Source organism: Triturus cristatus, chromosome 3_2, assembly GCF_964204655.1.
Source record: "Triturus cristatus chromosome 3_2, aTriCri1.1, whole genome shotgun sequence".
In the NCBI taxonomy this organism is placed as follows: Eukaryota; Metazoa; Chordata; class Amphibia; order Caudata; family Salamandridae; genus Triturus; species Triturus cristatus.
The window spans coordinates 534,453,205-535,597,619 of record NC_140584.1 but is presented as its reverse complement, the minus strand read 5'-3'; the positions used below and the strand labels follow the sequence as shown (position 1 = coordinate 535,597,619).

Genomic DNA, 1,144,415 nt, shown 5'->3' with positions numbered 1-1,144,415 from the left:
AGACGTCGTCAGCGCTTCCGAGGCCGACGACTCCGACGTGGAGGACATCACACCGGCGCAGAGGGTCGTGAGTACTCTACCCCCTCCCACCCCCGCGCCCAAAACCAAAGAGACTCAGGTTACACCCTTGCCTGCAGGCCTGGGTAAAACCAAGCACACAGCTTCTATCACCCCACCTTCGGGCCCGGTGTCGAAGCCTCAAGTCTCACGGCAGCTCGGGCTCGAGCCAGCCGACGCCTGGTGCCGATAAACATCGGCCGGCACCGAAGAAAGTGACGCCCAGCTCGACTGCGAAGCCACCGGTGCCGAAGCCTGGACTCTCGGTGCCGACAAAACACAAACACAAATCCCTCGGCACCGACGCTCCGGCGCCGAAAACTACTTCGACGCCGAAAAAACCGGAGGTTCCAAAAAAGCATGGCACAGACAAACCATCAAAATCCTCGGCTCCGAAAACATCGGCGCCAGCGGACGATTCGGTGCCACTGGACCTCTTTACACCAGATCCTTTACAAAAGACCTTATTTAAGGATCCAAAGACTGGGCTATTGACTTTAGTTGTCAAGAAAAGGCGTCTTGACACACCGGCTCCTCCTCCACCGCCCAAGCGGAAGGACTCTGCTACTTCTCCTCTCAGAGTGCCCTCCCCACTACCTCCTCCTCCTCCACCTCTTCCACCCCCTCCCCCTCCCAGGTCTCCGCCACCTTTGCCTCAGCATTCCCCGACCCCGTCCCCAGATCCAGATTACGGGGATCCAGATTATGACCCGGCGGACGCCCCCATGGACCCCACTCCACCGGGGACCCCAGACCCATGGGAAGACTACCAAAACCCTGACATACCGGATGTGCCTCAGGACGACCTATACCCATCCAGGCCGTCTCCCCCAGAGGACTCATTAGGGTTTCACCACTTAGTGCAGAGAGCAGCACACTACCATGGGGTGGAAATGCATAGTGAACCAGTGGAAGACGACTTCTTACTGGATACATTCGATATTCAGGACAAGTCCACAGCTATCTTGCCCATGCTTAAGGGTGTCACCAAGCATGCTGCAGAGGTGTTCAAAGACCCTGTCAGGGCCAGGGTCTTAAACCCTAGAATAGAAAAAAAGTATAAAGCGGCACCCACAGACCCTACATACATTAAGGGCCCTGCTCCCTTAGATTCCCTAGTTGTGTCCACAGCTAGAAAGCGGTCTAACTCCCAGTCCTCAGGAGAGGCCCCACCGCCAGATAAGGAATCTAAACTTCTAGACTCGTCTGGCAAACGCACCGCCTCACAAGCCGCGAACATTTGGCGCATTGCAAATACACAAGCGCAGCTTGCGCGCTACGACAGAGCACACTACGATGAGCTTGAGGCTCTTATACAGCACCTCCCAGAAAAACACAAACGCAAAGCACATGACCTGATACAGGAGGGTAAGCTAATTACTAACACCTCCATTAAGTGTGCCCTCGATGCAGCCGACACTGCTTCTAGAGCCATAAATACCAGTGTCCTGCTTCGTCGTCATGCCTGGCTCAGGATCTCAGGGTTCAAGCCTGAAGTCCAGGCGTCCATACTAAATCACCCCTTTGACCAACAAAATCTCTTCGGGCCAAAGGTGGACGAAGCGTTAGAAAAAATGAAAAAGGACACAGACACAGCAAAGTCTATGGGGGCATTGCAATCACAAACCCCTAAACGCTCCTTTCGACGCTCATCCTTTCGTGGCACAGGCAGAGGCTACTCCACCGATAGCGCCTCTACCTCCTACAAATCCCCTCCTCAAAATACCTTTTCAAAGGGCTACCAAAGGGGTGGTTACAGAGGCAACAACAATAAGGGCAGGGGCAAAACTAACACCACCCGTTCTGCCACCCCACCAGCACAATGACTTCCCTCCGCTCCCCCCAGACCATCCCACTCCGGTCGGGGGCAGACTACAAAACTTTATCCACGCATGGGAGTTCATAACATCGGACAAATGGGTGACCCAAATTATTCGGTCAGGGTACTGTCTCGAGCTAACATCTACCCCACCCAATATCCCACCAAGGCACCATCCAATGTCTCAAGAACATTCCACACTGCTCAAACAGGAGGTGCTCTCCCTCCTCCAAAAACACGCTATAGAGCAGGTCCCCGTCAATCAGCAAAATCTAGGGGTCTACTCTCTATATTTCCTAATACCGAAGAAAGACGGGACCCTGAGGCCCATTCTGGACCTCCGGCCTCTAAATGCATACATACATTCAGACCATTTCCACATGGTCACCCTACAACAAGTCCTCCCGCTCCTTTGTCAGGGAGACTTTCTTACTACCTTGGATCTGAAAGAAGCATACTTTCACATTCCAATACACCCTTCTCACAGAAAGTACCTCAGGTTTGTGGTGGACGGTCAACATTACCAGTTCACAGTTCTCCCCTTCGGGGTCACCACCGCACCACGGGTGTTTACCAAATGCCTAGCAGTTGTAGCAGCTCACCTCAGACGTCAACATATTCACGTCTTCCCTTACTTAGACGACTGGCTCATAAAAGCCGCGTCCTACAACCAATGTGTGCAACATACCAACAGCACCATTCAACTGCTCCACCGGCTAGGCTTCACGGTGAACTACCAAAAGTCCCACCTCCTACCATCTCACACAAAGCAATATCTCGGGGCCACTATAGACACCTCCAAAGGTATTGCCTATCCAAACTCAGCCAGAATCGAAAGCATACAAGCCTTGCGCAAAACATTCCTTCCTCAACACTCTCTTCCAGCAAGAGTGTTTATGAAGCTCATAGGAATGATGGCATCTTGCATTTTCATAGTGCCCCATGCAAGACTCCACATGCGTCCACTCCAAGAGTGCCTAGCACGACAGTGGAACCAGGCCCAGGGTCAGCTGACGGATCTGGTGTTGGTGGACGGCCGCACCCATCACTCTCTGCAGTGGTGGAACACCACAAACCTTTCCAAAGGGCGGCCGTTCCTGGACCCGGTTCCTCAGGTGATTCTAACAGCGGACGCATCGCTCTCCGGCTGGGGAGCGCACCTCTTACACCTCACAATGCAAGGTCTATGAACGCCACAGCAAAAGTCGCTCCACATCAACCATCTGGAGCTCTTGGCGATCTTTCTAGCCCTAAAATCTTTTCAAAAACAGATTTCGGCCAAAGCAGTCCTCATTCGCACAGACAATATGACTGCAATGTATTATATCCAAAAACAGGGGGGGACACACTCTCCCCAGCTCTCCCGCTTAGCCCAGAGCATATGGAGATGGGCAATTCCTCAAAACATCTTTCTCCTGGCACAGCATGTTCCAGGCGTACAAAACACCATGGCAGATCTGCTCAGCAGACAAACGCAACAACTACACGAATGGGAACTGCATCCACAGGTTCTTCGCCCATTCTTCCAAAAGTGGGGGCATCCTCAAATAGACCTCTTCGCCACCCACGAAAACAAAAAATGCCCAAGCTTCGCCGCCAGATACCCACACCCATTGTCCAAAGGCAATGCGATATGGATGAACTGGTCAGGCAAATTTGCATACGCCTTTCCACCTCTCCCGCTAATTCCATTAGTGGTAAGGAAGCTACAACAGCACTCCCTCACACTCATTCTGGTAGCTCCAACATGGGCCAGGCAGCCGTGGTACACCACACTACTACAGCTCTCAGTGGTACCACATCAAAAACTGCACCTGTCCCCATGCCTCCTAACTCAGAACCATGGAGAAATCAGGCACCCGTACCCAGCTCAGCTCAACCTTGCGATCTGGCTCCTGAAATCTTAGAATTTGGGTACCTTAACCTTCCCCCTGATTGCATGAACATTATCAAGGAAGCCAGACGTCCTACCACTCGAGCATGCTATGCCGCAAAGTGGAAGAGATTTGTGGTTTACTGCCGTAACAATACAATCAACCCTTTAGATGCATCCATACAGTACATCATATGCTATCTGCTCCATCTTCACAGGTGTAACCTGGCATATTCTTCCATACGCCTACACCTAGCAGCGATTGCTGCTTATCTACAAAACAGACAGCATTTATCACTGTTCAGAGTGCCCGCTATTAAAGCCTTTATGGAAGGTCTTAAACGAGTAATTCCTCCCAGGGCACCACCTTCCCCTGTATGGAATCTAAATGTAGTTCTTACAAGGCTAATGGGTCCGCCCTTCGAACCAATGCATAAATGTGAGCTACAGTTCCTCACCTGGAAAACAGCTTTCCTCGTAGCTATCACTTCCCTTAGAAGGGTTGGTGAAATACAAGCGTTCACTATACAGGAACCTTTCTTACAAGTACATCACAGCAAAGTTATACTTCGTACAAATCCAAAGTTTCTGCCCAAGGTCATTTCCCCCTTCCATCTCAATCAATCGGTGGAATTACCTGTCTTTTTCTCGCAATCTGTTGCGGAAAGGGCCCTACACACACTCGATGTTAAGAGGGCTTTACTGTACTACATACAGAGGACACAACCTTTCAGGAAAACTAAACAATTGTTTGTTTCCTTCTCTCCACCACATAAAGGCAACCCCATCTCTAAATCAGGGATAGCTAGGTGGATTGTAAAGTGCATACAAATTTGCCATCAAAAGGCAAAAAGAACATTATCTGTTCCACCTAAAGCCCACTCTACTAGAAAGTTAGGGGCTTCTATGGCTTTTCTAGGGAACATACCCTTAGATGACATCTGCAAAGCAGCCACATGGTCAACACCGCACACCTTCACAAAACATTACTGTGTAGACGTGCATTCCAAGCAGCAAGCTAGTGTGGGCCAGGCTGTACTAAAGACACTTTTTCAAACCGCTGCAACGGATACCGGTGGTCGCCGCTAAGGTTGGATACTGCTATATAATCTATGCTAAGTGTACAATCTGCAGCTCATATGCCTCGAACGGAATATGCTACTTACCAGTATGCATCTGTTCTTGGCATGTAGAGCTGCAGAGTTGTACACGCCCACCCGCCTCCCCGGCTACCTGTATCCGTTCCAGTCCATTTTATTTAGATACAACACAAATGGGTTTCTCACTGTTATTACTACGCTCCATCATTTCCCTGTTGGCGAAAAACAATCTGAGGATGGAGCCGAAGCCCATGCACAGTACGGACCGAAGGAGGAGTCACCGAACTCGTGACTTCCAAAGACTATCCAAAGAACAAAAACAAACTGCAAACATCCGGGCCCAACACCAGATGGCGATCTATGCTAAGTGTACAACTCTGCAGCTCTACATGCCAAGAACAGATGCATACTGGTAAGTAGCATATTCCTTTTCTCTTCCTAGTGAGTTTAGCTGGGCACTTGAAGGCTGCAGCCGACATGGTTGAGAGCTTCAGAATATCCACGATAAACATGGAAAACTCTGCCCCGATTTAGCCCATGCACATTTAAGACTTTCTTTCTTCTAACGACTAGCCAAACAATGCATTGCAGACAATAGGTCTGGCAAGTGAGAAACTTATTTTGATTTTATCTCTGAAAACATATGTATTATTCAGAAATATATACATAAAGGTGTGACCCACCGGCCTAGGTATGCCAGCAGTGGCGCTGTAGTGCACTTCTGTTTAGCCGGCTGTGTGCATATGATCAGATGAACGTCTGCAGTCACAGTGCAAGAGAGCCAGTGGATGATGTGGGCTGGCTCTTTGCCCTGTGCTGTATATTGTGTAAGCTGGAAGCAGAATGTGAGTGACGTTTGAATAGATCAGTGAATGAAGAGGAATAAACAAAATCCCCCATTTGTATTTATAGATGTATGTATTTTATTTTATTATGAATTTGTAGAAAAAATTTGTGCTTGCGAGCAAAAACCTGTCACTAGGCTAAATCTAAAAAAAAAAAAAGAGAAACTCTATGGACTGGATATGGTCCCTATTGATTCATTTTCTTTTGATTTACAGTTGTGTTTCAGGCTGTTTTATGAGGTCGTTTAGCCTAGTGCGGTAGTAACTCCCTTGAAATCCGAAACTATTGTATGAATTTATACCAAAAAAAAAGTGATTGAATGTACCCTATACACTAGCAGGAACTTTCGCTATTAGATGGATTAAGGTGACTTTGTGGTAAAATAAATGTTTAAAGTTTAAATAGCTTTATTTCAATGTTAAAAAAAAATTGTAAATCATCAATACAAACAATATGATATACAATGAAAAAATTCAAAAGTCAATATGAAATTATACCTTCAAGTTTAGTCTCAAAACTGGGAATTAAAACAGTACCCAGGAAAAATTGCTTTTGTAAGATTTTTTGAAAAAAGGAGAGAGGAAAGAGAGAGAAAAAAAAAAAGGGGAAGATGGAGACAATAATGTAAAGACAAAATGCTAAAACAATATCAGTAACAACTGTAAGAATTAATAATAAACAAATGATAAAGAAAGAAAAGGGTACTTTAAATGGTAACAAAGATAATCAAGGAACATGCTTAGAAAGATATGCTGTAAGTGGTGACCATATCAAATCTTTTTTAATTAACAAAGGCACAGAAGTAGCAAAAGCAAGATCAAGTCGGTGGTGATGACATCACAAGTTCCACCAAGCCTGATATGAGATCTTTGATGTATCTTTCCAATTGGTTGGTTGTGATGATTTGGAGTGAAATGGCTATAAATAGGTCTATGAATCTGTGAGCATTGCGATGAGCAGCCCATAATGGTGAGGAGCCTCCTAAAAAAATGTGGAACATCAAAAGTAAAATTTGTGGATAAAATATCATTTAATTTGGACCAAATTCGAAACCATAAGGATTTAACCAGCGGACAATGGAAAAACATATGAAGATCACTATCCTCACATGAACATGACCAGCATTTTTTGGACTCAAGTAATTTAAATTAGTATAAATCGGACGGGGTAAAAAAAGACGATTATAGAAGAAAAAAAGAGTTTGTTTAGTACTAGCTGAACGGGAGGAAGTAGGTATCTTGGACCAAACAGATTCCCAGAGCTGAAAAGAAAACTCCTGGGAAAGATCCTTCTCCCATAATAGTTCTATTGGCGACTTTGATCTATCTAGCACCGGACTGGTGAGCAATTTATAGATGGTAGCAGCTCTAAGAGGGATAGAAAAGGAGGATGACGCCTGACCAGGAGTCATAGAAGAGGGTAATTGAGTAAGAAGTTGAGTGATAGAGGCTGTCAGAAGAGGATAATGAAGAGAGTGAGTATTAGATGTATCAAACAATTTTTGAATATCTTAGAAATCCCTCAATAAGTTGTCCTTCATTAAATGATCACAAATGATGATGCCTTTATCAATCCACTCCTTCTAAAAGAGTGCTCTATTGTTGATCATCAAAAATGTATTGTACCATTTTGGGGTTTGGGAAATAAAGTCCTTAGGAGAAAGATAAGATCGAAACAGAGAAAGAATGAGGGCTTTGGAGTGGTTAAAAATGGGAGTGGAAAAATGTTTCGCAGATTGAAATAAACGAGTAGCAGTGAGGAATGTAAAAGGTTGGAATCGAGCGAGTTCAAGCGAACTCCAATCTGTTGCGGGAGGGCAAGAAGAATCAGATAAAAAAGGCCAAATTTGCTTAAGTGTGAAGGCAGAATGGTATCGGTTGATGTTCGGAAATTTCGTGAGAGAACGATTAATGGTGCTGAAGAAGTAGAGTGGGAGGGAAACAGGAAGCATAGATAGATAAAAGTTAATAATTGGAAGAAGCATCATTTTAATAGTGGCTAGTCTACCCCACCAAGATAGAAAAAGAGGGGACCATCTATCGATAAGAGCAGAGAGCTTTTTTAAGTATATCCGAATGATTAATCTTGATGGTTTCCCTAATAGTGCTAGCGTAAAGGACGCCTAAACATTTAATGTATTTGGGACTCCACTCGAAACCAGAACCGAGAAACGTGAGATAGACAAAATTTATTAAGGGGTAAAACTTCAGATTTGTCAATGTTCAGTTTCTAGCCAGAGAGTATTCCTGTAATAGAGAAAAAAGAGCAGGTAAAGAAGTGGAAGGGTTGGAGATATAAAGCAAAATATCATCTGCGTAAGCAGTGAACTTAATGTTAATATTCTGAAAACAGAACCCTGCATATAAGGATGAAAGCCTAATTTTTTCGAGAAAGGGCTCTAAAGCAAGAATAAAAAGAAGTGGGGAAAGGGGACACCCCTGTCTTGTTCCTCGATGAAGCGAAATGTATTTAGATTGACAACCGTAAACCCATATAGAAGTAGAAGGGTCAGAATAAAGCAATTGAATAAATCTAATGAATGGGGGGCTAAAAGCATGCCATCTTAGTGCTCCAAACATAAAATCCCAGCTCACTCTGTCAAATGCTTTTTCAGCATCAAGCGTGATGGCAGCAGCAGGTGAGTCCATTTTAGAGGCTAGGTGAATAATATTAAGAGGGGTTCTTCAATTGTCTGTTATAGATCTACCTTTAACAATAGATATTGATAAGATCAGGAATCACAGTATTGATACGGATGGCCAAACTTTTTGCGAATATTTTACAATTAGTGTTGATTAAAGAGATGGGTCTAAAATTCTAGCAAAAGGAGGGGTCTTTATCCTTTTTAGAGATTAAACAAAGCATTGCTTGAGCGAAGGTTCCCTTTGATTCTCCTTCATCAAGAAAGTAATTTATTAGAGAGAATAAATGAGGTATTAGTAATGTTTTAAAATGAAGATAAAACCGAACTGTGAAGCCATCTGGACCAGGGGTTTGTCCTTGGGTAGAAGACTAAGAGCATTAATAATTTCCTTTTCTAAAATAGGAGCATCCAATGACTTAAGATCAGCAGAGGCAACAGGAGTGTGAGGGAGAGCATGAAAGAACGAATCAATTTGAGTAGAAGGAGGAGTGGACTCTGTAGTGTGTAAGGGGAAGTATAGTACTGAACAAAACAATCAAGTATACTGTCATCAATAGTGTGGCGAACACCAGAGTTATCAGTAATAATAGTAATTTTAGATTTCTGTTTTTTAATTTTAAGTTAGTTATCCAGAGATTTACCTGCTTTATTCCGTCCACCATACATTTTAGCATTAAATTTAAGGAGGTTATTACAGGCAGAATCCTATGTGTGTTTATTGAACTGTATTTTCGCTTTGATAAGAGAGGAAAGAGTATCGTTAGAATTAGTGGTGAAATATTGATGTTCAAGGGCTTTGATTTGTTTAAGAATAAGAGAGGATTCTGAAAGGGCTTTCTTCTTCTTTTGAGATACAAAATCAATAATAAAGCCTCTGGCAGTGGCTTTAAAAGCATCCCAAATTGAGTGAAATTGAGGAGTAGAAGAAAGATTATTGAGAAAGAAATCTTTAATAAAAAGTGTGAATTGTTCATCAAACTGGGTATCCAAAAGAAGAGAATTATTGAAGCTCCATCGGCGGGAAGTAGGGGTAGGTATAGGAAAATCCATATCCAGAATGATAGGGGCATGATCTGAGATTAGGATAGAGCCAATTTCTGAGTTGGTCATACACTGTAGGGCATGTTGGGTTAGAATGATGTAATCAATATGAGAATAAGACTTATGAACGGGAGAAAAAAAAGAGAATTCCAATGTGTCAGGGTGAGAAACTCTTCATGAATCAACAAGGCCTCTGGATGTAATTGCTGTATAAAAAGTTTTTTGCATTTTATTGGGGACATATTTGGTTTGTGAGTTGCGATCCAGAAAAGGATCCATCAGTTGATTACAGTCACCACCCAAGATCAAATCATCCACAGCATGTGAAGAGAGAAAAGAGGAAAAAACATTCCAGAATTGAAGATAAATACCATTCGGACCATAAATATTACAGAAGGAAAGTGGAGCATTATTAACATTAACATTTAGAAACAACCATCTACCATTATCTTGAAACTCGTTTTGTACTTGAACATTTAGAGATTTATGAAACAAGATAACCACACCATTTTTGTTATTCACTGCAGGAGAACAAAAAACATCTCCCACCCATTGTTTACGTAATGAAGACAAATCTTGTAACTTAAGGTGTGTCTCTTGTAACAAAGCAACATGACATTTTAGTCTTGCTAAGTGAGATAAGACACGTTGCTTCTTAACAGGGTTACGAATACCTTTAACATTCCAGGATACTACCCGAAAACCTTTCATCTATAACGTACAACTATGGGTAGGCTCAAAAGTAAAAAACAAGCCAGAGAAAGATAGAATAGAAGTGATAAAGGAGCTGAGGATAGTTTGGAAAAAGGTAAGTAGCGAAGAGGAAGGAGAAACTTGCGTAAATTGGCCAAAAAGGAAAGGAAAACAGTGAAGTACCATATGATGAGGATAAAAAGAAGAAATTAGAGAAATAGAAAGGATAAAAGGCAGAAGCAAGAGAAAGAGAAAATATAGAGAAAAGAAAAAATAAGGAAAGCAGTAAATGTAGGGAGCAAAATCTCCCGAAAGAAATAGGAAAGAAAGCATGACAGAAAGCCTAAAGGCTTTAGTCATGGTGGCAAGAAAGGGAGAGAACAAAAAACATTATTGAGGCAGGGGGGACGGCAAAAGAGAAACCAAAACAGCCACACCATTGAGGGGAGCATCGAGAACAAAAGTCAACAATTCGACAACAGAAGAAAAGGAAGGAATGAAATACTCCAAAAAGAAAATAATAAACAAATGAGACAGAGAAAGGGGGCTTACCAGACAAAAGGGAACAAATCAACTGGAAACGTCAGAGAAAATAGACGAACGGATGATGATGGAAACTGGAGTCTTCACAACAGCACGGGAGAAAACCTAAAAACAGATGAAAGAACAATTGACGTGACATAAGACATATGCATGACCTAAAGAAAAATAGATCAGAAGACATTAACAAAACAATCAGTGTTTGCCAAGATCCATATGTTCTTCTCGGTGTGTATGAATAAACTTCCGGAGGTCAGCTGGGTCGTCGAATGAAAATGTTCTGTCCTTATAAGTCACTTTGAAAAAACAGGGGTGTATAAGACCATAGCGAGCGTTCATAGATTTTAAGGCTGGTCTGAGATTTAGGAACCCTTTTCGTGTACTGGCAGTTGGTTTGGAAACATCCTGACTAAAAAAAACCTTATGACCTGACCAAAACATCTGCTTGTGTTGTTTGGCAGCAGTGAGGATTGCCATTAGGTTGGAGTATAGCAGAAAATAGGCAATGATGCCTCTTGGTTTGGTAGCAGAAGATGCATTATGAGGCCCTAATCTGTGCGCTCTTTGAATAGTGAAGTCAACTGATTTTGGAAGGCCAACAATCTGCAAAACCTGAGACTTCAAGAAGGAGATCATGTCAGAAACTTCGGAACCCTCTGGAATACCATAAATGCGTAGGTTATTACGCCGGTTACGATTTTCCAAATCCTCAGTAGACTTTTTAAGTAGGTTAACTTCCTTAGAGAGAGTCTCAACTTTGGCGATAACATCCTGTGCATCGCTTACCTTCTGTTCGCCATCAGAAAGTCTCATGTCAAGGCTGGACAAAGTGCCCACAAAACCAGGACAATCTATTTCCTAATATTTAACAAGATTGAGTGAGGAATCCCAGGCTCATCATTTGCTGGGCATAAACATTAAGGATTTCTTCAGAGAAACGTGCATATGGTACATGTGCAGCAACACCAATATAACTTTATAGTTAAGAAATACATATGGTATAAACGACTAAGCAGTATAGTTAAGAATAAATGTTTTGATTTAAATCTAGTGAGAAATCAAGGCAGTGTTAAAAAACTGTTAATCAAGACAGCAGTGTCTTGCTTTCTACCTGCTTCTTGTCCAGCTCTTCCCAAATGCTGCACAAAGCCAGCCTACTAATGCCACCAGAGGAGGGCAGGTTAATCCATACTGTAAATGTCTCTGCTGTGGCTAGGAAGTCCCTTTTATACAAAGAAAGAAAATATGATGACCTAGAGATGTGGGTTGGGTGTATTGAAGGGCCTACCTGTAGTCCACTGTACACTAAGCCTTTAGCGATGAGGCCACATGCTCAGTTTCAGAGTTCAAATGAGATGTAGTAGGGCAGGTAGAGGCAACCCATAGGGGAATCTGCCCAGCAAAGAGTAATAGGCGTTTTGCTAACACTAAACAAAGTTGAAGCATGCATGCAGTATGACAGCTGATAAAGCATATTAGAAGTACAGATAATCAAAGTCCAGTCTTTCAATTGATTTGTCATACTTATCTGCAAATTTTATGTTGATAGTGCTCTCAGAACAAAGTTTTGAAAAGAGGTTAAGCCAGTTTCATGTACCCTGAAATACATGCTGGGGGAATGTGACCGACCAGATTCTAAGATGGCCATGGAATTGGGATGCCCCTGAACAAGCCTCTGGTTGCATTCCTGTTTATGATCATGTGTGTACTACTGGGATGCTGAGTTCAGTGTATGGCAAAGGGATAAAAACATTGCCCTCATGGGTATATAAAAAAGTTTGACATTGGTGGTTTCCTAATCTAGGGTCGTCTGACATCTCAGTGTGTTCTGCATGTCATCCTTGGAGGCGGGAGATGACTGTTCTGGTGGTAGCAAATCCATTTGTGTTGTGTTCTGGTCTATAGATACGAAGGCGGGGGCCACCTGGGAAGTACCAGAAAGTATGGTGAACTGAGTGTAATGTGTAAGAAGCGATAACCTAAAGAGGAGCTGTGGTGAGCATGTGCAAGCTCAGAGGTATGCGGACAGAAGCCATGCCAGAAAACAAAGTAATTACTACTCCCAAGTGGTTGACTGTGGCCCCCATGAGAGGGTCTGCTTGAACCATTGTTTTATAGATCCCATTTGAAGTGGGCTGCTGTTCATTCTCATATCTTTTCTTGCGGAGTTTACCCTGGATGACACTGCGATGTGTGCTAGAGAAAAAGAACTTCTTCAGACTGTGTCGAGTACTTCAGGGAGAACCTTTGGGGAATCCAATGAGAGATGGGGAATGGACCCTGCCCTCTACTCTTATCAGAATGTGTAGGCAAGCATCATAGAGGCTGTAATGAGGAAGATAAGAAGATGCCAGAGGAGGAATATCTGCCTCCAGCTTGAATTTCAGATTTGAACTTTCTTCACATGTGAACACGTTTTGTGCACGTTTACAGCGAACTTACTAAAGTGTCAGATATGTCAATCTGAGTACAAAACCTGAGATATTTTAATTTATTTTTCACCGAGGCATATACAGCCTGTTGCACCAAACATTTGGCTTTGAAGCCCTGGTGTAGAATTCTATTCAGTGCAAGTTGACAAAATATATCCTTCAAGCTTGCTGTCGAATTTGCGTTGTGAACTAAAAAATTATGCACACTTACAACTGGCTTTGCAAAGTGTATAATATGAAAAATGTTTTTCTATTTTAGCATGCAGCTGGAGGCTGATTAGCAAGTCCAAGCTGCACAATGGTTAGAATATTAGATGTTCATATGCCAAAGCTTTAAAAAAAGGTGGTTTCCCAGCAAAGATTCTGTATCAAAACTGCATAATCGTGAGTGTTGAAAGCTACAGACAGACCATTTATCACAAATCGGATGCTCCCCCTTGCCTGCCTTGGACAAAGTTTTTTATTCACATATTACAGGGCTATTTTGGTTCATCTAGAAGTATGGAAAAGCAACAGGTAATTGCTTGCTCAAAATGGCTTCTTTCCCACCAAAATTGTGAATTGTGCCACAACTCTCTAATTTATGGTCAAGATACAAATAGAGATACCTTGCAAGCGCAAGGTCTAAGATGTTAAGATCTAAATATGCATATTATATCATTCTTATTGTGGTGATCTTTATTTTAGGGAGTGGAAGTTAAGTAGAAGGAGAGCTGCCTATCCTGTGTGTTCAGAATGCATGCACTGCCTTAGCTGCATGTATTTGTGATGCTTGGTAAAATGTTTTCACTTAAAAATCTAAAATGATTGGCTTCCTTGATGCAGTTTTTAGATCTCACCTAGGCAGCACATGTGTGATGTCTCTTCGAGACATGCTGTATTTACAATATGTGCTTTAGGCACCACCCTGTCTTTTTAATTGATTGTGCTAACTGTCCTCCGTAAATTCTGTTTTTTTAATTGGCGAAATAGCTTACAAGTCCCTCCTTTTGGACTTTTATAACCTCCCATATGGACTGCCCCTGTTGCATGTGCTCTTTCTCTTCATTTTATAAACGATACTTTCGGAGCTCTTTTTTTTTTTTTTTTTTTTGTTGAGCCTCTGCTCGTGTTCAGTGTTGCGTTTTGTTCACTTAGTGCATTTGCAACCGCTTCATTTGCCTAGCTTGTTTATGTTCTTTCCCAGCCTCCCCTACCACTCAATCAGGCTTCAGCAGAGCTGCTACTTTCCTGCACATAGCCTGTTTGTTATCAACAGTATCCCTCCCAGGCTCTTCCTCCTCCTTCCCGAACTAGTCAGATCCTGCTACGTCCTTCCTGGGCTTGGGCTCTGCAGAAGGATCGAGGCTCTCCGATGGCTCCTTCTTCACTGCCATTTTGGACTCTGCTATGTTATGGGTTGCTTCCTCTCTCTCGTCCCCTAGACTCTCCACTACACCCAGAATCTTCTCGTATTTTGACCAATATCCATCTTTCTGGGCCAAGATGGAATCAATAGGCCATATGCGCTACTCCCGGCGAGAGACTGTAAAGGACCCTATACCAACCTCGGCTGCAGGGGTATTAAACTTCTTCCGAGCAATGCTGTTATTTGCTTTGGGTCCAACTTACAATATGAGCAAAATCGACAAAATACTGTCTTCTTTTATTATTCGTTTTGTTTATTCTATAGAGTTGAAACACCCTAACTATAAAGTTCTCACTGTTCTAAAGAAACACACCTGCGCTTTTGGATAATTAGTTTAGTCCAAGATGGCTTCACACCGAGGGCTCATGTCATCATACACATCGAAATAGGGTTATAAACCGAAAAGACATCACATCACACATAGGTGTTTTTGCCCAGAGTTCTAGTAAGAACTATTAAACGCTACATATCGCGACATGAAGTGCCAGTGCTGGGCTTTAATATTCCTTACGTATGTTCTGTGGGTAACACAAAGGTCTTTCCGAGCTTGCGCCAGCAGTGAGTGCCAGACCTGCATCCTAAAATCGGTTGCATTAAAGTGCTCTAATGCACATTTCTGAATACAACAAGGCGCCAGTGAAACCATGGTCAAGTCAGGCCACAATAATGCCCTCACCATGACTCGCTACAATGCTGTGCCCTACCACTGCAGTACTCACTAACTCCCTCGCAGCAGCACACTCCCCCTCAAGTACTCACTACAGCCCTCACTGCAACACCCTCCCATTCCAGCACTCACTATAACCCTAATTGAAACACACTCCCATTCCAGCACTCACTAAAACCATCACTGCAACACCATGCCACTTGAGCACTCACTAAACCCTCACTGCAGCACACTCACCCTCTTCCACTCAATAAACCTCACTGCAACACACCTCCAAAATTCACTAAATCCTTCACTGCAACCGCTAAACAAATCTCTGCACTAGCACACCTCTGCTCTAACCGCACCCGCTTCAGTCCTTTCTGTCCGTCTCCGACCCTTATTGCACCCTCCTAGCCCTCACTCTGCCTGCTTCCATTGTCATACTGCACACTCCTTCCTTGACCCTAAATCATCAGCCCGTCACTGCCCGTGTCCGACCCTCGTTCTACCCACATGCCCCCAGCCATCATTGTCCCTCTCCGAACCACAGTGCATCAATCCAACCCTCAGTAAATCCTCCCCCACTACGCCTGATTCATTGCACCTCCCTGTCCCTCTTACACCCCAACTCCCGCTAGTAGCTGTCTCTCTCACATGGCCATTTGTTGGAGAGGAACATGTTCACAGGTGAGGGCTGCCAACTCCATCTTACCCAGTAAGTCACCCACTGCCCCTTTACATTGTAAAATTGGTGGTCTGTGTACATCTGCCTGTGGCTGGGGTACGTGTTTTATGATATCACTTGGGGGTATCTTACCAGCCGGTAGGACCAGCGGGTGGTACTGGATTTCTCTGCAGCACCCCATGCTCCCCTCATCTATATCAATTTACTTGCGGTGCACAGTGGGATTGTGGTGCACCCATGCGAAGGATGTGTTGCGTCTTAATGGGCCACGCGGCTTCTAGCGTAATTGTGGGCACTGGTTTACATGCATTTTCCTCTCATTTCCCCTTTCCTGGATATTCATTTCTCTCCCTTTTGCACTTCCTCTGTCTCCCTTTCTCCTCTTCTTTCTCTCCTCTGTTTATCCTTTTCCACTCTTCCTTTCACCATTTCCCCTCTCTTTGCTACTTTTTTTGCTCTCTGTATGTAGTCTTCTGCCTTCTCTCTTTCTCTGTCTAACCATCACCCAGGTTCTCATCCTCCATTTCCTTTAATCTCTACTGTGGTAACTCTCATTCTAGCACACACCATCTGTTCCCCCTCTCAGTTTCACTCATCCTCTCTCTTGCTTCCTCTATATCACTCATGCACAAATTTCTTGCCAAATAGCTCTGATTAAACACTTAAAAGGTCCTAAAGGCGAGACCTATTGGCTATGCCAGTGCTTGTTTATTGAGCAATTACTAGTACTGATTTGCCTTTTCACAGCTCTGTAAATTGCATGTGCTAGTATTATTCAGTATGTAATTGTGTTCAATATAAAGTTTTCACAAGGCTGGAAGGGGTATTTATCATTTTGATTAGGAAAAGCTATGTACAGTGAAATGGTCAGACTGGAATGATGCTTAGGCAAATGCCTTAGAAAGTGTCTTTCCTAATATGAATATTCTGGAGAACTAGGAGCTTAGACACAGAGGACATAACTGCTCTAGAAATTGGGGTTATAGTCTACCCATACATTAAGGTCCGGTTTGAATCAACAGTATTACCAACACAATAGTCACTTCTAGCAAATAATTCCAGTGTTTTCTTTTGCATGTGAGAGTTTTATTATCATACCTTTCACAGTAATTAATTACAAGAATGACAACATGTTTGGTGATTCAATTGCTACCTAGGGGCAGTAATAACAACATAGTACTCAAATAAACTTGAATTAACATATTATGTTCTTGAGTTCACTAATTCCTAATTGGTCAATACATAGTTACAGTGCTTCTATTCATAGGGCTATACAATGTTATGACAATCCTAGTGAGTTACTCAGAAGAATGTGTATTGTGATATTAAGGAAGTGTGGCACTCAAATTCACAGGTTCTTGTATGTCACGCTTTTAGTACCTAATATTTCAACATCATTGCCTATATGAGAGATATTGGCTTTGTCAATGTCATTTACCCATAATATACAGCAGTGTGGCTGCTGTTCTGCTTGGCTATGGGTTAGTTGTGTAGCGTAGAGATGCATAGATGAGTGTGGTGTACAGGAGAGCAGAGTGGTGTATAGTAGAGTGACGTAGAGTGGAATGTCATGGGGTCTTTAGAGTGCCATTGTGTAGAGTTGCGTAGAGTAGATATAGTGTGGTAGCATAGAGTGGAGTGATGTGGTGTAAAGTGAAGTGGCATTGGGTGGAATGGAGTCCAGTAGAAAAGAGTAGATTGGGTTGGAGTAGAGTGGCATACTGTGGAGTAGAGTAGCATTGTGTGGCATGAAGGAGTGGTGTGGAGTGGAGTGGAGTGGCGTAGAGTGGCATTGTGGGGAGTGGTGTTGAGTAAAGCATCATTGTGTGGAGTAGAGTAGAGTGGCATTGAGTAGGACAGTTGTGAGTGTAAGCATCAATAAAGACAGCATATAAGGTGAAAGCAATATAAATCGGAAGCTGTACATATGTATTAAAAGTAGGATAGCACATTGCACGCCTAGGCATAATACTGAAACTCTTCAAATAAAAAACAAAAAATGTGTTCATTGCAAAAAGACTAAGAAGAACAATATGTACTTGGCACCTTCATCATAAGACTTCACAATCCTGGAAAACATGGTCCCACCCTGAGCTGGCTGGCCTCTTTCCTCTCCAACCGGTCCCAGCGAGTCAGGCTCGCAACCTACCAATCCAAACTCAAGAACCTCCTCTGCGGAGTCCCTCAAGCATCATCACTGAGTTCCACCCCCTTCAATGTCTACATGGCACCACTCCCCCACGTTATAAGATCCCATTGAATCAACATTCTGTCCTACGCAGATGACACCCAGCTCATTCTCTCCCTCACAGACACCACCACCAAGACCATCTTCAACATCTGCATGTCCAATGTAGCTAGCTGGATGAAACAGAATTGCCTAAAACTCAACACAGATAAAACTGAAGTTCTGATTTTCAGCAACAAAAGCTCGCCTTAGTGTTCCCTCCTGGTGGCCAACAGACCTGGGACCCACGTCTACCCCAACCGATCATGCCAGAAACCTAAGTATCATCATTGACAACAGATTCATAATGGCGAAACAAGTCAATGCCGTTGTCGCCTCCTCCTGCTTGTTCATCCTATGAATGCTCCGCAAGATATTCCGCTGGCTACTCACCGATACCAGACGCACAGTCAACCTGGCCCTCATCACCAGCGGACTGAACTACAGCAATGCACTCTTCAACGGCATCACAAAACAACTCACAAAGACTCCGGACCACGCAGTGAGCCACTGCCAGACTCTTCCTCAAAATTCCCCGCAACTATTACATCACACCCCACATCAAAAAGTTACGCTGGCTACAAGTCCAGAAGAAATGCCAGTTCAAACAGCTCACACACACATACAAAGCTCTCCACTACATCGGACCTGCTTACCACAACCACCACCTTAATGTCCACAAACCCACCAGGCATCCGTGCTCAGTGAGGACTCCTTGTGAAAATAGCCTGCATCCAAAGGAACTCCTTTTCCTACATTGTCACCAAATCCTGGAACGACCTTCCACACCACATCAGAACCTCCCGATCCCCTCTCTAATTCTGAAAGAAATTGTAGACCTTGCTATTCTAATAGGAGGCTGACCAGCCTACTCACCTACTCCAGTGCTGGATACTCCACGGATGATAAACGCATTTTACAAATCCTACATAACATGCTCAAAGAAGGAGCTAACATAAGAATGGACACCTAAGGAATTTAAACAATCAAAATATTGCAAATGAGAGTGACAACGAAAACAACTCATGGTAGGCTATAGGTGGGTGGTAAGCCCACTGAATTGTAAACGATAAGTGTATCAGCACATGCGATGTGTAGGAGAACCCTTGAAATGCAGGATTCACTGCATCATGTATTGAGAAGATTGCTCCCTCCTTTATCTTCTTAACCTCTCATAGGCATCCAACACAGTTGCCTACCACATACTGGTATTGAATCTGGAACATCATATGAGACTCAGAGTCCAGGCACTGTGACAGCTTACTTATTTCTGTAGCATAATCGTGCAATAGAAAAATATAAAACCTTTGAAAGAAATATGATGTCTTGTACTGTGTGCTCTCTCAGCTAAATTTGCATTATACAGGAATAAATATATGCACACTTTATGCTGTACTATATTTGTGGCAGGCTGTCTTCCGATGAAATATAGTACACCATGACAAGAAGATCAAGTTGAAGCATCAAAGTGCTTAGTGGCTAATATTAAACCAAATGATTTGGACTGATCAGATTGTATGAGAACTACTGGGCTAAAGTGCTGCGTATTTGCGATGAGTCTGGGAGTAGGTGGGTAATGTCATTGTGGATAGTGGTTTGTTCTTTCCTTTTCTTGGACCAGTTTCTATTTAGTAAAATGTGGAGTAATAACTAGCATGTTGATAACTCTGTGCATGACTTTTAGTCCAAGACCACACCCCCATAGGCGCTATGTTTCAAAATGTAATTCTTACACGAAGGCAAGATGGCGCCCGCACTGTTGGTCGCTTAAGCTGCTGCTACCGGACCCCTCTCCCGCATTCGAATCTCCAAAACCCCTTAGATAAAATGCACTAAACAAACTTACCGCCCTCATGGTTTGGCATGCTTTGGAGCGCCCGGTGATATCGCAGATCTCGGTGCTGCGTGGCGTGGCGCTCCTTCGGGTCTCTGCGTCTCTGTTGTGCTGTGTCAACAGCATGGAGCCGCTCATGGATTGGGGTCGGGGCTGACCTGGTGGTGCCCCGTCGGCAATGCCTCAGAAATCCGTGCTAGGGAAACCTTGCATTCTGATGGAAGCCGCAAGGAGTGGCTTAATACAGCATTGCGGCGGAAAGAATGGCAGCGCAGGAGAAACTGCAGGAGAGAGACGAGAGAATGCACCAGGAGAGAGCATGGGTAAGTGTACTATACACTCTCTATTTCTCTCAGGGAACGAAAACAAAACCACATAGTTCCCAACACACCTGTCCTGATAACGATTGTAATGGACTGGCAGACAAGGCTGGCACACCTCTGAATTCCTCTGCAGATCATGGAAATGTGGGGGGGATATGGTTTACCAGGCTATGGACTTGCCTGGTAAACTCAACTCCCTGTGTAAAGTAGGGAGTGAAGGTGTCTCTAAAACTGGTATGGGGAGGTGAAGGTTACAGCAGTGCCACCCCTGATATGGTGGACCCCCCTAAAAATCACATAGTACTCAGTGACATTGGTAAAGAAGCTCTGGATAAGACTACCGTAGGGGAGGGGAGGGTGATGACTCCTCAAACGTGGATAACACAGGGACAAAAGATGACAGCAGTATTCAGAGAATGGCTAAGGAAATCGATTCAGGGGACAATTTCTTCTCCCTCTCTGATCTCTCTGATTCATCAGAAGATGAGATGGAGTCAATCTTATGGTCTTACTCTAGGGGAGGATCCCCGGATAGGGGTCCCAGTGAGACAAGCAGCACCCACCCCGAGGACCCGGGTACCAATACAGAAACCAGGCCGCTGACAGTTTGGAAGAGGCATGAACCTGGAGAGAGTGCTATGCTAGCTGGAGGCACTATTCCTTTTCAGCTGAACTTAGGGCGGGGGGGTGGGTTGTCCGCATCTAATCATTCAAGGAGAACATGGTGGAGAAATCGGAGGAGATTTCACTGGCTGTCATCTACCAGAGTATAATGGCCATAGAGCACAGACCTACACGGAGGGTCAACGGACCTAAGGAGCCTGTTGCAAACTCCAGAACTTTGTTCGACAGAGTGCTAAATCTTGTTCTGAATCCGCAGAAGGATTCAATGAGGCAGAAGCCTGGATTCCTAGTCTGGAAGATGAACTGGCAGCTCAGAAGGTGGTAACAGAGTCAAGAGGTCATGGTGGAAGCTGACAGACCTTGAAAATCGTCTTCGGCGAAATAATGTGAGAGTCTTGGCGATCCCAGAGGGTGTGGAAGGACAGGATGCTCGTAAATTCATCGTCTATCTGTTCTCTGAGGCTCTTCTGGACCTTTCGCAATGGAACTGGAATCAGGAGATTCAAAGAGTGCATTGATTTTCGTTTATACAGTGTACGAGACCAGGACAAAACACTCCTAGACCCAAAGCAATCCTAATATCAATTAATAACTTCCCGGCTTGCCAAGCAGTATATGAACTTGTACGCCTAGACCGAAAGAAAACTGGAAAAGGGTTAGAATTCTTTGTTAGACCTGATTTCTGCCACCAGATGGTGGAGAAAAGATGGCAGCTGCGTCAGCTTATCTCCTCATTCAAAGGCAAGGGGGCTCAAGCATTCTTGCTTAACCCAGCCAAATTGAAGGTTATACACAATGAACATACTCAGTTCTTCACTTCAGAACTGCAGGCCAAAGAATGTTTGCAATCTTTATAGATGGGGTCATATGTTGCAGGCATTCTGACTGTTTAGGATCTCTATGTTCTCCCACAGGTGCTCTTCCTTTTCTTCTTTTTTCTGTGTTGGTGTTTAAGGTCCTAGATTATATTTCTGAAAATATACACTGGAATAATCCAGGTAGCAAGAGCTTTTCATCCTAGGGACCATTGGTCTTAAAGCCTCATTGTAGTGTGGGGGGGTAGGGAGCGGGGCTTCGTCGGAATGGGTAAGAAGGTGTGGGCAAGGGGCACTAGGGAATGTGGGGGAGCAAGGGGGTGGGGGCGAGTTGAGGGGGAAAAATCAAAAACAATCCATGACATGTTGAAGGTAGTCGTTTGAAGCTATATAATAGGGTCATTGAAAGGAGAGAGGCAGCCACACTTGATGGGGGATAGGATGCCTAACTCAGTATTGCGTATAAGCTCTTTCAATGTGTGTGGGCTAAATAATGGTGGGAAGAGACAACGGGTGGCTTCTGAGTTATGGGTGATACAACCAGATTCGGTTTGTCAACAGGAAACTCACATACCGTGGGGAAAACAGAAGATCTTAGCTGAACTAGGCTACTCGGTATTGACATGTACACAGCAAACTATGACAAACCGAGGGGTAGCGGTGCTAGCTAAACACTGGATCTAGGGATCGGGAAGAGCATTGGAGGACAAACAAGGTCGTTGGGTCATTATTGAATGTATAATAGGGGCTAAGTGTACCTTATTTTCAGTGTATGGGTCTAATTTTGATGCAGTATCAGCACTGTAGGGGCTTAATTTAGAACTGGCATCATGGCCTACTTCTTTGATCTTATGTGGCGATTTTAATATACATGTGGGCTGTCTGGATTTGCAGCTAGGCATAAAGAACTATAAGGGTATGAAACCCAAAGTGTTTAAAGCTCTACAGCACCTTCTGGCTGATCATGGCTTGACCGATGCATGGGCTGCTTTACGGGACCATGACCCTGGATTTACATTTTACTCCTACCCACACAACAAGCTAGTGAGGCTAGATATTTTTTTTTATCTCAACAGCACTACTTGTAGGAACTAAAATCCAGGTTTTTCCTAGAATCACGGCAGATCACGGCCTCTTGGTGATCGATATTCATGCAATCGGCACATCTACTACCTTGAGATCTTTTTCGCTTGATAAGAAACTTGTTGGATGAAGTATTTGTTGCATATATGAATAACTGGATTAGGCAGTTCTTGGTAATCAACTGTAATTCAACCACATGTAGCTATGTATGGAATGCCCTAATGGCTGGGCTTAGGGGGGAGGCTCTTTGCTTTGGACTACATGAATAGAGACAATTGAAAATGGTGATACAAGAACAATATGCAAAACTCAAAATAGCTGAAGAGACTCTTATGGGGGGAATACAAGCAAGTGCTGATACCTTCTTGCTGCAAACTGAGGTTGCCTGATGTAAGGCTAAAATTAACCTACATTGGAGTAGGGAAATCGCCCTTAAATATAACCTTAATAAGTAAGAGCGCTAGGAGTATGATGAGGCTACTGGGCGATGCCTGGTGCAAAGGCTTCACTCAAAGGAAGTGGCACAAATACTTAAGGTCATAACAGATACACAGGGTAATCGAGTAGACACTCCTGTTGAGACCTTGAATGTTTTTCATACTTTCTTTGAGGAATTATATACTGGAAACAACCCTGCTGGGCAGGCAAGCAAGACCTTGCTGCAAAGTCTAAGCAGCGAAAGGCTGGGCCAGGAGGAGATAGCTATCCTGGACACACCTATCACCATGGAGGAACTTGAGGAAGCCATAAATAAGTTAGCTAATGGTAAAGCCGCTGGGCTTGACAAACTGCCTCTGGAGGTATATAAAACCCTTTTTCAGGAATTAAAGTAAGACATCTTGGCCACTTTCCAACAGGCACAGCTGGGGGCCACACCGTTAATATAGGATGAGGCGAACATTATTGTCTTTAAAAAAAAAAAAAAGGATAAGCCGTCAGATATCCCGGGATCTTATCGACCCATATCCCTGTTGAATTGTGACAGGAAAATCTACGCAAAGATCTTGGCGTCCAGGTTGGCCAGAGTCATCTCTTCATTAGTGTCAATATGGCAACATGGGTTTATATCCGCTATGGGCACAGTCAACCCCATCAATAGGGTTGTAACCGTTTTGGAAGCAGCCAGTGCTCAAGGCAACAAGTTTGTCCTGGTATTATTAGATGTCGAAAAGGCATCCATCTGTGTTTCGGGGGACTTTTTATGAGCAGCTCTACAATGGATGGGGTTTGGCCTCGGCTTTATCAAGGCTGTTCAGGCGTTGAATCGGACCCCTACCGCTAGAATCTGTATCTGTTATATATGTAGAAAACAATGGTCCTGAGCAGACACTAAATTTTACATAAAATTAAATATAGACCACAATGGGTTACTATACACATCTGATGTCCAGCCGGACAGGGGATTTTTATTTTTCAGATACTAAAGGATATGGTCAAGGATAATGAAAACACTACATTTATCGTGGGGCACAATCCTGCACCCTACAGCATGGGGAACGTGCGGGGGGAAAAAAGGGAATAACAATGCAGACAGTTTAGGACAAACAACAGTTACAGGCAAAGACTGAGAGCCGTTGGAACTTGCAGGCATAAATGAAGTTGTAGCAAGTTTGACAAAATAGAGACCACAACGAGTAAGCACAATGGATATTTGTGGCACTATTTTTAAAAAGTCGACGTTTCGATCCAAGCTCATTGATTAACGGGATCATCTTCAGGGCTAAATTTATAACATTTGCCTGGTTTTTAACGCCTGTCAGAGTAAAGAAAACAAAGAAAATAGCTTGTGTGAACAAGGGAAAACTTAGAACATATTAAGATTACTCGAAAGTTATAGCATGTCAGAAGGTCAAGGTTATCAATTGTGCACATGGAGTTGTGGTTAAAACGATCGTGCTCGGGCCTATTCCGGTCAAGTGAGTGGGGATTTGTTTGTGAGTGTGCTATGGCAAGCAGGATTTAATAAGTGACATTCAATGGGGGAATGGTGAATGACTGGAGGTGTTTGGAAGTTTAAGGCATCGGCGGGCTACCTAGTTTCTACGTAAAAATGGTTTAAAAACTAGAACCACGTGAGTTATTAAAGGTGTGTGAATGTGCATTCCGATCGTGAGCGGCATGGGGGACAGTCGTATTTATTAAAAAATAAGAACCGGTATTGGGAGGACGTGAAGTTATGAGAAACACGTAACCGGGGGTGTTAACCATTACGGAATGGCGCGTGACTCAGTGAGAAAAGTAAGTGTAACATGTATGTTTACCCCAATTGAGGACATAGGGGTATCACATATGGCAGGTCAGAGTGGAAACTGACAATGAAGAACAGCGTTGTTGCTTTTGGTTTGGTCGCTGGGAAAAAAGTTACATTGTGGTTGGATTTGGTGTGTCATAATCGATGTGGGGTTGGGATGTAAATGAGTCTAGGGCACATACCTTGCAGTTAAGGTTTCTATAAAACTTAGTGGGCGCTGGAGCGTGCTGCTCCTTGCCTGGATCGGCTGTTGGGTAGTTAGACCGTGGTGCAGATGGGCCACATTTCAATGCGCCAAGTTATTGCTTCAATATACTAATATCTTACAGTCCAAGCTTGAAGGAATTGAAAATAAGGGGAGGTTTTAGTCAAAGGCTGCCTAAGTGAGGAAAAATCCTTAAAACAGTCAATTACATCGGGGTGAGGGGTTGTCTTACCTGTGGAGCGATACAGCAATGGAGATCTCTGTCCTCAGCAACAATGTGCTGTGTAGTAACCGGCTCAATGGCAGGCACTGGTGCTTAGTGCTCTCATTTAAATAGAGCGGGAAACCACTGAAGGACCTCAGAGGGGTGCCAAAAGGGAGGAAGGACTATGGATGGGTGATAGCTGTGTGTAACAGCGGTGGCCATCTTGGGTGAATGAAAAACCAAGTGCGGTTAGTGTGAAGTGCAATGCAAGGGCGTGCGTAAGTGTCAATGTGTGACAAAAAAGGAGTAATTTACGCATTAACTTATTACAGTTATTTACAGAACATGCTTGGGATAATGGCCTGCACAATTGGAAGTAAAATTTGAGCATGTACTGACGAATGTGGTATATACAGTTGAAAGTCACAGTTTGTGGCAGATACAGGGACAAGTCAAGGTTAAGAATTTTCTCAAGAGATCAGCCAGAACAACCAATTAAAATCCAAGGTGTTGCAGTATGGTATTAGTCAATTCATAAGAGGGTAGTCCAGTCCTCATTCCTATTCAGGCCATTTTTGATTGTATCAAAAAGGATTATTGCTTTTAGTTCTTCACGGTTTAACAAATGGGTCATGTTGCCTCCTCTCTGTGGCAATTTGAGTACCTTCAGAATCGTCCAGCGGATGTCACCTTCGTTGTGTTTGGCATCCGTGAAATGTTCCACCAGTGGTGCGTTGGGTGTGTTACACCTGATACGACTTCTGTGCTGTCCAATTCTTGTCTTTACTTTTTGTGTAGTCTGGCCAATGTACAGTTTCATGCAAGGACAATGTATTAAATAGATAACATTGCAGGTATTGCAATTAGAGAAGGCATTCGAATTAACTGTAATGTTATTGGCAGTGAAACTTTTGCCTTCAATCGTAAAATCACAAACATTACAACCACCACATTTGAAATGTCCTAGGATAGGAGAAAGACCCCAAAAAGAATCAAGTGTTACATGGGGGACAGTGGTGGGAAGAGCTGCTCTTACCAAGTGATCTTTCAAATTTCTGCTTTTACGGAAAGCGAATAGCGGTCTTTCAATGCTAAGACTACCTGCATTAATGACTGGCCAGTGCTGAATTATAGACTTTCTTATTTGGTTGGATACTGGTGAAAAGGTAGTGACGCAGGCTATTCTTTCCAGTCCACGTTTGGGTTTGGGAGTCAGAAGTACATCACGAGGGCAGTACCATTCCCTTTTGGATGCATTTTTTACTATCCTCTTGGGGTAACCACGATCTTTCAGTTTAGATGAGAGAGTGGCTGCCTCTCTGAAGTAGTCTGCTTTGGAAGAGCAGTTGCGCCTGATTCTCAGAAATTGAGGATTTTGAAGTGAATCCCTCAGGGCCCTGTGGTGGTTACTTCCGTAACTGAGCAGCGTGTTCCGCTCAGTGGGTTTTCTGTACAGGCGTGTGAGCAATTCGCCTTCAGAGTGGAAGATTGTCAGGTCAAGAAAGGCAATGGCAGATTTATCAGTGGAGATCGTAAACGATAGGCCTGAGTAGTTGTTATTTAACCAATGAAGGAATTGTTGTAGTGCACTAATATCATGTCTCCAAATGATAAAAATGTCGTCAATATATCTTCGCCATAGGCAAATGCCTGGGAGGAATGGATTTGTGTCAGTGAGAATGGAACCTATCTCCAATTGGTCCATGAACAGAATCGCTAAGTTGGGGGCAAAAATTGCGCCCATAGAAGTCCCTTTGATTTGTTGGTAATACAGGTTATCAAAAGTGAAAAAATTTCTTGTCAAACAGATTTCTAACAGTTGTAAAATGAATAGTGTTGGAACAGTATGGGGGCGGGGGCGGGAGTCAAGTGTTTTTTGTATTACCAATAGAGCCGCTGTCTGGGTAATGTTGGTATACAGGGACTCTACGTCCATGGTGCATAGTGTATCTGATGTGGGGTCGAATGGATGGTGTTCGATAAGGTTTATCATAGCCATGCTATCTCTCACATAGCAGGCAGTGACAGGTACAAATTCTTTGATGAAGAAATCTACGTAAGAACCAAGAGGCTCAAGAATTGAGCCGCAGGCTGACACAATTGGTCGTCCAGGAGGGTTGGTAGAATTTTTGTGGACTTTGGGAAGGGTATAGATGACCGGTGTGCGTGGTGATTTCACATTTAAGAAAATGAATTCTTTTTTGCTTAAAAAGCCCTGACTGACAGCTTCAGTTGTAAGTTTCAAGATAAGGGCCTGAATTTCCTTGGTAGGGTTGCCTGGAAGTCTCTGGTAGTGTTCAGTATTGCCCAATTGGCGTAGGATTTCTGTTGTGTAAGTGTCTCTCTCCTGGAGCACTATGCCGCCACCTTTGTCGGCACTCTTTATCACCAGGGTTTCATTGGTTTTGAGCGTATTAATCGCTTGTTTCTCTTGGAGAGTAATGTTATAAGGTATAAATCTTTTTTTGCTCTCCAGATTGGCCAGATCTTTAAGTACTAACTTCTCAAAAGTCAGAATCTCCACTGGTAACATACTAGCAGTGGGTGAAAATGTAGATGGGGGACGGAAAGGGGTATTAGCAGTGTTGGTAGGGGATGGGTGGAGTTGAAAAAAGGCTTTAAGGCGGATCCGTCTAAAAAATCTGAGGAGTTCCGTTTGTAGCTCCATAAAGTTGGGACGGATAGTAGGTACAAACGAGAGCCCTTTCTTAAGCAAGGAAAGTTCAGACTCTGTTAATATTTGTTTGGACAAGTTGAAAATAGGAATGACATCCGTCATTGCTGTGGTATCGATGGGGGACTCTACCATTTGTAATAGTTGTTGCGTGTTTTGCGTTCCCCTGGTGGGTTGTACCACCGTTGTGTTTTCTTCGCTTTCCCTCGTTGTGGTGTGTCTACTTGGCCTCTTCCTAAAAAATTGTCAGAATGAGCTCCTCCTCGTCTTGTTGAGCTAGATCCTTCTGCTTGATCTGAGCTATCTGAAGAGTCGGCAGAGGTATCTGAAAAGCCTACCAGGTTTTGGCGCCCGTTGAATCGACCCCACGGTCTACTATGTTGAAGGTTAGAGTAGAATCTATTGTTGTAAAAATCTTTTTGGAGATAGGGGTAGGTGTTTTCTATATTGTATAGTTTAATATCTTTTTTGATTTTATTAGACTTTTTGTTCTGCTGTAGTCTATGGAAGTCAGCGATTGTTTTTTCGACCTGTTCTAATAATTTCTTGGTTTCTTCTGTACTTCCTGAGTCCTGAAGCTGCTTTTCAATGTCCAAAATCTCAGCATCTAATGTTTTAAGGGTTTCAGTTGCAATATCTATTCCTAACACTAGCCAGTGTCGGGAACAGGTAGTGCCAATGTAACTAAAGTTGGAGATATACTTGGGATTGTCTGTGAAGATACCGGGGATGTTCCTGACTTGTAAGCCTACGGGGATTACTTCTGCTTTCAAATATTCCGTAAGCATTAACACCATTAATTGTAACCGGATTTGTTTTTTCTTAAGTTTTTCAAGTTGCTCGGGGAGAGAAGAGTTAGTGAGGGTTGGGGCATCCGGAGTGTCTGAGAGAAGGGAGGGACCTGAGCATATTTTCTTAATGTAATCGTCTGAATAAAGAGGTGCAAGTGCTGACATTCTGAGCTAAAGAGTAATAACTTAGGCAGCCTTTGACTAAAACCTCCCCTTATTTTCAATTCCTTCAAGCTTGGACTGTAACATATTAGTATATTGAAGCAATAACTTGGCGCATTGAAATGTGGCCCATCTGCACCACAGTCTAACTACCCAACAGCCGATCCAGGCAAGGAGCAGCACGCTCCAGCGCCCACTAAGTTTTATAGAAACCCTAACTGCAAGGTATGTGCCCTAGACTCATTTACATCCCAACCCCACATCGATTATGACACACCAAATCCAACCACAATGTAACTTTTTTCACAGCGACCAAACCAAAAGCAACAACGCTGTTATTCATTGTCAGTTTCCACTCTGACCTGCCATATGTGATACCCCTATGTCCTCAATTGGGGTAAGCAAACATGTTACACTTACTTTTCTCACTGAGTCACGCGCCATTCCGTAATCGTTAACACCCCCGGTTACGTGTTTCTCATAACTTCACGTCCTCCCAATACCGGTTCTTATTTTTTAATAAATACGACTGTCCCCCATGCCGCTCACGATCGGAATGCACATTCACACACCTTTAATAACTCACGTGGTTCTAGTTTTTAAACCATTTTTACGTAGAAACTAGGTAGCCCGCCGATGCCTTAAACTTCCAAACACCTCCAGTCATTCACCATTCCCCCATTGAATGTCACTTATTAAATCCTGCGTGCCATAGCACAGTCACAAACAAATCCCCACTCACTTGACCGGAATAGGCCCGAGCACGATCGTTTTAACCACAACTCCATGTGCACAATTGATAACCTTGACCTTCTGACATGCTATAACTTTCGAGTAATCTTAATATGTTCTAAGTTTTCCCTTGTTCACACAAGCTATTTTCTTTGTTTTCTTTACTCTGACAGGCGTTAAAAACCAGGCAAATGTTATAAATTTAGTCCTGAAGATGATCCCGTTAATCAATGAGCTTGGGATCGAAACGTCGACTTTTTAAAAATAGTGCCACAAATATCCATTGTGCTTACTCGTTGTGGTCTCTATTTTGTCAAACTTGCTACAACTTCATTTATGCCTGCAAGTTGCAACGGCTCTCAGTCTTTGCCTGTAACTGTTGTTTGTCCTAAACTGTCTGCATTGTTATTCCCTTTTTTCCCCCCGCACGTTCCCCATGCTGTAGGGTGCAGGATTGTGCCCCACGATAAATGTAGTGTTTTCATTATCCTTGACCATATCCTTTAGTATCTGAAAAATAAAAATCCCCTGTCCGGCTGGATGTGTATAGTAACCCATTGTGGTCTACATTTAATTTTATGTAAAATTTAGTGTCTGCTCAGGACCATTGTTTTCTACATATATAATTGATACCCGTGGTCCTTAGCCATTTTTCGGGTTCCCTTGTTTGTATAAAATAGAATCTGTATCTGGGCCTTGAGTCTGAACCAGAACTCATCTCTAGAGGTACGAAGCAGGGATGCCCATGCTCCCCATTGTTATTTGCACTATATATTAATCCTGTTTTAACTGTGTTGGAACAGAGCTCAAGGATTAAGCCTGCCATAAGAAGACAAGAACAATTTTGTGTATTTGCCTATGCAGATGACATAGCAGTTGTAACATCTGAATCTGCTACAGCGCTGCCCGAGATAGAGCAACTTGCCCACAGGTTTGGCTCAGTATCAGGCTAAAAACGTAATGTACCTAATACTCAGATCATCTGTATAAATCAAGCCTGTAGTGACAATCTCAGGGTGACTAAGGAGGCGACATATCTGGTTATTAGAATTAGGACTTGCTTGACGGAACTGGTGGAGGTTAACTGGGGCTTTATTCTCACCAGTGTTAAACAACAACTAGAGAGATTTGAGTGACTGCACTTGTCGCTGGTGGGAAGGTGTAATGTTCTTAAAATGAATATTTTACCCAAAGTATTATACTATTTTAGATCAGTTCCACTAGAGCTTACCCGGGGCCAGCTACAACAGCTTCAATCAATATGTGCCAGATTTGTTTGGGCCCAAGGGAAACCCCGTAGAGAAATGCGCTTCATTACGCTACCTCAGGAGAAAGGTGGCTGGACAGTACCCGATTTGACACTGTACTATTATGTCTGTATCCTGCAAAATATGCAGATTTTGTTAACCGGAGAGGAGGCCTATAATATTGCAGAAACCCCATCCATCTATCAGATGCTGTTGGGTGCCGAAGCCAAGAACTGTTTATTTAAAATACTGGAATTTCGTTATTATGAAAATATTTGGTTTAAGGTTTTAGCTACGACTTTTAAGGTTTGGAAGGTCATACGGAGGTGTTTCCAGATTAAAGGGTTTTCACATTACACACCCACACCTGCATCAACTTTATTACCAGCCGTCTTTTGGGATAGGACTGTAGATAGATGGAGGCATAAAGGGAACTCACAAATAGGTGATTTCCATAATGATGGGGGCCTTTTATCCTAAACAATATTGGCTAATAAACATCATCTACCTAAAACTGAATTTTTTACGTTTTTACAAATCCACAATTTCTTATGTAAAAGGCAGAGGGTGATAGAGCAGAAGCCGCTTATTGAAGCTATCAGACTTAAAGCTCGAATTGGTGCTTTATATAATATTCTGCTTGATACATTACGGCGTCCATAATGCTGTTAGGAATTGGGGATGGTGTGAGGAAGGGGCGTTTGGCTTATATGTTGCGTTATTTGATCATTTTAGCTACAGCCGTGGCTCGGCTATGTATAGCCTCTGTGTGGCTACAGAAGGAAGCTCCTACTTTTGAGACGTGGAGAGCTAGTTTGTATGCCATGTTTAACCTTGAATACAGCTTCTGCTCTCTTAAAGGGCCACGTAGGCAGAAATTGGGCATACAGATTTGGGGACCTATAATTGAACAAATGAACGACTGAATATACACCTCCTGTTGTAAGGTTTTATACACTCATCTTGTGCTATATATTTATTCTGCTTTTACCCTGTGGATGAATTGCTTCTTTTAATATCTTATGTGTTTTGATACGCCTCTCTAATGAATTTTGTATTGCATGTTTTTTCATGTCATGGATTGAAATAAAAAAATTGAAACTAGAAAATGTAATTGTTTCTAATTACAACTGCCGTAGTGTGTGTTTGGAGGTTTGCTTTGTTAGTTGGTAGTTAAACATCTTCATTAAACTATATACTCATAAGCTTTAAATAACTTATTAATGCTCAATACACAGAAAAGGTAGTTCCTGCTTGGTATGTCTGGACACAAAATTGAGTATCAGCTCTCACTTATTGACAAACTCTGCCAATCTCTCCATCAGTAAAACCTCTGGTATAGCTCTCGACTATGCCCTCCAGGGTGGCTCAAATGGCAGTTTGACAGCCAAAGCTGATATCACCTCCACCAGCCAAAGACAAATCTTGCTCTCTGCCACCCACCTGAGAAGTAGAGCCCACGCCCTTGCCATCCCACCCTTGGCAGCGTGACATTTGTAGGATTACAATAATTATTTTCACTTGCTCCACTGGAACTGGCTTTCCATTTTTAAGCAATTTGTATCTATAAATAAATAGGACTATTTGTCATCATTGACCAATAGTGGTTGCTCGCTGAAGCTTTAATTCAATTCAGATTTTTTTGCCTGGTGTAGAAAGCTATTATTTTAAAAATAACCACTCTTCTAATCTTCTTGAGTGGATTTTTTAAAATGGAATGAGGGCTAAACATACAGTAGAAACAACAAATCCGTCTGGACACCGCGAATAACATCAGCGAGAACTCAAAACAACAAGGCTGCAGGAAAGCAACTGTGCCATTGCACAGCAGAAAGAATTTCGCACAAGAGGGAAATCTATCGGAGTTGTGCCCTTACCTAGGACACACTTAGATAGCGTGACTTACCCACCCCTGACCTGAAGACATGACCACAAAGGTTTCATCCAACACTCGGATGGATAACCTGAGCAAGAGCCCAAAAACATCTTAATGGGACTCTGCAGTTTAGACCAACATATTGCCAGATGTCACTCACACTACTCAGTTCCTCTCCAATAACCATACTCTCTCCAACACTACCCACACAAGTCCCAACCTGCAAACGGTATACTCAGTACCCTCACTTGCCACTGCCAGAAGACCTAGAATGATTTTTCCTACCAGATTTTCCATTCCTGGCACCACTATCTCACCCTTCTCATCCAACATCCAGCATTTCTCACTACCTTCACCAAATAGCAAGACCTCAACATTTAAAGAGTGCAGTACACGTAGAAAGAGGAAAAACAAGGAGAAATAAAGATATTTCTCCTCGTTACACCTCCCTTGGTGAGGCATGGCATTTTGATGCCTTCACTAATGGTAAATCTGGGAATGCGTCAAAATACATGGGTGGATGTGTGGAACCGCCCACGCACCACCCAGGTATCACCTCCCTAGGGCAGAGCAACGCAACGCAGCGACTTGCATTACTGCACATTTACCAAGCCACGCAGTAACACACAAGGTGGCCTTTCGTTGCCTGTTAAATATCATTTTAGAATTTGTGTCACCCTTGCAGCGCTTTGTGTGGCGCATGGACGGCACAAACCTATGATAAACATGGTCCCAAGTGCCTACTGAGGTATAATGAACTGAGAGTGAAGAACATATAAAATAACCCCTTCAGAAACATCTTCATACTCTGGGACTGAAATAAAGTTGATCTGGTAGACAAAGGTTGACAGAGCCAAAACACAACCTTTAACTCAGCCTAGTGCAAAACCTTGCTCTACTAACAAAAGCACAAAGCACAACACATCTAACAGGCGCTCCTTTAGAGGGCCAGTGCTGTCCGGCTCTCATCAGGAAACAAAATGATTGCAACGTAAATTGAATTATTAGAGGGAAGACCCACTGACAATGGTAGATGGAAGGTACTTAGATGGCCCTGCCCAATCTCCAGGCATGAAGTTAGAGAGACTAAAGGTTGGGAAGCAGTACCTGCCCCTCTGACTGCGAGACAAGTTCTGTCATGAGTGGGTGTAGAAGAGGGTGACACAGAGACATGCATAACAGGGCACATATCAATCCGTCCCTTGACCAATCTGGGGCAATCGAAATTACTTCTGCCTGGTCCTCGCATAGCTGCTTCAGATTCTGAGGAATCTAAGGGAACGCATACTTCAGGAGAAAATCTCAGGTCAGGCGGAACCCATCCTCCAAGGCTCTTTGCAGCTGAAACTGGAGGGTACAGAATAGTAGGCAATGTGTGTTTTTATGAGTGGAGAAGAGGTCCATTTTGTAGTCGACCAAGAGGACAAAAATGGACTCTACCAACTCGTGGTCAGTGAGATGATACCAACTCAGCTTGTTGGCCCTTGCAATCAAAGAGCCTGGCTAATGGTTGGCAACTTGATAGATCGCCTGAGCCCAAGCCCACAGACTCTGCAGTTCCTGGCATAAAAGCCAGGAGGACACATGTAGGAAGCTGGCTCTGTATACACTATATCAAAGTAAGGTATAGTTTGCACAGAGTCCAGTGGCTTACAGAGGTAAAAGTAGATAATACCTCACTCTCTGTGGTAGTGTGGGCGAGCTGTTAGGCTTTATCAGAGGGTAGTGTTAAGCATTTATTGTGCACACTTGGGCAAGAAATAATGTCACACATTCAAAGACTGAACTCCGACCAATTGTAGTAAAAATATTTCTTTTAGTTGTATTTTATTTTTAGAACCAAGCAGGACTTGAAACAGGTAAATAGAATTGTACAAATTGATCAACAGGTTTGTGAAGTATCCAAATACAGTTTGAATTACTTTTGTATTACTTTTGCTTATTTTTCAGAGTACGTTTTAGATTACTTTTTCTACTCAGTGTGACATGCCGAGATATCACACTGAGACATTTCCTAAATAAAAGGTAAGTAAAACAGTTTTCATAAAAACAACAGTTTCTTATGTTTCTATACAAACATCCTCAACACTTTTCGGAGGAAAACAGTCGATGCAATTCTGCGGAGAACAATTAGGTTATCTGTTTGCAGTTAAGTAAACAGTCTTTAGGGTTGAGTTTCAGGGGTTAGAACAAGGGTTCCCCCAGGGTCAAGAATGCACTTGAAAAGCACCCTCAGCAGCACTAGGGCAGCCGGGTGCAGGGTGCTGAGGCCCAATGTTAGCCTATGCGGCTAGGAGGGCTGACAGCTGGTGGCTGCTCTCTGGCAGGCCAAAAGGTTGAGGGATCAAAGCTCCTAGGGTTAAGCTCAGGGCAAAGGGCGATCCAAGTTAGCATACAAAGTGCACCCACAGCAGCAGAGAGGCAGCCAGGTGCAGTGTGCTGGATCGGTGTTGGGTGCCCTGTTGTTTTTAATGGGAGCTCTCCGGTCGGAACAAATACTGCAGGTTCGGGCAAGAAGGCTTCCTGGAGGCGACCACCGGATGGAGACGTAAATTGGGTTGCTGGAGGTTGTCTAGACAGTGTTGGTTAGGCCACCCAAGGCAGTGGGGCATCGGATGCAGGGGTGTCCTGAGGTGTCGGGTTTTCCTTACCAGCTCTGGTCGTGGTCGGGGGGCCCTCCAGATATAGAGTTCAGGCGTCATCAGCAGGCTTGAGGTAGGTTAGGGGTCACCAGAGCTCCCAAGTCAGGATCGCTGGGGAGACCTCCTTGTGGGGTTGGGCCACTCAAACTCTGATCGTGTGCAGAGTGGTGCAGACTCACGGATTCAGACAGTCTGGTTCAGTGCAAGTCCGGTGCTCACGGGAGACAGTCTTTGGAGGGAAGGCAGGGCAGGGCCTCCGGGTTCTTGGGGAGTGCTGGCTGCAGCGCACGCCTGGATTCCGTTGGAGCAGGTTGAGGTCGCGTCAGACCTGTATGGCAGTGGTCAAGGAAGTTGGTGTCCTCCTCGTCTCCTTTTAACACAGTTCTTCAGTTTTTAGGTCGAGCCTAGCAAAACGCGCCTGCGCTGCTCGGCTCTACCTTATGTAACGGCTTTCAGAAATCCACCACACGCTTGCACACGCTCGCGCGTGTGCTTGTAGTTTTTCCCCAGGCTATTGGCCTTTCCGCGCGTCTTTTTAACAAAGACAGCACGCAATTGGCCAAAGCCTCTTTTTGTCCCAACCATGTGCACACCCACGGCCTAATACTTGCGGTTACGCGCAGCAGCAGCATATGTTTTCAATTATCGTGGCCAAACGCGGGTGCGATAATTGGAAACATATGCTGCTGCTCGCAACCGCGCCCGCACACCAGCAGCTCCCGCATCTCAGGGGCGACATGTGTTTTAAATTATCGAGCCCTGGTGCACGCACTCGCGCGCACCATTCGCGTTTTTTTTTTTTTTTACAGTGCTGGTTTACTTTAATTCAGAGCGCGGCGCCCGATTTATGCTCCCTTTGTGGGGACTTCGGGCGCTGTTGGTTACCTGAAATCTCCTTCGGGCTTGGGTATTTTCCTTTTTGAACTGTTGGGTATGGCAGTGGGTGGTGCCCGTGGTCAGGACTTATGCACCTGCCATTGTCAGGGTGCTCAGGTTACTGCCTATTATGAAATGTTTATTTTTGGTCTGTGGCCATGCACTGCACACATGGGAAAAATCTGCATGTCTCTGACTTTTAGTGGTTTTTCAGTTGTGTTTGTCTTGGAGAGAGTGACGTTGAGTTTTTTTTTTTATTGCAGGAAGACTGCTTCAGAGGACAGCGTATTCTTTTAACAGCCCTCCCACAATTGTGTGTGTTTCAGTAACTTGGCACTGGTTGAATATTGGCCTGTGATCTTGGCCATGTCCTTCCAGCACATCATGGGTTATTTAACAAACCAAGCCAGCCCATGTGTACAAGTGCTCTTGAAATAAACGAAGAAATAAATAGACCCCACCACTCCTCAATTACTTAAACTCTGCCATAATCACAAGGGACAAAGTCCAGCATTCGCTGCAGATGACGTAGGGGTTTTTCAAAGCGCTTAGGCACCAAAGTGAGGTATGAAGCACTAAATAGAAACATTTTATTACTTTTGACACATTTATTATTTAACCTCTTGTACATTCAGGGCTACATGTGCGCAAAGAAAAACTTGCATACCTGAGATTCTAGCGCAGGGGCCCGGGAAACTTTAGAGTGCCTTCTCTTAATAAAGGACGTTTCACTGCTCGCCACGTACCGATTGGAGCGGCACCATTTATAACTTTAGGTGAGCATTGCCAGACCTCGTGACGTAAAATTCAGATTGGATTGGATTTTGTATCACTCGACACGTGTCTTCACACTGCATCCACTTATGCATGATCACTCCTGTTTAGCGCAATTGCTACGTGTATTGGACATGCATATGAGGAGTCTTTGGCTCCAGACTACGAATTGTATATATATTACAAAGTGTATTTTTAATGTTCTGTGTTGGCCTGTTTTGCTTCCTCTCTCCTTCTCTTTTAGGCCATTCCAATGCGGAAGTGTTTAGTTTTCCAGACACTTCCCTAGGGTAGTTTTATCCAGGCACTACCACAATAATTTAATATCCTGTTTTACACCCTCACAATTTGTAGATAGTTCACCTTTCACTGGTCCTGATGAATTGCCGCTGGATCCCCCTGACCATGAGGCAAGAAACATGTTGACCATCTGAGTAGAGCAGAGTTAGTCCTTGACCCATTGTGTCCAGACTACCGCCACTCATCTTGTTTTTAATAGGGTGGTTTACTGACCGAATAAAATTCATTATTCAGACTAACCAACCCTGTTTTAGAATACACTCACCAACGTCTACACTTACCTGGCCCTCACTTGCACTCACCTTCGGCAAGGAACAAAAGATCTCCGCTAAAGAGCCCCATCTTTGGGAGCCCGTTGGGAATTGCAGCGCCGACCCGACGAGGAGCAAAACCCAGATGATGAAGCATGACACCTAGCTCGCTGGGTGTGTGAGGGTTTTAGTTCCACCAGTGTGGGTTCCCCCACTCATCACATGCTATTAGCTCCCAGGCTGTCCAGACATTATCCCCCACTTTGTCTCAATCTTAGGGGTAAGTGTACTCTTCACACTAACTCCCCAGACTAGGAGGAACGGTATACCCTTCTCGCATAACTACCTCAGGGCTTGTATACTGGACCTCGTTAAACATAGCCCACCCGGTTTTATTTTCCTTCGTTTGATTGTGATTTCTAGCGCGGCTGACAACCGCAGGAACGCATTGAGGTTACCTACAGTATCAATTGACGCTGGTAGGCCCACTCCGAAACACACTAATCACTAACGTTGGTTAGTGGCCATTGTTCCCTATACTCCACATAATGGATGGAGAATTAGGGATTAGTTATGGCGAAGATGCAGTCACTGATATCCTCAGAACACCGTCACTCCTAGGAGCAGACGGTAATACAGCAAGCGTGTCCTACTCGGATGACTGGTCTAACTTAGTCTCCCTCAAGAAAGAATGGCTCAGAATAACGATGCATGGAGCAGTAATGACTGAGTATTTGAGGGCTAACATCGCCCCGAATGGCCTGATCGTCAATATCTTCCCCAGATTATTTCTGGAGGATCCCCCATTTAAGAAGGATTGGTCCTCAGTCTCTTGGAAATGTACCCGGGATCTCCTAGTCCTTATAATCAATACTGCCAAAAGACTTGCTGATGCCCTGCTAATACGTATACAAGCCGCTGAGTCTACCATGAAATCTACAGTACCTAACAGTACCTTTAAAACCAAGTTGGCAGAGATCAACTCAGAAATAGCAGAGAATAGAGAGTACCTTCTAAAACAAAAGATTGCCAAACTGCAGAAGGATATCTCGAGGTTCGATAAAGAAAAAATCTTCCCCTACCTGAAACCGGATTTCGCACCTAGTAGGAGCAATTACTCCAGTGATGAGGAATCGAGTAACAACAGCAGGAGGGACTCCAACAATAGCAACTCGAGCTCTGGCAGTTGGGACACCCCTAACCAGAGAAGAAAGAACAACCGAACTTTCTATAATCGAGGGGAATCAATGTTCCCCGGCCCACCACAGCCTCAACTTTGGCATTATCCACTATTTCCACCGTGCCCTCCCCAATTCTACCCAGGGGCTAACCCCCAACCTTTTTTAGGCAGAGGCTGGGGCAGAGGAAGAGGGCGAAGGCGAGGAACACAGCATGTCCAGTGGCAGGACCAAGCCCAGCCCCCGATGGAGACCCGGAGCCAACGCAGGGGCAGAAGGACTTAGTTATCAATCTGTCTGACAGACCACTCAATAACGTTGAGCTACGAGTGATTCGAAAAGGACTGGGTTTTGTACCCACCCCAAGGGTAGACAAATTCAGGGAAGCATGCGAACTTCACAGTTTCTTTAGAAAGATTCGCCTAAAAGCCTTTTTTCATAACGAATCTTCTATAGATGCAGATAATACAGACACTGGGCTACATAAACCATCAACCTTCACCCCCAGTGCGGGCATGGTTCCCCCAGAGGTCCTGACCTTTGAAAAGGCCATTCTCAAAGATCTAGCCGCGGCACAAGTTAGGTCTAATACCTTTTACAACCTCTCTAAAGAGGAAATGAAGGCAGCCAGGGCTCTGGCTGACGACCACTCGATCACAATTAAACAAGCAGACAAGGGTGGTGCTACAGTCATCCAGTCCACCCTCGACTATGAGAGAGAATGTCGACGGCAACTATGTGATCGGAAATACTACACACCTATCACATTAGATCCCACACCAAGATTGAAGAACACCATTAATAGCCTTACCCTTGAGGCAGAGACTAATGGGTGGATCACGAAGAAAGAAGCAGATTATCTTAACGTGCGTGATCCTGTAACACCATACTTCTACACGTTACCCAAAGTCCATAAAGGTACTTCACCGACCCCAGGCAGGCCCATCGTGTCCGGGATTGGCTCTGTTCTAGAGCCGTTGTCCAGATTTGTAGATCACTTTTTACAACCCTTGGTCCAAAGAATACCGTCCTACATCAAAGACACCAGTGACATCCTAAGAACTGTTGAAGGGTTTGAACCGAATGGGGAGATCAGCCGTCTGGTCACCTTAGATGTGGAGGCGTTATACACCAATATCCCACAACAAGCAACCCTGACAGTGATCGAAGAGGCCCTTCGCAATGAAGACTGGACATCACCTACACCTGTGTCTTTCATTATGGACCTAGCGTCCCTGGCATTAACGGAGAATTTCTTTGAATTCCGGAACGAACTGTTCCACCAATGCCAAGGGACTTCTATGGGCAGTACATTTGCCCCTAGTCTGGCCTGCCTCTATATGGCAGCTTTCGAGGAAGAGATCATCCAGAGCCCCACCAATCCTTTTGGCGATAATCTGATCATGTGGAGACGCTTTATAGACGATGTCCTCATCCTTTGGAAAGGATCTTGGAGTAGATGTGAAGAGTTCTGCCAATGGATTAATGTACAGAACCCTTATTTAAAATTTACCAATCACATCTCTCCGTCTCACATTGCTTTCTTGGACCTAGACATTAGATTAGCGTCCGGGGCTTTAACAACTAGCCTCTACAAAAAACCAACAGACAGGAACAGCCTTCTGCTGTATAGTAGTCACCACCCCAAGGCATTGAGGGATAACTTACCTTTCGGTCAGTTTCTCCGTGTGAGGAGAAATTGTAGCTCAGTGTCGGACTACAAAAAAGAGGCAGATATCCTAGCAAACAATCTAAAAGAGAGAGGGTATCCGACCAACACTATCACAAAAGCCATGAAACGTGCTAGGAATAACCCCAGAGAGGTGTTGCTCGAGACCAGGACCAGGGAACAAACTGACATCCTGACCTGTGTTACCTCGTTCACCCCCTCCTCAAATACAATGAAAAAAGTGATTAAAAAACATTGGGGTATCCTAGCTGCCGGCAACCTATATTTTCCTCAACCCAGATTAGCCTTTAAAAGGACTCAAAATCTGAAAGATATCTTGATCCATACCAGACCTGCCAAAAAAGAAACACAGAACCCCCAGGGCACTCTATGGGGGCTTCCACCTGTCATTGGACATTTCCCCTGTGGTAATTGCACGTCCTGTAAACAGACGATGACTACCAAGGAAGTGATTCTGTCTGACACCCTAACCTGGACACTGACACGCCATACCAATTGCAATTCCACCAACTGTATTTATCTATTACAGTGCCCTTGTACATTGAACTACATAGGGATGACGACACGGCCCATCAAAACACGCATCACGGAGCATAAAAGCAACATAAGATGCTTGAAAGAGACCACAAAATTGTACTGCCATTTTAAGAGTCTTCACCATACACCAGACTCCCTGAGATGGGTCGTATTAGAGTCACATCCAAGAATTACAACACAAGCCCTGTTTAGATTAGAACAAAGATGGGTGCACAGATTGACATCTGACACGAGAGGTTTGAATGACGATATACCGTGGGGTACTTTAACACACTGATATCCTGATACCCGCCCGATTATTGTCAACAAACCTTACCACACGTGGGAGACAAGGGATGGACTTAGTCACTTACAGATATGACAGCGATCCTCCAATATCTTATAGCATCTTCTGGGCATCACTGATACATGACTGACATAACAGTAATCCCGTGAATAGCCTGGTTCAATCCGCATTACCTGATCGCATTACCTGATCTTGGGCATTATGCACACAACTAGTCTTATATTCTCCCTTGTAGACATTGATCAACCCTATACTCAAGACCAGGGCATAATGGAGTTCATTAGCCTTCCCGGGGACCCTCTCCTGGCCTCTGAGACATACCAATCACGACCTGATGCTGCTTCAGCACCCCATTCCAAGATGGCGCCCGTAGTCACTCTACGTAGGCGGGGTTTTCCGAAACTAGTCGTCAGACTGTAGACGCCCAATTAGAATTCGCTTACACTCGACCGGACTGGCTCTTAACTGAGCATTGGAAAGTGAACCACACTTCCCGGTTTCGGCGGAGCGGGGTAGGTTTGCAGACCACCCTTGGGCAACAGAACTGTAAGTAATTACCACCCGACTAACATCACTTAGATCGAACGGTCTGGGATTCCCTAGACGCCGGTGGACGGCTGACCGCTGCTGTTGTAGCGGACCGACCCCTTCGCTGCCTTGTGCCGGTGCTCCCTTGGGCGGCGCTCCGGGCTTGGGGTCGGCTCGCTCCTCGGGCGGTGGTTTCCGGTGACCGGGGTACCGGGGGACCTTGCTTACCAGTTCCTCTGATAACACCTAGCACCAGCAGGTGTTTTATTCGTATACACCTACCTGTTTGAGTCTCTTGCTTTATACTACTTTCCACAGTAGGCTATCACGCCATCCCAAGAGGCTCGCCACGTACCGATTGGAGCGGCACCATTTATAACTTTAGGTGAGCATTGCCAGACCTCGTGACGTAAAATTCAGATTGGATTGGATTTTGTATCACTCGACACGTGTCTTCACACTGCATCCACTTATGCATGATCACTCCTGTTTAGCGCAATTGCTACGTGTATTGGACATGCATATGAGGAGTCTTTGGCTCCAGACTACGAATTGTATATATATTACAAAGTGTATTTTTAATGTTCTGTGTTGGCCTGTTTTGCTTCCTCTCTCCTTCTCTTTTAGGCCATTCCAATGCGGAAGTGTTTAGTTTTCCAGACACTTCCCTAGGGTAGTTTTATCCAGGCACTACCACAATAATTTAATATCCTGTTTTACACCCTCACAATTTGTAGATAGTTCACCTTTCACTGGTCCTGATGAATTGCCGCTGGATCCCCCTGACCATGAGGCAAGAAACATGTTGACCATCTGAGTAGAGCAGAGTTAGTCCTTGACCCATTGTGTCCAGACTACCGCCACTCATCTTGTTTTTAATAGGGTGGTTTACTGACCGAATAAAATTCATTATTCAGACTAACCAACCCTGTTTTAGAATACACTCACCAACGTCTACACTTACCTGGCCCTCACTTGCACTCACCTTCGGCAAGGAACAAAAGATCTCCGCTAAAGAGCCCCATCTTTGGGAGCCCGTTGGGAATTGCAGCGCCGACCCGACGAGGAGCAAAACCCAGATGATGAAGCATGACACCTAGCTCGCTGGGTGTGTGAGGGTTTTAGTTCCACCAGTGTGGGTTCCCCCACTCATCACATGCTATTAGCTCCCAGGCTGTCCAGACATTATCCCCCACTTTGTCTCAATCTTAGGGGTAAGTGTACTCTTCACACTAACTCCCCAGACTAGGAGGAATGGTATACCCTTCTCGCATAACTGCAGCAGAATATTATCACCAATTATTCATTTAGACCATCCCCCATTACTACAACCCAAATACCGAGCTTCGGTTGTAACACTATTTGATGTTATGATAGCCACGTGGAACCCTTCAGCAATATGTCGGCTTTTCATCAACAGCCCATTCCATGCTGGGAGTTTTCAACCCATATTTACATCATCAACTACAGGTCCCAGAATGCACCCGCCCTTAGCTAAACAAGCATTGACATAGTCAGTAGGTCTCGCCTTTGGGACCTTATAAGTGTTTAGCCATGCAACAGTTGATGTTTTTGCACCAAGAATATTGTGCTGGATAACTAAACACTTATAACATACCAAAGGCAAGACCTATTGGCTATGCCAATGCTTGTTCTTCTTGCTTGTCTGAAGAGGCAAGGTTCGGGGTTGGCCCTACATACTAAATTTTGGGGCGTTTCAGGTAGGTACAGGTCGGGACCAATGGGTCCCTTCCTTGGGATGGGTACACCCTCTATGCTGCCACCCTCCAGTGGGAGGGGGGCATAAGCCTTACTCTGGTTGGCTGGGTCCCCCCCCATCTTCAAGATGGCGGGGACTGACAGTTGTGTTTTGCCTCACCTCCCCACCTGAGAGGTGGGGTTGTCAAAGGTTGGCACACCTTTCTTCCTATCTTGGTTTTTCTGCCGATTCTCCCTCCCAAAGTGGGGGTTAGAACCGGTTGGGGCCTATTGCTGGGAGCAGCAAATGGCTGGATCAGCTCACAAAGGCGGCAATCCTTAGAAGCTTCCCCTTCATGGACCCTGCCCATCCTAGGGGAGGAGGCTTGGCACCTCTACCCAGGATGTGCTTTGTTTCAGGACACGGAGAGCAGGAGGTTCTCGACCCAGGGGTCCAGATACATGTCTGGGGATGGCAGCTGGCTAGCAGCCAGCCAGCCAGGACACTAGAGTTAGGTCATTTTTCAGGGATCATCTCTAAGATGCCCTCTGAGTGCATTTGGCATTAAATCCCACACTGGCATCAGTGTGGGTTTAATATGCTGAGATGTTTGATACCAAACTTCTCAGATTTCAGTAAATCCATTATGGTTCTGTGGAGTTGGTAATGACAAACTCCCAGACCATATACTCTTTATGGCTTTACTGCACTTACAATGTCTAAGAATGGACTTGACACTGTAGGGGTACAGGGCTCATGCACCTGTACCCTCACCAGTGGTATAGTGCACCCATCTAGGGGGCTGACTTACCTATGCCATAGGCAGTGGATTGTAGGCATGACAAGGATGTGTGCCATGTAAACTCTTGACTTTTCTCTGCACCCAAACATGTAGCCTGCAATGACAGTGTGTGTGTGTTACAGTACGGGGCTCTAAGCGTGGCACAAAATGTGATGCAATCCTTGGAGTCCTTCTCTGGTCACAGTGCTCTTGGTATCCATGGTACCTTTTATAAGAGACTTGCATGTGGCCATAGATTTGCCAATTGGGTTTGCAACAGTACAGTTTTAGAGAAAGAATATAGACCCTACGTACCTGGTTGGCAGGAACAAAGGGCACACTTAGTCAAAGAGCATCAACATCAGGCAAAAAGTGGGGGCAACCATGCAATAAGGGGCACTTTCCTAAAACACACCACTCTTCTTGTTTACATATCATATCGGCATCATGTTCTTCCTAAGTATCTGGACAGACCGACCGCAAACAGATAACAAAAAAAGACTGCCACCAAACATATCACCCTCTAATCAAAAGACCTCTGATCTCTCAATCCTCCAGGTATGCATCCATCTTAAAGTGAAGGCATCCGTTACCATTGTGGCCACTGCTGGAGGAGGCCAGAAGGGTTTCCTGCATTAGTGATTCTCCCTCACTAATGAGAGAGATCTGTCTCTGATTACAGAGTGATCTTGATATTGTCCACAAGAGTACCCCCAAGTTGGAATCCCTGGAGGCAAAGGAACAACTAGAGCACACACATGTACCAACCAACAGGAGTGACCAGAAGGCTAAAAAGAAGTTAGCAGGTGAAGGACTGCCAGGCCTGGAATCGGAGCCCCTTCAAGAAATATCAAATCATGTCCGAATTCTCTGGGAGGTGGAAAAGCCCTGAGAGGTGCTGTGTCCAACACTGCACCTATAAACAGAAGGTGTTGCAAGTCCCTAGGTGAGACATTGGCAGGTTGAAAAATCCTAAGTTGAAAAGCAGGGTTACTGTGGCGCTCAGATCAGCTGCTGTGAGTCCGCCATCTACAGCAAATCATCGAGGTACAGACAGGAATATTGAAATTCCCATCCAGCACAGATGTGCTATAACCACCACCATAACCTTTGTAAAGTTTTAAGGGGCATATTTATGAAGCTTTCATGCAGCACAGCAAGCTACCTTGCTGCGTGAAAGGAAAAGGGCAGGAATGTGCCATATTTAATATATTATGACATGTACCTGTCCTTTCCTTGTGCCCTTTTGGCAGCCTAGCGCCAACTCTGGCACCCTTGCACCGTGATGCTCAAACCTCTGAGGCTTTTTCCTCTTTCTGTGTGTGCTGCAGAATGCAGCACACACAGAAAGAGAAAAAAAACTAGGAGAAATAAAGATTTCTCCTCGTTAGGCCTCCCTTGGGGAGGCATAGCTTTTTGACTCACTCCCAGGTTTACTAGTGTTGGGAAATCTGGGAACAAGCCAAAATCCATGCTCCACCCATGGAACGCCTTCCCAGGGAAGGGTAACGCAATGCAGCAATTTGCACTCTGTTGTGTTATTCTGAATTTATCAAGCCATGCAAGGCCACTCAAGGTGGCCTTGCTTGGCTTAATCAATCCGATTTAGGCATTGCATCGTCCTTGCGTCCCCCTTGTGTGGCGTAAGGGCAACACAAAACCTTCATAAATATGCCCCACAAGGGGCAGGTGTCAATCGGAATGGAAGGACTGCAAATTGATAGTGAGTGGAGCCTATTACATAGCTCAGGTACCTCCTATGTGTCTGCAGAATCGGAATATAAAAGTACACATACTGCAAATTGAGGGATACTATCCAGTCTCTGAGTTCTAGAGTCAGAAGAACCTGTGCAAGGGACAACATCTTGAATTTTTCCTGGTGGAGAAATGCCCTCAAGACCCTGGGGTCGAGGGGGTGTGGTCTGGCCTGGGCCCTGGTCACTATATCACCCTTCATCCATGGCATTACGGCAGCTTACACTCCTCATCACTCACCGAGGAAGCCCCCGGAGGTGAGGAAAGACCTTTGCCTGAGAGAACGGTCCCGGTGCGGCTCCCCATGGGACTCTGTTCGCATCCTGTCCGAGACCTCCGAGAGTGCAGCCGGTGTGCATCAGCTGCAGGCCTTGCACCAGCCTGGCCATTCGTCAGCGGGCCCCCCAGGATGCCCGGCAGAGGTGAGGGGCCAGTGACTTGACGGGCCCTGCATTGTGGTGCATTCCAACCCCTGGCCTGGGGCCTGCTGCATGGAAGGCCGCATTGCCTGGGTATGGCTCAGAGCCCTGTTTTGAGCACAACTGTCCCTCTTGGCCCTGGCATTTCCCCAACGGATTTGGCTGAGGCTCTATTGAGACTCTTCAGGGCCCGTGGAAGAACCCTCGTATTACCAGGGCTGGGGCATCGTGTCTTCGGGCCCATCCTGGGGATCAGCCTGTACGGCAGACTGTGCTCCGGGGCCTCGTTCTCCTGTTGCCTGGCTCCTCTTCTCTCCTGCTTCCTTGCTTGGGTGGGGAGCCCACTTGGAGCATGTAGGAAAGTGCCCCTGACATGGTCACTCCCACTTTTTACCTGGTATTCAATGCAGTTTTGACTGAAGTGCACTGGGTTGCTGCTAACTAGGTCCCTAGTGCCAGTGCTCTTTCCCTAAAACAAAGTAACTGTGCAATTGTTCCCCAATTGGCAAGACCTTTAGTACCCTGTACGTCCTTGATAAATGGTACCACTGGTACCTAGGGAATGGGTACTAAAGAGATCCCATAAGGGCTGCAGCATGTATAGTTCTTTATTCAACTTGTACACAATGTTCAGCGGATGTGGCCAACAAGTTTCGTCCCTTTCCAGAGACGACTTCAGGGCTACAAAAATACAGACAATACACATGTCATTTAAAACCATAACATTTACAAACATACATCTAAAAACCTCAGCCTTTAGCTCTAAGTTATTGTCCAATAATTAATTTGTATAACATACAAAATATATATACTGAAAGCAGTCCCTGAGACAGTGTCCATAAGGAGGCTGTCAAACAAGCATTATGCTCAGCAATTCAATTTACACTCAATTTATTGATTTGTTCGCAAATTGAAATTTAAAAAATATTTTGATGAACATACCACCATGAATACACATTGTCATATTTGCAGTGAATACTATGTTAATTATTACATTGCCTTTAATTCAATTAAGTTAGCAATTACTAGGAACGAAATACCAATATTTTACCGATTTAATATAACAAATGCTAGAAGCATGGCTTTCTCTTATTTAATTTGTAACAAAAGAGAAAGCAATTATATAGATTTTCTAATGAAGTCAAAAATGCATAGCCCTCCTATAAAAAAAGGATGATATCAATAAATTGTGTGTAAATTGAATTGCTGATCATAATGCTGGTTTGAAAGCCTGCTTTCCTGTTTCGGGAATTGCATGCCCTGCTGGTTGATCTCTTCTGGCACAGATCACAGAGGGGGGTGGCTGTTGTAAAGCTCCAGCTCCCTCCAGAGGCCTTGGGATGACTAACTTGGAACTCTACTATCTGTAGTCCAATTACAGTGCTATCTATCCTACTAGTTGGCGGGCCACTATTTGTCAGACACATGGAACGTTTGGGCCCCCCGTTTCAAGGGTGCACCTCCACCTTCTTCACTCCTGATCTCAAGCTCCCCCTAACTTGCCTCTTACCCCCCTAAGGGCTTCTTTGATATGCTTGAAACTTGCTTTCCGTCACGTTAAGCATGTCCTCCCGTATGCCCCGGCAGTCCTGTTGCTTTGGCTTCCTATAGGGTGGCCACCTCGCTGGTGGTCACCTCAGGAGGTGGGAGAAGGCTGGCTTGTCCTGCAAGGGAGACCTTCATACCGATGGGCAGCTATTGCCGGCTCGAGGAGCTGGTGGAACACTATGCCCTACCTGAGAGCCAGTTTCTGCTTTATGCTTCTCTCTGGGGGTGCTGGAGGATAGATGGAGTGCGCGGGGCCTTGAATCGGATACCCATCACCTCCTGCAAACACTTCACACTATGTTTGTGGTGTAGATTAAACACCTGGCTTACGAGGGCTATTCCTGCACACAGGCAAGTCTCACTGCAGTCATTGAGGGGGATTCGGGCTGGGGAGTGAGAGATGGCACGAGCGTATCCACAGAGGGAGTCCCGTAAAGCCCATCCATGGCCAAAGGCAGTTCTAGGATCTCAGCTGACTTTTTAAGTACAGCAGTGAAAAAGGCCACTTCAGTAGATGGTAGCCGCAAAGGCCACTCAAATTCTACCTCTGGTGAGGGGTCCAGGATGCTTGCATTTTGGAGGCTCTGGTAGTCTGCATAATCTGAGGAATGAGGTAGCAAGTTGGCTGTCTCACTACTTTCATCGTCATCATGATTGAAGTGTGGCAGCTCTAGATGGTCAGAGTCCATACCGTATGTTGGAAATATTCATACCTAGGCAAAGGCCTGGGCTGAGACCCTGTACTGGGCCTCCTCCGTTAATCTCTGAGCCTGCCTCCTTGAGCGCATTAGTATTTTTTTTGTTTTGTTTGTTGAATGGGTTCAAAAGACAGTGCCTGTGGAGGAGCTACCAGTGCAGGCACGGTGCCGTGTGAGCCTGTGGACTGAGGAGTTTGTCTTAGGCCAACTAGTACCAGGGAAGAGCTTGTTGGTGGTAGTCCCGTCGGGTGTTCCATGTGGCGCGTGCACCAGAGGCTCTACAAAAAGTGCCCGCGTGACCTAGCTGAACACCATAACCTGCGCCGGAGCAGTGCCGAAAGTTCTGAAAGCATCGGAGGAAGGATCAGCACCTAAGCTGGCGTCTGCTTCAGTGTTGGGGTCAAAGCTGGCTCTTTACGCCGGTGTGACCTCTGCCAACTCCAGCTCTGAGGAAGCCTCGGGGGCGCACTGGGCTGAAAGGGCTGCAGCCCCCCTCCCCCACTCCATTGTGCTCGAGCTGCTGTGGGCTCGGCTGGGCAGTGTCTGGAGTCTTCTCTCCAGCACACCCAAGTTTTTCTCAGGTCTTTAAAGACCATTTGCATATTTACATACCTTTGTAAACTGGTTACCGAGGCGTCGTTTTTTTTTCTGGTTCCTGTACTCCCTGGGCCCCCACTCTTCCTATTCCTTACATTTGTATATTACATTTACTGCCGTAGTGTGAGAATGCATTCCATGAAAATAAATATAAAGTAGGGCTGCCAAAAGGCAAATGCCAGCCATGTGTTGTTTAAAGAACCCACAAAATAAGGATATAAAAAAAAAAGTATGTATTCATTTGTAATGTGACTTCTCTGTCTTTGATCCCTTTAATATTCAGTTATGGATCATTCAGGCAGCCCTAGAACACAATTAAAAGTGCTTTCTATTTATAATTGTTGTTCGAAGTATGCACATATAAGTGCTAAAAATACGGCTTTAGGTGACTGTTTATTTTTGTACCGTCTGGGACATCAAAATAATGAGCTGGCAACCCTAATCATAAGACTGGAAGTTTGTTGCAGGATCAGCACATTATTTATGTGCTCCACCCTGGATCCCCAATTAATGCCATAATAGAAGGGCTTTAAGTCGGCCAGGTCCTGTCGGTGCTCAGCACCGGCAGTTCTTAAAAGCAGGCGCCGAGATGGGTTCCTATTGGGCTCTCCATTTTCACCCTCACACTCAGAATGGAAAAAAAAATCTTAACTCTGCAGCAGTTCACTGTTTTGATGTAACTTTTCTTTTTTTGCAGTTCTGTATTGCTATACTCGAAGTGCTTTCCATGAGCACGGACGATTAAGTGATTTGCCCAGAAACACAGGATTTTGAGCTGATGCTGAGACTCCAACTTGCTTCCTCAGCTCCAAAGTTGACAGCTCCAGCCATTACGCCACAATCTTTCTCGCAAGAACTAAAGCATTTTTAATATCATATTCAACTAAGCCATGGTTGTATATATGCATGTAGTATATTTATCTCATGCAACTAACAACCTTTGACAAAGCCAATAGTCTTGGCTTGTTGTAGGTGTAATGTTACTTATGTGGAGGCAATAACAGAAACAGTGAAATACCAGTCGGGCGGCACATTATGCAGAGCACAGATTTTTTTGCATAAATGTTTAAAGCCCCGCCCTTAATTATATTGGCCACACCCCTTTGCAGGACCCCCCCCCAGTTTTTCCATCCCACTCAAAACCCTGCATAATAGCTATCTGTTTAGCTTATATCTGAAATCCTACGCTTCCTGTCAATAACATGCTGAGTTACTTCAAGTGTCTGTGAATGCACCCTGCATTCAGACAACTCACTCCTCATTCTCGCCCTTCACTTTCACGCTCACCCTACACTCATAGCGATGACAATGCACTCACACCATTCACCCGCTCACCCTGCACTCTCATTGATCACTCCGCACTCACAATGCACTTGCGCTGTTCACCATGTACATCACCCTTCAGTCACACAAGCACACTACTCACCCTGCACACGTGACCCTTCACTCACCTGTCCCCCTCACGGCACAATCTGCAATCTCACTCAAACAAGCCCATCACTAATCACGCATTAATTCGTCCAACTCTGCACTTACATCTGCACCCAAATTCATATGCTCACCTCACTCACCCTACAGTCACTCCTCTTACCCTACTCTCACACTGTCGCATTGCTCACCGTGCACTCACATGGGCACTCCTGCCACCCACACAGTGCAGGGGGTTAATGTGCCTGCTATAAAGAATGTGTACCATGCAGATCACAGAACTAAATGAGAGTAAACTATGAGTAATACCAAAGTGCCCCGGGGGGGCACAAAGCGTGCCCAGTGGCCCCGGGGCACTTATTGTAATTCAGCACCTGATGTCAAGTTGCTGATGTGGCACTATATGGCTCTGGTGATTCCAAGTCTGGGGTGATAACAGATGCCACGACAGAGCCAAACGGCACCTACAGGCGCAGTAGAGCTATTGCAGGTTTTCCAGCTTCAGTCTGGTGGCTGGGAATATTCAAAAGGGGAGGCATCTGTTGGTAGAATTTTTCATCTGAAATTAGGTGATGTAAAGATCGAAATCTGCCTTCCTTGTGAGTCTCCAGGTGTATAACGTCCTTTACTTAGTTCATATGCCTTTTCAAATCAATAGCTTGTGGATATCCCTGAAGCTTAGAGGCAGGACAGTGTAAGGGTATAACTGGCTGTTGTAGTTTTTCATGACAACCAAACATGGTTTACCTGGCGGTTTATCAAGAGCGCATCAAATTAAGGGCAGTGGAATTCCCGAGCCAGCCTGCTTATAGGTAACTCGGTGTCAGTCAGAATATGAATGTTGTTCCTTGATAAACTCTGTATGGGCCTCAACCCATCGAAGACCCTTTTCCACCAAATGTACATTTTTCTGCACTTACCTTATACCTTGAGGGCTTTCACTCAAATGCGTATTCGGCACTAATGCACAAATTCTCGTGAGACGGTGCGTCTAATCAGCCATCTTACCATGTCTGGTGCTTCCTTGGGCTGTGGTGCTTCATACTAGGCCTTCTGGAGCATGGCTTCCCTCAGCAAGGGAAGTTGACTGGATAATAGTAGAAAGATAAGCATGGGGGAACCTGTGATGGCCCCTGTGAGTGATACTTGCAAATCATGCAAAACCTCGCAGCACGCTTGGGGGCTTATTTACAAGCCCCTTGCACCACAGATACGTCACTTTTTGTGACGCACCGTTGGCGAATTTCCCTGCCGCATATTTAAAAGGACAGTAAAAGCCACCCTGCGCGGCTTTTCCTGTCCTTGTAAATATGGCCCCTTTACACGTAGCACTTTGTGTGAAAGGGGCGCACCATGGGTGTTGCTGTGGGTGTTCCCACGCAACACCCATGAAACCTGACACGTTTCCTGATTTATGAGAAATCGTAAACCTGCAATTGCGTCTGAATGCTAGCCCTCCCCAGGGGAGCCGTAGGGAGGCGCAACAAAGAGAAATTTATTCATTTCTCCTCGTTTTTCCCTCTTTCTTAGTGTGCTGCATTCTGCAGCACACATAGAACGAGGAAATAGCCTCTTATGATTTTTTATGTGCAGGAAGGTGTTCAATCATCCCTCTGACCTTGCACCATGCATCAGCGCATGGCTGCTAATTGTGTGCCAGCGGAGGGGAGAGCAAAGGGATCTGTCATATCCTTTTAGTTATGACTCATTCCTGCGCTTTGGAATTAACGCAGCACGGTGCAGCCAAATGGCTTGTGGCACTGTGCTCCATTAATTCTTTGTAAATAAGCCCTCAGTGCGGGCTTCACTTTGGTGCGAATACATCTCTTCATGCTTGCTTTTCTTTGGCTGTCAGTTTTAAAAAAAAAGGATTTTATTTCAATCCTCGTTTGTCACAAATCTATATCTAATTTAGGGCCGAATTACTTTGCTCTCATTTTGATCATTATGTGCCTTCCATTGGCCCGGAAAGGTAAGGTGCCCGGTTCTTCTATTGTCTGACAGCCAATTTCCAGACACAATATTTTTGCCTAAAACTTTGAAAACTTGGATTTTCAAACACAATATTTTTCTGCTCTACCTTTAGTCATCCGTCATTCTCATTCTCTTACCGCGTTGTGGTGCTCAGTTTTGATTAATGAGTTCATCTTCATTTGCTGATTCACTCATCTAACGCCCTAGTAGTGGCTTGGTTGGCATCATTGCCCATAAAAATCCCACAAAAACTTGTCTGATGATCAGAGGTCACGGATTCTGACCACATAGAAGCACAAGACCCTCACCCCCTCCGTTCACGCAAAGTTTCTTTAGCCGAGTGAGCAAGGGGGCTGAGAACGAATGAACAGGGAATGAACAGGGAATGATTCTTCATTTAGATGGGACTCCAGCAACCCTTTGGGAATGAAGTAGCTCATTTACGCACCTAGCTGATGTTATGGTTTAAGGAAGCAGTTTTCCTTTTTTTTTCCCCCTTTTAAACTCCACCCATCCTCCCATACTCTTCCCTGCAAGCTTTCTCCCCTTATCTATTTTATTGCAGTATTTTATTTTAAACAATGCTTTTCCCCTAAGAATTCAAATGACCCATTTAGAATCCCCTCCTGTGTTTCAAGCCAAGAGTATCCAGTTATCCGTCTCTTTAGGGTTTCAGAGAGTCCATATAAGCTTAAGCTTGAACCTCCGAAGTAAAAACCCTGGATATATTCTTATAAATAATTTTAAGCCTTGCAGGGTTCATCAAGTATGCGTGTGCTCCCATGGCTTGACATTGCTGGATCAGCTCTCTAAATAGCCAACGTCTTTCCACGGTAACATGGCAGTAATCTGGTCTCGTAAAGAAAGACTGGTTCTCAAAAACCCATTTTGCATTTGGGCGCGCTTTGGCGTAGACCTCTTCGCGAAGCAGATAATTTCCAAAATAAGTTAAGATTGCTCTTTGCATGGCAGTTCTATCACTACTTGGGTGTGGAGTTTTCTTAAGCATCATGGGAAAGCGGTGAACGCGCTGGATCTCAGCCTCCCAGTTCCATTGGTGAAGTTCTGGAAAGGCGCCCTTCATCAGCCTCAAGATATAAGCCCTCATATCATCACCTTCAACGCCTTCTTCAATGCCAAGAATACGGAGGTTGTTGCGTCTTTGCCTGTTCTCAAAGTCCTCCATTTTCCATTGGAGATCTGTAAACTGCTTATCATATGTCTCAGCATGTACCTGAGCTTTCTCCATGCAATCCTCTAATGTACTTGTGCGTTCTTCCACATGGGTCAACCTGGTATTTATATCTGTACAAGCTTTAGCCATTTTCCTTACTGCGCCTTGAAGCTTCTTTGTTGCCAATCTGTTTTTCTTTCCATCCTTGCGGGTCTCCTCCTGCAATTGTTTGATGAATCAAAGATCATTTTTAGAGTGGGTGCAGCTTCGTCATCTTCCGTTAAACATCTTGCTTGCGCGAAGTTTCTTTAGCCGAGTGAGCAAGGTGGCTGAGAATGAATGAACAGGGAATGATTCTTCATTTAGATGGGACTCCAGCAGCCCTTTGGGAATGAAGTAGCTCATTTATGCACCTAGCTGATGTTATGGCTTAAGAAAGCAGTTTTCCATGAAAGAAGCATTGTGTCACAAGAGGCCTTTTGTTCAGAAGGTTTCTGCATTAAGCTGGTCGGGACCAGGTTCAGGTCCAAGGAGGCAGAGAGATGCCTTGCCGGAGGAAACCGTCAACGTTGAGTACAAACTTGGAAGGCGATGTACTGGTCAAACTTGTGTCACATACGGGGCTTGTGGATGGCATTGATGGTTTTGGCCTGTCGCCAGACTGGCATATTTTCTTACTGTATATCTCCAGACACTTGACCTCCTAGTCCGTTTAGGAGGAGCTTTGGACACAGACTGGACTTTCCTGGGGTTTTTAATGACTCGGATGACATGCCTGGAGAAAAGATTTCTCCCAAACATTTTTGAGACCCTGAGGTTCTATGTCTAAGAGGAGGTGGCATCTGTGACCCCCACTGTGAAGGCTTCCTCATTCATAGATGAGGTACCAAGGCTCTCGGTGGCAGTACCTAATTAGTTGTAGGACATTAATTTCCAGTTCTGGTCTCCAGGTTATTGTCCAGTTCCCAGAAATGAGGCATCTTGTGAGGAAGAGGCATGCGCAAGGGATGCACAGGAGAATAGCCGTGATGGAATTGGGCTTAGGATTCCCAGTTGGAAGAAACGCAATTGTGCCTTGGGCTGGTGCTATGGCCTTTGGGGCTACAGTGACAGCTTCGCTCTGGGTTGAAGCATGGCATTCAGAGAGTCTCCCTGACCTTCATATTTGCTCTACAGGCATCTAGGAAGGACTCTTCGGGACTCATGTATGTCATTTTCGTGTAGGGTCGCACAGCTGGGCACCTTGCTGCGCTGTTCTATGCCAAAGTGAAATAGCAGGAATGCACTGTATTTGAGCAATACGATGCATTCCTATCCTTTCTGCCTGCGCTGGTGCTGTTTTGCAGCCTAGCACCAACATAGACTCATTTTCACCATGATGCAGGGTGCCTCCGTTGCAGGCAGGATTGTTTTTGTGCAGGAAGGGGAACTTCCTGCCCAAACACAATCCTACAAAACCCGAAAAACCACTTTGTCCATAATTTACTCGAGGCCATTGCCCCCATGCTCTGGCTGCTGATATTTTTCTTTTAATAGGTGATTTTAATGATCATGGAGAGATTCTCTCCAACCCAGATACAAATCAATTGATCACCAATATTAGCACCTTAGGATTAACGCAAATAGTGGTGGGCCCCACTCATGTTGCGGGCCACACGCTCAATCTACTATTTACTAATGCTACAAACATCATAGTAGAACCTCCATCTCCGTTACTATGGTCAGATCATGACCTATTGAAGTTCACAATTCCAACTCTGACCATTGGAAATTAAATTAGAAGTGAGACTATATGGAGAAGATCATGGCGGAAAGTCACCCCTACCTCCTTGTCAGCTCATTTCAACTTCTCTTCACAGTGCCAAGAGGAGAATATTGATCAGTCAGCCTCCCTCTTTGAGGGAGAAATAACAACCACATTAAATCTAATCGCTCCTCTTACTAAGATTAAAATAAAACCTAGAACTGCTCCTTGGTTCACAGAGCAATTAAAAACACTAAAGGCCTCTTGTAGGACTGCTGAACGTAAATGGAGGAAAAGTACAGCTCAAATTGACCGTGAGAACTATAAAAATGTCCATCGTAGCTATATGGAGAATATCAGGCAATGAAAAAAAGATTTTCTTCTGAACCGAATCGAAAAAGCGGCAAACTCTAACAAAGAACTTTATAACATCTTAAAGGAATTTACGACGCTCCCTGCTCAGTTAGGCATCCCTGTTTCACAGGATTGGGCGGACTCTCTTTCCAAATTCTTTGAAGAAAAAATTATTACCATCCATAGCTCCTTTCCTGCACAAGAATATTTAAATACTCATGAAAAATACCATACCTCCTCCACTGGCCCCTTCCCCTCTTAGAGGAATTTTCCCAACACAACTCTGAGGAAGTGGCTAAGGCCATGGAAAAAATTAAATCAGGCTCTCCAGTCGATCCTGTGTCACCCCGTTTTTTGTCTAAAATTCTTCTGGTGCTTCTGGACTGTATCACAAATCTATTTAATAGGTCACTGTCTACATCAGTGGTCCCAAAGATCTGGAAAGCAGCCAGAGTTAGACCAATTCTAAAAAAATCTACTGCAGACCCAAAACATTTAACCAAATATCGTCCAATCTCGCTGCTCCCCTACTTTGGGAAGGTACTTGAGTCACTGGTCAACCGGCAGCTCGTAGACCATCTTGAGAGTCATGGTCTACTTGATCCTTCACAGTCCGGTTTCAGGGCCGCCCACAGTACTGAAACAGCACTGGTAGAAGTTACTGATAACATCCGACTAGCATTGGATAGAGGAGAGTCATCTATCCTCATCCTGCTGGACCTATCAGCAGCTTTTGACACCATATCCAATAGCATTCTTGAATAACAACTCTGGGATATTGGTGTCAGGGGGAGGGCCCTGAAATGGCTCAAAAGTTATCTAACGGATCGAGTCACTGCAGTACAAATTGGCGATTTAGTTTCATGTAGCAGGCCTGTTAAGATGGGAGTGCCACAGGGCTCAATTTTGAGCCCTACACTATTTAATCTTTACATGACCCCTTTGGCCACGGTGATCAGATCATACGGTTTTGACGTAGTGTCATATGACGTTACTCAGATTCTGATCACCCTTGGTCCTGACCCCATGGAGACAAAATCACGTTTTAAGAACTGTATGTCTCACATAAATAGTTGGATGAACACCAACCACTTACAATTAAATGGCAGCAAGAACAAGATCATACTTTTTGGTAAGGCCTCAGAGTACTGGTCGGATGACTGGTGGCCTCGAAATCTCGGTCCTTGCCCACCCGCAAAGCAGACAGTGAGGAATTTAGGAATACAAATTGATAATCAATTATCAATGAAAAAACAGGTCAACCACATAATTGGCTCCTGTTTTGGCACTATACGCAATCTGTGCAAAGTGAAGCCAGGAAACCACTGGTTCAGGGACTGATTATCAGCCGAATGGATTACGGCAACGCTCTGCTGTCGGAAATAAATGCAGACCTCCTTTCCAGACTTCAGGTCCTACAAAATACAGCAGCCAGACTGGTACTGAATCTTCCATCAGGTACCCCTTCAGCGCCTAGTCTTAGACATCTTCACTGGTTGCCAGTAAAGAAGAGAACCTGTTTTAAAATCCTATGCTTAACACATAAAAACATGTATGGTAGAGGGCCGGGCTATTGGAAAAAAAACTCCACTGGTACCAGCCAAGCAGGCCCTTAAGATCTTGTAACAAATCCCTCCTCACTCCGTGCAGAGTACGTACTGTCAGAAACGGGGCCGGGCTTTTTCCTTTCTTGCTCCCACTCTGTGGAACAAACTGCCTCTACATCTACGTATCATCTCTGACCATAACCATTTCCGTCAGAATCTAAAAACATGGCTGTTTGACCATTAGCTCTGTCCCTCTTATGCTGACAACTCAGGAACCGTCCGCCAGCGCCATGAGACCTTCAGGTGATGTGTGCACTAAATAAATATTCCCGATTTGAATTGATTTGATTTTACAAGGTGTTTTCCTTTTTCTATATGTGCTGCAGAATGCAGCACACACGGAAAGAGGAAAAATCGGGAAGAAATACATATATTTCTCCTCGTTACACCTCACCTTGGGAGGCGTACAGATTTGATGCTTCCCCAGGATTCCATCACTTTGTAAATCTGGGGGAGTGTCAAATTCCATGGGTGTTGTATAGGAAAACCCACCGCAACACCCATTGGATGCCTCCTGGGCGCAGAGTGAGGTGACGGCTCAATGATTAGAGCGGCAGACCCTGATGCAGAGGTCTAGCCCGGGACCAGGGTTCAATTCCCCGCCTCGGCGGGTCTTGGGCTCAATAATTCCACGGACCTGATAATTCTCGCCTCGGTGCCTATTCCAATCATGGAGTCCCACTCTGCAACTCTGGGCAATAGCTTGCTTAATCTCCACAACGGCCCCCACAACGCTAAGGATGCCTGGCCTCCACCTTGGGGGTGCCCAGGAGTGGACGCCTCACAGGGAAAGCCAGGATGGGTTCCACAGCGGTATTCGTACAAGCGCCTTGAGACCCTTGCGGGTGAGTAGTGCGCTATACAAGTATCAAATTGACATTTACGTGCGCTGCGTTGCTTGACTCATGATTTATGAGGCCACTCAACGCCGTGCAGGGCGCCTTTGCATGGCTTCATAAATCTTTATGAGAGCCATGCATCATGCATGCACTACTTTACGTGAAGCAAAAGTGATGCAGGGCTGTCATAAATAACCCCCTGAGTTTATAAGAAGTCTGATCAAAAGGGAGCTGGGAAAGGTTCAAGTAGTCCTGATCCAGCTTCTCTTGGATCGGTTTAAAAAAAAAATCTGATCTGTCTACCATGGACTCCACAGCCTAAGGCGGATATGAAGCGGGCCTCCAAGCCTGGGGAAATGCTCTATTGTGGACTAAGCCTTATGGCGATGGGCCACATTACCAGGACAGGTTCCCAAGGAGACATCTCCTCACTCCTGCTTCTCCAGGAAGGGGAAAGGCAGCGACGGTGGCAAAGTCTTAACTGCTTTGTGCTATGTTCATCCAACATCAGGGAATCCTCCCAAAAGGACGGGGCAGGTTGTGTGTCCATGGAGTCCACCTCAGCAGGAGCCTAGATCTCACTGTGATTCTGCTTCTTTTTATAATTATGGGGCTTCACAAGCCAGTTGCGCTGCCAGTATGTCACGTGGCATGACGCAATGGCAGCATAACGTGATGCCTGATATTTGCAAGGACACGTAAAGCCACCCTGCGTAGCTTTACGTGTGCTTGTAAATATCGCCCCTTCTCAAGCAACACTTTGCATGTAAGGGGCATGACCTGGGTGTTGCTGTGTGTGTTCCCACGCAACACCCATGTATTCTGATGCAATTCCAGATTTACGAGAAATCGTGAACCTGGAAATGCGTCAGAATGCTACGCCACCCCATGGGTGGCATACCGAGGTGCAATGAGGAGAAATGCATACATTTCTCCTCGTTTTTTCCTCTCGGTGCGTACTACATTCTACAGCACGCATAGAAAGATGCAATCACCCCAATTGATTGTTTTTGTGCAGGAAGGTGTCTCTTCCTGCAAATGACTTGCGGCACGTACAGTCACTTTTATTGTAAATGTAGCCCTATGTGTTTTGTAGAACTAACTGTATGGCTAAACAATTAGAAAGGCCAGCCTTCTGTGCTTTTTGTTGCCTCTTGCTGACTGAGTGGTGCTCTGCAGCTCAACTTCTACTTGCATTACAAAAAAGGTAATTACCTTGAGTTCTGCGCTTTATGGCGGATAGTTACTCTATCTAACTTCAGATTCCTCACCTTGTGAATATTTTCCCAGACGCCAAACTGGATGTGGGAACTGAAAAGAAGTACTCCTGGGCGCCGGTAGGTGGCGTCATGCAGCTCCGCATCCACGCCATTCTGCTCTGGAAGTGATGAGGGAGGCTGCATATTAGCACCACTCAGGGGAGCTAATGTCATTTGCTTTCAAAAGCTTTTCCATGCCCTCAGACACAGAGCCCATCTCAGTTTGGCTTGACCATTGTGCAGAGCTCTAGTTTGGAAACCTTTTAGCTGGCAAAGAGACTATTACACAGAATGGCGAAGTGAGAAAGTGGTTAGGAATCTGCAGGTTGATCGAGTCCACTGCAGGTGGATCGTGTCCACCAGAAAAAGCGTTACCGAAGGTAGGTACCTTTTTCTTCTGATTGATTCTTCTAACAGGAGATTTCTCACCTTGTGAACGGATACCAAAACCATGCCTCCCCTGGTGGTGGGTCTGTGGTATGGTGCAGACCAAAAAGTCCTTCAGGACCGAACAGGCAAAATTCCCCATTCCAACAGACTTGATTGTCAAGACAATAGTGCTTATGCAACATGTGCGCCGATGGCCACTTAGCATCCTGACATATTCAGTAGAGGGGTACTCAATGTGCCAGTGAATTAGTAGCAGCCTTAATTAGATTGAAATGAATTTGTAATTCTTCAGGGGGGCACGTTTTAGCTAAAGTGTAGCAGATTGTAATACAATCAATCTGAAGCTAGTTATTTTCTGCACTGATCTGCCCTTCTTTGTCCCTGAGAAGCCCACAAAAAGCTGAGCACAGTGGTTCCTGGTGTGATCAATGTAAAAACTGAGGACTTTCTTGGGACCCAAGTGTTGCAGTTTCTCCTCCTATTTCGAGGGGTGAGGCGGAGCAAAGAACGCTGAAAGGGTGAAAGCCTATCTGTTATGATAGGGTGTTACCACTTTAGGCAGGAATGGCTCTTGTGTTCTCAAACCAAGTGTGTCAGGAAAAAATGATAGTAAGGCTGGTGGTCTGAGAGTGCCTGAAGGTCACTCTCACAAAAGTCACCATTATGGTAAGTAAAAAGACAGTTTTTAATGTTAAAAGAATAAGTGGACAATTGTGCATTGGCTCGAAAGGGGTGCACCCTAGGAATGGAAGGACCAGATTTAACCTCAATGAGGCATCACAAAGGACTTTTGGTGAAAACAAATGCTGCAAACCTTTGAAGAACCTCATCACAACAGGTGATTTAATCAAAGAAGGCTGACCTGGCAACCATACAAAAGCTGAAAGAGCCAAGAAATTGTCTTTAAATGTGCCCAACGCAATACCTTGCTGGGCCAACGACCAAACAAACAACACCACTTTAGAAAGTTTAGGTTGGAGCTGGCCAGTCTGGTGGGTGCCGCACCAAGCCACAAACATATCCCAGCACCTGGCCGAAAAATATCAATGACCTCGGCAGGAAGATCGAAGGAATCTAGCTGCTGCCACTCAATCTCCATGCATGGGTGTACATATTGCGGAGGCCTGGGTGCAGGACTCTGTCCGGTTGCTGCAACAGTAGATCCTCCTAAAGCAGCAGGTTGATCGGACGATAGATGGTCATCAAATCTGGGTACCACACCCTACTGACCAAATATAGAGCCACTAGGATGACTTGGGCCTGGTTGGTCTTGATCTCCTTTAAAATTCGAGCCAGGAGGGGTAGACACTGGAAGCCATACAGAATTCACGCTCTTCACTCTAGGCGGACTTTGTCTCAGAGAGAGAGCAGACTTGGGAGCTCTAGCATGCAAAAACACTGACAATGCGTGTTCTTGGTGGTGGCACAAAGATTGAGGCAGGGTACTCCCCATTGCTGGAAATCAGCCTGAGCCACTTCTGGATGTAGCTGCCATTTGTGATCTGTTAGGCATCAGAGACTGAGTTTGTCCACCCTAGTGTTTCGAGAGCCTGCCAGGTGGTTCATAACTAGAGAAATGCCCTGGGATATTTCCACTTTCAGAGGTGCAGAGTCTCCTGGCACAGAAACAAACATTCCGCACTGCTTGTTGCAGTACCACACGGTTGTGATGTCCATGAGGTCCTGTACTAACCTCCCATTGATGGTTGGTAGGAAGGCGTTCAACGTCATATGGATCATCCATAACTCTCACAAACTGATGAGGAGTTGGGTTTCTGTTGGAGACCAGAGCCCTCTGATCTCCACCTTGCCCAGATGGCCCCTCAGCCCACTAGTGATGCATCTGTCACCACCATCCACTCTGGTTGGGGTAAAGAGAGAAGTCTGTCACTGACCCAATTGCGGTTTAGCAGCCATCACTGCAGCTCTTTTGCAGTCTTCTTCAAAACCTGGATGAAATCCAATAGGTTTCACTTGGTGCTGTGCTCACTGGGACTTCATATCCCACTTCCAAGACCCATCTAGTGTGTTTGACTAGCAGGCTGGAGGAGGCTAATAGTGGCAAGAGGCTCAAAATCATCCTCACTGAGCTCATGTTCCAGGACAGAGGCTGAAGCATCAAGATCATAGCCTGAATAACCTGAATTCTCCACTCGGGAGAATGGCAAAAAGTTGCACTGTATCCAGGAGGGCTCTGTTTAAAGGGAGCATCTGCGAAGGAGTCAGGTGTGGCTTTAGCACGTTGATAGTGAACCCCAATTATGTTAGGAGGTTCATATTGGTCTGGAGGCGGTCTATGGCTGCCTGGGGTGAGCCCGCCTTCTGCAGCCAGTCATTGAGGTGGCATAAGGCTGGCATACCTAACCTCTGAAGGCGTGCTGTGAGCACCACCATCACTTTCGTGAACCCCCAAGGGCACTGGTTAGGCCAAAAGAGAGCAGTGCAACCTGAAAATGCTCCTGGCCCATTGTGAACTGCAAATAACGCCTGTGGGTCTGCATGATGAGAATATGGAAATAAGCATCTTGCAGGTCCAAAGCTAACATCCCGTCTCAAGTATTGAGGCTAGACAAAACTTGGACGAGCATGAGCATCTTGAATCTGTCCTCCGGCAGGAAGGCATTTGGATGGCAGAGTTTTAAAATAGGACAAGGCATCCATACTTCTTAAGCACAAGCAAATAGCGTGAGAAACACCCAGGCCCTCATTTATGGAGATTAGGCGTAGAGCAGCGGAGCATGTCATCTTGCTGTGCTGCCCTACTCCAAAGTGAAAGGGCAGGAATGCACCACATTTATTCAATAGAGTGTATTCCTGTCCCTTTTCCCCTGCACTGGTGTCATTTCGGCAGCCTAGCACCAATGCAGGCACCATTGTTTTTGTGAAGGAATGAGTCCTATATCTACACATAGCAAGAGGAAAATATTAGGAGGAATAAAGATTTTTCTCCTTGTTACGCCTCCCCTCGGGAGGCATAAGGGTTTGATGCTTCCACAGGTTTACATGATGTAAATCTGGGGCAGAGTCAAAATCCATGGGTGTTAAGTGGGAAAACCCACCGCAACGCCCATGGAACGTGTCCTCAGCGCAGAGTAAGGCAACGCAGTGATTTGCGCGGCCTTGCCTTACTCCATATCTTTTAGGCCATCCATAGTCATGCATAGTGGCTTTGCGTGGCCTCATAGATATGAATTTGTCATTTGCACAGCCGGAGCATCACAAAAAGTGGCGCTTCAGTGGCTCGAGTGGCTCGTAAATATGCCCCCAGATCGTGCTTCCAAGGAAGGAACCCTCTTTATAACTCCTTTGGTCAACAGGTCCTGCACTTCCTGCTGCAAAACAGACATGTGGTCCTCTGTCAGCCACACTGATGGGGGTGGAAGGTGCAGCGGGATACAAAGAAATGGGAGGGCGAAGCGGCAATAAACAATTTGGAGGACCATTGTGTCTGAAGTGAAATGTCGCATTCTGCCTCCTACAGGGTGGGTGTGTGTCGAAAAGTGGTTTTGTGGTTGTGGTTACCAGAAGGGCAGGGATTGTGCGGCACATTGTCCCTGAAGCTCTGAGTGTTGTCTCTGAGGGCGCTGCCTCTGCCATGGAAGGAATGGGGAGTTTGTTGTGCTGGTCTTGCAGTCTGGTGCTGGCAATAATAAAAACCCAAACCCTGATGTATTCCCAAAAGGAGTGGAATTGTTATTGGGAGTGACTGATAGTGTTGAGAGCTATCGAATGGCATGATGCTCAAGGATGACTGGACATCCCCTGAGAAGCCCGTAAACCTCATCCAGCCATGGTGCCAAAGCACCACACTCGTGCCAATTTCCTGACCCACCAATCGGTCATGTCCAGGTCAGACTAAAAAACAAAATTTGCTGCATCCTGGATGGTTTGGGCTGAAGACACTCGTAGTTCGTCCAGAGCTGCTGGTTGGAGTTGAACTTCTAAATCCCACAATGCATGGGTCAACCCAGGAGGCAGTTGGTTTTGAAGGAACGTAGTGTGAGGCTGGCAGAAGAGAACATGAGCTTGCCAAAGATCTCCATGCATTTGGATTAGTAGTCAGGAGGAGGTCGGAGGAAATGCCTTAGGGTGCACTTTGCTGGTGGATGCCTGTAGCACCAAATTCTCCGGTGCTGGGAGTTGAGTCAGGAAGTCAGGGTTTCCTGGTGCTAGTCTGTAGCTTGCCTAGTGACTGGGGCCCAGAACATGGTCTTGCCCAAGAGGGTATCTTTAAGGGTTTCGTTAAATGGCAAGAGAAGTTCAGTAGGTGCCTGGCCACACTGAAGGACCTCCATGTGGACATTGATCTACACTTCCATTGTAGTGAGCTGCAGGTCAAGACCTCTGTAGCATTTTGTATGACAACGGGGAAAGAAACACTGCTGTGTTGCCGGACCAGAAGGATGAGACAAGTTGAGCGTCTGGTGAGGTGTCGAGACCACTAGAATCCTGCAATTCTTCATTCCAATTGTCCTCACCATACTGTGGGACAAATTCACCCCTCTCATCATAGTTGTCATTATTGTGTGAATCAGAACCAAAGAGCTGGTGTACTGTATGAGCTCTGCCACGTGGTTTTAGTCTGCCATCTGGGGGAATATTCACAAGTTAAGGAACCCGCAGTTAGAAGTATCCAACCGAAGCAGGAGTTGGTATAAACAGAAGGGATAGAGAGGGCTGGGGGAGTAATTTGAGGGCCTCTTTGATCAGGCTGGGGCAGAGTCCATGTCACAGGAGGAGCTGGGCTTGATTCCCTGATAAACATCTGTAGCGTCACTGGAGCATATTCTGATGATGTTGCCTAACCCCACACCTAGGGAGGGAGACTGGCTCAAGTGTTTGGCCCAGCTGGGCTCCAGCACTGCAGCAAGGAGGCTGGTTCAACCTTTCAGTACAAGAGAGGGTTAAAACCTTGCACCCAGGAGACAAACTTGTCTGGTCTCGACAGTACAGCTTAGTCACTGAAGCACACCCTGCTTTGGGGAACTTTTCACCCTTACCATGAACTATGACAACGTGGTCTGGTTGGAACAGTTGTCTGATAGTAGCAGAGGTTTATAAAATATACAAAGTCTTCCAAAGAGACACTTGCATCTTACTTAGTGTTACTACAAATACTTCTGTAGGCCCAGTGAGGTTAGCTTCAAATGGGAGGTGTGAAGTTAGTTGCCTGGAGAGGCGGTGAAGGTGGGTGGGGAGCCTCGCAACCTTTATTCAAAACCATTTTCAATTTCCAGTGAGCATTACCCATTACCTCCCGACTCCTCTTTCTTATGATAAAATCAGATATTGCATTAAGGATTGTAGCACAAGTGATGTTTATTTACCTATATACTATTTTGGGGTAACTTGACCTGTGCCCTCCAAGTAGTTCAAACATAATATTATTTAGTAAGGATTTTGAGGACTAGATTTTTTCATATACCTGACCGCTTTATAGGCACAGGTTTGTTTATTCAGGTTTGTGTATAGTGGTCATGTACAAGGCCTATGAAAAGATTTTTCAACCACGCCATTTTGTTTCGTATGTAAGTCTCACAACGAATTCCCAACTACTTCCTGGAAAGCAATGCTATCCCTTCTGACATTTTCCACTGGGCAACAGTATAATGGCCTCAGGACAGAATTATTATTTTCTTCATGCAAGGTAGTACTGCAACCAAATTTGCTGTACTGCATTGTGCAAGGGGGAAACAAAGGGAAGGGCCATATCTATCCAGACTGAGCTGCTGCTGCGATCTTCCCTTGCCATGACACTCTTTAAGGCTGCGTTGCGTGATGCACTGCTTCACAGTGATAAGCATGCGCTGCCAAGCTTATGATTTGTATTGGAAGTAAGCACTTTCGGTATAAAGTCTTATGTCTAGATAAACATAGAAGGATCCTACACACTAACTGTGTGCTGTGAACTTCAGCACCCATGTTAGGGCCTGCTTGAAGCTTTTGAAGCAGAACCAGCAAGCTACCTTATTAAATCAGGCATTCCATAAAATAAATGTGTGATGGACACTGTACAACCCCCTTAATACAAAGCGCTTTTTTTTGTCAAAAACTGTAAAAATCCTTCAGCTGACAATTCAGTCTGTCCGCAAATAGATCTACTTGCAGTGGACCCCATCTCTGCTGTAACCTTATAAAACCTCTCTGTTTAATCTCCAATTGCTCACGTCCCTGAGATACCTTGAATACCAATCCGCTTCTACGTTGCTCAACCCCGGAGTATACTGAGCCTGAACCACAATCTCCTTCTCTAAGCAAAACTTCCAAAATTCCTTGGCCAAATCCGCTAAACCCCTCGATCTCGGTCCCCCCAACTTGTTCACATATCTCACTGCTGACAAATTGTCCATTTTCAACAGGACACAACATTTCACCTGATCCCTAAAGAAACTCTTTACTGCAAAAGATCCTGCTAGAAGCTCTGGACAGTTTATATGCATCTCTCTCTCCCCCTTTGACCTTTGTCCCCCTGCTGACACCATTCCACACCGTGTTCCCCATCCGTGTAAACTCGCATCCGATTCTATTTCTATTTCTGGTACCTCTCCAAATATCGCCCTGCCATTCCAGGCTTCCAGATTCATCAACCACCAATTCAACTCTACTTTCGATTCCTGATTCAACATCACCTTCTGAGAATACTTCGCTCCTCTTCTCAAATCATAACCCTTCGACCTCTACAATGCTCTGTTATGAAGAGGAGCTGGAAAGATCGCCTGAATCGACACCAATAACAGACCCAGAATCCTCACTGTAAACTTCGTTTGTTCCCTTGCTAATTCCTTCTCTTCCACCATGATTAACACATTGTCCAGATAGACAATCAAGCGTATCCCCCTTGACCTCAAGCAAGCTGCCACCGGCCTCATTACTTTGGTAAAGCACCATGGGGTTGAAGGTAAGCCAAACGGGAGACTTCTGAACCTCCAAAACTATCCTTTCCACCTGAACTGAAGATAATCTCTCTGCTCTTCGCACATTGGAATAGTCAAATAGGCATCCTTCAAATCCAATCTTGTCAACCAATCCCCTTTCCTTAACAGATCCCTCAACATATGGATGCCCTCCATCTTGAAATGATTGTAAGAAATCCAATCGTTCAACTCTTTCAGATTGATTACCGGTCGCATACCTTTTTCCTTCTTTTCCACTAAAAAAACATTGCTTATGAAACCTTTCACTTTCCTTGCAGATTCGATTGCCCCTTTTGCCTCCAATATCTCAATTTATTTTGTTACCATGTTCTCCATCTCCTCTGAGAACCTCACAATATTCGGTGGTCTCTCTTGCACTGGAGTCTGTAAAAAATCTATTCTGTAACATGACACTGTTTCCAAAACCCAGGGATCTTGTGTAATTTCTTTCCATCTCGAAACAAAGTCTTCCGCCCAACTTTATTTGGATAGAAATAGGGTCTTGAAAACAGCTTACCTGAGGCACCCCTTATCCACCTCTCCGACCGCATGCCTCTCACCCTGCTTCGTTGCCTTTGTGGGAAAAAACGTCCTTGCCCCAATCTCAATCCGGTGAAATTTGAACCACAACCGGTCCCATAGGGTCTGTATCCTCTTCCAAGGTTTCCTCTAGAAACACATTGTCCACGGCCGGGGAACCAACCCCGCATTCGCCCGGCCACGACAAAAACTCTCCTCATATCATTTTGCCCCTTCTCTAGTGAGCTAAAAGTACCCACATATCTGGACATATCTTTAACAAAATCGTCACCAAAAAGTAATCCATCACTACGTTCCCCTGGCTCCTTACTTGCAAGATCTGCCAACTTCGGGTCTATTTTGAAAAGAATACTTTTCCTTCTTTCTATGCATAGCGCAGTGTTTGAATTACCAAGAAGGCATATAGCCCTTTGGACCCATTGACTCATTTCTGCTACATAAATTCCCGTATTGTTTAAATGCGTCTCTTCGCACATGTCAACATTTTTTGTCAGTGGCCCCAATACGTCCAGGAGTATATCCTGACACTCCTTCAATCCTTTTTCAAGACCTCTTCTAGGGTCTTTCCCAGATTTGTTTATAAATGCCAGCATTTTCTGGTCCAGCTCCGGTGTAGAAGCAACCTTACTTTCCAGACTTGGTCTAGGACATTCGCCCCTCATCCTAGTCCTCACATCCTTCGGTATTTCCCTTCTAATCCAATACCTAACGTATTTTGCTACATGCTCCACCAGAGCCCATTGCGAGGAAAGTGGATGTTGTATCAAAAGAGGGTCAAACATTTCTTCCCCTTGCAGATCAACAATGTCATTGTCCTCTATTTTAATCTCCCTCTCTCTCACCTTTCTCCTTTTTAGTGGAACTTCCTCCACATCTGACTCATCTATACTTGAGCTACAAGTAAGTTCAACATCACCACTAGATGAACTTGAATCACTAGCCACTGCTCTGTGTTTTATTTTATGCGCCTTTATTGCACTCTCTTTCGCCTTTATATCGGACTCCTTCAGAACCTTATGTTCTTTTCCCTCCTTAACTGTTTGAACATACTTCCTTTTCTGAGCTCTTTTCTTCCCCTGGCTAGTCCCTCCTGCAACCACATCCATTTCCTCAGTGGTCCAGAAGTTCTCATCTTCGCCAGATCTTTGTCTCCTTTGCATTGTTTTTTCCAAACTATTTTCTATTTTTTTATCAAGAGATGCTGACATCTCCCCAAACATTTTATCCATGTAGCGCTTCATTCTCTCCTCAAAACACCCCTCTGCACCTTCCATTTTACTTCAGAAATTGAATTGTGCCTCCAAAACCAAACCTTTCAACAAATTGCCCCCAAAATAATCTCCTATATAATCTGACCACAGCTCTGCTCAAGAGCTTCCTTTATTTGTAATTTATAAAATTCCTCCTCACCAAACACTAACAACTTATTTCAAAATTGTCCTAATGTAAAACTGCCAAACCTCACTTCTCACGTAATCAAACTTCACCTGCTCATGAACTGATAACCGAAGACTGACAGAAACTGACTCGGGTTCTGTCAGACTCCGTGTTATCCCAAAATATGGCCGACAAACAAATCCCTCACATCTAAATCAGTTTCCCAATTTTACAAAATGGCCGGCGCACGTTACGTGCGTACGGCGTCTTTCCTGTGTCAAAATTATGCCCAAACCAACGCATTTGCTCCTCACACGCTCAAACCAAGTTCCTTCCCTCGTCATAGGGTTTGAAGCTTGAGCCTTTTCATCTCTGTGCTCGCGCCACACGCGCCCCGATCACCTGCTAAAATAAAACGATAAACATTTTCGATACAATTAAGCCATAACTAAAACACACCTAACTCCTGTAAAATCAAATTCACACGATAACCTTATTATATTTTTAAAACGATCACTTACCTAAAATATTTTTTATTTTTACTAACTCAAAATCACCGCATTAACTTCTGATTAACTATGACTATTGTTAAATTCTCTCTAAAGTCTATTAAAACCATTCTCCATGAAATCTTAAATACAAAATACATTTAAAAACAGACATTCATCTCATTATCTTAACCAGATTAAAATGTGACTTATCTGTGTCTGAGCAGCAGCAAAAGAGGAAGATGGCTACCAGTTCTGACAGTATATGCATGTTCAACGTTCTAGAAGTTATGTGTATTCTAAATTCTAGTATTTGTTGCTGCTGTATGCATAATATTAGCCTCCGTGTCTTTATTAAAATCATGATTTTCTACCCATTAAAATTGTGGAAAATCTGCAATGTCAAGCAGTAACCAACCAAATAGTGGGTTTCAAGGAATGGACAGATAAGGAAGTCCTGGAGGACTGAGCATTTGTAATGTTGATCCCTTCCCACCTCTGAGTCCAAACAAAAATACTTAAGGAAGGTGTGGAGCGATGCCCATGTCACTGCCCTACAATTCTGGGCGATATGAGATCCCCTTGCCAAGGCAGAGATTGAAGATGCCACCGTAATTGAGAAGGCCTGAATACCCTTTGGTGGCTATCTAAGAGCAAGGGTGTTGCACATTTTGATGTACAAAATGATCCATGAAAATCCTCTTCTGGACTGCTTTGTCCTTCCACTGCCAATGTCACCTATAAAGAGCTGGTTGTCAGACGTAATCTCCTAGATACAGCCCATATAATAGCTGACCATTCTCTAGAGATCCAGCCTGGGGGTGAAGGCTCTTTTCACCTTATTTGGATGTGTTGGGGATAAAAAGAAGAAAGGGTGATTGTAGGAAGTTGGCTCTGTATATACTATACCAAAGTAAGGTATAGTGTGCACAGATTCCAGTGGAACCCCAAAGGTAGGCAGAGGTAAAAGTAGATAATACCTTACTCTCTATTTGTGGTAGTGCGGGCGAGCAGTAAGGCTTTATCAGAGGGTAGTGCTAAGCATTTATTGTACATACTCAGGCAAGAAATTATGTCGCACACTCAAAGCCTGAACTCAGACTAAATTTATTTGTATAAAAATATTATTTAGTTATATTTTATTTTCTAGAACCAAGCCAGGTCTGGTACAGGTAAGTATAATAATACTTTGCAGTATTTATGCAATAAATTACAGTTGAATGCAGATTCAATGCAGTTGGAGTTGGTTGATTTAGAAGAAAGTCAACAGTCAAAATTAATTTTCAGTTACTTTGTAAATTACAATATACATTACTTCTTGGATTACTTTTTAAGTTACTTTTGCTACTCAGTGTGATATGCCTAGATATCACACTGGGACATTTCCTGGACAGAAGGTAAGTAATTCAGTGTTTACACATTTGCAGTTTCTTAGGGTTTTCATACAAACCAACTCCACACAGATTTTCACAGAAAAGCAGTCAATGCAGACCTATGTAAGAAAACAGTGTTATCGGTTTATGGGTAAGTATTCGGTCTTGGGAGTTGGTTTCCTGGGGTTAGTAGCAGGTTTCCCCCAGGTTCAAGGATGCACTCTCAAAGCACCCTCAGCGGCACTAAGGTGGCTGGGTGCAAAGCGCTGAGGCCCAATGTTATCCAATGGGCTATAGGGGGCCTCCGGTTGGTGGCTGCTCACGAGCAGGCCACAAAGTTGAGAAAAAAAGCTCCTGGTTTTAGGGTCAGGGCAAAGGAGATCCTATTTAGCACACAAGGTGCACCCACAACGGCACAGGGATGCCGAGTGCAGGCAGGCCCGTAGCCAGGAATATTTAGTTGAAGGGGCCTGGCCCCTATAATGACAACATCATGAGTAAGTTTCTGCCAGGTTAGATTGCCTTAATGTTTTGGAAAGCAATCTGCTATATTAATGTGATTTCAAAGCAGATTATGTATTTTCATTTGCATTTTGTTGATTATAGTATACACTCCCCTGAGGATGTTTGGTGAAAATGTGCAACAGATTATGTATTTTAAAGCATGTTAAGTAAGAATTAGGATACTTTTATATTACAGTATTACAGGGTGAGGCAGGATGGTCAGGTTTTCCACAAGTTTTTGGGAACATGAATGTGCAGTGGTTTATATTTGACATTTGTAAGGTTAGCAGCCCTGGTCAAAATGTTTTAAGGCAACTTTGGGAATGCCACCCTATTATGCACTTTGTAATCTGCATAGCACAGTGCACATGTTGCATATGTGAAGGGAGGCACACAGCGAACTGCAAATTACACGTTTGACTCAGAGAGAAAGATGTCGCACTGCAGAAGATGTATGACCTGAGCCAGTGAAAGACTGCAGTAGCAATGCAAGCTGCAGGATAACCAGGATAACCTGTGCAAACTCCTGGATAACCTGTGCAAACTCCTGGATAACATGTGCAAACTCCTGGATAACCTGTGCAAACTCCTGGATAACCTGTGCAAATTCCTGGATAACATGGGCAGTCTCCAGGATGACCTGTACAGTCTCCAGGATAACATGTGCAAACTCCTGGATAACCTGTGCAAACTTCTGGATGACCTGTACAAACTCCAGGGTAACCTGTGAAAACTCCTGGATAACCTGTGCAATCTCGAGAATAACATGTACAAACTCCTAGATAACATGTGCAAACTCCTGGATAACCTGTGCAAACTCCTGGATAACATGTGCACACTCCAGGCTAGCCTGTGCACACTCTAGGCTGACCTGTGCACACTCTAGGCTGACCTGTGCAAACTCGAGGATAACCGGTGCAAACTCCCAGCTAATTCATGCAAGCTCCTAGATAAACTCTGCAAAGTCCTTGATAATCTGTGCAAACTCCAGGCTGACCTGTGCATGCTCCTGGATACTGCAAACCACACGTGACAGGGTAGCGCGCTCCACTGGCACCGCGGGGTGAGAGAGGCTAGGAAGTGAATACACCCTCCCGACTAAACTATAACTACGGTAAGGTATCCAGAACCAACAAGCTCGAAAAATAATAAAACTTACGTGGCGTACACCGCTGGATGCGGAAAGGAGGCAACTCCTTTTTGTTATTTAACCCTCACACAACCTATTGGTGTCATGCTTCATCATCAGGTTCACCCTGACTCCTAAAGGTGGGCTCAACCGTATTTCAGGGAGCGCTTAGGAGATGTAGGCCAAGGGGTCTAAAGATACAAATCCTACTCTGTTCCCCAGGTATCCCTTTATTCACAGGGACGTAGCGGATATTAAAATATGTAAAAATGCAGGTCTTTTTGGAGGTGATGGTCCTATGACCCTAAGAATCTGCCAACATTTTTCAGCCATTTTAAGCGGCCTGCTCGGTCCTGGGCTTTCTTCAGGGCAACACAAAAAAAATCCCTCCCGTCAACTTTAACATCGCCCATTGTTGCAACACCAATGCGTTGATTGCTATTGGCCAGTACATCAGTTCGCAGACCACGAAATCGCACGTCTGGACAACGCGTTGTTTGTGGCCTACCATAGTATTTGCATTCTATGGGCCGAATGCATGATCCTGCCTCCAACTCCTAGCCGCCACTGACGCCCCCTAATTCCCCCCCCCCACCCCCCCCCGCCGCCCCCACGTCGCTAATTCTTTCCTTTCTATTTTCCCCAATTTTTTTTTTTTAATGTATCGTTTGTGTCAATACATAGTGCAATATAAATGACTGCATTATTTAAATGCTTACCTTGACTATTGGGAAAAACATATTGGGGCAGCGCGTGAAAAGAGAGTCGTTGTAATGGGTGTTTCCCGTCTCGATTCCAACTCAAACCGAAACAGCGCTGCCTGGAGCTTGCCTCAGCCGCACCGCTTAATTCAGGAACTGTACCTGTTCTGTTCCTGCTCTTTCGTAAAACGACACCTGTATATTGCCATTCTGTACAACATAATCTTCTGGTGGCATCATGTTTCCACCGTGCCTTGAAGTTTATGACAGACGAGACGTGCCCTCTGGATAAAACTCCGATAGACATCTTGGCCACCTCGCTGTGTCACAGAGGCTCAAAGCAGTGCCTGTCTGGAGTCCTCTGCCTCGAGATGAGCTGCAGCCAAGTCTTTTGAAATAGTTTGTGGTCTACAGACTCTGCGAGCAGCTACTGTCTACAATCGAGGGTTTAGGAGGTTTTATATATCGTCCAAGTGGCCTGTAAGGTCCATCCTCTAAACATTCTATCTGTCCCAGTGGGGACGCTATCTAAGAAACTGCATAGACGCCAAATCTACTGAAAAAGCGTAGTATCGCCAACCAGGAATTGGTAAGTTACTTTTCATATATGTATATATGTCATTGTTTTGAGAGTGGCCTGCCCCTTAAGGGAGTCCAAGTGCTTTAGAGAGTGACAATGAGAATGCATTTATGACACAGCACTAGAAGAGAAATGTCATTTTATGAAACATTCCTATATCCAAACGACATAATTTTGGGTAGCAGATAAAGAAATCTTTGGACCAAGTTATTCAGAATTTGAAATAAAAGGTATACACTACGGGGGGGCGTGGCTTGAACGCCGAGGGAAGATGGCGGATCTCCGTTAGCTCCGCTTGGACGCGGTGCTATGTAGCTGTGTGGAAGGCTTCCCAGCGAGCTGCGGTTGCTGTCTCCATAAGAATTCGCCAGCGGAACATGTCGTGATTCGGAATTGCCCTTCGTCGGCGGTTTTTATCACTCCTATCACCCGGAGACGTGGCGGTTTGATTTCCTGAGGTAATACTCGGCGGCCGCCATTTTGTGTCGCGGCGCCCGTATCTCATTCCTGCAGCACCGTGCACGCATCTCCTGGATTCAGTCATGCTTTGATGCTTTAATGCTTCATTTTTCTCCGAGAGGGAGTCTGTTCTAAGTTCTGCAGTTGCCACTATCCCCTGGCCATGCTTGTTCTGTACCGTTTTTCTCTCAGGAGAAGGTTTCATAATCTTTTTTTTTTTCTTCAGAAGCCGTGATTAACCCCTATGTTCCGGTACTTTCAGAGTTATAGGCTGGATGCGGTACGGCTTTATTTATTTGTTCTAAGGTGATGCTGTAATGGCTATATGAGACTCTTCGTCAAATTTTACAACGTATGAGAGAATTCCGCATACTCTTTCCCGCCAAGAAGGTGTCAAGTCAAATTGCCAAGATGTCTAGTGACTCCCATCCTCCAAGTAAACCGACTTTTTCTGGCGCAAAGCCTAAAAGGCAGAAGAATGACCCGCCTTCACCTATTCTTTCGTCACAAAGCCCAGTACTAGATAATATACTAGAGGAAGTGCGTGGTCTTCAACCCTTTATGGTCGCCACAAATGAAAAGTTGCAGCAAATAGAGGACCGATGGATTGTCATGGAAGGTAGGGTGACTGAGTTAGAACAGCGCGTCAGTGACGCTCAAGATGTTGCCACAAAAATACCGTTATTGGAACAAGAGATTCACAAGCTAAAGCTTCATACTGAGGACTTGGAGAATCGTAATCGAAGGAATAACCTCCGTCTTTTTGGTTTGCCAGAGAATATTGAGGGTCCTGATATGTTGCTTTTCCTCCGAAAATTCCTTCATGATCTCTTGGGCCTTCAGTCATCTTCACCCTTGAATATACAGAGAGCTCACCGCTTAGGTCGCCTTCAACCGAATTCCACCAAACCACGTGGTATTATCATGCTTTTTCTGGAGTTCACAGAACTTATGACTGTACTCAAAGCAGCTAAACTTAAACGCCACCTATCGTGGTCAGGCCACAATATCTTTATCTCACAAGATGTCTCTAATGCGACCAACGCTCGACGCAAAGAATTCCTTGCACTGCGTCTACAAATGAGACACTTGAACGTCCAGTATGGTATACTCCATCCCTCCATCTGCAAGATCACACACGACGGCCAGACAAGGTCCTTTGATGATCCGGGAAAATTGAAACTGTTTCTTAATAGCATCTCCTCTCGGAATATGGACACGAATCATTGAGTGCTTTTTCTTATTGCTGCTTTAGTGTGGTGTTCCCAACAGCTTTTTTCTGGTTACCTTAGATATTTCTTATATATAGTTTTCCGTATGCTCTATTGCTTATTGTAATGTTTGTTAATCACGTTTCTTCTTCTGCGTTATTGGCTCTTACCTGTTCAATTCTTTCTTCTTTCCCTCATATCGTCTTTTCTTTGCTCCTTTCTTACAATTACCAGGTTTATTCTTGCTTCCAATCTTATCCATGTGGTATATACCGCTGTCTTCTCTCCGGTCTCATCACGCTCCAGCTTCACTTTTTTATTGATGTCTTTCAGGTCTGGACTCTTTTCATTGACCTGTTTTCCTTCTCTGTTTTCCTATACTCTCTACGTCTGCTTACCTTCTTCCCTTCCCCTGCTCTTTCTCACACTTTCTTACTTCAGTCTTTCTTTGGTTGGTGTGTCACTCTTTTCCTCTTTCGAGATCTCCCATGTTTCCTCTTTGTTTTTTTTCCCTCTTCATTTCTCCTTGGTTGTGGCGCTTTTAGACCTCTCTTTATTTATTCCATTGCCAAGGGCTTGTTGATTTTTCTTAGTAATGTGGTTTGATGTTTTGTTGTTTCCTTTTGTAACTTCTATGCGCATTTTGTTTTCCAGTGTCGTCTTGTCTTTGAAGTATTTCTACACCATGTCTATCTCATTCCCCTGACCCTCGCGTATGTGTAATTTTGTTACGTGGAACGTCCGTGGTCTTGGAAATCCTGTTAAAAGACAAAAGGTAATTTCTCATTTATCTAAACTCAACTCTCAAATTTCCTTTCTTCAAGAAACTCATTGTAATGATGTTGAGTCGCTGAAACTAAAAAGGCAGTGGGTAGGCCAAGTTGTTTTTTCTCCTGCTGTTAACAAAAAAGGGGGGGTTGCCATATTGTTCCACAAAACTTTGTCTGTGCAAATAATTTCTTCTCAAAATGATGATGCAGGTCGATGGGTAATGGCCAAGATTGTTTTATACAATAAAACGTTAGTTTTGTTAAATGTTTATGGCCCTGTGAAACCGGATCCAAAATTCTGGAATGATATCAAAATTCTCCTCTCCACTGCTGACTGTCCTAATATTATTGTAGCAGGCGACTTTAATCAGTGGTTGGATCCTTTTTCGGATCGCTTATCAAAGTACAAATTTCAACCGGATAAGACCCATAAATCCTTTCAATCGGCCATTGCCTCTCGCCCAATGTATGATGTCTGGAGAACTTGTAATCCTGATTTATTGGAATATACGTTCTTTTCTAATGTACACCAAACCCGATCCAGAATTGATTATATCTTGGTTAGCAAACCCCTTCTTCCATCTATCCAAAAATTTGAAATTGGCTCTATTTTTATCTCAGATCATGCCCCTGTCTATGCTGTTTTTGACCTTTCACTTACCTCCACCAAATTTAATCGCTGAAAGTTTAACATTCACCTGTTATCGGATACAGTTTATCTTACTGAAGCCACCTCCTTTATTAATGAATTTTTTACCTTTAACAACCCATCAGACACTTCCATTCCTAACAACTGGGATGCTTTTAATGCGGCTCTCCGTGCTTTCACTATTTCTTTTGTGTCCCGGAAAAAGAAGGCCAATGTTAAAAAGTATGAGGACCAATTACAACAGCTGAAAAAATTAGAGCATGACTATTTCTCCTCCAAAAATGCAGACGCACTAAAGAATTTAATTGCAGCTAAAACCAACCTTAACAAAATTGCGACTGTTGATGCCTGCAATGTTTTACTTAGAATAAAGTCTAAATTTCACGGAGGGCAAAATAAAGCAGGTAAAATGCTAGCAAATTACTTAAAAATTCGCTCTGAACGTAAGACCATTGGACCGATCATGGATGAATCCACTAATAATCTGGTGTCCTCTGATGAAGAAATTGCAGCGGTCTTTCATGACTACTATCAATCTCTTTATTCAGATGATACATTTCCCTCCTCTCATAATCTTGATAATTTTTTTTCTGGACTCCCTGCTCCTCCGTCTCTGAATGCTGAGTTTTCCGCTTTAGAGGCGGATATTACTTTACAAGAGAAACTTACTGCCCTACAAGCTTTAAAGAAGTCAAAAGCCCCAGGTCCGGACGGATTACCGGTGGAGTTTTATTGTACTTTCAAATCTTTGTTTGCCCCTAAATTATTGCAGTTGTTTAATTCCTTTATTACTGACGCGAAAGCATCTGGCTCCTTTATGGATGCCTTGATCGTCATTATTCCTAAGCCTGATAAGGACCACTCTTTTTGTAAAAATTTTCGCCCAATCTCCCTAATCAATTATGATTGCAAGATCTTCGCTAAGATTATTGCGTCACGGATTGATACTATCATACCCCTTCTGATCAAGACTGACCAGGTGGGTTTTGTCAAAGGTAGATTGGCTTCCGATAATGCTCGAATGTTCATGAACATCCTGTCCCATGGTAAAAATTATAAAGATCCTCTGGCTGCTTTGTCTCTGGATGCTGAAAAAGCATTCGATCGTATAAATTGGCAGTTTATGTTTCATACACTACAATGGTTTGGTTTTGGCCCTAATTTTATTTCTTTTATTAAACTGTTATACTCATGTCCGAGGGCTAGTATTTTTGTTAATAACCAATTTTCTCAATTTTTCCCCCTATCTAGAGGCACCAGACAAGGTTGTCCTCTCTCCCCATTACTCTTTATCCTATGTTTGGAACCCTTCCTTGAGCTTATTAGAACCAATCCCAAAATTAAAGGTTTTGCCTCTGCTTCTGTTGAAACTAAAATATCTGCCTACGCGGATGATATATTGGTATACATGTCCAATCCAAGTGAATCCCTTCCCCCTTTTTTAGAGGAAGTCCGCCTTTATTCTTCCATTTCTGGGTACAAACTTAACCTATCCAAAACGGAGGTTCTTCCTTTAAATTCGATATGTTATCAATTTATGTTTGCGGATACTGCCTTTGCATGGTGTCCTTCCAAAATTAAATACCTTGGCATTTGGTTTGCCTCCAATATAGCGGATACTATTAAATTCACTTTTAACGCACTAATGAATAAATTGAAATCTCTTCTCCTCGTGTGGTCCCCCCTATTTTTATCATGGTGGGGTAGACTAGATACTATTAAGATGATGGTCACTCCTCATATCCTTTATACGGTTTCTATGCTCCCTGTCAAAATCCCTAACACATTTTTTTCCCAATTAAACTCTCTATGTATCAAATTTTTATGGAACAATAAACACTCCCGCATTGCTTTGAACAAACTTATTCGCCCCAAGGAAGAGGGGGAAGTGCGCTTTCCTAATTTTAAATTGTACCACTCTGCTTTCTTGATTAAACAATCTTTCTCATTGGCCTTCGATTTTGGGGATACGCCTATACCTCGATGGATTATCTTTGAGCGGTTGCTTTTAAAAGAGTTTCAGTTTCAGCATGTTGCATTTATGTCCAACTGCACCTTTTTGTCTAAAAGCCCTGTATTAAAATACTCCCGTGAATTGCTGTGCAATACATTTCTTAAAGACCTATCCCCTATCCAATGTTTTTTAACTTCTACCCTATGGTATAACAAATTTCTTAAATATAAAGGTAGATCTTTTTACTACAAATACTGGAAGGAAAAGGAGATTTTTTTTGTGCATCAGTTTTTGAATGGGTTTTCTATCATCTCCTTCCAAGAACTACAGACACGATATCAGCTCCCTGACTCCTTTTACAAGGAATACATTATTATCTCTAATGCTATACAAACCCAATTAGCTACTTACTCTCTCCCATCAGTTTCACCCCCTTTAATACCCTCTTCACCATTATATTCTCTATTCCCGGCGCATAAACTTAAAGCTGCCACTGTTTATAAGTTATTGTTATCTAATGCCAATGTTCGTTCTAAATCCAACATTGAGAGTGCATGGGAAATGGACCTATCCATCTCTCTTTCTATTGATAGTTGGGACAAATTATGGTCATAATTATTTAAAGTTTCGGCTGCAGCCAGGATAACCCAATTTCTGTTTTTTCTATATCATAGAGCCATTATTACTCCTGTTGCTATTTGTAAGTTTTCCCCTACATCCTCTCCTCTTTGCTGGTCCTGCTCTACCGAAACTGGTACATTAGTTCATCAGCTATATGAATGTGCATCTGTTCTATCTTTTTGGAATTCAATTTGGAATGTATGCATGTTAGTTTTCAATTTTAATGCTACCTTAACTTTTGTAAATATCTTTTTAGGTTCTTTAGCCCCGGATATGGAAACTACTTTACCTAGTTCTAGGTTATTTGATCTTTTTATTGCATTAGCATTTAAAGTGATCCTGTCTGCATGGAAAGACAATTCTAAACTGTCGTCAATTACTTGGTGGAATTTTATTTGTGACGAACATAGGATTGCTTCCGTTTCCTCCTCTTCTGTTTCCCAAAAAATCAAAGTTGATCTTCTTTGGCTCCCTTTTACTACTTATCTTTCCTCGCACCCTCCCATGTGATAATTCATTTTCTTTTCATTTTCTTTTCTCTCTGGCTTTCTCTTTTCTCTTTCTCTCTCTTCTCTTCGGTCTTTCCTCTTTTCCTCCCCCCTTTCCCTCCTATCCTATTTACCAGTGCCCTTTCCTTAATTACCCTATTATTGATCCTTTTTTTTTTGACTGCCCAGTTATTGTAAACCAATTTCGTTTATATATTATTTCTTTATGGCATTATATTGGAATATTTGTTTATTGTATCATTTGTTTTTTCTTTCTCTGAAAATTCAATAAAAACTTCTTAAACAAAAAAAAAAAGGTATACACTACATGCAACATCGTGAAATTAAACGTGGCTCATTAGTACAGAACAGGCTGTTGTCCCAGGCACACACCCATCCATCATGCATCCATCCACAGTTTTAGCCATTCATCCAGCCATCCATCCATCCATGCATGCATCCATCCACAAACACATCCATCATGCATCCATCCATAGTTTTAGCCATTCATCCATCCATCCATCCATCCACACTCCCATCCATCATGCATCTATCCACATTTTTTTCATCCATCCATCCACCCATCCGTCCTGCATCCAGCCATCCATCCATCCACATACCCATCCATCTTGCATCCATCCACAGTTTTAGCCATTCATCCATCCATCCACCCATCCACCCATCCATGCATCCATCCATCCGTCTGTCCGTCATGCATCCAGCCATCCATCCATCCACCTATTCATCCATCCATCCATCATGCATCCATCCATCCATCCATCCACACACACACCCATCCATCATGCATCCATCCACAGTTTTAGCCATTCATCCATCCACCCACCCATCCATCCGTCATGCACCCAGCCATCCATCCATCCATCCATCCACCCATCCATCCATCCATCCGTCATGCATCGAGCCATCCATCCATCCATCCACACACCCATCCATCATGCATCCATCCACAGTTTTAGCCATTCATCCATCCATCCATCCATCCACCCGTCATGCATCCAGCCATCCATCCATCCGTCATGCATCCAGCCATCCATCCATCCACACACCCATCCATCCATCATGCATCCATCCACAGTTTTAGCCATTCATCCATCCATCCATCCACCCATCCATCCATCCGTCATGCATCCAGCCATCATCCATCCATCCACCCATCCGTCATGCATCCAGCCATCCATCTATCCATCCACCCACCCATCATGCATCCATCCACACTTTTACCCACCCATGCATTTACCCATCCATCCATCCACCCAGCCATCCGTCATGCGTCATGCCCCATCCACACGTTTATCCATCCATCATGCATCCAGCCACACTCTTTGCCTTCCATCCATTCACCCATCCATCCATCATGCATCCACCCACCCTTTTATCCATCCATCCAACCATCCACACACACACTACACTACATATAAAATCAACCCCATGTCATCAATGAAAAATCCAAATCACACGAATGAGGGGGCGCATTACATATATTTGTGCCCGCTTTATCTGTTGGAGGTTCAGCATTGCAGAGTGCACGCTGAATGCCATAATTTGAGAGAGTGTGACGTCATCCGTCAAGAATCCAAATCAACCCGTTTTAGGTAGTGTCCATTTTATGTGGTCTTGTGATACTATGCCTGCAAAATTATTTGATGTTTCAATTGCAATTGCTTTGCTGGTTATCACCTCTAATTTTATATCAAAAGACAACATCAGCACGCTGAATGGCATAAATCCAGAATCCGGCATCTTTCCTAAATCAGCACGCGCCACCTCCCATGTCACTTCTCCCATCTCGTCGCAGCAGGCGTTTATGCGTTGTCATTGCTAGCGATGTAAATCTCTATGCGCATTACTAGCATGCGTTGTAAAAGCATGCGATGTCAAGCCTCCTGCGATGTGAAAGTCGCGTTGCGATGGCAGCGCGTGAAAAGAGAGTCGTTGTAATGGGTGTTTCCCCCCTGTGTGACTTTACCTGTGCTTGTAAATATTACCCCTTTTCACGCAACACTTTGCGAGTTAGGTGCGTGACATGGGTGTTGCAGTGGGTGTTCCCACGTAACACCAATGTCCAGTGATGCATTTCCAGATTTACGAGGAATCGTAAACCTGGAAATGCGTCAGAATGCTTCGCCGCCCTAGGTGTGGCATAGCGAGGTGCAACGAGGAGACATTTTTCATTTCTCCTCGTTTTTTTTCCTCTTTCAATGCATCCTGCATTCTACAGCACACATTGGAAGAGGAAATAACCTCAAATGATTGGTTTTGTGCAGGAAGGTACACCTTCCTGCACAAAAACAATCTCCCCATTACGCAGGCTTCCTTATACCATGGTGCAAGGGTGCCGGCGCATAGCAGCAGTTTGTGCACCAGTGCAGGGGGAAGCACAGAGATGCGACATATTGTAAATAAGTTGCATCCCTGGGCTTCTTAACTAATGTAGCGCGGTGCAGCAAAATGACTTGTGGTACCGCGCTGTATTATTTTCTTGTAAATCTGCCCCACACTGTCTAAGAATTGACTTAGACACTGTAGGGGTACAGGGCTCATGCACCTGTACCCTCACCACTGGTATAGTGCACCCAGCTAGAGGGGTGGCTTACCTTTAGCAGGGCAGTGGATTGTAGGCATGGCACACAGGGATGTGGGCCATGTCAACTCTTTACTTTGTTCTGCACTAAAACATGAGAGAGAGAGAGAGAGAGAATGAATGAATAAATGAATATATATATATATATATATATAAAGGTACAGAGCTTCTAAGGGTGGCACAATAAGTGCTGCAGGCCTTTCCTGGTCACAGTGCCTTTGGTACCTTTTACAAGGAACTTACATGTGGCCAGAGAGTTGCCAATTGGGTTTTACAACTGTACATTTTAGGGAAAAAACATAGGCCCTGGGTACCAGGTTGGCAGGAACCCAGGGCACACTCAGTCAAACTACATCAACATTAGGCAAAAAGTAAGTGGCAACCATGCAAAAAAGGGCACTTTCCTACAGTGATGGGCTGATCCAAATGGAAAAGGATTGACCACCTTGGATAAGAAAGCAACTCTGGTGTGGAGGATCAACTTGTCAGAGACAAAAACGTAAACAAAGTGCAGACACACAGTGCTTGTAACTCACTAATACCCCTTGACAAGGTAATCGCTAATAGACAAACAGTTTATAATGTCAATAACCTTAACTGACAACTGTGAAGAGGCTCAAAGGAGTAACCCATCGAAAACGTCAACACCAAGTTTAAATCCTATTGTGCCATGCCAAATGGGGCAGACGGAAACAAATGTGTAAGTCTGTCAGAACCTTTTTCAGAGTGCCACGGGGAAGAAGGAGCTACTGGTCCCAACTGTGGGGGTTGAGGCCTTTATACTGCTGATGTCCCGGGGCCAGACCTACTATGGGTCCCGAGCAACAGGGCAAAGTACCCCTTCACCACTTGGGGGCAAATGGGAGGTGGGCATAAGAAGAAAGAGCAGGATGAATACAGGATAACAACTCAAAGTAAGCATCAATAAAAGATTATCCAGTTAAATACTTTCTTTTATGTCAAAATGTGTATTTATATACAAACACAAAGTGAAATACCGCTTACACAAACAGTACACACAACCCCATGAGGTCAGGGCTCTAGTGCGCAATGGGCAGGTCCTCGAGTCCCACTTCCCTTTCACTAGCGATAGTGATTATTCTCCATTCACTATTGGTGACATGCAAGTTAGGCCCCACTTCTAGTCCGAGTCTCAGCAGTCCCACTCCCACTCTGATAAAAGTCAAAAGTGTTCTAGCGGCTAAAGCGATGTGTAAAAAAAGAAATTCCCCTGGGGCCTTCTGGCTCTATGATCAGTCTTACCCACTCCTGCGAGGATAGTGCGACCGGAGTTTCTGCGGGGATTGGTGGCAGCAGCTGCTGAGTAGCAATCACGGCTCAGCCGGGGCAGCTTCTGGGAGTCCAAGGCATTTCCTCCAGTGAAACGGTAAGTTCCTCTGATCATTCCCATTGGTAGGGGGTTGGTTGCTCTGGTTCACATTCTAAATCGGGGCTTGGGTCCACTGTGGCCTCCCCTCACAATGACAATGGTTCTAGCTTGAAGTAGGCAATGGTCCTAGCTTGAAGTAGGCAATGGTCCTAGTCCCTTAGGGTGCCCCCACCTGGCACACAGGGTCACCAATCTTAATCTGCGCAGGCTATGGCCAAATTGGCAACGCAATAATCTTCACAGCCGACCCCCTAGCATAAGGGTTTGCTGACTTCACTCCGCCAGAGGCCTCTGTCGAGGCATCTGTCACGACCATGTGCATGGCTGGCGGAGGGTAGAAGGACATCCCTAGTCATGTGTTCTCTTCCATTGACCATCAAGTTAGACCCATTGCAGAATTAAAAGAGATCTCCCTTGTGCTGGAACCACTGCCTATGAAGGTACCTCTGGAGACTCCTCATGTGCTAGCGTGCAAGACCAGAAGGATGAAGGAAGCCAGCAGATCTACAAAGAGAAGGACCAGCAAGACTGGAATCAGAGTTCCCTACTGAAGTATAGGAATCATGATCTTAATGGTCCAAATCCTCAGAGGAGGGAATGCTAGAAGAAACATTGGGGCATATTTACAAAGGGATATCGCCGCAAGAATGTCACTTTTAGTGACGTTCTGGTTGCGATATCCCCGTCTGCCTATTTACAAGGCGGCATCAAGCCACTTAACGTGGCTTAACGGCCCCTTGTAAATAAGGCCCCTTTTCATGCTTCACTTAGCGTGAAAGGGGCGTACAATGGATGTTGCAGTGGGCATTCTGCTGCAACACCCATTGCTTTTGGGCCAGCACCAAAAACTAAGCCCAGGTAAAACCTGGTCTTAGGATGGCAATACGAGGAGAAATTAATAATTTTCCGTGTATCTTGCTCTTTCTATGTGTGCTTCATTCTGAAGCACATATAGGAACAGCAGATTGCGATTAAAGATTGTTAATGTGCAGGAAGGTGTCCCTTCCTGCACATAAACAATTGCCCTGCAGCACAGGCACCCTTGCAACATGGCGCAAGGGTGTCTATGCTGGCGCTAGGCAGCATTTTTAGTGCCTGTGCTAGGGAAAATGCAGGGCTGCCCTTATTTTTGTAAATACAGTGCACCCCTGTGTTTAAAAAATGTCGGCGTGTCGCATTACCAATTTTGGAGAAATACAGCGCTCCGACATTTTATTGTAACTATCCACACGAGTATCCACTACTGCTCCTAGCAACAGGAGATGTTTAGAGGGCTCCATGTGCGATTTAGTAACACTGATAGAAAAGCAGAGGTCGAACAGCAGTAATGCTGTTGTTTGGAGGTGGTACAACACCATGGGGCATATTTACAAGGGCATTGCGTTACTAGAGCGTCACTTTTTGCGATGCTCCGGTGGCACAATACCCTGCTCCATATTTACAAGGTGGTGCTAAGCCAATTTTTGAAGCATAATGCCCCCTTGTAAATAAAGCCCTCCTTGCCTCAGTTTTCTGCGTTAAGGGGCATGCAATGGGTGTTGCTGTGGGCATTCTCACGCAACATCCATTGCTTTTTGACACTGCCCCAGATTTTCAAGGATCTGTTAATCTGAGGCAGCGCCAAAAACAAACGTCTTTCAAAAGGAGGCATTAGAGTGGCACAACAAGGAGAAATAGCTTTATTTCTCCGCCTTGTTTTGCTCTTTCTAGGTGTGCTGTAGAATGCACACATAGAAGGAGCAAAACACCATCAATTATTGTTTTTGTGCAGGAAGGTTTCCCTTCTTGTACAAACATAATCATCCCAGCAACGCAGGCACCCTTGCACCATGATGTAATGGTGCCCACGCTGGGGGCGCCGTATTCTTGTAAATACAGCACATCCCTGCATTTTTTAAATGACGCAGTGGCACAGCTATATTGCTTGCAGGGCCGCGCTGTGCCGTTTCATTGAAAATGTGCCATGTGTGGTGAGCTGCTTTGTGCAGCTAGTCATCCAAGTATGGCACTCCCGAGATCCCTGGCCATCTGAGAAGGGCCGCAAATGTTGCAACCTTTGTGAAGAAGGTGCCAATATCAATACAAACTGAAGGACCGCAACCTGGCAGTGAGTGTATTCTACCACGAACTACATGTACTTCCTGTAAGACTGCAGAATTGGTATTTGGAAATGCACATCCTGTCAGTCAAAGACCCCACTCAGTCTCCTGCTTCAGCGCCAACGGAACCAGAGCCAAGGAGAGCATTTTAAACGTTTCCTTTCAAAGGACAAAGTTCAAGATCCTGAGGTTCAGGATTGGATGAAGACCACTGGCTTTTGGGACCAGAATGTACAGAAAATGACACCCTGCACAATTTCCTTCTCTGGAATCAACTCCTCCACTCCTTTCTACAGCAAAGCTGCTACTTCCTTCTGCAGTATGCACAGATCTATCTGAAGGAACTGGTGAGAAGACTATTTTTTGGGGTGGGGGGGGCTTGTGGAAGGGTAGGATATACTCCCCTTTTTACAATCTGAAAGACTCTCCGGTCTGATGATTCCAGGCCTATAGGAAGGACGACCCTGGCCCTCCAAATGGCCTCACGTGCTCCGACAAGGACAAACTAGAGCTGCGTTCGGAGGTGCCGAGGAAGAGGAGCTGGCTGTTGGGGCCAACAGGTCTGTGGTTCTGAGAGTGCTCCTGGGGCTGAATGGCTTGTCTCTGTCAAAATATAAATATTGGCGTCCTTTTGGGGTGACTGCAAGCCACGGGACTAGCTGGAGCTTTGCTTTCTTGAAAGCATTCTAAAGGAGTGTCTGCAGCATCCCCAAACACTTTGGCACCGTCGAAAGGGAGGACCGTTTCTGTCACCCGAATGTCTACAAATCCTGATGATCATAGCCGTGCATGTGATGCAGGGACACCAAGGACCTCGTTGCCCTTGCGACTGAACCAGCAGTGACAAGTCCAGCTTGATGAAATGTCCAGATGCATCATGTTTGTTGTTTACCACCTCTGAAAAATACTCTCTGGGGCAGTCAGGCAAGTGGGAGAGCACCAAAAGTGTCATATCCCTCAAGGTGAGGATGTGCCTCCCCGGGAGACTTGTGATATTTAATGACTTTAGAGCGAGGCTACTGGCAGAGAAAGTATTTTCCCCGACTGCCTAAAGTTTTTTATATCCCCTTTCCATATGCAGTGTGGCAAAGGCTTCCTAGATTTTTGTAGGTAATGGTAATTCCAGGATAAGGGCCACTTTGCAGAGAACAAAATGAAAAGAGGCAACCTCAGGAGGATGGGTCCAGCAAGGAACTCCATCTTTGTATCTGGAGTGGTATAAAGACGACTTGCATTGCTGAGAGCACGGAAATCTGTTGTATCCAAGGATAGTGGTGGTAGTTAGCCTGCCGCCTTACTACTGTTCTCTGTAACAACTTAAGGCTTGTCCAAGGGATCTAAATCAGACCGAAGAGGTCTTACACAGTACTCCAGTATCTCTCACAATACCCTTTAGTCTGTTCTCTATGCATTTGCTGCTCCTCCAACAAACGTTGTCATTTCTTCCTGGACTATTTTCTGCGACTTAGAGGGTTGCTGATTTCCCCCGATGGACCCAGTGGTACTGGAGGCGTCAGAGGCGCCATGACTGTCATTGGGGTCCTCTGTGGTGGTGCTGGGGCATCGGATTCGGTGCCGGATATGGTGTCATTATTGGCCAGCATCGGCATGACCTCGGATGTCAGAGAAGTCAAGGGACTGAATCCGCTGAAAAAGACCCACCAACATGAAACCATATGGCATCCAGAAGAGTCCTATGGGGCCCAGAGGTGGTCCACAGGGCACTGCCGTCCATTGAAACATTTTGATGATATTGAATAACAACCCTGGATCCGGAAACTCAGGGTAGGCTTGAGGTGGTAAGTTGAAGTGTGGTGAAGCCAACGTTGGCAACAATTGGTACTGGGTCAGAAGAAGCCCCTGGAACTTGTGCCAGGGGCATCGCTGTCCCTGTGTCCTCAGGTGGAATTGTGACAAGACTTGATGCTTTTACTCTCCAGTCACATCTCAATGGTGTCCTTTCCGGCATTCAGGGCCAGCGCCTTCTAGCAGCGCGGAAGAGCTATGGAAGGTTTCCGGATCCAGTGTGGCGCCTTGGATATTTGAAAGGTGAGGAATCGGCAGGGAGACGTATGCAATAGAAACACCACTGCGTTACTTTGCGACAGCACAAAGTATTGATAAATCTGAGACTTCGTGTATTAGCCAACTACAAAGAGAAAGATCATTATACTGGAACGGTCTGTAAAGGACGAATGAAGTAATGCCCATGGACCTTGGACTGCAAAGGATACAAGAGCAGGGTTCCAAGCTGCCTTCTTGAGAAAAGGATATGGCGTTTCTTTGGATACATTCCTCATAATGGCCAAATACAACTTAAGCTTTGTGAGACGAAAGTTCCTCCATTTCAGAAACGTATTTCTGATTGAGTTTTATTTGCTTGAGCTATTTAATGACTTAAACTTGTCATTCATTTGCTATATACTAGGATATGCAAGGTATGGCTGGTGTTCTTAATTACCCTCTAATAATCTTGAAAGGGGCCATACATACAAATCCATGCAGAGTAACTAGAAGCACTGCTTCAGTGTCTGTATTGCAGTACCCTGTGCCACTGCCACAGGAAGGGCCATTATCTCCACTCTGGAAGCCCACTAAGAATCCGTAACTTTGTTGGGTCTTCCAAAGAAGTCTTTGGAATGCAACACAGTGTTGCTCTAGTTGCAAGACATGCATTTCCAGAAGAACTTCCTAGTGAAGGCAGAAGACAGAGGGCAGATTTGCATTAGAAGAATATTCTCAATATATGAGATGCAGAAGCTTTGCCCATCAGCTGTTGCAAAACGAGGGGCATATTTACAACAGAATGGTGAAGCATGGTGTTAAGCAAAACTTGCTAACGCCATGCTTTGTCATTCTGAAAACGCATGGATGCGCCATATTCACAAGAATGCGGCACACCCCAGTGTTTCCCCTAGCACTGGCGCTAAATCTAGCTGCCTAGGGCCAATGCAGCCACCCTTGGTCCATAGTGCAAGGGCATCTGCGTTGGGGGAAATGATTGTGTATAAACAATCCAGAATGACGATTACAAACTCCCATGTGTGCTGCATTGTGCAGCACACATAGAAGTTGCAAAAATGAGGAAAAATTAAGCATTTCTCCTAATTTCGCCATGTTAAGAGGGAGTTTACTGAATATTCCTAATGATCAAAGTACAGGCCAAAAATTCTCTGCCGGACTGTCTGTGATATCCTGGAATATAGCCGGGCTAAGATCTAAGATTACATCTCCCGGCTGGCATACTTTCATTGACCAATTAGACATCTGCCTCTTACAGGAAACCTGGACGGCGGATCCTTACTACCGTGCACGCTACTTAAATTATCATACACCAGCCACCACGGGGGGGGGAAAGGCCGACCCTCTGGAGGTTTAATAATTTGGGTCCGCCAAGAAATTGGCTTTGTTGTTCAGGTACTTGAGTCTCATAGCAAGGACATCCTAGTAATTAGGGTGAAGTGGGGTCAACAAGAGACAGTTGACATCTATAATGTCTATGCAAGGGGGACGAATGGGAAAAAATCGGAAGTTATAGCGGCTCTCGATATTTTGTTAGATCAATATTCCAGGGACAGCAATGTAATAATTGCGGGCGATTTAATTTGTGACCTTTGAGCCCCTTAGAAACAAGAAATGCAATTTCACTGATGAGGAAGATGAACAGTGGGGACTCCCTAAATTAGACCTAGCTCCTATTTGGAGAAAGGACTAAGGGCGGCAAATGGCAGATTCCCATCTGATAGACATGGGGCTGGCACATTTAATAATGGTCTTAGTGTTAGCCGCATTGATTATCTATTGACCAATTTCCAGCTGTGGTATGCGCTCATGGACATGGTGGTAAGAGAGCGGCTAGAGAGTGACCATAACCCCCGTGCTCAGTTTTTGATTTACTGACGAAGAAAGATATTAATCCTCCTCACAGTGAATGAATTACCCTGGATGGGGCACCCACAAATGATATGAGGCAACTAAAATGGGTAAATTTACTTGAGAATTCTGCCGTCCTTGGAAAAATCTACTTAGACACTAATAGTGCAATAACTATACTAAAAGCACTCTTGGCCGATTCCGCAACCCCTGAGTCTGTAATAGGATTCCATGAAGAATTCTTCGTTCAGCTCCGTACCTATTTTTATAAGCATTGTAAGATCAGGGGTAATCATTCTAGTAGTATTTGTAAATGGTTTAATGCTGAATGTAAGGAGGCACGTAGATCCCTAGGGGGTGCAATCAGAGAGGGAGATCCCATCAAAGTGCGTACTGCTAGGCAAACCTATAAGAAAGTACAGGAGAAGGCCAAGAAAACTTGGGATGAGAGTAGATGGCAGGACCTCAAACGTGCTTGCGAAAGTAAAAATTCTAAACAATTTTGGGATGTAGTTAAGTGGGGCAGAGGTGGCCGGGCGCCAGACCAATAAACCATGTAAGCCAGGATCAATGGGTTAGTCATTTTAAACCCCAATACGCTTGTAGTTTAGAGGACTATGAGATGGCTGAGCTCTCATACTCTTATTTCCATGGTTCGGCTTTCAATGAGGCTGATGTCAGATTTGCTCTGTGAGCTGTAATGGGAGGTAAAGCTCTGGGTCCTGACGGAATCCTAGCTGACATATTCCTTTTCGACAAAACCAAATGGAGTCATTATATTATGATTTTAACAAATGAAATTGCCAAGGGTTCACCAGTCCCGGACTCATGGAAAGGGGCTGAGGTAATCCCTGTTTTTAACAAGCATTGAAAATGCAATAGGTCTCGCCCTCGTTTAAGTTAAAGCAATTCTGTTTGTAATTAGGTGGCTTTTTAGCTTTGCTTTTATTAGTGTTTTTCAAACTTTCATGTACATAACATGCATATATGTATATGTATATGTATGCATTTATATTTGTATTTATATAGATATGAAGATGTATATATATGTTTATATATGTATGTATGTATGTATTACCTACTGGCGGTTGCCAGTAGGTAGTTATAGTTAGGACCAAGTTTCCATAGGAAGAGCAATTTTTGTTATGCTTATAACTTTGGCGTTGTTTGATGAATCTTCATGACATTTTCCAAACTAATTCTTTGTGCATATCAGCTACTATGTTAAAAGTTTGGGGGTGATTTGTCAAGGGGGGGCCAAGAAAAAAGGGGGGTTCCAAAACGTGTTTTCTCCATGCAATTTCCATAGGAAACTTTAGACAAGGCAACAGGTTGAACGGGTGAAAGGAATTACCCCACATTTGGCAGGGAGAAGGGTCTTGGTCTAGAAAGCACGCTTTTGTTTATTTGGTGTGAATCCGTTTAGTAGTTTTGGAGAAATATCGAAATTTACAGATATCGATATTTGGGAATTCTGCCATCTGATTGGTTGAGGGGTTACGAGCACGAGCTTGCTGCTTATTGGCTGCGAACGGTTGCAACTAGGAAGCGTTGGTAGCCATTTTGTGATTCCGTTGAAGTAAGGGGAAAAACGGGTGAAAAAAGTAGGAAAGAGGAGGGTAGGAGAGCTGTGAGCTCTGTGGGGTGGGTAGGGTGTGCTATACAGGGAGTGTGATGCGAAGTATTCAGCCTTACCGGTGTGAAAGTGCTGTTTTGCCCAGAGTGAGATGGTGCTGAGGTGAGGTGCCAGTACACTCGGGGATGAAACCGTGAGCTTGTTGCTGTAAACTGATGTGCTCTGAACGCTGTAGCATACTGGCCGCTGTAGCATAGCTGTGCAAGTGGTGTTAGTATGCGTTTAGACTATAGCGCTGTGATCTCTGTGGGGTGGTTACTGGTTAGGGTGTGCTATACAGGGAGTGTGAAGCGAAGTATTCCTCCTTACCGGTGTGAAAGTGCTGTTTTGCCCAGAGTGAGATGGTGCTGAGGTGAGGTGCCGGTACACCCGGGATGAAACCGTGAGCTGATTGCTGTAAACTGATGTGCTCTGGGCGCTGTAGCATACTGGCCGCTGTAGCATAGCTGTGCAAGTGGTGTTAGTATGCGTTTAGACTATAGCGCTGTGAGCTCTGTGGGGTGGTTAGGGTGTGCTATACAGGGAGTGTGAAGCGAAGTATTCACACCTACCGGTGTGAAAGTGCTGTTTTGCCCAGAGTGAGATGGTGCTGAGGTGAGGTGCCGGTACACTCAGGGATAAAACCGTGAGCTGATTGCTGTAAACTGATGTGCTCTGGGCACTGTAGCATACTGGCCGCTGTAGCATAGCTGTGCAAGTGGTGTTAGTATGGGTTTAGACTATAGCGGGAGTGGGAAGCAAACTACTCACCCTTACCGGTCTGAATACTCGAATGGAGTGTTTTAGCAAGCAGGAATAAAGAAATAATCGTGAAGAATATAATGAAGAATGTTGCAATGCCACAGAAGACAAATGGTGAAATCAGGTGTGTTTAAGAAAGTGGCTGTGTGTAATAAAGCGATGGAGTCTGCAAGTTATATAAAAAGTGTCTTTATTTAAGTGCCATAAATGGACCCACTGGTGCAAGAGCTAAGGCATCCAGCTGAGGTAAACTCCAACCGCTTCTGCTGTATTCAAACCTAAGCTCCTGCATCAGGCAATTCCACATTACATGTTACAGTTCCATGTGACATAAACAATACCTATTAGACATGAATGACTGTAAATTGTATAATGAAAATAAAGGTAGGATACGATTACCACACTGTGCCAACCAGTTTCTAAACAATGCCGTGTTTTTTGATCTTGATCGCCAGCTCGTGAGCAGAGGCTGAGGATGAGCTAATTTGTGTGAAAGGGCTTTGTGGATAACAGGCAGGCAGAGAGACATGTGCACAAAGAATAGACATGGTTTCAAAATGGATGTCGGGTTTAGGCTAATTTAGCAAGTAAATAGCGTATTTGCATAGGCCATACATCACCCATCCCTAGTTAGTCTGGAGACGTAAGGGGCAATAATGCCAAGAGCTGGCGAAATTCTTCCTAGAAAAGGTAGAAAATATCTTCCGTCCACTAGACATGCGTGTCAAGACCGCCGCTCCAGAAATTAACCCTGAGGCAGACAGTAATCTTCCGAAGTTTCTCAACTTCTCCCCCATTAGGGAGGAAGAGGTGGAGAGCAGACTTCTACGGACAAATTCAGGCTCCCCCAATGACCCGTGTCCAGCCGGCGTGGCCAAACTGGCCTCTTCGGCCGTGGCCGCAGGGCTCACCCCACTGTTCAATGCCATGTTGGACAATGGGGAATTCCCCTTACGCTGGAAACAAGCTTCCATCTTACCCCTGTTGAAGAAGCCGAACCTAGCGGTGACTGACCTGAACAACTTTCGGCCAATAGCTAGGCTACCCCTTCCGGCTAAAATCCTGGAGGGTATCCTAAACACTCAGTTAAGCTCTTTTCTAGGGGCAGGCCAGGGCCTGGACCGTTCCCAACATGGATTCAGGGCAGGGCATAGTACAGAATCTGCCCTGATTAAAGCAACAGAAGATGTGAGAACAGTGATGGATGCAGGAGGTAGAGCTGCCCTGATCCTGTTGGACCTGTCCGCGGCCTTTGATACGGTCCACCATAAGGTACTTGGGGACCGGCTCAGGGCCACTGGGATTCAGGGCAATGCGCTCAAACTTCTGCTCGCCTTCCTGTCTGAGAGGACTCAGAAGGTGGCACTAGGGGACTATGAATCAGACCCTTTCGTGCTTCCCTGCGGAGTCCCTCAGGGGTCCTCCTTGAGTCCCACCCTTTTTAATATATATATCTCCACCCTGGCACCAGTCATCAGATCTTGTGGCTTCAAGTTAACTTCTTACGCAGATGATACTCAGATAGTGGTATCTCTGCTACCAGGGGAAACTGACAGCACAGCTGATAGATTCAGAGGCTGTATGCGGGAAGTCAGTATCTGGATGGCAGATAACTGCCTCAAATTAAATTCTACTAAAACCGAAGTCTTGCTGTTCGGGTCCAGAGATAATTTCTGGTCCCCACGCTGGTGGCCTGAGGAAATGGGCACTCCTCCAGCCCCGGTCCCAAAGGTCAAAAACTTGGGTGTACTTATGGACAACTCTTTGTCCTTCAAGCCTCAAATCAATGCACTCTCCTCAGCCACTCATTTTGTCCTAAAAACCATTCGGAAAGTCTTGCCGTTTCTTGCAGAAGAGCATAAGAAGACCGTGGTCACAGGGCTGGTGATGTCCCGGCTGGACTATTGTAACAGCCTTCTGTTGAATGCCCAACAGGGGCTCCTCAACAAACTCCAGATTCTGCAGAATGCTGCAGCCCGACTAATCACAAGCACACCTAAATTTGCCTCTGCATCACGGGACCTGGTTAAGCTACACTGGCTACCAGTTCGCAAGAGAATTATTTTTAAATCACTTTGCGTGACGTTCAAGGCCTTGCATGGCCTAGGCCCCCACTGTATTTCCCAACTCTTTCAGTGGCATAGACCAACAAGACTTCTGAGATCAGCTGAGCAGGGTCTGGTAGTCATCCCCAGAGTTAGGAAAGCTCGTTGGGGAGGCAGGAGCTTCTCTCTAGGGGCAGCAAAGGCATGGAATGCGTTGCCACTAAACCTCAGACAACTACCGGACCTCTTGTCCTTTAGGAAAGCTTTAAAGACCTGGCTTTTCACACAGTAAGCCCCTGCTCGTACACACTCTTTCAACTAGCGCCAGGACACCTCTGGGTAACAGTGCGCTCTATAAATGTGAAAAATAAATAAAACAGAGTTCAAATGCCTAAGCATACTTAGAAAGTTATTATATGAAAATAGTTCAATTGAAGTGTATTGAAATTTTTTATAGGAAAAAGTCAAAAAAGTTGGAAAAAATCAATCCAAGAATAAAGTGAATTTCTTACAAGTCTTGGAGATTGCAGTCCGGAAGTTCTTCAGCGGCTTGAGATGCGTAATGTTCCAAGAGGTGATTATTGCCATCGTGTGTGAAAAGCGAAGCGATCCAATTCATACCTCGAAGGGACAGTAATGTTTCTCGAATGTTGGAGCGGCAATTTGAATTGGCAGGCAATCTGCGATGTTGTCAAAGGTTGCACGTTGCAGGAGATCTTTCGCGGCTGCGCAGAAATCCCATTCCGCCAGGATACCTTTTTGCGTTGCATCCGCCATTGCTCCACTGCCCGAACAATCAAGTTCATGGTTTTCAAGATACTCCATTACCTGCTGGAATGCTGGGATGTTGGCAAAGTATAGATCCATTCGCCAGTCGAATGGGCAAGTTTTGCAATAAAAAGATGGTTGCACGCAGATTGCATATGTGTAAAAAAATGTCATGTTGTAGCTGGCTCCGATAATAGATAGAGGCAGGCAGCCGAAAAGTTGTTCAATTTTTTCACGGTATTGATGTAGCTACGCGTAGAGGCGTATTATGTCGGACATGATTGTTACCACAGGGAGCGCAGCCATTTGTTACAAGCAAAAATAGTAGTAGGATGGACGCAAACAGAGCGAGAATTATGGAGTTATGGGCACTGTTCCTGTTATTCCAGAGATGATCGAATTAATAAAGTCTGGTATTATACCAAAAACAGTTTGAAAGCCTGTGACAAGGCCAGAGGAGATAGTGTTAAAAAAGTGTGTCAGAGCTTAAATGTCAGATGTGTTGAAAATTGTGTAACAATTCACAAAGTGTAATGGGAGGTTCGTATTTAAAAGGGAGTGTATTTTACTTGAAGTTTGTGCTATCTGCAGTCGATAAATTACTTTTGGAGAAGTGAGGGACACTTCTGTTTGAAACAAAAGCGCTTTCAGTTTGCTCCGTTTAATAAAATCTGTTTTCAAAGTAGGTATTGAAGGCCACGTTGAACTTTGGGAGTTACTTTGTGTGGGTGGGAATAGAGATTGCCACAGGAAGTTACCCGGTTTGAAACAGTAAGGACATACGGTATGCCAGCTCACATTCCGTACTAGTCCATGTTATTAAGAAGCAGATAACTGCAGTTAGAAAGCTGTGTGAATGTTGGTCTGATTGCGGGAGTTGGCGTGCTTTTAAGAAAGCACGCAAGATTGGGAGCTGTAAGCTTAGAAGCGTCGTGCAGTTGGACGTTCTTGCATAGTAATGAATGACTGCCATTGTGGTCGCACTTTTCACCTGTGAAAAAGTTCTGTATCCTCTTTAAGACAGCGATATGTAAATGGAAGAAACCACTGCTCGTAAATAAACGTGCTACCTTATATAATCACATAAAACATGACAAACAACATGTACACCTAGCAGACACAACGACACTACGTACTGTGGGAACCGTGGCTAGCCATGTACACAAACCAAACATGGCATAGCACCTCTGCCACACAATGCAGAATGTGGGGAGAGATGGGAGCAAAGTATGTGTGAAGGTGGCAAGTGATTCTCGATTATAAAAGTATACAATGCAAAGTGTTGAGGGGATGTGCCGGACAGACTTGAGTATGCAGAGCACAGACATGTACATGTCAACATACACTGATGGTCTATTGAGTGAAGTGGACAGTGGAAGCAACCATGATAGTACAGTCAGTAGGGAAGATTATGAAAACATCGTAGTGGGCTGGCTCGGCGTACGCAAGGTTAGCCTAGAGGTATGAATAAAAGGCACGTTTCTCTAGGTGTGGTTTTCTTCCGGAATGGCAAACATGTCTGTCAGGCCTGCGCAGCTTACACCGCCACGAGGCTGATGCCGTGAGCGAAGGTGGCTGCGGGAATAATGCTCTCAGCCTGCTGGTATCCAGAAACCGTCATGGCCACTGCAATGCACATATGCCCCACAGTTCACCTTTCAACACTGCCATATGTGAAAGAGGGCCCACCACGTGCTGGCGGAAGGTTTTGGGCCGAGGTCTGCGAGCTGGGAAGGCTCCTGAGATCAACGCTGGCTACCGCGACACAGGCAGACAGCGCCCAGCCTGAGGCCCAGCACCGTGGAGTGCTATGTATACTACTAACACAGTAGTCCAACATGTACCAACAGTGGAACGGTGTCTTGATCCCACAATGGACGATGTTAGAATTGCATCTGAGAGTGGAGATGAAGGTACTCCCTTTGACCAGGTGTAACCAACTCTAGGTCCCAACAGTGGAACGGTGTCTTGATCCCACAATGGATGAAGTTAGAACTGCATCTGAGAGTGGAGATGAAGATACTCCCTTCGACCAGGTGCAACCAACTCTAGGTCCCAACACTGGAATGGTGTCTTGATCCCAGAATGGAAGATGTCCGATATTACCTGCTGCTTGTTGGTTTTCACAGAACTCCCTCCGTTAAGGTGCATCAGACTCTGTGCTTCCGTAGCTAACTGCTGCACATGATTATTGGGCTTGGTTGACTGCTGTCGGTGGAGTACACCGCGGTACAGCAGGTCGGAACAGTGAAACGGGGTCTTGATTCTGTGATTGAGGATGTCAGAAGTTAAAGTCTGTGATGATTTGTGTGTACCTCCTCCGATCAGGTGCAACCAACTGCGTGCTTCCGAATCCGACGAAACATGGCTATGAGGTGTTAATGACCACTGCCTCTGGACTACACTGCGGTCAGCAGGGCTCACAATTCAGATTGAGTGGTGATTGTTTAATTACAGAATCCGGTAGGCAACTAACTACAACGTCTATTGAAATATACACAATATCCTTTTAGTATACTTGTTTGAAGAACATTTTTTTAGATGAGTTATAGGTTTAGTACAATGACCAAATTCTCCTGGGTAGTGGAAAAGAACACTGAATAACAGTCTACACTGGAGCAGGTGAGAAACGAGGGCGTGCGAGGACCAGGGTGGAAAGTGACACAGCCGAGCCCCTGCAGCCGGAGCTCCGTCCTCCGCATCTGTTTCACCCCAGAACCGAGATGCTTCTCCGCTGCCTCTGACTGCATCCAGAGCGCCAAAGCGGCGAGTGCAGTCGAGTGGAGGCCACTGCGATCACTGCTCACTGCTGCCGCAGAGTGGAGTCCGTTCTTCTTCACTGCACACCTGGGTGAGACTGAACTGGCGCACCAAAACACAACGTAACTGTCAGTGGCAAAACGCTCCCACACACAGCATTACTGCTCCACCCCCAGTAATGGCGGTCTGTACCTGGCTGACGGCGTTCCAGTGATTTTGGTGATTTCTGCCGGGTGAATCTTTACGGCTTTTCGAGGGGAATAAGGTCCTGGACTTCGCTGGCGAGGCGCCTGGATTGAAATTCCCTATCTTCTGTGCTCCTGTATTTGTGTCGAGGAGGTGTAGAATCCTTGGGAGCTGAGTGCTGCTAGAGGAGGCAGGCGGCGGCCTCTGTTTCTCTAGCTGCTCTATTTTCGACTGCTCTGTTCGAGGAGGCGAGGCGGAGGCGGGTGACTGCTTCCCAAACGGTGAGGCAATCTTTCTGCGGCCACTTTGCTGACTTCCTGAGGCTTTCTGTGTGCGGTCCAATTGCAGCGGGCGGCTGAGGGCATCTGGACGACAGTCTGTCTATCCCTGAGCTCGTCGGTCCTTTGACAGACGTTTTTGCTGGATAGGAACTTTGAAAAGTACGCTGAAAGTAAAAGAGCTGCTACAGTATTAGTCTGCAGGAGTCTCAGCTGGAAGAGAGACCTCCGGAGCATAACAGAGAGCTTTGAGAGGAATATAGTTTAAGGTCTCCCTCCCGCCGCCGCTGCTGGTAATCTTGTGGCCGCCGAGAGGAGGGAGACTACATTTCCCAGCCTGCCCTGCTCTAATCACGACTCACCTGACACCGCGCACGGAGGCGCTTTAAATTCCTGGCAGCCCCCGCGTCGTGGAATCGTGCGCGGATCGCGCCGGGTGAAGACCGGTCAAAGGGCGGGCCCTCTTAAGCCCTCAGAAGCCAGAGGAGGCCGGGCTGGGCCGGCCCCTATCGACCGTTTATGGTGGACTTCATACCGGAGAGGTTGCTAAGTACTTTTCTTTGTCTGTTTTAAAACAGTTTTGATAATCGTGACTTTGATTCTGTTTTAGCAATTCACTTCATAGTTGTCATTCCATATGATCCATTTTTTAATACTACCCCATTGCACCATCACGTTGTAAGATATCTAAAGGTCAAACCTCAACAAGGAAGTCCCTGACAGGGGGTAGACTGATAGGCACTATTGATCAATTCCTGAAGAAGGCTACTAACAAGATAGACCGCGACATAGCCCTCGCGGAAAAACGCCTTTCTATTGAATTGATCTCAAATAAACGATCCTCCTTGGGTTCAATTCAGTTATCCACTACTCCCCCAACATTACGTCTAGTGAATACCGATATGGAAGATCCAGGGATCCCTCTACTTCTTCAAGATAGCCCAGTTTTAATACCATCCTCTCAGGGGGTCACTATAACCACAACAAATCTTGAACATTCCTTTAACTCATTGAGGGAGGTTTACCCCCCTTTGCTACCTCCGGTCAATAAAACTGGCCTTAACTTTCAACCAAAGGACAAACTCCCACAGAGAGTAAAGGGGGCAACGCTCAAACGTAAGAGGGGAGGGGACATACACACAGATAAAAAGGCAAAAATATTTAAACCATCATCAAACTTACCCAAGAAGCAACCTCCTAGGGAAACACCTTTTGGCCCCTATAAACCACTCTCTGCGGGTTCTTCTCTAGAAGGGTTTAGGGAAGTTATGGAACATCTTTTAAAAACCCTCCTGTTGCCTCTCATAGAGAGAGTCAGGAGGCTGGGTGACCAAATGACCCAATTACTTGAAGTTTCCCACTCAAATGAAGAGGCCTTAAAACAAGTAAACGCTCAGATAAATCAAACAGTACCCTAGCGCTCTCCACCAATCTCTACTACAACCCATGGGGAATGCCCTCGAACAAAATCAGGGCTTGTCCATCCGGCCCCTGCAAGCACAGAGTTGCCCCGAAACCCTGTAAGAGAGAACACCACAACAGGTCCCCCAATCATCCCAAACACTAAAAACATAGCACCGACGAGGGCACCCCCAAAGCATATGACCCAAAACAATAGCGGACTTTATACTGATTTAACTCCAGAAGTAGCAAACTATGCTATTATTCTGACTGGAGTTCCTGGGTTGGGTGAGGGTAAGACAGAACCCCATGCTGTTGCAGGGATTCTGCTTATACACAGAACTATGCGTAGAACCCCAGGACCTCAGTGAGTTGTGGTGTACCAGAAACTCACCTCAGAACCCAGAACTCAGTATCCGGCTAGCATAAATGTCCCATTCGTTATCCGAGATTTAGCTCGGCGGTCCCAATGAAAAGACAACCCAGAACACGCGACTCAGTACATACTCAGGAATGGTGGGAATCGGAAATACCTGTTCGTATATTATTCTCACATCAGTCCACAACAAGAATCAACAGAGACACGGTGAAAATAAAAAGAGTTTATTTTTATAGACCACGTGTCCTAAGATGCAGTACTTTGGCTAATACAAGCAGACAAATGATTAAAATCAAAACCATTAACATAGTTACAATTCCATAGAATATAAAAGGGGTGATCATGTTATAATGACAGTGGATACTACCACTTTCCCTTTACTAAGAAGCTAATATTATTATTAGTCTAACAGAAGGTCTCTTAGGCTTGAATAGGGGACCCCATACCTCAAAGATCAGCTTAGTGAAATCACATCACAGGAGCATCAGGAGACTTCTCGCAGGAAGGCTCGTCTTCGGTCTGAATAATAAACATGATGTCCGTGATATTAAAAGCACCAACTTTCAGGTATGTGCAGCTGCTCGTGTGTTATGGCTAAATAGTGGGTCGATCAACCTAGAGTGGAAAACATGCATTGTCTAACAACTCAGACTGTTTGTCACATCGTGTGCAGACCAAGGTCGCTTCGCAGAGCTCGGGATGGTAACAACAGATTGCTCTCGTGTGAGGCAAAACTCGAGTCAGCAGTTCGTTTAAGCAATAACATGTAAATGCAGTGTCGTGTGCAAAAGCAGCAAGATGGCTTTCTAACTTCTAACGCGGTTATGCTAACTTAACAATGTATGTACGTATGAAGGGAGTCCTTACTACATGCCCCCTTGATCGAAGCACTACTTAGTATGCAAGAAAAGAGAGAGAACGCAGAGTTCAAGCGCGACAGAGCAGAACAAGGCGTATCCAATTGAAAAAGGAACTGGTCAGTTCAGGCAAAGTTCGAACAGGAAAAAACCTCAAAAATAGAGAGGAAAAACAAAAAAATTCAAACTGGAATCGGGGAGGTGAAAAAAATGAAAAAACGCCTCACCGGGCAGAAGTGCAGACGTACAGGGCCAGTTCAAGACACGTGAGGAAAACACTGTGGACTAAGTTCACTTAATCCATAAAAGTATATGCAGCATATGTGGCCACTGCTTCCAGCAGAAAATCATTGGCACGGCCACTGAAGGTTTCAGCCATCCAGTTAAGTAAAGAAAAGGAACATACGTGTTCTTCTATCAGCGGAGCCTCTAGCACCATCAGAGGGCAACCAGCGTGTACTTCCAAGTAACTCATATTCAAGAAGTCATATGCCGCTCTCACGATGTCCCAATTACCCAGGATACCATGTGCCGCACCGCAGGCCATAATCCGAACACCAGAACAGGCAGACTCGTGAGACACTAAGGGCCTCATCAGCCGATCAAAATCCGGGTCCGGAGACACTATGTTGGTTAAACACAAATCCATAGGCCATTCAAAGGGACAATCTAGGCAGTGGAAGACAGGTTGCACACAGGTGAAGTAGGAATACCGGAAGGATAATCCATATGCCAGGCTCAAAGTCGCCAACGGCAGGACACCATAGTAATCAAGCATCCTGTCACGAAGAAACTGCAGACGGGACAGGCTGACGTGTCGCACAGAAAGAGCAGCCATTCCGCAAGATGAAAAGTAAAAGTAGCACACCTGCCACTAGAGCCAGAATTAACGGGACACCGCCAAAGACGCTGGAGAAAATAGAATGAAAAAATGCCGGAATCACACCAAAAATAGTTTGGAAAGAGGTCACGAGGCCCGAGCCCACAAGTTTAAAAAAATGAGCCAGGCCAGTCGTGGACGAGGCATTGAAAATTGTTTGGATCAAAGCACCAAAATGCAGGGGGAGGTCAGTATTCAAAAGCGCCTGTACCTCGGTGCGCGTATTTGCTACGTGAAGGACAAATGTTTCCCGGGAGGAAGTCAATGGCACCTCCTTTTGGGACAATAGCGCTCTTATTCTGCTCATTTTGTCGAACTCTGCTTTCAAGGTTGGAATTGAAGGCCAGATAGAAGCATCCAGCCTCCCATGCGGGGGTGGAAACAGGACGTTATTGCAGCAGACAACCCTCTGTGTTACAGTTACTATATACGGGATCCCTACTAACATCCCGCAGCAAGCTTCATTGTTTAAAATTAAATAACTACCGTTTGCAAGCAGCGTGAAAGATGGCGTAATCACTGGTACCGGGATACCTTTGAGGACGCAGGCCAAATTCGGAGCGTGTACATTACATGCACCGTGCAATTGAATGTGCCTACAAACAACAGAATGATCAGGTGACGTTGTACATTCTTCACCCTTCAGATAAACCTCAGTACCGTCCCTTGTACATCTATACGTAAAGGGGAGGGACCAGACTTCATGTATGAAAGCGGTACCCAGCTGTTCATATCTACCCAGAGCATAGTGTTTCATACAAGAGGTAAACTTAAAAAGCGCAAACGGTAGACATATCAATCCATGTAAGAGCCACACAGCGGAATCGACTTCCGCAACAGAAAAAGGTAACGGCTCCAATTTCTCAATATGGAGCAGGGAATATGTAGCATCTTTCATGGACATGAACTGCTGTTTGTCAGTAAGGTTAAAAGGAAGAAATAACGATGTTGTATTCAGATAGTCCCAAGGGACCTTCCCTGCCTTCAATGTTTGTAATGTCCAAGCAAACTGCATAACAGAACGCAACTGGTTTTGACCATGATACAACACAGACACATCATCCTGCATAATATCAACAATTGAAGACACTATATTATCCAATGTATAAATGCGAGAAGAGAGAGTGTTAATGCTGTTATCAATAACTGCTAATACTTTTTCCATATTAGCCTGATCAATAGCTCTCAATCTTGAAGCTGCCTCAATCTGCGACAGTTTCCATACTTCGTTGTAAATAGCATACGCCCATCTCTTGGATCTGCCACCCACAGGACCTTTAACAAAATCATTCAAATCTATTTTGTCATGTAACTTTGATAAATGAACTTTGACAGATGCCAAGGTGGAATGTCGCAGCCAGGACTGACATAATTTCCCTACAGAGTATGTAGTTACTGTATGTGATGACTCAAACCGGGGGTCCACGCGATCTTGAGTATACCCCGGTTTCAGTCCTAGAAAACGACGTTGACAGGTATCAGAACTGCTTTGCCAAATTAACCATCCCTCACTATTAAATTTCGAAATGTTGAAGGACGAATTGGAAACCAATAACTGCAAAGCAGGAAGGGACAGATCTGTGTGATTATACCAATTTGGGTAAGCACCCAGATCCGGCACAGAAGGCGAATTTAGTTTTTTAGAAGTGGCCAATCCGAAACAGGTGGTTTGGAAGATGGTTGCGTTTAAAAACAACATATGATTTGGTACTAGACAGGCACGGTGTAAAGCTTCAGTTCCCTGAACCTGCCACGGTTTGGAACCCCAAACCGACTTAAGATCAATAGTAGCCTTCCATAGATCATAACCTTTGATTGACAACTCATCCATAAAGGACTTAGAATATAGCAATTTGGTGTGTGTCAGTCTAACCTTGGAGGTAGACTCAGGCTTAACTTTAAAATAAAAGGAAGCCGGGGCTGAAACACTGAAATCAGTAAAATAAGTAAACTTATCAACTAATGTGTGTGAACTGCCAAATGAGGGGGTGGGACTTTACAAAATTTCTAAACGAATTTGATTTATGCAAGAAGTGATTGCCATAATGTTGAAAACAATACTGTTCCGCATAATTAGCCGCATTGTCATACAAATCCTCTGCATCAAAGGCGGCATAATATTTCAAATCTGAAAACAGCGCTTCAATGGCGTGTACATCCCAATCATCAGAACGTATGTTCTGTTTAACTACATCACCCATAGAAACACGAAATACATTAGGCACATTAATGACCTCTGTAGGCCCATGAATTTGAAATTTAACAGCATCCCATGCGATTCCATCCATGACGGGCCAGGCAGTAATATTCACAAAAGTCTGGTCCCTTTTCATGATGTGTGATGAGGAGTGGGGGGCCAAAGTTCCATTGATAAGTCTAATTGTCGATCTCTCTTTGAGATAATGGCCATCTACTAAACGGAAGAACACTACAACAAATCCAATGGACATGAACAAAAAAATACCAAAAAGCATCAACCAGATGTATGTCCAAGGAGCTATCAAAAAATGCTTCTTAAACCAGCTCACAAAAACAACAATGTTTGATGGGGGAGGTGAGGGCAAAGAGTTAGTGTCAAAGGAAAAACGGGACTGGCCAAGCGCTGTAGATTGTAAAACAGGCGAAGGTCCACGTGTAGGATAAGCATACTCAGTCTCAACGGACAAACCACCAGCCGGTGGCATCAGCAACGGATCGGTAACTGAATGCATCTCGATTGCAACATCAGACAAGGTGGTAGTAGCAGGAACCATCATTGAATTTCTTTGCATTGTCTGGCACGAAACTGCCGGAGTCATACTAAGAAGTATCGGCCACTCGCTGAAGTTTGACATTGTCAATAGAGATGTACCTGTTTTCTTTGCGACCAGGAAGTGGAGGTAAAATGACTGTTCTTGTACCCTGCACTCCAAGCACTGGAACTGGTGCACGATAAGAGGGGCTGAACTCCTTCTTGTTCTCCACCTTCTCACGGACCAGATCACCAACTCGGGGTAGCCAGCCGACTACCGGAATCTGAACCTCAGCTTCAGACGTGGAGGGCAAATGTTCTTTCGAAAGAGAGTCTCTGGCTTCTTGTAGAGTCTGCAAAACAGCACAGTGATCATCTACGTCAAAGGGTGCGGTCGACGCCGCAATGTCTAGACCATCAAGGTCTGGAACAAACATTCTGATCCCGAAGAGCATCATGTACGGGGTCCGCCCACCCAGAGACCTTCTAGGGAGATTATTTAGTGCACGTTGAACGTTATACAAATGGGCTAGCCAGTTCCGGCCTGTGCCTAAAACACGTGCTGTCAATGATTGCTTTAAGTCACGGTTCATTCGCTCCACCACACTATTACCCTCAGGTCGGTAGGGAGACGAAAATTTGACAAGGACCCCCAAATTTTTCATAGCCTCCTTGTAAGCCTTAGAGGCGAACGCAGGGCCTTGATCAGAATGGAAGGTACCACACGCAAAAGTTCCCACAAAGACACGCAAATCCCTGATGACAGTCCGCGAGTCAGCACTCCTTTGTGGCCACACCCATAGAAAACGTGTGCACGAATCCACTGCAACCAAGATGTACTTGTACGCAGTATCAGAAGAAAAAGGACCGCAGTGATCTAAATAAACACAACCAAATGGCTTATTAGAGATGTACAGCTGTGTCTGTGGTGGGCGCGCAACAGTAGAAGGTTTAATCTGTTGGCAAATGTCACAATCAAGAACATAAGCGCGCGCTTGTTTATATAAACCAAACCACCAGTAACGTTGTTGTAGCAGAGATATTGTAGCTGACACACCGGCGTGGGCAGACGCCAACCCCTCATGTGCAGCCAAGATCAGTGCTGGTCTGCAGTCCGCGTTGGGAATTATTCTATCACCAACGTCGTTAATCCTCACTAACGGGACGTTATCAGGACTTAAATGGTAAATATACCGAGAGGGAAAACCCTTCGGGTAACCTCCTCCCTTCTCTGTAGCAGCAATAGCTGCCAAGATGTCATCATCAATCTTACTTTTGGATCTTGTAACTGCTGCCACTAAGTATGTAGCCACTGCTGTTTTCGCTGCCTCGTCAGCTAAGCTGTTGCCGACAGCATGGACACCAAATCGCTGGTGACCAAGAGTGTGTATAACACTTACGAGTGGGAGACGTTCTTTAAAGTCTGCCACTCGAACCCAAAGCGTTTTATGCTTAATTGTGCTACCTTTAGTGTCACGGTAATCATTCTGAGACCAGAAGTGTAAATTGTCATTGTAGGACTGGACACAGTAGAAGGAGTCACTCACTATAAGAGTAGTGACTCGGGGATCAGCAAACTCCAGTGCAAGCACTAGAGCCCGGAGCTCCGCCAATTGCGCGGTACAATCACCCAATGACTGCGTATGCACTGCATCAGATTGGAATTCACCATTTACGAATGTACCTACGACAATTGCGCAAGCCGCTGAATAAGCGTGCTTCGATCCAATTGCGGGTTGCGCAGACCCGTCAGTGTATATGACACAATGGTATTCTTCGAGCGGGCGCAAAGACAGAGGTGCCGGATGAACGAATTCATACTGCAAGTACTCTTGAGTCTGTAATGAGGCATCAAAGATGTAAGTGACGTCTGGCGACGTCAGTGTTGTAGCCCATTGTATCCACCGTGGATGCAAAGCTTTAGAATTTGGTACACTTGCTTTTGTCACTGCCTCTAAAGCAGGATATGGTGTTACAACCAGAATCTGTTTCCCATGCGACAGTGCGCGTTCCTTGAGGATCGCCATCTGCACAGCAGTCAAAACTTTTTCGACCGTGGAAAAACGTAATTCAGCAGAGGTGTACAAGTGGGATTTGTACGCAATGGGGACTGTGTCGCCCTCATTAAACGTCAAATACGTGAACCCCACGGCGCCTGGTACTATTCTTATCACCAGGTTAGTGCGGTTATCACGTGTCAGCAAGTATTGTGAAGCAAGAAGGTCAGCCTGTAAAGACTGTAAAATAGCAGAGTGTTCTAGCTGCCAGCTAGACTTCGAAAATGAAGGCTGTACCAAGGCGTAAAGCGGCTTGATACGCTGGGCATAATCAGGAATATACGTACGGCCGAAATTCAGAAAACCCAGCAGAGATTGTAAATTCTTCAGTGTCGTAGGAGCACTCAAGCGTGCACACTTTTCCAGAAAGTGGGGGGCCAACCCCTTACCTTCATTGTTGAGCTCGTAGCCCAAAAACAACACCGTATATTCTGCGATGTGTGACTTCGCAAAATTGAATTTGTAGCCATAGTCTGCAAAACTCACGATAATATTGTCAACGCGAGACAGATGCGGCACCAGCTCATCATCCGTAAGATAGATATCGTCAACATATGAGTATGCTTCGGGGTCTATTCTTTCTAAAAGAGAAACCACGCGAGCAGAAAAGACGCCAGGGCTATTTTTGTAACCCATGGCTAATCTTGTAAACTGTTTTTGTTTTCCACCCGAAGTGAACGCTGTCCACCGGCTACTCAGTGTGGACAGGTTGTGGCTAAAAAAGCCATTGGAAATGTCAAGTGTCGTTTTAAATCTTTTACGCACGAGACTGTCGACCAAAGCCGAACTATGTGTATTTTGTACCGCGCAGGTCCGGCAGTGGGAGTTTAGGTGCCGGTAATCCAAAACTAAACGGTACGAGCCGTCAGGCTTCGTTACAGTGAATAAAGGGTTATTCATAGGGGACACACATGTTTCAATAACACCCTGATATTCCAATTGTTCAAGGATTGCCGCGACGTGAGGTCTCGCTTCACGACGCATAGGATATTGGGGTTGAGGCTGGGGCATAGACCGCAATGGAATCTCATGGCAGGGGGACAATCTGTCCCATCCCACCTGAGTGCGATACACCGCCGGCGCAAGCGCAAGCGCCCACTCCTCAGCATACACTTCAGCTTGGTCCTTAGGCACTGTGTGCGCAAAGGACGGGAGGATTACTTCCTCCCCTCTAGGAGCCTCTAAAATGAAAGCTGGGGGCCAATCTGCCTCCGCTAGGAGGATATCATAGGTAGTGGTCAGATTATCCCAAAAAATCCCTTTTATTGTACGTTGTATGTCACCCTCAATTAATAAGACTATTTCATAAAGTCTATCAGGGGGAGCCACTCTGGTGTCAGCTGTTTCCACAGTAACCGATATATCAGTTGCTGTCACCGCCAGAAATGGACGCAGAGCTTGACGGACTATGGTAATTTCCGCTGCGCTGTCCAGGAGCGTCAGCGCCCATGTCCGGTTCCGAAGCTGTGTCCGCACTATCTGAGGCATACCTTGCCGTCAGAGCCGCCACTTTCTTCTTCTGAAACGGGGGTCTTTGTCGTGCAAATTCGTCCTGCTTGCCTTTACCCTCAGTCTGTCGGGGCTGGTCACGCTGTTGTGGAGCACCCCGACCTTTGCCACCGCCTTTGCCACCGGACTGTGTAGCCGATGTTTCCTGTGAAGAACGAGGAGAGCGCTGTTCAGAAAGCTGAAATCGATCAGGAGACTTTATAGCAGCACGATCGCGCAGATCATAAGTGCGTTCACTACTAGACTGTACGGGAGAGGCAGGCCGAGAGCCCTGTTTCTGCTGCTGCTGCTTCCCCTGTTGTTTAACCTGCCACTTTTGTTTAGGAAAAAAGGGCCGGTCGTCCTTACCAGACGTTTCTGTCTTACCCTGCTGCTTTAGATCGGGATTCTTTATGACAGGCTTAACTCCTAAAGAGCTACGACCCAAATCCCGATATGCCTCTGCGATTATTTTCGCAAATTCCTGCGGTTTGTCCTCCTCAGGAATTCGTTTCAGTTCATTACGAACCTGGAAATGCAAAGCATCACCCTTCAGGTTACCAATTATCATGGTAGCCACCAGGTCAAATTGCCCGAGGAGTCGCATCCCTAACTCTATCGCAGACTCCGCACCATGGTTCTCTTGAACTCTTTTGATTAAGGAGGGCAGCTGCAACATAGACGGAGTGCCATAGCACTGCGCGTACGTCGCTGCAAAGACCTTGCCCCAATTTGTACAATCGTCAATATGTGGGACCAAGTCCTTAGGCAAACTAATGGTGAGGATCCTGTGTTTCTCCACAGGTGAAGTATTCGGGTAAACCGCTTCTATTTGGTCAAATTTCTCAGCAAGCCAAAAGGGGAAATCATCCCTAGTAAGGGGGCGCTTGCCCATAACAGAATTGACCATAACAGGACTAATGACCACCGCGTGATGATCAGTAGGCTGTCCCGCAACAGCAGGCGCCCCCGCCTGCATATTGCGCGACACATACTGCACCAACGCCCTATATACCGTAATTAGGGCAGTGTGTAGTACACGCAGCTCAGCCACCGTCACCGTGAGGTAACGGGGATGAGGCGTAAATCCGGCTAGTACCGGCCAAGTGGCCCCTGCAATTGACAAAGGGCCCATTCTCGGCGGTATAACCACATGGGGAAGGGCGCCATTAAACCAAATAAGATGCTGCCAAGCAGATATTGGTATTTCCTGTGTCCTATACGGCGTATAGTTCGCCGGCACTGCAGCGGCAGTGTAAGAATGAAAGGTGTCATCATCCCCCACCGCTGGAATCGTCACCCAAGAGTAGAACAACTCATAGGGATGAGCCGCATCGGCTCCTACCACAAAGATGACGTTCATACCAGTGTCCGGTACCCCATACTGCGTCAAATGACGTTTTAGAGCCGCTCGGCTATGCACACACGTGAAACTATCAGTAGCACAAGGGTTCACTAACCTTTTTAATTATCAAGCTTGAAAGAACCTATATCAATAGACCTAGGTAGGTTTAAATCCGTCAGACTTGTTATCCGGAAACAAGAATGAGGGTGTGGTGGACAAACGCGAGCACTACTAAGGCGTTTCAACTCATAGACCAAACGTTAGGTGCGCCATGTTGCAGGGATTCTGCTTATACACAGAACTATGCGTAGAACCCCAGGATCTCAGTGAGTTGTGGTGTACCAGAAACTCACCTCAGAACCCAGAACTCAGTATCCGGCTAGCATAAGTGTCCCATTCGTTATCCGAGATTTAGCTCGGCGGTCCCAATGAAAAGACAACCCAGAACACGCGACTCAGTACATACTCAGGAATGGTGGGAATCGGAAATACCTGTTCGTATATTATTCTCACATCAGTCCACAACAAGAATCAACAGAGACACGGTGAAAATAAAAAGAGTTTATTTTTATAGACCACGTGTCCTAAGATGCAGTACTTTGGCTAATACAAGCAGACAAATGATTAAAATCAAAACCATTAACATAGTTACAATTCCATAGAATATAAAAGGGGTGATCATGTTATAATGACAGTGGATACTACCACTTTCCCTTTACTAAGAAGCTAATATTATTATTAGTCTAACAGAAGGTCTCTTAGGCTTGAATAGGGGACCCCATACCTCAAAGATCAGCTTAGTGAAATCACATCACAGGAGCATCAGGAGACTTCTCGCAGGAAGGCTCGTCTTCGGTCTGAATAATAAACATGATGTCCGTGATATTAAAAGCACCAACTTTCAGGTATGTGCAGCTGCTCGTGTGTTATGGCTAAATAGTGGGTCGATCAACCTAGAGTGGAAAATATGCATTGTCTAACAACTCAGACTGTTTGTCACATCGTGTGCAGACCAAGGTCGCTTCGCAGAGCTCGGGATGGTAACAACAGATTGCTCTCGTGTGAGGCAAAACTCGAGTCAGCAGTTCGTTTAAGCAATAACATGTAAATGCAGTGTCGTGTGCAAAAGCAGCAAGATGGCTTTCTAACTTCTAACGCGGTTATGCTAACTTAACAATGTATGTACGTATGAAGGGAGTCCTTACTACAATGCCAACCTTAAAAATAAAGTTATATACGCTGCGAACTAACAGACCTCTTCCATCACACATAAATGGTGACATAGTGTCTGTCAGACGATGCAATTGGGTAGGTCCCCGCCCAAAAGATATTGAGGGGGACGTGGTGATAATTAATTTCAGGGACCATAGAGTTGTCACCCACATCACTGATTGGTTTCTAGGGAGAGGAGATGGTGGTATCTCATCCCGCGATTTGAGCTATTTTTATCCTAAAGCTCTGCTGACCCATCCCAATTTGCCACCAATTTTTGAAAGCCCTAATACTTTACAATCCCCCTTTTGGGACAGCCAAAATAGCATAAGGAGACCCCATGTAATCATTCCTCCCCCCCCCCCCTTCCCACTTAGACGTACTCATAGGCCGCCCTTTCATTATTATGGTAACTACCAACACATAAATCATAATGAGCTATGGAGTATTCCATTACGTAACCAATTCGAGCCACTGTCAAGCCTCGAGGACCTGGATTGACAGCTGGAGGTCACTCCATGCCCTCTGAAACCCGGTCCTCTACCTGGGATTTATGTACTCCAACTCTGGCGCGGGCATGACCCCTCTCCTGACAGCGTCAACACTACCACCGCAGTTAGCGAAGTCATCAATCCAATTGTAACAGGAAGGTCCTTTCCCACGCCCAATGGGTTACTAACTCAACAAATTCCACCTCCACTGGAAATGAGGGTACAGGTGGATTCTTTACAACCAATTCCCCTTCCCACTCTCATGGCCGGGGAATCTTCTGATACTGTGCTACACAAGGCACCAAATCCATCTGCCTCCTCATATTTATTCTTGTCCTGGAACGTGGCAGGGCTGTTAAATAAACTTGGCCAACAGTCTTGGTGGAGAACTATACCATCATATGTCTGCAGGAAACTTGGGCCATAGATCCGGCACACCTACTGGGGTATCGGACCTTCCACTCACCAGCTCTACCCTCCTCACACGGAAGAAACAGTGGGGGTTTATGCATATATCTTTGCATACAGAGTGGGCTTACTGTCTTAAACCAACTCCTGGCTGAAAACTATCAGATTTTAATTCTTAGATGGGGCAATTCTGTCAACATGATTTTAATTAATTTCTATAACAATGTGTCCACTGTCAACCTGGATAGCGTTATAAACAATCTCCTAAGTGATGTCTCCTCTACCAAGGAAAGAATAGGTGGAGAGTTTTTTCTGGTCTTGGTGGGCGATTTTAACTGTAATATTTGTCAGGACGGACCGAAGGGCATGTGCGGCCTCGGTAACCCTACTGACGAGAACCCGAGTCACTTTGTTCATTCTAGACAGGGTGACATCCTAAATAATTTTTTGTCCTATCTTAACCTTACATATATAAATAAGCTATGCTCGCCGCTCCAACAGTTCCAACCAACCTTCCATGGTAAAGGGTGTAATTCTATCATTGATTTTACCCTCCTTTCTAGAACGTATGCCCACTTAATAACTTCATGGGAGACGTTAGATGTCATTCACGGAGACCACTATCCAATTTCTTTCTCCATAAAAAAGGCAGAACCAGAGCGGAACCGGAAGGAAATTAACCCCACTTACCAACTCTCGATCACCCTTGCGCGCAAAAACGGTTACACCCTCAAATGGGACAAGGTTGATCCCGTGGGCCTTTTAACTAAATTGTTATCGAAGACAAGGAAGGAAATATTCATCTGCCTCTCCCCCAGTGTCGACCCATTAATAATTTTGTATTCTTTTTCAAAAATCCAATTAGCCTTAAAACACTTATTGACCAGACCAGATATCATCGCCCGGAATCGAGCTGCCACTCTGGCTGGTTCGATCATAAGTGTACCACTGCACTAAACAATTTGAAGACGGTCCTCCACGCTACTCCTAGATCCCCTCCTGAGATTCGAGAAGCCAGACAACTTTATCGTCTGGCAATAAAAAACAGAGAGAAATCATTGAAAAAAGAAGCATGGCAGGCCTTAATTTCAGCCTCCAAAAATAGGGACTCTAGTGCATTCTGGAAAGTGGTTAACGCTCCTGTTTTTCGTGATAAAAACAATACCGCCGCAATAGATATCGCCATAAATGATGAAGCCTGGGTCACTCATTTTGAACAGCTATACGATAACGAAACCCCTTCCCTATTAGTACCTCCCGTTCCTACCATTACTCTCGGAAATGTGGAAAGTCCTTGTATGGTTGCTTACCTTTGGGAATTTTGTTTACCTGCGCAGAGGTTAAAATGGCAATCAGCGAGTGTCCCTCAGGAAAGGCTCCCGGCCCAGACGGTATACCATCCGATGTTTTTAAATACAAAATCGACCTCTGGGCACCACTTTTAACCAATGTCATGAATAGCGCATGCCAAGTGGGGATATTACCAACATGGACTGAGGCCATAGTGGTTCCGATATTCAAGAAGGGAAATAGACAAGATCCAACCTGTTATCGGCCTATTTCCCTTCTTGACGCACTAATGAAGGTGGCCGGTCGCATTGTCTTAAAGAGAATCCAACTGTGGGCTGAGGAAGCTAACATCATATCCAGCCTCCAGTATGGTTTCCGCACCGGCATGGGAACAGTAGAGCAGAGCTTAAATTTGTATTTTTTAATTTATAAGTACACCCAGGCCAGGAAGGGGAACCTTTTTATTACTTTCATTGATTTGAGCTCTGCGTTCGATTGCGTGGATCATAACCAACTTTGGTCCACGCTGTCGATCAATCAATTTTAAATTTCATCAAGGAATTATACAGGGGCGCTGGGGCCAGGGTGCGCTTTGGCAAACAAGGTGAGTGCTCGTCCAAATTTTCCATCAAGAGGGGAGTAAGACAGGGGTGCATTCTTGCACCCCTGTTATTTACTCTATACATAAACTCTATTGGCGAGCACCTCAAGGGATTCCCTTTCGATTTCCCTTCCTCCCAGGGCCACCCTGTCCCCATATTACTATATGCCGACAACGCGGCTATCATGTCGCAAACCAGGCTGGGGCTTCAGCGAGCTGTCAAAAAATGTAATACCTACATGAATGATAAGGGGCTAAAAGTCAACAATTCTAAGACGTATATCATGACCTGTGGGCATGGTTCCAAGAAAGTACCCTGTTCTATATACCTTGAGGGTAAGAGGTTGGAGACCACCGATAAATTTCCATACCTTGGAATAACCTTTGACAGGAAATGCACCTGGCACACAGCGGTAAAAGCGAGAAAATTAGCCTTCTCGAGAGCGGTCGGCGCACTGCACAATTTCGCGGCTAAACTTGGTGGCAGATCAGTCAAAGAACTAATTACACTATATCAGGCAAAGGGTACATCCACGGCCATCTATGGATCGGGTGTCTGGGGTATTGAAAATATAACACCTATTCAATTAATTGAAAATCAATACCTCAGATATCTGCTGGGAGCCCCAAAATCCTCAGCCACTTATCGCACCCACATTGAATTAGGTATCCCTTTTATTTCTGACACCATTAAAATTGCACCTATTCTTTTATGGCACAAGGTGTGGGTCACCCCGGAGACAGCTTTTAACCGCAACTTAATTATTGACTGTCTCACCTTGGATGGAGTTAGACATATTAAATGGTTGTCCCACGTGCAAGACCTGTTGACTGAGTGTGGCCATCCCGAGTTTTTCTCTACCCCATCTACTATGGAATTGATTTCTAGAAAATCATTGAAACAACTGGCCATGAAACATCAAGCTAACAAAAGATGGTCTATAGAAAAACTAAAAAACACTGTGTTGACATATCAGGAAATTACCATCAAACCTGGGCCGCAAATGTACCTCGTTGGTGACCTAACCTGTTTCTCAAGAATGTTGTTAACACGCTTTAGATTTAGTACTTTCTTCCGTATTGTTACTTTTCCATCTTGCAATAATTGGTCGAGGGACTTGCCCACCTGCCCCTGTGATGATTCATCGCCCCAATCTAATTTGCACTGTCTCTTATTTTGTAAATTTTATTCTGTTCCACGAAGGATTATTTTGAAACCAATCCTTAAAGAGTGGGGCCTCCGCTCTTGTAGAGCTGCTTATGTGAGATTCCAACAGCTAGAGAACCACTCAGTGGCTCACGCTACATCCAGCTTTTTAAAACTCCTGATAAAATTCAGAAAGTCTATGTAATGCACTTTACTCATGTACACATCAGTTTTTATATGGTTTTTATTTTATCTGTTTTTACCAAACACGATTTGCTCGATCTGTATCAACACTGTTTTTTAACCCTGTTTTTCATCTTGGTGATTTTTTGGTGTGTGTCTGTTTTTTAATTTGTATGCTTTTATGAATTCAATACAGAATATCGAATAAAGCTTTGAAATTTGAATTTAAAATTTCAGTCTACACTGTGGACAGTAGGGATCGCAATTCAAATTGTTTTGATTTATTTATTGCAGAGTTTTTTGTAATTTATGTTGTTGTATTTTGTGAAGAGGAAGTGAAAAAAGGTATTCATGGATGACTGTGCTGACTACTACCTTCAATTTACACTGCAGACAGCAGTGTTCACAATTCAGATCGAGTCGCTATTGTGGTTGACGCAGTCCTGTAGGCAAAAGACATTGCTCCAGTGCGCTCTGTCCGCACCACACATACACATCATCGCAGGGTCCGCACACGATTTTTGTTGCTTCGCATATGACATACTGGGCAGCTCAAGTCAACGCCACATGGCTGTGAGCCCTTGCTGACCGCTCTCTGGCCTACACTGCAGACAGCAGTGTTTACAATTCAGATCGAGTCGCTATTGCAGATGAGGCAGTTATGTAGGCAACAGACATTGTTCCTAGTAAGGCCCGCCCGCAGCACACATCATCGCTGGCTGTGCACATGCTGAATGCTTTTGATGTGGCTATCTGAGTGCACTAGACCTGATGGACCCTTTATGATACAATATTTTTGTGTATTATTTCAGATCTACTGCCTGTATCTCAGTATACCACAAGTTATGGTTCTTTTACAATAGAATCATTTCTGTATTATTTCACGTCTAGTGTCCCTACCTTACTGCAGCGCAAACTATTGACCCTTTTATTATTGAATCTCTGTGTGTGATCCAATGATTACTGTTGTAGTTGATGCTAGCGGCAACCATTCCCTGAGGACTGGTTTACAATCACCCCACACGCATTCAGCACAGACGTCACTGGATATGTGACCCTGGTAATAAAAAGGAGTCGAGCGCACGTGCCCGTACCCACTTCCGCTATCTATCTGTGTCTGTGTGTTCATTATCTATGCATGATACTGCCCCTGGGCCGTACCACATTACATTGTGCTGTGGACAGCGTATGCAACCATGTTACCTCTGGCAGTGGGGAAAACTTCTGGTATGTAACTTTTAGGTGCATGGCTATTACAGGTGGAAGGCTACTTTATGTAAGAAGTTGGCCTGATATATGCTGTCTTGAAGGAATGTAAAGCAGCTTGTTTTACCAGTCTAAAATCTCTTGAGTCACTAAATGAAAGATATCCACACCAGGTATATATATAAAATATATGTATTTATTACTAAACACACCCTCCTAGTCTCTTTGAGACTAGAGGTCAAAACACATAAGTTACACTTCAATAATCACAGTAAAATAGCACAAATACACGTTAGGCCCTAGGGGCGAGCCAAACCATATGCTAAAATAGTAGTATAAGAACCATGACTTAACTAGACACAAGGCCTAGAGCCTGTAGAATCGCTGGGACCTCAAGGAACCACCCAAGGTAGTGACACAGGGGACCCATGGGGGCCGTGTGCAGTGTGTGAACACAGCCGCGAGCTCCCGTTAGCATCTATGGGGAAAGTCGCGGTTAGAGTTGTAAAGATTAGGGACACTTAGAAATGAGTCAGGACCAAACCCTTTTGGACTTAGGAAGTTCTAGGGCTAGCACCCACGGGAGCACCAGAGTACTCGTGTTACCTCACCCAGTGAAGCCGGGTGCATAGGTGTCTTTTGGTGTCGGGTCGAGTCGTCGATTTCAATGGGAGCTGGCGAAGAAGTGCTGCTGCCGTGAAGATGCGAAGTGTCCAAAGAGATCCAAGCCTGGATCGAAGATGAGGAGAACCTGAAAGCAGAGGGGACAGAGTCGGGGTCACTAGCCAGTGATCAGGAAGGCGCTGAGCAGATGCCCACCAATGTCGGGTGATTTCAGGTGAAAGAGGTGAAGCTTGACTCTTCAGCCATGAGGACCAGGAGGCGTTGAGGACGACCAGGAGCTGGATTCGAGCTGTCCCACGAAGGATGTCGATTGCTGCAGCGTCGGTGCCCAGATTGGACACAACAAGCCTTGGCAACAGCAACCCACGCAGAAACGAGAAAGATGATTCGATGGAGACCTGCAAGGTCTGGGACACGTCTGGAGCAACCAGGAAAGCCCAAGGAAATGCAAAGTTATCCCCTCAGGGACCCACCAGTTGACGGACCAGGGATCGCAAAGGGACCTCGAGATGAAACACAAAATGGCGGCCCACGGATCACTCGGAATGACCAGACCGACAATCTTCGGTGGATTCAGTGCTCGAGGTGGGGGCTACAAATCAGCCCAAGCATGACTTCAAGAGACGTCGAGAAGTCAATGCACTTGCAGAAATGCACGGTGATCAGGAGTTCCGGTTCCATGCTACTCACGAGGGCTGCAGGTCTCCGCTTTGCTGGGGACTCGGGTCGGCCTCTAAGATGTCTGGAAATCCTCTTCCTGGGCTGCAAATACTTCGGAGTCCGGCGGGAGCTTCGATAATGCAGTCCGGCAAATTGCTTCGTTGGTGCCTGCCAAGCAGAGGAGTCACTCCTTGACCCCGAGGGAGATTTCTTCAGTCCTCTGATCTTGAGCAGAGCGTCGAAGGTCCAGGATTCAGCTTCAGAGTTTCGTCCAGGGTAAAGTCCTAAGGACTGGGGTCCCATATTTATACTAAGTTAGGGGGTTGGACATACTCTGGGGACCCACCTATGGGAGGGTTTGGAAAGAGGGGTGGCTACACCCATTTCCTTTTGTCCAGTTTCGTGCCAGAGCAGGGGCTGGAAGACCCTGAACTGGTTTGAGCTGGACTATGCACAGGGACACCAAATGTGCCCCCAGTGCAGGACCTCAAGGCACTCAGAGAGTGCTCCCACCCAGCCCCAATACACATAAGTCTGTCTGGGAGGTGGTTACACCTCCCTGTGACAGGACAACCTATTGCCCAGGCCTCCCTTTCGGAGTTTCGGTCAGCAGCAGGAGGCCAGACCCGTGTCTGTGGCTGCAGCATCCATTTTGTGATGCCAGGGCTCTATTAAGTTTCTACCGGCTATACCAGTATTGTCATGCCTCTCCCTCTAGAAGGGTGGGATCATACTCCCACACCAGTTACTGGTGTGGGAGTATGATTCCAAGGTGTTTGACAACAAACACAACATGTTTCCGTGCAGCCAGTCCAAAGTAAGCATTTACCGTTTGGGTATAATGCACTTAAGAGTATATGATCAGGCTGCACTACTGACAACCCCGGAGAAGAGATTCCGAAGGCTGCAGAGGGGCTCAGCTCATGCCTGGGCACCCTCTCACATATAACCAAGCTTCCTGCCTTCAGGATTGATAAAGCCTGCCATAGGTGTGTCTGATAGGTTTGTATGTGCAGTATATGGTGAGATATAGTGAACCTATATCTCAGTGAGGGGTGCATGCACCACCTTACTCAGGCTGCAGTAGCAGACCTGTGGTGTCATTTTGGGTGGCTTTCCAGGGGTGGCACAATACATGCTTCAGCCCCTGGTAGGCCTCTGGGGTACCTATGCCCTGGTTACATAGTATACCATATACTAGGGACTTATAAGGGCACCTCATATCCAATCTGAACTGTACCTAAAGTTAATGGAATCATTTTAGAGAGGAGGCAGCTAGGCTGGGGCCCTGAATAGCGGGTCCCATCCAGACTAAAGTCGAAACACAGTGAAACACCAGCAAAAAGTGGGGGTAAACATTTGAAGCAGATCCTACTCTCCTACACTTTACAGAGCATTAATATTGATAAAGATGATAGTTGCATGATGTGTGTAGTGTCAGATATGTGTACATAGCAAAATCGTTTCAAAAAAGCTCTCTAAGCAGAAGAGGAGTCTCTCATCAAACGCTGTCGAGAGAATGGCTAAAATGGGTGGGGTCCTCCAACTGTTACAATGGGAAATGTTATGAACCAATCAAATGCTTTTCTTTAAGGTCACATGGCAATCGCGCACCGAGCGCGCAAGGAGGTTGCACCCGCTGCGTTTTGAGAAAATATATTTACCATAATATAAGTTTATTACAGTTAGAAATATATAAATATTTAAAATATTTTAGATTATCGCTTGTTCTCATATACACTTTGAACTTATTTAGATATAGTTTTGACACCATACGTCTATGACATAAAACAGGGCCTGACAGCGTGCACTCTTCGCATACGCAACGTGCAGCGGGCGCGACCCCCTACGTACTTTGACATAACGCGCGGCTTGGTACTGCTTACCCGTCGCATACCAAAGTAGCAGCTGGCACGACCACATACGTATATGATGTTACGTGGGACGCGGTGCCACGTGCATGTCGGATACGAAATGCGCATCCTTTACGAGTTTAGTAATATGGCGGATAGGATTCGCGTGCTGATGGAGCTTGGTACACTACCGGTACGGGACTCCAGTTTTCTCCCAAAAAAAACATATACATACTTTTTTTTGAAGATATAAAACATTACATAATTTTTAAAATTAATTAAAAAAAGGATAATAGAGTTGCAAACTATTACCAAAAAAAATTATAGGTTTTATAACTATAAAAATATGAAGTTAACATTTTTACAGATGTTATAGTTAGGAATTAGCATTTAAAAAACCTCTGAAATTCACTAAAAAACCATAGGTTTCAGGGACGTTCTAGTTAGTTGGACATTTGACTCCTATAAAACCTGAGAAATTCGCCTGTTATAGTTAGTTGAGCTAACTATAACTCTCGCGCCCGCAATGCACTGGTGATGATGTCATATATTACACCACTCATGACATGGTCAGTGACATCACTGATGACATCTTAAATGACATCACTGATGACATCTCAAATGACATCACTGATGACATTATCCATGTGATAATCTGATGCACATACTGATGGCCTAATATAAACTTTGATACACGCACTCTAAAATACAGACTACTATTTTTGAAACCATACACACAACAATGCCAGATACTACATACCACCCACTATTTCCTAGGTCTACACTCACATCCAGTCACTTATACATGCAGTTACTCATCAATACAGTACTATAATATGCACTCATACACCTATACATACAGTGACACTCCGCCACTCATTCATAGAGTTACTCACACACCTAGTCAGTCATGCAAAGAATCAATCAAATACCCATTTACTCATGTATAACGTTATACACACCAACTGCGTTATTTATACACACACTTCATCACTTATTTATGTAGATACTAACACATAATTACTGTCGTATACAATCACTGATACAAGCTGACACTCATTTATACACCCACTCTTCAAATAACTTACTCTCACGTATAGTCATTAATATACTCCAACACTCACATATACTGCCTTAAAACATATGTAGTTACTCACACAAATACCAGTGAGACATTCATTCACTCACCAACACACCCATACACACACTAACTCACCCATACAGCCCTTCCCAGATGCACTTTTGAATCCATACAACCAATGAATCACCCACACAGACATCTATGCACATACTCACACACACCCCCACCCACCCACACAGACACTCAGGCACTCATACAGATACTCAGACAACAAATCAATAACCCATATAGACACTCATGTAGCTACTCACAAACCCATGCAGCCGCTTATACACCAACTGACAGACTAATACAGACTTTCACACAGTTTAGTCACTAACCCATACATTCAGTAACACATGTTCAATCACTCACATATACAGTCAGTCAACCACCTACTAAATAATCCATTCAGGGACTTGTAAATTCACTCTTTCTTCAATACACCTTGGCATGGATATATATGAAAAATATTTAAACTTTACAGAAACACACATTCACTGGATGATGTCATCAGTGATGTCATTTGAGATGTCATCAGTGATGTCATCAGTGATGTCACTGACCATGTCACGAGTGATGTAAAATGTGACGTCATCACCAGTGCATTGCGGGTGCACGAGTTATAGTTAGCTCAACTAACTATAACGGGCGAATTTCTCTGGTTTTATATGAGTCAAATGTCCAACTAACTATAACATCCCTGAAACCTATGGTTTTTTTGTGAATTTCAAAGGTTTTTTAAATGCTAATTCCTAACTATAATGTCTGTAAAACCTATCGTTTTTTTCAGTGAATATATATATACACATACATATATATAAATGCATATGCATATATATGCATATATCACGAAGAAATTCCAATGCCACAATAGACACTCCGGCGTAACACACGGTGACAGACTCCGAAAGCTGGTGTGAAAAAGGATGGTAGTTTATTCACACATCAGAAAAGGTCCAAAATGATGAGTTTCGGCTGCCAAACATGCAGCCCTGATCACATAGCGCTCTGTGAGGACATGTGCAGATTATATACAGGTGAATGTGATTGGTTGCAGTAGTCTGCTACTATGTCCTTTGCAGTGAGTAGGCATTTTACTACATCTTGCGCCACAAGTCATGCGTGTCTTTTTACTGTGTGGAAAAGCATGTGTCTAGTGACATGACAGGGCATAACAAACAACAGAATAAACAGACTATGTAAGAATACAGACAGTCTCCTATGGCGGCTCAATTAATCAAAACGAAATGCATGTTCAAAAGAAACACCCAACTTCAAAACTCTTATGTGGCCTGAACAGAAGAAAATATAGCATTCTGCTCGCGTTTATTAAAAATTGTATGATGAAGGTGAAAACCTTCTATCAGATGCTGGCGAGTGGCGTGCGTGAGTGCTACTGACTATAATTGTGCTCGCTAGAGTCTAAGCTATGGGGGCCCAGGGATAACCCCGCCAGTTGATAGAAAAATAAGAGACCTTGCCTGGAGTCTTGAAGTTACAATTCGGCATTGAAATGGTGCATGCGCCAAGGATATGAGATTGTCTAGGAGTGCTCTCTGTTGTTCAAGTCCCTATGTTATGAGCTCCGATGCATCGTGCTGGATACATGATGCCCGGAAGCAAGCTAGAAGCAGGACGAAGGTAAGCGGCTACTGCGTAGTGAAATCATAGTGGGAACGCACATGGTGAGAGGGATAGACGAAAAGTGCTTAAGGGAGAAAGGAGGAGACGTGCGTGAATCAGTGCACAGGGAATGCGGTGGTGGTATTGAAACCAAAATTAAAAATCTCCTCCAATCCAAGAGACTTGTGGTTAAAAAGTATGTAAATATGCCATGTTGTGGATACAGGTAACATGTGCATACAAGTCAAAAGGAACCCAATTACCCATAATGTGTGGATCTAGTCAGCCTAACTCAATGCTATGGCGATGACAGACGTGCGTTTTATAAATAAAGAAAAATGTATAAACATGGCAAGTTGCAAACACAGATTTCAAAATAACTGCTTAAATGCGAGACGTAGAACTAAACCAGAGAAATATACAGTCAATCCTTTGATACAGCCATAGCAATAAGTGGGAGTCCCCCCTAGTACCTGACACCTGGACATCAGAGCAATTGGTAAATACATATGTAGGACAAATTACAGAAAATGGTAGAGGTCCTTACTAATGTTAAGGCCTGCAGGTGCCTTAGTGTTGAATTGCAGAATGTATTTGCTTTCCATTTGTCGTAGCAGTTTTTCCCTGTTACCACCCCTTCTGAGTGTGGGTATGCAATCAATGACAGAGTACCTCAGATTTTCCAGGTTATTGTGATGCATTTCCTTAAAGTGTCTCGCCACCGGGTATATGGGGTCACTATACAATGGCTCTGAGGTGTTGTAGGATATGCATGTGTACAGCTAACTTGGTACTTCCAATGTAACGAAGACCACAGTCTTATTCCAGGACATAAATGGCATATTCTGTTCTGCACGTAAGGTGTTGTTTAATGATGAGAGGTGTCAGTCTGAAGGTGGAATCCAGTTGTGTAATATTTCTGCAAAATTTGCAGGCCCTACAGCTATTACATTTGAAGAACCCTTTCCTGTCAGATAACCAGTTGGCTGTGGTCTTGATTTCTGGGCTATTTTTGACAAGAGCGTCATGCATGGATTTAGCCCGTTTATATGTGATGTCTGGGTAAGGAGCAACTAGTGGGCCCAAAGTTGGGTCTAATCTAATGATACCCCAATTTCTGTTGATAGCTCATCTGATAGCTTTCACTTCAGTGTTATGGGTGAAGATGAGTCTGGCGCTGACTGTCTGTGTATTCTCACTAGTTGGAATCCTGCTGTTCTCTTGTTCAAGAATGCCTATTCTAGAAGGATAATGGGGTTGAAATACGCGCTACTACGTTTTTGTTGCTAGGATCCTTAATGTTGCTGAAGTTGTAATATTGGTTGGGTGCACCCGGTGCGGCGTCTTCAATCGTGACGTCAGTAAGACAAATAATTAATGTTGCACTCCCATTCTTGGGTGTGTCCCCCTTGGGCACTCCAGAATGTCCTATGAAAATAGGTTCTTGAATTTGTGAATGAAAGAAAACGAGTTCAGTTTTTTTTTAACATCAATTCATGTATTTCAATTCTTCATACATGTTATTTTGTGGTTTTTCAAAATCACTTGCAATTCATAGTATATGGACTATTGATCAATCCAATGCATTTCGTGTTTTCTTGAACACTTCATCAGGGATGAGTCCTAGGATAAACGTAAAATAACCATGAGGGGTGTTCTTGCTTTATGTCTAGAGGAAACTAATATTAAGGTGCATAGCTGTTAGTAATGTGCCTTCAAAATTAACCTGAAAAATTGTTCGCGCTATGTTTGCGTGTGTTCGTTTAGTGGGATACGTGCTAGTTTAATTTGTGAATAAAGTTTTTAAATGCTCACGAAAAAAACAAGGATGATCAAAATATGCTGGTTTGGGAGACTGTGATTGCAAAGAAAATATTAGCGTTTCTCGAGTGAAAAGTAAACGTGATCTTAGTTGATTGTGGCCCCCATGTATTTTTTAAAAGAGGAAGGAAAAACGTTCGCGGTTGAAACAAAGTCTGATATGCCAAGTGCAGTGAATCGGAACCATACGTAGCGGGAGTTAGTAGGCAAGTTATGAAAGCGGTTGTGAACACAAGTAAAAAAGGTCCATGAATAGTTCTTTAAGGGTATCCAATTAAATTAAACATGAAAACGGTAAAATAATATTCACCGTTAATTTAACTAACAAGTAGTTACTAACAAAATAGTTTTCATACCTCACTATACGGTGATCATCGTTCGTGTGGTTTAGTGGTGGTTGTATAGTGGGCTCAGCATGCTGTAAATCTATGGTAGTAACGGAGAAAGGACTGGGTCTGTGAACCGTGTTTGGGAATATAGAGGTAATAGAAAAAGGACTAAGGTCAGGAAGATGTTGGGGCGGCCATCTTGAAATGTGTTAGAGAGAAGCGTTAAACTTACTTAAACATGGTTAAATCATGTGTGTATAACAGTCTAAAGGAGGAACAAACACTGTACATTTAAAATAAAATTAAATCAATGATACATGGTGATCACCAGACATTTTATAAAAAACATGATAGTTCAATTCGTTCATTCATTCCGAATGGATGGGTGCTGTCAAGTCTTTTTATCCAGTGATTTTCACGTTGGCGTAGGTATTTATGGTTATCGCGACCTTCTTGTTTCTGTACCACTTCCAGGATCAAGAATTTCAGTTGACTGATGTTGTGATTATTTGAGAGAAAATGGTTTGCAACAGTTGACTTGGGGTTCTTGGTGCGTATGTTTGATTTGTGTTCATTGATTCTTATTTTAATTTTTCTCTCGGTTTTTCCTACATAAACTATGCCACATGGGCATTTTAATAAGTAGATTACGTTCATGGTGTCACATGTGGCTGTGACTCTTAGTTTGATGTTTCGTCATATGGAACGGTCCTGAATCCATATTAACTCAAGCATTAAACAACTTGAACCACATAAACGAAAGAATACAATTTACATTTGATGTACAACACACACAAATCACATTTTTGGACGTCCAAATAACCCTAGTCAATAATATATTTACAACCGACATCTACAGGAAAATAACATGTATGAAGAATTAAAATACATGAATTGATGTTCACAACAAACTGAACTCGTTTTCTTTCATTCAAAAATTCAAGAACCTATTTTCATAGGACATTCTGGAGTGCCCAAGGGACACACACCCAAGAATGGGAGTGCAACATTAATTATTACTCTAGAAGGATGCCCTTCAATGGAGCCCTGGCTACGGGTCCCCATGTGCATTGGCTCTTTTTATTTTTTTTATTTTTATTTATTTACTTGAGTTTTATATAGCGCTGGCTAGACCCGGAGGTATCAGAGCGCTTTATATAAGGACACAGCGAGTTACAAGTTACAAAAGTTTCACAGTAGTTACATAATGGATAAATAAACAATACAGCAGTAAATTAGTGAAAACGTAAGTCAAGATAGGAAAGACCAGGGACAGCTGGTAATCCACAGGAAGGAGACAGCAGCAGGGAAGAAAACGAAACAAATGTCCGTGATCCGGCTGGGTAGGTGACGGCCATAGCGGTGTGCCAGGGCCAATCTCCCCTATAGCTCTGAGTGCAGCTCCACCGGGTAGCGGCCATGTATGCGTTTAGGGCTCCGCCAGATAAGAGTGAGGATCAGGAAGGGATCAGAAGGCTAGAAACCAAAGACGGGTGGTAGGTCCTGGCGAGGATGGCAAGGTAGGAGAAGGAGTGTGGTTTTGGCAGCCATCTTAGAGTCAGGCAAGTCGAGTCTATTAGTCTCCATTAGCATACCACTTTTCCTGGTAAATAGCAGCGTGCTTCAGATAAGGGCAGACATATTGTAGATGTAGTGAGTTGCACTCAGGCACACTCGCTCTCCGAGCAGTCCAAGATTAAGTGTTGCCTCATCAATAATTTTCACCTTGCTCTTGCAAAAGAGGGTGAATCTCAGTGTCACAACACTCAGGGATGAGCTTTGATCAGGTTCTGTAATGTCTTGTGTTGGCAGGTCTAATAGGCTTATAACACGCTGTGTGCACCACCAGGATAATCGTAAGTGCAGCTTCTGCCCGCGAGAGATATATTGCGGGTGCCTCAAGATTCAAAACACCTCATACCGCAGGCCATACAATTACAGGGACAGCTCACGGCAGCTCTGTGTCTTTCAATTGGAGGACGGGTGACAGTATAAATGTCTCTGGGTTAACCACTATCACTGAGCCTCTGGGGCACGCCACATATTGGTCATTGCTGCCAGATACAATTCCGGGCCGGCGCTCGCTTTCCAGGACAGTAGTATGCGGCCCAGATCGGTACAGAAAGCTCAGTTCTCTCGTCCCTCACCTTATTTAAATCATCTGGTGCGTCCCGGGTCTCCGCCTCTGTGGTCGTGTAGAGGAGTCCGGCTCATGGCATAGAGCGTCCGCGGCTCAAAGACAGAAAGCCGCCAATCTCTCAGAGCAGTAAATCATTGCTGATGTTGTCAGGGCTCATCAAAGGCTCTCTTCATGGCTTTGTTGATATTTGCTGGGGAGTAGCCTCGTGTTCTGAATCTATTAGCTGCCTCCTTTTGACATATCATCAGGTCTGAAGGTGAACTACAGATCCTCCGTAGTCTGAGCATTTCTCCATAGGGGATGATTGCTATCAAATGTCTGAGGTGGAAGCTGGAGGCGTGCAATACAGAATTGCCGGCCGTGGGCTTTCTGTGTAGTTTGGAGTGCATCATATCGTTGGCTATGTACAGGGTAACATCTAGAAATTCGATAGATGTGTGGCTGATGTTTGCATTGAATTCTAGATTCAATGTGTTGTTGTTAATCTGTGTGATGAACGTGTTGGCACTCTCAGTACTGCCTTTCCAGATTAAAAATACATAATCGATGTACCTTAACCAGGTGATGATGTTGTCCTGCCAAGCATTGGATGTTCTCCCCTGAGGACCTGTTCCTCCCACCAGCCAACATGGAGACATGCGTAGCTGGGTGAGAAACAGGCCCCCATGGCTACTCCCCTGAGCTGTTGGTATACCGTTTTGTTGAATATGAAGAAGTTGTGTGTGAGGCACCAATGAATAAGCTTGAGGAGCATGGCATTGTGATTGTGACAATGTATAGGTCTCTTATCTAGGAAGTGTTTGCAGGCATCCATCCCATCCTTGTGGTGAATGCTAGTGTACTAAGATGTGATGTCAAGTGAAATTAAAAGATAGTCATTGGGCCATGGAATGTCTTTGATTTTACACAGAAAATCACTTGTATCCTTGATGTAAGAAGGCTGGCTAGAGACTAGGTCTTGTAGAAAAAAGTCAATATATTTTGAAATGTTTTCTCACATGCTTTTTCTAACAGATATGATGGGTCGACCTAGAATCGGGAAGGATTTTTTATGTACCTTGGGAAGGAAATAGAGAAAAGGCAAAACAGGTGATTCAGTGCTGAGAAAGGCAGTTTCATCCTTGCTCAACAGTCCTTGCGTCCTGTAATCATTCAAGAGCTTCCTTAATTCTTTGTCAGTGCCCGCCACCTCTTAGAGATTTGAAATTTTGTAGCAGTCTCTATCCAATAGGTGTCTGTTGGCGTCCTCAAGAAACATCTGCCTTGGCCAGAGCACTATGTTTCCCCCTTTGTCAGATTTGTTGATGATCACTTCATTTTCATTTTGAAGTTTGGCCATTAGTCTGTGATATTTCAGATTTTGTTTGCTGAGTCTGGCAGATTTCCTTGCAGTTTTGAGGTGAAGTGCTTTAAGTTCATCAATAATCACATAGTTGTATATATCGATGGCATCTTTCGGCATCATTGGCGTGAAAGTGGAGTGCGGCCTGAAAGGACTCGGTATTCTACTTTGTATTGTGATTCCTTCATTTTGGCAAAGTTGCTGTGTGTTCATAGGGGCGTCGGGAGTTGCTAGTTCAGTTAGTGTGCGGATGACAGCGATATCAGAAACTGAAAGGGAAGCATTTGTTGGTGCGTTGTTAGATACCATCTCCTGATCAGTTTGGTTACCTTGTTTCAATGTAAAGAATTTCAAAAGTTTTAATTTTCTGATGAATTTAAACACATTGTTGCGTGTGCTGCTGTAGTCAAAACTGCTCTCGGGGTAGAATGTGAGGCCCAGCGAGATAAGTTGTTTTTCTGCCTCAGTGAGATTGATGGTGCTAAGGTTGACGATGGTTTTGGTGTTTGCGCTTACTTGCGCCTCTAGGCTCCTCGCCTCCTGTTGTTTGATTTTGATTTTTCTGCATTTCCTTCTCTCGCGCCGCCTGCTGTTCCGTCGGCACCTTGTTTCTTTGGTGGTCTCGGCCGCAGGGTTTGTCTCCGATCGAAGACTAAAAAATTCATCTCATCCCCCAGGCCGATGTCGGATGTGCAGGCCTCGTTTCTACCACATCATCTCCCTCCATCTTCTGAGTCAGTACCTGACTCCGCTAGTGAGCTCAAGTCCAACATTGAGGTTGATTCTGCTCCCTCTACATTTGGGTGCCGATTCCGATCCATTAAAAAAAATTACCGTACGACTCGTATCCGTATTTTTTTACCTACGAATCGTACAAGTCCCGTACAAATGGCGAAGTACGATTCGTACGTGAAAAATACATACGAATCGCTTCGGGAAAAGTCTACGAGACTTCCCCGGACAGTTTTACATACAAATCGTAAAACTGAAGTACGAGCGCGCAAGTACGATCCATACCGCCCGTCCGAAAACACAAGCGCATGGAAAAGGCCCCGTACGGAGCAAACTTTGTACGACCCCTACCCCGAGTACATATGTGCCTGGGGTACGAGTATTACCCCCACCCCCCGTATGTACGGACCATACCCCCCACCCCCGTATGTCCTCACCGTACCCCCCACCCCCATATGTACGGACCGTAACCCCCACCCCTCCGTATGTACGGACCGTACCCCCCACCCCCGTATGTCTGCACCGTACCCCCACCCCCGTATGTACGGACCGTACCCCCCACCCACGTATGTCCGCACCGTACCCCAGGCGTACCCCAATCCCCCGGTCCGTACATACGCGAGGATTGGGGTATGCCTGGGGTACGGTGCGGACATACGCTGGGGTGGGGGGTACAGTCCGTACATACGGGGGTGGGGGTTACGGTGTGGACATACGGGGGGTACGGTCCGTACATACGGGGTGGGGGGTACGGGTTGGCCTATGTACAGTGCGTACCCCAACAGCGCGTATGTACGCACCGTACATATGCAATGTTGGGGCACGCACCGTACATGATGACATGTATGATGTGGGTGATGGCGTGTACGTCGCGTACCGGGCCCCCTTTTCGTCGTGCATCACAGTGTACTTAGCTTTTCCGGCACTTTTTGGCTCCCGTAAAAATATAGCCGTGTGGAGTGCTGTAGGTACGAATCATACTTGCTGGTCCGTAAAACGATGCCTGACTCCGTGCGGACGTCGCGTACGCGCTGTCCAGGATCAGAATTGTATGTATTTTTTAGCCGTACGGTGTTTTTTACGATTCGTACGGAAATGGTATTTCTGTACGAATCGTACTTGCTGGTTTGTAAGGTGGAATTCCCGGGTACGAGTCGTACGGAGAAAACGCTCCGTACGACCATTCGTACCCGGGTTTTACAGGATCGGAATCGGCACCTTGTTGTTGGTTGGTCTTGTGCCTGTTGAATTGGTTTGTTGAGTCTCTGTTTCCTTATGTTGTCATATTTTCGAGCGAACGTAAAAATCTGGCCACATTCATAGTCTTATATATATATATATATATATATATATATATATATATATATATATATAAGTGTGTGCATATGTGTGCGGGTAGAGAGAGGTAGAGAGTAGTAGAGAGAGAGGTAGAGAAAGAGGTAGAGAGAGGTAGACAGGTAGAAGAGTAGAGAGTAGAGAGTAGAGAGTGAGTAGTAGAGAGTGAGCAGTAGAGAGTAGTAGAGCGAGAGTAGTGGAGAGTAGTGGAGAGTAGTAGAGAGTAGTAGAGAGTGAGTAGTAGAGAGTAGAGTGAGTAGTGTAGAGTAGTAGAGAGCGAGTAGTAGAGAGTGAGCAGTAGAGACTAGTAGAGCGAGAGTAGTGGAGAGTAGTGGAGAGTAGTAGAGAGTAGTAGAGAGTGAGTAGTAGAGAGTAGAGTGAGTAGTGTAGAGTAGTAGAGAGCGAGTAGTAGAGAGTAGTAGAGAGTAGTAGAGAGTGAGTAGGAGCGAGTAGGAGAGAGTAGTAGAGAGAGAGTAGTAGAGAGTAGTAGAGAGTGAGTAGTAGAGAGTAGTAGAGAGTAGAGAGGGAGTAGTAGAGAGTGAGTAGTAGAGAGTGAGTAGTAGAGAGTGAGTAGTAGAGAGTAGAGAGTGAGTATTAGAGAGTAGTAGAGAGTAGTGAGTGAGTAGTAGAGAGTAGTAGAGAGTAGAGAGTGAGTAGTAGAGAGTGAGTAGTAGCGAGTAGTAGAGAGTGAGTAGTAGCGAGTAGTAGAGAGAGAGTAGTAGAGAGAGAGTAGTAGAGAGTGAGTAGTAGAGAGTAGAGTGTGAGTAGCAGAGAGAAGTAGAGAGTGAGTAGAAGAGAGTAGAGAGTAGAGGGTAGTAGAGAGTGAGTAGTAGAGAGTGAGTAGTAGAGAGTGAGTAGTAGAGAGTAGTAGAGAGAGAGTACTAGAGAGTGAGTAGTAGAGAATAGTAGAGAGATAGTAGTAGAGAGTGAGTAGTTGATAGTGAGTAGTAGAGAGTGAGTAGTAGAGAGTGAGTAGTAGATAGAGAGTAGTAGAGAGTGAGTAGTAGAGAGAGAGAGTAGTAGAGAGTGAGTATTAGATAGTGAGTAGTGGAGAGTAGTAGAGAGTGAGTAGTAGAGAGTAATAGAGAGAGAGTAGTAGAGAGTGAGTAGTAGAGAGTAGTAGAGAGAGAGTAGTAGAGAGTACACATATATGAAAGACATATCATACCACTTACATTACACCCCAAGCATAAACACGACACAAGTACATAAACCACCAATAAAGATCAAAACCACACACACCCAACAAACACACACAGACACATACCACGCCCACAGACACACAGCTCATGCACAGATAATACCATAGATACACACAACAGACATGAAACATCAACACAGAAACACAGACAAACCCCACAGACGAACAATGATGGCAGATGTGTACATCCTCACACAAACCACACACACACCTTCTCCACACACTCACACAGACATAGTACATATGCATCAGGCACTACAAACACGGGGGACACGTAGTCACGCATGTCTCCTGCCGCATCTGTAGTTCCAGTAATCCTGCCATGAACCTTCTGCAGCTGTGGCGGACAAAATGCTGGCAGGGCGAATCCGAGCTGCACATCTGTCCTGACAGCACTTTACACCGTTCCCCTTCATTAACGGCGCTTATGTGGATCGAATTAGTGTTACTATTTACATTTTAATATGATCTTTATTAGATTTATCACCAGCTGGTTTCAGCTTATGCAGGCACTATGCTGCGTGCATAGCCCCAGCTCCCGGCTCGGATTCCTCTCGGCTGCCCTTGTCTCGAGCTCTGTCGACCGTTCTGCAGATATATTTCACCTTTGTTAATCTCTCTCCTGTCACCTCGGAGCCGTCCCTGTCCAACTCTGCATCCTGTGAGCTGGGCGTGCTTCATCCCTGCTGTCTGTCTCATTCTGCTCCAATCAAGCACGGAGGTAGCTCTGTGGGCTATTCACCCTCTGCGGATCACACATTCAAACATTCAATCCCCACTAGGGCCAACCCAGCGATTCATCCTTCTAAAGCTAATCATACAAGCCCCATTGAGTTGGGGGGCATTATTAGCCACCTTGACTTTAGCTGTGCCATTATTCCAATGTATCCACTTTGAGCTGCGGATGCCTCCTTGGTAGCAAAGTTAATCTCTGGGCTCCAAAAGTGTTGTGCCTCCTCCATGTTGCTGACGTCTAAAAGACCCTGCTGACGTCAGCAACATGGAGGAGGTTGAACACTTTAGGAGCCCAGAGAATAACTTTGTTGGGCTGCATGCTGCGGCACTGCGCTGTAGAAGTCCCCTTGCTTTACTGAGAGAGCCTGCACCACAGAGGGCCACCGGCAAGGAGGTACAGCGTGGCCCTAGAAATCAGAAATACAGCTCCTGTTCATTTGTGGTGAAACCCAGGGCACCATAGTGCCCCACTCCACTACATTTCCTGGCAGGCCACACTAATACCAAGGAGGCATCCGGAGGCATGGGGGTGCTTTTAATGGGGGAACGCGGTCCACACAGATAAGGGGAAGGGGAAGTAAACAGACACTGCTCATAGTGGATATTAAAATAATGGCACAGCTGAGTTCCGAGCGGAGCACTGAAAGGCAGACCATCTGTGCTGTGAAGAGCTTGTGACTCGGCTCTGCCATTACGTGAGGAGCAGTCACACAAAAACATAGAAACAGCACGGCGCTCATGAAATGGGCGCTGCGCTGAATAGTTTAAAGTAAGCAGCAGAATTCCACATTTTGCAAGGGTGGGGGGCTGAAGCAGGAGAGGCTGTCCGAGCAGCCATTACAAGCGTGTGGACGGTGCTGCAAATGAGAAAAAACAAGCATTGGCATAGCCAATAGGTCTCGCCTTTGGGACCTTATAAGTGTTTAGCTATGCAACACTTTATGTTGTTTCATTAAGGATATTGTACTGGATAACTAAACACTTATAAGGTCCCACGTCTCTCTTGCTCTCTGCTGGTGAAGACTGAAGAAGTATTTAGACAAAGCTATAGCTTGAGCTATACTGAGAATTATTTCTATAGACGAGGCTGCAAAAAGTAGACAATCAAGTCAATGAAAGATTGCTATACTAAGATCAAAATAAAAAAAGATGGAGATTATCATTTCAGAGTTGTGTCATATATAAAATAAAATCAGCATTTTGGGGAAATAACGTTTTGCAAAAAGAACTGTGAGAATGGGTATGTGCTTTAAATTCTTTAGCTGAACTCCATCAACAATATATCACTGTTGTAGAGCCATTTCTAACCCAATCACCTCCTTGATTATCTTGGCTCATCTTTTGGTAGTGCAGACCGGAATCAAGACTTATCTCAAGGCAATGTCATCTCAGAGCCTATGCTGGGCAGTAGCATAGATCTAAAAAATGAGGTGCACCTGCTGCTATTGTGATGAAAAAGTAGAAATATCTGGGCAGCAATTGCCTGTTTATCAATTAATTTTCAGGCAATAAATGCTTTTGCATTCGTTCCCTGTGAAAAGACAATCAGGTATTTGAATTGTAAAAGAGGGGATGCTACGTGCAAAACAAAACAAATAAAAACAATTGCATCAGTTGTGGGACACTCACTGGAATCTTGCAACATATTTGGCGACAACTCGATAAGTGATGTCATATATATCACAATGAGTAGAGGAATTAGGCATCAAGGACGGTGTGGGGTTTCGTTGTGCACTGGCAGGGCTTTGATTTGCAACTGAAGTTGTGGACAACACAGAACAAAACTCGTGACTGGGGGTAGTCCCATTGATGATGTATAACAATGATTTTTTGCATTACATTATAAGATGCTTCATGTTTTTTCTATATGGATTGTTTTGACACATGCTCTGGGACCGAATGTCCAGAAAGATCTGTTGCCGATGCAATTAACCATTTTTATTAATGACATTTTTAAGTAAAGTTTTATGAGAATAGATTTTCCACGGGCGGACTATGTGACTGAGTCGTGTGCGACAATAGAAAACAAGTCTTTCTGGAACTTCCTCTAATACAGTTAAAACAAGGGGTGGGGGTACAGTACAGCCTCTGTGTAGTTCCGCAACGGCCATAGTGGCGGCTGGCACGGTGTGGGAATAGTCGCACTTAAACAGCGAATGCAGGTCCAATGCGAACTCTCTGGAGTGCAGAGAGACTTGCTCTGTGTGGTAAATCACAAACGGTTAGTGGGGTGTAGCTCAGTGATAGAGTGCATGATTCAGAGGTCTGAAGCCCCGGGTTCAATCCCCCGCATTGCCAGGCTACGCCAGGTTTTAAAATTATTGTACAGCGGGAGAGAGGCAGAGGGAGTTGTGTGCGCCCGCAAAATATAATAAAATAAACAAAAGCCCGTGAGTGGTGGCAGGGAGGGAAGTGGAGGGAGTTGTGTGCTTGCTTGCTAAAATAAAATAAAACAAGCATTGGCCGCGCGTGCGCCTCGCGCTCAAATAAAAAAAAATAAAAAAACAAGCTGCGAGACGCGCTCTGTGGTGGGGGCGGGGAAGGGCATTGAAGTGAGGCGCGCGCGCTTGACCGAGCGAGAGGAAAGTCATATGGCGCCTCTGCTCCTTCCTGTGCAGAATGCCAGCAAAAAGCGTGTGGTCGCACTTTTAAAAGCCCCGTTTACTAAATGTCTCACCGAGAAGCGCATGCGCGGCTCAGGCGAGACCTAAAAAGTTATTTGAGTCCTTTGAAGGAAAGAGTGTAAATCCACCCATAAACGATCCAATCCCGGTGGGCAGGGATCAAAGTAGACAGGGTGCCAACAAACAGTGAGTGACATGCCTTCAGTGCAATCATTGCACTGTCTTTGGCATAATTTGTGACGCTAATCGGCACGCACGAATCACAACTGAAGGCAGAGCTGGGACGAGGCTTTTGGAATCGTATCGATTCCAAGAAGCCTTGTAAGACGAGAGCAGCGCATGAGCTGCTTACGTCAGGCCGAGACCTAAAAAGGGGGACAAATCTCAGCCTGGAAACTACAGACCAATCAGCTTAATAGATTCCTTCCAAAAGATCATGGGACGACTCAGACTAAATAAGGTTCAGGATTGGGTTGATGAGCATGGTATATTATCACCATTCCAGGCAGGGTTTCGGGCATGTATAAGTACTATTGATCAGATATTTTGTTTCACAATGCTATACTGGAAGACGGTGGTCCTGGACAAGGGCAGCTTATACGCTGCCTTTGTGGACCTCAAGTCAGCCTTCGACCTCGTCTCCCGCAGCAAGTTATGGGTAGTACTGCAAGACCTGGGGATGCCCCACGAATTATTATCTCTCATTGCTAGACTCCATGAGGGAGATTATGCAAGAATTAGGTGGGGCACACAGGGACAGGCCACAAATCCCTTCCCTGTAGAAAGAGGGGTGCGACAAGGCTGCGTAATGGCACCAACTTTGTTCTTGCTGTTCATCAACGAGATCGCAAACTTTCTGGAAGCCACCACCACTGATGCCCCTGCCCTAGCCGGTGTGAGAATTCCAATTCTAATGTTCACGGATGACACGTTGATAATCGCTAAAACACCAAGCGGTCTGCCACGAGCCCTGTCACTCTTCGAAGAGTTTTGCCAGCTGCGGGGCTTGGAAACCAATGTGTCAAAAACAAATTTTTTGACTTTCAACCCTCACAGATCGTTTAGAGGAGGCCTGGTGATGAATAAACGACCCTTAGAACAGGTAAAAGATTTCACATATCTAGGGGTTATAATGCAGGGAGAAATGAGGTAGAACAAGCAGCTTAACTAGGCCACGCTGAAGCACCGTCAATTGGCTGGAACCCTGCAAACTGAGTTTAACGCATCCTTAACTAAACCAGTTAGCCCAGTTCTGCAAATATATAATATGAAAGTTGTTCATTCCATGTTATATGGCGCAGAGCTTTGGGGATTCAAGAACCTTTCTAAATTAACTACAGTGGAAAATAGGTTCCTACGGAAAATTACTAACCTTCCGCAAAGTACCCTAGTACGTCCGCTGCTTCATGATCTAAGTAGGAAGGCATTTTCCGATATAGCCAAATTGCGTCCCTTGCTATATTGGCAGAGAATTTGGTCAACACCGTAATTGACAACCTACGCTGTGGGCCTTAAGGATTTAATTAGAGCAGACCGCCACAAAAAAATCTAATGGTTGCTGGAAATTAGACTCATCTTAATAAGTGTTGGCATGGCTCCATTATGGGAGAACCCAGAAAGTACCCCGTTTCCTACTAAAGATTTGTTGAAGGAAAGATATTGGGGTTGGGTAACCGATAATATTGTTAGAAGTAGCTACTCCTCAACACTATCGGGGCACTTTCTAGATGTGAAGCCATTACAAAAGCTGGAACCATACTGGGATATTATAACCAAGCCACATGGTAGAAAGTTATATTTCCAATTTAGAGTTGGCTCATTACCAGTAAGGTTGTTCTCAGCAAAATGGGACTTGTTAGCAGACACCTCTTGTCCCATTTGCCATGCACATTCGGAGTTTTGGGCCCACCTGTTATTTGTTTGCACAGCTTACATAGCCCCGCGTCGCATGTGGTTGTCTCCAATTTGCAGATCTCTGGGAACTAGAAGAAATGATATAGCGCTTAGACTACTGCACTCAAAAACAGTGGCACCTTTTGTTATTACCCTGGCAAAATTCCTAGGATGGGTTTAAACTATTAGATCTCAGGCAATTCTTGCTGTGTAGTGTTCTGTATTTGCTTTAAGTACATGCTTTCAGTTACTTGGCCGTTATTTTGAGCCTTAGACCCATTTTCATTATAATGTCGTTAAGGAATTGCATGCAGGGGTAAGGTACGATATTAATGAATTTCTTTGTAAATTCTACAGTAAGTGGCACAAGGAACCATACATGTAATGTAATATCCTGATGTTTTTAACAGTTTTTAACGGATTTTATAGTTTTATTCGAAAGTTCTATTTTAATGTTTTATTAACTATCGGTCATGATTTATTTTTATACTTCTGCTTGGATGACTAAATTGTCGAATAAAGCTAATATCACTGAGATGCAGAAGCTTTGCCTGTCAGCTGTTGCAAAACGAGGGGAATATTTACAACAGAATGGTGAAGCATGGTGTTAAGCAAAACTTGCTAATGCCATGCTTTGCCATTCTGAAAACGCATGGATGCGCCGTATTCACAAGAATGCGGCACACCCCTGGCGCTAAATCTAGCTGCCTAGCGCCAATGCAGCCACCCTTGGTCCATAGGACAAGGGCATCTGCGTTGGGGGGAATGATTGTGTATAAACAATCCAGAATGACAATTTGAAATTCCTATGTGTGCTGCATTGTGCAGCAAACATAGAAGTTGCAAAAATGAGGAAAAATTAAGCATTTCTCCTAATTTCACCATGTTAAGACCAGGTTTTCCCTGGTCTTGATTGTGGTGCTGCCTCCTATTTACGCTACCCATGGAAATAGGGGGCAGCGGCAAAATCAATGAGCACCCCTTCACGCTAAGTTTTTGTGAGTAAGTGCCCTCTTTCTACATGGTTGCCCCCACTTTTTGCTGAAATGCTGATTATTTTTTGACTGAGTGTGCCCTGGGCTACTGCCAATCAGGTACCCAGGGCCTATGTTCTTTCCCTAAAACTGCATTGAAGACAAAACACAATTGGCATCTCTGGTCACAGGTCAGCCCCTGGTAATTGGTACCACAGGTACCCAGGGCATTGTAACCAGGGTAGGCGTCTCAGGGCTGCAGCACGTATTGTGCCACCCTTAGAGGTCCCATGCTTTACAGTCACACACTGCCTTTGCAGGCTGCGTGTCTTGGTGCAGAACAAAGTGACGAGTCAACCTGGCAAACATCCATGTGTGCCATGCCTACAACCCACTGCCCTGGCATAGATCAGTCACCCCTCTAGCTGGGTGCACTATACCAGTGGTGAGGGTACAGGTGCATGAACCCTGTACCCCTACAGTGTCTAAGTCCATTCTTAGATGTTGTAAGTGCAGTGCTGCCATTAAGAGTATATGGTGCTGGGAGTTTGTCATTACGAACTCCCCAGCACCATAATGGCTGCACTGAAAACTGAGAAGTTTGGTATCAAACTTTTCCGCACATTAAACCCACACTGATGCCAGTGTGGGATTTAATGAAAAAATGCACACAGAGGGCATCTTAGAGATGCCCCCTGAAAAACGACCTACCACTAGTGTCCAGGCTGAGTGGCTGCTTTCAGCTGCCCCCTCTAGGCTGTGTGGCTGCTTTCAGCTGCCACCCCCAGACATGTTTCTGGACCCCTGGGTCGAGAGCTTGTTGGTATCGGGGGCCTCAAACTATGCACATTCTGGGACGAGGTGCTAAGCCTCCTTCCCAAGGATGGGCAGGGTCCACAAAGGGGAAGCTTCAAAGGCTTGCCACCTTTGTGAGTTTCCCCAGGCCACTTGCTGCTTCCAGCAACTGGTCCCCACTGGTTCTGACCCCCACTTTGGGTGGGAGAACCGGCGGGAAAACCAAGTGAGGAAGGGAGGTGTGCCCACCTCTACCAACTCCACCCCTCATGTGGAGGAGGCGAGTTGAAGCACATCTCTGGGTCCCAGCCATCTTGCAGATGGGGGACCCAGCCAACCAGGGTGAGGCATATGCCGCCCTCCCACTGTAGGGTGGCATAATAGGGGGTGTACCCACCCCAGGGAAGGGACCCATTGGTCCCAACCTTTTACCTACCTGTAACGCCCCTAAATCTAATATTTAGGGGCACCCTTGAACCTTGCTTCTTCAGACAAGAACTGACTACAAGAAAAGAAGAAGAAGGACTGAACAGCCGTGCCGAAGTGAACAAGAGGAGGACGCCTACTGACTTGGCCCAAGCCCTACCGGCATGTCCCCAGCTCGAACATGCAGAAGCGAAACTCTGGTGTGTCCTGCAACCAGCAACCTCAAGAACCCCGAGGACCTGCCTGCCTTCCAAAACAAAGACTTTGTCCCCCGTGAACACCGGATTTGGTCACCCCACAGACTCCAGCTCCTGCAAGATCCGCGAGTCTTCACCACTCTGTATCCAACGCCCACAGCCCGAGTTCGAGTGGCCCAACACCACGAGGAGGTCTCCCTGGCGATCCTGACCTGAGATCCGGTGATCCCTGACCTGCCTCAAGCCTCCAGCTGACGCCTCCAGCCTCAAACTGGAGGCCACGCCCACTCCCACTCCCGCCTATAAAAAGCTAGCGCTGACTACAAGCGCACCTACTGGAATCTACCTCTGAGGCGGAAGCCGGAGGAAGCACTCGCCGTTTTTTAAAAAAAAACTGTATACTTTGTGATTGATGCATTTTTAAAACCTTAACCTGTACCTGAGCTCATTTCTGTTGAAAGCGCCAAGCAGGCACAACACTATCAGCGGATATTAGCGCTGTTTAGTGATAGCGTTCCTTCACGGCCGCCATCGCATTTGACGCGAGGCCACGCCCCCTGACAGGCCACGCCCAATTCCACTACAAATGTGCCTTCCACGCAAGCGCAGCGGACGAGCGCAGCGGGAGCGCCGTTTGCGCGCCGAAGGCGCGCCTAAGGCAAGCCCGTCTGCGCCCGTCCGCGCCAAGACCGCGACAGGCGCAGGAAACTCTGTACCCGGCCTCCCTATTTTGAGTTACCAGTCCACCTGTCTATTAAACCTACGCAGCGGCAAAATGTGCGCATGCAAAATTGACATTAATACCATCAAGGGGCCTTTCAGCTGCAGGCTATGCAGATGGACCTCCTCCCCCGTCAATACCACAGCCCCTCGAACAAACCCTAGGGACAACAATCCACTCTTTAAAGGAGGGTTGATTAATGCACGCTCCATGGGCTGCCACAACCAAGATATCAAAGACCTCATTCAGGAATTAAACCTTGACTGTCTTCTCATAACGGAGACCTGGCTCACAGACAACAGTAATCCTGACCTAGCTACTGCTCTTCCACAAGGCTACTCCATTTTCAGGCAAGACAGACTGAAGGGGAGAGGTGGAGGAGTAGCCCTGCTGCTGCGCAACTCCTTCAAATGCCACACCTTCACCCTGGACTCATTAAAAGGAGCCGAATCCCTCGGATTCTCCATCAAACTCAATGAGTCCGCCTCCTTTTCAGGAGGACTAGTCTACCGTCCCCCACGCACCGCTACCAAATTCCTAGATACTCTCAGTGATACCCTTGGTCAGCTCCTAACCAGATACCCACATGTCACCCTTTTGGGCGACTTCAATCTACACCTCGACTCTACAGAGGACGCTCAGACACTTAAATTCCACCAAACTCTAGAAATCTTCAACCTTCAGCAAAGGGTTAAGCAACCCACTCACCTAGCTGGACACACTCTAGATGGGGTCTGCACCAACTTTCCCCCTCTAGAAACCCATACTCCGATTCCACAAATCTGGACAGATCATAACCTGATCCCATTTCTCATTAGAACCCCGCAGCCTAAAAACACAAAAAAACCCTGTTCACCCCCAGAGAACCATGTCAACTGGAAAAAGGTAGAAGACACCTTTAAACTCCAGCCTACCTTTGAGACTCAAAACCCCAGCCTGACTGGTAACGTCGAACAAGACTCCCAATCCTTCCACAATTGGATACTACACAAAATTACAGAACGTGCTCCACCCAAACGGACTAGGAAATCTGATAGTAATGGCAAAACCAACGCCCCTTGGTTCACCCCAGAAGTAGCCGAGGCTCATATGCTCTGTAAAAAAGGCGAACGCAAATGGAGAAAAATATACGACAGTTCGGACAGAAACTCCTATGTCCAACTAAGGAAAAGTTACCACTCCATTATAAAAAGCGCAAAAAAAGAGTTCTACATCAAAGCCATTAATGAGGCCAAGCAAAAACAAAAAACCCTGTTTGCAATAGTTAAATCTTTCACCCATCCAAAAGCCCTACAGCCCGAAATACCTCCCTCTCAAGACCTCTGCGACCAAATAGCAGACTTCTTTGAAGAGAAAATCAATCTCATTCAGAAAGACTTCCCCCCTTACCATAGCCCACAGTCCCCCATCCCTCTGGAACAAGCAGGTAAACTAACTGGAAACCTAAAAACGTTCTCACAGGTCACTCTAGCCCAAACCAAGGAAGTCATCCTAGCATGCAAGTCAGGAGCCCCCTCTGACTCCTGCCCTCCTAGAATCCTTCACCAACTGATTGACACTGTCAATCCCATCATAAACAAAATAGTAAATACCTCCCTCAGCACTGGCATCGTCCCCAGGGCATGGAAACAAGCCATTGTTAAGCCCTTAATGAAACAATTGAACAAATCCCCTTCCGACCTGACCAATCTCCGTCCAATCTCACTTCTCCCAGTTCTGGGAAAAATCACAGAACAATTAGTCTACAGGAAACTCAAAAACCATCTCGAAATGAATAATATCCTCCACCCTCAACAATCAGGCTTCCGCCCCCAGCACTCGACGGAAACTGCCTTGATCGAATTGACTGACTCAATAAAAACATTACAGGACCAAAGAAAGAACGCAGTATTGATCCTGTTGGACCTCACAGCAGTGTTCGACACCATCTCCCATCCCATACTACTGGACAGACTCAGGGACATTGGTATCTCTGACCTGGCATTGAACTGGATAACATCTTTCCTAACAGAAAGATCCCAATCCATCACACTAGGACCTTTCAGTTCTGCAGAGAAAAAGATTCGATCAGGAGTCCCACAAGGCTCCATCTTAAGCCCCCTGCTCTTTAACGTCTACCTTATTCCCCTCATCTCCCTGATCGAATCATTCGGCATAACTGTTACATCATACGCCGACGATACCCAACTCATAGTCCCGCTAGAGGAGAATTCTACATCAGCCGAACAAAATCTAAAAAACTGCCTGAAAAACGTCTTTCTGTGGATGGAAACAAATCACCTCAAGTGCAACACTAGTAAGACAGAAATCCTCCCCATGGGGAAAAATGTCAACTTCTGTCCTCATCTCTGGTGGCCAGAGGACTCCACAGCCCCTCCCCAGACCGTCACAACAGCAAGAAACCTTGGAGTCACCTTCGATACTGACCTATCCTTCGATCATCACGTAAGGAAGATGGCAGGAAGCTGCTTCGGAATCATTAAATCCCTCAAAAAATGTTTTGACTTCCTACCAACGGATGCTAGAAAAGCGGTAGCCGTGGCGCTAATCCTATCGCGCTTGGATTACTGCAACGGCCTAATGGCAGGTGTGAAAAAAGTCACACTCAAAAAACTGCAGAGCGTCCAGCATTCTGCTGCCAGAATGGTGCTTAAACTCCCCAGGAGGTCTTCAGCTTCCACTGCTCTGAGAACCCTCCACTGGCTACCCTTGCACAAAAGGATTCTTTTCAAAATCCTAATCATTGCATTCCGGGCATTCAACCACATCGGCCCCAAATATCTAATTAGGCGCTACCCCCATTACAATCCCCAGAGGACCCTGAGATCCTCCAATAACAATCTACTAAAACCATCCAACTTCAACCTAAAAACCAAAGGGGGTAAAACCCTCACCCACTTATCTTCTAGAGCCTGGAATTCCATGCCCCAGCACCTGAGGTCCCTAACCAAGGAAATCCATTTTAGGAAACAACAAAAAACCTGGATCTTCAGCCTTTCTGACGAGTACGTACTGGACGCCATCTAATCCCGCCTTCCCTCAACCTCAAGCATACTTTCCAGTTAGCGCCAGGATGCTCCTTCCGGAGCGACAGTCGCGCTCTATAAATACCAATACCAATACCAAACTGAAAGGTCCCCCCAACCGCAACCAGGAGCTGGTAAGAAGATACAACCCTAAAGGCACCCCTGCACCCGACGCCCCAAGGTCTTGGGTGGCCCAACCGATGGTGCCTAACCAAACCCCAGCATCCCAACTTACCTTTCCAAGTAGTGGTCACACCCAGAAGACCTTCGTCCCTGAGCCTGCAGTGTGTTTGCAAACCGGAGTCTCCCCCATTGGAAGCTACAGGGTGCCCGCCGCCAAAACAGCACTCTGCACCCGGCCGCCCCAGTGCCGCTGCGGGTGCACCTTTTGTGCTGGCTTGAACCCCATTTGCCCTGAGCTTAAGTCTAGGAGCTTTGCTCCCACAACCCTGTGGCCTGCTCGTCAGCAGCCACCAACCGGAGGCCTCCTATCCCCCATTGGATAACATTGGGCCTCAGCACTGTGCACATGGCCGCCCTTGTGCCGCTGAGGGTGTAACAAGAGTGCATCATTGACCCTGGGGGACCCCTGAGTCTTAAACCCAGAATAACAACTCCCACAACCAAATACTGACTTTGAGTCGATAACCCTATTTTCCTCCATAGGATAACATTGAGTGTTTTTCTGTGAAAAGTTTCTAAGTGTGGATTTGGAAAATCTATGAAAGCCTTTAAAACTGTAACTAAATAACAAAAACGCTTTTACTTACCTGTTTAAAGGAAATGTCCCAGTGCAGTTTCCAGGTACACTGCACTATGTAAGAAAAGTAATCTGTAAAGTAATCTACTTTACATTCTACTAAAAAGCCAATACAAAGTATATGTACATTATTTCAAAACCATTGCATTACTAGTAGCTCTACTGTAATCACATCAAAGTGCATATACAATTGCAACCCAAACTGTTTGCAAACTGCACTACTACTGTAAAGTATTTATTGTCTTCCTGTGCCTGGCTTGCTTGGTTCTAGAAAATAAAATAACTAAAAGAGTATTTTTATACAAAACCAATTGGCCTGAAATTCAGTCTTAAAGTGTGTGATATCATTTGCTGATTGAGTGTGTACAACAAATGCTTAACACTGCCCTCTGATAAAGCCTTACTGCTCGACCACACTACCACAAATAGAGAGTAAGGTGCTATCTACTTTTACCTCTGCCTACCTTTGGGGTTCCACTGGACTCTGTGCACACTATACCTCACTCTGGCATAGTATATACAGAGGCAGCTTCCTACAGTGTAGCGTGAAAGGTGGCAGTTAAGCTACTTTAAGCGATTTAATGCCACCTTGTAAAGAAAAGGAAGGATTTATCGCCACAGGAACGTTACTAAATATGCCCCAGATTGTTGCCGCATAAGCTACCCAGGCTGAAGAAGGAGGACAAGGACTAGAAAAACAGCACAGAGATATCCATATAAGACATGAGTATGTAGGCAAGGTTCAGAGAGAAGCAAAATCCAGCTGATATACTTTGGCAGTAAAAATTGAACTGGCAAGGGCCTGGTACGATGGACTGTGGCACATATGAGATACATGTGTGCGCAATTCCAGCATGCAAAGATCTGTATTAACAGTTATTGAAGCAGTTTCAGGCTTTACCATTGGTTGGGAGAGATGACACAGAATGAGAATGTTAAGGAGCCAGGACTGAATGCACATGGGAATGATGTGATGAAGAGGTGATAGACATCGAGCAAGAGAAGTGTTGACATCAAAATGTTGAGGTTGAACGCTGAAGAGTGGATTTAATCCTGTCTCTCCTGTTGCCAACCTGTCCCATGCTTTGTCCTGAATAAACACTTCTCTCTGTCCCTCAGCCTTCCGTATGGCATCTGATGTCAGTCCTCGTGGGATATGGTCTCAAGAGCTGGGATACTTACCAATCACGTGTCGTGATAATCCTTCTATGACATCTTTCCACTGCAGGTAGGACACAGGGTCAGACTGGCCCAGGCACCAGAGTAAAAGGGCCCCCCCATTATCGAATCGATAGTATAAAAGTGCCCCACAATTGCAAATCGGGGTAGTTTTAAACCTCTACATTCAGGCTCAGTAGCTGTTTTACAAGGCATGGGGGATTGAGTGAATTTCTTCTTGCTGCAGGCAATATATGGTAATATCAAAGAAATCAACAATAGCAAGCCGCCCACCAAACCATTATATTGGCCCATAAACAGAGAAAACCCGGCCCACAGATTTACATGTCAGGCCAGCCCATAGGACACTGCTAGATTGCACTATTGGCCACTCCGATCTTGGTAGGTCCTCGGATGAAGAGGCATGGTTGCCTTAGGAAGAGGGAGGAGGGTAACACTCCAAGACACTTACAATACATAGCTAGCAAACTCTTATGAAGATGTGTTGTCTGATAAAATATACCTTCCAAAAAATAAACAGTAGTGTGAAGGTTCGTTAGATCTCGTGCCTAGCATTGCAGTGCGCAGAACTGCTCGCACAACTCGAGACCTCTTGTACAGGGTTTAGAAAGCTACCCACACGCTCGTGCGTGTGGTTTTGCTTTCCCCGTCTGGCATTGGCTTGTGTGTGTTTTTTTTTTTAAACGGCACGCGATTGGGCAAAGGCGGGACAATGTCCCGCCTTTGAAATGCCCATTCCCGACGGTGGCCAGCACGCGCAGCAGCGCGCGTTTGCCTTGCTGTCGCTGCCATGCTCCCTCTCCCCCTCCTCTGCAGTGCGCGCGCACCACTAGTTGTTGACAATAGCGATCACGACGCGATCGCTTTCAGTGCCGCTTTTTTTTTTCTTTAGGTCTCGGCTGCGAAAGGCTGCGCTTGCGCAGTCTCGCTCCGAGATTTAATGAGTTTGAGTGACTTTGAGAAGAGGGGCTTGCACCCGCCCCTCTTCTCTCCTGTTCTCCATTGGCTGGCCTCTTAAATGCTGGCCAGCCACTGGAGAAGAGGTCCAGTCACTCCGTTGAAGCCCCGTCCTTTTCGGATTGGGGGGCGTGTTTTTTGCGAGAAGTCTCAGGGAGGAGACAACAGCAAAACACGCCCCCCAATCCGAAAAGGACACTCCCTTTCTCCGAGGCATTTTCTGCTGTGCCTCGGAGAAAGGCGGTGGTGCCCCGGCGTTGCTCCCGCGCACACACGCTATCGCTTTTACTTTCGGAGCTTTTCCAGTCTCCCCTTTGAATCTAATGACCCATAAAATGTCCCCTTCTGCCTTTCCCGTTCTACCGTCCCCCGAACCCCCCCCCCCCATCGCCGTCCAATCTAATTCTGCCCCCTCCGTTGCTCCCTTCCTGGCCCTCTTCACTGTTTCTCTCCCTGCCTCCTCCCCCTCAGGGGACAGGACGTTATCGGAAAGCGAGAGAGCGGAATACGCCGGGACAGACAGAACCTCTTTCAGGACTCACTCACCATCAGACGATCCCTTCCTTCCTTCCTCGGCCTCTTCTTAGTGCGCACCAGCACGGAAAGCCACTTCCGGGTAGACGGAAACGCGCATCGGGACGGTGCACGAAGGGAGCTAGGCCGAGCTGACTGAAGTTATAACGTAAACTGGCAACACAAAAGGCTTTCTCAGTAGTACAGTTCCTTTCTCACACGATGCGCGTTTTCATTACGGCAGCAGTGATGTGTGATTTTTCTGTTTTGCACATTTAATAGAAAATTTTGAAATACAAACAAAATGGCATCTCTTTTGCGTAGCGGCGTAGTGTCAGGAATAAAATAGTTTGCAAATTATTATATTCGGGAATATGCATTCTGGTACTTGTAGTTCCTTATAACGTTGGTATAATAAAACCTCTCTACCCGAATGGCGTTAACTGTGTTACCCACAATTCAATGCGCAGAGTAAAACTATCTAGCGGAAGTGACGTTTGGTCGCTTTTGTGACGGCTACCAGAGGCCGGAAGTCGTTTCGTTTTCGGCGGCGGCGGTGCGGAGCAGCAACAGAACATGGCGGAGTATCTTGCATCAATCTTCGGTACCGAGAAGGACAAGTAAGAACCCCAGAAAGAGTCACAGGCTTTGTAGAGGATGGGAGCTTGGTACCGGTACCTCCGGAGGCCTTTGGGTGGAGGGAACCTCGCAGGACAGAATCGGTCAAAGGAGAGTGGGCCTTACTGTGGAGCGAGGGGATTGGGGCGCGCTGGGAGTTTGTGAGGTGGCAGAATGGAGGCGCTGGTGGGGCAAGGGCGGTGGTGTTAACCATTTGAAAGCGAGAGGATGGAAACAGTTTAAACATTCATAGAAGGGCTATTAAATTGGCTAGTGACACCCTATTATGCGAGCAGGTGTTGGGAGCCCCTTAACTGGCGTCATATCCCATATCAAACGAGTGGGCAGCAGAGTTTGCAGGCAATTACAACCTGTGAAAGATAATCGCGGGGCCTAAGACCGTGAGAGAATGGATGCGACTTGGCGGGCACATGGTCTAGGAGGAGAAGGTCTGATAGTGGCGATGGCACTTATGTTCTCTGTTTTGGCTGAGGAGAACTTTAATTTATCAGCATGTAAGGAGTGGTAGGATAACTTGCGTACAGGTAATATGTGGATACTAATGAGGCTGCAGTTCAGACAAACATCTGTTATGTACAGAGTCAACACTTCATGGAACAACACGTTTGGGTTTGTCTTAATTTGAAATTGTCATGTTTTACTCTGTTGGCTTTGGCCAGATAACTGCTTGTTTTGTTTAGTGTACTGCATTTCAAGTCCCCCTCCTCCTAAATATTCTGTTTTGGCGGTTTGGTTGAGTAGGGCCACTAGTATTTTGTGGTTGGAGACAACTAAATTATGCGGCATGGTTGACTAAATTATTCGGCAAGAAAAGACTACTGTGATAGTATAACTTCATTTTTTTCACACTTGTTAACCATGTCTGATCGCAGGTTCCTGTATCAAAATAAGGGAGTGAGTAGTATTAAAGATTGTCGCCTACACTGTCCAGGCTCATATGATTTATCAGTAGAGTGGACCCACTATTAATAATGCTTCTCTCCAAGCCCCCCCCCCCCTTTTTAGGTCTCGGCTAGCGATGGCTGCGCTTGCGCAGTCTCGCTCGCGAGACATAACAAGCATTTACAATGCAATGGTCTCGGCATTGTTAAAGTTTGAGCTATTGGCATTGCTCATGACATTATTTTTGTTTTTAAAACATCTGTCTCTGTCACCAAAATAAGTCTTTTTTTTGTGAGAGAGAGAGAGAGATGTTTTTAAACCAAAAATAATGTCATGAGCAATGCCAATAGCTCTAACTTTAACAATGCCGAGACCATTGCATTGTAAATGCTTGTTACTTTTGGTATTATCACGGCACCCACGCTTTACTTTTGCTGTTATAGGTAAAGCGCGGGTGCCGCTATTATACCAAAAGTAAAGAAATAGAAAAAAACATCTATTTCTTTACTTTTGCTATAATCGCGGCACCCGCGCTTTACTTTTAAGATTAAAAGTAAAGCGCGGGTGCCGCGATTATACCAAAAGTAAAGAAATAGAAAAAAACATCTATTTCTTTACTTTTGCTATAATCGCGGCACCCGCGCTTTACTTTTAACACTGAAAGTAAAGCGCGGGTGCCGCGATTATAGCAAGAGTAAAGAAATAGATTTTTTTTTCTATTTCTTTACTTTTGGTATAATCGCGGCACCCGCGCTTTACTTTTAAGATTAAAAGTAAAGCGCGGGTGCCGCGATTATACCAAAAGTAAAGAAATAGAAAAAAACATCTATTTCTTTACTTTTGCTATAATCGCGGCACCCGCGCTTTACTTTTAACACTGAGAGTAAAGCGCGGGTGCCGCGATTATAGCAAGAGTAAAGAAATAGATTTTTTTTTCTATTTCTTTACTTTGGCTATAATCGCGGCACCCGCGCTTTACTTTTAACATTAAAAGTAAAGCGTCGGTGCCGCTATGCTTGTTTGTAATTGAGTTTTTGCATGAATGAACACATCAGATATTCTTGACATGTACTTCCTCACATGCTTGTATTGGATTATATGAAGTATAGCACTCAGTAATATCAACATAGTCATCATACATATAGGCATTGTGCAATACAGCCACCCCTTGATCTGATTCAATGCAAGCCATACTCCTATTGCCGGTGCGGGACAAAGCTTTCCATAGTATCTCCCATGGGCCAATAAAATCCGTTCTCAACCGCCACAGTATGTCACAGTTATCGTTTTACTTGCACCAGACCATCTCATTTATTCCATTTCCGTGTCCCCAGTATCTTGACGTAGAAGTAGGCATGCAGAGGGCCCCATATATTTTTAGGTTGCAGAGTCTATGGGATCATAGTATAGTACAGTACAGTACAGTTGCAATTGGTCATTACAGTGCACTATGTCTCACGACCTGACGTGTACTCTGGGGTCTCCTCCCCACACACAGGACCCATTTATTCTCCAGCAGCAGCGCCAGCGAGACAAACCACCTCACAGAGCTCGGAATATTTTTGGTATATCCCAAGTAATGTCATTTTAGGGAGTTACCACATTGTCTATCGTAGTCGACAATGCGCGGTAATTGGCCACACCACAAATCTTAGGAACTTTCAAAGGCCTTGTGGGTAATGTCTTCACGCGCTGACCTCTGCGCATTCCTGATGCCACAGTTGCTCCTGGTCTTGCGGAACCTTCGCTAACCATCACACCAGAGCACATGAGAACGAAAGCAAAATACGAGCACCGCACTCCATCACCTTTCTTTCACGCCCGGCCAGGTTGGGTTCTTGAAACGCCCCCTGCGATATCAAGGCTGAGCACCGCCTTTCGTCCGTCCACTGACTCTCCAATTTGTTTTGCTCACAGGCGGTTCAGTTTCAGGTGATAATTCGGGGCTTCTTTAGGACAGCTCTGCCGCTATATTTAAGATACTTGTGTCTGAGGTTCTGAGAGGTGCTGTATTTAACTTGCTTTTTCTACTTTCCCTTGTTGAAAACAAGTGTCTTTCTTAAGGGGGGGGGGGGGGGGGGGTGGCATTAACACCAAGTTCCTCTACTACAGAGGTTATTTCCGTAGTCAAGGCCTGCTGAAGTCTCCAACAAAATAATAAACCAGCTCTTGTAGGTTTTATTTGTAGTGCAAGTGCAGGTAGTGGAGGTCAATTTACGCTTACCCATAGTACGTTTTGGGACTTTGCACGGATTTAAGAGATGTGTCCCTAGCTGTAACACGCACTGGCTGGCCCATTTTTGGCCCGTACTTCGCCCTGGCACACCTCGTGTAGCAGTGTGCCAAAGTGCCTTTTATAAATCTACTGCTGCAGGTAACGATGTGCGAAGGTTCCTCCTCTATGCCCCACTGCACACTGGATGTTGAAGTCCTTGAAACAAGAAGAAGGGTGTACCACGCAACGATGTGTTAAAGCGCGTTTTATAGCGCTACTGCTTCAGGTACAGTTGTGTGAGTGCCCCTCCTCCTCCCTGCCCCAGTGCAGACTGGATGTTACAGTCACGAAACAACAAAACCGGCTTCTAACATAGGTTCTTTATTTGGATCTACTGCACATGTTATATGGTAAAAATACATTATTTCAGAGAATAGGCAGCAATCTTGATTATTCTTATTTTTAAAAATGTTATTGAAAAGTATCGACCACACAATGAACGACTTCTAAATATCACAGTTATGAGTGCTTTGAGTTTGAGGTATTTTCTCTTGCATTAACATTTCTTACATAATATATACGTATGATATAATTATATGTCTGGTACAATAACTGTAGATAGTTTTCCTGAATTCTTTGAAGGTTCGAGGATTTACTGCCTATTCTAGCAGCAAACCATCTACGTTGTTTAGCAGCACGTTTTCAAAAATGTATTTAATATTCAAAGAAACCCTTTGTGTTTGACTTTTTCCCTATATTTAAATGACATACTCTATATTATTGGTCTGTTGATTGTATGTTTTTAAACCAGTACTGTGCTCAAAGTCGTTTTTTTCCTGTCTAAGTTAAAGTTTAAACTATGTACAGAGGACCTTTTGTAACCGCCTAATCTGCATAACCATGGCATGTTTGGAAACAATTATCTTGTGCAACCATATGCGCTCTGTACCATTACTGGTTTCGGGAGAATCACCAAGTATGCATGCACTGCAAGAGCGATTCTTTGTCACAGGACACATAAAATTAATAATAAACGACGGGAAAATGCATTGGAAGATGGCTGCATGCATTTAAGAATTGGCAAAGCCTATAGCTCTCTAGTGCTGAACGCCAGACCTTGTTAACTTAGTAGGATGGTTAAATGCCAATTGTCACAACTTTCACACGTGGAAAACATGCATTTGCAATGCAATAGGTCTCGCATTTACGCAAGTTTGCCCTACTGGCATTGTAAATGACAATGCCTTTTATTTATATTTTGGGTTCTAAAACATAAATAAAAGGCATTGTCATTTACAATACTGATAGCTTAAACTCTCGAAAATGAGAGACCTATTGCATCGCATTTGCAAATGCTTGTTTTTAGGTTGAGCCTGGCCAGCACATGCGCTGCTCGGCTCTGCGAGACATGCTGTACTCAGGTATGGACTTGGAGCTCCTTTCTTAATTTATTAAATGCTTCATTTTTTTTTAATAAAGAGCCGCATGTGGCGCTCTCACTTTAATATCAGCCAGGCACCTTTCTTTACACGAGCTGCCTCTAAAAAATGGGCGTGGCCAACAATAAAGTGAAAACGTGGCATGTGGCACTTTTACAAAAACAAAATTTGTTTGTCAACTTGCCAAAAGAATGTGGGGGCATATCAACAAGGGCTTTATCTCTGCTTTTTTGGCTTTAAAAGCCAAAAAAGGAGAGATAAAACTAGCGCCCTATCAACAACAGGGTGCTAACATGCAAATTTGCATGTTAGCATCCTTTTATTCTACGCTTCCCCTTGCATCTCTAATGAGATGCAAAGGGGGCGTTCCAGAGTAAAATAATAGGAGAAATGTCGCTAAGCGACATTTCCCCTATTATCAAGAATGTCGCTAACCCTGTTAGAGACAAAAAAAGCAGCGCTAACCGCGGTTAACGCTGCTTTTTTACGTCTGGTATTTTTCAGACTTAGCCATGATATCCTATGGAAGGAGGATATCATGGCTAAGTTTGCCTGTCCCTATCAACAAGGTAACGTGAGATTATCGCTGGGTTTTCAGCGATAATCTCACATTAGCCTGTTAGCGTGAGGATTTTTATCGCTATTGAGATAAGCGTTGCTAATAGCACGCTATCTCAGCGATAAAAATTCACGCTAGCCGGCGATAATTATCCTAGCGCTAAGTGCGTTTAGAGATAATTATCGCCGGTTGTTGTTGATATGCCCCATATTTGTTTGTCAACTTGACAAACAAATGCTTTTTTTTTTAGTTGTAAAAGCGCTCCATGCCACGCTTTCACTTTAATGTCGGCCACACCAATGTCTTTGGACGTGGCTTGTGTAAGGAAAGGGGCGTGGCTTGTGTAAGGAAAGGGGCACGGCTGACATAAAAGGGAAAGCGCCGCATGGGCGCTTTGACAAACAAGCATTTGCAATGGAGTAGGTCTCGCATTCATGAGAGTTTCGTAATTGCGAGACCTATTGCATTGCAAATGCTTGTTTTGTGAGCAGAGAGTGACCCTATTGTGACTCATGGGGCAGGACACGTTCTCGATTTTTTAAAATATCAGTGCTATTTTTTCCTTCGCAGACAGCGCCATGCCGGTTCCAATTTTTCCTTATTAAAACGTATTCACAAAGCAGCTTTTTCAGTGTGCTCGTTTATGACCGTTTAGAAAAGACAGAATAATGCATCTGACAGGCATCTTATTCTAGTTACAATATATATATATTTTTTAACTCTTTTATTAGGTATTCTGGTTGTTTTTAGCCAGCCCTTTGCCATGATCACATATAACCACACATCTCAATTACACAGTTGCAGCACAACCGTTAGTAACCACACAAAAAATGATGCTACATCAACTGTTACAGTAACTCACTGTGCACTTCAAATTCCAACGAGTCCCAAGGACTCGACCCTTCCCTCCCAATCACCCAGTCTCACCCGATTCCCCCCCCCAGCTAATGCTACATAACTCGTGCCAGCAGTCCCTCACCATAGAAAAATCCGAACCCCCAGAGCATATGCCATAGGCCCCCGTTCCCACCTCTTAGCACCTATTCACCTCTCAGGAGAACACCCTCAAGGGGAGGCCCCCGTGGGCTTCCAGCTGCAGCCCCTGTGTGTCAGAACATTTAGTACTCTGGGCCTCAGTTATAATATTTTGACCCAGGGCAGCACAGCAAGCCTTCCAGCTGTGCTGCCGTGCGTCAAAGAAAAGGGCAGGAATGCGCAGTATCTACAAGATACAGCGCATTCCTGTCCTTTTTCCCTTCGCTGGTGCACAATGGGTTGCCATGCACTAATGCTGTCACTCTTGCGCCATGGAGCAAGGGTGTCTGAGTTGTAGGGGTGATTGCTTTTGTGCAGGAAGCCTCCCCTGGGGAGATGTAGGAATCTGACACATTCCCAGGTTTACAAAAGCTTGTAAATCTGGCAATGCGTAAGGTTTTATGGATGTTATGTGGGAACCCCCACAGCAACAACCATGGAACGCCGCTTTTACACAGTTCTAACTGGCCTGTCCCCTACTCCCCCCCCTTGACCCAAAAGTGCATTAATTGCTTCCGGGTCAAGGGTTCGCCGTCGCCACCCAATCCCGGCCGCGGCGCGCCCACCGCGTCATGCTGACGGAGTCCCCCCCCTCCATTTAAATCTGGGAATCATGTGCGACTAAACTATGTAGCAGCCCTGGCACGCCTTGGATAACCAGCCAATCTCAGAGATTATGTCCTCAAACAAGACCCTCCTGCCTAACGTCACCAAGTCATTGCCCCCCAAATGCAAAATGACGATTGTGGGAGGAGGACTGTGTCTCTTCAAAAGATCAATCATAAAGCCTCTAAACTGACTAAGGCAAAGGCCCCCTTTTCCATGGAAAGATACTGTGAAACCACCCTGCTCTACTCTTTTCCTGTAGCTACCTGAAAGGAAAACAGATTTCATACGCCGTACATATGAATGACCCACAATCCACACATTACGTGTCCCTGTGACCTGTAGCTTTGACCGTCGTTGAAGAGAGACTTGCTGTTGTGACGACGGCAGTTCCCCTCCTGCGTGACAGTTTTGAGAAACTGTGAAGAAAACGACAAACAAAGCAGGCGTCAGTACCCAAATGTATTGTGTATTCACAACATGTGCAGCCGCACATAACGCTTATAACTATTGGAAGCCCATCGTCCAATCCTCTGTACACTACTTGAATGCAACCCCCTAGCCGTTGCCTCAGTGGCAGCCCCTATCCTGAAAGAATGCGTCCCAAAAACCTTTGGATCCATGCCCGCATTGCTGATTGCCATTTCCAATACCTTTTTAAACTGGAACATGGTCCGTGGGGTACCGTCCGCATGTAATAACAATGAACCGCCTAACGCGCTGCTCCTCTGTCTGAGGTAATTTTCAAGGTGCATTACCGGGCAACACGGGTTATTTTGCGCCCTATGAAGTACCACCCCTTCTCCCCGAGCTTCTTGATCGGTTTTTGATCTTCTGATGGTTAAAAGCAAAATGTCACCTTGTATCTTAACATGCTCCATTGGAAGCCCACCCTGGTCATCCAACTTGTTGCGTGCCACCAATTCACCAACCCTGGATGCCCCATAAAAGGCCAGTGCAAAGGCAGCTTTGAATAATAATGCTTCCCCAGTTGAACTGCATATGACGCCCAATGCAGTCAGCAACGCACTCAGCCGCTCCAACCCTATCGGCTGCCTGGTGTCAGGAGCCGCTCCCTGGATGCGTCGCCACCCCTTCAATGCCTTTCTCAAAATGAAACTGTTCGTGGGATCTTTTGTGTCTCTGATCTGCGCAAAGAAGGAAACTGCCGCTACATGTCGCCTGGCTGCCACCACAGAGCACCCCTCCCTATGTATGTTGTCTAAAAACAAGAGGAATGCACCCAACGTATCCCATCTATCCTCCCAGTCCTGGCCCAAAAAAGTACAGTAAGACCAAAACGCTCCTTCATAAGCTTTCCTGGTCCTGGGAGCTAGGCTAGCAGCCACGAGGTTCTGTAGCTGGGGGCACCAATCTGCCAAAGTACTTCGGGGAAGTGTGCTGATGTTGTCTCTGCGGATGGTAGATGTTCCCTGAAAACCTGCATCTTGAAGCGAGAGAGTGCGTCAGCAGCTTTATTCCGCACCCCCGGGACATGTTTAGCCTTAAACTGTACATTCAGCTTCATACATAGCAGCACTATCTCTTTCAACAGGCGGAGAATCATCTTACACCTTGCCGCCTGTTGATTGATGGATTCCACCACTGACATGTTATCTGACCAGAAGATTACAGACTGATTCTGCAGATGCAGGGGCCACACCGTCAACGGCACCCAAATGGGAAATAGTTCCAAGAAGCCTATGTTGGCAGTTAAACCACTCTCAAACCACCAAGCCGGCCATCGCTGGGCCACCCACTGGTTCTCGAGTATGGCACCAAATCCCACACTACCCGCTGCGTCAGTCCTTAAACCCAACTCAGCAGAAGTAGTGGGGGGACCGGGCCACACTACTCTGCCATTGAAACCCTCCAGGAATGCGATCCAAATCCGCATGTCCTGGCGAACCTCAGATGACAGGCGTGTGTGATGGTGCTTTTCGTGAAGGCCCGTCATGGCCTGTGAGATGGAACGGGAGAATGGTCGAGCCATAGGTATCACCCGTAGCGCAAAGTTCAACTGTCCTACCGCCTGCTGCAACAGGTGTAAGGTTACTTGATCTTTTGACAAACACTTTTGCAAAGCTGCACGAAATTTCATTATTTTTTGCTCAGGTAACCGAAAACACCCTTGTACTGAATCCACCTCAATGCCTAAAAATTCAATTGTGGTTGTTGGCCCTACTGTCTTCCCTGGGGCCAGGGGGACCCCAAATGTACGCATGAGCACACAGAATTCCTCCAATGCCCCAGAACATTCCTGGGATCCAGCCGATCCCAGAAAGAGAAAATCATCCAGATAATGCATAACAAATTGGTGTCCTGTCACCTGCCTGAAAAACCCATTCTAAAAATGAACTAAATTTTTCAAAGTAAGCACAGGAAACCGAACAACCCATGGGCATGCACCTATCCATGTAGAATTTCCCTTGAAATGAAAAACCTAGCAGGTGATGATCTAAAGGATGAACCGGCAGCAATCGGAAAGCAGATTCAATTTCAGATTTAGCCAGCAAGGCCCCAGGTCCCACAACCCTCAACATCTCTACAGCCTGATCAAAGGAAGCATATTTCACACTGCAAAGCTCCTCATTGATAGCGCCATTCAATGACCTGCCTCTAGGGGCTGATAGATTATGAATCAACCTGTACTCCCCTTCTTCCTTTTTTGGGACCACCCCAGGGGGGAGCAGACAAAGTTTGGCACAGGGGCGAAGTCAAATGGACCCGCTTTCTCCCTAAGCCCAATTCCTTATTAATTTTTTGCGCTGCCACCCCTGGGTTTGATCTTACAGACAACTGATTTTTGCACTCAGACGTCCCTATGTAATTCTCAGCTGGTATTCTGAAACCATACAAAAAACCTTCTTGCAACATGTATATGTATATGTGCAGATATTTATATAGCGCAAATCACCAACCGGTCTCTAAGCGCTTGCTTAGGGAACCTGTCCTGGTATTCCCCAGTGAGATAACCCAGCAGGGCATCTACAAAGTGAAAGCCAGGCATCCCGCCGCGAGGGGCCATTGTGGAGATTAAGCAAGCTATTGCCCAGAGTCGCAGAGTGTGAACCCATTAATCAAGTATGCACTGGAGCAAGAATTATCGAGCCGGAAATTGAACCCTGGTCCTAGCTGTGGCATGATCTGGATATCTATTCAACCAGGGAGTCATAGCAGATACATCAATGGGTGAATGCGTTACCTTTTCTACTTTTTCTTTACTCTTGCTTCTTCCCCCCTCTATTCCCTGCAAAGGCATTCCCTTTTTTAAGGCATTTTGACTCTGGGTGGGAGGGGTAGTTACATATAGAGCATGCATGCCTGAATTTACAGGTGCCTTGAGCTCTGGTACATGACTTTCTATTAAAATCCCAGCATACTCCCTTTCGCCGTCGCCCCTTTCCAGTACCCGGTGCCGAGCCCCCGGTTTGCGCTGGCCGAAAGGGCTGATGTGGCTGAGTAGTGTGTCCCTTGCCCCAATTTTGGCCTGCATTGCCCGGCTGCCCTGGGCCAAACTGGTCAAACCATGAGATCGAATCCACCCGGTCCCATGTGAGTGAAGGGTCAAACTCTTTCGCCTTCCTGAAATTCATGTCATATTCCTTCCACCCCACGCCACCATATTTATCCTGTGTCATCGCTACCCTGCTCTGGTAACATGCCATTTCTGCTTGCATATTAGGTGAACGTTCAGCTACTAAGGCCATAAACACTGAAAAAGCCCTTATCCAGTTTGTCAATGTCTCCTCTACCGTGAATCTTGACATCTCTACCCGCCACTCACTGGGAAGCATCCAATCTTTCTGCCTCTTAGCATACTCCATTTCCCTGTTGTCAACCAGTAAAGAAAACATGTTTACATAGGCACCAGACCAAATCAATTCCTTCACGTCGCGCGCTACATGCCGTGCTAAATATTCCTTCCTGGAAGGTAACATCCCTGAGCCCAACAATGGCAAAGCCAACTCCTTACCCGTTGTCCCAACACCCGCTGGCTCCGCTGTCTTGCCTTTTCTGCTGTCGCTCTCCTGGAGCACTGGTTGTGATTGCCTGGCCTTATCCGCGCCCAGACTCGGCTCCCCACTCAGGGCCGCCATAATCCTTGCCACCATCCGTTGTGCCTCCGCCAGTGGGTCCTCCCCTACCTCTTTAGCGCCCACAGACTGTGGTAACAGCCCGCCCTTTCCTAACCAGGGAAGGACTGCCGCTATTTGAGAAGCTAATTCCAGCGGCACCTGCCCCCCCCCCGCTGGTGCTAATACAGGGACCGGGGCAACTGGGTTCAAGACCGGGAGATTTGGGCCTGGTGAGGGCAAAGCTGGTATGACACTTGGTACTACCGGTTCCACCGCTGAAGGCACCGGAACAGGTGCTAATACTGGCACAAGTGTCCCTGGAACATTATGCGCTAGCTCAGGAATTCTCTCAGGAGTCTCTGGCGCTACAGGAAGCCTAGAAGGACCGCCCCCCCCCCAGGTGCCTCTACAGGTTGCCCAATTTTGGGCTCCTGATTCTTCCCTTTCTTGTTTCTAACCCGCTTCGGTAGAGCTTCTAATTCTCCCCTAGGTTTTGGGGGCACTATTATCCGCTTGGGCCTGCCTGAGGGTCCGCCCTGATCCTCCACCTTCTTCCTGAGCTCCGCTAAGCTGTGCCACATTTGTTCAACCTTACCCCATCTCCTATCCATTGTCGCCATCCTGCGCATCATGGCCTCCAGCATATGCTCCATGCGGGAACGATTAGTTCCCCGTTTACCCGACATGTCAAATATCAGATCCCCCCACTGCTCACTAAATATCCTGCGAATACAATGTTACTCGCTCCTTTACCAGGGACCCACCGGGCCCTTACCTGACGTTGGGAGTACACAGGCTGGCCACAAGCACCACGCAACTGAGACCGCACCACGCCAGCTAACTTGGGCGGAAAGGCGAGCGTACTCTTAGCCCCGTGGCCCACAGAAGCAGTGAAGTGCAGGCCTGCCCGTGCACCCTTAGTGCGACACCGTCACTCAACACCCTCTTCGTCTCGCGTGCTGCGCACTCCGACAGTATCCCTACGATGAAAAACAAGTTAGCATAGCCTTTGTTACCATACTACACCCCAGTGTTACACCCACACCTTACAACCTGCCACCCTAGACAGTATCAATGGCCTTGCAAAAGAGACCAGCGTTGGTAAAGCTAATAGGTGTGTTCCTTTAAGGGCTACCAACTTTACATATGAATGAAGACAGACTGAATCACTGGCACTGAATTGTAGCCGTAGCCTTGTTTAAAAAAGGGGAGTCTCAGACCTTACTCCCCATCCCCAGTGCCTCTTTTAATAATTTTTAATACCTGCGCTCAAGCTGCCTACCGAGAGGGCCGGTTCAACAGTCTCTCTAATACACTAGCGCACACCGTTAAATCACTTTGTACAAACTAAAATAGCATTTATATAGCCCTTACTACCCCATGCACTCGAACAAGCATGATTTCCTTTTTAACCCAGTAACGCTATGCAACATACACATTACCGTCCTGTATACAACCCCTAAACACTGGGTATAACCCCTGTACTCCTAAAATAATAGTTACAGCCTTTTCGAGCGTTCGGTAACAAAAGGTGTATCCGATTCTCCGGGTCACTCAGTATTGCGCTCAATTTGCTCCACCAGCCCTTGGGCCCCCCCTTCACGAATACCTTATCGGCGCGTGCGCGCGCCCTACACGAGACCACACGAGCCTCTCCGCCAACTCACGCCGCCGCCTGCCGATGCCTCACAGCTGCAGGGATTCCGCCTACAATCGGCTCTCGATCGCCTCACGCCGCTACCCCCAGGACGACCTCGCCGCACACGATCACCGTCAGGAACGTCCCTTTGTCCACAGAATCCGCTGGGGCGCAACCACAAATCCGCGTGAAACTTGCAGCAAAAAACAAAAATAACAAAAAGTTAGCTGCCTCCCAGAGGCTGCGTCCGGATGCCTGAGAGCGCGGGACCAAGAGACCGAGTCCCGCGCTCCCCGGCCTTTTATCCTATTACTGGGAGCAGGCCAGTTCTAACTGGCCTGTCCCCTGCCCCCCCCCCTTGACCCGGAAGCGCCTTAATCGCTTCCGGGTCAAGGGTTCGCCGTCGCCACCCAATCCCGGCCGCGGCGCGCCCACCGCGTCATGCTGACGCGGTGAAACGCGCCAGGCCGGGAAAACAGGCGGGGGGGGGAGGGGGTCGGTGCCCCGCCATATCTGCGGCAGGGCCGATCCCGGCCCCGCCTTTCTCTGCGTGGAAGGGGGCCATATTTATAAGGCCATGAAAAGCCACACAGGGTGGCTTTACCTGGCCTTGTAAATATGGGCAGGGACACTCTGCCGTTGGTGCGTCAAAAAAAGTGACTCACCGGCGGTGCAATGGGCTTGTAAATACGCCCCTCTGTGAGAGCGACCCCCACCCCTCGCTCACTACTCCCTTCCCTGTCCATCTGCACGGCCTCCAGCAATGCGGCACAATAGCTGCATTTACAAGACACTGACACTCCGGCAATGATTCGTCAGTTTCCTTGCACCTGCCCCAATGTCCCTGCGTCACCATGGATGCGCTGTATTCACAATTCAGGGCTCCATGATACAAGGATTTAACAGATGCGTCAGAAATCCTTACACTTCTGTTGCCGCAAAAGTGAAGCATTGCTGCAGTTTGTCGTAAAACTAGCGCAACTCCAGCAATGCGTCAGAACACATAGGCGAGTTCCTTTGTTAAAGCCCAGCGTCAATCCTTATGCCTGTTCTGAGCCGGTGTAAGGATTTTGACGCAGTCAAGTTCTAGAGTGACAGAATTAACTGTTGTAAATTTCAGTGTCACTTCCATGTGGCTTTTTTGGGTGGGAATGCCTACCCTGCATATATTATACCTGGCACAGGTATAGTGTGATGCAGGGCTCTACAAGCGGACTCATTGGACCCAATGCGTCAATTTGTAGATATGGAGCAGTGTGGTGCACTGATTGCGCCGCCGCTGTGTAAAAAAAAAAAGTGACGCAGTGGCGGCACAAGCTCCTTATAAATAAGCCCACAAGTTTCTAAGTCATCCTGTAATTTCTAGTTACAATATTTTTAAACAGAAAATGTATATATAATTTGATAATGCATTCTGGGTTCTTTGTGGTGGGCAGTATTCTACCTGGCAATCCCAAAATAGAGAACCTTAAAAGCTTGGGGCGTCATTTATGAGAAGTGACGCATCGCTGCGTGAAAGCAGCGATGCATCACTCCTCAGTGCGCCCTCCTTGCGACATAATGGATGCGTCATATTTACTGTATGACGCATCATGTCGCAAGGAGTTACAGATACGTCAGTATTTCTAACGTATCTGTAGGCGCAAAAGTGACGCATTGCTGGAGTGTGTCACAAAAGTGACGCAACTCCAGCAATGTGTCCTTTCACATGGGGCAAGCCCCATGTGAAAGGGCCTGCGTCAGTCTTACGCCTGCTGTGAGGCAGGCGTAAGATATTGACGCATTTGCACCCTAGAAGTGGCGCAGTGAAATCTCGTAGATTTCACTGCGTCACTTCTATGAGGCTTACTTACGTGGGAAAGCCCACCCTGCATACATTATACCTAACACAGGTATAATGTAGCGCAGGGGTTTACAAAGTGACTCATCTTCTCAGATGCGTCACTTTGTAAATAGGGCGCAACAGGAGGCATGTTTTATGCCGCCGATGCGTCAAAAAAAGTGATGCAACGGAAGCGCAAAACTGTTGCAAGGGCTCATAAATAAGCCCCTTGGAAACATATTTAACATTGCCATTCATTTATTTTCCTATTACTTCGCGCCTGTTTGAAATATTTCACTCATGGTGAAATGAATGTACGAGAGGGGTGTGTCTACACTCTCAAATTGCAGGCCTGGAGGAACAGTTACATGTAAATGCTCGTATTGTACGTTAACACTTTGTCTAAGCACTAAGGGACATATTATCAAGCACGGCATTAAAATTATCGCCGCTTTAGCGGTAGAAAACTGCCGCTAAAACGGCGATAATGGGCTTGATAATATGCTGCAGAGAATTCCCATAAAAGCCCATGTTGATATTATCAACAAACGGCGTTAAAATTATCGCCCCTTTAGCGGCAGAAAACTGTAGCTAAAGCGGCGATAATGGGCTTGATAATATGACCTTGAGAATTCCCATAGAAGCCCATGTTCTGGTGTCAACATGGGCTTCTATGGGAATTCTCTGCGGCATATTATCAAGCCCATTATCGCCGCTTTAGCAGCAGTTTTCTGCCGCTAAAGTGGCGATAATTTTAACACCGTGCTTGATAATATGCCCCGTAGCTCTTAAGAGACATGAAACGTGGCTGAAGGCAGCCAGACGGAAATAGCATTGAGCAATGCACAATTTGTTTGAAATACCCCATACGTGGGCAGATGCCGAGGACAAGCAAAATGGCTGCTCTCCCTCGGGGTTCTGTGCACCGGATTTGTCTCTTTGCCTCGCGATAGGAGACTGTGATGTCAGTGATCAGGTCACAGAATCTTTACAGCAGAGATGGACGCTATTGGGGCATCGTTTGGAAGGCCCTCCTGCAGTGCACGTGCCTCTGGGAACACCCACGCGCCACCTCTGACATCAAGTAGCACAAAGCACAGCACTACGTTGCATTACTTTAGGGCTGCTTTTCCATCGCAAATCAAGAGATGCCCTGAAAAGCAAATCCCAAGTCAACACGGGTTGTAGGACAATACCACGCCTTCCTTCACCACGCACGTCTTTACAGCGCACATTTCACAATGCATAAAACTACCAGGCATTTACATTCATTCACATTAGAAACACCTTCAGCACGCATTCCACTACCACGCATACTTTTACCACGCTTACTGTCTATCTATCACAGTATAGATAGGCAGGGTCGTATCAGCATAATCCACCCCCTATGTTAGGGATGGGTAACAGCGGTTTTCTCCAAAAAGTAACATCTGCTAAAATGCTGGGGCAGCCTTGTAAATATCGCGATGTGCACATCAGCGATATTTGCAAGGCTGTACTGCCCAGTGACGCCCACTTTGCATCTCATTAGAGATGCAACTTTGCATCTCATTAGAGATGCAAAGGGAGGAGTTGGGGAAAAAGGGTGCTAACATGTGATTATGCATGTTAGCACCCTCTTGTCAATAGGGCGATAGTTTTATCTCTGCTTTTTTGGCTTTTAAAGCCAAAAAAGCAGAGATAAAGCACTTGTTAATATGCCCCTAAATCTGTATGCCTCTGGTGGTGGGTCTGTGGAATTGCTCAGATCAGGATATCCTGCATCAAAAATCAGACAAAGTGTCTGTCCCGCCGTACTTGGCTGTCAAGGCAGTAATGCTTCATGAACTTTTGGGGAGGATGCTGACATAGCATCTTGGCAAATGTCCATGACTGGCAGGCAGAGCACAAACACGCGCAGTGGTAGCAGCCATCACTCTGGTGGAAGGAGCGTGCAAGCCATCTGGAGGCTTCTTCTTGGCTAGCTCATAGCAGATCCTGAAGCACAGTACAATCCATCTTGAGATGGTCTTCTTTTGCTCCTCATATTTGCTTTTCTTAGCCCCAGAGAACTAACAAAAAGTTGGTTGTTCTGTCAGAAGTCTCTGGTTCGGTCCACATAGAAGTGGACGGTTTTGGGTCAAGGCAATAAAACCGTTCTTCCTCCTTTTAGAGATGAGGCAATGCATAGTGTGAGAAGTTGGCCTGGCATATGCTGGTCACTAGTTATAGTGGCCACCTTGCACCAGTAAAATTCGACTCTTATGGTAGATAGGTTTAAGACAACCTTTTAAAGAAAGCTATCCTAGTGGTAGCTGTGGAGAGCAGCATTCAGGCCAAGTCTCAGAGGAATGTAAAGCAGCTTGTTTTACATTATTATCTCTTGAATTACCAAATGAAAGGACACCACACAGGTATATATATCAAATATATATGTATTTATTTCTAGACACCCTCTACTAATCTCTTTATGAGATTAGAAGTCAGGAACACATTCAAATATCAATGTTTCACAATAAGTTAAGCACAAATATGGCTGGGGCCTAGGGGCGTACCAGACCATATACTAAAATAGAGGTTTAGGAAAGTCGACTTGCAGAGGGTCAAGGCCTAGGGCCTGTAGAATCGCTGGGGCTTCACTAATCCACCCAAGGCAGGTAAGTAAAAGACCCACGGGAGACGCGTGCAGTGTGAGAACACAGCTGCGGGTTCCCTATTGATTTCAACGGAGCAAGTCGCGGTTGGATTTTTAAAGTTTTAGGGTACTTTGAGGAAGTCTATAAGCAACCCACTTACAAGGTAAGTAATTCGAGGGCCAACACACACTAGGGCACCGGAGTGCACGAGTTACCTCACCCAGGGAAGCCGGGTGCATAGGTGTCTCTTGGTGTCGGGTCGCATCGCTGTTTTCTATGGAAGCCAAGTGTCCAGTGGAATCCAAGGCTGGATTCGAGTTGAAGATGACCTGAAAGCAGAAGGGACAGTGTTCACACTCACTAGCCAGTGACCCGGGGCCAGGAAGATGGATGCCCACGGAAGTCGGGTGATTTCAGGTGATCAAGGGTGTTTTGACTCTTCAGCCACGAGGTCCAGGAGGCATCGATGATGACCAGGAGCTGGATTCGGACTGTCCCGTGACGTCTGCAGCTCACTGACGTGTTGGCAACCAGATTGGAGCCAACAAGCCTTGGCAACAGCAAGTCTCGTGGAAATTGAAGAAAGTCAGCGGTGCAGACCAGCAAGGTCTGAGGAACTCACCCAGCAAGGGTAAGTGAGGGCAGGCCTGGAGCAACCAGGGGAGCCCTTTGGTTTGATCAGAAAGTCTTCAGGGGACCCACAAGCCAACAGGCAAGGGATCGCAAAGATGCCTCGTGAGGAAATGCTTTACAGGAGCCCACGGTCACTCGGGACGGGGTAGGCCTCTGATTTTCGGTGCACAACCTTCTGGAGGCTTGGGCCACAAATGGTCTGAAGCACAAGTTTGTAGAACGTCGTGAAGGGGTTGCACTTGACAATAGTGCACGTTACCTGTGTATTGCTGTTCCTCATCACTCGTGGGGTCCACTCGCCTCAGCTCTGCTGGGGACTCACAATGGCCATCGAGAAGTCAGGAAATCTACTTCCGGGGCTGCAGGGACTTTGGACTCCAGCGGGAGCAGGAAAGTTTGCGACCGTTGATTAGAGTGTTTGGTGCCTGCCAAGCAGGGGAGTCACTCCTTGACTCCAAGGGAGATTCTTCCGTCTTCCAAAGGAAGTGGAATGTCGAAGTGGAATGACGTCCCTATGTAATTCCCAGCTGGTATTCTGAAACCATACAAAAAACCTTCTTGCAACATGTATATGTATATGTGCAGATATTTATATAGCGCAAATCACCAACCGGTCTCTAAGCGCTTGCTTAGGGAACCTGTCCTGGTATTCCCCAGTGAGATAACCCAGCAGGGCATCTACAAAGTGAAAGCCAGGCATCCCGCCGCGAGGGGCCATTGTGGAGATTAAGCAAGCTATTGCCCAGAGTCACAGAGTGTGAACCCATTAATCAAGTATGCACTGGAGCAAGAATTATCGAGCCGGAAATTGAACCCTGGTCCTAGCTGTGGCATGATCTTGATATCTATTCAACCAGGGAGTCATAGCAGATACATCAATGGGTGAATGCGTTACCTTTTCTACTTTTTCTTTACTCTTGCTTCTTCCCCCCTCTATTCCCTGCAAAGGCATTCCCTTTTTTAAGGCATTTTGACTCTGGGTGGGAGGGGTGGTTACATATAGAGCATGCATGCCTGAATTTACAGGTGCCTTGAGCTCTGGTACATGACTTTCTATTAAAATCCCAGCATACTCCCTTTCGCCGTCCCCCCTTTCCAGTACCCGGTGCCGAGCCCCCGGTTTGCGCTGGCCGAAAGGGCTGATGTGGCTGAGTAGTGTGTCCCTTGCCCCAATTTTGGCCTGCATTGCCCGGCTGCCCTGGGCCAAACTTGTCAAACCATGAGATCGAATCCACCCGGTCCCATGTGAGTGAAGGGTCAAACTCTTTCGCTTTCCTGAAATTCATGTCATATTCCTTCCACCCCACGCCACCATATTTATCCTGTGTCATCGCTACCCTGCTCTGGTAACATGCCATTTCTGCTTGCATATTAGGTGAACGTTCAGCTACTAAGGCCATAAACACTGAAAAAGCCCTTATCCAGTTTGTCAATGTCTCCTCTACCGTGAATCTTGACATCTCTACCCGCCACTCACTGGGAAGCATCCAATCTTTCTGCCTCTTAGAATACTCCATTTCCCTGTTGTCAACCAGTAAAGAAAACATGTTTACATAGGCACCAGACCAAATCAATTCCTTCACGTCGCGCGCTACATGCCGTGCTAAATATTCCTTCCTGGAAGGTAACATCCCTGCGCCCAACAATGGCAAAGCCAACTCCTTACCCGTTGTCCCAACACCCGCTGGCTCCGCTGTCTTACCTTTTCTGCTGTCGCTCTCCTGGAGCACTGGTTGTGATTGCCTGGCCTTATCCGCGCCCAGACTCGGCTCCCCACTCAGGGCCGCCATAATCCTTGCCACCATCCATTGTGCCTCCGCCAGTGGGTCCTCCCCTACCTCTTTAGCGCCCACAGACTGTGGTAACAGCCCGCCCTTTCCTAACCAGGGAAGGACTGCCGCTATTTGAGAAGCTAATTCCAGCGGCACCTGCCCCCCCCCCGCTGGTGCTAATACAGAGACCGGGGCAACTGGGTTCAAGACCGGGAGATTTGGGCCTGGTGAGGGCAAAGCTGGTATGACACTTGGTACTACCGGTTCCACCGCTGAAGGCACCGGAACAGGTGCTAATACTGGCACAAGTGTCCCTGGAACATTATGCGCTAGCTCAGGAATTCTCTCAGGAGTCTCTGGCGCTACAGGAAGCCTAGAAGGACCGCCCCCCCCCCAGGTGCCTCTACAGGTTGCCCAATTTTGGGCTCCTGATTCTTCCCTTTCTTGTTTCTAACCCGCTTCGGTAGAGCTTCTAATTCTCCCCTAGGTTTTGGGGGCACTATTATCCGCTTGGGCCTGCCTGAGGGTCCGCCCTGATCCTCCACCTTCTTCCTGAGCTCCGCTAAGCTGTGCCACATTTGTTCAACCTTACCCCATCTCCTATCCATTGTCGCCATCCTGCGCATCATGGCCTCCAGCATATGCTCCATGCGGGAACGATTAGTTCCCCGTTTACCCGACATGTCAAATATCAGATCCCCCCACTGCTCACTAAATATCCTGCGAATACAATGTTACTCGCTCCTATACCAGGGACCCACCGGGCCCTTACCTGACGTTGGGAGTACACAGGCTGGCCACAAGCACCACGCAACTGAGACCGCACCACGCCAGCTAACCTGGGCGGAAAGGCGAGCGTACTCTTAGCCCCGTGGCCCACAGAAGCAGTGAAGTGCAGGCCTGCCCGTGCACCCTTAGTGCGACACCGTCACTCAACACCCCCTTCGTCTCGCGTGCTGCGCACTCCGACAGTATCCCTACGATGAAAAACAAGTTAGCATAGCCTTTGTTACCATACTACACCCCAGTGTTACACCCACACCTTACAACCTGCCACCCTAGACAGTATCAATGGCCTTGCAAAAGAGACCAGCGTTGGTAAAGCTAATAGGTGTGTTCCTTTAAGGGCTACCAACTTTACATATGAATGAAGACAGACTGAATCACTGGCACTGAATTGTAGCCGTAGCCTTGTTTAAAAAAGGGGAGTCTCAGACCTTACTCCCCATCCCCAGTGCCTCTTTTAATAATTTTTAATACCTGCGCTCAAGCTGCCTACCGAGAGGGCCGGTTCAACAGTCTCTCTAATACACTAGCGCACACCGTTAAATCACTTTGTACAAACTAAAATAGCATTTATATAGCCCTTACTACCCCATGCACTCGAACAAGCATGATTTCCTTTTTAACCCAGTAACGCTATGCAACATACACATTACCGTCCTGTATACAACCCCTAAACACTGGGTATAACCCCTGTACTCCTAAAATAATAGTTACAGCATTTTCGAGCGTTCGGTAACAAAAGGTGTATCCGATTCTCCGGGTCACTCAGTATTGCGCTCAATTTGCTCCACCAGCCCTTGGGCCCCCCCTTCACGAATACCTTATCGGCGCGTGCGCGCGCCCTACACGAGACCACACGAGCCTCTCCGCCAACTCACGCCGCCGCCTGCCGATGCCTCACAGCTGCAGGGATTCCGCCTACAATCGGCTCTCGATCGCCTAACGCCGCTACCCCCAGGACGACCTCGCCGCACACGATCACCGTCAGGAACGTCCCTTTGTCCACAGAATCCGCTGGGGCGCAACCACAAATCCGCGTGAAACCTGCAGCAAAAAACAAAAATAACAAAAAGTTAGCTGCCTCCCAGAGGCTGCTTCCGGATGCCTGAGAGCGCGGGACCAAGAGACCGAGTCCCGCGCTCCCCGGCCTTTTATCCTATTACTGGGAGCAGGCCAGTTCTAACTGGCCTGTCCCCTGCCCCCCCCCCTGACCCGGAAGCGCCTTAATCGCTTCCGGGTCAAGGGTTCGCCGTCGCCACCCAATTCCGGCCGCGGCGCGCCCACCGCGTCATGCTGACGCGGTGAAACGCGCCAGGCCGGGAAAACAGGTGAGGGGGGGGGAGGGGGTCGGTGCCCCGCCATATCTGCGGCAGGGCCGATCCCGGCCCCCGCCTTTCTCTGCGTGGAAGGGGGCCATATTTATAAGGCCATGAAAAGCCACACAGGGTGGCTTTACCTGGCCTTGTAAATATGGGCAGGGACACTCTGCCGTTGGTGCGTCAAAAAAAGTGACTCACCGGCGGTGCAATGAGCTTGTAAATACGCCCCTCTGTGAGAGCGACCCCCACCCCTCGCTCACTACTCCCTTCCCTGTCCATCTGCACGGCCTCCAGCAATGCGGCACAATAGCTGCATTTACAAGACACTGACACTCCGGCAATGATTCGTCAGTTTCCTTGCACCTGCCCCAATGTCCCTGCGTCACCATGGATGCGCTGTATTCACAATTCAGGGCTCCATGATGCAAGAATTTAACAGATGCGTCAGAAATCCTTACACTTCTGTTGCCGCAAAAGTGAAGCATTGCTGCAGTTTGTCGTAAAACTAGCGCAACTCCAGCAATGCGTCAGAACACATAGGCGAGTTCCTTTGTTAAAGCCCAGCGTCAATCCTTACGCCTGTTCTGAGCCGGTGTAAGGATTTTGACGCAGTCAAGTTCTAGAGTGACAGAATTAACTGTTGTAAATTTCAGTGTCACTTCCATGTGGCTTTTTTGGGTGGGAATGCCTACCCTGCATATATTATACCTGGCACAGGTATAGTGTGATGCAGGGCTCTACAAGCGGACTCATTGGACCCAATGCGTCAATTTGTAGATATGGAGCAGTGTGGTGCACTGATTGCGCCGCCGCTGTGTAAAAAGAAAAAGTGACGCAGTGGCGGCACAAGCTCCTTATAAATAAGCCCACAAGTTTCTAAGTCATCCTGTAATTTCTAGTTACAATATTTTTAAACAGAACATGTATATATAATTTGATAATGCATTCTGGGTTCTTTGTGGTGGGCAGTATTCTACCTGGCAATCCCAAAATAGAGAACCTTAAAAGCTTGGGGCGTCATTTATGAGAAGTGACGCATCGCTGCGTGAAAGCAGCGATGCATCACTCCTCAGTGCGCCCTCCTTGCGACATAATGGATGCGCCATATTTACTGTATGACGCATCATGTCGCAAGGAGTTACAGATACGTCAGTATTTCTAACGTATCTGTAGGCGCAAAAGTGACGCATTGCTGGAGTGTGTCACAAAAGTGACGCAACTCCAGCAATGTGTCCTTTCACATGGGGCAAGCCCCATGTGAAAGGGCCTGCGTCAGTCTTACGCCTGCTGTGAGGCAGGCGTAAGATATTGACGCATTTGCACCCTAGAAGTGGCGCAGTGAAATCTCGTAGATTTCACTGCGTCACTTCTATGAGGCTTACTTACGTGGGAAAGCCCACCCTGCATACATTATACCTAACACAGGTATAATGTAGCGCAGGGGTTTACAAAGTGACTCATCTTCTCAGATGCGTCACTTTGTAAATAGGGCGCAACAGGAGGCATGTTTTATGCCGCCGATGCGTCAAAAAAAGTGATGCAACGGAAGCGCAAAACTGTTGCAAGGGCTCATAAATAAGCCCCTTGGAAACATATTTAACATTGCCATTCATTTATTTTCCTATTACTTCGCGCCTGTTTGAAATATTTCACTCATGGTGAAATGAATGTACGAGAGGGGTGTGTCTACACTCTCAAATTGCAGGCCTGGAGGAACAGTTACATGTAAATGCTCGTATTGTACGTTAACACTTTGTCTAAGCACTAAGGGACATATTATCAAGCACGGCATTAAAATTATCGCCGCTTTAGCGGTAGAAAACTGCCGCTAAAACGGCGATAATGGGCTTGATAATATGCTGCAGAGAATTCCCATAAAAGCCCATGTTGATATTATCAACAAACGGCGTTAAAATTATCGCCCCTTTAGCGGCAGAAAACTGTAGCTAAAGCGGCGATAATGGGCTTGATAATATGACCTTGAGAATTCCCATAGAAGCCCATGTTCTGGTGTCAACATGGGCTTCTATGGGAATTCTCTGCGGCATATTATCAAGCCCATTATCGCCGCTTTAGCAGCAGTTTTCTGCCGCTAAAGTGGCGATAATTTTAACACCGTGCTTGATAATATGCCCCGTAGCTCTTAAGAGACATGAAACGTGGCTGAAGGCAGCCAGACGGAAATAGCATTGAGCAATGCACAATTTGTTTGAAATACCCCATACGTGGGCAGATGCCGAGGACAAGCAAAATGGCTGCTCTCCCTCGGGGTTCTGTGCACCGGATTTGTCTCATTGCCTCGCGATAGGAGACTGTGATGTCAGTGATCAGGTCACAGAATCTTTACAGCAGAGATGGACGCTATTGGGGCATCGTTTGGAAGGCCCTCGTGCAGTGCACGTGCCTCTGGGAACACCCACGCGCCACCTCTGACATCAAGTAGCACAAAGCACAGCACTACGTTGCATTACTTTAGGGCTGCTTTTCCATCGCAAATCAAGAGATGCCCTGAAAAGCAAATCCCAAGTCAACACGGGTTGTAGGACAATACCACGCCTTCCTTCACCACGCACGTCTTTACAGCGCACATTTCACAATGCATAAAACTACCAGGCATTTACATTCATTCACATTAGAAACACCTTCAGCACGCATTCCACTACCACGCATACTTTTACCACGCTTACTGTCTATCTATCACAGTATAGATAGGCAGGGTCGTATCAGCATAATCCACCCCCTATGTTAGGGATGGGTAACAGCGGTTTTCTCCAAAAACTAACATCTGCTAAAATGCTGGGGCAGCCTTGTAAATATCGCGATGTGCACATCAGCGATATTTGCAAGGCTGTACTGCCCAGTGACGCCCACTTTGCATCTCATTAGAGATGCAACTTTGCATCTCATTAGAGATGCAACTTTGCATCTCATTAGAGATGCAAAGGGAGGAGTTGGGGAAAAAGGGTGCTAACATGTGATTATGCATGTTAGCACCCTCTTGTCAATAGGGCGATAGTTTTATCTCTGCTTTTTTGGCTTTTAAAGCCAAAAAAGCAGAGATAAAGCACTTGTTAATATGCCCCTAAATCTGTATGCCTCTGGTGGTGGGTCTGTGGAATTGCTCAGATCAGGATATCCTGCATCAAAAATCAGACAAAGTGTCTGTCCCGCCGTACTTGGCTGTCAAGGCAGTAATGCTTCATGAACTTTTGGGGAGGATGCTGACATAGCATCTTGGCAAATGTCCATGACTGGCAGGCAGAGCACAAACACGCGCAGTGGTAGCAGCCATCACTCTGGTGGAAGGAGCGTGCAAGCCATCTGGAGGCTTCTTCTTGGCTAGCTCATAGCAGATCCTGAAGCACAGTACAATCCATCTTGAGATGGTCTTCTTTTGCTCCTCATATTTGCTTTTCTTAGCCCCAGAGAACTAACAAAAAGTTGGTTGTTCTGTCAGAAGTCTCTGGTTCGGTCCACATAGAAGTGGACGGTTTTGGGTCAAGGCAATAAAACCGTTCTTCCTCCTTTTAGAGATGAGGCAATGCATAGTGTGAGAAGTTGGCCTGGCATATGCTGGTCACTAGTTATAGTGGCCACCTTGCACCAGTAAAATTCGACTCTTCTGGTAGATAGGTTTAAGACAACCTTTTAAAGAAAGCTATCCTAGTGGTAGCTGTGGAGAGCAGCATTCAGGCCAAGTCTCAGAGGAATGTAAAGCAGCTTGTTTTACATTATTATCTCTTGAATTACCAAATGAAAGGACACCACACAGGTATATATATCAAATATATATGTATTTATTTCTAGACACACTCTACTAATCTCTTTATGAGATTAGAAGTCAGGAACACATTCAAATATCAATGTTTCACAATAAGTTAAGCACAAATATGGCTGGGGCCCTAGGGGCGTACCAGACCATATACTAAAATAGAGGTTTAGGAAAGTCGACTTGCAGAGGGTCAAGGCCTAGGGCCTGTAGAATCGCTGGGGCTTCACTAATCCACCCAAGGCAGGTAAGTAAAAGACCCACGGGAGACGCGTGCAGTGTGAGAACACAGCTGCGGGTTCCCTATTGATTTCAACGGAGCAAGTCGCGGTTGGATTTTTAAAGTTTTAGGGTACTTTGAGGAAGTCTACAAGCAACCCACTTACAAGGTAAGTAATTCGAGGGCCAACACACACTAGGGCACCGGAGTGCACGAGTTACCTCACCCAGGGAAGCCGGGTGCATAGGTGTCTTTTGGTGTCGGGTCGCATCGCTGTTTTCTATGGAAGCCAAAGAAGATTTGCTGCTTGCGAAGACTGAAGAAGTGTCCAGTGGAATCCAAGGCTGGATTCGAGTTGAAGATGACCTGAAAGCAGAAGGGACAGTGTTCACACTCACTAGCCAGTGACCCGGGGCCAGGAAGATGGATGCCCACGGAAGTCGGGTGATTTCAGGTGATCAAGGGTGTTTTGACTCTTCAGCCACGAGGTCCAGGAGGCATCGATGATGACCAGGAGCTGGATTCGGACTGTCCCGTGACGTCTGCAGCTCACTGAGGTGTTGGCAACCGGATTGGAGCCAACAAGCCTTGGCAACAGCAAGTCTCGTGGAAATTGAAGAAAGTCAGCGGTGCAGACCAGCAAGGTCTGAGGAACTCACCCAGCAAGGGTAAGTGAGGGCAGGCCTGGAGCAACCAGGGGAGCCCTTTGGTTTGATCAGAAAGTCTTCAGGGGACCCACAAGCCAACAGGCAAGGGATCGCAAAGATGCCTCGTGAGGAAATGCTTTACAGGAGCCCACGGTCACTCGGGACGGGGTAGGCCTCTGATTTTCGGTGCACAACCTTCTGGAGGCTTGGGCCACAAATGGTCTGAAGCACAAGTTTGTAGAACGTCGTGAAGGGGTTGCACTTGACAATAGTGCACGTTACCTGTGTATTGCTGTTCCTCATCACTCGTGGGGTCCACTCGCCTCAGCTCTGCTGGGGACTCACAATGGCCATCGAGAAGTCAGGAAATCTACTTCCGGGGCTGCAGGGACTTTGGACTCCAGCGGGAGCAGGAAAGTTTGCGACCGTTGATTAGAGTGTTTGGTGCCTGCCAAGCAGGGGAGTCACTCCTTGACTCCAAGGGAGATTCTTCCGTCTTCCAAAGGAAGTGGAATGTCGAAGGGCCAGGATTCTTCTTGTAAAGCGTCGTCCAGGGATATCTAGTTTGCAATGGCAAGGGTTCCCTATCTTATACTAAAAGAAAGGGAGGGACTAGCTTTATGACCACTCCTCTGGGAGGGTCAGGGTAGGGGGTGGTTACACCCACTGCCCTTTGTCCAGTTTCACGCCAGAGCAGGGACAGGTAGCCTCTGAACCGGTTTGAGATGGCATATGCACAGAGGAGCCTACTGCTCCCCCAGTGCAGGACTTCAAAGCACTCTAGGAGTGCACCCACCCAGCCCCAATACACTAAATCCTGTCTGGAAGGTGGTGACACCTCCCTGTGACAGGGTGCCTATTGTTGGGCCTCCTCCACTGCGAGTTTCAGTCAGCAGCAGGAGGGCAGCCCAGTGTCTGTGCTGGTGGCATCCATTTTGTGATGCCAGGGCTCTTTCAGATTTCTACCGTGTTTCCACAGTGGGTACATATCGTCCACTCTAGAAGGGTGGGATCATACTACTGGTGTGGGGGTAGGATTCCAAGTTGTTTGCCACCAAACACGACATGTTTTGATGCAGTCATTCCAAAGTTAGCATTTACCGTTGGGTTATAATGCACTTAAGAGTATATGGTTTAACCGCATCCACAAACAGCCACAGAGAATAGACTCTGCCTGCTGCAGAGGGGTCCTGCTCATGCAGAGGCACCCCCTCACATTGTAAACCAAGCACCCTGCCCTCAGGATTGATAGGGCCTGCCTTAGGGGTGACTGATAGGTTTATATATGTGTGTATGGTGAGATATAGGAACCTATACCTTAGTGAGGAGTGCTAACACTACCTCACCCAGGCTGCAGTAGCAGACCTGTGGTGTCAGATTTAGTCTGCTTCCCAGGGGTGGCATAATAAATGCTTCAGCCCCTGGTAGGCCTGTGAAGTACCTATGCCCTTGGTACCTAGGGTACCATATACTAGGGGCTCATAAGGTACCACAGTATCCAATCATTAGTGCATCTAATATGCACACCAGTCATTTAAGGGAGTAAGCAGATAGTCTGGGGTCCTGGATAGCAGGATCCCAGCCAGACTAGTCAAAAGCCATTCAAACAGCAGGAAAAAAGTGGGGGCAACCATGCAGTCAGATTCCACCTTCCTACACAAAGGAAGCCAGCAAGGTAATGAGATTGCCCTATGTGGAAGGGCCTGACTACTTTGGGCAGGAATGCCACTTTTGTCCGGAGGACTTATTTCTCTGGGAAGAAAGAGGTGTATGGGAGGACAACTGACAATGCCTGATGTCTGCTTACTTGCCTTGCTGATTTTGTGGCGATGAGGGACGCTGTCTTGATGGTAAAAAGACAAAGAGAATAACTGCATGGGTTCAAAGGGAGTGTACATCAAGTGTGTGAGTACCAAATTAAGGTCTCACAGTGGAATGACCAAAGAAGACCAGAAAATATGGACCAGCTCCTTCAAAAACGCATCGCAACAGGTGACTTGAAGAAGTATGGCTTGTCAGTTAAACATAACAAGCATTAGCATAGCCAATAGGTCTCGCTTTTGGGACCTTATAAGTGTTTAGACAGAGCTATTGGCTTTGTTAATGTCTTTAAGCTGTGTTGTAGAGCATTGTGAATGTTGTGCGGCATGTTGGAAAGTTATAATAAAAAAAAGTGGTTTAACCATTTTTATCACCCTATATATAACCAAGAAAACTTTATGTACAACTGAACGACCCTAATAAAAACAGAATTAACGCAAAAAAATGTGCTCTAGTTTTTTGTCCATGCAATGCTGGCAACTTTTCTCTGCCTGTTCTAATGCCAATTTGTTATAATTTTTTAGGTCTCGCCATGCTATCGCGTAAGCGATCGCGAAGCGAGACTATAGAGAGCGGGTTTGAAAAGTGCTCCCAAAAAGCGGATTGCCTTGCTAGCACGCGCACAATCACGCGCATCGTGCCGCCATGCAATCCGCCATTTGGGAGCACATCAAAGGGTCCGCTCCCCCGCCCCCAAGCGCGCGCGCCACGCTCCGCCAGGCTTGTCTTTTTTTTTCATTAAACTTAAAGCGCGAGGCGCGCGTGCGGCCTCCCTCTGACCAGAAACCATCATGGCGTGTCTCAAGGTGAGTCTCTCGTTGACGCTGCGAGACGTGTCTCAACTCGCTTCCCTCTATACACACCTGCAGGGCTTGTTTTAACTGGCATTCACAACACTTCTCAGGCAAACAGACTCTATTACATAGGAAGTTAGTGAAATAAATCACTTCGCAAGAAGCAATCTGGCCTCTTCTCAAGCGGAAGCAGGTGCGGGAAACACCTGAACTTTATTTCCCAGCGCAGACAACGCTTTATTTTTCAATAACCATCAGATCATGATCTTACTGTTTTTCTTGTTAGGAGGAACAGATACACTTGCTCGAGCGTCGGCTCCTGTCAGTGAATGTTTGTGTTTTGTTAGCCCTTCCCAGTCAGGGCTGAGCCTGTTTCTCGGAGCCCGACCCATCCTGCATGCTGGGCGCCTATTGGTTACATTGCCGTGACCCGTCTAGAAAAAAAGCCGGGGGACCGTTCAAATGAAAAGCACAAGCATTCGTGTACATGAATGCATAGTCGAGTTAGTACCATACATATTCCCTGGAATTATTTCCGCCTTGTTGTTTTCATGCCTGCTTTGCTTGTAGTTTAGCATAGGCACTGCTCACGCATCGGTGTTTGCAACTTGCTTCGGGTGCACTTGCTACGTTAATAGACTACCAACTACAGCGCAGAAAATTACAGTTCCGTGTTAATGCACGGTGACCTGGCATCTCTTAACCCAGAAATAATAGTTACACTCATGGAAATAAACTTGGCCAGTGTCCTTTAGGTCGATCACTGGAACGAGGCCAAGGTGTCGAATCAAGCACCGCGAGACCTAGTTAATATGTAATCTGCGGTAAAGTGCCTTTTGTGGAAGTATAAAAGGCTTGCAGTAAACCGACTTTTACGAATGGTTATCAGCTGATGGTGCATGCCCCCAAAACCTGTTGCAAATGGTTTAGGCTTGAAGGACGGTGTCTGACAGTACTGATGTTTATTCTATTAGAAATAAACAGTTTGTGCGAGGAAATTAAGAGTATTGGCTTGTTCCACAGTGGAGTATTTCTTCCTCTCTCTGCAGACGTTCTTGAAGTGCACATGCGCAGAATACAACTGTCTCTAACGACGCAAAATGTCCGCGACTGCTAGAATAGCGTAGGAGACGCGCGGCAGCTTTAAATCTCTACATGGGGAAGATTGCAAACATCCGGCACCGTTGCTCGAGACCGGAAGTGAGACCATAGCATCCTAAGTGACTAACTTCAGAAGGCAGGAGACTGGGGCCCCGTGGAGACCGGAAGTCAGGCTACGGGGCCCCACCAGACTGAATTACATGGCACAGGACATTAGTGGTGTCTGAGTTCCAGACAGCCTTCCTCCAAGGACTCCCATCAGTTATGGTAAAACGATAGCCTGATTTCAGGACATTAATACGGGGGAAAAAAATCATCATCATCGGTCTCCATCTTAAAGGATAATGGGTCGCTGACACAGTGGACAGGTGGTTTAGTAAAGTTATCTATGTGCCCTTTCATAGGGGTGTAAGTTGCAAGCACTCTTCTATAGTGACCGATTACATCAATTCATGTTATGCCATGCCCTCGAGGGAACTACACGAGCCCCAGGTTTTGGCGTGACACCCAAATGTATCCAGGGCGCCTTAGTCTGAGTTTTATTTAATTGATTTAATTAGACTTACATACCTGATGGCAAATATTTGTGTCAAAAATGGAAGTCGTGTGCGTGATGGCATGGAGTTACGTAGTCCATTTTAGAAGACAGACAGGTGTGTTATGCTGTAGAGTGAGCAGGAACTGTCATGCAGTGGTTGTACACTCCCACGACATGTGAGCACATCTTAAGTTGCCACAGTTCAAAATAGACACGAACTGTTATGTTACGTTTTAGGTGAATAATAAGGCGAACGACCTGGGCGCAAGGGGCAGATTCCATGGCAGCCAGGTTCACAAAAACATTGGCGGGCCCCGGTCACAAGACTAAAGATTAATTTTGAATATAAATCAGGATGAATAACAGGTGGGCGGGAGATTGGGGACTCATACGCATGTGACACGTATGTAATTAATCACTGTTTTTAAGACTGGAACAAGTCACTAATTTCATTGGCAAATCGCTGTTCCTGTCTACTTTTGTCAAACACTGCCCACTCTGCTCATACAGTGCCCCTTACCCCTCTGTCCTCACGCTTACCCGTCTGCTCACAGCAGCCCCTTAACACTGGCTGCCTTCTCTGTTCCCTGCCTCCTTCAGCGCAGGCGGTTCCCCATTTTCTCCCTGTCTCCTCTGATTCCACACTGCCCTCTCTGCTGGGATTGCATGGTTCACGTTCAAAAACCTTTCGAAAAAGAATATAGAAATCTGTAGACAGAATAACTACTTGCAACAGAATAAAAGGGCTTGAGACAAATCAATCGTTTGCTGGCAGCTTGCCTAACATGAAGGTTTTAATAAATGTAATGGCTTGGCATCTACGGGTTTCACAGTAAAAACGACATGTTGCACACTTTCCTGAACTAAGCTGAACAGTACACATAGTGGTTTATCTGCAGGGATTGACTGACGCCCCCCCTTCTCCTGCACAGTAGGGAGTTGCCTGTTTGTGAATGAGCAAACGTTCACAGTTCTTAAAACAAGCATTTGCAATGCAATAGGTCTCGCATTTACGCGAGTTTGAGCTATTCGCATTGTAAATGACAGTCTTTTATTTGTTTTGGTTTTTAAAACAAATAAAAGGTATTGTCATTTGCAATCAATGCTAATAGCTTAAACTCTCGCAAATGCGAGACCTATTGCATTGCAAATGCTTGTTCTTTATGGCGAGGAGGACATAAACAACGGGAGGATGGAGGTTGGGAAATAGTACCTCAATTACAATAGGAGCAGTGGAGTGACACTAGGGCAGGGAGGCAAGGGAAGCAGAGGTTCATGGGAGAGAAAAGACACAGCACAGATGCACAGGAGACAGGTAGAAGAAAGAGATGCACAGGAGACGGATGGAATAGAAACACGGGAGACAGAGACAGATCGATGAAGGAAAGAGAAGCATAGGGGGCAGATGAGCACGGGAGCCAGAGATTCACGGGAGAAAGGGAAGCACGGCAGAGATGCACCGGAGGCAGAGGGTAGAAAGAGAAGCATGGGAGGTAGATCAAACAAGCATTGGCATAGCCAATAGGTCTCGCCTTTGGGACCTTATAAGTGTTTAGCCATGCAACAGTTGCATAACTAAATACTTAAAAGGTCCCAAAAGCGAGACCTATTGGCCATGCCAAGCGGCCGCGAAAGTGATCACGATCAAACATCAAAGCGGCCATGCGGCCGCGAAAGTGAAAGTAGTCGCGGTCAAGCACGGTGCGCGCGCCCGCGCACATGCACTGTAGCTCTAGGCTGCCTGGTAGCACTTTTTGGAGCCCTCTCAATAAGTCTCGCCAGACCAGCGCATGCGCTGGGTCAAGCGAGACCTAAAAAGGAAAGAGAAGCACGGGCGGCAGTAAGGCAGAGATTCATGAGCGAGAAAACAACACGGACGAGATGCACAGGAGACGGGTGGAAGAGAAACACGGGAGACAAAGACAGATCGATGAAGGAAAGAGAAGCATAGAGAGCAGAGGAGCATGGGAGGCAGAGATTCATGGGAGAGAAAAGAAAGAGAAGCACAGGAGACAGAAACAGTACTGGGTAGCAGAGGGGTTGAAGGTCAGCAGAGGGGGGTGCAGATGGTCCTCTGTGGGTCTCCAGTACTGGAGCCGCAGGGGGCTGTCGGTGCCTCTCAAGTACTGACTGATGGATATCTGGCTGCTGCCAAGAGGACACCAGCCACTTTCGGAGAAAGATCAAAAGCCATCAACTGTCACCACATTCCACGCATGAAGGTGTAGCCTCAAGTGCACGACGACACCTGTCGCAGCAGCAGGCAGTGATCCGAAAGGGGCATTGGATTGTAGGGCCAGCCCGGGTCACTAGGATGTCTTGAGCTTGGATAGGTTGCTGGTGCAGTATCACCAGGTCTCTGCAAGTACTGCATCATCGCTTGACATCATTTTATTATCAAGTCAACCACTGGGGTCTTTTCATTGTTTTAAATTCTGTTCCTACAGCACTTTAAAGTATAGTGTCTCTCCAGCGCTTACTCGAGGAGGCAGAAAGATTACCTAAATTGGGTGATTCATCCTCTTTGTTGACAGTGTTAGAAACCAGATATAAGTTAATCACCTGCTTTCCCCACGTTTCTCCTTAGCTTGTTGTTATCACCCCTGTGTGACATGATCACGGTTGGTGGCAGGCCTAATGTTATCTGATTGAATGATTCAACAGTGTTATTGTCCCATTACAATTTCAGGTCAGCCTTTTGACATCTATTTTTTAAGGTACACCGATCTTGGGTACTGAGTGTTTGGATTCCGTACATTTTCCTATTTGGTCTCAAACGCTGTGTAGATTAGATTCACCCGGTCCTGACGAATTGCCCATTGATAATTTTTTATTCCATGACGGCAAGAAACATGTCGACCTTTAAGTCCCTTTTTACCATCAGGGATCATTGTCTTTACTGGTGGCAACCACATTTTTAATTGGACAAGCAAACTGAATAAAATGATTTCTATAGATTTGCTTAGTCTATTTTTAAGTCACTATTCACTATACACCCACATCTATTTTCACCAATCTGCACCCAGGGCCCTACACCCACACTTCACAGATGGCATTGGGACAAAAGATCTCCAATAAAGAGCCCCAGGAGGGTACCTTTCAGGCATTGAAGCACTGTCCCAATGAGGAGCAAGCCCAGTGATGAAGCATGACACCAATATGGGGGTGTGAGGGCCCTAGTTCCAAAGGGAACCATCCCCCCCACCTTTGGTTCCTATATTTCTGACCTGATACCCTCCCTCCCAGGAACTGCATACCTATAATTGATACGGAACCCACAACTTAACGCAGCTCTGCTTGTTTTAATACCACATGACAGTTGTGTTTTCCATTTGTACCTGCTTCCGTTCCCCTTTGATGGTCCGGAAGAACATTTTGGGGGATATTCTCAAGAACGTGTGATAACCATCTCAAATTTAGCTTAACGCAACTTTGCATATCGCAGCCCATCGCGAGAAAATAACACCGTCTTAACATCCAATTCCCAACTCAGCGGCACCATGCGATAGCTGCATGATAACGTGCCAAATGACCGCATAAAAACCAACGCGACAAACAAAAAATACGAAACAAGAACGCCCAAAAAGTTGCGATGCCACAAAGCACCATACCAAAATCAATGAAAACCAGCGACAGACCAGCAATTCCCACGCGTCACGCGGGAAAATGCACTATAAAAGCAAAACAAAATAAAACACCAAAACCTATTCAAACTGCGTAGCACCATGTATGCACCCGGACCAAGTGCAGAGGACAAGCCGAACCCCACAAGCCCCACGGAGGACCAGCCAGGAAGCCCGTGTTCGGGAAAGGGCAAGGAGAAGAGGAAGACTGGGTTCAGTGCTCAGGAAGACCGGATCATCATCACGGAGATGATAGAACACCATCAACAACTGTTCGTCACCTCCACTGCGGCACTGGCAACCCAAACGGCAATATGGCAGTCAATCGGAGTGTCGAGGAGGTCAATGGAGGAGGTCAAGAGGCGCTGGCATGAAGTGCACAGCCAAACCAAGGAGAAGCTCTTCGCCAACAGGAAGGCAGCAAGGGCGATTGGAGGTGGGCCTCCTGCCCCACAGGAGGAGCTGGATGAGCTGGAGCAAATGGTGGCCACAGGCATCAGTGTGGAGAAGGTGGCAGGAGTTGGGGGCATGGAGACAGCTCGAAATGACCTGACCCAACAGCAACAGGGTGAGTAACCACCAGGGACTGGGGGACGGGGGGAGATGGGCACAATGGCACACATGCACAATTATGTGTAGCACACTGCACACCCACAATGATTGTGGAATATGTCCCTGATACCCTTAACACACTGCAGTACACATAGGATCACCAAGTAGGCCCCCGTCCACTATGGGCACACATGGGCCCCCTCCAAATCACCAACGACACAACCCAGCCATGCACATGTGATGAATACAGAAAAGCAGTGGCTGTGTGAGCCACACCGACTATGCAAGTGACACTGCATGACCGATAGCATGGCAACAGCCAAAATACATGACATGGTGCACGATTCGACATGGAGGGGGCCTAGTGTGGATCACAATCGTAAATGAGCAGGTTACACTCTGACATATCCACGTGCACCCACAACTCATTCTGTCCAATACACGCAGCAGACGAACAATGCACAAGACCACAAAATCTGTCCGAGAGCACGTATGACCCGAGTCGCAAACATTTCAGCCCCCGAAAAGCACACAATTCAAAGGCACACCGCCTCAACGGGATAAGAGTACATGAAATCAGAGCTGCAGGGGCAACTCCCCCACAATGCAGCACACACACATAGCAATGACAGAACATCAGCAATGACGGCAATGTGGTACAAAGTGCAACACCTACACCACAGGACAGAGGACACAACAAGTTCCGCTTGTGTGTAGTAACTGGCCACTCACATCTGGCATTGACTGACATTGTGTCATGATAATGTATGGGTACTACCACACATTCGTCATGTATTCGAAAATCCCACTGTCTGCCATCAAATAGCCAGCTCCACCAAAACAGTCACAATATGCATTGTCATGTATGTAAACATCTGCCAAGCGTCAACATACAGGGGAAACTCTGTTAACCTGCATCTCCCCTTAACATTGCAGAGGGACAATCAACACTTAATGCAGAGCAGACCACAGAACCCATCATTGATGATGAAGAGGACAACCTGCACATATGTCAAGACACCCTCCAATGGATAATGGACAGCCTCCGCAGCCCATCCCTAAGAGCAGGGCAGGCCAGCTGCCTCGAGGTGACCCCACCACCTGCACAGACCACACAGCAGGAAACACACACCACCACGGCTATCTCCCAGGACCCCCATGAACAATACATGGAATTTCAACGTCGTGTGTTGGGTTGCCAGGTGGAGTTGGCAGATCAGCTGCGGGTGGGTTTCAAGCTCGTGGCAGCCAAACTCGAGGCCATACGTGAGTGTCTGAGTCCCATCAGGGACCACGAACAGTCCCTTACGGACACCCCCTGTCCACACCATGCTCACCGACAATCCTTGGCTGACCTCGCTGGGGCCATTACTCAGATACAGGAACTGTCCAGTCAGACAGGCACCCAGATGACAGCACAGAGTTGGCACAGATGCGGAGGACAATGGAGACCATGGAGCAGATGCAGGCTGGAAGTAGGACTGCCACGGCTGAACACCAGCGAGATGTAGCTGGGATCTTCCATGACCTGCAGTTCATCATCTTGCCATTGCTGCCACTGAGCCAGTCCCAGATAACTGCAGCGGGAACTTCGACACACACATCTCCAACCCCTGATGTGTCAGTGGCACCCAGAGATGCAGCCATGACACCGCCACACACACCAGACACCGAAGAAGTATCAGAGGAGTAAGATGTGGATGGTAATTACTGTGTGAGGAAGGAGGTAGTAGATTCCATTACCACCAGATGGCCTGTTCCTGCCTGGTTCAGCCCTATGCATCATGCCCTGGGACAACACCTCCCACTGTCCCCAGGATTACTCTGCGACATCCACTCGGACCCCGACATGGACTGCCACATCTTCACTGCTTGACAATTACACAGCAATCCAGCTGCGGACTGCACTCCCCCTCTTCCCAATCACTTTTCAATTCCCAAAGGACTCTGGTTGGCCCACCACTGGGATTCCATGTTATGTGGGTTTGGATGACCATGTACGGCTCCAGCTCCGTCATTCACCAGAATGTGAATAAAACATTCGAAATCACACAGATGTGTCATGACTATGTTCACTCATGTATGAAATTATGGCTGGATGTAGGGACAATGATTGCACAAGAAGGTACACCCTGGTGAATGACATCCATGCGCATGTTTATCCCTAAGACACATGGCCAATAGGATGACTGTGAAGGTGAGTACTAGCTGTGTCCCCATTGCACATTAACAACAATCTCACAACCCCCCAACGTAGGCACACGTCCATGTATTGAATAGGGCTGTGTGTAGGAATTACCAAATCGGTAGCAGGCCAGGAGTGGTGTCCTACATCACATGTGACAACAGAACTTCACGTCGCATACCTACTCACACACATCTGTGTGGACACATTCTGTTATGATATGTGACATTGCTCCACATGGTCAGAGGTTGGACACCATACTCACATTGCTGAAGACACATAAGTGCACAGGTCTGCCAGCAACTATCCCAGAACAATGTCTGGCTCACAGAGGTGGAGCTGTCAAAAGGGACCCACCCCCATTGTACATGCGTCAGTCAGACCCTCCCTGTGTAGGGACGATGCTCATTGTGGCACACGAGTGGTCAATCTTATCAACACTCATCACAGGTAGACACCAGTGAAGTTGCGTAGACTTTATTGGCATGTGTGTGTCAGTATGGTCAAGGCAACGGCCACAATAGGCAGTGGCATGCTTAAGACACTTGCACGCAGCATGGGAGCCTTTCGAGGTGCAGGAAATGGGGAGGAAGAGATGAACACCTATCATTACGGATGGCAATGGTCTCAGCCCACCTTGCCTTGCTGGACGAGTCATGAGTTGTTTGGCGTCTGAACAGGGGGCACGACTTATAGCCCATGGGGTCTGCATAGTGCTCTGCCACCGGACTACGCCGACTGTCTGCTCTGCTGACAATGATCAGGTGAAAGGGTCCGACAAGGTCACATGTTGTGTGCATTGCAATGTGTGTGCTCTCCCCCTAGCAGTGTGTCTGAATTGTTAACGTTGCCAAACGACGCTGTGCTGCTCCGACCATGGAACTGCATCATCTTGCATAGGTGTGTGTACATACGAGTAGTTCCACGCACAAGCATTCAGAGTCCAGACGAAGGGAGACATGTCCTCTGTAGTGGTGGGATATGTGAGCATTACCCATGATGCAACAAGGTTTGGGGACCTGTGCTGTGGGTGACAATCCGATGTGGCGCAGGAGTGTAGTTACTCGTCCATGAATGCCAGAGCAGCCTCATGTGCAATGTGTTCCAATAGTACGTCATTGTCGGGTTCAAGGAACACCAGGGTGAGCCAATCCATTAACTGGTCCGGGCAGATGTGGTCAGTCCACGCCGTTTCCCCGATCCGCAAGACAGCCCAATAGGGGAGCGCCTCGATGTGGTCACTGCACACGAGGAGTTGTGCAATCTCCCATGCGCAACTGCCAGCACATAAGCCAGAGATCAGTGCATTTCATGCACAGCTATCCCGGTGACACTCCTGTTTGTAGGCCAACAGGGGGCGCACTGTCAGGTCATAATCCAAAACATCTACCGTTGCGTTGGATAGGCAGACCTCCATGGGCCACTCTAATGTGCATGTTCGACAGTGGAACGAGGGCAGGACGCAGGTTACATAGGCAAGACGTAAACTCAGACGGAAACTGATTTGCAACACTGCAGGGATCCTAACAGATGCAGCATTCGTGCACGGTACAGTTCCACGTGACAGGGGTTGTGCATGTGCCCGGGAATGCCTGCCATTGCGTTTGTTGGGCCCGTTGCACCAGCACTCCTCAGACCGGCGGAAGTTTGGTGGACGATATGCCACAGCTCTGGGCAATGAGTCGTATGTGTGTGCGACGTTTGGACGTATGGGTAGTTTTTAGCCAATGTGTCAAGGGCATCCCTTGCAGGTGTGGGTTGTGCAGGGACAAGTGTGTGTGGGGTATGGGCACGTTGGTGTTTCATTGGCGCAGTTCATGGTGTGGGAGTCGTCGGAGGCTGGTATGGTATCTCACGCAGGGTGTGCCAGCCGCATTCAGGACCAAGGTCGGGGCTTCGGTTGGACTTCAGTCTTGTGTGTTGAGACAAAAGAGTCTTTCATTCCTGATATCAGTCTGACAACTGCTTGTGTTACTTGGATGTGATGTGGACTTCGCACTGACTTTGATGCCTTGTCTGTGATTTAGGGTGCACAGATTTCGAGACACACGCAGCTGTTGGCATGTTTGCATGAGCCAAGGGCCCGATTGGCCTTGCGCTCCTTGTTCAGTCTCTCTCTTTCTCTCTCTCTCACCCTATCATTTGAGGAGTGCCTGACACACCTTATTACCTTGGATATTGTCTTGCAGGCTGTGAGTCACAGATTGTCCAGGGATGCCCCGGCATGACTCTTCAAAATAGTTGTTTGGTGACAAATTAGGATGTGACATTTTGTTTGGTCTTTGGTGAATCACGATTTCGGTGCTCACATGTATGTTGATTGTTGCAATTGGGCTAAATCAGGCGGGTGCTTTTGTTCATGTTTTCGTGCCGTTTATGTGCAGTGTCTTGGTCCGGGGAGGTGGGGGGTGCCCGGGGTGATCAGGGGGAGGGTTTGTGGTCCTGGGGGTGGTGGCGGTGGGTGTTGTAGCCCTCTTGGGTGTCCGGCACGCATGTTCAGTGGCTCCATGGCATCTTTGTTCTTCAGGAGTGGCTTTGAGCTGGGCTCTCTTTTCTGGTGCAGGTTGTAGTCCGACTTTGCACCAGGTCGGAGCAGGTGTTAGTTTCCTGGTGCTAACGCACCTTATCGCCTGTTTTGTGATCTTATCGCCAATGTGGCATGCCGTTGAGAATGTTGCGGAGTGGTGTGGTCACGGCTTTTTGCTCGGGAACGCTTACTCTGCATCTCATTAGCGATAGTTGCCGGGGTCATCTGTGGCAATGTTTTTTGAGGATGCTATCGCCGGAAAACTAGTGATATCGGCTGTTTGCACCAGCTTGTGAATGGGGCGGTAAATTTATCATGACTTTGGCTGCTATAAAGTGCCGATGACTCGGCGATAGCTCGTTGAGAATATGGCCCTTTCAGTGATAAGCAAATCTCTCGCAAATGCAGCAAGTTGATGTGGAGGCGAGTTTCTGCCAGAGACTACGATCTCCACATCTCCCAGATGACCTCCCCTCAGCAACAATGCATCAGTCATAACCATTAGCTCGTGGTGGGGTAGGGAGATGGGACTGCCACCTGTCCAATTCCAGTTGAGTAGCCACCTCTGCAGGTCTTTTGCAGTCTCCTTCGACACCTGGATGGAGTCTGAGTGGTTGCCATGTGCTGAGCCCACTGAGCTTCAGATCCCACTGCAGAGCCTGCATGTGCCACCTGGCATGGTCCACAAGCAGGATGCAGGAGGCCAAGAAACCTCACAGCTGCTCTCACTGAGACCTAAGTCAAATGTTGAAACATTGCAATCATAGCTCAAATATCCTGGACTCCTTGAGGGGGAGGGATGGCTCTGATAAATGGGAGCTGTTTTGAAGGATTCAGGTGTGACTTTGGCTGCTCGTTCCAAGCTACCAAGGGGGTGAGCAGGGGTTATTTTAAAGTGTATTCTCTTTACCCTGTCTAGGAAGAAGGGTCCCTACTTGGACAAAGGTGCAAGCCATTGCCAACTAGAGAACCCCATTTCTAACAAGACCACATTAAAAATGCCCCCCCCCCAAAGATAGCACTTCTCGTTAAGCTGCCTTGTAAATAAGGCTCCCCTTCACACTACACTAAGCGTGAAAATGGGTAATGCGGTGTGCAGTCTGCTACAACACCCATTGATTTAGTATTCGATAATTTAATCCCAGCCTGTGAGAAATCTCGTGGAGGCACAATTGAGGGGTTGGAGCACCGTGGGACATGCAGGACAGTTGCACCGACCAACAGTGGTGGACCCGACCATGACGAAGCCGAAGGGCGTCCCACCCTTGGTGCAATCCAATAAATTGGACAAGTACGCGGTCCCGCTGTAGGTAGCGGCTCTGTATATACTGTTCCCAAATAGGTACAGTGTGTACAGAGTCCGCAGTCCCCAGAGGATTGGCAGAGGCTAAAGTTAGATATAACCTTACTCTGTAAGTGGTAGCTTGGTCGAGCAGTAAGGCAGTATCAGAGGACAGTGTAAAGCATTTGTTGTACACACTCAGTCAGCAAATGGTCTCACACACTCAAGAACTCAACTCTAGGCCAATGGTTTGTATATAAAAATATATGGTTGTTTTATTTTAGAACCAACAATAGATATTAAAATATACTTTCTCAGAATGAGATGCTTTAGTTAAATACTTTGCAATAGGCAATTGACTTTTGAATGTAATAGTTACAGTTTGGTGCAATAGGCAACACAATTTCAAACACAATAATACATTGAGCTCAATGGGAATTTCAAGTTAAATGCAATTGATTACTTTTAGGATTACTTTTCTAACTCCAGGACTGGATCCTAAATTCAGTCCTGGGACAGCTCCTCGAAACAGATGAGTAAATACAATTAAGTTTCTGCTGTGATTTTAAGCAATATTTTGGTATTTTAAAAGTTGACAGAAACTTGTTCTAATTAAATCACCAATGTTATCCTATGGAAGGAAATTCACTTAGCAGGTAAGTGGGGTTATTGTTACTCAGTGTTGGATTCTGGATCCAGCACTAGTGTACCACCTGTAAGCAGTTGAGAGAATGCGTTTAGGTTATACAGGCGATTTTTAGCGAATATTTATAAGTTTGCAAAATCGACATTTAGAAACTTTCTCAGCAAAAACTAGGCAATGTTATCCTATGGAAGGAAATTCAAGTTGCAGGTAAAGTATGTTCTCGTTACTTTTGTAATCCAGTGCGGGGCTCCTAGGCTCAGTACTGGGACATCTATCTAAAACAAGTAAGTAATTACGTTTTCACAGTTGGTATGATTTTTAATGAATATTTGTAGTTTGCAAAAATCGACACAGAAGAAATTTCACAGAAAAACAGTCAATGGTTTCCTATGGGAGAAAATTGAGTTAGTGGTAAGTATGGTTGTAATTACTTTTCAGGGTCAGTGCTGGGCACCAAGATCCAGCACTGGGATCTCTCCTAATAGCAGGTGAGTATTTTCGATTTCGTTACTTGGTTGATTTTAGGTGAATATTTTAAAGTTTAGAAACTCCACACTTAGAAGAATTTTCAAGTGAAACCAGCCAATGTTACCCCATGGAAGAAAAGTGAGTTATCGGCTTTTGGGTAAGTTCTCGACTGGCAGAGGTAAGGTGCTGGGCATAGATTCAGGGGTCTCCCAGGGTCAGGTAAGTACAGTTGTTACACCCTCAGCGGCACAGGTGCAGCAGGGTGCAGAGTGAGGTAGGCCCAATGTTATCCTATGGGAGGCAGGGGGCCCGTGGTTGGTGGCTGCTGGATAGCAGGCCACGCGGCTGTGAGAGCTGGGCTCCTGATCACTTGCTCAAGGCAAATGGGGAAGTAGGTTAGAGTAGAAGTTGCACTGCCAGGGCCACTCGGGCGGCTGGGTGCAGGGTGCTTTTGAGCCGTCGGGCGTTCAATGGATTGCAATGGAGAAGCTCAAGAACTAACAAAGGCTGCAAGCTCGTGGACGAAGATTCTTCAGGTGCGACCACCACTTCGAGAGGTAAGTTGGGTAGTTGGAGGATAGGTAGGTACCCAGGAGTTGGGTACAGGGGGCCGCAGGGTGCAGGGGTGCCTTTTGGTGTCAGGAAATCTTACCCTCTGCTGATCGCGGTTGGGGGGGTCCCTGGTTCTGAGGCTGCAGGCGTCGTCAGGAGCGTCGAGGTGGGTACTTGGGTGCAGGATTCGGGGTCACAGTCGCCGGGGGGACGTCCTCGTGGTCTTTGTCCACTCCAGCACAGGCCAGGCTTGGCGGGTGCAGAGTGTGCAGGGTTCGCGGTTCCCGGCTGATGTCAGGGGTCAGTTACTTGCTTTGAGCAGTGCCACTGCTCGTGGGAGTCCCAGATGTTCAGAGTCACAGAGTGAGGTTGCTGGCCATGGGAGATGCCGGGATTTAGCAGGAGCAGGTTCGAGGGTCGACAGGGCTGGGGCCAAAGCAGTTGGTGTCTTCCTCTTGTTAGCAGCTGCACTGCAGGTCTTCTTTTTTCTTGATCTTCTTTGTTGTTTCGGAATCTGGATCTAAGGAAGGAAGGTTCAGGGTGCCCCTAAATACTAAAATTTAGGGGCGTTACAGGTAGGTAAAGGGCAGGGACCCCTGGGTCCCAGCCCTGGGGTGGTGTGGGTACACCTCCTATCCTGCTACTCTCCTGTGGGAGGGGGGCAGTGGCCTAGGCCTGATTGGGCAGGGCTCCCCATCTTCAAGAGGGCGAGAGCCCGGAGATGTGCTTCACCTCGCCTCCCCCACCTGAGGAGTGGGGTTGGCAGAGGCTGGCACACCCCCTGTCCTTCCTTGGGGTTTCCGGCCAGTCTTCCCGCCAGAGTGGAGGTTTAGAACTGGAAGGGGCCAGTTGCTGAGTACAGCAAGTGGCCTGGCGAAGCTCACAAAGGCGGCATGCCTTTGAAGCTTCCCCTGCCCATCCTGGGGGAGGAGACCTAGCACCTCGCCCAGGATGTGCATTTTTGCAGGCCCAGGAGAGCAGATGGCTCGCTACCTAGGGGTCCAGCAACATGTTTGCTGTGTGGCAGCCTAGGCAGCCCCTCAGACCAGACGTGGATTGTAGGTTAGGTTTAGGGGGCATCTCTAAGATGCCCTCTGTCGTGCATTGTACATTAAATCCTGCACTGGCATCAGTGCGGGTTTAATGTGCTGAGAAGTTTGATACCAAACTTCTCAGACTTCAGTGGAGCCATCATGGTGCTGTGGAGTTTGTATTTGACGATCTCCCAGCACCATATACTCTTAAATGGCAGCACTGCACTTATAGGGCCCAGGAATGGACCTGGGTACTGTAGGGGCACAGGGCTTATGCTCTTGTACCCACACCACTGGCATAGGGCACCCAGCTAGAGGGGTGGCTGATGTATGCCAGGGCAGTGAATGTTGTGGGCATGGCACACAGGGATGTGTGCCATGTCGACTCTCTGTTTTGTCCTATTCCCAGACACTCAACCTGCAAGGGCAGTGTGTTTGTGTCAGGGTGCCACCATAAGTGCTGCAGCCCTTAGAGGTCTTCCCTGGTCACAAGGCCCTGGGTACCTAGTGTACCATTTACCAGGGGCTGACATGTGGCCAGGGTTTGCCAATTTGGGTTTTAGGTTTCCGCACAGTTTTTAGGGACGGAACATAGGCCCTGTGCACCTGATTGGCAGGAGCCAGGGCACACTCAGTCAAAGTACATTCAGCAAAAAGTGGGGGCATACCATGCAAGAAAGATGGCACTTTCTCACACCTGTAAAAATTGACGTCTGAGGATGGAGCAACCTGCAATAAGGGGGGGGGTCAGCTGAACCTTCCCTTGGAGCAATTATGGCGGCCAGCCAAGCTCTGGGTACGACCCAGGAGATGAAAATAGATAAGGTCACGATTTAAATGAATCTGATGAGAGCGGATATGCACAAGACCTCGGAGCGAGTCTCCACAGCGAAAATGAACATTGGGGAGTTACAATCTACAACTCACAAATTGGAAAAGCGTGTACAAAAACTGATGCACCAACACAAACAAATGACCCTGAGGTTGGAGGACGAGGAAGGGAGGGCCCGCCGCAACAACATCAAAGTGGTGGGGGTCCCGGAGTGGGCAGAGGCCCGAGTATGGATCTGTTTATAGAAGACATTATACTGAATATTCTCAAGGCAAAAAGACTATCAGCCTTCTTTACGGTAGAAAGGGCGCACAGGGCACCGGTCCCTCCGCTGAGGCCTGGGGCCCCCCCCTTGAACAATTATAGTCCGGATCCTGAACTACAGGGACCGGGATGTCATTCTACAGGCAGCTAGGATGCGTGGAGATCTACCTTACGAGAACTCGGTTATACGATTCTTCCCAGACTTTACTCTGAGGGTGCAACATGAGAGACGTACCTTCGATGGGGTGAAGCGTGCCCTTAGAGAGAAAGGAATAAAATACATGCTGCTCTGTCCAGCTAAACTCAGAGTAATCGATAAGGGCAAATCCTGGTACTTTAATATGCTAGTGGAGGCTCAGCACTGGCTGGAGGGGCGATGCCCCCCAACACACAGTCTACACAGGGAGGAGAACTGGCGGGGACGCAGGAACCGAGATTTAGAGTCCCCGACTCGACAAACATAGGACGAGAGGTCAGAGACACGATCCAGAGGTTCACGGAAAGTAACAGACACTGGCTGATTCCGAGAGACTGAGCATAAGGCCCATGACGGGCCTCAGGTATAGATGGAGGCCTACCGGGTGGGTGATGAGGCCTGCGGCAGCGTACGATCATTGGGGCATTGACTTGATTAATACAGCAACACTTAACGTCCTGGGGCTAGAATAGGGGGGTGGGAGGGTTGGTTCAGAGCAGTGGTGTCGGCCAGCCCTACGCTAGTTAAATGTTTTCTTGGGAGACAGGCACTCTGCTAATTGGGATGTGGGTAGTTCTAGACCTACAAGGCAGGGTAGCAGGGGGGGGGAGTTAGTTGGGGGATTTTCACTTACTATGTCTTCAGTTGGGTTGTTAATGCTTCAGAAATAGCGTTCCGTCAAATGTGGCTTTTGAGCCGAGACCTCATGCTTTGCACTGCTGCGCAAGGGCGGGTGGGACATGGTCGTTGGGTGGGAATGCAAGGGGGGGAAGGGACACTCATGTCTCCCAGAAGGCTGCACGACAAGCTAGGCTAGAAAGTTGACGATTCTCTCTTGGAATGTGATGGTCTGGGAGATAAGATAAAACATACTATGGTGCTACAATACTTGCACAGACACTCGCCTGACAGTGCTCCTGCAAGAGACACACCTCAAAGGTAATAATTATCTGGCACTGAATCGATATGGCTATACACTTCGGGTACATGCCAGCTTCACAATGGGCTTCACGGGTACTGCCATACTCATTAGAAATTGGGTGCCATTTGTAGTGAACCACACTTGGGACGATACGCGGCACTGTCCGGGAATGTGGGAGGGACAAGTCACGAACATTTTCTCAGTTTATATACCCCCACGACTGCACAGGACTACACTCCCTGACCTTAGCAATTTAATACTTGAACTGCCGCAAGGAACTTTGATTTTGGGGGGGGAGACGTGAACGATGCGATGGCTCCGGACATAGATAGGGATGTAAATCCCCCCCAAGGCTCAGGGACCACGGCCACTGAACACATTTGTGAGGGCACTGGGACTGGAGGACCTTTGGAGGTGCCACAACCCCTGGACTAGGCAATTTACACACATTTCAGCAGCCCACGAAACTTTATCTTCACACACACACTACCTCGGTGGGACTCTTCCGGGGAGGGTGCCACAAGGCGCAAGGAATATCGGACCACTCGCCTGTAGAGGTACAGTTGTACGGGCCGGTGCGGGACTGGTCTCTTCCGCCGAGAATGGACCCCTTCCTATTCAGGGACCAGGAGTTTCAAGATTGCTTTGAGGAACGCACGGAACAGTATTTCACTGAAAACGTTGGCTCGGTGCAGTCAGACTGCATACTCTGGGAGGCATATAAGGTGGTGGCCAGAGACTTCATGCAGGAGGCAAGTGGTGCTAAACCCAAAGAAAAACATGCACAGTGCGACAATCTCGAGCATGAGATACTAAATCTTGAGCATGCACTGGGCTATGACCCTGGGGGAGGCACCGGATACAAACACATACTCAAACTCAAGCAAAAAGAACTTAGGGACCTAGAAGAAAACGCCGCCCGTACACATGTGATAGCCAAAGAGGGAAAGGTATACGATTTGGGCGATAAAGCCAATAAACTGATTGCCTGGCTGGAAAGGAGGGATAGGAGTCGTAACTGGGTCAATGAAATTAGGACTGCTGAGGGTGTGCAGGGAACAGGTGCGGAACTGACGGAAGTCTTTGCTGGATACTACGAGAACATTTACCAGTCACAGACTGTGTGGGGAAGAATGAGAGTCTTATGAATTGCTAAAGGACATGACATTGCGGACACTTGCGAATGAGTATAGGGAAACGCTGGATTCAGACCTAAGCGTAGAGGAAGTAGAAAGCGCCATACGTGATCTACAGTCGGGGAAAGCAGCAGGCCCGAATGGACTCCCCACAGAGTTGTTCAAATGTGTGCCGGGGAAGCTCGACACCGCACGTGCTTAATATGTTTCTAGGGGCAAGAGACGAGGGTCAACCCCCAGAGGATGTGAGAATGGTGACCATAGTGGTCATCCTTAAAAATGGCAAACCCCATGATCTCTTTAGCTCCTACAGATCTATCTCCCTTCTGAACTTTGAAGCAAAACTATTGGCCAAGATTATGGCAAATTGATTGAACCCGATCATACAATCCCTAATGCACCCAAATCAATCTGTTTTTTTGCCACATAGGAGCACCAGGCTCAACTTGCGACGTCTTCATGGCGTAATGCATATGACCCAAAGGCAGCCAGATGTGCCTGCAGACCTCATCTCACTTGACGAGAGGATGGCGTTCAACAGCATCGAATGGACATATCTATTCGCTGTCTTAGATAAGTACGGACTTGGCCTGAATCTGCAGAAGTGGATACGATTATTATATTCCACTCCAATAGTGTGAGTCAGTGTCAACGGGACTATATCCAGAGCTTTTGCGCTCCATGGGGCAAGCAACAAGGTAGCCTGTTATCACCAATGCTATTTGCGTTGGCATTGGAACCACTGGCTGTCTGGATACGGGGTGACCCGCTGGTGAGAGTCATTGATGTTCGGGGGGGGGGGGCTGGGAAGAACGCATATCCCTGTATGCAGATGATATCCCCCTTTACGCCTACAGGCCCGACAAACATTTCACAGGCTCATTCATATATTACAGTTGTTTGGAACATACTCGGGATACTGTATCAACTGGGACAAATTCCTAGTGTTCTGTCGGGGGGGTGAGCTCCCAGCCCTGATGTCAGTATGCTTGGAGCTGGTGTGAAAGGATAGGCTTAAATACCTGGGCATATGGGTAACGAAGTTAGAAGACGACTTCATATAGTTAAATGTGCAGGTGCAACTAGATAGGCTAAGAGACGACACGATTCACTGGAGACGACTACCTGTCTCTCTTATCGGCAGAGCTGTCCTTTTTAAAATGATGGCCCTCCCATGTTTCCTATATGCAGTTCAGAATACCCCATACCGGATACAGGAGACATTCTTTCGAGCAGTCGAGTCCAATCAGCGTTTGTTACTGTGGGGGGGGGGGGGGGGGGGGGGGTAGGCAGCAGTACCACTGCGTGTCAGAAGTTGGCGTTGGTTGACTTCGCATTCGGCGTCGTGGTCACCGGGATGACATCGCGGTAGCTACATAGAAGCCGCCCTGGCGCCGCTGACGTCAGTTCTGTACACGACTTCCCACGCCAGAAGCGCAGAGCCATGCAAAACACTGACCACTGGTGCACAAAACTAGGGCCCTGAAAGGAAGTCCTTAACCCTAGAAGTCAGCGCGCTGAACGGGGAGGATGGGTGGGGCTGTAAGGAATCTAAAGTAACCTATGTTTCTTACAGCTATGTCGTTACCGAAGCTAAGTAATTTGTTGTTCATCTGAAAGAAACAGTTATAGATTCCTTACCTTAGAATAGATACCTCAGCAATACCAACCCCGGAGGTGGGACTGCGAACCAAGTTCACACCAGAAAGTCCTGGAGAACAGAACGGCCAAAGAAGCCGTCTCTCCAGACTTGACTGTCCAGGCAGTAGTGTTTGGTGAACGTGTGCAGCGATGCCCACGTAGCTGCCTGACAGATGCTATTTAGGGGGACTCCGTGTCCCAAAGCAGTAGTAGCTGCAGTCGCCCTGGTGGAATGGGCGCGCAGCCCCACTGGAGGCTCCTTCTTTGCCAAAGAATAGCAGGCTTTGATGCACAGAACGACTCACGTGGAGATGGTCCGTTTGTGCACGGCCCGACCTTTCTTAGCGCCCACGTAACCAACAAAGACCTGGTCGTCCAACCAGAATAGTTTGGTGCAATCCAAGTAGTAGGAAATCGCACGTTTTGGATCCAGACGGTGGACCCTCTCTTTCTCGAAGGATGCGGAGGTGGAAAGAAGGTGGGCAAAGTGATGGTTTGGCCAATGTGGAAAGAAGTAACTACCTTGGTAAGAAAGGAAGGTCTAGTTCTAAGGACGACCTTGTCCAGATGGACAGCCAGAAAGGGAGGCTTGGAAGAAAGAGCTTGTCGCTCCACCAGAAAGGCAGTTTTCAGAGTGAGAAGTCTGAGAGGACAGTTATGTAGCGGCTCAAAGGAGCGCACATAAGATAGGTAAGAATCAAGTTCAAGTCCCACTGAGACATTACAAAGGGAACAGGAGGAAAACGATGAGTAATGCCCTTAAGAAATCTAGTTACAACAGGGGACTTGAAAAGAGAAGGCTGATCAGGAAGCCTAAGGAAGGCTAAAATGGCCGAGAGGTAGCCCTTTAGAGTGCTCAGAGCAGAGCCCTGCTGGGCCAAAGAAAGGAGGAACAAGAGAACCTCAGAAAGAGGGACAGAAAGGGGATCCACAGCCTTTGCTGTGAACCATGCCACAAATTTGTTTGATCTGCAGTTGTATACCGTCTTAGTGGAGGGACGTCTGGCTGCCGAGATAACATCACAGACTTCGGGAGGCAGGTCAATTGACGTCAACTGCCGCCGCACAATCTCCACACAAGGAGGTGGAGGCTGGACAAGTTCGGATGGAGGACTGTCCCCTGCTGCTGCGACAGAACATCCTCCCGAAGAGGCAGTCGGATGGGTGGATCGATGGCCATGTTGTGCAGCTCGGGATACCAGACCCTTTGTGCCCAATCGGGAGCCACAAGAATGACTTGGAGCCGGTCGCGCTTGATCTTCTTCAGCACTCTGGGCAGAAGTGGTGTAGGCGGAAAGGCGTATAGAAGACCGCATCTTCACTCGTGAAGAAAAGCGTTGCCTAACGAGTGACACCTTGGAAATTCCAACATGCAGAATTGCTGACATTGCCCGTTCTCTTCGATGGCGAATAGATCTAACCAAGGCTTTCCCCACTATTGAAAGAGACCTTGCGCCACCTTCGAGTGACGACGCCATTCGTGATCCATCATGCACCTGCGGCTTAATTCGTCCACCCTGGTGTCCAGAGAACCTGCCAGGTGTTGAACCACCAGGGATATGCCCTGATGTTCCAACCATGTCCAGAGACGGAGAGCCTCTTGACATAGGGTCCATGCTCCCACCCCACCCTGATTGTTGCAGTACCACATGGCGGTGGTGTTGTCCGTGAACACCTGGACCACTCTTCCCTGGACAGAGGGAAGGAATGCTTTGAGTGCAAGACGAATCGCCCGAAGCTCCAGAAGGTTGATATGAAGCCTGGACTACGCCAGAGACCAGAGGTCTCTGATCTCCGCCTCCCCCATGTGGCCGCCCCATCCCAGAAGTGATGCATCGGTCACCACTGTGAACTCTGGTTGAGGAAGGAAGAGGATCTGCCGCAATGGACTACAGGAGGCCAGCTGGAATGCCCCGGGCTGCGTGAAAACTTCTTCATGAGATGCTGTGGGTGATGTTTCACCTGTGATTGATTTCTTCAACACTGCAGCCTTTACTTTCAGGAATTAACCTTTACCACGCCGCAAATCCATTGCGGACCGCCATTTGAGGGGCTTTATCCGGACTGTACCTCACCCTAGGTTGCCTCCCCCCCCCCGTCCTGAGGAAGACCCGCCTGCAGAGGATATCATTTACCCTCATTGTACCAGGGTCGAAACGTCAACACTCTCCCCCAGTGGGCCTGTACCTGACATCATCTCAGCTCTGCCTTTTCACAGATGGATGTTCTCTGTGCGCCATCAGAAAATCATGAAATTAATATGTGTAAATCCATAAGGGACAGGCCTATCTGTAAAACTGGTGCCACTATGAACCACAACCAGTTTAACCAAGGATACCTGAATGTATAATTGATTGATTATTGAATTTACCTGTTAGATTCCCCTCCTTTATATCTATCCTACCACACGAGCACTTTTCTTTTTCGCACTACCCTTGGAGCAACCTCTTTCCCTATTTGGAGCATTGAATATGGTGATCTGTTATAAAAGTAACTAAATAATAAACGGTCACCTTTGGAGCGATATTTTGTGCCTTTGTGTTTTTCGAGGATATACTTGTTTGCATTATAAAGAAAATGGTGGTACATTAATGATACAAATGCCAACTCTATATGTACCTGATGCCCTCTGACTAATGAAATGTCTTTCATAACTGAATTGTAACTTCAAAGAAGTCTAGGACCATTGTTTCCTATACCAATAGTTACCCAGGTCCTTGATAATTGTGGTTTACCCCATTATATCATAATGGGAAATTCGGGATAGAGGCTGAAAGATCGATATCATAGCCCGAATATCCCGGACTCCCTGTTCGCGAGGATAGACCCGAAACTGCATCGTGTCCAGAACCGCTCCAATGAAAAGGAGTTCTGAGAGGGAGACAGGTGTGACTTTGGCACGTTGATGGAGAACACCAGCGAATGCAGGAGGTCGCCTGTATTCTGGAGGTGGGCGACAACTGCCTGGGGCGAGCCAGCCTTCAACAACCAGTCGTCGAGATAGGGGAAGACTGGAAACCCTGATCTGCGCAGATGAGCTGTGACCACCGCCATCACTTTCATGAACGCCCGAGGAGTGCTGGTAAGGACAAAGGGCAGCACGGTAGACTGAAAATACTTGTGACCTACTATGAACCGCAGGTAACGCCGGTGGGACGGCAGGACGGGGATGTGAAAATAAGCATCCTGCAAGTCCAACGCTACCATCCAGTCTCAGGGTCGAGGGCAGACAGTACCTGCACCAGGGTCAACATTTTGAACATCTTCTTCCGGAGGAAGCGGTTGACATTCCTGAGATCCAAGATAGGATGCAGGCCCTTGTCCTTCTTGGGCACCAGAAAGTAGTGAAAATAGCAACCAAGACCTACTTCTGGGGCAGGAACTCGTTCAATGGCTCCCTTGGCCAAGAGATCCATAACATCCTGTTGGAGAAGGGCCAGATGATCTCCCGACATTCTATGGTACTGAGGTGGCATGGCTGGGGGGGTAGTCTCGAAGCGGAGGAAGTAGCTCCTTCGGACTATCTGCAAAACCCACCTGACTTGATGGTACGCCAGTGGGGAGATGATGGAGAATCCTGCCACCCACTGGCGTGTGATGGACCTGAAAGGTCGGACTAGGAGGGTTTGGAGGCTGCTACAGAGGGGTGGTGATGGACTGGCCCGCCCGCTGGCCCCCAGAACCATGGCGGTGGTTTCCACGTCCCCAGCTGCGCTGGAGCTGAACAGCTTGCACTGGCCTGTGGCCCTGGAAGGAATGTGGTGGGGCACCCCTTCTGTACCCACGAAAGGGGTGAAAAGCAGACAGTGCAGGGCGTGTGGTGGAAAGGCCGAAGGACTTGGTCATTGCCCGAGAGTCCTTGAAGCGCTCTAGCGCACTGTCTGCTTTGTCGCCGAACAAGCGACGGCCATCAAAGGGCATGTCCATCAAGGTGTTCTGGACATCAGAAAAAACAGTCGACCTCAGCCAGGCATAACGTCGGCTACCGACGTTGAAATCATCATACTCATTGAGTCGGCGGTGTCCAGTCCACAGTGGATGGTAAACTTCACTGCGTCTCTTCCCTCGGCAACTGCAAGGGAAAGCACAGTCCGGGCCTCCTCCGGCACTGGGGCAGCACTCGCGCCACCGTATCCCACACAGAAAGGGAATAATGGCCCAACAGACATGCGGTGTTTACCGACCGCAGTCCCAAGCTGGAGGAAGAAAATATCTTCTTCCCAAGTTGGTCCAGCTTTTTGGATTCCCTATCAGGTGGAGCGTTAGGGAATGCGCCTTTGGATGTTGAGGCTTGGACCACCAAGCTCTCAGGGGTGGGGTGTTGGGAGAGGAAAGTGGGGTCGCCCAGGGCCGGGCGGTGGCGTCGGGCAATAATCCTATCCACAGGAGCCCCTGTGTTGGGCCTGGACCAGGTGCCCAAAAGGATGTCGGTTAGGGCTTCATTGAACGGCAGCAGGGGCTCTGAAGAGCTCATTGCCGGCTGAAGAACCTCTGTCAGGAGGTTAGTCCTGACTGCCACCGTAGGTAGCTCGAGGTGGAGCGCCTCTGCCACCCTACGCAGCATATGAAGCTCCCTCCTATGTAGCCACGGTAGGAGGAGACAACATGCCAAGGTCTGGTGCGGTATCCAGAACACTGGCATCACCCAGTTCCTCTCTTCAGTACGGATCGTAATCCAACTGGTCGGTCAAAGAGTCTTGAGACCCCCCCCCCCCAGTCTTCCTCACCCTCCTCTGGCTGCCAATCTGGCTGAAAAGGGTCAGGGTGGAACACAGGCACAAAAGTAACCGGCGGTGCCGGTCCGGCTCTGTGTCCACATCGGGGCAGAAGACGGGGTCGACACCAGCTGGGGGACCAGCCGGCGCCGGCTGCGGACGTGGTGCCAGTGGAATCGGCGCCGGTGGAGGTGTTACGAAGTCGACCAGCGCCGATCCAGATCCTGGCCTGATTCAAGGGGGCCCTGCGGTGCCGAGGCTGAAATCGCCAGCGCTGAAAGCCTAGGGCCCCCAGCTGAGTCCGCAGGGCCTGAAGGCGCGCCGGCAGAGTCGGGCTGTCAAAAGATGGCATGCATCGATTCGTAGAACTGATGGAGCTGGGCAGGGGTCGCTCCCGGTCCCAGGAAGGGAGGGAAGGCCGGAGTCGACCCTGTAGGCTCCTCACACGGAGCCGCGGGAGGGGCACTACCTGCACCCTTCACCCCGTCGGCTGACTGACGAGGGGAAGTGCGAAGATTTGGAAGAGGAGTAATGATTGCTCCGCGATCGCTTCCTCGACCTCCCACGTGACCGGGACATTGAGCGACGCGAAGCGGACTGCCGGGCCTCGAGTAGCTTTCGGGACTGCTCCCACAAAGACTTCGGACCATGATTCAGCAGTTGGAGCACGACTTGGGGTCATGGTTGCGCTCCAGGCAGTAGAGGCACACGCGGTGCAGATCCGTCACCGACATCAGTCAGTTACAGGAACCGCAGGCCTTGAAGCCGGGCATCCTCGTGCACAAAGTCAGTCAAAAAGTGGCTGGAGATACCGCTCTCTCCGAATCTGCGATGCCGGCTAGGAAAAAGAAAGAACTGACATCAGTGCGTGAAGGCAGCGTCTATGTAGCTACCGCGATATCATTCCGGTGACCATGACGCCGACGAAAAACATGGAGTCGACCAACGCCAACTTCCAACACGCAGGGGTATTGCTGACTAAAAAGTTTCCGGATCCAGTCTGATGCCTGGGGGTAATTCTAAGGTGAGGAATCTATAACTAACGGTTTCTTTCAGATTCACGGAGCAGACTCTTCTGTGGGAAGGAGATTATTTGGGAGAAATTAAACGATTAGAGGGCTTTTGGAAATGGAGCCTTCTAAGGATTGACTTACTGGGAGATGTCTGGAAGGGAGGTAGGCTGACTGCATTCGATATTCTACAAGAAGATTTCCAAATTGGGGGGGGGGGGGGGGAGGAATATATCAGATACCAGCAGCTGCGGCACGTGCTTCATTGTCATCTGAAAGATGGGACTGTGATACCGGAATACTCACCACTCGAGGACAGACTCCTCGTAGACCCCATGATTGCCAAAGCAGTATCCTCCAGATATGGAAAACTTGTGAACAACTCCCGAGACTGTATGGGACCTCTTAGGAAGGCCTGGAAATCAGATGTCGGGTTACTTGAGGACGATGACTGGGCTGAAGCCTTACAGTGTCCCAGAGACATAGCTATTAGAACGCGTTTTAGGCTTGTTCAGCTCCGTATTCTCCATAGGTTCTCTGCTTCACGAATGGTACAATTTCGCATTGGCAATTGTGGGTCAGAAGAGTGCGTGAAGGGTTGTGGTGAGAAAGGGTCCTTCTTTCACATATTGTGGTCCTGCCCCAAAATTCAAATGTACTGGGAGGGTCTGACCTGAGTGATGGAGACGGTGGTGGGAGAGGGAGTTCCGCTGGAGCCTAGATAGCACGTCCCTGGGAGTAACGGGAGAGACTACATGGCCACAGTGGGCCAAGACCTGGCTGGCCTTGGCAGGGGGGTAGCCAAGAGAAATATTGCCCGGGCGTAGGGGGCAATAGAGGCTCCATCACTGGAATCCTGGAAGAATGATATGGATTGGTGCCAAAGGGCAGAACACGTGGTCTACCAGAGCCGGGGTTGCCCACGTAAATGGGAAAAGATATGGGGGGTATGGGCAGAGTATAGAGGCCAATGGGTAGTGTCATGAGGTGTGTCTCAAAGTTTTCCAAAGAGAGTATGAGGCCAACACCTCTCTGGTCCGTAATCGTGCTTGCAGCTAAGCACTGGGGATCAATACCAGATGCGCTATGGGATATGTGTGACAATTGTTTATCCACAAAATGTACGCTTATGTATGATGTCTATCTGAAGCTTGTTTTTTATGTTCAATAAAAATAATTTAAAAAATATATATTGTCTTTTCTAATAGCTCTTTCTGAAAGGCGTTAAGGGCTGGGTACACTGTCATTAGTTCCAATATATTGATAAGTTGTACTGCATCTTGTTCCTTCCAGACTCCTCTCACCTTGAGTGAACCCATGTGAGCTCCCCAACCCATTTGTGAGGCATCTGTTGTTATTGTCCCTGTTGGAGTTGATTGTGCAAAGTTCCTACCCTGTGTTAGACGTGATTAGTTCCACCACACCATCTCCTGTAATTATTGCGTGACAACCACTAGATCTTCCCACCTTTTAGTTACTTGTGACCATTGGTTTTGAAGCCATTCTCGAATTGGTTGTACATGCAATCAAAGGTATGCATGATGCCATTTTCCCAAACAATTTGTTCACTGTCCTCACTGTCAGAGCTAGCCCCTCTCTGGTAAATGTGAGTCTCCAGCAACAATGACTGGATCTCTTTTCACTGGGATATACCTTCCCCTGTATTGAGTTGATCCTTTCTCCTAGAAAGGATTTTTCTTGCTCTGGTGTTGGTGATGATTTCAGGACATTGACACTGAGTTCATTCACGTTTGATTAATTAAAATCATTACATGTCTGAGAAGATAAAAAGAAGCAAGTGTGTGTTGCAATTACAGGTAAAAGAAAGCAACAGGACCGCCAATGCTTTGCTAATAAGGACATATAAAAGAATGCACTCAATAAAATGTCATAAATGAAATCATATCGCACTCTAAGACCAAATTCAAACAAGGTAAAAGTTAATTTGCATGCAGCTAGCACCTTCAAGCGTGTGCGGGACATATAAAGGAATGCAATCAATAGTATTTCATAGATAAGATCATATTGCACTCCAAAATCAAGTTAAAACAAAGTAAAACATAGTTTGCATGCACTTAGCACCTTCAAGCATGAACGGGAATGTCCAGGAGTGCGGGAGGAAGAGTTCTAGCCAATAGTATTTAATGAGTAGGGTCATATCGCACATTAAAACCAAGTTAAAACAAGGTAATAACTAGTTTGCATGCTGTTAGCACCTTCAAGCATACACTAGGCAGCATTCAGCATTGAAACAAGAAAAGATTAAAGTGCAGCAAGCTGTCCAATCAGGAGCTATTGTCAGCTTATGGCAGCTTCAGTAGGTAAAAGTCTGATAGAGTTCGTAAACTTCCCCAGTCTGGCTAAAGTATATGCCATGTTTTCAGAAAAGCACAAGACCGAATCCTCCACGCAGCTCCTGATGCCCTTAGCCCGAAATATAGAAAGGAGCAGGCGGTGTCGCTCGTCCGACAGTTTGGGACAGCAACATAATAGATGTGACCACGATTATTTACGATAGCTGCATAGCCTACAGGAAAAGGTCTCTCCTTTACTTGCCCAGACAGAGTTAAAGCACGAGATTGGCAAAGCAATAAGCCTCATTTAGAGGACTTTCTATGTTTATTGAGAATCCAAACTTGAATAGAGTTCTCATTACTTTCTGTATATGATCGTTGTACTTGTGGGAGTTTGCCCTTACTAACCCGCTGTCCAGGTAAGGATAGACATGTATGCCTTGTCTACCTCAGTGAGCTGCCACTGCTGCTAGATACTTTGTAAAGACTCTTGGAGCTGATTTTCTACAGAAAGCCAGTACTGTGAACTGGTACCGAGTTTTGTTTATGACAAACCTGAGGTATATTTTGTGTTTTGTATTCATTGTGATGTGCAAGTAGGTGTCCTTTAGGTGTACAGTTGCCATGTAATCCCCTTTTTCAAATTGTGGTATGACTTCCTGGAAGTTGTTATTTTGAATCTGTGTTCTTATAAACTTGTTTATAAAACTGAGGTCTGAAATTGGGCATAGAGATCCGTCTACTTTCGGTATCAGGATATATGTTGAGTAATTTCCTATGTGGATTTCTGCTCTTGGCACTCTTTCTATTGCTCTCTTTTCCAGCAATTCCTCTATCTCCTTGAGTAGACGAGTTTGTTTCTTCTTATGAATGGACCTTTTTTGGTCTAGATTGTGGAGGCATCTTGTCCAATGCTGTGTAATATTCACACTGTATCCATTTGTCTGATGTTATCTTCCTCCACTCCTGAAGGAAGTTCTTTATTCCGCCTCCCACTGGTGTTGTGTGCGAGAAGCTGTGATCTCTTGATCATCTTGAGAACTCTGGACAGGAGTGGTATTGGGGAAAGGCGTATTGGAGCCCTAAGCTCTTCTTGAGACGAAATGCGTAGCAGAGCGAGAGCAGCCTTGGAAACGCCAGTGCAGAAGCACTGACATTGTGAGATCTATCCAATCTTTGCAGAGACCTTGTCCTACCTGTGGATAAAGACGACATTTGTGATCCGTGAGGCATTGAGTCCGGAGTTTGTCTGTTCCGACCAGATGTTGAACCACAAGTAGGTCCTGATGCTCCAGCCATGTCCAGAGACGCAGGGCCTCTTGACACAGAGTCCTTGCCCCCACTCCGCCTTCCTTTTTGCAATACCATCTGGCTGTGGTGTCCGTAAACACCTGAACCATCCTTCCCTTGATGGAAGGAAGAAAGGGTTTCAATGACAGGCCTCAACCCAGAAGTGATGCATCTGTCACTACCATGAGCTCTGGACAGGGAAGAAAGAGGGGTCTGCCGTTGACCAAATCGGGTAACTTGAGCCACCACTGCAGATCTTTTGCAGTTCCCTTCGATATCTGGTTCAGGATGGAGAGATTTCCCTGATGCTGTGCCCACTGGGACTTCAGATCCCACTGCAGAGCCCGCATATGCCAATAGGCATGTTTTATCAGCAGGATGCAGGAGGCGATGAGACCGAGCAGCCTCAGAGTCAATCTTACTCCAATTCAGGATAGAGACTGAAACATTGGCTCACTGCTCCAAAGGATAAGCCAGAAACTGCACTGTATCCAGAATAGCTCAGATGAAAGGGAGCATTTGAGATGAAGTAGACAGGTGGTGCCGAACCTTTCCAGCAACTGGATGCCCATGGTGGTAGGAGGTCAAAGAGGTTAAAAAAAAAATAATAATTTTTAAAACTATTTTTATTAAGCAAAAGAAAGAAAAAGTACAAGGCAATGACAAATAAATTGGCAGGTCCATATTAAAATGACAGTGTACAATATGGAGATGAAATAATAATCACCATAACTGTCCCAGAGATGAACCAGGGTGCCATCCTCTCGTCTGAGCGGCAAACATTAAGAGCTAGGAGACATGAATACAGCCATAGCATGTAAAGCAGGTGGGTTTGTACAGTTGAGTAGTCATTACGGAAGTGAGGGTTTGGGCTCCACATCATTTACTAGTTGATCTAGCAATGAGTATCTTTCACGTCGCAGTTCTACGGGACGGGATATACAGATATCACCTCTGTATTTGTTCCATTTCCCCCATTTATGGTCCCACTTCTTGGGGCACCCTCTATATTTGAACACATCCTTCTCGGCAATCATTGCCCATAAGATGTGGAAGAAGGTGCCAGTTTGATTGCAGTTTCGCAAGCATTAGGGGTCAGGTCTTCTACCCCGTTTAAATAGGAGTTGTGCATCAAAGTACACATGGTGAAGGATTTTCCGTTGGATTAAGCACAATCTCATGGGGATGGCCACTTCCTTAAGGGAAGCCAGCGCATCGCGCCAGTCCTCATCATCTAGGTTCCCCAGGACCGACTCCCAACCCCGCCGCAGACATTGCATAGGGTCAGGGCGATTGTTTACCATTTTTTGGGAGGGAAATCGCCTTTGTGGGCATCGGGTCAAGTATCAATCTGTCCTCTAGAGGGGAAGACGCAGGCAGGGGGAGCTCTTTGGGCATGGCTGCAGGGATGGCATGACTAATCTGAAGGTATCGGAAGGTTTCAGTGTGTGCCAGTTTTTTATTTTTTATTTATGAGATTTTTTATTCGTGCATGACAAACACAATACAAAACAATGCAGACAGGCAATTTCAAGACTTCAGTGCAATGAATGACACAAGTAGCAGTGGTACAGCGAACTTACATTGCTGCGATGACATAGCCCCAATCAGTCCCGAAATGCCAGGGCCCGGGAGACAGGCAACAACCCCCAAAGTCAACCATGAGCAGGGAAACACGTCAACCCCGATCCAGTCATCAGCTACTATTGAAGCGACAGCAGGTACGATGTGAGCGGCCCCCAGATGTCCCTTGGCCTTGAGGCCGTCGGCAGCTCCTCCGCATAGCAGGTAAGCTGATCCCGGCAATATGTTAAGTCATGCAGCCACACGCTTGCCGTAGGAGCCAAGTGACTCTCCCAACAGAGAGAGATTCTTCGCTTCTCCATGAGCAGTGCAATGGAAACAAGCTTTTTATTAGCATGGCGCACCTTAGTCCCTACTCCCAGCAGGCACAACCGTGGATGACAGTCCAACGGCTCCTCAATCATCAGACCAAGCACTCTAATCACTTCGCCCCAATAAGCAATTATCTTCGGACATTCCCACGCCAGATGATAAAATCCTGCCCCAGACGCCCCACATCGTTTACAGGCATCAGACTGACGGAGCCCAAATTTACACAATTGCGCCGGTGTATAGTACATCTGATGCAGATACTTGAAGTGCACCAAGCGCAGGTTGCCATTCGGTGACAAGTGGCCCATCAAGTTGCAGCTATCCAGCCACTCACTCTTCGTGAGGGGCTCCGGGAGTACCATATTCCAATTGTCCAGGGCCGTTGCTCCCACCAGGATCCCTTCACTCTGGGACGCCTTATAGAGCCTGGTCACCAGCCGAGCCCTGGAGGTGGTCGTGTAAAGAAGCTGAAGCGCCCCAAGAATCGGCAGCTCAGAGGGAAGTGTGGATTAAACGCACGCATGGCAGATCGCAGTCTAGCATATACACCCCGCCGCGGGCCGCCAGGTCTGCTGGGTTCATAAACTGACCTCCAGGGTACACGTCCGCCATAGTGCTGAGTCCCATTCCCGCCAGCGTTCTCAGTGTACCCGTCTCCTGAGTCACCGAGAGGTCCGAGTGATGGAGCAGCGGCATGCTTGAAGCATAGAGCGGTAACATACCCGCACGTTGCCCCAGAGCCCGCCAGGCATCTGCGGTAGTCTGCACCGTGTCAAACTCCCCCTTCTCATACACCGTATACGTGTTTACAATCATCGCTTTGAGGGGTAGAGGATGGACCGCACCCGCCTCAACGGCCACATGCGGGATGAATGCAGGGTCATGCTGCCAGTAATAGGCGTACTGCGCCTGAGCACAGAGGTAATAGAGATAGAAATCCGGCGCCGCAAAGCCGCCCTGGACATATGGTAATGTAAGCGTTTCCCAGCGAAGGCGGGGCTTCTTTCCCCCCCCCCCCCCCCACGCCAGCGTGATCAAGAGGGAGCGCAGAGTGCCGAAAAAGGACTTGCTAAGGCGCATCGGAGCATTGCAAAAATAATAGAGAAAGCGTGGAAGCACTATCATTTTCATCAGGGCGAGTCGATCCGCGAAGGAGAACGGCAGCTTGATCCAACGAGCCACCTGGTCCTCCAGTCTAGCAACCGCCGTGCCAAAATTTGCCTGAATAACCGTCTGCGAATCCCTATGCAGCCAGATTCCTAAATATTTAACTGCTTCCAACCCCCACACCAGCGGATATTCCGATCAAAAGGCCGGGTGCCATCTGTGAGAGACAGTATAGTGGACTTGGACCAATTGATTCCCAGCCCAGAGAAGCGCTCAAATCTGATATATTCACGGATAAGCGGCGCTAGATACTGCTCCGGTTCGCGCACATACAGCACCATGTCGTCCGCATACATGGAAACCGCAAGCAGCCGCTGCAAAAATCGCAACGCCGACGCAGCGTGCCTCTGCCGTATTATACAAGCCAGAGGCTCCAGTACCAGCGCAAAGAGCAGGGGCGACATCGGACAACCCTGCAGAGTACCCCTGTGAATCGCAAATTTGTCAGAAAGGTGCCCATTAATACGGACCCGGGCCTCCGGCTTAGTATACAGCAACCAAATCCAATTTGTGAACACAAAGGGAACGCCCATACGATGAAGGACTGTAATCATGTAGGACCATGCTATAGAATCGAACGCTTTTGTAGCATCAAGTAGCACTGCCACTGCCGGAAGCGCGGGCTTCAGCACATGCATAACCGCAAATATGGTGCGTAGGCTATGGGACGTGGAGCGAGCGGGAATAAATCCCGACTGGTCCGGGAGCACCATGTCCGGGAGTAAGAGTTGGAGCCTCGTGGGACCGGCTGGACAACAACGCACACAACTACAAGGAACTCTTCAACATCGTGAAAGAGCTATCCAACCCCAGCGCAGGAAACAACGACATCACCCCATCGCAAGACCTCTGCAACTCCCTCGCTTCACACTTCCACAACAAGATCGCGGACATACACAACAGCTTCAACAACCAACCAACGCACACCAAGACCGAACAACCACCCCTCACCACCACCCTCCACGCCTGGACCCCGATCAGCACCGAAGACACCATCCGCACGATGAACTCCATCCACTCCGGATCACCGACTGACCCCTGTCCTCATCACGTCTTCAACAAGGCTGACGCTGTCATCGCACCCCACCTGCGAGACATAGTCAACACATCCTTCGACACCGCCACCTTCCCTGAGAGCTGGAAGCACGCCGAACTCAGCGCTCTACTCAAGAAACCCACAGCGGACCCCACCGAACTCAAGAACTACCGCCCCATCTCGCTCCTCCCATTTCCAGCCAAAGTCATCGAGAAGACCGTCAACAAGCAGATGGCCGCCTTCCTCGAGACGAATGGATCCCTCGACCCCTCACAGTCCGGCTTCCGAGCCAATCACAGCACCGAGACCGCCCTCATCGCCGCCACCGATGACATTCGAGCCCTGATGGACAACGGAGAAACAGCGGCCCTCATCCTCCTAGACCTCTCCGCAGCATTCGACACTGTCTGCCACCGCACCCTAGTACAGCGCCTCAGCAACGTCGGAATCCAGGACAAGGCGCTGAAATGGATCATCTCCTTCCTCGACGGAAGAACACAGAGAGTCCGTCTACCACCGTACAAGTCAGAGGCCACCGAAGTCATCTGCGGCGTCCCTCAAGGATCCTCACTGAGCCCCACCCTCTTCAACGTCTACATGAGCCCCCTCGCGGCCATCGCACGCCAACACAACCTCAACATAATCTCCTACGCCGACGACACCCAGCTGATCCTCTCCCTGACCAACGACCCCGCTGCCGCCAGAGCCAACCTGCACGAAGGGATGAAAGAGGTAGCCGAGTGGATGTCGACCAGCCGCCTGAAACTGAACTCGGACAAGACGGAGGTCCTCATCCTGGGATCCTCACCCTCCGCCTGGGACGACTCCTGGTGGCCTCCCGCCCTGGGCACCGCACCCAAACCGACAGACCATGCACGAAACCTGGGCTTCATCCTGGACTCCTCCCTCTCCATGACTAGGCAAGTCAACAACGTCTCCTCGGCGTGCTTCAACATCCTTCGCATGCTACGGAAGATCTTCTGGTGGATCCCCACCGAGACCAGGAAGACCGTCACCCAGGCCCTCGTCACCAGCCGACTGGACTACGGCAACGCCCTCTACGCCGGTACCACCGCCAAGCTCCAGAAGAGACTCCAGCGGATCCAGAACGCCTCAGCCAGACTCATCCTCGACATCCCACGAACCAGCCACATCTCCGGACATCTGAGAAACCTGCACTGGCTCCCCGTCAACAAAAGAATCACCTTCCGCCTCCTCACCCACGCACACAAAGCCCTACACGACCAAGGTCCGAGCTACCTCAACAGCCGAATCAACTTCTACGCTCCCAAACGCCACCTCCGATCAGCCAACCACGCCCTCGCCGCCGTCCCCCGCATACGAAGAGCGACTACAGGAGGAAGGTCCTTCTCCTACCTGGCCGCCAAGACCTGGAACTCCCTCCCGACCGACCTGCGCCTGACCCAAGACCACCTCTCCTTCAGGAAGAAGCTGAAGACCTGGCTGTTCGAGCAGTAGCGGCACCCCCCCACCCCCAGCGCCTTGAGACCCTACGGGTATGTAGTGCGCTCTATAAATGTCACTGATTGATTGATTGAAAATTTTGACATCGGTATTTATCAGGGACAAGGGGCGGTACGAATCACATTGCTCAGGTGGCTTGTCAGGTTTCAAAAGGGTGACTACCAGCGCCTCCCGAAGGGTCGGCGGCAAACACTGGGTCTCGTATGCCTCCTCATAAAGCTGCAAAAGGCACGGCGCCAACTGGTCAGCGTATTCTTTGTAAAATTCAGCTGGCAACCCATCAGTTCCCGCTGCCTTGCCACCCGGTAGCGCTTTTATAGCATCTTATATTTCCCCTAGTGTTAGGCGGTGCATCAAAAAATCCTGCTGCCTGCGTGACAGGCATACCAGCGCAATGTCATCGAGGTATTGCTCGAGTTCCTCTGGGCTAGCCGTAGGCCGGCGATCATACATTGCCGTGTAATACTCAGTGAACGCTCGCAAAATACCATCAGCATCATGGCGGGCCTCCCCGTCTGCCCTAATCCCCTGCACTACATGCGCCCTCCGATGTGGATCAAGGAGGCGGGAAGCCAGAGCCCTCCCCGGTCGTCCGCCCTCTCCATAGTAGCGCGCCCTACTGCGCCGGGAGAGATGCCTAACCTCTTGATCTGCAGTGTCGTTATATGCAGAAATGTTTTCATTTATTTGCACCAGAATGGTCGGGCACGGCCCAACACTATAGGAACGCTCCAGATCACCCAGCTCCCTCTCCAGCATCTCCATGGTGCGGCGGAGAGACTTCAAGACTCATGCCTGCAGACCGATACATTCCCCACGAATGGTCACCTTAAAGGCTTCCCACAGCGTCCCCATCGTCGTAACCGACCCTGCATTTACCGCGAAGTAGTCTGTTATAGCTTTTCGAACTCACTCCGTGAACACCGGGTCCAGCAGAGAGGAGGACTGCAAGCGCCACTGGAAAGGAGGCGGGAGTCGAGAGGGCATTTCTATATCCATTGCCACTGGGGAATGATCCGACAATGTTCTTGGCAAATGCCTAATCTGTGCTACCCAACTGCAAACATCCGGCGTCCCCAGCTAATAATCAATACGGGACCAAGCCTGTCACGCATACGAGTGACATGTTCCTTCCATGGCTTGTGGGTGCTGCTGTCACCAGACATCAACCAGCCCCAATGACCTCATTCCCTCCCGTATTGTACCCGGGGCCCTCCGAGAGGGATAGATCGCCGGTGTTTTTCTATCTAGCGCAGGGTCGAGCACCGCATTAAAGTCCCCACCACACATAACGGTCCCACAGGAGATGTTAGAAAGTTTACCCCAAATGGTGTCAAAGAAATCGGGATCATCCGTATTTGGACCGTATATATTAACAATAGTTAACGGGGTATTGTAGAGTGTGCCCTGAGCTATAATATACCGGCCCTCTGCATCCGCATCCACCTGAAGCGGCGTATAGGGAACATTTTTTTTTATCAGTATCATGACCCCCCGAGCATACGAGGAGTAAGACGCAGCCAGCCGCACTCCCGCCCACCCAGCAGCAATCTCCAAGGCGGACTGCTGCGTGAGATGCGTCTCCTGCAGCAGTGCGACCTGCACATTATGCCTGTCCAAATAGGCGAGCACCTGCCGTACTTTTCTAGCATTGTTAAGCCCCCTGACATTCCAGCTCAGCCAATTAAGAGTGGACCTGTGGTTAACCACCATAGTATTGTACTTCGGAACATGGAAAAGCAACTGAGGAGCAGCCATAGCCGCGGCACCACATAGCATGCATACTGAGCATCTGCACCAAGTCAACATTTTGAGTCATAGATCCCCAACCACCCCATCCCCCCACTGCAGTCAGCAACCGCTTCTGCACACATTCCCTGGTATGAACCAAACAAAAAAGGGACAGGCTCTGTCTCGTAACACACAATAAACAGAGATCAGAGAAAATCCGTATCCCAACAATGACGCCAACCTGGCACCCACACATACCAAAAACTTTGCGGGGAATTCCCATGTCAGGGGTCACTAGAGGCTCCAGGCCCCCCGCTGAAGCGGGGTGGGTCGAGCTAGGAAAAAAATAACTGCCAACACGTGATGCACCCAAGAAACAAAAATGCATATCAGAGCCTTAGCCACCTGGCAACATCAGTAGGTGTAAAAGAGCCTTGAAAGCGTTCCCCCCGTCCGTACTGCAGGGCAGCAGCTGCCAAACACAACACAAATATAGGGGGAACATTTCAGCAACTAATACATACAGTGAGGAGCTATAAGAGCACCCGCTAAAGCGGCAATAAGTATCCCAGGAGACCTAGCACCCCACATTCAGTCATCAGCATCGGAATGTCCATTTTTCCTGCCGGCCGATTCCTGCCGCTCCAATCGCCGGGCGTACTGCATTGCCTCTTTTGGGGTCGTAAAGATGCTCGCCTTTCCATCATGCTGTATTCGCAGGCGGGCCGGGTACAGCATGGCGTAGGGTATGTGAAGGGATTGCAGCTTTTTTTTCACAGTTTGAAATTCACGACGAGCTTGCTGCACCGCTACGGTGAAGTCCGGGAACAGCTCTATTTTTATTCCCTGGTACTCGAGTTTCCCCTTTTACCTGGCCAGGCGGAGAGCCACATCCCTATCTCTATAATTAAGGAGTCTGGCAATTATCGGTCGTGGCTGGGCACCCGGGATGGGTCTGGGGGCCAGGGAGCGGTGAGCGCTGAACAATAAATACTTTCGAAAAATTTTCTGCACCCAGCAGTGTCGTGAGCAGCACCTCCACGTGCGATTCTATTGGACCAGTGTTGGTAGTTTCGGCCACCCCAATAATACGCAGGTTGTTCCTTCGGGAACGGGCTTCAATGTCCTCACTTCTGGCCTTTATAACTTCAAGCACCTTCTCCATAGAGGCGCATGAGGCACCCACAACCTCCATCCTATCCTCCGCCGCTGAAATGCGGGTTTCTGCCCCCACAATCTGCGCACCATGTTTGTCTATCCTCGAGGCCATCGTGTCCATACGAAGGTTTAACCCATCAATTTTTGCGTCTATAGTTAGGAGGCTTTGCTGCATTGTGAGCATCATTTGCTCCAGTCTCGTGGCCGGGCCCTGCTCCAGCTCCGACTCCGAGCCAGGGGCAGGGGCAGGAGGCGTAGGAGCTTTAGCGCTCGTTTTGGCTTCGAATTGAAGCTTACTCTGTTGCTTATCCGTGCGACCCATAGCAAAGGAGGGGGTGTGCCGCCCAAATCGGAACCTGCAGCCGCGCTATGCACTAGGGCAAAATCGCACACCAGTACCAACACAGGTCGGCGCCCTGCAGTGAGGTAGGCCGCACAGAGCGCAATAGTATCTCAGCCCCCGCAGCCCCAATCCAATCAGTGATCTTCCAATCCAGCCAGGGATTAGCCACTGTCCATCTATCGCACTGGGGCCCCCACACCCTCACCAGGCCAGTGCGTCAGCCGCTGCGCTCTGTATACTCCCCTCTCGCCGATCAGGGGCGCTTCAGGATCCCCATCAGGCCGCAAGAATAACCGGGGAGCCCCCTCAGGTCGTCGCGGGTGCAGTTCTCTCCCGGTGCCCCAGCAGGCGCTCACTCACCAGCCTTCTCGCCCGGCTCCACCGCCGGGATCGGACCACACCAGAGGCCCCAACTGCCGACCCAGGTCTCACCAGCAATGCCGACGTAGAGAGGCTCCAGCCCGCAGGGCCCAGGTATCGGTGCAGCCCCCCTCAGGCCGTCCGCTTGCAGAGAGCCGCCGAGTCCGCCAGGAGCCCAGCACCGGAGAGCAGGCAAAAGCTCCGCCGCGCCACCCGATGCAGGAGTCCCGCGGCAGCTCCCGTCCACAGCAGCCGCCGAACAGCCTACGCACTCCGCCTCAGGAGGGACGTCGCCAGGGCCCCCAGGCACCACAGGGCTCGGCGCGGTCAGTACCAAGCAGTCCGGAGGGAGCTACCAGCGATCGAGCTCCGCAGCGCACCATCCACCATCAGGGCAGCGCAGGATCTTCTCCCGGCGGCCGCTAGCCGGGCTCTCACGCAGCCGCCATTTTCTTCCCTGCACGAGTCGCCAGGGCAAACTCTGATTTCTGGAGACGGAGGAAGCGGGACGGCTCAATCTTTCTCCCAGGGCAGTCAGGAGCCAGTTATAGCCAGGTGGCGGTCAGCAGTGGCCACGGATGGCGTCAAATTGTACGGATTATGCACGGATAGTCAGCTCGACCAGCAGAGCTGCACTACGGCGCAGCCATCTTGCTACGGGCTCGCTAGCGCCCCCCCAGTGTGTGCCAGTTGATTTTTGGTCTGTAAGTTGGCAAAAGTAGCCAATTTCCCTTTCACCCACATGTCCCCCACCGTCAAGATGCCTATCATATCCCATTTGTCAAAGCCAGGGCATTTACTAAGTTGACCCAACATATCTGGTTTCCAGAGTGGTGTGGCTTTCGTCAGTCGGTTATGCCAGCCCCATTTCTTCGCGATTCCATGCCAGACCTCCATTGTGCGTGCGGTGGGACCTGTAAGATTAAGTTTACGGGGTTTTGTGTAGAGTGCCCTATTATATCCTCCCTGTCCCAAAAGCCAGCGGTCTGTGCGAAAGTTCGGATCGTCGTGATCCCCATACACCCACCTATTAACCGCAACCAGTTGTGACGCCTGGTAATAGAGTCGCATGTCCGGCAATGCAATACCCCCGTCGTACCATCCCATGGTGAGTTTATTCATGGCTATTCGCGGTGCCCGTACACCCCATAGCAGACCCTGCACCATGCTATCTATACTGGAGAAATAGATGTCAGGGATAGTATTGGGGGCATTTTGCAGCGCATATAGGAAACGCGGTAGCATTAGCATCTTAAAGAGCGCCGCACACCCCAGGAGAGTAAGAGGAAGCGACTGCCAATGTTTAACATCTGATTTCAGACGCGTCGGGGGTCTCAGCAGATTACTTTCATAGAATAAGTTAGTATCCGGGGTAATGAAGATTCCGAGGTATCTAAAACCTCGAGACGCCACCGCTATGTTGTAGCCCCTAGGGCTAGAGGGCAGGTCACCCCATAACACATACATTTGGGATTTAGACCAATTTATCATGTATCCAGAGTGGGCGCCGAATATGTGGAGCACTCGCCATAGGGACCGCGAGGGTGAGGCCAGATAAAGGAGATCATCCGCATAAAGCGAAATGCGATCTTCGTGATCCTCCGTCCACTTAAGTCCCCATATTTCCGGATCACCCCTAATCCAAACTGCCAGCGGCTCCAATACGAGGGCAAAGAGCAGTGGTGACAAAGGGCATCCCTGCCTCGTGCCCTGCTACAAGGGAAAACTACTGGAGATGTGGTTGTTGATGGTTACATGTGCTGTCGGCTGTGTATATAGTAGCCTGATCCATTTGGTGAACTTGGGTCCGAAGCCCATCCGAGCCAGAACCGCGAAGAGAAGTTCCCACTCAATGGTGTCAAACGCCATGGTGGCGTCTAACGACAACAGGATCGCATCTTCCCTGATAGTTCCTAGTCTGCCGAGGACCCCATTCCGCCGCCGCAGGTTCAAGGCTGTAATCCTTCCTGGCATAAACCCGGATTGATCTGGATGTATCAACTCAGTGATATGAAGGACAAGTCTGTTGGCTAATACTTTCGCTAGAATCTTCGCCTCCACTGAGATGAGGGAAATGGGGCGATAGGATTTGCAGTCATCCGCTGGCTTACCTAGTTTGTGTATTACCACAATTGAGACTGTCCTGACTTCGGCTGGAAGGATACCCAGTTCGAAGCTTTCACTGTACATGCGCAGTAAGTGGGGAGAGAACGTAGGAGCCACGGGTTTGAAGAGTTCAATGGGGAGCCCGTTGGGACCCATAGCTTTACCAAAGCGGACATCCTGTATTGCTTTCTAAAATTCAGTCTCTGTGATGTCTTTTTCTAAGGAGACACAATCCTGTGAGGATAGGCTTGTGACTGTGATAGTAGATAGGAGTTCTGCTGCCGTCGGGGCCTGAGAGGTATCAGCCGTACTGTATACCGACTCAAAGTAAGAGGCGAACGTGTCAGCTATTTGCTGGGGGTCAGTGAGAAGCACACTGTCAAGGCTGGATATTGCGTGGACCCACCTCGAGGCCCGCTCCCTCTTCTACAGCCAGGCCAGGAGTTTGCCCGTGCGCTCGCCATGTTCGTAAATCCTGTGTCGGGTGGCAAGAGAGCGCGTTGTGGCAGCTTCCGAAAGAAGCGGTCGTAATCCAGATGTACCATATTCAGTGCATGTTGAGCATCTGAGTCAGGGGCACGCGCGAGGGCCTCTTCCCTAACCAGGATGTCCTCTTCCAATTCCACCACTCACTTGGAAAGTTCCCTCTTGTGTCCCACCATCAATGATAGGGCGTGGCCCTTAATGACAGCGCCAAACGCCCCCCACAGTACCCCAGCGGAGGTGACTTACCCTACATTTTCTTCAAAATAATAGTCAGTGTCTTTGAGCAGTGTCTCCCTAATGTGGGGTATTTTAAGTGCCCAAGGGCTAATAGAGAGGGCATTGCAGCGCCTAGCCTGCCCCAAAGTTAAAGTCGTGAGAATAGGGGAGTGGTCAGAGATACCGCGCACCAGGCATCGGGACACGGAAAAAATATGAATGTCTTGCACATGCGTGAACATGTGGTCTATACGAAATTGACTATTTTGAGCATCAGACTGAAATGTGAATTGGATGGTAGTCGGGTTTAGCCATCTCCAGACGTCCACCATGCCCAAGGCAGTCGAAAACTCATTCAGTTGGGAGCCCCGGAGGGGGTCGCTGCGGGGTGGGAGGCGATCCCTAGAGCCGTCCGACATCAAGTTAAAGACACCCCCCAGTATCAGTACACCCAGAGGCAAGTCAAGTAGGAGAGCCCCAATGTCTCGCAATGCAGGACGCTGCAACCAAGGGGGTACATAAACGCATACTACATTGTGAACTTGTCCCTCCCAAGTACCTGAGACTGCTTCATACCTGCCCTGCGCATCCGTCCAGGTGTTGTGGATCATATATGGGCACCCTCTGCAGAGGAGCCCCCCCGCTAGCCCGAAGTGAATCCCGAGTGGGCAACTAGTCGATATCCCCACCTATTCAGTGCCCCCACAGGAATTACCAACCAAGTGTGTCTCCTGGAGTAAAACGATATCTAGCGCCTGACGCTTCAAGTATTGCAGCACTGTTCCCAGCTTGATTTTGTCACCCAGGCCATTGACATTCCAAGTCAGGAGTTTAAGAACTGCGTGTGAATCCATAGGGGTGATTTGCTAGAAGAAATTGTCGGGAATCAAAGGGCAATGGATAGAGCATGGCACCGGGGTCGCAGAGGCGGGGGAGCCCGCCCCGGAAGCATCTCTAGCACTCCCTCCTGCAATGTCTCCGCACCCTGGCGATAGGTAGAAGGCATCTTAATTGAAGCGAATAGATGAATAGGACAGTTGGACCCATTGACAAAAAAGAAAACCAAGAATAGCATTGCACAAGTACAGTAAACGAAATAACAAAAACAAAACCCCTCTGCACCTCAAAATCTAAGACCCCCCACCCTGCCTCCCTGCACAACGGGCATATAACCACCCGTCACCCCCAACTTGCAGAGTGCCTGTCGCCCTCCCTCAACAACATCGGGTACATGAACAACCCCACTCCCTGTGGCAACTGTTCGTGAACATAAAGAGCAGCCCCAGCCAGTATTCACCCAAGCTAGCATGTGAATATTACGAGTAACAAGTTGCAATAGTGAAGTGATAGCGTAGTCCAACACAGTGAGACCAAGGAAGGACAGAATTGGAGTAATTTAGCCCTGCTCTATTAGAACATATGTGTAAGGTGTGGCACCCAAAATATAATGACCCCCGCCAGACCCGTGTCCTGGAAGTCAATTTCTCAGTAGATAGTCACTATTACTTGCCGATTTTCTGTTCTCACTCCGTCGGGCTCTGTGTCCCCAAGCCGGTGCTGGGGGGTGGGACCGCTGCCACCGGCGTCGGTCAGCAACTTTGCCGGCGTCACCCGTTTTTTGGGGGCGCTTACCCACTGTACGCCAACCATGGAGCCAGTCCCAGGTATCTTCAGGTCTTGTGAAAAACCATAGCTTACCCTCCACCCGGAGTTTTGCTGGGAACAACATGGCGTACTTGATTTCTTGGTCCCTTAGTGCACGCTTCACGTCCAAGAAGCTGCGTCGCTGTTTCTGAATCCTCAGGGGAAAGTCTGGAAAAAAGGTGACTTTACTATTGTCAATTGCCAACCGAGGGGCCGCCCTAGCAGTCTGAAGTATGGCATCTCTATCTCGAAATTTGAATACCCTTGAGAGAAGAGGTCGGGGAAGGGCCTCCGGTTTCGGTCTGCCCCCGGGTACCCGGTGGGCCCGTTCTATTGAGAAGCACTTGGAGAGGCCCCTTGGCTGAAGCTGCTTTAGAATAAATTCTTCGACAAAGAGGTCAGCAGCCTGCCCCTCTGCCCGTTCCGGAACCCCCAGGATCCGTATATTATTGCGCCTCATATGGCCTTGAAGTTCGGTTACTTGGCGCTTAAGGAGATCCGTGTCGCTCACCAGGTCTTTGGTTGCGTCTTCGACTGCAATGACTCGGTCCGCCATTTTGTGCATGTCTGCCCTGATTAATGAAACCTCTGTAGCTCCAGTATCAATCCAGGTTTTGAGGGACGTACGCACAGAGGTTATGGCCGCTAAAAGGTCATTATTTGTGGGGCCTAGTTGCTCGCTCTGGGATTTGGTGTTATGATGTTCCTCCTCCTGGCTCTTCTGCCACACAAATTTCTCTAATTTCGCCTGTACCGCATTGCATCCACTGTGGCCGGCTGCCATAATGTCGCCGGTAGGGATGGGATGTCCAAAGGAGGGATGGGTCAAGCCAGCTACTCGCCGCCTCCTGCAGTGGGACTTCCCACACCGGCCTGTCTGCTTTGACCATCAGCACCCTAACCTCCGAGCACCTGGATGTTTAGGCAGCACCCCACAGGCAGCGCAGTAGTACCAAGCAGTCTTCAGATACAGAGGAGATATAGGCCGAGGTATTCCGGGGATAGTCAGGCCCTCGTCTCCACCGCCGGTGATCAGATGCAATCTGGGTCCACGATTACCACTCCAAACCTAGGCAGCCAACATAAATTCAATGCGAGTCCTGCACAACCCCTCCAGATCAGGGCGCAAATCTCTTGGTGAGGGGTTTACATGCCGCCCCCATTCCAGATTGAGTGCGTCTATACTAGGCCCGAGCACGCCCGAGGCCCCACCGCCGGGTGTGGACAGCGGATCTCAAGGCCTTCAGGCAGTCCAGTTTGCAGCAGGGGTGGGGGTTGCGGAGAGTTGTACACACAGCCAGCTCCGATGAAGGGAACCTCTCACTCTGTCTCCCTACCTTAGGCGCCTTCTCCTCAACTTGTAGGCCACAGCAGCGACGTCTCATGACTTTTCCGCCGGATGGGTCAGGCTGGGCGCCCCTCAAGCTTATGGGGATGTCGAGGACCAGCACACACGCCCTCCTTAGCGCACAGTTGCCGGTGCGGAGGTTGCCGATGTCAGAGCTGTGCAAGCCGGCTCCCGCAGGCCAGGGCCTGCCTCTCTCGCGCACGCCGGCCGTCAGGCCCCGTTGGGGACAGCAGCACCCGCGACTCCGGAGAATCACGGACCCGCTACCATCCAACTGCCTCGCTGCGGCCTCCCGTGCCATTGTTCCTTGCTGGACCGCGATGATCAACGCCTCTCTCCAGCAGGGATCGATTCCGGACCCCTTGAAAGCCGGCCAAGTCCTTCCTATTCTAAAAAAAAACAACGCTTGATCCCGCCGCACCAGACAATTTCAGACCCATCTCTAATATACCCTTACTAGCCAAAGTGTTAGAGAAATGCGTACAATACCAGCTTAGTCAACACATCGACAACTTCCACCTGCTGGACGACTTCCAATCGGGATTCAGACCAGGGCACAGCAGTGAAACAACCATGCTCCACATTGTGGACGACGCCCTCCAAGCCCTTGACCAAGGCAAAACATGCCTCCTAATCCTTTTAGATCTATCTTCCGCCTTCGACACGGTCAATCATGAAAAACTACTTGAACGCCTTAAACACAGGATGGGTCTGGATGGCGTTGTCCTTGAATGGTTCAGGTCCTTCCTCCATAACCGATCTCAAAGATTCCTCATTGACGGCAAACTATCCGCTCCCACCCCGGTCACGGTTGGAGTCCCTCAAGGCTCAACCCTGTCTCTTACCCTCTTTAATCTTTACTTAGAGCCTCTCACTGAAGTTCTTCGCTCCGCCAATATCTCCTACCACATGTACGCGGATGACACCCAAATTTACATCAATATCTCTTCACTCAAGGAGGTCCTCGCCCTGAACGAAACCCTGAAACTAACCGTCCAGTGGCTTGCCACTAACCAACTAAAACTCAACGCCAAGAAAACTGAATTTCTCCTGATCTCCCCCTCCAAAGCCAACCCGGAGCTACAGGTGTGGTTCAAGGCCATCACAGCCCTAAATTGTCCTCCGACCATCGTGGACTCCGCAAAATCACTCTGCATATTTCTGGACTGCAACCTGAACATGCATGACCACATTAATTCAATGGCCAAGGCAGCCAGATTCCACCTGAGCTACCTCTGGAAATTAAAACCCTTCATCGATGCTCCAGATTTGAAAATGGCAGTCCAAGCTCTAGTCATATCCAGACTGGAATTTGGATGTTCCACCCTCACAGGCTTACCCAAGCGCTCCTTGGCACTGCTAAAAGCCTGTCTCAACGCGGCAGCCAGACTACTCACCGGCACCAGGAAATTCGACCACATCTCTCCACATCTGAAAGCCCTAAACTGGCTCCCTCTAGAGGCCAGAATACAGTTGAAACTGGCGTGCATTACACACAAGGCCTTATACGCAAACTCCCCTGCATACCTTTCACAGAATCTTGTGCTATCGGGAGGAAACAGGAAATCTCGATCCACTAACAGTCTCCTGCTCCGACCCGCCCACTTTCGTAAAAAAAGAACCTACGATAGGGCATTCACCGGGGCAGCACCAAGAATTTGGAACTCCTTCCCGCCCGATATCAGAAGAATCCCCACTCTTGCTCGCTTCAAGAAGGAGGCCAAAACCTTCCTCATGGGTAAATTCCTGTACTAAGACCCCCTCTCAGCCGCTATGACTTGCTGCTTGATTCCATGACTATTGCGTCTTCTGCAACTCTACAACCGGACTCCATCGAGACCCAAGGGGGCCACGGTCTCCGCCAACCCTAGCTTGAATTTTAAGCTCTCATTTGTGTACCCTTTGCCCCCATGCTCCCTCATCCCCCCCCCCCCTCTATATTTTATATTTCTCTGCTTTTGAATTCTTTACTGTTTTCACTGTTTCTCTATGATGTTTTTTTTTCCCCTGTTAACCATGTAAAGCGCTCTGATACCCTCACGGGTCATGTTCGCGCTGTATAAAACATTAAAATAAATAAATAAATAAATAAATAAGTCAGGAACTTCGCTGCGTGGGTAGTACACTCTCTGTCAGCACTTTGGCGACAGAGCTCACACGTTGCATAGGTCGCAGCCACGGCGTAGATTAGGTCGCCTTCCCCAAGAACCAGCGGAATTCACCGGCACCACCGTAGCCATCAGGACGTACGGGGAGCAAATTCAATGCAGGGACGCCCCCGATCAGGATCACGCCTCGTCCAGCTGCAGGGCACAAATAGCAGGCACAGGGGGGTACACTTTCTGGCTAATCCGGCCGGGGCATACAGTCTATTTCGGATTTATCGGGAGTGGCGCAGCAGAGCTCAGCTACCGTGTGGCCATTCCCTTCGGCAGTTGGCCACGCCCCAACTAAAGAGGTTTTGAAGTTGCAGTTGCCAGGCAGGAGGACGGATTGAGTCGACCTCTTGTTCTGATTTCCCAGCAGGCTTGTGGAAGCCATGTCTGCGGCCACAAAAGGACTGTGATGCCTGCTGGCTGTGGTGACTAGCGGGGAAAGGATACCACTGATAGCCCCTACCGTAGCCACGGAAGGAGTGAAATGTGGATTGCGGGACTATGGTGAACCCCAACAACCTAGCGATGGCCCTACTGCCTTTAAATTGTTCAAGAGTCAAATCTGCCTTGTCGCCAAAAAAACAAGTCCAGTGGAAGGGCATGTCCATAAGGGATGCCTGGACATCTCCTAAACAGCCAGTTTTCCTCAGCCAGGCATGATATTGAAGCACCACAATGGAAGCAATGGCTCTGCCCAGCGAGTCAGTCATATCTAGTCGACATCTGATGATGACCTTTGCAGCATCTCTCCTGTCAGGAACAGCTTGTGAGAGCATTACCCGGCCTTCCTTCTGGACCATAGGCAGCACTTACAAAACCATACCCAACACAGTGTGGGAATAACGTCCCAAAAAGCACAATCTGTTCATGGACTGCTGTGCCAGGCTTATAGGAAACAACATTATCTTGCCAAGGTAACCTTCCTCTTTGATTCCCTATCCAGTTGTGTGGTAGGGTATGTGCCGGGATTGATCCTAGAGGTTGAGGATTGGACCCATCAGGCGTTGGGTGCTGCTTGAGGAAGGCTCGATTCCCTGAGAGCAGGCCAATAGTGGCAGGAGATGGACCACTTCAACTCGGGCAGAGGACAACGGGTGCAGTGGTTGCTTCAGGTTTTGGCGGTTTCAGAGGCCTTTACTTCGGAGTTCCTGTGGGGTGCAGAACAGGTCCACTGTTCATGGGAGGTCTTGAGTCTTTATCGAAGGCAGGCAGCTCTCCCAGGTTTCCGGAGTCAACAGCTGAAGGACAAGTCAACTTTGCATTCCTCATCCAAAACTGTGCCAGACAGGTCAGCTGCTTCTTCTCTCTTCTCATGTGGCTCCTCAAGGTCCTCTTCTCAGGGCATCAGGATCTGCTTCTCTGGTGCCAGGGGCTCCCCCTGAATATTGAATTTAGGGGCATTAGGCAAGTGTAGGATAGTAGCTAATGGACTACTGAACCGTGGGGTCACTGCGCCCCCCTATATGACCATTTCCTGGGGAAGTGGGCATAACCCTGTCCCAGAATTTTTTGTATATCATCACAAAGATGGCTACTTCTGAAAAATCATGTCCACCTCACAGTAGCCAACCTTAGGGGTGGTACTTGCCTGGGGGTGGTATGCCTACCTGACTAGCTAATTTTCCCACCTGTCCAGGTGCCAATAGGGCCCTGAACAAAGGAGTCCGCTTCCTCTGTTGTGAGGGGGGGAACCAGATGAACAAGTTACTAACCTTCGGTATGTATCAGTAAGAGACGTATGTAGTTATAGATTCCTTACCTTTAGAATTACCCCCAGGAGCCAGACTGGATCCGGAGATTTTTTTCTTTGGCACTGCCACTGCGCATCGGTGGGTGGCGTCGGTCGACTCTGCGTCCATTGTTGTGGTCGCCGGAATGACGGCACGGTGTCTACTTAGACGCCACCCCTGCGCACTGACGTCAGTTCTGACACGACTTTTGACGCCAGAAGCCCAGAGCCATGCAAGACACGGACCACTGGTGCACACACTAGGGCCCTGAAAGGGAGTCCCTGTCACTAGAAGTCAGTTTGCAGATTGGGGAGGATGGGTGTGGCGGTAAGGAATCTACAACTACATATGTCTCTTACAGATACATTGTTACCGCAGGTAAGTAACTTGTTCATCTGAAAGACTGTAGTTATAGATTCCTTACCTTTAGAATTCATACCCCAGCAATGCCAACCCCGGAGGGGTTCTGCGAACCAAGTTCACACCAGAAAGTCTTGGAGAACAGAACAACCAAAGTAGCCGTCTCTCTGGACTTGGCTGTCCAGGCAATAATGTTTGGTGAATATGTGCAGAGATATCCACGTGGCCGCCTGACCGATTTTAAGGAGTGAGACTCCATGCCCCAAGGCAGTAGTAGCTGTTGTCACCCAGTGGAGTGCGCATGCAGTCCCACTGGGGCTTCCTTCTTTGCCAAGGAGTAGCAGATTTTCATGCATAGGACAACTCATTGAGAGATGGTGCAGTTTTGCACAGCCCGAGCCTTCTTGGCCCCCACATAACTAACAAAGAGTTGATCGTCCACCCGGAAATCTTTTGTACGGTCGAGATAGACAGCGCACGTTTTGGGTCCAGAGGGTGAAGTCTCTCCTCCTTCTTGGAAGGGTGTGGAGGTGGGAAGAAGGTGGGCAAAGTGATGGTCTGTCCTATATGGAAAGAGGTAACCACTTTGGGAAGAAAAGAGGGCCTTTTGCGAAGGACTGTTTTGTCCAGATAAACAGCAAGAAAAGGAGGTTTGGAAGGCAAAGCCTAAAGCTCACTCACTCTGCGAGCAAGAAATCTGTCTTCAGAGTGAGGAGCCTGAGAGGACAGTTGTGAAGCGGCTCGAAGGGAGCGCACATAAGATACGTTCAGACCAGGTTAAAGTCCCACTGGGGCATTATGAACGGAGAAGGAGGAAAGAGGTGAGTAATGCCCTTTAGAAATCTATTAACAATAAGGGACTTGAAAAGAGAAGGCTGATCAGGAAGGCGAAGTAAGGCAGATATGGCCAAAAGATAACCTTTAAGAGTGCCCAGAGCAGAGCCCTGCTGGGCCAAAGAAAAGTATATACAAGAGAACCTCCGACAGAGGGGCAGAAAGGGGATCCACAGCATTTGCTGTGCACCATGCCACAAACTTGTTTCATCTGCAGGCATATACCGTCTTAATGGAGGGACGCCTGGCTGCCAAGATGACATTACAGACTTCAGGAGGAAGGTCAAAATCTGTCAACTGCCACCACTCAATCTCCATGCAAGGAGGTGAAGGCTGGACAGGCTAGGGTGGAGGACCCTCCCCTGCTGCTGCAATGGAAGATCCTCCCGAAGAGGCAGTCTGATCGGAGCCCAGTCCAGAGCCACAAAAATGACTTGGGCCAAGTCGCGCTTGATCTTCTTCAGTACTCTGGGCAGAAGTGGTACAGGTGGAAAGGCGTACAGAAGGCCGCAGTTCCACTCGCGGCAAAAAGTCTCTCCGAGCAAGTGCCGCCTTTTGAAACTCCAATGAGCAGAATTGCTGAAATTGCTCGTTCTCTTTGGTGGCGAACAGATCTAACCAAGGCTCTCCCCACCGCTAAAAGAGACCTTGCACCACCTCTGAGTGAAGACGAAATTTGTGATCCACCAGGCACCGACAGCTGAGTTTGTCCGCCCTGGCGTTCGGGGAACCTGCCAGGTGTTGAACCACCAGGGACATGCCCTGATGTTCCAGCCATGTCCAGAGACGAAGAGCCTGTTGACATAGGGTCCACGACTGCACCTGCCCTGCTTGTTCAGTACCACATGGCGGTGGTGTTGTGCGTGAACACCTGGACCACCTTCCCTTTGAGACAGGGAATGAATGCCTTCAGTGCCAGGTGAATCTCCTGGCGCTCCAGCAGGTTGATATGGAGCCCGTATTCTGCCAGAGAACCGATGCCTCTGATCTCCACTTCTCCCAGATGGCCGCCCCATCCCAGGAGTGGCGCATCTGTCACCACTGTGAGGTCTGGTTAGGAAAGGGAGAGGGATCTGCCTCAGGCCCAAGCTTGGTTTGTTAGCCACCACTGCAGTTGTTGCGCAGTCCCCTCCGAGATCTGGACGTAGTCAGAAAGATTCCCCGTAATGGATGACAATAAACAGATCTTAGCAATACATAGTAATGGGGGGAGTACTAAGATCCTGGCATATACCGACGATCTGGCTATTGTGACCCCTAGCCCTCTTTCGGCATTAGCCAAAATCGAAAAAGAGGCGTAGATTTTTGGATATATCTCGGGCTATAGACTCAACTTTAACAAAACGCTGGTAGTTATTGGCAAAAGATTAGCGATCCTAGGGTTGTACGGAAGGCAACATACCTGGGGGTGGAAATAATGGCAGATGTGTCGAAAATTGTGGAAGCTAATTTAGATCCGTTACTCCCAAATTTTAAACCAGACCTTAATCGCATAGAAAATCTTAAGCTGATGTTGGTTGGGAGATTGTAATGTCATTAAGATGGTGTATTTGCCAAAAATCTTATATTTTTTTAGGGCAATTCCCTTGACTATTAATAACACTTGGTTAAAATCCATGAACCAATTGTATTCTAAATTTCTCTGGGCCAATTGTCGTCCTCGGAGGGCGCTCACATTTTTAACGTTACCCAGAGACAGAGGTGGCTGGGCGGTCCCTAACCTCCAGCTATATCATTGGGCTACTATATTATTTAAAATAGTTAGTTAATTAGGGCTGAACCCGGTCAGGTGCAGGGGATGGCCCGCCTCAATTTATTCAGCTATTAATGGGGTCAAAAGCGGTCTTCTGCAATATACAGATTTTAACTACTATAAAAGGGTGACGTTCAAGACACTGATGTGCGCTTTTAAAACCTGGAATTCAGTCCGAAAGAGTCTTGGTCTGGGTCTCATTAATGCTTATACCCCATTGTACGGCAATGAGGCACTCCCTAGCATTGTCAATGATGGCTATATGAAAAGGTGGTATAATAAAGGTGTCAGGATGGTTGGGGATCTCGTGGATGAGATAGGAGTGATCTCCTTTGACAAGATTAAGGAAACTTTTGGTCTCGACAACAGACAATTTTTTTAATATCTCCAGCTACGAGGCTTTTTGGTGAGGAAAAAGGGAGGTAGTAATGGCTTTGCACGGGTTATGCTGGTGGAGACACTGCTTAAAGGGTCAGGTACACCTGGAGGGATTTATAAAAATCTGAATGAGACAATGCCGGACGATCTATCTAAACATTGTGACCGTTGGCATGAGCAGCTATTGGTTGGAGTGTGGGAAGCGGAAGATTCACTCGATATGTCTCAAACTTCATGTATCGCTACCAACCTCCAACTGCAGTGCTTTAAGACCTGGTTTAATCTCTATAGAACACCTGAGAAGATCTCTAAATGGGGAGGAGTTACGGGATCACCATGTCCACGGTGTGGCTATCCAGCAGCAGACATCGTACATAAGTTTGCTTCTTTTCCCGATTTGGGCATAATTAAAAGGGATGTTGGTACTATCTTGGAGTCTCACTTGGGACTGTGAATAGATTTAACACCGCAGCTGATTGTGCTTGGAGTAAGTAGCCCTCAGCTACCGGCTCGAGTCCAGACCTTTCTCTTTATTGCTATGGTTGTATTTAGACTCTGTTTAGCTGCTCACTGGCTTGATCCTGTTCCACCTATGGGTCAACAATGGTTAGGGAGATTTCTGGCAGTATATAGGCTAGAAACTGCAGTATATGCTAGAAAGGGGCAGAGAACAAGGGCAAAGGCGATGGAAATCTGGGCCCCTCTGACTAGATAGAGGTAATGGAGATTAATATTTGAGTCCACGCTGTATGTTATTTCTGTTTTACTGATTAGGTTAACGATTGCAAGGATTTTGTTTGTTGTTACTTTTATTGGATACTGCCTCTTTGTTCTTTTTTTCTCTTTATGCTAGTGAATGAACGGACTTTTCTTTAAGTCTGGGGGAGGCTCTCTGGGGTAGGGGCGGGGGGAGGACAGTTTATTCAGTTGACGGTTTTATTTATATTTGTATGCTGCTATTTCATGGTAAAAATTCTTCAATAAAGAATAAAAAAAAGAAAAAAAAAAGAATTATTTCCCAGATGCTGCGTCCACTGGAACTTCAGGTACCACTGCAGAGTTCGCATATGCCATCTGGCATGATCCACCAGCAGGATGCAGAAGGCCATGAGGCACACCAGCCTCAGGGTCATTCTCACAGAAATCCAGGATAGACGCTAAAACATCGGTATCATAGCCCAAACATCCCGGACTTGCTGCTCCGGAGGATAAGCCTGAAACTGCACTGTATCCGGAACTGCTCCGATGAAATGGAGATTCTAAGAGGGAGTCAGGTGTGGCTTCGGCACGTTGACAGTGAACACCAGCGAAAGCAGGAAGTCCACCGTAGTCTGGAGGTGGGAAACAACAGCCTGCGGCGATCCCACCTTCAACAGACAGTTGTCGAGAAAGGGGAAGACTGGTACCCCTAATCTGCGCAGATGAGCTGCGACCACCGCCATCACTTTCGTGAACATCCGAGGGGCACTGGTAAGGCCAAAGGGGAAAACGGTAAACTGAAAATGCTTGTGGCCTACCATGAACCGTAGGTAATGCCTGTGGGCTGGCAGGACGGGGATAGGGAAGTATGCTTCCTGCAAGTCCAACGGTGCCATCCAGTCTCCGGGGCCAAGGTCAGTTAAGACCTGAGCCAATGTGAGCATCTTGAACTTCTCCTTTCAGAGGAAGCGGTTGAGGGCCTGAAGTCTCAGATAGGATGCAGGCCCTTGTCCTAATTGGGTACCAGGAAGTAGTGGGAGTAACAACCACGACCTACTTCTGGCACAGGGACCCTTTTGATAGCTCCCTTGGCCAAGACAGCTGCAACTTCCTGACGGAGAAGGGCCAAGTGATCCTCCGACATGCGATGGAAGGATAGTGGCATGGAGGGAGGGGTAGTCTCGAAGGGGAGGGAGTAGCCCCATCAGACTATCTGCAAAACCCACCTGTCTGACGTGATGTTTTGCCAGTGGGAGAGGCGATGGCAAATCCTGCCGTCCACTGGCCTCTCGTGGCCCTGAAATGTCAGACTAGGAGGGCTTGGAGGCTGCTGCAGGGGGTCTATGGGGGGACTGCCTGCCAGCTGGCCCCCAGACCCTGGTCGCTGGGTCCCATGTCCGTGGCCACGCACAGACTGGGCATCTTGCGTGACCCGGTGGCTAGACAGGGTCGAACATTGTGGGGCACCCGTTCCGTAGCCACGAAAGGGGTGAAAAGTAAACTGCGTGGATCGAGAGGTTGCCGCTAGGCACAAGGATCTGGCTGTAGCCCTAGAATCCTTTAAGTGCTCCAGCGCCGAGTCCGCCTTGTCACCGAAAAGGCGACAGCCATCAAAGGGTATGTCCAGTAAGGTGGATTGGACATCCCCAGAGAAACCAGATGTTCTCAACCAGGCGTAGCACCTCAAGGCTACTGACGTGGAAACTGTTCTGCCCAAAGAGTCGGCGGTATCCAGCCAACATCTGATGGTGAACTTATCTGTGTCTCTACCCTCTGCCACTGCGCGGGTGAGAACAGCCCGGGCCTTCTCCGGGCACTGTGGCAACACTTGCGCAACCATATCCCACACTGTATGGGTATAACGGCCCAAGAGACATGCCGTGTTTACTGACTGCAGTGCTAAGCTGGGGGAAGAAAACATCTTCTTCCCATGGTGATCCAGCTTCTTGCATTCCCTATGTGGGGCAGCAGGAATGCGCCCTTAGAGGACGAGGCTTGGACCACCAAGCTCTCAGGAGTCTGGTGTTGGGAGCAGAAAAGTGGGTCTCCCAGGGCCGGGCTGTGGCGTCAGGCAATCATCTTGTCCACAGGAGCTCCTGTGTTGGGCTTGGACCAAGTGTCCAGAAGGATGTCGGTGAGGGCTTCATTCAAAGGCAGAAGGGGCTCCGAAGAGGCCGCTGCCGGTTGAAGCACCTCTTTCAGGAGGTTAGTCCTGACTGCCACCGTAGGAAGCTCAAGGCCCAAGGCCTCAGCCGCCCTACGTAACACCACTGCGTACGTAGCTCCCTTCTCCGTAACCATGGTAGGGAGGGAGAGCATGCCAAGGTCTGGGGAGGTATCCACACCACTGGCATCACCCAGTTCCTCCCGCCAGTCCGGCTCTTTAAGCTGGTCAGCCAAGGGCCCACAGACCCCTCCCAGTCCTTCTCATCCTCCTCTGGTTGCCACTTAGGCCTGAAAGGAACACCAGGAATGAACAGAGGCACAAATGTACCTTCCGGCGGTGGTACCGACGTCGTTCTGGCGCCAAGTCGGGGTGAGGCTGGGGTCGGTGCCGGTCGGGGGCACAACCGGCACCGGGGGAGTTGTCACTGGAATTGGTGCTGGGGAAGGTACCTTGAGGTCGACCGGCGTCAATCCGGATCCAAGCCTGGATCCTCAGGGGCCCTATGGCGTCAAAGGCATTGAAGGCCCCCGCTGAGTCGGGCTGCCCAAAGATGCCGTGAAGCGCTCCGTAAAAAGCTCAAAGCTGGGCAGGGGACGCTCCAGGAAAAGGAGGGAAGCCCAGAGCCGTCACAGGAGCAGGCTCTGAAGATGGATCCGGAGAGCGACAACACGCTGGGTCCCACGTCACGTCAGCCGACAGACGCGGCAAAGAATGACGTTGCTTCTTCGCCTTCTTCTTGTGCTTTGACTTACCCAAGGAGTGCGAAGACTTGGATGACAAATGGTGATGGTGCTCTGTGACCGGTCCCGAGACTTTCCTCTCGACCGGGACCAAAATCGACGCAGAGCCGACTGCCTGGCCTCCAAAAGCTTTCGGGACTGCTCCCGCAAAGACTTTGGGTTCATGGCCCGACAGTCGGAGCACGACTTCCGTTCATGGTCACGCTCCAAGCACCAGTCTCTTGAGGTGTGGATCCATGACGGACATCAACTTGTGACAGTAGTCACAAGGCTCGAATCCGGTCTGACGATGGGACATCCCCCGCGCACCAGGAGTCAAAGACTCGAAAAAGACGTCGACAAAAGTCGAAAAAGTTCAGCAAAAGAATGACTAAGGGGTAAACTATCTCCGGATCTGCGCTAGGCTGGCGCGGAAAAAGAAAGAACAGATGTCAGCGCACAAGGGCGGCATCTAAGTAGACACCGCAACATCATTCCGGCGACCACGACGCCAACGATGGATGCAGAGTCCACCGACGCGCAAGGGGTACTGCTAAAGAAAAAGTCTCTGGATCCAATCTGACGCCGGAGGGTAATTCTAAAGGTAAGGAATCTATAACTACAGTCTCTTTCAGATTCACATTTCAAAGGTGTCAGCCCTTTGAGGCTTGCCGCCCAAGGAAGGCTAATCAGCAGGTCATCATGTGGGAGGGGGTGTTACAACCTCTTACTGATAGGCTTTTGTTCTGGGTGTCCTGAGAGCAGAAGCTCTCACCCTAGGTCAGAGCAGTGTCTCAGGTACTCAGCAAGTACACCAGAGGCTGGTAGGTTTTCAGGGTGCACCTCTAAGGTGCCCTCAGGGTTCATGTATTGGTAAATCAATCACTAGCATTAGGGTGGGTTTACCAATACAAGATGTTTGATACCAAACATCCCTATGTAGCTGGGGAACTCGTTTTCACTAGTGCCCAGCACGTTTTAAAATGGCTTCCCTGGTCACTTGTACTGCCAGTAATGGAACTGATCAGCACAGGGGCATATCTGCTCATGCAAGTATACCCTCACATGTAATATTCAGCACCCTGCCTTAGGGCTGCCAGGCCTGCTGTAGGGGGTGACTTACAAATATTGCATGCAGTGTGAGGGGACATGGCACAAAGGGATGAGTGACATGTCATGATTTCCCTTTTGTCTGAACCAAGCACACGCAGCCTTCGATAGAAGCCCTGCATGTGCTTGGTTAGGGTTCTAGCACAATTCGTGCTGCTGCACTTAGGAACCCTATTTAGTACCTCAGGCCTTAGGTACAAGGGTACCATTTACTAGGGACTTACAGAGGGTGCTAAAGGTTTTGCCAATTGGGGAAACTATTGTACAGTTTTGGGAAAGAGCTTTGGCACTGGGAACCTGGTTAGGAGGAACCCAGTGCACTTTCAGTCGATATCACATCATTTACCAGGCAAAAAGTGGGGGGGCCCATGTCAAAAAGGGGCACTCTCCTACACTTTGTGACTTCAAAAGCGTGTGTCACAATGTAAAAAATCCATTTTGTGAGTTTGAAAAGTTTTTGTATTTTATTGTGTTATATTTGCATTTATATAGCGCTTACTACCCCTGACAAGGAATTGAAGTGTCTTATGCCAGGCAGCATGCTGCTCCAGAACAGAAGGAATGTGGGTAGACAGGTGTTATTATTTATCATTAAAATTAGTATTGTGCACTCATGCAAATCATTCTATGCAGTCACTCCAGTTTCTTTGAGGTACATTAATTAAAGTAACAAGAGTCAGCTGTGATCATGGGAAAGAGGGATATGGGAGTTCATGGTGGGATTAATAGATGACCTAGAGGAGATTTGATAGTGTTAAATTGCAGGTGGCATTACTTTCCAAAAAAGAAGAGGGGTGGGCAGAAATACATTATAGGAGGTGAAGGCAAATATGCATGTGATTTAAAGAAGTTCGTGCTCAGTAGATGGAAAGGCAGGAGAGAGACATTTGAGAGGAAAAAGGAGAGGTGACCATCAGACGTTTTATGTAAAAATCACCTTTTCATGGCAGATTGTAGGGATAAAGGACTTTTTTTTTTTTTAGATAGCATGAAGAAACTAAATGGTTAATTACCACTAGGAGTAGTTTTGCAGCTTGAAGAGTTTTCTGGATTCACATGCTGTGCATTATTCTGCCATCTAATGTTTGCGTCCAGAATAGTCTCTGTTTATTTTTTTCTGTTCGGGGCGTCGTCGACCACCATTTGGTGCTAGGTCAATCCCTTGTGTGACGTCAAACGGCGCCCCGGAAGTTCCTGTTCGTGGAAGCCATCCTCGGATTCTTTTTTCCCCATCTTTATTTGTAGGGAATGTCTTAAATTCTGTTGTCTTTAGATGCTATTTCTTTGGTTTCTGTGGTATCTTTTCCCACCTGTTAGTATTCCTCGTTATAGGGGAGGTTAGTAGGTCGCATGAGAATCCACAAAAACTCTTCAAGCTGCAAAACTACTTCTGCTGGTAAGTAACCATTTCATTGTGCAGCGTGAACCCTTTTCTGGATTCACATGCTGTGCATTAGATTATGTAGCGGTTTCTTCCTCTTTGGGGAGGCTGTGGTAAGATGAGGAAGAGTTTGCGAACAAGTGTTGAAGTACTTTTTGTCCTATTTGCGCTTCCTTAGTCATCCGTATATTCACGCAGTAATGCTTGGTGAATGTGTGTGGAGATGTCCATGTTGCTGCTGTGTCTATTGGCAAGTTGGCCATGAACGCTAGGGTTGCCCCCTTTTTTCTTGTTGAATGTGCTTTTGGCCGTGTGCTCAGGGTTTTCCCAGCTGCGGCATAGCATATTTGGATTGCTTCTACAATCCAACGAGCAATTGTTCCTTTTGTCACAGGTGCTCCTGTTTTGGCATTTGAGTATGAAACAAACTACAATTCAACAAGCAATTGTTCCTTTTGTTACAGGTGCTACTGTTTTGGTATTTGAGTAAGAAAGGAACAACTGATTGTTTTTACGGATTTGTTTTGTTTCTTGTAGATAGTTCAATAAGCTCCTTCTTACGTCTAGGGTATGGAGGCTTTTTTCTAGTCGTTTTTTGTGGATCTTTGAAGAAAACTGCTAGCTGTATGCTTTGGTTCAAATGGAATCTGCTCACTACTTTAAGTAAGAAGTTAGGGTTTGTCCTTAAGATAACCTTGTCCTTGTGGATTTGTATGTTTGGTTCTTCAATAGTCAACGCTTGTAGTTCACTTACTCTACATAAGGATGTTATGGCTATTAAAAAGGCAGTTTTGATGGTGATGTATTTGAGCTCTGATTCGAATGGCTCTGTCATTAGTTGTGTTAGGACTGTGTTTAAGATCCACATATGTGCTGGAGACCTTCTTGGGGGTGCAATTCTTTTTGATCCTTCAAGGAATCTTTTGATGACTGGTGCTGTGAAGAAACATTTACAGGATTTCCCCCTGGTATAAGCTACAATTGCCGCTAGGTGCACCTTGAGGCTTGAATAGTTGATCTGATCGTTAAGCAGGTGTGTCAGATATATGAGCACTGTTTCCAGTGTGGAAACTGAGCTTAGCGTATTGTTTTTTGTGCACCATGTGGTGAACCGTTTCCACTTTGCTGCGTAGCATTGTCTTGTGGTTTGTTTTCTTGCTTCTTTTAGTATTTCCATTGTTCTTTGAGGTAAGTTAAAATGTCCAAACTCTATGTATTCAGGTGCCAGGCTTCTAGGCTGAGCGTTGCTGGTTCCGAGTTCAAGATTTGGCCCTCTTGCATAGTGAGGAGGCCCTTGTCTGCTCAAAGTGGACAGTTCGAGCAGACTGGAGTACCAGGTTTGCCTTGCCCATTGAGGGGCCACAAGTCTAAGATTTGTTCCTGGTTGTCTGGCTTTTTCTAGGACTCTTTGTATTAGAGGGATTGGCGGAAAGGCGTATGCAAATGTTCCTGATCAGTTTAGTGACAGGCATTCCCTTTTGATAGGTGGTGATGAAACATGGAGGCGAAGTATTAGTATTTCTTGTTCTCCATTGTTGCGAATAGGTCTATCTCCGGGGTTCTCCAGAGGTTGAAGATGTGCTGCAGGGTTTTCGGTTTCATTTCTCACTCGTGCAAGCTGCTGTTCTGTCTGCTGAGTTGATCCGCTTCTGTGTTGCATTTCCCTGGCAGGTGGATTGTCTGTAGGTTTATTTTCTTTGAATTGGCCCATTTTGAAATTTCTTGTGCTAGTTTGCTTAGTGTGGATGACTTTTTTCCTCCCTGTTTGTTGAGGTAGAATATAGTTGTGGTGTTGTCCGTCTGAATTATAAATATTTTTTTTTACAGAGTTTTATATAGCGCAAACTTGACCCGAAGGTATCGGGTATCAGAGCGCTTTACATAGCACCAGTTGCTTTACATGAGGACACAATAATTTTTGTTAGGCACGGACACATTAAGTGATTTGCCCAGAATCACAGGATGTTCAGCATCGTTGCCGAGACTCAAACCCAGTTCCCCAGATTCGAGGTCGACTGCCCTAGCCGTTAGGCCAACTCCTCTCCCCAATCAAACGGTTTTCTTCCCTATGTGTGCTTGGAATGCTTTCAGTGCCAGGAACACAGTCTTCATCTCTAGGAAGCTGTCATGTAGTTCCTACAAATCTATATAAGATCTGCACGTTTAGACAACATAAACCAAGGGATTGGTATGCAGACAGATTCTAGACACCCCGAGGGATATGTTAGTCTATAAACTAGCTAGCTCACAGTGCCACTATGAGCCCCTCTTACCGAGGAGCAAATAGTTTCTAACAACTATCGAACATGACAACCCGGACCCCTCAGGGATCTTGGAAACAGTATGGTACTTTTTGCTCAGTCACTCGTGCGCACTTAGTCTCAGAGAGATATACAGAATAAACGGTGGGACGTTTTCAAGTATTTATTGAACCAGCATAATTCTAGTATAAAATGTGTGCTGCAACAACCATTAGACAAACAGATATATACTGTTATGAGCACCAATAGAGTAAAGAAAAGGTAGAATTCTACCATAGTACTAAAACAATGAATATATGCGGGCATATAGATACAGAACAGTAAAAATGCGTACTCCTACGATGCAAACCCTAGCTAGATGTACCTAAATGTACCTAGCATGTATGTAGGTGAGTAGCCAAGAATCCCCTTAGGATAGAGGCAACCCCATTACCTGATGTGGGAGAGCAAGGGACTCCGTCTTGGTCTCGAGCTGGACACCCCACAAGGGATGTCAGACCACTGCGTGCTGGAGTGTCTGCGTGCATGGACCTCAGCGTCTCGTGTCAGCATGGAAGTCTTTTTCCTCTGGTTTGTCAAGTGAAGATGTAGTCCTTGTATACCCGAAACGTACCTAGGAGTGTACTGTGGGCATGTCGGGCAAGGAGAACAATAGAGGTGACCCTTATACAGAGGTATTATGCAGCAGATGTGGTAATCCTGCTGTGATAATGAGAATCCTCATGCATAATACATGAGGCTTGTTTTCGGAGAAAACCACACAACAGTTATGTAGCACCTAACTAGGATAAAGGTCAGAACCAAACCAGATATGTAGAACAATGGTAGGACAGATGTAGGTAAAAGGTCATGTAACTACCTAGGCCTATATTTGGGTACATTGGGGTTCATAACAAAGTTAATGTGCTTCATGGAGTCTGGGTCGTTCCTTTGCCCCCGCACTTTCAGGTGACCCGAATGTGCTCTCCAACCTTCGTGGGAAGCATCTGTAGAAATGGTCCCTGACGGAGTTGGAGTCTTGAAAGGTCTAACTAGTGTTATGCTCTTGGATGCCCACTATTGTATTTCCATCTGAACTTTTTGTGTTACAACCACTAGATCTTCCCAACTCCCTGTGGCTTGTGACCAACTGCTGCAAAGCCACTTTTGAAGAGGTCGCATGTGAAGGCGTGCATGAGTGATGAAGGGGATGGATGATGCTATCATGCCCATGAGTCTCATGATTGTCCTCATTGTCAGAGATGGACCCTTCTGGTACAGGCGAGTTTCTTGTATTCTCTTTTGTGTCAGGTATATTCACGCAAGCTTGGAGATTAATCTTGACCCTAAGCAGGTTGTTTCTTAACCTGGCGTTGTGGATGATTTCTTGGAGTCTGTTGATTACCTGATGGACATGTGCGTAACATGTCTGCTTGGATTTTGCCTTTATTAGCCAGTCGTCTAGGTAGGGGTAGGCGTGGATCCCTTCCCTTCTTAGGGATGCTGCAACAGTTGCTAGGCATTTTGTGAGGACTTATGGTGCCGATTTTATCCCGAAAGGGAGGACTTTGAATTGGTAGTGAGTGTTCTCGTGGAAGAACCGGAGGTATTTCCTGTGGGCTTGGTCATGGGAATGTGTAGATAGGCGTCCTTTAGATCTATTGTTGCGATTTAGTCTTCTTTTTGTAGTTGTGGGATTATTTCCTGCAATGTCATCATCTTAAAATGTTGCGTAGTAATGAATTTGTTTATGGATCTGAGATCTAAGATTGGTCTTAGTGTGAGGTCCTGTTTTGGGACTAAGAAGTTTGGTGAGTAGTTTCCTTTGTAGTGTTCCCTTTTTGGTATATGTTCTATTGCAGGAGTTTCTTTATTTCGAATCTTAAGTGTACGCGGTCTGATTTTAGGAACTTTTTCTTCTTTGGATGGTTTGCTGGAGGCTTGTTCGTTAATTCTATACAATTTTATCAAATTTAAAATCCAAATGTCTGTTATGTTTTGCCATTGTTGCAGGTGGTGTGCTATCCTGCCTCCCACTGGTGTTGTGTGTGGGTCCTCTGTTGTAGGCAAGTCACTTTGAATTTGCTCCTCCACCTCTCAAGGGCTGCCCCGTGCCTTTTGATCTGCCTTGAAAGGGCTGCTTTGGCTGCTGTTGCCAGGCTTGGTACCCGGACTGCTGATTTGACTGCTGTCCACTGCCTTGATTTTGTTGTTGTTACTGCTGGCCTGTTGAGAAGACTCCTCTTCCTGTGGGTCTTCTGGTGTTAAAGCCTCCTCTTTTGAAGGTGCCTCTCTTTTGTAAGACTCCCATAGCTCTGGCCATTTCATTGTCTTTCATTATTTATTGTAATGACTCATCTACTTCCTTTCCAAAGAGGGAGTTTCCTGTGGTCTATTAATAATTGAGGTTTTGACCTCTTGCTTGAACGCTGATATTCGTAGCCAGTAATGCCTTCATAACGTGGTACCTATGCACATTTGTCTGCTGACTGTATCGGCTGCGTCAAGGGCTGATTTCAGGCAGGTATTAGCTATGTTTTTCCCTTCATGTATGATGGATTTAGCTCTTTTCCGGTCTTCTTCTGGGAGCTTGTTCATGAGTTCCTCAATGTTATCCCATTGTTGATGGCCATACCTGTTAAGAAGAGCATTGGAATTTGCAATGCGCCGTTGTGTTGCTGCTTCTCTTTCCATTTTTCTCCCCACCATGTCCATTCTCTTGCTCTCTCTTTCAGGGGGTGGGCCAGTGGCTGAGTGGGTGTTGCACCTCGTTCTTGCTGTGGTGACAATGATTGAGTCTGGCACTGTGTTTCCCTGGATGTATTTAGGGTCCTTTGTGGAGGTTTTATATTTCTTTTCAGCCCTTGGTGTTATCTCCTTGGCTGAGGATGGTTCTCTGAATGCCTCTTTCCCCTAATCTAGAATGCTTGGTAGCATTGGGAGATAGCGTGTCCCCTTGGTAGAAGAAGTCAAAGTCTCTAGGAGGAAGCATGAGTCACCTTTTTTCTCTTCCAGGGGTACCCAGAAAGTGTCAGCTGATGTATGAGGCTGTTGTAGAAGGCTATGTCACTTGGTGGTGAAGCTTTCGAGGGATAGCTACAGATCTCCTCTTCAGGGAGTCTATGTCTCGGTCGTTCCATTCTTCCTTGAAAGTCTCCAATGTCTCTTCCCCTTCTAGTGTGTCGAGCTCTTCTAAGAGCTCTTCCTCGCGTGGTTCGGGGGTTTCTGGTGATTTGAAGATTTCTCCCTCTTCTTTGGCGTCTTTGGGGTTGACTGTGGGCTTCGCGGGAATACAGAATCCCTTCAGAGTTTCATCAAACTCCATTTTTAATTTGAAGGGGTGCCGCCATTTCCGCTTCGAGGTGTCTCTTCTTGTTTTCCACCACGAGGACCCTTTCGGCGTCTGAGGCCGGGGAGATGCTCTTCTTTGGTGTGGTGGTTTCCAGCTTTGAAGATGATGTGTTCCCCTTCGCGGCGTCTCGTTTGACAGTTGCCTTAGGCCTTTTTGACGATCTTCCTTCTTCAGTATCCCTGGGGTGGGATCCTTGGGGTTCTTTTGATCGCGGCTGACCCTTGGTTGCCGTTTTCTTCTAAACCTGGGCTGCCTTTTGCTGTGCCTTTGTTTTGTGGCCCTTGGGTTCCAACGGTTGCAGGTTTCTTACCTAGTACGTCTTTTTCTCTGTGTACTTCGTCACTTTCTTCCCGGCACTCCTCTTTTCGGCGTCCCCTTCAAGTATTTCGACAACATCCGAGCCTCTGTGCGTCGATTCTGCGGGCACACCTTGATGTTCGGTGGTATTTCTAGTCCAATTCTGTGATTCTTTCAGGGATTTTGGCCAAATCTTCGTAGTCTCCCTTTGATTCCAGACCCAACAGCGGAAAAAAGAATCTGAAGATGGCTACCACGCACAGGAACTTCCGGGGTGCTGTCAGACATCACACAAGGGATGGACCTAGCTCCAAATGGTGGTTGACGATCCCCCAAACAGAGAAAAAAACAAAAAAAAACAGACTATTCTGGACCCAACCACTAGATGGCAGAATAATGCACAGCATGTGAATCCAGAAAAGGATTCACGCTGCAAAATGTACTTGCATGTGAAGATAGCGCAAGATTTGGTACTTTGATCGACACTATAGTAAGGTTACCGGTCTGTCCACTGCTAAGTTACTACTAGATCACTGTTTCAGCAAAGAGAGTTACAACAAACAAATGATGGACGGAATGCTGACAATGCAAACATTCTCCCCCAGTCAAGAGATCTGGGTTAAATCCATCGTTCTTTTGCCCACTACACCACCCCAGTTTAGAAGGGCAAAGAGAGCCTTACAGGAGTTGGAAGTGTAAAGTAATGTGGAGATGAAATATTGAAAGGTGATTCTAAGAATGCTGGGGAGGATGTCTACGGATGTTCAATCTCAAGTGTAGCTCATAGTGTTAATTATAAAGCACAGTGGGATCTGTTTATTGAGACTCAAGTTTGAAATGGCTCAAGATTGAGTTTGGCTATTTTTTCAAAATTCACAGGACCATTCCTCCTTCCTGTTTCTAAAGGTTTACTTTGCACATGCTGTAAGAAGGTGGGTTTCTATTGCAGTAACTACCCCACTTTTTACCAGATTTCTAATGCACTTTGACTTGATAACATAACATGTGTATTTGTAAAGCGCACGTTCACCCAGAGGTTTCTTGGCGCTGAATAGCAATGTGTACTGTTCCCCAACTCAATGGTATTCATTTTATCGACCTCAGATGAATGAAAGGCTGAGTGGACCCGCCGGGATTTGAACCTGTGACCATGAGGTCGAACACAGGCCCCTGCAGTGGACGCGTTAGTCCACTGAGCCACCACTGTGCCCTGGGCCCCTGCCAATCAGTTTCCCAGGGCCTGCGTTCTTTCCCAAAACTGTACCTTTGTACCCTCAATTGGCACCTCTCTGGCCACATTTAAGTCCCTTGTAAAAGGTACCAAGGGCATTGCGAACCGGGAAGGCCTCTAAGGGCTGCAGCACATATTGCACCTCCGTTAGAGATCCTGCACCTTTTTTTTTTTTATAATTTTTTTTCTCTCTCTCTCTTTTGGTGGCAGAGAAAAGTGAAGAGTTTATTGTACACACTCAGTCAAGAAATTATGTCACACACTAAAAGACTGAACTCAGACCAAGACAGATTGTTAAAAAGCAAGCAGGATGAATATTGACTTTTCTGACCGGTTTGTAAAAATGTGCAAATACAGTTGTAATTACTTTTGATTACTTTTCAGGATTGTCTACTAAGTGCGATATGCCTATATATCACACTGGAACATTTCCTGGATAAAAGGTAAGCAAGTTCGTTTTTCTAAACACACAGTCTCTTAGGTTTTCATACAAGTTTCATCTCCACACTTAGAACTTATTCCATAGAAAACCAGTTAATGCAGTTCCATTGAAGAAAATTAGGTTATCGGTTTAAAGGTGAGAAATCTGTCTTGGGTGTTGGGTTTCTGGGGTCCTGTGTGCCATGCCTGCAACCCACTGCCTATGGTATAGGTATGACACTCCTCTAGCTGAGTGCCCTATACCACTGGTGAGGGTACAGTTGCATGAGCACTGTACCCCTACAGCATCTAAGTCCATTCTTAGACATTGTAAGTGCAGTACATCCATAAAGAGTATACTGGATGGGAGTTTGTCATTACGAACTCCACACCACCATAATGGCTTTACTGACTTCTGGGAAGTTTGGTAGCAAACTTCTCATCATATTAAAACCACACTGATGCCAGTGTGGGATTTATTATACCATGCACTCAGAGGGCATCTTAGATTCCCCCTGAAAAACAAGCAGCTTCGGGTGGGTTCCATGACTGGTAAACACCAGCCTGCCACCACAAGACATGTTTCTGGACCCCTGGGGTCGGAGCCTTCGCTTCCTGGGCCTAGAAACAAAGACGCCCAGCATATGATACTGCAGAGAATAACTGACATGGTCCCAGCCCTACCGGCCCATCTGCAGTTTCCAGAGATCCTGCTCCAAAAGCTGCCTTGTACTGCAGCAAGCAACCTTCAGACTCCTGGGAGGACTGACTGCCTTCTACAAAGACCGGATCTCCTGTGAACAGCAGCTCTGTTCAAAAGAATCCTCAAATCAAGACTCAGAGCCTGCGGAAGACAAAGAAACCCGACGCCTGGAACCACCACTGCACCTGTCGCCTATGGCCCGAGTCAGAGTATCCCACCGGTCCCCCAGAGTCTGAGTCCACAGTGGGTTGACCCCTCAAGAACTCCCCGCCGTCGCCTGCAGCCTCTGCACAGAGACCACCCCCAATCAGGATTGGCCATGGAGGATCTTAAGCTGGACCAAACGGAGACGGGCCGGGATGGCCACCTCCTTAGGAGATGACAGCGCGGACTGCCAGTCCTCGTCGTCCAACTCAACCCCATCCCCCGTCCATGCCTCCCGTAGACGCACCAAGAGGTCAGCCCGATTATTTATCAATTTTTATAGATCAAAGATACAATACATTTTTAACACTACCCTCTGATAAAGCCTTACTGCTCACACACACTACCATAAATAGAGAGTAAGATATGATCTACTTTTACCACTGTAGGCCTTTGGGGATCCACTGGTCTCTATACACACTATACCTTACTTTGGTATAGTATATACAGAGCCAGCTTCCTACACACTCATGCTATGAAATATGAGCTATATTGGAGAACAGGCGGGAGTTTAGAACACACTTAAATTTGAAGGAGTTTGAGCAGTTAACAATTAATCTAATGTGCTACTAAATAAGCATTACTGTAGTGGCCAGCTGGTATGTTAATACCATTTACTTCTTTTTGTAATGTTCCTGGAGGCTCTCCGCTGATAACGGGTATTGGTTCAAGCATGTGACCTATATACTAATAAGCAAGTTCCCAAAATACCGAATTGCAGTCTAATGAAATGAGTCTACATCATGAATAATAATGATTTAAGTCACAAATTGCGGCCTATTATGATATGCTGGCATCATAGTGATGGTGGCCTGCTGGGGTAAGCAGACCACCATGTCTGTGATTACTTTTAAATAAATACATTTGTTTAATGACATTGCAAAGTAATGTGTGGATGCAAATACTGAAAGGAGATTCTGCAAATGCTGGAGAGGATGTCTACCGAGGGTCATCGTCAAGTGTGGCTCATCAAGTGTGGCTCACAGTATTAATTTATAAGGCACAGTGGCAGCTTCCCCACACAGTGGAAGTGTATTGTCTGCATTTCTGTGGACGGAGATCCGGACATTGCGGTGAGGGACACTTATTAGGTCTGGGACCGTGTGACTTTTCGCCGTGTCCTTCACTTCTACGTTTTCCAAACTCTTTTTCGAACTGCCGTATAATGTTTCCTGTAAAATTCATATTATAGTCTTTTTACACATTACGGTATTTGTGATTTAGGTCTATGCACATGAGAAAACGCTGGCCAGAATGTTGAACACAAAATTGACGACATATACAATTTCAGTCATAGGAATGTATATGCACACAACACATCCACCACCACCTCCACCACCACGTCCACCACCACCACATTTACCACTACCACTACCACATCCAATCAATCAATCAATCATGGCATTTGTAAAGTGCACTACATACCCGCGAGGGTCTCAAGGCGCTAGGTGGGGGGAGCTACTACTGTTCAAAGAGCCGGGTCTTGAGGAGTCTTCTGAAGGTCAGAAGGTCTTCGGTCTGCCGCAGGCGAATGGGGAGGGTGTTCCATGTCTTGGCGGCGAGGTGGGAGAATGATCTGCCGCCGGCGGTCACTATTCCGATGCGGGGGACGGTGGCGAGGGCGTGGTCTGCGGAGCGGAGCTGGCGGGTGGGGGTGTAGAGGCTGAGTCGGCTGTTGAGGTACGTTGGACCGGTGTTGTGGAGTGCCTGTGTGCGTGGGTGAGGAGTTTGAAGGTTATCCTCACCACTACCACGTCCACCACCATCACCACGTCTACCTCTCTACCTCTCCCTCTCTACACCTCTATCTACCTCTCTCTCTCTTTATCTCTACACCTCTCTCTCTCTCTACACCTCGCTCTACCTCTCTCTACCTCTCCACCTCTCTCTCTCCACCTCTCTCTCTCTACCTCTCTCTCTTCCTCTACCTCTCTCTACCTCTAACTCTCTCTCTACCTACCTCTCTACCTCTCCCTCGACCTCTCCCCCTACCTCGCTACCTCTCCCTCTACCTCTCTACCTCTCCCTCTACCCCTCTACCTCTCTCAAAGATGGCTGCAACGTCTACGTGGGATGCAGTGGACTAAGTGGCAGCCGGAGCCTGATAGCACTGCTTGTCCTTTATAAAAAAAATTAAAAAAAGCATTGGCATAGCCAATAGGTCTCCCCTTAGGGACCTTATAAGTGTTTAGTTATCCAGTACAATATCCTTGGTGCAACAACATCAAGTGTTCCATGGCTAAACACTTATAAGGTCCCAAAGGCGAGACCTATTGGCTATGCCAATGCTTGTTCTTGATTACGCTTTCAGTTGGGCTGACTACACTTTGTGCCTCTGTTGTGGGTGTTGTAGACAGAGACTATCTTGCTGTGAGGGACATCAGTACTATATCTAAAAGAGCAGCCTGGCAAAGACATTTGAAAGGAAAACCAGACTAAACCTGTTCTGCAGCACATACTGTTTTATCATATGAATTTGGAAAAGATATTACATTTAAAATTTACTAGCAGCAATACAGTGTGTCTGTGCCTGCCTGCAAAGCCTCCTTTACTGGGCCCGACTGTTTGCCTACTGTAACCTACAGCAAGATTGTTTAGAATGCACATATTTTCACTGCACTGCAAAGTGAGTCAGCATGCTTGGAACTTTCTACGGCACCCTACAGGAAGGGTCAGTTATTAAGGAAAATAAAAATATATAACATACAGACACAACATGAATAAAACGACCTGTTAATCAACACATTGCAGGCATGAAATAATTGTTTTTTTTAAAAAAACAATTATAAAAAAATCAACTCTGCTTTTAAAGCACTTTAAACAAACGGCACCTGGTGGAGGGTAGGGTTAAGCCCTACCTGTTCATCTTCTCCTCCCTTAAGTTAAAACCAGTCCTCCATGGGTCAGGCCTCGAGGATTTTACCAGGGATACTGCAGCTGACTCTCAGTTTGACCTCTTGTGTGCATTTATGATCCATTCTGAATCACCAATAGGAGGTGGAATCCTCCAATTTGCGGCTTGTGACCGCAATTGCAGTTACAAACCATTGATCAGTTACCGATACCTGGGTTGGGGTGGTGATGGATTTGCTATGGGGAAGTTGTTCCCAAGGGGATACTTGCAGGCAGCCTCAGGGGAGCAAATAGTGGTGAAGGGGGCCACTTCATCTTCCCCTGGAGGTCCATCTTTTCCCACTACTATTTAATAAAAACAATTATGCAACATCACCATCCACGAGGGCCATTGGGGCAATAACAACTTTTTCTTTAAAAGCATCTGCCTTAAAACAAATGTTCACACACCGGGAATGCAAATGCAGGTAAAGTGAGCTGTTGTCCCTCGCAAGGAGTTGCAAAATGGCTCCTGACATTTATATTTATGAGGTAGTCAGTTTTGCGACCTCCTGCAAATATTCACTTTGCAACGTTACTGATTAGTTCATTTGTCACCTAGCAACATAAGGGAGAGTTTGCAAATCAATCTGTATGCAATTAGCAAGCACTAGCTTGTGTAGTACCACAGACCCTAAGGCTGTAAAACTGATCAACTGACAAGCAACAAAAGTTATTGAAATTATTTGACTGCCCTGCTGTTTTATAATCACATTTAATACACAGCCCCATACAGGGCCATCCTAATGTATTTTAGTACATTGGGGTTGGTGCATTGTGCCTCTGCATCCCTTTTTCTGCATGCTGCTCCAGGCACGCTACAGAGCCCTGTAGCTACAGGTTGCAAAGCCCGTGGCACCGCCATACGCAACCACAAGTGACGATGTATGCTTCCACTCTGCCAAACTTCTCTTTGAAACTTCTATAGAAATGTTTATTGAAATGCTTATTTTACATCAACAGTTTTCTATTTCAAAAGAACATTAATGAGAGGCCACCATTGTTAAAGTTACTATAAATAATTTAAATACATTTTAAATACGATGGGAATCACAGCAAAAGTGTGAAAAAACATTCTTATCCTGGAAGGTAGCTATAAGAATTTTTTTTACATTTGAATTCAAGACTAATTTAGAAAAATGCAATCCACACCCATTGGATTGTTTACTCTTTTTTTATTAGGCATGGTAAACCCTTATGTGTGTGTTGTTACAACAAAGATGTGGAAGCCTTTTTTAATAAAGGACACTCAACAACACAAAATTAAAAGAAAATGTTCCACCAATTAACATACAAATACTGAGGCATAAAATTTAAAGGGCAAAAACATCCACGTTTTGACACCATTAGAAAATGATTCATCCCATCATTAGTATTTTAATTTGGTTGGGAGGAACGAAAAGGGAAAGTGTTTTTAAAATGCATTTTTTTTTTTTAATTAAGACTTGTGTTGCTTGAAAGGTAAGATTCTGTCACCTTTATTAAAACATTTGTATCTTTTGTGTAGTTATAACATTTCTTGTTTATTGACTGGATGATGCAGCAAAAACTCACCTTCTGTACTGTACACCAATAAAAGTAGGACAAACGTGAGCCATGGTGTTAATGACTACATTTCGTTTTTTGGGGATTGTTTTCCATTCTGAAATTAATAATGGGATCTCCTGTACATTTTATCATAAATAATAAAAATAACCAAGGCAGTACTCTGCATGAGCAAACCAAGAACTAAATTAAGAAACGTGAATTAAAAAGCTTTCACATTTTGTCATCCAGTTTTTAAAATAAAACTGTTGAAAAACATGCAAGACTTCAAGGTATATGCAACCACACACATTTAGAGAGAAGAGGCTTATCGAAAACATTTTGCACATCTTTTTCAATTGTTCTTGTAGTCATGAATCATATGGTAACAGCGCACCACAGTAACAACACAATCTTGTCTCCAAGATGCTTATAAAAACTGTTGTTCTTGGAACAGGTGATGGTAGAGGCAAAAAACTACCATCCTTTTAAATAGCAAGTGTCTTTCACAGCAGGTGCTTTGTAAACGTGCTTCACCGGATTCGCTTTTGCTGCCGTGCTCTGTAGATGTCATGAACTGGGGGATTAGCTGCTCCCTTTTCTTCGTCGTCATCTGAATCTTCATTTGGTCTCTTTGCAGATTTGACTACAGCGTTATTTTCCACAGGTCCATTGCCTTCAGCAGCAGTAGCTATTTCAGCTTGGCCTCCAGTAATTAGCTTTACAGCTTCTTCGACAGCTTTGTAGTAAGGAGAACAAAATTAATATGATGTGTGCAGTACATCGCATTATTTACTTCGCCCTTCCTTTTAAATTAGGAAAATGTGCAATAAAAGATATAAATCTGAAAACTATTCACACAAAATAGTAATATGAACATGTGGAATGCATGGTCATTTGAACCACCTACTTAAAGGGGATATAATAAAAAATCAACAGTAAAAAAGTAAGGGCCGGATGTATGAACGCATTTTGTTGTTGCAAAGCGTGAAATTCGGAAAATTGCTCTGTTTGCGACAAGAAAATGTGTTTTTAAATGCACTAAACCCATACAGCAATTTGCCAACCTGTTACTGAATCACTGTTTAGGAAATCATGAACAATCGCTATTTGGAAGGGGTGTGTATTGATGTCATATGACCGAAATGCAGTCGTAAAACATTAATACTTTAGCCCACATCTCAAAGGGGGTGGTAACCGGTTTGTCAGGGGATCCCTCCCCCTTTGTGAATGGTCCCCAAATGTTTTTGGAGGACTAGGCAGTGATCCATAGGGCCACTACCTTCTCTTGGGTATCCAAGTGGTAGCCTTGGAGAGCATCCTTCAGGCTTATCCTGAAGGAGTGTAAAGCAGCTTGTTTTACCAGAAGAAAAAGTTACTTACCTTCGGTAACGATATATCTGTAAGAAACATTAGTTAGTTATAGATTCCTTACCTTAGAATTACCCCCAGGCGTCAGACTGGATCCGGAAAGTTTTTAGTCAGCAGTACCTCTGCGTGTCGGAAGGTGGCGTCGGTCGGCTCCACATTCGTCGTTGGGGTCGTGTCGCCGGGATGACGTTTCGGCAGCTACTTAGACGCCGTCCTCGCGCGCTGTCGTCAGTTCTGTACACGACTTTCCGCGCCAGAAACGCAGAGCCATGTAATACACTGGTGCACAAACCTAGGGCCCTGAAAGGATAACCTTAACCCTAGAAATCCGTTCGCAGAACGGGGAGGATGGGTGGAGCAGTAAGGAATCTATAACTAACTAATATTTCTTACAGATATATCGTTACCAAAAGTAAGTAACTTGTTCATCTGAAAGAAACACGTTAGTTATAGATTCCTTCCCTTAGAATTATTACCCCAGCAATACCAACCCTGGAGGTGGGTCTGCGAACCAAGATCACACCAGGAAGTCCTGGAGAACAGGACGGCCAAAGAAGCAGTCTCTCCGGAATTGACTGTCCAGGCAGTAGTGCTTGGTTAATGTATGCAGGGATGCCCACGTATCTTACTGACAGATGTCATTCAGAGGAACACCTCGTCCCAGAGCAGTAGTGGCTGCCGTCGCCCTGGTGGAATGGGCATGCAGCTCCACTGGAGGCTCCTTCTTCGCCAGAGAATAGCAGGCTTTAATACACAAAACGACCCATCGGGAGATAGTTTGCTTGTGTACGGCCCACGTACCCCACAAAGAGCTGGTCATCCACCCGGAACTGTTTGGTGCGATCCAGATAAAAGGAAAGCGCACGTTTTGGGTCCAGACGGTGGAGCCTCTCTTCCTCCTTCAAAGGATGTGCAGTCGGAAAGAAGGTGGGCAAAGTGATGGTCTGCCCGATGTGAAAGGCAGTGACAACCTTGGGCAGAAAGGATGGACGGGTCCTAAGGACCACTTTGTCCGGATGCACAGATAGAAAAGGAGGCTTTGAAGAAAGCGCCTGGAGGTCACTCACTCGTCTGGCAGACGTGATGGCTACCAGGAATGCAGTTTTGAGAGTTAAAAGCCACAAAGGACAGTTGTGAAGCGGCTCAAAGGGAGCACACATTAAATAAGTTAAAACCAGGTTCAAGTCTCACTGAGGCATAACGAAGGGAATAGGAGGCAGGAGATGAGTTATGCCTTTCAAGAAACGATTTACAATCGGGGACTTGAAAAGAGAAGGCTGATCTGGAAGCCGAAGGAAGGCAGAGATAGCTGAGAGATAGCGCTCGATAGTGCCCAGAGCAGAGCCCTGCTGGGCCAAAGAAAGGAGGAACAAGAGAACCTCAGAAAGAGGGGCAGAGAGGGGATCCACAGCCTTTGCTGTGCACCATGCCACAAATTTGTTCCACCGGCAGGCGTATACGGTCTTAGTGGAGGGACGCCAGGCTGCCAAAATTACATCACAGACTTCGGGAGGCAGGTCGAATGACGTCAACTGCTGCCGCTCAATCTGCACGCAAGGAGGTGGAGGACCGTCCCCTGTTGCTGCGGCAGAATATCCTTCCGAAGAGGCAGACGGGTCGGAGGATCGATGGCCATGTTCAGCTGCTCGGGATACCAGACTCTTTGTGCCCAATCCGGAGCCACACGGATGACTGTGGCCCGGTCGAGCCTGATCTTCTTTAGCACTCTGGGCAGAAGTGGTATAGGCGGAAAGGCGAACAACAGACCGCAACTCCACTTGCGACGTAAAGCGTCGCCGAGCGATTGTCGCCTGGGAAATTTAACGCACAGAATTGCTGACATTGCGCGTTCTCTTCGGTGGCGCATAGATCTAACCAAGGCAATCCCAACTGTCGAAAGAGACCTTGCACCACCTCAGAGTGAAGACGCCATTCGTGATTCATCATGCACCTGGGGCTGAGTTTGGCCGCCCTGGCATTCGGGGAACCCACCAGGTGCTGAACCACCAGGGATATGCCCTGATGTTCCAGCCATGTCCAGAGGCCGAGGGCCTCATGACATATGGTCCACGACCCCACCCCGCCCTGTTTGTTGCAGTACCACATAGCGGTGGTGTTGTCACCTGCACTACTCTTCCCCGGACAGAGGGAAGGAATGCCATCAGTGCAAAACGGATTGCCCAGAGCTCCAGAAGGTTGATATGGAGTCCGGACTCCGTCAGAGACCAGAGGCCTCTGATCTCCGCCTCTCCCATGTGGCCGCCCCATCCCAGAAGGGATGCATCCGTCACCACAGTGTGCTCTGGCTGGGGAAGGGAGGGGGATCTGCCACTGACCCAATCCTGGTTCCTGAGCCACCACTGCAGTTAACGCTCAGTGGCCTCCGAGATCTGAATGGACAGATTCCCCTGATGAGGCGCCCACTGGAACTTCAGGTCCCACTGCAGAGCCCGTATATGCAAACTGGCATGATCGACCAGCAGGATGCAGGAGGCCACTAGGCCCAGCAGCCTCAGGGTCAGCCTGACCAGAACCCAGGATAGAGGCTGAAAGATTGGAATCACAGCCTGAATATCCCAGACTCGCTGTTCGGGAGGATAGACCCAAAACTGCGTCATGTCCAGAACCACTCAGATGAAGAGGAGCTTCTGAGAGGGACTCATGTGTGACTTCGGCAAATTGATGGAGAACCCCAGCTAATGCAGGAGGCCGGCTGTAGTATGGAGGTGGGAGAGGACTGCCTGGGCGATCCCGCCTTTAACAACCAGTCATCGAGATGGGGGAAGACAAACCCCTGATCTGCGCAGATGAGCTGCGACCACCGGCATCACTTTCGTGAACACCCGAGGGGCGCTGGTAAGGCCAAATGAGTAGTACGATGAACTGAAAAAGCTCGTGGCCTACCGTGAACCTCCGGTAACGCCGTGGTCCGGCAGGATGGGGATGTGAAAATAGGCGTCCCGCAAGTCCAACGCTACCATTCTGTCTTCCGGGCCGAGGGCAGGCAAGACCTGAGCAAGCGTAAACATCTTGACTTCTCCTTCCGGAGGAAGCGGTTGCCGTTCCTGAGATCCAAGATAGGATGCAGGTCCTTGTCCTTCTAGGGAACCAGAAATTAGTGGGAATAACAACCACAACCTACTTCAGGGACAGGAACGTGCTCGATGGCTCCCTTAGCCAAGATAGCCGTAACTTCCTGCTGGAGAAGGGCCAGATGATCCTCCGACATGCTGTGGTATTGCAGTGGCATGGCTGGAGGGGTAGCCTCAAAGGGGAGGGAGTAGTCCCTTTAGACTATCTGCAAAACCCACCTGTCCGACGTGATGGTGCGCCAGTGGGGGAGGTGATGGTGAATCCTGCCACCCACTGGCTTTTGATGGGCCCGGAAGGTCGGAGTAGGAAGGTTTGGAGGGTGCTGCAGAGGGGGGTTGGTGGACTGGCCTGCCCGCTGTCCCCCGGAACCACAACGGTTGTTCCCACGTCCCCGGCCACGCAAAGGTTGGGTAATTTGCTCCGGTCTGTGGCTCTGGGCATGACGTAGCGGGGCACCCCTTCTGTAGCCACAAAGGGGGCTAAAAGCGGACTGCGCAGGGCGGCTGGAGAGGCCCAAGGACTTGGCCGTAGCCTGTGAGTCCTTGAAACGCTCTAAAGCATTGTCCGCTTTGTCGCCCAAAAGGCGACGGCCATCAAAGGGCATGTCCATGCTGGTATTCTGGCATAGTGCCGAAGAGCTACTGACGTAGAAATCGTTCTACCCAGAGAGTCGGCAGTATCCAGCCCATAACGGATGGTAAACTTGGCGCATCCCTCCTGGCAGCAATAGCCTGGGAGAGCACTGTCCGGGCCTCCTCCGGACACTGAGGCAGCACCTGCGCATCCGAGTCCCACACAGAGTGGGAATAACGGCCCAATAGACATGAGGTGTTTACTGACCGCAGTCCCAAGCTGGCTGAAGAGAAAATCTTCTTTTGAAGATGATCCAGCTACTTGGATTTCCTTTCCGGTGGAGCGGTAGGGAATGCGCTTTTTTAAGTAGAGGCTTGGACCACCAAGCTCTCGGGAGTGGGGTGTTGGGAAAGGAAAGTGGTGTCGCGTTGGGCAATCATCCTATCCATGGGAGCCCCCATGTTGGGTCTGGACCAGGTGCCCAAAACGACGTCAGTAAGGGCCTTGTTGAACGGAAGCAGAGCCTCCAAAGAGCTCGCCGCTGGCTGAAGCACCTCTGTCAGGAGGTTAGTCCTGACTGCCACTGTAGGGAGTTTGAGGTTGAGAGCCTCTGCTGCCCTACGCAACACCACTGCATACGAAGATCCCTCCTCCGTAGCCACAGTAGGAGGAGACAACATGCCAAGGTCAGGGGAGGTGTCCAAACCACTGGCATTCCCCAGTTACTCTCTCCAGTCCTCTTCACTGTCCAACTGGTCAGTCAGAGGGTCACCTGACTCCTCCCAGTCCACAGTTCGAAAAGGGACCCAAGGAGTAAACATGGGCACAAAAACACCTTTCAGCGCCAGGTCCGGTGTCAGGCGACACCGGTCCGGCTCCGGGTCCACGTCAGGATGCAGGCCGGGGTCGACGCTAGCTGGGGGTGCGCAACTGTCTAATGCAGTAATGGTGCCGGAGGAAGCGGCGCCGGTGAAGGTGTAATCAGGTCAAGCGGCGCCCATCCGGATCCAGGGGCCTGCAGGGCCGGAGCGTCAGCGGAGAAGGCCTCGGCCCCCAAACTGAGTCCGCGGGGCCCGAAGGCGTGCCGGCGGGTTTGGGCTGCCCAAGGATGGCATGCATTGCCTCGTAGAATGTACGAAGCTTGGCGGGAGTCGCTCTGGGTCACGGAAAGGGGCACCACCCGCATCCCTCGTCGGGTCGGCCGACCGACGAGAAGTCAAAGAGCGACGATGCTACTTCGACTTCTTCTTATGCTTCGACTTACCCAAACCAGAGTGAGAACTCTTCGATGAATTGGATGAATTCCGCGACCGGTCCCTCGACCTCCCTCGCGACCGGGACCTCGAATGGCGCGGACCCTACGGCCGGGGCTCAAGCAGCTTTCGGGACTGCTCCCGCAAGGCCTTCGGCGCCATCGGCCGGCAGTCGGAGAACGACAGGGATGTGTGCCATGTCGACTCTTCACTTTGTTCTGCACAAAGACACGCAGCCTGCAAAGGCAGTGTGTGAGTGTCAGGTTACAGGACCTCTAAGGGTGGCACAATAAGTGCTGCAGCCCTTAGAGGCCTTCTCTGGTACCGGTACCTGTGGTACCATTTACCAGGGGCTGACATGTGGCCAGAGATGCCAATTGGGTTTAGGCTTCAATGCAGTTTTATGGAAGGAACATAGGCCCTGGGTACCTGTTTAGCAGGAGCCCAGGGCACACTCAGTCAAAGAACATCAGCAATTCAGCAAAAAGTGGGGCATACCATGCAAGAAAGAGGGCACTTTCTCACAAAAGGTTAGAGGCGAGATCTAGAAGGAACAACATAAGAATTGTAGAGATTCTAGAGTTGGCCGCGATGGGCAGGCTGGAAAACTATGTTGAATCATGATGCTATTTGGGAAGGCCCTCTTCACCGTCCTCATCGTCTAGTGAGCCGTAGATTGTGCAGCCAAAGACCGCCCCCTGGGACAACTCTGAGGACCATCAGCTCGCCTAAACCTTTGTGACCAAGACACGATTTTGCGCCTGGCAGAGAACACCACACCCTTCAATACCAGGTTAATCCAGTCTCGATTTTCCTAGACTTCAATGTTGTGGTACAGGCAGCTCAGAGAGACTTCCTACCGTTCAAACATTCCCTGATGCAGACGGATGCCAAATATTCACCGCTACATCCCACCAAACTCAGAATTTTCCATCCAGAGAAGACCCATTTCTTCACCAAACCGAAGGAAGCTCCAAATTAGTCAAATCTATCCAGAAGGCTGCACCGCGGTCATCCCCAGACACTGAGAACTATAAGCCTGGACAGCTTAGCGACAATGACTAATCCTGAGATTTCACCCTCCCTTCACTAGATGGGGGGAGGGGGGTGGGGTGGGCAACGACGACTCACTGGCGAGCACTGTTACCCCTGCTGACATGTCACACTGACGGTAATGGCTGCGGACCGCGTGGGCAACCTGTCTGGCCATGCACACATCCCTGCTCTGGCTACCCCGTGGCTAGAAGGATGTTGGTCCTCTGATGCACACCTGTGGAATGAGTTCCTGTTTCGCTCTTATGTTCACCAAATTGGGATTGCAAGATGGGAGGACTGGATGCATTTGGCCTATTTGGGGGAGGGGGTGGAATGTTAGGGCAATGCTGTTGATCATGGTTGTTCGACTTTGTGATTCTTTCTTTACTTCTTTCACACACCACTCAGTGCCGCTTAGCTGACTATCCACACTCTGCATGCTGGGTGCCCGCTTAAATGCTTAACGTGGAATGTACGCAGCCTCAATGACCAACGCAAAGCACGACTGGTGTTAGCTCACCTGCAACACCATCAGACGGATATCGGCATCTAGCAGGAGCTACAACTTACTGAACACACTCGGGTGTGCTTACGAGTGGGTTGGTTGGATTGGGGAACAATATGTAGCCTACTATTTCAATTACGTGAGGGGTGTGGCAATACTGCTCTGCAAGGGACTCCCCCCTGGCGCACCCGCCAGGTACTATGAGACCCGCAGGCCGCTATGTATTGCTTGCTGGGACACTGCAGGGCATCCTATTGAAGTTGCTTGCAATCTATGGCCCCAACGTCGACGACCCCTGTTTCTTCTCTGAGGTCTGGAGGCTCGCTGGCATCCTTAGACTGGGACCAATTTTGTTGGGGGGAGATTTTAATGTGATCCTAGACTCACTGGCCGATCGCTCTAGCGACACCAGACAGCCACACCCGAATACAGCAGCCCAGCCACGTAGTCTCATTGCCAACAATCACCTTTCAGAACATTGAGAGTACTTGCATCACGCCAACACACTCCACCTTGTCGTGCATTGATTACTGGTTAGCTATTCGTGATATAGATGCTTGAACCATGAAGGTAGAGCACTTGGCTAGAACGTTATCGAACCATGTGCCAGTCTTGTTGGAACTGCGCGCACCAGACTGCGCTCAGCGGGCCTTCAGATGACGTCTCCCGCCAGAGGCTTTGCAAGACTAGGTTTTCTGGGAGGAGGTCAGAAGTGCCATTGTGGACTACTTTGAGCTAAATCAGCATTCTGGTTTTTCCCCCTCTACGTTATGGGAGGCCTTCAAGGTCGTAATCTGTGGGGTCTGCATCTCAAAGCAGGCAGGTTTTCAGCGGACGCTGCGGGCAGACTTGAACTTCCTCGAGGTGAAAATCTGTGCACTTGAGGCGCAGTATTTTTGGCACTGCTCATCAGATGTGTGGGCAAACATTAGGGACAAGCTAGCATCCTATGAGAAGGTGGCACAGATGAAGACTATTTGGTAAGGGAGGTGAGCGCCCGCAGATTCGGGGAGGGAGACAGGGCGGGGAAAACTCTGGCCAACCTACTGCGTAGACCCTGGGCCAGTGACTACATTACTGAAATACAAGACAACATGAATCACTGTCATGTTGGCACAGCGGCAGAGCAAAGAGAAATGACAGCATTTTACTCCTCGCTTTATGCGTCCGAACAAACCCAGACCTCCTCCAACCTTACTGGCTATTTAAATTCGTTGCAACTCCTTTGGCTGGATGGCGGCACGGGCAATACTAGACAAACTGTTTACTAAGGTTCTAAATGCTCTGCTGGGTGACAAAGACTACGCACAGATCATCACACCTCTCCTTCTTGAGATGCAGGAGGAGTCCCTCCGTACTGGCATACTGCCTCCCTCCCTTTGGGAGGCCTTGATTGTTACTATACTCAAACCGGATAAGAACCCCCAAAGGTGTGAATCATACCAACCTCTATCCATGATCAACCTCGACAATAAGATCCTTGCCAAGCTGATTGCCTCCAGACTACTATCCCTTCTGCCGCTCATCGTGTGACTTGATCAGGTAGGTTTTGTGCTGCGATGTGCGACAGCTCATAACCTGTGCACTTTCTTTGCACCGATTCATACTATTAATTCTGATCTGCAGGTTGTAGCGGTCTTTTTAGATGCCACAAAGGTATTTGACTCCCTGGAATGGCCCTATTTGTTCACTTTGCTGCCCCACCTAGGTTTGAGCCATAATTGTATTCGTTTGACAGGTCTCCTGTACACCAACCCTGCTGCTCAAATGCATATTAATGGCGTTCTTCCTTTTTTGTGGCTAGTGGCACTTGCCATGACAAGGTAAGATTTTCACCCAATAATACTTTATGAATGTGCGTGATGTCGACCAAGCAGCAGCTTTGCAGATGTTTGCTACAGGAATATTACCTAGAAAAGCCATAGCGGTCCCTTCTTACATATAGAGTGAGCCCTAGGTGGTATAGGGATTACAAGGTTTGCCTTTACATAAGCAATCTGAATACATTTAATAATCCAACTTGCAATACCTGCCTTATATATAACAAAGTTTAGCAAAGGCTACAAAACGTTGTTGGCCCCGTCAAATAATACACAAGTGCCCTCTTAACATCTAGGGTATGTCTGACTTCATAACACCCTCACTATGGACTGCCAAGCCAAAAAACTTTAAGAAAGCTGCTATGGCATTCTTAGAATGCTTAGGAAGGTTATAGATCATCTCTCTTTCCCTTTCAGAAGGCTGGGCATACAGACTTTGATGATCTCACGTCTAGACTACATTAACTATCTGTAATTCGCATCACTTTGTTACAGATTAAAAAGGTTGCAGGCAATTCAAAATGACGCAGCCCTCCTCTTCCTGTACATCCCAAGGTATCAGTCAGAAAAATAGGCACTGGCTGAACTTCACTAGCTCCTGGTGGAGCAGCGGTGCAGTTCAAGACACTATGTATTGTGCATAGAGCCCTTCCGATAAAGGTCTCCTGCTGTTACAAACTTTGGCCACACCCTAAATTCCTGGTACGCCACTCAGATCGTCCAATGTTCATCATCTGACAGCACCTAAAATTGTCAGCTCAAGATGGGGAGGCCGATTGTTTGCTCATCTAGCTCCCAAACAATTCCTTACCGATCAGACTGCTTCAAATCAACTATAAAACTATCTTTCAGAAAGGCTCTGAAAACCTGGCAGATTGTGAACTAGCCTTCTCCTAGCACCGATGCAGATTCGGTGAGTGGCGTGTTAGTTTCTAGCGCTGGGAAGCCCCTGGGTAGCCATGTGCTCTGCAAGTCCAACAGAATAGAATAGTATGGAGTGGTCGCTCTCAATCGGATCTGGTTGAGGAAAAATAACAGGCAGCTTAATAGTCTGGTTGACATGAAAAGGTGACATCACTTTAGGTAAGCACTGGACGATTATCCTAAGCATCACTATGTCTCTGTGAACCTGTATAAATGGATCTGCGATAGCAAGAGCCTTCAATTCACTAAATTGTCTGACCAAAGTTAGCTACAAAGAAAGCAATATTCCATGAATGGAGCTGCAAGCCACATGAGTGAGGTGGTTCAAAATGGGACCCCATGGTGTTCTTGGGGTATAACCCTCTTGAGCTCCTCCATAAACGCATTTACAACTGGAATGCATCTAGAGGCAAAGCTTTGACATTTTGCTTTTCAAGGGTGGCGAATAAGTCTATGACTGGGGTCCACCACTGGTGGAAGCACTTTCTGAGGACTTGCTTGTGGAGTTCCAATTTGTGGCCTTGTTGATGCGTCCTGCTTAGGAGGTCTGCAAAGTCGTTGTCCACTCATGAGTGATGCTCTGCTCCAAGATGGATGTGATGCAAGTCACTCAATGTCAAATCCTATGCGCCAACTGTGGGGGTGAGATATCCTGCAGACTGAGCATATGAAAATGTTGCGACATGATCTATTGATCGAGTGGCCTCGGATTTAGAATGGGGCCGATCGAACTGTAGTTCTTTGGAATCAGGCAGTATAACCACTCGTTCATGTCATTCGCCTTGTAACACCTCCCCAGTGCTCATAACATGCACTGTGTGGTCTTCGTGTGGAATTAACCTTATCCACCGAATAAAAATAATGACAAGCGACCTACTCACGAGTGAGCTTGCCGCATCATTGGGCATGTGACTTAGCCTCGTCAACTCGTCTGCACCTGGAGGGGTCAAATCATACCTCTTCGTGAATAGCTGCCCTCTACCAGGTACATATATACACCCGGTGCCAAACCGGTGAGGTCTCTAAAGTACCTTCAATCTATCAGATTTCTGCAACCCTAGGTTTATTCCAGCTCGCACAATGATGTGTGGAATTGGCGACATACTGCAGGGGTGCAGCAAGCTCACTTGTGAGTAGGTCGCTTGTCATTTTTACTCAGCGGATAAGGTTAATTCCACACGAAGACCACACAGTGCATGTTATGGGCCCTGGGGAGGTGATACAAGGCGAATGACAAGAACAAATGGTTTGAATGCATGAGCGGTGTGCTTCACAAAGGTGGTTTTGGTTCCCGGTTACCCACAGCATGAGGAAGAATGTGGCACACATTGGTTATTTTGTCCATCCCAAAGTTTATTGTGGGGGTCACAATTAAAATTGAGCTTTTTTAATGGGCATGCATGAGCTCATGCATGGCAATTAACATTGCATTGACTGTTGCAAAGGCAGAGGTTACATAGTTTTAATGCATGTATAATTGTTTTGTAGGTGAGGTTTGGTTGTGTTGTGTTACCCATGTCCTGAGGAGGCCCGACTCAGTGGGCTGAAACGCGTTGATGCGTCAACCAGAAGAAGAGTCGTCCATTGAATTAAAATGTGTATATAGGCACCTGACAACACACACAATATATGGACTGAACAGAGGAGGAGTTTACCTCTGTTTCTGTTTGTTTAAAGGATTACCTCCCGTCGGATTGCGTACATATATGTATTTTATTGCAACTGGGTTAAAATGTATGAGTACGGAAAGGTTTAGGAGTTTTTTTGTGGGACCTTTAAGTTTTGTTTGTACAACGTTTTGTTTTTCGTGTGGCAATTTTAGTTTTTTATATATATGTATAACAAAAAATAGATTAAAAAAGACAGGTGAAAGAATTGACAAAGACTCTGAGAGGGTAAATTGTTTACGAGTTACACTTGGGGACTAGGCTCCCACACAAGGGAATAATATATTTCTTCCCTAGTTGAAATAACTGCTGTGTATCCATCCCCAGACATCACTCTCTTTTTGCATCTATCTTGACATCATGGCATTTCTATGTGTGCGGCTTCAGGATGGTGCTCAGCACTGGAGTTGTACTCAGCACTCTTTGGAGTGGACTTCATCTTCAGTTCTACTGGTGTAGACTTCGTAGGTGTTCTCATGCTCTCCTCCCCCTCAGAAGCATTGGAAGACACAATCTGAGGGCCGAGTGCTGGCTGGTGCGCTGGGACCCTAAAAGGCTCTGCCTCTTATGTTTGAGTCAAGGGGTTCTTGTACAGTGAATACATTCTGTGTCTCGGCAGCTGACTGGTTCATGCATTCTAAGATGCACCCAAACTTCTCTCCCTCCTATAATGTAGTATCTTTTTGCACCTAAATGCGGTGCAAGACTCACATGAGGCCGTGTTGTGCTCGGGGGAAAGGCAGAGATTGCGGATGCTGTGGTGATCAGTCCAAGGCACAGCACTTGGAGCTGCACTCTGGGCAAAAGCAGAAGGGCATTCAATCCATTACCCATTCATTTGCCCACATTCTCTTAATCGCTATATCTGGGGGAATAAGGTCTTGAAGGAGGCCTTGATTCTGAAAACCAACCATGCACTACAGTATCGCAGAAATTATTCTTCTGTCGATTACGATCGTTCTCAGTTTGTCTCCTGACTTGGGTGTTGAAGATTTCCAATGGTTGCGCCTGAGGAACACCACGTGAGTGTCTTGCCCTTAGAACTGTTACAGAACACGTTTGAACCAGATGGCGGAAGAAAACAATTTAAGGGTAGAGTCGATTCCCATGAATATTATAACACTAAGGACGAGTCGCACAACATCCTGGGTGTAGGAAGCTCTGTATAAGGTATACTACTAGGTGGTTATACCGTGCACAGAGTCCAGGGGTTCCCCAGAAGTGTACAGGGCTCAATGTAAAACTCAAAGTGGTCTATTAGTGGTAGTGTGGGTAAGCAGCCTTAGGCCTAACACAGAGGAGTGTAAGACCTTTATTGAACAACATTGGATGCACAACTTAACAAGCATTGGCATAGCCAATAGGTCTCGCTTTTGGGACCTTATAAGTATTAAGTTATGCAGCACAATATCCTTGGTGCAACAACATTAACTGTTGCATGGTTAAACACTTATATGGCCCCAAAGGCGAAACCTATTGGCTATGCCAATGCTTTTTTTTTTTTTTTTAAAGAACAAACAGTGCTATCAGGCTCCGGCTGCTACTTAGAGGTAGAGAGAGAGAGAGTAGATTTAAGCATTTGTTGTCATCCACTCTGTGCAGGATGACCAATTATCTCACTAACTGAATTCCCGTTTTATTACAAGGACGAGGACCAGTGCTAATGTTTCCCACATGTTGCCAGGTTTTATTCTGTCAATGAAAAGTCTTTTAAGGTACTGTAGTTTATCGGCAGATCGTTCTTAGCTGCGCCATAATTGTTTTTGAATGCGCAACAACGGCGGAACATATGAAAAGTGGTTCTTCTGAGTAAGGTAACACCAGATTTCCTTAAAATGAAAGGCTTGGAGAGGCCCTGTGGTACACTGAGCGGTTAACCCCGCTTCTCCTTAATTAGGGGCCTTTGCTGAGATTCCACAGCTAAAGAAGAACAGTAAATAGCTACTGCTCGCTGCCTTATTGCCAAAATGCATATCCTGATTGCAGGATGCAAAGCAGAGAATGTTCCAGAAATGATTCCGTGCACAGCCAACGTGCTTTGATGTAATAACAATTCCATTACGTCTTTCTGAAGGCTTGATTGTGCGGTGCTCTTTTCAAGTTGTGAAGATGAATTTAAAAAAAAAAAACAGACTGGAACGCTCTTGAGATTGCTCTGTAGTATTTTAAACACGACCTCAGAGAGAGAAAAGGGGGCACAAATGTAACTGTGTTGCTCAATGGTAATGGAAACATTCTTTTAGCTGTTCATCGATGTGCATACACAAAATGAGGGCATGTTAAATACTAGTGTTGCCCATGCCATCATAGGGCTGCGACATCTGTGTAAATGTTAGGGTCATAAGTTCAAAGTCTGGCAGCACTGAGGTAGCCTTTCATCCCTTTGAAGACGTTAAGATCTGTATTCGTGCAAACAGGGCACTGTATAATCAAGCAGCCGAGCAATTTGATGTCTTCAGACACAAGACACTCCGAAAGAAGACTGGGAAAGCGGATGGGTGGGGGGAGTGCATGCGCGCAAATTTGTGAAGATGAATTATAAAAAAAAATAAAAAAAAAAAAAAGACTGGCACGCTCTTGAGATTGCTCTGTAGTATTTTAAACACTACCTCAAATAGAGACAAGCTAACGTGGAGGGAGGGGGAGAAGGGAGGGGGGAGAAGGGTGGGGGTAGTGAGAGCAGACAGCAAGGGGGTGGAGGAGGCTTAATGAGCCATGCCAGAAAGGCAGATGCGGCTGCGGGGGTGCACTCTCACGTGCACTCAAGCTTTAGGCCACCAAAAGCGCCTGGTGGCACTTATAAAAGCCACTTACTAAATGTCTCGAAGAGACAGCATGCGCTGTCTCAGGCGAGACCTAAAAAGGAGATCTACACCAGTTTTATGAAAATAAGCTTTTTTTTTTTTTTTAAAAGACCAAGATCTTCGCAATAAGGTAAGTACGTTTTAAAATAAAAATACTTTTCACTTTCAAAAGTCGACACAGTGCAATTTCTGAACAGTTCAATGTTGTCCTATGGAGGAAAACACTAATGCGGATATATAGTAAGTACGAGACTTACAGCTCCAGTCTTCGGGACCAAAGGTCAGCAAGGGGTAAGGGTCAGGTGAATACCAAAACTGCACTGGGTGCAGAGGTTTAACCAAATGCGTTTCAATGGAGAATGGGGGTGCTCGAAGCCAAACTACTTGCAGGTAGGTAAATCGGTTGCAGGGGCCAAGCTTTGGGGGTTAGGGCAAGCACAGAGGGGCCACAAAGCAGCAGAAAACATACACCACCAGCGGCGGCTGAATGCAGGGTGCAAATTCAGCGTCGGACACCCAATGCTCTTCAACTGAGACTTTGCTTTCAATAAACATGTTTCAGGCGTCGAACCGGAGGTTGCAAGAGAGAGGTAAAGGACAGCAGAGGTTAAGTAGAGATGAAGGGGATCATAGGAGCACTGTTGATTCAGCTCACCAAGGCCCAGGGGCTTCAGTGCAGGGCTGCCTTTAGACGTTGGTGTCTTCTTACCGGAGCTGGTCGCGGTCAGGGGGAGCCTCAGGATTCAGGCTGCAGTCTTCATCATGGAGTCCAGGAGGGGTCAGCCAACAATGGACTTGAGGTCAGGAGCGCTGGAGAACCTGCTCTGGGTCGGTGGGCCACCTGGACTTGGGCCGTAGGCATCGGGTGCAGAGTGGGCAGGACTCACGGATCCGTAGGGCACCGGAGCCCTTTTTATTGGTTTCTTGGAGACAGAACCGCTGTCCTCCGGAGTTCTGGTCTTTTTCAAAGTTAAGGCAGTCTTCCACGGGTTTCTGAAAGTCGCCGGCTGCAGGACAGGCATTGTCTTCTCACAGGGTCTTTGAAGCTGGAGACAGGCCGGTAGGGCTGGAGCTAAGTCAGTAGTCATCTTCAGGCTTCGCTGCATGGCGTCTTCTTCGCCCTTCTTCTTAGGTCACAGGTCACTAGTTTCAAGGTCTGTGGGAGCCCCCTAAATACTAGATTGAGGAAAGTTTTAAGGGAGTAACAGGTATAACCAATGGGCACTTCACCTGGGTTGAACGCACCCTCCATTATCTCACCCTCCTGTGAGAGGGGGCATAGTCCTAGCCCTGATTGGAGAGGTCGCACCATCTTCAAGATGGCGGGACTGAAAGATGTGCTTCACCTCGCCTTCCTCACTTTAGGGGTAGAGTTGGTAGAAGAGGGCACACCTCCTATTTTTCTAAGGTTTCCTACCCAAAGTGGGTGTGTAAACCGGGGGCTGCCCTCTGCTGCTTGCAGCAGAAACTGGGGGTCACATTACAAAGGCGGCAGGCCTTTGAAGCTTCCTCTTCGAGCACTGTGCCCATCCTGGGGAGGAGGTGTGACACCCCTGTCCAGGATGTGCACTATTTCTGGATGCGCAGACCCACGAAGTAACTGACTTAGTTGAGTACAAAACTAGAGCCCTGAAAAGGAGAGTAACCCTAGCCCTACAATATTAGTCGGCAAAGCGGGGAGCCATGGGTAGGGCTGTAAGTAATCTATAGCTAGATAGAGTCTCCAACAGACAATGCGTAAGATAGAGACTTCTAGCTGAAGATTCCTTACCTTTGAATTAGATACCAAAGCCCTATCATCCCAGCAATGGATTGTAGACCAATATCTTATACTAGAAAGTCCTGCAGGGCCGAATGGGCAAAGAGCCCGTCCCTGCGGACCTGACTGTCTACACAGTAGTGTTTTGCAAATGTGCAAAGATGCCCACGTTGCCGCCTGACAGATGTCTTGGACTGGGACACCCTGAGCCAAGGCGGTAGTAGCAGCCTTTCCCCTGGTGGAATAGGCCCTTAATCACTCAGGGGGCTGCTTCTTTGCCAGGGTATAACAGATCTTGATGCAGAGAACGCTCCAGCAAGAGATGGTCCTTTTCTGCACTGCCCTTCCCTTCTTTGCTCCGACGTACCCTACAAAGAGTTGGGCATCTACCCGGAACTCTTTTGTGCGTTCAAGGTAGAACGACAACGCTCTTTTTGGGTCCAGCTGGTGGAGACGCTCCCTTCCTTAGAAGGATGCAGGGGAGCAAAGAAGGTGGGCAACATGATGGACTGACCCAGATGGAATGGGGTCACAAACTCTGGCAAAAATGATGCCCGGGTGCGAAGCACCACCTTGTCTGGGAGGCGAGCAAGTTAATGCCTGCCTCTTTACGAGAAAGGGGGTTTACCCGTTTAACCCTCTGGCACCTGGGTAAATATACAACATTGGCAAAAAAATAATAATGCCTTGGGATGAATCTAAGTATAATTAAATGAAGAAATAGTTTAGTTATCTCTTCCCAAAGTACTTCATTTTAGTAGAAAAATCTATATATTTTAAATCAATCCAGAATCAAATGTACCCCAACAACAAAAAATATATACAGACTAATGTGTATCCAAAAATATTTTTTATATATATATTTATAGTACGTTTCTCTTCACGTTCTTTTTGTACATATATACATTTTTATCTCTACATTACAAAATGCAATTGTCTCTTTGCCCTACTAATCAATAAGGATGCCTACAATGATTTTTTACACTAGCATTCCTTGAATGAAAATCACTCTTTTAAAGAAACCCAGTGGATTGTTTTTTCAACATATATTTATTGAGTATTCTTGATCTGTTTCATCACAGTTAAACTTCATCTGAGTGTCTCCAAATTAAATGTCGACGCGTTTCAGCCTTCGTAATTTCAGGCCTCTTCAGGACTAGGGCAGTCAATTATGCATTTTCTCAATTCAACCTATAAACCAAATATACTTTTTAGTATATATATACACAACACAACTAATAATATTTACATATATATACACATGCACACACCTAGGAACAAAATACAATGCCTTTTGCATAGGTACATTGCCTTAGTGTTTTTTTCTCTCTGAAGTGACGTATTAAGAATGCTTAGTAGATACACACCACCTAAACGTGAATCTTTTAAGAATAAATAATAAACAACAGCACCAGATTGTGTGTATTAGGCTGCCGAGAAGGAAAAAGTTTACCAATACTTTCTATACTTAACCTTGATCATTCGCAACACTCCAAACTATATATGTTTATTTGCCTCAATATCTGGCCCGGTCTGACAACGGCAATGTAGTTCTTATAGTCATCTAAATGAACTCATTTCAATCCCGAAATCACTTATAACACTTACTCAGTGCGGGACGGCAAACAAGTAACAGCACTTGGTCAAGGGAATATATCTGCAGTCACATCTCTTTGAAGCTTCTTCCTCAAACAACTTTTCCTTAAAAAAACGCGGAAAACTGCACCTAAATATTTACATTCAAACTGAGTGATGCATTATCCAATTCCTATCCTAATTATAGTATGAGTCTATAATATTTCCTATAATACCTTATGTTGACTATAAGAACGACATTGCCGTTGTCAGACCGGGCCAGATATTGAGGCAAATAAACATATATAGTTTGGAGTGTTGCGAATGATCAAGGTTAAGTATAGAAAGTATTGGTAAACTTTTTCCTTCTCGGCAGCCTAATACACACAATCTGGTGCTGTTGTTTATTATTTATTCTTAAAAGATTCACGTTTAGGTGGTGTGTATCTACTAAGCATTCTTAATACGTCACTTCAGAGAGAAAAAAACACTAAGGCAATGTACCTATGCAAAAGGCATTGTATTTTGTTCCTAGGTGTGTGCATGTGTATATATATATGTAAATATTAATAGTTGTGTTGTGTATATATATACTAAAAAGTATATTTGGTTTATAGGTTGAATTGAGAAAATGCATAATTGACTGCCCTAGTCCTGAAGAGGCCTGAAATTACGAAGGCTGAAACGCGTCGACATTTAATTTGGAGACACTCAGATGAAGTTTAACTGTGATGAAACAGATAAAGAATACTCAATAAGTATATGTTGAAAAAACAATCCACTGGGTTTCTTTAAAAGAGTGATTTTCATTCAAGGAATGCTAGTGTAAAAAATCATTGTAGGCATCCTTATTGATTAGTAGGGCAAAGAGACAATTGCATATTGTAATGTAGAGATAAAAATGTATATATGTACAAAAAGAACATGAACAGAAACGTACTATAAATATATATATAAAAAATATTTTTGGATACCCATTAGTCTGTATATATTTTTTGTTGTTGGGGTACATTTGATTCTGGATTGATTTAAAATATATAGATTTTTCTACTAAAATGAAGTACTTTGGGAAGAGATAACTAAACTATTTCTTCATTTAATTATACTTAGATTCATCCCAAGGCATTATTATTTTTTTGCCAAGTTAGTGCCTGCAGCACACTCATATTCCGGGCCGATGTAATCACCACCAAGAAGGCTGTTTTGATGGTCAACAGCCGGAGGGGAGGATTGTGTCAAGGCTCCAAAGGAGCACACCTCAGGTATGTGAGGACCAAATTAAGGTCCCACTGCGGCATAACAAAGGGCGTAGGTGGAAACAGGTAGGCCAGCCCTTTTAAGAAATCTATGTACAATAGGAGATTTGAAGAGAGAGGGCTGGTTTAGGAGCCGCAAAAAAACCAGACAGAGCAGAAATGTAACCCTTGAGAGTTCCCAAAGCAGTGCCCTGTTGGGCAAGGGTCAGAAAGAACGAAAGGACAGTAGAAACAGGGTCAATAGACCTTTCTGTACAGTACAATACAAATTTCTGTCAACGGCAGGCGTATCCCATCTTAGTGGAGGGCCGCCTGAATGCCAGAATAACACTACAAACTTCGGGAGAAAGGTCAAAAGCTATCTAATGTTACTGCTCAATCTCCACATATGGAGGAGCAGAGCTGACAGGTTTAGGTGGAGAACCCTCCCTTGCTGCTGCGACGGGGCAGCCTGATCGGAGGATCAATGCTCATTCTCAGAAGCTCTGGATACCAGACTCTCCTTGCCCAGCCGGAGCCACACGGATGACTTGGGCCCGATCGCTTCTGATCTTCTTTAGAACCCTGGGCAGGAGTGGTATGGGTGGAAAGGCATACAGCAGGCCTGAGCTCCACTCGCGCACTAGGCATCAACTGCTGAGTTTTCCGCCCTGGCTTTCAGAGAACCTGTCAGGTGTTGAACCAACAGGGATATGCTCTGCTGTTCTAGCTATGTCCAGAGACGTATTGCCTCTCGACAAAGAATCCACGACCCCACCACGCCCTGCTTCTTGCAGGACCACATGGCGGTGGTGTTATCAGTGAAAACTTGCACTAGCTTCCCCTTGACAGAGGGAAGAAACGCTTTCAATGCCAATCAAATATCCCAGCGCTCCAACAAATTTATGTGGAGCCTCGTCTCCTCCGGAGATCAGTGTCCCCTGATCTCCACCTCTCCCAGATGGCCTCCCCATCCCAGAAGTGACGCAGCTGTCACGACTGAGATCTGGTTGGGGAAGGGAGAGGGGTCTGCAATTGACCAAATCGCGGTTCGTCAATCACCATGGCAGATCTCTTGCAGTTCCTTCCGAGATCTGGACCATGTCGGTGAGATTTCCTCGATGCTGTGCCCACTGGAACTTCAGGTCCCACGGCAGAGCCCGCATTCGCCACCTGACATGCTGTACCAACAGGATGCAGGAGGCCATGAGGGCCAACAGCCTCAGATTCAGTCTCACCGAAATCCAGGATAGAGGCTGAAACATTGGAATCACAACCTGAATATCCTGGACTCGCTGCTCAGGTGGATAGGCCCGAAACTGCACTGTGTCCAGAACTGCACCAATGAAACCTTGAACCGCAGGTAACGCCTGTGGCCCGGCAGGATGGGGATGTGAAAATACCCGTACTGCAGATCCAATGCTACCATCCGGTCTTGTTGGTCTAGGGCAGACAAGACCTGAGCCAGAGTGAGCATCCTGAACTCCTTCTTGAGGAAGAGATTGACCTGCCGAAGAGCCAAAATGGGCTGCAACCTTTTGTTCTTCTTCGTAATTAGAAAGTAGCGGGAATAATAACCACTGTCTACTTCTGAAACGGGACCCTTTCAATAACTCCCTTGGCCAAGAGAACTTTAACTTCCTCTTGGAGCAACCTTAAATGATCCTCTATCAGCCGTTCCTGATTTGGCAGAATGAGAGGAGGAAAGGAGAGGAAAGGCAGAAGATAGCTATCCGGGATGATCTGCAAGACCCACTTGTCTGGTGTTCTGGATCTCCAGTGGGGGAGATGATGACTAATTCTCCCACCAACTGGGGTAATGTGGTCTTGCAGAGTCAGCCTAGGAGTGCTTGGAGGCTGCGGCAGCCGGGGGCTAGGTGGTCGACACCTACTCACATCCATTCCTGGATCGGAATGCACCGCGTCCATGCCCCCGCACAGCTTGGGCAGTCTGTGCAGTACAGTGGCTGGGATAGGGCTGACTTGGCTGGAAAACCCTTCCGTTGCCAGGAAAGAGGCAAAAGGAAGACTGGACACGAGGACTGGAGGACAGGCCCAAGGATCTGGCAGTAGCTTGAGAGTCCTTGAACCTGACCAGGGCCGAGTCTGCCTTTTCCCCTAAAAGACAGGTTCCATAAAAAGGCATGTCCATCAGATTGGCTTAGACATCGCCCGAGAAGCCAGTTGTCCTAAGCCAGGCGTGGTGCCTCAAGGCCACTGTTGTTGAAATTGATCTTCCCAGCAAATCTGTCGTATCTAGGCCATAGCGTATGGTAAATTTAGCTTTATCTCTCCCATTCTTGACTGCCTGGGAGAGCAGAGCCCGGGCCTCCTCTGGGACTTGTGGCAGCACTTGTGCAACCGCCTCCCAATGGGAACGGGCAAAACAGCCCAATAAGCATGCGGTATTCACCGACCGCAATACCAGGCTAGAGGAAGAAAACGAATTCCTCCCATATGAGTCCAGCCTCTTGGATTCCCTATCCAGAAGGGAACGCACCCTGGGGCATAGAGGCCTGCACCACCAAAGGTTCTGTGGTGGGTTGTTGACTGAGGAACTTTGGGTTGGCCGATGCTTGTCGAAGTCAGAGTGCAATAGTCCTATTCACAGGAGCACCTGTGTTAGGCTTGGACCATGTGCCTAGAGGGGTTTCCGTAAGTGCCTCATTAAAGGGCAAAAGGGGTTCGGAAGTGGAAGCCCTTGGTAGAAGCACCTCGGTCAGGAGATTAGTACTGACCTGCACTGAGGGCAGTTCTAGTCCAAGGACCTCAGCTGCCCTCTTTACCACCATGGCATAGGATGCTCTCCTCTGTAGCTACTGTTGGGGGAGAAAGCATGCCAAAATCTGGGGTAGTGTCTAGTTCACTGGTTTCACCAAGCTCCCCATACCAGTCCAAATTCTCCACAGAGACGTCCTGGTGTTCCAAAGGGTCCATAGACCCCTCCCATTCCTCTCTTGAGCCTAGCACATCTTCAAAGTGCTCAGGTAACAACATAGAACTCTGGGTTCAATCAGCACCGGAATCGGTGTCGAGCGATGCCAATTCGGCTCCATGCTGTCGGGGATGAGGATGGGGCTGGCGCTGCCGATGGGCTCTGGCTGCGCCACAGGCACCAACTTCAGGTCCGACACTGGAGGAGGTCGTGTTGGCGAGGCCCCCCCGGTGCTGTGGCCGGAGCCGACGGCATCAAACCCGATGGGTCCACTTCCGACTCTGTGGGGCCCAAGGGCTCACCAGCAGGGTCGTTCCGCTCAAATAGGTGGCGCATGGCCTCGTACAACTATTTGAGTGGGAGTTGCTCCAGCTCCTGGAAAAGAGGGGTGGGTGGGGAAGCGGTAAGTCGACTCAGAACCATGCCTAGAGCGTCGGTGCTCCTTACCTCTCTTGTTGACGGACGACAGCCGAGGTGAAGATGAAGTTCGCTTGGACTTCTTATTATGCCTCTTCCCAGAGTGTCCCAAGGACCTCGAATGGGAAGAAGACTACTTAGGGGTCTGGGAGCAGTCTCGCGACCTACTTCTTCGATCGGGACCTCCGTGGAGTCTCGCTGGACGGTGTCGACTGCAGAACTTCATTGCCGCTCCCTCAAGGCCTTCGGAGCTATGGCCCGGCAGACCGAGCACGACTTCCGAGTCATGGTCGCGCTAGAGACACCAGAGACAGAAGAGGAGGGGGATCGGTGACCGACATCATGCGGTGGCAGGGACTGCACGGCTTGAAACAGGTCTTCCTTGAAGATCTCCCTGACACACGAAGTGGAAAAATTTGCAAATTCAACAAAAGTCGGGAAAAAATCTGGCAAAAAGCGACAGAGGTAGCTCTTCCCAGATCGGTGCTTAACTGGCGTGGAAAGAAAAGAACTGACGTATGCCTGCCTGGGTGGCACCTATATAGGCACCGTGACGTCATAACTGAAACTACCGATGCCAATAACATTCACACCGAGCCAAATTGAGTCACGCGGTGCCGAATGGAGCCAAGCGGAGCTGCGTGCAAGGGGTATTGCTCAGCAAAAGTTTTCCGGAAATTCAAAGGTAAGGAATCTACAGCTAGGAGGCTTTTTGGAGGGGGGTTTATGTTGAGATACCCTGGATGGGGAATACTTCAGGGACTAGTCTGAGCCCGGACTTTGTTGTGGCACATGCCATATTTTGACACTCTCCACCCAACGTGGAGAGAAATGGATGGTGTTAGATTTCTCTGCCACATAAGCTCCCTGTTTATCCCTTGACAAGATTCTGGCTTCTGAGGAGGGAGACGGGCTTCTCAAGGCCGATGTTCTGGCCCTTGACAGAGATCTCTCTAGTTTGGTTGTGGCAGAATGTCTTCTCGATGTCGACGAGTGTCTTGATGTCGACTTGCATCGTACCTACTTTGACATCATGCCAGTGGTCTCAAGCACCGGCGTCAATCGGCGGTGCGCCGGCAAATGGCTTGACATCGAATCAGTAGACTTTTTGCCGATGCTCACTTTGACACGGCCATTGAGCTCCACCATCGTTTACAACTCAGGTATGGTTTCCCTCTGCAGCGATTGCTTTTTGATCACTCCCTCTCCTTACGTACGTACATCAGTACCCTTCACACAGATTCTTAGCCAATCCTTGAAAACGCCGATTGAAATTCGTGCTCTGTCCCACCAGTGTCCCAGGTATGCGTGTTTCTTTACCTTGCTTAATTCCACCGCTGATTGATCGCCCCTTTTTAGTTTTCTTCTCTCTCTACTACTCTGTCCCTTGAGGACCCCACATCTCTCCCACATTGCGCTTTTTCAATAAGTATACACGATTATCCCCTTTTCCCTATGCCCTGCCATTCTTCCCTTCCCTCACACTTGATTTCTCCCCTTTGTACAGCACCGCCCGATTATGCCAACCCGGTCCTGATGATGATCCTAAATAACTGGATCGAAACGCCGTCGACCTGTCAGCACAATTGATGGCGCAGCTCTCCTATGGTTCTATGAATAACTGAATAGTAATCATCATTGTATAAAACTGTGACCAGAACCTCTGATTTCACTGTACAATTACTCACTTCACTTTGCGCCGTCCCCAGCTGATCTCACTTTGTCACTTGCGTCACCACACCGTTGGGTCATGAACACATCTGAGCACCAAGTAAAATTCGGGTTGTTCACGCTAATTTACTTTGCTTGCAGTGCCGTTACAACTGTAATATTGTCCATTTCATTTATGTTGCTTGTCCCTTGCCATATTTTTTTTGCTCAATACATGATGCCATGTGCAATTTTTCAAAAGTTACTGACTGAGAGTCTCTCTTTCTTTTTTTTTTTTTTTTTTTTTTTGAAAACCTTTATTGACATTTCAATCAAGAACAAATATGGGCCTACAACCCCCCGGGGCCGGCCGCTAAGCAATCAGAGCAATAACGATCAAATGTAAACACAGGCAGCATTTCGGGGAGCAGAATCCTCATGCTAATACTGTGAACAAGGCAGGTAGGGCAACAGGAGAAAAAGGTTTTCATTTTATAATAGAACAAGACAGAAGGATCAGGTGCCAGACAATTTCCCAACAACGATAAAAGGTATGCAGAGTAATAGATGTAAGCAATATACCGCAATCTATTGGATCAATGGCGCAGACACAAAAACGTCAGGATGGGGAAGAATATCATAAACAGTTGCGCCTGCAGTCCCCCGCCCAAACTCCCAGAGAACACCCCGGAAATTGTGGCACACATGGAATGGCAACGAGTCATAACAAAGGAGGCGTATCACACTGATCCCAGAAAAGGAAAAACAAGAAGAATCAGAGAAGAAAAAGGAGGCCATGGAAAAAGAGATGAAAGACTAGAGAATCCCCTCCCCCAACCCCCCACCCTGCACCTCTGCAGACGAGTACGGCCCCCCCCCCCCAGCAGTGTGCCTGTCGCCCTGGAACCAGACCCGAAATATAGGAGAATAGGGAAAAAGAAGCAGGAAAAGAACCCCACCAGACAGGGGGGTAGAGAAAGTATTAATAAACTGGAGGAGGGCCTTCAAAACATACCCCCGGCTTCTCCCTCCCGCACGGTAAGTATCCCCCAAAGTGAACAATAAGCAGCACAAAATCGATCGTATTAAAGAAAGAGGGGGAGCATTATGCACCTATTATGCTATTAGCTATTCCAGGGGAGCACGCAACCCCTGAGCCCGCCCATCCACTAGATAACCACCCCTGAAGGATCAGCCTTATCCCTGACCACTCTTTGTAATTCTGCCCATGCCTACCCCTCGACCCAGCACCATAACCGATGTTTCAAGGTAGAGGAGTGTCCAAAAACGACCGAGAAGCGACGCACACAGGTGGGGTGGAAGTCTCTGAGCACAAACACAGTCCGCAGCATGGAGGGACAGGCTTCCCAGTGCTGCCCCAGGATCTGCACAGCACTCAAGGTCCAGGAAGGCAGAAGCAGCCAAAGCTGACAATTGTTGCTGGAATTGTCCCTGGGTCGCCGGAGGCCATGTACGGGACGAGGCCACCACCTCCCACTCAGGTCCAATGCCTCCGGGACAGATCAGGCCCTCAGCTGGCCGAGCACACGGTAGCATACTGTCCGGAGCGTCCAGCTGTGCACTATCCTCGGGGGTGGCCGCCACCGTGTCCTCCTGTGCGCCGTGTGTGTAGTCCCTGTGTACGTGAGGACAGGCGGGCCGCCACTGTCCCAACGCTGACGCCACACCGTCGAGCTTACTCCCCAAGACCCCGACACCATGAACCAAGGAGGAGTGAAGAGCACCAAGGGCCTCGAGGAGGTCGCCGTACCCCAGCACAGCTCTCTGCGATCGCTCCGCCACACTCCCAAAAGTCACACACTCACAAACCCGCTGCGACACAGCGGACAGGATGGTAGGCTTCATCGCAACAAGATGGCCGCCAAGTATGCCCGACCCGCACCGGGGCCGGGACCCAGGGACAAGCGCCTCGAGGTCCACGTCGCTGGGGACCGGGTTCCGGGGGCAGGCGAAAAGTTATCCGTTGCGTGGTCACGGGCAACAGTCGTCCCCACCACGGACCAGCTCCCGCGAAAAACCGGGAGCGGCCCGCAAGGATCAGGGCAAGATACGGGCGGCGTCTGGGCAGCTCACCATCAAAGGCAGGGGCAGTCACCGGAGGATCTGAGAATTGCACCCCCGGGCGTGCACTCGGTCCGCTACGCTTGACAGTAGAAACGACCACGACGAAATGTAGGTCAAATTTGGCACCGCTCCGGTGGACCGACTCCCCCCAGTCACCACAGGCCGCTGTTGTCGAACTTCCACCCGGCCACGGCGTCCACTCGAGGTCCCGGCTCCAGGGCCGCAAGGGCCGCTAAGTTGAAATGCACATTTCTCCGGCGATACCGCAGCCAGAGACCTCGGAGTCACACGATCGGGTGCCACTCTCCTTCAGAAACACAACCGCGTAGCACAGGCTGAGGATCTCGTACAGGATATCCGTGCGGGATGCGGAGGTTCACGGAGCCGGGAGTCTACGCTGCCGTCCCGGTCGCCATCTTGGCTCCTCCAGAGTCTCTCTTTCTTGACTGCAATGTTCTATACATGCATCTCTAACTGTCCTTTTTAAATGATACTAGTTGTGATAATTTGTTGTCCTTTGCACACTTACACTAGTCTCAACAAGGTTTATGGGTTATTACTCCTGTTGTTTATTACAACTCTTGATTTAGACGTCGATGAATGCTGCCTTGACGTCAACGTCCTGTGTGTCGGCGACCGCCTCGATGGTAATCCCTCCGATGTCGGACGATTCGACACCAATGCATGTTCAAGAGGCCCTCTCGATGTCTGGCGTGAGCACACAAGTATTTCTCACCCTTCTGATCTCCTACCTGCTGACGGTAAAGGTGAATGGCGTTTCTCAGGTGATCTCCCTGTGTGCAGGTTTTTACTGAGAGGAGGGCTCTCTGAAAGGGACATATCCCCCCTCCCCCTTCCAGGCCACCTGAAAGTCCTACCTTTCCTCTCTGCTGAAGAGCATGCTGTCTAATTTTCTATCTGTTCTTCAACGTCCTCTTGGAAAGTTTCTGGCAGTAATAGCATGTCTCTGGACGATGTGAAGAAGGTAAACACAATACACAAAGAGTGTGGATCAGATTGCGCTATCTAATTGCCACATGAAGGGCACTTGATGAAAAGAGATGGCATTTTGTGACTGAGAAAAATAATTTTCAGTCAGACAAATAGTTAATAGCACAGGAGGAATTTTTAACCATCTAATGATAGCAACATCTTCTGAATTAGAAGGAACATTTTTGACAGAAATGTCAAAACTGAAGAGCTCAGTGCTCCAGGATCCTTACTTTAGGAACAGGAAAAAAGAACTAACCTGTCACCTGTGGGACATGATGGGATGCAGGAGGTCCTCTGGGGTCTTAAAGGAACAGTGCCAGTTTTTATCTATTGTGTTAACAATGCAGCCTATTGGCTAACAAAGCTTTGCATTCCATTGCTGGTTCCTTTCAAATAAAAACAGTGTTTTACAAATTAAAGATTCATTTTCTGCCCTGCAGAAATGTTCAGTGCTTATGGGCTTTTAAATGAAAGTATTTCACTGTAAAGTTGAGCATTTGTTAGCTTTCTTTTTCTACAGGCTGCTTATATTATATATATGTGTGTAAGCTGTTTTTGGTAATCTAAACATTATATATATATATTGCACATCTTCTTTTAAAGGGTTTCCTCTTGTCGAATGTGCCTTAGGTCTACTAGGCAAGGATTTTTTTAGCTAATTAGTATGATATACATATATACAGGAAATTATCCACCTAGAGATAGTCTGTTTTGATGATGCGAAACCTGTTCTCACTGGACCATAATTATTAAAGAGGTGATCTGATTTCCTTATGTCTTTAGTTTTATCTAGGTAGAATTTCAAAACTCTTAACATCAAGAAAGTGTAAAGACCTTTCAGCTGGCGTAGATGGACTAGGGAAAAAGGTCGATAATGAAATGTTTTATTAATATGGAAATCTGAAACTACTTGTGGAAGGAAGCTAGGATGAGTTCTCATCATCACTCTATTACTATAAAAAAAAAAAAACTGTGTATGATTCTACAGAGAATAATGCTTGAATTTCACTAACTCTGTGTGCTGAAGTGATGGCCAGAAGAAAAGCCGCTTTCCATGACAGACGCTACAAAGATGCTTTATGAATAGGTTCTAATGGAGGACCCATAAATTAGATAGAAGAATGTTAAGATCCCAAAGGAGGAGGGAGGTGACCTAATTGGATGGAAAACTTAAAGCCCTTCTAAGAAGCCTTTGATCACTGGAATTGTAACGAAAGACGTTTGTGATGGAGATTTTCCATAAGCTGTTATGGCCGCCAGATGTACCTTAAGAAAAGTAAACTGTAAGTCAGACTTATCTAAAAGAAGAAGATACTATATAACGACATTTTCTTGGCACAAAATTGTATGGACGTGCCTCTTTTCAACATGGTCACCCCCACATTTTGCCAGGTATCTGATCCAGGCTCCGCAGTGCCAGATCTCTTTCTCTACAACTTTACAATTGTTCCCCAATAGGCAATACCTTTAGCTCCCCTTGTAAATCTCTAGTAAATGGCACCCCTGGTACCTAGGGCAAGGAGGCTAAAGAGGGTCGCTAAGGGCTGCAGCATGTATTGTGCCACTCTAAGAGACCCCTCAGCACCAACAGGCAGACTGCCATTGCAGGCTGCGTGCCATGGCGCAGAGTAAAGTGAAGACATGGCACACCTCCGGTGTGCTATGCCTGTAGACAGACAGTGCATGCAGTATAGGTAAGCCACCGTTGTAGCAGGCCTTAAAGCCCGATGATAGGGTGTACTATACTACATTTGCCGACAAATCTTCAAGAGTAGAAATGCCCCGGTGATGTCTAAGTCAATTCTTAGATATTGAAAGTGGATGGCGAAACCATTTTGAGTACATGTGCTGGACACTGGTGTGCACGAGTTCCCCAGCTGCATGATGGCTTCACTGAAACTAGAGATGTTTGGAATCAAACATCCTGTATTTATTAGCCCACACTGATTCCTGTGATGGATACCTGCATCCAGAGGGCATCTTAGAGGTGCCCCCTGAAAACCTACCGACTACCTGTGTAATGGCTGACTGGTACAGACCAGCCTGCCACCACAGACAGATTTCTGACCCCCTGCAGGTGATAGCCTCCGCTCTCTGAGAACAGAAACAATGCCTGTTCCGGCCAGAGGTGTTGTCACCTCCTCCAAGCAGGATGTCCAAGTAATCAGCATTGATTATGCTACTTACCAGTATGCATCTGTTCTTGGCATGTAGGGCTGCCGACATTCATATCTGTGCATAGATCGCCGCCTAGTGTTGGGTCCGGATGATTGCACATTGTTGTCCTGGAAGATTCTTCGAAGTATCACGAGATAGGTGGCTCCTCCCCTGGACTACAGTGCGCATGGGCATCCCCTCCATCCATAGATTGTTTTTCGCCATTGTGGCAGAGATGGAGTGTAATACAGTGAATGATGACCATGCTAACCGAGTGTTGCTTGCCTAGGTACTGCTGTACGTGGTTGGGTTGAAGGTGGGACTTTGGATAATTCAGTGAGAAGCCCAGGCTGTGCAGAAGGTTAATGGTGTGGGACATGTGGCTGGCACAATGCTTTCCCTGGATAAGCCAGTCGCCCATATAAGGATAGACATGGATGTGCTGTCTCCTTAAGTGTGCCGCCACTGTAGCCAGGCACTTGGTGAACACTATGGGTGCTGTCTTTACCCCGAAAGGGAGGACTTTGAACTGGTAATGCTGATTGAGAACAGTGAACCTGAGATACTTTCTGTGGGAGGGGTGTATGGGTATATGGAAATACGCATCTTTGAGGTCTAATGTTGCGAGAAAGTCTCCCTGACTGAGCAACGGTAGCACTTGTTGCAGAGTGAGCATGTGAAAATGCTCTGACAGAATGTAACGGTTTAGAGGTCTTAGATCCAGTATGGGTCTGAGAGATCCATCCTTTTTGAGGATCAGAAAATACAGTGAGTACACCCCTGATCCTCGTTCCTTTGCAGGCACGAGTTCTATGGCTCCTTTTTGGAGCATACTGAGAACCTCCTGTTGGAATAAGTGCAAGTGCTCTGCGGACATATGACGGTGTCTTGGTGGTATGTTGGGTGGAGTGGATGTGAACTCCAGACAATAACCGTACTGGACAATCTCTCTCACCCACCTGTCTGTAGTAATGGATTCCCGGACTGGCAGGAACCTCTGTAGTCTCCCCCCGACAGGTGTTACGTGGTCGGGAGGTAGTGACAAGGCGTCACTGTTTGTTGGTGGACCTGGAGCTGTTGTTTCCTCGGCCTCTGCCTTTGATGTTGTTTCCACGGTATCCACCTCTACTATTCTTGTTATAGGTGGGTTGTGTACCTCCTTTAGTGTACTGCGACTGTTGGGAGTTCTGCGTTTTAGATGGTCCTCTGTTGCTAGAGCGACGAAAGGAGCCACTCCGAAACTGCTGGGATTGCAGAGCCCCCATAGACTTTGCAGTCTCTGTATCTTTCTTGAGTTTCTCTAGGGTGGTGTCAACCTCGGGGCCACAGAGGGAGTTCGGGTTGACCGGTTGGTTGAGTATAGTTGTTTGTATCTCTTGTTTGAATCCCGAGATTTTCAACCAAGCATGCCTTCTTAACATGACGCTGGTGTTGATAGCCCTAGCTGCAGTGTCAGCTGCGTCAAGAGCGCATTTAATGCAAGCGTTACTAATGAGCTTCCCTTCTCTAATAAGTGTCTCCGCTCCTTCTTTATACTGATCTGGGAGGTGCTGCATCAGTGTCTCTAGGGTATCATAATGCACCCTGTCGTATCTAGCGAGAAGTGCCTGAGTGTTGGCAATTCTCCAGATGTTAGCTGCCTGTGCAGCAACCCTCTTTCCTGATGTTTCCAAGACCTTAGACTCCTTGTCGGGGGGAGGAGCATCACCCGTTGTCTGTGAGTTGGCTCTCTTCCGAGCATTGGAAACCACCAACGAGTCTAAAGGCAACTGTCCTTTTATGTAGGCAGGGTCCACTGGAGCTGGCCTATATTTTTTTTCAATTCTAGGGTTAAGGACTCTCGCCCTAGTGGTCTCCTTAAAAATGTCATTAGCCTGTTTTAGGACCCCCTTCAGCATGGGCAGAGTTTTCACAGATCTTTCTGAAGTAGAGAAGGTATCCATTAGAAAGTCGTCCTCAATAGGATCAGTGTGGAGCTGTACGTCATGATTGGTGGCAGCTCTTTCAATTAAGGCATTGAAGGCAGCAGTGTCCTCTGTAGGAGATGTTTTTGCCACATAAGCCTGTGTGTCCGAAGCAGTATGTGTGTTCCCTGCATCCGTATTGTCCACCCAAGGTTGGTTTTGGTCCTCAGGGTCAGTATCCACAGGATAAGTGCCCTCAGCATCACCATCATCTCCAGCATCTGTATCAGAGGGTGTGGGTGAGAATGGCTGAGTTTCTGGTGTACCAAATGGAATATGTTCCACCAGAACTGGTGATGTGGTTCTCTTCTTTTTTAGTGGAATCCTGTACGGCTCCATTGGTGTCTCTGTTACGATTTTCCGTTTGTATATGGAAAGCCTACCAGTGGTGGCGTTGATAAACTGCCGTGGAACCTCATCGTCGTGAGGCACTGCAACAGGTTTCTGTCCCATCTGTATTCCTGGTGGTAAATCGACAATTTTCTTCGGGTCGAGAGCTTCTTGCGGGTCGAGACATTTTCGGTCGCACCGCTGGTGGAAGGCCGAACTTGATACGCGTTGTGAACCGCGCTGACCGTTTTCGGCTGCGGGGCTGTCTTCGCACCAGTTGTGGAAGCCTTGTCGTGGATGCGTAATAACGACTCCGACACCTTCTGCTTGACGAAGGCGTCGTGGATTGGACACGGTCCTTCGTCGCCTTCTTCGTTGTGGCATCAAGCCCCGTACCAGATGACGTCTTCTGGACCAGAATAGTGGAATGGTTTGGCTCTCGATGGCCGCCCTCCATATCGGTGTTGACGCTCTTCGGCGCCGATGCTTTGGGGTCGGCGACCTTGGCTTTAAGTTTCGACGCCCCCTTTGGCTCGGCGTCCCCATGACCTCTCTTGTCATCGACAGCCGTCTTGTGTGTCTTCGGCTCCGAGGGCTTCGAGGTCTTGTCGCCGTGGAGAGACTCTTTTACTTTCGGTTTCGATTTCGGTGCCGTTGCCTTCAGTTTCGATTCTCATTGATCGAGTGATGGCGCTTTGGATACCGATGGCTCTTTAGGAAAGTTCGACGCCGGGCGTTTATGCGGGGCGGAAGAACGAGAGGAATGATCTTGGGTAAGGCCTTGTGGCGATTCCGCGAACTGAGCCTTATCGAGTGCCTCCGTCGGCCCTGTTGCGACCTGAGGGCCTAGCTCATGTTCTGAGCCATCCTCCTCGGCCCCTAGGGCCTCTTCGTCGTCTCCTACCTGTACGACGACTGCATCCTCCTCTTCATCTATTATATGTTCGTCTTCGGCATCATAGTCGGAATCACGCTCCGACGCCGGATCCGACATCTCTCCCTAAACTTCAAGGTCCACAACCTCCTCATCTTCGGTCCCGAAGATGTTGTCCGGGTGCGGCGCCGCTTTCTGCGCCTCGAGCAGAGCTGCTCGACGAATGCGAAGGGTCTTCTTCGATCGAAAGAGAGGCACTTGTTGCACACCGGGTGCACGTCGAAGCGAGCATACTTAGCGTTGCAAAGAGGGCAACGCTTGAAGGGGCTATTCGATGTTTTTGATTCCATCGTCGATCATGATCGGGCCTCGGACGTCGAAGGGCAAATTGCTAACTTCGATTAAACTACTCGGCGCCGAACGAAAACAATAACGACGAATGAAGGCCTAAATACTCTAAGAGCTAAGATTAGGACATCCGAACCCAATGGCGGAAAAAAACAATCTAAGGATGGAGGGGATGCCCATGCGCACTGTAGTCCAGGGGAGGAGCCACCTATCTCGTGATACTTCGAAGACTCTTCCAGGACAACAATGTGCAATCATCCGGACCCAACACTAGGCGGCGATCTATGCACAGTTATGAATTCAGCAGCCCACATGCCTCGAACATAAAGGCAGGAGGCTTCAAAGGCTTCTGCCGCCTTGGATATGCGACACAAGGCTTGCTCAGACAGGAGAAATGCAACCCCTTTCCCCAGGCCCATTTGGCACCAGGACAGGCAGGAAAATTAGCTAGTCAGCAGGTATGTTCCCCTCTCAGTCTAGTACCACTACTAAGGTGGGCTGCCTGAAGTGAACACGCCTTTTAGAATTCCACCATCTTAGTTTTGGAGGAATTAGGCTCTCTGGGACAGGGTTATGCCCACTTTCCATAGGAAGTGGTCATATAGAGGGTGTAGACACCTTAAAGGTAAGAAGCCCATTGGCTACTACCTGTCATTCCCCAGTAACACCCCTAAATTGAGGATTTAGGTGGCACCTCGGACACCAGAAACTCAGATTGACGGATCAAGAAGAGAGGACAAAGAAGATCCACAAGAAAAGCAAGAACAGAATACTGACTGTGGACTTTTGGCACCAAACCCTGCCTGCATCAAGTCTCGACAATCACGACCAGCGTTTCGTCCTGCAGCTGACCAGCTTCCAATCACCGGCCAGCCCGAAGCCACAGTCCCCAGGAAGCGGTACCTGTGCTCCTGACGGTCAGATCCGTCCCCCCCACCAAGTGAGAGGAGACCAGGACCAACCAGAGCCGCACAGGACCAGTACCCGGGGTACCGGAACCCTTGCAGCAAACAAAAATCGCGAGAGTCTAGTCAGGATTCCAATGACCTGAGACCGAGCAGCCATCGAGGGACCTCAGCACCGCAAAGATCCACTTCCAGAGTAGCCCAGCTGTCCTGATTTCTGCACCCTCAACCGGCGAGACCAACAACCGCAAGGCCCTCAGATGCACAGAGCCCAGGTGACCTTTTCACTCTGCACCCAAGCACCCCAGCCCAGGTACCGATGAACTGACTGTGTCCTCTTGTTACTAGGACCCTTGTGACTCGAGCCCGCAGTTAGGAGCTGCAAGACTTGTCCAAAAGGCCCAAAGTCCACCCCTGCAGCTTGATTCTAGGTGGTTCCCCTTCCTTCTACCAGCAAACCATGCACAACTACCAACTCGATCAGCATGAGAAATTGCTGGGGGTACTTTGGACCTTGGCCTCTACGATCTTAAGTCCTGAAGGAAACCCCCAGAAACAAACCATAAATACCTGCATGCTATCTATGCCTTTCCCCTCTGCAGGAAAGCATAGAGAGTAAAGGCGCATTTAAGTGACTGTTTTACTTACCTAAAAAATTCCACATATAAATATATATATATAAAAAAGCACTTACTTGATAATTAAGTTCTTGGTATCAAAGTTTATATAAAAATATGACTTATTTTTCTAAATTGGTCTTGGATTTATTCTCAAATGTGTCTCTCGTTTATTGCCTCTGTGAATACAACAAATGCTTAGCACTACCCTCTGATACGCCTAACTGCTCGCTCACACTTCCACAAAAGAGAACATTTAAGACACCAATTGTTTCTCTGTAAACCAATTTTTTTTCCTGAACTCTTTACCCAGTGTACCTCGTTTTGGTCCACTATATAAAAATCCTACAAAGATTGGATTGTGCTTGTTTTGAATGTACCATATGTAAAAACTCTTCCATTTAAAGGCATAGGCTTTTCTTGTGGAAGGTCCTTTAGCCTCTCTTAAAATGTCCAAGCAATCTTGTGGCAGGCCTAAATGTCCATATTGGAGGAATTCAGGAGCCAAGCTGTCAAGTTCAGTGATGGAATGTTGGGATGCAGTACCTGTCCTGCAAACTTGTACAGGAGATCCTATCTAAATGGTAATCTCTTGCATGGCCCTTCAGACAGGAGAAGAAGGTGTGTGAAGCACCACTGACGACGTCATTCTGGTGCTATCAGTATTATCCTGGTCTTGGACCAGTAGAGTTTGATGATTACTACTGGAACTGGGGGAAATGCGTTTCCCTGACCAATCTATCACAAGGGCATTCCCTTTCAACTCTGGTTAGAAGAATCTGGACGTGTAGTCTCAGCATTTATTGTTGTTTGCAAACAAGTTTATTTGCGGATACCCTCAGTCTTGAAAAACGTCTCGTGAGACTTCGTTTAGGATCCAGTAGTTATTTCCTTGAAAAACACGACTGAGAGAATCTGCTTGGATATTCTGAACCGATGGAAGATGAATAGCTGCTATGGTTAGGTTTCTGGCTATTAGCCATTTCCATTTGGTTACGGCTTTGATAGATTGAGGATGAGAGGGGAATCCCTCCCTGCTTGTTCATGTAATGCATTGTTGTTGTGTTATCGGTTGGAACCAGGAGAGAGTTTGTCTTTATTGATCGGAGAAAAGATTTGTAGGCCAAATTAACTGCTCTCAATTCTAGCATGCTGATGTGATAAGTCTTTTCTTTGTCTGACCAAATTCCTTGAGTTCACAGGTGACCCATATGAGCAGCCCATCCCTGGAGAGAGGCGTTCACGATCAATGCCTGAGTTGGCAGATCCTGATGGAATGATGCTCCTACCAAAAGGTTATTCGGTTGAGTCCACCATGGGAGAGATTGAACTGCAGCCTGTGATATCAGTTAGTCTTCAAAGCTGTTGGAGGTCAGATACTGCTCTTCTAGACATTGTTGCAGAGGTCCCATGTGTAGTCTTGCTTGAGGAACTAGAAAAATGCAAGAAGCCATTGAGCCTAGTAGGGATGCCATCTGTTTTGCTGATGGATGGCGTAGTTGGAGGACATTCTGACACTTCAGATTGATTAATGATAATATTTCCTCCGAAGGATACACTTTTGCGGATTGGGTATCCAGTATCGCTCCCAGATATTGCAGCTTTTGGACCAACAAGATTGTAGACTTTCTGAGGTTGGCATGAAGACCCAAACTGGTTAACATTTTGATACAAAGTTGGTGATGTTTCTTTGTCTTGGCTGGTGACATGCTTTTTAATCAGTCTATCATCCAGGTAAGGGTAAACAAAGATCTTTAGTTTCCTTAAGTGATCTATGACTACGGCCATTCATTTGGTGAACATTTGTGGAGCTGTTTTTAGACCGAATGGTAGGACTTTGTATTGATAGTGTTGAGATCCTACTTTGAATCGAATACATTTTCCATGCTTTATAAATATTCGGATGTGAAAGTAAGCGTAGATCTCTCCAACACATCCAGTCTCCTTTATGCAGTTGAGGATAAATCTGATGCAATGCCAGCATTCTGAACTTTTCTTTATGTTCCTTGTTCAGTACTCACAGATTTAAATGGGTTGGGATTCTTGTTGTGGCCCTTTCTTTTGCACCACAAAATACTGGCAATAAATCCCCAGTCCTCTCTGATGGTGGAGACCCTCTTCCACAGCATGCTTCTGTAACAGAATGTTGACTTTTCTGTAACAGGTCTTTCTGATGTACCAATGTTTTGATTGGTGGAATAGAAAGACCTGAATCGATGAGAATATTCATTATGAACAATATTCAAGACCCATTTGTCTGTTGTAATTTGGCGCCACCCTTCCAGAGGATAGGTAATACTTCCCCCACTGAAGCGGATAACATAGAAGGGGGACGTGATGGCTCATTATTTGGTTGGAGGCTTTCCTGTAGATGCAGGCTGCTGTTGAGAACCTCTTTTTCTTGATGGTTTTCGTTGTTAGTGAGGCTACTGAAAGGCTTGCACTCTCTGAGAGAAGAACCAGCTATCTTAAGGCCTGTATCTCTTACAATACTCCTTCCGCTTCTCTAAGCCAACAGCTTTGAGGGTGTTCATCTCGGTTTTTACTCTGGACATCTCTTCATCTACATGGGTGCCAAAAAGAGTATTACCTGAGAAAGCTAAGTTGAGGATTGCGATTTTTAGCTTCTGGCTTAAGGCAGGTTAGTCTAAGCCAAGACGATCTGCGTGCATAGATACTGTGACAGTATTCATAATTAGCAAGGTCTGATGAATCTGCTGATGCTGCACTTATAATCAGTAAACCTGTTCAATTAATCCCACAAAGACCTATCGTACCGCCCCAACAAAGCAGAAGCACTTGCCACCTTCATAGTGGATGCTGATGTTCCACATATCTTTTTGCCAAGAGCATCTATGTGCTTGCTTTCCTAATTTGGAGAGAACATAGCAACAGTGTAAGATTTTCCTGCATCTGCTACAATGACTGAATCAGGAGGATGATCAGATCCGATCTGAGAAATAATGCGTCTTGGTCAGGAGGTTTATATTTCTTGGTAAGTCGAGATGGAGCAGACTTCACCCATGCGGGCGTTAGAAATAATTGCATCATAGGCTCCAAAAGACCAGGAACCAGAGGAAGTAGTGGTCATGTAACTATTCTGTGATGTAGAGTCTTAAATATCACAGAAGATGATGTCGTGGTGGTAGGGTTGTCAGTGTTTAACTTCATTGCACCTCTTATTAATAAGTCATTGAAGGTAAGATCATCCACAGGTGAAACTCTTGCAGGAGGTGTGTGTCAGAGTAGAAGAGCAATCTCTGACTCAAGAGCGAGAAGTAGTAGATCAAGATGGAGATCTTCTTCTATGTCTAAATCTAGATCCTGCAATTTCTAGATCTTGACATGGATCTGGTTCTTGATGTTACCTTAGATCTGGAGTGGTGATGCAATGGACTCCTAGATCTTTTCGGAAACTTATGTACTTTGTAGCCCTGTCGGAGTCGCTGGGGGCACAGACAATGTGCCTGGAGAGAACGGAGGAGATGGTGACCCTCTAGGAGATGTGTACCTAAAATGTGAATCTCAGGTGTGACTCTTGATGGAGAATTTGTCTGAGAATATTTGGGCACAGGTCTATGTTGTAGACTTTGAAGCCAACGTGGAGAAATGTTCAAAGGCGAGTCTGATCTGGTCCTAGATGTAGAGCGAGGCCTCGATTTAGCTCTCAACTTTGACGGCGGTTTTTGCTCTGTGTGGGATGTCAACTCGTATAGTACCTTCTCCTCTGACTTAGACGTTGATATATGCTTCTTCAACATCGATGGGTGATGTACTGTAACCATCGATTGTTATCTTGACACCGGTGAACGCCGAAGGTTCTTCGATGTCGAGTGGAGACTCAACAGCACCTTTGACTGTGTCTTCGACGGCGTACCGGACGACGGCGACACACCGGTAACTGCTCTGTCCTCCGCCCCATGAGTTGATGGGGATCGGAAAGGCCTCCTTTTTTGATGATGGTCTTTGGCTCCAAGGACTCCCGCAGAGGACGAGCTTGTTAGAGGAAAGCTCTTTCGAAGAAGAGCGATCTTCCCCAAGGCCTCTTCATGAAACAGCTATTCCTCTCTCTTGAAGGCCATGAAACCTCATTTTCTCACTGTCTTTCAGAGTACGCTTGGAGAATTTCTGACAATAACCACAAGTCTCAGGTTGATGGGACTCCGCCAGGCAAACAATGCAGAAAGAATGAGGGTCTGAGCTTTTTTTCTTCCCACAGGAAGGGCACTTCACAAAAAGTGAAGGCATTTTTTGACAGAAAATAGAAGTATTTTTTGTCAGAAAAAAAGGTTCTCTGTACTTTAAGTGCTTAAAATGTCAAGAGATGTTAAAATGTAAAGGTTTTGGCAAGACATTCCTGACTAAATTGGCAAAAAGAATGCAGAAGTCAGTGTTCCAGGATGCTAACTGTAGGAGACGGAAGAATTAACAGACCTAACTGTCACTTGTGAGACATGATGGGAAACAGGAGGTACTGCGAGACTCAAAGACACAGTGCCAGTTCTCGCTACTATTTTTCAATAGCAGCTTATTGGATAACAATGTCTAATATTACCTTTCCTTTTTAAAGGTTTGTGAAAGATTTTCTGTAATCATTGTAAATTAAGGACATATTCCTATGTGATAGGATTCTTTTTAAAAGGAATACTAAATAGAATTAGACCATTTTTAGCCTCTCTTTAGGCAGCAAATATATATATATATATACACACACACACACACACACACACATACACATATGTAAGGTACTGCGTACAATGTTTTTTTACATATATATATAAAACATTTTAAAGAAGGGACTGGACAGATTTTAGTATGAATTAGTAGTCCATTGGTACCAGAAGAATACAATATGCTTCTGCTATACAATACTGTCAATCAAGAGCATCCAATGTATTCTGTTTCACTTTATAGCAACATAGATTTAATTTATGAAAGATGCAATATGAAGAGTACAGCTCTTTAGGAGCATAGAAACCATCAGTGTATATTCCAATTTACATGCTTTTGTTGATGGTTGATACAACAAATCAAACAAACAATCCACCTTCAATATTTTAGCATACTTACTATCTGGCATTTTACATCTCCGTAATATTGCCATAAGTTCATCCACTTGCACAAAAGGACCCTATCATGAAAAACAATTTAGATTAATTACTATGGTAACCTTGCATTTCGTACATTCAAAGTAAAGTTTTTATATTATTAATGAATTTCACTTATTCTGAAGAAGACACCGATCAGGGGTGCAGCTTGGACAGGTGTTTACCTACTCACACACATACCTTCACAGAGGGTCTTCCCTGTACTTCTACCTCCTGTGCTGCTGACTCTGCTCACCCTTGTCAGCCCCAGCAGCCTGTAGAGCGCATCGCCAGTCATAAACTCCAGTTTTAACTCTCTTTTGCAAAGAATTGCAGAATAAGGGAAGCCTGCCTATAGCAGGGTAGTGCCTAATAACTTCAGCAGCACAGCTAGGTAAGCTCCCTGATCCTGGGTTAGGGCCATGTTGCTTTATTCACTACTACAGAATTGATAGCCAGTCAAATAATCTTTAATTCGGTCATAGACCCTAAAAGATACATACTTACAGACAATATCATTACTAGTATTTACAACACTTAAAAATAGGAACACAGAACAGTTTTCATTCAATGTATAAAAATTGTTAAGAGTTTAAGAAATATAAAAACATTTAGGAAGGACACAGGTTTGCAATTCTGGATTAGTTTCTGCGAGGTAAATATATATATATATAAATTTTTTTTTAAAAATTGTTTACATTTTTTTATAAGGATCTTCTCCTGCGCCACATAGCATCGATGAAATGCGAAACAGAGAATACAAGAGGAGTAGAAGTGTTGCATTTAAGTATTCTGAGGGCCTCATTATGATGTCTAAACCCCAGATTTCTGCACAGTTGGACAAGCCACCGTTGCCGTATGGATTTATACTTTGTGAAGAAGAAGAGAACATGGGACTCAGTCTCTTCCTTAGCCCCACATGCCGGACATTCTACTGTCTTGTTGGCCGACCATTTATAGGAGAAAACCCTAAGCGGGAGTGTGCCATATCTAAATTGCAGATAAAGTTCCCGCTGCACTGGGTAGAATCTCATCTAGGAACGGCTCCACTCTATATTCGTCTTTTATATTAAAAAAGTGGAGGGTAAGTGAGCCCAAGCCGGAATTGCTGAGGGTATCCGTGATTCTATTCATGCGATATAAATTGACTAAATCAGCACGCGACAGCTCAGCACAGGCTAATGCAGGATTGGACCAAAGACCTGATAAACCCAGTCCCATACTTTCTTTGTTTATAAAAGCAAACCAGGGCAATTTCTCAGTCCCAGGAAGGCCCAGTAACTTCAGTTTCAGCTCTAAAATGTGTCAGCTCAGGTGTAACCCAAAGTCTGCGCCAATAGGTTAGGGGCCGTAAAGCCACTTCTTCTATTGGTCTAATACCCATGTCCATTCTCATGGGAATAAGAGGGGTACTGGATAGAAGGCCCAGCAGTGATCTTAAGAATAGATTTTCAGTCTTACTGATACCTTCTACCGAGGAATGTCCCCACAATTCCGCCCCATAGTAAATTTCTCCCCGTGCTTGTACTTTATATATTTCTAAAATGGAAGCAACTGGCTTAGAGGTGGATTCCCTGAGGAGTTTTAAAATACCACCAGTGGTCTGCGCAAGTCTGAGTTTAGCCTTAGCCAGTTGTGGGCCCCAATCCATTCTATCGGTGAGGGTGATACCCAAGTATTCAAATACAGTTAACTCTGTTCAAAGCTATGCCGTTCAGGGAGGGATTGGCACATCTGGTCTTTGGTGGATTCCAGACCATAAACGTAGTCTTTTGTGTATTAGTCTCAAACCCCCTTTTATAACAAAAATTGACAAAGCTGTCCAGGGCACATTGGATTCCCATTGGCGATTTTGACAATATGAGAGTATCGTCAGCAAACATTAATGCCACCACCTGATCGTTTTTTAGCTTTGGGGCATCGATATGTTTGACCCCCCTGAGGTGGGCAATCAGTACATTGACGAAAAGACAGAATAGGGTGGGTGCCAGAACACATCCCTGTCTTACTCCTCTATTGACTGGGAATTTAGATGTTAAGCCTCCCCATTTACCACTCCTCACCCGGGCAAAGTTATCCGAGTGATGTCTCCTAATGATGTTAAGGAGATATGCAGGGATCCCCATATCCTCCAATACTGCCCATAGTATTTGACGGGGTACCAAGTCGAAGGCAGTTTTAAGGTCAACAAAAATTAAGTAGAGGCTGACACCCTCTACTCTCACAGATTTCCAGTACAAAAGTTGGAGCCTTAGTAACTGGTCGACCGTGGATATCTTTTCTCTAAAACCAGCCTGATAGTGGCTCAGGATCAGTTGTTCCTCCATCCAGATCTGAGGCTGATCGGACGGTAATTAGCCGGGAGTAGTGGGGATCCTTTCTTGAACACTGGTATAATCTCAGCTCCCACCCAGGTAACAGGTAATTTAGAACCCTGGAGTATAGCGTTGAACAATAAACAGAGACATGGAACCCGTATCTCTGTTTGGTCCTTATAAAGATCACCAGGAATTATGTCGAGGCCAGGCGCCTTACCTACTGGGAGCCTTTTTACAGCAAGTTCAACCTCCTTCAATGTTACTTTGATATCATATTTTTCATTATTAGTATGAACTAAGGGAGAATTATCGAGGAAGCAATTTAAAGTCTCATCGGATGTTCTGATACAGTGGCTGTGCAGGGGGATCATAAAAGGGATTAGCTTCTACCGGAGGGGCATACAGCATCTGAAAGTACTCAACCCATCGCTCCGGTGCAATATTTGGAGCATCTGCCTTTTGTCCATCCCTACTGCCAGTTCGTACTATTGACCAGAATTCCCTAATGTCCCTATTCCCGAGGCCGTTTTTTATGGCACCCCATTTCCTATTTTCCCAGTTCTGTTTGGCCTCGGTTAGCACTTTCTTGTATTCTAGCCTCTTGCATTTTATTAATGGTCTATTCAGGGATTTAATTGCATCCAGGAGTGCCCCCTTGGCTTTCTTGCAGTTGGAATTAAACCATGTAGAGGCCCTCCTATTCTTCCTGGGTTTAACCATTGGTGGATTTAATAATTCAGCGAGAGCAGTCGCTAGACCTGTGTGTATATTATATATTTGGTTAAAAAACATTTCCTGCCCATGGTCTATATGACCACTTAGTTCAAAGAACGCCTGATGGACAACTTGGTAGAGGGTACTCATTTTATCTGGGGACTTTTTCACCGTTGGCCAATTAAGCCTTCTTCTGTCGTTTGAAAGAAGGGGTGTTCCTCGGTTATCCAGTCTATCCCCCATATTTAAACCCATCTCAGGAAGGCTTATATCAAGTACCAGAGCATTATGGTCACTATCATGACGGGAAGGATCACAAAGTCAATTACCTTAGTCCAAGTCCTTGCCTCTACCACGATGTAATCTATACGGGAAAGCTGACCTGGGCGGTTAAAAGTGGCATTACCCTCCAGGTTGGATTGGGCACGACCATTACAGGCTCTCAAAGAGTGAGCCATAGTAATGGAGTTCATTTGAAGAGCAAGTGGTGTCCATGCCTTAATCGAAGGTATTTGAAGATCTGGAATGGACCAAAGCGAATCCTCCTCGCTAGTGATAGATTCTATGATGCCCGGCAAAGGTTCATAGTGGCAGTTGAAATCCCCTGCAACAATCAATGTACTCTCCCCCTGTACTGCAGATATAAAATTATCTAAGATATCCAATGTTGGCGATTCTTTTCCCATCCTAGTGGGACGGGAATAGACGTTAATGAGGATCACACTAAATTTAGACCGGAAGGAAAGTCTAATACATTGAAGATCTAGGATTGGGGTATCTAATTGCGTCACTGTGCATCCTAAGTGCGAACCAATCAGGATGGACAAACCCCCAAAGGGTCTACCCCTCTTGCCAATCGAAGCCAAGTTATTAACTGACAAAAAGCCCAACCTAAAGAAATGTTCCCTGATCCAAGTCTCCTGGAACAGGCAGACATCAAACTGGTCAATAAAAAGTCCCCAGTCGGGGCAGGACATCTTATTAGAAAGCCCTACCACGTTCCAGGACAAAATGGTAAGTCTATTATCAAATGCCAACAGCCCTCCACCATCATCAATTGAGACCCTTTTCGCCGTAGCTAGACCAATGGGAGAACTAATAATATTTTCACTAACAGAATTGATAGTTTCGTTCTCCTTATATGGCTATAATGGCAAAGCAGAAGATGACTGATGAGTACCTACAGTTGCACCAGACCTTGTTACATCGAAATTTATTGGAGTATCCTTATTATGTGAGTTAATGCCAGTCCCCAAGATACTAGTGATCTGACCAGCATGGGTGGATGGATCAGGAGGGCTTGAAGGATAGCTACCTGTATTTAAGGCGTCCAGCCTTCCCAGTCAATCTACGTCCTCCAGTGGGGCGTATCGATTAGATACAGGGATATTAAAGAGAGGAACATTTTGATGGGAACTAGAAGAAGTAATATAAGAATTCATACCCAGTCTTTCATAATCAATTGAAAACTGAGGGGCGCCCACCCTCCGGCAACATGGGTAAAAGAAATCTAAGGTAAGGGCTCGGATTGTCGTGGGATGTTCCCTATGAAACGGGGATTGAAATGCTATTCTTTGGATAATTTCTGGGTGCCTAAAATTAATAATCACACAATCCCCACAGATGAACTTATGTGTAGGGCCCACCCAAGCAACCCTCCTTACCATCAAGTTCTCACCTGCCTGATCATATGGGAATTGCTTATTTTTAGCCAGCCAGAACAGAATCTTATTGCGTAGTTCTAACTGATTCTTTATGCCCTTTCTTAAGCTCCGGAATTCCGGCCAAAATTATTACATAAGGGATAGCCTCAGGGGGGAGATTGATTATAGGAAGACAGGGTTGTTGAGTCACACAACCACCTCCCCCTGCGTTCCCTATAGCAGATGGCAGGGCACTTGTATCAGTAACGGTTGCATTTCTGCCGGTTGGTAAATTGCGGATTGGCGGCGCCCTCACAATATTGGGATTGTTCACCTGCGAACTTTGGGATGCTAACCGGGCGAGCCCTTGTCCACAGGCTGGAATCCCTCCATTGACATTTACACTGCTAATTTCGAGATTTAGAAGAGCTCGATCTTGAGGCAATTTACTAACTTTAGATGGCTGCAATGCCCGGCTGGGAAGTGATTCCTGTATAATAGAAGGCCCATCGTTATGTAGGAAAGCTGTAGAATTTGCCATGAATTCCTGGTTAGGGTGGGCTTGCGGTAAATTCTTGATGAGAGCATGGTTCTGAAGATGTTGGAGAATGGTGGCAATCTCTTCCCTCACGATCACTCTACACTGGGCAAAAAAATCAACCATTAGAACTTGGGCCCAGGGGGGATAGATCTGGTGGAGCGGGGAATTGGGAGAATTAGTCAGAGGTGTTACACTATCAGTTGACCTCGCAATACCTCTAGCAGACCCTCCCCTTGTTTTTTTCCCTTTAGGGCCCCCATTATTGCCTTGTTTTCTTTTCCTAGATTTACGGCCCTTAACAGTAGTACCCTCAGTTCTAGACTCAATGCTTGGTGTGGAGATATGTTCAATATTAGATGGAGCCACACTTTGACAATCACTCTGTTCTAAAAAGTTCGTTGGATCAGTTGAAGCGAGTGGCGTCGGATGAAAGCAATCCAGCGTAATTGAAAGACTTCTTTCAGTCTGTTCTATTTCGGATGTAACAACTCCTATCGCCTTCTGGAGCATTAAGTCAATTGCTGTGTGCACTAATGGTGAAGGTGGATTAGGATTTGGCCCGATCGCTTGACTGCACAAGCGCGTCTCCCCTGGATACGTAAAGGGGGATTTGGGGGAGCAATCGCAACAAAAAAGAGAATAGATGATAATTGCACAGACAGGGGGCCAACCAAGTGGCCTAATAAGACTCCCAGTACCTTATATTTAACGGATGGATAAATATAGAGCCCAAAGATCCAGGTGTTAGAGGGGTAGCCCAGCCCAGCCTCTTCCAGGCGATGACGGGCAAGGACGGGCCCGCCCTTGGCCCGGGCTTCGCCCGCGCGCGTCCCGCGCTGCGGGAGCCCTGCAGGAGATTTAAAGCGCCCCCCGGGACTGTTCCGGTATGAAGCAGCAGGCTAGCGTGGCAGTAGGTGATTTAGCTAATTGATAGCATATATTTCGTGCACTTGATTAGTGTCACAAATCTAAGATTATATTCTTAGTGGCCACTGAAACCATATTTAGCCGTACCAAGGTTTACAGTCTGATTTGGGACAAATGCAGGAAAATAATGCTGCCTGCATTTCCTCGCCCCAACCCTCAGATATTTTGCCAGCATAAAGAAACTGATTATTTCCTATAACAATAGTTTTGCTGGTGGGACTCTTCCAGGTGAACAGGCTTTTCATTATTTTTCCACCTAGTGGCTTGGTCTACAATATTCTGACTTAGTAAATGTTTCGCTTTTGGTAGTCGACCATACGAAGAGTTTATGAGGCTAAGCATAAGTGTAGGAAGATGGCTCTTAATATGATATATCAAATTGAGATATACCGAGTAAAGAGTCCAAGGGATCCCTTATGAGTGGACAGGGGCTTGCTATGGCAATCTTAAGGTGCTCTGTTAGGGGGTAGTGCGGTCGAGCAGCCTTAGGCTTAACACAGAGGACTGCAAGAAATCTAAAAATATCCACAACGGCCAATAAATGAGACGCAACTCAAGGCGATCCACACCAATTTATAAAAATAGCAAGTATCTTTATATATGTTTAAACATCAGAAAAAAATCGTTCAGGTAAGTACGTTTTTAAAGAGAAATACTTTTCAGTTCAAAAAGTCGACAATGCAATTTCTAAATTCTGCAATGTTAAGCTATGGGAGGTAAATCATAAGTGGTTTACTAGTTCTCATCAGCGACTTACAGGATGCTTCTCCAGGAGATAAGGTTAGTGGTGGGCAAGGCCCAAAACAGCACCAGTGGCACTAGGGCGGCCGGGTGTAGAGGTGCAAAACAGTGTTGGGTGCTCAATGTTATCCTATGGAGAATGGCCGTGGTAAAAAGAGCCTGCAGGAGGGGACTGAGGGGCCAATCCAGTGAAACAAAGTGGCTTCAGTTATTGCAATGTTGGGGTAGGTGGGAGACCTTTGGTCCTCTTGTCCTTGGGACAAGGCGTCAGGGTGCAGAGGGTCTTTGGGGTGTCAGGTTCCTCAGTCTGGCAAGACTCGCGGTTGAGGAGGCCTGCCAACAGAGGCAGCAGGCGACACCAGGGAGTTCATGAGAATTTACTCCACAGTGAACACTGTACCTTGAGGGATTGGGCACCAGTCTGAGACAGTTTGCCCACTATGACACAGGCTGAGAGGAGGGGGGGGGGGTGGTATCGGGTGCAGTGATGCTTGACAGCGTTGGATTTTGGCGGGCCCGAATCCTCTTGGCCCTTCTTTTGCTGGATGCAGGATTGCTGTCTGCAGGATGCAGGGTTGCGCTCTGCAGGATGCAGGGGACAGTTCCTCGGGAGGTCTTGGTTGCTTGGCAAAGGTTGGCAGGTCTCCTGGGCTTTGGGGACGCAGCAGCTGCAGGACAAATCGACTTTGGGCAGAGTCAGCAGGCAGACAGGCAGGGTTGACACCAAGGCAGCTGCTGGGGCTCCTGTTCTTGCTGTGCGACTCTTCTTGCTCGTCTTCTTTCTTCAGGTCATCAGGATCTGCTCTTCTGGTGCCAGAGGCTCCCCTAAATACTTAATTTAAGGGCATTAGGAGAGTGTAGGGTAGTAGCCAATGGGCTGACCCTTGGTTTCACTACGCCCCCTATATGGCCACTTCCTGTGATAGAGCATTCTCAGGAGCTGCACCAAGAATTTGGAATTCGCTTCCACCGAATATTAGAGGAATCACCTCTATCTCGCGATTCAAAAAAGAGGCCAAGGCCTTTCTCATGAGTAAACTCCTCCCTTAATTAACAGCGGTCAGCACTTAGGCTCCTTCTGAGACCTGCAGACAATCATTGACATTCTACATTCAGCTGTTCTAGTAGGTGACAATAATCAGGAGGATGGTCCTGCTAATCTCAGATCAATGAATCTGGGAATAGCACAAGTCAGTTGGCTTTCATTGATTCATCTCTATAGGCTACAATCAGCTCTGTTGGATACTGTAAGTCCCTTTGCAAGATTACATGGACGATGGCTAATGAAAGGTACCTCTATCAAGCCACATGAGTATTTGACTGGACTTGTAACATTGTATCCAGTTGCAGACTCCATGTTTTCTTTAGGAGGGGTATTAATTTTAAATGCAAGTATGACATGACATGTACTACTGTAACCAGAGTTGAGGCCTGGTTAGACTCAATATGTATATTATTTGTACATTTTAAGCTGATGCCACTGTTAGATGAATACTTATACCGGGCTGTAGACTTCAAGTAGATAGAAGGAAACGGATTGCTGTTGAATTGTAAAGCGCTCTGACACCCAAGATTGGGTCATGCTTGCGCTATAGAAAACACGGAATAAAAAAATAAATAAAAAAACAACCCTGCCCTAAGTATGCCATCACAAAGATGGCTGCTTCTGAAAAACCGTGGCCACCTCACAGCAGCCCACCTTAGAGGTGGTACTAGCCTGGAGGTGGCGTGCCCACCTGACTAGCTAATTTTTCCGCCTATCAAGATGCCAAGGGGCCCCTGGAAACTGGGTTCAGTGTCCTCTCCTGTGAGTGGGAGCCAGATTCACATTTCAAAAGCAGCAGTCCTTTGAGGCTTGCAGCCCAAGGAAGGCTAATCAGCAGGTCATCCTGTGGGAGGGGGTGTTATACAGTCTTCCCAGACAGGCTTGAGTTCTTGGTCTCGTGAGACCAGATGCTGTCACCCTAGGAGGTCAGAACAGTGTCTTAGTGGCAGACTGGCAGAAACCAATCAGCAAGTACACCAGAGGCTGGTAGGTTTTCAGAGGGCAACTCTAAGGTGCTCTGTGGGTACCTATATTGGTAAATTCATCACTGGAATCAGTGTGGGTTTATCAATATAAGATGTTTGATATGAAACATCACTATTTTCAATGAAGCCATCATGTAGCTTAGGAACTCGTTTTTACCAGTGGCCAGCACATGCTTTAAAATAGCTTCCCTGTCCACTTGCACTGACGGCAATGGGACTGACCAGCACAGGGGCATATCTGCGCATGCAGGTATGCCCTCACATGCAATATTCAGCACCCTGCCCTTGGGGCTGTCAGGCCTGGCTGCTGTAGGGGTGACTTACAAATATCACCTGCAATGTTAGGGGACATGCACACACGGTTGTGTGACATATCGCTGTTCACTTTTGTCTGCACCAAGAACCGCAGCGTGCAATGGTAGTCTTGCATGTGCTTAGTGAGGGGTCCCTTAGGGTGGCACAATTTGAGATGCTGCCCTTAGGGACCCTCCTTAGTGCCTGAAGCCCTAGGGTACCAGGGGTACAATTTACTAGGTATTTACAGCGAGTGCTAAAGGTTTGGCGAATGAGGGAAACAATTGTACAGTTTTAGGGAAAGAACACTGGTACTAGGGACCTGGTTAGCAGGATCCCAGTACACTTCAGCCAAAGTTGCATCAAATACCAGGCAACAAGTGGGGGAATACTGCAACAAAATCCCAGTTTCCTACAAAATTGCACTATACAGCAGACAGAGGGGAGGTACATACTGGTTCACGGAGTGCTAGACGGTGCAGAACAGGCTGCTGGGATGGTTGAACTGGTGGAGGACCGTACACCAGACGACGCATGAATACACGTATTTTGCTCCTACAGCCGCCTTGATAGTTTTTTGCTTTCCGGGAAGGCGGCCGAGCATGCTCAAAGCATACGTATATTCTGGAGATTCCTCCTAACCCAGTGATACTCCAGTGGGACGCTAGGAGCAGTAGGCCTGTGATCCCTCTATGGCATCTCCAGCCCAGAGCACTGAAGGACGAGATATTTCAATTACTAATTTCCTCAACAGTAACTGGCTGTCTACAAATGCCTGGGGCACGGAGTGGGACGGATTAAAAGGGGTGCTGCGGGGAGAATGTTTACCTAAGGCAGCGACTGGAGAGGGACCTTGAGGCGGCTGAAAATGACTTGAATGCTGTACAGAGTGTGAGCCCTGACTCTGGAATTGCGGATGAGGAACGTCTGGGTGCTTGCTGTCGAGTAGGAGAAATATGGGACAGGCTAGATTGCCCGGTAAATGCGAGAATACAGACAGCTCCTACATAGAGAAGGGGACAAAACTGGGAAGCTGTTAGTGTGGCTTCTCAAGAGAGAGTGCCCACCCCCACCATACTATCAATTAGCCAGGTGGACGTCTCTCCGTGCCCCCCACCACTCCCCCCCCCCCCCCCAGGCCGGGTGACCGAAGGGGCGGCCATAGCGCAGTTCCTGGACAGAAAACCCCTGCCACGATTCACTGATGAGCAGGGCGAGTCGCTGGGGGCAAAGAGCACCCTGGAAGACCTCCAAGAGGCAGTGCGCGACATGGCAGGAGGTAGGGCCCCTGGGCCCGATGGCCTCCCAGTGGAATACTACCGACAGCTGCTCACAAGACGATTGGCGACTCTGCGTGAGGCAAAGCAGACGGGGATGCTCCCGAAGTTCATGAGAGAAGCCCAAATAGTAATGCTGCTCACGCCGAGCAAGGACCCCACTCCGCTGAGCTCCTATCGCCCCCTTTCCATGCTGGTAGTGGACACCAAAAATCTGGCCAAAGTTCTGGCATCTAGGCTGAACAGAATAGTAACCCAACTAGTGCATGATGACCAGTGCGGATTTATGCCTGGTCAGGGCACACACATGAATCTTCGTAGACTTGCGCACGTACTACATCCAATTGCAGGCCTGGAGATACCGGCCTCAGTGATCTGGGAAGCATTACTTAGAATACGACTGGGTCTGGATTTTGGGCGTGGGTGCGCCTTATGTACCAGCACCCCATGGCCAGAGTGCACAGTGACAGGCTGGTTTCTACCTTAATCACCATCAAACGGGGCACTAGGCAGGGTTGCCCCCTGTCCCCACTCCTATTTGCACTGGCAATGGAGCCTCTCGCAATCAGTTTGTGGAGAGACATGGAACGCTGGGGCCTAGTAGTGGGGTGGTGAACGTATGTCCTGTCCCTTTATGCGGACGACCTTTTGATATATATGCACCACCCAGCTGATGCCACCCCGGACCTCCTGACAATATTGGCAGACTTTGGGAAGGTGTCCATGTTGATAATTAACCCAAAAAAGTCAGTTGCATTTCCATTGGCAGGTCTGGTGGGGCGGGATGCAGCTGAACTCCCTTCGCTGGCATTCATTTGCAAAACTGACCACTTCTGTTATTTAGGGATGTAGATAGCCCACTCGACCGAAGCCAAATATGCCCTGAATATGGGGAAAACTCTTGAGGGCCTGAAAGAGTCAATACACTTCTGGAACCAACTACCATTACCGGTCATGGGACGGGTGGCGCTGGCTAAGATGGCGCTTCTTCCTTGCTTCCTATACGTATTGCAAAACTCATTCTGCCGTATAACGAGTGACACCTTCACCACTCTGAACAGTCTCCTGGACTTACTGGTTTGGGCCGGTAAATGCAGCACAGTTAAACTATCTCCTAAAGCTGGACATGGAGCAGGGTGGCCTGGGGCTCCCGGATCTGCACATCTACTATATCGCGGGTCTTCTCCAGTATGCCGCTCAGTTGTGCGCGTATGGCCCGAACACAGAAAAAAGTTACTCGCTAGCTGGTGCCTAGAAACGGATCTGCCTAGGTACCTAATGATGGGTTCGAGGGCCCCCCATGACTACCCATTTGCGAACAAACAGGTTGCCTGGGAGCGAGCAGTCGCCCTCGTGCTTCGGAGGGCCCCTTATGCCCGCGCTCTCCTCCTGAAGTGGCTTACCGGTTTCCACCATATTCAGTCAGTAATGTACGTGTCCAGTTGGTATGAAGGTGGTTGCACTTTGGCGGGAGACCTTTACCTCAACAACACCTTCCTATCTTTTGAGGCTGCAAAAGAATACTATTGGGTCCCAGAAAGCCACTTCCTCCAGTATGCTAAGATAACTCGTACGAGCCACGAAATCTGGACTACTTTCCCAACTGAGCCAGAGGAATAGCGCACTCTGTGCACAATTCTAGATCCAGGCTCCTTCCTGGGATTAATTTCTCAGTTATACAGGGCCCTGAAAACAGATCGTACATATGATTTAACAGAGACGCAGCACAGTTGGGAAAAGGACCTACCTGTGCAATTAAGAGGAGGGGATGGAAGTGTGCACTCGCACATGTTCAAGTCATCTCGAGCAATGCCCGATTTAAGCTTACTCAGTTTAATTACCTCCACCACACCTACCTGACTCCTCTGCGCTGATCTAAATTTGACCCTTCAAACTCACCAAAATGCGTGAGATGCGGTGCCTTCATGGCCCTTTTCGTACATGTGACCTGGGATTGTCCCATGATCCGCTCTTGCTGGAGCATAGTGCTGGATACGTTGCAGAGGGCATAGAAGATCCCAATTGAGCCAACAGTCAAACACTGCCTGCTGGGTGTGCTACTGATCCCCAAGGCCACAACCTCTATGCAGCATAAATTCAACATGCTGGGGCTGGTGTTGCCGAAACGCCGCATTGCTATCCACTGGATGTGAGAAAGTGGCTCTGTATATACTGTTCCCTAATAGGTACAGGGTGTACAGAGTCCACAGTCCCCCAGAGGCTGATAGAGGTCAAAGTTAGGTATGACCTTACTCTCAAAAGTGGTAGCTTGGTCGAGCAGTAAGGCAGTACCAGAGGACAGTGTAAAGCATTTATTGTACACACTCAGTCAGCAAATGGTTTCACACACTCAATAACTGAACTCTAGGCCAATGGTTTATATATATAAAATATATGCTTGTTTTATTTTTAGAACCACAAAGGGGGTAAAAATATACTTTCTCAGAATGAGAGGTTGGATATAAATACTTTTGTCTTAAGCAATAAATTTGTGTAAACAGTCACAGTTGGTTGCAATAAACAATCCTATTTCCTAAACATAACAATGCATTGAGCTCAATGGTAAATTCAGGTTATTTGTAATAAATTACTTTTCAGATTACTTTTGGAATTCCAGGTCTGGCTCCTAGAACCAGCCTTGGGTCAGTATTCAGAATCAAGTGATGAAAGTCGACTTAATAACTGTAATGATTTTTAAATAATATTTAGCTATTTCAAAAGTTAGCACTTAGAAAATATTTCAAAGAAAACATTCAATGGATCTCTATGGCAAGAAATTCAAATTGCAGGTAGAGTACTTTATCGTTACTTTAGTAATCCAGGACTGGGTGCCTAGACCCAGGACTGGGGTCCTTATCAAAAGCAGGTAAGTAATTTCGTTTGCAGAAATGGTACGATTTTAAAAGAATATTTCAAATTTGCAAAAATAGACACTTAGAAGAAATTTCACAGAAAAGCAGACAATGGTTTCCTATGGGAGAAAAATGAGTTAGAGGTAAGTATAGTTGTGAACACTTTTCAGGGTCAGGGCTGGGCACCAAGATCCAGCACTGGGAGCTCACCTAGGAGCAGGTGAGTAAATTCGTTTTTGTCACTTGGCTCATTTTTGGTGAATTTTTGCAGTTTTGAAAAGTTCACACTTAGAAGATTTTTGAAGAAAAAGCCAGTCAATGTTACCCTATGAGGAAAATGAAGTTAGCGGTTTAAGGGTAAGTACTCGACTGGCAGAGTTGAAATTCCGGGCATGGACTCAGGGGTACCCAGTGTCAGGTAGGTACAGTTGGTTCACCCTCAGCGGTTTCAGGACGGCCGGGTGCAGAGAGAGTTAGGCCCAATGTTATCCTATGAGGGATAGGGGGGCCTTGGTTGGTGGCTGCTGTCTGGCATGCCACGCGGCTGTGGGAGCTGGGCTCCTGGTCACTTACTCAGGGCAAGTGGGGAAGTAGGTTAGTGTAGAGAGGGCACTGCCAGGGCCACTCGGGCGGCTGGGTGCAGGGTGCTTTTGAGCCTTCGGGCGCTCAATAGAAATCAATGGGAATGTTCCGGTTTGGAAAAAGGCTGCAGGCTCGGGGACGAGGATGTTTCAGGTGCCACCACCACTTCGAGAGGTAAGTTGGGTAGTTGTAGGTTAGGTGGGTACCCCGGGATTGGGCACAGGGGGCCGCAGGGCGCCGGGTGCAGGGGTGCCTTTTGACGTCGGGAATCTTACCCTCTGGTTGATCGCGGTTGGGGTGGCACTTGGTTCTGAGGCTGCAGGCTTCCTCCGGGATGTCGAGGGGGGTCCTTGGGTGCCGGACTCGGGGTCACAGTCGCCGTGGGGTCGTCCTCAGGGTCTTTGTCCACTCCGGCACTGGCCAGGCTTGGCTGGTGCAGAGTGTGTTGGGTCCGCGGTTCCGGGCTGCTGCCAGGGGTTAAAAATAGGTTTCTTGAGTAGAGCCTCTACTCATGGGAGTCCCAGGGGCTTAGAGCCAAAAGGTAGCCAGGTCCTCCGGGGTTGGTGAGGTTGCTGGCCACGAGAGATGCCGCGCTGGTGCAGGTTCGAGAGTCGACAGGCCGGTAGGGCTGGGGCCTAAGCAGTTGGTGTCTTCTTCTCTTTTTAGCAGCTGCAGGGCAGTTCTTTGTTCTTCTTGCTCTTCTTGTAATTTTCTATCTGGAATCTAAGGGAGGAAGGTTCAGGGTGCCCCTAAATACTAAATTTAGGGGCGTTACAGGTAGGTGAAGGCCAGGGACCAATGGGTCCCTGTCCTGGGGTGGGTACACCCCCTATCCTGCCTCTCTCCTGTGGGAGGGGGGCAGTAGCCTAATCCTGATAGGGTAGGGCCTCCCATCTTCAAGATGGCGAGAGCCCGGAGATGTGTTTCACCTCGCCTCCCCCACCTGAGGGGTGGGGTGGGCAGGCTGGCACATCCCCTGTCCTTGTATGGGGTTTCCGGCCAAGCTTCCCGCCAGAGTGGGGGGTTGCAGTGGCCTGGGGAAACTCCAAATGGCGGTATGCCTTTGAAGCTTCCCTTTGCTCATCCTGGGGGAGGAGATTTCTCACCTCACCCAAGATGTGCATTGTTGCAGGCCCGGGAGAGCAGGGGCTCTCCCACCCAGGGGTCCAGCAACGTGTCTGCTGTGTGGCAGCCTGGGCAGCCTCAGAGCAGACGTGGATTGTAAGTTAGCTGTAAGGGGGCATCTCTAAGATGCCCTCTAGGGTGCTTAGTACATTAAATCCTACACTGGCATCAGTGTGGGTTCAATGTGCTGAGAAGTTTGATACCAAACTTCCCAGGCTTCAGTGTTGCCAATATGGTGCTGTGGAGCTCGTGTTTGACAAGCTCTCAGCACCATGTACTCTTAAATGACAGCACTGCACTTACAGTGCCCAGGAATGGACCCGGGTACTGTAGGGGCACAGGGCTCCTGCTCCTGTGCCCACACCATAGGCGTAATGCACCCAGCTAGAGGGGTGGCTGACATATGCCTTGGCAGTGTAGGTGATGGGCATGGTACACAGTGATGTGTGCCATGTCGACTCTTTGTTTTGTCCTGCACCCAGACACTCAGCCTGCAAGGGCAGTGTGTGTGTAAGGGTACAGGGCCTCTGAGGGTGGCACAATGAGTGCTGCAGCCCTTAGGGGCCTTCCCTGGCCACAAGGCCCTGGGTACCTAGGGTACCATTTACTAGGGGCTGACATGTGGCTAGGGTTTGCCAATTTGGAGTTTGTGTGGTTTAAGGAAGGAACATAGGCCCTGGGCACCTGATTGGCAGGAACCCAGGGTACACTCAATCGAAGTACATTCAGCAATTTAGCAAAAAGTGGGGGCATACCATGCAAGAAAGATGGCACTTTCTCACACTGGAAGCTAGCCGCAGCCCCCCTCTCGGAGAAATGGAGGGCAGACCTCTGTGAATGGGGAGTAGCGGAAGAGCGCAGTCTACGCGCGGTCCGTACAGAGACCTAGAGACTTGGGGAATCATGCTGGAGAGCACACAGGGGACAGACCACACTGGAGGGAGCGACACTGAACAATCACGGAACGGGACTCCTAAGCCCACGTGGGGGGACTCCCCGGTGGGCCCCCTCCCCTCTGCGATAATGACCATAACTTCGGGCCCCTCACTAACTGAGGAAACATTTCCTGGCCCACAACATGCACCTGCGCGTTGGCCACTAGCTAGCTCATATGCCACTGCCTTGGAGATTATGGATAAATTAAGCCTTTTTCACTAATCTACTTTACACTTAAGCCATCATTGCATCATACTTCACCCACCCAGACGCACCTCGGCTGGGGACAGGGACTAAGGAACGCAGTAATACGTGAAGACCTCTCTCTACACTTAATCATAGAACAGACATATCATGAGAGGGAGCATGCCGTAACCGCCAGCTTCTGTCATAACATCAACAAGTTAAATGTTTTGTTTGGTATAAGACATTTCTTTTTAAAAGAAGTAAGAAGATAAGAGGGTAGCCGCTACATATGGCTACTTATGATTACAAGAAATGTACTTAAGGTCCCCTGACAGGGTGATCACACTGCTATCCATGTTTTTTGAAACAATGTATGTATGTTGATCCTAATTTGCTTACTACCAATAATAAAAAAGAATTAAAAACAGAAAAAGGTAAATGCACAGGTTGAGGAGGTGGGAGGATGAGTGCAGTAGGGAACCCAATGTTTAGGATCATTAATTGGTTGCTGCGGTAATAAATTATTATATGTATCCATCTTCAGTTGCAAAGAAGGCCATAGGCACTTGAATTACATCTGGTTCTCTATACTATTAAGATGGTATCTACCTAAAGTTAATTTGAGCACTCCCAGACTTGCCCTCCTGTTGATACACTGTCCGAAAGTGCCCCTTTTGTCATGGCTACTCTCACTTTTTGCTCACAAATACTGATGTTTTAGACTGGAAGTGCACTGGAAGCCTGCTAACCAGGCCCCAGTGCCAATGCTCTTTCCCTAAACAAGGTAAACTGATACAATTGTGATACAATTGGCACACACTGTAGAACCCTTGCAAGTCACTAGTAAATAGTAGCCCCTCCCACCCCTGGTATCTACTGCAGGGGTACCACAGAGGGTCACTAAAGGCTGCAGCATGTCTTATGCCACCCTAATGGACCCCCGTCCAAATTGCATGCAGACTGCCATTGCAGGCAATGTAGCATGGTGCAAACCAATATGAAAACGACACCAGTGCCCAAGTCATTGCATATGATATATGTAAGGCACCCCTACAGCAGGCCTTACACCCATAAGGAAGGGTACATTATATTCTATGTGGAGACATATCTGCATGATCAGATATGCCCGTGATGTCTAGTCCAGATTACTAGATATTGCAAGTGACCAGGGAAGCCATGTTAAAGTATGTACTGGGCAATGGTCATTACGAGTTACCTAGATACATAATGGCTATCCTTAAACCTATGATGATTTGTATGAAACACCTAGTCTTAATAAATCCATACTCATTCCAGTATTTGATTTATTATGACATGCACCCAGAGGGCACCTTATAGGTTCCCCCTTAAACATATTAGCCCTTTAATGTGCTGGCTGACTCTTGCTGTCCAGCCTGCCACCACAGAAGAGTTTCTGATCCCCAGGGGTAAGGTCGCGCTCTCAGGTCAGAAACCATGCCTGCTCTGGCAGGTGTTATCACCTCCTCCAAGCTGATGACTAATAGATTTGCATATCAAGGCCAGAGGCTTCAAAGCCTTTGCCACCCTGAAGAACGCCACCCCCTGCCATGAGGCCTATTTGACACCAGGACGTGCGGGAAATTAGCTATGCAGTAGGTGTGTTGCGCACACAGGCTAGTCACATCCCTAAGGTGGGCTACCTGATGTGCTCCATGAAGGAAGGGTTCCACCATATTGTTTTTTTGTGGAACAAGGAACTCTAGGACAGGGTTATAACTAGGCTTTCCTGTTTTCAGTTTCTATTTTTGGTAAATTCGGGTGGGGTTTTTTCAATGTTTTCCAGTGATTTCAATACCTTAAAAATACAGTGGTTATCAGTGGTTACACATTTTCGTGCCATTAAAAACAACAGAAACGGTGTTTATGGAACGTTTTGCTTTTATTATTGCTTGGTTTCTGCAATGATAGTGAATGGTATATAGGCAGTGTACTACAGTATTTATGGGATCCAAACAAATTTTTACAAATCAAACATATTGTAGTACAACATACAATGCTTCTTCAGTGAGGCTTTGATCATGCGCACTCGCTCTTTCCTTCCCAGGTAAAATGTAATCTGCGTAAAGGCCCTCTCAACATTGCCAATTGAGACGGGCAACGTCAAAACAGGCTAATTTGCTAACTCTGGCCACTGACATAGCTTTCCATGCCAATACTGGTGCACCTGAAGATTGTGATTCTCTGGGACAGGTGCTGCAACAAATGCATTGAACAGGGTGTATATGCCCTCAGATTTATTGAAGCAGTCAAAAATGAAGCAGCACTTATCAAAGTCCGGAGAAAATTCACCCTTATGGAAGGGATCTGGAACTTGTGCAGATTAGGAGAATGAGCTATTGGATGAGTCAGAGAGTAGTGGTAGAGAATATAATGAGAGTGGTATAGGGTAGTGTATTGGAGATGCTGAATTAGGAGTAAAGAAAGAAATCTAAAGATACATAGGTACATGGAAGGTATATATGGTGTAAGGTAGGTAATATATCTTCTCTATAGTTTGTTCACTGGGCTCTGTAGGGCAAAGAGAGGCTGGGGCTACCCGATTAAGCGTACTATCTAGTTTAGAAATTAGTGTGGGTGCCGAACTGTCTGTGTAGAAAATCAGTCAGTTACTGGGGTCAAAATGTCTCACACAGCGAGCAGGAATGCCAACCCAGTACCAAATATGGAAGCAAAGACTCAGTAATGCTGCAGATGTGCCAACGATTGACAGGCTGCATCTGCTAAAACAGAAGTGTCCACCACAGGCTGAGAAGGCCCAAATCACAGTCAGATCTTCAAGACCTCCTGCCAAGCTTGCAATGACACTGACCCAAAAATGAGGTTGCTCCCGCTCTAAGCTTTTGTTTGCTCCAGTGAGTTTATTATGAAAGGAATCTATTGCCTTCCCGAAGTTCCTTTTGTAAAGTTTCTTAGCTCTATTTAGAGTGGTTTTTATTTTGTTTACATTTTGTTTTAAATCCATGTTGGATTGATTTTTGTACCACTTTATTCCCAGCACTCCGCTTTACTTTCATCATCTAAATCTTTGGAATACCAAGGTGCAGGTGTTTTTGTTTCTCATTCTTTATCACTAACTGACCTACTTATCCAGCTACTTGTATCTTCGATATTTTTAGGATAAATGTCATGATTTATTTCTGAAAAAAACAGCAGAGACTTAGATAAACGATATTGCAAATGATTGATATGTTATTTGGTTTAATTTCCTTTTCTGGGCATTTGACATTTTGAAAGCCACAATACTTTTTACAAATGAGTGTTTTATATGTCTGAGTTAAGGATGAAGTATCCTGGTGCTAACAAAGGTTGGGAATGACTGTTAAATTAATGAGCCCACATCATTAAAAGTCACAGTGTCTCTGATTTCAAATGAGTGAATTGAAGCTAATTTGCAACTATGCAGCATACATTTCAGAGAGATGTAGGTTGTTGACTCTATGGGTTGGGTGTTAGTTTGTGTGAGGTTGGACAGTGTGAGAGCTCCGATGACTCCGGAACCCGGAATCCAGGCGAGGGGGACGGCGAATCCGCTCCGGATGCTCGGAGCGGTCTAGTGGCCCGAGCCTTCCAGACACACCTCCTTGCGTCACCAGCACCACGGACATGGGATTGGTGCAACGGCCACAAGGAGGCAGAGAGAGGGACAGTCCTGGGTAGAAAAGGGGCGGGGATTGAAGAAAGCGCTGTCTGCCGACCGGAAGAGACTGCAAGCGAGACGGAGAAAGGAGAGAGTGGAGAAGCGGACGAGCCCGGGAGAGAAGGAGAGGAGCCCAGCGGAAAGGAGCCCAGCAGAGAGGAGCCCAGCAGAGAGGAGCCCAGCAGAGAGGAGCCCAGCAGAGAGGAGCCCAGCAGAGAGGAGCCCAGCAGAGAGGAGCCCAGCAGAGAGGAGCCCAGCGGAGAGGAGCCCAGCGGAGAGGAGCCCAGCGGAGAGGAGCCCAGCGGAGAGGAGCCCAGCGGAGAGGAGCCCAGCGGAGAGGAGCCCAGCGGAGAGGAGCCCAGCGGAGAGGAGCCCAGCGGAGAGGAGCCCAGCAGAGAGGAGCCCAGCAGAGAGGAGCCCAGCAGAGAGGAGCCCAGCAGAGAGGAGCCCAGCAGAGAGGAGCCCAGCAGAGAGGAGCCCAGCGGGGAGGAGCCCAGCGGGGAGGAGCCCAGCGGGGAGGAGCCCAGCGGGGAGGAGCCCAGCGGGGAGGAGCCCAGCGGGGACCCAAGAGAGAGGAAGGCGGCAGATCCGAAGACCGGAGGGTACGGGAGTGCAGAGACAACCGAGGACGCTCAAGGTCCGAGCGCCGCGGCCCAGTTCCTGGGTCGTGGCTCAAGGCAAGTGACCGCTCGGGGTTCACTGTGGTGGTGGGCTGGGCAGAGCTGCATGGGGCTGTGAAACGGGGCACAAGAGGATTGGAGGGGAAGTTTGTGTTGCCCTAGCCTTTCTAACGGCACCCCGTCACACCTCGACCAGTTCCCTTTAGTCACATCAAAGCATACTTAATCACCCCCACAATCCCTGGTGACGGTGGCACCCAAACCGACGAGCCTTTGAACAAACCAGTAACCCCATGTATTTATCCTTTGCATGTCGCTGAGACCCGGAGTCCACCACGAGAAGCGAGAACAGCCGACGGACTTCGGAAAGGAAGAAGACTCTGGTCCACACGGGACACTTTCCTCCTGACGTTCCACCCTTGTTTTTCCCTTTGTGAACCCCAGGTGTACTTTGCCCCAGCAGCTAAGAAAGGCAAACCAATTAAAAAGAAGCAACACCTCTAAAAATAGTACTTGTTTCTGTCGTGTCTCTGACAATCCTCTTTCTCCAAAGGTAGACAAAAGGGCCCGGCCGAACGGACCCCCCCCCCCCCCCCCCCCCCGGCTGGTACAAGTGGTGTCAGAAGTGGGATTTCCTTTGTTTTACTGCTGTGAAACATACCGTGTCGCCTCATGACACAACCCGTGCCCATGGAGAATGTCGTGTTCCAGTTGGCCGAGGGCCAAAGACATCTGCAACTGGTGTTGGAACAACAGATCCAAGCCGCCCGAGTAGAGCGGGAATCCCTACAAGGTGCTTTGAAGGACCAGGCCACCCTCATCGCCACTAATCAACAGGTCCAGGATACAGCCATTTTACGGCTAACTGATGCGATTGTCAACACCCAGGTCCGTCCACACGTCCCAGGGACAGTGCTTCAAAGATATCAAACAGGAGAAGACCCTGATTACTTTTTCCTGAATTTCGAGAGAGTGGCTACCACAGCGGCCTGGCCTCAGGAACGATGGGGTCAGTACATAGCCCCCCTTCTCTCCGGAGAACTACAGGCCGCATACCAATCCGCCAATCCCAACGGTACAACCCCCTATGCGGATGTAAAGAAAGCCATACTCGAACGGATGGGTTGTGATCAGGAACACTATCGCAATAAATTCCGGAGAGAGAAATGGTCCGTAGGCGAAAACCCCCGAGCGTTATATTTCCGGATACGGGACTTGGGACATAGGTGGTTAACTCCACACACTTCAACCCCGGAAGAGGTGGTAGAGAAAATCTACCTGGAACAATTCCTAGAAGCATTACCACCGAGCACCAGGTCCTGGATCAAGCAACACCCCATGCTCACCTCCACATCGGTGGTGGATCTTGCATGTGCTTTCCATAGGGCCCCTGACTTCAAATCCAGCACAGCCCGCCACCAGAGCCCTCCCAATGCCCTACGCCCACAGTTGCCTACGTTCCAGAACAGTACCAGTCGCTCCGACAGCAGGCCTCCAACAAGCCCCCTGTTTGTTCCCCGACCACCCCATACAATAGGACCCGGTGGTCAAAGTCCCCAGTGTTACAACTGCGCAGAATGGGGGCACATCGCTAGGCATTGTCCCCACCGTACCCCTGTACCCGAACCCATGGAGGTGGGTTACAGCCGGGGCAGGGTGTTGGTAGCCAACACAGACCCCATCAAATATAAAAAGGAGATTTTTATTAACGGAAAAAAAAAGCAAGCATCGCTAGACACAGGGTGTCATGTGACCGTAGTAGATAGCTCTTTAGTGTTTAAACCCCAAGTACAAGCAACCGAACAAGTCAGGGTGACATGCGTCCATGGGGACACTAAAACATATCCAGTGGCAAAAGTTCTTCTAGATGTTGACAACGACCCACATATACGGAATGTCGGTATCATTCCCTCCTTACCTGAGGCGGTTATAATAGGGACTGACCATCCTAAGTTCCAGCACTACATGGAGGGCCTAAAGACACAATCCCAGGCATGGTTACGGGAAGCCCCGTATAGAGAGGAAGAGTTGGAGGCGCCCCACAACAGGGACAAGAAAAGCAAAAGGGAGAAAAGGGAGGGGAAAAGGGAATATACCCGGGCTTTGTTATCACGTCACGCTTTCCCTCTCTCCCTCACAGATGCCAGTCCATCACAGCCGTGCAGTTTTCGAACGGCCCAAAGGGAAGATAGCGCACTCAAGTACGCTTGGGCCCAAGCACAAGACACACCGCCCGGACAGGTAGGACCTCACTTTTTCGTAAAACGTGGACTGTTGTATCGAGGGGTGAAGGAGGGCTCCCTGACTAAGACACAATTACTCGTCCCAAATCCATACCGTGAGCACGTCCTTTTACTCGCACACAACAAGATGGGAGGGGGTCACTGTGGTAGAGAGAAAACCTTGAAATACCTTCTGGAGCGCTTCTTCTGGCCTGGTGTGTACAGGGATGTAGCTAGACACTGCGCCGCCTGTGTACGATGTCAATATACTTGCCCCGAAGCCCCTGCAAAAGCCCCATTGCATCCCTTACCCATCATTGATGTCCCCTTTAAGAGAGTGGGCATGGACCTAGTAGGCCCCTTGACTCCATCAGCCCGGGGACACCGCTATATTCTGGTTATAGTAGACTATGCCAGCAGGTACCCGGAGGCATTTCCCTTAACCACCATGACCACCCAGGCCGTTGCCCAAGCCAGGATCGCTTTATTTTCCCGGGTGGGTTTTCCTTCTGAAATCCTCACCGACCAGGGCACCCCCTTTATGTCCCGTTTGATGTCCCAAATCTGTCAGATCCTGGGGATCAAGAGACTACGCACATCGGTATACCACCCCCAAACCGATGGCCTGGTGGAGAGGTATAACAAAACCATCAAACACCTCCTCCGCAAGGTCATTTCTGAGACAGGGAGGGATTGGGACCGCCAGTTACCTCTCGTTCTCTCTGCCTTACGGTCCCATGAACAGGCGTCCACAGGGTATTCACCCTTTGAAATACTTTTCGGGCGGAAACCCAGGACCCTGCTCGACATGGCAGCCGAACAGTGGGAGGAGGAGGATGAGGAGGGAAAACCGTTGTTGAAATATGCCACAGACCTCAGGGCCTCCCTGTTTCACATATGGGGAATCGTACACGACAATATGAAGCGGGCACAGGAAACCCAAAAGAAACAATATGACATGCGAAGCAAACTGCGAGAGTTTCAACCTGGGGACAGGGTGCTATTGCTGCTTCCCTCTGCTGAGGATAAGCTCCTGATGAAATGGCAGGGTCCTTATGAGATAGACCACAAAGTGTCCCCTGTGACATATAGCGTAAAACTACCCCATCGCGCCCGCGGTAGGCAAATTTATCATGTCAATCTGCTGAAGAAATGGGAAGAAACAACACCCACTCAACCCGCCTATCTGGTCTGCTCGAACAAGCAGGTGGAAATAGCACTCCCCACCAAACCAGACCATGTACCCGATCCGGTACCACAGGGGGAGGTCTTGTCACCCCCTCAAAAGAATCAGTTAGGAAACCTAATAGACTGTTATCCCGGCCTGTTTTCCTCAAAACCCGGGTTAACCTCTATCGTCCAACATGAGATAGTGTCCTTGGAGAAACAAATAGTGAGACAAAAACCATATCGCATCCCGGCAGCCCGTAGAGAAGCGGTAGAAAAGGAAGTAGTGGACATGTTAAACGCAGGAATTATCGAACCCTCCCTGAGTGACTGGTGTTCACCGATTGTCATTGTACCGAAACCAGACGGAAGTCTCCGTTTCTGTATAGACTTCCGACAAGTGAACGCCCTCACGAAGTTCGATACCTATCCTATGCCTAGGATCGACGAACTAATAGAGCGACTCGGAAAGGCCCATTATATGTCCACACTAGACCTTACAAAAGGTTATTGGCAAATCCCTTTGTCCCCTCAGTCGCGAGAAAAAAACGCCTTTGCCACCCCCTCCGGTCTATCAGTTCAAGGTCCTGCCCTTTGGCCTGCATTGGGCACCTGCCACATTCCAAAGACTGATAGACACTATCCTAAAACCCTACACGGCCTATGCAGCAGCCTACCTAGACGACATCGTTATTTACAGTCAGACATGGGAGGACCACCTATATCATCTAGGGGAGGTTTTTTCGGCTATTCAGGCCGCTGGTCTCACGATTAACCCTAAGAAATCACTGTTGGGTACTAAGGAAATCCAGTATTTGGGGTATACCATCACAGACGGATGCATAAAGCCCACAATAAACAAAGTAGAAGCCGTTAAAAACATTCCCAAACCAACCACGAAAAAGGACTTCCGCTCCTTCTTGGGTTTTATTGGGTATTACCGCCGATTCATTCCTTCTTTTTCCTCCCTAGCCAGTCCTCTGACTGCTCTACTAACAAAAGCACACCCCACCCGTATACAGGACTGGACTCAAGAACACGAACACAGCTTTCAAGCCCTCAAAAACGCCATCTGTACAGCCCCTGTCCTTAGTTGCCCGGACTTCACGATGCCTTTTGTCCTACAAACAGACTCTTCGGGACTCGGCCTCGGGGCCGTGTTATGCCAGCCTGACCACAAAGGCGACTCACGGCCACTCCTGTACATCAGCCGTAAGTTGTTTCCCAGGGAGACCCGGTATTCAACCATCGAGATAGAATGCCTCGCTATCAAGTGGGCTGTGGAAGCACTACAATATTACCTGTTGGGAAGACAGTTCACAATATTAACTGACCATGCCCCTCTCACGTGGTTGTCCCGTAACAAGAACACTAATGCACGCATCCTTCGATGGTTTCTGGCATTACAACCTTTTTCCTTCCAGACGATCCATGTACCAGGGTCCCAGAACGTCGGTCCAGACTATCTCTCCCGCCACCCATCTTCCGAATGGCCCCTACGTCCATTCCTGAGGGAGGGGATGTGTGAGAGCTCCGATGACTCCGGAACCCGGAATCCAGGCGAGGGGGACGGCGAATCCGCTCCGGATGCTCGGAGCGGTCTAGTGGCCCGAGCCTTCCAGACACACCTCCTTGCGTCACCAGCACCACGGACATGGGATTGGTGCAACGGCCACAAGGAGGCGGAGAGAGGGACAGTCCTGGGTAGAAAAGGGGCGGGGATTGAAGAAAGCGCTGTCTGCCGACCGGAAGAGACTGCAAGCGAGACGGAGAAAGGCGAGAGTGGAGAAGCGGACGAGCCCGGGAGAGAAGGAGAGGAGCCCAGCGGAAAGGAGCCCAGCAGATTCGAGCCCAGCGGAGAGGAGCCCAGCGGAGAGGAGCCCAGCGGAGAGGAGCCCAGCGGAGAGGAGCCCAGCGGAGAGGAGCCCAGCGGAGAGGAGCCCAGCGGAAAAGAGCCCAGCGGAAAAGAGCCCAGCGGAAAAGAGCCCAGCGGAAAGGAGCCCAGCGGGGAGGAGCCCAGCGGGGAGGAGCCCAGCGGGGAGGAGCCCAGCGGGGAGGAGCCCAGCGGTGACCCAAGAGAGAGGAAGGCGGCAGATCCGAAGACCGGAGGGTCCGGGAGTGCAGAGACAACCGAGGACGCTCAAGGTCCCAGCGCCGCGGCCCAGTTCCTGGGTCGTGGCTCAAGGCAAGTGACCGCTCGGGGTTCACTGTGGTGGTGGGCTGGGCAGAGCTGCATGGGGCTGTGAAACGGGGCACAAGAGGATTGGAGGGGAAGTTTGTGTTGCCCTAGCCTTTCTAACTGCACCCCGTCACACCTCGACCAGTTCCCTTTAGTCACATCAAAGCATACTTAATCACCCCCACAATCCCTGGTGACGGTGGCACCCAAACCGACGAGCGTCTGAACAAACCAGTAACCCCATGTATTTATCCTTTGCATGTCGCTGAGACCCGAAGTCCACCACGAGAAGCGAGAACAGCCGACGGACTTCGGAAAGGAAGAAGACTCTGGTCCACACGGGACACTTTCCTCCTGACATTCCACCCTTGTTTTTCCCTTTGTGAACCCCAGGTGTACTTTGCCCCAGCAGCTAAGAAAGGCAAACCAATTAAAAAGAAGCAACACCTCTAAAAATAGTTCTTGTTTCTGTCGTGTCTCTGACAAGCCTCTTTCTCCAAAGGTAGTCACCAGGGCCCGGCCGAACGGAACCCCCCCCCCCCCCCCCGGGCTGGTACAGACAGGTTTCGCAATGTGACAATTTTCTCACATGTATTATGGTGGGAAGTTGGTTGTGTCTTGGAGTGATTTGGTTTCATTGGAATAAGGTTGCTGTAGTTTGTTTCTGTTTTTAAATTAGTTCTTCTTGGGTTTGTAGTTGGAAATTGTGATAACGGGCTGTATATGTAGTTTGCTGAAGACAAAATGAGTGCATGGTGTTGGAGCAGTCTGTAGTGGCCGACCAGGTTTGAGACTGTGCTGTTGTTCGCAGAGAGTGGAAGAAGTGCTGTGCTGAGCATCTCAAGTAGTCAGAAGCTTCTTAGCAATGCTTGGATAGTTTCCTCAGGAGGATTTTCGATTGCAGGATTAAGTTGGGATGTATCAACAATTGGGTTATTTTAAAGTATGGAGTATGAAAGTCAGATTTGAGAAGTTGGGCCTTGCCGACTTTATCATCCACTTTAGAAGGAAAGTGAGATGAAGGTTCCACTTTGAGTTGCAGAGATTTTCAATATTACTCACCCCTGTACTGACAGTTTTTTTTTTAGCTTCCAGCAATATGGTCTTCCTTTGATGCAGCTTGTATTTGGGTCGGATCTTTATGACGCTTTGCTGTGAAAGGAATCAGTCACGCCTGTTCATGTGTGGTCTAGGCTTGTTTTCAGCGTCTTATTTGAGCGAATCAGAGATGTGATTTTAAGGTCCTTATTCTCATGGACGCTCGGCGTTTTTTGGGAAAGTCCTATTTTATGGTCGGGGAGGTGGTCATTAGATTGCCTTTCTCGTTTGTTACGAGAGAGATTTTTATTTTAAATCTGGCAGATTCATTCACAGCTTCTGTACCAGCACCGCCAGCCCTCATTTCCTTCACCCACCCAGAAATGTCTTCACTGTCCTCAGCAGTTGCTGTAGCCTCGTTCAGTTCAGGGTTTCTCACTGATGATTTCTCTTTTACTCTGCGGTTATTGACACTCCAGAGGAAAAAAATCACAAATGAGCACTAGTTTCCCGGGCCCTTCAAAATAGTTTACACTTTCTATCTTTTTTAGAACCTTTGCAAAAAATATTCGCATTCCCAGAGGCGCAACTAGAGCCAAATTCTGGGGTGGGGTGGGCAGGGGCTGCTAAAAGTTTCGGGGAGGGGGGGCTCTAAAAAGGGGTGAAAAAACAACAAAGCCTCTTTAGCAAGTGAATGGTCTTTTAAAGACCTGTGAAATACACGGGTGCGGCTGCCATAATAAACTCCAGACAAGCCAGCCAGCCCAGAGCAGACTCGAGAACTGTCTGTGTGTAAGCCCGGGAAGCTGTCTCATCCCAGGCTGACACGCACGACGGGGGGAGGTGAGGTGGGGTGGGGGTGAAGCCCTTTAATGCCCAATGAGCGTTGCGCACCTGAGAATTCTCCAAAAGGAGTTGGATATCCCCCTGGGCGAAGACTAAGTAGCTCTTGCCCCCAGGTACAAAGGGCCCCCGCCAGAACTCAGTATGATAACAGCTCTCGAAGCATTAGCCTGAGGTCCCGCACACAAACAGACCACCTGTGCACCCTAGCCCACTCCGCACTATTGATTGAGCAACACAGGGAAACAAACAATGGAAATTCCTCAAAAAGAGCCACTGCATGCAGCTGGGAGGTTTCCATTGTTCTAAACTTCCCAGAACACGACCATATCAGTATAGTTATGTATTGTATTGCTTTGGCTCCCTCAAGTGGCCAAGCAGTGTAAGAATGTGAAAAACCAGTGACACTCGGTTTAAACCGGATCATCTGATTTTTAGACGGTAGGGTACTGTCGAGCACAATCCCTTAACTCCTCTAAATCTAGTATTTAAGGGAGCCCCTGGCACTAGAAAATCAGAATCAACTGACTCAAGAACGAGGACAAAGAAGAGCCAAAAGGAACAAGAACTGAGGACCTGCGACTAACTTGGTGCAAATCCTGCCTGCTACTCCTGACAATCGCGATGACTTTAACTGCTGCTGTGCGACCGCCGAAAGCCTGGGAGGGCTATCAGCTCTTTGAGAAACAGCCATCATCTCCTGTGGAGTAGCAGAACTACTTCCCTGCATTCTGCAGGTACCGAAACACAAGCTCTGGTTTAACAAACTGCAGACCCCCGGAATCTCCGACGCAGCAGCCACCCAGGAGGAGGGGTTCCGTGCTCCCAGAGGTCAGCTCTGTCTTCCTAGTGAGTAACAAGACGCTAGACCCTCCAGGGCCCCTCCAGCTCCAATACTAGGGGTACCGGACCCCTAGCAGCAGCTGAGACTTGGTGGTCCAATCCGGACACCAACCCTACAAAGACCGACCAGCAAACGAGGGACGTCAGCACCGCAGAGGTTAGCACCGAGAGTGGCCCAGCTGTCCTGTTTTGGTCCCCATCTCCAGGTCGACCACTGAAGTAAGCGTCTCTTTCCATTGTGAACCAACACCTTAAAGCTCCTCTGCTCACAAGCCCCTCAGCTCTTGTCCAAGTGAACCGACAGTGCCTACAGGGTCCTAAGATCCTTAAGAGCTGAGCCCTCCTGTGGGTTTAGCAGGACTGGTCACCCAGTTCCTCACTGCAGCATCTTTTGCAGGAGACCGACAAACACGAGAGCCTCCAGCAGCGTGACCCCGCAGGACAAAGCAACACTGCACACAAGCCCCCCAGCCCGAGTACGGGTAAACTGACTGTGTCCCTGGAATACAGAGACACTTGAGACCTGAGCCCCCCCTTTGGGTTCAAACGGACTGATCTCCCAGTCCCTACCTGAAGCATCTTTCGTACAGGTACTTATCCCATTGACTTAAACCAGGCACCCAACACCAAAAAGCACCTCTGCACCCGGCCGCCCCAGAGCCGATCAAGGTCACCTGTTGCTGCTGCCTTGGACCTCGGCCCCTACTTACCTCAAGTTTAAAAGAAAAGTCCTGTAAGTTGTTGACAAGTTGCCTTATACAGTATATGCTTTCTCCCATAGGTTAACATTATAGGAGATACAGTATTGTCTATTTAAATGCGGAAGACCCATCGTAAAAAATACTTACGTGATCACAAAGATCTTGTAACCTTAAGTAATCTAGAAATCTGTGTTATTTTTATAAATTGGTGTCCGATTTCTTTATTGAGTGTGTCCCATTTATTGACACTGTGTGTATAACAAATACTTAACACTCCCCTCTGATAAGCCTAAACCTGCTCACCCACACTACCATGAGGAGAGTACTTTAGGATTGTTAAAGCAAGCCCCTGTAAAACAATAAGGGTTGCCTGGACTCTCTAAACAATGTAGTTTGTTTTAGTGCACTATATAGAGGGCCAGGCCTGCTTCCTACAATGGAGGTTCGGCGTTGGGATACCATACTTTGCATTTGCTGGAACCACTCTCTATTTTTGCAAATTTTTTGATTTTTGCAAAGTTTCTAATCTGTACTGGCAGAGCCTTGTGTTACGTCCCCCAGTCCTATTCTATTAGAATTTTAAAAAGTGTACTAATCAGTTAGGCCTTAAAAAGTCTTTTAGAATTTTGTTTGTCAATTTTCTAATAAGGTCCCAACTGTTCTAAACAAGCATGTCTAATTCAGAGGGTACAAGCCAGGAGCTCAACCTGGCTCCCTACAAGAAAGGAATATGCTACTTACCAGTATGCATCTGTTCTTGGCATGTAGAGCTGCAGATCTACACACTTGTGCATAGATCGCCATCTGGTGTTGGGCCCGGATGTTTGCAGTTGTTTTTCCTCTTGGAAAGTGTTTGAAAGTCACGAAGTCAGTGACTCCTCCTTTGGATCGTATTGCGCATGGGCTTCGGCTCCATCCTCAGATTGTTTTTCGCCAGCAGGGAAATGATGGAGCGTAGTAATAAACAGTGAAGATGCCAATGTGTGTTGTATCTAAATAAGATAAACTGGAACAGATAAAGGTAGCCGGGGAGGCGGGTGGGCGTGTGTAAATCTGCAGCTCTACATGCCAAAAACAGATGCATACTGGTAAGTAGCATATTCCGTTCGAGGCATATGAGCTGCAGATTACACACTGTGCATAGATTATATAGCAGTACCCACCGTTAGCGGCGACCACCCGTATCTGTTGCAGTGGTTTGAAATAATTTTTTGAGTACAGCCTGGCCCACACTAGCTTGTTGCTTAGTTTGCACATCTACACAATAGTGTTTAGTGAAAGTGTGCGGTGTTGACCATGTAGCTGCTTATCATCAATGGGATGTTTCCTAGAAAAGCCCTTGAAGCCCCTATTTTCAGTGTAGAATGGGCTTTAGGGGGAACAGATAGCGTTCGTTTTGCTTTGTGGTAGCAAATTTGAATGCATTTGACAATCCACCTAGCTATCCCCGACTTGGAGATGGGGTTGCCCTTGTGTGGTGAAGAGAAAGAGACAAACAGTTGTTTGGTCTTACGGAAAGGTTTTGTTCTTTCGATGTAGTAGAGTAAGGCTCGTTTGACATCTAGTGTGTGTAGAGCTCTTTCTGCTGCAGTTTGTGGTTGCGAGAAGAATACTGGTAGTTCTACAGATTGGTTTAGGTGAAAAGGAGAAATGACTTTAGGGAGGAATTTTGGGTTGGTACGGAGAACAACTTTGTTATGGTGCATTTGTAGAAAAGGTTCTTGAATGGTAAATGCTTGTATCTCACTGACCCTTCTGAGGGAAGTGATGGCTACGAGAAAAGCGGTTTTCCAGGTTAAAAATTGGAGTTCACATTTGTGCAATGGTTCGAAGGGAGGCCCCATTAGTCTGGTGAGAACGATATTTAGGTTCCACACAGGTGAGGGTGGCACTCTGGGGGGAATTATTCTTTTAAGGCCTTCCATGAAGGCTTTAATGGCAGGTACTCTGAAGAGTGATAGATGTTGCCTGTTTTGTAGGTAAGCTGCTATAGCTGCGAGGTGCAGGCGAATGGACGTATAGGCTAGATTACACCTTTGTAGGTGGAGTAAGTAGCCTATGATGTGTTGAATGGAGACGTCTAGGGGATTGATGGTGTTGTTGTGACAATAGACAACAAAACGTTTCCACTTGGCGGCATAGCACGCTCTAGTGGTGAGTCAGGATTAGTTACTTACCTGTAATCCTAGTTCTCATCCAGGGGTATACTCATCAAAGTCATAATCTATGAATAATCCCCGCCCATGTGCGGGATCCCGGAGCATATAGAAAATACATATATATACATATATATATACATATGTGAAAACATATAAATGCAGCCTAATAATGTTCAAAACATGGCAATGCTGTAAATTACATATTTTTGCATAGTAGTGCCCCCGTAACCCGTAAGGAAAAAAGGAAGCATCAGGCAAATTATAACACAGCACTGCTTTATTGCCATAAAGCAACATGTAATTGTAGGCATTCGCCAGTAGGCTGCAGTAGAGTATCAAGAAACCAAGAAAACTGACACCCTGCCTTTAAGGCATTAGAGTAGGGGGACCGTGCCTTTAAGGCCTGCCCGTGACCCCCTGCTCCCATGATGCACTACAGGTGGCAGTTGGGCCAGTTCTTTTTGGCGGTGCCTCTGCACCTGAGTAGATCTGCCTTCTATACATCACTTATTTAAAGAGAAAACATTGCTCGTCCGGGGAGGTGGGTGGGTCGCTTATGACTTTGATGAGTATACCCCTGGATGAGAACTAGGATTACAGGTAAGTAACTAATCCTTCTCATCCAGGGGATACTCATCAATAGTCATAATCTATGAATAGAGTAGCAAGCCCATACCTAAAGTCTCGCGGACGAGCAAAAAACAGTTAAAAAACAAACAGCAAAACACATGTTACATTTACAGTTATGCAAACAGGTTCCTCAGAGAAGCCTGCCCCACCTGGGCGTCGGCCTGCGCGTCTGAATCTAGGCAGTAATGGCGCGTAAAAGTATGGACTGAGCGCCATGTAGCCGCTTTACAGATCTCAGACATGGGAACGTTGCGAAGGAGTGCTACCGTAGAAGCCTTCCCTCGAGTAGAGTGTGCTCTAGGTTTACCCTGCAGAACTTTGTGGGATAGTTGGTAAGCCAAAGCTATACAAGAGACAATCCATCTTGAAATAGATGTCTTGGATGCAGCCAGCCCGGTATTCGTGGGCCCATAGTTAACAAAGAGCCTGTCTGACATTCTAAGAGTAAGGGTCTTAGCTAGATAGAATTTCAAAACCCTCCGGAGGTCAAGAGAGTGTAGAGCTCTCTCCGGGGGAGTGGTCGGCTGAGGAAAGAAGGTGGGCAACGTGATCACCTGATTAATATGGAAGTCCGAAACCACCTTGGGCAGGAAGCTCGGATGAGTACGGAGCACCACCCTATTAGCATGAAACACAGTGTAAGGTTCCTTGCAGCAAAGGGCCTGAATTTCACTAACCCTACGGGCCGAAGTGATGGCTACTAAGAAGGCAGCCTTCCAGGTCAAATGTTGCAAGGAGGCCTTATGAATCGGCTCAAAAGGAGCTCCCATCAGCTTAGAGAGAACGATGTTCAGTTCCCAGGAAGGGGAAGGAGACCTCACAGGTGGGTAAACTTTCTTAAGCCCTTCTAAGAAATCCTTTACCACTGGCATCTGAAAGAATGAGGTCTGGGTAGGAGACTTCCTATAGGCTGTAATAGCAGCTAAGTGCACTCTGATGGACGAGTACTTTAACCCAGACTTCGCCAAGTACAGTAAGTAGGGGAGAATAACCTGTTCTTGACCCCGGATCGGATCAAGGGCGTTATCTCTACACCAGAAGCAGAATCTTTTCCATTTAAAACCATACGACTTCCTCGTGGAGGGCCTCTTTGCCTCCCGAAGAATGCTCATACAGTCCGGTGGAAGATCTAGATGTCCGTACTGGATGAATTCAGGAGCCATGCCGTCAAGCGGAGGGAGGGGAGATTGGGGTGGAACACTCTCCCCTTGTCCTTGGTCAGCAAGTTCGGCAGGCATGGCAACCTCCTCTGTGGTACCTCCGACAGTTGGAGTAGATCTGGGTACCACCACTGCCGGGGCCACTCCGGTGCTATTAGGATCATCCGAGTTCTGGCTCTGTAGAACTTCTGAATCACAGCCGGGATGAGAGGGAGAGGAGGAAAAGCGTAAAGCAATGTGCTCGACCAGCTGATCAAAAGCGCGTTCCCCTGCGACCCTCGTTGAGGGAACCTGGAGGCGAAGACGGGGCATTTCTTGTTGTCCGCGTCTGCGAACAGATCGATGTCCGGTAAGCCCCACAAGCGGAAGATGTCTTGAGCGACGTCTTCGTTGAGCACCCAGTCGTGCGCTTCGACGAAGTCTCTGCTGAGGCCGTCCGCCTGCACGTTCAGGGTCCCTGGCAGGTGAACAGCGACGATCGTCAGGTTTCTCGCCAGAAGCCATTTCCAGATTGACTGGGCCTCCAGAGACAGGACCCGTGATCTGGTCCCTCCTTGCTTGTTCAGATAGAACATAGTTGTGGTGTTGTCCGTCTGAACCTGAACATAGTCGGTCTGCAGGGATGGATACAGGGACTTGAGAGCGAGATGGACTGCTCGGAGCTCCAAGAAGTTGATGTGATAGCTCTGTTCGGTAGCGGACCAGAGACCTTGTACTTGAAGTCGGCCCATATGAGCCCCCCAGCCCTGCATGGAGGCGTCTGTGACCACTGTCTGTGTCGGAGGCGCCTGATGGAAAGGGACGCCGTGAAGCAGATGGGAGCGCTTCATCCACCACCGGATGAAATCTTTGGCGGCTTGATGAAGGGTAATGTGATCTTCCCAGCGGTCGGACCTCTGCGACCACTGATCCTCTAGGTCTTGTTTCAGAGGACGCATGTGCAGACGTGCGTTGGGCACGATGTAGATGCACGAGGCCATGGATCCCAGGAGAGATGACACTTGTCTGGCTGTGGGATATTCCGTGCTGAGAAGCGTGCGGCTTTTTTGCAGCATGGAGGATAACCTCTCCTCCGAAGGACACACGCTTGCGCTTGAGGAGTCTAGAGAGGCGCCCAGGTAGTGGATCCGCTGAGTTGGATTGAGGATCGACTTCCTGTAGTTGACCTGAAGGCCCAACGAGTGTAGAAGGTTTAGGCAGAACGAGAGATGACTCTGGAGTCGAGCCGGTGTGGAACTTTTTAAGAGCCAGTCGTCTAGATAGGGATAGACAAATATCTTCCGTTTGCGGAGAAATGCAGCCACCACCGCCATGCACTTTGAGAATGTTCGTGGCGCGGACTTGAGGCCGAATGGCAGGACCTTGTATTGATAATGTTGGCGAAAGATGCGAAATCTGAGAAACGTCCGATGTTTCGCTGAGACAGGAATGTGGAAGTATGCATCCTGTAAGTCGATGGCACACATCCAGTCCCCCTGGTGTAGATGTGGGAAGATCTGGTGCAGTGCTAGCATCCTGAATTTTTCTCTTCTGAGAAATCTGTTGAGTAGGCGGAGATCGAGGATGGGTCTGTAGTCTCCGATCGCTCCTCTTTTCTGAACAAGAAAATACCGGGAATACACTCCCTGATTTCTCTGCCTGTTTGGAACTTCCTCTATGGCGTTTTTGGAGAGGAGAGTGGCAACTTCGTCCTTTAAAAGTTTGTTTTGGCTGGTAGGGAGTGGCTGTTTCCGTGGGGGTACCTGCGGAGGGGGAGATTTGAACCTCAGCAAGTAGCCACGCTCTACAATACTCAGCACCCATCTGTCGTTTGTAATTGCATTCCACTCTGCCAGGTGAGCGGTGATACTTCCTCCTACCGGAGTGGCGAACGAGCGCGGAGGAAGTAAGTTTTCACTGTTTGGGAGGTTGCTTGTTAGAGGACTGCTGCTGTTTAGCATTTCCTCTTCCTCTGCCCCGGCCCCTTTGCTGGAACTGGGACCTCTGTTGGTTTTGAGAGGAGCATTGGGGCGTTTGAACGCGCTGGTGAAAGGCACGTTTGTCGCCCTGGCGAAAGCGCTTGCGGAACTCTTTGCGTTTTTCCAGTCCCACAGCCTTTACGGTGTCCAATTCCGTTTTCATCTTGCTCATTTGGTCGTCCGCATGAGCTCCAAATAGCGATGATCCATTAAACGGCAGGTTAAGAATTCTTTTCTGCGCATCTGGTTTGAGGCCCGTTAATCTGAGCCAGGCCGAACGGCGGGAGCAGATGCCATGGGAGTAGCCATGCGCGGCTAGGTCTGATGCATCCGCCGCTGCGCTTATTACTTGGTTGGCCACCAGTCCGCCTTCCTGGAGGATTTCCGTGAAGTCCTGCCTGTCCTCCCTAGGCAATTTCTCCACGAATCTGGCCAGGGAATCCCATAGGGAACGATCATACCTCCCCAGCAGGGTTGAAGCGCTAGCGACCTTCATGTGCGAGGCAGAGGTGTTGCACATTCTCCTGCCGTAGGAGTCCATCAGCTTGCTGTCCTTCTCAGGGGGGACAGAAGCAGATACTGAGGCTGAGTGAGACTTCATGGCCGCCGCCACTATCACCGAATCCGCTGGCGGGTCCGCCCTCAAGAATAAAGGGTCCTCGGTCGGAGCCTTGTACTTCTTTGCTATTCTCGAGGGGACCGAGCCCGCTGTAGCCGGTGTAAGGAACGTGGCCATCGCTGGTTCTAACAATCCTGGCACCAACGGGAGCAGAGGTCTGGGAGCTGACCGATGGTGTAAAGTGTCAAAGATCACAGAAGTGGGTGCCTGAGAGACGTGCAGTGCGATGTTCAACTTCTGCGCCCCTCTACCCAGGACGTCCGAGAAAGTTATAATGTCATCCACCGGGGACACTCGCGATGGAGGCGTGGATGAAAAAGTAGGAGAGTAGTCCCGGACTGAGGATCTTGTGGATGAAGTCCCAGTGGACGACCTGGTGCGTCGCCTCTTGTGGGAACGTTCGCTATGGTGAGCCCTTGATCCTAATCTGCGCTTGGACGGAGATCTTGGACGTTTTGGCGCGGTGCGACGGTCCCTGGAACGAGACCGGCGTGGTGAAATTAGCCTTGGATCCCTCGGAGGCGATTTACTCCTGCGCGGTGGGGAATACATGCGGGAGTAGTCAGATCCCGGACTCCGACATGTGCCAGCGCCCACATCTCGTAACCAGCGCGGTGACAGTCCAAACCGCTCTGGAGCCTCGGGTGATCCTTCCGGAGATATTTGCACGATGTGCAGTCCCAGAGATGATGACTGTTCTCCTGGGGACCTCTCCGCGGGCGGTCCAGTTTTCGCCCTCGACGTCGAATCCCTTGACGTCGACGACGTCTGCGTCACCATCGGCAAGTGTGAGGTATGCCGTTCTGGTCTCGACGGCGGTCTCGACGCCGATCGCGGAGACCTCGACGTCGATCTCCTCTTCTCTGGCACCTGACGTCGGCTAGATGACCTCGACGTCGGTCGTGTCTTCGACGTCGACCTCTCTCGACGTCGACTGGGCGACTTAGACCTCTCTCGACGTCGACTGGGCGACTTCGCCGTCGACCTCTCTCAACGTCGACTGGGCGACTTCGACGTCGACCTCTCTCGACGTCGATGTGGTGATCTTGACGTCGATCTTCCTCTCGACGTCGACCTTCTATGTCGCCGAGTGGGGGTAACCATCGACGGCGACCGGCCCACTCGCGGCGGAATGTACGTCGCCGCATCTCTCGACGTCGACCCCCTCGAGGGTGGCGGAGAATGTCTCGACGTCGACGGAAGCCTCGACGTCGACGGAGACAGTCCAGATGTCACCAGACTAGCAGCCTTCGAGCCCGAAGGGCCGCCTCTCGACGCCGACTTACTTTTGCGCGGCGGAGACTCTTGATGGTGGGATGATTTCCTCGACGCCGAAGTTCTCTGCCTTTTCGCCGGCATCCTCGACGTCGACGGCGAACCTCTTGGACTCCTGGTCTTTTTGTAGCCCGGGGGGCTGGTATGTCGCCGTTTCTGTACTTGCGTAGCTGAAGAAGGTGGTCTTGATGAGGAATGCTCGCCTTCACGACGGCTTCGTTCCTTCTCCAGTCTTGCATGCAGTTTAATGCGCTCTCTGTCCCTCAAAGTGCGCTTTGAGAACTTCTGGCAGTGGGGACACTGGTCAGGATCGTGTTTTGATGGTAAACACACAATACACACCGAGTGTGGATCCGCCAGTGCCATTTTATTACCACAAGAAGGGCATTTCCTAAATAAAGGAGACATTCTGACTGGAAAAAAGTTGGAAAATTCACTGGAAACCAGCAGAATTAGCCCTTAAAAGCCAGAAAACGTCGAAAAAAGCTTGAAAAAGCTGTAATTCAAAATTTCAGTCAAAAAACTGAAGAGCTCAAGCTCCAGGATCCTCACAGAAGGAGCCGGAAAAAAGAACTGGCCCAACTGCCACCTGTAGTGCATCATGGGAGCAGGGGGTCACGGGCAGGCCTTAAAGGCACGGTCCCCCTACTCTAATGCCTTAAAGGCAGGGTGTCAGTTTTCTTGGTTTCTTGATACTCTACTGCAGCCTACTGGCGAATGCCTACAATTACATGTTGCTTTATGGCAATAAAGCAGTGCTGAGTTATAATTTGCCTGATGCTTCCTTTTTTCCTTACGGGTTACGGGGGCCCTACTATGCAAAAATATGTAATTTACAGCATTGCCATGTTTTGAACATTATTAGGCTGCATTTATATGTTTTCACATATGTATATATATATGTATATATATGTATTTTCTATATGCTCCGGGATCCCGCACATGGGCGGGGATTATTCATAGATTATGACTATTGATGAGTATCCCCTGGATGAGAACCTAGCTTCCTTGATGACGTTCATACAGTCAGGGGAAAGATTTAGATAACCAAATTCTAGGACTTCAGGAGCCAGATCGCAAGGTTGAGCTGAGCTGGGTCCGGGTGTCTGATCTCTCCATGGTTCTGGATTAAGAGGTGTGGAGAGAGGCGTAATTTTTGGTGCGGCACTACAGATAGTTCCAGCAGTGTGGTGTACCACGGTTGTCTGGCCCAAGTTGGAGCTACTAGGATTAGTGTGAGGGAGTGTTGCTGTAGTTTGCGCACCACTAGTGGAATGAGTGGGAGAGGCAGAAAAGCGTACGCAAATCTGCCTGACCAGTTCATCCATATCGCATTTCCTTTGGACAATGGGTGTGGATATCTGGCGGTGAAGCTTGGCCATTTGGTGTTTTCGTGGGTGGCGAAGAGGTCTATCTGTGGATGCCCTCACATCTGAAAGTACGGGTGTAGAACTTGTGGGTGGATTTCCCACTCGTGGATTTGTTGTGTTTGTCTGCTGAGCAGATCTGCCATAGTGTTTTGGACTCCTGGGACATGCTGAGCTAGGAGAAAGATTTTCTGGGGAATGGCCCATCTCCATATGCTCTGTGCTAGCTGAGAGAGCTGTGGAGAGTGTGTGCCGCCTTGTTTTTGAATATAGTACATGGCTGTCATGTTGTGTGAGCGGATTAGGACTGCCTTGCCTGAAATCTGTGTTTGAAAAGATTTTAGGGCTAAGAAGATCGCTAGTAACTCCAGATGGTTGATGTGGAGTAACTTTTGTTGAGGTGTCCATGTGCCCTGCACGGTGAGATGTAATAGATGAGCTCCCCAGCCGGAGAGCGATGCGTCTGTGGAAAGGTTTGTGGTGGTCCACCACTGCAGAGAGCGATGGGTGCGACCGTCTACCAACACCAGATCTGTTAATTGACCCTGGGCCTGGTTCCATTGGCGCGCTAAGCACTCTTGGAGAGGACGCATCTGGAGTCTTGCGTGAGGTACTATGAAGATGCAAGAGGCCATCATCCCTATTAGTTGCATAAACACCTGAGCTGGAAGGGAGTGTTGTGCTATGAATTTTGCGCGTAGAACCTGAATGCTTGCAATCCTGGCAGGATTGGGGTAGGCAAGCGCTTTTGAGGTGTCTATAGTGGCACCTAGATATTGTTTTATGTGGGATGGTTGTAGATGGGACTTTTCGTGGTTTACCGTGAAGCCTAGCTTGTGAAGTAGCTGGATCGTTGTGTGTGTGTGTTGTACACACTGATTGTATGAACTGGCTTTTATCAACCAGTCGTCTAGGTATGGGAAGACATGAATGTGTTGTCTTCGCAGATGTGCTGCCACCACTGCTAGGCACTTGGTGAATACTCGTGGTGTGGTTGTGACTCAGAACGGGAGCACTTTGAATTGGTAGTGTTGGCCGTCCACTACAAATCTGAGGTACTTCCTGTGAGCGTTGTGCACTGGAATGTGGAAATAAGTGTCTTTCAGGTCCAAAGTGGTGAGGAAGTCGTTTTGGGAAAGCAGCGGAAGTACCTGCTGAAGCGTCACCATATGAAAATGGTCTGAGTGTATGTATTTGTTCAGGGGCCGAAGGTCTATGATGGGCCGTAGAGTCTCGTCCCTTTTTGGTATGAGAAAATATAGGGAGTAGACCCCCATATTTTGTTGGTTGGTAGGAACGTGTTCTATTGCCTTTTTGTTTAGGGGGGAGATTACCTCCTGCTTGAGTAGCAGTAGATGTTCTAGTGACATTGAGCGTTGTCTGGGTGGAATGTTTGGGGGGGTAGATATTAGTTCTAGGCAGTAGCCTGACCGAATTATTTGTGTTACCCATTTGTCTGAGGTGATGGTAGTCCAGACCGGAAGGAAATGTTGGAGTCTGCCCCCGATCGGAGTGGGATGATCTGGGGGAAGTGGAGGGAAGTCATTGGGTAGGCGCGGTGGCAGAGCGGGCGGTGTTTGTTTTGCCTCTGCCTTTGTTATTGTTGCCCCTGTAGCCGCCTCTTTGGTAACCCCTTGTAAAGGTGGACTGAGTAGGGGATTTGTATGAAGTGGAAGCGGTGTCTGAGGAGTAGCCTCTGGATGTGCTCCGAAAGGAAGAGTGGCGAGAGGAGCGTCTGGGAGGGTGAGATTGTAAGGCTCCCATGGATTTTGCCGTGTCAGTGTCCTTTTTCATTTTCTCTAGGGCGTCATCCACTTTTGGGCCAAACAAATGTTCCTGGTCAAAGGGATGGTTGAGGATGGAGGCTTGTACCTCCGGTTTAAAACCGGATATCCTTAGCCAGGCATGGCGACGGAGGAGGACACTAGTATTGATGGCCCTAGAGGCTGTGTCTGCTGCATCTAAGGCACAACGTATGAAGGTATTAGTAATTGTTTTGCCCTCCTGAATTAGCTCATTGGCCCTAGCTTTGTATTTATCAGGGAGATGGTGCATTATGGCCTCTAACTCGTCATAATGGGCCCTGTCATACCTCGCTAGTAGTGCTTGTGTATTGGCGATACGCCATATATTGGCCGCTTGAGATGCAGTACGCTTGCCTGATGCGTCCAAGAGTTTAGACTCTTTGTCAGGTGGTGGTGCGTCGCCTGACGCCTGTGAGTTGGCCATTTTCCGTGCTGTGGATACTACCAGGGAATCTAGTGGCGCTGGCCCTCTGATGTAGGAGGGATCTGTTGGGGCGGCTTTATATTTCTTTTCAATGCGCGGGTTAATGACCCTGGCCCTGACTGGGTCCTTAAAGATCTCCGGCGCATGTTTTTTTAACACCTTTAAGCATAGGCAATATGGAGGTGGTCCTATGTGTGGTGTCAAATGTATCTAGGAGGAAATCCTCCTCCACTGGGTCGGTATGTAAATCTACCCCGTGGTAGTGTGCCGCCCTTTGCAGTAAATGGTTGAACCCCAAGGAGTCTTCTGGTGGAGAAGGTCTGGAAGGGTAAATATCGTCTTGTGGGACGTTAGGGATATCAGGGATATTACAATCGTCCCATGGGTCTGGGGATCCTGTGGGAGTGGGGTCCCCTGTAGGTATATCTTGGGGCACATCCCCTATGTCATCATATGGATCCCCTTGATCATCATCATACGGGGATGGGGTCGGGGAATGATGAGGTGGGGGTGGAGAAGGTGGAGGAGGGGAAGGTAGTCTGAAAGGGGAGGTAGCAGAGTCCTTCCTTTTTGGAGGTGGAGGCGGAGCAGGCTTCTCTGTCTCTTTTTGATAGAGAGCATCAAATGTCCAGTTTTGGGATCCTTAGTTAGTGTTTTTTGTAAGGGATCCGGTGCGAATAGTTCTGGAGAGGTTGGTTGGTCCGTCGGCGTCGAAGGCGTCAGGGCCGTTGGTTTCTTAGGTTTGTCGGTGTTGGTTCGTTGTTTGGAACCATGCTTGGAAAGCTCTGATTGTTTAGTAGGTGCCGAGATGGATTTCGGCTTCGAGGGGTCGGTGCCGAGGAGCTGGGTCTCGACCCAGAGTGTTTCGGTGTGGGGCTCGGTGTCGAGATGGAGGCCGGTTTCTTTTTCGGTGCCGAAGAGTGTTTATCGGCTCCGACGGTGGGCTGGCTTGAGCCCGAGCCGCCCGAAGGCTTAATTGGCTTCTTTACCGGTCCTGAAGGTGCGGTGTGGGAAGCAGTGTCTTTGGTCTTGCTTAGGCCCGAAGGCGTGACCGTATCCTTTTTCGGTGCCAGTGAGGGTGTGTGTGTGGGGGGGGGGGGTGGATTAGTACTCACGACCCTCTATGCCGGAGTGATGTCCTCCACATCTGAATCGTCGGCTTCAGATGCGCTGACGAGTCCCTCGTCGGTGAGACGTCGACCGGGATCGCCGTCGAGGAGTGTGCCATGGTTCTTCAGGCTCTTCGGTCCCGAATAGTTTTCTTGGACCGGAGGGATTTACACGCCGGACAGTCTTGAGCCTCGTGTTCAGGGGAGAGGCAGAGATTGCACACCTCGTGGAGATCGGTGTGGGGGAATTTGGACCCACATCGAGGGCACTTTTTAAATGGAGTCCTTTCCATTAGCCAGGACTGGAGCTTGGGTAGGCCCGAAGGCCGCCGTCGACGACTGGAACCGAAGGTGTTGCCGATGAGAGGCGCGTCGAGTGGGGAGATCGCGATCGAAACAATACCGCGAATTAGGGGTGAGGATTGCGCGTCGATCGTCGAACTGGAAGCTGTTCGGAACCGGAGTGCGAAGATTACATCCGAGCCCGATGGTGGAAAAAAACAATTTGAGGATGGAGCCGAAGCCCATGCGCAATACGATCCAAAGGAGGAGTCTCCGACCTCGTGACTTCCAAAGACTTTCCAAGAGGAAAAACAACTGCAAACATCCGGGCACAACACCAGATGGCGAACTATGCACAAGTGTGTAATCTGCAGCTCATATGCCTCGAACCATAAGTTACTCCAACTTCAGAACACCTGCAAGGCGTGCAATATTGCCACTGGGCCTAAACCAATTAGGGCCCAACTCCAGGAGTTGCTTGCCAAGCAGGAGATAGCCCTGGCACTAGAAGAAAATGCTGATGAGGGAGATGATGACACTTCATCAAATAATCTTTCAGATAGCTCAGCTACCAGTACCCCAGAATGAGTAGAAGGCGAAGACTTAAAGCTTCTGAGACTAGCAAAAAGAGTAGCACTTGAAGATAAAAACCTGGCCACAGACAAAATGGCTGAGATGGGTCTACCATCCATGAAGGGTGGCAGTAAAATCATAAATAGAGAGAAAAAGGAAACTTTTGACCCTAAAATACCCAAGGGGAGTGTCCCAAAATATGTTGAGGGTGCCGACATCACAAAATGGTTTACAGCTTTTGAGAGGGCTTGTAAAATGAAAAAACTCAGTAACAAGTATTGGGGCCCTCTACTCTGGGAGCTTTTCTCAGGCAAGTACAGGCCTTTGACCTCATGCAGGATACCCTGATTGAGGGCTTTGAACTCAACACTGAAGAGTACAGATTGAAGTTCAGGGATATTCACAAAATCTCAAGTCAATCTTGGGTTGATTTTGTAAACTTTTCAGTCAAAAAACTGACTGGTTAAACAAAGTAAGGTGCAAGACTTTGAAGGGCTTTATAATATGTTGATGAAAGACCACTTGTTAAGTAACTGTACTTCTGAGAAATTACATCAGTACTTGGCGGACTTAGTCTCTCCTCAGGAGTTGGGGGAGAAGGCTGACCATTGGGTTAAAACTCGGGTATTCAAGAAGGTGGGAGTGACCAAAAGAAAGGGGTTGCTAATCCCTCCCCACCTCCCCCCAAGGGAATGATGTGGGACAACCTAAAGATAAAAGTAGAGAGTCTTCTAAAGGCCCCCAAAAACCTGATCAGGAGGGTGGGCCCAGAGACACTTCACAACACAAGGGTGGGTACCAGGGTAAAAACTGGGATCCCAAAAGGGGTTGGTGTTTTCTTTACAAGGCAAATAGACACCGAACTGGGGACTCTACTTGTCCTAAAATGACTCCCTCTAGCTCAGCACTCAAAGGGGTGGTGTGTCTCCAGATAGGATCCTTGGTGTGCCCTGCCCAGGTCACTGTGCACACTGAAGCTACCCAGTTTCTGAGAGAGGGGTGAATGTAGCTACCCTGGCTGTCTGGGCCAACAAAATCCTTTAGGCAAGCCAAGAACTCCAGAAGCTCTGGTTTCATCAAAAGGCTGCACTGGTGGAGTTCCAACCGGGCAGAAAGCATGGATTTTGGAGCTTGTGGAATCTCCAGGACAAATGGAGTTGACCCTACCCTATCCTTGAAAGAAAAGAGAAGATCACCTATCTGGTAGACCTTGGCACTCCCAGGAACCTCAAGAAAGGCACCCATGTGAACCACCTTAAACTCTATCATAACAGGGCTGATGTGAACATGTTGATGGTTACTGATAAGGATCAGGAAGAAGAGAGTGACCCTCTCTCTGACCTCCTCTCTCACAATCCTAATGATGGGTCAGTAGAAAGAGTTGCCTTTTCGACACCCTCTCTGCCCAACAGCAAACTATTGGGAAGAGTTTTATTTTATACGAGTACTTTTTATTTCCTTTGACAACATGGCTCTTTGTTGCTTGTCATTCTGCACACATGGTGTTGGTTTTTTGTCTAGTTCTGTACAATATCTATGTTTTTTAATATTTAAGTCCCCTTTGTCTATCTTAATTTCTCTCCAAGTTTGAATTAAATCTTAAATTGTGCTCCCTACAAGTGTTATATTTTCAGGAGGGCAAACTGAAACAGTCACTTTGATTGTGCACCTCCTCTAGAGGACTGACCCCTACCACAAGTATTCCCTTGGAAGGAGAGGCATTCCGGTAAGTTCTTTTGCCATTGTGAGATCACTTGCGATCTGCTCTGGCCCTAAACGTAATTGTGTCTGGGTCTGTGTGAAAACAGTCAGTTACTATTATTTAGGAGCATGCATTCTCGTATGGAAGGATCTCCTCGTCTGTAAGGCTCCTATTACTCAAGCTGCCTGTTGCATTTTTCATCCACGTTTTTCAAAACAAATGCTGCTCATTAAAACAACAAGGAAAAGTGGGAAACCCACTACACCCTTGGAGGCTTGGGTAGTGTATATACTAACAAGTAATCATGCCTACAAGGGATTTCTTTTAGTACACTCAGTTCAAAATTCAATATATTAGACAATGGTCGCAAGCTCCGTCTAGGAGCTTACATTTGATTAATCAAGAATTGAATTTGTTCATTTATATCAGAAGGAATCTGCTATAGATACTCTTCAAACGGGTGTACATTTGTCAAAATGCAAACTTTATAATGAAAAAAGATTTATCAAAGGGTACAAAAGACTAAAACCGCACACAGTGACTGAGGTTTACAAATGATTCATTGTCACAAACACCTCATGGTCACTAGTGTGAGCATCTATTTCAAACAATATGTATAGAATGAAAGTGAAACTGATAAACACAGAAAATAATTCCTTAAGGAGAGTAGATCACAGAGGAAAGAGATGTAGTTGTCGACGTTTCGTTCTATATTATGTATTTGTAACAACAAATCATTTGTAAACCTCAGTCACTGTGTGCTGTTTTAGTCTTTTGTACTCTTTGATAAATCTTTTTTCATTATAAAGTTTGCATTTTGAAAAATGTACACACGTTTGCTACTAGACGGAGCTTGCGACCATTGTCTCATATATTGAATTTTGAACTGAGTGTACTAAAAGAAATCCATTGTAGGCATGATTGCTCATTAAAAGAGGCTGTTAATTATAGCTATTTGTACTTCAGGTTTGAATCCAGCGATTAGTAGTCCATACATAGTTGTCTACAGGTTATATCAGCTAAATCCAATGAAGATTTTAGTCAGGTATTACACATGATATTCCCTTCCTTCCAAAATTATACTTGATGCCATTTTAGAAGTGTTCTGGTAGAGGATTGTAGGAAGCTGGCACTTTATGTGATATACCACTAAGTGGTTATATTGTGTAAGGAGTCCAGAGATTCACCCGGATGTGTACAGGGATCAATGTAAACCCAAAGTGCTCTACTTGTGGTAGTGTGTTCGAGCAGCCTTAGGACTAACACAGAGAAGTGTAAGACATTTGTTATGCACACAGTGATTAACCCCTTCAGCGCAGCACGGATTACCGCGCCGTGCTGAAGGTTCGTTGCGTGGGCGGGGCCGTGACAGAGCGGTTCTGTCATGCGCACAGCGCGACCGACGCGCATGACGGAACCGCTCCGTCACACGCATCGAAGGGGTTAATAAATAACATGTTGGAAGCTGGCTCTGTATATACTACACCAAAGTAAGGTATAGTATGCACAGAGTCCAGTGGCTCCCCAGAGGCTTTACAGACGCTTAAGTAGATAACACTAATGCTCTGTTTTGTCGTAGTGTGGGCGAGCAGTTAGGCTTATCAGAGGGCTGTGTTAAGCATTTGTTGTACACACTCAGGCAAGAAATGATTACACACACACACACTCAATGACTAAATCGAGGTCAATTGTTTGTAAAAATATTACTTTTTGTATGTTTATTACTTAGAACCAAAGATACTTTGTTGCAGTAAAGTATGTTTTCCAATATCACACTTTTTCAGTAGAAAAAGTGGACACCTAGTGCATTTTTCAAATAGTTCAATGTTACCCTATGGAAGAAAAACAATAATGCAGTTTTACAGGTAGATATCCAACTTACAATCCCAGTATTCGGGTTTTAGGATCAACACTGGGAAAGGGTGGGGTAAGTCTAGAGATTGCATCACCAGCGGCACTGTGGTCAGCGGGTGCAGAGGTAAAATTCGGTCACTGGGGCCCGATGTTAATCAATGGAGACTGGGGGGCACTCAAAGAGGTGTCAGTTGAATGTAGGTAAAATCAGAGTTGGGGGTAAATATCCAGGGGTAGCCATACTGCCAGCTCTTTTCATGGTTATACTAACAATGATAGAGCCCAGTTTACATGGGCCTTTAATTAGAACAGGTCTTGCAGAGCGGGTCTGTGTTTCTTCTTCTCAATGGGTATAGAAGCTTTGCAAAAGGCAGGTTCTTTAAATACTTAGCTCAACAGTTGTAATACACCATGTAACATAGGAGAGAATGCAGGGTGTAGCTGTACACCCTATGTATCCCCTGCCCTTTTAACAACTATGATAAAGGGAAATATCATCTCATTGAGATCACCTAGATGGGTATATCTCCATATCTTCTTATGGTGAATGTGTCGCTGTCTGACTCATGTGTGTCTTCCTGTTGTACATCGCACATATCCTCCTCCTCTATCTGTAGCTGAGGATCCTAGGTCTGAATTTCAGGTTCCGAAGTAGAGGACAGGACCCATCTATTAAATGGTGGAATAACTAGAAGGCGTTAACACGGCATAACCTGGTGAAACGCCTGTATGGTAAATAGGACAGAAATGAGTAACTGAAGTGGGAATCAGGTGAGCAAATACAAATTTCTGTAGCAATTGTCCAGTCATCAGGGGACAATCAGGGTGCAGCACTGAATACCACCTTACTCCCACACCCGGAATTACCACATCCATTTTTTCCAAGTTAGCTGGAATAAGGGTCTTTGAGTACATTAGGAACATCAGAAAAAAACACAAATCTAGTGACTTGATCAATAGTAACTATTTATAGTAAGGTAAGACATAGCTTTCATTCAAACTGCCATATCTTACTGTTTAATAACTGCCGTCCTGCAATGTCACTCACAAAGCAAACTTAAGACAGCACAAACATCAGTTGATGATGGACATTATTTACAGGTGGATTAAAAAAAAAAAAATTACTTCCCAGTAATACAGAATTAAATTATATTAATTATCTTCAGCTTAGAAATGAAAGTGGGCATTTTTTCTGACCCAGGTACTGTCAGTGAGACAAAAGTGCTTATGGGACTGCATATACCTATTTGATTTTAACAGGGGCCATTTTATGGACGACTTATGGTGATTTTACACGACCCATGTTTGAAAAAATGAAAAAGAAAATGGAGACAAAGCCGAGTTCATAAGTCAAAAATAGGTTCTAATATTCTAAAACAACAATGCATCGGGTTGTCACAAAGATGAAGGAAGGTACTTGTGGAAGTAACAATTTTGATTACTTTAGATACATTTATTAGATTAACATTCAAACTTGTATTTTGCACGAACTATGGGAAGGAAGCAATCCTCTTTTCTACTGTTTGAGGTTGACCAGTTTGACCAACTGGGTAGGATTATATCCCATTTTAGGCAAAATAAATTGTATCTTTAATTGTGAGGCAAATTCTTTCACCACCTGCGCCTGGGCACTGATGGTTAAGACCACTGTCAACATGAGGAGTGAAAACGCACAAAGGTTAATATATGTCATTACACACCTGGTAACAAATAGGAGGGGGGAGCAGCTTCATTAGGACTACAGCAGCTGGAGGGACTGGGAACACACCACCTGGAACAGGATGCAAACCTGGAGCTATTGGGAGAAAAATAAGAAAGTTTACAGCATATTATAGATAACAAAGTAGCCAACATTCTTGGACAAATGAACTTAAGGATGAGACAAGCAATAGTTGCACACCTCAACGTCATTTAAATTTATCTTATAATGATGAGTACTATTACTATAGATAACTTCCGATATCTAACAATATGTCCGCAACAGTGAGACGCCTAGTGAAAGATTTTACTGATCTGCTATCATGTGGGTAAGCTCAAACAGTTTGTAGTAGTTATAAAAACTGATTGCAGAGATGTTAAATATCTCATAAGTTCTGTTTGAAAGAGAAGAGGAAGAAGAGGGCATCGTTAGTGATTGCAGAGATGTTAAATATCTCATATGTTCTGTTTGAAAGAGAAGAGGAAGAAGAGGGCATCGTTTATAGTGCAGCAAATTAACAAACATGCTGCGTAAACAATTATATGACTTACCGATTGTGGAACTTTCTGACAGCGGTAAAAGATTAATTGTGTTAACAATACTCAGAATATCTCTGCAAATAAGATACTACACAGAACTGTATTTCATTCAAATGAATTATTTATCAAACCCTAAACAATTATTAATTTAACTTTTAACAAGCTTATTAACTGTTCCTGATCTTTAGAGATACCTATCGTACCTCACAGATCCACTGCCTTTTTTGTCTCGAACCGAAGTTTCAAATTGAAACTTAAGTCTTTGGTGCCATTAGGACATACTTTGTCTAGAGAGCAACAGAACTGAGAAGGAGAGGAAGTTTGAGCATCAGCAAGCTGCCATTCTGCATATGTCTCTCAATATAATAAGTCCAATCTCTCCCTTCAGTTAGGATAATTCATCTACTACCTTATACAAAGATCTCATGGGAATTGCATCCAATGGCTGCTTAACTGAATAATTAAAAAGGGAAAATACATGCTGATAAATACTGACTGGCATTTCTAACACCTGTTCATTTAACAGGTGTTCCTATTCATTTCCAAATTATTTAAAACAATACTAAGGTACATTATAAAGGACAACATATATGTTAGTTAAGATATTAATTCTCATGTGATACTAGAACTATTAGAATCTTTGAGGAGAACTGTGGTTCAAAATGGTTCATACTTCGCTTCAAAGAGTTGAAGCTACCAATATGTGAGAATCAGCAACATCTGCACTGTATTGGCAGTTTATTTATTTTTTTGGTCAGATATAAGGGCTTCTAGACCCCAAACCATTTTTCCACTAGATCAACGACACTTTAAAGTGCATGTCTCAGTTTTTTGTGAGTTTAAAAGCATCAAAGCTTTTCTATTTTTGGGGTTGATTAATTTTATTCTTCCTGCAGTTTGGAAACTGCCTATTTCCAAAACCTGCTATTTTAACAATACCTAGCGTTTGTCTTTGAAGTATTATATCTTAAATAATGATTTGGCTTTGCAATGTACATGACATAATTCACACCATCCCTGTGTTGTGGAATACTACCAAGTGTATCAACAACAATAGGGTACTTGTTCCTGTCTAGAAAAGAAGACAAGAGAATGGTTGGAAATAGAAAAATGTGAGGGGGATCTTCCTTATTAGAAAGGGGTGCCCTCACACAACCCATGTGGGTGTCGTGCTTCATCATTGGGCATTTTGCTCCTCGTGGGGCCGGTGCTGCAATGCCTCACGGGCCCCGTCAGAGGGCTCTTTGATGTAGATCTTTGAAGCTGTGATGGTGCGTGCGGTTGTGTGGAGCGGACAGTGGAGGGTATACATTGTTTTAAAACTACCTGAAGGATGCCTTGTGCTAAGTTTATTAGGGGTCCTTATGGTAGGGTAAAAAACAAAAAAAGGATAAAAAAGTGGCAGTCGATACAAAGATAGGAAGCACAACTGCCTGTTGAATAGAGCATAAACGCAATGTGGTTTATGCTTGATTAGGTCCACATGTTTCACGCCCAGGTGGTCCAGACGGATCCGTGGTGTTTCTTCAGGACCAGTGAATGTGGTGTAGATCCTGCTCTGGCTCTGAAAGAGTGTGGGGGCGTTCTAATATCTAGCCTATTCTGGTGGAACAGCCTAAGGTCATGTAATTACCTGAAAAGTGATTCCCCTATTATATAACATAATCCAACCTAGAGAGAGGGAAACAATAAGAGGACAAAATAATACTAATTAAAGCAATGAATTAACCACAGAATAATTAATACTGTGTTCTGGTAGGGGTGCTCGCAATGGAGAGTCACCTAAATATATCATTACAAAGTGCATAATGTGCTTTCATTCGTAAGCATCATTAGTAGTTTTTCATATACAGAGGTGACATCGGTATCCACATATCATGGTGTCACCTCTGTAAATCTCAGAATGAGAAGATCTTTCATTTGTGTAGTGTCAAAACAAACCAACATATACGGACACATAGGACAAGACTAAACATGACATATCGGCGTATATGAAAGATCTTTTCATTCTGAGATTCACAGAGGTGACACCATGATATGTGGATACAGATGTCACCTCTGTATATGAAAAACTACTAATGATGCTTACGAATGAAAGCACATTATTCACTTTGTAATATGTTTAGGTGACTCTATTGTGAGCGCCTTTACCAAAACACAGTAGTAATTATTCTGTGGTTAGTTCATTGCTTGCATTAGCATTATTTTTTCCTCTTATTGTTTTCCTCTCTCTAGGTTGTATTATGTTATATAATAGGGGAGGCACATTTTAGATACTTACATGACCGTATGCTGTTCCACCAGAATAGGCTAGATATTATAACACCTCCACACTCTTTCAGACCCAAAGCGGAGTCTACACCACATTCAGTGGTCCTGAAGAAACGCCACGGATCCGTCTGGACCACTAATCACACATAAACCACATTGCGTTTATTCTCTATTCACCAGACAGTCGTGCTTCCTATCTTTGCATTGACTGCCAAGTTTTTATCCCCTTTTTTCACCCTACCATAGGGATCCCTTAATAAACTTATCACAGGGCACTCTTTAGGTAGTTTTAACGTCACATATACACTCCACTGTCAGCTCCACACCCCCGCATGCACCATCACGGCTTCTGTTTTAAAAAGATCTCTGTTGAAGAGCCCTCTAGAGGGGCCAGTGGTGCATTGCAGCGCCGGCCCCACGAGGAGTAAAAAACCAGATGATGAAGAATGACACCCATATGGGTGTGTGAGGGCATCACTTCCTAGTAAGGAAGATCCCCTCACATTTTTCTATTTCCAACCATTCTCTTGTCTTCTTTTCTAGACAGGAACAAATACCCTATTTTTGTTGATACACTTATTATACCTTATTAGGAGCATTGGTACTGGACTTTAATTATGCTCCTTGTCCCTCTCTTATTTGATGTATGAGAAATATTTCCAGCCAGGCATGTTCTACAATGCCCAAATGCATTGAACTGCGTGCCCAAAGGTTGCTCTTTTGTACGTTGTATCCAGCTCAGAAAACGGTTCTTGTTTTTAGTGCATTTGAGGAGATCAACTCCACTTTGCTCAGTGACAAATTAATCAATTTGCGGTTCTGAGTAGTTTTATCTTTTTCAGAAACATTTAAGGGCAGTTTCAATCTTTTAGGAAGATTTGATGTACGCTAGATGTTTTTCAAATAACATCGGTGAGCTTGTTAACAGGGGTGAGGTTGGTGGGGGGGACTCCCTCAGACTCAAGAAGACTAAGCTAACTGTAGCAGAGAAATTTGGTTTACATATTTTCTCCCTTGAATCCATGCATATCATGCGAACACCATGCACAAAACAAACACGTTTAACATCACCTTCCATGAGTTTTTCCCACAGATTAAACTGCTTAAGCATAGCATGCTCCCACTTAAAATAAGGTAAAACTCTATAGCGAAAATAAATCCATCCAGAAAATGTAAAGCTGCTTTACTTCAGAAATAGGCACCAATGTTGCTTACAAATTTAAAGTAAAGTTTTTACTGAACTATTTTTGTATCAAGGAGAATTTCTCTTCTGTTGTACATTACAACAACATTGCTGCTCTCGTGAAGTCTGTGTTTCATAAATAGCATCAATAAACACAGGATAGGTAAACATGCAGCATTAGGTAATATGCCCAGTTGCATGAAATCAGATCTTAAATTCTTGAATGTGTACTCTGAGCATTACTGACGGCAATTTAGTTTGGAATGTTGTGTTAATGGCTTCAGGTACAACAATTCTAGGACTTCTTAATATAGTTGTGTATTTTTGTACCAAATGTCTTACTTCAAGATGAGCTCCTAAAAGCAAGATATTACTGATATGGTGCTGGACACATCTCCCCCGCCCTCCAGTCACACTAGACAACACATCTCATTTAAAACATGCAGAAAGGAGCTAAAACATAAGACATTTACTTACAACAGTCTTTAATGGATAAGCATGGTATTCTAGGATAAGGGGTGTTGCTTTCTCCTTGTGCTGCTGAAATGGACCCCTCCCTGCTAATGGCATGCAACATCATTGTGGTTTTGCTGAACTATTTACAAGGGTTTGTGGATTGATTGGCGCAACCTGCTTAATGTCTACTTCACGTTTTATTAAGGGATGAGGTTCACATACATGGAAGTACGGAAAGCGACATATTCTGGGCTTTCTTCCTAACTTGCCATGTGCCAATTTCTATATCAAACTTTAATAGATTTTTGAAAAGGTTCTTTTAGAGACCACATTAGTACTTAGAAAACCTCGGCTTACCCTTGGTAGCAATGGCATAAAGCAGCACAATTTTCCTAAGCGATGTGTGAATCAAGTATTCGAGAAGTAACAAAGCAACATTAGAGTCCAAAAACCAATCAGAAAATTGGAAACCAATTTAATTAAGTGAACAATGCATTGATCAAACCATGATCAAGATTTAAAAACGTTTGAAAAGTGAATCTAGAGAGATTGTTTGTAAAGAAATGTCAAAATATGTCCTAAGGATCAACTGAGGTGTAAAGGTTATTGTAATAAATGCTCATTATCATAAATAGCCACCAGAAGCTCAATTTCTCAGGTTACTGAACATCTTCCTCCTGACCACTCGAAAGAGGCCCAAACCCCAGATCACAATTGGAGACTGGCTACAGAACTTTCTTCAAGCAGGGCTCCAGCGAATGCCGCCAGTTCCCATTATTCTTTCTGATTATTCAGGAAAGGCATTGTTGCTCTTTATGTCTCCGAGAACAACAGGCCAGCTGGTCTGACCCATGAGAAGCACTTCCAGTTCTTTGGTTCATGTTTTAAAAAGCCTCAGGCAGATTGAACACCACCGTTTTGTCCTCCTCTGATCCTGTGCAAGCCAGTTGTGTTCTGAGATTTGTGGTGGGAAACCTTCCTTATGGTGGTCCCTAGCCAAAAACTGATCTTAATGTCATATCTGTTTAACTCCCATAGTAAAACCAGCCCTCTTTTGGAGCATGACCTATTTACTGTAAACACATCCCGTAAATCTCTATTGTAGGAGGCATTCAAAATTACACAATCTGTATCTGTGTAGTGATCTCTCTGCCCTCTGAGGGGTGGACCATACAAAATGAGAATGATTCAACTCCCTCCTCTGGAAAACCAACTCTGGCTTTCCAGTGATAAGTGGTGGCAGCTTGGCTGAGAACAAGACCGACTCAAAGAAAAACCTGACTCTAGATTAGTGACTGGCTCTAAAGCCTCTGCAGCTATCAGCACATAAATGTGACAGTATGAAATCTCATCCATCCATCTCATTTTCTCTTTCTGGAGGCATCAGATTGTCTGTCCCAGATGCAACACTCCTATGATTGCACTGAACTTGCTTAGCCAGAAGCTTACAGTGTTAACTGCACCAAAATGAAGTTAGGCTTGAGGTACGTCTAGGCCCGACTAACGCAGTCTGCATCTGTTGTTCCTGGGCCTCTGCCTCACTCGATGCCACATTTGTAGGCAACCCCCACCCAACCCATAATGTTTACATTCTTCTCTGTGTTGTAAACTGGAATTGAGTTTGGGTATGCATTCCATGCCTGGACAGAGGCTCTGCCTCCTCTACATTTACCTACGTTAGATTTCCTACCCTGAGTTGCAGACCCCGCATAAACATGAATGCAACACCTCAGTCTCCTTTCATTTCCATACTTGTGTGAAACTAAATATTGGTCTTGTGGTGTTTCTTTTATTGTACTTCTGTTTGCATACAGGTTCTAGAGCAGGCTTATAAGTGTGACTTTTTTTTATAATCTAAAAAACTGCTTTCGATGAATTCACTTTCTTGGGATGAGGAAATACTTTTTATGCAGGTAAATAGCTTATGATTCTAGATGTAATCTACATGCTGGCCATCCAAAAATTATTCAGCTGTGATCATGCCTTATGGCACAAGCATTCACCCCTCAAACACAGGTCTGCAAATGTAGACCACAAAACTATTTCCATAGAAACCTGAATGACGCATAACCTTATTTACTTAATATACCAAAACTGAACATGGAACTTACGAGCTAAATGTCTTGGTTGGAAAGGAATCATTTGATTTGTGTCTGGTTTTGGGTATTCTGGTTTTCTATCCACTTCATCTTTTAAGGAAGGTGCTGTTGAAGGTGCCACAACAGGGTCTGGAAGCATGTTTGAAAACTTGGCACGAGAGACATCCTTAAAATAAATGAAACAGCTTTATTTTAACATTTCCACCTTGGCTCCCACTCAAACAACAAGCTATTAGATTTATTTTGGATTCAAAACATTGATACTAAACCAGAGTATCTCTAGTGGTCTTGTGAGTGTTTTAGGTGTGGTAGATTACAGATCACTCAACAGTGATACTAATTCTCCAGCATCACTATTGTTCATTGTTAAACATCTCATTGTCAAGCACGGGTCCAAGCTCTAACATTAGAAAATAATCAAAGCATGAGATCCATGAAAAAGTCAATGCTAGAAAACAAGACAAATTGTAAAAACCATGCAAACTCATACCAAACCCCACATTTTGAGTGAAAATGTACAAGTATGACACCTTCTCACGTCCTGTGGATCCTGCTATCCATACATGTTAAAATGTACTAAATCCCTCGGAACATTTTAAATCCAATTTTATCAGTAAGTTGCTTCTCTTTTTAGTGTATTTTTTGGACTCTAGCCTTCATGCTTTATAAGACAAATGACCATCCTCTGAAATCATATTTTCTTTAGAACTAAAGTTAAATTTTTCTTTCATAAGTTGCATTCTTAATATATAAAGTTCTTCAGTTTTATAGTTCACAGAAACCTACTTTAAGAGTTACAATATAATGTGAAGTGGAGCTCAAATCAAATTAGAGTAAATGGTTAACTGCACTTGTTGTAGTTTTATGATTAATGAAAGTGTCTTTGCCATGCACAACAATGGATAATTCAGTGAACTCTAGAGCCTGTATTTGTCAAACGTGCCGGTATAAAATACTTTAAAAGGTGTAACATCATGAGTAATTTAAGGAGAGCAAGATGCGCTCACACTGGTTCATACACAAATCCAAGTTTCCGGGTCTCACCAACCTAAGTATGAAGTACAGTGGGTGAGCGTTTTTTTTTCTTCTCAATTATATTCAGTGCAGTTACACTTGACAACGGCTATAAATGTGTTTCAAATTAAACGGTAAGAGAATGAGACTGCCTCTGAGAAAAAGATAAGGTGTTAAATTTGGGAAGGGGGGTTACAACTACCCAACAAGGAGTCCATCAATTATTCTTTACAGGAGGAGGCTAGAGAGAAACAGAGAAAAAACAAACCAAGATACCAAGATGTCAAAAGGAGTAAGAAGAGAGGGGGAAGGAATCAAGAAGTTACATGCTTAGATATCATTTGAAGTGGAGCATTTTTAGTTTTTTTCTCCTGAACTGTAGACGTCTTCTTGGCACCCAAGGCCTTCAGGTAGAAAATCACAGGTTTGGACATCCAGAGAAAGATTGAGGCAGGTGAGAGTTACATTTTAGTTTCCAGTCTAAAATTGTTCTTACTCCTGAGATTCTAATTTCTTTCAGAATTTTCTGTAGTAGTGGTAGGTGCTCACTGGTGCCATCTCCAACTTCATGTTTACTTCAAGTGGAAGCCAGTGGAGCTTTCCGAGAACAAGTGATGTGATCAACCTTTACTTATCCTAATAAATGTCAGCCAGTACTTCTACTTCAAGAGGTGCCAGGAGGCTTTTGAAGAGCGGTTTATAGACCTCTATTTGTGGTGGTTCCAGTCTGGTTTTTGGTTTGTGAATGTCTTCAATAGAGAAGCTAAACATACAAATTAAACAAGAGTGGGATAGAGAAAGGATTGTTGGGGTACACCATAGGGAATAAAGACGAGGTCTGAGGAAGAATTCCCCTAACAAATTCCTCTCTATTATTTAGGAAGGAGTAAACCAACTGAAACCCCTATTCCTAAGGCAAATGAGACATTCCAGAATAGAAATTAGTATTTGGAGTTCAATGGTGTTGAATGGTGCCAGGAGGACTAAAAGATGAGGAAACAGGTAAAATAATTATTCAAAATGCAGCGTATGTCTGCAAGTATTGTTGTGGTGCCAGTCTCTTTGCTTTATTCTCTTAAGAAGCTGGATCTGTACAGTGCTAAATGATTGTTTTCAATGAAAGTGCCAAGTTGCAAAGTCACACATTCATTTTTTAATAACTTAGTAGAGCCAGGGCAAGTTGGTAACAGGTCGGTAGGGGTTAAAGTACATTCAACTGACTGCAAGATTTTTAATTTTTTAATAAGGGTGTAATCTGTGTATTTTTAAATCGGGAAGAAATCTTCCCGTAATGATACCCTGTTTTTTTATACTTTTTGAGCACAAATGGAGGTAGTCATGGCAAAATAGTTACTTCAAAGATTTGACTAACTATTCATTGCTCTTCTGAATTGGGTGTTACAATAGACCATGGTTGGGTAGCAAAGTGGAGGTGCATATTCGCACTGACTTGTAGATCTTGAGTGAGGGGAATTTGCTTGTGAAGAGGTTGTAAAAAGTCTTGACATTTGGTTTAGATCTTTGTTTCTTAGGATTGCAAACAAATGAGAATGGGATTGGTACAGCATATCCATTGGAACAGTTCCAGACCTCACAATTAGAGTGGCCACCAACAATTCTTAAACTGTAGAAAATCCCTTTATAACAGTCGCCTTTAATCAAACTTACATTACCCCCTCAAAGATGTTTTCCTGCGCAGAATGACATCCTGGATGTTGGATACAAATATAATGATGTTGCCGCTATCAGAAACCACATTTTCACCCACAGCCTTGGATGGGACACTGTAAGCCCTCTGCACTAGATCCTTCTCAACGCATCATCTCAGGGCCGGAGGTCTCCAAGGCCATGGCAGAAAACCCCAGGACATGAATTTTTGAATGCCTTCCGCCCGTTTTAAGATGCTTCCATCTCATCCTATTACCCTTTCTTCAACTGCTTTTCCACAAGCTGGGTCAAACCCTGTTGATTATTACTGTCATTCAGAGGCTGATCCCTCTAAAAATCATTGCTCCCCAGGTCACTTCTTTACTGGATCACCAGGCTCTGACCATTGGCACACCTCCCTTGGGCACCATTCCCCGCCAACTGACCCCTATACTGTCACCTTGATTGTGTGGAAAGGGACCAGCTGCATTCTCTGCTTTAAAGTCTGCAACAGAATATCCCCTAATAACACCATCACATTATTTTGATATTGTAAGCACACCATGTCATCTCAGCCTCACAAGCACTCTTTGTGGGCCAGAATGTGGGCCAAATTTCAGGTACTCAGTGGAAGAGCAGCCCTCAAAACTACAACTTCGACAACATCCCTGTACATCCATATTTTGACTTTTGCATAGGGTTCAGCCAAACTTAGTTCAAGTTGAGGTTTGGTGGCTATTTGTAATCCTTTGCTGCAATTGGCTGAAATACAATAATGTTTAAATGTCCTTAAATTTGAGAGAATACAGTGTTAACTGAGTGAACTAGACCATATTCAGATATACAGTTGAAAGGCCTTTTCAAATTTACTATAGCATTTTGTGAGTAAGCTGGGAGTTTTCTGTAGTTAGATGTTGATGACAATGATCAAGGATTCTGATCAATCCACTTATATTAGCTTGAGACATACAACTTTATGGAATCAGAGGTAAGAGGTCTATCTTTTTGTGTTTGGGATGAATGGGTTGGTTTGAGAGCTGCCTTAAAGCATGAAGTGTGAATATTTTCTGAATGCACAGATAAGGAAGTCAGTTTAATTCCTATAAAGACACATTTAAGTGTTCAGACTCATTCTTGTCTATCAAAGATAAATGTTACTAAGGCCATTACTTCAAACCGTGCGTCTTGTGCATGGCATAGCCCCATTTGACAATGCCCTGAACTATTTCAGTGTTCTGTCACTTCACACCTAGGTTTGCATTATTTAAGAATTGCTACACACATACATGAATATATATTTTATACTGAGACAGAAAAGAGGTGTTTATTCAGGAGTTCTTAAAGAAATTGAGAATTAGTTAGTTAACAGTAGCGTTTCTCAATTAGGCCTCTTACAAAAGCCTAACTTAAGTGTTATCTGAAATTTTCTACACGTTACATAAATGCAAACCATTTCCTTTGTAAATATATCTAATTCTCTGCAAAACATACCTTGTAACCAAGAGCTTTAAGTTCACTTGCAGAACAAGGATACAGATCCATAAACTTATACCTATCGACTAGCAGTGCTGTTTCTTTGCCCTCATACTCCTCTTTGAAGGCGGTAAATCTTCGTTTTTCCACCTTAAGTATACTAGCTAGATCACCAATGTTACTCTCAAATGCTAAGAATCTAGCCCATATTTCCCTGCAGAAAAGACAAAAAGGTAAATATTAGGAAACAAATTACAAACCTTTTCATCTTAAATTGTATTCATACAGCAAAATAAAGGAAATGTACACTTTGTTATGCTGTAATATAAGTTATGTTGGTCGAAAATAAAGTGTCACTAGGTACAACAACAACAATTAATTTACAGGGTTATTTATTTCGTACTGCGTTTAGTACTGGCCTTCCCTGGAATCCATCACACTTCTTAGATGAGTATTTAAAGCTTACATTTATGCATATTGTTTAATTTTTTGAAACTTTATAATTAAAGTAGTCTTTACTTCTCAGAAAAACTGCATAATTTTTATTAAACAATAAAAGGATTTGTTTAGTATGTAGATGGGCTGCAAATTTGTTTAATTTTTTAACTTATTTTACAAAAAAATATATCTTAAAACCAAAGGCACACAAGCTTAGAATACTGTATAAGAATTATGCAAAACACCAGCTAGAGAAGCCTGGGTAGTTCTGTCTTTAGGGGGAGAGCTCCTTCTTTTCTCAACAACACTACACCAGAGACAACAACAGAGACGCCAGTTCTGCTAACTTATCCCAGGATGGATTGGATGGTTTTACATCAATCCAAAGCTGTAATACGGAGTCTGGAATGAAAAGCAATAGGTTACTTACCCTGTAGGCATCTATTCGCAGCGTGTAGTGCTGTAGATTCATATGCTTAGCATACTCCCACCATTCAGTGTTGGGCTCAGATGTCTGCAACTTGTTTTTCATTGAAGACGTCTTTCGAGACACGAGGTATGGTGACCCCTCCTCTAGCCTGTTTGCACATGGCCATTGGCTCCTTTGTTAAATTATTTTAACTCATCAGGTGAGCTTAGGAATGGAATAGCTTAGTGACAGAAAAGATGAGCATGCACTTATAGGGAAGATAAGGTAAAGTGTTATAGTAAAGAAGTAAATACATCAGCCAGTAGCGTCCGGGGAGGAGGGTGGGTGCATATGAATCGACGGCACTACACGAATAGATGCTGTAGGAAGCTGGATTTGTATATGGTATACAACTAGGTGGTTATACCGTTCACAGAGTCCAGAGATTCCCCCAGAAGTGTACAGGGCTCAAAGCAAACAAAGTGGTTTTTTGTGGTAGTGGGGGCGAGCAGCCTTAGGACTAACACAGAGGAAAGGAAGACATTTATTACACACACATGACCAATAATTGACACACGACTCAAAAAGGAGATCCACACCAATTTTATAAAAATAAGCTTTGCTTGTGTTTTATTTTAAGACCAAGATCTTCACAATAACTTAAGTTTGTTTTTAATAAAAATACTTTTCACTTTCAAATGTCGACAGTTCAATTTCAGAACAGTTCAATGTTATCCTATGGAGGAAAACAATAATGCTGTTATACAGGTAAGTACGCAACTTACGCCTGGAAAAGGTTCTGCAGTGTTGACATCTGTTAGAGATGTGGCTGTCAGGAAGGCAGATGATACATCATGAAGGTCTGAATTGGCCTTCTTTGTGCCACAGGCAGGGTATTTGTCAAATAAGGATGGCATTTTATTTGACATGAAAAATACATTTCCTGTCAGATAACAACAGAAAAACATTGGCAATGTTGAAATCCGTCGAGTGAATGTCTTGACAAATATTTCTGAGAGAAATTTTTGAAGGAAAAATCCAGAAAAGTGAGAGCTCAGCGCTCCAAGATCCTGTAACCAGGAGCCGGAAAAAAGAACTGCGGTAACTGCCACCTACTAGACATGATGGGATACTGGTGGGCTGTGAGCCCTTAAAGGCACAGAGTCTCTTTTCATAGCTGCAGAGCTGCAGCCTATACGTCTACATTGTCTTCTTCCTTCTTGACAATTTTCCTTTAAAAAAATAAGGTTTGTGAATGATATTTATAAGGACAAACAAAGCTCCTGCTAATTTGTACTGGCCTTTTAATTATATATGAACCCTTTGTAAATGCAATAAAAGCAATTGGCTAATATAGCCTCATTTACAGGCTGCAAAACATTTGAATACATTAAGTGTTTATCCTGGCCTTACTGAATAAAAGTGAAAATCTACACTTAAGATTATATATTGTAAAGGAGTGCTCCGGGATGTAAGCAGTGACTATTCAGTGCTTATGATTATCAATGGAGATCCACTGAGAGAGAATTAAAGTTCTATTTAGAGTGTCCTGACCCTCCGTTACTTGCAATATCCCTTTAATGCATAGCAGAAAATACTTTACTTTAATTGTACTTAGATCACCTGATAAGTTTGAAAGGTTGAGTCGGCCTATCCAGTTAGAATGAATACAAAATAAAAAAATTATGCCAAATAATAATCCACCATATGAAAAATCAATTTAGTGCAGAACAGAAGTGACTAACACATACTTTGATTAAATATTATGAATATGACAATCTACATTGTAGGGGCCTAAACAGCTATATAAATTGGGGTGATGCTGGATAAATCCTAATCAGTGAACAGTGTAATTGAGGCATTGCCTTCACAGTAGAGTGGGCCTGTGGAGAGTCCTAGATGGTGAGTGAATCTGCCCCTTTCAGCTAAGATCATTGGATCAAAGGTCCCGGGACCTTCCTGGAGTTTGTGATAATACAGAAAGCATCCATTTGAAATCAAGGAGATCATTCTCAGAGTATGCAAACCAATCAAGCAGATTATAAAATAAAGCAACATACACTTTTTCAGACCTGAACACAAACATTAGTGAGAACAAATAAAAGTGCTGGATGAAATTTAAAAAAATCAATAATTAGGAGTTCCCTTGGTCACTTTCCTAAATATTTACATCTTTAAACTAGCCATAAAATTTCTTATGTTGTCTAACATGTCAAGTTCATCACAGCCATAATAATAGATATAGATAGAGAACTTTTGCTAAGCTAGCCAGTATGTATCCAGATGGTTAATGCACTGGAAAGTCACAAATTCAAATACACAAATCATCGACTCAGCTTTTCTTCTACCCGAGCTCAATAAATTAATTACAGTAGGTGTTGGAAATAGGAACACTTATTTACATTGACCATAATCTGCAAGCATCTGCCAATAGATACTATAGAAAAACTGTTATTTGAGAATGTGTATGACGTGAGAAGGGTCTTGCACTCGCGCGCAATCTCACTTTTGCCGAACACTGGACCATGGCTCTCTTTCAGGGGCTCTTGCATTACCTTGAGACATTATGCTATCCCCACTGCGGGTAGAAACAGCACGGGATGGGGAAAAGAAGTCATAAGTTAAGTGACTGATGGAGCACTTAAAAAAAGAGACAATCCATCACTCCACGTTTTCATAACTTGCCTATGGAAATGGTGCAGCAGTCAAACTGCCTGCCAATTCACACAGGAGACCGTTTCTGGAGTGGAACATGGTATAAACTGGAACACTGCAGGAATGAGTGAGATCTGTAACACTGGAGTTACACAGTCAAGCTTGCACAACTTCTGTGTCTGTGACATAAATCGGAGTGCATGATCTGGATCTACTTTCTTGAGGCAGAGGGTACCTTAGAGGTGCCCCTTGAAAACCTATTGACTGCTAGAGTACTGGCTGGTTTGGATTAGGCCTGGGCAAGGCTCACGGAGTTATCGATAAATGCCTACAAATTTCACAGCGTACTGCAAGCGGGTGGAGTATCTGACAAATGTAAGGATTAACTTAACAAACAAACAAGCCATTTGGGGATGTTACTAACCTTCCGGGTGAATGTACAGAAAACAAAAGAACCACAGGAAAACAATAAAACCTTGGTTCCAAAGCAGTTGCTGTGATCTTGGGCCATCACGATTCTACTTGGTAGCAGAGAGCTCAACACTATAAAACCTGCTCTTCGCCTAGTGCCAAAAAGAGTGATAATAAGCTAAACAATATTAAAAAACAGCAATTGTCTCCAAGGCCAGTTGCTGGACAACGGGTCCAGCCCATTAAAAAAAAAAAAACACTTTTTACTATTTGAAATATAGAGCATTCATCTTTTTTTTTTTTTATTGAGCAGACATATACATCAAATAAAGCATGGAACAAATTAATATCATGACTTTAAAACACATATACAATAGCTAAGTCTTAGAAACAGAATTGAAGAAAGTGCTAGTGCTTCACAGTACAATGATTGAAAACTGCAAAACAGTGTTAGTGTATAAAAGTGCATGTGCATATATATCCTAGCACCCGAGTCCAAACATTCATGACTGTGATTTCTTGAACTACTGCTACAATCTTTGAAAAAGAACACATCACCTTTCCATTCTGCTCAAATATCAGGAATATATGAAAAAGAATACATGTGATAATTTTCCCAAAACATATGATCCTATATAGCTTCCTAACACTCCCTACTATCTTCTCATATACTTCTTTTAATTGTTTAGTTATTAACATTTTAGTCCAAAGCTCTGAAGCATTGCAACCAACTGTGTCCTCCAATTTTGTCAAATTAAGAAGTGAGCTATCGTGAATGAAATTGAGATGAAATACTGTTCATATTTACTAAGTTCTAGAGCCTTTTGGGAAGTCCCAAATAACACTACACGTGCCTCTATATCAACACCAGACTTCAAACTTCTATTTTATAACAGAAATTAACTCTTCCCAAACTGTTACCAGTTTTGGACACTCAAAGAATGCATGAAGCCAATTACCCTCCCCCTCCAGATGGCAGTGGAAACATTGATCCGGTACTTAGGGGGACATTTTTTGCAAGGGTTGAGGTATGTAATATGCCATCCATCAGGACAGGAATTACATTCTTTTAAAGTTTGCTTCTCTTAAGGATGTATGCCCCATTTCAGCAATTAACTGCCAATATTCTTTCGAAAACCTACTTTGTGTTTTGTCGACGATTATTCCCCTAAAATCAGCTGTCAATTTCAGAGCCGGGTGATTACAGAGCAGCCTAAACCAATTGCCGGTGCCTAGGAGTTTAATCCTAATTAACGCATGCAAAGCTGGATGTTCGTCTAGACTTGTTGCTTGTACGTTAAAATTAAAACAATTAATAATCTGCACTAACCTCAAGAAAAGTCTACTACAATGTCCCTCAAACCGTAATAAGATCTCTTCCCATTTAATATAGTTACCCCTCCTTACAAAATCGATAAGCTCCCTAAAACCTTTGTTATTCAATAGTACTATCACTGCCCTATAGGTTTAACCCAAAACATTACACTCCTGCAATTTAAGGAAGCCATAGCAAGCTGTGATCACACGAGTTCTGAAAAGAAGCTCCATTCTACACATTAAGTCATGAATGAACTTATATCAAGGTTTTTTAGGCAATTGTGCTGTATTTATAAAAGCTGGGAGATTTATTGCAGACTCCTGGATCATTTTATTTCATAAAAAAGTTTCAAGCACCGCTTTGCCATCAACCAGTCGTGCTAAAATATCTAGCAATGCTATCTGATAATATATTTGAAAATTGTGGGGCATCACCCTCCTTTTGTTTTATCAAGTTGTAAGATTGAGCATTTCACCGTAGGGGCTTTTTTTCTCCAAACAAAGATTCTCACCAGAAAGTCCGGTTCCTGAAAAAGAAATAACTCTCATGGGTACCTTAGTGAATAAAATAGGAAATAGTGGTAATATGGACATCTTGATAAGAGAGACCCTCCCTATCATTGTTGATGGAAAAACCGACCATCTTTCCAAAAGTGTTTGTGCCTTTTTTCAACATCGGTACATAATTATTATTATTATTTTTTTTTTTTAAACCTCGTCTTGTGTTTCTGCTGCAACACCATCCCGGTGTGCAATAAATAATGCAATTCATCTTGCAAAGAAGAGTCGCATAGAATAATCTGATGTTTATTACTCATTTGTCCTATTTTGACCGACATGTCTGCTGAAACTTAATTAACAATTTCTTTATTGCTGATCCCTACAAAGTGGACTTCTCCCAAGAGGGGTAGGTTTGGAACTTCCAAGAATGAACTGTAGAATGTGTATACCCCGTATCATTCAGAAACTAAAGGGGATGGTTGTTGACTTCTCCATCAATATATGGGCCACTTTGACCTACCTCCAGGACTGCTCCAAGTAAGCAATCCTCCTCCCTTCTCACGCACTTCATTGCAAACTGATGCCTGCATCTCATCAATGATTTTTAAAAAAAAAATTATCTTTATTATTTTATTTTTCATACAATTAGCCTCCCCCCCCCCCCCCCCCCCCCTTCTCAGACATTTACATTTCGGCATATTACTATTACATAAATCAAAATGTTGAAGTATCACATACTTAATTCATCTAGTGCAGCTATGTTCATCACAGTTAGTAATTTCCATACTGAACTATTCCCTGCTACATTACGTTATTGTACAATTAGCACCGCTAGACGTCTAGCCTGCTCTCTCTTGGATTTGCATCCATTGACTTAGGGGATCCCATGTATCCAACCCTTTTTCCCGTTTTTTTCGTCCTTTCCTTCTATAAATAGCAACCTCTAAGTTACGAGTCGCCAGCAGTCGGGCACGCCATTGTTGGAATATTGGCGGTTTTGGATCCAACCAAGCGGAAGCAATGCAAATTCTTAAAACTGCCATTGACACAAAAATCAGTCCTTGCATGCTTTTTGGTCGAATATCTCCATCTATACCAAGCATTATTTCTCCAACGGTTATTTCTATTCTTACATTAAAGATCTCCGATAAGAAGGTAGATATTTCAATAAACAGCTCCTGTACTGCAAATATATGTATAATATCAGCTTCATATAGGGCACACCGTGGACATACTGTTCCCTTACCGGACCCCCACTTGGCTATTTTGCTTGGTGTATAATACAGTTGAAAAAAATGTCTTATAATACTGGGCTTGTAATCTCGCAGACATCAATATAGACTGTGATAATTCATACGATTTTTAAAAAGTCTCAGACATGATCCCCAATTTATCCTGCTATTTTAAAAGAAATTTATTCAAATCGTCTGGGATTGAGGCAATCATACATCTATAAATTTCTCCAATTTTTACTACTCTATCTTTGCTTATAATTTCCATGGTTTTATTTTTTTTCAATTTAGATCTGCCACCCCCTTTCTTTAAAAGAAAATCCCTGATTTGTAAGAATTTAAAGAAATCACTATAGTCTAATGTATAGTCATTTCTATGTTCTTTGAATGATTTCATAAAACGATAGCCTCCCAATTCCCAATAATTTGCGCCTGTTGTTCCAGGCTTTATGGATCCCACAAGTGTTTTAAAACAAACTTTTTTAAAACAGCTGTCGTATGAGTGCCGCCATAAGTACCCACTGACTTCGTTACCCAGAATAAGTTCCTGCGGTGTTGGTATGACACTGTTTGTCCTATTATCCCTGTTTACAGACAATAGTTCATTACAGTAATTCAAGATCGTGGCCCAGCAATACAATTTAAGATTGGGGAGGGCTAAACCACCTCTATCTTTGGGCAAAGAAATGGATCGGATTGCTCTGCGAGGTCTTTTATATCCCCAAATAAACAGTGAAAACATGTTTTCTATGGCTTTAAACCAATGTGGTGTGAACTCCAAACAAAATCAGTACATAATTTAATTGAAAAAGCTGATCATAGGTTTTTTGTCACAAATAAACTCAAATATCGAATCATTCACTGTGAACTAGCCTGCTCCTTAAACACGGATAGGCAGATTCCCCACTGAAGTGTTAAAAACATTTCTATCTTGCTCCCATTGATCTTATACCCCCCTATATTGGTAAATACTTTGATCAAGTCAAGCACTCTTTGTATATTGACCTCATCTGGTTTTAAATACAGAATAATATCATCCGCAAATAGCTTTATTTTGGGCATACCTGCTATGGGTTGATAGAATTTCGATCGTACTTTGGATCGTTACAACCAGTGGCTCAATAAAAAGAACAAATATAGGAGAAACGGGGCATCCTTGTCAAGTCCCCCTTCCAATTGTGAGAGAGCCTCTAACTTTAGAATTAATCACTATTCTGGCCTTTGCTCCTTGATAAAGGTAACTAATCATAGTTCTAAACTGCAATGGGAATCCAAATTGATGCAGACCATACAGCAGAGCATCCCAATTCACTAAATCAAACGCCTTCTCGGCGTCCACCATTTATTGCTGCAACGTTTTGATTACATGAGAAAAAAATCAACTGCCTGAATTAAAAAAATGATATTTGAAGTAATTGATCTATTGGTTTCAAATTCACTGTGGTCCATGGATATTAATAGCTGAGCAGCAGAGATAATCCTATCTGTCCAGACCTTAGTCAATAATTTATAATCTGAATTTAACAGACTTATTGGCCGATATGAGCTGGATTTTGTTACACATTTATCTATATAGAGCATTCATCCTGGAGAACAAAAAGAAACAAGCATTGGCATAGCCAATAGGTCTTGCCTTTGGAACCTTAAAAGTATTTAGTTATGCAGTACAATATCCTTGGTGCAACAACATCAACTGTTACATGGCTAAACAATTATAAAGTCCCAAAGGGGAGACCTCTTGGCATATCATAAAAACAACGCTAAGTACCGACGGAGAAGGTTCATATTGGTGTTGCTTTCCTAATAAGTAGAAAACAAATAGAGCACATTGCGAGGTGGATCTTTGTGGATGGGTTAGAGCAGTAAGCCCAAGGCACAAAGCGCAGAACACAGGCCCTATGCTGAACAGGTCGGAAGAGGTGGACAGAAGGGTTAGCCGATTTTCGTTAAAAGTAATTAAAAACCAGCAGACAATGCATAAAATGAAACCAGTTTTGTGCAAAAGTGTTACAAGCAATGTGCACATTTTTCAGACCACAGGCCTAACTATAGAACAGTTAGCTAAACGAGAATAGATAGCAGAAGTTTACTTGCTCGAAGGCTGGCCTGGTGCAGTCTGGACAGTACATTTTGGAGCGGAGCAGTGCGAAGAGTGGAAGTAAGTGTTAGGAAAACATGGGACGGTGGCCAGCCTAGGATAGTCAAGCAGCAGCTTTGGTCATTGTAAAACTCTCATGGACTCCGATGTGCATACAATGCGTGAGAGACTGAAGATGTGGCTAGACTCGCCCCTTGTGCAAACTGCTGTGGGATTAGTCTTTGGCTCGGCGTGCTAAACATGTCGTTGTTGTAGCAGTTTTGCCGACCCCTTGTGTGCGATTGAAAATACATGAGCACGGGGCACTAAATACAGCATTTAAGAATGTGTTGCCGCAGCACTGGTGCAGTTGGCTAGATCCAATTTGGTTGGTGCCATCAGGAGAAATTAGAGTGTTTTGATGTTTGGTATCACGCTGAGTGCAAGTTAACTCGTTTGCAGATTGCATGTATTTCCCCATTCCTGGAGATGCAGCTAGAAATTAGGTGCAAATTTCACATCCACATACTTACCATACTATGAGCTGTAATTAGTGGTGTACACTTGCCAGTCGTAATTCGCAGTGCCCATTACACCAGGCCTCAAGTCTGACGATATAACACTATTGGACCGATTCACAACGGAAATTGTCGATCTGCACTTGTACAAGAATTATCCCTCTTGATTGAAATGTTTTAATTCTTTTCTATTTATAAATCTCAGCAGTGGCACACCTGGCAGCGCACCCCAATTACAGCTTTCTGGGAGTACTTTATTAACTGAGTCACATGATTTCCTTTTAACGTTGCTATTTCTCCAATGCGCATTTCTTCTTTGGGTGAAAGGTGGTCCCAATAAAAATAAAAATCCTTTACATAGAACACATTTCCCCAGTGAGAAAGCCTCTCCTGGTAAACCCTATCCAAGTCTGGCCATTTGCTGGAGTAAAAAAATACTCAAAAGCATTCTAGGGTGAGAAAGGTTGTATAGAGGTTTGTGAACTCCCACAAAACTCCAAATTTGTGGAGTTAAAAGACGTTCAAGTGAATATATGCGCTGATTGCCCACTGCACTCACTTGAATGGGGTTTAAAACTATGCAATTCTACCCATTTGTAGTGGAGAATTAAACATTAGTACAACCATTTACATGTGGCAGGTACTCGTATGTGGATAGATGTCAAGCATAAATGAACAAGTTACTTACCTTCGGTAACGCTTTTTCCGGTGGATACAGTATCTGCCTGTGAATTCCTCACCTTGTGAGTATCCCCAGCGCCAGCATTCCACGGAACTTTTTTCCCCAGCACTCCACGTCGACGTGGGCGACGTCATAATGCATCGGCTCCGCTCGCGACTCCGTATGACATCACCGGAGCCATAAGAGGCCCACGTCGGCGTGATGACGTCAGTTCCACCCATTTTTTCCGTGCCTTCGAGGCGAACAGGTGGACCAACGACAGACTCAAAGTATACACAGTATACAGTATACCAACACATATGCATAGTATACAAAGGAAAGGAATGCTAAACAAACAAGCATTTCCTACAAATGTACAAGAAAATGTAAAAACCTATCAACAAGACCTAATCCATGGTATACAAAGGTGAACAACGGGGAGGCGGGTGGGCCAGTGAGGAATCCACAGGCAGATACTGTATCCACCAGAAAAAGCGTTACCAAAGGTAAGTAACTTGTTCTTCTGATGGATACATCTGCCAGTGGATTCCTCATCTTGTGAATAGATTCCCACAGCAGTCCCCACTCCCGTAGGAGGGTGTCCACCTTCCTACACCAGAAAGTCTTGCAACACAGAGCGCGCGAAGTGGCCCTCCCTCCTCATCTCCGAATCCAAGCAATAATGCTTTGCGAAAGTATGGAGGGAGGCCCAAGTCGCGGCTTTACAAATATCTGCCACAGGAACCCCCCGGGCCAAAGCAGATGTAGATGATTTCGCTCTAGTCGAATGAGCTCTAATACCCTAAGGAGGGGTCTTACCAGCCAGGGCGAAGCAGATCTTGATGGCAAGGATAATCCATCTCGACAAAGTGCGCTTGTGCACTGCTCTTCATTTTGAATGACCAACATAGCCAATGAAGAGTTGATCATCTAGACGAAAGTCTTTAGTCCTGTCCAGATAAAAACTCACAGCCCTCTTTGGATCCAGGCGATGGAGTCTTTCCTCCTCCTTGGAGGGATGAGGAGGTGGATAAAAAACAGTAGATGGTAATAGACTGCCCCAAATGAAACGGAGTAACAACTTTCGGCAGGAAACCAGCCCTGGTCCTGAGAACCATCCTTTCAGCATGTAATGTAAGAAAAGGGGGTTTAGAACTAAGAGCTTGAAGCTCACTCACCCTCCTTGCCGAGGCTATGGCTACAAGAAAGACCACCTTAAAGGACAACAGCCTCCAAGGCCAGCTATGTAGAGGCTCAAATGGGGACCCCATCAGAAAGGTTAAAACAAGATTAAGGTTCCACTGTGGCATTACAAAAGGAGAGGGAGGAAACATGTTTGTAAGGCCCTTGATAAACCTTAGAACAACTGGAGATTTAAATAGAGACGGTTGATCAGGAAGGCATAGAAAAGCCGATAAGGCAGATAAATAGCCCTTAACCGTGGCTACAGCACAAACCTGCTGAGCCAAGGAAAGAGCAAACTGGAGCACACTAGAAAGATGGGCTTTTAAGGGTCAATGGACCTCTCTCCACACCATTTTACAAATTTAGACCACCTATAGGAGTAAATGGACTTGGTGGAGTGTCGCCTGGCCGATAAAGTAACATCCACCACATCAGGCGGGAGAGAGAATGAACTCAGGTTGCCCCGTTCAATCTCCAGGCATGAAGGTGTAAGCTCTGGAGGTGGGGGTGTAGAACCTGCCCCTCCGACTGCGAGAGGAGGTCTGCCCTCAGAGGGAGACGGAGCGGAGGGCACGAGGAGAGGTGGAGAAGATCTGTATACCACACCCTTCTTGGCCAGTCTGGGGCGATCAATATGACTTGGGCCCGGTCTTGGCGAACCTTCCTCAGAACCCAAGGAATCAAGGGTATTGGAGGAAACGCGTAAAGGAGTTGCGAGCCCCAACTCAACTGAAACGCGTCCCCTAACGCTCCCTGCATCGGATACTGGAGACTGCAGAATGACGGGCAGTGAGTGTTCTCGAAAGTGGCAAACCGGTCCACCCGAGGTGTCCCCCACGTCCGAAAGACGTGACGAACCACCTCCGGATGGAGCCTCCACTCGTGACCGGCGGAGAACTGCCGACTGAGACTGTCTGCACGTACGTTCAACACCCCGGCCAGATGATTTGCCATCAGACAAATCTGATGGTCCTGAGCCCAGGACCATAGACGTAAGGCCTCTCTGCATAGACAAAGAGACCCCACTCCTCCCTGCTTGTGGACATACCACATCGCGGTAGTGTTGTCCGTCAGGACTTGAACAGACTGACCGCAAAGGGAAGGGAGGAAGGCCTTGAGCGCCAAACGAATCACCCGCAATTCCAGAAGGTTGATGTGAAGCAACCTTTCCTCTGGAGACCAAAGACCCTTGATCTCCAGATCCCCCAGATGAGCACCCCACCCTAGGGTGGAGGCATCCGTTATCACTGTGGCCACCGACGGAGTCAGATGGAAGGGCTTTCCTTGCGACAGATTGCCCTCCACACTCCACCAAGATAGATCCGCTGCAGCTTCTCTGGAGACCCTGATCGACTCCCCGAGATCCCCGTTGTGCTGATACCACTGCTTGCGGAGGCACCACTGGAGCGCCCTCATGTGCCAGCGTGCATGGTTGACCAACAGAATGCAGGAAGCGAACAGACCGAGCAGGTGAAGGACCTTCAGAACTGGAACAACCGCTCCACAGTGGAATAAAGGGACCGTTTCCTGAATGTCGAGAATTCTTTGTGGAGGAGGAAATGCTCGACACACAGTAGTGTCCAGTACCGCCCCTATGAACAGGTTGCGTTGAGAGGGCACCAGGTGAGATTTGGGCACATTGATCGAAAAACCCAAGTCGAATAACAGCTGAGATGTTACCTGCAGATGACGCTGCACCATCTCTGGGGACTCTGCCTTCAGAAGCCAGTCGTCCAGGTAGGGGAAAACTGGAATCCCTGACCTCCTGAGATGAGCAGCCACCACTGCCATCACCTTTGTGAAGACTCGAGGTGCAGTAGTAAGACCAAACGGGAGGACCGCAAACTGGTAGTGTTGCGACCCAACCGTAAAACGGAGATACTTCCTGTGCGACTTCAGGATTGGGACATGAAAGTGTCGAGCGACACCATCCAGTCTCCTTGCTGCAACGCTTGAAGAACCTGCGCAAGGGTCAGCATCTTGAATTTCTCCTGTTTCAGGTAAAAGTTCAAGATTCTGAGGTCCAGTATCAGACGCAATCTGCCGTCCTTTTTGGGAATCAGGAAATACCGGGAGTAGCATCCCTGACCCCTTTCCTGCTCCGGAACCACCTCTATTGCACCCTTTTGAAGCAAAGCTAGAACCTCTTTCTGCAGGAGAAGCAGATGGTCTTCCGAGCAGTAACCTTGGCAAGGAGGGTAAGGGGGAGGAAACTCCCAAAAGGGAAGGGCGTACCCAGTCTCTACGAGGTTCAAAACCCAAAGGTCTGTCGTAACAGATTTCCAACCCCGTAGAAAGTAGGACACCCGACCCCTCACAGGTCTTACATGATTCGCGATGGGGGATCTAGGGCTGCTTCCCTGAAGCCTCATTGGGAGCAGAGGAGGAGGAAGAAGAAGAGGGGTTGCGTCCAGAACCTCTCCGACCCCTTTGTCTCCCTCTATAGGATCTATAGAGGGGATGCTGCTGTTGCTGCTGAGGCTGTCGGAAGGAGCAAAAAGGATGATCTTCCAAGTCCTCTAAACTTCTTAAAACCAGAACCTTTAGCAGGAGCTTGCAGACCCAAAGACTTAGCCGTTAACCTGCTGTCTTTAAATCTTTGTAGGGCAGAGTCTGCCTTCTCTCCAAACAACTTCTGCCCATCAAACAGCAAATCCACTAAAGTGGCCTGAACATCCGTGGAGAATCCCGACGAACGAAGCCATGCCTGCCTTCTTGTGGCTATGGATGAGCCCATTATCCTCGCCACCGAATCTGCCGTATCCAGCCCTGATTGGATTACCTGTCTGGCAGCGGCCTGAGTGTCTGCAACTACCTCCAAGAAGGACGTCTTATCGCCCTCAGACAGCTTAGGGGCTAAAGACTTCATTGAGTCCATCAAGACATGCACGTAACGACGCAGCAGGCACGTGGCATTGGAAGACTTTAGTGCCATACTTCCTGAAGAGAAAGTCTTTTTAGCCGCCTGGTCCACCTTTTTGGACTCCCTATCTGCGGGAGACTGAGGGAAAGCCCCCCGAAGCGTGCTTTGAGCAGGAAGCCTGCACAACTAGGCTCTCTGGTGACGGGTGTGTAGATAGAAAATCCGGATCCCCAGGCGCCACCCTGTATCTCCTCGCCACCTGTCTGGAAACCACCAGAGAAGAAAGTGATTTTCGCCAAACCTCCAAAACAGGCTCCAAGATGGCCTCATTAAAAGGCAGTAAAGGCTCTGACGTGGAAGTTGGAGAGTGTAGCACCTCCGTCAGCAAGTTCAACTTATACTCTACTGAGGGTAACTGTAAATCTAACAGTCCTGCGGCCTTTTTAATAACAGTATGGTAGGGTGCCAGCTCTTGTGGTGGAGAGGATCTTGATGAGGTGTGCTCCCACTCCGGGGTCGTATCCAGGCCACTAGCCTCTTGTATTCCCTCAAATTCATCAGAGGATGTGTCAACCTCACCTACCTCTACCTCTGCCCTATACCTTCCTTCCTCCAATAGATTGATTGATTGATTGATTGATGTACTTATAGAGCGCAGCTATCACCCTACGGGCATCTTGGCGCTTGCATTGGGAACCCGTCCTGGTTTTTCCCTGTAAGATAACCCGTACTGGGCATCCCCAAGGTGAAAGCCAGGCATCCCGCCGCGGGGGGCCGTTGTGGAGATTAAGCAGGCTTGTTGCCCAGAGCTGCATAGTGTGAACTCGTGCTTAGAGTGGGCACCGAAGCGAGAATTATCGAGTCCGTGGACAATTGGGCTCTGGACCCTGCCGCGTCGGGAATCGAACCCAGGTCCCGGGTCTGATCTCTGCTTCAGGGTATGCCTCCTCTAACCAGTGAGCTACACTTCTCCACAATACCCTTTGGGCCTCCCTTCTTGATCGAATCCGGGGAGCCGGCGTCGTCGACGTCGTACGCAGCGTCGGTGGAGCCAGAGGTATAGGAGTCTGCGGCGCCATAGACTGAGTCGGCGCAGCCGGATGCGGCGCCGATGGAGTCGGCAACGGCGTCGAGGAAGTCTCTGAAGCAGGACGATCCAGCCGAAGCCGTGAGGGATCCCCAGACGGCGCCGGAAATTGCCACGAAGGCGCCATCGGCAGAAAGGGCATAAAGGGGGCCTGAGCATAATGCTGTGGCACCCCTAACGAATACGCCATGGGAGCCACGGGACCAGTTGGTGCTCCGGATGGGAAGGCCGCCCTATTAAAAATACCATACATGGCATTTAAGAATTGAGTAGAGTCAGTACCTGGAGCAGGAAACGGATGATAAGGTACAGAACCTGTATCCCTCTGCGGAGTACTCGGCAGCGGCGCCGTAGTGTCCTCTACTGGAGCCGTAGAATCTTCAGGTACCGGAGTAGGCTCTTCCCCTTGTTCCTGTTCACCATCCGATACAGGCGACTCCACTGGAACCGGAGACGACGCCGGTGACTGCGCCGGTGAACACGCTAGAGCCCGCTTCGGCGAAGGAGATCCTCCCGGAGACTTAGAAGGAGAAGGTGACAAGTCCTTACTTCGACGTCGCCGGGGCGAAGCCGACCTCGTCTTCCTGCTCTTCGAAGACCGGCGTCGTGAAGAATGTTTTCTTTTCTTGTGATGTTTTCTTGACTTCGACGACCTCGAAGTCGACGACTCCGGCCTCGACTTCTCCTTCTTTCTCCCTCTCTTCTCCTTACCGATCTTTGCCATAAACAGCTTCGCCTTCCTTTCCTTTAATGCCTTAGGATTCATCCTCCTGCAGCATGCACAATCCTCAACATCGTGGTCCGACGAAAGGCACCACAAGCAGTCCTCATGCGGGTCCGTCATCGACATGTGGCCGCCACATTCCCTACAGGGCTTAAAGCCCGACTTCCTCGTCGAAGACATTACAGATTTTACAACAGTAACACCTTACAACTACTAAGTATCAGGAATGTACTGGAAAAAAACGTTGCGCGTCGACGGCGCGGAAAAAAGGGAACCAACGTCATCACGCCGAAGTGGGCCTCTTATGGCTCCGGTGACGTCATACGGAGTCGCGAGCGGAGCCGATGCATTAGGACGTCGTCGACGTGGAGTGCTGGGGAAAAAAGTTCTGTGGAATGCTGGCGCAGGGGATATTCACAAGGTGAGGAATCCACTGGCAGATGTATCCATCAGAAAGTGCCAATACAGCCTTAAATGTAGGCTTACCATGGTAATTGGCTTTATCATTCGAGCTCATCTACCTTGATCGACTACTCTCTTAATGAACCGCTCTGTCATTCATAATTTCACCTTTAGTAAATAAACTGTGCTTATTGTCATTCCTTTCGCCCTACTCTAAAATACATTTGTACGTAGTGCATTCATCCAGAGCCCTTCTACATCCTTCTCAAGTTAAATAAAAAAATCACAAATGACTGTCACATTCCAAACACTTTTTTCGCGGCACCGCATTTTTGTTGTGTTTATATCTGGCCATCTATCTTTCGGTTTTCAATCTATCGTGAAATCACCAAAAATCTATGAAATGATAGAGAGTAAAAAAAATATGCGCGCAAAATTGTGTTCTTTCCATCTCTGATTTTGTTGATACGACAGTGAGCGTCCGTCATTCCGCATTAGTTCGGGAGAGATGTGTCCCCGAGGCTTGCCAGACGCTTTCACTGGGAAGTGTGAAAGGGGGTCAGGATGGCGCGTGATGTGTGGAGGCTTGGAAAGCCCTATAAATCACTGCCCACTCCTCATTGTTCCATTACGAGTTCCAAGCTCGCACTTCTGCAAGCCGCGAGCCAGGCACATCTGTCTCCTTCTATACAGTCGGATAGGCCGCTCAATCTAGAGGCAGGTGTAAAATGAGGCAGCAGAGCAGCGGCACATAAATCAGGGGACAAGCAGATAACCCTGCTCAAAACATCCTGGGACGCACTTCTGCAGCGCAGAGCACTGGAAATGCAGAGGCCGGCGCAGACTGCGATAATGTAAAAGTGTAGAATGGATGCTGGATGGTGTTTACGAGTAATCTCCACACAAAGACGTACTCTAACGAACGGATGTAGATTTATGCTTTTTGTAATTCATAAGCATCGCTATAGGAGGTCTGGAAACCTATGTCAGTCACAGGTTTCAACTAGAGCTTCCAACTTTCAAGCACGCGAGTGGTGCGCGCGCCACAGTGAGCGATCTGTTTTCAATTATCGCGCCTGTGTCTGGGCACGATTATAGAAAACAGATGTGGCCTGTGCGGGTAACCACAAGCAATAGGCCGTGGGCGGAGCAAAGGCGGGACATGCACCCGCCTTTGCCCAATTGCATGCTGTCTTTCTTAGAAAGACGCATGCAAAGCCCAATAGCCTGGGAGAAAAACATCACCACACGCACGAGCGTGTGGTGAGCTTTCTAAAGCCCATTACTAAAAGTCGAGCAAGCAGCGCATGCGCGCTGCTCTAGGCTCGACCTAAAAATGGCCATAAATAAAGAAAAACTGATGCGACTACATTTCACCAGACAATGCCCATGTAAAACAGCAAACCTTTAATGTATCTGCCATACTTAGTTTTAAATAAATTAAATTTTGTGGGAGGCTACATAATGCAGAATGAAAACATTTGCATTTGTTTCCCTTCAGTAGGTATTCCCTATGATATCGCTGCACCAAAACTGCTGTGTTTGTCGTGAGTAATCATGTACTCACTGGGGTATGTAGTAGTGAGCTGCTGAATGTTAGAAAGAGAGAGAGCTGTGTTCAAACTACAGCCTTTCTTGTTGCTGTGGTATGATCCGAGCCGAAGCACTTCCTCTCCTTGAGCCTCGATTATGGTATGTGAAATCAGAAACTTTGCTCAAATAAATGGTGAAATCAAATCCTGGCGAGTGCTTTGTCTTTTGGATTCTTGTTTAAAAATAAATAATGTCTCGCCCCTGTACAAAGCACCAATGCTGCGTGGCAGAAGGAAGACTTTTAGGAAGAATTTCAGACACACATTCATATGAGGTACCAGTGCACATGTGACAACTCATTTTGTGGAGCAACCAGAAACAGGGATGTCATGTCAGTGGTGCAGTGTGGCACGTCTAAAAATAGAAAGAAACTAATCAACTCACAGCGCACAACATTCAGCAGCAGCAACCTCGGATGCAGATTCAAAGGGAATCATTCAAATTCACCTCTGATGTTTCTCCATGCCTCAGGAGGCTTTAAACAACAGTGCATCTCACTCCTCCTTCAAAGCCCCTGCCGCCTCGTCGTCGTCAGCAGGCTCCCACCAACGTCTCCGCATCCGGCAATGTGTTCATCCATATTTGCGTTTTAAAATGATGCCCATTCATTGTGGATTGCTTCTCCGGCCTCCAAATTAACTGCCTCTCAATATTGAAGCTGGGCAGAAGTCCGATTCATTCCGCTCCCAGCACAGCCGCAATTCTGACTGCATCACTGCGGACCCTGTGTCACCAGTTTGCTTGCCTTGTTAATTAATCCCTTGCTTGCAAACAGAGCCCTCAGTCAGCTTAGGTATCCTCACAGTTTGATTTTTGCCCCAACTCGGGGATTCTGCCTTTACACGCCACCGCAGCAGACTCTCAGCTGCCATCATTAACCATTCACGGCCAACGGGAGTTGAAACAGGACAATCTGGACAGAGGGTAGTGGGCAGTAAACTCAGCTACGCTACGGTCTACTGAGTTTTTGCGAACTCTGCACTCCAAGCAGAGCTCGGAGTAGGCAAAAACCCTGTGAACTCCACCGGCGTAGAGGAGTTTGCTGTCGACCCACAATGTAGTCCAGCCTGCCACCACAGGTAGGTTTCTGACCCTCGTGCTTGAGAGCAGAAACAATGCCTGTTCCGGCCGGAGGTGTTGTCATCTCCTCCAAGCAGGACAACCAAGAAGACTTCTAAGGCTTCTACTGCCTTTGATATGTGTCTCAAGGCTTCCCCAGACAGGGGAAATGCCACCCCCCTACCTCAGGCCAATTTGGCACCAGGATAGGAGGGAAAATCAGCTAGTCAGGAGGCGTATTTCACCATCAGGCTAGTTCCACCCCTAAGTTGGACTTCCTGATGTGAACACAAAACTTAGAACTCCACCACCTTGGTTTTGGTGGAAGTAGGCTCACTGGTTCAGGGTTATGCCCACTTCCCTATCTAGGCTGTGCACACGAGTAGCATCGTTACTTGCTAGACCGTTTTTAAACTGATTTTAGCTGATATTTTTTACTTTACTTTAAGGCGTGTTTTTATATTAATTTTAAACCCTTCTGTTTCTCGCACGATCTTGTTTTAAAACTTTATTGCTTGCACTTTGCTTTTTCAGATCCACCTGGTCAGTGCTTCTCTCTGCCTCCTCCTGCTCGCTCTACGTCCCACCGCGGGTTTTCTCCCGTTTGAGTGGAGAGAGCCAGCGAGTCAACTATAGTCCCATCTACTTCTGGTTGTGGCAAAACTGCAGGGTTGACGGGCTAGTCGTCCCGGAGTCTCCTGTATTTAAGTAAGATGACTGGCATGCCGAAAGAAAGCCTGTCTGCGTCTGTCCGCGCCCAGCCATCTCTTGGACCGCTGCCTCTTGTGCCTCAGCCACCCCTCCTAGGCGTATCTACTCAGTAAAAGCACTTAAACGGGTCAGATGGCTTGCTAATACACATGATGCTTCTGAAACATGCTACAGAACGTTTCCCTTCCCTAATCTCGAGGGACCGTTCGCATACAAACATTGCCACTTTCATAGCCTTAAGGAGGGTCAGAGGTCTTTAGATCAGCATGCTCGTCAGGATGTCCCTGACAAGACTCAGTCAAGACAAGTCAGCAGTAGCCACACCCTTGTACATAGTACATAGGCAGTCCAGGGGCCCATAGCTCTATTCATAACTGGAGAGCATTTTAGCAAACGTTAGAGCCTTGCCTAAACAGGTCACTGAATTATGGGAACTAATGAACTCTGATTTCCCTGATCTAGGTTCCAACATCGAGACCTGGCTTAAACCCTCCTCAACATCGGCCATTACCTTAGCTCTTCCGGAAAATTATTGTATTTTAAGATTGGACAGGGAGAGTAAAGTTAGCAGAGGCATTGCCATTGTTTATAAAGAAGCATGGAACGTCTCTTGGACTCTGCCTCAGACGATAATAGAGATTTGTATTTTCACGACTGAGGCCCAGGATTGTTGGAAGGGTGCATTTATTTACCGTCCTCCTGGCCCACTCAAGGATTTTACTCTCAAACTGATGGAAAAAATTGCTCCTCATACTATCTCTTCAAAGCAATTTCTAGTGCTGGGGGATTTGAATGTTCACAGTGAAGTTAGCGTGAATATCTATTCCGTTCCCTTCCTTGCAGACATGGCCACCCTAGGATTGGTAAAGATTAATGTTGGCCCTACTCATTCAGCCGGGCACACCCTGGACATTCTTACCAACTCACCCCGTATACTTGCAGAACCCCTTTGCCCAGTGATCTGGTCAGATCATTTTTTTTTTTATTAATTGTCAGATTACAGGCACCAAACCTACCTCCACCCCTACTAATCCCATTCGAAATCTTATAAGACAATGGTACAATATTACGCAAGACTCTTGCGAAAAATGTTATACCCCCATAGGTGAAGCACCTGGTGATACTAACGCAAGGTTAAATGTACTCCATGAGGCCATAAAATCAGTCACAGACACTCTTGGGCTGCTAAAACAGCAGCATGTCAATCCCCAAAGAACTTGGTATACCTCTGAACTTCGTAGGGAAAAGGCTAACTGCACAAAATTGGAAAAGACATGGCAAAAATCTCAAACAGTGAGGGAGAAAGTAAGAAAACCAGTTACTTACCTGTAACTTTGGTTCCCCAGTATTGGTAACTTTCATAGATTCTCTTTTATTTATCCATCTGGCACACGTGTCAACTGTTTTCATCTGATTTTTTCTTTTTATATTGTGTGCTGCTTCCTCCCAGTGTTTTGTCTCGGAACACTGTCTGTGACTCAAGTAAATTTGAAAAACAAAAAAAAAAGTGGAGTTTTCCGCTTCTAGGTTGGAGGCGCGCACTGTACGCTGGGACCTTTGAAGGTCTACATCAAGTTAATTATTTTCAAAGAAGAAATGCTTTCAAAATTTCAATCCTGTTTGAAATCCGTATTTATTTTCAATTAAATTTCATTTAGATTTCATTACTTGTTTTTCGCAAATTCATTCTTTGCTGAAATATATTTACATAGCCATTTCACAATCACCCAATGCATTTCGGGTCAATAGAATGACCCTTCCTCAGGGGTCTGTAAATGGAAAAGATAAGAAAATCTTCAGGGCTATTCAGCCTGTTCGAACACTTAATTAATACAATGCTGGTTCAACGCTCTGATTATTGCACAACAGTTAGTTCAAACGTGTCTCACTGGTCATAAATATCATGCATTTCTGAATTAAATGCCCTTCAAATGTTGTGCTGAACTGTTTAACTCAAAAAGTGCCTTCTACTGGTGTCCTTTTATACAAAAAAAAAAAAATCGCCTGTAAACTAACGAAGTATTATGACTTTAAAGCAATAGACTATAACATGGTGTGTATTCTAATGCTCATACTGTGAATTGCTTAAAACAGTACTTTCAAATCATACGTGTTCTATAGTATCCTGATATACGATAACATATATATAAAAACGCCAACTCATAAATGTATAAATGTTAACCTACATAACATAACGGTACTCTCCTCGCGTGTTTACTGCCACACTTACTTCAGTGTGAAAAAGCTGCCGCGTATCCGTCTTCCAATCGGAATCGAGTTTGTGAAAGTTAGCATGTCTCTGCTCTTTAAGTATAACCTGATGTTGTGCTGAACTGTCTAACTCAAAAAGTGCCTTCTACTGGTGTCCTTTGATACAAAAAAATCGCCTGTAAACTAACGAAGTATTATGACTTTAAAGCAATAGACTATAACATGGTGTGTATTCTAATGCTCATACTGTGAATTGCTTAAAACAGTACTTTCAAATCATACGTGTTCTATAGTATCCTGATATACGATAACACATATATAAAAACGCCAACTCATAAATGTATAAATGTTAACCTACATAACATAACGGTACTCTCCTCGCGTGTTTACTGCCACACTTACTTCCGTGTGAAAAAGCTGCCGCGTATCCGTCTTCCAATCGGAATCGAGTTTGTGAAAGTTAGCGTGTCTCTGCTCTTTAAGTATAACCTGATTGGTCCAAACTCACTGTCATATCGCTATTGGTCCCTGTTAGTATACCTAAGATAGGTGAATGTAACTGCCACTTTACTAAGTTTTTAAGCGATATAAATCTGAATGCTTACTGGCATACTGCAAATACTCGACGCTCTAATATTTAAAGTTAATGCTCGTGAAAAGAACTCGGACAGTAAAACAGCGAAAATCTAACGTGAATTAATGAACTGAAATAAAATGAAAATGAGAATGATCCGCATATAGAGCGAATGAGAAGTACAGTATTAAAATGAAATGTGAGTTCAGCCATATTGGATTGGGATGACGATGTAGAGTTCATGCAGGGGTGCAATAACTTTTCACTCAACAATTGTTCATAGAAAATATGATAATTCTATCCTGTCATTAATTCCTTTCGGTTGCATGCTGTCCATTTTCCTGATCCAAAAATATTCCGCTCTCAATCTTTGTTTATGCGCATCCATAGTTGGGTGTGGCTTAATAACTTCCAATATAGTGAATCTTAACTGTGTGATGTTGTGACCTGCTTCTATCCAGTGTGTAGCCAATGTCGACTTTTGGTTCTTGTTCCTTATGTTACTTTTGTGTTCTGTTATTCTTGTTTTTATCTTGCGTTCCGTTTGTCCTATATATCATTTGCCACAAGGACATTTTATTCCATAAATTACTCCTTTGGTATCACAAGTACTTGAATGTGATAAGGGAATCCTTTTCCCAGTCATAGGATGGGTAAAATGCTGGCCAATTATCACATTATTGCAATGTATGCAATTTTCACATCTTCTCATTCCTTTGTGTGTGATCTTCTTATTCTCAGTGTATTGACTCTTCATTCGTTCTTTCAGATTTTTGGATCTTTTGTATGCAAATGTAATTTGATTTGCTACCAATGGTTGAAGATCCGGTTCTTCTGTGATAAGACACCAATGTTTTTTCATGATTGTTCTGATCTGAGTAGTTTGTACTGAATATTTCAATACACACACTGAGTTTTTTATCAGTTTTTTCTTGCTTGTTAAGTAGGATTTCTCTGTTCATGGATAAAACTTTCATTTTTGAATCATGGAGTACTTTTTTAGGATATCCCCGTTTCAAGTATTTTTGGATCTGTGTATCGATGGTGGAGGACAAGTCATTAGGGTCTGATGTGATCCTTTTATAACGAATGAATTGAGACAACGGTAGATGTGTCTTCAATGAGTGGTGGTGAAAGCTTTCAAAGTGGAGACCACTGTTTCTGTCAGTGTCCTTAATGTGAACTTTAGTCTTTATTTGACCCTCCTTTATGATTATTTTTACATCCAAAAATGCCAGTTCTTCTTTATCCATTTGATGAGTGAACTTGATCCTTTCATGCACTTGATTCAATGTTTGGATATTCTCGACAAGTTTTTCTTTGGCTCCTTTCCAAATTATAAAGATGTCATCTATGTATCTTTTGAATACCATAATACCACTTGTCCATTGTGGATTATTCAATATGTGGTCGTTTTCGAACTTCGCCATAAAGGTATTAGCGTAGGATGGTGCCCCCGCAAAACCCATCGAAGTTCCACTGCACTGTTCATAAAATTCATTGTTCCATTCTAGGTAACTGTGAAATAATGCGAAGTGTAGTAGTTCCAACAAAAAGGATTTGTCAGTTCCTGTAACCTCATTTTCTAGTAAACTCCATTCCATGGCTTCTAGCCCTTCATTGTGCGGGATAGACGTGTATAAAGCTGTTACGTCAATGGAACATAACCATATTTCCTCGTTCACTGGAATTTCAACGTTGTTCACTAGGTTCAAAAATGCGGTCGTGTCCTTGATGTAAGTATTCCACTTCTGTACCAACGGTTGCATAAACCAATCTAGATATTGGCCTAATGGTTCTGAAATTGATCCACAGGCGGACACTATGGGTCTGAAAGGTGGTTTGGTGGCATGTTTATGTATTTTTGGGAGCATATAAAATTGAGGTCTTCTGGGATGTTTGATGTTTAAAAATTGGTATGTCTTTGTTGTTATCCATTTCATCTCGAGTGCTTTATCCAAGATTATTTTCAATATGCTTGCGAATGCATCAGTGGGATCTTGCTCCAATCTATGATACGTATTTGTATCTTGTAGATGTGTGCGTACTTTTCCATTTAAAATTCAGTGTTCATCACTACTAGGGCTCCTCCCTTGTCTGCCTTCTGTATGGTGACGTTCGTCATTTCTTTCAATGATCTTTATAATTTGGAAAGGAGCCAAAGAAAAACTTGTCGAGAATATCCAAACATTGAATCAAGTGCATGAAAGGATCAAGTTCACTCATCAAATGGCTAAAGAATTACTGCCATTTTTGGATGTAAAAATAATCATAAAGGAGGGTCAAATAAAGACTAAAGTTCACATTAAGGACACTGACAGAAACAGTGGTCTCCACTTTGAAAGCTTTCACCACCACTCATTGAAGACACATCTACCGTTGTCTCAATTCATTCGTTATAAAAGGATCACATCAGACCCTAATGACCATCGATACACAGATCCAAAAATACTTGAAACGGGGATATCCTAAAAAAGTACTCCATGATTCAAAAATGAAAGTTTTATCCATGAACAGAGAAATTCTACTTAACAAGCAAGAAAAAACTGATAAAAAACTCAGTGTGTGTATTGAAATATTCAGTACAAACTACTCAGATCAGAACAATCATGAAAAAACATTGGTCTCTTATCACAGAAGAACCGGATCTTCAACCATTGGTAGCAAATCAAATTACATTTGCATACAAAAGATCCAAAAATCTGAAAGAACTAATGAAGAGTCAATACACTGAGAATAAGAAGATCACACACAAAGGAATGAGAAGATGTGAAAATTGCATATATTGCAATAATGTGATAATTGGCCAGCATTTTACCCATCCTATGACTGGGAAAAGGATTCCCTTATCACATTCAAGTACTTGTGATACCAAAGGAGTAATTTATGGAATAAAATGTCCTTGTGGCAAATTATATATAGGACAAACGGAACGCAAGATAAAAACAAGAATAACACAACACAAAAGTAACATGAGGAACAAGAACCAAAAGTCGACATTGGCTACACACTGGATAGAAGCAGGTCACAACATCACACAGTTAAGATTCACTATATTGGAAGTTATTAAGCCACACCCAACTATGGATGCGCATAAACAAAGATTGAGAGCGGAATATTTTTGGATCAGAAAAAAGGACAGCATGCAACCGAAAGGAATTAATGACAGGATAGAATTATCATGTTTTCTATGAACAATTGTTGAGTAAAAAGTTATTGCACCCCTGCATGAACTCTACATCGTCATCCCAATCCAATATGGCTGAACTCACATTTCATTTTAATACTGTACTTCTCATTCGCTCTATATGCGGATCATTCTCCTTTTCATTTTATTTCAGTTCATTAATTCACGTTAGATTTTTGCTGTTTTACTGTCCGAGTTCTTTTCACGAGCATTAACTTTAAATATTAGAGCGTCGAGTATTTGCAGTATGCCAGTAAGCATTCAGATTTATATCGCTTAAAAACTTAGTAAAGTGGCAGTTACATTCACTTATCTTAGGTATACTAACAGGGACCAATAGCGATATGACAGTGCGTTTGGACCAATCAGGTTATACTTAAAGAGCAGAGACACGCTAACTTTCACAAACTCGATTCCGATTGGAAGACGGATACGCGGCAGCTTTTTCACACGGAAGTAAGTGTGGCAGTAAACACGCGAGGAGAGTACCGTTATGTTATGTAGGTTAACATTTATACATTTATGAGTTGGCGTTTTTATATATGTGTCATCGTACATCAGGATACTATAGAACACGTATGATTTGAAAGTACTGTTTTAAGCAATTCACAGTATGAGCATTAGAATACACACCATGTTATAGTCTATTGCTTTAAAGTCATAATACTTCGTTAGTTTACAGGCGATTTTTTTGTATCAAAGGACACCAGTAGAAGGCACTTTTTGAGTTAGACAGTTCAGCACAACATTTGAAGGGCATTTAATTCAGAAATGCATGATATTTATGACCAGTGAGACACGTTTGAACTAACTGTTGTGCAATAATCAGAGCGTTGAACCAGCATTGTATTAATTAAGTGTTCGAACAGGCTGAATAGCCCTGAAGATTTTCTTATCTTTTCCATTTACAGACCCCTGAGGAAGGGTCATTCTATTGACCCGAAATGCATTGGGTGATTGTGAAATGGCTATGTAAATATATTTCAGCAAAGAATGAATTTGCGAAAAACAAGTAATGAAATCTAAATGAAATTTAATTGAAAATAAATACTGATTTCAAACAGGATTGAAATTTTGAAAGCATTTCTTCTTTGAAAATAATTAACTTGATGTAGACCTTCAAAGGTCCCAGCGTACAGTGCGTGCCTCCAACCTAGAAGCGGAAAACTCCACTTTTTTTTTTTCTCAATTAACTTTCATAGATTCTCATGCTTTGTATCATTCCCAGTCGTCGGAATGGGAGCCTCGGTAAATAAAAAATATATCATAACCATAGAAACAAAAGAGAAAATAGGCTTAGGCCTCATCTCATTTTGTAGTATATCACCCTCTTTGTGTAAAAGAGCCCAAACTTTTGCCCGGACCAATCAGCACAGCCTCCCCCGTTGGAACCTTCCTGAGAGAGCTCAGAACCTCAGATTTTCGTAGCCGTTGTGCAAACAGCCACTACCTCAGTAAACCGGCAGAGCTTTCCCAGGGGAGGTGGGTGGGCGCATGAGAATCTATGAAAGTTACCAATACTGGGGAACCAAAGTTACAGGTAAGTAACTTGTTTTCTTACCCCAGTATTGGAACTTTCATAGATTCTCATGCTTTGTATCAGAATAGCTAGCAGTAAATCACAAAAGCACATTTTGGTAGACACCTGGCCTTACATAACTATCTCAGTTTACAGTTACAACTAGTACATGGTAACCAAGAGAAAACAACATTACTGAACCAAATGTGCTTACCAGGATGGAGGGATCGTAGGGAAAGCTCACCTCTCAATGAAAAAGATTCCTGAGGACTGCTTGACCAACAGCAGCGTCATCTCGTCCCACCGACTCCAGGCAGTAGTGTTTCGTGAAGGTGTGTACACTGCTCCACGTTGCTGCCCTGCAAATGTCCTCGATAGCAACTCCAGCAAAAAGAGCCACTGAAGATGCCATCGCTCTTGTAGAATGAGCACGGGCCCTTCTGTCCAAAGGTTTGCACGCAGCCTGATGACAGAATTGAATTGCACTGGAGATCCAGCGGGAAATGCCACTCTTAGCGAGAGGCAACCCCTTCCGTGGTGCACTGTAGGCAATAAATAGCTGTGTAGACTTCCTGAAAGATCGTGTGCGCTCGAGATAGAATTTCAGACATCTCTGGACATCCAAAGAATGCAATTTTCGTTCCGCCTGGGTCGAAGGATGTGGAAAAAAGGAATTCAAAATCAAGGGTTCATTCAGATGAAAATCCGAAGGCACCTTCGGGATGAATTTTGGGTTGGTTCTCAAAATTAGCACATCCTTTTTAAACTGCAGAAAAGGCTCCACTATGGACAGAGCCTGGAGTTCACTAACCCTCCTAGCCGAAGTCAATGCTAAAAGGAGGACCAGCTTCCAAGATAGGAACTTCAAGTCCGCCCTGTGAATCGGCTCAAAGGGAGCTTTCATGAGCTGAGCCAGTACTAGGTTGAGCTGCCAGATCGGTGGAGGTGCTCGGACCGGAGGATACATCCAAAACAACCCTTTAAGGAACTGTTTTACAATCCTTGCAGACCATAGAGATGGCCCGATGTCTTCCGTCGAAAACGGGATATGGCAGCCAGATGTACCTTGACAGAAGAGTGCGCCAAACCTGATTTAGCCAGTGACAGGATGTAAGGCAAAACCTGATGTGGCAGGGACTTATAAGGATGGAGTTTATTCCTCTGGCACCACAGACAAAATCTCTTCCATTTTGCCCTGTATGTCGTATTAGTGCTTGGCGCCCGCGCCTGAGACAATACATCCCTGCACTCCCTGGAGAGATTCAGATGACGGAATTCTCTGTATTCAGGAGCCACGCTGTCAAGTGTAGTGACTTCGGATCCGGATGGAGCACCTGTCCCTGATCCCGCGACAACAGAGATGGAATCAGGGGCAAGCGAATTGGGTGATCCTGGGAGAGAAGCAGGAGTTCCGTGAACCAGAACTGCCGGGCCCACGCTGGAGCAATGAGAATCATCTTGCACGGTTCCGCCCTGACCTTCCTGAGAACTCGAGGAATGGGAGGAAAAGCGTAGCAAAATGCGCCAAACCAAGCAATCGAAAGGGCATTCCCCTGCGATCCTCGATGGGGAACCTTGCTTGCGTAAAACCGACATTTGGCGTTCTCCGGGGACGCAAAGAGGTCTATGGTCGGAGTACCCCATCTCTCGAACACTCCCTCCAGCGTGGCTTGGTCTAATTCCCACTCGTGAGTCACTTCCGTCTGACGACTCAGAGCATCCGCCGTGATGTTGAGGCACCCTGCTAGGTGCTCGGCTTGTAGGGTGATCTTGTGAGAAATCGCAAAATCCCAGATCGTCTGAGCTTCCTTGGACAGAGTCCGCGATCTTGTTCCCCCTTGCTTGTTGATATAGTGCATGGCCGTCGTGTTGTCTGTCCAGACCAGCACTGCACGATTCTGAAGTCTGGGAAGGAACGCCAGCAAGGCTAAGCGAATAGCCATCAGCTCCAAGAGGTTGATGTGGTGTAGGCTCTGCGCTGGACTCCAGTGACCGCTGATTTGAAGCTCCTGGAGTACCGCTCCCCAGCCTTCTAAGGAGGCATCTGTGGTCACCACCATAGGAGAAGGAGGGGTCCGGAATGTTAATCCTACTGCGATGTTCTGCTTTACCAGCCACCACTCGCAGGCCTTGCGCATAGCTGGTGTCACCCACACCTTGTCGTTGAACGACCCTTCTGCCTGGCGCCATTGTTTGTCTAACTCCTCCTGCAGAGGACGCATATGAAGCCTGCAATGCGGTATTAATGGTATGCAGGATGATATCGATCCGAGTAGGGACTTATACCGGCGAACCGACACATTTTTCCTCTGCAGCACTTGACGAGCGGAGGTGATCAGCTTACGTTGACGCTCCTCCGACGGACGAGCGGTGCATAGTGTCGTGTCCAGAATAGCTCCAAGGAACCTTTGGGACCTGGAAGGTATCAGCACCGACTTGGATCTGTTGAGCTGAAGACCCAAGTGGGCGAACAATTGAATGCAAGTTGACACGGCTTGAGAAGTTGCCTTGAGCGATGGAGCCTTGACGAGCCAGTCGTCCAAGTATGGGAACACTTCTAAGGATTGCTTTCTGAGAAAAGCAGCGACTGGTGCCAGCATCTTCGTGAATATCCGAGGTGCAGACCGAAGGCCAAACGGAAGCACCTTGAACTGGAAATGGCTCTTGCCTACTATGAAGCGTAGATATCGCCTGTGAGCTGGGTGAATTGGAACGTGGAAGTACGCATCCTCTAAATCCAGGGACGCCAAAAAATCGCCCAGATTCAGTAGACGGAGAATATCCTGGAGAGTGACCATCCTGAAGGAGAGCTTGATGAGATAGGTGTTGAGCTCCCTTAGGTCTAGTATAGGATGCCACGTATCTTCCGTCTTCCGAACCAGGAAGAACCTGGAATAGAAACCCTTGCCCCTCTGCGAAAGAGGTACTGGTTCTATCGCCCCTTTGATGAATAGTTGGTGGGCTTCGAGATGTAACAGTCGGAGATGTTTTGAGGGACGGGCGTCCGGAGCTCTCGTTGGAGGAAGATCTTGGAATTCCAACGTATGGCCACTCTGAACAATATTCAAAACCCACCGGTCCGATGTTATAAGGACCCAGCTGTCCAGACAATAGGAGATCCTGTCCCCAACCGGTGTCCTTGGTAGGGGAGGAACAGTAGTCAGAGCCAGGAGGCCGCTATTGCCTCTTGGCATTGTCTCGTCCCGGACGATTCTGACGTCCTCTCTGGGACTGACGAGAGAAAGACGCCGATTGACCTTGGCGTTGGTTTGAGTACTGATTCTTATATGACTGTCTTGACTGTGTTGAATACTGATGTTGGTTTCCTCTATAAGTAGAAAAACCTCGTCCACGTGCTCCTCTGAATGGAACCTTGCGATAATTTAAGGATCCTAAGGACTTTGCTGTGTCCGTATCCTTCTTTATGCTTTGCAGGGCCTCATCGACATGCTTACCAAAAAGCATTTCTCCGTCAAAGGGAAGGTCCAGGATCTTATTTTGGACCTCCTGACGGAACCAGGTTGCTTTTAACCAGCCTTGACGGCGCAAGACCGCTGACCCTGCCAAAGCCCTGAAAGCAGTAGAGGCTATGTCCATAGCACAGTCAATGACTTCAGAAGAACATCTCTCTCCTTCCATGAGAACCTGCCTGGCCTCCTCCTGACTCGAATCTGGCAGTAGATCCATAAACGGCTCCATGTCGCACCACATCTGGCGGTCGTATCTGCCTAGAATGGCTAATGAATTTGCCGCTCGAACCAACAAGCTGGCCATGGTGGAAAATCTCTTCCCTACATTGTCCAGCCGCCTGCCCTCCTTATCCGGAGGCGTAGTTAAAGGTGTTGACGGATTCTTGGACTTGCTTTGTGCGGCCTGAGATATTACCGAGTCAGGCTTTGGTTGTCCTAGAAGACATGCAGGACTGCCCTCAGGGGCCTTGTATTTCTTCTCCAGCCGGGGAAGAACCGGGATGACCGTAGCTGGGTTCTGCATAGTCTTAATTCCCTCATCCCAGACATGCTCAATGATGGGAATCGATCTGACCGACTTTTTATACTGCGCCTTAAAGTCATACAGAAAACAGTCCGACTGTTCCACTGTAAGAGGCAGACCAAACCTCTTGGATGCACGCTCCATAAGATTATGGAACCCCCCAATATCTGCCGGAGGCGACACGTTCGTCTCCCGGCCTGCAGCATCCGGATCTTGCATTCCAGTGTCATCAGGATCCACATCTGGATCCCCTGGATCAGTTAGTGGGACCACGTGCCCCTCATCGTTGTCATCCGTATCCACATCCTGTGTATCCTCATTGGCAGGTTCCGAATACGAAGTCTGAGGAACCACTACTGGTACCACCATTGGTGAGGTACGGGGTATGTCTTTAGGAAGAGGTGGCAAGTCCAATGCCGGCCCTCGCGGAACCACCGATGTAGATGGGTGCACTGGTGGAACGTCAGGGTGTGATGGAAAACGAGCCCTGTAGTTCTGCAACATCATCTGCAAGTCCGTAACCAGAGCAACTGGTAAAGCTATCATGTCCTGCTTCAAAGTGCGAGGATGTACTTCCTGTTGAACATATTGTTGCTCCTCTTCACCATAATACTCCTCAGTATCAGTCTCTTGCTGCTTTACATGCAGATCTGAAGGACTGTAGGCATCCCCATACTGCTCACCCTCATCCTCGTCCTCCGACTCATCGAGAAGCATGGATGGTGGTAAAGGCGTAACCCGCCTAGGTGAAGTCATGTCCGGTGTAATTTTCAACCTCTGTATTGAAAATCCTGAATTTTTCGCCGTCGACGGAGTCGTCGTCGAAGGAATCCCAAGCGTCGACGAAATCGACAATGAAATCGTCGACGGCACGGTAGTCTTCGTCGACGGAGCGACAATCGTCGTCGACAATGAGGTCGTCGACAATGCCTGAATCGTCGTCGACGGTGGGATCGTCGACGGAGCCTTCTTCTTCGTCGACGGCAAGCTCGTCGACGGAGCTTTCTTCATAGTCGACGGGACAACCGTCGATGGTCTCGTCGACGAACTCGTCATCAGCATCGACGACGCTGTCGTTGTCATCGTCGTCGTGGTCTTCGTCGTCGACACCGCCGAAGACGAGAATGAAGCTGTCGTAGACGATGAAGCAGACATCGTCGACGGTCCCGTCGACGATACCAAGGAAACAGTCTTTACTATGGAAATCGTCGTCGACGTACCTGCTTTAGTCAGCGTCGACGGACGCTGTTTCTTCACCGGAGCCATCTGTGGAGTTCCTGCAGAGTGTTTCTTCGCAGGCTTTTCGTTTTGGGATGGAGGAGAAGATATGGAAACCTCCTTTTTGTCCCTAGAGGCTGTGTCCACACCAGCAGCCTGTCCCTGCCTCTCCTTTTCACTTCCGTGAGGAGATTTCATGGGACCAGCCTCCTCAGACTTTTCAGAGATCCCGTGAGGGGCTTTGACAGGGGGTTCTGCAGAGATGGAGGGAGATGACCTACCCCTCTTCTTTGATCTCCTGGAGGAGGTGCCAGAAATCGAATCCTCCTCATCTGAAGAGAGAACCTCCTTCCTGGTTTTCAGCTTTTGCAGCCATGTCAGCAACCGACCTTCTCTGTCCCGCAAAGTCTTGGTAGATAAGGTCCGACAAATCTTGCAGTCTGTGGCCTTGTGTTCCGGGTATAAGCAGTAAATACAACTCTCATGCTTATCCTCAATGAAAAGTCTCTTCTTTCCACAAGAAGCACAGGGTCTGAATAAGGCTTTCTTGTCCTTTTCTGACATAATGTCACTATAGATGGTAAAAAGTAGATTTCTAACAGAAAATTTGTGAAAAACTGAGCAGAGCTCAGTGGAGACTCCCTAGCACAACGTGCGGTAGAAAAATCTGAGGTTCTGAGCTCTCTCAGGAAGGTTCCAAAGGGTGAGGCTGTGCTGATTGGTCCTGGCAAAAGTTTGGGCTCTTTTACACAAAGAGGGTGATATACTACAAAATGTGATGAGGCCTAAGCCTGTTTTCTCTTTTGTTTCTATGGTTATGATATATTTTTTATTTACCGAGGCTCCCATTCCAACGACGGGGAATGATACAAAGCATGAGAATCTATGAAAGTTCCAATACTGGGGTAATTTATAAAACTGCCTTAGCACTTTACCACAAGAATTTAAAAAAGCACGGAAAGCCCATATTCCCTCCAGGCTAAACCAAGCAGGCGATTCAACCAAAGAACTCAATAAAGTTCTCCATTCCATTACCAACCAAACTGCCTGTATCAATCTGATCCCCCCCCTCACAAGCATTGTGTAATAATATTGCCAATTATTTTGAGGAAAAAATTTACAAAATATATGATACATTTCCAGGAGACTCTGAATCACCACATATTTCTGCCCTACTGTCTGCATCTCCGAGGAAGAAGGATGCCTGCTTAGAGAGTTTCCCTGCTTTGCAGGTATCAAAAGTGTAAGAGATGCTGAAAACAGTCAAACCTGGTTGACCCCTCAACATTATGCCAGCCAATCTATTTGCCTCCATTTGTACTATGTTAAATGCCTCCTTGAGTGAAGGGAAACTTCCACATGAATGGAAGGCGGTACAAGTACTTATGATCCATAAGAAGGCACATGTACTCGCAACGGAATTGACAAAGTTACGACCTATTTCACTCCTTCCGCTTATGAGTAAACCCTTGGAAGGACATATCAATACTAAGCATATGGAGTACATAGAATCCCAAGGCTGCCTCGACCCCTCACAGTATGTTTTCCTAATAACTCCACTGAAACCACTCTTATAGGTGTCACAGACTACATCAAACTTGCCCTGGACAACAATAAGGCTGTGCTGTTAGTGCTGCTGTACTTGTCCACAGCTTTTGATACTGTGTCTCACAACAAGCTACTCCAAAGATTAAATGCGAATGGAATCCATGGAAATGCGCTAAAATGCCTTGCAAGTTTTTTGAACCAGCGCACCCAAATTGTTAACCTGGGTCCTTTCCGGTCTTGCATCATGAAGCTCACAAAGGGGGTACCACAGGGCTCTGGTCTTAGCCCTACCCTGTTTAATGTGTATGTGGCCCCTCTCGCAAAGATCATAAGAGATCATGGATTCACTCCCTTTTCTTATGCGGACGACACCCAACTTCTTTTATCATTTGATAACAATACGGCCTCAACCAAATCTCTTTTTGCCAATGCTATGCGAGCAATTTCTGGCTGAATGATGGAAAATTTCCTCCAGCTTATTGCCGATAAAACTGAAATTGTATTATTCGCCAGCGTTCAAACTTTATGGCCCAGACTGGTGCCCCCTGAATTGGGCTTAGCCCCTACCCCAAAACAAACATTGGCATAGCCAATAGGTCTTGCTTTTAGGACCTTATAAGTGTTTAGACAGAGCTATTGGCTTTGTTAATGTCTTTAAGCTGTGTTGTAGAGCATTGTGAATGTTGTGCGGCATGTTGAAAAGTTATTATAAAAAAAGTGGTATAACCATTTTTATCACCCTATATATAACCAAGAAAACTTTATGTACAACTGAACAACCCTAATAAAACAGAATTAACACAAACAAATGTGTTCTAGTTTTATGTCCATGCAATGCTGGCAACTTTTCTCTGCCTGTTCTAATGCTAATTTGTTATCATTTTTTTGTTATGGGGGAGGAGGACAAACAACGGATAGGGTGGAGGTTGGGAAATAGTACCTCAATTACAATAGGAGCAGTGGAGTGACACTAGGGCAGGGAGGCAGAGGTTCATGGGAGAGAAAAGACAGCACAGATGCACAGGAGACAGGTGGAAGAAAGAGATGCACAGGAGACGGATGGAATAGAAACACGGGAGACAGACAGATCGATGAAGGAAAGAGAAGCATAGGGGGCAGAGGAGCACGGGAGCCTGAGATTTAAGGGAGAAAGGGAAGCACGGCAGAGATGCACCGGAGGCAGATGGTCATAAAAGGAAAGAGAAGCACGGGCGGCAGTAAGGCAGAGATTCATGAGCGAGAAAACAACACGGAAGAGATGCACAGGAGATGGGTGGAAGAGAAACACGGGGGACAAAGACAGATCGATGAAGGAAAGAGAAGCATACGGAGCAGAGGAGCATGGGAGGCAGAGATTCATGGGAGAGAAAAGAAAGAGAAGCACAGGAGACAGAAACAGTACTGGGTAGCAGAGGGGTTAAAGGTCAGCAGAGGGGGGTACAGATGGTGCTCTGTGGGTCTCAGGGGGCTGTTGATGCCTCTCAAGTACTGACTGAGGGTATTTTAAGGAAGGTCAGTCACCGGATCACATGCGCCCCCCCCCCCCCAGCTCTGATATTGATCTCAGATTTCCGGTGAGCGTGTGCACAGCCTTCGATTTCCGGCTCTTTGTTGACACCAGTGGTGTGTCTGAGCTGCGCATCTGAGGGTGGTATCAATGACACGTCATTATCACAGCAGACAATAGGGGCAGAGGAGTGACAGGTGTAAGAAAGAGATGCACAGGAGATGGATGGAATATAAACACGGGAGACAGAGACAAATCGATGAAGGAAAGAGAAGCATAGGGGGCAGAGGAGCACGGGAGCCAGAGATTCGCGTGAGAAAGGGAAGCACGGCAGAGATGCACCGGAGGCAGATGGTAGAAAGAGAAGCATGGGAGGCAAATCAAACAAGCATCGGCCGCGTGTGAAAGTGAAAGCAGCGCGACGCGGGGGGGGAGGGGCGTTGAGAAAGCAATCAAGTGAGAGGAAAGACAGATGGCGCCTGATGCTGAAAGCTGGTTGTTGCGCGCGTGAACGCAAGCGCTAGGCCTGCCAAAACAGCTTGTGGTAGCACTTTTTAACACCCCTACTAAATGTCTCGCAGAGCAGCACATGCGCTGGCTCAGGCGAGACCTAAAAAGAGGCGTTTTTTCATGTCTGATACCATGGCTTCAGTAAAAAAAATCTGTCTTTTTCTTTGAAACAAAATAATGAGTGCCATAGTCAGAAACCAAAATATTTGAACTTCCCTCAACAGCGAACACTTTGTCTAAAAATTTTATGACAACACCAGTAGTGGGCACTGAAACAAAATCACAGACCAACCACTTAGAGTAGTAATCTATAATAATATGAAATGTCATATCACCAGGTAATCTGTGAAATGGTCCTGAAAAGTCAACTGCTAACTTATACCAAGGCTTTTCTGGAAGTGTGTTAACTCCAGCTTTGCAGTTGCTGAGCTTCCAATGCTTATCAGACAAACACTCCTTACACTTGTCAACAAAATGCCCCACACATGTATCCATCCCCGACTTGTCCGAAAATGTTTCGTTGGGCTGCTGTGACTCGAAGAGAATGACGCTTGAAGAAAAATAAAACAGTCCACCACTCGTTGCCAATAAAATGTAGTATCCAAGTAGTAATGAGCCTTTTAAGAAAACTGCGATCTTCAGGGTTTTATTTGAGTCACAGAATTAACAGCCCACAAAGAACAAACAGGGGCCATAGATCTCGCTGCCATCCAGTGAGCCAGTCCAATGTGGAACGCCCCACACAATTCAACAAGCACTATAGCAACGGAACGCCATGGTGCTCAATCAAAAGAATACAGCAGGTAAGCAACAGTAAGAACATCATTTACACACTAGTAACACATCCATGTTACAATAAATACAAAGACATGCTAAATAGCGTAAAAGCACAAATACAACAAATGTCCAGCCAAAGAACGATGGTTCAATCATGAATGCAAAACATTTAAGGATCGGTTAAACCATTTGAGAAAAAAAAACTGCTCAATAAATATACTTCCATGACAAGCATTACCTACAAGAAGCTGATGTCTGAAAGAAAAAGAGCTTACAGAAATATGCCGAGGTGCTGTCGCTGCTAGGTTCGCGATACACACAGCAATAAGCAGATTTCCTGGCTTCATAGGTGTAAAGTTCGGGGAGCAGCAAGTGGTTGCTCACAAGCACCCCCCCAGGAGCAGGCGTCTTCACATCGGCTCGGCCCTGCACTGAAGGCTGACTCCCAAGGGACAAAGATGGAAACCGCTGTCAGTGACTACACATATGGGCCTTATGACAACAGGGATGACGCATGCCCTGGCACGCACATGCGCACTCGACACCAAACGCATCAAAGATAAAACTGCTTTGGGTTAGCGATTGTGCGAAGGTGGCTGAATTAAAATATGCTGCGTACATTGCATCTGATGACATACTTAGCTGTGCGAAAAGTGAGCATGGTCAGTAATATAGCAAGATTCATTTTGTCAATTTTCACTCCTGCGTTGAGCCAGATGTTCGGCAGAATCTCGGAGCACCAGGGGTACCTTGGTTGCAACCCTACCCACAGCTCAGACAAGCGCAGTCCGGCCGCAAAAGTGACAAGCATTGGCCGTGATTTCACAAGTCACGCGGCCGCGAGACGCGCTCTGTGGAGGGGGAGAGGCAAGTAAGACAGAGGCAGAGCAAGGTGCGCGTGCGGGAGAGCGAGAGGAAAGCCATATGGCGCCTCTGCTCATAAGCGCGCGCCCGCGCACATGCACGCAAGCTGTAGGCCGGCCATGGAAGCATTTTTTGAAGCCCTTACTAAAAGTCTCGCCAGACCAACGCATGTGCTGGGTCAGGCGAGACGTAAATAGTGGCAAAACACCTGGGCGCTCGTCTGGACCACTATCTTACTATGAGAGACCAAGTAACGGGCATTTCAGATACTTGCCTCCACACGTTGAGTTTCCTTCGTAGAGTGTTCCATCTTCTTCCTCGGTCTGTTCGCAAGACCCTGATTCAAGCCTTGATAATCAGTTGCCTCGACTATAGCAACAACCTTCTTGTGGACGCAAATTAATCCTTGCTGAATAGACTGCAGGTGGTTCAGAACACTGCAGCCTGTCTGGCACTTAACATGCCCCCCTGAACATCCTCCCTGCCATTGCTGATACATCTTTACTGGCTACCCATCCGCCAAAGAATCAAGTTCAAAATTTGTTGTCTAGTCCATAAAGCACTCAATGGCAGAGGTCCAGGTTACCTCGCAGAAAAATGTACGTTTTATCAGCCTGGCAGATCTCTTCGCTCAGAGGAAAAAGCCCTTCTTGTGTCCCCATTACAGAAAACTCCGCACTGGTGGTAAAGCTTTCTCATACCTTGCCCCATGGTACTTGAACTCAATACCTATACATCTATGTAAGTGCCCAGATCTCCTCCGTTTCAGGAAACTCCTGAAAACTGAAGTTTTCAGTAACTGATCTCTCAGGCCGTGCATACCCGCACCTCTAGCACGGGGATACCCCTTCGGGGGGTGATTCCGGTGCTTTACAAATTCCATCATTCATTCCCACAGGAAATGGTCATACAGAGGGTGTAGACACCCTAAAGGTAAGTAGCCCATTGGTTACTACCTGACACCCCCTTTAACGCCCCTAAATTGAGTATTTAGGCGGCACCCCTGATGCCAGGATCTCATATTCGACGGATCCAGAAGAGGAGGACAAAGAAGAGCCATAAGACAAAAAGAACTAAAGATTGCTGTGGACTTTTGATGCCAAACCGTGCCTGCGCCGGTCTCGACAATTGTGACAGTGACTTGTCCTGCAGCTGAGCAACTACCAGCAATCCCAGCAGACCGTGAGCCCTTCGCAAATTGCCAGCAATCTCTCTTGGAGTAGGGGAGCTACTCCCTTGCTGTCCACAGGCACAGAAAGAAAGTCCGGGTTAACGTGTTGCCGCTAACTGGCCAGCCGGATGCAGCAGCCCCACAGGACGAGGTACCTATGCTCCTGAATGTCAGATCTGTCCTGCCACCGGGGGAGAGGACACCAGGACCAACCGGAGCCGTGCAGGACCAATACCCGGGGTACCAGACCCCTTGCAGCAGCCAAGGCCTCTTCAAGTCCAGTTGAGACTCTAACAGCACCAAGACTGAGCAGCCGTCAAGGGACGTCAGCTACCAACCTGACCAGCACCTCTGTGCAAGCTTAAATGAAAATGGGTTTGTTTTCATTTGTGATTTATTTGAACACGCTGATACACTGTTGCATGTACAACTAAAACATAATTCTGACAGGGGTTGCAAAATCTTGCAGTTCGCCTAAAAAAGGCTGGGATGATTCTCTGCATCTTGCTTGCTTAATAAAAAGTTTGGTGCTAACCTCTGAACCATTTCTGGACCAAGCATTGCAACAAATTAAGCTCAAACGATGAACCACTGAAGCGATACACGTGAAAGTAACAGTTTCAAGACCATTGTAGAATGTTAATTGTTTTCCTTTTTTTGTGTGGAAGATGCAGTTCTAATACACCATTCACACTGTGGTGGAAATCAACGGCTCCTGTTTCATACACCACCAGCCAGAAGCGATATTTTATTTAGCCTGCCTTTAAAGCTACTGTGTTTCAGCAAAAGGCTGAGCATGTTGCTTAGCATTCCTTTGGCCAGATAGTTGCCTACGAGTCTTCTACATGGGAAAAAAGGATGCCTGCCTAGAAAGTAATCTACGTTGCAATAACTGAAGTATAACAACCACAGGAAAAAACAAGACAGGGCTCTAGGATGATACAATCCAAGAAGCAGGGTCATAAGACAAATGATCACTAAGATGCCTAAAAATATGCTTACCTTTTAAGTCGGGAAAAGAGGGTTTGCCCGAGATTAGCCAGTTATGATTACAAATGCCACTAACGGGTCCAGCTGCTCAGTGATCGCCATCACACCAGCCAATTGTACTTTAACAAGATACCGAGTTATTTACTAAATATTGTGAAACTCATCCAAGGAGGCATTTGATAAGTAGAAAAAGAATTGGTATTGTATCGCATACATTACCGTTTTTCTTTTCAACTTCAAAACACAGATAATGATGTACCTCATCTACTACAAGGGAACGGAATTTGGAGGGGAAAAAAACTTACCCAGATTTTTCAGGCGCTAGACTTCCCGATGTTAAAACACGCTCAAACAAGACTCTTGTGTTGTTGTCCTCTGCAACAGAAATATATATATGAATAATTAAGCAAACCAAACAATTAAAAAAGTTTCTAAGCATTTGAAGTGGGGAAAAACATGACACTGTGAAAGTAAACTGGCTAAATAACTTTTTTTTTTACATGCAAGGAAAGAAAATTAAAGCCTTTGCTTTTGAGCGGACCATGATTAAATAGTTAGCTATTCAAAAACTCTCTGTTTTAATTGGATTGTTTAGATCATAAGTAATTAATTGTATGCCTTACCATTAAGATGAGAAAGATAATCAATGTAAGCCAGTACATATTCAGGAATGTCTCCGTACTTCTTTAACCCCAGCTCAAAAATCTTAAAGGCCACAGACTTGTCCTGGAAATTTTAATGAAAGTTATATTAACAACTAAAATATACCTATGCACATTTAATAGCTGTTATTTCATATGTTTTGCAAGTGCCTTCAACATGTAAAATGTTGTTAATATTGTAAATAAAAACTGAGTAAAAGTTTGCCTTCAGATTACCTTACTACAGTAGTACTCCATTAAGGCTGCTGTAACATAAACATGATGCCGCGTCCTAGCATCTTCTCTGGCTTTTTTGAATATCAGTCTGCCTGACTTGATTCCTTCTGCACGCCTAGCAAACTTCATATATTGGATATACACCTAAAAAATAAAGGTATGACATTATTAGCTGATCTTAAAAATTTAAATTAATTTTAAGATATTGCTACTTTTCCAATAAACACGAAAAAAGTGAAAAGAATATGCTACTTACCAGTATGCATCTGTTCTTGGCATGTAGAGCTGCAGATCTACACACATAGATCGCCATCTGGTGTTGGGCCCCGATGTTTGCACTTGTTTTTGTCCTGGAAAGTCTTTGAAAGTCACGAGGTATGTGATGCCTCCTTTGGATCATAGTGCGCATGGGCATCGGCTCCATCCTCAGATTGTTTTTCGCCAGCAGGGAAATGATGGAGCTTTGTAAGAAACAGGATAGATGCCCATGTATGCTGTATCTAAGTAAGATAATACTGGAACAGATAGAGGTAGCCAGGGAGGCGGGTGGGCGTGTGTAGATCTGCAGCTCTACATGCCAAGAACAGATGCATACTGGTCAGTAGCATATTCCGTTCGAGGCATATGAGCTGCAGATTACACACTATGCATAGATTGTATAGCAGTATCCCCTCCTAGCGGCGACCACCAGTATCTGTTGCAGTAGTTTGAAATAGTGTTTTGAGTACAGCCTGGCCCACACTAGCTTGTTGTTTAGTTTGCACATCGACACAATAGTGTTTAGTGGAAGTGTGTGGTGTAGACCATGTAGCTGCTCTGCAGATATCGTCTAAGGGAATGTTCTATAAAAATGCCATTGAAGCCCCTATCTTTCGTGTAGAGTGGGCTTTAGGAGGAACAGATAATGTACGTTTTGCTTTGTGGTAACAAATTTGTATGCATTTGACAATCCACCCCAGCTATCGATATGGGGTTGCCCATGTGTGGTGATGAAAAAGACACGAATAGTTGTTTGGTCTTACGAAAAGGTTGTGTTCTCTCTATGTAGTATAGCAGTGCTCTTTTGACATCTAAGGTGTGAAGAGCTCTTTCTGCGACTGTTTGTGGCTGCGAGAAGAATACAGGCAGCTCCACAGATTGAGTGAGGTGGAAGGGAGAAATGACTTTAGGGAGTAATTTAGGATTAGTTCGGAGAACATCCTTATTATGATGCATTTGCAGAAAGGGTTCCTGAATGGTTAGTGCTTGCAGTTCGCTAACTCTTCTTAGAGAAGTAATGGCTACTAGCAAAGCAGTTTTCCATGTTAAGAATTGTAGCTCACATTTATGTAGAGGTTTATTAAATGGAGTCCCCATTAGTCTTGTGAGAACGATGTTTAAATTCCACACAGGCGAAGGTGGTACTCTGGGGGGAATTATTCTTTTGAGTCCCTCCATAAAGGCCTTTATGGCAGGTACTCTGAAAAGTGAGAGATGTTGTCTATTTTGTAGATATTCTGCTGTAGCAGCAAGATGCAGTCTGATAGACGTGTAGGCTAAATTGCATCTTTGCAGGTGTAGTAAGTAGCCTATGATGTGTTGGATAGACACATCTAGGGGATTAGTGTTGTTATGACAGTATGCTACAAATCGTTTCCACTTGGCTGCATAGCATGCTCTAGTGGTAGGCCGTCTAGCTTCTTTATTGACGTTCATACAGTCAGGAGGAAGGTTAGGGTAACCGAATTCTAGGACTTCAGGAGCCAGATCGCTAGGTTGAGCTGAGCTGGGTCTGGGTGTTGGATCTCTCCATGGTTCTGTGTTAAGAAGCGTGGAGAGAGGTGTAATTTTTGGTGCGGAACTACAGAGAGTTCCAGCAATGTGGTGTACCATGGTTGTCTGGCCCAAGTTGGAGCAACTAGGATGAGCTTTAAGGAGTGTTGCTGTAGTTTGCGCAACACTAGTGGAATGAGTGGGAGAGGCGGAAAAGCGTACGCAAATCTGCCTGACCAGTTCATCCATATTGCATTGCCTTTGGACAATGGGTGAGGATACCTGGGGGTGAAGCTTGGGCATTTGGCGTTTTCTTGGGTGGCGAACATGTATATCTGTGGTAGCCCCCACATCTGAAAAAACAGTTGAAGAACTTGTGGATGAAGTTCCCACTCGTGGATTTGTTGTGTTTGACGGCTCAACAGATCGGCTATTGTGTTTTGGACTCCTGGGACATGTTGGGCTAGGAGAAAGTTGTTCTGAGGTATAGCCCACCTCCATATGCTCTGTGCGAGCTGAGAGAACTGCAGAGAGTGTTTCCCGCCTGGTTTTTGTATATAATACATGGCTGTCATGTTGTCGGTGCAGACTAAGACAGCTTTGCCTGATATGTGTTTTTGAAATGCTTTTAATAGGAATATGGCTAGTACATCCAGGTGGTTGATGTGGAGTACCTTTTGTTGAGGTGTCCACCTGCCCTGCATAGTGTGATGTAGTAGATGAGCTCCCCAGCCGGAGAGTGATGCGTCCGCCGTCAGAACTATTTGAGGAACGGTCGTCCTTTGGAAAGGTTCTTGGTGTTCCACCAATGCAGAGAGCGATGGGTACGACTGTCTACCAATACCAGATCTGTTCGCTGACCTTGAGCCTGGTTCCACTGGCGTGCTAAGCACTCTTGGAGAGGAAGCATCTGGAGTCTTGCATGAGGCACTATGAATATGCAAGAGGCCATCATCCCTTTGAGCTGCATGAACGCTGGAAGAGAGTGTTGCGGTTGGAATTTGGTGAGAAGAGCTTGTATGCTTGCTATCCTGGCGGGACTGGGATAGGATAGCACTCTTGAGGTGTCGATTGTGGCACCGAGGTATTGTTGCGTGTGGGACGGTTGCAGCTGGGACTTGGCGCACAAGTTACTTACCTATGGTAACGATATATCTGTAAGAAACATTAGTTAGTTAGATTCCTTACCTTAGAATATCCCCAGGCGTCAGGCTGGATCCGGAAAGATTTTTCGTCAACAGTACCCCTGCGCGCCGCTAGACATCGTCTGCGGCTCCGCGTCTGTCGTCAGCGTCATGATCGCCGGGATGAAGTTGTCGGAGTACTTAGACGCCGCCCTCGCACGCTGACGTCAGTTCTGTACATAGCTTTCCGCCCAGGAACATAGAGCCATGCAAGAAACGGACACTGGTGATATGAAACTAGGGCCCTGAAAGGGGTGACTTTAACCCTAGATATCGGTTCGCAGAACGGGGAGGATGGGTGGGGCGGTAAGGAATCTAACTAACAAATGTTTCTAACAGATATATCGTTACCGAAGGTAAGTAACTTGTGCATCTGAAAGAAACACGTTAGTTAGATTCCTTACCTTAAATGTAAATGTAAATTTGATACTTGTATAGCGCACTACTCACCCGCAAGGGTCTCAAGGCGCTTGTACGAATACCGCTGTGGAAACCATCCTGGCTTTCCCTGTGAGGCGTCCACACCTGGGCACCCCCAAGGTGGAGGCCAGGCATCCTTAGCGTTGTGGGGGCCGTTGTGGAGATTAAGCAAGCTATTGCCCAGAGTTGCAGAGTGGGACTCCACGATTGGAATAGGCACCGAGGCGAGAATTATCAGGTCCGTGGAATTTTTGAGCCCAAGACCCGCCGAGGCGGGGAATTGAACCCTGGTCCCGGGCTAGACATCTGCATCAGGGTCTGCCGCTCTAATCATTGAGCCACACTTCTTCCTTAGAATAGATACCCCAGCAATACCAACCCCAGTGGTGGGTCTGCGAACCAAGATCACACCAGGAAGTCCTGGAGAACGGAACGGCCAAAGAAGCCGTCTCTCCGGACCTGGCTGTCCAGGCAGTAATGCTTGGCAAACGTGTGCAGCGAGGCCCACGTTGCTGCCTGACAAATGTCTGGCAGAGGGACTCCCCGTCCCAAGGCAGTAGTAGCTGCTGTGGCCCGAGTGGAATGGGCCTTCAGTCCCACAGGAGGATCATTCTTAGCCAAGGAATAACAGATCTTAATGCACAAAACGACCCACCGAGAGATGGTTCGCTTGTGCACTGGCCACCCCTTCTTCGGGGCCACGTAGCCAACGAAGAGTTGGTCGTCCACCCGGAACTGTTTTGTGCGATCCAGATAGAAGTAGAGTGCACGTTTTGGGTTCAGACGGTGGTGCCTCTCTTCCTCTTTCGAGGGAGGCGGAAAGAAGGTGGGTAAGGTAATGGACTGCCCTATGTGAAAGGCAGTAACAACCTTAGGAAGAAAAGAAGGGCGAGTCCTCAGACCGACCTTGTCCGGATGGACAGGGAGGAAAGGAGGTTTAGAGGAAAGGAGCTTTAGAAGAAAGAGCCTGGAGCTCACTCACTCCTCTGGCAGAGGTGATGGCAACCAGGAAAGCAGTCTTGAGAGTCAGAAGACCAAGAGGACAATTATGAAGTGGCTCAAAGGGAGCGCACATCAGATAAGTTAACACCAGATTCAAGTCCCACTGAGGCATTACAAAGGGAACAGGAGGGAACATGTGAGTAATGCCTTTCAAGAATCTATTGACAACAGGGGACTTGAAATGAGAAGGCTGATCAGGAAGCCTCAAGAAGGCTGAAACAGCTGAAAGATATCGCTTGATGGTGCCCAGAGGAGAGCCCTGCTGGGCCAGGGAAAGAAGAAAGAGGAGAACCTCAGAAAGAGGGGTGGAAAGGGGATCCACAGCCTTTGCTGTGCACCATGCCACAAATTTGTTCCACCTGTAGGCGTATACCGTTTTAGTGGAGGGACGCCTGGCTGCCAGAATGTCATGAAAGACTTCAGGAGGCAAGTCAAATGGCATCAACTGCCGCCGCTCAATCTCCATGCATGGAGGTGGAGGCTGGACAGGTTCGGGTGGAGGACCGTTCCCTGCTGCTGCGACAGAAGGTCCTCCTGAAGAGGCAGTCGAATCGGGGGATCGATTGACAGACTGAGTAGCTCGGGATACCAGTATCTTCGTGCCCAATCTGGAGCCACAAGGATGACTTGGGCCCGGTCGCACCTGATCTTCTTCAGCACTCTGGGCAGAAGTGGTATAGGCGGAAAGGTGTATAACAGACCGCAACTCCACTCGCGATGAAAAGCGTCTCCGAGCGAGTGCTGCCTTGAAAATTCCAACGCGCAGAACTGATGACATTGCGCGTTCTCTTCGGTGGCGAATAGATCTAACCAAGGCTCTCCCCACTGCCGAAAGAGACCTTGCGCCACGTCCGAGTTCAGACGCCACCCGTGATCCATCATGCACCGGCGGCTGAGTTCGTCCGCCCTGGCGTTCAGAGAGCCCGCCAGGTGCTGAACCACCAGGGTGATGCCCTGATGTTCCAGCCATGTCCAAAGGCGCAGAGCCTCCTGACAAAGGGTCCACGACCCCACCCCGCCCTGTATGTTGCAATACCACATGGCGGTGGTGTTGTCCGTGAACACCTGCACTACACTTCCCCAGACAGAGGGAAGAAATGCCTTCAGTGCAAGCCGGATCGCCCGCAGCTACAATAGGTTGATATGGAGCCGGGACTCCGCCGGAGACCAGAGGCCTCTGATGTCCGCCTCTCCCATGTAGCCCCCCCATCCCAGGAGGGACGCATCCGTCACCACTACGTGCTCCGGTTGGGGTAGGGAGAGGAATCTGCCACTGACCCAATCGCGGTCCGTGAGCCACCCCTGCAACTGTCTTGCAGTGCCCTCCGAGATCAGGACGTGGCTGGACAGGTTGCCCTGATGTTGAGCCCACTGGAACTTCAGGTCCCACTGCAGAGCCCGCATCCGCCACCTGGCGTGATGTACCAGCAGGATGCAGGAGGCCATCAGACCCAGCAGCCGTAGGGCCATCCTGACCGAAACTCGGGATAAAGGCTGAAAGATCGGAATCAGAGCCTGAATATCCTGAACTCGCTGTTCGGTGAAGAGTGGCTTCTGGGAGTGACTCAGTTGTGACTTCGGCATATTGATGGAGAACCCCAGTGAATGCAGGAGGTCGGCCGTAATCTGGAGGTGGGAGACGACTGTTTGGGGCGAGCCCGCCTTCAACAACCAGTCGTCGAGATAGGGGAAGACTGGAACCCCTAATCTGCGCAGATGAGCTGCGACCACCGCCATCACTTTCGTGAACACCCGAGGGGCACTGGTGAGACAGAAGGGGAGCACGGTAAACTGAAAGTGCTCGTGGCCTGCCGTGAACCGCAGGTACCGCCGGTGGGCCGGCAGGACGGGGATGGGGAAATAAGCATCCTGCAAGTCCAACGCTACCATTCAGTCTCCAGGGTCTAGGGCAGCCAGACCCTGAGCTAATGTCAGCATCTTGAACTTCTCCTTCCGGAGGAAGGCGTTGAAGCTCCTTGAGTCCAAGATAGGGCGTTGGTAGAATCAGAAAGTAGTGGGAGTAACAACCCCGTCCTACTTCTGGGCCAGGAACGCGCTCAATGGCCCCCTTGGACAAGAGGGCCGTAACTTCCTCCTGCAGAAGTTGCAAGTGATCCCCGACATGCGGTGGTACTGCGGTGGCATGGCTGGAGGGGTCGCCTCGAAGGGGAGGGATTAGCCCCTTCGGACGATTTGCAGCACCCACCTGTCCGAAGAGATGGTGCACCAGTGGAGCAGGTGATGGCGAACTCTGCCTCCCACTGGCGTGGAATGGGCCTGAAAGCTCAGACTAGGAAGGCTTTGAGGCAGATGATGTGGGAGCAGATGTGGACTGACCGGCTCTGTCCCCCTGCTCCGCCACAGCGGAATCCACATCCGCAACCGCGTTGAGGCTGGTTCTGCGGCCTGTGGCTGGACGAACGTGCGGGGGCTCCCCTTCCTTGGCCACGAAAGGGGCAAAAAGCAGAAGTTTGCTGGCGCTGGGCCAACAGGCCCAAGGACTTGGCCGTAGCCCTGGAGTCCTTAAAGCGCTCCAGCGTGCTATCTGCTTTGTCGCCAAAAAGGCGACGGCCATCAAAGGGCATGTCCATGAGAGTGCTCTGGACATCTCCTGAAAAGTTTGTGGATCTCAGCCAGGCATGGCGACAAATTGCCACCGTCGTTGCAATCGCTCTACCCAGCGAGTCCGTGGTGTCAAGTCCACATCTAATGGAGTACCGTGCTGCATCACGCCCCTCAGCAAGAGCCTGGGCGAGCCCTGTCCTGGCCTCCTCTGGACACTGGGGCAGCACGTCCGCCACCGTATCCCACAGAGAGTGGGTGTAACGGTCCAAAAGGCACACGGTATTAATGGACCGCAACCCCAGACTGAGGGAGGAAAACAGTTTCTTGCAAAACTGTTCAATCGTTTTGGATTCCCGGTCCGGAGGTGCGGACGGGAAGGCGGTTTGGGACGTGGAGGCCTGGATAACCAGACTCTCAGGGGTGGGGTGTACGGACAGAAAGCTGGGGTCGCCTGGAGCTGGGCGGTGGCGCCGGGCCACGGTCCGATCCACAGGAGAGACTGTAGAGGGCTTGGACCAAGTGCCCATCAGAGCACCGGTGAGGGCCTCATTAAACTGCAGCAGAGGCTCAGAAGAGCTTACTGGCAGTTGAAGCACCTCAGTGAGGAGGTTAGTCCTCACGGCCGCTGCAGGCAGCTCCAGGCGCAAGGCCTGGGCAGCCCTGCACAGCACCACAGCATATGAAGCACCCTCCTTTGTAGCCACGGAAGGAGGAGAGATGAAACCAGTGTCAGGTGAAGTGTCTAGACCACTGGCGTCCCCCAGCTCATCTGACCAGTCCTGACTTAACTGGCACTGCTGTGCCAGAGGGTCCTCAGACCCCTCCCAGTACTACCCTTCATCCGTGTCCTGGTAAACAGGCAGAAATGATGGAGCTGGGTCGTAGATGAAAGGCTCACCCATCGACGCCGGAGACGGCACAGAGCGGCGTCGCTCAGACGTCGGACCCGGACCGGGGCTTAAACCTAGGGAGGGCGTTGTCAGAGTATGGCGCCGGGAGTGGCACCATGGGGAGTCGGAGTCGTCGTGAGGTCAACTGGCGTCGACCGGATTCAGGCCTGCGGCGTCGGGACCGAAGTCGACGACGGCGCCAGGGCCGAAGCCGCCGACTCGCTAGGACCCCCAGATCGACCTGCGTGGGCCGAAGGCGCGCTGGCAGGCCTCGACGGCAGGAAGAGAGTACTCATGGCCACAAGGAAGTCTCAAATCTCGCCCGGAGTCGCATGAAGCCCAGGGACCGGAGGGTGTGGGGTCGGATGCGACTCCAGTGGCTCCGGCGGAGCCGCGCGGGTGGTGCCACCCGAACCCTCGGCAGAGTCACCCGCCCAGCGAAGGGAGTCAGAAGAGTGATGTCGCCTCTTCGACTTCTTTTTGCCATGCCTCGACTTACCTGAGTGTGAGGACTTGGATCCCGACGAGTGGTGATGACTGCGGCTCCGCGACCAGTCCCTCGACCGGTCCCTCGACTTCCTCCTCGACCGGGACCTCAAGCGGCGCAGAGCCGACTGCCGGATCTCGAGGAGCTTGCGGGACTGCTCCCGCCTAGCCTTCGACGTCAAGGCCCGGCAGTCGGGGCAGGACTGGTCATCGTGGTCGGCCCCAAAACAGTAGACACCCCGATGGTGGGGGTTGGTAACCGACATCAGTCGGTGACAGACGTCATACGGCTTGATCCCGGGCATACCTACCGGCACCAGGAGTCGAAGTCGACTCGAAAAAGATAGACAAAAATGTCCAAAAAGTTAGTCAAAAAATGACTAAGGGTACGCTCTTCCCGAATCTGCGCTTACTGGCGCGGAAAAAGGAAGAACTGACGTCTTCCTTGGCTAAGAAGGGCCCATTCCACTCGGGCAACAACGGCTACTACTGCCTTGGGAAGGGGAGTCCCTCTGCAGGACATTTGTCAGGCAGCAACGTGGGCCTCGCTGCACACGTTTGCCAAGCATTACTGCCTGGACACCCAAGTCCGGAGAGACGGCTTCTTTGGCCGTTCCGTTCTCCAGGACTTCCTGGTGTGATCTTGGTTCGCAGACCCACCACCTGGGGTTGGTATTGCTGGGGTATCTATTCTAAGGTAAGGAATCTAACTAACGTGTTTCTTTCAGATAAACAAGTTACTTACCTTCGGTAACGATATATCTGTATGAAACATTAGTTAGTTAGATTCCTTACCGCCCCACCCATCCTCCCCGTTCTGCGAACCGATATCTAGGGTTAAGGTCATCCCTTTCAGGGAACCTAGTTTCATGGCACCAGTGTCTGTTTCTTGCATGGCTCTGCATTCCTGGCGCGGAAAGCTATGTACAGAACTGACGTCAGTGGGCTAGGGCGGCGTCTAAGTACTCCGACGACGTCATCCCGGCGATCACGATGACGGACGCGGAGCCGCAGACGACGCCTAGCGACGCGCAGGGGTACTGCTGACGAAAAATCTTTCCAGATCCAGCCTGACGCCTGGGTATATTCTAAGGTAAGGAATCTAACTAACGTGTTTCTTTCAGATGTGGTTTATTGTGAACCCCAGGTCGTGAAGTTGTTGAATAGTGGCGTGAGTGTGTTGTACACACTGATTGTATGAGCTGGCTTTTATGAGCCAGTCGTCTAAATATGGGAAGATATGGATGTGCTGTCTTCTTAGATGTGCTGCCACTACCGCTAGGCACTTGGTAAACACGATTGGTGCTGTGGTGACTCCGAATGGGAGTACTTTGAATTGATAGTGCTGACTGTCCACTACGAATCTGAGATATTTTCTGTGAGCGCTGTGAATGGGAATGTGGAAATAGGCATCCTTGAGGTCTAGGGTAGTAAGGAAGTCGCCCTGTGAAAGCAGAGGAAGGACCTGCTGAAGTGTGACCATGTGGAAATGGTCTGAGTGTATGTATAGGTTTAGGGGTTTGAGGTCTAAAATAGGCCTGAGAGAGCCGTCCTTTTTTGGTATGAGAAAATAGAGGGAGTAAACTCCCTTGTTTTGTTGGTGTAGGGGGACTGGTTCTATTGCGCTTTTTTGTAGGAGGGAGATTACCTCCTGCTTTAGCAGTAACAGATGTTCTTGTGACATTGGACGCTGTTTGGGTGGTATGTTTGGGGGGGTAGATATTAGTTCGAGACAATAGCCTGATTGAATTATCGGTTGCACCCACCTGTCTGAAGTGATGTTTGCCCAGGCAGGGAGGAATTGGTGGAGTCTTCCCCCAGCTCGAGTGGAATGGTCTGGGGGAAGTGGAGGAAAGTCATGGGGTGGGGGTGGAGGCAGAGCGGGAGTTGTTATTTTTGCCTCTGCCTTTGCTGTTATTCCCCCTGTAACCACCCCTTTGGTAACCTCTAGTAAAGGTAGATTGGGTGGGAGCCTTGTAAGAAGTGGAGGGGCTATCAGAGGAGAAGCCTCTGTGGGTGCTTCTGAAGGATGAGCGACAAAAGGACCGTCTGGGAGCTTGCGGCTGCAAGGCTCCCATAGATTTGGCTGTGTCTGTATCCTTTTTCATTTTCTCAAGTGATACATCCACATTGGGGCCAAATAGGTGTTGCTCATCGACTTCAGGTTTAAAACCGAACATGCGTAACCAGGCATGCCTACGCAAAAGGACACTGGTGTTTATTGCCCCTGAGGTGGTATCTGCCACATCTAAGGCACAATGGATGGAGGTATTAGTGATAGTTTTACCTTCCTGTATTAGTTCATTGGCCCTGTTTTTATACCTGTCAGGGAGGTGCTGCATTATGGACTCAAGTTCATCATAATGTGCCCTGTTATACCTGGTAAAGAGCGCTTGGGTATTAGCAATGCGCCATATGTTTGCTGCCTGTGACGCTGTGCTTTTGCCAGAGGCGTCCAGGAGTTTAGATTCCTTATCTGGTGGTGATGCATCACCTGATGTTTGGGAATTGGCTCTCTTTCTTGCATTAGAGACTACCAAGGAGTCTAGTGGTGCGGGCCCTTAATGTATGCTGGATCAGTAGGAGCAGCCTTATACTTTTTTTCTATTCTCGGGTTGATGACTCGAGCCATGACTGGGTCTTTAAGGATCTCTGGTGCATGCTTAATGACCCCTTTAAGCATGGGTAAAATCGAGGTGGACCTTCGTGTGGTGTCGAAAGTGTCCATGAGAAAATCTTCCTCTACTGGGTCTGTATGAATGGCAACACCGTGGTACTGGGCAGCTCTGTGAAGGAGCTGGTTGAAGCCGATATTGTCCGCAGGAGGGGAAGGCCTGGAGGGGTAGATGTAATCTTGCGTGGTGTATGGGACGTCTGGGACACTGTAATCATCCCAGGGATCTGGGGAGCCAGTAGGGGTAGGGTCCTCTAGGGGTTGATCATCCGCACCTCCCCCTGCATCATCTGAGGTGTTGTCATCATCATCATCATCTACTGGGGTAGGTGATGGTGTAGGAGAGCGGGGTGGTGGGGGAGGAGGAAGAGGAGAAGGGATCCTTAGTGGAGATGTAGCAAAGTCTCTCTTTTTCGGTGGTGGTGATGGTGCTGGTGCGGGCACTTCTAGGGGTCTTTTCTTGATAATAAGCATTAAGTGACTAGTCTTAGGATCCTTCACAAGAGACTTTTGGGTAGGATCTGGACGAAACAGTTCTGTGCGAGGCAGATCCTTCGGAGTCGACGGCTTCGGTGCCGTAAGTTTTTTCGGCGTCGACTTGGTAGCGGTTCTAGTTTGGAACCATGCAGTTTTGTAGTGTCTTGGTCCAATGGAACCTGTTGTTGTTTTTTCGGTTCGGAGGTCTTTGGCTTCGACGAATGGGAGTCGGGGCCCTTTGGTGGGCGTTTTTTGATCGGCTCCGAGGGTGCTGTCGGTGCCGAGGAACCGGTACTAGTCTTCGACGCCGAGTGCTTAGATGCAGAAGCAGCGGTCGGCGTGGAGGAGGATGTCTTCTTTTTCAGTGCCTGAGTATGTTTTTCGGCACCGAGTGTAGGCTGACTCGAGCCAGATTCACCTAAAGGCTTAGTAGGCTTCTTTACCGGGCCCGAAGGCGGGAAATAGGAAGCAGTATCTCGGTGTGCACCTGGGTCAGAAGGTGAAGGTGGTACCGAAGCCTTTTTTGATAGTGTCGAGGGGGGGGGGGGGGGGCGGCAAGGGGGGGGGGGTTGGGTCGGGGTCGACGTCTGTACTCAAGGCCCTCTGAGCTTGAGTGATGTCCTCGACGTCGGAGTCATCTGCTTCGGAGGTGCTGATGGTGTCTCCTTCGACCCGACGTTGCTCCGGAACATCGACACCTTCTTGGAAGATGTCGTCGGGGATCGAAGCTGACGAGCGAGCCATTGTTCTTCTAGCCCGTTGGTCCCGGATCGTCTTCTTGGAGCGGAAGGAGGCGCAAGCTGGACAGTCTCTGGCCTCGTGCTCCGGTGAGAGGCAGAGGTTACACACCTCATGCAGGTTGGTGTGGGGAAACTTCGACCCACATCGAGGACACTTTTTGAATGGCGTCCTTTCCATGAGGCACAGGTAAGCCGGAAGGCCTTCGTCGACGACCATAATCGAAGACTTCGAAGTTGAAGGCTCACATGGATTGGGAAAATGCGATCGAAACAATACCGTCTAGAAGGGAAGGATTGCGGGTCGAAAGAGAAAACCGTTAACGGTTCCGAACTGGAACGCAAGAACACATCAGAGCCCGATGGCGGAAAAAAACAATCTGAGGATGGAGCCGATGCCCATGCACACTATGACCCAAAGGAGGAGTCATATACCTTGTGACTTCCAAAGACTTTCCAAGACAAAAACAAGTGCAAACATCAGGGCCCAACACCAGATGGCGATCTTTGCATAGTGTGTAATCTGCAGCTCATATGCCTCGAACATAAATATTATTTACTACAATTTAAAGGCACACAGCTTTCCCTACAAGAAAGAGAACTTACAGAATTTCAATAATGACCAAGTATATGGAGACTTTCATATGGCAAACAAAAAAGCATTTGTAGATAATGGGTCAGACATATTACCCAAATGGCGATTCCTAAAATCAATGAACCAACAGAAAAATATAATTAAAATGGAATGAAAGAACTATACCAAATATAAAGATGTCTGTATAAATGTCATTGTGATCGTACCTGTGTTAACACCAGAAGGTTCTGTACTTGGTAGGTTTTTGTACAAAGCACCACACTGCCACGCCTCGAATAAATGATGCAAGATCCATGCATCACTGTGGGAGCACCTGGTTGGGTGCAGGTCTTTAAAATCACCTGTACCTGTCTCCAGGTTACTGTACAATTTTCCCAACTGAACTCTCATACAAGAGGCATGGGAGAGGGATCCACAGGCCAGTCATTCAATCTGATGACCTACCCTGGACCAAAGCTGGGACCAGCAGCTGACTGACCCCTCTGGACAGCAGTCTATATGAGCTGCAGCAGAGTGGATAGGAGTGCACTATGATTTGGTGCCAGAGGACAGGGAGGATCGGCCTTGCCTTTAAATTTGGATTCACAGCATCCATGAACGAGTCTCAAAAGATTGATATCAATATGAAGGCAAAACGTTGAGCAATATCCAAGGGAGCATAGGAATGGCTCAGCAACTCCTTATCCAATGGATTAGATAAATCAGGCTGGTCTGTCCTAGAGCCCACTTCTTTGAAGAGAGGCAGTAAGGGAAGAGACCAAAAGGGAGCAAGTCATGGGGAAATTTAGGACAGTCCAGAGAGCCCTGTGGTTGGGCCGAAAAGACTGCCACCCAAATCCTGTTTATGTGGCCTCAATCACTGGGACTGAGCAGTTAAGAGATAGTCCTGCCTGGCTAGACTTGGAGTGTGACTGTGTGATAAAGTGCCATCTTTCTTGCATGGTATGCCTCCACTTTTTGCTGAATTGCTGAATGTACTTTGACTGAGTGTGCTCTGGACTCCTGCCAATCAGGTGCCCAGGGCCTATGTTCCTTCCCTAAACCAAAACCTCCAACCCAAATTGGCAGACCCTGGCCACATGTCAGCCCCTGGTAAATGATACCCTAGGTACCCAGGGCCTTGTGACCAGGGAAGGCCTCTAAGGGCTGCAGCACTCATTGTACCACCCTTAGAGGCCCTGTACCCTAACACACACACACACTGCCCTTGCAGGCTGAGTGTCTGGGTACAGGACAAAACAGAGAGTCGACATGGCACACATCCCTATGTGCCATGCCCACCACCGACACTGCCATGGCATACATAAGCCACCCCTCTAGCTGGGTGCCCTATGCCAGTGGTGTGGGCACAGGAGCATGAGCCCTGTGCCCCTACAGTACCCAGGTCCATTCCTGGGCCCTGTAAGTGCCGTGCTGCCATTTAAGAGTACATGGTGCTGGGAGCTTGTCAAACACAAACTCCACAGCACCATAATGGCAACACTGAAGACTGAGAAGTTTGGTATCAAACTGCTCAGCACATTAAACCCACACTGATGCCACAGTGGGATTTAATGTACCAAGCACCACAGAGGGCATCTTAGAGAGGCCCCCTGAAACCTAACCTACAATCCACGTCTGGTCTGAGAAGCTGCCTAGGCTGCCACACAGCAGACATGTTGCTGGACCCCTGGGTAGGAGAGCCCCTGCTCTCCTGGGTCTGCAACAATGCACATCCTGGGCGAGGTGCTAGATCTCCTCCCCCAGGATTGGCAGGGGGAAGCTTCAAAGGCATACCGCCTCTGTGAGCTTCCCCAGGCCACTTGCAACCCCCACTCTGGCAGGAAGCATGGCCGGAAACCCCAAATAAGGACAGGGGATGTGCCAGCCTGCCAACCCTACCACTCAGGTGGGGGAGGCGAGGTGAAGCACATCTCCGAGCGCTAGCCATCTTGAAGATGGGAGGCCCTACCCAAACAGGACTAGGCTACTGCCCCCCTCCCACAGGAGAGTGGCAGAATAGGGGGTGTACCCACCCCAGGACAGGGATCAATTGGTCCCTGCCCTTCACCTACCTGTAACGGCCCTAAATCTAGTATTTAGGGGCACCCTGAACCTTCCTTCCCCAGATTCCAGATTCCGAAATACAAAGAAGAGCAAGAAGAAAAAAGACCTGCCCTGCAGCTGCTAAGAAGAGGAAGACACCAACTGATTTGGCCCCAGCCCTACCGGCTTGCCGACCCTTAAACCTGCTCCTGCTACAACCCGGCATCTCTTGTGGCCAGCAACCTCACAAACCCCGGAGGACCTGGCTACCTTTTGACTCTAAGCACCTGGGACTCCCATGAGTAGAGGCACTACTCAAAATCAGCTTATAATCCCTGGCATCCGAGCCCGGAACCGCTAACCCTGCACACTCTGCACCCGCCAAGCCTGGCCTGTGCCAGAGTGAACAAAGACCACGAGGACGACCCCACGGCGACTGTGACCCCGAGTCCAGCACCCAAGGACCTCCCTCGACACTCCTGAAGAAGCCTGCAGCCTTAGAACCAGGTGTCCCCCAACCGCAATCAACAGAGGGTAAGATTTCCCGACACCAAAAGGCACCCCTGCACCCCGGCGGCCCCCTGTGTCCAACTCCGGGGTACCTACCTATCCTCCAACTACCCAACTTACCTCTCGAAGTGGTGGTGGCACCTCAAGAATCTTCGTCCCCGAGCTTGCAGTCTTTTTCTAAACCAGAGCTTTCCCATTGAAATCAATTGAGCGCCCGAAGGCTCAAAAGCACCCTGCAACCAGCCGCCCGATTGGCCCTGGCAGTGTAACCTTTGCACCTATCTACTTCCCCATTTGCCCTGAGGAAGTGAACAGGAGCCCAGCTCCCACAGCCACGTGGCCTGCTAGTCAGCAGCCACCAACCAAGGTCCCCCTGCCTCCCATTGGATAACATTGAGCCTAACTCACTCTGCACCCGGCTGCCCCTGTGCCGCTGAGGGTGTAACAACTGTACCTACCTGACCCTGGGAGACCCCGGAGTCTGTGCCCAGAACCTTAACTTTGCCAGTCGAATACTTACCTGAAAGCCAATAACTCAATTTTCTCCATAGGGTACAATGGACTGGTTTCTTCTGAAATTTCTTCTAAGTGTAGAGTTTTCAAAACTTAAAATATTCACCAAAAATCAGCCGAGTAACGAAAACGAAAATACTCACCTGCTATTAGGTGAGCTCCCAGTGATGGATCCTGGTGCCCAGCACCGACCCTGAAAAATATTCTCAACCATACTTACCAGTAACCCAATTTTCTTCCATAGGGAATCATTGTCTGTTTTTCTGTGAAATTTTTTCTAAGTGTCGATTTTTGAAAACTTCAAATATTCTTTAAAAATTGTACAAACTGTGAAAACGCAATTACTTACCTGTTTTAGATAGAGGTCTGTGAGAAAGTGGTTCTGTATATACTGTTCCCAAATAGGTAGAGGGTGTACAGAGTCCACAGTCATCAGAGGTTTGGCAGAGGCTAAAGTTCGATATAACCTTACTCTCTAAAGTGGTAGCTTGGTCGAGCAGTAAGGCAGTATCAGAGGACAGTGTAAAGCATTTGTTGCACACACTCAGCCAGTAAATCGTCTCACACACTCAATAACTGAACTCTGGGCCAATGGTTTATATATACAAAATATATGCTTGTTTTATTTTAGAACCAACAATAGGTATTAAAATATACTTTCTCAGAACGAGATGCTTTATATAAATACTTTTGTAATATGTAATTGACTTTTGTAGAAAATTACAGGTGGTTGCAATAGGCAACACAATTCTAAACACAATAATGCATTGAGTTCAATGGAAGTTTCAAGTTATTTGCCACAGATTACCTTTAGGATTACTTTTGGAATTCCAGGACTGGATCCTAGATTCAGTCCTGGGTCAGTACTTGGAATCAAGTGATAAAAGTCGAATCAATTACTGTGATGATTTTTAGACAATATTTAGCTATTTTAAAAGTTGACACTTAGAAAATATTTCATAGAAAACAGTCAATGATTCCCTATGGCAGAAAATTCAAGTTGCAGGTATAGTATGTTCTCGTAACTTTTGTAATCCAGTACTGGGTGCCTAGACTCAGTACTGGGACCTTTATCCAAAACAGGTAAGTAATTACGTTTTCAGATATTATACGATTGTTAAAGAATATTTAAAGATTGCAGAAATTGACAGAAGAAATTTCACAGAAAAACAGTCAATGATTTCCTATGGGACAAAATGGGTTACTGGTAAGTACAGTTGTAAGTATTTTTCAGAGTCAGTGCTGGGCACCAAGGTCCAGCACTGGGAGCTCACCTAAGAGCAGGTGAGTATTTTCGTTTGTCACTCGGCTGATTTTTGGTGAATATTTTACGTTTTGAAAAGTCCACACTTAGAAGAAATTTCAGGAAAAGCCAGTCAATGTTACCCTATGAATAAAATGGAGTTATCGGTTTAAAGGCAAGTACTCGACTGGCAGAGTTATGGTTCTGGGCATAGACTCAGGGGTCTCCCAGGGTCAGGTAGGTACTGTTGATTCACCCTCAGCGACACAAAGGCGGCCGGGTGCAGAGAGAGAGTTAGGCCCAATGTTATCCTATGAGAGGTAGGGGGGTCTTGGTTGGTGGCTGCTGACTAGCAGGCCACGCGGGTGTGGGAGCTGGGCTCCTGGTCACTTACTCAGGGCAAGTGGGGAAGTAGATAGGTGTAGAGGTTACACTGCCAGGGCCACTCGGGCGGCTGGGAGCATGGTGCTTTTGAGCCTTCGGGCGCTCAATTGCTTTCAATGGGAAATCTCCGTTTTAGAAAAAGACTACAAGCTCGGGGACGAGGATTCTACAGGTGCCACAACCACTTCGAGAGGTAAGTTGGGTAGTTGGAGGATAGGTAGGTACCCCGGGATTGGGCACAGGGGGGCGCGGGGCACTGGGGTGCCTTTAGGTGTCGGGAAATCTTACCCTCTGTTGATCGCGGTTGGGGGGGCACCTTGTTCTGAGGCTGCAGGCTCCTTCAGGAGTGTCGAGGGAAGTCCTTGGGTGCCGGACTCGGGGTCACAGTCGCCGTGGGGTCGTCCTCGTGGTCTTTGTTCACTCCGGCACAGGCCAGGCTTGGCTGGTGCAGAGTGTGCTGGGTTCGCGGTTCGGGGCTACTGCCAGGGATTAGAAGTAGATTTTGAGTAGAGCCTCTACTCATGGGAGTCCCAGGGGTTTAGAGTCAAAAGGTAGCCAGGTCCTCCGGGGTTTGTGAGGTTGCTGGCCACAAGAGATGCCGGGTTGGTGCAGGAGCAGGTTCGAGGGTCGACAGGCCGGTAGGGCTGGGGCCAAAACAGTTGGTGTCTTCCTCTTCCTAGCAGCTGCAGGGCAGGTCTTCTTTCTTCTAGCTCTTCTTCGGATTTTGGAATCTGGGGAAGGAAGGTTCAGGGTGCCCCTAAATACTAGATTTAGGAGCGTTACAGGTAGGTGAAGGGCAGGGACCAATGGGTCCCTGTCCTGGGGTGGGTACATCCCCTATCCTGCCTCTCTCTTGTGGGAGGGGGGCAGAAACCTAGTCATGATTGGGCAGGGCTTCCTATCTTCAAGATGGCGAGAGCCCGGAGATGTGCTTCACCTCGCCTCCCCCACCTGAGGGGTGGGGTTGGCAGGCTGGCACATCCCCTGTCCTTATTTGGGGTTTCCGGCCAAGCTTCCCGCCAGAGTGGGGGGTTGCAGTGGCCTGGGAAAGCTCACAGAGGCGGCATGCCTTTGAAGCTTCCCCCTGCTCATCCTGGGGGAGGAGATTTAGCACCTCGCCCAGGATGTGCATTGTTGCAGACCCAGGAGAGCAGGGGCTCTCCTACCCAGGGGTCCAGCAACAGGTCTGCTGTGTGACAGCCTAGGCAGCCTCAGAACAGACGTGGATTTTATGTTAGGTTTCAGGGGGCATCTCGAAGATGCCCTCTGGGGTGCTTGGTACATTAAATCCCACACTGGCATCAGTGTGGGTTTAATGGGCTGAGAAGTTTAATACCAAACTTCTCAGTCTTTAGTGTTGCCATTATGGTGCTGTGGAGTTCGTGTTTGACGAGCTCCCAGCACCATATACTGGGTTTTGTGTTTTAGGGAAGGAACATAGGCCCTGGGTACCTGATTGGCAGGAGTCCAGGGCACATTCAGTCAAAGTACATTCAGCAATTCAGCAAAAAGTGGGGGCATACCATGCAAGAAAGATGGCACTTTCTCACAGGCGGCGAGTAACCCTGCTCTAAGCCAATCCTGGCGCTGCTGATGCAGCGCCAGCATTGGCTGAGAGGTTGCCACTCCAGTGAAGGTGCCAAGGGCCCAGCAGAGGCGGTGCGGATCGGCGGTCAGGTACATTTTCTTTTCTTTTTAATTTTATTTCCCCGGCCCCCACCCCAGCGCGACCCCCCCCCCCCCCACGCGAGTATTACGATGCGAGCCGTGACTGCAACTTGACCCGTTTTATGCATTTTACACTAATTGTCGAGCCTCGGAAGTGTATTTGCAGTTGCGCTTTAGGAGCAGTGGTGGTTCTGCGTATGTACTTGTACTGTTGGAGCACTGGGGCTTCTACATGTGTGTATGTCACGTGGTTCTGTGCACGTTTGAACTATTAGCAGTGGTCATTCTGCCTTTGTGCATGTGGTGTTTGTGCACGCTTGTTTACATTGTTAGGGCTGCGGTGGTTCTGCACTTGATTTAACTGTTAGCAGTTGTCATTCTGTGTTTGCCCTTGCGGTCTGGGGATTGTGGTGAGTTTGCATTTGAGTTATTTAATGCAGCGAACCATCTTCGGGTTGGAAATGGTGAAGCTCCTCAAATAAGCCTACCATTGGGTTTACCGATTGACACCAAACTCCCGTGGGATTGAGCTGGCCAGCAGAAACTCACTGCCTCTACACCGCACTCCGCAGACAATAACAACCAGGCTAATTTTAGCAGTATCATGACGTCTGTGCGGACATGGACTCTAATACAGACGAAGGACTGAGAGGCAGAAGCGAGTGTAGAAACTGTCACCTGTTGGTGATTTCACTTCCTCTGTTGATGATTTGACTGTAGTGTATTTGAAACTAACATTGGCGTGCAGTCACATTTAAACCCTTCGTGATCTGACCTGTATAGAATGCGTCTCATTCGAAATAATTTTGCAACGCATGGATGCGATTTTGATTTGAAGATTGTGGGACAATAAACTAATAGTGGGTATTGCTGATGGGTGGCAGTGGTGCAGCAGTACACTGTTCCCAGGAGGATTCAGAGAAGTGCAGTTTCATATCTCATCTCCCAGAGCCTGTAATCCAATATTCCGTCAGTGGGGCCTTGATTTCTGAGCTGTGGCCGTGGAATTTTACCCTTAAAATGCCACTGTGCTGATTGACTGGATACGATTCTATTTGTCCCACCGCACTGGCAACTTCAGAAATTGCTTGGAATATATTTTACACCAATTACATATCTTTCTCTGCTGTTTTTCCACCAGCGACTCAAAAGATCTTTAAACTAGATATGTTTCCAGAGAGGTGGGAGTTTGAGAAAAAAAGAGGGAGGTTTTTAGACATGGTAGAGGAGAGGGAGTATGGGGTGAGGAAAATGGAGAGGGGGACTGGGCACGGGTAAAATAAAGAAGTGAACTGAAAGGAGATAGTGGGAGGAAGAGGCGAGGTGGGATTGAGAAAAATGAGAAATGTACAGATATCGGGAAGCAAAATATGAAGCCATAATACTTTGCTTTTATATAGCGCCACTCTGCCCTTGTTTGGGCCTCGAGACGATGACAGATGTCCTTTACTTTCTATTTAATGTTATGGTTTTTTGTGTATAAGTATTTGTTCATGTAAATGTGCTCTTTATTCTATCTAGTGCTTTTGAAAAAAGCAGAATAAAATAAGTAAGCTTTTGCAGCTTTGTGGCTTCTAATGCAGACGAACAGTTGAATTACTTTATTAACCTTCTTGCTTTGTCAAATTTGCTTGAAAATGCACCATTTGCCTGCTCTTTTAAAAAACAATTCTCGCGGGAGAACCCCCCCCTGCCCCCCCTGAGCCCCCCTTAGGTTGTTCAGGCTTGCTCACTACGCTCGCTCGCCGATGTGCACTTCCCCGCAAATTTTACGCCCTACCACTTTCGGATGTCACCAGCCGCCACTGGTGGGGTAGTGAGGAAGTTTGGGTCGCCCGAGGCAAGGAGGTGGTGTCGGGTGATGGTACTCTTCCCAGGAGCCCCCGTGCTGGGTTTGGACCACGTTCCCAGAAGGACTTCCGTTAGGGCTTCATTAAAATGGAGCAAGGGGTCCGAAGAAGAAGCTCCCGGCTGTAGCACCTCTGTCAAAATGTTAGTCTTGACCACCACTGAGGGTAGCTGGAGGTCAAGGACCTCGGCCGCCCTTCGCACCACCATTGCATAAGATCCTTCCGCCTCTGTCGACACGGTGGAGGGACAAAGCATGCCAGTATCTGGAGCGGTATCCAGTCCGCTGGCTTGACCCAATTCCTCATGCAATTCTATAGCTTGTTCATAAGGGTGGTCTTCTAACGGGTCCAGCGATCCCTCCCATTCTTCTCCCAATTCTAGCCCCCCCAGGATAAGGCTCAGAAAACGACCTAGGACCTGTTGTTTCTGTGGGCAACTGAATCAGCATCGCTCAACGTGGCTCTGATTCTGTGTCATCAGGAATCAGAATAGGGCTGGTGCCTGGGGGTCGGCATCACCGCGGAACCAGATTGATCCACGTCCCCACCCCTCCTGGAGGTGCACCGGAGGGGTAAGGTTGCTCAAAAAGGAGGTGTATGCCTCATAGAACTCCTTAATTTGAGCAGGGATCACTAATGCTCTTGAAAAGCTGGAAGGCACAGAGTCGAGTTGACCCAGGAACAGGTTCCGGAGAACGAGGCCATGAATGGTGAGATCCCTCTGTCGCGAAGAAGTCGAAGCACACTTCGACTTCTTGAGTGTTTTGTACCTCTTACCTGAGTGTTCTGATGATCCTGAGTGGGACAAAGAGGACTTGGGACTCTTGGAGCTGTCACGGGACCTTCTCCTCAACTGGGTCTGTAATCTCAGAGAAGTGGGGTATGGCATTGACTGCCAGGCCGTGTGCAGATTCAAGGACCAGTCCCTTAAAGCCTTCGGTGCCATGGCCCGGCAGTCGGAGCGGGACTTGGTGTTGTGGTCACAGTCCATTCACAACAAGGAGATCAAATGGTGGTCCGTGAGAAAGTGGGTTTCTGTTGCAGTAAATCCCCCCTTTTTTCTTTTTTTGTTTCCAGCCTACTGATGCACTTTGATTTGATGTGCTCTGGGGCCCTGCCAATCAGGACCCCAGAGCCTGTGTTCCTTCCCCAAAACAAAACCCAATTGACAGATCTGGCCCCAGGTAGGTCCCTGGTAAATGGTCCCCCATGTACCCAGGGCACTGTGACCAGAGAAGGCTCCTAAGGGCTGCAGCACCAATTGTGCCACCCTTAGAGGCCCTGCACCCTGGCACACACACACAGCCTTTGCAGGCTGAGTGTCTGGGTGCAGAACAAAACAAAGACGACATGGCACACCTTCCTGTGTGACATGCCCACAAACCACTGCCCTGACATACATCAGTCACCCCTTTAGCTGAGTGCCCTATGCCAGTGGTGAGGGTACAGGTGCATGAGCCCTGTACCCCTACAGTGCCCAGGTCCATTCCTGGGCCCTGTAAGTGCAGTGCTGCCATTAAGGGTATATGATGCTGGGAGGTTGTCATTACGAACTCCACAGCACCATAATGGCTGCACTGAAGACTGGGAAGTTTGGTATCAAACTTCTCGGCACATTAAACCCACACTGATGCCAGTGTGGGATTTAATGTAAAATGCACGACAGAGGGCATCTTAGAGATGCCCCCTGAAACTCGACCAACCCCCAGTGACCTGACTGAGTGGCTGCGCAGGCTGCCACCACCAGACATGTTTCTGGACCCCTGGGTCGAAAGCTTGCTGCTCTCGGGGGCCTGAAACAATGCACATCCTGGGACGAGGTGCCAAGCTTCCTCCCCCAAGATGTGCAGGGTTCACGAAAGAGAAGCTTCAAAGGCATGCCGCCTTTGAGAGCTTCTCCTGACCACTTGCTGTACTCAGCAACTGGTACCCACTGGTTCTATCCCCCACTTTGGGCGGGAGTCCCGGCGGGAAAAACAAAGTGAGGAAGAGAGGTGTACCCACCTCTGCCAACTCCACCCCTAAGTTGGGGGAGGCGAGTGAAGCACAACCTCGAGTCCCCGCCATCTTGTGGATGGGAGGACCCAGCCAACCAGGGACAGGCTCCTGTCCCCCTCCCACTGGAGAGTGGCAGAATAGGGGGTGTTCCCACCCCAGAGAAGGGACCCTTTGGTCCCTACCCTTTACCTACCTGTAACACCCCTATATTTAGTATTTAGGGGCACCCTGAATATTCCTTCCTCAGATCCAGCAACCACAAGAAAAGAAGAAGGAGGACGAGAAGCCGTGCAGAGCTAACAAGAGGACGACGCCCACTGACTTGGCCCCAACCCTACAGGCCTGTCTAGCCTCGAACCTGCTCCTGCAAAATCCCGGCGTGTCCAGCGGCCAGCAACCAGCAACCTCAAAAACCCCGGAGGACCTGCCTGCATTCACTCTCCAAGCAGATTCTCCCGTGAACACCGGACGTGTTTGAACTGCAGCTTCTGGTGCCAGCCAGAAACCGCGAAACCAGCACACTCTGCACCTGCCGAGCCCGGCCCATGTTTGAGTGAACAAACACCACGAGGAGGTCCCCCCGGCGATCCTGACCAGAGATCCGGCGACCCCTGACCTGCCTCAAGCCTCCAGACGACGCCTGCAGCCTCAATCCAGGAGATCCCCCTACCGCGACCAGAGGGGTAAGAAAATCCGACGTCTAAAGGCACCCCTGCACCTGACGCCCCACGGCCTTGTGTGCCCAACCCAGTGTTGCCTGACCATCCCTCTACATCCCAACTTACCCCTCGACGTGGTGGTCACTCCTGGAAGATCTTCGTCCCCGAGCCTGCAGTGTTTCTTTGTCCCGGAGAATCTCCATGGAATTCAACAGGACACCCGCCCTCAAAACTGCACCCTGCACCCGGCTGCCCTAGCGCTGCTGAGGGTGTCCCTTTGGTGCTAACTTGGTCCCCAACGTGCCCTGAGCCTAACCCTAGGAGCTTTGCTCCAACAACCTTGTGGCCTGCTTACCAGCAGCCACCAACCGGAGTCCCCCTATCCCCCATAGGATAACATTGGGCCTGAACACTCGGCCGCCCGAGTGCCGCTGAAGGTGCAACAACAGTGCATCACTGACCCTGGGAGACCCCGGAGTCTAACCCCAGAACCCTAACTCAAAAGACCGATTACTTACCTTGAGATCGATAACTCCTTTTTCCTCGTAGGATAACATTGACACTTTTTCTCTCAAATATTCCTTAAAAATCAGCCGATTAACCAAAACACATGTTCTCAACTGTTTTCAGGAAATGTGCCAGTGCTGAATCTAGGAGTCCAGCACTGGATTACAAAAGTAACGCAAAAGTAACTTACCTGCTAAGTGAATTTCCTCACATAGGATAACATTGGTGATTCTATGCGAAAAAGTTTTTTGGTGTCAACTTTTGAAATACAATAATATTCCTTAAAAATCATACCTTTAACCAAAACGCATTTACTCACCTGTTTTCAGGAAATGTTCTAGGGCTGAATCTAGGATCCAGTCCTGTGGTTAGAAAAGTAATCTGAAAAGTAATTAACTGCATTTTACTTAAAAAGCCCATTCAATTGAATGTACTATACCTGCAATGTGTTGCAAACTGCTTTCTAAAACCTGTAATCAAAACCAGTACCAGTTATACTGCAATTCTGAACTGTGTTCAAACAAATCAATTATTACTGCAAAGTATTTATATGCTTACCTGTACCAGGCTTGCTTGGTTCGAGAAATAAAACAGTATTTTTTTCATACAAAACAATTGGCCTAGAGTTCAGTTCTTGAGTGTGTGAGACCATTTGCTGACTGAGTGTGTCCATCAAATGCTTTACACTGTCCTCCGATACTGCCTTTCTGCTCGACCAAGCTACCACTTTAGAGAGTAAGGTTTTATCTAACTTTAACCTCTGCCAAACCTCTGGAGACTCTTGGACCCTATGCACACTGTACCTCACTTTGGTGCAGCATATATGGAGCCAGTTTCTTACAGTATCTTTCTCTTTAGGAGTGGATTTCGGCGTGAAAGATTTGAGCTGAGAGTCTTTGTGCGCCTTATGTTTTGAATCCGGGTGCTTAGTTGTAGCCTGTTTAGGGTTTAAAGTTTTCAGTGTGGCATGTTTCGACTCCAAACTTTTCGGCGCGGAGAGTGTCGGCTCTGAGCTTTTAGGTGTTGAGGATTTCGGCTCTGAGGAATTTTTTTTTAGATATCTTTTTATTGAACATAAACATTGATAATTCGGCAATGCAGCATACACTCACAAGGTATCGATTCGTATTGCGAGTACCTTTGGACGGCATAGATAACTGGGACACACATCGAACACAGGAATGGGCTTTAAGAAGGTTCATGCTCCGAGGGGACCACAGGGGCCACACATATATCTCCCCGGTAGGTATTCCACTTACACCATACAGAGGACCACTTCTTAGGACATCCCCTTGCCATGTAGACCGTTTTCTCCCTGAACATACACCAATCTAAGTTCTTTTTCCAGGTATGCAGAGTCAGTGATGTTCCCGCCCCCCACATTTGCGCTATATCACGTTGTGCTACCATAGCGCCCAGAGCCTTTCCATACCATTCAAATCAGTGGGTTCCCAAACATTAAGAAGACACCTTTTAATCTCCGGACGTATGTCTTTGTGTAGTACTTCCCACATGACCTCATGTATCCCCTTGCCAGTACACATGGATCTGTTTATACTCCCAAATTATGTGTAGGAAAGTGCCCACTTAATCACAATGTCTTCTACATTTTCCCCCCTCCCAATATGAACCAGTTGGGGTCCAGTGACGTATGTTCTATGCAATATTTTAAGTTGAACCAGTCGTAACCGAGCGGAAATCGCCACCTCCCGGGGAGAGGCCACCACTTCTCGCCACTCCTCGTCGTCAAGCTCAAGGCCGTCTCTTTCCCAACACTCACGTAGTCGTTCAAGGGAATCCGGGGTGTTATTAATCAATTTTTTGTAGGTTAACGAAATTGCTTTCTGCGGGAGGTACCCATCGAGTAACCTATCTTCTAGCGTGAAGACTCAGGAGGGGAGGAGCCCTTCTTCAGGGTTGTCACGAGAGCATGGCGGACCTGCAGATAGCAGAAAAACTCCAAGCCAGTGAGCTCGTATTGTTGTTGCAGTGTGTCAAACTCGATCATCTCACCTGTCACCCAGAGGTCTCCTATCCTGGAAATGCCGATGAGGTCCCATTTGTCAAATCCCTTCGAGGAACGCAGGTTGCCCAGTTGTTTTGAGTCCCACAAGGGAGTTGCCAATGTCCCAACCTAAGCTTTTATTAGCTGCATGCCAAACCTGGACAGAGTGTTTGGTCCAACAGTTAAAGGGAATTTCCTGGGGTTCGAATACAGGGCCCTATTATAGTCCTCGCCAGGCAGCAGCCATCTGTCAATGGTAAATCCTGGATCATCTGGCCTTCGGAAAGTGCCCTGATTAATAGCGGCAAGGTGTTGAGCCCAATAGTATTTCTTAATGTCGGGAAAACTTATGCCACCATCATACCAGTTTAAGACCAATTTGTTGAGAGCTATTCAGGGCCTCCCATCCCATAGCAAGTCCCTCTGCAAGCCCTCAACTTCCCTATAGTATCTCACAGGGACCAGATTGGGGTAATTTTGCAGGGTGTATAGGAAACGGAGCAAGGACATTATTTTAAATAGAGCTGCTTGGCCCAGCAATGAGAGTGGGAGTGCTTTCAACTGGCGATATCGCGCCTCAGTCTCTGCAAGGGCAGGTGCAGGTATCTCTAATAATGGAGCTTAGAGTCAGCAGTGACAAAGATCCCAAGGTAGCTAAAGCCATCCCTCACCGTCTGCATTGGGCAATCCCTGGGTAGAGCAGGAGGATCACCTCCTAGGATATACATGAGAGACTTGCTCCAATTGATTGAGTAGCCAGAGTATTTACCAAAGGTCGTGAAAATGTCTAACACACATCTTAGTGACATTTTGGGGGAGGCTAGGTAGAGGAGTAGGTCATCTGCATAGAGCGAGATGCGGTCCTCCTAATCTGCCGACTGGGTCCCTATGGATCCATGCCGTCAGTGGCTCCAAGGAGAGGGCAATGAGCAGGGGCGACAGCAGACACCCCTGACGGGTACCACGACTTAGTTCGAATGAGTCAGATCGTTTATTATTAACCACCACTTGCGCCAATGGCTCCGAGTAGGGGAGTGTGAGAAAGTGGCTCTGTATATACTGTTCCCAAATAGGTACAGTGTGTACAGAGTCCATAGTCCCCAGAGGTTTGGCAGAGGCTAAAGTTAGATATAACCTTACTTCTCTAAAGTGGTAGCTTGGTCGAGCAGTAATGCAGTATCAGAGGACAGTGTAAAGCATTTGTTGCACACACACAGTCAGCAAATGGTCTCACACACTCAATACCTGAACTCTAGGCCAATGGTTTATATAAAAAATATATGTCTGTTTTATTTTAGAACCAACAATAGGAATTAAAATATACTTTCTCAGAATGAGATGCTTTAGTTAAATATTTTTGCAATATGCAATTGACTTTTGTAGATAGTTACAGGTTGTTGCAATAGGCAACACAATTTCAAACACAATAATGCATTGAGCTCAATGGAAGTTTTAAGTTATTTGCAATAGATTACTTTCAGGATTACTTTTGTAACTCCAGGACTGGATCCTAGATTCAGTCCTGGGACAGTTCTTAGAAACAAGTGATAAAATTGACTTAGTTACTGTTGTGATTTTTAGGCAATATTTTGCTATTTTAAAAGTTGACACTTAGAAGAAATTTCATAGAAAAACAGTCAATGATTCCCTAAGGGAGAAAATTCAAGTTGCAGGTAAAGTAGGTTCTTGTTACTTTTGTAATCCAGTACTGGGCTCCTAGACTCAGTACTGGGACCTCTATCTAAAACAGGTAAGTAATTACGTTTTCACAGTTGGTACGATTTTTAAAGAATATTTGAAGTTTGCAAAAATCGACACTTAGAAGAAATTTCACAGAAAAACAGTGAATGATTTCCTATGGAAGAAAATTGGGTTACTGGTAAGTACGGTTGTGAATATTTTTCAGGGTCAGTGCTGGGCACCAAGATCCAGCACTGGGATCTCTCCTAATAGCAGGTGAGTATTTTCGTTTTTGTTAGTCGTCTAATTTTTGGTGAATAATTTAAGTTTTAGAAAACCCACACTTAGAAGAAATTTCAGAAGAAACCAGTCAATGTTAACCTATGGAACAAAATTGGGTTATCTGCTTTTGGGTAAGTACTCGACTGGCAGAGTTAAGGTTCTGGGCACAGACTCAGGGGTCTCCCAGGGTCAGGTAAGTACAGTTGTTACACCCTCAGCGGCACAGGGGCAGCCGGGTGCAGAGTGAGTTAGGCCCAATGTTATCCTATGGGAGGCAGGGGGGCCTTGGTTGGTGGCTGCTGATTAGCAGGCCACGCGGCTGTGGGAGCTGGGCTCCTGGTCACAGGGCAAATGGGGAAGTAGATAGGTGCAAAGGTTACACTACCAGGGCCACTCGGACGGCTGGGTGCAGGGTGCTTTTGAGCCTTCGGTCTCTCAATGGATTTCAATGGGAAAGCTCCTGGTTGAAAAAAGGCTGCAAGCTTGGGGACGAAGATTCTTCAGGTGCCGCTACCACTTCGAGAGGTAAGTTGGGTAGTTGGAGGATAGGTAGGTACCCAGGAGTTGGGCACAGGGGGCCGCAGGGCGCCGGGGTGCCTTTTGGTGTCGGGAAATCTTACCCTCTGTTGATCGCGGTTGGGGTGGTACCTGGTTCTGAGGCTGCAGGCGTCGTCAGGAGCATCGAGGTGACTCCTTGGGCGCCGGATTCGAGGTCACAGTCGCCGGGGGGACGTCCTCGGGGTCTTTGTTCACTCCTGCACAGGCCAGGCTTGGCGGGTGCAGAGTGTGCAGGGTTCGCAGTTCCGGGCTGATGCCAGGGGTTAGAAGCTGGTTTTGAGCAGAGCCTCTGCTCATGGGAGTCCCAGGTGCCAAAAGGTAGCCAGGCCCTCCGGGGTTTGTGAGGTTTCTGGCCACAAGAGGTGCTGGGATGTAGCAGGAGCAGGTTCAAGGGTCGACAGGCCGGTAGGGCTGGGGCCAAAGCAGTTGGTGTCTTCCTCTTCTTAGCAGCTGTACGGTAGGTCTTCTTTCTTCTTGCTCTGCTTTGTTTTTCGGAATCTGGAATCTAAGGAAGGAAGGTTCAGGGTGCCCCTAAATACTAGATTTAGGGGCGTTACAGGTAGGTAAAGGGCAGGGACTAATGGGTCCCTGCCCTGGGGTGGGTACACCCCCCTGGGGTGGGTACACCCCCTATCCTGCCACTCTCCTGTGAGAGGGGGGCAGTAGCCCAGTCCTGATTGGGCAGGGCCTCCCATTTTCAAGATGGTGAGTGCCCGGAGATGTGCTTCACCTCGCCTCCCCCACCTGAGGGGTGGGGTTGGCAGGCTGGCACATCCCCTGTCCTTATTTGGGGTTTCCGGCCAGGCTTCCCACCAGAGTGGGGGCACCAAGTGGCCTGGGGAAGCTCACAGAGGCAGTATGCCTTTGAAGCTTCCCCCTGTCCATCCTGGGGGAGGAGACCTAGCACCTCGCCCAGTATGTGCATTGTTGCAGGCACAGGAGAGCAGGGACTCTGCTACCCAGGGGTCCAGCAACATGTCTGCTGTGTGGCAGCCTAGGCAGCCTCCCAGACCAGACGTGGATTGTAGGTTAGGTTTCAGGGAGCATCTCTAAGACGCCCTCTGTGGTGCTTGGTACATTAAATCCCACACTGGAATCAGTGTGGGTGTAATGTGCTGAGAAGTTTGATACCAAACTTCTCAGTCTTCAGTTTTGCCATTATGGTGCTGTGGAGTTCGTGTTTGACGAGCTCTCAGCACCATGTACTCTTAAATGGCAGCACTGCACTTACAGTGCCCAGGAATGGACCTGGGTACTGTAGGGGCACAGGGCTCATGCTCCTGTGCCCACACCACTGGCATAGGGCACCCAGCTAGAGGGGTGGCTGATCTATGCCAGGGCAGTGTAGGTGGTGGGCATGGCACACAGGGATGTGTGCCATGTCAACTCTTTGTTTTGTCTTGTACCCAGACACCCAGCCTGCAAGGGCAGGGAGTGTGTGTAAGGGTACAGGGCCTCTAAGGGTGGCACAATGAGTGCTGCAGCCCTTAGAGGCCTTCCCTGGTCACAAGGCCCTGGGTACCTAGGGTACCATTTACCAGGGGCTGACATGTGGCCAGGGTTTGCCAATTTGGGTTTGAGGTTTTTAGGGAAGGAACATAGGCGCTGGGCACCTGATTGGCAGGAGTCCAGGGCACACTCAGTCAAAGTACATTCAGCAATTCAGCAAAAAGTGGGGGCATACCATGCAAGAAAGATGGCACTTTCTCACAAGGAGTCTAACCCATGCTGTGAAAACGGGCCCAAACCCCATTTTGGTGAGAACAGCAAGAAGGTATAGCCATTGAATGGTGTCAAACGCCATAGAGGCATCTAAGGACACAATCATGGCCTCCTCTTGGATGGTGTCTACCCTCCCCAACACTCCATGCACCCTTCGCAGATTTAGGGCTGTTTTTCGGTGGGGCATAAAGCCCGATTGATCAGGGTGCACCAGATTACTTATCACCAGAGTCTGGTGTGTGTCCAAGAGTTTGGCCAGAAATTTAGGTTCGGCATTAAGCAGGGAGATGTGTCTGTAGGAGGCACATTTATTTCTAGGTTTACCCTCTTTATGTATCACGACCAGTGATGCGAGACGCTGGTCTGGCGGGAGTGACCCCACCCTCCTACTCTCTTCAAACATGGCTCGTAAATGCGGGGCAATTTTATCTGGACTTAGTTTATAAAGTTCAATTTTAGGGCTTATCGCCTTCCCCGACCGGAGGCTCCTGATTGCTGAAGCTATTTCGTCATCTGTGATGTCGCCTTCAAGGAAAGTCTTATCCTCTTCAGAGAGCGCAGGGATACGGATATCTTTAAGGAGATCCATGGAGTCCTCCTCGAGGAAGGACGTGCGTGATTGATATACCGCTCAACAGTGCACGGCAAACTCACCAGTAATTTTTGGGGGATCTGTGATTGTTCCACCTGCGTTGTCTGTCAACTCTGAGACAAGTCTATTGGCCCTTTCTTTTCTGTCCAGCCAGGCCAGCAGCTTCACGGTTTTGTCTCCCTATTCATACACTACCATCTCTCTCCCTCCCCCATGTTCTGGCCCTGCCAGTGGCAATACCTTTATATTTGTCTCTCTTCAATTGCAATAGGTGTCATTTTCCTTGAGTCACTTCCCCACTAATACTCCCCTCCAGCTGGAGGATCTCATCCTCCACAGTTTCAAGATCTTTTTGTTTTGGCTCTGAGGATTTTTAAGTTTGGACAATTTCGGGTCCAAAGCTTTTGACTTGGAGGATTTCGGATCCGAGGCCTTCTGTGCCAGAGGTGTAGGGACTGGCACAGGTTTTGTTTTATATTTCGTGCCGAAGGTGTTGGTTCGGCTCCGAATGGCGCCGGCACAAGCCCGAGCCGGCAGGCTTGTCTTTATGTTTCATAGCCGGGCTGCAGTGCGGGGCAGCTGAATCTTTTCTTGGTGTCGACCTGAGCCCGAGGGCGATAACAGAGCCTTAGATTTTGGTTGTGTGGGCACATGGGGATCTGTAGTCACGGTACGTTGACCCGGAGTGAGGTTCAGATCTTCCTCCATGTCAGAGTCGGCTTTGGACACGGAGACCAGTTCTTCTTCTTCTTCAGCTTCTGGACGTTGGTCTAAATCTTCACGAAGATGTGCAGTACAGAGCCACTGCCGCGTTGCATCTCATGGCGTCGAGCCCGACGATCACGAATGGTCTTCATCGATCGAAATGATCGACTCGCTTCACAGTCCTCGTAGTGTTCTGGGGATAAGCAGAGGTTGCAAACTCGTGCAAGTCTGTGCGTGGAAACTTAGCACGACACCCGGGACATAGCTTGAATGGCGTTCGTTCCATCGACTGCTGGCGTGGTCGGCACGGGTAGGTCTGACGGCCAGCCTCGAAGTTCCCAATCGAAGGTTTTCACAATTTACACAATGCGCGTCAAATGAGAAACCGCGATCGAAAGACAATACCGTCGAGGGTAGAGAGGATTGAGCGTCAAAGGGGTTCAAAAACGATACCGAACCGCAGCAATACACATCCGAACCCGATGGCAGAAAAAAAGCTAGGGATGGAGTCGATGTCGTTGCGCACTATCACCGAAAGGAGGAGTCACCTGTGAGAAAGTGGCTCTGTATATACTGTTCCTTAATAGGTACAGGGTGTACAGAGTCCACAGTCCCCCAGAGGCTGATAGAGGTCAAAGTTAGGTATGACCTTACTCTCAAAAGTGGTAGCTTGGTCGAGCAGTAAGGCAGTACCAGAGGACAGTGTAAAGCATTTAGTCAGCAAATGGTTTCACACACTCAATAACTGAACTCTAGGCCAATGGTTTATATATATAAAATATATGCTTGTTTTATTTTTAGAACCACAAAGGGGGTAAAAATATACTTTCTCAGAATGAGAGGTTGAATATAAATACTTTTGTCTTAAGCAATAAATTTGTGTAAACAGTCACAGTTGGTTGCAATAAACAATCCTATTTCCTAAACATAACAATGCATTGAGCTCAATGGTAAATTCAGGTTATTTGTAATAAATTACTTTTCAGATTACTTTTGGAATTCCAGGTCTGGCTCCTAGAACCAGCCTTGGGTCAGTATTCAGAATCAAGTGATGAAAGTCGACTTAATAACTGTAATGATGTTTAAATAATATTTAGCTATTTTAAAAGTTAGCACTTCGAAAATATTTCAAAGAAAACATTCAATGGATCTCTATGGCAAGAAATTCAAATTGCAGGTAGAGTACTTTATCGTTACTTTAGTAATCCAGGACTGGGTACCTAGACCCAGGACTGGGGTCCTTATCAAAAACAGGTAAGTAATTTCGTTTGCAGAAATGGTACGATTTTAAAAGAATATTTCAAATTTGCAAAAATAGACACTTAGAAGAAATTTCACAGAAAAGCAGACAATGGTTTCCTATGGGAGAAAAATGAGTTAGAGGTAAGTATAGCTGTGAACACTTTTCAGGGTCAGGGCTGGGCACCAAGATCCAGCACTGGGAGCTCACCTAGGAGCAGGTGAGTAAATTCGTTTTTGTCACTTGGCTGATTTTTGGTGAATTTTTGCAGTTTTGAAAAGTTCACACTTAGAAGATTTTTGAAGAAAAAGCCAGTCAATGTTACCCTATGAGGAAAATGAAGTTAGCGGTTTAAGGGTAAGTACTCGACTGGCAGAGTTGAAATTCCGGGCATGGACTCAGGGGTCCCCCAGTGTCAGGTAGGTACAGTTGGTTCACCCTCAGCGGTTTCAGGACGGCCGGGTGCAGAGAGAGTGAGGCCCAATGTTATCCTATGAGGGATAGGGGGGCCTTGGTTGGTGGCTGCTGTCTGGCAAGCCACGCGGCTGTGGGAGCTGGGCTCCTGGTCACTTACTCAGGGCAAGTGGGGAAGTAGGTTAGTGTAGAGAGGGCACTGCCAGGGCCACTCGGGCGGCTGGGTGCAGAGTGCTTTTGAGCCTTCTTCGGGCGCTCAATGGAAATCAATGGGAATGTTCCGGTTTGGAAAAAGGCTGCAGGCTCGGGGACGAGGATGTTTCAGGTGCCACCACCACTTCGAGAGGTAAGTTGGGTAGTTGTAGGTTAGGTGGGTACCCCGGGATTGGGCACAGGGGGCCGCAGGGTGCCGGGTGCAGGGGTGCCTTTTGACGTCGGGAATCTTACCCTCTGGTTGATCGCGGTTGGGGTGGCACTTGGTTCTGAGGCTGCAGGCTTCTTCCGGGATGTCGAGGGGGGTCCTTGGGTGCCGGACTCGGGGTCACAGTCGCCGTGGGGTCGTCCTCAGGGTCTTTGTCCACTCCGGCACTGGCCAGGCTTGGCTGGTGCAGAGTGTGTTGGGTCCGCGGTTCCGGGCTGCTGCCAGGGGTTAAAAATAGGTTTCTTGAGTAGAGCCTCTACTCATGGGAGTCCCAGGGGCTTAGAGCCAACAGGTAGCCAGGTCCTCCGGGGTTGGTGAGGTTGCTGGCCACGAGAGATGCCGCGCTGGTGCAGGTTCGAGAGTCGACAGGCCGGTAGGGCTGGGGCCAAAGCAGTTGGTGTCTTCTTCTCTTTTTAGCAGCTGCAGGGCAGGTCCTTGTTCTTCTTGCTCTTCTTGTAGTTTTCTCTCTGGAATCTGTCGAAGGAAGGTTCAGGGTGCCCCGAAATACTAGATTTAGGGGCGTTACAGGTAGGTGAAGGCCAGGGACCAATGGGTCCTTGTCCTGGGGTGGGTACACCCCCTATCCTGCCTCTCTCCTGTGGGAGGGGGGCAGTAGCCTAATCCTGATAGGGTAGGGCCCCCCATCCTCAAGATGGCGATAGCCCGGAGATGTGCTTCACCTCGCCTCCCCCACCTGAGGGGTGGGGTGGGCAGGCTGGCACATTCCCTGTCCTTGTATGGGGTTTCCGGCCAAGCTTCCCTCCAGAGTGGGGGGTTGCAGAGGCCTGGGGAATCGCCAAGAGGCGGCATGCCTTTGAAGCTTCCCTTAGCTCATCCTGGGGGAGGAGATTTATCACCTCACCCAGGACGTGCATTGTTGCAGGCCCGGGAGAGCAGGGGCTCTCCCACCCAGGGGTCCAGCAACGTGTCTGCTGTGTGGCAGCCTGGGCAGCCTCAGAGCAGACATGGATTGCAGGTTAGCTGTAAGGGGGCATCTCTAAGATGCCCTCTGGGGTGCTTAGTACATTAAATCCCACACTGGCATCAGTGCGGGTTTAATGTGCTGAGAAGTTTGAGACCAAACTTCCCAGTCTTCAGTGTTGCCATTATGGTGCTGTGGAGCTCGTGTTTGACGAGCTCTCAGCACCATGTACTTGTAAATGGCAGCACTGTACTTACAGTGCCCAGGAATGGACCTGGGTACTGTAGGGGCACAGGGCTCCTGCTCCTGTGCCCACACCATAGGCATAAGGCACCCAGCCAGAGGGGTGGCTGACATATGCCTTGGCAGTGTAGGTGATGGGCATGGCACACAGATATGTGTGCCATGTCGACTCTTTGTTTTGTCCTGTGCCCAGACACTCAGCCTGCAAAGGCAGTGTGTGTGTGTAAGGGTACAGGGCCTCTAAGGGTGGCACAATGAGTGCTGCAGCCCTTAGAGGCCTTCCCTGGTCACAAGGCCCTGGGTACCTAGGGTACCATTTACTAGGGGCTGACATGTGGCCAGGGTTTGTCAATTTGGAGTTTGTATTTTAGGGAAGGAACACAGGCCCTGGGCACCTGATTGGCAGGAGCCCAGGGCACAACAAGGAAAAGTGCATCAGCTATTAGGCAAAAAAGGGGGGGTTACTGCAACAGAAACCCACTTTCTCACATCACCTACCTGTGACTACAAAGACTTCGAAGAAAAACAAAGTGCAAAAATCCGGGCCCAACACCAGATGGTGAGCTATGCTAAAGCATATGATCTACAGCTCATATGCCTCGAACATGAAGTTATCGATTAACAGGTAAGTACTTGGTTGTGGGAGTTTTCTAAGAATGGACTTAAGATACTGTAAGGGTACAGGGCTCATGCACCTGTACCCTCACCACTGGTATAGTGCACCCAACTAGAGGGGTGACTGATCTATGCCAGGGCAGTGGGTTGTATGCGTTGCACCCAGGGATGTGTGCCATGTCGACTCTTCACTTTGTCCTGCACCAGAACAAGCAGCCTGCAAAGGCAGTGTGTGAGTGTAAAGGTACAGGGCCTCTAAGGATGTCACAATAAGTGCTGCAGCCCTTGGAGGCTATCCCTGGTCACAGTGTCCTGGGTACCTGTGGTACCATTTACCAGGGACTGACCTGTGGCCAGAGAGTGCCAGTTGCGTTTGGTCTTCAATGCAGTTTTAGGGAAATAACATAGGCCCTGGGTACCGGATTAGTAGGAGCCCAGGGCACACTCTGTCAAAGTACATCAGCAGTTCAGCAAAACTAGGGGGCAACCATGCAGAAAAAGGGCATTTTCTCACATACGCGGTTTACTTAGCCATCCTGCTTGGAGAAGGTGACAACACCTTCGACAGGAGCAGGCACTGTTTCTGCCCTCAGAGTACGGGCTCTCACCTGCAGGGAGTCATAAACCGGTCTGTGGTGGCAGGCTGGTCTGCATCAGTCAGCCAGTACACAGGTAGAGGGTAGGTTTCCAGGGGGCATCTCTAAGGTGCCCTCTGGGTGCATTTATTAATAAATCCATCACTGGAATCAGTGTGGGCTTATTAATACTAGATGTTTGTTATCAACCATCTCTAATTTCAGTGAAGCCATCATGTAGCTGGGGAACTCGTAAATACCAGTATCCAGCAAATGCTCTCAAAATGGCTTCCCTGTTCACTTGCAATATATAAGAATCGACTTGGACATCACAGGGGCATATCTACTTATGCAGATTTGTCTGCACATGTAGTTTAGTGCACCTGCCTTAGGGCTGTAAGGCACCGTTACTCCCCTCAGACTCAGGATGTAGGGAGCGGGGGTGCGAAGGTACTTTGAGGAGTTGGGTGGTGGTGGTTGGAGGCAGGGCACACAGAGGCAAACAGGGCACTTGGACCACTCTCGATGTGGGTCTCACTGTTACTGAAGTCCCTCGATGTGGACACAACAAGCCTTGGTTGTTGCAAGGGGTCTGGTACCGCAGGTATTGGTACTGTGCAGCTCTGGTCGGTCCTGGCGTCCCCATACTTGGAGGGAGGACGGCTCTGACCTGTGGGAGCACAGCAACCTCTACCTGGGAGGCTGCAGTGTTGGTGGTCCCGGTAAGTATCAGGATGGTGACTTCGGACCTTGCCTTTGTTGTCTGCGGCTGCAGTGGAGAAGCTCCTTTACTCCACAGGAGTTCTCTGGGGGTTTGCGAAGCAGTTGCAGCCCTTCAGGTATCTTGGGAGTCTGCACAGCGGCTGGACGAGTCAGTTTCTCCACGTGGGTCGGGTGCTGCAGGCAGACTGGCAGGGTTGGTGCCAAGTCAGTAGTTGCTCCTCTGTTCTCTTGTCAGCAATCTCCTTTGTTCACTCCTCCTTTGTGTCTGTCGAAACTAAAGTCCTGGCATCCGGAGTGCCACCTAAATACTGTATTTAGGGGCTTTACAAGGAGTGTCAGGTAGCAGCCAATGGGCTACCTACCTTTAGGGTAACTACACCCTCTATATGACCACTTCCTATGGGAAGTGGGCATAACCCTGACCCAGAGGACCTGCTTCCACCAGAAAACCAAGATGGTGGAATTTTCCTAGTCGTGTTTACTTCAGGTAGCCCACCTTAGGGGTGAACACACTTCCTGACTAGCTAATTTCACAGACTGTCCTGGTGCCAAATGGGCCCTGGGCGGTATTTCCTATGTCTGGGGGTAGCCAGGGTTGCATATCAAAGGAAATGGATACCTTTGAAGCCTTGGTATGCAGATTACTAGTCCTCCTGCTTGAAGGAGGTGATAACACCTGCCAGAGCAAGCATTGTATCCGACCTCAGAGTGTGGGCTCCCACCTCCAGGAGGTCAGAAATTAGTATGTGGTGGCAGGCTGGACAGGACCAGTCAGCCAATACAGTAGAGGTCAGTAGGTTTTTAGGAGGTAGCTCCAATGTACCCTCTGGATGCTGGATTAATAAATCCATCAATGGAATCCGTGTGGGTTTATTAATATAAGGTGTTTGATACCAAAAACCATAGGTTTAAGTGAAGCCATTATGTAGCTGGGAACCCCGTTTTGACCAGTACCCAGTATATACCTTAAGGTGACTTCCCTGTCCACTTGCACTGTCAATAATTGAACTGGCCAGCACAGGGGCATATCTGCTCATGCAGATATGTCCTCACATGTAATATAAAGCATGCTGCCTTAGGGCTGTAAAGGTGACTTACAAATATTATATGCAGTGTCAGGGGGCATGACACACTGGGTGTGTGCCATGTTGCGTTTTCACATTTTAGAGCACCATGTCACGCCGCCTGCAGTGGCAGTATGCATGAGTTTAGTGTTGGGTCCCTTAGAGTGGAACAATATATTCTTCAGCCTTTAGGAACCCTATTTAATACCTATGTTCTAGGTACCAGGGGCACCACTTACTTGAGACTTACAGAGGTGCTAAAGGCCTGGTCAATTGGGGTTTAATTGACCAGTTACCTTGTTTTGTGGAAAGAACACTGGCACTGGGTGTGAGAAAGTGGCTCTGTATATACTGTTCCTTAATAGGTATAGGGTGTACAGAGTCCCCCGTCCCCAAGGGTTTGACAGAGGCTAAAGTTAGATATAACCTTACTCTCTAAAGTGGTAGCTTGGTCGAGCAGTAAAGCATTTGTTGTACACACTCAGTCAGCAAATGGTCTCACACACTCAATAACTGAACTCTTGGCCAATGGCTTATATATAAAAAATATATGCTTGTTTTATTTTAGAACCAACAATTGGAATTAAAATATACTTTCTCGGAATGAGATGCTTTATATAAATACTTTTGCAATATGCAATTGACTTTTGTAAACAGTTACAAGTGGTTGCAATAGGTAACACTATTTTAAACACAATAATGCATTGAGTTCAATGGAAGGTTCATGTTATTTGCCACAGATTACTTTTAGGATTACTTTTGGAATTCCAGGACTGGATCCTAGATTTAGTCCTGGGTCAGTACTTAGAATCAAGTGATGAAAGTCGACTTAATTACTGTGATGATTTTTAAACAATATTTAGCTATTTTAAAAGTTGACACTTAGAAAATATTACATAGAAAACAGTCAATGATTCCCTATCGCAGAAAATGAAAGTTACAGGTATAGTATGTTCTCGTTACTTTTGTAATCCAGTACTGGGTACCTAGACTCAGTACTGGGACCTTTATCCAAAACAGGTAAGTAATTACGTTTTCAGATATTATACGGTTTTTAAAGAATATTTAAAAATTGCAGAAATTGAAACTTAGAAGAAATTTCACAGAAAAACAGTCAATGATTTCCTATGGGAGAAAATTGGGTTACTGGTAAGTACAGTTGTAAGTATTTTTCAGAGTTAGTGCTGGGCACCAAGATCCAGCACTGGGAGCTCACCTAAGAACAGATGAGTAATTTCGTTTTCGTTACTCGGCTGATTTTTGGTGAATATTTTAAGATTTGAAAAGTCCACACTTAGAAGAAATTTCAGGAAAAAGCCAGTCAATGTAACCTATGAAGAAAATTGAGTTATCGGTTTAAAGGTAAGTACTCGACTGGCAGAGTTGAGGTTCTGGGCATAGACTCAGGGGTCCCCCAGGGTCAGGTAGGTACAGTTGGTTCACCGTCAGTGACTCTAGGGCGGCCGGGTGCAGAGTGAGTTAGGCCCAATGTTATCCTATGAGGGATAGGGGGGCCTTGGTGGGTGGCTGCTGACTCGCAAGCCACGCGGCTGTGGGAGCTGGGCTCCTGGTCACTTACTCAGGGCAAGTGGGGAAGTAAATAGGTGTAGAGGTTTCACTGCAAGGGCCACTCGGGCAGCTGGGTGCAGGGTGATTTTGAGCCTTCGGGCGCTCAATTGATTTCAATGGGAAATCTCCGGTTTGGAAAAAAGACTGCAAGCTCGGGGACGAGGATTCTTCAGGTGCCACCACCACTTCGAGAGGTAAGTTGGGTAGTTGGAGGATAGGTAGGTACCCCGGGATTGGGCACAGGGGGCCGTGGGGCGCCGCGTGCAGGGGTGCCTTTTGGTGTCGGGAAATCTTACCCTCTGTTGATCGCGGTTGGGGGAGCATCTTGTTCTGAGGCTGCAGGCTCCTTCAGGAGTTTCGAGGGAGGTCCTTGGGTGCCGGACTCGGGGTCACAGTCGCCGTGGGGTCGTCCTCGTGGTCTTTGTCCACTCCGGCACAGGCCAGGCTTGGCTGGTGCAGTGTGTGCTGGGTTCACGGTTCCGGGCTGCTGCCAGGGATTAGAGGTAGGTTTTGAGTAGAGCCTCTACTCATGGGAGTCCCAGGGGCTTAGAGCCAAAAGGTAGCCAGGTCCTCCGGGGTTTGTGAGGTTGCTGGCCACAAGAGATGCCGTGTTGGAGCAGGAGCAGGTTCGAGGGTCGACAGGCCAGTAGGGCTGGGGCCAAATCAGTTGGTGTCTTCCTCTTTTTAGCAGCTGCAGGGCAGATCTTCTTTCTACTTGCTCTTCTTTGTAGTTTTGAATCTGGAATCTGGGGAAGGAAGGTTCAGGGTGCCCCTAAAAACTAGATTTAGGGGCGTTACAGGTAGGTGAAGGGCAGGGGCCAATGGGTCCCTGTCCTGGGGTGGGTAGACCCCCTATTCTGCCTCTCTCCTGTGGGAGGGGGGCAGGAGCCTAGTCCTGATTGGGCAGGGCTTCCCATCTTCAAGATGGCGAGAGCCCGGAGATGTGCTTCACCTCGCCTCCCCCACCTGAGGGGTGGGGTTGGCAGGCTGGCACATCCCCTGTCCTTATTTGGGGTTTCCGGCCAAGCTTCCCGCCAGAGTGGGGGGTTGCAGTGGCCTGGGGAAGCTCACAGAGGAGACATGCCTTTGAAGCTTCCCCCTGCCCATCCTGGGGGAGGAGATTTAGGACCTCGCCCAGGATGTGCATTGTTGCAGACCCAGGAGAGCAGGGGCTCTCCTACCCAGGGGTCCAGCAACATGTCTGCTGTGTGGCAGCCTAGGCAGCCTCAGAACAGACGTGGATTGTAGGTTTAGGTTTCAGGGGGCCTCTCTAAGATGCCCTCTGTGGTGCTTGGTACATTAAATCACACACTGGCATCAGTGTGGATTTAATGTGCTGAGCAGTTTGATACCAAACTTCTCAGTCTTCAGTGCTGCCATTATGGTGCTGTGGAGTTTGTGTTTGACAAGCTCCTAGCACCATATACTCCTAGCTGTCAGCACTGCACTTACAGGACCCAGGAATGGGCCTGGGTACTGTAGGGGCACAGGGCTCCTGCCTCTGTGCCCACACCACTGGCATAGGGCACCCAGCTAGAGGGGTGGCTGATGTATGCCAGGGCAGTGTAGGTTGTGGGCATGGCACACAGGGATGTGTGTCATGTTGACTCTCTGTTTTGTCTTGTATCTAGACACTCGGCCTGCAAGAGCAGTGTGTGTGTGTTAGGGTTCAGGGCCTATAAGGGTGGCACAATGAGTGCTGCAGCCCTTAGAGGCCTTCCCAGGTCACAAGGCCCGGGGTACCTAGGGTACCATTTACTAGGGACTGACATGTGGCCAGGGTTTGCCAATTTGGGTTTTAGCTGTTAGGCAGTTTTTAGGGAAGGAACACAGGCCCTGGGCACCTGATTGGCAGGAGCCCAGGGCACAACAAGGAAAAGTGCATCAGCTATGAGGCAAAAAAAAGGGGGGGGGGGGGTTACTGCAACAGAAACCCACTTTCTTACACTGGGGACCTGGTTAGCAGGAACCCTGTGCACTCCAGTCATCATTGCATCAAATACCAGGCAAAAAGTGGGTGGAATACTACAATAAAACCTGTTTCCTACAGTCCAGTCCCCGCAGGAAATGCTCTTCAATGAGCACTACACTCTCTACAATAGGTTTCAACTCCATTAATACTTTGCCTCATTTTAGACAATCCTAATTGTTTGACAGGGCCCATAGCCTTGTTTAGAGTTCTACTGCAGTGTAGGTAGGTTGGTTCACACTTTAAAAATAGCAATACATGCATCTGATAAGATGTAAACAACAAGCGGCAGATAAATAGAATGAACCCATTATAAAGCTTGATAATGTTTCATTAGTACAACATTATCACTTCATGTATCTACTGGAACAATGAGTCTTTCTACAGGAGAGGTAATGCCTGCCTCTCACCCAGGCAGACTTTGATTTTAACTTAACTTAAGTGCCTGAAGATGGTATAGCACAGAAAAGGAAAGAGGCTAGAGGGAAAGAAGAAATCAGTTTTTTTGCAGCAAAAATGGAAAAAAGAAACCGGACAGAATATGTGCGCGTGTAATGTGGGGAGGATATTCTCCACAGGTCAAGAACCTGCATAGCAAATGTCAATACTTCAACGTGGAGTTGTAGCATCTGAAAAACATGAGGGACATGGCATTTGAAGTGGCTGTTTGAGCTATATATGTCGTATGACATAGTCGGAGGACATTTCAGAGCATGATTTTAAAGAGCTTCTGTGTAATGTTTAAAGCAAGCAGAGTGCTTCTGTGTCTATTTGCAGTCACTTGTTGACAAAGTTACAAAGCTGTAACTTTGTTATTGTTACTTGGAGAAATCTATGCACCAGTTGAAAGCATTTTCAAGTCAAAAGCGGATACTTGCAATTTATTATTAAAACCTTCACGGTGTTAAAGAAAACAGAACATGAAAAACTGGATTGAAAGGTTTAGGATTTGGTCACCCGGTTGACTTGAGATGTCAAATACACAATTCTGAGCTTACAAAACACCATGCATGATCTTACCAGGGTGGGATCAATATCTTCAACAGCAAAAAGTCTGTTATATATACTGTGTACTTTCTCGTACTTCATTCGGCTCTGTTTGGAAGAAAAAGCATCCTTGCATCAGTTGTTTAAACATACTGTATAAATATAGAAAAAGGTTTATGAAAAGAAAAAAAAAGTAAAACAAGCAAAATATTCGTGTCTACGAGGAAACATACAATACTGGCAAAGACGTGACTACAAGCATAATTATAATAACGTAAATAGCATAGCCAAGAATATATAAAGCCAGTACAAAATGGGTGCCTCAATGGCTTCAAGTTTGGTATTTTCTTCTATGACCGAGATAACTGACTTTTTGGTATCTAGTTCATTTCTAGGTAAAGTGGTCTAGAAATATCAGCTAACTAATTATTGAAGCATATTACAAAAAACAGTGGACCCTAGTAGTTGGGGGATTAAGATAAGGATAGACACAAACTAAATAGTATTTATGTCCTTTGTCCAGCCGGACAGGAATTTGGCGATGCACAAAATCAGAAAGTAATGTCAAGGGGGCACAGCCCGTGACCTACAGTGAACAAGACAAAACAACAAATATAGGCAACAGCGAGCAAATCGGTCTGTATACTTATAATCAGTGAACAGACTTGATTATAATTTGAGTGACCATTGTACATAGCATTCACAAGCATATTCAGTACATATGATCCTATTGTGTCGACGACGTTTCGACGCCGAAAAACAAAATAAATGGCATCATCTTCAGGACAAATATATAAATCATGTTTATCTTGGAATTATAAACAATTTGCCTTTCATGCAAGGCTGGTCCATAAAGCGGGGAAGGTAGTTCAGGTAGAGAAAGATTAAGACCATCAGTGGTGCGTCGATATCAGGATATCCCGCGTATTTATCAAGGAAACCGTCCAGATCACGGCTCAAGTGGTGCCGGTTGCAGAATCACAGGACGCGGCATCTCTGGCAGGGATCGCCAGAGATGCCGCGTCCTGCGATACACGGGATATCCTGATATCGACGCACCACTGATGGTCTTAATCTTTCTCTACCTGAACTACCTTCCCCGCTTTATGGACCAGCCTTGCATGAAAGGCAAATTGTTTATAATTCCAAGACAAACATGATTTATATATTTGTCCTGAAGATGATGCCATTTATTTTGTTTTTCGGCATCGAAACGTCGTCGACACAATAGGATCATATGTACTTAATATGCTTGTGAATGCTATGTACAATGGTCACTCAAATTATAATCAAGTCTGTTCACTGATTATAAGTATACAGACCGATTTGCTCGCTGTTGCCTATATTTGTTGTTTTGTCTTGTTCACTGTAGGGCACGGGCTGTGCCCCCTTGACATTACTTTCTGATTTTGTCCATCGCCAAATAAATTCCTGTCCGGCTGGACAAAGGACATAAATACTATTTAGTTTGTGTCTATCCTTATCTTAATCCCCCAACTACTAGGGTCCACTGTTTTTTGTAATAAGTTAACGCCCAAGGTCCCTAGTGTATTACCTTCGGGTTCCCTTGTCTCTTATAACCTCCCTCTAATTATTGAAGCATGGCAGTAATGGAATGTCCAATGCTACAGAACGTAAATATATAGTAAGGCTACCTGAAATTTGAAAATTCAAGAATTTTGGGATACACAATTTGTTTTCACTGGTGGTAAGACTGCTTCTTGCAGACAGAAAGTTTCTGCTTGAATAAGTCTCTTGCTGGTATCTTGCATGATTGTTTTCACATGATGTATGCTACTGTGTGAAAAAAATAAAAAAAGGTCATGCAAGATACCAGTGAGCCACATTTCATGCTACAAGTGAACCAGTGAAGGAAACAACTAGGGAATCTGCACAAAACCTTAAAAAAAAGTTAATCCGATTTGCCTCCCTTGTGGAAAATTTCACACTAAACCATCAAGGGGGAAGAGGGGGCTAGGGGGCGTGGCCAGCCGGTCAACATGGCGGACGCGAGCAACTGAGGCTCCGACCGTTACCTCCTAGCAATCCTGCAAATAATCCTGTGAGGGGGCAGATCGTGGCTGCTGGACACGGGCCTGTTGTGGGGAAGCGGCGAGGAGCATGCACAGCCCAGCGGGTAGCGATTGCGAGGCGCCGTGACCCAGCGCGACCCAGGAGGAGAGGGCGCGCGCGGCGAAGCCGGCCGCTGGAGCCTGAGGTAGCACCGGGAGGCGGTTCGGGGAAGGCGCTGCACGAGAGGTCTTTCCCCCCCGCGGACGGAGTGCCCTGAAGGCTGCGGGCTGACGTCGCCCGAGGACGCGGACTGGCGGGAGCCCCTGCCGGGTGCTGCGGGAGGCCCAGACGAGGTGGCGCGCAGTGGAGTGCAGCGACCTCGGCTGCACCCTCGGGGCCTGCTGCGCCCTACGGAGCGATTGGCGGGGAGCACTGTGGAGCTGCGGCCCAGGGTGACGACGAGATCCGGAGGGAAGGAGGAGTCTGTGGCCTCGAGTGGTGAGCGCTGTCGCCGAGGTCAGGACAGCGAGGTGAGCTGAGGCCTGGGGCCTGCGCAGGCCCCTCTGATACAGTGAGCCCGCAGTGACTGTGTGAGCGACGTGCGGTGAGGAGGGCCCTGAGATCAGAGGGTGATGCATGGTCGCACCCGCGGCGGGGAACGGGCAGAGGAAATTGGACCGGAGTGTCTCGGAGCCGGCGCACGTCGTGGGATGTAAGGCGGAGAGGCCATAGGAGGGGTGCAGAAGCGCGCCTGGAGAGACAGGAGGCCGCGGCGTGGGCAGCCCGTTGCTGAGTCTGTTCGCACTGCGGGCCTGAGGCCTGGTATAGATGGAGGCGGGCGCCATTCCGTGGGAGGCACCATTCTGTGTGAGGCCGCGGCGGCGTATGGTGTGCCGGACACTGCAGGGAGCGCCAGGAGACACACGACGGAGTGGTAGGGGGCCCCCCCATGAGACTGAGCCGGGGAGCTGGGCGTAGAGTCTGAGGAAGCGTGGCCCCTGCCATGACGCTGGCTGGCGGAGCTGCCGCGCTTGTATTGACTAGCGCTCCAGTGGACGCAGCGCCGGAATGGTGATACGACGCAAAGCTGAGATGACACAGAGCGAGTGAGCCTGGGCACACAGCGGTCTGCTGGCGGGCACCGGTCGGGTGTACCTGGCAAGGCCGGAATGGGACTGGATCAGACATCTGCCGGTCGACGCATCAGGGGGGCAAGAAAAGTGGGGGGCAAGAAAAGTGGTGCGCTGCCCTGAGGGGAAAGGGGCGAACAGTTATATGCGCCCCTTATGGACTGGGGAACCTCACTGGTGTGCTTCCCCTCTGGAGCCTGTTGCTCGTGCGGGCTGTGGGGTGTTTCCGGTCCTCCTCCTGCTGTTTGCGGCCAAGCGGCTGGGTCCTGGGAACTGAGCAGAGCTCCGGCGGTCGCGCAGAGCAGAGTGCCGGCGGGATTGGAGGGCCCACGCCCGGTTGTGCATACGACGCCTGGGGACGAGCTGTGGATGCCGTCTGCTCAGCAGTACGCGATGGGCCGGCTTCGAGACAAATCACAGCACGGACAGCTACGTGCCGGGAGCCTGGACCCCCCAGGCGACCGGGGGGGGGCCGAGACACGGAGCTGCAAACGGCGGCCCTCTCAACTAAAATGGACACCATGCTCGCGGCGGTGGAGAGACTTGGCACTACCCTGGACCAAACAAGGGAGTCCCTCGAAACAAGGATTGATTAGGGCACATCAGACTTCACCCTCCTTCACGCTGACCATCGCAAATTGGCCGAGAGGGTAGCGGCGCACGGCCAAACGCTTCAGGAGCTCCAACCTGTTGTCCAGAGCCATAGCGCAGCACTGCAGAATGAGCTGGACCGGGTCCATGCGCTCGAAGATCGGATAGACGATGCGGAAGGACGCTCCCGACGCAATAATATACGCGCAGTGGGTCTTCTGGAAGGAGTGGAGGGTAGACACCCGGAACAATATGTGGAAAACTGGTTGCGGGATCTTCTGCCTCAGGGGGTGTTATCTCAACACTTCGTTGTGGAAAGGGCACACAGGGTGCCGGCGCAGGGGCCCGGCCCCGCCCGTTTCTGTTCAAGCTCCTCAACTACCGGGACAGGGATGCGGTTATGAGTGAAACTAGAAAGTCTGGCGACCTGACCATGGGCAGTAGCCGAGTCATGCTATTTCCGGACTACACCGCAGCTGTACAGCGGCGCAGAAGCAACTACATGGCGGTGAAGCGACAGCTTCGGGAGCTGGCGCTACCTTACTCCCTGCTGTTCCCGGCCCGTCTAAGAGTGGTAGCAAAAGAGGGGACCCGCTTCTTCGACTCCCCGGTGGACGTGTGGGACTGGCTGGAGGAGTCGGGGCAGTGGACGGGAGGGAGGCCCGCTGGTTCGGATGTCGACAGCCGCCCAGGGAGAAGATCCAGAAGACGTGGGCGTCGGGGAGCAGGACAACTGGCGCGGCCGGGACCGGTGGCGCCTAGCCCGGAGAGAATAAGGATGGAGCGGCAGGAGGCACTTGAGGCGGTGGCGACACTTGGAACATCACAAACCAGTGGTCAAATGGAGATTTGTACCCACAGTGCTCCGGGAACGAGTGGAGCGTCGTCCCCGTCCACAGTGGTCTCGGAAGACTTGATTTTGCCAGTGGTAACCCCACAGACTGCTGACCTGATTGTGTGATAGGATGTTATAATGTTAAAGTTTGGGCAGGGACTGCGCATGTTAGACAAGGCCACGTACCTGCCATGGCACCGCGTTGGGTGGTTCTGGGGCCCTGGGACCTACTGGGGGGTGAAGGACTAGTGCTGGGGGTGGCTGGCCTCGTGGGGACGGGTTGCGCATGGCACACGTCACTAGATGTCACACCTGCGGGCTCCTTTCGCCGCGACTTGCACTGGGCCTACACGGCAGTTTAATTTTTGGCACGATACTGCTCCTCCTTCTTCCAGTGGAGACAAGGGAGGGGAACTAGCACCAACAAGTCGCTACTATCGCACGAACCCCATCAGGCACTACACTGAAATAGCACAATATCACTTCGCATTCCTGAGGTTTGGACGGATGCCCCGTTGGGAATACACCCTATTTGTTAAATTGTTCATAATAGTTACACTGTTTACATGGCAGCGCATTAACATGCTCCCTCCAGACTGTGGCCCGCCCCCCTCCCCTGACGCGGACACTTCGCCCCCAGGCCGGCTTGCTCGGCTAGCTTCGTGATGACGCACACTAACATTGTGACCTGGAACATACGGGGCATGCACACGCCGTCCAAGTGTTACTCCATCTTTTCCTATCTGCAGCGACACTCTGTTGGGATTGCCCTCCTACAGGAGACGCATATGACCCAGACGGAACTGGGCAGGCTTTCTAGGCGCTGGAGAGGGCACACATACGGCACCGTTTATTCGGGGCATGCTGATCTGGGTGTGAGCAGGCGTCCCTTTCGATTGCGAAGAGGTGGTGGTGGACCGGGAAGGCAGGTACACGTTAGTGCGGGGGGAGCTGAATGGTCAAGAGATGTTGCTGTGCTCGTTATATGCGCCTAATGTGGATCAGGCTTCCTTTTTAGTGCGTCTGACGCAGCTTCTACACCCTTACGCTGGGCTCCCCTGGATGCTGGGAGGAGACTTTAATATGGTGTTGGATGCCCAGTTGGACAGATCCTTCCCTCCCCTTCGTGCCACGGTAGCGGAGTCCAGTGCTCGGGCACTGGGGGACTGGCTCACGCACTGGTCGCTGCAGGACTTGTGGCGCATACTCCACCCGAGGGATAGGATATATTCTTCATATTCAGCAGTACACGACCTGCACGTACGGTTGGACAGGATAGTGGGCTCCCAGTCATTGCTCCCGCTTATCGAGCAGTCGGAATACCTGGGGCGGACGCATTCCGTCCATAACCCCTTGTGGTTTCGGATTGGCTGGGTGGCGGATCGACCGCCGGTGCCCATCTGGCGACTTCAGCCGAGCGCGCTTGAGGAATCGGAGTTCCGCTCCTCCCTTGGTACGGCTATTCTAGCATACTTTGACGCAAACGAGGGGACGGCAAGCAGTGCCTTGGTGGAATGGGACGCCCATAAGGTAGCCATTTGGGGGCACTGCCTGGGGGCCAAGTGGAACATACGTAAGACACTTTCAGACTCTCTGGCGCGCCTAGAGGACGAACTCTTGCAGTATGAGAGGGAGGGAGAAGGAGGGGGTAGGCATTTGCGTAGCCTGGAGGATCTCTGTGGAAAACACGCGGAGCTCATGGAGCGGCTCTGATGTCACCACTATGCGGCGCACACGGCCAGAACGCATGCTAGAGCAGATAGGGCGGGCCGACTGCTGGCCTGGTTAATCCGGCAGGAGGATCGCCGGGACCCGATAGGAGCAATCCGGAGGGAGGATGGAGTGATGGTATACACACAGCGCGAAATACATTGGGCCTTCATAGACCATTACAAGCAACTGTATAAGGCTAAGGGGACAAGTCCCCGGCACCTTCTTGGGGAGTTCATGGCTTCCATTCACTTACCTGTGGCCTCAAGGGAACACAATGAAGCACTCAGTGGGCCCCTCTCCCTGGAGGAAATTTGGGAGGCGATACAATCAATGGAATCGGGAAAAACACCGGGGCCGGACGGATTGCCTGCGGAGTACTATAAGGCATACCGTGAGTCCCTGGCGCCGCTGCTGCGAGCGCTCTACAACAAAGCGCTAGAGGACGGGTCGCTCCCCCCCTCCATGCGGGAGGCGTTCCTGGTTTCCCTGCCTAAACCGGATCGTGACCGCACGGCCTTGGGCTCATACAGACCCCTGGCGATGCTCAATGTGGATTACAAAATCCTAGCAAAAGCACTGGCGGACCGATTGGCGCCAGTGGTCCCCCATATGGTAATTGCAGACCAAAACGGGTTTGTCCCTGCGAGGTCCACGTCGTTAAACCGTAGGAGATACTTCAGGGTGGCCACTGAGGCCGTGCATTGATGGCCCAGAGCGGGGTGCCTTCTCCTAGATTTGGAGAAGGCGTTTGATTGCCTGGAATGGGGCTACCTGTCCGCGGTGTTGTTACAATATGGGTTGGATGGAGAATTCCTCAGGATGGTCGACCTACTCTACAGGAACCCCACGGTCCGTGTTCGGCTGGGCCCCTATGTCTCGGAGGCGGTACCGGTGGGCCGGGGCACCCGGCAGGGATGCCCTTTGTCCCCGTTGCTGTTCGCCCTGGCGATGGAGCCCCTGGCGGCGGCTGTGCGGACGACCCTGGGAGATGGTATACCGCTGGGGGACGCTGTTCATCAGGTGTCGCTCTATGCAGATGACCTGTTAGTGTACGTTAAGGATGTGGGATGCATGCCGGAGCAGCTAGCCCAGTTGTTGCAGTCCTTCGCCACTATCTCGGGACTCCGTGTGAACGTAGGCAAATCTTGTCTGTACGCTTTTAGCGCAGGGACTGAGGACCCGGGTTATCATCTGAATGGCACGCCGGTTCAATGGAGGGAAGGCACCTTTCGATACCTGGGGATACAAATATACCGCTGCCCGACTGACTTATTTGATGGGAACCTGGGAATAGCGGTCACGGCGCTTAGGTCGCAGGTGAACTTTTAGAGCACACTCCCACTGACGACCATGGGCAGGGTGGCACTCGCCAAAATGGTCATGCTTCCCCGCCTCCTGTACTACTTTGTTAATTTACCGACGTATGTCCCCCCCACCTTTTTTGGTAGGCTCAATAGGATGCTGCGGGATTTTGTTTGGGGCACTGCCAGACACAGGTTGGCACTCATAAAACTATTCCTGCCAACGGACAGGGGTGGTCTGGCGGCTCCTTGTTTTGAACACTACTACCTGGCCGCTCAGCTACAATGGGTTGCCCGCTGGTTGGCTGATAGAGGCAGGGACGATACAGCCACGGCAGTAGCACCTTACTCGCTGGAACGTGTGACCGGACTCTTTCACCCCCTAGCTACGGTTACGAGACCGATGCCGCTCCTTCTGGCTGTGGCACATAAGTGCTTTCAGAGGGCTTTGTACCTCACTCGCGCTGTTGTTCCATACGCGCCGGCAATACCTCTGGAGGGTTCCCCCGGAGGTGGAGGGGTGCTTGCGGCCCCTGCACTGACGGGCTGGTGGGAAGCAGATGTGCACACGCTGGGGGACCTATACCGAGACGGTGAGCTTATACCGTATGAGACCTTAGTGTCAGAGGACGGGCTCCCACCCGGTGGGTTCCTTATGCACCGCTCACTGACGGCGAGATTGACCGCCAAATGGGGGAACATGACCACGGAGCCTAGTCAGCACCTAACCATGCAATACCTGCACGTCATGGGGAGGGGCGGACATCTGGTCCGCGGCTTCGTTACGGGAGCACACGGCGGTCAGTTTTGGCCCGCTTCGCGGCAAATGGGAGCTGGACCTGGGGAGGCCGCTAGCAGACAAGGAGTGGGAGAGGGTCCTTAAAGGCCCAGTGCGTATCCCCAGAAACATGCGGTTCCGCCAAATCCAGCTGTTCATAGTACACAGGGCCTACCTCACACCTGAGTTGATTAACAGGAACTTTCACCGCAATGACGCGCTCTGCCCTAGGTGCATTGAACTAGGGGCGGGGTTTTTGCACATGCTGTGAAGCTGCCCTGGGTTGGGCACCTATTGGAGAGTGGTCAGTGGGTTGTTGCAGGGGAGTGTGGGTCGTAACATCCCATTAGACTGGCCCGAACACATTTTACACCAATTCAAAAGATCGCCCAAAGACAAGGTAACGTCCCGATTTCTGGACCTGGGGCTCGTAGTAGCAAAACGCCTCATCACTAGGAGATGGAAGGCACATGACCCACCACACACACAGGCATGGAGCTCCTCATTTCAGGCATGGGCTAGGGCAGAGGGGACCGCCATCCGCAGGGTGGAAACTCTGGGGCTGCGGAAGGAACCTATGGCGGACCGTTGGGAGCAGTTGCTTGCTGAGCTCCGGCGCTTGGATGGGGAGGGTCACACGGGCCACACAGGGTGGTTGGAAGTGCCTGTGCGAGTGACGGTGTAGTACAGGCTGCCTCGCTGACGGGATAGCATAGCCCCTACTGCCTCTAGCCTAAAGACGGGGCGTCTGCGAACACATGGGGGTGGTTGCAATCGTGGGGCTTGGGGGGTGATCCCGGGGGTGAGGGGGAGTCAGGGATAGAAGGGGGGGGGGAGCAATCTATGTGTACAACTGATCACGCTGCCACTGTTATGAGTTCTTCTTTTGAATTGTAGGTAACTCATCTGTTTCGAACGCCTAAGTTGCGTGGGCGACACACGTTTGCATGTACGGCTAAGTGGCTGATATACGGTGGCTATTGCCACTCCTTAAGAGACAACACCAGAACTGATAAGGAAAATGCAGCCGGCTCCTGGGCACATAATTCAAATGCAGGTTATATCAATTTGACTACTGACCAAGTACGGATTAACAATCTGCATATGCTCACGAACTTCTGTGTGTAATGTATGCTGCCAAAACGTGTATTCTTTAAAAATAATAAAAACAGATTTGCAACAAAAAAAAGGGGGAAGAGGGGGCTATAAAAAGTGTAGGCCAAAAGTGCGACCTCACATGGTAATTGACCATCAGAAAGTTTTCTTTCCAATACAGAAAATAGGGCTGAACAGAATTACACCAAACTAGCAAAAAGTTAGAACTTTACTCAAAGTGTGCTTCTACACATGTGTAGTTATAGTTGGGACCATGTTTCCATAGGAAAATGGTTTTTTGACTTGCCTATATCTTTAAAGCTGGTTGATTATCTTCACGAGATTTACCCCAAAAAAGTGCCCCAGTGATTCTAGTTGTGCATGGCAAGTTACGGGGCGATCCATCAAGCTGGGTGTAGGAAGTTGGCTCTGTATATACTACACCAAAGTGAGATATAGTGAGCACAGAGTCCAGTGGAACCCCAAAGGTAGAGAGAGGTAGATAGCACCTTACTCTCTATTTGTGGTAGTGTGTTTGAGCAGTAAGGCTTTATCAGAAGGTCGTGTTAAAGATTTGTTGTACACACCAGCAAATTATATCATAGACTGAACTTCAGACCAATTTGTTTTGTATAAAACTATTCTTTTAGTTATTTTATTTTCTAGAACCAAGCAAGCCTGGCACAGGTAATCAATAAATACTTTACAGTAGTAATGCAGTTTGTAAACAGTTTGAATTGCAATTGTATATGCACTTTGATTTGATTACAGTAACGCTACTAGTAATTCAATGCTTTTGAAATACTGTACATATACTTTGTATTGACTTTTTAGTAGAATTTGAAGTAGATTATTTTACAGATTACTTTTCTTACACAGTGCAGTATACCTGGATACTGCACTGGGACATTTCCTGTGAACTGGTAAGTAAAAGCGTTTATGTTATTTAGTTACAGTTTCAAGGGTTTCATAGATTTTCCAACTCCACACTTAGAAACTATTCACAGAAAAACAGTCAATGTTATCGTATGGAAAAAAGGAAAATGCTACTTACTCAGTATGCATCTGTTCTTGGCATACAGAGCTGTAGAGCCATATACTTTAGTATAGATCGCCATCTAGTGTTGGGTCAGGATGTTTGCATTTTGTTTTTGTTTGAAGAAGTCTTTGTAGTCACGAAGAAGGTGACTCCTCCTTTCGATGATGGAGTTAGTAAAAGTAGTAAAGGGATGTCCATGTATAGTGCATCTAAGTAAGATAATATTGCAACAGATAAAGGTACCTGGGGAGGCATGTGGGCGCATATGGCTCTACAGCTCTATATGCCAAGAACAGATGCATGCTGGGTAAGTAGCATTTTCCGTCCGAGGCATATGAGTTGTAGATCATATGCTTTAGCATAGACTATACAGCAGTTATCTCCCAAGCGGTGGCTAACCTGTATCTATTGCAGTGGTTTGAAGGATAAGTTACTTACCTGTAATCCTAGTTCTCTTCCAGGGGTATCCTCATCAAAGTCATAAGCACTGAATATTCCCGCCCATGTGCGGGGACCCCGGAAATAATAAAAATTATATATGAAAAACACATATATATACACATCTCTGTATATGTATAAACATATATTATATTTTCCAAGGCAATGCAGACCCCATAGTAGGCTAGACAATGTAGATATAAATATCCAATAACACACCATAGGTATAATAATACACCTAAATCTCTTTAATGAGGTAAAACTCATGAGAAATAAAAGAAAACACTGTGCCAAACACAGATCCACAAAACATTGTTAGCCTGCAGGCTGCATTGCAATACAATACCATAGAGACTGAAAAGCCTTGTACAGGTAAAAACTGGCACCGTGCCTTTAAGGCAGCCCTGATTCCAATATCCCATCATGCCTCAGGGGTGACAGTTGGGTCAGTTGTTCTTTCTGGCTCCTTCCGTCAGGACCCTGGAATTCAGCTCTCTTCATTTTTGACTTTCTAGTCAAGAATTGCTAGTTTTCTAGTGATTTTTTTGCTTCATCTTTATTATCGCCTGTTGGTGAAGCATTTTTCCTGATTTTACTGACAGATTTCAGAACTTTTTTCTGTCAGAAAATGAAAATGAAAAAAAGTGCAAATATACGAGCCCAACACCAGATGGCGATCTATGCACAAGTATATGATCTACAGCTCATATGCCTCGAACTATAATGTTTTGCATAAGCGTTTGTAGTCGTGTGGCTATAATTTAAGCTAATATTTTTGCGTCCATGTATGGATACTTTAATGGCAGCCAACACACTATATCAAAATACAAAATAACAATATCTACAGAATGTAGAATAAAAGTATCATCCTCTTATCCTAACATTCACTTAAACCATCTATAAATATAAAACCATAACTTATTCAAGAGAAACCCCAGCCAAGTTCAGTGACAGAAAAAAAATTGTCTCCCCTACTTGGCCCCTTTTTTTGGTAGACAAAGTAGTCTTGTGAAAGGAAATTGAATTACAAAATTGTGCCGGAAAAAGAAAACACAGACTGGGACGCAGTGGTGAAAAAATCCTTATTCATTACAAACGAGTGAAAGATTCACCACCAACCCTACAGGCCAGTATGAAGGATGAGCATTAGTTATGTGCCCTACTTAACCATTTTTAACACGTTTAAAGCAGACAAAACATGCATTGGCATAGAAAATAGGTCTTACCTTTGGGACCTTATACGTGTTTAGCCTTGCAGCACATTATACTGGATGCTGTGCCGCCATGGATTGAATAGCTATACAAGTTCACACTTTTTTTTGCAAATACTCCCCTAGCTATGTTTTCCTGCAAGATCGAGTTTTGTGGGAAAATTATTGCTGAAAGAGGCGCCCAATTTAAAGAACAAGTTACTTACCTTTGGTAACGATGTATCTGTAAGAGACACATATCAGTTATAGATTCCTTACCTTAGAATTACCCCCAGGCGTCAGACTGACTCCGGAGAATTTTTCCTTCAGCAGTACCCCTGCACGTCGGTAGGTGGTGTCGGTCGACTACGTGTCAGTTGTCGGCGTCCTGGTCGCCGGGATGACGTTGCGGTGCCTACTTAGACACCACCCCTACGCACTGATGTCAGTTCTGACACGACATTACACGCCAGAAGCGCAGAGCCATGGAAGACACTGACAACTGGTGTGCCACACTAGGGCCCTGCAAGAGATTCCCTATACCTAGAAGTCAGTTCGCAGAGCGTGGAGGATGGGTCGGGCAAAAATGAATCTATAACTAATATATGTCTCTTACAGATACATCGTTACCGAAGGTAAGTAACTTGTTCATCTGAAAGAGACTATTCGTTATAGATTCCTTACCTTAGAATAGATACCCCAGCAATACCAACCCCAGAGGAGGGACTGCGAAAATTTTGGAGGACAGAACGGGCAAAGTAGCCGACTCTCCGGACTTGACTATCCAGGCAGTAATGTCTGGTGAACGTGTGCATAGAAGCCCACGTGGCCGCCTGGCAGAAGTCAAGAAGTGGGACTTCACGTGACAAAGCAGTAGTTGCTGCCACAGCTCTAGTAGAATGAGCACGCAGCCCCACTGGAGGTTCCTTTTTAGCTAAAGCGTAACAAACCTTTATACAAAGGGCGACCCACTGAGTGATGGTACGCTTTGCACAGCCCGACTTTTCTCAGCACCCACACTGCCAACGAAGAGTTGTTAGTCCACCCGGAAACCCTCTGTGCGGTCAAGGTAGAAATACGGCACACGTTTCGGGTCCGGACGGTAGAGTCTCTCCTCCTCCTTGGAAGGGTGCGCAGGCGGATAAAAGGTAGACAGAGTAATAGTATGTCCAATGAGAAAAGCAGTGACAACTTTAGGTAGGAACGAGGGCCGCGTTTGAAGCACCACTTTGTCCAGATGCACAGAGAAGAAAGGGGGCTTAGAAGAAAGAGCAAGACGCTCACTCACTCTGCGAGCAGAGGTGATGGCAACAAGAAAGGCCGTCTTCAGAATGAGAACCCTAAGAGGACAGTTATGAAGAGGCTCAAAGGGAGCATTATGAAAGGAGATGGAGGAAGGAAATGAACAATGCCTTTAAAGAACCTACTTACAATAGGGGACTTGAACAAAGAGGGATGATCTGGTAGCCAAAGAAAAGCAGAAATAGCTGTCAGGTAGCCTTTAAGAGTGCCCAGAGCAGAGCCCTGCTGGCCTAAAGAAAGAAGGAACAAAAGAACCTCAGAAAAAGGGCCAAAAAGGGGATCCACAGCCTTTGCTGTGCACCATGCCACAAACTAGTTCAATCGACAGGCGTATACCGTCTTAGTGGAGGGACCCCTGGCTGCCAAGATGACATTAGACTTCGGGAGAAAAGTCAAGCTGTCAAATGTCGCCGCTCAATCTCCATGGAAGGAGGTGGAGGCTGGGCAGGTTTGGGTGGAGGACCGTCCCCTGCTGCTGCGACAGAAGATCCTCCCGAAGGGGCAGTCTGATCGGAGGATCGATAGCAATGCTCAGAAGCTTAGGGTACCAGACTCCTCGTGCCCAGTCCGGTGCCACTAGAATGACTTGGGCATGGTCGCGCTTGATCTTCTTCAGCACTCGGGGCAGAAGTGGTACTGGCGGAAAGGAGTATAGGAGGCCGCAACTCCACTCGTGATGAAAAGTGGAGCCGAGAGAGTGCCGCCTTGGAAACGCCAATGCACAAAACTGCTGACATGGAGCGTTCTCTTCGGTGCAAACAGATCTAACCAAGCCTCTTGCACCACCCCTGAGTGAAAATGTGATTCGTGATCCACCAGGCACTGACGGCTGAGTTCATCTGCCCTGGCATTCAGAGAACCTGTCAGGTGTTGAACCACCAGGGTCATGCCCGGATGTTCCAGCCATGTCCAAAGGAAAAGAGCCTCTTGATAAAGGGCCCACAACACCACCCTGCCCTGTTTGTTGCAGTACCACATGGCAGCGGTGTTGTCTGTGAACACCTGTAGGAAAGTGGCTCTGTTTATACTGTTCCCAAATAGGTACAGTGTGTACAGAGTCCACAGTCCCCAGAGGTTTGGCAGAGGCTAAAGTTAGATATAACCTTACTCTCTAAAGTGGTAGCATGGTCGAGCAGTAAGGCGGCATCAGAGGACAGTGTAAAGCATTTGATGTACACACTCAGTCAGCAAATGGTCTCACACACTCACGAACTGAACTCTAGGCCAATGGTTTCTATATAAAAATATATGGTTGTTTTATTTTAGAACCAACAATAGGTATCAAAATATACTTTCTCAGAATGAGATGCTTTAGTTAAATACTTTGCAATAGGCAATTGACTTTTGAATGCAATAGTTACAGTTTGTTGCAATAGGCAACACAATTTCAAACACAATAATACATTGAGCTCAATGGGAATTTTAAGTTATATGCAATAGATTACTTTCAGGATTACTTTTCTAACTCCAGGACTGGATCCTAGATTCAATCCTGGGACAGTTCTTGGAAACAAGGGAGTAAATACGTTTTAGTTACTGTGGTGATTTTTAAGCAATATTTTGCTATTTTAAAAGTTGACACTTAGAAACTTGTTCTACTGAAATCACCCATGTTGTCGTATGGAAGGAAATTCACTTATCAGGTAAGTGGGGTTATTGTTACTTTTTCTAGGTCAGTGTTGGATCCTGGATCCAGCACTAGTGTACCACCTGTAAACAGTTAAGAGAATGCGTTAAGGTTATACAGGCGATTTTTAAAGAATATTTAGAAGTTTGCAAAATCGACACTTGGAAACTTTTTCAGCAAAAACTAGGCAATGTTATCCCATGGAAGGAAATTCAAGTTGCAGGTAAAGTATGTTCTTGTTACTTTCGTAATCCAGTGCTGGGCTCCTACGCTCAGTACTGGGACATCTATCTAAAACAGGTAAGTAATAACGTTTTCACAGTTGGTACAATTTTAAAGGAATATTTGTAGTTTGCAAAAATCGACACTTCGAAGAAATTTCACAGAAAATTGAGCTAGCGGCAAGTATGCTTGTAATTACTTTTCAGGGTCAGTGCTGGGCACCAAGATCCAGCACTGGGATCTCCAACTAGCAGGTGAGTATTTTCGATTTCGTTACTCGGTTGATTTTATGTGAATATTTTAAAGTTTAGAAACTCCACACTTAGAAGAAATTTCAGAAGAAGCCAGTCAATGTTACCCTATGGAAGAAAAGTGAGTTATCGGCTTTTGGGTAAGGACTCGACTGGCAGAGTTAAGGTGCTGGGCATAGACTCGGGGTCTCCCAGGGTCAGGTAAGTACAGTTGTTAAACCCTCAGTGGCACAGGGGCAGCCGGGTGCAGAGTGAGTTAGGACCAATGGTATCCTATAAAAGGCAGGGGGCCCTTGGTTGGTGGCTGCTGACTAGCAGGCCACGTGGCTGTGGGAGCTGGGCTCCTAGTCACGTGCTCAGGGCAAATGGGGAAGTAGGTAGGAGTAGAAGTTGCACTGCCAGGGCCACTCGGGTGGCTGGGTGCAGGGTGCTTTTGAGCCATCGGGCGCTCAATGGATTGCAATGGAAAAGCTCAAGAACGAACAAAGGCTGCAAGATCGGGGACGAAGATTCTTCAGGTGCGACCACCACTTCGAGAGGTAAGTTGGGTAGTTGGAGGATAGGTAGGTACCCAGGAGTTAGGAACAGGGGGCTGCAGGGCGCTGAGTGCAGTGTGAGAAAGTGCCATCTTTCTTGTATGGTATGGCCCCACTTTTTGCTGAATGTACTTTGACTGAGTGTGCCCTGGACTCCTGCCAATCAGGTGCCCAGGGCCTATGTTCCTTACCTAAAACCCAAATTGGCAAACCCTGGCCACATGTCAGCCTCTGGTAAATGGTACCCTAGGTACCCAGGGCCTTGTCACCAGGGAAGGCCTCTAAGGGCTGCAGCACTTATTGTGCCACCCTTAGAGGCCCTGTACCCTAACACAAACACACTGCCCTTGCAAGCTGAGTGTCTGGGTACAAGACAAAACAGAGAGTCGACATGGCACACATCCCTGTGTGCCATGCCCACAACCTACACTGCCCTGGCATACATCAGCCACCCCTCTAGCTGGGTGCCCTATGCCAGTGGTGTGGGCACAGGAGCATGAGCCCTGTGCCTCTACAGTACCCAAGGCCATTTCTGGGCACTGTAAGTGCAATGCTGCTATTTAAGAGTATATGGTGCTGGGAGCTCATCAAACACGAACTCCACAGCACCATGATGGCAACAATGAAGACTGAGAAGTTTGGTATCAAACTTCTCAGCACATTAAACCCACACTGATGCCAGTGTGGGATTTAATGTACAACGCACTACAGAGGGCATCTTAGAGATGCCCCCTGAAACCTAACCGACAATCCACGTCTTATCGGAGAGGCTGCCTAGGCTGCCACACAGCAGACATGTTGCTGGACCCCTGGGTGGAGAGCCCCGGCTCTCCTGGGCGAGATGCTAGGTCTCCTCCCCAGGATGGGCAGGGGGAAGCTTCAAAGACATGCTGACTTTGTGAGCTTCTCCAGGCCACTTACTGTACTCAGTAACTGGCCCCCACCGGTTCTGACCCCTACTCTGGCAGGAAGACTGGCCGGAAATTCCAAGTAAGGACAGGGGTTGTGCCAGCCGGGAGAGTGGCAGGATAGGGGGTGTATCCACCCCAGGACAGGGACCTGCCCTTTTCCTACCTGTAACGCCCCTAAATTTAGTATTTAGGGGCACCCTGAACCTTCCTTCCTGAAATTTCAGATTCCGAAACAGCAAAGAAGATCAAGAAGAAAGAAGACCTGCCGTGCAGCTGCTAACAAGAGGAAGACACCAACTGCTTGGCCCCAGCCCTACCGGCCTGTCGACCCTCGAACCTGCTCCTGCTAAATCCCGGCACCTCCTGTGGCCAGCAACCTCACAAACCCCGGAGGACCTGGCTACCTTGGAACTCTGAGCTTCAGGGACTCCCACGAGCAGTGGCTCTGCTCAAAGCAAGTACCTAACCCCTGGCATCAGCCAGGAACCGCAAACCCTGCACACTGCACCAAGCCTGGCCTGTGCCGGAGTAGACAAAGACCCCAAGGACGTCCCCCCGGCGACTGTGAACCCGAATCCGGCACCCAAGGACCCACCTCGACGCTCCTGACGACGCCTGCAGGCTCAGAACCAGAGACCCCCCATCCACGATCAAGAGAGGGTAAGATTTCCCGACACCAAAAGGAACGGAACCCCTGCACCCGGCACCCTCTGCCCGACTCCCGGGTACCTAACTATCCTCCAACAACCCAACTTACCTCTCGAAGTGGTGGGCACACCTGAAGAATCTTCGTCCCCGAGCTTGCAGCTTTTGTTCGTCCTTGAGCTTTCCCATTGCAATCCATTGAGCGCCCGAAGGCTCAAAAGCACCCTGCACCCAGCCGCCCGAGTGGCCCTGGCAGTCCAACTTCTACTCCTAACTACTTCCCCATTTGCCCTGAGCAAGTGACCAGGAGCCCAGCTCCCACAGCTTCGTGGCCTGCTAGTCAGCAGCCACCAACCAAGGCCCCCTGCCTCCCATAGGATAACATTGGGCCTAACTTACTCTGCACCCGGCTGCCGTTGAAGGTGTATCAACTGTACTTACCTGTGAGAAAGTGGCTCTGTATATACTGTTCCCAAAGGTTTGGCAGAGGCTAAAGTTAGATGTAACCTTACTCTCTAAAGTGGTAGCTTGGTCGAGCAGTAAGGCAGTATCAGAAGACAGTGTAAAGCATTTGTTCCACACACTCAGCCAGCAAATGGTCTCACACACTCAATAACTGAACTCTAGGCCAATGGTTTATATATAAAAAATATATGCTTGTTTCATTTTAGAACCAACAATAGGTATTAAAATATACTTTCTCAGAATGAGATGCTTTATATAAAAACTTTTGCAATATGCAATTGACTTTTGTAGAAAGTTACAAGTGGTTGCTATAGGCAACACAATTCTAAACACAATAATACATTGAGTTCAATGGAAGTTTCAAGTTATTTGCCACAGATTACTTTTAGGATTACTTTTGGAATTCCAGGACTGGATCCTAGATTCAGTCCTGTGTCAATACTTGGAATCAAGTAATAAAAGTCGAATCAATATTTTGCTATTTTAAAAGTTGACACTTAGAAAATATTTCAGAGAAAACAGTCAAAGATTACCTATGGCAGAAAATTCAAGTTGCAGGTATAGTATGTTCTCGTTACTTTTGTAATCCAGTACTGGGTGCCTAGACTCAGTACTGGGACCTTTATCCAAAACAGGTACGTAATTATGTTTTCAGATATTATACGATTTTTGAAGAATATTTAAAGATTGCAGAAATTGTCACTTAGAAGGAATTTCACAGAACACCAGTCAATGATTTCCTATGGAAGAAAATTGGGTTACGGGTAAGTACAGTTGTAAGTATTTTTCAGAGTCAGTGCTGGGCACCGAGATCCAGCACTGGGTGCTCACCTAAGAGCAGGTGAGTATTTTCGTTTTCGTTACTCGTCTGATTTTTGGTGAATATTTTATGTTTTGAAAAGTCCACACAGAAGAAATTTCAGGAAAAGCCAGTCAATGTTACCCTATGGAGAAAATTGAGTTATCGGTTTAAAGGTAAGTACTCGACTGGCAGAGTTAAGGTTCTGGGCATAGACTCAGGGGTCCCCCAGGGTCAGTTAGGTACAGTTGGTTCACCCTCAGCGGCACAAGGGCGGCCGGGTGCAGAGAGAGTTCGGCCCAAAGTGATCCTACGAGAGGCAGGGGTGCCTTGGTTGGTGGCTGCTGACTAGCAGGCCATGCGGCTGTGGGAGCTGGGCTCCTGGTCACTTACTCAGGGCAAGTGGGGAAGTAGATAGGTGTAGAGGTTGCACTGCCAGGGCCACTCGGTGCTTTCGAGCCTTCGGGCGCTCAATTGATTTCAATGGGAAATCTCCGGTTTAGAAAAAGACTGCAAGCTCGGGGACGAAGATTCTTCAGGTGCCACCACCACTTCGAGAGGTAAGTTGGGTAGTTGGAGGATAGGTAGGTACCCCGGGATTGGGCACAGGGGGCCTCAGGGCGCCGGGTGCAGGGGTGCCTTTTGGTGTCAGGAAATCTTACCCACTGTTGGTCGCGGTTGGGGATGGGGCACCTGGTTCTGAGGCTGCAGGCCTCTTCAGGAGTGTTGAGGGAGGTCCTTGGGTGCCGGACTCGGGGTCACAGTCGCCGTGGGGTCATCCTCGTGGTCTTTGTTCACTCCGGCACAGGCCAGGCTTGGCGGGTGCAGAGTGTGCTGGGTTTGCGGTTCCGAGCTGCTGCCAGGTATTAGAAGTAGTTTTATTAGTAGAGCCTCTACTCATGGGAGTCCCAGGGGGCTTAGAGTCAAAAGGTAGCCAGGTCCTCCGGGGTTTGTGAGGTTGTTGGCCACAAGAGATGCCGGGTTGGAGCAGGTTCACGTTCGAGGGTCGACAGGCCGGTAGGGCTGGGGCCAAAGCAGTTGGTGTCTTCCTCTTCTTAGCAGCTGCAGGGCAGGTCTTCTAGCTGTTCTTCGGATTTCGGAATCTGGGGAAGGAGGGTTCAATGTGCCCATAAATACTAGATGTAGGGGCGTTACAGATAGGTGAAGGGCAGGGACCAATGGGTCCCTGTTCTGGGGTGGGTACACCCCCTATCCTGCCTCTCTCCTGTGGGAGGGGGGCAGTAGCCTAGTACTGATTGGGCAGGGCTTCCCATCTTCAAGGTGGCGAGATCCCGGAGATGTGCTTCACCTTGCCTCCCCCACCTGAGGGGTGGGGTTGGCAGGCTGGCACATCCCCTGTCCTTATTTGGAGTTTCCGGCCAAGCTACCCGCCAGAGTGGGGGGTTGCAGTGGCCTGGGGAAGCTCACACAGGCGGCATGCCTTTGAAGCTTCCCCCTGCCCATCCTGGGGGAGGAGATTTAGCACCTCGCCCAGGATGTGCATTGTTGCAGACCCAGGAGAGCAGGGGCTCTCCTACCCAGGGGTCCAGCAACATGTCTGCTGAGTGGCAGCCTAGTCAGCCTCAGAACAGACGTGGATTGTATGTTAGGATTCAGGGGGCATCTCTAAGATGCCCTCTGTCGTGCATTGCACATTAAATCCTGCACTGGCATCATTGCGGGTTTAATGTGCTGAGAAGTTTGATACCAAACTTCTCAGTCTTCAGTGAAGCCATCATGGTGCTGTGGAGTTCGTGTTGACGATCTCCCAGCACCATATACTCTTAAATGGCAGCACTGCACTTACAGTACCCAGGAATGGACCTGGGTACTGTAGGGGCACAGGGCTCATGCTCCTGTACCCACACCACTGGCATGGGGCACCGAGCTGGAGGGGTGGCTGATGTATGCCAGGGCAGTGTATGTTGTGGCCATGTCTACTCTTGTACCCAGACACTCAGCCTGCAAGGGCAGTGTGTGTGTGTTAGGGTACAGGGCCTCTAAGGGTGGCACAATGAGTGCTGCAGGCCTGAGAGGCCTTCCCTGGTCACAAGGCTCTGGGTACCATTTACCAGGGGCTGACATGTGGCCAGGGTTTGCCAAATTGGGTTTTAGGTTTCAGCATAGTTTTTAGGGAAGGAACATAGGCCCTGGGCACCTGATTGGCAGGAGCCCAGGGCACACACAGTCAAAGTATATTCAGCAAAAAGTGGGGGCATACCATGCAAGAAAGATGGCACTTTCTCACAACACCTGCACTGCCTTCTCCTGGGGAGGGGGGGGGGGGGGGGGGAGGAATGCCTTCAGTGCCTAGCGAATCGCGCAAAGCTCCAACAGGTTGATATGGAGCCCGGACTCCGCTGGAGACCAGACTCCTCTGATCTCTGCCTCTCCCAGTTGGCCGCCCCGTCCCAGGAGTGATGCATAGGTCACCACTGTTAGGTCTGGTTGGGGAAGGGAAAGGGATCTGCCTCTGACCCAGTCCTGGTTTGTTAACCACCACTGCAGGTGTTGCGCAGTTCCCTTCGAGATCTGGACATAGTTGGAAAGATTCCCCTGATGATGCACCCACTGAAACATTATGAACTTCTCCTTCCGGAGGAAGCGGTTGAGGGCCCTGAGGTCTAGGATAGGAAGCATGCCTTTGTCCTTCTCGGGCACCAAAGTAGCAGGCATAGCAATCATGACCTACTTCTGGTACAGGGACCCTGTCAATAGCATCCTTGGGCAAGAAAGCTGAGACTTCCTAGCGAAGAAGCACCAAATGATCCTTTGACATGTGATCGAAAGACGGTGGCATGGAGGGAGGGTCAGTCTCGAAGGGGAGGGAGAAGCCCCTTTGGACCATCTGCAAAACCCACCTGTCTGATGTGATGGATTGCCAGTGGGGGAGGTGATGGTGAATCTTGTCACCCAATGGCCGCTGATGGGCCTGAAAGGTCAGACTAGGTAAGTTTTGGAGGGTGCTGCGGGGGGTGGGGGGGGAGGGGAGAGGGTGGACTGGCCCACCCGCTGGTTCCCAGACCTGCGCTGCTGGGTCCCACGTCTGCGGCCACCCAGAGGCTGGACAGCTTGCATGCACTGGTGGCTGAACTGGGTCGGCCGTGGTGGGGTGCCCCTTCCGCAGCCACGAAAAGGGAGAAAGGAAGACTGTGGTGGACGGGAGGACTCAGCTAGCCCTAAGGATCTGACCGTAGCCCGAGAATCCGTAGAGTCTGCCTTGTCACCAAAAAGGCGACGGCCATTAAAGGTCATGTCCAGCAGTGTTGACTGAACATCCCCCGAAAAACCAGGACGTCCTGAACCAGGCTTAGTGCCAAAGGGCTACTGACGTGGCAATCATTCTGCCCAGTGAGTCGGTGGTATCTCGTCCACAGCGAATTGTTAATATCGCTGCGTCCCTCCTATCTGCCACGGCTTAGAAGAGTACGGCCCGGGCCTCCTCTAGGCAGTGAGGCAGCACCTGCGCAACCGTATCCCAGATGGTATGGGAGTATCGGCCCAAGAGACACGCGGTACTCACGGACAGCAGTGCCAAGCTGGAGGAAGAGAACATGTAGTTCCCAAGATGATCCAGCTTCTTGGAATCTCTGTCCAAGGGTGTAGAAGGGAATGCACCCTTGGAAGAAGCTTGGACCACCAAGCTCTCAGGGTGATGAGGAACACCTGGTATGAACAAGGGAACAAAAGTACTCCCGGGGTTGGATTCAACGCCTGCCGACATTGTTCCAGCTCCAGGTCTATGTCGGGGATGGGGACAGCGTTGGCCGGGTTCGGCGCTGGTGCAGGTCGAGTAAGGTCGACCGGCGTCAATCCGGATCCAGGCCTCGATCCACTAGGGCCCTCCGGCGCCAGGGCCAGAGCCGCTGGCATCAAAGGCCCTGACTCCTGGGAACGGGGGAGGCGCGGAGTCGTCCCTGAGTTACGATGCCAGAAGAGGAGCTTTAGAGTGACGACACTCCGGATCCCGCGTTGCGTCAGCCGACCGACGGGGAGAAGGCGAGGAGCGACGGTGTTTCTTTGCCTTCTTCTTGTGCTTTGACTTACCCAAAACGTTCGAAGACTTGGACGAGGTGTGGTGGCTCCTTCACCCTTCTCGAGACCTTTCCCTAGAGCGAGACCGGGAGCGAGGTGGAGCGGACTGCCGGGCCTCGAAAAGCTTTCAGGACCGCCCCCGCAAAGACTTTGGATTCATGGCCCGACAGTCGGAGCACGACTTCAGGACGTGGTGACGCTCCAGGCACCAGTGGCACACGAGGGGTGGGTCCGTCACAGACATAGGCTTGTGACAGGAGTCGCAAGGCTTGAAGACGGTGGGAGTTGAAGACTTGAAAAAAAGAGCTGAGAAAAGGTTTGTCAAAAAGTGACTAAGGGGCTGGCGCAGAAAAAGAAGGAACTGATGTCATCGCACAGGGGCGGTGTCTAACTAGGCACCACAACGTCATACTCGCGACAACGACGCCGGACATGGAGTCGACCGACGCCACCTACCGACGAGCAGGGGTACTGCTCAAGAATATTTTTCATGATCCAGTCTGACGCCTGGGGGTAATTCTAAGGTAGGGAATCTATAACGAATAGTCTCTTTCAGATAATTATTTTGAATTAAGTGTAAAATTATATTAGATGCACAGCACCACAAAATTCACTGTATCAACCGCAGTGTACTAGCCGATTCTAATTTGGTTCTATGGCCTACTGTGATATTTCAAGCAAAGGGCCTACAAGTCCCAGCATGCTTAGTGTTATACAAAGTGGGAATGGCTGAATGGGGTCACACGATCAGTGAGCTGAAGCCTTTTATATAGAAAAAGAAAAATGAGTAGGTATTGACGCGCTGGTGAATAAAATTACGAATCAGCCAAATGCCGCAATAATTACAGTGGAATTTCTCGGTGCGCAGGGGTTAAATTGTGGGAGACTTTCAGGAAAAAATGGTCGTGATCACAAGGGGGGGTTGGGGGGGGGGGGGAAGTAAGGCACGATAGGTATTAAATGACTCCAGGGGCAGGGCTGACACTGCAGCAAGACCTTGCAGCTCGGAAGCACAGAGGCAGCCTGGGAAGAGGATGTGCAGAGAGGGGGAGGGGTGGGACAGGAGGGCTGCTAGGAGCCATCTGCACTGCATGCCTGGGCCTCGTGGGAGCTGATGGCTACGGGCAGGAAGTGCAGGCATCAGACAGACTGAAACTCCAGGCAGGACCTATAGCGTGGGCACCCTGGATAGGGTGAGGGACTCTGCCTGCAGGAACAGGAGTTGGGGGACAGGGGGGAGCATGCAGGGCCGTCAGCGACATTGCTGCGTGTATAAATAATGCACGATAAGAAGGCAGCGTGTATTCAGGTTATCGGTAAAAGGATACTCCTGCTTTATGTAGATATCGCAAGTCACCTCTGAGTGGTTCATCCAGTCCCTTGTTGATTTGTCTTTCCATCCTGTGAACTGCAGTCATGCATTTATAATGGAAAAAGGTAAACTGATGACAGGCCACAACTGACTGACATAGAATGAGCTAACCAGTTCTGGCTGAGGTGAAAGGAAAGGGGATCAGTGGGTGGGAGGGGAAAGCAGTAACACTGGTTGCAACTGCGTTCATTTACTTTGGAAAGCAAACAAACAAAATTTTATGAACATGGTCCGAGACAACTGAAAAAAATAGTGTGCGATACTAACAAATGGACAGAAGCTAAATGAGACATGTAACAGGGCCAGTCGCCACGGGAGGGAATGACACCAAGGGGAGAAACAAATGGCCACGTATTAAGACTTAACACAAATTAAGTCTTAAAAGTAAGTAATTTAGAAACGCATATCAAAGAACCAATGAAAAGTGATGGGCGTGCTGAAAGCCCACAGAGTAGATACAGCATGTCTCGAAGAGACCGCACATTCACTGCCTAGGTGAGACCCAACAAGGACATGCAATGCAATCCATTCCTCTTTCACCTCCCCACATTCCGCAAGTGATTGGTCAGCAGACTAGCTAATTCAAGAGCTCTAAAGCATGTACTACCTCCATTGTACTTTATCCCCTTAACTATGTGGCGATAAGAAGAATATTTATGACATTTACTCTCATGTGGCCAAAATACACAATGCTTGTGCAATGGAAAAATCTGCATATAGATAAACCAATACAGCTCCCACAAAAGAGACAAACAATAAAACAATTGAGAGCTCAAAATATTTTCTTTGCTTACCTCTTCGTAATCTGCATATGAAAAATAAAGCAACATATTCTTTTTTAATAAAGTGCTGATCGCTCTCTCATAAATATTAGCAGCTTCATCGCTGAAGAGCTTAGCATTGTTCATGTCCTGTGATAAAAAGACAACCATTGCAGATGGAGGAATATTGTTAGTACAGGTGTCATGAACTTGCACTCAGTCAAATCAATAACCTATTGTTGGTTTATGTCAATAAACAAATCTCCCCTTTTGCAAATCAGTGGAACTGCTCAATGAGTTTCACATTTGTTCTAAACTTGGAGACCAGATGGAGAAATGGCAGCGGAGAGGAGCAGCAAAACATGACACTTGCTCACATATATTATGCAACTTCATAGGTATAGCAATTCTTTTACGAACAGTTTTCAACAGGGTGACAAATATTCTGTTTTTCCTTGTATTTTCATCAGCATATGGAGATTTTATGGTCCTCTGTAAAACCTATGCAATTAGTGATTGTGCAAGAGAATTCTCAAAGGAGAGGTTTCTGGTTTCCTCATAATTAGGGCATAATTGAGGATGTGGGCAAGCATTTTATAGTCTATGCTTTTCTTCAAACATGACCCACCAAGTGTCTAGTGGATTGTGAAGTGGCTGCAAGAAACAAGTGAAAAGTTCATGGCCTGTTCAGCGACTAGATGACAGTCAAACTAACTACTTGAATATGCTGAATTGGTCTCTTTTGCTTTTGCCCACTTCACTAAATTGTCAATGTACATTTTATTAGGAAATTACTTTCACTAATATAGGTCTTAGTTTTCCCAACAATATCAAGGGAGGGTCTTACTACACGTTGCTGTGTAAAACACAAGGGGGAGTGAATGCGTGGACACAGAAAACACCCCATTTCCAGCTCTTGCCTTCCATTTGCTTACTTCCATTAAATGTTTCACGCACTCGGGGTTGGGGGAAGATTAATAGGATGCAAGTACAAAACTCATTAAAGTCACAGTAAAGACTTGAAGGGAGCAAGTTAACATTTGGTAAGCATTGCGCAAATAGAATTAGGTACTCTTGTAGGAAAGACACTATTTCAAACAATTTAAAATTACCAGGCGCCACCAATGCCAATGTTTCTAGAAGCAGGAAAACAAATATCTCATTTGCATTAGGGGGTTTTATGCGACTGTTTTCAAGCATTAACGTAAGAAGTCAAACAGCAGATTCAAATTACTTTGGAATTTACTTTGCAAGTCTTATAACCTTGTTCAAGGATCTGAAATAGGTCAAAATATAATTATGCTTACCCCCTTTTCAGCCAGCAGTTTACTAGACTGTTCAAGATACTGTGCAGCTTCATACCAGATGTCAGGATGATGACCGAGGACTAGGAGGCACTGTTCATAAGCAAACATAACTGAGAAAGAAAAATATAAGTGTTAAACAATGTTGGTAGACAGAATCCAAGATTAACACAAAGTCGATCCTCAAAGGTTCAAATATTGCACAGTACTAAATTTAAAGAAAAACAACTGACTTTATTAAAATAAAAAAAAAATCAAGTGGTCTCGTGAAGTAATCATGGACGTTAACATTTGTCTAGTTTGAATGACCTTACTATGAGGAGATTGAACTGAACAATGAAGGTACTCGTGTGACTGGATACTGCACATTTCATTAAGCAAACGACAAAAGTGGAGTAAAAGGTCTGTATTATTAACCTCCTTCTGGGGAAGTTAAAACTGTACAAAAGGCGTGTTCAGAATTCAGTGTTGCCCGTAATAAACAATTGCAGATATTATTATTGAAAGTACCAGAGCGAACGAACATGGGGGTAATGAGTGTAGAATGTCGAGTTGTAGCTAAATTCACGCTGAAACACAACTGTGGGAATGGCTTGTGTCTTGTGGGCTGAGGCATCTTATAAATAACTCTGGAGTCACAGAAAAACTACACTGTGTCGCTAAAACAAAGAAAAATATTATCTAAAGTACTTAGCTTTTTTGAAATGCTCCCGGGTATGTAACAGTTTGTAAATCAACATTAGTAAAAAGATCTAGAGAAATAAATTTGAATTAAATTTAGCTAACTTATGATACATCTGTGATTGTAGAAGGACATAGCCAAAGTTGCAAACTTATTATAAGGCACAGTAGGACTGGATACCCAACCATACACATTTTAGTCATGTTTTTTCCTTAATTCTCCAGTTTACCGTCTCTCTTCCATTTTATTTCCTCTTTCCTGACACCACTGCCTTGTCTTTCAATCTGATCTTTCAAATAGTCAGCGGACAACAAAGGAATTGACATTCTTTTTTCACTTGTCTCAATAACACTAATATTTTATCATTACAAGGAGATCCTTTCCTATCGCTCGAAGTTCCCCTTCCGATTTCTTGGCATTTGGGTTAATTGTGCCCAACACCTCTAGGGGAAAATTTACTGCTGTGGCATATCTCAAGAAACAGCTGGCTTGATCAGATGTATGTCCTTTCCAATGCTAGTGGATTTATTTCATTTGAGATAATGTTGTGTGATAGTTATCGATAAAAAGCTCTTCCTGCTTTATGTAGATATCGCAAGTCACCCAGGAGAGCGGATGGCTCCCTACCCAGGGGTCCAGCAACATGTCTGCTGGGTGGTAGCCTAGGCAGCCTCTCAGACAGGACGTGGATTGTAGGTTAGGTTCAGGGGGCAACTCTAAGTTGCCCTCTGTCGTGCATCTTACATTAAATCGCACACTGGCATCAGTGTGGGTTTAATGTGCTGAAAAGTTTGATACCAAACTTCAGTCTTCAGTGTAGCCATCATGGTGCTGTGGAGTTCGTGTTGACGACCTCCCAGCACCATATACTCCTAATGGCAGCACTGCACTTACAATGCCCAGGAACGGACCTGGGTACTATAGGGGTACAGGGCTCATGCACATGTACCCACACCAGTGGCATAGTGCACCCAGCGAGAGGGGTGACTGAGGTATGCCAGGGCAGTGTGTTGGTGGGCATGGCACACAGGGATGTGCGCCATGTCGACTCTGTTTTATGTGTGTGTGTCAGGGTACAGGGCCTCTAAGGGTGGCACAATAAGTGCTGCAGCCCTTAGAGGCCTGCTCTGGTCACAGGGCTTTGGTACCTAGGATACCCTTTACCAGGGGCTGACATGTGGCCAGAAATGCCAATTGGGTTTTGGCTGTTAGGCAGTTGTTAGGGAAGGAACATAGGCCCTGGGCACCTGATTGGCAGGAGCCCAGGGCACACTAAGTCAAAAAGCATCAGTAGTCTGGCAACAAAAAAAAAGAAAAAAAGGGGGGGGGGGGGTTTACTGCAACAGAAACCCACTTTCTCACAGTCACCTCCAGCACTTGTTGTCACTCTCTACAAGGTACCAACTGCAAAAAGAAATCTTAACATTGTAGGAAGCTGGCTCTTTATATAGTGGATCAAAACGAAGTCTGCTATGTAAAGAATCTAGGCAACCTTTATTGGCTTACACAGGAAAAAATTATAACACTTAATGCTCTTTTGCGGTAGTGTGGGTGAGCAGTTTAGGCTTATCAGAGGGTAGTGCTAAGCATTTGTTGTACTCAAAAAGGCAATAAATGAAACACACACTCAAGAATAAATCCGAGACCAATTCAGAAAAATTACATTTTTATAAACGTTTTGATACCAAGAAGTTCGTTATCAAGTAAGTACTTTTGCAGACATTAATTTTTAAAGGTAAGTAAATAGTTCAATTCAATACATCTTTACACAGCAAGCTTCCCTATGGGAGAAAAGGCATATGTTCCATACGGTTACTTGCAATCAGTTGCGGGGGTATCCTTCAGGACTTAGGGCTGTAGGGGGTCAAGGTCCAAAATACCACCAGCAGTTACTTGTTACCTGCCCTGGGGCGTCCAGGTGCAGAAATGCTTCTCGGTTGGTAGCTGTGCGAACTACGCTGGTGGAAAGTAGAGGTGGCCACCTAGAAATAGAGGCGGGCTTGGGGACAAAGAGGCTCCATGCAATTAAAATGAAGCATCTTTTGTGGCACAACTGATTGCTAAGAGCAATCCAGCCTCTATGTGCTCCACAAGCATGTGGCTTTGCATTCTGTAGGAAAGTGGATTATTATTTGTCGTGGACTAGAGATAAGGACAACAACTGTTAGATGTCACATAAATCAAATAAAATAAACCTGTGCTCCATCCCTGATAATGTGTAAGGTACTTTAGCAGTGTATACATGTAGCGAAATGGGTTTCACCCATTTAACCCACACAGATGTTTCGCTTTTTGGTCACCCGGTTTTTGGACCTTTACTGTAGGCTACTCTCCCTACTTGAGTCTCACTCATGAAAATCCCATGGCAATTGAATTGCACTTGTTTACCATCTGTGTCTTCCTTTTAAGATAAAGCCGCTGTGCCAGAGCTAGGGTAACGGGCACTGGCCAGTTACACGTGAACGTGTGCGCAGGCTGCATATGTAAAACTAATGTTGTAAGCTGTAGGAAGGTGCCCCTTTTTATCTTGGTTACCCCCACTTTTTGGAAATTACCTATGCAGTAGGTGGGTTGCACAAACAGCCTAGACACACCCCTAAAGTGGGCTACCAGATGTGCTGCATGAAGGAAGGGTTCCACCATATTGTTTTTGGAGGAACAAGGAGCGCTTGGATAAGGTTATGCCCACTCCTCACAGGAATTGGTCATACAGCGGGTGTAGGGAGCCCAAAGTTACGTAGCCCATTGGCTACTCCCCTTCACGCCCCTAAATCTTGCATTTAGAGGAGCCCTTGGCACCAGAGAATCAGAATCGACTGACTCAAGAAGAAGGGCATCGAAGAGCCGCAAGAACTGAGAAGCAACAACTGACTTGGTGCCAACACTGCCGGCCGGCCTGCCTGCTGTCCCTGACAAATACGACTGTTCAGCCTCCAGGAGCCTGGGAGGACTGCCAGCACTTCGCAAAACAGCCATCGTATCCCATGGAGTATCGGCGCAACTTTCCTAAATCCTGCAGGCACCGAAACAGTTTACCAATTTGCTGATCCCTGGCTTCACCGATGCAGCAGCCACCCAGTGAATAACAAGACGCTAGACCCTCCAGGAGCCCTACAGCACCAATTCCCGGATTGCCGGACCCCTTACAGCAGCTAAGACTAGTTGGTGGTCCAATCTGGACACTGAGCCCACAGAGACCCACCAGCCGACGAGGGACATCAGTACTGCAGAAGCCATCATCCAGAGTGGGCCAGCTGTCCTGTTTCCCCATCTCAAGCTCGTCAACTGAAGCACATGCCGCTGTCCGCCTCAACCAGACACCTCAAAGCATCTCTGCAAGCAACTCAACAGCAGAGTCCAAGTGAACTGATGGTGTCCCTAGCACCCAGCAGAGACCTCTCTCCCCCCCCCCCCCCCCCCCAAAGACTTGAGCTCACCTTTGAGTTCTGTCGGATTATGCGGCAGTCCCTGCCTGCAGCCTCTTTCTACAGGCTCACCGAAACAGAGTGCCTCTGACTGCTGCGACTCGCCGGACCAAAGACCACTGCACACAAGATCCACAGCCTGAGTCCAGATCAACCAAAGGTGCATCCTGGCTCCAAACACCCTAAAGACCAGGGCACTCCTTTGTGTTCGAACCGACTGGCCTTCAGTCTCTGCCTGCAGCTTCTTTTTACAGGTACCATTTCCAACTGACTTCAAAGAGCCGCCAGACACCAAAAAGCACCTCTACACTCAGACACTCCAGAGCCGACAGAGATGACCTGTTACTGCTGTCCTGGACATTGGCCCCAACTTACTTTAAGTCCTGAAGAACAGTCCTGTAATTCGTTGACAAGTGGTCCTATCAGTGTATGTTTTCCCCATAGTTCAACATTACCAGAAATACAGTATTGCCTATCCAAGTGCTAAAAACCGATCTAAAAAAGTACTTGCCTGATCATGAAGATCTTGGTGCCTAAAATAATACAAGAATCTATTTTTGTTTATAAATTGATGTTGGATTTCTATATTGAGTGTGTGTCTCATTTATTGACTGTGTGTACAACAAATGCTAAACATTCCCCTTTGATTAGCCTAAGCCGCTTGACCACAATACCACAATATAGTGCACTTGGGATTTTTGAAGAAAGCCCTGTAAACCAATAAGGATGGCCTAGACTCTCTACACAGTGTACTTCCTTTTAGTGTACTATATAGAGAGCCATCTTCCTACATACCCAGCCCAGTAATTTCACACAGGTAGCCTAGCGCAGAAGGGACTCTGCAAGAACAGATGTTGACCTAGGGTAGTCCGCAAAATATTAGTAGAACAGGAAATGCAACAGGAGAAAACCCGTACACCCAGTTGAGACCTGGGTAATTGTGATAACTAGCAACAATGTATTGAAGCGCAAAATAAATAACGAACAAGAGATAAGAAGGGAGAAACACCAAGGTTTAGATATCGCGATCTCTATTAGAATGTGTAAGAAGGTATTGGTTTCAGATGGCAATATTACATTTCAATGTATGCAAGTGTAATCTAAAGTATAGGTGCTTACAAAAGTGCTCATGGCAAGGTGAACGGCGCATGGTGAGACATGTGATATGGTGAAGCAGCGAGACGTGCAGTTTTTGAAATTGGTACATAACACGAATACAGTGGATACAATATATTAGAGACAGGTTAGGAGCAAAGAAGGCCGTAAAGGCACTGAATTTTGCCGACGGCGTTTCGACCTGTGTTTCAGGTCATCATCAGGACAGAATTACACAATTCATTTAAGCGTAGTTGTGTGAGGAGACAAAGGAAAGTGTCAGGAAGGGACAGGTGGGAAGAGGGACCAAACAACAGTGATGGTAGTGGAGTAAATTACCTGAAGCGAAATGAGGAGTAAAAAATAAGTTACTTACCTATAACTGCAGTTATCCAGTATTGGTATCTTTTAAAGATTCACATGCTTTAATCACTTCCCATCGTCGAAGTGGTTGTCCCTAGGTACTATAGTAAAGCAGTAAATATAACTAAAATGGACTAGAATGACACTAGGCAATGAATTTAAAGGCCTCTCTATGTCCTTTTTTTAAAAGGACCAAACTTTTACTATGACAAATCAGGTCATAGCATCCTCTAGAACACTCCGAAGAGAGGCTGATTCCCTCAGATTTTCAAGCACAAGTGGGAATAACATCCCTAGTGACAAGGGGAGACTCTCGGGAGGAGGGTGGGTCGCATATGAATCTAAAAAAGATACCAATACTGGATAACTGCAGGTACAGGTGGGAAGGAATATGCTACTTACCAGTATGCATCTGTTCTTGGTATGTAGAGCTGCAGATCTATACACTTTTGCATAGATCGCCATCTGGTGTTGGGCCCGGATGTTTGCAGTTTGTTTTTCTTCTTGGACAGTCTTTGGAAGTCACGAGTTCGGTGACTCCTCCTTCGGTCCGTACTGCGCATGGGCTTCGGCTCCATCCTCAGATTGTTTTTCGACCAGCAGGGAAAAGATGGAGCGTAGTGATAATAGTAAGAAACCCATGTGTGTTGTATCTAAATAAGATAGACTTGAACGGATACAGGTAGCCGGGGAGGCGGGTGGGCGTGTATAGATCTGCAGCTCTACATGCCAAGAACAGATGCATACTGGTAAGTAGCATATTCCGTTCGAGGCATATGAGCTGCAGATTATATACTTTTGCATAGATTATATAGCAGTACCCAGCCCTAGCGGCGACCACCGGTATCCGTTGCAGTGGTTTGAAATAGTGTCTTTAGTACAGCCTGGCCCACACTAGCTTGTTGTTTGGAGTGCACGTGTACACAGTAATGTTTTGTGCAGGTGTGCGGTGTTGACCATGTGGCTGCTTTGCAGATGTCATCTAAGGGTATGTTCCCTAGAAAAGCCATAGAAGCCCCTAACTTTCTTGTAGAGTGGGCTTTAGGTGGAACAGATAATGTTCTTTTAGCTTTGTGATAGCAAATTTGTATGCACTTTACAATCCACCTAGCTATCCCTGATTTAGAGATGGGGTTGCCTTTATGCGGTGGAGAGAAGGAGACAAACAACTGTTTAGTCTTTCTGAAAGGTTGCGTTCTTTGTATGTAGTACAGTAAAGCCCTTTTAACATCAAGTGTATGTAGAGCCCTTTCCGCGACAGATTGAGCTTGCGAGAAAAAAACCGGTAATTCTACCGATTGATTAAGATGGAAGGGGGAAATGACCTTAGGCAGAAATTTTGGATTTGTGCGAAGTATCACCTTGCTGTGATGTATCTGTACAAAGGGTTCTTGTATAGTGAACGCTTGTATCTCACTAACCCTTCTAAGGGAAGTGATAGCTACGAGGAAAGCTGTTTTCCAAGTGAGGAATTGTAGCTCACATTTATGCATTGGTTCGAATGGCGGACCCATTAGCCTTGTAAGAACTACGTTTAGATTCCATACAGGGGAAGGTGGTGCCCTGGGTGGAATTACTCGTTTAAGGCCTTCCATAAAGGCTTTAATAGCAGGCACTCTGAACAGTGATAAATGCTGTCTGTTTTGTAGGTAAGCAGCAATTGCTGCTAGGTGTAGACGTATGGAGGAATATGCCAGGTTACACCTTTGAAGATGGAGCAGATAGCATATGATGTGCTGTATGGATGCATCTAACGGGTTGATTGTATTGTTACGGCAGTAAACAACAAATCTCTTCCACTTTGCGGCATAGCATGCTCGAGTGGTAGGACGTCTGGCTTCCTTGATAATGTTCATGCAATCAGGGGGAAGATTAAGGTATCCAAATTCTAAGATTTCAGGAGCCAGATCGCAAGGTTGAGCTGAGCTGGGTCCGGGTGCCTGATTTCTCCATGGTTCTGGGTTAGGAGGCATGGGGACAGGTGCAGTTTTTGATGTGGTACCACAGATAGCTGTAGTAGTGTGGTGTACCACGGCTGCCTGGCCCATGTCGGAGCTACCAGAATGAGTGTGAGGGAGTGCTGTTGTAGCTTCCTTACCACTAATGGAATTAGCGGGAGAGGTGAAAAGGCGTATGCAAATTTGCCTGACCAGTTCATCCATATCGCATTGCCTTTGGACAATGGGTGTGGGTATCTGGCGGCGAAGCTTGGGCATTTTTTGTTTTCGTGGGTGGCGAAGAGGTCTATCTGAGGATGCCCCCACTGTTGGAAGAATGGGTGAAGAACTTGTGGATGCAGTTCCCATTCGTGCATTTGCTGCGTTTGTCTGCTGAGCAGATCTGCCATGGTGTTTTGTATGCCTGGGACGTGTTGTGCCAGGAGAAAGATTTTTTGTGGAATTGCCCATCTCCATATGCTCTGTGCTAAGCGGGAGAGCTGGGGAGAGTGTGTCCCCCCCTGTTTTTGAATATAATACATTGCAGTCATATTGTCTGTGCGAATTAGGACTGCTTTGTGTAACGCCCTGAACGTCTCAGGATCGTTTAACAGACACGACAATGAGGACGCAACCACTAGTGAAGGGTTAGTTGTTTTAATGAAGGCAAATATAATACAAAGAATAAACAAAAGTTATAGTCACTGGAATCCTCCAGGCTAAGTACGTTACCAGCCCACAGCACGGATGGTCCTAACCGTCCTCTGCATATACGCCGGTCCCGGCGTATGCCAACAGAGGGCAGAAATGAAATGGCCGACAATGCCAATCGGTAGGCTGTGAGGGGCACGAAGAGTGTTGGGGAGAATCGAGGAGTCAGGGAAACACCCAGCCGGGGTCTCTACCTGAAGGGAGCAGCCGCTCAACCTCTTCCTCAGACTGCACCGGGACGCGGAGTCACCTCCTGGTGATGCGTCACCGATACCCCAATCACAAGCAAGAAGACTGAACCGAGAGCAGCCGCTCGATCGATCCTGTGGACTTCCGAGTCTGTAACGCGGCAAACACCTCCTGGTGTGCGTTACAGCTGGCAGTCCCTGTGTCTCTGGTCGGGCTGGGAGTTACGACTCCAACCAGCAAAAGCGCCACTGCGCTTGGACTCAGCCGAGTCAAAAAGCGAAGCTCAATGGTTGACCGGTAGAGCTTCCGGGTCCTTCACAGGTGACGATGGGGCAAGACACGGCCCAGGGAGTAACGACTCGACCTACCTCCGTTCTTGCCTTACTGGAGCACCACTCCGGAACACTGCTCTTCACGAAGCAGGTACGTCGGTGTGAACACAATATCCGACAGCGTTGTACCTCCCGGTTCCTCCCTTTATAGGGCGTGTTTTCCTTGAGTTATGTAACAGCTCTCCTGTTTACATAAGGGCGTGTTTCCTTGAGTTATGTAACAGCTCTCCTGTTTACATAAGGGCGTGTTTCCCTTGAGTTATGTAACAGCTCTCCTGTTTACATAAGGGCGTGTTTTCCTTGAGTTATGTAACAGCTCTCCTGTTTACATAAGGGAGTGTTTCCCTTGCATGACAGGAATTCTTGACAGTACATCCTCCCTCTCAGCGGCTCCCCACGGGTCCAGCGCTGGCAGGAAAACGCCGATGGAACAAGGAGACCAAGCGCGGAGCATGAACCCCTTCAGCCGGTTCCCATGAATGCTCCTCCGGGCCATAGCCTTTCCACGCAACCAGGTACCACAGCTTCCCCCTGCGCCATTTGGACGCCCGTATGCCCGACACTTCATACTCCACCTCCGACTCCACGCATACCGGCCGAGGTGTCCCAGACGGCTTGGAGGGTGCTGGTTTGAGCAATGATACATGAAAGACAGGGTGTATCCGCAATGACTGGGGCAAGCACACCTTCACGTTCACGGGACCCATACACTTGGTAATTCGATAGGGGCCCATGTACTTGGGATGGAACACACTGTTCTTTCGAAACCTCATGTTTCTTGTGGATATCCAGACGTAGTCTCCAGTGCGGTACAGTGGCCCGGGCCTTCTCTTCCTATCTGCCGCAGCCTTGTATCTTCTCTTGGCCTCTATTAGGACAGCCCTTGAGCGCATCAATGTGTCTTTTATGTGTGCCACCCTGTCCGCTGTGGCGGGAATCCTGTCCTCTCTGAACGGATGTAGAAATGGCAAGAACCTGGGATGTTGGCCATAGTTGCTATAGAACGGAGATGACTGTGTGGAGCTGTGAGTGGCGTTGTTATAGGCTATCTCTGCAACCCATAGCAAGTCGACCCATTCTTCCCTGCCCTGGTCCACAAAACATCGCAGATACTGTTTGAGCGTTTGGTTCAGGCGCTCGGTTTGGCCGTCCGTTTGAGGGTGGTAGCTGGTGGACAGGGCGGTCTTAACATGCAGCGCAGTGCACCAAGTCTTCCAGAATTGCGCAGTAAACTGCGACCCCCGGTCCGACACGATCACCCCAGGTAATCCATGCAGTCGTACCACATTCTTTAGGAGTAGTGACGCCAATTCCCCGGCCGTAGGGACTCTCTTGCAGGGGATGAAGTGCCCCATTTTCGTCAAGTAATCCACCACCACCAGTATTGCCGTCATCCCCTGGTCTACCGGTAGGCCCACCACGAAGTCCAGTGATATGCTATCCCATGGTCTATCCGGGGTTGGAAGTGGATGTAAGAGCCCTTGGGTTCGGCCATGGTCGGCCTTCATGGTAGCACACGTAGGACACTCCTGTCCCCACCTCCTGACATCCACTCTCATGGTTGGCCACCAGAAATGCCGTCCCATGCTAGCCACCGTTTTTTCAAAGCCCAAATGACCTGCGCATGGAGAGTCATGGCACCAGATGAATGCTTGTTTCCTTAGCCTAGGCGTGGGTATCAATAGGCACCTGCCCTTCAGGGGTATCCCGTCCTTCAGCTGCCATTCTCTGTGACTGAGGAGCCACCTCCGCCATGCGAATGACCTGATCCCTCTCTTTATTCCCCTCAGGAAAGTATCCGGTTGGATAACCCCCAATACCATCCTCGGGGAAATGATGGAACGCTCGGTCGCAGGCAATGGTTCCTTAACTGCAGATTGACGGGACAGGGCGTCCGCCTTTCGGTTTTCCGTCCCCGGCCGATATGTGATGCGGAAGTTGAACCCCGCAAAGAAGATCATCCACCGCAGCTGCCTGGGAGAAAGGTGTCTAGTGGCCGTCATGAACTGTAGGTTCCGATGGTCCGTGTACACCGATACCACATGTCTTGCCCCCATCAACCAATGCCTCCATTCGGTGAAGGCGTCCTTGATTGCGAGAAGCTCCTTCTCTGCAATATGGTAGTTGCGTTCGGCGTCGTTGAGTTTGCGGGACATGTACGCAACGGGATGAAGCACCCCTGTGTCGTGGTTGCGTTGGGACAAGATAGCCCCCAGCGCCACATCCGACGCGTCCGCTTCCACCACGTAGGGGAGATCCGGATCGGGGTGAGCCAACACCGGCGCCTTACCAAAGGCGCTTTTCAGGGCCTCAAAGGCTTTGTTCGCTTCAGTGGACCAGACAAACTCCTTGGACTTCCTCAGTAGCTGTGTGATTGGGGCCACCACTCCTGAAAATCCATCTATGAACCGCCTGTAAAAGTTGGCGAAGCCAATGAAACTTTGGACGTCCTTCACGCTTTGGGGCACCGGCCATTCTTTCACCGCCTTGATCTTTCGTTCTGCCATCTCCTGTCCCTCTGGACTCAGCATCACTCCGAGGAATTCCACGGATGGGACGTGGAAGTCACACTTGCTGAGTTTACAAAACAGCATGTTTTCCCTCAGCTTTTGGAGCACAGCTTTGACGTGGTGTACGTGCTCCTCCACACTGGACGAATAGATGAGGATGTCGTCGATATATACGACCACGTAGATATCCAACTCCTCTCTGAATACCTCATTCAAAAAGTACTGAAAGGCTGCCGGGGCGTTGCACAGACCGAACGGCATGACGAGGTACTCAAAAAGGCCGAACCTGGTCTTAAAGGCGGTCTTCCACTCGTCTCCGTCCCTCATGCGCACCAGATGGTATGCCCCTTTCAAATCCAACTTGGTGTAGATACGAGCTTTCTTGACCTGTTCCAGAAGTACACTGATGAGAGGCAAGGGGTACCGATTTTTTATGGTTATCGCATTTAATGCCCTAAAGTCCACACAGGCTCTCAGCTCCCCATTAGCCTTCGGGATGAAGAAGAGTGGCGAGACGGCCGGAGACTTGGACGGGCGGATGAATCCTAGCTTGAGGAGTTTATCCAGGTACCCCCGGAGATGCACGTTTTCAGGCTCCGTCAGGGCATACAGCCTGCCGCTGGGAACGCTGGCCCCTGGCACCAGGTCGATCTGGCAGTCAAACTGTCTATGTGGTGGTAGCACTTCCGCCTTCACCTCATCAAATACATCCTCAAAACTGTGATAAGCCTGGGGGAGAGCCACATCTTTTTCTGCCGCTGTAGCCACCGTCTGACTCCCGCTCTCATCTGCGTCAAGGGATTCCGTTCTTATTCCACAATGCAGGATGCAATACGGTGACGTCATTTCGATGCGATGTGTTGGCCAATCCACAAAGGGGTTGTGTTTCTGTAGCCACGGCAATCCCAATATGACGCCATATTGGGGCGCTCGAATGATGTTAAAATCGATTTGTTCCAAATGGTTCCACCCATATCTCATCGGAAGGACCCCCGTGTGCTGCCCGATGGGCCCCGTCACCAATCGCCTTCCGTCTACAGCATAGACGTCTTCGGGTACAGCTTTGGGAAGAAGCACTAGCCCTAGCCTGCATGCCTCGTTGTGGTCCATAAACATGCCAGTGGCCCCTGAATCCACCATGGCCACAACGGGTATCCACTGGTCATGCACTCCCACGTGCACCGTGATAAACAGGTGTCGTTGTCCCTTAGTGACCGAGTTGGAAAGTGAAGGGATGGATGAGTGACTCCGAGATGCCCCTTCTCTGGTCTTGGAGTCCTCTAGTTTTCCGCCGGTATGTCCACCACGGCTGTTACCGACCGGTTGGCCCGATAACGTGACGTCTTCGGTTTGGCAGGGCATTCACGTACGTAGTGGCCTTTTTTGCCACAATATAGGCACAATCCTTGTTTACGGCGTGACTCTTTCTCCGTGGCTGTGAGGCTCGCTCGTATTGCGCCGATGTCCATGGGTTCTCCCTTGGATGCGGTGGAAGTTTCAGGACTTCCCACCGTCACATAGGATGGAAGGGATTTTCCTTTTCTCCCATGATCCCCCTTTCTTTCACTTAGCCTATGTTCCAGCCGTAATACCAGGTTGATAAGGCCCTCACATGTCTTGGGTTGAGGGTCAATATGAGCCACGGCGTCCTTGAGCTCATCGCACAGCCCTTGATGGAAGAGCGCCGTCTGTTTAGCAACAGGCCACTTGGTTTCCGCAACCAGCCTTCGGAACGCGTTGAGATACTGCACCAGGTCGTTGGATCCCTGTCTCAACTCAAGCATTTCACGGTCCGCCGTGTACGAGTCAGCCCTTCTGTCGAATACCTTCAGGAATTCCTCGCGAAAAGCACCCCAATCACATAAGAGGGGGTCGTCCCTGCTCACCAGAGGTACGGCCCATTGTGCCGCGTTTCCAGCCAAATAGGATATAAGGAAAGCCACACGAGCCTGACTCGTGGGGAACGCCTTTGGTTTGCACGATAAATGTAGCGCCACTTGTGTGAGGAATACCTGCACTGTGTTAGGATCCCCACTGTACCTCTCTGGTGTCGCCAAGGGGATGGCTACCGGCATTTCCACTACTACCGCAGGGGTCTGATTCGTGAGGGAGGTGCTGGGCGTGAGCGGGTCCAATTGGATAGCATCCAGTCTGGCTTTTACATCGGCTGTTTCTTGCCTAGAGGCAGCCACTTCAACTTGCATGGCCGCTAAAGCAGCCAGCACATCATCAAGCGTTGCCATGTCTGTTATCGACCGGGAGACAGTTAGTGTTATTAAGGTCGGATATTTTGTAACGCCCTGAACGTCTCAGGATCGTTTAACAGACACGACAATGAGGACGCAACCACTAGTGAAGGGTTAGTTGTTTTAATGAAGGCAAATATAATACAAAGAATAAACAAAAGTTATAGTCACTGGAATCCTCCAGGCTAAGTACGTTACCAGCCCACAGCACGGATGGTCCTAACCGTCCTCTGCATATACGCCGGTCCCGGCGTATGCCAACAGAGGGCAGAAATGAAATGGCCGACAATGCCAATCGGTAGGCTGTGAGGGGCACGAAGAGTGTTGGGGAGAATCGAGGAGTCAGGGAAACACCCAGCCGGGGTCTCTACCTGAAGGGAGCAGCCGCTCAACCTCTTCCTCAGACTGCACCGGGACGCGGAGTCACCTCCTGGTGATGCGTCACCGATACCCCAATCACAAGCAAGAAGACTGAACCGAGAGCAGCCGCTCGATCGATCCTGTGGACTTCCGAGTCTGTAACGCGGCAAACACCTCCTGGTGTGCGTTACAGCTGGCAGTCCCTGTGTCTCTGGTCGGGCTGGGAGTTACGACTCCAACCAGCAAAAGCGCCACTGCGCTTGGACTCAGCCGAGTCAAAAAGCGAAGCTCAATGGTTGACCGGTAGAGCTTCCGGGTCCTTCACAGGTGACGATGGGGCAAGACACGGCCCAGGGAGTAACGACTCGACCTACCTCCGTTCTTGCCTTACTGGAGCACCACTCCGGAACACTGCTCTTCACGAAGCAGGTACGTCGGTGTGAACACAATATCCGACAGCGTTGTACCTCCCGGTTCCTCCCTTTATAGGGCGTGTTTTCCTTGAGTTATGTAACAGCTCTCCTGTTTACATAAGGGCGTGTTTCCTTGAGTTATGTAACAGCTCTCCTGTTTACATAAGGGCGTGTTTCCCTTGAGTTATGTAACAGCTCTCCTGTTTACATAAGGGCGTGTTTTCCTTGAGTTATGTAACAGCTCTCCTGTTTACATAAGGGCGTGTTTCCCTTGCATGACAGGAATTCTTGACACTTTGGCTGAAATTTGTTTCTGAAACGATTTCAGGGCTAGAAAGATCGCCAATAACTCCAGATGGTTGATGTGGAGTAACCTCTGTTGTGGCGTCCATAGCCCTTGCACTGTGAGGTGTAATAGATGCGCTCCCCAGCCGGAGAGCGATGCGTCCGTCGTTAGAATTACCTGAGGAACCGGGTCCAGGAACGGTCGCCCTTTGGAAAGGTTTGTGGTGTTCCACCACTGCAGAGATCGATGAGTGCGGCCGTCCACCAACACCAGATCCGTCAGCTGACCCTGGGCCTGGTTCCACTGGCGTGCTAAGCACTCTTGGAGTGGACGCATGTGAAGTCTTGCATGAGGCACTATGAAAATGCAAGACGCCATCATCCCTATTAGTTTCATGAGCACTCTTGCTGGTAGAGAGTGCTGAAGAAGGAACTTTTGGCGCAGGGCTTGCATGCTTGCGATCCTGGCTGAGTTGGGATAGGCTATAGCTTTTGAGGTGTCTATAGTGGCACCGAGCTATTGCTTTGTGTGAGACGGTTTCAAGTGGGACTTTTGGTGATTCACCGTAAAGCCTAGCTGGTGGAGTAGTTGTATGGTAGTGTTTGTATTTTGTACACACTGGTGGTAGGACACGGCCTTTATGAGCCAGTCGTCCAGGTAGGGGAAGACGTGAATGTTTTGTCTTCGGAGGTGTGCTGCCACTACTGCCAGGCATTTGGTAAACACCCGTGGTGCGGTTGTGACCCCGAAGGGGAGAACCTTGAACTGATAATGTTGGCCGTGTACCACAAATCAGAGGTACTTTCTGTGAGCAGGGTGTATGGGGATATGAAAGTATTTCAGGTCCAGTGTAGTGAGAAAGTCGCCCTGACGGAGGAGTGGGAGAACTTGCTGAAGAGTTACCATATGAAAATGGTCTGAATGGATGTATGTATTTAGAGGCCGGAGGTCTAGAATGGGCCGTAGGGTCTCGTCTTTCTTCGGTATGAGAAAGTACAGAGAGTAGACCCGTAGATTTTGCTGATCGACGGGTACCTGCTCTATCGCGTGTTTTTGCAGGAGGGAGTACCTCTTGTTTCAGAAGTGTGGTATGTTCTTGTGACATAGCACGGTGTCTGGGTGGAATATTTGGGGGGGTAGAAGTTAGTTCGAGACAGTACCCTGACCGAATAATTTGGGTTACCCATTTGTCTGATGTTATGGCCTCCCAGGTTTGAAGGAAGTCTTGTAGTCTGCCCCCGACCGGAGTGGAATGGTCTGGGGGGAGCGGGGGAAAGTCATTGTGTGGGCGGTGTGGCAGAACAGGCGGTGTTGGTTTTGCCCCTGCCTTTATTATTGTTTCCTCGATATCCACCTCTTTGGTAGCCCTTTGAGAAGGTATTTTGAGGAGGGGACTTGTAGGAAGTGGAGGCGCTATCGGAAGAGTAACCTCTGCCAGAGCCTCGAAAGGAGGAACGGCGAAAGGAACGTCTAGGGGTTTGTGATTGCAGGGCTCCCATAGACTTTGCCGTGTCTGTATCCTTCTTCATTTTTTCCAGGGCTTCGTCTACTTTTGGGCCAAATAAGTGTTGTTGGTCAAAAGGGTGGTTTAAGATAGATGCTTGGACCTCTGGTTTAAAGCCTGAAATTCTGAGCCAGGCGTGACGGCGAAGCAGGACACTGGTGTTTATAGCCCTGGACGCCGTGTCTGCTGCGTCAAGTGCACATTTAATAGAGGTGTTGGTAATAATCTTTCCCTCTTGTATCAGCTCATGAGCTTTATTCTTATATTTCTCCGGGAGATGCTGCATGAGAGCCTCCAGCTCATCATAGTGTGCTCTATCGTACCTTGCTAGCAGCGCCTGCGTGTTGGCGATGCGCCACATATTGGCAGCCTGCGAGGCAGTGCGTTTGCCTGACGCATCTAAAAGCTTGGACTCCTTATCAGGTGGTGGAGCCTCACCAGATGACAGAGTTGGAGCGCTTCCTAGCTCTGGAAACCACTAGTGAGTCTAGGGGCGCAGGTCCTTTAATATAGACAGGATCCGTGGGGTCTGCCTTGTACTTTTTTTCTATTCTGGGGTTCAAGACCCTAGCTCTAACTGAGTCTTTGGACACCTCTGTGGCATGCTTGGTCCCCCCCTTAAGCATGGGTAATATAGCGGTGGATTTATCTGCTATGTCAAATGTGTCAAGTAGGAAGTTTTCCTCAACTGGATCACTGGGTAATTCCACCCCATGGTAATGTGCCGCCCGTTGTAAGAGGTGGTGGAACCCCAGGGAGTCCTCTGGTGGAGATGGCCTGGATGGATAGAGATCATCCTAGGGCACATCTGGGATATCTGGATTGTGGTAATCCTCCCATGGGTCAGGTGTTCCCGGAGGAGTGGGGTCCTGCGGGGCATCTGTGGGGTCATAGAATGGATCTCCGTGGTCATCAGGGTCCAGAGACGGTGTTGGGGACAGATGAGGAAAAGGTGGAGAAGGTGGGGGCGGAGATGGAGGGGGTGGAGGAGGGGGAGGAGGTGGAGGAGGAAGAGGAGGAGTTGGAGGCGGTGGGGAGGGTACTCTGAAGGGGGATGTGGCAGAGTCCTTCCGTTTTGGTGGTGGAGGAGGAGTTGGCTTGTCCAAAAGTCTTTTCTTGGAAGACAAAGTTAAATGTCCAGTCCTGGGATCCTTAGTTAAAGTCTTTTGAAGAGGATCCGGTGTGAAAAGCTCCTCCGGCACCGATTCCTCCCTCGGTGCTGATGTTTTCGGAACCGAAGGCTTCGTCGGTTTATCCGCGCCGTGCTTTCTCGGGGTGTCCGATCTTTTGGTCGGCGCCGAGGCAGGCTTCGACACGGAAGCGTCGGTGCCGAGGGATTTGTGTTTGGTCGGCACCGAGAGGCCAGGTTTCGACACCGATGGCTTCGGAACGGAACTTGTTTTCTTCGGCGACGAAGAATGTTTGTCGGCGCGGCTTGGAGGCTGGCTCGAGCCCGAGCCGCCAGGAGACTTGTGATGCTTTTTCACCGGGCCCGAAGGTGGGGTGATGGAAGCAGTATGCTTGGTTTTCCCTAGGCCCGGAGGCGAAGGGGTAACCGGAGTCTCTTTCGGTATGGGCGCGGGAGGGGGAGGGGGTAGAGTACTCACGACCCTCTGCGCCGGTGTGATCTCCTCCACGTCGGAGTCGTCGGCCTCGGAAGCGCTGACGACATCTTCCTCCCGTTCAGTGTGCTGCTGTCCCGAAGCTCCGGTGTCTTCTCCGAAGATATCAGGTGGAGCCGAGGTCGATGAGTGCGCCATGGTGCGTCGAGCTCGTCGATCCCGAATAGTCTTTTTCAATCGAAAAGACTTGCAGGCGGGGCAGTCTCGGGCCTCGTGTTCGGGAGAGAGGCAGAGGTTGCACACCTGATGGAGGTCGGTGTGGGGAAATTTAGACCCACATTTTGGGCACTTCTTGAAGGGAGTCCTTTCCATCGGCCGAGACCGGAGTCGAAGTAGGCCCGAAGGCCGCTGCCGATGTCTGGAATCGAGGAAGTGCCGAAGAGAGAGATGAAGAAGTCGATTCCGTCTAAAGAATCTCGATGTACGAGGATTTTTCGTCGAAGGTCGAACTGGAAAGGTTCGAAGCCGGAGCACGAAGTATTACATCCGAGCCCGATGGCGGAAAAAAACAATCTGAGGATGGAGCCGAAGCCCATGCGCAGTACGGACCGAAGGAGGAGTCACCGAACTCGTGACTTCCAAAGACTGTCCAAGAAGAAAAAAAAACTGCAAACATCCGGGCCCAACACCAGATGGCGATCTATGCAAAAGTGTATAATCTGCAGCTCATATGCCTCGAACACTTATTTTCTTATCCAGCATTGGATCTTTCATATATTCACATGCTTGAATCAGATTAGCAGGAAGTATTGTAGGAATTGAAATACCCTTAGAGGATGGTGGGTAAACACAATACACTTTGTAGAGGGTAATAAGAACTTACGATATATATCATAAATACACATATACATCTCTATATATCCAAACAGATATGATGAGAACACAAGCATTAAAAGTGCCGATTCCGGGCAGCACTGCCTGCAAACAGAGCAGCCGAAGAGGACACTGCTCTTTTTGAATGAGCTTTAGCTCTTCTCGTTAAGTGCTTGTGTGAGAAAGTGCCCTCTTTCTGCATGGTTGCCCCCACTGTTTGCTGAATTTCTGATGTACTTTGACTGAGTGTGCCCTGGGCTCCTGCTAATCAGGTACCCAGGGCCTATGTTATTTCCCTAAAACTGCATTGAAGCCTAAACCCAATTGGCAGCTATGGCCACAGGTCAGCCCCTGGTAAATGGTGCCAAAGGTACCCAGGGAACTGTGACCAGAGAAGGCCTCTAAGAGCTGCAGCACTTATTGTGCCACCCTTAGAGGTCCTGTACCCTTACAGTCACACAATGCCTTTGCAGGTAGCGTGTTTTGGTGCAGAACAAAGTGAAGAGTCGACATGGCACATATCCCTGAGTGCCATGCCTACAACCCACTGCCCTGGCATAGATAAGTCAACCCTCTAGCTGGGTGCACTATACCAGTGGCGAGGGTACAGGTGCATGAGCCCTGTACTGCTACAGTGTCTAAGGCCATTCTTAGATATTGTAAGTGCAGTGCTGCCACTAAGAGTATATGGTGCTAGGAGTTTGTCATTACGAACTCCACAGCACCATAATGGCTACATTGAAAGCTGAGACGTTTGGTATCAAACGTCTCAGTACACTAAACCCACACTGATGCCAGTGTGGGATTTAATGAAAAATACACACAGAGGGCATCTTAGAGATACCCCCTGAAAACTGACCTACCACTAGTGTCCAGGCTGAGTGGCTGCTTTCAGCTGCCACCACCAGACATGTTTCTGGACCCTGGGTCGAGAGCCTGCTGCTCTCTGGGGTCTGAAACAATGCACATCCTGGGACGAGGTGCTTAGCCTCCTCCCCCAGGATGGGCAGGGTTCACGAATGGGAAGCTTCAAAGGCTTGCCGCCTTTGTGAGCTTCACCAGGCCACTTGCTGCTCTCAGCAACTGGTCCCCACTGGTTCTGACCCCCACTTTGGGTGGGAGAACCGATGGGAAAACCAAGCGAGAAAGAGAGGTGTGCCCACCTCTGCCAACTCCACCCCTCAGGTGGGGGAGGCGAGGTGAAGCACAACTCTCAGTCTCCGCCATCTTGCAGATGGGGGGACTCAGCCAACCACGGACAAGCTTGTGCCCCCTCCCACTGGAGGGTGGCATAATAGGCGGTGTACCCACCGCTAGGAAGGGACCCATTGGTCCCTGCCTTTTACCTACCTGTAACGTCCCTACATCTACTATTTAGGGCCACCCCTGAACCTTGCTTCCTCAGACAAGAAGAGACTACAAAAGAAGAAGAAGATGGACCGAACAGCAGCTAACAAGAGGAAGACGCCAACTGACTTTGCCCCAGCCATACAGCCCAGTCTCCACCTCGAACCTGCTCCTGCGAAATCCTGGTGTGTCCTGCAGCCAGCAACCTCGAAAACCCTGGAGAACCTGCCTGCCTTCAACCACAAAGACTTTGGGCCTGATGTAGGTGGCCAAATACCGAGCGCTAACGCTGAAATTCACAGAATTTCAGCATTTCCAACCGGTAAATAGCCATGGACAATGTAGGTAATGCCAAACGCTATTGCAAAATAAGGAATCCCTAAAAATAAGGGAAACCAGTTAGCAATTCCTTAATTTGCGATTAGCACACACCGAATCCCTAAATAGTGAATGGCTAAATAAGAAATCATTAAAATAAATCGCAAATCGATGTTTTTTCAAATATTCGTTATTTAGGAGTCGGAAATTACCCCTGACTCAAAGCAGGTGGTAATCGGGTGCACTGCATTTAAACAGCCCCAAATTGCAACAGTGTGAACACAATGGTGGCCCTCTATGTGATTGCAAGGCGGCTTCGGATGCAAGCAGCAGGACTGAGGATCTGGAGACGGGAGGAACGCGTGTACAGACTGTGCATTACATTATTCCAACTGACTGAGGCTGAAATCCATGAGGTACAGGCTTCACCCCCAAACCATCCTAGACCCGATACGGGACCTGCACCCACTCCTGGAGCATCAGACACCAAGGGCGCACGCTATACCACCACTTGTCCAGGTGCTTTGTAGCCTGCACCTTCTTGCATCAGGTAGTTACCAGGGGGTGATAGCTGTGGCAGGTGGTGTGTCACAGAGTTGCCTGTCCCGTTTTTTCAACACTTTCCTGGATGCCATGATGCAAAGAATGCACCACTACATTTGGTTCCCCAACACACAGGCGGAACTGCATAAAACCAAGATGGATTTTTATCAAAAGGCACAGTTCCCACATGTAATAGCACATTGATGGGACACACATACCAATCTGCCCACCTGCAGCTACAGAGTACATATATCGGAATCGCAAATCTACACATTCCATCAATGTGCAGGTAATTTGTGATGCGAACATCATCATCACCGACATCGTAGCCACATTTCCTGGGAGCACCCATGACACCTACATATTCATGAACAGTGGGATCTACACACGTCTGGCTGGTGGCGAATTTGGGGAAGGATACCTGCTAGGTAAATCGATGTGACACACCCGGATGTATACCTTGGATGAATGTTTTGGTGACTGTTATTAATGACTCTTCCTTTCTCACTCAGGTGATAGCGCATATGCCGTGCGGGCATTTATCCTGACACCTCATCTCAACCCATCTACCCCAAGTGAGACGAGATTCAATGTGGCACATAGATCTACGCGCAATGTTGTTGAGCGCACTTTTGGTCTCCTAAAAAGCAGGTTCCGCTGCCTCCACAAAAGTGGAGGTGCACGGCAGTACCGCCCTATCATCTGCTGTATAATAATAGCAACATGTGCCATGCTGCATAACCTTGCCACAAAGAAACGAACAGCAGTGGAACTGACCGACTCAGAGGATGAGGGTGAGGATTGTCCACAGCCAGAGCACAGCGCAGCAGGTGTGGCATCAGCAGCAGATGGAAGACACAGACGGGATGAGATCACACGCAACTATTTCTGATTAAGTAATGAGACAAAGCCAGTAACTATAATTGCGTGACGGTGTTTTATTAACCTTACCTCAGGCAATAGCACAGCACACCACCCAAGCATGCATGCCTCAACATGCCATGCCAATATTCACTAAACATTTGAAAGGTGAAATGGGTTACATCACCCATCTCACAATGCCCGGTGATGGCTGTCATTATTTCCGGCGCCCACGCGCAGCACTGCCACGTTCCCTGGGCAAACTGTCCTCCCTGGCGGTCTGTCCTGTGGCAGCTCCATGCCTTTCACTGCGCCTCCTGGACTCAGTTATCGGGGGTGTGATGCTGCTGCGGCTAGTTGCCTCCTCACTGCCCCCCCCCCCATCCCCTGCACCTGTTGCGGCTATTTGGGCGGTCTGGAGCACTTCCAGAGCATTCGTAACTGTCACCAGCCCCCTTGCAACGTCACGGCTACAATGGGCCATCTCTTCCTGCATGGCGCCTGCTGAGAAAAGAGGTGGCAGTGGAGAGGCGGTTCACCGCCTTGGTGTAGCGGTCCAATTTCTGGCGGTCCCTGTGCCTCGCCACACGATCTTCATCCAGTTTGCTGCATAGCAGCCTCACAGCCTCTGATATGTCCCGCATTCCCTCTGCCACAGTGTTGTTCATACTGTTCATGCCCTCCTTGATATTAAGCATCTGTCTGTTCATGTACACCATCTGGCGTTGGACTGATTTGATGGCTTTGCCTTGCAGGCGCTGTACCTTCCGCATATTCACCTCCAGGCCCTTGAATACGCTGGACTCCTCGCCCTGTGCAACAGGACTGGCTACCCTCGATCTGCGGCGTCTGACACCTGTGTGCGCGCTCGGTGGGGGACTGTGTCCCTGCACTGTTCTCATCCTCTACCAGCATGGAATGTTTGTCTCCCATGCTATCCTCCTCTGACCCCTCCATCTCCTGGTGGCTAGCCACTGTATGCCTCCTGGTTCTCGGTGGTGGTGGTGGTGGTGGTGGTGGTGGTGGTGGTGGCGGTGTTGGTGTGTGCTCAGCATGCGACAAGACCTCCTCATCCTGTGTGTTATCTATCCTGGGTGCCTTTCCTGTGTCCCCTTCAGCAGACTTGTGCGCTGCCTCGCCTGTGGAGACAGAATGTACATTTACTCACTTGACTGGCAGCATTGGCGTAGTAATAAATTACATGACTGCCAATCAAACTGAATGTCCTCTGCTTGCTAATTACTGATGTGTGTCACATGCCTTTGGGTTCAGTGGACTGACTGTTATGATATGTGTTACTTCTGACTACATCTCCCATAATGCATTGCTGGTTTTCTGGAAAACATTTACTGGAGTGGGAATCATACTGGCGGATTGGGGTTGGGGGGCACAGCATGCTGTGCATGCATCTTACCTTGCCTGATGCCAGCTCTGTCTGAGCTGTCTGCGTCTCCAATCCCACTCACACTCTCCGGCTGGAGGGTGGACTCCACCAAGAGTTCCAGGGCAGTTGGTACCGGCGCTGTCGATGTCCCACAACCTGTCAGCGTGGCTTGCTTGAGCCTTTCAGCCACCCTCTCTTTAGCACGTTTTCTGAGGTCATACCACCTCTTCTTTAGTTCATCTATTGAACGCTGTGTTACGCCTATTGCATTTATCCTCTCCTGGATCACGAGCCATCTTTTCCGCTTTTGTGATTCTGGGACGTGCAGGGAATGTTTGCCAAAGAGCATATCGTGGTCCTTTGCCACCTCCTCAATCAGGACCTCCAGCTCTCTCTCGCTGAATTTGTGCTTTCTTTTGCGCTCTCCTGCCTCCTTTTCCTTCTCTTGGTTGTCCATTTGTGCTTTGGTGTGTCTGCAAGAAGTTTGCAGAGCAGCTCCTGAGTTGTAAGGTCTGCTCCCTGCCTCTCCCACAGCTTCAGCCACAGTGTAGCAGGCCACTTCCTGCTTGTGATGTCATCAGAAAGCACCGGAATGACAGTTTAAATAGTTACCGATTTCTTAATATACTGATTCGTTAATACCGATTTGGTAATACAGAATCGCTATTTGCTAATCGGTAAATCGGAATTTCATTTTACCGAATTTTACCGATTTGGTATTTTTTAACAAATTATTACCTACATCGGACTTTGCGAGTTCTTAATAGCGATTCAGTAAAAATCGCTATTAAGAACTCGAAAATTGAGTTTTATCTACATATTGCCCTTTGTCTCCCGGAAACACCGGATTTATAAATCTGCAACCTCTGAATCCGGCTGGACACCGCAGATCCTCCCCACTCTGCAACCGCAGTCCACGGTCCAAGCTCGAGTGGGCAAACACCACGAGGAGGTCACTCCGGTGATCCTGACTCTAGATCCTACCGCCCCATACCTGCCTCAAGCCTCCAGCCGACGCCTGCATCTTAATCCGGAAGGTCCCCCCAACCGCGACCAGGAGCTGGTAGAAAGATCCGACCCCAAAAGGCACCCCTGTCCTGACGCCCCACGGCTTTGGGTGCCCAAACCGACTGTGCCTAGCCAACCCCCAACTTACCTCTTGAAGTGGTGGTCGCCCTAAGAAGACCTTCGTCCCCAAGCCTGCAGTGCCTTTGCAAACCGGAGGTTACCCATTGAAAGCAACAGGGCGCCCAACGTCGAAACAGCACCCTGCAACCGGCCGCCCTAGTGCCGCTGAGGGTGCACCTTTGGTGCTAATTTGTTTCCCCATTTGCCCTGAGCTAAAGTCCAGGAGCTTTCTTCTCACAACCAAGTGGCCTGCTTGCCAGTAGCCACCAACCGGAGGCACTCTATCCCCCATTAGATAACGTTGGGCCTCAGCACTCTGCACCCTGCCGCCCTAGTGCCGCTGAGGGTGTAACTAGAGTGCATCCTTGACCCTGGGGGACCCCAGAGTCTACCTCCAGAACCTCAACTCCCGCTACCACATACTTACCTCAAAACCGATAACACTTGTTTCCTCCATAAGAGAACATTGACTGTTTTTCTTGGAAAAGTTTCTAACGATTTTCTTGCTTGATAACAGGAAATGTCCCAGAGTAGTATCCAGGTAGTCTCAAAAGTAACTTACCTGTAATTTCACTGAAAAGCCCATTCAAGTCTATGTACTGTATTTACAAAGTATTGCATTTATCTGAAACCATACTGTAAGGCAAAACAAAGTGCATATACAAATTCAATTCAAACTGTTTACAAACTGCATTACTACTGTAAAGTATGTATGGCTTACCTGTGCCAGGCTTGCTTGGTTCTAGTAAATAAAATAACTAAAACAATATTTTTGATACAAAACAATTGGTCTGAAGGTCAGTCTTTGAGTGTGTGAATTCATTTGCTGACTGAGTGTGTACAACAAATGCTTAACACGGTCCTCCGATACTGCCTTACTGCTCCAACCACAATACCACAAATAGAGTGAGGTGCTATCTAACTTTACCTCTACCTACCTTTGGGGATTCCCTGGACTCTGTGCACACTATACCTCACTTTGGTATAGTATATACAGAGCCAGCTTCCTACAGCTTGTCCACTTTGGAATGGCAAAACTGAATTGTCACCGAAATCTTGTGAGTGTAGATTTTGTCACTGTTATCCCTTGACAACCTTGGCCATAAGCTACAAGTAACTAGTCAGTCTTGCGAAAGAGTTTAGTTCTGTGAAGGTAAATTTGAGGCACAGCTTGATGTCCGAGTTGTGAAGAGCCTGCTTAGCCGGTGTGGCTGAGTTAGGGAAAAAAGTTATAAGGATCACAGGCTCATTGAGGTGGAATTGAGAAGGAACCCCTGAAATAAACTTTGGGTGTGTTCTGAGAAGTACGAATTCATCTGTGAAACGAAGAAAAGGTTCTTGAGTAGTAAAGGCCTGTATCTTACTAACCCTTCTGGTAGATATGACACTAAGCAGAAGAGCAACTTTCCAGATGAGAAACGTTAACTCAGCCTAATGAATGGACTGGAAAGGCTGCTTCATTAGTTGCGCGAGGACCAGATTAAGATGCTATTCTGGGGGAGGAGCCTGCACAGGTGTGAAAGCTCCTAAGGGTCCTTTCATGAATTGCTTTATGAGCCTTGTAGGACAAAAAGATAGAGCCTGTGCAGAGCGTTTGTACCTTGAAACTGCAGCAAGGTGAACTTTGACTGATGAATAAACCATGCTTGTCTTGGCCAGAGAAAGAAGATAAGGCAAGATCTGTCCCGGAGAAGCGTGGAACAGGTGTAAGCTGTTTTGTTGACACCAGTGACAGAATATTTTCCACTTTAACTTGTAAGTTTTAGTTGTGCCTTACGCTCCAGACTTTGAGAGAATATCTCTGCAATTTTGAATGAGATTTAAGTTACAAAACTCATAGAATTGAGGAGACATTCATGCAAGGGGCAAGAGACTGGCTCCGGGTGGCATGTCTGCCCCTGGGTCAATGATGGAGAGATGGTGCTGGTGGAAGGCAAATAGGCTTGGTCTTGGACAGGAGGAGGAGCTCCGAAAACCAGTGCTGCCTGGGCCACTTGGGAGCGATCAATAGGAGATGGCAACGTTCCATCTTCATACTTTTGAGGACGTTGGGAATTAGTGGGAGGGAGGGAAAAGCGTACGCATAAATCCCGGACCAGCGCATCGAAAGGGCATTCCCTAACGACTCTAGGAGAGGGAATCGACTGGCGCAGAACTGATATTTGGCATTGCTGTCCGTCGCAAACTGGTCCAGCGTTGGTTTCCCTCATGTGAGAAAGTGCCTCTTTTGACATGGTTAGCCCCACTTTTCGCCAGGTATTTTATGTGGTTTCAAGTGTAGTGTGAATCCAGAGGCTCTCCCTGACCGCGACCAGCTCCAGTAGAAGACGTCAAAAGGCACCCCTAAACCTGAAGCCCCTGGTGAGCTGAACGACTGTGCCTACAACCCCCTACATCTCTACTTACCTCTTCTGTTGATGGGTCTCCCTCCTGCAACCACCGGTGCCACGCCTGCAATCGTTTTTCCAAAAGAAGAATCCCCATTGAAAAGCATTGGGCACCAGACTTTGAAATAGCACCCTGCACCCAGCCACCTCTGTGCCGCTGGTGGTGTAGGTTTAGTGCTACTCTGTTCCCTCTTCCTCCCCCCGTGCTTAACCTAACCCCCAAACCTTGGCGCCTGCAACTGATCTACTTACCTATAAGCAGTGTGGATCCAGGCAACCCCAGTCTCCATTGAAAAGCTTTCGGTCGAACTCCGATTTTGACCTCTGCACCCGGCCACCCCTGTGCCGCTGGTGGTACAGTTTTGGTACTCGCCTGACCCTTGCCGACTTTTGGTCCCAAAGACAGTAATTGTAAGTGCATTACTTATCTGTTTAACTACAATATTGTTTTCCCCATAGGATAACATTGAACAAAGCTGAAAAGTTCAAGTGTCGATTTTTCAAAGTGAAAAGTATTTTGATTTAAAATCAAACTTACTTTTTTGCAAAGATCTTGGTCTTTAAATAAAATACAAAAATAGAATACTTTTCTAAAATTGGTCTAGATCTTCTTCTTGAGTCGTGTGCGCATTATTGGTCAATGTTGTACAATAAATGTCCTACACTCCTCTGTGTTAGGTCTAAGGCTGCTCACTCACACTGGCACTAATAGAGCACTTTGGGTTTTACATTGAGCCCTGTAAACTTTTGAGGAACCCCTGGACTCTGTGCACGGTATAACCACCTAGTGGCAATACCATATATAGAGCCAGCTTCCTACACAAACAAAAAGCACAGCCTGGACAGACATTCATTGAGTGTCATTATTGCGTGCCAGCTAACAGCTATTCCTATCCCACACTACCTCCCTTGAGCAGTCCTTCGACTGCTCTGCTTCGCTAACCTGAAAGAGTCAAGGGCTAAAATGTTGTGCTTCGCTCCCATTGAGGAGACGATTGTGTATCTATTACTTATGCTGGCCTCACATCCTGCACAATTAATGACCCGATTTCATACAGTACACAGTATAAGAAGTAGGAGAAAATACTATAATCTGAAAACAACATATTTTTTAAACAAAGAGAACAATTTATAAGCAAAATAACACAAAAACAACAAAAATCCGACATAGGGAAGCAGCTATATACATTTTTAAAGATTTAAAAGAAAATAGCACCAAAAACCACAAAGCAACATTGATAGTCTATAGAAGAAGTAGACTGGAAGCTATGCATGATTTGTGGCAAACAGCGATAAAGCCCTAGTCAGATACAACAAGTGGATTGGTCTTGGGGAAAGTCTGAAGTCAAAAAGGTAGAAAAAGTTTCAAAGTCCTAATCCAAAAAGGGACTTTAATTCCCAGTGGAAAAACACTGATATTGTAGCAGCCATGGAATTGCTGGTAGGATGCTGGACGCAGGTTCGTCGTGTTAAGGTTCTGGAGCATCTGAGGTTTTTGTTTTAAAAAGTTTATCCATACCAAAACAGAAAGGGACTAGTGTTTTTCCAGAGATGCTGGAACCTTTCAGGGGGTTGAATCTTAAATTCAATCCAATGCTGTGGAACTGCTTGCTGGTCAGGTACTTTTTGTGGTACATTGGCTTGGGAGGAAAGATTTCCAATTTTTTTTAGTGATGCTCAAGCAAGCATACGAGTACACTTGTAAGCCGTTCAGGACATGGGGGGAGGGGGGGAGAGACAGGTGGAGGGGTGGGGTCAGAGGGACTCTGAGGGTGCCAGGTAGAGGCTACCATCAAAGTCAAGTCCAAGTTCCAGTTGCCACTGGTCACCTGGGAATTCTAGGGCAATGGTCTCTTGAAGCAGACTGTGTCCATGTAGCCACACTAGAGGTCAGCCAACTGATCCTTGGAGTCCACTTCTCAGTCTTGGGCCCAGTCCTTCAGAGCTCCTCTCAAGTCACAGACAGTAGGTCTAGTCCTCTTCCTTTTCTTCGAAGGTCCAGAAAGTGTTCTTAGGAATGTTCTTTGGAAATGCCACATTTATGTATGGCTCCAGCTAGTGCATGGGAGTGACTCCTGGCTACTCCCTAACAAATGGGCTAAAAGCTCAGCGGGGAAATCCTCCCCACTTTGTTAGTATTTCCTGATTGACGTACTGCAAACAATCCCAGAGTGTCCCTAACTCAAAATTCAAGATGGACACACCCTTCTTCCCCTTGTGCAGAGCCTGTGTGCCAACTCAGGGGTGTGACCACTGTAATGAGCAATTACCTCTCTGTTGTCACTCAAAACCGGGTCTGGGGTAGCTTCCCCCCACACCTCCCAGTGGGTTTAGAGTAGGCCTGACTAGGGAGACAAAGGATGGGGCCTTTCCAGGTGTCATAGAACATTTACTTGTGACAGGGAAGGCCTCTTTGAAGTAAATTATGTTCCAGGGCCCGCCACTACTGGTCTTCCTGCTAGGTGGAGAAAATGCCTTCCCACTCCCAGGCCACTGTCTCCTCAGGAAGCAGTTTTCACATCCCTAATTCAGGCCAATCACCTGCTAGGTGGTTGCTGGAGAGCTAATGCAAATTAGCCTCCAGCAACTTCAGGCAGAGGAAAGGTAACTTTCTAAAAGTTAAATTTTCAATATATTTAATAAAAACCCAACATAAACATTAAATTGGATATTTATTAAATGTAAAATTAAGACTTTGAATGGAGTATGTACCTGGGACACGTAAAAAGTTATAAATATGTGGCTTTAAGAACTGGACACATCAGGCCACAGACTAAATCCAGAACTAGCTTAGCATGCCAGAGAATGGAAGATGCAATACTTCACACGTGGCCTCCAGATCTGGACAGAAAAATCAAGGTGTGGCCATGGCTGTGATGTATAGAATGCAGTCATAACACAGGGGCCCATTTCTTCCTGCTTGCACCTCTTCATCCCATTAGAATTATTCCTCTCACCACAACCTGTCACAATATTTACCCACATGAAGTTAATAGACATGCAGCCTGTGCTGTAATATTTCAGTGCACCAGAGAGAATCTTACACTGCTGCACATTGGGATACTTATCTTTGTAAAAACTACAAGCTAAGATTTGAGGGCAGCCAGGCCTATGTAAGAGCAAGGGTCATAGGCAGGTTTCAGGTAGTTCCAAGAAGCCCCACTTCCACCTCAGAATGTCAGCTATACTTGAATGAAACGCTACATTCAGGGCCCTAAAATCACACGCAGGCCTTCATTGAGGCTACAAACAAAAAAAATTGACTGAGGGGAAAGAGTTAAAAACTAAGTAGCAGCAAACTTCTAATACTAAGAATAACGTATAATTGGAAAATGGTGCTTTTTGCAATTACATTAATCTCAGTTACAAAGTAAAACACAATATGGATTTACAGTCAAGTGAAAAATAACAGCCAATCCAGTGCCTTTTGGTACCGAAATGTATTGGCAATTTGAATTTACCAATCTTCACTTTGTATCCTGGGCAATTTTTGTTTGGACTATGTTTTGCTACAATTGGTTTACTTGGAAATAATGGCTCGAAGCAGTAAAAGCTATTATTTAACAAGTTAAACTGTTACCTCTTTTTGTGATGAGCGTTTGGTCTTCTGTCCGAAGGGGATTGCTCTTTTCCCACTGTATATATTTTTTCCACATTTCTACCTGCTGAGCTTCTTGAGGGGTATTTTGTGGTGGCACAGAGGGTGCATTACGATCCAGTCCTTTCATCACGGTTTCATATTCCTAAAAAGGAAATCATGTTCTTATTTTATGTTGCCCCTCTAAACAGAACATCAACAAAGATTTCCTAAATCCAAATGATGTAATTTCAGATGTTGCAGTGATATCATCAATGTCATGAGTGATGTGATATGGGAGGTAATTAGCAGTGCCTGTTGAGAACACAAGTTATAGTTACTTTAGTTAATTTACTCTAGCCCTAAAGTAACAAAATGGTTACTTACAGGTAGGAGTAGTTTTGCAGCTTGAAGAATTTTCACATACTGTGCATTATTCCGCCATCTAGTGGTTGGGTCTGGAACTCTCCTCTTTTCTCTTACTCTCGAACTTGTTAGGTCTCGCCTGACCCAGCGCATGTGCTGGTCTGGCGAGACTTATTGAGAGGGCTCCAAAAAGTGCTACCAGGCCAGCCTAGAGCTACAGTGCATGTGCGCGGGAGCGCGCGCCGCGCTAGACCGCGATTACTTTCACTTTCGCGGCCCCCACGGTCGCTTGGCATAGCCAATAGGTCTCGCTTTTGGGACCTTATAAGTATTTAGTTATGCAACTGTTGCATGGCTAAACACTCATAAGGTCCCAAAGGCGAGACCTATTGGCTATGCCAATGCTTGTTTTTTGTTTGCTGTACGTCGCCTATTTTTACCATTTGTTGCCTAGTTCAACCATCTGACATTAGACACTCGCCCTGGAAGCTTCTGTGCATAGTTGCTATCTTCAGAATCTTTTTTCTGGTGCTGTTTGACCATCTTAATGTCCTGTAGACTTCCTCTTGACTTGTACTTTCTCTGCTATTGTTTTTTTGTGCCTTGCCTAATTTCCTATCAACGCGGGTGGGTCACATGTGAATCTAGAAAATTGTTTAAGCTGCAAAACTACTCCTACCGGTAAGTAACAATTTGGTTTTGCATTGTGAATCAATCCTTGATTCCCACACTATGCATTGATTTCGTAGCGGTTTCCTCACTGCAGTGGTTGGACTAGAAATGAAGTTGAACTTGGAAATAAATGTTTCTGCACTCTCTGTCCTACTTGTGCCTCCCCACTTGGATGTCGATGCAGAAATGCTTAGTAAAGGTGTGTGCCATACATATCCCACTTAGTGGGACGTTTGCCAGGGAGGCTAAAGTAGCACCTTTCTTGTCGAGTGTGCTCTTGGTCTTGTTTCCAGTTGTGTGCCAGACTTTGTGACAAATTTGGATTGTCTGAGCTATCCACCTTCATGCCTCACGCAACACATCATAAACATTTTACCAGACCTGCAGGTCTAATGACTTAAATAATCTACTCAACTTAAGTGTAATGCTCTTGATCCATAAACTGGTTTCAAATTATGTGAGCTTAGTAAAATATTTTGATTCACTGAGCCGCCATTTTCTTCTGATTACATGATAGTACCTTCAAATAGGTTAGTTCAGCACGTCTGCTGTACAAAGAAACTCATGTTTTATTTAAGGGACAACAATTTTGCTCCATACAAATCTAGCCGTATTTAGGATACACATGACCCAGGACTTGCCATAGTTCATTAACACTATTGTCAACAGGCGGGTGTAAAAATGTTTCTCAAATCATGTTTAAAAAACACTTTTAATAAATATGTAACTAAAGCATGAGATGGTAGCACACATTTGTAATCCGCACATTTTCCATTGAAATAGCCACAAACTTTCCAAGTGACATGCGGTTTTACTGACAAACTGTAGTGTACAACGTATAGAAATAGAGTTTCTGCATATATTTGTCATTTGCACATCACCAAGTAAAGTATTCTGATTCGTTTTGCCCTTATTTAAATCTTTCTTTGCATCACCCTTCTGAATAAAAAAAAATGTGCTTCTGTAATTCCTGATTTTAGGAAAGTGCCCCTTGTGGACATGGTCAAACCCACTTTTTGCCTGGTATTAGATGTGATTTAGACTGGAAGTGACTGGTTTCCTGCTAACCAGGTCTTTAGTGACCAAACTCTTTTCTAAAACTGTGCAATTGTATCCAATTGGCAATACCTTTAGCACTCTCTTTAAGTCCCTAGTAAATGGTACCCCTGGTACCTAGTGTCTGAGGTACTAAAGAGGGACCCTAAGGGCTGCAGCACGAATTGTGCCACTGCAGGCTGCATGTGTTGGTGCAGACAAAAGTGAAAACACAACAGGACACATCCCTGTGTGCCATGTTCCTTGACACTGCATGTAGTATTTGTAAGTCACCCCTACAGCAGGCTTTACAGCCCTATGGCAACGTCCCTTATATTGCATGAGTGGGCATATCTGCACGACCATATGGTCAGTTTCATTGCTGCCAGTGCAAGTGATCAGGGAAGCCATTTTAAGTGCATGTGCTAAGTATTGCTCAAAAACGATTTCCACCGCTATATGATAGCTACACTGAAAATAGGGATGTTTGGTATCAAGTCTCGTATTAATAAACCCACACTGATTCCAGTGTTGAATTTATTAATACATGAATCCAGAGGGTACCTTAGAGGTGCCCCCTGAAAGCCTACCACCCACTGGTGTGTTGGCTGACTGGTTTCTGCAAGCCTGCCACCAGAGACAAGTATGTCACCCCAAAGAGAGAGTCCCTTTGCTCTCAGGAGGTCAGAAACAAAGCCTGCTCGGGAATAGGGTATTCACAACCCCTGCCTCAGGATGACCTGCTGATTAGCATTCAGCAGGGGAGCTTCAAAGAAGCCACCGCCTTTTAAATGCAAATCTTGCTCTTATCTCAGGAGAGGAAGACGACCCCCTTTGTCTAGCCAGTCAGGTAGGAGTGCCCAACCCCAGGCCAGTACCACCTCTAAGGTGGGCTAACTGAAGTGGACACAACTTTTCAGAGATTGCCATTTTTGTGATGGAAAACCTAGGAATTCTGGAAGAGGATTATGCCCACTTCCCACAGGAAGTGGTCATATAGGGGGCGTAGTGACCCAAAGGGTAAGTAGCCCATTTGCTACTACCCTACACTCTCCTAAATTCAGTAATTAGGGGAGCCCTTGGCACCAGAAAAGCAGTTCCTGCCGACCTCAAAAAAAGAAGATGGACGTGAAGAGTCACAAAGAGCAAGAACTGAAGACCCAGCAACTGACTTGCCATCAACCCTGCTGACTTAAACAATTGCGCCAAAAGATGACTTGTCCTGCAGCTGCTGTGCCTCCAAAGCCAGGGAGACCTCTCAGCACTTCACCCAGGAACCAAGAATTCTTGTGGAGCAGCAGAGCTGCTTTCCTGCATCCTGCAGGCACCTGAAGAGACCTGAGAGGACTCGAAGACTGCAAAAATCCGATGCCGAAGGTCACCACTGCACCCATCGCTCCAAGCCTGAGTTGAAGTGGACCAACAGTGCCAGCGTGGTACCCCAGCCCTCCAGAGACCGCTGTGGTTTCGCCTCTTGTGGACTTTGACACAGTTTTGTAGATAGTACATGGCTGTCATAGTGTCTGTCCGGACTTGGACAACCTTGTGAGACGGGTGCAGAAGGAAAGCTTTCATTGCTAGGTAAACCACCTAACGCTCCAAGTAGTTGATGTGTAGAGATTGATGTTTGGCATTCCAAAGACCTTGTACTGTCAAGTCTTCGGTGGGCACCGCAACCAGTCTATGGTGAGTGATGTTAGGAACAGGGTTCAGAAAAGGTCGCCGCTTTAACAGGTTGTTGGTGTTCCACCATTGCAGAGAGGGGTGAGTGTGACGGTCTGTCAACACTAGATCTTCTAGGTGAGCCTGTGACTGAAACCACTGGCCAGCTAGACACTGCAGGAGAGGAAGCATTTGTTGCCTTGCGTGGAGAACTATGCCAATGCGAGAAGCCATCATTCCTAGCACACCCATGCCACTTAATACTGTGAGTGTGTGGTTTAGCTGGAACTGGGGAAGAGTTGCCTTACTGTTCTGAACTTGAGCAGGACTGGGGTAGGCTAACCCCAAGTGCGAGTCCAAATTGCTCATAAGTAAGGTTGAAATTGTAGAGGTTGAAGATGAGACTTTGGGACATTGGTAGTAAATCCTAGTCTGTGAAGTAGATCCACTTTGAACTGTGGGCATAGTTGGCACTGGTGGAGAGTGTTGCTTCGATGAGCAAATTTTACAGATAGGGAAGCGTGTACATTTTGTCTTCACAGATGTGCTGCAACCACTGTCAGGCATTTTAGAAAACTCTAGGTGCGGCAGTCACCCCAAATGGATGAATTCATAATGTTTGTCTGCTATGACAAATCGTAGGTAATTGCGGTGAGCAGGGTGTATTGGTACGTGGAAGTAAGCGTCCTTTAGGTCTAGTGTCCCAATAAAGTCTCCCTGTTGCAGAAGCGGAATGACATCCTATAGAGTGACCACATTAAAGTGTTCAGATAGTATGTACTCATTTAGAGATCTGAGCTCTAAGATTGGTCTTAGAGGCCCATCCTTCTTGGGAATTAGAAAGTATAGGGAGTAAACTCCTGAACCTTCTTGTTGAAGAGGAACAGATTCTATGGCCCCATTGAGAAGAAGGGCTTGGATCTCTTGTTTGAGAATGCTAGCTGTTTGTGTGATAACCTGCGAGTGCAAGGTGGAATTTTGGGCAGTGCGGTAATGAGCTCGAGACAATAGCCATGTTAGATAATGGCCAGTACCCATTTGTTTGTGGTGATGGAATCCCACACTGGGTGGAAAAACTGTAGTCTGCCCCCGACAGGTGATGATTGGTCGGGCGGGGTAGGATTAGGTAGTCACTGTTTGGCAGTGGGTGGTGCTCTGCATGTGGGGGCATTCCTGCCCCTTCCTTTGTTGTTACTTCTACTGTAGGAACCTCTAAAATAACTCTTGGTGTAAGGGGATTGAGTTTGTTTTTGTTGGGAAACATCTGTGGAGGTGGATTTATAAGTCCCTCTATAGGCTGGCCGATGAAAGAAGCCTCTAGAAGTGGATGTTTGGAACGCTCCCATTGCTTTACCTGTATCAGTGGCCTTTTTCATTTTATCAAGGTTAGAATCCACTTGAAGCCCAAAAAGGTGTTTTTCATTAAAAGGCATATTTAAGACTGCCAACTGGACCTCTCCGTTTGAACCCAGAGCACCTAAGCCATGCGTGCCTTCTGAGAAGGACACCGGTATTAATACCTCTGGCTACTGTATTTGCTGCATCGAGGGGACAGTGGATGGAGTGGTTTGTAATGGCTTGCCCTTCTATGACAAGTTGCTGACCTTTGGCGATGTTCTTTCAGGAGGTACTGCAAAAGTTTCTACATCTTGTCCCAATGGGCTCTATCGTAGTGGGCTAGAAGGGCCTGTGAATTGGCAATAAGCCAATGGTTGGCTGCCTGTGCTGCCACCCTATTCCCAGCAACATCTATGCATTTGCTTTCTTTTTCGGGGGGAGGGGGGATAGGAACCCCAGTAGCCTGACTGTTTACCCTTTTTGTGTGCAGTGGTTGCAACAATGGAGTCAGGTGGAACTTAACTCAGGATTAACAAGGCGTTGGAAGGCACTGCTTTATATTTTTTGTCTACCGGAAGGGTGATGACCCGGGCAAGGACTGACTCCTTAAAAATGTCCTTGCCATGTCTCACCATGCCAGAAAGTATGGGCAAAAATTGGATGGTCTTGTGTGTAAAAGAGTACATTTGCAGTTGTGTTATTGTTCCATACAAACCAACTCCACACAACAATGTTTTGGAAAAAGCAGTCAATGCAATCCTACGGAGGAAAATAGAGTTATAGGTTTACAGGTACGTACTTTGTTGTGGGAGTTGGTATTCTAGGGTTAGAACAAGGGTTCCCCCAGGGTCGAGGATGCACTCGTTACACCCTCAGCAGCACTAGGGTGGCCGGGTGCTGAGGCCCAATTGTGAGAAAGTGCCATCTTTCTTGCATGGTATGCCCCCACTTTTTGCTGAATTGCTGAATGTACTTTGACTGAGTGTGCCCTGGACTCCTGCCAATCAGGTGCCCAGGGCCTATGTTCCTTCCCTAAAAACCTCAAACCCAAATTGGCAAACCCTGGCCACATGTCAGCCCCTAGTAAATGGTACCCTAGGTACGCAGGGCTTTGTGACCAGGGAAGGCCTCTAAGGGCTGCAGCACCTACCTATTGTGCCACCCTTTGAGGCCCTGTACCCTAACACACACACACACACACACACACACACACACACACACACACACACACACACACACACACACACACACACACACACACACACACACTGCCCTGGCAGGCTGAGTGTCTGGGTACAAGACCAAACAAAGAGTCGACATGGCACCCATCCCTGGGTGCCATGTCCACCACCTACACTGCCCTGGCATACATCAGCCACCCCTCTAGCTGGGTGCCCTATGCCAGTGGTGTGGGCACAGGAGCATGAGCCCTGTGCCCCTACAGTATCCAGGTCCATTCCTGGGCACTGTAAGTGCAGTGCTGCCATTTAAGAGTACATGGTACTGAGAGCTCGTCAAACACGAGCTCCACAGCACCATAATGGCAACACTGAAGACTGAGAAGTCTGGTATCAAACTTCTCAGCACATTAAACCCGCACTGATGCCAGTGTGGGATTTAATGTACCAGGCACCACAGAGGGCATCTTAGAGATGCCCCCTGAAACCTAACCTACAATCCACGTCTGGTCTGAGAGGCTGCCTAGGCTGCCACACAGCATACATGTTGCTGGATCCCTGGGTAGCAGAGCCCCTGCTCTCCTGGGCCTGCAACAATGCACATCCAGGGCGAGGTGCTAGGTCTCCTCCCCCAGGATGGACAGGGGGAAGCTTCAAAGGCATGCTGCCTCTGTGAGCTTCCCCAGGGCACTTGCAACCCCCACTCTGGCGGGAAGCCTGGCCGGAAACCCCCAAATAAGGACAGGGGATGTGCCAGCCTGCCAACCCCACCCCTCAGGTGGGGGAGGCGAGGTGAAGCACATCTCCGGGCGCTCGCCATCTTGAAGATGGGAGGACCTGCCCAATCAGGACTAGGCTACTGCCCCCCCTCCCACAGGAGAGTGTCAGAATAGGGGGTGTGCCCACCTCAGGACAGGGACCCATTGGTCCCTGCCCTTTACCTGCCTGTAACGCCCCTAAATCTAGTATTAGACCCTCGAACCTGCTCCTGCTACAACCCAGCACCTCTTGTGGCCAGCAACCTCACAAACCCCGGAGAACCTGACTACCGTTTGGCTCTAAGCACCTGGGAATCCCATGAGCAGAGGCTCTGCTCAAAATCAGCTTCTAATCCCTGGCATCAGCCCGGAACCGCGAACCCTGCACACTCTGCACCCGCCAAGCCTGGCCTGTGCCGGAGTGAACAAAGACCATGAGGACGACCCCCCGGCGACTGTAACCCCGAGTCCGGAACCCAAGGACTTCCCTCGATGCTCCTGACTAAGCCTGCAGCCTCAGAACCAGGTACCCCCCCCAACCGTGATCAACAGAGGGTAAGATTTCCCGACACCAAAAGGCACCCGGCGGCCCCAGGTGCCCAACCCCTGGGTACCTATCTATCCTCCAACTACCCAATTTACCTCTCGAAGTGGTGGTGGCACCTGAAGAATCTTCGTCCCCGAGCTTGCAGCCTTTTTCCAACCAGTAGCTTTCCCATTGAAATCAATTGAGCGCCCGAAGGCTCAAAAGCACCCTGCACCCAGCCGCCCGAGTGGCCCTGGCAGTGTAACCTCTACACCTATCTACTTCCCCATTTGCCCTGAGCAAGTGACCAGGAGCCCAGCTCCCACAGCCGCGTGGTCTGCTAGTCAGCAGCCACCAACCAAGGCCCCCCTGCCTCCCATAGGATAACACTGGGCCTAACTCACTCTGCACCCGGCTGCCCCTGTGCCGCTGAGGGTCTAACAACTGTACCTACCTGACCCTGGGAGACCCCTGAGTCTGTGCCCAGAACCCTAACTTTGCCAGTCGAGTACTTACCCAAAAGCCGATAACTCAATTTTTTCCATGGGGTAACATTGACTGGTTTCTTCTGAAATTTGTTCTAAGCGTGGAGTTTTCAAAACTTAAAATATTCACCAAAAATCAGCCGAGTAACGAAAACGACAATACTCACCTGCTATTAGGAGAGATCCTAGTGCTGGATCTTGGTGCCCAGCACTGACCCTGAAAAATATTCACAATCATACTTTCATAGGAAATCACTGACTGTTTTTCTGTGAAATTTCTTTTAAGTGTCGATTTTTGCAAACTTCAAATATTCTTTAACAATCGTACAAACTGTGAAAGCGTAATTACTTAACTGTTTTAGATAGAGGTCCCAGTACTGATCATAACAGCAACTAAGTCGACTTATCACTTGTTTATAAGAACTGTACCAGGACTGAATCTAGGATCCAGTCCTGGAATTACAAAAGTAATCCTGTAAGTAATCTATCGCAAATAACTTAAACCTTCCATTGAACTCAATGCATTATTGTGTTTAAAATTGTGTTGCCTATTGCAACAACCTGTAACTTTCTACAAAACCCAATTGCATATTGCAAAAGTATTTACCTAAAGCATCTCATTCTGAGAAAGTATATTTTAATACCTATTGTTGGTTCTAAAATAAAAACAAACATATTTTTTATATAAACCATTGGCCTAGAGTTCAGTCATTGAGTGTGTGAGACCATTTGCTGACCGAGGGTGTGCAACAAATGCTTTACACTGTCCTCTGATACTGCCTTACTGCTCGACCAAGCTACCACTTTTGAGAGTAAGGTAATATCTAACTTTAGCCTCTGCCAAACCTCTGGGGACTGTGAACTCTGTACACACTGTACCTATTTGGAAACAGTATATACAGAGCCACTTTCTCACACCAAGGTTATCAAATGGGGGGCAGGAGTCCTCCGGTTGGTGGCTGCTCACGGGCAGGCCACACGGTCGTGGGAGCAAAGCTCCAGGTGTAGGCTCTGGGCAAAGGGGGATCCAAGTCAGCACCCAAAGAACACCCGCAGTGGCACAGGGGCGGCTGGGTGCAGGGTGCTGTTTTGGCATCGGGTGCCCTGTTGATTTCAATGAGGATTCTCCGGTTTCAACTGCAGGCTCGGGAACAAAGATCTTCTGGGGGTGACCTACGGCTGAAGAGGTAAGTTGGGATGTCTGGGGATGGTGGGACACAGTTGGTTGGGCCACCAAAGGCTGTGGGCCTCCGGGTGCAGGGTTGTCTTTAGGCGTCGGGTTTTTCTTACCAGATCCTGTCGCGAGGATCCTCCAGAAAGAGGCTGCAGGCTTCGCTGGGAGATTCGAGGCAGGTCAGAGATCACCAGATCTCAGGTCAGGATCATCGGGGAGACCTCCTTGTGGTGCTGGGCCGTGGGTGTCGGATGCAGAGTGGTGCAGACTCAGCGGATTTGGCCGGAGCCCGAATCTGTGGGTGAGCAAATATGGTGCTCCTGGGAGACAGAGTCTTGTCGGTGGAAGGCAGGGCAGGTACTTGGGGTTATTGAGGTTGCTATCTGCAGGACACACCAGGATTATGCTTCTGCAGGTTCGAGGTGGGAACAGGACGGTAGGGCTGGGGCCAAGTCAGTGGGCGACGTCCTCTTAGCTTCAGCACTGCTCTTTGGTCCTTCTTTTCTACTTGGTCGGTTCTTGTCTGAGGAGGCAAGGTTCCGGGTTGCACCTAAATACTAAATTTAGGGGCGTTACAGGTAGGGGTGGGTACACCCCCTATTATGCCACCCTCCAGTGGGGGCATATGCCTCACTTTGGTTGGCTGGTTCCCCCATCTGCAAGATGGCGGGGACTGAGAGTTGTCTTTTACCTCGCCTACCCTACCTGAGGGATGGGGTTGGCAAAGGTAGGCACACCACCTTTCCTCACTTGGTTTCCCCGCTGATTATCCCGCCCAAAGTGGGGGTCTGAACCAGTGGGGGCCAGTTGCTGGAAGCAGCAAATGACCTGGGGAAGCTCACAAAGGCGGCAAGCCTTTGAAGCTTCCCCTTCGCGGACACTGCCCATGCTGGGGGAGGAAGCTTGGCACCTCGTCCCAGGATGTGCACTGTTTCAGAACCCTGAGAACAGCCGGCTCTCGACCCAGGGGTCCAGAAACATGTCTGGTGGTGGTGGCAGCTGGTTTTTCAGGGGGCATCTGTAAGATGTCATCTGTGTGCATTTTTCATAAAATCCCACACTGGCATCAGTGTGGGTTTAATGTGCTGAGAAGTTTGATACCAAACTTCCCAGTTTTCAGTAAAGCCATTATGGTACTGTGGAGTTCGCAAGGACAACTCCCAGCACCATATACTATTAATGGCATCACTGCATTTACAATATCTAAGAATTGACTTGGACACTGTAGGGGTACAGGGCTCATGCACCAGTACCCTCACGACTGGTATAGTGCACCCAGCTAAAGGGGTGGCTGACCTATGTTAGGGCAGTGGGTTGTAGGCATGGTACACAGACATGTGTGCCTTGTCGACTCTTCACTTTTTTCTGCATCATATATTTATATTCTAATACAACTTGGGTTACAGGTAACATTGCCCGGCGCCACCAATCTCAGACACTGGTCCCCATATATATATATATAGAAGGCCTCTAAGGGTGGCACAATAAGTGCTGCCGCCCTTAGAGGCCTTCCCTGGCCACAGTGTCCTTGGTACCTGTGGTACCACTTACCAGGGACTGACCTGTGGTCAAGAAGTGCCAATTGGGTTTTGTTTGCAATGCAGTTTAGCGAAAGAACATAGGCCCTGGGTACCTTTTTGGTGGCAGGAACCCAGGCAACACCCAGCCAAAACACATCAGCAAAAGGTGGGGGCAACCATGCAAAAAGAGGGCACTTTCTCACAGGCCGGCTCCTGATAGCAGGAGAGGCTGAGGTCATATCACAAAGGCGGCAAGGCCTTTCAAGCTCCCCTGCCACAGATGGCTCTTCCTGACCTGGAGGAGGTGTGACTACCACCGCCGAGGAAAGGCTTTGCTTCTGGGTCCAGGGAGCAAAGGTTCCCACCCCAGGGGTCCAGAAACATGTTTAGTGGTGGCAGGCTGGTGTTTATCAGTCAGGGAACCCACCAGAGGCTGGTTGTTCTTCAGGGGGCATCTCTACGATGCCCTCTGAGTACATTGTATAATAAATACCACACTGGCATCAGTGTGGGCTTATTATGGTGAGAATTTTGCTACCAAACTTCCCAGAATTCAGAAGTTATTATGGTGCTGTGGAGTTTATAATGACAAACTCCCAGATCATATCCTCTCTATGGCTTTACTGCACTTACAATGCCTTGGACTTGGACACTGTAGGGATACAGCGCTAATGCAACAGTATTCTCACCAGTGGTACAGTGCACCCAGCTAGAGAGGTGTCTATACCATAGGCAGTGAGTTGCAGGCATGGCACACAGGTATGTGTGCCATGCCGACTCTTCACTTCTCTCAGCACCAAAACACGCAGTCTGCAATGGCAGTGTGTGTATATGAGTGTGTGTGAAGGTACAGGATATCTAAGGGTGGCACAATATGTGATACTGCCCTTAGAGGCCTTCCCTGGTCACAGTGCCCCTTGGTACCCATGGAACCTTTCACAAGTGACTTACATGTGGCCACAGAGGTGACCATTGGGGGTACAAAGGTACAGTTCTGGGAAAGAACACAGGCCCTGGGAACCTGATCGGAGGGAGCTAGGGCACATGAAGTCAAAGTGCCTAAACAATGTGGCAAAAAGTGGGATGGTTACTGCAACAGAAACCCACTTTCCTTCAATGTGGCGCTGGCAGGCTCTGCACATTTTTGTGTGCCTACTCGATCAGTTCTGAGAACCAGGTTTGTCTTGCCCTCAGGGAAGCAATGAGTATGTGTCATCCATGATTGCCTGCACTTGTTGATCACTAGTGATAACAGTGGGATAGATGGAAGCAAATGTCACTGACCAGTCTATCGACTGCATTCCCAAGAGAGTGGTGATGTGGGTGTCTGGATGCAAAGGACAGGCATTTTGCGTTCTCTGGTGTTACAAACAGGTCTACCTCTGGTGTCCCACGTCTTTGGAACACCACTGTTCCATTCAGTTCACACTTGTGTGAGACAGATTCCGGTCTGCCGAGTTTGTCCGCCTCCATGTTGTCTACCCCGGTAGATGTATTTTCATTAGGGTTATCTCTCTCTGGTTGACCCACCTCCATATCTCTTGCACTAGTTTCTATAGGGCTAAGGACTTTGTTCCCTCACTTGTTGAGGTAGAACACTGTTGTTGTGTTGTCAGTCTGAACTTCTATTGATTTTCCCTGTAACTGTGTCTGAAAGGCTCTTAAGGCTAGTGCAGGAAGCTGACTTTTTATGTAGTGAATCAAAATGAGGTACACTATGGAGAAAGTCCATACTATCCTTATTGGCTTACAGGGCTTAACCTGTCGGGTGCCATGGGTTAAACAATTACGTTCTCAGCCACGGTGCTCCTGTGCGGAGGACGTAACCATTACGTCCTAGCACCGACCCGCGGGAAAGCACTAGCGCTCCCCCCGTGGGCTGCCCCTATTGACCCACCCACCATGGATGGCAGCAGAGAAGCTTCTGCTACCACTCCTACCACCTCCCACCTCAGCAATCTGATGACATCGCCGCGCTCATGGCACGCTGATGTCAAGTGCAGCCGGAGACGCTCTGGCAGATCAGCCATGTTTTTAGGCGCATGTGCCACCCCATGCGGCAGAAAGCCACTAGACCACTCAGGATTTTATATACATGGTGCATAATGTTTTGGGGGAGAGGCCCCTTTGGCAAGGCTCTAGGCCAATCAACCCCCAAGGGTCAGAAGCATTGGCATAGCCAATAGGTCTCGCTTTTGGGACCTTTTAAGTGTTTAGCCATGCAGCACTTGATGTTGTTTAATCTAGGATATTGTGCTGGATAACTAAACACTTATAATGTCCCAAAGGCTAGACTTATTGGCTATGCATTGGGGGGCCTTATAAGTGTTTCGATAGAGCTATTGAGTTTGCCAATGTTTCTAAGCTGTGCTGTAGAGAAGTGTGGCTGCTGTGCAGCATGCTGAGAAGTTGTAATTAAAAAGTGTAAGAAGCACTGAGTGATGCAGTGGTGTTGTTGAGAGATGCTGTGGTGAAGGGGAGTGATGCGGTGGTGAAGGTGAGTGATGCTGTGGTGGTGTTGAGTGATGATGTGGTGGTGCTGACTGATGTGGTGGTGCTGACTGATGTGGTGGTGCTGAGTGAAGCTGTGGTGGTGCTGAGTGAAGCTGTGGTGGTGCTGAGTGATGCTGTGGTGGTGCTGAGTGATGCTTTGGTGGCCCTGAGTGACGCTGTGGTGGTGCTGTCTGATGCTGTGGTGGCATTGAGTGATCCTGTGCTGGCCCGGAGTGATGGTGTGGTGGCCCTGAGTGATGCAGTGGTGGTACGGAGGGATGCTGTGGTGGTGCTGAGTGATGTAGTGGTGAAGGAGAGTGATGTTGTGGTGGCCCTGAGTGATATTGTGGTGGTGCTGACTGATGCTGTGGTGGTGCTGATTGATGCTGTGCTGGTCCTGAGTGACGCTGTGGTGGTGCCGATTGATGCTGTGGTGGCGCTCAGTGATATTGTTGTGTCCCTGAGTGATGCTGTGGTGGTGTTGAGTGACCCTGTGGTGTTGTTGAGTGATGTGGTGTTGTTGAGTGATGTAGTGTTGGCCCTGAGTGATGATTTGGTGTCGCTGAGTGACGCTGTGGTGGCGTAGTGCGATGCTGTGGTGGCGCTGAGTGATGCTGTTGTGGCCCTGAGTGATTTTGTTGTGGGCTTGAGTGACGTTGTGGTGGTTCTGAGTGTTGCTATAGTTGTGCTAAGTGATGCTGTGGTGGTGTTGAATGATGATAATGTTAATCACAGACGCTGAGAATTTTACAGAAACTGATGTCTGCTCATCTCATGCATGTCAATATCAATGGATGTGCGCAATACTTTCTCACACCCAAGCAGAACTGTACCTTCCAAAGAATCAGCATGAAGTACTTACCATCTTCTGGAGCTCCTCACACAAAGGAAGAAAATCACTGCCTGCATGCAAACCTTGCACAGTCAGAACACATGCTACTGAGCCATCCATATGCACAGTTCATCTTCTCAGCTCGTGCTCTCCAACTGCATGTAAACACGTATATGATTTTTCCATCATATCAATACAAGCGTGCGCCCCACACCCCCTTCAAATGAGAAAGCTCCCAGTGTCGCCTTCCTAAAAGCACAGAGGTAACGCTGCTGTATACCGCATTCCTTGTAGTACACCAGACAAAGCTTCCTTTTCTGCAGAGGCAGCAGCCTTTTAGGACTCATTGCTGCTGATTAAGGATAGGGAACACAGTTTCCGCTCTAAACTTGTCACACGTAAACAAAACCACACCAGCAGCACACACGGCGAGAAAGCACCACCCCTACCCCAGTGTGTGAAGCAGCCTAACCTTGCCTTCTGTAGGCGTTGTGTAATGGCAGTTATAATGCAAGCTGCACACCGACCAGAAAATCGCTGTACAGCCCTGGTAGTGGTGGCTCAAAAGGCAGGCAATTGCCCATAGAAATTTGTTAGGCTCTAGTAGTACAACAATGTTAAAGACAAGAAAACATATAAAATCCCAGATAAATTCATAAATATATATCAAATTGTGATGAGCAAATGGAAAGTAAAACAATCAAAATCAGGTAAGAGGGACCAAAGATATAAAAAGTGCAGAGAAAATGTAAAGCATTAGGGGTTTATTCACAAGAACGTGTTGTAACTACCGTAAGAGTAGCTTAATGCAACTCTCAACATCGCAGCCTATCGCGGGAAAATTATGCCATGCCAACCAAGTTTTCACAACCTGGCGGTAGCATGCGATGGTCACCAGATGACGCGTCAAATGGCAGTGCAAAAATAAACACCACGCCGCAAAAATGCGAACCGCGAACGCAAAAAATCATGCGATGAGGCCAATCGCTTTGCTTCGAGTCTCCTGCTTGTAGTTTCATCACGGGTTGATCTGCATTGTGTGCAATTGCATCTGTTTGGTAAGAACAAGTTTTTTGTACGGTTTACTGCAGGAATCTGGCTCTGTATATGATATTATCACTAGGTGGTAACACGGTGCAGAGTCCAAGGGTCCCCAAAAGTGTACAGGGCTCAATATAAAATTTAGTGGTAGTGTGGCAAAAAGCCTTAGGCCTAATACAGAGGAATATAAGACATTTACTACACACACATGAGCAATAATGGACACACGACTCGAGTAGGAGATCGAGACCAATTTTATGAAATTATACATGGTCTGTACCTTATTTTAAAACCCAGGTATTCGTAACAAGGTAAGTATGTTTTTACTTAAAATTACTTTTCACGCGCAACCAAGATGGCCGCGTAGGTGCGAGGCTCCCGAGGACCTCCGCGACCTCCTGAATTAATCCTGGCTATATCCTGTCCTTGTTGAGGGGACTGTGTCTGTGAACCCGAGCTGAGGCGACACCCGTTTTCCGTTTTCGAATCGGACCCCGGATACCGGTGGGAGCACCGATCGAAGGTTGCGGCCTTCTCCGCGCTGGCCCCCCGGATTGGAGTAGTGGGGCGATCCGGGGACAAAGCGAACAACAGCGGCGGGCAGGGCTGGGCGACTCGCGTACCCCGCGCTTTCACTTTCGCGCCCCCCTTGCCCTCAAGCGAGGTAGGGTTGCGGAGCGGGGTGCGGTGGGGTGGCCTTGTCCAGGTGCCCGGCTGACCCGCCGGCTGTGAGTCATCCTGCGGTCCAGTGGTCGCCCTCCCCCCGGAACCCGTGAACTGGTTTAGCGGCCCTTTCGAGGAGATTGGCACGACGGTGGGAGAGCAGGCATGTCCACCAAACAAGATGGCGACCGGGCGAAGATGAAGACGACCCGCCGTGGCCCGGCGCATCAATCCAACAGTATGGACCGCTACACCCTCCAGAAGGGATCTCCGGAGGTATCGCGCACATCCCCGGCGGGCCCGACTGAGGCGTCTGCTCAGCCAGTGGATCTGACCCTCCGGGACGTCATGGGCGCCATCGCCGAGATGAAGGCCTCGGTGGACCAGCGCTTCGATACCCTAGCGCAAAAGATAGACTCGGTCCTTGTGGATGTGAGCCTTGTGAGGGCTGACTTGTCCAAAACAAACGACCGGGTCGATTCCCTGGCCCACACCACAACGAGCCTCACGACAGATGTGGTGGCCCTCCAAAAGGAGGTGCGCCGGCTTGGCCAGGCGAGCGCCCTGATGGACCGTCGATTGGAGGATTCTGAGGGTCGGGCCCGGAGGAATAACGTTCGCATTGTGGGGGTGCCGGAGGGACGAGAGGCGGAGGCGGCAGATCTTTTTGTGGAAGAATTGATCCTTACCCATCTCCAGCCCCGGGGGCTGAGTAAGCTTTTTGCGGTGGAACGTGCCCACCGGGTCCCTGGGGGCAGACCTAAGGCCGGTGCCCCGCCGCGGCCTCTCATTGCCCGGATTTTTTACTTTCGGGACAGAGACGCTATCCTGCAGACCTCCAGGCAGCAGGGACCGGTCAAGCTTGATAACATGGACGTGCATTTCTACCCTGACTTTACTCCGGCGGTCCAAAAGCAGAGACTGAGTTTTCTCGGAGTTAAACGTCGCCTACGGGACCTGAACCTTAAGTACTCAATGCTTTTTCCAGCTAAGCTAAGGGTGGAGGTGGATGGTCGCACGCACTTTTTTGACCGACCCGAGGCGGCTGGGGACTGGTTGGACACTCTGCCTGGGAATCGGGGCCGAGGGGGTGGGGGGGGTGCGGTTGGCGGGGAGGGCCCACCGGATCAGAACTGAGGGGTGAATAATAGGCCTTGCTCTGGACAACATTCCTTTACCATTTACTGATCGTGTATGTTCCCCTCCTATGGAGGTCGTACGGGGTCTATTGGGGGCTTCCCTCCTCCTCTGGGGGACTAGTTAGTTTTTCAGCTATGGGGCGACAGGCACACTGCACTTTGGGGGGGCTGTCTGGGCTCATGCAGGGGTGCAGGGAGGGGGGAGTTCTGTTGGGATGGGGGGGTGGGGGGGGTGTGTTGTTTGTTTGCACCGCAAGGCTAACCCTTTACTGTATTGTTGCTCTCGAGATGCTCTGTGGGGGACGACTGATTGCTTCTACGTATGATGGGGGGTAGGGATTTGACTGTGTTGTCATGGAATGTTAACGGTCTGGGGGACAGGATTAAGCGTGGTGTGGTCCTGCAGTACCTGAAACGTATTTCACCAGATGTTGTCTTCCTGCAGGAGACACACCTTATAGGTAACTCCTTTCATGCCATGAATCGGCGGGGCTATCGTTTGGTGGCCCACTCGGGCTTCACCTCGGGCTCGCGGGGGGTGGGTATCATGATCAAGAACTCGCTCCCGTTGGAGATTGATGAGGTGCGCCATGACGAGAGGGGACGATACACTGTCCTGGTGGGTAGAATGGAGGGTAGAGTGTTTGTTTTTATATCAGTGTACGTTCCGCCTGGGTTACAATCTACTACATTTGCGGACCTGGGGCGCCTTCTCCTAGACCTTCCGGGTGGTCTGCTGGTGGTTGGGGGGGACTTTAATGCGGTAGCTTCTGGGTCTATGGATCGTCATCCCCCTAGGGACCTCCCCCGGGCACAGGCGTGGCTGTCCGGCCTTTTAGATACATTAGGACTGGTGGATTGCTGGCGACTAAAGCATCCCGCGCAGCTGCAATACACCTTCCACTCGGGTGCCCATGGTAGCCTCTCGCGGCTTGATTACATCCTTGTTCCTGCGGCCTATGCCGGGAGGGTGGGAGAGGTGTGCCATCTGGCGCGGGGTATTTCAGATCACTCCCCATTACTGTTACATTTCGATGTCTTCCCGAGGGGGGAGGGCAGGGTGGCCCCAATCAATGCTTGGTACTTGCGCGACCCCACTATTCGTGCTGACTTGATCAAATCCCTGCAGCGATACTTTGATGAGAATGTGGGGTCTGTCCCTTCGGCCATCTCCCTGTGGGAGGCTTTTAAGGTAGTTCTCAGAGGGGAGGCCCTCTCCTTTATCTCCCATGCCCGGAGGCGCGAGCGGGAGGAAGTAACCCGGGTGGAGGCCGAAATTGCGGAACTAGAGGGTGACCTGGGGAGCGGGGTGACGGATGCCAAACTGCATGTTCTACACCTCAAGCAGGCGGCCTATAGGGCCCTCGTCACGGAGGCGGCCAGGGGCCTCAGTAGAGAGCAACAGGGGCGATTGTATGATGTGGGTGATAAGGCTGGTAAATTGATTGCGTGGTTGGACAAGAAGGAGAGAGCGAGTCGTGTGGTTCCTTTGATCGAGGGGATGGATGGTGTGCGTGTCACCGAGCCGGAAGCCATTGTCTCCTGCTTCGCGGATTATTTCCGCGAGGTGTACTCCCCGGTTTCTCCTTGCTCGGAGGAAGATTCCTATGCCCTGCTTCGGGACATCGCGCTGCCCTCCCTTTCGGTGGAGGACAGGGATTCGTTGGACGCTCCTCCCACCTCGGATGAAATTGCCCTTGCTATTCGCTCGGTCGCATCCGGCAAGGCCATGGGCCCCAATGGTATCCCCATCGAGCTGTACAAGCTGCGACCGGATGTACTGGCGCCCCACCTGCGCGCGATGTTCGTGGCGGCCCACTCGCGGGGTTCCCTCCCGCCGGACCAGCGTCTGGCCACAATCGTGGTGATCCACAAGGAGGGGAGACCCCGTGAGCGGGTCACATCCTATAGGCCTATCTCGCTCTTGAACGCGGAGCCCAAAATCCTCGCCAAGGTGTTGGCCAACCGGCTGGTCGGCGTGGTGGGCGATTTGGTCCACCAAGACCAATCTGGCTTTATACCCCATCGCAACACGGCTCTTAATCTGCGACGCTTGCACGGGGTGCTCGCGCGTGTCCCGTTCGTGCGGGAGCCGGCCATCTTGGCGTCCTTAGACGCCACCATGGCGTTTGACACGCTTGAGTGGCCATACATCTGGGCGATGCTGGCGAAATTTGGATTTGGACCGGGATTCATTAGCTGGGTCAAATTGTTGTATTCGGGCCCATTGGCGCAGGTGGTGGTGAATGGGCGAGTCTCGGCCCCATTCGCGCTGGGACGGGGCACGCGTCAGGGTTGCCCCTTGTCGCCGCTCCTGTTTGCACTGGCCTTGGAGCCCTTGGCGGAGTGGCTGCGGTGGCACCCTTCTATCCGTGGTCTTCGCTGGACCCCCGAGCATGAGGACCGCGTGTCCCTCTACGCCGATGATATCCTTTTGTATCTCGCCTCCCCGCGTAAATCGTTGATTGTCCTGGTTGATGTTTTGCGCTCCTTCGGTCGGAACTCAGGCCTTGTCATCAACTGGGCGAAATCCTGCGTATATGTGCTTTCCGGGGAGGCTCCGGCCCTACCACGGGACTGCCCGATCCAGATCGCCTCCCAGGGGTTCCGGTACCTGGGTATATATATTGCCCTGGACCCGGAGGCCCGCTACGAGCGGAACTTGCTACCCCCCCTCCAGCGCTTGAAGGAGGACGTGGCGCGTTGGCGGCGTCTTCCGCTTTCGCCGCTTGGCCGAGCGGCCTTGTTTAAGATGATGTCTTTGCCGCGCTTTCTGTACGCGCTCCAGAACACGATGGACTTGGTTCCGGCGCGCTACTTCCGTGAGGTGGAGAGCCTGCAGCGGCGCCTGTTCTGGGACGGGAGGCCGCGTATTGCTCTGGCCAAATTGACGCGCCCGTGGTACGATGGGGGGGTTGCCCTCCCGGATATTAAACGGTATTACTGGGCCTCCCAGCTAGCTGCAATTAATCATGGCCTCTACGGGCCCGCCTTGAACCCGGCATTTGAAATGGACAAGATGCTCCTGCCCGGTGGCGATTACAATCGAGCGCTCTACTCTGGCGCGCCCGACTCCCGTCTGACGGGGCCGACGCGTGTCATGGTGCGTGTATGGCACGCGGCTAATGCAGCTATGGGGTGGAAGGACCGTTTGACCCGGGCGTCACCGCTATATGCGTCTGAGAGGTTGGGCTCCCTGTGGACATCGAAGGGCTTCGAGAAGTGGGATACGATCGGAATCAGCACAGTGGGAGATCTCTGGACGAGGGGGGGATTCAAAACTTTTGAGACGCTGCAGACGGAGTTTCAGCTGCAAGGCAGTGAGTACTTTCGGTACTTACAAGTCCGCCACGCGCTGGGCTCCGTCTTCCCGGATGTCGCGTCCATTCCGGAGTCTTCCCCCCTGGAGGACAGAGTGCTGGATGGCCATGTTCCAGACAGCACGATCTCCCTTATATATAAAAAACTGATCAACGACAGATCGTGCCTGCTGACTAGTCTCCGCGAGGCCTGGGTTGCCGACGGGCTGGAACTGGACGACGAGGACTGGATCTCCGCGGTGGCCTCTCCGAAGGAGGTGGCCATCCCGGCTCGCCTTCGCTTCGTCCAGCTTAAGATCCTCCACCGGGTTTACGTGACGGGGCCAAGGCTTCTACGTATGGGCTTTGCTGGGGATGGATTGTGTAAGCGTGGCTGTGGTGCTTTGGCAACTTTCATGCATATTCTGTGGGAGTGCCCAAAGGTGGAGCGATTCTGGCGTGGTGTGCATGAGGTCCTGCGTGTGGTTACGCGTGTCGCGCTGTTGCCTGAAGCGAGGAGATGCTTGCTGAATGTGTGGGAACCAAATGACTATTCGGTCCCGCAGACGCGGTGGGTGACTCTGTGATACATGATAGCTAAGCGGGACATTGCTCAATTGTGGGGATCCCAGAGGCCCCCGGCGGTCTTGGCCTGGAAAGAACACATGGATTGGTGTATGTTTCGTGAAAAGGTGGTGTATGTGGCGAGGGGTAAGCCTGGGGCGTGGGTGAAAATCTGGGGCCCCTGGAACGCCTATCGCGGGGGTATTTGTGAGCCGCCACTGCTACCGGCTGCCTCACCAGCTCCGTCCCCCTAGCCGACCCCCTCCCCCAGCCGTGGGCATGTGGGCCCCCAGTTCCGGATCTGCTCCCATTCCCCCTCTTCAGAGTTAGGCTGCGGGTTGGGATCCCCCACTTAAGGAGCACGTGCCGACATCTTGGATTGCGGGTTGCCTTGCGGGTGTGGTTTTTGGTGTTGTCCTGTTTTGATAAAAGGGAACCGTACTGTGGGCTTGGAGCTATGTGGCCTGCGCTATTGCTATCTCCTGATTTACCAATCCGAACCGCCAAGAGACTCTTACTGTATGTATGTCATATGCTTCTGCCACTCTAGCGGCCGGCCAGATGGTTGTAGGCCCATGCTTGTAACTATTTTAAAATGCAATAAACGGTTTCAAAAAAAAAAAAAAAATTACTTTTCACTTTCAAAAATCGACATCAGGAAACTTTTTCACACTGTCCAATGTTATCCTATGGGGAAAATAATAATGCGGTTAAACAGGTAAGTATTAAACTTACAATTCCAGTCTTTGTAGCCAAAAGTCAGCAAGGGCGAGGTAAGCACCAAAACTGCACCACCAGTGGCACAGGGTTAGCCAGGTGCATATGTCCAAATCTGAGTCCGTGCCAATGCTTTCCAATAGAGACAGGAGGTGCCTGGAGCCACACTGCTTGCAGGTAGGTAAATCAGTTGCAGGGTGCCAAGCTCTGGGGGTCAGCAACAGCACAGGGGGGGCACAAAGCAGCACTAAACATACACCACCAGCGACAAAGGATCATGCGGGTGCAGGGTTCAAATTCGACGTAGTGTGCCCAATGCTTTTCATTCAGGATATTCTTTTTTTTTTATTTTTTATTTATTTATAATTTTTATTGTTCTTCGACACAAAAAAACAAGAAAGATAATAGGCAGCTGAAAAGTAATCCAACCATCAACAACGGAGATGAAAAATCAACTAAACATTGCAAATTCACCATTTTCCCCCGTTAATAAATAAAGCACTTGACATCCATGCGAGTATTCAAATCAATTTGAATGGTCCAGGTAGGCACTTAAACGATTTACAGTTTTATACATTGCAACAGGAAAGAAGAAATAAATATAAGTGCTTAGTTTAAGGAAAGAGACAATGAGTTCCCCATTATTTAATTAACCAGTTTAGCAATTGGTCCGCAAATTTGCAACCGTCTTTCTCTTTTCTTGCGTCCCTTTAATTTATAGATTGAAGACTCAATATTATATGCTGCGAGTAAACGTGCCCGCCAATTCGAAAAGGTCGGGGGATCAGCGCTTATCCAGTGGGACGTTATACACAGGCGGGCAATGGCCATAGCAATAAATAATAGTTCTGTATCTGATCTTGCCCAGCCATCTGTTACATTTTTACTAATACCAGAAATGAGGAGAGCAGGATTAATTCAAACTGGAATACTAAAGATCGCAGATAGGAAAATTTCCATGTCATATATAAATTCCATTAATTTTGGACATGAGAAAAACATGTGAATGGCATCTGCTGCATATAGATTGCACCTATTACAACTTCCGCCCCTTGTGCCTCCCCATTTTGATATCTTCGCTAGAGTACAATATAAATCAAATATGGACATAAAATGTTGACTCCTTACACTACCCGTAATCAGCATCTGATTTGCTCAGGATATGGAGTCTTCAATATCAAATTCATCCTCCCCCAGCCGTTTAGCCCACTTTTCTGTTTGGGACAGTAGATCATCTGGAAAAGACTCGAGCAGGTTGATATATAGCTTTCCCATGCGGTCCCTTTTCTGAACCAGTCCGACCAAGAGTATTTTTTCAAAATTGTAAGCCTGTCGATGGGGTCCACTCCCCAAAAAGCTTTGAATTTGTAAAAATTTAAAGAAATCACCCCTACTTAGCCCATACTCTTCCTGTAAGATTGCAAAAGATTTAATTTGCCCATTTCGATAAAGATCTCCCAGTGTATAAATACCCTTGCTACCCCAAACAAATGTAACATGATCCCAAAAACTTGGTGGTAAGCAGAGTGGGGTTGCCAAGGGGGTATATGCGTTTAGGTTTGGCATCTTTAATTTTCGTTGGACCTGCCTCCATACCTTAAACGCTGCTTTCAAGATTTTAAATCTTGTCTTTTTATAGTAGCTAGGTTCAAGGATTGAAGCCGAGAGCCCCTTCGCTTGATCCCCCAATCCAAATTCATAAATAGATGGGCGGCACGCCATTGGTATATTGCATTTGGACCCAACAAGTAGTATAGCCATATGTTGAAGAATTGCGGCCCAGTAGTAAAGTAAGAAATTCGGGATGGCTAGGCCCCCCCGTTGTTTGGGGAGAATCAGCCACTTGGCTGCTCTTCTAGATCTGCGATATCCCCATAGAAACCTAGAGCATACCCTTTCTATTTTCAAAAAAAGAAGAAGGAAACTCAAGAGGTATAGTTCTAAACAAATATAGGAATTTAGGTAAAATCAGCATCTTTAGAGCATTACTCCGCCCAGTCAAAGACAAGTGTAAATGATCCAGCCTCTCCAATTTCGTATTACTAGATTCAATTAAGGGGCATAGATTCAGATCAGGGCTATTTTCTATTTGGGCGGTGATTGTGATGCCCAAATAAGTGGCCTCTGTCACAACTGGAAAGCCGGGAGGGCATGTCATACCAGAGCATAAAATTAAGGTTTTATCAGTATTTAATTTATACCCAGATAAGGCACCAAACTGAACTGCTAAGTCTTTAACAGTTGGGAAGGCAGAGACTACGTCACTCGTGAGGACCGCGATGTCATCGGCGTAAGCCAATGCTCTATATGTTACCCCCCCTGTCTCGATTGCTTTAATATGAAAGTTAGTCTCCAGCTTCTTTAAGAAGGGGTTAATATATAGTGCAAAATGGAGGGGTGAACATGGACACCTCTGCCTTGTACCTCTACTTATGGTGAATGTTGTTGATTCCTGTCCTGCTATCCGAATCGCAGCTTCAGGTTTTGTATACATCACTTTGACCGCCCGTACGAAATCAGTGCCCAGGCCCTTCCATCTTAAAACGGAGAAAAGGAACCGCCAGGAGACCCTGTCGAACGCCTTTTCGGCATCCAAGAGGAGAACTCCCAGCGGTGACCTTGTGGCCTGAGCCCAATCAAGAAGGGCAATCACCCGACGGACATGGTCGGTCATGTCCCTTCCTGGAATAAAACCGTGTTGGAATTGGGAGACCAAGGGGGTTATAACGTTTCCTAGTCTGGTTGCCAATAATTTCGAGTATATTTTGCTATCGCTATTAATAAGCGTTATTGGCCTATAGGAGGCAGGGCGTAGCTCAGGTTTGCCCTTTTAAAAAAAAAACCAATAATGGTAGTCATTCGCCAAAAATCAGGGATCTGATGATTATTACGTGCATGTTCAAGTAGGTATGTTATATCATGTTTGAGCTCTTGTCGGAATACTCGATAAAATTCCAGCGGGATGCCGTCAGGGCCTACTGCTTTCCCTAGAGCTCTATCGCGACAAAGTCCTGTGAGTACTGTTGTTTATAAAAGTTTTAAAAAACCCTTAGAATTCCTGCTGGAGTCTCCTGAACATGCCCTTAATGATCGTTAATTTTAAGAATTCGGTTGGCGACCTCACGTTGTTGGGTTTGCTTGGCTAAAACTCTACCGGTGTTTTCACCCAGTTCATATGCCTCTGCCTTCTGTTGAGTGTATCTAGCTGCGATCTCCATACTGATATGCTCAAGGATTTTATTCTTTAATATGGCAATATGTTGCTGGCAACCCTCTATACTTGTCCCCAGCAATATCTTATTTATTAAATTACATTCTTCTTTCCTTAGTAGTTCCACCCAATTTTGGATTTCGCCTTGTATCTTTTTTTGACGTGCTATAGAGAAGCTCAGGGTTTCCCCTCTAACAGCCGCCTTGAATGTATCCCATACTACGCAGGCTGATTCTGTATTCCGATTAATAGAAAAAAACTCCACTATCCACTTGGCCATGTGAGAGCAATATGCCTTATCCAACAGGAGTTTTCTTTCAAACGTCCATGGCCGTTGTACCTTTCCAACCCCCTGCATAGGAATCTCTATTATCAGCGGATTGTGATCCGAAATCACTCTGGGGAAGATCTCAATACCACATGTACCGACTACTTGAGTTGAAAGAAAAAAGTAATCCAACCTAACATGTTTATTGTGGGGGGCGGAAAAAAAAGTAAACCCTGGGTCTGGTGACTTAAGTTTATGCCAGCTATCAGATAGACCATGTTCGGTTACCAGTCCTTGAAAGGCTCTGAAAACCCTGACTTTCTTGCCTTGATATATAGACATATCATGTAAGTCATATTGGCTATCTATATGAATATTAAAATCCCGCATAGTATTAAGGGGCTTGGCCATAAGGCAAGTTCTATACTTAAAAAATTCAGTATCTCCGGGTCATCTAAATTAGCCCCATAAATGGAGCACAAAGTCAAGGTTGAGTTATTTACTATAATTTCCACTATCAACCAATGACCCAAATTGTCTGCTTTTTTCCTCTTACATAGACATATTCCATTCCTGGATAATATAGCTACACCCCTTATATTAATGCTTTGACGAGTGCAGGTCAGTGTCCCAAAACTAAGTTCCCTGAACCATCTGCGATTATTCCATTGTATGTGTGTCTCCTGAAGGCATAGCACATCAATACGCATAAACCATAGTTGTTTTGCCAACATCCCACGTTTTCTCCTATCATTAAGACCGCAGATGTTAACTGAACAGATTCGTACCCTACCCGTCATCCAAATACACAAAGGTCTCTGCGATCCACATCACACATAGTAGAAATGGATAGGATTTTTCCCATTTTAAGAAATTATTTTTCTGCTGCTGTAATCCAAAATGTATTCCTAACAGGTTTGCCGAAGACCCAAGAACAGAAACCCCTCTCCTTCTCTCACCAACATCAACCCCTGCTACCCCTACCGACCGCCACCCCCCCAAGCAGCCCCTCCCTTCCCTCCCTTCCCCCCACCGCATGAGGCACAAGGACCAAAGGCCCTTAGTGATGGAAAGCAAGCTACACCCCCCTCTCACTCCCCTAAGTAGCCCCCCTCCCGCTGAACGAAGTAAACCAACCCTGTATCAATACATCAATATAACTATATTCTAATTCCTAATTTGTACTCTAGCTTCCCTTCAATGTGAACAGAAATTCTTTTGCCTGTACTTCGGAAGTAATGAATTTTACAGCCCCGTTGACAACAACCTTAAGCTTTGCTGGGTTCAACAAAAACACTTGACCCCCTTTCTCTTGAAAGCCTGGAATTAATTGACGGAGCTGCCATCTCATCTCTACTGTTCCTTGGCAGTAATCAGGCCTAACAAAAAATTCGCACCCTTTTCCCTTCCGTTTCCTATCTGGCCGTGCCAGATCATATAGGGCTTCTCGAGCCAAAAAGTTATTGAGACAGATCAAAATAGCTCGTGGTTTTTCTGGTGCTTGGCTACTCTTCTTGTACTGTTTGAAGGGAAAACAGTGAGCTCGCTGAAGCTCGATTTTCCAGTCCCATTGTGTCAAATCCGGAAATGCTTCGCTAAACAAATCCACAACAAACTGATAAGTGTCTTTACCTTCCTTCCCTTCCGGAATGCCCAGTATTCGTAAATTATTTGCCCTTTGTGCTTCCAGAGACTGAGTACGGGTTTTTTGCGCTATTAATTCATCCTCTACTGCCAAAATTCTAGTTTCTGCCTCTGCCATTCTTCTAGCAATGTCTGCACACGTCTTAGCCACTCTTCGAATTGCATTCTGCACCTTACGATAGCCTCCCTGGATACGTGCGCTCTCAGCCCGGGTTTCCTCCCTATGAGCCAAGATACTTTGATAAATAGTGGCGAGAGTAATTTCTTCAGACATGTTTGGATTTTGAGCTTGAGCTTGATTTAGATCCCCTACTAGTACCTTCCTGGTTTCGCCCAAATTAGGAGTAAAGGAGTAGTCCCAAACCATTGATCCACCTTGGTCATAGATTTTATCCAGGGCATGAGGGTCCGTTTTTTTCTTTCGAACTGTTCCCCCCCTTTTGAGAGGTGAGCTCTCCCTCCTCAAAATCCGGGCCGGGACCACTAAGATCACTCTCGTCTTCCCCCCACCGCCCCCCCCCAGGGCTCTCATCCCCCGAGGAGATAGATGGATCAGACATTTTAAAAAAATCCCCAGAATCTCCATTTATCCTGGCGCCCAGCTCTAAATCTGGGATGCTGTATAGCTTTGATGTTGGCATTTTGTTTTAACATTTCGGGCTAGTCATTCTGTGCAGTATTACCACAAACTACATTACCCATACTGCATTTTTCCTGAAATGCAACAGCCTTACTGACTCCACCGGGCCCCCCCTCAATGAAAGTCATAGAATTAACGCCAGAAGAAGCAGGCTTCATCGCATTAACCATATCTTCAACCGGAAGGCATTGTGTCGAGCAATTATCATCCTCGCTGAGACCTACCACAGCAGAAGCGATAGTTTGCATTTCCTTCTCCTTCTCCGGAGCTTTAAGCCTCTCGCTCATTGTAGGTAAAGTTGTAGATGCCGTGGTTTTCCCCGGGGAGTCAGCCAGTAACAGATTGCCCTCTTTACCCTCCTCGCTGTTCTTCGACTTCTGACGCTGGGTTCTGAACATAGAGGAGACTGTTTGCCTGGTGCGGGCAGGTACGTCCCCTCTGCCCGCTCGATCTCCAATTCCGCCGTCTCCCAGCTGGGTATCAGTTTTGCCCGGCAGTGCTCGGGTTTAGTCCAGGCTGTCTGTTGAGTTCACAGGGCTGCCTGCAGCGGTCTGCGGCCCGCGAGGTTTAGCTCCCCTTCAGCTTGCCTTCGGCACCATTGGAGTGGTCTGGCAAATCCGGGAGACCTGCGCTGCCACTCGGAACACAGAATTCAGCGGTATCAGACACAAAGGTGCCGGCACCTCTCCATGCCACAACAGCCAACGCCAAATCATGCCCAATAGAGTCCACATTTTTGCTTCTTCCACCTAAAGTCCAAAAAAACGGAGCATTGAATAGGGAGGGGGTGCTACTCAGGTAAGTGCTTGAGCTTGCTTATCCAGCCGACTTGTCGACCGCCATCTTGCCTCTGCAGTGCATAAGTTTCCTCATTCAGGATATTCTTGACGGTAAAGAGGCTGCAGGCGTGGCACCAGAGGCTGAAAAAGGAAGACCAACGACAGCAGAGTTGGGATGAAGGGCGTGGTAGGGGCACGGTCGGTTCAGTTCACCAAAGCCCACGGGCTCCAGGTACAGAGGTGGCTTTGGACATTGGAGTCTTCTTACCGGAGCCGGTCACGGACCCTTTGGATTCACTCTGCAGGCACTGTCGTGGAGGGTAGGAGAGGTCAGCCAATGCTGGACACGAGGTCAGTATCGCAGGGAAAACTTCACTGCACAGTTGAGCCACTCAGACTCGGGCCGTAGGTGTTGGGTGCAGAGTGCGCTGGGGACGCGGATCTGGAGTGTTTTTTTTTTTTTCTGGACAGGCTCGCTGTCCGCAGGAGATCGAAGTCTTTGTTGAAGGCCACAATGCTCCCAGGGGTTTTGAAAGTCGCTGTTGCAAGATAGGTCGCAGTGTCGTCGAAGCAGGAGACAGGCCAGTGAGGCTGGGGCCAAGGCAGTTGTCTTCTGGCTTCTGCTGCAGGGTGTCTTCTTTATTCTTTGGTCGTCGCAGATCTGAGGGCCAGTTCTGGGGAAGCCACCTAAATACTAAATTTAGGAGGCATGTTAAGGGAGCCGCAGGGAGGGCCACTGGGCACCTTACCTGGGGTGACTACACCCTCCCTTATGCCACCCTCCTGTGGGAGGGGGCATAGGCCTAGCCCTAATTGAAGGGGTCCCCCCATCTTCAAGATTGTGGGGACTACAAAGTGTGCTTCACCTCGCTTACCCCACCTTAGGGGTGGGGTTTGAAGATGTGGATACACCTCCTATGTTTTTTAATTTTCCTGCTGGTTTTCCTACCCAAGGTGGGGGTGTAAACCAGGGGCTGCCATCTGCTGCTAGCAGCAGAGGCTGGGGGTCGCATTACAAAGGCGGCAAACCTTTGACGCTTCCCTTCCTCTAGCACTGGTCCATCTTGGGGGAGGAGGCATGACACTTCTGCCCAGGATGTGCATTGTGTCTGATTCCAGAGAGCAGGGGACATCTACCCAGGGGTCCAGAAACATGTCTGGTGGTGGCTGGCTGCCTACAGCCAGTCACAGACCACATCAGGGCTAGTAGGGATTCATGGGGCACCTCTAAGGTGCGCTCTGGGTACATGGTACAATAAATCCCACACTGTCATCGGTGTGGCTTTATTGAAAGGACTAGTTGTGAGAAAGTGGTTCTGTATATACTGTTCCCAAATAGGTACAGTGTGTACAGAGTCCACAGTCCCCAGAGGTTTGGCAGAGGCTAAAGTTAGATATAACCTTACTCTCTAAAGTGGTAGCTTGGTCGAGCAGTAAGGCAGTATCAGAGAACAGTGTAAAGCATTTGTTGCACACACTCAGCCAGCAAATGGTCTCACACACTCAATAACTGAACTCTAGGCCAATGGTTTATATAAAAAATATATGTCTGTTTTATTTTAGAACCAACAATAGGAATTAAAATATACTTTCTCAGAATGAGATGCTTTGGTTAAATACGTTTGCAATATGCAATTGACTTTTGTAGATAGTTACAGGTTGTTGCAATAGGCAACACAATTTCAAACACAATAATGCATTGAGCTCAATGGAAGTTTTAAGTTATTTGCAAGATTACTTTCAGGATTACTTTTGTAACTCCAGGACTGGATCCTAGATTCAGTCCTGGGACAGTTCTTAGAAACAAGTGATAAAAGTCGACTTAGTTACTGTTGTGATTTTTAGGCAATATTTTGCTATTTTAAAAGTTGACACTTACAAGAAATTTCATAGAAAAACAGTCAATGATTCCCTATGGGAGAAAATTCATGTTGCAGGTAAAATAGGTTCTCATTACTTTTGTAATCCAGTACTGGGTGCCTAGACTCAGTACTGGGACCTCTATCTAAAACAGGTAAGTAACTGCGTTTTCACAGTTTGTACGATTTTTAAAGAATATTTGAAGTTTGCAAAAATCGACACTTTGAAGAAATTTCACAGAAAAACAGACAATGAATCCCTATGGAAGAAAATTCGGTTACTGGTAAGTACGGTTGTGTGAGAAAGTGGCTCTGTATATACTGTTCCCTAATAGGTACAGGGTGTACAGAGTCCACAGTCCCCCAGAGGCTGATAGAGGTCAAAGTTAGGTATGACCTTACTCTCAAAAGTGGTAGCTTGGTCGAGCAGTAAGGCAGTACCAGAGGACAGTGTAAAGCATTTAGTCAGCAAATGGTTTCACACACTCAATAACTGAACTCTAGGCCAATGGTTTATATATATAAAATATATGCTTGTTTTATTTTTAGAACCACAAAGGGGATAAAAATATACTTTCTCAGAATGAGAGGTTGAATATAAATACTTGTGTCTTGAACAATAAATTGTTGTAAACAGTCACAGTTGGTTGCAATAAACAATCCTATTTCCTAAACATAACAATGCATTGAGCTCAATGGTAAATTCAGGTTATTTGTAATAAATTACTTTTCAGATTACTTTTGGAATTCCAGGTCTGGCTCCTAGATCCAGCCCTGGGTCAGTATTCAGAATCAAGTGATAAAAGTCGACTTAATAACTGTAATGATTTTTAAATAATATTTAGCTATTTCAAAAGTTAGCACTTAGAAAATATTTCAAGGAAAACATTCAATGGATCTCTATGGCAAGAAATTCAAATTGCAGGTAGAGTACTTTATCGTTACTTTAGTAATCCAGGACTGGGTACCTAGACCCAGGACTGGGGTCCTTATAAAAAACAGGTAAGTAATTTCGTTTGCAGAAATGATACGATTTTAAAAGAATATTTCAAATTTGCAAAAGTAGACACTTAGAAGAAATTTCACAGAAAAGCAGACAATGGTTTCCTATGGGAGAAAAATGAGTTTGAGGTAAGTATAGTTGTGGGCACTTTTCAGAGTCAGGGCTGGGCACCAAGATCCAGCACTGGGAGCTCACCTAGGAGCAGGTGAGTAAATTCGTTTTTGTCACTTGGCTGATTTTTGGTGAATATTTGCAGTTTTGAAAAGTTCACACTTAGAAGATTTTTGAAGAAAAAGCCAGTCAATGTTACCCTATGAGGAAAATGAAGTTAGCGGTTTAAGGGTAAGTACTCGACTGGCAGAGTTGAAATTCCGGGCATAGACTCAGGGGTCCCCCAAGTCAGGTAGGTACAGTTGGTTCACCCTCAGCGGTTTCAGGACGGCCGGGTGCAGAGAGAGTTCAATCAATCAATCAATCAGTGACACTTGTAAAGCGCGCTACATACCCGTAGGGTCTCAAGGCGCTGGGGGGGGGGGGAGGGGGGGTGCCGCTACTGCTCGAACAGCCAGGTCTTCAGCTTCTTCCTGAAGGAGAGGTGGTCTTGGGTCAGGCGCAGGTCGGTCGGGAGGGAGTTCCAGGTCTTGGCGGCCAGGTAGGAGAAGGACCTTCCTCCTGTAGTCGCTCTTCGGATGCGGGGGACGGCGGCGAGGGCGTGGTTGGCTGATCGGAGGTGGCGTTTGGGAGCGTGGAAGTTGACTCGGCTGTTGAGGTAGCTCGGGCCTTGGTCGTGTAGGGCTTTGTGTGCGTGGGTGAGGAGGCGGAAGGTGATTCTTTTGTTGACGGGGAGCCAGTGAAGGTCTCTCAGATGTCCGGAGATGTGGCTGGTTCGTGGGATGTCGAGGATGAGTCTGGCTGAGGCGTTCTGGATCCGCTGGAGTCTCTTCTGGAGCTTGGCGGTGGTACCGGCGTAGAGGGCGTTGCCGTAGTCCAGTCGGCTGGTGACGAGGGCCTGGGTGACGGTCTTCCTGGTCTCGGTGGGGATCCACCAGAAGATCTTCCGTAGCATGCGTAGGATGTTGAAGCACGCCGAGGAGACGTTGTTGACTTGCCTGGTCATGGAGAGGGAGGAGTCCAGGAGGAAGCCCAGGTTGCGTGCATGGTCTGTCGGTTTGGGTGCGGTGCCCAGGGCGGGAGGCCACCAGGAGTAGTCCCAGGCGGAGGGTGAGGAGCCCAGGATGAGGACCTCCGTCTTGTCCGAGTTCAGTTTCAGGCGGCTGGTCGTCATCCACTCGGCTACCTCTTTCATCCCTTCGTGCAGGTTGGATCTGGCGGCGGCGGGGTCGTTGGTCAGGGAGAGGATCAGTTGGGTGTCGTCGGCGTAGGAGATTATGCTGAGGTTGTGTTTGCGTACGATGGCCGCGAGGGGGCTCATGTAGACGTTGAAGAGGGTGGGGCTCAGAGATGATCCTTGAGGGACGCCGCAGGTGACTTCGGAGGCCTCTGACTTGTACGGTGGTAGGCGGACTCTCTGTGTTCTTCCGTCGAGGAAGGAGATGATCCAGTCCAGCGCCTTGTCCTGGATTCCGATGTTGCTGAGGCGCCGTACTAGGGTGCGGTGGCAGACCGTGTCGAATGCCGCAGAGAGGTCTAGGAGGATGAGGGCCGCTGTTTCTCCATTGTCCATCAGGGCTCGGATGTCATCGGTGGCGGCGATGAGGGCGGTCTCGGTGCTGTGATTGGCTCGGAAGCCGGACTGTGAGGGGTCGAGGGATCCGTTTGTCTCGAGGAAGGCGGCCATCTGCTTGTTGACGGTCTTCTCGATGACTTTGGCTGGAAACGGGAGGAGCGAGATGGGGCGGTAATTCTTGAGGTCGGTGGGGTCCGCTGTAGGCCCAATGTTATCCTATGAGGGATAGGGGGGCCTTGGTTGGTGGCTGCTGTCTGGCAAGCCACGCGGCTGTGGGAGCTGGGCTCCTGGTCACTTACTCAGGGCAAGTGGGGAAGTAGGTTAGTGTAGAGAGGGCACTGCCAGGGCCACTCGGGCGGCTGGGTGCTTTTGAGCCTTCGGGCGCTCAATGGAAATCAATGGGAATGTTCCGGTTTGGAAAAAGGCTGCAAGCTCGGGGACGAGGATGCTTCAGGTGCCACCACCACTTCGAGAGGTAAGTTGGATAGTTGTAGGTTAGGTGGGTACCCCGGGATTGGGCACAGGGGGCCGCAGGGCGCCGGGTGCAGGGGTGCCTTTTGATGTCGGAAATCTTACCCTCTGGTTGATCGCGGTTGGGGTGGCACTTTGTTCTGAGGCTGCAGGCTTCTTCCGGAATGTCGAGGGGGGTCCTTGGGTGCCGGACTCGGGGTCACAGTCGCCGTGGGGTCGTCTTCAGGGTCTTTGTCCACTCCGGCACTGGCCAGGCTTGGCTGGTGCAGAGTGTGTTGGGTCCGCGGTTCCGGGCTGCTGCCAGGGGTTAAAAATAGGTTTCTTGAGTAGAGCCTCTACTCATGGGAGTCCCAGGGGCTTAGAGCCAAAAGGTAGCCAGGTCCTCCGGGGTTGGTGAGGTTGCTGGCCACGAGAGATGCCGCGCTGGTGCAGGTTCGAGAGTCGACAGGCCGGTAGGGCTGGGGCCAAAGCAGTTGGTGTCTTCTTCTCTTTTTAGCAGCTGCAGGGCAGGTCCTTGTTCTTCTTGCTCTTCTTGTAGTTTTCTATCTGGAATCTGAGGAAGGAAGGTTCAGGGTAGATTTAGGGGCGTTACAGGTAGGTGAAGGCCAGGGACCAATGGGTCCTTGCCCTGGGGTGGGTACACCCCCTATCCTGCCCCTCTCCTGTGGGAGGTGGGCAGTAGCCTAATCCTGATAGGGTAGGGCCTCCCATCTTCAAGATGGCGAGAGCCCGGAGATGTGCTTCACCTCGCCTCCCCCACCTGAGGGGTGGGGTGGGCAGGCTGGCACATCCCCTGTCCTTGTATGGGGTTTCCGGCCAAGCTTCCCGCCAGAGTGGGGGGTTGCAGTGGCCTGGGGAAACTCCAAATGGCGGCATGCCTTTGAAGCTTCCCTTTGCTCGCCCTGGGGGAGGAGATTTCTCACCTCACCCAGGATGTGCATTGTTGCAGGCCCGGGAGAGACGGAGCTCTCCCACCCAGGGGTCCAGCAACACGTCTGCTGTGTGGTAGCCTGGGCAGCCTCAGAGCAGACGTGGATTGTAAGTTAGCTGCAAGGGGGCATCTCTAAGATGCCCTCTGGGGTGCTTAGTACATTAAATCCCATACTGGCATCAGTGTGGGTTCAATGTGCTGAGAAGTTTGATACCAAACTTCCCAGGCTTTAGTGTTGCCATTATGGTGCTGTGGAGCTCGTGTTTGACGAGCTCTCAGCACCATGTACTCTTAAATGACAGCACTGCACTTACAGCGCCCAGGAATGGACCCGGGTACTGTAGGGGCACAGGGCTCCTGCTCCTGTGCCCACACCATAGGCGTAATGCACCCAGCTAGAAGGGTGGCTGACATATGCCTTGGCAGTGTAGGTGATGGGCATGGTACACAGTGATGTGTGCCATGTCGACTCTTTGTTTTGTCCTGCACCCAGACACTCAGCCTGCAAGGGCAGTGTGTGTGTAAGGGTACAGGGCCTCTGAGGGTGGCACAATGAGTGCTGCAGCCCTTAGAGGCCTTCCCTGGTCACAAGGCCCTGGGTACCTGGGGTACCATTTACTAGGGGCTGACATGTGGCTAGGGTTTGCCAATTTGGAGTTTGTGTGGTTTAAGGAAGGAACATAGGCCCTGGGCACCTGATTGGCAGGAACCCAGGGTACACTCAGTCAAAGTACATTCAGCAATTTAGCAAAAAGTGGGGGCATACCATGCAAGAAAGATGGCACTTTCTCACAGGTTGCGAATATTTTTCAGGGTCAGTGCTGGGCACCAAGATCCAGCACTGGGAGCTCACCTAATAGCAGGCGAGTATTTTTGTTTTCGTTACTCTGCTGATTTTTGGTGAATATTTTAAGTTTGAGAAACTCCACACTTAAAAGAAATTTCAGAAGAAACCAGTCAATGTTACCCTATGGAGGAAAATTGGGTTATCGGCTTTTGGGTAAGTACTCGACTGGCAGAGTTAAGGTTCTGGGCACAGACTCAGGGGTCTCCCAGGGTCAGGAAGTACAGTTGTTACACCCTCAGCGGCACAGGGGCAGCCGGGTGCAGAGTGAGTTAGGCCCAATGTTATCCTATGGGAGGCAGGGGGGCCTTGGTTGGTGGCTGCGGACTAGCAGGCCACGCAGCTGTAGGAGCTGGGCTCCTGGTCACTTGCTCAGGGCAAATGGGGACGTAGATCGGTGTAGAGGTTACACTGCCAGGGCCACTCGGACGGCTGGGTGCAGGGTGCTTTTGAGCCTTCGGGCGCTCAATTGATTTCAATGGGAAATCTCTGGTTTAGAAAAAGACTGCAAGCTCAGGGACGAAGATTCTTCAGGTGCCACCACCACTTCGAGAGGTAAGTTGGGTAGTTGGAGGATAGGTAGGCACCCAGGAGTTGGGCACAGGGGGCCGCAGGGAGCCGGGTGCAGGGGTGCCTTTTGGTGTCAGGAAATCTTACCCTCTGTTGATCGCAGTTAGGGGGGTACCTGGTTCTGAGGCTGCAGGCGACGTCAGGAGCGTCGAGGTGAGTCCTTGAGTACCGGATTCGAGGTCACAGTCGCCGGGGGGATGTCCTCGGGGTCTTTGTTCACTCCGGCACAGACAAGGCTTGGCGGGTGCAGTGTGCGCAGGGTTCGCGGTTCCGGGCTGATGCCAGGGGTTCGAAGCTTGTTTTGAGCAGAGCCTCTGCTCATGGGAGTCCCAGGTGCTTAGAGCCAAAAGGTAGCCAGGTCCTCCGGGGTTTGTGAGGTTGCTGGCCACAAGAGGTGCTGGGATGTAGCAGGAGCAGGTTCGAGGGTCGACAGGCCGGTAGGGCTGGGGCCAAAGCAGTTGGTGTCTTCCTCTTCTTAGTAGCTGCATGGCAGGTCTTCTTTCTTCTTGCTCTTCTTTGTTTTTTGGAATCTGGAATCTAAGGAAGGAAGGTTCAGGGTGCCCCGAAATACTAGATTTAGGGGCGTTACAGGTAGGTAAAGGGCAGGGACCAATGGGTTCCTGCCTTGGGGTGGGTACACCCCCTATCCTGCCACTCTCCTGAAGGGAGGGGGGCAGTAGCCTAGTTCTGATTGGGCAGGGCCTCCCATCTTCAAGATGGCGAGTGCCCGGAGATGTGCTTCACCTCACCTCCCCCACCTGAGGGGTGGGGTTGGCAGGCTGGCACATCCCCTGTCCTTATTTGGGGTTTCCGGCCAGGCTTCCCGCCAGAGTGGGGGCACCAAGTGGCCTGGGGAAGCTCACAGAGGCAGTATGCCTTTGAAGCTTCCCCCTGTCCATCCTGGGGGAGGAGACCTAGCACCTCGCCCAGGATGTGCATTGTTGCAGGCACAGGAGAGCAGGGACTCTGCTACCCAGGGGTCCAGCAACATGTCTGCTGTGTGGCAGCCTAGGCAGCCTCCCAGACCAGACGTGGATTGTAGGTTAGGTTTCAGGGAGCATCTCTAAGACGCCCTCTGTAGTGCTTGGTACATTAAATCCCACACTGGAATCAGTGTGGGTGTAATGTGCTGAGAAGTTTGATACCAAACTTCTCAGTCTTCAGTTTTGCCATTATGGTGCTGTGGAGTTCGTGTTTGACGAGCTCTCAGCACCATGTACTCTTAAATGGCAGCACTGCACTTACAGTGACCAGGAATGGACCTGGGTACTGTAGGGGCACAGGGCTCATGCTCCTGTGCCCACACCACTGGCATAGGGCACCCAGCTAGAGGGGTGGCTGATGTATGCCAGGGCAGTGTAGGTGGTGGGCATGGCACACAGGGATATGTGCCATGTCGACACTTTGTTTTGTCTTGTACCCAGACACTCAGCCTGCAAGGGCAGTGTGTGTGTGTTAGGGTACAGGGCGTCTAAGGGTGGCACAATGAGTGCTGCAGCCCTTAGAGGCCTTCCCTGGTCACAAGGCCCTGGGTACCTAGGGTACCATTTACCAGGGCCTGACATGTGGCCAGGGTTTGCCAATTGGGGTTTAAGGTTTTTAGGGAAGGAACATAGGCCCTGGGCACCTGATTGGCAGGAGTCCAGGGCACACTCAGTCAAAGTACATTCAGCAATTCAGCAAAAAGTGGGGGCATACCATGCAAGAAAGATGGCATTTTCTCACACTAGTTTGGTACTAAACACTCCATGGTACTGCGGAACTCGAGTTGTCGAGTTCCCAGACCATGTACCTTCTATGGCTTCACTGGCACTTACAATATTAGCAAATTGTCCCCAATATTGTAGGGGCATAGCTGCTGATGCAGATATGCCCTCACTTGTAGTATAGTGCACCCTGCCTCACAGCTGTGAGGACTGCTAGAGGGGTGACTTACCTATGCTGCCAGGCAGTGGTAGCTAGCATGGCACCCAGGCAGTGCCATGTCGACTTTGTCGTTTTCTCCCTCACACGGGCATGCAGGCTGCAAGGCCAATGGCATGGTCCCAGTGAGGGGGGGTCTCAAGGCACTCACTTCAGCACCCAGGCCCTAGGTACTCAGGGTACCATTTACTAGGGACTTACAGGGGGGGAAAAAGTACCAATTGGGAGTTTGTTTAGGGAAGGAGCGCTGGCACAGGGGGCCTGGTTTGGTAGGCACACTACATTTGAAACCACATCAAAACCAGGCAAAAAGTGGGTGGCTAAAAATGCAAAAGCAACAAACAGTTCATATATTTTGAGAAAGGGTTTAGTTCTGTCATTGTAGTACATGAGCTTGGTAACAAGGATGTGAAAGGTCCTTTCTGCTACTGAGTCTGGCTGAAAAAAAAAGACAGGGAGCTCTATGATCTGGTTACGGTAAAGGGGGCACCACCTTTGAAAAAGCCTACAGTTCTGGTCAGGAGGACAATCGTGTCATTATGAGCCTGGAAGGCTCCTTTAAAGTGAGGTCCTTTAGCTCGCTAACACATCTTAAGGATGCAATAGTGTCAAGGAAGGTGACCTTTCAGGAGAGGAATTGGGAAAGGCATGAGTGTCTAGCTTCAAAAGGAGAGCAGAGGAGTCTGGTAAGAACAATATCAAGGTTACAGACCAAACGGGGGAAATCTGAATTGATAACCTTCTTGAGTCATTCCATGGAAGCCTTGATGACAGGGATTTTGAATAAACAGCCCCTCCAGCTTTTTGCAATATCAACTTGATACGAGCGGTCAGGCCCAATACCCACGACAAGCTGCAATAAAAGTAAATAAACCTTCCAGGGTCAAAATGTCATGGAAGTATGCTGTAAATCTTTCAGCGCTTTGGATTCTTGGATATAAAAAAATGTCTGTCAAACTATTTTAAAGCTGTTATATACTCTCAAATTGAACAACTACGCTGTATCTCAAAATGATGAATGCTATTTTTAAAGTGTTTTCGTCTACCACTGTCTACTATTCACATTATGCGAATGAGGAATTAAAGTAAATCCAATACATCATACTACATAGCGCCTACTTCGCCTTCACTTGATGGCAACATCAATGTATCTGCTGTAGTTACAAGAGTATAAACTTGACTGGCTGGAATCCAAGAGAGGCTACTCAGTCTTTCATTCTGCAGTAGTTAGTAGGAATGATACAGGCTCCGGTAATGTCAGTCTGTCCTCCAAATTGTGAAAGTCAATTGTCAGCCCCAAGATAAAGGCTAATGTGCAAGTATTATGAATGCTGAGATTAGACTCCATAACTGACAGCACAGCCATGGTAACAGTGACCACGGCGTTCAAGATCAAAGCTCTATAGGGATGTTTGAGGGTAGGTATCAGAGGCAGTATAACAGTCAATGAATAGGAATGTCTCATAAGTTATTTACTTTTGAAAAGTACTATCCCTTTTTTAGTGTTTTTCCCTAAAGGGTGTAGGCCCGGGCTGGATAAAGGATGGAGACTATGGGCCTAATCACAAACGGCATGTATCGGATACAATAATTATTGCAGACAATAATCCACCACCAATGTTCTCTGAATTTATCTGATATGATAATTATCGCCTACTCAAACGTTTTAGGGGGTAACATGCGGATTTTGATGCTTACCACACTAAAACTTGCATGTTCCAATGAACAATGGGCATTTGAACCTTGTTAAATTCATGCAGCTTTGCCCTGCTGAAATTTAACAAAGAATGCCATCTTTATCGCACTTTGTAATTACTGGGTGCGTAAAACACTGAACCACTTGTAATTTGATCACAATTTAACAAGCCACTTTTAGTCATGTCCTATGACTTGGGTGGCTTACTAAAGGTGAGGAGGGTAGAATAGCAGTGGAGTTTGTCAAGGTGAATTGTCATTTTATTCAGTATTAAGGATTAAAGGTGTAGGCAGAAGCACTACCTACACCCTTTCCACCTACTTACCGGTGGCCATGTGTGAATCGAACAATGTAGATTTAGCAGGCTTGGAGAGGAAGGTTGTGTCTCCAACACAGGCAGCTGGCTGTAAGTGCATGGGTGATGCAGGCAGCCCGCAGCTCAATCAGTAGAAAGTTGAAACAGCTTGAAAGGTAGGGGCATCAACAACCTTCCAGCCCCTCCTAGCCAAAAGCATCTTTCAGCAAAAACGAGTGGAAACTGGCCTGAAAATTGTGAAAAGATGTGTTTAACACCCAAAAAGCCAGATCAGTTTCACACAGCCCCTACAATGTAAGCTGGAGGAAGGGCAAGTTATGGCATTTCATTTGCCCCAGTGATGCAAGCCTACCGTGGGTGGGGAAAGCACTACTTTATATAGCTGCTATGTGTAGGCAACCCCTGGTTCGCAAGTACTCCTGTTCCTAAGGTCTCCTAGATAAAAAGGGTCTCCGAACCAGACCATTCAAAAAGGAGGATTAGATGTACAAGTATTTAGACATCTTTATAGGCTTCTTTCTTTCACCCGTTTTGTGAACACTACTGTGGTCTACCGGACAGGACCTTGGAGGGGTCTGAAAAAAAGGAGACTGGATGTATATACGTACTAGAATTACAGAAACAGCTTGCACACGGAAGGCAAGTTCACCAACTGCTGTGGGAGATTTAGTGTAGCCATGGAGAGAAGCAGTTTTCTTCTCTGTTGGTACAGAGCATGTAAAACCGGTAGCGATGCATGTGTTTCTGACACTGACATCAAGAGTGGGTTTGGTGTACTGGTTTGAATCAAACAAAAACATTTTTTATTTTTAAAAAGAGTAATAATCTGCAGGTTCATACTTGTTTTATTTTGGTTGGGTGCATGGTAAACAGTATTAGGTATCTACGGTGGATTCCAAACGTACTGAATTCTATAGATATTTAACTTCCCAGCTGCACAGCTTGAAACTTCCTGGAAGCCAATTATATCATCACTTGGGGATAGATTCCCGATTAGAAGAATTCATTTCAAAATGATATTCTGGGGTGGCGTTTTCAGTCAAAAATGCTTTATCATGACCGATTTGCTTCCTCCTATTGGCATTTCTTATTGCCCATATATCTTCGGAATCGAAAATATATATATTTAATATGCGTTTCACAATCCTACACATGCTGGAAGATATTAGGTTTATGTATATCCAAGAAATGTGCATGATACATAACATACTTCTATACATTTATTTTTCACGGTCATCTTCAGCAGTACCTCGTACCTACACTTCATGTCAAACTATATTAGGATGCGTGCAGTAAGCACTATCTTCACTACCCCATTAGCAAGACATTTTAAAGAAGTGTCCTACTCAAAATATTTGAAGGTCTACAAAGATAGGGAAGTGGTGGCTCACAATATACTTAAATTCAATCTTACCTTTGCCACACGTCTTGCATTCATGTAGTCTCGACTGCGATCTTCAATCATTTTCTTAGCAAGGTGCACATTAATACCCTAAGCAGGAGAAAGTTTGATTTAATTCAAACTGTTTAATTTCATAGTTGATATAATAAATGCTACACTGAACTTTTGTTAAGCATGCAATTGAATGGATCACAAATTAAACATGTTGCCAAGAATTACCTCTTCATACTTGTTGTAGTCCCTCCATAGTTGTTCAATGTTGATCATGGGGTTTACACAACCTCGCTGATAAACTCTTCGCACTGCTGTTATTCGTTGGTTTTCTGCATAAGAACCCACAGCTTCTCTAGGTGTTAAAATGTCAAAATATTAAAGGTTTAACCAAACTTAAGGCGAAAATGGAATAACATTTACAACAATAGGTGGAAGCCTGAAAGCAGTCTTCTGCTGCAGACCGAAATTATTATACCAAATATATCAACAGTCTTATATTGCAATGATATTTTATGTCTAGGCAGCATTCTCCAGCTGTATCTCCTGATAAGAAAGGTGGCCTACCAGGTCTACATGACTTATGTTTCTTGTCCTAATAATTGTTGATGCAATGGCTTGAAGATCTAGTTTCATGATACTGGGGTAGTGACCTGTACAAAATGCAAGGCTTGTTTACATGAAAACTTAATAAAAGCACCTGACAACATTCATGGGCACTACTTATTGAAGTGATGTACTCTCATTAAACAGACTTCTTTACATTGCCTGACCATAGTGTGGACCATGGCAATTAAAAAATTCACCTTTACCTTAACTTAACTCAAGCACCTAGACTGCAAGGACTAGAGCTAAAATAGTAAACACAATGGTAATGGTGAATGATATAGATAGGTTCATGAAGGGGTTGTTCACTGTAATTGGTGACTGGGTTTGTGACTGACATTCATTAAAATCAAACTTGTAGATTCACAAGGATTCAAGAGGTCTCAAACAATCAAATGAAAACTCCAAAAATTACTTACACGCCTTTCAGAAAGTTAATGTAATCCACCCAGATCTTCAAGAGAAGAAAAAAGACAAATTTAGGGCTGCTTTGAACGTATCATTACAAAAAAGTAACAAACACATGCAAAAATGACATGGAAGAGTTATACCTGATATGACATAATTTCCATCCCAATTTTATCCAAAGCAAAGTCATATGCTTGAGCCATTTTTTCTCTGTAGCAAAAAAAGAAAATACATTGGTTAATATTGTTTGTGTACATCATTACAAGGTCTTATTTCTAAATCCTTGTTAGATACAAAAATATGTTATTAGCTATATATAGGTGGCAGAACACTTGTTTTCATACCACCTTTGCCAAGAACTAGTTTTTGCATGCAGTTGCACCTTCCCAGACTAGTTGTCAGACATATTATCCAGTCTGGCAGAAGTTTGGGATGTTCACTGAGGGAAACCTATTGGCATATGGAAGCCAGCATTTCATTTCAAACCTGAATTGATTCTTTTCTCTCAGTGCCTGTTTTCTTAAAACTTGCATTAGAACACTCAAACAGTAATACCTATTTGTAACCAGTCTTTAAAAATCTGAAGGAGGTTTACATATATTGATATACTTTTTGTTTTATTTATTAGGTGGAGGCTATATTCTGCTGAAAGACCAAGCAACTTTCATAAACATGTTATTTTATGCTTTCAATTACAAAAAATCTAACTGAAAGGTTCAACCAATTCAGGTCACTCCATACAAGAAATCGTATAGTTTCTTACCGCTAGGTGTAGTTTTGCAGCTTGAAGAATTTTCTTGGTTCACATGCTATGCATTATTCCGCCATCTAGTGGTTGAGTCTGGAATTGTTGTATTTGTCCCTTTTTAGGTCGAGCCTGGCCAGCACATGTGGTGCTCTGCAAAGCATGCTGTATTGGAGTATGGATATGAATCCCTGTCCACTCTCCGCCCATATTTTTCATTGGCTAGTGTCACTGTCCTTTGTAAACGCTGTCTTCTGATTCGTTAATAGGCTTGTTAGTCCATACTTAGTACCGCCTTGTCTTCATTTGTAGCCTCCCATCAGGACTGGACCTGTATTAGCCCTTAGCAAGAACTCTTTGCTTAATTAATGTCAACACTACGGGTGGGACGCGAGCTTTAGCAATGGGGGCCGCTTTTTGTTGGTGTTTGCAGCGCTCTAGACCCTTTCAATTTCACAATGGGGCCACACCCACCACTCGCGGGACAAGCGCGCCACTCGCTTAACTCGTTGTTTATTTATTTATTAAATCATGGCGCCTGCACGTTTTGTTGTGCGCTGCTCGCCAAACTCGTTTAAAAAAAAAATATACAAAATCATGGCAGTCGCATGCCTTTCTCCTGTCCAGGATTTCACCCAAACCAAAGTGTTGGTGGCATCGCTCCGAGCAACATCGTAAAATAACTATGTGATTCTTTTTGTACAATGTTGCTGGGAGCGATGCTGCCGACTCTTTGCTTTGGGTGAAATCACAGAGAGCAGCAGCAGGCATTGGCAGCGGCAGAGAGCTGGAAAAAGGAGCCCCGAGGCAGGGACGGCGCCTGGGTGCAGATGTAGCACCAGCCATGCCAGCTCCGGGGTTTCACTGCTTTGCCTGACTTTGTTCTCGCATTTGTGAGTGTTTAAGCTATTAGCACTGTAAATGACAATGCCTTTTATTTATGTTTTAAAAACCACAACATAAAAGGCGTTGTCATTACCAATGCCAATAGCTCAAACTCGCTTAAATGACAGTCCTTCTGCATTGCAAATGCTTGTTTTTGTTCCGTACCTCCATTTGGTATCCCCTTGTGAAGTCGCAGTGCTTCCTCTGGAAGCTCCCACCTTTGGTCGCCATCTTCAGATTCTTTTTTCATCTTGATTGGTGGAGGAGAGTGGGTTCGCTTGTGAAACCAGAAAATTCTTCAAGTTTCATAATGACACCGTCAGGTAAGAAACTGTACGTTTTGCAGCGTGAATCTTTTCTGGATTCATAAGCTGTTCATAGATTTTGTAGTGGTTTGTTACTACAGTGGCGGCTGGGTTGAAAATGAGAGTTGGTTTGAGAATAGATGTTGTAAGACCATTTATCCTACTTGGGATTCCTTGTTCATTTGAATGTTCACACATTAGTGTTTTGTGAACATGTGCACTGAAGACCATGTTGCTGCCATGCAAATGTCTTGAAGTGGAGTGTTTGCTAGAAAGGCAATAGTTGCCCCTTTCTTCCTTGCCGAATGTGCTCCTGAGGTCCTTTGTAATGTCTACCCTGCTTCTTTGTGGCACAATTGTATTGTTTGTGCTATCCATCCTGCAATTGTGTTCTTGGTTACTGGTCTCCCGAGAAAACAGTTTGCAAATGATTCAAAGAGTTGCTTTGTTTTCCTGTATTCTTTTGTGTGAGAAAGTGCCATCTTTCTTGCATGGTGTGCCCCCACTTTTTGCTGAATTGCTTAATGTACTTTGACTGAGTGTGCCCTGGACTGCTGCCAATCAGGTGCCCAGGGCCTATGTTCCTTCCCTAAAACACAAAACACAAATTGGCAAACCATGGCCACATGTCAGCCCCTGGCAAATGGTACCCATCTTATTGATGCCCCCTAAAACCTAACCTTCAATCCACGTCTGTTCTGAGGCTTCCTAGGCTGCCACACAGCAGACATGTTGCTGGACCCCTGGGTAGGAGAGCCCCTACTCTCCTGGGCCTGCAACAATGCACATCCTGGGTGAGGTGCTAAATCTCCTCCCCCAGGATGGGCAGGGGGAAGCTTCAAAGGCATGCCGCCTCTGTGAGCTTCCCCAGGCCACTGCAACCCCCCACTCTGGCGGGAAGCTTGGCCGGAAACCCCAAATAAGGACAGGGGATGTGCCAGCCTGCCAACCCCACCCCTCAGGTGGGGGAGGCGAGGTGAAGCACATCTCCGGGCTCTCGTCATCTTGAAGATGGGAAGCCCTGCCCAATCAGGATTAGGCTACTGCCCCCCTCCCACAGGAGAAAGGCAGGATAGGGGGTGTACTCACCCCAGGACAGGGACCCGTTGGTCCCTGCCCTTCACCTACCTGTAACGCCCCTAAATCTAGTATTTAGGTGCACCCTGAACCTTCCTTCCCCAGATTACAGATTCCAAATTCCAAAGTCTGAAGAAGAGCTAGAAGAAAGAAGACCTGCACTGCAACTGCTAAGAAGAGGAAGACACCAACTGCTTTGGCCCCAGCCCTACCGGCCTGTCGACCCTCGAACCTGCTCCTGCTCCAACCCGGCATCTCTTGTGGCCAGCAACCTCACAAACCCCGGAGGACCTGGCTACCTTTTGACTCTAAGGCCCCTGGGACTCCCATGAGTAGAGGCTCTACTCAAAATCTACTTCTAATCCCTGGCAGCAGCCCGGAACCGCGAACCCAGCACACTCTGCACCCGCCAAGCCTGGCCTGTGCCAGAGTGAACAAAGATCCCGAGGACGACCCCACGACGACTGTGACCCCGAGACCGGCACACAAGGACCTCCCTCTACACTCCTGAAGAAGCCTGCAGCCTCAGAACCAGGTGCCCCCCCCCCCCAACCGCGATCAACAGAGGGTAAGATTCCCAACACCAAAAGGCACCCCTGCACCCAGCGCCCCGCGGCCCCCTGTGCCCATTCCCGGGGTACCTACCTATCCTCCAACTACCCAACTTACCTTTCGAAGTGGTGGTGGCACCTGAAGAATCTTCATCCCTGAGCTTGCAGTCTTTTTCTAAACCAGAGATTTCCCATTGAAATCAATTGAGCGCCCGAAGGCTCAAAAGCACCCTGCACCCAGCCGCCCGAGTGGCCCTGGCAGTGTAACCTCTACACCTATCTACTTCCCCACTTGCCCTGAGTAAGTGACCAGGAGCCCAGCTCCCACAGCCGCGTGGCCTGCTAGTCAGCAGCCACCAACCAAAGCCCCCCTACCTCTCATAGGATGACATTGGGCCTAACTCTCTCTGCACCCGGCCGCCCTTGTGCCGCTGAGGGTGAACCAACTGTACCTACCTGACCCTGGGAGACCCCTGAGTCTATGCTCAGAACCTTAACTCTGCTAGTCGAGTACTTACCTTTAAACCGATAACTCTATTTTCTCCTTAGGGAAACATTGACTGGCTTTTCCTGAAATTTCTTCTAAGTGTGGACTTTTCAAAACTTAAAATATTCACCAAAAATCAGCCGAGTAACGAAAACTGAGACAGTTTCAACGTAGAAGATTCAAAGAGTAATACAAACGTAATGTACATTTTGGTAAAAGAATTATGCGGAATCTAATATGAAAACACAATTACAATCTTCATGCGTGAGTTTACAAATCTCGCTTAGCATAATAAAGAAAGTGGACTAAATCATGGCTATAGATTTCTGCGCTCAAAATAAATATGTAAATACGCGGCCTGTATGCCGACAGGTGTACTGTCCACCAGCTGTTGACACAACAATATTGGTTTTGTTATCAACACACCTAGTAGTAGCTGAAGGGGAGATTTGGTAGTAGGCTCCCCCAGTGTTACCTGGGAATTCACAATAAAACGCACACTGTCTCATATTAACTAATGGTGTGCAAAAAAATCCGAACCGCCTGCAGCTTGACAATATCCCTGTTGGTTAATGTACGGTTGCGTCACCAGACTGTACCAATTACCTTTCGAAATGTTCACCTCTAAACTTTCCACTCTTCGCCATGAATAAAAATAGTAAACTTTCTCTAGGTCATAACAGAGATTAGGATACAATGGTTTGCGACACAAATTCTGAAAAAACACACAGTGGGAGCCACAGGTTGGCAGCCTCGGCCGCTAGAATGCAGCAGTGCACACTTCAGCTGGACAGCTCTAGGCAACCACAGTTTGGGGCAGAAAGGAGACTGAGGCGCTCGAAGGTTAAGTGGTTTGTCCAGGATCACACAATTTGTGGAAAACGAGATAAGGGCTCGTCTTCTAATTCAACAGTAGATTACGAAACCGTGAGAGCCTCTCTTAACCATCTCTTCTTCACCTCTCCTCTTAACTCGTCTGTCCTCATTGCAGGAGCATGTCTTCAATTCAATCTCATCAAATCCCATTTACAACCAGCCTTTGAGAGTGGCGTAAAAAACCCAACCCTTACTTCGTACCAATAGAAGAATTTTTATTTTTCTTTTAAAAGTCAAAAACACTTTGAAATATTTGCTGGTTTCCCATATTAGATTCTTTGCTAAATTAATCGCATGCTACGGATCACAGCCTCCACAGAATCAACTATATTTTAACAATTTTATTTTACGCATTGTGATGGTTTCCGCCTAAAAAAGTAGGCTTGTAAAACTAAACATAAAACAAAATAGCACAGTGGAAAATAGCGCCTCTAAAATGTATTGCACAACAAAAAAAACAAAAAAAAAACGATCAATGTTAAGTAGCGCAAGTGAACTGCAATATAAGCCAACATAGAGCACAGAAAAACTAGCTACAATTAGGAAAACGTTCATATCAACTTAGCGCATAAAAAAAGTGCCAAAGACCAGAATTGCCTATTAAAATAGTACATTGAACAATAGATCTGTAAAATAGTTCACACGTCAATCTAGTTCCGTGAAAAAAACTTTGTAAAATACAATACACCTCAAAATAGCGAATTGAATGATAGCGAGAAGTCAAAGTGCACACCAAAACAGCGCATTGAAAATAGTGACACATAAAAGCATTATTTATCAAGATATTACATTGAAAAATAGCTCAAATGAAGGCACACTACTCACAATAGAGGACTGAAAACAATCCGGTCCCCTGTGCTCCTGTACACGTTATATACCTTCAGACTTAACACGGCGAAATGCGAGCCGCTCTTACTCATCACTGCCTTACCCAGTGATTGCCATCAGTATTACGTCTTGGCATAAAGCATTGGTTTCACGCTGCCTTACAATAAATTAACATTGTTTACATGCAGCGGCAGCCATTTGTGTCCCACTGCTCCACTCAGTGTCAGCTCTTTTGGTGCATATCTGGGCACGGAGCAGTTCTCCATTTTAAAGCCATGTGCGCTCCTGCACATTATGTAGTGTACCTCAGAGTTTTTACCAGTCACAGAAAAAAAAGTTGGTTTGGCACACTCTGTATGCGACTGACTGGCCTTAGCTACAGAGCCATTTTAAACTCTTTCTGCAAACTGCTCTGTTGTGCGAATGTCTGAGGGTACTTTGCCCTCACTGAGCCAGGAATGTCACATAGCTAAGTCGCGGCTCGCAATACTCATGGGGGGTGGGGGGTTTAAAAATAAAGAAAGAAAAGAAAAAACCTTGATAACTTACCTGACCGCCGGGTCGGTCCGCGCCGCCTCTGCTGTGTGCTCCTGGGCCGGGGTCCGCGTTGGCGCCTTCGTGAGTGGCTGGTGGCAGCCCCTCTCTGCCAATCCAGACGTTGCTCCAGCAGTGCCAGGATTGGCTTGAGCAGGGACTGTCCCCACCCATAGGAGACCGGGAGCTGCGGCCACTGGCAGCCCTCGCCCGCTCTCCTAATGCAGGGCACTGCAGTGCGCATGTTCGGACTGGTCAGAAAAATGATCAGCCCAAACCCGAACATGCACACTGGGCCTGCCCTGCTGCTGTCAGTCAACAAGTACAACAGAACCCAACCCTGCAGTGCTGCCCCAGGCCCGCCCCCACGCCCACCCCCTTCAGCGACGCGTCTGACTCCTAACTCCGGCCGCTGGTGGGTAAAGTTAATCTTTCTCGTTAAGTTAACGAGGAAGAATGTGGCCATGCTGATTAGTAGGGCAATGCCCCAACGCCGCAATGGACGCACCGTCACTGTAGGGCAAATTCGAATGTCAAGGGGATCCGAGACGTTGTGTTCAGATAAAATGTTCAGAAAAGAATGATTAACAGCTTAAGATTGCATTGACTTTACCAACGCACTGTAAAACTGTGAATTTGATGGTTGATTGGAAATGTGGAGCTAGGTCATGCAAGTATCAATAAATAATGTGACTAGCCTGTAGGAGGAAATGCATCTTCAAGTGTCTGAGATTGCACAGTATAGTGCTCAGAGGAGCAGTCTTGGGTGGTTGATGGAAAGACATTTTTTGGTTATAAGTCAGAATTTAATAATTATGGTTTAAGGGAAAACTTGTTTTAGGTTCTTTTGCGGACACATGGAAAAAAAATGATTGCAGAAAAAAAGTTTGAACCTGCAAGTTATATCTGAAACATGAGTAGAAGAGCCAGTGACAGGCTTAGCAGTGTGTAAAGTATATAACATTTCCACATACTTCCATATAAAAAGAAAGTAGGCGTTGAATATTTTATACTCACTTATAACTTGGTAGCTTTCCCTTTGTTTCTCTTACATAGGAGAGGTAGCACTTCCATAAGTCGATGTGTAAAACTTTCATGAGGCATCTCTGAAACAACTAAGAATAACGTAGGGGAAAATAATTAGGGACAAATAATACAGAGTAACACATTTTCAGTTCTGATCATGAAATCTCAACCAACCCTCCACCCCATCCCTTGAAAATGGAGGTGTTCACAACGTATTTGATATAGATCAAGTGGCACATTCTATGCAGACTAAACCAGTTCTAGAGAATCAGGTGTAATAGCCGATATACCAACTACCGACTTCAGTTTACTTCAAAGGTTATGAGCACAACATTACTGTCAACAATGCTAAACAAGGTGGGGACAGGGATACGTAAAGGAAAGAAGCCATACATTAATATCCTCCTGAAATAGAGCAACAAAGAGTAGGAGAGAATAATCATACTCACTGTTAACCAAGGGATGGAGGCAATGGTTAGAAAAAAAAGCTAAACCTGTGCTGCAGGGAAAGGGAAGGAAGGTTACGGGTTGCTAATTGCTGGAAAAAACTTCCAACCCGTCAGACAGTCATCAGAGTCAACACAATAACACTGCTAACTTTATTTTTACATGTGGAAAGGCTTCACTATACAGCAAGTCACTTGCCATTATAAAGATCTTTAATGAAGGTCAACTTTTCAGGAAGATTATGATTTCGGATTGCAAAGTAACATAGTTCTTTCATTCTACCGAATTAGAGGGAACCAAACAGACTTGAAACTGCGTTACTGAAACAGAACTATAACTTCAAGGACCCTAAATTAACATAAATGAAGTCAGTGCTTGCAACTTTCCCTTAATGAACGCATTGTACTGCTCTACCTTCCATCTAATGCTGGAACTGGAACTGCCATTAAACCCATTAGCTAAATAGCTAGACATAAAAAGAGACAAGCATGTCGAAGTAAGCCTGGACTGGTATAATCATGAAGTTTACTGAAGTGTTTTCTATATAAAAAAAACATTGTAATCTTCCTCAAATAAAAAGTGCCATGTTAACCACAACACAGTAATTTTTTAAAAGGGCAGGGGACACATCCAATTGTTGAAACAGTTGGACTTTTAATTAAAAAAAAAAATTAATAAAAGAAAAGAAAAGAACCTCTAACTCAACTTATTGGTTCCATTCAAGGAGGAAAACTCATTTAGGAGATAGGAAATGCTTAGTGTATCAGTTCAAACCCTGCAACTCCCGAAGACAAATATAATAACATTTTTAACATGGTGGCTAATAACTTTAAGAGTTATTTTGGACTCGTAATTTTCAACCCTTTCCTCAGTGATTCCACCTCTCGCTTTCTCGTGACGTCATGTCTTCATGAAATTTGAAGATACAGCACAAACGTACCAAGCAAAATGTATTCTAATTAAATGAAAAACATACAATTAAACTTCCTTCACAGCTGTGATACCCTCCTATTTTCAGCATACATTGGTCTGCTAATAGTTACCATTAGCAGATTGACCATAAAGTAATGGCTTCATCTATTCTCATTTGCCATAAATTTCTGTTGTAAAAGTTACAAAATGATTAATCTAAACCAAGTTGGTCAAATAGATTGCTGGTCTCCAGACACCGACACAAGATGTTACAAGTTTAAAAATAGTTGTGTAAAACAAATGCCCTTATGGCACATAGAAACAACTTTATTATCTTATATAAATGTGCCTACAGGGAAAAACTTCAGTCAATAGTGGAAGACCGCCATGGCAAAGTGGGCATTCAAGTTGGGTTAAGAATTCCATTAGTTTTAATTGGGCCATCATTGGCATAGACACATTCTGAACATTAACGAATTGTCAATATTTGTGCATGCAAGGAGTATGACCAAATAAACTTCCATAACTGAAAAGTAAACTGAATTAGGGAAGCAGCACTGTAGTTTTGCGTAAACGGGTATTAGGCAAGAGTTCTGCCCCAGCAGCTATGAAGCTTTAATAAGGTAAAGCAGCTGAAAGGAATGCCGTATCAATTTCTACTTAAATAAAAATAAAAAAAAGCAACAGGTAAACAGGCAACAAACGTATCTATGGAAGATTTGTTTAATCCAAACAAAATTGCAGACAGCTTGCAACTTCAAAGACACTAAATTCTATAAAATATCAAATAAGTATAGAGGAAAAAAACTGGAAAAGACAAATGAAATTAAATAATGTTTTAGCCCAAAAATCTAGAAAACTCAAATTCTTTAGTAGCGAGCCTGAAGTAAATATTACACTCTATCATCCAAAAGCTAGAGCATGAAGTCAGTGACTCCAAATGCTGATTGAAAGAGTATAAATAATTTATGCAAAGATTTATACAGAAAACACCAATGATGATTACACAGTAGAAACACATCAAGGCAGAGAAAATATTTTAATTTAATGTTTTACAAGCATAGATTGAATAAAGAATAACTATGTTTGGAAAGCATTGAGACATGTTGCAAGACTGCAATGGATGTGGGTTTTCTGTGGGAGCGCTGTTCTTGTTTTGCTGTTATACAAAAAACAAATAAATATTTATTTTTTTAATGTATAAACATTGTATACAAAATACCATAGCTCATGTGGAGATCCCAATTAAAGTGGTTTAATGTAGGACTTTGATCTCAGTAGGTGGACCAATAGTTCATAAAATGTACATGTAATTACTGATTGGCAGAGGCACTAGTATTAAAATATATAAAAACAGTGCAGTCAAACCAATGTATGGTTAATGAATACAGTTTTCATAAGCAATATACTACATGGTCTATCCGGCAATGTAAAAGAGAAGAACTAGAAATTCATAACAGTTGAGTTATCTAGTTTAGACATTCGAGTGGTCCAGAAAACAATTGCGACAATAGAGGACTAGTTCATTCTCACAGACATGATACTAGGAAAAATAGCATAAGCTCCACTCTTATACAAGGCTGCCTGCTGGAGATGTCATATTACTGATATCTGCTATTGCAAATTAATTCTATAGGGGGGAAACGTGTTAAATGTGGCTACGACCCGAGACTGAGATTAAAAAGCCTTTATGGGAAAGGACTGTAATGGAACTGCCAATCACAGACTAATTGTATTATGTGGTTTGTCCAGCAACATTATATAGGTTTTATTTAACCCAGTTCAAATGGTGCGACTACTATTATGTGATTCAGACTTGTTTTTCGCCTGTTAGTTTGCTCCAAGAACTTGAAGGCACGTGTGGGACTGTTGAAGAGTTAATTAGACCTGGTATCTGAACTCAGGGTATCTAAGACCAGTGTTTTGTTTGATTCCCTATAGGATTCTTACAGAAAAGAACTGGGAAACATAGATTTTGTAAACTTCGGTTATAACATGCATAAAAAGCAGATCTTAAACATCTAGACGGATCAGCTCTTCCGTTGAAGACTGGCCACACTCACTCTACATGGTGCTGTACATTTAAATTCAGAATGTAGATTTATATAATGGAGAGGTTTGTGTCCATATGTTTAGTCTGCATGGTACATTGTACTGTATGTGGAACTAGGAGTCCCCATTCTAGATAAGGCTATTACTTGGAGGTGCTCATTCCATTGAGACATTTACAAGCGATACTGCAGTCTCCTCATTTGACATATCAAGTGTATATTCAATTCTATGGCAGGACCGGAGGGGAGGATTATGCTCTGCTTTCTTTATTTTCCAGAACCAGCAGTATTCAACGTGAATACAAAAAACTATCTTTCCCATGGAACCTCGGGAAAGGTCAACAATAGAGGTGAACCAATAGGCAGCGTCAGGCATCCTGAAAGGCACGGGCTGCTGGGATACGTCCTCTTTCTTTTCCTGCTCCGCCAGCAGTGTAGTCGATTTCCTTTTATCTTCCTTCTTTTTGTTAATGCGTATTGGCTCATTGCTCTAAGTTATTGAGCTTATTGTCGAAGCGGCGAGTTCGCCGCAGCCTTTAAGCCCGCAGGAGCGTTTTTATCGCTCCATTCGTGGCGTTCCACATAGGGAGCATTGCGTTAGCGGCGGAAGGCCGCTAAAGGGCGCGTGTCAGTAACGTGTTTCCCGTCGAACAGCAGCCTGCGCCTCCTGGAAACCGGACGCCCGTGTTTCACGGGTCTGTAGTACACTTCTTGAACAGCCTGTACGCCCGTTTTAAACGGGTCTGTATTTCCCCGTGTTCTCCAACACACCTGTAATTACCTTGCCATACATTATTTTGGCTGTCATATTGGGGCCCTGCCCAGGTGTCCTTTTAACCCCTTAACCAGTGGGTGTGTTGGCCCCAGGGGTCTTAGGCCCTAATTACCGGGCTTGTTATGTTATGACATACTATAGAGAAGGGTTTTTGAAGGCCAGGGAATGTAGGCGCTCAGCTGTGTGAAGCAACTCGTCGCTTCGAAAATCTATTAGGATGGTGCTACTGGGAGAGGGGATGAGCCCTATAACCCCTCAAAAATGTGTGGTAAGAGGTTCCCATACTTACACAATGTACATCCAAGTCCAGGCACACATCAGAGTAAATGAACAGTATGTAAAGTCTCTACACAATTCGCGAACAATCAAATCAATGAATAATGAAGATAATGTTGCTTTGTCTTTAATTCCGTATTCAATCCGACCAAAACAAAACCATCCGACACGCGTTTCATCGCATGTGGAAATAGTTTTGCAACTTCCTCAGGGCTGAATGGAGACGATTAAGGTGTTTGTAATAGCGCTGCATGTGATAATTCCAACCCGGCTGGGCTATATCCTAAAGTAGTACCGATCAATGTACGAAATGCGTCTGAGAATAGACTGTTCTGGTCATTGTCATGGAGCGGGAGCCGTGAGGATGCCGAGCGTCAGACGGTGGCTGCGCTAAGCAAATAACTGTAGAGAGTATGCTACGGACTGCCTCATGGGCGATTAACGTGTTCCGGGTACGGATGTACATTGTTATATTATGTTAATTTAGTTTTGTAGGGCGCACAGCTAGCCAAAAAGGGTTTCCGGGCGCCAGTCAGAGGAATCAAAGGAAGCAGAGAATTATTGGTTAAACAGCCAGGTTTTTAAACATTTATGAAAGTTTCCGTAGACAGTTTCATTACGGAGCGGTATGGGGAGAGAGTTCCACAAAGAAGGGCCCAAACAAGTAAAAGAGCGACCGCTCATCCGAGACAGTCTAATCCTGGAAACTGAAAATTTTGCTTGAGTAGTGGGGCAAAGAGGACGAGAGGGCAGATAAGGGTGAACTAAAGCTTTCAGGTATTGTGGGGCTGTGCCAGATTTGATCTTAAACATGTAACTCAGGGCTTTGAATTTAATCCGGTTCTCTACCCTAAACCAATGGAGATCGCGCAGAAATCAGTTGATAGAGGCTGCTCTGGGAATCTGGCAGAGCAACCTGGTGGCTGAATTCTGCACCACTTGTAGCTTGCGTGTCACATCCTTATTTGCCCCCAGATAGAGAATGTTACCATAGTCCAGTCGAGAAGTAACAAGAGCCTGGACTACGGTTCTCTGGGTGGAACAGGGAAGCATCCAGATGATTTTCTTGAGCCATTTAAGGATGGTAAAACAGGTTGCGGCCACCTTCACGTGTCGTCAATGATGAATCCTAAGCTGCAGACTTGGTGCGTGGGCTGGGGTAGAGCACCCAGTTCCGCAGGCCAGTGATGAGGACCCCCGAGGTCTTTATTGATCCCAAACATCAGGACCTCCGTTTTGTCAGCATTAAGTTTAAGTAGGTTGGCTTGCATCCGAGATGCGATATTCCTCAAGCCGACCTGGAGGGCAGATGATTCAGACATCTTCCCTGCAGAGAGAGAAAAAATAATTTGGGTGTCATCCGCGTAGAAGAACAGGTACAAACCAGACTCTTCTGCAATCTCCGCCAGAGGTCTAACATAGATATTAAGCAATAGGGGGCGAAGGATAGAGCCCTGAGGTACCCCGTAAGGAGAAGAATGAGTTTTGGAAGTGGCCATAGAATAAAAGACCTGGAACGTACAGTCGGTGAGGAAAGAAGTAAGCCAGTTGAGTGCCGGACCAACAACTCCCAGAGATTGTAAAGCTTTTAATAACACGGTGTGAGACACCGTGTCAAAAGCGGCACTCAAATCAAGTAATATAAAGGCCACCGTGTCCCCAATGTCCAAGCGGTGGCGCAACATTTCTGTAACTCCAAGAAGGGTAGTCTCGGTCAAAAAACCGGCTCTAAAGCCTGATTGAGAGGAGTGTAGAAAATTTAGGGTTTCAACAAAATTGGATAGCTGCAGATAAGGCAAATGCTACTTACCAGTATGCATCTGTTCTTGGCATGTAGAGCTGCAGATCTACACACTGTGCGTAGATCGCCATCTGGTGTTGGGCCCGGATGTTTGCAGTTGTTTTTCCTCTTGGAAAGTCTTTGGAAGTCACGAGGTATGTGACTCCTCCTTTGGATCGTATTGCGCATGGGCTTCGGCTCCATCCTCAGATTGTTTTTCGCCAGCAGGGAAAGATGGAGCGTAGTAATAACAGAGAACAGGCCCATGTGTGTTGTATCTAAATAAGATAAACTGGAACAGATAAAGGTAGGAGGCGGGTGGGCGTGTGTAGATCTGCAGCTCTAAATGCCAAGAACAGATGCATACTGGTAAGTAGCATTTGCCGTTCGAGGCATATGAGCTGCAGATTACACACTGTGCATAGATTATATAGCAGTACCCATCCTTGGCGGCGACCACCCATATCTGTTGCAGTGGTTTGAAATAATGTTTTGAGTACAGCCTGGCCCACACTAGCCTGTTGCTTAGTTTGCACATCTACACAATAGTGTTTAGTGGAAGTGTGCGGTGTTGACCATGTAGCTGCTCTGCAGATATCATCTAATGGGATGTTTCCTAAAATTGCCATTGAAGCCCCTATTTTACGTGTAGAGTGGGCTTTAGAGGGAACGGATAGCATTCGTTTTGCTTTGTGGTAGCAAATCTGAATGCATTTGACAATCCACCTAGGTATCCCTGACTTGGAGATGGGGTTGCCTTTGTGTGGTGGTGAGAAAGAGACAAACAGTTGTTTGGTCTTACGAAAAGGTTGTGTTCTCTTGATGTAGTAAAGTAAGGCTAGTTTGACATCTAATGTGCGAAGAGCTCTTTCTGCAACGGTCTGTGGTTGCGAGAAGAATACTGGTAGTTCTACAGATTGGTTTAGGTGAAAAGGAGAAATGACTTTAGGGAGGAATTTTGGGTTGGTACGGAGAACAACTTTGTTATGGTGCATTTGTAGAAAAGGTTCTTGAATGGTAAGTGCATGTATCTCACTGACCCTTCTGAGGGAAGTGATGGCTACAAGAAAGGCGGTTTTCCATGTTAGGAATTGAAGTTCACATTTGTGTAGAGGTTCAAAGGGAGGTCCCATTAGTCTGGTGAGAACGATATTTAGGTTCCACACAGGTGAGGGTGGCACTCTGGGGGGAATTATTCTTTTGAGGCCTTCCATGAAGGCTTTAATGGCAGGTACTCTAAAGAGTGATAGATGTTGCCTGTTTTGTAGATAAGCTGCTATGGCTGCAAGGTGCAGTCTAATGGACGTATAGGCTTGATTGCATCTTTGTAGGTGTATTAAATGTTATGTTATGACGGGTATTTATAAAGCACACGGCTACTCCCAAGCCTATGATGTGTTGAATGGACACATCTAGGGGATTGATGGTATTGTTGTGACAATAAGACAACAAAACGTTTCCACTTGGCTGCGTAGCCCGCTCTAATGGTGGGTCTCCTAGCTTCTTTAAGGACGTTCATGCAGTCGGGGAATATTTCGATAACCGAATTCTAGGATTTCAGGAGCCAGATCGCAAGGTTGAGCTGAGCTGGGTCCGGGTGCCTGATCTCTCCATGGTTCTGGGTTAAGAGGTGTGGAGAGAGGTGTCACTTTTGGTGCGGTACTACAGATAGTTGCAGCAGTGTGGTGTACCATGGTTATCTGGCCCAAGTTGGAGCTACTAGGATTAGTGTGAGGGAGTGTTGCTGTAGTTTGCGCACCACTAGTGGAATGAGTGGGAGAGGCGGAAAAGCGTATGCATGTCTGCCTGACCAGTTCATCCATATCGCATTGCCTATGGACAATGGGTGTGGATATCTGGCGGAGAAGCTTGGGCATTTGGCGTTTTCGTGGGTGGCGAAGAGGTCTTTCTGTGGATGCCCCCACATTTGAAAGTACGGGCGAAGAACTTGCGGGTGGAGTTCCCACTCGTGGAGTTGTTGCGTTTGTCTGCTGAGCAGATCTGCCATAGTGTTTTGGACTCCTGGGACATGTTGGGCTAGGAGAAAGATTTTCTGGGGTATGGCCCATCTCCATATGCTATGTGCTATGTGCTAACTGAGAGAGCTGTGGAGAGTGTGTGCCGCCTTGTTTTTGTATATAGTAGATGGCTGTCATGTTGTCTGTGCGTACTAGGACTGCCTTGCCTGAAATCTGTGTCTGAAAAGATTTTAGGGCTAAAAAGATGGCTAGTAACTCCAGATGGTTGATGTGGAGTAACTTTTGTTGAGGTGTCTATCTGCCCTGCATGGTGTGATGTAATAGGTGAGCTCCCCAGCCAGAGAGCGATGCGTCCGTTGTCAGTACTATCTGAGGAACCGGGTCCAGGAACGGTCGCCCTTTGGAAAGGTTTTTGGTGCTGCCACTACTGCTAGCCACTTGGTGAATACTCGTGGTGCTGTTGTGACTCCAAACAGGAGTACTTTGAATTGGTAGTGTTGGCCGTCCACTACAAATCTGAGGAACTTCCTGTGAGCGTTGTGCACAGGAATGTGGAAGTAGGCGTCTTTGAGGTCTAAAGTGGTCAGGAAATCGTTGTGGGAGAGCAGTGGAAGTACCTGCTAAAGTGTTACCATGTGAAAATGGTCTGAGTGTATGTATCTGTTTAGGGGCCTGAGGTCTAGGATGGGCCGTAGAGTCTCGTCCCTTTTTGGTATGAGAAAATATAGGGAGTAGACCGCCATATTTTGTTGGTTGGTAGGAACCTGTTCTATTGCCCCCTTTTGTAGGAGGGAGATTACCTCCTGCTTTAGTAGTGTTAGATGTTCCAGTGACATTGGGCGTTGTGTGTGTGGAATGTTTGGGGGGGTAAATATTAGTTCTAGGCAGTAGCCTGACCGAATTATTTGTGTTACCCATTTGTCTGAGGTGATGGTAGTCCAGACAGGAAGGAAATTTTGGAGTCTGCCCCCGACCGGAGTGGGATGGTCAGCGGGGAGTGGAGGGGAGTCATTGGGCAGGTGCGGAGGCAGAGCGGACGGTGTTTGTCTTGCCTCTGCCTTTATTATTGCTGCCTCTGTAGCCGCCTCTTTGGTAACCCCTTGTAAAGGTGGATTGGGTAGGGGCCTTATATGAAGTGGAAGCGGTGTCAGAGTAGTAGCCTCTGGATGTACTCCGAAAGGAAGAACGGCGAAAGGAGCGCCTGGGAGGGTGTGATTGTAAGGCTCCCATAGACTTCGCCGTATCGGTGTCTTTTTTCATTTTTTCTAGGGCCTCATCCACTTTTGGGCCGAACAGATGTTCCTGGTCAAAGGGGTGGTTCAGGATGGAAGCTTGTACTTCTGGTTTAAAACCGGAGATCCTTAGCCAGGCATGGCGACGGAGGAGGATGCTGGTATTAATGGCTCTGGAGGCGGTGTCAGCTGCATCTAGGGCACAGCGAATGGAGGTATTTGGTAATGGTTTTGCCCTCCTGAATTAACTCATTTGCCCTGTTTTTATATTTGTCAGGGAGGTGTTGCATTATGGCTTCTAGTTCGTCATAATGGGCCCTGTCGCATCTTGCCAGTAGCGCTTGTGGATTAGCGATGCGCCATATGTTGGCAGCTTGGGATGCAGTGCACTTGCCCGATGCGTCCAAGAGTTTTGACTCTTTATCAGCTGGTGGTGCCTCGCCTGATGCTTGGGAGTTTGCCCTCTTTCGTGCTGTAGACACTACTAGGGAATCTAGTGGTGCTGGCCCTTTGATGTAGGCGGGATCTGTCCGGGCGGCTTTATATTTTTTGTCTATGCGCGGGTTAATGACACTGGCTCTGACTGGGTCTTTAAAGACCTCCGGCGCGTGTTTGACAACTCCTTTGAGCATGGGCAGTATGGAGGTGGCCCTATGCATGGTGTCAAAAGTATCGAGAAGTAAGTCCTCCACCACGGGGTCGGTATGGAGATCCACCCCGTGATAGTGTGCAGCCCTTTGGAGTAAGTGGTTGAACCCTAATGAGTCTTCTGGTGGGGATGGTCTCGAAGGGTAGAGATCATCTTGCGGGACGTTAGGAATGTCAGGGATGTTATAGTTGTCCCATGGGTCTGGGGAGCCTGTGGGAGTGGAGTCCCCTGTAGGTAGGTCATGGGGTATGTCCCCTATGTTCTCATAGACATCATTATCATCCGGAGTGGGTGTGGGGAAATGATGAGGTGGGGGGACGGAGGAGGTGGAGGAGGGGAAGGTGGAGGGGGTGGAGGAGCTGGTGAAGGCATCCTGAAAGGGGAGGTCGCAGAGTCCTTCCTCTGGAGGTGGAGCTGGGGCAGGCTTTTCCAGCCGTCTCTTTTTGATGCTGAGCATCAAATGTCCGGTTTACGGTCCTTGATCAATGTCTTTTGCAAAGGATCAGGTGCAAAAAGTTCTTCCGAGGGTGGTTTGTCCGTGGGCGCCGAAGGCATCGGGCCATAGGTTCTCTCGTTTTAGAGTCTGTGCTAGTCCGCTGTTTGGAACTATGCGGCCTGGAAAGGGCTGTTTGTTAACTCGGTGCCGAGATGGTCATCGGCTTCGAGCTATCGTTGTCGGTGGCCCTGTGTCTTCTGCTCGGTTCCGGGGATGGTGTCGGTACCGAGGAGGTGGAGCTGGTTTTCGACACAGTGTTTCGGTATGGAGCTCGGTGCCAAGGGGGAGGCCATTTTCTTTTTGGGTGTCGGTGCGGAGGAGTGCTTCTTGGCACCAACGGTGGGCTGGCTCGATCCCGAGCCACCGGAAGGCTTAATAGGCTTCTTTACCGGTCCCGAAGGTGCGCTGTGGGAAGCAGTGTCTTTGGTCTTGCCTAGGCCTGGAGGCGAAGGCGTGACCGAAGCCTTTTACGGTGCCGTCGAGGGTGTGGGGGAGGGGCTTCGGTACTCACGACCCTCTGTGCCGGAGTGATGTCCTCCACATCTGAATCGTCGGCTTCGGAGGCGCTGACGAGGCCCTCGCCGGTGTGGTGTTCTTCTGGAGCGTCGACGCCTTCCCCGAAGATGTCGTCTGGAATCGCCGTCGACGAGTGTGCCATGGTTCTTCGTGCCCTTTGGTCTCGGATGGTTTTCTTGGACCGGAAGGACTTGCACGCCGGACAGTCTCGAGCCTCATGTTCAGGGGAGAGGCAGAGGTTACATACTTCGTGAAGGTCGGTGTGGGGGAATTTGGACCCACATCGAGGGCACTTCTTGAAGGGAGTCCTTTCCATTAGCCAGGACCGGAGCTTGGGTAGGCCCGAAGGCTATCGTCGACGACTGGAATCGATGGTCTTCATCGATGAGAGCCGCGCAGAGTGTGGAGATCGCGATCGAAAACAATGCCGCGAAGTGGGGTGAGGATTGCGCGTCGATAGAAGAACTGGAAACTGTTCGGAACCGGAGCGCGAAGATTACATCCGAGCCCGATGGCGGGAAAAAACAATCTGAGGATGGAGCCGAAGCCCATGCGCAATACGATCCAAAGGAGGAGTCACATACCTCGTGACCTCCAAAGACTTTCCAAGAGGAAAAACAACTGCAAACATCCGGGCCCAACACCAGATGGCGATCTATGCACAGTGTGTAATCTGCAGCTCATATGCCTCAAACATATGTTTTTCCAAGATTTTAGAAAAAAACGGAAGCAGTGAAATAGGCCGGAAATTAGAGGGCTGGTCAGGACCAGCATTAGCCTTCTTTAGAAGTGGAAGAACCATAGCGTGTTTCCACTCAGGCAGAACAATTGCCTCCTGAAGGAAGGCATTCAAAAGCTCCATAATTATAAGTGAAGGCAGCTCCAGCTGCTGTAGCACCGAGATAGGGAGGAGGTCACAAGGAGAACCTTATTTAATACAACCTAGGAGCCGCTTGAAGGAGTTTATGTCTAAAAGCGACCAAGTTTCCAATTTATTGGCAGATTCAAGGGTTTTACTGTCTCCATGACTGACAGTTCTGGCTGTCTGAATAGAGGTGGATGATTGCTGAGTGGCATTAACTGGCTGATCGCCATTCAGTGCAGAGTAGATTTTCTCCACTTTTATAGGAAAGAAGTTGGCAAGGTCCTCGCATTGCGATCCATTTAGGATAAGAGGGCTGGCCTGAGTTTCTGAACCAGATAGTTCTTTGACCATCTTAAACAAGGTCCTGACCATCTTTAACCTTGCCATACATTATTTTGGCTGTCATATTGGAGCCCTGCCCAGGTGTAATTTTAACCCCTTAACCAGAGGGTGTGTTGACCCCAGGGGTATTGGCCCCTAATTCCCGGGCTTTGCCACCAAAAGTTCAGGGCTTCTAGCCTGCCACAACCCTCAGAAAGATAGGTTTGCCTAAATATTCAGGGCAGAGTGACAATAGCACTAAGGCTTGGTTTATCATGGAGGGGGATTATGTTGAGGAAGAATCCCTGTAAATCCTGCCCCTCGACGACGAGTTTTGTGAGGCTGCGGATGCGCCTCCATCCACCATGCAGTCGCGGCGGCCATGAGCAACTTTGAGAGATGCGACATGCAAATAGAGTATTCCTATGCCGACGGCCCTCCCTTAAAGGGCAATCTTCCCCCTCTCACTCGCCCTCTGAAACACAAGCCGGAGTCGGCTCTTGATCTAGGCGCCTTTGAATGCCTTAAGAGGGCTTTTCTTGCACGCCCATTCCCTGAACACTTAGGAGTGTTAGAAGAGGTTGCTCCCTCATCCCCGCATGGCGGGGGGGGGGATGATGACGGCGATGATTCCCCCACTGAATCCACTGAGGAAGCAGGTCCCTCCCGGCCCTGGTGCCCAGCTACAGGATGTGCGGACCTTTGCTCGGACATGTTGGTCCTGGAGAACCTACTTCACCCCACTCCACGGAGTGGGTTCCGGGTGGTATGGTCACTCAGTTTGTAGGGAGCCGCCTGAGGAAAACTCTGGAAAAAGACTTCAGGGCCTGCCTGAAGGCAGTAAGCCCACGACCCGCCCTCGCGGGTAAGGTGGAACGGGCGAGCCATCTTCGGCTGCGCCCCAGACATGGTTATAGAGTTCGATGCCAGGAAGTCAGGCTGGGCAGCACACTGTGGAGAATCCTTTACAGGAGGAAAGTGGTCTGCAGAAGAGCAGCGGCTTCACATTAACTGCCTGGAGTTGTTGGTGGGTTCCTTCGCCATCAAGTGCTGAACGAAGGACAAAGTCAGCTGCAGTGTTCTCCTCAAGATGAACAATGTCTCTGCTGTACGCTGCATCAACCACCGGGGGCGGGGGGGGGGGACAAAATCCAAGGTGCTTGCGGACATGGCCAAGGAGTTCTGAACCTTTTAACTCGATCACAACGTCTGTGACAGCGGAGTATCTTCCCGGAACGTCCAATGTGGTCGCAGACTAGTACTCCAGAGTATGGTCCGACAGAAGTCTCAGCCAGTTGGAGCCCAGAGTTTTCCGGAGGTTACACACTCTTTGGGGACCGTTCGACAGATATTTGTGCCTCTTGCGTGGACCATCAACTTCCCAGGTTCTTCAGCTAGAAGCCGGGACCCCCTGGCAGCTGCCACAGATGCCTTTCTTCAGGATTGGTTGAAAGAGGAGGGTTACGCCTTTCCTCCATTCGCCATGATAATGCGCCTCTCGGCTCAGGTTGGCAGACAACAGGCGAGGGTGGTGATGATCATGCCTTATTGGAGGTCACCACTATGGTTTCCAGTTCTTCTGGAACTTTCTTGGGATTGTCCAATCCTTCTACCCCAAGATCAGATGATTCTCCGGCATTCCCAGGGAGAGCCGCATCCCCTGGTCCTGCAGAATCGGATGCCCCTCTTGGCCTGGCAGATTTCTAGCAACACTGGAGACTCTGGGGCTTATCAGGAGACGCTCTGAACATCCTGGCAGCAGCATGGGCACCAACAAACGTTATGGATCGGCTTGGTCCAGATGGGTGGGTTCGTGCCTTGGGAGGAATCAAGATCCCGTGGGGTGCAAAATTGTCCACGTTTTGAATTTCCTGGTCTCCCTGGCCAGATCCGCGATTTCGGCGGGTCATGCCCTGGTTCAGGGGAACACGGTGGGCGAACATCTGTTTTTTTGTAAGCTGATGTGAGGTATTCGCCTGTTGCTGCCTCCGCTACCCAGATACGCTAAGCTGTGGGATGTCAACAGAGTGTTGAATCTTTTTGAGGCCTGGCAGTCGAATAAATATCTGTTCCGAAAGGAGTTAACGGCTAAACTAGCCATGCTTCTGTGCTTGATCTCTTGCAAGAGAGTGCCTGATGTGAGGGCGCTGGACCTCCATGGACGTGTTTTAACTCCCCAAGGAGTCACCTTCCATATTTCCCGTCGTACAAAGTCGGGTTCTAGGGTGATCTTGTATCCGGCCTTTGATAAGCACCCCAAGTTGTGCGTTGTCTGAAAGCTTACGAGAGTATGGCGGAAAAGAAGCGCCCTCATGGTGAGAACCAGTTACTGATATCACTCAGGAAACCCTTCAAGGCTGTTACTTCTACCACCATAGCAAGATGGATCAGATGGGTCATCCAAGAGGCAGGCACTGATATTTCACACTTCGTGCCCACTCTGAGGAGCAATGGCCTCCAAAGCCTTTTCCCTCGGGGCTCGCCTGGAGGATATAAATAATGACACAGACTGGTCCTCAGATTCCACGTTCAAGAGATTATATTTCAAACCAGTCGTGGATATGGCATCCCTGGTGATTGACAAGCTCCGAACAAGCAAAATCCTCGCCAACTGGCCTGCCATAGAATGAAAAATTTCCTAGTAAACATGAAGGAAAGTTTCAATTCTATTAAGAAGACGGAGGCGATGATTATTCCCGCCCAGAGTTTCTTTCCTGAGAGCATCAGTCATTACTCCCGCCACTGCCAAGAACATATGGTTCTGAAAGTATCCTGCCTTTCTGTATGGGATGAGTATGGGTACCGCCTTTCTTCCTCATCCTATGCAATAATGTATTTAGTTATATGAAGGTTTTGGTTATGCATCACATATGACCGTATCCTAATGTTATACTGTTCATGAATTGGCTGTTTTGTGCGACAAGATTCCAAAGATTGAAAGTTCTGATTCATCTCCGTATCTTCTGGCTTCTTATAAAGGTCCGAACCAAGCAGACTAGTGGAATTCGATGAAGGCCAGACGGTCGCAGTCAAGAAAGAGGACGTATCCCAGCATCCCCTGCCTTTCAGGGCATCCCCTGCCTTTCAGGATGCCTGATGCTGTCTATTGGTTTACCTCTATTGTTGACCTTTCCCGAGGTTCCATGCGAAAGATAGTTTTTTGTATTAACGTTGAATACTGCTTCTCGAAAATAAAGAAAGCAGAACATAATCCTCGCCTCCGTGTCCTTAATAGAATTGAAACTTTCCTTCATGTTTACTTTGAAATTTTTGATTACCAGAAACAACCTGGTGCAGTGAAAGGAACTATTCGTATTTAAGGAAATCAGTACTTGTCATGGGTAGATAAGATGGCGATAAATCTAGAAGAAGACAATTCCTCATAATGGAAAAAAGATTATTAATAGTTCTCTGTATCCAACTAAAGAAACCTATAAACACCAAAGATCAAAACAATATTCTGGCAAAAGTAGTGCAGAGAATCAAAATCCTAGACTATTGGTTCAAGTGTTATGACTGGTGTCCGGTTTGTCAGCTTTGAAACCTATATAATGCCAATTCTGATGTATACAGAAGTGCTAAAATTGCTTAGAATACCCAGTAGGAGTAACTAAGATATGCATTAAGTGATGGGTTTGGCAGTGCAGTGTTTACAGCAGCCCAGCTGCCTTCCAAGCTTGGTTTTGAGGGTTTTAATAAGGAATAAAGACTATTTCTACTTACGATGACAGTGTACCAGTTTCGATATAACGCTGGGTCTATATTCACAGAATCTAAAATGAAGACCAATGCTGGACAGTGTAGATTTTGCCCTTTATGTAGGAGACCTAGTTTTATGGCCTCCAGTGTAACTGCAGTCTATAACACAGTAAACAGCAATTTTAAAGAAAGTACATTAATCAAATAATATAATATAAAAGCTTTTTCAAGGTAAGCTGTATGGTCTTGTTTCACCTTAAATTCTGAGCTAGAGAAAATGTCAACCCCTTCCCCCTCACCAAACCAGTTTTTCAGTCTGTATTTAGTTGTAAGCAATCTGCAAATTTAAAAGGAAAAAAACCTAAGATTCTTTGTGGATCACTCCCAATGAGAAGAGTGGGGAATATAGTTTTATCAGAGGGCGGATGGCTATTTTGAAGATGAGTAAAAGAAAAGCGAGTGAAAGAGTAAGACTATGAACAAAAAAAAGAAAAGATTGTGAAAGAAAGACTGCTCTCCACTAGGCAAACTCCCTTTGGTAGTGTATATTAAGCTTTTGTGTGGCCAAACACTAAGGGCTGGGGTTAGAGTTAAAAGAAAAGAATGCAGTGGTAAGAATTGTTTTTGAATATGATAATTGTACATTTGTTAACATTAATGTATTTTTCTCTGTCAAATGTTTGTAACTTAATGTTTATATGGGCTTTTATGTCTAAACAAATGAATAAAATACTAAGACCTACCTTTTCAGGACCCCAGTAAAGATCATTCATGTTGTGAACATCATTTTTATGTTAGGCTACATTTTGGCAGTCATCCATTTCTAGACTTAAAGGACATGGATGGAGGATACCACCATATAATTGTGAATAAAGGACCTAATTCAGTCTAGAAAAATGGAGCTTCAAGTAATAAGACCTAAAAGAACTCTAGAAGAGTTGAAAATATTCAGGTTTCAAGTATTGTGTAGCTCTATAATAATCGGAAACATGATGCAGAAACAAGACAGTCATAAGGAAACAAACAGAAGCACCCACTAATTCCAAAACTTTGAATTTGCCATAAGATTTTATGCCACTAGTACAAGCTTTCAAAAAGCCGATAGGCCTCACCCATTCAAGCTATTGCCTTTGTAAAGGTTTTTAGCTGTGTAGCACAGCAGCACAGTAGGTGGCCTAGTCACAGCACTTTTCTTAAAAGTTGCTGGTTGAGGGCATCTCAGAAGGAGGGAGAGTGTGCAACAAGGAGGGTGTAGATACCTTCCACCCTGCCCTCCAGTCAGCAAAGTGATATGACGCGCAAGTGGGTAGCCGGGGGAAGCAACAACAGAGGCAAGTAGCAATGCGGGGTGGGAGGGGCAAGCAACAATGAGAAACAAGAGACAGGAGAGCGGGAGGAGGCAAGTGACAACACGGATAGAGAGGGTGGTAGAAGGCAAGCAGCAACACTAGGTTTGGGGGGTAGACGGGCAGCAAATTCATGCACTCTCGTGGATAGAGTGCTGCAAATAAAAGAGAAATGTAGCTCTGAAAGCGCAAGCATTGCAGAGAAACTAGGCATGAAAGTAGTACTCAAACCAAGCTCCAGTGGCGGGACAAACACATGAAGAGAAAGTGAAGCCAGCAGGCACGGACCAAAGAGAAGCAAGGAAATTAAAAGCAACAATATAGATAACCAATGGTAAGCAATGGCAAGCTCTAAGCTTACTGTAAGTAAACAAAATGTCTTTCAAGCAAAAGTGCATGTGCCGTCTCAGGTGAGACCTAAAAAAGGGAAACTGGTAGTGGTGGAAATCTACAAAAAAAATTCAAAAAATATAAATACTCTCACAGAAACCACTGTTGTGTGTAGAGAACCGGCACATGAAAATAAATGGCGTGCCATGTACTGGACATGAAGCACAAGAGAAATGTATGTCTGCAGAGAGACTGTGTTGAAATGACAGCAACAATGCTTGTTTAATTTTTGTAGTTAAGCCTGAAAAATTTAGCACACAAGAAGAGTTTTGAATAGCTGACCTACCCTGATTTTTTGTGTTCTTCTGCAACAGTCTAGATGGCATTCAAGAATGACATCTTGGGACCACTAATGGAAATCTAGAGTCTGACAGTCTTTGTAAGGGAATGCAGTATCCTTTCCATATGACCTGCAGTGCACATTTGTCAGAGTTGAAGCTTTTGCATAGATGCAAGATAGTCCCTCCCCGCCTCCCTATTGGATCAAGGTTCTGCACTACTGGAGATGAAGTTGTGTTTGGAATTCATCAGCAAAGAAGATACCCCAAACTTCGTCTTTTTTCAAGGAGCCTTCTAGATGCTTGAAATGGGGTCTGTGAGGAATACATGTGATCAAACAAAGATCAGAAAGTTGGAATAGCATTTTTTAAACTCTGCTGACTGCTTAAATTTGGGGTCTAAGACCTAAAAGTCACACTAGGCCCAACTGTGCATTGTCTTTTTTTCATAACCACTATCAATATTTATGCAACTGCTGAAACCGATGCAACTGCATTTGTTACATGGCCTGTCTGACAGGAACCAGACATTTCTTTCAATTCCAGTCGCAACCACCATTTAATATCTGATCACTAAATGTTGTGCCACTGGCTCCTTGGGTAGAAATATGTTACTATGTGCAGCCCTTCTGTAAGAAAGAACATCAGATCTTAATATATACAAATACAGCAAGTCGATCATGTATGCCACACTGCACACATTTTGGACCCAATGGAAAAGAATAAAAGATCAGCTTTCTTTCTTTGAAATTAACTTGGCAATGGTGCCAATGCTCGTTTGACCTTATTGAACATTCACATTAGAGAGCTTGCTCAGCACTTGTACTTGGGATAAAGTTTAAATCAAAAGGCTGTGTCTCCTTTGAACTATAGGGAGTTTCGGATTCTTTTTTCTGTTTTTATGCTGTTTAATGCTTGTGATGGTCCTTATTTATAGTTCTTAACGTTGTACTTTGCTTCCCCCACCCGTTTGTGTTCCTTCTAGGGGAAGACTGGGTGGGTCGCATGTGAATCCAGAAAACTCTTCAAGCTGCAAAACTATTCCTACCGGTAAGTAACCATTTCGTTTTGCAGCGTGAATCCTTTTCTGGATTCACATGCTGTGCATCAGATTATGTAGCGGTTTTTCCTGTGTTTGGGAGGCTGTGGTGAGAGGAAGACTTAGCAAACAGGTGTTGAAGCACCCTTTGTCCAAATTGGACTTCCTTATTCATTTGTATATCCACAAAATATTTTTTTTTAATGTGTGTGGCGATGCCCATGTTGCTGCTGCGCAGATGGCATCGATGGGTACATTTGCCATGAAAGCTAGCATTGCTCCTTTCTTCCTAGTGAAGTGAGCTGTTGGTTGTATTGTCAGTTCTTTTTTTTTGCATTGGTGTAACTTAGTTGTGTAGTTTGTACTATTCATCTTGCAATGGCAGCTTTAGCGACAGCTGATCCTGTGTTGGTATGTGAGTAAGCAACAAACAACTGTTTAGTTTCCCTTACTTGTGCTGTTCTTTGCAGATAGTACAGTAGAGCTCTCCTTACATCCAGGGTGTGGAGGCTTTTTTCTGCCTTAGTTTTTGGTTCCTTGAAGAAAACTGGCAAGACGATGTTTTGATTCAAATGATACTAGGTTACCACCTTTGGTAAAAACTGTGGGTTAGTTTTTAAGATTACCTTATACGTATGCACTTGTAAATAGGGCTCTTGTATAGTTAATGCCTGTAGTTCACTTACTCTCCGTAGTGATGTTATTGCAATGAGAAATGCTGTTTTGAGAGTAATATGTTTGATATCCGCTGTATGCATGGGTTCAAACGGTTTTCCCATTTGCTGAGACAGCACTGTATTTAAACTCCATGTTGGTACCGGAGCAGTTTTTGGTAGAGCCATTCTTTTTGCTCCTTCCAAAAATCTTTTGATGAGTGGTCTAGTAAAGAAGCTTTTCAATGTTTTTCCTCTCGTGTCCGCCACTATGGCCACAAGATGTACCTTTAGGCTTGAAAAATTGATGTTGCTGCCTAAAAGGTGGGTAAGATATGTGACTACTGTTTCCTGTGTGTTTATTGTATTGGTATTGTTGTTGGCGGTACAACATGTGGTATATCGCTCACATTTAGCTGTATAGCATTTCCTCCTTGACTGTTTTCTTGTCTCCCTTAGAATCTCCATGGTACTGGACGGCAAATTGAGGTATCCAAATTCCATGTATTCAGGCGCCAGGCCGCTAGTTGCGTCGCTGGTTCTGGGTGAAAGATTTGGCCCTGTTGCATTGTTAGCAGGTCCTTGTCTGCTTTGATCCTGATTATCTCTCCGTTGGAGAGTTGTAGGAGAGTTGAGTACCAGGACTGTCTTGGCCAAAGGGGGGCAATGAGAATCATATTTGTTCCTGGTTCGCTTGCTTTTTGTAGTACTCTTTGTATCTGGGGAATTGGTGAAAAGGCGTAGACAAACGTCTGAGACCAATTTGGTGAAAGCGCATTTCCCTTTGACAGGTGGTGTGGAAACCTGGATGCAAAGTTCTGGCATTTCTTGTTCTGTATTGTTGAAAGAGGTCCAACACTGGCGTTCCCCAGATGTTGAACATGTAATGTACTGTTGTATGCCTTAGCTCCCATACGTGTGAGCAACTGTTTTGTCTGCTTAGCCTGTCTGCTGTGACGTTGTCTACTTGTGGTATATGTACTGTTTGCAGATTGATCTGCTGTGGTATTGCCCATTGCCAGATTTCTTGAGCAGGTTTGCTCAGGGGAAAGGATTTTTGTTCAGGTAAAACATTGTAGTTGTGTTGTCTGCTTGTATTAGGATGGTCTTCCCCTGAATCGGTTTCTGGAATGCTTTGAGTGCCAGAAGAACAGTTTTCATTTCTAAGAAATTGATGTGTTTTATGGAGTCTTCTTCGCTCCATCATCCATGAATCTGTAGCTGGTCCAGATGTGCTCCCCAACCGTTGAGGGATGCATCCGTGGTGATTGTCACAGATGGAGTTGTGTTCCTGAAAGGTCTACCCTGTGCTATGTTGTTGGATGCCCACCATTGGGTCTCTGTTTGTATCCTTTGTGTAACAACCACTTGATCTTCCCAACTCCCTGTCTGGCTTGTGACTAGCTGTTGGTGATCCATTCTTGGAATGGTCGCATGTGTAGGCGAGCGTGAGGGATGAGTGGTATGCATGATGCCATCATGCCCTTGAGCTTCATTACCTTCCTTACTGTCAGAGACGAACAAGTTACTTACCTTCGGTAACGCTTTTTCTGGTGTATACAGTATCTGCCTGTGGATTCCTCACCTTGTGAATATCCCCTGCGCCAGCAACATTCGGAAACTTTTGTAGCTCTCCACGCCAAGGACGACGTCACTATAGCATCGCGGCTCCGCTGACGTCACTGGAGCCAAAAGAGGACCTCGTCGGCGTGATGACGTCAGTTTCCGCCCTTTTTTTTCGTGCCTTCGAGGCACACGGACGGACCGACAACAATATATATACAGTATACACAGTACATAATATTCATACCAACACACAGTGTGAAGACAATGCAGTAAAGCAAAAGAAATAACACACTTCCTTTGACAGCAACAGATACAGTTTGTCATATTATCACTATTATAGATATACAAGGGTGGACAACGAGGAGGCGGGTGGGTCAGTGAGGAATCCACAGGCAGATACTGTATCCACCAGAAATAGCATTACCGAAGGTAAGTAACTTGTTCTTCTGATGGATACATCTGCCAGTGGATTCCTCACCTTGTGAATGGATTCCCACAGCAGTCCCCAATCCCGGAGGAGGGTGTCCACGCTTCTATACCAGAAAGTCCTGAAGGACGGAACGAGCAAAGTGACCGTCCCTCCTCACCTCGGAATCCAAGCAGTAATGCTTCGCAAAAGTGTGGAGGGAGGCCCAAGTTGCCGCTCTACAAATGTCCTCCACAGGAAAACCTCTAGATAAGGCAGATGTAGAAGACTTTGCCCTGGTAGAATGAGCCCTTATACCCTCTGGAGGTTCCTTACCGGCCAAAGAGTAACAGATCTTGATGCACAAGATAATCCATCTGGAAAGTGTGCGCTTGTGCACCGCTCTGCCTTTCCTGCAGCCAATGAAACCCACGAAGGGCTGGCCATCCAATCGAAAGTCTTTAGTTCTATCGAGGTAAAAACTCACCGCCCTTTTAGGGTCCAAGCAGTGAAGCCGCTCCTCCTCCTTGGAAGGGTGAGGGGGGAAGATAGAAGGTAGGAAGGGTAATGGACTGCCCCAGATGGAAAGGAGTTACCACCTTAGGCAGAAAAGCAGCCCTGGTCCTGAGTACCATTCTTTTAGCATGAATGGTCAAGAACGGGGGTTTCGAACTCAGAGCTTGAAGCTCACTTACCCTCCTTGCCGAAGTAATGGCAATAAGAAAAACTGTTTTAAAAGACAATAGTCTCAAGGAACACTTGTGCAAAGGCTCAAAGGGAGAACCCATCAAGTAAGTTAGGACAAGATTTAAGTCCCATTGAGGCACAATAAAGGGAGTAGGCAGAAATTTGTTGGTAAGGCCCTTAATGAACCGTAATACAATAGGTGATTTAAACAAGGAAGGCTGATCCGGCAAGCAAAGGAATGCCAACAAAGCCGATAAATAACACTTCACAGTAACTACAGCAAAGCCTTGCTGAGCAAGAGAGAGCAAACTGAAGGATGTTAAATAAACAAGACCTCAAAGGGTCAATAGACTTCTCCCCACACCAATGGACACATTTTGACCACCTATAGGTATAGATAGACTTGGTGGGATGACGCCTGGCAGACAAAATCACGTCCACCACGTCAGGCGGGAGAGAAAAAGAATTCAGGTTGCCCTGTTCAATCATGAAGGTGTAAGCTCTGGAGGTGTGGGTGTAGAACCTGCCCCTGCGACTGCGAGAGGAGTTCTGCCCTGAGAGGGAGACGGAGCAGAGGGCACGAGGAGAGGTGGAGAAGATCTGTATACCACACCCTTCTTGGTCAATCCGGGGCGATCAATATGACTTGGGCCCGGTCTTGGCGAATCTTCCTCAAAACCCGAGGAATCAAGGGTATGGGAGGAAACGCGTAAAGCAGATGTGAGTCCCATCTCAACTGAAACGTGTCCCCCAAAGTTCCCTGCATCGGATACTGGAGACTGCAGAATGACGGGCACTGAGCGTTCTCGTGAGTGGCAAACAGGTCCACTCGAGGAGTTCCCCACGTCCGAAAGGCGTGACAAACCACCTCTGGATGGAGCCTCCACTCATGGTCGGCAGAGAACTGCCGACTGAGACTGTCTGCACGCACGTTCAGAACTCCGGCCAGATGATTTGCCATCAGACAAATCTGATGATCCTGCACCCAGGACCAGAGACGCAGAGCCTCTCTGCAGAGACAATGCGACCCCACTCCTCCCTGCTTGTTGACATACCACATTGCGGTAGTGTTGTCCGTCACGACTTGAACTGACCGCGAAGGGAAGGGAGGAAGGCCTTGGGTGCCAAACGTATCGCCCACAACTCCAATAGGTTGATGTGAAGCAATTTTTCCTCGGGAGACCAAAGACCTTTGATCTCCAGATCCCCCAGATGCGCACCCCACTCCAAAGTGGATGCATCGGTTATCACTGTGGCCACCGATGGAGGTAGATGGAAAGGCTTCCCTTGAGACAGATTGCCCTCCACGCTCTACCAAGACAGGTCCGCTGCAGCTTCTCTGCAGATCCGCACAGACTCCCTGAGATCTCCGTTGTGCTGATACCACTGCCTGCGGAGGCACCATTGCAGCTTACTCATGTGCCAGCGTGCATTGTTGACCAACAGAATGCAGGAAGCAAACAGACCGAGCAGGCGAAGGACCTTCAGGACTGGAACGACCGCTCCATTGTAAAACAAGGGAATCATTTCCTGTATGCCGAGAATCCTTTGTGGAGGTGGGAATGCTCGACACACAGTAGTGTCCAGTACCGCCCCTATGAACAGGTTGCGCTGAGAGGGCACCAGGTGAGATTTGGGCACGTTTATCGAGAAACCCAACTTGTACAACAGCTGAGTTGTAACCTGCAGATGATGAAGCACCTTCTCTGGTCTGGCGACTCCACTTTGATCAGCCAGTCGTCCAGATATTGGAAAACTGGAATTCCCAACCTTCTGAGATGGGCTGCCACCACTGCCATCACCGTGGTGAAGACTCTAGGTGCAGTAGTAAGACCAAACGGGAGAACTACAAACTGATAATGTTGCCACCCAACCGTAAAACGGAGATACTTCCTGTGCGACTCCAGGATCGGAATATGAAAATACGCATCCTGCAAGTCGATCGACACCATCCAATCCTGTTGCAGCGCTTGAAGAACCTGCGCAAGGGTGAGCATCTTGAACTTCTCCTGCTTCAGAAAAAGGTTCAAGATCCTGGGATCCAGGATTGGACGTAGCCAGCCATCCTTCTTGGGTATCAGGAAATATAGGGAGTAGCATCCCTGACCCCTTTCCTGCTCTGGAACCACCTTTAGCGCACCTTTTTTCAGCAATGTAAGGACTTCCTCCTGCGGGAGAAGAAGGTGGTCCTCCGAGCAAGCACCTTGGCAAGGAGGGTATTTTGGAGGGAATTCCCAAAAGGGAAGAGCATACCCATTGTTTACAAGATTTAGAACCCAAAGGTCTGTAGTGACTAATTCCCAATCTTGTAGAAAATGGGTAAGCCGACCCCCCATAGGACCAACATGATCCAGAATGGTGGATCTAGGGCTGCTTTACAGTGGTAGGAGGGAGGGAGGAAGAGGAGGAGAAGGAGAGCCGACGACCTCGTGCACGACCTCTGTTCATGCCCCTGTAGTTCTTATACAGGGTATTTTGCTGCTGCTGCTGAGGCTGCCTGTAGGTCCGAAAGGACGACCTCCCAAAACCTCTGTACATACTGTAAGAGGAACCTCTAGGCTGTGCCTGCAGGTCCAGAGACTTAGCCGTGGCTTTGCTGTCCATGAACCTTTCCAAGGCTGCATCTGCTTTCCTCCCGAACAGCCCAGAACCATCAAAGGGTAGGTCCAGAAGTGTTGCCTGTACATCAGGAGAGAACTCTGAAGATTTAAGCCAAGCACTCCTCCTTGAGGTGACCGAGGAGCCCATGATCCTGCCAACAGAGTCCGCAGTGTCCAAACCACTCTGAATAACCTGTCGTGCAGCCGCCTGAGTGTCCGACAGGACTTCATTAAAATTCTGCCTGTCCTCAGACAAGTTAGGAGCCAGCTGTTTAGCAGAATCCATAAGAGCGAGGATATAACGGCCCAAAAGACAGGTGGCATTTGTGGACTTTAAGGCCATACTCACCGAAGAGAACACTTTCTTGGCCGACTGATCAAGTTTTTTCGACTCCCTATCACTAGGAACTTGTGGAAAAGCCCCAGATGACTTCTTTGAACAGGCAGCTTGAACCACCAGACTTTCAGGAGAAGGATGGGATGTAAGAAAGTCCGGATCTCCTGGAGCCGCCATGTACCTCCTAGCAACAGATTTAGACCCTGCCGGAGCCAAAAAGGGCTTACGCCAAACCTCCATGACTGGCTCAGTGATGGCATCATTAAAAGGAAGCAAAGGCTCTACCACAGTGGAGGGAGAATGAAGAGCCTCAGTCAGGAAGTTGGGTTTAAATTCAGCCGTTGGGATCTGCAAGTCCAAGAGCTCCGCTGCTTTCCTTATGACAGTGTGGTAAGGAGCCACATCCTTGGAGGGAGCATCTGTAGAAGGAGAAAGCTCCCATTCTGGGGACAAATCAAGGCCACTTGCCTCTTTTAGTTCCTCAAACAAGTCATCTTACTATGAGCTCACCCTTTTCCATTTCTTCCACCGGATACCTCTGCTCTTCCAAAATTCTCTGTGCCTCTCGCCTGGATCTAATCCTCAGAACCGGCGTCGCTGCACACGACTCCGACGGAGCCAGAGTCGAACACGGATCCGGAGGCGCAGCTGGAGTCGAACGAGGTTAAGCTGAAACCGGAGAAGAAGGGGGCGGCGTCGACGTCCTCGGCGCCGGGAAATGCCAAGACGGCGTCGCTGGAAAGAATGGCATAAAGGGAGCCTGAGCATAAGCCTGAGGAACCGCCAAATTAAAGGCCATTGAACCCATGGGACCGGAAGGTGCTCCAGAGGGGAACATCGCTCTTGAAAAGACACCATACATAGCATTTAAATAATGCAATGGGTCTTGTCCCGGGCCAGGAAAGGGGGGTAAGGCTCAGATTGAGCATTACCGGACTCGGGCCAATCGGTGGAGCCAATGGAGCCGGAGCCTCTTCCACCGGTGCCGGAGAATGCGTCGGTGATGGAGCCGGAGAACGCTCCGGAGAAGCTGCAGGCGAAGCCGGGCAAACAGGTGAAGCCGGATTCGACACAGAAGGAGAGGGAGAAACATAGTCCTTACGACGTCAAGGAGCTGGTGAAGTCTATCTCGGAGCAGTCTCCTTATCTGAACGGCGTCGAGAGCCGTGCCTCTTCTTCTTTTTATGTTTCTTCGACTTTGAAGCATGACCCGACGTCGACTTCGAACCCGACCTCTATCTTCAACGCCTTCGACCTCTGTTCTCCCTTCTCTTTTTCGCTATAAATAGCTTTGCTTCTCTCTCCTTTAAGGCCTTTGGGTTCATCTTGCTGCAGCAAGAGCACCCCTCGACGTCGTGATCCGATGACAGGCACCAGACACAATCTTCGTGTGGATCCGTAATAGACATGTGTTTACCACACTCTCTACAGGGTTTGAACCCCGACTTCTTCGTCGACATCTTGAGAAAGAAGCAAGATGAAAACAGAAACACAGCAGAAACATAAAGTAACTAGTAAAAGCTACGGAGAGTCCCAAAAATCCGTTAGCGTTGACGGTGCGGTAAAAAGGGAACTGACGTCATCACGCCGACGAGGCCCTCTTATGGCTCCAGTGACGTCAGCGGAACCGCGTGCGGAGCCATGCTATAGTGACGTTGTCCTCGTCGGCGTGGAAAGCTACAAAAGTTTCCGAGTGTTGCTGGCGCAGGGGATATTCACAAGGTTAGGAATCCACTGGCAGATGTATCCATCAGAATGTCTCTCCTGGTAGAGGGCTGTTTCCTTGTAGATAGCTTGTATCCTGTTCCGTGTGGGATAAGCTTTTGCATTCTTTGTATTCAGTCTTGCCACTAGAAAGGCTTTTTCCTTTTCTCGGTTTGTTGATGATTTTGTGTGGTTTATTGAGAAACCTAGACTTTGAAGTGTTTGGATTGTCTTCTGAACGGGATTGTGGCATATTTGTTTTGTGCTTCCCCCTATTAGCCAATCGTCCAGATAGGGGTATACATGGATTTTTCTCTTCTTAGGTAGGCGGCCACTGCGGCCAGACACTTTGTGAACACCCGTGGAGCTGATTTTATTCCGAACAGGAGTACCTTGAATTGGTAGTGTGTTCCGTTGTGTAGGAATCTTAGGTACTTTCTGTGTTTTTTGTTCATTGGAATATGTAAATAGGCATCCTTGAGGTCTATTGTTGCTAGGAAATCTCCTTTTTGGATTTGCTGGATTATTTCTTGAAGGGTACACATTTTGAAGTGTTTCCGTACAAATGTTTATGAATCTAAACTGGCCTCAGGGTTAGGTCTTGTTTTGGTACAAGGAAGTATGGCGAGTAGTTTCCTTTGTGCCGTACCTGTTTTGTACTGTTTCTATTGCTTGTTTTATATGCAGTTCTTTGATTTCTGCGTTTAGCAGCGTTTGTTCTGATTTGGGTAATTTTCTTATCCGTGGTTAATTTGCAGGCGGTGTCTTTGTTAGCTCTATGCAATATCTGCTTTGTACCAAATTTAATATCTATTTGTCCGTTGTGATCCTTTCCCACTGGTTGTGGAAAAAGAATATTCTTCCCCTCACTGGTGTTCTGTGTGGGTCCTTTTTTGTGTGGAAGTCAGTTAGAGGTTTTACCTCTTCCTCTGGAGGTGTGGCCTCTTCCTCTGCCATTTCCTCGCCCTCGAACGGGCCGCTTCGGTGTTGTCAGCCCTGGTAACCAGATTGTTGACCCATTTGTTGACTTGTGGTTTGCCCCTGGGACTGTTGCGGCATCTGCTGGTTTTGGCCGAAGCAGCCTCTTCCTGTGGTCTTTGTTAGAGAAACCTTCTCTTTTGAAAGATCCTCTTTGTTGTAGGGCCCCCATTGCCCTAGCTGTTTCATTATCCTTCTTGATCTGTTGAAGGGATTCATCGACCTCCTTGCCAAATAATTCTTGTCCGTTAAGAGGCCTGGTGATAATTGATGTCTGGACTTCTTGTTTGAATCCAGAGATCTGAGCCAGGCATGTCTTCAGGGTATGGTTCCCGTGCACATTTGCCGGCTTGCGGTATCTGCTGCATCTAGTGCAGATTTTAAGCATATATTAGCTACATTCTTTCCCTCTTGGACCACTGCTCTTGTTCTTTTCTTGTCCTCCTCTGGGAGTTTGTTTATAAACTCCTCCATTTCATCCCACTGTTGGTGGCCATATCTGTTCAGCAGGGCATTTGAGTTGTCAATGCGCCACTGCGTTGCTGCTTCTTTCTCCATTCTTCTGCCCACCAAGTCCATCCTTTTGCTTTCCTTTTCTGGTGAAGGTCCAGTGTTGGGAGACTGTGTTAGCTCTCCTTCTGGCTGTTGTTATGATGATAGAATCTGGCGTAACATATCCCTGTATATATTTTGGGTCTTTTGAAGAGGGTATATATTTTTTATCCACTCTAGGAGTTACCTCTTTGTTAGACGCTGGCTCTCTGAAGGCTTCCTTGCCTGGGTCCAGAATACCTGGCAACATGGGTAGATATTGTGTCCCCCTTGTTGCAGGTGCCAGGGTTTCCATCAGGAGACATGTATCCCCATTTTCTTCCTCTAAGAGCACCCCAAACTGGTTTGCAGCCCTTTTCACAATTTCATTGTAGGAGGCAATGTCATCTGGTGAGATGCCTTCGAGGGATAGCTGCAGATCTCCTCCTCTGGACTCTCGGTGTCGAGATTGTTCCATTTGTCCTCGAAGTTTTCTTCGTTTTCCTCTTCCTCCGGTATGTTATTGTATTCTTCTGGATCTTCGCCTTGAGGTTCCGGTGTTGGTGGGGATTGGAGGCTAACATCTTCCTCTTCTTCGGCGTCTTCAGCCTCTTCAGCGTCGACGGTTTCCGGTTCAACATCCGGAGCTTTAGGAATTCGATACTCCTTTAATGATTCGTCGAATTCCCTCTTTCTTTGTAATAGTGCAGCCATCTCTTTCTCGAGTCTTCTTTTATTTTTTTCAACTTCGAGGGCCCTTACGGTGTCGGATGCCGGAGTCTTCCTTTTCTTTTTGGCGTGGACGTTTGTTTTTGGCGTCGAGGCCTTTTCTGCGGGTTCATTGTCATCGACACTTGGCTTTGGAGTCTTGTGCGACTTCCCCTCTTCGGCAAACCTTGGGTGGGTGCCGTGGGTTTCTTTTGTTCTCGGCTGATTCTGCGTCTGGGCTGCCTTGGCTGTTTTCGGTTTGCGGCCCTTCGGTTCCGACGGATGTTCGGGTCTTACCTTCTCAGTCTTTTTCTTCGACTCCTTCGCCGCCTTCTCGGCGCGGCTTTTCTCGGCGTCTTTTTCTATAACTTCAACGTCCGATCCTTCATATGTGGATTCTGCAGGAGCTGTATGCTCCTCTTCGTCGCTCGAGAAACCCATCTCCCTCATGGAAGGTTTCTTTTCGGTGTGTCCTGAGAGTCTTCGGCAGAAACGCTGCATAGGTCTCACAGTCTTTGTCCTGGTGATCCTTGGGTAGGCAGAGGTTGCACACGGTGTGTGGATTACGCTGTGCATATTTGTGAAGGCACTTAGGGCAGAATTTGAAAGGGGTCATCTCCATGGCCCTTACCTCGCCATTTGTGGCCCGGAGTGGTCCTCTGGTGTTGAGAAGAAAGGGCCGCTCTGCCTCCGTCTACGACTCTGCGTGGATGATCGGTCTCTTCTCGTTGATCCTGTCGATGATGATCTTCTTTTATTGACGTTTTTTTTGGAAAACAAACTTTTCTTCGGAGCTTCCCATCTTGCTTACCGACCCAACAGCGGAAACAATTATCTGAAGATGGCCACCGCGCAGGTCGACCTCCAGGATGCCTTCTGACGTCATACAGGGGACATACCTGACACCAAATGGTGGTCGACAGTGACCAAAACAATAAAAAAATAATGACAATTCAGGACCCCACCACTAGATGGCGGAATGATGCACAGCATGTGAATCCAGAAAAGGACTCGCGCTGCAAAACCTTTTGTTGAGATCTATTGATAAGAAAGAAGCAGAGGAATAGATACATTGCAGAGGCATCCTCCTTTATCCCATATTATCTTTTATAATTCTCAGAAGAATGCCATAGTATATGGTGCGTAATATCACTGGGAATCCCAAACCGTACCTACCTTTTCTGGAATCAGCTGTCAACAATGCTTAGATAGGCAATGTAGGCCTCCAATACTGTTGACACCGAATAAAGTAGTTGTACATGTTATGGGCTGATTATCCGTGGTGAGCCAATGACTGAACAAATCTGAATGCAGGAAATATCCCCTGCTAGGAGTCTTCATTTACTGTGCCTTCTAGAGCTTGGTTGAGGGTCATAATCAATATTTAAGCCTCCAGCTAACAAAACAATTTTAGACTTAAAACAAGAGTGACATTTATTGTAAGGTGCTTTTTCTCTACAATATGTGTCACAGGATCCCAGTGTTTGCGACATGGGAAGCACTTTACAGGAAACATAGTTTTGACCTCTCTCTTTAGAAAAGAAAATTATTGAGAAAGAAAATTCAGAGCATTTATTGGGTGGACAATGGGTTAATTTTTTGCTGACTAAATATGTACATGTGGTAGATAAGGTCGAAGAGGAGTTGCCATTATAAATAATTTTGTGATTGTAATGGCGCTAACTTTGCAATTTTGCATAGAGTTCATCACATTATGGATCAAAGCACTGTAGTTCCTCTGAACTCTAGGGGCACTGTTTTTGTGCTTGATCATAATCTCCTTTTCACAAGCAAAAATGTGAATGCAGGTCGGATAATACTTTTACAATGTTATAAAATGCTATGGCACAGAAAGTACTCTGACCCAGACAACTATTCCAAAATATCAAAAGAGCCCACTCACCTTTTCAACTTTGTCATAATTTTTGGCCTTGATCTGTAAAGAAATAAAAACATTTATTGTTAAAAAAAAGGGCTCATCTCAGTATACATCAGCAACAACTTCCAACATGAGACGATATTAGAATGGTATCACAAAATGTAGATTTTTAATATTATGTCAGAGAAAATATTTCACTTAATCTTTTTAAAACTGCATCACAATGAAACAACCAACTTTGTATTTAGGAAGTGAAGCTTAACGAACACCAACATTGTGGCAGGTAAACTAGATTATTGAAACTGATGGATAAAGGGGAAACAATTGTCACTGCATTGGTGAGCCGATGCCATTTCACAGAACTTTCTAAACTTACACATCATTTGAATTTGCAGTTAAAAACCACTCTTCAAGTTATACACCCATTCCTCCGCATTGGTTGTAGAAATCAGACCTAATTATTTGTACTGATAGCTTTAACAATATTTATTGCCTATTTTTTCTTTTTTTTTACTTATAACCGTGGTACCAAAGCACATGTAGGAAACTGGGATTTTGCTGCAGCACCCCTCACACACTTTCTGGCTTGTAATTGATGCAACTTTGCCTGAAGTGTACTGGATTCCTGCTAACCAGGTCCCAAGTACCAGTGTTCTTTCCTTAAAAAGGTTAAATTGTTTTCCCCAATTGGCAAAACTTTACCACCCTCTGCAAGTCCCTAGTAAATGGTACCCCTAGTACCTAGGGCCTGAGGTATTAAAGATGGTCCCTACGGGCAGCAGCACAAATTGTGCCACCCTAGGAGACAACTCACCAAGCACATGCAGTGCTGCTATCACAGGCTGTGTGTCTTTGTGCAGACAAAAGTGAAAACACATGTTACACATCCCTGTGTTCCATGTCACCTAACACAGGAGAGGAAGCTGACCCCTTTGTCCAGAACCCCCTCGGCACATGGACAGGTGGGAAATTAGCAGTCAGGTAGGCGTGCTACCTTCAGGCTAGTACCACTCCTAAGGTGGGCTACTGTGAGGTGGATACAATTTATCAGAAGTAGTCATATTTGTGAGGACATACTTAGGAATTCAGGGACAGGGTTATGCCCACTTCCCACAGGAAGTGGTCATATAGGGGGCGAAGTGGCCCCAAGGGTCAGTCGCCCATTGGCCCACTGGGTACTACCCTACTCTCCCTTAAAGCCTCTAAATTCAGTATTTAGGGGAGTCCCTGGCACCAGAGAAGCATATCCTGACATAAGAAGAGAGAGGACACCGAAGAGCTGCAAAAGCAGAGAAGCGGCTGACCCTGTACCAACCCTGCCGGCCTGTCTGCATCCCTCCCCAAAAACGATGCCAAAGTTGACTTGTCTTGCAGCTATGACACCAGAAACTTGGGAGTAACGCCTGCCTTCGAAAAAGACTCCAGACTTCCCATGCACAGCTGACCTGTTCGAAAGAATCTCAAATAGAGAAGACTGAGCTCGAGTCCAGTGTGGTTTCACCTCTCCTGGACTCCACAACGTCGCCTGCAGCCTCTGCACGCAGTACCCCTAAACCACGACTACTCTGGTAAGGAAGAATCCGACGCCTAAGGACACTCCTGCACCCATCACCCCTGGACCTTGGGGAAGAGAACCAAAGGTGTCCCCCTGTCCCGAAGCATTGCAAGTGCTGAGCCCACTTGCTGGTTCAACCCAACTGGCTTCCTAGCCAGAGCCTGCAGCCTTTTTTTTCCTTTACAGTGCCCGCTCCCCATTGGAACGCATTGGGCTCAGGACTCGGATTTGCACCCGGCTGCCCTTGTGCCGCTGGTGGTGCACTGTTGGTGCTGCCTTTGACCTCAACCTCTCACCTTAACTCCTGGAGATTGGTCATGTAAGACGATGTACTGTACTTGGTTGCAGTACTGGTTCTTTCCATAGTATAACATTACAGAACTCGGAAATTAGACAGTGTTCACTTTTATTTTTAAGTGAAAAAAATGTATATTTAAAAATGTACTTACGTGCCGGCTGGTGCGTGAACATGGCGGCCGGTTAGAGCTGCCGTGAGCTCTCTCCGCCAAACCTCCGGATTACTCTGAAGGAAATGTCCCCGAGCCTTTCATCGCAAGGTGTTTTCCTTGTGTAGTCCATCTTTAACGGTGCAAGCTTGGGGTTCTCGGGGTCGGCAGTTTCAAGCTGCATGCAGCGTTGCTGTAAAGAGACGGGCAGCTGCTAGGATTTCCTTCAGGGGACCCTGGGAAGAGTCTGTTGTAATCGAATGCCCCAACTGACACTGACTAACGCCTCAATAGATGGAGCTGAGAAGGGGGGCTTGGTTGATATAAAGTCAAAACCTTTAGCTCGGTTTGAAGCTTGGCGGGGGAGATATCGTATCACGATTACTGGCTCTATGTCGTCAGTTATCACTACTGTCTCTTCTTCGGTCCCTCACATGAGCCCTAGACGTCCTAGAGGAGCGCCCACTAACGATCTGCCCTTGGCACAACACACCCCTCGGAAGAGAGGGGCGGGCAGAGCCAAAAGCAAACAAGTGGGTCTGGGGGTCGCACATAGGCCAGCTATAATCCTTCTCATAGCAGTAGTTAATTTTGATACTGTCATCGACTCCACAGTTCCATCAGCGCAGATTACGGGCATTGGCACCATAGCAGAAGGGAAGGGGGGGGGGGGGGGGGGTGAGGCCCCTAGTCGATATGCTTTAGGAAACAAAATCTTTGGATCTGGGAAATTCTCAGACAGTTATCCTGCTGTCCTGCCGGCCCCCGGGATTGGAAGAGCGGGTGCAAAAAACCAAGTAGGAAGGCAGTGGGCAAGACTTCCTCTAACTCTGAACTATCTCAATTATCTTCCGAGTCCCCCACGCCCGCGATACGGCCACGGAAGGACTCCACTCAATTAAGAATAACTCCATCTCTTAGATCTTTCTTTAAGGTGCTTCCGACAGTTCAGCAAATCCGTCAAGCAAATACACTCTGGTTAGAAAGGCAGGAATCATTTCAATCTGCGTCCCTCACTGGGAAAATGGTAGATGCTATGATGGCCAATATAAGAGAAATCGTCTCGACTGTACAGGAGGCTAGTTTGAACTTTCCAACCTCAAACAGATATCAAGTCTTAGGAGACGGCTCTGAAGATCCGACCATCTGCCCTGAGGAAGTACCTCAGGCTTCCATGCAGTCATCTCCTGATATTTTTCAGGATAACCCTCTTGATCCTGATAGATCTAATCAATCTGAATTGATGAAGATGCTAGGAAATCTTTCCTTGGAGATTAGGAGCAAGTTTGCTATTTGGGAAAAAAATCAGGCAAAAATCCAAGACACCTGTGAAGCGCTGGAGGAGAACATTTCTGCCATTACGGAGAGGATTTGTCTGATGGAAGCATCTGTTGAGGCCCTAAATAAGGATGTTGAGGCAAATCGGGCTGAAATCCAATCCTTAAAAAGTGGTGAAAAAGCTATGCTGGATAAAATCAAAGCCCTTGAAAACAACAGCAAGCGTAATAACATTAAAGTTCTTAACATCCCAGAAGGTCTTGAGGGTGATAACATTAAAAGCTTATTTATAGGCCTGTTAAGAGTTTATCCCGACTATTGACTCCTCAGACCTTGAGAATGATATTCAGAGAATCCACAGGGACCCCTTCTCAAAAATACCAGTAGGAAAACACCTAGAAGAAATTTGGTAAACTTCAATCCCTTCCTTTTGAAGGAGCGGATTTTATCTCCAGCACTTAAAGCTGGCTCCTTTACCAAGGGAGCCTGGTCTTTCCGAATCAGATCAGATCTGTCCAGAATTACCTAAGACAGACAATGAGAACTGGGGAAGTTTATCCCGACTCTAAGATCACTAGGTGCGACGGCGCAATTGATATACCCCGCTCTGTTAAAAGTTATGTGGAATAATAAAATGACTAATTTTAGAGATCAGGAAGTGGGGCCTTTCATAGATCAAATAAAGGCTCAGGGTTGAAGCTGATGTTTGTTGAGACTTAAGTATTCCGGAAAGGGGGGGGGAAGAAGGGGGGGGAGGAGTGAGCTCGACTGGGCTGGTTATCATCAAGCCCAGGTTAATGTCAGGGAGGGTTCCCATGGGATGGAGGGGGGCCACAGCTTGAGGAAGCTAATTCTTTACTTGTTTTTTCACTGGTGGGGAGCAAATTAGGGAAAAAAGAAAAAAAGTCCTAATTTGTTAAATAGACAAGAAAGCATAAATAAAAGTGGGTGGTCCTTTAAACAAGTCATCCCGCTTGCACCCTTTCTTTAACATCAATTAAAATCCTAACGTGGAATGTTAATGGTCTAAGGGTTTCAAGTAGACAGAAGAGAATTTTCCAATATCTGCGCAATCGGAGTTCGATATCATCCTTCAAGAGACCCATTTAACTTGTGAGGGATGGGCATGCATCTGTGATAAGCAGAGATGGATTGATCTCTCCTGTCACACAACACAATCCTGTTATACTAAAGGAGTAGCTGTTATTATCAAGCAGAGCTACTTTAGGTGAGGTTAAGGTGGACTCTAAAGGACGTTGGGTAATTTGTGATGTTAAAATTCAAAAGGAGTGGTATACCCCAGCTGGTTATTATGGTCCCAATATAGATGATGAAACCCCACTAAATACAGTCTATATTAATTTGATCCAATCCAACTATCCTATCATAATGGGGGGAGATTTTAACATTCTTCTGAACCCAGCTCTAGATAGGTCTAGAGGGGGGTAAGCAGTTTCCTCAAAAACGGGTTCCTTTATGAAAGTATTGATGAGGGACCTAGGACTGATAGATATCTGGAGGGAGAAGTATAAGTGGCTGGGCGTCCCGTCGGATTTTACATTTCACAATAAAAAGTATGGACATTGTTCCTGTATTGATTTTTTCTTGATTGATTTAAGATTGCTAAAATTTACGTCATCGATTGGGCATGTTCCGGAGCACCTCTCCGACCGTTCTGCTGTTGCTTTAGTACTTCAAATGCCCAAAAGAGAATCTACGAGGTGGTGGACCTTTGATAGAACCCTCCTCCTAGATCCCTTAATTGCACAGTTGAAGGAAGAAACACTAATCTTCTTCGAAACTAACTTACATTCTGCCTCATTAGAAGTAATCTGAGATGCCTATAAGGCATTCATTAGAGGGGTTGTGATAAGTTTGGCTGCTAAGAAACATAAGGAGACTAGAATAATCGTAGGGAAATTGGAGGATATTTTTAGAGCAAGGTCCGAGTGTGAATCTCTCAAGATTGGGCAATCGGATGGGGAGGAAGGTAGAGAGGTAACAGCTAAGAAGCAGTTATTAAAAGACCACCTGGACGATATAACTAGGACAAAATGGGAGGCTAGTAAACTATACAATTATGAATGTGGAGAAGGATGCGGGAAACTCCTCGCTTGGAAGTCACGGATAAATCAAACTAGGAACCTAATTAAAGAAATAATCATGCTAGACTCAGGTGAGACCTCCTCAGATAATCTTAAAATAGAACAGGTATTTGATTTTTTTTTCCAAGACCTGTACACAGAAGACCTTGTGGTCTTTGAGCCGCAAATTAAGAATTATATTGAGGATATACCGCTCCCTCAACTCACAGAAAGTCAAACTAGCTTGTTGAATCGAAGCATTGACTTAGCAGAACTTAAGAATGTGTTGAAACATCTAAAAAAGGGCAGTGCAGCGGGAACGGATGGTATCCCGAATGAATTTTATGTTCCTTTGGTTGAAGAGATCGCTCCGGTTCTTGTGATTCTGTTCGATAGGATTTTCTCCGAAAATAATCCAATCCCCAAGTCCTAGGATGAGGCTGCGGTTTCTTTGATCCTTAAACCAAACAAAGAGCCAAAGAACTGTGAGTCATATTGACCTTTCTCCCTGCAAATTTGTGATTATAAAATCTTTGCACAAATTCTAGCAGGGAGGCTGAACCCGGTTATGAGTTCTTTGATTCATCAGGATCAGAAGGGATTTATTAGGGGTCGTCAGCTCCACGAACTAACTTATGAGTTAATCGGGGCAATTGATATAGCCACTACCCATAATCAGTTCCTCTCGATCTTCGCTTTCGATGCGGCGAAGGCTTTTGACCGAGTCAACTGGCCTTTTTTAACCTATATGATCCGATTGTTTGGGTTGGGTGATCACTTTGTTAGAGTGATTAAAAACATCTACAAAACGACAACTGCCCGACTGATTATTAATGGCAATCTTTCTAAAACAATCAAGTTAGAACAGAGGACGAGACAGGGATGCCCTCTCTACCCTGTACTATTCAATCTATACATAGAACCCCTGGCCTCTAGCATCAGGGCTAGCAATATCTTTAAATCCTTCAGTTGGGAGGGTTGAGGAAAAAAAGTCACCTTGTATGCAGACGACTTGATGGTCTTCTCTAGTGATTCTCCTGCTATTCTGCCCAGCCTGGAGAAACTACTGGTGAATTTTGGAAGGCTGTCAGGGTATTTAATTGATGCTCAAAAGACAGAGATTATGACATGGAATACACTTGTAGGTACTGTTCCAACCAAACAGCAAATCCGTTATCTTGGTATACAAATCCACATGACATCACTAGGACGGCCTTAGTAAATCTAGACCTTAAACGGAAAGAAACTGTTTTGTCATTAAGCTCTTGGAGTAGTCTTGCATTGTCCATCTTGGGCCGTTCCACCCAAAATACTTCAAAAAAAATTAAACGAAAGGTCCTAAGTTCGGCTTGTGAAGTTTGGTTTCAAATCAGGAAGATCCTGAAGATCCCTTATTACAGTGCAGGGGCCCCTATTTGGAATTCACCAGGTACGCCAGCTTGCTTAAAAGATAGCCTCTCTTCCATATTACGGGAGGAAAGTATTTTGAGCTAGGGCCAATTGCTTCAAGGAAACAACCTCCTTCTGTGGGACGTATTGTATTGTTTTATCAGCTATCTAGTTGGGCCTCACATTTGGACAAAGAAGGAGAAGCTAAAGTAGAATATGAATTTTCTCTTCGAGGCCCCCTATCCCAACGAAATGAGGTCTCTAAATGGTATTGGCTTCTGTTTAAGAGTGAACCCCCTTAGTACCTATAGAGGAGTCCTGGAGAAGAGACATGCCTTTGATCAACGTAATGCACTTATGGCAAGTATCGATGCGCACTTTATGGAATGTGGTCAAAGCTGCCTATCTTAAGAGGAACTATCTGTTCACACTCCACAGGGCATACTGGACCCCGAAGAAGTTGTCCAAACTGGGAGGTGAACATCGAAAGGTTTGTCCGAAGTGCGACTCTGATGCGGATGATTTGCACATATTTTGGCAGTGTCCTTCTATCCAGGGATTCTGGCAAGACATGGGTAAGACGGTCTCGGAGGTTCTGGGGCGAGAGATTAAGGTAAGCTTAAGCCTGGTTATATTTGGGGTCCTATCAGAGGGGTGTTTTAGTTATAATTTATCTAACTCACAGGCTTCTCTTTCATTTTTGTTGGTCCTTCTCGCTAGACGTGAAATTTGTTTAAAATGGATCGCACTGCAATCACCAGTAGTATTAGATTGGGTTGCCTCGGTAAGGCGCATTTATAGATTAGATCTGGCTAGTTCCTGAGGGAAAAGATGCAGAATATGGAGGAATTGGGTTGACTGGGAGAATATAGTTTGATATAATTTATCTTGTTATTTGACATTACACACACAAAAGTCCAATGATTATCAAATAAGTGAGAGCGGAGATAGTGCGCTTATTCTGTAGTGGTGAAAGTTTCATACTCACTACAGTTACCTCCTTTAGGATCTTAGCAACAGGTTTTGTTGGATCCCCGGAGGGCTTTGCAACCTGAAGGCATTGTCATCTGTGTACGGGGATCCTTAAATAAACCTTTGGTTTGCCTAAAAACTTCTCACTTATTTTTTCTTAAATGAGGACATTAAGAAAAAAAAAATGTTTTAAATGTACTTACATAACAATTTTTCTCTGATGCCAAATCATATATAAAAGGTACTTGGTATTTTTATAATGATGTAGATCGCCTTCTTGAGTCGTGTTGTCATTTATTAATCATTGTGTGTATTTTGCAAATGTCTTCCACTCCTCGGTGCTAAAGCAAGGCTCCTCGACCACACTACACCCTAATAGAGCACTTTGGGATTGCATAGCAAGCCCGTCCACTCATAACGGAACCCCTGGACTCTATACATGGTATATCAACTTATTGATATATCACATCAAGAGCCAGCTTCCTGCAGCATATAGTTTAGAAGTCTGATTAAGAGAAAGAAAAACTACCTGAAAGTTATCCCTTCTGATTCATAAGTGATATCAGGCATACTTGTTTGTGTGAAAGCAACATTAACTTATTTTTTTAAGAATAGTGATGCTTGACCAAAAAATAAAAAGATTCAAAGTTAGTAGTCTCAGGAATCTCAAAAAAATTGAGATCTTGAGGTAAACTTTCTCCTCCCCAAGGACCTCTAAGCAGGGCCAGGCTACTAATGTCCTCCTACTTTCTCAGCTTAATGATGCCAATGGCATATGTCTGGACGATCCACTGATCGCCCTACACAGGCTACAACGAATCCAGAACAAAGCTAGCTGGCTCTTCCTGCACCTTAGGATATTGGATCTCATTAAAACTGGTCCTTCAAGCCTTCCGGCTGCTCCTGTTGGCTTAATGCATCTCATTTAAGGGCCTGTGCACTGCACAAATCCTGGTGTGGGCCGGGCCTTTCTGCTAATTAGGACTTAAGCCCAGAACAACGGATAACCCTGGGTCAAAGGTGGCATCTCTAATGATTATTCCCAGTACAAAAAGTGTTGTCTAGCAGTACAGAAAACCCTCGCAACCTTGCCTCAATGAGGCAATGGTCACATGAAAATGTAACTGGCAATTTTGAAGGGGCTCAAAGGGAACCCCCACCAAAAAAGGTTACAACCAGGATCAAGTCCCACTGAGACATCACAAAGGAAGTTAGAGGAAATGTGAGGCAGTCCCTTCAGAAACCTAATTATAATGGGAGATTTAGGCTGGCTAATATGGGGGGCAGAGCAAAGCCCACAAGGTGGTGCGGTATCCCTTGACTGTACCCACTGCAATAGGCCGAAAGGAATACTTGCCTTCAAGGTATCTATTCTCTTGGGGTGGCAAAAGCTTTCTTCACTCCATCTGCCAACTTTGGAATCGACTACCTTGGTACATCAAATGTTTATCCAATATAACAAGCTTTAGAAAACATCAGAAATTCTGGTTGTTTTCTCTTCCTTTGTAGTTTTGTATCCCCACCCCTCCAGTTGCCTCAGTTTAGTAAATTGTAGATGTTTAGCGCCAAGACGCCCAAGGGCATTTGTGCGCTCTATAAATTTCAAATCAAATCTGCACTGCACACCAGGCAACGCATTTGTCCCACCTTCCAGAACAGATTGACTTGGTGGAGTGGCAATTGGCTGAAAATATGACATCAACCACCTCTGATGACAGCTGAAAGTAGCTCTGGTATCCCTGCTAAATCTGCAGACATGAAGGTTTATGCTCTGGATGTTGAGGTGCAGCAACTGCCTCTCCAAATCAGAGAAACTTACTGTTCTCATGGTTAGGTGGTGCGGGGGATACAGGGAAAGGTGAGGAGGTCAAACCACACCCTTTTCGGCCAGCTGGGGCTATGAGAATTATTAGGGCCCGGTCCTGGTGATTCTTCCTCAGGACTCAAGAAATCAAGGGTATGCAAGGACATGTGTAGTAAGGTGAAAGTTTTACCTCAACCAAAATGTGAATAGTTCCCTGCAGCAGATACTGTAGGGCACAGTACTAAAGGTAATGAGCACTGCCATGAGTGGCACAGAGGTTTAGCTGAGGAGTGCCCAACTGGGCAAAGATGTACCAAACCATCTCTGGGTCAAGATTCCACTAGTATTTTTTCAAGATGGCACTGACTGAGGCTATTGACCCTGGTGTCCCTAGAGCCTGTAAGTTGGTTGACAGTTAGCCATATTCCATGCCGGTGCCCCATGTCGAGAGGCTCAGTGCTTTCTGACAGAGAAGAGAAGACCCCACTCCTCCCTTTTGTGATATACCACATCACAGTCGAATTATCCATCCAGATGTGAACAGTCTAACTTCAGTATCAGCATGTTGATGTTAAACCTCTTCTGGAGACCAAAGACCCCTGACCTGCAGTACCTCCATGTGAGCATACACACAAGAATGGATCCATCTGACACCCCAAAATTCATGGGGGCAGCAGGTAGAAGGACATCTCTTGAGACAGTTTGTCCTTTATTGACCACTGGGTCGGATCCAACACTGTACCCTAGGACATCACGATCATGTCCAACAGATCTCCCCTATGGTGGACCCACTGCATGAAGCAGCACAGTTACAGAGCCCTTATGTGCCAAGTGTGTGTACAAGACTAGAAGGATGTAGGAAACCAGCAGAACTAGCAGGCATAGAACCATCGGAACTGGAAGCTACCTTTGAAAACATCAGAATCATATGCCGAATGTCCCGGATCCCCAGAAGAGTAAAGGAAAGCTCAAAGGAATGTGGTGTCCCGTACTGCCTTAACAGGAGGTGCTCAGAGGGAAGTAGTGGAGACATGAGTATGTTGATGGAAAATCTCAAGTAAAACAGCAGGGATGCTGCTGCCTGAAAGTGGAACAGCACCATCCTCGGCGAGCTGGACTGGAGTAACCAGTTGTCTGGGTGCGAGAACACAGAGAACCCCCGACCTTCTCAGATGTGCCACAACCACTGCTATCACCGTGGCAAAAACTCAACGTGCATATTTAAGTCCCAATGGAAGATCTGCGAACTGACAGCGACTGGACCCTCTCACAAATACAGGCATTCACTCTTCCACTTCAAGCGTCAACAGAACCTGAGCATGGGACAGCATCTTGAACTTTTCAATGCAGAGGAACAAATTTAAGATCTTGGGGTCTAGGATCAGACTAGGACTGCCGTACTTGTTGGGAACCAGAGGGACCAAGAGTAGCAGTGGGTACTTTTTTCAGCACGCTGCCACCTCCTGCTGAAGGATACAAAGATGGTCTTTTGACTTCAGGGACCGAGGAAGAATCATGGGCAGAGCCTACTGTAATGGTAGGGCATGCTCCCTTTCAACAATCCTAAGGACCCAATAGGTTCTATATTATGGTCTTCTAGGGCTATAGAAAGGATAACTGTCCTCCCACTGCCTGCAAATGCTCCTTCTGGGGGAGTTAAGGTGGCTTTCCCAGTGGTGTAAAAAGGAGAGAGGAGGAGAATTTGGGACGGATGTGTCTGACATCAGTTATCGTTACCTCTGCCTGTGTATTTGTGGAAGAGCGGATATTGTTGCGGGGGAGGCTGGGAGGGTTGGGGTTTGTGCGGAAATTAAATCCTTTTTAGAACACTTGAAATTTCTGAAACTGCCAGTAATCCCTCAAGGATGACTGGAGCCTCACAAATTGGGCAGTTGCTCTCTCGGCCTAGTGCCACTTCAAAAAGTGTCAGCTTTGTCCCAGGGGGAAGGGCTCTGTCAAAAGGCATAGTTATCAATGTCTCTTGGACATCACCTGAAAAGCCTACAGCCCTTGCAACAATCTGTTGTGTCTAGTCCTGCCCTGAAGACATCCCTACAAGTGTCCTGTCAGTCACTGACTGCCTTGGCTCCTTGAGATGGTCTGGAAACTTTGGCACAAAATTGCAGCCATGACCCACAGAAAATTGGTATAGCTTCCCAGGAGGTAGGCAGTACTGAGGGAAAAGAAGGCAAGGCTGCCTGCTAAAATATCTTTTTCCCCAACTGCCTCTAATATTTTAGATTGCCCGTCAAGTGGGGGTACTAGGGTGCTCCAGGGTTTTCTTTTATGCAAGAAGGTTCCCGCACCATCAGGCTCTCAGGTGAAGGTGGCATCCACAGGAAGGGTAGGTCACCCTCTGCCGGTCTGAACCACTTGCTACCAGTTGGTTTACAGCAGTAGACTGTGCAAGTTTTTCCCACATCCCTTTCGCCAGGCTGAAGAGTGCCTCATTAAGAGTAGTTGTGGCTCAGCAAATGATGTAGAGTCGCAGGACCTCAGTAAGAATATTTAACTTAGGCTCCACAGTAAGCAGATGCAGCTCCAGCACATCAGCTGTCTTCCTAATGGCGATATGAAGGCAGCCACGCCCACATGGGCTGTCCCGGAAGGACACATTTATTTCACAAGTCTCCAGTCCACTTGTGTTCTGCAGGTGGCAGCAAATTAGCTGCATCATTTCGGTCACCTGTACCATTTTGAACTCCCTCTGGCATCTGAAGAGGATGTAAAAAAGTTGAAAATGCCAGCATAGCCTGCCAGCAATGCTGTTATGGGGAGGAATCTATATACCTCTCTATAGGTTTCCACTTTCAGTACCCGGACCTCCCCCCCCCACCCCCACCTCCACCCTCTCACGCAACAGCTGCAAATCTTGGTACATGCCGCTTTGTAAAAGGCATTGAGGTTGTCTGAGCCAGTAACAGTGTCAGAAGTGGTGCCACCGCAGGCACAGATAAAAGATTCTACCGGCAAGGGCAAAGTAGCTCCTGGCATTGGGGTCACCACCAGAGGAGGTCCCTCAGGCAGACTGATGACCACTAACTCCGGCTCTGAGGAAAGTGTCCCGTTATGACATGGTCACCCCCACTTTTTGCCTGGTATTTGATGCAAATCTGACAGAAGTGCACTGGGTTCCTGCTATCCAGGCCCCCAGTTCCAGATCAGCTTTTCCTAAAACTGTACAATTGTTCCCCAAATGGCAAAAGCTTAGCGCCCCTGTAAGTCATTAGTAGATGACACCGGTAGGAAAGTGCTTCTTTTTGACATGATCACTCCCTCTTTTTGCCAGGTATCTGACGCAATTTTAACAGAAATGCACTGGGTTCATGCTATCCAGGTGCCCAGTGCCAGACCTCTTTCCCAAAACTGTACAATTATTCCCCCAATTGGCAAAACCTGTAGCACTCCCAATAAGTCCCTAGTAAATGGTACCTCTGGAACCTAGGGCAGGGAGGCTAAAGAGGGCCCCCAAGGGCTGCAGCATGTATTGTGCCACAATAAGAGACCCCTCAGCACCATCATGCAAATTGCCATTGCAGGCAGCGTGCAATGATGCTCAGAAAAGTGAAGATGCGACATGGCACCTCCCCTCCCCCATGTGCGATTAATCCGTGTCGTGCCAGTAGCGGAATGAAACACGCTGGCCAGCGTGATTCATTCCGCTACTGGCACGACACGGATTAATCGCGTATAGAGTTTGGGGCTAATTGGTTATTGCCCTTTTTGACTACGGACCCCGTTTCCTTCGCTGCAGTTTACCAGACATCAAAGTCGATCTAAGAACAGGTCGTATTTCCCTGAATAATTGGGGCACCTCTGAAATATGGATAAATATTAACATAAAGCCCAAGGAAGCGTGTCCCGCCATATATTCGACCTACCATTTGACCATTATCGGTGGAAGATACAATAATATACAAAATATTTTGATAACAAAGTCAAAGTTTGGACACAATAATTTTATTTTGCATACTGGATCCGAAATGGACGTATGTATGCCATAAACTAGTCCCCATATTTACAGTCCTGATGAGACCCGGTATTTAGAAGTGGGTCGAAACGCCGTCGACAAACGAAATAAGAGACAGCTCTGACTGAATTATCATATATTATTTACAAACTGTCCTTGTTAATTTTTCCAATAACCTTTTGCACTTTTATTATTTTTTGTTTATTTGTGTCTGTGAGGTTATGGTTTCACTGGGGTCACTTTGCACTGCGAATGTAAGAAAGAGAGGAGTAATGTATATATGATATGTTTTTATATGTGATCAAAAATTTGTGTTAAATAAAAGACCTCGGCTGAGGCTTGGTAAATTATGATTGGTTGTGTGTAGGCTTACTGTGTTAAGTACTGACTTTGTGTTAGTCCTGTGAGAGATTAATTCAAACACAACTATTGATGTTGTATGCGATAGATGACTATTTTCAAATGAGTTCCTTGTGAACATTGTTTTGTAGTACAGTGAATAAGAATAGCAAGCAGTCTTTAACTGTATAGATAGCCATACTTAAATACATAGATAGTACCCTTGTGGATGGTGGGTAACAATGTAACATGTTATCCATCAATGTGTAAACATGAATACAACAATGTAAACTGTTAAAATATGTTAATCAGAGCAGAAATCACTTAGTTTCAGAGGCTCACCTCAGTAGAATAAATGGTGTAAAACTGCTTGTCCCACAGCAATATCACTTTTGTGGGCAAACTCCAAGCAATAGTGTGGAGTAAATGCATACACGCTCTTCCACGTTGCAGCTCTGCAAATTCTGTCTAACGGAACACCCGCAAACAGGGCCACTGAAGTAGAAACTGCCCATGTAAAATGAGCTCTTGGTTTAACTGAGAGGGGCTTCCCAGCCTTGCAGTAACAGAACTAAATCGTGGCAGCTCTCCATCTGGTAATGGTAGCTTTGGTGACTGCGGAAACTTTTAGATGAAGACCATAAAAGACTAACAACTGATCAGATTTTCCGAATTGCCTACTTCTTTGTAGATAGACACCTTTTGATGTTTAAAGTGAGATGAGACTGCTCAGCTGGCAATCTCGTATGTGGTAAAAAGGTACGCATAATGATAGGTTCATTGAGATGAAACTGTGATAGCACCTTGGGGATAAAGTTAGGGTTTGTGCGCAGCATCACATACTCATCAGTAAAATCGAGGTACGGCTCTTGACTAGTAACGACCTGAAGCTCACTAACTCTTCTGGTTGGCATGAGGGCGAGCAAGAGAGCAAATTTCCAAGTGAGGAACTTGAGTTCTGCCCTGTGAAGGGGTTTGAAAGGAGACTTCATGAGTTGGGAGAGAACCATATTGAGGTGCCATTCTAAATAAACCCTTCATGAATTGATTGATTATTCTGGATAAACAGAGAGAAAGCGAATTAGAGGTACACCTGAATCTAGTTTTGCTGCGAGATGGACCTTTATTGAAGAATGTACCAAACATGAACAACCTACAGATAAAATGCATGGAAGAACTTGTTCTGGTGAAGACTCCAAGGGATGGATATTGAAAGCTTTGCACCACAAGCAGAGCCTTTTCCACTTCAGCGTGTACAGCGTTAGAGGAGTCAGCTCTGGCCAGATTGTCTCTACAGTCTTGAGAGATGTTTACACTGCAGAACTCAAGGAATTCAGGAGCTGTGCATGCTATTGAAGAGATGCTGGCTCGGGATGGCGGATCTGGCCTTTGTTCTTCGTTAGAAGGTTGTGTTTCCTGGGAAGACTGATGGGATGGGTTTCAAAGAGTAGGAGAATCTCGGTGAACCAATGCTGTCTGGGCCACACGGGAGCAATGAGAATGAGGAGACATCCCTCCATCTTCAATTTGATGAGAATCCTCGGAATGAGTCAAGGGAGCGGGTCAGCTAATGTACTGTTGACACCTGGACCATGTATTGCCTTCGGGGTCATTTGGTGCCTTTCTAACAGGCTCCAGAGGGTCTGAGCATCTTGAGAAAGAGAGAGATCTTGAGCCACCCTGCTTGTTGATATAGAACATGCTGGTCGTGTTGTCTGTCTGAACCAGCACGGACGCTCCTGCAATACATGGTAGGAAGGCCTGGAGAGAGAAAAGGGCATTTAATTCTAGGTGGTTGATGTAGAGTGATTTCTGGGATTGCGGCCATCTTCCTTGAATCCTGACGTCCTGTAAATTACCTCCCCATCCCTTTAGAGAGGTGACATTTATCAAGCCGGTCGACTGGACCCATTGTAACTGAAGCTCTTTCTGCAGAGCTCTCATCTTTAGTTGAGCTAGTGGGACTAGGATTATGGCGGAGGACATAATGCCAAGGAGTTGCTTGAATATCTGCATTGAAACTGACTTTTTGTGAGATTCTGAATGCCAGGTTTGACAGTTGTGGTCATCTGTACGGGGATAGGTAGGCCTTTTGGTGGATGGCATTGAAGTTGGCTCCTAAGTAAATTCTCTTTTGACTTGGGACAATGATGGACTTCTTGTAGTTGACTGTGAGACCCCCACAACCTGCGAAACAATGCCAGGCATGCTGATGTAGTCTTGGAGGCATGTTGCGGTGTGGAAGCTTTCAGCAGCCAGTTGTCTAGGAGGATGACCTTGCTAGTGAAGTCTTTGCAAAGATTCTTGGGGCGGACTTGAGCTCAAATGGGAGGACTTTGAATTGGAAGTGGGCACCATCTACGGTGAAATGGAGATGCTTGCGATGATTTGGATGTATGGGAATAAGGAAATACGCATCCTGCAAATCCAGGGAAGTAACGAAATCTCCGCTGCTCAAGAGATGAAGAATGTCGGAAAGAGAAATCATATGGAAAGACTGTTTGCGCAGGAATTTGTTTAATGTTCTGAGGTCTAGGATTGGTCTCCAATCACCTGACTTTTTTCGAATAAGGGATAAACAGGAGAAAAAAACCTTTGTTCTTTTGGGGAGCAGGGACCCGCTCTATCACTCTTTTTGCTAACATAAGAGCTTCTTTCTATAATCCATGAAGGCGAGGTGAATGCGGTCCTTTTGAAGGCTTGGCTAGAAGTCTGCACATATTCCAGGGTGTGTCCATATGGTATTAACACAAAAAACAAGAGGAGGGGGTCCAAGGGAGGACGTTTATAGACCTGCAAGGAAGGTATCCCCTATTCAAATACAATAACAACACAAAAAATCCTCAGGTCTGTGCTAGCACGAAGAAAGCTGGAGGAAGTCGAACTAATGTCTCACAAAATTTCCACATGTGAGAGATCCCTTTTAGGACAAATACCCTCACCCACCATAGGTGGCATGCTTCATCATATGGGTTTCTCCTCCCAGTGGGAAAGCCTGGTCCCACTGAGGGCTACAACCTCCTCAATGTGAGGACGGAGCTCAGGATTGTTTTTAAGGTATTAGGACACTATCAAGGATGCTAAAATCCCATAGATGAATAATAGTGTGGTGAGAGCGCAGCGCAAAAGAAATGAGAATCAAAAATGGTGATTAAAACTACCTAGTGGGGGCAAAACAGAGCACTTTATTCACTTGCTTGCACTGGTAGAGTTAAAAACAGTGCAGCGAGCAGTATGGATTTAAACTGCTCGGTGTCAAAAAGCAGCCGACATGTTTCAGCCTAAGTGATCTCAATAAATATCTAAGCTTTCATCAGGACCAGAAAACCAAAGCTGCCGCTGTGTTAAAGTGAAAATATGGAAAAAAATATGTATAGAAAATGATACCAAACCAGTAATCCTAATGTCTTTTTGTTGGATGTTACTGGATGTACCCACATTTTTGGCTAAGCGGCCTCACTTCAACCTGGCGACCGCTCAGGGAAGGGGGCCCCGCTCTCTCCGTCGGTACCCCGTCGTGGTACATGAGCTGTCTATATTGGTAAAAATTGAATAGGTGCCGACAGCCACTTCTGTGGCCATAACATCAGTGTCTGCATGAACAACCCAATCATTTCTGAAGTTTACCCAGAAAGCGAGCTATATAGGTGTCCGATTTGATGGCGTGTAATACATCATCCAAAATGTATTCGTCATTCATCCTACAACCCAGGATTTTACTTAAAGATGAAGAGGTGCAGTGAAACCAGACGCTTCGTTGCACTGCTACTCAAGTAGTCACCTGTCTGTCAAAAGACACTGCCCAAACCATTGAGAGAGGCACCAATGTTCACCCCTCCTTTAGGATCAATTTTGATTTGGCACATCATTCTTCAGTCAGCTTATCAAGTAGCAGAGAGATATCATGCCACAGCTGCCTATCATAGCAGGACATCCCGGTAGCACGGACAACTTTAACCTAAGTACATAAGTAGCAGCGAAGACATCAACTTGCTGGTATACAGTCAATTACATTCCAGATCTGGGGGCACAGTGGAAAGTGATGAAGGGTTGTGAGAAGCAACATATGAGCCGCTGCAGATTTTTGCTTTGGTTGAGAAGAAAAGTGGTGAAGTATCTGGAGTCTTGTATTTCTTGACCAGGTTTGCTACCAAGGTAGATGTATTGGCAGGTTTTTTATACAGGTCGGTGGCACAAAACTGACAGATTTGATGGACCTTCTTGCTCGATCTTTTAAGTTAAACAAGAATCTGGAAAGGACCACAATCTGAATAGGCAGGTTGGATTTCTAAGAACTGTCAATGATGCCATGAAGCAAAGCAAGACTTCGGGTGGATTCCTTCTGAAAGTACAAAGGTACTTCACACAAGCTGTATTTCTTAAAGTGGTCATTCCTTTGGAAGCAGTACAAGTACTTCAGGTGGGGGAGAGAGGAGGAAGGTGATATACTTTTAGTCCACAGGCTTGAAGAGACTACTCCACTCTGATGTAGTGTCCAACATGGAAGATTACCTGTACCCAGCCACCTACCCACAAAAATGAAAAAGACTCACCCTGCTTGGGGAGGAATGAGAAGTTGAAAGAAATACCCAATAGATGAGGTAGAAAAGAAAAAAAAAAAGTCACGTCTGATAAAACTGAGCTAGAACAGTGGTTCTTAACCTCTTGACTTCTGGGGACTCCCACTTGATCATTACTGGAACCCAGGGAACATCATTGAATCCTTACTGGAATCCAGGGACACCCCACTTAGTCATTACTGAAAGCTGGGGCAGTGCAGATAATTTGAACCGCAAAACAATACACAAAAATACAAAAAAACCACTCAAAAACAAAAATAACATTTTATTTAATTCGCGAACACAAATAATTTGAAAAAAAATCTTAATTTCAATAGAAAGGTTGGAGCTTTTCTTAATTAAATTAAGGCCACTCATCGTCCATACTATATTCTGTTTGATGTACCTGCACTGCTGACATGAATCAGTATGAGGATACTAATTTCATTAGCCTCCAATTTCAAATTCCTTCACATTTACACTACATTTAAAAATGTTCAATTGTATATTTAGCTTCTTTATTTAAATACACTTTATTAATCTGTTAATATTATTTCATTTTCTAAGTAGTCGCAGACCCCCTGAGGAGGTTTCAGGGACACCCAGGCGTACCTGGACCACAGGTTGGGAAACACTGAGCTGGAGGATTTCCATCCATTCCTCAAAAAGGTGGGAGAAATTCGGAGCAGTTGATCCCCAAGGAGGTATTGGTGCTCCATACACTGGCTAGAACCAAGCCCTTAAAATGAGAAGTATAGGCAACAAGTAGTCAATGGCATCTCAGTGTTTATGCCAGCTTGTTTACAAGCACAAATTACCACAGGTTCACAGCTTGACATTAAGGAATAATTTAAGCCGGTGAATCTATGAAAGATCCAAGGCTAAAGAAGTTGCAAAGCATGGAGGGACATACTTACAAGGAGATTTTGTTTGGGCATACCACACCCTGGGCAAATGCCAAAGCATCACTACCAACTAACCACCTATACACGGAGGTTAGACGGCAGCCCCTCTTCTCTCTCTTTTGCCCTCAGGTGATTTTGCCAAGGTACAGTAACAAAATAGCTATCATGTTACCAGGTAATAAATCTTTGTACACAACACAAGGACAATCCTAAACAAATGCATTACATTACTAGGCAGTGCTGGGCCATTACTGTGTGAGAAACCAAACATTTTAACACAACGTTCCTCAACACTAGCACACACACACAAAAGTTCTGTTGCAGCAGAGCAACAAAAACGTTTTAAGGAAATATTGTCCGCTTCATGACGGGATGGGAATACATACCCTAATTATGGTCAGTAGGCAGAAACTGACCATCAGTCCTAAAAGCCAAAATAACCCTAGTAACAAATTGTATTTGTAAAGAGCATTTTCATCCTGAAAGAATCTGTGTGGTTCAAATAACAGATGTTTATTCTTATTCAACTCAATGGTACTTATGGTATCAATCTCAGAAGGATGACAGGATGAGTGAACCATCGGGATTCAAACCTGTGATCAACAAGTGAAACAAAGATCCTTGCAGTGGATACATTAGTCCACTGTGCCACCGGACCCCATTGTTAATTTGTAAAAAAATTAAATAATAAAACAAGTCTTCCAAAATATGACCTAAGGCCCAGATGTACAACGCTTGCATTTGCGACTCGCAAATTTGGTTGCTTTGCAACTCGCAAAATGCAATGTACAGCAGTATCTCAGACACGGTTTGTGATTCCCAATGGGGATGCAAATTGCATGCCTCATCAATATTCATGAGGCAAGCGTAATTTGCGACCCCATTGGGAATAGCTAGCACTCACAGGAATGGTGGTCTGCTGGAGTCAGCAGACCACCATGTCGGTGACTGCTTTTTAATAAAGCATTTTTTTTTTTTTTTTTTTTAAATGCAGCCCGTTTTCCGTAAAGGAAAACGGGATGCAATTAAAAAAATAAAAATTAAACTTTTCAATTTAATTTTTTATGGGCAGGCAGTGGTCCCTAGGGCCACTGCCTGCTCTTTAAAAATATATTCCTCACACACTCAGAAAGGGGAAGGGGTCCCCTTCCTGTTTGCGATTGGTTTACCACCTACTTGAAGTAGGTGGTAAACTGCGAGTGTTTTGCGGTTGCAAAACAATTGTACATCGCAGTGAGTCTCGCTATTAGGAACGCCCCTTCCTAATAGTGAGAGTTGCCGACGCTATTTTGCGAGTCAGTGACTCGCAAAATAGTGTTTGTACATGCCATTACCCTTTTTTGCGGTCACAACCGGGCCGCTCTCCCTTTGCGAGCACTAAAAAGGGTTGTACATCTGGCCCTTAGTCTTTAGAAAATTATGCCTTGTTCTTTAGAAAAATATGCCCTGTGCCTTCAACAACTCAAAAACTTCATCAGGGTAAAAGTAATGGCCCTACCCACATCACAGATAATAACCAGGAGATCCATTGCCAACATAGCTGCAATGCAACTGTGTTGATACGCTAGTGTGGAACTTACTGTAGCCACATTTAAAAATCAAGAAATGCGACCAATTTAGGAGCCACAAGGTCTCTGTTTAACTATGAAACCAGGTTGTACACAGTAATATATATAACTTGAAAATACTTGTTCAAGCAAAGAAAAGGCGTGTGCTGCATCAATTACAGTTCTTTCCTTGGGGAAATACAATTTTCTTATATCCAATGTTTTCTTATAGTCTTATGATCCTGCAAACTGCTCAGTTTAAAAAACGTATCTGATGCAGAGAAAAAATACTACATTACTACTTCAGGCACTAGTATGGGCAATTCCCAGTTAATCAAGGAGATTTCATTCATTTTACACGTTTTGAAAGAATGGACCGTTTACTGCGCGGTACAGGCATTACATATGAATATTTACACTGGAAGAAGCATAACATTGAGCAAATGTGATAGGGTTTCAAAAAATATGGCGGTTTCCTAGCAAACATTGTTTAAAGTAGAATCTTTCTATCAGGTCCTGTTATCCATCATTTTGTTTTAAGCGAAGATAATTAATAAATATGTTTAAATACATTTTACCATGCAACCAATAGAATTGGATTGCAACTTGGTTGTATCATGTATGCATTATCTTAACAGATCTGTGACTGGGGGTGAATGTTTTGCCAATGTGCAACATCACGTCCATCATCTTGTGTGTTTTGCTGTTCCCACATAGGGCGAAGGGTATGCCTAGACGTGGGTCCCGTGCTCACTACGCCACTGGAGTCAAGCTATCCTGGCTGAAGAGGTGTGAAACCCTGAAAATGGTCCTAGGATGCTCGATTCCGGTCCTAGGAAGACATGGCTTGGCAGTTTGGGCTGGACTGTTCCCATGAGGCACTGGGTCAAGACTGATTTGCATATGGCCATCTCTGAACTGGGGTGGCGTGGTGAGCAAATAACGATGGATTAAACCCAGAGCTGTGACTGGGGGTGAATGTTTTGCCAATGTGCAACATTCCGTCCATCATCTTGTGTGTTTTGCTGTTTTCATTATCTTCTGTTGCATAGTTAAAAACTAATTATTATATATATATATATATATATAAATATATATATTTATATGTTAAAAATAAAATAATGCATTACTCTATCAAACCAGCCATAGTCCATTTTGTGAAAGCTACACGTGTGAACAGCTCCACAACAGCCAGAATTTGGTGTGGATTTGCACACATTTTCAGATTTTTTCCAAGGATAAAGCTTAATGTTTCCTCCTTAATCTCTAAAGTATGAAGACCAATCTCGGCCGCAGACATAGTGCTCTGAAGGAAGGTCAAAAGAGAAACTGTTTCAAGTGACCCCCTGAAATTATTAAGTCTTGGAGTCCTTAAGGATACCACATTTTGATGAAGCACCATATAGGATTTTCTGTGCTTGGAGTATGAGGCTCATTACCCAGATTATGGCAACAAATCACACTTTTCCTCAGTGCTAGAGGTCAGCCTTATGCATAGGTTCAAAGGGGAATCAGATTAAGTTGGAAAGGACAATGTTTAACTTCCTGGGAGGAAAAAGCCTTTTACCAGTAGGGAGAAAACTTTTGTAAGGCCGTTCAGCAAAAGTTTAGAAACGGAAATGGCATAAAAAAATAAACAGATGGTCATACTAACCTAACAAACATAAGGCTGTGTAGACTCTTCTTAGCAAGGTCTCGTCACACGCTTGTCCTGTCACTAGATGCAGAATCTATTCCACATAACGGCAAACAAAGATCTCAAGGTAGGACGTTTAAACCTATCCATACAGTCCTGCCTAATCTTCGAGTGGCTGCAGATAATCAGGAGCCAGGTTGTTAAACTTAGGAAATCAATAATTTCTAGGTCTCAAATCATTGTTTTATGTAGTGAATTTCACTGTGTTTATGAGTGCCGATAAGAGCCTGAAAATGGCATGTGCGAAGTTTTGTTGCTGCACCTGTAAATTTACCAAAGTTTGATGAGTATAATCCCGTCACCAAGATCTTTGTGTGGGGCGGCAAGTGGAGGTAGTAGGAATCAGCAACTGCAACTCTTTAGAAGGGGAGAGTATATTTCATTAGACTCTCCTGTTTCCAAAATAGAAGCTCTAAAAAGGCAAGATCTTTAGAATGGTTTGGCTGGTGTGGGATGGAAGAGGTGGGAGATTCGAGCATCCTTCCCCAACTCAAACCGGTCTCTGTAAAGCTGATAAAAATATTTCTGCCAAGAGGATCAAATATGGCTGCAGGTCTGGATGCTAAATCCCCCAAAACGTCTAGTATTATTGATAAAACATTTTCACTAGAGAGCCAGACCAAAATCCCTAGCAGCAGCCATGCCCACAACAATACACTAAAGAATCAAGAGATGGTTGCACTCGCTAGCAATGAAAGTTCAGTGATTCTGTAATCCTAAAAAAGTTTTTTTGGTGCTTGTGAGTACCACCTCCTAATCTCGAGAGATGTATGGCGATTAGCAATAAATAGCGTCTAAGGGAAAAGGCGTCCTCACGTAGCACTCCAGAAGCCACAATACACTCGTCCGAGTAATAAAGGTAACTCCAATGTAATTCAATAAAATAAAGTTTTTAATCCATGATGAATAATTCATGTATGATAATTCTCATACAATGTCTTTTTTCAAATAAAGATGTGGTTCACATATATGTAATCCATGCAATAAGAGAGGTATTCAGAATTCCCCGATGCATTTCGGGACTAGCCCTTCGTCAGGGGGAGAAAAGGAAATTAAGCTAAAGTCCAAGTTTAGCGGAATGCATAGAAAGATGCGTAACTATAAAATATTAATGAAGAGTACAAAAGTTCAACGTGAACCTTCACAGTATCACTAAGAGTAATCATACTCGTAATTCTCGTTCGGGGTAATGAAAGCTTAAAAGGAAATGGTGCCAATTAAAAAAAGAACGTGGCAAAGAAGGTGCGAGTTGCGCATCTTTCTATGCATTCCGCTAAACTTTGACTTTAGCTTAATTTCCTTTTTTCCTATTTTGTTTAGGAAAATCCCCCTGATGAAGGGCTAGTCCCGAAATGCATCGGGGAATTCTGAATACCTCTTATTGCATGGATTACATATATGTGAACCGCATCTTTATTTGAAAAAAGACATTGTATGAGAATTATCATACATGAATTATTCATCATGGATTAAAAACTTTATTTAATTGAATTACATTGGAGTTACCTTTATTACTCAGACGAGTGTATCGTCGCTTATGGAGTGCTACGTGAGGACGTCTTTTCCCTTAGACACTATTTCTCACAACAATACACTGCCATGGCATACATCAGCCACCCCTCTAGCTGGGTGCCCTATGCCAGTGGTGTGGGCGCAGGAGCCCTGTGCCCCTACAGTACCCAGGTCCATTCCTGGGCACTGTAAGTGCAGTGTTGCCATTTAAGAGTATATGGTGCTGGGAGATCGTCAACACAAACACCACAGCACCATGATGGCTCCACCGAAGACTGAGAAGTTTGGTATCAAACTTCTCTGCACATTAAACCCGCACTGATGCCAGTGCAGGATTTAATGTACAATACACGACAGAGGGCATCTTCGAGATGCCCCCTAAACCTAACCTACAATCCATGTCTGTGAGAAAGTGCCATCTTTCTTGCATGGTATGCCCCCACTTTTTGCTGAATTGCTGAATGTACTTTGACTGAGTGTGACCTGTGCTCCTGCCAATCAGGTGCCCAGGGCCTATGTTCCTTCCCTAAAACCTTAAACCCAAATTGGCAAACCCTGGCCACATGTCAGCCCCTGGTAAATGGTACCCTAGGTACCCAGGGTCTTGTGACCAGGATAGGCCTCTAAAGGGCTGCAGCACGTATTGTGCCACCCTTAGAGGCCACACACAATGCCCTTGCAGGCTGAGGTTCTGGGCACAGGACAAAACAGAGAGTCGACATGGCACACATCCCTGTGTGCCATGCCCACAACATACACTGCCCTGGCATACATCAGCCACCCCTCTAGCTAGGTGCCCTATGCCAGTGGTGTGGGCACAGGAGCGTGAGCCCTGTACCCCTACAGTACCCAGGTCCATTCCTGGGCACTGTAAGTGCAGTGCTGCCATTTAAGAGTATATGGTGCTGGGAGATCGTCAACACGAACTCCACAGCACCATGATGGCTTCACTGAAGACTGAGGAGTTTGGCATCAAACTCCTCAGCACATTAAACCCACACTGATACCAGTGCAGGATTTAATGTACAATGCACGACAGAGAGCATCTTAGAGATGCCCCCTGAACCTAACCTACAATCCACGTCTGGTCTGAGGGGCTGCCTAGGCTGCCACACAGCAGAAATGGTGCTGGACCCCTGGGTAGAGAGCCATCCGCTCTCCTGGGCCTGCAACAATGAACATCCTGGGCGAGGTGCTAGGTCTCCTCCCCCAGGATGGGCAAGATGAAGCTTCAAAGGCATGCCGCCTTTGTGAGCTTATCCATGCCACTTGCTGTACCCATCAACTGGCCCCTACCGGTTCTCAACCCCCACTCTGGCAGGAAGACAGGCCGGAAACCCCAAAGAAGGACAGGGGGTGTGCCAGCCTCTGCCAACCCCACCCCTCAGGTGGGGGAGGCGAGGTGAAGCGCGTCCCCGGGCTCTCGCCATCTTGAGGATGGGGAGCCCCGCCCAATCAGGACTAGGCCACTGCCCCCCTCCCACAGGAGAGTGGCAGGATAAGGGGTGTACCCACCCCATGGCAGGGACCCCAGTGGTCCCTGCCATTTACTTACCTGTAACGCCCCTAAATTTAGTATTTAGGGCACCCTGAACCTTCCTTCCTTAGATTCCAGATTCCAAACTACCAAAGAAGAGCAAGAAGAAAGAAGACCTGCCGTGCAGCTGCTAAGAAGAGGAAGACACCAACTGCTTTGGCCCCAGTCCTACCGGCCTGTCGACCCTCGAACCTGCTCTTGCTAAATCCTGGCACCTCTTGTGGCCAGCAACCTCACAAACCCCGGAGGACCTGGCTACCTTGTGACTCTGAACACCTGGGAGTCCCACGTGCAGTGGCTCTGCTCATAGCAAGTATCTCACCCCTGGCATCAGCCCGGAACTGCGAACCCTGCACACTCTGCACCCGCCAAGCCTGGCCTGTGCTGCAGTGGACAAGGACCGCGAGGACGTCCCCCCGGCGACTGTGACCCCGAATCCGGCACCCAAGGACCACTCCTGGGTACCCATCTATCCTCCAACTACCCAACTTACCTCTCGAAGTGGTGGTCACACATGAAGAATCTTCGTCCCCGAGCTTGCAGCCTTTGTTCATCCTTGAGCTTTTCCATTGCAATCCATCGAGCGCCCGAAGGCTCAAAATCACCCTGCACCCAGCTGCCCAAGTGGCCCTGGCAGTGCAACTTCTACTCCTACCTACTTCCCCATATGCCCTGAGCACGTGACCAGGAGCTCAGCTCCACAGCCGCGTGGACTGCTAGTCAGCAGCCACCAACCAAGGGCCCCCTGCCTCCCATAGGATAACATTGGGCCTAACTCACTCTGCACCCGGCTGCCCCTGTGCCGCTGAGGGTGTAACCACTGTACTTACCCGACCCTGGGAGACCCCTGAGTCTATGCACAGAACCTTTACTCTGCCAGTCGAGTACTTACCCAAAACTCGATAACTCACTTTTCTTCCATAGGGTTACATTGACTGGTTCCTCTTGAAATTTCTTCCAAGTGTGGAGTTTCTAAACTTTAAAATAGTCACCTAAAATCAACCAGTAACAAAAACGGAAATACTCACCTGCTATTAGGAAAGATCCCAGTGCTGGATCTTGGTGCCCAGCACTGACCCTGAAAAGTACTTACGACCGTACTTGCCACTAACTCAATTTTCTCCCATAGGAAACCATTGACTGTTTCTCTGTGAAATTTCTTCTGTCGATTTTTGAAAACTAAAATATTCTTTAAAAAGCGTACCAGCTGTGAAAACGTAATTACTTACCTGTTTTAAATAGATGACGTCCCAGTATTGAGCCCAGCACTGGATTACAAAAGTAACAAGAACATAATTTACCTGCAATTTTTATTTCCTTCAATAGGATAACATTGCCTGGTTTTTGCTGAAAAAGTTTCTAAGTGTTGATTTTGCCAACTTACAAATATTCGTTAAAAATCGCCTGTATAACCTAAACGCATTCTCTCAACTGCTTACAGGTGGTACACTAGTGCTGGATCCAGGATCCAACACTGAGCTAGAAAAAGAAACAATAACCCCACTTACCTGCTAAGTGAATTTCCTTCCATAGGATAACATTGGTGATTTCATTAGAACAAGTTTCTGTCAACTTTTAAAATACCAAAATATTGCTTAAAAATCACAACAGTAACTAAATTGCATTTACTCTCCTGTTTCGAGGAACTGTCCCAGGACTGAATCTAGGATCCAGTCCTGGAGTTAGAAAACGAATCCTAAAAATAATCAATTGCATTTAACTTGAAATTCCCATTGAGCTCAATGTATTATTGTGTTTGAAATTGTGTTGCCTATTGCAACAAACTAACTATTGCATTCAAAAGTCAATTGCCTATTGCAAAGTATTTAACTAAAGCGTCTTATTCTGAGAAAGTATATTTTGATACCTATTGTTGGTTCTAAAATAAATCAACCATATATTTTTATATACAGACCATTGGACTAGAGTTCAGTTCTTGAGTGTGTGAGACCATTTGCTGACTGAATGTGTACAACAAATGCTTTACACTGTCCTCTGATACTGCCTTACTGCTTGACCAAGCTACCACTTTAGAGTAAGGTTATATCTAACTTTAGCCTCTGCCAAACCCCTGGGGACTGCGGACTCTGTACACACTGTACCCATTTGGGAACAGTATATACAGAGCCACTTTCCTACAGTACAAATCTGCAGCTCTACATGCCAAGAACAGATACATACTGGTGAGTAGCATTTTCCGTTCGAGGCATACGAGCTGCAGATCGTACACTGTGCATAGACTATACAGCAGTGTCTCCCTTAGCGATGGTCACCTGTATCCGTTGCAGTAGTTTGAAAAAGTGTTTTAAGAACAGCTTGGCCTACAGAAGCCTGTTGCTTAGCCTGCACGTCAACACAATAGTGTTTGGTGAAGGTGTGTGTTGTAGACCATGTTGCTGCTTTACATATGTCATCTAAGGGGATGTTCCCTCAGAATGCCATGGAAGCCCCTAGTTTGCGTGTTAAATACGCTCTAGGGGGAATTGTTAATGTGCGTTTAGCCTTTTGGTAGCATAGTTGAATGCATTTTACTATCCACCTCGCGAGCCCAGCTTTGTAGATGGGGTTACCTTTATGAGGTGGGGAGAAGGCTACAAACAGTTGTTTTGTTTTTCAAAAGGGTTAAGTCCTGTCAATGTAATAAAGTAGTGCTCTTTTGACGTCCAGTGTGTGAAGAGCTCTCTCTGCTACGGAGTCTGGGATTTGATAAAACACCGGTAACTCAATTGATTGATTAAGATGAAAAGCAGAGATGACTTTGGGAAGGAATTTTGGATTTGTTCTGAGAACCACTTTGTTACGGTGTATTTGTAAGAATGGTTCTTGTATGGTTACAGCCTGGATCTCACTTACTCTTCTGAGAGAGGTGATTGCGACAAGGAAAGCTACTTTCTATGTGAGAAACTGAAGTTCACATTTATGTAGAGGTTCAAATGGGGGACTCATGAGCCTGGTAAGAACAATATTTAAATTCCACACCGGAGAGGGTGGCAATCTGGGAGGAATAATTATTTTAAGGCCCTCCATAAAGGCTTTAATTGCAGGTACTCTAAATAGTGAGAAGTGTTGTCTATTTTGCAAATAAGCAGCAAGTGCTGCTAGATGTAATCGTATGGATGAATATGCCAAATTACATCTTTGCAAGTGTAGCAAATAGCAAATGAAGTCCTGGATGGAAGCATCCAGCGGATCAATACGATTGTTACTGTAGTAGATGACAAATCTTTTCCATTTTGCAGCATAGCAAGCTCTAGTAGTAGGGCGTCTGGCTTCTTTAATGATGTTCATACAGTCTGGCGGAAGATTAAGATAACCAAACTCTAGGACTTCAGGAGCCAGATTGCTAGATTCAGTTGACCTGGATCGGGGTGGGTTAGCAATGTTGGGGAGAGGTGTAGTTTTTGGTGTGGAACTACTGAGAGTTCCAGCAGTGTTGTGAACCACGGTTGGCGTGCCCATGTGGGAGCAACTAGAATCATCTTGAGAGACTGTTGCCTGAACTTGCGTACTACTAGGGGAATCGGTGGGAGTGGCAGAAAAGCGTACGCAAATCTGCCTGACCAGTTCATCCATATAGCATAGCCTTTGGACAACGGGTGTGGAAACCTGGCGGCGAAGGTTGGGCATTTTGCATTTGCGTGTGTGGCGAGCAAATGTATGTCTGGTTGACCCCACAGTTGGAAGAATGGTTGAAGAACTTGGGGATGAAGTTCCCATTCGTGTATCTGCTGCGTCTGCCGACTTAGCAGATCCACAATCGGATTGTGAACTCCTGGAAGATGTTCTTCAAGCAGGTATATGTTTTGTGAAATGGCCCATCTCCAAATTTTTTGTGCGAGCTGGGACAGCTGCAAAGAATGTGTGCCCCCTTGTTTCTGTATGTAATACATGGCTGTCATGTTGCCCGTCCGGACTAGGACATTCTTGTGCTGTAGATGTACTTGGAATGATTTTAATGCTAGAAATATTGCTAGTAATTCTAGATGATTGATATGGAGCACTTTTTGTTGAGTGGTCCATTTTCCTTGAATTATATGTTTTAAAGGATGGGCTCCCCAATCGGTGAGTGATGCGTCTGCTGTTAGCACTATCTGTGGAAATGGTTCGAGGAACGGCCACCCTTTGGACAGGTTTCATGTGTTCCACTACTGCAGAGAGCGATGTGTGCGGCTGTCCACCAACACCAGATCTGTAAGTTGTCCCTCAACCTGGTTCCACTGATGTGCTGGGCATTCCTGTAAGGGGCGCATCTGAAGTCTTGCATGAGGTACGATAAAGATGCAAGAGGCCATCATTCCTATGAGTTGCATGAATACCCTTGCTGGAAGGGAGTGCTGTGGTTGAAATTTGGTGATTAGCGCTTGTATACTGGCTATCCTGGCTGGATTGGAATATGCCAGAGCTCTGGAGGTGTCTATTGTGGCCCCTAGAACGGATGTATATGAGAGGGCTGAGGATGTGACTTGGTACAGTTTACTGTGAATCCCAAGTCGTGTAGCAGCTGGATAGTTTGAGGAGTGTGATGAACACACTGGTTGAATGACTTGGCTTTTATTAGCCAGTCGTCGAGATATCGAAAGACATGGATTTGTTGTCTTCTCAAGTGTGCTGCTACCACCGCAAGGCATTTTGTGAACACTCTGGGTGCAGTGGTCACCCCGAATGAAAGGACTTTGAACTGATATTGTTGTCCGTCCAGTATGAACCTTAAATACTTCCTGTGAGCATGATGTATGGGAATGTGGAAGTAGGCGTCCTTGAGATCTAATGTGGCAAGGAAGTCGCCTTGTTGCAGCAGTGGGAGGACTTGTTGGAGAGTGATCATATGAAAATGATCTGACTGTATATAAAGATTGAGGGGTCTGAGGTCGAGTATTGGTCTTAGAGTCCCGTCCTTCTTGGGGATTAGGAAATATAGTGAGTAAACCCCTGTTCGTTGGTGCTGTAGGAACTGGCTCTATTGCGTGCTTTTGAAGCAGTGAGAGAACCTCTTGTTTTAAGAGTGCAAGCTGTTCCGTGGACATTGGACGCTGTTTGGGTGGTATGGTGGGTGGGATTCCAGGCAGTAACCATACTGGATAATTTGTCTTACCCACTTGTCTGTTGTGATGGAGTCCCAGACAGATAGGAACTATGAAAGTCTTCTCCCGACCGGAGAGGAATGGTCTGGAGGGAAGTCACTGTTTATTAGTAGGGGAGGCACGTGTGTTGTTACCTCGGCCTCTCCCTTTGATGTTATTTCCCCTGTAACTGCCTCTAAAATATCCTCTCTTGGGGGACGTTTGCGTGGTGTTTTTGTAGGAAGAGGAGGCGGTCTCTGTTCCAATGTTTTTGGATGCTCATCTATAAAAGGAGCGACGAAAGGAACCACATGTGGATGGAGACTGTAATGCCCCCAGGGATTTAGCAGTCTCCGTGTCCTTTTTCATCGTCTCTAGAGTGGTGTCTACAGCCGATCCAAAAAGTTGTTCCTGATTGAACGGCTGGTTGAGGATGGTTGTCTGTACCTCCTGTTTAAAGCCTGAAATACGTAGCCAGGCATGTCGTCTGAGTAGCACACTAGTGTTAATCAACCTAGAGGCTGTGTCAGCTGCATCAAGGGTACACTTGATTGAGGCGTTGGTTATTAATTTGCCCTCTTGAATGAAGTCATTTGCCTGGGTTTTGTACTGATCAGGTAAGTGTTGTAACAGGGTTTCTAGTCGGTCATAGTGAGCCCCATCATACCTAGCAAGTAATGCTTGGGTTTTGGCTATACGCCAGTGATTGGCTGCTTGGGCAGCAACTCTCGTTTCCTAGCGTTAGATACCACCAGTGAGTCTAAGGGTAGCTGCCCTTTGATGTATATGTGATCATCGGGGGGCAGGTTTATATTTTTTGTCAATCCTGGGATTGAGAATTCTAGCTCTCATTGGGTCTTTGAAGATGTCAGGGGCATGTTTAATGACCCCTTTTAGCACTGGTAGTATTTGGACAGTCTTCTGTGACTGTTCAAAGGTGTCTAGAAGGAAATCCTCGTCTACAGGGTCAGAATGAATGTGAACACCAAGGTAGACAGCAGCTCTATTAACCATCTGACCAAAACCAATATTGTCATCTGGGGGAGATGGTTTTGTTGGATATGGCTGTGGTTCAGGGAGGTCTGGGGGATTTACCGGGTCATCATAATCCTCCCAATCGTCCTGTGGTGTGTCTGTGTCATCATCAGGGTCAGTGAAAGGGTCATTGCTGCCTCTCCCACCCCCTAAATCATCATTATCATCATCCTGTGGTGGTGAATGTGGTGGAAGTTGTAGAGGAGAGACAGGTTTAGGAGGAAGAACAGGCTCAGGAGGAAGAACAGGAGAAGAGGGTCTTATAGGTGTGGCACAGTCTTTTTTCTTTACAGGCACTGCAGGAGTGTCTGGTGTGTCCAGCTTCCTCTTCTTGTGTGGAACAGCAGCCACATGTCCTATTTTGGGGTCTATTGGAGTTTTTTCTGCTTGGGATCGACAGGATCCTGTCAAAAAAGTTCTTCCTCTGCGGTAACCGCTTCCGGTGCCGACTTTTTTGGGTCTGAGTGGGATTTGGATTTCTGCTCAGAGGCCTTAGGAGGTGGTTTGGAGTCCTTTGGCTTGGCTATGGGGGTGGAAATCTTTTTTGGTTCCAAGGGCTTTGGCTTCGGATCCAACGGTTTGTCTTTTGGCGTCGAGGTGGTCGGTGCCGACTTGTTATTGGGAGTAGGTTGCTCTCCCGTCTTCGGTGCCGTAGGCGCCTGCGGGACACTGATATGCGGTTTGCTCGGTCCCGAGCTACCGGAAGGCTTGTCCTTTATCTTCGGAGCCGGGCCCGGGGGCGGGGCTCCTGAAGCTTGTTTTTGGTAGCGACTGGGGCCTGCAGGCGAAGTCTTGACCAGGGCCTTCTTTTTTTCGGGTGGGGTTGGGGTAGGGGCAGTTGTACTCACTCGTTGAACAGGAGGGATGTGGTCATCTGAGTCGTCTGCTTCGGACACAATTTCCAAATCATCAGAATCTTCCTCTGGGACATCTGGGCCTTCGTGGAAGATGTCCACTGGTGCCGGAGCTGCTCTCTGCGCCATGATGTGTCGTCGGGCCCGGCGATCACGGATGGTGTTCTTGGATCGAAAAGAGGCGCAGGCCTGGCAATTGTTGTGGTCGGGCAAGAGACACAGGTTACTGACCTTGCGATGGTCACTGTGTGGGAATTTCGCGCCACACTGGGGGCATTTTTTGAATGGAGTCCTTTCCATGAGCTGTAGACCCAGATGGCGTCGATAGGCCCAGCGGCCCACGTCGACAACCGGAATCGAGTAGTTGAGATGCGCGCCGAAGATCACGCGATCGAAAACAATACCGTAGATAGTTTGTGCGTCGAAATGGTTTGGAAAATAAGGTGTCAAACGGAGCGCAAAAGCTACATTCGAACCCGATGGCGGAAAAAAACAATCTGAGGATGGAGTCGATGCCCATGCGCACTATCATTCAAGGGAGGAGTCACCTATCACGTGACTACAAAAGACTTCTTCCAAGACAACAACAAGGTGCAAGCATCCGAGCCCAACACCAGATGGCGATCTATGCACAGTGTACGATGTGCAGCTCATATGCCTCGAACCAAGTATTTAAGCCTGATTAGAGTTAATTTGGTATCCCATTCCCAGATGCAATCTAAAAAAAACAAGCAGAAGCCACATGAGATTTACAGAGATAATCCAGATAATCCTTATGAAGGTCTATCATAGACATTTGTCTGCAACTGATGTAGGGTTTGAAGCCTGACAAAGTTGGGAAAGACCGGTTACAAATTTGTCGAAAAATTGGGAAAATACGTGTAAAAAAAACAAACAAAAAACTCATAAAAAAACCCAGAAGACTCAACGGCTTCAGACCTATGTCTGTAGAGGCACAGAAAAAAATGGAACAGACGTCAACAGCTCATACAGCACATTATATGGGCCACTGAAATCCCTTTTGATGGAGTTGAGCAACTGCACAGTCAATGTGGGATAGTGCAACTTGTAGTGAATGACATGCTTTGTTGAGAACTCAACATCTGGCCTTAGGGAGTAGAGTCACATAACGATCTGTGGGAGTAAGTATCCAATAAAACCCTGGTTAAAAGTTATTAGATCTTAACCAGCTTCATTGTGGATTAATCCAATTAACTAGTGCATATGTAACAAATACCTTAAATGAAAGTAAGGGGGAGAAATACTGATCTACAGCTCACACTTTAAAATGAGAACAGACTCTTTGGCGGAACTCCAAACATATCAGATAGATTGTTAGGCTAATGAGTGTGGTCATTCTGAGGCATCAGGCTAAAAGGCAAAAGAAGGGATAAAAAATGTTAGGTCGGTTTGGCCAATGCTCCCCATGCCTCTAAATCAAGATATTTCCATTGTGAAAAATCTTTAGGTATGATGAATCTTTTTGATCTTGAGCTGAAGAAATGAAAAAAGATAACAGCAGACTTTTAATTCAGTCCTGACCCCCAATAGTAAACTCTAGGGAAGAGGAACAAATTCAAGGAGCCACAGTGGTACATAATTTCATGGCAGGTACGTACAATGGATCATTAATAACTCCTGGAGCACTTGCTGACTCTACAATCTCGAATTGTTGATAAATCAATTCTAATATGTCAAAATATCAATTCAATTAACCCAGAGTGTAAGGATAAGATAAATAAGCACCTCTCATTTTCCATTTGACTCAGTGTGAAAAGGTGACAAACAGTCAACACCACAACAGTATGAACAGATGACCGGATTCGACAAGTTTAAGGACGAAATGGATAACCATCTTAATTTCAACATTTATAGTGTTCCCCTCTCTCCTGCATGTGTATTGCATTCAGGGAGGAGCACCTTATAAGAAAATGTTACTTACATGCAACTATTTCTACACATTTGGTACATTTCATAGGTTTAACTGTCTGCATACATTTTCTGTTGTAGGGTTGGGTGTACCACAGTGACAGTACATAACAGTGACTTGCCTTAAAGGCTCTAACACAGTAGAATTTGTAGCTTGTGCACAAACGTCAGGCAAAGAGGTGACTAAGATCTGAAGATCTACTGTAGAATAGAACTGTAGCATGGACGGCCATAACTCAGATTTCAAGCACCAGTGTGAAAGGAAACAAAGTAATGAGCCTCTACTGGGGAGTAGGGAAGTCAGAATGTACATTTATGAATGCTACCAATGGTAAAGAATAAGTTAGTTACCTTCGGTAAGCTGTTTCTGAAAGAGACTATAAAGCTGCAGATGCCTCACCTTTTGAATATTTGCCAGGCGTCAGCCTGGATCCGGAAACTTTGATAGTACCTCTGCGTGCAGAAAGGTGGTGTCATGTGGCGCCGCACTGACACCGTTCTACTATATAAGCACCACTCCTGCACGCAAATGCCAGTTGCTTTTAAGATTGTCTGCGCCCTCAGATGGGGAGCCCCCCAAAAAAATTGATAGACCAGTGTGCAGATTCCTACACTTGGGATCTTATTAATGGATAGAGTCCATACACAGAACAGGAAGGACAGGAGGGTCGGAGAGGAATCTGCACCTAAATACAGTCTTTACCAGAAAGATCGGTACCAAAGGTAAGTAACTTATTCGTCTGATAAGAGGCATCTAGCTGCAGATTCCTCACCTTTTGAATAGATACTGAAGCAGTACCTAATTGGAGGTGGGCTGTGAATGGACTCGCATCAGTAAGTCGTGCAGAACCGAGCAAGCAAAGTGCCTTGCTCAGCCGACTTGGATGACCAGGCAATAGTGCTTCGTGAATGTATGGAGGGACGTCCACTTAGCAGCCTGGCATGTGTCTAGTACAGGGACTTCATGTTCTAGCGCAGCAGCAGGCAGTCCTTCCAGAGGCTGCTTTTTAGCTAATGCATAACAGATCTTAATGCGAAGCACAATCCAGAGCAACATGGCCCGTGTAGGAAGCCTGCTCTTTATATAACATACCACTAAGTGCTTATATCGTGCAAAGAGTCGAGATTTCCCGAGAAGTGTACAGGGCTCAATGTAAACCCAAAGAGCTCTATTTGTGGTAGTGTGGTCAAGCAGCATTAAGACACTTGTTATGCACACCGTTATGCACACAATGACACGGCTCAAAAAGGCAATCCACACCAATTTTATAAAAATAAGCTTCTTTCAAGATTTATTTTAAGACCAAGAAATAATTAAAAAGTTAAGTATGTTTTTCATAAGAAATAGTTTTCACTTCAAAAAGTGAACAGTGCAATTTTCAGTTCAGCAATGTTAACCTGTGGGAGGAAAACAATGCGGTTAACCAGGTAAGTATACAACTTACGGTCTTGGTTTTCAGGATGAAGAATCAGCACCAGGCAAGGTTCCTGTAAGTAGCAAATCTGCACTTCCAGCCGCACAGGCGCGGCTGGGTGTAGAGTTCAAATTCAGAATCTGGCACCAATATTATCCAATGGAGAAAGGGGTAATCAAAGAGATGCTGCTCACAGGTAGTAAAGCGGTTTGGCAATCTAGTCTCCGGGGGTTAAGGTAAGCACAGGAGGAACCACAAGGCAGGACTAAACCTACACCCTCAACGGCACAGGGGAGTCCGGGTGCAAAAAGGCAAGAGGATGTGGCCTTACGGTTAGAGAAGTCTACCTCGAAGCTGGGGAACCGGGTTCGAGTCTCGGCAGGAATTCTCAACACCCTGTGATTCTGGGCAAATCACTTAATCTCCCTGTGACTAACAAAATGAGTGTGTCCTCATGTAACAAAACTGGTGCTCATGTAAAGCGCTCTGATACCCGATGTCTCCAGGTCTAGTCTGCGCTATATAAAACTCTGGAGAGAAAAAAGTGTCAACACAGCGTCGGGTGCCCAATGCAAAGGAATGGGGGAGATCGGTCTTGAAGAAAGGCTGCAGGCTCAGGTCAGGCCAAGAAAACCCACAGCTGCCCAGGTAAGTAGAGATGCAATGGGGTGTAGGGACACTGCTGGTTGCCCTCACCAAGGCCCAGGGGCTTCGGGTGCTAGGCTGCCCTTAGGAGTCTGAAAAGTCTTACCAGGTAGGTCGCAGTAAGGGAAAGTCTTCGGATTGAGGCTGCAGGAGTCAGCCCATAGTGGACTCTTATTCAGAGGCATCCACTACGTGCACTCAGGCCATGGGTGTTGGGTGCACAGGTGGGTCTGGAGGTAGTTTTGCGGTTCCTCAGGGCAGAGGTCTTTGTTCTTTAAAGTTGGTTTCTTCGGACAGGTCCACTGTCCACAGAAGATCTTCGTCTTTGTAGAAGGCAGGCAGTCCTCCCAAGGCTTTGGAGGTTGATGAGCAGCAAGACGGGTCCTCCTTTGGCGCAGGATTGTCGAGGGCTGCAGGCAGACTGGTAGGGCTGGGGCCAAGTCAGTTGGTGCTCGTAGTCTTCTCTGCTGGTGCAACGCTGTAGTGTCCCGCTCTTCTTAGGTCGTCAGGAATCTGCTTTCAGGGTATGGGGGTGCCACCAAAATTCTAGATTTAGGGGGGCATGGCTTGGCAGGCCATCATGGTGGAACGACTGTTTGTGATCGTTGTTCGCCGCATCACTGTGGGAGTGCGGTGCTGTAGCTGAATTGGGGGCTGGAGAAGTTATTGCCATGAACGCCCGAGGCCCTCGAGCGGCGCCACTGCGGGTCGTGCGGGGACGGCTGTTGTGGCGCTGTGGAGCGGGGAGCAGTTCACCGCCCGCGACCCGGACATCGCGGGACCTGGGCCCCGTGCGCCCACCCTCCCCGGCTGCACTGTGGAGGGGCGCTGCGGCTGGCGAGACTTCGCCGCTGGCCCGTCCCCCTTCCCCCTCGCGGCCGCCACTGTGTCAGTGCGGTGCTCGGGGAGCAGCGGAGCCCCAGCGGAGGGATTGCCCTGGACCAGGCCATCGCTTGATGTGGCCTGTGGCCTGTGCGGAGACCGCCTGGAGAGTGGTGCCTGGTGCCCTTGCGGAGCTGCGCAACGAAGGAGCCGTGTGGAGAGGTGCGTGGATCGTGGCCTGGCCTCTCATCCTCTGTCTGGTGGCCGTCATCCTTTCCGCGACGCGCTGTCGGGGCGGTTTTGTGGGCCCATCGGCGCTGCCAGGCCTTCCTCCCGGGGATCGAGGTGCTCTTGAGGCCTCTGGTGCCCACTGACGGGGCGGACTACGTGGTTACTGACTGGACACTTGGGGTGAGTGCCGTGGATTAACATCTCCCCCCCCCCCCCCAGGCGTTAGAGACTGGGGGTAGAGACGGCGTCATGAAGTGGCGCCTGGTGCCGATCCTCCACTTCTCTACGGCGATTGCTGCTGCTGTATCCCGATTTGGCTTGCTGGTCCCCTGGGGGTCATACCCCGTGCAGCTGGGGGCGGGTCTGGCACCTGGGCCTTCACTCTTGGTCAACGCCGCCTGGGGTCGCTGGCGCGCTGCCCTGGGGAGGCGGCAGGGGACACGTCGGAGCAACGGAGTGCCACGCGTGGCCGTTGCCCCCTTTCCGGTGCCCCTCTGGGTGATCGTCCCTGGACTCAGGGACTCTACGGGGAGATTAGGTGGTACGGCCGGATCCTTCTTCCACGCCTGGTGCTCCCGCTGTGACTGTACCAGCCAGGCCTCCGCCATCTGAGACGATCGCTTGCCCGGGGGGTGAGGACCATCACCCCCCCTTACTCCCTCACTGTTAAGACTGACTTTCGTCCTCATGGGCAAGGGTGGGCAGAGTGGGACCGGCCCCAAACAGGGCACCATGGACCAGTACGCCACAGCGCCGGGTGGTGCGGCCGGCGGAGGTGTGAGCGGCGCGGCCCCGGACAATGCAGCCCTTTTGGCAGCAATCAACGGTGCCCGGGACTTGTTGGAGGCCAAGATTGGTGCGATGGGTTCGGAGGTTTCTTTTCTGCGGCAGGACCTCCGCAAAGCAGTGGACCGGACTACTGAGGCCGAAACAAGAGTGTCCACAGTGGAAGATACGGTGACCTCACTTCAAAAGAAAGTAAACAAGCTATCCGTAGTCACGCAGGAACTGGCTTCTAGGGTGGAGGATGCGGAGGGGCGCGCACGGCAGAATAACCTGCACTTCAAGGGCCTGGCCGAGGGTTGTGAAGGGGTGTCTATGACAAACTATCACCACGTGGCTCAAATACATCCTGCCTAAAGATCTCTTATCCTCCGCCTTCGTTGTTGAAAGGGCACATAGGGCCCCGACACGGAGGCCCTCCCAGGTAAGGCCTGTCATCGCCAAGATCATGAATTATGCTGACCGAGATGCTATTTTGCGATTCGCCAGGATGCACAAGGACTGCTTTATACACGATTCCCGCTCCATTTTAATATTTCCGGACTAGGCACGCTTGGTCCAGCAACAACGCCAATCCTTCAAGGCCGTGAAGCGCAGACTTAGGGAACTAAATGTTTAATACATGTTACTATATCCAGCTCGGATGCGAGTGATATATAACTTCAAGTCACACTTTTTCGACACCCCCGAGGCGGTCTTCGCGTGGTCGGACGAGCGCCCTCGGCTCCGTGCAGACTCTCCACCAGTGGTAGACTCAGACTCCTCCCACAGCTCTCGCACTCAGAGGCCATGTCGCAAGAAGTCCCAGAAGTGTCGGGGGCCTGGCTCGGATAGAGTCACCGAGCCCCGAGCGACAGCCGTGAAGTCTCCGGACTGCTTCGTACCTCATGAGGCGATTTAAATGACACTGCATTGGGCAAATGTTATATTGGTAATGTCGTTCTCAGGGCGGGTGTGTGGTTTGACCACGGGCGGTCGGGCCACGGACGCCGTACAGTTCTTGTTCTCATAGGTTAACGGGGTGGGGGGGGGGGGGGGGATCCTTTGGTGTGAATTCTGTGGGCTCCCCGTTGGGGGTCCGCCGTTGTTTATACCGCGACAGATGCTCCTTGTTTCTGGTAGTGTCGGGTGGGGGGATATCCGTGCGGATGTGTTGTTGGTGGTGTTTTTTGTTTATTTTTGTTTGTTCTATATGCAGGCGATGGTGTGTCTTTTCAGCAGCTCTGCTAGCTCTACTCAGTCGATATTGCAACCCCCATGACACCCGGTACTGACAGCTCCCTCGGGGACATTATGGTGGTATCATGGAACGTCCGGGGGCTATTGAACAAGATGAAACTAGGAGCCATACTGCGACAGGCGAAGAGGTATGGGGCGGACGTCCTGCTTTTACAAGAAACTCATTTAATGGGTACGAAGCCCCGTGCCTAGCTCTCTTTGGGTTTTGTCACGTTTACCACGCAGGGTTCACAATCGTTTCTAGGGGGGGGTGGCGATACTCGTACATCGTAGAGTTCAGTTTGCGTACCTGGCACATAGGGCGGACCCTGGAGCCAGATTTCTCGTAGTCACTGGCACGATCTGTGGTGAACAGATAACGATTGGTAGCGTGTATGTATGCCCCTCCCCCATTAGGAGCCACCTTCATCGAAAAGTTGCTTGGGGTATGGGGCTCCCTTCCGACTGGGTTGACACTGTTGAGTGGGGACTTGAACGATACGATGGGGCCACTGGACCGCCAGCGGGTCGGGGACACCCCTCAATCATCGGGTCCAACCGAACTATATACCCTGACATCCACAATGGACTGGGCAGACATATGGCGTGAATTCCACCCTTCGGAGCGTGAATACACATATTTGTCGATGGTCCATGGGTCCCAGTCCCGCTTGAATTTTTTCGTCCCCCGGGTTTATCTTCATAGATTCTCTCAGATACGGCATCAACCCCGGGGTCTGTCTAATCATTCTCCGGTCACAATGCAATTCCACACAGCCTCTCGCAGACCCCTGTTCCGCTGGAGGATGTCCCCGTGGCACCTCCGCAATCCGGCTTATCGTGATATGCTCCGGACAGCGATTACTACTTACTTAGCAGAAAACAGCCCTTCAGCTCCCTCGAATATTGTTCTCCGGGAGGTGCTCAAGCCCACTGTCTGAGGATACGAAATTAGCTATCGCACGCAGGAGAAACGTTCACGTCGTGCGCAGCTCGACGCCCTTGAAATGCGCCAGGCGGGCTTGGCTTCTCAACTCCGTGCCAATCCCTGCCCCATTATTAGACGCAATTTAGTCCTCGCCCAGCAAGAATTGCGCCAGTATTTGCTTAGCGAAGCCAAAGAGATATGGGAGGCTTCGCAACATCGGATATATCAGTCCAGTACAATGCTGGATAGATTGTGCCGGGCGAGCAGTGCCCCGGACGTCACCCCGGTTATCCGAGGCCTGGACGGGTCCCTGCATGCATCGCTGGTGGATGTAGCAGAATCGTCACTCTACGCCCGGAACGAGCAGATTTCTCCGGAACTCATAGCGGAGTTCCTTGTGAATATCCCTCCTCGTAAGCTCTCGGACTCTGTCCGGGAGCGCCTCGAGCTTCCTATTACATTAGAGGAATTAACCGGCGCCCTTAGCTCGATCCAGCCAGGCCGAGCCCTGGGTCCCAATGGGTTCCCCATGGAATTTCTTAGCTCCATATGTCTCTCTTGGGACCACATCTGTTGGCGACCATTGCTGACGCGTCTGACAAGGCAAGGCTTCCTAGAGACTGACAGCACGCGGAAATCGTGCTGTTTCTCAAACCAGGCCGTCCCCCCGAAGACCCTTCTTCATATCGGCCCATTTCGCTGATCAATTTCGAACCTAAACTGCTAGGGAAAGTTTTGGCTGACCGCCTTCGGGGGTGTATTACCGAGTTGATTCACCCCAACCAGTCGGGCTTCAGGCCACAGAGGGCCACTAGGCATAACATCAGAAGAGTTCATAATGCTATCGCGGCTGCACCCACGTTCGGCCGTCCAGCTGCCCTATTGCCAGCCGATATTGATAAAGCATTCGACTTGCTGAGCTGGGTTTACCTTTTCCAGCTGCTCAAAGCAATCAACTTTGGACCTCGGTTCCTGCCATATGGGACACCGCTCTCGCCCATTCCCGATACAGAGGGGTACACGTCAGGGATGCCCACTGTCTCCTCTGCTGTTCGCTCTGGCGGTCGAGCCCCTGGCGGCCTGGGTCAGGAGTGACCCAGTGCTCAGGGGATTAGAGTGGTCCCGCTCACGATCGGATCGGATTGCGTTGTATGCCGACGACATTCTTTTCATGACACACCCGTGGTTTTCGGGCCCTCGCATATTGGAGATCCTCAGGGTGTTTGGTGGCACCACCGGCCTCCACGCCAATCCAGCTAAATCCATCATGTTTCCAGTATGTTGTTACCAAGGCCGCGAATCGTGGGCAGTACAATTATCCCGGGCGTCAGAGGGTTTTAAATACTTAGGGATTTTTATCTCCCCGTGCCCCAATATCTCATGGGCTCATAAAATCACCCCTCTGTTGGCCAGCCTTAAAAATGAAACGACGGTATGGTCCGCTCTTCCATTATCCCTATATGGGCGCTCAGCCATTTTTAAAATGGTTTCTCTGCCTCGAATCCTATACCGCCTCCAAAACTTTCCTTATCCTATTCCTCGCACGTGGTTTGCCCAGGTGAACGCCATACAAAATAATTTCCTATAGGGCGGGGGAGCTGTTCACGTGGCGCTCCGCATTTGCGTTCAGTCTACATATTGCGGGGGGATTGCGGCTGCAGACATTTACTCATACTACGTCGCATCTCACATCCTTGTAATCAACGAACTTTGGTATAATTCTCCCACTGATCCGGCCTATGCTTTCGAACAGGCCGCAATGGAGCTGGTCCCCCTGCTCCATTTACTCTACGGCTACACAAGGCTAGATCATTTACCGCCTGCTAGTAGACAAGCCCTCCAGCTCTGGAGGGCCAAGACCAGACATGTGGGTTGGAGGGGGCGTCTTACTAGACAGACTCCCTTGTGGCAGGGTACGTACCGGAGATCTGCTGACACGTTGAGAGGGTTCCGGGGTTGGGACCTGGTGGGGGATCTCTACCCTGGGCGATGTTATGAAGGGCTCGAGCTTAAAATCATTCCAGCAACTACAGACCGACTTTAGCTTCCACAAGTCGCAATTTTATAAATTTTTACAGTTCCGACACACACTCTCACCCCAGATCCGCAATCTGGAGGCCCTCCCTGAGTTTTCACCCCTTGAGAGTCGCCTGTTGATGGGGGACCTCGGATTGCACAAAATCAGGCAAATATACCAAACGTTGACGACGCACACCCCCACCACCCTAGCCAATACCCGGCAAGCCTGGACTGCAAACATTCCCGAATTGACGGATGACGATTGGGCGGAGGCGATTGCCAGCCCGCGGGGCGTGGCTGTTTTCCGCCCGGTTCAGACTCATCCAATTCAAATACTTACACAGAGTCTACTACACAAGGGTGCGATTGTGGCGAATGGGGGTCATTCAGTCCCCTGAGTGACTGCGGTGTGGTAGAGAGGAAGGATCCTTCTTCCATACGGTTTGGACTTGCATAGCCCTACAGCCCTTCTGGAACAGAGTCAGGACGTGTCTTAATGAGGTGCTGGGGTGGATGCTTCCACTGGACCCACGGCTGTTCTTGTTACATTCCACTGACGACATAGGGAGGAACAGATACAAACAGCACCTGCTGTTCCTCGCCCTTACCATAGCCAAGCAGGACATAGCTCAGGGATGGAAGGCATCCTCTCCCCCGACTATAAGCAAATGGAAGTCCGAATTGGATAAGCGCATGGGTGCTGAGATGGTTGTATTTGAGGCTAGGGGCTGCCCACGGAAACATCGCAAAGTATGGGCGCGATGGGCAGCTTACCGCGGAATTGATTTGCCCCCTGTCCCTGAGGACGACCCCCGAGTTGCCCTCCCCGCTCTTCGGCATGCGTCCCTTAGGGTGGTAACGATGGCCTGTTTTATTATTTTACTGGGTTGTCTGTTGTGAATCTGCTGAATCATTTATTTTTATTTAGACACTGGTCCATTGTCTGCACAATGTTTAGATTATTATATTCCCTGCACGTTCTGCAAGGTTTGTTTCTTCACATAGAAATGGTTATCGATGCACACATTGTTCAACTGCTTCACTGTACCATTGAAGGGCCATTGCCCTGTATATCGAAATATGACCAAATAAAATTTGTTTTTTTTAAAAAAAATCTAGATTTAGGGCGTTACAGTGGAGTGGCAGGTAGGGACCAATGGGTCTCTTACCAGGGGTGTCTACACCGCCTACTATGTCACCCTCCTGTGTGAGAGGGGCACGGCCCTAACCCTGATTGGATAAGTCCCACCATCTTCAAGATGGTGGGCACTGAAAAATGTGTTTCACCTTGTATCCTTCACCTGAGGGGTGAAGTTGGTGAAGGGGTGCACACCTATTCATACTAAGTTTTCCCGCCGGTTCTACAGCCAAAACTGAGGATTTGACCCAAGGGCTGCCATTTGCTGCTAGCAGAAGAGGCTGGGGTCGCATTACATAGGCGGCAAGGTCTTTGAAGCTTCCCTCTCAAGCCCCGTGCTCATCCTGGGGGAGGAGGGGCGACTCCTCTGCCCAACATGTGCTTTGTTTCTGGTCTGAGAGAGCAGGGTCTCTCAACCCAGGGGTCCAGAAACGGTTCTGGTTGTTACTGGCTAAATTAAGCCAGTCAAAGACCACACCAGGGTTGGTAGGTTTTTAGGGGTCACCTCTGAGGTGCCCTCTGGGTACCTGTTTCAATAAATACACTGGCATCAGTGTAGCTTTATTTAGAGGAGTTCTTCGGTACCAAACAGTCCTGTGTTCAGTAAAGTCATCATAGTGCTGGAGAACTCGAGTTTCCTGCTCATGTACTCTCTATGGCTTCCCTGGCACTCACAATATTAAGAATGGACTTAAATATTGTAGGGGCATATCTACTAGTGCAGATATGCCCACACCTGTGATATAGTGCACCCTGCCTTAGGGCTTGTATGGCCTGCTGGAGGGGTGACTTACCTATTTCATAGGCAGTGCAGCTTGGTATGGCACTCAGGCAGTGTGCCATGTTGTCGGTCTTTTTTCTCTGCACCAAGGCACGCAGACTGAAGTGGCAGTTTTCATGGCTTTGGTGAGGGGTCCCTAGGAGACCTTCAGTCCTAATGCCCTTGGCACTAGGGTACCATTTATTAGGGACTTATAGGTGGTCTGAAGTGCCAATCATGGTACAGTTTTAGGGAAAGGGCTCTGGCACAGGGTACCTGGTTGGCAGGGACCCTGTGCACTTTCAATCGAAACCACATCATTTTCCAGGGACAAAGTGTGGGCTAACCACGTGAAAAGAGGCATTTTTCTCAGTCCGCTTCTCTAGTGTTGCCTTTTTTTTACAAAGGCGAATCCCATAAAGAGCTGATCGTGCACCCAGTGGTCTTTAGTATGATCAATGTAGAAGCTGAACGCTCTTATGATTCAAGCAATTGAGTCGCTCCTCCTCCTTAGAGGGATGGGACTGGGCACAGAAAACCAGCAGGATGATGGTTTGACCGACGTGGAAAGGGGTCCCGAATTATGATAGAAAGGAGGCTTATCAGCTGAGAAAGTGGTGTAGGGTGACTGATCACACAGAGCCTGAAGCTCACTTATACGCCGTGCTGAAATGATGGCAACTAGGAACAAAGTTTTGATGATGAGGTAGTGTAGGGAACAGCTGCAGAGTGGCTTGAATGGAGTACACATCAAATACAAGACGAGATTGAGGTCCTATTGGGGCATCACAAAATAGAAAGGGGAAAAAGATGCTGCAACCCTTTTAAAAGCCTCATCACAACCAATGATTGTAATGAGGAAGATTCATAAGGCAATCACAGGAAGGCCGAAATGTAACCGTGGCCAAAGCAAGGCCTTGCCGGCCGCGAGACAGAACAAACTACAGGACAGACGATTGGAACTGGAGGGGGTAAATTTACTGTGTGCCGCACCAAATCATAAACTTGCTCCAGAGACAGGCGTATACAGTCTGTCGAAGGATGCCTGGCTGCCAAGATGACATGAACTATCTCTGGAGAGAGAATGAAGCCATTCAATCTTAATGAATGAAGGTGGAGATTGTGAAGGCTGGTCTTGCTGCAACAGCAGATCCTTTCGGAGAGGCAGCCTGATCAGAGGGCAGATGATCAATCCTAAGGCCTGGTCAGTTCTTATTTTAATGAGAGTAGGATTGGTATCAGCGGAAAAGCATACAGGGGTCCGGAGTTCCACCCAAGGCGGAACGAATTTCTGAGTATCTTAAATGCTCCAATGCGCAGAAGCGCTGACATTGCACATTCTGGGCAGTGGCAAACAGATTGAGATCTGGGTGTAACCGCCCCTCATGACCCATTAGGTGCAGTTGGCAGAGTTAGTCCACCCTGGCGCTCAATGAACTTGTCAGGTGGTACACCACCAGGTAGTCCCTTAGCGGACTAGCCAATTTCCGAGGAGCGAGGCCAACTGGCACCGAGCCAGTGACCCCACCCAGTCCTCTTTGTTGCAGTTCCACATGGCGGTGTAGTCCATGAGCATCTGTACCAACCTCTCCTTGATGAACGTCAGGAAGGCTTTCAGCACCAAGCGGATGGCCCTCAGCTCCAGGAGGTTGGTATGGAGCCAGGACTCCACCAGAGACCATAGGCCTCTGATCGCCACTTTTCCCAGGCAGCAGCCCCAGCTCAACAGTGACGCATCCGTCGCCACTGTCAGCTCTAATGCTGACCTAATTGTGGATCTGTAACCACCACTGCAGATCTTTAACAGTAGCCTCTGAAATCTGAACTTGGTTGCCGAAGCCCCATTGATGATGGGACCACTGGGATTTCAGATCCCACTAGAGAGCTAGCATACGATACAGTGGGCGCTCAACTAGCAGGATGTCCTAGCAGCCTCAGAATAGACCTCAATGAAATCAGGGAGAGAGGCTGAAGCATCGAGATCATAGCCTCGATGTCTTGGTCTGGGCATGAAACCAGACCATGCCCAGAATGGATCTGATGAAGGGGAGCATTCGAGAAGGAGTCCAGTGGGACTTCAGCAAGTTGGTACACTTTGAGCTTGGTCACCGGGGCAGTGGGCATCTTTGCCTTTCCCGCAAAACTGCTGGATTCCCTGCTGGAGTGGGACAGGCTAGCGGTAAGGGATGCCTCAGCCAAAGCCACAAAAGGAACAGTTTGAATTGTTGTGGCTTGTGAGGCTGGGCAGAGTGGCCCAGAGAAAAAGCAGTAGCCCTTCTCTCCTTGAAGTGTTCAAGGGCAAAGTCAGCCTTGTTGCCAAACAGGCGAGTCCCATAGAACGGCATGACCATCAGGGAGGAACTTGTGCCACCGAGTCCCAAAGTGCACTATTGTAACGGCTCAACAAACAGGAGGCATTGATCAATCTCAGGGTGGTACAAAAACTGTTGGGGTTGGTCTGGCTGGTGGAAGCCTGCGTCACAAGGCTCTGGAGGAGGGCGCTGAGACAAAATGACTGGCAATCTGTTGGTAAACTGGAGGGCCAGTACAAGGCTTGGCCTGAGCCCCTACAAGGGTATCAGACAGGGCTCTTCTAAAGGTAGGAGGGGCTCAGAAGTAGTCTGGCCTGGCTTTAAGACCTCAGCCAGCACATCTGTTTTCACCTCCAGGGTGGGGAGCTGGCGGTCAAAGATTTCCACTGCCCTATGCCTAACCACAGAGTAGAAGGCAAATTCTTCTGTAACTGGACTGGGACGAGAGAAAAAAGCAGCCTCTGGGGAGGTATCTAGCACACTAGACTTCTGGAAGTCTTTATACCAATTGTCTTCTTAGGGCTGAGCAAACTCATCACCCTGGTCATAGTCATTGCCAGACTCCATGCCAAAGAGAGAATGTAGGGAATGTTGCCTCCCATGTGGAAGTTCAAATTTAGGAGCCGGTGCCTTGGTCAGATTTGTACGAGTGTCTTTAGGAAATTCGGAACCACCTCCTCGGGAGGTGAGATCAGCATCAAAGTAGGCAGGCCAGGCGTGGGTTTGGGCACTGTCAGAACTGGAGCCTTGGGCTGAAGTGACTGAGGATAAAGCTGGTACTGAGTGTGTACCTGCTGGCAGAAGACCAGGTGCAAGGTTTCTCGGCTCCTGTGCGGCCTGAAGGTGCACCATAGGGAGTCAGTAGAGATCCGAAGAGTCGAACCATAGCAGCGCAGAACTTTTCGATTTGGTGCCCCAGAAACCACTTGGGGACAATCGAGCTAGGGTATGTTTCATTGGGATAGGACAGGAACCTGGGACTCACACACATTCGCTGTCCTACTCCTTCTTAATGGGGCATTAAGGGAAACTAGGGACACAGGATGGCATAAATTCCTTAAGTAATATGAAGAAATCCACAGATGTGGGCTCCGGTCTGGAAATGTCAAATCAGTGAATGAAATCAATGGATGCACTTCTCCTAGAGCAAGGATTTCCATACCACCATATCCACAACTGCCTGACAAACTGAACACAATTAGACAGGACGAGGGATGGTTTTGTTTTCAATTATGTCTCGGCCACTGTAAAAGTCAGAGGCAGCCACCTGTGCTTGCCAGGAGTTCTAACTTGCCTCTGAGGAGTAAGACACTGAGGTAAGAAAAATCTTGGTGGTCCTGACAGCATGCAAAGGATGGCAGTAGTGTAAGCACTTCAGGAAGCTTCTTATGCAAATGTCACCCAATGCATAAAACTTAGAATCGATAATAGCAACATGTCACCAAGAACTGCATAAACTAAGGATGCATGAGAATACTAAATACTGCATTCTGTCAGTTCAAGGATGTCAAAAACTCCCCAGTGGGACTCGGAGCAACTGGGCACCCTGAGGAAAACGAAGGGGTTTGAGAAATGGGATATGATTGGGATCTCAATGGTAGGCGACTTATGAAACAAGCATTTGCAATGCAATAGGTCTCGCATTATTAAAGTTTGAGATCTTGGCATTGCTAATAATAATGCTAATAATGCAACACCAATAGCAATAGCTATTGCATTGCAAATGCTTTTTTTTTCCCCTCATGCGCGCTGCTACAGGCTCGACCTAAAAATTAGCTGAACCACTGGCGAGGAGAGAGGGAGAAGAGAGAACAGAAGGCATTAGTGACGAGGCAGAGGGGCTACAGAAAAAAGCAATGTGCAAGGACGAGAGAGAGCGAATGGCAGTTGAGAGGAGGCTCGAAATCGAAATTGTAGTGAAACAGCTGCAGGACAGACTGATAGGAATGGGAAGAGGCAGTATAAGAGAGCAGAGAAAGCGGAGCAAAGAGAAGGGCAAAGTGCGACAGAGCTAAAAATACAAGAGAGAAGGACAAAACCGTAACTAATTTAGGGAAGGGCAGAAAAAGAGCAAATCACAGAATAAATATACTGCTGCTGCTGGTAATGCTGCTGGGCTGCTCGGGGGCAGTACCGGTTCCTGGTCCCCCTCTTTTGGCCTTCTCCAGCAGCCCGGCGCAGGGGGAGGGGTGAGGCAGAGAGGCAGGCAGCGAGTGCCGTTCAGTACAACCGAGAGGGGAGTGGGGTGTGCACGCACTCACTTACACACTCACTTACACCCATGCATTCACATGCAGACACTCGCACACCCACATCCCCCTTTCACAACACTCACGCACAAATACACATACACTCATACATACAAACACGCATAAATCAAACAGTCAATGAACAAGCTGGGATTTCTGTTAAAGAAATGGAAACAAGCATTTGCAATGCAATAGGTCTCGCCTTTGATGAAGTTAAAGCCATTTGCTTTGCTAATGGTATTGTATAGCAAAGCAATTGGCTTTAACTTAATGAAAGGCGAGACCTATTGCGTTTTTAATGCTCGCCTTTGTTGTCATTTTATTGCCTTAACAAAGAAAGACGAGCATTTCACCCAAAATTGTAAATTGATACTTGTATAGCGCACTACTCACCCGCAAGGGTCTCAAGGCGCTTGTACGAATACCGCTGTGGAACCCATCCTGGCTTTCCCTGTGAGGCGTCCACTCCTGGGCACCCCCAAGGTGGAGGCCAGGCATCCTTAGCGTTGTGGGGGCCGTTGTGGAGATTAACCCAGCTATTGCCCAGAGTTGCAGAGTGGGACTCCATGATTGGAATGGCACCGAAGGCGAGAATTATTAGGTCCGTGGAATTTTTAAGCCCAAGACCCGCCGAGGCGGGGAATTGAACCCTGGTCCTGGGCTAGACCTCTGCATCGGGGTCTGCCGCTCTAATCATTGAGTCACACTTCTCCACTTTGCCGCTCTAATCATTGAGCCACACTTCTCCACCCAAGAGTTTTTAATTGAACTACTCATCATAGGATGAACTATAATTGAAGGAAGTTCGTATAAAGGCCAAGCATAATCGCATACGTTTACACCTTCATGCTCATTCTTTTTGGCAGATAAAGCCACAGAGGCTAATGGAAGCAGAATGATTTCATCTCGCTATGGTTACCACATCCGTGTCATGTAGGGGTGGGGAGAGAGAGAGGGCACAGCCAATAAGTCATCCCCTTTCCTCTGTGACCTCCGTGCAAGCTGTGGACTTGGGAGATGTAGATCAGTGTTCGAGCCTCAGTGTAGGCTCAATATGCTGTAAGTATTTGTAATTTTTTTTTTAAATCACTTATTGTCCGCCCGCACTATATAAATGCACAAATGTTAATAGCAGGGAAACAGACGGCCAGGCCATTTCCTCTTGCTTTTGGTTACCGCATCTGTGTTTTGTTGGGGTGGTGGAGGCGGGCAAGTAGTGTGTGGGAGGGATAGGAGGTGCGGAGAGAGAGGCCACAGCCAATCAGTTGTCCCTTTTCCACTGTAACCTCCCTGCAAGCTGTGGACTCAGGAGATTGTTACTGTATCAACACCATACACAGCCAAACTGAACAATTTAAAAAGTAAGAACTTCTATTTCCTGCTTATAGGTAATCAACTTTCAACCTTTCTTCGCTACTTTTTAGAACTCCCCAGACTGCAGTTATTTATCTCAATATTTCCCAAAACCCCGACATAAAATGGGTCTGATTTACACCTTGAGATTTTTTCCGTCTGACCTTTTTTACTTGAATGATGCTCTCAAACTACATCCTGTCAGTCAATGCCTGTGAGCGTCCCCTACTCTGTTACGAGCCTACCGCCAGAGTCCCTCCTTAGGAATCCTAAACTATTCTTCTAAGCCACCACCCCTGCAACACCTAGCCTTTCTCACCTGTCTACGCACACTGTGCCCATAAATCACAGCTTCTCCCTGTGTGTAACCTCTCCTTGCAGTCTGACACATCCCCCACCCTATTTACTTATCCCACTTGCATGAAGTCAGTCTAATAAGGTCACCAAACTCCTATTAATGTATAGCCCCCGCCCCCACCAAAAACTCAAGAAAATGGGTTGGTTTCCTGAGAGCATAGGACTAACAAATAACGAACGCATTTACACCAATAATTATTAATCATTGGCTTAACTACTAACTCTGAGTAACGCAGTTGCATGCTACCTGCCAGAGAACGCTTTAATGCCTCATAAGGGTTGTAAGCGCTATATAAATGGATTTCCAATCCCATCCCCAGTGGCACTGCAACTTCTAATGAGAAATCCCTTGTCATGTTTTATGCAGCTCCTATTACTGTGAAAATCAAGAGTGGCGCTTGAGGCCCGACTGCTTGTGTGGTAGTTTTCCATGAGGAGACGCGCATTTCACTCGCATTTGGCGATGCTGCACAGTCTACAGGTGCCTTCCCCGCTCCCTACCCCCTTGAACCTGCTTTCAGGAGCTGCGAGAAAGGTTGGCCCGGGGCTGCAAGCGCTGAATGAAAAGCCTCTACAGCGCTACGAGGCAGTCTGCTTTTAACGTGTGGAGAAGACACGCTCGAACCAATAGTTCACATTTGTGCTCCTGAAGAGAAACTTGCCTCTTTGCATTCGGCGATGCTGCACGGTCTACGGGTGCCTTCCCCGCTCCCTAACCCCTTGAACCTGCTTTCAAGAGCTGCGAGAACGGGTGGCTAGGGGCTGCAAGCGCTGAATGAAAAGCCTCCACAGCGCTACCAGGCAGTCTGCTTTTACCGTGTGGACAAGACACGCTCAAACCAATAGTTCCCATTTCTGCTCGCCTCCTCCTGATGAGAAATTTGCCCTCTTTGACTAAGGAATCTCTGTAACCACTGTGACAAAAGATCTCCATGCTACAAATGGACGGAAGAATAAAACAAGAAAAAGCCATATATTTACCTTTACGCGGAAGCGCTCCTCCGTCACTACACACTAAGACACGCCCAGTAACACAAGAAACACCAAAACACGCCCAAAAAGATGAAAAATGCTTTTACGACAAAAGGAAAGCAAACGAGTCTGTCCAAATGGGACAGCTCGAAAAGCCAGGCAAAAACGTCATCAACAACTCTGTTCCAATGGCTGGCCACCGTTTAGCATAAACGGTGATGCCAGCCAATGGAACAGAGGGGCGGGGCTTAAAGCCCCTTACAGAAAATACATGTTAACACAATCTCGCCAGCCTACGCCAGCCGAGACCTAAAAAGGACAATGGCCACGGCTGGTCTTTCCGTGCTAAGACGAGAAGGAAATGCAATTTTCCAATTCATATGTATATGCTAATATGTTGTGCACACATCGCATGTGCGTGCACATACATGAAGTTAACAAGAAGCATTAACAAATTATAATACTCAATGTTTTCTGCTTGGGTTTTTCCGTTTTATAAACCTCGTTATTTTATCACGCCTCATCTTGGCGATTGTTTTCCTGTGGTCACTTTGAAGTTTAAAAACACACATTCATTTTGTGCAATGTCGCATCAAACACTGCCATAACAGATGTTTGGTATCACAGACAAGGGGTTAGAATGTCTGTGCTAAACATATTTACTGAGGTGATGGTCCCAGTTATTCTGCAAGAACCCCTTGGAGGCCCTTGTCAAACAAAAAATGACGAGCAGGAAGCTTACACTGTAAAGGATGTTTACATTTCGATGGGTACATGAAATCAGAAATAAGACTACATTTAAACACTGAAAACGTGATGTTACATAAAATACCAAACCCTATGTTGAAAACTACATCGGACGGTGGAGCAAGACCTTTTTAAGGGGCTTAGTCCGTGTCCAGCCTAATTCATGTTGAAACTTATCGGGCTAGTTAAAAAAAAATAAGTGTCCGGAAACTAGGCCAGGATACAGCAAGATGCTCCCACCTGCGCGGCGAAACCACCCGTTTTCGGAAGGTCGGTCTATGATAAAATGTATGGCTTGTGGTAGCAGTTTATAAACATAAGTACCCGCTATATTTTAAAAAGATGGGGGTGCCACAAGTGATTCCCACGCTTCATAGGGGACCACACTACAGTGGCTGAAGGCCCTTTTTCAAATCCCACAAGGGTAGCAGCCAGGCAAACTAATCTATTGATTCTCACTATTTAGAAGGAATACTCCCTTCTTTGAGTAAGCCATGCTGACAAACAGTTTTAAACTTTCTCCCTCCTTAAACCTCTCTCACTCAAGTCAACGTGAAACACAACCTCACCGTTTTACGTTGTAAAACATATTTCAGCCACAATAACCACCGCATATTCCAGGCACAGGTGCACACCCCCGCCCCTCATCTGCGTCCTTGGTCCCTACCGTGTCCTCCGCCGGTGCCGCGGCCGGTCCCATACCGGGGAGAGGGGGGTCAGAACGTAGGCAGGCCGGGCAGTTCATTACCCTGGGAGCAGCTATGCCCCCGCCCGCAACGGTGGATCCACATCACATCCTCGGGACGGCCGACGAGAGGCGACCGTAACTCATACCCCGGTCATGGAGCCACCCACACTCACAGAAGACTGGAGCCGCGCATAGATGGCGCAGGAGTTCGGTAAACACATCCACAGTCCAAAGGTGCCCCACCACTGAGCCAACAGCCAGTGAAGTGAGCTGGAGCAGAGGAGGCGCCGGCAAGCATCACTGCCCAGAGCCAGCAGGAAGACGGTGCTCATGGGAGGGGTGCACCAGCAAGGGGTTCGGGAGTGGCGACAGCAAGCCATGTGTTTTGAAATGAAATGAAAATTTTATTTGCGTAATTAATTAAAATTGTTACAAAGTTCGCAATAAAAACTAAAATAAAATTACAGGTGAATAAGAACCTTTTTTTTTTTTTTGTAAAGAGGATGCTGAAAATGATTACTCTTTGCTTTTGCAAAAGGTACTTCTACTGTCCAGAGGTTAAGAAGTCCCCAGTGGCCCCCCGTCTGTTAGGCCCTCATGTTTTTTGCTTCTTCCAGGAATTTGACTCCACGGCAAGCCAAGATTATGGAGGAGCCACTGAGCCAACATGTGACTGCCTGTCTGCAGGATCGAATGTTTAACACGTTTAGGATAGGTTTCAATAAAAATCGTCTCTGGTTTATCAGGGCCGGGCATGTACAGAAGAGATGGACCAAAGTTTCTGTATGATACCCGCAAAGGCGGCATTGTTTCGTCTGGTGCAGCTGTTTCCAAGGTGGTAGTGGGTCTTTTGGACATGCATCCCCATCCGATAAGTCATAAATACTTTTTTGAGGTGACCATTGAAGTGGGATGCTAAATAAGGCATGTGTTTTGCTTTATCGTGCACGCGTCTGTGCACGATAATGCAAACCAGATGTTACCCTGTGCGGGTAACAGACATCAATAGGCCATGGGCGGAGCAATGCGCCCGCCTTTGGCCAATTGCGTGCTGTCCTTAATAAAGAGACACACGCAAAGGCCAATAGTGTGGCCCAAAAGGAATCGCACATGAACGAGCATGTGCGATTCCTAGGGCTGTTTTCAAACCCCTTACAAGAGTTCTCGCTACGCGAGCAGTGCTGTGCACTGCAACACTAGGTGCGAGACCTAAAAAGGGAGGGATTCCATCATTCGCCACTCTGCAACAGGAGTATGAGATGGCTGACACAGAACACTCTACATGCAAACAAATGCGGTATCCCTCAACATATAAAAAACTGATTAATAACGCCCCAGATCCACTTGGAGCGGTTTAGGAACACTGGGAGGGGATGTCTCAGAGCTAGACGAAGATGAGTGGCAGGAAGCATTGGCCTCCTCCCAGGAGGTTGCGATCTCTGCTCGATTGCGACTGGTCCAAATTAAGATCCTCCACAGAGTATACATCACAGGACCCATGCTAGCTAGGATGGGGAGGGTGGATGACTTGGGGTGCAGGAGACATTGTGGTCAACAAGGCACATTTATACATATACTATGGGAGTGTGTACAAATTCAGAAATATTGGAAGGGAATTCACATTTGTTTCAGAGAAGTCCTTGGACTCTGCATGGAAATTGATGTCAAGAGATGTCTACTAAATGTTTGGGAATCTACTGATCTACATAGCAAAGACAAAATGTGGGCTACACTAGGTTTCATGGTAGATAAAAGAAACATCACTAAAATGTGGGGTGAAAGTACGTCTCCTACAGTGGAGGCGTGGAAGGATAACATGGACTGGTGCATGACAAGGGAGAAAACTGTACATGTTGACAGAGGCTGCCCCAAAAAATGGTTACAGATATGGAGCAAATGGAATGAATATTGTGATATCTGTACCCCACCAATTGGTTCCTCTCTCTCCGTTCCAAGTACACAGTAAATAATGTGGTTCAAGACTACTAAGTATCACACTGTACAACCGAGCAATGTATGTATGTATGTTTACGCTAAACCAGAATCTATCCCATTTGATGCAAACATGAATGTCGCTTCACTGTTCTCAACAAAAAGATTATTATTTTTTTTTTAAAGAGGAAGTCAAAAACTCGCCTTAAACTTTGAGACATTTGGTTACCTGGCACAGATATAAAGTTAGAAAGCTTCCAGATTTCTTTCATACATAAAAAAAAACATCTGAAACATACTTTGCTTTAGAAAGATTTGAGGTCAGACTGGAGTGCCCCACATAGCAAGGAAAGGATCTCTGGGTATGGTGAAGGTGCTGACTGGAAGTTTAACAAGGCAGGATCTATGGGACCCCTGAAGTATAATGTAATTAACTGTTATTCTTGTAAGTAGGTAGACCCTTATAAAATGCAATGCCAACATAGTCAATATCATAAACAACGTCTAGAGACCACTCCCTTTCCCCATGGCAATTGTGTGGAATACAAGGATCTTAGTGGCCTCTGGACTGTGCCATGGGTGGAAAGGATGGTGGTAGTATGACTGTAGAAGTGGTTTTGATTGGTATACCATCGAAAACCTCATCAGCATGAGCTTGCCTTGATCTGTTGCAGCAAAAGTCACAAATGATAGACAGAATGCGATACAAATGAAACATTCATCCCCAGGCAAAAGATTTGGATTAAATCCATCAGTCAATTGCTCACCATGCCACCCCAGTTTAAACCCAGTCATATGCAAATCAGTCTTTACCCTGCTCCTCATGGGAAACAGTCCAGCCCGAGCTTCAAAGCGAAGTTCCTCCCTGGACCAGAAACATTAATCCTGGGACCAGTTACAGGGTGTCACCCCTCATCAGCTGGGCTAGCTTGAACCCCACATCTGAGCAAACCCGGTGCAGTTAGGAGAGAAAGCTAAAGACACACAAATAATGGACGGAATAAGAAACATATCAGGAAGGACCTGGTTTGGCAGTTTGGGTTGGACTGTTCCCAAGAAGAGCAGGGTCAAGACTGATTTGCATATGGCTTGGTCTAAACTGGGGTGGCATGGTGAGTAAAAAAAAAAAAAAGGATTTAACCCAGATCTCGACTGGGGGTGAATGTTTCATTTGTTCCTGCATTCGTCCATTATTTGTGTGTCTTTTGATCTGTTGTAGGGCATGATCCACTCAATGTGGAAAGAGGATCTCGCTGTTGAAGGGTATATCAAGGGTTCGGTTTTGAAACTCTGGCCTAAAGCTGGTGCACAAGAGCCTGTCTTGTTGACTGAGGACAACTGCTCCTGCTACTCATCCGAAACCGGCAGAAGCAACATCAATTGCTTGGTCAATAGCGACAAATGATGCTCTCTTACCCACTTGCAGACTAGCAGCCCACATTGGACAGACGTAGCTATCAAGGACAACCAAAGTGCTTGCCGCTCTGAAGGACGTGGCCACAGTGGCAGAAATACACTTTTCATAATTATACACGCTTCTGTCTTCTCTAGCTGGGGTTCAGTACATGGAAACTTAGGATAAGCCACTAAATTGACCTTCGGGTGCCCCATCAGACAAGTAGGACCAGGACTATCCTCATGTGACCTATACATTTTACCCAAAACAGTAACAACCCTGCAATAGTCCTGTCTTTGTACTCACTCCTGCTATATGTGAACAAGGAGTATAACCATTAGTGTCTTACTAGAAGGGTCAGAACAATTGGAGAGAAAGCAGTTTGTAAGTTTGGTTCTTTAGCGGAGACCTGTAACACAAAGCATGTGACAACCTCCACTGGTGGGGTGGGGGTGGGAGGTCTGCCAAAGTTAGTAGGTGGAAAGTTGCCAATTTTACTAGTTGGAAAGCTGATTTGAAGTGGAGTAAATGACTGTAGCAGAGGCAATACAGTCGCCCCATCAACCTTCCCCACTTGTTGGCGACTTAACCTTTGTCCTCCATTTTAGTGGTGTTCGCCTTTACTTGGAATGAAGGGTGACCAGTAAGTATCGGTGGCAAATGTTGAGGCAGTGATGGGGGCCAGTGAAATCTGTACAGGATCTGGTTGGTTGGGAAATCTTGCATAAAGTTATCTTATGCACATCCCTGCCGATGTCTATTAAAACCTGAAGCAATTAATGATGGAACTCATAGCAAACATTTTAACACCAGCTACAATGCAGATACCTATCTGGGCTAGAGTTGTGGTCTGTCACCCATTTGTTCTTTACCATCATCAACCAGGTCAATCTGACCAGCATCATCCTAATACTTCACACTGAGCTGGGCTGTAAGTAGGGCCACAACTCAGTTGTATTGTCTGCTATATCAGTCCAATATCTTGGGCAGAGATTGCAGAGACACTAGATTTATGAACTGGCAGAAGGTGTTAATGTGTCTGCAATGACTACTTCATTTTTAGTTGACTTTGACCATTCTGCTCCAGCATTAATGGAGGTGCGGACGTCGACATCAATAATAGAGACAAGGGTTTGGGAAGTTGTGATCAGAAGTACTGGTGACAGTGGCACAGTCTGAAGACCGAATGTCTGAGCTGCGGATGTGGAGGTGCCAGTACAGTCTTTTTACGGCTGTTATCAGAAAGCAGTGTCCCCCTTCCACTGTTGCCACATCTGAGATATGGTTACCTTTGGGGGGAAGGGGAAATGGAATTTATATCATGTTCTGCCTCAATGTGTGAAATTATGGTATTTTTCAATGAGGAGAATGGGATACTAAATCTGGTCTGTTGTATAGCCTTTCAGGCATGCCAATGATGTGTACTAATATTGTCAATCACAGTGGGAATCCATCATAGCGATGTAGTTTGGATGGACGTTTACTAGCTTGACATAAATGGTAATGTGGCGACTGTACACTAAGAACATTAGCCAAACACATAATATACTCCCCTCTAGGCGTATCATTCAAGAATTTTGGGAAGATCGGAAGTACATTTAATACTATTGGAAATAATCGGAACATTTCAAGAGAGATTTATATGGATTACAGGGTGCATTTGTATGCGGTTCCCTACCAACCAACAAAACTTATAAAAGTTATTGGCTGGAGATTTCACTTTACCATACATTTAGAAATATGCAAGCCAGGAAATAGACTAAAATCAGCTCACACAAACAGATCGCACATATCCCTAACATTTCTATTCCTTTTATAACCAATTCAGGCTTTTACTCTCTGTTCTAACAATTGCATCTGAATGCATAAGAAAACACCTCAGGCAACAGACCCTACAATGAGGATCAACTTACTTTCCACTGCCAAGCAGAAGAATTAGGAGACATGAATTTATTCCAATACCAATTAATAAAAAGATGGTCAAAAAAAACTTTACAATTTTTAAAAACATAAGTTCAAATTCAGAAATAATGTTTGCAAGGATTAAAAGAAGTAGCCTATGTGCCTGCCCATCATATCTCTTAAAGTACATTTCGGTGTTGATGGGTTCACTTTGCAGCAATGGGCTTTGAACCATTTGTTAAAGGAAAATATCCTGGATCTAGCATTGAAAAATACTGGTCCACTGATTGACACTTGTATCACCAGAGGCAAATACCAGAGTAAGACCTGACTAAATGTAAAGTGCAGTTCAGAAAGAGGTTGAAAGTTCTACATAAATACATGTTTTAAAAAGAAGCATTTGCAATGCAACAGGTCTCTCATTTACGCAAGTTTGAGCTATTGGCATTGTAAATGACAATGCCTTCTATTTATGTTTACCTTTTTGAAGCATAAATAAAACACATTGTCATTTACAATGCCAATAGCTTAAACTCATGTAAATGCGAGACCTATTGCATTGCAAATGCTTGTTTGTGAACCTGCACCGTGGCCAAATAAAGAATGTATTTCTACCCATTCATCAACCACACAAAGTCTTTCCTCAGCCTATAGCCATGTCCCTGTGGCCACTCAACATCAGTCCTGTCTATGTGATGCTATTTAACAGGATGGATGGACGGACGAATGGATGGACTCGATGGATGGACAGACTGACGGGCTATGAAGAGTGTATGTATGAATGATGCTACTGAATAATGGATGGGTGGATGGTCTATGAAGAGAGTATGTATGAATGATGCTACTGGACGATGGATGGTGTATGAAGAGTGTATGTATGAATGATGCTACTGAACTGGATGGATGGATGGTGTATGAAGAGTATGTATGAATGATGCTACTGAACACAATGAATGGATAGATGGTCTACGAGGAGCATATGTATGAATGATGCTACTGAACAAGATAGATTGATGGATGAATGTATGGATGGATGGACAGAGCAGATGATATAAGAGGGTACAGATTTGTTGACAAAGCGGCAGATGCTAGAGAGAAAGAGAACAAAGGAGGGAAGCAGACAGCTGGTTGCAGAGAGAGTTGGTCGGAGAGTAGTACACTAAGGGACAAATTAATGAATAGTCAGATGGGCGGATGTGGGGACAAGGAAGTGTGTAACTAATCATCCTGTGTCAAGTGAAGGATGTGCAACTCAGAGGAGCCGGGGAGTCTGGCAGCACTGCCCCAACCCTAAAGCCAGGTGTGTGGCGAGCGTGCCATGAGCGTGTCCACGCAGCACAAGGCGCCCTGCAATAGAACAGAACAGAGAAAATACTAAGCACACGCAGGGCAATAATGTCCTCCCTCGTACCCCCCACACACACACACACACACACACAGAAAGCCCTCCAGCCCAAGCACTTAAAGAAAGGTGTTGCCATGGGATTAAATCAAGGGCAGTGTGGAGCTGTCTTGGAAAAAATATACTAGAGGACAGGCACGCCCAGGTGTGTTGAAATAATTAAGTGATACCAACCAAACTACTGCACTATGCCCATGGGGGAATACTTTTATCGACAAGCACACTAAACAAAAGTGTCACAGTACCTTACCGAAACTGCCGCATATTGATTAAATGTAACCAAGGCTTTTTAGTTTAATAAATAACTGATGTTAACTTCCGGGACGTTTCACTATGTGTGGAAATACCCAGCTGTAGTTTTTGCTGTCCAAGACTCCCAGCATCCGTTATTAGAGAGCTGTGTGTCCATTCCTCGGCGAGAGGCTGGGAGTGGGCCAACAACACGTGACTCCACCCCGTGCATGAACACAACACCAGACTTCTTTCGGGAGCTAAGATTCCGACCTTATGGAGGGGTGTCCGAATCCGCGGCATGCTGCACTAGGCGGGGTTGTATGACGGGCACTAATCCTGGTAGGGGGGAGATAACGAGGGAGAGAGAAAGATTAAACCAATTTCTTGGACAGTTTGGACAAGCCGGAACCGTAAGCCACAAGGATCATAAAGTTATGTGCTGGACAGTCAGGGCAGGTTACTAGAAAGCACCTATAGAGCCAGCTCGATTCTGCTGTGTTTTCCGCATAAATATGGATTACGCATTTGCCCCATAAGGCATCATCTGCAGATATTAACTACAACAAAAGTGTCTAGCTCAAATGGATCAGAAGTTACTAACCAGTGCCAGTCGTTAATCCGAATTAAAAATAACCAATAAAGTTTCCAGAACGAATAACGAAAAGCGTTTAGTAACAGGCAGCGGCTTAATGCGATTCAGCAAAATGGCAAGGGTTTTATTTTAATGAAAAAATAATAATGGTTGTGCGCCTGGAAACAAGTTGCTGTAACTCGCACGCTGAAACGCGCCACACTCCTACATAAAAACGACTGTTGCGGCGGTAGCTGCTGCATCAGAAAATCGTAGTTTACCAGGTGTAGCAGCTGAACTTCTTTCAGGGAGGTCGATTAACTGGCGCGAGATGCTGGCTCCGCGAGCACAGGCAGGCACATTTGTGCAAACATTAAAGGGACCAAGGTGTGACGTCTCGTTACACGGAAACGTGTTGAAACGGAAGCCTATTGTTACGGTCTGTTCAGAGAAAGTTTAATTTATTTCTCAAAGTTTCCTACATGCCATTTCTCCCGATAACAAGTTGCCGCCGTGAGAGTGAACACGCATGGCTCAAATGCCGTGAGCGGGTACAGGAGATGTTCGTGTTCATGCACATCGCCTGTCCGGGCGCATGCCATCTCCTGTCTCCCTTCGCTGGCAAAACAGACTATAGGTCTCGCCAAGGCGAGCAGCGCATGCGCTGCGTCGCTAGGCAAGACCTAACAAGAGCAGATTAATAACTAGCTTTCTTACGAGGGGCAGAAATAGACTTCAAATCAAGAGTTGAAACGTATCTATTTAAGTACTGGTAGAATAGTTATAGTCCCCTCTCACACTGGAAAACTGGCTCTGAAATAAATGTAATTAGAGAGTGTGAGAGTGAGTGTGAGATTGAGTGTGAGATTGAGTGTGAGTAAGTGAGTGAGTGTGTGTGTGTTCACCGATAGCCACGGATTAGTACAAAAAACTGAGGGCAACTGGCACAGCCTTCTTTACCCTACTTTATTAACAAACACCCCATAAAAATGTAGGTGAATGAATCTAGGCTAAAGAAACTAGGTATTCACCAGTGACAATAGTTTTGCTGCTCAGGCTATTCTAGAATCACATCCTGTACATTCAGATATTCAGTAGGTGGTTTTGGAATTGCTCTTTGTAAAATATAAACCTAGTTTTACTTTGAGAGTTGATCACAATATTTAATCAGATTAATTATAAAAAATAACCTGAGTAATTCTGATTGAATTTTGGATGCCTAGACGAGGGCCATATATCGAATTCTAAACTTGAGTAACAACACATACTAAATCCTTTGAGAGCCATACATTTTCTATTATTTACAAAACGTTGAAAGAGTGTCACAAATAAAGTCAGGTAAAAAGAGCTTACACATTTACTAACCGGTAACTAGTGAAAATTTTTAAGAGAGATAAGTGTTCTTTCGAAAAGTCATAGTTAGCTACTAATGAGGCAGCCAATTCTAGACAACCTGCTGCTTTATGGAGGCCTGAGCCAGCCTATACATATTGAGGGGAAAGAGAGCCAGCTAAGACTGAGGGTTATGTTGATAGTAGGAAAAGACATCACATTTGCAACTACCATATACCCACAGACATCAAGGGCCCTGTACCAATAGTGAGGCCTCAAGCTTCGTTCTGGATGATCACTTTGCCGTTGAGGAAAACTCTCCTCAACTGGTCAGGCTGCTTGTGCTGTGGTCTCTAGCAGTTCTCTTGTGGGACTACAGGAGCCAGGAAGCAGACCTAGCAGCTTACCTCCACAAACCTTTGTCCTAGGTGACAGCCCACAAATCATTGTCTGACCATTCTAACGTTCCTATGTGACCTGCTGTCAGTTGCGCCCTACTCACTGTCTGAGAGAAGAGGCCAGGCTGGAATGAAGAGACAAAAACAATTCAAATTTACTACCCAGTTTTCTGCAGAGTGTCAGAACCTGGAGGCAATAGAACCTACTGCAGCTGAAGTCCCCAGTTGGGCCCGCGGAGCCCGAAGGTGTGCCAGCGGGGGCCGGACGGCCCAAAGAGGCGGGACATGGCTGCCAAAATTCCTGCAGCTGGGCCGGAGTCGCCGACGGACCCGGGAAGGGCAGGTAGGCCAACGGGGACACCCTAGGCTCCGCCAGAGCCGTGGGTGAGGTACCACCCGCACCCTCAGCCACGACAGGCGAGGGGAAGGCGGTGAGCGCTGGCACTTCTTCCACTTCTTGTGATGCTTCGCCTTACCTGACCCCGTGTGCGAAGACTTCGATCCCGAAGAACGATGGTGATGGCTCCGCGACCGGTCCCTCGACCTCCCACACAGACTGCCTGACTTCAAGCAACTTTCGGGACTGCTCCCGCAAAGTCTTCTGCGCCATGGCCCGGCAGTCGGGGCACGACTTGGGGTCGTGGTCACACCTCTGGCAGTACAGACATACGCGGTGCGGGTCCGTCACCGACATCATCTGATGACAATCCCCGCAGGACGTGAAACTGGGCATACCTACGGCACCAGGAGTCAATCGACTCGAAAAGAAGACAAAAAGACCTAAAAAAACTCAGTCAAAAAGTGACTAGGGGTACCGGTCTCGGAGCTTGCTGGCGCGGGAGAAAGGAAGAACTGACGTCAGCGCGCGAGGGCAGCATCTAAGTAGCTGCAGGGACGTCATTTTGGCGACCACGACGGACCAGGAACCACATGACGCCACCTTCCGACGCACAGGGGTACTGCCGACAAAAGCTTTCCGGATCCAGTCTGACGCCTGGTGGTAATTCTAAGGTAAGGAATCTATCACTATGTGTTTCTTTCAGATTGGAATCTCACCAAAGTAGTATATGCCTCAAAAGTGCAAACAACGTTTTGGAAGTCCTTCCTGCTCTTATGTAGTGTGTGCACTGCTCTGAAGATGGTGATGTTGCCCCGTCTCTTGATTTACTTTACCAATCTCCCCATATTGCTCCCAAGAAAATTATTTTGCGACCTATATACAAAACTGGATGAGCTCATAAGAACAATAGGCTCTGTAGGGTAGCGCTCACTAAAGCACCTCGAAGTTGAGCATGAAAGACTGGGAGCACCAAACTTCGAGCATTATTACTAAGCAGCTCCACTCAAACAGACATACAGTTTGTTCTCAGGGCTAATGCTGGAGGAGATTATCTGGTTACCAGGCACTTAGCCTAGACGCAGGCTGCCCAGACTATGCGCAGCTGCTTCTCAAGGAACTCAATTATTGCCAGACATGTTACACCTTACACTCCAACCATACCCCTGAAGGGCTTGCCAAAGCATCAAGGATAACGTACAGCTGGCGAACTGAGACACTGGACTGACACTAACCTCACAATGGCAGGAAACCTATTTCAAGATGGACAGGTCCTAAAATGTGATGCTCTCAGAAGTCAGCTCTCAACCTAGAGTTTTGACCATTGCTCGCCGGGTAAACTGGAACAGTATTAATGAAGAACTACACATGAAAACACTTCTACAAACTTTATTCATAATGGGCAGTGGGAGGCAGCACATTATCTGGCTGTACAGGGCCCTGCACCATCACACAAATAACTTTACAGGAACTTTGTGAGCAATGGGAAGATGAAATAGGTAAAGCAGTGTATGAGAAAGAGTGGGATAGTGCCTTAGTATAGACACACAGGGACCCGCAATGGCAAGTTCTATTTAAGATTTTTCTAGGAGCAGATCTAATCTCGAAAAAAGTTAAACAGAATATTTTCAGAAGCTGAAGCTTCGTCTTCCCCTTGTACAGCACCACGAGTCCGACTCAGATAAATGCTGTGGGACTGCCTATCCCTAACCAGTTACTAAGACGTGATCACTGACAAACTAGCAGATATTGTCAGCAAAGTAAACCTTGGGTGCTGGAAGGTCTGCTCCTTGAGACAATTAAGCACTCCAAATGAAACAAAATAGCTGCCTGCTTTCTGGACCTTGCCCTATTGATTGCTAAAATTAAAATTAAATGGGAGGCCAGTGGGACTTCATTCTAAATGACTGGTGCTAAACCACTTTAAAGTGGGGAGATGCAAAGAATAAAGTATTGCATAGAACGGAACGTAGAGGTTTAAGAAAAAGCTTTTGGGTTATGCTGGTTAGATGAAATTCGCATACCATTATGCCAATTTGTGTAATTACATGTCAATGGCAGTAAAGATTTAACATGAAAAGCACAATTTGCGGTAATAACTTACCATGAAACCATGCGTATAATACAACACAACACAAAATAAACTGCTGAGGACTGCTCATCCGCACTGCCAGTTTATTCACTTATTGACAAAAAAAAGTTGCCCACCTCCCTGGGTCGGCCATCCAAGCCCAAATTACTAAATTATCACAAAAAAGAATTGAATTCTAGAATATCTTCCTAGAGATGTTTGAAGCCTTAATTTTGAACTCATTGACTCAATTGTGATATGTGCAACGGTCTGTGAGGTGTTGCCTCTATTTTTTGTTGTAGTATAATACAACACAAACAGCTGCTGTCCGCTGCACTTTGTTTATATGCGTACTTGTGCCAAAAAAAACACGAGGGTGCATTTCTTGCAAAAAGTAGAGTGAAATTACTGATTTGCATTTCATGTTATTTCACCGACATTTTGCATTATGGGAAAGCAGATTATGTGAACTTCACACACCCCAAATATTATTCACCCTGAAAGACTAAGACAACCTGCCACCATAGTCCCACAGTCTTACTTTTTTAGACCTTGCATGCCTTTTTTACTGCATTACAACTGAACATTCTAACCTGCAGCTATCACTTCCCAAAAAAGAGAAACAAAACACACCGGTGGACAAAATAACGTTACCTGTAATTGAGCTCACACCCTCAACCCAACACTCCACTTCCACAGTGTAGTCATATTGTTGCCCTGCCACTAAACGCTGACTGCTGTTCTGCTTCAGCACCAAGAGGTATTCTTTGCACTTTCTCCCAGTTCTGTTAATTATGGAATTCCAACTTTACTTCATTTGAAATGTCACTACATTTCAAATTGTTATCTTTGAAGAGTTTTTGTCTTACAATGGTTTAGCTGGAAGACAGTGTTAATTGATGTACTGGTGAATATTTGTCATATGCTAAAGTCAAATGAGAATAGGAGATGCCTGTGTGAAGTACCCTCCTTTGTTCCCAACTGCTGGTTGTACCTTGATTTAAAATACCCATAAAGATGATTCAAGAAATACACCTCTGCTTTACGTCCGATAAATTGGACACATCATGACAAGCATGAACTGCATTTAAGGTATCGTAACAGGCAAAGATGAACCAAAAGGAAAATGCTACTTACCCAGTATGCATCTGTTCTTGGCATGTAGAGCTGTAGATTCACATGCTTTGCATAGCCTGCCATCTAGTGTTGGGTTTGGATGTTTACACTTTGTTTTTGTTCGAAGAAGTCTTTTCCAGTCACGAGGTAGGAGACTCCTCCTTTCGGTGATAGTGCGCATGGATTATCGACTCCATGTTTTCCCGCAGAGTGTGATAATGGAGTTAGTGAGAGTAGTAGAAAGAGATGTCCGTATATATGTATCTAAGTAAGATGTCACTGCAACAGATATAGGTACCTAGGGAGGTGGGTGGGCGCATTTGAATCTACAGCTCTACATGCCAAGAACAGATAAATACTGGGTAAGTAGCATTTTCCGTTCGAGGCATGTGAGCTGTAGATCACATGCTTTGCATAGACTATATAGCAGTGATCTCCCAAAGTGGTGGCTAACCTGTAGCTGTTGCAGTCAATTGAAATAGTGTACATAAAACTGCTTGGCCCACACTAGCTTGCTGTCTTGCTAACATCTACACAATAGTGTTTTGTGAATGTGTGAGGTGTAGAGCATGTTGCAGCTTTGCAGATGTCATCTATGTGTATATTTCCTAAGAATGCCATAGAAGCCCCTAGTTTGTGTGTAGTGCGCTCTAGGGAGAATTGTCAATGTTCATTTTGCTTTTGCATAGCATGTTTGAATGCATTGGACTATCCACCGTGCCATACCTGATTTTGATATGGGATTGCCTTTATGTGGTGGAGCAAACGCCACAAATAATTGTTTTGTCTTACGGAAAGCTTTTGTGCTTTATGTAGTAGAGTAATGCTCTATTCAAATCTAAAGTGTGTAAAGCACGTTCTGCCACAGAATATGGTTGAGGAAAGAACACAGGCAACTCAACAGATTGGTTGATATGAAAGGCAGAAATTACCTTGGGTAGAAATTTAGGGTTGGTCCGAACAACCACTTTGTTTTGGTGTACTTGTAAAAATGGTTCACCTACTATCCTTAGTGATGTGATAGCTATGAGGAAAGTTACCCTCCAAGAGAAATTGCAGTTCACATCTGTGCAATGGCTCAAAGGGTGGACCCATCAGTCTGGTGAGGACAATGTTGAGATTCCACACTGGAGCAGGTGGGAGTCTTGGGGGAATGACTCAAGTCCCTCCATAAATACTTTAATAACAGGCACTCTGAAGAGAGACAGATGTTGTCTATTCTGAAGGTATGCTGTTATTGCAGCAAGATGTAAGCGTATGGATGTGTACGCTAAATTTGAATGCTACAGATGTAATAAATAGCATATAATGTTTTGAACTGAAGCATCAAGCGGGTTGATCAGATTGGTATTACAGTATATGACAAACAGCTTCCACTTTGCTGCAGAGCAAGCTCTTGTGGTAGGAAGTCTAGCCTCGCTGATGATATTCATGCAGTCTGGCGGGAGATGGAGGTAACCAAACTATAAGACTTCAGGTGCCAGATTGCAAGGTTGAGATGACTGGGATCTGAATGTCTCTCCAAGGCTCTGCATGAGGAGATTGGTTGTAATATGTCGTTTTTGGTGAGGAACTAGTGAAAGCTCCAACAGGGTTGAAGGGCCCATGTGGGAGCAACTAGGATTAGCATCAGGGATGCCTGTCTGAGTTTCCGAACCACTAACGGAAAGAGTGGGAGAGGCGGTAAAGCGTAGGCAAATATCCCTGACCAATTCATCCATAGTGCATTGCCTCTGGACAATGGGTGTGGATACCTGGAAGTGAAGCTTGGGCATTTTGTGTTTAGGTTTGTAACAAACAGATCTATGTCTGGGAAGCTCCACATTTGAATGAATGGAGGGAGAACTTGAGGGTGGAGTTCCCATTCCTGGATCTGTTGTATTTGACAACTGGGCAGATCTGCAATCTGTTTACTCCTGGCAGATGTTCTGCGAGGAGATACATTTTATGACGTATGGCCCATCTCCAGATGGTCTGTACTAGCTGTGACAGCTGGAGAGTGTCCCCCCGTTTCTGTATGTAGTACATTGCGGTCATGTTGTCTGTACGAATCAGGCGGCTTTGCCTACTAGACTAACTTGAAATGCTTTGAGCGCTAGAAAAATAGCTAGCAGCTCTAGATCATTTATGTGAAGCTGCTTTTGTTGCAAGCTCCACATGCCCTGAATTGTGTGTGTTTGGAGATGACCCCCCCCCCCCTTACCAGTGAGCAATGTGTCTGCTGTCAGCACAATCTGTGGAACCGGGTTGATGAAGGGCTGCCTTTTTGAAAGGTTTTGTGTATTTCACCACTGTAGAGAGTGGTGCAGCCGTCCACCAACACTAGATCTGATAACAGACTCTGGGCGTGATTCCACAGACATGCTAAGCATTCCTGCATGGGACGCGATGTAAAAGGAGAGATGAAAGGATCTGCTATTTGAAGGCAATTGCAAAGCCCCCATGGACTTGGCGACCTCAGTGTCTTTCTTCGTTTTTTCGAGCGAAGTGTCCACTGTTGGGCCGAAGAGGTGTTCTTTGTCAAATGGTTGGTTGAGAATAGAGGCTTGCACCTCAAGTTTGAATCCTGAAATTCTCAACTAAGCATGCCTGCCTGTGCATCCTGCTGTGTCTAAGGAGCACTTCATGGAGGAGTTTGTGATTAATTTACCCTCCTGAATAAGGTTTGATTTATGCTCGTCAGGCAGAAATACATCAGTTTCTCTAGCTCATCATGAGCCCAGTCATAGCGAGCTAATAAAGCTTGCGCATTAGAGATGCGCCAATGATTGGCCGCTTGTGACGCTACCATTTTGCCTGAGGCATCAATTAATTTGGACTCCTTATCAGGAGGAGGGGCCTCACTTGTAGTCTCTGAGTTAGCTCTATTGCGAGCATTAGAAACTACAAGTCTAAAGCCAGCTGATCATTAATGTAAGTGGGGTCAGTAGGTGCTGGTTTATATTTTTTCTCCACCCTGGGTGTAATGATCCTTCCATGCTCATGACGGAATGGATCCGTCATGAGCACAAGTTTAAGTGTGCTTGTGACGGAACCATTCCATCATGAGCACACTTTAAAAAAATCCCTCAAAAATCCCTCAGCTGTAAACAGCAGAGGGATTTTCCAATCTTTGGTTTTTTTTTTGGGGAGGTGGGGAACAGCTTCCCCAACCTCCCAAAGCATGGTTAGGGTTTTCATTGCAATGAGGATCGCGCACATGGTGCGCTGTTGTCATTACAGACAGGGCAGAAAGTAACCTAGACGCCAGGGATTTTTTTTTATAGGCCAGGGGTGGGGGATGCCCAGAATGGGCATGCCAATGTCCCCACCATACCCTCCCAAAGAAGGCATAAGACTTTCTACCCCCCCCCCCCTCCCTCCAGGAGGCAGGTTGGGGCAATAGCAGAAAGCCCACTAGGTCCCAGGGAATTTTTTAGGTCTCGCCTATGCAGCCTTTAGCCGTCGTGCAGCTCTTTTTCAAAGCACATACGAGTATGTGCTTTGAAAAAGAGCAGACAGCTCTCCCCAGTGCGCGCGCACCACTCGCGGGTTCACCCCTCCGCCCTCTCTCCCGCTGCAGCCTGCACTTTTTTTTTTTTTTTTGTTTTAACTTTCAGCACGAGACGCGCGCTTGTTTTCCTTTTACATTACTCTTAACCTGGCTCTAGACCTATCACTCATCTTATCTAGGCCTTGGTGAAATTTGTATAACAGCCTTAGTGGTCTGGCATTTCGCGAAATTTTTAGCGCAAAATACATGGATGCGTTTCGTGCCAACAAAAAAAGTTCAACAGCAGCTGCTCATGTTCTGTTCATTTGTGTTGTTGCTGTGCTCCCACAATATAATTCTTACCTGAACCAATTCTCATTGTGCCGTAATTATGTAATCACTGGTAATTTGCATGAGAAGCAAAAGTTAAAATTTTGCCCAGGCTTAATCTTAACGGTAGCTCGCCCTATTTACGTAAAGTTTCACTAACCTTGAAACTTAACTATTTCTCTTACTCCTAACCTATACCGAATACTTTTCCTCACCATATATCAAATCCTAACCATTACTGTGAGCCTCAAGAATAGCCCTATTAGTTCCCATACAGTAAATGTAGCCTTACCCATTCCATAAGTTACCATAACCCCTACATTGTCTTCCATTGACCAAAATGCTGTTATTTAACTATGCATTCCTGTTTTTTTCTGTGGTTTTTTTCCACTTAATTGTTATCTGCCCAAGATTTTTGCCTTTTTGCAAGTCAACCGTCACCCAACCTTCAGATGTTTTGAATTGTCATGTGATGGTACCGGCTGTAGGGAGGATGTAAATTAAAGCTCCTTGACATATGCTGATGTTGGGCTAACAACCTATTATGGCTTCAACCATTGCGTGAACGGTGCATCGCATGGCATTATCAGTCAACTGTTTTTTTTCTTGTTGCTGCTAGTTTGATTGTATGTTTATTTTTAAAACGTGTAAGTAGAATTGAAGTAAGTTGACTTTGTGCACTTAAATGCCCTTATAGGTCTAAGGCCTCTATAGTATTCCATTAATGACGTTCCAAGATTGGACGTCTGACTCGGAAGGGGGAAGAGGGTGAGCGGTGGTGAACGTCTCAGACACTGATGAGCAGCTCTTCGTCTGCCATGTTTCAAAGGTGAAATGTAGGCTGGCGTGCGGTTTGTAGACACTGCTACTGTCCAACTTGCGTCAAAAGTGATTCTGCCACTCAGTGGCTCTTAACGTACTGGCTCTTGATGCCACATCTCAGAACCTCTTTCTTTTGATGTAAGCCCGTAAATATGTATATTATGTTTGCCATTTATTTCATTGTAATTTGTTGTTTTACTGGATTACTTGCTATATGAGATATTTCTCTGCGTGTGTCTGTTTCCACTCAAGAGTCCTGCATTCATGACTTTGGTATCCTAATCTTAGGAGAGCACAGCATTTGTAAGGTTTGAATTCCACCAGGTACTTCTTTATATGTATGAAGAGTTAGTATGCTGTAGTCCTACCTCCAAAAAACAGTAAGGCTTGCTCGCCTTTACTGAAATCAAGTCCCATACACTTCCCAAACCACCTGGGTTAATAACATAAGAGGTGGTTACAGAAAAGCCCTATAAATGTTTTCTGCTATATGCTGATCCCAACTCCAGAGTTTCCCTGCGTGCCCTGCTTGTACTGTGCAGGGTGTCCTGCTGTGATAAGAGCGGTCTGCTCCAGCACACACAGGGCAGTGCATGGTGTAGTACTGACTACTTCTGTGGATTTCAACAGCTGTACACATGGGCAACAGATGGAGATAGCAAGCCAGGGTTGCCATTGTGTAAGGACAGAGCGACAGCTTCATTCTGGAGTCAGGCGGAAAAGACTGCTGAGTGTAGGTAAGTTTCCAGACTATAAACCTAGAGAACTATACCCCGGCTTCTCTCCTCTAGCCAATATTACATTAAATAAAGATTAGAAAACGTTTTAGCAGACAGAACCTCAAGAGAAATGTGCATTTGTAAAGCATGCCCCTCCAGTTACGTATGGACACCAGCCTTGAACGTTTCCTTCACGGCACCCTGTTACTCAATGCTGTAAGGGATAGGCTTGGAGCGCGATTCTTTGCACTGGGACAGGTTTACTTCCAGTGGAAAGCAGCCTTCTGAGGTTTCCTAGGAACTGAAGGTATCTTCTGCCATTGAAGCCTGCATGCTTTCACTTTATATCCATTGTAGACCTAAAATGTTCTTTTCTTCCTGGTTAATCTAGAATGTATATTATTGTACCAATGGCTGCATTACCAGTGTCCTATATTGAAACATGATATTGGGGCACACACACACGCAATCTACCTCACACAGTCTCTCTCACACACACGCACACTGTCTCTCTCGCACGCACTTTCTCGCACGCGCACTCTCACGCGCACTTTTTCACTCACACACTCTCGCACACATACTTTTTCACTCACACTCTCACACTCACACTTTTTTACTCGCACTTTCTCACACACTCTCACACACACACTTATAAAGTGAAGTAAGAGTCACATTGGCAAACACTTAATGCAGAGGTTTTGTTTCATCTCGTGGACAAACTCTAATGCCTCCTACTTTTGTTTTAGGCTTGATCTAAGACAAGTCTTGAGGTGAATTGTGCTATGCCAATGCTTGTTATATATATATATATATATTACCTACTGGCGGTCGCCAGTAGGTAGTTATAGTTAGGACCACGTTTCCATAGGAAAACCTCAACATTCTATTTTGAATAACTTTGGCGCCGGTCGACGAATCCTCGCGAATTTCTCAAAATAGGTGGGGCGCTACGCTCCGCTCCTACCCTGAAAGTCTCGGGGGGATTCGTCAAGCGGGGGCTGAGATAAAAGGGGGGTCCCAAAACGCGTTTTTCCCATGCATTTTTCCATAGGACCTTTAGAACGAGCTACAGCCCGAACGGCTGAACAGAATTACTAGAAATTTGGCAGAGAGGTAGTCCCTAGGTCAAGGAAGTGCCTTTTGTAGGTTTGGTGTAAATCTGTTCAGTAGATTCTGAGAAAATAGCCTTTAAATCAATATATATATCTGAGCCCGCTTACGGTACGCTTACGGTACGCTTACGGTACGCTTACCGTAAGCTTACGGTGGCGTGCGCGAGCGCGATTCTGATTGGCTCTTAGATCTTAGTAAACATTCGAATCGGCCGAAACCAGGAAGCGGCGTCCGCCATTTTGTCTCTCGCACTGAGTGTTGTTTATCAAACATGATGGCCAAAAACATGTTACGGGGCTGTTTTGACAACTCCCTCCCACATAGTCATGTTGAGGGAGTCCCCAAACATCCCCCAAGAGCAAAAACGGTTTTATTTTTTTTTCGGCAATTTCGCGGGGTACGTTTACCGTACGCTTACCGTACGCTTACCGTAAGCTTACCGTACGCTTACGGTAAAAAAATAAAAATAAAAAAAACACTATCCACACTTACCCCACCCCCTGTGCTTTTGGTGGCCGCAGGCCACCAAATGTGCAGGGCTTATTAATAGAGAAAAAAAACGTAATTTTGGCAACATGAAATTATAAAATCGAAATAAAAAAAACACTATCCACATTGACCTCACCCCCTGTGCTTTTGGTGGCCGAAGGCCACCAAATGTACAGGGCTTATTAAAGTTGATAAAAACCGTGCACGGAACGAACTGCGTTAAGTGGGCGCGCACGCCACAAATGGCGTAAAGTAACTTAGCATTTAAAAAACCGTACAAATTCACTGAAAAAACCATAGGTTTCACACACGTTATAGTTAGGAAATAGCATTTAAAAAACCTTGCTAATTCACTGAAAAAACCATAGGTTTCACACATGTTATAGTTAGCTGGACATTTTACTGATAAAAAACCAATGAAATTCCCCCGTTATAGTTACTGTAGGCAACTATAACTCACGCGACCGTAATCCTCTGCTGATGACATATGTGTCTTTATGAAAAAAAAATATTTGTAATATATGTATAGCTAAAATTTAATGGAAGAAGATATGGGCAAATAAGTGTCTAAATACAGTATTAGCATCAGCAGAGGATTGCGGTCGCGTGAGTTATAGTTGCCTACAGTAACTATAACGGGGGAATTTCATTGGTTTTTTATCAGTAAAATGTCCAGCTAACTATAACATGTGTGAAACCTATGGTTTTTTCAGTGAATTAGCAAGGTTTTTTAAATGCTATTTCCTAACTATAACGTGTGTGAAACCTATGGTTTTTTCAGTGAATATATATATATACACACACACACACACATATACACATACAGATAGGGGTGGGGGCTGCCAAGAATGGGCGCCCCACCCCAAAAACATTTTTTACAGTCTTTCTGCACCCACCCACCCCCCCCCCCCCCCGGGAGGCAGATGGGGCAATAGTTTGGGGCGGGGATGCCCAGAATAGGCATGCCAATGCCCACCCAAAAAAATATGCCAGTCTAGCCCCTGAAGTACCCCCCCACTCCCCGGGGGGGGGGGGGGGGGGGGGGGGGCTGAAAGCCCTCTAGGCACCAGGGGTTTAATTCAATGCCAATACCCCACCCTCCAAAAATTACCAGACATTTGTGCCGGCACGGTGATTCCACACAAAGTACGTGGAAAATGTGGTCTTTTCAGCTAATTTTGAGGTTTGCAGGGGATTCTGGGTAGTAAAACGTTGGGGGATCCGAGCAAGCCATACCTCGCTGGACTCCCCCGGGTGTCTTGTTTTCACAAATGTGTGGGTTTGGCAGTTTGCCAAGGTGGCCGCCGAGCCCAGGGCCAAAAGCCCAGGTAACCCCCCCCCCCCCCCCTTGCAAAACCAGGCTGTTTTGTGAAAGTTAAGTTTGATGTCTCCTCAATACGTTTTGGGACCTTGCCTGATGCGGATACTTGACCCACTCACTTGAGTGAGGTACCATTTTTATTGAGAGACCTGGGGGAACCCTGGGTGGTAGAAAATGTGTGGATCCATGGAGATTCCAGAACTTTCCCACATAGAAATTTGAGAAAAATTCAATGTATTCAGCTAAATTTGAGGTTTTGCAGGGGATTCTGGGTAGGAAAACATTGGGGGGGGGTCCACGCAAGCCAAGATGGCCGCCGAGCCCGGGGCCAAAAACCCAGATGACTCCCCTTGCAAAACCAGGTTGTTTTGTGATAGATAATTTTGATTTCTCCTCAATAATCTTAGGGCAGTTTCCTGTCACGGGCACTATGCCTACCCACGCAAGTGAGCTACCCTTTTTCTCGGAATACTGAGGAATACGGGGTCGGTGGAATTGTGTGGATCCATGCAGATTCCAGAATTTTCCACCACCGAAATGAGAGGTAAATGTGTGTTTTTGAAAAAGTTTGCGGTGTGCAAGGGATTCTGGGTAACAGAACCTGGTGAGAGCCAGACAAGTCACCCCATCCTGGATTCCCCTGGGTGTCTAGTTTTAAAAAATGTATGGGTTTGCTAGGTTTCCCTAGGTGCCGGATAGGGTTCAAAATCTACAGCTAGGCACTTTGCAAAAAAAGGGTCGGTTTTCACTGTGAAAATGTGGTGTGTCCACGTCGCGTTTTGGGCAGTTTCCTGTAGCGGGCACAAGGCCTACCCACACAAGTGAGGTATCATTTTTATCAGGAGACTTAGGGTAACACAGAATTGTAGAGCAACTGTTATTACCTATTGACTTTCGATGCATTTCTGCTTTCCAAATGAAAGACAATGTGTAATGAAGAAGTCACTTTGAAAAATGTTCTATAATTCTCATGCTAGTATGGGTACTCACAATTTTGGAAATGTGCAAATAGCTACTGTTTCTAAACTCTATATTTTGTTCCAATTTCAGAAATACATGGGTGTCTTTCATCCCGATTTTTCACTATATGTATTTTCCCAAATTAATTGCTATATACCCGGTACATAACAAAAAAACATTGCAAGACGCTGCTCAGTTATTGGCTCTGGGTTCGTTGGGTTTTTTGTGTACCTACAGTCCTATATATCCCCACAACCAGAAATGTCCAGCGGATGTAACGGTATATTGCTTTCAAATATCTGTCATAATTAGAAAAAGATACAGGTGAAAACGTTGACACAAATGGCTGTTTCTTTCAACTCATTTTCAATTTTTACTATTTGCAACTGTTAGTTTCTATAAAGAAACCTTGAAGGATCTACACAAATGACCCCTTGCTGAATTCAGAATTTTGTCTACTTTTCTAAAATGTATAGCTTTCCAGGATCCATTATTGCTTTCATACTCATATCTACCATTAACTGGAAGAAGATTGAAGGCACAAAAAATAGCATACATAGGCTATGTCCCAGTAAAATGCCAAAACTGTGTAAAAAGTGATGGTTTTCTGACAAAAATCTGGAGGTCCCTGAAAGCCGGGAAAATTGTGATTTCAGCCCCACAAACCCTGTGTTGATACCATTTGCAGGGGGAAAAAAACAGACGCTTTCATTTGCAGCACTTTCCCATTTTCCCCCAAAAAATCACAGAGGGGGATTCCCCTTCGCCTAGTAGCGAAGGGGTTAAGCATCCCTTTAAGCATTGGCAGTGTATGAGAGGAACTTAGGGTTTCGAATAAGAAATCCTCTTCCAGAGGCTCTCTATGGTAACGAGCAGCCCCGTTAAGCAGCTCAATGTATCCTATGTTGTCATCGGGTGGTGAGGGTTTGGAAGGATCCAGATCACTATCAGTGTTTGGATCAGTGCCATAGTCTTCCCATGGGTCAATGTCCTGTGGCCTATCCTCATCCCCTTCATCATAGTGGGTCAGGTGATAGTAGTGGTGGTGGTGAATACATGGGTGTGATGAAGTAAATTTGGATCTGTGGGCGAAGGAGGTGGAATGTAAGGTGGAGAAGGGTTAGTATCAAAAAATATTCTCTTTAGAGGAATGTGGTAATCTTCCTGTAGGCACATTTTCCTCTTCTCTGGTAATTTAGCATGAATCTGTCCAGTGTCTGGATGTTTTACCAGTTCCTTGTTTCAGATCCGACGGTGGAACGTCGGACCAAGGCTCTTTTGGTGGAGTCTTTTTATCTTTGGATGCCGTTTTTGGCGTGGAAAGTTTTGGTTCCAAACCTTTCGGCTCCGAAGATTTACTCTTCGCTAACAATGGAATAGTTACCAGGACATGCTTTTGTTTCAGCGCCAAAGGTTTTGGCTCGGCACCGGCATGGGGTTGACTCAATCCAGAGCCAGAAGGCTTTTCTTTGTGTTTCGGCACCGGACCAGAGGGCAGGGCGTCTGAAACTTTTTCCCGGTGCCGACCTTGGCCAGAAGTCAGGGGAGGGACTGGAGCCTTTTTCTTTTTTGTGTTGCTGAGGCAAGGGGGTTTCTGTACAGATGGTACGCTGACCCGGTGTAACTTGCTCCTCTTCTTCCATGTCAGAGTAGGCCTCGGACACAGAGATATGCTCTGATTCTTCTTCGGCTCCTTGAGCGTGGAGTTCTTCTCTGTCGGAATCTTCTCCGAAGATGTTTGGTGCAGAGTCGCTCTGATGTTGCATTTCATGACGCCGAGCCCGACTGTCACGGAGAGTTTTCTTCGATTGAAACTATCGGCACGTGTTGCAGTCCTTTTCATCGTGTTCCAGGGATAGGCAAAGGTTGCACACTTTGTGCAAGTCGGTGTGCGGAAACTTAGCACGACACCCGGGACATAGCTTGAATAGAGTCCGTTCCATCGACTGCTAGCGAGCTTGCCGCTGGTAGGCCTAACGGCCCTCCACGAATCTTCCAATTGAAGGCCTTTGAGTCAAAACGATACGCGGATAATGGGAAACGCGATCAAGAAACAATACAGTCGAAGGTAGTGGATTGCTCGTTGAAGGGAAACCGAGAAACGGTGCCAAACCGGAGCGCAGGAATTCACATGTGAACCTGATGGCGGGAAAAAACAATCTAACAATGGAGTCGATGCCCATGCCCACTTTCACCGAAAGGAGTCACCTACCTTGTGACTGGAAAAGACTTCTTCTAACAAAAACAAAGTGCAAATATCTGGACCCAACACTAGATGACAGGCTATGAAAAGCATGTGATCTACAGCACACATGCCTCAAACACAATGTTCGGAGTTTTAAAAAAAAGTTACTATTCAGTTAAACAATTTTTTTTAAAAACTCATGGGGACTAAAGGAGAGGAATCCAAGCTAATCAGCCAATAGGAAACAAATGCAACTCTGAAAGGCATAGGTGACACAAACAACCATGAATGCAGACCATTTTTTGCTTCCAGTGACCCAATTACAGACACTTCCAATTGCCAAAACAGCACACTTTGTGTTATAGAATACAACTTCTGGAAACAGACTTACGTGCCACTTTGTACACTCATATATATTACAGGCAAAGTGAATACCATGACAGTACTGTGCCTCAATATGCAACTGAAAAAATAGCTAATTGAACAGCGGGTTTGCAACGCATATGAACAAAGGTAACAAGATTTAAAATATAATGACTTTTAGATCAATAAAAATAAATTAAATGCAAACTTAAATGCTGATTTACAGCCCTAAATTATAGAAAGTACTAAAACAGCGAAAGTATGGAGCAATGGGTGCACAGGGCTTGTGGGTATTTGCTAAACAAATAGGCTATGATTCGAATGCATTACTGCAAATCCACACTATGTGCAAATAGAGCCTTTTTATTCCAGTTTAAATGGCAAATTTATTTGGGAGGACAGATGTAGCTGCAACCGAGCTATGCTGCAAAGTCATACTAACGGCAAACAGTGGTGTACATGAATGTTCCCAATAATAACATGCAGAACTCACTGGCGTGTTTTAGTACATGCGCTGTATAATTTTACAGTGCCCCCCCTTACCTCGCTACTTCCAGAAGAACCCATGGTGCAGGTGAGGAAGAAAGACTAACAGCAGAGACAGAATAGAGAATAAAATCAGGAGAAAAAGATGAATAGTACACCAATTACATCATAAGATTTACATAAACTATCATTAGAATATTAGAATTTGCAACTTGCACAAGTGACATTTGAGCCCTCCTAGCTCAAAGAGACCCCAACCTCTGTAATCTAATCTCTCTTGTGAACCACTACGGCTTTTGGAAGTCCTGAGAAGCATTTGTAGCAGATGAGAAATGATAACAGTCAACTCATCCTTTGACTCACACATGTATTTTATTTTTATGAAACTGTACCCCCGCCTTGGTGGTTAGTCTCTAAAAGTTCAGAGAAATGGGGTGAGCTCAAATTCGTTTTTAGGTCTCGCCTGAGCCATCGCTTTAGCGCTGCTCTCGCGAGAGCTTTTGTAAAATGGGGATTTGGAAGTGCAAACCAGTGCTTTCAGGCCGCCAACTACAGTGCATGTGCGCCAGGCGCGCGCACCATTTGGCAGCCTGCGTGATCATTTCGCGGCCGCTTTGATGTTCTCAGTGAGCCGCGCGGCCACTGAGAACATCAAAGCGGGCGAAAGTGCACACCATTTGCCACCCCCTCCCTTATCCCACTTCCTGCTTTTACACTTGGTAGGACGACAACCCAATCTGGGGCAGCAGCACGGTAAGAAATGTGCTTTAAGGCTGGAACATTAATATGGCGTCTGTTCCGTGCATTTTGCGGATTACACCTTACACTTTTGTATGTTATTACGATGCTGAACTGGTGCTCAGTGTAAGTGCGGCTGATAGATTGCATCTGAGGTACACATATTGCGTAGGAAGAGCACAGTCGATTAATGGAGACTCACTCTTGCTCTGTCTTTGTGGAGTGGGAAATGTTTCTTTCACTGATACTAGCGATGGCCCAGAGAGTCGCGTGAGAGGAAAAGATGAGTCTGCTGTGTGTAATTCAGTAGCGTGATCAGAAGGTACTTCAATTGTGAAAGACAACAATTGAAGAATAATTGTTCCTAAATGGAAACCTAAACTCTGCTTAAAAATGCGGTCTCATTTATCGCTAGCAAAAGGTCATCTTTTCTGGCGTGCGTTTGCAGAGGAAATTCGAAACACACATTAATTGATGGTTGTTTTTGTGTGACTTTGATTAATCACTTTGAAAGTTAAGCAGAACCATCATTTCAAGATTGCACACAAACGAGTTCAGCTGAAATAGTTTGAAGGAAGTTTGGTATTGGTTACTCTCATGTGTTTTGCTGTATATTGCTTTTAGATGTCTATTTCAGAGTGCTAATATCTTCTGAAAAAAGAGAAACAACAGCTTTGCTGAATGCCTTGAGGGTGGTTTGGTAGCTCACGCAGCGTAGTGTTTTGTGAAATTGCCAGCGTTGTTGAACAATGCCTGGGTAGCAATTGTTTTAATTTACTGTGACACTGGCCTTCCCCCGATCAATATCATGTTTTTAAATTTTGTTAGCTTTTCATTTTTTCCTCACCCACCGAGCTGATAGTTACTTGGAGATGAAAACAAAGCTTTCCTGACATTTATTCCTCATGTTTTTACTCGCTATTAGCTGCTTTCATAGGAGTAGCCTCCCAACCCCTATTACTCCCGCCCACTGTTACCCCCTTCCAAAGCATTGCTCCAGGAACAATGAATTGCTGTCTGAAACGAACATTGTAAATAATTGAAGGAAAGTTGGTCCATCATAAAGTTTTCGCGGCAAGGCATCGCGTTAATCCTTTAAAGTAAGCTGCAGCAAAATTGTAATTTTCGTCCCTAAAAATGCATGCGCATCCTCCAAATAAAAACTCACGTAGCATGTATGTTTTAAATGTATTTCTCTCACTGTCTGAAATAGTTACTGTACTTCCGGGAACTACAACCCTAATACCGGTTTTGTTACGTTCTGACGGCTTGTTTCTCTGTGTCTACGCTCCCTACTGCTGGAGGTTCCTGGGAAAGCACCACAGTGTGAGAAAGTGCCATCTTTCTTGCATGGTATGCCCCCACTTTTTTGCTAAATTGCTGAATGTACTTTGACTGAGTGTACCCTGGGTTCCTGCCAATCAGGTGCCCAGGGCCTATGTTCCTTCCTTAAACCACACAAACTCCAAATTGGCAAACCCTAGCCACATGTCAGCCCCTAGTAAATGGTACCCTAGGTACCCAGGGCCTTGTGGCCAGGGAAGGCCTCTAAGGGCTGCAGCACTCATTGTGCCACCCTCAGAGGCCCTGTACCCTTACACACACACACTGCCCTTGCAGGCTGAGTGTCTGGGTGCAGGACAAAACAAAGAGTCGACATGGCACACATCACTGTGTACCATGCCCATCACCTACACTGCCAAGGCATATGTCAGCCACACCTCTAGCTGGGTGCATTACGCCTATGGTGTGGGCACAGGAGCAGGAGCCCTGTGCCCCTACAGTACCCGGGTCCATTAATGGGCGCTGTAAGTGCAGTGCTGTCATTTAAGAGTACATGGTGCTGAGAGCTCGTCAAACACGAGCTCCACAGCACCATAATGGCAACACTAAAGCCTGGGAAGTTTGGTATCAAACTTCTCAGCACATTGAACCCACACTGATGCCAGTATGGGATTTAATGTACTAAGCACCCCAGAGGGCATCTTAGAGATGCCCCCTTACAGCTAACTTACAATCCACGTCTGCTCTGAGGCTGCCCAGGCTGCCACACAGCAGACACGTTGCTGGACCCCTGGGTGGGAGAGCTCCTGCTCTCCCGGGCCTGCAACAATGCACATCCTGGGTGAGGTGAGAAATCTCCTCCCCCAGGACGAGCAAAGGGAAGCTTCAAAGGCATGCCGCCATTTGGAGTTTCCCCAGGCCACTGCAACCCCCCACTCTGGCGGGAAGCTTGGCCAGAAACCCCATACAAGGACAGGGGATGTGCCAGCCTGCCCACCCCACCCCTCAGGTGGGGGAGGCGGGGTGAAGCACATCTCCGGGCTCTCGCCATCTTGAAGATGGGAGGCCCTACCCTATCAGGATTAGGCTACTGCCCCCCTCCCACAGGAGAGAGGCAGGATAGGGGGTGTACCCACCCCAGGGCAAGGACCCATTGGTCCCTGGCCTTCACCGACCTGTAACACCCCTAAATCTAGTATTTAGGGGCACCCTGAACCTTCCTTCCTCAGATTCCAGATAGAAAACTACAAGAAGAGCAAGAAGAACAAGGACCTGCCCTGCAGCTGCTAAAAAGAGAAGAAGACACCAACTGCTTTGGCCCCAGCCCTACCGGCCTGTCGACTCTCGAACCTGCACCAGCGCGGCATCTCTCGTGGCCAGCAACCTCACCAACCCCGGAGGACCTGGCTACCTTTTGGCTCTAAGCCCCTGGGACTCCCATGAGTAGAGGCTCTACTCAAGAAACCTATTTTTAACCCCTGGCAGCAGCCCGGAACCGCGGACCCAACACACTCTGCACCAGCCAAGCCTGGCCAGTGCCGGAGTGGACAAAGACCCTGAAGACGACCCCACGGCGACTGTGACCCCTAGTCCGGCACCCAAGGACCCCCCTCGACATTCTGAAAGGAGCCTGCAGCCTCAGAACAGAGTGCCACCCCAACCGCGATCAACCAGAGGGTAAGATTTCCGACATCAAAAGGCACCCCTGCACGCGGTGCCCTGCGGCCCCCTGTGCCCAATCCCGGGGTACCCACCTAACCTACAACTATCCAACTTATCTCTTGAAGTGGTGGTGGCACCTGAAGCATCCTCGTCCCCGAGCTTGCAGCCTTTTTCCAAACCGGAACATTCCCATTGATTTCCATTGAGCGCCCGAAGGCTCAAAAGCACCCTGCACCCAGCCGCCCGAGTGGCCCTGGCAGTGCACTCTCTACACTAACCTACTTCCCCACTTGCCCTGAGTAAGTGACCAGGAGCCCAGCTCCCACAGCCGCGTGGCTTGCCAGACAGCAGCCACCAACCAAGGCCCCCCTATCCCTCATAGGATAACATTGGGCCTAACTCTCTCTGCACCCGGCCGTCCTGAAACCGCTGAGGGTGAACCAACTGTACCTACCTGACACTGGGGGACCCCTGAGTCTATGCCCGGAATTTCAACTCTGCCGGTCGAGTACTTACCCTTAAACCGCTAACTTCATTTTCCTCATAGGTTAACATTGACTGGCTTTTTCTTCAAAAATCTTCTAAGTGTGAACTTTTCAAAACTGCAAATATTCACCAAAAATCAGCCAAGTGACAAAAACGAATTTACTCACCTGCTCCTAGGTGAACTCCCAGTGCTGGATCTTGGTGCCCAGCCCTGACTCTGAAAAGTGTCCACAACTATACTTACCTCTAACTCATTTTTCTCCGATAGGAAACCATTGTCTGCTTTTCTGTGAAATTTCTTCTAAGTGTCTACTTTTGCAAATTTGAAATATTCTTTTAAAATCGTACCATTTCTGCAAACGAAATTACTTACCTGTTTTTGATAAGGACCCCAGTCCTGGGTCTAGGTACCCAGTCCTGGATTACTAAAGTAACGATAAAGTACTCTACCTGCAATTTGAATTTCTTGCCATAGAGATCCATTGAATGTTTTCCTTGAAATATTTTCTAAGTGCTAACTTTTGAAATAGCTAAATATTATTTAAAAATCATTACAGCTATTAAGTCGACTTTCATCACTTGAATCTGAATACTGACCCAGGGCTGGATCTAGGAGCCAGACCTGGAATTCCAAAAGTAATCTGAAAAGTAATTTATTACAAATAACCTGAATTTACCATTGAGCTCAATGCATTGTCATGTTTAGAAAATAGGATTGTTTATTGCAACCAACTGTGACTGTTTACAACAATTTATTGCTCAAGACACAAGTATTTATATTCAACCTCTCATTCTGAGAAAGTATATTTTTATCCCCTTTGTGGTTCTAAAAATAAAACAAGTATATATTTTATATATATAAACCATTGGCCTAGAGTTCAGTTATTGAGTGTGTGAAACCATTTGCTGACTGAGTGTGTACAATAAATGCTTTACACTGTCCTCTGGTACTGCCTTACTGCTCGACCAAGCTACCACTTTTGAGAGTAAGGTCATACCTAACTTTGACCTCTATCAGCCTCTGGGGGACTGTGGACTCTGTACACCCTGTACCTATTAGGGAACAGTATATACAGAGCCACTTTCTCACACACAGCCTGTGCAAACTCTGCCAGCAGCAAGAAGCACATTTATTACAGTTTTTGACGCTACTCTGGCAGCTGAAATGTGACGTGGGTAGTACAATTTAGACAAGAGAGATGGAGTGCGACAGATTTGTGATGTGTGCACGTTTTGTTGGCTGAACGGGTGAGGCTACCCTCTCCTACTCAATGGCACCCATTTCCGCCGCCTACTTTGATTGTTCTCACTGACTCCTGCAGTAACCTCTTAGCTCGTTCACGCTATGTCAAGTGGCTTTGTAATTGATTAATAGTTTGTTGATGTAGTTGTGTCTTAGGAGCCAGGACATCACTTCGATGCAAAAGCATGACATAAAACCGTTGTTCACACTTTGCTAGGAAGGACTTCGCAACTGCTTCCCCAAGTTGAGTCCTGTAGACATCCTGGCATCGGTATTAGCAGGATGAAGAAGAGGCAATGCAATCAAACACTGTATTTCCCTTGGCGTGCACCACTTCTGGAATAATGCAAAGATGCGTTTAGCAACACAAAACCTTGGTTGATCTCACACGTTGCCTGCTGCAAGAAATGTTTATCCACTCACACGCTTGTCACTTGACACTAGCAAAGAGCAGTAGTCTCTCCTGCGGATATCTGTATTGGCATAGGCAATATGTGTAGCTTTCGGGACCTTATAAGTATTTAGTTATGCAGCACAATATCCTTGGTGCAACATTAACTGTTGCATGGCTAAACACTTATAAGGTCCCAAAAGCGAGACCTATTGGCTATGCCAATGCTTGTTTAGTTTGCAATGTCCTATTTCTTTCAAGGTATTTTAGCAGCAGACAATTTTCTTATCCCTGCTTGAAAGTATTTCCACACATGAGAATAACCAGGTTGGGGCTGAAGGGATAAGAAACACAGTTCCAGTAAAGGAGAGCAACTCACAGTACCATTAGAAAAATAGCTGTGAAAAGGCAGGCAGACATGCAAGAAGGAACAGCGCAAATGTGAAGTAGATACCACTACCCACCTCAAGTAATGAAGATTAGACTTCAGCAACCACAATATTATTTCCCACAGCTCCCCTAATAACATTTTTTAATCACTGGCAGTATCCTTAGAATATAGGGAAGGAGCAGATATAATTAAACGCCAAGACAAAGTAGCATAAACATGGTACCAGCAAGACTCAACCCAGTTTCTGCACTAACTGCATAACCAAACGTCCTCAAGACTCAAACAAATGTGAGAAATATGGGGTTTGATAAATGGAAAACTAGGCATCCTTCAAATGAGTGTTAGGGTTTGAGACACCATAACAAGTCAAGAGATGTACAAAACCACCCACAGGGTACATTTCAACAAAATAGATCTGTACTCTGGAGTGTGTGCCCTTTAAGCATGTGATTGCAGAGCCTTGCTCAAAAAAGTGATAGAAAGTAAATGCAACGACATACTTTCTCACCTTGTGCTAAATGCGAAATCCTCTTTTGTAATTCAATAAAAGTGCAACAGAAATTTAAAGTTGTAGGCAATTCAGGGTTAATCAGGAGATTTAGCAATAACACCTTATGGCAGAAGAACGAGGAATTACGGAAATATCTGGCACGTGGTTTTGCTCTCAAGTGTGATCCATGCGTCTGGCCTCTTAACAGCTTGAAAAATAGTACCAAGATGTAAAAGGCAGGTAGAGGGATCAAGGAGGATGAAGAAAGAGCAGAAAAGAGAAAAGAAAATTACCAAGTGAGCCCACACTTTGCCACCATTCAACTACATCACCTTCCTACTTTTCAAGTGAATGGCCTCATCCTGCTAAAGACCTCCAAAGAGTATGTTTGCAGATTTTCCAAGCTTTTTCTGGCTTGAATGTCCATCTACAATATTCTAACTCTCACACCATAAATTCCCATTTTTATGTTTTTGCTGTTTTGCATTTCTGTATTTGAGATGGTAATTCAAACCTATGCAATCACTGCAATCGTGTAATGGCATACAAGGATTTTCATTTCCTAAAACGAATTCATTATTTAGGCCAGGGGTACAGTCAAGCAACGAGGCACTGAGGTGATTGAGAAGTAGCACCAAAAGAAGAGTTAGGTCATATCTTTGTGAATAAGTGTGTTCACCAGGAGTTGAAAATCAACATGTTAAGCCTCAAAACTCTTGTAATACCTTAACAGGGAAAACCGGAAACTGGTGAATTCCACACTGTTCACGTCGGAATGGTATCTTCGAAATTCTACTTGTCAAAAGACCTTTAATAATGGTTCAAACTCAATGCATAGAAAGCCCCAGAGCTTCCCCTGGGCTCTAACTCCGGTCCGGGAAGATCTAGGGCATTTCACCAAATGCAAATGGAATGAAAAGAGGCTAATTTGTTTTCAGGTTGGTCGATAAGATTGGCTGTACCCAATTGACCATTATGCCACTAGAACACCAGCTACAATTATGCCAATGGCCATGGGTGAAATGCTTTGCAGTCTTCGTGCTCCAATTATGCATTTCAGGAAGGCTGTGCAGGGTTCTACACAGGGTATGAGAGCTTGTTGCATTTTATAGCATAAACCACGCTCAGCCAATATTTTGTTGAAAATTGAATGGCAGTCAATTTAAACATTCCAGCTAACCCCATAATCTTCACATATAGCCTTTCACACCAAGCCAAATTGGTTTCAAATGGACCCAACTTTCAACAGAGCAGGTGAAAGATGTTGAGATGGAACCATCTGTACTGGAGACCTGCCATGCTACATACTGTTATTACTGCCTGTTTGCTCTGGACATCTTCTTTAGAGAGGGAAAGACCACTTTGGTGTCCATCTGGTATCACAAATAAATTTGCTTAGATTGTCAGCACTTGGCAAAGTGTACTGCATGCCACTTAAGTATCAATTTCAAAAATGAATATAAATTCAAACCCTTACGCACACAGCAAATCCATGGACCAGCATATCAAGTAGTGGAATATTCTTGTACACCCTGTCAGATTTAATCAGTAAATTGTAGCACATGCCCAGACCAAAGACCAAACATGCTGAATTCTATGTAGTAAACACCAATTCTGCATGTCTCATTCTGATCTTTAAAAATATAGAAGTTATTTATCACACCCTTTAAGTAACTTAGCCAGGGTATCCGTATTTACCAGGTGCTGGAATTACTACTCCTTTGCTGCATGTTGTAAGCAATCTAATAATTTGGACCATATTGATTTAAAGAGAAGCGAAAGTTGCCCCAGCTCCTTCCTCATGTGTCACTCTTCAAATGCAAATGCACTGCTCCACTAATTAGCTTTATACCTTTAAGTTTCATTCACAAATATATAGCAATCTGGGGAGAAAATGCTCAGCATTTCACACATTCAAGCATAAGGGATAATGGTGTAGTGGGCACAATTATTTTTCTACAGAGCAACTTTATTTAGGACTTTTATCTAAAAGTTGGCTAAATGTAAAGGCAGGTTACAGTGATTTAGTGTCCACTCCTTAACAGGTACAGAAAATAAATAAACAATATTTCAGGTTCCTACCTATTTTCAAACTTAGAAAGGATTTATCATGACGTGAAAAATTGCTTACGGAAGCTAAAAAGCTGTTCTATGGGGAGCAGATCAATAATGCAAAATCTTCTATAAAAGAACTATTCAGTACAGTTCTAAAACTTACAACTCCAGTCCTGGCCAAATCAAACGGCAACCCGGAATTTTGTGAACTCCTGGCTTCTGCCTTTCAAGAAAAAGTGGGCTCTATCTTTTCTTCCTTTAGTAATTCACAGGCAGAAGATTCAACTAAAGAGGCCAGGAACTACCCCGCTGATACAAAGCTACTGTCTCTGATGAATCATTTTGTGAATATGAGTGTCGAAGATACTATAAAACTTTTGCAGGTAATCAAATCTGGCTCTCCTTTAGATCCTTGTCCGGCACCTATAGTCAAACTTGTTTCCAACACTATTGGAGCTGCTCTTAACCCCATTTTTAATAACATATTTAAAAACGCCCTGTTTCCTAAAATTTGAAAACAAGCCTGTATTCTCCCCCTTCTTAAGAAGGCAAACCTGGATCCCAAAGTGCCGAATAATTACAGGCCCATCTCTCGACTCCCATTACCTGCCAAGCTAATTGAAAGAGAGATGAACAGACAGCTGAGTGCATTTATTAAAAACAACGAACTTCTGGATTCTACTCAGTTTGGATTCCGTGCTGAGCACAGCACGGAGCTCGCTTTAATCAAATCTACGGAAGAGATTAGAGAAACATTAGATCATGGCGGTTCGGCCATTCTGATCATGTTGGACCTGTCTGCGGCCTTCGACACGGTACACCATGATGTGTTACTGGACCGATTAAATAGGATAGGGGTCGCTGGGAAGGCCCTTGCCCTTTTAAAATCCTTTCTCTCAGACAGACTCCAGACTGTTGACATTGGCACAGACAGCTCCAAATCTTTTTCCCTGCCCTGCGGGGTTCCTCACGGCTCGGCACTCAGCCCTACGCTTTTTAATGTATACGTTTCTCCTTTGGTAGCGCTTATCCGCTCCTTTGGATTCCAACCTACATCTTATGCCGATGACTCCCAAATAGTGATGTCTATTCAAAAAGGCAAAGAGGAGGTGGCTGGTCAGAACTGTTACAATTGCATGCAATCCATCGCCGATTGGATGACAGCTAATTGCTTGAAGCTGAACGCTGAAAAAACTGAGGTGATTATTCTTGGTAATCCCTCAAATCTCTGGTCACCCAGCTGGTGGCCCCAATCTCTGAGTTCACTTCCAATTCCTACTGATAAGGCAAAAAATTGGGGAATTATGATCGACTCCAGACTGTCCTTTGTTGACCAAATTAGCAAGGTGGTATCATCCTGTTTTTTCATACTCAGGATTATGAGGAAAATTAAATGTTTTCTTTCGGATGACTGTCTTAGAACAGTAGTAACGGCATTGGTCATGTCCCGCCTAGACTACTGCAATGCTCTGTACATTAATATACACAAAATGCAACTCAGTCGACTACAGACGGCACAGAATGCCGCCGCCAGACTTCTTCTGGGCATTCCGAAGTTTGTATCAATAAGAAAGGGACTTAGTGACCTCCATTGGTTACCTATTAGACAGCGGATTGAATTCAAGGCCCTTTGCATTGTTTTTAAAGCTCTGGAAGGAAGTGGGCCTGATTTTATGAGGAAACATATACGTTGGTACTCTCCATCCAGGGTTCTTCGCTCAGCCTCAGCAAGACAGGTACAAGTTCAACGGGCAGTAGTTTCTTCTACTGTGCTGCTAAATTTTGGAATAACCTCCCCCCGCAGCTGAGAGAGGCCTCAGGCCTCCTTGAGTTCAGGAGGCGTCTTAAGACCTGGCTTTTCTCCTAACTACCCCCTTAATCATGACTTCACGACCTCTTACTCACGATTTCACCCTCTGGACCAGTTGGCAATGCACTTTAGCGCCAGGACACCTAACGGTAACAGTGCGCTTTACAAATTCTATTAACATAACATAACGTATGCACTGAGCGAGGCAGCAGGGGTTACTAAACAGAGAGCAAGTACTAGAAGTTGTGTAATGACCAAGAAGGTATTTCTTTCTTAAGTTTGGCTCCTGCTTTCCATACGTTTAATTGAGGTCAACAGCAATAGTATTTTGACAAGAAAGGCTACATAGAAACAAAAACAGCACGAGAGGGTGAAGGTGGGCAGGATGCCCATTTAATCATTTGGAGATTAGCCTTCAGTTTCTCTACTAGCCAGGAATCTAGTTTCACAACTTTAACAGATGGGAAAGGACAGACAGAATCTTCAGGACGGGCTTCAACCAAACAAAGCACAGAGCACCTGTTCTAAGGGGAGATTCTTACCTAGAAAATAAATTGAGTAAGGCTTGCATCTAATCATTTGGAAAGATTAACCTCCAATTGCTCTACTGGCCCGGAATTCGGTTTCACAGCATGAAAGGTGGGAAAAAACAGAAATAATGTTCAAAAGCAGTCTTCAATCAAACAGAAAGCACAGAATATCCATTATAAAAGGAGAGTACCTATAAAATAACCTGAGTAATGGATACAAAAAAATACAACTATCCCCCACCTCGCTGCCCTACAAATGATTGCAATGAAAAACTAAAAGGGCTGTATCGATGATGGGGCATCCCCAGTGAGGCAGGTTGGGGTGGGCGATTATGGCGACAAAAAAAAAAACACCTTTCTAAAGATTACCACCAAGTGCTTCGTTTCAAATCTTTTTTGCACGTTTTGCAGCAGCCCATCTTATACTGTGTGCAGCTTATACTTTTATTTTTTAACCTATGTTATACTGTGGGACATACATTTTAAACTTGCATGTTCACAGTTTTTACTGTCACAGGACGGGACTTATTAACACTATAAATACACATTGTTTTTCCCATGTGCACCAATCAGGAGTTAAGTCGGTAACCCTCCAATTATTTAAAGTTTACATATTACATGAAGGTGACCTTGTAGGTTAAAGACCAGCAAGAAACCTAGAATATGTTGTCTTTTTAGCAACCTGCTGACCACCTCTTAACACACTCACTAACCCTGCTCAATTATACTCCTGATCACAGTTCCCATTCTTTTTTATGCCCACTGTCTTTCCAATTTTCAGCTATAAGCAGGGTTGACAGTACAAGCAGGACTAGCTGTGGAAGCAAAGTCCATAACCAGAGGAGAACAAGAGAGTAAAATTGCCAAATTGTTTGGTTTTTTAGGTCTTGACTAGCGAAGGCTGCGCTTGTGCAGTCTCGCTCGCGACATTTAATGTTTTTTAGTACGGGGCTTGAACCCGCCCCTCTTCTCCATTGGCTGGCTTCCTAAACGGAGGCCAGCCATTGGAGGAGAGGGGCGTCTGTCCGTTTAAGCCCAGTCTTTTTCGGATTCGGGGGCGTGTTTTTTACTTTCTTCCTCTCCTCTGGAATGTAAACATTCCAGCCAATGGGAAGAGGAGAGAAAGAAAAACACGCCCCTTAATCCGAAAATGCCACTGCGTTTCTCCGAGGCATTTCTGCTTGACCTCGGAGAAAGGCGGTGGTGTTCATGTGTTCACCTGGAAAATACAAAACACGGGGTCAATAATACTGGCCCAATGGTGAAATCCCCGTATCTCGGGGTCCCTCGCCCCTCCGAGGAGGCCCTGTCTCCGCTGCAGCCTCCGCTCCTTCCGCTCCCGGCCGGACCCCCAGCTCCTCCTTCGAGGGGCAGACATGGCTCTAGGGATGGGGACAGCAGCAGAGAGGGACAAAGACGGGCTGTCTCTGGGACGAGGCGCTGGGCTGGTGTGGCTTGCTAACCCCCGTTCCTGGGCACAATACCCCAGCCTGCCCAGGACCCTGCCCGAGAGGAGAGGGTCTCTCGCGCCGCACTCACCGGAGAGGGTCTCGATGGCCCGGATGGCCCAGTTCTGGTCTGGGTAATCCACAAACGCATAGCCGGACTTGAGCAAGGCCCTGACTCCGCTGCGGATGCCGCAGCCTCCGCTCCTTCCGCTCCCGGCCGGGCCCCAGCTCCTCCTTCGAGGGGCAGACATGGCTCTCGGGACGGGGGCTCTTGGGTTTTTCACCATTTGTCTCGGCAAATTTCAGTAAATTAAGCACATGGCCCAGTTAGAGAGGAGGTAGGTTTTTATAGTGTCTCTAGTGCTGAATTAGCAGCACAAAGCAATTTACTTAGCACAGATCATACTCTTTGGAAATATTTGATTTAATGTCCCTTAGTTCGTCATGGTCTTTGTTGTTTCTCACGGAGGTGAGTGATGTCAGTTGAGTCATTCAGTGCTTTAAATCGCTGTCATTTGAGTCATTCTGTGCTTTAAATCGATGCCAAACTATACTCCTACTTATGTGCTTGTGGAATCCTGATTTTTGGTTTTCCAAATCTAGTCACTCTAAGCTTTTGTCATTTGTCAGCATTACTGACTGAATTATCTAATTTTGAGGTGCTGCCGCTTTAAGATGGGAATTCCCCGTTCACTGACTTGGTCTCATGATGTTCTTCTGCTCAGATGCCGGTACAATGATTCACTGAGGGCTGTTCTTTATCAGTCTTGTGTATTGCTGCAGTAATGTGTTCTGACGCTGCGTCCAGACTGACGTCACCCGGAATAGTTGCTCTCAGTTTACATCAGCTCACAGGCAACTTGTGAACCGCACCCCGCTCAGGGTAGGAGCTTTCATTAGAGAGCTGAAAGCAAGAGAACAGCTCACTCTGCGCAACCTCCTTCTCCAGGTACTTTACTTTCTTTAACTTACTTATCTACTATTGGAAACGTACTGAAAATAAAACAAACCGGTCGTCTCTCATATTACAAAACAACATTTTAGAAAGCTGCGCACTGCGCCGAAGTGCACCGAGCACCCACAGGGCAGGAAGTTCCATTCATTTAATCAACATTTTAGGCTTAACAGAATCCAACAAATGGGCACGTGCACATACTCACTCACTACTGGCACAGTATAAGGCCGACTTCACGTTTCTGCATGTAAACAATTCAACAGAGCGTTTTACCCCCTTGGAGGTGTGTTTTTTTGTCATCATTGTGCAGTATGGGTTATGGCTAAAGCGCCTTTTAACTTTATTTCTGCCAATTATGAAATCAAACAGTGTATGAAATAAAACACTGTTTCTTTCTCTCAGACTGAAACGGCCATTCATTTAAATTATACTTGCATTCCAAGTCCCCAAAGTTTTGTTTTCACTGGTGTGGAAGTTGGGGTCCATGGGTGAAATAAAATAGCAGTATCCGAATTAAGGTTCTGGATGGTGAGGCGACTGCTGAAGAAGCTGAGGTACCAAGGTTTGTATGGGCAAAAGGTATATGCGAGTAAATTAATGATGTGGGAAGACTGATATGCAGTATACTCTGAAGTGGAACAAAAAGTCTCTAGTTTCACTGCACAGTGAGATGAAATTCTGTCAATGGCTATGACTCTGTGTGTGTGTGTAGGTGGCTCTGCGGGTGGCTCTATTTGTGTGTGGGTTGCTCTATGTGAGTGGCTCTGTGTGGGTGGCTGTGTGTGTGTGGGTGGCATTGTGTGTGTGGCTCTGTGTGTGGGTGCAAATGCAATAGGTCTCGCATTTGAGAGTGATTAAGCTATTGACATTGTAAATAACAATGCCGTTTCTTTAAATATTTTAAAAACAAAAACATAAAAATAATGTCATGAGCAATGCCAATAGCTCTAACTTTAACAACGCTGAGACCATTGCATTGTAAATGCTTGTCTCTTTCTAGGCTTTGTTTCCACAGACATCTAAGCTTGTTCTAGGAGCACTAAAGCTATGCTCCCCTTATCATAAAGCAAGCCAAACTAACTTTAGTGGGAAAAAAAGCCCAGAATCACAAGACAATTTGGCTTGTCTTGTGGGCCGTACAAGGAGTACCAATTTCCTAAAATAATAAATCTTTTACAAGCTATCATAGGTCTAAGCTGTCTTAATCAGAAAGATCAACGTCAGATTTAAATCCCATTAAGGATCTGGATCTTTCTCGAGGATTGTGAAGCAATGATCCATCAAATTCATTTGTCACAGCATAATCTTTTAAAGCAAAGGAGTCAAAAGTATTTATTATTGAGGCACACACCAACTGCGGCAGCTGAAGCTTGCAGGAACCAAAAAAATCTGTATTCTGGCCAAATACTTATGAAGGTTGACGTCATTTAAGAAGGCATGGAGATGGTTACAGTTAGCCTTTCAAATACCGCAGAAGAATCTAAGACCATTAATTTTTTGGTGCTTTAAAAAAATATACATATTTCACAGTAACTACACTACTGGTCTACAAAACATGAGTAATAACATACATGTGGAGATAAAGAAGAACATGGTACATAGGCACGTGCGAGGTGGAGGGTGAAAGATGTCACACCCATCCGGTAGCATGGTTGGCCCAGGATGTATCATGTGGAAACTAATGGCATGCGTAATTCTAAGCAGCAGTATTCATGCACCTCACTGGCTATGTGTCCAGCATCAACCGCCTGCTAGGTCTCAATGTAGAGGGCCTGTGGGTTCGTCATGTCGCCCACATGTGGCAAAGCACTCCATGAGCATAGAGTGTTTCCTTCAAGGTGGGAGGGTGCCATTCTCGGCTTTAATGTTTACAATGTAGATGTCCCAGTTCCCACTGCCCACCCTTGCCCTTCCAATAAAGCGGCATGAATGCAATACGCTTGCTAACTCGCATGTCCATTGTATAGCGTATTCAGCCACTTCGTGTCCGGGACTGTGGAGGCCTTCTACCGTTTTGCAATTTGCCATTTGACCAGTACAAACACAAGGTCAATAAACCTGCTGTTGGAAGCTGGGTTTCTGTTGCAGTAACTCCCCCACACTTTTTGACAGATTTCTGCTGCACTTTGACTTGCCATACAGGTTCCCAGGGCCTGTGTTCTTTACCAAAACTGTACCTTTGTATCTCCAACTGGCACCTCTCTGGCCACATGTGAAAGGTGCCATGGGTAACAAGGGCACTGTGACCAGCGAAGGTCTCTAAGGGCTGTAGCACATATTGTGCCATCCATAGAGGTCCTGTACCTAAACACACACACTGCTATTGCAGGCTGCGTGTTTTGGTGCAGTACAAAGTGAAGTCAACATGGCACACATACTTGTGTGCCTTACCTACAACCCATTGCCTATGGTATAGGTAAGGCACCCCTCTGGCTAGGTGCACTATACCACTGGTGAGGGTACAGTTGCAGGAGCACTGTACCCCTACAGTGTCTAAGTCCATTCTTAAACATTGTAAGTGCAGTAAAGCCATAAAGAGTATATGGTCTGGGAGTTTTACTGAATTCTGGGAAGTGTGGTAGCAAACTTCTCAGCATAATAAACCTACACTGACGCCAGTGTGGGATTTATTATACCATGCACTCAGAGGGCATCTTAGAGATGCCCCCTGAAAAACGACCAGCCTCTGGTGGGTTCCCCGACTGGTAAACCCCAGCCTGCACCACGAGACACGTTTCTGAACCCCTGGGGTGGGAGTCTTCGCTCCGGAGCCCAGAAACAAAACCCTACCCTGGGCGGAGGTGGTCACACCTCCCGCAGGTCAAGAATAGCCATCTGTGGCAGGGGAGCTTCAAAGGCCTGCCGCCTTTGTAACGCGGCCCCCAGTCTCTCCTGCCATCAGGAGTAGGCCACCTTCATGTCTCCCCTCCTTTTCAGCAGGAAGACCGTCAGGAAAAATTAGAATAGCCTAGGTGGTGTGACCATCTCTGCCAACCCAACCCCTCACATGGGGGATGTCAGGAGAAGATCACGCTTCAGTGCCCACCATCTTGCAGATGGCCAGCACACTCCAATCAGGGTTAGCCACTGTGCCCACTCCCCCACGTGGGGTGAGCACACCAAGGGTGTAGTCACCCTAAGGTCAGTTGCCCATTGGCTACTGACCTCGAGAACCCTAAAACGTCCCTAAAAACAGTATTTATGGGCAGCCCTGAACCAAGACGGCAGATTCCCGCAACCTACAAAGAAGGACAAAAGAAGACCACTCAGCAGAGGAGACTGCAAAGAACTGACCCCAGCTCTACTGCCCCACCTGCAGTTTCCAAAGATCCTGCACCAAAAGTGCCTTGTCATGCAGCCAGCGGCCTCAGGAACCTCTGGGAGGACTGACTGCATACCACAAAGACTGGATCTCCTGCGAACAGCAGCTCTGTTTGAAAGAATCTCCAAAGCAAGCCTCGGAGCCTGCTGACGACAAAGAAACTCGAAGCCTGGAACCATCACTGCACCCGTCACCCACGGCCCAAGTTCGAGTGGCCCACCGGTCCCAGCAACGTCACTCAGCGCTCCAGAGTCTGAGTCTACCGTGGGTTGACCCCTGCAGCACTCCCGGATGTCGCCTGCAGCCTCTGCATGTAGACCTCCGCCCGCCCGCCCCCCCCCCCCCCCAACAAGCAGTCTGTTGGGTGAAATCTGACCTCAATAGGCACCCCTGCATCCAGCCGCCCTGGATAATAGAACCTGAGGTGCACCTACGTCCCTGAGCCCTCCAACTTACCTGCCCAGACTTCCTGGACCGAGCCTGCAGCCAAAATCCAAAACCGGCAACTCCCATTGAAAACAGGGCACCCGACGCCACAACAGCACTCTGCACCCGGCCTCCCCAGTGCCGCTGTGGGTGCACCTTGTGTGCTAAATCGGATACCCCTTTTGCCCTGATCTTAAGTCCAGGAGCTTTGGTCACACAACCTTGTGGTCTGCTTGTGAGCAGCCACCAACTGGAGCCCCCTATCCCTCATTGGATAACATTGGGTCTCAGCATTCCGCACCCAGTTGCCCTAGTGCCGCTGAGGGTCTTTTGAGAGTGCATCCTTGACCCTGTGGGAACCCGGTTCTAACCTCAGAAAACCAACTCCCAAACCAAAGTACTTCCCAATACACCGATAACACGGTTTTCTCCCATAGGACTGCCTTGACTGCTTTTCTGTGAAAAATCTTCCAAGGGTGAAGTTGGTTTGTATGAAACACTAAGAAACTGCATATGTACCAAAACTGATTTACTCACCTTTTCTCTAGGAAATGTCCCAGTGTGATATGTAGGCATATCACACTGAGTAGAAAAAGTAACTTAAAGAGTAATCTGAAAAGTAATTAAAACTTTTATAAACAAACAAATGACTTACCTGTAAAACAATGCAACTGCATTTAATTGTATTTCACTGCATAATTCTTGCAAAGTATTATACTTACCTGTACCAGGCCTGGCTTGGTCCGAGTTCAGTCTTTGAGTGTGTCACATCATTTCTTGCCCGAGTGTGTACAATAAATGCTCAACACTCCCCTCTGGATAAAGCCTTACTGCTCGCCTACACTACCACAAATAGAGAGTAAGGTATTATCTACTTTTACCTCTGCCTACCTTTGAGGTTCCACTGGACTCTGTGCAAACTATACCTTACTTTAGTACAGTATATACAGAGCCAGCTTCCTACACCTGTGCAGGTATTTATTTCCTTTGGCTTTGGGACAGAGGCAGGATTCGGGGGTGGGAGTTAGTCTATGGCCTTGTAATTCTGCTGTGGTAGCCGTAATGTCCACCCGTCAGTTGCAAAGGAGGGCATTCCCAGACCACGTGGTATAATCCAGCCTTTGTGAGCTTGTATCGCGGGCATTCAGGTGTGAATGTAGGGTATATACGATTGACATGTGAGGGGGTAGAGATATGCATGATGTGTATATTTAAATTGCTTAAGGCGGAATCTGTAATTCCTGGATAGCTCCTTCACGTGTTGAAAGGCCTGTGTCCAAGTCTTACCAGTCAGTGGTTGTCGAAGGACATTCTTCTAGCGTGTCAGCACCTTCCCCACATCCACAAGGGCATTAGTGGGCAGTGCCACATATAACACTGAGATGTCTCTACGCATTCCGCCATGTGTGAGGATAGCATGCAGGATAACCAATTAGGGCGGCTCCACGTCTCCAGGTGGCTCTCACCATGTGCTGAATAGCATGGTAGGTCAGTAGTGGCCCACCCCGATGGCATATGTGTCCATAACATCTGTAAAGGACGTGTAATCACTAAGCTATTGATCCTCATGGTCTGCTATGGCCTCATGTCGTGGCGTTCAGCTAGCATTTGATCGACTGATCGATGGTGAATAAAGGACAGTGGGATTTCGCCAGTGCAAAAACTGACGCCAGCACACGCAGTCCTCATCAGACAGCCAGGTGTAGACACTCGTCCCGCCCAGATGGCCGTTTGTTCATCACTCTGGGTCCCGTCCAGCTAGCTCTGCGGCCACTGCATAATACAACTCAAAGTTAGGTGGGCCCACACCCAGTCAAGCAGCGGTAGTTGCGCTATGGCCACACGCCGGCAACCCATACCCCATATCAAGTCCAAGAGAAGACCATTCAGCTCTCGAAAGAAGTGCATAGGGATCACAATTGGAAGTGCGGCAATGAAATAAAACAATCTGAGAAGCACTAGTATCTTAGCAACTGCAACTCGCCCATGCGAAGATATGGGAAGCATAGATCATAAAGGGAGGGATCCACATACCGAGCTCAACGCTCGATTCACATTGCTCTCTTTGAGGGCTTTACCAGTGTGGTATATTTGAACACCCAGGTATTTGAACGTATCATAACACCATTTGAGTCAGTGTCCCGAGGAAGCGACTATGTGGGGGTCAGGTGTCGGAGTGAGAGGGAACAGTTTACTCTGATGTGATGTCTAATAATTGCATCAGATCCGGGATAAACACTCCAATGTTGCACAGAAAGACCAGTGCATCATCTGCGTAAAGTGACACGACATGATGGATGTCCAAATCTCGAATTCTGCAGTCCTGAGCCTACAGCCGCAAGCAACAGGCGAGCGGCTCCATGGTAATCCCAAACAGCAGTGTTGACAGTGGGCACCCCTGTCTCGGGCCTAATGATCACATCCCAGTTTGGGGAGGACACTGAACGGCTCGCACTGCGAATACAGAAGTTGGCCACACGGTTTGGCTTCATTAAACATCTCCAGAAGGGGCTGGGTACAGAAGGCAGAGAATGTGGCACAGTATTTGACAGGTAGCCCATCCGTGCTCGGGGCTTTGTTTCAGTCTACCTTGGCTACGGCCGCTCTGATCTCTTCCAGTTGAATAGGTTCTTTAAGATCAGCCTTGTAGAGACAGGCGAGGTAGTGGTAGTCCATGCCTTAAACCATGCAACAGGTCAGGGGTTGTGACCTCTACTGCACCATACAGAGTGTAGTAGTAATCTCGGAATGCATCATTAATATCAGACTGCGTGGGGGCCATGGAGCCATCATCACATCTGTTAGTTCCAATTGGAGTTCGTTGCTTGTCTTCCTTAACCAACCACGCTAGTAGCCTACCTGCACGATCGCCCTCTGCGTGCAACGTAGTTAGTCGATGTTTATGGTCGTGCCTACTAAATAGAATCTCTGCTTTCCTTTATTGTCCACGAAGGTGTTGGAGATGCTCAATCCCAGTCTCTCGAGCAGCAATTGCTCATTCCAAGGGGCCCACTTCTCCATCCACTTACTTTCGTTCATCTGCACACCCGTCAGACCTATCCAGGTATTCCGACCCGTTGATCTTCGGACCCAACTGATCGGTACCAAGAATCAGATCAATCCTGGTATGAAGGTCATTAACCGGAGACTAGAATGAATATTCACGGTCCGCTGAGCATCCCAGTCGTCACAAGTCATATAGACAACTTTGTGTCAGCCAGTTTTGGAAGTGCTGCATTGCTCAGACACTCACTGCACCCTGCAAGGGTGAAACAGAACGGTTCCAAACCACACTCTGCAAGCAATTAAAATCCCAACCTGGGAGCCGGCTCCGATGGATCTTGGGAAAAGGAAGGGGTGATAACATAAAAAAATTGATTGGGTGCATACATTCTCTATTAGTGTTAATTGGGCTGCATCTAAGTGCCCCTCCCACACTACAAATCTGTTTCCCACATCCATGCTGTAACGCTCCACCACATACGGGACCCCTGGCGCGATCCATATCAGCACTCCACATGCAAACAACTATGAAGGTATGCCATGTACCTGTCCTCACCACTTTGCTTAGACTTTCTGGAGTTCTGTGGTCATCAGTTGAATTTCTGACAGCATGACTACGTGCATGTTGGCACTTAAGGTATGCATAAATTCTTTCGCATTTGGCAGGGGTCGCCATGCCGCGCACATTCCAGGTCACCACGTTATATTGTCAGTATGTGTGCCCATGGTGTATAGTGACAGTGGGTGTGCCAGGCCGTGCCCCACTTTCGCAACAGCAGGCATGTAATTAATGCATCTCTCTCGCTCTCTCCAGCCAGTACACCCTCTAACAATATCTGCATGTATACAAAGGCTTCGCATAAACAAACTTAAGATAACAAACATAATATTGCAAATGAGTTCCCCCAAGTCAGGTGACATGCGAGACCCTTGCCAAACTGCCCTATAAAATAAAAACTGTATAATGGAGCATGAGTTATCTGCAAGGGCGAGTCTTATCCCTGGCCCACGCTAGCCACCAGTGACAGAGCCACCCGTGTCTGAGCCAGGCTCTGACAGGCGCTCAGCGATTAGTGCTGCGCTGCAAAATCTCCATTGCTGATCACACCAGCTTGTGTTGTTTCACAGAACTTGCTTTAAATGTTCGTTTCACAGGAGCCTCTCAACAATGTTCAGATGCAGTTCTAGTGCAAGGCTGTAGATGTCAGCCCATAATGTTCAGGTGTACGCTTCCAATAAGTTGTCAGCAGATCGTAGTGGGACTTGCGGAAATCTATTGTTGATGATCAAGAACCTCCCGTATCAGAACCAGATTCTAAAGGATGCGCAACCTGTAGTAGCGCAAAGGGATTTGTGCTGCAATACCTCCTTCCGTACCCTAGCCTGCTCCTCTGCCGCCTGACCCCTTGGGTCATGCCCTGGTGGCTCTCCGTTTACGCCTGCTGCGTGTCAGCCATTCTCAGGTGTTGGGAGACTTCCGGAGAGAGGCCTGAGCCATGCCCTTGGTGTGTAACCAGGTCCAAACGTCTTGAGTGCAGAAGATATGAGACATCTACCATCCACCACTCAACGTTTCACAGGGAAGAAGAGGGCGTATTTAAAGTTCCATTTGATCTTGCTTGACCTTGACATAGGATTCTCAAAGGAGCTGTACCTCCGCCGTGAAGTCAGGATATGCAGTTATTGAAGCACCCTCATGCCTCCAGGTGCCCTTCACCCAAAACTGCTGGAGCAACAGATCCCAATCTCTAAAATTAAGAAGCCTGGCAATGATGGGTTGCGGTGGAGCTCCCAGAGGAGGTGTCCTGCCAGGTATCTGATGGTCCCTCTCCTCCGAGAAAAACTTAGGAATCTTGTCAGTCAGCACCATGCCCATCAACCACTTTTCAACAAAGAGTTATGTACTGGAGCCTTCTTGTCGTTCAGGAAAATGTAGTAGTTGGATTATATTGTGCCTGGATTGCCCCTCAGCACCTTCTGCCCTGAAGTCTAAGGAGGCCACCTCCACGCTCAGCAATTTTATTTGTTCCTGCAATTACTGCACCGTAGGCCTCAGGGTGGCCAAGGATAACTCTGCTTCATCCAACCGGTCATAACTTTCGACGATCAACCAGGAGCAGATTTACGTCAAGGGAGACAGTGTCAATCATAGTTTCTAGCAATACCTTGTGTCTAGGATTACTGTACCTCCTCTTCAAACTGAGTGGAGTGGCCTCCAAGTGACTTACGGCATCTGAAGTAAAATCTGCAGGAGCGAGAGAGGGTGCGGCTCAAGGATCCTTCACAGTACTGAAATTAATGAGCAGACAGCCGGGCCCTCACCAATAACAACCAATGTACAGACTCTGAAACCCTTGGTCAATATATCGACTTACAGTAACGCACCCGGCAGCGAAGAGCGGGGGACTAGTCTCCAGTCTCCCCGGTTGGAAGGGGGCCTCTGTAATAACGGACTCACCAGCGCCGTTTGTTGACCTATTTTAGGTTGGGTTTGTTTAATCAATTGATCTGTCCCGAGGGTCTTTGGTTTAAGTACACTTAACCACTCATATGCAAGTGCGACCTGTTATCTAAATGTGACACTTTGCATATGGGTCCGATTTGCCTTTTGTATAAATCTCTCCGACATAAGTACCTAAAACCGCTTTTTATTTCTTTCATTTTAATTTGGCTAGACCTGCCTTTTTTATAAAAACAAAATTGTAAGTCTTTTTATCAAACAAACAGGCTTCAGTTCAACACCCATATACAGATGGCATTTAAGGAGAGATAGCCGAGACAAGTTCAGTTCTGAAAATGTATCCCGTCGGCGATCCCCACTCCCCCACCGCAACCATAGCAACTTGTCTCTCACATTAACACATATCAGTTCACAGGACTCGCATCAAACTTCTCTATATTCGGCCCATGCACACCAGATCTTCTCCCCTTTACGAGGGCAGCCCCGGCTCTGGTAGATGACCCGCTCCACCCTGCAACACCAGTCCAGATCTCTTTTGCAGGCTGTAAGGGTAGGGGCTGTCTCTCCTCCCCATGCTCGGGCAAGGTTTCTCTTGGCCGCCCCATCCGCAAGGGCCAGCCAAGTCTTGACCCACTGCGGCCACGTAGTTTCTCCAGTCACCCCCAGGATGAGCCACCTTGGGTCGAGCGGGACACTCTCACCCACCAACTGTGCCATCACACGTGTTGTACCAGTCCAGTACGATTGTATCCGTGGGCATGACCAAAGTATGTGGAAGAAAGACCCTACCCCACCACATCCCCGTACGCATTTGTCAGTCTCACAGGTGCCCATTTGAACGTACGCTATTGGGGATGCATAGGATCTATGAAACAATCGAAACCGTGCTCTTATGGCTATTTCTCGGGGTGGCAGACTCCCAAGCCTCCCTCAGCGAGCCCAAACAGTCAGGGGTATTAATCAGTTTCCGATAGGTCAGAGAGATGGCCTTATCAATCATAGGATCCAAAAGCAGGCGATCCTCGAGTGGCGAGTATTCTGGTAGAGGGGATGCCTCTTGCAGTGAAGCGCATGACGCATGTCGATAGCACAGAAATTCCCCCCTACCCATATGGAACTGTCCCTGCAATGTGGCGAAGTCAAGCATCTGCCTTTTTCTGCTTACAACATTTAGAAACACAAAGTGTTTTAATGTCTCAAAGTTCCTTATGGAGGTTTATAATTCTTTTTTGTACCAGCCGCGACCACTATTTTGATGTTGAGGGCTCAAACGAGGAGGACTACTAAAAAAAACCTACAGAGGAAACAATATGCCATCCAGTGAAAAACTCCTTTATACCGCTGGACAAACAAAAAAGAATAAGTCTTCAAGCCACATTTTATGGTCTTCCAACAGGCAGCCCAGACCTAGAGATTACTGCCACTAGTTGGCTGAGGAATTTCCCAAGCTCAATGAAACCGGATGCTACTTTACGTAAAACAATAAAAATGACGAATTGTGATAAATAACGTGAGACACAGAGTATTTCCAATTCATTAAAAACTTTCAATATGTTTATTAGCAAAACCCCAGTAAGAGAGAGCTAGGTTAAATGCATTTCATGTTTATGCTAGAAGACCAGCACTTCCAGTTTGAATTTATCCCTTCCGAAACAAGGAGACTCCTTAAGTATTTCAAAAAATATTTTGCAGCCTCATGCGCAAAACTAAAGTGGGTGTATCCAGATGTAAAATACCTTTTGTAGCGACTGTACTTCAGGATGAAGTAGAAAATAAATCCTCCTCTAACTCGGACAAGCAGATTCGATCTACCTATACAGCTAAATGTTACCCCATAGGGAAAGCCATTTTTAAAAAGCCAACAATGTTTTGCACATGTCCTGGCAGTGAAAACATTAATTAAGACACTTCTATTCAGATATTCCAACATCTTTAATGTTCCTGTGGCACAACTCAAGATAAGGCACCTTCCGAAATACGATCAATCAGTAGATCCCTACCAGTGCTCTCTGGTGGACTACATCTCTGGCTCAGCAATCAAAAAAGAGCTCCCACAGCCGTATCTGAGAGACGACTTCCTAGTATCCTTGAGAGGAAGCTTAAGGGACTTCCAAATGCAACTCAATTTCACACTGAATTCAGATTTAGGATAGAAAGTAGGTATTGTTATACCCGATTAGGGGGAAAAAACCACATCTGTGATAATAAAGGGTTTTGATGGGTTTCTAACCAATAAATTGTACCCACTGATACGCAAAGCAAACCTTGTTTCACTTGGACATCTTGAACTGAAGTAGGTTGTAAAGAACCATTTGAAAGCTTCGGGAGCATTTGTTCGGGTAAGGCTAAAAAGGAGCACTTGGCTTCTTTTTGCAGCATTAATGGACTGACAGACTTAATTGCTTAAGAACTTTGTGTTTAAGGATGAGAGGGTCCTATAGCAACTCTGAGAACCCCACAGAGAAAACGATTCTTACCCGTATCTGCAGCTCTCCATCTTCAGTATATTCATTACACTACCAATTAGGATACATGCCCACGGGTACTTGAGTCCGGTAAAATATCAGCGTAATGTTAGTCATAAAAGCACTATTTCCTCTTATGAAAATACAATGTGGAGGCAGCAAAAAAAAGTGCTTTCTTGTATGACCCCCAACCATCATTAATACCCTATATTATTAGTCCAGTCCTTCAGTTCGGTGTTAAACGCTGAAACAGACATCCAATGCATCTTGGATATAATGTCTGCGTTTCCAAGTTATTAAATTGCAGGCCAGTGACCTACAATTGCATGCAAGAATCTCCACTATTATCAATAACCACAGATAAAGAAACAATGTGACAGGAAGGAGTAAATGCATAACATAATAGAACAGATTTAGGCTTTGGCAATCAACTTTAGCATGTGGGTCTAAGTATTTGTGCCAGGAACAAGTGTGCACTATAGGCAGCATTCCCAGTACCGTGATTGGTTCTAAAGACGTTAGTTTAGCTAGATACCACCACTACGATCTAGTACATTTGAAGGTTTCATATGTTTAATAAACATGTGCATGTCTACTACCTGAATTTACGGAAACTTCGCTTAGGGAAAAAACACAGCGAGTACGATGACAACCTTGGCCCATAAAAGAAACATGCAAGACTCAGTTATACATAAAGCCTGAAAACCAACAACTGCATGTTATGGATATCAGACGTATACATGTATTTACGAGAACGACAATAAGCTTCCATTCAAGCAGGTCTCATAAAAAGACAGAAACTTTAGGGAACTTATTAAAATACTGAATGTTCTTTCTTTAGCAGTAAAGGCAGACAAGTAATGTCAAAAAGGCTCTGCAGGACGTTACTGATGTGACCGAATTGGTCCTTCTTGACATATAAGTGGGGTTTCTGTATGCATAAAATGAACCACCTTTTCCAACTCAAATCAAAGCACTTCAATGATAAGAACTACTTGTTTTCTTCACTATACTTTGAGTGTCTGCAAAGGGATTCTGTTCTCCTGGGATGTCTTACAGGGCCCACACCTAGAGGTTCTGTGTTACCCAGACATCAGCCATCAAAAACCCAAATCCTTTGAGTCACTTGAAATAGTGAATTGTTACTTCAACAGTCTTAAGAGATTTAGATTTAGTACTTCTATAGCGCAGCATTCACTAAGACGGGTATCTTTTCACGAAGCCTAAGCAAGTGATCCAAAAAAAACTATTTTAGACCATGCCCAGGATGGTACGTCAAACAAGAAGGAAACAATCAGGTTTTTAAGGCTTTCCTAAAACTATGTAAATTGCTTTTCTGCCAAAATTAGAGCGAGGCAGGACATTCTACTTAATTGCTGCAGAAGTAAATATACATTTCTTTTAACCCCTTCAGCGCGGCGCGGATTCCCGCGCCACGCTGAAGGTTCCGTGCGCGGGCGGGGCCATGACGGAACGGTTCCGTCATGCGCACAGCGCAATCGACGTGCATGACGGAACCGTTCCGTCATGCGCGTCGAAGGGGTTAAACAAAGAAGGTCTGTATGTATGGTGGAGACAAACCGCTTTGGACTGTGGTTTCATCCATATGGGGTTCCAACCACTAAAGGCATGGATAGCAGATTGGGACATCAAAGTCTTGCTACTGAAGTCTCCTTTTATGCGACCAATAAGTTGACCACTTCAAAGGCAACACAGCAGAAGCTCTATAAATTGTTTTTTTACCTCTGTGGACACTGTCTAGAAGCAATAGAAAGGATTTGCTGCAGTAGCTACAGGAAGTCTGGCATCACTTGCATATTTGTATTGATAGATGGCGCTGAAATGGGCTCAAATGTCTCAAATATCTGGTTCAAGTGTGATTACACCATTAAATGGATTTGATTGTAGAAAAGTGCTTCTTTTTGACATGGTCACCCCCACTTTTGTCTGGTACCTGATGCAATTTTGACAGAAGTGCACTGAATTCCTGTTATCCATGTCCCCAGTGCCAGATCTCTTTCCCTAAACCTGTACAAATGTTCACCCAATTGGCAATGCCTTTAGCACCCCCTGTAAGTCCCTAGTAAATGGTACCCCTGGTACCTAGGGCATGAAGTACTAACAAGCATTGGCATAGCCAATAGGTCTCGCTTTTGGGACCTTCTAAGTATTTAGTTATGCAGCACAATATCCTTGGTGCAACCACATCAACTGTTGCGTGGCTAAACACTTATAAGGTCCCAAAGGCGAGACCTATTGGCTATGCTAATGCTTGGTGTGGTTGGTTGGGTGTGTGTGGTTGTTGGGGGTGTGTGGTTGTTGGGGGTGTGTGGTTGTTGGGGGTGTGTGGTTGTTGGGGGTGTGTGGTTGTTGGGGGTGTGTGGTTGTTGGGGGTGTGTGGTTGTTGAGGGTGTGTGGTTGTATGTGTGTGGTTGTGTGACAGTAATACTAAAAGCATCTCAAAATAAAGGAACACAAACATCGAGTTTGTGGAAAGAGAAAGCACGTTGAAAGTCAAACGGGCCAGCAAAGCATTAACACAACAACAAAACAAACAAGATCACTTAGCGAAGATTGAGTGCTGATAATGGATACACACAGCCCATCATCTTAAGAGTTCGATTGCAGCCAATGTGCACTCAAACCTGACCCCTCCTTGTAATTTGCACCCCATATTTCATGATTTGTAACTGCTGCACCCACCATAGCGCTTTGGGATCTAAAGCACTACATAGGTCTAATCGATTAACCAGTCGCCAACATGCTGTGCTTTTAAAGAGAATGTGCCAAAAGTTTCCAGCTTCCTCATCATGTCCTCATGAAAGCGCCAGAGAACTCCCTGAATGGTGCAACGGACATGAAGCAGCCGCTGCGATCAGAAATAAACACTGAACGTTGTCCAGTTTCACAGTAACATTTCCTTAATGTTCTTTAAGTCACAAAACAGTAATACTAAAAGCATCTCAAAATAAAGGAACACAAACGGAGTTTATGGAAAAAGAAAGCACATTGTAAGTTAAACGGGCGCAGCAAAGCATTAACACATGTTCTTTGATGTTTGATGTTCTTTGAACGAGATCATCAAAGGGGCGCTGTAAAAGTGATTGCGGGCGCTTAATGAGCATGACGAGGTTTGACAGACTCTGCTCCTAAGCGCGCGCCCGCACACATGCACTGTAGCTCTAGGCTGGCCATGGTAGCATTTTTTGGAGCCCTCACAAAAAGTCTCGCCAGACCAGCGCATGCGCTCGGTCAGGCGAGACCTAAAAAAGGGTCTCCGGGCCGCAGCATGAATTGTGCCACCACAAGAGACCACTCACCAAACACATGGAAGACTGCCATTGCAGGCTGCGTGATTTGATACAGACCAAACTGTAAACACGACATGACAATCCTACAGCAAGCCTTACAGCCCTAACACAGCGTGCTTTACATTACATTTGAGGGCATACCTGCATGAGCACATAGGCCCCTGTGCTGGTCAGTTCTATTACTGCCAGTGTAAGTGAACAGGGAATCCATTTTAAAACATGTGCTGGACACTGGTGAAAACGAATTCCCCAGCTACATAATGGCTTCACTGAAAATAGGGATGTTTGGCATCAAACAACTTGTATTAATAAACCCGCACTGAATACAGTGCCGGATTTATTAATAAATGCACCCAGAGGGCACTTTAAAGGTGCCCCTTGAAAACCTACCAGCCCCTGGTTTGTTGGCTGACTGGTTTCTGCTAGACTGCCACCAGAGACGAGTGACTGACCCCCAAGCGTGAGAGTATTTGCTCTCAGGAGGCCAGCAACAAAGCCTACTCAAGAAGAGGGTGATTACACCCCCTCCCACATGATAACCTGTTGAACAAGTTACTTACCTTCGGTAATGATATATCACCTTAGAATATTCCCAGGCGTCAGGCTGGATCTGGTAAGATTTTTCGTCAGTAATACCCTTGCGCGTCGCTAGGCGTCGTCTGCGGCTCTGCGTCCGTCGTCGTGATCGCCGGGATGACGTCGGAGTACTTAGACGCCGCCCTCGCGCGCTGACTTCAGTTCTTTACATAGCTTTCCGCGCCAGGAACGCAGAGCCATGCAAGAGGCCGACACTGGTGCCAAAAATTCTAGGGCCCTGAAAGGGATGACCGCAACCCTAGATATCGGTTTGCAGAACGGGGAGGATGGGTGGGGCGGTGAGGAATCTAACTAACTAATGTTACTTACAGATATATCGTTACCGGAGGTAAGTAACTTGTCCATCTGAAAGAAACAAGTTAGTTAGATTCCTCACCTTAGAATAGATACCCCAGCAATACCAACCCGGTGGTGGGTCTGCAAACCAAGATCACACCAGAAAGTCCTGGAGAACAGAACGCCCAAAGAAGCAGTCTCTCCGGACTTGGCTGTCCAGGCAATGGTGTTTGGCAAACGTGTGCAGCGAGGCCCACGTTCCTGCCTGACAAATGTCCAGCAAGGGGACTCCCCGGGCCAGAGCAGTGGTCGCCGCTGTGGCCCGAGTGGAATGGGCCCTCAGCCCTACAAGAGGTTCCTTTTTAGCTAAGGAATAACCGGTCTTGATACACAAAACAACCCGAGAGATGGTTCGCTTGTACACCGCCCGCCCCTTCTTAGCACCCACGTAGCCAACAAAGAGTTGGTCATCCACCCTGAACGTTTTGGTACAGCGCCCGTTTTGGGTCCAGACGGTGGAGCCTCTCTTCCTCTTTCGAGGGATGCAGAGGCGGAAAGAAGGTGGATAGTGTAACAGACTGTCCGCTGTGAAAGCCATTTACCACCATAGGGAGAGAGGAAGGACGAGTCCTGAGAACAACTTTGTTCGGATGGACGGACAGGAAAGGAGGCTTAGAAGAGAGAGCCTGGAGCTCACTCACCCTTCTAGCAGAGGTGATGGCAACCAGGAAGGCAATCTTAAGGGTCAGAAGACGAAGGGGACAATTATGAAGTGGCTCAAAGGGAGCGCACATCAGATAGGTCAATACTAGATTCAAATCTCACTAAGGCAAAACGAAAGAGACAGGAGGAAACATGCGAGTAATGCCCTTAAAGAATCGAGAAACAGGGGATTTGAAAAGAGAAGGCTGATCAGGAAGCCGTAAGAAAGCAGAAGTAGCTGAAAGATATCCCTTAAGGGTACCCAGAGCAGAGCCCTGCTGGGCCAGGGAAAGCAGAAAGAGGAGAACCTCAGAAAGAAGGGCGGAAAGCTGATCCACAGCCTTTGCTGTGCACCATGCCACAAATTTGTTTCACCTGCAGGCGTATACCGATTTTGTGGAGAGACACCTGGCTGCCAGAATAACATTACAGACTTCAGGAGGCAAGTCAAATGGCATCAACTGTCGCCGATCAATCTCCACGCATGGAGGTGGAGGCTGGACAGGTTCGGGTGGAGGACCGTCCCCTGCTGCTGCGACAGAAGGTCCTCCTGAAGAGGCAGGCGGATCGGGGGAAATCGATCGATAGACTGAGTAGCTCAGGATACCAGTATCTTCGTGCCCAAACCGGAGCCACCAGGATGACTTGTGCCCGGTCGCGCCTGATCTTCTTCAGCACTCCGGGCAGAAGTGGTATAGGCAGAAAGGCGTACAACAGACCGCAACTCCACTCGCGCAGAAAAGCGTCTGAGCAAGTGCCGCCGTGTAAACTTCAACGCGCATAACTGCTGGCATTGCACGTTCTCTTCAGTGGCGAATAGATCTAACCAAGGCTCTCCCCACTGCCGAAAGAGGCCTTGCGCCACATCCGAGTTCAGACGCCATTCGTGATCCATCATGCACCGGCGGCTGAGTTAGTCTGCTCTGGCGTTCAGAGAGCCCGCCAGATGTTTAACCGCCAGGGTGATGCCCTGATGTTCCAGCCATGTCCAAAGGCACAGAGCCTACTGACAAAGGATCCACGACCCCACCCCGCCCTGTATGTTGCAGTACCACATGGCGGTGGTGTTGTCCATGAACACCTGCACTACACTTCCCCGGACAGAGGGAAGGAATGCCTTCAGTGCAAGTCGGACCGCCCTCCGCTCCAGAAGGTTGATATGGAGCCGAGACTCCGCCGGAAACCAGAGGCCTCTGATCTCCGCTTCTCCCATGTGGTCCCCCCATCCCAGGAGGGACGCATCCGTCACTACTACGTGCTTCGGTTGGGATAGGGAGAGGGATCTGCCACTGACCCAATCGCGGTCAGTGAGCCACCACTGCAACTGTCTTGCAGTGCCCTCCGAGATCAAGACATGGTCGGACAGGTTGCCCCGATGCTGGGCCCACTGAAACTTCAGGTCCCACTGCAGAGCGCGCATCCGCCATCTGGCGTGATGCACCAACAGGATGCAGGAGGCCATCAGACCCAGAAGCCGTAGCACCAACCTGACCGAAACCCGGGATAGAGGCCGAAAGATGGGAATCCGAGCCTGAATATCCCGGACCCGCTGTTCCGTAGGATAGGCCCGGAACTGCGCCGAGTCCAGAACCGCTCCGATGAAGAGGAGCTTCTGGGAGGGACTCAGATGAGACTTCGGCACATTGATGGAGAATTTTGGGTTGGTACGGAGAACAAGCTTGTTATCGTGCATTTGAAGAAAAGGTTCTTGTATGGTAAGTGCTTGTATCTCACTGACCCTTCTAAGGGAAGTGATGGCTACAAGGAAAGCTGTTTTCCATGTTAGGAATTGTAGTTCGCATTTGTGTAAAGGTCCGAAAGGAGGCCCCATTAGCCTTGTGAGAACAATATTTAAGTTCCACACAGGTGAGGGTGGTACTCGGGGGGGGAATTATTCTTTTTAGGCCTTCCATGAAGGCTTTATAATAGCAGGAACTCTAAAGAGTGATAGATGTTGCCTGTTTTGTAAATAAGCTGCAATTGCTGCGAGGTGTAGTCGAATGGACGTATAGGCTAGATTACACCTTTGTAGGTGGAGTAAGTAGCCTATGATGTGTTGAATGGACACGTCCAGAGGATTGATAGTGTTATGGCAATAAACAACAAATAGTTTCCACTTGGCAGCGTAGCACGCTCTAGTGGTAGGTCGTCTAGCTTCTCTGACGACGTTCATACAGTCAGGGGGAAGATTTAGGTACCCAAATTCTAGGATTTCAGGAGCCAGATCGCAAGGTTGAGCTGAGCTGGGTCCGGGTGTCTGATCTCTCCATGGTTCTGGATTAGGAGGCATGGTGAGAGGTGTAGTTTTTGGTGTGGTACTACAGAGTTCCAGCAGCGTGGTGTACCACGGTTGTCTGGCCCACGTTGGAGCTACTAGGATTAGTGTGAGGGAGTGTTGTTGTAGTTTGCGCACCACTCATGGAATGAGTGGGAGAGGCCAAAAAGCGTACACAAATTTGCCTGACCAGTTCATCCATATCGCATTTCCTTTGGACAATGGGTGTGGGTATCTGGCGGCGAAGCTTGGGCATTTTGTTTTCGTGGGTGGCAAAGAGGTCTATCAGTGGATACCCCCACATTTGAAAGAACAGATGAAGAACCTGTGGGTGAAGTATCCCACTCGTTGATTTGTTGTGTCTGTCTGCTGAGCAGATCTGCCACGGTGTTTTGGACCCCTGGGACATGTTGAGCTAGGAGAAAGATTTTGTGGGGAATTGCCCATCTCCACATGCTCTGTGCTAATTGAGAGAGCTGTGGAGAGTGTGCGCCGCCTTATTTTTGTATATAATACATGGCCGTCATGTTGTCTGTGCGAATGAGGACTGCCTTGCCTGAAATCTGTGTTTGAAAAGATTCTAGGGATAAAAAGATTGCTAGTAACTCCAGATGGTTAATATGGAGTAACTTTTGTTGAGGCGTCCATGTGCCCTGCACGGTGAGATGTAATAGGTGAGCTCCCCAGCCGGAGAGCGATGCGTCCGTTGTTAGTATTATCTGGGGAAGCGGGTCCAGGAACGGTCGACCTTTGGAAAGGTTTGTGGTGTTCCACCACTGCAGAGAGTGATGGGTGTGACCGTCTACCAACATCAGATCTGTCAGTTGACCTTGGGCCTGGTTCCACTGGTGCGCTAAGCACTCTTGGAAGGGACGCATCTGGAGTCTTGCATGGGGCACTATGAAAATGCAAGAGGTCATCATCCCTATTAGTTGCATGAACACTCGTGCTGGAAGGGAGTGTTGAGGTAGAAATTTTAGTCGTAAAGCCTGAATGCTTGCAATCCTGGCCGGATTGGGGTGTCTATGGTGGCACCCAGGTATTGTTTTATGTGGGATGGTTGAAACTGGGACTTTTGGTGGTTCACCGTGAAGCCTAGTTGGTGAAGTAGTTCAATTGTGGTGGAGGTGTGTTGTACACAATGATTGTATGAAGTGGCTTTTATCAGCCAATCGTCTAGGTATGGGAAGACGTGAATGTGTTGTCCTATCAAGTGTGCCGCCACCACTGCCAGGCACTTGGTGAATACCCGTGGTGCTGTTGTGACTCCGTACGGGAGCACTTCGAATTGGTAGTGTTGTCCGTCCACTACAAATCTGAGGTACTTTCTGTGAGCATGGTGCACTGGAATGTGGAAGTATGCGTCTTTCAAGTCCATAGTGGTGAGGAAGTCGTTTTGGGAGAGGAGCGGAAGTACCTGCTGAAGCGTTACCATATAAAAATGGTTTAAGTGTATGTATGTGTTTAGGGGCCGGAGATCTAGAATAGATCGTAGAGTCTCATCCCTTTTTGGTATGAGAAAATATAGGGAATAGACCCCCATATTTTGTTGATTGACAGGAACGTGTTCTATTGCCTGTTTTTGTAGGAGGGAGATTACCTCCTGCTTTAGTAATTTTGAATGTTCTTGTGACCTTGGGCGCTGCCTGGGTGGAATGTTTGGGGGCGGTAGATGTTAGTTCTAGGCAGTAGCCTGACGAATTATTTGGGTCACCCATTTGTCTGAGGTGATGGTCGCCAAGACATGAAGGAAATTTTGGAGTCTGCCCCCGACCGGAGTGGAATGGTCTGGGGGGGGGTTGAGTCATTGGGTAGGAGGTGTGGCAGAACGGGCGTTGTTTGTTTTGCCTCTGCCGTTGTTGTTACCCCTGTAGCCGCCTCTTTGGTAACCTTTTGTAAAGGTGGTCTGAGTAGGGGATTTGTATGATGTGGACGCTGTGTCTGAGGAGTAGCCTCTGGATGTACTCCGAAAGGAGCGTCTGGGCGGGTGCGACTGTAAGGCCCCCATGGATTTTGCGGTATCCGTGTCTTTTTTCATTTTTTCTAAGGTCTCATCCACCTTTGGCCCAAATAGATGTTCCTGGTCAAAGGGATGGTTAAGGATGGAGGCTTTTACTTCTGGTTTAAAACCAGATACCCTTAGCCAAGCACGGAGAAGGACGCTGGTGTTGATGGCCCTGGAGGCTGTGTCTGCTGCATCTAGGGCACAACGTATGGAGGTATTTGTGATTGTTTTACCCTCTTGAATTAACTCGTTGGCCCTAGCTTTATATTTTTTCAGGGAGATGGTGCATTATGCTTTCTAACTCATCATAATGAGCCCTGTCATATCTGGCCAGTAGTGCCGGAGTGTTTGCTATACGCCATATGTTGGCCGCCTGGGATGCTGTGCGTTTGCCTGATGCATCTAGTAGTTTTGATTCTTTGTCAGGTGGTGGTGCATCACCTGACGCTTATGAATTTGCCCTTTTATGCGCAGTAGATACTACTAAAGAATCTAGTGGCGCTGGTCCTCTGATGTAGGAGGGATCTGAGGGAGCAGGTTTTATATTTTTTGTTTTCAATACGTGGGTTAATGACCCTGGCTCTAACTGGGTCCTTAAAAACTTCTGGCGCATGCTTTACCATTCCTTTGAGCATGGGCAGTATGGAGGCGGACCTATGTGCGGTATCAAATGTGTCTAGGAGGAAATCTTCCTCCACGGGGTCGGTATGCAAGTACACCCCGTGATAATGTGCCACCCTTTGCAGAAGATGGTTGAATCTTCTGGTGGAGATGGCCTAGAAGGGTAAATATCGTCTTGTGGGACGTTGGGGATATCTGGAATATTGTAATCGTCCCATGGGTCTGGGGATCCTGTAGGGGTGGGGTCCTGTGGCACATCCCCTATATCATGATATGGGTCCCCCTGATAATCATCGTCTGGAGACGGGGTCGGAGAACGATGAGGTGGGGAAGGAGGGGGAGGGGAAGGTATTCTGAACGGAGAGGAAGCAGAGTCCTTCCTCTTTGGAGGTGGAGGCGGAGCAGGCTTCCCCAAATGTCTTTTTGGTAGAGATTGTCAAATGTCTAGTTTTTGGATCCTTGGTGAGAGTTTTTTTGCAAGGGATCCAGTGTAAATAGTTCTGGTGAGGTTATTTGGTCCGTCGGCGCTGAAGGCGTCGGGGCCGATGTCTTTTTAGGTTTTTCTGTGCCGGTTTGTTGCTTAGAACCTGGCTTGGGAACCTTCGGTCTCTTGGTCGGCGCCGAGATGGGCTTCGGCTTGGAAGCGTCGGTGGCCTTGTGTGGTTTGGTCGGTACAGAAGATGGCGTCGGTACCTAAGAGCTGGGTTTCGACCCCGGGGGCTTCGGTGCGGAGCTCGGTGTCGAGGTGGAGGCCGGTTTCTTTTTCGGTGCCGAAGTGTATTTCACGGCACCGCTGGTAGGCTGGCTCGAGCCCGAGCCACCGGAAGGCTTACTTGGCTTCTTCACCGGGCCCGAAGGTGCGGTGTGTAAAGCAGTGTCTCTGGTCTTGCTTAGGCCCCGAGGCGAAGGCGTGACCGAAGCCGTTTTGGGTGTCGGCGCGGGTGTGTGTGTGTGTGGGGGGGGGGGTGTTTAGATTGGTACTCACGACCCTCTGCGCCGGAGTGATGTCTTCCACATCTGACTCGTCGGCCTCGGAAGCACTGACGAGGTACTCTTCGGTGCGATGCTGTTCCGGATCGATGTCATCTCCAAAGATGTCGACTGGAATGGACATCGAGGAGTGTGCCAGGTTCCTTCTGGCTCTTCGGTCCCGAATAGTCTTTTTGGATCGGAAAGACTAACAGGCAGGACAGTCTCGAGCCTCGTGTTCAGGGGAGAGGCAGAGGTTGCATACCTCCTGAAGATCGGTGTGGGTAAATTTGGACCAACATCGAGGGCACTTTTTAAATGGAGTTCTTTCCATGAGCCGGAACCGGAGCTTGGGTAGGCCCGAAGGCCACCGTCGACGACTGGAACCGAAGGTTTGTGCCAATGAGAAGGCGCGTTGATTGAAGAGATCGAGATAGAAACAATACCGCGATTTGGGGTGAGAATTACGCGATCGATCGTCGAACTGGAAGCTGTTCGGAACCGGAGCGCAAAGATTACATCTGAGCCCGATGGCAGAAAAAAAACAATCTGAGAATGGAGCCGAAGCCCATGCACAATACCATCCAAAGGAGGAGTCACCGACCTCGTGACTTCCAAAGACTTTCCAAGAGGAAAAACAAACTGCAAACACCCGGGCCCAACACCAGATGGCGATCTATGCAAAAGTGAGTAATCGGCAGCTCATATGCCTCGAACAGTATATTTGGATACCTATTGTTGGTTCTAAAATAAAACGATATATTTTTATACAAAACCATTGGCCTAGAGTTCAGTTCTTGAGTGTGTGTGAGACCATTTGCTGACTGAGTGGGTACAACAAATGCTTTACACTGTCCTCTGATACTGTCTTACTGCTCAACCAAGCTACCATTTTAGAGAGTAAGGTTTTATCTAACTTTAGCCTCTGCCAAACTTCTGGGGACTGTGGACTCTGTACACACTTTACCTATTTGGGAACAGTATATACAGAGCCACATTCTTACAGGGGGTGTGTAGTGAACCCAAGGGTCAGTAGCCAATGGCTACTACCCTACACTTCCCTAAAATCAGTATTTAGGGGAGAACCTGGAACTAGAAAAACAGATCCTGCCGACCTGAAAGACAACGAATGACGAAGAATAGCTAAGAGCAAAAAGGGAAGACGCTGCAACCGACTTTGTGCCAACCATGCCGGCCTACCAACTTCGACAATTGCACCAAAAGACGACTAGGCCTGCAGCAGCAGTGCTTCCAAAGCCTGGGAGACCTGACAGTACTTCACCCAGGAGCCAAGTACTCGCATGAAGCAGTAGACCTGCTTCCCTGCACTCTGCAGCCAACCAAAGAGACCTGTGAGGATTTTAAGACCGCCAAAACCAAACACCTAAAGACACCACTGCACCCGTCACTCCAGGCTTAAGTTGAGGTGGGCCATCAGCGTCAGCATGGTCCCGTAGCCTTCCAGAGACGGAGTCCACTGTGGTTTCACCTTTCGTGGACCCTCCTACTGGTAAGGTACCACAGCGCCTAAGACACCTCTGCACCTGTCGCCCCTGGGCCATGGAGAAGAGGTCCAAAGGTGCCCTATGCCATAAAAATCGCGAGGCCTAAGCCCCTCTGTTGGTTCAGTCAGACTGGCCCCACAGTCAAAGCCTACAACCTCTTTACACGAAGACCAATCTCCATAGACTTACATTGGACACCCAATGCATTCTGCACTCCTGCACCCAGACCGCCTTGTGACGCTGGTGGTGTTCTGCTGGTGCTGCCTTGGACCTTGCCCACCACTCTACTTAACCCCTGGAGATTGGTCCCGTAAGTCGATGTACTGCACCTGAAATCAAGTTACTTATCTTCGGTAACGCTTTTTCTGGTGGATACAGTATCTGCCTGTGGATTCCTCACCTTGTGAATATCCCCTGCGGCAGCAACATTCGGAAACTTTTGTAGCTCTCCACGCCGACGAGGACGTCACAGAAGCACGGCTCCGCTGACGTCACTGGATCCATAAGAGGACCTAGTCGACATGAGGACGTCAGTTCCGCCCTTTTTTCCGTGCCTTCGAGGCACACGGACGGACAACAATATATATACACAGTACATAATATACAAACCAACACAGTGTGAAGACAATGCAAACACTTCCTTTGACAGTAATAAATACATTTTGACACATCATCACTATTGTAGGTATACAAGGGTGGACAACGGGGAGGAGGGTGGGTCAGTGAGGAATCCACAGGCAGATACTGTATCCAAGAGAAAAAGTGTTACCGAAGGTAAGTAACTTGTTCTTCTGATGGATACATTGTCAGTGGATTCCTCACCTTGTGAAAAGATTCCCACAGCAGTCCCACTCCCGTAGGAGGGTGTCCACCCTTCTATACCAGAAAGTCCTGAAGGACGGAACGAGCAAAGTGTCCTTCCCTCCTCACCTCGGAATCCAAGCAGTAATGCTTCACGAAAGTGTGGAGGGAGGCCCACATTGCCGCCCTACAAATGTCCTCCACAGGAACACCTCTAGACAAGGCAGATGTAGAAGACTTTGCCCTGGTAGAATGAGCCCTTATACTCTCTGGAGGTTCCTTACCGGCAAAAGAGTAACAAATCTTGATGCACAAAATAATCCATCTCGAAAGGGTGCGCTTGTGTACCGCTCTACCTTTCCTGCAACCAATAAAGCCCACGAAGAGCTGGTCATCTACTCGAAAGTCTTTTGTCCTGTCCAGGTAGAAGCTCACCGCCCTCTTAGGGTCCAAGCGGTTAAGCCGCTCCTCCTCCTTGGAAGGGTGAGGGGGAGGATAGAAGGTAGAAAGGGTAATGGACTGCCCCAGATGGAAAGGAGTTACCACCTTAGGCAGAAAAGCAGCCCTGGTCCGGAGTACCATTCTTTCAGCATGAATGGTCAAGAACAGGGGTTTTGAACTCAGAGCCTGAAGCTCACTTATCCTCCTTGCCGAGGTAATAGCAATGAGAAAAACTGTTTTGAAAGACAACAGCGTCAAGGGAACCTTGTGCAAGGGCTCGAATGGAGAACCCATCAAGTAAGTTAAGACAAGATTGAAGTCGCATTGAGGCACAATAAAAGGAGTAGGCGGAAATTTATTGGTAAGGCCTTTAAGGAATCGTAATACAATAAGGGACTTAAAAACGGCTGATCCGGCAAGCAAAGGAAAGCCGACAATTATCCCTTTACAGTAGCTAGAGCAAAGCCTTGCTGATCAAGAGAAAGAGCAAACTGAAGGATGTTGGATAAGCGAGCCCTCAAAAGGGTCAATAGACTACTCTCCGCACCAAAGAACAAATTTAGACCACCTATAAGAATAGATAGATTTAGTGGAATGACGTCTGGCAGACAAAACTACATCTACCACATCGGGCGGGAGATAAAAAGAATTCAGGTTGCCCCTTTCAATCTCCAGGCATGAAGGTGTAAGCTCTGGAGGTGGGGGTGTAGAACCTGCCCCTGCGACTGCGAGGAGGAGGAGGTCTGCCCTGAGAGGGAGACGGAGCGGAGGGCACGAGGAGAGGTGGAGAAGATCTGTATACCACACCCTTCTTGGTCAATCCGGGGCGATCAATATGACTTGGGCCCGGTCTTGGCGAATCTTCCTCAGAACCTGAGGAATCAAGGGTATGGGAGGAAACGCGTAAAGGAGATACGAGTCTCATCTCAACTGAAACGTGTCCCCCAACGCTCCCTGCATCGGATACTGGAGACTGCAGAATGAAGGGCAGTGAGCATTCTCGAGAGTGGCAAACCGGTCCACCCGAGGAGTTCCCCTCGTCCGGAAGACGTGACGAACCACCTCCGGATGAAGCCTCCACTCGTGGTCGGCCGACAACTGTCAACAGACTGTCTGCACACACGTTCAGAACTCCGGCCAGATGATTTGCCATCAGACAAATCTAATGATCCCGAACCCAGGACCAGAGAAGCAGAGCCTCTCTGCAGAGGCAATGCGACCCCACTCCTTCCCGCTTGTTGACATACCACATCACGGTAGTGTTGTCAGTCAGAACTTGAACCGACTGACCGCGAAGGGAAGGGAGGAAGGCCTTGAGCGCCAAACGTATCGCCCGTAATTCCAGAAGGTTGATGTGAAGCAACCTTTCCTCTGGAGACCAAATACCCTTGATCTACAGATCCCCAAGATGAGCACCCCCCCCTAAAGTGGATGCATCCGTTATCACTGTGGCCACCGATGGAGGTAGATGGAAGGGCTTTCTTGAGACAGATTGCCCTCCACGCTCCACCTAGACAGATCCGCTGCAGCTTCTCTGGAGATCCTCACAGACTCCCTGAGATCTCCGTTGAGCTGATACCACTGCCTGCGGAGGCACCACTGGAGCGCCCTCATGTGCCAGCGTGCATGGTTTACCAACAGAATGCAGGAAGCAAACAGACCGAGCAGACAAAGGACCTTCAGGACTGGAACGACCGCTCCATTGTTAAACAAGGGAATCATTTCCTGTATGTCGAGAATCCTTTGTGGAGGTGGGAATGCTCGACACACAGTAGTGTCCAGTACCGCCCCTATGAACAGGTTTCGCTGAGAGGGCACCAGGTGAGATTTGGGCACGTTTATCGAGAAACCCAATTTGTACAACAGCTGAGTTGTAACCTGCAGATGATGAAGCACCTTCTTTGGCGAATCCCCGATCTTCTGAGATGGGCTGCCACCACTGCCATCACCTTGGTGAAGACTCTAGGTGCAGTAGTAAGACCAAACGGGAGGACCGCAAACTGATAATGTTTCGACCCTACCGTAAAACGGAGATACTTCCTGTGCGACTTCAGGATGGGGAAGTGGAAATACGCATCCTGAAGTCGATCGATACCATCCAGTCCTCCTGTTGCAGCGCTTGAAGAACCTGCGCAAGGGTGAGCATCTTGAACGGCTCTTGCTTCAGAAAAAGGTTCAAGATCCTGAGGTCCAGGATTGGACGTAGCCTGCCATCCTTTTTCGGAATCAGGAAATACCGGGAGTAGCATCCCCGACCTCTCTCCTGCTCTGGAACCACCTCCATCGCACCTTTTTTTAAATAACGTTAGGACTTCCTCCTGCAGGAGAAGGTGTTCCTCCGAGCAAGTACCTTGACACGGAGGGTAATTCAGAGGGAATTCCCGAAAGGGAGGGGCGTACCCATTTTCTAAAAGATCTAGAAACTAGGTCTGAAGTGAGCGATTCCCAATCTTGTAGAAAATGGGTAAGCCAGGCCCCCCACAGGACCAACATGATCCAGAATGGTAGTTTTAGGGCTGCTTTGCAGTGGTGGGAGGGATGGAGGAAGAGGAGAAGGAGGAGAGCTGCCAACCTAGAGCACGACCTCTGATTCTGCCCCTGTAGCTCTTATACAGGGTGTTCTGTTACTGTCGTTGCTGCTGGGGCTGCCTGTAGGTCCGAAAGGACGACCTTCCAAAGCCTCTGTACCTCCTAAAAGAACCCCTAGGTTGTGACTGCAGACCCAGAGATTTGGCTGTGGCTTTACTTTCCTTAAATCTCTCTAATGCAGCATCAGCCTTTTTTCCAAAAAGCCCAGAACCGTCAAAAGGCAGGTCCAGAAGCATTGCCTGCACATCAGGAGAGCACTCATGATTTCAGCCACGGACTCCTCCTTGTGGCAACAGAAGAGCCCATAATTCTAGCAACAGAGTCCGCAGTATCCAGGCCACTCTGGATAACCTGACGTGCAGCCGCCTGAGTGTCTGATAGCACCTCATTAAAGTTCTGTCTGTCCTCCTCTGATAACTTAGGGGCCAGTTCTGCGGAATCCATGAGAGCATGGATATAATGGCCCAAAAGACAGGTGGCATTAGTCTATTTTAAAGCCATACTGGCCGAAGAGAAGACTTTCTTGACTGATTGGTCAAGTTTTTTTTTAGCATCCCTGTCACTAGGGACCTGAGGAAAGGCACCTGAAGATCTCTTAGAGCAAGCAGCCTGAACCACCAGACTTTCCGGAGAAGGATGGGAAGTAAGAAAGTCTGGATCTCCTGGAGCCGCCCTGTACCTTCTAGCCACAGTTTTAGAGACCGCAGGAGCTGAAACGGGCTTTCGCCATACCTCCATGACTGGTTCAGTGATGGCCTCATTAAATGGTAGTAAGGGCTCTGACACAGTGGAGGGAGAATGTAAAACCTCAGTGAGGAGGTTTGGGTAAATTCAGCAGTTGGTAGCTGAAGATCCAAAAGCTCTGCAGCCTTCCTAATAACCGTGTGGTAGGGGGCCACATCTTTAGAGAGAGTATCAGCTGGAGAAGTAATCTCCCATTCTAGTGATAAATCCAAGCCACTAGCCTCTTTCGACTCTTCAAACAAATCATCAGACTCCATGAGCACATCCATTTCCATCTACTCAACCTGGTAACTTTGCTCTTCCAGGACTCTGAGCTTCTCGCCTGGACCTAATCCTCAGGACCGGCGTCGGCAGCGCCGGAGCCGGCATCGAACACGGATCCGGAGGAGCAGCCGGAGTCAAACGAGATCAAGCTGGAGCCGGTGAAGATGGAAGCGGCGGCGATGTCCTCAGCGCCGGGAAATGCCAAGACGGCGTCGCCTGGAAAAAAGGCATAAATGGAGCCTGAGCGTAGGCTTGAGGAACCCCCAAATTGAAAGCCATTGGACCCATGGGACCCGAAGGTGCTCCAGAGGGGTACATCGCTATAGTGAAGACTCCATACATCGCATTCAAATAATGCGATTTATCTTGACCCGGACCTGGAAAGGGGGGATATGGCTCAGACTGATCGGCGCCGACGGTGGAGCCAGCGGAGTCGAAGACTCATCAGGAGCCGGGTCTTCTTCAACTGGAGCCGGAGAATGAGCCGGCGTCGGAGATTGAGCCGGAGAATGTTCCGGTGATGCCGCAGGCGAGGTCAGGCCAACAGGAGAAGCAGGAATAGAGACAGGAGAAGGAGACACAAAGTCCTTACGACGTCGAGTAGGCTAAGTCGATCTCGGAGCCGCATATTTATCCGAACGGTGTCGAGAACCATGCCTCCTCTTCTTTTTGTGCTTCTTGGACTTCGAAGCATGCCCCGACTTAGACACTGACACCGATCTGGATCGTCTTCGACCTGTATTCTGTTATTTCATTCTAGCAATAAACAACTGGCTTCTCTATCTTTTAAAGCTTTAGAACTCATCTTCCGGCAGCAAAAGCATCCCTCGACGTCTTGATCAGACGACAGGCACCAGACAGTCCTCGTGCGGATCCTTGATGGACATGAGCTTACGGCACTCCCTGCATGGCTTGAATCCGGACTTCTTAGTCAACATTTTTAACAGGAAGCAAGAAGAAAGAGAGAGACACCAGCAGAAAAACAAAGTAACTAGCTAAAGCTACGGAGATTCCCAGAACACCGTTAGCGTCGACGGCCCGGAAAAACGGGAACTGGCGTCATCACGCCGACGAGGTCCTCTTATGGATCCAGTGACGTCGGCGGAGCCGTGCTTCCGTGACGTCGTCCTTGTCGGCGTAGAGAGCTGCTACAAAAGTTTCCGGATGTTGCTGGCGCAGGGGATATTGACATGGTGAGGAATCCACTGGCAGATGTATGCATCAGAATGCCGTAGTTGTTCTTCCTCCCATAGGATAACATTTCAGCTTCTAAAAATTGCAGTGTCACCTTTTTGAATACAAAAGAATTTCTATTACAAAACTTATTCAATCAAATTGGCTCTGGTGCCTAAATAAACGATGCGTGTTATTTTTATAAATTGGTGTCGATCTCCTTATTGAGTCGTTGCAAGTCCCCAGCAGGAACTCCTTGAGGGTGTCATTGAATGGGAGAAGCAGTGTTAAGGGGGGGAGGGAGGGCACTCGGCGTATGCCAGTATCTGGTGAGGTGTCCAGTCCGCTGGCATCCACCAATTCCTCACACCAGTCCATGTTGAGGTCTAGGGGTTGACATTCTTCAGGGTCCAGCGACACCTCCCAAACCTCCTGAGTCCTAGCCTATAAGAATAGGGCTCAGGCCTGGAAGGCAAGGCTCCAGTCAGCATCTGACAACTCTCCTGCAGCTGTGTGTGTCGGGGGTAAGAATGGGGAACACCGGGGAAAATCGTGGTGGTACACCGGGGCTGGTCTAGATCCTATCTGTAGACCCACGGTCCAACTGAAGCAGCTGGCAGGGAACCAGTGAGGGATCCTCCCGAACCTGCAGTGCCCAAAGGGAACAGGCCACCCATATACAAGGTCCGTGGCCCCATAGAACTCACGGAGTTGAGCAGGAGTTGCTCCGGCTCACGGAAACTTGGGGAGGCAGAGAGTCAACCCAGGCTCAGGCTAAACCATGGAGCCAGGTCTCAAATGACAATGCTTCCTCATCTTGTCAGATGACTTCAACGGACGAGGCGAAGTCAAAGACATCTTTGATTTTACTTTTTTTTGCGTTTGTGGGACTTACCAGACGACTTGGAGTGAAACAAGGATCTTGGGCTCCAGGACCGAAAATATCACGGCAGACCATGTCAAACGGCAAGGAGCTTGAGGGAGCCCTCATTCAAGGCGTTGGGATGCAGGTCGTGGCAGTCGGCACAGGTCTTCGCATTGAGGCACACAAGATGGGGAATCAGTCACCGACCTCTATTGGCGACATGCACCACAGGGCTTAAAACCGGATTTCCTATTTGACATACTCGTGACCAGGAAAAAGATCTTGATAAAAAGGTGACATAAAACAAAAAAATAATGAAAAAGGGTCAGTCAAAAAATTACCAGGGGTAGCTCACTCTGGATCTGCGATGACTGGCATAGAAAGAAAAGAACTGACATCAGCACAGTAGGGAGACGCGTATTAGGCACCATGCATGTTACTTCCGGAGCAGATGGCAAGTGGAGACAACACCACCTACCGGCATGCGGGGGTACTGCTCATGAAAATATTTCCGAATCCAGTCTGGAGAGAATTCTAAGGTAAGAAATCAGCAGCTAGAAGTCTCTATGAGATGAGGTGTGAAAGTTCTCTGAGTCAAGTCATGCCTACGATGTCTTGGTAGGTCTTTGGGGAAGGAGTTTAGACCACCCAGATTTCTGACACTGTCCGTTTTTAGTGCTGTAGCTGCAGCGCTACATACACATCTCATATCAGTGGTATCCAATCTAATCTTCTCCCTGTCAGTTGGTGTGGCTGTTTCAGGTGCAAGAGCATGCCTTCACCTCACAGCCAACAATGTTACAGAACTCTGCTTAGGACTAGGCTTTAAAACGTCCGGGTCTTGTTAGGGGCAGACATGGCGTTGCAGCTTTGAAAGTGGCAAGGTTGAGGAAGTTCTCAATCCCAGTAAGCATGACAACAATGGAACAGGAGGCATTCGAGGTACTCTTAGCTAAAGTCTCAGTTTTTAATACCAGCACCAATGTTTGATGTGCCTTGATCTAAATCAGTTGAGGCTCCTCTCAATAGTACATTGTGAAAGGTGTTTATGTCATCCACCAGAGAGGCCCTGAATGATAGGCATGCAAAAGATGTGGTTATGTATATTAACTTTGAACCCCCATAATCCAATTGCGCCAAATTAGGTGACAATGACTGATTGGATGCTTTACCTATTTTAGGCACGCGTGAAAAGCCATAATCCCTCAATTCAGATGGAGAGGGTTTTAGAAGGAACAGGCTCACCAGAGATCTTCATGGTGACAAAGGCACTTTCCATATGGGTGACATCCTGTGAAACCGTTTTTGGAGGTGGAGGAAGATTTAGAGTACAGTGGAGTTCGCAGAGGATTTTCCACATGCATGATAAAAATGCAGGGTACCCAAAGGCCACGGAGACAGTTCTGCAGTTGGCATTAGCCTTAATCTTTCATTAGAGGTAGTGAAATTCAAGAGAGGAAAAGACAAAAAAAACATTGATCTTGGTGGCATCAAGAGTTGCCATGATGGCTAACACGGTGAATGAAAGTGGCAGTGACGTTGAAGGGATGGACTGGATCGACAGCAGAGACAGTCAAGCATCCAGAATGGTATGACTGTGAGGGAGACACAATTGAGTGCTTTGACATCAAAGTCTTGATTGACTGGTATTGATGGTAGTGCTTCATGGCTGAGGTGGTTGACAGCAAGCAAGCAGTGGCCAGGATTTTTTCACAGTTATTCCGTGGTCTTCGAAAATGACTGGAAAGCCAAAGGTGAGAATGACAATGTCCTCTTTAAGGTTTTTCACCTTCCTGATCTGGTTTACCTTAGATGGTTTTTCCCTCCGAGGGATATCCAAGGAATGATCCTTTTCTTACCTATTCCTTCACCCTTAAGTGCTCTAATTTTCCTTAAAATCCCATCTTTTACAAATGAGGCACACATCACGCATACTTAGTGTAGGTCTGTTGCAGCTTTCTTTCTCTCACTGCAAGGACGCTTAAATAGAGAAGGCAATCTGGCTAGAAAATGAAATAGAATACTTTGCTCTGCTTATCAGGTGGAAAACACGTCAAGTGATAGCTGAGAGAATGCAGAGAGAAACTTCTCAGAAAAAACATGTGAAAATGTGTTTCAAGAAAACACTCCCAACAAGCGGAGGATAATTTTTATTTTTTTTAAACGGACGCATCTGCCAATACAAGGGATCATGGATAGAAGTTTTTAGTATGAAAAATGTTGTATCAACTAAGATTAGGATTCATAAAGCATCATCCAATAGCTCACGTTAGTATTGCTTGTGACACTGATGCAGTCAATGGAAGTCAAGAAGGAAAGGAAAAAGTTGCTTATCCTAATACATCTGTTTGTAGCGTGTAGTGGTGCAGACTTGCATGCTCTGTATATCTAGTGTTGTATATCTAGTATGCCCTACCAACTAGTGTTGGGCTCTGATGTTTACAAGTTTGATTGCTTCTAAGTCTTTCAAGCCACGAGATATGGTGACACCTTCATTGGTTAGCAATGTGCATGGATACAGACTCCTTGTTACTGGTTTCCCATACAGCAGGTGAGAGTATTCTGGAGTGATGGGAGTACACTATATGATGCACATGTATATTGCACTAAAAGGATAATGCCTGAAAGAGTAAACATATCTAATCAATCAGAGCCACACGTGTCCGGGGAGAAGGGTGGGCACATGTGAATCTATACCGCTACAGGCTACAAACAGATGCTTGCAGGGTAACATTTTCCATCCGTAGCATGTGTTGCTGTAGATACACATGCTCTGCATAGATAGTTCCCTAAGAAGGCCATGGATGCTGCCTTTTTGCAAACAGAGTTTATCATTGGTGTAACAGCAATGGTTCTTTGGGCTTTATGATATAAGTCTGGATACACTTACCTATCCATCTAGCAATCCCTGCTTTAGAAATAGGCTGCTATGCCCCTTGTGAGGTTTTCCAAAGTCCAAAACAATTGGTCTGTCTTGTAATACATGAGCATGCTTTATGTCAGGGTAGGGAGCACTCTCTCTGCTATGGAGTCTGGTTGGGGGAGGACTAGGAGCTCTACAGTCATAACCTTAGGAGGAACTTAAGGTTTGTCCAGAGCACTGCCCTATCTTTGCAAACTTGTATTAAGGTTGCAACATTTGCCGCATCTTCTGCGCCACCAGTGGAAGGAGCAGGAGAGTCGGAAAAGTATAGGCAAATATCCCTGACCAGTTGATCCATGGTGCACTGCCCATGGACTGAGGGTGTTGGGAGTGCTCTAGCACAATTGTGGACTTGTTGATGCGTCCAGCTTAAAAGGTTGGCTAGGTCGTTGTCAACCCCGGAACGTACTCGGACTTCGAGCAAAGGGACCAAATGCCAGATTGTCTGAGCCCACAGGGAGACAGGTAGATAACGAGTGACCACTCCGCTTCTGAAGGTAGTAAGTACATCATGGCAGTCATACTGTCCGTCCTAATCAGGACTACTTTGCCTCGCATAAGCACAAGGAAGGCTTTGAGGATAAGGTGGAACACCATAAGCTTGAGGTAATTGAAGAGGTGGAACTGCTTTTGTGGAGTTTACACACCTGGCACTGTGCTGTCGTCAATGTGAGCACCCCACCCTGCGTGAGAGACCTAATGGCAACTTGCGGAATTGGGTCTTGGAATGGGGGGAATGTTTGTCAGCAAGTGAGAAGTTCTATGCAATAGCCATGCTGAACTAGGTTTAATACCCACTTGTCTGATGTGCTTTAATGCCAGCGGGGAAGGAAATCCTGGAGCCTTCCCCTGACAGGTGCTGTGTGTTGTAGGCAGACTTAATGCCGTTCCTATACGGCTGCCTCTGAAAGCTCCTTTTTGGAGTGGATGTTAGGAGGGCACCCACTGCCTTGGCTAAGTCAGTGTCTTTTTTCAGTTTTTATAGCATTTGGTCAACCAGCAGACGGAAGAGGCATTCACCACCGAAAGACAGGTATAGTGAATGCTGAACTTATTTGAAACCAGAAACACTGCGCCAGGTGTGGTGATTGACCACCCCTCTGCCTATATTAGGATGTCTTCCATTAAAACCAAGGGAGCCCGATCGTACAAGGAAATCAAACCAACAGAGATGGTGAGCCTCCAATGTGTAGCCACTTGCACCGCTACCCTCATTTGCCACATCTATTTGTTCTCCTTATTTGGACGTGCATCTTCTGTGGCCTGCGTGGTGTGAACTATCAGGGAATCAGGGCATACTTGCCCATGAACATAGGGTGGGTTTTGGGGGAGGCTTTGTATTTTATTCTAATCAACTCGTGGGGTGACGACCATACTTTCACAGGCTCCTTAAAAGGGGTCTGTGGTGGTCTTCAGCATCAGGAGGAACTGCACTGGGCGCAAAGTTATTGATAGGTTTTCTACCAGGAGGTTGCCCTCTTCCTAGAGGACAAACATATCCACTTTATGGTAACTGTCCTCCGAATTACCTTGTGGTAGGAGGTAGTGTCATCTGGATAAGATGGCCTAACTGGATACAGATTGCGGCCTGTATCGCCTGTAGGAATCAACATTGTAATCTTCACACAGGTCGTCCGTAGGCACAGGGTTGTAGGTGTCATGGGGACTGCAGGATGCATTGGACTACCTTCCCCTTAGGATGAATGAGATTACCCTTCTGCAGAGTGGGGAACAGGGGAGGTGGTGATGGTGTAGAAAGAGGTGGTGGACACTGGACAGGGCTCGTGTTTTAGTCCTTGCGCCTCTTAAGCTTAGGAAGCAGGGGAAGGCTCCAAACAAACAATGTCCTCCTCAAAAGTGAACTTCCTCTTCCATGGTAAAGTCAGTCAGTTGCAACGAAAGCTTCATAGTGATCTTACCTATTTGGGAATGTATAAACAGATGTTTTTGGACCCGCTGGAGAATGGGTTGCTCTGAGCACTCCGAGTCCACCACTGAGGGTATTTTCAGTGTATAGTGGGCTCTCCAAGCCAACAGCAGTTTGGACATGGAGCATGGTTTTGGCACACAGGCATGTTTTGGTACAGACACTAATGGCTGGGGTTTGGAGCCTGAAAGATGCAGCCCTCACTGCTCCAGTCTTCTACCGGGGCTGGCTGTGGTCTAATTGATACAGATACTGGGCTCGTCGCCGGACCCTCTCTGTGACTCTTGCCTGCAAAGTACCTTTGTCCCGCTCCTCTTCCTCCTCATATTTGAGGAAAATACAGCTTCCGGGCTAGAAGATGACTGGAGGAGCAGCGCTCTCCAAGGTCTGGCATCTTCCTCTTCTGTCTTGACGCCATGCTCCCCGAAGATATTGGGGGTGTCTTCTCACCCCACATTCTCTGACGGGCCCTTCTCAGCAGAAGTCCCTTCAGTACAAGTCTGTACCAAAGTGTCTTTTTGTACTGAATTGAGAGACAGGCCTCTTAAGTGGTATCAATATGATCAGGCTAGAGACAGATTGCAGACCTGAATGGTGATGGCCATAGAAATTTGGAGTGGAACTCGGCGCAGTATTGGGGGAGCATTCTTTCATTACAGTTTTTGCACAGGTCAACGAAACTCTCAAGGCGAGGGGCATGAGCGCTCAAAAGCACCTTAGGCGCCAACAGTGAGGAGTCATGAGGAATCAGTATCTGCTACATATCCAAAGAACAGAACGATCACCATGCAGAATATTTTCTGGTGCTACTGAATCGAAGAACGACTGAGACCGAAAGGAAGTGCTACCACCGCCAAACACGTGGTCCTATCGGTGTACGTCCGAACCAGATACCAGAAAAGAGAATTTGACATGGAGTTGATGCCCATGGGCCTTTACAGCTAGAGAGGAGTCATCATACCTCATGACACGAAAAACTTCTGCGACGAAAATTAACTTGCAAACATCCGAGCTAAACACTAGATTGCAACAGTATGTAGAGCACATATATTTACAGGAACACATGACAGAGACTAAGGATTTTATGAAGAGATGTAAATTAGCAGGCATGAAGAATCTGGACAAGGTCAAACAAATGGTTCCATTATAGATGCCATGAAGCCTGTGCCTATGTAGATAGGTTTTTACTTCACCTCCCCAAAACTTCGACTGTTTCCTATCCTATCCTACCCTACCTCTGGACTGCCTGAACATTAAATTGTTTCAAGCAATCTGCACTCAGATAACTGTATTGTTTGCTGATTAAATGGTAAAAGGATCGCTAAAAAAGCATCTACCAATCTGATGCAATGCCAGAGTTTTTTAGAGAGGGGGGGGGGGCCTACAGTAAGAAAAGATTTCGAACAATACGAGGCACTGTGCTAGCAACTAACAAAGCAGGAAGGCTGCCCCTCATCACAAGATCAAGAACTTGGCCCACACATTTTTCTATCCACCTGCAACCACAAATTAGCAAAGCCATCATGTCCAGTTTATTTTGAGTCTTTCTTTTTTGAAGTTTTTTTTAACAGCGCAAACCTGGCTTAAGGAAATTAAAGGGCTTTACAACAGCAAAGCCTTTTCGGGCAGACAGATTAATTACTAAACGGTAAAAAAGTAGAAATGTTGCATTGACCAAAGTGCTGCCCTCAGGGTGTGGCTGAAGGCAAAAAAAATATAGAACTACAAGTGACTTTAACCTGGTTCCCCATACAAAGTGTCGTTCTAGCTGCAGAACATTATATGAATAAAACATTTTGAAAAAGGACAGTTGCAGTAAGGAAAAAAGGAAGTTCAAAAAAGTGTAACACGTAGGGGCCTAAAAGGGCACAGCCACTAAACCACCAAACTCTTCTTTATTGAAAATTAAAAGAGGATTATACTTTGATTTGGCAAAGGGTGCTTGGCTTCACTTCACTGGATATAGAGCCTGGCATGAAAAGCTCCCAAACGTTAACACGTACTCCGATCTCGGGACCTAATTAAGAGCAGACTCGTGGTGGTGAGGCAGTGGTGGTGGAGCCACTGCCACACTAGCAGTCCAATCGCCCCATAAAGGGTTGGGGGGGGTGGACAGACCGACCTGGGACCGCCGACGGGTAACTGCCATACCCAGACGGCAGTGCGGTGGTCCCGAGTTCGCAATATACTTGGCAGGACTACCACGGTCCCATCAAGCATATTACGAATGTCCTCTCCACCACGGTTTTCATGGAGTTTCCACAGCTGTGAAAACCTTGGCGGAGAGGAAACTGTGCCTCACAGCAAGTGGATGCACACAAGGGGACATAACGTGCCCCCCTGTGTACATGCACACCAGTTCCTGCACATGCTGTGATGAGCAGGAACCTTATGTGGCGTTACCATAGCGGTGCCTTTGAAAGAGGCACCACCATGGGACTGCTACTCTGCCAGCCCACCTTTATGTCATAATCTGGCAGGCGATGGGGAGTATCGGCGGTGCAGGAGCGTGGCAGTGTCAGCCCGTCTGCTCCAGCACCGCCAAAACTTGCTATTAGGCCCAGAGTCAGTAAGCAGGCAAAGCACCATTCACAATACCCTCTTCTGAAGTAGAAACAGCACAAGAAAGAAGACCACCTAATATTAGAAAATTATTATTAAAACCAAACTAAAGGGACTCAAGTGAAACACCACAACACATAAAAATATACCTACTTGTAACCCTACTTCTTCATAAAGGACGTATTCTTGGAAACCATAGTGCATCAGTCTATCTCTGCCTGTGTACGGGATCCAAAAGCACTGAAAACTCTTATGTATCAAAGAAAACACGCTACTAGAAGAAAATTATAAATGGAGTCAAAAATATTTAGTTTTTGCACAATAAGTTCATTTGGCAGAAATACCCACTTCAATACTCCATCAAAAAAACAGGATAATGAAAAATATGAAATGTACTCATTATGGAGGAGATATTTTAGAAGCCTGGGACAACTGTCCCAGCAGCCTCATTTAAGCAGCTCATATTGAAGGAAAGGGATGAATAAGGATCCAATTAAATAATTATTTTTTTTAACTGTGTAATGTGTTATATTTTTAAAGAAGGTATCCTTGGAGGAATAGGATTCCGTTAACGTTCTGATGCATTAATGTGATCTTCTGATTTAGTGAGTACTAAATTATGGAGGAAGTAAACTCCGGAGTATAGAACAAATAACAGAGCACATCCAATTATACTAAAAATGGCATGACATTATAGAAGTGCGGCTATTAACAGTACAGTGACGCCAGCAGCCAGGGGCAAAAAGAGACTACTGCCCCTGCATTACAGCTATCATTTATAATCCAGCCAGGGTACCAGGAAGTGATTGTGCCATTTCCCAAGTGGGTAGCAGCTACTACTTCTCTTGTTAAACGGCCCTGGGATTTCCATGAATGTTCTATTAATTATTTAAAAACATAATTATACATAGCAGAATCAATATGGTTATCAACTGCTTTAAGGATGCCAAGCCAGTACGGATTGACAAAATGTTACAACTGTCTAGCCTTGCATATATATTTAGTTGAGCAGTTTTAACAAGAGGATATCCCCCATGGCTCTTGACAACAAAGGTATGAGAAGATGTCTGCTGGGGAGGTCGTCTGGTTGGGAGGTCAGACTAGCGAAGAAAGATGGCAACAAACCAGTCTCACTAACAGAAAGACTATGACTGATGGAACAAGGAACGAGTTCTTAAGCAAACTTTACTATGGTGGACAGACTATAAGGATTATGGCTAGAAGACTCAGATTCTCACTCTTCTAGAAGTACAACAGCTACTTAAAAGCTGCCCACCATGACAAACAAACATCCATTTGAAGAAAAGTTACTTGCAGTCACGATTTGTCAGGTGGACACTTTCTTCCTGCAAATTCCATTAATCGTCGCAGAAGAATATATTTTGGCACTTCACTAAACACTTGATGTCAGTCTGTCTGCTCTCTTGAAGGCTTGGAAAACACTAATGAAAATGGGTGCTGCTGCGCAGTGGCGGGGGCTATACGGCCTTGGTGACATCACTTGATTTCACTTCCGGCATTGATACAAAGTCATCACCTTCTGCCGGAAACATGAGTTTAAATGTCCAGTCTGATGCCTGGAATTATTGTATAGGTGAGGAATCTTCAGGTAGAAGTATCCATCAGAAAATAGAACTGTCTGCCTGTTGACGAGTAATTGTCCCAAAGTTAGAAATTTTAGTGGGCAGAAGACAGTCTTGTGGTCCAAAGAAAGCACTTTTGTGCCACTTATTACCTGGACTGAACCTGTCCTCCCAACGATTATGCTTTTGCCAACAGTATATAGAACTGCAATCAAGTACTGTATTATCTGGAAAGACATAAGAAAGTAGATACCAACGCTGGTGAACTGGAGTTAATTTGACACCACTTCAAAAAGTAAAAGAAAGAAGGATGATAAAAGGTAACGAGTCACTGCCTTGAAGTTACTAGTTGATAAGAACTGTTTAATACATTTACCTTTGCTGATCGTAAGCACGATTCTGGAGTTGCTGCTACTCGAGCGATATTTGATGTATCAATAAACAATGGCTCAGACAGTCTTGACTTTTCCAAGCACTGGGTTCTTTCCCCTCATCCTGAGGAGGAACATTTCTAAATACTGGAATTTTATCCCAGAGTAGGCAGGCGATTACGGAAGTAATCACATATAAAAGGATTAAGGCCATAGTGTCTTGTTGGGCTCTATAAAATCGGATCAATTTGAACGGACGGCAAAATGTCATGGCTACAACACTGATGAATCTGAACTAATTATCCATTATGTCGAATGGTTGTGGGTGTCACAAGTTTATGTATTCTGGAAAGCAATTATGGCTCACATGTCATGAAAAAACCAATCAACTGCAAAACCCATGAACTAAGGGTGTACAGATTACAAGAAAAGGAATTTGCGTTTGTTACTCAACCCAAACTGTGGAACATGCTAACCCAAAATGCAACACTGATAAACTTTCACTGTTTGGATGCACTGTCAAACTTCTGCCATTTCCAATCATGGTAAATAAGACATTTTTCTTGCTGTTATGCGCAGGTTCTGTGCCAGTGTCAAGAAGTCAAAGTTTTGGCAAAAGGAATGTTCAATAAGTAACTAACCAAACAATGATGCCATGGTAGTCTCTGCAGTGGAGGGCCAGATGCAACTCCTTAAGAGAACATCGCTCTCATAATTTTTAATCAGAATAATTTGATAATCAGTTTTTTTCCAAGCCACCTGACTTTTTATTTTAGCTCTAGTCTTCGTCCGGATCACTTTACCCAGAGGAGATAAGAGTTTTCCCATTAAAAGTGGGATACTGAATTCGGTTTGAATACGAAGGCAGGCTCAACACCTCAAAACAATGGCCATTTGCTGAGTGTTCCACCAAGCTCTTGGTAGAGCACTCATCATTGGTCTCAGTGAAGACAAAGCATCATATCAGTGAATTCTGAGCAATGTCAACACTAAGTTAAAGTGAAAATAAATATGTTCTAGTTCTATTGAAAAGTAATACAAGTAAAACTGTAGACCAGGTTTATGGACCTTTGCTCCAAAGTGGAAAAGCTGCCAGACGCCTGTGGGCATACGACGACAGAAGCTAGGGGATTTCTTAAAGTTGCAGTGCAAAAAACAGCCTTGTACAAACCTTTCATGCCTTTCTTTTTGCAGAAGCATCGAGTAAGAGGGTATTTCAGCAAAAGACACATTAGTACAAACTGTAACTGGGTAGATTTACAAAACTAAAAACTGTGCCTCCTACCAGCAAGTATTTTGAGAAATCATTAAAATAACGATATATAGGATTGTATTTAGGTAAATGATTTCCTGAAGACCTCTGAAAAGTTATTGTAATGCTTATGTATTACAACAGGATATGCAGTTTTCTGACAAAAAGAGGACTTCTGCTACTGGCAATCATGGGAATTACAAGAGCAAACTTTGTATAATACCTATCCCAGGGCAAATTTAGTCTTAAATAAAACAGGCAAAGCAGAGTCATTTATAATAAACTTTAGATAAGCATTTGTTTTCAGATCATGTTAACAAGACCAGCCAATTCAGAGTTTCTGCACATCAGTGAAGATTCCACATTAATGTTGAATTTGAGTCTGGCAAACCCGTAAATTGATAGGCAGAAACATCAGTGAGATCAGCAAGGTGCTAAAATGTTATGTTACAGAAAAATCAGTTTTATTTAGTTGATCAGAAAAGCTTCTTCGGAATCTCAATTCCCTGCTTGCTCTTGAAACACATCGACTGTTTTCCCATGGATCAATTTCTCTTGCAACAGCAAAATCAAGAGTGATCAAAGTACAGAGTGAACATTTTTGAAGTACCCCCATAACCAGCAAACATAGATAAATACACTTGGAATAATATTAAGGACGTAAGTTTTTCTGCAATGTATTATTGGTTTGCTATCCTAATACTAAATTCTTCATTTAATATTAAACATTTGCCTAGATCCAATTTATAGGTTTGTATTGGGCAGGAAATATTAGAAGACCTACCTTTAGCATGATTGGTAGCAAACTAACAAGACCAACACAGTGGCATATGAAAATGCTGAGTGCCTCAGAGTAAGATTTTTGAAGATAAGAGGAGATAACAGATTTAACTTCTGCATGATGCTAAACGCAGTGAATGTCTCGAAGTACTGCTACGCGCTAATAAATTATAGAAATAAACATGTTGAAGGCGATTTTAGAACCTTAAAACGGTTTTAATCAGAAGAAATGCAGCTCCAACATAAAATGTATATACATCAAAGATTTGTTTAGCCACATAGTTAAAAATGCATAGTTCTGAATCGCATCAGTGTTTCATTCACAATGCTTCCCAGAATTACTGAAGGAAGGAACACTTACCTGCAACATGATAGTCAGTCTCTGTAGAATTATTCACATAGACAGTCTTGAGTAGGAGCCGTCATTGCAGCCACTGGTGATTGCTCACAAAACAAAGGACACCCAGTCCCTTTTTACCACCGCAACTCCAACCTGCCTTCCCATAAATCAATGCCTACAAATCCAGGCCCATACCAGAGAGTGGGTATGCCGAATTGAGTGCAGTAACCTATTCCGGATTCCTTAGGTACTTCATGGGTATAAATGCACTAGCCAACATAAAGCGGCAATATGAAAGTATATTTTTAATTTAAATGTAGTAGAAAAAGAACCAAATGTGTTCTGCAGGAGCCTGCAGGGTGTGTAGTTTACCAAAAAATGTACTCTGGTAACAAAAGATCAGAGCAATTGCCATTTGAAATGATTGGCAGATCATTCCACTACTAAGCTTCTCAGTCCACAGCAGCTTTTTAGGCCAAAACTGTATCCATTCAGAGCTTGTGTTCATACAATGAAAATACAAAAATGGCAAATATATTCGAACTTACAGAATGGCTAATGAGTCATCTAAAACAGTGTTGTAAACAACAAGCCCAGAAGCAAAAATTAATAGTGAAAGGGTAGTTGAAAGAAAGGGTAGTTGAAAGAAAGGATAAAAGGAGATCAGACTACAGAGAAACCTATCTAAAATGGTGCTATGTTGTCTAAAGCCCCTGAGACCAGTTTACTTGTAGGGGCAAAGCATAAAAACTCACTGAGGGAGGACAAACACTTTTCCCCATAAACTCTACTCTTCCCAATGCCCAAACATAACTGACATGCAGTTGAGATAAAAATATTTCAAAGGACATTCAGTATACTCAAAGTGAAGGCTTCATTAAAATGCCTGACATCAGGGAACTTAAATAGAGGAAGAAATTGCCAATTCCTTTAAGCAAATTTCAGGACGGTTAAAAATTAGGAAATTGTCCACAAACTGTAATAGCAGTCAAATGGACAGGAATAGAAGAATACTACAGCCATATATCTCTGCATGTTCCAGAACCAAATGTGAATCTCTTCCGCTTGCAGCCACTTTATCAGGTTTGGCATTTTTAAGAATGTTCATAAGAGTGAATAGGAAGGTGTAAATGTCCGATGAATGTAGTCAAGAGCAAAAGAAACAATTGGACGGAATGCTGGTCAATGCATACATTCACCCCCCAGTCACAAGGATCTGGGTTTAAGCCATCATTCTTTTGTAGTCAAGAGCCAGGCGTTTAAGGTCAGCCATGTTAGAGCCAGTATGTAAGGCTTGCTCTTATTTTCTAAGAAGCAAGTGCAGATAACATCACAGAAGCAGCCACATCAGAATCACCAAGGCTTGTTTCAGGTACAGTATGAGCCTTAGCAGGGGAGAAAATAGGAGGAAACAAAAATGAACCCTCTCCAACTTGATATGAAGATCAATTCATGTGAAGTGAAGTACTGGATAGACTGACACAAAGCCTTGGATTTTTCAAACCGATATTTAGGTTTGCCCGTTAGCTCAAGATTTTTGCCAAAACGTAGCTGTTGATGGCAAATTTCCAGTGATCTGAAAAATAACTACTTAAGGTGTCGGATGCAACATGTGGATGCACTTCAACCCCATGGAGCTACATAGACTGTTTCGATTGAGATCATAGACTTCCAGCCTCCTGATTATTTCAAATGTGGGTGCCTCACGTAACTGGTCTGCAATAGGACTCCTGAATGTTACAAAAGAGGAAATGACACGAGGGTCTAGGTGGATTATCCCAATTGCCACCATTTAAATAAAATAATTTGGGTGCATTGCAGCATCAGATAATAGGGAATCCCTGTCTCAAAGGAGAACCCAAAGTTGAAGTCACTTGGTTAGGCCCATCTTTACTTTCCGGTTATTTTTCAAATTTAACATCACAGTTTGTACAATTTACAGCACCCACTTCTCATGTTCCAAAGATTATAACAGCTGCTACTCCCACCTGGCCAGTGAACAGAAGAGAAAAGCAGACATTCAGGGTTTTGTATTTGCTTGTTTTGTTCCAACTGCTTCTGGATGACTGCTCCTTTTTCTCTGAACTGATGACTGTCTCAAGTATAATTAATGCTATAACTTGTAAAATGGGCCTCTCTCTATTATTAAGTTAACTTTATCTTGAGGCTTATTCGCATTGTGGATTTAAAATGTTTTCCACACTAACAAATTATTGCAAGTATGTTTAGGCACCTTTATATCACCTCTCGCACACACAACTAGTCCAAATTGTACACATACTTTACAAGCTAAAACCAGCAGCATCACCGAAAAGCAACACTCAAATGTGACACAGCTTCTTGCGCAGTGGTTCACTTCCTCATACACTGCACTAATGTGAGTGGATAAAACCCACCATTCTCCTCTGACTACCACGAAATCCAGCTCTACAGCTCCCAAAATGATCATAGCTCTCAAAGTGGCTTCTGCATTACCAAATATCCCCTTTCCCAGCTCATGTCTTTATATGGTGGATCTGTTCAAATACATTAGTTTTTAACTGGGTCATCAGGTGGATTATTTCCTGGCTTGAAGTTTATAGTGTTATCCAACTGCATCAAGTGTGACCAGTGATATTATCCTAAAAACGCTGCATACAATTGGACATTTGACTGGTCACATGGTTGCATAAAAGCAATTAAACAATGCATGGGTACTAGTTAACTTCTCTTAAAGAGACAAATGGGAGGAGATAAATGGACAGCCCTTTAACACAGACTGGTTAAATATCCCGGAATACCCCCAAACTTTCACAAAAAGGCTCACTTAAAGGCATCCAACTTCATATTCTGCGTAGAGCTTTTCTAATTCCATGTTGGTTTCATAAGATATACCTGGCAAGCTAGATGCTTCCACCGTAGCCATGAGGCACAGGCTGATGATATGTTTTATATTTGCTTATTGTTACAGCTAAAACAGCTGTAATCACAGACACATCAACTATAAAAGAATGCCCACTCGCACATAATCTACAAGTTGCCCCAGACCTAAGGAGAAAGAAAAGCCACCACTAAGTTTAAGGATCGCTCACTGATCTTGGCTAAAAGAGGCACCTCCATGGAACAGGTAGTCCCCACTTTCTCCACTACTGGCCCACCGAAGAGGTGAGGCCATTAAAATGGCACTGCAATCCACAGGGAGAAAAGGGGGCCACGAAAAAGACTAATTGCAGAATACTGGAGCGCATTACTCAATTTCATAAAGCGTGCCAGGGATGATACAAGGCGCCCTTAGTCACGAGCAAATGTATACTGGATTACTTCGCCTATGAACACAAGAAGGATTCCCTGACTTGTACGCCCACATTACTGTGGCCTTACTTACCTGTTTGATTCATGGATTCCCACTCCCTCATATACTTTTGTTTTTAAAATAATTTGTTTGTTGCTTTTACTATATCATTTGCTCATTCGATCAGAGATGTGATGTTCAGAGGTCCTCTAACTCAGACTTTGCGGCAGGGCCCCAAATGGGGAGGGGAGAAGAGGTGGGCGGTTAAGAGGACAAGTTTACCTTTCATTCTCTTGTTCCTATTGCTGATTGGCTATATATATCCACAATACTCATGGGAGTACATATCCAAAAGTATCAAATGCTCAATGTTAGTCATCTTTACTCTGTCGTAACCGGCAAATGAATATTACTGTAGTTGTGGCAGAACGTCTCCACTAAGCATTGCAACTGTGTTTCTAGTGTGAATGTACTGCCAAAATTTGAATTAAAACGTGGTTTGCTTAGGGCCTCAATGAAGACTCCCAGAGTAGAACTAGATTTACAAGTTAGTAATTTTACATTCTTTATCAAGGGGCCGTCACTTACAATGAAAAGACTGAACAGAATCACACATTCCCCGAAAATGAATCTGTGCTGTGATCAGCCAAATTGGTTAACAAGCATTTACAATGCAACGGTCTCGGCATTGTTAAAGTTAGAGCTATTGCCATTGCTCATGACAATGCCGTTTCTTTAAATGTTTTAAAAACAAAAAACATAAACAAAAATAATGTCATGAGCAATGCCAATAGCTCTAACTTTACCAATGCCGAAACCATTGCATTGTAAATGCTTGTTATCACATTAGGATTACAATAAAGATGTATAAAAATGAAGCTTCGTTTCGTGCAAACCGTTGTGGTAGAAAATTGGTTTAAAAATTCCTGACATAATAAAGTTGCAGTTTCCATTTTTACAACCCAGAAAATAAGTGGCCAGCGGCATATCGACCCCCACTCAATTTTGCTCAGTACCTGCAACATGTGTGCTTTCAAATGTTCCCTGCTGATTTAAGGTCTCTTCAACTAAGGTTTTCAGATCTTTTTATTGGCTTATGTAAAAGACAAATCGGCTTTCTTGCTGTGTACAGCTCACCTTTACTTATGCAGGCAGCCCTTCCCTACATGCCCCGACTTAAAACAGATCGTGAACCCTAGTAGTAGGCACTCTGCATTTGGGCGCTAGACGGAGGCAACTTAAAAATAAATCTTTGCGAGAAGTTCCCAACACCTGCCTCTAAAATTAGTCAATACGCCGTGCCGATTTCCGACTAACGTTACTTGTCCTTTATGCACTATATTTCTATGGGAGAGATTACCTCCACCAACCAGTCCTCTCTTTGACATGTCAACACACAAGAGGAGGTGGAGCGCGGAGAGTTGTCACTGGCGTGCGAAAACACATTTACTTACTTCCTACGTTGCAGATTGAAGCTCTAGCGTCGTGATCACAACAGCCGACTTGCAATGGCCTGAACTGTCACTCGCTAATACAGGACTGAAAAATCGACTTTATGACACAGGCATTGTTAATTCAACTACCCTGTTTGTTTTTCATCATATTAATGCGAGTAACCTCTATTTCACTTGACCATCAAGGTAACATAATAAAGTTAACTTAAACAAGCAATAATGTTAACTCATACCGTCAGCTCAGAGCTCACACGTGCGGGTAACGACCACCTCCAATTTCCAAGGCGTCTAGCGTCACAAACATGGTCATAGCAATAGAAGAAAGACTGTAGCGGCTAATTGTAAGATCAAGCATGGAGGCGGAGGCAAGAGGTGCCCCGTTCTCTTCTCGTTCATTGAACTGCAGTGAGCCTAACTACCGCGCGCCATGGTAAAGAAAGTTGCAAGCAGGTAGAACTTACAAGATGGTACGTTCCACAGCGGCTTTTTCCCCACCCCTTTAAGGGGGGCTCGCGCTCCGCTCGTTGGTGCGTACCAACGCACGAGCCAGCTGGAGGGGCAGGGGCGAGGAATGAGGAGATTACTTCTTCAGTCTTTTGTCTCCGTGCCGAGTAGCTGATTGGCTATGTAAGCGGTCGAATCCAAGAGAGCCGAGGAGTACCGGCTCGACGCTCCGAAAGTAAAAGAGATAGCGTGTGTGCGCGGGAGCAACGCCGGGGCACCACCGCCTTTCTCCGAGGCACAGCAGAAAATGCCTCGGAGAAAGGGAATGTCCTTTTCGGATTGGGGGGCGTGTTTTGCTGTTGTCTCCTCCCTGAGACTTCTCGCAAAAAACACGCCCCCGATCCGAAAAGGACGGGGCCTAATCGGAGTGACTGGACCTCTTCTCCAGTGGCTGGCCAGCATTTACGAGGCCAGCCAATGGAGAACAGGAGAGAAGAGGGGCGGGTGCAAGCCCCTCTTCTCAAAGTCACTCCAACTCATTAAATCTCGGAGCGAGACTGCGCAAGCGCAGCCTTTCGCAGCCGAGACCTAAAAAGGGCGACTGTTGTATCTTCCCTGGAGTCCAACTTGAGACAACAGTCTTGCAGATGTACGAATGGAACTCTAGGTCACAGCTCAGCAGATCTCAACAACGGACACAAACTGAGCAGGTATTTCGTTCATGGAAAGAGTTTTTGTCTCCCTCCATACCAATTTCTTGGACTCCTGGTAAGACTATGAACAAACCTACCTAGCAATTGTCGATTTCAATTATGCTAAATAAGTATGGATGGATTTTCTGACGTCTTTTATCATTTTATCTTAAGACTTTTACCATCTATGTATGAGATTTAAAATAAAATAATGCAAAACTAGCTAGCACGCAGTAGAGCACTGTGCACAAAATGAATATAGTAAAAAGGTAGACTGAAGGCTCATGAGTACTTGGATTGGCGCAGTCTGCTGAATGTGGAGGGAAAGATATAGATCAGGATTAGCTTTTAAGAAGATTGCGGAGTAGACACCACCATGAAAATGAATGCACAGCTGCTGGCAAACTACTGGAGTCGTCATCAGTTCATTGACCTTTGGCTCCAATGTTACTCTATATTGCTGCAATGGTCTCATACAGAAAATGTAACCATAAAAATATGGAGCGAAGGAGAGATGCTACCTTTGGCTCTAGAGCAAGAGTTTGACTGAAGAAAATGTTCTCTGCAACAGAACGAAGTCCCTCCTTAGAATAAAAATCGTTTAGAAACTAGTGTTAATGAATGCAACCTAGGGCTATCATGGATTTCGCCAGTTTAAAAATCTAGTGTCAAGTCAAGTTTTAGAAAAGAAAGTACCATTAGGCATTCATCTACACAATGATAAAGCTATGTTTCCAGAGACGTGCAGCCATTAAAACCAAATAGCCCGGATAAAGTGCCCCACTGTGATTATTGACTTCGTTTGTTTGGTCCCTTCGTAAGTAGCTCATCTAGTGCAGCTTTTCGCTTTGCATTCTGGGACTTTCAGTCCTGATGTTAGATTGAGATAATCAAGATTAAAAGCACCACATAGAAAAAACCTCGACTGGATGACCAACTCAAAATACTTGAGATCGTCTAATTAGATTAGGTGGTGTATCTGCTTTTAGTTGCTACTTTAGTCTATAGTGCATTTTTAAAACTGACAATAGATGTGTTTTGCGTAAATATCACCCCTCCCCCCGGCACCCCCAAGTGACTCGTTTTATTGGTCTGAAGTTTGTTTCCCACTGTGATCCTGTAATATATTCATAAAGTCAAATGCACTAAAAAAAATTTTAAGATAGATTAGCATAGATGATCAGGAGCACACATTTGATATGAAACGAACTATAAATTATTATTTCTGGACTTAAAGACAATCTTGGTTATTGAAATTAGGCATTTTTATTACAAAGTGATGCAACGCTGCCTCCCAATGGTCTGCTTTAAAATAGTAACTCTTGGAAAGTATTTTTCATCAAAAGTAAAAACAAAAATATTCCTATCTTGTAAGAAAGCTTCTGCTGCTTTATTCTAACGAACAGAAGAAAGCAATTATTAACGCCACGTGCCCAGACAAGCGCCTCATCGGATAGACTTGAGGAGCCGATGTGCAAGTCACATGCACTGCCCTGTTGAATGAGAAAAGGGAAGAGGATGGCCTTAATACAAGCAGCAGTGTTTAATAATTGTTTCATGCAAAACCGTTACCTGTACTAACAAGCATTTGCCATGCAATAAGTCTCGTATATTCAAAACTTTGAGGTATTGTAAATGACAATGCCTTATTGCAGGTTTTTTTTTTTTTTTTTTTTTTTTTAAACACAAATAAAAGGCATTGTCATTTACAATGCCAATAGTTAAAAAAATCTCACAAATGCAAGACCTATTGCATTGTAAATGCTTGCTTGTTGTTTTGGGAGTCAACTGTCCAGAATCTCCTGATGTCAGACACGCTCTCCGTAAGACTCGGCGTGTGGCAATGCTAAAAAAAAAAGACAAATTGCCCTGGCGATGGTCTACCCATTTAGTGTCCTTTGGGCTTCCCCTCGATTGTGCCTCAATTACTTCCTGGTGTACTTGGTCTCATCTTATTTCCTTGGGAGGCAGGTCAGTCACATGTGAACACAAAAAAAATGTGTCAACTTGCAAAACTACTCCTACAGGTAAGTAACCATTTTGTTTTGCAGTGTGGCTCTTTACTGTATTCACATGCTGTGCATCAATTTCGTCGCCGTTTCTCCCCTATGGTGGCTGGGTTGGAGAGGAGGTTGATCTTGTAAACAGGTGCTTCAGTACTCTCTGCCCCGGTGGTGACACTCTGTTCACCTGGACATCGATGCAGTAGTGTTTTGTCAACGTGTGTACCGATTACCATGTGGCTGATTTTATATAAATATATAAGAAAATACAGCACCCGCACGGCAGTGCAAGTAAAGTACCACACTGCAGGTAGCCAATACAATCTAATTGGATTACCTAACACGTTTCGAGCTTCTGTCTTTTTCAAATCTGTACGTAACAACCCTTGCCAGCCTGATTAGATTAAGAACAGTTGAGGTGTGCCTTTTTCTTTTTATTAAATGTTAAGTACATTGCACTTTTTTCCACTAACACCATATTGTTTTTATTTTTTGGATTTTATTATTTATAAGTATTATTGTGTCAATGTGGGTATTGCCCTTGCAGTTTCTGAATATTTTGGTATATATACTCTTTCGTCTCTAAGGCACTAGAGTTCATTAGACTTATGATTAGGAATGAAGCACTGTTTGGAAGATGCACTGAAGCACTGTTTGGAAGATGCACTAACTGTCATCTTTTTGACTTTATGCAAAGTTTCCACTGTTTATTGTTGAGGGATTGTGTTTATAGGTGATATAGCACTACCACGGTTTATGGCTTCGAAAAAGACAGAAGGTTGAAACGCGCTAGCCAATAAAATATGATTGGATTACCCATCTAGAGTGTGGGTCTTTACTTGCGCTGCCATGCGTGTGTTGTATTTTTCACGGGGATCCTGTGCCCGGTTGCCTCGCACCAATTTCGCATGGTGGAGGAGGCTGGACGATTGACGGGAAAGCAGGTATGCTGATATATGTCGCTCAGCAGAATGTTTGACAGGAAGGCTACTGTAGCTCCCTTCTTTATTATTGATTGTGCTCTTGGTTTAGTTTTTAACTGCACAGCAGCTTTTTTTGTAGCACATTTCAATGGTCGGTTATCCACCTTGCAATGATGTTTTTGGTGACTAGTTTCCCTTTTTTTTGTCAGTAAATGATACAAAAGGAATATGCTACTTACCAGTATGCATCTGTTCTTGGCATGTAGAGCTGCAGAGCCACACGCTTAGGATAGATCGCCATCTGGTGTTGGGCTCGGATGCTTGCAGGTTGTCGTCGTCTTCGGAAGAAGTCTTTGGTCACGAGATAGGCAACTCCTCCCTTGGACTACAGTGCGCATGGGCATCCACTCCATCCTCAGATTGTTTTTCGCCATGATGGGAAATGATGGAGTTTGTAAAAATAAAGAAAGGATGTCCATGTGTAATGTCTAAGTAAGACGATGCTGGAACAGATACAGGTCCCGGGGAGGTGGATGGGCGTGTGTGGCTCTGCCTGCCAAGAACAGATGCATACTGGTAAGTAGCATATTCCGTTCGAGGCATATGAGCTGCAGATCACACACTTAGGATAGACTATATAGCAGTGTCTCCGCTAGCGGTGGTCACCTGTATCAGTTGCAGCAGTTTTAAGGACAGCCTGACCCACAGAAGCTTGTTGTTTGGCTTGCACGTCAACACAGTAGTGTTTAGTGAAGGTGTGTGTTGTAGACCATGTGGAATGCGCTCTAGGCAGAACTGTTAAGAGTGCGTTTAGCCTTGTGGTAGCATATTTGGATACATTTAACTATCCACCTGGCTATTCCGGATTTGGAAATGGGGTTGCCTTTATGTGGTGGAGAGAAAGCAACAAACAATTGTTTGGTTTTGCGGAATGGTTTGGTTCTGTCAATGTAGTAAAGTAGGGCTCTTTTAACGTCTAAGGTATGAAGAGCTCTTTCAGCTACAGAGTCTGGATTTGGGAAGAACACTGGTAGCTCGACTGATTGGTTAAGATGGAATGGAGAAATGACTTTGGGTAGGAATTTAGGATTTGTTCTAAGAACCACTTTGTTACGGTGTAGCTGTAGGAATGGTTCTTGTATGGTTAAAGCCTGGATCTCACTTACCCTTCTAAGGGATGTGATAGCAATAAGGAACGCTACTTTCCATGTAAGGAACCGTAGTTCGCATTTATGCAGAGGCTCAAATGGGGGACCCATGAGCCTTGTGAGAACAATTGTTAGGTTCCACAGTGGAGAGGGTGGTAATCTGGGAGGAATAATCCTTTTAAGACCTTTCATGAAGGCTTTGATCGCTGGTACTCTAAATAATGACAAGTGTTGTCGATTTTGTAAGTAGGCAGCTAATGCTGCTAGGTGAAGACGTATGGATGAGTACGCTAAATTACATCTTTGCAAGTGTAGTAAGTAGCAAATGATGTTCTGGATGGATGCATCCAGTGGACGTACATCATTGTTAGTGCAGTAAATGGCAAATCTTTTCCATTTTGCAGCGTAGCAGGCTCTAGTAGTAAGTTGTCTGGCCTCTTTTATAATATTCATGCAGTCTGGTGGTAGGTTGAGGTAACTGAACTCTAGGACTTCAGGAGCCAAATCGCTAGGTTCAGTTGATGTGGATCTGGGTGTCTGATTTCTCCATGGTTCTGGGTTAATAAGGACGGGGAGAGGCGCAGTTTTTGGTGTGGAACTAGAGAGTTCCAGCAGTGTTGTGAACCAGGGTGACGCGCCCATGTGGGAGCTATTAGTATCAGCTTGAGAGACTGTTGCCTGAGTTTGCGTACCACGAATGGAATGAGTGGGAGAGGCGGAAAAGCGTACGCAAATCTGCCTGACCAGTTCATCCATATTGCATTGCCCTTCGACTGTGGGTGGGGAAACCTGGCAGCGAAGGTTGGGCATTTTGCGTTTTCGTGTGTGGCGAACAGGTCTATGTCTGGTTGGCCCCATTTTTGGAAGAATGGGAGTAGGACTTGTGGGTGTAGTTCCCATTCGTGGATCTGTTGGGTTTGTCGACTCAACAGGTCGGCAATCTGATTGTGAACTCCTGGAAGGTGTTCTGCTAGCAGGTATATGTTCTGGGGAATGGCCCATCTCCAAATGTTCTGTGCGAGTTGGGATAGCTGGAGAGAATGTGTGCCTCCTTGTTTTTGTATGTAATACACGGCTGTCATGTTGTCCGTCCGGACGAGGACAGTATTGTTCTGGAGATGTAATTGGAATGATTTTAGTGCTAGGAATACTGCCAGTAGCTCCACGTAATTGATATGGAGCGCTTTCTGTTGAGTGGTCCATGTGCCCCGAGTGGTGTGTGTTAGGAGATGGGCTGCCCATCCTGTGAGAGATGCGTTGGTTGTCAGCACTATTTGTGGAAGAGGCTCCAAGAACGGCCGGCCTTTGGACAGGTTTATGCTGTTCCACCATTTTAGAGAACGATGTGAGCGGCTGTCCACCAACACCAGATCTGCCAGTTGTCCACGAGCCTGATTCCACTGACGTGCTAGACATTCTTGCAGGGGACGCATTTGAAGTCATGCATAAGGCACAATGAAGATGCATGACGCCATCATGCCTATGAGTTGCATAAACACTCTTGCTGGAAGAGTGTGTTGGGTTTGAAATTTTGCGATCAGAGCTTGTATTTTGGCTTTCCTGGCTGGGCTGGGATATGCTAGTGCTTTGGAGGTATATATGGTGGCTCCCAGATATTGATGGATGTGGGAGGGTTGGAGATGAGATTTGGGATAGTTTATTGTGAATCCCAAGTTGTGTAAGATTTGAATAGTTTGGTGAGTGTGTAGGATGCACTTGTTGAATGAATTGGCTTTTATGAGCCAATCATCTAGATATGGGAAGACATGAATTTGTTGTCTCCTGAGATGCGCTGCTACTACTGCTAGGCATTTGGTGAATACTCTGGGCGCAGTGGTTACCCCGAATGGAAGGACTGTAAACTGATAGTGTTGTCCGTCCACCACAAATCTTAGATACTTCCTGTGAGCAGGATGCATAGGGATGTGAAAATAGGAGTCCTTGAGGTCTAATGTGGCAAGGAAATTGCCTTGTTGTAGTAGTGGGAGTATTTGTTGAAGAGTGATCATATGGAAATGATCTGGGTTTATGTACTGATTTAGGAATCTGAGGTCCAGGATTGGTCTGAGCGTCAAGTCCTTTCTGGGGATTAGGAAGTACAGTGAGTATACTCCTGTACCCTGATGTTGTAAGGGAACTGGTTCTATTGCGTGTTTTTGCAGCAATGAAAGCACCTCTTGTTTGAGGAGCGCAAGATGGTCGGGTGACATATAGCGTTGCTTGGGTAGAATGTGTGGAGGGGTAGTGGTTAGTTCCAGGCAATAACCATACTGGATAATTTGTCTTACCCACTTGTCTGTTGTGATGGAGTTCCAGACAGGTAGGAACTGTTTGAGTCTTCCCCCGACTGGAGTGGAATGGTCTGGGGGGAGTGGAGGAAAGTCACTGTTTTGTGGCGGGAGAGGTACGAGTGTTGGTACTGCCTCGACCTCGTCCCTTGGTATTGTTTCCTCTATACCCTCCTCTAAAATATCCTCTACTGGGGGATGTTTGTGTAGAGGATTTGAATGTGGAGGAGGTGTCTGCTCCAGTGCTTTTGGAGGCTCCCCTGTAGAAGGAGCGTCGAAAGGAGCCACGTGGTTGTGGAGACTGCAATGCTCCCATGGATTTGGCAGTCTCAGTGTCTTTTTTCATTTTCTCAAGTGCAGTGTCTACTGCTGGTCCAAACAGTTGTTCCTGATTAAATGGTTGGCTAAGTATGGTAGTTTGTACCTCTGGCTTGAAGCCTGAAATGCGTAGCCATGCATGGCGTCTAAGGAGTACACTTGTATTTATTGCCCTAGAGGCAGTGTCTGCGCCGTCAAGTGCACATTTAATTGAGGCATTTGAGATAAGTTTTCCCTCTTGTATAAGGTCATTTGCCTGGGCCTTGTATTGGTCTGGTAGGTGTTGTATCAGGTCTTCTAACTGATCATAGTGAGCCCTATCGTAGCGTGCCAATAGGGCTTGAGTGTTGGCGATACGCCAATGATTAGCGGCTTGTGCCGCTACTCTTTTGCCTGATGCCTCGAATAGTTTGGATTCCTTGTCGGGGGCGGTGTATCTCCTGTAGTTTGGGAGTTGGCACGTTTCCTTGCGTTGGAAACTACCAGGGAATCCAGAGGGAGCTGCCCTTTGATGTAACAAGGGTCTTCTGGGTCAGGTCTATATTTTTTCTCAATTCTTGGGTTGAGTACCCTGGCCCGTACGGGGTCTTTAAACACCTCTGTGGCGTGTTTTATGACCCCTTTAATCAAGGGTAAAATTTGAACTGACTTTTGAGCCTGTTCAAAGGTGTCTAAGAGGAAGTCTTCCTCTGGTGCATCGGAGTGCATGGTGACGCCATGATAAAGTGCTGCTCTGTGCACTAGTTGTCCAAACCCCAGGTGGTCATCTGGAGGTGATGGTTTGGAGGGATATGGTGTAGGGTCAGGCATATCCGGGAGAGGGCATGCCCAGTCGTCCAATGGTACAGTATCTGGGTTTATGAACGGATTTTTAAGATCATCCGAATCACCTGGATCACCCCCGCCCCCTAGGTCATCATCATCATCCTGTGGGTATGGTGTATGTGATGGAGATGGTAGAGGTAGTGGTGGTGTAGGCAGAGGGGGTGGGGTAGGAGGTGGAACAGGAGAGGAAGGAGGAATTGGGGATGTTGCCAAGTCCTTCTTCTTTATAGGAACTGCGGCAGGTGTTGTATCCGGTTTCCGTTTCCTACAAGGTACAACAGTGACATGTCCAGTTTTTGGATTAATATAGATCCTTTTTTGTGTTGGATCTGGGTGAAAAAGTTCTTGGTCTTGAGGAACAGACTTTGGCGCCGATTTTTTCGGTTCCGATCGAGGTTTTGGGTGATCGGTAGAGTCTTTGGCTTTAGGAGGTGTATTATAGTCCTTAGCCGGTAGTTTCGGCGCCGATGAAAGTTTTGGTGCCGAAGTTGAGTCTTTAGGCTTGGGAGCTTTCGGTGCCGGCTTGTCTATGGGGCTCGGTGTTTTCGGTACCGAAAGTGCCGGAGCCGGTTTCGGTGCCGAGAGGTCTTGTGTCTTCGGTGCCGATGGCACAATGATATGTGGTTTGCTCGGGCCCGAGCCAATGGAAGGCTTGTGTTTCTTTGGAGCCGAGCCCGAGGGCGGGGCTTCTGAAGGGTGTTTTCGGTCTCGACTGGGGCCAGCTGGCGAAGTCTTGACCAATGCCTTTGGATTTGGAGGGGTTGGGGTAGGGGCAGTATTACTCACGCGTTGCCCCGGAGTAATGGGGTCGTCTGAGTCGTCTGCTTCTGAGATAATTTGAAGTTCCTTGGAATCTTCTTCGGGGACATCGGGACCCTGTTAGACCTGTCAGCCCTTTGGGTGGTCCCTCCTCATCATTATTTATTTTGTCCCACTTTTGCCTCAAACCCTGTTTGAATTTTTCCTTTTTGGGAACCACCAGACTTTTTCGTGTTGCTACAGATTCAGGGAGCCATTTTAGCTACCCCTGAAACTTCTGTCTGAGGGCCTGAAGCACAAAATGGTGGCCACCTGTGACATCACCAGCATCCACTGGAACCTACCAGCACCTTCCAGAACATTCCAGGAGATTCCAGAACTCTGTGACAGTTGGAAACCGTTTAGAATGTTGGGAGGTTAAGAGAGAGAGTTGGCAGTTGGAGCTGGCAGTTGGCACCTGACTGGTGAAGAGAGAGGAGCACAACAGTGAAGGAGGAAGGAGTGAAGCAGCAGGGGTGGAAACTTGTGCCTGGAGTGGGGTCCATAAACCCACCCTTGATACTTGTCCCTACTGATGGATCCCAGCCTATAGCCCTGTGTGGGAAGAAGTCAGAAGAAAACCATCCTAAGGACCTGGACAGCAGGAACAGGCCTTAGAACCAAGAAAGCAGCAAGATTCTGACCTGAGAACTGGTTTCCCTGGAGCCTGGCGTCGAGTAGCCGAAGACCTGGAGCCCGAGGTGGAGAAGCGGCGCTGACTGAGGTAGCAGACGTCGTACCCGGAGCCGCCTGAGGTCGTAAGAGGGCGCCGGCGGAGGTCGAGAGGAATACCAAGGGTCGAGAAGGAGGTGAACCGAGGTCGAGTGAGCGGCGTCATCGGAAGGGTGAAGTCCGCCCTCCGGAGTCGTCGGAGACCGAGGTAGAGGAGCACCGGAGGTCGGAGTGAGGATCGCACTCCGGAGTCGCCCGGAACCTGAGAGGAGGAGCACCGGAGGTCGGGGGTGAGGATCGCACCCCGGAGTCGCCGGAAGTCGACAGCGAGGCCAGGCCGGCCGACGTCATCGGAGCCGAGAACGCCATCGGACCGGAGCCGCCCGAAGTCGACATCGTGAAGAGACTGCCCGACGCCATCGAATCGGAGGTCGAGATCGAACCGAGGCCACCGACATCGGACCGGAACCGCCTACCGGCGTCGACAAAGAACTGACACTGTGCCGAGGCCGCCGAGACCGAACCGGAACCGCCTCACGGCGTCGACACGACTCCAGCGGCGTCGGAACATCAGAAAAGGGCAGTAAGTGGAGTAGAGGGCGCCTAAGGCCCTGTGGAGACCTGAGAGACTACTCTAAGGGGCTAGGGAGGTGCTGAAACCCACCTGACTGTGCCTGGGGTGAACTGGGACTAACCTAGAGAGGTTGTGTGGAGAGGAAAGCCAGGGCATTGGAATTCCCCCCTTTGATCTACCTCAGTTTAGGCCTCAGCCTTTGCCTCAGCCAGGGAGTAGGACCCCCCAAGCCTTCCACACCCTACAAGCTGTGCCTGGGCCAAATCAGCCCTTAAGTATTGAAGTGTCATCTGATTCATGAGTGCTACTGTATACTTCTAATTATTTATTGAGGAAACTGTATTTATTAAGTTCTTATCTATTTAATGCTGCACTGTATTTATAGGTCCACAGGACTTGTTGGTGTACAGTATTTATTGGTACAGTATTTATTGGTACAGTATTTATTACCTCAAAGTATTTAATTGTCTGTATATATTGCACTTGTATTTATGCCCTGTTATTTATGATCACCCCTATTTATTTCAGCAAACAGCAAATATTTATTTGACCTGCTCTATTTAAGAATTTGTATATTGTGATTGTTATTTATTTTCCCAATCAGCAACTAAGAGAAAAAGATAAAGAAAGGATATTTTCATAATTTTTACGGTGTAGAGTCGTTTTTGGAACGGATGCACGCATGGTTATTGTATGGGTATATTGTATGCTTAGCACTGCGCCTGTTTCCTGACCACTCGAGCCAAGCTACCCCATTGTGTCGGGAAGGTCCACCAACACCCTGCGGAGTGGGGGTGGGCTGTTTCCAACATAAATTGGTGTTCAGTGGTGGGATAGAGCTGTGCCTACGTATACTCAACAATAACTGTGGGTAGTCCATAGGCCTACACCGGGAGTTTTCTCAAAGCGGCCTTCCTAATTGTGGGTTTTTGTTTTTTCCAAATTTACTCTGGTGGTGGGAGGAGGTATTATTAAAGGTACCACCCTACATTGTTACTGCACAAAACCTGTCCTCTAACCTGAGTGGGCAAGATGGAGTTTGTTCTTGAAAATCTAGACACGTACACTGTGGCCCAACTCAGGGAGTTTTGCCAGCGAGAGGGGGTGTACTGTCCCCCAGGAGCAAAGAAGGGTGCACTTCAAACCAGCTTAAGGGCTTGGGGGGAGGCACGCAGGGAAAGCAAGGCTGAGGAAGAAGACAGGGATGGAGAGCCTGACCCCGAGGGGGCTGAGATGTACCAACCTGAGGTGGGGAACCTGTCCGCAGGGCCCAGGACACTTTCTAGGAAGGGCAGCACTGTCTCTAGTGGGGGCTTATCCGAAGTGGAGTTAGCAGACCGGAGAGAGAAGAGACAGCTCACATGGGACTTAGCAAGGCTGGAAAAGGAGAAAGAGGAGCAGAGGATGGCCCATGAATTGCGACTGAAAGAAATAGATCTTCAGATTTTGAGAATCGGGGCACAACCTGTTCCTAATGGTGGCAGCCAAAACCAAGAGTCCACCAGGGAATCCAAACCTTACCTGCCAAAGGACATTGTAGCGAGCTATGGGGCAGGTGACGACATCGCCAAGTGGCTAGCAGCCTATGAGGTCTCATTGAGGGCCCATGGGGTTCCAGTGAAGTATTGGGGAGGGGGACTGTATAAGTACATGCCTCCAGCTGGTAGGGATGCTTTATTGGCCCTCGAAGAGGATGAGCAAACCCACTACCCCACCATGAAACTGGCGCTCATCAGAAAGTTTGGACTAACTCCGGAAAAGTACAGACAGAAGTTCAGGGGTAGTCACAAACTGGGCACACAGAATTGGGTGGACTTCCTGGACTATGCAAAGAAGGCACTGGAAGGTTGGATTCAAGGCAGTGAAGTAAGGAACTACGAGGAGCTGTTTGACCTAGTATTGAAGGAACACCTACTCGAGAAATGTTTCCCTGAACTGCGGCAACACCTGGTGGATAGCAAGCTGACCAGTCCCCGGAAGCTTGCTGAGGAGGCGGACATTTGGGCTAGTACCCGGGTGTCCACAAGGGGGACTGGAGGGGATACTCAAAAGGCCGGACAGGGCGCCCCCCAGAAGAAAGAGGGAGGGGAAAAGAAAAAGGAGTTCTCCAAAGGCCCCCAAAATAACTTCCAAGGGAAGGGAACAGGATTCACCTCTAAGGCTAACCCACCCAGAAACCCTAATCCTGGCCAGAGTCAGCAGCCAAGGGTTGTCCATTGCTATGAGTGCGGTGGCGTTGGACACTATAAAGGAGATCCGAAGTGTCAGAAACGATCACCCCCTCCCACTGGAGGAAAGCCCCCCGGAGTAGCTAGTGTAGTGCTCGGGGAGGAGATGCCCTTAACTAAGGGAAGGGAGTGGGCGGGTGTCACTCTAGTGTCCCTGGGAGAACGGGAGATGGTTCCTAAGATCCAGGTGCCCGCAAATACCGCAAAGTATGGGCAGTGGATCACCATCAACGGCCAAAGAGGGGAGGCTCTGAGAGACACAGGAGCCAGTATGACTATGGTGCGTAGCCAGCTGGTGTCTCCAGAGCAGGTAATTCCCGATGTACTCCACCCAGCCGCGATGGCTGACGGCAGAACAGGTCACTATCCCGTGGCCGAGGTTCCCTTTGAATGGGGGGGGGTTGCAGGTTCACTTCGAGTTGCCGTAAGCCCTGCCGTGCCAGTCGATTGTCTGCTGGGCAATGACATGGAGCACAACGCTTGGAAGGAGGTGGAATACCGGACTCACACCGAGATGCTGGGTACACCTGACTGGGCCTGTGTTAGCACAAGGTCCGCGACTACCCGAAGAGGGAGTTCATTTCGGCTGGAGCCTGGAACAAAGGCCCAGCCAGCTGCCAGTCAAGGGAAGAACCGAGGACAGGAGGAGCCTGCCTCGGCGTCTCCACCCCGTAGGACGGATAGGCCACCGGAGGTGGTGGGCCAGGAGTCTGCGGAGGGGGACGTTACCAACCTGGAGGACTTACCCATCCCGGCCGAGTGGCACGTGGAGGGAGGCCCGTCCAGGGAGGAATTCTGCCAGGGCCAGAGGGAGTGCCCTACCCTTGAGGGGCTGAGGCGACAGGCCGAAGCCCAGGCAGCAGGGAACGTTGAAGGGAACTACAGTGTTTACTGGGAGGATGGCCTCCTCTACAGTGAACCCAAGGCACCCCTACATGGATCGTCACGAGCCTTGGTAGTTCCTCAACGTTATCGAGCCTTCCTTCTGGAGTTGGCTCACGAGATACCATTGGCAGGACACCTGGGGCAAGACAAGACCTTCGCCCGTCTTGTCCCACACTTTTATTGGCCTCAGATGAAAGTGTCGTCCGATACCTACTGCCGGACATGTGTGTCTTGCCAAGCCAGTGGGAAAACAGGGGTGAAGCTGAAAGCTCCCCTGGAACCACTTCCTGTCGTTAGCACCCCCTTTGAAAGGGTGGGCATCGACATTGTGGGTCCATTAGATCCACCAACTACAGCTGGTCACAGGTTTATCCTGGTTCTGGTGGATCATGCCACACGGTACCCAGAGGCAATACCTCTGAGGACCATAACAGCACCTGTTGTGGCTAGGGCCCTGATGGGAATCTTTACCCGAGTGGGTTTTCCCAAGGAAGTTGTGTCCGACAGGGGGACCAACTTCATGTCAGCGTACATGCGGGCCATGTGGAAGGAGTGTGGAGTGACATACCGGTTCACCACTCCTTACCACCCCCAGACCAATGGTCTGGTGGAGAGGTTTAACAAAACCTTGAAGGGCATGATCAGAAGTCTGCCTGAAAGCCTGCGGAGGAAATGGGACGTCCTCCTACCCTGTTTACTTTTTTCCTACAGGGAAGTGCCACAGAAGGGAGTGGGCTTTAGCCCCTTCGAGCTTCTGTATGGGCACCCTGTACGTGGACCTCTTAACCTGGTGAGAGACGGATGGGAAAGAACTCCCAGAAAGCTCCCCCAGGATGTGGTGAGCTACATGCTGGCCTTCCGGAGCCAAATGGCTAAGTTGTGGAAGCAAGCTTCTGACAACTTGGAAGCCAGCCAAGCAGTAATGAAGGCGTGGTATGACCACAACGCTCACCCGGTGGAGTTGGAGCCTGGCCAGAAGGTGTGGGTGATCGAACCAGGAGAGCTTAGTGCCCTCCAGGATCGCTGGTCAGGACCCTTTGAGGTGTTGGAGAAGAAGGGTAAGGCTACCTACTTGGTGGACCTGAAGACCCCTCGTCAGCCCCTGCGGGTGCTGCATGCCAACCGCCTCAAACCCCACCACGAGAGGCCCGAAGTCATCTTGATGATGGTGACTGACGGAGGAGAGGACGTGGAAAGCGAGCCTCTCCCTGATCTGTTTGCGTCTCAGGAAAAGGATGGGTCGGTGGAGGGAGTGATTCTCTCCCCATCTCTAACTCCTGAACAGCAGGAGGACTGTCGCCAGGCCCTGGGGCAGTACTCTGCGTTGTTCTCCCTTGTCCCGGGTAGGACTCACCTGTGCGTCCATGACGTGGACACAGGAGACAGCCCACCTGTGAAGTCCAAGATCTACCGGATGTCAGACAAGGTGAAGGCCAGCATTCATAGTGAAGTCACTAAGATGCTGGAGCTAGGAGTGATTGAACCTTCCAGCAGCCCCTGGTCCAGTCCGGTGGTGTTAGTACCGAAGGCTGCACCACCGGGTGCCCAACCAGAACTGAGGTTCTGTGTGGACTACCGGGGACTGAATTCAGTGACAAAGACTGATGCACATCCGATCCCTAGGGCGGATGAATTAATTGACCGGCTGGGAGCTGCCCAATATCTAAGTACCTTTGACCTTACTTCGGGGTACTGGCAGATCTCTTTGACCGATGGAGCAAGGGAAAGGTCAGCCTTCTCCACGCCCAATGGCCACTACCAGTTCTGTGTGATGCCCTTTGGGCTCAAGAACGCACCTGCCACGTTTCAGCGCCTGGTAAACCAGATCCTCACCGGAATGGAGAGTTTCTCTGCTGCTTATCTGGATGACATAGCCGTCTTCAGTAACAGCTGGGAGGATCACTTGCGTCACCTGCAAGCTGTTCTCCAGGCCCTGAGACAAGCTGGATTGACGATCAAGGCCAGCAAGTGCCAGATCGGGCAGGGGTCGGTAGTGTACCTTGGACACTTGGTGGGTAGGGGAACGGTGCAACCCCTCCAGGCGAAGATCGAGGCCATCATGGCCTGGGAACCCCCCAAGACACAGACTGAGGTCCGAGCATTTTTGGGCCTCACGGGATACTATCGCCGCTTCGTGAAGGGGTACGGTACCATCGTAGCCCCTCTCACGGAGCTCACGTCCAAGAAACAACCTCGACGGGTAGTCTGGACGGAGGCTTGTCAGCAAGCCTTTGAGAAATTGAAGAAAGCCATGTGCGAGGCCCCGGTCTTAAGGGCCCCAGACTTTTCCAAGAAGTTCATTGTCCAGACAGATGCATCAGAACATGGCATTGGGGCAGTGTTATCGCAACTCAACGAAGAGGGTCTGGATCAACCCGTGGTCTTCCTATCCAGGAGACTACTTCCCAGGGAACAGAAGTGGAGTGCAATAGAGCGTGAAGCCTTTGCAGTGGTATGGGCTCTGAAGAAGCTGCGGCCATACCTGTTTGGCTCGCACTTCCTTGTTCAGACCGACCACAGACCCCTTCGTTGGCTGATGCAAATGAAGGGGGAGAATCCCAAGTTGTTGAGGTGGTCTATTTCCCTACAGGGGATGGACTTTCAGGTGGAACATCGGCCTGGAGTGGACCACGCCAATGCAGACGGTCTCTCAAGGTATTTCCGCCTTAGTGATGAGAACTCCCAAGGGGTTGGGTAGCTCTCCCCACTTTCAGCTGGGGGGGACGCGTGTTAGACCTGTCAGCCCTTTGGGTGGTCCCTCCTCATCATTATTTATTTTGTCCCACTTTTGCCTCAAACCCTGTTTGAATTTTTCCTTTTTGGGAACCACCAGACTTTTTCGTGTTGCTACAGATTCAGGGAGCCATTTTAGCTACCCCTGAAACTTCTGTCTGAGGGCCTGAAGCACAAAATGGTGGCCACCTGTGACATCACCAGCATCCACTGGAACCTACCAGCACCTTCCAGAACATTCCAGGAGATTCCAGAACTCTGTGACAGTTGGAAACCGTTTAGAATGTTGGGAGGTTAAGAGAGAGAGTTGGCAGTTGGAGCTGGCAGTTGGCACCTGACTGGTGAAGAGAGAGGAGCACAACAGTGAAGGAGGAAGGAGTGAAGCAGCAGGGGTGGAAACTTGTGCCTGGAGTGGGGTCCATAAACCCACCCTTGATACTTGTCCCTACTGATGGATCCCAGCCTATAGCCCTGTGTGGGAAGAAGTCAGAAGAAAACCATCCTAAGGACCTGGACAGCAGGAACAGGCCTTAGAACCAAGAAAGCAGCAAGATTCTGACCTGAGAACTGGTTTCCCTGGAGCCTGGCGTCGAGTAGCCGAAGACCTGGAGCCCGAGGTGGAGAAGCGGCGCTGACTGAGGTAGCAGACGTCGTACCCGGAGCCGCCTGAGGTCGTAAGAGGGCGCCGGCGGAGGTCGAGAGGAATACCAAGGGTCGAGAAGGAGGTGAACCGAGGTCGAGTGAGCGGCGTCATCGGAAGGGTGAAGTCCGCCCTCCGGAGTCGTCGGAGACCGAGGTAGAGGAGCACCGGAGGTCGGGAGTGAGGATCGCACTCCGGAGTCGCCCGGAACCTGAGAGGAGGAGCACCGGAGGTCGGGGGTGAGGATCGCACCCCGGAGTCGCCGGAAGTCGACAGCGAGGCCAGGCCGGCCGACGTCATCGGAGCCGAGAACGCCATCGGACCGGAGCCGCCCGAAGTCGACATCGTGAAGAGACTGCCCGACGCCATCGAATCGGAGGTCGAGATCGAACCGAGGCCACCGACATCGGACCGGAACCGCCTACCGGCGTCGACAAAGAACTGACACTGTGCCGAGGCCGCCGAGACCGAACCGGAACCGCCTCACGGCGTCGACACGACTCCAGCGGCGTCGGAACATCAGAAAAGGGCAGTAAGTGGAGTAGAGGGCGCCTAAGGCCCTGTGGAGACCTGAGAGACTACTCTAAGGGGCTAGGGAGGTGCTGAAACCCACCTGACTGTGCCTGGGGTGAACTGGGACTAACCTAGAGAGGTTGTGTGGAGAGGAAAGCCAGGGCATTGGAATTCCCCCCTTTGATCTACCTCAGTTTAGGCCTCAGCCTTTGCCTCAGCCAGGGAGTAGGACCCCCCAAGCCTTCCACACCCTACAAGCTGTGCCTGGGCCAAATCAGCCCTTAAGTATTGAAGTGTCATCTGATTCATGAGTGCTACTGTATACTTCTAATTATTTATTGAGGAAACTGTATTTATTAAGTTCTTATCTATTTAATGCTGCACTGTATTTATAGGTCCACAGGACTTGTTGGTGTACAGTATTTATTGGTACAGTATTTATTGGTACAGTATTTATTACCTCAAAGTATTTAATTGTCTGTATATATTGCACTTGTATTTATGCCCTGTTATTTATGATCACCCCTATTTATTTCAGCAAACAGCAAATATTTATTTGACCTGCTCTATTTAAGAATTTGTATATTGTGATTGTTATTTATTTTCCCAATCAGCAACTAAGAGAAAAAGATAAAGAAAGGATATTTTCATAATTTTTACGGTGTAGAGTCGTTTTTGGAACGGATGCACGCATGGTTATTGTATGGGTATATTGTATGCTTAGCACTGCGCCGGTTTCCTGACCACTCGAGCCAAGCTACCCCATTGTGTCGGGAAGGTCCACCAACACCCTGCGGAGTGGGGGTGGGCTGTTTCCAACAGACCCTCATCGAAGATGTTCTCTGGTTCCGGGGCTGGTCTGTGTGCCATGATATGGCTTCGAGCTCTTCGATCCCGAATGGTCTATTTGGATCGAAATGCGGCGCAGGCTGGACAGCTGGACTCGTTGTGATCCGGCGAGAGGCACAGGTTGCAGACCTTATGATGGTCACTGTGTGACATTTTGCTCCACACTGGGGGCATTTTTTAAAACTGCGTCATTTCCATGAGCCGTAGGCCTTACGGCGCGGATAGGTCCAATCGCCCGTGTCGATGTCCGGAACCGGTCCGATGAATTCGATGTCGAGTGAAGGTGCCTCGATGTAGTTTTAGAAAAGTTACATCCGAACCCGATGGCGGAAAAAACAATCTGAGGATAGAGTGGATGCCCATGCGCGCTGTAGTCCAAGGGAGGAGTCACCTATCTCGTGACCAAAGACTTCTTCCGAAGACAACAACAACCTGCAAGCATCCGAGCCCAACACCAGATGGCGATCTATCCTAAGTGTGTGATCTGCAGCTCATATGCCTCGAACTGACGTTTTTTTCCTGATTGTGTTCTCTCTAGATAATACATTATCACCCTGCGAGCGTCCAGTGAATGCAGTGCCCTTTCTGCCAGACACTATGAATCTCAACAAAACTCTGTATTTGGCCTGTCTTATTTGTGTGAAAGTGGGATATGACCTTTGGTAGTTAGCGTGGGTTGGTCCTCATGACTACACTGTCCTTGAGTACCTGCAGGTATGGCTCCTCTATGGGGAGTGCTTGCTGCTCGCTTTCCCTGCAAAGCGGACCAATTGCAATTAGAAATGCTGTCTTAAGCGTGATAAATTTTAAAGTGGCCCTGTGGCGTGGCTCGAATGGTTTTTTCATCAGTAAGGTGAGCAATATGTTTAGGTTCAACATAGGAATTGGCGCACTCCTGGTGGGGCTATCCTTTTGTCACCATCTAGAAACCGCTTGACTATTGGTATAGTGAAGAAGCTTCTTTCCTTGTGTAGGCCACTATTGCTGCTAGAGGTACCTTTAGCGATGTGCAAGATATCCAATGTCTAGTATCTTGTGTCCTGTTCAGAAAAAGGTCTGATTTCAGGCACCACTTAGTGCATCTCTCCCATTTGGCTGTGTAGCATTTCCTTGTTGTCGGTCTTCTGGCTTCCGTGAGGGCCACCATTGTTTTCTCTGGGAGTCCCAGATGTCCAACACACTATGTATTCAGGAGCCATGCTGCTAGACTCCGGGTGTTTGATTCTGGGTGGAGCACTGACCCCCTGCATTGAAAGCAGGTTTTGTGATGCTGGCAGTCTCTGTACATTGAAAGCCATCTCTACCAGATCTGAGAACCAGGTTTGTCTTGCTCGGGGGGAGAAGGGGGTGATGAGTATAAACATCATTCACTTGCTGATCCCAGCACTTACTGATCACAGCTGTTAACAGTGGATTCAGGGGAAAAAAACATAAGCAAATTTCCCTCAAGTCTATTTCTGGTGTCCCCCACTTTTTAAACGCCTTCTTGATCACTGCCTGATTCAGCTTCCACTTGTGTAAGGTGGTCTACCTCCAGTATATGTATTGTTGTTATGGTTATCCATTTATGGATGGCCCACCTATATATCTCCTGGGCTAACTTTGATAGGGCGGAGGCTTCTGTCCCCCCATGCTTGTTGAGCAAGATAACAGTGGTGGTGTGGACCTTTGTAACTTGTATTGATTTTCCCCACAACTGCTTCTGAAAGTCTTTTAAGGCTAGGAACACTGTCCTTCGTTCCAGCAAGATTGTGTTGTACCACTTCTTTTGGTTTCTGGACGCCTCCGATGTTGAGATTCCCAATATAAGCTCCCCATGCTATGTGTGAGGCGTCTGTTTTTAAGGTCACTGTTGGAGCTGGTGGCATGAAAAGTCTTCCTACTGGTATATGCGGCCTATTACACCACATCATTTCCTGTTGTACTCTTTGCATAACAACCACTAAATCTTCCTAACTCCCCATTGCTAGTGACCATTGGCTTTGGACCCATTACTGAACCGGTCTTGTGTAGCCTTGCATGTGGTATTAGTCGTATGCAGGAAGCCACAATCCCCAGCACCTTCCAGTAGTGGGAAGCTTCTTGCACTATTGCCAGTACTCTTTTCGCCTGGGTAAACCCTAGTTTGTGTTGATGCTTGCTCCCAAGAAGAGCTTCTCATGTTCTTGTGTGGGTGAAGATGTTAGCATTTATGACTAACGCAAGTCTGTGGAGTGTCACCATCACTGGTTTTATGCGCTCTCTGCACCTGAGGTGGAATTTGCCTTTACCAAACAGTCGTCTAGGTAGGGGTACACAAGTATTCCTATCCTTCTCAGTTTAGCAGCTATGGCCGCTAAGCACTTTGTGAACACAGCTGGGAGCTGATTATATCCCAAATGGCAGACTACTGAATTGACAGTCCCTAGTCTATTATGAAGTGCAGAAACCTCTTGCATCAGTGGCTCATTAGTAGGTGCAGCTAAGGCATCCTTTAAGTCTGCGGCTGCCATCTAATCCTCCTGTTGGAGGAGAGGGGTAATCTGCTGGATGTCTAATATGGGTTGTAGTGATTTGTCCGATTTTGGTACTAAGAAACATGTGGAGTAGATTTCCTGGTTGATCTCGTTCAGGGTCACTTTATTGCCTCTTTTTGTAGCAATTCTTCAACTTACCAGCGCAGACAGGTTTTTTTTCCTACCTTTGAATGGGTTGTTTTCTTTGGTCCTCATCTTGGTGGGTGTTTTAGCAGTTCTGTGCAATAACTGTTGAATGATGCGGAGTATACACTTGTCTGATGTGACCTCCCTAGACTCCTGAAAGAATGCTACTTTTTCTACCCCCCACAGGTGTGAGTGGGCGGGACCTCTGGTTTTGGGAGTCACTTGTCTGCTGCCATACCTCTTGACGGCTGTCTTGTGCCTCTTGCTCATCTGCAAAACGTCTGTCTCTGTGGCATGTGGTATTGCTACTGTTGAGCCGGTGTTTGTGCGTGACTGGAAGGCCTCGTGTGTTGCGGCAGCTTGGGAAGAATCCTCTTCCCATCTGCTTTCTAGTGGGTGTGGCTCCTGTTCTCAGCTGTCCACTAAACTGTAGAGCCCCCATCGACCTTACTGTGCTGTCATTCTTTAATTGTTAGTGTGTCATCTACTGTGCTCTCAAACGGGGAAACATCCTTTACCACGCAGCTATTACCATGCAATGCCTTTACCATTTAAGCCATTATCACGCACACCTCTACAACAAAAATATAAGTCTACTGAAGGCAAGTAAAACAGAAAAAAAAAAATACACAATATATATTTTAGAAATTAGGGTGATTAAGTTTTAAGGGCTATGGGGTTGGAAATAAATTTGGGTGGCAGAGGCATATTTAGGGTGGTTGAATTTAGGGGTCCATGGGGGAAGGGGGTGGGGCAGGGAAGAGAAGAGCCCAAGATAGAGAGGGCAGGAGAGAGACAGACAGAGATATGGATAGATTGAGATACAGATAGATAATTCTGTTTTCACTTACCCCAATATTCATAAATTTTCATTGTAAAGGTATGCGTGGTAAAGGCATATGTGTGGTAAAGACCCTGTGTGGTTCCATCATACATCCCTCACAAACAGGTGTTCCAGTTGAAAAGGGTGTTTATGCTGGCCTGAACCTCGTTGTTGAACACAGAGGATCGCAGCCATGTGTACCTACTTAAGGTTGTTCACATACCAGTTGCCTACTCGCTGTGTCAGTGGCATGGAGTGCTGATTTCAAGCACAGGTTTCCCTCTTCCGCAGGGGATCTTGCTCTCCTCTGGTACTGCTCTGGCAGATGCTGCATTAATTCAGCCATCTCCTACAAGTGTTGAAGGGCATACATGTTGAGCAGGGCGTTCAAGTTTGCGATGCGACATTGTAATGTGTCTCCCCTCTAGAACCTTCTCGCCACCATTTCTATTCTTTTGCTTTCATTATCCGGGGATGGCCCAGAGGTAGGAAAAGAGTCAATGATGGGAGTCCGTCACCACATTGCTTGAATATTTACAGGGACCTTCATTGAATGTATTTCATTTCGAGCTGGGGTGTCACCAACCTGCAGTTTGCTGGTTCCTTAAACGCTTCTCTCCCCATGTCCAAGATGCTTAGGAGCATTGGTATGCATTAGCTTTTGCCCTGCGAGGGCAGGCTTGACTAGCAGAAAACATGTCTGCAACTGCTCTTCCTCCAACTGGACCAGGTGCCGTTCTGCTGCTCTTTTCACATTTTAATTGTATGAAGGCCTCGAGTGATAAGTGTCTGCACCCTCTTTAGGAGAATTTTCACAGAGGCTCTGGCATTGCTCTTGAATGCCATCTGACCCCCTCACCATCCTGGAACAGAGCCAGTGTCTCTGGGTCCTCCTATTCATAGAAGAGTTATTGATCCTCCTAATCCTTTGACTGTGGTGTCAATTGGAGTTCCGATTAAGTCTTTCTCCTCCTGCATACTTTCCGTCTAAGGTTTTGACGGCATGCAGAATCCCTGGAGGGAGGAGTACTATTCCTTTTTCGAAGGATTGAAGCCATTTTGGTCTCAAGCTGTCTTTTCTACTACTTGATTTAGAGGGCACGTTCTTTGGTATAGAGCGCGGTCACTGACCTTTTCTTTGGCAATGAAGTTTAGGCTGCCGGTGCCGGAGCTGCAGTCTTCCTGGGATTTTCTTAAACTCAATAGTCTTGACGCCAGTGTATTTTCCAGGTTAGAACACCTGCAATGTGCTTGGTATGGGACTCAAAGGGTTCTTTGGACTGCAACTTGCCTCTGGTTGGTGAGAGTTTTGGCACTGAGGCAGTCTTCTGTGATCTAGAGTCAGAGGTTCTCAGCTCGCCTGCCCCTATTTTTTTCCCTGCAAATTCCTGTGCATGTTTTTTCTGCTTTTTGTGTTCCTGCTAGACGTTGATTTTTTTGTTCGGGGTCCCAGCCCTCTTCCTCGGTGGTGGTGTCCTTTTCCTCGCTCGATAGTCCGGGGTCTCTCAATTATGGCATTTTCTTCTGCCCCTGCATGGCGTAGTGCGCCTCTCTCATGCCCTTAGTGTTTCTGGTTTAAACTCCACACAAGACTCACAAGTCTCAGTTCTATGGTCTCTCAGCAGAGATTACACCCCTGGTGGTTGTCCCTCTGGGCAGACACGGAAAGGTGTGTTTTCCATCTCACTGAGAGATGCCATTACCCAGCATGAGAGCAGCACTGGGATTGGACGGAGCGGGCTGGTTTTACGCAACCAGAAGGACTGGAAGCCTGTGCCTGCTGTTCTCCAGGCTATAGCGTGGAGATATCCAAGCTCGCATGACTGTTTGCCCGTCCTAAGATATCCGGCCAAACCGACATGCGCATTTGCAGTGCCCACCAGCCCTCCTGCTGCGGTCAGAGGATGGCCACAGCCTCAAGACTGCTCTGGCCGCAGCTCCATCATGTAAAATAAAATTATAATAAAACTGCTTTATCATTTTATTTTACATGCTTTTATCTGCTGGCTGAGGGATGATGCTCCTCAGTCGTAACGGAGGAGCTGCCGCTGTTCAACTTAGGTCCTATAAAAACAACCTATCGGCATAAAGACTTTGCAACCTTCTTCGTCCATTTCAGTGAAACTAAGGTTATGTCAGATGAGGGTATGGAAGGGAGAAAATACCTGTGCTCAGAGATACTGCTCACAGGAGCTGGGAGGTGAAAAAGAAAAACATTTTTACTGCCAAAGCTCTGCACGTTGGGTAAGTAAGTTAGCAGATTATATTAATAAACATCAGGATCTTGCACATGGGTGGGACGGTTGCATGAAGATCCTATGAAGAATAAAGAATTACTGAGAAGTGTGTTATTTAATGTATTAAATATCACATTTGAGAAGGCCCATAGGGAATAAGATGATTACAGAAGAGAACATTTGACCAAACAAAACTAATGCAGCCAATGGCTGACAAATTAACTTCGGTCTCCAAATTACTCATCCACAATTGAGGAGATACTCAAACAGATTAAGAAGCAGAAAAAGATCATTTGAACAAGTGTGCGTTCATGCGCATGAGATCAAACTGTATTAAGATATTTTGCCATATGCTCTCAACAGGTGTCTCAATCTCTGTGAATCCGTTTCCAAGGGGAAGGGAAGCTACCTACAAACTACATACTGGGGGACTGCAAGAGTGAACAAAATCTGAAAACAAATTCCATGGCCTACACAGATCTGGAGAGACCTAGGGTGGATGTTAGGAACAAGATGGGGGGGAAAAAAATACTCCATAGCATGGAGGCCCACCTCCTACAGTGGCGTCAGCAATGAAAGTGCTTTGGGTGGATCATTGAAATGATCTTCCAATTACATGTCTTAATTACGGAAAGAGAATCTCAAGTCCAAAAGGTACAAAGCAGTAAGCTCCGTGTGCAGTGTTGATGTGCAAGAACACTGTTGCAACTCAATTACAATTATTCAGGTCTAAGGGAGACAAAGCAGGTGGCGGGGGGGGGGGGGGGGAAACAGAAGTGTGGGGGTACACTAAAACAACCAAAATTTAAAGATAAGCAAAACCTTTCAGAGAGCCCTTCTTCAGTTGGGGCCAGCTACCCCATTAAACTAGGCTCAAACTGATTGTGCAATGTATAGGTGAAATAATCGCGATGTGACCCTGCATGCTGTTTAATAGATCACAGGTTAGCCCATACGCGATAATCAATAGTAAAGTTTTGTGCATTGTATCAGGCATGGGAAATTCTAGGTGCAAGTGGCCAGTGCATGTCAAGAAAAACTGAGATCAGCCAAGATGATTTATGGGATTAACTCGACCTTATAATTCATACATACAGAGGGCTATAAGTGACAGCTACTGAACCAGCAAAATATTAGAGGGAATTCCCTATTGTCTGACAACAGATCTATCTGGACGATTTGGGGGTTTTAGCAACATCTGGATGAGCTCTCTCCTCAGCTGCAACCAATATGGTAAGTTGGGTTCAGACGCCGCATACTTATATTACAGGCCAATACAATAAAAATGGGTTTTCTGGGAAGCACTCATGGGAACTCTGAGTGCAAATGAGAAGATAACATCGTGAACTATATGCTTCTCCCCTAACCCCCCCCAAAAAACATTAATTTGGATGTTTACAAGGGCTTTGCCACCATGTTCAATTTTTATGATATTAACAACCTGCACTTCTGCTTACACCATCTAGGGTGGCTCTCGGCATACCTGCACCCAGAATGAAGAATTATAACTAGGGTTGGGAATAGGCAGCAGGTATTTTACAACCATGCATCTAGAGTTCTTCATAACCCAGAAGGACTGCTCTAATACTCCCCGAATGCAAAAAAAGAGTTGCCTTTGGCCCTATACCCCACCCATTGCCTTGAGCCATGTTCACATTGTATAAGTCCATGAATTAGAATACCACGCACTCCGATTTATTCCAAAATGTAATCAGATCTCAAACAGGTAATGGCGTGCTGGAAGAGGAGCGACCTCTAAACCAAGGTGGATAGATAACAGTAACGTTGCACTAACCCGTCAAGGGTAGTGTCCCTCTTTGAGCACAGCGCTGATGGGTAACAACTTTGTTACCCATCAGCGCTGTGCTCAAAGAGGGACACTACCCTTGACGGGTTAGTGCAACGTTACTGTTATCTATCCACATTGTATAAGTAACACACATGGTCCTCCACTACAGGTCGCTTCAACGTCTGAAGACAGAGAGGTTGGCGGAAGGGTTCTGGTAGAGACATGTTTCTTTTAAGTGGGGAGGAAAAAGAGGAATTGGTCAGGTGGAGGAAAACTTGGAGGCATGGAACAGGAAGGCTATTTTTGGGAGTCAGGCGGATTTTGTTTTGGAAAGTGATGCAAGCAACACAGGTTGGGGAGCATCTTGCTTGACGAAGACGACAGGGGGAGCTTTGTCAATGGAGGAGAGGTCGCAACATATTAACGGTTTGGAAATGCGAGCAGGTTTGTTAGCGTTTCAAAGTTTTCGCAAAGATTTGATCGGGAGATCGGTTCTTTTGCGTACGGACAATGTGACAGCGGTAACTTATGAGAACAAATTGGGTGTAAGCAGGTCAAAAAGATTAGCGAATTTGGCAAAGGAAAATTGGGAATTTTGTTTGGAACACAAGATAGTATTGAAAGCGGAATATTTACCAGGGAAGTTGAATGTGGATGGAGACTGGTATTCCAGAAATATTGTGGATTACAGCGATTGGATGCTGAACAAGAGTTTGAGAAGATTGTAACGTTGTTTGGCCTTTTGTAGGTAGATCTTTTTGCATCGCGACGGACCTTTCAGCTACCAAGGTATGTAATTTGGAGGCCGAAACCGGGTGCAATAGCGGTAGATGCTTTTTTGCAGGATTGGCAGGAGTTCAAATGGTATGCCTTTCCTCCTTTTTCAATGATCCAGAGGGTGTTGGTGCAAGTGAGGAGACCAGGTTGTCGCCCAGTTTTGTGGACTCCATTTTGGAAATGTCAGCCGTGGTTTCCAACAGCGATGGAATTAGCAGTAGAGGAACCTTGTTTGATAGAGGTGGCCAGGGGACTATTGGTAGGAGTAGATGGGATAGAACATCCTCTGGTGGAGGAAGGTTCTTTCAACCTTCTAATTTGGAGGATATCGGGTATACAGGAGGAATGTCAGGACTTTCGGAGACAGCTTCAATTTTGCTCAATGAATCTTGCGCTCCAGGGACAAAGAAAAGGTACAGAGGTTCTTGGGGAGTTTGGCTTCGTTGGTACATGGAAATGGATCCGGTGGAGGCAGATGATGGAGGAGGTAGCAAATTTGTGGCAAATTTATTCAAGAAAGGTATGTCTTACAGCAATGCGAATTGTTCTAAGTCAGCTGTGGCAGCTGGACATTCTTTAGTGCAAGGCGTGTCGGAAGGGAGAAGTCCCTTGGTGTGTAGGGTCATGAAGGATACCCATTTAAAGAGACTTCCCATATCAAATTACAAGACTTTATGGGATGTGGATTTAGTATTTAAGCTATTCCAGGATTGGCCAGGTAATAAGTATTTAGAGGTAAGGGAGTTGTGATGGAACTTGTCTACACTTCTTTGTTTAATTTCTTTTAGAAGGGTTTCAGATGTCAAGGCTTTAGAGGTTTCTAGACGTATGCATCAACCGGATGGTGTGTTTGAGATCTGTAAAAGAACAAAGACTAGGTAAGAATCAATCTTTTATCCAAGATTTGACGATGCATCAAAGCTTTGTGTGGTGCATTGCATTAAGGAGTATGAGTCACAGATGATGGATAAGAGGTGTGATGGTGTGGATCAGCTATTGATTTCTTATGTGAAACCGCTTGAACTGGTAAGTAACGCAACTATCGCAAGGTGGGTAAAGGAGACTATGAGAGAGGCAGGTGTGGATATGTTTAAGTTCACTGCACATAGCGCAAGAGGCGCGATGGCGAGTAAGGTTTGTATGTTAGGAGGTAGATTAGAATAGATCCTTAAGGCTGCAGATTGGTCTTCGGCTGAAACTTTTAGGATATTTTTATTTTAAGGATCTTGATCATGTGTAAAAATAAGTTTTAAGGAAGCTTTGAACATGCATAATGCTAGCCTCCTGTCTTGCCATAAAATGACGATTCTTATAGGTTTACTGACTAAAGAATCGAGATTTTATTAAAGACAAGGAGGCTAGCATTATCCCGCCCACCCTGCCCATGTGGCTTGGGTGGGTAGTAATTTGATTTTCCTAAAAAGGTGTTTTTAGGATAGAATTGATTGTTGCACTTTTTTTTTTAAAGAATTGAGGTACTTGTTTCTTTCAGATTGTGTCTGGGATAGTTTCATTTGTCATTTGCTTTTAGAATTACAGATATGTAGGTGTTTTCCGATGGTTCCAGGTTATATGTTTCGAAGTTGTTAAGAGGAACAAAAGAGAAAGAAAATGGAGGACACAGAGGCTTTATGTGTTTGAACATTCTTTTTTATTGTGATGTTTATAAAGTTTCATTCTGGGAGCTTTTAAGTGGTGTTGCTGCTCAGAAGGAGTTAATAAAAGGTTATGCATAATGCTAACCTCGTTATCTTTAACAAAATCTCGATTCTTTAGTCAGTAAACCTATAAGAATCGTCATTCTCCTGAACAATTTCCTTCCACGGCTAGAGATGTTCTTTTTGTGCCAAAGTCTAGCCAAACTGAGGTGTCTACACATTAACAGTAAAGAGGCGTTTGGAATGTGGAAGACAAAAGTATTTGGGAAGACAGCAAACACAGATAGTATAAGGGCACACATGATTGGTTAGGTGAGGGTGCAGGGATTAAATACAGAGATAGTTTAAGTAAGGACAGGCTCTACCAGGATACAATCTTCTCTTTTAATCACTGAAAAGAGGCTAGGACTTGACTTTGACACATTTGTTCGGCTGGTTTTTCAACTATTCCTTATTTACAAAATGAACGTGGGGTGTGTTACAGGTTAAGATTGACAGATCAATTTGATGCACATTATAAAATCCATTACTAGACAGAACAGAACATATTAGAAATGCCAACAAAGCTTCTTGTCTCCATTACACATTATCCAGAGCAGGGAGCAAATATTTGGTTTTGTAGCAGACCATTAGTACAGATCATATGTACTGCTCACAAGGTGTTTCAATATATATATTGCAAAATGCACACACTTTCGGAACCTGGTTCTCAGTAAGCTAGTTCCAAATTAAACACCCACAGAGGAAATTTTTAAATAATGCAGCTTTACCTATTGCATGACTGCTCATGCGGAAAACATCAATATGGAATTTGCGATCTTTAAAAATGTGGCTGTCACATAACAGGAAGATCATTCCTTTGGAACTAAATGAGGATTGTCAACTGTACAGAACTGACTCCTGCTCCCAATTTCTAAATTTATAATCCAATCATGTAAAGTGTCTCAAACATTTTAGCAGGTGAAACTTATAGTCTCTAGAGTGTATTTACATCAAAACAAAACTTTTAACACCATTCAAATTCTTTTGCAAGTGTAAAATATAAAACATGAAAATATCTAAATAAATGACACAGGAGGCAATAAATTGACACATGACGAGTAAATAAAAGGCTAAAGCATTGCATACCATTAAAATGGTTTTAATGTTGTTGCAACTCCATAATGCAACAATCATCGATTAGTTAAAAACCCAACGAATGTTCATTCACCTCTTTACAAAATGAAGGCATAGTTTCATTTAAGTCCTCCTTGTCCTATTGTATCTATTGACCTACATTTAACATTTCTACAACAATGCACTGTATAATATGTAAATAGGAAAAGTAAAATAAAATATTAACCTCTGCTTCAATGTACAGTTTCCAAAATCTGCCAGAACTGGGGAACTGGGTAACAAGGCGCTCATAGGTCTTCCGTGCTTTGTCTATAGGTTGATTCTAAAATTTGAAAACCAATAAAGAAATTATAGCATTTAGACTTTTATATAAATGTAAAAAAATGGGTATCAGGTTCAGAACCAAACTGTGATTGGAACCCATAGTAGGAAATGTAATCCTATGTCACTAAACCTGTGATTCTCGAATGAGAATGCTCCAAGCGTCGAGGTCACACGGATTCTCTTCTAGTTTCTTCTCAGCTTTTTTCACCTTTTCCGGAACATACTCTGCAGCCTATAACATTAAAAACAAAACTATAAATTAGTTTACTGCTACGTTTGAAAGTTTTATTACATAACCTAATGAACATCCAGAATAGAACAAGCATTGGCATAGCCAATAGGTCTCGCCTTTGGGACCTTTTAAGTGTTTGTTAAGCCATGCAGCACATTATCCTGGGTGCTGTGCCACCATGGATTGAAGAGTTATGCAATTACTACACACAGGGTCACGCAGTGTGATTTAGGGATACATGCTTGCTTTAGGAAACAATTACGGACATATTCCAAGGCTTCTTAAAGTACAGACAGAAAGAAGAGTATTGAACAGCCTATGAAACAAGCATTTGCAATGTAATAGGTCTCGCATTTACGAAAGTTTAAACTATTGGCATTGTAAATGACATTGCCTTTTATTTAGGTTTCAAAAACCAAAACAAATAAAAGGCATCGTCATTTACATTGCCAATTGCTCAAACTCGCGTAAATGCGAGATGTGTTACATTGCAGTTCCTGTCAGGCAGAAGAATTGGGCATAAAGGCATCGGGTTTCGTGGGATTGAGGCTGGAGCAGAGAGGACTGTTGTGCTTGTAAGAGCTTGCAGACTTCCCATTTCCTTGCCCCCGTAGATGCCGGTCGCCACTGGATTTGACCACAGAAAATGAAAGAAGTAATGAGTTTGTTGACATCTGTGAGGGGTACATTGAAACTACACTCACTGTCAAGACACTTGCCTGATGCATGTCAGTGCAGCTGGGCCACTGTGCACACTTACAGATTAAGGGTGAGAAGATGCTATCACCTTCACCTTCTCACCGTGACCAACTTATCATGCATGCTACACAAACGAGATATAACTTGTACATGGAGTGCTGAATTCAAAGTGCGATTTGACTGTGGGAAGATCATCATTATTACCTGGGTTTACTTGAGCATTAACAGCCAACACTCTACAATACCCACGGACTTGACCCCTTTTAAATTGAGTAACAAAGTGCTGTGCTACAGAGGGTTAAGAAAAAGAACTTTGCTGCAGAGTACCAGCTGCAGAGAACCAGTAGCGAGTGAATGATGTGAAGTGCGTTGCAACAGTGGAACTTCATGAAATACGTTGAGGCAGTGTCGTAATATGAATCACTTTGCTGCATCAACGTAGAAAAAAACGCTTTGAAGTAATGACGTAACATGAAGTGAGACAAAATTCTACGAGCGACTTCGAAATACATCATATTAGTTAAGGACATTCATGTACTTTGCAGTCAGCAACACTGGGTGAGAATGTTGTTTCTTTGGAGGCGGGGGCTAATCTCACATTTGAGTATTGGCTCATATTTACTAGGGCGCGAAGAATATGATGAAATGCAGCACCTCGGTAATGGCGCAAGTGAACATGTGTAGAGGTGCATTGCCTGGGGGTCCTCCTCAGGCCAGGTTGGAATCATTGGGATCTCTACGGGTTGGATGGAACACAGGGCAGAGACCAATGTAATGTAAATACGGTGCTCATGTACAGCGTTCCAATACCTTCGGGTCGAGTTCGCGCTATATAAAAGATGCACACGAAAAAAAAAAAGAGGAAGGAGCAGCAGGCACCCACTGAGGGGGGTGGGAGGGAGTGGGGGCAGACATGGCAGCCAGTGGTGAGGGCCGAGGAAAGAGACCAGCAGAGGAGGAGAGCGACAAGGAGGGAGGCAGTCAGCCGAGCAGAAAAGGGGGTGGCTGACGGCGGGCCTGTGTGCTCTGTGTCCGGGGCCTGGCCAGCAGATGTGCTCCTTGTGCAGTTTGTGGTGCTTCATTTTACTGCAGCTGCTGCAAAGCGCCGTCCTGGATTGGAGGCAGGGGATGCAGAGCTTGGGCTGATCGGTTAAGAGTGAAGCACACACACCAGTGATTTGACTTCCATTTATCTCAGCCTTTCATCCTTATGAGGCCGGCTGGATTGGTGGCAATCACTACGGGCGCTTGGGAGACATGGCGGGGGTCGGGCGCTGTCTGGGGAGAGCTGAAGGCGAGTGAGGGGGGGTTGGGTTGGTGTACGGGCAGCAATTTGTTCCAGTGCTTGCCTGGTCTCTCGTTTATGACAACTTACAGAGACCTCTGGGAGAAGTAGTGCATTCTGAGTATGAGCGGGATATGGTTTCTGAGATTTGTGTGAGACTTTGCAGTTTGGGTGGCATGTGACTTGCTGAGAATTGCCAGACACTCTGAGGCATATAGATATCTGGCACTGCAAAGCCACTGGGTGTGGCTTATAACAGTTATCTGGAGCGAACACCTGAACGTAAAAGGAAATCTTTGAGAAGAAGCAAAGTAAAGAGAATGCTTGTTGGTTTTTATAATACGAACACAGCCGATAGTGTTGAATATGTTACTTGTAAAGGAACACATTTAAAAATGTTGAATGCATGTATATATTGAGTTAAATATAAGAATAGATAAGGGAGCGGAGCGATTTAGGATTCTGATTAAGGTTAGACGTAGACAAAAGCGCGCTGGGGGAGCGGTGGTCACTAATTTATGCAGCTAAGGAAGAGGCAGCGACGGGTCTGGTTACATGGTTAATGAGGGGGGTGTGGGGGGGAGAGGAGGATGTGGCTGGCCAAATGAAGGAATGTTTCAGATACGGAGAACAGGGTGAGGCGGCTATATTCCATTAGGTGGTCCCTCACGTCAGAAGAGATCTTCCAAGAGGGAGGGGTCAGGGCTCGATACATAGTGAATGGTCAAAAACAGGTAGTATAACCAGAGTTGAGACTTCTGTAAAGTGCGGACATTGAATGTCTCTGATGCAAACTCGAGGGTTAGGGGGAAAAGTGCTTTTCCAGAGGAGAGCGGAGCATTATCCTTCGGTTGTCATAGTGGGCCTCAGTGTGAAGGAGCTATCAATCCCTCATCGCGATCACTCTAAAAGCGAAAGTGATCGCGATGACGCATGCTAGGGATGCGCGCACAACAGCGGGGGGAGGGGTATGGGGCTGAAGGCTGGCGCAGGAAAGGCATATGGCTGGGCGAGAAGGTAGGGGGAATGCGGGGAGCAGCTGTGCGCGTGCACGCCATCGTGCACGGACGCTTATAGCCAGCACAAAAATGTGGGTAGCACTTTCGAAACCCACCTACTAAATGTCTCGCCAGACCAGCGCATGTGCTGGGTCAGGCGAGACCTAAAAGGGCGTCAGGCGCTGTGATGATAAATAATACACTATGGCAGCGCGGCCACCTTATTAAAACATGAAGGGTGTCCGGCGCCTGTTTGAAAACAATTTCTACACAAGTAATTAATTGTTATAAGGCGGGCTGCCATCGCATTTTTTCTTTTATTTATTTGCTTTAGTAATTTTCACATCACACCCCGCTTTAGAAGTTTAAAGCTAAAGCACGGAGTGCCGAGATTGCTATAAAAGTAAATAAATGGAAAAGAAATGCAGCGTCTGCCCACTTTTTTTTCCCATTTATTTACTTTTGTAGCAATCTCTGCAGCTTTAAACATCTAAAGCGGGGCGTGATGTGAATACTACTAAAGCAAATAAATAAAAAAATGTGACGGCCAACCTAAAAATGAAAAATTGGAGAAGTAATACTATTTAAAAAATTTGCCTCAATGCCGCAGAATGTCTTTTCTTGACACATAATTTAGTCAACCTTGCTTCATAATTTGGTGCTGTCTTGCTGTGTAATTCCAGTGGCCCTAATCACCCCTCACCCTCTCATCGAATGGTAATGGCAACTGCAGTCTCCCCCTCTGGTCTTCCAGTGTTCCCATCTATCTGGACATGTTCAGCATAGATCCCCTGAAGCTCTCGAGCTCACTTGCCAGACTGAGTGCAGCAGGCGAAGCCCTTGTCTTGTGATATATACGAAAGTGTGTCCTTACGTGTGAATTACTACGTGGGCAGATTGCACAACGGGTGAGTACATTGTAGAGCGTGACTGAGCTTGGCTCCCGCCAGGGTCAGTGTGTTTCACGAGTTTACTGCTTGCAGAAATAAACAGTGTGCATCAGGGAGACATGATCCTTATTTATTAGGGAGGAGGGGCACATCGGTAGGGGACGGGGGGGGGGGGGGGGGGGGGGGGGAGGGGACTGTGTGGGAAGGATGTTCCTTCTCCTGGATAATTGGTATTGATGATAAATGTGCGGTACTTCCTGGACGGGTGGAGGTAGTGGGATGTTTGTTGAGTTGTTGATTTGGAAAACAATAAAAAAACGTTTCAACAAAAAAAAAAAAATCAGGGAGACATGACGGATACACGCCATGAGCTCAGGGTGCACCGTGCGCATCAGTAACACTCGGAGCCAAGAGAAGGGGGGGAGGGGAGACAAGGGATCCCTTCAATGGAGAGGAGAGGGGGGAGCGAGAGGGTGAAAGAAGAGGCGACAGGTTTAGAGGTGGTGATAAAAAAACAGAATGAGGGGAGCGAGACGTAAAAGCGGTAAAGGAACAAAGGAGATGAACGGTAGTAGGGAGAGGAGAAGTGGTAGGGTGGTGAGAAAATGAAGAGATGGGAGGCTTAGGATAACAAGCTACGAGACGCGCTCTGTGGTGGGGGAGGGGCATTGAAGTGAGTCACACGCTTGGCCGAGCGAGTGGAAAGCCAGATGGCGCCTCTGCTCCTGCCTGTGCACGGAACCGCACACTGCATGCCACACAAAGCTGTGGTCGGACTTTTAAAACTCCACTCCTAAATGTCTCGCAAGAGCACCGCATGCGCTGGCTCAGGCAAGACCTAAAAACGGATACTCAGCATCCAGGGCATAAACATTAAGGCTTCAAAAGCACAGGTCAAAAAGGTTCTGCATCAAACACTGAAACAAAAGCAGGACTGACAGACACTAGCTGTACAGGAAAACAAACTGAATGGCCAAGAGATTTTAAAATTAATTAGGATTAGAGCATCTTGAAAGTTTAAGGATCGAAAACTTGGTGAGCACATGGGATTTGTTAGGGATAAATTGACGTTCAATATATGGCTTTTAATAAGCTTTATGGACCTCTGCCAATTTATGGTGTTTATCTAGTGTTGATGTCCTACTCTCAAGTTACGGAGAGCTATGTTAATAGCTAGAGAAGCAGAGCACTCAAATGGTACACAGACAACTGATAAGGCAGTGTTGTACTATTGCATTAGAATACCAATATGTTTAAAGGCAAATGTGAACGCAAGAACTGCTCTTAAAACTCATAATTAGATGACATTTCGCAAACATCGTCCTGTCAGCTAAACATAGTTACATTACAGAAATGTAACGTTATAGCTCACAAGCAGTCAAAAGATTACCTGTTTAGATGTTGGATGCAAAATATACAAAACAGTATTCTTAAAATAAACTATTGCACTTCAATGGTATTATACCCACAATTCAAAGTTGGGTATAGAAGTGGAATTTTCAAGCAGAGCAGGAATATCAAGACACTAAAATGGTTAAGATATGTTTGATTATAATGAACTATGGTAGCCAAAAAAATATTACCTTCCCATAATAGTGTATACTTAATGCCACTTATAGAAGCCAGCAAGATGGCTCAACAAGTTAAGCACTCTGCTACTGACATATGGTGGGACGTGGAGTTCACAAGAACCCGGATACAGTGTACTCGCATGTTAAAAGTCTTTCAAGGCAAATAAAGAGAGTACTAATACCTGGGTAATACAAATGTCTATTTACTACGCCCAAAGTGCAGTATTAAGAAACCTACATAAAGACATGCTTATAATAAACACTTGACAAAGTATGGGCACTTTTTTTCTTTTTACTTATTCTGCACAATCGGAGAATCAGTGACCAAGGTTCTAAGAGCCGAACAGAAGTGTGTGATGTATTAACTGTCATCGTAAAGCCATTAGTGGGGCAGATTACAGGAGGGTTAATTGAGGCCAATGCATTCTTCGATCTGCCCACCAGGAAAGAAATGGAATTGAGGCATACGATTTTTGGGGATACCCATTTTAAAGAGTTTCCCAAATCTAAGTAAATCATATTCATCTCCAAGTTAGGGATACAGGGCATTTCATAATGAGGTTTAAGAAGGCCGGAATGCCCACAAGGTGTTTTTGCCAACTGTATGGGCACTCTGGGAGTGATATGCAGATAAAAAAATTCTGGTGACTATATAGTAAGTAGCAATGTTTTGTAGATATGTCTAGGGCAGGCTTCTCCAACCAATAGCTCGTGAGCTACCTGGTAGCTCTCCTGTGTGCAGCCCACCATTCCAAATTAGAAACTTTTGTTTGCTTGAATTAATGTGTATACCAAAATTGAAAAGTGCGTATTGGAGGTGAAAATGTGTGTATTTTCACAAACCTTTATTTCAAAAATATATTTAAAGCGGATATCTAAATGAAAGCATGCAGCATATGGAGACTTATTACCAATAGTATACCCTTTGTGCTAGGGTGCATTGCAGCAGTGGATGTTATGGATTACCCTTGTAGAGGTATTACAAATTGACTGAGCTTTTTAGGTCTCACCTGAGCAAGTGCGCATGCGCTGCTCTGCGAGACTTTGTAAGGGGCTTCAAAATCTGACCACATGCTCGTGCGTGTGTTTTTTTGTTGGTCATAGGCCATTGGCCTTTGCGTGAGTCTTTCTAAGAAAGACAGCACTTAATTGGGTAAAGGCGGGAGCATGTCCCGCCTTTCCCAACAAATGTAACCGCCCATTGCCTATTGCTTGCGGTTACCCGTACAGGCGCCATCTGTTTTGAATTATCGTGCCCAGACGCGTGCGCGATAAATCAAAGCAGATGGCTCGCTGTGGCGCGCACACGCACCACTCGCGTGCTTGTTGGTAAGAGAAATTGGATGGGGAGCTACTATGCAAAAAGTCATATGGTACACAGCTGATCTGCTATAGACCCTGTACGCCATGAACTCGCTCCGCAGAGCTTGTCGGCTCTTGGGCAAGTTACTCTGTCGCTCCCTGACCATGGATGAACTTCTGAGCCGCTGGGTGCCTCTCTACGAAGCTCGGGGTCGGAATCCGCCACTCCCTAAACTGCAAAACCAGGATTTCATGTCCCGTTACCGAAAGCTTGAGACCGCTGACCACACCGGGATCTTGCGCACCTTGGCGGCAAACTACGGACAGGAGCACGGCAGACTCGGTAACACGTCCACAGGTTGCTCCAGATGACCGCGCTTTTAAAAGCAAAGTGAACTAAGTGCAATTAGGAGAATCAGACAGCATCTGAACTTACTTCTTTGGGGCAACAAGCGGGCCGCAATGCCGCCCGCACTCGTGGACTCCTGTGGCAACCAATGCCACAACACATTCTGGCTCTCACCCTGAATGGTGACAGTGTGCGGAGCTGAGAGCCACCACTTCTGCGGCCGCCGGGCCCGTAGTTCAAACTTCACACTCAGCCTGGCCACCGCACTGGTGCCGGGTGGGTCGCGTCAAACCTAAACGGAACCAATTAAAAACACCACCGCTGTGCGAGCGGCTCTTCCAGGTTGGCAGCAGGATTTACATTCACAAGTCTGCCCCTGGAAAGATGATAGATTGGGATCATCACGCTTAAAAGGCGTTCACACTTTTGCTGCATTCCCTTCATCGTTAGTCGGTTGTTTCAACTTGCTTCGCACTCCAGGATGAGAGCTAACCCATGTGTAGGCAACAGAACCTGGTGTTAAGTAATTTACAGAACAAGGGCCTCTAATAGCATACATTACCTAAATGCAAACGTAATAAAATGCCGCACGTTCGCTCCGCCGCTGATTTGTTTACACTGTGAATGCTGGGAACGGAAGTAGCCGTTGGGCAGCCCCGGCCCCGGCATGGACTTCTGACGTTAGTCAGTGAATGTGTGCCACGTGGTGTTGGATGCTGTACTGCACTTATACAATCTAGCCGCTAAGAGTGCTACATGTGTGCAGATCGATGAGCCAGTCCCACAACCGACTTGCGCAGCGCGATAGAGGGTAAATACAATAAAAATGCCTAAGCTATGCCAGCAAAAACACCGGTGGCAGTACCGCCTTCATAGAACTTTGAAATCCTTCACCAGTCGCTACAAAAGATTAAAAAATGATATATATATTTAAATGAGGCAGCAGGAGTAACCCAACCCTTCCGTTCGTTCTCACCTCTATTAGAGAAGCAGTCGCCGTGAAACAATCAGCCACCGTGACCGACGCGATCAGCCGACAGCCATGAAACATGGAGTCAACATACGTGAGCAGGGTAGGGCCAAACCTGGGGCATGGCAGTCCAGGCCTGTGTGTCATCCAGTACGAGATGACGGCGTTCCGACACCCCCTTCCAATTTCTTCCTGTGATACAGAGAGTTCCCCAGATCATAGCTGCCCTGTGGACACGTGTATTATTCGACACCTTCAGCTAGTCCTGCTTTCAAATCCAACAGGAGTAGTGTTTATTCTAGGATATTTAGGTCCACGATTATAATGAGAAAAGCAAACTACAAGTCCCAGAATACAAAGTGCAGAGGGCTAAAAACTTAGGACTGGCTACAGGTCTCTCTAGACGTGGGCGGGAGCACTGGCAGCTGTGGTGCTTGCGGGGTGCCTCTTAACACTCTACATGTGACCCCTTCGGTTGTATCCATTTCGAAAGAGATTCGTGAATTTAAGAAAGCTTTGGATTAAACCACTGTTATCCGTAAAGAAGCTCAGTGGGTTGATCGGCTGCTGCAGAGATCAGGGTATAATTTGTAAATCGGGCGTTCATCCTACCAAGGTTGCTAAAATCCGTGCCCCTTAAATAAGGTAAGAAACATATTTTATTAAAACTAAAAGAGAAGATGTATTTGTGGTGTGGGCTGTATAAGTGGTCAGGAGTTTAATTTCTGCATCAATCGGAAGGGTCACAAACACTGAACGAGGTCCATGGTGTTATCCAAAAACCTGTCAGGTGACTCCTGTAAAATGTGCTCCTTCGGTACGACGTGCATTGTTAGACAAACGCTGTGCAGCCTGTGACGTCACACTTTTGAATGGGAAGCTTGAACTGCACATGGAGTCTGTCTAAAAAGCCAAGAGTGTCACATCAGTCACTGCTGGAGCTTAGGTTTTTTTAAAGTAATAATCCTAGTTATTCATTATGAATAAGTGCAGGGGCTCAAAAGTTTTGTTAGGAGGACACAAACTGCCAAATTCCACAACAGTAAGGTTCCCCAGTCCGGATTGCATCCCTGGCCTTCTTCTCCCCTGACTACCTGTTTCTGAACCTCAGTCTTGCTGGTTCTTTTTCATCCCTTCTTTCTCTTTTTCTCACCGTTTCCTATTGTTTCTTTCATCCTGTGTGCAGAACCATCAACTTTCCCAGGTGTGTGCGTATCTCATCCAGTCCAGGTATTTGCTTTCCATTATTTAACTTGTAGAATGGTTTACCCAATTATAAATTCAGGGCTACAAGTCCCAGAGTAAAAAAAATGCCCTGGAAGAGCTATTAGGCATGGAAAACTTGAGAGCTGTGTGTGTGGCATATACATCCATGGGATCTCCATATACATATGGGGGTGTGTGCGTGTGTGTCCCCAGAGAGAAAACAGGCATCGGCATAGCCAATAGGTCTTTCCTTTGGGACCTTATAAGTGTTTAATTATCCACCACAATATCCTTGGTGCAACAACATCACCTACTGCTTGGCTAAACACTTATAAGGTCCCAAAGGCGAGACCTATTGGCTATGCCAGTGCTGGTTTACATTACTGCTGGCAATCCTGTTATGGGGTAATCACGGCCGGGGGGGGGTCTTGCATAGGGTGGCCTTGAACGTACTAACGTACTCACTATAATAATTTTGCTAGCTCTCGATGACTTTCATTGAACAAAATTAGATCTCATTAGTGAAAAGGTTGGAGATCGCTGGTCTAGGGTTTGTGTATACCTCAGTGTTTTGCTTTCTTATCTCAACATATAACGTGACCCAGTGTAATGTTTTCAAAGTTGGTTTGATCGTACTTTCATGTTCAATCACACCCTGGCAGACTGGTGTGGGAGTCTTTGAAGTCGGTTTGCCAGATGCCTATGGAGGCCTAAACAGATCAGATTACAGTAGTCTAGCTACCCGAGAGCAAATCTGATGGGAGGTATGCAGCAGATCAATTATTTCATGCAAGTCATAGCAAGTGAAAACCATACAACTAGTATTCATTTCTGAACCCGTTTGGGACAGTAGAATAAACTCTTAAATGAGGCAGACTGTTACCCACCAAAACCAAAGGGACAACTTGAGAGGGGTGTACATTTTGTATACTTAAAACCGCACCAAGGAGGAGGAGGACCCTAGCGCGCAACCAAGATGGCCGCATAGGCTTAAGGCTCTCGAGGGCCTCCGCAACCTCCCACGTCTATCCGGACTAAATCCTGGTAAATTTGACGGGCTTTTGCTGATGCATTCGCGCTGAGGTGCCACCCGTTTTCCGAATTCTGATCGGACGCCGGGAACCCGAATGGTTGCCCTCCGAATTTTGCGGCCTGCTGGTGCCTAGGTCCCGGTCTCGAGTTGGTGAGGTGCCCGGGTACGAACAGCGGCATGCAGGGCTTGACCTGCCCCGTACTTTCACTTTCGTTTTCAAGTCTGCTGTTTGAGATCGGCTGAGGGACCCTGGTGTTTCAGAGGAGCGCGGACAATGGAGTGTCTGGCCCGATCTTCGGACTATCCACGGACGTCCTGTCTGCGATCGCAGTGTCGGCTTAACTTAGCCAACGGGTCCCTGTCCCTGGCGCTGGCGGGTGCCAACCTTGGTGGCCTCCGGACGATGGCGGCGAGACTCGAAGGGGACAAGTCGAAATCTAAGTCAACCCAGAGGGGATCCTATGCTCAGGCCAACAACATGGACCGTTACGCGCAGCTTAAGGGATCCCCCGCTGGCCTGCATAAATCGCCTGAGCGGTTTAAAGAGCTGGCGGGCCCAGCGTCGGAATTTACCCTGCAGGACGTTATGGGCGCCATTGAGGAGATGAAGGCTGCTGTGGGTCAGCGATTTGATACCCTGGCACATAAGTTGGACGCGGTACTGATCGATGTGAATTTGGTCAGGGCAGATCTGTCCAAAACCAACGAGCGGGTCGACTCCTTGTCACAAGCGGCGTCGAGCCTAACTGTGGACGTGGCCGCCCTGCAGACGGAGGTCCGTCGGTTGCGGCTTGCCAGTGACCAGACTGATCGTCGACTTGAGGATTCAGAAAGCAGAACTAGACGGAACAATGTCCGTATCATCGGAGTGCCGGAAAGATCGGAGGAATCTGCTGCTGATCTTTTTGTGGAGGATCTGGTGATCAACCGCCTCGCGCCCAAGGGATTGAGCAAGTTCTTTGCGGTGGAGCGGGCCCACAGGATTCCGGGAGGTGCGCCCAAAGTGGGTGCTCCCCCGCGGCCTATAATCGCTCGACTTTTTAACTTTCGGGATAGAGATGCTATCCTTCAGGCGTCGCGGGTGGCTGGGCCGCTGAAGTTTGAGAACTCCAATGTTAGCTTTTATCCGGACTTCACGCAAGCGGTCCAGAAACAGCGGCTGGGATTTTTGGGTGTCAAGCGGCGCCTGAGGGACATGGAGCTGAAATACGCGATGTTATTCCCGGCGAGGTTGCGGGTTGAGTTCCAGGGTCGTTCCCACTTTTTTGACCGACCGGAGGCGGTTGGTGACTGGTTGGATGCCCTACCGCGGGGACAGGATCGAGACGATCGGGCGGAGGAGAGCGGACGGGATGTGGTGGAGCAGGACTAGAACTTGGTTCCTGGCGATGGACTACATTGACTATTCATTGCACCTTGGCTCAGTTACACTCTAATCCGGCACATCATGCCCTTCAAATGTCTGGGGGTTGCGGGGAGCTTTTTGGGGTCCTTGCCTCCCTCTGGGGTTCTTTTGTGGTAAATGTGCACACTGCAAGTTGGGGGGGCTGTTCGGGCTCAAGCAGGGGTGCAAGGAGGGGGGAGTTGTGGTTTTGGGTCTGTGGGGGAGGGGGGTTGTTGGGATGGTTGTTGTTTTTTCGTTTCGCAGGGCAATGTGAAGTTGTTTGCTGATTTCTCCGGGTTGTGCTCTCCGGGATGTGGGTATCATGTGCGGGAGTGGGATGGGGGGATAGGGGATTGCGAATCCTTTCGTGGAATGTGAATGGTCTGGGGACAGGATCAAGCGCGGGGTGGTGTTACAGTTCTTGAAGCGGCTCTCGCCCGACATCGTTTTCCTGCAGGAGACACATTTGGTTGGGAACTCCTTCCAGGCCCTAAATAGGAGGGGCTATCGCCTTGCCGCTCACTCTGGTTTCACTTCTGGCTCTAGGGGAGTGGGCATCTTAGTTAGGACCTCCCTCCCATTGGCAGTGGACGAGGTGCTTCACGATGATAGGGGGCGATATGTGGCACTGGTGGGGAGATGGGAGGGTAGAACCATCTCACTGGTGGCTGTATATGTGCCCCAGGGGTTGCAGACTACTACATTTGCTGACTTGGGGCGTTTGGTTCTGGGGCTCCCTGGGGGGGGGGTTTTGGTGTTGGGTGGAGACTTTAATGCCGTGGTCTCTGGATTGGAGGACCGTCACCCCCCCAGGGATCTCCCTAGGGCTCAGGCCTGGTTGGGGAGTTTTTTGGACACTTTGGGACTGGTAGATTGCTGGAGAATGATGCACCCGGGACAAGCGCAGTATACCTTTCACTCGGGGGCCCATGGGAGTCTCTCGAGACTCGACTATATGCTCATGCTGGCGACCCAAGCGGGGATGATTGGGGAGGTGCGTCACGTAGCCAGAGGTATTTCTGACCATTCCCCTATATGGTTGCAACTGAGGGTTGACCCTGGCACAGAGGGAAGAGTGGCACCTATTGGCCCCTGGTATCTTCGTAACCCGAAGATCCGCGCGGAGTTGGTCAAGTCCACTGATCACTACTTCACTGATAATGTGGGGTCGGTGTCGTCGGCCGTCTCCCTATGGGAGGCTTATAAGGTGGTGGTCAGGGGGCAGGCCTTGTCTCTTATCTCCCATACTTAGAGGTGCGAGAGAGCTGAGGCGGTTCGCCTGGAGACTGAAATAGCTGAAATGGAGGAGGACTTGGAGCGTGGAGTTACTGATGAGAAATTGCATGTTCTCAGCCTCAAACAGTCAGATTATAGAGCGCTAGTCACGGAAGCTGCTAAAGGGATGTATAGAGAGCAGCAAGGGCGTCTGTATGACGTGGGGGATAAGGCCGGAAAGTTGATTGCTTGGTTGGATAAGAAGGAGAGAGCGAGCAGGGTGGTGCCCGTTGTGGAGAGAATGGATGGAGTGTGTGTGACTGACCCTGTTGAGATGGTTGACTGCTTCGCGGATCACTTCCGCGGGGTATACTCTCCGGTTTCCGTGCGTTCGGAGGATTCTCATCTGTTGCTTCGAGACATCGCACTGCCAACCTTATCGGAGCCGGATGCAACATTGATGGAGGCGAAGTTGTCGTCAGATGAGATTGCTTTGGCCATTCGCTCGATCGCGTCTGGTAAGGCGGTGGGTCCTAATGGTCTTCCCATTGAACTATATAAGTTACGTCCTGATAAGATAGCGCCGTATCTCCGTGACATGTTTTCGGCGGCACGTGCGGCGGGCTTCCTTCCCCCTGACCAACGCCTCGCCACCATAGTGGTGATACACAAAGATGGGAAGCCGCGAGACCGCTGCGCCTCCTATAGGCCCATTTCGCTGTTGAACGCAGAACCCAAAATTCTGGCTAAGGTGTTGGCTAACCGACTGGTTCGGGTCGCGGGCGACTTGATTCATCAGGATCAGTCCGGTTTTATACCCCATCGGAATACCGCCCTAAATTTGAGGCAGTTGCACGGTGTGCTGGCTAGAGCCGAGTTTATACGGGAGCCGGCCATCTTGGCATCTTTAGATGCTACTATGGCGTTCGACACTTTGGAGTGGCCATATATTTGGGCCGTTTTGGCGAAATTTGGATTCGGCCCTGAGTTTATTGGTTGGGTAAAATTGTTATACGCTGACCCACTGGCTCAGGTGGTGGTGAATGGAAGGGTGTCGGCTCCCTTCGCACTGGGGAGGGGTACGCGACAGGGATGTCCGCTATCACCCCTTCTCTTTGCGCTTTCTTTGGAGCCTCTCGCCGCCTGGTTGCGTTGGGAGCCGTCGTTGCGAGGCATTAGATGGACGCCGGAGTTCGAAGACCGTGTCTCCCTTTACGCTGACGACATCCTTCTATATCTCACTTCCCCCCCGACAGTCACTAATGGTATTGGTGGACGTGTTGACTTCCTTTGGCCGCAACTCCGGCCTGGTTATCAACTGGGCCAAGTCGTGCGTCTACGTCCTCTCCGGGGAAGCCCCCCTCCTGCCGCAAGACTGCCCTGTTCAGGTTGCTACCCTGGGGTTCAAATATTTGGGAATCTTTATCTCACTGGATTCCGCGGTCCGCTAGGAGCGAAACCTTCTCCCTCCCCTCCAGCGACTAAAGGCCGACGTCGCAAGATGGCAACGACTTCCGCTTTCACCGCTTGGACGGGCGGCATGGTTTAAAATGATGTCGCTGCCTCGCTTTTTGTACGCTTTGCAAAATACTCTGGATGTCGTACCGGCCCGCTATTTCCGGGAGGTTGAGGGTCTTCAGCGTCAACTGTTTTGGGACGGGCGGCCGCGGATTGCTCTCGCCAAGTTAACGCTTCCTTGGTACGATGGGGGGGTTGCACTCCCTGATATCAAACGATACTATTGGGCGTCTCAGTTGGCGGCTGTGAACCACGGGATATATGGTCCTGCCTTAAACCCGGCGTTCGAGATGGATAAATTCCTGCTTCCGGGTGGGGATTATAATAGGGCGCTGTACTCGGTGACCCCGGACACGCGGCTGACGGGACTCACGCGGGTGGCGGTGCGTGTGTGGCATGCGGCGAATGCTGCGATGGGGTGGAGGGATCGCTTGACTCGGGCGACGCCGCTGTATGCCTCGGGGCGGTTGGGCTGTTTGTGGAGATCGAAAGGCTTTGAGAAATGGGACATGATTGGTATATGTAAGGTGGGTGATCTTTGGGTGAAGGGAGCTTTCAAAACGTTTGAAATGCTTAAAAAGGAATATAAATTGAGCGATAGAGAGTACTTCCGATATGCTCAAGTCCACCATGCGCTGTGTTCGGTTTTTCCGGACGCTGCTGCCATCCCCGAGTATTCCCCACTGGAGGATAGAGTGTTGGATGGCTATGTGCCCGACAGCACTATTTCTCTGATTTACAAGAAACCCATCAACGATCGCGCGGACTTGCTGCTCCGTCTGAGGGAGGCATGGACAGGCGATGGCTTAGAGCTGGATGATGAGGACTGGGTGTCGGCGGTGGCCTCCCCGAAGGAGGTGGCGATCCCGGCCCGCCTCCGGTTTGTACAGCTGAAGATCCTCCATAGTGTATGTCACAGGGCCCGGTTTGCTGCGTATGGGTTATTCGATGGATGGATTGTGTAAGCGTGGATGTGGCCTGCCGGGCACGTTCCTTCATATATTGTGGGAATGCCCGGAGATTGTGCGATTCTGGAACGGTATCCATACTGTACTGGAGGGGGTCACGCACGTGGCCCTGTTGCCAGAGGCTAGGAGGTGTTTGTTGAATGTCTGGGAACCGAATGATTGCAATGCGGCACAGACGCAGTGGGTGACCTTGGGGTATATGGTGGCTAAGCGTAACATTGCACAGCTATGGACTGGTGTATGTTTAGGGAAAAGACGGTGTATGTGGCGAGAGGTAAGCCAGGGAAATGGAGTAGGGTATGGGGTCCGTGGAATTTATATAGAGGCCGTATCTGCGCCCCGCCTTTGCCATTAGAGGTCGATATTGCTTTGACCCCCTAGCTGCGCATTCTGCGGGAGTGTGTGATGTGTGTTCCATGCTTTGTTTTCCCATTGCCCCCCTTCACCGCTTCTGGACCAGAATCGTTTTGGACACTGTATGTTGTTCCCCGTCCTGGGAAGAGCACGCTGCTATCTCGGACTCTCATTGCCTTGAGTGTGTTTTATGTTTAATAAAAAATGAAACCGTTGTCTTAAACCGCTCCTGGCCTATGGCCATGGTCTGTTATAGGTGCTTACGGACTGCCGGGTACTTTGCCGCTGGTTCATTTGAATGTATGGCGTTACACTGCGGGCCCTCGGGCTCTATAGCGGCCGGCCCTGGTGGTTGTAGGCCCTTGTATGTCTTTTATTGTGTGCCAACGGTTTCTAATAAAAAATATATTTTTTTTAAAACGCACCAAGGACACTATGATCACTGCAGGCAAATGCAATGTCACCATCCTTCTCACCCAGGTACTAGAGCCTCGCCAACAGCTGACTGTAGCTCATACACAAACATTATAGGTATGTTAGGCATACAAGTACCATGTAAGCTTTTTTCTTGTTTTTTTAAGGTTTCTTACAACACAGCAGAGCTTTACCATGCAGTTAAGCTATTTCTTTTAAATGATATGTTTATGTGTACACATATGTACATATCACCATGGCAACATGTATTCTGGAAACGTCTATGATGTAGATGCTTTGACATCCAATACTACGCTGATGCCACCTCATTAAACATGTGACGCATTTCGGGGATATTGGGAGTTCCCCCATCATGAAGTGAGATATATATAGATATATATATATATATATATATATTTCAAGCCGTGTCCAGCCTTACATCCGATCACCTCCACCAAGCGGGGACGGTGCGAACAGGCGGGCGCTGGACCCGCTATAATTTGAAAAGAAGCCTTACGCTACTCCAGCATAAGAAAAGAGTCGCACTCAGGATTCATATATTTCCTTTACAGTGTTTGGAGTGGCAATTGCCTTTATATATGTTATATATGTTAACTTTGGGTGAGACATTTGTTATTCATGCACTTGCATAATACCATCTAAAAATTAGATAGAAATTGATCTTACGATGTTGGCCTTCTTTGCCACTTGGCATTTATTATTTTTATTATATTTTATTCATACATATATGTTGACTCTCTGTACTTCAGTTTGATGAATCATGTATATGTATTTGAAATTGTGTCATTCTATGTATGGATTTCACATGTATTTACTGTGATAGTCTGTTTTTCACTGAATCAACACTGCAGTTTCACTTTGTAACTCACCCTGTTTTCTATGTCTACTAATTTGTGAGGAAGTACTTTTAAGCCCTTGACCACTTCCGGGTTACTGAATGACTCTTTGACAAAGACGGTTGTCGTTGAAACGCGTCAGAGTCAATAAAATTGCTTTTCGCCTATTTGAATCCTGAGTGCGACTCTTTTCTTATGCTGGAGTAGCGTAAGGCTTCTTTATATATATATATATATATATATATATATATATATATATATATATATATATATATATATATATATTCACTGAAAAAACCATAGGTTTTAGAGACGTTATAGTTAGGAATTAGCATTTAAAAAAACCTTTGAAATTCACTAAAAAACCATAGGTTTCAGGGACTTTATAGTTAGTTGGACATTTAACTCATAAAACCAGAGAAATTCACCTGTTATAGTTAGTTGACTAACTATAACTCGCGCGCCCGCAATGCACTGCTGATGATGTCACATATTACATCACTTATGACATGGTCAGTGACATTACTGAGGACACCCTCCAGTGAATGTATTTTTCTGTCAAGTTTAAATATTATTCATATACATCTATGCCAAGGTGTATTGAAGAATGAAAGCATTTAAAAGTGCCTGAAGGGATTATTTAGTAGGTGCGTGACTGACTGTATATGCGAGTGATTGAACATGTCTTACTGAATGCATGAGTTAGTGACTACACTGTGTGAAAGTCTGTATTAGTCTCAGTTGGTGTGTAAGCAACTGCATGGGTTACTGAATAGCTACATGAGTATCTATATGGGTTATTGATTTGTTGTCTGAGTATCTGTATGCGTCCCTGAGTGTCTGTATGGGTGGACGGGGGGTGTATGACTCTGCATAGATGTCTGAGTGGGTGATTCACTGGTTGTATGGATTCAAAAGTGCATCTGGGAAGGGCTGTATGGATGACTTACTGTGTGTATGGGTGTGTTGGTGAGTGAATAAATGTCTCAGTGCTATATGTGTGACTAACTACATATGGTGTAAGGCACTATATGCGAGTGTTGGGAGTATATAAATGGCTATACATGGGAGTTAAGTTATTTGAAGAGTTCGTGTATAAATGAGTGTCTGCTTGTATCAGTAATTGTATAAGACAGAAAACATGTGTTGGTATCTCTATAAATAAGTGATATGGTGTGTTTATAAATAATGGGCTTGGTTTGTATAACTGTATACATGAGTAAATAGATATGTGATTGATTCTTTGCATTACTGACTAGGTGTGTGAGTAACTATGGATGAGTGGCGGAGTGTGACTGCATGTATAGATGTATGAGTGCATATTGTACTACTGTATTGAGGAGTAACTACATGTAGAAGTGACTGGATGTGTGTGTAGACCTAGGAAACAGTGAGCGTTATGTAGTATATGGCATTGTTGGGTGTATAGTTTCAAAAATTGTAGTCTGCATTTTAGAATGGGTGTATCAAAGTTTATATTAGGGCATCAGTTTGTGCATCAGATTATCACGTGGATGATGTAATCAGTGATGTCACTGACCATGTCATGAGTGATGTAATATGTGACATCAGCAGTGCATTGCGGGCGCGCAAGTTTTAGTTAGCTCAACTAACTATACCAGGCAAATTTCTCTGGTTTTATAGGAGTCAAATATCCAACTAACTATAACGTCCCTGAAACCTATGGTGTTTTCAGTGAATTTCAAAGGTTTTTTAAATGCTAATTCCTAACTACAACGTCTTTAAAACCTATGGTTTTTTCAGTGAATTTCGAAGGTTTTTTAAATGTTAATTTAATATTTATAAAACCTATATTTTTTCGTGTAATATTTTGGAACACTATTATACTTTTTTTTTACTTTAAAAATTAAGTAATGTTTTATATATCTTTCCCCAAAAAGATGGTTTTTTTAAGAAATCTGCACTCCCATACCGGTAGTGTACCAAGCTGCATCACCATGTGAATCCTATCCGCCATAATGCTAAACTCGTAAAGGATGCGCATTTCATAACCGACGGATTCGTGGCACCGTGTCCCATCATTTACGTATGAGTCCGCCCCAGCAGCTACATAGGTATCCGACGGGTACGCAGTACCAAGCCACGTGTTACGTCATGTACGTATGGGGTCGCGCCCACTGCATATGTGACGAGTGCACGCTGCCAGGCCCTGTGTTATATCAGACGCATGGTGTCGCGCCTGGTACGCCATTCCCCCGTTTTTTTATGTCTCAAAACTATATCTAAATAACTTTAAACTGTTTATGAGAGCAAGCGATAATTTAAAATATTTTAAACATTTATATATTTCTAACTGTAATAAACTTATATTATGATAAATATATTTTCTCAAAATCTTCTCGGGTGCGGCCCCCTTACGCCCTCGATGCGCGATTGCCATGTGAACTTAAAAAAAAAGCATTTGATTAGTTCATAACATTTCCAATTGTAACAGTTGGAGGACACCTCCCATTTTAGTCATTCTCTCTACAGCGTTTGATGAGACACACCCCTTCTGCTTAGAGAGCTTTTGTGAAAAGTTTTTTTGCTGTGTACACATATCTTCTACTACACACAACAATAAACGATCATCTTGGTCGATATTCATGGTCTGTACTTTAGCCTTCCACGTGTGATCGCCATGCATCTCAAACGTTACATCAAAAATCAAATGTGTGTTTCACGATGCCCCTGGTGTGTGTGTGTGTGTGCACATTATTGTGCTGCCTTTCGGCCTGGGTATTGCTGGCCCGAAGGGGTATCAGCAGCCACGGGCAGAGTGCACATCCTAGATCACATGTGACAAACAATAATGTGTACATTTGTATTGCTGTATTCTCTGTTGTCAGGCTTTACCAGTATAGTAGTGTGTCACACCATTGACATGAGTGTCTGCACATATCCACAACCTTGACAATGACGTGATGTTGGCCATTCAATGTTTTCGAACAGCATCTCATTAGCGATAGTTGATAGTTGTAAAATGCGCATTCTGCGACGTCAAAACTGCAACAGAAACGCACACAAGTACAGTTCCTGGCCAGGCAGGAACTGAACAACGCCCGGGTCCCCGGAACTATTATTCACACCCCTACACCCGCCTGGCGTACGCAAGCCCAGCCCACTTTGCGTACGTATAAATAGGATAACGACGACGCCACATGTCCCAGTTCTTCTACACTGCCTCAGGTGATATAGCCGCATCCACCTCGCATATCACATTGCGCAATAAAAAAAAAGGGATCCATGAGGCGTACACCATCGTCGCAATCAACACTGCACCTGAATTGTGAACACTGCTGCCCGTCATGTTTGGACACACAACAATGACAGCGGGTGAGCAGTAGGGCCTGGGTGCACAAGGGCTGCAATTGAGCGCAATTCTGCAGAAGGGGTGGGGTGCATCAGCCTGGGTGCGCAGGTACAAACAAACGATGTTGCCCTGCTTAATAATGTATTCTCTGACCTCATTCAGTCACATGTCTGTCTCATTTTAAGGACCTGCGGAACCGTAATGTAGGCCTGAGCCAGCGGGCAGCGCTGCCCTACAGACACGTGTTGAGCGCAGTGCTGCGGGAGGGGTGGGGTTCATCAGCCTGTGTGCAAAGTTGTGAACAACCGATATTACTCTGCGTACCAATGTGATCTCTGACCCCATTCAGTTACATCTCTGTCTCATTTTAAGGACCTGCTGGACCGTACTGTAGGCCTGAGCCAGCGCTGCCCTACAGAAACGTGGCGTTGGCTTTTGGGGCACTGTAGTGAGCTGATTACTAAGTGTACATGCACACAGGCTTGCGCCACTGCATTACACACGCACATTATACTTCTAGCATGCGCTCTGTTCCTTTGTATGTAAACGTTGGCATAAAATATTTTTTAACCTTGTGTATTCTCGTGCACTCCAACTCCTCGTTGAACCACGATTACCACTAACAGTTGGAAGATCGTACATCAAGAAGGAAGGATGCACTCAACTGGTGTTCTCTATTAACATTGAAAGAAACCTTCATTTACCTCAAGACGTTACCAACATTATATTTTTTCTCCCTTTTCAGACACTGGGTTAGTGGAGCCAAAATGGGCAGAGAGGGTGCTCACCCCGTGATGATGCCCTGCGCATTCTGACGCCTTCCACCGTGGTATAAAAACACCGTCCCCGACCAGAGACCTGCTGGGCCACCCCGATAGCGGCACCCCGGAGTTGGAGCTCGCACCGGCACGTCCTTGGACACACCGGTTGTGGCAGGTGAGCAGTCAAGCCTCGGCGCGCATGAACTGCAATTGAGCACAGAGCTGAAAGGGGCTGGGGTGCAGCAGCCTGGGTGCTCAGGTGCAGTCAAGCGATGTTGCCATAGATAATAATGTAATCTCTGGCCTCATTCATATCCGTTTCATTTTAAGGACTTGCTGGACCGCACTCACTCGCGGACCCCAGCGTCCCAGACACACGGGTGACGGGAGGTGAACATTGAGGGCTGGGTGCAGTAGGCCGGCGCTCTGTCTCCTCCTCCCTCTGTTCTTTTCACTCTCCCTCCCCCCCACTCGCTCTCTGTCCCATTATCACTTTCCTCCCTTCATTCTCACTACCTTTCTTTTTCTCTTAGACATGGCACACATACATATGTTTTTTTGTCTTGCAGGTTTTGTATGCTGCTTCCGGAGGAGTCCCACCCACTTTTCATGTTTTACTGTTCAAATGAAGTTACATTTCCATTTATTTGTGTTGATTTTTTTACCAATAAATAACTGAGTGTATGAGTCTTTTTCTGACAACACTTGTCTGTAGTTTGTGAAAATCGGCGGTTGATAGTAGGTTATAAGGAAAATTGTTTCATTTTCCGGTGCACCAACCAAATATAAACCAACAGACTATTACATAACTGAAGGCTGGGTAATTGTACAATGGCAAGAGTTCTAAGAGTGTATCACTTTATAACACCATGAGTACTGCCCGTGTGATTTCAGAACTAATAAGGCACTGCCTAGGGCAACCGAGGCTTTAAGGGCTGGCGATGCTTACTCTGCATATTTAAATAAAGCCCCGGAGGTTGCCCATCCCCGGTCTTGAGTTGGCCTCGAAGCCCCCCGAACAATTCGCAAATAATACCCGGGGAGGTGTCGATCCCCTAGTCTGCGAAACGTCTCTGTGCCCGCCAGCGCCTAATTTACATGTGAGATTAAGATCCCCAGTGCTGCAGAAACCCCGTAATATAATTTTAGGATTGGCCCCGGAACATTACCCATCAGTGTGTTCATTTAAATGAACGAGTGAGACCCCGCGTAATTTTTTTTCCCTCCGTTTTTACCATCCGGTTCCACTTTATTGAAACGATACAAGGTTTTCCTCCTCTCGCTTAAACGAGGCAAACAAGGATTTGCTATCACAGGGTGGAAGCCATGCTCCCACCCTGTAATAGCAAACATAAATGTCCCGCGGATGCACACCCCGGAACATAGTATGAACTGCGCCTGGGAGGTGGCGCTCCATAGGGCCATGATGCATTGGTTACTGCATAACTACAGAATTAGTATAAACGCATACTAACACTACTTGCACACATGTGGTACAGCAACCAGAGTGTAGACAAGAGGCAGAGGAAGCCCAAAATCTAAAAATATAAATCCTACCAGAGGTAGGATCACATAGTTCAATCAGCCGACGACCCTGGGGGGAGTAGAAACAGATTCACCAAGAAAACGGGTCTTCAGCACAATGCAAGTGCAAACTCTTGGTGAGTGCTGCCTTCTTTTCACCTTCCTGCTCGTCACCAAATTTATGTAGTGAACAGGAAGACAGCAATGGATCCGATAAGTAGATTTATTGCAGGAAAAGACGACAGCTTAAACAGCCACCAACAGGACCAGACACCAAGGCATCCGTCTTCTCCAGCACCGAGTACAAACTCCCCAAGTTTCCCCTCATGACAGACCTACATTCTAACATAACATACTTACATTATAGTATCATTCCAAACTAACATTGTGCTATGCTTCAGTTTGTTAAGCATTACAGAGACCTTTATGGGAGCAGGGCTACCGCTAGTGCAGATGACATTGCGCAGTATTTAGATGATGTTGCTCTGGTCTGGCTGTCAAAAGCTCAACAGGATTTCCTTATGCATCCGCTGACGGTTGAGGAACTAAGGGATGCCATTAATAGTCTTCCCTGTGGGAAAGCGACGGGTACTGATGGACTCCCTGCGGAGTTTTATAAAGAATACATGGATGTCTTGCTCCCGCATCTAGTTGATATGTACGATGAGGCCTTTGAGCAACAGCAATTGCCCGCCACGCTCAGGGAAGCTTTGATTGTCACGCTATTGAAACCGGGTAAGCCGCCCGATAGGTGCGACTCATATAGGCCGTTGTCGCTCATGAATACAGATGTGAAAATTCTCGCTAAAGTGTTGGCGGCACGGCTGAATTTGTTGCTACCAGTGATGGTGCTACCCGATCAGTCGGGGTTCATCCCCACTCGTTCCACAGCTCATAATCTTCGTACATTGTTTGCTGTAATGCATTCCCTGAACCCTGAGCTGCCAGCTGCTGCGGTTCTTCTAGACGCCGCTAAGGCGTTCGGTTCTATCGCTTGGACTTCTATGTTTACGGTGTTGAATCGAATGGGGGTGCCGTATTTCTTCACCAATTGGATTCGCTTACTGTATACGGATCCGGTGGCCCTTGTCCGGGTGAACGGTCATGTATCTGACGCGTTTCCCATTAATTGCGGCACTCAGCAAGGCGGGCCGTTATCGCCCCTTTTGTTCGCGGTTGTCTTGGAACCTCTAGCCTGTGTGTTGAGACAGAGACATGCAGGGACAGCACTACGTTTCCTGCAGCGTCCCTTGGCCATATCTATGTACGCAGACGATATAGTTCTATATGTAAGGGAACCTGCGCAGCACTTTGAGCAGGTGATTCGCAAATATGTACGGTTTGAATGGTATTCTGGCATAGCTATAAATTGGAGCAAGTCCACCATTCTTTCACTTACAGAGTGTACTGAACGCTTTGACCTTAATTATCCCCTAGAGTGGGCTACTGACCCTGTTAAGTACCTAGGAGTTTGGGTTCATAGGGATCGGCAGGAAGTCATCAGGGCCTATTATGGTACAGCAATCTCTAAGCTGGAGGATCAGGTGGCTAGATGGATTCGGTTGCCCTTGTCGTTCTCTGACAGAGTTGCATTGATTAAAATGGTAGTGCTACCGAAATTTTTATACCGGTTTGCGAATGTCCCGATAATTCCGACGCAGCATTTCTTTGCTCAATTACGATCCTTGCTGATCACGCTTACATGGGGAGGCAAGAGGTCGCGGGTTGGTTGGGACACATTAACTAAGCCATATGAGATGGGTGGGTTTACAGTTCCTGATATGTCTCTTTATTACTTGTGTGCACAGGCGCAATATGCCCATTACTGGCAGAATGCTCCGCCGTTCACGCCGCATGTTGCGGTTGAAGCTGGGACTGTACATCTGATCCCCCTGAGAGCAATGATTGTGAACACACATACGGCGTTTGAGTCAGATGAGATGGACACTGTTCAATGCACCGCTCGCGTGTGGCACTCCCTGGGGAAACGCACTCAGAAGCTCCCACTGTACGCCACTGTTGCACCACTCCGCGCTTTCAGTGACAGGCGAGGTTGGACCTCTCCATGAGCTGCAGGGCGTTGGCTTGCGAACTATGGGGGATGTCTTTCCCAATAGGACCTTTATTGCCTTGCAGGACTTCTTGAAGGAGGCAGGGAACGCTACTATGTTGACGTTTGTTTATGCACGGCTACGATCTGCCATACGGGCCTTATACCCTAGTTTTCCTCTTGCACCTGAAGCACTAGGCGCATTACAGCTTATTTACACTGCGCAGTCAACGCGTAAACTTATCTCGCGTTTGTACTCAGCTTCGCAGTTGGATGAAGGCGCAGCTGCCTTGCGCTCTAGGGATAAATGGGATGCCATTCTTACGCAATCGCTCACGGACGATGAGTGGGCAACATGTTGTGGTTTGACAGGTTGTTTCGCGATCAATGGTAATTTCAGGCTCATACATTATAAGTTCCTCCATCAAATGTATTATGCACCGGCGCAGTTATGTAGATATGGCTTGCGAGATTCGCCTTGTTGCAGGCGCTGTGGTGCGGAGAGCGCTGATTTCATTCACTTAGCCTGGGAGTGCCCCAAGGTGGCTGCGTTCTGGGGAGAGGTAGTAGCGACTCTGACGGTCATGGTGGGGGTGGAGGTCGCTTGTGATATGAAGATGTGCCTACTGGGGTTTGTTCTAACTCTACCAACCGGTGTTAGGAAGCTTGTAGCAATGTCTTTGCAGCTGGCTAAACGCAGGGTTGCGTTCCATTGGGATGGGCGGCCGGCACCTAGACTAGCGCAATGGCTGCATGATCTCGCCTATTGTCGTGACCAACTTAGCTGCTATGCAGAGGGGATGCCAAGGGCCGCCAGATGTGTGGGGTCCATTTACAGCGTACCTGCTTACTCCTACTACTTCCTGACGTATTTCATTCTGTACATGCTGTTGATATTTTGGGAATGTGCTGCCTTTCTGCTCTGATATTGTACAATGTATATATCCCGCCGTCCCTGCATATTGTTCTCTATGTGACATGGACTGTATTCACTCTGAACGGCTGTGGCATGTTTTCTTTCCTTATGTTGAAAATGCATAAATAAAGATTACAAAAAAAAAAACATTGTGCTATGACATATTGAAATAGTACACAGAGCCCATCACTTTACAGCAATGAGCTCACGGTTTAATCCCAGAGTCTTCAGACCAGTAGGGGCGAGTAGTTTGCTTCCCACTCCCTGTTTAGTATAAACGCATACTAACACTACTTACAGTTCTACTACAGTGCCTACAGCCCATCACTTTACAACAATCAGCTCGGTTTGATCCCAGAGTCTTCACACCGGTAGGCGTAGTACTTCGCTTCCCACTTCCGGTATAGTATAAACGCACGGTAGAGCTCAGTAGTTCGCTTCCCACTCCCTGTATGGTATAAACGCCTAATAACACTACTTCCACAGGTATCCTACAAACACTAGAGCACATCACTTTACAGCAATGACCTCCCGGTTTAGGCTCTAGGTTTCATACCAGCCCGTAGCACCATCTCATCTCAGCACCATGTCACTCTGAGCAACACCACACTTTCAGACCAGTAGGTGTGACTACTTCGCTTCGCACTCCCCCCACAAAGGTTACAGTGCTCCTATCCTCCTGTTTCCTACTCTTTCCGCCCTTTTTCCCCCTTATTCGCTTCAATGGAATCACAAAATGGCAGCCAACACTTCCTAGTTGCAACCGCTTGCAGCGCTCACAACCAATAAGCAGCAAGCTCGTGCTTGTAACGCCTCAGCCAATCAGATAGCAAAATTCCCAAATATCCATATCTGTAAATTTCGATACTTCTCCAAAACTACTGAACAGATTTTCACCAAATAAACAAAAGCGTGCTTTCTACACCAAGACCTTTCTCTCTGCCAAATTTGGGGCCATTCCGTTCGACCTGTAGCCTTGTCTAAAGTTTCCCATGGAGAAAACACGTTTTGGGACCCCCCTTTTTTCACAGCCCCCCCTTGACGAATCACCCCCAAACTTTCCACATAGGAGCTGATATGAACAAAGAATTAGTTTGGAAAAGTTCATGAAGATACATCAAACGATGCCCAAGGTATAAACAAAACAAAAAAATGCTCTTCCTATGGAAACTTGGTCCTAACTATAACTACCTACTGGCGACCGCCAGGAGGTAATTATATATACATATACACACACACACAAATATACACACACACACACACACACACACACATATATACATACACACACACATACATACACATACACACATTTCCACAAGAATTCCCCACAATCCGAGGAGAAAGGAAAAAGCAGCACAGCGAGGTATCAGCAGTTCGGTGAGTTTTATTTATTCAGGCATAAATGTGACCACCATTAGTACATGATGGAGACCAGCACGTTTCGGCCGGATCCTTCAACAGGGTCCCAGAGTTTTCGTGTAAAACTCACTCCAAAATCAACTTCTCAGTTTAAAGGTATATATACACGTTTTTACACATTTCGGTTTTTGGTACTTTTTTTTTTTTACATTTTACATTTGTGTGTTTAAGTTAAATATAGTTAATCTTTTATGTCGCACAGAATTTTGACTTTATAGGTTAGAACTCAATCCCTTATGTATCAGTATATAGATACAGTATTGAGCAGTGTTAGAACTGAACTCTAACTATATGTCATTCTCAATTGCTCCAATTATACTCTATCTGTATAAAATAAATGCTTAACTAGCAGTTTTGTGTTGTAAAGTAAAACTATGTAAACGCTGTAAACCTAAATTTGTTTTAGTACAAAAATTCTGACATTTCCCACCTCTGCACACACAAAAGCCGCAAGGCCAGCCCCATTCCTAGAATACTATCAGGGCTATTCTTTCTATCCAGCCACTGGACATTCAATAAATACATTCAATCTAGAAGATTCTCATTTCTAAACTAATCTGAGTTTATTCTTCCCACTCAACCTCACTACTTCAATGTGTTATGTTAACCGTGCACTGCAAGTGTCCAAGTAATTTTGTGCTTCAGCATTACTACAGGCGTACAACACATTGGAAAATTTTGCAGAACACACATCAATGGCACAACAAATCGCTAATATTTTTTTTTTTTTTTTTAATTAAACAAAATCAATATAATAGAAATCGTACTGCCCAAGGCAATCATTCCAGATTGGTGCCCACCTTTTAAATACAAACCAATTATTTCTTATGACAGGATAAAGCACTCCTCGATTACATGGGCAGGAGACTCAAGTCCAACTTTTTGCAGCCCTCAACCTGAATCTACTTTCCTCACAGGTAAAGTACACATCAATAATCCTACTGTCCTTTCAATAGAGAACAAAGACCAATACACTGCAACCATTTTGTTTTAGGAAGGCCCGCTGTGGCCCTGAAAAGAGCAAGATGCTGTCTATCACACGTGCAAAAATAGACGTCATTGTGCCAAACCAAGGTAACTGCCCCTGGATACCCAACTAAACCAATTCCTGACTCGACATCACAGCAATTGCAGGCTAGGCCATCAAACCTCAAAAGACTACCAGAGAACCAGGGCTTTAAGAAAGCTGGAGGGTCACATTAAAGAAATTACATTCTTAATGCAACATCAGCAAATCACTAGGTTCCGCTTTATAATCGAAGGCAATATCACAACAAATGAAAACTAGAACTGGTAGTACCCCCACAATAATAAAGACATTTTAAGAAATGCCAAAAGCATGATCTGTTGGTTCTAGATGGTTTTGTTAAGCATGCCCAATATACATTTCAAATTATCATTAGAATTTCCTGCACAGGCGACTTAATTTTTTGTGTTGCAAACATGCAGCACAGCAAATGTACGGGGCAATCTGCAGGACATTAGTCTCATGTCTTCATGGCCCGCAGATCGCTGTGTTCCCATATAGGCAGAGAGGAAGCTCGAGCGTGTACTGCAGCGCCATGTTCAAAGGAGAAATGGCAGTGTAAATTAGTAATCCTAGTAGTCCCCGAGCTCTCCATCACCACACCAGATGCAGGTAACATCAGAAATACTTCCACGACTATTGGCTAGTTTGACCAACCGTCATTTGTTTTAACCTGGTGCTACTGGAGAAGTGTATAATCGTTTTGTTCCCGTTTTAATATTGACTTAATCTCCATAAAAAAAAAGACTGAATCAATGTTCACTGCAGTGATAAAATTGTACAGAGGTTTAACATTTCGGAGAGAAACCAGTAGTCGTACTGTATCTTTTGCGATTACAGGGCGTTTGAGTGAGAGCCAGATCCTGTTTATGGCTCAGCTGGTCAGCGCTCGTCTTACTGGCCACTCTCTGCCCAATAGTTCTCCCCGGTGTCCCGCTCCATAATTACCTACAGGCCATAAAAACAAGATACTAAGGCACTAGAGCTGCATGTAAAGTTTTTAGGTCTCGGCTAGCGAAGGCTGCACTTGCGCAGTCTCGCTCGCGAGATTTAACGTTTTTTAGTACAGGCTTGAACCCGCCCCCCTTCTCCATTGGCTGGCTTCCTAAACAGAGGCCAGCCATTGGAGGAGAGGGGCGTCTGTCCGTTTAAGCCCAGTCTTTTTCGGATTCGGGGGCGTGTTCTTTTTACTTTCTTTCTCTCCTCTGGAATGTAAACATTCCAGCCAATGGCAAGAGGAGAGAAAGAAAAACACGCCCCCGAATCTGAAAATGCTGCTGCGTTGCTCCGAGGCATTTCTGCTTGACCTCAGAGAAAGGCGGCGGTGTTCATGGCTCTCGCTGCCCTATCCTGTAGACGTGCGCTGACAGCCACCACGGAGAAACCGGCGTCCCCCAACCCCATTCTAGGGGGGAGGGGGGGTCGGTCTTTTATTGTGGTTTGTTTGCTGGAATAAAAAACAAGCATTTACAATGCAATGGTCTCGGCATTGTTAAAGTTATGGGCATTGCTCATGACATTATTTTTGTTTAGGTTTTTGTTTTTAAAACATTTAACCCCTTCGACGCGGCGCCGATTCCCGCTGAGCGCTGACCGTTTCTTGCGCGGGCGTGGTCATGACGGAACGGTTTCGTCATGAGCACAGCTCAACCGACGCTCATGACGGAACCGTTCCGTCATGAGCGCCGAAGGGGTTAAAGAAACGGCATTGTTATTTACAATGTCAATAGCTTAATCACTCTCAAATGCGAGACCTATTGCATTTGCACCCACACACAGAGCCGCACCCACACACAGAGCCACCCACACACACAGAGCCACCCACACAGAGCCACTTACACACACACACAGTTATTAAAAGGTGTTTATGATGGCGTGACAATCGTCTGCTCTAAATACACAAACACAACCGGTATAGCCATTCGCCGCAAAGCACGGATACAGATTAGGGTTTTTATTATCTTTAATAAAGTTTTATTTTCTTACAGCCTCACAAGCACGCACAAGAAACGCACACAAACTTCAACAAATACACATTTCTGCATATGAGTGCACCTTCGTTGGCATAAGGAACCGCGCTCAACGCTTAAACGCATTTCTATATCCAAAATAATCCTAACACAATAGTTAACACAACCACAACGCATGCGTGCATTTCGCAGCACACAACGGCATAACACTGACACCACACACACACACACACACACACACCGGTAAATGTGAACCGGTGGTTGCAGATGGCACTCACCGGCACTCATTTTTTAGGAGAAAACCTTATTTTTCCTCAGCATACCTTTATCCAAAGAAGAGAGAGAGAGAATTATACAAAAAGGGCTAACAAGCGGAAGAGGGCGAAAAAGTTTCAAAAAGGGAAATCTGGGGTGAAAAGAATAGGCAAGGGTGAGAAAGAAAGGTAGAGAACGGCTGGGGTGGATTTAAGAGGCCCGGGGTGGAATCAATGCCAGTCTCTCTTGGTGTACGGCGCCCCGACCTTTCTAACTGGCAGTTATATCAGTGTCCATATGCGCATTTTCAAGTCAGCAAAGAAAAAAAACCAAATCTTTCGATTCAAGGGGTAAAACTGTCCTACTGGGTTCATCAATATTCTGCGTGAATGTAGAAGACACAGATTTTCCATTTCATGGTAGAGTCAGTTGAATTTTTTTTTTAAGAGTAGCTTTATACTGAAGAACAGACATTTCAGGAAGTCACTTAAGACTTTATCAATTAAAAGTAGTGCAATGCTAGAGATGAATGTTGTATGGAATGGTAGCATTATGCCAATACTTATGTTAATGGATACCATTTCAAGTGAATACAGAAATTTACCAGATTTTTTAAAAATAAACTTTACTTTTCTGGGCTGCACATTAGCATAGCTGCAGCATGGTTTTAATGTATCTCAGATAAAAAATACTGATTACGCAAGCTTATACTTCCCATCAACTACCTAGGTCTAAGTGCCTGGGCACTATGTTTTGTTTTTTTAAGCATACGGTGTTCGATCTGGCATCCTTGGCGTAGTTTCCCCTGACTTTTCCCTCCCGACATCCAGTTTTGCAGACTTATTTTTTTTGCTTGCTTTAGGATTCAGGGCACTTTATCACTGGATAACAGTGGTAAAGTGCATATGCTCTGTACTCTAAACATAACATTGGCTTATCCACAATTGGCAAATCTAATTTACTTGTTCAGTCCCTTGTAAATTGCACTCTGTGTCCAGGGCCTGTAAATTAAACTACTAGTGGGCCTGCAGCAATGATTGTGCCACCCACTCACTAGCCCTTTAAACACGGCTAAGGCCTGCCACTGCAGAGCCTGTGTGTGCAGTTTTAAACTGCAATTTCGACCTGGCAAGTTAAACTACTTGCCAAGCCCAAGCCTCTCTTTTTTACTATATACAAATCACTCCTTAAGTATGCCTTAGGTAGCCCCAAGGACAGGGTGAAGTGTATTTAAAAGGCACGGCATGTACGTTTGAGTTTTACATGCTCCTGGTAGTGCAAATCTGCTAAATTCATTTTTCACTCCTGCAAGGACTCTCTCTCTCTCCTATAGGGTAACGAGGATTCCCTTAAAACATCGCATAAGTGTAACTTCTCATTGGGAGCAACTAGAAAAATGGAGTTTGGCGTCTCTGGACTCACAATGTATAAACACATCTTTTAGTAAGGTTGGTTTTTACATTGCAGGTCTGAACATGCTACTTTTAGAAAGTTGGCATTTTTGTACTTTAACTATCCTATGCCTCTGCCAGTCTCCAAGTACACAGGGTGACAGCTGGGTTGGGTTTTGTGCATTCACTCTAGACAGTCATACAAACTGAGCTGGGGTGTGACACTTGAATCCTGACGGCCCATCACCAGGCTGATGGGCCTTCCTGCGGTAGATTAAGAGGGAGGGGTTGACAAAGCACCCGAATAGGGCTGTGCCTGTCCCCACACAAAGAGTTGCATAGTCCATGTAGTGTATCTGGAGCCAGGGAAGGAAGGGCAAGGATCTTGTGAGGATCAAAGGCCTCTTTGTTGTTGCACCCACTTGAAAGACATTTTGGTTTAAGAACTGGATCACATACTCCCAAGACAGTTCACTTTGAGATCCTGAAGAGGCTGCAACTAAGAGGAGATGCACTGCCAGGAGGGACTGCCACTTGCTGTGCTGTGTTGATCTGCTGCCTCAGAAGTGAGGGAGGACGGAACCTGCCCTCTACTCCAACATGAGTGACTCCAAGGGCTTGCCCCATTCTCCCTGAGGTCTCAGGGACATCAAAGACCTCTCTGCCAGTTTTCAACTACGTTATTCCTGCAGAAGATTTCTGAAAAACCACACGCTCCACTCTGGGAGAGCAAAGAACCTCGTGTGCTAAATGTCTGCACTATACTTAGCCCGCTGTGAAGTCCCTAGCCACGCCCCATGGGTTGTAAATGTAATTGACCGAGGAGGCCGGTTTGCGCTCCGTGTTCATGCTGCACCCCAAAGCTACAATCTACACTTGAGTGGTAGCAGAGATATAACCAGTGCCTGCTCCTGAGTGACAAAGCCCCTTCTCCACCATTGCTGGAGCAACGAGGCCACCGAAGGTCTAAGCGATGTCATCGCGCCCTCAGCATCACGACGCAGAGCCTCCCAGAAGCTATCTTTTCAAATCAGGCCAGAGCGGTCTTGAGGATGTTGCTGCACTCCTCACAGCAGAGTACAATTTTGTTTTACTTTTGCCAAATAGCTGGACCAAAGTGGTTCCTATATCACTGTGCTGCGCTCTGCGCAACTGATTGCACCAGCTTTGTTTAATATTAGACCAGAGTGGTTTTGAGGATTTCACTGCGCTCCTGGCAGTTAGAAAATATGTACATTTCGGTCATCTACGACCCAATCCCCAATGGGACCCTAATTTCCTTAAACGATTAGAGTATTGCATGCTCATATATTTTTAGGTCTCGCGCTGCTCTCGCAATGCAAGGGCTTCTTTGAATCGATACGATTCCAGAAGTTCGCTTTGTGCTCCGCCCGTGTTTTGCATTGGTGCGCTTCATTTTGCATCACCAATTATGCTAAACTGGGTGTTATGATTGTCCAGGAGACTTTTTAGTCCCTCCTGGTTACCACCCTGTCCGCTTTTGGCCCCGCCCAGCGGGACTGCATCTTTTACTGGCAGCAGGAGACAGCGTCTCTTAATAAGCCGCTAGGCACTTTTTAAGACTTGCCTAACGAAGCAGCGCATGCGCTGCTCGCCTTGGCGAGATCTATTGTTGTCGGTTTTTCTTCGCAAGGGAGACAGATGTGCACACGCCCAGACAGGCGATGTGCACATCTCCTCGTGTACGGCTCGTGGCGTTTCAGCACGAGTACGTCTCCTGATCGCCGGGAGCCTCTTTTCATCACTGCTGTTTTATCACAGCGCGTGCATGGCACACTTTCACTTTTGCGTGCTTTACTTTCTTCTACTTCATATTGTATGCGTGCATCACTTCTGTAGTGCGCCCCCATGTTTACCCCCTTAATCCTTCCGAATCCTGGGCTCAGATCTGCCTCGCATCCTGTTAATTTTCCACCGGGGAGCGTGGCTGGGCGCCTGGGGCTGCTGGGCAGAGGAATGCTGTGATGTCAGGCTGCGTGTGTTTTTTATCCCTTGCAGTCATTTCGTTGCTGTTTTCTTTAGGAATATGCCTTCTCTTGCCCCTAATCAGCGTGTGGTTTCCCACTGTCCCAGATTATTGCAGGGAGTCCGTCACTGCCGGGCTACCATTGTGGTGTGTTTGTGAGGAAGTTGTGTTGTTTATGCAACTGTTTGGTTTTTCTGTGCCTGATAGTTTAAAATGTTGGTGTCGCTTACCTGCTGAGGGATCAAACTTCAGATTCTCATGTAGCAGGGGTAGTGGAGCTTCCCAGTTATTCTATGTACTCTTGACTCAGCAGTTTGTGTGCGCACACAGTACCAGCTTGCAGATATTGTGTTGGATGGCTTAGCATTGCTTTTACTGGGTGACTGACGTATACTGTTTGGCATAAAGGGCATGGAGCGCTCCACAAAGTGCTTTTATTGCCAGTTCAAAGATGCAATATGCACTTAATTTGATACTGGGTGTCGTTTTGTCCTCGACCTGTATTCTACTTTAATTTTTAACTTTCTCCTTTTTCAGTAAGAACATTATTTTTATTAACTTCCAGGGTTCATATTTGGCTGTACACTTACAGGAAATTTACATTTTGCAGAAGACCTTCTATTATGGCAGCTACACTAACTGCATCATCTCGTTACAAGACTTAATTCATTTCGAAACTTTTCAGTCTGCTGCACAGAACTCGAGATTTGACCGCATCAACAAAGTGGTTCACCTATGTTCGATTTGCATTTTTACACAGAGCACTCCACTTATCATGTCTGTGAGGAGTGTGACAATGTGAAGTTGTATCGGCCGATTTCAGCATCTTCTCCAAACCTACTTTCTGCACCTTCAGCTCACCTAAAGTTATTCTCGTGCATTTACTTCTCTTCCATGCCACCAACTAACCTCATTTCACCCACTTCTTCACCCTCCATAACTATGTCCCTCTGTAATTCCCACACCCTCCTTGGTAAGCCCCGTTTGTGAGAAAGTGGCTCTGTATATACTGTTCCCAAATAGGTACAGTGTGTACAGAGTCCACAGTCCCCAGAGGTTTGGCAGAGGTTAAAGTTAGATATAACCTTACTCTCTAAAGTGGTAGCTTGGTCGAGCAGTAAGGCAGTATCAGAGGGTAGTGTAAAGCATTTCTTGTACACACTCAGTCAGCAAATGGTCTCACACACTCAATAACTGAACTCTAGGCCAATGGTGTATATATAACAAATATATGGTTGTTTTATTTTAGAACCAACAATAGGTATCAAAATATACTTTCTCAGAATGAGATGCTTTAGTTAAATACTTTGAAATAGGCAATTGACTTTTGCAGATAATAGTTAGTTTGTTGCAATAGGCAACACAATTTCAAACACAATAATACACTGAGCTCAATGGGAATTTTAAGTTATTTGTAATAGATTACTTTCAGGGTTACTTTTCTAACTCCAGGACTGGATCCTATATTCAGTCCTGGGACAGTTCTTGGAAACAAGTGAGTAAATTAGTTTTAGTTACTGTTGTGATTTTTAAGCCATATTTTGCTATTTTAAAAGTTGACACTTAGAAACTTTTTCTAATCAAATTACCAATGTTATCCTAAGGAAGGAAATTCACTTAGCAGGTAAGTGGGGTTATGGTTACTTTTTCTAGGTCAGTGTTGGATCCTAGATCCAGCGCTAGTGTACCACCTGTAAGCAGTTGAGAAACTGCGTTTCAGTTACACAGGCGATTTTTAAGTAATATTTATAAGTTTGCAAAATCGACAAAAGAAATTTCACAGAAAAACAGTCAATGGTTTCCTAGGGGAGAAAATTGAGTTAGTGGTAAGTACGGTCGTAAGTACTTTTCAGGGTCAGTGCTGGTCACCAAGATCCAGCACTGGGATCTCTTCTAATAGCAGTTGAGTATTTCCATTTTCGTTACTCGGTTGATTTTAGGTGAATATTTTAAAGTTTAGAAACTCCACACTTAGAAGAAATTTCAAGAGGAACCAGTCAATGTTACCCTATGGAAGAAAAGTGAGTTATCGGTTTAAAGGTAAGTACTCGACTGGCAGAGTTAAGGTTCTGGGCATAGACTCAGGGGTCTCCCAGGGTCAGGTAAGTACAGTTGTTGCGCACTCAGCGGCACAGGGGCAGCCGGGTGCAGAGTGAGTTAGGCCCAATGTTATCCTATGGAAGGCAGGGGGCCCTTGGTTGGTGGCTGCTGACTAGCAGGCCACGCAGCTGTGGGAGCTAGGCTCCTGGTCACTTCCTCAGGGCAAATGGGGAAGTAGATGGGCGTAGAGGTTACACTGCCAGGGCCACTCGGGCAGCTGGGTGCAGGGTGCTTTTGAGCCTTCGGGCGCTCAATGGATTGCTATGGAAAAGCTCAAGGACGAACAAAGGCTGCAAGCTCGGGGACGAAGATTCTTCAGGTGCCACCACCACTTCGAGAAGTAAGTTGGGTAGTTGGAGGATAGGTAGGTACCCAGGAGTGGGGCACAGGGGGCCGCAGGGCGCCTTTTGGTGTCGGGAAATCTTACCCTCTGTTGATCGCGGTTGGGGGGGTCCCTGGTTCTGAGGCTGCAGGCCTCGTCAGGAGCATCGATGTGGGTCCTTGGGTGCCGGATTCGGGGTGACAGGCGCTGGGGGGCCGTCCTCAGGGTCTTTGTCCACACCGGCACAGGCCAGGCTTGGCAGGTGCAGAGTGTGCAGGGTTCGCAGTTCCGGGCTGATGCCAGGGGTTAGATACTTGCTTTGAGCAGAGCAACTGCTCGTGGGAGTCCCAGGTGCTCAGAATCACAAGGTAGCCAGGTCCTCCGGGATTTGTGAGGTTGCTAGCCACAGGAGGTGCTGGGATTTAGCAGGAGCAGGTTCGAGGGTCGACAGGCCGGTAGGGCTGGGGCCAAAGCAGTTGGTGTCTTCCTCTTGTTAGCAGCTGCACGGCAGGTCTTCTTTCTTCTTGATCTTCATTGCTGGTTTAAAATCTGGAATCTAAGGAAGGAAGGTTCAGGGTGCCACTAAATACTCAATTTAGGGGCGTTACGGGTAGGTAAAGGGCAGGGACCACTGGGTCCCTGTCCTTGGGTGGGTACACCCCCAATCCTGCCACTCTCCTGTGGGAGGGGGGCAGTGGCCTAGTCCTGGTTGGGTAGGGCTCCCCATCTTCAAGATGGCGAGGGCCCGGGGATGTGCTTCACCTCGCCCCCCCACCTGAGTGGTGGGGTTGGCAGGGCTAGCACATCCCCTGTCCTTACTTGGAGTTTCCGGCCAGTCTTGCCGCCAGAGTGGGGGGTCAGAAATGGTGGGGGCCAGTTGCTGAGTACAGCAAGTGGCCTGGAGAAGCTCACAAAGGCTGCATGCCTTTGAAGCTTCCCCCTGCCCATCCTGGGGGAGGAGACCTAGCACCTCGCCCAGGATGTGCATTGTTGCAGGCCCAGTAGAGCGGGGGGCTCTCCATTCAGGGGTCCAGCAACACGTCTGCTGTGTGGCAGCCTGTCAGACAAGACGTGGATTGTAGGTTAGGTTTCAGGGGGCATCTCTAAGATGTCCTCTGTAGTGCTTAGTACATTAAATCCCACACTGGCATCAGCGCGGGTTTAATGTGCTGAGAAGTTTGATACCAAACTTCTCAGTCTTCAGTGTTGCCATTATGGTGCTGTGGAGTTCGTGTTTGACGAGCTCCCAGCGCCATATACTCTTACAGTGCCCAGGAATGGACCTGGGTACTGTAGGGGCACAGTGCTCATGCTCCTGTGCCCACACCACTGGCATAGGGCATCCAGCTAGAGGGGTGGCTGATGTATGCCAGGGCAGTGTAGGTTGTGGCCATGGCACACAGGGATGTGTGCCATGTCGACTCTGTTGTCTTGTACCTAGACACTCAGCCTGCAAGGGCAGTGTGTTTGTGTTAGGGTACAGGGCCTCTAAGAGTGGCACAATAAGTGCTGCAGCCCTTAGAGGCCTTCGCTGGTCACAAGGCCCTGGGTACCTAGGGTACCATTTACCAGGGGCTGACATGTGGCCAGGGTTTGCCAATTTGGGTTTTAGGGAAGGAACATAGGCCCTGGGCACCTGATTGGCAGGAGTCCAGAGCACACTCAGTCAAAGTACATTCAGCAAAAAGTGGGGGCATACCATGCAAGAAAGATGGCACTTTCTCACACTGTTGCCATCCATCACTTTACCAGAAACCAAAAGGGGTGCCCTTAAACGTCAAGCCTCCCATTGGGCCCCTTTCTCAGACCTTTTTGCCCAAAATGGTCCGATTCCTGCTCCTCCTTTTGGGATCAGTCCTTCCTAATATACCCTGCATACATCTACCTGCAACATATCTCCTTGTTTTCTTTCAGCTATCCCTGAAATGCATTCCTTTTCATGTAAGAATCCGGTCCAAACACTCGTCCGTTTACCGCTCACTGAAAAGAAGCCTGATTGGCTGTTCTTCACTGAAGCAGGATTGGCAGATATCCATGCCCTGCTCCCAGAAAGTGTTTTTTCTGACTCAGTAAGAGCTGGAAGTGAAATCAAGTTGCACAAAAACACCTGCAAGTCTTTCCCCACTACTGATTGACTCCCTCCTCCTTGCCTAGAGCAACTCACTCCATTTATTCACATTCTGCTCTCCTGGCATTCAGCTCTTCTCTGCTGAAACTTGCGATTCCACTACAAAACTATGCTTAGCAGTCTGCCAGACTGTCATTGTTGGCTTCTTTGACAGGCCTTATATCACTCGATTAAATCCTTAATCTATACTTTTGAACTGCAGCAGTTTAATTTGCGCGTCATTGGTTCAAACCATTCAGCAACATGACTTTTTTTTTTTACAGATTACATGATAATAGATATTTTAAAGCCTTCACTAGTTCTTGGAGTGTCCACCTTGCTATCTTGGTCTTCATTGCTACTTCAGCCTTGACAAAACATACCCTATTAGAGTCCTGATAAGACTCCTCCGCCCATCTTTTCCCTGCTGTACAGTATCACCAGATCAAATATTGCTGTTTCAGCCTCTGATCTGTGACTTGAAGATACAGTAAGTACAACAGCTTTTTCCTCTCTTAGCAATACAGGATTTGGAAAATATTTATTGAAAGAGAATGCAACTCTCAATGTTATAAACCAAGCATTTGTTTAAGTGAAGTAATGGAACAGGCAACTTAGCCCATCTACCGACCACACTTGAGGATGCACAGGGCAACAACCCTGAAAGTCAAGAAGAGTTATTGTTCCATCAGCCTTTCTTGTGACTGTACCCACCAAGGAACTCTTTGGTATCCTCTCAATTAAGAAACGTTGTCTGCACCAGTGATGTGTGTCCTCATCTGTTCTGTGACTTTCTGGCCAAATGTTTGTCCATTTGACTGCGAAGGTGCCTTCATTTGTTCAACACCTTTCCTTTCCAGCTTCTGCGTTGCTGTTTTCTACTGCTGTCACGTTGATTTCAGTCTACCCTTTCACCCTTCTAATTCAGTGATCGTGTTTCTGATGCGCAAATCTGGATCACTAATGGATCCCTAAAGTAGTTTATTACATATTTTCAGTACACCTACGCGTCAGTTGTATGTCAAACGAGTGCTCCATGTCCAAGCAAAATGCGAACAGTGGCTTATTCATATTTTGCTCACTACTGTGTCATACATACAAAAGCTAGCCAATTTGGCAAGTGTGAAGGTTGTTGTGCCAGTGTTTTCGTTAGCCCTGAGAGCGAGACACACTGGTGTAGTTACTGCAAGCGTTTGCCCAGCTGGGCAGGATAGGCTATCTGGGGTCAGCTGTCCCAGAGTCATGGCAGGACTCACTACAAGTAGCACTACACAACAAGCATTTGCAATGCAATAGCTCTCGCAAGAGTTTAAGCTATTGGCATTGTATATGACAATGTCTTTTATTTATTGGTTTTAAAAATGAAGACATAAATGACTTTGGCATTGTAGCTCAAACTCTCGCAAATGCGAGACCTATTGCATTGCAAATGCTCGTTTCTGTCCTTACTGAGCTACTCTCACTGCAGGCACGACGTGCTTTTTTTAACGGAGCATTGCGCTTTAAATTTTAAATACGCTCCGCTCCGGACAGACAGCAGCTTCCTGAGGAGTTTAGGGCTGGTTCGATCACTGCACGTAAAACAAAAATAAACAGGTTACAAAACTAAACAAGCATTTGCAATGCAATAGGTCTCGCATTTACGCGAGTTTGAGCTATAGGCATTGTAAATGACAATGCATTTTATTTATGTTTCAAAAACCGAAACATAAATAAAAGGCATTGTCATTTACAATGTCAATAGCTCAAACTCGCGTAAATGCGAGACCTGTTGCATTGCAAATACTTGTTCTTAAAAGCGACACGGAGAGACTTGTAAAGCCCGAAAGGCAGACAGTGCCCATCGTGGACAACTAAAACTCACAAAAACTGCAAACACAGACAGCGTGCCTTTTGTACGTCAGAATTCTCTGAGAAATGGCGCCTGTAGGATAAGAATCTGCTTTCCTGCCCTTTTACCAGGTGTGAAAAACCCTTTATTGTCCTGAAAATGGCATGTTTACCCCTTACAAAGCCCGACAACTGCGAGCTTTTTAGTCTGTAATAGGCCCTTAACTAAGGTGAGTGTTCCCTAATAATTTGCACTTTTTCTCGACAGTCTGAATTTAAGGACGGAGAAGGCAAGAAATGTGTATCTGTTGCCTGAACTGTGTGTACTCTTTGTGGGGATTGCAAGGATGCCATACGAGTCTGAAATTGTTGTAGGCCACAAAGCACGGCTAGGATTGTGGCGTAATTTCAACTGAAATGTCATGCGCTGCAGCTTCTGACCCAGGCTGCAGCGATGGGTGCATGACGTGGCATTTAGTGCTGGAATCCGTCGCGCAGCCAGAAAGAAAGACTTGTATGTATATTTACATAGCGCAACGACTATCAGTTACTTGTATATCTTGGCGCTTAATGAGGGGCTCGACTAATTTCAGTGGAGGCTCTACATTGGTGCACTTTGGACCAGAACTGCGCTGGTGTAGAAGGGTAGGTTGTAGTTTGCAGGCTGTCCTCGCGGAAGTGACCACATGAGAGACCCGGTTCACAAATACCTTTGGATTACTACTGACGTGGTCCAGTGTTATTGTGAAATGACTGGGGCGGGCCGTGCTAGATACGAACATAACAAGCCTGGTCTGCTGTGCCCTTTCTTATCTTTTCACACCAATCAAGAAGGTGAGGAGCACAACAGTGACGCCATCTAATTACCTCCACGGCCCCCTCCCCCACCTGTTCCTGCAGACCCCTAGCCCTTTAATGCCCTCCTGCTCTTAAGCCGAATCCCCCCTCCCCCTCCCGCTGTTCCCGGGAAAGCACATCTGGCAAACTCGGTGGCTTGTGAGAAACGTGGGGGAGAGCAGAAGAAGTGTTTGTGTGGAAAGGGGGTGTCAGAAGCCTGGTGATGGGAGAGAAAGCAGAAACAGGGAATACAATGCTTTGCTGACTAAGCGTATTTCACGTGTGGCTGTCGACTCTCCTCATCTCATAATAAGGGCTTTCGGACAGTACTGGTTTTAGAGAAAACCAAAGCATCCTGGGAATTGTAGTGTAATCATTCCTATTGGTAGCGTTGACAGTTCTCGAATAAACCAAGACTGTCTAAATCAAATCCTTATGACCTGCGGCCTCATTAACAGTCACACACACACTTCTAGGCTGAGCAGAAATCCTTGTGTGCAGTCATGGAATATACCCTATATAAACAATAGGACAAGTCCTTCTACAAGGCTCATATGTTGTAATGGGCTACGAGGCCCAGGCGGTGTAAGCCCTCGGATCTGTGTTTCAAAGGATGTTTGTGTAAACTCTAAACTGTGATAAAGTGAAAAAAACGAGACGTATGCATTTCAACAGCAACCTCAGAAGACTGGATATTTTGGGGTTTTACATGGAAGAAATCACTTGGGTCCAGTCTGCTTCTAAGCTCTGAGATAAGAAACCCAAAGGATTTTAAGATAAAACACGGTTTCAGAGAATCACCCAATTTAAGTCCTGCGGATGAAGCCAGGGCAGGAATCAAACAGATGCAACCAAATATGAAAACAACAATTTAGTCACAGATGTGTCTGATCAAGTTAAAATTCCAGAGATGTCAATCATTGCTGTATAGTAAGTGGGAGGTTACTTTCTGCAATGCCATGCGATATAGAATACATTTGTAACTTTTTTTTAAAAGACATTTGGATTTTTGTAGACCAATTTTAAGGAGATTTACAGAAAAGCACGGGCGAATAGGAATCGTTACTGCTCCCAGCCCTCGAGTTCATGCATACGTGGGTTGTAAGAACGTGAACAGGTCATACAGTTTGAACCAGGGGCCGCTGGTATTGATTAGACCGGAAGGGGTCCGTTTTTGCTGAATTCTACAATGAGGTTCGAACCTTAGATTCTGTGGGGGGAAAATATAATAATTAAAAAAGAAAAAAAAAGAAAAAAAAAGAAATGAAAAAAAAAAAAAAAAAAAAAAAAAAAGAGTTCTCCGTGTTTGAAAATACAATTGCAAATGCTGTGTGAGACGCCCCAAGCACACACCTGCACGCCTTTCATGATGCCCATGGGGGGTAAGGAGGCATTTTTCATTCCAATGCTTACTGCGCTACGCCTACTGTGGTACATGTAGTTTAAAACTCCAAGCACGTGCCCGTTTCATGCTTCATACCTCCATTCACCCGTGTGCGCTCACCGGTGAAATAAAAATGTGTTTGTTTCAGTTCACTACAAAGTGCACTCATGGAGCCATGGGATGACGAGTATGCACTTGCTCGCAGGTCACGGTATGAGAAAGCTGTAATCACACAAGATATAAGCGGATTGGCATGAGTGATGGCCCAGGAGAGGGAATGGGCCTTGATGTCATAGGGAAAGCGTGAGTACTCTGTCGCGAGGGATACGTGTGCACCAACGTGACAAGAGGAATGGTGAGCCTGGAGTGGACACTATCGTGATAAGACCAGTTGGGAATGGGCACAAAGATCACGAGAGAGGACTGTAGAATGAGCAGGGATGTCCGTGAAGTGAAATGGTAGGTGCGAGAGAAAAGGTGTGTGAAGTGAGCTATGATGTCATAGAAGTGTAGAATGGACGGTCACAATACAAAATAGTGAGTGGGTCATAAAGACACAACAGACTATTAAGGAGTGAAAACTAAAGTAAGAAGAGGCGATTGTGAACTGGGAACAATGTCACGACAGTACGGAGTGGGAACTCATGACACGCGTGATGATTGTGGGCTGGCCTCTGATCTCACAAGAGACGAATATAGAATGATCATTGACGCCAGGTGAAAGTTATGGACAGGGCACTAGAGTATTGAAACATTAACGGAGACGAGTCAGTAACGTCACGAGAGATGGGTCGTGTGGGCACAAGGGGTCACAAGAGACAACTGGGGAATGGGAAGTTATGTAGCAAGAGGCGATGGAAAGTGTACTGTGATGTCATGAAAGCAGAGTGTGAGATCTGACGTTATAAACAAATCACGAGGTGTGTCTAGTCAGCCCATGTGACATGAGGTGGATGCTTCAGAAACAAGAGATCGGATGAAGTAAGCACATCAGAGACGGGTTGGGAATGTGTACTCGTGCCACAACAGACAGGCCAATATCACACCGATGTAGTCTGTGTGTGGATGTTTCGACCCAAGAACTGAGATTTCCACCATGGTTAAGAAAATAGGGCTTTATATGAAGGGAAAAAAGCGTAGCAGAGAAGAAGAGAGACCTCTGGACAGAGTGGAAAGTAAGGTAACACGGAAATCGAGGCGAAAGGTGCGGATCGGCTTCGCAGCAGAGGAAAAACAAGCCCGGCGGAGCGTGGCACGCGCGCGCCTGGGTGCGGGGGAGCGCATTTCAGGCGGGGGAGCGGACCCTTTGAAGTGCTCCCAAAAAGCAGATTGCATGGCGGCACGATGCGCGTGATTGTGCGCGTGCTAGCCATGCAATCCGCTTTTTGGGAGCACTTTTCAAACCCGCTTTTAATAGTCTCGCTTTGCGATCGCTTACGCGATAGCAAGGTCGAGACCTAATTATAAAGCGACTAAAAAAAAAAAGAACCGCATGGGTTATATTAATGTGTGTGACACTCTCGCTCACATATATATGCAGACATCTTGAACAGGGTAGACAGCGTGAAGCTACTCTCACTGCAGGCACAACGTGCCGCGAAGCACTTTTTAGGTCTCGCCTGAGCCAGTGCATGCGCTGCTCTGCGAGAACTTTAGTATTGGGGGTTTCAAAGTGCTACCAGAGGCTTTTGCTGGCCTCAAGCTTGCGTGCACGCGCGCAGCCACCATCTGCCTCCCTTCCAGCGCGATCACTTTTTCCTGCTCCCGCGCACATCACTAGCGTGTTCCTGAATCTGACGCTGGTTCTCGTATTAAAAGCTTCCCGCGGCCAATGCTTGTTTAAAATCCAACTGAAGCATCACTTCATGACTTTGAAGACTCAAAACAACAAGGGGCCGGTATTTTTCTCTTGGAAAGGCGGCAACCCTAACAGCTATGCAGGTTCAAAGTTAGAGCGAAAGGCAAATACTATATCTTCTTTAAAACCTCACCCGCAAGTGCAAACCTAATTAAATAAATTAAAACAGCAGATCACCTTTATGTCATAAAAATGACGACTGCTTAAACGTATCTTTAGCTTAAAAATAGTTTTAGAGCACTCAGCTGCAATGATGCATTCCTTTACATAACGACAAACCCGCTTGAAACAAACTTATGAGGCTGACCAACCAAAATGAATGACTGCGAACGGCCCAAACTCCTACCTGCGCTCAGAGTTAAGCCAAAGAGCAGCAGCCGTTAGGGACGGCCCAACTCAGGGCTCTGCAGCAACATCGCAGCCTTCTACTTGCGCGAGCAACAGAAACAATAGGCCGTTCGCGTGCCAGTGTGCGTTAACAGGACACTAGGACATGTACTGGTTATACCGCTGAGCGCATCAGCAAATCAGGCACCCATATTGTAGGGAAAGGTGCATCACTTTAGGTATGTCATTAAGGTCTGTAGCATTGTTTTTTTTTTTTATAGATGTCCTGTCAACTGGAACACGATTATTTTTCACCTTGAAAAGAATTAGGTATGAAAGCGTTCGTGCCGTGTTGCTTAAATGAATTGACTCAATATACTTACCTAAATTCTGTCGCGTACTTCCCAGCCCAGGAACATGCACAAGAAGAGGCCACATGACGATCTTGTAACCAACCTATAAATGTATTAGCATACGACATGTAAACTGAAGCTTCTCAATATCCCGTAACCGTTAACAGGGCACACGTCTTAAACAAGCATTAGCATAGTTTTACGTCTCGCCTTTGGTATCTTATACGTGATTAGCCATATGCAGCACACTATCGATTCTGTGAGCAACATAAAAAGCCGTTATCCCTAGCACATCTCTAGCATATATATCGATCAGGCTTGAAACAGTGAAGGCGTATGCTGTCCATCAGTGTCCCACCCTTAGTGTAATGGTGGTTTTACTGTAAACGTCAGTAAAGAAAACAAGCATTGGCATAGCCAATAGGTCTCGCTTTTGGGACCTTATAAGTATTTAGTTATGCAGCACAATATCCTTGGTGCAACAACATCAACTGTTGCACGATTAAACACTTATAAGGTCCCAAAGGCGAGACCTATTGGTTATGCCAATGCTGGTTTCTTTTCTTACTAAACTACTCTCACTGCAGGCACGACGTGCTTTTTTTTTAACAGAGCATTGCGCTTTAAATTTTAAATACGCTCCGCTCCAGACAGACACAGCAGTTTCCCGAGGAGTTTAGGGCTGGTTCGACCACTGCACGGAAAATGCAAATAAATAAACAGATTACAAAACTAAATTATAAAGTGATTAAAAAAGAACTGTATGGTTGATCATAATGTGTGTGACACTCGCTTACATATATATGCCGACATCTTGAACAGCGGTACACGTTTTGCCACTAGCACTCGATACTAGCAGGAGCATTGTTTGGGTATTAACTCCTCGGCCGTCAAACAGCATCGCCACAGCCCCCCCTCGAGAACCTGGGGTCTGGAAATAGGCCCCTCTTTGGAGCAGGAGCTGGGTGAGTGTAGAGCAGACAGACCCGGACGGGGATATCTGCCGCAGTAGCCACTTTCAAACCAGGAACGAGACGTGCATACTTCTTTTCGATAAGACGTCTGTTCTACGACAAGATCGTTCAGTGGTGGGCGGAACTTCCAGAAGGAAGAACACTACTATAACATTTGGAACACAAAACATTAGTGTCGCGACCGAGGACAGTCTGGGGGGTTCTCTAAAACATCACAGAGGAGGGCCTGGTGGAAGCTGCCAAGGCGAGGGCAAATATGGCGCTTCGAGAAAAAGCCCATGAGTTGCTATGGCTGCGACTGTCGCTTGTGCCCGCGGCTGCAGTGGGGAGCTCGAGGGGCCTTTTCTGCGACTGTCACGAGTCTCAGTGGCTGCAGTTAGGGATATAGAGGGCTTCTGTCTCAGACTCTCACGAATCTCAGAGGTTGCTCTGTGCATGTGGGCCCAGAGGGTCTCTATCTGCAACAGTCCCGATTCTCTGTGGGGTTTTTGTCTGCCTCTGTCACGACTCTCACTGTCTGCGAAATACATAGTGCTCAGTGGCTGTGGCTAGAGGCGCTCGGGGTTTCTGTCTGAGAGTGTCCCGAGGCCTAGGTGCCTCTGTGGGTGGTCAGGAGGTGTGTGCCTGAAAACTGCAGGGGGGTCTCGGGCATGCGGTGGGATCGTGGTCAGCGGCTCGGTCTGTTCCTGGCTGGCCCGGTGCTCAAGAGTAGCGGTGAGGGTGTGGTAAGGGAGAAGAGGGGCCCCCGGCTGCTACTGACAGTGGCGTCAGAAGTTGTGGCGGGAGGTGAGGGAACAGCGGGGTTTGTTTATGACTGGCGCAGTTCCCTGGTTGTTCAGGTAACTCTTCTGTGTCTGCACCGTCCGGTGTGTGGTCACAACACATTGGGCGTTCTAAAAGTGATTGCTGCCTCTGTGCTCTACTTGTGAGTGCTGCGTCTCTTCCTGTGTTTGTACACACACTGAGCCGTAGTCCCATCCCACCCATATCTGTACCCCCTTACTTACAAAAATTGGACACCCCACGTCCAAGTAAACCCTATAAGCTTAACAGCTGTGCGGGCAGCCTAGAACTTTGAAGAGAGTGAAGGTCTATTCCCGTACAGTACAGCCCTTGCAATCGTTATACAGTCGGCATGATTTAAGTGAACTAACTCTTCAAATGGGTGAGGGTTACATTATAGTAGTTAAAAAAATACGGTACCACTGCATGTTCATTCCCAATCTGTGCCCCTTGAAAGCATATTTCCCAAATAAAAATATTGATATAGATCGAGTGGATAGTTTTTGTGTGTTTGTTTTATAGCTATGCCATTCGGGATTTCCATTCCAGTCTCTACATTTCAGAATGTTCACTTACATGTTTGCATCTCCATTAACCAGCATGCCTGATTTCTGGGCTGCATTATTCCTGTCCTCCCTGCTGCACGAACGCCTACAAGGCGGGCGCTGTCATAATTAACAAGCATTAAAAATGCAATAGTTCTTGCATCTCATTAAGTTAAAGCCATGTGCTTTGCTATACAATACCATTAGCAAAGCAAATGGCTTTAACTTAATCAAAAGGCGATACCTATTGCATTTCAATGCTTGTTAATCACTACTTTGATGTATTTAAAAGTGAATAACTCAATTTACTTATTGGATTTCCTACTCGTCCTTTCTGGCGAGTAGGAAAACATACTAAATTTTGTCCTCGGTGTTTGAAAACGGAGCAAATGTGACAAGATAACAAGATTTAAAGGCCTTTTTATTGCTCACAAAGCAAAATGAGCAATAAAGATGCCTTTAAATATTGTTATCTTGTCACATTTGCTCCGCTTTCAGAGACGGATGTCAAGTAGTTTACTGTTAGGTCGAGGAGATTTTACAAGGTACTAGACCTGCAGGACTAGTACCATTTTTCGAGCCCTGATTGGCTTCACGTCATTGTCCTTCTTAAATGGTGGCTTTTGATTCATAAATGGCCTTGTTAGTCCCGCCTTATCTCCATTTGTTACAGCCACTGATGGGGACAATGGCGGCTGCTTTTTGGGGAATTTGCATAATGATCGCGGTACTCGCTTTAGGGACACCGCAATCATTTTCAAATGTATTCATTTTTCATGTTGAGCGTGGCATCCACTTCTGGGACACCGCGCTCAGTTTCTGTATTTATTTTTTTACTTTAACACTCAGTGGGGCGCCCGCATCAAGGACACCGCGCTCAGTGTTAAAGGTAAAAAAATAAAATGAAAAAAAAAAAGAAGTGCGGTGTCCTTGAAGCGGCACAGCACTTAAACATTTGCAATGCAATAGATCTCGCATTTACGCGAGTTTAAGCTATTGGCATTGTTATCTACAATGCCAATAGCTTAAACTATTGTGAATGCGAGACCTGTTGCATTGCAAATGCTCGTTTTTAACTAGTGTGAAGTCTTTGTGGTGTTTTCATTGGGGAGGGGGAGGAGGGGTGTTGCACAAATACTTTACAGATTGCCTTTTATGATAAGCCTGCCTGCTCTACGCCAAGCTACCAGAGGGCAAGCGAAGGTTATTTTAGGCGTGTAACTAGCTTACCCCGACTAGAGTGGTGGATTCCGACTAGATTAGGTGCATACCATAGCCAACCAGAAGCCCCATTTCTAACACGGAGCAATATAAAAAAAATTTTTACTGGATATGGAGCAACTACAACAATGAGGTTGGTTAAGTATTGCACGGTGATTGCAAATTTATACAGGCAGAAATTAATTCTAAGGGCATCTACAGAAGTGCGTGCAAGTTGCAGAAACAGACTAACTGTTTATGAGCAGGTTTTCACACTCCCGCCTAGAGCGAGTTGAGTACCTGGTTCTACTAACTACAACTTTATCACCTGAGCAAAAAAAAAAGAAAACAGTTGTATTGGTACAGACATTAACTGCATATACACTTTAAAACACCATCAATCATGAATATCTGGAATTAGCACATAATGCCACCCCCAAAGTAAATTAAAGACAAGGTTGAACAGCAACTCCTCTATCGAAAACTTAAAAAGATGCATGTAAAATTGCATTCCACGAACAAAAACTGAATGCCCCAAAAGTTTTACGCAAACACCTACATACCAAAACCTACAAGGTTTGTTGACCTTCCAACAAACCGAATCTACAATGGTATAATGACGATCAGTGGGCATAACGCACGAACTTCTGTGTACCGTAATCAGGTGAAATTACCTAAGAATTCTGCAAGATTATGCTTGAATCACGCGAGGATGCATTTGTACTAATAAAGAGTGAAAGGTTCATCTCACCCAACAAGGTAAAATCTGACCTAGTTAATGAATGTCCTGCTGAATCAGGCATCTACTCCTTTTTTCCAATGTAAATTTCCTAAATGGGGTTAGGGCTGCTATCTGCATCCAGATTCTGTTTTTTAGGTCTCGCCTGAGCCAGCGCTTTAGCGCTGCTCTCGCGAGAGCTTTTATAAATGGGGGATCTGGAAGTGCAAACGAGTGCTTTCAGGCCTCCAAATACAGTGCATGTGCGCCGGGCACGCGCACCATTTGGCAACCTGCACACCATTTGCTTTCACTTTCGCGGCCGCACGGCCGCTTGTTCCACATTAGTTAATCACATGAATGTCAATACTAAGGATCTAAGCGTTTTTTGAGAGCGTTGTGTTTGTCTTTATTTTAACCCGGAGTACATTTTGCAGCATTACTTTAATTCTCAATTGTATGCCACCACGGGATTCTTTCCAAAAACTACGAGGGTGGTCTTAACTCTCTACTCGTCTCCTTGCAAACTGCAAGGCATTGAGCGCCTGCACACTCGCTTTTGACAGCTGTGCCCAGCCTTCCGTTTCGCTCTACTCGAACAGAGGCTTTCATTAAGAGCAGAGGTGAGTCTCTGTCTGGCACCGGCCCATCCTTTCAAAGAAACACTTTATTGTCATTCGGTATGACTGATTCCCTTTCCCCCGAGTTTAGTTATTCTCTAGACGTAAAGATTTATCGGAGCCGAGAGGCCCGTGTCCATTAATCCTGTAATTCCACTTGACATGCCACGTTAGTAGCTGCTGTATTTACACGCAGTCATTGCTTTTTTTTAAATGGCATTTTTCTAAATTTATCACAATACCCTTGTTGTTTAAGGCATGTTTCACAGCAGCTTACACTGCTGTGCAACACAAAAAAAAAACTAACAAGCATTTGCAATAGCTAAAAGTGGTGTGGGCAGCCCCATTTGAAAGTAAAAGCGCGCATGGCGCGCTGCACATCGTGCCTGCAGGACCAGAAACTTGTTTAAACAAGCGTTTGCAACGCAATAGGTCTCGCATTTGTGAGAGTTTAAGCTATTGGCATTGTAAATAATAATGCATTTTATTTAGGTTTTAAAAATCAACAAGTAAATAAAAGGCATTGTCATTTACAATGCCAATAGCTCAAACTCTAGTAAATGCGAGATCTATTGCATTGAAAATGCTTGTCCTCTACAGGTCTTGGGCTGTTGCCTGTATCTACAGTCTGCTGCCATCCCAAATGTAAGATAGCAGTCAGAGAGATTAGAACATGCTGAATATCCGTGTGAAGATCTCCATGTTGCACACTATGGTGTCAGAATCCTGGGATGTACCCTTAATTCTCTGACCAGAAGCAACAGCCAGATATGTTACACTTTCATTTCCTAGACTCCATGCATTAACCAATCAGCACTTGTTCACAATAAGTGCCAGTATGAATTTTGGAATAGAAATGTTGCTGGCATCTTCTCATACACATTCTACCACATTTGAAAGCCATAAAGACTTGATGCACAGAGTATATTGGACTATCCAACTGCCCCAGAAGAGACATTTCAGAAGAAACATTCTACACAGTGCACTGCTAGACCACAGTGCAACCATATTAAAGTTTGGTAGCGTAATAGCATTTGTGCTGGTTTCTCAGATTCCCAGCTTACACAGACTCCTGAAACAAGTGTGGTACAGAAGCGGAGCACTCAAACCACCCCAACCTATGAACTCCTCAAAAAGACAACTGAACTATGCTATTTTTCCTCCAACACAACGACTGTAAGAACACTGAATTAGCATTATCTGCAGTGACAAAGAACAGAATTGCTCCTACTGGTCCACTGCTTCACTGTGAACACTTCTTTGTCCTACCTTTTCTATAACTTCAAGTGTGTGCTCTCCTTCACTGCTTCTCCATCTCCCTTTGCCGTATTTGCTATGGAGATTGACAGAGTAGAGGAGAGTGCAGACGTCGTGGGAGGTGCAGCAGCTTTAACCTCACTCTGCTCCTAAAGTAACTGCTACTCAATAGTGGGATCAGTTTGCAGAGGGGTCCCAACTCTACTTTGCCATGACCATATCCTAGCAGCCCCTTTGCAGCATCAAATTGAACCACACTGGACCCTGACCAAGGCAAAAAAGTGAGTTAAGAGACAGTGGTGCTTGCAAGTGTGCACAGGCTTTCTACTTCCAAAGCTTCCGCTGTAACCAAGTGTTAGTTACAAAAAAGATCCAAAGCATGCATGCCCGGTTCTCTATCGCATTCAATTAATATGTGTGCAAAAGGAAAAGGGCATTTTACACAACTTTACCCTGCCTATTTGAGCTCCAGGGAAAGTAACATATTGATACTTTGTCCATAAATAGCAGTATATTCTACCAACCTCCTTTCATGCCACTACAATGGGCTAGACCTGGTAATTAGCCACTGACCTTTGCCTGAAGTAGATATGTATTTAATGGCTGGTAGATATTTATTTAATGGCTGGTATACCCAATTGTAGAGTCCTTTAAGACTACAGTAACCGCAAAACAATCAAGGGGTAGCATACAAGCAAATTGCATAAATACAAAGCTAATGTGCATGCTATGCATCAAAGGCAAAAAAACACCGCTTTGTACAAAAGAATGAGCTGCAGACTAGGAAGAGAAAGCTACACATTCCTTTTGAAGATCAAAGCGAAACGTGGTTTTACATAGTGATGAACAAGGAATCATTAGAATTTTAGCACTTTTAATGCATTATAACAGGACAACCAAGATGATCAGACAGTTGCTTTAACGAGATTAAGACAGACTAATGACTTTTTTCTATTGTGCTGGACTTTTGTCAAGCCAATTCAATACAAAAAAGCCAAATTTAACTGTTAAACAGATTCTTGAATAAAACCCTTATAACTAAGGAACTCGAAATATGACCGCCCTGCGATTCATCAGGGTATAACTGTATTGACATGTTTACAACTATGACCTATAAAGTGATATCTGCAAACTACAGTAAGATCTGAAATGCTGTTTTAGCTGTTACAGTACGAGGACAGTATAAATAGCCTGAGGCTGCTGGGTGGGGGGCCTGCACAAAATGATTCCTACAAGAAAGCCACTATTCCAATTTCTTGTAAGATTACAGATATGTCAACCAAGTCTTATTTTGAAAGCAAATCTTCAGGGTGTGTCGTTCCATTTTCAGAACATGTCCATTATGATGAAGCTTAATGATTGAATTCTAGTCGATATAATCCTTAACTAATAACTAAGCTCAAAGACAAACTGTGTGATACAAAAGCCATGCTAAAAAGTAGAGCCCGAACTGGTTTCTACTTAATCAACAATACCCAAAGCACTGGTTCTAAAAAAGGTAAAAAACTCCATTTCAGGCATGTTAAAAGAAAGGTTTATTTTTAGCTCACAAGCAAACAGTACTGAGAAGGGAAGGAAAGGACAGAAACTGAAAAAAGGGCAAATTCAAGATGGTGCTGGTTAACCTACTAAGCGGGAAAGAAGAATGGTCTTTTGGGGTAATAAACAGAGCAACATGCAAGGAAATGTTCATTGTGAAAATAGGATGGATAGATTTAGGGGACTTTGAATGGTAAGAACATGGGGACTTCAAAAGAAGATAAGGAGCGGGTTCCAAGGTAAAAAGTTTCAATATACTAGAAAAGGGGGTGATAGCCTGAGAAGTGTTTGCCCTCTTAGCTGCCAATGACCGTAACATTATACTACTAGATATCTAAACTGATTTTTCAGCTCAACGGGGAGCTTACACTACATAGAAATCAAAGGACACTGGGTAACAGTAAATGTCTCCGTGAAGAAGGAAAAGGCTCTATATAACCTGAGCAAGTTGGGTTAAGGGCACGGCTACCGGAATTATGCGGCAGGGGTGCACCAAATTATGCAGTTGAGTAAATTATGCAGCCAGAAAAGATTTATCATCCCTCATATGACTGTCATTATGAAATGTCAAGAAGTTGTCAAAGCATGTAGTTGGTTGGGAAGTGTAAGAGTGGATTAAATTTTAGTCCACTGGTGGGCCAACAGGGTATGGAAGATATCTTCAGTTATTCCGTACCTGTTTAAATGAGGATGGGTGGTTTTGTCGCTGTAGACTGGTACAGTATTGTGCGTTAGACATGCCCTGTAGTGGTTCTGTCTTATGTGAATGTAAGATGGCCATTATGAAGCATGTTTGAACTGCTAGTGGCAGATGCTTGTTGAACATAATATATCCAGCACAAGTAGGAGAAAAAAGCAACAAAAAAATAACAACCAATACCGGTGACAAGTGTTATTAGGACCAGTGCAGTATGTGATCCCTTGTCAAACAATAACATACAGACACTGTATTGATGAGGAGGATGCACCAAATATTTTTCACACATTAACTCTGTCATTGTAACTTCAGAAATTATCTTTCTAACGTGTTACATAGTTTTTCTTAAGAAATCAGATGTATCCAACTGCAGTATGAAAAATCATTGTGTTTATTTCCACTTACTACATCATTATAATGTTATTCAAGTCACCTGAGTTAGATAAACTATACCAAGACGTGTTTTGGTGCTAAGAGGTTACCATGCTGTGTTCCTTATACATGACATACTAGGTCTTTTAATTTATCTGGACTACTGGTGTCCCTTTTACATGGAGCAACCTGTTATTTCTTTTAGTACTACAACTGGGTACATCTTACTCATTGAGAAGAACTAAGCCACGCTAGGATGATACTTATTGAAATTACAATGACTCCGCTACTGTGCAGCAAATAATTGGTGAACCCTCCTCTTTTCGTTTATACAAGGGTAAAAAGAGTCTAGTAGGCTGCTGTGTAGCAATCTCTTCCATTGCCACTAGTCACTGTGACCCGGTTCAACCCACTGAAATATGATGGAAATCTCTTCTCTAGAACCAACACTTACTCCAGGAATATGATAGTGATTGGTGTTAGTAAGCAAGATGGATACCATCAATACAAAACGAGCAACAAAGACTTGTTCAACTTGGCAGCCCCCAGGGGTGTCCCTAGTATCGTGGACGCAAGGTGTCCAATACTAGCTGCTGGTAAGCAGGACTCAACAAAAAGCATGAAAGATGTACAATCACAGTCCAAAACGAGTATGTGTTTTAGACTGCAATTCAGGTGAGCAGAGGCAGAATACTTCACATTTCAAGAAGGACATTAAACCTCACCACTGTCCATTCAACTCAGGTTACCAAAATGCCATGAACTGTTTTAACCTCAAAATCCTGTCGATAGTTAAACTTTATGTTTTTATAACTTTTCATACTAGGAATAGGTCATGTACCACAGCTGCAAGGAAAAACACGAGGTCAAAAAAATATACTGGTCCCTCCCGTACTAGATATCTGCACAACAGTGCAGCAGCCTACACAGACAGTTGACGTACCGTAGTAAAACTTGTCTTACTGTAGTTGGCAATCTGGAAATAAGGAGGTTATCATTTTTAGGTTGATCCTAGCAGCAGCGCGCATACGCTGCTCGCTCTGCAAAGCATGCAGTAGTCGAGTAGGCTGTGGAAGCCTCGCCTTCTCTCCGCCCATATTTTTGATTGGCTGGTGTCATTGTCCTTGGTAAATGCTGGTTCCAGATTGATAATGAGGCTTGTTAGTCCCTCCTTGTTACCGCCCTGTCGCCATGAGGACTGGATCTTTTCAGGGGTGGGGGAATCCTATCGCCTGACGCCCGAACCATGTTGATTTTTATGACAGGCAAGAAGATTTAATGTCTATTTTGTCCGACGGACAAGTAGGCATTAAATTACGTAAATAATACAGGCTGTGGGCACTCTGGGGCTCACAGTCAATCAGAAAGGATGCCAGAGAACCTTTGGAGGACTCGGATTGGCTAGCAGCCCATGACTGGGGTCTAATCAGTGAGGGGGGCTAAAACTCAGTCTCAGCAAACGGCAGTCTCAGCAAGTGGTAGCTTGTGGCCGCCATGAGGCTTACATTTATTTATAAGAATAAGCAGTTAAGCGCATCTGAATAATACACAACTCTGTGTGGTCAGGCCTGCAGTGGTCGCTTAGTTCCATCAGAGGGCAGTTATCCTCACTTTCAAGACGTCTAGAAGTAGAACAGGAGGGAGACGAAGGTGTTCCAATGCAGTTTCTTCAGCATAGTCTGGTGAGGTAAGGTCAACTCTCTGACGTGACTAGAAAAGACAGTACCAAGCAGGCTGTGGGTCTCTTTGCACTCAGTGCCGTGCCTTTATGTAGTCTGTTGTCTTCATTGAGCTGTGGTCTGCAGGCGACAGGCTAAAACAATTCATGCTCCCTTTACCAACAGGATAGTGGGAAAACAGGAAATACTTGCCCACATTCCAAGAGTTTCACGTAGTCAGACTGCCCACGCTTCAGTCCTGCACTTGTTTCCTGCTTAGTTTGCAGCTGGCAGCAAAGGCGGCTGACTGTCTCGCCCTTTACCATGATGGCAGCCTATAAACGGTGCTCACTGGGACCGTGTCTGTACCTCTGTGGTGCCATCTCTCTCCTTTTGCTGTTCTAATCTAGAGGGTCCTTGCCCGGAGTTGCAGCACAGCTCAAACCAGACTCTTTGGAGGTCTGGCAAAATTAAAAAGCTGCGGCTATAGCCAGAGATAGGCATTAAGAGAAAGTAGCGCTTTACAAAGAAGGACATAAATCATGCAGTAATTCAGAAGAAGATTGGGGGTAAGGGGAAGAGTAGCAGGGGATATGAATCAGTGCGACTTGCAGATTACAGGCTCCGATTTCAGGTAACTCAGAGGGTTGAATGTGTGCTGCAATGATCAGCATGTAACAGACCTGCAGGTCACAAGTGCCAATGCCAGCAGTAACCATTTGGGTTAATGGGGCAGTAGTGAACAGCACAATATACTATGAGTTTTACACTGTCGTTTTTTTATTACACAAATTTACGGCACATAGAAAAATAGAAGTTTGTCCACAATTGCATGATTTTCAACCTGATCGAAACCAGCGCTAACATCCATATCTCTAAATTCCAGGCTGCTTTAAGATTTTTTTGTGTGTGAAAAAAATCAGCTTATTCACTTTAGAAAAGTAGTGTCAGTTATGCGCCTTTACTGTCTCACAAACTATTGTAAGTAAATGTTTTACCGCACTGTCCCTTATAAGCTCCCTATCATGCCCTCCTTGTTATCTTTACCGAATATAGATAGGAAAGCCCAGCAAATGGAAGCACCTGTGACCATCAAATGATAACATTAAACTTGCAGGAAAACCACGTGCATTGCCAGAGCCCAATCTGATGTTTTTGTTTGCCAGAAATTACTGCAGACTACTACGAAGCTCAATTGTGCTTGACTGGTACAAGATTACGTTAGTTTTAACTCCTTTTTCCTCAGTCCTTGTTTTACACATTTTTATCTAAAAACAAATGGGGATAAACAACCAGAGAACAGTCGTCACTATCAATAGTATTATCCAAACACTTCACACTATGAACAGTCTGGGTATTACTAAAATCTATATTTTGAAAGCCCTTTTTCCCCCCTAAAACTCAACGAGCATTTTGTAGCAGTCTCTTATATTGTGAATAATGCAAGTTTAAAATAATGACTTGCATGTTCCCAGTGCTTTGTCACAGACCAGACTGGGACGTTGAAGCCCTAAACATGCCCAAGTCACAATTCTTCACTGCACTAACCAGGATTCAGTTCTGTGGCTCTCTGGTGAGGTTTCATAATGTGCATTTCCCACTGATTAACATAACTTGCATTTAATTTTCATTAGAGCTGTCCATTATACATGTAGTCACCTGAAGGTAAAAGCCAAAAAAAAAAAAAAATGTAAAAAAAATAGTGTTTTTAGCCACTGCTTTGACTGACCCCAGACTCACCGACCCTGCCCCCTTTTAGTGCAGCATCACAGTTCTCATACTTTGTTGTATTCCTATACATTTGGATAAAAAGGATAATTCCGCTTTTCAAGGTTTTCGTTTAGCAATGCATTATTACAAAGCATTTAATTATCGATTTTAAAACAAAAATATATTAAAATGTTTCTCTGTCAGCCCGTATAATTGATGTAGGGATCGGAGTAGGTGGGTCAAGCAGACTTTACAGGACATGTAGATATCAGTGGCATTTTGTCCCTTGGTCAAGTAGATTATTTTAAAATTTCCACACCCATGTTTTTACTTGTGGCGTTACACGGTCTTCTTCATAAGTAAGTAAGCACTAATTTTTATTTTTTTTGCAGCGCAGTCCGCTTTCACTTTAGCAGCAGCACTTGTTTATTTAATTAATTTGCCGCGCGGGCCGAAAGGGAGTGCCTCTACTCATTAATCTAACAAGCATTTGCAATGCAATAGGTCTCGCATTTACGCGAGTTTCAGCTATTGACATCGCAAATAATGCCTTTTATTTTTAAAACATAAATAAAAAGCATTGTCATTTACAATGCCAATAGCTTAAACTCGCGTAAGTACAAGACCTGTTGCATTGCAAATGCTTGTTTTCGAGTAAGACAGATGAATATTTTTGGGATGGTAGTGAAGAAATCAATGCACAATGATGACGTGTCACACACTATTTCAAAATTATTTCACCCTTGCAATCCACTTGAGAAAGCAGCAGTCCTCGCTGTGGTGCTTGTGATGGGCAACTTAGTTCAGTTAGCAGATGCTAGCGATGTCAATCTTAATTCTCTAAAGACTATTTGCAGCTTTTAACACTAGTGACCCCGCTAGCCTTAGTAATAGAAATGTCTTCAGTACAGTGCAAAAATATGTTCCGTTTTTTCAAGCAGTCCTAACAGGTGGTATCGAGCACCCATCCCCCCCAAACTAAGGCAATTGCCAAGGAACAGCACCCTCTCTCCTGGTCTGTTCAAAGCATACATTGAGCCATTCGGCAAAATAAGGTCTCCTGTTTTACAATTGAGTGACAACATGGAATTTGCATCATTAACTTTAGGTACTCAGATACTGAACTGGATGCGGATTCACGGTGAAAAAGTCTGAACTGAGATAACTTGGGAATGTTTGTGGGGGCATTGCCAAGTTTACAGCTTCAATGTTTGTCCTGCAACTATAAGCCTTGACCTTAACCAATGGACTTGCTTTGTAATGTGGGCTTTAAACTTGGCAGACTGCGATTAACTCAGCCACTATTTTGTCATCTGTGCATCTTGTAAATTATTCATCTACCTAATGAAGGGTTACTTTTGAAATTGGGTGCTACAGTGGGCTTCTGTCTCCATGAGTGTAATTCACTATTTTAGGCATTAATAAAACATATGCATTACACAGCTACCCTGTGTGATCTTAAGTAGATATTCGTTCTAAGAGATGTCAACTCTGAGGTCTTACCCCATTAGCTTTCCATAGTAAGCTAACGTGCAGCTCATTTTCCCAAGATTAAGCTACTTATGTGGGCGCCACTAAATTTACCCTCTCAAATGCCCCACACTGAAAAAAGGCCTGATGATTAGAAGACGTTTTCTCTCTATCCTTGCTTCATTATTGATCAAGCGTGTTTTATTCGAGAGCAACCTCTCATGTAGAAAAGTTAGCGCGTTACCCTGACTGCTTTTATGCGGTCCTTTATTCCTTAAAGCCAGTATTCTCTAAAAATGCGCAAAAATCACATCAAACCAATCAAAAACAACGCATGAATGTGAAGCGGAAAGCTACCAGAGTTTTTGCGGAATTGAAATGTCAATTTACGCAATCGCGTGGGGTATGGCATATGTGGTGGCAGCAGCAGGAATGTCTTTTTCTATTTACTAATAAATATGGCACGAAATGTTGAAAATAATTTTACGAAATTAACTGAAAAACATTTAAAATAAACCTGAATCCTAATACCTAAGCTCCCCGCACCATAGAAGACCGCAGGATCCTCACCTGCGTGATGCCTTGGAGTAAACGCATTAGTCACGCAAAGTAATGATAGTTTGCTGCCACTGCATCGCAAAACTATACAAGTAACATTACATGATTCGAAATATCCAGGCTACGGATTTTTTTTGTTGCGCTATCTAACTTCATTTTGGGACTCAAAGCCGCTATGATTTAAGGTTAATTCGTACAGGTCTGAAAAAAACATTAAGTGTGTGCGTTCCCGATTACTGCATGTTTAATACACGCCTGTACTTTTTGAGGTCTCGCCTGAGCCAGCGCTTTAGCACTGCTCTCGCTAGAGCTTTTGTAATTGGGGGATGTGGAAGTGCAAACTAGTGCTTTCAGGCCGCCAACTAAAGTGCATGTGCGCCGGGCGCGCGCACCATTTGGCAGCCTGCATGTACATTTCGCGGCCGCTTTGATGTTCTCAGTGAGCCGCGCGGCCACTGAGAACACCAAAGCGGCCGCGAAAGTGCTCACCATTTGCAGCCTGCGTGCCTCTCTCCCCTACCCCCTCCCTTATCCCACTTCCTGCTTTTTATTTGCAAACTTTCGAGAATCTTCGTTTTAAGTGTTAAGGGAACGTGTCTGCGCTTTGGAAAGAGCGTTTGTTTATATGCTTATGAAGTTGAAGCACGATACACATTTAACAAATGATGCGTGCTTCTACTTTTTGTGCTATTACGGTCACCTTATCTTTCCTTTCCGTCGCTTCCTATAGTTCTGGCTTTCCCCCTCCCTATTCGCAATAGAAGACCAAAAAACACAAACACCCCCCACCCTCCAAACACAAACACAGCTGTGGGTTTCTTAGTACATGTGGGAGAGCTGACGCCAAGCTTTGGATAGGAAATATGCAGTCACAACAAATTAAACAATGGAAACAAAATTACAAATGCGAGCATACTTCACACTAAAAGAGCTGCTGTGTGAATTTAGATTATTATTATTATTTCCATGCTGCCAAAGACGGGGCGTGTGTTTTCTATTCAAAGTGTTCCTCATCTGTGCTTATCTTTCAGCTGATAAAACAACTTAGCAATAAACATTAACAATATAGTGTTTGTGTGAAAAAGACCTCAAAAGATCTAATAGGATTAGCAAATGTGATAATATAGAACGCAAAGTGGAAAATAATATTTCATAAATTAGGAAGTAGTGGTGGCTGAAGCTAAGTATTGGCTGCGCTTTCAAGCCTGTGTAGGCTTTAGCTTTTCAAATTCTCATAACAGTACCTATTTCGACAGATCAGCTTTTTTTCTTTCAAAATACAACAGACACTATTTGGCAATATAAAGTACAGTTGCAACTAAGGAGCGGGGCATGTCTATCCTCTCCTCTTTTAAATAGTCCAGTGTTTGAATGCATGTTCTGTAGACATTTAGATTTACTTGATGCACGTTCTATTCAGGTTGTGTAAACTCAGCAGTTTATCCTTTCCTGGTCGATCAACTGATTACTCTTCAGTTAAAGGGTAACATTCACTGCTGGTCGACACCATAGCTTAAAGACATTGCAAAACCAATAGCTCTGGCTAAACACTTATAAAATCCTACCAGCGAGACCTATTGGCTATGCCAATGCTTGTTCTCTTTCTGAATCTGTGTCGTTGCGCTTGGCCACGCTTGCCTTGGGTTTGGGACTTAATGTACGTTTTATTTTTAAAAAGCACATCGTTGTGTTTTTTACAACTTCGGTCTAGTCAACACTCAATGGGGTGTGTTTGAATGACGAGAATTGATAAAGTAGTTTAAAACGAGAGGGGATGGGAAATATGGAAGTTAATAAACGGGAACGACCGGGAAGATTTGAAGCAGCTGGTGAAGAAAAGCGATAAGGGGCTGAAGAAACATGAATAGGGGAAATCAAGGTTTTCAAGGGAGCTGGTGCACGAAATGAAAATGATCTACGTGAGCCGGAATTTAAATAAATGGAGTATAAAATGAAAAAGTCAAACAGGCTGTGGAATTGAAACGGTAAACGTCAGAGTTAGAATGGAAGATCTGAAGCGGAACATTCAGCAAGAAAAGCGCCTCCAGACCCTCATGGTGATTTGCCGCGCTCTATAAATATCCGATTCACTGACTGATTTAAGAAGTGTGCAGGAAATAAGAGTACTGAATGGAAAGCTAGATTGGAAGCCAAAACAGAAGGACGAAAACGTATAATCTCAGTCAAAGCAAAGGTGTAAAATAGCATCTATAGATCAACGCATGAAGCGTAGCCCTATATCTGGTGTACGTTCAGTTTATTTGTGCACCTTTGTACGGACAATGTGCACCGCGGAAATGCGCCATGTACATACCAGCAGGCTGAGGTAAGAATGGGTTACCTTGCCCCGAGGTAACCCATATCTGATCACAAGGCCGGGGGGCGAGGCAGGCCTACTATGTACACACGCGCTCCGACTCACCGGGTCAGCTGATCCCTCTGCGGACATTGCCACGTTTTTTACAACTTAGAAGATATGTGCACCACCACGGCTCGCCGGTCGTTTCTCGTGATATTACAAGCTGCCTCGGGAAGGCGCCGCTTCTGTAGGTTAACGACCTCCCCCCAGCCTCCCCACCTCCTACACAGCACAAAATGGCGACCAACCGCAGGAGGTTCTGTGCCGTTGCGCAGTGACGCGTCACAAGAGCGCCCTCGCGACGCGTCCCCATCACGCAAACACGGCCCAGAGGACATAACATTAAGGGCGATTTCGTGTCTAAAATATATATTGTTTCACTTTAAATTTGTTAAGTTTAAATCAGTGGAACGATTGTATGACATGAGCAGCACGGACTTAAATATGTAAACTATATAGCGCTCATACGAGCTACTTCAGCAGCACCTCCTCGGAACAGTGAAGAGTTTAATTGTACCCAGCAAGCAGACTACTGAAACATTTGTAATCAGTAGATCGGCCATCTTGAAACGTGCTGGCTGCCTTTCGGATACAATTAACTGTCTGATAATACTAACTTAATACTTTAACCACTTGACTGCTAGGGCTGCAGAAATGTAAAATTTACCCCACCATAAAGAACATGTTGGGAGTACATTATAGCCGCATGTAGTCTGCACTCCCTTATATTCTGTGTGACTAACGTTAATAATAGAAGTGGGGGGTACATATGTATAAAGGTATCCCAGCAATGTAATGGAATTTATGTGTGTTTACAAACGTACCTGATTGGATTGTGATTTTCCATAAAAATGTTTTGTGCCCAGAGTCAAGACAAATAGTGCTGCGTTACTAAATGAAAGTTCATGTGCTTAGAGGGAATGGGACTCAGAGTAATGCAATTACCGGTAAGTAATTGAGGCATTACCTCCTCGTCCCTCCCTCGCTTCCATTCCTTACGCTTTGAGATGTACAAAGCCAATTAGGACAACCAAAGAAGGTATGCAAAAACAGGTTTATTACACAACACAGACAACAAGGAAAAACCACTATTCAGGAACCATAATGGAAAGAACCTTGTACCCAAAAACATCAGCACGGTCAACTTCCCGGCCAATCCTGTAATGAGAAGCAAAGGTCAATGGCGAAGCCCAGGTGACAGCCAGGCAAATTTCAGAAATGGAAGCCCCTTGGACCTCCGCACAGGACGCCGCTATGGACCGAGGGGAACAACCTTGAACTCGCAAAGGAGAAAGGTGCCCGGCCGCCTTGTACTCCAAAGAAATCAAAGACCGAACACAACGACTCAAAGTAGGAGTAGAAGGACGCAAACCCCGATTCACAGGCCCAAAATTAACAAAAAGCGAATCAGAGAGATGGAAAGGAGCGACCCGCTCCAAATAGACCAGGAAAGCCCTCCTAACATCCAAAGAGTGCAGCCGCACCTCAGACTCCAAGGACGGGGAATCAAAAAAGGAAGGACCAACTCCTGATCCCTGTGGAACTGAGAATCCACTTTAGGACGAAAGGAAAGAACCGGTTTCAAAACGATCCTGTCCTCAAAAACCCGACAAAAAGGGTGTTTGGAAGATAGAGCACCCAGCTCACGAAGGCAGCGAGCAGAGGAAATGGCCACCAAAAAGAAGGTCTTGAAGGACAAAAGGCGCAGGTCCGCAGAAAGCAAGGGCTCAAAGGGAGGAGACATCAAAGCGTCCAAGACAAGAGAAAGATCCCAGGTGGGAAAATACCGCAGAGGGGTAGGAAGAACATTATCCAATCCCTTAAAAAGGCGACCAACCAACCCATCAGGATCCAAGAGATTGCCCCGAGAGCTCCGAAATGCCTTAATCGCAGCCCACTGCAAACGAAGGGAAGAAACCTTCAAGCCCAAGGCAGCACCATCCTGGAGAAACAGCATCACCTCAAACAAAAAAGAGGAAGCAGGATCCAAACCCTTGCCACGACACCACCGACTGAAAGAACGCCAGTGCCTCAGGTAAGACTTGTTGGTCGACGGGCGCCTAGCTGCCTGCAGAGTAGAGGCCAAGCCAGCCGGAACCCCCTTACGCAGCAGACCTAAGTGTTCAACCTCCAGGCCGCCAAGCGCATCCTGGCAGTACATCCTGCTGCAACACCGGGAACACCAAAGGGGACGGAGACAGAGGCAGCAACCACTCCACCTCCGACCTCATCTCCACCAGGAGAGGAAACCAGGAGGCACGAGGCCAAGCCGGAGCCACCAGAACCACCGAAGCTCCCAAGGATCGGACCTGCAGCAGGAAGCCGAGAAGAAGGGGGAAAGGAGGAAAAGCATACAGAAACCCGCGAGGCCAAGGGCAGGAGAGAGCATCCACCGCCCTGGCCAACCCCTCCCGACTGCGGGAGACAAACCGGGCCACACGCAAAGAGGTCCACCACTGGAACACCCCAACACATCGCCAGATCCACAAACAACTCCTGACGGAGGCAGAAATCCACAGAGGATGGGATGGCACTGCTGAGAGCATCTGCTAGGGAATTGGACACCCCCCGAATGTGAACAGCCAAGAGTGCCACAAGATGAGACTCCGCCCAACCGAACAACTGCGATGCCACCAGAGCCAGAGACGAGGACCTGGTCCCCACCTGTCTGTTCACGTAAGCCATGGCAGTGACGTTGTCCGTCCGAACCAGAACAACTGAACCCCACAGAAACCGGTAGAAGGCCAACAGAGCCAGACTGACTGCCTCCAACTCCCTCCAATTCGAAGACCTCCTGCCCTGAGAGGAAAACCAGAAGCCCCAAGGCAGATGAACCCCCAGCCAAGCCCGCCACACGAGAGGCTGGCATCCGTGGTGACCACTACGGGAGCCAGAGGAGAGAGAGGGACCCCCTTCAGCAGATGATCCCGAACCAACTACCAACCCAGAGCCGACCTGATCAGAGGGGACACCGGAATCAGAGAAGAGAGGGGAATGCAATGGGGAGACCAATGCGCCAGAACATGAGCCATCAGAGTGTGCAAATGAAACCGGGCCCAAGGAACCAGAAAGACCGCGGCCGCCATGTCCCCCTGCACCTGGAGCCAACGACCCGCCACCTGAACCGAACCGGACCGGACAGAAGAGACAGGATGTGTGAATGAATCTTGTCCACCTAAGCCTCGGGCAGAGTGACCACCCTCAAATCTGTCTGAAATCGAGCCCCAATGAAGAGACGATCCTGGGACGGAACAAGGAAGGACTTCCCCCACATTGATAAGAAAGCCGTGACCCCTCAAAACGGCCAGGACCACCTCCGTGTGACTGAGAGCCAACCGGAACGAGGGAGCATTGACCAACCAATCGTCCAGGTAAGGATGGAGAAATATCCCCTGGGAGTGGACCAATGCGACCAAAGGAGCCAGAATCTTGGTGAAGACCCGCGGAGCGGACTTCAGCCCGAATGGCAAAACCGCAAACTGGAAGTGAGAGTCGCCGATCGCAAAACGGAAAAACTTTAGATGCCCCGGAACATGAAGATAGGCATCCTCCAGATCGATAGAAGCCATGAAGTCCCAGCCCCCCACCAAAGGAATGATGGACTGTAAGGTCACCATCTTGAAGTGAACGGTCCGAACCCAACCATTCACCCTCTTGCGGTCCAGAACTGGCCGGAACCCCCCTGACACCTTCTGGACCAGAAACAAAATGGAATAACAACCCTGACCCCGTTGTGCCAGGGGGACTGGGACGATCGCCTTCTTCTCCAGAAGATCCCGAACCCCCTCCAGAAGAGCCCTTCTCTTTGCCGGGGACTTGGGGACAGGAGTACGGATGGTGCCCCATCCGGGAGGAATAGCGACAAAGTCGACAGGATAACCTCTCCTGACAACACTCAATGCCCAGCGATCCTTCACATCCAGACTCCAAGCCTCCAGGAAAAACAAAAGCCTTCCGCCCGGAGGTCTCGAGGCTGCCACGCCGTCGTTGTCAGGACTTCCACTTGAAGGCATCCGATGGACCCTTGGGACCAGCCACGGGAGCCGCCTTTTTGGGCTGGAACTTACGCCAACGATCCGAAAAGGCCCTTGAGGACTGCCGGGAAGACTGGAAAGAAGAGGCCGAGGAAGGAGCCGGATTCCAGAAACGGCGAAAGTGAGATGCAGACGGCTTGCCCTTGTAAGGCAGAGCATGCTTACGATCCTTAAAAGCTTTCGTGATCATACTGTCCAGCTGCTCACCAAAAAGCATTTTGCCGTCAAAGGGGATCTTAAGGAGAGAGCACTTCTCCGAAGAATCCGCCTTCCAGTCACGTATCCACAGGTTCCTGAACCTGGAACCAGAAGCCATGGCAGAAGAACCAAGTACATCCGAAGAGACGTCAGCCAAGAGCTTGGCCTGTTGTTCCATGTGGACAAGCAAGCCGGAGCAGTCCGACTCATCCTGGACAGCCGTGGCCAGTTTCCCAAAGTCAAACACCAACGACTGAGTCGCATAAGCAGAATAAATGCCAGCACGCATTGACAAGTTACCAGCAGAGAAGGCCTTCTTCAGCGCCCCATCCACCTTTTTATCCATAGCATCAGCTGGAGAACAATCCTCAGGATTAATCGCCGTACGACCAATCAGGGTGGCCAACATGGCATCCACTTTGACAGCGTGAGGAAGAGAAACCTCCCCCTCCTCCAAGGAGTACAGTTTCTGCAAGAAACGGGGAACCGATGAGCGCTCCAGATCGCGCCATTCCCCAGAAATCAAGTCCTTGATGCGCCCATGAAAGGGCATTGCGAGAACGGGGGGTTTAACAGAGGAAACATGTCATCCGACCCTTCAGGCGCAGAAAAGGGTGAAAACCCCAGGTTCTCTCTAACGTGCTGGAGAATCGCAGGAACCTCCTCCCTACGCACAAACTTCCCGGAAGAGGTAGAGGGCTTGGCAGCGCCTGAAGAAGAAGAGTCCTCAGAGGGAGAGTCCACCGGACCCACTGCAGAACGAGAAGACTTGCGCCTGGCAGGAACCCTGAGCGTGAGCCACAGCCGCTTCAATCATGTCTTGGACCTCAGAAGACAGCAGGGCCGCAGAATCCACTGGACCCTTGGACCTAGTCCGGCAAGCCGGGACCGGCTCATCATCAGAGGGGGAGGAGGAGGATAACACATGCCTGCGCTTGGAAGCACGCTTCTACATAATGATCCCAAAAACCAGAAGTACAGCCGAAGAAGTTTAAGTAGGGAGCAGCCAAGCACCAGGGACCAACCAACTGGCACCAAAAACCAGGCGGGAACCCCAGAAAACGAGAAAATCGTAACCCCCCCTGCAAAATACAGAAATCCAATCAAAAAATACATGTGAAATGATAAAAAACGGCCTTACACGAGGCCCTTACTGTAAAGATGAGCAGAAACAGCCAGCTGAGGATGCGAGATTAAATTCCCCTGCCGATCTTCCCTTTCCGGCCTCCAACCCGGAAAGACAGCCCCAGCCACACTGGGCCGGCGACTCCGTCAGCCAGACCCGCCCGCTCCACCGCCAAGGGAGCACCGCTAACCCCAGACGCGGCGAGGGAAGGCACAGCGCTGCCCAGGCCGGCACCGCCAGGCCCCGCAGGCAGAAGAAATCATGGGAGAAGACCACCCACGCAGGAATCCAAAAGAAGAAATCCATCAAGAGAAGACCGCAGCACCGCAAACGGCCAGCGCGTGGTACGCGCGTCTGAACAGGTGAGACAAGAAAAAAACAGGAAGTTTGAGGGGGGTGTGGGCTACTTATAGTCCCCCTGTGATAAATCACGTGGGTATGGGTGTCTGGTGAGGCAAGGATGCCTCATTGCGTAAGGAATGGAAGCGAGGGAGGGACGAGGAGGTAATGTGCTTACATATCGTTCTTTACTACATGTGTATGTTCTACTCATTATTCCATTCTAGATGATGGAATACACTTGCTGCAAACTGTGTAATATACATGTTTACTGTTGAATGTTGCACCGAGCTGGTGTGCCCGTTCGCTATCATCAGAATACTCAAGCTACGGCAGTTGTGCTCTGATCAGCAGCGAAGGCAGACGCACTCCCATGGGCTCAGCAGAACGGAAATAAATTCAGTACAACTTTCTTCATTTGCCTCTTCTTCATTATTGGATGTACTCTTCACATTTTGCGACAATTCTGGAAAACCTCTGTGTAGTAGGTCACGCCTCCTTTCCCTGGAATGCTCATCGTGCAGAACCTCACTGCGTGATGGTTCTGCACCAAGAGTTGGGCACTGGCGGTTTAGTTGTGGTCGGCTGCGGCTGCTCTGCCTGATGGTCCAGTTCTTGAATAAACTCTGTTATCCACTTAATTGGTTCCTGCCTGCTGATTACGACATTTTTTGTGGTGACGACTTCCTGGGCCATTGAATCGGACCTGCGTGTCTCCACAGAAACAAGTGCTCGACCAGACTTCCCTTCTTTTCACCTTGTAGAAGAAACTCGGCAGAAACATAAAGAAATCCGTGAAGGGAGAGAAATTCTTCACTTCACCACACGGCGCAAGGGCAGAGCAGCATTACATCTGTACGAACATCACCCTGAAACGCATAAAGGGATTTGCGTTTCAACGTAGTCACCGTCACGCATGCCTATGACGGCGTGATGACACAGAGACAGTGAGCGTTCTTTGAGATGACGCAAAGACGGTGAGTGATTGATGTTGTCAGTGGAACACAAGCCTTGCGTTCCAGACTTACGTTTACAACTTTCAAGGTCTACAAGAGACACACATGACCTCCATTGTAACGTCGCAGAGCCTGTACTTTGGCTTGCCTCTTTCTTCAGGGAGTGCTTGCGTCACAAAGGAAACATTGTTTTTCTTTTTTCTTCAGCTTCTGCAAAGTAGTAATTCACAAAGGAACATTACTTTTATCAATACAACAATATATTGAGGTGTATTTTGCCACACTTTTCCTTAAAATGTTCCCTATTTTGCCTACATTCTTACGTATGGCTGGGGCATGCTAAGCTCCATTCTCAAACACTGCGAATTTGGCACACCGTGTCAATCTTGTTTCCTTTTATCCTGATACATTTACGTTCCTCAATACCTGTTGGCAACATGCAAGCTGTTTCACCTCCTCCACATTTTCTGGAAACACCTGGAGAACCTCCAATTAAATGGAAACAGTGGTACAATGGATTTGAAACTTATCTTGGCACAATTGGGGCAAATTGCTTCAGGGTTGAAAGAAGAAAATATCTTCTTCATTCATTAGGTTTTGAAGGAAGAGACATTTTAAAGCACTTCCCTCCTCCTGTTACTATGAATGAAGAGGTACTTGATGAGTATCAAGACACTGTCAAAAGGCTAAAGAATAGGTTCGATGTACAACCTAGTTTAGTTGTGTTGCGACACAAGTTCTTTTTGCGTATAATAAACGCTGGAGAATATGTTGACACTTATGTGACTGTTTTAAGGAGGTTAGTTTCTGAGTGCCAATATGAGAACTTTGCAGACCAGTTGGTGTGGGATCAATTTATTTGCCACTGCACAGACAAGATCATAAAACAGAAACTGCTTTCAATGGGCAATCCTACGTTGCAGGAATCTATAAAAATGGCAAAAAGCATTGAGACATCACAGTTGTCGGCAAAGGAACTTGAGCCTAAAACTAATGAGGCAGCTTCTGCTGTCAGAGTCAAGGATTCCAAGGATGTACATCAAGTTGACAAGCCACGTTCGAGTTATAGTGAAAGACAAAATTCATTTTTTTCTCAACAAAATATCTGTTTAGATATGGGTACAGAGCTCATATGAAGGGAAACAAATATCCGGCAAGGTTTGTCACTTGCAGGATCTGCAACAGGCAAGGACATTTTGTGAAAGTTTGTCAAGCCACCAAAAGCAGACATTCTTCGACTATTAAATGTGTTATAGATGAAAACGTACATGGAGATGATGATGACTCTGTTACCAAAGAGTTAAGCGATATGGTTGTAGTTGTACAAGAGGAAGCTGTCAGAGTGGGAAATCCTGAACTGTGTGTTGATTCCTATTGATCTCCAAGTTGGGGAGAATGTTATAAGACTTTTAGTTGATTCAGGTGCTCGCATTTCTATGATCACTCCGGAACTTTTAAACAAAACGTGGCCCACTAGACTTCTCCTACCTCCTGATCGAAAAGCTGTTTCGTACAAAGGTAGAGAGATCAATCTTTCTGGGCACATCGAGGTTATTATGGAATTTAGAGGGAGGAGGATTGCTGGGAAAGTGTATGTTGCTCACAAAGGGTTGAACATTTCTTGGATGGTTCCACCAACTGTTCAGCATGGTACTTAGACCTGGGACCAGTGAGCAAGTTCTTGTAGTACGGGACAGTGTAGATCTTGAATCTATGATCAACACATTTCCTCATGTCTTTTCTGGTGAGCTTGGGAGGATTTGTGATTACCAACACAAGATTATTGTGAAAGATGGTGCTCGAGCCATCAAACACAAGCTCAGGAATGTTCTTTTTAGTATTAGGCATGATTTGGAGAAGGAGTTAAGTTCTTTGCGTACAAAGGGGGTCATAGAACCAGTAGACTCCTCTCTGTGTCTATCCTTTGGTAGTCGCATGGACACAGAATGGTGAATTGAGGGTCTGTGTTGAACTCCGCTGCCTAAACAAGGAGATTTGGGTGGATTCCCATCCCCTTCCGAACATCAACGAGCTTTTGGCAGGGTTGAAGGATGCTAAAGTGTTTTCTAAACTAGACTTGGCTTCCGCATGCCACCAAGTAGAATTAGCTCCTAAATCCAGACACCTCACTGCCTTTGTCTTCCCTTTTGGCACCTACCAGTACGTTCGCATGCCTTTTGGCCTTGCATCAGCCTCATCTGTATTTCAGCGTCTGATGAGTAATATGCTCAAGGGGATTTACGGATTGTCTGTCTTTCAAGATGATGTTCTAGATTTTGCTCCTGATAGGTCTACCCATGATACCATTCTTCAGGAGGTGTTGTACAGATTTCAAACCAATGGTGTGGTACTGCGCAGGGACAAGTGTGTCTTCCTTACAGAAGAAGTTGAATACTTGGGAAACCTCATCACGAAACGGAGTATCTTTCCCAAGTCTAGTTTAGTAGAGTCCATTGTAAAATCCAAAGCATCCTCTGATAAGACCACTCTCAAGTCCTTCTTGGGGCTCTGTGAATTTTACTCACGCTTTGTCCAAAATTTTGCGACAAAATTGATGCCGCTTGCTCAGATGCTCACGAAGGGTTTTATGTTTGAATGGACTGATGAATGCCAGAGTGTGTTTGACTGGGTCAAGGAACAACTTGTCTCGCCGAAGGTGTTGAAGCATTATGACACAGATCTTCCCTGTACTGTAACAGTAGACGCTAGTAATGTTGGTGTGGGTGCTGTCTTGAGTCAAGTTAAAGGTGATGAAGTCAGGACCATTGGTTTTGCTTCAAGGGTACTTTCTCTTGCTGAACAAAAGTATTCAGTTATTGAGAAGAAGTTATTGGCTTCCTGGTGGGTAGTGATGAAATTCAGGAATTTTGTTTGGGAAGAAGGTTTTGTCTTCATTTTGAGTGGAAAAAATGTTAGAGGATTCACTCCTTGCATTGCTCGTCTGTCAACTAAGCTCCTCCAGTTCGATTTCTCACCTGAGTACATTCCCTGAAATAGGAATAGTTGTGCTGATTACCCCTCTCGCTCTTCTGACATAGTGGAGGATGAGTTGGTCGTAGGTGATGAAGACAAAGAAGAATACATTGTCGCTGCTGTTGATATCCCGCAGTTGTATGCGATCACAGAGCATGAGTGGCGGCAGGCCCATAGTAAGGATGTTTCCTTGTTGTCTGTCATGAAGTATGTGGAGACTGGTTGGCCCAGAGAAAGAAACCTGGGTTTCAAACACAAAACTTATGTACAGGTAGCGGATGAGTTGTCCATTGAAGATGGTTTGCTCCTGAGAGCTGATACACTGACTTCTCCTGTGTGTTTGAGGTCTGGCATCATTGTTTGTGCCCATGAGAGACACTTGGGAGCCACCATGACTAAAAAATATTAAGACTCTCTTTTTGGTGGCCCAATATGGACAGGGAGGTGGAGGAAATGGTCATGTCTTGTGTTGTTTGCTCAAGTTGTGACAAGACCGCCAAGTTGTCCACTCCACCTCTTTCTCCTATTGAATTGCCTTCTGCACCTTGGGTCAAATTAGAGGTCGATATTATTGGTCCTCTTCATGTGCTTGATGCTTCCTGTAGGTTTGCTTTAGTTATGATGGACTACTATTCTAAGTGGCCTGAGGTCAAGTTCGTGAGACAAGTAACTTTAAAATCTGTTGTTGAATTCCTAAAAGACATTTTCCTGAAGGAAGGTTTCCCAGAATATTTGGTTACCGATAATGGCCCTCAGCTTGTTGCCACTGAAGTGGAGGATTTCCTCGTTACCAGTGGGATCAAACATCTCAAGAGTTCACTCTTACACCCCCAGACCAATGGTTTTGTAGAATGCATAAATAGGGTTCTGCGGGAATGTATTGAGTGGGCTTCGACCAACAAGTGTTTGGTTGCAAAATCTGTCAGGAGCATGTTTTGGTTTTATCGCACAACTACCCATTCCACATCAGGTGTTTCACCTTTCGAGTTGTTGCGGGGACGCAGAGCTAGCACGGCCTTTTCACCAAGTTGGATGAACAAATGGGTCAAAAGTGGTAGGTGGTCAGATGCATGTGTCAGGAGACGTGTGTGTTTAACCCAAGAAAAGCAAAAACGTTATTTTGTGTCAAAGAAGAATGTGAAAGAGTTTGAATTGATTGTTGGCGACTTTGTTCGTGTGAAGAAATCTGTCCATGTGAAGAAGGGCGGACCCAAGTTTGGGCCTCCTATCAAAGTGGTGGAAGTCAGGAGAGACTCTGTAAAGCTTGTGAATGGCCAGTGGTGGAACAAGTGTTTTTTTGGGAAATCTGGTGTCGTTGGTGCACCGTCTGGCGGATGTAATTCGAATGGTCATGGGAGTTCTTCGTGTGATGGTCCTACTGTTTTAAGATGCAGTTCCAGGACTAAAAATATTCTTGCATGTTATAGGATTTGATTTGTTTTTTATCATTTTATTTTCCTGTTTTTCTCTTACAGGTTTTTTTATTCACCTTTTGTGGAAATGTGCCTTTTAATGAGCACACTGCTGCAGTGGTCACCCTTCTCTGTCCACGGGTCCGTAGACCAACAAAATAGGGATTGGCACTGAAGATGGAATTCAAATAACAAGTTTATTAATCACTCATGAGTGGGACTACGTCCACACAGCACTCTCAAGTGCTGCCTGAGGTAGTACATTGAATACACAGACCATGGTGCTTATATACAAAGTTTGTTGCAAAGTAAGCATGTAGTTACAAATAGAAGGTTCAAGCCTACACAGGAATAGTTACAGCCAGACATGGGCAGATGTGTAATCACTTAGTCAGCAAAGTGGGAGGGAGAACAGAACTGTTTACAACAGCACAAAGGATTGACAGTTACATCTTTAACCAGGTGTATTTTAGCAGCTACAGGCCTTTTCTCAGCAATAACATTGCTTTGGCTCAGTACAGAAGGAGTTAACTAAAGCTGATGACACAAGCAGAATAGAAGAGCAAGCAACAGTGAAGACACAAGAATGACATAGCTAACAAAATGGATGCCACAACCAAGATGGCTTCAGCTTATGCTAACGGAAATTATTTCAGATTTCCACAGACGAACCCTTTTAGCATATGCTGAAGACATCTTCCTATGCTTTTGAAGGAGTACGAAAAAAATCGTGGACATCAATCTTCATCATTTCATGAATTTCCCGATCTATTGCTCGGCCGGCATTTACATTCTTATCATTCTGTTTAGTCGGTATACAAGAGGTACAAGTAGAAAAACAAAGGGAACGAAGTATTGGGCCACATTGAATACATAGGCAACAAGTGAAAAGAATCGCAAAAATTATAGATAGGGCTGATAAAAGTTTCCAGCCCCATACAGTAAACATGTTCCAAAGCCATCTAATCAAAGTCCATGTTCCTGAATCCTAATGGATTTCAGTGGCTAGTCTATGCATCTTGGAAATTGTATCAAAAACAGAAGGGGCTTGGTCAGGGATATAAACGCAGCAGCTACTCCTGATGATGCGACATGCACCACCACGGTCTGCGAGGATGACATCAAGAACCATCCTATTTTGGAGGGCCACAATTTTCGCAATTGAATTTCCTCTGTGATGTTACAAAGCGCCATTGCTGTCTGATTGGTTACAGTCTCTACAACTCGTGTCAAGCATCTGATCTTTCGACTGTTTAAGGCCGCTCCAACAAAGAAGAATAGTCCAAAATTAAAATCAATATACTGCTGTAGTGCAGTATCAGTTTGATCTACCTCATCATTATTTAAACGATACTCCTCCATTTCCAATAAAGTTCCTTTAGCTTGTGGATCTCCTTCCTCGTCAGGGTAACAGAATTTATTCAACTGAGCGTTAAGTCTACCTACATCAAAGTTAGTAATATTAGTGATATGAGAAGCCCAAAATAGTGCAAACCAGGCTCTGCAGGAGCCATTATGTGAAAACGGCAAAGGAATAAAAGGTGTTCCTCCCTTTTTCTGATGAGCTGGCATCATTCCACATACCCAGCAGATGGTAATGTTCTTAGCATTGTGTGTATGGTGCAACATCTGAATAAAAGTGTGATTGAGGTAGGACATTCTGTGCTTTTGCTCATGAGAAGGTACAGTGAAATAGGGATGTTCAATGGGGACAGGAGTAGTAGCAGTCAATAGATTTCGAACAGGAGCAACTTCCTCTACAACCCAAGTTATTGTAGCGATGACAACAACAGTCAAAGTGAGTCCAGTAGCAATCATAGTTTGTTTATTACAGAATCTCGCAGAAGCCGGTTTCTTCTCCTCAAGCATATTCATTCCGTCGTCAAACAAAAAAGCAGATGGTGCCCTAAGGTCCTCGGCAGGCGTTGATTTCTTTACTAACATTGAGACGAGTAGTCACTAATAGACTACCCCCCTTTGAAGTCAGTCTTTAACCACCCAGGACAGTGGCTCAAAAGGTCTTTTTCAACGAAGTGTCTTTCCTCCTGGGTCGAAGCTGATATCGGGATGTACCAGGGATTGTGTGGTCCGAGAAAACTTCCTCAGGTCGTTAAGGTGACGCAGCTCTTCCTTTCTCGGTGACCAGAATATCGCGGTGATCTGTCAGCGCCGATGGGCTCACTAGGTCCTGCAACACTTTTCGACAGTGTGTTGCATGGACCCAGTTCTTCCGATTGGTCACTCGAACTGCAGTCCTGGTAGCCAGTAGCACCTGCTTAGGGCCTCTCCACCTCGGTGCTAGGTAGTTGGTCCTCTGGAATGACTTTATGACCACAAAATCACCAGGACGCAAGCAGTGGCCTTCACCTTGCGGCCTGTCTGGAAGGGTATCCCAAACCTGTTGATAAATAGAAGACAAATTATCAGTCAACTGTGACAAATAATCATTCATCAACACATGTGGTACATCATGAATAGATCGTTGCTTAGGAATCCCCCAAATATTCATAGGCCTTCCGAAAACCACCTCATACGGTATGAGGCCAGATCTTGAATGTGGTATCGATCTGATAGATAACAACGCCAGAGGCAGTGCATCAGGCCATTTCAATGATATTGAGGCTTGTATCTTAGCCAATTTCAATTTCAGAGTGGAGTTATATCGCTCCACCAGCCCCGCTGATTGTGGGTGAAAAGCAGCATGAAACGTCTGCTTAATCCCCAATCCTTTTATGACATATTCAACAACTTGCCCAATGAAATGAGGTCCATTGTCACTCCATAAAACTCGACAAATGCCGAAACGGGGGAAAACTCCTTTAGGAGCACCTTTGCTGTCGAAAGAGCTGTATTATCCTTCATAGGATATGCCTCCACCCATTTACTGAAGGCACAAACCACTACCGGGACATACTTTAGATTGTTACAACGCTCAAACTGGATGTAGTCCATTTGCAGGACCTCAAAAGGTGCAGTTGGTATCGCAAAGCCTCCTGTTGGAGTTCGTATTCCCTTTCCAGGATTACACTGGAGACAAATCAGACAGGACTGGACTATCTTTTTAGCCATGCCGGCAATCTCTGGGTGATCCCAAACTTGCATAAGTTGCTTTGTTATAAAGGATGTTCCAACATGTGCCGGCCCATGTGCCATGTGAATCATGGGATGTAAATAGGCTGTGGGTAACTTCCATTTTGTCATTTCTTTATTCCTCCAACAGCCCTCATCATCCAATGTTCCCTCCTTGGACCATTGGTTTAATTTGTCAACAGAAGCAGATTGTTGCATGTCCAGCACCTCTTGCCTGGCATCATGCCAACGCTCAGTCTGTGACTTAACTACATACATAGATGTGGTACTCCGCTGCTTTGCAGTCTCACAAGCTGTGTAATCCACAAAGGCATTGCCTGCTCCTATTTTATCGATCACTTTCTTGTGTGCGCTACACTTAACAATTGCTACTTTCTTAGGATAGGTCAAAGCAGTAAGGAGATTATGGACTAATTCCCCATGCATTATCTGTGTCCCATGTGAGTAAGAAAGCCTTTTTCTTTCCAAAGTTTCTCGAAGTTATACGCCACGCTGAAGGCATGTTGGCTATCAGCGTAAATGTTAACAAGCAAATCTGTACTAATCTCACATGCTCTTGTCAGTGCCATCAATTCGTCTGCTTGAGCTGACTTCTGTGGAATGTGAGCTGTCTCAACTACTGTCTGAAGTGTTGTAATCGCATAAGCAGCAGATGTAGTGCCATCAGGCAACTTCAGGCATGAACCATCTACCCATAGTTCTCCATCAATATTGGAGAGAAGCGTATCCTGCAGGTCAAAATGACCCGTTGCTTGTTCTTCAGTAAGGGATATACAGTCACGTAACTCTTGTGACTGAGACTGAGTAGCTGGAAGTGGCAATAATGGAGCAGGATTCAAAGTCAAACATCTTTTCAACGTGATATGAGGGGCCAAAAGTGTTAATTCATATCCTGTCAAGCGGGCACTTGTCAGATGCTGTGTTTTCGTTTGATTTAACAAGGCATCAACTGAATGAGGTACTAATACAAACAATCTATGTGACAAGACTATTCCCTCACTCTGACGTATGTACACAGCCGCTGCCGCCACCACTCGGAAACAACCAGGGGGCGTGCGAGCAACTGGACCAAGGACAGCCGAAAAATATGCACAAGAACGTTGTTTATCACCGTGTGTCTGTGTTAAAACCGAGAGGGCACAACCTTCCCTCTCGTGTACATAGAGTGTAAAAGTCTTAGTGTAGTCTGGAGTTCCTAATACTGGTGCAGAGCAAAGAGCTTGACATAGCTGTTGGAAGGTATTCTGGCATTCAGTAGTCAATGGGAGAGGCATCAGAGTTTCTTTAGTCAAAAGGGCCAACAAGGGTTTAACAATGTACAAAAAGCTAGCGATTCACTGCCTACAGAAGGATGTAAGGCAAATCAGTGCACGGACGTCCTTCTGAGTACGGGGCACAGGAGTATCTAAAATGATCTGAATGCGATCTGGTGTGAGTGCATGTCCCTCCTTAGACAGAAGGTGACCTAAATAGGTAACCTGCTGTCTCAACTATTGCAATTTCTTCCAGGAGACTTTATGATGATGAGAGGCAAGGAATGATAACAACAACAGTGTTCCTTCTTCACACTGTTCAGGGGTATCAGCCGCCAACAAGATGTCATCGACATATTGAATAAGAGCCACCCCTTTTGGTACAAGACAGGAATCAAGCTGCCTTTTCAATGCCTGGCTATAAATGCTAGGACTCTCTGTATACCCTTGTGGAGCTCTACAGAATCTGAATGATCTATTATTCAAAGTGAAGCCAAACAAATAACGGCTGTCAGGGTGAATAGGTATTGAAAAATATGCGTTCTTTAAATCAATTACACTAAATGTAGTAGCAGTAGGAGGAACCATAGTAAAAAGTGTCGTAATGTCAGAGACTACCGGGTATTGGGGCACCACAATTTTGTTAACCTCTTGTAAATCAATAATGAATCTGTACATTTTAGTATCAGTGTCTCTTTTCAAAATAGGAAGAATTGGGCTATTACAAATGTTATAAGGAACTTCTTCCACAACCCCCACCTTGATCAAATCCTAAACAATGTGTGTTAATGCTTATTCGCCTTCCCAAGATATTTTGTACTGGGGCAATCGAGGCAACAAAGCACCTTCCTTCACTTGAATATGCACTGGTGGAATAACCATTTGACCCACATCGGTATCAGATTTAGCCCACAAAGTACTAGGTAAGGATGCCAGAGCGATATCTTCTTTAATGAGACAGGACCTCTCAACCATTGGATAGTTATCATTTAAGATAACACACAAACCTTCTGGGGAACAACATATTGTAGCACATAAATATTTGAGCATATCGATACCCACAATTTTATCCGGCGTGTTAGAGGAAAGCAAAAATGGACATGCTGCAGCGAATTTATCAAGACTAAATGCAAGTGGCTGTGACAGTGGGCTAGATGTAGGTGTCCCATCGAATCCTATCGATGTTATCATTGCGCCAGACAGAGGAGCCCTAGGAACCAATTGTTTAGACAGAGCATTACAAGTAGCTCCTGTGTCAACCAGAAACCGATTAGTAGAGCCCAAGACATTTGCATCAACATAAGGACCTTTCTGATCTTCTGGAACCTCAACCGTTTCCTTACCCCAACCTAGGCATTCCTATGCGTAATCAGAATCTGCAAGACCGTTAGCAGGAAAGTCAGACATTTGATATTGGTTTCAGCTATCAAAGGTATTAGAGTAATTTGGTCCGTGCTCAACTGCCTCAAATCTAGGACGAGTTCCTGTGCCGCCTCTGTTACCAAAATACCCTGGACGTCCTCTCATAGTTCCCCTACCCCATTGATACTGCTGACCTCGCAAAAGGGGGCATTCAGAACACCAATGTCCAATTTCTTTACAATAGGCACACTGATCTGAAGACAAAGTTGATCGAGAGAAAGGGGGTACGTCAGGGGTATATACTACACGTCCGCCTCTACTCCCACCTCTGAATGGTGGACCATATACTTGAGCCAACATAACTTTCGTTTTTAAATCCTTATCCTCCCTGCCTTTTACTTCCAATTCCTGACGCTCCTAATACTGGGCCATTGTCAAAAGGGAGACTGGGGAAGACGTAGTCCAAGAACTCTCGCTGGCCTTAAGGCGACTAGCTATTTCTGGCAACATGTTAGCGACAAATTTGTCAACGAACAAGTGCTTACCCTTGTCATCTGTCAATGACTGCCCACTAAAATCATGGAATGTCTCTTCAAATCGTGTAAAGAAATCTGAAACTGACTCATCCGCTTTCTTTTTACAAGACGCTAACGTTGTCCATTCTATTTTCTTAGGGGGTATAAGAGTTTTCAACTTAGTCACAATAGCTTTGGGAAGATCTAATATCTTCTGCTGTGGTTTCTGCGCAGGCTCCCAGGCCGCATCTATTTCTTCTAAATGCACCCAAGTATCACCATTTGCTACATTGTCATCTATTTTCCGAATCATTCTCCACATATCATGGGGCAAAATAAGTCCAAAAAACATATCTATATCTGGCAAAGTCATAGTCTCCGCAATCACTCGTGTTTTTACATCACCCGCGACCATCCACACGAGTGTTTGTGGAGAGCAGATGGAATTACTGAGGGGTTCGCTTATCAAGGTCTACTCCACGATATCCAGGGGACAATTCTCTTCCTGGATTACCACCATCGTTTGATTTCCCGGTATGACTGCAGTATGCACCGTTGCTTTATTTAGTTCACTTTAAGAATTTGAGTGATTGGGTCACATTTGAAGGCCATTACTGTGATAGTTGACAGCAGCGCTGCTGTGAGACTCCCATTGTTTTGCTGACATTTCTCACGTGGTATTTGCACATATGTTTGTGATTAGTGGGACAACAAGACCACTGTTATTACGAATGACGCCCTGGCAGTAGTCTCCCATTTTGGGGCTTCAATTCTTATCACACATATTACGTCACATATATTTGAATCTGGATTCCTTTTCATTTGATGCGTTGCAGCAACGGCCCATCCATTCATTACAGTCTACATGAAATCCCTTTTTCTTTTGCCTGGAAAAAGTCTGAGTGCAGACGAAACACGTGTCAGCTTACCGTGCGCTGGGAATTTTATTGTTTGGATACTAATAAAGGATACATGAAACTTCCATTGATGATCTGATTGGAGTATTTTGAACTCATTGGTTCTTCCTCATCATCCCTATGGTGTAGAGATTTACACTACCCGAGTGAATCAGTTTGACCTATGACCAACACTGTTTTTTGGTTATTTATTTAACTTATGTCAAAAGGTTGAGCTGTATTAGCTTAGTATGTTACAATTTGTTGTATGCATATTATTGTTTGAATGTGCAGATAGCACCTCCAGGTAGTAGGTGTTTTGAAGCTGAGTTAGCACCCGGTTGCCAATATTGCAACATATATACTTATCACGCATATTACTGAGAGTTTTCAATAATATTGTATCTTTGGATGTGCGGTTATTTCCCTCCTAGGGATCACTACTACCTGTTATTCTCTACTACTCCAAGGAGTATGAACCCAATTATAAATAAAATATCCTTTTACATCATCTGAAGCTTTATCTTCATCTGTTCCCGTACCCTTCGGAGGAACATACACAGGCGCAGTACTACTAAATCCATTATCTGTTTCTGGAACTTCTACTATCTGTTCTGAGGGTTGGGCTACTTATACAGGTTTAGTTGTACCAGCTGCTTTTTTCTCTGCTTTTAAGCGAAATGTGTCATCTCGTAATTTAACCACTCGCCTAATTAGATCAGGTATGTGTGTAGGAAAGTGGGTTTCTGTTGCAGTAATCCCCCCCACTTTTTGCCAGACTATTGATGCACTTTTTCTTGGTGTGCCCTGGATCCCTGCCAATCAGGTTCCCAGGGCCAGTGTTCTTTCCCCAAAAACAAAACCAATTGGCATCTCTGGCCACATGTCAGCCCCTGGTAAATGGTACCACAGGTACGCAGGGCACTGTGACCAGAGAAGGCGTCTAAGGGCTGCAGCACTTATTGGTCCACCCTCAGAGGCCCTGTACCCTGACACTCACACACTGCCTTGGCAGCCTGAGTGCCTTGGTGCAGAACAAAGTGAAGAGTCGACATGGCACACATCCCTGTGTGCCATGCCCACAAACCACTGCCCTGGCATACATCAGTCACCCCTCTAGCTGGGTGCCCTATGCCAGTGGTGAGGGTACAGGTGCATGAGCCCTGTACCCTTACAGTGCCCAAGTCCATTCCTGGGCACTGTAAGTGCAGTGCTGCCATTAAGAGTATATGGTGCTGGGAGTTTGTCATTATGAACTCCACAGCACCATAATGGCTACACTGAAGACTGGGAAGTTTGGTATCAAACTTTTCAGCACATTAAACCCACACTGATGCCAGTGTGGGATATAATGTAAAATGCACAACAGAGGGCATCTTAGAGATGCCCCCTGAAATTTGACCAACTACTAGTGACCTGACTGAGTGGCTGCTTAGGCTGCCACCACCAGACATGTTTCTGGACCCCAGGGTCGAGAGCTCGCTGCTCTTGGGGGGCCTAAAACAATGCACCTCCTTGGACAAGGTGCCAAGCCTCCTCCCCCAGGATGGGCAGGGTTCACAAAGGAGAGATTTCAAAGGCCTGCCGCCTTTGTGAGCCTCTCCAGACCATTTGCTGCTTTCAACAACTAGTCCCCACTGGTTCTACCCCCCACTTTGGGCGGGAGAATCGACGGGAAAAACAAGTGAGGAAAAGAGATGTGCCCATCTCTGCCAACTCCACCCCTCAGGTGGGGGAGGCGAGGTGAAGCACAACCTCGAGTCCCTGCCATCTTGAGGATGGGGGGACTCAGCCAACCAGGGACAGGATCCTGCCATCCTCCCACTGCAGAGTGGCAGAATAGGGGGTGCCCCACCCCAGGGAAGGGACCCATTGGTCCCTACCCTTTACCTACCTGTAACGCCCCTAAATTTAGTATTTAGGGGGCACCCGGAACCTTCCTTCCTCAGATTAGAAACCACAAGAAAAGAAGTAAGAAGAAGGACCGAAGAGCCGCGCAGAGCTAACAAGAGAACGACGCCCACTGACTTGGCCCCAGCCCTACAGGCCTGTCTCCCCTCGAACCTGCTTTTGCGAAATCCCGGCATGTCCTGCAGCCAGCAACCTCACAAACCCCGGAGGACCTGCCTGCCTGCCTTCACTTCCAGGAATCTATCTCCCGAGAACACTGGACGTGTTTAAACTGCAGCTTCTGGTGCTAGCCAGAGACCACGAATCCAGCACACTCTGCACCCGCCGACCCCGGACCGAGCTCGAGTGAACCAACACCATGAGGAGATCCCCCCGGTGATCCTGACCCGAGATCCGGTGATCCCTGACCTGCCTCAAGCCTCCAGACGACGCCTGCAGCCTCGATCCAGAGGATCCCCTACCGCGACCAGAGCGGGTAAGAAAATCCGATGTCAAAAGGCACCCCTGCACCCGACACCCCACGACCTTGTGTGCCCAAACCAACGTTGCCTAACCAACCCTCAACATCCCAACTTACCCCTCGAAGTGGTGGTCGCTCCTGGAAGATCCTCGTCCCCGAGCCTGCAGTGTTTCTTTGTCCCGGAGAATCTCCATTGAAATCAACAGGGCACCTGACCTCAAAACAGCACCCAGCACCCGGCCGCCCTGGTGCCGCTGAGGGTGCACCTTTGGTACTACTTTGGTCTCCAACTTGCCCTGAGCTAAACCATAGGAGCTTTGCTCCCACAACCCCGTGGCCCGCTTGACAGCAGCCACCAACCGGAGCCCCCCTATCCTCCATAGGATAACATTGGGCCTCAACACTTGAGGAAATTAGATTACGGCTCCATCTTGCGTATTGACACCATTGTGATGTTGCCCTCACTCAGGCACCGACGACCTTCGTAGTGTTTCTTTCATATTCTGTACTGTAACATGTTAAACGACCTTTTCCTGTCTCTCTGAGCAAAGTACATTCTGAGACCCGGCTCGAAGCAACTAATTCCCGTGATAACCATCTATTGACCCTTGGTGATCCTTCTCTGCCTCTCCAATTGTTTTACGAATCACCACCTACAACACGCAAACACGTCCTGTTGTAAATTAATTTAACTTTGGAATGCTCATGCCACCTGGCCTATAGGGTCAGGTAGAGAACACGACCCTAGAGAAGGAATTTTTAATTACCTATTATCCTGTATCTTGTACAAAGAATGTTTGCTAGTGGATGATTTGTTTGTTTTTATTGCACATTGAGGGGGTTGTTGCTTGATTTGAGCGCTATAAAAGACTGTGAGCCACGGATTGAAGTGGCAGTCTCCTGAGAACCTACCACTGATGTACTTCTAGGACAACTGCACCTAGCTGCAGCTAATAAATTGAAGTTCCTATGCCAACAGAGTGTTCCGTGTCTCTGTACATTTAGAAGGCGAAATCAGAAGATTTTAGGCGTACCCTGCGCCGCCAGGCCTAATTCAGCCTGGTTCTTCAAATGGTGCCCTCTGTGAGATGGCTTCAGAGGTCGTGGGTCCAGCCCGAGGATCGTGAGGAGCCCCACAAGGAAATTCCGGAGGACGCGCACCACGTGATCGACCCCTGCATGTCGTAAGTGGACCGAAGGTTTTTACAGTGTGGCTTCTCCCTTCCAACGGCTGCGAAGACCTGCTGGCCTGACTGCCGCCACGCTTTGGCTCCCTTGGTGATTGGTATTGCGAGACATTAGACGGACCTCTGTTGGCGTAAGAAAACATCTGGTTAAGTTAAGTATAGTGGCCACTCCTTTGTCTTTGATTTGTCTTTGTTCGACTTTTGCAAAAGCCGAAACCAAGGGGTGAGTGCAGTTTTTGTACTATAAAGTGACTAATTAACCCCTTGAAGTTTGTAAAGAAACTAGTGTGATAGCGATTCCTGGTTTCAGTAAGTTTGGAAGATGGTTTTGTTGTTGTTGCGATAGGGATTCCCGACTGGAGGACTCTTGTCCAATTCCTCCGGCCGGGACTCCCACTTATGAAGTATATTCTAAACATGGTATTGGCCCCATAGCCTTTAATGAGGTGTGGGTTCGCTATACTAGGAAAGATGGTGTTTTACGGTGGCCGCAGAATGGCAGTTTTGAGCTCAATATCTTAGATAATTTGGAGGACACTTTGTTTAAACGAAAAGCCCAGCCGGCTATGTTTGACTCTTTTCGCTTATGGCGTAAGGAGGCCAAACAGAAAGAAATAAAACAAGCTAAAATAGATAGGAGGGATATGTCTATTTTACAAGCTGCCCAACAGTTTAAAAATAATGAGACCGATCATGCGATTGAGGTTTCAGATAGGCAACATCGTATGGCGGTAGATAAATGTTATCCAGTGTTGCCAACTTCCCCTACAGAGAAAAATGTGGACCCTGAGAAGGATCCTTTAATGTCCCATCTGTTGAGATTACCTCCGCCCTATGCGCAGGGTGCTAATGTACCTTTTGCACTACCGCCTGCCCCGGGAGCGAATGCACCTTTATTATTAGCACCTGCCCCACCTGTTCCACCTGTTGTTCCACCTGTCGCTCCTCAATCGGTTCCTGCAGCCCCATCACAGCCTCTTCCGGTATTACCGAGCTCTCCCCTACCTTCGTCTCCCTTTGTACCTATTACTCCCTCTTCTGCCCCGCCTAATATTCTGTCTCCTGTCCTAATGACAAATTCTCCCTCCGCTCGGAGGCGAATGGTTGATACCGTTTCTGGCCTTTTGTCCCCTCTCTTTGGGATACTTCAAATGACCCCTGTTCCTCCTCGTAGACAAACTCGTAGTCAGCTCCCAGGTCCAGATGAACGGGAAGTGCTAGATCTCCTTGCCCGAAGGTGGATCACGAATGGCCCCCAGTATAGTGTGCAAGACATTATGGTCAACTTTCAACAGTGGGAGGCACCAACGCAGAGATATGTTTTTGATACTATGTGTAACATCTTAGGTCAAGAGTGGGAGGATATGGGATTGGGACCAGCCCCTCAGGGCCTGCTAGATGTTCAGGCCGAGTTTGATAAAGGGCTGATTGTGGGCGCAGAGGTTGAGGATGCGGTAAGGACGCTTGTCACATTTAGAATGATGTTTGCTCGCCGGTCTTTGCCAAAACGCGATTCCTCTGTTAGACGAAAATTAAAACACTATCCTATGAGAGAGGTTCCCCCAGTGTGGAGAGAGGAGGTTGCAGCTCAGGGTGGTAATCCTCTTATACCTGCTCACTTTCAACATGTGTGGGTACACGTTCCTTGGAAGCGATCTGAGGTATTGGCCCTTAAACAGTCCTAACCGGACCCCCGTAAAAATCCTGCTGGGTACTACAAAGAGTTGTCCCAAACTGTCGATGCATGTATTATGAATTTGGCCGATATAGTTATGCTAATGGGTAATGTGGTCCCACAACCATTATGGGCTAGGATTCGAAAGGAGGACCATCCCGGGGAATTGGGGGGTGATTGGGCTGCCATTCTTGCCGCGGACAGACTCCAAGTGGGTGGTGCCAAACCTGAGGCTTTAATTACAGAATTTCCAGCTAGGATCATTGCCTTACTGAAAACTATGATGCCCCCTCTGCGAGTTAATTGGGATAAGTTAGCAGCTTGTAAGCAGAAAGCGGATGAAAACGTCTCTGATTTCTTCACTCGTTTTGAGGAGACGTTTATCGATCATAGTGGTCAGGATATGAGCACGGATGGTGGCCAACGACTGTTTGTAGACAAATTTGTGTCAAATTTGGTTTCCGGAAATATGTAATAAATTGAAGAATTCCGAAAGTGCGTGGGCGGTCTCCTCTTCGGCCCAGATATTGGCTACTGCTCAGTATTATGAAAATAGGGATAAAGAGGAAAGAGAGAAACTTGATAAAAAGACTAAAGAGCTGAAAACAAAAGTTCTTTTGCAACAAGCTTATCCTCCTCGCCCTGCCCAACGTGAATATCAGCCGCCTCCACAATTTCAGAGACAGTTGCAGAGGCCTGGGCCTTTTGTTCCCCGACCCCCACTGGGCCAGAATCAATGCGCCTACTGTAAAGAAGAAGGCCATTTAAAGTATAATTGCCCGGTTTTGGGTACGAGCGGCATTCCCGGGTCACGAGGCCGGGGTGGTTATCAGTCAGCACCCAGAGGTAGAGGACGGGGTATGCCGCCTAATAACCAATGTTCCATACCCCCTGGAAACTCCACGAATTATTTTGATCAGCAAAATGTTCTGTCTACCAACTATTACAATGATGATTATTATACCGAGGATGAGAGCCAGAATTCCCAATCTAGCTAGGACAGCCATGGACAAAGTAAGGGAGTAGTATCAGTTCCAGTGGACCAAAGCGAGCCTTATGTTGATGTGGTAGCACTAGGTGTTACAGAGCCATTTCTATTAGACACTGTTGCAACGAAGAGCTCTATGATTCACCCTAAACTCCCTGGGCACCTTTGTCTGGCTGTACGAATGTTTCTGTAGGTTTTCTGGCGCCCCAGTTCAAAACCCAGTTTCACGCCCTTTGCCCATTTCAATAGGTCCTTACAAATTGGAGGCCCCGCTCCTTTTAACAACTGGTTGTGGTGAAAATTTGTTGGGCTTGGATTTATTGAAGAGATTGTATGCGACATTACACTGTTCCCCTTCTGGTGTACGTCTTACCTTAGGTAAGAAATTGACCTCACCGATGTACTTGTCTAAAGACCAGCTTCCCCCTGAATTACAATCCCTTCCCGCCACCCTCTGGGCCACCGGCCCCAATGATGTGGGCCTCCTGCGGATCCCGCCCTACATTGTAACCCTCAAGCCTAATATTCCACGCATTCCACAGTATAAAATTTCCAGTGACAGCGAAAAAGCTCTTTTGACTATAGTTCATGATTTGGTACAAAATGGTGTGGTTGAAGAGACTAGGGGAAATTTATGCAATAGCCCTGTTCTGCCTGTTTTTAAACGAACCGACCCCTCTCAGCCACCTGTCTATCGTTTTGTGATTGATCTCAGAGAGGTCAACAAGATTGTAGTACCTCAATTCCCTGTTGTCCCGGATATTAATGCCCTGTTGACAATGATACCCGCCTCAGTTTCCTGGTTTTCTGTCATTGACCTCAAAAATGCTTTCTTCAGTATTCCCATTGCTGAGGAAAGTAGGGATATTTTTGGTTTTTCCTTAGCAGGCCGAAGCTTCCGGTTCAAGCGGGCTCCTCAAGGTTATTGCGAGAGCCCCTCCATTCATAGTCAAGCAATAAAATCACAGCTCGATACTATGTCTTTACCACCAGGGGCCACTCTCATGCAATATGTGGATGACCTGTTGGTTGCAGCAGATTCTGAGGACTCTTGTAAAAAGGCTACCATTTCACTGTTACGCCACTTATCTGACCACCACCACAAGGTTTCACCATCAAAATTGCAATATTGCTGCCAAGAGGTTACCTACCTAGGTCATCTCTTGTCAAAGGAGGGACGGCGATTGACCCCAGAACGTATCCAAGCAATTGCCCAAATGCCTATTCCTTGTATGCAAAAAGAGGTGCGTGCCTTTTTAGGTATTACCTCTTATTGTAGACAATGGATCCCCAATTTTTCCCTTCTGGCGAAACCCTTGTTGGCACTTACTCTTAAAGATACACCGCACCCTCTCCCATGGACTGCGGAATGTCAGAAAAGTTTCACTGATTTACGTACTGCCTTGTGCTTTGCTCCTGTGTTAGGAACTCCTGATTACAGTAAGCCTTTCACACTCTATGTTCATGAGAATGAAGGTTGCGCATTATCAGTTTTAATGCAACGATTTGGGGACAAGCAACGTCCCTGTGCCTATTTTTCAGCCACGTTAGATCCAGTGGCCAAGGCATTACCTAGCTGTTTGAGGGCTACAGCAGCAGCGGCAGTTTCCATTCGCCAGTCTGCTGGATTGGTATTAGATAATACCCTCATTGTCATGGTGCCGCATGTAGTAGACACCCTCCTAAATAGAACAAAGACTCAACACCTCACGAGTGCCCGCCTTTCGGGGTACGAATTGACGCTCTTGGATAGCCACATACACATTAAGCGATGTAATGCCCTGAATCCGGTAACATTGCTGCCAATTCCAGTAGAAAATGGTACTCAGGAGCAGCATGATTTCTTTTTTTTTTTTTTTTTTAAACCGTTTATTACAGAATCCAAAAAATATACAAAGATGGGCCTACAACCTTTAGGCCGGCCGCTAGCAAACAGTAGGAGCATGTAATACAGACAATAGAACGCACGCTGCGGCACAAGGGAATTCACAGGAGTTGAAAAAAACGTTGGCAGCCACACCTTCCGGACCCCACATGACGGTTTCATTTTTATATAAATATAAACAAAAAAAGCAAGTCCACAAGGCAACCCACAGTCGGAAACAATAGCATGTGCTCCCCTAGGGGGGGGGACCCCACTGATTCATAGGAATATCGAGGGGGGGAATAGGTCAGGACGGGGACTAAGTAAACTCATTTCCCGGAACCAGGAAGACGAACAGGCTAAGGAGACGGAGCCGGTGACGGATCCGGCAGTAGCGGCGGGGTACAGATTCCCCCACGGTAAGCGTTCCAGGAGCCCCATACTTTCACCCACGTCCCAGGCTTACCTCTCGCAACATACACCACCTTTTCCCGAAACATACACCTTTTCCCATGTTGTCCTTCCACGCCGAGACAGTCGGCGACCTCTGGGAACCCCACAGTTGCGCAATGTCACGTTTGGCCACCATATATCCTAGAGTCGCCCACCACGTCTGCGGCACTGAGTAATCGGTTGGCTCCCATACATTCAAAAGACATCTCCTCGCCTCAGGCAACAGCGACACATGCGTAACTACCTGCAGAACCTCATGCACACCACGCCAGAATCGCACCACCTCTGGGCATTCCCACAGAATATGGAGAAAGGTCCCCAAAGAACCACACCCACGCTTACACAACCCGTCCACAGCATAGCCCATACGCATCAGACTCGGCCCCGTAACATAGACCCTGTGGAGTATCTTGAGCTGGACGAAGCGAAGGCGAGCCGGTATGGCCACCTCTTTCGGGGAGGCCACCGCAGACACCCAGTCCTCGTCATCCAGCTCCAATCCATCAGCCCCCCACGCCTCACGAAGGCCGGTCAGCAGTCCCGAACGGTCATTGATGAGCTTTTTGTAAATCAATGAAATCGTGCCGTCCGGGACATGCCCATCTAGCACTCTATCCTCCAGAGGGGAGCACTCCGGGATGGAGGCAACGTCCGGAAATACGGAGCACAACGCATGACGGATCTGCATATAACGAAAGTACTCCCTGTCCTGTAGCTGGAATTCTGTCCGCAGCACATCGAACGTTTTAAATCCCCCCCTCGTCCAGAGATCGCCCACCCTGCTGATGCCTATCATGTCCCACTTCTCAAAGCCCTTCGAGGTCCACAGGGAGCCCAGCAGCTCAGATGCGTGTAGTGGCGTCGCCCGGGTCAAGCGGTCCTTCCACCCCATCGCCACGTTAGCCGTGTGCCACACCCGTACCATGACCCCCGCGGGGCCCGTCAGCCGCGCGTCATGCGAGCTAGAATAAAGCGCCCGATTATAGTCACCGCCCGGCAGTAACATTTTATCCATCTCAAAGGCCGGGTTTAGGGCGGGCCCGTAAAGGCCGTGATTGATCGCAGCCAGCTGGGAGGCCCAGTAATATCGCTTGATATCTGGGAGGGCAACCCCCCCGTCGTACCACGGGAGCGTCAGCTTCGCCAGGGCGATACGCGGCCGACCCTCCCAAAACAGTCGGCGCTGCAAACTCTCCACCTCGCGGAAGTAGTGCGCCGGGACAACGTCCATTGTATTCTGCAAAGCATACAGGAAACGTGGCAGCGACATCATCTTAAACAATGCCGCCCGGCCGAGCGGCGAGAGCGGCAAGCGCTTCCAACGCGCGACGTCCTCCTTCAGGCGCTGGAGGGGGGGAAGCAAGTTCTGGCTATATCGGGCCTCCGCGTCCAGGGTAATGAAGATACCCAGGTACCTAAATCCCCGCGGGGCGATCTGAATAGGACAACCCCGCGGAAGGATAGGATCCTCCCCAGAGAGGACATATACACACGATTTAGCCCAGTTGATGACCAGGCCGGAGTTGAGGCCAAATGAGTGCAATACATCAACCAGTACTATCAGTGATTTACGTGGGGAAGCCAGGTACAGAAGAATATCATCAGCGTAAAGAGATACGCGGTCCTCATACTCGGGGGTCAGGAGCAGCATGATTGCTTCCTCCACACGGAGGAAGAGACAAGAGGCAGAGTTGATTTAAAGGATACTCCACTCCCGGACCCGGATGGGATCCTATGGTTGGACGGTTCTTGTTTTAAGCTTCCCAATGGTGAAACGACCTCAGCCTATGCAGTCACTACCTTGTACACTGTTGTGGAAACAGCGCGTATTATACATAATTCAGCCCAGGCAGCTGAATTGATAGCACTGACTAGAGCTTGTGTGTTGGCTGAAGGAAAAAGGGTGAATGTGTATACTGATAGTCAGTATGCGTTTGGAGTGGCCCATAGTTTTGGCCGCCTGTGGAAGGAAAGAGGGTTTCTCACATCCCATGGCACTAAGATACAGCATGGCCAATTGGTAAATGACCTTCTTGAATCACTTACCTTGCCCACTCAGATAGCAATTGTGAAGTGTAGTGCACATAAGAAGATCACTGATGATGCAGGTCAAGGAAATGCTTTCGCAGACCAGATAGCGAAATAGACAGCTAGAGACACTACAAGCCGCATGTATGTTGCGGGCTCTGCTAGATGGGTTGCACAAGGAGGGATGTGTGAGAATACTGTGGACAGTGTGAAAATGATCCAGGCAGAGGCCACAGAGAAAGAATTGAGTAAGTGGAAAGAGAGTATAGGAAGGTTGGATGTGACAGGGTGCTGGACAGACTTGTCGGAACATCAACACTGGTTGTTACCAGATGCTTATGTACTCCCAGTAGTTACCATGGCACATGGTCCAGCCCACATTAGCGCTAAAGGTATATGCAAACTTCTGGCTCCGGTATGGCAGAAAGTGGGGATCCCTAAATGTGAAGACAATCTGGTTAAGCATTGTATTATATGCTTGATGCATAACCCGGGGAAGGGAACACCAACACCGGCAGGCCACTTTGCTCCCCCAACATACCCTTTTGAGGTTTTGCAAATAGATTACATTCACATGGAACAATGTAACAATCTGAAGTATGTTCTTGTTGTGGTATGTGCCTTCTCCCGATGGATAGAGGCCTATCCCCTCAAAGATAATACTGCTCTATCCACGGCAAAAGTCCTTTTGAAGGAGTTTCTGCCGAGATTTGGGTTACCCAGAATTATTTGGAGTGACAAAGGAAGTGAATTTGTGGGTCAGATCATGCAGAAAGTATGTACAGGCCTTGGCATTAAACAAAAGTTCCACGCAGCAAACCATCCTCAGTTAGCAGGTTTGGTGAAATGCTATAATGGCACTCTTAAGCTTAAACTCGCGAAAATACAAGCCAGCACGGGTCTTGCTTGGCCTGATGCCTTGCCCTTGGCTCTCTTATCCACCAGAACAACCACCCATTCCCGTATGGGGCTTAGTCCTTATGAGGTTGTGTTTGGACGCCCTGCAAATGTTTGGGGAGTCCCAAGGCCAAAGAAATACTCCGAGATAGAGCATCCATTGTTAATTCACTATTTGCATGATCTCACCACTAAGTTACGTGTCCTTCACCAACAGGTACAAGATGCTTTGCCTCAGGCTTCAACGGATCCTGGTCATACCATACGGCCCGGAGATTGGGTCTGCATTAAAAACTTCCAGAGGTCGAAGAACTTGGAACCTCGCTGGAGAGAACCTCGTCAAGTACTTCTAACGAAGCGTACTGCAGTGAAGGTGGTCGGCAAAAAGAACTGGGTACATGGGGTACATTGCAAGAAAGTGCCCCTACCTTTGCCTTATGATCAGTGGGTTCGTAACCCAATTAGCGATTCTGAAAGCGAAAGAATACCAAGATTTGGACTGTTTAGCGATGCACACCTAGACTTTGCCAGATCAGAGAAAGACGACGACGAGGTCCTCCAAACAGCTATACCACCGGCATTGAAATTGGACACTACTAAACCACATCTCCTTTTCCAAGAACAAACTGTACCTGGTTCCCAGAGGTACGATTTGAGGCCCAGACTGAGCAAAAATACCTCAATAGTGCCTCATTGACTTTGTCTTTATCCCGATTTCTACATGTTGCAGGGCCGTGATCGTAGTCTCAGAATTGTGACCCAAGTTGTGGCTCTAGGCCTGTGGGACTTGTAGGAAAATAAAAGGAACAACAGACAATCACAGCTGAGTGAAGCAACCTCCCGTCACGGGCAACATTTAGAGATGGAAATGACTGTTCAAAAGGGAATGGACAAAATACAAACAATGAGCACGAAGCATTGTAAATTATTGCATAATCGTTTTGTAGTGGCTTTAATAATATTGATTTTAATGTGTATTATATTTTCTTGCATAGGATGGGGACTACATGTAATTTTTACGCAGCCTATTCCCAAAGTTACCGTTGAAATGCATACACATGTCGCTTTACCCCCTCATGTTGAGTCGAGAAGGAGTGAATTCCATAACAACACATTTGTTTCTATGCTACACCAACATCAATTGGCTACTAATGCGACGAACTGTTGGGTTTGTGGTCTTCTGCCAAGTTCAGTGAATACTGGAATACCATACATTACCCTTCCTTTTTCATTTAATGGTTTGTGTAGTGCATGGTGGGAATTGAGTGCCAGTTGGGTATTTTCTGGAGATGGTGATACCCGAGATGTAAGGAGCTTGGGAGTACATCTATACCATTTATGTTGGCGGGACAGAAAAAGGATATATGGGATGAATAGTGAGAAGTCAGAATATGCTGATCGCCAAACCAGATCTACGGATTTGTATTTCCTGCCCTCTAATAAAACCTCTCGAAAGGGACAAACTTTTCTAGTGGTACCTGGACAAGCACCATTCTGTATTAGGAAAGGAGGGTTAGAATATAAAGGTACAAGAAAATGCCAACATATTGTGACCTTGAATGGAACAGATTGGCCTCGCATGGTTCCCTCACGTAATACATACTTCGTGTGTGGAAATGAGGCTTACACTTCTCTACCTGGTAATTGGAGAGGCACTTGTTATATCGCTTGGTTGTTGCCCCCTACATATATAGCAGATGCCAAGCATCATTTACAGAAAAGAATAGTGGCGTCAGACCAGGATACGTCAGGACAAGAAGTTGGGATGTCTTGAAAGGACTTCTTCCATTCTGGGGTCCAATAGCCAACAGTAGAGACATAAGACAACTAATTCGAGTTGTAGAAGCCACTGTCAATGAAACAGCTGGAGCTTTGAGTAATCTCACTGCACAACTCATTGCTGACCGCCTTGTCACGCTTCAGAACAGGATGGTATTAGATATTATTCTTGCTGACCGTGGGGGCGTATGCAAATTGATCGGATCTAGCTGTTGCAGTTATATTCCAGACAACGCCCCTACAGTATACCAAGCCATCTCTAAACTACATAAGATCGCTGAGTCCGCTCACCAGGATGAAGGGAATTGGTCTCTGATAGGATGGTTTGGGGGACTACTGTCTACATGGGGATGGAAGATTCTTACCTTTGTCGGAGCGACTTTGGCTATTCTCTTCTCATGTTGCCTTTGCCTACAATGTGGTCCCGCTATATGCGGGCTCTGCGCCACCCTGTGTGTTCCAAATCCTGTATCCCAGAAAGCAGAGAACACGAAGATAATGCTGCAACAACAGCTTGTAGATTTCATGGCTATTGAAGTAGATTCAGATTAACAACAGCCTCTGTGTTTTTGCCTGAGTAATGGCAAAAGGAGGGTCTGAGGAAATTTGATTACGGCTCCATCTTGCGTATTGACACCATTGTGATGTTGCCCTCACTCAGGCACCGACGACCTTCATAGCGTTTCTTTCATACTCTGTACTGTAACATGTTAAACGACATTTTCCTGTCTCTCTGAGCAAAGTACATTCTGAGACCCGGCTCGAAGCAACTAATTCCCGTGATAACCATCTATTGACCCTTGGTGATCCTTCTCTGCCTCTCCAATTGTTTTACGAATCACCACCTGCAACACGCAAACACGTCCTGTTGTAAATTAATTTAGGAATGCTCATGCCACCTGGCCTATAGGGTCAGGTAGAGAACACGACCCTAGGGAAGGAATTTCTATTACCTATTATTCTGTATCTTGTACAAAGAATGTTTGCTAGTGAATGATTTGTTTGTTTTTATTGCACATTGAGAGGGTTGTTGCTTTAGGGGATTCGAGCGCTATAAAAGACTGTGAGCCACGGATTGAAGTGGCAGTCTCCTGAGAACCTACCACTGATGTACTTCTAGGACAACTGTACCTAGCTGCAGCTAATAAATTGAAGTTCCTATGCCAACAGAGTGTTCCGTGTCTCTGTACATTTAGAAGGCGAACTCAGAAGATTTCAGGCGTACCCTGCGCCGCCAGGCCTAATTCAGCCTGGTTCTTCACACTCTGCACCCGGCCGCCCTAGTGCCGCTGAGGGTACAACAACAGTGCATCACTGACCCTGGGGGACCCCTGAGTCTAACCCCAGAACCCGAACTTCAAAGACCGAGTACTTACCTCGAAACCGATAACCTGCTTTTCCTCATAGGATAACATTGACACTTTTTCTCCCAAAAAGTTTCTGTGTCAACTTTTGAAAACTAAGAATATTCTTTAAAAATCGCACAAATAATCAAAACACATTTTCTCAACTGTTTTCAGGAAATGTCCCAGTGCTGAATCTAGGTATCCAGCACTGAGTAGGAAAAGTAACGTAAAAGTAACTTACCTTTGAATTGAATTTCCTTTCATGGGATAACATTGGTGGTTCTCTGTGAAAAAGTTTCTACGTGTCAACTTTTGAAATACAAGAATATTCTTTAAAAATCGTACATCTAACTAAAACGCATTTTCTCAACTGTTTTCAGGAAATGTCCCAGTGCTGAATCTAGGATCCAGCACTGTGTTAGAAAAAGTAATCCGAAAAGTAACTTACCTGCAATTTATTGAAAAAGCCCATTCATTTGAATGTACTATACCTGCTAAGTGTTGAAAACTGCTTCCTTAACTGTAAACCAAAACCAGTATAATTTCTACAGCAGTTTTGAACTGTGTTCACACAAGTATCATATTACATCAAAGTATTTATATGCGTACCTGTACCAGGCTTGCTTAGTTCTAGAAAAATAAAACAACAGTATATATTTTTATACAACAACAATTGGCCTAGAGTTCAGTTCTTGAGTGTGTGACTTCATTTGCTGACTGAGTGTGTACATCAAATGCTTAACACTGTCCTCTGATACTGCCTTACTGCTTGAAAAAGCTACCACTTTAGAGAGTAAGGTTCTATCTAACTTTAACCTCTGCCTACCTTTGGGTACTCTTGGACTCTATACACACTGTACCTTACTTTGGTGCAGTATATATGGAGCCAGTTTCTTACAATGTTTGAGCAAAGAAAAGTTCTATCACGTAATTGTTTATAATCAGAATTTATATCAGTGGGCTCTAAGTTTGTAGAAAGGTTTCTAAAATTAAGTATTACTTCCCAAGTAAACTTCTCTGCAAAATATAACTGCTCTAAATCTTTCCACTGTTGAACCATCGCTACAAGATCTGGAGCAGAGGTAATCCCAAAGCTTCTTTACGAACAGTGGATCTGATAGTAGCTTTTTCGTCAATAGTTAGAGTAGAGCGAGTTTGTCACCCATCTGACTTATCTTTGTCTTTATCGTCCGAAGAAAGATGTTCTTTGTTGGAAGATCATTCTCAGGGGCAGAGGGAAACTTATACGGGGGCAGGGGTCGATCTAATAAGATGTAATCATCCTGAGGTTTATTAGGTATGGGATAGATGAGGCGCCTAATAGGGTACTGGCCAGTTACCTCTAAACGACGCTTCCTATCTTCTTTTTCTTTTATTACCTTCATCTCCTTATTTTTTAATTCTAGCGCTTTTTGATATATAATTTTTCGCTGTTCTTTTTCTGCTATAGCTGCTTCTCTCTTCACTCTCTCATGCACTTCTTTCTCCCACATTCGTACACAATCAAACATATCTTGTCTACTCTTCCTTTTAAACAAACACTGCGCTACATACTGAATCTTTTTAAAGTCAAATGACCCATTCACAGGCCATTGTAGATCAGGATCCTTTTTCGTATACTTGTTCCACAGTGTACTATACATTATGGAAGAAATACCTAAATTTCTAAATCCATATTGGTACCACCAAGACAGCAACACAACCTACGGAGTGTGCTGGAAACAGGCATGCCACCAAGTTTTTGTAAAATATTCCTTTTCCAAAATATTCAAAAGTGGAGAAAATCTCCACATTACCTGCCTTCATCTTTTGCAAAAAATAAATCAAACAAACAAAACCAGAATCTTGGCCAAGCAAAACAAGAGGCCGCTTCAGCGAACTTACCAAACAAGAGTCTCCAACCTCCAACTGCCAATCTCTTGGTCGACCTCTTGGTCGACCTAATGGTCACTGCAAAAATAACGCCAAAGGATACCTCAGTCGGGACCGGCCAACACCTGCAGGGTCAAATCGAGACAACCGGAAAAATCACTTTGGCTGCAAAGACAAGGGTCTCCTCATGCAGGACGTCTCCTCAGCAATAATACACTATTCCGTCAAAACCATTCCTTTGGACGGCCGCGTCCTCAATGAGGCCTCACGTGTCAAGCGCCAAGTGTGGAAATGTACCTTTTAATGAGCACACCGGTGCAGGGGTCAACCTTCTCTGTCCACGGGTCCGTAGACCAACAAAATAGAGATTGGCACTGAAGCTGGAATTCAAATAACAAGTTTATTAATCACTCATGAGTGGGACTACGTCCACACAGCACTCTCAAGTGCTGCCTGAGGTAGTACATTGAATACACAGACCATGGTGCTTATTACAGAGTTTGTTGCAAAGTAAGCATGTAGTTACAAATAGAAGGTACAAGCCTACACAGGAATAGTTACAGCCAGACATGGGCAGATGTGTAATCACTTAGTCAGTAAAGTGGGAGGGAGAACAGAACTATTTACAACAGCACAAATGATTGACAGTTACATCTTTAACCAGGTACATTTTAGCAGGTACAGCCCTTTTCTCAGCACGTACATTGCTTTGGCTCAATACAGAAGAAGTTAACTAAAGCTGATGACACAAGCAGAATAGAAGAGCAAGCAACAGTGAAGACGGAAGAATTACATAGCTAACAAAATGGATGCTACAACCAAGATGGCTTCAGCTTATGCTAACGGAAATTATTTCAGATTTCCATACTTGCTAATTGTTGTGCAGCACTGCATGTGTTTTTAACTTTTCCCTTCACAGGTATTTTACATGTTTTTTTGTCCAGTTTTATTACACTCATGTTGTTCCTTGATGAATGCCTTCCATGTATTCATTTTCTTCCTTCTCCCTCTGTTATTCTTCTGTTTTTTTTCCCTTTATATTTTGGGGAGGACCCATGTAGTAGTTCATGCCTCCTTTCCCTGCGTGAGGGTTCTGCACCGAGCATTGGGCACTGGCTGTTGAGTTGTGGTCGGCTGCGGCTGCTCTGCCTGATGGTCCAGTTCTTGAATAAACTCTGTTATCCACTTACTTGGTTCCTGCCTGCTGATTACAACACTATGCTGCTCACCAATTTTGTGCTGTCTCCCTTGGATTGGATTGTCTTCATCACGGACCTTCGTTTGCCTCTTCTCTCAGCTTTGCTTGTAAGCTGCAAATGTTGTTTGCTCCCTTCCAGTTCATATATCGGAGATCTCTGCGGAGCATTTTGGAGATTTTACAGCATCCTTGTGGTACTGGCGCCTGTTCCCTTGCACTGCCTTGCTGCACACGTGCCTGAATTGCTCCGTTACTATGGAGTGACCTCGTCACGTGCTCCCACACACGGTGGCCATCTTGGGATGGTCACCGGATACCAGGTTTTGATCTGCTTCACGATGTTTTAAATTAAAACTGTTACATCACTCTCAGGAATCTGGTATTTCTGAGTCTAGTTTGATTGTCTGCAGCTGGGTTTATGCCTCAATTCCAAAACTGATATTGTGGTAAGATTTTCTGACATTTCATTTTAATGGCTAACTTTCAACAGGTAGTTTATTTATCCTATTTTGTACCCATGCCTGGCAAACCTAACACTCCTTTGAGAATCTGGTTCAGGTCTTTTGAAAATTTTGTTGTGGCCATCGACGCAATGAATTATTTGCCAAGAAGAAAATTGGCCCTTTTCCTTAGCTATCTGGGTTCAGAGGGGCATCAAATGTTTGATAATCTTCCCGTTCTCATTCCACCTGCTGGAGATGGAGATGGTTGGAATGTGTATAGGGAGGCTTTACTAAGACTTAACAAAAATTTTTTAGAACAGCCCAGCTTTATGGAAAGGGGTGGGAGTACACTGCTTCACCTCTCAGCACAGTTAGCCCCTTAGCATTATGGTAAATGCAGTTCATGGTACATGCTTACTTGAATAGTTACTGGAGTGTTCCACCAAAGTTGGTGCAGGCTGTTTAAACAGGCTCCCTTCAACCATTGAGCTGACAAGCTTGTGGAGATGCACCTGTGCGCCTGTGAGAGGCACTGAGGTCTGAAAGGATTGTGTCAGCCTGATCAGCACCCCAGATTACATTTTTTTAAATCTCTACTGATGGCAGATGATATCCAGAAACACATGTCTAGAGATTTACAGCACTAACCTGCACCAACTTTGGTGGAACACTCCAGTAAATATTCAAGTAAGCATGTACTATGAACTACATTTACAATAATGCTAAGGGACAAACTGTGCTGGGAGGTGAAGCAGTGTGCTCCCACCCCTTTCAACCCAGCGTTATGTTAGAAAGATTTAATTTTATGGAAAGACACCAAGGTCCAGAGGAATCTGTGGAAGAATATATTTCTGCCCTAAGAAGTTTAGCGGCAAACTAACTTTGGAGCTTCTCCTATTGTTTATATCAGGGATTCAATTTCTCGCACACCTTTAGGGAACAATCCAATTTGTCTTGCTTTAGGTAAAAGGTGTGTCAAATGTCACAAAAATGAGCATTTTCAATCCGTATGGAAGGGTAAAAGCATTATCCAAGTTAGTAATGAACAAGCTTGTGAAAGTAATACTCCACTTGACTCAGTCAGGATAGTACTTTGCATGACGATTTTCAAAATTTGATTCCAACTAATGATTCAATTGCTGGGGAATCTCATCTTCCTTAAGCTGAAGGTCCTTTTTGTCGAGTCACTTTTGGTAATTTTGATTAGGATATGATGACTGATTCTGGAGCTCCTGTAACCATTATTTCAGACCAATTGTATTCAAAATATGGGTCTGAGATGTGGTGCTTCATAAACCTGATATTATACCCAAGGATAATGGAGATCAGGACTTCTGGGATATGTGTTAGGATAGTTTTGGGGAAAAGTAGTTTGTTTGGAAAGATGTGTTCACACTAAAATATATGTAGCCATAAAAGGAAAGAACAATGTTGGTTGGCAAGATTTAGCCAAAATGGGTCTCAAGCTTGTGCCTGGTTCCAATAACCAAGCTCAGATCAGATATCTGCCTGTAGCTTTGATTAAAACTTTGAAGAAGAAAAAGATTTTCAAACTATTTTAGCAGCATTTCCTCAAGTTCTCAATGACAACATTGGTAAAATCACTAAATATGTAATCAAACAAAAAAAATGCTATACCTGTGGCTCATAAGGACAGACCCATTCCATTGAGTGTAAGAGCTTATCTAAAGAAACTTTTAGTTAAATTGGTGTGTGAAGGTATCATAGAAGCTACTAATTCATCTGAGGGGGTCAGTCCAATTGTCGTTGTGCGCAAAAAGAATGGGGACATTCGTTTGTGTGCGGACTTGCGCACATTGAATACAAATATTGTAGTAGACTGCCATCCTCTTCCCAAAATCCAAGACTTGTTATCTGGCATTTCGGGTTCAATTTATTTTTCTCAACTAGACCTACGATCAGCATACCATCAAATTCCCCTCACACCTAGCTCCACAGATCTTACAACATTTGTGACTCCATTTGGGGCATATACATTTTTGAGACTGCCTTTTGGCCTGGCATCAGCTGCCAGCGTATTCCAGAAATTCATGAATCATTTGCTTGAAGGAATTTCTGGAGTACAAGCATATCAGGGTGATGTTTTAATCTTTTCTGAGGCTAGATCAGAACACCTATCTATACTAGAGAGAGTGGTAAAGTCCTTTAGTAATGTTCACATATCCCTGGGTCAGGATAAGTATTCTTCAGGGAGGAGTTAGATTACTTAGGCCATTTGATTTCTGCTTCTGGATTAAAACCTAAGTTATCTTTAACAAAGGCAATTGTAGAAGTACCTATTCCCAAATATAACGATTAATTGAAATCCTTTTTGGGTATGACTGACTATTACTCTAGATTCAGGCAGGGTTACGCTCATGTTGTTTAGCCTTAGCGATCATTACTCAAAAAGGTACAGCATTTATGTGGTCTGAGGAGGCAAATCTTGCCTTTCAGGAAGTCAAGAACTTAATCATAGATGCCCCGTTTTTTTCTTTTTTTATACCTGGTCAGAAGAGTTTCCTAACTTTTGATGCCAGTCAACATGGTTTTGGAGCTGTATTATCTCAATGGGTACCCGGCAAAGAAAATACCATTGGTTTCTCGTCAAGATCACTCCACAGTGCTGAATATCATTACAGTACTATTGAAAGAGAAGCCCTGGCCTGCACATGGGCGGTAGAAACATTTTAAACGTTCCACTGGAGAACTAAATTTGATATTTTTACAGACCACAAACATTTACTTCATCTCTTGAATGACAATGGTACAGGGAAAGCTTCTGCCAGGTTGTTTCGCATGCTGACCCATCTTCACGAGTGTAACTGTATAATCAAATATATTACTGGTGGTCGCAATGTTAGGGCAGATTGCTTTTCTAGACTTCCTTTATAGCACACGGTGGCTGATGATATACAAGATGAAGTTGAATGTGTGGTAGCCACTGTTGATGATTTCGGTGAGTTTCAAGGTTTTTTTCCCAATTGGACTGGAAGGATGCCTGTGACAAGGATGGAACTCTCCGGGCTGCAAAAAACATGGTTACAAATGAGTGGCTTAAAGAAAGATCTCTTCCAACTTCACTTAAATCACTTGCTCAAGTTTCTGATGAGTCCATTGTTGAAGGCATACTCCTACGTTCTGACCTTGTGGTTCCACCTGTTACTTTGCAAAGTAATCTTATTAAGGTAGCTCATGAAGGACACTTAGACATTGGCACTTCTTGCAGAAAACTCAAGGAACATTTTTGGGGGCCTGCCATGGACAGGGAAGTAACAAATCTTATCAATAACTGTGAGGTTTGTCTACTTTCTGAGAAACATTGGAAAACTGTAAAAACACCCTTACATGCAGTGGCGGCTGGTGACTTTTGAAAGTGGTGAGGCATTACTGCTAGCTAAGCAGTAATAAAAAAAAAAATCAGCAACATTATAGGGGATCATCCTGCAAGACCAAAAACCAGTGCATAATGTTTTAATACCAAATATAATGGGAGCTGTCAGTGCAGTTCTAGCGAAAGAAAACTAAAGTGGGCCCCAGAGATGTCCTTGTTTTTCTCTAATTTGATAACAGACGACATTTGCAAAAACAAGTTGTACAGTTCCAAAGAGAGATTCACGACAGCTGGCACTCACTGCCTGACCAGGTCACCTTAAATGGAGAGGTTCATCTCTAAATTTCAATTGGTCAAAAAGGATTTACTGTTTTGATCCCACAGTAAATTGCAGGATCTAGAAAGTCAGTTGGAAGCATGTGTGGTCCATTTGCTGACAACCTGGGGTGAGTAGGAGGTTTGCCTTGATGCAGGCATATAAGAGTGACTAGCTAGTGATGTGCCAGTGAGTTGGTGCATGGTTAGAAGTCACGCACACATGGAGGCAGAGCAGGAACATGAGCATGGTGGCCCTACAGCTCTGTGGAGCTCAGTCTGACAGGGAATGAGCACTGTGGCCTGAACTCTGCTCCACAAGAAGAGATCTTTAATGGCATCTGTGCCATAGCATAGCCTTTCTTTTTTTTTCAATAATGGTCAGACAGTGCTTCCCGCGCACCCAGCAACAAACCAGGGCTCGATTTGAAGAATACAGCCTGATTTATATTGCTTCAGAGAAATCCTTTAAGCTATCCTCCAGATAAACTCGGTCTTGAATTCACCTCCAAAACGTGAGTTTATAGGTGCGGCCGGCATGACGTGCGGGTGGGGGGAGAAGGGGTGGAAATGGGGTCATCCTGGGAGGGATGGGGGGAGGCGGGAGGGGGTTGTATAATTGAAAAAATGTTTACATTATGGTTCTGATTGACTATCACTCAAAGTGGGTGGAATTCGAATTCACCAATTCCCCCAAAATGTTGGCTGTGATACCATTCTTTTTTTTAAAATTAATTGTTTTTATTAAATTCAAACTTCAAAGAATCACAAAGCATCATTATACATATTTTGTAAACATGCTGTATCTTGCAGCCCTAACATAACAGTTTATCATCACTCAGTCTAGCGATTCGGATAAATGACCATTGTGCCTTAACATTTCCATTTCAACATTGGGGGATATAAACAGGTCACCTCTATGCGTATTCCACCCAGCCCATTTTTTATCCCACTTTATAGGGCAGCCTCTGGATTTAAACACCTCTTTTTCCACAATCATGCATTTATCCATTTCAGCCGCCCAGCGCCCAGTTGATGGTCTTTCCGCTGCCCCCCATTTCATTGCTATCACCCTTTTTTACTAATGTGTACCCTAGTTTTGCAAATTGCTGTTTTACTTTCGTGAGATCAGTCGCTTCCCAAATGTTCAGAAGCCCCAGCGGTGGTGTGAGTGTTATCTGTTTCCCTATTGCATCCTGTATATGCGTCGTTGCCCCATCTCATATATGGCGGAGGATCGGACAATCCCATATAGTATGATTGAAGGCTCCGTCTAGCTGACAGCCGTGCAGACATAAAGCACTTTGTCTGGTTCCTATTTTCACTAAGGTTACCCCTGTGAGGTACATTCTGTGAAGAATTTTTAGTTGGATTAACCGAAAGCGTAGGGTAATGGCAGCCTCCCTCGGAGACATCAGTGCTGTCTGCCAGTCCTCTTCCTCAATTTGCCCAATATCGTCCTGTCACCTGTCTCACAGAGCCTGGAAGGAGTCCGGCAAGTTGGTACAGAGTTTCCGATACGTTAGTGATATGGCTTTGTCTGGAATAGGCTCTGAGAGTAGCCGATCCTCGAGGGGGGACGATTCCGGTATGTTATTGAAATCTGGGAGTGCTGTCATGAGTGCGTGGCGGATTTACAGGTATCGGAATACCTCCCTCAGGGACAATTTGTATGTCTGTTGTAGTTCCCTAAATGTAATTTACCCTTCTTGATTAAGTGACCTATGGTGGAAATTCCAATTGTGTCCCACTTGTCAAAGCCTGGTTGATGACTCAGGAGCCTGAGTTTTTGAGTAGACCATAGGGTTGTGGCCTGGGTCAACACCCCGGACCATCCCAACCGTTTATTGACCTGATGCCAAATTCCGACCGTCTGTGCGGTAGTGCCCAGGTACCTTCCCCTCCGGACCTTCGTATATAAAACTCCTAGACACCCCTCTCTACCCGTCTGATATCTATCCAGCATATATGCTGGGTCCTCCGGAGAGCGGTACACCCAGTGGTTTATAGCCACTAGCTGGGAGGATCAGTAGTAAAGTTGTATGTCCGGAAGCACTATCCCCCCATCATACCACCCTTTAACAAGTTTTTGCAACGCTATATGGGGTGTTCCCCCGTTCCATAAAAACACTCGGACCTCACTTTCAATACTTTTAAAATAGGAGTCCGGGACCCTATACGGGCAGTTTTGGAGGATAAACAGAAATCTCTGAAGAGCCAGCGTTTTAAACAGGGCGGCTCTACCTAGTAGAGAAAGTGGCAGGGATCTCCAGTATTTAACATCCCTACGCAGCCTGTCCAGGGGGGCAGCTAGGTTCCTATCATAGAAGAGTTGGGGATCCGGTGTAAAATAGACCCCTAAATATTGAAACCCACCTGAAACCACCTCAAGCTCACATCCACATCCTGGAGGGAGTCGGGGGACAGGACCCCGAAGGAAAAACAGCACCGACTTGGCCCAATTGATGGCATACCCGGAGTACGTGCCAAATTTTGTGAATATATTCAAAAGGTTACGGATGGAGGCATATGGGGACGGTAGATGTACCAGGCTATTATCCTCGTGTAGCGAAATCTTATCTTCATGCCCTTCCGCCCATTTTAGCCCCCTAATGGAAATGTCCCCTCTCACCCAGGATGCCAGTGGCTCAAGGATTAAAGAGAAAATCAGGGGGGACAGGGGGCAACCCTGTCGGGTGCGTCTGCCCAACGGGAACATTGGAGACGTGCAATTATTAACCTTGACCTGGCCACGCAAATCCGTATAAAGGAGTCTGATCCACCCTAGGAACTTTGGGCCAAATCCCAGGCGGCTCTGCACCTCAAAGAGATATGGCCATTCTATAGAGTTGAATGCCATGAAGGCATCTAAAGAGAGCACTACTGCATTCTCTGCTATGCAGGCCTGGCGCCCCAGGACATTATGAATAAGGCGGATGTTTAGAGCCGTATTCCTCCCTGGCATAAACCCGGACTGGTCAGCATGGACCAATGGAGAAATCACTGACACCAGGTGGGGGGCCAGGAGTTTTGTCAACACCTTAGCCTAATTAATGAGATCGGTTGGTACGATTCGCAACTGTCAGCGGGTTTACCCGGCTTCCGAATGACAACAATAGAAGCCAGAAGCTGGTCTTCCGGCAGAACTCCTCTCTCCAGGCTCTCGGTGAGGCGCAACTTTTTGGGCCATGGACTTAAAAACTCAATATGGACCCCGTTGGGTCCCATCGCTTTCCCAGACTGAATACTATATATGGCTTTGCATATTTCTTTATCAGTTATGTCCTCCTCCATGACGTTTCTATCTGACTCTGAAATGGTAGGTAAACGCATATCTACAAGAAGTTGATGGGAGTCCTCAGCCGTAAAGTTAGTTGATGAGGCATAGACTTTTTCTAGATGGTTGGTAAATGCCTCCGCAACATCTTGCGGATCCGAGATACTTCCCTCCTCAGCAGTGGTCAGAGTGGGAACCCAGCGTTCCCCTTGCTCCCTTCTTTCCAGCCAGGATAACATTTTCCCGGCCCTGTCTCCCATCTCATAAATCCTATGTTGCGTTTGTAGCATTCTTGCCCGAGCCTTCTCCCCTGCCAGGGTTTTGTATTCTAGCTGCTTAACAGTTAGCTGATGCATGATGTCCTCACTGGGCGAGGAGGCATTTAATTCCAACAGCCGCAGGAGTTCACTCTCCAGTTGTGAAAGCTGTTGAGTTTGTTTCTTGATATATCCCACTTTTAGTGCCAGGGCCTGCCCTTTCAGGCCCACATTGTAGGCTTCCCACAATATCTGGGCAGAGTCTACAGACCCAATGTTTTCATTAAAATAGTGGTCTGTCTGTGTCAGCAGCTCCTCTTTTATGTCTGGAATTTTGAGCAGCCAGGGATGAATGACAATATTACTACGATGCTGACTATTGCAATAGGTAAGCTCCATCCACATGGGTGAATGATCCGAGATGCCTCTCAGTAGACCATGTGGATGCCTAAAAAGTCCAATATCTGCTAGGTGTGTAAGAAAGTAATCTATGTGGGACATACTCCCGTGTTCATTGGAGTAATAGGTATAGTAAGTCAAGTCTGGTTGCAGGGCTCGCCACACGTCCGCTTGGCCCATAGCACTCGTGAAATCTGCCATCTGTGTATTATATTAACACACGCCGATTGAGAGGAGTGAATGTGTGCTTTGGCGATTCTGCAGAATATTGTTAGCCCACTGCTACATCTCCATTCAGATCCCCATTTGATGCATTAAGTGCCAGGATCAATTGAATATTCTGGGAACGATACTACACAGTCGATTTGAGAATTTCGCGCATATCGTCACTAATTTATTCAGATCCGGATTGAATGCCTTTGACAAGAAAGCTATCACAGATTAATACACTTACTGGTCCATTGATACAATATCCTGAAAGTAATCTTTTAAGGGGCTATTATAGCAATTCCTACAGTCCCGAAGATGGTCGAATAGACGACAAACCATCGACCGAAACGTCAACAATTACACTTATTTTCTGTATCACATTTGTATAGGCAACACTTGTTTGTTTTATTCTCTTGTTTTGCTTTATCCATAATTCAGAAAAAAGTGTACACAATTGTCATTGAGAAGCATAATGAATAATTGTTTAAGTATGCAACTTCCTGTTACATTGTGCGCTAGATAAACTTCAGTACCCCTTGATTTTTCAATACTATAACATTTATTTTCCTATTATTCACCCGTGTTCTTAAACGTTATTGTTTGACAAATTTGTTTTATATATTTTTCTGACAAAGGCTGATGTTTTCATATTTATAGGAAACCAAAACCTACATGAGTTGTTGTACTGATAAACAATATTAAAGTAATTCCTTTGCAAGCATATTATGAAAGCTTGCTTCAAATAAAACAGCATTAATAACTAAAATTAATCCTACAAACAAATCCCTTGTTGGCACACTTACCCGTTTACCTTATCTGTGTATTGGGGCGTGCCAGAAAACGTCGGGGATATCTGCCCCTGTGATCGTCCATAGTCATGTTAAAGTCACCTCCCACAATGAGAGTGCCTATTGGGAGATCCACTAGAATTTTCCCTAAGTCAGTGAGTGCCTCTTTGCCTAGGTCAGGGGGAAGATATGCCAAGACCACATTTAACGGTTTCCCTTCCCAGCTGGCCTCCAGAACTGCAAACCTCCCCTGAGGATCTGCCCAGGTACGGGTGGGACTGAGTTCAAGACTTTTCCGAACTAAAATACCAGTCCTCCTCGAGCCCGAGGTGAACCCCGCATGGACCAGCAACTTGTATCCCACTTGTGTAAGAGCCTTACACTTGTTCCCCACCAGGTGTGTTTCTTACAGCAAGACTAAATAAGGGGCCAGTCTTTTTTTTTTCTTTTTTTTTCTTTTTTTTTATTGCAACCTTTAGAATTACATTCAGAATTCATTACAGTTTTAAACTTAGAGATTGAACTTAAATATTGGTCACATATAAGAAAAGTTATATACATAATATCTAGAAATTTAAAGCAATAATCCATTAAACATAGATAAACACATTTAAACATAAATCAATTATACAGATCTATTAATATTACTCCAAGTCTCAATCGGTTTCCAGATCTTATTACCTAGGGCTCTCGCCGTTTTACCTTTACATGCAAAAATCGCCTTCTCCTGATTTAACATGCCTAACAACCTGGAAAACCACACCTGGAAATTGGGGGGGGTCTATATCCTTCCACCGAGCTGTTAAAATTATTCTATAAACCGCCGCCCCCAAAAAGAGACATATTTCCTCTTCCTTTGTGTGTCCCAGTGAATTATCATAGCCCAGCATATACAAGGTGGGTGATTCAGCTACTGAGTGCCCAAAGACATCCCTCCAAAAACCAGCTATCATATCTCTCAGATCTTTAAGTTTATCGCACTCATAAAGCATGTGGAGTAAGTGTGCCCCAGTTTTCCCACATCTTGGGCATTCTGAAGTTGCCCTTTTCCCCCAGGAGTAAAGCTTAGATGGTGTAAAATAGAGATCATATATGGTCTTGTATAGCTGAGCTTTCAAATTAGATGTAACAAACACCTTCATTGAGAGGGTTAGGGACATATCAATGTCCACGTTGGGATTATTTAATTTACTTGACCATCTCGTTTCCGTTTTTTCCAAGTCATCCTGCTGGCTTTCAATTAGGATTCCATATATAGTGCCAATCCTAGTTGTGGGTTTAGTCAAGCTGTCAAATAAGGGGATATTGTCAAGAAAAAAATCGGCACTTTTTATATTTAAGATCGTGTTTATCTGTGTAAATTTGAATACACTGTTAGCGGGGATGGAGAATCTACTCTGCAGTGCTTGAAATCTATTGATGTTGCTATGCAATAAAAAATCCCCTATTGTTAAAACTCCCAAATATTCCCATCTTCTGGATATGCTATCATATACCTGTGCTTGTAAAACTGTAGAATGCCACAGTGAAGTATACCTGTTGTATTTAGATATATTTAAGTGCCTCGTAGTTTTCCTCCAGATTCCCCAAGCACTTGTAATAATCTTAAACTTGACTTTCTTATAATACGAGGGTTCCAACTGCTTTACCAAGAGACCGTTAGCCTTCTCTCCAATAGCCAGCTCGAAGATTGATGGTATGTACTTATCCCCGACTTCTTTTTGGGGTGTTTTAACAAAGAGTAATATGGTCATCTGCTGAAGAAGAGTAGCCCACAAGTAAAATCCCAGGTTAGGGATTGACAAGCCCCCTCTCATAACTGGTAACGAAAGATACTGAATAGATCTTCTTATTTTCCCATACCCCCAGACGAATTTAGCCATCTGGGATTCCAAGGCCTTAATATTTTTATCATCCACTAATAGCGGTATCGCACGAAATAAATATAGAACTCTAGGTAGAATATTCATTTTAAGGAAGTTACCTCTTCCAATGATTGAAAGATGTAAACCATCAACCCTTTTCAAATCATTCTTGATTCTTTGGAGAAGAGGATCGTAATTTATTTTAATAATTTCCTCTATTTTAGAAGATATCCGAACTCCTAGATATACTGCGCTATCGACCCTTCTTGGGTCCACAAATTGGGTATTCTGAGTGGAGATGACCATTGTTTTATCTCTATTTAGAGAATATCCAGAAAAACGACCAAAGACATGAGTAATCCGTTCAATTTCTACTATGGCCTCGGTGGTGTGAGATGTTATTACCGCCACGTCATCAGCATAGGCTAAAATTTTTGTATCAAAAGGGCCTACTGTAACAGGTTTAATTTCCTCTGTATTTAGTAATTTTAAGATTAGGGAATTTATATAGAGGGCAAAGAGGATTGGAGAGCATGGGCAGCCCTGACGAGTCCCTCGAGATATATTGAAGTACCCAGACTCAAGACCCATTACCAAGACCCTTGCCTTAGGTGTATAATACATTGCTTTGATAGATTTCATGAGACGGGGACCAACTCCGTTTTGCTCTAGTACTGCCCATAAAAACTCCCATGAAACCCTATCAAATGCCTTCTCAGCATCCAGGAGGATCATAGACATCCGGCCCCCCACGACACCCACGTCATCATACAGAGCAATAGCACGACGGGTGTGATCCGTGGTGCCCCTGCCAGGAACGAAGCCGTGCTGCCACGGGGAGACCAGGCGCTCGACGACCCCCCTGAGGCGGTTAGCTAGAATCTTGGAATAGAGTTTTAAATCAGTATTTATTAGAGAGATTGGGCGGTACGAAGCAGCCAGATCGGGAGGCTTATCTTTTTTTGGAAAGATAACTATATTTGTTTCCATCCATGATCTGGGAGGGATACCGCGGACCTGAATACCTATAAATAGATCAAGGAGTAACGGTATTATAATATTACCTAAAATTTTATATAGCTCCAGTGGTATTTTATCTGGGCCCGCGGCCTTACCTGGAGCGAGCTCTGTGAGGGCCGTTTGTACCTCCAACTGGGTTATATCCCTTTCTAGATCTTGTCTAGTAACAGTCTCTATTCCTGGAATACCCTCCTGCTCAGTTGCCCATCTAGCGAGTTCATCTTTAATTGTTATAGGATCCAACATATCCTCATTTTGGTATAGTTTCTGGTAATATTCTTTGAAGACCTCTGAGATGGCCTCAGGTGTTGTATGTTCTTGGCCACCTGTCTTAATACTGTCAATTGAACTCAAAGATTGTTTTTGACGAGTGCGGAGGGCCAATTGCTTTCCGACCTTCTCGCCCGCCTCGTAGATCTTCTTACGATGAGATTGATATGTCTCGGCCGCTCTTTGTGACAACCTGCTGTTTATCTCCATCTTAAGAATCGTCATCTCTCTAAGACTCGGCCCACCATCTCCACCTTGCATTATTATAGCGGTGTGCTTCTGCTCTATTCCGGCTAGTTCTTGGATGTTGTAGTTCATTAACTCTAGCGAGTTCTTTCCTCTTTCTAGCCACATAGCTTATTGTTTCCCCATGGATTGAGGCCTTAAAGCAATCCCAGACCATTTCTCGCGAGGCTCTATACCGATTACAATCGATAAACCCTTGTGCCCATACCTTGATGTAGTCTAAATATTCATTATTAACTAATAATTTTCTGTCGAAGGACCAGTTTGACCGAGGTCTAAGAATATTATTAGCACTCATTGTGAGCACTAAGGGATTGTGATCCGAGATAGTCTTCGGGAGTTTGTTTATTTGTGTCTCGTTAGCACAACTACTTGTCATCCAGATATAGTCGATGCGAACATATTTATTGTACGGGTGTGAAAAATATGTGTATCCCGGATCTAGGTGGTGCTTCAGATCCCATCCATCCACCAGGCCTCGACTATCCTTTAGTTGTAAAACAGCTCTGTATACCTTTGGTTTAAATCCAACATATTTAGGTTGAACATAGCTACATATTGACCCTTTTTGAGTCAAAGAGAAGTTAAAATCCCCACAAAATATTAGCGTATGGGGCCAGGATGCTAGCTCCAGTTCTAAATCGGTAAAGAAAGAGGGATCGTCCTGATTGGGTGCATAAATAGGTATAGTATAGTAATACCTAGTCTTAGCTCAAGAATCACCCACCTACCCATAGGATCAACTGCCTTACGTATAGGCTGTCCTAAAAAAGATTTTGCCAGAATAGCTACTCCTCTTGTTTTAGTGGTATGGGTTGTACGTGCCAATAAATCAAAACCCGGGACCCTCAGTACATTTCTTTCTAACCATGGGATATGTGTCTCCTGTAGACAGAGTATGTCAAATGTATTTTGGGTAATCAACCCACACATTTGCTCCCTTTTCCCTCTGTCATTGAGCCCCGCTATGTTCCATGAGCATAATTTTAACCTAGCCATATTCTCTTGTTTTTATTATCCAGTCAAATTTTACCGTGTGACCAAACTTAACCACAAACTCATGAATACCATTTCTATTTCTACTTCCATTTTTGATTTCTACAACTAAGGTTGCTGTTTTTATATACTTTCTGCCCCCCCCCACCTTCCTCCGTCCCATCCCTTATCGAGTGCCCTTACCCACCCTACCCAAACCCCCCCCCCCAACTTCCCACATTTGGGGCGAATAGACTCCATAAGAGTCTATAGTGATGAACGTGTAGTGGATGAACCAGTGCTCACAATTAAGTAAATCAATACACCTCCTTCTCCTAGTGTCTTTAACACCTCTCCTTTCCCTCTTTCCCTCTTTTTCCATTTTTCCCCCCTTTTTTCCCTTCTTTTTTGAATTTTAAATCCTTTTTTTTTTTTTCCCCCTTCTCTCCCCCCCCCCCCCTTTATAGATTTTAAGGAGTACTCCATAGCATGTCATAACAAAACAAAAAAAAAAAACAAGCCAGAGACAGCATAGAGAGACAACATAAAAGAGAAAATGCAAGGAATATTGAGGATTTTCAATTTCACCTATTTTCTATCCATATATGTAAACAGGAAATTTATCCCTAAAGGGTATCGAGATATTCCTGAGCCTTAATTTCTGAGGTAAAGAATGTTATCTGATCACCATTGATCACTTTCAGACAAGCCGGGTTATTCAAAAAGGCCTGAGACTTTTTGTCCTGAAAAGGTCTGATGAGCTGGCGGAGACGCCACCTCCGCTCAACCGTTGCATGACAAAAGTCAGGTCGTACGAAATAGGTTATTTGACCACTAGTTTTTTTAGCTTCAGGTCTCGCTTTTTCCCAAACTGCCTGTCTTAAAAGAAAATTTCCGAAATATACCAATATTGCCCTAGGATATGCTCCGGGTTTAGGTGTATTTCTCACAGTGAGGGGTACACGATGTGCACGCTGCACCTCAATATCCCATTTCCAGGCTGACAACTCAGGGAGGGAGTCCTGAAATAGTTTAACCATGAAGGAGCGAGCATTCCCCCCTTCCGCTCCTTCCGGAACTCCCAAGACTCGTAGGTTGCTTCGCCTTAGACGATTCTCCATATCCTCGAGCTTCCACATCATATCCGAGAGATCTTTGTCATGCGCATCAGTCTTTACCCGATTGAGTGCCTTATGGCACAGAAAAGAAACGGCACTGGAGTCTGCGGTGCAGGGCCTCTGTGTATGTACGTTGCCTATCCTGTGATTCTGCAATAAAAATGGTTAAAAAAAAAAAAAAATCAGTCTTTACCCGATTCAGAGCTGTTTCTGTTTCATTGACCAGTAATCTTGACTCCATCTCAGTCATTCGATCAATAAAGGTGCTGATTTTCCTTGTAATTACGGACCACACCCTGCACCTTACGAAGCTCTGCTTGAGCCTTACGACCATCATGGAAATTCTCTTCCCTATGAGCGGCTATAGCTAGCAAAACAGTTTCTAGCGTTGGCGCTAGTGTGTCTTGGGAAGTTCCTGGCTCCTGGTGTTGATCGGGGCCAGGGGTGAGCCCCTGTGACTGTCTAGGAGTATCCACTGGGAGAAGATTACTGGTAGGTGTATAGTCCCATGTCAAATCTGTTGAGTCATGATGGCTTTTCCTGTGTTTGAGTGCCATTTTCTGAGCAGTTCTGACTCTATTATCGTTACTCTCCTCATTGCTAGAATCACTCAGATGAGATGCAGTATCGGTTGACCACCCCAACTCATCTGAAAAAGAATAAAAATCGCTGGGATCTTTATCCTTATCCCTGTCCTTATCGGTATCTTCCTCACTCGGATTTTCAGAGCCTTGCTGCCTAGTTTCAAGTCCGTCCGATACGGATGCTGAGGCATGGTCTAATTGCGGACCTCCTAGGCTATTTATTTGGGCAGAGAGAGTTACTTGTGAATCTTTAGCCGAAAAAAGATTGCTCCCGGGGTCGGAGATGAGAGTCAAAGGGAGATTATTAGCATTTCCCCCCCCCTCTGTTTCGATCTGTGTATGCAGCTGCATCTCGTGTCTAGTACCTTTTGATAAATCTTTGGGATAATCCCCTATTGGAGGGGAGATCCGTCTTACCGTATGGTCCTGAGGCTGCATAGCCCCCGCTGAGGAGTTACCTCCGACCTCGGTCCCGGCTTCAAGCTCTGACTCTGCGGTAACTGCGGTAACTCGAGCAGCGCCTGACAGAGCATCTGGCGCGTTCCGCGTACTAGGCTGACTCCGGCCGCCCCGACCCGGAAGAGATCTTGCCGGGGTTCCGCGGAGGAGCTCAACCACAGAGAGGGCAGGCTGGCCGCTCTTCCGGGCGGCGCCGCTTGCATTCAGCGCCTTGGACGGCATCCTCTCCATTGCCCCTGCCACGGGTGCTTCTGTTACCTCCCGGGTAGCCAGTCTCATCGCTCTCGCCTCTCTCGCCTCTCTTGCCCTCGTTGCCGCGGCAGTCACAGCAGCTGTGCCTTTCACAGCATTTTTCGAAGGCATCCTGCCGCTCTGCTGAGCCCCTGCAGCACTCCGGTAAGTTTGATGACAGTTCTTATGGGACTGCGTAATGTTGCATATATACTGGATTACAGATAGGCCGATCAACGAGGCCAGCGCTGTGATTCTGCTCGTGTCCAGTGTTCCGTTTTTCTTAATAAATACCTCCTGCAGCATTGTAGTTTCATAACCTGCTTGGCTCAGTTTCTCTCCTGAACATAGCGATAGCCTTTAGGTTACAGCTCTCCACATATCAGCCTTTAGGTGAGTTTTTCCCCCTGCGAGCACTGGTCAGTTCACACTGCACTGCGGTCTCAAGCGGCCGCCATCTTCCCCGCCGGAGGCGGCCTGTCTTTTAAGATACTGCATCACAACTCCAGGTTTTATTTTGTCCCCCAGCCCATTTACATTCCATGTTAGAATGGATAATGATGTTTCTCTCTGAGTCTCCGCCATAGAAAATGTGGAAAATATAAGTGAAGGCCCATGGGTACTTTGTGGGGGGCAGCCCCCACATTCGATGGTTTCCCATCCAGGGGTGCAGGTGTGGAAGGGCAGTGGAGCCTGGCCCAGCTAGAGAGCGAAATGAAAGCATAATTTACAGTTGAAATGAGTCCAGCAACAATGGAATTTGACCCATGGCACTTTGTGATTAAAGAACAAACATAGCACATGAACACGCTACCCCTCTACCATGCCTTCCCCCTCCCTGCCCCCCAGTCAGTGGATTTCAAACTACCCACTCCCCAACAAGGCAGAGTGCCTGTCGCCCCAGTCCCAATTAGAGAGGTGCTTGGTTGCAGCCATGCTCCCGCCATGTTCAAAGAATGGCATCATATCATAGAAAATAACAGGGGTGGATCCCGGCCCCTCTACCCACCATAATATTGAATCATCGTATATTAAAGTCTTTGACTCCTTACTTCCATAGCCTTGGTTAGGTCAATTGACATAGTCTAGGGGACTTATCCCCCTGCGCTCCACAGGAACTAGGTCCCACTACATTTAGCTGCGCGACGTTGAGTCCGACTCTTTCTCCTTTCTGGTCAGGTCACCACGCTGTCCGGCGATAAGATCAGGTTTGTCGCTTCTGGGTCTGCCGTTTCGATCCCTATGTGGTTTCTCCACTCGGCGCCAGTCCTCCAACCAGTCCCATGCCTCCTCCGGGGAGGAGAAGAACCAGGCCTTGCCTTCTGATTCCACTCGAAGCTTTGCTGGAAATAGCATGGCATACTTCAACTCCTTGTCCCTCAGTGCCTGCTTGACCACCAAAAAACTGCGTCGTTGAGCCTGCACTTTACTGGTGAAGTCTGGGGAAAAGGCAAGCACACTGTCCTCCAATTCAAGCAGTGGGTTAGCACGTGCAGTCTGTAGTATGATATCGCAATCCCTGAAATTAAATACTCGTGCTATTATCGGCCTAGGTGGGGCTCCTGGTCTAGGTCTTCCCCCCGGGACGCGATGGGCACGTTTGATGGAAAAGTATTTTGAGAGTCTCTTTGGCTGCAGTTGTTTAAGAATGAGGTCCTCAACAAAGAGGTCGACCGCAGGGCCTTCCAGGCGCTCCGGGACTCCCAGGATTCGGATGTTGTTTCGTCGTGCTGTCCCTTCATACTCATCAAGCTGTCTCTCGAGTTTCGCCTGCTGATCTTGTAGTTGGCTCACTTGCTGTTTTAGCACGGTAGTATCTCTGTTTAATACCGTTGTGACATCCTCCTTTTCTTTCACTCTGGAGTCCATTTTTCTAAGGTCAGCTCGTATGAGGGAAACTTCAATGTTTACGGTATCGATATGAGTCTCCCGTGATGGCAGCCATGATGTCTTGGAGCATCCGTTCCTGCTGCAGCTGCGAAGTGTGCTGAGTATCTGAGCCCCCAGGCGGAGGCGCCTCCTTTCCTTCCCCGGAGTTTGACCAGGCAAATTAGGCAAGTTTGTTTTGCGCTGGAGTTTTGGTATTCTTCCCTGGGGGGGATGTATTGTTTCCTGGCAGCCTATCGGGTTTCCTGGTTTACTGGCTCCACACCTGCAGGAGAGAGGATGAAGGACAGAGCATGGGACAGCCCAGGTAAATAGTCTCTACCCCGAGCACGATTTATGGATCACTATGGCAGCTGAGTCCGCCCCTCCACCTCTTTCCTCACACCATATAGGTGAAGGGGCGAGTTGTAGCGGGAGCAGGGTCAAGCCGTGCAGCAGTTCCACAACCAGGCCACGAAAGTTACTCACAGACACAGAAAAAAAGTGTATTTCCCCTTCTCACTGCTACATCCAGCAGGTCTACAGATCCAAAATGCGCTTTAGAGCAGGTGGGTGTGATTCTTGATCTAGCTGCGCTGCTTTGTTTTAGCAGCCCACAGGAGTGTGTTCCACGCCCAAGGTCCCAAACGTATCTTAGCACCAAAACGAATCACCAGTGGTGCCCGGGAATATTTTGAGTTCTAAAGCGCTCCGATTGAAAGCCTCACTCCCGGCGCACCCGGGCTTAAACCCAGAGCTGTGTGAAGGATGTCTGCACTCCGTCAGCCTCTCTGGTCTGCTCACCCATCCAGATGCAAAGATCAACTCTTATCCCCACAGAGTGTATCAGGGGTCTGCTTGAGAGCACATGCTATGTCATAGGTCTCCCAGCTGATGTGCGCCAATTCATGCCCCCAATGCTGACCGTGAGAGGTTGCGGCCCACTAGGCCTGTAAAGCCGGGGCCTTGAGTAGGAACGTGGCCCGCCCCCAGTGGTCACTCCTCCGCAGTCCACCCCAGGGCTTGACAGGGAGCGGGAGTCTCGCTGCCTCACTCACAGCTGGTATGGGCACCATGCAGCCTCTGACCTCAGTTGTTCAGGAGATCAGGCCACCAGGCCCATGACGGGGCCTCAACCAATATCTCGAGCGGCGTAGTGCGCTCGCTGCCGGCAGCCCGTGCTCGCCGTTCCCGGATGTACCGTGGGGTCTCCCAGGATGCTAAAACCGGTGTACGCTGCAGCTTGCCAACCACTCCTAAGCGCATTCTCTCTCCCCGGCCAGCCCAGCTGGATAGTACTTGCGCTTTAGCGCCCGTCGCTTCCACAACTTCATACAGTGGTGCGAGAACGCAGCGCCATTTTGGGATTGAGCTCTGACCACATCGGAGAGTCAACGCCAGTTCTCCAGCTCCACAGGCAGAAAGCTTCTCTCCATCCTCATTTCAGGACGGCGGGGTCGGGATCCTCCCCAATCAGGGGTAATTTACAGGCTAATGCCAGTATAAAGAACAGGATAAACGGTGAGGGCATCCGAGCCGCGCTAGCGTGCAGCCATTCCCTTCGGCTAGCCACGCCCCCTGTGATAACATTCTTTTTTTTTTTTTTTTTTTTTTTTTGTGTTTTAAAAGTTTTTATTGAACAATAAGTCGATTACAAGCACGGGCCTACAACCACCAGGGCCGGCCGCTAAGTACAGAATGAAATATACATTTATCAAAGCTGCAGTCGGTTCCCGGGGGTCGGCCCCGTAGTGAGTCCGGATAGTTCTAGAGGCACAGGAGACTTAGATCAAACAAACACAGAAAACTAAAAGAAAAACAAAAGGCGAGGCATAAAGACAAACGGCGCAGGGCAGGCTTCCTCCGGGGAACTCCAGGTCAGACCATTAAGCAGCACACGACAGGAAGGAGTACCGGGAGGCTGGGGACGGGGGGGGGGGGGCCAAGGGAACTGAACGTCCATATATAGTCATTCCAAAAGGTGCCCGGAACCGTCAAGGGTCAGGGGGACATGGCGATATCGGTGTCCACCAGGGGGGGCGTACAGATACCCCCGCGATAAGCATTCCATTGCCCCCAGATTCTGCCCCATGCCCCCGGCTTACCACGGGCAACATACACAGTCTTCTCCCTGAACATACACCAGTCCATATTCTCCTTCCATACTGACACGGTGGGCGGCCGCTGGGCACCCCAAAGCTGCGCTATATCTCTCTTGGCAATCATGTTCCCCAGGGCCGCCCACCGAGTCTGAGCCGCGCTATAATCATTGGGCTCCCACACATTCAGAACACAACGACGCACCTCCGGCAGCAGCACAACCCCAGTGACCTGTCCCATAACCGTATGTACCCGGCGCCAGTAGTCCGCCACCTCGCGGCACTCCCACAGGATATGGAGAAAGGTGGCACTGAGCCCACAACCCCGCTTACAGAGCCCATCGTCGGAATATCCCATCGAGACCAAGCGAGGACCCGTCACATACACCCGGTGAAGAATCTTAAGCTGTACCAACCGGAGACGGGCCGGAATGGCGACCTCTTTGGGGGACGACAGTGCAGACTGCCAGTCCTCGTCGTCCAATTCCACCCCATCCCCCGTCCACGCCTCCCGAAGGCGCACCAAGAGGTCAGCCCGAAGATTAATCAGTTTCTTATAAATTAAAGAAATAGTGCTGTCCGGGACATGTCCGTCAAGTATGCGGTCCTCGAGGGGCGAGGAAACCGGGATCGTGGTCCCCTCTCCAAAGACCGAGAGCAGGGCGTGTCGAACCTGGGCATAGCGGAAGAACTCCCTGTCCGTAAGCTCATATTCGGCCTGAAGAGCCGCGAAAGTCTTAACCGCGCCCTTATGCCACAGGTCTCCCACTTTGCTGATGCCAATCGTGTCCCACTGGTCAAACCCCTTCGTAGTCCAGAGGCTCCCCAGGCGATCGGAGGCAAACAAAGGAGTAGCACATGTCAGTCGCTCACCCCAGCCCGTGGCCGCAGTGGCGGCCCTCCAGGTCCGCACAGCAATCTTAGTAGGACCCGTAAGGGTCCGGCCAGCCGAGCGGGAGTACAGCGCCCTGTTATAGTCCCCGCCGGGAAGCAGGAACTTGTCCATCTCATACGCCGGGTTCAGGCCAGGCGCATACGTGGCATGGTTGATGGCCGAAAGCTGCGCGGCCCAATAATACCTGCGAATGTCGGGAAGCGCGATGCCCCCGTCATACCAGGGGAGAGTAAGCTTAGCAAGAGCAATACGCGCCCGCCCGTCCCACACCAGTCTCCTCTGCAGGCTCTCCACCTCCCGAAAGTAGGCCACTGGGATGACGTCGAAGGAATTCTGGAGTGCATAGAGGAACCTGGGAAGGGACATCATTTTGAACAGCGCGGCCCGACCCAGCGGGGACAGGGGCAGCCTGCACCACCGGGCCGTATCCTCTCGCAATCGCCGAAGCGGACGCAGGAGATTCAGCTCATAGCGAGCCACCGGGTCCAGCGAAACGTATATCCCCAGGTACTTAAAGCCGCTCAGTGATACCTGGATCGGAAGCCGAGGCGGTAGGAGTGGAGGACCACCGGAGATCGGATAGACGCAGGATTTAGACCAATTGATCGTGAGACCCGAATTATTCCCAAAGGAAGTCAGAACGTCAAAGAGGACGTTGAGCGACTGCCGCGGTGAGGTGAGATATAGGAGAATATCGTCCGCATACAGCGAAACCCGATCTTCAAAGCCCGGGGCCCACCGGATCCCTTGAAGCGAGGGCTCCCAGCGGAGCCAAGCCGCGAGTGGCTCCAGGGCGAGAGCGAAGAGCAAAGGGGACAACGGGCATCCCTGCCTCGTGCCCCTGCCGAGGGCAAAGGGCCGAGAGACCCGCCCGTTCACCACCACCTGAGCCATGGGCCCCGTGTACAGAAGCTTCACCCAGCCAATAAACCCTTCCCCAAAGCCAAATTTAGCCAAGACAGCCCAGAGGAATGGCCACTCGATGGTGTCAAAAGCCATCGTGGCATCCAAAGAAACCAGCACGGCCGGTTCGGAGAGGAGCTCCGCCCTGGCAAGGGCGCCATGAAGACGCCGCAAGTTAAGAGCGGTGTTACGATGCGGGATGAATCCGCATTGGTCCGGATGAATCAGATCGCACACGACGCTCAACAGACGATTGGCAAGGACTTTCGCCAGGATCTTAGGCTCCGCATTTAGCAGTGAAATAGGCCGGTAAGAAGTACAGCGATCTCGCGGCTTGTCCTCCTTGGGGATAACGACTATCGTGGCCAAACGCTGATCGGCCGGGAGGGAACCCGCCGCCAGAGACTCACGGAACATGCGACTGAGGAAGGGCGCAAGCTTGTCAGGGCGCAATTTATATAGCTCAATGGGCAGACCGTTGGGACCCATAGCCTTGCCCGAGCGAAGGGAGCGGATCGCGGTCGCTATTTCATCCACCGACAAGGGGGCGTCCAGCCGCTCACGGTCCTCAACGGACAGGCAGGGCAAGGCGATATCCCTCAGTAGAAGGCGAGAGTCGTCCTCATCCCTGTCAGTCACTGGGGAGTACACAGCCCGGAGGTGGTCGGCAAAACATTCCACAATCTCGTCAGGCTCCGTCACACACACACCATCCGCAGCACGCAACTCCGGGACCACACGATTCACTCTCTCCTTCCTGTCCAGCCACGCGATCAACTTTCCCGCCTTGTCCCCGGCATCGTACAGTCGACCCTGCTGCTCCCTGTACATAGTTTTGGCCGCGTCAGTGACCAGGGACCTATATTCAAACTGTTTCAGGCTGAGGGCATGGAGCCCGTCTGGGGTAACATTCGCCTCCAAGGCCGACTCCAGCCCCAAGATGTCAGTCTCCAGCCTCACCACTGCCTCACTCTTGACCCTCTTAGCCACCACTATCTGGGAAAGGGCGTGTCCGCGGATCACGGTTTTAAAGGCTTCCCACAGGGACATTGCAGAAGACACCGACCCCTCGTTATCCAGGAAGTATTGGTCCATAGCCTTAACCAGGCTGTCACGAGTCGTAGGGTCTCGCAGGTACCATGGGTTAATGGGAGCGATCCGCCCTGCAGACCGCGGCCCGGTGTCAAAAACAAGCCACAGCGGAGAATGGTCGGAGATACCCCGCGCCAGGTGCCTGACCTCTCGAATCCGACCAGTCTGCGCCGCGGGCATAAGGAAGTAGTCTAACCTAGAGAGACTCCCATGCGCCCCCGAGTGAAAGGTGAATTGACATTGGGTCGGATGCATCAATCTCCAACTATCCACCAGGCCGAAGGTCTCCAGCATCCCACCCAGCCATGCCTGGGCAGCGGGGAGGGTCCTTGGTGGGTGACGATCCAGTTCACCCGAAACCACAGAATTAAAGTCCCCGCCCATGAGCAGGAGGCTGTCCGGAAGGTCAAGCAGCATTCGACCCAAGTCAGTGAAGGTGGAGTTCTGGAGGCCCGGGGGGACGTAAACTGAAACCAGGGCAAGGGGCTGCCCCTCCCACCTCCCAATCAAACACACATAGCGCCCTCTGTCATCCGAGACTATCTTGGTGATCTCCACCGGAAGGGAGGTTCGCAGCAGAATGCCCACCCCCCTGGAACCAGTTGTGAAACCAGAATGGGCCACGAGGCGGTATCCCCCCCTGTTCATTGCATGACAAACATTGCCAACCAGATGCGTCTCCTGGAGAAACACCACATCAGGAGTCAGACGACGCAAATATTGCAGTACTACACCCCGCTTGATACGGTCCCCCAACCCATTGACGTTCCATGACATAAGCCTCAACCCGTCCCCCCCCATCCCCCCCAATAGATCAAGGGTCCCCCAGCCTGCAGCACAGTTCCCAAATGTGGACAAAAATCAGTACCTCGCCCTGTAAACAAAAAACACACAGCAAAACAAACCCTCCTCCCCCCCAACCCCACCCCAGGACCAACTCCCCCCACCCTGCACCCCTGCGGGCCAAAAAACCCCCCCAACTTGCAGTGTGCCTGTCGCCCCACTAACCCCATTCTACGAAAAGAACCCCGAGGAGGTAAGGGACCCGTCCCCGCCCGCCCCCCTCACTGGTCCTGGTAAAACACAATATGCAAATGAAATAAGACCCGATTGTACTGTGCAAAAAGGCAAAATCAAGGACCAAAAGTCATTCTAAAGGGGACCCATCACCTGCGGTGCCCGCAGAGGGTCCGGGACGGCCACCTCCGTCCGGCAGAGAGTCCAGCCAGTCACTTGCAGCCACAGGAGAGTCAAAAAAGGCTGTCCGATCCCCATGTTCCACTCGGAGTTTTGCAGGGTAGAGCATCGAATACTTTAGGCCCAGCTCACGGAGACGACGCTTCACCCCTTGGAATCCCATCCGTTGTTTCTGGACCAGTTGCGTGAAGTCCGGGTAAAAATTGATGGTCGAGTTCTCATGGCGAACCGGGCCGTGGGTCCGTGAGGCCTGCAGAATAGCGTCGCGGTCCCTGTAGTAGAACAGTTTGGCCACGATAGGCCTCGGGGGGGCCCCCGGCCGTGGCCGACCGCCCGGAACTCGATGGGCCCGCTCCACGGCAAAGAACTTACTTAGGCCAGCCGAGGACAACTGTTTCAGGATAAGTTCCTCGACCACGAGGTCAACCGGGCGGCCGTCAGAGGACTCCGGTACACCTATGACGCGGATGTTGTTGCGTCGGGCCCGTCCCTCGAAGTCCTCAAGCCGCCGGGCCATATGGTCGTTAACCACCCTAATGTCTCCAAGCGCGGCCCGCAGATCCGACACATCCGCACCGAGGGTGGAGGTCCGTGCGTCGAGAGCCTGGACCTTCTCGTTAGTTTTGGAGAGGTCGGCCCGGATCAGGGTGACATCGATCGCGACAGTGTCAATCTTACGGGCCAGGGCCTCATATTGCGTCGCAATGGTTTCCCTGATGCCATCAATGGCGCCCATAATGTCCTGCAAGGATAGTTCCGTAGTGGCGGTCGCGCCTCCTTCCGCAGTATCCGAGGGGAGGCCAGCAGCGCCAGAGGGCCCCCTGCCCTGGGTGTAGCGGTCCATGTTATTGCTCTGGACTGCCCCCCCGCGGAGGGAAGCCTTGGTCTTGCGGCCCTCGGGACCCCCTTTGCCCCCCATGTGAACACGGTCACCCGAGGGGACCTCCAATCAAGAGGTGTAAGGCACCAGCAAGAAGACCACAAAATATCGGTATAGGGGGTCCGAGGCGATAGGCGCTCTAGTGGCAGATGAAAGAAAACCTCATGCAGAGGCCCAGGAAGCACCTCTCCACCCCGAGCGCACCTCCCTGCCGGTCTCCTGAAGTGCAAAACCGAAACCGAAAGTGGTGGATCGGCAGCTGGCACCGCGCTGAAGCCGCTGTTGTTCAATTGCAGCCCGGTCCCTCGGGTCACCTTCACCCCGGTCACCTCCGTCGGGTGGGTCCCAAAAGTTCCGACGACGACAACTCAGGATTCCCAGGTCCGATTTGAGTTTTGAAAAGAGATATACGCTCAGCTGGTCTTTATCTCCCAGATTCCATAAGCCAAGTCAGGATATTCTCAGGATAAATTCCGAGGAGCAGAGAGGGTCCGGGGAGCCCTGTGCTCACGCGACCATCTTGGATGCGCGCTAGGCTCCTCCCTCTGTGATAACATTCTTGACTAGAATTTTCAATTCTGAAGGGAGTCCCAAGGAATTGTTCACAGATAATGGTATTCATTTTGCTTCTAACAAAATGAAGGAATTTCTTGCTTCACTCCAAATCAAGCATCTTAGGGTTGCATTGTTGGCCTTGTGGAAAGGATTAATAGATTTGTGAAGGAGGGGATACAATCGGTTCTGGCATGCATTACAGGAGTGGAAGATTCTTTGCGCAAGAAAATTTGAGCGTATTTACCTACTCCACATTGCACCACTGGAATCTCTCAGTTGCGCATACTAAGAAAAAGAGATCCCAGAGGTAAAGTATTTCCAGATTGGTTAAAAGGTTTAAACAATAAAAACAGTACATATATGTCCTGTCACGATAAGGAAAAAATGCAAAGCACAATTTTAACACATCAAAGTTTACAAAAATTTTGTTTAAATTCTAAATATAATGTAAGGCAGCAAGATTTTTCAATAGGTGCTTGGGTTTTAGTCAAAAAGCTCATGAAGGTTAAGAAGGGTTTATCAAGGTTCTCACTTTCAGTCCAGGTTTCTAAAGGGACTGTTTTCTTGGATAAAAAAGTTTGGCGGAATAGAAGAGCAGTTGTTAAGCTCACTAATGAACAAGCAAACAAAATGTTGTCTGCCTCTTCCAGTTCTGATGTTGACTCATATAATGTGTTTCATCTATTTGACAATATAAGTTCCAGTGAGTTGAGTTTTGCTCCTGATTCTACTGTGGCTTTACCAGCTAGGATTGTTGATAATTGTGATCTGCATGATCTACAGGTTGATGATAACAGTCAACAACATGACTTGTAATAACTGACCTACTATTTTTTATGCAGTAAAGTCTAGTAAGAATAACTCAGTAAATATAAGAGGCAGAATCCGTGGTATTAGAGGTTGTAAAAGGCTTTATTCCTCTACAAAGGAAATACAATTCGAATTGCAGGCTTCACACTCCATCACCATGAGGGTTCAGGAAGGAAGGCGATACATTATTGACAGGTAATCAGTTTTATAGGAAATGCATTATAGTGTAACAGATGCAGGAGGCGTAACAGTTGATAAGAGAGATAAAATATGCATACGTAACCAAAAGGGCGAACATATAGGCGTAACTTAGAAAACGTCATTATACATGATGTCACAAGTGGGTGGATCCATAAGAGAATCCTGCAAGATCAGCAGAAATATTTGGCAGAGATGCGTGCGCAGCCGCATGACGTGTGATCGACGTGCAACTAGAGGGTGAAGGGGACTTGACATTTAGCTCTACGTGTGGAGACAGAAGTCTGAGGGTTATGTCAACCTAATCCCAAATCATATCTAATATCCTATGTTTAAAGAACTGTGTTATCCAAAAGGAAAGGTCTCTAGGATAGAATCTATTCTATACTGACTGTGAGTGCGTGTACAAGCGTCTAAGTGTCTGTATGAGATGCGAGGGGGCAGGAATCTTCCATGGTAACAGGGGCTATGAATTACTTGCATGAGGACAGCGAGGCCTGGCCCTTTGCTCGGTAGCTGGAGGAATGTTTACCTAAACTACTAGACAGGAATGCATCGGATGAGGAGCGAAGCAGATAATCTTGAAGGTGAAATACAGTTTTTTGGCAGGCAACAGGCTGGATCAGGCACCGTTAGCCGCGCAGGGAGTAGGACAAAGTTCATGGATACAGATGCAGGCTCGGGCTGGAGCTTCCAGAGGCAGGAAGCAGGAAAGGCTTGATGACAGAATTCAGGGCCTACTCGCCTGAATCTGTAAAATGTGGAAAGTGAACCACATAAAGTCGGTGGCCTTTCATACTTAGGAATGGAATATCTGACCCATTCATGGTGGATCTGAAAGAGGACATGTTGACGGTGGACGCACATGTATTTGCGTCTTCAAAACTGGAACTGGAGGGAACATACATGTACTTATAGCATGCACATGGAGCCGTTGGGGTCTACGATAGGGGACATAACTGATCACAAAATTCATATTTCCTCATTCCCTCCTTGTCCCCTACGGACCCTCAGGTGATATCGATCTTCATTAATCCATCGATCTGTTCATATAGCATCATTTGTTCTTCTTTCTTCTTCCGGGGTTTTGAACGAAAACTTGGAGGTGGGATACACGATGTGGCACACAGGCCACAAATCGCTGGCCCACATTGTAGACATAAGCAGCAACTGAATAGTATGAGAAAGCCAATACCTAGGAAGGATAGGATCCTCCATCCCCAGGCTGACAACACGCCCCAGAACCAACCGGACCACGTCCAGGTGCCTGGACTCTGGTGTATCTGGCTTATAATCTTATGAAGGCGGGTAATGGCTTTATATACCGACGGCGAATTTTCTGGTATGAAAATGCAGCAACTTGATCCGATGACCCTACAGGCTCCGCCCCTATCGGCTAGGATGACGTCAAGGACAAGACGATTTTGAAGCACAACAATCCGCATAGCAGACTGCTCTTCTGTTAAATTGCCTAAGGCGGACGTAGTCTCGTTTACTACTGCTTCAAGGGTTCTAGTTAATCTACGTATCAGCTTACTATTAGTGACTGTTCCTATATAGGGAAAGAAACCTTTATTGAAATCTGTGTATTGTTCCCATGCCGATTCAGTGTAATCGACAATCGGGAGATCTCTCTGCTGTCTATTGTGTACTAAATGGGTATTTCTATGATAATCAGGAGGAGCTAGGAAAACAGGTGGCAAAAGAAATGCTATGTAACAGGTACCATCCCAATCTAGAGGTAGACGTATGTATGCGGTCTGGCCACATATGAAGTAGGAATGACGGGAAGCTCTAAATGTAGACTTGCCTTGATCACTGAATTTTATTACAGTGGTGCATTTACTATGGCCCATGTGTATGGAACCATTCTTTCTTACACATAATTCCCCTTTTACTGGGAATACTGACATGGCGGGCAAGATTGGTGTAGCTTCAGATTCAACATTCAGGATCATGAGGTTAAGTGTAAAATTACCTAATCCATATACTTCATTTTCTAGATCAGTTCCTGTTCCTTTGGGAAGTCCCTCCTTGTTAGGGTAGCAGACTTTAAGCAAAACTAGGTTCAGGTTTCCCCATACCCAGTTGTCTTGATAAACTGCGGAATGTGAATCTAGGGAATTAATCAAACTAAACCATGCTCCACAGGAGCCATTGTGTGTGAACGGATATGGAAAGAGGGGCAAAACTCCCTTATAGTTCTGATAGGGAGGGAGTCGGCCACATATCCAACAATTTGTGGCATTGCTGGTCTGGTGGGAATGATGTAACATACTAATGAATGTGTTGTTGCGCAGCGCAAATCTATAGGACAACTCATGCGGTGGTAATTCGCTAAAAGAATGTTCAGCAGTAACATTGTAAGCACGTTTAGAAATAGGGTAATACATATGCAGCAATATACTAAAAATGATGATCAGAAGACTTAGAGAGAACAAAATTAATAATGTTACTGTGCAGTGACTACGAAGTGATTTACAATACGCATGCTTTTTAAACTGCATCTGTTGATTTCTTTCTCTATTCCGGTCTAGAGGATACATGTCAGAGACAAATTCAACCGATTCACCTTGGAGAGGACTTAAACAATCAAATTGTCTGACTTACTAGACCTTAATTTTAGTTTATAGAGTTCAGTTTTCATGGGTTCAACCAAGGGGAGCTTTGAATCAGTCTGTGAGGAAATGCAGGGCTTAGTGTCCGCACTGGACGGTAGTCCATAAAATTTCTTGATATGACTCGAGTGCAACCACCCTTTACGTCCCTCGATCTTCACGGCTGTCCTTGTTGCCAGTAGGACAAGTTTAGGCGATCTCCACCTAGGCTCCAGTTGGGTCTTCCGGTCGAAATTCCGCACTAGGACCATATCACCTGGAACCACGTCATGGGGCTTTACCTCAGTGTTATCGGGAAAAGCTGCAGCTACCTGTGAACGACAAGATTGTAGTGCAGACATCAAGGAAGCCAGGTAATCTGTCAGCATATTACAGTCAACATCAGTGATTTTGCGAGGTATAGGCGTCCCCCACATATTTGGTGGTCTACCGAAGATCACCTCGTACGGGGATAGCCCTGTTCGAGAATGTGCTACCATTCTCATGTAAAAGAGGGCAACTGGTAAGGCTACTATCCAATTGACACCTTTTTCTCTACATATTTTGGACAATCTAATTTTCAGAGTTTGATTATGACGTTCCACGAGACCTGCTGCCTCAGGATGTCGGACACAGTGGAATTTCCATTGGTAGCCTAATAAGAGTGAAACGTGTTTCATTAGTTCCGATGAGAATGGCTGGCCGTTATCTGAGTAGACAACACGTGGCAAACCATACCGTGGGAAGAATTCTCGAACTAACTGTTTGGCAGTAGTCGGGGCAGTGTAATCTGAAACCGGGTAGGCTTCTGTCCAACGGGAAAGAGCACAGACAACTACGAGAACATATTTGAATCCTCGACATCGTTCCATCTGGATATAATCCATCTGGAGGACTTCAAAAGCATGATCGGGAGGTTGAAATCCACCCTGCTCTACGGGAATGCTTTTACCTGGATTAAACTGACAACATATCATACAGGTACGAACTTTTTGTTTAGCTGCGGCTCGTAGATGTTTGTTGAACCAAATGTGTTGAATGCTGTCTAGCATAGCTTTTTCTCCTAGGTGCGCTGGACTATGTATTGTGTTAATGATGACTTGAACCATGGAATCGGGAAGAAACCATATAGAATTTTCCTTCGTCATCCATCCTTGATCCGTTTGGATCCCTCCTAATTCAGTCCATTTCTTTATTTCTTCTGGTGTAGCATGTGTCTGTATGTCAATTACATCAAGGGCGGGATCCTTAACTGTCATGCAATGTGTTGGTGTCAGAACTATTGTCTTTGTCGCGTCAGTTGTATGAGTCTGGTTCTGAGCAGTCTGTTTAGCTGTTCTATCAGCTAAGTCATTACCCTGAGAAATGATATCGGTAACTTTTGTATGGGCTTTGCATTTCATAATCGATATTGCAGTAGGTAAATGAATCGCATCTAATAGGGCTTGAATGAGGGGTCCGTGTTGGATGTGGGCACCGTGAGAAGTTAAATAACCTCTCTCTCGCCACAGTACGCCGAAGTCATGGACGACTCCGAATGCATAACGTGAATCTGTGTATATGTTGACTTTCTTATCTTTGGCTTGAATACAGGCTTGTGTCAGAGCGATGAGCTCTGCTGCTTGAGCTGACAAAGTGTTAATACAATTTGTTTCAATGACTTCAGTGTCTGTTGTGACTGCGTAAGCGGCCACTAACTCTCCTGTACTTGTTCTCATACATGAACCATCTACATATAATGTCAGGTCTGGGTCTGATAAAGGGATGTCTGTCAAGTCTTGTCTTGGTTTCGTCGTGATAGTAATGACTTCGACACAATCATGTGCCAATGGATCTGTTCCGCCTACAGGTAACAGTGTGGCAGGATTTAACGTATTACAACGTCTGATTTCTATGTGTGGTTGAAACAATGTCAATTCGTAACCGGTGAGTCTCGCTATAGTCAAGTGTTGTGTTTGTGTGCGGTTCAAAAGAACCTCTACTGCATGTGGTACTTGTACTGTCAATTGATGTCCTAACACTATGGCATCGCTTTGTCTGATTGCTAAAGCTGTTGCTGCCACTGATTTCAGGCACGCAGGAAGAGCCTGAGCTACTGGATCTAATGTACTAGAGAAATAAGCACATGGTTTGTGTGATCCTGCTTGTTCCTGAGTGAGTACTGACAAGGCAGTACCTTCGCGTTCTGTAACAAAGAGTGTAAATTGTTTATTGTAACATGGTGTTGCTAAAACAGGTGCTTGGCATAAAGCTTTCTTTAAGCTTTCAAAGGCATGTGTGTGTTCTTGAGTCCAAGGGAGGACAGTCGATGTGGCTGCCTCCTGTGTTGTCAACTGGATGAGTGGTTTTGCGAGAAATGCATATTGAGGGATCCACTGCCTACAGTACGAGGTGAGGCCTATAAAAGCCCGTACCTCCTTTTGTGTCTTGGGTGGTGGCATGTTAGCGATTAACTGGATACGGTCGGGTGTAAGCTGTCTTCCCTCCTTGGACAGCGAGTGCCCAAGGTAAACAACTCGCTGGACACAGAATTGCAGCTTAGAAGGGGACACCTTGTGCCCCTTGTCAGCCAAAAATTTTAAAACCGTCAGTGATGCTGTTTCACATTCAGGTTCGCTTCGGGCGGTGATCAGCAGATCATCGACATATTGAAGCAAGGCAGTGTTAACTGGCATGTGGATACTGTCAAGTTCTCGTTTCAGTGCTTGGCTATAGATGCTGGGACTTTCTGTAAATCCTTGAGGTGCGCGTGTGAATTTAAAACTTCATCCATTTAAACTGAATCCGAACAGATATTGACTTTCCGGATCTATTGGGACGCTAAAGAAAGCATTCTTGAGATCAATTACAGTGAAGAACGTTGCTTCTGAGTCAATAGCAGTTAGTAATGAAGAGATATCTGGGACCACAGGGTATTGTGGTACAATACATTTATTTAATTCGCGCAGATCAATAACTAATCGATATACTGGTGGTGCTTTTGGATCCGTTCTTTTAAGAATCGGAATTATCGGGGAATTGCATATATTGGAGTCGGTTTCTACAACCACTCCTTGTGCAATGAGCTCGTCAATGATTTGCAGCAGAGCCGCAACAGCATCTGGTGGTAACCTATATTGTCGCATTCGTGGTAGTACTACTCCTGTTTTTAGTGTGACTCGATATGGTGTAATGTTCATGCAACCAACATCAGTGGGGCCTTGTGCCCATAAATGTGTAGGTAAATTCTGCAGTCGGTGATCCATGTCTCTGGACACGTAGTGACCTTTAAAATCACGTAAAAATAATCGTACTCCTTCCGGAGAACAACATATTATAGCTCCTAGAGCTTTCAATGTTTTTATACCTAACAAGTTTTCTGGACAGGATTTAGTAAGCAATAAATCTGTAGTACGTGTTAATGGACCAACCGTAAGTGGAAGAGGCTGTGTTACTTCATTAATGATAGGCTTTCCTGAGAATCCAAGGGAAATATTCTGTGAGCCTGAGAGGGGTGCCCCTGGAACTTCACTACGTCGTATAGTTGTTCTGCTTGCCCCTGTATCAAGTAAAAACTTTCTGTCTTCCCCTAATAGTTCACTATGTACATAAGGTCCCTCTTGATCTACAGGAACCTCAATAAGGGGTAAGCCAACTTCCCTCTCTAGGCTGTTTCATGTGTATCGTTGATAATCGGGATAATCTGCTTGTGCATACTGGTACATCTGTTGCGTTGTTGCTTGAGTGGCAGCAATAGGCTGCGCTTGTGGTGGTACTACGTTCTGTTGTGGAGCTGCCTGTTGCGGAGCTAATTGTTGCGGGGCTGACCTATGTTGTGTAGGAATTTGTTGTTGATTCTGATCTTGTCTAGGTGGACGTGGTCTTTCTTGGGTTCTACCTGTGGCAATATTATGTTTCAGGACTGGACAATCGTGTATATAATGACCTTGTTGTTTACAATAGTTGCATGTCCCTTTCGTTGGACCTGCGGAATCACCCTTTTGATGACCATCAGCTGGAACTGACTGAGCAACAAGCATTTTCATTTTTGTATCTTTCATACGTCTTTGTTCATGTTCTTGTTCTTCCCTAATTCTATTGTGGTGATATTGTAACATCTGTAACATCTGTGATGGGGTGTTACCCTGCCAGGTACTCTCAAATTTCAATACTCTATTCTTAACTTGCGGCAGAGAATTTTCAACTAATTTTGTCACAAACAGATGTGGATATGACTCACTACTTGCTTTTATGCCACTATTTATACCAAAACATTTTTCAAATCGGGAATAGAAATCACTAGTGTCTTCATCTTGCTTTTGTTTACAGGCTGAGATTGCACCCCAGTCCTCCTTTTTCGTAGTTAATAAACGTGGCAATACCTGCACTAGTAATCCTGGTAGTGCTGTAGTCTTTTCCCCAAGCCCTGCTCCTGCAGCTCGGGCCTTTTCTTCGTTTTCTAATGCTGTCCAATCTATCTTTTGGTCTCCCACCTCCCATTCCTTTTCTTTGAGTTTCTCGTAAACACCGGCAGGCATTAGCACTTTTAATATTTTCATAATGTCGGGGTAGGTATACTCTCCCATGAGTAGCATGTCTTTTATCTCACGGTGGAAACCTGCTGGATCCTTGTCATGGCTGGGTACTACTTTCTTCATCTCTAATAATTCGAGTTTAGTTATAGGCGTGTACACAAACACGCGTGTAAAGTTATTACCTTCACCTCTGATTGGGTGTACTTCGCGTAACGGATTCAGTCTATCTATGTGATACATTTTTCTTCCCATAATGGGAACTGGAACGTGTTCTGGGCATACGAAAGTTATATACTGGTTTCGAAATTCTAGAATTTCTTTAATCAAATCAGTACCTGAACCTCTCCATGTATTCGTGAGTAGTTCTGTCAATATGTCAGGTAAGGGTCCTGGATCGGAGTGTTGGCTTTTATATAATATAAGGAGGTGTTGAATCATGTATATACTAGCTAAACGCTGTTCGTCTGGGGCAAGATTCAGAAACGTGTGTGCTAGTGCATCATCACTGTATTTACTAGAACTGTCAGCCCATTGTACTGCTGACCTGGCTAATTCTTGTTCATCCATGGAATCGAGCATATGGTACCCCCTTTGATCTCGGAGTAATTTATCAGCGGCTTGGAATAGGTGTTCAGGGGACCTTGTATTTAACATAGGGGTTTGAAAATGTCTATTACATTCTGGACGTATCGAACATATCGGATCATTGAAGCCTCTAGTAATATTATGGGGTCTTCCTCTACCTACGTAAGCTATCGTTTCTAATTGTTCTGATTCTTGCTCCTCCTCTTCCTCTGATTCAATTCTGTCTGCCTCTCGTCTTTCTTTATGTATTCGTTCTATTTCCTTGCGGATCTTTCGGCACATAACTACTATGCATGACTGTTTATCATGTTTCTCGTCTGATATATTCTGACCCCATTTGACAAGTTTTTGCATGGTATCATGATCTGCCCCAGGCCTGTCTTGGTTCCTGATCACGCAGTTTATGAAAAAACGTAGTAGTTGTCTTTGGACATCCACTTTCTGGTATTCCATAGCTTCGTTAATACTTTCTGGACCTCGCCCTGTTTGGACAAAGCGATATATATCGTCTAGGTGTTCAACCATCCCTGGTATCGTCATTAAATACAATGTAGCTCGTCGTATACGTAGTGATGATATGAGCAATCTGTCCTGTTTACCTGGTACTGGGTCGTATCTACAATCCACAAGCTGTTCTTTAAACATGTCGGATGTCGCTAGTTGAGGTGTACGCTGGAGTGCTAAATCTCTAAGAGTCTGTTTATTTCGCGGCGGTGTGGCAAACATGTCTGTCGTACCTCCTGTAGCACCGTCTGAGGTGCTGGGCACGAAAGGATTCGTTGGACGTAAGATAGAAATTGTAGATGCGGGAAAAACAGTAGAAACGGATGGACCTGTGGGAACTGGTGTAGGAGTTTGTGATTGCGGGGATACAGACGGATGCTCTTGGTGTTGTGCACCATCGGCAAGCGGTGTGTGTGGTATGGTATTAGCATACTCGGGAGCTACGTCATCTAAATAGGAGGAAAGGAAAACGTCCTTTGCTGTTTTGGGATGTGTTTTGGGATGTGCTTTTATCGGGAGCAATGGAGGAGTCAAGTCTTTTGGTATTTCCGGGGTAGCCTTAGGTAACCCTTCGGCCAGAAGAGGATACATACCATTCATAAGAGTGTTTCTTTGTCTATCTACTTGTTCTGTTTTTACTCGGGTACCTTCCTCTATTAATACATTTTCTCGGGTTTTATTTGAATTCTCCCTACCTTTCTCTTCCTGTCTGAGCGCTTTTTCTGTACGTCTATATGATTCTTTGCGCCATAATTCAATGGCATCTTTCTGTGACTGTCTGGCTTTCTTTTTCCATAATTCTTCTTCTACTCTCATGATGCAATCTGCATCCCAGGTCCCCGCTGCGGGCCATCTTTGACTCTCTGGTAAATCTTTGGTGTAGTCCACCCATAAATATAAGAAATAATACGGCATCTAGGCCATGTTTATGATACATAAAGTATCCTGGAGTGTCCCTAGGTGGGATGGGAACAGCTTCTTCGAGTACTCCTTTTCTAGTTTTGATCTGTCTTAATTTCGAAAAGAGCGGCATTTTTAGATCTGGTTACTTAATTTTAAACATACTTAATACAGTAAACACAATAATGAACAGTCATTCATACCACAATATGTAGAACGTATTAAAACATTTAACATTTAACAGTTAACGAACGATGATAACTAATAGGAAACTAGTTACTGACATAATACTAACACTAGAGAATACTTATTTATATGCAAGACATACTAGATATACTGCTAAACAGTACAGATACACTGCTAAAACAGTGCAGACCGGATTTGTGTACCCAAACCCGTCTTGACCGGAACAGATTATGTGCACGTTTAAATGCCTCCCCGGCAATGGTACTCACCGGGTAGCGCGGAACGGAAGGCCTCGGAACTGAACTGAAACTGGACCGGACTGGACTCGACTCGACTGGACTCGGAACTTCGGAACCTGGTGGGCCTCTGTATACCTCGGATCTTGCTCTCTCAGCTAGGCTCTGGTCGGGATACTTCGCACTTCTCACCGCCTCGTCTGGGTGTTGATCGCAGCCTCAGTCACCCCCGCTTGGCCGGAGGGAGATACAGGAAATCCTGCAGGTACGCGTTTTTGTCCGTTCAGCTGTGGCAGGAGACCGGGCCTGCAACGCACCTCCGGCGCGTGAGATGAGAAAGTGTCCCTGTTCAGGCGCCAATTTCTGTGGTAAATATTTCATTACCGGTACTATTTTTTATGCAGTAAAGTCTAGTAAGAATAACTCAGTAAATATAAGAGGCAGAATCCGTGGTATTAGAGGTTGTAAAAGGCTTTATTCCTCTACAAAGGAAATACAATTCGAATTGCAGGCTTCACACTCCATCACCATGAGGGTTCAGGAAGGAAGGCGATACATTATTGACAGGTAATCAGTTTTATAGGAAATGCATTATAGTGTAACAGATGCAGGAGGCGTAACAGTTGATAAGAGAGATAAAATATGCATACGTAACCAAAAGGGCGAACATATAGGCGTAACTTAGAAAACGTCATTATACATGATGTCACAAGTGGGTGGATCCATAAGAGAATCCTGCAAGATCAGCAGAAATATTTGGCAGAGATGCGTGCGCAGCCGCATGACGTGTGATCGACGTGCAACTAGAGGGTGAAGGGGACTTGACATTTAGCTCTACGTGTGGAGACAGAAGTCTGAGGGTTATGTCAACCTAATCCCAAATCATATCTAATATCCTATGTTTAAAGAACTGTGTTATCCAAAAGGAAAGGTCTCTAGGATAGAATCTATTCTATACTGACTGTGAGTGCGTGTACAAGCGTCTAAGTGTCTGTATGAGATGCGAGGGGGCAGGAATCTTCCATGGTAACAGGGGCTATGAATTACTTGCATGAGGACAGCGAGGCCTGGCCCTTTGCTCGGTAGCTGGAGGAATGTTTACCTAAACTACTAGACAGGAATGCATCGGATGAGGAGCGAAGCAGATAATCTTGAAGGTGAAATACAGTTTTTTGGCAGGCAACAGGCTGGATCAGGCACCGTTAGCCGCGCAGGGAGTAGGACAAAGTTCATGGATACAGATGCAGGCTCGGGCTGGAGCTTCCAGAGGCAGGAAGCAGGAAAGGCTTGATGACAGAATTCAGGGCCTACTCGCCTGAATCTGTAAAATGTGGAAAGTGAACCACATAAAGTCGGTGGCCTTTCATACTTAGGAATGGAATATCTGACCCATTCATGGTGGATCTGAAAGAGGACATGTTGACGGTGGACGCACATGTATTTGCGTCTTCAAAACTGGAACTGGAGGGAACATACATGTACTTATAGCATGCACATGGAGCCGTTGGGGTCTACGATAGGGGACATAACTGATCACAAAATTCATATTTCCTCAGAGGAACTCAGACGTTGCAATTACTTGTGGGAACGTGGGTAGGACATCACAAAACTCTTCATTCCCCCCCCCCCCCCCCCAGGTTGAAGATTTTTATGTTACCTGATTTTTCTTTCTGTAAATAGGAAGAAGAGGGAATGTGTTTACGTATCGTTCTTAACTACGTGTGTGAGAATGTGCCTCAGGTGAAAGAATGAAGTAGGCAGGAAGAAGCAGGTTTAATCCAAAGTAATAACTGGACCCATCCAAGTCCACAGCCAGCTCAAGTAACAGCCGCAGCCTCTCAAGGTTGGAACGCAAGCCTTCAAATAATAACATTCTAATACCTAGGAAACACAGCATAGAACTTTCCCATGATCATACCAAAGAGTCACCATGGTCCAGGTGTCATGGTCACAGCGTCACCATGACACCCAAGATACCACAACGTGCATATGTTTGACTCATTATTACATTCTAGATTTCCAAATGTTACCCAAAGGTTCGCTATGATCAGAATACTGAAGCTACGGCAGTTGTGGTCTGATCAGCAGCAGAAGCGAAGGCACTCCCGTGGGCTCAGCAGAACAGAAATACATTCAGTACAACTTTGCTTCATTTGCCTCTTCTTCATTATTGGATGTACTCTTCACAGCAATGTAATTGAATTTATATGTGTGTTTAGAAACGTACCGGATAGGATTGTGATTTTCCATAAAAATGTTTTGTGTCCACAGACAAGAGAAATAGTGCTGTGTTACTAAATGAAAGTTCTTGTGCTTAGAAACTCTAACTAATCATGTTATTACTGTATTAACTGTAAGGGTACAGGTTGAGAATTTTGAGTTATCTGTGTGTAAAGAGTGCACTTAAATGTAACCTGAGCACTTGTTAACTTAGCCTAACTTGTTGGCCTGAAATGCATTTGGACTAAAGCTCACGTTTCAGTACAACGCTTGAATTCACATGTTTTTCCCTTTTCAGTAGAATGTTGCATGTATTTTGTGTTCCCACTGCAGTGAACAAGGCTTAGTTAGCTGAGAGAAAAGGGTCTTTGTTCTCAGCAGATAGTGAGGCATGTGAAGTAGCAAGTGGTACAAGGAGAGTGATAACAAGATGGGAGGCAAGTTCTCATGGAAGAAGGAGACGAGACCAGAGACGGCTGGAATAACGATTGTGGGAATAGCAAGATGGTGTGAAGAAACCGACGTTTTGCTGGAGCAATGTAAAAGTACCAATTGATTTGTGGGACATACCTTAGATGTAACTGGTGTTATGATGCAACGTAGTGAGGGATAGTTGGCACTCTAACTTGGGGGGGCTCTGAGGTACAGACCTCTTTTGACATCTGCTACTTGACAAATGTTGGAGCTTCTTTCACAGGAGACACATATTCTCCTATTTCTGCTTTACCTTAGCTTGGGGTTGCCATGTTAGAACAGAGTAGAGTAGGGACAGACAGGAATCCATGCTTATCTTTAATGACAAATTGATGAAATCTGATGCAAAGTTCTGCTTCCTTATTACTTACATCGCCATAATTGAACTAGTGGTTTTCTTTTTATAATAGAGGGTGCATTTATTCTGAAAATTTGGCTTCATCCTATTTGTATTGTACTTCTATACTATTATGCTTAGACTGGTTTATATTAATATGTTTTTGAATTTGAATATGGAATAAAACTTACTAACTTGGGACTTGGTTTCAAACTTAGTTATTGTGTAACCACATTGGCTACACTGTATTTTGATACGGGATTGAAATGTTTTGCTCCTCACCACTTAATTCGCACAAAAAGACTGTCAAGTAAGTGTTACTGAGTATGCTGGCCCAGGAGCCATCAGTTGGTAGCTATAGAGGATAGTTGTGCACTTGAAGTGAGGAATGTAGAATCAAATCTAGAACAGCATAGACACCAACCCCAGTGCCCCTAGTCTAGAACCCAAGATCGAGAATTGGACAATAAACGGAGTTCCTGCTGAGTACGGCGAAAACAGTAGCGAAGAAGTGAATATAAAAAGGGTTGTGCATGTGAAGAATGGTGTTTAGATTGCAGTGAAAATTGGTTGTGTGATGTGTAGCGGAGGTGTTGTGAGAGTCATGTGAATGTGGTGATATGTGGTGATAAGTTGTTGTCGAAGTTGTTATCAGGTCCGACGTTGCCTAAGATCCTGGCATATATAGTAAGGTGCAGAAGACACCGTGTTGTATTTGTCTGCTGAGTTTTGTGGGGTTTGTCATGAGACATCGTTGATGACCCAATTGAGACATGGAACTTTGTGTGCATGGGACAATTGTGAATAGTGTGGTGGACCTTTTTGCGCAGGAGGAAAACTATACTAATTCAGGTGATTCCCCACTGATTGAGGTTTCATTGCGAATGTGTGTTCTTTAAGTGATTGAATTCTATTGAATGTTTTAGAGGAGCAGACAATTGCTGTTTAAGAGAACATGCGTGTGTGGGTGTGTGTGCAAATAAATTGTGAAGGAGGGAGAACTGCTGAGTGAGTGATGTTAGAGTGTGCTGCGCTGGGATAGGTCAGTTGGTATAACGCTGTGCTGTGATTGGTTGGATTTATTGCATTGTTGTTGGTGGCTGTACCACTAGGGACCTCAGGAAAATCTTACATTTGAAGATAAATTATACTTAACTAAAGAAAAGGAAAACAAGATGTTTTAGTGGGATTACAGATATGATTCGAGGAGACATGGGTGTTCCTACCAGGATGGGCGAAGAGGCGCCTCCTGAGGACACACCAGCTCATTATATGGCGACGAAAGTAGGGCTTCACCCTGTCATTTGCCTTAAAAATGTGCACAAGATGACTGAGAAATAAGGTGCATTGACATTTCGCGTTATGGCACATTTAATTTGAGAATTCTTGATAATTTGAGGTGGATGTTGTTTGCTTTGAAACCATTGCCTAGACCCACACAGTTTGAAGTGCTCAGTGCATGGGAACGGGCAGCACATGTAAAGATGAGATACCAGTACAAATGGAAAATAAAAAGAAATGCGTACCTATGCAGGTGTGAGATGAGACGAACAGCAGGAGAGGTATAGAGGAGATATGATTGAGAGAGTGAGGTTGTATCCTACCTTGGTGACTTGAGGAGATGATATGGAGAAAGGGGGGAAGAAAAATGGAGAGGACGGTAAGGAAGACAGCGATAGTGATGCCAGTGACAGCTTGTTAGATGGATTGCTGGTCGTACGTCCACCCCCATATAGTCAAAACCTGGGAATAGGGGGAGTCCAGATACCACTAGTAACACTGGAAATACTTCAGCCCCAATAGCTTCTAACCCGGTGTTGTGGGGGTTATATCGACAGGGAATATGCACACTGTTGTGAGAGAGGAGTGGAGAATGTGTGCCCCTGAAGTTTCAGGACATTGCAATTCTGGTTCAGTTTCAAAGGTTCCAGATACCCTTATGGTACCGGTCACTATTGGCACCATTGTCCCCATTTATGATCCAAATTTAGTGGGGAGCGAGACCCATAGAACGTCTGTAGCTACACAGGGAGGAACGTTACATGACAGGACAGAGATTCCTAAACCAAAATTTGTTAATTGACTCCGATGAATGAAAGTACTCCTTGTGCGGTGACTGCAGGGAATTATAAAGTCCGCTGTAAAGGTAGATTCGATTGACGTGGTGTTCTGCTCGATTTTCCCGGCCTTCTTGTGAGGAAAAGATGATTAAATGTGACTTCAGTCTCTTACCATTCAAGTCTAAGGGTTAGAGTAGTGAATGGAGCCTATTTACTAGGCACTTCGACATGATCCTGTGCTCTTCCCCATAGATCAGGGCTTGCACACATAGCCTAGGGGATAGATTCGTTAGTATTAGGGATAACCTGTCCTGTAGTGAGGGTATTTCATGGAGCCGTGCTGAATTCAGGCCTGGTAGGCCTCAAACGGGAGAGACTCCATCTTTCTTTCTGCTCCGGCAGCTTGGGATGCTTCTAGGTCAAATGTAATGTTTTAGTTATGAGGTGTTATTCGCTTGGAGAGAACCGGTTCAGGCCGGCCCTTATCGAAGGATTGTATTTTTCTTCATGCCGAAGACACTACATCAGGCCGGCCGGCTGGGAACGTGTCCTTGGTACGGGGAGGTACAAGAATTTGGTGGGCGGCAGGTTACGGGCCGGAATTTTCCATGAGGAAACGCACCTCTATATTAGTGAAAGTCTGAGGCAGTTACATGTTCAGTCCGTAGGCGGCATCTAGCCGTTAGCAGTAAAGCTACTACTTATTCCAGGGAAGACAGACGCCATCTTGAAGGCGGAGAAGAACCGAGAGACAGATACTCTCCTAGCAGAATAGCCAGAGAGGAGAGAGTAGCCGATAAGGAAGAGGTCTCAGTGACTCGGAGAAGGGTGAAGAGAACAGCGCATAGTGGTGCAGACATGTATCCGTGACTGCGGAGGTGTGACTTCCAGGCGAGCCGAGGCACAGACGAGAAGGGAACCTAGATGACCACTGAGTGCAGGCTACACACTACTAAGGTGATGTCGACCCTTTCTTATTAGAGTGTACAACTTAATCTTTCACTTTTCTTTGCAGGTTATGTGTTATATTGTAATGTTATGTGATTGCGTATGTAATGAGTAATAAAGTACCCAGTTTGTAGTGAACCAACATGTGCTGCATGTTCTTGTATGAGAGGGTAGCCTATTCTTCTAGTCAGCTGCGGCTACATGAACAGATGTTAACCCTGATCAGGTAAGTGGTAACTGAATAAGGGAAAGAGGAGCCCCTCGAACCGGAGAACAGGCTATGCTCGAACTGGCAGTCCTTGTGTGATCTGATGAATAGTGAGACTGATTCCCTTTTTGTATGTTATGGTGATCATAGGATGAACTGTCGTATGAGACTGCCGTCTGGGTAGAGAGGTCTGGATTCGTATGGGATCGCGAGGCCGCCACTTGTGATCTGAGACTGCCGTCTGGGTAGAGAGGTCTGGATTCGTATGGGATCGCGAGGCCGCCACTTGTGATACTGTCGTATGGGCAGAGAGGTCTGGATTCGTATGGGATCGCGAGGCCGCCGATTGTGCTGAGACTGCCGTCTGGGTAGAGAGGTCTGGATTCGTATGGGATCGCGAGGCCGCCACTTGTGATACTGTCGTATGGGCAGAGAGGTCTGGATTCGTATGGGATCGCGAGGCCGCCGATTGTGCTGAGACTGCCGTCTGGGTAGAGAGGTCTGGATTCGTATGGGATCGCGAGGCCGCCACTTGTGATACTGTCGTATGGGCAGAGAGGTCTGGATTCGTATGGGATCGCGAGGCCGCCGATTGTGCTGAGACTGCCGTCTGGGTAGAGAGGTCTGGATTCGTATGGGATCGCGAGGCCGCCACTTGTGATCTGAGACTGCCGTCTGGGTAGAGAGGTCTGGATTCGTATGGGATCGCGAGGCCGCCACTTGTGATACTGTCGTATGGGCAGAGAGGTCTGGATTCGTATGGGATCGCGAGGCCGCCGATTGTGCTGAGACTGCCGTCTGGGTAGAGAGGTCTGGATTCGTATGGGATCGCGAGGCCGCCACTTGTGATACTGTCGTATGGGCAGAGAGGTCTGGATTCGTATGGGATCGCGAGGCCGCCACTGGTGATACTGTCGTATGGGCAGAGAGGTCTGGATCCGTATGGGATCGCGAGGCCGCCGATTATGAGAGGTCTTGGTATGTATAGTAGGAATTCCCTGTCCTTAGGTGGTAGATATATGTGGTTGCACTATTGTAAATAGGCCCTAGGGAGGGGGTAACGTTCTGGCTGGGTTAGTGAGGCTCTGATGAGCAGGTTCTATCTGATCCGAAAACCCAAGCAGAACATTTGGCGTCACGAACCGTTTACGAAACCTGTGTGCGTTGTGGTTGTATCGTGTTTGCTTTCGGCGCGTGCGTGGTTTCGTTTGTATATTATTTGTATATAATTGTGTGTGTAGTTTTTTTTTTTCTCTTTCTTCTTTCTCTTTTTCTCTTTTTCTTTCTTTTCCGAGATGTTTTCTAGAAAGTCGAAATCTACTTTTAAGTTGCCCGTTGATATTCCCGGCTGGGTTTCAACGCCTTATGAGGCCTTAGCCCGTGAGTGGGCTGATTCTACTGGTTTGAGTGAGAATTGGAGCCGGCTAATGTGATTACTTGTTTACAGAAGGCGCCGGTATCTAAGGGTGATGAGCTTCCCGTTTTGGGGCGCAGAGGTTGGATTGTTCTGTCTGCGTACAGGATTCTGCATGAGAGGTTGTTGAAGTTGCAGAAATTGCATAAGGATGTGGAAGCGAACTTTGTTGAGATTCAGAATGCTCATACTTTGTTGCGGTGTCAAAATAAGTTGCTTGCTGACAAACTTGAGACGTACCAAACTATTGCCGAGAAGGCGGCTGTGCGAATTGCTCGTTATAAATACAAGAATCGGCGTGGTCGGGTTTCGACGCGAAAGGTGCGTCTGGTCGTGGCGAAAGCCGGACTGGATTGGAATCCTGATGAATGGGATGGTAATATCTGGAACTCGAGTGATTCTCCTTCCTCGGGTGAGGAGTCTGCCAAGCGCGAGTCCTCTCGCTCCGGCCGTGATTGTAAGTCTGCTTCTTGCGCCTCTGATGGTGCACCCCATGATTGCGCTCGTCCTTCGAGTGGGGTCGATGCTTCTTGCACTGATTGTTCCTCTATGTGTACTGGTCGAGCTCCTTGTGTTGCTCGTCCCGCGGTCTCGGTGCATCCAGTTTTTCGGCGGAAGTTGCAGCAGGCTCCCGGTGCTCCGAATGGTATTGCTTTAGACTCTTTGGAGGGTTTTACTCAACAAGAAATTAGTGATATTTTACAGCGATTTCGGCAGCGAGCTGGTGAGACCTTACTCACATGGATGGTGCGCCTTTATGAACTGGGCGCTGCTGGCATTATGTTGGATGCTGGCGATTGTTTGAAGTTTTGTTCCTTGAGTTCGGATTCTACTGTACAGGATCATTTTCGTAACTTTAATGTTGGTGGTCAAATTTCTTTTCAATTGGCGACTGAGGGTTGTAATCAAAAATATCCTACTGAGTCTGACTGGCCTGTGAATGACAAACCGTGGTATACTTTGCGCGATGCTGCACAACGTCTCAAAGAGGAGGTGATGAAAACGGCAATTTTTTTGAATACTGCTGACAGGTTGCTTGATGGTTTGTTGACATCTTCTGTGCGGAATCGTATTATTCGTTCTTCCCCTGTTGCTTATAAGCAGGTCATGATGACTTTATTGATTAATCAGACTGGTAACATATTGTCTATGGTGCTGGAATCGGTTCGCCAACTCGGTGAGTTGGGTGAGTGGTTTAAACCTGACCGGCAATCCCGGCCTGACACTCGTACTCCTGGTGACAATAAACTTACTAGACGTGATATGTTTTTTGGTCTTATGGCCGATGGTGTGCGGAAGGAGGACATTGACGGTGAGACTACTTCTCGTTTGTGGGAAATGTTTCGCAAACGTGGCTTGGATCGAAAGGAGGGTGCCCGGCGTGTTCGGACGACTGAGTGTGATCGTGGTTTTTCTGACGGTAGCGGTGATGACGACCGCCGTGGGCGCTCTGATCGTCGTGATGATCGACGTTATGTACGTGATTTGTCCCCCCGTCGTGAGAGAGACAGGGAGAGAGAGGGGGAAAGAGAGAGGGGGAGAGATGATTATGTTAACAGCAGACGTAGAGATTATAGGGATCAATCCCCTGAGTTGAGAAGGAGAGAGGATCGACACAGATTGGCCGATCGAAACCCGCAGTACAATGCAGAGGACAGGAATCCATTTCGTAATGGAGATGGATATGAACAGGAGGTATCGATACCTGGGAAACGTGAGAGTCTTTATCCTGATTTATCCTGGTACACAGAACGCAGTAAAAATGACTAGGAAATAGGTCAAGCTCCAGTACACAGATGGGCTCACAGAGATAATAGACCCTATGTAGATATTGATATTTATTGGAGACATCGTAATGTCCAAAGGGCCCGAGCATTGGTAGATACAGGAGCGGAGGCCACTCTTATTCATGGAAAATCAAAGAAGTTTAAAGGTCAGCCTTTTACAATTACCGGATTAGGTGGAAAGGAAACTCCCGCAGTTCAAACTTTACTTGAAATGAGAATAGGTAGAATTCCTAGAAAAGAATACTCTGTATTAGTGGTACCACTCTTAGAATTCATAATTGGAATTGATATTTTGAAAGGAATGACTTTGCACTTAGATGATGGATGTTACCAATTTGGAACTAAACATTATATATCGTCCAGGCCTGTACGGGTTGGTCGTTTAAGAATGGCCCCCATAAAAGTTCCCCAGGCGACAAAAGTGGTTCGTCAGAAGTAGTATCGTATTCCAGGTGGTCATGAAGAGATTAGTACCACTATTCAGGAGTTGGTGGATGCAGGAGTTATAACCCCAGTTACTGCTGCTTGGAATAATCCTGTTTGGCCTGTACGTAAGAGTGATAATTCTTGGCGCATGACTGTTGATTATCGAGAATTGAATAGACACACACCCTCTTTGACTGTTGCAGTACCGGATGTTATTACCCTAATTGAAAGAATCCAAAAACATCCAGGTACATGGTATGCGTCCATTGATATTGCTAATGCTTTCTTTTCGATTCCGATTGCCCCTGAGTGTCAGGAACAATTCAGTTTTACGTGGAACGGGCGTCAGATGACGTTTAGGAGTCTTCCCCAGGGCTATGTGCATAGTCCTACGATATGTTACCGGCTGGTGGCAGAGCATTTGGCTGAGGTACCGGTTCATCCGCAAATTCAGATATGTCACTATATCGATGATATTTTGATCCAAGGCGAAACACAAGAGGAAGTTCAGACCCAATTGGACAGAGTCATTGAGTGCCTGCGTGAGAAAGGTTGGGAAATCAACCCGGATAAATTACAAGGTCCGTCCCAGGCTGTGAAATTTTTGGGTATTAATTGGCATGAGGGGCACCGAGAAGTGATCCCTCAGGTTAAACAGAAAATTCTTGATTTTGCAGTTCCGAGGAATAGGAAAGAAGCCCAAAGCTTCATTGGTTTGTTTGGTTTTTGGCGCCAGCATATTCCTCATTTGAGTCAAATATTGGCCCCTTTGTACCATGTCACTCGTAAAAAGAATGCATTTGAATGGGATAAACCACAGCAAGATGCGTTCAGTCTGGCAAAAGAAGCAATTCAGCATGCTCTGGATTTATGGCCTGTATGTGATGGTGATGTGGATTTGAATGTGTCTGTACAAGGCCTTTATGCGAATTGGAGTTTCTGGCAGAAACAAGGCAAGAGTAGAGTACCGTTAGGTTTCTGGACCAAAAAGTTACCTGATGCTGGTGAGCGTTATACACCTTTTGAGAAACAGTTACTTGCATGTTATTGGGCTCTGGTGGATACCGAGCAATTGACTTTGGGACATGATATAGTTTTGCGACCTGAAATTCCTATCATGCAGTGGGTTATGAGTTCGCCGAAAACTCACCGAATTGGACACGCTCAAGAGGCGAGTGTGATTAAATGGAAATGGTATATACAAGACAGGGCACGTGTGGGACAAAAAGGAGTTGCATCTTTGCATGAGCAGGTGGCACGGGCGCCATCGACTGAGACTGAGAGTGAATGTTCCGTACCTTTGGTACAGGAATCTCCTGTTAAGTGGGGTAGACCTTTTGATGATTTGTCCGCAGAGGACAGAAACCATGTCTGGTTTACGGATGGTTCAGCAAGGTTCATAGGGACGAAACGGCATTGGAAGGCAGTGTCCTATAATCCGATCACACAAAAATTGCTGAGTACAACTGGTGAGGGTAAGAGCAGTCAATTTGCTGAACTCTATGCTGTTTATCAAGTTCTGAAACAAGAGTTACCTGGCACATGTCATATTTTCACCGATTCTTGGTCTACTGCCAATGGACTGGCAGTTTGGTTACCGACTTGGCATTCCCATAGTTGGAAAATCCATTCAAAAGAACTGTGGGGAAAAGAATTATGGCAGGAGATTTGGGAAATGCTCCCACAGAGTACTGTTACAATCTTCCATGTGGATGCTCATACCCCGATAGACTCTCTTGACAAATTCTTTCATAACATTGCAGATGAGAAATCTAAAATTGCTGAGGCAGTGGTGGACCGGCAAGATTCTGATATTGCGGGATTGGCGAAATGGGCCCACCAGAAAGCAGGACACTTTGGAGAGAAAGCCACTAGCAGGTGGGCTGCTGATCGAGGAATTTATATTCCCCTAGATTTAATCAAAAATGTTATTCTACATTGTCCCATTTGTCAGCATATCAGGCAGCGCAAAGTGCCCCAAACTGTTAAAGGTCATTTACATCGCGGGAAATTGCCCGCTCAAATTTGGCAGATTGATTACATTGGTCCACTTCCTAGGAGTAGGAATTGTCAATATGTTTGCACTATTGTTGATACATACAGTGGCCTGCTGGTGGCCCTTCCCTGTAAGCAAGCTACCAAATTGAATACTATTAAAACATTGGAATTGATTATGATGTATTATGGTGTGCCATTCCAAATTCAATCTGATAATGCATCCCATTTTCGTGGAAGATTGGTACAGGAATTCTGTGTGGAAAACAATATTGAATGGGTGTTTCATATACCATATTATCCACAGGCCTCGGGTCTTGTGGAGAGGTTGAATGGACTGCTGAAAGATCAGTTACGTAAATTAACAGATGACAAGTATAAGAATTGGCGAGACTTTTTGCCTCAAGCGCTATTGATTTTGAATAACCGTCCTTTTCTAAATGCTGAATCCCCACTTATGCGTTTGTTTCCTCCGAATGTTGATGCTAAGCCCAATGAAATCAGAGAGACCGTGATGTACTGGGAGATTACTCCCGGAGCTTTGGCTCCATGTAGAGCGACCCCAGGGTCGGCAGGTTTAGACTTGCATGCCATGGATAACACCGTTATAAAAAGTAAGGATCGAGTCATCATTGAAACTGGTGTTGGTGTTCATATACCAACTGGAAATTTCGGATTAATCGCCCCTAGATCGGGGCTGGCTGTAAAAGGCATTCAGGTGCTTGGAGGAATCATTGATAGTGATTATCAGGGAGAGATTAAGGTGCTCCTGCTGAATAGCAGTGAGGTTGACTTACTGATACATCAAACTGACCGAGTGGCTCAATTGCTAATAATGCCTGTTTTCAGTGGTGAGATCACAAAAGGCACTGCCCCAACGTTGCTAACTGTACGAGGCCAGAAAGGTTTTGGCTCCACAGATAATCCTGGGGCCAGAGTTTGGGTGCAGTCGCCTAAGAATCCCCCTGAACAAGCAGAAGTCATTGCAACCGGTCAAGACAACACCATTTTAGTTATGAGACCAGGGAAAGATAGCTGGGAAGCAGTCCCGGCTGACAAATGTTACTTACGAGAATGAATAATGCCTGTATTTGATTCTCTTTCAGATCATTCTTTGGACTGTTGCTGCAGGATGTGTCGGCGTTGGACTCCTTTTGGGCTGGTACGACGAGAGAGGAGGGATCCCATCAACCCGGGCTGAGTTGAGAACCTGAGTGTCGCGTTCCTTCGCTGCGTGGGATTCGTCGTCGAACTTTTGGATTACGTTAGCCAAACGAGTAACTAAAGCCCCTCATTTCTGCTTGACACCGATGAGATCGGTGACTGACATTCTAGCGACTTGTTTAGTTGCTGTCCCTGCTTCATTGGAGACTTTGACTCATATTTTTAATATATCGAATGCTCGCCCCAATGTTCTTCTGGGCGATTTTGCTACCCATGAGTATTGCCCCTTGTGTACTGTACTGTCAGACCCGATACCCCCCATCCAATCCCAAATAGTTACCTATAATATCGCACAGGGTGATTTGTGTTTTTTCCTTACTTGTGATCCTAGTGCGATTTCCGAATGTATGCGTTTAAGATTGAAAGGTGCCACTTCATTCACCGCTCATGAACGAACTTTGTGCCTTCAAAGGACACCAAAAACATGTACTTCTGTTCAGAATAACATGACTTGCAAGAGTTTGGTAGTTACCCCCAGTCATTATCGCACGATATTACTACCTGCCGGATGGCTTTTCTCATGTGGTAATACTTCCTGGCCGTATATCCCTGCTAATATTTCTGGAGGCCCTTGTGCCATTACTAGACTGAGCTTGTTAATGTTTTCATCGCATCCGAATGCCAACTCTCGTGTGATTCGAGATACAGTGAGGTTACAGGAGGATTGTGACTCATCTTTGCATTTATATTCCAAGTCTGAATACCTTAGCCTGGCTATTTCAATTGTTGGTGTTCCTGCTTTGGCAGTTTATAATGCCAAATCTATTGGGAAAATGGCCTGCTGGATGGTAAAATCCATTAATCATACTTCTACAGTCCTGTCTGACATGCTATTAGACGCCCAGGGTGAACGTAGAGCTATCTTGCAAAATCGAGCGGCCATTGATTATCTTTTGCTTAAACATGGACACGATTGTTCTGATTTTGAGGGTCTTTGTTGTTTTAACTTGTCTGATCATACAAAATCCATTCAAGCTCACATTGATAATCTACATGACTTGACAGAAGAAGTTAGAAAACACATTGACCAGGGCTGGTTTGACTGGCTCTTTAATTGGTTACCTGATTTGCATATGTTACGTCCGATATTAGGAGGTATTCTGGTTACTATCGGCATTTTGATTTCTATCTGTTGCTTTATTCAGTGTATTCCTTCACTACTTCAATTCTGCACACCTGGTACTAGACATAGATCAGTTAGTTTTGTTTCATATTATTCTTCCACAGATATTAGTTCTGTTTAATGAATGTATAATAGACTGAAGTCAAGGGTGAAATGTTCTGCTCGATTTTCCCGGCCTTCTTGTGAGGAAAAGATGATTAAATGTGACATCAGTCTCTTACCATTCAAGTCTAAGGGTTAGAGTAGTGAATGGAGCCTATTTACTAGGCACTTCGACATGATCCTGTGCTCTTCCCCATAGATCAGGGCTTGCACACATAGCCTAGGGGATAGATTCGTTAGTATTAGGGATAACCTGTCCTGTAGTGAGGGTATTTCATGGAGCCGTGCTGAATTCAGGCCTGGTAGGCCTCAAACGGGAGAGACTCCATCTTTCTTTCTGCTCCGGCAGCTTGGGATGCTTCTAGGTCAAATGTAATGTTTTAGTTATGAGGTGTTATTCGCTTGGAGAGAACCGGTTCAGGCCGGCCCTTATCGAAGGATTGTATTTTTCTTCATGCCGAAGACACTACATCAGGCCGGCCGGCTGGGAACGTGTCCTTGGTACGGGGAGGTACAAGAATTTGGTGGGCGGCAGGTTACGGGCCGGAATTTTCCATGAGGAAACGCACCTCTATATTAGTGAAAGTCTGAGGCAGTTACATGTTCAGTCCGTAGGCGGCATCTAGCCATTAGCAGTAAAGCTACTACTTATTCCAGGGAAGACAGACGCCATCTTGAAGGCGGAGAAGAACCGAGAGACAGATACTCTCCTAGCAGAATAGCCAGAGAGGAGAGAGTAGCCGATAAGGAAGAGGTCCCAGTGACTCGGAGAAGGGTGAAGAGAACAGCGCATAGTGGTGCAGACATGTATCCGTGACTGCGGAGGTGTGACTTCCAGGCGAGCCGAGGCACAGACGAGAAGGGAACCTAGATGACCACTGAGTGCAGGCTACACACTACTAAGGTGATGTCGACCCTTTCTTATTAGAGTGTACAACTTAATCTTTCACTTTTCTTTGCAGGTTATGTGTTATATTGTAATGTTATGTGATTGCGTATGTAATGAGTAATAAAGTACCCAGTTTGTAGTGAACCAACATGTGCTGCGTGTTCTTGTATGAGAGGGTAGCCTATTCTTCTAGTCAGCTGCGGCTACATGAACAGATGTTAACCCTGATCAGGTAAGTGGTAACTGAATAAGGGAAAGAGGAGCCCCTCGAACCGGAGAACAGGCTATGCTCGAACTGGCAGTCCTTGTGTGATCTGATGAATAGTGAGACTGATTCCCTTTTTGTATGTTATGGTGATCATAGGATGAACTGTCGTATGAGACTGCCGTCTGGGTAGAGAGGTCTGGATTCGTATGGGATCGCGAGGCCGCCACTTGTGATCTGAGACTGCCGTCTGGGTAGAGAGGTCTGGATTCGTATGGGATCGCGAGGCCGCCACTTGTGATACTGTCGTATGGGCAGAGAGGTCTGGATTCGTATGGGATCGCGAGGCCGCCGATTGTGCTGAGACTGCCGTCTGGGTAGAGAGGTCTGGATTCGTATGGGATCGCGAGGCCGCCACTTGTGATACTGTCGTATGGGCAGAGAGGTCTGGATTCGTATGGGATCGCGAGGCCGCCGATTGTGCTGAGACTGCCGTCTGGGTAGAGAGGTCTGGATTCGTATGGGATCGCGAGGCCGCCACTTGTGATACTGTCGTATGGGCAGAGAGGTCTGGATTCGTATGGGATCGCGAGGCCGCCGATTGTGCTGAGACTGCCGTCTGGGTAGAGAGGTCTGGATTCGTATGGGATCGCGAGGCCGCCACTTGTGATCTGAGACTGCCGTCTGGGTAGAGAGGTCTGGATTCGTATGGGATCGCGAGGCCGCCACTTGTGATACTGTCGTATGGGCAGAGAGGTCTGGATTCGTATGGGATCGCGAGGCCGCCGATTGTGCTGAGACTGCCGTCTGGGTAGAGAGGTCTGGATTCGTATGGGATCGCGAGGCCGCCACTTGTGATACTGTCGTATGGGCAGAGAGGTCTGGATTCGTATGGGATCGCGAGGCCGCCACTGGTGATACTGTCGTATGGGCAGAGAGGTCTGGATCCGTATGGGATCGCGAGGCCGCCGATTATGAGAGGTCTTGGTATGTATAGTAGGAATTCCCTGTCCTTAGGTGGTAGATATATGTGGTTGCACTATTGTAAATAGGCCCTAGGGAGGGGGTAACATTCTGGCTGGGTTAGTGAGGCTCTGATGAGCGGGTTCTATCTGATCCGAAAACCCAAGCAGAACACGTGGTTAAATTGAAAACAGAATTAACTGAAATGTTAAAGGGGAGTTTGGAGCTAAATCAAATTGATACTTATCAACTAAGAGAATTGGTGTTTGTAGCCAAAGATGTTACCAGGAGGAGCCTTTGAGTAATTATATGAAATGGCTCAGGAATATGATGTTGATCTTGGACGAACAAAGTCTTTGCAAAAGAGCCATAGGCTTGCTTTCAGTGACCGGGATATTAAAGAATTGAGAACCCCTGTACGGAAAACCCAAATGTGAGAATTAGTTGCAGCAATTCGAATTTGAACTACGTTAGTGTGAGGAGGTGGCCTCCGTAACCGATATACCCTTCCTGTCCACCCTTGTAGAACTGAACGACAACGATACACAAAGAACGCGAGGGAGAGAGTTAATTCTGTCCACTGACTCTTGTGTACAGGGAGGAGCCCCATCTGGGCTGAACGAGAGCCAATGGGAATCAAAGGAGGTGGGAACCAGCGAGTATGAGAAGAACCCGGAAGAACAGCACAGGTGTGTGAGATCCACGGAGCGGAGAGAACAGCCACACCGAGAGGAGGAGAGTGGAGAGGAGTGTTTGACTGACAGCGAAGGCGACGAGAAACCAAGGTCGGACGTCGACCCGGAAGAAGCGACAGAACAAGGAGAAGCCGAGACCTGGTCCGAAGAGTGGTGGACGCCCCCGGAGGACGCTGAGAAGCCGCCGCAACTCCGGAGGGTTGCGGCCAGTGCGGTACGTGATACGGGAAGGGAAAGGGATAAAAGGGGGGAACTAGACAACTAAAGGGGCTGTGTCACTGCATAGATTCTACTAGTGAGAACGCTAGTTCCGCCGCCCGTATCCATTTGTATTCCTGCACAACCCAAACCACGTTATCACCAGAACCTTAGTGTGGAGGTTATTTCTTTGGTCGCACCTTTATACTTATCTCATTTCTGTTTTCCCCTGACTTAACACCTATACTCCTAAACCCTTCGCTATTCCCCGTTTAGTTGCATCCCGATACAAATTTCGTTACCTTTTGTTTGCCCGTTCCGTCCTGATCCCACAACCACTCCCCACTTCATCTTTAGGTCATACATCACGACGGGTGCCTTTTAGTTTATGGTGAAGGGTTCCTATAAGAAAAGCCCAAAACAAGAAAACTTACAACCTTCTCTCCTTTTCACTTCCGAGGCAACCTGGGGAGGAAGTCCGACCACGTCAGGAACCTATCGCCAGCCGAAGGACAGTGATGAAGAACTCCGGATAGAGAAGCAGGATAAAGAAGACCAGCATACCATCTTGACCTGTTCTCGGCACATTCGATTGATTTGAATAAAACCTATTCACAATTGCTCATACAATTCGGCCTCCTCGCTTTTCCTTTCACCCCTCCCTCTCACAGTTAGATAAGTGGGAGAACAAAGGGTTTAGGAGAAAGGGATCTAAGAGAACAACTGGAGAACCACCTCCTTTGGGGGAGAGTGTTACAGGAGTTGGAGCCTATCTGCTACAAGAAGTGCCAAGTGGGGGTTATGTACATGTACCTTAGAGTAGAGGTGATCTTGCTGTATTCACAAATGACTTCCCCAAATTGAGAAACAAACCTGTAGAGCGGTACAAACAGGTTGACCGCTTTGTGAAGATCTCAAAGGTGTTGTGGGTCGACTTGAACATTCTGTTTTAAATTGTGATCCCTAGTGATTTGTGACCTGATTGTAAAATAGCCATGAAATGGCCAAAGGGTCAGCCAGAGAGGGACCCAGTGACTCATGGCCCATCACTGATAGTAATGAAGAAGTACGATCAGGTGATTACATGTTTAAAGGCTAAGGTGGCTCCACAGGTTATTGATTGGGTTAAGAATGATAGGACGACTCAAGAACCTAAAGAGACAATCCATGCTTATTATGAGAAGCTGTTAGAGGCTTTCAAACAGTACCGTGGAATAGATATTCTTTAACCCAAGGATACGGAACAGTTTGTGTCAACATTTGTAACTGGAGTGAGATTTGCATGATGATTTAGCAGCATTTAATTTGTTTGCAGAATAAATCTGTAGATGAAATTCTGCATTATGCAAAGTATTGCAGTGACGAGGTTGAAATTAAGCATACAAGAATGAAGGAAAAGTTGATGTTGGTGCAGATGAAGGCGGCTCAGAGAGGAGGCCAGGTTCAACTCTATGTAGGGAATGTCGCTCCAGTGACAGGGTCATATCAAACAGGAGTTCAAGTGCAACACGACGGAGGAATACAAGGTCAAGGAAGAGGAATAGATACAAAAACTGGAGTTGATGTTAATACTCTAGAAAAAACAGTCCATGTCACTATTGTAATGGGGTGGGGCATTGGAAGCACAAATCTCCTCTTTTTTTGCTGATCAAGAGCTGAATGGGGGATTTATTCAGACACAGGGTAACATAGTATGAACTCAGAATGTAATGAGACCAAGATTCCAAATATGGGAGGATATCAAGGTCCTGTGATGCAAGTGCCACAGCCTTCGATGCCACAGCAAGCTGTGCAGAATGTACCCCATAATAATGTTCTGTTCCAGCAATTTCTTATGGTAGGATGCTGGCTCTGTATATACTATACCAAAGTGAGGTATAGTGTGCACAGAGTCCAGTGGAACCCCAAAGGTATGCAGAGGCAAAGTTAGATAGAACCTTACTCTCTATTTGTGGTAGTGTGATCGAGCAGTAAGGCAGTATCAGAGGACAGTGTTAAGCATTTGTTGTACTCACTCAATCAGCAAATGATTTCACACACTCTAAGACTAAACTTCAGACCAATTGGTTTTGTATAAAAATATTCTTTTAGTTATTTTATTTTCTAGAACCAAGCAAGCCTGGCACAGGTAACCTGATAAATACTTTGCAGTAAATATACAGTTTGAAATGCAATTGTAAATGTACTTTGAAATGGTTACAGTTCGAATTACTTGTAATGCAATACTGTGAAATGCTGTACATATACTTTGCAATTAAAATTACAGGTAATTTACTTTTACGTTACATTTTGAGCTTACTTTTGAGATTACTTTTTCTACTCAGTGTGATATGTCTAGATATCACACTGGGACATTTCCTAGAGAAAAGGTAAGTAAAACCAGTTTTGCACAATTGTTATTTTTGTAGTTTCCATACAAATCAACTCGACACACAGAAACATTTTCAGAGAAAAACAGTCAATGGATTCCTATGGAGAGAAATGAAGTTAACTGTTACCAGGTAAGTAATCGGTCTTGGAGTTGAGCTTCTGGGGTTAGAACAAGGGCTCCCCCAGGGTCAAGGATACACTCTTGTTACACCCTGAGCGGCACTAGTGAGGCCGGGTGCAGAGTGCTGTGGCCCAATGTTATCCAATGGATGTTAGGGGGCCTCCGGTTGGTGGATGCTGGCAAGCAGTCCACTGGGTTGTGGGAGGAAAGCTCCTGGACTATAGCTCAGGGAAAATGGGGAACCAAATTAGCACCAAAGGTGCACCCTCAGCGGCACTAGGGTGACCGGGTGCAGGGTGCTGTTTCGACATCGGGCGCCCTGTTGGTTTCAATGGAGAACCTCCAGTTTGGAAAGACACTGCACGCTCGGGAACAAAGGTCTTCTGGGTGCGACCACAACTTCGAGAGGTACGTTGGGAAGTTAGGGGTTGGTTAGGCACCGTCGGTTTGGGTACACAAGGCCTTGGGGCGTCGGGCGCAGTGGTGCCTTTTGGGGTCAGATCTTCTTACCAGCTCCTGGTCGCGGTTAGTGGGGCTGTCTGGATTTCAGCTGCAGGCGTCGGCCGGAGGCTTGAAGCAGGTCAGGGGTTGCTGGATTACCGGTCAGGATCGGTGGGGGGGCATGGACGGCGGGTGCAGAGTGGGGCAGATTTGCGTTGTCCGTCCAGAGCCAGAGGTTGCAGATGAACATATCCGGTGTTCACAGGAGACAAAGTCTTTGGGGTTGAAGGCAGGCAGGTCCTCCAGGGCTTCTGAGGTTGCTGGCTGCAGGACACACCTGGAGTTTGCAGGAGCAGGTTCGAGGTGGAGACAGGCCGGTAGGGCTGGGGCCAAGTCAGTGGGCGTCTTCCTCTTGGTAGCTGCTGCACTGCTGTTCGGTCCTTCTTTGTCTTCTTCTTGTAGTTTCTTCTTGTATGAGGAAGCAAGGTTCAGGGGTGCCCCTAAATAATAGATTTAGGGGCGTTACAGGTAGTTAAAAGGCAGGGACCAATAGGTCCCTTCCCTGGGGTGAGTACACCCCATATTATGCCACGTTCCAGTGGGCGGGGAGCATGAGCCTGTCTCTTGTTGGCTGAGTCCCCCCATATTCAAGATGGCGTGGACTGAGAGTTGTGCTTTACCTCGCTTCCCCCACCTGAGGGGTGGAGTTGGCAGAGGTGGGTACACCTCTCTTCCTCACTTGTTTTTCCCGCCGGTTCTCCCGCCCAAAGTGGGGGTCAGAACCAGTGGGTACAAGCTGCTGAGAGCAGCAAATAGCCTGGGGAAGCTCACAAAGACGGCAAGCTTTTGAAGCTTCCCCTTCGTGAACCCTGCCCATCCTGGGGGAGGAGGCTTGGCACCTTGTCTCAGGATGTTCATTGTTTAAGGCCCCAGAGAGCAGCAGGCTCTCAACCCAGGGGCCCAAAACATTTCTGGTGGTGGCAGCTGAAAGCAGCCACTCAGCCTGGACACTAGAGGTGGGTTAGTTTTCAGGGGGCATCGCTAAGATGCCCTTGAAGTGCATTTTTCATTAAATCCCACATTGGCATCACTGTGGGTTTAATGTGCTGAGAAGTTTGAGAACAAACTTCTAAGTTTTCATTGTAGCCATTATGGTGCTGTGGAGTTCGTAATGACGAACTCCCAGCACAATATACTCTTAATGGCAGCACTATACTTACAATGTCTAAGAATGGACTTACACACTGTAGGGGTACAGGGCTCATGCACCTGTATCCTCACCACTGGTATAGTGCACCAAGCTAGAGGGGTGACTGATCTATGCCAGGACAGTGGCTTGTAGGCATGGCACACAGATTTGTGTGCCATGTTGACTCTTCATTTTGTTCTGCACCGAAACACGCAGATTCCAAAGGCAGTGTGCGTGTGTAAGGGTACAGGACGTCTGAGGGTGACACAATAAGTGTTGCAGCCCTTAGAGGCCTTCTCTGGTCACAGTGCCCTGGGTATCTGTGGTACCATTTACCAGGGGCTGACCTGTGGCCAGAGATGCCAATTGGGTTTAGGCTTTAATGCAGTTCTAGGGAAAGAACATAGGCCCTGGGTACCTGATTATCAGGAGCCCAGGCCATTCTCAGTCAAAGCACATCAGCAATTCAGCAAAAAGTGGGGGCAACCATGCATGTAGAGGGCACTTTCTCACACTCATGATCAATGCTTTCAATGACGACAGCACAGATCACCACTTACGACGGTGCCTGAGGGAAGTCTGTACACTTTGTGCAGCCTTAGAGACATTCAGATGGATCCCCACAGAATCCAGAAAAATGATCACCCATGCACTCATCACCTGCAGACTCGACATACCTTGCCACAGCCACATCATGCAACACCTACAACAACTCCACTGGCTCCCAGTCAACAAGAGAATCACCTTCAAATTCCTCACACATGTCTACAAAGCTCTCCATGACAAAGGACCAGCATATCTGAACCACCGACTCGCCTTCCATGTGCCCTCCAGATAACTCAGTTCTTCCCAGCTCGCCCTAGCATCAGTCCCATAGATCCACAAGACCAGAACCGGAGGAAGATATTTCTCCTGCCTCGCCGCCAAGACCTGGAACACCCCGCCCCTCCACCTCAGACAATCCGTGTCGCTGACCTTATTCAGGAAGGACCTCAAGACCTGGCTCTTCGAATGATCCTACCCCAGAGGGAACAGCAGCCCCCCCCCCCCCCCAGCGCCTTGAGACCTTCATAGGTGAGTAGCCGCACTATTAAGGCCTCCGATTGATTGATTGATTGATTGATTGAGAGTGGACCCATATGTTGATTCTGATGTGGATGGTCACAATGTCACCTTTTTAATCGACACTGGTGCTACCCGCTCTACTGTGAGAACAGCAGAGGTTCCAAACCTACCCCTTTCAGGAAAACAATCCAAGTTGTGGGAGTTGCATATACAAGGTTGTTCAATCCTCTGACAGAGGACGTGCCTGTATATATAGGGCCATTTGAGGATAATCATCAGTTTGTGGTGTGTGATTCCAGCCCTGTGTGTCTTTTGGGACGTGACTTGTTGTGTAAGTTGAATTGCACAATATATGCACCCCAAAGGGCACTGAGTGCCATACAAATAATGAAGATATTGCATTTAAATTGGCAAATCAGAACCTAAATGTTCCCTTGTTTACTTTGCTGACTGGGGGAGGACTTACCCCTGGATCTTAGAGATACAGTGGCAGACGTGGTTTGGGATTTTTCAGGATAGGATATAAGACTCATTAAAAGAGTTCAGCCAGTCCACATACAAATGAAGCCCAATGCCGAATACTCGAGGACACCACAATATAATCTGACACCCGAGACAGTTGCTGGGATTGAGTCTAGGCTTGAGCAGGGGATTTTGAAGGAGATCCTGGGAAGTCCATGTAATTCTCCCATTATGAGCTTGCAGAAGCCTAGTGGTAAGTACCGCATTGTGCAGGATCTTTGAAAAATAAACAGCGGAGTGGTCCCTTCTCCTGTGGTACCGAATCCATCTGTGGTATTGTTTCAGATTCCATGTGAGGCTGAATGGTTCTCTGTCATTGATCTTTGTCAGACACTCCTCTCGAATCCCCTTGCACAAAGACAGTCAATGTTTGTTTGCATTTCGGCTGGGGGATTGTCTTTGATGTGGTGTCATGTAACTCAAGGGTCTACAGAGAGTACCCCTATCTTTAACCAGATTCTCTAGATACATCTCGAGTCTCTGGTAATGCCTCGCAATTTAGTCCTGGGACAGTACATTGATGACCTGATTGCATTGAATACTCGTGGCACTTGTGAAACTGATACATTTACCTTGTTGAACCATTTGGCTGAGAATGGACATAAAGTGACTCTGAACAAATTGCGATACTGTATGACAGAGGTCCTATACTTGGGACATCGCATAGAGAAAGGTGGAGAAAGGTGTCACAAGAAAGGATTTCGGCAATCATGAAAATGAATCCGCCACGCACCCAGTAGGAAGTCAGAATGTTTTTGGGAATGGTGGGATACTGTCACCAGTGCATACCCATCTTTTCCCTAGTGGCCAAACCTCTACAGAGGTTGACACACCAAGATGTGTCTGATCTTGTGCCCTGGGACAATGACTGTTTGAATGCATTCCTGGAGTTAAGAGAGAGTCCCTGTCATGCTTCTGTGCTGGGAATGCCAGATTACAGCAAATCATGTTTGCTCTTCTGTCATGAGAGAAAGGACTGTGCACTCTCAGTGTTAACACTGAACCATGGAAATGCCCGTAGACCAGTTGCTTATTTTACAGCTGCTTTAGATCTAGTAGCATCTGCGTTGTCTCAAATCAATTGCTGCAACAGGTGTCAACATAGAGAGGTGCGTAGGCATTGTGAGGAGTTACCCCTTAACAGTTTATGTTCTGCATTCAGTGGAATTGCTGTTGACTAGAACGCACACCAAACACCTGACTAATAGACGGCTTACCCGATATGAGCAGGTAATCTTGGCTGCCAAAAACATTGCCTTGAAGTGATGTTCTAGCCTAAATCATGCCACCCTTTTACCCTTGCCTAATTGTATTGAAGATGGAGATGAAGGAGAGCATGACTGTCTTGATGTCACTGAACTATGCACCAACCCCGATCCTGATATTACCAATGAGCCATTACCTAAGTCTGACCAAATCCTGTTTGCTTAAGGTATCATCAGAGGAACTTAAGGGCTGCCTATGCTGTCTGTACTGTTTCAGGGGTGGTGGAAGCTGCTTGGCTCCAAGGAGTATGTATTCTCTGCAAAAGTGGCTAAATTGCTTGCCCTAACGTGCATGCTGTGTTTCAGACTAGCTGAGAGTGACAATCTTCACTGATAGCCAGTATGGGTTGGGCGTGGTGCATGATTTCGGACAGTTATGGTCTCAGGGGGGATTCATAACCTCATCAGGATCACCAATACAGAATGGAGAAGATGTGAGAAAATTGTTGGAAGCCTTGTTAATGCCTTGAGAAATTGCAGTCGTCAAATGCCCTGCTCACTGTAAGGGAAACAATTTTGTTACTGTGGGGAAACGTTACTCTGATGAAGTCACACGCTACTGTGCACTCAATTGTTGTACCATCAATGGGGAATACACAAATTAAAAAAGCAGATGAGTCCAACTTCAACCTTTTGGTGATGGTTGCTGATACTTGGGATGAGGTGAAAAGGTTACAAGAGGAGGTGTCTGAGGAAGAGCAATTGAGTTGGACTACAGCAGGGTGTTCGAAAAGAAATGATGATATTTGGGTTTCAAGTGATGGAACACCAGTTTTACCAAATAGCCTGGTGTATCAGATGGGGAGACATATTCATGGGCTGACACATATAGGAAGGGATGTGATGGTGAGGTTGTTCAGGCAAACATGGTTTAATCCAAAGTTCTGAGTGATGGCTGAAGCATTGTGTCACCGATGTGTGATGTGTCAGCAAATGAATGTAGGAAAGAGAACACCTGTTACATTGAGTCACATAGGAAAGTCAGGAGGACCTTTAAACAGGATACAGTTTTTGTTCAGATGCGTGTGTGTAACAAGTTAAGAAACATTCTGGTGGTGGTGGTGTGGATATGTTCTTGTTGGATGGAAGCCTATCCTACTAGGAGATGTGACAGTCTCACGGTAGCTAAACTGCTGTTGAGAGAGCTCATTTCAAGGTTCAGATTTCCACCTACTTTGGAATCAGACCAAGGGTCTCATTTTAATAACGAGATCATGAGACTGTTATGTACAGCACTACAAGTGGAGCAGAGTTTGCATTGCAGTTATCGTCCAGTAGCGTCAGTCATTGTGGAACAGATAAATGGCACTTTGAAATCAAGATTGGCTAAAGTGTGTGCTTCGACATCTCTAAAATGGAATGATGCTTTGCCTTTTGTGTTGATGAGTATTCAAAGTACCTCATACAGAAGAACAGGACCCTCGCCTCATGAGATCCTCATGGGGCAAGCTATGAGATTACCTGCTGTGCCTGCCAACATGCTTGTGAACATATCGGATGATTTGATGCTCGACTACTGTGAAGGATTGTCTGACGTGGTTCATTCTGTGTCTCACCAGGGTGAAGCAGCAACAGCACCACCACATCAGGAGCCGTGTAATGACCTCAACCCCAATGACTGGGTTGTCGTCAAGAATCATGTAAGGAAGAACTTCTTTGATCCTCATTGACGTGGTCCATTTCAAGTGATTCTGGTCACGACTGCTGTGAGGTGTGGTGGTCCTACGAACTGGGTGCACGTCTCCCACACTCGTAGGGTGCCATGTCCCCTTGAAGAAACAACTCCTCCTCCAGAAGAAACACCAATAGTGGTCAAGAGGCCACGGGAGAGGGTCGATCAAGCTGTAGGGGAACACACTGAGTCTGAAGCAGCATTAGAACAACCCGAGGGGGGTCCAGAAGAAAGAGAAATTGGAGCTGACTCAATAGAAACTGGTCAGGTGTGGTGAATGAGTTGGATCCTGATTCTGGCAAAAGAACTAGTGCTGTGAGACCATGACTTAGAGTGGAAGAAATCTGGCAGAGGGACCAAACAGTAAGAAATCTGCAGTTGTCTCCTGAAGGAACACTTGCACCGATAGCTGAGTCATGTGAATCAGGTCAAAGTGAAAACGAAAGTGAAGGGCCAAGTCCAAGGAGGTCAAAGAAAGTGAGGGTTCCTTGATGAAGGGTCTCTTCTGTTGAGTGGACTTATCTGGCTGTGAATGATGACGAGGGAGACTTCTGGGAATTCTGGAATGATCATTGATGTCCTGTTGAAGAGTCCGGGGACTGCTGTGAAAGTCCTTGTCACCTTTGTCCTTCCTTTACCACCAGTGCTAAGTGGTTTGAGAAATCTGATACTGATCGAGACAGAATTTCCTCATCTGAATTTGGAAGAGTCTCCTGCTTCAGTTGCTGAACTGAGGAGAACTTGCTGGAAACGCTCATTGATGAAGTTGGTTCTCTTCATGTTAGGGATGTTGAATTAACTGTGTTGAGTCTCATAAATAAGATTGCCTAGACCCAAGTGGAAGAAGAATAAAGTTAGGGTTTTACCCCTAGAAGAACACAGAGTAGGGCTAGAGAAATCTCACAAAGATGTTGTATCTTTTGAAGAACACAAATTGAACTTTGAGCAGAGACCCTCATTCTGAGTGATCTATGTCTTCCCTATGTGCCTGCCCGTGCCTTGCGCTCGGCTGACCTCCACCTTGCCCTGGTGCTCCTTTCGGGTGGTAGCCCCCGCCCTTTGGAATTCCCTGCCTTTCCCCACCCGGTGCATCCAGGATCACTGGGTTTTAGAAGGGTCGTGAAGACCTGGTTACTCTCTGACCATTAGCTGTTTCCTGCCTGCCCCACTCTGCTAACATCAGCGCTGGGATGCCCCATTGCTGGGGCGGCCATGTGCTCTATAAATATTTTAACATAACATAACTGTTTACTATCTGCACAGGAGGAGATCAACAGAGAAGACCTGACAGCTGCTATTTCCCTGCCCAACTTGGTCTGAGTCTAAATTGGTATGGAAACTAGTAATTCTAACTGTAAGCGTAGGTATATAATGGGTGCTTTGCTAACACTCATAACTTTAGGACTAATAGAGTTGATTGTAGGGTTATGTTTGAGCCCCACTGATAGTGTAAAGGAAATGCATACACCTGAGAAAGAGGCCTTGCCTAAAGCAAATGAAGGTTTAGTTTCATTGGGAAACACCATTTACACACAGACCTGATTGAGGAGAATTTACATTTAACACTTATGCTAGGTTGCTTTTTGAGTATGCAATACTATGGAAGCGAGAGACTGCTATATTTGTATGCAATTACCTTCTTCAGTAGCTGAAGGCATTACCTACCACCATCTTCCCTTGACATATGGCATTAATTGTAGCTTGCATCTTAGTATATTTTATGTAAAGGGTCTTTTTGAGTATTATTTTTTGAATTATGATCTAGTTTTTTTCGGAAGTGCAAATGTTTAAACACTCTAATAGACATTCACATGCCAAGACTGCTGAAATTGCTGGTAGATATTTTGTTTCAACTGAAACGATAGACACAGGGCATGCACATAGGCATCATTAAACATGCGCCCTTTCCGAGAGCAAGAAGAAATTCATAGATCAAGTAGAAGATAGATATAGGGTAGTATTAGCAGATGCAGCAAACGGAGTCCGTGTTCAGGATTTGTCACCAGAGGAGAAGGAACAGCAGATGGCAGGAAACACTGGAGCATTGTCACTAGATTGGCAACATTGGGGGAGATTGTGTGTACGCCATAACAGGAGTGACTACAGTTCTATATTTGCAGGAAAGAGTGAATGTGATCATACGTTTGAAGTTCAAGGGTCATGGAAGTTGTTTTTGGATGGAATAGATCCAGTGATTCCTGGAGTTTATTTTTGTGTGGAAAAAAGCCTATTTTAAGCTGCCTAATAAATGGTATGGTACATGTTATTCAGATGCAGTGTTTCCAAAGATTTATCATGTGGAAGATTTTGGTCATCCCGTCTGGGAAGAGAAGTTGAGACATAAAGGTGGACTGCATGCATGAGAGATTGTGGGAGATATTTTTGGAGCTATCATATCAATTGTAGGGGTAATACTGAATGATATTATGATTGGGAATGTGTCCACTGTAGTCAATAGGTTATCTACTAATACTGCTGGAGCTTTATTGTTAGTGAATACTGAAATGGGTGGTATTGGAGCTATGGGTTTGCAAAATAGTCTTGCTTTAGACAGTTTGCTCGCAAAAGAAGGTGGAGTCTGTCCTGTTTTAAAGGTTCAACAGCGTACATTCCAGACAAGAGTAAGGAATTGCAGAAGTACAGAACAAACATTACTGATGTTCAAAAGGATTTGGATGGTTGGCAGCTGAAGGAGTGAGGGATTTAGTTGAAAATGGATTTAGTGCTATAGGTAGATGGTTTGCGAATTTGGGAAGTGGAATAGTTGGTTCCATCTTGAAACCTGTGTTAATAATTGGTCTTTTTTCACTTGTTGTATTGGGAATTGTAAAAGGGTAAACAAGGTACAAGGCAAAGAAAGGTGAGAATAGCAAGAGGGGGAGATAGAATTGGAGAAGGCTCAGGATGCATCTTACCATGGTATGAAGCGTTTGGAGGACTTCAAATGAAAAACAATTGCAGCAACAACGGTTTAGGTTGGTTCATCTGATAAGCTTATCTGATAAGATCAGAAGATTTGTGCGATAGCTCGATTTGCCATCAGAGGGGTATTGGAGAAGTGTAAAATTGACCCCACTGAAAAGAACATGTTAGGAGTGGATTATAGCCACATGTAATCTGCACTTGCATAAATTCTGTGTGACTAATGTTAAGAATAGAAGTGGGGGTACAATATATAAAGATATCTCCGCACTGTAATGCAATTTATATGTGTGTTTAGAAACGTAACTGATAGGATTGCGATTTTGCATGGAAATGTTTGTGAACGTGTCCACAGATAAGAGAAATAGTACTGTGTTACTAAATGAAAGTTCAAGTGCTTAGAAACTCTAATTGAATAATCATGTTATTATTGTATTAACTGTAAGGGTACGTGTTGAGAATTTTGATTTATCTGTGTGTAAAAAGTGCTCTTAAATGTAACCCATGGACTTGTTACTTAGCCTAACTGGTGGGCCTGAGATGCATTTAGACTGAAGGTCAGGTTTCCGTTTAACGTTTGAATTTAATTTTTTTCCCCTTTGCAGTAGAATGTTGCATGTATTTTGTGTTGCCACTGAAAGTGAACAAGGCTTCGTTAGCAGAGAGAAAAGGGTCTTTGCTCTCAGCAGATAGTGAGTACCAGCAGCTGGTACAAGGAGAGTGATAGCACAATGGGAGGCGATTGTGGGAATAGCAAGATGGTGTGAAGAAGCCGATGTGTGCTGGAGGAATGGAAAAGTACCAACAGATTTGTGGGATGTACCTTAGATGTAACTGGTGTTATGATGCACAGTAGTGAGGGATAGTTGGCATTCTGGCTTGGGCCGCCTAGAGGTACAGACCTCATTTGACATCTGTGTTTTTATGCTACTTTACCCATGTTGGAGCTTCTTTCACAGAAGACTTTGACTGCAGAGACCTTTTCTCCTATTTCCTCTTTACCTTAATTTATCTTAGCTTAGGGTTGCCATGTTACAACAGAGTAGAGTAGGGACAGACAAGAGTACCTGCTTATCTTTAATGACAAATTGATGAAATCTGATATGAAGTTCTGTTTTCCTATTACTTACGTCACAATCATTGAACTAGTGGTTTTCTTTTTATTATATAGGATGAATCACTTCGGGAGATTTGGCTTCATCCTATTTGTATTGTACTTCTATACTATTATGCTAAGACTGGTTTGTATTAATCTGTTTTTGAATTTGAATCTTGACTAATTCGTACTAACTTGAGACTTGGTTTCAAACTGAGTTATTGTGTAACCACATTAGCTGCACTGGATTTTGACATTAGATTGAAATGTTTTTCTCCTCACCTCTCAAGTCACACAAAAAGACAGTTGATGAAATGTTACTGGGTAAGTGGGCCCAAGCTCCACTAGCGCTACCTAGATTCTGGATCGGATAATCTCCAATTGTCCCTACCTAAAGACATATGACCCCATCCCAGTCAACTGGTCTGATCACACACAGATCCCATTCTCTCTTACCGGCTCTTACATCAAAACATAAGAGCAACCCAAGAAAGCGAATTCATGGCCATCATGGCCTAATTGCAATTACACCTCATCTTGACATTAATGAGGCCACCAACAAGTACAACTCCTGCATGAAATCCCTTATTGACAAATGTACACCACTGAAGTGCAAATTATATGGAGCAAAACACTCAAGGCCCTGGTTCTCAAAAGAGCTTTATGAAGAACAAGAGCTTATCAGAAAGTGTGAGAAGGAATGGGAACAAGCACCATCTCACCTGAGTATGACTAAGCTACGCAAAGCGAGAAAACAATCCAAAGACCGAATCCTCAGAGCCAGATTCTCCAATATCTTGGCCCTCATGAATTCCGAAAAGAGTAGACTGAAGTGCCTGTTTAAGGTCATTGCATAGTTGACTACCCCCTCTATCACTTCCACTTCTATGCCATTCGTGCCCTGTTACAGCGACTTCATGGACTTCTTTGATAAAATTTAGAGTTTCTCGGTTACGATCAACAACTCCCTTGAAACGGTTGAGTCTCTACCATGCAAGGCACTAAAATCATGGTCATCTTTCTCTCCAATCACCGAGCAGGACCTACAACTAACTATCTTCAAAGTAAAACCATCAATCCATCATCAGGTGGCCATTCCATGCCCTCTCAGCAAATCTCTATTCACACACCAACTCCACTTTTGGATCACCTTGGTCAATTCCTCTCTCAAAAAGGGTCTCTTCCCAGCATGACAAAAAATCTGTCAAATCACTCCGCTCTTCAAATTTGTGATCCAGAGAACCTGAACAACTACCGCCCAGTCTCCACACTCCCATTTTTAGGCACAGTCATTGTAAGCTCCGTAGCATTCCAACTACCCTCACACATTAGAACAAACTACCTACTAGACACTCTCCAAACAGGTTTTCACCAGGGTCACAGTATAGAAACTACAATCTCCAAATAGTCGATGACTCCCTTAGAATCCTCGACTTTGACAATTCCTGCCTCCTGGTCCTCTTGGATTTATCCACCGCGTTCAACATTGTCAACCATCTTGACCTCCTTCGTATTCTTGAACTACAAATGGGTTGTGAAGGTACTGTCCTCAACTGGTGTCTTGCTTTACGCTCCCAAATAAAAGAAATTCAGCACTCCCAAACAGAGGCACTCTCATATAATGCAAGAAAACACATGGAAAGGGGTTGGTCGCAGCACTCACCAAATGAGGCACATCAAGAGACAGTTTTCAGAATAAAGCGTGGGATTTTATTAGTGCAACACTCTCTAGCAGAAAGGCTTTCCCAGATTTCAAATGAAAACAACATACAAATATATATCTGTGCAAGCAATAATAACACACTTACAAGTAATCAAATGCAACTGTTAAATGCATGGGATGAAACACACACAAATAATGAGCACTTATAAGTCAAATAATAATAATGAGGGAAAACATAAGCAGATTATAATAATGGAACAGTCATAAATCAAATGCAAGAGAAATAGAACACAAGCAAGTAATAATAATAATAATACTGGACGTCCACTGCAAAAATAGGTACTGTATAACATCAGATGATTATAACACACATATAAATGAATGCCAATAAACAAGAACCACTGAATATCTGAATGTGCACACAGACACACTCACACATCACAATACCAATAATCAGAAAAAATACCTGACTGGCTGCAATAGCTTCATCTTAGCCCACACAAGACTGGAGGCTTCCAAATTGCAATCCTGGGGCCAAGAGATTTCTCAAGCTGGGAAATGCAACTCTGAGTGGACGCATCCTCCCTCAGGAAGAGAACCCAGTTTTTCCAATTTAAGAGTCCCTAGTTTTATAATATTCTCAATGCACTAGAAGTTTCCGAGAAAACCTCCTCTGCGCCAAAGAAGCTTACCTGAGTTGGCCAATAAACCACAAGCATTTCAAAGGCAAATGATTTCTTGCGTATTCTTCTGCGCTCCCACACTACATGTTTCCCTTATATTGCACTGGTTTGAGAAAATACAAAACATTTCAAAAAGTACAAAAACACCGTTCAAAGAGGAAAACAATCTTAAACGCGAATAACCTAAATAACTGTGAGTAACCTGGGGGCCTGCTTGTTTGTGTAAAAATCAGAGTCAGAATTCAAGATGGCATAAGGGCATATCAAAGCAATAGTAAACACTTCATAAAACTTCCCAATGTACTATATAATACACATTTGTGCACCACTACCTATAGTCCCACACACTTCATTTCCCAATGTACAACTTAATGCACATTTGGACATCACTGCCTATAATACTATACTGCGAGACAGAGAAGTACATTCCACACATTTCTCTCTCTCGTGCTTTCAAACACACATCCCATATGTTCTGTTCTAGGCAAGGCTAAGGCTGTCCTACTCGTGAAACACTCCCACTCTGAAGCTACATGAAATCATAAGTCCATGCAAGTGCACAAAGAATGGTGTTGAACATTCAAAATAGAGCAAATTAAAACACATAAAAATGGTAGTCAAATGTCAACATGTGTTCCCAATACATCGAAGTTCCTATAGCACTACAACTGGTTCTCCTCTTACCTATCCAACAGCTTCCATTTTGTGAAAATGGGCAACTCCTTCTTCCATGTGGTCCCTCAAGGTACGATCCTTTCCTCCACCCTCTGCAACCTATAGGAGTGGTTCTTAGAAACTCTGGGGTTCTGTTCCACCTCTACACCAAAGATACCCAAATATACTTGAAAATCTTATCCTCGGAGGGCGTTACCCTGCTATCAAATACACATCTTAAAGATTCAAAATTGGATGTCCAACCACAATTTAAAACTCAACCCAACTAAAAGGGAATTTCTTTTGATCCCACCCCGAAAGCAAAAACTTCAGTACAAGAATGGTTGGTCAACTTTTCCGCCTTCGATGGCTGCCCCGCCATTGTCACGAGTGCCAGATCACTGGGCTTCACCCTTGATAATCGTCTCAATCTTCACAGCCACATAGCAGCTGTGGCCAACAGTGCACACTCTTTTATCACAAACAGAGAGGGAGAGAGTAAACAACGTGGTTGCGTTCTCCCAGAGTAACTTTTTTTCACAAAAAGCAACCACTATTGAATTGGCGAAATACCAGATTCAGAGTAGTGGAAAGATGTTGTTCAACTATCTACTTGACAGGTGGAATATCAAAGATATTGAAGTAAAAGCCTCACTCACATAATAGTGACATGCTTCATCATAGGCAATTACTCCACACCCAGAGAAGATGGTACTCTCTGGGCGGACTCAACCAAAGATATACTGGGAGTTCTTAGATAAATGAACCACTGGTTAGGCAGGGAACCAGATCAGATTAAAAATACCTATGAGTGTACCCTATTTAAATTATTTATTATTGGGCACTCATGATATCAGTAAAAACTTATTGTCGGGGTTTTTTTGAACTCGATTTGTTCAATTGTACCCGCTACCGTATGCCAACATGTTTCGGCCCGTCTTGTAGCCCAATCGGGTCTGGGGGCCTTCGTCAGGGCGATATCTTTCTTTTCCTTATGCTATAAGGTCCCTGCGATTAAGCTGTACATGTGCTTACATGCAACTCATTCGTACGTGAGGCCTAATGCACTCACCTGTCCGTATGTTCCTTCCGACTTCAGTAGAATTTTTCTATTGGACATGGGACACAAAGTTAACATGTGTTTCTTTGACGACACAACAACATGAATCTATCTACAGCCCGTCTTGTGCTCGTAGTCGTTGATTCTTAGTTGTAGTGATGGTGTACCACCTGACTATGTGCTCTCTATGTTAGGGCTTAGTGTAATACATTAATCATTCCAGTTTGCTCACCGCCACATCACATCCACATCTATACACCACACAACGTGATCATCATACTGCTTGTGATTGACTATGAGTGAAAAGGATTGTGGCTATAATGTCTTTTCTAGTCATCAATCCTATAGCTCTCTATTCAGGCCCATTCCCTTGTTGTGTTGTTTATTCATTTCTTAAATATATCACCATGCATAGTGATCGTGTATATCTCTTTCATCCAGTCGTTTATTAAGAACTTCCGGCGCTCACCTACTGCCCTGTGCCTACTGGCATCATGCAGATCTCGTGTGTTAGGTGCAGTCCTGTAGTCAAACACTGCATCAGAGATAAATAAAGGCAACTATTAGCCCGTTCAAAACCGATATAATGATAAACATCTCGTTCTCTACAAGATTCTCGTTCACGGAACCTTATTACCGCATTACTATCTTTTTACGGTTTAGGGAAATATATACAGGGAGGTATTTATTCTTATTTCGCTTCCGTGCCAGTATTCCTGCTTAGTTCTACAAATCCTGTGTTGCAGGGTGAACTTTCCCCCTATTTGTATATGTTTTGTTTGCTGTCCCTTTTGTTATAACTAGTCTTTTTTTGAAATTATTTAAACAGAACAATTTTGAAACCATTGGTAGGCTCTGCATGCGTCTCTGCTATCAACACAAATCATACGCGATAACAGGCGTCTGAATAACAAAGTGTACCCTCGCTGTCACTTACTTCATCAAGGACCCTGCACCGCCGTTGCACCTAGTCAACCACACCGTCTGCCGTCGGGGATGTGAGTACGGCGGTGTCGGCTTTTAACCGTAGGTGCACGAGCCTGATTGGAGGGCGGTTCTGACCCAATTCTCTAACTCACGCAACGTAATCACAGCTGTTCGCACTTTTACGAGGCTGAACTACAAGACTTGTGGGAAATGTAGTTTATTTATGTCTGGTGCGCCGTGTTCGATCCCCCTCACGGCGAAGGATTTGTTAGTTACAATTATGAGGAGTGTTTCGTTGATCCCTCGTGTAGCTATTTTAATGATAATCGCTTGAAGTGTGTAGAGTTGCTATTTCGCCATTATCTTTGCGGAAATAGCGTGTCTCACCTCACGATCAGTGTTAGTGGGTATGATGTTAGGCAGCCCCACTTGATTTTCGTATATCTGCTAACGGCAGGTCATTCTAATCAGTGGATCAATCTAGTTGACTGCACGTTTGTTACCTAATTCCGTCTTTCATGATGTTTTCCTCTTGTGTTCCTAAATTCTATATATCGAGGACTGATATTACACCCCAATCTTTTGTTGTTATATATGTCGGAGGTTTTGTTGTCTTTCCTGTACTATGCCTCTTGTCTTTTGCTCCTGTTTACCATGTTATAGGGATATGTATACTTTGTGGCCCAATCCAAATTAAACCATCCCGCGGAATTTTCTTCTTATTTCCTGTTGTTGTTTTAAACGGGCAATAGATCTATTTTTGATTGCCAATTTCAGAGATATGTAGGCTATGTGGCAAAGCTACGTCATAGAGCACCATGGAATTTCCTCGTTCAGTCCTGATGTTGTACTTGACAAGCGATAGATCCACCTTTGCTCTAGTTTTAGCAATTGTTTTTCGTTGCAGCTGTCTGGTAGTCTCTCAATTACAGTCCAAGTGAAGTCATCTTCACTGTGTTTCTGCGTTTGAAAATGTCTCATCATTTTCGTGATGGTTTTACCGCACCTAAATGTACTGCGGTGCTCATTGATCCTGATCTTTACCTTACGTGTGGTCATCCCGATGTATATTTTATTGCAGATGCACGTCATTAGGTAAACCTCATTGTGGCTGTTGCAATTGCTGAAGGACCTTTGTTCCCATGGTGTTTTAAGGCCCACGTCGATTGTTTTGCTCTGTGTTGTTAATTTGCATACACTACATGATCCGCACGGGTAGTGTCCGGTTACCTCTGGTAGATTCCAGAGTGTGCTCTGTTGGCCTGTTCTGCCTTGTTTCTTTTTTGGTCTGGTATGTACAACAGAGTCTTTGATGGATTTACCTCTCTTAAATGCAAATAGTGGTTTCTCTAGTTTAAGACCCCCAGAGTTCAGTGTTCTCCAATGTCGTAGAACTATGTTCTTTACACTGTTGGAATCTGTTCCGAATGTGGTAACGCATACCAGTTTTTGGTCATCCAGTTTCCTTTTTGGTTCCAAAAGCCCTTCTCTGTTGCAGTTTTTTGCCCTTTTATATGCTTGTTTGATCAGTTTTGTAGGGTAGCACTTTGTCTGCAGTTTCTGTGTTAATTTTTTGGCGTGAATTTCATAATTTGCCTTTTCCGTACAATTTCTCCTTAGTCGTAGGAATTGGCCTACTGGCAAGTTGTCTCGCAGCGCTTTCGGGTGGAAGCTGTCATATCTGAGGAGGTTGTTGGCATCTGTAGGTTTGTAGAACACTTCCGTTTTTAGTGTCCCCTCCGCTGGCCAGATTTTCAAATCCAAAAATGTGATGGAATCTTTTGTTAGAGTCATTGTAAACTTCAAAAATTCATCCCTGTTGTTTAGCCATGTCAGAAATTCTTTTGCTGTTTCGGCATCTCCTTTCCAGACTATAAAGATATCATCTATGAATCTTCTCCATACTCCCAAGTTGGATTGGTACGGGTTGGAGTCACTATAGATGAAACGTGTTTCGAAGTCATGCACGTACAGGCATGCTACACTGGGGGCGCAGGTCATCCCCATTGAAGTGCCATGGGTTTGTAGAAAATACTCCCCTTCAAATTCAAAGTAATTTCTTGTTAGGGCTAATCGTACACATTGAACCACAAATTTTATAGGTGTTATTGATGACCAGTTTTCCAGACCCAGCAGATTTTCTATCACCCTAAGTGAGGCCTCTTGTGGGATACTGGTATACAATGCTTCCACGTCTAATGTCATTAGGTAGTCGGTGGTAGGACTGAAGCTCAAAGTTTGAAGTTTCAATAAGATGTCTTGTGTGTCTTTAAGGTACGAGGGCATTCTCTGCACCATTGGTCGCAAGAAATGGTCGGCAAATCTTGACAGTGGTTCGAGAGCCGAACCAATGCCTGACACAATCGGTCTGCCTGGTGGTGGATGTACGTTTTTGTGCACTTTCGGGAGGATGTAAAAGTATGGAGTTTTTGGGTCAAGTTCTTGTAAAAAATTTTCTTCTGCCTTGGTAATCCACCCCTCTTGTGCTGCTTCCGAGACCATCTCTTGTATTTCTCGTTTCAGACTCCCAGTTGGATCTCTCTGTAATCGTGCATAATTCCGTTGATCATTGAGTAGTCTCATACACTCATTTCTGTACATCTCAATGGGTAGTATCACCGTTGCTCCTCCTTTATCTGCTGGTTTAATTATGACATCCTGCATTTTGTCAAATTCTGCCAGTGTCTGCCGTTCAATCAATGTGAAGTTGTTAAATCTTTGGTTGGTATTATCTTTCAATTCATCGATATCCAATGTTACTGCCTTCTCAAAGGCTAGTAAAGCCGGTGGCATAGTGTGGTTCGGGGGGATGAATTTCGATTTTTTTCGTAGGCCTGTATTTTTATCTGTCAATTCACTCAGCTCCTCTGGTCCCTCTGTTTCTGCAAAGAACACCGACAGACGGAGTCTGCGAAAAAATTCGGCAAGTTCAATTCTTAGATCAAAGAAATTTGACCGATTCGTCGGGACAAAGCCTAGTCCTTTTTTTAGGACATTTTCTTGTTGTTGGGAGAGGATTCTCTTGCTCAGGTTCAGTATTCCCGTGCGTTCTTGCTCGTGCTGGGTCCCTGGTCCTGTGCTGTCAGGTCTTCTCTGTTGGTATCCCATTGAACCCGTTGCCCTCTCCGGTTGCCTCCTCCTCGTCTTCGGCCTCGCCCTAAAAAAGGTTGTTGATAGGGTTGCCACTGGTATCCAAACTGTGGTGGTTGGAAGGGTGCTTGCATGAAGGGGTTCCATCCAAAGGGTGGTTGTTGTTGTATTCCTCCTTGCATGTATGGGCCTCTATTTCTTCTTGGGTTGTTGCCTCTGCGTCTATTGGTGCTTTTTCGGCCTTCAGATGATGTATCGCTGGAATAGTTGCCAGAGCCTGTGCTTCCTGTGTCTGAGAAGTCTGAGTTGTCTTTATCTGTTGGGGTATAATCCTCTCTCGAGTATGGGAAAACACTCTCAAATTTAAATTTTTTCAAGTCTTTCTGAAATTTTGTAATTTTTGCTTGGGTAAGATATTCTTTGTACTCATTAATTATTTTATTGTTTTCGTCCAGTTTCTTTTTGAATTGTGCAATTGTGATTTGAGTTTTCAAACCATTTTCCAGTGTTTTTATTTCAATAAGGAGGGCATCTGAGAGTCTTTTAGCAGTCTTAATAATTAAGACCAGCCAGTCTCTGCTGCATTTCCATGCGATCAAGGACCAGCTGCGTCTAAATTCGGGGTCATTCAGGAAAATTCGTGGGGAGTTTGCCACAATCAAACCGTTGGGTGCTATATTACCCCTCAAGTATTCAGTCATGATGGCTCCGTGAAGTAAAGTTTTGAGTTGGGTCCTTTTCAATTCTGTTAGAGAGTCCCAATCGCCATTGTTTTGGTTAACGTGTGTGAGAGTAGTGTCGGAGATCAGTGGTGGCATTGCTAAAATGGATGATATTTCATCTTCATCATATGCTAATCCCTCAGCCATCTTGGCGGGATGATTGCAAGTCTGTGGGGTTAAAATACCCCAGACTTGTCGGATGACCTGATCCAAACTATGTCAGGTATGCCACACCTCTTCTAGGGAGGTGTATTTTAGAAACCTCTCAGGGCTATGGAGGCCCCTCAGAACTCTTTTATCACAAACAGAGAGGGAGAGAGTAAACAACGTGGTTGCGTTCTCCCAGAGTAACTTTTTTTCACAAAAAGCAACCACTATTGAATTGGCGAAATACCAGATTCAGAGTAGTGGAAAGATGTTGTTCAACTATCTACTTGACAGGTGGAATATCAAAGATATTGAAGTAAAAGCCTCACTCACATAATAGTGACATGCTTCATCATAGGCAATTACTCCACACCCAGAGAAGATGGTACTCTCTGGGCGGACTCAACCAAAGATATACTGGGAGTTCTTAGATAAATGAACCACTGGTTAGGCAGGGAACCAGATCAGATTAAAAATACCTATGAGTGTACCCTATTTAAATTATTTATTATTGGGCACTCATATCATGAGTGCCCAATAATAAATAATTTATTATTTATTATATGTATTTTAAATGTATTATTTATTATATTTATTATATGTATTTTAAATGTATTTCGCCAATTCAATAGTGGTTGCTTTTTGTGAAAAAAAGTTACTCTGGGAGAACGCAACCACGTTGTTTACTCTCTCCCTCTCTGTTTGTGATAAAAGAGTTCTGAGGGGCCTCCATAGCCCTGAGAGGTTTCTAAAATACACCTCCCTAGAAGAGGTGTGGCATACCTGACATAGTTTGGATCAGGTCATCCGACAAGTCTGGGGTATTTTAACCCCACAGACTTGCAATCATCCCGCCAAGATGGCTGAGGGATTAGCATATGATGAAGATGAAATATCATCCATTTTAGCAATGCCACCACTGATCTCCGACACTACTCTCACACACGTTAACCAAAACAATGGCGATTGGGACTCTCTAACAGAATTGAAAAGGACCCAACTCAAAACTTTACTTCACGGAGCCATCATGACTGAATACTTGAGGGGTAATATAGCACCCAACGGTTTGATTGTGGCAAACTCCCCACGAATTTTCCTGAATGACCCCGAATTTAGACGCAGCTGGTCCTTGATCGCATGGAAATGCAGCAGAGACTGGCTGGTCTTAATTATTAAGACTGCTAAAAGACTCTCAGATGCCCTCCTTATTGAAATAAAAACACTGGAAAATGGTTTGAAAACTCAAATCACAATTGCACAATTCAAAAAGAAACTGGACGAAAACAATAAAATAATTAATGAGTACAAAGAATATCTTACCCAAGCAAAAATTACAAAATTTCAGAAAGACTTGAAAAAATTTAAATTTGAGAGTGTTTTCCCATACTCGAGAGAGGATTATACCCCAACAGATAAAGACAACTCAGACTTCTCAGACACAGGAAGCACAGGCTCTGGCAACTATTCCAGCGATACATCATCTGAAGGCCGAAAAAGCACCAATAGACGCAGAGGCAACAACCCAAGAAGAAATAGAGGCCCATACATGCAAGGAGGAATACAACAACAACCACCCTTTGGATGGAACCCCTTCATGCAAGCACCCTTCCAACCACCACAGTTTGGATACCAGTGGCAACCCTATCAACAACCTTTTTTAGGGCGAGGCCGAAGACGAGGAGGAGGCAACCGGAGAGGGCAACGGGTTCAATGGGATACCAACAGAGAAGACCTGACAGCACAGGACCAGGGACCCAGCACGAGCAAGAACGCACGGGAATACTGAACCTGAGCAAGAGAATCCTCTCCCAACAACAAGAAAATGTCCTAAAAAAAGGACTAGGCTTTGTCCCGACGAATCGGTCAAATTTCTTTGATCTAAGAATTGAACTTGCCGAATTTTTTCGCAGACTCCGTCTGTCGGTGTTCTTTGCAGAAACAGAGGGACCAGAGGAGCTGAGTGAATTGACAGATAAAAATACAGGCCTACGAAAAAAATCGAAATTCATCCCCCCGAACCACACTATGCCACCGGCTTTACTAGCCTTTGAGAAGGCAGTAACATTGGATATCGATGAATTGAAAGATAATACCAACCAAAGATTTAACAACTTCACATTGATTGAACGGCAGACACTGGCAGAATTTGACAAAATGCAGGATGTCATAATTAAACCAGCAGATAAAGGAGGAGCAACGGTGATACTACCCATTGAGATGTACAGAAATGAGTGTATGAGACTACTCAATGATCAACGGAATTATGCACGATTACAGAGAGATCCAACTGGGAGTCTGAAACGAGAAATACAAGAGATGGTCTCGGAAGCAGCACAAGAGGGGTGGATTACCAAGGCAGAAGAAAATTTTTTACAAGAACTTGACCCAAAAACTCCATACTTTTACATCCTCCCGAAAGTGCACAAAAACGTACATCCACCACCAGGCAGACCGATTGTGTCAGGCATTGGTTCGGCTCTCGAACCACTGTCAAGATTTGCCGACCATTTCTTGCGACCAATGGTGCAGAGAATGCCCTCGTACCTTAAAGACACACAAGACATCTTATTGAAACTTCAAACTTTGAGCTTCAGTCCTACCACCGACTACCTAATGACATTAGACGTGGAAGCATTGTATACCAGTATCCCACAAGAGGCCTCACTTAGGGTGATAGAAAATCTGCTGGGTCTGGAAAACTGGTCATCAATAACACCTATAAAATTTGTGGTTCAATGTGTACGATTAGCCCTAACAAGAAATTACTTTGAATTTGAAGGGGAGTATTTTCTACAAACCCATGGCACTTCAATGGGGATGACCTGCGCCCCCAGTGTAGCATGCCTGTACGTGCATGACTTCGAAACACGTTTCATCTATAGTGACTCCAACCCGTACCAATCCAACTTGGGAGTATGGAGAAGATTCATAGATGATATCTTTATAGTCTGGAAAGGAGATGCCGAAACAGCAAAAGAATTTCTGACATGGCTAAACAACAGGGATGAATTTTTGAAGTTTACAATGACTCTAACAAAAGATTCCATCACATTTTTGGATTTGAAAATCTGGCCAGCGGAGGGGACACTAAAAACGGAAGTGTTCTACAAACCTACAGATGCCAACAACCTCCTCAGATATGACAGCTTCCACCCGAAAGCGCTGCGAGACAACTTGCCAGTAGGCCAATTCCTACGACTAAGGAGAAATTGTACGGAAAAGGCAAATTATGAAATTCACGCCAAAAAATTAACACAGAAACTGCAGACAAAGTGCTACCCTACAAAACTGATCAAACAAGCATATAAAAGGGCAAAAAACTGCAACAGAGAAGGGCTTTTGGAACCAAAAAGGAAACTGGATGACCAAAAACTGGTATGCGTTACCACATTCGGAACAGATTCCAACAGTGTAAAGAACATAGTTCTACGACATTGGAGAACACTGAACTCTGGGGGTCTTAAACTAGAGAAACCACTATTTGCATTTAAGAGAGGTAAATCCATCAAAGACTCTGTTGTACATACCAGACCAAAAAAGAAACAAGGCAGAACAGGCCAACAGAGCACACTCTGGAATCTACCAGAGGTAACCGGACACTACCCGTGCGGATCATGTAGTGTATGCAAATTAACAACACAGAGCAAAACAATCGACGTGGGCCTTAAAACACCATGGGAACAAAGGTCCTTCAGCAATTGCAACAGCCACAATGTGGTTTACCTAATGACGTGCATCTGCAATAAAATATACATCGGGATGACCACACGTAAGGTAAAGATCAGGATCAATGAGCACCGCAGTACATTTAGGTGCGGTAAAACCATCACGAAAATGATGAGACATTTTCAAACGCAGAAACACAGTGAAGATGACTTCACTTGGACTGTAATTGAGAGACTACCAGACAGCTGCAACGAAAAACAATTGCTAAAACTAGAGCAAAGGTGGATCTATCGCTTGTCAAGTACAACATCAGGACTGAACGAGGAAATTCCATGGTGCTCTATGACGTAGCTTTGCCACATAGCCTACATATCTCTGAAATTGGCAATCAAAAATAGATCTATTGCCCGTTTAAAACAACAACAGGAAATAAGAAGAAAATTCCGCGGGATGGTTTAATTTGGATTGGGCCACAAAGTATACATATCCCTATAACATGGTAAACAGGAGCAAAAGACAAGAGGCATAGTACAGGAAAGACAACAAAACCTCCGACATATATAACAACAAAAGATTGGGGTGTAATATCAGTCCTCGATATATAGAATTTAGGAACACAAGAGGAAAACATCATGAAAGACGGAATTAGGTAACAAACGTGCAGTCAACTAGATTGATCCACTGATTAGAATGACCTGCCGTTAGCAGATATACGAAAATCAAGTGGGGCTGCCTAACATCATACCCACTAACACTGATCGTGAGGTGAGACACGCTATTTCCGCAAAGATAATGGCGAAATAGCAACTCTACACACTTCAAGCGATTATCATTAAAATAGCTACACGAGGGATCAACGAAACACTCCTCATAATTGTAACTAACAAATCCTTCGCCGTGAGGGGGATCGAACACGGCGCACCAGACATAAATAAACTACATTTCCCACAAGTCTTGTAGTTCAGCCTCGTAAAAGTGCGAACAGCTGTGATTACGTTGCGTGAGTTAGAGAATTGGGTCAGAACCGCCCTCCAATCAGGCTCGTGCACCTACGGTTAAAAGCCGACACCGCCGTACTCACATCCCCGACGGCAGACGGTGTGGTTGACTAGGTGCAACGGCGGTGCAGGGTCCTTGATGAAGTAAGTGACAGCGAGGGTACACTTTGTTATTCAGACGCCTGTTATCGCGTATGATTTGTGTTGATAGCAGAGACGCATGCAGAGCCTACCAATGGTTTCAAAATTGTTCTGTTTAAATAATTTCAAAAAAAGACTAGTTATAACAAAAGGGACAGCAAACAAAACATATACAAATAGGGGGAAAGTTCACCCTGCAACACAGGATTTGTAGAACTAAGCAGGAATACTGGCACGGAAGCGAAATAAGAATAAATACCTCCCTGTATATATTTCCCTAAACCGTAAAAAGATAGTAATGCGGTAATAAGGTTCCGTGAACGAGAATCTTGTAGAGAACGAGATGTTTATCATTATATCGGTTTTGAACGGGCTAATAGTTGCCTTTATTTATCTCTGATGCAGTGTTTGACTACAGGACTGCACCTAACACACGAGATCTGCATGATGCCAGTAGGCACAGGGCAGTAGGTGAGCGCCGGAAGTTCTTAATAAACGACTGGATGAAAGAGATATACACGATCACTATGCATGGTGATATATTTAAGAAATGAATAAACAACACAACAAGGGAATGGGCCTGAATAGAGAGCTATAGGATTGATGACTAGAAAAGACATTATAGCCACAATCCTTTTCACTCATAGTCAATCACAAGCAGTATGATGATCACGTTGTGTGGTGTATAGATGTGGATGTGATGTGGCGGTGAGCAAACTGGAATGATTAATGTATTACACTAAGCCCTAACATAGAGAGCACATAGTCAGGTGGTACACCATCACTACAACTAAGAATCAACGACTACGAGCACAAGACGGGCTGTAGATAGATTCATGTTGTTGTGTCGTCAAAGAAACACATGTTAACTTTGTGTCCCATGTCCAATAGAAAAATTCTACTGAAGTCGGAAGGAACATACGGACAGGTGAGTGCATTAGGCCTCACGTACGAATGAGTTGCATGTAAGCACATGTACAGCTTAATCGCAGGGACCTTATAGCATAAGGAAAAGAAAGATATCGCCCTGACGAAGGCCCCCAGACCCGATTGGGCTACAAGACGGGCCGAAACATGTTGGCATACGGTAGCGGGTACAATTGAACAAATCGAGTTCAAAAAAACCCCGACAATAAGTTTTTACTGATATCATGAGTGCCCAATAATAAATAATTTAAATAGGGTACACTCATAGGTATTTTTAATCTGATCTGGTTCCCTGCCTAACCAGTGGTTCATTTATCTAAGAACTCCCAGTATATCTTTGGTTGAGTCCGCCCAGAGAGTACCATCTTCTCTGGGTGTGGAGTAATTGCCTATGATGAAGCATGTCACTATTATGTGAGTGAGGCTTTTACTTCAATATCTTTGATATTCCACCTGTCAAGTAGATAGTTGAACAACATCTTTCCACTACTCTGAATCTGGTATTTCGCCAACAGTGCACACTACCAACTTAGGCAGCTTTGGGACATCAGACAATTAATTCCAGATCAGAACATCAAAGCAGTGGTACAGTCACTCGTTCCCTCTAGACTAGACTATGGAATTGTCCTTCTCTTAGGCATTCCCAAAGTTCACCTAGGCCCATTGAGAGCAACACTACATGCTGCAGTACTTTTCATCTAAGGTGTCAGGAAATGTGACCACATGTCCCCTACCCTGCTAACCCCTCAATGGCTCCCTCTCTGAAGCACGGGCCCAATTCAAAATTGCTTGCATTAACCACAGAGCGTTGCACTCTTCCTTACCTCCTTATCGAAACGAGAAGCTGAAATGCCCAATCCCTGCTTCTGAAACTGCCCACCTTTAGTTTAGAACGATACATGAACCAGTCTTTCTCTGGTGGCGCCACTAGAATCTGGAACTCTCTTCCTCCCTCACTCTGTCTACCAGATGTCTAGCAACCTTCAAAAAGGACCTCAAGCTCCTCCTGTTTGACAGACATCTTGGTTAATTCACCCTTGACCAGACTTAAGTACTTTCTCCACTGCGCCCTGATCTGACTTCGTGCAACTGTGTATGTCCTCTGCCCAACTGTTGTAACTGTCTCTTGTGATAACTGTAGCCTGCTGTAACCCTGTATCCTGTGTGTTGCAAAGTGCTCTGATGCCTTCGGGCCATGTCCACGCTATGTAAATCCATAAAAATAAATAATAAATAAATACCCACTCCACCCCTCTTATATTTGGAAGTCTGAAGAAGCTCACATTTAAACCTTTATATTATTTGTAAAGAAAGATATCAATACCAATTTGCAACTTTTTTCACTCAACATCCTGGAAATCCTAAAGGTGCCCAGGTTCAGCCAAAATATAGCTAAATTTTTTTGGGTGGATAAAATTGGGAAAAAGTGTTCTAAAAGAAAGCTTACATTTTTCTCTAAAAATGGCATCAATGAAAGAGTTGCTGTTCTGGAACCACTATTATTCTAGCTTACAGGTTGCTGATATACATCGGGTTTGTAGGTTCTCTAAAAACACAATATCCAAAGCCAACAACTGATCTGCAACTTTTAATGACCAGACAGCAATTTTTATGATGAAAATAATGAATGACAAATGGGTATGAAGGAAACCTATGTTTCTGAAATATGCATAGGATACTGAGTTTAGGAACAGTGGTTATTTGTCCACCTCTGAATTCGGAGTTACCCTTACTCATACATGCAAACAGACCCAATTCGGGTAGTAAACTCACAATTTTATTAAGCCAAAAATCTCTTTATTTTAGCTGTCTCCTGCCTGAAAATGTCTGTGCTTCAATAGAAGTCAATAGAGAAAACACATTCCCCAATTTATTTTCAAAATCTCCAACTTACCTGTTTTGAAATGTTGGCACATATGTATACTTAGTGCTGCCACCTAGCCAGTTTTATACCGGCATGGTTGGTATTTTAAAAAAAATATTTTTTATTGTTAATCAAAACACCGTCATTTATCTAAATGGAAGTCTTTACATTCTTTACACATATATTGAATAATAGCTGCCTGACTCTGCAGCCACGATACAGGACTCATGCCTGTAATCCCCGGTCAAGCGCTTCAAGGATTCACTCTGGTTTGTCAGGGCTGCCCTTGAATTTCCCCCCCGCCCGTCCCGTCCTGATGAAGACCCACCCCTGACTACCTAAGGGAGCTGCATTGGGTCGAAACGTCAACAAATATACTAGGCCCAGATCATCCAAAGGCGTTGCCCAAAGAAAGAATCATACATTTTGGCAGGCCTATTGTATTTCCTGTAACATCTGGCCTCCTCTTTCACTTGTATAATATTTCTCACCACCTTGTATATATTGCACATCACCTTACACTGAGCACTAATGTCACCTCCACCTAATGTGTAATTTTGACTGTATTGGCAGCTATTATTCGATATATGTGTAAAGAATGTAAATACTTCCATTTAGATAAATCTTACACGCTAAACAGCAGTTTGAGTCATGTGCCTTATTGTTTGTATACTAATTAGCCATATCTAGGCATCTGGAGATACGTTTGTGACATGTTAATGCACTAGTTGTAATTAAACCGAAACCCGACAGAACCACTTTTTGACTACTATGATATACCCAGGTTCTGAGGGACGCAGGGTCGCCCCATTTTTTGTATAACTCCAGAGCTATCTGGGCATGCGCAGAAATCATCGTGCGCACATGGTGGCATCTGCATCAGAGAACGCCATCTTGAGTACTGCGGCCTAGTAGGCCCGAATGTTAACTAAGCGAAAATAGACATAATAGCAATTAAAATTTAGAAAAGAAGGTTCTAATGTTTAAACCCACACTAATCCCACTTCATAATAGTATTTTCCTTGCTGCAGCAACATTTAAAGCGATAATACTTACCATACGATTACTTTAAGCCACAATACAATCACAAAGCAATATAAACCATGCAATTTCACTATTTTAACACAATCTAAGGTTAGTTCGCGTACCATTGTTAATTATTTAGCTTTGTCATGCAATTAGCAATTTAGTTCCACTTGTATTAATGTTTATCAAGGTGTAAATGTTGATTAGTAACACTTCCACTTCAAACATGTTATGTAAATTAATTTTAGAATGATTACTTAATTCATTTCATTCAAATTAGAGGAGGTATTAAAAATGTTGTTTTACCTGCTCCATCAATCCCCTCTTTGGTGATTTCAAACATCACCACTACTCACTAATTTCACTAAATTTAACTAAGGAAATGGTTTTATTTGAATCCGCTTTGCATTTGTTAGTTTAAACAATAGTGTTCTCCACACTGTTCTCATTTGTTTTCTTGTACACATTTTCTTTGAATTCTTCTAACTCTATTTCTTGTATTTCTCTTCCTCTTATTTCTTTCTCTTTAATTTTCTTATTTTCTCTTTTTATCTTATTTTGTAGTTTTCTTCTTTTTATACACAGTCATCCTAATCTCAATATTAACGCTAGAATAATTACAAATGTCACAGGTATTAGTATTTTGTCCACACAAGAGCTACCTAATTTTGTTAAGAAATTCTTAATAGAGGAAAAAACTTTTACCAAGTTTCTCCCATACACCTTCAACCTCCATTGGAACAATTTCTTCATGCAATTCAGTTATATTCTTAATATATTTCTTTATATTCTGACTTTTGTCAGGAATGTAAGTACATCAATGTTGTACTTTCAGCATTCCACAGACTCCTCCCTCTTTGGCCAATATAATGTCAAGGGAAGTCGATTTTGCATTACCATAGCTCTCATGGCAACCATTTCAATATTTACCATTAAGAACCCTCCAGATGTGTTTGTTGATAAACGATCCACAACTGTAGACAATTTTCTAATCTTATGTGCATTCAGAGAGGTTCCAACTGCTGGTATCAGTGCTCCAAAAATATCACCAATAATTTCTGACCAACTTTCCCTCCTTCTACGTGTTAGATGTCTATCTATTTCATGCATCCATCTTCTCCCCTTTCCATATGAAACATTTTTGGAAAGACCAGGCCTACGTAGCAAGTTCCATACCAATGGTCCGGCAACCTATAATAAGCCCTGTTCCCACAAATGTAATATATTCCAGGGAATACCGGATCTTTTCCTCCTTTAAATCCCCGTCCTCCCATGATTTTGTATAAATCCTGGCACTCACTTGCACCTACAAAATAATTGTCATATATAGTATTATCTCTACTTATGCATAATTTCCCTTTCTGGGGCCAATCTAAAGCCATTGCCGGGTTTATTTCTCCTTTTAAATGATTTTCCTTCCCAACATCCCAAAATGGTGTTTCCCTTCTTTTCCCAGCCACTTTCTTCAGCATTTCAATTCTCCTCCTTTCCACCATATTCAGGAAAGTTTTCTCTTCTTTTCTTAAACTGCAAGTAAGGTTATTTTTAAATACTGCTTCTAAAGTTAGTTTTCTTATTTCTAGGAAAAATTTGCCAAGAGTTTTACCAGGCTTCACCTTGTTCAATTCAGGTACTACAGGAACTTGCAAGAAAATATCATCTATGTCAGTGTAATAATATACTAATTTGCCTGTTTTATAAACCAAACTTGCTAGGACACTACAAGTCATCCTATATGTCAGAGGAAGGTGATGATAAGTGACACCTTCAGATACAGATGCAGGCAACTGCATACAGACATAGCAATCTCTAACATCCATTGTTTTCACTTACTCATATAATAGCTTTGTAAAAACGTTCTTAGAAAAATCATTTATAGACTTATCTCTGTGAAGTTCTGTTCTATCTACTGGTTGTGTGATATGACTGTCATCAGAGTTTTTACTAATAGTTCCATTCATTGAGTGTCTGTCTACGATTTCAAATGTTATTCTAAATGAAACAGTTATTGCCAATATAATCCAAACAAGCATTAATAATCCTGTACAACAAAAACACATTCTACACCATCTCCGGAAAAATCCACATATTGGATTTCTTTTTTCAGTGTTTGCCATGTTGTCAATATTCAGTGTCTTTTGACTTAGCCTCTTTCTTCAAAAAAAATTCTTTGTCTAAACCTAAGGCTTTACTTGCCTACTTGGTTCTTTCTGGTCATTTGTCTTATCCGGGCTTTCAATTCCTTTCAGCGTCCTTCTGTCTCCTAATTCATGTGTGAATCATTCTTATCCGTGGGCTCACAATCTCCATTCAAAAGTTCTTGATCATCCGTTTCCTCTCGGGTGTCAGTCAATATTACTCTCAGGATTTCCGAGCCTTCTTCTTCCTTGTCCACTTCCTGCACAGTCACACTCAGACTTTCTTGGCTATCAGCTTCCTCTTGTATATCAGGAAGTGCCACATATGTCCATTCCGGTGACTTGTACTTCTGGTTAGGCCTTTTTATCCTCTTTGTATGTTGCAAGTGCTTCTGATCCGTGTCCTCGTGTTTTTCCTGACTGGACACTTCATTCACTTGTTCAGCATTATTACGCTTTATTCTTGCCAGTCGGTATCTTAATTTCTTAATTTTGTTGGGCCAAGTATCTTCCTTCAATGGCCTTTTCAATTGAATTATTTTCTCATCTCGTTCGGTTTTCCAAGCCCTTTTTCTCAGATTTCTTCCCTCTTTATCTTCTGCCGCACTTTCTTCTGAATCGGTCTCCATTTGGATATCACTTTCTTTTAATTTTATTCTCAATATTTCAGGTTCACTGTCAGAATCTATCCCTCCTCGTGTTTCTTCCATACAATCTTCCTGCTGACTATCTGACCCTTTTTCTACCTGTTTGTGTTGTATCCTTAAACCTCCTTGGGGTTCTTCTGCAATTCCTTCACCCTCACTCTCTGTATCTAATTCCTCTCCTTCTATCTCTATAATTTCTGGAGGAATCTCTCTTGTACTTGTACTCGGGATTTCTTTATCAAAGATTACTTGTTCAGTTTCTCCAGTTTCATGATTAGTTCTTCTTCGTATTCCTGCTTGTTCTGTCTCAGATTCAGAACTGGTATCTGAAATTTCAAGGCGTGGTCTTAATGGTACATTTTCTTGACCAATAATTTGACTTGGACCTTGTTCATCTGCTTCTGGTTCTTGTCTTGTTTTCGTTTCTTCTGATTCGGATTCTGAACTGGTATCTGATACTTCTCGATGTTCTTCTGCAGATTGGTCTGGATTTGGGACTCGAAGTGTATGACTGGCATGAATCCAGTTCTTCACCCCTGCACACTTCACAGCAGTTGTCGTTGTCAGAGTCATTTGACGTGGTCTTCCCCAGCATGGAACCAGACAATTTCTTCTTTGGTGTACTTTTGTGCGGACCCAATCTCCTGGACTCAGGTTGTGAGCTGGCTTCTTTTCAAGAGTGCAATCTGTGGAAGTCAGCGCACTACTGAATTTTCAAACAGTGTAGTTAATCACCAATAATAAATCGTACTAAAACATGAACTGCGTGCTAATCGGAAAAAGGTGGCCACCCTCGTACAACATGAAGAAAACAGGTGCCGAAGCAACTGTATACCGATTGCACAGCTAAATGTGCCTCTGTATGTAATCCACTAAACCTGTGATTGTTGTTGATAAATAAAGTAAGCCGTGGTATAAGCAATTGTTGTACTGGATTCAACTCATTTAATTCATGAGCTTTCAAACCCACAAAGAAAACAAACTGTTTGCATCAACAATCTAATAAATATACAATTGTGTGAATAAACAATTGTTTCAAATTTCTTATAAATGCACATTAAAAAATGTGAATACAAAATTACAAGTTATTGTACAGCATGACAGTAGGTATTGTTGGTAGCCCAATGCATTTCGGGATTTACAGCAATCCCTTCTTCAGGGGCCTGTATATAAAAGAGAAACAGAAAAAAATGTTGCAACATATAATTCAGTATAACAATGTCAGCCTGAATTTCATTTTTGGAAAAAATGTTACATCGTCTAGCTGCCCAGAAAGGTCTGGCCGTGCCTGTACTTGTCCTACACGTACATAGAAGTGTGATCGAAGTAGAAAAATAGTCCTGTGCGTAGTTGTGTTGACATAAAGAGCCAGATATAAGAAACATCCTTAAATCCAATGATGAACCCCTGTGCACCACCATTAATAATTGTGATCCCGTGAATCGTGAAAAATCTCCTAAAACCAAATGAAAATAACATGTGAAAAAAAATCCTTACGTGAAAACTGTCAAGTTTCCATTCAGCATGAATGGCCTCAATGTTCTCCCAAATGGAGGAAAAGGAGGAAAAATGCGTAGCGGTACTACTGGCTGCTTCTGAACTGTTCAAAAGCCTGTGTACAGAAATGACAATGTAGTGTAATTGACTCGCTATATCTTAATTTACTCCGTCTAATAACACCCTCCTATCGTAGGAAATCACAATGTTTACCTAAGTGTTTACCGAGGACAACTGGGTGATCGGTGTTGAAATGGTAATCACAAGAAGCACAACCTCCGTTGGACGTGTCAAAACAGCCTGTTGGAAGTAAAACAACAATATGGCTAATAATTCCTGCTCACTCCACATAAAGCGACGAGTCTGTTCATTAACTCACTAAGCGTACACGCTGACTCGAATATCTGTGTGCCTTACCTCAAGTGGCCCTTCAAAACCCTTTGAAGCTCAAAAGAGTGAAGACGAACTCCGTCAGGAAACGCTCTCGCCTATCCCGTATTCAAACACCACCGAAACTTTATATCGGAAGTGCAAGACATGCGCAGACCAGTGGTAATTGAAGAAGGACTAAAGTAAATGTCTTTCTAATCTAGATAAGCCCATACGAAAATGGCGCGCTGAAGCTGCCGTGTTAACAATAGTAAGTGACCTAAGCTAACACCGGATTAATGCCGCTCTGTATCCTTGAAAATTATACAAATGAACACTGACTGTGTGGTTATTATCTACTAAGCCCATACGTAAATGGCGCACTGTAGCTCCGTGTTAACAATAGTGAGTGACCTAAGCTAACGGCGCATTAATACCGCTCTGTATCCTTAAAAATTATACAAATGAACGCTGGCTAACCCTAAAGGTAAATAAGTGAGGACCTGCTTTCTAATCAAGTGAAAAGAGTGACTGATGTTGTTATCAATGGAAGGGTAGTATGCCCAATCCAAGATGGCGTGCTGGATGTTAAAAAAAAAAAACAAACAAAAAAAAAAAAAAAACCCAGTGAAGAAAGAATCCTAAGTAATCCGAATCTTATTGGTAAATTGTCAAAAACCTATGAGATGGTGCTAGGCCCAAAGTGGTGATTGTGACGGAATGAGAATATTGGATAAAATATGAAAATACGAAATGACAAGAAAACAAGGTGTTGCTAAGATTATTATAAAAGTGTGAGATGAAAATAGATACCAAAACCAAGAAAACGTGAGGACAGTACTTACAATCTATACAAATTCACTGTAAGCATCGTGAAGACAGTACTCACGATCTATACAAATTACAAAAAGCACACAAGTTCTAATTTGTCGTTCAATCCTGCTGGTGCTAGTGTGTGTAGAAATTTGACCCACCATACCTCTCTTTGGGCCAGTAATTTGGCTGTGTCTAAATGAGTGTTAAGAGGTACCATTTCAAGAATTGTGAACTTCAGTTGGGCTATGGTATGTTGATGTTCCATCCAATGTAATACTAAGTGTGATTTTTGATTCTTCGTGCGAATCGTACTTTTGTGTTCTGAATTCGGATTTTTGTTTTGCGCGATGTTTTGCCCACATATAACAATCCGCAAGGACACTTAATGGTGTAGATAACATTCAAACTATTACAGTCTCCACTGTATTTGAGTTTAATGGGTTTCCCAGTGTGTGGGTGATTGATGATGTTACCTTGCATCACATTATTGCAATTTACGCAATTGTAGCATTTTTGCATCCCTGAAAATGGTGTAGTAACTGTTGCTGCTGGTTGTTTCAACAATTCTTTGATATTTCTGCTGCGCTTGTATGCAAACAAAGGTTGCTGTTGAAATAGACCATTGAAGTCTGGTTCTTGTTGAAGTATTTCCCACCTCTTTTTGATGATTTTGCTTATTGCGGGAGACATAATGGAATATTTGGAGACGAAAACTTGTCTGTTTTGGCTGCTCGTGGGCTGGGATCTAAGTAACTCACTGCGATCTTTGAGATTGGTTTTACCCACTGCTTTTTTGAGAACTTGTTCGGGATAACCCCGTTCGCGAAACTTCAAGTTTTGCTGAGAAAGAGCTTTCTCTAGCTGATTTGGGTCTGATGTAATTCTTTTAGTGCGTAGCAATTGTGAAAAAGGCAAATTCTGTAACAAGGAGGGAGGATGGAAGCTCGAATACAGGAGCAAATTGTTCCTATCTATAGGCTTGGAGAATACTGAAGTTGTGAAAGAATTGCTTGTCTTGGTAATGAGGACATCGAGAAATGACAATGATTCTGTGCTGATGTTGTGTGTGAATTTGATCCGGCTGTTTTTTTCATTAAGTTCTTGGATATTTGATTCAAGGTTGGCTCGTGAATCAGTCCAAATCAAAAATATATCGTCAATGAAACGCACGTAGAATGCTAGGTTCGTATGCCATTCATTGTTGTTAAAAATGTGATCCTGCTCGAATTTGGACATGAATGTGTTTGCATACGCTGGTGCCCCAGAAAAACCCATACTAGTGCCGCTGATTTGAAGGTAGTACTCATCATGCCATTGGAAATAACTATGTTGGAGACAGAATGTTAACAATTCGAGAATGAATACCTTGTCGGTTGCCAATTCTGGCAATTGTAGAAGAGCCCATTCGCATGCGTCAATGCCCTCAGAAAGAGGTATGGACGTGTATAGAGATGTGACATCTATGGTGCACAAAAGCCAAGATGAAGAAAAGCGCTCCATTACTTTGTTCAGAAGGTTTAAAAAGTGTGTGGTGTCCTTGACATAGCTTCTCCAAGATTGTACGAATTTTTGGAGAAAGTGATCAATGAATGGTCCTGCTGGTGTGAACAGGGACTCACACCCCGAGACTACGGGGCGGAATGGAGGATCCTGTAAATTTTTGTGTACTTTGGGCAACATGTACAATGATGGTCTTCTAGGATGTGTTACTGATAGGAAACTACGAATTTTGGGAGAGATCCACGACATTTCCTCCGCGTGATCTAATATGTGTGTCAAAGTATTCATGATCTTGGTGGTGGGATCCTGTTCTAGTTTCGAATACGTGTTTGAATCTTGTAAGTGTAACTCTACTTTGTGGTCATAAAAGATTTTATCCATGATCACTAGTGCACCACCTTTATCAGCCATCTGAAATACTAATCTGTTGTCTTTAGCAAGGTGACGTATGATAGCGATCTCATGTTTTTTGAAATTGGTAGTAGTGGGTGCATGAAATTTCAGTTGAGACATGTCCTTGCGGATTAGTGTCTCGAAAGTGTCTAGTGTCTTGTGCGTGACAGGTGCCATGAACACACTTTTAGGTCTAAACTTGCTCAATTCAGAATCGTAATCTTCATCAGTGACACCTTGAGTTGGTGTACTGGAAACAACATTAGTAAAAAAATGTCTCAAGCGTATGTTCCTCATGAATTTGAACACTGCGACCTCAAGTTCAAAAGAATTAGTCTGGTATACTGGTACAAAAGATGTGCCTTTGTTGAGAACTGTCAATTGGCTGGATGTGAGTTGAATAGAAGAAATATTGATTACAAGACTTTTCTGCTCCTCGTACTCCTGGTGTCTCCTTCTTTTGCCCCTCCTAGTTTTTTTGAATCTGGTGGGCGACCAGCAATCTGGCCGCTCTCTAAAAAAGAAGCAGATTGTGTCTGAGATGTGGAAGGTTGAGGAGCTGCTGATGTAGCTTGATCTTCTACACCTGTGGGTTCTGATTGTGTGTTAATAGGAACCCTGGCGGGATCTAGTTCGCGATCAGATACCACTGACTCTTGAGAGGAAGAATGAGGTTTTTGATAAGGTTGTCTGCGAGCATATACTTCTGCCCATGTATACACCTCATTTAATTTATAATCAATTGTGTCTCGTCGAAATTTGCGTAATTTTCTTTCTTGAATTTCTTTACCATAAGTGTCAAGTTTATTGTTAAGATCATCTAATGTAAGCTTCCAATAGTCAGCTTCACAACGTGTCGAGAGATCTGTTTTAATGGTATTCATCTCTTCTTCGAGCTCTTTTATTGTGCGTGATAATTCTTCTATGAGTAAAATAATTAAATCTAGGGAGCACTTATTCAAAATGGCCTGCCATTTCTCCATGAAAGCTTTATTAAATTGGAATTTATATAATAAAGGCTTGATGGGTAAACGTAATCCCCGAGGGATTCTTTGCACCTTGTGGTATTGTATAAGTGTGGATGCATGCAATCTTTGACTCAATGCTCTGCGAGCTATAAATTCAAGTTGCCGAATTTGTTGTGAAATCGACCCGCTCTGGACGTTGAAAGACGGTGTATCCTGTATTAGGGCATAAATGTCCTTGACTTCTGATGTTGTAAATGACAATGTCTCTGCTCTATTGTCAGTTAAGTTAGAGATACTATCGAAAGACATGATGTAGAGTGTGTTGTGTGTGCTGCTGGCTAAGGAGTGGCTCAAAAATAATCATGCAATCTGTGGAAGTCAGCGCACTACTGAATTTTCAAACAGTGTAGTTAATCACCAATAATAAATCGTACTAAAACATGAACTGCGTGCTAATCGGAAAAAGGTGGCCACCCTCGTACAACATGAAGAAAACAGGTGCCGAAGCAACTGTATACCGATTGCACAGCTAAATGTGCCTCTGTATGTAATCCACTAAACCTGTGATTGTTGTTGATAAATAAAGTAAGCCGTGGTATAAGCAATTGTTGTACTGGATTTAACTCATTTAATTCATGAGCTTTCAAACCCACAAAGAAAACAAACTGTTTGCATCAACAATCTAATAAATATACAATTGTGTGAATAAACAATTGTTTTAAATTTCTTATAAATGCACATTAAACAATGTGAATACAAAATTACAAGTTATTGTACAGCATGACAGTAGGTATTGTTGGTAGCCCAATGCATTTCGGGATTTACAGCAATCCCTTCTTCAGGGGCCAGGTTTAGTGGATTACATACAGAGGCACATTTAGCTGTGCAATCGGTATACAGTTGCTTCGGCACCTGTCTTCTTTTCAAGAGTGGTCACATCTGGTCCAACCTGATGAAACACAGAATGTAACATATCAGCCAGTCCTTTATAATAGTCCAAGACGAAGTCATCAGATATGGGCAGCAGTTTGTTGACAGGAATGAAAACATGTCTCATTGCTCTGCCCATTATGATCTCATGGGGGTTCAGAGCAGTTTTCCTATCAGGAATTGATCTATTGCTCATTAAGACAAGAGGCAAGACATCTGGCCATTTGAGACCTGCGGCTAAACACATCTTTCCCAATCTGTTCTTTATGGTTCCATTCATTTGTTCCACTACTCCAGAAGCCTCTGGTCGGTAGGCACAATGCAATTTTTGTTGTACTTTTAATGCTTCACAAATCAGTTTTATAATTTCATTCTGAAAACGTGTCCCTCTATCTGTTTCAATCGTTACTGGGAAACCAAACCTAGGAATGAACTCTCTCAGTAGGAGTTTCGCTACAGTAACTCCATCATTCCTTCTGGTCGGGTAAGCCTCAAACCAATGAGGAAACAGACAAACAATCACCAGAACATATCTTAACCTGTTGCATGAGGGTATTTCAATGAAATCAAGCTGCATACGAGTTAAAGGACCTCCCTCCCGCCCTATGGTTCCCAAGCTCACCACACTTTTCCTTCCTGGATTAAATTGCTGGCATATGAGACATCTCTGGCAAAGGCTCTCAGCTATAAGCCGGAATTTTGCATTATACCAAGTTTGTTTGAAAAGTCTAATCATGGCATCTCTTCCAATGTGTGCTTGGCCATGGTACATCCGTGCCATGGTAGAGATCATGCTATATGGCATTACTGGTCTTCCATCTCTGTAAACCCAAACTCTGTCTACCTCCCGTTGTGTACATCCTGATTTTATCCATTGTTTTTTCTCTTCTTCCTCTGCTGCTTCCTGTAACTGTCTCACCTCATCCCATGTACTTACTGTGTTAGTAAAAAGCAAGGGGCATAAATCCATTTCCTTCTCTCTGTTACGATTCAATGAGGTCTGATTTCGAGCAAAGTATTGGGCAATGTCATTTGCAAATTCATTACCGGCGGACACATAATCTGTTCCTTTCTTGTGTGCTGCACATTTCACGACAGCTATCTGTTTAGGCAGTTGTATCGCCTCAAGTAACTTGCCAACTATTTCTGCATTTTCAAGAAACCTCTTTCGGACCAAATCTGCCCAAAGTCATGCACCACTCCAAAACCATATTGACTGTCAGTAATCACAGTGACTCACAAATTCTTTCCCAACTTGCATACTCTAATCAGTGCAAACAATTCGGCAACTTGAGCAGATCGTACTCCTTTCAAACAAGATGCTTCCAAGACGGTTGCAACAGTGCACTCAGCATATGCTGCACTCAAGATTCCTTCTACAGTTCTCAGGCACGACCCGTCTACAAACATCACATAGTCAGACTCTTTCAAAGGCATGTCCTTTATATCAGGACGTGGTTTGGTGCAAAAATCAAGCACTTCCAGACAATCATAATCAACGTCATCCTTCACTTCTGCATTCACAGCATCGGGCAGTAAGGTTGATGGGTTCACATTAGTGCATCTTACAAGATTCACATTTGTAGCACCCAAAATAACTTTTTCATATTTAGTTAGATGACTATGCGTCATGAACTGTGTTTTACTTCTCGTCAAAAGGATTGCCACATCATGTGGGACAAACACTCTCACAGGATATCCCATTACAATTCCTTCACTTTGCTCTAATCTCTTACATGTGGCAGCTACTGCTTTCAAACATCCAGGCAATGTTACAGCTACTGGATCTAGTACGGCTGAAAAATAGGCAACTGGTCTTCTCAATCTTCCATATCCCTGCACTAACACGTAAAGAGCACATCCATCTCTCTCACAGCAATAAAGCTCAAATTCTTTTTCATAATCAGGCATTCCAAGAGCCGGTGCTTCACACAAGCTGTCTCTCAATTGTTTAAAAGATTTCATCTCTTCTTTATTCAGCTCAATTGGATCTTTCACATCACTCTTTGTCAAACGCCCCAATCGTTTTGCAATCAAGGAAAAACTACTAATCCACTGGCGACAGTATCCCACCATTCCAAGAAACATTCTGACTTCTCTCTGTGTCATTGGGGCTCTCATTCCTTTAATGATTTTAATTCTATCCAATGTTATTTTTCTCAGGCCTTTTTCAATCTTATGACCTAAGTATTGTACTTCTTTCTGACAAAACTGCAATTTTGATACTTTAAGTCCTCCATCTGACAAATGATTTAACAGTGCAATTGTGTCAACAACACAGGCTTCTCGCGTCTTCGATGCCACTAATAGGTCATCGATATATTGGACCAACACTGAACTTTCTGGCATCTTCAAATCTTCCAGTGATTTCTTCAAGATCTGATTAAATATTTAAGGGCTTTCTGTATACCCCTGAGGGATACGGCACCATGCCAAAATATGCTCGACAAACCGGAACGCAAAAATTGGTTGACTATCAGGATGCAATGGAATAGAAAAGAAAGCATGACACAAATCAATGACTGTGTACCATTCTGCAGCATAGGGAATCTGATATAGAATTACTGAAGGGTTTGGCACAATGGGACAGCAAGGAACAACAATCTTGTTCACCTTTCTCAAATCCTGCACTATTCTAAAAGTCCCATTTGGTTTTTTCAAACCCATGATCGGTGAATTACATGGACTGCTCAATATTTCTCTTAGAATTCCTTGTTCAATCATTCTGTCTATTACAGGTGTTACTCCTGTAATTATCTCTGAGGAGTATTCAGGTAATTTACGCCTTCTTTTACAGTTATTTTCACATGATCTACCTTTTTTATTATTCCGACATCTTCTCCTGTGAAATCCCACGCTTCTGCTTTCACTGTCTCTTTTAATTCCTGAGGTATTCCCTCTGGATCAAATACAACAAATGCATCAGTAATTTCTGATTCTAGGTTAGCCATTGTCATTCTATAAAGAACATCATCATCTGGAGTTTCAAAAGCTATACCATCAGGTGTACAAAAGATGGTGCAATTCATCTTACAAAGTAAGTCCCTTCCTAGCAGATTTACAGGACTAGTGTCACATATTACAAAGCGATGCATGTCAGCAAATTTCCCTATTCTAACCTTTACAGGATCAGTAAGATGGGCTTTTACTCGTTTATTAGAAACTCCAACCACTTGGATTGTCTCACCAGAGAGAGGAAGATTTTTTACTTCAGCTGATCTAACAGTTGAACGAGTAGCACCAGTATCCACTAGGAAAGTAACATTTACTTCATTCACCTTTCCATCCACAAAGGGTCCCGTCTGGTCTACTTCTAGAGTTGCGCCAAGTACACACTACTCTTCCTCTCCTGGGCACCGTCAATAACTCTCCTCTGACTCACTTTCATCGCTTTGCAGCGAATACTGTGAAATGGCACCAGCGCGCGGTAGCTTTGTTACCTGTTCTTCGTTGTAGAATTGTGTCTCATTACTGTATCTTTGAGGATTTAGGTTCTGTGGAAAAGGTGGCTTTGGCACCTGACACTGTTGAGTAACAACCTGCTGCTGTTGCTGCGGTTGGCAACTCACCTCATTCTGCACCTGTGGATTCAATGATGAATTATCACCATTAGCTTTCGGTGGCAATTTACAATCGGATTTCCAATGCCCTAATTTTCCGCAATTATGACATGGCCACTTCTTTTTAGCTTCATCTATACTAATCTGGCCTTTTCCCTTTCCAATATTAGGTTTTTGTCTTGCTTGCCCAATTCCACTAGTTTGTTCAATTAACTGGGCTTCTTGTCGCTCCGCTACTTTAACCTGTGCCCACGTTGCCTTTTCATTCAATTTTCGTTGTTTGGCTTCAATTTCATCACTAAAATATTTTGCAAGTCGCAACACTTCATCTATTTTTTTATTTTGCCATTCTACCGTATGTTGTTTAATCATTTCACTAACTTCAGGCCTTAAACCATAAACACATCTGGAAACAAAATGACTCAAATCCTTTTCACTTAGTTTCTCATCTCCACTGTATTGCTTAAAAGCCAACAGTAACCTCTCGTAATATGCATGCACTGATTTTTTGACCTCCTGGTGAGTACTATCAATTTTTACCCAATCAGTTTCTTTCTGAGGTACTTTATTTTTCAGAAATGTATTTGCCTGATCATATTTTTTCATTATTTCTGGATCTGGGGCTCCTGTTTTAGGATCCCTAGGGTACTCTTGAGTTGGCCAATCTATAGTAATTTTACATTCTGTCCATAAATCTAAAGGCACAATTATGTCAAAAAGACTATTCAAATCTATCCATAATACCTTTGAAAGTTTGACAAACCTATCTACCTGTCTATACCATTCAACTGGTTTTTCTCTCAACCTTGGAAAATCATTTGTAAATGACAAAATATCCTGTCTAGTCCATGGAACATGTACATATCCTTCTCTAGGAATTTCTCTCATGGGACATTCTATTTCCACTGTCTCTTTTTCTCTCACCGGGAAAGCTAGAGAGGCTTTGTCTGTAGTGTCCTCTCTCCTTCTAAACCATCTACTTTTTCATCGATCCACATCACCCCATTTTCTTAATAATGCAATCAACTCTTTAATTTGGGTTAACCTTCCTGCCATATTCAAGTTTTCAATGTCTTTCTCAGTAAAATCTACTCTGTATGGCTTCTGCAATTACCTTATTTTTTCAAAATCTATTCCCATTTCACTCGCTGTCTCTTCTAACTTTTCATGCAAAGTCCTTGCTCTCCAAGTAGTGCTTTTACACAAAAACATTAATTCTTCATCTTGGTATGCATTTAATTTTTCAGTTGGAATAGTTCCTACAATTAATTCTTCTAAAGTTACTTTTAATTTCGCCACATCTCAAGGTTGTGGTTCTGTATCCTTTTTCTGTAAACTTCTTAACAAATCACTTAATTCTTCAGATGTTGGTCCTACAGGGGTTGTCGGAATTTTCATTTTATCTACCATTTTCTCTGGGGTTTCTGTGGCTGATTCTGTTGCCATAGGTGTCTTATTTGCTGGACTCTGGTTTACAGTCAAATTTTGGGTGTACTTAATCCTGATATTCCTGCAGTAATCTTCCACTCATTTTCTCCTGCACTACTCCTTTCTTTCTCCTTTTGCATACCGCCATTATACGGGACTGTTAAATAATGCTCACTATCCTTTTGTTTATCGAAAACTGGCATCACTGGTCCTATAGTTACAGGCACAGTCACTGCTTCCATATTCTTTGTTAATTCTCTAATCTTTTCAGTTAATTCCTGTGTTGTTCTAACTAGTTCAACAGACTTTTCATTATCAGATCTTATCGTCTGTGACATTTCTGAATCATTGAATGGATTATTTTTCCCAAAATTATTCGACATTTGTTCAAAACTTTTATTTGTTACAGTTTCCTTTGGTGGTGCACTTGGTGTCACCATCGCAGAATCCTGTTGATATGGAGGTGGTTTTTTATAGAAAATGTCCTCCAGCACTTCATCCTCAGATTCACTCACTCCATATCTGTAACCGTTTGACTCCGTATTATTTCTTTTTTCTGTACATTTTCTACCACCCGTATCTCCAGCACTTCTCATGAGAAACATGCCTTCTGTCATGCTCGCATTACGCCATCTTCTCATTCTATCATCATGGCTTTCTTGACCATAATGTCTACCAAACACATAATTATACCTTCTTCCACTCCGATGCCTTTCTCTTTCATACATCTCTCCTTCCCATTCAGTCAAAGCCTCAAATTGGGTAGGTCTGGGTTTCGGTTCCAATCTCATCATTCTATCTCTCAAATTCCTTTGTACAGCTAGACTAAATGAACCATTTTCCGGAAATGCTAGCACTCCATCATCTTTGGTATATTTTACCCAATTTTCCAACCAAATGCATGTATGATAACCATATCTTGCCACCATAAAGGATGCAGGCGTTTTCGGTGGAGGAAGTATCTGTCCTTCTCTAGTTACAATCAACGTATCTTTCTTAAATAGGTCTTTGATTTTTCCAAACCATGACTTTATCTCCTTTTCAGGTGGATCGTTATACATCTTGTTTTAATTTTCAAACATTTAATCAATGAAGCTCCGCAATTCACCTTTTCACGGCTTCTCAGTTTTCTGACCAATCCTAGCGCGACTCACACTAACGCACCAATCCAGAGCGTCTACGTCACTCTTGTAATTCTCCAATCCTAGTGCGTCTCACACTAATGCATCAATCAGTGAAAGCTTTGTCTTTCCACAACTGACCAATCCCAGTGCGGTCTTTCTGTCGTCAGCCTTTCCCACTACTCCTGCTCTTGCTGACCCCTCCTTTACAAAATTTATCGGCAAACTTTTCTTAGGTTTTCTTTAATCAAATCTGTTAAATACAACATAAACACATCTCCATTGCCTGTTTCGCTAAACCAAAGAGATAGCGTTGTTCATTTACACAAGAATTCTGTCTTTCCAGTAGGCAGCACTTACCTCTACCCTACCACAGAATTTTTTGTTTCGCCGATAAAGTAGCACTTCCCTCTACCTTACCCTTCTAACAAGCAAAAGGCAAACCCGTTTCTCTAGGGATAAAACACATGTGGAGACTGTAATGCTCGTGAGAATTAAGGCCAGAGTTTCACATGGAAACCTTTTGCTATTCCACTCACACACATTCATACGGAGATTTCCCTAGCATAAAACAATTCCGTGTCATCACAATTCTTGAAATCAGACAACGTTAATTTCCATGTGACTTCTCTTGCCACATAAATCCACTCCCTACTTCCCGGCAGCTTCAAAATTTCCACTACACTTAACATAAACAATACCCAACATAAAGTGCTGAACATAAATCAATGATCACTAAACCAATACAATAGAAACCATTACCTCTGCTACCATGAAATACTGATCCAGCGCAAAGGGACAAATTTACATATTCTCCTTATGTCACAGATTCTTATTCACAAAGGTTCATTCATACATTCATTGGTGGGGCCCATAACACCAACACACTTCACATTCACACTAACTCACCCAAATCTGTACACAGGAGAAGGACTGCTGGACATGTGGGTACTTTAATATCTATCAGGATACATTTTCTTACTACTTTATATATACATTCTATATACACTTTTCAGAATCCTGACTTAATCCTGACTCCATCGTTTGGTAGATGGACCAACTAGTTGGACTGGTTGATGGTGAATTAGAACCAGCTAACACACAATAAAAGTCTAGGAAAAATGAATCTCTTCAGTGATTAATTTTAAGAACCACAAACTCTTTTCTCGTTATTTCAATGTTGTTTATCTAAGTTTTTAAACATTCCCGTTAAACATGCATTTATTTCCTACAGTTCATAATTTGAAATTTAGATTTATTAATGAGTATCAAGCATTTAGAAATTTCATATACACATAAATTTTAGGAAAAATGTAGTAAATCATTTACCAAGGAATATGGGACGATAGCTTCAGATCAAATAGGGAGTTATCCGCATTCTCAGGTAAAACTCCCCTAGATAGATTGTCTGACCCACACCAAGGGATCAAACCGTCAGGCAAAATACAGGATACAATGCAACAGCTCGGCAAAGTCCATATATCAATCCGCAGTATGGATTAACTCCACACCCAGACTTGCCGCATTGAAATTAAAGAATTTTTTGAAAGTCGGAAATTTAAAAAGAACAATTTCCCCTCAAGAACTCCTTTTAAGAAATTACCCAAAGACTATCATGACCACAACTCCTAACACAACTCTAAAACTCCTCCTGAACCAACCCTAAATTCCCGCTCAATTCCGCAAAATCCACACCCGTAATGACATATGAGGGTTATTATACCCTTTTTGTGTATTACTTCATACAAAATATGGCAAGTTTAGGGGCAGACCAAATGTTCTGATTGGACAGTTCGGGGTTATCAATAGTTCATTGCACTCTTCCCAGTGCAGACTGGTTCTGCATAGTGTCCTCCGGTTCCCATACGGGGACTGGCAAATGTATCTTTTCAAGGTAAAAGGGTCCTATTGACAGGTTCATTCTTTGTCACTTCCTTGGTTCCAGTCCACTCATCTTCTGGCTTACGGTCAAGTTCCCAACACATCGACCTTGGCAAGGAACACGATGTCAGGAGTTTATTTCACCTTGTGATCTCCAGAGCTATCTGGGCATGCGCAGAAATCATCGCGCGCACATGGTGGCATCTGCTTCAGAGAACGCCATCTTGAGTACTGCGGCCTAGTAGGCCCGAATGTTAACTAAGCGAAAATAGACATAATAGCAATTAAAATTTAGAAAAGAAGGTTCTAATGTTTAAACCCACACTAATCCCACTTCATATTAGTATTTTCCTTACTGCAGCAACATTTAAAGCGATACCACTTACCATACGATTAATTTAAGCCACAATACAATCACAAAGCAATATAAACCATGCAATTTCACTATTTTAACACAATCTAAGGTTAGTTCGCGTACCATTGTTAATTATTTAGCTTTGCCATGCAATTAGCTCCACTTGTATTTATGTTTATCAAGGTGTAAATGTTGATTAGTAACACTTCCACTTCAAACATGTTATGTAAATTAATTTTAGAATGATTACTTAATTAATTTCATACAAATTAGAGGAGGCCTTGCCCTTTTACCTTAGCTTGTCGCGTGATCTCCGGAGACAGAGCCACTATGGATGACTGTGCAGATCACGCGGCCACTGTGACTCGTGATTGCGACATTTGTCCCAAAACAAGTTATTCATTGAGTGTGGTGTTTCTCTCTCCCCCACGTCAATGAGAGCACGTTTTCTCTGATTTCAAATAGGTACTCGTTTCTAATTCTAGATGGGACGATTACATGGAGCGATACTGACGTTTTTCAAATAAACGGGGTAGCAGATTTGAGTTTTTTTTTTATGATTGATTAGATTAGATCGTGTTGGTGGCGTTTAGGATCCTAATACAGTCAAGTCCAGGGCCTGTTTGAGGTAGTAGGAATTAAGCACCGCCACCTCCGCTTCCCACAACATGCCTTCCCTTGTGTCCCCCCTCGCCTCTCTCGAATCCTGTGGTTTGATGGAGCTACACCGAGGCTCTCACGCGGTAGATACAGGCCATCTAGTTCAGTACTCAATACTTGCAAGATTGCAGAAACTTTTAGTGATCTCTTCATTCCAGACGAGTAATTTCAGTCAGCACGATGGAAATTCCAGTTAGAAGCTGTCACTCACACCATGCATGGACTGGACACTGAAAGCTCGGCTGTTCATCAAAGTGCCACATTTCCACACAATTCACTGCTCAGCTACAGCATAGCTCAGGTGCAATGATGACCGAAACCTAATTATCACAAAAAGTTAAGAAAATGAACAGAATGTACAAAACGAAATTTAACATTAGTGATTGATACAAACAAAAGATATTACAGGAATTTGGGAAACCAAACATTTAGCATTGACCTCAGAATTCTACAGTCGGCAAACAGTTGCTGAGCAGCAAAATACGTATCGAACTCATAGGAAATATGGAACAATCCAAAATCAATGCCAACAGAAAACAAGCATTGGCATAGCCAATAGGTCTCGCTTTTGGGACCTTATAAGTGTTTAGCCATGCAACAGTTGCATAACTAAATACTTATAAGGTCCCAAAAGCGAGACCTATTGGCTATGCCAATGCTTGTTTCTGTTTATTACTGCTCTGTAGTAATGGCGGCACCCGTGCTTTAGCTTAAACATCTTAAGCTAAAGTCGGGTGCCGAGATTGCTTCAAAAGTAAAGAATTTTCTATTTCTTTACTCTTGAAGCAATCTCAGCACCCGACTTTAGCCTAAGATGTTTAAGCCAAAGCACGGGTGCCACCATTACTACATAGAAGTAATAAACAGGAAAAAAAAAACTGGCTCACGGAGCACATCAAAGCGACCTTGCGGCCACGATCAAACATCAAAGCAGCCGTGCGGCCGCGAAAGTGAGTCACGAGGGCTACAGTGGTAGCACTTTTTTGAGCCCTCACAAAAAGTCTCGCCAGACCAGCGCTGATTCTGTGTTAGGCGGGACAAAGTTATTGCTTTGAAGTCCTCTCCACCTGATTCAGAATGGGCCGATTTTCCCACACCTGGTTCTTCCAGGTACGGGGACACCAAAGTCAATTTGTTTCGGGGTGCATAAGGTTTTCACTGCCAAAGCTTCCAAGCTTCATTCCCTGTATTTTTCTGATATTTCCAGTGCCTCCTGACTCCCAACACCCTCCCACCACAACCTTAGGCAGAAGCATATTTTTACTACATGCACAGAGCATTTAACCTCAAATATTGAGGAATTCCATGTAATCTTATGACTGATTAATCTGGTCCCATGTGGTAATTGCCCTTTCCTTGTGATTATAGTGGATTGGAGCGTATTTACTGCTGGGTAACTGTTAGGGCCCAGCCAGTATTTTCCCCTCAGAATTAGGGCCTAAACGTCAGTGAAAAATGATAAATGAACATTACGAGTGTACCTGTGGAGAATTAAGTGTCTATATGCTTTAATTGAAAAACAATTTTAAATTATGACATGTATCAGTCATGCCTACAGCAGTGCGTAATTTACAAATGGTTTTATACGGAATTCTTTCCAGACCTGTCTTTCAGTTATGCATGTTGTTGTAGCTGCTTGTTTCCCTCACCCAAGATATGCATAGAGCATGCATTTTCGGATAGTACACACTTTCAATGTTAAGGAAATTACACGTTGACAAATGATTTGCCTTTCACATTTCAAAACTTCAAAATATATTATTTTCCTAATCATGCTACTAATTAGAAGTGTAATGTAGCTACGTGTGTGATAGCACATTACTGGGGCACACTGATGAGGCCTACCACTGATAAGGCATGAGTACAGGCTGAAAGAGCTGTTTCTAAAGGGTTGGACTACAGTTCAAGACGGAATTGCCATACATTTTAAGGCAAAGATAGACTTAAATACACACAGCCCCCGGTATCACATATGCTTTCCTGATGTCTACGCACAATAATACTGCGCATCACTGCATGGCAGGTTCAATGATTCCTTAACTCCCTAATGGGGAGAGGAGTTGGCCTAACGGCTAGGGCGCTCGACCTCGGACCTGGGGGAACTGGGTGCGAGTCTCGGCAATGACAGTGATTATCCTGTGATTCTGGGCAAATCACTTAATCTCCCCGTGCCTAACAAAAATGAAAATGAATGCGTGTCCTCATGTAACTGGCAGAGCCGGACTGGGAACCAAAACCGGCCGGCCCCCCGGGGGTTGGGGGTGCGGCCGAGGTCTTTGCCAGGGAAGGTTTGCGGCCGATGCTGCAAAAACGACCCTGTAACAAAACCGGCCCCCAGGGGCCCAAAACCGGCCCCCACCTGTGCAGCGCACCGGGGGATTGCCCGGTACCCGCTGCGGCCAGTCCTGCCCTGGTAACTGGTGCAATGTAAAGCGCTCTGATACCTGATTGGATTCGGGTCAAGTTCGCGCTATATAAAACTCTGCAAAAAAAACTAAAAAAAACAAGGCCAAAGGCGTTTGTTTCTTTCACTCAATCCAGGGTCATCCAGATCCTGTGTAGGCTGCAGGCACGTGCACTTAAAAACCTGTAGTCATTCAAAAACATCAGTGAGGGCAATTAGTCGACAATGGCTTCACTAGCAGTGTTCACTTCACGACTTTAGAAATTGTATACAAAATGCATTGAGCTGGGTTCTTGTATGACGTTTGTATGAAAGGGTATACCTCACAAACAATTTTCACGCATGCAACTGCTCAGGGAAGTTTGCATATTATGATAATGTACGGCAGATGGGGATTTGGCAAGGGAGTACCTATATCCTCATTTACTTTTTTGAAAGCATCCCATTTTCCTTTAAGGAAAACGGGCTGCACTCAAAAAGAAAAAGATTGCTTTATTTAAAATAAATGGGCATTAGAATAAAGGATAAATTACACCCACAATAGCATATTTTTGGGCATCTGTTGCCTGAATCGATTCCGAAGCAGATTTCTTACATTCCAATTCCAAGAGTCACTATGATCTTACATTGATTCGACTCATACCTTAACAAATAAGACAGTGTATATTGTGCAATGGTGGGTAGAAACGTCTGCACAATGACTCTAAAGTCACAGGATGAATCTGTTTTATGTATAAACCGAGGCCTGGGGTTCTTTATGATTAACAGTCTGTGTGTTTGGTTGACGCAACTACAGTTTGTTGTATTTGCTTTTCAGCATCTGGTAAAGCCTCAGGCTGCTGTCCTGCACCTAATTTTTGGGCGAACAAAGCAAAGAAGAAGAGTTACCAACCTCCTTTGCTGCTACAACACATTCAACAACCCCAGCATTTAAGGTAGGGAAACTGCTGCTATATTTTACATTCTAGTAGTTAAGTGGTATGTAAGTTGGATACATGGTGGGTGGCGTCTACATGAACCAAACCTCATACGTTGTACTTTGATTATTGACAGGTAACATTAACATTGGTAACACCATGAATACAGTAGAGCAACTACTTGCAAAGCCGTTCATTGGACTGAAACGTGAAGAGAAACTAATTGTTAAACAATTAGGACCTCACCGGCCAGACCTAAACCTACAACAAAGTTCCTAAGACAGAGGGAAGATTTACACACGTTCTTTGTCAAACACCTGGTACACAAAGTTGAATGGCTTACAGGATGTCCTTCAAAAAATTCTCTGTTCTGCTTCCCCTGCCTGCGGTTTGGTGGTGAAATTCCTTGGACAAAAAAAGGAGCAAAAGACTTGAAGCATTTGTCAGATAAAGTAAAGAAGCATGCCCACACAAAAATACATATGGAAAATTTGACAAGATCGAGAATGTTGGGAGACACACCGATTGAAGCCCACATTAGCGACTCGTACCGCAAAACAATAAAGAAACACAATGAAGCAGTTGATAGGAATGGACACATACTATCAAAAATCATTGATTGCATTCGTTTCTATGGTGCTTTTGAACTGGCATTACGAGGGCATGATGAATCTCAAAGTTCCGCAAATCCTGGTATATTCAGAGGCCTTGTGGATTTAATAGCAAGCATAGATCATGAAATGGAAGCACATCTAGCAAGTGCTACAGTCTTCAAGGGCACCTCTAAAATACTACAAAATTAACTGCTTGAGTGCATGCTAGAGATTGTAAAAAGCAATGTTGTACAAGAGTTGAAAAACACTGACTTTGTGGCTATTCAGGCTGATGACACCACTGATGTGGCCACTAAAACACTGTACTGATCTTTCGGTACCTTGACAATGACAGCAGAGTTGTGGAGAGGTTCTATTGTTTCACACATGAGACTAGTGCAGAAACATTTCTTCAGCTATTCTACAAGAACTAAACTTGATTTTTTCCAGAGCAGCCTCAAAAGCAAAAACTGATCGCACAAAGCTATGATGGTACTGCAGTAATGAGTGGAACCTCCGGTGGAGTACAAAAACAAATTTGAGATGTGTACCCTAATGCCCATTATGTGCACTGTTATGCCCACCAACTTAATCTGATTATGCATCAATCAGTAGGAAAGATCTCTGAGGCACAGATATTCTTTATGGATGAAGGAGAAATGGCAGCATTCTTATCACATTCCCCCAAAAGAACGGAGGTACTTCATACGATTGTCAACAGAAGGATTCCAAAGGGAGGCCCAACTCGTTGGAATTTTCACATACGTACCATCAGCCTAATATACCAACATAGGGTTGACCTTGAGAAATGTTTCAACAGCATAGAAGCCAATGATGACTTTGAATATAAAACTCGATATGAGGCCCGTGGCTTTGCTAGAACACTGCAAGACAGGGAGTTCCAGTTTTTGCTGTTTTTGTTTTATGACATAATGCCTCATGTTGACGTACTATATGAGAGGTTACAAAAACGTGAAATAGATACTGTCTGTGTGGAAAGAGCTACCACTGACTTTGTCACCAGCATTAACAAAGTCAGAGAAGGGGTTGATAATTTAGATAGCAGACTGCCAAATGATTCTAGTTTCTTTAACCGCAGAAAAAACATCAGCAGTCTGGTCCAAATTGCAAAAGAGATATGTGACACTATAATTGTGCAGGCAAAGGGACATTTTTCTTTTACAAACTATTTGGTGAGTGCCACATTACTGCAAAGTGATCTGTTTGCAAAATATGATAATTCCTTCCCTGAGCAAGCACTGAATAAGGTTGTGGAAGCTTACCCTATGATCAACAATGAGGATCTGAGAACTGAATTAACTGTACTCTACAGTATGAATGTATATCGGCAGGCCACTGTTGCAATTTCTTTGCTTGCTTTAATTCAGAACCTTAACATGGAAAAGTCACTTACAGAGACAGTGGCTTTACTAAAAATAGTCATTACCACTCCAATGACAACAGCAGAGGCAGAACGATGTTTTTCCACTTTGAACAGAATTAAGACATTCCTGAGGAATACCATGATTCAAGAAAGACTGAATGCCTTAGCAATGCTCTCAATAGAAAGAGACCTAGTGAAAAGAATACCAGACTTTAACCTTCAAGTTATTAAAAAGTTTGCTGCTCTTAAAGACAGACGTGCTGATTTTATCTACAAAAGTGAACAATATGTTGAATAGTGCTAGTTTGCGACATGTTTAGTTGTTTGTTAAATAAAAAACATCTGTGAGGTACTCAGAAATGCATAGTATCTCAAAGTCTGTTATGAAGCTCTGTGGTTATACTGATTAAGCAGCTACCTATGTTATATTACATCTCTTTTTTAATGTAATAACTGCACTTTCACAATTGCTTTATTAACCTTCCTGCTTTCTCAAATTTGCTTGAAAATGCACCATTTGTCAACTCTTTTTTCAAAACTTTCTCGAGGGGTTGTTCGGGCTCGCTCGCCTGCTTCGGTGCAGTATGAGAATCATTTTACACCTCCCCACTTTCAAATGTCACCAGCCACCACTGATCCTAACTGGAGAAAATTGGTGTACACCATGGGGGCGTGTCAACAACTCGGCAGGCCGCAGCCTGTTAGGAAAAGTGAGCATGAAAAGTACATGGGAATCAACCATAAATGTACAATAATATTATACACAGAGATATGATAAACAATTAGCGATATTCAACATTAAGGGCATAATGATAGCGTAAAATGGGTTCGGCTCACAGACTTGGAATGGGCAGTCACTTCGAGCCGGTCTGATCAGGAGAGGGCAACCCTCGAGGGTTGGGGGTTGCAGTACGTTCTGCTGATCCTTGTAGAGGAGGAGGGAATTAAGAAGACAGTTTTTTGCAGAATGCAGTCACTTCCGCAGGTATATCAAAGATTCCGGCGTTCCCATTATGCTCAACAGGTAGGTAGACAGGATAGAGCATTGCATACTGGATGCCTAAGTTGCGGAGGGAATTCTTTACATCGCTATATTTTCGATGGGCCTCCTGTACTGTAGGGGTAAAGTATGGGTAGAGCAAGATGTTGATGCCTTGGTAGCAAAGTGGGCCCCTCTCCCGGGCCAGACGTAGGGCAGTGTCTCTGTCTTTGTAATTAAGGAGATGTGTTATAAGGAAGCTGGTGCAGCCTCGGGAAGGTAATGTCTGAGAGAGCAGTGAGCATACTCCACAGAGAAAGTGGATGAAAAGTTGGTATGATCAAAAAGATCTGTGAGGAGCTGCTCCACAAAGAAGTCTGGTCTTCCCATATTGATAGTTTCTGCAATACTACTGTTAGAAATGAGGGTGTCTAGTTTGCAATGGTTTGCACCTTTGTCCAAGTAGGGACCCTTCTTCCTAATCAGGGTAAGGGGGATACACTTCTAAAATAACCCCTGCTCACCCCCTTGGTAGCTTGGCATGAGCAGACAGGCTTATATCAGAGGCAGTGTGTAAAGCATTTGTGCTCACATACAGTAATACAGTGAAAACACTACTAATGGACACCACACCAGTTTAGAAAAATAAGTAATCTTTATCTATACCAAACATAACCAAAACAACAAAAATCCACAACACAGTAATAAAAATATGACTTTCAAAAGGTAGAAACAGTTCTGTTCAAAGCAAATTGCAGATGCTACACTTTTCCCACAAAGTACCTTGGATGCGTCACACGCACAAACAGAAACTGTCGCAGGGAAGGTGATTCATCCGTTTCTTACTTCAGGGGAGGGGATGCGTCAGTGCCTTACTGCCACGCAGGGGCGGTGATGTGTCGGTTCCTTACTGAAAGGGAGGTGATGCGTCGGTTTCTTACTGTGCGGGGAGAGGATGCATCTTATTGCGGCCCTGGCGTTCTTGCAGGCATGGCACCCAGATGCGAGTTTTGAGGATCGGGATGCGTCAGTTTCTCCAGCCGCAGTCCTATGATGCGTTGGTTCTTGCAGTCGCACAGATGGGCCTGTGTCAGAATTGATGAGCTGATCTTGAAATGTGACGATTTCTAGAAACGCGGGCAGGCGCTGCGTCGGTTTCTTCGGCGATGTGTCGGAAACAGGTGCGGATGCGTCGCGCTTCTCGTAGTTGCGTTGCTTTTCCAGCTCCCAACAACAGGAACAACCTCAAGAGGTCCAGAACAGCAACAAGCAGCCCTTGGCAGGACAGAACTCTCCTCAAGGGAGTTCAGTGGGAGCTGGGGACACAGCACACAGCAAAGTCCTTGTCCTTTCCTTGGCAGAAACAGCCACTGCAGGCCAACCCCATCCAGCACACAGCAAAGGGGCAGTACTCGTCCTCAGTTTCTCCAGCTCTTCTCCTTTGCAAAGGTTCCTCTTGAATCCCAGAAGTAATCTTTGAAGTCTTTTCTATCCCTGAGACTTCCAACAGGAGGCAAGCTCTTGGAGAAAACTATAACAGCAGGATGATGAAAGCACAGTCCAATCCTTTCCCTGCCCAAGACAGAAGCAACCGCTGCAGGCCAACCCCAACAGCACAGGGGCAGCACTCCTCTTCCAGCTTTCCCGGGTATTTCCTCCTGGCAGGTTCCTTACTTCAGCAGTAATCTAAAATTCAGAGGTCTGGGCCCCACTTTATATAGCACAAATTCCTTTGTTCTCTGGTGGCAGAGAAGCTCTTTGCCCAGCCAAAACCAGTTCTGTCCTCTCTGGTGCAGCTGCCTGGCAGGAGGTGGAGACAGCATTGTCCAAAGCAGACCAGGCCCATTCAGGTGTGCAAGAAATCTCCTCTCCCTACTCCAAATGCCACCAAGGTCTATTCAGCCCAGCCCTGACTCATCCAGGAAAGGCAGGACACACATAAACCCCACCCCCCAACCTGGTCGCGGTCTGAAAGAATGCACATCCCCACCCCCTGTCATTCATAAACCAGACTGTGAATCCACAAACCAGCAGAGGCACACAGAATGGCTAAGCAAGTAAATACTCCCTTTCTAAAAGTGGTATTTTCAAACACACAATATAAATATCATCTTTACTAAAAGATGCATTTTTATAGTGTGAGTTCAGGCATACTAAATTGCATTCTTCTATCTTGCCCCAATGGGAAGATATAGTTATAAGATGTTATAAATAAACTCCCATTCTATCCTATGGGACAGATAGCCTTTCAATAGTGAAGGTTAGGGCCTGGAAAGTGGGTGCACTTGTCAGGTCGACATGGCAGTACCACACTGCGCCCAGACACTGCAGTCACCAGGTCTGAGTTACATTTACAGGCTGCTCATGTGGGTGGCACAATCAGTGCTGCAGGCCCACTAGCAGCATTTGATTTACAGGTCCTAGGCACCCACAGTGCACTGTACTAGGGACTTACCAGTAAATCAAATATGCCAATCATGGAATCACCAATCCATAAACACAATTTACAGGGAGAGCATATGCACTTTAGCACAGATCAGCAGTGGTAAAGTGCCCAGAGTCATAAAACAAACAAAAACAGGGTCCAAAATAGGAGGCGAAAAAGCAAAAGTGCAGGGGATAAACCTGGTGGAAAAGCCACGTCTAACAACCAGAAATACAAATGTTATTTCTACGGGACCTGACTTCAAGGTCTTCTTTCTTGATTGCAACCTGCTTCAGGATGCATTCCATCTTGTCCAAGAGTTTCTGCATAGTGGTATTGTTGTCCTTCATACCAAATATCCTCTACTCCGCACCATCAATCATCATCCCTGATGATCCAGACACTTCCCCAAGCTGTCTATGTGACCTGTGAGGGTATTAAAATGCACGTCCATGGCGCGGAATCCCGCCTTTAGTTCCGTCATAATGGCAGAAGTGCCTCTGATGGACTCAGTGTCTGGCTCACGGTTGGTGATCTCATCTGTATCAGAATGGGAGCCTTGACTTCCAGATTTTGTCCGATCAAATATCAGCATGCTTTTTTTAGGATCAGTGTGACCTATTAATGCAGGGGGTGGCACAAAGAGTAACTTCTGGGGGGAGCACTGGTCCTCTGTGATGATGTGTGGGTGGTGAGAGTTTTTGTCTCCAGCCGGAATCCAGAAAAAGTAGGACAGAGCTCGAGGGCGATGGCAGCATGCAGGGTGGATAAATAATTAAGGACAATGGTTCAGGTATGGCCTAAAAGGTCCTAAAGAAAGGTGACCCAAGAAGGGGCACTTGTTTTTTAAGAAGTGAAGTCAATTCCGTAGAGAGCAAAAGACAAAAGAACGTAAAGGGTCATGTAGGTCAAAAAGATGACAGGTATTTATTTAAACAAATTCAATTTTTTTGAGTGCTCACATAAAAAAGCGTGGAGTGAAATAGTGATAGTGGCTAAAAAAACATCGCATTGACAACAATATAGTTGAATTCCATAATTGATTTTTTACAAGTTATAAGGAATTCATGTTGTGGGGTGGTCGACGGCGTTTCGAACCCAATTATTGGGGTTCATCTTCAGGACAATGGTGAGCAAGTTGGTTTGAAAGTTAAACTACTTGTAGAGTATTGGTGTAATTCCTAAATGCTCCAAAATTGGAAGGCAGGGGCTTCAGAAGGCTATATCAATTAAAAGCCAAATGAAAGAGTTTGAACCAAGTGGTAGTTGGTTAGAGCAGCTGGTCAGTACTTAAATTGGCCTGGAAAGTATAATTTTCCTTCGAGGGGCTGCAGGGCAGTGAATGGGAGCCTGAAGCTGAACAGACAGAGACGTCTTGCTGCTGCTGGGGCTGGCTGTTGAATGCCCCTTCTTGGGTCACCTTTCTTTAGGACCTTTTAGGCCATACCTGAACCATTGTCCTTAATTATTTACTATCACCCCAGGTTCGCATATTGGGGTACCCTTGTCTCCTAAAACCTCACTATTGATGTGGTCAGCATCTCCCCACAGGACAGGGAGGCCCTAGAGGTGGACATCATGGGGACGGAGATTCAAAAGGCCATAAAAGATGTCCGATCCGGCAAAGCAATGGGTCCCAATGGGCTTCCTGTCGAGCTTTTTAAACCCATGACGACATTATTAGCGCCTCATCTGTTGAAACTATATAATGAATGTTTTGCGTCGGAACTCCTCCTGGCAGATATCCGTACGGCTTATATAGTAGTTATTCATAAACCAAACAAGACGGTTGAAGATTGTAAATCATACCACCCCATCTCCCCCCTGACAGTCGAGGCTAAGATCCTGGCCAAACTCCTGGCCAATCGACTCCTCCCTTATAATACCGACTTGGTTCATCCGGATCAGTCTGGATTCATGCCGGGTAGAAACACGGCCCGGAATCTGCGACGGGTGCATGGGGCCCTCGGTAGGATTAAGACCATCGAGGAAGACGCGATCCTACTATCTTTAGACGCCTCCATGGCGTTTGATACCATAGAATGGGACTTTCTGTTCACCGTGTTGGCCCGCATGGGGTTTGGACCCAAGTTGATATGCTGGATTAGGCTACTGTATACACAACCCACCGCGCATGTCGTCATTAATAATCATCGCTCTGCCACTTTCATCCTCCGCCGGGGCACGAGACAGGGTTGTCCTTTGTCTCCATTACTCTTCGCCCTAGTCTTGGAGCCACTGGCTGTTTGGGTCCGGGAAGATCCGGGGATACGGGGGCTCAACTGGACAGCAGACCACGAGGACCGCATCTCGTTATACGCTGATGATATTCTCCTATATCTGTCTCTCCAGCACGATCTATGCGTTGGGTGCTCCATATCTTTCATATTTTTGGTGCCCACTCTGGAGACAGTATAAACTGGTCCAAGTCCCAGATGTATGTGTTATGGGGCGATCCCCATCTAGTCCTCGGGGCTACGAGATACCTACGGCTCCCTGTGGCTTTTGTTACCTAGGCATTTTTGTCACCCCAGACGTTGATCTCTTTTTCGAACAAAACTTGCTTGGGCCTCTTCAGCGTCTCAAATCTGATGCCCTACACGGGCGAGCTCTCCCTCTCACTCTCCTGGGACATGCATCCCTGTTTAAGATGCTCGCACTTCCGCACTTTCTTTATGCATTGCAAAACACCCCCAACCCTATCCCAGATTCTTATTTTCCCAAATCGATGGTGTATTGCGGGGCTTATTGTGGGAAGACCGTACGCCGCGGATTGCAATGAACAAGCTCACTATGGGATGGTATGACGGGAGCATAGGATTACCAGATTTACGACTTTATTATCAGGCCTCTGTCGCTCTCGCGTAACTCTACTTGTGCGGGCCCAATCCGATTGCCAACATCCACGGGAGCGATGAACAGGATCTCCAATCTCCCCTAGAGTATAAACATTCTCAAGAAGATTAACTAACTGGAAAATTAATGATACTCTCAGGAAGATCCGGGACCAGGAAGAAGGGCGTTTTACACTACTGATTATATCTACACAGAATGTTCTACACTACATATGTTATAAAGAGTGTGTACCTCCCCTACCTCCGCAAGAGCAGAAAAGAACAGGACGCTGACTCCGTCTTTTGACAGGCGCAGACTTGGTTTCCATGTACTGTGGGTGATTTCAATAAAGTTTTAACATGCCATATGGCAAAAAAGGTACTTGTAGCTTTAAGGGAGACGAACAACACTCCCAAGTCTTCCAATCCTTCTTGGACGTTTTTTAAAACAACAGAAAGGGACTGTGATAAATCCTCACAGTAAGTAGAGTCACGCTGTGATAGAAAGATCCAGGGGGATAATATCCGTGGGCTAAGAAAGCAAACAATGGAGGCTGCACCTCGTCCCGGAAGAGTTTAAGTTCAAAGGTCACAATAATAAAAAATAATTAAAAAAAAGGAACAGGAGAACAACGTGTGTAGCCTACCCGTGGCAACCGCGGGTGAAGACTCCGTGTGACAAGAGGTATTCCGCTTTGCAGGGTTCTCACAGTGATGAAAACAACCAGGCACGGGAGATGGTGAGGAGCCGTGCCTTCGCAGCCTGCCGTAAGCGCGCTTCACCTGTGCAGTACGAGAGGGGAGGGGCTCCAGCCCTCCTCGGTGCTCAACGATGTCGGCGTCCTACGGGCAAGGCAAGAACTCCTTAAGGAAATACGGAGGCGAGGAATCCCAATAATAACCAGGTAGGTAGGGGCGGGTTTATGCGAGTAGCAGTCAAGGTCCAAGGCAAACAGGAATTCGTCAAGGTCCGAGGCACACAAGGATTCAGCGAGGATTACTAACACGAAAGCTTCGTAAGCCAAGCGTTGATAGCAAGGCGGGGCTTCCATTTAAACCATCTCTGATCCCATGTGATTTTGACAACCACTGATGTCTCTCAGCAAGGTAAGGGGCGGTACACACTGCTAACTCCCTTACTGATGCATTGTGGGACTGGTAGTGAGTGAGGAGGGCTTTAATATTGTACATGTCGAGGAGCGTGTAACAGCCTCCCAGCTGACTGCAGTCAATAGATGGGTGTTCGGCCCCCACGATGAGCCCAATTTCCGAACAGACGATTGGCTCATGGGACGTGGCGGCTATAACAGGGCGCTTTACACCAATCCCCGTAAACTTAATTTAACCGGCCCCACGGCCCATACGGTTGAGACTTGGCACGGTGTCATAAGAAAATTGGGTTGGCATAAACGTCTGACAAAGGCGACTCCACTTTGGGAGCCTGATATCCTGGGCCACCTCAGTCAATGCCCGGGGTTTGACAAGTGGGACACAATTGGGATATCCACGACTGGGGACATGTGGGTGAGAGGAAAACTAGCCACATTTGCTGACCTCCAGACAAAATACCAATTGGCGCAATCCGAGACCTTTAGATATTTGCAGATTAGTCATGCTATTTCGTCTGCCCTGCCAAAGGGTGTCCCTCTCCCTGACTCTTCCCCCCTGGAATACCGGTTGTTTTTAAACTTAAAGTCCGCATACTGACACGTCCCTTCGTCAGGGGAAACCTGTAGACAAAAATATCAGTATATCTACGTGGGCAAAACTGAACGGAAACTTAAAGTCCGCATAACAGAACAAAAAGTAAGATTAGAAATAAAAGTACCACATCCAGTTTAGCTACCCATTGGGATGACTTCAAACATACAATATCACAACTTCGGTTTCAAATAATTGAAAGACTCATTGTTCGACCAGGCATGGATGTTACCAAAATACTATTACAAAGAGAGTTATTTTGGATTAAACAATTAAATACCATGGTCCCTACGGGGCTTAATGACCGGTTTGATGTGAGTTGTTTTCTGTAATGCTTTATCCATCTGTTAGTACCACCACTGCTCAGCCTGTAAATACATTGGACCCCATGGACCACAAGGCCATCTCACTTACTTAAAAGAAACAGGGGAATAACCGTGCAGATCTGATGCAGAAATTGAGGGTGGGTTGAGAGAAAGACCTGGGAAGTATCGAGGACGATGACTGGCGAGACGCACTGGCCTCCCCTAGGGAAGTGGCCATTCCCATGCGTATGCGGATCCTCCAGCTGAAAATCCTCCATCGGGTCTACTTTGACGCTAAGCTCATGTTTAAACTAGGTAGACGCCCGGACCCGCTCTGTCTCCGGCGATGTAATCAAGTGGGTACCTTTGTCCACATATTATGGGAATGCCCACAAATCCAGTGTTATTGGGAAAAGATTACCCGCCAACTTGAGAGGACATGTGACAAGCCCCTAAAGCTATCTCCCCAACTCTGCCTACTTAATATTTGGGGGGCGACTGACCTCTCCCAGGCTGAACAGGCTTGGGCCTCGATGGGCTTCACCATTGTGAAGCGTAACATTGCACAGAAATGGGGGGTGGACACGGTCCCGCTCTTGGGTGATTGGGCAAAGGACATAGATACTGCAATGATTGCAGAGAAGACGGTGTTTAAGGGACGAGGATGCCCCAGGAAATGGGACCATAAATGTGGAAAATGGAATAAGTACAGAGGGGACATCTGCATCTCCCCTACAGTGGAGCTGCGGAGAGAAAGGCGAACACTGATGGCCCAGTTGACAACAGAGGTGATGTCTTCCCCTCCTCCCGATTAGCAGATATACGGCCACCAGGCCTCCATCACTTATTGTACCATGATCTGTAGCTTTTCAGATCGAAATGTATCTCGTGGTTGGTTGGACATTGACCTGAGGCAGTGAACTGCAACGATCCTCACTTAATTTATGTGCAGATGTAAAAGTGAAAAACAACGCATTGGAGAAGCTACTATGGTAAAGATGTATGATTTGTACCGATACACTGTTGTTGAAAATAAAAGAAAAAGTTTTATCAAAAATGTTTTTTTTTATTCTCTCTGTGATTGTTGATCTTATTGTTGAAAAATGAAATCTTTCAGGGCTATCAGAGATTTGATTAGGGAAGCCGTGAGAGTCCCTGTTCGAGAAGGAGAAGAGGTGCTGCAAGAACACATGGCAGGTCATTTATATGGGAAAAGAGATACAAACCGGCTAGGTTTGTGTGCACCGTGCACTGTGCAACGGGTTACTAATGAACCCTAGTATTTTATATGCATATCTTCTAGGTCATGATAAATCAATCGAAACATGAATGGATTCAATACATTATATTTACATGTTTGAATAAACAGTGTACTTTGTTCAAGTCAAATCAAATAGAACATGATCATTCTCCAAGGTGCGTCATATTACATGAATAAACAAAACATGTAAAACACATGTAGCATCACATCATGCTGGACAAAATGAATCAATATACATATTCTTTAAGAAAAGGCCCGATGCATTTCGGGACTGACACGTCCCTTCATCAGGGGAAACCTGTAGACAAAAATATCAGTATATCTACGTGGGCAAAACTGAACGGAAACTTAAAGTCCGCATAACAGAACGTAAAAGTAAGATTAAGAATAAAAGTACCACATCCAGTTTAGCTACCCATTGGGATGACTTTAAACATACAATATCACAACTTCGGTTTCAAATAATTGAAAGACTCATTGTTCGACCAGGCATGGATGTTACCAAAATACTATTACAAAGAGAGTTATTTTGGATTAAACAATTAAATACCATGGTCCCTACGGGGCTTAATGACCGGTTTGATATGAGTTGTTTTCTGTAATGCTTTATCCATCTGTTAGTACCACCATTGCTCAGCCTGTAAATACATTCACGTACATGGTGATGGCGCTTCACTAACATTTCAATCTTCTTTTATTATTCTTTGAACTAGAGCATCATTTTTATTACATTTTTCAGTTTTATACATGATTGTCATCTCATTCATCTTTCCTTTTTTTTTCTCTTCCATTATTTCATCCAACCGTTTCTTCATTTTGTTCACACCAACGTATTCCTTTACATCTCCGACACTGTAAGGATCGCTGAGTATGTTCCACAGGAGCGTCAGGAATCCTGGAGAGAAGTTTTCAGTCGTCCCCTGCGTCCCTCCGACTCTATCAGACACTAGAGTACGGAGGACACGCTAGGGGAAAACAGGGAAACAAAACAAGGGTAGGCGGGGAGAAAGGCAGGTCTTGTGGGTGGACCACGGCAGGGTTAAAGGCAGGAACTTCCGGCTGTAAAACAAAGTCTTTATTACCGTGCATCAATTTCCAATGACCTCCAACATGTGAACCCTCGAGATTAGGTAAACCTACCACGATTATCTTTCCTCTCTCTTGGAACTCTCAGCATGAATATCTGTACTTTACTCTACAGGAAAATCCCATGATAAGACATAAGTGAAACGATTCAACAGTCCCTTTGAGAATGAGTGTAATATGTGAAGATACTATAGCTCACCCCTTACTCTCCAAGCGAACTGGGAGGGAGACTAACTAACTTCTTCTTCTTCTCTTACACGGAAGGTGATTGGGTTACATTAGGGCTAAAAGGGACGGATAATCATAGGTCAGGCATTCATAAATGACAATTGTCCCCCACCTTATCTCCAGAGTTGCGAATAAGGATTACCGTGTTGTCTGTATAATAATGCTGCAACCTAATACAGTGCTCTATGGTCCACGCTAGATAACACCACCTACAATACGTATAAGGGAACGTAATGCATGATCAAGTGTGGGAAATGCCTTTCTTGTTTAAGGGAAGGTCGATATATTCAAGGGTCCGTAATATGAAAGAATAAATGCCACCAGGAACAGATATCACTCCGGCCAAATAAAGACCGAGAGGCGCCTTAACTTCAGGCTCCACTCTTAAGTACAACAGAACACCAATATAAGTTTTAGCCCAAGGAGTCTGCACAACCGAACAACATGTGGAACAGGACCCACAGGACCCACGGAAAACAACAGAAGAAAAGGCACGGACTCCGAGACCTTACTTGGTAACGGGGAATTCAGCCGGGAAAGCTACACCAACCAGAAGGAATCGAGCGGCTATTGTTGCCGCTTCTGTAAGCACGAAAAACGCCACTCCAAACCAGGAACAACGCGTACACCAGCATACGGTTACTTCGACACATCAGTAACCGGAAACAGGAAACACAATCAAACCGGAAGTCAGGCAAATCTTCGAGGGGACGGAAATGGGCTATCTGCAAGAACGCTAAGCAGCGTTAGCACACCCTTCATACTTTAAATACTATCTGCGTCTCAGGGGCATGACCGACACTCTCCCGGTCACAACTTTCTAATTTCCATTTTTACTATGATTGTTGACCTGGAATCTTTCTTCTTTTCTCGACCCTGCACTGGTTTCATTATATCTTACCATTACATATCTCATTTACAGTATCTTTATATTTTTCGTTTTTTAGTATATGCACTTATTTACATTGATACATTAATCTTTATTAGTTTTTTCTTTAAACATTGTTATGACCAGTCTGGATTTCATTTTCTTCACTCCATTTCAAGATGGCCGCCATATTCCTTTTCCAAGTCCTTTTACTATTGCAAGTTTTTAGGCATGCATATAGACGCGGTTTCCACTTGGGCGTTTCAAAAGATTCACCACTCCTTTATCGAGCACAATTTATTAGCGTCCACGTACTGATTATTGGTGAGTACGTTTTTGGAACGACCACACTCTTTGGCTTACCATTTGCTTTTTCATAATCCCCATTTCTGATATGTTTTTTGCATTCGTTTTGCCCACAGTGACTCTTCGGGGTCTTAAAACATTACCGTTTGTTGCACACAGTGTTTATTGACTTTACCGTTTCTACGCCTATCGGGTGAGTCACGTTTTGCGATCTATTATTCAGTAGACTTGCTCCTTGATGTTTCTTTTAAAGCTCATGCTTACGCATTTTTATTTATTCTTCCTCAGCAATTTGCAAGCATATTGGTTATATACAATCACAAGGTGAGCCCATTCACATTTCCTTGCATGCTCACGTCTACACCACCTTAGCATTGTTTTCAATCTTTCTTTTTTGTGTTCAGCTTCTCATTTTTCATTCAGTTTAAAATCATATTTTATAGCAACTAAGTAATCACCATACTTGCAGCATTTTTCCCGTCTTTATTTCTCTTCTCCTGTCTGAACACACCTTTATTCATTAACTAACCACACACTGTTCTTTCAAACAGTGATCTAGTTTATATCACTTTACCTGAGGCACCAAACACATCACTAACCATATAAGTGGTAGCTAATCTCATTAGCACCACATGTATATTAAGGGTTCAACAAAGCCCAATACCATTTATTAACTGGTACCCCCATGTTGTCTTCCTTCAAAAAGCATTATAAAACAATTGTGGATGTCACCAGTAATACTTATTTTTGTCTACAGGTTGCCCCTGACGAAGGGACGTGTCCGTCCCGAAATGCATTGGGCCTTTTCTTAAACAATATGTATATTGATTCATTTTGTCCAGCATGATGTAATGCTACATATGTTTTACATGTTTTGTTTATTCATGTAATATGACGCACCTTGGAGAATGATCATGTTCTTTTTGATTTGACTTGAACAAAGTACACTGTTTATTCATACATATAAATATAATGTATTAAATCCATTCATGTTTCGATTGATTTATCATGACCTAGAAGATATGCATATAAAATACTAGGGTTCATTAGTAACCCGTTGCACGGGGCACACAAACCTAGCCGGTTTGTATCTCTTTTCCTTTAGTGCAAATGCCTGACTTGACAGCAGGCGTAGCACTGTTGCACCTTTGAGTTGAACTAGAACACTCAGTTTATCCTAAAAACAGGTGTGCCTTTCCCTCTCTGTTATAAACTAGGTCATTTATATGGCCAAAAATGTGGGGCTCTACTCGTGCATTTAGTTGAGTCAATAGCATAAGATTACTGAAAAAGTAGATATGAAACATTTAATTTGAGAATTATTGAAAATTTGAGAAGGGTATGGTACAAGATAAAGCCATTTCCTAGACCCACACAGTATGAGGCACATAATGCCTGGGCTCGTGCAGCTCAAGTCTTAGAAATATAGAAATATCAGGGTAGAGTCAGACAGGCAGTACGTAGCTGTGCCAAAGCTAGATGGGTTGCGGAACAACCAAAATGGAGAGCTGACATTATTAAGTGAACTAGGCTATACCTTGCATTGATGAGTGAGAAAGAAAAAGAAAAAGGAGGATAAAGTAGCGTGCAGAAGCATCTGGCAAAGAAAGTGCTAGTGATTCTAGTGATGACTTGCTGGATGTGTTATTGTCAACCCGTTCACATCCTTATAATTTGACCCAATCCACAGGAAAGAGTTTTGGAGACTCTAAGGAAGCCACCATTCCAGTGAATACAAGTCAGAATCTTATGGGAGAGATTTCAGGGAGCCATGCCCCTTTTAACTATACTGTTTCAAGTGCCCCAGACACAATAACAGTTACAATTGGTCCTAAAGTTCCCTTCTACAAACCTGAGTCATCGGGAACCACAACACATGCTTTGACGGTTCCAACTGAAGCAAATACCGCAACTACTGTCCCTGTTGCCCCCAGATGGGTAGACATTGGAAGAACTCCTTTGGTCCCAAATAGGGTGACTTTACCATATATTGCTCCTGTATCATCGACAATGAATTAGACAGGACTTACCTCTGTAGAGGATCCAACTCAGAGATCACCAAATTCTCATCTGTCCATTTGGAATTCACCTCAGTGTATTTTAATCAGTAGTCCTCAGGAAGGGATAATGCCCAATACTTCTGGAGTCCAAAATAGTGTAAATTCACAAGTGCAGTGGATGTGGTCAAATTGAAATTAGAATTGGGTGAGATGATACCAGGAAATCTTGATCTTTCCGGGATAGAGACCTATCAAGAGAATTAACTTATTTACGTGTTCAAGGATGTCACTAAGCGTGCAGGACAAGCTCATGATAAGCTGTCTGAATTAGCTTGAGTGTATGATGTAGATTTAAGTAGAACCGAATGAAATCCTTACAGAAAAATTACAGCGTATGTTATGAATAAAATGGAATAACCAGTATGAGATCATCAGAAATGAAAATGAAAATGCAAATGCGAGTATTAATTGGTATCATTCAGAAATGGAGTGAGTTAAACAAGTGGGAAGGTAGATGGGTCCAAAAAAAGCCCAAAGAAAGCAAAGGGAGAGCGGCCTCCATCTTTGATAGCTGGAGAAGGTGCCTCAAATTTGCCATTGAGAGAAGTGAGTGGTGGAGATTAGAATATGGCTCATTATATCTCGATGTATTACATCGCGTGCTTTTACAACGACCGCGTTGTTAGTACGCAATGCATTTACATCGCAAGTCATTGCAACAACTTGTACTAGGGGGCGCACTGGATTTAAAAATAGTATTAATTACTATTCCATCTCCAGTTTGCGCAACAGTAGGGAAGGTGTTGGAATTCATTTCCAATACCTCAGCGCCCCCTAGTGCAAGTCATTGTAATGACTTGCGATATAAATGCATCGTGTACTAACAATGCGGTCGTTGTAACGACCGCGTTGTAATAGTAGCACAATGTAATGACAGAGTTGTAAACGCTGTTTTCCGGAGATTATGTTCATGTACCATGGAGTAGGAGTCATCTTGCATCGTTTATGAATAATTTCCACAAATTGAGAGAAGCCAGTGGAGTGATACACCGGGTTGATCGATTGTAAAGATTTCACAGGTATTGTGGATAGGTTTGAATACCCTTTTCCACACTGTTGTCCAGAGTGATTTGTGGGCAGATTGGCAAGTGGCTATACAGAGAAATCTGATATCTCATGGCCTGTTGCCTTTGGTGATGAAAAAGTATCAACAGGTGATTACCTTTATGAAAGAGAAGATACCGGCAAAGGACATCAAGTTAAGATTGACAGAACAACTCAGGAGCCTAAAGAGACTGTGCATTCTTTTTATGAGAGATCACTGCAAGTGTTTAAACAGCACATTGTGAAGGAAGTAACCCGTTTAGGGTCACCAGGGGCACTAATGACCACCTCTCAGCCTTCCATACCAAATGAAGAGTCGGTCAGACAGTAAAGAATACAAACCAATAACTGTTTATTTATGTGCACTCAGAGTGGAGCCCCATCTTCTACAGTCACTAGGAGTGCTACAGAGAGGACTGAAGTCAACAAGCATAAAGATACATTATGTACGTTTCATAGCCAGGCAAGAACCCACCCACAGTGGAATTTCCCAGACAACTGCAGCTCAACAGCGAAATACAGAAAAAAACAGTTTCAGCACTCATATCTTGCAAAGAAACCTAGTCCAAGGTAATTCCACCCGAAGCTCGCCACCAGACAAGTGAGAAGGTATGCACTAACAAGAACAGTGTATTTCATTACTGAAACAGGACAGAAATAGAAAAACAAAACTTTAAAATGGCGCCTGCAAAGAAAATGGCGCAGCAAATGCTAACTTTCATAGGGCAGTGCGTAAGCGTAAACATTTTTATTCTAACAGACCCTCCTTTTACCATGAGCTAAAACATTCTCTAGCAGCAACAAGAGAAAAGAAAACTATAAACAGTAATAAGAAATCTCATTAATAAACTGTTATGAGCACTCCATATTCTCAACATCAGAAAATGAAACAGTAAGGAGGGAGGAATTCTCGAAAATTCCTTCATCAATATTCATCAGATGCTCAATATCCTTTTAAATCATTATAGTGGCATTTGTATCATGAATAGATATCTTCTTTTTGGGTGTGAGGGTAGTGGTACAATAAAAACAACAAAACGGAAGACTGAACGAGAACACAGCAGAGCACCAATACCACAACGAGATAAATCACTTTTTCGAGAATCCAGCCCCAGCTGCCAACTAGAGACCAACTCCAATTCCCACTTTCCATTCCTTTGACATTTTCTAGGATATCTAGAATGTGTTTGGTAATATTATTTTCCATATTCTTTTTTTTTTATTTCTTTTTTTTATTTATCTTTTTATTAACAATCATCGACTTTCAAGGCTCATAGCAATGGTACGATCTCTGTCCAAGCGAGGCAGAATCTGACAACAATTATGAACATCGCACACACTTAGGACAATTTCAAGGAGAAAGCGGGTCGTCAAGGGCAATGTCTTGGGGTGGAATACAGATGTTCCCTCTATATGAGTTCCAGGGCCCCCAGAGACGGGACCACTTTTTGGGGCAGCCCGAGCAACAAAAACCCGTCTTCTCACGGAACATGCACCAATCCATACTTGTCTTCCATGCTCCCAGTGTGGGCGGAGCTGCAGCCCCCCATGCCTGTGCAATATTCCTTTTGGCCACCATATATCCCAAGGTAACCCATTGCGTTTGGTGTGTGTTTAGGTCAGTCGGCTCCCAAATGTTCAATAAAGATCTGAGTGCTTCTGGGAGAAGAGACACCGCCTGGACCGCCTTTACCACTTCGTGTACCTCTTTCCAGTAGGACTGAATGTCTGCATTCCCAGATGATGTGTAAGAAGGTGCCTACTTGTCCACAGTTTCTACGACAGTCTCTCCGAGTGTGCCCTTCCCATCTGCACCAGTCTAGGCCCCGTCATATATATTTTATGGAGGATTTTAAGTTGCACTAGTCACAGTCGTGCTGGAATCGCCACCAGCCTGGGAGAGGACACGGCGTCTTACCAGTCCTCATCGTCCAATTCAATACCGTCGTCCACCCATTTCTGTCGTAATATTGCTAAAGTGTCTTCCATGCTGTAGATTAATTTATTATAAATCAACGAAATAGTCTTTTCTGGGAGGTGACCATCCAATAACCTACTCTCCAATGGGGAGGACTCCGGGGGGGAGGAACCCTTGGGAATGACGGAACGTAAGGCATGTCGCACCTGCGTGTAACGGAAACACTCTGTGTCGGCAAGTTCGTGCTCGCCCTGGAGGGCAGCGAACGATTTTATGTCATTCTTTTCCCATAGGTCTTGGATGCGAAAGATGCCAATCATATCCCACCTATCAAATCCCTTTGTCGTCCACAGTTTACCTAGTTGCGCGGAATCCCATAGGAGGGTGGCCAGCGTCAGTTTACCCTCCCAACCTGTTGGTGCTCCAGCGCTGAAAACCACAAATCCCCTCACTACAGACCAGACCACAGATCTTCTTTTACAACCACTTTTCATTCACTCATTCACTGGTGGGGCCCATAACACCAATCATTCATTCTACTTTCAGATCAACGGTCCTTGCGAGAGAGAGGGGAGTCCTTTCTCTATTCCATGCTCTGGGAGATATGGGAGGAGGATTTCACCAGTTTACCTGATGAGTAACAACAAGTTCACCTATCCCTTCCTACCTCACCAGGGTCTTAATATCCTTATAACCTAGCAGTTCCTCCCATACTATTGGCCATGGATCAGCTAGTTGTTGGGAAAAACGACATCTTATTCTTCGAAACCATATACATCAAAATACTTCAAATAATAATCCGACACAGTTCTTAAATGAATTAAAAGTTTTATCTAATCAAAGCATAAGAAAATCATATAGCATTCAATATTTTGGTTCGCATATTTACCTAATCTGTCTAAATGGCGTCCTCTATGTCAAATTCAGATCTTTCGTCTCTATGCCCATAAATCAAAGAATCAGTTCGCAAATCAATTGGGCATCTGCTCAGTCCGTCAGAGTCTCTGGTAAGCAGCTGTCCAGCAGTGTCACCGTCCTCTCCGTCAGCATAACGTCAGGAAATCAGGTAAAAGTGACTCGACACTCCGCTAATGACCCTCTCTAGTCTACTTCTTTTATAGTTAAATCAACAAAAATGTTACAATACATGTTTTTAGAACAAATCTGATTGGTTGAACCAGGATCATTCTTTCTAGTTCTCATACATTTAATGTTGCATTAGATGTAGTTCTCAATTTATTAATAAATTTGAAACAGTTTCCAATCCATTTAGGGTATGTTCATTCCCACACGGGTTTGTGTCCATGGTGTCATCAATTATAACAGTTCATAGTTTAAGAAAGTTCTTTGTTTTTTAGGGTTGGCACTCCTCCCGGAGTGTCCTTCACGAGTACAGTCCGCCTGGGGTTAGGACGAGGTTATTGTTGCTCATCTTTTAGCGCAGGCGCACTTCACTCAGTGACTTCTGTATCTCGTCTGTCTGTCAAAATGGGGATGGCAGCCATTTTGTGGCCACTCCAGAAAGGTCAACTTAAGCAAAGAGACACAAACGTAATTAATACTTTGAAATAACTATTAAAATGTTATTCCCTCACTAAACCCTCTGTGTGTGTATTTATCTAGCAAAGCAACACACATTGCGGTTTATACTCACAATTTAAAGCACGATTCACAAATCACATCACAAAAGCAACATATAACATGCAAATTCTAAATATCTGACATTAATATGCGTACAAAAATTAGTTTATATATCAATCAGGCCATGCAAATGCGATTCCCGCGTGTATTTTCTAATTAGTAATATTGATTATTCAAACACAGCAAACCATTAATACTATTAATATTAATCCATTATTCATTTTAATTAAAACACGACAAAATGGAGGAGGTATACGATTCTTAAGGAAAACCTCGCTCCAGCAATCCCCCCTTTGGTGATTTTATCACCACAAAACACCCAAATGTAATACCCTTTTACGGAAAATTGAAATGACTTCTTATTCATAGTTCAAAATTCAGTTTCTTCATATTCATTTCTTTTTGCTTTCTTATACATACTGTCTTTCCAATCATCTAAACCGATCTCTTCAAAATCCTTTTCTGGATCTTTCCTTTTTGTCTTAAGGTTTTCTCTTTTAATTTTATTATTTGTTTTCTTTTTCCTGCAACACATACACCCTAATCTTATCACTAATACTGTAACTATCACACATTTTAATGGAAACAGAATTTTACCTCTAATAGTACTACCTATTTTAGCTAAGAAATTTTTAATAGCAGCTATTTTCTTTCCCATTCTTGTCCATACATCTTCAACCTCCAGTGGTACAAGTTCATCATGCAATTCAGTAATATTTTTAATGTAAATCTTTAAGTCTTTACTTTCGTCTGGAATGTAAGTGCAACAATGTTGAACTTTCAGTATTCCACAGATTCCACCCTCTTTTGCCAATAGAATGTCAAGGGCAAGTCGATTTTGCATTACCATAGCACGCATGGCAACCATTTCAGTATTAACCAATAAGAATCCATGAGCAGTGCTTGTTGACAAGCGATCCACTACTGTAGATAATTTTCTAATTTTATTTGCATTCAGAGTAATTCCCACTGCCGGCATCAATGCATAAAAGATGTCACCCACAATTTCTGCCCAAGATTCTCTCTTTCTACGCACTAAACGACTATTTAAACTATTTACACCCTCTTCCCTGTCCATGTGAAAGATTTTTGGAAATACCAGGCCTACATAACATGTGCCATACCAATGGTCTGGCAAACGATAATACGCCCTGTTCCCACAGATAAAATATATTCCAGGGAATACTGGATCTCTTCCACCTTTAAATCCCCATCCACCCATGATTCGGTATGTATCATGGCATTCACTATTACCTACAAAAAGGTTATCATATGCAGTTTGATTTCTTCTTACTCAAAATTTCCCTTTCTGAGGCCTATCTAAAGCAATTGTTGGTGTAGACTCTCCTTTTGTCAGATGTTTCTCCATTTCTATATCCCAAGCCGTTTTCTCAACTTTTCCTTCTGATGCCTTTTTGTGCATCTTTTGCCTTCTTTCCTCAACCATATTCAAAAATGTCTTTTCTTCTTTCTGCAAACTGCATGTCAAATTATATTCAAACACAGCTTCTAATGTTAGTTCGCTAGTCTCTAGGAAAAATTCACCTAAAACTTTAGCAGGTCTTACCTTATTTAACTTATTAGCAGGCACTAATGCAAAAATGTTATCTACATCTGAAAAATAATACTCTAATTTCCCTAACTCATAAAATAAACTAGCTATTACACTACATGTTATTCCATAAGTAGCTGGAAGGTGATGATAAGTCACTTCCTCTGCCACAGAAGCAGGTAACTGCATGCAGACGTAACAGTCCCTTACGTCCATAGTCTTTACATATTCATACAATAATTTTGAAAATACATTATTAGAAAAATCGTTAATAGACCTATCTTTATGCAAGTGAATGTTTGTTTCTACAGTCGGTGTTACCTTTGAAATTTTACCTATGTTAGTTTTGTTTTGACCATGTCCTTCTATTGTATCTATTGTGACTTTAAATGAAATTTCAAGAGCTAGGATGCTCCATAAAAGCATTAATAATCCTGTACAACAGCAGCATGTTTTACACCATCTTTTCATGAATGTACATCTACTTTTACTACCATCTGTGTTAGCCATTACTAAAATAGACTGTGTCTTTTGACTTAGCCTCTTCTACTTTGTGACCAGTTTCTAACCCAGAGCTTCTAAGCTTCTACTTAGTTTCACTAGTTTTCTACTTCTTCTTCTTTTTATTATTGTTTTCCACATCAACAGCTTCTTTTGTTTATTCAGTTTGGCATCTCATCGTCCTTTGCCTCCTTCTCCCATTCACGATACAGAAATTCCGGAATCTCCGCTTCTTCTTCTCCAATTTCGGACAAGAGAACTTTCAGGATTTCTGATTCTTCTTCTTCTTTAACCAATTTCAGTAAAGCCTCCTCTGGATTTCCTTGACTGTCTGCCTCTTGTGGTTCGTCAGGCAGAGCCACATACGTCCATTCTGGCGACTTATACTTCTGGTTAGGTTTTCTTGTCCTTCCGGACTCTTTTGTTACAACTGTTTCTCCTTCCTTTGATTTATCCTGACTTGTGACTTCATTCACCTGTTCAACTCTCGGTGATTTCACTCGAGTCAATCGATATCTTAGTCTCTTTATTTTGTTTGGCCAAACTTCTGTTTGTACAGTTCTTTTCAATTTACTTTCTTTGACATTTTTTTCATTCTTCTCTTCTCTCCAAGCTCTCTTTCTCAGAACTCGGCCTTCAGGTATCTCGTTTTCACTCCCTTCTGATTCTGTCCCAACTTGCTTTTCTCTTTCACCAGTCTCTTTATTCACCACCTGTTCTGGTTTCCCTACTTCCTTCCCTCCTCGGGTCTCCGACACGCAATCTTCCTGCTGACTACTTGTCCCTTCACCTAGCTGGATGTTGCAGTTCCCTACACCTCCTCGGGGGTCTTCCGCAATCTGTCCCTCTCTCTCTGTTCCTGTACCTTTTTCACTTTGGTCTCCTATTTCAGGTGGAATTTCTCTTGGTCTTTCATCTGAAGCTTCCTCCTCTCGAATTTCTTTTACTGCCTCTTCATCGTCTTTTCCTTCCTTCTTGTTAGGTTCCTTTCTAGGACCTTTCTTTCTCTGCTCGTCTTCAGAATCTGAGCTGTCAGAAATCTGCAATCTTCTTCTCAGAGAGACACTTCTGGGGACTAGAATCTGTTTTGGTTAGTTTTCCCCCCTTTCAGGATTTCCTCGTGTTTTTGGTTCTTCGTTGTCTGATTCAGTACTTGACTCTGATTCGTCATAGTACTCTTTCTCCTTGCAATCCACTGGATTTGGTATTCTCAGGGTATGGCTGGCATGGATCCAATTTTTCAGTCCAGCACACTTCACAGCTGTTGTCGTGGTCAAAATGACTTGTCTTGGTTTTCCCCACCTGGGAACCAAACAGTTTCTTCTTCTGTGGACCTTTATCCTCACCCAATCCCCTGGGCTTAGATCATGGGCTGGCTTCTTTTCAAGGGTGGTGGCATCTGCTCCAACCTGATGAAACACAGAATGAAGTGCGTCAGCCAGGCCTTTACAGTACTCCAACACCACGTCATCAGAAATCGTCATCAGTTTGTTGACTGGTATATATGCATGCCTCATGGCACGTCCCATGATTATTTCATGAGGACTTAACCCTGTAGTTCTATCTGGGGTTGCACGTATGGTCATCAATACTAGAGGCAAGACATCAGGCCATTTCATTCCTGTGGCTAAACACATTTTCCCAATTCTGTTTTTGATTGTACCATTCATTTGCTCAACCACACCAGAAGCCTCTGGTCGGTAGGCACAGTGCAGTTTCTGTTGTACATTTAATGCTTCACTGACCAATTTCACAATCTCATTATAGAAATGCCCTCCTCTGTCTGATTCAAGGGTTACTGGGAACCCGAACCTGGGGATGAATTCTCTCAAAAGCAGCTTTGCCACTGTCAATCCATCATTTCTCCTTGTTGGGTATGCTTCTACCCACCTGGAGAACAGGCAGACTATGACCAGAACATACCTCAATCTGTTACATGTTGGCATCTCAATGAAATCTATCTGCATTCTGGTAAAAGGCCCTCCTTCTCGGCCTATGGTTCCTAGGCTCACCACTGTCTTTCTCCCAGGATTGTATTGCTGACAAAATAGACATCTCTGACACAGACTCTCTGATATAATTCTGAATTTTGGTTGTACCAGGTCTGTTTAAACGACCTGATCATAGCATCTCTTCCTATGTGTCCCTGACCATGATACATCCGCACCATGGTAGACAACATGCTATCAGGCATGACTGGTCTTCCATCTCGATAGACCCACACATGATCCTTTTCCCTTGGTGCACATCCTGCTTTTACCCACTGCCTTGTTTCATCATCTCCTGCTTCTTCCTGCAATTGTCTCACTTCTTCCCATGTCCCTACAACGTTAGTAAACATTAAGGAATAGGAAGTCATTTCTTTCTCCTTTGCCCGATTGACTGAATATTGATTTCTGGCACAGTACTGTGCCATGTCGTTGGCATAACGGTTGCCGACAGTAACATAATCCTCCCCCTTGGTTATGGGCAGCACATTTCACCACAGCCAATTGTTTAGGCAGCTGTATCGCCTCAATTCACTTTCCAACCACTTCGGCATTCTTTATAGGAGTTCCACTTGAGGTCAGGAAACCTCTTTGCAGCCACAACTGGCCAAAATCGTGGACAACTCCGAAGCCATACTGGCTGTCATTTATCACAGTCACTCTCACACCTTTCCCAATTTTGCATGCTCGAGTCAGAGCCACTAATTCTGCTACTTGAGCAGATTTTACTCCTTTTAGATAGGATGCTTCCATCACTGCTGAAACTGTGCACACTGCATATGCTGCACTCAACACACCTTCTTCTGTTCTCAAACATGACTCATCAACAAACATTACGTAATCATTTTCTGCCAAAGGTACATCTTTTATGTCTGGTCTCGGTTTCGTACAATACTCAAGTACATCCAAACAATCATGATCTGCTTCATCTCTCACTTCCACATTCTCACCATCCGGTAACAACGTTGCTGGATTCACATTCACACATCTTGCTAGGCTCACATTCATTGCACCTAATATGACTTTCTCATACTTAGTCAGCCGACTATGTGTCATATACTGAGTACGACTCCTTGTTAAAAGAATCGCCACATCATGAGGTACAAACACTTTCAAAGGATATCCCATCACGATTCCTTCACTCTGCTCCAAACTTCGACACGTTGCTGCTACTGCTTTCAGACAACCAGGTAAGCCTACAGCTACTGGATCAAGCATCGATGAATAATCTGCAATCGGTCTCCTCAATCTTCCATGCTTCTGAATTAACACAAAGTGCACATCCATTTCTTTCACTACAATATAACTCAAATTCTTTTTCATAATCAGGCATACCCAATGCAGGGGCTTCACACAATCCATCTTTCAATCGTTTAAACGCTGCCAATTCTTCCTTGTTCAATTCAAGGGGATCTTTTACATCACTCCTTGTTAGCCGTACCAGAGGTTCTGCAATCAGCGAAAAGTTGCTGATCCACAGGCGGCAGTAACCCACCATTCCCAGAAACATTCTCACTTCTCTTTGAGTCATGGGGGCTCTCATTCCTTTTATGATTCTGATTCTGTCTATTGTTATTTTCCTCAATCCTTTTTCAGTGTTTCTTCCCAAATACTGTACTTCCTTCTTACAATACTGCAGTTTAGCTGGGGACACTTTTAGTCCTCCATCTGCCAGGTGATTTAGTAAAGCTATAGTGTCTACTTCACAAGCTTCACGAGTTTTTGACGCCACAAGGAGGTCGTCGATATACTGCACTAATACTGAATTCTCGGGCATTTGCAGACTTTCCAATTACTTTTTCAACAATTGATTAAATATTGAGGGGCTCTCTGTATACCCCTGTGGGATTCGGCACCATGCCAAAATACGGTCTCCAAACCGAAATGCAAAAATTTGCTGACTGTCATGATGCAATGGGATGGAAAAGAACGCATGGCACAAATCAATTACTGTATACCATTCTGCATCATGAGGAATCTGATACAAAATCACTGATGGATTTGGCACAATGGGACAACATGGTACAACGATTTTGTTTACCTTTCTCAGGTCTTGCACTATTCTGAATTTCCCATTTGGCTTTTTCAAGCCCATTATGGGTGAGTTACATGGACTGCTCATCATCTCTCTCAGAATTCCCTGCTTGATCATTTTCTCAATTATTGGAGTTACTCCTTCAATTATTTCAGGTGTCAATCTATACTGAGGAATGTTCGGATAACTTACTCCACCTTTCACAGTAATTTTAACCGGGTCTACATTTCTCATTAGCCCTACATCTTCTCCGGTGAAATCCCAAACCTCTGCTTTTACAGACAGTTTTAATTCTTTAGGCAGTTCATCTGGATTAAACACTGCATATGTTCCAATATTCTCACATTCTCTGTTAGCTATGGTCATTTTATACAATACATCCTCATCTGGTGTTTCAAAAGCTATTCCATCTGGAGTACAAAATATAGTGCAATTCATATTGCACAACAGGTCCCTACCTAGCAAGTTCACAGGACTAGTGTCACACACCACAAATCGGTGCATTTCAGAAAATTTCCCTATACTAACCTTTACGGGTTCTGTAAGGTATGTCTTTAACTGTTGGTTAGATACACCAACTACTTGGATTGTTTCATCCGAAAGAGGAAGATTCTTAACATCAGCTGATCTAACAGTAGATCGAGTAGCCCCAGTGTCCACTAGGAAAATAATGTTATCATCATTAATTTTTCCATCTACAAATGGTCCTGTCTGGTCTACTTCTAGAGTTGCGCCAAGAACGCACTCTTCTTCCTCTCTTCGGCACCGTCAATAATCCATTTCTGAATCACTCTCATCATGTTGCAGCCAATACTGCGAAACAGTGCGAGCGCGTGATGGTTTATTTACCTGTTCTTCATTGTAGAATCCCGATTCCTTACTATATTTCTGTGAGTTTCTGTTCTGTGGAAAAGGTGGTTTTGGCACCTGATTCTGGGAAGTAACCACCTGCTGCTGTTGCTGCAGTTGACCACCCACCTCTTTCTGCACCTGTGGATTCAACGATCGATTTTCAATATTAGTATTTGGAGGGTTCTTACACTCGGATTTCCAATGCCCTAACTCGCCGCAATTGTGACATGGGAATTTCTTTTTGGCTTCCTCTATATTACTTTTCCCTTTCCCTGTACCAAATCTTGGTCTTACTCCTGGATTGTTTGCTTGTTCTTCCAACTGAGCTTCCTGTCATTCGGCTACCTTTACCTGTGCCCACATTGCCTTTTCTTTCAGTTTTCGCTGTTTTGCCTCAATCTCATCGCTGAAATATTTTGCATGTCTCAAAACTTCATCTATTTTCTTATTTTGCCAATCAACTGTATGCTGCTTTATCATATCACCAATTTCTGGGCGTAAACCATATACAAACCTGTATACAAAATGACTCAAATCTTTATCACTCAGGTTCTCATCTCCACTGAACTGTTTAAAAGCCTGAATTAGCCTCTCATAGTATGCATGTACTGACTCCTTGCTTTCCTGTTGGGTTCTGTCAATTTTTACCCAATCAGTTTCGTTAGGGGGTACCTTATTTTTCAGAAATGCCATAACCTGCTCATATTTCTTCATTACTTCTGGGTCGGGATCTCCCGTCTTAGGGTCCCTAGGATACTCCTGAGTGGGCCAATTTATCATCAGCTTGCACTCTGTCCAAAAATCTGCTGGCACTATTATGTCGAATAGACTATTCAAATCTATCCACAATACTTTTGCCAATTTTACAAATCTGTCTACCTGTGGTACCACTCGACAGGCTTTTCGCGTAGTCGAGGGAAATCATTTGTGAAAGACAAACTGTCCTGTCTTGTCCATGGAACATGTAAATACCCTCCTCCGGGAATCTCTCTCATGGGGTATTCTGCTGTTACCTTCTCTCTAACGGGAAATGTTGAAACTGTCTTTTCTGTGATATTATCACGTCTTTTACACCACTTACTTCTCCATCTGTCCACATCTCCCCATTTTCTCAATAAACCAATTGTCTTTAATTTGACCTATCCTTCCGGTAGTATTCATGTTCTCTATATCCTTCTCAGTAAAATCAACTCGATAGGATTTTTGCAGTGCTTTTACTCTGTCAAAATCTATTCCCATTTCATTTGCAATTTCCTCTAATCTTTCATGCAGGTTTTTCGCTCTCCAGGTTGCACTCTTGCAGAGCAACAACAATTCCTCATCCTGGTAGTTTTTCAGTTTTTCATTAGGGATAGTTCCTTCTATTAATTCTTCTAATGCCATTCGTAATTTGGCCACATCTATTGATTGGGATTCTTGATCCTTTTTCTGTAATTCTCTGAGCCATTCACTTAATTCTTCTACAGAAGGCCCTACTGGATTACTTGCATTAATTTGTTCTGGAGCCCTCTGTGGTTCCAATAAGGTTTCCATTGTCATTCTGCTCTTTTCAGCATAACTCTGATTTACAAATGGATTATTTGAAACGCTTGGTTCAAACATATTTATTGCCGGTCCCCACGGATTGTCAATTTGACTCCATTCAGCGTTTTCAATTGGATTTTGGTTTCTGTATGGCACTGTCAAGCAATGTTCAGTATCTTTTTTTGTTTCTCAAAAATGGCCATTACTGGACCTATTGTTACTGGAACTGTTACAGCTTCTAGATTTTTGGTCAATTCTCTTATTTTCTCTGTTAATTCTAGGGTAGTTTTTGCCAGTTCTACTGAATTTTCTCCATTTACCCTACTTTCGGTCTGTTTTTCTATCTCTCTTGCAGAGTTATTTTTCCCTAATTCTGGTGACATAGTCTCTGTTTTAATTATTCGTAATGTTTCTCTCATTGGGGCACTGGGTGATAATGCCTGATTCTGGTCGATACGGTGGTGGGTTTTTGTAAAACACCTCATCGATACGGTGGTGAGTGTTTGTAAAACACCTCATCAAGAACATCATCTTCTGATTCATTTACTTCATACCCACTCAAATCCGCATTACGCCTTTTCTCAGTGCATTTTATCCCTTTATTCTCTCCTACCATTCTCACAGGATACATACCCTCAGTCATACTTGCATTCCGCCACCGTTTCATCCTGTCGTCATGTGTCTCATGTCCGTATGATCTACCGAACATGTATCGATAACCCCTACCACTTCTCTGCTTTTCTCGTTCATGCATTTCGTCTTCCCATTCCGTCAATGCCTCAAACTGCGTCGGTCTAGGTCTTGGTTCTAAGTCCATCATCTTGTCTCTGAGATTCCTCAAAACAGCCAAATTAAAGGAACCATGTTCTGGAAACGCCAGGACTCCATCGTCCTTGGTGTATTTTACCCAATTATCCAACCAAATACAAGTATGATACCCATATTTCGCAATCATTGTAGCTGCGGGTGTTTTCGGTGGAGGAAGTAACTGTCCTTCCCTAGTCTCAATTACTTTATCTTTCTTAAACCACCTTTTAATTTTCCCAAACCACGATTTCTTCTTTTCTGGTGGTTGGTAATACATTTTCTCGATTTTCGTGTACCGTTTAGTCTTCTTACAATAGTACCACTATTCTGTCCACTCACAGCGCGACTCTTACTAACGCACCAATCAGGAGTGTCTACGTCACTATCACAATTCTCCAATCTCAGCGCGATTCACACTAATACTCCAATCAGGGAGCGTTTACGTCACACTGTATTCTTCCACTCCTAGCGCAGCTTTACACTAACGCACCAATCCGGAGCGTTTTACACCTCCAACCTACTGTCCAATCCCAGCGCGGTCGTTGTGACGTCAGCAGCCGCTGCGGCAGCTCTGCTCTGCTTTCGTCTACCCCTCCTTTACAAGACCGCTCCGTGAACTCTTACTGTAACTTTTCCAATTCTGTTAGTTACAACACTAAAACTTCTCCATTGTCTGCTCCGCTAACCAAAGAATAGCAAAAGACCTTTTCTCACAAGAATTCCGTCTTTCCCGAGAGCAGCGCTTACCTCTGCCCTACTACGGAATTGTTACTTCCGTTGATAAAGTAGCACATCCCTTCTAGCAAGCATTAGCTAATTGTTTTTCTGGTATTTTAGAAATAACCCAGAGTTTCGCAATCAACCCGAATGCCTTTACATTCACACTTGTCCACACAAGAAAATGTAGTACATACGCACAGAATCCTGTCTTTTCCGAGAACAGCAATCAGTCTGTCCTACTACAGAATTGTGACACTCGTTTACAAAGCAGCGCTTCCCTCTACTTTGTCCTTCTTACAAGCTCAGAGAACACCTGCTACCTTTTCAGTGATAAGCGTTATCGGTATGCCAATTGGTTTCCTGGTACTTGAAGATCAAAATTTCACAGGTAACCTTCGCTATCATACGCACTTCTCTCACACAGAAATTGTCTCTAATGGCAACACATGACGATGTCGCCGAATCGAACCTAGACAATGCGCCGTGCAACTTCACTTGTCACATGTTTCCCCTGTGTACCTACAGGGCTACAACAATTCCGTCTTTCCCGAGAGCAGCGCTTACCTCTGCTCTACTACGGAACTGTTACAAACTTCCGACTTCCTATATCCCAGAAGCCGTGCAAACAACATATAACTCGACATGACTCAACATAAAGTGTTAGTACATAAATCAATACCAATCAACAATCAATAAGCTATTTACAAGCATTGGTCACTAAACCCAAAACAATAGCTAACCATCATTCTGCTACCAGAAAAACTGCTCCAGCGCTGAATACCACAAATCCCCTCGCTACAGACCAGACCACAGATCTTCTTTTACAACCACTTTTCATTCACTCATTCACTGGTGGGGCCCATAACACCAATCATTCATTCAACTTTCAGATCAACGGTCCTTGCGAGAGAGAGGTGAGTCCTTTCTCTATTCCATGCGCTGGGAGATATGGGAGGAGGATTTCACCAGTTTACCTGATGAGTAACAACAAGTTCACCTATCCCTTCCTACCTCACCAGGGTCTTAATATCCTTATAACCTAGCAGTTCCTCCCATACTATTGGCCATGGATCAGCTAGTTGTTGAGAAAAATGACATCTTATTCTTCTAAACCATATACATCAAAATACTTCAAATAATAATCCGACACAGTTCTTAAATGAATTAAAAGTTTTATCTAATCAAAGCATAAGAAAATCATATAGCATTCAATATTTTGGTTCGCATATTTACCTAATCTGGCTTAATGGCGTCCTCTATGTCAAATTCAGATCTTTTTTCTCTATGCCCATAAATCAAAGAATCAGTACGCAAATCAATTGGGCATCTGCTCAGTCCGTCAGAGTCTCTGGTAAGCAGCTGTCCAGCAGTGTCACCGTCCTCTCCGTCAGCATAACGTCAGGAAATCAGGTAAAAGCGACTAGCCACTCCGCTAATGACCCTCTCTAGTCGACTTCTTTTATAGTTAAATCAACAAAAATGTTACAATACATGTTTTTAGAACAAATCTGATTGGTTGAACCAGGATCATTCTTTCTAGTTCTCATACATTTAATGTTGCATTAGATGTAGTTCTCAATTTATTAATAAATTTGAAACAGTTTCCAATCCATTCAGGGTATGTTCATTCCCACACGGGTTTGTGTCCATGGTGTCATCAATTATAACAGTTCATAGTTTAAGAAAGTTCTTTGTTTTAGGGTTGGCACTCCTCCCGGAGTGTCCTTCACGAGTACAGTCCGCCTGGGGTCAGGACGAGGTTATTGTTGCTCATCTTTTAGCGCAGGCGCACTTCACTCAGTGACTTCTGTATCTCGTCTGTCCGTCAAAATAGGGATGGCCGCCATTTTTTGGCCACTCCAGAAAGGTCAACTTAAGCAAAGAGACACAAACGTAATTAATACTTTGAAATAACTATTAAAATGTTATTCCCTCACTAAACCCTCTATGTGTGTGTATTTATCTAGTAAAGCAACACACATTGCGGTTTATACTCACAATTTAAAGCACGATTCACAAATCACATCACAAAAGCAACATATAACATGCAAATTCTAAATATCTGACATTAATATGCGTACAAAAATTAGTTTACATATCAATCAGGCCATGCAAATGCGATTCCCGCGTATATTTTCTAATTAGTTATATTGATTATTCAAACACAGCAAACCATTAATACTATTAATATTAATCCATTATTCATTTGAATTAAAACACGACAAAATGGAGGAGGTATACGATTCTTAAGGAAAACCTCGCTCCAGCATTGGCAGTGTGCCATACTGTTATCAAGTGTCCTTAGCTGTCTGATCTGAAAAGGCATTTTCATTACCCACATCATCAGTAACCTTTTTATGGGCGCCGCACTTAATTATTGACAATTTCTTGGGAAGCGTTAAAGCAGACAAAAGCCGCAACATAAGATGCCCATGCTGAATCTTGGTACCATGGGAGGTAAGAAACCCTCTCTCAGCCCAGAGTTGCCCAAAATTATGCGCGACCCCGAATGCGTACCGGCTGTCAGTATAAATATTGACAACCAACCCTACACTCAACCCACAAGCTCGAATAAGGGCTGCAAGCTCAGCAGCTTGAGCCGACTGATAAAGCACCCGTGCTGTCTCTACCACCGTACGCAATGTAGTGATAGCATAAGCTGCAGTGGTGGTTCCATCTGGTAATTTGAAACAAGAGCCATCGAAATATAGTTCCCCTTGAGGGTCAGATAAGGGAACATCCGTCTACTCGTCCTTTCGTCTCTTCTTCCGTCCGGAAGATACAATCATGTTTGTCAACTGCATCATTCTAAGAAGGGAGGGGTAGTAACGTGGCTGGATTCAGAGTGGCACATCTCTTGATCGTAATGTGTGTAGCAAACAATGTCAATTCAGAGCCAGTTAGACGTGCACTGGTGAGGTGCTGTGTCTTCATCTTATTCAAAAGTGTATCCACAGCATAAGGTACCATAACTGTGAGGTCAGTATCAATTGCAAGTCCAGCCGACTGTCACATTGAAGTGGCCACAGCAACAGCTCTCAGACAACTCAGGAGGGCTCTTGCGACAGGGTCAAGCACAGCAGAAGAAAAAGCACAAGGCCTCTGTTTATCCCCAAATTTCTGTGTTAAGACCGAGAGTGTGATACCAGCCATTTCGTGAACATAGAGCACAAACGGTTTGTTATAGTTCGGTGTGCCAAGCACTGGAGCCGAACAAAGCACATTTTTCAACTGTTCAAAAGACAGCTGACATTCCGACGTCCAAGGCAAAGGCTTATGCACTGCCTTCGTTGTTAATGCAAGCAACGGTTTAATTGCTAATAAGTAGTTTAGGATCCACTGGCAACAGTAGATTGTAATAACTATAAAAGCTTGTACATCTTTTTGAGTTTGTCGAATGGGCATTTTAACAATAGTACTAATATGCTCAGGGGCCAACCTCCTACCCTCCTTCGACAGTAGGTGACCTAAAATAGGTGACCTCATGTCGCGCAATACTGAAATTTAGAAAGAAAAACCTTATGTCCATGATGAGCCAAATGCGACATGATCTTGGGTATGCACTTGTCTCCAAATATCGATCGGAACTAGAAGACCAAAAAACATTTCAATATTAGCAAGAGTCATTACAGCAGAAGAAGAAGCCTCTGTTAATTCCTTATAATAAGCTGTAGGATTTTTCCTAGGGTTGGACAGAGTAGTCTTAAGGCCTAAAATCTCACTCCTTTTCCACAGAGTATAGACCCATTGTTCCTGAAAATGAGCAACTATGGCTGCTCTAGTGACATTACTGCGCTGATCTGTTAACTCAGGTATTTCTGGATGATATAACGGATGGAGCTCACGCATATGGAACTGAGTAATTTTAGTGGGACTCTTGTCATACAATAGAACTCCATAAGAGACAATAGTAGCAATATTTGCAAGCACCTGACCTGAAGCTAAATCAGCGACAAACACGATCCCTAATATCAAATAACACTTGTGGGGCCTCCATCTTGATGTGTGTGTGCCAAAGGCCAATCAATGTAGCGGACATGTGTTGAAGAACGTGCTGCCGTAGGAAAGGCTCAAACTCACGCACAGCTTGCCAAATGTCCTCAGTCTCATAAACCGGATTACTAGCCCACTTCATATCCTGCCTCACTAATACATCTTTCTCATCCTCACCTACTCCATAACGCACCAACAAACCCATTCATTCCCTAAATTTTGCTCAATTCCTGTCTTTAAACCCTCAGACTGGCGTCTCTGCATCCAAAAATGTCGGAGGGTGAATAATCATAGAAGGAGAAGCGGCAGAGGTAGTGGGTACAAATGTAGTTAACGTCTGCACCGGAGGGGAAAGGGCAGGGGACACAGGAGTTGAAACAGTAGATGTACTAGAGGTCACTGTCATCCAAAATGGCGAGGACAGAGAAGGAGCAGGGGGTGCCGTAGCCAAAGCTGATGAAACAACAGCCGTAGATAAGGGAACAACCGAAGCAGATGAAACAGGCTACTGTGACTGCAAAGGAACAGTGGGGTATATACTCTGCAGGGCATAGGGAGGCAGGGGTCGAGTATTCAACAACTCCTCTTTAAAAGTATCATTTTCCTCTTTGGCTAAATAAGACTTATCAATGTGTAACCAAAACCTCCTATTTTCACATTCAATTCCTGTTTCCTGGTTTTTCTCTATCATATGCTACAGCTTTCTGTATCAATGTTTGCATTTTCCCTTTCCGTGCATCTCTTTCCATCTTTAACCGCCTCCTCCTTGCCTCCTCCTGCCAAGTTCAGAGAGAATCAAACATCGACTGCCTACTTCGTCTCTTATAAAAGTGATCAGAAGTGATTACAAATCTTGATGTTAAAATTGATCAAAGTCACAATTTAGATGCTCACGTCAACTTCACGATCGGCACCTGCTACTACGTTTTGGGTCTACTCAGGAGAATTTTTCTCTTACTTCCTCTTGCGACCAGGAAAACATTGATACAGGTTTTGATCTTGAGTAGAATCGATTACTGTAACGCTCTGCTTCTTTCGACCAATGAAGCTTCCTTAAATAAACTGCAGGTTGTGCAGAATACGGTGGCTCGCTTAGTCACGGGAGCCACGCTCAGGGCTCCCTCTATGCCCCTCTTGACTAAGCTTCACTGGCTTCCAGTAAGGAAAAGAGTGAAATTTAAGATAGGCTGTATTGTTTTCAAGGCCTTAAACGGCCTTGCTTCGTCCTATCTTTCTAGCAAAATAACTAACTACACGCCCTCACGCTCTCTTAGGTCTGGATCTAAACGTTTACTCTCTATTCCTATAATTAAAAAATCGCGAAGCGGCGGTAAAGCTTTTTCTTATCTGGCTCCGGTTTTCTGGAATAAATTACCGCATCATCTCCGGGATTGTATGACCATTTCTCAGTTCAGAAAACTCTTCAAAACCCACCTCTTCTAACCAGCTCCCCGATGCAGTAACTCCATTACAAGCGCAGAGATACCCCTCGGGGTGATTCAGCGCTATATAAGATCATAAATAAATAAATAAACAACTGTTCCTGTAAAAACCCAATCCTTTGTTCAACAAAGGTGCCTGTCAAAGGCCACTGCAACTCGGCATTGTCCCTCGTATATTTTTGCCATAATGTACTAAACATAATAGGGCCAAGGCCATGTTTCACATACATATCAAAATTAGGGCTGCCCTCAATAGGTGCCGGCTGAGCTTCCATCAACTGGGCATCTGAAGAATATCAATGGAAACACAAATTCCGAAATTTGCTTCAGCCAGGCATTTCGAAAGACAAACAAAATCGTTAGTTTTACCTGGCAAAGTATTTGCAAATACTTTTTATCGAGACAGTCCTCAGACCAATCCAAACTCAAACCCAAATGGTACCATATCCACAAAGAACCAAAACAAACTCACCTGATATCAGTGGTACAAACGAACCAGTTCTCCACTGCAGACTCTACAGACCAAATGTTCAGATCCAATGGTTTTGTCGTTCAGGACTCAAGTCGGGATGACCACTGGGCGAGGCACCGTCCGGTGGGATGGAAGGAGCAGTTGCGAGTAACAGAAACACTTCTTGCAGGGATTCCTGAGCTGTCAGTCCAACCCGACAATGTCCTCGGCCTCCACTACGTCTGTGGAAAGGGGATGGATCAATCCCCCGAATAAGTCCCTGTTCGGGCGCCAACTGACCGAAGTAATCTGTTTAGGGTCACCCGGGTCACTAATGACCACCTCTCAGCCTTCCGTACCAAATGAAGAGTCGGTCAGACAGTAGAGAATGCAAACCAATAACTGTTTATTTATGTGCACTCAGAGTGGAGCCCCATCTGTACAGTCACCAGGAGTGCTACAGAGAGGACTGAAGTCGACAAGCATAAAGATACATTATGTATGTTTTATAGCCAGACAAGAACACGCCCGCAGTGGAATTTCCCAGGCAGCTGCAGCTAAATCGCGAAATACAGAAAAAACTGTTTCAGCACTCATATCTTGCAAAGAAACATAGTCCAAGGTCGGTCCATCCGGAGCCTGCCACCAGAGAAGGGGGAGAGCACCTCTATCTAGTGAGAAAGGTATGCGCTAACAAGAACAGTGTATTTCATTACAGAAACAGGACGGAAATGGAAAAAACAAAACTCCCTAAGGGGAGCATTTCTCGGGAATTAGACGAGATCAGTTTTGAGTAGCTTAAAATGGCGCCTGCAAAGAAAATGGTTCAGCGAATGCTACCTTACATAGGGCAGTGCGTCAGCATAAACATTTTTATTCTAACACAGTGGAATGGAAAATCTAAAATCCAAAGATATGGGAAGCTTTGTGTCTCAGTTTGTGACAAGATTGAGACTTGAGGTTGTTGTGATTCAGTAGCATTTAATCTTTTGACACAAAAAATCAATTGATGAAACCTTGCGGAATGCAAAATATTGTAATGATGAATTGGAAATGAAACAGAAACAGTTGACGGAGAAGCTGATGTTGGCATAAATGAAAGCAACATCGAGAGGAAGTCAGAGTCAACCTTATATAGGGAATGTTAGTGCTATGCAAGGTGTAAATCAGCAGAGCTCCTGTGATGCAAGGTTGAAATAGTTATCCGCAACAGGGTAGAGGATGTGGTGTTCCGATTGACCCAAGTACTCGAACTGATGTTGCCATTGTCATTATTGTAACAAGTTAGGGCATTGGAAGAGGGAATGTTGTCTTAATCCCAACAGAGTAATGAACAACAATCAGGTTAAAAATTCAGGATTGTGCAGACATAGGTTAACAACCCCGTACAGCAGCAAAATGTGCTGAGACAAAAGACTCAAGATCCTAATGTATAACAAGTTACAGTGATGCAAGTTCCTCAAGCCCTGATTCCACATCAAAATATAAATGGTCCTAGATTTAATTCTAATCAGTTCCCAAATTTTAATCAGAGTTCCTTCCAGAGCCAAAATCCGTTTCAGCAATTTCCTGTGTTTGACACACTTGCAGGTTACAGTTCAGATCTGTCACAATGACCGTGCCTGAGGGGGGAGGAAGATTGTGTGCTTGCGCAGTCTTAGAGGTAGAATAGAGAGGTCCATTTCTGAAAGGTGAGGCGAATGGCCACCCATGTCATTTTTGATCGACACTGGTGCTACCCGTTCCACTGTAAGAACAGAGGAAGTTCCAAACCTACCCCTTGAGGGGAATAAAATCCAAGTTGTAGGAGTTGCAAATAAACAAATGAAACTCAGTAACATGAGAAGTGCTGGTTAAAATAGGGCCCTTTGAAGATGTTAATTTTAAACTGGCGAGTCAAGGGCCAAACATTGGACCGTACCCTTTGGTGACAAATGATGATTTGCCACTGGATCTCAGAGATACGGTGAAACCTGAATTCTGGGATTTCTCAGGAAAGGACTTAAGTCTCATTTTGAGCCCGTCTGTATAAATGTTAAACCTAATGCTGAGTACCCATAAACTACTCAGTGCAATTTGACTCCTGAAACGATTGCTGGAATTACTCCAGTGATTGAGTCAATGATACAACAAGACATTTTAAAAGAGATAATGGGAAGTCCATGTAACACACCCATCGTGGGCTTGCAGAAGCCTAGCAGTAAGTACCGCATAGTGCAGGATCGGAGAAAGATGAATAACATTGTTGCTCCCTGTTGTCCTGTGGTACCAAAGCCAGCTGTGATATTATTTCAGATTCACTAAGTGGTTTACCGTAATCAATTTGTTTCTGACATTTTTCTCTATACCCTTGCATGAGGACAGCCAGTACAGCTTTGTTTTTCGGTTCCAAAACCATATTTTGGCACGGTGCCAAGTTCCACTGGGGTATACTGAAAGTCCTTCGATCTTTAATCAGATCCTTAAAAAGAACTTTGAGTCCCTAGTAAAGCCTGTAAATCTGTCTTAGTGCAGTATATGGGCAATTTGCTAGTTGCATCAGACACCAAGGAGTCTGTAAGCAAGGAACCATTGCTCTGTTAAACCGCTTGGCTGAGAATGGACATAAAGTGTCCCCCCCAAGTAACTTGCAGTATTGTCAAAGAGAAGTTCTGTACCTCGTACATCACATTGAAAAGGGAGTGAGGAAGGTATCCCAAGAAAAAATCTCAGTGATTCTGAAAATGAACCCGCCAACCATCCAGAGAAAAGTCAGCATGTTTTTGGGAATGGTGCGCTCCTGTCAACAGTGGAAACCAAACTTTTCCCTAGTGGCCAAGCCTTTACAGAAGCTGACACACAGGAATGTGTCGGATCTGGTATCATGGGATAACGATTGCTTGGGAATGCCTAATCATAATAAGGCAGTGAGAGGGATGGCTGCTCTCTCTCTATATTTACACAAGTGCATGAAAACACACGAAGACGTGGCTTATTTTTCTGCTACTCTTGATTCCGTAGCCGCAGGACTGCCCAAATGCCTTAAAGGAGTAGCTGTAGTAGGTGTCAGCATTGAACGATTTGAAAATATTGTCATGGGACATCCTCTTACTGGGTTCATTCACACACACTCAACACCTAACCAATAGTCAATTGAGCAAATATGAACAAAATATACTTGCCTCAGAGAATATTAGCCTCAAGCTTTATGCTTCTTTGAATTCTGCTATACTGTTAACCTCAACTGGAATTGAAAGTGATGATGGAGAAGAAGGGCACAACTGTTTCGAAGTCACTGAACTATGCACTAAGCCAAGACCAAATATACCAGATGAGCCACTGACAGAGTCTGATTTCATCCTATTTGTTGATGGGACATGCCTGAGAGATGATGGGGTAACCCTAAGAGCTGCCTACGCAGTCTGCAAGCCACGAGAGTAGTGAAAGCCTCCTGGCTTCGAGGGGTGTCTTCTGCACAAGTAGCTGAATTGATCACTCTTACTAGAGCTTGCTGTGTTTCTGACCAGCTGAAAGTGACAATTTTTACTGATAGTCAGTATGGCTTTGGTGTTGTTCAAGATTTTGGTCAGTTATGGTAACACAGAGGATTCATGAGGTCATCCGGATCCCCTATGCAAAATGGAGCATATGTCATGAGATTGTAGGAGGCACTGCAATTGCCTACTAAAATTGCAGTTGTGAAGTGTAAGACTCATAGAAGTGGAGATGACTATGTAACCATTGGCAACCAATACGCTGATGAGGTTGCAAAATACTGTGCTCATGTGGCCTGAGCATTTAATAGTGAATGCATAAAAGAATCTGAAGATGACAACAATTACAACTTTTTGTGAACAACAGCCGATAGTTGAGAAGAAGTGAGAAGGTTGCAGAAGAAGTGCCAGAGGCAGAAAAGCAGAGTTGAGTCAAAGCTGGTTGCATTAAAAGAGAGAATGACATTTGGGCTTTAACAGATGGAAGACCTGTATTGCCAGATAGCTTGCTATCGCCAATGGCTAGACATTTTCAAGGTCCCGCACACATTTGGAGGGATGCCATGTTCAGATTATTTTGACAGAACTGTTTTAACTCCATTATTCAGATTGATGGCTGAAAGATTATGTCACAGATGTGTTGTGTGTCAACAGATGAATGTAGGGAAAAGAACCACAGTGACCTGTATCCATATAGGAAGATCAGTAGGGCCATTTAACCGTATGCAGCTGGACTTCATTGAGATGCCTTTGTGCAATGGGCTGAGATATGTCCTGATGACTGTAAGTATCTTCTCACGCTGGATTGAAGCATTCCCATCCAGGTGAAACGATAGCCTCACAGTAGCTAAGTTCTTGTTGAGGGAACTGATACCCAGGTCCGGTTTCCCGACTTCGCTGGAGTCAGACCGAGGAACTAATTTCAATAATGAGGTCCTAAAAATGTTATGTGCAGCATTACAAGTAGAGCTAAGACTACTTGCAGTTATTCTGCCTGAGGCTTCAGGTATAGTTGAGCAGGTGAATGGAACGTTGAAATCCAGGTTGTCCAAAGTATGTGCTTCCACGTCTCTGAAGTGGCCTGATGCTTTGCGCCTTGTGGTAATGAGTTTTTGCAGCATTCCTGATCTGAGGACAGGACTGTCCCCACATGAAATCATCATGGGTCGAGCAATGAGCCTGTCAGCAGTACCTGCAAATACGCTTGTGAACATTACAGGTGGCATGGTTCTTGATGAATGCAAAGGACTAGCTGATGAGTTGCATTCTGTGTCTCACCAGGTTGGAGCTGCTCCACACACCACATAAGGAGCACTGCCAAGACCTCAGTCCTGGTGTCTAGATCTTGGTAAACCTTAATGGCGAGGACCTTTCGAGATCATCCTCATAATTAACACTGCTTTTAAGTGTGGAGGTCTCCAACTGGATCCATGCTGCCCACACTCGCAGGGTGAAGTGTCCCTTGATAATGTGACAGTGCTTCTACAGAAGTGCAAGCTGCTACTGAAGAGGCTGAACAAGTTACAGCAAGATCCTGAATTAGCACATCCTTGGCTTGAGGGTGGTATGGATGAGTCGATATCTGAGATTGAAACAGGAGAGTCTTGGCCTGTTGAAGCCTGAAGACAGTTGGTCGAGAAGGTAGGAGAGAGAGAGAGAGAGAGAGAGAGAGAGACTAAGTCTACCTGCAGAGCACATGCCCCACACTATCCCAGAGGACACTAAGGATTGTGGCCTGAGTGACAGTGGAGACAAACAATTTGTACTCAGGAGACCAAAAAGAGCTAGAGTACCCTGTTTGGAGATACTCATCCCCTGAATGGACATACTTTGCAGCAAATGACAGCAAGAGGGGATTTGGAGGATAGTCTTGCAATTCCTATTGAACCTCCGTGAACTAAAGCTTGTGGCTGAACTGCGCTTTGAATTTGTTTTGCCATGAAATAGACTGACATGATTTGTCACTGGTGTGATCTCTGAACTGAACTTTGATCTGTGCTTTTATTAGAGACAATTGAACGAACTTTGTTAAAAATAACTAAGAAGATTCCCTAGGCCCGAGGCTGCAGAAGGAGCGTAAGGGTGTCATTTAGAAGAAGACAGAGGAGGGTTAGGGAAGAATTATGAAAATGTTGCAAATAATTTTATCATACACTGTATGGACTTTGTCTTACCATTTGCACAAGTAGACACATATGAAACAAATCTGTTTGCTGCTATTTTCTATTCAACGGTCTGATTTTAGTGAAGTCATGGAAACTCCTAACACTAATAGACGTAGGCTTATTGTTGCAGGGTATCTTGAAAATGACAATGTGAAACAGCTCTTTACTGTCACAGCAGGGAGAAGAACCACCTGCATACAAGTAAATAGCCGGTCTCAATTTGCTGCTTTACAGGCAGCTATTTTAATACACAGTCAGACAATACTTGTTACAAAAGATTGAACATTAAGTTATTTAAAGGTTACACATTGGTTATAAAACATGAAATCACCTGTAACCCTAAACTTTAAACTAATTCTCTACACATTCTTTATTGCAGTTCAATGCTTAACAAACATGGGGGCATATCAACAAGGCGGCGATAAAAAATTATCTGCGCTTTTGCGTCCGTTTTTGGCCGAAAAGCGACTATAATGTTATCGCTATATCAGCAAGGTCACGCTATCGCGTGAATCCTTGCCTTAGCGCCCTTTCCCGTAACGCCCACATTTGCATCTCTAATGAGATGTAAACTGGGCGTTCCAGCTCAGAATAACTGGAGAAATGTCGCTAACCGACATTTCTCCAATTATCATTGAGCACGCTAACAAGCATAGCGATAAGAAATGTAGCGCTAACCTTGGTTATCGCTACTTTCCTTACGCCTGCTTTTAGTTTGACTTAGCCATGATATCCAATGGAAGGTGGATATCATGGCTGAGTCTGCCGTGCCCTATCAGCAAGCTATCGGCAAACGTTGTGCGATTATCGCTGTATTTCCAGCAATAATCGCACAATTGGCATCTTGCGCCTGGAATTTTATCGCTTTTGAGATAAGCGTTGCTAATAGCATGCCATCTCAGCTATAAAATTCGGTGATAGCCGGCAATAATTATCCTAGCGCTAAGTGCGCTTAGCGATAATTATCACCGGTTGTTGCTGATATGCCCCTAAGTATTGTTTTACTCTTGAATGTATGTGTATTTGGGTTGAATACATGTGTATGTGTGTGTGTGCTTTATCATTGTGCTCCTAAGACCTCTTATCAGATTCTGTGTGTTCCTGGCTAATTTAGTCCCTGCTTCTATAGTCTAATCATTTTACAATCTATTGAAAACACAGAATACGTGCTAATGTGCCTGTGTGCTAAGTCCATAAATCCCCTCAAGCATGTCAAACATGAGTTTTCCTTTCACTATGACTTTACAGGTCATGCATTCTGTTCTCAAGTTCAACTCTTCACCTCTTTCTCATCAGCACAAGTTTTTGGCCTGCACTGCTCTTTCTCCAAGTATAGTTGTGTGACGCTGTCTACTGTTGTCTGCTGTTGTGCTGTGTTTTCATATTTCATTTCTTCCATGACATTATATTAGCAGATGTATTGATAGCTGTAATTGTAGGACTAATTGTTTTGCTTCTCGTATTATATTCACCCACACTTCCCAATTTAGTTGAACTTAGGTCTAAGACTACCCCTACAATCTTGATTTCTACTTAAAGTAGTTTTCATACATTTTATTTTAAGATCTTACATGTAGATTTGTCAAGAGGAGACTTCTCCTCAAAAGCTTATTTGAAGTTGCTTTATGAATACATTGACACTATGGATACAAAGAACTGCTACATCTGTACCCAGTTACCTGCATTAGCTGCAGAAGGGATTACCTATCATCCTTTTCCTCTTACATGTGGTGTAACTTGTCCCTTTATAATGAGTTTTTTATATGGTAAGTAACCCTGGGCGCAAAACTCCTCTCCGCTCACGGAGTTTGCAGAGTTTTGGCAACTCCGTCTTCAGCTTAGAACCCAGAGTTGCCCAAAAACTCTGCACTCCGCCATGGAGCAGAATTTGTTTTTTGTTCGTGCACCCAAAATGCATTTTTGTGCATGCTGACAAGATTTCCCTAGCCGTTCGCTAGCGCAACGAGATTTGCTAGGTGGTCGCATGGTCCTGCGAGAGTTTGCAATTGCGAACACGTCATTCGGATGCACCATCGGACTTCCGGCGGATGTTTTGTGAAGAACGTGATCCCGAACACGCAGAATCTACCGCAACTGCAATCTGTCGAAATTTCTCTACTGAGCAGCATCAAAACCTTCTCGAAATGACAATATGGATTAAAAAAGCTCCTCAAATTGACATTTGGCTGCATTTTTTTGTGCAAGGAGTACTTTTTCTTTTTTTACTTATTTTTAAGAGGAAGGAAGTACCCCGGACTTTCCAACTTCCTGTTCCTGTCCAGCAGGCTCCTCCCAGTGCTTTGTTCATCTCCTTGTCACTTTTCATTTGGATTTGGAACTGAAAGGATCACTCTTTGTGTCTACTGCATCATATATCATTGGATTTGAGGACTTTTGAATTTGAGATTTCACAAGTAAGTTGGAAAATTGGTGTTGTTTGTTTGACTGGGGCCATGCACCTAAATGTATTTGTACTTTCATTGTTTTTTAAAAATGTATTGTGGTGGGTGGCCTGCAGTGTCAGTAGGGGCCCAGTTGTTTCTTTGTAAGTAATTTGTCTTAATTTATAATGGAAACATTTTGAACAGTCCACTACATATTCTCCAGCTTTTGAAATCAATTTGCAATATTTATTTAAATCACTATTTAGCCCAGTAGTCTGCCAATAGACCTTTCAGCCAGTAGGCCCAGAGCTACTCAATGGGTGCATGAAACAACTGTTTCTGTGGTGTATTTAAACATCATTTAGGGCATGGATGGCATTGGATTGAAATGCAAAATGCGTTTTGTTTTGGGTATTTCACTTTTTTATGTACCTTTGTTGGATGTGTGTGGTTGTAATAACTTGCAAACCTTTTTTTAGCCCTGTTGATTTTCTTTTTGGGCATTGTTGCATTAAAGATGTGTTGTTAGCATGCCTCCTTTTTCTGGCCAGTGTGTGAGTGGGTTTGCTTGTAATAGTGGGCAATCATTTGCCTTGGCTGAGCCTCCCCATTTTGTAAAGTCTGTGTCCATATAGGCCTGCTTGAGTTCATTGTTTTCCCAGGACTCCTACTTGTTTTTGTTGTGACTGGCGGCCATTTTGTGGTGGCAGTTAGTGTGCTCTTGCCATAGGCCTGTCTGTCTTTCTTTTGTTCCTCTTGGCTTATTGCTTCTATCCATTGTGATTTGTCAGCTGCAGCTCCCTGAATGCTGCATCCAACGTGATGCACAATGCCAAACTGTTACATTTGTATTTTTGTTGCTCTTCTTCTTTTCTATCCTTCATGAGTGTACTGTACAGTACACCATGAAAGCCCTTGTTTTTGTCAAAGTCCCACAAATGGCTATACTGTATTGTTAATTGTTTTAATAGCTGAGGTAATAAATGTAATACTACTAATAACACTAACAAGTGTGACCACCCACTAAGTTATATTATATTTGTTTGTACTAGTAGTTATTGAACCACAGCAATGAATGCCACGTTTTACTGATGTTCTTCTTGGTTCTTTGCTTTTAGGTGAACAAAAGAAAGAGGAGACAATATCACCCATTGTACTGCCAGACAGAAGTCCTGCAGCTCACAACGTCACGTGCAGTGGCAGTTTCTGTTGGAGGGCGTCTGGTCTACGCCCCGTTACATTCACAATGCTGCTCATAAAAGTTTTAAACTGTTTTAATAAGCTTTAAAGGAAAATTCCTGCTGGACAACGTTACGTGAAGCTGATGTTGACTTGTCACCACAGTGTCACGTCACGTGACTCTGCAATGCTTGCTGCTCCCCGGGGCGGGCCCAAAGAGGCCTAAGTGTTTTTTCCCGGGCTGAAGCCCTGAAGCCTGTGATGTCATCAGCTCGGCAAAGACCTAGCTTCAGGGCCTAGTCTCCACCCCCTGATGGTGTGGAGGTAAAGTTAGCCCCGGGCGTTTTAAAACCAAGCCCGGATTCGCTAAGCCTCCACGTCAATCAGAGAGTGGAGAGCCTTGGCACCCCACCCTTTCCCAACTTGTTACGGGGCGTGGGTTGAACCCCACCCTGCGACGGGTTAGGAAAGGTGTGGCAGGCAGGAAGCAGGAATAGAGACTCGACCTGAGACTGCTTCCCGCGGGAGTCTCTGCAGTGGCAATCAGACGTTGAAGGCGGCGGAGCCATTTTAATAAATTCTGATTGCGTGCATGTTTGTCGCCAGAGGCAGTCCGAGCCATCTTCTGCCGGTAGAAGCTAGCACTGACGGGTTGCTGTTGTGTCGTGTGAGGACTCTGTGAACTCTGTGTGGAGCAGTTCACCAGCACCAGGTAAGGTCCAGTCAAAGAAAGTTCATTTGTTTAATTAAAGAATAATTTTCACAAGATGCATCCACAAATTTGAATTTAAATCACTGACATACCAGTCCAGCTGCAGACAAAGAAGAGTTATTACGGTAAACAAAGTAATTCTGTTGTGCTAGAAATTGCTGTTTCTGACATGTGCTTCAGGCAAACTAGACATTACATTTCTGAGGATCTAATGAAAATTTTCCCAGCATGGCCTATTTTAGTCTGCCTCAGATTGCAGAGATGTAGGTAATGTCATTCTTGTATCAGAAATTACCTTTCAATTGTAATCTCAGATGGATCCATGGCGGGGACACTGCACAACATTGCTCCAGGGACACTACATGGCAAAGAATCAATCAAGAACATGTTGAGTTGGGGGAGAAGGGCCACCTTCTATCGCTGTGAACATCCATATTTTGTGTCCATGTGCAGCGCCATGATTTCTTCTACCTTCATTGGGTATAGAATACTCATGTTTTGTCCTTTGTCCGCCTGTGGTTTTATGCCTTAAGTCACCCCTTTCTTAGAATTAAAGTCACAAAGGTAATGTGGCGATGGTATGTAACTTTGAACAGTGCTGTGGCTTGTGTTCCCAGGGCTCTAGTCCAAGCAAGGAAAATAGTCCCCTCTGCCTCATGGTTAGCAAAAGGTAGCCCTTATTGAGATGCAGGGGCCGCATTCAGCCCTGGACCAGAGTTCCACACCACCTGCTGCACAATCGATGTTTGTGCCTAGTAATGAGAACTATGGGGCATATTATCAAGAAACGGCGTTAAACTTTTCGCCGCTTTAGCGGCAGAAAACTGCCTCTAAAGCGGCGATAATGGGCTTGATAATATGCCCATGAGAATTCCCATAGAAGCCCATGTTCTGGTGTCAACATGGGCTTCTATTGGAATTCTCTGCGGCATATTATCAAGCCCATTATCGCCGCTTTAGCGGCAGTTTTCTGCCGCTAAAACGGCGCTAATTTTAACGCCGTGCTTGTTAATATGCCCCTATATTTTTCTTAAGAGTGCATGCACAGAGCAACAACATGCTAATTATTGGCTTAGTCAAACTGACAGTAACTGTGCAGCATAAAAGAGCACCGTAGCAATGTGTAGAATTATCTCCAAGAGCTTTAATTTCTCTATGGGGTGAATATTTATGTACACAATTTGCAATGTTTTTTGTGTGAAATACAGGTTCGCTGCTGTTTGTCACAACTTTTCCTGAAAGGGTGCACTTGTCACCAAAAACATAAAACAAAACACCAAATGGGGGATGAAAGAGGTGGCCTCTAGGGTGAGGGGCACTCATGGCATCAGGGAGGTTATGCTGCGGTGAGAATTGTTTAAATAGAGCAGTCTACAGCATCTTCAGGAAGCTGAGAAGGGATGGGGCATGCTGGATCTGAACTGTAATGGTGTTTCGTTCTGTGAGTGCGTAGTAGAGGACTGCCTGCCATCTTGTCTTTTCCTTCTTGCATTTCCCACTTGCATTTCCTTATTGCCAAGGCTCGCAAAGCCTTATAGGCACGGCGCGGCAATTTTCTTAATTTATGGGGATTGAAGGAGCAAGAGAGGGTGGAAGTTGGGGAAGCGATGATGTGACAGAAGAAGGGAAGAAAGGAGAAATGTGGCATGGTGGTGAAGAGGGGGAAAGAAAAGGAGAGGAGGAAAAGGGTTGTAAGGAAAGCAAAGATGAGTAGAGAGGGAAAGGAAACTCAAAATGAGAAAGGGTGGAGAGTGGCATCATGTGAACCACTGACTGGTCGCAGGATGTGGTCTGAACAGAAAGTACAGGATATAAGGAAAGACTCTAGATGACCGATAGGAAAAAAGCAGTTAATTAGAAAAAGAAGTACAGAGCCCAGTGATTAATAATACAGCTTAGATATAGAAAGGAAATACAGACATGACAGGGAGGAAGAAGTTATAATGCTCCTTTTAGGGCCTTGCCCAACTTTGTCACATGGATGCCAGAGAGAAGGAAAATACTCTGTCCAGAGAAGACAAGGACAGTGCCCAATTCTTACATTGCATTCCCCCTCTCTTCTTCCTCAATATATTCCCTCTTACAGTCTAGCTTCTCCTTACTTACTGAAAACAGTGACTTCGAAACAGTTGGTTCTTACCCTCTCTTTCCTTCACTTTAGCTGGAAATGTGGATTGTGTTTCTGACATGTTTCTATTTCTAAGTGTAGCCTCGGGAATAAATGGTTCAAAATATATATATTTTTAAACCAAATAAGGTAAGCCAGAGTGGTCGTAAAGTGGCCAGATTGATTTTATTCAATCACACTCAAAAGCAAAAAGGCACTCACTGATTTCTGAATAGTAGGGTGTAAAAGTGTTCAGTTAACCATGTTGTTTCTGCTTACATTTCACATGTTTTGCTTAATCTTGCATTGCTATGAGTCTTTGCATTTTCCAGGATGTTGTTATTTTTTTTTAGACAACACATTGCTCTTGTCTAGTGTGTAATTTGAATTGAGTTGCAGTTTATAGCGGGGCACAATTGGGTTGTAGCTGAAGGCAGTGCGAGTGCAGCACCGCCAAGAACACGGATCCAGCACAACCCGCCCACAAGATCACAACCGAACCAAAGACACTGCAATGCATCCTCCTCAACATCCGATTCCTCCACAAACACGCCACTGAAATCTGGGACCTTCTCAAAAGCACCTCCCCGGATGTAGCGTTCTTCAACGAAACCTGGACCAACACCACCTCGGGAACGGGAATCGCCATCGCCATCTCCCAAGAATACAAGATCTCCAGGAAGGACCGCCCCACCTGCCCGGGAGGAGGAATTGTCATCGTCCACAAATCCAGCCTCTGCCTGAGCACACTCACCGACGAGCCCACAGAACTGATGGAACACCTTCACTTCAAGATACTGGCCAGCCCCACCGCCACCCTCCGAGGAACCCTCATCTACCGACCCCCTGGACACCACGGACCCTTTGCCAACTCCATCACGGACATCTTCCCGCAGGCCATCAAATCCACCAACTACACCCTGTTAGGAGACCTCAACTTCCACCTCAACAACCAGCTGGACCCCAACACCACATCCCTCCTGGACAACTTCCACAACATTGAACTCCGCCAGATTGTGACCGAGCCCATGCACTCAGCAGAACACACCCTCGACCCCCTCTTCACTACAGGAAACTTCACTCCATCACCTTCAGCCACACCACCGAACTCACATGCACCGACAATCGTTGCATCCACTACACCTTCAGAACACCCACCATCAACAGACACCACCTGCTCCCATGAAGAAATTGGACCAAAATCACCGACGACCAGCTCACCTCTTCACTCAACAATTCCACCCCAACCATCACGGAAAACGACGACCCCAACACTGCAGCCCAAACCCTGCATAGATGGATCTTGGACAGCACCAACACCATAGCCCCCCTCAAGAAAAACAACAATACCCGCGCCAAGAAAGCCAGATGGTTTACCACCGAACTTCGAAAGTCCAGATGCGCTTGCTGCCGCCCAAAAAGGCCTGGAGGAACACCAAATCCACAGAAGCCCACAACAATGTCAGAGCCGCCACCAACGGCCACCACCAACTCATCAGAGAAACGAGGAAAAATGCGATTGAAGACAGAATCTCCACCCACGCCCACAACAGCAATGAACTCTTCAGCATCATCAAGGAGTTCGCCCAACCCACCAACAAGTCTACCGACATCGCTCCCTCACAAGACCTCTGCGACAAACTCAGCACCTTTTTCCACCACAAAATCAAGAGCATCTACGACAACTTCGACGAAGACAACCAACACACTGAACCCTCACCATCCACCCGCGACACCCGGAAGCCAGCGATTGACAACTGGACAGCCCTCACCACTGAAGACACACTAAAGACAATGAAGTCAATTCACTCAGGGGCCCCAACAGACCACTGCCCCACCACATCTTCAACATAGCCGCCGACACCATCGCACCCATGCTTCGCCACACCATCACCGCTCCCTGGCGACCGCCTCATTCCCCGACGACTGGAAACACGCCGAGGTCATCCGCCTCCTAAAGAAACCCTCAGCGGACCCCACCGACCTCAAAAACTACAGCCCCATCTCCCTGCTCCCGTTCCCAGCGAAAGTCATTGAGAAAGCCATTAACAGCCAACTCTGCACATTCATTGAAGAACACAACATCCTCGACTTCTCCCAATCCGGCTTCAGAAAAAAACACAGTACAGAAACTGCCCTCCTCGCCGCAACAGACGACATCCGCACCCTACTGGCCAAAGGAGAAACAGTAGCCCTCATCTTCCTCGACCTCTCAGAGGCATTCAACACAGTCTCTCACCGCACCCTAATACGCAGACTCTACGACGCAGGAATCCAGGACAAGGCCCTCGACTGGATCCGATCCTTCCTCTCCGGCAGAACGCAGCGGGTCAAACCCCCCCCCTTTCCTCTCGGACCCTACACCTACCACCTGCGGAGTTCCCCAGGGCTCCTCCCTCAGCCCAGCGCTCTTCAACGTCTACATGGCTCCACTCGCCCCCATCGTCAGAACCTACGTACCCAACATTGCGTCATACGCAGACGACACCCAACTCATCCTCTCCCTATCCAGCGAGCCCAACACCGCCAGACACAACTTTTGAGACGGCATGGAAGCTGTCGCCATATGGATGAAAAACAGATGCCTACAACTAAACACCAACAAAACAGAAGTACTCATCATGGGCCCAAACCCCGATGCCTGGAGCGACACCTGGTGGCCCCCCGCCCTCGGAAACCCGCCAATTCCCACAGGCCACACACGCAACCTGGGAATCATCCTGGACTCCGAGCTCAAAATGGACCGTCAGATCAACTCCGTCTTGTCTTCCTGTTTCCTCACCCTTTGCCTCCTTCATGAGACCTTCAAATGGATCCCCCTCGAACACCGAAAGACCGTCACTCACGCCCTAGTCACCAGCAGACTCTACTACGGCAACGCACTCTACGCCGGAATAAACAAAAACCTCACACGCAAGCTACCGAACATCCAGCACGCCGCCGCAAGACTGGTCCTCATCCTGCCAAAATATTGCCACATCTCCCAGCACCTGCGCACACTCCACTGGCTCCCCGTCAAGGTGAGAATCACATTCAAGATACTCACCCACGCACACAATGCCCTCCACGGCACCGGACCAGCATACCTGAACAGCCAACTCAAATTCCACGCACCACAAAGGACCCTTAAGATCAGCCCAGCTCTCCTACCCAGTGGTCCCCCGCACCAGAAAGACTAGATCGGGAGGCCGCTCCTTCTCCTTCCTCGCGGCCAAAACATGGAACGCCCTTCCGCTCCACCTCAGAGAGACAACATCGCTGCCCATCTTCACAAGAAACCTCAAAACCTGGCTCTTCAACAGACCCCCTCCTTGATGGAATGGAACCTGCACCCCCCCCACCCCTAGCACCCTGAGACCCTTACGGGTGAGTAGCCGCGCTTTAACAAACCCCTGATTGATTGATTGAGTGTGGCATAATTGTGTTCAGTGGGGGAGAGGATTACTAAGGTCAGAGCTGTCGAATTTGGAAGTTGGGAACCAGGTTGAGCCTTCATGACTAGTCCCCCAGACCACTTTCCAGAGGGAAAACATTCACATGCTAGACCTTAGAAGGCCCCGGAAGATCTTAGAAGCCCAGGTGTCTTAGCACCAGCAGGTAGACCCTAGCGGTGGCAAGTGTGAGTTTACCTCACAATCCATACTGAAGTTTACCTCCAGTCTTGCGGGCAGGACTATGAAGCAGCACACCCTAGAGCAATAGTGACTCTGTCACTGAGGTCACAGCACCCTTGAGAAGGGCAGGCTCTAGGGCGGTGCGAGCGGTGTGACCGCACCGGGCATTGACTTTGGGTGGGGGCATCGTGTTTGCAAGTACATTATGGTTTTAAAAGTGCTTGCTGCCTCCTTCCTGGCCTCCAGCAATTTTCAGTAACAATAAAAATGTCATGATAACTTCGGTGATTAATGTGCTTCCTAGAGACTAGAGGTTGAATTTTTGTCTGTTGGAAGTTTAGACTCATGGAAAGGTAGCAAAGAGGGTTAATGTGCCAGCTGCAAAGAACATTTACCATGCAGATCACAAAGTGCACATAATGTAAATAGGTCAGTGTGTTACTGCTTTTGTTAGAGTGATCCTTTTGTTACTTGCAGTTTATAAGTTAAAACCCTAATATAGAACAGTGAGCTATTAACTGTCATCTAAGAGCTGCATGCAAACTGCAAGGTATAAATTAGAGCTGTATGGCTTTTCCTCCCCAATCTTTGATTATTCTAATGTTGCAAAAAGTGTTTATTTGGATAAAAAATCAATTCTGATTATAAAAGAGACCGCCAAACCATGGTATTACGTTTTAAATTCTGAGTTTGTGTTTCTCCACACCAATTAAACAATATTGCCTATTAGCATGGTTGTCATTCTCCTACACCTGCTAGTCCTTTGTCTTATGTAACATTTCCTATACAGTGATTTACACATGTGTAATTGATTTGTCTCTGTGTAATGTGTGTGATGTAAAGTGCTCTTACACCCTACACTGGTATGATTGGTGCTGTAAATCAAATTAAATGTATCTGAGAATAGAGTGTATGGAGACTTGTGGGGCACTGTTAAAGGGTGGTTGTGAGGGAATCCGTGGCGGAGGTGGTCATTGGGGGGGCACCAACAAACATTATTGCACAGGGCGCAACCAGCGCTAAAGCCAGCCCTGCCCTTGAGGCCAGTCCTCCTCACCCATTGGTACCTCCATTTGCTTTGTTTCAGCAGTGGTAGCGGCAACTCACCAGGGATAGGTAATGCAGGATTTGCACGCACACCAAACTGAGTTCGCAAATTTCACAGTCTCTCTGCTTCATGCACGAGCATTTTTAACACGTGCTGTCTGCTTTTGGGCCACTGGAATTATGCAGCAAATAAGGACAAAATGATGCAGCAGCGTAGACTAAATTATGCAGCAAAAAAAGGCTGCAGTGTAATGCATTATATTTTCTGATACTTCATCATTTTGACATTTTAACACATGCTAAGTCTCTGGAAAGATTTTGCCTTCTTAGTACCAGTGTGATATACAAATGCTGCAGTGAAAAAGGTGATCAGTCAATCTTTGCAAAGGGTCATCCACTTTGCAGCAACACGTCATATTTTTTAGCAACTTTCGATCCATTTTAGCTACAAACAATTTATTAGTTAAAATAGTCAGATTATGCAGCAGATGTTGTATATGTGGCAAATATTGCAGAGCCTTAATTATATAGAAAACATTTGCAAACTAGGATATTTTACCATTCATGTTTGAACTGCTCTTGTGGAAAAAGGTAGTGCTGATGATAGAAACTCCATGGCTCGGAGACAAATGGCTTGTGATTCCACTTTTAAGCATATTCGGTACATTCTGTGATTCAAAACATATCCCACTTTGTGAATGTATTTTTGTGTCAATAACTCTTATTAAACCATAAATAAACATGTGTATCCATTGGTTGAATTAAATAACACAATAAGCTGTAACTGGTCCGTGAAATGCCAAACAAATACAAAAAATTGGGATGTTTTGTGCATTCTGGCCAGATCTCTGACTCCGCTCACTGATCCAATCCTTGGGTTATTCCTGCCCTCTGATTCTCCACCCACAGTTCCCCTACCTTTTCCCCCCACTTTGACATCTGTTTTTTTATGATTACATTAGGGTGCACAACCCTGCAATGTCTTGGGCTCCCGCCCTTCACACCACCAATTATGAAAGAAGCACACTTGGCATGTTGGTTGATTGTGTATTCTGCAAGTCATACAGATTGCAAATGCAGACAATGAATAAAATAAGTTAAATATCTTGACAGTGCACGTAATGTTGATGTAACTTGTGCTATATATTCACATTACAGAGGGTCCTGAATTTAAATGTTACATATAGGATCACATCGAGAAGTTTCGAGAAATGTGTGCATTTTTTTACCTACTTGTCACAAAAGACCTCTCAAAAGCATATAACATATAATTCTTTACTGTTTACAGCATTTTGGTGAGTGTATGTTTTTGTACATGCTTTACCTCTACCTACCATAGAACACATTTTCAAACCCTTTCCTACTAAACCTTCAAACACGTCAACTCCAGATATGTTACACATGCTATTTCCATACTTAGCTTCCTCCCTACCCCACTACAGATGTCGGTTTAACTTACCAGTGAATTTCTATGAGCAAGGCAGGCTTACCCACACGTGAAACTTAGGCACTGACAGCCTGCAGAACATAGATACATGCAGTGCATATATGACCTCAGTCCTCCTCCTGCATCTGACTGGATGCAGGTGAGGGAGTATGCTTGATAACATCAAGGAACTATGAGAAAGAATGATGCCAGGTTTGAAGCATGCATAAGGTAATGACAATATGGCATGTAACATTTCTATAGTTCTAGATTCATATTACCTGGTGTGACATTCACATTCTTCACTGCAGTTAAGAAAATTACATATGGGGCTTTAGTGGGGTTGACATGTTAGTAATCTGACAAGTCACTGAGGCTCTCACAGTAAGTTGACTTTCTTCCCCCACAAAAAACTGTTTGAGAAGTTATGAATGAATTTTGTATTGGAAACAGCTTCCACATGGGGACAGCTGTGGAGTTATGTTACTGAGAAACAAACCTACACACTGCAGTCCCTTCTGGCTTTAGTGTGTGCATCTCAAGTTACATATCTTGACAGTGCACGTAATGTGCACGTAATGTTGATGTAACTTGTGCTATATATTCACATTACAGAGGGTCCTGAATTTAAATGTTACATATAGGATCACATCGAGAAGTTTCGAGAAATGTGTGCGTTTGTTACCTACTTGTCACAAAAGACCTCTCAAAAGCATATAAAATATAATTCTTTACAGTTTTCAGCATTTTGGTGAGTGTATATTTTTATACATGCTTTACTTCTACCTACCATAGTACACATTTTCAAACCCTTCCCTACTAAACCTTCAAACAAGTCAACTCCAGATATGTTACACATGCTATTTCCGTACTTAGCTTCCTCCCTACCCCCCTACAGATATTGGTTTAACTTACCAGTGAATTTCCATGAGCAAGGCAGGCTTACCCACTAACGTGAAACTTAGGCATTAACAGCCTGCAGAACATGGATGCATGCAGTGCATCTCTGACCTCTGACTGGATGCAGGTGAGGGAGGATTTTTGATAACATCAAGGAACTATAAGTTGGAATGACTCTGGGTTTGAAGCATGCCTAAGATAATGACAATATGGCACGTGGCATTTCTATACTTCTAGGTCCACATTACCTGGCGTGACATTCACATTCTTCACTGCAGTAAAGAAAATTACATATGGGGCTTTAGAATATTTTTAGAATATTTTTAGCTATACTATGTTGTAAACTTTAGCAAATCACAGGTTTTGTAGATCAGTATGTTGTAAAATTCCTGAATGAGCATACAAGGGAGTTTTAATCTTCCTTAAAGTTTGGTGTCTTAGTCGAGTTTCTGGGTCATTTTGAGGCTTAGTACACTGAGTTTGGGGTGTTTATCTACCTCACATGTTTTGCCTCTAGATACAGGGCATTTGGTTATAGGAATGATCATAGGCAGGGTATAAAGCAAAAAAAATTCTTTATAGTACTTTGCCACATTCTTTTGTTTTCCCTATATCTTTGTAGTGCGGGGCCTCTTAGTACCTGAGCAGTGTCCAGGTGAGGTGAGGTCTATTGCCCTACCACAAAGGGTAAGCATAAAAATTAATTTTCTGACACACAGAAGCCTGTTCCTCCAGTGCACTACAAACACTGCAGGTCAGCCTTCAAGTTCAACTTCAGAGTCTGAGGGCAGTTGGCTCACAGCAGCCAAAACCACCAAAAACAACATCAGCAACAAGAACAGGAGCATCAGTCCCACAATCGGCACAGGAATGGTTTCTACAGATAGGGCTTAAGTCCAGTGCTGAGGCAAAAGCAAAAGAGGCAGAGCAAAGCGGAGCACACATGAGCATTTTGCGGCTAGTCCAGGCCTACCTGTATGACCCAACAGAGGTCTACTTTGATCAAACCCCGTTGCTGTGTTGGTATGGGAAAAGGCGCCAATGGCCAGTGCTCAGCAGGTTCGCGATAAACTATCTAGCTTGCCCTGTCGCAAGTGTCTCTGCTGAGCATGTTTTCAGTGCTGCTGGTGCAGTTCTGACAGTGAGAAGGACCAGTCTCTCGCCCCAAAGCATAGAGAGGTTAACCATGATCAAAATGAATCAGCACTTTATGCCACCGGATTTCACCACCCCTAGATGATGACGGCAACTCAGGTCATGGAAGTGGTGTGTTGGGTGACCTACTTCTGGGTGAACCACCAGAGTTTGAGGACAAGCTCTACTTCCCTGACAACTAGGCTTTCGAGTTTCTTTATTTCTTCCTTTGACGCCAAAAATAAGCCCCCAAAAAGATATAGCTAAGGAATATTATTTACTTTATTATTTGTGCGTGTGTCACTGTCTTTCTGATTCGAATCACAACAAATCCATCACCACCGTCTTGCTCTTTTATTGCCGGATTGGAGTTGCAACTGTGTGCCGTCAGTGAAGAAGTAAGTCCACTCCTCCTGACAAGCCCTAAATCCATTTAGCTCAAGCCAGACATTGGATGGAGAATACATACAACAAATGTGAAATGTTTATCTGCCTCGAGTCCAAACCTGACTATATATCTATCCTTTCCCAGCCTAAGGGGACTGCCCCGGAAGATTGGTGTTAGTTGTGCATGATGTCTACTAGTATCCTACACACAAAGTGACTCAAGTCAATATTTCCCTTCTTGTTGCCCAATAACACAATTGTACTACTACAGGCCAATCCATTGCATTTTGAGTCTGGGTGAGTCTGGACTCACTCGGGACACTTTTGGTACAGAATTTAACACCATGACCATACCATACCCCAGTCAGAGTCAGTAGGATTGGAGATGATTGATGGAATAACTCTGGTGTGAAGTGGCCTAAAAGGAAAACAACAATGTCAGACCTTCCTGTCTGTGTAGTGGTGGAGCCTGGAGGCGAGTGTGGTGGTGTGACTGACAACGGTGCATTGGTTTTGTTACCTAATTTGGAAAATGTTATGTTGCTGTGTGGGTATGTGTGCTCAGTGCTGTCTGGCTCAAATTTGAAGCTAAGTGGAGATTGGGTGGGGGGCTTATCCTGTTGTTGGAGGTAGCTGCTGGAAACAGACATGATTTAGCCTTGCCGCCTCTGAAAGTCTTCTCGTTGCACTCCTCCTTAATTATGCAGTTTAAGCTTTCTCCTTGACTTTTCAATATCCTTTCTGTTTTTCCATCTACATGCCAGCCTGTACCCTGCGCTGGACTGGTAAAAATAAGTTACACTTACCTTACCAAACTGCATCCGCCAGGCAGGCACCCAAGATTGATGGATGGATAGTCCAAGGAAGGACCAAGAGGAATGAGGAGATGCAACTCCCAATTTGGCAATAATTATAGTATCATTTTATTTGATTACATTTTTCTTCAATCATTACAACTGTGTGTGTTCTTGTTTATGTTTGCTTATATTTGACTCCTATAGATATTATTTTATTTTATTTGCTAGCTTTCAAAAGAAGCCCAGTACAACAGAACATAGGATGTATGAAACTTGGGTCTCTCTAGGGGCAGACAGGCAAGGCAATTGCATAATCAACCCATCCATCAAGGTCATCTGACTCTTAGTCTTTTTCATAAAAATTTCCCAGCTGAGTTGAAGTCAGATAAAAGAGGCCATTAGTTACTCAACTCCCACCGATAATGCTATAGCTAATGCTAAGTAAAGGGTGTCTTCTTCAACCGTTGTTCACAACAACTTAGTCTCGCTCAACAGTACAGTGTACACCCTTGCACCAAGTGTATTGTCAATAAGTAATGCATATAACTTGCTGCCCTGTACTAGTCTAGTACTACTCATCAAGTCATCATCATGCATGCATTTCCTTTTTCTCCCTTAACAGATTTATGATGGTCGGCTGCCAAGATGAATGTGTGTTGTCCATGTGTAGTGTTTGTCTTTGTCAAACCTTTCCCTCAAATCCCCCTTCCTGACCATTCATCGAACCCTAACCCTCTTACCCCGGGCTGTGTGATTTATATTGAGGTGTGACTAAATTAAATTTATACCAATTATTGATCACACACTTGCTGGGGCAGATGTGGTTAAAGCAATGCTAACTCAAAGCAGGGCGCGGATCTGCTTTTGCTCTAAGCATATATACTATAGCCCACACTGGCAATATATAGAGATTAGATTACCCACCCATGCACAGTATTCGATAATCAAATGTTTTCCAGGGGAACATAATCCATCATACTATAATTGCCAGCATTGAGTCATCAATCATGCTAGTTGCAGCACTAAAGGTTAAGCAGCCGCTTGTCCACTTCATAGCTCGAGTCGACTTCAGTTTGTAACTTGTACTAGGCTAGCACTACATTCTGTTTTATTTTACTTTAGCATTGCTTATCATCATGGTTTCTTGTTTGGCAGTCTCCTTGTGTACTGTACTTCTACTACTCGTTCCCTAGTCTCCCTCATGTGACTGACTGTCTCATTTTCTTTTTTTGCAAATGCTACTGTCAGTGTCTACTACTATTACTACCACCATGGCACCTTGGGAAACCTAACTATCACCATGCAGCCATCGCTTCGCCTATAAGTATAAACATCAATTACAAGTAAGAGAAGAAGTGTGGGGGAGGCACAATGTATATACTATGAAAATTAATTAATTCACACACCCGTACTTAGGTGTTTTAGTTGCAGACTGCATAGACGAGGAGGAGAGACTGATGGTAAAAGTAGGGTAAGTGAGGGTACCGCATCTATCTGTTGGTGTGTTACACTATCTGCAGATTTCTGGATGCGGCTCTGCAGCAAAGGAACAGTGTGAAGTAAAAGAGTAACCCCCTACAAAAGATTTACATCATATGTAAACTATGAATAATTTATTCCCCTAACAAATAAACCATGATGGAAAAAAAAGACAACACCTGACCCATCCCTCTCCCTAACCCCAACCAATGTCCAGCAGTAAGTCCAGTTGTCCATAAATAAAAAAAATCAAAATGTCCATTAAAATAAAAACCAAGATTACCCCAATGCTCAATTCCCACCCACCAAAAAAAAGATTAAAAAAGGAGAAAGGGTCAAGTCAAATGTCTAGAGGTGGCCTCGCCGGATCTTCCTCTCTAGGATGTTTAATCGCTCCTCAATCTTGGCCTCTAGGCGTGCCATCCGTGCAGCACTGAAATGTTTTGCATGAACAACAGGGGTGGGCAGCAGTGTTTGAAGTGTGGTGGGCAGCTGCCAGACCACTGTGTCGCACCACCGGAGGCACTGTGGGGGCCTGGCTGGGGCCTGGGGCATTGGAGGAGGCTGCAGCTGCTGCCTCCTCCTCCTCCACCAGAACCACCAGCCGCCGATATTTGTCCAGGATGGCCTCCAGATTCCGTTGCCAGGCCCCGGCTGCTAACTCCTGCCTGGTGAGTTGTTTTGGTTGGGAAGGAGTAGCTATATCAAGAAAGAAAAAGACAATTGTAACCAATACTCTTAGCAAAACAGTAACTCAATATTATACACATAAAATTATAGTGTCACAGTAGCACTAGCAAGCGCAGTACATATAATTTGTGGTATCCTCTCACTTCCTCGGCCCTAACATTTGTGAGAGTTTCAGGCATTACTAGGCACTATGGAGTAGACAAGTCTTCTTCTTCTCTCTCTTGTTTAGCTAAATTAACCTTGTAGACATTCCAGCTCAGTCAGCTTGCGCCCTAGACAGACATACTCGTGTCGCAGTCGCAGACTCATGTTACTTTACTACTGTCTGCATGTGGGGCAGCTATACTACACAATTATCTACTTTTCTATTATGGCCATACTCTGTTAACTCAATGGCAACTGCTCAATTTCACTTTCACCCTGACTAATACAACAAGGTAGATGATATCTGATTACTAATATGAATGATGATATACGGGACGACATGAGGTACTACTATTGTTTGATTGTGTAACCATGCAGCCGATAGGCCACCCATGGCTGACCTGGTCGGAATGACATAGGTAGGGAGCGGGAGTGGGCCTCGGAGTCGGAGGGAGGCGATTGATAATGGGTGGGTACATACATACACAATATATATGTTATGCTTGCAAGCTACTGTGAGTCAAGGGAGTATTCTGAAATACAACCTTGAATCAAAAACCTTGAGAAAACCAGTCCAAGTTTCTTCCCAGCGATTTTTTCATTTATTGTTGCATTGCTCTTCTAGCATTATTTTTGTATTCTAATCTTCATCCTTGGCTTAGCTATTCTGGCACATTTTTTTTTTTACATTCTCTTCATCCAGTCTCCACCTATGCTATGCTTGAATACCATCCAGGCATCCATCCATTCAATGTAAACATGGTCATCATTCTTCTTAATCTCAACAAACCTTTCACCAACATACATTTGTCATTTTTTTAACCACCACCCATGCGTCCTTGCTTGCCTTTGAGTTTGACCAATCAAATCCCCCGGAGAATTCCTTTTACCCATATAGTTTAACACACCCAGGCAGGCATCCTTTCTTTCACCTTTTACCCATCCTTCAACCACCCATGCATCCTATCAGCCACCTATGCATCACGGGTCCCCTTCCTTCACCCACGCATCCTTCTCTGCCAGTCATATATTGCATGGCACCTGTCCTTCCTCCTTCCATCCTTCTTTCCCTTTTCGTTCAACCCATCCATCAAGGTCATCTGACTCTTAGTCTTCTTCATAAAACTTTCCCAGCTGAGTTGAAGTCAGATAGAAGAGGTCATTAGTTACTCAACTCCCACCGCTAATGCTATTGCTAATGCTACGTAAAGGGTGTCTTCTTCAACCGTTATTCACAACAACTTAGTCTCTCTCAACAGTACAGTGTACATCCTTGCACTGAGTGTATTGTCAATAGGTAAGGCATATAACTTACTGCCGCCCGCCACTGCTGCTGGCTCACCCCCCGCAGATGCCTCATCTGCTGCTCCCTCCTTACTGGCGTAGCTTTTGCCGCTGGCCCAGCACTGGCGGTCAGTTCGCCTACAAAAAACATTGCACATTTTTTAGATGCCAAGTACGTCTCCCCCTATTACTTTTTTTCACCGGCAAGATTTAAAATACAATACATACATACACTACACACATCACTAGTATAAAGTGGGTACTAGAGTAGAGTAGACAGTATGTCCTATCCTATCAAAAATAATAAAATATCTGGTTGGGCATTTTGTTGGTGGCAATTTTTAAAAAGTCTCTTAAGAAGAGGACAACCCAAAGGACTGGACTCAGTGGCTAGAGCTATTGATGAATCTGAGTTTTTAAAAAGAAAAAGAGTGGCCAACTGGGTGGACAATCGGACATGAGGTCTCTTGAGTCCTCTCTCTTGGTTAGAAAATATAATGGTGCCCTCCTCCTCCTCATACTTCCGTCCAGTCATGGTGCATGGTAATCAGCTGTTCACCATAAACTGCTTCTAATAATAGGGCTAGGCCTAGACGAGAAAAAGTAAAATACACGACTTTGGAGTGTCCAAGGTGACCATCATTTCATTTACTGATTTGAGCATGAGAAAGAAAGTAAAACAAAGCCTTCTAATCTCAACATACATGCGTAGAATAACTTAGTTGGGTATGCAATCTGCACAGCAGAGTAGTGGTACTAGTAAATGGACCTTTTTTCAGGATTATCCCCAGACTTTTTGCTTCTTCCGCCCTTGTTTTTCCTAACCTGTGGTTGTTGGCTATAGGACTCTGGGCACTTTACCACTGCTGATCAGTGCATATGCTCTCCCTGTAAATTTTTATTGTGATTGGTTATCCATGATTGGTATATTTATTTTACCAGTAGGTCCCTAGTAAAGTGCACTGAGTGTGCCAGGGCTGTTAATTCAAATGCTACTAGTGGGCTTGCAGCACTGATTGTGCCACCCACATGAGTAGCACTGAAAAGAGGTCTCAGGCCTGCCTCCGCAGTGCCTGTGCGCAGTTTGTTAACTGCCATGTTGTCCTGGCCAGTGTACACACTTGACAGGCCTGACCCTTCCCTTTTCTTACACATTAGACACCCCTATGGGAGGCCCACGGTACCCCCCTAGGGAGGGTGCAGTGTATGTGATAGGTAGGGCATGTACTAGTGTGGGTAACATGTCTTGATAGTGAAATACTGGCAATTTCGTTTTTTACTATTGAAAGGCTATCTTGCCCATAGGACAGGATGGGGAATACTGTGTACCATGTTTACCTGTATGTTTACCTGTATATCTTCCCATAGCAGCAAGATAGAAATTTGGAATCTGGTATCCCTGAACTCAGAATTTAATAACACATCTTTTAGGGAGGATGGTTTTTTAATTCAGAGTTTGGAAATAGCACTTTTAGAAAGTGGCTATTTTCTTGTTCAGCCTTTCTGTGTGCCTCTGCCTGTTTGTGGATTGACTGTCTGGTTTGTGAGTGACAGGGGCTGGGGGAGTAAGCACTGGGCTGAATAGCCCATCTGCTTGTAGAGTGGTGGGAGGAGTAGCACCTGGGTCTGAATAGGGCTGTGCCTGCCTTCCACAATGCTGGTTCCACCTCCTGCGGTGCGTCTGATGGCCCTGGCCCACACTCAGAAAGGAAGAAGATGTGCATTGGCAGAGTGCACCCAGAATTGGTTTGGACTGGGTCCAGGACCCCTCACACATGAAGAACAAAGACTTTTGGAATATAAATATGAGAGCTGAAACCCCTGACCTTTAGACTACTTTTGGAGTCAAGGAGGAACCTTTGCTGTGGAGAAAAGCTGAAGAGCTGAAGGAGAAGTACTGCCCTTGCTGTGTGTCTGGGGTTGGCCTGCAGTTTGCTGTTTCTACTGAGGAGAGGACCAAAGGACTTTGCTGTGTGCTGTGTCCCCTGCTTGAAGAAGAACTTTGCTGTGTGCTGTGTCCCTCTGAAGAAAAGTCTCCAGGGGCCTGAGAAGAGCTGGCCCCCTGTTTCTGAAGTCCCAGGCACAAAAGGACTTCACCCCCAGCTTTTATGAACTTCCTTGCTGGAAGTTCCAGTCTGCCAGGAGGGCCTGTAACTGTGTGTGAAGCCTTTTTGCTGAAGGGAGCTGGAAGCGCGATGCAATGAGAGAAGCATGACGCCGCCGCAGCAGCCACTGTCGCATCATCGAGGAAGCTTGTCGCAGGGCCATTGCAGCGCTGAGGAAGCACGCTGCTGCTGATCGCCGCTGCAACACCAGAGAAGTGTGTCGCAGTCACTGAGGGTGTCTTCGCATCACCGGGGAAGCATATCGCAGGGCCTGTCACGGCTCAGAAAAACACCGAGTTCGCCACACGGCTATCAGGCGTGCACTCATCGCCTCCATGTTGTCGCATCTCAGTCAAGACGCCATTTTCTCGCAGCGCACCAGATCGTCGCAACGCATCGAGGCGCCATCTTGTTGCATCGAAACCAGAGAGCAGAAAGAATCAACGCATCACCTTCTCTGCGAACCTTTTGTTTGTTTTGCATTACGCATCCCAGGTACTTTGTGAGTAAAGTGTTGCATTTCATCATCTACAAGTTTATTTTTGCAACACCCTTTCTAAAGACATTCTACTGAGTTTTTGTATGTTGGATTTTTGTCGTTTTGGTCTTGTGTAGTTTAGATAAAGATATTTTATTTTTATAAACTGGTGTGGTGTTTTCACTGTGTTACTGTGAGTGTTGGTACAAATACTTTACACATTGCCTTTGGGTTAAGCCTGTCTGCTCATGCCAAGTTACCAAGGGGGTGAGCAGGGGTTATCTAAAGTGTGTATACCCCCTACCCTGACTAGAAGCAAGGGTCCCTATTTGGACAAAGGTACTTACCTCTGCCAACTAGAGACCCCCAGATCTAACATTGGTGGTCAGCGTTGAGGATTTGAACTTGTATTTGTACTTGACCCACAGTGATTGGTGTACATCACTGGACTAGTGCAGACCATTACGCAACCACATACTGTGTTTTCTTTTTAGTTTGATTTTTGAGTAACCCTTAACGTATCCAAGCATCATGTCTCAGAAGGGTGAACCAGCAAGTGGTGATGCAGGACTGGAGTTTGATATCAAAATGTTGAGTAGTTACAAAGTAGGTCAACTCAAGCAGTTCTGCAGGAACGTTGGATATCCCATGAAGAGTAGCTCCAGGAGGAAGGAGCTACAGAAGGCCTTAAGGGCCTGGTGGGAGGCCAAAGAGGCTGGGGAGGCAGAGGATGCAGAGGTGGATGGGGATGCACAAGGGGGTGGTTTCAGATCACAGGATCTGCCTGTGTCCAGAGCAGCCTTTAGGGCTGGCACAACCATTCCACTAGATGTGTTTCCCCAGAGGAGTTGGAGGAAAACCAAAGGGTTAGAGATCATGAGTTAGAAGTCTTGAGACTTGAGATGAAACTATTGGAAATGGAGAACCAAAAGGCTGAAGTGGAAGAAAAGAGATTGCTTGAGGAGAGCAAGAAGATTTATGCTTTGGAAGAATTGAAATTGACCTTGGCACATGAGTTAAGAAGGAGGGAGCTTGATTTGGAGCTCGAGAGGCTTAGCCAAGAAAGAAGAAAAGTGTGTAGCTCAGGAAGTGAGCTTTGCTGAGTTGGAGGTGGAGTCCAGCTCAGATGGTGGCAGCAAAATTGTGTTATCTAGTGCTGAGGGAGAAGTACAAACACCCAGAGATGTGGCGCCTGACTTTAGGGAGGGGTTGACATACAGCAAGGTGTTCAGGTTTATGAGATAGCTGCAGTGGTGTGCAGTGTGCCTGAAGAAGATTGGGGAACTTACACAGGGGATCATATTCCTAGGGGTGGACGCGACACTCTACTAAATCTAGATGAGAGGTGCAGGGAGAGAGGTTCCCCCATGGTAGAAGTCCTGGTGTGTGAGTGTGGAGACCGCCCAGAAGAGTGTGGGTTGAGTGACGGAGACAGTCAGACACTGTCTTGCCAATCGCAGGAGAGTGGTGTGGGGTGCTTGTGTGAGGCACTGGATGGTTAGGCAAATGGTAGCTTGGTTAACAACTGTGGGGGGCTGTGTGATTCATTTGTTGGAGAGCATATTTTAAGTCCCTGTTTTCCAGAGCAATGCCAACACCCGGTGGAGTGTGAGTTCCCTGATTCCAGGGAACTTGCGCTGGAGGCAGACCTCTTGGTGGATTCCAGAGGGTCTGAAGAGGCATTTGGGAGTGATCCTAAAAGGAGTAGCTCAGGTATCTTCCGGTCCTGTGTGGTAGGAGAGGTTCAGAGTAGCCCAGATAGGCCCTGTGTAGTAGGAGGGGTGTAGGAGCTCACGTCCTGTGTCAGTGGAGAATTAGTGAGCGTGGAACTGTGTGTCCCAAGTTTCCTGAAACCCAGTCTCAGGGCCTGGAGGGTTCCCTAAGGGAATGCCAGGTTGGGGGCCTAGGCTGTACTGGTAGACCATTTGAGGGGGATCTCCTAGTGTCAGGAGAACCCGGAGCATCTGTAAACGGAGCTCCAGTGGTTCTGGTGTCTGGCGGTGCCGCTCCAGTTGGGTGGGTGCAGAAGTCCAGATTGAGGGGTGAGAGGGGGATGTGTTTCCCAAGGTTCAGGTTCTGCCTGACCTGGAGGGAAGGATGGCTGTAAGCAGTGTCCTGACTGGTTTGTCTTCTAGGGGTACCACTCCAAGTGGGAGGGTGCAGCACTCTGGAAGGGGGTGCAGAGGGAGGGAGTCCTCACCACTGACCCCGGTGCAACCTGAGGGTTTAGATCCTAGGTTGGGATCACAGTGGCAGGAGAGAGGTCCTTAACTGGTGGGAGAGTTGTGTTCTGAGGGCGTCACTCCTGGGATGAGAGCGCAGAACCCCAGAAGGAGAGGTAGGGGGAGGAGAGCCTCGCCCATGACCTCTGGTCAGCCTGAGGGTACAGACCCTGGGCTGGCGGGCCACTGTCAGGATGCCATACCTGATTTGGCAGGAGGGAGAGTGGAGAAAACGTACCAGACACCTGGGGCTACTGCCCCCCACTTTCTGATGCCACGGAGGTTAGAGAGGACTGAAAGGCATGAGGCCTGGCTCTCATCACTGACAGCTGTCAGTGACCACTGTGGCTGGTCGTCCTGGTGGACTGAGTTGCCCCTGGGAGGGGGGCTTTAGTCACACCCTGGGGGCAGACTAGGCCGCACCGCTGTGTTGGCCAGGTGGGTACTGTCTACCAGTGCAAAGTAAGTTTAGGCGCTGCACAGATGGGGTCCCCAGGCGAGGAGAAGGGTCCCCCATGGGTTAGCCTAGTGGGCCCTGAGAGTATAGATAGAGGGATCCAACTGGGTTCAGGAAGGCGTAGAACAGGAATAGTCCCCTGCTGTTCGGCCCAGTTTTTGTGTTCTATCGCCCTAAGCAGGGAAGCACATCGAGGTATCAATTGGTTTACCCTGGCTTTAGGCTGGAAGGGGGAGGTGTTGGAAAGGGCCCTTTTTTCAGGGTTATTGCCAGACTTCCTCCCTTGTTTGCCCTAACCTGTGGTTGATGGCTATAGGACTCTGGGCACTTTACCACTGCTGATCAGTGCTAAAGTGCATATGCTCTCCCTGTAAATTGTTATTGTGATTGGTTATCCATGATTGGTATATTTGTTTTACCAGTGGGTCCCTAGTAAAGTGCAATGAGTGTGCCAGGACTGGTAATTCAAATGCTACTAGTGGGCTTGCAGCACTGATTGTGCCACCCACATGAGTAGCGCTAAAACGAGGTCTCAGGCCTGCCACCGCAGTGCCTGTGCGCAGTTTAACTGCCATGTTGTCCTGGCCTGTGTACACACATGCCAGGCCTGACCCTTCCCTTTTCTTACACATTAGACATCCCTATGGTAGGCCCAAGGTATCTCCCTAAGAAGGGTGCAGTGTATGTGAAAGGTTGGACATGTACTATTGTGGGTAACATGTCCTGATAGTGAAATACTGGCAATTTCGTTTTTTCACTATTGAAAGGCTATCTTGCCCATAGGACAGGATGGGAATGGTGTTTAACATGTTTACCTGCATATCTTCCCATAGAAGCAAGATAGAAATTTGGAGTCTGGTATCCCTGAACTCACAATTTAATAACACATCTTTTAGAGAGAATGGTTTTTAAATTGGAAATAGCACTTTTAGAAAGTGGCTATTTTCTTGTTCAGCCTTTCTGTGTGCCTCTGCCTGTTTGTGGATTGCCTGTCTGGTTTGTGAGTGACAGGGGCTGGGGTGGCTCCAGGAGGCTGGATGAGTCAGCACTGGGCTGAAAATACCCATCTGCATATAGAGTGGTGGGAGGAGTAGCACCTGGGTCTGAATAGGGCTGTGCCTGCCTTCCACAATGCTGGCTTCACCTCCTGCGGTGCGTCTGATGGCCCTGGCCCACACTTACAAAGGAAGATGTGCACTGGCAGAGTGCACCCAGAACTGGTTTGGACTGGGTCCAGGACCCCTCACATATGAAGAAAAATACTTTTTGGGTATTATTATGAGAGCTGAAACCCCTGAATTTTAGACTCCTATTGGAATTAAGGAGGAGCCTTTGCTGAGGAGAAAAGCTGAAGAGCTGAAGTAGACTGTGTGTCTGGGGTTGGCCTGCAGTTGCTATTTCTACCAAAGGAAGGAGAAGGACTTTGCTGTGTGCTGTATCCCCTCCTTGAAGAAAGGACTGTGCTGTGTCCTGAAAAGAAAGTCTCCAAGAAGAAGAGCTGGTCTCCTGTTGTGAAAACACAGGGGTATAAAAGTTTCCAAGACTACTTTGTGATCAAGAGGAATCCCTGCCAAAGCAGATCAGCGAAGAAACTGAGGAGAAGTACTGCCCTTGCTGTGTGTCTGGGGTTGGCCTACAGTTTCCTGTTTCTACTGCGGAGAGAGCTAAAGAACTTTGCTGTGTGCTGTGTCCCCTGCTTGAAGAAGGACTTGGCTGTGTGCTGTGTCCCTCTGAAGAAAAGTCTCCAAGGGCCTGAGATGAGCTGGCCTCCTGTTTCTGAAGTCCCAGGCACAAAAGAACTTCACCCCCAATTTCCCTGAACTTCGTCACTGGGAGTTCCAGTCTGCCAGTTGGGCCTGTAACTGTGTGTGAGGCCTTTTTGCTGAAGGGAGCTGGAAGCAACGAGAGAAGCGTGACGCCTCCCAGCAGCCGCTGTCGCATCATCGAGGAAGCGTGTTGCCGCTGCTGTTCTTTGCCGTCGCATCACGGGAGAAGCGTGCCGCCGCACAGAGGGTGCAGTCGCATCACCGGAGAAGCGTGTCGCAGGTCCATCACATCGCTGAGGAAGCGCGCTGCTGCTGATTGCCGCTGCAACACTGGAGAAGCGTGTCGCAGTCACCGAGGGTGTCGTCGCATCACCGGGGAAGCCTGTCGCAGGGCCTGTCACGGCTCAGAAAACCACAGAATTTGCCACATGGCCGTCGGCGTGCACGCATCACCGCCACGTTGTCGCACAGCAGTTAAGACGCCATTTTCTCGCATCACACCGGATCGTCCCAACGCATCGAGGCGCCATCTTGTCGCATCAGAACCAGCGCGCAGGAAGAATCAATGCATCACCTTCTCTGCGACCCTTTTGTTTGTTTTGCGTTACGTATCCCAGGTACTTTGTGGGTAAAGTGTTGCATTTCATCATCTAAAAGTTTATTTTTGCAACAAGCTTTCTAAAGACATTCTACTGAGTTTTCGTATGTTGGATTTTTGTCGTTATGGTCTTGTGTAGTTTAGATGAAGATATTTTATTTTTCTAAACTGGTGTGGTGTCCATTTGTGGTGTTTTCACTGTTTGACTTTGAGTGGTGGTACAAGTACTTTACACATTGCCTTTGGGATAAGCCTGTCTGCTCGTGCCAAGCTACCAAGGGGGTGAGCAGGGGTTATCTAAAGTGTGTATCCCCCTTACCCTGACTAGAAGCAGGGGTTCCTATTTGGACAAAAGTTCCTACCACTGCCAACTGGAGACCCCCATTTCTAACAAAGGACCAATGTGTTCCCTGAGTCTTACAGTAGTACCACCACTAGGCAGTCCACAATATATAAGGGGAGAGGGAAAGCTGACTGAAAAACCAGAATAAAGCAAGCTATAGACAGACTAATAGTACAGAGTCAGAGGCAGTTAGATTTGATGTAAAAAAAAAAACCAGACACAAGAAATATAAATAATTAAGTTGGTAGGTAATGCAGGGATAACAAGAATTTAGAAACAGATAGAATGAAGAAAATTTGGTAAAAAATAGAAATAGGAAACAGAAATAATAGTTTGAAAAAAATAAGGTGCGGTAGACTGGACATACTGGGGCCAGCAGAGCCATCCTGGGAGGCACCTCCAGCTCCCGCCTCGACAGACCCAGCCTTCTTCTTGCCCCGGATGCTGATTATGTAAGACATAATTAAAGAGACAAAAATTGATCGGTGTGCAATAAATAATAAAAAACCGCTCCAAAAAGATTTTATGATAGGAAATGGCAACTGCAATAAAATTGACCTATCTAATCAGATCGACTAGTAGTAGAATAGTATTGCGGTCGCGGACCGCCCTATCTTTATTATTCCACAGTTCCATTCCGATTCCAGAATCCTAAACGTAAGTACCACCTAGCCCGCCTATTGAGTTGCCAAACAGTTCTTCTAAGTTCCGATCACATTTGCAATCATAAACCCCCTTGGACGGGCCAATTCACTAAGTCTACATTTATTTTAGTCCTCCAAAATTTATTGATGGATGCATGCATATTGCATACCATAAATTGTTAGTTGATTGCTGAGTTGCTATATTGTTCACTCACTAAGAAAACTGCAAAAGGTTCTACTAAGGAGTCAGCAGCACGTGAGAGCAGGACGCGTCACGTAAAAAATTACCAACTAATACTAAGTAGCTGTGAGAAAGTGGCTCTGTATATACTGTTCCCAAATAGGTACAGGGTGTACAGAGTCAACAGTCCCCAGAGGTTTGGCAGAGGCTAAAGTTAGATATAACCTTACTCTCTAAAGCGGTAGCTTGGTCGAGCAGTAAGGCAGTATCAGAGGACAGTATAAAGCATTTGTTGCACACACTCAGCCAGCAAATGGTCTCACACACTCAATAACTGAACTCTAGGCCAATGGTTTATATATAAAAATATATGCTTGTTTTATTTTAGAACCAACAATTGGCATTAAAATATACTTTCTCGGAATGAGATGCTTTATATAAATACTTTTTTAATATGCAATTGACTTTTGTAGAAAGTTACAAGTGGTTGCAATAGGCAACACAATTCTAAACACAATAATGCTTTGAGTTCAATGGAAGTTTCAAGTTATTTGCCACAGCTTACTTTTAGGATTACTTTTGGAATTCCAGGACTGGATCCTAGATTCTGCCCTGGGTCAATATTTGGAATCAAGTGATTAAAGTCGACTTAATTACTGTGATGATTTTTAGACAATATTTTGCTATTTTAAAAGTTAACACTTAGAAAATATTTAATAGAAAACAGTCAATGATTCCCTAAGGCAGAAAATTCAAGTTGCAGGTATAGTATGTTCTTGTTACTTTTGTAATCCAGTACGGAGTGCCTAGACTCAGTACTGGGACCTTTATCCAAAACAGGTAAGTAATTACATTTTCAAGTATTATACGATTTTTAAAGAATATTTAAAGTTTGCAGAAATTGACACAGAAGAAATTTCACAGAACACCAGTCAATGAATTGCTATGGGAGAAAATTGGGTTACTGGTAAGTACAGTTGTAAGTATTTTTCAGAGTCAGTGCTGGGCACCAAGATCCAGCACTGGGAGCTCACCTAAGAGCAGGTGAGTATTTTCATTTTCGTTACTCGGCTGATTTTTGGTGAATATTTTAAGTTTTGAAAAGACCACACTTAGAAGAAATTTCAGGAAAAGCCAGTCAATGATACCCTTTGGAGAAAATTGAGTTATCGGTTTAAAGGTAAGTACTCGACTGGCAGAGTTAAGGTTCTGGGCATAGACTCAGGGGTCTCCCAGGGTCAGGTAGGTACAGTTGGTTCACCCTCAGCGGCACAAAGGCGGCCGGGTGCAGAGAGAGTTAGGCACAATGTTATCCTATGAGAGGTAGTGGGGCCTTGGTTGGTGGCTGCTGACTAGCAGGTCACGCAGCTGTGGGAGCTGGGCTCCTGGACACTTACTCAGGGCAAGTGGGGAAGTAGATAGGTGTAGAGGTTACACTGCCAGGGCCACTCGGACGGCTGCGTGCAGGGTACTTTTGAGCCTTCGGGCGCTCAATTGATTTCAATGGGAAATCTCCGGTTTAGAAAAAGACTGCAAGCTCGGGGACGAAGATTCTTCAGGTGTCACCACTACTTCGAGAGGTAAGTTGGGTAGTTGGAGGATAGGTAGGTACCCTGGGATTAGGCACAGGGGGCCGCGGGGCGCCGTTTGCAGGGGTGCCTTTTGGTGTCGGGAAATCTTACCCTCTGTTGATCGCGGTTGGGGGGGGCACCTGGTTCTGAGGCTGCAGGATTCTTCAGGAGTGTCGAGGGAGGTCCTTGGGTGCCAGACTCGGGGTCACAGTCGCCGTGGGGTCGTCCTCGTGGTCTTTGTTCATTCCGACACAGGCCAGGCTTGGCGGGTGCAGAGTGGGCTGGGTTCGCGGTTCCGGGCTGCTGCCAGGGATTAGAAGTAGATTTTGAGTAGAGCCTCTACTCATGGGAGTCCCAGTGGGCTTAGAGTCAATAGGTAGCCAGGTCCTCCGGGGTTTGTGAGGTTGCTGGCCACAAGAGATGCTGGGTTGGAGCAGGAGCAGGTTCGAGGGTCGACAGGCCAGTAGGGCTGGGGCCAAAGCAGTTGATGTCTTCCTCTACTTAGCAACTACAGGGCAGGTCTTCTTTCTTCTAGCTCTTCTTCAAATTACGGAATCTGGAATCTGGGGAAGGAAGGTTTCAGGGTGCCCCTAAATACTAGATATATATTGGCGTTACAGGTAGGTGAAGGGCAGGGACCAATGGGTCCCTGTCCTGTGGTGGGTACACCCCCTATCCTGCCTCTCTCCTGTGGGAGGGGGGCAGTAGCCTAATACTGATTGGGCAGGGCTTCCCATCTTCAAGATGGCGAGAGCCCGGAGATGTGCTTCACCTCGCCTCCCCCACCTGAGGGCTGGGGTTGGCAGGCTGGCACATCCCCTGTCCTTATTTGGGGTTCCTGGCCAAGCCTCCTGCCAGAGTCGGGGGTTGCAGTGGCCTGGGGAAGCTCACAGAGGCGGCATGCCTTTGAAGCTTCCCCCTGCCCATCCTGGGGGAGGAGATTTAGCACCTCGCCCAGGATGTGCATTGTTGCAGGCCCAAGAGAGCAGGGGCTCTCCTACCCAGGGGTCCAGCAACATGTCTGCTGTGTGGCAGCCTAGGCAGCCTCAGAACAGACGTGGATTGAAGGTTAGGTTTTAGGGAGCATCTCTAAGATGCCCTCTGGCGTGCTTGGTACGTTAAATCCCACACTGGCATCAGTGCGGGTTTAATGTGCAGATAAGTTTGATACCAAACTTCTCAGTCTTCAGTGTTGCCATTATGGTGCTGTGGAGTTCGTGTTTGACGAGCTCTCAGCACTATGTGCTCTTAAATGGCAGCACTGCGCTTACAGTGCCCAGGAATGGACCTGGGTACTGTAGGGGCTCAGGGCTCCTGCTCCTGTGCCCACACCACTGGCATAGGGCACCCAGCTAGAGGGGTGGCTGATGTATGCCATGGCAGTGTAGGTGGTGGGCATGGCACACAGGGATGTGTGCCATGTCGACTGTTTGTTTTGTCTTGTACCCAGACACCCAGCCTGCAAGGGCAGTGTGTGTGTGTCAGGGTACAGGGCCTCTAAGGGTGGCACAATGAGTGCTGCAGCCCTTAGAGGCCTTCCCTGGTCACAAGGCCCTGGGTACCTAGGGTACCATTTACCAGGGGCTGACATGTGGCCAGGGTTTGCCAATCTGGGTTTTGTGTTTTAGGGAAGGAACATAGGCCCTGGGCACCTGATTGGCAGGAGTCCAGGGCACACTCAGTCAAAGTACATTCATCAATTCAGCAAAAAGTGGGGGCAAACCATGCAAGAAACATGGGACTTTCTTACATAACCCCCCACAAATGAAAGGTGATGAGACTCACCTTGCGCTATGGAGTCTTCATTGTCTAAGTGGAAGAACCTGGAAAGTCCATCTGCATTGGCATGGGCAGTCCCTGGTCTGTGTTCCACTTCAAAGTCCATTCCCTGTAGGGAGATGGGCCACCTTAGTAGTTTTGGATTTTCCCCTTTCATCTGCATTAGCTATCTGAGAGGTCTGTGGTCAGTTTGAACCAGGAAGTGAGTGCCAAACAAGTATGGCCTCAACTTCTTCAGGGACCAAACCACAGCAAAGGCCTCCCTCTCAATGGCACTCCAACGCTGCTCTCTGGGGAGTAGCCTCCTGCTTATAAAAGCACCAGGTTGGTCTTGGCCTTCATCATTGGTCTGGGATAGGACCACTCCTATCCCTAGCTCAGAGGCATCAGTCTGCACTATGAACTGCTTGGCATAATCTGGAGCTTTTAGAATTGGTGCTGAGCACATTGCTTCTTTCAGGGTGTCAAAAGCCTTTTGGCAACTAACTGTCCAGTTAACCTTCTTGGACATCTTCTTGGAGGTGAGTTCTGTGAGGGGGGCCACAATGGACCCATATCCCTTCACAAACCTCCTGTAGTACCCAGTCAAGCCAAGGAATGCCCTGACTTGTGTCTGGGTTGTTGGAGCTATCCAGTCCATGATGGCCTGGATTTTGGGTTGTAAGGGTTGTACTTGGCCTCCACCTACAAGGTGGCCCAAGTACACCACAGTGCCCTGCCCTATCTGGCATTTAGATGCCTTGAGAGTGAGACCTGCATTTTGCAGAGCCTCTAAAACCTTCCCAAGGTGGATCAGGTGATCCTGCCAGGTGGAGCTTAAGACAGCAAAATCATCAAGATAAGCTGCACTAAAGGATTCCATCCCAGCCAGGATATGGTTCACCAACCTCTGGAAGGTGGCAGGGGCATTCTTTAGCCCAAAGGGCATTACAGTAAACTGATAATGCCCATCAGGGGTGGAGAATGCTGTCTTTTCTTTTGCTCCTGGGGCCATGCCAATCTGCCAGTACCCTGCAGTTAAGTCAAAGGTACTGAGGAATTGGGCTGCCCCTAATTTATCTATCAGCTCATCTGCTCTTGGAATAGGGTGAGCATCTGTCTTGGTGACAGAGTTGAGCCCTCTATAGTCCACACAGAACGTCATCTCTCTCTTTTCACTTTGTTGATGAGGTTTGGGGATCAGAACCACTGGGCTAGCCCAGGCGCTCTCAGAGGGTTCAATGATCCCTAACTCCAGCATCTTGCTGACCTCAGCTTTGATGCTTTCCTTGACTTGGTCTGACTGTCGATAGATTTTGTTCTTGACAGGTGCACTGTCACCAGTGTCCACATCATGGGTACACCAGTTTGTTAGACCAGGGGTCAGGGAAAAGAGGCTAGCATACTGTTGCAAGACTTGCTTGCAGTCAGTCTGCTGTTGGGCAGAGAGATTGTCTGAAATGATCACACCATCTACTGACCCATCTTGTGGGCTGTAGGAGAGGAGGGCAGGGAGTGGTTCACTCTCTGCTTCCTGTTCCTCATCAGTCACCATCAGCATGGTGATGTCAGCCCTGTCATTGTAGAGCTTAAGGCGGTTCACATGGATAACCCTTTTGGGTTTCCTGTTAGTGCCCAGGTCAACTAAATAGGTGACCTCACTTTTTCTTTCTAGGATAGGGTAAGGGCCACTCCATTTATCTTGGAGGGCCCTTGGTGCCACTGGCTCCAAAACCCACACCTGTTGCCCAGGTTGAAATTCAACCAGTGCAGCTTTTTGGTCATACCAGTGCTTCTGGAGCTCCTGGCTGGCCTCAAGGTTCTTTGATGCTTTTTCCATGTACTCAGCCATTCTGGACCTTAGGCCAAGCACATAGTCCACTATGTCTTGTTTGGGCTCCTGAAGAGGCCTCTCCCAGCCTTCCTTTACAAGACAAAGTGGTCCCCTTACAGGATGACCAAACAGAAGTTCAAAGGGTGAGAAACCTTTTCCCTTCTGTGGTACCTCCCTGTAAGCGAAAAGCAGGCATGGTAACAGGACATCCCATCTCCTTTTGAGTTTTTCAGGGAGACCCATGATCATACCTTTCAATGTCTTGTTGAATCTCTCAACAAGGCCATTGGTTTGTGGGTGGTAGGGTGTAGTAAACTTGTACTGCACTCCACACTCCTTCCACATGTGTGTCAGGTAAGCAGACATGAAGTTGGAACCTCTGTCTGAAACCACCTCCTTAGGAAACCCTACCCTGGTGAAGACACCCAGGAGGGCCTTGGCTACTGCAGGAGCTGTAGTAGTCCTAAGTGGAATTGCTTCAGGGTACCTAGTAGCATGATCCACTACTACTAGAATACATTTGTTCCCTGAGGCTGTGGGAGGTTTAAGTGGACCCACAATGTCCACTCCTACCCTTTCAAAGGGTACCCCCACCACTGGTAGTGGAATGAGGGGGGCCTTTGGGTGGCCACCTGTCTTGCCACTGGCTTGACAGGTAACACAGGAGCTGACAAACTGCTTCACCTTTTGGTGCATCTGGGGCCAGTAAAAGTGACTCACTAGCCTTTCCCAAGTTTTGGATGGCCCCAGATGTCCAGCTAGGGGGATGTCATGAGCCAAAGTTAGGAGGAACTCCCTGTATGTCTGTGGCACTATCACCCTCCTGATGGCTCCAGGAGTGGGGTTTCTTGCCTCAGCATACAGTAATCCCTCTTCCCAATAAGCTCTGTGGGTACCACTGACATCCCCCTTTGCTTCTGAAACAGTTTTCTGCCTCCGGCTTTCAAGAGTGGGACAGTCTTGCTGACCCTGGCACAGCTCTTCCCTAGAGGGTCCCCCTGGGCCCAAGAGTTCAAACTGGTAAGGGTCAACCTCCATGGACTCAGTTCCCTCAGGGGTATCCAAATTCTCTCCTTGTGGAGAGGGGTCCTGAATGTTTTGCTGTACAGAAGCTGGTTCCCCAGTCTTCTTACCTTTTTCTCTTGGTTGGTTGGGCCATTATTTCAGGCTCCAGACCTACTTTCTCACCCTTCCTCTTGCTCTGTGCTCTGGTTTGCACACACAACAATTCAGGGATGCCCAGCATGGCAGCATGGGCCTTTAGCTCAACCTCAGCCCAGGCTGAGGTTTCCAGATCATTTCCAAGCAGACATGCAGCTGGCAACTTTGGAGAGACCACTACCTATTTCAGGCCAGTAAACCCCCCCCAGCCTAATGTTACCATGGCCATGGGATGACTAGTGGTGACACTGTCAGCGTTGGTGACTGGGTAAGACTTCCCAATCAAATATTGCTCAGGGGAAACCAGTGTGTCTTTCACCATAGTGGCACTGGCACCTGTATCCCTCAGAGCTTCTACCCTAGTTCCATTCACCCAGGGGTACTGTAAATATGTCTTTAAGTTGGGTGGTGACACAGCTACAGTGGCAAACTCCACTTCTCCAAGGGAGACTAGGCTTGCTTCAGTGTGTTCTCAGATTTGCTCAGGGTACACTTCTGATCCCATCTGTATACTTGCTGCCCCAGGAGTAGCTGTACTGGGTGCCTTAGGGGCTTTGTTGTGGGGGCAAGATTTATCTACAGTTAGGTGTCCTGACCTCTTACAGTTATTACACCAGGCCTTTAAGGGATCAAAGTTCTTCCCCCTATAGGGTTGAGGCACATAGGGAGTAGTTTGGGTCCCACCCACCTGAACAGGTTTTTGGGGCCCTTTGGAAGACTCAGACTTTTTATCTTGGGAATTCTCATCACCTTTCCCCTGGGGAGGCTTTGTGACCACTTTCTTCTGGTCACCCCCAGTGGTTGTCCTTGTCACCCTAGTCTTGACCCAGTGGTCTGCCTTCTTTCCCAATTCTTGGGGAGAAATTAGACCTAGGTCTACCAAATGCTGATGCAACTTTTCATTTGTGCAGTTACTTAATATATGTTTCTTCATGAATAAATTGTACAATCCAGTAAAATCCTGCACACCATGTCCAGCTAACCAACCATCCAGTGTCTTTACTGAAAAGTCTACAAAGTCAATCCAGGACTGGGTCTGGGTTTTGTGAGCCCCCCTAATTCTATACTCTTCAGTAGTGAATCCAAATCCCTCAATCAAAGCTTTCTTCATGAGGTCATAGGATCCTGCTTCTGGCCCAGAGAGGGTCAGAAGCCTGTCTCTGCAGTTACCAGAGAACAGTTCCCACAGGAGTGCCCCCCACAGAGGTTTCTTTACTTTTCTGATGTCACAAGCCCTCTCAAAGGCTGTGAACCATTTGGTGATATCATCACCTTCCTCAAATTTAGGGACAATCGCTTTGGGATTTTAAGGTTAGAAGTTTCCTCCTTATCCTTGTTTTTATTACAGCTGCCACCATTGATGGGGGCTAAACCCATCTCTCTCCTTTCTTTTTCTAGAGCCAGGAGCCTGGACTCTAGCTCTAATCTTTTGCCCAGCCTTACAAGGCTGTCCTCTTCACTGGTCGGTCCCCCAGTGATCTCTCTGGTACCAGAGTCACCTGTGTGATCTCTAGGTCCCCAGATGCTAATTCTTAGATTGAAGGGTATGGGTGCCCTCTCCTTCCTAGGGAATAGTGTAGGAGGGGCGGGGTGAGGGGGGTTATTATCCACCTCCTCTTCTTCCCCTTCCTCATCTGACTGGCCATCACCATGTTCAGATGGGTGGTCCTTAGCATACTCAGCCAAGAGCTCCTGGAGCCCTAGTTTGGTTAGGTGCAGGCCCAATGGTATATTTTTAAGTTTGCATAGGGACCTCAATTCCTTGAAAAACAGGTGCAAGTAAGGTGTGAGGTCGAGCTCCTCAACCAGGTCCATGTTATTATTTTCACTAATAGCTGGGTTTGTTTGAGTCATTCTAACCTGACAGTTCTGATCCTCTACCCTGACTATAGTGACTTTTGTTTTTCTAAAATTCTAATGGGACTTAAGCAAGGCCCTAGCAAGACTTTTAGTATTTTTGGAAAAGACCAATCAGAATTCTAAAGGCAATTTTAGGAGTTCTGTCGTGTGTTCAGATGGTAACCAAGTAGACCAACAAATGCAAGTTTGTATCCCACCGCTGATCCATCAATGTGAGAAAGTGGCTCTGTATACACTGTTCCCAAATAGGTACAGGGTGTACAGAGTCCACAGTCCCCAGAGGTTTTGCAGTGGCTAAAGTTAGATATAACCTTACTCTCTAAAGTGGTAGCTTGGTCGAGCAGTAAGGCAGTATCAGAGGACATTATAAAGCATTTGTTGCGCACACTCAGACAGCAAATGGTCTCACACACTCAATAACTGAACTCTAGGCCAATGGTTTATATATAAAAATATATGCTTGTTTTATTTTAGAACCAACAATTGGCATTAAAATATACTTTCTCGGAATGAGATGCTTTATATAAATACTTTTTTAATATGCAATTGACTTTTGTAGAAAGTTACAAGTGGTTGCAATAGGCAACACAATTCTAAACACAATAATGCTTTGAGTTCAATGGAAGTTTCAAGTTATTTGCCACAGCTTACTTTTAGGATTACTTTTGGAATTCCAGGACTGGATCCTAGATTCTGCCCTGGGTCAATATTTGGAATCAAGTGATTAAAGTCGACTTAATTACTGTGATGATTTTTAGACAATATTTTGCTATTTTAAAAGTTAACACTTAGAAAATATTTAATAGAAAACAGTCAATGATTCCCTAAGGCAGAAAATTCAAGTTGCAGGTATAGTATGTTCTTGTTACTTTTGTAATCCAGTACGGAGTGCCTAGACTCAGTACTGGGACCTTTATCCAAAACAGGTAAGTAATTACATTTTCAAGTATTATACGATTTTTAAAGAATATTTAAAGTTTGCAGAAATTGACACAGAAGAAATTTCACAGAACACCAGTCAATGAATTGCTATGGGAGAAAATTGGGTTACTGGTAAGTACAGTTGTAAGTATTTTTCAGAGTCAGTGCTGGGCACCAAGATCCAGCACTGGGAGCTCACCTAAGAGCAGGTGAGTATTTTCATTTTCGTTACTCGGCTGATTTTTGGTGAATATTTTAAGTTTTGAAAAGACCACACTTAGAAGAAATTTCAGGAAAAGCCAGTCAATGATACCCTTTGGAGAAAATTGAGTTATCGGTTTAAAGGTAAGTACTCGACTGGCAGAGTTAAGGTTCTGGGCATAGACTCAGGGGTCTCCCAGGGTCAGGTAGGTACAGTTGGTTCACCCTCAGCGGCACAAAGGCGGCCGGGTGCAGAGAGAGTTAGGCACAATGTTATCCTATGAGAGGTAGTGGGGCCTTGGTTGGTGGCTGCTGACTAGCAGGTCACGCAGCTGTGGGAGCTGGGCTCCTGGACACTTACTCAGGGCAAGTGGGGAAGTAGATAGGTGTAGAGGTTACACTGCCAGGGCCACTCGGACGGCTGCGTGCAGGGTACTTTTGAGCCTTCGGGCGCTCAATTGATTTCAATGGGAAATCTCCGGTTTAGAAAAAGACTGCAAGCTCGGGGACGAAGATTCTTCAGGTGTCACCACTACTTCGAGAGGTAAGTTGGGTAGTTGGAGGATAGGTAGGTACCCTGGGATTAGGCACAGGGGGCCGCGGGGCGCCGGTTGCAGGGGTGCCTTTTGGTGTCGGGAAATCTTACCCTCTGTTGATCGCGGTTGGGGGGGGCACCTGGTTCTGAGGCTGCAGGATTCTTCAGGAGTGTCGAGGGAGGTCCTTGGGTGCCAGACTCGGGGTCACAGTCGCCGTGGGGTCGTCCTCGTGGTCTTTGTTCATTCCGACACAGGCCAGGCTTGGCGGGTGCAGAGTGGGCTGGGTTCGCGGTTCCGGGCTGCTGCCAGGGATTAGAAGTAGATTTTGAGTAGAGCCTCTACTCATGGGAGTCCCAGTGGGCTTAGAGTCAATAGGTAGCCAGGTCCTCCGGGGTTTGTGAGGTTGCTGGCCACAAGAGATGCTGGGTTGGAGCAGGAGCAGGTTCGAGGGTCGACAGGCCAGTAGGGCTGGGGCCAAAGCAGTTGATGTCTTCCTCTTCTTAGCAACTACAGGGCAGGTCTTCTTTCTTCTAGCTCTTCTTCAAATTACGGAATCTGGAATCTGGGGAAGGAAGGTTTCAGGGTGCCCCTAAATACTAGATATATATTGGCGTTACAGGTAGGTGAAGGGCAGGGACCAATGGGTCCCTGTCCTGTGGTGGGTACACCCCCTATCCTGCCTCTCTCCTGTGGGAGGGGGGCAGTAGCCTAATACTGATTGGGCAGGGCTTCCCATCTTCAAGATGGCGAGAGCCCGGAGATGTGCTTCACCTCGCCTCCCCCACCTGAGGGCTGGGGTTGGCAGGCTGGCACATCCCCTGTCCTTATTTGGGGTTCCTGGCCAAGCCTCCTGCCAGAGTCGGGGGTTGCAGTGGCCTGGGGAAGCTCACAGAGGCGGCATGCCTTTGAAGCTTCCCCCTGCCCATCCTGGGGGAGGAGATTTAGCACCTCGCCCAGGATGTGCATTGTTGCAGGCCCAAGAGAGCAGGGGCTCTCCTACCCAGGGGTCCAGCAACATGTCTGCTGTGTGGCAGCCTAGGCAGCCTCAGAACAGACGTGGATTGAAGGTTAGGTTTTAGGGAGCATCTCTAAGATGCCCTCTGGCGTGCTTGGTACGTTAAATCCCACACTGGCATCAGTGCGGGTTTAATGTGCAGATAAGTTTGATACCAAACTTCTCAGTCTTCAGTGTTGCCATTATGGTGCTGTGGAGTTCGTGTTTGACGAGCTCTCAGCACTATGTGCTCTTAAATGGCAGCACTGCGCTTACAGTGCCCAGGAATGGACCTGGGTACTGTAGGGGCTCAGGGCTCCTGCTCCTGTGCCCACACCACTGGCATAGGGCACCCAGCTAGAGGGGTGGCTGATGTATGCCATGGCAGTGTAGGTGGTGGGCATGGCACACAGGGATGTGTGCCATGTCGACTGTTTGTTTTGTCTTGTACCCAGACACCCAGCCTGCAAGGGCAGTGTGTGTGTGTCAGGGTACAGGGCCTCTAAGGGTGGCACAATGAGTGCTGCAGCCCTTAGAGGCCTTCCCTGGTCACAAGGCCCTGGGTACCTAGGGTACCATTTACCAGGGGCTGACATGTGGCCAGGGTTTGCCAATCTGGGTTTTGTGTTTTAGGGAAGGAACATAGGCCCTGGGCACCTGATTGGCAGGAGTCCAGGGCACACTCAGTCAAAGTACATTCATCAATTCAGCAAAAAGTGGGGGCAAACCATGCAAGAAACATGGGACTTTCTTACATAACCCCCCACAAATGAAAGGTGATGAGACTCACCTTGCGCTATGGAGTCTTCATTGTCTAAGTGGAAGAACCTGGAAAGTCCATCTGCATTGGCATGGGCAGTCCCTGGTCTGTGTTCCACTTCAAAGTCCATTCCCTGTAGGGAGATGGACCACCTTAGTAGTTTTGGATTTTCCCCTTTCATCTGCATTAGCTATCTGAGAGGTCTGTGGTCAGTTTGAACCAGGAAGTGAGTGCCAAACAAGTATGGCCTCAACTTCTTCAGGGACCAAACCACAGCAAAGGCCTCCCTCTCAATGGCACTCCAACGCTGCTCTCTGGGGAGTAGCCTCCTGCTTATAAAAGCACCAGGTTGGTCTTGGCCTTCATCATTGGTCTGGGATAGGACCACTCCTATCCCTAGCTCAGAGGCATCAGTCTGCACTATGAACTGCTTGGCATAATCTGGAGCTTTTAGAATTGGTGCTGAGCACATTGCTTCTTTCAGGGTGTCAAAAGCCTTTTGGCAACTAACTGTCCAGTTAACCTTCTTGGACATCTTCTTGGAGGTGAGTTCTGTGAGGGGGGCCACAATGGACCCATATCCCTTCACAAACCTCCTGTAGTACCCAGTCAAGCCAAGGAATGCCCTGACTTGTGTCTGGGTTGTTGGAGCTATCCAGTCCATGATGGCCTGGATTTTGGGTTGTAAGGGTTGTACTTGGCCTCCACCTACAAGGTGGCCCAAGTACACCACAGTGCCCTGCCCTATCTGGCATTTAGATGCCTTGAGAGTGAGACCTGCATTTTGCAGAGCCTCTAAAACCTTCCCAAGGTGGATCAGGTGATCCTGCCAGGTGGAGCTTAAGACAGCAAAATCATCAAGATAAGCTGCACTAAAGGATTCCATCCCAGCCAGGATATGGTTCACCAACCTCTGGAAGGTGGCAGGGGCATTCTTTAGCCCAAAGGGCATTACAGTAAACTGATAATGCCCATCAGGGGTGGAGAATGCTGTCTTTTCTTTTGCTCCTGGGGCCATGCCAATCTGCCAGTACCCTGCAGTTAAGTCAAAGGTACTGAGGAATTGGGCTGCCCCTAATTTATCTATCAGCTCATCTGCTCTTGGAATATGGTGAGCATCTGTCTTGGTGACAGAGTTGAGCCCTCTATAGTCCACACAGAACGTCATCTCTCTCTTTTCACTTTGTTGATGAGGTTTGGGGATCAGAACCACTGGGCTAGCCCAGGCGCTCTCAGAGGGTTCAATGATCCCTAACTCCAGCATCTTGCTGACCTCAGCTTTGATGCTTTCCTTGACTTGGTCTGACTGTCGATAGATTTTGTTCTTGACAGGTGCACTGTCACCAGTGTCCACATCATGGGTACACCAGTTTGTTAGACCAGGGGTCAGGGAAAAGAGGCTAGCATACTGTTGCAAGACTTGCTTGCAGTCAGTCTGCTGTTGGGCAGAGAGATTGTCTGAAATGATCACACCATCTACTGACCCATCTTGTGGGCTGTAGGAGAGGAGGGCAGGGAGTGGTTCACTCTCTGCTTCCTGTTCCTCATCAGTCACCATCAGCATGGTGATGTCAGCCCTGTCATTGTAGAGCTTAAGGCGGTTCACATGGATAACCCTTTTGGGTTTCCTGTTAGTGCCCAGGTCAACTAAATAGGTGACCTCACTTTTTCTTTCTAGGATAGGGTAAGGGCCACTCCATTTATCTTGGAGGGCCCTTGGTGCCACTGGCTCCAAAACCCACACCTGTTGCCCAGGTTGAAATTCAACCAGTGCAGCTTTTTGGTCATACCAGTGCTTCTGGAGCTCCTGGCTGGCCTCAAGGTTCTTTGATGCTTTTTCCATGTACTCAGCCATTCTGGACCTTAGGCCAAGCACATAGTCCACTATGTCTTGTTTGGGCTCCTGAAGAGGCCTCTCCCAGCCTTCCTTTACAAGACAAAGTGGTCCCCTTACAGGATGACCAAACAGAAGTTCAAAGGGTGAGAAACCTTTTCCCTTCTGTGGTACCTCCCTGTAAGCGAAAAGCAGGCATGGTAACAGGACATCCCATCTCCTTTTGAGTTTTTCAGGGAGACCCATGATCATACCTTTCAATGTCTTGTTGAATCTCTCAACAAGGCCATTGGTTTGTGGGTGGTAGGGTGTAGTAAACTTGTACTGCACTCCACACTCCTTCCACATGTGTGTCAGGTAAGCAGACATGAAGTTGGAACCTCTGTCTGAAACCACCTCCTTAGGAAACCCTACCCTGGTGAAGACACCCAGGAGGGCCTTGGCTACTGCAGGAGCTGTAGTAGTCCTAAGTGGAATTGCTTCAGGGTACCTAGTAGCATGATCCACTACTACTAGAATACATTTGTTCCCTGAGGCTGTGGGAGGTTTAAGTGGACCCACAATGTCCACTCCTACCCTTTCAAAGGGTACCCCCACCACTGGTAGTGGAATGAGGGGGGCCTTTGGGTGGCCACCTGTCTTGCCACTGGCTTGACAGGTAACACAGGAGCTGACAAACTGCTTCACCTTTTGGTGCATCTGGGGCCAGTAAAAGTGACTCACTAGCCTTTCCCAAGTTTTGGATGGCCCCAGATGTCCAGCTAGGGGGATGTCATGAGCCAAAGTTAGGAGGAACTCCCTGTATGTCTGTGGCACTATCACCCTCCTGGTGGCTCCAGGAGTGGGGTTTCTTGCCTCAGCATACAGTAATCCCTCTTCCCAATAAGCTCTGTGGGTACCACTGACATCCCCCTTTGCTTCTGAAACAGTTTTCTGCCTCCGGCTTTCAAGAGTGGGACAGTCTTGCTGACCCTGGCACAGCTCTTCCCTAGAGGGTCCCCCTGGGCCCAAGAGTTCAAACTGGTAAGGGTCAACCTCCATGGACTCAGTTCCCTCAGGGGTATCCAAATTCTCTCCTTGTGGAGAGGGGTCCTGAATGTTTTGCTGTACAGAAGCTGGTTCCCCAGTCTTCTTACCTTTTTCTCTTGGTTGGTTGGGCCATTATTTCAGGCTCCAGACCTACTTTCTCACCCTTCCTCTTGCTCTGTGCTCTGGTTTGCACACACAACAATTCAGGGATGCCCAGCATGGCAGCATGGGCCTTTAGCTCAACCTCAGCCCAGGCTGAGGTTTCCAGATCATTTCCAAGCAGACATGCAGCTGGCAACTTTGGAGAGACCACTACCTATTTCAGGCCAGTAAACCCCCCCCAGCCTAATGTTACCATGGCCATGGGATGACTAGTGGTGACACTGTCAGCGTTGGTGACTGGGTAAGACTTCCCAATCAAATATTGCTCAGGGGAAACCAGTGTGTCTTTCACCATAGTGGCACTGGCACCTGTATCCCTCAGAGCTTCTACCCTAGTTCCATTCACCCAGGGGTACTGTAAATATGTCTTTAAGTTGGGTGGTGACACAGCTACAGTGGCAAACTCCACTTCTCCAAGGGAGACTAGGCTTGCTTCAGTGTGTTCTCAGATTTGCTCAGGGTACACTTCTGATCCCATCTGTATACTTGCTGCCCCAGGAGTAGCTGTACTGGGTGCCTTAGGGGCTTTGTTGTGGGGGCAAGATTTATCTACAGTTAGGTGTCCTGACCTCTTACAGTTATTACACCAGGCCTTTAAGGGATCAAAGTTCTTCCCCCTATAGGGTTGAGGCACATAGGGAGTAGTTTGGGTCCCACCCACCTGAACAGGTTTTTGGGGCCCTTTGGAAGACTCAGACTTTTTATCTTGGGAATTCTCATCACCTTTCCCCTGGGGAGGCTTTGTGACCACTTTCTTCTGGTCACCCCCAGTGGTTGTCCTTGTCACCCTAGTCTTGACCCAGTGGTCTGCCTTCTTTCCCAATTCTTGGGGAGAAATTAGACCTAGGTCTACCAAATGCTGATGCAACTTTTCATTTGTGCAGTTACTTAATATATGTTTCTTCATGAATAAATTGTACAATCCAGTAAAATCCTGCACACCATGTCCAGCTAACCAACCATCCAGTGTCTTTACTGAAAAGTCTACAAAGTCAATCCAGGACTGGGTCTGGGTTTTGTGAGCCCCCCTAATTCTATACTCTTCAGTAGTGAATCCAAATCCCTCAATCAAAGCTTTCTTCATGAGGTCATAGGATCCTGCTTCTGGCCCAGAGAGGGTCAGAAGCCTGTCTCTGCAGTTACCAGAGAACAGTTCCCACAGGAGTGCCCCCCACAGAGGTTTCTTTACTTTTCTGATGTCACAAGCCCTCTCAAAGGCTGTGAACCATTTGGTGATATCATCACCTTCCTCAAATTTAGGGACAATCGCTTTGGGATTTTAAGGTTAGAAGTTTCCTCCTTATCCTTGTTTTTATTACAGCTGCCACCATTGATGGGGGCTAAACCCATCTCTCTCCTTTCTTTTTCTAGAGCCAGGAGCCTGGACTCTAGCTCTAATCTTTTGCCCAGCCTTACAAGGCTGTCCTCTTCACTGGTCGGTCCCCCAGTGATCTCTCTGGTACCAGAGTCACCTGTGTGATCTCTAGGTCCCCAGATGCTAATTCTTAGATTGAAGGGTATGGGTGCCCTCTCCTTCCTAGGGAATAGTGTAGGAGGGGCAGGGTGAGGGGGGTTATTATCCACCTCCTCTTCTTCCCCTTCCTCATCTGACTGGCCATCACCATGTTCAGATGGGTGGTCCTTAGCATACTCAGCCAAGAGCTCCTGGAGCCCTAGTTTGGTTAGGTGCAGGCCCAATGGTATATTTTTAAGTTTGCATAGGGACCTCAATTCCTTGAAAAACAGGTGCAAGTAAGGTGTGAGGTCGAGCTCCTCAACCAGGTCCATGTTATTATTTTCACTAATAGCTGGGTTTGTTTGAGTCATTCTAACCTGACAGTTCTGATCCTCTACCCTGACTATAGTGACTTTTGTTTTTCTAAAATTCTAATGGGACTTAAGCAAGGCCCTAGCAAGACTTTTAGTATTTTTGGAAAAGACCAATCAGAATTCTAAAGGCAATTTTAGGAGTTCTGTCGTGTGTTCAGATGGTAACCAAGTAGACCAACAAATGCAAGTTTGTATCCCACCGCTGATCCATCAATGTGAGAAAGTGGCTCTGTATACACTGTTCCCAAATAGGTACAGGGTGTACAGAGTCCACAGTCCCCAGAGGTTTTGCAGTGGCTAAAGTTAGATATAACCTTACTCTCTAAAGTGGTAGCTTGGTCGAGCAGTAAGGCAGTATCAGAGGACATTATAAAGCATTTGTTGCGCACACTCAGACAGCAAATGGTCTCACACACTCAATAACTGAACTCTAGGCCAATGGTTTATATATAAAAATATATGCTTGTTTTATTTTAGAACCAACAATTGGCATTAAAATATACCTTCTCAGAATGAGATGCTTTATATAAATACTTTTTTAATATGCAATTGACTTTTGTAGACAGTTACAAGTGGTTGCAGTAGGCAACACAATTCTAAACACAATAATGCTTTGAGTTCAATGGAAGTTTCAAGTTATTTGCCACAGCTTACTTTTAGGATTACTTTTGGAATTCCAGGACTGGATCCTAGATTCAGCCCTGTGTCAATACCTGGAATCAAGTGATAAAAGTTGACTTAATTACTGTGATGATTTTAAGACAATATTTTGCTATTTTAAAAATTGGGTTACTGGTAAGTACAGTTGTAAGTAATTTTCTGGGTCAGTGCTGGGCACCAAGATCCAGCACTGGGAGCTCACCTAAGAGCAGGTGAGTATTTTCGTTTTCGTTACTCGGCTGATTTTTGGTGAATATTTTACGTTTGAAAAGTCCACACTTAGAAGAAATTTCAGGAAAAGCCAGTCAATGTTACCCTATGGAGAAAATTGAGTTATCGGTTTAAAGGTAAGTACTCGACTGGCAGAGTTAAGGTTCTGGGCATAGACTCAGGGGTCTCCCAGGGTCAGGTTCACAGTTGGTTCACCCTTAGCGGCACAAGGGCGGCCGGGTGCAGAGAGAGTTAGGCCAATGTCACCCCATGAGAGTTAGGGGGGCCTTGGTTGGTGGCTGCTGACTAGCAGGTCACGCTGCTGTGGGAGCTGGGCTCCTGGTCACTTACTCAGGGCAAGTCAGGAAGTAGATAGGTGTAGAGGTTAAACTGCCAGGGCCACTCGGGCGGCTGGGTGCAGGGTGCTTGTGAGCCTTCGGGCGCTCAATTGATTTCAATGGGAAATCTCCGGTTTAGAAAAAGACTGCAAGCTCGGGGACGAAGATTCTTCAGCTACCACCACCACTTCGAGAGGTAAGTTGGGTAGTTGGAGGATAGGTAGGTACCCCGGGATTGGCCACAGGGGGCCGCGGGCGCTGGGTACAGGGGTGCCTTTTGGTGTCGGGAAATCTTACCCTCTGTTGATCGCAGTTGGGGGGGGGGGCACCTGGTTCTGAGGCTGCAGGCTTCTTCAGGAGTGTCGAGGGAGGTCCTTGGGAGCCGGACTCGGGGTCACAGTCGTCGTGGGGTCGTCCTCGTGGTCTTTGTTCACTCCGGCACAGGCCAGGCTTGGCGGGTGCAGAGTGGGCTGGGTTCGCGGTTCCGGGCTGCTGCCAGGGATTAGAAGTAGATTTTGAGTAGAGCCTCTTCTCATGGGAGTCCCAGTGGGCTTAGTCAAAAGGTAGCCAGGTCCTCCGGGGTTTGTGAGGTTGCTGGCCACAAGAGATGCCGGGTTGGAGCAGGTTCGAGGGTCGACAGGGCGGTAGGGCTGGGGCCAAAGCAGTTGATGTCTTCCTCTTCTTAGCAGCTGCAGGGCAGGTCTTCTTTCTTCTAGCTTTTCTTCGGATTTCGGAATCTGGAATCTGGGGAAGGAAGGTTCAGGGTGCCCCTAAATACTCGATTTAGGGGCGTTACAGGTAGGTGAAGGGCAGGGACCAATGGGTCCCTGTCCTGGGGTGGGTACACCCCCTATCCTGCCTCTCTCCTGTGGGAGGGGGGCAGTAGCCTAATCCTGATTGGGCAGGGCTTCCCATCTTCAAGATGGCGAGAACCCGGAGATGTGCTTCACCTCGCCACCCCCACCTGAGGGGTGGGGTTGGCAGGCTGGCACATCCCATGTCCTTATTTGGGGTTTCTGGCCAAGCTTCCCACCAGAGGGGGGGGTTGCAGTGGCCTGGGGAAGCTCACAGAGGCGGCATGCCTTTGAAGCTTCCCCCTGCCCATCCTGGGGGAGAAGATTCAGCACCCCACCCAGGATGTGCATTGTTGCAGGCCCAGGAGAGCAGGGGCTCTCCTACCCAGGGGTCCAGCAACATGTCTGCTGTGTGGCAGCCTGGGCAGCCTCAGAACAGACGTGGATTGAAGGTTAGGTTTTAGGGGGCATCTCTAAGATGCCCTCTGGGGTGCTTGGTACATTAAATCCCACACTGGCATCAGTGCGGGTTGAATGTGCTGAGAAGTTTGATACCAAACTTCTCAGTCTTCAGTGTTGCCATTATGGTGCTGTGGAGTTCGTGTTTGACGAGCTTTCAGCACCATGTGCTCTTAAATGGCAGCACTGCACTTATAGTGCCCAGGAATGGACCTGGGTAATGTTGGGGCACAGGGCTCCTGCTCCTGTGCCCACACCACTGGCATAGGGCACCCAGCTAGAGGGGTGGCTGATGTATGCCATGGCAGTGTAGGTGGTGGGCATGGCACACAGGGATGTGTGCCTTGTCGACTCTTTGTTTTGTCTTGTACCCAGACACCCAGCCTGCAAGGGCAGTGTGTGTGTGTGTAAGGGTCTAGGGCCTCTAAGGGTGACACAATGAGTGCTGCAGCCCTTAGAGGCCTTCCCAGGTCACAAGGCCCTGGGTACCTAGGGTACCATTTACCAGGGGCTGACATGTGGCCAGGGTTTGCCAATCTGGGTTTTGTGTTTTAGGGAAGGAACATAGGCCCTGGGCACCTGATTGGCAGGAGTCCAGGGCACACTCAGTCAAAGTACATTCAGCAATTCAGCAAAAAGTGGGGGGATACCATGCAAGAAAGATGGCACTTTCTCACAGTAGCTAACTAACTACCGACCACTCTCTTAGTGACAGGACAAAGGAAAGGAGCCTCTCTAGTCTGCATTACATTACCTAACTTAAGTTCTCCAATCTCTCTCACATAATCAGACCAAGCGAGCGCAAAGCTGATTTGTAGCGCCAGGCACCTGTCTAGAAGAATAACAATCACATAATATAAGACTTTTAAACATAACTTACCTGCATGTAAGCAGCAGCAGCATTCTTGCCATTTAGGAAAAAAATAATATTCATAATAACACAGAACAGAACACAGAATAGTAATAAAATGAGCTACTCACGAAGCCCCACGAGCTCAACACCTAGCAGGTCCAGCAGGTCCTGCTCCTGGTCCAGGATGTCGGACCACCGATGCGTCAGTTGGTTATTGTTGCGCCGGACCTCAGAGCTGTGAAACAGTGCCCGGCGCACCCTCGCCCACCGGCAGTGATGCTCCTGGATCCTGTACCCGGAATCAGGCATGCTGCCTGCTGCCAAGGTTAAGGGGAGATGGCGCTTCACAAACAAAACTAGTGCAGCCACCTCCACCTGAGAAAATAAGGCCCGGGCTGCACCCTTTTCGGGTGGCCCCTTCCGCAAGTAAGGCGGCTCCCCTGTTTCTCCAGGAACTTGAGGAAGCACTCTTCGTAGTCTTGGCCATGGTTCTGGGGCGGCGGGCGGCAATGAAAAAATTAATTCAGGAGAAAAAGAAGGGAAGTAGTCAAAAATAAAAAAGCAGGTAATGGAAAAATAGTACAAAACCCAGTAAAACACACAAAAAGTAAACATAAAACGCAAAATATACACTTGGGATGAGAGAGGGATAGATATTAAATAAAAAAGATTGGAAAAAAAGTTTTAGGGACAAAGCATTGGAAAGATTTAGGGAAGATTGAAAAACAGGCCCAGAACCATAACCAGACAAGAAAAACAAGATGGCCACACCCATGTGCGACCGCGTGTTGAAGTTCGGGCATTAGTTCCCCTCGAACACGCAACCCGCGTTGCTGATTGTCAGAAACGTCTCGCGAGCATGCGGACCAAGCAACTCCGCATGCTCCGGAACTCCGCATAGCGATGCAGAGGATTTTTTAACGCATCGCGGAGTTCCGCGTAACACGGCTACTCCAAACACCACCCGGGCTCAATAGTGGGAAAGGTGCAATTCTTTGTTGCCCGCGCTTCTCTGGTTGGCTGCCCCCTAGGAACGAGCCTCATAGTCTTTGGGGGTGCTGCACGGCAACTCAGACAGTGGTGGCATCAATTTCTTAGGGCGGCAATGTGGGGGACTGTTTGCTTGCCCGGTCGCCTTATGGCCGTGCTTGTGGTCATGCCCTTGTCTCCTGATTGGGCCCTTTAAACCCAAACTTGCTTCGGGTATTCATTGACCCTTTCCTTGTCATGCTCTTGTGCTCTGCCTTTGCTGCGCCCTTTGTTAGCAGCCTGCAGGGGGGTTTAGCCGCCTTCCTTCTAGGGTTGGCTGTGCCTGCCGGTAGGCTGTACTTTACGTACTTCTGTTCTGTGTGAACATGTTTACAGTTTAGAAGAAGTAACTAGAACTCATGATATGAAAACTAAAATTAAACAATATATTCAAGCATACTTAATTGTCACACTGTAAATAAAATAATTATTGAAGGCTTCTGTCTATTAAGCATTCATAATAAAAAGAACATGCATTTCAGCATATTAATATATGAACATATGGAATGCAATGGGGTGTACCCAAAGAGAAAAATATGAAGATGATATCATAATGGGTCAGCCTACTTCAGCCACCACTGATCAGTTATTGTGCCACTCACAATTTGCTACCTCCCACCATAAACCCCGGTTTGCTTTGCTACTTTTCATCCCAGGGTGTGTGGAGGCAGAAAGGCTACAGGCAGCAGAAGTAAATAAATTCCACCGTATGGAAATTCACAAATTATATATTTGACACCATGTGGATTTGGGGGGCTGGTGGGAATCAAGCTATGTCGGGGGTGGGGGTGACCCCAACCAAAAAAAAAAACAGATCCCTGGAATCTAAATGCATCCATTTTTGTGGACCACAGTGCTCCAGCGATCTGCGAGAAGATTCTGTGTGAAAGAAGTATGGCTGGAAAGGCGGGGACGTTCCCTTTTCCAGCTGTACCTTCCTGAAACTCAGAGGTGGCAGCTGGGAGGAGTAATCCTATTGAACATGCATGGAGCTGCCCTTACCTCCTCCTCGTGGCCCCGTTCGGGGGATCTGTGACTTCAGTGCTCCATACTGTGTGCTAATGTGACTGACTGGCAGGCCCTGGCAGTGACATTAGCAAGGCCAACAGAAAATGGCCACTGCAATTTAAAACGTTCTCTGAACGTTATTTTTCTTCTTTCCTTAGGAGTTGCGTGATTGGGCCTGGGCTTGCACCCCCAATCATGCATCTCCTATTAGAAAGGTGGGCACTCGTGAAGGTACAATAGGGGCATGGCGAAGGTGACAAATCCTTTCGTTGGCACTGGATTTGTGTACCGCCCTGCTGCGTGGATATTTCATTCTTTTCAGCTGGTGAAGAGGAGTTTGTTTTTGCCGATTCATTTTCCTGACCTTCCTGACCCTTTGAGCTGTTTATCAGATCGGGCTGTGACAGAGTTCGTAAGGAGCAGGTAAGAAAATGTGTGGCTATTGTTGCGTTTTTTTTCATCTGTGAGCAAGACACATACTTTGTTTGCTGTGTATATTTTATTCAAATCGTTTGTTTAACTCGTTTGTATCATCATCATGCCTGGTTCTGCCAAGGATGCAGGACAACTATTAAAATGTCCAGATAACTCTGGGGATTAATAATCCTGCTGGAGAGCAATCTTTCCTCTGTTTGTAGTTTTTAAATGCAGATAAACTGTAGTTAACGTGGATAGCTCAGTGGGTTACTGCCTTTGTCACAGAGATCCTTTGATTCCTTGCAGTTCTGAAGTTACAATCCTAACATAGGACAGTGACCTATGGACTGTCATCAAAGACCTGCATTCAAACCAGAATAGTATAATTATATATATATATATATATATATATATATATATATATATATATATATATATATATATATATATATATATATATATATATATTTGTATTGCTAGTTAGTTCAAATTTTCCCATTCATAATTCTAATGTTGCAATAAAGAGTTTGGGCAGATATACATTCTAATCAGTAAAGCCAACCCCCAACCACTGGGGTATGCTTTAAATCCTATGTTAGACTTGGGGGTCTCTAGTTGGCACAGGTATGCACTTGTGAAAAATAGGGACCTCCTCCTCCAGTCAGGGTAAGGGGGTACACTCCTAAAATAACCCTTGCTCACCCCCTTGGTAGCTTGGCACGAGCAGACAGGCTTATCTCAGAGGCAGTGTGTAAAGCATTTGTGAACACATACAGTAATCAAGTGACAACACTACAGATGGACACCACACAGGTTTTATATCAAAAATAAGTATTCTTTATATAGATTTACCACAAGACCATTAAGCGACAAAAACACAAATACTGTTACTTTAGATGGTAGAATTTAACTTAGTTCTCTTAAGTTCTTAGATGCGACACTTTAAGTCAATGTACCTTTTAGATGCGACACGCAGGGCAATGAAAGTGTTGCAACGATGTTGATGCGATGAAGTTTTTGCTGCAAAGAAATAAAGACGTGAAGATCTTCCAGATGCGGCACGCTTTCCGATGGGATGTATGATGGTACAACGCGTACCATCACAACGCGGTATGTTACATTGCGGTTTTGACAACGCAAGTCGTTACATCAACTTGCGTTGGAGGGCGCTGGATTTAGGAATAGTGTGAATTACTATTCCAACTCCAGTCTACGTACAGTAGGGAAGGTGTTGGAATAGTAATTCACACTATTCCTTAGTCTAGAGCGCCCTCCAGTGCAAGTCGGTGTAACGACTTTCGTTGTAAAAACCACGATGTAACCATTCCGCGTTGTAATGGTTGCGTGGTAAAGGATGTTTCCCTTTCCGATGTTGCGAGAAGACTCGACTCAATGCTTCAGCTGCAGCAGCGACACACCTTACGCGATGCGACGACAGCGGCCTTGGCAGCGGCACTCTTCTCCGACATTGCGAGACGCTTCCGCTCGATGCGATGCTGCAGCGGCGACACCCCTTTACGCGATGCTCCGACAACAGCTCCGACGACAGCACGCTTCTCCGTGGATGCGAGGCGCTTTTCTTGATGTGGTGCAATGCGACAACTACGATGGCTGCGATGGCGACACGCTTCTTCCTCGATGCGAGACTCTTCTCTTGATGGGGTGCAATGCGTCAGCTACGATGGCTGCGATGGCGACACGCTTCTTCGCCGTTGCGAGACACTTACTGGATGATGCGAGACGCTTCCGCTCGATTCGATGCTGCAGCGGCGACACACTTTACGAGATGCGACGACAATAGCTCCGACGGCGGCACGCTTCTCCTTCTTGAGTCGTGCTTCCAGCTTTTTTTGACACGCAGTCCCTCAGAAGGCCCAACAACAGCAGCAGGCCCTTCCAAAGAGCTCTGGGGAGCTGGGGGTGAAGTCTGTTGTTCCTGAGACTTCAGCAGGAGGCAAGCTCTTTTCCAAGCCCTTGGAGATCCTTCACAAGTTGAGCAAAAGTCTCTCCTCAGTTTCTTCTTGGTTCCTCTCCTCAGCAGAGGTTCTTCTTGTTTCCCAAAGTGATCTAAATTCTTGGGATCAGGGTCCCAATACTTATACCCAAAAAAACTCACTTTATAAAGGGGTCAAAAAGGGACAATTAGTTTAAGGACTGTTACACCTCCAATCTCTTCAGAAAACTACAAAAAACTATCAGAAGGTGCAAAGTCCATTTGAGAAAGGAATAGTAAACCAATAACTGCTGTGAAAAAGTGCAAGGGATCCCCCGGGTGGTCGGGACAACACCCAACAGGAGTTAAGAGTCCATCAGCCCACCCTTACTGGCGGAGCATCGTTATCTTGAACTCTGGGGGATCACAGTCTGAGCCCACAATCGCGGGCCAAAAGAGGCTCTGCTAAGTGCACAGGCCGGTGATTCCCGAAAGAAAATACTCCTGCCAGGGTTTGTACCCAAGACCTGGGGACTCACGTGATGTGCAGTGCTCCGGTGTAAATGTGAGATTAAAAATGAATACTTGGGCAAAAAATATGTTTATTGAAAATTAACCAAGTTTCATATCTAAAAAGCCTATAGTCTTTAACAAAATAGACTAATTCCTGGCTCAATTATGGTGTGGTCGACATGTTTCAGCCGGAATGGTCCCAATACTTATACCCCAAAATCCTTTGTCCTCTGAGGGCAGAGGGGCCTTTGCCTTGTTCAAACCGGTTCTGGTCAGTCCTGGAGCACTTTGTTTACCTGACTCCTTCTTTCCTTTCAGAGTGCAGGGCAGAGACATCAGACGCACCACAGGAGGTGGAGCCAGCATTGTGGAGGGAAGGCACAGCCCTATTCAGGTCCCAGGTGCAACTCCTCCCTCCCATCTTGATGCAGATCTCTCTATTCACCACAGGGACACCTCACCCTGTCTCCTGGAATTCCCCAGCCCTGTCACTCAAACTCCAGACAGGGAATACACAGCCTAGCAGAGGCAGGTTTGAATGGTTAGACAAGAAAATACCTACTTTCTATAAGTGGTATTTTCAAACACAGAATGTTAAAACCAACTTCACTAAAAGATGTATTTTAACATTCTGAGTTCGGGCATATAAAAATTCGAATTTCTACCGTGTTCCCTGAGTCAGTTAGGATAATAAAATGTAATAACCAAACTGCCCATTCTGGCCTATGGAGAACAGGTGTCCTTGCAATTGTGAAAAACGAAAATGGCTGTAATTCACTATTAGAACATGCCACACACACCAGGGCATGTCCTACCTTATCCTTACAATGCACCCTGCCCTTGGGCCTACCATAGGGGTGTCTTATATGAAGAAAATGGAAGGTTTAGGGACTGGCAAGTGGGTGCACTTGCCCAGTCAGCATGACAGTACCAGACTGCTCGCAGGCTCTGCAATGGCAGACCTTAGACACATTTTTACAGGCTGCTTCTGTGGGTGTCACAACCAGTGCTGCAAGCCCACCAGCAGTATTTGGATTTACAAGCCCTGAGCACTCCTGGTGCACTGTACTAGGGTCTGACAGGTAAACCAAACCAACCAATCATGGAATCACAATTTATACATCAATTTACAATAGGGAGCACTTGCACTGTGGCACTGGACAGCAGTGGCACAGTGCACTGAGCAACTAACACCAGCAAAAACATATGAGGCAACAGCGAAAAATGGAAGGGAGACCTGCGCCAATGTGCCATGTCTACCATCCTGTGTTTGTGCTTCTCTAGACCTAATCCTCTTAAAACATATTGCCCAGCAGTATGGATGACATGTGATTCCTACACCTGGTAATCCTCATTAGCTTATGTGACATTCCCTATAGGCTGATTTACATACTTGTATGATTCATTGTCTCTGCATAATGTGTGCGTGATGTAAAGTACTGAGACACCCTACACTACGAGTAGCGCTATACAACAAATAAAATGCATACGAGAGAGGGGTTACGGAGAGATGATGGGCACTGTTGGAGGGTGGCAATGAGGGAATCCGAGGGGGACATCATGGGGGAGGGGCTATGGAGCGCTGAGGGGCACTGGTGGAGGGTGGCAATGAGGGAATCTGAGGAGGAGGTCATGGGGGTGGAGCTACGGAGAGATGAGGGGCACTGGTTGAGGTTGTTTGTGAGGCAGTCTGAGGAGGAGGTCATGAGGGAGGGGCTATAGAGCGATGAGGGGCAATGGTGGAGGGTGGCAGTGAGAAAATGCGAGGAGGAGGTCATGTGGGGAAGGGGATTTGGAGCGATGAGGTGCCCTGGTGGAGGGTGGTAGGGAGGGAGGGAGTATGAGGGGTAGGTCATGGGGAGGAGCTACAGAGAGATGAGGGGCACTGGTGGAAGGTGGTAGGGAGGGAGTCTGAGGAGGAGGTCATGAGGGGAAGAGGCTACGGAGAGATGAAGGGCAGTGTTGGAGGATGGCAATGAGGGAATCCGAGGAGGAGGTCATGACGGGGAGGTGCTTTGGAGCGATGAGGGGCACTGGTGACATGGCTTTCGTTTAGTAATAGGGACTTCCTGAATTTTGAACGCTTTATTTTATGCTTAGCATTCAAGTACTTGTGTTGAAGCCTGGTCTGCTGGATTTCGAGAGTTTGCAGTTAGGTCCAGACATTGCTCTTACTGCCTGGCTAGCTGGAATTCGAGGGTTTGCAGTGAGGTCCAAACCTTGGTCTTACTTTCAAATAACTCTCCACATGCTCTGTGTACACACAGAAGCAATCCATTGTATCACGCTGCCTGTTTGCAAGTACATATGTACATATGATGTAATCAGGGCTTGTAGGCTACCTCCAGAAGCGATAAATTGGGCCTGCAGTAGCCCACCCGAATGCGCCCTTGGCCCACCCAAATCAAAATTCCTGGAGCCGGGCCTGCTGACTGGTGGGGGGGCTGACGTGGAAGCGATACTGCATCTGCGCCAACAGGTAATTACATGGTGGAAAAGCCTCTGGTACAAGCACGGGAGGCTTCCCCATGGTCTCCACTCAGGATGACCTCTTGACATCCTCCGCACTGCAGAGGTAATGTGGGGGACATAAATGGGTTAGACAAGGGGGTTAAACATAGCATGTTGACGTATGTGCGTGGGGGTTCCTGTAGCATGACCAATGTGCTTCACGAGTGTTAGAAGAGATTTTAAAAGGTTTTCTAAAGTTAGAGATGATAACAATGAGGTTTGTTCTAGAAAGGCTAAATGCGGTGTGACCTACTCATGTGAGCTGTTTTTGGAGGAAGAATGCTCCTGTTGTAGGTCCCTGGCACCACATTTGTCAACACAAAAGGCATGGATTAAGATAAAAGGGTACTCTTCAAGCGATTTTGATATATGAATTTAACAGGAATTATATTTACTACTCAATCGGATAACCAAACATTTGTCCTTTAACATGTTTAAAAACATTTACAAGTGATTGAAAAAAGCAATATTACACGCGTTAATGGGATGAATAGAGCCAGCAAGCTAGGGTCCACAGGCCACCTCCCCACATAGCTATGTAATCAATATATCACTGTAATCATCGCCCCAGCCTACATAGCAGTGATTTTGAAATGCTGATTCACACAAGCATGAGTAGCTGAACTAAGGTACGTAATGAGAACTACGATACAAGGGCTTAAATCTGTGTAGTTAGAAAAATCGCATTAAACAGCTCCTTTGAGGGTTTGCGGGATTGTCTTCTGTTAAGTCACTGTAAAGAGTTATCTGTGAGGCAGAAAGCAATGTTTATCGTACTAGGTTCTACTGCTGGGATTATAAAATGGAATGTGACCAATGAAATGTAATACATTTCGTCCACATTTCTATTCATGTACGTTTCATAATGCCCGTGAGTGCGTGCGTTGCAGCATCATTGCATTATGGAGTCAGATGCTCTGGCAAACTTCAGATGAGCACTTTTCGAGAACAATTGAAGAGAGAAAAAAGCTGCCTTTAGCCGAGTCCTTCTTTTAATAGGATATAACTCATTTGGCCTCAAGATGGCAGTCTTTCCATATTATATAACTAACGGAACTGTTCTCATACCCAAAAAGCAAAGACTGGGCACAAGTCTCAAACGTCTGTTGTAAAACTGCACAGCAGGGTTACACCCTCGCCTGGATGCCGATTTATGACCTTGGGAAATTCATTAGATTTCCAGAAGCCTCTGTCACTTCCATTTTCTCATGTGAACATTTTTCTCATGGGAAAACATACAGAACCAGGGCAAGGGCACTAGCGAGCAAGGAGTAAGATGAACTCTAGTCACAAAATTGCAACCAGTAATGTTTCGACCAGTAACCCTATTTAGGAACCGACCTGTGTACTAATAGGAGGGTTCTTAAAAGCTCACATCGTGGTGGGTCGCAAGCTGACCAATCCATTAATGATGAATTTTAATGAGGTAGGTCGCAAATTGCGACTCGCTAGGATTGGAGGCCATCACAGGGATAGTGGCCTGATGGGAGTAGCAGACCACCATGTCTGTGGGCACATCTAAATAGAGCAAAGATAAACAAAAATGTAACCCCTTTCTTCTAAAGAAAACAGGGCTGTATTTAAAAAGAAAAGTTGAACACTCTCTACTCCTCAACAAACTCTTTATAATAGTCCCGAAATGGAAGGTCCCCAAGGGATCTCTTCCCCTTTGTAAATAGGTACCCATCACAACTATTTCGATCCAAAACCACTGATACATACATATATAGGAATCCTATCTGGAAGGGACTCCTACAACATGCAAAAATTGTAATTTCTTATCTGTTTCTAAACCCATTTAAGAAGTCGGTAAAAAGTTACAGAATCCAACAATAGGTTTAGTACCTTACAAAAAGCATTTTTGCAGGTGCAAACTCTGAATTGTAGAGTTTGTGACCGAAAAAATGCATTGTACTTCTGGTCCTTTGTTTGTTTCTTTGCCACAGCAGCGGTGGTGTACCATGGGCTCTAGTGCAAGCAACGACAATTGCCTCCTTGGCATCTGGCTGCTGGGTAGTAGAATCAGCAAGACTCTGGATTATGTACTCCTCCTCGGCCTAAAGTCTCCAGTGGTACTGCATCGGGCTCAACAGATAAAATATGTTTACCATATGGGAATTCGTACACTACGTCTATTTTGGAGGATGTACCCGTCCTACCCTGGAACAGGATATTACACCTGTTCTTAATGGAAGTAAATCTAACACATTTTCCAGGGGTCAGAAGAAGGTCAGAAATGGTTTCTGAAAACCCACAGGCAGGTATGTATGTGGATGCACACAACTTTTCAGTGTCTTCCTGTTGTGAAACACCCACTCTCCACTCCCAGGGGTAAATTCATTTGCACAAGAACCTCTTTTTGAGTACATCCTTTTGCAAGTGCAAAGCCAATGCTCTTCAACTGTGCTTTTGCACCCTAAAACCGGTTGTTTAAGGAAGCCAAACTAAAGTTTGCAGGTAGCTGTGTGAATTGGGCCCTCTCGACTTCAGATTCAGTGGAGCATTTTTTCTTAAGTGGCTAAGCGAGCTACAAAACTTTGTTCTAATATATAGAGAGAGCACATGTTTGCGATGTATACATTATATGTAGCTATATGAAGTCAGCTATTGAAAGGTTGCAAATAAAATATGCTAGCTCACTTAAGGACTCACTGCATTTCTTTCTCCAAATACACTATGTTTATACCTCATTTAGATAGCATCATACACTCAGAAAAGTACAAACGTGAATTAAAACAGCACAAAAGGGAGAGGGGCTCTACAGTGTCTTACAAATACTCTTTCTCAAAAAGGCCTTATGCTCAAAGATTCCAAATACGAAATTGTAAATTGTGACTAATAACGATTTGCAATATGTGATATATTATTTGTATTGCACTAAAATGGATTCAGTAAAAGTGCTTGCAATTTGTGCAATGACCTACTGAATGTAGTGATATAATGTGCACCAACTTCAACCGAATGTATTTGAATTTTGCGAACCGACCTATGTATTAATAGGTTGGTTCTCAAAATACAAAATTGTAGTGGGTCGCAATTCGACCTTGCTCATTAAAATGCATGAGGTAGGTCACAAATTGCAAGCCACTACAATTGGCCACAATCACAGGGATGGTGGCCTGCTGAAGTCAGCAGATCACTATTTCCGTGATTGGTTTTAAATTAAGCAATCTTTTTCTTAAAATGCAGCCCGTTTTCATTAAAGGAAAACCGAATGCTTAAAAAAAACAAGCATTGGCATAGCCAATAGGTCTCGCCTTTGGGACCTTATAAGTGTTTAGCCATGCAACAGTTGATGTTGTTGCAGTAAGGATATTGTGCTGCATAACTAAATACTTATAAGGTCCCAAAGGCTAGATCTATTGGCTATGCCAATGCTTGTTGGTTTTGAATGTCCGAACACCTCTGAGTTGGCAAAGAGGGGAGTGTGGGGGAGAGGAGTGAAGTCACGCGCTATTATGAGGATGTTGCGTGGGAGGCGGAATGCATGTATGAGGTGGGGTGGGCAGGCCTAGGCGCGGTTTGATATAAAGCAACACTATTCGCGAAGCAGTATTGCGTGTTTACAGCCTGTAGACGGTTTCTAAGTGCATGTTTCGAGCCCATCTGCCTTCATGGCGCGTGAAGCAGCGAGCAGATCAGTTCTGTGCCGAAAATGTGCCTGTAGGTAAAGGGCCTCCGGATATTCAGGTGATGTGAGAGGAAGGTGGTAAGACGCAGGGGGAGAACGCGAGGGGTTAAGTGGCTGCAGGTGAAGAGGGCAGACATAGGCAAGGGTGATGTGAAAGGGAGAATGGAATTTGTGGAAGTAGACCAAGCGGTTGGGGGAAATGTGAGAATGGAAACTGTGTGTTGGGGTGTGGGGAGGAGGGGGGGATAAGTTTGCAGGGGAAGAGGTGAGCAGTGGTGCCAGAACAATTTTCAAAGTGGAGGTGCTAGCCATCCACATCACTTCAGTAGTAATGATCTTTATTTGGTTTATGACAAAACCATGAAAGTACGATTAAATATAAAACAATACATTTACCATTTTAGACAGTATAAAAATCATATTTAAAAAAAATGGAGAATCCTGCTTGCATAAATAGCTTCCCATAATAAGAACGATCTGTACAAGGGGTCAAATTGGATAGTGCACATTGTGTACATGATCAAACCAAGCACAGTATACAAAAACTCACAAGCTATGTGGAAGTAACCAGGGAATGTAACTTTAAAAAAAAAAAGGCGCGTGTCTCGGCTTGGAGTGTGACCCGCTAAGAGTCAGGGAGGGTGCGGCACGTGAGTCACCGGCGGGTTAGCTCGTGCTTGCGGGAAGCGGCTGGAAGGCTCACGAGGATGCTCTGAGGCCTGCATTTCACCGCGGTGTTTTCAACTCTCAACTCCTGGGAGATAAAGTAAAGTCAGTGAATGAGGGTGGCAATAGAAGTCCAGAAGGCTGAGAAAGGACTGCTAAATAACCATGAGGGGAGCATTTAGTCTGACGTGGTGAAGACAGGAGAGGTTTCGGTGAGACGGAATGGGATTAAACATAACGGCTGAATTGGGTGAAGATAAGGGACCGGGGTGGAATGGAAGTGGACAAAGAAAAGGGAAGAAAAGCACAGGGATGCAAAAATAAACACGCGGCCGAAGCAGAATGAGAAGAACAAGCACGCGAGTGGTGCGTACATGCGTACGCAGCATGCTCTTTGTAGAAGCACATACTCGTGCTTGTGGCGCGCCCCTGCGCGCTCCCGCAAGGTGAATGCCGCCACAAGCATGAGTATGGATATAATCATCCTCACAGAAACATGGCTCAATGAATCATCCTCACCCTGCCTTGACCTTCTAGTCCCCCCAGACTACAACATCATTAGATTAGACAGAATGCACAAGACAGGCGGTGGTATAGCCTGCATACATCGTTCCGGCATCTCCATCTCGAAATTTCATTCGGAACCTTTAGTCTCCTGTGAATATCTTGGGATTGCCGTTAAAGCATCAAATATCCTCTCTCACAAACTACATATACTCTACCATCCTCCAGGTTCTAATGCAGAATTCACGGTAAAGCTTATGGAAATTATTACAGCAAACTCTTCCCCTCACTCCAAAGACATATACCTGGGCGATTTCAATCTCCACTGGGACAACCCCCTGGACAAGCAGGTAAACGCCCTCAAAACCTTCCTAGCAGACCTTTCCATGACCCAAGTTATCTCAATGCCAACGCACTCAAAAGGTGCCACTCTTGACTGAATCATTTCTAAACACAATACAATTGAATCGCTCTCGGTCAGTCCCTGTTACTGGTCAGACCATCACATTATCACCTTCCAAATTCCATCAACTTACAAGAAAATTTTCTCGCAACAAATAAAGCAAAAACATTGGATAAGAGACACAAAAAACATTGAGTGGAACAACCTGGCTTCCCATTGTGAGAAGGTTCTCACTCTCCCCACTAACGTGTCAGACGTCAACGACTTGACTGCTCACTATAACTCCTCAATGACCGAAATCTTTGATCAAGCCGCGCCTCTAAAACTCAAAAGAGTTCCAGATAAAGACAAAAACCCATGGTTTAGCAAAGCCTTAAATGAAGAGAGATGCAAACTAAGATCAACGGAACGGAAATGGAGGCAACAGCCTTCCCTCAATCATCTTAAACTTCTACGTCAATCGAGGCATTCCTACAATAAAAGTATCCTACAATCAAAAAAATACTTTTTCAGATCAGAACTAGACAAGGCCAAAAATAGACCAAAGAAACTGTTTGAAATCCTGAAACAACAATCCACGGAGGCAAAGGAATGGATCAAAATTATCACTGCGTTGAATTGCACACCAATTGTAGTAGACTCCTCCTTATCACTAGATATCACTCAACATGCAACATCACATCAAATCACTGACTAAAACGCTTGCTTCCACCTCAGTTATCTCAGAAAAATGAAAACTTTTCTCGAGAATTCCGACCTCAAATCCGCAGTCCAGTCCTTAGTATTTCAAGGCTTGAATACGGATGCACCACCCTTGCTGGACTACCCAAAATCTCAACCACACCGCTAAAAGCCTGTCTCAATGCCGCAGCAAGACTTATAACAGGGTCTAGGAAATTTGACCACATATCACCACATTTGAAAGCTCTCAAATGGTTACCCTACGAAGCCCGAATCCACCTAAAAATGGTTTGCATCACACACAAGGCGTTACACCACAACACCCCACAGTACCTAGCCCAAAAACTCACCTTATCCGGTGGAAACAGACATTCAAGGAGTTCAAACAATCTACTACTGAAACCCTCTCGTTTCAAAAAGTCGAAAACTTCCAACAGATCTTTCTCCGGGGCTGCGCCAAGGATATGGAACTCTCTTCCAGCTTATATCAGAAAAATCTCCGTCATACCTCTTCAAAAAGGAAGCAAAATTATACCTGATGAACAAATTCCTACTCTAAATCTGCACAACCATCGACCCTTAACCACAACCGCTAACTACCTCTTCTGTGAGTTCCCTGACCGTAACTGATGACTGTCACGAGCTTGAACTGTATTGCAAGACTCAGAGCATTTCTCCCCAATGCTGACACGTGAAGTGTAAACCGAGACGAACTTTGAATGTTTTCACTACCTAGACCTAGTCATTTCTTTGCTGTTACGCCACGTTATTTTCGGATTATGTCTTTGTATATGCATTGTTATCCATTGGAATTGTGTTCACCATATTACTTCTGTAAAGCGCTCTGATACCCTATCCTGGGTCTGGTTCGCGCTCTATAAAACTTAAAATAAATAAATTAATAAATAATAATATGTGCTTCTAAAAAGAGCAGAGCAACGGCTAAAGGTCTCCTATGCAGCGCATGCATGCTGCGTAGGCGAGACCTAAACACACTGCTGGCACTGCAATCATAAAGGTGCCCGCGAGAGATGCGCTTAATGAGCCATGACGAGAGAGGAAAGCCAGATGGCGCCTGTGCGCGTAACCATGAGCGTTATCGCACGCTTTAGGCCACACAAAAAGCGTGTGGTGAGCTTTTTGAAGCCCACTTACTAAACGTCTCGCCAGGGTAGCACATGCACTGGTTCAGGCGAGACCTAATGAAACGTTAAGCAAACCTTTTTAGGGATAGGCAGTGGTCCTATGGACCAACTCCTCAATTTCTTCTTACACTCTTGAGTGATTCCTCAGTCAATAAACCTTCTCCAAATAACTGCTGCTCAAGAAACGTTCATGGGACAGCTCTGAGATGGCAAGTTTGTGCCCACATCTTTGACCAGCAAATTACTCAATTATTTGTCTCGCTGTCTCTTGGCACAGGTGAAGATAGCGCCACAATGAGAGGTCACTGGATATTTAATGCGATATACATGCTTTGCAGAATCACTCCCATGTCAGTACTGCTTTGTATACTTGAACACCTGAGACAAGTAGCAGACAGTGGTATGGTAGGACCCAGAGCTAGCCAGACCCATCAGCAGTCTACTTTGCTTTCTTTCATCAAGTACTCCTTTCTACCTCATTTACAGTCTATCTGTTAGCCTCATACTACAATAGATGTCCTCTTTCCTCTCCGAAGGAAGAAAAGCTGCCTTCACCTTGCCTTTTTTATCCCTGCCGAGGAGATTTCCATGTGGGCTTCTCTAGGACACTTTGCTCCCCACTTTCCTTTCTGGTCTTTAAATGATTCATCAATTGCATTTAATGTTCCATGTATGGAAATGATCTGCAAATTCTGGCAATGGTGGATAGGCATCCTAACCTAACCCTAGCTTAAGTTGGTTATAGAACCAGGTGAAGCTAAATTCCTTCAAAACAGATATTAGCCGTGTCCATCAAGTTCCTGTGCTTAGGGGTCACTCATTAGGGTGGTAAGTGATCACTCTACAAATCTCCAAATAAACTTCAAATAGACTCTGGATACAATGGCACAAACAGCCGATCTGGTTGCTTTTAAAGAGAATACATAGAAATATGAATTAAAAAAAACAGCCAAAGATTGTTTTAAAAGTAGTGGCGCCCTATACAATATTGTATATTTCTTGACGTTTCTGCAAAAAGTAGATTTTTCATTAAAAATATTATGTCACCAACAGCGAGTGCTTCACAAAAGAATAGAATCTAAAGCATGAAGCTAGAAATAAATGATCAGAAAAACCAAACACTATTGCTGAGCAGATGAGAAAAAGGAACAAATGCACTTGCTTCTAGAACAGTTGCAGCACACTGTGGGCTTGATGCACACAACTACTTTGCATTTGCAAAGGTGTTGCGGAGCTGGCTTTGCAAATGCAAAATACTATTTTCCAATGCCTAAAATTGCATTCTAATTTGCGAGTGCTCTTGTTCATTGCAGTGCACATGTTGTGAGTCGCAAAGGCAATGGGCATCAAAGGGGCAGTCTGACTGATTTGTGACTCGTGAATTCATACATGTTTTGTGACCACTTCTGCAGTCAAAGCATTGAATTCCACCATTACTTTCTCATAGCTTAATTTGTGCATGTGCAGTCTGCACTCATCGTGAGGAGCAGGCACGGGTCCTATGGACTTCCAAATTGTTCACACCAATGCCTGCCCATTTTTCAATGCGCTGTTTTTAGGTTCTGCTTGAACAGCGCGCATGCCCTGTCAACGAAATCTTTTGTTAACAAAAAAAAAGGCTTACAAATGGGCTAAGAGCCTGCCCTTTGGTTGGCTGAAACGTCACTTTTGTTTCCCTGCTTCAAGTGGTGGTCCCTGCTGTGAAGCATGGACCAAGTCCAGTTTCCTGTCTGCAGTGTCCTTCCACTGGCCGTAGGCTTCTGCAGGTGCATTTAAAAATGTACTTGCATTTACTCCTTTCACTATCCATACTCTTTTCTCCCACCCCCTGCCTGCTATCTGTTGTGTTGCTGTTCCCTCCCTCCTCCCCTCACCTCCCTTGTGTTGCTTGCCTCACACAATCCCCCCACACTCCGTTGTGTTGCTGTTCCCTCCCTCCTCCCCCACACAGCCTCGTGTTACTTGCCTCCCGTGCTCCCTTGCCCTCCATTGTGTTGCTGCTCCCTTCCTCCTCCCCCACACCTCCCTTCTGTTGCTTGCCACCCCACAATACCCCCACGCTCTGTTGTGTTACTGCTTCCTCTCCCTCCCCACACCACCCTCATATTGCTTCACCCCCTATTACTCCCTCCCTCTGTTGTGTTGCTGACCCCCCCCCCAAAGTTCCCCCATGCCCCTTCAACCCTCCCGTTCCCCACAAAAATCATTAAACAAAGCCAAATACCTCACACCGATGGAAGTGCCGTTTGGCTTTGTTTAATGTTTTCAGACACAGTACACAGCAAAGTGGGCTGCTCTGCAACGTGGCTTAAAGAAGAAAAGCACTGTGATGAAGTCAGCGCTGGCCACGTCATAGCACATTTATTTACTGTGAGCCATGTTGTACAGTAGCCCGTGCTGCTCTGTAACATGTCTAGAAAACATTGACAAAGATAATAGTTCTTGCATAGGCGAAACCTATCAGCTCTGAAAATGCTTGTTTGTGTTGCATTGTGGACTCTCTAACTCCAAGGGGTGGCGATTGCAACACTGGCAAACTGTGGAAAGTGTGCCATTCCTTGCAGTCCTTTATCTCAACATTCCGTACTGTGTGCATTCAAACGTGATGGCCATTACCGGCACTTAAAAAGGGTGAAGCTGTTCACAACAGAACACACATTATTTAATTGAACACAGTCTGAGCGTCTGTTAGGAATTGGTTTCTGTTTGTTTTTTGCTGTTGTAGCACAATTACTCTTTTACTCTCAGAAGTAATTGGGAAGTATTTATGCAAGAATAATTCTTTGCAGATTATGTCAACAGAGTTCCTTTCTTTATGCAGTATGATAATATCACCTGTTTAAGCAGAGTCTTGTAAGGATGACCAGGAGTCGTATGTGGGTGAAGGCACAATTATTGTTCCGACAGCCCCAGACACATCCAGTAAGATGGACATCCAAGGGTAATCTGACAGTTGATACAAGAGCAATTGGCATCTATGGAATGTGGGGAATGGGTTAATGAGATGAGAACAACCAACAGGGCAGAATGGAATGTATTATATCACAATGGGTCTGGGGATCACATCACAATACGTCATTACAACAAATCTTCCTCCAATACCATTGTCAAAGGAAGAAATAGGAAAAAAAATAATAATGCTGAGAAAAATAAAAGAATACAAGTATTCTCAAGGCTGGAACACTGGTCCGTAATATAATCATCAAATCTTCTGGGCTTGACCACAGCTCTACCAAATCTACCTGTGGGAGCTTGACAGTTTATAGAATTATCTGACACATTAGGTGTATTTGGATTACTATTAGAAGGACCATCTGAGTTTGACATCTCTTCACTATTTTCATCTCTTCCACTACTACTATTTTCCACATTGTTTTGTGAATTATCTGACAGGGTTTCACAATAGTCGAAGTCTAACCATATGTCTTTGTGGCCATCATCAGTACCATGAAGCTCATCATCACATAGCAAATCGTCAGACATACATTTGGCAAATCTGCTCAAGTGCCAAAGTTTTCCATCGCTGAGTTTTGCTGCATTGCGATAGATTTCACAAATGCGTATGGGATGAGTAAATCTACTTTCACCTTTCCTTGTTTTTTCCTCCAAGCGAAACTTGACCCAATCCCCACACTTGTAATGCCCAGCTTTAACACCATGTTTCCTATCACACCATTCTTTGTAGCATTCTTGTGTAAGCGTTATTTTTTTCCTGACTAACTTTGGTGACCAATCCACTTGTTTTGAGCCTGGCATCCAACTTAAATCCTTACTTAATGCCTGTCTGCCCCTCATCATGATGTATGGACTATTACTGATGACAGAGCTAGGTGTAATTCAGTAGGCCCAAATCAACTTGTTGATTTCATCCTCCCAGTTCATCTTGCTACTTTTAGATAATTGTATGCAACCTTTGATTTCACAGTTGAAACACTCCACAAGACCATTTCCTTCAGGATGATAGACAGATGTGGTGTTATGTTTGATACAATTAATTGTGTTTCAAGAAATCTTCGAAACCTGATTACATAAATTGGGAATCATTGTCGGTAATGATACATTTAGGCATTCTCTCATGAACAATTTGTCCAGTAATGAGATAATTTTAGCACTGTCTGCATTTTGCACAACAGAAATTTCTGGCCATTTGGAGAAATGATCAACAAGTACCAGAATATACTTGCACATACCATCTTGACCTTCCACAGGGCCAACAATATCGATACCAACCCTCTCCCAAGACATAGTGGGACATTCACTGGGACACAAGGGAGGCTTTAATGTCTTAAGACTCTTATCGCAATTCTTTGCCCGTCACACACTTTCTGACCAGCAACTCAATCTGCTTGTCGAGACTTGACCACCAATGGTTGCTTTTTACTTCTTGTTTAGGTTTAGAGATTCCAAGGTGTCCTTTGTGGCATAATCTTAGAATCTTTTTCCTATGACAGACAGGAGAAATGACTTTACCTGATCTAAACAGCAAACCATCCTCAACGCACAATTCATCTTTTACCTCCCAGAAAATTCTTTCATCCGATTTTAGTTTATTTTTCGCAGGCCAAACATTGCTAACAAATGCACATGTTTTTAATAATATGTAATCACTGGGCATCTTATATTTCCAATCAGCAAGTGGAATACTTTCTAGCCCATCACTCAAGAGCAAGGCAACTTTGTCATATTCATCATGTTACAGTTGATCTTGATCTCCTATGGGTATAGAAAACCTGCTTAAAAATATTGCCACGATATTCTTTACAACAAGCAAATATTCAACATTGTAAGTGTAGTCCCATAGTTTGACAGACATTTTACTGATCCTGGGGAGGCGTTTTGAAGACCGGTGGTGGACAAAACTTTGGCGAGAGGTTTATGATCAGAACGGAGAAGTACATGAAATCCCCACACATACATGTAAAAATGATTAACAGGCTAACGTTTCACGTTCAATGACAGAATATTTTTCTTCTGCAGTGGTAGGAGAACGTGAAGAGAAAGTGACCACCCACTCATTTCTTTCATAATCACGTTGAGAAAGAACAGCTTCAAGACATTTATTGCTTGCGTCTGTGGTTACATAATCTGAGCTGAGGGATCAAATCCTTGAAGGAAAGGTGCATTGCTAATCTCTGTTTTTAATTTGTCAAAAGACTTTTGACAAATCAAAGACCACTCAAACTCAGTTCTATTTTTAAGGAGCTGGCGAATGTGATAAGATTTCTCAGATAAATGTTTAATGAATTTAGAATAATACTCCGTGAGTCTCAGGAAGGCTCTAACAACATTTTACCCCATGGGACTGGGAGCATTAACAATAGCCTCAACAAGACCTTGCTTGGGTTTAATACCATCTTTGCTAATCTTGTGTCCCAGATATGCGACATCTTTTTGGGCAAATTTGCACTTGTTATATTCTACAGTTAATCCTCTATGCTTGAGGATCTCTAACACTTGTTCCTTTTTGTCACTGCCTATGACCGGGATGTCATCCTGGAAAAACATTACACCATCTACCCCTTCCAAAATAGTCATCATTATTCTCTGAAAAAGGGCAGCAGCAGATGCCAATCCAAAGGGCACCCTGGTAAACTGAAAGCCACCAAATTGAGTTATACATTTAGTGTACTACTTACTATCAGCATGTAAGGGTACCTGGTGACATGCTGATTTTAAGTCAATGGTTGAAAACCAACACATGCCTTTGGTGACACTAAACATTTCATTGATGTGGGGAATGGGAAATTGATCTAGAAGTTTTTTTTTGTTGAGATCTCTAAAGTCAATGCATAACCTAACCCTGCGGTTAGGGCATTTTACAACTCCTAAAGGTGAAACCCATTCTGCACATTCCACCTGCTCAATGGTGCCATCAGTGACCAACTTCTTTAATTCACTGTGAACCTCATTCCTTATAGAAATGGGTAAATGCTGGACCTTATGAATACATGCAATGGCATTATGTTTCAATTCAATCTTGTGTACAAAATAATTCAATAACCCTACATGACCAGAAATCTTTGACCAACTGCGATCCTTGTCAAACTCATTAACAGACATAACAGGATTTATGCTATTGGGGCTGACAATAAGGCCGAGTTCACCCTGATCACTCCAACCAAGAACAGAGGGTCCCTTTTTGGCCACAAATAATTTGCAGTTTGCTTCCCTCTCCTTAAACTTGAAAACAAGATTCCTACATCCCACAAAGTCAATGTTGTCACTTGTATGACTCTTAGCGATAACATCGGACTTGTCAGGGTAATTACGCAATTTCTCCACAAAAAGATTTTTCCACACTTCTTGACACACAATGGTAAATGGTGACCCTGAATCAGCCCCCACCTTCAATTTCCCCCCACCAATGTCACTGCACACATAGGTATTTTTAACTTTTATGAGATTGACGTCCAGGATATCATAATCAATGCAAAATACACAAATTACATTTGAGGAATCGGAGTCTTCAGACAATTCTGAATTCCTTTCATTCTCTTCTTTCACACAATGCAGTTTCCTGTTAGACTTAGCAATTTTCCTTTTACACATTTTTGCATAATGACCTACTAACCCACAATTAGCGCACCTTTGAAACCTTGCAGATTTTTTTTTTGAAATATGCTAAATGATCTTTAGAACCACAGCGATAATATTTCCTTGAATCTTCTTTGTCACTGTTTGACTTCCAAGAACTTTTTTTTAACCTCAAGAAGAGTTGGCCTAACGGCTAGGGCGGTTGACGTTGAATCTGGGGAACTGGATTCAAGTCACTGCAAGGACGTTGAACATCCTGTGATTCTGTGCCTAACAAAAAATGAATGTGTCCTCATGTAATGCAACTGGTGCTATGTAAAGTGCTCTGATACCCGATTCGGGTCAGGTTCGTGCTATATAAAACTCTGGAAAAAAAGAAGAACATTTTTCCCTTGCAAGGCTTCTGAATTATTTCTGTCTTTATTGTCCTCTTTCCTAATCTTGCTATAACTAAACTTACTAATAAGTTTCACTTCATTGTGCTCCTTAAGGACTGCTTCTGCACAACGACCCGTAAACTCAGCTTTCTTAACCAAAGCTACTACCTCTTTTAAGGGTGATTCACCATTGACCCAAAGTTTATCCTGTATGTTAGAATTACTGGTATGCATATTAATTTGGTCACAAATGAATTCCTCTTGTAGATTTCCAAATATTCATGTGAGCGCTAAAGCTCTTAAAGCTGATCCATATTCCTCTACACCTTCACTTTTACTTTGTTTACGCTGGAAGAATTTGTATCTATCCACCGCTACACATACAATCGGTGAAAAGTGAGCATCAAGATCCTCAAGCACATGCGCAAAAACATCATCACTTCGCGTTGTTTTTTTTTACTATGACAAAACTTTAAACTCCTGTTATCACGCAATTGATGGCAAATTCAGGCAAATCATGTGAGTTTTTAAAAAAAGCTGAAACTTTAATTATCAATGTGGGCGCATTGGAAACCAAACGAAGAAAAAACAGCAATCCAAAATGGCAGCTAGATCCTCGTTACATATGCTTTCTTAAGTCGGTGGATTGTGCCAGCAAGAGCAAGTGATGATCTTTGGTGACGTGTTGCTATCCACGTCATCATTCCAATCAGCCTCACACGTAGTGAACTTCGTTCGTTGGCTGAGCAACACTCTTCACGGCGTGAGCCGTAACAGCTAAACATCCATCCAGGAACTTACAGAACGATTAATAGATGCTTGAGCTTGTCAACTTCAACAGTGTTAGCTTCCTCAAAGTTTCCACACTGTCCGGCCTCCAGGATTTACAAACTCCTCACTGCACGGCTCCGTACCAACATTAACGAGTTGGCCAAAGGCTCCAACCTGCATCTGGGGCTGTGTGTCTACTCGTCACCACTTTGTAAGGATGACCAGGAGTCATATGTGGGTGAAGGTAAGTTTATTGTACCAACAGCCCCAGACACATCCAGTAAGATGGACAGCCAAGGGTAATCTGACAGTTAATGCAAGAGCAACTGGCATCTATGGAATGTAGGGAATGGGTTGATGAGAACAACCAATAGGGCTGAAGGGAATGTATTACATCACAATGGGTATGGGGATCACACCACAATACGTCATTACAGCAAGTCTTTGAGAATAGAATGGCCTTTTAATTTTTAACTTCATTTTCTCGCAAGGGTCATAGGTCAGGAGAGTGACTGCCATAAACTGAGAGAAAAAGATTTTTAAAAATCTCTTTTGTGCTATATTTAAAAAGAAATAATCATCCTTTTACTTTTGGTGAGTACTCTTCTTTTTTCCTTTTGGAATGCACCTATTATTTTGTTTCATGCTCAATTTCATATACGAGAGTTATGAGGATGCTATGTTGTTGCTACATTAGTACCCCTAACACTCCTTTTTTCTAACTACTTATGTCCAACAAACAGCGACGGCCCGTATAGGGCGTGTTACCGGGGCGGTGACGTGGGGCAGAGGAGGGGCAGGGTGGGGGGTTGCAAAATGCGGCATACGGGCGATTGCAGGTAAGTTACGAAAAAAATAAAGAAAACAAATTTTGTTGCGCGCGCTGCATCGCATTTAGCGATGCTGCACGTGCAACGAAATTCGTTTGCACGTGCAGCATCGCCAAATGCGATGCAGCGCGCGCAACAAAATTTGTTTTCTTTATTTTTTTCGTAACTTACCTGCAATCGCCCGTATGCCGCATTTTGCAACCCCCCACCCTGCCCCTCCTCTGCCCCACGTCACCGCCCCGGTAACACGCCCAATACGGGCTGTCGCTGCCAACAAAACGAAAGAACTAATCAAAGAGAGTCCCCTGATTTGGTTCCCTTTTTATTCTCTTGGTTCTGTTTCAGCATAAACTGTAGCCTCTCAAACTGCCCACTCTGTGTTTCCACTTTCTGAGGTGGGCACCCACCTGTGATAGTGTTAGAGATTTTTGTGCATTATTAACGACATGCAAAATGTGGTTTTACACTCAATTACACATGTAGGCACTGACATAGTACTGTAGGCTTTAAAACAAATTTCCTATGATGTACAGAGGTGTGTTTTTCTGACACTTGTTAACTTGGCCTCAACTAGGGCTTAGCAAACATCAAAAAGGATGCTTTGTTTGTCTTCCTGCTGCACATTTCACTGTCATTATTTCTGCAGCATAAAGTCAAGCAGAATCATGTTTGTTTATTTCTATTGTCATTGCTCATGCTGTTCTTGATTAATCTTTCCAGCCACAAAACTGACTTTCAAGGATCTTCCGCTAGCTCATTGTACCCTATTCATTCATAATAGCTTGCTGTTGTTCATGTATATCACGGTTGCTCATAGTACGGCCCGCGGGCCGCCAGCGGCCCGGCAAGCCTTCCTTGGCGGCCCGCGGACCTTGCAGACATCCTACCTGTGTTTAAAAAAACAAAAATGAAATAGTGTTAGCAAACACTGACGGGTGCAGCAGCCCGGACTCTGAGACTCTGCTCTGTGGGGGCCGGGGGATCCCAGTGATTGTCAAAGTGGAGATGCAGGGGCCTAAGAGGTGAAATACAACAAAGCTTTATTAACATGCAAATGGTCTTTTAAGGACCTGTGAAGTACTCGGGTGCGGCTGTGTGTGCGCGCTGGGAAGCTATCTCAGCCCGGGCTGAGGGCTGACACACACACACACACAGGGTGAGATGACAGAGGGTGACGGAGGGAGAGGGAGAGGGAGGGAGACAGAGGGTGACAGAGGGTGACAGAGAGAGGGAGACAGGCGCAGTCTGGGCGAGACAGAGGGAGGGAGACAGAGGGAGGGAGAGGAAGGGAGACAGAGAGATACAGAGAGAGGGAGGCAGAGGGAGGGAGAAGGAGGGTGACAGAGGGAGGGAGGGAGAGGGAGGGAGACAGAGGGAGAGAGACAGAGGGAGGGAGACAGAGGGAGACAGAGGGAGGGAGAGAGACAGGGAGCGATAGAGGGAGGGAGAAAGTGAGAGAGACGGAGGGAGACAGAGGGAGGGAGACTGAGGGAGACGGAGGGAGACAGAGGGAGACGGAGGGAGAGGGAGGGAGACGGAGGGAGAGAGACAGAGGCAGTGGGAGAGAGGGAGAGGGAGAGAGGGAGAGGGAGGGAGACAGGGAGGGAGACGGAGGGTGACAGAGGGAGGGAGGGAGACAGAGGGAGGGAGACAGAGGGAGAGAGACAGAGGGAGAGGGAGGGAGACAGAGGGAGGGAGAGAGACAGGGAGAGATAGAGGGAGGGAGACAGAGAGAGAGACGGAGGGAAGGAGACAGAGGGAGGGAGACGGAGGGAGAGAGACAGAGGGAGAGGGAGGGAGATGGAGGGAGACAGGGGGAGGGAGGGAGACGGAGGGAGACAGGGAGGGAGGGAGACGGAGGGAGACAGGGAGAGAGGGAGACGGAGGGAGACAGAGAGGGAGGGAGACGGAGGGAGATGAAGGGAGGGAGGGAGACGGAGGGAGAGGGAGAGGGAGAGGGAGAGGGAGGGAGACAGATGGAGAGGGAGGGAGACAGAGGGAGAGAGAGAGGGAGAGGGAGGGAGACAGAGGGAGAGAGACAGAGGGAGAGAGGGAGAGGGAGGGCGAGAGGGAGGGAGACAGAGGGAGAGAGGGAGAGGGAGAGAGACAGAGGGAGAGGGAGGGAGGGAGAGGGAGGGAGAGAGACAGGGAGGGAGACGGAGGGAGGGAGACGGAGACAGAGAGGGAGACGGAGACAGGGAGGGAGACGGAGGCAGGGAGGGAGACGGAGGGTGGGAGAGGGAGGGAGACGGAGGGAGAGAGACGGAGGGAGAGGGAGGGAGAGAGACAGGGAGGGAGACAGAGGGAGGGAGACAAAGGGAGGGAGACAGAGGGAGGAGGGAGACAGAGGGAGGAGGGCGACAGAGGGAGGGCGACAGAGGGAGAGACAGAGGAAGGAGGGAGACAGAGAGGGAGCAGGGAGACAGAGGGAGGAGGGAGACAGAGGGAGGAGGGAGACAGAGGGAGGAGGGCGACGGAGGGAGGGAGACAGGGAGAGAGACAGGGGAGAGAGACAAGGGGGAGAGAGACAGGGGGAGAGAGACAGGGAGAGAGAGAGACAGGGAGAGAGAGAGAGGGAGGGAGAGAGAGAGAGGGAGGGAGAGAAAGGGGGAGGGAGGGAGAGGGAGGGGGAGGGAGGGAGAGGGATGGGGAGAGAGGGAGAGGGAGGGAGAGGGAGAGTGGGAGAGGGAGGGGGAGAAAGGGAGGGAGTGGGGGAGGGAGGGGGAGGGGAAGCGGGAGGGAGAGGGAGAGAGAGAGAGAGATGTGTGTATGCTGGGTCTGGTGGCTCAGTGGACGAAGGCATCTGCTGCAGGGACTTGTGTTCAACCTCATGGTCACAATTTTTTTTTGCTTTAGCCCCGCCCCAACCCTCTGACCTCGCCCCCACCGGTGCGGCCCTCGGCCATAAACCACACTGTAAATGTGGCCCCCAAGAGAAAGTTGGTGAGTACCCATGATGTATATAGTTTGCTCCACTCCGAATGGCATTAGCTTAGAGCGTGCAGAAGCAATATCCATGTAGTGGGATAGTGCTTAAGCGTTAAGGCAGTATAATGCTGAATAGAATTGTGCTCGGGTTTGCTAAAAATGTAGCATATTTGATCATACCATGATGATTTCTGCAGTTTGGGGAATTTCCAAACCGTAAAAGCGTCATGACAGTTGTACAATATAGAAATATGAATACTTATAAAATAGGCTTTTAACAGAATTAAAAAAAATACAATAAATATTCATGTTAACAAGAAAGAACCACAGTCCTGTTTAAAAGAAAACCTTCCTTATTCAGGATAATGACACTATGCTACTAAAATATTCGTCCATGGGGACTGTGGTCTAATAAGCTATGACATGTTCATTTCAATATTAGCTAGTATGTCCCTATTATGCAGCCTGCATCAATTAAAAAGTAGGTGCCCACCTGTGGCACCTACAACCAACACGTTGGGACTGCAGGTGGAGCCCCAGTTTCCACGCGGCCCAAGCTGAATTCCAGCATGGTGTGAGAGCCGATATTACTTCTGCCCAGAGGCAGCAGCTTTTTATGCTACTCCCTCCAGGCAGGAGCAATCTGTTGTTCTGTGGAAACAGATCACAAGTCTGCTTCCAGCTGGCAAGAGCATTTTTAAAGCTCCGAGTAGTTCAAAGCAAACTTAGTGGTGGCTCCTGTTTGGCAGGAAATTTGAAAATGCTCCCACCAGATGGTAGCAAACATGTTTCCCTGTCCGCTGCAGTGCAGGTAGGGAAATCATGGTGTCCCGGCTGTGGGCTCCCTGGGACACAACATGTAAGCCAGCATTGGGGGATGGGTTCCTCTGGGCCTCAGGGATGGAGACCGCGCGGCCCTGAGCATTTAATGGCTTCTCTTTAAAATGACAGCCCGGGGTCCACAGGGCCTTTTTAAGGGGTGAGGAGGGGGACAGCATGACCTCCTTGCCTTTTAACTACATTAGGCCATGAGGGAAGGGGCCCCCGGGGCAAAATACGGCTTGAGAATGAGGGGGGGGTCTCATGACCCCTTCCCTAAATAGTTAAATTGGGCCCCAGGGGATGGGGTCCTCTGGGCTGAAAATGGCTCAGGAGGGGGGCTGCATGCCCCGCTCCCCTTAAATATACCCAACCCGTGGGACAGGGTAACCCGTGGCCCTAAATGGGCTGGGTATCGAGCCCAACTGATGCCCCCTCCCCAAATATATGTTAAATAATGGCAGCCACCATTTTTTTGTTTCACCGGGATCCCGCTGGACTTCTGCGGGATTGCAGCAAAATATGCAGATTTTTAAATTATTTTTTGGGCCCGGGGAGGGGGGTTTCGCTGGGTCCCCTCATGTATATTATTTATTTTTTTTAGTTCAGGTTAGGGAAATTAAGTCCCTGAGTCCTGTAATAGCTGGTGGCAATATTTTTCTCAAGTTGCTAGCAGCCAATCAGAGTGCTCCCTCCCGGGAGAGTCAGATGGCCCCAGGGACAAAAAAAGCTCCCTGGGCCTATCAGAATGCTCTATTTTTTTAAAATTGGCGCTCCCACAAGACCCTTGAGAGATTCTCACAGATCCAACTGTCCAGATATACAAATTCTTTTTTTAACTTTAATTTCACAAAAACTACTGAACGGATTTGCACAAAATCACAAAAAGCACAATCTGTGGAACAAGATCTAGCTTTCTGCCAAGTTTGGTGTTCTTCTGTTCAGCATTGTTTGTAGTACTGGTTCTTAAAGAAGTCTATGGAAAATCCATTGGGGGTTTGCATTTGGAACCCCCCTTTTTCTTGGCCCCTACTCGACGGATCACCCCAAAACCTTCCAGGCACAAACGAGCCAAAAAAGAACACTTTTTTGCACAGTTTTGTGGAGATTTATCAAACAGAGCCAAAGTTATTAGCAACACAAAAAAAGCATTTCCTATGGCAATGCTGACCTAACTATAACTACCACTGGGTAATATTTATTTAAAATAAAAACAATCAAACAGTTTGCTAATCAAAATGATATTTAACGTCTGTAACTACAACACATTTCCAAAATTAATTAACCTTGAACAAAACATTTCTATGTCCAATTAAAACAATTCATACATTGAGAGAAATGATTTCTTAGTTGATTATTTGATCAATTGTAAGTTCCAAACCTTGAAACAAACTTGGGAAGATATCACAAAAAAAAATCACTTCATAAGATAGACACAGCTAACATGTGGTTTGCGGTATTGGAGTTCCACTTCCTTTGCGCTCAAATAGTAAAGAGAACCAGGTTAGAAAGTTTGCCTTAACCCCAGTCATATAGTGGTATAACACACATTTTATTATTTCATGGACCTCTTGCGGTATTGCGAGTCCTAGGGACTTTCAAACATGCCTATGAAGTTCCCATCTTAGACTGTAGTCAGATCTGTCTTGTAGTGAGGTATTACGGGTATTTTGTTCTAGTCCATTTTTAGTTAGGTGATTGATTCTTAGTCATTGAGACGGGTTGTAGTATTTTGATATGTGAAAGCATTGCCAGCTGGATATACATCACTGAGGTGGTTTGACATGCTCACTGCTTGATGGCGGAAGATGAGTGTGTGATCAGCAGTATTTAATTAAGATCAGAAACTTGGAAGCATCTCGCAGAAAAATAGTGTTTACAACGCTTGCTGGCCACCCACAGATTAGTTGCGTGTTCTACTAGCCTGGCATGGCAAGCACTTGTCTTCATTCGCCTTTCTCTGACATTCTGTAAAGCATGGCTTCATGTCAGAGGATTACGTTTTAAAAATATAATTTGCAGAAGTAAAACACTCAATCGAACACGCAATCGCAAGGAAGTACAACTCTTGGTCATGTCACAGCTAAATGTCACCGCACAAATAGAGGAAAGCTCTTCGATGTAGTAGCAGAACGAGGAACTGTGCCTGTGTGTACAGTGATGTGCATTCATTTAAAAAGCCCCATGAGAAGGTGGGGACTTTACTTTGCAGAAGTGATGGAAGAGATATCCAGATCCGAATGAGAACTCCGATGGTACTCTGGCCAAACAAGTAAGTTGTAACTAAGGGGAAGAAGATGATGGCACATGCAGCTCAGGACATTGTTCAGCAGAGCTGCGATGTGTGCTCCGGTCCTTTTTATCTTATCCCTCTTGATATGGTAATTCCTGTTGAAAAATAGAGTGAAAGAAGTTCACCGTTAAAGAGCTACTTTTGAGAAAAATTACTGACATCACGTAGTATACTAACTATACATGAACAAGACAAACATAGAATCAAAGATGAGAACATGAAGTAGATCAGAAATAGAAACTTTTGCCGTCCTGTAAGATTCAATCAAGACATATGGGGAGGTGCGTAGCTGTCATTAGCAGTTGTATTCAGGGCTTCAGGCCCAGGGGAGACTGTGCCCTTTATGGTTGCTTCTTACTAGCAAATCAAGGGGAAGTGGGCCCTAATATGCCTGTTTTGATTAGGGCCACTGTTAAGCTACTCAATATGAAACTTGAGGGGACGTGACTATGGCAGCCGAGATGGCGGACGATCAGTAGAGGAGTTCTGGGCGCCAGTCCCTGCATCTGTCACTAATCCTTGCTTTCGGCTACCATCGGCCTTCACCTCCCAGACTGTCTGGCGGTGATGCCGGGGGTGAGTGCACTGCCGGGGAGCCTGGATTCAGGGACTGTGCGGCCAAGATAGAGGCTTAATTTGCAGTATGTACTGGACCGCCGCGTGGAGCACAATGGCCTGCTCTCTGGTGCTGCTGCACGGACTGCGGGCAGATGAGTAACGGGCTCAGCCTCCCATCGAACGGGTGTTGCAGTGGGGCACTGGCGAGGCCCGGGAGGACTTGTAAGGCGAAACCAGGGGGCATTACAGGGCCATAGTTACTAGCGGAAACCTGGGGAACTAATTAGACCAGGGGCACTCACAAACTTTCTCTTGGGGGCCAAATTTACAGTGTGGTTTGTGGCCGAGGGCTGCACCTTGGGGGCGGGATCATTGGGGGAGGGGGCGGGGCGAGGGCAACACATAAAAACTGTGACCAAGAGGTGGAACACAGGTCCCTGCAGCGGACGCCTTCGTCCACTGAGCCACCGGACCCGGCATACACATATCTCTCTCTCTCCATCTACCTCCCTCCTCCGTCTCCCTCCCTCTGTCTCCCTCCCTCTCCCTCCATCTCCCTCCCTCTCCCTCCATCTCCCTCTCTCCTCCATCTCCCTCCCTCCTCCATCTCCCTCCCTCCTCCATCTCCGTCCCTCCTCCGTCTCCCTCCCTCCTCCGTCTCCCTCCCTCTCTCTCTCTCTCTCCCTCTCTGTCTCTCTCCCTCCCTCTCTGTCTCTCTCCCTCCCTCTCTGTCTCTCTCCCTCCCTCTCGGTCTCTCTCCCTCCCTCTCTGTCTCTCTCCCTCCCCCTCCACCTCCCTCCCTCTCCGTCTCCCTCTGTCTCCCCCCTCTGTCTCCCTCCCTCTCTGTCTTCCCCCTCTGTCTCCCTCCCCCCTCGGTCCCCCTCCCTCCCTGTCTCCCTCCTCTCTCTCTCCCTCTCTCTCTCCCTCTCTCCGGACCCGGACCCGGCATACACATATCTCTCTCTCTCCATCGACCTCCCTCCTCCGTCTCCCTCCCTCTGTCTCCCTCCCTCTCCCTCCCTCTCCCTCCATCTCCCTCCCTCCTCCTTCTCCCTCCCTCCTCCGTCTCCCTCCCTCTCTCTCTCTCCCTCCCTCCCTCTCTGTCTCTCTCCCTCCCTCTCTGTCTCTCTCCCTCCCTCTCTGTCTCTCTCCCTCCCTCTCCGTCTCCCTCCCTCTCTGTCTCCCCCTCTCTGTCTCCCCCTCTGTCTCCCTCCCTCCCTCTCTCCCTCCCTCTCTCTCTCCCTCTCTCTCTCCCTCTCTCTCTACCTCTCCGTCTCCCTCCCTCTCCATCTCCCTCCCTCTCCATCTCCCTCCCTCCCCCTCTGCCCCTCTTCCCCTCTCTCCCTCCCTCTCCGTCTCCCTCCCTCTCCCCGTCTCCATCCCTCTCCCCGTCTCCATCCCTCTCCCCGTCTCCATCCCTCTCCCCGTCTCCCTCCCTCTCAGTCTCCCTCCCTCTCAGTCTCCCTCCCTCTCAGTCTCTCAGTCTCCCGCCCTCTCCGTCTCCCTCCCACTCCCTGTCTCCCTCCCTCTCCCCGTCTCCCTCCCTCTCCCCATCTCCCTCCCTCTCCCCGTCTCCCTCCCTCTCCCCGTCTCCCTCCCTCTCCCCGTCTCCCTCCCTCTCCCCGTCTCCCTCCCTCTCCCCGTCTCCCTCCCTCTCTTTCTCCGTCTCCCTCTCTCTCTGTCACCCTCCCTCTCTGTCTCCCTCTCCGTCTGTCTCTTTGCCTCTCTGTCTGTCTCTGCCTCTATCTGTCTGTCCCTGTCTCTGCCTAACTGTATCTGTCTGTCCCTGTCTCTGTTAGTCTCTATCTCTATCTGTCTGTGTCTGTTTCTGTCTCTCCCTACTGCCCTCTGTCACCCTCTGTCCCCTTACCCGACTTTCACACCCTGCTGTTCTCTTGTCATTCTTTGTCCGCTTGTGTGGCAGCTGAGGCAGCTTCCCTTCCAGGACACACACACAGCCCCTCCCGAGTACTTCACAGGTCTTTAAGAGGCCATTTGCATGATAACGAGGCTTTGATGTATTTCACCTCTTAGCGCCCCAGCAGCTCCACTCGGACTATCGCTTGAATCCCCGGGCCCCAGAGTCTGTGTTTGCTGACACTGTTAAAAAAAAAAAAAAACACCGGTACGATGTCTGCAAGGTCTGCGGGCCGCCAAGAAAGGCTTGCCGGGCCGCTGGCGGCCCGCGGGCCGTACTATGACTACCCCTGAATTAGACGGAGCCAGGTAATTTTCGCAGGGCTATTTTGGCGGCCCCTCCACATGGGAGACTGCAAAATCACTTGCAGTGCCCCAGGGGATTAACAGAGCGGTATTTGCGTAACAGCACGGGCCTTGGGTGCATCGGCACTGAGGCCTGGAAGGCGCGGGTGCATGCCCCCCCCCGCCCCGCAGCATGGACATGGGCTGGCTGCTTTGAACACCTCCTTTCCGGAGGGCGCCCCAGAACACGGGGCATTTGTTACCTGGAAAGTGTGGCTGATGGAGATCCCTGGGCCTAGGCCACACCACGCCCATCTGCTGAAGACTTGGGGTGAGCTGCTGCGGGCCTCACAAGCTTCCCATAACATTTGGGGTCCTACTTGGACACCGGATAACAGGGGACTCGCCCTCAACTTCAGGGTGGCATCTGACCACGTGTGGGACTAGAGACCAGAATCACGGCACCTCCCCTGAAAAGACGGATGCCATTGGGTCTGTGGAGAGAGCAGGAACAACCAATGACAAATAAGTAGGACAGAGGTCCCCCTCCGGCAGACTCGGCCTAGCGCACCATAGCGCAGTGTGCTGACTGGGCCACCGGACTCTGTACTTTAAGAAACATGATAACTACCCCTATGGCCGCTGGTGTGCCAACCTTTCCCCCCTTCATTGCCTTGTGGAGCCGAATTGCCCCCCTCAAATTGACTTCACTGTTGGGCTGCTCGTGCTGCGATTTTCACCTGTGTCATCTGACATTCGCAAGTGGTCGCATCAATTAGGGTCGGCTTCCTTCGTCTTCTGAATGGTGTGGTCAACCGGGCGGCAAGCAGGCAGCAACACAGCTGCTGCGGGGTCCTCTGTAGTGCTGGGTCAATCCTAGCAAATTACTGGAACTATTGGGCTGCTCGTGCTGTGAGACACATCAGCTTCAGTTGGCACTCACAAGCAGGCCCAATTCCTGGGATTGCACCCTTTCATCTCCTGGATAGAGCTGTTGGTCAGGAGATGACCATGGGGCGCCTTTGTTTCAGAGCCCACTCTGCTACCCAAACAGTGTCATCTTCGGATTCACAGAGTGTCAATTCTGAGATACCTCCTGAAAGGCCACCTCAATAGAGAGAGAGTTGGACAACGTTTTGGCAGTCATATAGAGATCCTGTGTGTCCATGGAGAACAAAATGGACACAGTAGTGATGAACCTCACCCTACGGAGGGATGACCATTGCAAACTCACCAACAAGGTCCGCACAGAGGAGCAATCCTTGGTGACACTCAACCTCAGTAGATACAGACCCAAATATGTGCACTATAAAAACCAGGTCCGCGCATTAGAAAAGAGGGCACAGAGGAAGCAGAGGGGCCTGGTGGGCTTTCCAGAAGGTGCTGAGGGTCAGGACATAGTGGCCTACCTGGAATTGTGGGTTTTGCAGTAACCAATCAGCACGCGACTCACCAGCATCCTCAACACCTCCATCTCCTCAGCAAACTTCCCAGACAGATAGAAACATGCAGATGTCAGACCCCTCCTAAAGATAGCCTCTGCTGACCCCAACGATCTAAAAAATTATCGTCCGATCTCCCTGCTCTCCTACCCGGTTAAAGTTCTCGAGAAAGCCATCAACCAACAGCTCACCAAATTCCTGGAACAAAACCACCTACTGGATACCTCTCAATCATGATTCCGTACCAACCACAGCACCGAGACCACGCTGATTGCTGCCCCAGACGACATCAGAACACTCCTCAACCATGGAGAAATGGTCGCCCTGATCCTCCTTGATCTCTCCAAAGTGTTCGACATAGGCTCGCATAACACCCTCATCAACAGACTCTACAACATAGGCATACGGCAAGACGCCCTCAATTGGATCACCTCTTTCTTTACAGGATGCACACAGAGAGAGCATCCAACTGCCTCCCTTCACCTCCGCACCCAAAGACATTATATGCAGCATACCACATGGATCATCCCTCATCCCTCATCCCCACACTTTTCAACATCTACATGACCCCCCTCACAGACGTCGCCATTTCCCACGCACTCACAGCATCTCCTACTCAGATAACACTCAACTGATCCTCTCACTCACTGGGGACCCGCCAATGCCAAAACCAACTTCTTCAACGCCATGATCAATGTAGCTAAATGAATGAAAAACAACTGATTACAACTCAACTCTGACAAAACTGAAGTACTGATCTTCGGGAAGAACAGTTCTGCATGGGACCACAGCTGGTGGCCTTCAGAACTCCGACCCACCCCCACACCGACCGACCACGCACGCAACCTCAGCATCCTCCTCAACAGCTCACTGACCATGAAACAACAAGTTAATGCAGTCACCTCCTTCTGCTTCCACACACTTCGCATGCTCCACAGAATCTTCAGATGGATCCCAACCAACACCAGAAAGATGGTCACTCAGGCCCTTGTCACCAGCTGCCTCTACTTTGGCAATGCCATCTATGCTTGCATCCCCATCCAGCTCCTGAGAAGACTCCGGTCTGAAGAACGCTGAAGAACGCTGAAGCCAGACTCATCCTGGACCTTCCCAAATCAACCCACATCGTCCCCCACCTCAGAGACCTCCACTGGCTCCTCATCCAGGAAAGGTGCCAGTTCAAGGTCCTCACGCATGCCTACAAAGCCCTCCAGGACCTAGGGCCATCCTACCTCAACCACAGACTGAACTTCCACCAACCCGCTAGACACCTATGATCATCTTCACTCGCCCTTGCACCCCATGAATCCGCCGCATCTACGGCGGCCACTCCTTCTCCTACATCGCAGCCAAGACCTGGAACAACATCCCCCTTCAGCTCTGTACAGCTCCCTTGCTGGCAGACTCCAGAAAGAGACTCAAGACCTGGCTCTCCGACAGATACACAGCACCCAGATACCCCTAGGGGTGACAGATTGTGCTTTACAAATTCTAATTGATTGATTGATCCTGACTTCTGTCCTCTCAACCTTCCTATCGATCGAACGGGTCCACCTGGTGCTGGTGCAGTGCCCCCCCTCTGGATGCCCCTCCCAGACCACTTGTGGTACACCTTCTACACTACAGAGAGAACAACATTATCCTGAGGGAAGCCTGTAAACAAGTAAACCTGGCAGTAGACAATATAAAAGTGATGATTTTTCCAGACTACACGTTAGCAGTCCAACGTCAATGCCATAATTTCCTTGCAGTCTAACCAAGACTACGTGCATCTAACTTCAAATACTCACTCATGTTTCTGGCCTGCTTTTGGATCCAATCAGGTGATTAGTCACATTTCTTCAAGGACCCAAAAGAGGCTTGGGACTGGCTGGAGAGTGGAGGAAGAGTGGAGTCTTCCTTGTCTCAGTCGCCGACTGCTAACTCATGTTCTTCTGGAGGAAGCTGGTGAATCCGTGAGGCCCATTGATCACGGATCACCTCCCGGTGCCTCGCTCACCTAACCTGGAACAAGTCCCCGCAGATTAACCCACTAACAAGTGATGATGCTGGCCCTTGCTGCCCACTCACACCTTTGGCCTCGCCGTTGGGGGTTGCGTACACCCACACACTACAATACCTGGGCAAGGCATCTCATTCTACACACCTACGTAACGATATCCAGGAAGTATGGAGGCTTGCATACTCACCAGAAGTTGAGCGCTCGATGCATGTACATCTTATGCACGCTGACCCCAGCCAAGACACCTTCACTGGTGCACAAGGTTCATATGTTTGGGCAGGATCCCATGGTATTGCATGTTTTTCTTTGTTGTATTACATTGGCTCCAAGTTGTTGCCTGCACCTGCCTAGCATGCCGATTCCCACAGACACCAGGCCCTGCTCCTTTGGCCGATGTTGGAGCTCATCAACCATGTTGATTGACATCAATATATTAACGTGAAATATCTGAGAGATACACTTCCCCTCCAGCCGATATGCATTATACTCCTACATATGCCACAGGGACACACATAGCCTTCCTGCAAGAGTCCCACCTCACACAGATACAAGCAGTGTGGTTGCAGAAGCGATGGAGGGGTCAGTACATTCCACTAACTATTCAACCTATGCCTGCGGGGTTTTGGTGTGGATCGAGGCTGGGGTGCCATTTGTGGCAGACAACACTGTAGAGGACCCAGAGGGTCGGTACGTTCTTGTGGACGGCCAGCTGGAGGGCCATCGACTGCTCCTCTGCACAATATATGCTTCCAACACTGTACAGACAGCATTTTTACAAGTCCTGACAGGGATGTTGTCACGCCGGAGCAGTCTCCCCAAAATACGGGGAGGTGACTTTAATAGTGTACTTAATGTAGACCTAGACCGATCTTTCCCGCCCCTCCTCCGTGCCAGCTCGACCTCAAACATACATACCTTAACAAGCTGGTTACAGCATTGGCACTTAACTGACATCTGGCGCTCATACAAGAGACATTCCAGAGTCTACTCGTACTGCTCCCACACCCACGACTTGCACATAAGAATAGACTGCCTAGTTAGCACATCAGACTTAATTCCTCACATAACACATACCGACTACCTAGGCAGGACGCCCTCAGATCATAACCCACAATATTTGCGGCTGTACCCCAATTCCCACGTGGCACCTAAAAGCCACACTGGTTGAAAGACTGGCCCCCCTGATTCCACAGCTAGAGCATCCAGACCAAAATGGATGTGTGCCATCCAGGAGCACTTCTCTGAACCTCTGCCGCTTTTTTCGGGTACTCGAATATGCTCCTCCAGCATGGCCGCACACTAAGTGTCTGGTGCCTGACTTAGAAAAAGCCTTTGATTCCCTGGAATGGTCTTACCCATATGAGATGCTCACTTGGTATGGACTGTGAACCCGCTTATTTGTCTGGTCAAGCTCCTGTATACCAGCCCCCTCGGCCAATGTGAAAACAGGTCCCTACATATCTGCTCCAATACTGATACACAGGGGCACCCATCAGGGATGCCCATTGCACCCACTGCCCTTCTCCTTAGCGATGGAGTCATTAAGCCTATACCGTTTGTGACCAGGACCACCAATGGGGACCCCCCTCAGCTATGTCTACCATTTTGTGTCGCTCTATGCGTTTGACATGCTTTGATATCTGAAAGATATCACACTTAATTAGTTTGCAGATGTTTTCAGTCTTAGGGTTTACTGGGCTAAATAATGCCTTTTCCCGCTCGTCACCACTATGCCTAACCCTGCCCAACAGATCCAAACCCTGCCCAACAGATCCATGGAATTTCCATGCCATGGCAGCCTGCCACTTTCCAATACCTGGGAATATGCATCTACCAGACTCCAGTGGACCTTCTAGATGGAAATCTTGTTTGGGCGGTGACTTCACTTTGAGCAGAGATGGAGTTGTGGCAGACCCTGCCGCCATCACCAAGATAGTAATGCTGCTGCGTCTCCTGTATTACTTCGCAAATTTGCCCTTATATTTTGCCAAACCCTTCTTCCACTCCTTGACTCGACTAACAGGTGACTTTATATGGCACGCTACGCATCATAGGGTGGCCCTCGCTGAACTCTACCTCCGGACTGATCAGGACGTTCTTGGCGTGTCAAATTTCGAGCAGTACTATCTTGCCTCCCAGCTACATACTCATACTGCATACCTCCCTGATTCCACCCGCACTCCCAGGTATCGCTGCTGCAGTCCCCCATGATGCGGGTTGAATATAAATGCTACTGAAGGAGTCTTTTTCACACTCGCTCGGTGATGCCTTACGCTCCGGTGCTGCCGCTCCTTTGCACACCACAGGGCAACGTTGCAACCTCCCTGCAGGAGCTGGGTCACTGGCACGAAGCGGGGCTTCACATCCTAGGGGACCTGTACTGATACTGTGCACTCCTCTCCATGGAGGAACTCATAGCCTAGACTGGCCTCCCGTCGGGGCAGTTTTTATTGCACACAATACATTATCCGATCGCTGGGGGATGCTGAGATGACAAGCAACGGGAACCAGACTTACACCTAACAATCCAATACATTCATTTAATGGGGCCGGGCAGCCAACTAACAAAATGGTTGGCCAGTTCCTTGTACATACACGCCGCTGCACCTATTACCACATGGTGCAACACTGGAATACCAACTTAGGTCACCCATGCACTGACAAGGAGTGGCAGAACAGCCTGGCATACCCTGCTATGGTATCTCACAACTCCCGCTTCAGTCTTATACGTTATTATGTGCTCCACAGGGCTTACCTCACTCCCCACAAAATCAACCGCTACTTTAAATTGCACAGATGCCGACTGCCCCAACTATCATGCACCCGGGCCGTTCTCCTGCATATGATATGGGCATGCCCAACACTCTACCAGTACTGGCTAGGAATCACAAATCATCTAACGTGCTGCACAGGTTATAATGTATTAAATACCTGGGAGGTGTACCTACGAGGCCTGGTACGATAAAACAAGAAAAACAAGGCAGTGACAAGATTTATAGACTTGGCTCTCCTCCTTGCCAGGTGCCAGATCACTGCCAGGTAAAAATCACCCAGCCTCCACTCTTTCTACATGGGCGCTCTCCAGGAACACCTAGGCTCAGGCTGACAGCCAGGCATTGCATTGTGAGGACGCCAAGGGCCTGCACAAATACCCAATGGCAGCCAGCTGGGACTCCCCCTTGGCAGAGCCGCACGCTGATCTGAGCCCTCTCAATAAATGACAGTGGCTACCTTGTGCTACCTCACCATGATGCTCGACAAACACATCATACCATGGGCAACGTAATTTGCACACCTGGCCCCACAACTATCATCCTTTACACACTGGAGTTCACAGTTAATCCTGGTCATCTAGGCTGATGGGGGCTAGTTCCAACAACTATTGTTGCAAAAGTTTCCTTTTTATTAGTGTTCAGGTAATCATCCAGACCGCCTACACTCAGATGCAGTAGCCTCGTTGTATGCCCGCATAAAGGCATTAAATCTCCCAGCGCTCCAAACGGAATGACCTTCCGGCCCATCATCTTCTATTTTATGCATGTTGAGATCCCCGAGGATGATAGGTTCCATGGAAGCAAACTGTGTGAGCAAGGACTCAATCTGAGCAATCAGTTGAGTAAGCTTGTCCTTAGGGGCCGGCCCGTGAGGGTTTTAATATACATTGATTAAGAGAAGGGATAGAGGACCCTCGCCAGTATTAAGATCTTTCAAGGTCCCGGCCAGGAACATGTCGGAGTCATTCTTTATCTCGGTGAAGTGGACTTTCAAGGCATGTTTGATGTATAGGGAGATGGCCCCCACGGATCTCCTGAATATAGTGCCTTTGATTGCAGGCTTAAAGTATTCCGCATAGCCTCCTATTGGAACGGACGTGGTTGTCCACGTTTCTTGAAAGCAGATAAGATCAGCCCCTGCAAGGAGCATGATCGCTGAAGTACTTTGCAGAACCTTGGTCATCCCTGCAACATTCCAGGTCATGATGCTTAGTGATTGGATGTTATCAGAAGGGAGCCTGGGCTGAACAGGGCTGTTCCTTGGTGCGAGCCAAGCCTTTGTCGATCCGCACCCCTTACTTGATAAGGCCCTGAGATTTGTTGGCTAAGTTGGCCGTGACCCAGCCCCAGTAGGCCAAACTTGGGGAGGGTGGGGGGGCAAAAGGGGTGGGGATTTTCGATGTGGAGATAATCTGTCTCCTCCCGCCCCAGGGCCCATCAACCTTGCACTGAATATTCAAGTTAGCTTGTGCAAGGGAGCCCTCTCCACCTCGAATCCCCTTCAGTATGCTAACCTTGGGGGGGGGGGGGGGGGTCTTTGTGGGTGCCTGGAGGATAAATGGATACTTTTCCTGTTCCAACCTCTGCACGTCTATCCCCCATTCTGCAAATTGTTATTTTTTCGTGCGGACTCTGTCGGCGATGTCCGCATTGGCCCAGGTGGCGATGGTTTGTTCTTTCCCTGCTTGTGAAGGCAGGGAGGTGAATTGGACCCTGACAATGTCCCTGGTTGAGGTGTGGGAGAGTGACTGTGTGTGGCGGAGGAGTGTCAAAATGTTGGTTTTATTGAGAGAATCATGATTGCCCTTTGAAGTATAGCTTGGAATCATACTCGTTTTTGGCGAATGGGCCCCTCCCAAAGTTCCCGTGGGGGGCCTGGTTGACCCAGCGTGGTGAAGGGGCCGTTGCGTGGTGAGATTTGTGCCCATATGGGTAGATCCAGGCTGGGGGGCTTGCAGAGGGCCTGGGGTGTCAAGTTCCATTCCTTGCTTTGATCTTAGGAACCCAGTTCTGTTGGGGGCGGTGTTGGGCTGATGAAGTTGAACTATTGGTTGACCTTGAAGATTACCCGGGCAGGTTGTTAAAATTCCTCTGTGCCTGGTGTCATTCTGGGTGCTAGTGGAGGAGGTTGGAATCAGGTCTTTGGGCTAGTGGAAATGTACCATTAGTTGGCCTTGTACATTGCCCGGGTGAGTTGTTAGATGTCCTCCATCCCTATTATAATTGTGGCTGACATTCAGGGTTCTAGTAGGGGAGATTGAAGTCCTGGTAGGGTGCCAGATGGTTACAGTGTTCCCGTTCAACAGCCTTCCTGCTAGATTGGCGCTTTGTGCACCCGACATCCCATCGTTGATGTCATTTAAGTTGGAGGGGGCTGGCTGTCTGCACTGGTCCAATGTTGGCGAAAGCCCTACAGTGTCAAGCCCCCCCCCAATGTGTGGCTCCTCGGCTTCTTAGGACCGTCCCCTGCAGCTGCATTGTCTACTAGGGGCTGGTTAATTGATTGCGTGTTCGATGAAGTTGGGGCGGGTGGGAGTTTGTTGTATGACTTCTTGCAAAATATTGGAAAAAGAGGCTGATTGTGTCCCGGCTCAGTTGTCCGATTGACTGCTGGATTTGTTTGTTCTGTGGCCATAATATTGCGCTGGCGATTTCTTAGTGCTAGACTCCTGACTTGCTTCTTTTGTTTTTTGAGGCATTTCTTCTCTCTCCGCGTTATTGGCGGGGCAACCTGGGCGCCTTCTGACCGTATCAAGTTGTCCTGAGCACATGAGAGCTCAAAAGGCAGGAGCGGTGGTGATCTGTAAAAAGAGTCCCTTGTCTCCGGGTCGAGCTCAGGGGAAGATCCTATAGAAATGCATGATCCACCTTTGCTAGTATGGGCTACAATAACCGGGGTTGGAGCGGCGTTGACCGTGTCTTCTTTCGGTATGAGGCAGGTGATCGCCAGGATTTTTTAAATATTGGGCGGGCTGCTGGTGTTGGTCCCCCCAGCTGTTCCCGGTTCCAAGCCCTCTTCCTGATTTGCTGCCTGTTTTGTTATGTGTGTATCAAATAAAGCTGAAGAGGCTCCCAAGTTGTGACAAGACAGAGATCTTTTCATCCGCCCCTGAGCAGTGTAGATGAAAGACGACGAGAGGATGACTTCGTCCCCATTGATGGGGGGGCTGGATCTGTTGACCCTCCACCTGTTGTTGTATTGGCCCTTGGGGATTTGTCTTTTACAATTGTGGCTCCAGGGGATGTGTTCGCTGTAAAAAGCTCTGGGCCCTTAGAAGCATCATCGTCGTCATGTATGAATATGGGGGATGTTATGTCCATAGAGATATCTAAACGCTCTGAGGGCTGATCAGTCCTGTGTACAGCACTCATGTTTGTCCGCTCTGTGCTGCCCGCTATGGAGATGGGGTCCTTGGCCCTTGCCCAGCTAAGCAAGTCATAAGTATTCCCACTCTTGGTGTGGCCCTTTAGCTGGAACTTCGCCCGATCAGGGGCCCCACCCTTAGCGGCCTTGTCGGTGGACATCACCACGGCTGTGGCTACCGCCCTCCTGAAAAGGGAGGGGGTGGTGAGGTAGAATTGCCAGGAGGCGAGCAATGGGGCACCCGGGTGTAATCTTCTGGCTGTAGATGGAGGGGTTACACCGGAAACAGCTGATCTGGCTGGACCTCTAATCAGACTAATCAGACTGCCGCTGCTCCAGACTCCCGGCCTCACCTCTCAGTGCTGGCTCTGGTGAACGGCGTGCTGTATTTGCCACTGCCTGGTTTCACTGTTCAGCCTTTCACGACTGCTGCACAGTGTTTCTCCGCTACACAACATTTCTCCGCTGTCCCAGCACCCCAGGGGCACTCACTCCTGCCACACAACTCGCCGGAGGAGTCATCTGTCGGCATTGAATCGTCCTAAGCTGCGGCCGTAGTCACGGTTTATGTTATGTTATGTTATGTTAGTTGCATTTTAATGCGCACAGCTGCTCCAGCGAAGGAGCGTCCTGGCGCAGGGAAAGGTAAACACAACACAACACTAGGTCCGGTAACAAAAGCAAACAATAAAAGCTAGAAACAATTAAAACAGGAAGGTTTTCAGGGCCCTGCGGAAAGACATTAGGTCATTCGAAAGGCGGATTTCCAAGGGGAGCGCATTCCAGAGGGTTGCGGCTTTCACGCGGAAGGAGCGACCCCCCATCCGACTAAGTCTGAAACGGGGGACGACCACCAAGGACTGTCCAAGGGATCGTAGTGAGCGGGTAGGAACATAGGGAGAGATCAGTGTATTGAGTATTCCGGGTGCCAACTCTCTCAGAATTTTAAAAACCAGGCAGAGAGCCTTGAATTGGATACGCTTGCATATCGGGAGCCAGTGCAAGGACCGCAGGGTGTTAGAGGTAGGGCAGGTTCGAGGCAGACCAACCACCGCCCTAGCCGCCGCATTCTGGACTCGTTGTAAACGAAGAATCTCGGCTTGGTTCGCTCCTAGTAGGAGAGAACTGGCGTAATCCAACCGCGAGATGATCATTGCTTGAATGACCAGCTGTCTTGTAGGAGCATCGAAGAATCGCAGCAGGGGTCTTAGCCCGCGTAGTACTCCAAAACAGCAGGCCGCCACTCTCTTTGTATGAGTCACAAAGCTTAGCGTGTGGTCAAGCCATACTCCGAGATTCCTGAGTTCCAGGACAGGGGCCGGCACTGATCCCAGCTCTGGAGGCCGCCATTCGTCCCCCCAGTGGTCCGCTTCCCTTCCAACGCTCATCACCTCTGTTTTTGACGCGTTCAGCTGGAGACAGTTGTTATTCATCCAGCTGGCCACCTCTCTCAGTCCACTTCGGAACCTGAAGGCATCCTGCTTGGCATCCCCGCTGATCGTAACCGCCAACTGAGTGTCGTCAGCATAGGAGACCATGGTAAGGCCCCATTGCCTGACGACCTCAGCCAGCGGCTGCACGTACAGATTAAAAAGCGTGGGACTCAGCGAGGAGCCCTGAGGGACCCCCAGGTCCAAAGGATGGTACTTGGACTGAAAAGGAGGGGTGGCAACGCAGAAGGAGCGATCACTGAGGAAGGAGCGGAACCACTGCAGAGCTGGACCACAAATGCCAATGTCCTGCAGGCGGTGTAGCAAGATGCGATGGGAGACAGTGTCAAAGGCAGCGCTCAGGTCTAGTAAAATAAGCGCTGCCGTTTGACCTGCATCGAGCACACTTCGCAAATGCTCAACCATTGCCAGAAGGGCCGTCTCAGTGCTGTGGCCAGCACGAAACCCATTCTGCGTGGGATCCAGGACATTCACAAGGGACATATGCTCCGTGAGGGCCCGATTTACATGGGCCTCCATAACCTTGGCCGGCCAAGGGAGCAAAGATATAGGGCGGTAGTTTTCAGGTCTCGATGGATCCAAAGATGGTTTTTTTAGGATCGGGGAAACCACCGCTTGCTTCCATTTGGCAGGGACCAGGCCAGAGGTTAGGGAGAGGTTAATCAGGGAGCACACTGCTGTGCGTCCCTGAAAAGCAACGTCCCTGAAAAGAGCAGATCTTACCGGGTCTGCAGGCGATCCAGACTTGACTCGCAGGGCCCACTTTGCGAACTCCTCATTGGAGATGGTAGGAAGGGAGTGCAGCGATGGACAGCTGCTAGAGCCGCTCCAGGGAATCACAGGAGACAGTGTGCTTGGAAACGCCAGATAGATCTTCCTGACTTTATCCAAAAAGAAGGTGGCTAGGGCTTCACAGTGGGCGGTGGAACTGTCCAACTGTGGGGGAACTCTCTTTGCCATTAAGTCTTTTATGGTTTTAAAGATGGTTTTAGTCGGGTTAAGGCTATTTCGAAATTCGGCTGCGTAAAACGCCGCCCGGGCCCTGCATATGGCTCGATGGTAAAGCTTAACTAAGGCCAGGTAGATGGATTTCTTGTCGGCATCGTACGACTTACGCCACACCCTTTCCGCCCGTCTGCAAGAGGACTTCATTGCACGCAGCGCGCTGTCATACCAGGGGCTAGCCTGCCGGGGACTGGACTTGCTGGAGATGATAGGTACCAGGACGTCCAGCGCCCTGGTAATCCAGTTACAGAACCGGTCATAGCCCGAGGTGGCATTCAGCAGGGGACCTAATGGCTCAGCACCCATAATGCGGTGAAGATCCTCTAACCTAAGTTTGTTCCAGTGGCGCCGGGGTATCCGCAAAGGAGGCGGTATAGTGGGATTGGCAGGGAGGGGAAGCCAAGCAGACACCAGATAGTGGTCAGACCATATCACAGGATCAACCGCCACAATCCGAACGTCAGAGAGAGTGGTAAAAAACGGATCAAGGGTGTGGCCGGCCACGTGTGTAGGCTGAGAAATAAGCTGGGTCAACTGCAAAGCCTCTAAATCGGCCAAAAACCCACTGATGGCCAGAGACTCTAACCTATCAAAGTGGAGATTTAGGTCGCCCAAGATAGAAAAGTTTGCACAGCCGCTAGCCAATAGGCTCACAGCCTCCGGAAAGGCACCTCTAAAAGCTACATCGCTGTCTGGAGGGCGATAGACAACCATCCCTGACAGCGAGAACTGAGGGCTGATGGAAACCTTAAACAGCGCACTCTCACATCCAGCAATCTGCAAGACCGTCCAGGTACATGTAAAGGCGGATCTGATAAATAAGGCGATCCCTCCACCTCTAGAATGGCGGTTAGATCTGAAGCATGAATAGCCCGGAGGACAGGCAAGATTGACTATGGCGTCATCAGTATCTTGTAGCCAGGTTTCAGTTACAGCCAACAGATCTGGTGTCTTATCCAAAATGAGATCAGCCACAGACAGATGGTGTTTCACTAGAGATCTGGTGTTCAGATTTAAAAATCGTAGACCAGATCCCAAGCTACCAGGCAACGGAGAGAGACCAGGAGGAGCTCGTGGGGCGGGAGAAGTGGCGAGCTCGCGAATACCTACAGGCTGGTCCAATGACCATCTGTTGCAAGCACACTGAAACGGGCCACACAGCGGATGGTGGGGTGTGGCAGAGCAGCGTGGGAGAGTATCTCTGATGGCAAGAAGCGAGGCACCGGAATACATAATCATCCTGACAGGGCGACAGCTACGGGCACACAAATATACACAAAGTAAAGATAAAAGATAAAATCCCCCGCATACCGCGCGTACTTAGCGCGGACGGGCGCAGACGGGCAGACTCTGGCTCGACTCCGGCGCGAGTCAGGCGCTACCGCTGCGCGTCACCGCTGCGCAAGCAGAGTGAGCTTTAAATACCAGCTCACCTGGGCTACATGAAGCGCTAGAGCGCTGCAGCAAGTGGCACAGGAGGCAGAGACCACCCCAAGATGGCGGCCAAGCGCCACAAAGAAACTACAAAACCGGTGAAATTCCGCGAAAAAAGGCGGTGGGGGCACAATTTAAAATGCAGGTATGAGGCCAGAAACAGTTATACAAATAAAACGAGGCTCCAAACAAAAATAGTGAAAATGTCAGAAACGAGCTTTAAAATCAATAATAAGCGCAGCGCGCTTAAATGCGACTAGTATAGCGCATGCAGGCACCTTTCCCGCGGCTGGTTCTAAGGCGTACTCAGTTTTCGGCTTGATGGCAAGAAGACCAACCAGGGACCAAACACTTGTCACCCCCTTTGCCTTTGGGTGATGCTCTCCGCAGGCCAGCTAGATGTGCTCCCAAACACAATTGACACTTTTGTGTATGTAAGAAGGAAATATGAAAGTTGTGACTAAAAGAGCTATGAGAGCTGGGTCCACACACTACAGCTAGCAGAATGCAATGCCAGGACTAGTCACCAATCCTACTAAGTCCTTTCTTCACTTCACACGCTGCACTCGTCAGAATGCGAAGACCTCCTCTCTCCCAGGCTCAGTAATTTAGGAAGTGTACAGGTGCCGGTAACTGGTCTTGTCCAACCTTGTCACATAACTACGCTCAAAGTATACACCGATTGGCAACTGCTCATAAAAAATAAATACATCTGAAGCTTCTGCTCTACACTGGTGTTCTTGAACTTCCTGCTGCTAGGTTTGATGCTGATGAACCGTCTTTCCCTCTTATGTGAAACCCTGATGAGTGTGCCTCCTGTAAGGGCCTGTTCTAGTCTTCTGCACCTCTTTCAAGCCCTGCTTTGGAAATTTCGGCTCTATCATTCAGCTCTGCTTTTGGATTTTCACGGTCTCGCTTTATAGGTGGCTACCAGCAGCTTTAATGCAATCTTCGATCTCAGCTTTAGAACCACTGACTGTTCGAACTTTTCTGCAGTCTTCGGACTTTCCCAGTAGTCTTAAGCCTCCGTTTCATAGGGTTCTAGTGGCAGGATGACAGGGATCTAGCTAGTTTGGGACAAACTGTCAGAGCCTCTAGCTGATTTCAGGACAGGGCAATGCTATGGGGTTGCTTGCTCTGTGCAGGGTCAAATAGAAACAAGAGAGTACCCGAAGGCTCGGAAGGAAGCAGGACAGAAACAGGTGGTGAAAAGGGAACCGGAAGTATGCAGGGCAAGTTATAAAGATAACAGGACGATAAATGCAGGGAAACAATAGACAAACTGTCATAAATGATAGTTTGTCTGCTCCTTGGAAGGATCTCTCTGTGAGGTGAAAAAGATCATACAAGAAGGCAAGGAGCAGATTATTCTCACAGCATTCACGGAGACACCCAGCACCCCCTATAGAGGAGGAGTGCTGGCTGGTTCTCTGTGCCAAAGGCACACACCGTGGAGTCAAACTGACACCCTTGGGAGCTATGAAAATAAGCGTAATCAAAAACATGCACAAGAAGACAAAGGAGAACAGTGGAAGGGACCCAGAAACAGAAACTGGGCTCTGGAAAAATCTGGACTGGAATAAGGATCAACAGGACTAGAATACCCAAAACGGAATATACTGGAAATCTGCACACTAGCTAGGACAGGACAGGAATATGCAGTCAGAACAGGAACACAGGAATACAGAAATTTGCAAACACAAGACAGGTCTGGGTCTGTGCAGTTAGAACTAGGTCAAGGCAAACAGGGAAAAAAGGCATCTGCGCACTAACTAGGACAGGAATATGTGGTCAGAACAGGAACACATGAATACAGGACAAGGAATCTGCATATACAAGACGGGTCTGGGTGTGTGCAGTCTGAACTAGGGTCAAGGCAAACAGGGAAACAAAGAGGCAGGATAAACAAGAGACAGGCAATAGAGACAAATAACTATTCATAACAGGAACATGAAATCAACAACAATGAAAACTGAAATCGGAGGCAAGCCTGGGAAGTAGCTGCAGGATCCAAAGTAGAGCAAGGAGATACAGCAGCAAGGTCATTTGCGAGCCACTGAACTCTGAGCTCACCAGGTAGAAATAGCAGGAGGACCACAGGTGCAGGGAGAGAGCCTGGAACAAGGAATCAATCAGGTGCAAGGAATCAGGGAGGCACCAATAAAGGGAAGGTAGAACTGAGACTTTGAAAGGGGAAGACCATGGAAACCAGCAGACACAACACAGGACTCAGGAAAGCCAGGAACGAGCGCTAAGAGAATGAAAAGCCCAGAATGGAGGTATAAAGAAGTCTGAAAGGCTGTGGGATCCAGGAATCCAGATAGAGAATAGAATACCACCATCAGGACATGATTGGGGAAGGGCTTGGAGACACAAAGGACTACAGGGACCATGATGCATCAGGCCAGTAGCGTGGACGCCTGTACTGGAATGCAAAGTGTATCTGGCAATGCAAGGTGTAGAAGTGTATAATATACTATTCGGGGATAAAGGCAATACTCCAGAAGGTCTTTGTGAATATCACCTAGTGACCGGATAGTAAAATCATAACAGAGAAGAGAAGCTTCACAAAAAGCCAACATTGCCAGGTGAGGATTATTCCTAAGCCAAGTCCTAGAATCTCCCCAGCCTGGAAGTCCATTGCACAGGAAGTGAGACCCACATCATACTCGCCGCGATGCTCTGTGGACGGGCACCACTGACAGAGACCTCCAAGCAATGTTCTCCCCAGTGAAGCGTTCAAACCTGCTGGTGCCTGCCTCAGTTCCAAGGCAGCAAGTCAGGCTCTCTGGCAGGCTCTGCCTGCAAGGCCATTGCATTTCTCCATAAGCAGTGGGCCTCGTGTCATGAACAACCTGTACTTTAAGGGAGCACAATTGGCAGGCTGAGGTCCAATATTTCTAGGTAGATGTTAGTGTTAGTGTTATTTAAAGAAAGGATAACAGGGAAAGTTGCATCCAGTATTTGTGAGAGAGACTAAGTGTCCCTTTTGTGCTTCATCCTCCTAGGTGATACGACTGTACACAGTGTCCCTGCCCCAGAAGAGAGACACTCCTTCCATGATGCTTTGAAATCGGGGGTCGGGGTGCCTTTCAGTGGGGTCGCGGTCTTTTGCTGCGATTGGGTGTTGGTCTTCTTTGTTTAGAGCTCCTTGTCCTGACATTCAGTCATTGAGTGCTACACAATAACATCCAATAAAACAGAGGTCGGGTTAAACAAAAAAAGCGAAATATTTCAGCATCTCAAGAACCATGAGGACTTAAATTTGAAATTTGGATTACTTTGTTCATATTTGGAATTTAAGGACTCAGAGGAGTCTCTCTGCCAAACCCTGAGAGGAGAGCTCAGAGCCATTTATTGGAACTAGCCAAGGGAGAGATGACTTTCTGGTTCAAGTTTTCAAGATTTTACTACAGGGCAGAAGACTTTTGTTTCTGGAGGTGGGGAGTGGTTGGAAAAGGCAGCTTTAGCTTTGCCCCCCTGTATTTTTTGGGTAAATTAATCACTTTCAGAATAAATCACAGGGGCGAGATCTCCTGGTGATTAATTTCGGATTTGTATTCTTACATTTTAGGTTTATGAAAATGTCGCGTGTTTTCTATGTCTATGATTTTTCTTTTTTATATTTACAACCGAGACCCCTCCTGGACACTTCCCTAAAACATTTTTAACCTTCACCCATCTCTTACCTTTTCACATTTGCTCCTACTCTTGTTCCTTTCTAGTTACCCATCTTTCTCTTCACTGTTTTTCCTCGAGATTTTTGTAACCCACTTTTTGTAAAGAAAAATCATGTTAGCTTTTGTCACTGCCAGTGTGCCGGTGTCTTTATTAGTCTGAAGGCAGGCTCCCTTCACAGCCTCAGCTCGGGCACACTCCCAAGTGTCAATTCTTACAAGGAGCAACTCAAAAACGTAGAAAGAGAAACCCAAGAGCAACCGCGCTTCGTTCTTGTTTGCAACTTTCTAAGTAATCATGCTCCTACAGAACAGGCGCTGAATTTTACATTAGCTGGTGATTAACTGTCTGAAGATTAAAACCCTTCAATTGCTTTTTCAGGCTGGGAGTGAGCTGCTTGGCAGCTCATGCATGCATGACTGTGCAGTTATTACTGCTGGCCGCCTAGAATTCCCGTCACGGAATACTTTATGCATTGCCGGTTCTTCATTTATGGCTGCACTATATTTAGCCTATTACCACCAGCGCCTGTGCAAAGCTTAAGTAAACGTGGGCCCAGGCGGTGCTTCCCACACCATAGCACACTTATGTAAATGGCTCATCAGATACCTACGTCATATTTACCTCCTTTAAACTTCCTTCCAGCGAACCCTACCCTAATTAGCTGTCCTACTTTAACTGAACCACAAAAATTATAAGAGGAACAATAACGTTCCAGCAAAGAGCACTCTTCTCTGCTGGGACACGTGTCCCACCTAGATAGGCCATCTACAAAACTCTGTAAGTCACCTGTCTATGTAGTATAGCACACGGAATTCTAATATAATGCATCTCACTGCTACTAGCTCATAACCTAACATACATTTAGCTAATCTGCATTATTTAAGTCTATAACGGTTTCAAAATTAACCTAAACATTTAAGAGCTAGAAATCCAATATGAAAATCACAAAGTCATTACATAACATTCTAAAATAGATGTTCATTAATCAATCAGATAGTCAATTACAAAGCTAAATTGGCAATTTACTTATATAATAGTGTAACAAATATTTTGTATCATCACAAATATCGTCTTCGATCAAAAACACAGTCAACATATGTTTCACGGTAAGCAGCAAAAGAAATGTTTTTTCAGGGCTGTATGAGATACACATAGATAAATTGTTTTAAGAAAAAACACATAGACAAACAATTTTCCCATAAACATAAATGATATATCAAATGAAACACGGTAAGCATACATTCTCAAATATCATATTGACTGGTAAATAAAGCATATTATATTTACATACAATCCAAATCACATTTAGATATTAATGTTCATTCAATTTATATTTATTACAATGGTTCATATATTTACGTACTCAGTGTTGACCCACATTAAATATTAAACTCTTCGAAAATAGTTTTTACAACAATTAATGTACTAGTTAGGATTTACTTTCAACATCAATAACTGGATTTCTGGATAAGAAAACAATATTAGTAATATTGAAAATGAGCCCATATCTTACAAAAAAATCCTTTTACACATTTCATACTCAAAATAATTAATAAAAGCAATTTAGGAGTGTGTAATCCCCATTTTCCATCCCCTCTCCCTTGTCTCTCTCACATTTACTACAAAAGCATATACCTACGTGTGTGGAGATCTCACCACATTGGTGGTGCGCTCCATACAGAATAGATAAGAAAAGGCAGAGGTGGAGGTCTCCGGCAGGTTTATGTATGGCATTAAGTAGTGAGTGAGTAGTACCTATGCAAGTCGATAATTTGGGCATAAATAATTTTTACAACGATATTATGGTAGCATGCCAGAGTGACTCTATAGTCTGGTACCTTACTGCGCCAGGCACACTGTATTCTGCATTCTTTCAGGAGGAACGATAGTTGAATAAACTTTAGAGGGGACAAGGGTTCTTGTGCTAGGTTCTCTACTGAAATTTGGTAGGAGAGAGAGCAAGTCAAGAAGGAAGCTGCTGTCAGAAAAGAGTTGAGATATATGAAACATATTGAGTATCACTATTTGCTAAGGCGCTAGAAGGAGGGGTGCTGCAGAACCCCCACAATAACCATGCTGGAGTTCAGAAAGTAAATGAGCAATAAAGATCCCTTTAAACTTTGTTTTTATCTTGTCATATTTCCTGTGCGCTCTAAGACAGCAGTCAAATGTCAGGCTCTGTCTTCTGACAAATTGCTACTTATTCTTTCTTTTAACCTTCATGATCGGTGTTTACTTTTTTCTCTGTGACTGCAAAGTTAGAGAATTTTTGCAAAGTGAATTCTAGAAATCTTGCGGGGATTCTACAAGGAAGGAAAAGCAGTGGGATTTTGTCCGTTTTTTTCTATCACACAACAAAATTTAAACACCTGTAACTGAACAGTACAAATATTTCAAAATACTCCAGCAGCTTGGAAAACACAATTGAAGCACATTTTTATAATTCTAAAGTGTGATGAAAACAAATCATTTAATAGGATCTAAACTAATCACGACACTTTACTTGATATGCAAATTATAAATATTTGCTGAAATCCAATTTCCACAGGTTACCATTTGTGCGCTACATATTTTTATCAGTAAAACAGTGTGGGCTTTTCAGTGGAAAGTGTGCGGTCTGTAAATGGCAGTGAGCTACCACACCATTCTTTAGAAATATATTTGTGACACTGTAGAACAAAATGTACCACTGGCTACATGACACACCTTTACCACTCTACTGCTGAATGGGCTTGGTTTATTGACAACTATTTTTCTTTGTAAAGCACTTGGAAATTTCAAAGTCCCCATGACGTCAGTGATATAACATTGATGACAGCCTCTTCACTCTGGAGAATTGTTCCAGCACTACTGATGGCGGTTTGGAAAATGTCCAAAATGAGAAAAACCCTGAAGGATTTTTATACAGCTCTGTTAGAACACTACATTCAGTCCTCAATTTGGCAGCGGATAACGCTCTGCATTATTTATAAACGTGGGGTTCTATGTAGTCGATGGTAGGACACCAGGTAGACAGTGTAATTGAACGATGTGAGTTGAATTACATATATATTCCAGGTGGTGAACATTTGCACAAAAGGGGTGTTTAGCATCATGTCATGTATTGCATAGGTGTGCTATTTTGCTCCATTTCTTTTAGACTTTGTGAGGGACATAGCCTTTTTTGCAGGGTCTGCCTCAGATTTTTGCCCTCTGTTGCTGAACCTGTTTTTATTGGCATTAGGGCACTTTACCACTCCTAAACGTGCAAACGTGCTTGTGCTCTCTCCCTCAAACATGCTAAAATTGGCATACATCTGATTGTCACTTTTAATTTACTTGGAAATACCCTGTAAAGTGGTACTGAAAGTACCCAGGGCCTGTAAATTAAATGCTGCCAGGGGTCCTGCAGCACTAATTGTGCTACCCACTAACGTAGCACTTTAAAACATGTCTCAGGCCTGCCACTATAGCCCATAGTGCTATTTTAGACTGTCAATTCTACCTGGCAAAATAAACCTTTGCCAGCCCTCAACCTTCCTTTTTATCTCATGGATGTCACTCCTAAGATAGGCCCTAAAGGCCCATAGGGCAGGGTGCATTGTATTTAAAAAGTAGGACATGTGGGTTTAAGTTTTACAAGTCCTGGTAGGGAAAACCGCCTACACTCATTTTTCACTACTGTAAGGCCTACCTGTCCCATTGGATAACATTCTTTTACTTTATTACATGTAATAGGTAGGCATGTCATGTTTAGACTCAAATGAATTGCAATTTAAAATCCTCTTTAATGGTAAAGTCAAATTTTAAGTCGCAATTCTGAAAATGCCACTTAGAAAGTTGTCATTAACTAGCTCTGCCCATTTGGTGTCTGCTGCCAGTGAGACAAAGAGGGACTATGAGTTATCAGGATGTGACATCCTGCCAGGATGGTTGGGGGCAAAGCTGCTCCCTAACCCACTTATATTTCAAAGGATGTGCCTCCAGCACACACAAAGGAACCTGATACTAGTCTTTTGTCACTGTAGACTTCTTGGAGCCTAGTCGGGGGATGGGCGAACTTTGCATAATCAGAAGTGGGGGTGGCCAGGATGTCTCCCACTTCAAAGGCTGGCACCAGGTAAAATACTGGGTCCTCAGAGCAACTCTTCTGTACACTTCTGGACCTGTAGAAATTCAGGAGGTCTGTCTAGATGGCCAGAAGACTGCCTTGCTGCTTGAAGCCTGCCTTGTTCTACAGAGGACTGGCCTGCCGCTACCAGAGGAATGCCCTGCTGCTTGAGGCCAGCCTTGTTCCCCAGAGAACACCACTGCTGCTTGAGGCTTGCCTTGTCCCCCCAGAGGACTGTCCTGCTGCTTGAGGCTTGGCTGATCTCAGGAGAAAGAACCTGCTCTCTTCATCCCAGGCTACCTGAGTGACTTCTCTATATGTTTGAATACGGGCCCTCTAGGAGAAGAGGGTGTTTCCAATAAGCTACCTCTAAATTACTCAACAAATAACGGAGCTCGAATAAATTGGAGGAACATCAGTCCTGATATGTTTTTAAGCAATCTGATGTCTGATGACGCTTTTTGTTGTCTTTCGTCTGATAATTCTTCAGTGATGATTGTGGAAGGTTTTATCAAAATTGTTGAGTGTGTATCCTCTGAGTTTTCTAACAGCAAACCAACCAAAGAGTACTTGACCAATTCTTGGTTTAGCGCCTACTGTACTGCAGTGCTTAAATCATTAAAACATGCTATTAAGAAAACCCCCTGGAACATAGAGGAGATAAGAGCAGCCAGGGTAAATTATAAGCAAACTCCTGAACAAAGAAGGCAGGAACTTAGACTCAAGGCCTGGGATGATCTAGAAATAACAGATAGAGATTCTAGAATATTTTGGAAGTTGTAAATCGGCCCTTGCTTACAGAAAACTCCCCAAATGGTATAGAGTGTCACATACTCAGATAGGACCTGGATAACTAATTTTGCTACCATTTTTAATCCTGTGCAAGATTTGTTGGGCTGCGACAAGGATATTAGGCTTGATTCCGTGCCTATTGATGAGGATTGGTTGGTTGAACCTGTAAGTCTCCCTGCTGTTATTACAGGTATTCAGTCTGTCGCTAACAATAAGGCTCTAGGCCAGACGGGGTTTCAACTGATCTTTTTAAGCATAACATTGATCTTTTGGCCCCTCTTTCAACAAATGATGATTTGAGGGCTGGTGTGAGAGGCAACCTAAGTGAGTCATGGAGAGAGGCCACTATAATCCCAGTCTTTAAAAAGGGTAATAGGAATCAGGCTGCCCGCTACAGACCCATTTCACTAATTGATTGTACCGCACAAATTTAGGGGACTGTTATTCTGGAAAAATTAGAGGAATGGGCTGAATTTACGTCCTTTTTCTTACCATTCCAATATGTATTGAGACCTAGTCTAGGAATGGTGAAGCAGACCCTTAATCTCCATTTTATCTGGGGCAAATAGGTCAAGGCCAGGAGAAGTGCCCTTCATATGGCATTTATAGTCCTCTCCAGTGCCTTTGACTTTGTTGACAAGATGAAACCATGGGTTTTAATGCAGGAGTAGATCCTAGTTTGTTGGATCTAATTACGCGACTACATAATTGGGACACATCCCTTAAAGTGGATTATTCATACTCAGGGCATTGCACTAAACCTATTAAGGTACCAGAGGATTGATACAAGGCCCAATTTTTGTTCTTATATTACATTAATTCGCTTGATACATCTTTGGGGGCATTACTAAAGATATTCAGCTAATCCGTTCTCATGTAGTTCCAGTTCTATTTTAGGCGGATGATGCTGTTCTTTTAGGGTTCACAGCAAATGGCCTCCAAAGTCTTTTACATGGTTTTAATCATTATATAAGAAGTCTTAGCCTCAAGGTATATCACCAAAAATCATATATCATGATCTGCGTCCCTAAATCCACTAAATCAAAAAAATATTTTATTAATGGGACACTGATTGTGAAAGTATCCTCTTTTAACTATTTGGGCCTCTTAATTAGTGCGAATGGTCCGTAGGAGGGTTTAATCACGAGAGAATACAAAAGATGGGGGCTGCGGGAAAATTATATTTTGATTTGCCAAATAATTGGGCCATAAACCGTTTAAGGAAATAATCCAGTTATATAAAAGTAAATGTTTATCCCTGGGTGTTTATGGAACAGGAGTATGGGCTTACATAACTTCTAGGAAATTGGAGACGATGGAAAACATGTTTCTAGCTAGACTTTTAGCTTAACCAAAATCAACCTCAACTCTCATTACACATGCGGAAGCAGGGGTCGGTTTCGTGTTGGACTCTATTAATTTAGCTCCACTGCTACTGTGGTTAAAACTCTGGAGCATCCCCAGGACTGTTCTATCAAGGGAAGTTCTGATTGATTGCCTACATTTTGAAAATGTGAATGCTATCCCGTGGCTGGCTTATGTTAAAAAAAAAAAAACTTTTACACCTTGGGTCTGATTGATTTTTTTAATCTCCCCTAAAAAATAGGACCTCAGACAAAGGAAAGGGTGAGAAAGAGTTTCTTTTCATACTGTGAAGAGGGCAGGATGATAAAATCGCTTGATTCGTGTTCCATTATTAATTATATGCAAATATCTATTGCTTCGGGTACTGTACCTATTTGATATGGTGTGTTAATCTTCAGCATAGATTCAATTTATCAAGCCTGACATTACATCTATTTCATCATTTAGTTGCCTTTCCCATGGCCGGTTCTTGGGTTGTATCTTTTACAAAATGCCTGTGTGATGATGTTTCAACCCAAACAACTGTACACTTTATTCTATTTTGCACATTATATCTTACGTTAATAGTTCGATTTTTATGCCCCATCCTTCTGCACAAGCACTTTTCCTCACATAAAGAAGGCCTTGGATATATCTAATCTTTAGCCTCACCTGAAATCTGTATGGCCACACTTAATTATATCACTGCTGCTATAAATCTCAGGAAACATTATGCAATCAAAATAATCCGTTTTTTTACTGTTTTACAGGAATACCAAATATTTGACTGTTATTTTACCAGTCTTAGCAAATTGATTTATTTTATACTGTTTTGTATTACAGGTTAGAAGCCTAAAATATCTCTCAGCTGACCCAATTGCGCATTGTATTTTAATCCATCTGTTGTATAGACGGCTTAGGTCACATTGATCTTATGAACTGCCCAGTATTTTGCACCACCATATTTTACTGTGATGGAACTCATGAAATATTTTACAATGCAAATGATCTTATTGATTACTCAGTCTGTGAAAAGATGGGTATACATTTTATCTGCTGTATTTTTGGCGCTGTTATGTTTTTTTATGTGATTGTGGTTTTAATATATGTGCGTTTATGGCCATTTTTGGTCGAATAAAGACTTTTTAATTGATTAACTTCAAGGGTCAGTTGGCTGATCTCCTGTTCTGAGGTACAGGGACAAAATAAGCTCCAGAGGCCTCTCTACAGCTGTCCAATGACCTGCTGCAACTGGACCTACCTGGACCTGCAACTGGAGCTATTAGAGCTCAGGTGGCCGATGAGGATTGATTTCCTGATTCGTAAAGGTACCTCCCCATGTCCTGTACCCTTGGACTGGCCACAGTTGAGTTCCTCCTGTTTTGGGCTCTCCGCAACCACAAATGGGTCTGTACACATGGATACTCTGCTACCCGCAACGACTGCCAACATGAAGGTCATATGAACCCGACTCTTCCCACTACAGTGACCACCAGTGAGGATCAGCAAAGCGAGATCTGTGCTTCATGCTACAGCAATGACGCTCTGCAGTGACCACCAATGACCATATGTGACGCACGACTGGATCTTCTCACTGTAACGGCGACCACCAGCAATGCCAGGCTTGCTCTTCGCACTACAGCAATGAACATCTCTGATGCTCTCACTGTTTTTTGTGAATTCCTCTGCCGCGAGCAATACTCTTCGTGTCAGACTTTCAGAAGGTAATTTTTAGTGATCACAGTATTATACCTCATAATAGGGGATGACTTTAGCCTTAACCCAGCATCTTACATCTCTGCTATGCACAACACACGTCAATCATTGTGCCATGGCATTTAGACCCTACTTTTTGTGGACGTTTGGATATACATGAACATTGGGAAGGTATATTTTACTCTTTTCACAAGTCCAGATTAGTCACTCTTATGCTGAAGTGCCTCCCACTTGATAAAAACACACTTGAGAAAGCTCAGAATTCTGGGTTAGAGGAAAGGCCCTGTAATGTGGGTTAAACTTAAAATGTAAGTATTGTTTCTTTAAAGCTTTATATGTCATATTTAAAATGTTGTTGTGTTAGTGTTCTGGAGTTATGGAACTCTGATTGATTGATTGCTCTGCTGCTGTGGCTGTTTGGTCAGAGCCTTTGGAAGTGCGGAAGGTGTTGGGTAGTGCAGTTGAATTGGAAGATGGTAGGAGATGGAATTTTCGTCAGTTGAGTCTTTGTAACGGTCGGAATAGTGTTCCTTGTGGTAGGGTACCAAGTGAGGAAGGGTGGAGTGGTTACATGTTGGGGAAGGATTGTGGTGTAGAGTTGCGTATTAGTGGTGTGGAGTTGTGCGGTAGGAATGATGGATTAGTAGAGGCTGCCAGTCACAAATCCAATCTTGATGCTGATGTTTTGCGTCGTGGTAGCAGGTTGAGGAGGATTCCTGCTTGTTTTGCTGATTACAAGTTGGGATAAGTAGTCTGGTTGAGGAGGATTCTGGTTTGTTTCTGATCTAATTTCTGATCTTGTTGTTGTTGTCATGTCTTTTGTCTTATTGTGTATTCTTGTGGGGTTTATGTTCCTGTTGTTTTTCTGTCTGTCATTTGGGGGTTGTGTGTTTTGTTTTGAAGGGGGAAGGTGTGTGGTATTGGCTTGTGATGCATGTCGCGTGTGGGTCGCGTGAGGTATGCAGTGTCAGGGTTAACAGTAACTCTTGTGTACTCACATTTATGCAGGGACGTCACGCAATGAAGAATGGTCCACTACTTCCCCAATGTGCGTATCTCACCCAACAATGTCAAAGTATCAATAACAACTTGGGGAAGAAGGGAAAGAAAACAAGGAATGGAGAGGGTCCCACGTCGCACCCCAGTGTAAAGCAGGAATGGTGAATCAAAATGCAAGTCTGTTAAAAAGAATAGAAGAAGAAGAGGTGAGTATATATATAGGTTTTCTCTACGTGAAACACTATATCTTTCCATTTACATATATGTCTACCTGGTTAATTCCCTTCTTCCATGTATGATATTTATTGGGGTGAGGGAGAGGGCTTAAACATCTAGAGAGAGATAACATTAAGGTAAGTAAATGTAAGCCTTGGGGTGATGCAGGAATATTGAAATGAAAAGCAATGTGAGAACACACCTAGCTATATATATATATCTGGTGCCCAAAATAATCTTCTTCTGGTACTTGTCTCCAGGAAAGATAATCTTCTTAATAACCAAAAATAATATGTGTTTTCCTTATCTTCAGGCGGTAATACGAAATAAAAGAGAGGGCCGATCTCCACGGCGCAGGGCACCAATCAGATAAGTATATAAATATAAGGTTCAAAATATATAGCGCAAAACGCTGTTATTTTGTATAACAGTAACGTAGCTTTAGCTTGCCTTGATTCTTTGTTTTACAGGAAAACTGGCCGTGCAGAAAAGGAGAACGAGGACGAGGGCCGAAGAGGAGCGAGGGAACTCGGGGAGCAGGATCCGACGATGAAGACGCCGCCAAAGGGAAATACCGACGCCGTCACAGCGAGGAGAATTCCGAAGCACCAGGTGAGTGACGTGAAGCAACGCAACCCGATTCTAAGCTGGAACGCGAAGCGTCGGCGGCAGGAATAGGAACACCTTTATTTTTTCCGACTGACTCCCACTCATGCGTCAAACGCGGGAGTCAGCCATTTTTGTAGTTCTTTAGGCTCCCGCGCGTCGTGCGCGTCCGGCAAGCCTGACAGTACACCCCCCCCTAGATGCCCTCCCGCCGGTTTAGGTTTATTAGGATACCGACAATGGAACGATCTCAACAGACGAGGAGCGTGTATATATCTAGCAGGTTCCCATGTACGTTCCTCAATACCATAGCCTTTCCAGTGCACTAAATATTGAAGTTTGCACCTGACTCTCCGTGAGTCAACGATAGCTTCAACTTCATATTCTGGTTCATCGTTAATCAACAATGGAGCTGGGTTATCTCTAACACGAGTACCGGAAACAATGGGTTTTAAGAGAGAGACATGGAAAACTGGATGCAATTTTAGAACAGCCGGAAGGCTTAATTTCATAACGACAGGGTATATAACCTTACAAATCTTGTAAGGACCTATATAGCGAGGCTTGAATTTACAAAACCCTTTAATTGTGAGGTTTTTAGTGGACAACCACACTTCATCTCCTTGAGTTAAGTTAGGTTCCTGTCATCTATGGTGATCAGCTATCTCTTTGAACCCTGCCTTAGCTGTGTCTAGATTCTTCTTAGCTGTTTCATGAATATCCTGTAGATGTGTTACGAAATCTAATGCTGCGGGAACAGGACAGGAAGAAGAAAGAGGTGTTAACACGGTTCGTGGGTGAAAACCGTAAGAACAATAGAAAGGTGAGTAAGCCGTAGAGGAATTGCAACTGTTATTGTAGGAAAATTCAGCGATCCACACCATATCGTCCCAGTCTGAGGAAGAATGTAAACACTGACACCATATGTATTGTTCAAAACATTGGTTAACCCTCTCAGTTTGGCCATCAGCTTGAGGGTGGTGGCTGGAGGATAGTCTTACATCAATCTGTAATAAATCACACACCTTTCTCCAGAATGTAGATACAAATTGAGATCCCCTATCAGACACTAGAACAGAGGGAAGACTATGTAGACGTATTATGTGTTGAATGAACAGGGAAGCCAAAACTTTGGAAGTGGGTAACCTTTTCAACTGAATAAAGTGGGCCATTTTAGTTAATAAGTCGACCACCACAAGGAGTGTAGTATTCCCTTGAGCGGTCTTTGGTAGTTCAACTATGAAGTCGAGAGAAATTGTGTGCCAAGGACTATGTGGAGTGGGTAATGGTACTAATAACCCTGCAGGGGCCTGATGGGACGTTTTGCCCTGTGCACACGCTTGACATGTTTGAATGTAGTGATTAATGTCCCTCCCCATGCCAGGCCACCAAAAGTGTCTCTTCAGGAGTTCCATAGTTTTTTTATATCCTGGGTGTCCAGAGAGAGGTTGGGTGTGGCTCCACTCTAACACTTGCTGCTGCAAGTTATGCGTAGGAAGAACTAAACCCACTTGAACAAAAAAGAAATCCTGTTTTTTGACAAGCTCATTTGGGCTCACTAATCTTTCAAGATCTACAGACTTTTGTGCTTCCTTCACTGCTTTGAGGAATTACTCCTCGGAACATAGAACTCCTATTATACACTCTTGTTCTATTATGGGTGGGGAGTCGATTTGGGATTCTTCTATTTCATAACCCAGTCGAGATAGGGAATCCGCCTTCCTGTTTTTCTTTCCAGCTTGTAATTGTATAATGACGTCGTACTCACTAAAGAACTGTGTCCAACGTAGCTGCCTCATAGATAAGGCCCTTGCAGATTTAAGAAATTGCAGGTTACGATGGTCCGTGAGAACAGTTATCTTGTGATTCGCGCCTAAAAGATACTGCCTCCACTCCTCAAAAGCCTTTTTTATAGCTAACCGTTCCTTGTCCCCTACAGCATAGTTCATCTCAGCTGGTAACAGTTTACGTGAATAATATGCTACAGGGTGAAGAGAACCTGTGGTTGGATCTGCCTGAGAAAGAACCCCTCCTACCGCTGACTGAGAGGCATCGGCTTCCACTACAAAGGGTCGTAAAGGGTCAGGATGTCTTAAAACGGGTGCTTTTGTAAATGCATCCTTTAATTTACAAAAAGCCTCTTCCGCCGCTGAGGTCAATACGAACGTAATCCCTTCTTAAGGAGTTTGGTGATGGGAGAGACCTTTTCAGAAAAGTTAGCAATAAAACGTCTGTAAAAATTGGCAAAGCCAAGAAAGCTCTGAATGTCTCTAACAGTTTTGGGTACTTGCCAACGGGTGATAGCTTCTACCTTCTGTGGATCCATACTGATTCCTTGAGGGGACACAATATACCCAAGAAAGGCTACTTGGAAGGTATGGAATTGACATTTTTCTAATTTGCAAAACAAATGATTGTCCTTTAACTTCTCAAGAACTTTCCTCACATGAATTTTGTGCTCCTGTAAAGACAAAGAGTAAATCAAGAGATCATCAATATAGGCAATAACAAAGAGGTCCAGCATATCTCTTAGAACTTCGTTAACAAAACACTGAAAGGCTGAGGGAGCGTTACATAGCCCGAATGGCATGACCAAATATTTATACAATCCAAATTTACAAAAAGCTGTTTTCCATTCATCGCCTTCTTTAATTCTCACCAAATTATAGGCTCCCCGTAAATCCAATTTGGTAAAAATCTTAGCATCTTTTATTTGATCAAGAAGAGATGAAATCAATGGAAGAGGGTATCTGTTCATAATAGTAACATCATTAAGCATTCTATAGTCTATACAACATCTTAATCCGCCTTCTCGTTTAGGAATGAAGAAGAGAGATGAGGAGGCTGGTGATCTAGAAGGGCGAATAAATCCAATTCTATGCATTTCATCCAAATACTCTTGTAAATAGATGTTCTCTTTTTCGGTTAAAGCATTAATCCTACTACAAGGAATGTGGGCACCTGGCATAAGGTCAATTCTACAATCATAAGGTCTGAGAGGTGGAAGGCTAGTTGCCTTTTCCACATCAAACACCTCTTTCAAGTCGTGGTATAGGACAGGTAAATCAGATACACCAAGTCTAGAGAGTGCTCCTACTTTCTCAGAATCACTTAACTTATGGAAAACATTTTCCTGACAGAACTCCGGATTGAAGACCAGTCTCATTTCGGTCCAGTTTATAGTGGGATTATGTTGGCGTACCCAGGGTAACATTACTATTGCTGGAAATTGAGGGGATTGAATGAGATCGAATGCAATACGTTCTTGATGTCGTTCTTCAATAACCAGCAGCAAATCAACGGTAGTGTGAGTAACAGGACCAGATTTAAGACCACTACCGTCTATGGTTGTGACTTCCTCCCAAGCGGTCTTAGGCACCAAAGGAATCTTCTTACTATGCGCCCATTGAAGGTCCATAAAGTTACCCGAGGCGCCAGAATCCATCATTATTTGGGCTTCTATAACCTGTTCACCCCATACAAGACGAGAGGAGAGGAAGAAGTGATTTGAAGATGACATTACAGGCTCAGATTGTGAGACAATGAAACCTGAACTACCCAAAGTTTTTGTCTCAAGAGACCCCGGGCTTGTTAGTTTTCTGACATTCTCTTTTGTCTTGGCCTAACCGGACAATCTCTTAAGAAATGACCTGGATGTCCATAATGTAAACACAACTTTTTATCGCGCTTTCTTTGCCTTTCCTCTCCGCTAAGGGGTCCTCTAACGCTCCCTATTTGCATAGGTTCTGGGTCTTCTGGTTGTTTCTCAACTTCTGACTTTCTCTCTCTATAAACAAACACACGTCCTTCTGTCCTTCCTCTTTCTCTTTTTCTCTCACTAATCCTGTGGTCCAACTTAACCACCAGATCTATAAGGGCTGTACAAGACTCTGGGGGATCAACTACCTGGGCAAGGAGATCTTTTAACTCGTCTTTTAATCCTCTATAAAAAAGGGCACTACGTTTTTCTTCAGGCCAACCAACTTCTGCTACTAGCCTGTTAAAGGTAGAAATATAGGCTGGAAGATCGTTTGTACCCTGTTTAAGATTTAATAGCTCAGAGTCTACAGACTGCATAAAAGAATGTCTATCAAACAGCTTTCTAAGTTCTCCACTGAAAGCTATATAATTACGCAGCAGTGGATCATCCCTTTCTATGAGGGGTATGGACAAGGTGGCTGCAGGTCCCCCTAAATATGACAGAACAAAAGCTACCTTGGATTGGTCGGTTGGGAAACATGCAGCTTTACACATAAAGTGAAGCTGACATTGGCTATTAAATGTCGCAAATTAGCAGGATCCCCCATAAAACGCTCGGCGGGAGCCAGGACGATTGACTGTGTTGTTGTTACTTGTATGATTGGAACATTAGCACTAGAAGGCTGAGAAGTGGAATACTGCGTACCTGTTCTATAACCCAAACTAGATTTGGTTCCCATGCCTCTTTGGAGAGTATCCACCCGTGCTGAGAGGGCTTGGGTTTGTTTTTGTAATTTTCCTAGCATGTGAGCTAGGTCTGCAAGTGTTATTTGACTCATTTCCGTAACGTCCAGGCAGAAATTACTTTTATATCAGGCTTCGCGTTCTATCAGGGTTAACAGTAACTCTTGTGTACTCACATTTCTGCAGTGACGTCACGCAAAGAATGGTCCACTACTTCCCCAATGTGCGTATCTCACCTAACAATGTCAAAGTTTCAATAGCAACTTGGGGAAGAAGGGAAAGAAAACAAAGAATGGAGGGGGTCGCACCCCAATGTAAAGCAGGAATGGTGAATGTAGGAAAGTGGCTCTGTATATACTGTTCCCAAATAGGTACAGTGTGTACAGAGTCCACAGCCCCCAGAGGTTTGGCAGAGGCTAAAGTTAGATATAACCTTACTCTCTAAAGTGGTAGCTTGGTCGAGCAGTAAGGCAGTATCAGAGGACAGTGTAAAGCATTTGTTGTACACACTCGGTCAGCAAATGGTCTCACACACTCAAGAACTGAACTCTAGGCCAATGATTTGTATATAAAAATATATGGTTGTTTTATTTTAGAACCAAGAATAGGTATCAAAATATACTTTCTCAGAATGAGATGCTTTAAATACTTTGCAAAAGGCAATTGACTTTGAATGCAATGGTTACAGTTTGTTGCAATAGGCAACACAATTTCTAACACAATAATACATTGTGCTGAATGGGAATTTTAAATCATATGCAATTGATTACTTTCAGGATTACTTTTCTAACTCCAGGACTGGATCCTAGATTCAGCCCTGGCACAGTTCTTAGAAACAAGTGAGAAAATACGTTTTAGTTACTGTTGTGATTTTTAAGCAAATTTTGCTATTTTAAAAGATGACAGAAACTTTTTCTACTGAAATCACCAATGTTATCCTATGGGAGGAAATTCACATAGCAGGTAAGTGGGGTTATGGTTACTTTTTCTAGGTCAGTGTTGGATCCTGGATCCAGCATTAGTGTACCACCTTTAAGCAGTTGAGGCGATTTTTAACGAATATTTATAAGTTTGCAAAATCGACACGGAAGAAATTTCACAGAAAAACAGTCAATGGTTTCCTATGGATGAAAATTCAAGTTACGGGTAAAGTATGTTCTCGTTACTTTTGTAATCCAGTGCTGGGCTCCTAGGGTCAGTACTGGGACATCTATCTAAAACAGGTAAGTAATTGCGTTTTCACAGTTGGTATGATTTTTAAAGAATATTTGTAGTTTGCAAAAATCGACACTTAGAAGAAATTTCACAGAAAAACAGTCAATGGTTTCCTATGGAAGAAAATTGAGTTAGTGGTAAGTACGGTTGTAAGTATTTTTCAGAGTCAGTGCTGGGCACCAAGATCCAGCACTGGGATCTCTCCTACTAGCAGGTGAGTATTTCCGTTTTTGTTACTCGGTTGATTTTAGGTGAATATTTTAAAGTTTAGAAACTCCACCCTCAGCGGCACAGGGGCAGCCGGTTGCAGAGTGAGTTAGGCCCAATGTTATCCTATGGAAGGCAGGGGGCCCTTGGTTGGTGGCTGCTGACTAGCAGGCCACGCGGCTGTGGGAGCTGGGCTCCTGGTCACTTGCTCAGGGCAAATGGGGAAGTCGGTAGGAGTAGAAGTTGCACTGCCAGGGCCATTCGGGCGGCTGGGTGCAGGGTGCTTTTGAGCCATTGGGCGCTCAATGGATTGCAATGGAAAAGCTCAAGGACGAACAAAGGCTGCAAGCTCGGGGACGAAGATTCTTCAGGTGTGACCACCACTTCAAGAGGTAAGTTGGGTAGTTGGAGGATAGGTAGGTACCCAGGAGTTGGGCACAGGGGGGCAAAGGGCGCCGTGGCAGGGGTGCCTTTTGATGTCGGGAAATCTTACCCTCTGTTGATCGCGGTTGAGAGGGTCCCTGGTTCTGAGGCTGCAGGCGTCGTCAGAAGCGTCGAGGTGGGTCCTTGGGTGCCGGATTTGGGGTCACAGTCCAAAATCCAAAAGTATCACACTGTCAAATATACACTAGCTTCTGAAGGAGGTCTTTTTTGGAATACACTTCATTGAATCTCCAAAATCCCCTCCCATATCTCCAGTCCATCAAAAGCAAACAACTCCCCTCTTTTGTCAAACCTCCAACTAAACCACCCTCTGTCCACTTCCACACCCCCTTCTCCTTGATGGTCCCTCATGCAGGCTAATGCTATCCCACCTTCTTTGAATCCACAGTTTTGTGTGCACTCTGAAGTAATCTATGTGCATACCTTCCAACTTGCAGAATAATCTCACAGTGTGAGGAGGGGGCGGGCCCCGAAAAGGGCGGGTCTTGGTGCCCAGAAGTACCTATGTGGCACTTTTGAACTCTAGCCGCCCCCAAGCCCCCTCCTCCCAAACCAAAAACAAAGCTTGCTGATGCTTGTGCTGATGTAATGGGGTGTTTTCACATCCCTTGATGGACGTCGGCAGTTCAAAGCCTCGGAATATGAGCTGGAAAACCACTATTTACAGTGGTTTTTGGCTTGTTTTCCCTGCCACCCTGTGATTTCGTCTCCTCACCGGGAGACTGTCTGATGGGAGCCAATATGATGTGTCACACAGTGGCACCGTGTGAGTTGGCAGGTATGTAGGTTTCATGTTGGGGTTCTACAAATCCAACCTAGCATGAGATCATATTGTTCCATCTTTCCCCTGTTCATACCTTACTGGGTAGTATTTTCAAGTTCTCTCTAGGTGTTTCCTTTCATGTTGCTGCTCGGTCTGGTCATGTCTAAACTGGGGTGGCGGAGTGAGCTAAAGAATGATGATGGATTAAACCCAGATCAGTTGACTGGGGGTGAGTGCTTGCAATGTTCAACACTTCGTCCATCATCCCCTTTGGTTTTGCTTTGTTCGCCCTAAATTGGCAGGATACGCCCAGACGTGGGTCCCTTGCTCACTTTGCCACTGGATTCAAGCTAGCCTGGCTGATGATGGCTGATTAGCCAGAAACCGGTCCCAGGATGCTTGTTTCCGGTCCAGGGAAGACATGACTTGGCAGTTCGGGTTGGAGTGTTCCCATGAGGCACAGGGTCAGACTGATTTGCATATGGCCATGTCTGAACTGGGGTGGCAGAGTGAGCTAAAGAATGATGATGGATTAAACCCAGATCAGTTGACTGGGGGTGAGTGCTTACAATGTTCAACACTCCGTCCATCATCCCCTTTGGTTTTGCTGCTCGGAAGCACACACTTCACACAGTTGAATCCCAAGTTAGAATATTTGAATCCAATTCTCACATATGCATCAGATACAAAACTGCTCTCTGGTCACACGTAAACACACCTTGCAGGCATGTATCATTCTGGCACTCAAAACACGTAACCTTCACCTCATCGTCTGCTCATACATTTGTTGTCACCACACTCCAAGCTGTGTTTGGCTCTCTGTTCATCCGGTATATCTAAAAGGGGGGAAAGGGTCTTAATGAGAAAGAGGAAGGTGTGAAGTAAACGATCAGTGGACATGGGGTGTGTGAGTTCATGTGTACATGCATGTTTGATTGCATATATGAAAGATTGCATTAATGCTGTACCTGGACACACAGGCTAGAGTCACCCACTATTTATGCCACCAGCACTAGAGCTGAAACGCACAGGCACTGTAGCACTCATCTTTTTGCTGATGCCTTAGAAGTACTGTTGTGAAAGAGGCCGAAATTCTGGCACCCAGAACATGTAAGAAAACCCTTAGTGGATCATGACTACTAAGCACTGACCAGAGTGGCCATCTAGATATCTTAAGATAACAGGTGATTTCAGGAGCCATCACAGGTATTTACCTTTGAAATTAAAGTCCAGGCTTTCATTGGGTTGATGGCAAACCTACGGGCCCCTGTGTTACCAGCATACACAGGCATCCCTATCCTACTCTCTCTGTACTTTATGGCTTTACAATTAAATATATTGATGAGAGAGGGGAATGGAGAAAGAAAGGTATGTTGGCTAATAATATTTGTGGAGGAATTACACAACAGTCTTGTCAGATTCTGAGAATCGAGACCCACTAAAAGCCCCAAATGTTCCGAAATCCCTGCATGGGGGTATAGGTTAAACAGATCTTCCTCTCTGTGGAATCCAAAGAAATACAGGAAAAGAGGTAGGAGAAAGCCACTGCTGGATTAGTCCTTTAGGTGTGTTCATCTCAGGTGGTGCCTTCTGAGGACTTACAGGAATTGGGGACCAGCTGTGGTTAAGAAGAGTTCAACAGTTAGGAAGTGGAAGTCTAATGAATGGAGGACACTAACAACATTAGGGGGGGCGAAGAATGAATAGCTCACTTGTAATGGTGTGCAATTTAGTGAGTTCCTGTCAGATAAGGATCCCAGTTATAATCCCCAGGAATATTAAAAGACAGTCAGGTCGCTTGTTGAGGAGCGAAACATAAGGGGGGAAACATAGATGGAGGTAAAACAGCAGTGAAAGAGAATTGGAGAAAATGACATAGGTTCAAGGAAGGGTAACTGGTGCGAACTCTAGGGAAACGGAAAACCTCAGCAGCTACGCAACACTTTCCCAGGCGTCTGCACGAACACAAAAGTGGCCAAATACTGTCTTTACCATCACTATTGTGCAGTCTAGTGTTTACGGGAAACCAATTTCCAAGGCCCCGTTCTCCCAGCTCTCCAGGATGTCCCACCCTGACAGTGACTCAATGTAGGACTTCCCTCAAAATCCTGACACACATGATTTGCTATGAGCTTACTACCCAAATGGGCTGTCGGGCCCTGAATCTGCTCTCAGCCACCTCGATTTGTCTCACAATCTGACACTCTGCTCTCAAGGGTCTCTGTCTGAAGGCTGACATCCACAGGCAAAATTTATACAGTGCTTAACAGAGGCAATTTTCCTTGGTCTTCCCAGTTTTTTCCGTACAGGGGAACCGAAGCATGGTGTGTGTCTCCCAGCAAACCAACAAACCTGACAGAGACCACCCGGACGCTGAGCGAGCATGCTCCAGTAATGGAGGGATGCACCTCTAGTGTGGAATCTTCATTCTCCTGGCGATAGAACTGTAGGGTGGTCAGATAATCACCATGGTTCTGATGTGGATGCAAGTCAATACATAGCACTGAAATAAATACATTAACGAATAATGCCAGACTGTGAGTTTAACCCTAACAGGATCAAAGGTTGCTTTTATCATCAATAAAAACATTTCAACAAGAATACAAAGTACAATTAATTTTTAATGGTGCAACAGCAGTCTTGGTGAGTATGTAGACAGAATTTGTTGTAATTTAGTGGGAATGAAGTTCAAGAAACCAAGAAACCTGAAAAACAATGATCAAACAGATAGGGGTGGAAAGTTGTCCAATGTGGAAAGCAGAGTGGTGAGATCTATGGAATCAGACATTTCAGAGAGATTGAGAACGATATGTCCAGCTCAGAGGTGTTAGTAATGAGCGGAGATTATGAAATTGGTCAAGTGGTTTCTGTGGAGTGCAGACTGAAGGCATCGAGTGGATTTATCATGAATGATGAGAAAGCTAGCATTACAGACTATTAAAAGGAATTGCTCGTGGACATGGAATGATAGTGAGATCGGAATGAAAGGTCCACAAGAGTTGTGTTTTTTTTTAAAACAGGGAATTCATTAGTCTCGCTTCTATGAACAATTTGAAAGATTAAATTAGAGATTGCCCCAGCATTTACATGCATCGTCCTACCCCAGAACACCCACTTAGCGCTCTCACGCTCTGCTGTATATTTCTGGGTTCTAAGTTTAAAGTTATCTCATGCTTCCATTACATCTTAGTTGATCAGTGTCTCTAACATGATAACTTTAAAATGGTTCGGTGCTTTTCCCTACTTCCGACACAACTACTGGGATATATCCGCCGTTTGCAGTTCTTTTGTGTAATATATTTTTTCATACATGTAGCCATTTTCAAGCATTTGGCACATTGGTCGTTTCTGTTCAAGTTGATGAAAATATTTGAATAAACAGAATATCACGAAAACAGTGTATTCATTTGAAGACACACCTTAGTGGTTATGCTGAAGCATCACCCCAGATGTGTCAGGCTAATGTGTGCGCAACTGTCTCGTTGGGAATAGAGTAGTCACTATTTCGGTCGCTGAGGGCACTGATGAGGGAAGCTTTCCGAAAATGGGAGATGTTGATACTGTCATAGGCATGCGATGGAAGCTGCAATTGTGTCTATCTTGAGTGTAAGCGGGGGGGGAGGGGGAGGGGGGGGGTGGTAGCTTACTGAGATTCTGGGAGATGAATCTCACTTTTCCTAACTAAAGAAGCAGCAGGCTGCAGGGTGGAGGGGTGAGATTAGCAAGGTTCGGGATGGGCTGTTCCCATGAGAAACACGTTCAGTACTGATTTGTACAGGTGGATCTCTATCTAGAGTGGCAGAGTGGGCAAAACGATGGGTTTAAATGCCACCCCCAGCGAATGCCACTGATTAAACTATTTGCAAGCATTCATTCCATCACCTTTTGGGTGTTTGGTTGCCAGTAGTATTCCTGGAAACCTGAGACTGGGACAGCTTTCCAAGCCTACTACTTTGAATGTTTGTGAATTCAAAAAAGTACATTTGCGCCCATTCGCGGAGTACTATGTGCGTAAACTTACTTTTTATTTGGTAAACCAGTCACTGTATACATTTAAGTTTCTACTCCAAAACAATGAACAAGTTAAAAGCACTTATCGGAATGAGAACAATGAGAAAAACCAACACAGACAAACAAACCTGACTCATGGTCCAAACCTAACTACCAAGCCAAGAATGCATTTGGGGGTTGTCCCGCCCCAACACTGCCCCTGAAGCAAAGCCCCTGCCCAGTCCACCTGGGCCTGATAGTTCTGCCTGGAAACTCATGATGACGATCACGTACAACACATTGGTCACAAAAATAAGTGAAGTGATCCCTGCCCTGGGTTAGTTACACTAAATGTATTTTCGCTGTACGCACTCTTCTTTGTGTCTGTTATGAGCAGCTTTGATTGTAGAGTTGTCAAATTGGTGCATCTAGGCAAGGGCCCATGTTTCCAGTCCTTGCCTTATACAAAAATAATTTTATCAAGTGACTGATGGTCCTATATACTAAGCCCAAGTTGTAAATAGAGGTGGGCTTGACAGCAAATTAATAGGGAAGCCATGAAAAGGATCTGGCATGGCCCTAAGAGTCCATGTGCGAGCCAAGCCATAAAAACATTTGCTATGTATATCGTGGAACTAACATTATGTAAAAATATGATTCAGTCTCTTCAAAATTATATTTCTCTAACATGCGGAAGCGTTAGATTATATGTGCATGGACAGACATTTATTAAATAGTTTTTAAACCTGAACTTAGAAACATTAATGGCTCGCCCCCAACGACACTGCCATTAGTGAACTAAGAGGAAAATCAGTAGTCACGTAAACCCTAAACATGGCCTATATTCCTATTACAGAAGCACGAAGATTATAGACCAATATATCAAACATAAGAGGTGCTTGTACAGCGCACATTCTGAACCCATGTATTTAACAGAACTCATATGGGATGATAGAGAAAAAGGAGGCTCAGTGAAATAAAATGATGCTAGGGACCACACCATTGGAGAAGCAGGGAATCCGATAGTGATACCCTGTTATCTGGTTTCAAAATTTGAAATTCAGCCACCAGATGCCACAGCAATCTATATCGCGCGCTCTCTCTCTCCTGTTTATCATCAGAGGCCGCTATTTTGTCTTTTACTGTTGATGCATGACGAAAAAACCGACACAGACGTAGTAGACCCGCCTCCGGGCCCCTAGACCCAACTACCAAGCCAAGAATATATATACAAAAGGGGAGGGTGGAGGCTGATTAGAACCGCACCAGACAAATATTAGTGGTTGACGTAGACAATTCAGATAGTGCACGAAACCAGAGAGTACTACCCTCTTTACTCTCAACAATGTAGGACTAAGTCCTACAACAACATATGAATACACAGGAGGTTCAGCACTATGTACTATGGTAAGATCTCCAAGTACCTATATACTTTTGTATCTTTAACAGGTAACGAGTAAACTTCTAATAAAGCATACGACACATTTAACATATAAGTTTTTTCTTTCTTCTTTATTGATTTTGAATGAAGATTTCTTCCATGTCATATTTCATATTTTCATAGCCATAGCCAACGCGTTTCGTCTCCCATGAGACTTCTTCAGGGCTCAATGATATGGTGAATCTAATTCTTTTCTATCGTGTCGTTCTTTAGGGTATGGTTTCCACAATTCAGGTTTTGTCGAAGTGCCGCTGGCCGCACAGTCCCGACCCGCGATAAGTGAGTGATACCAAGCCAAGAATGCATTTATTTTGGGGGTGTCACCCCCACTCTGCCCTCCTCCCGAACCTCCCCCACCCCCACCCCTAGACTTGTGTCTCTTTCGAAATGCCCACAGGCATCTCTCTGACACCCTCAGATTTATATTTGACACACTCACTTACATTTGGGTACTAACAACTTTGTAGGGCCCTGGTGCATATTAGAGAACCTGCATATAAGCTTGAGGTTAGCTCCCCTACATAACCAAACCTTCAGGCCTGCCTTGTCCTTTGTTGGTCTCTGAAGACTGCTAGGTTGTCTTATGTTTGTCCACAGACTGGAGCCATGACAGATTATTAGGATAGCCAAATGATATAAATGTGTATCTTATATTAAATATATTAAATATTGGATCTCAATTGGTACCACTTAGATACTGGTTATGAGGAAAATCTAACACTGCACATTGTCACAACCTGTGTGCACCAAGTCAGTTCTGCTTGCAAAAAAGGGGCCCCAGCTCACTGTCATGCCAGCCTGCCACATTTGAGGTGATGGGTGGGGTGTCCAAGTGGCACATTCAGCCTCTGCAGAGGTGCCCAGTACATTGTGTTTGCCCAGGCACACCATGGGGAAACATCCGGGCCCTCACTGTGAGTTTCCGATGGACCTTGTAGTGGGAATTCACGGCCCAGTGCACTAATAAATCAGATTTCGGATTTGGGCTTCTAACAGGGGAGTCCCCGGGTGGAATACTGGGGAAAAAACATGATTCCTGAATGATATTCCTCAAAAATGCATAATTCCTGTTATGTCCTCCTCTCTCCTGAATTACAGGGGCCCCTGGCAGTGGTCCTTTCTGGGGGAGGGGGAATCCCAGGGATTCTACCGGGCCACACCCATAGAGAGGCGTAGTAGGCATCTCTGAGCTACCTTCAGAAATCTTTGTGTTCTGCCCACAACAGATGCGAGTAAAAATGATGCTGACGCTCGTGGCTATATCTAGGAAGCTCTGGGCATCTCCAAAAATGTTGGCACCAACTGACACCATGCTTATTTGAGCACGGCTTGCGTCTCTACAATGCACGTAATGCACTGATCAAATGTGCACAAATATGTCACGCATTTACATGCTTGAGCCATATACGTTGACAAACCTTCCTTAAAGTGATCTGCTCACCTATTCAGCTGCACCTCGCATGAGACCAACTTTCACGTGCTTTTAAATGTCTGATTTTTTACAGCTCGCCAGGCTACCTGGAACAGAACTCACAATTTATGAAAGTGTAAAAGATCTGCGAACCACAATCTGCACCTCACTGGCCTTTAGTTGTTGAAAACGAATATTTTTCGTAGTTATAGTCGTTCGCCTTGACTTTGGATATCTGCTAGACTGTATAGAGAGAGCACAGAGAGCTTTTAATCACAAGACATTCATTCACACTTCCTTTGCCCTGTTCTCCAGAAATACAAACCCCCAAGGTCGCTCGCCACCCGTCACTTCAAGTGCACAAGCGCGTGCGACACGTCGCTGACTCCGCGAGGAATCCTGCAGATGGGTGCCGATGACCTTGGGGGCGGTTCTGGCTCTAGGTGTGCGCGAGCTAGGGTTATTTTTGGGCTGGCAGACATGTGAAGTACATGCTGATCGGAAGGAATGTGTAAAGTGTGTATGATGCTGCGAGGCGAGAGGCAGAGCCGTGCTCGATCTAACAGCAGGCCTGGGGCCCTCGGAGAGGTGGGCGTCTGCTGCATTCGGTTAGCACGTGCTGTCAGCTAATAGCGGCCTTTCGGTTGAGCTATAAGTGACACAGGGCAAAGCAGGCCTGCCAGCTCCAACCAGTGGGCAGTGACATTCTTTACACAGTAGGTAAATGTAGTGCTTAATTGGAGCCGGTGGTTTCCGGTTCTCGGCACTTAATCGTCAACGCAGGCGCTTAAAGCTTGAACGTGACCCAAAGGTATTGGACTACTTCCCATGAAAAGCTTTAACGTGACCCAAAGGTATTGGACTGCTTCTCATGAGAACCAGTTAAGGACACATTCATTTTGGGTTCCACACAGGGAGATTAAGAGTTTTGTAATCCTGTGATTACAGGATGTTGAGCCTACACACAGACTCCAACCTGGTTCCCAGCTCCAAAGTCAGCAGATCTGGCCGTTATGCCATACCATAGCCCCACTTGTAGGCTTTCATGGTTAGTAGTTGGTACAGTTATAGGTGGCGCTAATAGGAGCAATGGGCTGGTGCAAGCTGACTCCTGACAAGAGCGCCGGCACTTATTGTTTCACAAATTAACCACTGGGTAAATGCTGATGCACCATCAGCTGGCAAAAGAACTTAGCCAAATTAACTCCCCTCCCCCCAATTCCTCAGTTGCTAAAAGTGTTGAAGCAAGGATGATGCTATCTATGATAGCTACACCCATGCTTGCTGCCAGGTTCATGTCAAACACCGTTTATAGAGATTGGGCTGAGTTCCTCCTAGCTGCCAAGAGCTTCTAACCACATTTATTTTCGCTCTTTCTAAACCCCGCCTCTAGTGCATGGGCAGACCAGGCTGCTCCCCAGGGTGCCATAAGCAGGAAGAACAAGATTGCCCCTACCGGCATCCGAAGCTCGCCCTGGACTGGGAAGAAGAGCCAGGGTTCTGAAAATGTCGCTTACACAGTGGGGCAATCCCTATTTATCTTCAAGCAATGACTTAGCAGAAGATTTGGCAGGTAAGGTTTATTTGGGAGTGGGCGGTATACATGATTCCCTTCCATTCAAGCTAGGTGGCTGCACTCTGGTTCAGTGCCAGACATGACCTCTAATAAGGGCCTGAAGTAGACTTCAGAGTCATTCTTCTGAATATATGAGTAATGTAGGTGGTGGAGTAGGGAAAGACTGTACCATCTAATACGAGGTAGGAGTTGTTAGGGACATCCTGAAAGTGCAAACATATCCAGAGAAAAGGATATTTTTGAACAGAAGTCACAGTTACTCTAAAATTCGGCTGTGGCATGAACCAAGTTCCAAATGATCATATTTTGAAAAGTTTATTTTGGGGCAGAATTCCATTGAGCACTATTTTAATATTGCATCACATTTATTCCTGCAGTTATAAAGGGCTAGGTGTAAGAAAGTGGCTCTGTACATACTGTTCCCAAATAGGTACATTGTGTACAGAATCCACAGTCCCCAGAGGTTTGGCAGAGGTTAAAGTTAGATATAACCTTACTCTTAAAAGTGGTAGCTTGGTCAATCAGTAAGGCAGTATCAGAGGACAGTGTAAAGCATTTGTTGTACACACTCAGTCAGCAAATGGTCTCACACACTCAAAAACTGAACTCTAGGCCAATGGTTTTTGTATAAAAATATATAGTTGTTTTATTTTAGAACCAACAATAGGTATCAAAATATACTTTCTCAGGATGAGATGCTTTAGATAAATACTTTTCAATAGGCAACAGACTTTTGAATATAACAGTTACAGTGGTTGCAAATAGGCAACACAATTTCAAATACAATAATACATTGAGCTCAATGGGAATTTCTAGTTAAATGCAATTAGTTACTTTAAGGATTACTTTTCTAACCACAGGACTGGATCCTGGATTCAGTCCTGGGACATTTCTTGTAAACAATTGAGTAAAAGCGTTTTGGTTACAATTGTGATTTTTAAGCAATATTTTTGTATTTTAAAAGGTGACAAACTTTTCCACATAGAATCACCAATGTTATCCTATGGGAGGAAATTCACTTAGCAGGTAAGTGGGGTTATTGTTACTTTTTCTAACTCAGTGTTGGATCCTGGAACCAGCACTGGGGCATCTCCTGTAAACAGTCGAAAGAATGAGTTTTTGTTATACAGGCGATTTTTAATGAATATTTGTAAGTTTGCAAAATCGAAAGAATTTTTTCAGCAAAAACCAGGCAATGTTATCCTATGGAAGGTAATTCAAATTACAGGTAAAGTATGTTCTCGTTACTTTTGTAATCCAGTGCTGGGCTCCTAGGTTCAGCACTGTGACATCTATCTAAAACAGGTAAGCAACTACGTTTTCACAGTTGGTGCGCTTTTTAAAGAATACTTGTAGTTTGCAAAAATCGACACACAAGAAATTTCACAGAAAAACAGTCAATTGTTTCCTACGGAAGAAAATTGGGTTAGCGGTAAGTATGGTTGTAATTACTTTTCAGGGTCAGTGCTGGCCACCAAGATCCAGCACTGAGATCTCTCCTGATAGCAGGTGAGTATTTTCGTTTTCGTTACTCGGTTGATTTTAGGTGAATATTTTAAAGTTTAGAAACTCCACACACAGAAGAATTTCCAAGTGAAACCAGTCAATGTTACCCCATGGAAGAGAAGAGAGTTATAGGCTTTTGGGTAAGTACTTGACTGGCAGAGTTAATGTTCTGGGCATAGACTCAGGGGTCTCTCAGGGTCAGGTAAGTACAGTTGTTACACACTCAGTGGCACAGGGGCAGCCGGGTGCAGAGTGAGTTAGGTCCAATGGGAGGCAGGGGGCCCTTGGTTGGTGGCTGCTGGCTAGCAGGCCACGCGGCTGTGGGAGCTGGGCTCCTGGTCACTTGCTCAGGGCAAATGGGGAAGTAGGTTAGAGTAGAGGTTGCACTGCCAGGGGCACTCGGGCGGCTGGGTGCAGGGTGCTTTTGAGTCTTCGGGCGCTCTATGGATTGCAATGGAGAAGCTCAAGAACGAACAAAGGCTGCAAGCTTGGACGGAGATTCTTCAGGTGCGACCACCACTTCGAGAGGTAAGTTGGGTAGTTGGAGGATAGGTAGGCACCCAGGAGTTGGGCACAGGAGGCCGCAGTGCGCCGGGTGAAGGGGTGCCTTTTGGTGTCGGGAAATCTTACCCTCTGCTGGTCGCGGTTGGAGGGGTCCCTGGTTCTGAGGCTGCAGGCATCGTCAGGAGCATCGAGGTGGGTCCTTGGGTGCTGGATTCGGGGTCACAGTAGCCGGGGGTACGTCCTCGTGGTCTTTGTTCACTCCGTCACAGGCCAGGCTTGGCAGGTGCAGAGTGTGCAGGGTTCACGTTTCCTGGCTGATGCCAGGGGTCAGTTACTTGCTTTGAGCAGTACCACTGCTCGTGGGAGTCCCAGTTGCTTAGATCACAAGGTAGCCAGGTCCTCCGGGGTTTGTGAGGTTGCTGGCCACTGGGGATGCCGGGGTTTAGCAGGAGCAGGTTTGATGGTCGACAGGCCGGTAGGGCTGCGGCCAAAGCAGTTGGTGTCTTCCTCTTGTTAGCAGCAGCACGGCAGGTCTTCTTGTTTCTTGATCTTCTTTGCTGTTTCGGAATCTGGATCTGAGGAAGGAAGGTTCAGGGTGCCCCAAAATTCTGAATTTAGGGGCGTTACAGGTAGGTAAAGGGCAGGGACCAATAGGTCCATTCCCTGGGGTGGGTACACCCCCTATCCTGCCCCTCTCCTGTGGGAGGGGGGCAGTAGCCTAGTCCTGATTGGGCAGGGCTTCCCATCTTCAAGATGGCGAGAGCCCGGGGATGTGCTTCACCTCGCCTCCCCCACCTGAGGGGTGGGGTTGGCAGGGCTGGCACATCCCTTGTCCTTTATTGGAGTTTTCCGTCCAGTCTTCCCGCCAGAGTGGGGGTCAGGACCGGTAGGGGCCAGTTGCTGAGTACAGCAAGTGGCCTGGAGAAGCTCACAAATAGCGGCATGCCTTTGAAGCTTCCCCTGCCCATCCTGGGGGAGGAGGCCTTGCACCTCGCCCAGGATGTGCATTGTTGCAGGCCCAGGAGAGCGGATGGCTCTCTACCCAGGGGTCCAGCAACATGTCTGCTTGTGGCAGCCTAGGCAGCCCCTCAGACAAGACGTGGATTGTAGGTTAGGTTCAGAGGGCATCTCTAAGATGCCCTCTGTCGTGCATTGTACATTAAATTCCACACTGGCATCAGTGCGGGTTTAATGGGCTGAGAAGTTTGATACCAAACTTCTCAGCCTTCAGTGTTGCCATCATGGTGCTGTGGAGTTCGTGTTGACGACCTCCCAGCACCATATACTCTTAACGGCAGCACTGCACTTACAGTGCCCAGGAACCTGGGTACTGTAGGGGCACGGGGCGCATGCACCTGTGCCCACACCACTGGCATAGGACACCCAGTTAGAGGGATGGCTGATGTATGCCAGGGCAGTGTGTGTTGTGGGCATGGCACACAGGGATGTGTGCCATGTCGACTCTCTGTTTTGTTCTGCACCCAGACACTCAGCCTGCCAGGGCAGTGTGTGTTTGTCAGGGTACAGGGCCTCTAAGGGTGGCACAATAAGTGCTGCAGCCCTTAGGGGCCTTCTCTGGTCACAAGGCCCTGGGTACCTAGTGTACCATTTACCAGGGGCTGACATGTGGCCAGAGATGCCAATTGGGTTTAGACTTCAACACAGTTTTAACCCCTTCCATGCTCATGACGGAACGATTCCGTCATGAGCATCGGTTGAGCTGTGCTCATGACGGAACCGTTCCGTCATGGCCCCGCCCGCGCTCGAACCCTTCAGCACCGCGGGGGAATCCGTGCAGCGCTGAAGGGGTTAAGAAAGGAACATAGGCCCTGGGTACCTGATTGGCAGGAGCCCAGGGCACACTCAGTCAAAGTAGATCAGCAATTCAGCAAAAAAGTGGGGGCATACCATGCAAGAAAGATGGCACTTTCTCACACTAGGCAAAGATCATTTTCCTCAGACTTTTTTCAATTATGAAAGGCAAAGCTAAATACATGTGCTCTATTCTTTATGGCTTAGAAATATTGCTGTTGCAAAATTAGTTTGCGCACATTTTTTCTACGTTCCATAACATTGGGTAATATATTTTAGGATAACTGTAAGTGATTGGATTATTTGATGAAGGGGGTGAGCACCCACTTCAACAAATGATCACAATCCTTATCATGATGAACCTCAAAAATCTCTAAATAAACAAACCTGTGCTTAACACTCTGGTAGCTTGGCACAAAGCAGTCAGGCTTAACATAAAGTCAATGTGTAAGTATTTATGTAGCACTCAAACAGTAATAAAGTAGAAACACAGCACAATTAAAAAATCCCAAACCAATTAAGAATATTTTAATAAATAAAATGAAGCCAAAACAACAAACATCCAATAAATACAAACAGATTTATGATTTTTTAAAGTTTAAGAATCAAACTAGCTACAAAAACTGTTCAGTGCCAATCACAGTCATCTGGTTGCGCTTGACGAGGGCAACGTCAAAAGTTAAGGCCGACAGCTATGGTGCGTTGATCAGATTCAGGGACGGGGTTCGTCCCGGTGAAAGGTTTTACCTTCTGACTTAGGGCCTGATTTATCATGTTGTTGCAAAGCCCTTGCGTCAGGTCACACAAGATAACACGACACTAAAGTAAGATTTATCAAGCAACGCAAGGCTACCTTGAGTGGCCTTGCAGTGCTTGGTAAATCTGGAGTAACGAAAGGCAGCGCAAGTTGCTGCCTTGCGTTACCCTTCCCCAGGGAGGCCCATTCCCATATTTGCCATTAGCGGTTGACCTGGGAATGCATCAAAATGCTATACCTTCCTAGTGGAGGCGTAAAAAGGAGAAATATCTTCTGCAGCAAACATGTGAAGAGGAAAAAGCCTCATAGGATTGTTTTTGTGCGGGACGGTGCTCCTTTCTGCACATAAACAATCCTGCTTGCAACATAGGCACCCTTGCGCTATGGTGCACTGGTGCCTGCATTGGTGCTAGGCAGCACATTGTGCCCCAGCGCAAGGAAAGGATAGGAATGTGTTATACAATGTTAAAAATCTCTCAAACTCAACACAGACAAGACGGAAGTCCTCATCTTGGGAAACAACACCTCACCATAGAACGAAGAATGGTGGCCTGTGGACTTCAGCCCACCTCCCGCCCGACAGTCCACGCCCACAACCTCGGAATCAATCTGGGCAGCAAGCTATCCATGAAGAAACAAGCCAACACAATTTCTTTTGCCTGCTTCCGCACCCTTTGTATGCTACGCATGATTTTCGGATGGCTCTCAGCCAACATGAGAGAGACAGTCACGCAAGCCCTCATCACCAGCAGACTGGACTACGGAAACACACTCTAAATTGCAATCACTGCACAACTCCTCAAGAGACTACAGACAATACAAAACTCAGCAGCAAAACTCCTCCTCGACCTCCCCAGAAGCACCCACACAACCCCCATCTCAAGAAACTACACTGGCTCCTGAGTCAGAGAAGATCCCAGTTTAAGTTGCTGACCCACGCGTACAAGGAACAGCACAAAGAAGGACAAGCATACATCAAGAAACGCCTGACCTGCCACCAACCAACCAGACATCTTCGATTTGCCTCTCTCTACCTCGCCGATACCCCACCAATCTGCCGTATCAACAGCGGAGGACGCTCCTTCTTGTACCTGGCAGCCAAGGCATGGAGCAACCCCCCCCTGCACCTCAGGACTACATCGTCGCTCCAGCAATTTACAAAAGAAATCAAGACCTGGCTGTTCAAATGAGCCTACTTTTCCAACGCCTCAAGACCCTCACAGGTGATTTGATGTACTTTATGAATGCTTGATCGAAATATGGTGCATTCTTGCCCTCTCCTTTGCATGCAGCACAGTGCAGCAAGATGTTTTGCTGCAGTGTGTTGCATGAAAGTTTGATAAATCTGGCCCTCAGTCTCTGCAGAGAAAGTTAAAAATCCTCAGTTGGGCAAGTCAGCAGGCTGTGGCTGGAGAGGGCACACCATGTCGATCGATAGCCAATAGATGAGGTCTTGTGAATCTATTGACTTTTGGCGGTAACCTCAGAGCGGGAAAAGTTAGATTTTTGCACCCAAAGAAGGTCCCTCGCTGGCCCAATACTTTTCTCGCCTTTGCCCAGTGAAGATTTCTGCTTTCAGACTTGATCACTATTTTGGAGCTCAGATTGTTCCAGTAGTGCAAAGTTGCAGGCTGAGCTTAAGAGTTCTCCACAAGGCTGGAAACTTCTCTGTGAACTCCTGCTGGATCGGATTTACTGCTGTGTAGAACATAGTGGGAGCAATTTGAATCTCTGGCCCAGCAGCAATGCACCTTCATTGGATTAGCTAGGCAGGATGGTCCCGATCCCCAATCTGTTCTCAGAGCAAAATGTTTCTAAGTCACAGGTCTCAGGAAACTATAGGAGGAGTATACTTTAACACTACTAACAACAAAACCTCCCCCTATTGAATTAGTAATTGGTGATACATCCAACAAATAATATTTAAAAGCCTCATTAAGGGCCATATGTAGGTAAATTACATTTACCGATTCTTAAATACCGAATTTTACCGATTCGGTATTTATGAATCGGTAAATGTAATGTAGGTAAAAAAATACCGATTCGGTAAGTGTCGGTATTTTAGAATCGGTATTTACCGATTCGGTAATGGTAACCTGTATCTCATTGATTCCTATGGGCCAGGAGGCCCATAGGAATCAATGGGAAGCCAGTTACCATTACCGAATCGGTAAATACCGAATCGGTAATGGGGGGAGCTCAATCAAGGGTGGCAGGGTGTCACATTGACACCCTGTTGCACCCCTGATTCCTGCATGTGTGCACATGTGGCACACATACATGCCCTGAGGGCATGTGTGTCTGCCACATTGCACACATCTAAGGGCCAAATAATGCCTTAACTGAGACATTCGTCATTTACCACCAACTTTCAGTTGGTGGTAAATAACGAATCCCCACACCCACCACACACTCCCCCTACATCTCATTTCTGTATTCGGTATTTACCGAATTGGTAAAATTACCGATTCGGTAATTTTACCGATTCGGTAAATTACCGAATACAGAAATGATCCCCCTACATATCAAAAGCCTAAATACCGGTCGGTAACGGTATATTTACCGAAAATCGGCCGTTACCGACCGGTATTGGGCTACCTACATGAGGCCCTAAGTCACAGAAAAAAAGTATTTTCTATTGGATTTATTTTTATAAGGACAATAATATAAAAGGACAATTCAATTTAAACAATTTCAATAATTTGTACTTGCAAAATATCTGATAGAGCCCACCTTCGAAAAGCAAAAATATAAATGTGACACAAAATCAAACCTCCAAATACAGAATTAAACAAAACATACACGCAAACAATGTAAAGGTGGAAGAAAAACAATAAACAAGAATATATCACATAAATGATAATTAAACAATTAATTACAGAAATAAACAATATATATAACAACAAGATAGATCCTTCATGTCAATCAGTTAACAGCCAAAGCGCCGACGCGCGTTTCGGAGTGGACCATGAAGTCCACCAGTTCCTTCGTCAGGGCGCAGTAGAAAATATTCATAGAGTGGTCATAAATCCCATCCAAGAAGTCTTTTTATTAAATTGAGACTGCGAGGTGAGGGGGCTCCTTGGTTGCACACTGTATACTAATACAAAATCAGCTTGTTGAATATGCGGCTTCTAAATGTCCACAGATGGATGATAGTCTAAATGGAAGTGAGGGTACCAATAAGTAGAGGACCCCCTTCAAGAAGATTCAACTATTTCTGTCGATCAAGGATATACAGGGAATTCCCAAAAGCGATACCAAAGAATCAATGCTCCTCAATTTGAACAGTATAAACGTGCCTTGGTGCCAGTATATGGATGCTAATTCCTTTATATAGTTCTCATGACCGCCGCATCTTTTCAAGTCGGAATGGTGTTGTGCATCCAAGCTTGTACGAAAGCAGAGTCCGGTATAGTCGAGTCTATGGCCCGTCAGAGAATCCCTATCCTTTGACATCAGCAAAGGGCCTGTCCAGGTTCCTGGTTCCGATGTCCCCGGGGCTGTGTTGATGCTCTAAGGGGGCCCACCTCTGGATGACCCCAAGTCCGGCTAGTGAAACCACGGACTTTTGGGGTGATCGAGCGGGGGAAGGAAAGGGTGGGGACTGCAGGGAGGGAGATCTGTGAAGGCAAAAAGACAACAGAACACAGTATAAGACGTTTTGTTTCCGCTTTCAGCGTGAACCACAGGCAGTACCTTTAACAGCAGTGCGTTTGACTCTAGCTTGCCCTCTCACCTGTAAAGAAAATAAGGTGCGCCAGGACATATGGGGGAGAGCTACAGGCAGTGGTCTTTGGTCGCAGGCACTAATACAAATGACAAGGAAAATCACACGTATGGATAATAACAGGGATCAACATGCATACGCACACACACCACGTAACTTCGTTGTTGCTCAATACCCACTTGTCAAAGCCCCTCTAGGTCCATGCCATCAGCGTTGCGACCACCCCTCTATCCAGACTCTCTCATATGTCTACGGAAATAAGCAGAAGAAATCAAAGATGAAGCCTGGCCACCGCGTGGTGCCTTTACGCACTGCTAGTGTCTGCCAGGAAACTGAAGCCAGGGAGGCTGAAGCACGCTTCGCTTACTTTCCTTGAAGCCTGCTGCACACCTGTGATTCTACGACATGCATTTCAGCCAAAACTAAGTACAAACACACCAGTTCGCGTTTTACTGTATCACTGCCTGAAATTGACAGCGAGTTGTGCCCCGTGGGTCAAAGTAGGTATTTACACACACGTTCGCTCCCCTGCATGAGACTAACCGGTCTCTCCAACAGAGGGGCGGATCAGGGTATCACTGCTTACTCGGATGGTGATAGCCTCCGGAGAACGTGTCTCCGACTATGATGGGCCGAGCCCCGAGTAGGAACCCTGCCAAATCCCTCCTACCTCGGTCTCGGCGTCCTTGAGAAAGTACGGGCCGCTACCTGGGTGATGAACTCTTCGGAATGCCACTGCCACTCCGCGTTACCTCGGCTCGTCTCCGGTTCCAAGAATTATCGGCTCCGTGTGAGGCGACCTTTCGCCTTTTGACGTACGGTGAGGGGCGTGGCGTGCGTTACGCAGCGCGCCTCCCGCAATGCCCATCGGGAATTGTGGTCCTGATCGCGTTTCCGTTCCTTGCTCCGTTCCTGGCCGGCGTTGCGCTGTTGATGATCCTGACAGGGCCCATGACCTTGGGAAGAGCACCTGGGAGTCGAGACTCACTCCAACAGAGGTCAGCAGCTGGGTCCAGGGCAGTATCAATTGGAACTGGCCAGCTGGGCAGTTGCCAAAAAGTCCTCTGGAAGCTTGCTGTGTCCCTGTAGCTTAAACAGGAAGTCAGCCAACTGACCCTTGGGATCACTTCTGGGGTCCATGGTTCAAGGCAAGCGGGTGCACTCTTCCTTCAAGTTCTTAAGGGAAGTCCCTCTTTAGATCTTGACAGGTCCAGGAGTGTTCTGAGAAAGGCATTGGGAATGTCACTTTTATGCCTAGTGCCAGCTTTTGGGTGGGTAAAACTCCTGGCCACTCCCTAACAAATCGGGTAAAAGTTCCCAGAGGTGACCCTACCCATTTTTGCAGCAGTTTCTGTGTGTTTGTATGGCAAAATATCCTACAGTGCCCTTCGCCACCTAAATCCAAGATGGCAGAACCCTTCTTCCACTGGTCCAAGCTCTCTAGGCCGATCCAGAGGTGTGGCTACGATAATGGGCAAAACCTTCCTTGTGGTCACTCCAAACCAATTCTGGGGCAGCTAAACCCTCCCAGTGGGGTTGGTGCCAAGCTGATTAGAAAGACAAAGGAAGGCAAGCCTAAGTGTGAGCTACACCCTTTGTAGCTCAGTAAGGGACTGGGAACAACCCCAAGCCATACACCTCACGGTAGAAAAACACCTCTTAACTCCCAAGCCTTTCATCCACTGTCTGGAAGCAATCCACATCTCACCACAGGGCAGCCATGTATCAGTCAAGTCGCACTGGACGCTGGCAGAAATGCACATTTGGCTTAGGCATGAAAATGACATCTTTTCAAAAGTGAAATTTTCAAAAAATTGAAATCCGACTTTACCATTAGAGTTGACCCCAAATCAGAATTAATCAATATAGCTGTTATAATGTAACCCAGTGTTTCCATATGGGACAGCCAGTCTTGCTACAGTGAAAAATGACTGTGGAGTTTTTTCCCTGCCAGGACATGTAAAACATTAAATATACATGTCCTACTTTTTAAATACCGTGCACACTGCCCCATGGGCATTGAGGGCCTGCCTTAGGGGTAACGTATAAATATAATAAAGGAAGATTGACGCCTGGCAAAATGTTTATTTTGCAAGGTCAAAATGGCAGTTTAAAACAGCCCACCCCGGCTCAAATGACAGACCTGTAGACGTATTACAGTGCTACTTTTGTAAGTGGCGCAATGAGTTCTGCAGTCCGCTAGTGGCATTTAATTTACAGACCCTGGGTACATGTTATATAATGTACTATATACTTACAAGGAAATTACATATGCCAATTTTAACATATTTAAAAGGGAGAACACAAGCACTTTACCCCTGGTTAGCAGGGGTGAAGTGCACAGAGTCCTATGGTAAAACAAAACTGGTTCAGCTACAAAAGGCAAAAAGCTGGGGGAATACCATGCAAAAGATGGTCCTTTTCAAAAATAACATTTGAGCAAAAAAACGGTTTTTGATTCATCTTCTGTTACACAAACTGCAAAATGTGGATGAATGGATGTGCATTTTAATTTCCTCTTGAACAAAGTTTTATGTGATGAGACTTCAGAGGGGAATCTCAGGAGTAGCAGGAAATATTGCTTCAGTAGAATGGGAATGTGTGCACAGAATATTAAGCTGGAAGTAGTTGGAGAAAAACTAAGTGGTTTCATAAAGTCATCTGCATGCAAACTAGAACCCACATTAGGGTCTGGAGTGATTTGTGTTTACAGATTTCAGACCTGCTAGACATGCAAGTTCAAGTTACACCTGAAAATAGCTTGATTTATGGGTGCAAATGCACTTTTGTAAAGGTGTCTTTTTACTCCTACGAATATTTACTTATGTGGGACATTATCCTGGTGTAAAATTACATAAGAGTAAAGCTGATATCAAGGGGATGGTGGGGTAGTGGGCGTTCAAGGTCGAGGGTGCCCTTGAACATTTAGGAACTGATAAGTATTCACAAACTAGTCTACAACTTAGTCCCAACCTGGAAACAGTTGGAGAGCAGCGCATCTGGGTGGGCAGGAGTAAATCTATTTTGAGGGTGGAGTGGGATAACCGCTAAAATTTGGGGGATACAATGGAAAAAGTTTTTCCATGGGGATAAATATTTTCCTCATGCAGAATAAAAAGAAAGAAATGTCATTGCACTAAAGCAAAGGGGTCTGCACACTTACAGTTTTATATTATTGTTAAATAGTACTTATATAACAGAGTATTTACATATGCAGAAAGCCTTTTTTTTTACACGTAATTAGAATTTCTCAAAATCTTTTTTAAAGTGCTACAGGCAACCTGCACCTATAGGTGGTTACTAGCAGTACTCCTCGAAATGTCTGGAAGTCCTTTAACTGTATTATTCTGAACTAAAACAAACGTATGTACCCAAGGAACATACCTTCCTTAAGTTTAGGAAGCAACTCAAAACCTTTTTATTCCCCAGAATTTAATGCAGTAAAATAATGTGATGTGAACTTACCCTAGGCTCACTTCTGTACCATAAGCGCTGGGATGCCTACGGGTAGCCATGCGCTATACAAGTGATTTTTACAATTACAATTACAATTACAAGCCTATGTGTTTACTGATATTTTTCTGAATTGGGCTGTTTGAGGTTAGTGTGGGATTATCCAACAGCAACGGTCCGTGGAGGGAGTTCCGTGGGGCGGAAAGGCGGGGGAGGGGCAGGGTGGGGGGTACTAAACACCGGAATATGGCTAATTGGAGGTAAGTAAACAATTAAATAAATGAAACGAATTTCGTAGCGCGCGCTGCACCGTATTTTGTGGTGCAGGGCGCGCTACGAAATTCGTTTTATTTATTTAATTGCATACTTACCTCCAATTATCCATGTTCCGGTGTTTAGTACCCCCCACCCTGCCCCTCCCCCGCCCCGCCTTTCCACCCCACGAAACTCCCTCCACAGACCGCTACTGTTATCCAATGCTGGTCGTCTAGAGCGTCCAGAAATTGAGCCATGGCATATTTTCGGATTACCACTGACAGTGTAAATGATTCCCACTTAGATTAATCGGGGCCTATTAACAAACTGCTTTTTGTAGTACTACAATAGTACTAGTCATACTAAAATATGCTATTCACAAATATTCATGCGGAGGTCTCCACCTCCATTTGCCCTGTCTTTTCTGGGTGGAGATCTCCACCCTGACTGCACAGATCTCTGCTCATGTATGTGGATGTTTTTGTAGTAAATGTGGAAGAAATGGGGAGTGGCTAGAAAATGGGGAATATTTAGTACTAAGTGGTTACTAAACTTAAGAGGGCCCCTGAATAATGAAATATAGGGGAAAGGTGGGCAGGGGAAAATCAATACTACTAACAACAAAACCTCCCTAAGTGGGAGGGAATTAGGGAGGAGTAAGGAGAGTGAAAGGGAGGGATAAAAACCCACCTACAAAAGAGTAAGGGCTACATGTATGAAACATAAAGAATTGTGATTACCTAATTGCTAACCAAATGGGAAATCGCAATTCTTGATGTACTCAAAATTTGAGAGACGAAATTGCGACTCGTTGCTAAGTCACATCACAATTTTGGAAATTGCTATTAGTGATTTCCAAAACTGCGACTGGAGTCGCAATTTGCAAACGCGACCGCAAATGGAGATAAAACATTCCTGGTCATGGGCATTCACCTCTCAACCAGGAAGTGCCTCATAGTACCTGCCTGGAGACCAGTCTGAGTGGATGTGGAGTGGAGGTGGAGTGAAGCTGCCATTTCCAGCACAGCTTAGGATGCAGGAGGCAGATAAAGAAAATTGAAATTCTCGGAAGAGGAGTTTGAGATCCTGACTGAAGAGTGCTGTGAGAACCAGGAGGTACTGCTTGGAAAGAGCACCATGACAGTCCCAGACGCCCAAACTAAAAACTGGCAGGAAATGCAACACAAAATAAATACCATTGGAGTCATCCAACGCTCCATAGATGAGATCCGTAAGAGGTGGTATGACTTCCGGTCGTGTACTGAATAAAAGGTGTCAACGCGACTATCGGAAATCCCCCAACTGTACCCCCATCCACTGCGCTGAAGACCATGACTGAGACCACCCTGGAGCCCGAGGATGTCATGGGAAATGGGAACATTGACACCTCATGTTGGAAATACTCCCACTCCCACACCGGAAAGGGTGGTGGTAACGGGGTCTCTCCAGACATACACAGTGGTAGCTTGGCTCGAGTGGTCAGGAATCAGGCACCGTGCTAAGCATACGTCATACCCATACAATAACCATGCGTGCATCCGTTCCAAAAACGACTCTACACCGTAAAAATTATGAAAATATCTCTGTTTATCTTCTTTTTCTCTTAGTTGCTGATTAAATAAATAATAACACAATCACAATATACAAGGCTTTTAAATAGTGCAGGTCAAATAAATACTGTCTTAATGATTCAATAAATAGGGGTGATCATAAATAATTAAGGCATAAATATAAGTGCAATACATACAGGCAATTAAATATTCTGAGGCAATAAATACTGTAAACCAATAAATATTGTGCGACAATAAATACTGTGGAACAATAAATACAGTGAAGCAATAAATAGGTTAAATACAATAAATACAGTGCTCTCAATAAATAATTAAAAGCTGACAGTGACACTTATAGAATCAGATCACGTTTGAGATTACTATGGGCTGATTTGGCCCAGGCACAGCTTGTGGTTAGGTGGATGGCTTGAGGGTGTCTACTCCCTGGCTTGGACAAGGCTGAGGCCTAAACTGAGGTAGATCAAGGGGGGAATACTAGAGACCTGGCTCTCTCACTCTACACAACCCCTCTGAATTAGTCTCAGCTCACCCCTGGCACAATCCAGCTGGTTCCAGCACCTCTCTAACCCCTAGAGTAGTCTCTTAGAATTCCACAGGGCCTTAGGCGCCCTCTATTCCACTTACTGCCCTTTTTCTGAAGCTCCGACGCCGCTGGAGTCGTGTCGACGCCGTGAGGCGGTTCCGGTTCGATGTCGGCGGCCTCGGCACAATGTCAGTTCTTGACGACGCCGGTAGGCGGTTCCGGTTCGATGTCGGCGGCCTCGGCTCGATCTCGACCTCTGATTCGATGACGTCGGGCAGTCTTGGCTCGATGTCGACTTCGGGCGGCTCCGGTCCGATGGCGACCTCAGGTTCGATGACGTCGGCCGGCCTTGGCTCGATGTCGACTTCCGGCGGCTCCGGAGTGCGATCCCCACTCCCGACCTCCAGTGCTCCTCTCCTCAGGTTCCGGCGACTCCGGAGTGCGACCTCACTCCCGACCTCCGGTGCTCCTCTCCTCAGGTTCCGGCGACTCCGGAGTGCGACCTCCACTCCCGACCTCCGGCACGCTTCACCTCGGTCTCCGGCGACTCCGGAGGGTGGACTTCACTCCCCCGTCGACGCCGCTCACTCGACCTCGGGTGACTTCCTCCTCGACCTCTGGTACTCTCTACGACCTCCGTCGGCGCCCTCTCTCGACCTCTGGCGGCTCCGGGTACGACGTCTGCTTTCCAGTCAGCGCCGCTTCTCCACCTCGGGCTCCAGGTCTCAGGCTTCTCGACGTCAGACTCCTGGGAAACCAGTATCCAGGTCAGGATCTTGCTGTTCTTGGATTCTAAGGCCTGTTCCTGCTGTCCAGGTCCTTAAGATGGTTTTTCTTGCTTCTTCCCACACAGGGCTCCAGGCTGGGCTCAGTCAGTAGGGACTAGTATCAAGGGTGGGTTTATGGACCCCACTCCAGGCACAAGTTTCCACCCCTGCTGCCTCACTCCTTCCTCCTTCAGGTTTCTGCTGCTCACTCTTCACCAGTCAGGTGCCAACTGCCAGCTCCAACTGCCAACTCTCTGTCTTAGCTTCCCAACATTCTAAACCGCCTCCAACTGTCACAGGGCTCCAGAATGTTGCAGAAGGTTCTAGTAGGTTCCAGTGGGTGCTGGTGATGTCACAGGTGGACACCATTTTGTGCTCCAGGCCCTCAGACAGAAGTTCCAGGGGTAGATAAAATGGCTCCCTGAATCTGCAGCAACACTAAAAAGTCTGGTGGTTCCCAAAAAGGAAAAATTCTAACAGGGTTTGAGGCAAAAGTGGGACAAAATAAATAATGATGAGGAGGGACCACCCAAAGGGCTGACAGGTCTAACACGCGTCCCCCCCAGCTGAAAGTGGGGAGAGCTACCCAACCCCTTGGGAGTTCTCATCACTAAGGCGGAAATACCTTGAGAGACCGTCTGCATTGGCGTGGTCCACTCCAGGCCGATGTTCCACCTGAAAGTCCATTCCCTGTAGGGAAATAGACCACCTCAACAACTTGGGATTCTCCCCCTTCATCTGCATCAGCCAACGAAGGGGTCTGTGGTCGGTCTGAACCAGGAAGTGCGAGCCAAACAGGTATGGCCGCAACTTCTTCAGAGCCCATACCACTGCAAAGGCTTCACGCTCTATTGCACTCCACTTCTGTTCCCTGGGAAGTAGTCTCCGGGATAGGAAGACCACGGGTTGATCCAGACCCTCTTCATTGAGTTGCGATAACACTGCCCCAATGCCATGTTCTGATGCATCTGTCTGGACAATGAACTCTTTGGAAAAGTCTGGGGCCCTTAAGACCGGGGCCTCGCACATGGCTTTCTTCAGTCTCACAAAGGCCTGCTGACAAGCATCCGTCCAGACTACCCGTCGAGGTTGTTTCTTGGACGTAAGCTCCGTGAGGGGGGCTACGATGGTACCGTACCCCTTCACGAAGCGGCGGTAGTATCCCGTGAGGCCCAGAAAAGCTCGGACCTCAGTCTGTGTCTTGGGGGGTTCCCAGGCCATGATGGCCTCGATCTTCGCCTGGAGGGGTTGCACCGCTCCCCTACCCACCAAGTGTCCAAGGTACACTACCGACCCCTGCCCGATCTGGCACTTGCTGGCCTTGATCGTCAATCCAGCTTGTCTCAGGGCCTGGAGAACAACTTGCAGGTGACGCAAGTGATCCTCCCAGCTGTTACTGAAGACGGCTATGTCATCCAGATAAGCAGCAGAGAAACTCTCCATTCCGGTGAGGATCTGGTTTACCAGGCGCTGAAACGTGGCAGGTGCGTTCTTGAGCCCAAAGGGCATCACACAGAACTGGTAGTGGCCATTGGGCGTGGAGAAGGCTGACCTTTCCCTTGCTCCATCAGTCAAAGAGATCTGCCAGTACCCAGAAGTAAGGTCAAAGGTACTTAGATATTGGGCAGCTCCCAGCCGGTCAATCAATTCATCCGCCCTAGGGATCGGATGAGCATCAGTTTTGGTCACTGAATTCAGTCCCCGGTAGTCCACCCAGAACCTCAGTTCCGGTTGGGCACCCGGTGGTGCAGCTTTTGGTACTAGTACCACCGGACTGGACCAGGGGCTGCTAGAAGGTGCGATCACTCCTAGCTCCAGCATCTTAGTGACTTCACTGTGAATGCTGGCCTTCACCTTGTCTGACATCCGGTAGATCTTGGACTTCACAGGTGGGCTGTCTCCTGTGTCCACATCATGGACGCACAGGTGAGTCCTACCCGGAACAAGGGAGAACAACGAAGAGTACTGTCCCAGGACCTGGCGGCAGTCCTCCCGCTGTTCAGGAGTTAGAGATGGGGAGAGAATCACTCCCTCCACCGACCCATCCTTTTCTTGAGACGCAAACAAATCGGGGAGAGGCTCGCTTTCCGCGTCCTCTGCTCCGTCAGTCACCATCATCAAGATGACTTCGGGCCTCTCGTGGTGGGGTTTGAGGCGGTTGGCATGCAGCACCCGCAGGGGCTGACGAGGGGTCTTCAGGTCCACCAAGTAGGTAGCCTTACCCTTCTTCTCCAACACCTCAAAGGGTCCTGACCAGCGATCCTGGAGGGCGCTAAGCTCTCCTGGTTCGATCACCCACACCTTCTGGCCAGGCTCCAACTCCACCGGGTGAGCATTGTGGTCATACCACGCCTTCATCACTGCTTGGCTGGCCTCCAAGTTGTCAGAAGCTTGCTTCCACAACTTAGCCATTTGGCTCCGGAAGGCCAGCATGTAGCTCACCACGTCCTGGGGAAGCTTTCTGGGAGTTCTTTCCCATCCGTCTCTCACCAGGTTGAGAGGTCCACGTACAGGGTGCCCATACAAAAGCTCGAAGGGGCTGAAGCGCACTCCCTTCTGTGGCACTTCCCTGTAAGAAAAGAGTAGACAGGGTAGGAGGACGTCCCATTTCCTCCGCAGGCTTTCAGGCAGACTTCTGATCATGCCCTTCAAGGTTTTGTTAAACCTCTCCACCAGACCATTGGTCTGGGGGTGGTAAGGAGTGGTGAACCGGTATGTCACTCCACACTCCTTCCACATCGCCCGCATGTACGCTGACATGAAGTTGGTCCCCCTGTCGGACACAACTTCCTTGGGAAAACCCACTCGGGTAAAGATTCCCATCAGGGCCCTAGCCACAACAGGTGCTGTTATGGTCCTCAGAGGTATTGCCTCTGGGTACCGTGTGGCATGATCCACCAGGACCAGGATAAACCTGTGACCAGCTGACGTTGGCGGATCTAACGGACCCACAATGTCGATGCCCACCCTTTCAAAGGGGGTGCTAACGACAGGAAGTGGTTCCAGGGGAGCTTTCAGCTTCACCCCTGTTTTCCCACTGGCTTGGCAAGACACACATGTCCGGCAGTAGGTATCGGACGACACTTTCATCTGAGGCCAATAAAAGTGTGGGACAAGACGGGCGAAGGTCTTGTCTTACCCCAAGTGTCCTGCCAATGGGATCTCGTGAGCCAACTCCAGAAGGAAGGCTCAATAACGTTGAGGGACTACCAAGGCTCGTGACGATCCGTGTAGGGGTGCCTTGGGTTCACTGTAGAGGAGGCCATCCTCCCAGTAAACACTGTAGTTCCCTTCAACGTTCCCTGCTGCCTGGGCTTGGGCCTGACGCCTTAGCCCCTCAAGGGTAGGGCACTCCCTCTGGCCCTGGCAGAATTCCTCCCTGGACGGGCCTCCCTCCACGTGCCACTCGGCCGGGATGGGTAGGTCCTCCAGTTTGGTAACGTCCCCCACCGCAGACTCCTGGTCCACCACCTCCGGTGGCCTATCCATCCTACGGGGTGTGGACGCCGAGGCAGGCTCCTCCTGTCCTCGGTTCTTCCCTTGACTGGCAGCTGGCTGGGCCTTTGTTCCAGGCTCCAGCCAAAACGAACTCCCTCTCCGGGTAGTCGCGGACCCTGTGCTCACACAGGCCCAGTCAGGTGTACCCAGCATCTCAGTGTGAGTCCGGTATTCCACCTCCTTCCAAGCATTGTGCTCCATGTCATTCCCCAGTAGACAATCGACTGGCACGGCAGGGCTTACGGCAACTCGAAGTGAACCTGCAACCCCCCCCATTCAAAGGGAACCTCGGCCACTGGATAGTGGCCTGTTCTGCCGTCAGCCATCGCGGCTGGGTGGAGTACATCGGGAATTACCTGCTCTGGAGACACCAGTTGACTACGTACCATAGTCATACTGGCTCCTGTGTCTCTCAGAGCCTCCCCTCTTTGGCCGTTGATGGTGACCCACTGCCCATACTTTACGGTATTTGCGGGCACCTGGATCTTAGGAACCATCTCCCGTTCTCCCAGGGACACTAAAGTGACACCCGCCCACTCCCTTCCCTTAGTTAAGGGCATCTCCTCTCCGAGCACTACACTAGCTACTCCGGGGGTCTTTCCTCCAATGGGAGGGGGTGGTCGTTTCAGGCACTTCGGATCTCCCTTATAGTGTCCAACGCCACCGCACTCGTAGCAATGGACAACCCTTGGCTGCTGACTCTGGCCAGGATTAGGGTTTCTGGGTGGGTTAGCCCTAGGGGTGAATCCTATTCCCTTTCCTTGGAAATTATTTTGGGGGCCTTTGGAGAACTCCTTTTTCTTTTCCCCTCCCTCTTTCTTCTGAGGGGCGCCCTGTCCGGCCTTTTGAGTATCCCCTCCAGCCCCCCTTGTGGACACCCGGGTACTAGCCCAAATGTCCGCCTCCTCAGCAAGCTTCCGGGGACTGGTCAGCTTGCTATCCACCAGGTGTTGACGCAGTTCAGGGAAACATTTCTCGAGCAGGTGTTCCTTCAGTACTAGATCAAACAACCCCTCGTAGTTCCTCACTTCACTGCCCTGAATCCAACCCTCTAGTGCCTTCTTTGCATAGTCCAGGAAGTCCACCCAATTCTGTGTGCCCAGTTTGTGACTACCCCTGAACTTCTGTCTGTACTTTTCGGGTGTTAGTCCAAACTTTCTTATGAGCGCCAGTTTCATGGTGGGGTAGTGGGTCTGCTCATCCTCCTCGAGGGCCAATAATGCATCCCTACCAGCTGGAGGCATGTACTTGTACAATCCCCCTCCCCAGTACTTCTCTGGAACCCCATGGGCCCTTAACGAGACCTCATAGGCCGCTAGCCACTTGGCTATATCGTCACCCACCCCATAGCTAGCTACTATGTCCTTTGGCAGGTAGGGTTTGGGTTCCCTGGTGTACTCTCGTTCTTCGCTGCCACCGTTAGGTACAGGGTGTGCCCCGATTCTCAGGATCTGAAGATCTATCTCTTTCAGCCTTATCTCATGAGCCATCCTCTGTTCCTCCTTCTCCTTCTCCAGCCTTGCTAAGTCCCATGTGAGCTGTCTTTTCTCCCTCCGGTCTGTTAACTCCACTTCAGACAAGCCACCGCTAGAGGCACTGCTGCCCTTCCTGGAAAGTGTCCTGGGCCCCGCTGACAGGTTCCCCACCTCAGGTTGGTACAAACCAGCTCCCTCACTGTCGGGCTCTCTATCCCTGTCCTCCTCCTCAGCCTTGCTTTCTCGGCGTGCCTCCCCCCAAGCCCTTAAGCTGGTTTGGAGTGCACCCTTCTTTGCTCCTGGGGGACAATACACCCCCTCCCGCTGACAAAACTCCCTGAGTTGGGCCACAGTGTACGTTTCTAAATTCTCCAGTACAAACTCCATCTTGCCCACTCAGGTCAGAGGACAGTTATTTGCAGTAACTATGCAGGGGGGTACCTTATATAATACCTCCTCCCACCACCAGAGTAAATTTGGAAAAAACAAAAACCCACAATTAGGAAGGCCGCTTTGAGAAAACTCCCGGTGTAGGCCTATGGACTACCCACAGTTATTGTTGAGTATACGTAGGCACAGCTCGATCCCACCGCTGAACACCAATTATGTTGGAAAACCCCCACTCCCACACCGGAAAGGGTGGTGGTAACGGGGTCTCTCCAGACATACACAGTGGTAGCTTGGCTCGAGTGGTCAGGAATCAGGCACCGTGCTAAGCATACGTCATACCCATACAATAACCATGCGTGCATCCGTTCCAAAAACGACTCTACACCGTAAAAATTATGAAAATATCTCTGTTTATCTTCTTTTTCTCTTAGTTGCTGATTAAATAAATAATAACACAATCACAATATACAAGGCTTTTAAATAGTGCAGGTCAAATAAATACTGTCTTAATGATTCAATAAATAGGGGTGATCATAAATAATTAAGGCATAAATATAAGTGCAATACATACAGGCAATTAAATATTCTGAGGCAATAAATACTGTAAACCAATAAATATTGTGCGACAATAAATACTGTGGAACAATAAATACAGTGAAGCAATAAATAGGTTAAATACAATAAATACAGTGCTCTCAATAAATAATTAAAAGCTGACAGTGACACTTATAGAATCAGATCACGTTTGAGATTACTATGGGCTGATTTGGCCCAGGCACAGCTTGTGGTTAGGTGGATGGCTTGAGGGTGTCTACTCCCTGGCTTGGACAAGGCTGAGGCCTAAACTGAGGTAGATCAAGGGGGGAATACTAGAGACCTGGCTCTCTCACTCTACACAACCCCTCTGAATTAGTCTCAGCTCAGCTCACCCCTGGCACAATCCAGCTGGTTCCAGCACCTCTCTAACCCCTAGAGTAGTCTCTTAGAATTCCACAGGGCCTTAGGCGCCCTCTATTCCACTTACTGCCCTTTTTCTGAAGCTCCGACGCCGCTGGAGTCGTGTCGACGCCGTGAGGCGGTTCCGGTTCGATGTCGGCGGCCTCGGCACAATGTCAGTTCTTGACGACGCCGGTAGGCGGTTCCGGTTCGATGTCGGCGGCCTCGGCTCGATCTCGACCTCCGATTCGATGACGTCGGGCAGTCTTGGCTCGATGTCGACTTCGGGCGGCTCCGGTCCGATGGCGACCTCAGGTTCGATGACGTCGGCCGGCCTTGGCTCGATGTCGACTTCCGGTGGCTCCGGAGTGCGATCCCCACTCCCGACCTCCGGTGCTCCTCTCCTCAGGTTCCGGCGACTCCGGAGTGCGACCTCACTCCCGACCTCCGGTGCTCCTCTCCTCAGGTTCCGGCGACTCCGGAGTGCGACCTCCACTCCCGACCTCCGGCACGCTTCACCTCGGTCTCCGGCGACTCCGGAGGGTGGACTTCACTCCCCCGTCGACGCCGCTCACTCGACCTCGGGCGACTTCCTCCTCGACCTCTGGTACTCTCTACGACCTCCGTCGGCGCCCTCTCTCGACCTCTGGCGGCTCCGGGTACGACGTCTGCTTTCCAGTCAGCGCCGCTTCTCCACCTCGGGCTCCAGGTCTCAGGCTTCTCGACGTCAGACTCCAGGGAAACCAGTATCCAGGTCAGGATCTTGCTGTTCTTGGATTCTAAGGCCTGTTCCTGCTGCCCAGGTCCTTAAGATGGTTTTTCTTGCTTCTTCCCACACAGGGCTCCAGGCTGGGCTCAGTCAGTAGGGACTAGTATCAAGGGTGGGTTTATGGACCCCACTCCAGGCACAAGTTTCCACCCCTGCTGCCTCACTCCTTCCTCCTTCAGGTTTCTGCTGCTCACTCTTCACCAGTCAGGTGCCAACTGCCAGCTCCAACTGCCAACTCTCTGTCTTAGCTTCCCAACATTCTAAACCGCCTCCAACTGTCACAGGGCTCCAGAATGTTGCAGAAGGTTCTAGTAGGTTCCAGTGGGTGCTGGTGATGTCACAGGTGGACACCATTTTGTGCTCCAGGCCCTCAGACAGAAGTTCCAGGGGTAGATAAAATGGCTCCCTGAATCTGCAGCAACACTAAAAAGTCTGGTGGTTCCCAAAAAGGAAAAATTCTAACAGGGTTTGAGGCAAAAGTGGGACAAAATAAATAATGATGAGGAGGGACCACCCAAAGGGCTGACAGGTCTAACACCTCAGCACCTGGAACCTCACATAATAAATGTGAATTGTTTACTATTGTCACATCTCTGACCTCACATCTATGTCCAAGTTCACATAGAACTGTTGCATACATCATATGGTTGTACCACATGTTAGTCAAAAAAGTACTGGTATAGTGCATTATGAGACATGTAGTCAAAAATCAGCGCATGAGTCACATGTATACATTTATTGGGGTACTGCTATCAAAACAAACATACACATTGATAACTCATCAGATCAATTAGTAAACAGAATTTCATTATTTCCCATAGATCTCCCTGATGTACATAGTGATGACACCAATGTGGAGAGAGTGGAGGACACAAACATGGCAGCTAAGGAACCTAGCCCCATTGCCAGTCACTCAAGCACAACGCCAGCCGAATGTAGCACTGCCTCAATAGACCAACAGGCAGCGTTAATGGAGAAAGACGAAGTCACTCTGCCAACCAGTCTCCCATCAAGCACCCATGTGTGAGGCAATGACAGCAGTGTGTTCCAGGGCATGGGAACACTGGTCACAGTGAGGCTTATAACGCTGTAGAACCTGATGCCAATGCACAGTTGTTTGGAGGCTTTGAGGAGTCCATGATTCAAATTCAGCATTTGCAACACAAGCAGATGAAACTCAGGAAGACGCAGAACATGCAGAACATGCAGCAATACATTTCATTTGGATTTGATAACATTGGGACCCAATTGGTAACCATGAACACCAATGTGGTCAGCCTCACCTCCGCCATACAGGAATTGTGCCAACAAATGGGGGCTGCCCGTGTCTTTCAAAGGTGTCAAGATGATAGTGCTGTGGCTAGAATGGACAGCCTAACCATGCTACTTCCACACTTCCAAGGAGAACAATTACCCTGCAGGTGGAAATGGGGCACTTTAGTGGTGACGCTGCCAGGGTCCTAGGGCAGATCACGCCTGCAGTTGAAGTACTACAAAACACACAGCTAGCAGGTGGTGTTGGAGATGCCCCTCAGGATAGTGAGGACATCTCAAGTGTTAAAAGTTTGTTTGCCAGTGATGCACGTGCCCTGCGACACAGCAGCAGCAGAAGCAGTAGTTCTGCTGGAGAACAAGTAGGGGAAGGCCATGTTGGATGTAACCGCAGAAAACAGTGATGGACACATCATATTGGCATGGTTTAATTATTCTGGTGATGTAACCAACTTTATTTTGTACTTTACTGACTACTTGGTTATCATGCAATTTACTACTTAAATAATGGATATAGTAGCCTGACATTAAATGTTGCTTTACTTTACTGCATCAACTCTGCTTTCATTATTTCAGTGAGTGTATTGTCATGTAGAACTTACCTTGATAGGTAATTTGTTGCACTATGATATCATCAGCGTCCCTCCTCATCTGCTGTACTCTAGTCTCCAGCCTGCTGAAGAGGTGATGCAGGATCCTCTTCTTCAGAATCAGTGTCCTCCAAAGTGATGGGTAGTCCATACCTGGTCGCTACGTTGTGCAACTTGGCACAAGTTTCCACAATTTTGCAGGCTGTCTCAGGAGCATACAGTTGTGCACCTCCACTCTTGTGAAGGCAACAAAATCTTAATTTTAGCAATCCAAAAGTTTGTTCAACACTACTCTGCTGCATCGATGAGCAATGTTGTAACACCTTTCGTTTTGGTTTGCTGGAGTTAGGTATGGGGTCAGTATCCAAGGCCTTAACACATACGCACTGTCATCAGGAACAAAAAACATAACTGTGAGCATAACAGAACCTGAGATTTGAGGGTCACATTCATATGTGTTATGATGCAGCATCAGATTACCTAATAAATAGCCATCCTCCAAATTCCTTTTTCCAGACGTTGGTGTATTCCACTGTGCCTGAAGATGTATGAGTCATGGGTATTCCCTGGGTATTTCGCCACTATATCTGAGATTACATTATGTGTATCACATACAACTAGGACATTGAGGGAATGCATATTTTTCCTATTCCGAAACAGGTATTCTATATGGATTGGAGGACAATTAGGAACATGTCTTTCATCTACACACCCTAAGACATGGGGGAATTTTTTCACCCTGTAAAAGTATAATTTTGTGATTTGAATGTCCTCTGCATTCCTGGGTAGTTATTTGTACATGTTAATGTTTAGGAGCATGGCATCTAGGAACTTGCGCAAAAAACACAACAGGGCACTTTGTGACAACCCACCACCAGCAGCAAGCACGCCCTGGTAGCTGCCTGAGCCAAAAGGTGCAGTGAGCACAACACCTGCACATGAGTGGGGCTAGAATTGCTGTCCTGTGTACTGCTTTCAAGATGTCGTTTAAGCAATTCAATAAAATCTAATATCACTGGGGCATGGCTTGGCACTTGCCAAGATGGGCGCGTAGCAGGGGAGCTCCGAGGCGGCCCATCCGTAAACACCTTAATCCGATCATTATCTGTCCGACTCTACGAAGCAAAGGGCCGGAAAAGAAGGCACTTGGAGGCCCATCAGAGGAGGAAGTAGCAGACCTGTGAGCGGCCCTACCAAAAAGCAGAGGGCGCTGGCCTTCCAGAGGCAGATTACAGGTGCGGAAGAACTCTGTGGGCCCACACAGGGCTAAAAACCAGCCGGCGGCTTGCTGCCCTCCTGGCTGGGGGAGGGGCGACTACAATATAGATCTCCCGACACATGATTAGAGGAGGCTAGGCCTAGGCCTGGCACTGCTGCTGGAAATCCACCAGGGGCTGAATATCACCGTCGGAGGAGGTAGCGGACCTGTGATCTGGCCTGCAGGAGACCCTGAGGATGCCCGGGAGCGGGCTATGGGCTCAGTATTACATCCCCCCGTGGCATAGCTGGCGCCGGGGGGGTGGGTGGCAGGACATCGGCGGGTGTGGGAAGAACTCTGCCGGCCCACGAGGCGGCTAAAAACAACCTGGCGGCTTGCCGCCCCCCCCCCCCCGGCTGGGGGAGAGGCAACTACAATATAGATTTCCCGGCTCAGGATGCGAGGAGGCTTGGCCTTGGGCCCACGCTGCTGCTAGAAATCCACTTGCGGCTGAAGATCACCAGAGGCTGCGGGACTGGGAGGTAACACAGCCTTAAAATAAGGCGATGATGTGTCCCTCTGCCGGTCTGGCTGGGGGGGGGATTAGCGGCAATCAAGGAGAGGCCAGCCGTACACAACCGACACGCTTTGAACGGAGGCCAGATTGATGTTCTGAGGACTGAGACTAGGTGAAATCCCAAAGTCCGGAAAGAGTTTCGTGTCCTGGGCGGCGCAGACTGATACGGGGCTGTGGGCTGATTGGTGAAGTGACGCTCGTTTGGACAGGCTGTGGTATCGAGCAGTGGGGGGGAGATCAGTGGCCAGGACAGGGAGGTTCCTTCAGGTTACATCTCCATTTACAGGGGCTATAGAGGCCCCAACACTGGCTAACTCAACAAGAAAAAAGGGAGGGGTTTAGTGCCGGGTCCAGATAACCACCCCCCCCCATGCTGGGAATGACATGCGGCCCAAGGGTGCCCCCCGACCCAGACCAACAAGTTGGATAAATATGCAGTGCCTAGGAAGACAATGACAGAAGGCGCTACAGCATCGGACACCCAAGAGATGGTGGAACCATCCATCGGGGCTATCATGGCCGCTATTCATGACCTGGGAACAACCCTGGAGTCCAAAATGGATAAGGTCACTATCGAGGTGATGCTTCTACCGGCAGACATGAAAAAGATGTCAAAGAAGGTCACAGTAGCTGAAACAAAAGGAACTGCAATCCGCCACCAAGAAAATGGAAGAACGGCTGCAACAGCTAATGCACCAACACAAGATAATGGCGGCAAAGGTGGAGGACCAGGAGGGGAGGGCCCGCAGAAACAATGTTGGGGTGGTTGGGGTTCCGGAAGGGGCGGAGGCTCCCAGTATGGACCTGTTTCTGGAGGACCTCATAGTGAAACATCTACAACCAAAAAGACTTTCGACCTTTTTCTTAGTGGAAAGGGCGCACAGGGCACCAGTCCCACCTCCAAAGCCGGGGACCCCAAGGACTATTATTACACAGATCCTTAATTATCAAGACTGTGATGCAATTCTACAAGCTGCTAGAACCAAGGGTGACCTGCCATATGAGAACACGGTCATCCCATTCTTCCCAGACTTCACTCTCATGGTTCAACGGCAAATACACACATTCCAAGAGGTCAAGAGAGCACAGTGGACTGAGATCATCAAATATATGATGCTCTTTCCAGCCAAACTCAGAGTGCTAGACAACTGCAAGCCTTGGTAGTTCACATCACCTGATGAGGTGTGGGGCTGGCTGGAAGAAGAGAGAACAAAAAACAAACAATCGCAACAAGGAAACGGCCAGAGACTCAGGGACCCAAAAGACACTGTGCCACAGGAACGACACAGTGAAAGTTCAGGGAGAATCCCTCTCCCAGGGGCTGGACTGCAGATTCAGGGTGAATGAAAGGGGTTTGGGAGACGACAGGGGCAGATCTGGAGGGCCTCGTCAAGAAGTGAAGTGGCACTGGTCAGAACAGAAACAACAGAAATATTGGGAGATATGGCAGACACACAGATGCCCATCGTATTTGGAGGGGGTATAGATGTAGAGTCTTCAACATAAACGTTTTAAAGGACAAGTATTGAAACTGATAAAATAAGGTGAGGGTAAGGGCTGCCCTTGATTTACAGGTGGCAGCGCTAACCAACTCCAGTTCATTGACTAATGGTTCTATTTGGGCGACAGGTGCTCTGCAAGTTCGGGTTGTGGGTAGTTCTGAACCTACAGTGCAGGGTAGCAGGGTGGGGGTTATCAGGATTGGGGTTGATTTACATTGTTTTAAAGTTAAGGTTAATTTATGGTTCATTTGATCCACATTTGAGATACGACTCCAAACACAACATGAAGGGTAATTACAGCAGTACAAAGGGGAAGGGTGGGCTCACGGGAGGGGGGATGGGACACTCATGACATGAAATGTCAATGGTTTGGGGGAACAAAAAAAAGGACCATGGTTCTGGGGTACCTCCGTAGGCCCTCCCTTGACCTCGTCTTCTTGCAGGAGACGCATCTACGAGGTAACCATTACTTAGCACTCAACAGGTTTGGGTACACCCTTCAAGCCCACGCAAGCTTTACATCGGGCTACCAGGGAGTAGCGATACGAACAAGAAACGCAGTACAACTCTTGACAAATCATGTTTGGCAGGACCCACTAGGACGGTTTGTGGCATTGGCTGGGACGAGGGAGGGGTGGAATCTGAACATGTGCTCCATTTACATTCCACCAAAACTACATGTGGAGACCTTCCCTGAGCTTAACAAAACACTGCTAGATATTCCACCAGATGTACGTATACTGGGAGGGGACATGAATGCAGTGATGGCCCCAGATCTTGATAGAACCGCGGGGACAGTCCGTACTGGGAGGTTAACCCCCCTAAAGTCATTCTTGGAAGAAATGGGCCTCCCGGACCTTTGGAGAGTCCACAACCCGAACAATAGACAATACACTCTTGTTTCAGCAGCACACGGCAGCGAGGGGCAACTAGACTACCTCCTTACACACTCCATACACGTAGGACATTTCCGGGGGGCACAACATAAGGCAAGGGGCATATCTGACCACTCGCCGGTAGAGGTGCAATTTCAGAGACTACTCTCTACCACCAAACCTAGCCCCCTGGTATTCTAAAGACAAAGCATCCCAAGTTAAGAGAGCGTACGCAACTGTACTTTAGTGAAAACGCAGGGTCGGTGGCATCGGGCAGTACTCTCTGGGAAGCATATAGAGTAGTAGCCCGGGGTTATGTGCAGGCAGAGTTGGGAGGACAGAGGAAAATGATGAGAGCCCTGGGTGAGAAACGAGAAAGTGACATAGTTGCCCTAGAGAGATCGTTAATGCTTAATGGGACAGACGGCACCAAAGTGAGACATAAGATAAGCCTCAAACAGAGGGAACTTAGAGACCTTGAGGAAGACGCGGCACACAAGCATGCAGTGGCCACCCAGAGGCAGCTATATGATTTGGGATACAAAGCTAATAGGCTTATTGCGTGGTTGGAAAAGAGAGTTAGGGAACAGAATTGTGTTACGGAGATTCAAGAGGCAGATGAGAAGGTACAAAACTCAGGCAAGTATATAGCCAAAGCCTTTGCGTCATATTATGAAACACTATACCAATCGGCAACAGCTAGGACAGTAGAGGAGAGTGCTGAACTGCTCATAGACCTCTCCCTGCTAACATTCTCACAGGAGGACAGACAGGAAATCGAACAAGACCTAAAGAAGGAGGAACTAGAAGGGGCCATCCGAGACCTACAATCGGGAAAAGCCGCAGGCCCGAATGGGCTGCCAGTGGAATTATTTAAGTGTGGGGCTTTGGTGGTGGCACAGCCGATGCTAGACATGATTCACACTGCGCTACATGAAGAGAGCCTTCCGGAATATTTGAGAATGGCCACGATTGTGGTCATCCGTAAGAAAGATAAACCACTGGAACAATGTGGCTCCTATCGGCCCGTCTCCTTATTGAACTCCGAAACAAAGGTTTTTGCAAAGGTGCTATCCAATCGACTCAATCCCATTATCTCCACAATAATTCACCCAGACCAGACGGAATTTATGCCCCAGAGAAGCACAAGGCTGAACCTCAGACATCTTTATGATGTAATGCACGGGAAGTCAACGCACTCAGCATAGCCGGCAGCCGTATTGTCTCTCGACGCTCGCATGGCGTTTGACAACATTGAGTGGCCCTACTTACAAGCGGTCCTGGCTAGGCTGGGCTTCAGCCCCAAATTTTGTGCTTGGGTCTGCCTGCTATACTGTGATCCAGTGGCCCGAGTCTGTGTAAAAAGAACAGTCTCCAACACCTTTTGCACTACACGGATGCACACAACAGGATTGTCCCCTATCCCCCATGATTTTTGCGATGATGCTGGAGCCACTCACTGCTTGGGTCCAGAAGGACCCATTGATTCGAGGTATAGATGTGGGGGGCGAGTGGGAGGAACGCATTTCTTTATATGCTGATGATGTATTATTATACGTGAGCAGACCCAGACAGTCGATTCACAGAATTATTAACATACTCCGCCTCTTCGGTAGTTATTCTGGTTACCATATAAACTGGGACACATAGCTAATTTTTAGTTTAGGTGGTGATATCCCTCAGCTCACGACTGAATGCAAAGCTCTAATACAACATGACCAGTTTAAATACCTCGGCATCTGGATCACGAAATCAGACGAAGAGTTTTTAAATCTAAACATACAGGCTCAACTAGCAAGACTGCAAGAAGACATAACACATTGGAGAAAACTTCCAATATCCCGCATGGGTAAAGCCGTGCTATTCAAAATGGTGGCCCTCCTTCGACTACTGTACACACTACAGAACACCCACTGCAGGATACCTGAGAAATGATTTCAGGCAATGAAGGGGAACAACGCAACCTACTGTGGGAGGGTGGCACTCCGCGCATAGCACTGCGTACTCTGCTACGAGGAGTTTTCGAAGGAGGTCTGTTAATCCCAGACATTCAGAATTATTACTTGGTGGCCCAGCTCATCAATATTAATGGATGGGTCTTTGCGCCCCCTTCTGAGCCAGCGTACCGGGCTGATCGACATGATATGGAAGACGGAGGGTTTACCACAATCCTGTAACGAAAGAGTCGGGTGAGGTCTCTGCCGGCACACACACAGTCTGTGGTGCGAGCATGGCACACTGCCACAAAGCTACTGGGATGGGATTCGAGGCTGACCCAACAAACCCCGCTCTGGAGAAGTGATGCCCTGAGTGAGGTGGGACGCCTGCATGGCTTCCGTAGATGGAGCCTTCTTTACAAAGAAAATCTCGGAGATATCTGGAGAAATGGGGCCATGCTGACCTTTGAAGAACTCCAGACTACCAAATGGCGGACAGAGAATGCTTTCGCTATTTACAACTGAGACACGCTGTGCGTTGCCATGTACCAGAAGGGAAGTCACTACCGGAATATTCCTTGCTGGAAGACCAATTATTGCTCGACCCCATGATAGACAAGGCGGTCTCCCTTATATATCGTAAATTAATGAACAAACTCCCGGAGCCCCAAGGCACGCTAAGAGAGGCATGGGAAGTGGATGTGGGGTTACTGGAAGATGATGACTGGCTAGAAGCGATTCAAAGTCCGTGGGAGGTGGCCAATACGGGCGCGTCCAGATTAATACAACTCCGTGTATTCCATAGGTCGTATGCCCCAAGAACACTCCAACACAAGCTGGGTAGATGCAAAACAAGCCACTGTCTGAGGGGATGCGGGGAGACTGGTACGTTCTTTCACATTATTTGGGCATGCCCGAAAATTCGGCAATACTGGGTGGAAATTATCAAGGTGATGTCCGAGGTAACGGGTTCACACATACAATTAGACGCACAGTGGCACCTGTTGGGAGTCTTGGGAGATGACAGATGGCCCACACACTCTAAAATATGGCTCCTGCTGGCCACATTGGTAGTAAAACGCAATATAGCAAGATTATGGGGGGAACCGACCATACAGAGACTTACTAATTGGAATCAGGATCTAGATTGGTGCCATCAGGCAGAGAGAATTGTGTATAAAATTAGGGGTTGCCCCAAAAAATGGAAAAAAATTGGCATCCGTGGGGAAAGTACAGGAGCTGATGGGGCGGGGGATGGACTACTGAGGGGGTATCTATGGGTGTATGGGGTACCGCATCCACGACGTTAACAAATGTATGGAAATTGTAAATTTGCTCCTATAATTGTCAAACCAGGTTTTGATTGTTAGCTATTGCCTATATTGGTGGGTCGCGCCTATGTTTCAATAAAAAGAAGTTGAAAAAAAAGAATCTAATATCACTGCACTACTTAACCTGGATTTTTCAAAGATTTCCTATCTGTCTGTCGGAAAATGTCAAGCATGGGTCCAAAGATCCTATCTTTTCTCCTTCTTCTCTTCTGAGCAGCCAGAAATCGCATCCTCCTCGCACTCACAAACAATGCAGCCATTGTGGAAATGCCTGATGCATTCTGGGCCATCTTTTATAGTTTGCACTCAGTTACCGGCTGAAATGAATCAGTGAAAAATTGCACGTGCAAACAAGTGTTTTTGCAGCTAGTCGCTACAGCCTCGAACATAAGGTTTGCGTGTCACAAATACCGATTCTGCATTTGAGACTCGCAAATATTGGCTCCGAAAAATAGAGTTTCGCAAATTAGTCACATCGCTAGTTTTGGTTAGTAAATGGCATTCATACATATCAAAACGCCACTTTTTGGTTGCTATCCTATTTGCAACGATTTGTGAGTCGCCCATTGTTTGTACATCTAGCCCAAGCCCCTTGCTTTTCACAAACTGCACTTCTAAAGTTACCAAAATCAAAATAGACCCAAAACAGTAGTAAATGTACTCTGCTCCGCCTTGGAGAAAGCCCAACACCACACATGGCCAATCACTGGTACTGCAACATCCCCTCATAGAAAATAAAGGAAACTACAAGTAACTATAGAAATGTATAGGAAAATAAAGGGAGATTTTTTTTAAACCCTTTGTTTAGTACACATTAATTTATTTGATTTTCTTATCCAATAATTTTATAATTTTTAAAGCAAATGATGTATCATTTTAGACTTAGTGGAAAATATATTTTTAACATCTTTACTTTTGGCTTTACAACTAATCCTGTTTAGTCTTAAAACAAGGGTATTTCTGTATTTATTGTTTTTATTTTTCCTTTAAAAGCAAATCTTGTTGATTTGCATAACGAAGGTTACAGCATTTGCTACACACATAATAATGGAGTGATTGTTCTCAACTCCCCCTCAGAGCTACAGCCGCAACACATTTTAACACCAACCAATTACAGACAGGCTGGCCATATCTTAAATTAACTCACGTACTAAACAACTTGCCTTCACTATGTCAGTAAAAGTGTTTGTTGCTTTACCCCTTAGAAAGTCTGTCTCCATGCTTGCACCAGGAACTGAGATTCATCAACAGAAGAGTACACCAGTTTATCGTCATGCATCAGTCACTGATGGAAAGGCAAAGGGTGGCAAGGAATTCTATGTCTTTACCCACTTCCTTCATGCAGTAGGTGTCACTGATTGCATCCATGTGGCACTTTAACCACCTTACACCACAACACACATTTTATTGCAACAGACACCACTGGGACTCCATCAACGTACAAGATGTCTGCGAAAACAAGGGATGCTTCACTGATGTGTAATCAATTTTTCCTGGAAACACACACGACAGCTACCTCTTCTAACAGTCACCTCTTTCACACTGCTTGGTTGCTGGTCATTTCAGAGACATGCAGCTCATCGGTAAGTAAAAGTACTTCACACCGGAGCTGCATGTGCCTCTCGGGGTGTCATCTCCAACATGATCTAGAATCACTACGTTGGGACGGAAAACTTCTCTGCATGGTTAAAGATGTGTACCCCCGCCCAGCTGTGTTGTTGTCTGGAACCCTAATGCTGATTTTCGTCATAGGTGAACACAGATCGTGTGTGTGCTCCATGACATAGGCCTGTCTCACAGTCTGCGGTCTTGTTGGACTGGGAGGAGAACACAAAGCACTACCCTCATGGTGGTGGAAGGCTCCCGCCTTCACCAGGAGTTAAACAGCACAAGTGGGGGGGGTGGCAGCATGCCGTGTAGTAATCAATGATAGTGAACAGACCTTTTTTACCCTGTGTCACTGGACTGAGGCCTACAGGCTCACTCACCATTTTAAAAGTTCCACTACTGTGTGCTCACCCCACCCTTGGCCTACATCAGGTAGATGTGAAGTGCTGCGCATGGTAGGAGTAGTGACTGCGCTGGATGTATGTGTGCCTGTGAAGAATACATTAAATGACAGATGTAGGGCTGCTCGGTACGTGTGCAATGAAAGCAAGTGCCGGGTGAATGTGTGCTTGCATGAGGGACAATACATGACGTTTGAAGTGCTGTACAGTGAGCACATGGTGAGTGTGTGTTTTTGCATATAGCACACGCTGGTAGAACACAAAAAGGCTACAGTACTGAGCTGTGAGTGCAGACTGAATGTGTGTGCTGAATACATGTGTATCTGTAGTGGCAGAATGAATGGAAGTGACAGTACAGGACAGTAAGTGTTTTGTGAATGTACACTAAGTGTACCTGTACTGGTACATTACATGAAGGACCCAGGGTTTCATTATGGGAAGCCCAGGCCTGCCTCGTGAAGACATGAGGAGTGGACGAATCCCCCCCAGATAGATTTGTGTATTGCTGTCTTCCTGTGAGCTGGGTGGGGCACACTGCAGGAAGAGAGGAAGGGACCCTCCCTTTACTAGTCAAAAGGTTGCTCTATGTTTCAGTGATAGATCACAAGAAAGAGCTATGGACACATCTAAGGAAAGGGGATGGGGTTGATAATGGAAACATAAAGAGTAGGGCTTAGAGCCTGGTATTAGCCTTTTGATGCACATATCACTGTGGCTGACATCCAGGTGTGAACTGTGTCCACTCTCATGAATTGTGTTATGGGTCAATCAGCTTCGGAGTCACAGACATCCTTTCAAGGGGAAAGAAGAAAATGAGAACTGGACACTTCAAAAGAAGCAGCACCCCAACATAAAACTTCTACGACTCAGACCCTAAATCACATTTTGCTGTCTGGAAATGGACAATGAGAAGGAGAGATTGAGTCCCCAAATTTATTCATCTGCCAAGCAGCCAGACTGGCAGTGTGAGAAGGGGGGGACTCTGCAATAATGTGACCTGGACTGGGGGCTAAGGCTTGTTCGTTTCCCTGCTGGTTAAGGGGACATCAACCAGGGAAAACCAAGACCACCTGCCCTGGAGCCTGGAGCACCAGCGCCTGCCTGCTTGCCAAGGCCAGTGTGCCCTGTAAGGAACAGAAGAACGTTGGAGGGAGTGAGGTCCAGTGGGGAGCCCTATGAGAGGACTCCCTAAGCGAGGTGTAAGGGGAATGGTTGAGCACCGATTGGGTCACTGCCGATGTGTAGGAATGGTCCGGTGACCCCTATATGCTAGGAGGGGGCCGCCGTGATCTAAGATGTGTAAGGAGCACCTTGTGGGAAGACTAAGTTCGCACCGCTGCAGTGATCCCGTATGCCTGAGGGGGCCACCATTGAACGTATTTGGGGCCAGGAATGTGAGACTTGTGTCTGCTGAGACTTGTGACCCCCTATGCCTGAAGGAGCAGCGTAGTGAGGACAATCGCGCTGGAATAGTCTGCATCCAGATCGTGAGTAACGCGGCAACCCCATATGCTAGGAGGGGCTGCTGGCACAACTGGGGCCAAATGTTTGGGTTGTGCTTGGACAAAAGGATTACTGCCGTCATCGATGGGTCAAGCCTGCACACTGTGATTTGCACCTGACTGATTCCCCAAGGGCCATATGGACGCCACAGAGGATGTTGCACCCTTACTGGACCTCCAGTCGGGTCCTGGCGAATACAACCCCTCCATTAGTGAAAGATTTACTTACCTCCTTTTTGCCGAGCAGGAGCAGCTCCAATTGTGAAACGAACTGGCAGCATTGCTCAAAGGAGAGAGCGCACACCTCCTGGGTGCTGCCGTGTGAAGCATGTGCAGCCCATCTTTGCCAAATAGGATCTGGACTTAGGAGCACGCACAGAGAGGGCAGTCACTTCACCACTGAGCATGTTCATACCACCAAAGCGGGTAAGACTGTAACTGGGCCTACGGGGCCCCAGGGAACTCACTGCTAATGGTGCTGTGGCTCCATAGATAGTTTTGACTAATAATTAAGGAATCAAAGGAGAGCTCTAGAGTATGGCCTACTAGTAGGCATTCCCTGGATGCATCCACCAGTAAATGGGGAATAACCCTGAACACCTACAGCGAAGAGGGTGGGACAGGGATTTGCCTGACAACTACCAGAGCCCTGACCTCAAGGAGAGTGTGTTGTTGCTTATGAATGTCATTATTCATTTGCATGTGTAGAGTTAAAAATAAAATACCTATTTTTCTTATAAAAGTAAGTATTGGACTGGGCATTGATTTAGTGTTCGTACTGTGCGCACTTTGAGCTATGAGTCTTGTTCACTTACCTGTATCTACACTTTCCCTTCCGAGGGTGCCTTTGACTGCTCGTACACAGCTACCACTAAGAGCCAAGTGCAGAAGGGGTACTTGGCCCAGTTGTTCAGGATTGATATAGGTCGGTCCTTGGGACGTCAGGAGTAAAAGGTCTCAACCACCATGGTTGGGCCCAGTACCCACTGTATGCCTCATGACCATTTGAAAGGTTTTCAATCACAAGACATACATTATGCTAAAATCCACTACATGGCTGTAGGCATGATGTATTACATTTAGAGTCGAGGTCCCTCTGGAAACATTTTATATGTCTTATTTGCAAGTAATGCGGGGGTTTTCTCTCTTGCCTTACATCGTTTTGAAGTTCAACCACATTATCTCACCAGAGGTGTATGTAACAGGGCATACATACATACGTAAACCATTATTGAACACACATTTGGGACCCTCAAGATTCAAATGTCTTGACAGAACAGGGGAAGAGTGCTGGCAAGAATTGTATGGTCTGTTGCATAACATCACCATGCAACAGGGTAGATATTTTCAGGATTCAGTTTTCTAGACCCCTTGGCACTAAGGACTCAGTCAATGGATCAACCCAAATCAGAAAACCAGTTGGACTATAACCCACACACAATCTGCTGTGCAGTGCTTGTGTAAGTTATTTTTCAGTAATGATCAGTCCCATGAGGCATGACAGCGACAGTCAGTAAAACACCAAATTCTCTTGCATAAATAAATAATACACTCATGGATCACTTGAAAATGGAATATACATTTTAAAATATGTATTTGAAAACAAAAACCATAATCGAGTGCACACAATATAAATTGTAACCACAAGGTGGATGAATATTAAGGCAACAAGGAAGTTGATGACGAGAGTAAACAGCAAACAGTACTCCAACATTATTTCTATGTTTTCTATAGCAATAACACCCTGATTAACTATTTCTAATTGTTAAACTAATCCTAGAACGTTAGCAGATAAAAAAACCCTATCCTGAGTTTCAGAGATGGATCCCTCCAGCATACCTGATTTCAGAACAATAAGTTCTATTTTAGGCTCACAAAGGCATATGTCTGCCCAATAAACAAAGCTGGCAAACTAGACAGTTAGTAAAGCCCTGCTGCCTCCCTGCAACCTTCAGTTAAAGTGGGTGCGTGACTGTTCCTGTCCCTATTGTTGCCTGGCATGAAGGTCCTCTCTAGATATAGGCAGCCTGTGGACAGTTCTTATAAGATTATTCAGATGCTTGTTGAAACCTTTCAGGATAATTAATCAGCAATGAGTGAAGTAATGGCCATTCAGCTATTTTCAGTCTATTAAACAGTGTTCTTTTGAAAAAATAGCAAAACAACACACAATTATCAACCTTCTAAAAACTGTGTTTTCATATTAGTGATTAAACATAAATGTATCAAATAATCAACATCAATGATTAAATATCACAAATGTGTGGTAAACTTGATTATCATATTTTCAGGAAGAAACAAAAGAGGAAAAACATAGTATTCAAGACTGGAGCTTCTATATAGATCTTGACTCTCATCTACGCCCACAGTCAGACATTTTTGTTCTGAGCCATCATATCTTCTCCACAATATCCTCCTCCTAAATCCCGGAGCTCCTTGCAATAATCCTAAAATCAACATGGCTGAGGGACTTAATGAGACAGACACCTGCAGTCGCCAAAATCGAATAACCAGCTGAGTAATGCAACATGGGCTGAAATCTGGCAGGTCATTGTTTGTATGTTATGACAGGTTTGAAAAGTTTAACAATGCTTACATGCATATATAGTAGTAGTTTTGTCTGGATTGACTAATCATCTGATCTTGACACTATACAAATGATTTTTAAATTCTATGTCAGGACCGAGGCTCAGATTATGCCTTATTCTCTCTTCGCTTTTATTTTACCAAATTTAACAGCAGCCAAAAGACACAATTTCCACAAAAAACCTCAACTCACATGAGGTTAGGGACAACATTGTAGTCCTTCTATAGTGTCCATCAGTTATCCATATAGTCCCTTCACACTGTCTTTGCCTCCTCTTTCTTCGCTGCTTCGCAACCGGTTAAGTGTAATTTTCTCATTCTCCATATTTAAGAGTGTTAGTGTTCTTAATTGGGGATGATACGTGTATTGATGGTAGTTATGATTTTTTGTGGTGGAACCTGCATTTGAGCGCTCACGCGTTGTCTGTTTTCCGAGCCGCAGGAGCGCTTCGGTGTTCCTTATGCGGCCAAGGCCATTACTGATGTGGTCCCTTGTATGCCCGTTAGTTGGACTGCCCCGTCTCGCCTGGTCCCGCTGCACGCGTCTCTTCAGATCGAGGAGACTGCGCTGAGGGAGTCGCACTGACAGCCTTGTCCCCACAGCTACGCCCGGCGATCCGGGTCTGTATTCCTGCTTCTTTCCTCATTATAACACACTGGTGGGGTCCGTACAGTGGGGAAAACCTGCGACGACACCTGAAGGTGGTATTTTTGCACAGATTTAAACACAAGTGTGTGATCCTCATTAGGCGCGCATGGCTGGGCAGCGGAGCCCTGTCAGTTTTATCTGAGGGCTTTTTCTCCGTGCGCTGGGTTGTCTAAACCTGATTTGCACAACCCCAAAGTAATATTTGGTTTTCACCAGCTGACACATAAGTTTTTTAAGGGTACTTGCGCTTCCATTACCCTCTTCTGGGAACACAGTATTTGCCCTTTATTCTCTCAATAAAAATTATGGAGTTGCAGGATAGTTCCTATGAAGTAGAGGAGTCCCAGGCGTACATGCAGAGGGACGATGAGTTCTCTGATGCTGTTGACTCATCTATTTACAGGGTAGTAAATGAGTCTATGGCACCTATGGAGCAGCGCCTCTCAGACAGGATTGTCCAAGAGTGCGCTAAGATGGTAAAGACCCGCGTATTACTCCCTACCACCGCGCCTGCCCCCCTGCAGGAGACGAGCCCCCCCCAGCAAAAAAGTCATGTATAGAGGGGTGGACAAAGACGCTTTCACACGTATTAAGAGCGCTTTTTTGGTGGAGGGGAATCCGGTGCCAGCGGTGCCTTTGGCCGCTCCGTAACCACTGGAAACTCCTGGTCCGGCTTCTTCTGAGCCCAATGTTGACTCTCCGGGGGATTCGGATGACGAGGAAGGGTCTTCACGGCCCTGGCGCCCTGTAGTTGCTTCCCCCTCAGCCCAAGGGGAAGATTCTGGCATGCTGGATCTGGACCAGATTATCCGCCCGCTTTCTGCTGCTTGGACCCCCAGGGACAAGGTGGCGAAGTTCGTCGCTGGCCGTCTCCGCACACCCCTTGAGAAGGATGCTCGGGCCGCTTAAAAGCGGAATGCCCGACACCTACCCTTGAAGGCAAAGTTGCTTGTACCCTGGAGCTAGACTCGAAAATGGCCACTTTATTTGCCAAATATATGAAGGACCCACATAAAGGTATTGACAGATCTTGGCGTTCATGTCAAGATAAGCTTCTCGACGCCATTGGTCCCATGACTAAGATTTTGGACATGGCAGAAGAGGCGAAAGTTTCTGATTCTCTTATATCGCCCAAAGTGCTGTCCAATTGGGCTCAGCCAGCCATCATTTTCATGGGTAACGCCAACTGTGCCCTGTCAATGGAGTGTCGTCGATCATTATTGATCAAGCTGGACCCCAAGCTTGGGGATTTGGCCTCCTCGGAGGCAGGAGCAGCGGCACAGGGGGGCCTTTTTGGGGATCCCTTTGTAAAAGAGCTTGGGAAATTTGTTACGACCTTTACCTACTTGGATAAGGCGCAATCCAATACCAAGCACATTTTTAACCAATGGGTTTTCCAATGGGCCGGCTGAGGCAGGGGCTGCTCGGCTGGCCGGGGTTTCCAAAATCCCCAGAAGGGACAAGGCTCCGGTCGCAGACAATATAATACCAGCGCCAACTACACCAACTTCTACCCCACCAGGGGCCAGCGGTTTAGAGGTCATGGAGGCTTCAAGAATAATACCGGAGGCAGCAATTCAACCGGTAAGTGTGGGACCTTCCTCTCAAGTTCTGATTGGGGGTCGATTGGCAGGTTTTCTGGGTGCATGGCTTTCTATCACCTTGGATGCATGGGTCTTACAAACCATACAAGGTTTCCACATAGACTTCTACGACCACCCTTGTCAGCAGTGCCGCCCTCGGCCTATTTGCTTCACTGCTCACAATGCGTACCTTATAGACGAAGAGGTCTCCACGCTTCTGCGCAAGGGAGCCATTTGTAAGTTGGTCCTGCATTGTGATGGGTTTTTGAGCAATATCTTTCTAGTGGCTGGTTATCAACCTCCGGAAGTTCAATGGATGGTTGGTATACCGCCACTTCAAGACGGAGGGGATCCATCTTCTCCAGGATGTCCTCTTTCCTTCGGACTGGATGGTGCTTTTGGATTTAAAGGACGCCTATCTAGTGGTTCCGATACATCCCCCTCCTCGGCGTTTTCTACAGTTCCGCTGGAAGGGCCAGATCTACGAGTTTACCTCCCTTCCGTTCGGTCTTTCCTCCCGGCGGTGGAGTTTCTCAGAGAGCAAGGTATTCACATGATCGTCTATTTAGACGATATTCTCCTAATGGCGCAGTGTCCCAAGATTTTGACCACCCAGCTTCAGTAAGCGGTGAACCTTCTACAAGGATTGGGTTTCGTCATCAACGAGCCCAAGTCGGTTCTCATTCCTTCACAAAGAGTGACTTTTCTCAGCTTCGTCATGGACTCGGTCCAATCTTCCTTGAGCCTCCCGTCACGGAAGATGGCCAAGATCTGCCACGAGTTGCCACAGACCATGGCCAAAACTCACACGTCGCTCAGACAAATTGCCCGGCTGGTGGGACTCCTCTCCTCTTCCATCCAGGCAATTTTACTGGGCCACCTGCACTATCGTGCCCTCCAACAGCTGAAGGCTTACCATCTTCGGAAGGGTCTGTCCTACGCCCAGTCAGTGCCCCTCAATTCAGAAGTAAGGGAGGAGATAGAGTGGTGGCTGGCTCACATGGAGGCATGGAATGGCCGGGCGATCTTCGGCTCCGCCCTGGACCTGATCATAGAATCCGACACCAGCATGACAGGTTGGGGTGCCCCTTGCGGGGAATTCTCCACTGGCGGAGTCTGGCCATTAAACGAACAAGCCCTTCATATCAACTGTCTGGAGCTCCTGGCTGGGTCCTTCGCCATCCGTTGTTGGACCAAAGACAAGGTTCAGTCATGTGTCCTTCTCAAAATGGACAACATTTCGGCGGTTCGGTATGTCAACCACCTAGGGGGTCCCCACTCCCGGACCCTGGCAAACCTGGTGAAAGACTTCTGGGACTTTTGTCTAGCGCACCACGTCTCGGTGACAGCAGAGTACCTTCCTGAGTAGGCTAACCAAGTTGCGGATTGGCACTCAAGACATCTTCTCGACTCCAGCCTGTGGAAGCTGGACACACTGGTCTTCAGGTGGCTAGAGGACCTGTGGGGGCCGTTTTCAGCCGACCTTTTTGCATCACGCCTCGACCATCAAGTGCCGCGATTTTTCAGTTGGAGACAGGTTCTGTTGGCAACAGCCACGGATGCCTTCCTACAGGATTGGAGTCAGGAGGAAGGTTATGCCTTCCCTCCGTTCTCGATCACGAGATCGGCGGCCCAGATCCGTCGTCAGGAGGCGGAGGTGTAATGGTGACTCCGTTTTGGAGATCACAAGTTTGGTTTCCGGTTCTACTGGAACTTTCTTGGTATTCTCCAATCCAACTCCCCCGGTTTCCTCATCTACTCCTGAATCCGGACCTGGTTTCCCATTACCTCACGGCTCAGGGTTCCCTCCAGCTGCTGGCCTGACAACTTTCAGGCAATGCTGGTGCTCCCTGGACTATCGCGGCCGGCTGAGCACCTCTTATCAAAGGCATGGGCAGACAGTACCACCAAGCGTTATCAGTCCTCCTGGACAAGATGGGTTTGTTGGTGTCTTCAGAGGAATCTGGATCCCGTGGTCACAGACTTTGTTCAAATTTTGAATTTCTTGGCTGATCTGGCTACGAATGAATTGGCATACCGTTCAATCAATGCGATTAGTTTGGCGATTTCCGCGGGCCATGCTCCGGTAGAAGGGGCTCCGTTGGGTGAACACCCTTTTATTTGCAGGTTGTTGCAGGGCATTTGCCTCTCCTTACCTCAGGGACCGTGTTATTCTGCTCTTTGGGACGTCAATCTGGTCCGGAATCTCTTTCTGTTCTGGCAGCCAAATAGGTACCTTTGAGTGAAAGAACTCTCAGCTAAGCTGGCTATGCTGTTATGTTTGGTCTCCTGCAGGAGAGTTTCTGATGTGAGATCCTTGGGTATTTCAGCAAGAGTGTTTTCCCCTGAAGGGGTGGTTTTCACGATGAGGCGTCGCACCAAATCCCTCACTCACACGATTTCATATCCGGCTTTTCCGGACGTGCCGAATCTGGGTGTCATGGGCTGTCTCAAGACATACAAAGAATTGACTCAAGAATTTCGTCCTCCGGGCGAACGCCAGTTGCTTATTGCCCTAAAGAAGCCCCACAAGGCTGTCTCTTCCCCCACCATTGCCAGGTGGGTGCGTTGGGTCATGCAAGAAGCGGACATCGACACAAAACAGTTTGGGGCACATTCGGCAAGGGGAGCCATGGCCTCAAAAGCTTTTTCCTTGGGGGCCGTCTAGAGGACTTGATGCGAGTGACGGATTGGTCCTCAGACTCAACCTTCAAGAGATTTTACTTCAAGCCGGTAATAGAAATGGCTCAGTTAGTGGTAAGTAAGCTTTAAACTAGCATAATCTGAGCCTCCGGTCCTGAAATAGAATAGAAATTTGCCTAGCATCATAACAGTAAGTTTCAATTCTATTAAGGACATGAGGCAAGGATTATCCCACCCGGAACGCCTTAGGGCGAGCTGTCCCGTATGGTGTTAAGTAACTCATTCATGGGTTCGGTAATAGTATTATTAACTGTGTCTGTTGCCATTCGTGGTGAATTTCAGTTCCTCTTTGTCAGAATGTTGACTTTTGTATCCTCAGCCGGATTTTGCTTCGACCCTCACGCTGTCCCTATTTTCCTAGGAAACGACAGTTCCAAACAGGGCCAGTGAAGACGCTTTTGGCATAACCCGTGTGCAGAAAGAGGAGGAAAAGACATTGTGAAGGGACTATATGGATTACTGATGGACACTATAGAAGGACTACAATGTTGTGGATCATGGGAGTTGATGTTTTTTGTGGAAATTTTGTCTTTTGGCTGCTGTTAAATTTGTTAAAATAAAAGCGAAGGGAGAATAAGGCATAATCCTCGCCTCCGTGTCCTTAATAGAATTGAAACTTACTGTTACGATGCTAGGCAAATTTCTATTCTCTATTTTTGGTCAACATAACTTTGAAAACCCAACTTACATATTAGTGATGTAACATTTCCAATTTGTCAATTAAGTCTATGCGATGCTGACATCGTATACAAAGAGTCTCCAAACAGTTGATCGCGAGCTACTGGTAGCTCGCTGACACCTTCAGAGTAGCTCGCAGCCCTGAGTTAATTTTTAAATAAGGCCAGGTCAATGAAGTTTACTTTATCTTTGTGTTGCATTTTCCTTTTAAAGTTAAGTAAGCCTGTGTTTATTTTAGCCTGGTCTCTTTAGCTGTAGACAGCAGGGCCAGATAATGACCAGTGCTGAACTCTATGTTATGATCCAGGGTTGGGCACAGAAGTGAAGGAATGGTGGATTTTTCTCTTAAAGAAAAGTTGATGGTAACTCAATTTTGGAGCTGAGAACAAAATCTTTCTTAATGCTTTTAATGGCAGTAAATTAAAATGAAGAATAAACTTAACGACTGAGTTAACTCCTCAATTTTATTTTCCCCCATTTCAAAGTGTTGCATTTACACAAGGCAGGAATCTTGCTTCCAGTGGCTGGTAGACACTACAGATATAGAACTGAAAACTATAGCTATTTGGTAAGTGGAAGAAATTTAAAGTGCAGAAAAATGTTCCATGTCATGGTACATTTTAATACACTTTAAATGTCTTCCATTAAAAGAAAATGGTGTATGTGTGTTATACATGTAACGGTGTAACATATGGTGAAAGGTATGTCCTGTGCCACAAGTACATATCACACAGACTCTCAGTCACCCATACACATATATCACATTCAGGCACACACATGTTCATACATCTCCACAGACCATGCTCTCATTGACACACAACTGCCCTTCCATACTGTCTCTAGGGTAAGTTTGTTTTTCAAACCATAGTATCTGACTCTATGAACATTGGATGAAAGTCAATGAAGCTAGGTGTGAGGGTGTCTGGTAACAATGTGTAACTGGGTTGTAGTTTAGTAGTTCATAATGATTTTCACTGATCAGTAGTAGCTCACACTACAAAACTGGTTGGAGGACCCTCTGCATACCTTCAACTTTCTTCCAAACCATCATTTATGTTTTACTCATTACATTCCTAATTCACACAAATAATGAATAATGTATGAAATATGTTTAAAAAAAGGCAAAAATCAGATATAATCATTTTCAATGCTGTGTAAATATACTGTTATCCCAGATAGCCAATGTGTGGAAGATATTGAAAACCACCATTTTGACCTTTATCACAGGATTAGTCAAATAAACAAGCTCTTTTCACAACACTTCCTACTCCTTTGAATGCCTCATTCCAAAGATATTTCAACAAATTAACTATTTGGAAGGGCACACGCATTAGCATCAGAGCATAGGTAGCGACAAGTCAGCTATTGCATCAGCTCTGGTATTTTGGGATAAATTATACCTTTTAGTTAAATTTATGTTAATATGCATTATTGAACATAAGAATTAAGAATGTTTCTCTTTTTCTCTTATTTTGAGCTGACCACGGTTCATTCCAGCAGGGCCTGGGACAAGAAAGAAGATCCTCAACTAGGAGGCTGGCACCAATACTTTCCACCACCAGTGAAAGGGAGGAAGCTGCCAACAACAGGGGTGATGCGCCCACCCAGAAACAGACAAGATCTCTTACACAAAGACCCATGCCAGGGGCTGAAGATTCAAGCTGGGGTGGGTGGGGCTATAGACACCTAGACATCAACAGCCAGGAGGAGACTGATCTTGGGCTCCGTCAGGCCTAAAGCAACAACAACCTATGGTGACCAAAGAAAAGGCCCCACCACCATCTGGGCATGCACCAGACCCCCTAAGTCCAGAGACTTTATCCCATCAGAGCCTCCAATTGCCTGTCCAGAAGAACACCAACAGCCGAGGGACACTTCAGCCCCTGACGCCCCCACAGCCTTTGTGTGCTGTCCACTTCCTTCCCCCAGAATATGTAGCCTTGGGTGTTCTCAAGGAGGCCCTGAGGTTTATGGAGTGATGTCTAGTGATATCTGGGACATATTTTGAGAGGTCTGAGTACTCCGATATATGGTCACTAAACAGCTCCATAATTCATATGGCCTCATGAAAATCTAAATAACAAGTCATATCTACCTCTGCAACCCACCATACCTTTTGTAGTCCACTATCCCAGAACATATGTCATACTTTTTTTCTTCTTCCTGTGGGGTGTCTGGCTCTACCAAGGCCAGACATCCGACACCTGCTTCTGAGGAGGATTTCACCATATTTGTGGTGAAGACAGAGAGCATGAATGGCAAGTCACTTCTGTACCCAAGCCAGGAACATGATTTGGACACCCCATTAGGCCCTTCCCATGGACAGTTTTTCTTTTTTCCCAAATTAAATCAATTCTTGATAAAAAAATATTTTTGAAGATATATAAAACAGGTAAATCTAAAACATTAATGCCTAACTTGTTGTTTTATCACATTTTCAAAATAATGCATTGAAATGTTTAAGTAGTTAGAAGATGCTTTCAATATCACAATGATTTTTTTGAATGCATTACATTTTGAAAGGAAAAGAAACAGTTGTAAATTAGAGGTGGGTGAGTGACTGGAAGTGCAAGCCAGGCTCAGCTCAAGATTCTCTTGGAGCCTTGAGCCCAAAATGATCTGTGCTTTCAAATGAGATTAAATTAACCAGTGGCTACAGCTGCCCACCGTGCATCATGGGAAACCAGTTTTAAATCAAGCTCTCAGCTCAGCAGTCTGTGAATTCTGGCAAATCTCTCTGTGTTGGAAGAAAGGCGCACTGTAGCCTGTATCTGTTGTCAAGTCGTAGTGTTAAACTGGAAAATCTTGGCTTCCTTCCTTGCTCGACCAAATTGTGTGATCCTAGGCAAATACTTTATTTCACGGAGCCTACTTTTTATTCATTATCATATATAAGAGCTATTTCAAATATGTGAGAGCATTATTTGTGCTGTACAAAAACCTCTCAAGTATTTGATTAACTAGCTTAAAATGTTGCTCATTCTATTAAAACAAGGTCAAATATAGGGTACACGTGACAACTGACTTTGCACTTAGGGTCAGAGCTAATCATTGGATCAGTTTTAGCTTGGTTTTTAATTTGTTGGCTGACTCAACTCTATTGTAAATGCAAGATCAAACACTCAACACGGATGAAATTTAGACACAGGTTTTATTTTATATTTAAAACAAATGGTACATATATTTATTAATCAAAAATGATTGTGTTAGTCATAGAGATGATTGCTATTTTTCACACAGCAAAAGTTATTTTGGG

The 1,144,415-nt window shown here is 46.4% G+C and overlaps 1 protein-coding gene and 1 long non-coding RNA gene across 3 annotated transcripts; one reads left to right on the top strand and one right to left on the bottom strand.

Annotated features, from left to right (window-relative positions):
• Positions 1 to 244,415: 244,415 nt before the first annotated feature.
• On the bottom strand, positions 244,416 to 793,656 carry CSTF3 (cleavage stimulation factor subunit 3). Of its 2 annotated transcripts, XM_085648242.1 has the most exons (22): positions 793,444 to 793,656; positions 732,072 to 732,173; positions 731,844 to 731,939; positions 641,339 to 641,383; positions 563,247 to 563,279; positions 532,114 to 532,211; positions 524,952 to 525,018; positions 524,820 to 524,854; positions 524,023 to 524,149; positions 523,816 to 523,893; positions 483,101 to 483,263; positions 453,068 to 453,177; positions 451,794 to 451,910; positions 426,745 to 426,819; positions 384,287 to 384,430; positions 384,032 to 384,134; positions 383,714 to 383,783; positions 343,515 to 343,710; positions 339,375 to 339,528; positions 332,816 to 332,910; positions 284,744 to 284,804; positions 244,416 to 245,523 (listed from the first exon to the last, which is right to left on the bottom strand). In XM_085648242.1, the coding sequence occupies exons 1-22, from the start codon at positions 793,468 to 793,470 to the stop codon at positions 245,318 to 245,320; spliced, it is 2,202 nt and encodes a 733-aa protein (XP_085504368.1). In that variant the 5' UTR covers positions 793,471 to 793,656; the 3' UTR covers positions 244,416 to 245,317. The 2 variants fall into 2 exon arrangements, with proteins under 2 accessions (XP_085504368.1, XP_085504369.1); XM_085648243.1 differs by lacking the exon at positions 641,339 to 641,383.
• A 154,325-nt stretch (positions 793,657 to 947,981) lies between these two features.
• Positions 947,982 to 949,039, top strand: LOC146857661 (uncharacterized). The gene is made up of 4 exons (XR_014979597.1): positions 947,982 to 948,071; positions 948,170 to 948,246; positions 948,342 to 948,377; positions 948,811 to 949,039. It is a non-coding gene; the product is annotated as an uncharacterized LOC146857661 (long non-coding RNA).
• Positions 949,040 to 1,144,415: the final 195,376 nt, after the last annotated feature.

Excerpts from the sequence above, each read along its gene's own strand:
- CSTF3 (XM_085648242.1), bottom strand. The coding sequence starts at position 793,470 with ATGTCCGCAGAGGGATCAGCTGACCCG. Across the intron at positions 563,280-641,338 it reads GTTCTTCTGGAAGTAGCGAG|ATCAAGGCCAAAAATTATGA; the intron begins GTAAGGGGGGGC and ends ATTTCTTTACAG. Across the intron at positions 525,019-532,113 it reads GGAAAGCTACCAAGTTATAA|AGAAAAAATGGCTCAAGCAT; the intron begins GTGAGTATAAAA and ends TTTTTGCTACAG.